Source organism: Eschrichtius robustus, chromosome 11, assembly GCF_028021215.1.
Source record: "Eschrichtius robustus isolate mEscRob2 chromosome 11, mEscRob2.pri, whole genome shotgun sequence".
Lineage (NCBI taxonomy): Eukaryota > Metazoa > Chordata > Mammalia > Artiodactyla > Eschrichtiidae > Eschrichtius > Eschrichtius robustus.
Genome location: NC_090834.1, coordinates 76,197,355 through 77,270,635, shown reverse-complemented (window position 1 = coordinate 77,270,635; position 1,073,281 = coordinate 76,197,355). Strand labels below are relative to the sequence as shown.

Here is a 1,073,281-nt window from a genome sequence, read left to right as displayed (position 1 = left end):
CCTCAACGCTCCACCTTGGCCCCATCCTTCAGCCTTTTATTTGGTGCTAATCATTTTCCCACCTCAAGGTCTTTGCTAAGAATGTTCTACAAAAGGGTAGATACTTTTTGTCTCAGCCAGAAAGTCTTTCCTCAGGACATCTTTTCTAAAGTAGTTTCCACTGTCATTCCAGCAGCCTCCTGTTAGTTTCTTTCTTATCACCTACCATTTGCTTTTTCCTTTCTTCTTTCCGTCTTTAGTCACAACACTTTGAGCATGAGGGTAGGGCCATGTCTCTACCTTCATTTCTCTGGCCCATAATATATGGCCTAACTCATAGGCAGGTACTCAATATTAATTTGCTGAATGAAAAAAAAATTGCTGAATGAGAACGATGCCTTGTATTATTGCTAAACTCTTCTGAATGCACTCCTTTCCCTTGACTGTAAACCCCTAGAGGACAGAATCCATCAAGTATTAGTTTGGAAGCCCCCTTACATTGCAGGCCACTGCCAGAATATCTGCTGGCTTTGCTGGGTTAGACTTATTATTCACTGATGTAGACCCACTGCCTACGTGCCCAGTGGCAAGTAGGAGGCATTTCAATAAGCTGAACGAACTTCAAGGTCATTTGTTGCCTGGGCTCATCCAGCTTTTTCCTTCATCCTTCCAACATACTCTCCAGCAAGGTCCATCTTCTCCCTGTCTGCATAACATTTGGAGGGAAACCTGCTAAATCCCATTAACACCCAATCATTCCATGGTAACAGTAGCGAAGTAACACCCAGTCCAGAGGAGTGACTGGGCCAGAATCTTGTTCCTGGAAGTTTATATGTCTCCACAATGCTGGGCTTAGGAGGGAAGAGCTTTTTTCTTTACTCCAAAGATAAACACAGACCCTCTCCCATTACCCCACTTCACTACTGAGATCAGAACAGAATGTTGAACAAGACCTGACAGAAGGTTTGTGGGTAAGGAATTTCAACACACAGAGAATAACTGAAAACTGGCCACCGGGTTTAGCTGCTTTTAGAGCCCACCAGCCTCAGGATATCCTCATGGAGCCCCCTTAATTCGTGCCTCACTTCTTGGAGCCCATGCTTGTCATCACCTAAACAAACAGGCTCTTCAGAGTCCGGCCCCAAAGGAACCCCACCTGGCAGGAGGAAGATGTTCCTTCCATCTCCTTCCTAAACCCCACATTCCAAGTCCTCACCCCATCCTAAAATATGCCTCTTCCCTAGATGACATTGGGAATGTCCAATCCCTTCTAAAGATACACACACGCACACACACACGCTAAAGGTGTCCACTGAAGCTTGAAATTTATTACTTTGCTTCCCCCAGCACAGAAGTTAAGACAAATTTCACTACTATCCTTTGTTCCATGATGGAAATTAACAGTGTGTTCCTCTTGACTTTGACCCTTCCTTCTGCCTCTTCCTTTCCTTTTCCATAGTTTTTAAAGTGAAGCACTTTGAGATATACATTTACTGGCTATGTGAACATTTTGTAGTTAATCATTAGAGGGATCCTAGACCAATGAAGAAACCCAAACATTTCTATTGTATTCATCCATGGCATGTACTGATCCAGTAACAATTAACTGGAACTTCCTGGAAATATACAGATACTGGATGCTCTTGCAGAGTAGTTAAAAACAGAAGCTATGGATTCAGGCTCACTTGGGTTAGAATCCTGGCTCTCCCATTTCCTAGCTTCAGGCTTCAGCTTTAAGCCCTTGGGCAAGGCATTTAACCACAGTGAGCCTCGGTTTCCCCACCTAAGATAGGGGGATGATAGTACTGCCTGTAAGAATTATAAAGATTGTTTGGAGGGTTAAAGGACAGACATCATGTGTAAAAGCTGGCAATTAACAATCACTTGATATATATTAGCTGCTATCTTATAATCCCATTGGCCAAAATACTGCATATTACCACCGATACTTGGGCATTTTCTAACAATCTAAGGGAACCCACGACTTGTCCATTTATTTTAATTCTTCTATTTAATCCTCCCATGAATTATATAAGCTCAGTTATATAATAACTTTTATTATATATTCTAAAGAAATAGTAAGGCACAATGTTCACTTACACAATTAACATGCAGTCAGCACTGGGTAACTCAGAGACACAAATGTCAACAATTTTTGTTCAGGACTCATCTGCATGATACATAAAGTTTTCACTGCTGCTGTGACTCTGCAGACAAGCTTTCAAAGCTGGCCTCCCCACCAGTGGCATCAGAACCATAAGAGAAGCTTAAATAAAACAACAGATTTCTGTGCCCATGCCCCCAAAATTCTGATTGAGAAAGTCTGAGGTAGGGCCTATGAACCTCTCATTTCTGTGCCGAACACGAGACACTAGACCACCAGGGAGCTGCTGGATCTCTATTTTTGAAAGGCTCCCCGGGTGATGTCTACATATGTACAATCAGGCTCTAAAATGCTGATGCAGAGCACGATCATTTTTTGATTGGATCTGGGCGACTGAGAATAGTGAAACCATAGTTAAAGCACATGTTTTTTTTAGACACTGTAATTACCGATTAGGTGATGGGTGTTGAGTTTGACAACAGAAAGCATTTCTCCAGTGTGGTCACGGCTTGAGAGAGCCATCAGCTTTCCCCAGGTCCTGGATGGCCTCGTTATCCAGCAGTTCCTTCTTCTTGTCACTTGGTCTCACTGCGTTGTTCAGCATTGCTCTAACCACCGTCATCACTGGCACAGAGTGACCGCTGGCCCAAGATTCTGGTAAGGAGCCAAAGAACTTCCTAACCAACCATTCACCTGGGCGAAATTCTTGCCTATCACATAATAGAACTCTAAAGAGAAAAAGAAGAGCAGAGGAAGAGATGGTAAATTGCATTCAGACCATACAGGATGTCACGGATTGAACTGTGTCCCCCCAAATTCATGAAGCGCTAATCCCCAGTGGGATCGTATTTGAAGACACACCTCTAGGGAGGTAATTAAGGTTAAATTAGGTCATAAGGATGGGACCCTAATCGGATGGCACTGGTGTCCTTACAGAAAAGGAAGAGATATCAGATATTTCTCTCTTTCTCTCCACTCACACAGAAGAAAGACCGTAGGAGGACACAGAGAGAAGAAGCAATCAATCAACAAGCCAGAAGAGAGGCCTCACCCGACACTAACCCTGATGGCACTTTGACCTTGGACTTGTAGCCTCCCATTCTGCAGTGCTAGTGTTACGGCAGCCCAAACACACTAATACAGTGCATAAATGGTTTTATTTGGGCACGAAGAGGATTTTAAAGAAGAAGGCAGCCAAAGCTACCCAGAAAATTTCAGACTATTCTGAACCTGGCACCACCAACCGTCTACCCTTTCCTTCAAAGCTAAAAGTGGGTTCTTCAGAGAAGCAATCTCCCTCCAGCCAACTTCTTTCATATCTTAAAAGTTGTCAGCCTCTTCAAATGAAAAACCAGCTTCTAGGGAATAACCAACAGTGGTGTTCTCTTAGGCAGTAGGAATACTTACCCGGGCCTAAATATGGAGTAACGATCAAATTTTAACTCTTCAACCCTAGCTTCCACTTCTCCCTGTTAACAAAAAAAAACATTTTTAGTATTTAATCAAGACCAACTTGCTGTAATGCTTAAGAGAGAATAACAAGAATAACTTGGGGTTTTGAAGACAATCTACTTCTGCAGGTCTCAATACTAGTTAACATCCTCCCCTAGATTTTTAGATTCCAGAGAGTCTGGGAAGTTAAGGAAGAGATCAGTTAATCCTGATATGTAGTAAAGAGTGAAAAAAGATGCACCGAATGAGTAAATGGCTGCATAGTCAGTCCAGCCTGTCATGTGACCTACTGAAACAGATCCAGAGAGTGACATGTTAGGAGTTCAGCCATAAAAGAACTGCCCATCACTCCAGAATCGGTGCTGCAGGCCAGGGGACGTTAACCTTTTTTGGCTTCCAGGTAGTTTCAGGGGTCAGAAGAACCACAGACTCCCTTGTATTACTCACTTCCTAACAAAACCCACCACATTTCAAGAGACAGAGCGTCTAGACGATGCTTTAAATTAAATTTGTTGAACAATCCATGGATTTTCACGCCAGGCATCTCTATAAACAGAAATGCCAGAGAAGCTCGGCCACAGGGATGTTTAAAAGGCCTATGAACTAAGCAGCCTGCTCGCCTCCTCCTTCTCGGCCTGTTCATACCATTCATTTGGCACTTAACCTACAGCATTGTATAATCTGCAGTAATACATTTTAATCAATATATTAAAAAAATACATTTTAATCAATGTATTAAAAAAACTTTTTTCAATGAATGTTTTTTAATACATTCACAGAAGAGTTGTCCCACCTTCACCAAAATCTAAATTTAGAGTATTTCATCACCCCAAAAGAAACCCCGTACCAATTCGCACTCACTCCCATCCCCTCCCCCAAGCCCTAGCCAACCACTAATCTTTCTGTCTCTATAGATATGCCTACCCTGGACATTTCCTATAAATTAAGTCATGTAAGTTGTGGCCCTTTGTGACTGGCCTCTCTCATTTAGCATAATGTTTTCAACGTTCACCCATGCTATAATATGTCATTTCTTTTCATAGTTAAATCAATGTTATTTTGTAGGTATATGCCACATTTTATTCATCCATGCATCAGCTGGTGGATATTTGAGTTGTTTCAACTCTTTGTCTCTGATGAATAATGCTTCTATAAACATTCATATGTAAGTTTTTATGAGGGTGCATTTCTTAGTTGGCTTTTTACAAAGATGTGTTTTGTCTCTATTAGCAACAGGTGTACAAGAGTACCAGGCTGAAACTGCTATTCTTAGAAAGGTCTGCTTGCCAGGTTGTCCTTTGGCCTGTGTCTGGGAACTCAGATTTTAGGAGTGTTCCCGTCATTAGCTAACTGATAAGGGTGCTTTACTATGCCTAAACTATTTGTACAAACAATGTGGTTTATGCTGAACACTTGCTTTCCTTCTGGAAGTCTGTAATTTTTTTAGGCTGAGGGTGCCTACGTGACTGACCCCCATCAAAACCCTGGACTCCTGAGCTCAGGTGAATTTCTCTGGTAGGCAATACTCATTGCTGGAGAAATGAAACACGTGTAACTCCACTGGGAGAAGACCCTTGGAAGCTTGAACGTAGATTCCTCCAGAGCTCACTCCATGCACTTCTTTTTCCCTGCACTGACTCAGCTTTATATTCTTTCATTGTAATACATCATGGCTGTGAAGATAACTATATGGCAGTCCTGGGAGGCCTTCTAGCACATTCCCAAACTTGGGGCTGGCTTTGGGGATCCCCCCAAACAAGGAGATTGTAATCCCTTGAGGACAAGAACCATACCCAATAATAACATTTAATCTACTCTGGAAAAGTTTAAGTATCACTGCCTCAAAGTCTCTTCTCATGCTAAGATTCTGGGCTGATCTTCAAGACCAGGGCTGCAACATCTCATTTCATGATTATTAGATAATCAACAGAGGGGAAGACATTGGAAATTATCTTTCAAATCACTCCTGTTCACTAAATATATCTCTGCAAAAAAGCAGTCCCTGTAGTTATAAAAAATGCATAATATAATACATTTAATGCATTTGGGCATTACTTAGCATTTTATATTTTTTAGTATTGCCAATTAGCCAGGGTTCTCCAAAGTATACAAAAGATAGAAACATGCACAAACCTTGATTTGCAGATACAAAAAATTGCTTGACTTATCAGCTCCCTTAGAGGACAGCAAGTTGAAATGTTTGCACCCTCCAGCTTTTGCCAGCTCTGCAGACTTCAGGACGTAATCTCGATCAACATGAACAAATCCCTCCTAAGGGTGAAAAGGATGTGAGTTATTTCCAAAAAGCTGTGAGTTCATCTTAAAGATTACTTATCAGCTTGGGTGGCAGGTTAAGAGTCCTTGCGGGGGGTGGGGGTGGGGGGGGGGTGGTGAGGGGGTGGACGAGGATGGGGATCCAAATAAAATGCATCCAAAAAAAACATGAATGTCAGGCTTAGACCCTGGGAATGGCTCCAGTATGATGCTCAGGATAGATGTACCAGCTTTAGTAGCAAGGCCAGACTGCAATGAAAAAACAAGGACAATGACACTGAAACACAGACACCAAGAAAATCTGCAAGGAGCAAAAGGAACAGTAATATCAGGCTGAGAAACTGGGGTTTTTTGTTGTTGTTTTTTTAATATTTATTTATTTATTAACTTGGCTGCACCAGGTCTTTAGTTGTGGTGTGTGGGATCTTCGTTGCGGCGTGCAGGATCTTTGTTGTGGCATGCAGAATCTTTAGTTGAGGCATGTGGAATCTTTAGTTGTGGCATGACGGATCTAGTTCCCTGACCAGGGATCAAACCCGGGCCCCCGGCACTGGGAGCGCAGAATCTTAACCGCTGGACCACCAGGGAAGTCCCGAGAAACTGTTTTTAGTCTCACATTTCTTTGTCGTTAATCCTTTACAACCTTACCACCCTCTCTCTCTTTTCTCTATTTTTTTGTGTGTCAACGCTAACATGGCAGGGTCTCAAAGGGTGGCTGAGAACACTACCCACACACTATGAGAACAAAGTCTATTTAATTTCCAATTTTTGTGTATGTTTTACAACATACTTTACACGTTAGTAAGGAGTGCATCTGCAAATTTTTTTTACTGACAGGTATATAATCAAGAGTGTTTGGAGACCCCTGGTCTAGACTCAGTCCAGTGAGGGTAGCGGTTGGGTCTTTGCTAATTCACATCATCAGTACATGCCCAGCACATGGCAGGTGCTCCAAAAATATTTGAATGAACGAATAAAAGTCCAGCGAAAGCAGAGAAAAGGTAAATCCAGTTAGAAAAAAAAAAAAAAGAACTAAGTGGCAATCAAAGGAAGAGGGGAGAGGATGGTGCAAACAAGAGAATACAGACTGATTTCCAGGGCCTAAGTGAAGGATACCAGCCTGTACCCAGACTAGGGAATTCCATGTAGTAACAGCTTCTTGGGACCACCACAAAGTCTGGCATCCTCAAACTTGGTACAGCTGAAGAGCAGTCTAAAGTCTGCTGAAGAGCAGTCTAAAGTCTACTGAAGCTGAACTTCATGGGTACCCACAACTATATAATGAGGTTTCATATAATGAGGATTCCAAATCTGAAGACTGGATTACTGCCCCAGTGATTTTTTTTGTTTTTTGTTTTGTTTTGTTTTTATTTATTTATTTATTTATTTATTTAGGGGTGTGTTGGGTCTTCGTTTCTGCGCGAGGGCTTTCTCTAGTTGCGGTGAGCAGGGGCCACTCTTCATCGCGGTGCGCGGGCCTCTCACTGTCACGGCCTCTCTTGTTGCAGAGCACAGGCTCCAGACGCGCAGGCTCAGCAGTTGTGGCTCACGGGCATGTGGGATCCTCCCAGACCAGGTCTCGAACCTGTGTGCCCTGCATTGGCAGGCAGATTCTCAACCACTGCGCCACCAGGGAAGCCCCCCACTGATTTTTTTTTAAATTAAAAATCTGCCCTCTGGTAGTTACTGACCCTAAATGTTGTATTTTGTATGGAGACATGTATCTCTCATAAGATAGATAGATGGCACCTTAGGAAACATCACGCCTAACCCCCTCACTGTGGAGATGTGACAACAAGGTCCAGCGATCCAGGAACTACCGGCTAATAAGTGAGAGAGCTGAGAGCGGAGTGCAAATTCCTGACTCTCTGAGCCGTGCTCTCCACTGTACTCATGTTCCTTCTTACCATCACCAGCTAGTAACAGAACTAATTCACAACTGTGGTAGTAGGCAGAATAATGGCCCCTCAAAGATGTCCATGCCCTAATCCCCATACCTGTGAACGTGTTAGAGGCTACATGGCCAAGGGGAATTAAGGTTGCAGGTGGAATTAAGGCTGCTAATCAGCTGACTTTGAAAAAGGTTATTCTGTAGTATCCAACTGGGCCCAATGTAATCACAAGAGTCCCTACAGTGGAAAAGGGAAGCAGAAAAGGAGGCTGGAGTTAGGCAACGTGAGTAGCACTTGATCCCCCATTGCTGGCCTTAAAGATGGAGGAAGGGACCATGAACCAAGATATGCAGGTGGTCTCTAGAAGCCAGAAAAGGTAAAGAAATGGATTCTCCCCTAGAGCCTACAGAAGGAAATCAGCCCTGTCAACACCTTGATTTTATCTCAGCAAAATCCACGTCGGATTGCTAACCTATAAAACTGTAAGATGATAAACTTACGTTGTTTTAAGCCACTAAATTTGAGGCAATTTGTTACAGCAGCAATAGGAAATTAATACAGAATTCAATTCTAAAACAAGGGGCACAAGCAAACTTTTCAAACTTTGTATTGAGGTAGATCATAAAAGAAAAGTAAATATATTCTAAGTATAGAGCTGACTATAAACTGTTCATAAACTAATAAACATCTTCTGCAACCAGCTCCCAGATCCAGAAATAGAGCACCACCGTTACCCCAAAAGCCTGTCTTGTCCTCTCTTCTCATCACTTACGGAGCATTTTTAACTATGTCCACGACCTGCAGGGCAGTGTTGTTCCTCTTTCTCTTTTTAGGTAATATAAACTTAACTCTTAGCCGGGAATCATCCCCATATCCTTTTGTGTTGTAGACTTTGACATTCAATCCTAATAACGGACTCAGCGACCTGTCCTACACACTGATTGAAACTCATGTTGTTGCTTTCTTAAATCAGTGTGCAGCAAACCAGTTTTAATACTCAGCACATCCTGAGAGTGGGCTGTGATTGATCTCCTCAGAGCCATTCTCTGGATTGAGATTTTTACATGTGCTCAAAATGTGCCAAGAAAAACAACCCAAAACGACATCAAAAAATTCTAAAACACTCTATTTCTCTTCCACATCTATTTTCTTCCCCTCACTCCAATTCACCAGAACTCTGATTTTGATAACACGTTCATTATTCCCAATAAAATTACATCGTTGACTAGTGAAATAAATTCCTTTCTGTTGCTGCTGCTGGTTTAGCACTATTTCTTGGAAGGATTATTAGAGTTGTCTCTGTTAAAATGTTTCTTCTTTCATCAGCGTCTTTAAAAATACGGGAAAGCTTCAGCCAATCACAAGGCTCTAGACTGACGCTGTCCCTCTCACTTAATCCAGGGCCAGTAAAGGGATAATTTGATTAAACTGAGACCCCAATTTATCTGGCTTTAGTTCTGGATCAACCTCTCCTTAATAGAGTCCTGCCGTCTCCAATTGTTTGATGAAAATTAAAGTGACATAAATACCATGGGACTTTTTCAATCTGATTAGTCAGCTAAGGCACATCAATACCACCCCAGCCATCAGCCTCTGGCGTCCCTCCTTTCACCCGCCTGGCGAAGGACTGACAACGGTTCCATGCAGGACGAGCACCCACGCTGCTGCAGAGACCCTCACACTTAGCCCATCATCCCTGCTCAATGGGTCCTGTCGACAAGGTGCCCATACCTTTCTCCACCGCTGTTCTCTGGACAAAGCTCAATACTGTTTTATTAGCAATCAATGGCTGTTAATCCAAAACGATTTCACAAATCCTCTGAGCCCTCAAGCTGATTATAAATACGCATCATTCCAAGCCCACAAACTTTGAATTTCACTTCCCCCACCGTGATGCGTGGCCTTTTAGCTGGTGAATGAAACTCAAAAGCAAAGGGGTCAACGGCTTTCAAGGACTCAGAAACCAAACTTAAACATGGATCCCGGACACTGACTCAGAGATACCGACACACACTGATTTTCTCTGGAGTGAGGAAGACTCCCTTTACAGATAGAAGGGAGCTATCTTTAAGGTCTTATTATTAAACCCTTTCTTGTTCTCTAGCAGCTCAAATAAAAGAATAGAAAAACAAACTAAAACAAGCTACTCCATATCCCAGAAACACAATTTTCAGAAAAACCATATTTAGTTTCCCCAACCATACGGCAGAAAAAAACATGTCTCTTCTGAGAGCATTAAGTCCATTACGTCTTTGTGTCTTTATGATTCCACAGTTGGTGTGTTTTACTCTAAGACAGGAATCAGAGTCCTTCTAGAAAAAGGAAATGATTAAATAAATTCCCACTATAAATTTCCTTTCCCAGCACCTGCTCGAAAAAATAAACACAATATACTGAAATGACACAGCAGAGATATCTTCATGGGCTCTACAAACATCTAGGGAGACAAATTCTCTAATTACTCTTTATTTTAAGTCTTCGGAAAATCCAAAGCTACTAAGTATTCCTTCTAATATTCTTTACCAATGCCTGCAAACTGGGAACACCGTGGCTTAAGAACAACTCATCCTGACAAGGTATTTCAGCACTGACACGCAAGCAGGCAGGAATGAGTCAAGGTCAAGAAGACCCTTTTCCAAGAAGGGAGGATTTCATTCCGCAAAGGGTCCCACTTGGCCATATTTCTGCTTCAGATTCTTTCTCCTTCACTCCCTTTTCAATCCAACCCTATAAATTAGACTAGAAAACAGAGACACCGACAAACAACAAATGGTATGACCTGAGACCCCATTTATTTGTGTCCTGGAGGGCACGTCTGTATTTGATGTACAGAGGGGGAACCAAGATCTTGGTTAGAGAAAGAGCTCTGGATAGAAAAATAAAATCTTACAGATATAGAGGATTCCTGAGTCAATCTCTATGTTATCACACATTTTTTTCCATTTGGGGCATTCCTTTCTTTGTGTTTTGAAAGTCAGAGAGTTCTGCAGGCCAAAGGGGCTTTGGTGGTCACCACCCTCTCAGTACAGACAAGGAGACGGGGGCCCACAGGACCTAACCAGCATACCCAAGGTCCCACAGCCATTTGGTACCCAAACAAAGGCTATGATCTGGGTCTCACGAAACATCTGGGGCCTCACCACTTCACCAGCCCCCTCCTAGACATCAAATAAAATAGTATAGGTGACAACAGGGGTTGGCAAACTTTCCCTATAAAGGGTGAGATAGTAAATATTTTCAAATTTGCAGGCCTCTATTGCAATTACACAGCTCTGCCATCATTGTGCAAATGTAGCCACTAATAATATATAAAGTAATGAGAATGTTCCAATAAAACTTCATTTATGGATACTGAAATGTGAATTTCTTATAGTCTCATGTGTCATGACACATTAGTCCTCTCTGAAAATATTTAACCATTTAAAAATATAAAAACATTCTTATTACCACTGATGAATATAGATGCAAAATCCTCAACAAAATACTAGCCAACAGAATCCAACAACACATTGAAAGGATCATACACCATGATCAAGTGGGATTTATCCCAGGGATGCAAGGAGTCTATAATATATGCAAATCAATCAGTGTGATACACCATATTAACAAACTGAAGAATAAAAACCATATGATCATCTCAATAGATGCAGAAAAAGCTTTTGACAAAATTCAACACCCATTTATGATAAAAACTCTCCAGAAAGTGGGCATAGAGGGGAACCTACCTCAACATAATAAAAGCCATATACAACAAATCCACAGCAAACATCATTCTCAATGGTGAAAAACTGAAAGCATTTCCTCTAAAATCAGGAACAAGATAAGGATGTCCACTCTTGCCACTATTGTTCAACATAGTTTTGGAAGTCCTAGCCACAGCAATCAGAGAAGAAAAAGAAATAAAAGGAATACAAACTGGAAAAGCAGAAGTAAAACTGTCACTGTTTGCAGATGGCATGATATATACATAGAGAATCCTAAAGATGCCACCAGAAAACTACTAGAGCTAATCAATGAATTTGGTAGAGTAGCAGGATACAAAATTAATGCACAGAAATCTCTTGCATTCCTATACACTAACAACGAAAGATCAGAAAGAGAAATTAAGGAAACAATCCCGTTCACCATTGCAACAAAAAGAATAAAATACCTAGGAATAAACCTACCTAAGGAGGTAAAAGACCTGTATGCAAAAAACTGTAAGACACTGATGAAAGAAATCAAAGATGACACAAACAGATGGAGAAATATACCATGTTCTTGGATTGGAAGAATCAATACTGTGAAGATGACTATACTACCCAAAGCAATCAACAGATTCAATGCAATCCCCATCAAATTATCAGTGGCATATTTTACAGAACTAGAACAAAAAATCTTAAAATTTGTATGGAGACACAAAAGACCCTGAATAGCCAAAGCAGTCTGAGAAAGAAAAACGGAGCTGTAGGAATCAGACTCCCTGACTTCAGACTATACTACAAAGCTACAGTCATCAAGAGAGTATGGTACTGGCACAAAAACAGAAATATGGATCAATGGAACAGGATAGAAAGCCCAGAGATAAACCCATGCACCCATGGTCAACTAATCTATGACAAAGGAGGCAAGGATACACAATGGAGAAAAGACAGTCTCTTCAATAAGTGGCGCTGGGAAAACTGGACAGCTACATGTAAAAGAATGAAATTAGAACACTACCTAACACCAAACACAAAAATAAACTCAAAATGGATTAGAGACCTAAATATAAGACTGGACACTATAACACTCTTAGAGAAAAACATAGGAAGAACACTCTTTGACATAAATCACAGCAAGATCTTTTTTGATTCACCTCCTAGAGTAATGGAAATAAAAAGAAAAATAAACAAATGGGACCTAATGAAACTTAAAAGATTTTGCAAAGCAAAGGAAACTACAAACAAGACAAAAAGACAACCCTCAGAATGGGAGAAAATATTTGCAAACGAATCAATGGACAAAGGGTTAATCTCCAAAATATATAAACAGCTCATGCAGCTCAATATCAAAAAAACAAACAACCCAATCAGAAAATGGGCAGAAGAGCTAAATAGACATTTCTCCAAAGAAGACATACAGATGGCCAAGAAGCACATGAAAAGCTGCTCAACATCACTAATTATTAGAGAAATGCAAATCAAAACTACAATGAGGTATCACCTCACACCAGTTAGAATGGGCATCATCAGAAAATCTACAAACAACAAATGCTGGAGTGGGTGTGGAGAAAAGGGAACCCTCTTGCACTGTTGGTGGGAAGGTAAATTGATATAGCCACTATGGAGAACAGTGTGGAGGGTCCTTAAAAAAAAAAAAAAAAAACTAAAAATAGAATTACCATATGACCCAGCAATCCCACTACTGGGCATATACCCGGAGAAAACCGTAATTTGAAAAGAGTCATGTACCACAATGTTCATTGCAGCTCTATTTACAATACCCAGGACATGGAAGCAACCTAAGTGTCCATCAACAGATGAATGGATAAAGAAGATGTGGCACATACATACAATGGAATATTACTCAGCCATAAAAAGAAACGAAATTGAGTTATTTGTAGTGAGGTGGATCGACCTAAAGTCTGTCCTTCAGAGTGAAGTTAAGTCAGAAAGAGAAAAACAAATACTGTATGCTAACCCATATATATGGAATCTAAAAAAAAAAAAAAAAAAAAAGTTCTGAAAAAAAAATAAAATAAAATAAAAAAATTAAAAAAAAAAAGTTCTGAAGAACCTAGGGGCAGGACAGGAATAAAGACACAGACGTAGAGAATGGACTTGAGGACACGGGGAGGGGGAAGGGTAAGTTGGGATGAAGTGAGAGAGTGGCATGGACATATATACACTACGAAATGTAAAACAGATAGCTAGTGGGAAGCAGCCACATAGCACAGGGAGATCAGCTCAGTGCTTTGTGACCACCTAGAGGGGTGGGATAGGGAGGGTGGGAGGGAGATGCAAGAGGGAGGAGATATGGGGATATATGTATATGTATAGCTGATTCACTTTGTTATAAAGCAGAAACTAACACACCATTGTAGAGCAATTATACTCCAATAAAGATGTTAAAAATAAAAATAAAAACTTTAAAGTGGAAAAAAAAAAAGACACACGCACCCCAATGTTCATTGTAGCACTATTTACAATAGCCAGGACATGGAAGCAACCTAAATGCCCATCAACAGACGAATGGATAAAGAAGATGTGGTACATATATACAATGGAATATTACTCAGCCATAAAAAGGAAAGAAATTGGGTTATTTGTAGAGACATGGATGGATCTAGAGACTGTCATACAGAGTGAAGTAAGTCAGAAAGAGAAAAACAAATATTGTATATTAACGCATATATGTGGAACCTAGAAAAATGGTACAGATGAACCTTTTTGCAGGGCAGAAACAGAGACACAGATGTAGAGAACAAACGTATGGACACCAAGGGGGGAAAGTGTGTGGGGGGGTGGTGGTGGGATGGATTGGGAAATTGGGATTGATATATACACTAATATGTCTAAAATAGACAACTAATAAGAACCTGCTGTATAAAAAAATAAATAAAATAAAAATTCAAAAGAAAAAGAACTTTAAAAAAATAAACAAATAAAAAATAAAAATATAAAAACATTCTTAGCTCAAGGACTGTTCAAAAACAGGCAGGCTGTATTTGGCCCACAGTCTGTAGTTTACAGGCCCCTGGATTAGAAGAGTGTATCATTTGAATCAGAGGCCATGAGACTTTAATGATGCCTAATAAGTGTGACAATGGCTGCATTCATCACATTAATGGCATCGTCCATTCAACAGACTACAAGAGCCTGGACTTCTGTAGCCTGTGCCTACCAGGTGAGGAGACAAATGAAAAGGTGAAACTAAATCATACCCCCTCAAACTCACTAACCAAATCCTTCTCTTAATAAGGGGAAAGCACCATTCTCTGGCCCCTGCGAGGTTTTGCTCTTCACTTATGGCCAATGTAGATCTGGTTTTCAAAGGGTATTTCAACCTTCACTAGCACATAAGTTACTTACCAAAGCAAGGTGAAGGCCATCTGGGACAACAGTACCTGGAAACCCAGCAGGTGAAGAGGACTAATACTGTCTAATGCGTCCTGAAAGCAGGTCCAACAAGAAGAAAAGGTTGACTGCATCAGAATCCCCCAGGAAGCATGTTAAAAATAGGTTTCCAACCTTAGAGATTCTGATCCAGTAGATCTGGATTAGGGCCAAGTCACAAAGTCACTGCATTCATTAGACAACTATGGCTTGTGAATGTGAAAAGAAAGAAGATTAGCATCTTAACCAGCTACTGCTAAAGAAAATGGTTTTCCAAACAGCTGAAGAAAGCTAACAGACCCATCCCTAGCACCAGTGTCAAAAGAAATCTGGGTAGACTGAATTCTATGGGTTGCAATGTTCCCCCCTCAAAATTCCTGTGGTGAAGTCCTAACCTCCAGTACCTCAGAATGTGACCTTATTTGCAGATGTAATTAGTTAAGATGAGGTCATTCCAAGTAGGGTGGTTCTTAATCCAGTTTGACTAGTGTTGTTATAATAAGGAGAAATTTGGACATAGCCACAGGCACGTAGGAAAAACACCATGTGAAGAGACACAGGGAGAAGGCAGCCATCTACAAGTCAAGGAGAGAAGCCTGGAAAAGATCCTTCCCTCTCAGCCCTCAGAAAGAACCAATCCTGACAACACCTCTACCTCAGACTTCTAGCCTTGGGAACTGTGAGACAGAAAATGTCTGTTGTTTAAGCCACATTGATTATGCTTTTTTGTTATAACATCCATCCCCAGGAAACTAAACTAAAGGTCATAGGGAAATAAGCAGGCTACTCACAGGATTTCAACACTGAGACAGAAACCCCGAATTTCTTGAAGTTGCTAAAGTAAAATGTGGGCTGCTCCAGTTACAAAACAGCTACAGAATGACACTAGGCTTGCCACCAGCTTTGCAATACCCATCTGATGCTCTCTTTTTTTTACAGAGAACGCTACTGACCAGAATACCAGGTGGAGTGAGCTTGGAAATCCACACACCCTCCCCGCCCCAAACAACTATTATTGCCTAGCCACTTGTGAATTGTCACCTCTTTTAAACTGCCTGAAGTTATCACAACCTCCAAACTTCATACAGCATCTAATCTAAATTACCTTCAAATTAAAAAAAAAAAAAAAATGACTTTCTGGAGGAAATGTCAGCTTATTTTCTGTCACTATCCTCTTAAACCATTTAAGCCCTAACTTATTTCTGAGATTACACTTGGTTTACCAGTCTTTTCTCTTGCTTACTCGTTAATTACTTTTATCTTTCCAAACTGATTTTGGAGAACAAAAGGTATTTAGTTGGGGGGTGGAGAACCAACTCTATCTAAAAAAATATTCTGGATAGGGAAGACATCCAACTCCTCTGATTAAAATTGCATTACGTGACTTGGATGCAACAAAGCAATTTAGACTTTCCCTTGGAGCGCCCTATAATGAGATTTGCCTTATGTCTTGAAAATCAACTGCTCTATGCCTAATGCAGTAGTGTTTTTATTTTGCTGAGTCACCACCAAAGTCAGGTTGGCACTTGAGACAATGTTACCTGCAGTGTACTAGAACAAAAGTTTTTCAATGCTGTCAGAGGGCACATGCCTTGTGACTGTCCCTGGGACAGAAAAGACTGCAGGAGCTGATCAGCAGGAAAATGACCCTTCCTAGGAGAGACAACGTGCCAATTCCTGGGAGAGTCAAACTTCTCGATAATCCACACTTCCCAGCACAGAGCTCAAAACTCAGCTGTGTTCCCACGAGTACATGGTAGAACTACAGAAGATTTGGAAATTTGTCCCTACTGAAAGCATAAATAGAATTATTCTTTGGATCACCAGAAAGCCCGGAGAAATACATCTGAGCCTAACTCCTTGGTTGGTATAAACCAATAGTTCTGTGCTCTCGGAATGATTCTGATGCATGGGCCTGTTTATAAACCTATGGTAAGCCCCCATGGCAGCATCGTGGTCCTGCATGTTTAATAGACATGTTTAACTCCAGCAAGTAAATTTTGTCAAAGGGATAAACTATAGTCAAGGTATAAATTAAATAAGATGTACGTATTAACACTTGCCCAGGATCTACATAGTAAGCTCTGATTTCTAACTATGTAGCAAAATTTGACTTCTAGACAGAGGCCGACGCAATTTAGAACAGCATTAAAAAAAGAATAAAACGTGTGTTAGGACAGTTCTGCGTCAGTTAAGGCTGAATCACCATTGGGGTTGAATCATCGCTTGGAGGCTGAGTCATCACCGGAGGCTAGCTGAATCGTGCCTCTGTTCTGATGTTCTAGCCCAGAAGTTTAAAGCTTGGCATGAAAACAGGTTGAAGCAAATCACTCAAGTGAGAGAGAATGCTTTAAGTTTAAGACATTTATAAAGAAACCAAAAAAACTTACTGCTAAAAGCATGAGCCAGTTACTTTTACTCAGACATAATGGTTTGCGTAAGTCAGGGCAAGTAGTGACCACGATATCTGCAAAAGGCAAGACCATGTAAATATTTATGACATCTCCAGCATGCAGGCCTGAACTCAAGGATTATGCTGAAGGAAAGATGAACTTATAAGTACTATTCAAAGTATAGCAAAGGCTAGGGCAGTATATGGAATCTTAAATGATAAGAGCTAATTTACACTTAAGTGCAGCAAATATAAAGCAAAAGAGGGAGCAAAAATGGAATCTTCGACGTTATTGACCAGAGAAAAGGGAAAAGGGTAGATTCCTTCCTTACCGCCCCAGCTTTCTTTCTGGTGGTACCCAGGCAACAGAATCCAACATCATGACCTTGAAAGGCAGAAGCGTAGTCATCCAATTTCTCAAAGTCCACCACTTCTTGATTCTAGACAACAAAGACATAGCTGTATATTACTTGATGTTATTAAAACAAAACAAAACAAAAAAACAGACAAAAATACCCCCTCTAGATTTAAAGAATAAATGACAGAACATTACTAAAGAGTCCACCCACTTAACATCAAATTTTGCAAGCTCATTTTCTCCCACCAAAAAGCAATTAATCTGAATTCAAAAATCAACAATGTACTTATACGTCCACAGTACACACAATTGGACTAGGTGTGATCTAGATCTCTAAAGTCAGGTTCAATTATAATTTTCTCTCTGGAAAAATAAAAGACCTGTCTGTATACTACCAGGAGAAATACCAATGAGGTATAATGTTGGGGAAGGAAATGGTGTTTGGAGTTTCAAAATCTAGGTTTGAGTCTTGGGTCTGCTACTTACTAGGCATGTTAATAATTTTGGCCAAGTTACTTATATGTCTCAGTTTCTTCAGCAGTAAAATGTGAATGATAATCTTTCCCTCAGTCTACACCACGACCCACCTGCATTAGAATCAGTCAGCAGGTGCTTGACAAAAAGGCATATTCCTAGGTCTCACACCAATACTCCTGAAGCAGAAACTGCACTTTTAATAAGCACCCTCGGTAATTCTCATGCCCATGGAAATTTAAGAACCTCCATCTAACCTCTTAAGTTTGTTGTGAAGCTTAAAAAAGAAAAGTTTGGGAAGTTCCCATCATTCAGGACTTTAAATAAAATGTTGCTTTCCCTCTCTACCATCGACTCTTTCAAAAGCATTTTCTTGGCACCATACACAATGCTGAAGAAAAGTATGTTTACAAAAAGTGCCTGACCAAAAGAGGCGCCACCAAAACTCAACTGTCAAAAGCACAGAACTCGATTTCAGTTTCTAATGACCAGAGGTGTCTGACACACCCCCATGAAGCCAGACGATGAAGATCACATATTACCTGCCTAAGTCTGAACAAAGATGTCCATTTTAACAGAAAAGTCCTGAGGGACCAAAGACATATGCAAAATGACCTGATCACGACCTGCAGGAGTCATGAACATTTATTTGTGAGACCGTTTGTTGTTTGGAATGTTCCACCTGTGGGTCCAGGTTGGGGGGGGGGGGTCTCAGAATTACACTATAGTTTAATTTACTGCAGTTCACAAATAACTCCATTTACAAGGGGAAAGGAATCTCCACCAAGCTCAGGCTTCAAATATTTAGGGGATTAACACCGGACTGAAGTCTGCTGTATCAGTGGGTTAACCACGAAAAGTGTAAGTGACAGGAAAAGGGACTATTCCACTTACAGACACAAGCCTGCAGCCCTGAGAAGTCAGGCAGGGCAAATTCTTGTAGGTGAATAACCCCACCTCTCAGTGCCATAGGCCTTTCCCCCTCTGCAAAGCAATTTCTGATTCGCTAACTTTAGTGTGTAGTGGACAGGTAGACAAAACAAGCAATGGGGTTGAGAAAATTACCCAAGGTCACAGGGCTTTTTTTTTCTAGAAGCCAGCTTAAAGGACCCTGGAAGCATGGCTCTTCTCTGTCTCCCTAGACCCCCTTACACTTAGGCCCCACTTTATGGGGATCGAGACTGAGAGAAGGGCTTTGTCCAAGGCCTGCCAGTGAGGGAGAGGCCCACCTGGACCTACAATCCAGCTTCCAGTAAGGCCTCTCACAGACCAATCGTGCTCACGCTCTGAACACCTCCTGCCACCATTGCAGGGCAATGTTCAGCCTTGCAGCATAAAATATGCTCACTCTGAGGAACCACTGCGGGTACATTTTTGAGATCCAGCTCAAATACCCACCACGTTTTTATAAGCTTCCTCGTCGAAGGTGAGCTTCCTCCGGCCAATCAGCGTGACTTTGGAAAACAGGCCCTGCTCCAGGATTTCTTTCAAGAGCACTCTGCCGGTTTCCCCGCTGGCACCCAAAATAAAGACGGATTTATTCTGCATCCTGAAGTCTTCCCGAAGCCTCGGTAGCGCTTCTGTCTCAGCCATGCTACAGAAATAACATTAACAGGTGCTGGTCTCGGGATATTTAAAGGGACAGCCGTGCTTACCCTGGGAACAAAGGTTATTTGTTCTGGAGGAAGATACGGTTATTCTCTGCAGTCTGGGCGCAGGGGAAAGTGCAGAGTCACCCTCAGGGCGGGGCGCCGTATTGGTTCCCCGCTCCTGAGCCAAACCACACCTTGGAAGGGGCTGGAACAGGGAATGCGCCCAGGTACCAGGAGGCCTCGTTCCCCCACGGTGTACCCGACTCCGGCCCCTCCTGCCTCCGCCCGCAGGGGCGCGGAGCCCAGCTTGGTCCCCCCACGCGGAGGGTTTACCTGGAGCCGGCCCCCGGCCCCGCGTCCTCAGGATGCAGCACGAGCAGCGCGATCACCAGCACCGCCGCCGCCAGCGCCGCGCTCAGGGCTGCGGGCAGGGACATCCGGCCATCCCTCCAGCCCGGCGGCTTTCCTCCCCTCGCCCGACTCTGCGGGGCCCCTCCCCGGACTCTGCGGGGCCCCTCCCCGGTCCGCGCCTACCCGACTTCGTCTTCCGGGTGACTTCGCTATATCGCTGCTCACCCCGCCCACAGGGGCGGGATGTGGAGGGGTGGCCCGCGCGCGGACCAGAGGGTGCCTGGGCGCTGGCGAGGGGGGCCCAGAGCACGTGCGCAGCACCAAGCTAGGTAGGAAGCTCGGAGACCACTTCCTAAATATCGGGAATCTCCGGAACCTTCTCCCCGGCGTTCTTCCTCACCACCTGGGCTGAGCTCGCCCTCATCCAAGGCCTCAGCCAATAGACTTGATCTTCGTTGATCCCTTTCTAAAACCTGTAATGTCAACTGTGTATTGGACATCTTCATCTTGAATTCACCACATCAAAACGTAACCCTTCCCTTCTAACCACCCCAAACAGCAATAAAACCAGTCTACTCCTTGCCTCTCTTCAGTGTCACCGTCCCTATTCGTCCGCACAATCTTCATTCACCCCTTCCCTCTCAAGTCAGAAATTCGGACTGTCACCTTTGACTCCTTTCTCCGCCTTACCACATTCTAGATTAATCACCAAGGCCTGCTATCTTCTCTGCCTTTCAAATACTCTCTCATGTAATTCAAGTTCTCATTGTATCTCACCAGTACAACTGGTTTCCCCGCTCAGGTTCTACATGGTTGAGCCAGGGCGACCTTCCACACCTGATCTCCTGTTCACTCTCCAGAGCCAAGATCCATGGTTTAGAACATAACCATCTACGCTGGGCCTATCCTGGATCCTGGAAGTCCTGGACAGGAGTTAGGATCACACGCCAGAATCTGAACAACAGAGATAGTGTTGTGGACATTGGTCATTTTTGGCTGCCCAGCATTCAAACACATCTTATTATAGGGAATTCCAAAATAAGTGGGAGACAGGGCCCTACCTGCCACTCTAGAAGCCAAGTGAAATATGTTCCCCCTCCCAAGTCCTAGAAGATTATTATATGTAGGTGAGATCTAGACTCAGCCAATCAGACACTCTCATCCAGGTTTTTTTTTACTTTGGGGGGAGTAATAAAAAGATGTGGTGGAAAACTGAGATAGAGTTTGGTTGGGTGGAGCAAAGATATAGGATAATGGCATTGTGGGATCTGCCAGTGATCTGATTGTCTGATTGTTTCTGTTTTGCTTCCTTTAATTCCTGCCTGTTTTCAGAGCCTGTTTGTTATACTTCCTGTTATTCCTGCAATAATTTCATTTTCTGCTTAAGCTACTTTCTGTTGCTTGCAGTCAAAAACCTTGACCGATACAGAGCAGAGTGGTTTGTTCCACATTGGCCTGCCACAGTGCCTGAACTCTTCCCTTTGAGCTCCTAACGATTTTCTACTAAAATGCAGCTGAAAATCTTGTCAGCTAATACTGTCTCAAGAATTCATTCATCAAATCTGTTGCACTGATTTTCTTTTTTAAAAAATTGTAGCATAATTAATATACAATAAAATGCATGGATGCAAAAGGTTCAGTTCCATGATTTTAAACAATTGTGCATACACCTAGGTAATCACCACCTAAAACAAGATACAGAACATTTCTTTCACCCCAGAAGGTGCCTTCAATCCCTCCACATCCCAGAGGCAACCACCTTCTGATCTATCAATACAGATTATTTTTGCCTGTTATAGAACTTCACTAAATAGAATCATACAGCATGTACTCTTGTGTCTCCAGTTTTTTTTGCTCAAAATAATGTATTTAAGATTCATCCCTATTGTTTATAGGGCTGCGTTATGACCTTCATGGGTCCTAGGGACTTCATGGGCCCCTTCCTTCATAAAAAATAAAATTTTAAATGTATCTCTTATAACTGTGTTACTATAATGACAAATATATCCGTCTTATGTAATAAAATATTTTCTTCAACCTAAAAGTTCATTTTTTCCTTTTGATATTAAAAGAAATTAAAACATTTTCACAGGCCTGGGCTCTGTGCCTACTATGCTGAATGGGTAAGTGAACCCTGGTTGATGTATAAGCAGTTTGTTCATTTTTATTGCTGAGTAGCCGTCCAGTGTATGACTATCCCAACACATGTTTAATCATTCTCCTATGGATGGATATTTAGTCTGTTTCTTGTTTTTTGCTCCTATGACTAAGGCTCCCATGAACATTCTTGTACCAGTGGACATATGTTTTCATTACTCTTAGGTTAATACCTAGGAGAGGAATGACCAAAGAGTTCGCTAAGGTGGGTGCACTATTTTATTCTCCCACCCACTTGGTATCAATCAATGGTGAAAATCAATCTTGGTAATTTTAGTCATTCCAGTGGATGGTAAGTGGTCAAATGGCTCATCTTTCTTTTAGCAGCAGAGTCCTGAGTTTTATCAGACCACATGGCTGACTATTTAGAGTCTATATTTCCCAGCATCACTTGCAAGCTGATGTGACCATGTGACTATGTTTTAGCCAATGAGCTGCAAGCTGAGATAATATGTGCATATTTGAATCACATTTTAATAAGAAAACTACCTGCTTTCCCTTCCCTTTCCCTTTCCTCCTTTCCTTAGGCCAGGATGTGAATGTGGTACAAGTGAGCCAGCTCTGACCATGTGGAGAAAGACACCCTAGAGGATGTCAGAGTAAGAAGATGGAACCCGAGTCCCTGGATGACTTCATAGAACAGAGCTGCCTACCTACCCTGGACTGTCCGCCCACCTCTGGGCTGTGGGAGAGAAGTCAACTTCTGTCATGCTGGAGCCACTGTAATTGTGTCACAGCAGCTAAGCCAGCATTTTGCCTAATATAAGATGCTTTTAGTCAATCTTGTCAATGGATACTTACTGATTCTCTAATGTGAGCTAAATACTGTGGTAAGCACTATAGATTTTTCCAGGATGAACCAGATACCAGATAAACGTACTCTCACCTGAGATGGCAAGTTATGAATACTTGGGGAGCTAAATAAAAGTACAAGTTAACATTATCCAACATCTCCCAAACTTTCATAGGGTAACACATGCTAAATGCCAAATGAGTGGACAGACAAGGGATGGGAACTTAGAAAAAGATAAGCCCATGGCTTTTCTTCTCTGACAGTTGGCTAGCATCAAGGCCCTGAGATAATGTGACACACCCTAGGCTACTAGGGGGACAGGGCCACAAAATTTCAGGGCAAATGGGAAGGCAAACACATAACGGAAAAAGGCAAAGGGAACACAAGGAAGCTGGGGTAACATGGAAAGGTCCTGGGCCGGAAGACCTGCCTGCCAAGTCCAGGATTGACATTACCTTTGACTTAGATGAAGTTTCTTCATTTATTTGGCCTCCCTTTTCTTATCTATAAAATGGAAACTGTTTTATTATGTTTACTTTGCTCCAAGAAACAGAGACTCACTCATGTTAACTTGAGTAAAGACGGTGACTATTGTAAGGATACACATAGTGTGTAAAGGAGACAGAATCTCAGAGAGATCTGAAAATAGGATCTGCTGTAGGATCAGGCCTCATGGAGATTGGAACTGGAAAGTAGTTCTGTATTTAGGTAAAATGTAGGGTCTTTAGCATCAGGGATCCACGCATCTTCACTTTAGAGCCATATTTCTAGTGACACCTTAATAAAGACTTTCTGTTTCAAGCAATTGGAACACCAACTCAAAGTGTTTTGAGCAAAAAAAGAAATACACTGACTCATATCGTTGAAAACATCAGTGTGTGTGACAGCCTCAGACATCACTGGAGTCAGGCGGTCAGCCAGTGAGGCCAGGACTCAATCCCTCCTCCTCCCTTGGCTCTGCTCTCCTTCATGTCCATCTTACTTTCAGACCCCACAAGATGACTCGAAGGCGGTGGGCAGCTCCAGCCTGTCATCCTCTGTTTTAGTCAAGGTCCAAGATAGGAAAGACATGGCACTCAAAGTGGGTAGTCTAAGGCAAAGGTACTAAATGGATGACGTTTCAAAGAGCAAAGGAGGAGAGGGGATCAGTTACCAAAACTGAGACAGAGAGAGCTGTCTCACAAGACCTGTGCTCTTCAGTAGAGGAACACAGCCAGTATGCAGCAACCCCACAGAGGAAGAGTCAGGGGAATAATAGCCCAGCCTCACTATTCTCCTTCCCTTATCTCCTGCTGTTACTCCTAATTGGCTGCAGTCAATTAGAAGTTAGAAGGAGCTTATATTGTGCAGACCAATTTTCTTTAGGGCATAGAGCAGGGGGCAGAAATGGAGAGAGTGGATTATTCAAGGTATCAGTGCATCCTCCCAGATTTAAGTCCAACAGAAAAGGGCACAATTGTAAGCAAAAGTCCCCAGCTGTGTCTCAGTTCTGCCTGAGGAGAACTAAGGAGACCCTCCTGACCATCACTGTGGCCAGAGGAACGAAGCCTAGATGGGGCCAACGCCTCCCACATGTCTGTGAGTAGAGAAGGAGGTCGTACCCCTAAGGAAAGTAGCAATTTGGATTACTTTTATTTCTTTTTCTTCTCTGATTGCTGTGGCTGAGAAGTAGAGGTCACTATTTAAAAAAAGAAAGAAGAATGGATTTAAACAGTATCTATAGTGGCCATACTTCTTCCCCATTTATTATCCCATTTATTCATATAAATATGTATGCTGAATGATTTTTTTTGCAAAGAAGAGTTATAAATAAATGTAGCATGACTAAGGTATATGGTGGGGTAAAAAGAGTTTGGACTTGGAAAAGGTAGGTGTTTGGAAGAAAATGTTTCTGTATTCCCCGGTTACAGAACAAATGCAACCATGAACGGAATTCAACAATTTAGGTAGCTGATTTGGTATATTTATCACGTTCTTGACAGTAATTTTTTTCCCTTTTGAAAGTTGTATGAGTGGAGAACTGCTGGCATATGTGCTCACGTTTCCTGCTTCCATGCTAATTTTTTTTCATTTTATGGATGGAGAAACTGAGTCACATATCTGTTAAATATTTGTTCTAAGATCATAGAATTAAAGTTTGATGCCAGGACAAGAACCTGGATATCCAGATCAATGACAAAATGTTTAGTGACACCAGTGCAATTCTAGAATAGTCTTCAGGAAAGCATAATTCCTCTTCTTTTTAGCTGATTGCCCTATTTTGTTGTATTATTCAGGTTCCCTAGCATTTTTTTTTAAATTAATTTTTATTTATTTATTTATTTATGGCTGTGTTGGGTCTTCGTTTCTGTGCGAGGGCTTTCTCTAGTTGTGGCAAGCGGGGGCCACTCTTCATCACGGTGCGCGGTCCTCTCACTATCGCGGCCTCTCTTGTTGCGGAGCACAGGCTCCAGACGTGCAGGCTCAGTAATTATGGCTCACGGGCCCAGCCGCTCTGCGGCATGTGGGATCTTCCCAGACCAGGGCTCGAACCCGTGTCCCCTGCATTAGCAGGCAGATTCTCAACCACTGCGCCACCAGGGGAGCCCTCCCTAGCATTTTTGAGAGTGTTCTCTCATTTATCAATGCTGAAGAACAACCTATGCAAAGGCACTGTGGTGGGTGAGAGTATGGCTGGTTTTGAGGGGCCAAAAACCCAATATGACTGAAATGGAGGCATAAACGCATGGGGTAGAGGTGGGGGAGAGGACACTGGACAGGCAGGCAGGGGCCATACTGCACCTGCCCTCATAAGATAAATCATCATTTATAATTATTATTCAATTTTAATTTTTTAAGTTCAGCAAACTTGATTTCATTGCATTTTTAATGGTTTTCCTCTATTTAAGGTAGCTGCATATTACATTACTAGTAATACATTTATTAGTACTTATTACTATTAATACATTTAATAAGGTTTGTAAAAGTAAGGACGTTTTAAAAATATTAGGTGAGTGTAGAGTACACATGGGATATGACGAATTCATGAAGGAAATATTTGAATGAGAAGAGTTTGTGAAATACTGGCGTACTGGGCATTCTCATTTGCCCCTTCAGATCCACTTTCTACCCTCTGCAACCTTCTCTGTGACCCCAGAGCTGACCTCTAAGGCCCGTATCACCCCAGTTTCCCTTGTCCTGTGTCTTCTAGCTGGATTTGGCCAATGGGAGGCACTGGTTGGATCTGAAAAGGGGAAGAATGTGAGATAAGGGTCTCTATTTCCCCACATCCCTTGCAACAGGGTCACTGTGGGTTGGTCCTCTGCTAAAGGGCACTGCTCCCACCAGATCTCCCTCACAGATACAGGTACTCTCTAAGGTTCCTGTAACCACCTCCCCACCACACCTCTTCAGACCCCGGTGTGGTAATGCCTCCGGCTGTTGTTACCATTGGGACACAGCACCATTCCTTGTTGGGTTTTTCTTAACCCTCCCACACTCTTTTAAATCTTCTCTTATTAAAGTCTCCTCGCTTATCCCATTTCAACACTCTACGTTTTTCTGCCAGAACCCTGACCGGTATGCCTGATGTGGTGGAAAGCATGAACTTTGAAATCAGACATAAGTAGATTTGAATCTTGGCCACTTAATAGCTGTGTGACCTTGGGCAAGTCCAAGTAGAGAAGCACAGTATTCATCAACCCAGGAAGACTCTACCCTGTAAGTTCAGGCACCACATCTATCTCACCAATACAGCCCCAGCTCTTGGGGGTAGTGTTTAATACTTAGTTAGTACTCAAGAAAAACTTTTGTATGGATGGATTTCATCTTTTATGTGACCTAGAAGGAGAGTAAGAGAGCAACTTGTCAAACATTCTTACTTCTCAGATGATACACAAGTGAAACCAGGTAACTCAGACTGGGACTTGAAACCATGTGCCAGGACTCGAACACAGCCAAAACCCAGATTGGGACTTGAATCCACAGTCTTTTAACTGAGATCACACACCTGATCTCAGGACTTAATGAAGCTCAGGTTCTTGATATCTCGTCGCAGAAAGAATTCAGTGAGAGACAAAATGATACGTAAGAAGTGGATTTATTTAGAGAGAAACACACTCCAGAGACAGAGCGTGGGCCATCTCAGAAGGTAGGAGCGGCACCAGGGTATGGGGTTGTCAGTTTTTATAGGGGTGGGTAATTCCATGGGCTAATGAGTGGGAGGAGTATTCCAGCTATTTTGGGGAAGGGGTGGGGATTTCCAGGAATTGGGCCACCATCCACTTTTTGACACTTATGGATGGCCTTGGAACTGTCATGGCGCCTGTGGGCGTGTCATTTAGCTTGCATATGTGTTACACTGAGCATATACTGAGGCTCAAGGACTAGTGGAAGTTGCCTCATCTGCCATCTTGGACCTATTTGGTTCTCATCAGTTTATGTCGTGTCCTCGGGCTAGGTTATGCTTTTAAAGGTTGTGTCCTGCCCCCTTCCCTCCTGTTTCACAAGGCTGAGGTACAACTTGTGCAAGTAGTAAGCCTCAGATGGGCTCTTTAATGGAAGCAACATAGGAAAGGGTTTAAAAAAAAAAAAGGAGAAAACACGGCAAGTAACTCATGGGCAAAGGGTGCCCTGCCCACTCCACCATCTGTCCTGACAGAGTTCATCTCCTTCCCCATATTACCCACCTCAAAAGACAGTTTCCTTCTGAGGGTAAATTCTGTTGAGATAGCATGTCTTCTTTCCAACAAAGAGGAAGCAAACTGAGGGAAGGCACATAAAGGGCCCAAGCGTCCCATGCAGAAGACAGTGAAGAAGGACCAGATGGGGCAGAGGGTTTATTTGAGACACAGAGCCTGATGAGCAGAGAAGCCACAGGTGTCATGAACCGTGCAAGTCAAGAAGTGAAGAGATGGTGTATTAGTGTCCTAGGGCTGCTGTAACAAATTACCATGAATTGGGTGGCTTATGACAACAGAAATTTATTCTCTCACAGTCCTGGAGGCTAGAAGTCTGAAATCAGTGTGTCGGTAGGGCCATGTTCCCTCTGGAGGCTCTTTCCTTGCTTCTTCCAGCTTCTGGTGGCTTCGGGCATCCCTTGGATTGTGGCTGCAGACTCCAATCTCTGCCTGTCTTCACATGGCCTTCTCCTCTGTGCGTCTGGGCCTTCTCTTCTATCTCTTAGAAAGATACTTGTTGCTGGATTTAGAGCCAACCGAGAGAAATACAGGATGGTCTCATCTGGAGATCCCTAACTTAGCTACACATGAAAAGATCCTTTTTCCAAATAAGGCCACATTCACAGGATCCAGGGGTTAGGATATGAACATACTTTTTTGGGGGGCGGGGGCACCATTCAACCTACTACAGATGGCAAACAGGACAAATGTTAGCCAAATTTTAAGCAAAAGAGTTGCTCGATGAGCTCTACATTTAGTGGATAAAAAAGAAGCTGGAAGTAGGGTACAGAGAAGGGATAAAAATAGAAGAGGGTTTTTGGTTGAAGCTCTTGCCGGATGGGATGAAGGCATGGACCAAAGCAGTCACTGCAGGAAAGAGGAGGTAATGCATATAAAAGACCTTATAAAATAACTATCAACCTTGGTTATCTGAAGTTCTCTGCAACAATATAGAAAGAGCATAGGATTTCAAGTTATCAGACCCAGGTGTAAGCCCCAGCTTGTACACTGACTAGCTGTGTACATTCAGTCCAGTCCTTTGTCTCTGCAGCTATAAATTGGGGATAATGGCAAAACCAGTTCACTATACAGATTTATGGCAAAATTCAAATTAGACACCACATGGGAAGGCAGTCTAGCCTGGTAGCTAAGTGTACAGGCCACAGCATCGGTCCACCTGGTTTAAAATCCCAGCTATGTAAGTGACCTTGGGCAAGTTGCTTACTTTCTATTCCTTGGTTTTCCCATCTGTAAAGTATAGATGATAATAATTACCTAACTCATGAAGTTTTTGTTGGAGGGTTAAAAGAGATGATCCAAATAAAGCACTCAGCATCTAAAATACAGTAAGCACTGAATAAATATTATCTTATTATGGGAAAGATCTTTGTCAACATCTAAGTACTTACAGCAGTGACTTGCAGTTCTGGCTACGGATGGGAATCTCTTGAAGCTTTAGAAAAATAAAGATGCTTGGGCTTTGCCCTAAACCTACTGAATCAGGACCAGTAGTTTTTAAACATCCTCAGATGATTCTGTTGCACAGTCAAAGGAGAGAAATTCACCACAGCAGGACATGTTATTAGGATCCATTTCCTAACAACATCCATCAGGAGAAAAAGCATAGTCTTTATCTTAGGGAGACCATATGGTAGCCTGAACCAACCTGGGCTTCGTTTTTCCTTTTTGTAAAAGTATCAATACTTACATAGCACTTATGATATGCCAAGGACCATTAACGCATTTAATACCCACAATATCCTTATGAAGCAGGAGTGATTATTACAGATAAGGAAACTGAGCCACAGAGAAGTTAAGCAGATCATCAAAAGTAACACAGTTAGAAAGTGGTAGAGCCAGTATTGGAACTGCAGTCTTCTGACTCAAACAACTATAGCAAACAGATTCTCTCAAAGCTATAGTGTCTCTCAAAGCATGTAACCTCTACATCTCAGTTTTCTTATCTGTAAAATGAAGATTATAACATTACCTACTTCCTAGGAGACTTGTGAAAATGAAGTGAAATGCTGCCTGTAAAGCACTCAGCAATGTATTTAGTACCTACTAAGCACTAAATGAAAGTCAGCCATTATTAATCATTTTAATAGTATCACTAATTATTCAGTTTCATAGAAATATAATGCAGGTTCCAGCTCAAGTCTAACTAATAATCTGAAATATCTGAGCCTGTTTACCAAGCTGCTCGGGCAGGACACCTGGTTTAAGGCAATGCAGAATCTATCACTTGCATTTACCTCCTGAGCCTCTGTTCATTTCCAGTGCTCACATGTCAGAGTCCAATGGTGCAGGGGGACTTGAAAAGCTAAAAGGCCTGTGGTACTAGTGAACGAACAAAAACTCAGCAAGACATTGAAGAACACGCAACACTGCTTCAAGGGGCCCTGTAAGTAAAGGCAAAGTGAAAGGAGAGTGGATATGCTTCTGTCTTCCAAAGAGAATTTCCTACCCTTTAACTTCTTAAGGAAATCAGAGCCCTGACATGAGGATAAGAGAGAGACAGGGAGAGAGTGAAGGAGAGAGAGAGCAATGAGAGCATTCTTGCCAGATAACACATGTGACACATACTTCCAAAAAACACATAAATGCATTTATAGGTTGTGTGAGTCTCTAGGAATATGAGCTGGAGGAAATTCAAACTGATAAGGTAAATTACAGCCTACTGGGCCTAGGGAAACTCAGGTTACATAATATTTTACAATTCCTGACACAAGCACTGATCAGAGTAACAGGCAGAGAGGGGAAACAAAATTTAATCTGTAAGAGTGTGTGTTCTGTAGGATTTTTTCAGATCTCTCGACTCCTGGAAGCATCAGCACTCTTGCTTAGTTTCCACCACAAAGCACAAGAGGGCGCCAGAGAAGGTGGAAATTTTTGTTTTCCCAGGAACCGCTCAGTGTTAGAAAGTCCTCTCCGATCTTTATATAAGGATGCTTATTATTATTTCTCTTGAGTTTTAAAAAATGAAATGACTATGTGCATAAGTTTATTGGCTAATACTTTCAGGTGAGGTGGGTAGTTCACAAATGAAAACGCTAAAATATGTAAGCAGTGTTGGAGAATGCAGAGGGTAAAGAAGATTGCTAATGATGAATCAATTCACTTGTCAAACATTTATTAGTTGCTTTCTGTGTGTCTGCTGGTTAGATGCTGTGAGTGCAAAGATAAATGAACCCGCAATTTTCCATTGAACTTATTAGTAACATCAGAAGTCAAAATTATCATAACACTTTATTTTTTCTTATTTAAAACTCTCTTTATCCTCTTCACCTGTTCACCCATTAACGTGTTCAGAGGGATTCTGTGTAATGGTTAAACACAAGGGCTTCGAAGTAAGAGGTAGAGATGAGACAGGTACTAATATTATTTCCATTTTACAGATGAGGAAACTGAGAGTAAAAACCACTAAGTAACACATCTCAGATCACACAATTAATAAAGGAAAGAATCAAGATCTGAATCCGTTTCTAGTCTTACTCTTATTGTAAAACTGACATTTTTTTCAGAAACTGTCATTTCCCCCAAATGACACAAATACCCTCTGGTATAACACATGTTTAAAAAGTATGACCTCAGTCATTTTTGGTTCCATGTAACAGTGACACATTTCCACACCCCTCGAACCTTCACGGACTTTTCCTTTCCCTGAGTATCGGTCAAAGTCACTATAATCAGAGCCATCAAATGTATCCCTCAATTACCTACTGTGCTATATACTATTTACTAACTGTCTTGCTAGAAAGAACAGTCTATGAAGGCAGGACTTTGTTTTGCTCACTGTTACATCCCAACACCTAGGATGTTACCTGACACAGTATAGGCACAAAATAAATATTTGTTGAATGAATGAACAAATAAGTGTGGGTTGGCTTTCCTTGACCACGCTGGACAACTTGGAGAGCAGAACCCTTGAGAACATTACACACTTGATAACATTGGTCAAAAATCCTTGTTTCTTCCATATCGTCACATTGTAGGAGCGAAACACACACACACACACACACACACACACACACACACACACTGACTGATAGATATATCAACTCTACCCTTAAAATGAGCTCATTTCCCTCAGATTCCACAGCAGGATTCTGTGAGCGCCTGGTGAGTACAATGAAACTGAGTGTGAAAGTTCCCAAACTCTGTTCTAGGCTCCATCCCTAAGAGCAAGGCAGGGTCTACATTCTTGGCACTGCTGTGATGGAATTGGTCCCATCATAGAGCCTGAAAGATCTGGGGTCTCATTCTAGCTTTTCCACTTGCCAGCCATGTGGCCTTGGACAAATCCTTTAGTCTCACTGGACCTTCATTTCCTTGGGTGTAAAATAGAAATAATCGCTCAGCTTTTTGTGAGGATCAAATTACATGGTTATGAAAACACAAAAAAACCAAGCAAGATATATAAGGGAAGACATAAATTGAATTCATACATTTCTAGGTAAAATAGGTTAAAAAATCTCATTGTGATTACTGAATTCCTTATATTGATTGGTCTGGGTGGGTAGCATAGGATTTGGCTAAAGGCAAACTGGAAACAATTTATCTAAATACGATTTGGAAGAAAGGAGTTTAGTTGAAATTAAATTGGCTCAGAGGACAATTTGGTCAAAATAAAAGTTTGATGAAAACAATTTTCTCAGTTACTGGTTTTACAAAAATTAGTTATTTTGGTTTACTTTGGGGAGAGTCTTTTTACATCTGTTGGCATTTCTGTCATTTAAAAACAGTTTCTCAGAGTTTCTTTTCTTCTTTCTGTTTAAAGTCATTTTAAGGATGCCTGGAACTGAGTTTTTCATCGGTTTGACCATTTGTCAAATGTGTTTCCTCTCAGGAGATACGATTAACATCGATTAATTATTTATAACTGGGAATTCATAATTGACTAATTATAAAAATGAATTACCAGAACACAGTCAACTTCTCAGCGATAAATATTGCAGTTTCTCTTTCAAACATTTGAGCTCTTGGAAACTGGCTGCTTTGGGGTCTTTTCACCACTTTTATGCAATTTACTGTTAACAGAGAGCAATGAAGGGAAGAAAATCTTGCAGGGAGGAAGCATTCAGGATTCCAGCGTGTACAAAGCCACCATTATCTGCTAAGAGCCTTCTAAAACCTCAATTTAAATTTAAAACTAGCAGGCAAACTCAACTGTTGAAGTGGAAAAGAGAAGATTGGGTGGAAGGAAGGCAGTGAGATTTTAATAGTCTTGATGCTGTAAACTTGGTTGAAAGCACAAGAGGGCAGTGCAGTGCTAACTATCTCAGCACCGACTGCCTGAAATATACACAGACTTGCATCTAAACATGACATTAAGGAAAGGAAAAAAGTCAAACTCACAGAAACAGAAAGTAGAATGGTGTTCTTCAGGATCTGAGAGGTGGGGGAAATGGGGAAGGTTAGTAAAAGGATACAAGCGTTCTGTAAAATGGACGTATTGGGACACAGGATTCTTGGAAGGATTAAATAAGACAATGTATGGGAAGAGCCTGGGACATAATAGCTGCAGCATAACTGATAACTATTATTATTGTCGAATTTTATTTTCATAGTATTTACCATTTCTGAACAAGATAAGTGATATACAATCTGATTATAACAGCAGACAGTTTACTTTCATCCTCATCATGGATGAAAAGTGTAATTAGTTTAGCCCTGTCACATTTATTCTCATGCTGAAAAACCATCTAATGACTGTGGAGATCAGTATAACTCATTCAAATATAGAAATCAGAGTTCTTGCAGAGCCACAGCAGATGAAAATGTACTATTATGTGTTAAGATGATGTTAAGAAAAATTTTCTGAGCACAGCCCAGCAAGCCAAGAATTTATAATCCAGTTTTTCTTGTCAAATCCCAATACCTGATTCAATAACGATAGTCATATAATGATAGTCATGATAATGAGAGTAGTCCTTATTTTTCCAGTCAACAAGACTGCTAAGCCTTAACTGATGAGGAGAATTCACCTGGGCATCCAAGTCATCCTGCCATAAGGTCAATCATGATAAATCACTGTACTACGGATAAATCACTTAGCAAATAAGTATTGGCTGGTGATAGTATAAAGAAAAAAACACCAAGGAATAGGAGGAGTCACAGAAGCTGCCTGGTCCACTAGAGATTATTGTGTGAGAACCTAACACTTAATAGCAGTTCAGAAATATTTCTACCAACCACTACTGGCCTGGACAAATCCAGTCTGAATCAAGAATTCATTTGGAATATTACTCAGCCATAAAAAAAGAACAAAATAATGGCATTTGCAGCAACATGGATGGACCCAGAGATTGTCATACTGAGTGAAGTAAGTCAGACACAGAAACACAAATATCATATGATATCGCTTATATGTGGAATCTAAAAAAAAGGGTACAAATGAACTCATTTACAAAACAGAAGTAGAGTCACAGATGTACAAAACAAACTTATGGTTACCAGGGGTTAAGGGGGAGAGGGATAAATTGGGAGACTGGGATTCACATATACACACTACTATATATAAAATAGATAACTGATAAGAACGTATCATATAGCACCGGGAACTCTACTCAATACTCTGTAATGGCCTATTATGGGAAAAGAATATTAAAAAAGAGTGGATATATGTATACGTATAACTGATTCACTTTGCTGTGTTGCTAACACAACATTGTAAATCAACTACACTCCAATACAAATGAAAAAATAGAAGAGACTTCGGAAAGTACAGTTTGACCCAAAGACTGAATAACTATTGCAAACAGTAATCAGTGAGGTGGTATCCATTGTAGAAAACACCTTAGCTGGAAATTATTCATGTCCATTCAAACTGGGTTTTCCTTAAGTTGTTACCTTTACACTTGGTTACTATTTCCTTTTCAGTGAAAAATGTGCACCCTTTTGAACATGGAGGCTGAACTAGCCTGAATAGCTCCTGGAAAAGTTTTTGTATAAATGAATGTGCACTCTGAAAAAAAAAAAAAAAAAAAAAGAATTCATCTGGGAATTGAAAAGTGGAAAGACTTAGGTTTACTCCCAAGTTGTATATAAACAAAAAGAAGAGAGTAAAGTTGGCTGATAATATTTTAAGTTTCTTTTGTTGAACTGAAATACTTTATGTTATATGCATTTATAAAATCTTTTAAATTAAAAGATAGCTCTCTGCTTCATATTCTTTTTGGTACAAGTCTAGCTATATGTAAAGGAATGAAATTAAATGAAAACATAGTAATTACATTTTAAAATAAACACGTGCTTATTGTGTTAAAATAATTACATATGCTTATTAAGAGAAAACATCCAAAATACAAGTATTTATTCAAAGATAATGTAATTTTGGCAATAGATTCGTTATGCTAACACAACAAAAATAACCCCCATGTATAATCCATGTTACACTGGAGATGATTCACCATTTTCTCCAGTAACTTCAAAACCATCTGCTTTAATTAGCTCCGCTTATTACAAAATCATCCTTCTGTTTTCTAACATGCTATAAAAATGGATATCAAAATTACTATCTTCAATGTATTGTGCTTTTGAATGAACTATCTGAATTGCAAGGACTATCATATAGGATTATACAATAAAAAACAAAAATGTGCTCTTTGTAGGAAATCTAGTGATTTAAATCAAACCTACTCGAATTCAAAGAGAGGGAAGGTTATCAATTGGATAACTATGGTTAGTGGCCACAAGATGAATGACTTCATCTGCAAACCAAATTCCTCAATTTAAAATTGGATGGCCTTTTCCCTTGAAATTGCTTGGAGGGGATCACACACTTTCTACAGAGCCAACATGAATTCATTTGGTTGGTATTACTCTTTTTTTCCAGGATAAGATGGACTGCCTGAGAACATTAGCTGCTTCTGCAGTCATAGTTCAAAAGTGGACCTAACTGTTAGTAAACCATGCTAATTGTCAGAAACAGATGCTTTAATATGGGTAAGTTATTCTTGACAGTGTAATCATGGCATGATGATCTGCCCTTGGCATGATGATCTGCCCCTGAAATATAGATTCCAGAATTCTAGAATTTAAGAGTTGAAGGAGACTTTAAGTCATTTAGCTCTTCTTGTAGCCACTGTTCAGATTAGGCTGGAGATTCTTCTGACTTGTAAAACTCCCCAAGGATGAAGATTCTACTCCTAGCTTACTAACTGATTCTAAGCACTTACTAACAACAGATGTCTAAGTCCTTTCCTAGAGCCCAAAGTGAATCTGATATTTTTGTTGTGGTCCCCATAAATTTCCAAATGTATACGCCATGCTGTTGTAGAAGGAGTACTGAACTTGGAATCAAAAGACCTGGACTTGACACTTCCTATCTGACCTTCAGCAAGTCCTTTATCCTTTCTGGGGTTCAGTTTCCTCATCTGTAAAGCAAAGCTAATAATCCTTACCTATCTCAAAGGAGGTTGTGAGAATCAAATGAGCTAAGGTATGTAAAAACATGCAATAATTATAAAGCTGCAGACTTTTATCCTAAGCCTTATGATATTAGGAAGTTTAGAAAGAAATAAAGATTTAGGGCTTAGATCTTAAATAATTATGCTATGAGGAATCTTGGTTATGATAGTTCTCAGTCTACAACAGACAAACCACTCACTTAGGGGTCTGACCCCTAGGCCTCAAATCTACAAAATTTCAACATCCATCCATTGCTCTCAGACCCTTTTCAAGCAGTTTGTGAACTGTAAATCATCATACGAATTAAGCTGTTACGAAAATGACTAGTACTATTATACTAAGAGCCAGTGAGCCACCTGTTTCAGAAAAGCCTCAGGCTAGATTGTCTAACCAGAGCTGGGGTGAGGAGTTTTTTCTTGGAACCTATAAGGCTTATCCTTTATGAATAAATCTAGTTACCAAGGAACTTGACTAGCCAAAGAATCACATGATCCTAACATGCTAGCCAGCAACCCCAAAGTCAAAGGACCACTGTGACAAACACAGTAGCAAGGAAAGTATCTGTCATCTGCATAGCACTTTGCAGTTTTCTAAGCTCTTCCATGTGTTACAAACCAAATGTGTAATATGACTGCATCATGGGAGTAATCTCAGTAATCTGAGAGGTGGCAACAAAAAGGAAGGAAATATGAGTTAAACCACTTAAATATCTTAAAACTGTGAAATAGATTAAATACACAGATGTATACCAAACTGAGCTATGATACTAATATCCATCAGAATGTAAATCTGTGCCATTCATACAAAGAAGTAGAGATTTGTGCCTACTCAGCATTTATTTCCCTTTTTCCCATTTTTTGCTCTGGGAAAACATCACTCATGTCCAGCTCTATGTACTTTGGGTGGTACTGACCTCATGCTTTGGTCTTAGGGTTGGCCCTGATTGATCTAAACCAGTTTGGATAATCTTAATCTCTGTCATTACTCAGGAGCCATCCAATCACAGTAAAACCTAGAACTTTGTTTGGAGGATATGGGAAGCATCTTCCTGCCCCCGCCAGAATGTGAAAGAGAAAGTCTGTAGCCCAGTGCGCTGCTGGCAGCTATGCTGAGACTATAGAGAAAAGAACGGCACCTTATCCATCTCAGGGCTTTTGGGTTATGAAAGCCAATACCTTCTCTCTAGATTTAAGCTTTGAAATTGATTTTCTGTTCTTGCCACACAAATCATTTGACATGATATTATTTAATATATAAGGGACTTTGCCATCATATATTGCATAATTGGACACTCACAATGACTCAGTGACTCATCTCCATTTTATAAAAGAGGAAAGAAGTCTCCAATAGGTTCATGACTTGCCTAAGGTCCATACCAGGTAAACGTTAGAGCCAGAAATGGAACCAGGTGTTCTGGTCTAAAACAATTACTTTTCACTCTACCCTGTCATGTTGAAATGCCAAATTAAGGGCAGATTTTTAAACTTTCATGACCTAGGCAACATATAAGATTTTTCAATTATTAATGTTATTAAAACATGGCAGACACATATTATAAAATGAAGAATCTCTATTTTGGTTTTCAGCAATGGTTGGATTCCTTAATTTTTAAACCTTTTGCCATATGGGCCCTAGCCTGTGGTCTGAGTATGCTGTAACGTGCACTGAATGTGTTGAAACTCTTGTTCTGTCCTGTATAACAAGGCAGAGATATTGATGTTAAGTTATGTGAAAGTTGGGTTGTAAACATCTCATGGTTATCGCTACTAGCACTGATGTTAAGGGCGTCCAGTGGAACTCTACAAATTGCTGTCGATTTCAAAGCATTATTCTTTGAAAGCAAGATGAGACCCTGTATTAACCTGTTGTTTGTTTTTCAGTGTTTCACTGAAAAGCCCATTCTCCAATGTCATGGGTGTGGAGTCGCATTGTAATAGAAAGGCGTGACTGATATTCATTCATTCGGCAAAAATTTATTGAGGACAAACTATGTGTCATAAACTACTAGAACTCAGTCACACATATGAATAAACCACAGTTTATTCTACCTTTAGGTTACCTGTCCTTTTGTTTTAACTCAGCCAGACAACAATTAGCAATTACTGTTTGAGCATCTTTTAGGGGAATGAGGAGTTGGAGGAAAGAAGAGAAATACTGAAACACTAAAAACTATTTAAGAATAATTAAATTTTATGTCTGTAGCACTGAATCTGTTTACAATTGGTAGCCACATAATGAACATGGTGTGGGCCCAGTTTCCAGAAAAGACTTCAGGAAGGTAGTGAAACATGAATCCAGTAATAATAGGGGGGAATTTTTTATTTTCCTTAACAGAGGGTCCCTCTGCCTCAATAAGACCTACCTTCATGCATCTGGCTCTATATGATGCTTGAATTTAAGCAAAGATTCCAGCTTTTTAAGCTGGTGTCATCATCCAGAAAATAGGAATAAAACTAAAACCTTCTTCATGGGGTGGTATTGATTATCCAATAATATGATGTGTGAGGTGAAAGTATTTTTATATCAGTTAGGGTGCTTTCAGTTGTAAGTAACAGAAAACCAATTTTAATTTTGGCATAAATACTCCAAGGAATGTATTCTCTTTCTTAAAACCATAGTGGATGAAGCTTCAAGCACAGCTTGACTGGGGCTCTAACTTTGTTTCTCTCTGAATTTCTCTAATTTTTCCTTCTTTGTGTAATGGCTTTATCCTCAGGCTGGCTTCCAGTGTTTTTCAGGGTATAGTCCTGAGACCACCCTCATCAGACTCTCCTATTGAACCAGAATCTTGGGGTATAGGGTAGGGAAAGAGTGTCCAGGAATCTTATGTTTGAACAATGTCCCGGATAACTCAGGCATGCTAAAGATCAGGAACCACTGGATAGCCCTGAAAGAGGAAGGTAGAAAGGACATAGTCTATTCCAGATTTCCCAATTACAGCCTATAGTGATTCAGCTTTAGCTAACTATCAATATTTGGTAAAGTACAAGTCCATATATTCTTATTCCAAAGGCACTCAGAGAGAAACTGAGGTCTGAGACTCTATGAACATGATGTTTAGCTCAAGTCTCTTTTGCCTGTGTCCTTCCCTTCAGACATTTGACACATACACCATTGTCTTCACAGGAAAATCTATAGAGGGAGAGGCAGTTGGAAAGTGAACTTGCAGAGAGTATCATTAGGATTTTTTATTGCAGCAACAAAAACAGATTCTGGCTATATTAGAAAAAGAGGGGGTTCATTAGATAGATATTAGGTGCTCGCAGAAGATGAGAAGGTGTCTGATTGATCAAATGGAAATCACATCTGTTCTTTTGCACATGGGATGGAGGGTGAAATCTGGCATTTGGGGATCCTGGGATAAGAGCTACTATCTTCTACCAAGACTATGTACAAAATGGAAGTACCCAAAGAGGAAATAAGGAGTGGGACCTGCCTACAGTTAAACAACAACAACAAAAACTACCTGGTTAAAACATGGGCAAAGGAAATAGACATTTCTCCAAAGAAGATATATGAATGGCCACCAGGTACATGAAAAACTGCTCAGCATCACTATCAACAGGGAACTACAAATCAAAACCACAACAAGATATACCACCTTACACCCTAGTTAGGATGGCTCTACTTCCTAGGAAAAAGAGTAAAAAAATATGTAAGATGTTACCCCTGTGCACACAACCACCTACAAATAAAACTGCTTCAGCAGAGGGAAAGCAGTTAAAAATTGGCAATTTGCAGAGAAAGGAAATTAAAATCTCACTCCCCGTGTGAAGTGAGCAGTCTGAAAACTGTCTCCCCAAAAAGCCAGCTGAGACTATGCGCTGAGGGTGGTTGCCTTTAAAGACTTACCAGGGTTGTCTCCTGACCCTCTATGGAGCCCTAGGCCCCAAACAATTTCCCACTCTGATGGTGAGTCCTATCTGTCACTCACTCCGGTTCCATTAAAAAATCTTCTCCAGCTTTTTTTGCAAAAGAACAGTGGAAATAGGCTCCTGGGGAAGATGACAAATCTATCCTATTTCTGATTGTTATTGCTGAGTCCTAGAAAGTTCTATTCCTTGAAATGTCTGGATTCTAGGCAGCTGCACATGACCTGATTTTTAAATAGAGTCCGGGACCGTCACTTCCCCAGGGGATCTGCCCTTTAAGCTGCAGAGCCGACAGGCATCAAATGATACCCATCCCAACGCTGGGAGCCCAGGGAGAATTTTTCCGTTTCACAGCTGAACCAAACTTCACAATGCGCCAGGGAAGAATTGGTAAAAGGTTGAGCTGGAGCAACTGTCTTCAAATTGGAATACTAATGATGACCTTTAATGAAGCCTGACAGTACAATCTGTTTCTCATTGTTGCTTAAGTGCCGGCTCCGGAGCATACCCTGGTTTTCAAGGAAGGGACAGACTGGGATAAATGGGCCCTGCTGGTGAGCAGGCCTGAGCACAGCTGATCTTTCAGCCAGGATTAAATTAATTAAAGTGATTCTCTCGGCCACAGAATTAGTCTTTTTATCTGTCATTATTGTATTGTTTATTAATCTCCAATGGAGGCTAATTGGTATCTGAGCTTTTGGGGGCGAGGGATCTGGGAGTGATAGGGATGAAATTGCCCTCATTTGGAATGGGGAGAACAGGAAGGGTTGTCTTAGTTCTAGATGTGAAATGAGCTTGTTAATTTAAGACCTTCATCAAAAGACTACAACAGCCCAAGGCAAGAACTGTAAGACAGAATGAACCTATATGGAGAAAGCTTTAGCTGTGTTGGCTTTGCCCCAGATTAGTAATCAATGGAATAGTCACTAAGAAACCTACTACAAGCATGGCTTTGTGCCAGGGAATTAGAGGGACCCATTCATATGCCATGGCTCCTTAAATAGGGTGCACTTTAGTTAATGAGATGCCTGAGTCCCACGCCCCAGAGGAATCTGGAAAAAATTTGAAAACTCATCTAGTTCAAACTCTCATTTTACACATAATACGTAAGTTACCACCGGCAGGGATGATGTTTCTCAAAGCTGGGGTATTTCTTGGAGTGGGAAAAAGGTGCCAGGCCAGGCTTGGGACATCACGATGTCAGCTGGGTCCAAGGAGAACAGAGCTTCCCCTTCTACTCTGCTTTCAGTTCTACTCTCAGGGCTGGGGTGAACTTGGAAGGATGACCCAAGGAGGGGATATTGGGACTGGGAATATATGAGAAAAGTATACACACAAGACATCTTGAGACAACTTGCCAGGAAAACAGAGAACCAAAGTTCTGTTTGTACTAGTAAAGGCTTTTTAAGCTGCAAGTGACAGAAACCCAATTGTCCTTTGCCTTCATGGCCACTCCAGGGAAGTATTTTCTAGTGGAATTCCTATTCTGAAGGCTATATTGCTTTAGCAGTTCTCTCTTATTAGTTTGAGCTCTGGCATCTAGGGATTGCAAAAAAAAAAAAAAAAAAGCTGATCGATTTCAAGACATTATTTTGCAAGCTTGGGACCTCTCTGGCAAAAGCAATCCTTAAAACCACAGTTAGCTGCTAATCTGTTAGTGTCAGTGGACTAAGGTCCAAAGCCAGAAATCTAGTTCATGATCCTCAAATGTAGACACCACCCTTGCGGTTTCTGTCGCTTAGCAACAGTCTTGCCACTTTAACTAATTCCCACTCTGATCATTAGGTACCACTTTGGCCTCTGCTAAGCAAAATAAAAGCCTGAGGTGGGAAACGGTTGATGCCTTCTTGCCTCCAGGCTGCATCTCAGCCAATGGCTGTCTACAACAGAGCCAGATAGGGAGTCCACAGCAGGAGGGAAGATATTTATTATTATTATTTTATAATATTATTTTCTATTCTGCATTGTCTCTTTCCTTTGTTTGTCTTATCAATAGGGTTGATAAGGGATTCATGTTTTCCAACTCAAGCAGATACAACCATCTTGAATGACTGGCCACAGCAAAAAGAGTATCTCAATAATGTCCCTTTGTTGCACCTGGTATATATCAGAAACTCACAAGGGCTCAGCCCTGTAGCGGCCACCTCCACCACGCTAATGTTGGGAAAGGCATGCCCCTTCATTGCTGGAGCTCACCCCGTAGAGGGTGGGGAGAATCCCCAGAGCTGCACCCTACATGGGCCACTTCCACTGCTGCTGCTGTCACTGATGGGGAGGGGAGGTCTGCTGTTTCCTTGCTGGCTCTCACCTGGAGTAAGCCAGGGACAGTTAAAAGACCTCTGTCCCGCAGGACTTCCTCCTCCAAGTCCTCAGGCTAGAAAGCATGAGCTTTCCTCAAAGCCTTTTCTGTCTGTACCCGCTCGTAGCTGTAAGTTTCAGGCTGCCCTAGAGCCAGAGACAGGCTCTCTAGGAGGGAAAAAGAGCAGCAACCCAGGAAGTTCACTGCTGGGTTGTCCCTCAAGGACTGGGTTTCCTACCCAGTCCTCCTGCTCTGATCCCCCTCCCGGAGTCCTCTGATAGTTGCTTTACACATTCTATCCAGGATTTTTAGTTGTAGTCAGAGAAAGCAATAGAGTATAGTATGCTTATTCCATGCTGACCAAAACCAGAACTCTTGTGTCTTTTCATCATGTCTCCATTATTCTTTGAACACATCTTTGCTTTCTGATTCAATAAGGTGTTCCAGGCTCATCTTACATTTTCCTCGTCCAGCCCTTAAATCAGTCATTTCTCAAAGGAGCTCTGGTTCCTTTTCATAGAGAATGGTATTTAGGAGCCAAGATCTGGGCACCAGATTGCTATTTGCTATTGCTACTGCTTTGGGGCTTTGCTTCTTCCAGCCCTTTCACTGCTCTCGGATCTTCTCAGTGGTCAGACCTTAAAAGAAGCAGCCATAGTATCACAAATAATAGTGCTACCTGGCTATTTAAGTTTAAAATAAATAAAATTTAAAATTTAATACCTCAGCTGCACTAGTCACATTTCAAGTGCTCAACAGCCACATGTGGCTGGTGACAACCATATAAGACATTGCAGATATGGAACGTTTTTATCGTTGTTGTGTTGATCTAGATAATTTCTGCCCCAAATCATCTGCATTATGTATTTCACTTTGCTTGTGAAAATGAAGCATAAAGCTTATGTCAAATTTTTCATAATATCTATTAAATTAAATACACAAAAACTTATGGTTACCAAAGGGGAAGGGCGGGATAAATTAGGAGTATGGAATTAACAAATACAAACTACTATACTACTGCTATATCTAAGCAACAAGAATTTACTGTATAACACTGTATAACAATATCCTGTAATAACCTAGAATGGGAAATAATCTGAAAAAATATATATACATATATACATATAACTGAATATATACACATATAACTGAATCACTTTGCTGTACACCTGAAACTAACACAATATTGTAAATCAACTATACTTAATTAAAAATATTAAATATACAATATCACCTATAACAGGCATACAAACAACCCAGGATGCGCTTTAGAGCAAAAGAATGAGTAATGCCTTCAAAAAATCAAACCGCTCTCCAGGCTAGCAGTTTATCCACTTAAAGTCAGTTTTAGCTCTCAAAGGACACCAGAGATTCTAACTCAGAAACTTCTCGAGGATTCAGTCCAAGATATATTACCAACTAAAATGAGAAATTCTTATTTTCATTCCCCATCTGTATTTTCTCCACTGAACCAGTGAGGGAGGGAGGGATACTAAGTGAACACACTGTTGACTATGGAAGCATAACGCCCTTCCTCACTAGAGGACCATAGGATGGAGCCTCTGCTGTCTTGATGAGAGCTGCTGTAGAAGCTGACACAGTTCTCACTATTTTAGCATTCTTACTAAAGTGTCCTAAGTCCAGGCCTGCTGACAATGATTGGCCAGAGGAAAAAATGATCTCTAAATTGTGTCACAGAGGTATATATACAATATATATCAATAATATATATTATTATATATAGATATATATAATACTATTATAATTATATAATTAAATGAGATAATGCACATACAGAGTTTAGTATAAGGCTCAGCACAAATAGTAAGCCCCCGTTACACTTTAGCGATTCTTTTGATTCCCTTTTTTAAAAAATGGAAGTTTCGTTTCTGAGTACAAGTATACTTCTCTTCCTCCTCCTCCTGTGCTGACTAAGAGTAATTCCGTAACTATTTGGCAGCCACTTTGGTAAGCACTTTGAATATATTATCTCATTTAGCCCTCAAAACAACCCAAGGAGATAGGTACCATTATTATACTCAGCTCCAGGAAGATTAAATAACCTGCCCAAGATCACATAGCTTTGAAGGTAGTAGAGGAGAAACTCTGTGCATGTAGTGTGGCTCTCAAGCCAGGACTCCTAATCCCTGTGTAAGAAATTCCAAACCAAGTTGCAAAATACTTTCACACCAATTTTGTGTGAAAAGGTTCAGAAAATACCGATCCCAAGCTATGAAGCCTTGTACATCATAACACACACACCTAGCATTCTAATACCTAGTGAAAAGAGAGGCTGAGGACACAAATTCAGAAACAATGCAGATGTTAGCACACACATACAGTCCTCCCTTGGATGCTCAAGTCCCTTATATAAATGACACAGTATTTGTATATAACCTATGCACATCCTCCTGTATACTTTAAATCATCTCTAGACTACTTATAATACTCAGTACAATGTAAATGCCAATGTAAATAGTTGCTGGTGCATGGCAAGTTTAAGTTTTGCATTTTGGAACTTTCTGAGAAAAATTTTTTTTAATATTTTTGATCTGTGGTTGGTTAAATCTGCAGATGCCGGACCCGCGGATACAGAGGGCTGAGTGTACAGTACTTACTTTGTATCAGACATTGTTCTCAGCACTTTATATATACTAACTCATTCAATTTTCCTAATAACCCTATTAGGTAGGTACTATTACTATGCCCATTTTTCAGAAGAGGAAACTAGGCCAAGAGCTTTAGGGATTGACACAACATCGCATACAACTAATAAGTTTGGGATGTAGGATTTGAACTCAGGGAGTCTGACACCAGAGGCCATAGTATATTGTCCCAAATGTTGCTATCACACAGCTGGTGATGTCAGTTACTAAACAAGTGATCCCACCACAACTACCACTGCCACGACAAGCTTAAAAATTCCCTAAAGTTGAAGCTACAAAGTCTTTAGCCTTATCTTAAGACAAGCATATAAATAGAAAATATAAAACAGTAAATCCAGTTACTGTAGGTATTCTAGTCCCATAGGCTACTGGAATTCTTATCCGCCACCCCAACCCCACATTTTCTTGTTATTAGTTCTTTATCATTCACATAAATACACACACTCACACACACACAGCTCCTTCAGAAAAACTCAACCATTATGTTTGTCTTTCTGAATTATTCTGACTCTTTGCACTTGAGACTTGTAGCCCCTTGAGTTGCAATATGCCTGAAACAAAAGAGGAGATCAGTTGAAAAACATAAGTGGACCTTCTTAGAAAATTGCATGCTTCCATCACAAGGCTGTTGTGAGGATCAAAGTGAGAATGTGTGTGATCTCTCTCTGAAAGTTCTGAGGGCCTTCAGAAATGGAAGGGATCATTATTATCACCATTCTAAAAACAAAACCCTAAGCTCTCTTCCCAAAACAATTCCTGCAAACACAAATCAATGGGAAGGCAAGGTTTGTGGTTCATAGCCTTTCTTTTTATTGTGTCAGACTTTAGAGTTTTTGTGGGTCTTTTAGTTGTTAATATTTGTTTCACTGGCATTGCATAAGACTTGCACAAGCTCATGAAGACTGTGCAGTAAGATTCATTTATGAATTGGCCAACAGATGACACAGTTTTTTCAGGGAAATTTGCATTTGTCATTGCAATAATTGAATTCACTGCTCAACACATGAGTAAATTCCTCAAAGAAGTCTTTGTGTTGTGCTTGGGATTAAGAGTATTTCTTTCTGTCAAAGCAAGGCAAGTTCTGCCTGAAATGAGTTTCTTTTTGCAGCACAAAAAAAGTAAACTGGAAAAAGATGCTAAGATGATCCTTTGGATATGATGACCTCAGTTGAACCAACTTGCCCTGTGGCCTGAGTAAAGCCATATAATTTATCTGGACCTTGGTTTTCCTGGCTACAAAATGGGGAGGGTAAACTAGGATTCTGTGATTCCTTCAGACTCTATTATTTTATGATTCTATTATTCTTCCCTTCTGACGTGCCCAAAAGATTAATGTGGTCCGCCTAGGCCCTAACAATGGATAAACCTTAATGTTCCAGAAGGAAAAGAGAAACTTCATTCTACCTTCATTATAATCAAAAATACATTTGTACCTCTCACTTTATAGTTAACAGTGTTTTCGCATATATTATTTCATTTGATCCCTACCATAAACCTTTGCAGTAGCAATTTTTATTCCATTTTACAAGTGATGATGGAATTGAAACTCAGAGTGAGTGGTTCAATGTCTCTTCCAAAATTTCACATTTAATGAATGGTGAGTCCAAGACTCGCACTATAGGTCTGGAGTAGTGTAATTTCCACCACTGATCTGCCTGATCATTTATTATGGGAGGAGATTTTTACTCCCTCCTTATAGAATGCAAATGTTGGTACTGAAAATTACGCTGGTGACCTATATCTTCTCTCATGAAATGATGGTAAGAAACTAGTTGAGCAAGAAAGCTTGAAATCCTATTGGGCCTGTTTCATAAACATTGTGAAGGTAAAAGTCCAGCAAAAATACTAAATTCTATGTCTCGACATTCACTTATTCATTCATCCATTCTTTCTTTCATAAATTCAGCACATACTTGTCAAGTGCCTACTATTGCTAGGCATGGTGTTAGGAGACACAGCACCAAATAAGGCCAAGTTCCTGCTCTCATAAAACGTATAATCTAGCAAAAGAAACAGACAAATAGGAATTGTTATGAGTGTTCTGCTAGGAAATGGTTAGGGTGCAACAGGAGCATAGAGAACAAGCTTGTGACTGGAGCAGTTAGAAAAAGCTTCCCAAAGGATGTAGGGTCTAAACTGAGAACTGGAGCAGGAAGAGACCCCTGGTAATGTAAAAGGCAAGGGAGGTGTTTCACGTGGAAAGAAGAGCATGAGCAAAGGCAATCTGGCTTTTTCTTTTGTAAAGTTACTGCCTCCTTTTAAATATTTTTCTAAGATTTTTAAAGTACAAAAATAATATGAGCCTGTTTTGTTATATGAAATAATATAAAGGTCTATAAAGAATAAGTTAGTATTCTCTATCTCCATTCTCATTCCGTTTCTACCCAACAAATATACATTGCTTGTGTGTGGAATCTTCCTCTCCCTCTCTATGAAACAGTTATGATGTAGCTAAATTGTTTTGAAATGCTTGGATCCAGACAGTGTGGTATTATGTGTGTGTTAGTTGGTTCAAGTCACAAGCCAAGAACAGTCAGTTGCCCTGATCCAGATGTGGCTACTATAACTGCTTCAGCAATCTTCATCTTTGAAGGACACAAGGACATTTGGTTGATTATATAGTGAATGTCAGAAATGGGATTTTCACAGGTGAAATAAGTAGCTTGTTAGCATGATAGATGTTCAAATGGGCTCTCATTGGTGAAACTGGTGGTATCCAATTATATATGGCTTATTTAAACTCTTTTACAGACACTCCACTTCCTTGCACGGATAGAGTTTAAGACTCCAGTAAGGGTTATAGCCTGCTCCCTTAGGGATGGTGTCTGAGGCCTGATCCTAAAGGGTACTGTCTAGTTTGTTTTGGGGGATTTCTGATGGCCTGAAAGACCATAAGGGAAATAGAATCCTGCCCCTGCAGTATTGTCACATCTGGCTCAAGGGAACCTGCTGTGCAAGGCAGTGAATAAAGCAACTAGAGGACAGAGCTGGACCTAATTAAGCTTCCAGAACTGGTGATGTGACCTGTTTGTGCTTGTATGCTAATAATAAATAAATAAATAATAATTGAGTCAGACACTTGCTTTTATTACAGCCTAGTAGTGAGATTGTAGGGGAGTAGCTAACTTTTCCTACCTAAAACTATTAAGAAGTTCATATTACTTATCAATATGACCCTAAGAGTGGTGCATGTCTTCACAGTACATACAGATACACACACACATGTAAAGTTTTAAAAAGTAAAAATATATCATACCAGATTCATTTCTCTTATTTTTTTTCATTTACTAAATACATCATGGCCATCTGAGTTAAGAGATAAATATATAACTTTCTTTAGAAGCTGAAAAATATTCTATAGAGTTGATGTACTCATTTATTTGACCATTTGCCATATACCACTATTAATGAATACTTCCAGTTTTATTTTATTTTTGTTTTTATGATGATAAGCTTTGCTATAAAAAGCACCCTCGAACACAGAAGTTCTCAAATGCACTAAATCGTCTTTTAGATTTTCTATATGGTTCCGATGCTTTGGTTTTCTTTTCTTTTTCTTTGCTCTTGCCAATTCTATATTGTGAGAACAGGAGACTTATGGTATGTTTTTCTTTCCATGGTTAGTTGTTCTTTACTAATAAAAATGAGTTAATCAAACGAAAAAGCAAATTATTTAAATTTAAAAAGCTTGGGGGGACTTCCCTGGTGGTCCAGTGGTAAAGAATGTGCGTTCCAATGCAGGGGATGTGGGTTCAATCCCTGGTCGGGGAACTAAGATTTCACATGCAACTAAGCCCGCATGCCACGACTACTGAGCCTGCATGCTGCAAACTACAGAGCCCACGCACTCTGGAGCCCGCATGCCACAACTAGAGAGAGAAAACCCGCACGCCACAACTAGAGAGAAGCCCGTGTACCGAAACGAAGAGCCCTTGCACCACAACGAAAGATTCTGCATGCCGCAACGAAGATCCGCATTACGCAACTAAGACCCGACGCAGCCAAAAAATAAATAAATAAAATAAAAATAAATAAAAATTTAAAGCTTATTATTCAGGTGGGAAAAAAAAAACAAATGGAAACATGCAATAAAATAAGTTTTACCTAACCAAGCAACTTTGGAAACGTCCTTTACTTCCCTCAACTTCAGTTTGCTCATCTGTAAAATGGGCATTTATAATTGCCACCTACTCCACAGGTTTATTGTAAGGAACTAAAGAAATTAGACATAGAAAATAGTTTGTAAATTCTAAAGCATGTTGGAGACATCAGTTATTATTCTTCACATATGTTGTAATATGTGGGACACCTATTTCTTTATGGACTATGTTTAAGCATGTAAGCATAATGACATCTTATAAATCATGAACCTACTCTTGTTCCTCCCACTCAAAATAGAGGAATGGCTTACAAGGCCTTAGAAATCACATGTGTTTTCAAAGCCCTGGCCAACTAATTGGGAGGAACTATAGAAAACAAATGGAGATGATGAACAATGCAGTGTGGAAAAGCTGCCTCCCCAAATCCCCAGGTTAAACAGACTTAAGCATCCCACGTTGTAGCCTTGTCTGGGGAGGATTCTAAGAGGATCATTGCCCCATAGCAGGCTGGGTAAAGGGTGAAAGGTTAACAGGCCAATCCCAGGACAAGGTGTTGGCCCATATTAGGTGTCTGAAACATTTGCTGAAGGACTTAGTCTGCTGAATTCTTTATTTCCAACAGCAAAAGTATTTAGGGAACAAAAAAAGACTTTTGTGTGGAAGAATTCAGGAAATTTAGTTAGGTCCTCTCTTCTCCAAGGGAACCAAAAAGTTAAAAATTCTTCCCCTATTTCAAGGAGACAATTACAGATAAAAAACACTGAAGCTCATTTTGTGTTCTGAGAACCAACATCATATTGGCACGACTCCTTGTTCAGTAACTTTCATTTGGAATTACTTTTCCACTGAGAGAAACAGAACCACCAAGAAGTACAAGTGGTTGCCTGTTACACTGACATCCAAATACTTTTAATAGCTCTTTTACTTTTAAGGGCAGTGAATTTTTCAGTAAAAACTAGGCTTGAGGCAAGGGCAGCAAGAAGGAGATAATTTCAGAGTAAGAGGAAAGAAACTCATTGGACACCTGCCCACCCCCCCCAAACCCACACATTCCAAGGCCAGAAAAATTGTCTTCAGTCATCCTGGGAAGCACTTAAGCATTGACTTTGGGTACGTTGTTATTCAATAGCAATTCTATAGCAATGAGATCATGAATCCGGAAAATGGTATTTTGAAGGAAGAGAAGAGTATTTCTTTAGACATTTGTACAACATACTCTGAAGAGACCCCTGGTCAAATTTATCCAGAGCCAGAACTCTCATATCACCTTGCTGAATTCTGAAGATGTTGGCAGAGATAGAATGCAAAGGATCACATTAGCAAATCCATATGAACCTGGTACCAATCAAGTAGGAATTTAACTTGATTTTACAATGATAGGCCAGAAAAAAATTAAAACCAAAGTTACTGTACATGAAACTATCTCCAAACCCTATAAACTACAAAATTTTAAAAATTAAGTGTATGGCTCTAGTTGAAAGGTAAATTTGTGGGGAGGAGGGTGCTGGTAGTGGTACTGGCAATTATTCAGTGTACAGAAGGAAGTGCAAATAGAAGTCGGTTATGTCCATTTTTCTCCTTGCCTTAATGAAAAGGAAGGGTAGAATATAAAATTATTTTTATGCTATGATAACAAGCGTGTTATAATTGTGTATGCTTGTGAGCCAACTTTGAGAGAGACCATGAAAAAATAATAAAAACTGTATTGAGGGGGGATTAGAGGTGATTTTTTTTTCCTTTCTCTCTCTCTCTCTCTCTCAGCTTTTGTTTATATCACAATATTCCTTGGAAAATAAATGACAGTTAAAAATTTTTTAAAGTCCAACTTGTTGTAAGATTGTCCTCAGGAGGATAAGAGATACCTCTTTCCATAATGGGCATGTAAATTTGCTCTTTTCCAGAAGAGATAGTTTGTATAAAATCAAGTTATAACATGTAATAGCCCTTTTTTTCCACTAAAAGAAAATCAGAGAAATCTAAAAATTAGAGATTTAAAATTTTCTAAGCCTGATTTTACTCATTACACAAAGCCTTCTTCTTTTCTTTCTGTGTGTGCCAAATATCAATTGCATTTCGAAGGTCCTAGCCAAAGGGGATCCTCACAAAGCACTGAGAAGTCCCCAGTTTTGCCCAGTCAAGAGACTGCACCCCTTCTGGTAGTGTTCTCAAGTTCACACCACTATGAGGACTAAGAAGATAGTATAAATATGGGGATTAGGGGAGTGGAAGACAAAAGGGAATGGTGGGGCCTGGAACAATCTGGATATCAAATTCCAAACTTCTGAAACACAGTGCCAGCTGAGCAAAAATCCTGGAGTTGGGCTCTCACTCATTAGCCTTTGACCCCTGGATAAATATGCTACAGACCCCAGGGGCCGGAGTGACGTTTCTAAATTGCAGATCAGATCAGATCACAACCCTGCTTAAAGACTTCCTGTGGCTCCTGGTGCCCCCCAAATAAATACAAACTCCTAGGCAGCCAAACAAGGCTCCTGCCTGCTTCTGCAGCTTCACAAGCTGTCCCTTGCCCCCATCGACCCCTCTTGCCCACACATCTCAAATCCAGGCATACTGACCCTCTTAGGGTAACCCAAGCACATGCTCTCTTGGCCTCGCACAGCCTGTTTGGCTTCCCCTTCCCATCATCTCCAACAGGCAAACTCTTACTCATTCTTCAAAACAAATAATAATGTTCTATTAGACCAGCAGTTCTCAAACTTCTTGTTCTCAGGACCCCTGTACATTCTTACAAATTACTGAGAAATTCCAAAGGTTTTTGTTTATGAGGGTTATATTTCTTGATATTTATAGTGGTAAAAAAATAAAACTAAAAAGTTTTAAAAATATTTATTAGCTCATTAAAAACAACAATATAAATTACATGTTTTATGAAAAATAACTATTTTCCAAGACAAAACATATTTGGTATGTTTTTGCAAATCCCTTTAGTGTCTAGCTTAGTAGAAGACAGCAGAATTCTCATATCTGCCTCTGCATTGAATCTGTTTAGATATGTTGTTTTTGGTTGAAGTATATGAAGAAAATTTGGCCTCACCGGTAGGTATGTAGTTGGAAAAAAAGTAATAACCTTTTTAGATAACTGTGGATTTTATTCTTTGACATTATGCCCAAACTAGACAAATGGTGATTTCTGAAAGGTTAGTTGCAATGTGGAATTTGAAACCATTTCAATGGAATTTTCATACTCTGTTAAATTAAAATCCATTAGTCTACCTGACGGTCTGAATGGATCTTTTATCCGTGCCTGATTTTTTAACATCAGCGTCTGTCATTTGGAAAATACTGATTCAGTAAGTGAAGCAGATCTTTCAAATGTTGACACATTTCATTGTACAATATTGAAATGTCATTTTCACTAATATCACCCCTCGTCTCACTGAAGAGGTCTTTTTATTGGGATATGTCAAATTCATGATGGGGGGATACAGTTTTCTGAAATTGTAATTTTTGCTTGAAATCTTAAATGTTATCATTAACAACAAGTACTGTCAGTTGTTTCCCTTGAAGTGACAGGCCCACCTCATTCATCTGCAAGAAAACGTCTGTCAAATATTCCAGTTTGCGTAAGCATAGTTTGTCTGTCAGTCGCTCTTTCAAGTAAAAATGGTGTTTCACAAAAAAGCAGCTAGTTCAGCTCACAACTTGAACAATCACACAATGCTTTGCCTTGAGGTAATCATGCTTTGGCATGAAGAACTGCTTTATTTATTACTTCCCAGGTCATCACACAGAATGTTAAAAAGACATGTATTCAAGGGTCAATATTTAATCATATTAATAATTTTAACTACTTCATCAAGGAAATCCTTAAAAGAACTTGGTATTTTTTGTTTCCCTGCAAGTGTGCAGTGTTGAAGAAAGACTGTACTAGCAGTGCCAGGCCTTGATTCATGCTAAGCCTCCAGTTTTATCACTATTGTTTTTGCACCATCAGTACAAATGTCGACATAGTGAAAAAAGGCAAATAGCATCTTAGTATAAAATGAAAATAGTTTTGACCTCACAGACCCCCTGTGAGACCTACTGCACTGGACTGTAATTAACCTGAGAGCAAGACCTCATGCTCTCATGTCCAGTGGTGTGCTGGAGCCAGCTTGTATTGGCTTGCAAGAGCTGATTGTTAACTTTACAGGAATTTTTGCAAGGGGGTTGATGTCACGTTGGCTGTGTGTTATCAGCCAGGCAGGACTGTTTAATGCACAGAAGTCATCAGACATTACAAATAGCGGTCTTTTTTTCCTCTTCTGGAAAGTCAATTGTTAACCATCTACCAACACACCACTGTCTGTGCCCCTACTTCTTTGTGAATCAGTGTCTTGCATTGTTCCTGCCACATGTACGTATTTAATAAAAACCTGTTAATAAACAAGAGTAAATGAATCAGTCAATCTATTGATGCCACCTCTTCCAGGAGGCTTTCCCAGGTTCTCCAGGCAGTCAACCTCTCCTCTGTGTTCTCTCTATTTAGCATTCTTACACTGGTTATACTGAATTGTAATTGTTTTACCGGTTAGTTTTCCTCATGAGTCTGCAGACATCTCTAGAGACTAATTCCTGTAGGGTGGCAACCTGGCAAAATAGTTTAGCACACAGGTACTGTGTGCTGAATTGCCTAAATTCTGATCCCTATTTTGCTACACGCTAACTCTTTGACCTGAGGCAATTCATTTCACCTCTTCTGGCTGCACAATCAGAGTTGAGATCACGTTAGCTCTTTCTTCCAAGGATTTTTGGAAGAATTAAACAGGTTAGTATTTGTCTAGGAATGAAAACAGTAAATGCTCAATAAATGTTAATTACTTCCACCTCATCTATTTCTTCATCTATGCTGTCTTCCCAGCATCTGGCTTACAACAGATGTTCATTAAGTATCTTGTGAATGAATTCCATGTTTCAAGCATTGTACTAGTCACTATTAGAGACATGAGGATAAATTAAGCCTGGAATTCTAATCTCAAGATACTTTATAAGCAAACACACATATAAATAATAATGGGAAAGGAAGGAAGAGGAAAGCTCCACAAGACGGTAAACCTGAAATGCTGAAGGTTGTATTCTCAGAAAAGTGAGAATAATGGAAAAGAAAATGAAAGTAGTCAATTGTCATGAGGAAATAATGAGGCCAAATAACATTCAGAAACAGAAGTTATCTGTAATACTTGGTCAATGTTTCTGCTACGGCATCCCAGGGAGAGAGGTAAAGTTAGAGTGTTCTGGGTACAAGAATTGGGAATTCTGCTGCGAGGTAAATAGAATTTATTATGTTTTACCTGAATCTGGATGAACTCTCTCTCAAGATACTTGCAGGCTATCGGGAGATTACCTCTTTTGAGTCTTGGTTTCTCCATTTGTAAAATGGGAATCGTAATAGTACCTGCTTTGGAGATTTTTGTGTGTGCCAAATCACACAGTGTTTGCAAAGCCTGGCACATACTAAATACTTTATGAATATTAGCTACTGTTATTGTTGTTTGTTTGAATTATTCTATGCTTATCCTCTTGTTTTTTTTTTTTTTTTGGTTGCTTTGGGTCTTCATTGCTGCGTGTGGGCTTTCTCTAGTTGTGGTGCACGGGCTTCTCATTGTGGTGGCTTCTCTTGTTTCACAGCACCGGCTCTAGGCACGCGGGTTTCAGTAGTTGTGGCTCGCAGGCTCAGTAGTTGTGGCGCACAGGCTTAGTTGCTCCGCGGTATGTGGGATCTTCCTGGACCAGGGCTTGAACCCGTGTCCCCTGCAGTGGCAGGCAGATTCTTAACCACTGAGCCACCAGGGAAGCCCTTATCCTCTAACTTCTGATTACTATTTTGCTTTCACAGGTAACAATGACTAGAAAGAGGCTAACCTGTAGTTATTACCAGTATCCTAGTCATTGGAAAATGTTTCCTCTTTCACGTAGAGGTTTATAAAGTAGTTTTTTTGACTGTCAAAATCAAGTAGACAATCAAGTAGAATCTTGATTGTCTCTGGATTAACTGGTTATTCAGTTCTATAACTCCTTTCCTGAAACACTTGGGCCAGGTATGTTTCAGGATTCAGATTTTTTTTTTTTAATTTGAGAACGATAATATCAAACATATACTACACATTACATAAAACCCTCAGCAGCACCTCATAATCAGACATATTAACATTTTGGCAAAAAAATATATAAACACTGACATTTGATGGGATAGAAAGATTATAAGAAGCCTCGCATCAGTTCATGCTAGGCTTTGCTGCCAGATGAATTATTAAGAGAAAAAAAAAACACCTTTGATTTTCTGAGCTTTGGGGCTTTCAGAATTGCAGAGGAGGAGTACGGACCATATTAGGCTTTAGGCGGGCAGAGCTGGGCATCTGACCCTGTATGGTAGTGACCTCTCCAAGGAAACTGCCCAGTTGAAGCCAGGCGGCCTCTGACTCCTGTCCTTAGCTGCACATTCTGCAGATAGGCTGTACAGGGTACATCCCTCTGGAGATGGGAAACCAAGTCATTGTGTTGCATCACAAGAAAAAAAAATATGATGGGCCAGGTGCAACTCCCAGATAGCATTTGCCTGATGGTGTATGGAAAGGCAGTAATAAGCAGTGAATCATGTTGGATAAAATTCCCTCTCAGTGCTTCACAGCCATTTCTCAGGCCCTTCTCCCTGTGGGGAAGGAAGAAAAGCCTCTACCAGAGACCGCTCTTGTGTTGCTGTGTATGCCTAAACACCCAAGAGCCGGATTTATTAACTTCATATCTTTAGTAGGAGTTCACATCAGACCCACCACAGGCCTAAAGATGGCTCCTGCTGAGCCCCCAGCGGGAGGACAAACGGTTAGGCTAAGAGTGCAAGCCAGCATGAATAGGCCTAAATTAGGCCGGGCCTAATAACCCGTTTACTAACACCTGTATTAGTCCTCCATCACTCAGGGTGAACCGCTGTTGGACAAGCCGTAATCCCATAAGCTTTTCATTTGCATACCCCTCATTAGCTGATTAAAACTTGAAGAAGGCAGGCTTCTGCAGCTGGTGGGCCCATTCCTTCACACCGCCTGCCTGGGTGGCTTTGGTAATGAAGTCATGTGGGTGGATGTGAGATTTATATGTATGGAAGGGATTAGGAGTATTAGAATTTGTGTGAGCTGATGTTGCCATATTCTCTGTACTGGAGCCCAGTAATTGGATGGGAGGAGAAATGGCAGACCCATTAGTTTTGTCTGTTTACTCAGGAGCAGGGTGCTAGAGATTCAATTTTGCTTTCTTTGGCTCCCTTGCCTTTGTGAAGCGGGCCTGCTTTGTCTCCTCTGGCCCCAAGCACCTCCAAACCCCAGCCCCGCTAAGGCGATTCAGCCACAGGGGCCCAGGGAAGAGAAAATGCAGCTCCGACTCAAGTACTACTTGAAGGTAGCCCCATCCCGCCTCGTCCAATCCTGGGAGAGAGAGCAAGAGATCATTGAAATTTATCAACACTGCTGGGGGCTTTTTTTTGATTATTTTATTAGTTCTCCACATTTGGGATTAACCATCCTCAGCATCAAAGGCACCGCAGGCTCCTTATTTGGGAAGTGAATCGTTAGACATTTCGGAGACTTAACAAAGCAATTGTTGTATTTGCCGGGTTTGCATAATTTTAATAGACAAAAAATAACACGAAGGGAAAAAAATCCATTTCCTGTGCTGTTTGTACAGCTGGAGACAGAGCTTCTTGTGCTTGGTGATGTCAGAGATGCGCCATTGTCTCACCCCTCACCCCGACAATGTGGTCCCACTAGTATCGTTCACAAAACCAGACTGGACAATTCTGCCAACTTTGAAGCTGACCATTGTCTCCAAAGTGTATGGGGCGCCACAGACAGAACGATGTTGATTCATCAGCCGGGCTGGGGTTTGCAAAGCCTGGAGATGAGGACTCCCACCAGCAAAGAGTGAAGAAGGGAGGTTGGATGAGCACGAGGCCAGAGCTTGAAGCCAGAGGAGACAGGGGGGAAATGTGGATTGGGGAATTTTTTTTCTTCCTTAAAAATATCGGAGAAGTATAGAATATTTCAACTCAGACCCTGTGAAGGTTTATTTTATATTTTCATTTCTCTCTATTAAAAGCCACAGCCTCGACCGCTTCCCAAAAATTCTGATGTGAAACTTAGTTTTATCACTTGCTGAAGTATTCCATTTCAATTGGGTTTATGTTTTTAAATGTCTTTAATGAAGGAAAAAAAAAAAAACATCCCCCAAATGCAAGTCTGAGTTAGGTCATTTGCAGGGTTTTTAGTGAAATCATTTATCGAGATCAAGGAATTCAGATGAGACCCCCATAGGCAACAGACAGAGAAACTGAAGAGACAGTTTTTATAAAAGGTTTCCCTCAGTAAAATCCAATCTTTAAAAACAAAACAAACAAAACACCAAGCCAACAAGCCAGGACAACAAATAAATAAAAACACCACACAGTAACCATCCTGCAGGCATTTATGTGTGTTTGATCAATCAGTAAAAGAAAAATTTTGCCATTCCTACCTCCCTCTGCCCTTATGATTTTAATTATTTTTCCATTCCTGTTAAAGCAACTGGATCCCCTGTGCTTGATGCTCAATTCAGCTAACATTTTTGAGTCCCTACTCTTACTGTGTTTAAGGTAGGGTTAGAAAGAGGGTCACCCAACAAAGCATGTAAGATTTCAACCACTACCTAGAATTACCAAGTGGGCAATCAAGGAAATCTAGTTAGAAAGGTAGTGAGGAAAAGAGAATAGGAGAAAGTTTTATCCTGGCTCATATAGTGATTCTTGAAGACAGAGATTCATCAAACGTCAAGAATAATATGAACCTTAAAGATCCTCAAATCCAGTCATGCAATCAATACTCCAAACCCCCTATAGCAAAATTCAGTATACCTCCTTATCTGTTCCAAGCATTTGGGACCTATCATCTTCTTCAATTTTTATAATTCTGATCTACAATTTGATTACAAATTACAATTTTTGTAATTCTGATCTTCTAGCCACTTTGCATTCCTCTCAAACTTATCTTTACATAATATATTCTTCATGGGGAAGGAATTTAACATTTTTCGAGCACCTACTCACACCATACAGCAGGTGCCAAACATGTACTATCCTGTGAAGTGGGAATAATTATTCTCACATATGGATAATAAAACGGAGGCTCCGGAAGGCTAAGCAGCATGCCCAAGGACACACAGCCTTTAAGCAGATCAGCCTAATCACTACTCCAAACCTAGTGGTTTAAAACAACAGCCATTTTATTATTTCTTATGATTCTGTGGCTTGGCTGGGAGGTTATGCTGATCTAGGCTGGCATGGCTGGGGCTGGATGGCCTAGAAGGGTCTCACTCATAGGGCCGGGCCTCAGCTGGGATGGCTAGGACAGATGGCCCTCCCTCCATGTCATCCTTCAGGAGGCTAATGCATACTTGTTCATATGGAGGCAGCCTTTCAAAAGAGTGAGAGCAGAAGCTGCAAGATCTACTGAGGTCTAGGCTCAGAACTCACGGTTACTTCCCTGCATTCTATTGATCAAAGCAAGTCACGAGGCCAGCCCAGGCTTAACGGGTGGGAAAATAGATTCTGCCTCTTGGTGGGAGGAGCTGCAAAGAATTTGGGGCCATTTGCAATTGAACATATGGTCTGTGGTTTATGCTGTTTACTCTGGACCCAGACAGTGTATGTTCAAATCTTGGCTCAGCTAGGTATTAGCCATGATGTCTTGGGAAAGTTAACTAACCTCTTCCTGCCTATTTTCTCATCTGTAATACAAGGATAATAATAACAGGACCCTTTTAGAAGGATATTTATGAAGACTGAGTGGATATATACATAAAGCACTTAGAATACTGCCTGGTACAGACTCTGCACAATATAAGTATCAATTATTATTATTGTTGTTGTCATTGTTGTTAACCCATATGTTATACTACCTATCTCAATATTTACTAATGTTTAGCACGTGCTAAGGCCTAGGAACATAAAAAGAGGAATTGGGTGGGAAAGATTTAATATTTATTTGCCACCTATTTATGTAGGCCCTGTGCTAGGTGCTTTATATTTTCATTTAATTCTTATAAGAATCCAGTAGGGTAGATGTTATTCTCCCTGATTACAGGTAACTAAGGTGAATAAGACATGGCCCCTTTTCTTAAAAAGTTCACACTCTACTATGGAAGACGTTACCAAAAAACGACGTTTATTTGGTTATTTCACAACACACTCATGCACATTATTGACTCACTGGAGCTCAATAGCATTTTTGGCAACGCTGTTAAGCAGCTGAAGACAGTGGTGTGCAGAGAAGGTGAGCATCAGAGAGGCCCACGGCCGGGATGAAGAGCCTGGACCAGGGCTGGTGTCTTCGGCCACTCTGCGGCAGGCTTCTCCATGATACCCCCAATGTCTCACTTATTTAAATCAGAAAGTATCATGTGTGGAGGAAAAAGATCTCCAGAAATTGCTAAGAAAACCTGGACTAGATGAAGGCAAAACAGCCAAATGCGGCATGAGATGGCCACCCCTGGTGCATGCCACACCCTGTCACAACACTTACCGTCATTGGCTAAACTCATTTTTGGAGTTGGTGGGCCTAGTAAGCAGGTACGGCAACATGAAGCATGAAGTTCCATGGACTAGCGTTGTGGAGCCAGGTTCATAAGAGGAAACCATTCCACAGCCAGCTTGATTTGTGATCAGCTCACAGATACAAAGCATTCATCAAAGACTAGGATGGTCACTATCGGAACAACTTTGGAAAACTGGGATCCTCTACTTAATTTAGGATTGTCACAACTACCACTCAAGACTAGACTGGTATACAAGGCTCCCTTCGCACACTGGAGAGGACCAACATAAGCCTTCAGAAAGAGCAAGGGGTGCAGTCCAACGGACCTGGATTTTGATCCTGGTGGCACTGCCATGCACTGGGCAAGTCCTTCGCTCGGCGGGTCTTGGATTCCTCGTCAGTAAGAAGAACAGCTTTACTAGCATGTGACTGTGGGGACAGTGTGAGGTCTTGCACATAAAGTGCTGAGCACAGTACCTGGCACGTGGTCAATTCTCACTGGTGAAGGATGAATTGATAGTATCAGAGTGAGGAACCCAGGTGTGTCCAAGTCCTGCCCTGCAATCACCCCTTTCCTTTGAGGGAGATAAACACATGAGGAACAAGAGCTGAATGGAAACTAAACTTCCATTTGGGCATTACTGCTTGCACCCCCTGGTCCTGAGTTCTGGAAAAGCTGTGATGGAGCACATGGTACTAGCTTGAGGACTAGGCAGAGCCTTCCCACTCTCCTCCTAAATTTAAATCTCAGAATCATCCACCTTCTGGTGGATTCATGTGGGAGGGAGGTCAACGGAAAGAGGGAGAAAAAGTTGGTTAGGTTTAGAAAAAGAGAGAGAAAAAGGGAGAGAGAGAGAGAGGAAACAGGAGCAGTGGGAGGAGGAGGTGTAGGGAGAGGGAGAGAGAGGTGACTGGGCCCAGCTTGCTGTGCCAGATCTTTCTGGATCTGCTCACCATACAGGCAGGAGGAGATGGCAGGTGCTTTTTAACACAGTGACCCTGTCTACTGATAACCATGACCCAGTCCATGTTTTAGATTCTTGTTATTCATTTTAGCAACTCTTCTTCCTGTGACATGGGTCGTAGAAAGTGAGTGGAAGTAGGGCCGGCATTGGGAGACAAGGCTGGAAGACTCACCCACCCGACAGCACTCAATATACCTTAATTATAATTATTGTCATTGTCGTCATTGCTGTCGTTACATTTCTGTGTCTCCACTATTAGTGAAAAGGAAATTGAATAGTGAGGACTAAGGTTTCTTTCAGCTCTGAATTAATGATAGTAATACTTCAAAAAAACTGCTGATAAATAAAAACCTATAAATCCAAATTCATTGTTTTCTAATGATACATTGAGAGATAGTGTGGCATAAAAATAAAGCCCAAAGAGAGAGTCATACTTGGGCATATTACTTAACCCCTGTGAGTCTTAGATTTCTTATCTGTAAATAAGAATTAATGATAACTCTTTCCCAAATTTGGGAGAATTAATGAGCTAATGTAAAACACAGCCTTGTTAAGTCAGACAAAGAAAGACAGTATCATATGATATCGCTTATATGTGGAATCTGAAAAAAAAAAAAAGATACAAGTGAACTTATTTACAAAACAGAAACAGACTCACAGACTTAGAGAATGAACTTATGGTTACCAGGGGGGAAGGGTGGGGAGGAGCACTAGATTGGGAGTTTTGGATTGACATGTACACACTGCCATATTTAAAATAGATAACCAACAAGGACCTACTGCATAGCACAGGGAACTCTGCTCAATATTCTGTAATAACCTAAATGGGAAAAGAATTTGAAAAAGAATAGATACATGTATCTGTATAACTAAATCACTTTGCTGTACACCTGAAACTAACACAACATTGTCAATCAACTATATTCCAATATAAAATAAATTAAAAATAAATCATTTTAACAATCAAAAATAAAATAAAGCCTTGTATGTGGTCAAGATTCAAGCAACAGCAGTCTATTATTATTATTACTAAAAATAAGATATGAGATTCTTTATTTTTTCTTCAATTCTGACCTGTATTATGCTATTCCATGTACTCCTATGCTTGTAGCTTTAATTTTATTACTCCTCACCCACACCTCCACCACCACTCCATATCCCCACAGGCCATGTCCAGGTGGAGTGTTGTAATAGAAGTGGCATCAGATTCAGATTCAGGGAGAACTACAGATGAATCTAGGCTCTGTTGTTTTACAGTTTTGTGACTTGGGACAAATAATTTACTTCTCTGAACTGTTTCCTTGCCTAGATAATAATTCTGTGGCCAAACTTCTAGTCGTTGACCCCAGTATCCATTCCCTTCCTTATTATTTGCATAGACTGCTGCCTCCTTAGAAGACTACATTTCCCACCTCCCTTTGCAGCTAGTCATGGTCACATGACTCAATTTTGGTCAGTGAGGTATAACTAGGAGTATTATCTGGCACTTCATTAATCTTTCCTATTTCTTGGAACAAAGGTATAATGGCTGGAACTCAGAAAACTTCGTGGCCCCTGAGGATAATTTAACAGAGAATGGAAGGAGCCTAAATCCTGAGACAGTGGGATTCCAGTACCAGCTCTGTAATGACTACCTCTGAACATCTCTTAAGAATGATTAAAAATAACCAACCTTGTTTAAATTAATCTTATTCTGAGTTTTCTGTCACCTGCAGCCAAACCCATATAAGATAATGGATGATAAAGTACTTGGCACTTTGTAGGCACTCAATAATTTCAGTTTCTTTCTCTCGTCTTTCCAATCAAGTCCATTCTTGTTACTATACTCAGAGAACCTTTCTTAAATTCCAATTATTAAACAACAAATTTAATACATGTGCTCAATTATCCCCCTTGCAAAGTCATTAATGGGGTTATGATGAAGGTCAAATGAAATAATTCTGTAAAAGTACTTTGTATGTTGTAAAACTCTATCTAAAAGGGAGGCATCAAGGTCCTTCCCACTATGGCCACACTTCTCTGACCAGTCTTGTTCTCACTCCCTTCTCTGTCCATCCCAACCCCTCCTCCCATGTACCTCATTTTCCAGCTACACCAAACTGACCACCTCATACACTAGTCTCAAACTTTTTTACTGATGGCAGAGAAGAATAAGCACAGACCCCAGGCATATCTGGAGACAAAGCCTGAAATAGCTTTATGGAAAAGCCCAAAATTTCTTGGAAGTATCAGATTTTATCTCAAAAAATTAATTTAAATTTTTATTCTCCTCCACAATATCCTCCTATTTATATTAATAAGACTATACTGTTTAAATCAGTCAACTTGAGTAGCTTGTGACTTTGAGAATTCCCCCCAGATCCAGATCTGAGAAGGAAGCCCAAATCTGTCACATCTCTGTGCTTTTGGTGCTGTTTCTTCTGCCAGAAATGCCTTTTCTTGAACTTGGCCCTCCCAGCCTCCTCTGTAAAAGTGTTCTTGATTCCTTCAAGCAGACTTAGTCACTCTCTAGCATGCTGTACATCCCTCCACTATAGTACTTAAGAGATAATATCTAAACTTGTTTTGGGGGTGGGCTGTTTAAAGTGGAATGGGCTGGCTCTTTCATTAGTCTACAATATCCTCTAGGAGAATGACTGCAATCTTGTATCATCATCACTGCTACCACTACCATACCTCCATCCCCATTAGGGCCTAGCACTGTGCCTAGCCCATAACAGATGCTCAGTAAAGACCAGATAGAATGAATAAATGAATGTTCAACAAGTAAGTCAAAAGAAAGAGGAAGCTTTGTGGACCTTAACCTTGGATTTCACCCACCATGCACTGTTCAGTTTGGCTTGGGTCAAGGCCACTAGTGACCTCTTCCGTGTATGTGGCTACTACACTTCTAAGCTGTGCCCTGAACCCGTCTCCATGTACAATGGAAAGATAAAGGCAGCCACCTCCAACTCAAGTCAGCCCAGCCAGAAAAATCCACTGCCAATGTCCCAGTGGTCTCCGAAATGTCAATACTATGAAGGTTGACGCTAAGCCCCGCACACCCCCACGTCATCAAATGCCCCTTTGCTTCATGTTTTGTCTGGTCTGTCAGCACCATTTACTGCTGAGCAGGTCCCTTATCTTTATTGATCACTTAATTTATCTTTTCTTAACTTCCCTTGCACCGTCTGGTGCCGTATGTCCGTCTGTTGAGGCTGTCATGACTGGTTTGCTCTTGACATAATAGGGGCAGCAGGTGGTGTGACTAAGTCGACCCTTGGCAGAATGGAGGATCATTCCCAGTCCCTGTCTCAACCTGCCAGTGCGTCTACACCCTCCCAGCTGTTCCACATTAAAGCAGTCAACTGTGACTTTACAGTCCAAGTTTTACACAACTGTTTTACAAACCGGGAAGAAGGTCTTTTGTCCCAAATCCTTTGTCAGGCAGCAGAATGGGGGGAGAGAAAGCCAGTTCCGAGACTCCGTGCATTTTAATGACTATGCAGATAGATGCATACTCCTTTGCTTTAGTAAAGGGGTGTGGCTTGGGGGTGGGAGGCTGGCTGGGAAGAGAGAGAGAGCCACCTGACTCCTTGCTCTTGGGACAATTTAGTAAGAGGAGCAACCTCACTTTCAACACTAATTTCAACTTCAAACAGACCCATGAAAGCCTTCATTCCTCTTGTAAAGTGAAAACAAGGGCAGTTATTTAGAGCCCTGTGTCCTAGAGTCAGTACCCTGGGGGCAAGTGTTGCCCAACTGAGAAAACAGCAAGAGAATTATGCTTTTGGGAAGCAAACATCAAGTGTCTTTATTATTTGGGGCTTGTAATCACATGTGAGAAGAAATGAGACAAAGTGAAAAACAGCACAGAGTTTTGAGTCAGACAGATCCAGGCTCTTAAGATAAATGACTTTTGACATAACTCACAATTAACAATATGGTATATTAAAATTCCTATTTCTATTTGTAAACGATGTGACTGACAAGGGGTTAATTTCCAAAATATACAAATAGCTTATACAACTCGATATCAAAAAAACCCAAACAACCCAATCAAAAAATGGGCAGTAAATCTAAATAGACATTTCTCCAAAGAAGACATATAGATGGCCAACAGGCACATGAAATTATTCTCAATATCACCAATTATTTGAGAAACGCAAATCAAAACCATAATGAGGTATCACCTCACACTGGTCAAAATGGCTATCATCAAAAAGTCTACAAATAATAAATGATGGAAGGGGTGTGGAAAAAAGGGAAGCCTCCTACACTGTTGGTGGGAATGTAAATTGGTGCAGCCACTATGGAGAACAGTATGGAGGTTCCTTAAAAAACTAAAAATAGAGTTACCATATGATCCAGCAATCCCACTCCTGGGCATATATCCTGAAAAGACGCAAACTCTAATTTGAAAAGATACATGCACCCCAATGTTCACTGCAGCACTATTTACAATAGCCAAGATATGGAGGCAACCTAAGTGTCCATCAACAGATAAATGGATAAGAAGATGTGGTATATACATACAATGGAATATTACTCAGTCATAAAAAAGAATGAAATAATGCCATTTGCAGCAACATGGATGATCCTAAAGATTATAATAGTAAGTGAAGTAAGTCAGACAGAGAAAGACAAATATCATATGATATCACTTATATGTGGAATCTAAAAAATAATACAAATGAATTTATTTACAAAACAGAAACTGACTCAGAGACATAGAAAATAAACTTATGGTTACCAAAGAGGAAAGGGAGGTGGGTTAGAAAAAATTAGGAGCATGGGATTAACAGGTACACACTGCTACATATATTAATAAAATAGAGGGACTTCCCTGGTGGCGCAGTGGTTAAGACTCCACACTCCCAATGCAGGGGGCCTGGGTTCGATCCCTGGTCCAGGAACTAGATCCCACATACATGCCGCAACTAAGAGTTCACATGCCACAACTAAGGAGCCCTTGAGCTGCAACTAAGGAGCCCGTCTGCTGCAACTAAGGAGTCCACATGCCGCAACTAGGAAGCTGGAGAGCCACAACTAAGGAGTCCACCTGCCACAACTAAGGAGCCCGTCTGCCACAACGAAGACTTGTCACAACCAAATAAATAAATAAATAAATAAGTTTTAAAAGATAGATAAGCAACAAGAATTTACTGTACAGTACAGGGAACTATATTCAATATCTTGTAATAACCTATAATGGAAAATAATCTGAAATATATATAACTGAACCACTGTGCTGTACACCTGAAACTAACACATTGTAAATCAACTATACTTGAATAAAAATTCCTATTTCTTAGGATAGAAATCTTTGATATGACATTTATCTGTATCAGCTAGAAGTTGATTCATCAAAACCTTTAAATAATTAAAATCCACATCTCTCTCTCTCTCTCTACACACACACACACACACACCCCTGCATTTTAGTTGGAAGCTAAAAGTCAAGGAAAAGATGATAAACTTAATATTGTGAAAAGGGTACATTAAAGTAAAAAAATCTTTTATTCTTTCTTGTTTTATTTATTTATTTATTTATTTTGCTGCACTGGGTCTTAGTTGCAGCATGTGGGATCTAGTTCCCTGACCAGGGATCGAACCTAGGCCCCCTGCATTGGGAGCACGGAGTCTTAACCACTGGACCACCAGGGAAGTCCTATTCTCTCCTGTTAATATTAACCAGTTGGTTGAGTTTAGGCATATCACTTAAGCACTGTGAGTTTAGTTAGGAAACTATTAAATGTCGTAGTTTATCTTTAAGGTGTGTCAATTGGAAAACTGGATGGTAATGGGGGCCGTGAAAGGAGAGTGGTGCTATGGCCTCTCTTTCTCCTTATTTATATAGGTCTGTAGACTGGCAATTTCTACTTTCTTTTAGGTATCAGAATGGCACTGTTAGCCCTTCCTTTCATTGACCCTTACCTAAGGTGGGAAACGGCTAGTGTCTGATTCCTTGCAGCCCCTTCTCTCTCCTGGGTGGTACGCAGTGTTAAAGATTGATGTTTCCACAAGGTCTGTCCTTTTCTCTTTCTGATTGTCTGGCCAAAAGGTCACAGGTACAATATTCTCCTTCTAGCCCTCATGTCTTTAGCCATGGGGTGAGAAAACCTAGGTTAGAAGCCAGGTCCCGTCTTCTAAAGCAGAGACACTCAAATGTGACCTGCTGACCAAAATGTTTATGACTGATCCATGATAAGTAATGCAGACATTGTCATTAGTATTTAGAAATCTGTCAATCCATGAAGCAAGCTCATTTTTCACATTAAAAACTAAATATTGATGTAGCCAAGAGGTAAATGTATACACAGCATTAAATGTTTATATTGGAAAACAAATAATTCCTTTAAGCAATAATGTAAGATTCCATCTTATGATACTAAGAAAAGAAGACCAAATTAAAACCAAATCAAGCAAAGGGAAGGACATAAAAAAGATAATAGCAGAAATCAATAAAATAAAAATAAAATAATGGAGATAATCAATGAAGTCAACACTGATTCTCTGAAGAGAGCAATAAAATTGATAAACTTCTAGCCATACTGATCAAGAAAAAAAGGAGGCAAGACATAAATTACCAATATTAGCAAAGAAAGAGAGGATATCAATATAGAGCCTTCAGAATTTAAAAGGATTATAAGATAATATCGTAAACATCTTTATGCCAATGATTTTGATAGCTTAGGTAAAATAGACAGATTCCTTAAAAGACACAAACTACTCAAGAAGAAATGGATAATCTGAATTGTCCTTATTTATTAAAGCAATTGAACTGATTATCAAAAACGTTTCCACAAACTATACTTCAAGCCTGGATGTATTCACTGGTAAATTCTACCAAACATTTACGAAAGAAATATGCCAATTTTATACAAACTCTTACATAAAATAGAGGAAAAATATTTCCGAAGTCATTTTATGAGGCCAGCATGACCCTGACAGCAAATCCAGAGAAGACACTGTAGGAAAAAAAAAACAAGCTAATATCCCCCATGATTACTAACAGAGAAATCCTTAACAAAATTTTATCAAATCAAATCCATCAGTATATGAAATATTATACATCATGATTAAATAGAGTTTATTCCAAAAATGCAAATTTGATTCCACATTTGAAAGTTGATCAATCATGTCAATGGACTAAAAACAAAATGCAAAAAAAAGCATTTGACAAAATCCACATCTATTCATGATAACATTTTCAGCAAGCTATGAATAGAGAAGAACCTCAACAACTTTATAAAGGCCATCTATGAAAAACCTATAGCTAATATTATACTTACTGGTAAGAAACTGAATGCTCTCCTCACTAAAATAAAAAAGAAGGCAAAGATGTTTGCTCTCACTACTCTTATTCAACATTGATTGTAACCAGTGCAACAATGCAAGAAAAAGAAATAAAAGATGAACAATTGGAAAGAAAGAACTAAAAATGTCTTTATTTGCAGACATCGTGGTCATCTAAGTAGAAAATCCCACGGAATCTATTTTTTTTTAAAATGCTACTAGAAGTAATTAGTGAGTTTATCAAGGTTGCAATATTCAAGTCAATATACAAAAATTGATTATATTTCTATATACTGGCAATGAACAATCAGAAATCTTTTAAATGCATTTGCAATAGCACTGAAAAACATGAAATACTTATTGATAAATCTAGCCAAATATATGCCAGAATTGTATGCTAAAAACTATAAAACACTGATAAGAAAAATTAAATACCTAAATAAATAGGTATACCATATTGGTGGACTGTAAGATTCTGTATTGGGAAGATACCAACTCTTCTCAAATTGATCTATAGAGTCAAATCAACCTCAATCAAAAATCTTATTAGGATATCTTGTATAAATTATAAATTAAAAGCTTATTCTAAAATTAGTATGGAAAATCAAGTATCTAAAATAGCCAAAACAACTTTGAAAAAGTAGAACACTAACTGATTTCAAGACTTATTACAATGTTATACTAATAAAGATGGTGAAATATTTGAGTAAATATAGACATAGACCAATGGAACAGAACAGAGGGTCTACAAACATGCCCACGGATATACAGTCAACTGATTTTTGACAAAGATGTCCAGGTAATTCAAAGGACAAAGTATAGTCTTTTCAGTAAATGATGCAAGAAAAGTGGAACATTTACATGTCAAATAAAATGAAATCTCAATTTTTACTCACGACATATACAAAAGTTAACCCAAAATGATCATAGACTTAAATGTAAGCCTAAAACTATAAAATTCCTAGAATAAAACATGGGAGAAGATCTTTGTGATTTTATATGAAGCAAATATTTCTTAAATAAGTCACAAAACATGAACCATAAAGGAAAAAATAGATAATAAGGACTTAATAAAAAACTAAACAGACCTCCTCTTCTTTCCTGGCAATAACTCAGCCAATGAAAAGTCATGGATTCTTTGTTTACTATAGCCCTCCCAACTTCCTTTTCCCCTCTATAAAAGCATTCTCCTTCTCTTGCTGTGCAGGGGACTTGCATGTGGCTCGCCATAGTTGCAGACCCTGAATTGTAATTCTTTGCTGATCCCAAATACACCCATTTGTTCTGGAGAAATAGCTGGTAGTATATTTGTTTCAAGTCAATGCAACCATTAAAATGATATTGTAGAAGAATATTTAACACCATAGAAAGATGTTCAAGTAGGTGTAGTATGTTCCCATTTGGCAAATTAAGAAAAAATAATTATAAAGAAAAAAGAGTGGAAGTATTCAGGCCAAAATGTTAATAGTGATTTTTCTTCTTCTTTGTTTTTTGTTTTTTTTTTTTTTTTGTACCTGTATTATCTAAATTTTTCAAAGTGAAAAATTTCATTTAAAAACGATCCAAGGGGCTTCCTTGGTGGCGCAGTGGTTGAGAATCTGCCTGCCGATGCAGGGGACACGGGTTCGAGTCCTGGTCTGGGAAGATCCCACATGCCGCAGAGCAACTAGGCCCGTGAGCCACAACTACTGAGCCTGCGCGTCTGGAGCCTGTGCTCCGCAACAAGAGAGGCCGCGAGAGTGAGAGGCCCGCGCACCGCGATGAAGAGTGGCCCCCACTTGCCGCAACTAGAGAAAGCCCTCACACAGAAACGAAGACCCAACACAGCCAAAAATAAATAAATAAATAAATAAATAAAAATTTTAAAAAAAAAACAAAAACGATCCAGGGCTTCCCTGGTGGCACAGTGGTTAAGAATCCGCCTGCCAATGCAGGGGACACAAGTTCAAGCCCTGGTCCGGGAAGATCCCACATGCTGCGGAGCAACTAAGCCCATGCGCCACAGCTACTGAGCCTGCGCTCTAGAGCCCGCGAGCCACAACTACTGAGCCTGCGTGCCACAACTACTGAAGCCCGAGCGCCTAGAGCCCGTGCTCTGCAACAAGAGAAGCCACAGCAATGAGAAGCCCGTGCACTGTAACGAAGAGTAGCCCCCGTTCACCGCAACTAGAGAAAGCCTATGCACAGCAGCGAAGACCCAACGCAGCCAAAAACAAATAAAATAAATAAATTTTTAAAAAGTGATCCAATTGGTTTTACATTGTTTATCTTGTCTGTGTCATTCATATGTCGCAGAGTAATTGTAATAATTATCTTTATGCATATGTGATTCTGTATATCAAGTTTGGGCCATGTTCTTATCATATTGTATTCTAATTATTTGGCTAAATATATATCTCCAGTAGACTTATTCATCATCAATATGTAACACAATAGCTGGTATATGTGATGAATAAATATTTAAATTGGAAAAATTGTGTAAAAAAAAATTGAACTATTTCACCAAAAAAGAGATTATAGTGACAAATAAATTCATGTCAAGATGCTCACTTTCATTAGTTATTTAAAGAAATACAAATTAAAGTGACAATGATTTCACACCTATTAAAATGGCTGAAAAATTTTCACATGACAGTATGGAATGTTGGTGTGCAATGAATTCTCACTTTGCTGGTAGGAATGTAAAATGGGAAGCTACTTTGGAAGATTTTGGCAGTTTCTTATAAAGTTAAATATACAATTACCATCAGACACAGCAACTCCGGGTATTTACTCAAGGGCTATGAAATCATGTGTCCACACAAAGACTTGTATGCGAATGTTTATAGCAATTTTATCCATAATTGACCAAAACTGGAGTCAACTCAGATGTTCATCCACTGGTGAATGGATAAACAGATTGTACACATCCCATACAAATGGAATACCATTCAGCAATGAAAAGTAATGAATCATGGATACACGCAACAGCATGGCTCAATCTCAAAAGCATTATGTTAAGTGAAAAAAGCTAGATACAAATGGCTACATCATATATGGTTTCATTTTTATGTCATTTTGGAAAAGGAAACATCACAGCACCAGAAAACAGGTAGTTGCCAAGGACTGGGAGTTTGGGGAGAAGGGTTTACTTGTAAGGGGGCACAATGGAACTTTCTGGGATGATGAAATATTCCATATCTTGATTGGTTACATGACTGTACACCTTTGTACTTATCAAACTGTGTACCTAAAAAGAGTGAATTATGCTGTATGTAAATTATACCTCAATAAACCTGACTAATACAAATAACATCGATATATACAACATTCACCTAAAGTGTGCATATATGCATTAAATGTGGGGAATTGCTATTTCACTCATAATTTTAAATTTTGTTATGCTTGACAAGTGGCAAAAATTATGAGTGTGATAATGATTCTATATATTGATTGCCTATAGGCACTTTCAATGAACTATATATACAGTTTTGTAATTCCTTTTTTTTTAACCTGTTGTTTGTTTTATTATATTAATGGAAATGTAATTTTTTATCTGTTGAATCTAATAAACATTGCAATTTGTGTTTTATATGTCTTTGCTTTCTTCCTTTCATTTCTCTAGTAATTCATTCTTATTGCATTTGGCAAATTAATGGGTCTAATATTGAATAAGAATAAAAAAAGAAAATACTCGTTCTTCAGCACAGATAGTTAGTTCTAGAAGCGCTATTAAGGCAGGTGTAGAGGCCTGTGCATGTATGTGTGCATGCGTGTGTGTGTGCGTGCCCGTGTGTGTGTGTTAGCTGTTTCCCTTGTGATTGATTTGGGTCCCTGTCCATCCTGCAGACTCAATCTCCTCTTCATAAGCAAGTAACAATTCTAGAAATTCCACTGGGTCTCAAGTACAAGATCATTTCCCAATTTAGCTCTCCTGGCAATCTGTGACTAATTCTCAACTCTTCCTGAAATTGGAGGGGAAAGGATATGATTGGCCACATCAAACCTCAACATAAGGATCCTTCCGGTTTTAAAATCCTAAGATTCTACCAGGAGTTTATTTAAAACAAACAATGCTCAGGGTGTTTGCCAGGGTCATTGCATAGAGAAGTCTCCTTACCCTAGTCCTTTTCACCAATCCTGGACACTTCCCTTCAACTCAGCCAATGGTAACAGATACCTACTCTCTATTGGGCCCCTACTCAGCCCTATAATAGAAAAGACGAACAAGGCAGAGTCTGCCCCTCAAAGGATTTATAGATCATCTTATAATAAGAATTACTCTTCAAAATGACGATCCCAAAGCCATAAGATCCAGAATTATCAGGAAACATTCAATTGTGTTTTCTTCCTTAGGTAACAAAGTGCCAGAAATGTTAGAAAAATTATATAATTACAACAGTCAAAATAAATAGCTCTTTTGTTCAATTTCAGTAAATTAAGCATTAATTCTACCCAAATTCCAAATTCCTCAAAGTTTTTATTCCTACTGATTAAGGCTTTCACTGCCCATTTGAAACTGTTATCCAAGAAGGATAGAGCCTCCCTTCCCAAAGGGCCTGACTATTGTCTGTAAAATCGCTACAGGCCATTAGATAATTAGCTTGATTTTGATACACCCCTGTTCTCTCCCATTGTCTTAGCTTTTTTGCTTAAAAATGTTCTGTATTTACTCATTTATAGGTTTTTCAGTTGAGATAATAGATATAACTTTAATTTCCTCTAGTTTGTTGCTATTTTCAAGTAGTGGAATGCAAGGTTTATATAGAAATCCTAATTTCCAGGCTTTTCTTCTGCTGAAATGTGAAGGCCAGGACCTTAGGAGACAATGATCTGAATGGTTTTCATTTTGAAGCTAATAGTTTAAAACCCAACCATCTATAAAGTCCTTTCTAGAATTTTTCCCCCCAGGAAAAGATTTGACTTTCCTGATGAACCCGTGTACTTCCATTTACTATAAAATGGGAATTACGTAATTTATCATATTTCCTTTTGGCTTAAGCCAAATAACTATGTCTCTAGGTCACATTACTCAACTCTTCCTCTATATGATTTTTTTTACTTCTCATTTTATCTGTCTTACAACCTTATTTAAGCTGCCTCAGAACTTCTGTGTAAGTTAGTAGGTATATAGCACTCAAAGGTAAACTGATTAAATTAATAATGGCAATTTAAGAATGGATTCTATTAGTTCCTTCCTCTCCATTCACTACTATTTTGTATAATTACTGGATTTTGAGGTGTTTCAAGAGCCTAGATCTATTTCTTTTAATGAAATCCATGTAATGATATAATCAGGTAGAAATATTTATTAAGGTAAAATTGGATATTATTTATTCTTTCTCTCCTAATAAAATCAGAAATAACTTATTAGGTTTGTGAAGAAGATAATTTTTTAAACAAAAATTTTAAAAATTAGCAAACAACTAAAACCAGGCAGTAGGTAACAGTACTCCCCAAGAAAATACTGATATAAAAATTTGAAATTAGTCTTTAAGAGCAAACATTCAAAACAATATATAAGATATTTGAACAACATGAATAATAAGCAACATGTTTTCTTAAAGACAGCATCAAAAATTTTAACCTATGACCAAAATCTGGAGTTCAGGTTTACCTCTGAATACTATCTCATCAAGGATGATCATATTTCCAATATCTCTTATACCCCTGCATCGGTAATAAAACAATGTGAGCGGACACTTGAAATGTCTATCTGCCATCCCATTCTGAAAGTTGGTCTTTTTCTAAACATCTTCAGTTAAAAGTTCTCCAGTTGGTATTATTTACTGTGGTCAGGCAACCAAATAGAAGGGTCCCTCACCTCAGGGCCTCAGGGTGTAAATTAGAGAGAAGGCACAAGTGAACTGAGTGTGGTGGTCGTTTGAGACCCTGATGGACATTTGTCTACCTCACAAAAGCCTCCATACAATTGGGGTCAATTTGTCACAACTGACAGTTTCTGCTCTAAAGAGGCCCAGACCTGGAGTGGCACAGATGTTACAGTTTTTCTCTTTCCTCAGTTTGGACCACAGGGACAAAATTCACAGAGTTAATAATTCCAAGCAATCTGCAAAACCCCAAACATGCACCTTTTTCTCTCTCTTGTTTCCTAGCTCTTTGATGTTGTTCTGATCAGTTTCCTTAGCATGAGAGCCCCTCGGCCATTGCCAGAACCAACCAGCAGGAGACCTACAGGCACACAATCATTTCATGAATCATTAGAAGGGCTCTAAAAAATACAAACTGAGAGAGCATCTCCACAGAAGTTTCTGAGCTTCTGGAATGCAGAGCCCAGCCTCATCCACTGCTGTACCCCGCCCCCCCCCACAGTGTCCAACTCAGTGGACCACGCAATAGTCCCTCTGTAAATGTTGCACAGAATTGACAGAGGAGCTTGACATGTTGTCTTAAATGCCAATGAGCCCATTTCACTCAAGTCTCCCTTACACTAGTTTCAAAGAAAGCCCAATTTGTAACCAGACATCTACAGCAGGGCCATTAGAAGGTACAATTGCAATTGATTCTTGTGGCAAAAGTCATCAAACTCCTGTGTTTTTGTCTGTTCCCAGAAAAAAAAGACTGAGGAAAACAAAAATCGTTGTGTAGGCACCTTGCAGTGAGTACAGTTTTCATATAATTGTCTTAAGAGTAATCAAATCTGTCCTTTAACAACTCACAAATTATCTCCTGACAACTTGAAATAATAGACTTTTTTGTTAAAAGGAAAAGCCTGTGGAGACCAAAGGTTAAACAGGTCTTTTCATCATGATAAATCACTGGTTAATGAGGTCACTATTGTTGGGTATTATGACCATTCCCTTTAATGCCATTACCTCCTGGTTGTAAAGCTGACACTACCAATAGGCTGCATTCTTTGAACTTTTCCACAATATTGACTGGCTTCTCTGAGCAGATGTTCCTTGCATGTGATTGCAAGAGGTTCTACAATTCTTAGTCAAGGAAAGAGCTTCAGGCAAGCTTATAGATTCCAGACGGTCCTGGCTTTGGCAGAGAGGAGGTAAGAGGTAGCAGAAAAAAAGAACACCAGTTTTAATTCTGTGATAACAATATCAATGTGCAACATGTACCTGAGGTGATATTATGAGGCAACTAGCACCAGAGAGCTTAATGAATGGTCATTCATTAGAAGTAAGATGGAAAGTGAGATTAATACTTGGATTATCCCTTACACATTACGACAGCATACATCTTCTCAAGTTGATCCTTACACAAATTCTGTAAGTTCCATTTATTAATGCCACTTTTAATAATGGGGAGACTCAGAACCTGTGGAGAAATCCTTTCTCTAGTTCCTGCAGATACTAGATGATGAGGAAATGCCGACCCCAAACCTCATGATCTCTCATACATACAGCCATTGCCACCAGGAGAAGAAATTAACCAATTATGCATCAGAGCATTAATAGCCACTTCAGATGTTTCCTTTAGAAAAGACAATTCCAGGGCTTCCCTAGTGGCGCAGTGGTTGAGAATCTGCCTGCCAATGCCGGGCACATGGGTTCGAGCCCTGGTCTGGGAAGATCCCACATGCCGCAGAGCGGCTGGGCCCGTGAGCCACAACTACTGAGCCTGCGCGTCTGGAGCCTGTGCTCCGCAATGGGAGAGGCCGCGGCAGTGAGAGGCCCGCGCGCCGCGATGAAGAGTGGCCCCCGCTTGCCAGAACTGGAGAAAGCCCTCACACAGAAACGAAGACCCAACACAGCCAAAAATAAATAAATAAATAATTTATTAAAAAAAAAAAAAAGAAAAGACAATTCCACAACAGAATAGTCCTTCATTTGTATTCAAACAACTGAACAGAAATAGAGCTATATAATTTTCACAACAGAAAGATTTTAGAGATCAATTACATAGGGAACAGAGGCCCAGAGGCAAGTAACCTAGCAACCCTCAAAGCCAGATAACGAATGAAGATATCACCATGTCATATTTGCAGCAGCATTCTTAGGGCAGAATGGTTTCCAGGGCACATTTACAATTTTTTGAATCACAAAATCTCCCTTCCTTTATTTTTGTTGTTGTTGGGTTGTGTTGTTTTTATCTTGTTTACCTGAATCAAAAATGAAAAATTGAATTAATAAACCACATATCCTGCTACTATGAAATCAAATATGTACAATGCCTTCCAAATACACATGATTACTATTATGTAGGCAGGACATCTAGGTATTTTGGCATGAACTATACAGCCTATTCAACATCTGATGCCCACTACCTTTGTGAAAAAAGAGAAAAATGGAACAATGCAATTACAATCATGGGAGAGCTAGTAGGCACTCAACTGAAAAACATGGGTATGAATTTATACCATTCTTGTTTCATGAAAATTTGAAGCATTGGAATAACTTAAATGTTTTACTTTTTGAGTTGCTAAGAACTTTTCTCACAGGGGAATAAATCTAGAATTACCAATGTTTGCTACCTTTTTTCCCCTCATAGAAAGTAATCACATTGACAGCATTAGCCAATCTTTGCTACTTCAATCTTGAGTCCAGCCAACACAGTTCGGGTTTGTGTCACCTTTGAGGGACACTGATGAAATTCAGAGAGGATTAAAAAAGAGATTTAAAATGTGGGGAAGCAAGAGAATAATCTGTATCCAGCATACTGGATGCTCATTAAGGGCAGAGACTATATTCACTTTTGTACCTGGCAGATAGAAGGCATTCAATACATGTTTGTTGAATTAATTGAATAAATACATGAAAGTACAAATTCATAAATGAAAACTTCATATATACTCTATAGATAATGGCTTAATTACTTTAGACTTCCTTTTCCAAAGCTGGCTTACTTCAAATACTTATTGATAGTTTGATATTACAACTTCCAATGGGTCAATGAGGTGGGGAATCATTTTGTCTATTTTGACAGATGAGGAAATGGATCCACAGAGCAGGCAGCAAACTGCATAAAAAGGAAATATTGATTTCAACAGAACCTTGTTCTATCTTTTAAAAACTGCAAAAAGGAAACCATCCAAAGTAAACTTGACAAAGTTAACGCAGTAAGAGGCAATCTTGGTTGTGTATGTTCCTGCAAAAAGGGAAGAGGTTTCCGGTTTTGGAAGAAGAGTCAAAATCTTCCCTTTCACACAACAAAGGATAAAACATGGTATTGAAACATGAAATTAATCTCCCCAGTGCTTTGGCTTTGTACCGCCAAAGACTCTGATTCGGGGTGGTGGTGGTGGGGGGGGACTCTAAATGTCTGGAATCCCATATCAAAGACCTAATAATGAACTGCTTTTCACTCTTTTTTGAGAACACAACCCTGGATCCACAGGGGGCATCAGGCAAATGTTAATTAGTAGGGCTTAATTTTCAAACCAAAGCTCTGACTAGGCCTAGTCCACATTCGGATGAAATCTGAAAAAACAAAGCCAGGCACACTTCAGGATGTTTTGAAATATATGGGTATTAAGACCTGTATCGGTAAAACAAATAATCTGCTTAATTTCATTTTTCACCACATCCAGGTGTCATTCAGAGTCTGAACTGGAGATTGAACCTATTCTCTCAATTCCAGGGATTACAGGACCTCAATCATCAAATTAGCTTAAATAAGTGATTCCAAGAACATGGGGACAGGTAATTGACAGAGACATAATGAGAGGATGATAATTAACATTTTACTTGAACTCACCACAAGGTTGTACCGTGTTAACTTTGGCTAGCACAGTTATTCCCATTTTAGATGCGGAAAACGAGGTTCTGAGAGGTGAAATGAGAAGTTACTATGTAAAACTATTAGAGAAATAGTCTTGCCTCTCTGCTTCTCTGATTCTGGGACTTTCCTTTTCGACAGCTCAGTGTATGCAGTCAGCAGTCAGCAGTATGGGGGTTACAATGTCTGCAGTGCTTTAAAATACTTCGCTATAAACTTGTGATAGTATGGATGGATCAGGAAGCATAAACTGTAACTCTAGGGGCGTTCAGCTCACACGTCTAGAATGTACTACCCAGGAGCAGTTGGCTAGTACTATCTCAGAAAAGATACACTCCAGAGGAGGCCAGGTCATTCTTGATCAATAACTCACATGCTGCTAATTGGCATATAGGCTGTCAAAAAGGGGGTATTATGAGTTATGATCCTAGTATCCTGTTAAATAGTATACATGTTAGAAAACTGGCTCTCATCGGTAAAGTGAGAGGCATTCACGATAAAAGGATGAGCCAAAATAGTTTAGGGTCCCTCCCCGTCCTTGCATGAACAAGGTATAATAATCCATTGAGGTGCTGCAGGAGCAAAGGGGAAGAGATCCAAAGACCCTGAGAAGCTTGTCTTCCAGAAGGGGTAGAAGACAGGTACACAATCCATCAAGGCCTCCTGGACTCACCCCATGATCATTCAGTGCCCACCTTTGGTCATACCGTGGCCCCAGTCTATAGGATAAGTTCTGATCTTCAAATTCTGAATCAAAAGGATTCAAGGAACCTTAGTCTATAGTTTGGGGTTTGAGCATCACCACCTTTCCTGCTTGTCTGGTCTCGACCTCGGGTTGCCAAGGTTTTGATAACTTGGTTTCTGCCTTCTTCCCTGGGACTTTGTAACATGATCAGCAAGTTGGCTGCCTAGATAAGGATCCTCCTCAACAGTCAACCCAAACCCAAAGCCCTGCTCGTGAAACACAGCCCAGTGGCGGGGTTCCAGTCAGGAAAGTATCATCTCCATAAGTTTGCTCAAGACAGTCCTAGTTAATGCCTATTGAGCCAATATCATTATTGTGTAATTATTAATAGCATTCCCTTTCCCTTTTAAAAGTGTTCTGGTTTGCATAAGAAATTATGCGTTCACCCTACCTATGAGAGAAGAGAACCTTATCTTCCTCCATATTATATTCCCAGGGCTTGGCAGGGAGATGGGATTCAATATCTGTTTGCTGAAGGAATGAATGAGTAAATGAAGGACTATGTCACAATGTGTCACCTGGGGCACATTCCCTCTGTTACCTCCCTATATTACTACTGCTGATCCGACTTGCAAACACCACTTGCCTTGACTTTCAAATACATTCTTACATTTTCTGCAGCCATTTAAATTAGGCCAACTGGAAGAGTCTTCCACCGGCCAGAGCTGGGACAATCTGAATATCAGTGAGAATAACAACATCAATGGGTTGAACACATTAAATATGATTAAATTCATAATTCAAAGTGTTAATCGAAAGATTCCAAAACAAAACTTCATTTGTGATCTTCAGAAGAGCCTAGGGAACCAACTCTTTAAAAACTGATAAAGGGAAAGAATTTAGCATTGATCCTGCCTTTCTTATAGGACTGACTATACCTCACTGTAAGTCACCAGCTGCTGAGGGGAAGTTTGTCTTTATAAAAGGACACCAGCTGATAACTAAAGACTGAATGATGTATTTAGAATATCAACATTTTGCAACCTCTAAGGAAATAATGAGTCTAGGTCAGTGGTTCTCAAATGGAGACATTTTGCCCTTCAGGGGACATTTGACATCTGAGACAATTTTGGTTGTCACAACCGGGGAAGAGGCGCTTATAGCATCTAGTGAATAGAAGCCAGGGATGCTGTTAAACATCTGAAAATGCACAAGACAGTCCCCCGCAGCAAAGGGATATCTGGCTCAAAATGTCAATAGTACAGAGTATGAGAAGCCTCGATGTAGGCAATAATCCTTAAGGGTTGCAAACATTAGAGACAAACAGACACTGTGTCCCTCCTGATGGACTTACACAGCACCTCCTCTAAAGCGGTTATGCCAGAAAGTCAATCCTGCATCTGGTCAAACCTCTAGTTCACGTGCTCTCAAACCCAGTGTGCATTCAAATCCCCAGGAGGGCTTGTGAAAACACAGACTGCTGGGACCCTCAACTGAAGTTTCTGATTGGACAGGTCTGGGTGGGTCCCAAGAATCTGCATTTATAACAAGTTCCCAGGTGTTGATGCTGCTGGCCCAGGACCATACTCTGAGATATAAGTGCCAACTTATAAGAAATACAGAGGGCAGAGAAATATGTTAACTCATTATAGTATTCATCCATTATATTCTGCATTATATTACTGGAATTCATTATACCATTCTCTCTATATTTGTATATGTTTGGAAGTTTCCATGTCAAAAAATGAAAAGAAAAAGTTAGCTATGGAAGAAAATTTAATGAAGGGGGAGTAGTTTATATTGTTTTTTGTTTGTTTTTTAAATAAATTTATTTACTTATTTATTTATTTTTGGCTGTGTTGGGTCTTCATTGCTGCGCACGGGCTTTTTTTGTTGTTGTTGTAGCGAGCTGGGGCTACTCTTCATTGCAGTGCACAGGCCTCTCATTAAGGTGGCTTCTCTTGTTGCGGAGCACAGGCTCTAGGTGCGCAGGCTTCAGTAGTTGTGGCACAGCTTAGTTGCTCCGCGGCACGTGGGATCTTCCCGGACCAGGGCTCGAACCCGTGTCCCCTGCATCAGCAGGCGGATTCTTAACCACTGTGCCACCAGGGAAGCCCTAAACTATATTGCTAAGAGAAAAAAAAATATGTGCATTGGAAAAAAAAAAATAAGGAAAGAAAGGCCAATATGTTAACTTTAGGCTGCTTTGAGTGGTAGAATTAAGGCAATTTTTAAAAACTTCTTTTTGTTTTTCTTTTTTTAATATTAAAGATGTTCTTTTTTATTTTAAGAAAGTTATAAAAATTGCTCTGTGTTCAGCCTGGTGAACTGTATTTCTAAGTGTCTGTATCTTGGTCTGTCTTAGTGTCCTCACCTGGTGGAGAGTGTTTCTCCCAGACACAGCCCTTTGAAGGCTGTAGCAACCTGCTGCATTGGGCAGTCCTAAGCTATAGTCATGAAATGACACAAAATGACTATCACACAAGGCACCATGGGAACTCTAAGATAGTGTCACTGGGGTTGAAAGGAAGGAGAGACCACATCCTTCCTGATATAAGAAATCAGGAAAGGCCACGTGGAGGAGGAAGGGTCATTTGATTCAGAACATGAAGAGAATGCATAAGATTTTGACAGATGGAGATGAAGTAGATAAGGCAGATGAATGAAAGGTCAATCGCAGCAATAGAAGCAACACGGCAAGGCCAAAGGCATGGAATCTGGTGAGCTCATAGTCTGCTCATAGTCTGGCAGGAGCACGGGAGCCTCGGAAGCTTGTAGGAGATCTAAGGAGGTTAGAGACACATTGTGAAGAATGGAGGACGCTCAGCAGATTATGTGCAGGAAGTGTTTTGCTTTTTCAAAACCCTTGCCTTATTCTGGAAGCCTTACCCATATAGTTGCCTTGTGTAGGTCTGGTTCATGCAGACTCTTTCCTACTTCCTTTGCTCCTGATACTGCAGCCAATTTCCCTCTCCCTCTAATGTGGATCCTTCTCTCCTCAATAGGTGAGTGTATTCATTTCATCTCCACGAAGACAGCCGGCTGCAACACTGCCCCGAGATGCACAGGGCCCCAAGTTGAAGAGCCAACTAAAGAGACGGCCAGGCCAGGCGGGTTATGTCAGGTTCTCCACCGCCTGCACACATTCCCGACCAAGGCCGCCCCAGCTGCGCGCCTCACTGAGGAATGCGGCTGCACTGGCTCTGCTCCTTTACTGGGTTTCCAAGTGAAAGAATTAAATTTTGTAAAAAATGCTCATTTCACGTACACTGATTAGCATAAAATTGCTCTTTTGTCTCAGCTGCTACAGAGGACAATGGTGCTGAGACTCCTGGCTGGGGAGACAGCCCCTCTCCCTTCCCCCACCCTGGCTCAGGCCACCCCACACAAAGACCCCAGGGGCACCAGGATCAGCCAGACTTCCAACTGTAAAGGCCAAGAAGGTAGTCTCTGGTCTCGACCTCCTTCATCTCTGGGTGCAAATGTAAAACAGGACCTGGGGACTTGGACAGGACAGAAAGTATTCCTCCCTAAGGTGCGGTTTCTACCTTCTCTCAGGAGAAGGAGCTTAAAACATGGGGACTTCACTCACTCATACCCTCTTTTACTATTTATGCAGTGCTTAATGCGTCAGTCCTGATTTGCCTAGACTCCTGGCATCTGAGAAAGAGACGAGAAACAGCGCATAAAGTCAGTGCTTTCTCCAAGAAGAACTTGGAAAAAATTACCAGCCCTACGATGCTGAGATCCAAGTATGTATATCTGATTCTAAAATGCACAGTTTTCTACATTTTAATATCTCCTAAATAGGCAGAAGTCCTATAATTAATAGCACACTAAAATTATAAGTGGCAGGAATTTTTCTTTTCTGGTGGCCCATGAAATAGTGTGTGTCTAATAATTGAGGGTATGTTGGATTGGATAAAAAAATCTCATAGTGAAAGTCAATGACAGAATGTTAGAAATTGATAAACAAACAAAATATTCTCGTATTGACAAGCTCTGCCCATCTGAAATGGATTTCCCTTTCCATCCCAATCCTCTAAAGAAATGTTTTCCAGGAGACAGAATTGTGTTTTATCAATCTGAAAATGAGATGGTGTATTTAAAATTCCCTAAGACTATCTGGTTCCTAGCAAAACTACAAGGAAACAGAATCAACTTTAGGCAGACAGAGTTGGTTCTAATGTCCATTTCTGGTACCTACTATTCCTTTACTTTTTGAAGCTTCACTTACCTGCTCTGTAAAAGGTTGATGACAACATTTCCTTCCTAGATATGTTGTGAGATTAAATGAGATGGCGTGTAGGAGATGCTCAATAAAAGTTACTTTTCTATCAACATAGAATTATTTTTTAAGAGTTTTTAAAATTAATTTATTTATTTGCCTGCACTGGGTCTTAGTTGCGGCGTGTGGGATCTAGTTCCCTGACCAGGGATCAAACCTGGGCCCCCTGCATTGGGAAAGTGGAGTCTTAACCACTGGACCACCAGGGAAGTCCCTACACAGAATTATTTATGATACTAGATATACAGTTCCCCCAAAAGCTCATGCAATCTGCAAAACGTGCCCATCGGGTATGAAACTGGTAACTTGACCAAAGCCCCACGGCTGGTAAAGGAGACAGGTCTGGGGTTTCCAAACAGTCTAGTGTTCTGTTTTCCATACAACAGTCAACTCTGTCAAAATCCTCACCGCAGGCCCCAAGCCCTGCACTCTGGTTCCTGAAGAGCCTCAACCCATGCAAAGAATGAAGCTCCGAATAAACAAATCCACAGAATGAAGTTAACATGGCTAGGCTCTTTATAAGACATTGACTGATTCTAGTGAACATCTGTGTGAGTTATCGTGTCAAAAATGCAGGGGTCATAATTAGCTCTGATATGATCCGATGCCTGTGACCCTCTCCCCCTGACATCCTCCGGGGGCCACCAGTCCTGGCCCGACACAGCTGCTCTGCTACCGCAGTTTGCAGCTATATTGACACAGCCATTTTCATGGTAGGCCTGTTGTAAATTTGTTGTTACATGGTGCGTCTGCCCCAAATTGCACGGTGTACGTAAATTTTTGTGTGTGTGGCGGGGCTGGCACGGGGGTTGGGGGGTGGGGTACCGGGGCTGAATGGAGCGTGTGATGAGGCAACCCGCAGGAGACCTAACCCTGATAAATTGTTTACTTGTTAGTGATGGGGCTCAAGAGTGGGCCGGGGGCTGCGGGCTCAGCGGGACAGACGTAGAAGGTGGACCCACGCCAATTACCAGCCATTGTGGCGTCCTACCCCGTGACTGACACCAATGTCTCCCCTCTCACCATGGGTCCTTTTACTATCCCAGACCCAACACAAGCCCCACTGTGCTAATACCATGGTGTCTTCAATTTCCTCTGCTGCCAGCAAAAATTAACCTAGGCCTGCAGCCTGTAGAAGACCTAAGGCCTTTATTTTCTTATGCGTTTCCCCCCAGTTTTTTCAAGGACGAGTTAAAAAATAGAGGTTGCTAAGGCCAGTTGGGCAACAAAGGAAGCAAAGGGACAAACATTATCTTTGGATGACTGACTTCAAAGTTAATGATCTTCCCCACTGAATTGTGCCCTCTGCTCCTCAATGAGGCCTTTGCCATCAGATAAAGAAGCGCCTTTTTAATCCACTAACACTTCTTTGTCCCTTTGTGGCAAAATGATCATTTCATCAGTTTCGGGCACTCTCTGCCGGGAGAGTTTTTTAGCCTGAGTGATTCAGAGCAGGAGAGACAGAGAAGGGTATTTCTCTACTTCATTTTTCCTCAAGTGACGGCTGAATAACTGTGCAAAAAAATTAAGGCATAATGACCCAGCAACAGTGACAAAACCTAATTAGTCACGGAGGCCACTGGGTAATGAGCCGCAAAACCCGGCTCTTGAGTGTGTAATAACTGTATTTTTCTCCATTTCTTCCCCTTTAGTCACAGCCTTGTGTGGCATTTTTAACAAACTAAAATGGCACCAGATGCAACAGGGTTCAGACATTTTAACGTGAATTAAGAAACCATATGTTCCGATAAGTCATGGTCTCTTCTTTCCCACAGACTGGGTCCTCCATCTGTGAGGTAACACTCCAGTGGTGAGGGAACGATGGCCGATGGGACAATCATCCCACGAAGATGACAAGGGGTTGGGGTTGGCAGTGGGGTCTCAGATCCCTTACTACAGATACTGGTTCTGGCTCCCGCCGGCAACCTGGACATTCCAGACGTGGGCCCCAGACTGTTCCCGGAGCACACAAGGACTGAGAAGCTTGAGGAGGGAAAAAGGGTGGAGGGGACAGAGGTGGGAAGGGCTCTGTGTCCAAATAATAGAGTCTGGAATGCTGAGAACTGCCTTTAACCATTTATGACAACGTTCTCCACTTTCAAGTGATTTAAGACAGGTTAGCCAAGTCTGAGTCTCACAAAAGCCTTGAGATGTAGGATCGTCCTGATCTCCTCCATCCTTTTGAGATGAAGCAACCAAGGATCAGCGAGGTTAGGAAATTGCCCATGATCACGGTTAGAGATGCAGGAATCAAGATTTGAAGCCACATCTGTGATCATTATCCCAGTGTGTTTCCTGTGTTTACTGTCATTATTATCGTAGTTAATAATAATTTCCCCTTGAAATTAGAAAAAATTTTAAAGGGTGGAAAGTTTACATAGCATAGTTTGGCATGATCTCTCTCTTCAACTCTCAGATCCAGCGTCAGTTAGGTAACATGTCACTAATACACAATTTTTATTTGGAGCAGGGCATCATCAGGGGTATGCTCTTGGCCCTGCTCTGATTTTAATGTGAGACACTTCCAATCCCCATCGAGGGAGACACCACCCCACAGTATTAACTTTCATTTCTCCTCTATTTCCGTAAATGTCGTCTTACTTCTGGATGTCACCAACTTTGGGGCTGCGATTGGGCTTAGAAACAGCAGGCAGAAAGAGTGACAGAAAGGCTGACTTTTCTTTTATTCCTCCCCATACCCAGCAGACCAGGAAAAAACTTCCCCAAGATGAATCCAACTCCCCCTAGATTTCAATAAGGACCTCATTTCCTCCTGAGCCTCTGGCCACGGAATCACATTAGGGAATCTCGAATGAGGAATCCCATGTGGAACACAGAGTATAGAATTACTCAGAGAGCACAGACACAGGTTTGCACAAAGACTGTTTCCCTCCTCCAGGAATTTTTAAATAGCATGCATTAAAAAAAAATCCAGCACCAACTCTCTCCCTATAACAGGAACAATGCATGGAATGAAAACACAAGCAAAAACAAACAAACAAAAAACAGGACAGGCTACACAACTGGGGGGTTTATATAATATACATTATATTTTAACTCCTCATATAACTCTGACACAGCAAAGGGCTGGTGTCTGGGACTGTGTAAATGTGACAGCTCTTTGTTTCTCTAATCCAAGACCAGCTACATAATTTGCTGGGCCCAGTGCAAAATAAGAATGTGGGGTCCCCTGCTCAAAAATTATCAAGAATTTCAAGACAGCCATGGTAGAGCATTAAACCAGATGAGGGCCCTTCTAAGCCTGGGGTCCTGTGTGACTGCACAGGCTGCACACCCATGAAACCAGCCCCGAAAAGAAAGCTCATGCATCAGCGTCCGAGTAGTAAAGGCACACGCAAGACAACCACGAATGGTTTAGCCAAGAAGGCCGCCTCGCATTATCCCAGCTTTTCACTCATAGCGGTTCAAAGTTGACTGCTTTTCCTCTAAACTTTGAACTTCAGAAAGTCTACTTTAGCATCTCAGAAGTACCGTATGTAAAATGGGGAATTTCTCCATGCAGACAATGCCATTTCTTCTTGACTCTTCTCCAAACTTTCATCTATTCTAGTCCCCGGCAAGCTTGGCTGCTCTGTTCATTGGGCCTTTTCCTGCACTCAAGTCATTATCCTCTTTTTATATACTGCACTTCGTGCCCTTGTGAACCTGTTGAAAAATAGTGAAAGAGAGTTGAAAAGTACCACTGGCTCCTAAAAATAGTGCTGACTAGGAGGCAGAAAGGGGGAACTCCGGTTTTATTCAGTGCTAAAGATAACACCACCAGAATGATAGACTCCTCTGAATTGTCTGTCCCCACTGCCCATTGTCCCCCGGGCACTGAATGAGCCTCTTAGCAGCTCTTGAGGGCCTGTCACAGGTAGGCACCCAACAGAGATAATTCCCAGCCTATGCTTGACTGCTTCTTTATAGACACTCACTCATGGTTCTGAAAGGCCTCAGACACTGTTGAATAAACTCCTGCTCGCTTCCATAACCTTTTTCTCCCACTGAATTTTCCGGGGATGTGAGCAGCTTCCCAGCCTCGCCAGAGGATGCTTCTGAATGCACTCCTGTTCTGAATCAAAGCCTGACAGCCAAGCCTCTTTCCGAAACAAGAGAGAAAAAAATGGGGCCATCGGTCCCCAGGAGGAATCTCTGTGCTTTCTTCTGCAGGTGAAGGCCAACTCCCAGAGGCTCTGGCTTTCTCCCTGCTCTTCTTATGGGTTTATTTATTTGGGTTGTAGGAGACTTTTTTTTTTAATGAAGGAAAAAACCTCTGTTGTCTGAGCCCTGTCTCTTTTGGTTTTGAAAATGTACGGCATCCCTACAGGACATAGGCATGCTGGGGGCATGTTTGTCTTCAGAATGTCCTAGAAGAACCCGGGCTTTAGAGCAGCACGAAGCTGGACGTGATTCCAAGCTCTACCACTTATTAATCTGCAAAGTCTTGGGCAAGTCACTTGCCTGTCTGAGTCACAGTTTTCTCATCTATAAGTAGGGCTAAAAATAATCTATCTCACAGGTTCTTTTCTATCAAAGGTTAAAATAGATCCATGTATGTAAAGTGTTTTCCGCGGTGCCCAGTAGGAAAGAGAATTCAATAAATGATAGATTTGATTACTATATTATTATTCTGTTTTTTTTTTTTTTGTTATTCTTCTGATTCACCAGACTCTTAGGAGCCCTTTGAGGCCAGTCTCTGGCTCCTGAAGGATGCTGACCACCTGCCATTCAGATATTTCTAAGCTGGCTTCTCAGGGAAGGAGACACTACCTCCTCCTATTACTTTATATTTCCTCATTCAAATAACGGAAGTGAATATCCCCATTACCTCAAAGGCCTGTTTTAAGATCACTGAGGCTTGAGAACGCTTAGGAAGAAAAGTATGTTAAGACTTTTTATTGTTGCTCTGTTTATTCTGTACTCTTTGCTCACCTTTTATTTCACTGTGTGGAACAAACAAAATGAATGCTTTGCCCCCTCTCTTCCAGAAAGATAGAGAGACCCTTTTAGAGATTTCTCATTTAGAGGAAAATGAATCTAAAAGTGGGGGCAGCCTCCTTTTTTCCCCTTATTCCCCCAGCATTTCCTCTGGAACATCACTGGTACAAAACGCAAACTTCAAGGAGAACCGTCTCTGAGGTCTCGGTTTTGAAATATCAAGCACTAGCAACACTTCCTTGATGAAACCACAAGGGTTTTGATCAACATGCTGATTGGTGTATAGATCTTCTAAAACCAGTAGGGGGACTTCCCTGGTGGTCCAGTGGTAAAGAATCCGCCTTGCAATGCAGGGGACGCGGGTTCAATCCCTGGTCAGGGAACTAACATCCCACATGCCGTGGAGCAACTAAACCCGCCTGCCACAACTACTGAGCTCGCACGCCTCAGCTAGAGCCCACGTGCTGCAAACTACAGAGCCCACGTGCTCTGGAACCCACACATCCTGGAGCCTGCGTGCCACACTAGAGAAGAGAAAACCCGCTGCCACAACTAGAGAGAAGTCTGCGCACCACAACAAAGAGCCCACGCGCTGCAACGAAAGATCCTGCATGCCTCAACAAAGATCCTATGTGCCGCAACTAAGACCCGGTGCAGCCAAAATAAAAATAATAATAAAATAAATAAATAATAAATAAATAAATAAATCTTAAAAAAAATAAAATCGGTAGGGTTGGACGTTAGGGAGCAGGCTGCCCCACTGAGCACGTTAGCATTCTTTCTCTTACCAAGAATAAATGCCATTTGTGTACTATTCGAGTTGGTCCCCCATTAGGATCAGCGCGAAGCTCTCTGAGGGAAAGCTTGGGGGAAACTGTTCAAAGGAAATCCCGCCCTAATTCTAACCCACTGCAGAGAATCCATCACTTTGGGACATCTTTCCTCTCAGCCTCATAAAGTAGGACTGCTTGTCAGTAATTCACTTATTCATTCAGCAACTGTTTATTGAACATCTACTCTGTGTCTGGTCCTCTGCCATGTGTGGGGATACGGAAATGAGTCTGGAAGAGATCCCCATGGCCAAGAACTCACTCTCTGGGTGGGATAATGAGACTACATACAGAGAACTCTAAGGCATAGTTTAGAAAATCCACTGTGCCATGAAAGGGGTGCAGACAAAATATCGTAGGAGTCCAGAAAAAACAGAGATTAGTTCAGTTTTCAAGAGTAGGGAGGAGAAAGGATAGGATCAGGAAAATTGTGCCTTAAAAGCTAAAGCTGGATTTGTCCTTGCAGAGATTGGTTGGGGGAGGAAAAGAGCTTCCAGGTGGAGGAACAGTCAGAGCTCAAAAGTGTGGGACCCAAGGGCACATTCAGGAACTAGAGACATTGCACTGTCCATCTAATTTTCAAACAGGAATGAGCTCTGAGGGATAGGGACCATCCTCACCCATAGCCTCAGCAGTTAGCAGTCTTGTTTGGAGCCACCTTCCTGCTCCTGGTTAGATCCCCAAAATGCTGACCTATTTCCAAAGTACACGAAGCTCCACCAGGAGTTCTGGGAAGTCCATCTGGCTTGGACCAGCATGAGATTTGGTCCTTGCCCTAGCAGGGCTCATAGACCTGCTTCTTCATCCTCTTCTCTCCCAGTACATACTGTTAACATCCTCTTCACTATATGAAAATTATTTACAGATATTATATTATTTAGCCTACCTACATATGTAATTCCAAAAAAGCAATGATGCTCTTCAGTAATATAAAGGAGAAATAAAGGAAAATAATTTATAATAAAACAGCATGTATTTCAATATGTAAATGCTTAAAAGAAGCTTACACTAGCAGTTATAAGAGGTCAGAAGTTTTCATCTACATATAGAATTATTGTAAATGCAATCACTATAAAAGCAGAACAACATAGCTATATTTTGTGGAGACTCAAGTACCACAAGCAGTGTTGCCATCAGTGGATGCATTTTCTGAAATGGTGAAAAAAACTCTTGGTCAAAGGCCATGTTAAACAAAGTATAACTGTCCTTTTTCATTTTTTAACAATGGTTGTTGCATTCCTGGGAAATTCTCCGTATGTTAAACTGTGCAAAGATTACTTGGTGTCTTTATGTAAAACAGAGTTAGGTTTGAGCCTTGGATAATTATAAACAAGTTGTTAACCTTGAATGTCCAGTGGAACATCACAAAATTTTGTGAACTGTGGCGTAATTATTCATTGCCTGGGACTGTCGTATGCATTGCCCCTGCACAGTAAATGACAATAGTCCTCTCCAATTAATGTGATCACTGGTCCCCACCCAAACATTTCCAAAATGCCTCCTAGCGGCAATGCCATCCCATTGAGAACCACTGGTTTAGAGCTTACTGGAGGAGGGAAGGTTCAAACCCCAAAAGACAATCATATCTGGGCTTCCCTGGTGGCGCAGTGGGTGAAAATCTGCCTGCCAATGCAGGAGACACGGGTTCGAGCTCTGGTCCGGGAAGATCCCACATGCCGCGGAGCAACTAAGCCCGTGCGCCACAACTACTAAGCCTGCACTCTAGAGCCCGCGAGCCACAACTACTGAGCCTGCGCGCCTAGAGCCCGTGCTCTGCAACAAGAGAAGCCACTGCAATGAGAAGGCCGTGTGCCACAACTACTGAGCCTGTGCTCTAGAGCCTGAGCGCCTAGAGCCCATGGTCTGCAACAAGGGAAGCCACCACAATGAGAAGCCCGTGCACCACAACGAAGTGTAGCCCCCGCTCGCCACGACTAGAGAAAAGCCCGTGCACAGCAACAAAGACCCAACGTAGCCAAAAATAAATTATTAATTAAAAAAAAAAAAAGACAATTACATCATAAGTAGTCATTTATTCAATGTCAAATCAGTCATGCAGAATAGACATCAAGTACTATTCAAAAAAGGGCAAGGAAAACAAAAAAAAGGGCAAGAAAACTGGGGTTTCATCTCATCAGGAAATTCTTCATGACTAAGCATGGTTTAAGAAAAAGTATAGACTCTGCATCAGACTCTGGGGTCAGAATTCCAACTTTGACATTTACTCCCTGCATGAATTTGGGTAAGTAACTTCGCCAAGCCTCCTTTTGCCCACCTGTAGAATGGGAATAATGATACCTACTTTGAAAGGTAAGTAGAAAGGATTAAATGAGGTTACGTATGTAAAGTATCTGGGAGACTACCTGGTTCATGGCAGATGTTCAACAAAGAGTAGCTGTTATTGGTATAAAGGAAGAATAACTTCAGTTGGCCTTTGAAGGATGGCAGGGGTGGGGGAGGGAAGGTAGGCACAGTGTGACCAAAGCCTGGAGGCGGAAATATCTATGGTGGGTTTTGCAGTAAATAGTTCAGTGAGTCTGGCAAAGAGGGTGAGAGTGGGAGGCATGATCAGCAAAGTGGGCACATTTAAGAGGGTGCAGCCTTGAATGCGTGGCTAAGGAGGCTAGCATTTATTCTTTTTTTAAAAAATTAATTAATTAATTTATTTGCCTGCGTTGGGTCTTCGTTGCTGCGCGCGGGCTTTCTCTAATTGCAGAGAGCGGGGCCTACTCTTCATTGTGGTGCACGGGCTTCTCTTGTTGTGGAGCACAGGCTCTAGGCGTGCGGGCTTCAGTAGTTGCAGCGCATGGGCTCAGTAGTTGTGGCTCGTGGGCTCTAGAGTACAGGCTTAGTAGCTGTGGGGAACGCACTTAGTTGCTCAGCGGCATGTGGGATCTTCCTGGACCAGGGCTCGAACCCGTGTCCCCTGCATTGGCAGGCAGATTCTTAACCACTGCGCCACCAGAGAAGCCCCTAGCATTTATTCTTGTTGGCTAAGAAGACAATGAACGTGGAGCAGTCCTAGACACAACCTAGGTTAGAACCGAGTGCAGACGAGCCGAGCAAGAGCTACAGTCGTCACTGCTTTAAAGAGCTGTGTTCTGCACCACGTGCTTCTCACACTGCTCTATGCCTCAGCTGAGGTGAACTGAGGTGGCCTTGCCCTGGAGAGCAGCCTGTCCGGTAAGCTGTGACTTATGCTTAAAAAACTTGTTAGCAAAACTGAGCTGTGCCAATCCAGATTCTTCTTTTTGGAACAAGAACAAGACAGTAGCTGCTAGAGCTGAGCAGTAAGGTCTTGAGGCAGACCTGGGGCTGCAGTGTCTGCTTGGGACCATAGGTACCCTGAGGCTAGGAGGATGCCGTGTGATAGAGAGCAAGGAACCTGAATCAGACGTGGACAGAAGCAGCAACATTATTATGAGAAATAAGAGAGAGACTGAGAGAGCGGCTGCCTGAGGCACTGGTGGTTTTCTGGTTCCTGACTCAGTTTCTGTACATCCTTACAAAACCCCCCCTTTCCTTAAAGTTAGTTGAATGGGTTTATGACTTTTAGTTACCCAAACTTCTCTACACACAGTGGTGTTTATCTCTTCTGGGGTTTCTTGGATAAAGTGATCTCAAGCCTTCAGAAAGTCTTATGCATATTAATATCTCAATTTTGGAAACAGCCTAGTAGTGGAGGGGATATGCCAAGTTATCACCTATGACACTCTAAGAAAGACAAAGAATAGATTCTGACTGAAGAATGTGATAATAAGCCTTATGCCTTTTTTTTTTTTTTTTTTTTTTGCTGCGCCCTGCGGCATGTGGGATCTTAGTTCCCCCACCAGGGATCGAACCCATGCCCCCCTGCATTGGAAGTGCGGAGTCTTAACGACTGGACCGCCAGGGAAGGCCAAATAAGCTTTATGCTTAATGTCCCCTCTCTCAATAAAACTTCTACTAAAATTATCAAAGAAAATCAACTATTATAGGGGAAAAATCCAATTTATCACTGGAAGCTAGGGAAACTCACATGCCAGCAATTTTAAGAAATTTCTGCAGATTTTAACACAAGCAGTACCATTTGTCTAGAGGGAGCACCAATATGCCATGAGTTGTCAATGGAAGAAACCCCAGTGGAACCCAAACAGCAATCCCTACCTTGCAGCATTTCTTGGGGGAAATGAGTGCAGGGAATCAAATTTCAAGCTTCCTAAAGCCTCTAGAAGGGCAGAATGCTATAACGCAAAAGGAATGGGAATCTCGTTGCAACAGACCATACCTGACATGGATGGATGGTTGGTCAAAACACACAAAGGACCTGCCAAAGGTAGATCCTGGCAAGAGCAGTCCTGCAAGTTAGAGAAGAGAATGGGTGAGGTTAACTCAGCTATACCCAAGGAAGAAACATCTTACACACAAAAGTCAGTAGCCCTGCTTAGACACTGCTGGTGTGGCTGCTTCCTTCTACCCCAGGAGATGAAGTGATTTCTCTGATCAGTGAGTGACAGAGACTGTGGGTTGCCCCTCATAGCCATTCTCCTCCTCTTTCTAAGTAGTGAAATGTTTAGTGGGGCACATGACTGCTTAGAATAAAATGTGCATTTCCCAGCCTGCCTAGCAGGTAGGATTCAGTCCTGGCCAATGGAATGTAAATGGAAGTATCATGTGGTAGCTTCCATAAACGTCCCTTAGTTTCTTCTTTCCCCTTTCCTCCATCCCGCTATCTGGAATGCGGGTGTGATGGCTGGAACTCTATCTTGAACCATGGGCATAGGATACACACCCTTATGATGGCAAAGCTAGAAGGAGCCTGCGTCCCTCAGGACTTGGAGAGAGCTGCCTTACCAGCCCTAGACTGATTGTCTTTAGATCTTTACATATGACACAAACAAATCTCTCTCTCATTTAAAATACTGTTATTTCATATCTCGGATACAGTCCAACCTAATTCTAACCGAGTCAAAAAGCAACACTACAGTAAATCTGAAGTGTGTACTTTCCCTTTCATCTAAATTTAAAGCGGTATATAAAGGTCACACATAATCAATCATAGAAACCTCAGTACTGGACAAAGAGAGGCTTCACACTGTAAGGATGAGCAAAAGGAAAGAATTGTCTGGATACATAGCAATATTAAGCAATTCCAAAGAAAGGGCCAATATGAGGTATGAGAAGATATAAAGACCTAAAAACAAAAGAGAACTATAGAAACGTCTCCAATTGGTACTGTCAATAAGCTCTAGAAGCTATTGCATCTATAAAACAGGATCAAATTAGCAACAAAAGGGGAAAAAAACCTACACAGAGGAAAGTCTTCTTAAGCAAGGAAAGTACAACTAATGAATTTTAGAATGTAGTGAAGGCAATAAACAGCAGATTGAGTACTGCAGAAGTCTGGGTATGCCTGGTTACTTCCCTGGCACATTCCAAGCTTTCACTATTCTTCCTCAAGGTTACAACGCAATCCATCCTACTCTTTCCAACATCTGACTTAACCTATTTCACCAGGAATATTAAGTATAGTAGGTATGAAACCCCTCGAACTTTTCTCTATGTACCTACAGCTCATCTCCATGTGCCTGCACTCTCACCCAACCACCCTCTCATCTAACAGGAAGATGTATCTTTCCCATTCTTAGGCCAATCTCTATCCCTGATCACTTCCTTTTCTGATTTCTCTGAGATCAGGACCTTGCTCTTCCTCTCTCCCCTATATTATTACCCTTTCATTCTTTGCCAGACCCTCCTGTGTAGATTACAAATATGCTCAAATCACCCATCTTTTTAAAAATCCTTCAATTATTCATCCTCTACTAGTACTACATGACTAGCATCTCCTGTGTGACATGGTCCTCAAAACAATAGATAGCACTCACTGCCTCTATTTTCTCACCTCCCAAGCACTCATTTTTAAATAAGCTGCTTAGATAAGTTGTTAAATGAGTTGGTTTTCCTTGTTATATGTTATAGGAAGTTTGAAAAATGTAAAAAAAATCATCCATAGATCTGTGGCTTAGTAACAGTTGAATCTTTTGGAGATTTTTCTATCCATCTAGTCTTTATACATTGAAATATAAAATTGAATCTGACTCTAATTATAATTTCATAGGCTTTTGCTCACTTTATAGAATATTTTGCAATTTTTCTATATCAAATTTTCTCTAAAAATACATTCATTTAAACAAAAACTTGCACATGAATGTTCATAGCAGCACTAGTCACAATAGCCAGAGGGTGTAAACAAGCCAAATATTCTTCAACTGATGAATGGATAAACAAAATGTGTTATACCCATACAAGAAATATTATTCAGTCATAAGAAGGAATGAAATAGTGTCTATGCTATAGCATAGACAAATCTTGAAAATGTTAAGTGAAAGAAGCCATACACAAAAGGTCACATATTATATGGTTCTATATATATGTAATGTCCACAAATAGGTAAATTCATAGAGATAGAAAGTAGATTAATGGTTGCCAGGGGCTGGGGGAGGGGCAATGAGGAGTAAGGGCTTAATAGGTAGGGGTTTTTTTTTGCGGGAGTGATAAAAATATTCTGGAATTAGATAAGGATGATGGTGGCAAAACATTGCAAGTGTATTAATGTCATTATTGTACGTACACTCTATAATGGTTAAAATGGTTCCCCTTAGGAACAGATAAGTGACACAAATACCAAATTAAATCATTAATGATTCATTCATATGTTATGATTCATTAATACACAGTTATTCTTTAGCAGGGACCTATGAAAATTGGACATGGAGAAGGCAGTTTTAAGATGGAAAGGCAGAGGGAATTCCCTGGCAGTCCAGTGGTTAGGACTCTGCTCTTTCACTACCGAGGGCCTGGGTTCAATCCCTGGTCAGGGAACTAAGATCCTGCAAGTAGCATGGCGCAGCCAAACATAAAATAAAATAAAGTGAGGAGGCAGAGAACAGTGGGAAAAAGAACCTCCTTGTAGTCACCCACAGTGAGTGCATTTTGGCACCTAGATGGCAGGTTACCAAAGAAATGGATGGAAAAAGGAAGAGAGATTGGAGCAGAGGAAGACTTTGGTCTACTTCTCTGTATTCATAGTACAAGCCCCACCAGTGGCTTGGAGAAGATGGTGGGGAAACTACAAGACACTGACATGAACTGTAAACTACTGAGGAGTCCATCGCTGTCTTTTTCATTCATTATTGTATTTCCCAAGGACGGCACAATGCCAGCTACATGGTAGGTGCTCAATAAACTTCTTAAAGAAATAAATGGAAATTTCACGGTTTCCTAGTCATAATATTTGCTTGTAAAAAAACAGAAACTTTGTCAAATTAAGTAAGTTTAGTACGAGGATAAAAAGGAATTTCCCACAAACCAACTACAGAAAGTACAGCAAGGTCTCATGAGAACAGAAAAATTATCCATTCTTTTCCTCTACCTGGAGCCGTGTGGATCTCTCACCTTGACTCCTTTGTCCATATCTAACCTACTCTTCTCTTCCTCTTTATGGATTAGTTTCCTCTGCTAAGCTTTTAGTTTCTATTCTCCCAAAATTCTACCTGCTTGAGGCTTTGGGTAGCCATGTTGACCACCCTACATGCCTATAGCTCGGGTGACCAACACTGCCACCTGACTCAGTCTCTACCTAAATTTCAACTTCCAGGACAGAGACCCTAATTAGCTAAGCCTGATCCAGGTGTCTACATCAGAAAAGTGGCTGTGACCAGGCTGGAATCATGCAGTTCTTTGGGCTCCCTCTTCTAGGCTGTGAATAAGACAGGTTTTCTAAGATAGATCATTGTTTGCGGAGGAAATGGTGATGCTATGACTTGGGTAAGAACAGAGTTAAGGGAATTGCTTTCCACCCTCTGAAGCTTTGGGCTACAGTCCATGGTCCCATGAAAATGTATTTAGGATATAAAATGGCCATATAAATACCATGAGCACGATACTCCAATGATCCATCTGCTTTTCAAGCCACTAGTTCAAAAGACAGAGATCAAGCTATAAAGCTAATCACTTAGTCATGACACGTACTGTGTCATTCCCTACGCTTCTAATAATTAGCATCTCCTCTCTGCTTCCCATGGGCACTCTCAGACTATTAGGGTCCATAGTCAGCCAATGATCAAAATCAGAGTCCTTCCCTGACAGACAAGTGCAAATAGCAATCACCTTTCTTTTCTTTTTAATTGAAGTATAATTGACCTATAGCACTATGTTAGTTCCTGGTGAAAAACATAGAGATTTGGTATTTCTATACATGACAAAATGATCACCATGATAAGTCTAATTACTATCTGTCACCACACAAGTTATCATAATATTATTGATTATATTCCCCAAGCTGTGCATTCATCCCTGTGACTTGTTTTGTAACTGGAAGTTTGTACCTCTTAATCTCCCTCAACTATTTCACTCATCCCCTCACCCCCTCCCCTCTGGCAACCACCTGTTTGTTCTCGGTATCTATGAGTCTGTTTCTGTGGTATCACATTTGTCATTTGTTTTGTTTCTTAGATTCAAAGTGAATTCAAAGTGAATATAAGTGAAATCATATGGTATTTGTCTTTCTCTGACTTATTTCACTTAGCATAATACCCTCTAGATCCATCCATATTGTTGCAAATGGTAACATTTCTTTTTTTTTTTTTTGCAATCCCCTTTCTGAAATTTCCAGGACTCCAACCTTCTAGCAACAGGCATAGAAGCACATAGGAACCAATGTGTTAATTCGGATTAATCAGCTATGTTGAGGCAGGAAAGAAAACAGTAGCTTTCTGCAGAGTCCACTTGGGGCTGATGGTCCGGAAGGGTCTTCAGACTCTTCAAGGGTCCCCTAGTGGCCTGAGAGGACAAAGCTACCTCCCAAGCCCCATCCTGTTCTTGAGGAGCAGGTCACAATGGAAGATAATTTTTTTTTTTTTTTTTTTTACCATTTGCGCCACAGGCAAAAGTTTAACACATATCAAGTTACAAAGTTAGACCTAGAAAAAATAACCTATAGTATATTTTAATATTTGCTTGTACATATTGTTATAACAACAGTTGATCAAAATCCAAGCTGAATAGTTAAGAAAAACACTTGCATTTCCTTCATTCTGGTATTCTGCACTGTATTCTAATTAGTGTGACAAAAGAACCCTCAAAAGCCATCATGTGGACTAAATTTTTAATTTATTATTGAAAACCCCTAATGCCAAGTTTATATCATATTAGTTTCCAAAATGTCTATAATCTATTGCTTCCTGTCTAAAAACCCTAGTTAGTCTGGGATAGAGTTTGGTCCTGGAAAAAAAGATAAATTCCAGTTCTTGCCTCAAAATACTTTTTTTTAAAAAATTCTTTTTTAAATCTTTAAAGGTCCAGACTGTTGGTTAACTTGAGAGAGTGCCGGGGTTGATTGACAGTATCTGTCAGAGGCAATGAACTCCACTCCAATGTTGCCTTTATGCTGGTGTGTCAAGTTGTTCAACTGTGACCCCTCCATCTGTTCCAGCTAATCTGAAAGTCATTTAGACCGGCTTCCCCATTCATTTGAAACACAGCACATTCTCCTGTTAACACACATATGCAAAGTTGTCTGCTGTCAGCAACCTATGGGTTTTTTTTTGAAAAGTCTCACTTACAACATCTGTATAAACATTTACACAACAGAAAATCCATTTATTGCCTATTACTGCCTCCCTAACTTAATTTTTTCAGACATTTCTAAGTATAAGGTCATTCTGAATAGAGATTTAGTGGTTTACCTCCCCAAATTAATTTTTAAGCAGGAATGGTCACTTGACTTTGACATTTCCAGAAAAGCATTCTGGTTTATATGTTAAGAATTCCTGAGAATTCATGATCTTATTTTCAAGGATTCAGTTACAGTTGAAAATCTTTTTTTTTTTTTTTTTTAAGCAAGTTTAGGAGGAAGTAGTCAAGTTCATCAGATCTACTAAATTGGAATCCCTGGGGTGGGGCTCTGGGAATGTGTACATTCAAAAAGTCCTCCAAGCGATTTTGAGAATCAACCAGGTTCAGAAACAATTGGTCTGATTTACTTATACTTTACTAAGATGCCTGGTAATGCATGATTCTGCTTTCTTATTTGTATGATTCATACAATCCTAATAAATAAATTACTTAGCTAAAGGTAAAAAAACAAGTATAATAAAATAAACAGGAAAGCTTATTTGAGTGATTTACAAGGGTTTTTCCTTGCATTATGTGTAAACTGAAACTGCATTTGGATGTAACACAATAGGAATACTCATACTAAATGAATTAAGAACTCCTTTGGTCCAGAACTTTAAAAAAATTGCTTTGCTTTATTTTAACCTGGTTCCTTCTCTGTACTCTGTCCAGATTTACACTGTATTTCTCAGGTCTGGCCTCAACCCTGACATTGAATCTCTGTGTGACCTTGAGTGAGTTAACTTCTCCTGAGACTTAGTTTATATGAGGGAATCAGAGAAAATGATTTCTAAAGTCCCTTCGAGCTCTGACAGTGTCTGGGCACCCAAAACAAGTTCCAGACATCCTTTTCTCCTGATAAAATCACCTCCAGCCTAGAACGTTATCTCCAACCAGACACAATTAGGGGGCCACAAAGGTACAAATTTATCAGGGTATTTTAGAAAAGTATTTCTGAGGTTTAGGAGCTTAAGGGACTACCCTTTGTGAAATGTTCCTAGAATTTAAAATTTCAGCCCTAGCTCCAAAAGATTTTTTTCATTGATCTATTCACAAAATGTTGCCACTCTCTTTCTTGAGGTTATATCCAAACTTCAAAGGTTCTTTTCGTTACATTTGTTGTGTTTGTCCTTCCATATCCCCAGCTCCTCTTCATTTTTGTCTCTAACCCTCTTGGCGTGGTTGAAAGAACATATAAGACTTCCAATGAGTTATGTGATTTTGAACAAACCATTTAATCTTCTCAAGTTTTCGTTTTTTTTCCTCTGTAAGACAGAAATAATATCTGAGTACAAGAGAAAACAAGTCTTAAGTACAAAAGAAGATAAGTGAGAGATAAGCACTTTCTAAGCTGTAACTTGATCTACAGGTGTCATTATTATTATCTTTATTACAGTTATTACTACTGCTGCTGCGCAGAAGTTGGTCATCCTCTGCATCACTATTGTGAGTAAAGTACCATCTAATAAATTTGTTTTGGGACACCTATGGAGAAAAATGGAAGGGAGCTGCAAACACGTGTACCAAAAGCTCTTAAGTTTTTGGTATAATAATTTGACTTCTAAGAACATATCAAATTATATATCCTATTTTTGCATAAAGACGTTCATCAAAGCGTATCTGCAATAGCCCATATTAAAACCAATCCAATGTCCATGAGTAAATCATTATCTAGCCATCATTGAAATGCTACATAGCCATTCAAAATGGTGTGTTGGAAAAATATTTAATGACTTAGGAAATGCTCAAACTACGTCGTAAGGAGTAAAAATAAAGCACGACGCAAACTTGCATTTAAGTATATTGCAACTTTATGGCAAAATATATTATCTAAATATATAGTAAAGAAAAAAGACATTGAAGTATTTACAGTGACTGTCAACAACAGGGGTATAGATAATGTCTGTTTTCTATTTATATCTGTGTTTTGCAAATTTTCTTTTTAAAATGTTTTTTTTTTTTTTTTTTATTGCAGCACTCCCTTCCCAAATTTCAAATCACATATTCATTCATCCAGCAGAACATACTGAGAATCTCCTGTGCATCTTTACCCTCTGCTGGACATGGTGGAGACATGAAGGTGTGAAGCATGATCATAGGCTTCTAGGACCCTACAGTCTAGAAGGAAAAATTGTTCCTTATACAAAGCAAGGCAGTAATGACAAAAGGATCCTTAGAACAGTACAAATGAGCTGCCATAGAAGTTAAGAGAGGAAGTTTCTCTGAGGATGTAACAGATAAGCTGTTTATTAAATCCCACAAGAATTACTGTTGAGGTAATAAGCAGTTGGCAGAAATACTTTAATATGATTAGAGTTTGCACATGCTATACCTTCTCATCAGGAAATAGAAAGTATTTTAGTTTAGCTTTTATTTACTGGAATGCTCTTGTCAAATTAAGCCCCAGCCTGGTGAGCCCCATATTTGTCAAAAAAAAAAAAAAAAAAAATAGATAAAATTAAATGCATCAGCAATCCATTCTTAGGAGGTGAGATACCCAAGAAAGAATCTGAAGAGTCTTCAAATAGCACAAGGTCACCAAAATTATATGAGGGCACCAGGATTCTTCTAGCTATTCCCACTTGGTCCCCTAAACTCAGGAGTACAACTCCAAATGCAAATAGGCAGGTGTCAATGTGAAGAAGAAAAGAACACTTTCCATCTAGAGTCCAAAATTCTCTACTTAAGGGAGAAAATAAATATAGTCGGAGTCTATGATGCTGGACCCCACAGTAGAAATATAAATAAAACTGTCTACAGAGCTATCCCACCTTCCACTTTCAACGGCACCATTCTCTATTTGTGAATAGGTTAGAGTTAGAATATTCCATTTAGATGAGTACTTTATGTCTAAAGCATGATTGGTCACGAACTTCAACTGCTTACAGTGGCCAGGCAGGCCATATAGATGTGTGAACTGGACAGATATAAGACACTGATGCACTGATGTGGTGATGCCATGCTGAATTGGAGAGTACATGTCTCACCTAATAGCATACTATTTAAAATATAAAAAGCACCATCCCAACCCAATATTTCACATCTGCGAGCCAAATCTGCCTCTCTACCCTGTAGCCAGTTTGTGCCCTGCAGAGAATGGCCCCCAGAAAAGCGTATTCATCAGCCCATTATTCATGTTTCCAGATAAGGGTCGTTAGTTTCCCAACCACTTCTAGTTCCCGTTCCTGGAAATGATTCCTCCTCAGTGAGGAACCTAGAATAAAGAGAAGCTGAGAGATAGCCCTGTGTGACCAAAGAGTCAAACAGAGCACGAGCTTTAACAAGAGGAATGTAAATGGTGAGGGAAATCATAGTGAAGCCAGCAAGGAATTGAATCAGGAGTTACTGGTGCCCCCAGATCATGAGAGAAACACACCAGTGGTCCTCACTGGGGACCATTTTGCCCCCAGGGGCCAGTTGGCAATGTCTGGAGATATTTGGGCTGTCACAACCTTGGGTGGGAGTGGGGGGTGGCATGTCGCTGGCATCTAGCGGGTAGAAGTCAGGGATGCTGCTAAACATCCTACAGTGCATAAGGACAGTCCCCACAACAAAGAACGTCAACAGTGTGAGATACGAAGTGAGGGAGCTGTTTACATTGAGTGGTTAGGAAAGAGATCTTTGGAGATGACATCTGTGGTGAAATCTGATTGATCCAGAGGAACAGTCTTCCCCAGGAAGATCTGAGGGCAGAGTGGGCCAACCAGGGCAAATAGCAGGAGCAAAGGTACTAAGGTAGGAATGAGCATGGTGTAGTATCTTTCTCCACAACCTCACCAATACTTCTTATCTTTTGTCTTTTTGATAATAGTCATCCTAACAGGGGCAAGGTTTATGGTTTTGATTTGCATTTCCCTGATAATTAGTGATATTGAGCACCTTTTCACATACTTGTTGGGTATTTGCATATCTTCTTTGCAGAAATGTCTATTTAGGCTCTTTGCCCCTTTTTTCATTGAGCTGTTTGCTTTTTGCTATTGAGTCATATGAGTTCCTTATACATTTTGTATGTTAACCCCTTGCAAATATATTCTCCCATTCTGTACGTAGCCTTTTCATTTTGTTGACTGCTTCCTTTGCTGTACAGAAGCCTTTCAGTTTGATGTAGTTCTACCTGTTTATTTTTGCTTTTGTTGCCTAGGCTTTTGGTGTCATACTCAAAAACATCATTGCCAAGACTGATTTCAAGGAGCTTTTTCTTTGTTTTGTTCTAGCAGTTTTATGGTTTCAGGTTAATACATTTTATTTTAAGTCTTTAATCCATTTCAAGTTAATTTTTGTGTGTGGTGTAAGATGAGGGTCCAATTTCATTCTTTTGTTTATGGATTGTTAGGATGCAAGGATGATTCAACATATGCAAATCAACAAACGTGATACATCACATTAGCAGAATAAAGGATAAAAATCATGTGATCATCTCAACTGATGCAGAAAAAGCATTTGAAAAATTCACCACCTTTCCATGATGAAAACTCTCAACAAATTAGGTATAGAAGGAATGTTCCTCAACATAATAAAGGCCATATATGACAAATTCACAGCTAACATCATAATCAACAGTGAAAAGCTGAAAGCTCTTCTTTTCTTTTCTTTTCTTTTCTTTTTTTTAGCTTTTCTTCTAAGATCAGGAACAAGACAAGGGTATCCACTGTTTCACTTCCATTCAGCACAGCACTGGAATTTTGTAATGTATTTAAATGTTGAATCACCATGTTGTACACTTGAAACTAACATAGTATTGTATATCAACTACATTAAAAAAGAAAAAAAACCCCATAATACTGGAAGTTCTAGCTAGAGCAATTAGGCAAGAAAAAGAAATAAAAGCCATCCAAAATGGAAAGGAAGCAGTTAAATTATCTTTGTTTGACATGATCTTACATATAGAAATCCCTAAAGACTCCACTAAAAATTTGTTAGAACAAATAAATGAACTCAGTAAAGTTGCAGGATACAAAATGAACATATAAAAGTTAGTTGTGTTTCTATATACTAAGAACAAACTAACCAAAAAAGAAATTTTTAAAAATCCCACTTACAATTGCATCAAAAAAATAAAATATTTAGGAATTAATTTAACCAAGGAGGTAAAAGATCTGTACACTGAAAACTCTAAGACTTTGATGAAAGAAACTGAAGAAGACACAAATAAATGGAAAGATCCTGTATTCATGGATTAGAAGAATTAGCATTGTTAAAATGTCCATACTACCCAGAGTGACCTACAGATTCAATGCAATCCTTGTCAAAATTCCAATGGCATTTTTCACAGAAATGGAAAAAAAAATCCTGAAATCCATATGGAACCACAGAAGATCCCAAATAGCCAAAGCGATCTTGAGAAAGAAGAACAAAGCTAGAGGGATCATACTTCCTAATTTCAAACTATATTACAAAGCTAAAGTAATCAACCAGTAACGGGACTAGCACAAAAACAGACACAAAGACCATGGAACAGAATAGAGAGCCCAGAAATAAACCCATGCATAAATGGTCAACTAACATTTGACAAGGGCACCAAGAATACTCAATGGGGAAAGGACAGTCTCTTCGATAAATGGTGTTGGGAAAACTGGGGTATGGCCTTAAAGGCCAGGGAGGGGCTCTGTCTCAAGCTCACCACACCCATCTACTCACTCATACTTTGAATTCCTTAGCCTGAGCCAGAGTCTGATATTCCAGAATGAAAGAGTAGGCTTTATATTTATTATGTCTCTGAAAGGGTCAACACAGGTCTTTCATTCTCCCGCTGAGGAGCATGATAGACAAGTACACCTCTGCCAGCAAACACGGTTTGATGAGTTGGGGAAAGAAAGAGAAGACGGAGCTGCTAAAACTGCAACAAACATCCCAAATTGATACCTTTTCACCTGTTGCCCCAGAGCCAGCACAGTAAGGGCTCTGTCACTACTGGTAGAACTGGGCGGAACTGCATTGGGTTGGCTCGCAATAGGATAATTACATGTCCTAGGGTTCCTGGTACAGCCCTGGCTTATGCCTGTTGTCCTAGCACAATTATTCATAGCGTCCCCTTTCACTCTCACAAGTGTCCCAGGGTGGATAATACATTATGTGCTCAGAAGCTCTAGGGTCCATTGGACATAGGAGCAGGGCAGCCCCAGGGAACGTTAAGGGTGGTACCTGGATGAATTTCAGCCTCTCTCCGCCTAGACTCTGCCTAGGGGGCAATGAGCCAGCCAGAACAACAGAGGAGCAGTCAGCCAGGCAGAGGAAAGATTCTACTCACTATTTGCCACCAGGTCCCCAGTACAGCCATAGGGGATATTTATGGCTTTGTCTTTCATTCATTCCCACACCTTCTGGGAAAGCTCCCTGAGTGTGCTTAGGAAACCCCACTCCCCTCACTATTAAGCCAGGGGGCCTCAGAGACAAACGGGGGACCCAGGCTGGTCAATCACAGCATTTCAAATCCTTGGTCACAGGGGTTGGTTCAGGGAGAGACATGTGACCTAAGCCTGGCCATTTAGAGTTCAACCCTGGATTGCCCATGTCAGAAAACCTGTCTCTGCTACAGGATACCTGACAACCTTGAAAATCAATTCCAGGATATTTTGGAAACTGGCTGAACTGCTGAGAAGTTAAGGGAAAGCCTGGTGCCCTTGGCAACTATCTTTCCCCTATGAGAGGAAAGTCTACCTAAGAATGGAACTGACACAGAGGAAAGGCAGAACAGATAGAGCACTGAAGAGAAAAAGATAAATCCTAAGGACAGTGTTTATTATTTTTTTTTTTTGGCCGCCGCTATGTGGCTTGCAGGGAAGTTCCCCGACCAGGGATTGAACCCACACCCTCGGCAGTGAAAGCGTGGAATCCTAACCACTGGGACCACCAGGGAATTCCCCTAAGGACATTGTTTAAATCCCTGTATCCAATGAGGTCCAAAGCCAGTATTTCCCTAAGTTTTTAAGTTAGGGGTGTTAAACTACTAATTTCCTTTTTTTTTTAATTTAGTTTAAGTTGGATTTCTATCCCTTGAAAAATAACGAGAACATATTTGCGTAACTGAAGGCAGATCTCGTGTCCCCCAGGGACAGTCCTCCTCATATGCCATGGGTCCAGATCTCTACCACAGTGCTCCTACTCCTTTGGGGGTCTCCCAGAATACATTCCCACCCTACACTTATAAGCATTACCATAACAGCCAGAAGGTATTAAGCATTTACTATTAGCCAGGCAACATGCTAAGCTCTTTACAGGCCTCATCTCATTTAATCCTCACAACAACTCTCTGGGATGGGTACTATTATTATCTCCATTTTACAGATGAGAAAACTGAGGCTTTGAAGATTAAATAACTTCTTAGGGTGATGTAGATATTAAGTGATAGGTCTGCACTCATATCTTGATCTAATTGAATTCATCGCTATTCACTACTACATAATACTGCTTTTATGGCCTGGGACACAGGGTCTTACATTACATATAGGAACTTGGGTAATAACTCTACACCATATTGCATTTGTACAGATGGCTAACAACACCAATACAATATCTGTGAGAAAATACATTTCTGTTGTTTTAAGCCACCATATTTGCAGTAGTTTGTTTCAGCAGCCACAGGAAACTAATGCAACTGCTGAGTCGTTTTGGATCCTAATTCCGTAAACCAATGAATAAATTATATCTCCCAACCTTAAGCCTCCAGCAATGTAAAAGATATGCCCTGATCTTGATCATGCCCTCTAAATATATACTCATGTAACTGCTAAAATGTAGATCAGACACAGGACCATCTATTTTATTGTCAGAATGGGACTCTGGTTTCAAAATAGGAGTTACCAGACAAAAGGGGCTTCTTGGTTTAGTAAAGAAGTTTGGGAAATACTGGATTGAAAACATTTGTAAAAGTTTCTCTACTACAGGACTTCTCAGAGCCTTTAATATGCTGATGGACATTGTGAATCTCCAAGGAGGGATGTGATCTTCAGTGTTCACCAAGCTTATTTGATTATAATCATCCCGCCCCTGGGAAAGCACTTATAAGGACAAGTGTTACAAAGACCACAGTTAGGAGAAAAATAGATCTGGCCCAACCAACTCACTGTACTGATAACACAAGTTCAGAGCAGTTGCTCTGCCACAATCCCACTGCTGGTGGGGGCACATTCAGGGTTATAACCCAGGCCTCCTAATATTTTGTCTGGTGTTCCTTCTACTGAACATGTTGAACATCTAAAAAAGGAAGCACTGAATGTCATCTTTAAAGTGAAGGGAGGAGGGTTCTCTAAAGACAACTTCATTGAAAGGAAACATTTTCTGCAGTGAGTTAACAGCTTATAGAATGCAGCAATGAGATATGAGGAAAGGTGGATTTTTCCTACCTTTTGTTATTGGCATTGACCCTGAAGGCCCTTAGTCCTCCCCCAGAAGCTTAAGGGGCTTAGATCAAGGGCAGATTTTGAAATTGAATGTATTCAGATTAAGCAAAACCTTCAGTGAGAGGATTTACTCCCCACAAGCTGTTGCCAAGTTGGGGCTGTCTGGGCCAGGCCCATTTTCCTGAGCGGCAATCGACTGGTTCCCTAGTTGCTGGCAGCACCCAGGCGGCCAGTTTCCTGGGACATTACACATTCAGAGCTTTATCAGCCTCCTGGATCCTTCTCTATTTCTCCAGTATTTTTAGACAGGTTTTGGGTAGGCTGCAAATTTTCTAACAATTATCCAAGGAGATGATCCTGGGGAAAGTACCCAGAGATTCAGAGTCTAGAAAAATTCTCCTGTCTAACCAGTTAGCATTTGACAAATCACAATGCGATTGTCCCTGGCAAGGAGGATATTTTGCCATGATAATCATCTAGAAGACAAAAGGCAGCTGGGAGCCCAGGATTATAAGTAGTTGTTTATTTGGGGATTTTTCTTTTAATACCATATTCCCCTGGTTTGCTGGATGCTACTTTTATTCCTCAAGTCTGAAAAATTACCACTCATTTTGAGAGTCCTGAATGTGGCAGACATAATAGTTGCTGAGTGGATTTTCTACTTCCGGGGATGTAACATTATCCACCTTCTATTTCATACGTGCTCTGCCTTTAAGACTGAACTTCTCTAAGCATTTAGAAGGCCTCAAGTTTTTCTCTTTTGTGTCCATATTTTTAAAATAGCTTCTATTGCTTTTTTTTTCCTTATAAAAATAATACACATTTGTTTTAGAAATGTTGGAAGCATGAGAAAAGCATAAGAAAAGAAAAGAAATCTTCTGTGTTCTCACCACTGAGAGATAAAGGTTATTAACATTTTTGGCTCTAAGTCCTTTTAGAGTCATTTTAAAATACCTTAACAGGATGCTGGTGAGCGTAAAGTTTGAGGTTAGTCCCTCTAATCCCCACAGGATGGAAGGCAGCCTCTGTGGTTCAGCCCTGCATCAAGCACAAAGAGAATCACCTATCACTTACTGAGCTACCATTTCAAAAAAATCATAGTTTGTCACACTGGATGGGGTCTGAGAACCCCACTGAATAGGTGAGAAAACTGAGCACCAGAGAGTAACTAACTTCCCCATAACGCCTGGCATCTCAGAGGTAGAGCAGGGACCAAGAAAATCTTCTGATTCTCATTTTAGTGTTTTTTTTCTCACTATACCAGCTGTGTCACTAGAGAAAGAATTATAATTATAAAATTCAATTTGTGTAAGAACATTTAGCTATGCCAAAACTCAAAGCATGAGGAATTTTTATATACTAATTATTTGGCATTATGGAGAGAGAAATAATCTCCACATAAATAGTAATTTCCAAAGTACTAAAGGTCAGCTTTTTAAGCACAAAGACTTGTATCTTAATATCAAATATTAGCCAATTCCAGTGGAAATTATTCTACATATGCCTTTTTAAAGACAGGCACATTCACATTCATGACAGCAATATATGGGAAAATGAATGCCTGCACATGGGCAAAATTGAAACATGACTCTGGGGGCTATACATAAAGATGACAGTTACTGAGTTCCTTTTTCTATAAAGTTAAGTGCCTCATAAACACTGGCTATAGGCCTCAGATTAAATAAATAAATAAAAAGACAGGCACATTTAACAACACAATCTTTTCTTGATTACTCAAAGTCATGATTATGAGCATCAGTTTTTATTCTAGGCTATGGCACAGTGCGACCTTCTGGGATTGGTAAACTGTAAAACCCTGAATGGCTCCAGACTGCTAAGCTTTCATAGTGTTATGTTTGCTTTATATGGATTTTCTGTCTCCCCCTTCACAATCAAGCTGTCAGCTATTATTTCTTGCTGCTCCCAGTATGTCCGAGATCCTCTCCTCATTTGTTCCCCATCTGCTATGCTGCTTCTAATCTTTTATGAGCTGGAGAAGCGGATATCCATGTGTGTTAGAAGTATTTGTAACATACGAGTAATTAGGCTCTGAGTGAGTATTGAGGGGCTCTCTTAGTCATAAAGTTAGTGAGCAGACTTAGGGACACATTTTTATTGCTCAGAAGCCTTCTTAAGTTTGTTTTCTCATAAGACTGGCAAATAAATAACATCCAGATAAATGATACAGTACAGTACTTTAAAAATAAATATAAACATGATGAAGAATTCAGAAATCTTTTGCTGATTTTATGCACATCATTCTGTCCTTGGGAAGAGATCCAAACCTCCTAGCAACATAGTGCATCCTGAGTTCTTACTTCTGTCATTTCTTTTAAATTTCTAAAATTGACTTTGCAACATAAAATTGGTCTTTTCTAATGCTAATGGAAACACAGCCGAGGCATCACTCATGGGGGCCTGGCAAGTACAGAGGACAGGCTTCACTATGGGGGCTGTTTCCCAACCCCTCTCCCACTGCCTGACTCCCCTCCACCCCCAGCAACTATCCTCCTCTCAAGTACAAAAGTTGCCAACGTTTTCACTTCTTCACTTGTTGCTTGCGTATTTTGGAAAAGATTAAAACGGCTTTCCTTTAATTCAAACTTTAAAATTCCTTTAAATGATCAGTAAGACTGATTTTCCTACTGTCTCCCAGTATTTTCTCCCAGATTTAAAATTTCTAAAAATTTTATTGCCAAGAATAAACTAGTAACTGAGATGGACTAGTAGGAAACTAATGTCCCAGCTCACATGATGCTGAAATCATTTTGAAAGCTACCATTAGAAATGGTGCTGCAGGAATGGCACAGGCTGTAAAAGCCAAGCTATTTGCAAAATTATGCCAAGAGGAGGAATGACTCAATGCAAGCACCTGCTGCGGAGTGATTATCAAATTATTCACAGAGTAACTATGATCCTGCAAGTTGACTCTCCTTCCCCTCCGGCCCCCCCATTCCATGGTCGTTTGTATTTACCAGTAAACACCCACAAACCCACTGCACTCTGCTAAACCAAAAGGCCAAATTAAACGACTCACACTGGAATTAATGAGGGGCTGTAATAAGAACAGCCCAGCCACATCTGAAGGAGACATGAACCATTTGCAAAGGACTTCCACACACAGGATCTCACAGCTGGGAATAACTGCCCACTAAGGTGGTTTCCAGGGAAAGGTGCCACCGATGGGTTTTCCCAAAGAAAGTGCAAAACTTTAAAATAAAAACCGAAGTTAAAATATACCCTAACCATCCCTTCTACTTCATCCTGCCCCCCTCCACCACCACTTTTCTTTCCAGCTGTCAGTTTTTAAAGTGTATGTTTTAATTTTCCATGGTTGACCACAACCAAAGCTTTTTTAAAGGAGCATGGGATTCTATTCTTCTCTAAAATCTATATGCAGCCATGGATTACCACAGCTGGCCCTGGTAACATGTGCAAAGTCTAACTTACTATCTGAGACTATTTCTAAGGCTATTGTGAGTGACATTAGGCCTGTTTCTGGCAAGAAATCCTCTAGTTGTAATGTATACCATCTTAAATGGTCTTTTTGTGATCAGGGTCTCTCTCTTACACAAATGCAGGGCGTATTTTCCCCGATGGGTGTCCCAAGGAAAGCTTGGGAAGAAATCATCATTATCAAGGCGGTTCACACAGACACACAGACTTGCTTGTTACCGTATTTAAAGAAGTGGCCACAAAGAAATAGTCATTGCATTTACAATAGGAGAAACCTAGTATGCATTTCCAAGGAATCACATTTTGGGGAGAATTACAGAATAATTACACATATGCTTAGATCACGAGCATTCAATGAAGCGGACAGTATTTTGAGGATTTAAGATGTTGGCGTTTTGGTCGTCTCTAAGAAACCGGGATAATTCAGACATTCAAATGCAAAACCACACCATTTGGAGAGTGTAATGCGGTCTGTTCTGGTCACTGTTACAAATTCGGAAAGGATTCCTTGGCTGCAGACATTAGAGGCACTTAATACTTAAATCTGTTTCCAAATGTAAAGCATAGAACAAAAGTGCTGGGCATTAATGAAACGTATCCTAACACTGGTGTGCTGACACATTTCATTAAAGTGTCACTTTGGGAGAGTAAAAAATAATGACAACAGCTTTGCTGTGTGCAACTTGATAAGGTCCTCAGATGAAATATCATTAACTAATAACACATTAAACATCCATTTTAACACTATCAGGGTTTTCAGATCAGGCTGGAATTAATTTCATGCCTAGGATGTTGTCTATAACCAATTACTATAAATGAATCTCTTTTGTAGGTCTAAATACTGATTGTTTATTCATATTAGTTGTATTCAAACTGCCAGGAAATCAAGTATTCTTGGAAGTTGTTGCAATGATCTTAAGAGAAAGATCTTAAGACATCAAATATCTTGTTTACTTGTAAATTAGTTATTTCCTGAAGGAATGTATTGTAAGTGTTTTTTAAAATACACACCTTTATCATTTTTGTTGGGTCACTGGCAAAATACTTTTCTACTGCACTGTAAAATTTAAAGTGGTCTTCTAAGCTCAAAAGTGTTTTTCTTTTTTTAATTAAAACAAATTGGATAAAAAATAAGAATTCAACAAATGTAGACCAAAACCTCAGCAGTTTATGAATTTGAAAAGATTTCCAATCTAATGTTCCAATTTAAAGCTAAGTAGTTTTTTATTTAGGAAAATTTTCCATGTGTAAATACATGCAATTTGTATTTTCAGTAAATTTTCAAAACGTCTTCTTTGAAGATCCTGTGTTCAAAATATCAGAATAACAAGAACTTTGCAACTCTGGTAGCCACCGGGAACTCTTAACCGGGCAGATTTAGATAGGCTGTTTTCCAACATTTATAGATTTGTTTGATTTTATGCAGAGGAGTCATTCTATAAAACCTAGGGAGGCAGGAAATTCTCCCAAGCGGGGCCTATGCAGCCAAGAATTGAGTTACAAAGTAACACAAAACAAAAGAGATGAAATAGAGAAATTAGTCCAGAGCAAAACAAGAGAAGTGTGCGAGAAACTTGGAGCTGGCAATCTTGTAAAGTGAAAGGTTAATCACAAGATTTAAAATCTAATCTTGCTCTCAAAGGCAGTTCATGTAATTGCATACATTGTAAAGGGACATGAGAACAGTGGGAACAGAAATAAAAAACTTAAACAAGTGAGCTTGATATAAACTGTAAATTTAATATGGAGAAAAGTAAAAACTTAGCAAAAACAGGCACAGACCTCAGGAAGGGGTCAGCTGGGGAACTAAGACAATAGAAATGGCTACAAATAACTACTTCTAAAGAAAAGACAACCTTTAATTTTGGATAGATACATATTCTAATGGGATACTCCCTAAAGACCCTTTAGATTAAATTCCATTCATCTCTGTTGCCTAGCAAATATTTATAGGGGGCCTATCATGTGCTGATATTGTGGGAACACAAAGATAAATCAGACACAAGAAGAAGAGAGTCATAGCTCCCTGGAGCACAAAGCAGAAAGTATTAAGTGAGAGTTGAGAGGTGGAAGAAATTACTCCAAAAAAGGGCTGGCATTTAAATTCTGCCAGGAGGAACGAGCAGGACTCGGCCAGATGCAGGTGGGGATGGGAGGGCACGAGCAGAGATAGGAAAGCCTGGAGTACGTGCAGAAGGCAGAGACAAGTTCAGGTTGACTGGCAGTGCAGCCGACCGACATAGGAGCAGCGTGGGCTGGACATCATGGGATCTGGAGGAATCTGATTGATTTCTATGGGAAGTGGGAAAACACTGGAGTTTCTGGATTCCAGGAACAGTCTGATGTAAGGGTACTGGAGAAGGTTAATCTGTGTGGGGCAGCCTAGAAGAGAAAGAAGAAAACATAATCTCAGCAGAATATATTTCAGGACAGCAAAACCGTAGAGATCTGTGTTCTTGGGCCAGAAAGTACTGAATGCATATTTATGAGTTATGTGTCTCTAAATTTCAAGACTGTCACTTCTTTTTTTTTTTTTTTAAATAAATTTATTTATTTTATTTTATTTATTTTTGGCTGAGTCGGGTCTTCGTTGCTGTGTGCAGGCTTTCTCTAGTTGCGGCGAGCGGGGGCTACTCTTCGTTGCGGTGCGTGGGCTTCTCATCGCGGTGGCTTCTCTTGTTGCGGAGCACGGGCTCTAGGCGCACGGGCTCAGTAGTTGTGGCGCATGGACTTAGTTGCTCCACAGCATGTGGGATCTTCCCGGACCAGGGCTCGAACCCGTGTCCCCTGCATTGGCAGGCGGTTTCTTAACCACTGTACCACCAGGGAAGCCCAAGACTGTCACTTCTTGCTAATTTGGAAAAGCAATGAGAGGTGCCACTGAGGAACATGTAATTTTTCAAGGAACCGTGGAAGACCCAGTGGGTGTTAGACCAATTTCCCCAGTTTTTCCAGTGAGATCTCTGGGTGTGTGTTGAATGCCAGGGACTGAATGGATAAAAAAAAAAAACACGTCAAGGGTGTATGTAATTCCCTATCACAGAAGGAACCTGGATACACCTCAGGCCCAACCATGACATACAACTACCTCATGAGCAGCCCGTGTCCAGGAACGTGCTAACCAGGATAAAAATTGTTTCTGCATCAACATCAGGAAGGGGAAGCAGACACACACAGTTTGAGGCCCTTGGCAATAAGTGCATCGTGTTAGGGCTTGGGGCATCATTTACTGAAGAGGATAATGTACCGGTGAGTAGAACATTTTGCAGGTTTGTTTTCATAGGGACATTTCTTTACCTGTCATATTTGTATAGCATTTTATATTTTTCAAGATCCTTTTAAATAGATTATTTTATTTCCCCCAATAACCCCATTATTCTTGTTTTACAGAAAGACTTACAAAGCCCCATCAGGCTGTGCGGCTGTGCTTCAGATCTCACAGCCACTTGGGAGAGGGGTAAGCACCCAGAACCCAGCTCTCTGGATTTCTCCTCCACTTCTTCACCTGGCCTCTTCCTACTTATCATCAGCAAATATTTATCAAGCATCTCTTCTGTAGAAGGCATACTTCTAAGTGTGAGGAAAGCCTCAAGTTTTCCTGGAAGTGTTAACACAAAAATCCTAGAAAGGTTTTTGGTACTGAATAAAAACCTAGCTCATCTTCCCTGCATAGCGCCCTCTGGTGGCAGTAAGATATAAGTTATGAGGTAGGAAGTCCTGAGTTTTTAGGATTCAAGATGACTTGAGGTTTTTTTTTTTAATATATTTATTTATTTTTGGCTGTGTTGGGTCTTCGTTGCTGCGCGCGGGTTTTCTCTGATTGTGGCGAGCGGGGGCTACTCTTCGATTTGCGGTGCATGGGCTTCTCATTGCAGTGGCTTCTCCGGCTGCGGAGCACGGGCTCCAGGCGTGCGGGCTTCAGTAGCCTTGGCTCTCGGGCTCTAGAGCGCAGGCTCAGTAGCTGTGGCACACGGGCTTAGTTGCTCTGTAGCATGTGGGATCTTCCCAGACCAGGGATTGAACCCATGTCCCCTGCATCGGCAGGCAGATTCTTAACCACTGCGCCACCAGGAAAGTCCCTCAAAAGTCTTTACAGAATAAATCTGATCTTCCAGAAAATTAACTGCCCAATAAAATTCAGCATGCTTTAATGGGAGATCACAAAATCCAGACTCTCAAAGATTTAGAACCTACAATGTCCAGAATATAACTTAAAAATTAGTAGCCTATGAAAAGTCAGGAAAATATGACCTGTGGAAAACTAAATCATTAGAATAGACCAAAAATAAGAGAAACAATAAGTTGAAAAAAAAGACTTGAAAAACTTATTATAAATATGTTCACAGATTTATAAAAACAAACACAATGAGGAGACAGATGGAAACTATAAAAATGAAATAAAGGGAACCTCTAGATCTTAAAAATACAACTTCTAAAATGAAAAATTCACTGGATGGACTTAATAGAAGATTAGATATCGCAGAAGAAAATATTAGTGAATTTAGCATGGCATCATAAGTTATCTAAACTAAAGCAACAGAGAAAATAGGCTTAGAAATATAACAGTGCCTCAATGAACTGTGGAAATACATCAAGTGGTAATTGGGTTCCCAGAAGGAAAGGAGATGGAGTGTCTGGAGAGGATAAAATCTGATGAATTATGGCTGCAAATTTTCCAGATTTAATGAAAAACATCAATCTACAGATCCATAAATCACAATGAATTCCAAGAAGAATAAACATAAAAACACACATCAAGGCACATCTTAATTAAATTGCTGAAAACCAATCATAAAGAGACTATCTTAAAAGCAGTCAGAAAGGAAAAAAAAGACAACACATATAGTAGAATGAAGATAAGGATTATCACTGATTTCTCAAGCCAAACAATAATGGAATGGCATTTTTTCAATGCTGAAAGGTAAGAAAAAATGACTCTGTATTATTAATATCACATATAAAGGCATCAAAAAATATGAAATACCTAGTGATAAGTTTAACAAAATATAGTTAGGAACAGTATAGTAAAAATAAACAAAAAAATAGTACTGGTAGAAATTAAAGAAGACCCAAATGTTCATGGATTGGAAGGTTCAATATTACCAAAATGTTTATTTTCCATAAATTGATCTATATAATTCAAAGCAATCTAAATGAAAATCCTTAAGATGAAGCTGTGATTTCTAATTCTTCACTTTCACTGATGGATTCTTCATAATCTGTAACATTTGCCCAAAGAGAGGTTGGCGTACTTTCTGCTTTGAGGCATCCTGTGCCTTTCTCAGTTTGTCAGGCTGGTTTTGTGATATTGCAGTCACCATGGGAAATACCTCAGGGTGAAGAGTTTGCTGGTTTGGAACCTTGTGCCTTAAAAGTACAGGGAGAGGATCATCAAAGAGATCATTGTTTTCCTCCTGAGTCTAGGTGGATTGTTCTAGCTCTCTTCAATTTTCCAAGTGGTTTATACTTTGGCTCCATACTTTGGGGAAGACCAGCATGAAGGCTTGAAGATTTCTTTAACTTTATCCATAGTTGTGCCTTCTGGAATGGCATTTGGATAAGCATCCATGTGAGCAGCTCTTTGCAGGAAACTGCCCTCAGCAGGAAGCCCCTTTGCTCCTCCGTCACTTTAGCAAAGCTACATTGTAACTAACTTTTCTTTTTTTTTTATAGCGCACCTTGTCTCTGCTACACTATACAACTAAAAACCTTGTAAAGAATGCATGGGACATCATCTGAGGACTCTGAAAAGGAAATCATAGCAGGCTGATTGGAAAAAGAAGAAGAGAAAGAAAAAGAGGAAGAAGAAGGAGGAGAAAGAAAGAAAAGAAAAGAAAAGAAAAGAAAAGAAAAGAAAAGAAAAGAAAAGAAAAAAGAAAGAAAGAAAGAAAGAAAGAAAGAAAGAAAGAAAGAAAGAGAGAGAGAAAGAAAGAAAGAGAAAGAAAGAAAGGGAGGGAGGGAGAGAGAGAGGGAGGGAGGGCGAGAGAGACAAAGAGAGAAGGAGAGAGAGAGAGAAAGAAAGAAAGGAAGGAAGGAAGAAAGGGAAAGAAAGAGAGAAAGAGAAAGAAAGAAAGAAAGAAAAAGAATAAAACTCAAAACAAGACCAATTCAGCAGTGAATTATTGGGATTTTTTTTTTCCCACCAGTATCTCCAGCCTGGACCCAGAGGCATGCAAAAATCCAGAATTAGGCACCGGTGCAGACAGTAGGAGCTCCAAGAGATCTCTCATTTTAATCTAAGAAATGAGAAAGGGTGCACCTAGGGGGTCCAAGAAGAGACTCTTGTAACTAACTTTTAAAACAGGCACCCCCAAGATCTGCTCATCTCCGGCCCAAATACACCTTTCAAATCTTTTGATCACATAATACCTTGCCTAACCTGTTGGTTCTTCCCTTAGATCAAAGAAGTAGAGATGAAGAATAAGTAATAAACTGAAGACCAGGTCTTTTTCCTAGTAGCTTCCCCTTCAGTAATCTCACAAACCGTGTGAACAAGATAGCATCTAAAGAAAGATCACAAGGCGTCGACAAGCCTGCACACAGTGGGAGATGGCTACGAGTTTGATCCCCCATCTCAATGATTAATTGAGATTACTTCCCCTTTAAAAACTTTCATGGCTGAGCAAAATCTTTGGAGTTGGTTTTTTGGGGGGACATGAGTTCACCTTTTCCCCAGATTGCTGGCATTCTGATTAAAAGCAATTTTCCTTTCTACCAACAACTGCCTCTCGGGTACTGACTTTTGAGTGGTGAGCAGCCGGACCTGAGTTTGGTAACATTCACTGGACAGATGTGGCTCAAAATATCTTTAATCTCACTGTAGGAGGAGTTAAAAAAAAAAAAAAGTGAGCTCTGTACAAACTCTCTCCAATCCTCACAATGACATTGTTTTTTCTGGTTCTTTCTCCAAACCACATAGTGGATGGCTTAATGCTGACTGTATGAAGTGGAATTCTATTTTTGGAAGTAATTCTGCAGCATAACTTATTCCACTGAAAATATTCTTCTGCTTTTGGATGCCGACATGTGTGGATCTGAGTGCTACCGTCTGTTGTAAGATGATGAAGAATGTCAGATGTTTCTAAATGTCTCGTTTATCCACAAGAACCTGGACTCCTAACTCCTCACTAAGGCTGATTAATACTCCTACCCGTAAGCTGCTTAGCAGTTCAGCCACACATCATGGTACAGATTCTGAACGATCCAGCTTCAAACCAGCTCGGATATTTCACTCAGACACTCCACCCAACTAGGAATTTAATAATATTTTGGATTGCAGAAAGTAGTATATAAGTACACACTCTAAGATGTCTTGCAGTCTGCCCCCAGAATGCAAGCTTCTAGCAGCTTCTCCCTTTGCGAGTCTGAAGTCTCCCATGTACAAGACAGTTCTGTTATTGCCCTGAAATAAAAATGTAATTGATCCTGGGCAATGACCAGCTGGTAAGAGAGTCACAACAATCTCTCCCTTCTCTCTTGATGCTTCATTGACTAAAGATATCTGGGTAGGAGTTTCAATTTCAGTTGATATAATTCGTTTCTCCCAAAATCTTTAGTTAACAACAACTAGTTGACAACTCTTTAGTAACAGTGAACAGTATAAGTAAACCTTCAAGCTGGTGGAAATCCTGGTCCTGCCATTTACTGGCTGTGTGACCTTGGGCAACTAATTTAACCTCTCTAGTTCTTCAGTTTCCTCATCTGTACTCCAACCTTCTTTTCAAATAGGGCCTCTTAATCCTTTCATGTGATCCTTATGGCAGAGGGACAGGAAAAAGGTGTGGGCCCTCAGGTTCTCCCTGTCCAAGAAGTCAGTGGAGATTGTTGGATACTCGGCCATTTGCCCCTTGAAGGAGCTCACACCACCAGCCAACCCCAGTGAACTGGTGACCCAGCCGGGTGTGGAAGCCCAAGCCACCGCTGACTGCACCACCACATCTGGGAACCTGCCCAAAGATTTCTTAAACATGATAGAAAAGCACTAGCAATAAGAGAAAAATATTGACTAACTGAATTTTATCAAAATTAAAAACTTTGATTTTCAAGAAACACTGTTAAGAGAAAGGTCAAGCCTCATACAAAGAGGAAAAAAATATTCACAATACATACACCTGACAAAAGACTTATTTCCAGAATAAATACAAAGAACACTTGCAACTCAGTAAGAAGACAGTAACCCATTTTTAAAATTGCCGGGCTTCCCTGGTGGTGCAGTGGTTAAGAATCCGCCTGCCAATGCAGGGGACACGGGTTCGAGCCCTGGTCCAGGAAGATCCCACATGCCGCTGAGCAACTAAGCCTGTGCGCCACAACTACTGAGCCTGTGCTCTGGAGTCCGTGCTCCGCAGCCAGAGAAGCCACCGCAATGAGAAGCCTGCGCACCGCAACGAAGAGTAGCTCCCGCTCGCCACAACTAGAGAAAGCCCACACACAGCAACGAAGACCCAACGCAGCCAAAAATAAAAATAAAATAAATTTAAAATTGCCAAAATATTTGACTGTCATTTCACAAAAGAATATATATAATCTTGAGAGAATACCTGTGAGGGAATTTAAGGAGGTGATAAAAATGTTCTACGCCTTGACTAGCAGGGTGTTACATATATTTGTCAAAATGCCATAAACTACACGTTTTAAATAGGTGTATTTTACCTAAATTATAACTCAAAGTTTTTTTTAATAAAAGGGAAAGGGAAGGAAAAGAGGGGAGAAGTTATAGAACATTATGCAGCTATTAAAAAGAATGGGTAGATATCTATTTCTGAATTTAAATATATGATATCAAGGGAAAAATGAAAGTTATTGAATAGTACCATTGAGCCCATGTATTTTTCTAAAAAGTAGTCTCCTCCCCTCCCCCACCCAAATATATATATTTGCTTATATATAGCCAGACAGAATGGATACAGAGAAAAAGCACGTCAAAAGTTACTTTGTAGAGCATCAGAGGAAAGGGGGATGGCCCTTTTATTTTCATTTTATGCCTGTCTATACTTCTCAAATTTTCAATTAGTCCACATTAGTTTTAAAGTAAAATAAATTTTTAAAACTTTAATGCCCTCAAAGACCTGCCTTGTGCTCTCTAAATGATACAGTTAAAATACAACATAGGAAGGTGTCTATTCTTTCCGAGTATTTTTATTATTCATACTTATGACATGTGTAGAAACCTTCACTTTTTTATTGTAGAAAAATATACGTAACGTGACATTTACCATTTTAACCAATTTTAAGTATACAGTTCATTGACATTAAGTGCATTCCCACTGTTGTGCAACCATCACCACTATCCATCTCCAGAACTTTTTCATCATCCCAAACTGACACTCTGTATCCCCTAGACAATAATTCCCCATTTCCCCACCCTCTAGCCCCTGGCAATCACTAATCTACTTTCTGTCTCTATGAATGTGACTATCTCAGGTACTTCATAAAGTGGAATCATACAACATCTGTCCTTTTGTGTCTGACATTTCATTAGGATAATGTCTTCAAAGTTCATCCATGTTACAGCACATATCAGAATTTCGCTCCTTTTTACGGCTGAATAATACCCCATTGTTTAATCTAGTCATGCATCCATGGGCATTTGGGTTGCTTCCATCTTTTGGCTATTGTGACTAATGCTGCTTTGAACATTTTTGTACAAATATCTGCTTGAGTTCTCGCTTTCAATTTTTTCAGGTATATACCTAGAAGTGGAATTGCTGGATCATGTGATTATTCTCTTTAATTTTTTCCTCATCTGTAAAATAAGTATGATTATCCCTGCTCTGTCCACACCTGTGGGGCTTTGCGAACCAGATAAGAACTCCTTTGTAACTTGGTAAACATCAAGTTCATGCAAGAGATTATGAGAAGGTTTTTATGAGGAAGAGTATAATCTTAAAAACAAAATATGTATAAATAATTTTAAAATAAAAACTAAGAATAACAACTAAATGAACAGTTATTGAATGCTTCGTGTGCCAAGCACTGACCTATGCATTTCACAGGTGTTAGCAAACTTAAGCCTCATTAACAATCTTGTGAAGTAGGTATTACTATAGTTGGCCCTCCGTATCTGTGGATTCCACATCCACAGATCCAACCAACCATGGATCAAAACTATTCAGTAAAGACACAGACATAGAGAATGGAGTGGAGTGGAGTGGAATGGAATGGAGTGGGAAGCAGCTGCATAGTACAGGGAGATCAGCTCCATGCTTGTGACCACCTAGAGGGGTGGGATAGGGAGGGTGGGAGGGAGACGCAAGAGGGTGGAGATATGGGGATATGTGTATATGTATAGCTGATTCACTTTGTTATAAAGCAGAAGCTAACACACCATTGTAAAGCATTTATACTCCAATAAAGATGTTTAAAAAAAACTATTCAGGAAAAAAAAATTTCCACAAAGTTCCAAAAAGCAAACCTTGAACTTGCCACACACTGGCAACTACTTACATAGCATTTACATTCTATTAGGTATTATAAGTTGTCTAGAGATGATTTAAAGTATGTGGGAGAATGTGCATAGGTTATGTGCAAATACTACACCATTTTACATAAGGGATTTGAGCATCCACCGATTTTGGTATCCTTGAGGGTACTATAAACAATCCCCCATGGATACTGAGGGCTGACTGTATTATCATTTTACATGTGAGAAAACTGAGGCACAGAAAAGTTACATAACCTGCCCAAAGTCATACACCTAGTAAGTAGAAGACTCAGAAAAAACTTGAAGAAGTAATGAACTTCCCCACATGATAGAGTTCTTTCTAAATTTAGTAGGTTTTATCATAATTTACAATTTCAAATTTTGAAAGAAAAATGCATTCATCTCATTTCAAAACCACATGAGTAGTCTAAGAAATACAAAGGGAAATAAATCTGTTATAAATGCTACCTAAGTTTCCCCATAAATGGCTATTTCTTTGATACTGAAAGGAAAGAAGAGTCCAGACTCTATAAGCACCACCATGTGTATGTATCACAAAAACTGGCTTCTGAAAAGGTTTTGACCTCCTTGTTACCAGCAGGGATTGGGCAAGGGGATGGGCAGGTGGAGAGCAATGTCTGCCATTGGCATCAACACGAAGGAAAGGAAAAGCAAAGGAAAGCAGGTGTGAGCCAACAGGAGACACACCATATTTCTAATGAGATCTTCATGTCTTCTTTGTCTTCAAATGAAAACTGAAGCCATGAAATTTCTTTTTTGCTAACGTTAAGATGCGGTAATGTCAAGCATTCATGACCATAAGCATGGAAAATTGATGAAATTACAGTCTGTTCAGGGAAATAATGTAGTGATGAGAGAAAAAAATCTTCACCTATGTCAGGATCCTGACAGCAGCTTTTTAGAACCGGTGAACATTTCTTTCCCCTCTGCAGGAAGACCTCCCTTTGTAGATATGCCAAGTAGATGCTTATGGAAAAAGGTCAAAGAAAAAAAGAGACTGACACAAATAATTGAGATATTTTTAAGGGCATGTAAGTCAGTGAGCATTTCATTAGTATCATTTCAGCAATTTTCTTCTCTCAAAGAAGAAGCCAAATTGAAATCATAGCCTTCTACTTAATGAGCAAAAGAATGTGATTATGTTGCCGTAACATTAAGATTTGAGACGGTCATGGGATGGGCATGAAGAAAATCAGAGTTAAAGAATCTAAGTAAAATTAACCTGGCCCTTTCCCATGAACGCTTTTCCTCAGAATACACTAAAAATAATCACTTCTTTATGAGCTAATAACATCCACAACTCAATGTTCAGAGTAATGCATTTCTAGCATATGCTATATTGAAGCTCCAAGTAATTGAAAGAAGTATTGCTGTATTTAATCATAGCGCATTCAGCTTCCATCTTAAGTACCATCTCCGAAGGTTCAAGGCTACATGACTCTATCAGTTAGTTATTGCTGGTAAACAAGTCAACTCAAAACTTTGTGGCTTAAACAACAACCACTTATTAATGCTCATGAGTTCTGCTGATCTGGATGAGACCTGGCTGATCTCAACGGGGCCTCGTCCTAGGGTCAGCTGGTGTACTGACTGTGGGCAGATTGGTCTAGGATGGCTTTGGCTGGCATGACTTAGCTCTGCTTGCACATGGCAGCTCATCCTCCAGCAGGCTAGTCCAAGTTTATTTTCATGGCAATGGCAAAGTTCTGAGAGAAAGAACAGAAGCAATCAAGGCTTCTTGAGGTCTAGACTCAGAACTAACACATGGTCTGTACTACATTCTACTGTCCAAAAATAAGATATAAGATCAGTCCAGATTCAAAAGGTGGGGAAACAGAGTCTGTCTCTGGATGAGAGGAACTGCAAAATAACATTGCCAAGGGGAAGAATGGAAGGCACTATAATTATCTAATTGTAAATGGACTGCCTCCAATATACAAACAGATTGAAATGCAAAAGTACACTAATACTCCATTGTTTGACTCTTGGGACACATATTCCTAAAGCCACAAATGTTAAGTTAGGTTCCCCAGTTAATCAATGAGCCTATTATCCCACAACGCTGAAGGAACAACCATGCATTGGCAATGTAATATAAAAATTAATAATGTATTTGCTAGGAAAATCACAACAAAGAGGAAATCAACAGCATTAAATCAGAAATTACTTTCACATAAAGGTGCCTTAGAAAAGCAAGTTTCATTAGAGGACGATGACTATATGGATATTTTGAATCATGAGATAGTCAGCGACCTGTGAGAAAATTAGCAGTGACTTGTCTCCATGCCCTTCTTTACCACCTACTGCCCCACAATTCCCTGTCCACCAAACATATGCATTTTAGGTTCTAAAGCCCCTCCCCACTCCAATCTCATTCTTATACTTACTACTGGGAAATTCAGGCAACTGTAGTAAAACTTTTCAAACCAGTTGTCTAGATGTACTCCTGTTAATTCCCCAGTCACTCTTCAGCCCACTTCCATCTGCCTTCTGTTTCCACCACTCCACTGAAACTGACCTTGTCAAAGTCATCCACCAGATATGGGCTGCAGAATTCAAGGTCATTTTTTAGTTATCATCTCATATGATCTTTGAGCAACACTGGGCCCCACCGACCACACTCTCCTTGAAACACGTTTATTCCTTTGCTTTTGTGAAATTAGACTCCTGATTTTCCTCCTACTTCAATGGTTCTTCCTTCTGTCTCCTTTGTTGTTTCATCTTTTTTTCCCCGTAACTCTCTACATATAAGACTGCCTCAAAGTTTGGTCCTAGTCCTTTTTCTCCAGCTGCACTTTCTTCCCAGGTTATCTCAGCCATTCCCATAGCTTATAATCAGAGGGGTACCAAGGGCAGGGCGGTGAGAGCTATCCATCTCTGGTACAGGCAATGGGGATGCATGGTCTGTAGAGATTATTAAAACAACAATAGGACCAGCTATGTGTGGGTCTAATTTTCATTATCACCAATTCTAAACAGTGTCAGCAACAAAATACTCCTTCTAAGGTGGGAGGGCGTATCTTTTATTGATTTAGCAGTTACTGTTGAGTTTTAATAAAAATATGTAAGTTTCAAATTAGCATATTTTAATTACTTATTCTTTAATAAGCATTGTATTGGACATGGAAGTTCATCTGGAGAATGCCCATTTATGCAGTCAGCCCTCCCCCTCTTCCACAGGACAAGTGCAGACTCCGCTACATGCATTCATTTCAAGAGAGGTTAGTAATAGTTTGAAATTATTCAATCTTGTGTCAGGTACAGTTCATGTCTGTTCCCCCTGTAGCACTACATATTCCCGTGGTTAGGCAGTAGATTTAAAATAAACAATGACGGCACAGTGATTGTAAAATGGTAAAATCAAACTTGAGTTTTTCAATCCTGTCATTCTACGTGAACATTTGGAGTTTTTATTTGTCTTTAAAACAGTGAAACTGAGTGTGAACTTCAAGGTGTAATATTTCTGTTGGTAAGTATAAAATATATAACTCATACTGAAATAGTTTACTAAATTTGAATAATATCTTTAAAATGAAAATGTATTGCTTTTAATTGTTAATTTTTCTTTTAAAGCTAAAGAAAATTTGAATATTACCTATTATTACATGATTATTATGAAAAATATTTTGTCATATAGAGGAGGGGGTGTTTTAAAATGATCGACTTGGAGGTCAAGCACATTACATGTGCCACCGCTTGAAATAGTGGTCTATCTGTGCACTTTCAAATTTATGTCTCTAGTCTAGATCTCTCTTAACAGCTGCAAATTAACATATCAGAGTGGCTGCTTGACAATTCTATTTGGATATCCTACAGATATCTCAAAATTAGTCATCAAATGGACCTTGATTTCCTCTCATCCCACACCAGCCCATGTCTCCTTCCAGGCTTTTCAGTAAATGATACCACCATCACCCATCCAGTTACTTAAGCCAAATTCCAGGAGACATTGCTGATTCTTCTTCCCCTTCCCTCTCTTTCCATATCCAAGTAGCTGCCAAGGGGCTAGTATAACCATATTTCAAACCACCTAGTGACAAACTCTCCCAGTCTCCCAGAATTTGCACTCATCTCTCCAACCCATGCCTCCCATATAGCCCCTGGACCAGGAGATGTTAACTCCTCTCAAAATCTTTCAATAACTTCCCACTGCTGAGTATCATTACCACAGCCCACAATCCTCTGCGTTTCCTGTCCAACATCATCTCAGAACACATTCATCCTCACTTATTCTCTGTTACGTACAGAGGGCTTGGTTCTGACTCTGAAACACCTCAATCCTTTCCCCAGGTCAGAGCCTTTGCACTTGCCCTCTCCTCGTCCCAGAGGAGCCTTGAAAGCTTTTACTCCAGTTCTTGCAAAAGCTCATTCATTGTTACCCTTTAACCTGTAGCTTAAATGTCACTTCTGCAGAGCAGCCCTCCTTGGCCCTATTCATACCCATTATCAACCTCATAATTAGAGTGTTCATTTGGCTCCTAGTTAATGATTTCTCTTCCTTATCATAACAGAAGCTCCGGGAGAGCAGGTCAGCTTGCTCACCCCTGTGTCTTCTCTTCTAGCACAGTGAACACACATTGGGTACATAGTAAGTCCTCGTTGAGAGTGAATTCATGACCTCTCCTCTCCTGGTCTGCCTCTATATGACTGCTGCAGAAGCTGCCATGCTCTTACATGACATACCTTCACTGGTCCAGGACAGTACATCTGTCTCACATCAAAACACGGAGCCTCTGCCTCAGGATTTTTGAACTGGGATTGAGAGAGTCTTTCAATCCCTCTCAGGTAGATAAAGTTGCACCATAAAAACTTAATGGGCGGGCTTCCCTGGTGGCACAGTGGTTAGGAGTCTGCCTGCCAACTCAGGGGACACGTGTTCGAGCCCTGGTCCGGGAAGATCCCACATGGCACCGAGCAACTAAGCCCGCGCACTGCAACTACTGAGCCTGTGCTCTAGAACCCACGAGCCACAACTACTGAGCCCGTGTGCCACAACTACTGAAGCCCACGCTCCTAGAGCCCGCAAACCGCAACGAAGAGTAGCCCCCGCTCACCGCAACTAGAGAAAGCCCGCGCGCAGCAACGAAGACCCAACACAGCCAAAAATAAATAAATAAATTTATAAATTTATTAAAAAAAAAAAAAACTTAATGGGCTATCAATGACTTTGTTGTTCACCACAAGTCAGAAAAATAGAGATAACAAATTTTCGAAGAGATAAATAAAGCAGATGCACCTAGAGCAGAATGCAAGAGACAGAGCGTGTCCTCATTGCATTCCTGTGCCCGGTCCAGGTTTTCTGGGGCCCTGATGCAGCCCTGTCCTTGGTATCCACTAGACAGAGCAGAATCCACAGACTAAAGACCCCTTTCTCTTAAGTTTGTTCAGATTGAGTTTTTATCACTTGCAACCTTAAGAATACCATAAAAGCACACTGTTTTTGGTCAGATAGGCACACGGATAAATGATGGCTATAAATTGCTGCGCCCATCAAGTGAGCAGGTCAAGAAGGTAAAGTTAGGTAAGTGAACGTAAGCCAATGTCACTCTGAAAAGAGACATTGACAATCTGAACTGGCATTTACCAGACAAAAGAGACAGTAAGAAAATGAAATAAATGACCAAAGGATTCACTGGGAAGAGTCCAGTGTGATGGGGCAGGAGGATTGGTAGCAGCAAGTATTTAAGGTGTCGTAGGAGAGAAGGGAGGGGCCGACAGAGGGGGCAGGGTTATAGCACGTGCGCTTTGGTAGCAAGTGTGTAACAATGATGAGACTAAGCTATTTCACATCCTAGAAGACATGCATCCAACAGTCATTCACCCAGGGTCCACTATGTGCAGAGTATTGGGTGGCCTGCACCTTTGGTTTGGTAGGCAGTCTGTGTGCAGAACAAAGGATGGATGGGAATGGCGATCTAAAACCCAGGCTAAGCTCTGCTTGCCAACCGTGAGCCTGTGGGGGTTATAACTGCCCAGAGGGGGACCCCATTTAAGGTTCACACAAAAATCAGTAGCAGTCCTACCTGAGGTCCAAAGCTTCCCGATATTGATCAAGTACAACTCTTACCCTCAGGGTTCTCATAGGCTAAACCCATAGTTATTACATTGCAAAAGTCCTCCCCAGTAGGGGTCATTTGAGCTAAATCTTGAACGATTTCAGGCAGACAGAAAAGAAGGTTAAGTATTTTGAGCAGGAGAACAGCAGGTGCAAAAGCGTGACGCATGGTGGTTCAATGTCAGGCACTGCAAGCAAGTCAGAAAAACTAGAGAAGTGGGTGTAGAGAAGAAATGGGTGGGAAGGATGCTGGAAGGGGAAGAAGCCACCAAGAAGGGCCTTGCGTTCTGCACTAAGGAGTTTGGTCTTCATCCTCCCACCCAGAGCCACTGAAGGGATTTAAGCCAGGGAGCGACCTGGATGGGAACGGTGGGTGCACTGGAGAGGCCTGGAAGCAGGGAAACCAGTTAGGAGGCAGTTAGTTAGTTCAGGTTGGGGCTGGTAAGGGCCTAAACCAAAGCAGTGGCAAAGGCAACTGAAAGAGGAAATAGACTGAGTGACATTTAAGGATTACAATGGAGATTATACGTTACATATGGAGGCCATATGTTCCAGTCTGCCCAAGACAATTTCAGTTTATACCATTGTCTTGGCTTAATTATTAATAGTGCCCCCTTGCACTTATAAAAGTGCCTTGATTTGAGTGATTAATTATATGTTACCCTAGGTGTAGGGCACAAAGGAAAGAGAAGAATGAAGATCCTTTGGGATCTGGCTTGGAGAACTCTGAGCTTCGTGGTTCCCATTACTAATGTAGAGAACACAAAAGGAGCAAGTTTGGGCCAGAAAATAACAAGATTATCACATACTGGCTTGAAGGTGCTCATGGGACATCTGAATGAAATTACCAAGTAAATAGTTAAAATATACTAAAATATTGCACATAGAATGTTTTAACTCGAAAGACCATAAGAGACTTTGAGACCAACTGCTACTGTTACATAATTCTTCCCCCTAAAATTTTCCTCTAATCCTCAACTGTATGAAGTTCTACATCAGAAGCTGAAAATCACCAATAGAAAGTTGAGGGTACATCCCGCAACACATGGAGGGAGGAAAACCGATGGATTTGACCAATCGACACTGACAAAGGAAGTCAGTTTCTGCTACCAAATCCTTTCCCAATGGAAACCTTCCTGCCTTGTTTGCCTAGGAATATTTTACAAATGTCAGCATACTCAGAGTCCCAGAGAAGGGATTTAAATTATAGATAATAATTCAATAGAGGAACTTTCGATTTTTCATCTAGTCCCTTGAGGCCAAAACATAAAGTGGAAATGTTCACAGACTGTGATTAATAACCACTTTTCGGGGCTTCCCTGGTGGCGCAGTGGTTAAGAATCCGCCTGGCAATGCAGGGGACACGGGTTCGAGCCCTGGTCCCGGAAGATCCCACATGCCACGGAGCAGCTGGGCCCGTGAGCCACAATTACTGAGCCTGTGCGTCTGGAGCCTGTGCTCCGCAACAAGAGAGGCCGCGACAGTGAGAGGCCCCGCTCACTGCGATGAAGAGTGGCCCCCACTTGCCACAACTGGAGAAAGCCCTCGCACAGAAATGAAGACCCAACACAGCCATAAATAAATAAATAAATAAAATTTAAAAGAGATAAGCAAAACATTCTCTCTATAAATTTGATCTTTAAAAAAAAAATCTAATTTGTTTAAAAAAAAAAAAAACACTTTTCACATTCTGAATTTAAAATTAAATGAGAAGAATGACATAAGATAAACAGAACAAGTTTCTTTCAAGACCTCCAGCACGCATGCACTCTATGGCATCCTAAAATTTAGCATGCTTCCTTAACCAGACCCACCCTTGCCCAAATACACACACACGCACGCAGGCACACACACACACACACACACGCACGCGCGCGCGCGCACACACACACACACACACACACCACTGATACCTGGGCTGAACTTCAGCAAAGAAACAATTTGTCACAGCAACAGCTGAAATAAGAAGGGTCAGCAAGATTGATTCGACTTATTATTAAGGCTCCAGCACCCATCAGAACTGCGATGACTGTGTCTTCTTCTTACAGCCTGGGCTGGGGAGCGATAACCAGTCAGAACCCACAGTCTTGCAAGCCCCCAGCACTCGCTTTCACCTGGGCCATTGGAGACAGCCCAGCTCAGCCAACAGCGTCTCCCTGTGACATGACCACCCCGCCCATCCTGCCCTATTACGAGCCTCATGTGGCTCTATTTAAGCCTGTACAATCCAAACATCACACAGCAGCACCATCGTAATTGACGAGAGACACCCACCAAAGAGCAGCTTTACTTGAAATGTTTTTTGAATTCCGGTGCTGCACCCTCGACAGGGAGAGCATAGAATTGGAAGAAGCGTGCCCATTTCTCTCTTCTTTTTCTTTGGTTGAGGTTTAGAGGGGAAGGAAACCAGGGGAGGAGGATGAAAAATGCCTTATTCAGTACAGTGGAAAGCAAACGAGCTCGGGAACACCTATTACAGATGCTCTGCTGTCACCAAGCTGTGTGACCAAAGGCAAGTCCCTGCAACGTTCTGATTTCCTAGTTTCCGAGCCAGAAGCTTGCACTGAATCCTTCTTCTCTTCATTATCCAACCACCTCAATTTCCAACGACACCTTTAACATTTGCCTTGGCTTCTGTTTATGTCACTCTCCAACTCAAAATCATCCACTGGCTTCCCAATGATCGTACGATAAAGTTCAGCCTCCATAGTGAGGTATACAAACTTTTAGGATCTCATCCCTATAACAGAAATATGAAAATGATGGCAAAACCAGCTGGATTTTCTTAACATTGATCCTTCTCCTGGATTACGTCACGTCTGACTCCACAGCCTCTGGGTGCTATGGTCCACCTGCGTGGCTGGATCCTATTCATCACTTAGTACCAAAATGCCCACATATACCCTCCCCCTTTTGGCCTCAAGATCCCTTTACAATCTTAAAAATTATTGAGAACTCCAAAGGGGTTTTGTTTATGTGTGTTATATCTGTCAGTTATCATTCTATTAGAAATTTAAACTGAGAAACTTTTAAAATATTTGTTAATTCAATATTCCGAAAACTGTAACTTGTTAACATAAATAACCTATTTGGGTAAAAATAACTCTATTTCCAAAACAAAAAAATAGGGAGAAGAGTTAACATTGTTTTGCATTTTTGCAAATCCCTTTTAATGTCTGGCTTAATAGAAGACAGCTGGATCTTCAGAGCTACTTCTGCCTTGAATCCGTGGCAATATCACATGTCACGTACACTCTGGAAAAGTCCACTATACGCTCATGAGAGAACAAATCAAATAGCATCTTAGTATTGTTATGAGAATAGTTTTGAGCCTCCGAAAGAGCCCTGGAAGCCCCCAGGAGTTTCAAGACCTCATTTTGAGAGTCTCTGATCTAGTGTGAGTGCGATGAGTTCAATTTCTTGGATCAAGGACCAGGGGAAGCAGTGGAGCCGACTGGTAACACACAGACATTGAATCAGGCAGACTTGGATTTGTATCTCAGCTCTGCCACTTAGAAATATGTTGTATAGGTTATATGAGCCTTGTTTACTCGCTTCTGAAATGGGAATAATGTCATATATTCCATGGGGATACTGTCAGTATAAAATAGGGCAGGGACTTCCCTCGTGGCACAGTGGTTAAGAATCTGCCTGCCAATGCAGGGGACACAGGTTTGAGCCCTGGTCCGGGAAGATTCCACATGCTGCGGAGCAACTAAGCCCGTGCGCCACAACTACTGAGCCTGCGCTCTAGAGCCCGCGAGCCACAACTACTGAGCCCACATGCCACAGCTACTGAAGCCTGGGAGACACAACTACTGAAGCCCATGCACCTAGAGCCCGTGCTCCACAACTAGAGAAGCCACTGCAATGAGAAGCCCACGCACTGCAACGAAGAGTAGCCCCCACTCACTGCAACTAGAGAAAGCCTGCGCACAGCAACAAAGACACAACAAAGCCAAAAATAAATAAAATTTTTAAAAATATATAAAATAGGGTATATATGTGCTTGCCACAGTGCCTGGGACATGGTCATTATGCGGGGTGGGGGGGGGACAGGAAGAGAGACAGAGAAAGTCACTAAATGACTTTAAAATGTTATGTGCTGTCCTGACACACTTTGGCTCTTACTATCTAGTTTGAAGAAAAAAGGTAAAACATAAATAGTACATTACAGCATGGGATGGGATGGGATGATATGGCATGGTACCCTCTCCTATCCTATCATATAGTGGAAGCTCCCGCAGGCGGGGCTGGGAGTTAGTCAGCTAGTTGAAGGCGCAGCTAAAGCAGAAGATCAGGGACTTCCCTGGTGGCGCAGTGGTTAAGACTCCACATCCCAATGCAGGGGACCCAGGTTCGATCCCTGGTCAGGGAACTAGATCCCACATGGATGCCACAACTAAGCAACTGCATGCCACAACTAAGGAGCCCACCTGCCACAACAAAGACCCAGTGCGACCAAATAAATAAATACTAAAAAAACAAAAACAAAAACAGAGGAACAAGCAAAATAATACACACTGACCTAAAACATGTTATTTTAATCTAAAACATGTATATGAACATCAATCTGCCAAGCTCCTGAAATGAGGCCTATGCTTTTCTTTGAGGACAAGTCTTATAATCGGTGCTCTGTGTCATCTTTCTTACAGAAACCACACCCGTAATACATCACATATCATTTCCAGCTTCATTTTTATTTAAGTGTACAGAGAACTTAAAGACACTTGAGAAGCCAAGTATAAAACCTTTCGTTTTTACTATTTTTTCCCCAATAGTCCCAGTTTTCTTTACTTGGATAGCAATTTGTTTTAGTGATCATCTTTGAACTTAATCCCAAAACATCAAACTTAGTTTTTGGAGAAACAACAGCTCTCTTTCATTTTGCACTGAAATGTCATTGATTTACCTCATATTTAGTTAAATCATGTAACTCCAGTAGCAAGGACAACTGGCATAAACAGGTTTGGGAACAAACAAGTCACTCTTGGTAAGCATACAACTCAACCCATGAGCGCAGACATGCCCAGTGGCTGCAGAGTGACCTATTAGCCAAGAATGTTTATGGGGCCTCAAGCATGCATCTGTATGTTTAATAAAGAGAATGGAAAGTAGTGGTTTATCTGAATTAGTGAAGTGGAAATTGTTTAAGGGTGCTCTGTAGATCTGTATGCACTGTCATGGAAAGATATACATAATATGCCCTCACTTAATTGAAAAGAAACTCCCAAAATCTATATACATTCACATGTTGTAAATGCATGGGAAGGATGTCTGGGAGGATGTACACCTCATTCCTGGTAGTGGTCACTTCTGGGGTGAGCAGAGATTTAGGATTACAATAGAAAGTGGGTTTCACTTATTTTTCCCTCTATATACATCTATACTGACTGAATTTTTACAGTGATTATTACTTACGTAATAAATAAACAAACAAACAAATAAATAAGGCAAACCCTTCCCCAAATAGTGAATTTAGGGCGTGAGAAACAACTATCCTCAATTGGTCTAAGCAAAACCAAGGTGGGCAGTATTTGTCCTTGGGGCTCCCCTCCTCCACTTCATTCTGTGGTCTCCCCCATTTCGGCCCCATCGAGCTCATGCTGTCACTGCCACCTCTCACTGAGGTTATAGGCTGGCCAGGGAAAATGACGGTTATCAACAGCATCTTTTGATAAGGGCTGGAAAGGAAAAGTGCTATGAGATCATAGAAGAACCTGATCTATTTTGGGGGAAGACTAAGGTGAGCTAAGATCCGAAGGATGGGAAGGAATTAGCGCAGGGGAGTAAAGAAGGGGGTGGGAAAAGCATGCCAGGAAGAAGGAACAGCATATATAAAGACCTAGTGACAAGAAGGGTCACACATATTTGGGTATTTGAAAGAAGAGCAAGGCAGTATGGTAAGAGAAGCAGCAGGCTAAAAAATCTGGTCTTTATCTAATGAGCAATAAAAAGCCATGTAAAGGTTTTAAACAAGGGAGTCAGATGACAAGACATCATCAGATTTTTTTTTTCCCACACAGGACAGTCTGAAACACAAGAGTTCATACTGAACCATACCATTCATAACCAGTGAATAACTAATTGAAGGGAAGGTTAGTGATTGAAATGGGCCACAAGGGGGGCTTCTGGGAGCAGGTAATGTACTGTTGCTTAATCTGGATGCTGGTTGCACGAGTGGGTTCAGTTTGGGAAAATTCTTTTGAGTTATGATGTGCTTTTTAGGAATAAGAGATGTAGAGAAGTGGGTGGATTTGAGAGCTACTGAAGAAATAATGATGGGGAACAGGGAGGGATGTGAAGAATGTCTCCTAAGTTTCCACCTCGTCCAATTTGATGGATGTGGTATACCATTCACTCAGAGAAAACAAAAACCCTGGAGGAAGACGAAATGAGTTTTCATTCGTGCTTTGCTGTTGTTTTAAGGACAGGGGCTGTGGGGATGCGTGGGATCAAATTTAGGAATGTTGAGCTTGAGGCAGCATCTAAACGGAGATGCTAGCAGGCTGTCGGATATGCACGACCGGAGCTCACAGAGGTTATCTGTGCTGCAGGTTCATACTGGAGGATCATTTGTGACATGGACGCCATGCAGTTGATGGCTTCACTTAGGGAGAGAGGATACTGTTAGAAGAGAAGGGGGCTCTGAACTTCGCAGAATGTCAGCATTTAAAGGACTTGGGCAAGGGAGGATGAGCCAGTAAAGGAGAGTGAGAAGGAGCCTTCAGAGAGAGGGAAGAGGAAAACCAGATATATTCTATTTGTAGTTCTGGCATTATCTCCTCACCCAGTCACCCTTCTTTCTTCCTCCTTTCTCACAGGGGTTCCACCTTTTCTCTTATGTGTTTTTACCTCAAGATGGTCCAGTGTGTTCATGCCTTCTCAGTATATGGACACTTACTACTAGATGCCAACGGACTGTACTCTACTAAGGTCTAATCTCCAGAAGGTTCCTTTACAGGCACCTGATGAATATTCCTGAGTCTATGCAGGATCCTGCCCACGTCCAGGCCAGCACATGGTCACTGAGAGCCATTTTTAAGAAAATACAGCAATTACTGTCATAAGACACTTGATGGCTGTAGTGACATTTTGCAGCCATGGGTCACAATCTCTTGGCTTTAAATAGCATCTCTTTGCTGGGCTTCAATCTCCTTATTTGTAAATTGAGGGGCTTGACCAGATCATCTTTCAAGCCCTTTTCATCAATATCATCCTATAAGTCTATGCCTCTTTGGCCTTGACCTTCAAACTAGTTTTTCAGTGGAGGCAACGTCCACAGATAGGCCAGATCATTTTAGAAAGAGAAACCAAGGTCAAAAATGATGGGGTTTTTTCCCCAAAAACCTAGAAGATTGCAGAGACTGAATCAAAAGTTGGGCCCAGAGGTTGCTGGCCTCTTAGTGTCTATTAATGGTTAATTTTATGTGCCAACCTAGTTAGGCTAGAGCACTCAGTTATCTAATCAAATACTAATACAGGTGTTGCCGTGAAGGTGTTTTTTAGATATGGTTAACGGTTGACCTTAAGTAAAGGAGATTACCCTTGATGAGGATGGGTCTCATCCAATCAGTTGACGGCCCTAAGAGCAAAAACCGAGGTTTTCTGAAGAAAAGGGAATTCTGCCTCAAAACTGCAGCACCAAATCCCACCTGGGTTTCCAGTCTGCCAGCCTGCCCTGCAGATTTCAGACTTGTCAGCCTCTACAATCATGTGAGCCAATTCTTTAAAATAAGTATCTTTATATATGTATATATACACATACACAACACATGTACACACACATGACGCTCATTCTCATGTTAGGCTTTTAGTTTCCATCAGAAAGAAGCAAGAAGAGAAGGCCAGGGGCTTTGACTCTAAAACTCTGTAGGGCTTAAAATCAGTGTTACATCCACTTTTGTTACTTCCTGCCTGTTTCCCACATTATCAGACATGAAATGGTTCAATGCCAAAGTGTCGCAGCTAGTTTCAGAGGTGGCATAAAAGGGGCCGCAGAGCAGGTATACTCTACTCCCTAGCTGCACTTAGCAAGGGGAGAATCCCAGTGGGGAGAATTGGGGCAGGACCCAAAGTTACAAGAGCAGGTTGAGTCCCAAAATCCACGATGAAGAGAAATAAAGCATACAGGAAGGCAAATCCCACTTGAGGTTCTAAGGCGTAAGAGCAGAAAGGCCTCTGATGTCTCCCCTCTCCCAGGAGCCCATAATTTCCAGCAGTTAGGTATATAGAGATCGCCTGAATGCCTGACACACCACCCCCTTCTGTGCCTATTTACTGCACCAGTTTACAGGATAATAAGCATCTAGCAGAAAAAAAACAAAAACAAAAACAAAACAAAACACTAGCAAGGCTGACAGGTGTGCCCACAACAAATTTAAGCTTTCCCAGGCAGTCAGTCTAGAAAAGCATTTATCCGCCAGGGCCAAAGGGACATCTCTAGCAGGTGACCCTTTCATTTCCTACTAATTCAATTTGTGCAGAAATAAGCATAGCTCATTGACTAAATCTGCCTTTCTCTTAGAGAGGAACTTGATATGGCTTGAAGTTGCTCACTTAATTCCCATCTCCTGTTACAATCAGGAAGCTATATTTTTACTTGATTAAAATTAAGAAATCTGAGATCTGGAAGGAAGCTTAGAATACCTCAAGTTTAGCCTCTTCATTTGATGGTGAGGACCTGGAAGGTCACAGAGAAACACTCAAATAAGACACATCAGAGAGTGAGTGGTGTGGATCGGAAACCACCAGGTGAGAGGGATCCAGGGTGCTCTAGTAGAATGTCCACACATGCGGGGTCAGGCAAGGGTGAGGTTGTATGCTTGGGGGGCTGGTGTCAGGGTGGATGCTCCACTTCCCAGGAGGATGGTACTCTGGTGAGCTGGTGCAACCTCTCCCAGGAAACCCTCGCACCATTTCCAACCTCTGCTTAAATACTTTCAGTGATGTGAAGGGGGGCGGAGGGGGGTTATCTAACCACTTCATTAAGCAGACCCGAAACAAAAAATGTTTGTTTTTGTTTTTCAGTCAAATTAAACTGTTTCCTCGAAACTTCTACCCATTACCCCAGTGGTTCTCACCTTGGCTGATATTTAGGACTCATCAAAAAAGTCCTGATACCCAGGCTACACACCAAGCCAATCATATCAGGATTTCTGAGGGGAGAACCCAAGCATTAGTATAGTCTAGAGCTCCTCGGATGGTCCCAACAAGGAGCCAAGCTTGAAAACCTCTGCATTTGGCTCAGTTCTTGCATTAGTCTGCTAGGGCTTCCATAATAAAATACAGCGGACCAGGTGGCTTAAACAACAGAAATTAATTTTCTCACAAGTCTAGAGACTGGAAGTCCAAGATCAAGATGTCGGCAGGTTTGATTTCTCCTGAGGCCTCTCTCCTTGGCTTGTAGATAGCTGCCTTCCCACTGTGTTCTCACATGGCCCTTCCTCCGTGCTTTGCGCATCCCAAGGTGTGTGTGTGTCTCTCTCCCTCTCCCTCTCCCTCTCCCTCTCTCTTCTTACCAGTCATACTGGATTAGGACCCCACCCTTATGATTTCATTTAACCTTACTTACCTCCATGAAGGCCAGTCACATTAGGAGTTAGGGCTTCATATGTGAATGGGGGCGGGGGAGAGGGGGAACGGGGCAGGAGACACAATTCTGGTTGATTTAGAGCCCCTTACCCAAAGTGCCATAGCACCCACGTGGGCCACGAGGTATCAGGTTGTGAGGGTGGCCAGTTGGACTCTGGGGCCATCAGAGGCCCTGGGATAGCTGTCTCCGGCCCTATGCAGCTACTCAAGCACCCTTTGAAAGCAGCATCACTGAGCACGGCCAGATGCCATGCCCAGCAGTCTCATGAACCCCCAGATCAGCAAACAAAATGAGCTATGCCTGGCCCTCACTTATTTGGGCAAGTAACACCCTCAGAGCTACTGGAGGAGTTTCAGGTGCCCAAGGAGCACAGAGCACAGGACAAAGAGACAGAGGTTAGGGGCCACACAAGTGGGCTCCAGCTGGTGGCTTTTATTCTCTCCCTTCACATAAATCAGATGACATATTGTGACAGATGAGCTACTGGCAGGCAAGCAGATTCTGCAAATTAGGGCTTAATCATTATTTTGAAAGACCTGGTATTTAGGTGTCTAGAACAGTACCTGGCACTTAGCAAGCCTCAATAAATACTTGTTGAATGAACAAATAATGAAAATGAAAATATCTGATTGGACTTGAAATCCACTAGAAATATTACAGGAGATTTCAACACTAAAAGTCCTTACATTTAACTGCAACTCTTGAAGTTTTTGAATGGTGAGAAGAATATTTCTAATTTTGTCTCCTGTGTGAAAAAAGGTTTTCATTGTTGTGATTTTCAAGAATTGGAAGAGCTTATCATTAAACAGTCTTGATCAGAATTGTGTGTAGCTACTTCAAGTTTAAAACCTGACATTAAAAAAAAAGTCATGTTCATTGAAGCAATGTTCCAAAGCAAGTTCCTCATTAAATTTTTTAAAAAAATTTTAAGAGGTATTTTTAAAATGTATTTGCTATATCTTCCCTAATGTTTTGTATTCTATTTTTCTTATAATAAAATAATATACAAAGAAAATATAAAGAAAAATTTCACCAAGCCTCATATAGACATCTGCAAATCCCCTCTAGTTTACTCACTGAATCCTACAAATATCATCAGTTTTTATATGTGTTACAACATGAAAAAAGTTAGGAAGCACTGCCTTCTACTTCTCTCAGTAAATGGCACCACTATCAAAATTATTAAGCCTAAAACCTGGGTGTTATCCTGATTTCTCTTTTTTCCTCATGTTCTAAATCCAATCCTTCAGCTAGTCCAGATGTTGCTACTTTCAAAATTGTCCCCTCTGTCCACTTCTTTCCTTCTCCAGTGCTTCTACCTGCAGTAAGCGACCATCATCTCTTGCCTGGACTACTGCAAAAGACTCCTATCTGAGCTTCCATTTCCTGTGTTTCTTGCCCTTCTCCAATTCCTTCTCCACATGGCAGCCAGAGTGTCCTTGTGAAAACTTAATTAGATCCCGTTATGTCGCCCCAACTCCTTACACCCTTAAAGCTTTCCAATGGCCCTTTAAATAAAACCTAGACCCCTTCCTATGGCCTAAAAGGGCCCTAATGATCTGACTCTGCCTTCCTCTCCAACCTCACCTCTACTGCCCTCCCACCCTTGCATGCTCCAGCCACAATGGCCTTCTCTCTGATGCCTGAGAGAAAATTCTAAGACAAAGGTCAAGGTCAAGTGGAGATACCAGGCAAACAATTAGATAGATGGAGAGTCTAGAGCTCAAGGGACATCTGAGCTGGAGCTGTAACTTGGGGGTCTAGTAGAAAAGCTGCAAGACTAGGTGAGATCACTAAGGAAGGGGGCTTAGAAAGAGAAGAGGACCAAACACTGGGCAGTGGAGCTCTCTCAACATTTAAAGGTCAGGGAGTTGGAAAGAAACCTGTGAAGAAGACTGGGAAGCAGCACCCAGTGGCGTAAAAGAAAAAACAGGCGATTTGGGGGCCTTGGAAGCACGCTGAGAAGTTTGTTAAAAAATATACACTTTCAGAACTATCCACTGGAGTTTTCAGTATGAAGATGAACACCCAAAGTCTGTTTGGTTGGTTTTTTTAAACAAGCACTCCTAGTCTTGTTATCATCGAGAAACCTGGGAAACACTGCCCTGGAGCTTGGCCCAATCTGAAGAATCACCTGCCTGGGGCCCTTTTTAAACACATGCTTTTCAGAGACCTCACCCCCAAATACACTGAAACTGAATCCCCAAGGGACTTAGAATTTGTAAGTTCATCATCCAAACTTATTATTTCTTCTTGGGACTTGTTCTAAAACAACCCACCAGTTTTGCTTTTGAACCAACGAATCAGTAGTTCTTTCTTCATTGACAAAGGCTGATACACCATTTCCATCATCTCTTCAACTGGAGGTGCATTTACTAAAACCATATGGAATTGATTTTAGCGAATGCTAGGGTCTTGGCAAAGAGTCCTGGGTTTGAACTAGAATTAAAATCACCTAATAAACAAATGGGAATTCCTACGTCCAGACATAAGTCAAACTACAAGTTAGAGCTCTCCACCCAAATGTCTTAGCTGCTCTAACTCTCAAAGCACACAGAATCACTTTCTCCGAGTCTCGGCAACCATCTACCCTCCCCAAATGATCTGATGGTGGCCACGTCTAGATGGCCCGCACACAGCCTCTGTTACCGGTGTCCTCACGGCTGCCTCCCCTAACCCAGCCTGCTCCATCAGGCTTTTCCAATTCTGTGCTCAGAGACTCTTCCTGAATTTCCTTCCTCTGAATGTTAAAAACTCTCCCGTCCATCTGATCAAAATGGGAAACTTTTTGCCCTCTCTGACAGAAATCATTCTGTGTTGGCCACCTGATGGGTACTTGGGGTTAATTAGAAAATCCCCATCAAGAGTTCAGAGGCCAATATCAGCTGTCAAAATCCCACATTCCCCTCTCTCCCCTCTTTCAAGTGCAAAACAACCTGTGTCTGAAGATGTGCGGGAGATAAAAGGGCACACACAGCAGCGCTGGGGGCTTTGACTCAGTCCCATTCATGGGCCCACCACCATGAACACTGCAAAATCTCAAATGAAAGTTTTAATCTCCCCACTGCATTCAGCCTAAAGAGAAAAGGGCTTCCTTTTAACAATTTCCCCCCTTAAACCTTTTGTGTTGCCATGCTCCTGAAAAAAGCGGAGATTTCACTCTGACCCGGCGAGGGCTTTACGCCAAAGAAAGCAATGCACCTCAAACCCTTTGTGCTGAAAGAAGAAGGGCTGACCGGCCCGAAGCAACCGGCGGGAAAGCAGCAACCCATGGCGGGGCGCGCGGGGGACCGAGGGGGACCGAGGGTGCCCGCGTCTCTGCTGACGCCGGGCTCTGGCCTCTCGACCGACGGGCCTAATGGAACGAGTACGGTATGCCGCGGGCCCCACTGCTCTCAACAGTGCGGAGTCTGGCGTGAGAGTGCGATAAGGGTGGCTGATTTCGCAGCTAGGACACCGGTCTGAAACGCACCAGCACCCGCAGACCAGGAGGCCCAAATTGGCCCTTTGTGTTCACACTGCACTCAAAAGAAGAAAGAACAACTGCACTCCAAAGTTCCACCCTCTCCAAGCCACCCTTTGCGGAGAATCTCGGACGGGGGTGTTCACAAGACCCTGGCTGATTGCCGGGAAGCAGATAGCGGCGGCCTCTAGGTTCCTACCTTTGGGTGCAGACTCCGGGCCACTCCGGGAACAGGGGCTCCCGCACTCTGCAAAACGCCTTTGCGCGGAGGGCGCTTCCCCCTCGCAGACCCGCCGTTCCCGAGGGGACCTGGAGGAACGCAGAGTGCTGTTTCGATCTTTCCCTGACTTCACAATTACTCCCTACGCACGCAGTTAATGCTACCGGGGTTCTTGTGATAAGAAACGCAACGCCCCCCCCCCCACCCACGCTCTTCTAGCATTAAAAAAAAAAAAAAAAGTTTAGTAAGTATGACGTTCCCTTCTTTATCTCCTCCAAAGGGCTGCCCTGTTTGAAATTAACACCTGATATTAATCCAAAATGTCGGGATTAAAACCGGAGGCTCTGTTCTGAGCCCAACGCGGTCTTATGAGCGCCTTAATTCGGTGTCGCTTAATTCTGACAGCCCAGTGAATGCCACCTTTTCAAACGGGTGTTTTTGTCGAGCGGCCAGAGTTCAAAGGGTCCAGCGCCCAGCTTTCTGCGCAATAGTGCGTGCAGGGGCAGCCTGGCGCGGTTCTAAAGCAGCCCCTGCCGGTCCCTCCTTAAATCTGTAAAACGATGAACGCGCCCCTTTCCTCAAGGGTTCTGTTTCCTCCTGTTTGGCAGTTTGCTTCGCTAGACTTTTCACCATTTCTGAACATGATTTTTATTGAGGGTCATAGACAGCCGGGTAGATACGTTGCCACTGCCCATGGCAAAACTGTCTTTGATTTGATATTTTTCCTTTTTAAAATGTTTGTAAAATGTCTCCCCTTTCCCTCTCTGGCCAGTGTGTGTGGCCAGAGAGTGCGTGTGACTTGGAGTCTTTTTGGTGTGCGTGACTTGGAGTGTGTGTTGTCTTCAGGATAGCGAGAGGGGGGCGGAGAGGGAGGATTTCAAAAGATTTCTCAAATTCAGACGTTTAAAGAAACAGAGATGAGAAGGCGGTAGCGCGGAGGTGAACAACGGCCAAATGGCATTTAAAATTATTACATTTATCTGTGCTGAATGACATGTATTTTAAAAATAAAAAGCACACAGAAAGACTTTAAAATCCTTTCCTTTTCATTTGCCACTTGCTGAATACAGGGTTGTAGAAAACGCGCCTTTGATCATTTTTGAGCTGTGAAATTTTGGCCAACCTCTTACACCAAACACAAGCACACATATATACACACTTCCAAATTGAGAGCAGGAATAATTTGATAATGCTGGCCAACTTTTCTGCATCTCCTTTCTAACTGCGAGCTCAACAATGAAAAACCAAATGGACACAGGGCTCTATTAAAGTGTTTCTAAGTTCCTTTCCAGTTCTAATGTTCTACAAATAATATTTCTCAGTTTGTGGGTAGTTCACGTGGAAGTACAGCTTTTTTAAAACCATAATTATGTGGGTAATTAGACTAATGCAATAAAATTTAAGTACTAATTTTAACACTAATAAATACACACTTCTGGGAAAAACTCGTTTTATATAAAATCATATTTCAAATGCACAAATACTGCTGCATTTAAAGGAACTCAAGTGTAAGTTATTCTGTAAAGTGAAGACTTTTCTAATGCGAATAAACACCCCCTTGTTAATCTGTTTCATATGTCTGATTTTTCTTAAACCAGATCTCTTTAAAAAGAACAGCCATAGTTTCCTTAGATGGCAGTATGGCTATATTCATAGTATACTTAAATTAAAAATTCTCCAGAACCAAATACAAACTGAAAGGTTTGTAAAGACACTTGACATCTTTTCTCATTAGGAAAATGACAAGAGATATAAAACCTAGAGATATCTGTTTGAGCAATGTAAAAAGTCAGAGAACAAAACTATTTTTAACTCCTCCACTAAATAAATGTGTTTCAAATTTACATCTTTATGAAGAGGAAATAAGATAATCAAATTTAAATATTCTAAATTTCAACTGAATTATGAGTAATGCATCTTTTATGTAAGTTAATTAAATGTGGCTCTTTGAGGAAAACTTTTCATTTGATTTTGATGCTTTCTCCAGAAGTTTCAGAGAGGGAGAAATTGAAAAAAAATTAATGCAACTGCTCATAAATTTCAGTTAAGCCAAGGTAGAAGAGGAACAAAGTCGTTGGATATGGGGATATCTGCGTTTTTGTCTTCTAACACTAAAATCTCCTTCAGAACTCAGCAATTGGAAAATTAATTTGTGAGCCTTGTTTTAAACCGGAATAACATCTCTCACCTAAACATTTTCTCCACTTGTCTTAAGGTAAAGAGACAACCTGGTATAAACCACCTGTAGTCCAATTAGACAAGTCTTTTGCCTTTGTGGGAATAATACCCTACATGAGTCACTACTTTCAGACTAACCAAATCTGAAAACCCTGGTCAGAGTGGTCTTTTCATGCTCACAAAGTCAGCAGGCATCTTGCCTCTCATAAAGCTTAAAATCTATCAAGCACATGCAGAATAATTCACATCACTGCCCCTGAAACCCTTTGAAGCAAATAAACAGAAAAGAAAAAGATTAAGATTTGATCTCAATTTAAACATGTTAACAGTAACCCTATATTATTCCAGATTTTACCCAGCTGTTTTGGATCTCTAGTGAATGTGAACAAGAGAGCAAACCTGTTTCAAGGATTAGAGAATATAAAGGTTCAAAAGGAGTCGAACCCTTTTCTGAACTACACATCTCCTGCTCTGCCTTCTTGCTAGGCAGACTTTTAGAATTCAGTGCCACTGGGTTCTTTCTCACTTTCTTTCTCTGCAATCTGGCTTTCTTATAATTACTTCCTAAACCAGATCTCTTATATTCTTAAAAACCATAAACATTATAGGTCACATGGGGTGGGCTCAAATAATTTGCCTCATAGGGCACTGGGGTTTGTTTCTGAAGTCATTCATAATCATCTATGTCAAATTCAACGAGGGACAACTTATTTAGTTTTACTCTTTTCTTTTTTAGGAAGACATGAGCAAGAAAGAGACTAAATATGAACACATTTAGGGTAAAGTTGCAGCCAGTTATCACATAATCACTTCCCTTAAAAGAATGAATCTGCTAAGTTTTCCCAGAACTTGCAGAGAAAAAAAAGACATTCTCACAGACAGGAAAGCTTCATGTTTAACGGAAGCTGATTCTGCCAAATAAGTTCAAATGGAGAGTTACAGGGAAATGTTTAAGTGTAACAGAAGAAAAAGAAGTCTGAAAATGAATAAATCGAAGGGAACTATTTGTATATAGCATCAGTCACTGTAACTTTGCTGATCAGAAGGCAGTTTGGCATTGCAATTAGGTTAACCAAGTTCCATAGAAGATACTGCAGGACCTACAGGAATGAAGTGCCTGGAAAGATACACTTCATTTGCCTTGGGAAAAGAGAAATAGGGTTTGGAGGTAGAAGTGTAGGAAAATATTTATTGAACAGTGCTATTACAAAGGTAATCATCACAAGAACTCTTACTAGTCCCCATTTTTACAGATGAGTAAAATGAGTTTAGAAAGTTTCAGTTTCTTGCACAAGGAAGACAGCAACTATTTGGTGGGGCTGAAATTCTGCTTCAAGTCTACTCTTTTAAAATATGCTGCCTCTCTACTCAGGAAGGCACATTGTAAATGTTCATGGAAGGTAGTGTATATAGGATAGTAGATATAAGGCCTCTCTTTTCCTGTTATCTGTTTTGCATCATTCATTTCAACAAGGTAATAAATATTCATTAAGCATCTTTTACTAACCACCACTCCCAAAAGATACTTGGTATGGGTTAAATGCCTTGCTTAAGGTTTTACAGAACCCAGGCAATCAGACTAGAGCCCATGCTCTTCATTAAGCACCATTCTTACTGCCTCTTGCAAAATAGATGATCTGGCCAAAAGGAGGAAAGAACATTGCATAAAGGTAATGACAAGAGGATATGCGCCTCCTAACTCATGAGAAATATGGCATTTGGGCAAGATTCTAGAGTAGCAAAAATAAATCACTCACCCAATGGGAAGAAAGCAACAAAGAGTTATCCAAGAAAATGGAATAGATTTTCTACAAAGCAAAACAATAACATCAGTACTTCTCTGTTCGACTAAGTACAAAACCACAATACATACAAAGGAATAACATTTATTGTTCATATAGAAAATTTAGAAAAATTATACAATAGAAAATAAAAATCATCCGTAGTCCTGTCACTCAGAAATAGTCACTATTTTTTTTTGGTAATATACATTTAAATATACCTATATAATACACATATATAAGGACATTTTTAATAGAATTAATCTTATGTATAATTTTTAACCTGGCTTTTTAATCACTTATTATGCCAGATACATTTTCCCATGCCATTGAAAAGTCTTTGAAAACATTCTTCTTAATATTACATATCAAAATTTATTAAACCAATTCCCTATAGTTAGGTATCTAGTAATTCCATTTTTTGCTACTATAAGTAGCTCCATGTTGTACAAGTATTTTGTATTTTTGTGGACATCTCTGATGACTTCATCAAGATTAAACAACACTTTTCATGTTCTTTATACTGCCATATTGTCTTCCAAAATGGCTGTATTCATTTACCCTCCATGAACAAGATGCAAAAACGATCTTTTCACTGCTGGGTAAGGATTTTTGTTTTTTAGTTTCTACCAACTAAATGGAGGGAGGAAAGCATGTTATTATTTGAAGTTCCTTCATTATTAGGTTGAATATTTTAACATTCTTCTTGATATTTTTGCCATTTATGAATTATCTTTTATGTCCTTTCCCTTTTTTGCTATTGGTATGCTTGACTTGTTGATTTTAAAGAGCTCTTTACATATTAAGAATATTAAATAGGGTTTCCCCGGTGGCGCACTGGTTGAGAATCTGCCTGCTAATGCAGGGGACACGGGTTCAAGCCCTGGTCTGGGAAGATCCCACATGCCGTGGAGTAACTAGGCCCGTGAGCCACAACTACTGAGCCTGCGCGTCTGGAGCCTGTGCTCTGCAACAAGAGAGGTCACGATAGTGAGAGGCCCGCGCACCGCGATGAAGAGTGGCCCCCACTTGCCGCAACTAGAGAAAGCCCTCGCACAGAAACGAAGACCCAACACAGCCAAAAATAAATGAATAAATAAATAAAATTAAAAAAAAAAGAATATTAAATAATTGCATAAAACTACATTTGGACCTGTTTTTCAAGGCCCAGACCAAGTTCTGCATCTTTCATTATGCCTTTCCTGACTCCTCCAACCCTTACGCAAGTCTCCTGCTTCTAAAATCCTAATACAATATTCAATACTGAATTATACACTGTTTGCAATTCTTTAGAGTTTCTTCTTTTGTCCTCCATAATACCTTTCCAGAGGAGACTTCATGTCTTTCAACAACTACAAAGATGACCAACTTGACATCTCTGAATTCTCAGTGTCATTAACTATGACCTGGTTGTAATTATCCCCATTTAACAGGTGATGGAACTGGGGTTTTGCCAGCTACTATGTGGTTATCCTAAGTACTCAACCAGGCTTTCTGACTCCTGCAGTGCTTCTTCCAGTTCTCATGTTAGCATGTTTACATTGAGTTAATCTTATGTTAACATTTTCTCTTAGTTTATTTTAAATGTATAGAACACAATTCATAGAGCTCACAAAGAAGACTTAGTTGGTAAGAAATAGAACCAAGTCTGATATTTTAGATTTTTGGTACAGAAAAATGACTTCTTTTATTCTTTTTCTGATCATAATTACTATAATAATCCTTTGCCTTTAGAACAAAGAATATCAAATTTCCTCAGAACTTGATTTTATGGGTTATTTATATATAAAGGATTTACATGAGTCACCCTAAAATCACATCACAAATCAGCAATGATAACAGAAATGAAATTAAACAGCCTATGGCTTTCAATATTTTATTCCTCCCAACTCTTGCTCCAGAAGTCAAGTCCTTACAAATGTTCCAATGAATAGCTTTATCTTTCTTTTTATTATCAATAGGATGGGAATTTATCCAGTACTCACCCATAAAAAGCTTTTATTAAAAATCACTCTCTTTGGGCTTCCCTAGTGGCGCAGTGGTTGAGAATCTGCCTGCTAATGCAGGGGACACAGGTTCGAGCCCTGGTCTGGGAAGATCCCACATGCCACGGAGCAACTAGGCCCGTGAGCCACAACTACTGAGCCTGCACGTCTGGAGCCTGTGCTCCGCAACAAGAGAGGCCACGACAGTGAGAGGCCCGCGCACCGCGAGGAAGAGTGGTCCCCGCTTGCCGCAACTAGAGAAAGCCCTCGCATGGAAATAAAGACCCAACACAGCCAAAAATAAATAAATAAATTAATTAATTAATTTTTTAGAAAACTTTAAAAAACTTCACTTTCTTTGAAATGGAGAGGACCCCAGGGATGGCCTAGAATCCAATGGAGAAGAATCTGAAAAATCACTTCTTACTGGGCGTATGCCTATATATATATATATATATATATATATATATATATGGAGAGAGAGAGAGAGAGAGAGAGACTCATACTTGATTTATCCACAGTGTGTTACTTTTTGTGCAATCCAATGTGACTTAGCTAGAGACTGAGAGGAGAGGACGAATAAGGAGGAAGAAAATGTCGTATGCGAAGGTGAAACTCATGTCTCTTCTATGGAATTGGGCAGGTATGTGTTTTAGAAAGGTCTTCAAGGTTCTTCTGGAGAAAAGGCCTGATTTGAATCAATTAACATGGCTGGACTTCCAGGCCTTCTAAAATGGTCTTTCATTTCCATGTGAATATTGGAAAATGCCCTTCTTGGGAGCAGGGGCAGGGGGAACAGACCTCTTTGCTTCCATCTCCGCTAATTTACATGCTCCCCAATGGAGGTCATATCGATATGAGACCCAACCGCTGTCAGCTTTGCGGGTCCCTTAACCTGAGAACCTTGAAGCCCGTTGAGAGCTATTCATACTTGGCAGATTGATTTCTTCAGTTATTTTGTCATAGTAACTGACAATTCACTGCCATCCAAGTGTATCTGGGAGCACAATGCCCACATAAATATTGTTGGCAATTCTCAGCATATCCCTTTGTGGAAACGGTAGGTTAATTTACTTCTGCCACTCGACTTTCTATAGCTACGTGGCAGAAGATCATTTCCTCTGCAACCATATAGCCAACAGAACCAGTAGGGCTTGTTTCAAAGCAGCAGAGAGTTCAGAATCCCCCATTAATGCAGAATGAAATGAATCAAAACTTCAAACCCAGGTTAATCTGGAGGGGGAGAGAGGGGGTCCACAGGAACATAAAAACCTTGAAGGGTATCAGGTGCAGCCCAAGTCCTAAAGCTGTTCTAGAGAGTTTAGGGCGTGGAAATAATAGATCATATGATCAGGAAAATGTCTCTAAAAAAAATAATCACGTGAGGGACAAAGGGCACTGACCTTTAATCATACCAGCTAATTTGAAAGGTGCATTCTGAGCTGTGTTGACTCACAGAGCAGGTGGGGGACTTCCTGAGAGCAGCGCAGAGAGCTCCAGGGTGGCCTTGGTCTATAGAGGATTTTCTTGTTGTTTCCCTAGTTGTTAATCCAACCATCCCGGAACAGTGAGGCAGCCACAGCGTTGGCATGGGAGAAAGAAAAGGGGCTTTGGCAGTAGACATTCCTGGATTTGATACCTAGTGCCACTGCTTAGCCATGGTACCCTAAGTCCCTTCATCTTCCTGAACTCAGTTTCACTGTCTGTGAAATGGGACTGTAAAGGTACCGACTTTACGGAGTGGTCATAAGGATTAAATGAGATAATTTATTCATCAAGTCAATCTTTTCTAACTGCCCTCTCTGCATTAGGCACAGCATTTAGGACTGGGAAAGAAAACATTTGAAGGGTGAAGTCTCTATCTTTGATTTTAGTGCATCCAGTTAGAAAGGAAAATAAAATTGCTTTGGTGCAAGACTTGACTAAGTTGGCTTGGAAGCATCAGGGAAGGCTTCTTAGAGAAGATAGCACTTGAGATTTGAAGAAGGAGAAGTTTGTCAGCAGACTAGCAGAACGGAGACACCCCAGGCAGACGTGAAGGCCAGAGAGGCAGGTGATAGCACTCTTACTGCTGCTGATGTATGGTGGGCGAGGACCATGCGGCAGAAGACAAGGCTGAGCAGGGAGAGGAACAAATCAGAAAGAGCTCTGTGCATGCCCAATACAAAGGAGTTTAGATTTTATCCTATCATCACCAGGAGCCTTCAAAACATGCCTGTCCCACTGAGCATTTACTAGGTACCATGTGCTATGCTCAATGGCTGTGATACTCTGTCTAGTCAGGGTAATCAAAGCTGATGTCACTGTGGGAGCTGACTTTCCACTGAGTTTCTTGTGATGAAAAATGGTGAACCAAGTTTGTGTATGGGTGTGTGGGGAGGGGGTGGGTGGCAGATAAACCTTTTGAAAAATTCTACCCATATTTGGGGTCAAGAGGCATGGATCCACCTCCAATTGGTTTCTTTATCTCTCTGAACCTTTCTCTGTCTGGTGTGTGTGTAAGTAACACCTGCCAAGCCTCAGTGGAGAACTTTTATGGCATAAGGGATGCCTAGCGCCTTGAAAAGTTAAGTACTATCTAAGGCTATAATCTGCTCCAATTTTATCCTTCCTCTCTCCAAAGTGTGTGACCAGGACACTCAAATATCTGAAGGAACCTAAGTTCTAAGAGAAGGGGGCCCCAAGCCTCCCAAGCCCATTTAAACAGGAGGTGGGATTTCCCAGAGGGTTGGTACCCACCCTACTTCTGAGGCCCATGTAAGGAGAGTCAGGACTTTGGGGGTACTGGGAAGACAAATCCTAGAAATCCAGATGCTAGGGCTTTACCACTTAGCTATGTGATCCTGGAGAAGTCACTGAACCCCTGTGAGCTTCAGCTCCCTCATCTCAAAAATGGGAACAAATGATCATACCCACCCTGCTTGCTGCATAGTACAGCAGGGTCGGTGATGACCATGTGTTCTGGTCATCTATTGCTGTATAACCATTACTCCAAAACAGAGTGGCTTAAAACCATGACATTTACCTTGTTCACAGATCTGCAACTGGGACAGGGCTCAGTGGATACAGCTTATCTCTGCTCCACTTGGTATCAGCTGGGGCCAATCAATGGCTGGGGCTGGAATCTCAGAGGGTTCGTGCACTCACACGACTGATGGTCAGTGCTGACTCTTGACTACCTCATTGCTTCCTCACAACATGGCAGCAGGTTAGGGCTAAGTGCCTGATTAGGCAGATCACCAAGCCAGAAGTCACAGAGCATCACTTCTGCCATTTTCCCTTCGTCACAAGTCCCATTGGGATTCAAGGAGAGCCCCCACCTCTCCACAGGAGGAGCGTCAGTGCCACTGTAAGATGATGATGTGGGAGGCGATAGACATATATTGGTAGGGCCATCTTTGGAAAATATAATCTGCCACTCTGTGTAGAGGAAAGAGCTTTATGAAGTATAAATCATCATACGAATGGTGTTGCTAACACTCAAGGCTTTGCACTTAAGTGCTGCTTCACATATTGAAGAAGTACTAATATTTTTAAACTCTTTATTCAATATCTATTGATGTCTACTACATGCAGGCACCATTCAAGATGTTTTCAAGCCCTAGACCTCATTTCACCCATACAACAAGCATGAGAGGTAGGATTTATGATCCCTATTTTAGAGTAAACTGAGGTACAGAACATTAATAAAAGCATTGAGTGACAGCTTTTATTCATTCTCTCAGTAAATACGTACTAAACATTTACTTTCTGTCAGACAAGGTGTTCAAAGGGGAACAAAGATAAACAAACCAGCCATAATCTCTGTCTCAACTAGTGGAGGAGAAAAATAAAAACCAAATAATCATGAAATAAATTGATTGCCATTGTGACCAACACTATGGTGGGAAGATCTCATGTAGACTGGAGGTCAGGGAAGGGTTCCTTAAGGAAATGACATTTTAAATGACACCTGAAGAATGAGTAGGAATGAGATGGGCGTTGGGGGGTACAGGAGAGCATTCCAGGCAGAGGGAGCTGCCTGTGCAAAGGCCCTGTGGGTGGAGGGAGAGGGATAGAGCTGGAGCACAGAAAGCGAGGATGAGCTTGCTTTGAGATGCAGCCAGAGGGATAGACAGGCCAAAAAAGCATGCAGAGACTTGCCTAATCGTAAGCCGGAAGCTGCAGAGTCAGGATTTACCTTAGGGATTTCTATCTCATTATGTAGCATAATCAAACTATGGTAGATAAGTTAGACCAAATATTTTCACATAATTCAACCCAATTGTATTAAATGAATATAATCCAAGTACTAAAATTTCTAGATTTATAAAGACTTTTATTGGAATGGGAAAATTTTTAGAGGACTAGGGGTATATCATATTGATTCAATTATATATTCATGAACCTAAAACTTGACATATTCTAAATAATAATGAATGTTTACCTTCTGTATGCCCTTCTTTTCTTCCTTTTTCTTTTTTTAACCCTATTACTGTCTTAGTAATGGTTGTTACTCTCACTTGACATCCTAAGCTTGGGTGGAGCCAAAAGTCTTTAACTTCAGAGAAAGCCAGTTTGGGGTTTTCTGGATCTGACTCAATCACTGAAGATAATAGCAAAGAAACAGGAGACTGGATTATAGGGGAAGGCTTCTCTAAACCTACCATTGGGCAAATAATTCAGAAGTATTTCAAATCGAAGCTAAAAGAATTGGTGTTTGATTGAAGGGAGGGCACTAAGAATACCGTATTTCCCATCAGATTGTGTTTAAATTCTACATATGTTCAAATTGACTAACTCTCACCTATTATGACCCCAGATAAGAACAGTCATCAATCCTAAATTTGTTCAATGAAATATTTATTATCTACCATGTGCAAGGCAAATATTCACAGGAGTGACTCTGTGAAATGGTTCCATTATTCTACATAAACTCTATAGCAGGTTAAAGAGTAAAAGGCAATTTTTAAAAGAGACTTTAGGGAAATAGCCCTTTTCATATCACAGCTATGATGAAACTCAGCAGTTCAGAATACCAGAGGTGGACAAATAAACGCTGAAAATTTAAAAACAGTCAGGAGAATTTGTAACCAAAACAACTCAGGAAAATTAAATATGTGCTTTTAGGGAAAGGTCTAGAAAATGCAAGCAATATTATTAATGAAATAAAAATACAGGCCAATATAACAAATTTAGTGTTAATTCGGAATGTTAACTTTTTAAAAATACAAAATGGATTGCCCTGACAAATTAGATAGAATATAGAAAAATATAAATATTATATACCCTGTGACCTAACTTAAAATATTTTAAATATCCCTTGTAGATCAAGGGCAACGTTGAGGTCTTATTTCTGTTTTTATCTCTAGACTCTGGAAGTTCTTGAAAATAAGAAGCATTTGGAAAAAATCTTGGATGAATTACAAAATCATTAAAAAGTTGAAGTACACAATCTGGGAGTTCATTTATACTTAGCTATACTTATTACTTAATAAAATTGTTATAAAAGTTAGGAATGAGGAAAAAGCATATACAATTTCAAGATGAAAATGTCTTAAGAACCATTCAATCTGAAGAGCTCATATAATAAGGAATTCTCGATCAACTCTAGATAATCTGGTTTCAACATTAAAGAGTATTGATCCCTTGTTTTCTGTTGGATACACAGCCTTCTTTCTAGAACATCTAATTTAAATAATTTAAGGTCTGATTATCTAGTTTGTGAATAATCAAAATCCTTTTCCAGTCCTCATCTACCCCTGAGGCTGTTTTTTCTGAATCTTCGTTTATTCTAACCCAGCCATGCTCTTTTCTTCCAGACCAGCAGAGAAAAGGAAATTCAACTCAGTCAGCCTCTCTCCCTCCCTCTACCTCTTGCTTTCTCTCTCTTCCTCCCTCTCTTCCTTCCCCTTTACCAACTTTTGTTCATTTTTATTTGTATCAGAGTAGTACATGCACATCATTTAATTGTTAAATGATACTACAAAGGTTACAATAATAATCCTTAGCCCCTTCCTCCTACTTTCCAGATAGAACTATTTTCCTATATTTTTAACAATTTCTTCTGCTATTTACCCTCATATTTCTAAACAGTTTGCTTCTAGCTCTGTTTTGTTGACTAGTACATTTTAGACATTAGCTATTGACTTTCCATAACAGACGGTGAAGGTTTACCCCTCACTCTCAATGTCTCCCACCACTCTCCCACAATAATTCTATCTCTACTTTTGGTACAATCACCATTACATGTGTCCTTTACTACAAGTATGCAAATACTGTGCACTGATGAGCTAGTAGTAGGCAATGGTTACACTGCCTTTATTGTGTTTTTCTTTTTTCCTGAAGCTAATAATTTCTTCTTTTTCTTTACATAGCTCTCTGTGTAGCTCTCATTAAGTTCTTCTAAAACTCTCCCTCAGAATTCTAAAACACCTCTAAATACTCTTCTCTTTACTTTGTGCTCATATGCATCAGATATCATCAGTTCTCTGTCTTCTCCTGCTCCTCGCTGCATCCTCTGGTCTTGCTGCCCCAGATTTCCCTTTGCTTCTCTTCTGGGTTGGATCCCTTATTTCCAGGACCTTGTGTCTTCTCCCTTCTTGGTTTACCCTCTCTTTTGGTAAAGCATCTCCTGCTGAAGCTTCTTGAGAAAGGGAGAAGAGGAAGAGAGGTCTCCTTACTGTTACGACTCCCACTTCTCAATTCTAAGAATCCTGCTCCCTTACAATCTCCTTTAAGGCAGGGGCCATGACCTATATACATTTTTTAACCTCCCAGGCTGTACGCCACTATTCCCCTACAAGTCCTTGTTCATCACAGACCCTGAAGTTCTCTTAGTTATATTTATCTGTTTACCAAGCTATTATCTTTCCACCTTGCATGCCTTAATCAGTGTATCCTCAGTGCATATAGCTGCCCGCCCCACCAAAACCACTAAATGAATAAACAGATAAATGAATAAAAATGTGCAGAAAGAGCATATATTTGAGAGTCAAACAGACTTGTACTCAAACACTGGCTTTGTATTTTGGTTCTGAGACTTTGAGAAATGTACCTAACATTGCTGAGATTCCATTTTTTCGTTTGTCAAATAAAAGTAACTATTTCTCATGTGTCAAATCAAGGGGATGCTGCTGATTTATTTAGGATTGAAATACCAGGATACCTATCACTTACTTTCAGATGGTTCAGCTTCCCTTCCCCAGATGTATACGTAAGCACACAGAGAACAGATGAGGCAACATGGCAGCGATTAGTGAACCCAGGAGAAGGATATATAGGTGTTCACTGTACTTTTCTTTCAACTTTTCTCTAAGTTTGACTATTTTCAAAATACAAAGAGATGAAGGGGGGAAAATGGCATAGCTATCTCAGAGGGTCTCTGTTAGAATTAAAGGAATCTGATGATGAAGCACTTAAAACTGTGCCTGGCAGTACTGGATGCTCAACAAATGTTAATGTCCTTCATTCCCTGGAATGAATCCCAACCTTAGACTGGAGAAGTATAAAGGAACTGAGATCTGGGGACTTTCAGCTTGGCCTTCAGCCAGCCCTGCAGTGGGCTCACTCCGACTTCACAGCCCAATTCAAAAAACTTCTCTCTAAACTTTGCTCCCTGTGGTAAGCTGAAAAATTCCTACCTCCCACCGAAGATGTGCACATCAAATCCTTGGAACCTATGAATGTTACTTTATTTGGTAAAAGGGTCTTTACACATGTAATTAAGAACCCTGAGATGAGATCATCCTGGATTATCCAGGTGGACCCTAAATCCAATGACCAGTGACACTGACAGTGACAAATCCAATCCTTATAAGAGACACACAGAGGAGAACAGTCAGAAGAGGAGGAGGCAATGTAAAGTCCATGGCAGATACTGGAGGGATGTGGCCACAAGCCGAGGAAGCCGAGGAAAGCGGACAGCCACCAGAAGCTGGAAGAAGCAAAGAACGTACTTTCCCCTTGCAGCTTCTAGAGGGAGCTTAGCGCTCCAACACTTTGAGTCTGGATTTCCAGCCCCATAACTGTGAGGGAATAAAGTTCTACTATTTTAAGCCACCAAGTTTGTGGTAATCGGTTACGGCAGCCCAAGGAAACAAATACACTTCCCCTGACAAGATTCTCAACACGTGCTTCTATTCAAGCAGCCTGGCTCTGCCTGAGTCAGCCAACAGCCCTCACCCAGGCCCTCCACCTGCATCCCCGAGACTAGGGCCCTGCTTCCTGTCCCTGGCTCTCCTTTATTTCTCTCCTACCCACCTGACCATCTCTGTCAGCTGTTGGCTGCAAGATCTCTCCGATGCCAGCTACCTGCTTGTCTGCTCTTTGCATGTGACTTGCCCTTCCTTCATACCTCTCGAGCCTCATTCTTATGGGCCAGCTCCCTGGTCCCTGGGGTCTAATCATCTCTGCTCTAACTAGCCCTACCAACTACCATGCTCCAGATATGACATCTTTAACATTCAAAAATAATGGGCAGGGACTTCCCTGGCAGTCCAGTGGTTAAGACTCCGCGCTTCCACTGCAGGGGGTGCGGGTTTGATCCCTGGTCAAGGAACTAAGATCCCACATGCCGTGTGACACGGCCAAAAAAGAATTTTTTTTTAATTTTAAAAAATGGGGGGACTTCCCTGGTGGCGCAGTGGTTGGGAGTCTGCCTGCCAATGCAGGGGACATGGGTTCGGGCCCTGGTCCGGGAGGATTCCACATGCGGTGGAGTGACTGAGCCTGTGCACCACAACTACTGAGCCTGTGCTCTACAGCCCATGCTCCGCAACAAGAGAAGCCACCACAGTGAGAAGGCCACACGTCGCAACAAAGAGTAGCCCCCGCTCGCTGCAACTGGAGAAAAGCCTGCGCACGGCAACAAAGATCCAATGCAGCCAAAAATATAAATAAATAAATAATATTTAAAACACATTTTAAAAATGGGCATAATAATCTGGTGTGAAAAAAAAAATTAGACAATGGTTGCCTTGGGGGGTGGGGTGGGAACCGACTGGGAAGGGGTAGAAGAGAACTTCTTAAGGGTTATGGAAATGGTTTATGTATTGATAGGAATCTGGATTGCAAGGATATTTGCATTTGCCAAAAGTGATCAAACTGTAACTAAACTTAAGATATCCACATTTCACCATATGTAAATTATTCCTCAACCAAAAAAAGTAAAAAATGAAAAAGAGAAAAGGAAACCTGCTTATAATAAACAAATTTAGAAGAAAATTAAAATCCTTAGGTTAGTTCAGAGTTTCTCACCTTTGACTATTGACATTTTGGGCCAGACAACAGTTTGAGGGACTGTCCTGCACATTAAATAGCAGCATCCCTGGCCTCTTCCACTAGATGCCAGTAGCATTCTTCTGGTACCCCCCACTCCCCAAATTTGTGATAACCAAGAATGTATCCAGACATTGCCAAATGTCCCCTGAAGGGAAAAATCATCCCCTGGTCACAGGTAATCATACCTGGGCTACTTAATACATAGTGTTTAAGTAGCCCAGGTACTATCCATGGCCATCCCATGCAGAGTGACTGGTACACACTGTGACGAGCTTTGGAGGACCAACTGAGAGGGACCTGCAGAGGGATCTTTCTCTGAAAGGAAAAAATAACTTGTTGCCAGGGATGTGGGCATGATCTGATATTTCTCTGCTTTTCAGTTCTAGTTGTAAAAAGAAAAAGAAGTACAGAATAAGAATAGGCAGGACTTCCCTGGTGGCGCAGTGGTTGAGAATCCACCTGCCGATGCAGGGGATACAGGTTCGATCCCTGGTCCAGGAAGATCCCACATGCCACAGAGCAACTAAGCCCGTGCGCCACAACTACTGAGCCTGCGCTCTGGAGCCCGTGCTCCGCAGCAAGAGAAGCCACCGCAGTGTTAAGCCCGCACACCACAACGAAGAGTAGCCCCGCTCGCCGCAACTAGAGAAAGCCCGCGCACAGCAACAAAGACCCAAACCCAATGCAGCCAAAAATAAAAATAAATAAATAAATAATATAAACTTTAAAACAAATTTTAAAAATGGGCATCATAATCTGGTGTGAAAAAAAAAATTAGACAATGGTTGCCTTGGGGGGTGGGGTGGGAAATTAAATTTAATAAATAACTTAAATAACAAAATTAAATGAAATAAATAAAATACGATTAAATTAAATTTTAAAAAATATACAAAATTAAATTTAAAAAATATTTTTAAAAAATGAATCTAGACACAGACTTTACACCCTCCACAAAAATTTACTCAAAAGTGGATCGCAGACCTAAAGGTAAAACAATGAAGCTATAAAACTGCTAGAGGATAACCTAGGAGACAATCTAGATGACCTTGGATATGGCAATGACTTATAAGAGACAACACTAAAGTCATGATCCATGAAGTAAATAATGGATAATAATTTCACTAAAAAAAAAGAATAGGCAGCAGTAGTAGCACCAGTTATTTTAGTAGTTGTTCTGGGGGTTGTGATATAATACCGATGATAACTAATATTTATATGTTCTATATTTTAAGTCCTTTAAAAATCCACTAATTTCTCTGCAACAATATCCCTTTGAGAAAGTTAGATATGATATCAATGTCTCCACTTTATAGATGATAAAATCAAGGGGCAAAGGTGAAGTGACTGCCCAAGGTCACGGTGAATTAAAAGAACAGCTGGAGCCATGACCTAACCCTTGGTCTCACAGAGGCAGGATCCACATCAGAGAAAACTGTGTGCCTGCAAGGAAATAAGTAATCAATTAGTCCCTGAAGGGCTGGCTCTGCAGACCCAAATTAATCTATGTGAATAATGAATAATAAATTTACTTTAGAAACTATAGCCAGTGAAGATTTTCCTCTTCGGTACGATGTCTGGGAGCACACTTTGGGGGAAAGGACGTGCAGTTAAGGTGACAACAGCAGTGCCCAGCACCAAGGGAAGCTCGGAGACTCCAGAATGCTTCCCGGAATGGAAAACCCGTCACCAAGCCAGGACTCCTCATTTCTCAGAATCCTCGCTGTGCTGCCATCTCTGCAAAGGAAGAGGCCTTGTTGCCTCTTTCTTTATATGCCCCAGAATAGATGTTCTGTAATATATGCACAACCTACTTGTAGTAAATGAAATAAATGCCAGTGACGTAGACTCTCTGAGTATGCGTCTCACAGGACCCTGACTTAGCTCCGATCTTCATCCATAGACATGCTGTTTGCCTGGTTAATTCCCCACCAACTGAATAACCTGTCCAAAACAATTGCTTCATCAAGACTCTGCCCGCTTAAACACTTCCAAAGGTTCTCTGCTTCTGATAGGCTAAAAGTCCAGCATCTTTAGTCTGCCTTTGAACACGTCCCACAGTTGGACAGGAGCCAATTTATCCAAAGTGATCATCTACTTCCCACGGTCTCAGCCCTGTGCTCTAGCCATACCAGAACCATCACAAACCCCTGAGGGGGTCAGGATCTTTCCAAACCTCTACCTTGGGGATTGGAGGGGGTGTGGATGTTCTCCTTTAAATAGGGAGTTCAGGGAGGGACTCATTAAACTAAGGTGAGATTGGAGGCCAGAACTGAGAAAGGTGAGGCATGAGACAATGAATACCTGGAAAGTGAGCAATTCAGACAGAGCGAACAGTCAGACAAAGGCCGCATGTTGGGAATATGCCCGCCAAGTTCAAAGAGCCACAGAGAGGCTGCTGTTTCTGGGGCAGAGAGAGCGGGAGGAGTAACAGGAGGTGAAGTCTGAGGCACCATAGGGTAGTGGGGAAGACGGCAAGGTGACGGGGACTTTGGCTTTTATTCTGAGATGGGATGCTTTGGAGGGTTTTGAACAGAGAAATGACATCATCTGACCTGCATTTTAAAAGGGACCCTATGGCTTCTGTGTTGAATACAGAGACTGTTGTACCAGGTTAGAAACAGAGAGACTATTGCAATAAAACAGGTGAGAGATGAAGGGGGTGAGGAATAGCAGGTGGTGGTGGAGACAGTGAGTAGAAGATCAGATTTGCAGATGCATTTGGAGAGTAAAGCCTGAAAATTCTCCATCTTTAAGCTCTATCTCAAGGATGGGGGGGAATTAGCCAGGATTGATAATATAACCTTTGCATAGGCCCTGAACCACAGAATAGCTTGGTTGGTTCCAGGAACCAAGAGGTGAAGGGACCTAGAGCTTAGTGAACACAGAGTGAACTCGGTAAGAGGAAGCTGGCCAGGTGGGCAGGGGCCGATGAAGCAGGGCACAGGAGGCCACGATGGGAGGTCGTGGATGGGTTTTAAGCAGGGGCATTTCTTGAAGCAATTTATGTATAAAAAGGTCACTGTGACGGCTAGGTGGAGACTGCATGGATTACAGAGTGAGCTATTAGAAAGGTCTTACTTGCATTCAGCCAAATAAGTTTTCCTTGATTAGTCCCAGTTGTACTTCCTTGAAGCCGTGTGGAATGAGTCTGATTTCCTTCTCTGAGACTCCATGCTGTCCTCAGAACCCCTCCACTAGGCTCAGCACCTCTCACAAGCAGTTTTTATCCAGGACTGAGTGCAGTGTCACAGTTGAGACCCATCCAGAGCAAACCAGAGTGTGCTGGGTTCCATGCCTGGAGCATGGAGTGCTTTTGGGGGTGCCCCAAAGCAGCTGACATTCCCAGAACATCATTTTCCCTCTCTGCTGTATTAGGCTCTTGTTCCTGGATGTTCCTAAGAAACAAGGAAATTTTCTCATTGTCGTCCTCGATATGTTCAAGTGAAGGGAAAGTGAGAGTGACGTTTGTTGAGCACCTACCATAGGCATTTCTCTTATAGCAGGAAGTTTTCATGATAAAATTTGGAATTAACCATGCAATCAGTTAGAAAGTAGGATTTGCCCTGCCATTGTTTTTAAAGTATCTCCATCTGGAGCTTGTAGAAACAGAAGCATTTTGAGCCAACATGGCAGCTTCATTTGAATGACTTGCGGCTTTCTTTATCACAACAATGGAAGATGAGGGAATAAAGGTGATAAGAATGAGTAAGAAGTACTGAAGATAGTGTCTGTAAGACTATGGAAAGAAGGCTCTTTATTCTTGAGCAGAGGCTGGAAGTAATCAAAGCTGGATTTGCTAAGCCATGTTTATAGCAACATTTAAAATTTCTATTATTGAAGTGTCAGCAGGAAAAATAACGTTTGACATTGAAAATCTGAAACTCAGGAATCCTTAGCCCCCTTTTCACATTCTGTTTTTATAATGTGGTTTCTTAAAAAGATAACACTGATCCCATCAGCACACCCACCATCACATACTGAACCAGGCAGGGCTAAGCAGGTGCTTATTGAATCAACATGCTTAGTCAAAACAGGTTGCAAATGGCATGAGTTTTAGAAACCTAATTACTTTGTTTCTCTGTGGAATGGCAAATAGACCTGAGATTCGTTTCACAAACACCCATGAAGCAGAGTAAGTCAGAAGGGAACCTATCTATATATTTTCTGAAACTACCATGGTCTTGGACCAGAATCTGAAACAAGGGGGACAGCTCACCTGGGGCCTGTTCCTCCTCTGAACCTCAGACTATCATCCGAGCCAAGAGCGAAGTCCCCTAAAGCAAGTGCCAGGAAAGGGCCTCGGAAGAAGGTGATTTTTCCCAGGAAGAGTTAAACTTCTTGGGTGAACAGGCCTTGCCTCGACTACCAACCCCTTCCATCCAGAAAACAGCCCTGGGAGCCCCAGAGGGGGCTTTTTCTGCTGACTTCTCACACACCCTTCTTTCAAATGAATTTAAACCTTTTCTTGTCCAAATCCCTACGGGGGGGGGGGGGGGGAAAGAGTAACCACTCTGTAGTTTTTCTACTATTATGCAAATAGATTAATCAGGCAATGCTCCTGTGAGAATTAATTTATATTTGAATCCAATGAGGCCTGGATGCTTGCTAACAGAACTCCCCCCGCTCCCCCCGGGCCAAAGCCTCAGCTAGGTAGCACCTCATATTATTCCTTTGACGAGATGTGAACTGACACAAATACTATGGCACCCTTTCAATCCGATTACCCCGTTACCTCACATCAATGCTACCCCAGCCATCGGATTCTGGCGTCTTTCCTTTCACCGGCCCCAGGAACAACGGACAACTCCTCCTCGATAAACAAGCACCCACGCTGCCACCTCGTACCCCCGCTCTTAGCCCATCATCCTCACTCAATGGGCTCTATTCGACAAGGTATTTTATTTTGTGTGTAGGAATCAAGGACTGAAAACCAGTTCAAAATCAGGCCTGGCTGGGGCTGTTCATTCAAAGCTGCCCTTTCACACAATCCGTCACTGAGAGCCTCTGGAAACAACACCCCTGAAGTATCCACCCTGTAAAGGACGTCATCCCCTTGGGACGCTCCCGCCCCCATCTCCGCTTCATCTCCCTCCCTGGCGTCTTCTGAACTCTTTTTAAAACACACAAAAAACAAATAGCAGCACAGGTTTCCCTAGGCTTGCGTGACCTGAAGCTCAGTCAAAATGAACCTACATTTTAAACCATACCTTTGTACTAAACTCATGTTGACAACCACTAAATTCTTTCCGTTGCTCTGCACAGAAACTTACAACAACAAAAAAAGATTCATTTCTCTCCCTGCCCCCCAACCCCAAACTCTGCCCATTTAAGAAGCTTGGCTAAACAATCCACCAGGTGGGGGGAAAGCTTTTCTATGTGGGCAGCTCAGTTTCTGGAGCCCCTACCTTGGTAATTAGATTAACAGGCAAAATGTGAATAGCACAGACCACAACGGTCCCCTCTCCCTTCATGCTTTGTACCATTTAGTGCACATAACCCAGAGAAAAATATCTTGAATGGTGGCAGAAAAAAATATGAATTTGTGAACTATGCTAAAAATGGAATGAGAGAGGATGAAAACAAAGCCAGCTTTATTTGTTAAAAAGCAACCCCAACTGATTGTAGTACTTGGTTTTTTGAGAAAAGGGCAGAAATTATATGTGACATTGAACTTGTGCTGTTGGTATGTTTGTCAGCTTTGTAGTTAATTAGCTTAAATATTTCTGTAACTTCTTTTAGCTTCTCTAAAATAGAGGAAAGTGACCCTACAGCAACACTTGTGTTTCTGAACGGATGAAGGCAGGGTTACCTTCTGTAACCACCATCCCTCTAGAGGCTCTGAATTTGAGAAACCCTTTAAAACACATTCTAACTAAATACGTATATTAAGAAGCTACTCACTTTGAGAATAAGAGAAAGCAAAATAAGTAATAAGAATTGAAATACATGAACATTGCCTCAGAACACCTACCTACAAGGAAAGTTATTGGTTTTGCCAAATACCATTCATATTTTTTTCAAAGCAACTTGCTTTCTGTTTACGCCAGTGGCGAACACCTCTGTTTTCATATCAAATAGACTTCCATTTAAAAGTTAAAGAGGCATTGAGTAAACATGTTAGCTTTTGTTAATTCATTTTCACTAAAAGAGACACTGTCTTTTTCTTTCACCTGAACATTGGTGCCTTTGCCCAAATGTCTAAAATTTGCTGCTTAATGTCTGCCAAGTACAGATTTAGTGACTCTTCAAGAATGCTGTTTCATACCATAGTTTTACTTAAAAATAAGTGCAACTGCTTTGTTCCCTTCCTTTGGTCTGACTGGTCACCATTCACTCAACAAACACTCCTTCCGTATCTACTGAGTAGGAGATGTGCCCACAGCGGCAGGCTCTCAGTAGCATTCAGGGTGACCTGTGTGGTTAAAATCCTCACTCCACATTCTTCCTTTACCTACAATTTGGGGCCACAGGAACCTTCTCCTGCAAGCTTCTCCCTCCTCAATCCTGCCCCTTAACAGGAAATATCTGGGAGACTTAGTGCATGAGCTCAGGGGACTCAGCCTCCTCAATGCTATTGCCTTCTTCATGTGACAAAGGCTCCCAAGCTACCCTAATGGACCCCCTTGCCCCCTAAGTTCCCACATTGCTCTTCAGCCCCTTCCCAGATCACCTGCCTGCCCAGAACCACAAATGCTCCAAACATAGGGCGTGCCTTCCTCTAACCCACTAGTCTTCAACCGGGGCCAGTTTGGCAGTGTCTGGAGACATTTTTCTCTAGGAGGGAGGGGGGGAGTATGCTACAGGCATCTAATGGGTAGAGGCTAGCAATTCTGCTAAACCTCCTACAGTGTACCACACATTCCCCCACAACAAAAACTGAAGTTCAGAAATCTTTAATCAGTTCGCTCCCTAATTCCATAAACAGCATAGGCGACAGGGTAGGAACACAGACTTTGGGTCAGACCACCCTGGTCCAAATCTGCCTCTGCCACTAAATTAACTACATGATGCCCTGCAAGCTACTTTACATTTTTGAGCCTCAGTTTCTTTGTCTGTAAAATGGACTTGTTATGAGGAGACAAGGATATAATATATATATATAAAGCATTAGCACAGTACTCGCTGAACGGAAGGCATAATTATTGTTGCAATTTTATCATCATCCTTGGAAACGTATCCCAAGATCCAATCCCCTTGAGTCCCGTTATTTAATGGCAAACCTCTTTCCTATGAGCTTTCTCCCTGTAGTTCTCATAGTTCTCAAACCACAGATGCTACATGGAGCATGGGGTCTACTGCTCCTGCTGCCAGAGCCCTGGAAGGCATTATTAATTAATAGCAGAAAACTTCCCCAGGCCACCCAGAGTTGATCTTAGAATCCTTCTATACATATCAATAGTAGCTTAAATGCAACTACTAATCAGCGAGATTCGGCACATGAACTGAAGTGTATTTGCCATCTTTCATTAATATGTTATCTCTTACTAACCAGAGGTTATCTCTTGCTAGAAATAGTGAGCTCCTTATCACCGGAAGTACTTAAGTAAGGCTACCATGAAAGAGATTTTATTTTTAATATGCATGGGATTTTATGCATGTTCAGATAACCCTCTTAGCAGCCTGAGACCTGCATACCAGATCTGCAGCCCCTGTGCTCAAAATACAAGGCACAAGGAAGATGATTTGATGGGTACATTAGTCACGATAGGATAAATTCTCTGATAACCCCCAAATCATATAATAAAAGCTTATTTCTTACTCATGGCACAGTCCAATACAAGATGGGTGGCTCTCCTCCAAGCCATGACTCAGGGATCCAGGTTCATTACATGTTGTATCTCTGCCACCCCGACACGTGGCCTTCATGTCCCAATGGAAGGAAAAAAGAAAAAGGATTGTACTTGAGAGATTTTATATGCCAAGCCTGGAAGTAATATAGATTACTTCTGCCCACATCCCATTGCCCAGAACAGGGTCTATGGCTCCATCTAACTGTGAGGAAAGCTAGAAAATGTTGTCTGTGTCCTCATAAAGAGAAGAATGGGCATTGGTGAGCATTGGCAGTATCTGTGGTGGTCAGTAAAAATTTTTAAAAAACAGGAGTAAGACACAGTGGTAAAGGGCAGCTACCAGGACACATCCATGGGTCTAGCTTTGGGTAAGGCACATTTTATACACTTTGCTTTATTTAACATGTAGTAACAGACACTGTTTGTTGCCTATATAAAGCCACACACCTTTTCCTTTGCTAATCAGTATCTTCTTTGTTCAGAAATCTAACACCCATGTATTTCAGGAAGCTAGGTCCTTCCTATTTCCAGGAAGGTTACCCTAGATCCATTTAATTAAAAAATAGTAATTCCATTTTCTTTGCCAGTGACTGGCTTAGACATGAGCAACTGGCACTATCCTGGCCAACGAGACAGGAGTAGACATCCTCCAGGTGGGCTTTTGGAAAAGATTTTTTTTTCCTGCTGATAAAAGGAGAGAGAAGACAATAAACTGACTCTCCTTCTGCTAGATGTTGTCACCTGCATGTGATGTCTGGAGATGGGGCAGTCATTCGACACCATGAGGGAGCCAGCCAAAGAGGGTAACTCAACACATTAAGGATGGCAGAGGAGAGAGAAAGAACCTGGATTCTGATGATATCAATGAGACAATAAATTAATGGACTCTGGACCTGTTTTACTTCTGGAATTCTTGTTTTATGGAATAATAACTTTTCTTTGTAGTTTACTCTGTTTTTGGATGGGTCCTTTTGCTACTGCAGCCCAAATCATCCTAACTGATACGTATGTGTTAAGTGCTTTAGATATACACTCTCCAAAATGGAGCTAGTGGAGACCTAAGGTTCATCTATATCTATCTCCCTTTGTCAGAGCAGGGAACTAACAGCTCCTCTCACTCTGTATCCCTTGCCCTCACAAAGTTCACTTTTTTGAAATCTAATACCTACTTCTATGAATAAAGTAAGTGTTGGGTACCTAAGCTAACTCCTGCTTCTACTTCTTGAGAGGACTGTGAAGATTAAATGAGTTGATACATAAGCACTTCGAGCAGTACCTGAAATTCTGTAGATGCTAAATATGTGCTCATATCATCATTATTACTGTAGTAGTAGAAGTTTTTTTATTTTTAATTTTTATATAATTTTTAAGGTTACTTTCCATTTACAATTATTCAAAACATTGGCTATATTACCCATGTTGAGAACTTTTGATTTTTATAAACTAAGGTAAACTTTATCAGTTGCTATATGCCCTCTGAGTGTCAGTTTGGCCCATGAGTATAATGACCTGTTAATCGCTGTAATATTTCAAGGCAGAAGAGGGCTCCAGACCTAAAATTTAAACCTCAGACTAGTCTCATCTACCTTCAAAATCCCTAGAGTTTCTTCAGGGCCAGTACAGAATAATGGTTATGAATGTAAGTTCTAGGGTCAGATTGAGTTCCAAGCCTCGGCTCTGGTATTTATTAACTGTGTGTCAGGATTCAATCAGAGAAGCAGAACTAACAGGCAGTATACCATACACATATCAGGAGAAGGCTGGAATCCACAAACACGAGCTGGAACCCCACAAGAACAGACTGAAATCCATGTCAGTCTCTACTGCCTCTGACCTTGTTGGTGTGAATGTCCTGCAAAAGTCAACACCCTCCTTAAGGGGGGTAAACACAGGAGTCAGAGAAGCTGGGGAAAGTGGAGGACCAGCTGCCTCACACCAGTGACATAAGCCAGCTGGTCAGTGACAAACCAGCCACTGCTTCCTTCCACCCTCCAAATCTCTCAAGCCTGTTTAGCGGCCCACCCTAACTGGAGTCATGCTGCACAGGGAATTCTGAGAAATAGAGTTCAGCCTAGCCAGGCTGACACAATGGAAAGCCAACCTAGTTCTGTTGTTAAATTTCCCTAAGTTTCTGTACCTCCTCCTGTAGGTAAGTGGGGATAATAATAATATCTACCTCATGAGGCTGTTTTGAGGATTATTGTAAATCATGCCTGGAAAATATTTAACACAGTACCAGGCTTATAGTAAGTTCTCAATAAAGCTAACTGTCATTATCATTGCTGTTACTATTATTATTGGTTTAAATGTCCTTCATTGACATTTTAAAAGGAAATCAGGTATAGGATTAGGATATTTAGTTTCTTGAGCGGAAAGGGTACTAAATTTCTTATGTGTCTAAATATAAGCCAGTCACTGTTCTAGGCAATAAACATTTTTCATAGTCTTTTAGGGTAAGTTTTATTATTACCATTTTAGATAAGGCAGTTGAAAAAACTAAGGAACAGAGAGGTTAAGTAACTGGGCCCAAAGTCACACAGCTAGTGAGTGACAATGTGTGCTCTCTCTTTATACAGTAAGTCCCCTACATACGAATGAGTTCCGTTCCGAGAGCATGTTCCAATTTGTTCGTAAGTCCAACAAAGTTAGCTTAGGTACCCAACTAACACAATTGGCTATATAGTACCGTACTGTAATAGGTTTATAATACTTTTCACACAAATAATACATAAAAAAAAAGAGCCCGTGAGCCACAACTACTGAGCCTGCGTGCTGCAACAACTGAAGCCCACGCGCCTACAGCCCGTGATCAGCAACAAGAGAAGCCACCACAATGAGAAGCCCACACACTGCAACGAAGAGTAGCCCCCGCTCACCGCAACTAGAGAAAGCCCGCGCGCAGCAACGAAGACCCAATGCAGCCAAAAATTAAAAAATAAAATAAAAAATAAAAAGACCTTATAAAAAAAACCAGAAAAATAAAGAAAACATTTTTAATCTTACAGTACAGTACCTTGAAAAGTACAGTAGTACAGCACAACAGCTAGCATACAAGGACTGGCACTGAGTGAACAGGCAAGAAGAGTTACTGACTGGAGGAGGGAGAGGAGGTGGGAGATGGTAGAGCTGAAGGATCGTAAGCAATTAGGAGGCAGAGGGCAAGCTGCAGTTTCACTCACGTCAGATGTTGATGGAACACACGTTCGCATCTTTGAAAGTTTGCAACTTTAAGGTTTGTATGTAGGGGACTTACTGTATATGTATAAATATAGATATAGATATAGATATAGATATATTGCCAAGAAGAAAAAAATGCAGGGTGATTAAAACTGGGTGATGAGAAAGTAGCATTTAAACTGCAGTTTGAAGGATGAGCAGGAGTTAACCAAATGAAGCAAGCAGAGAGAAAAGCATATGCAAAGGTATGCTGGTGAGAAAGAGCCTGGCATCTTAGAGGAAGAGAGAAGAGTTGGGAGACAGGACTGTGGTAGAGGAGGGGAAGGGGGAGGGGGAGGGGCTGGCAGGGGCCCATTCCTACTTCATCCTAAGTGGAATGAGAAGATCCAAGATGGCACAAGCTCTGTCTGTTTTGTTCACTCCAGTGTTCCCAGACCTAGAACAGTGCCTGCTGGTACACGGTAGGACCTCAATCAATATTTGTTGATTGAAAGGAGAGGATGGGGCAATAAGAATTGACTTATGTTTTAAAATCTCTAGTTGCGGGGCTTCCCTGGTGGCGCAGTGGTTGAGAGTCTGCCTGCTAATGCAGGAGACGCGGGTTCGAGCCCTGGTCTGGGAGGATCCCACGTGCTGTGGAGCAGCTGGGCCTGTGGGCCACAACTGCTGAGCCTGCGCGTCTGGAGCCTGTGCTCCGCAACAAGAGAGACCACGACGGTGAGAGGCCTGCGCACCGCGATGAAGAGTGGCCCCCACTTGCCGCAACTAGAGAAGGCCCTCGCACAGAGATGAAGACCCAACACAGCCATAAATTAAAAAAAAAAAAAAAAAAAAAAATCTCTAGTTGCTGTAAAGTATGCATCTGGCCTCTCTTTGGTTCCTTCCAGTAACTTAGAACTCATTACTTACTTTCTTTCTCTTGGCAGGCCTTCGAGTACTTGAATATGACAGTCATATTCCTCTAGGTTTCCATTTCCCCAGGCCAACAGATTCAGTTCACATTCAGGAACTCTAGTCAACGCTGTCAAAAGAACTTCTGCAGTGATGGAAATGTTCTATATCTATGCCATCCAATATGGTAGCCACTAGCCCCATGTGGCTATTGAGCACTTAAATTGTGGCAAATGTGACTGAGGAACTAGGTTTTAATTTTAATTTTAATTTTAAATTTTAATTTAATTTTTATTTAAATTATTTAAGTTTTATTTATTTAACTACTTTGAATTTGAATAGTTCCATGTGACTAGTGGCTACTGCATTGGACAGTGCAGCTCTAGTTCTACATTCTGACTTTTTTTCTGATAATAAATTGGATATCTCTGCATTTTCTCTGAGAGTCTTGCTTTCTTTAACTTCCTCTCCACCATAATTAACCAATTCTGATACCCATGTCTGTGTTGGCTTTCTGTCTCACGTCAACCAATTTAGTACCTAAGACCTAAGGATTAGCTGGCAGGCACCAGTTTTCAGAGCTGCAATTTTTTGCTTTCTGGACCACAGAATTCCTCTTAGTGATGAGTTCATTAACATATATATTTATGTATGTATATAAACATGTATAAAAAACACATATATTTATACCCCCTAAGTGAGGGCTGGGTGGGGATCTGCCAGTGGATTCATTACTTACACTGTGAAAATTAAATATTTACTTAATTTAATGCTGTGAGACCAAGAGTTAGTGTATATGTATTAATCAAGCTTGGTTTCTGTGCTATGGAATTTGACTCTCTGTTAAACATATTTAGTCAACTAAGCATATTCACCAGTAATATCTAATAATGACCAACAATGCCAACAGACCTCATCACCTAATCATTCAAATCAGCAAAGAGGACTGCCCTAGGAGATACAGATGAAGATCAGACAGTCTTTTGACAAAATCTGGGAGCTTTCCCATCTGGTTACCATCTAGAGAACCAAACAGTATAAAACGAAGAGCTAATAATGATAAGACTTTAGAAGAGGTTAGAAGAGAGATCAGTGAACTAAATACACCGAATTTCAAAGCAGGAAAGGTCCTTTGAAATGAGGCAGCAAAGTGCTCCCAAACTTGAAGGTTTTATCGCTCTGCACACATTCTCTGAATGCATGCTATGTGCCAGGCATTAGGACACAGAGCCAAAGGACATGGTGCCTACCCTTAAGAAGTTCATGGTCTACAGGGAAAACAAACATGTAAATTATTCCAATAGGTACAGTTGCCAGCAAATAAAAATTCAGAATATCCAGTTAAATTTGAATTTGTGATAAACAATGAGTAATTTCTTTAGTCTAAGTATATCCCACACAGCATTTGGGACATACTTATACTAAAATAATATTTGTTTGTTTGAAATTCAAATGTAACTGTGCATCCGGTATTTTTATCTGGCAACTCTAAATACAGTGTAATAAATGCACTATTAAAGGTGAGTGTTAGGTACTACAAGAAAATATCCAACAGACATAGACCTCAGAGTACATGTCAAAGAAGGATCACAAAGGAGGTGAGGCTCAAGCCAAATCTTTCCCAACCAATGGAAGTTAGCCAGGTGAAAAGAATCCAAAAGGATCAGTGTGCACAAAGGCACTGGGGTTTGAGAGAGTGGGGCATAATTAGGGAAGTGCATGTAGTTCAACAGGGGTAGAATAAGTAATAAGCAGAATTTCAATAACTGTCTGGGGGAAGAGCCAAAGTCAGAACCCAGAATAATGTTACCATCTAAGGGCTTAGCAGAGAAAAGAGAGTTCACAAATAGAGCAAGAAGGAACAGTCTGAGGAGGAAAAAGAAAACCATGAAGCCAAGAAGGGAGAGGTCCACAGTGACAAATGCTGTAGGCAGGCCACATAGAATTAGAGAAGATCATTGACTCTGCCAACAGGGCTGGCATCAATGACACTAACAAATCCATCTCAGTGGAATGTGGTGGCAGCAGGTTGAGAAAGGTCATGAAGGTGGCAAGAATAGGAGAAAGCAAGGTTAGATGTTGCTTTTCAAAAAAGTCTGGTTGTGAAAGAAGTACCATGCTTCGACCTGGACAAACAGGGAACTTGTGTGGGCCCTGAACTTCAGAAAGGGCCCCAGTCTGGCTCCTCTCCAGCTCCACCCATGTCCATGTGGCCAAAGGGACGTGCTCACCTAGAGCCTATATGCTCCCTTTTAGGCTCTGGAATTCTTTACCCAAGTGGAACCAAGCCTGTTTTCAAAGACTACATAAGCCTCTCCTAGGTCTATCTTCCCATGAGTGGACAATGTCACTAGTGTGCCCATCCCTAAACCTGAGGCATGCCCATCCCTAAACCTCTGGCTGTTTGGAGAGGGTGCAGGGGATATGGATGGATCTTGGATAAGTAGACCAGGTGTCCACACTCTTGGATGCATGGCCCTTCATGATGTAGAATGGAGTCAGAGTGGGAAGTGGAGTAGGGTGGGCCACAGACTTCCATCTATAGTTTTGTCTCAGGCCTCACAAAAGTTAGAGGAAGTCTGTAAAAAGATGCAGTTAGAAATGGAAATAAGGTCAAGACACGGTCCTTTTGAAATGAGCACAGTTTGAAAGAACCTGTGGTGAAGGGGGTATTGAAGCTATAGACAGAGAGGACAATGAAAAACAAGGTCCCTGTATCAGTCAGGAGTTCAGCAGCAAATATTTCCAATGAAGGAACCACTTACAGAAGCGCAGGTGAGGTTAAGGGAATAAACAAGGAATGTTAATGCACCCAAAGACTAGCAAAAGTGGAAAGCTATTATATCGCAGGGCCCAGTGAGCTTGGGAGCTGCAGCTACAGTTATTCACAGAAATGCAACAAAGCAAGAAGGGAGTGGGAGGGGGCTTCCCTGGTGGCGCAGTGGTTGAGAGTCTGCCTGCCAATGCAGGGGACGCGGGCTCGAGCACTGGTCTGTAGGATCCCACATGCTGCGGAGCAGCTAAGCCGACAAAGAGTAGCCCCGGCACACCGCAGCTAGAGAAAGCCCACGCACAGCAATTAAGACCCAACGCAGCCAAAAATAAATGGATAAAATAAATAAATTTTAAAAAAAGAAGGGAGTGAGAGGAAGAAATACCCCAACTTTTCTCTCCTCCTATCCTTGAGTTGGTGCCATTGCCTCCCACTAACTGAAGCAAAGCAGAAGAAACCAACCAGCAGGGTATGCTGGTGTCAATGCATTTCCCTAGATGCATTTTGCCGGTCTCTTAGGACAAAAGAAGGGGGAGAAGGAGTAGGAGGTGGATTTGGAAGGGCAAACGGAGATTAAATAACTAACACTGTCCCCAAGGAGGCAGGAGAGGACCTGACTCGGTGGAGACGTGAATAGAATGGAGAGTAAGCCGGCAGGAAGGAAATGGAAGGCATTTCTGTCTGATTACTATCTTTTTCTCTCTGCAGTTAGAGGGAAAAGTTGATACTGGAGGAGGGCTAGGGAATGTTTTGATTTTCCTCCTGTAGACAGCAGCTGGCAGTTAGTCTTAAGGCCTTTGTGCAGTATAGGGAACACCCTAAAATAAGGCTATTTCCCCCCATCCCTTCCCCAAGTAAGAGGAATGTCACATTCTCTCATGCTTCCCTCTTGCTTCCCTACACTGACTAAGCAGAACTGCAGAGCAGGCAAAAGTCTTGGGGGACTTATCCTTCTCTCTTTCCTGCAATAACCTCTAAACCCATCTCAGCCTCAGGCAAAACAAACCTTCAGCAACTTAGAGCCCCATACACATCAGAATACTTCTCTCTCAAGTATTGACTCATGGTTCCAAACAGCCTCTCTCTCTGATAGGTCCCTCCTCTGACCAAATCAAGACTCACTTCCTGTTAGAAGAAAAATAATTTTTAAAATGTATTTTTACTACATTATAAAGAACTAGCAGTCTTACCTCTAATCCTCCCATGAGTAACTGGATTAGAAAAATACCTCTTTGTCCCAAAAGGGCACTCTCCACATTTCAAAGATGAGCTGAAGAATTTGGAATGTTTAGCCTCAGATGCTCCCTCCCCCCACCTCCCCCACCTTCTGCAACCAACTGGCTCTAGATCTAAAATGACTCCTCTTCCTTCTATGTCTGAAAACATGCCATCTGGTTTCTTTAACATGAAAAAGGAGAAGGTGAAACAAGATTCTGGTTTGGGAAACAGAATCTCAGTCCATAGGCAAAAGTCTTTTTCCCTTGTGGGTTCTTAAATGTTGGACAAGATTAAGGTTTAATATCGAGACAGCGAGCTCCCCAGAGATAGCTTGAAAGACTGGTATAAATCTGGCAGCACCGACTTCACACAGCCACTGCACATAAAGAACACCAGTCTTCTCAGAATCCTCTATTCTTGAAGTGTGGGTGGCGGTCGTAGGTGGTGGCGTCCATTTCTCCAGGATCTGCCACCCAACTCGCTAGACTGCCAACTCCCTCTAGGGCCACCTCCAGCCCAACGCAAACCCAGCCTCGCTAAGAGGCACCTGCTACCCATCCCTGAGTCCTTGGGGGCTGAGAAGGTGGAATAGATATATTCCCTCTCTTCTCCCTCCCACCGTCGACAAAAGCCGGCTCTTTCAGGTCCAGAGAAAGATCCTATGTGGTTTCCCACTCGGCGCCCCTCAAAGATTCTGGGACAGGAAACCAATAGTTTCAGCTTGAGACGAGGGGAAGGGGAACAAAGCTGGGGCGGGGGCAGGCGAGGAAGGGGTTCATGGGGGGAGAGGGGGGCGGGGAGCGCAAGGAGTAATTAAAGAGGCTGAAAAGCAACTCCCAGGACCAGGGGAGCAACGCAGGGAGCAACACCTCCTGTTTTACACCTGGCATCAGGCCACACCTCTTTGCGGGACCAGGACTGAAGAGAAATCCGCCGCAGGGAGGGATGCGGGGCGGGATGCTGGGTGGGATGCGAGGGCCCAGCACCTAAGGGCTCCTAGTGGATCTTGAGACCCGAGGAGCAGGAGCCCAGTCGATCTGCACTGAAGCCTCCAGCTCACTCCGCGCTTCTTCCCTCCACTCAGGGCTCGCCCCTAGTACCCGGAAATGCAGTCTTTCAGGTCCTCCAGGTGGAGGCCAGACGCTGGGAGCTGCTGGGTTGGGACCCGCAGTGGGGTGACAAAGAGCAGAGAATTTTTAAACCTTAGAAGGTCAGACCTGAAAGGGCCCTTAGAGAGCTTTCTAGGGCCCTAGTCCCTTGTTTCCCACACAGGAACACTGAGGCCTGGGAGACAAGGACTTTCCCCAAATACACACAGTAAAGTGAAATGGATCCAAATGTGAGTTAAAAGGATATTTAACACTGCAGTCTGCGGAGAGCCGGTTAATCAAGGAAACGCAAAGGCAATTTACTTTTGGGAGGGGGGGCGGACATCAGCTTTGAAAAGAAGCATTATAAAATTAATTTCCGAGACAAGGAGGTGGGAGTGATGGAGAGAAAAAGCACTCAAGGCTCGGCTCACCAAAATTTAATTTTGATTATCTTGAATGGGCTCAGATCGCCTTTGCCAACATCTCACGGTGCTAATATCACTGGGCGGCAGGGCCCAAGCAGCCAGTTAAAGTAAACTCCCACCAAGCCGGGCCTGCGCACAGCCCTGCTCTAAAGACACCCTCTTTCTTCGGGTTAAAAAAAAAGAAAAAAAAGAAAAAAAACCACAAAAAACCCACAAAAAAACACAACACACAGTTAACCACCTGTCAGGGCTGAGGACACAATGAGGCGTTTCGAAAAAGAGCTTTTCATGCATGCGTAATATATTTGTTCAGCTATTCACTTAATGAAGCTGATAAATGTGATGCAAGACAATAGTCAAGTTAATCTATTTAGTAAAATGTTTTTGAGACTTTCAGGCTACGTTAAGGAGGGGCGCTTTCAGCGACATTTTCATTTAAATGCGCTCCTCTCCCCTCTTAGGCTGCACAAGGGGGCTCAGGCAATCTATGTGAATATAATTTCTTATAAATGTGTCTTTAATGGGTTTAATTCACCCTTGCCAGCTGTTTTGGGGGCTATTTTGTAAGAGCAAAACAAACGTTTCAGGCTTGGAAAGCTAGTTAAAATTAGTTTCGGTCAGCAAGGCCAAGCTATATTTCCTGCAAACCATCTGCTTGATTGGCACAATAGAAGGATTTTCAAGGAAAAAGGGGGGAGTGAGTGTGAAAGGAATGAGCGGTGCGGGGAGATGCTAGAAAGGGCTGGGGCGGCCGGTAGCTCCCTGTGGCCTATTCTGAAGGTGAACCCCTTAGAGGTGTCTTAATAGAGCGGCTCGCCTAAAGAGCTGGGGCTGTAGGAAAGCTCTTGCAGCCCGAGCCGCGCCGCCCTCCTCCTTTGCCTCGCGCATCAGCTCCCTCTTTTTCCCTGGGACGGCAGAAGCCAGGAGGCGGGTGCTAATTCCGACGCCACCGCCACCCTGCAGCCTGCCAAACTTTCAAAGCATTCTCTGTTGGCGGCTCCGGTCGGAAGCGCCACGGCCTGGGGGTTTGAACCCTTGCAAAGTGCGACCCTGGGGTCCCAGTCTTCCCGAACTTAAGTTCGTTATCTTTTCTGAGGGCGAGGAATATATCAAGCCACTCTCTACTTTTCAGGCACTTCGCCTCCCCATGGGTGGCCTGCACTTACCCGGGGCAGGCGCCCACGCCTCGACCCACACTGGAGAGGGTGCGCCATGGCCAGACCCCGGCGCATCGGGCAGGGACCCGCCAGCTATCCAAGGCCCCGGGGGCGTGGCGGGGGTGGGCGGGGAAGAAACCCCAGAAGGGTTCCGGGAGCCCTTCCTGCCTTCCCAGGGAGGCTCCGGCGGCTTTGGCCTCGAAGGCCCCGGGAGCCTCGGCTGCCTCTACTGAGGCCTTCCCCCAGCGAGCAGCGGCGCCCGCGACACAGGCGAGGATCTTCACCCCAACCGGCGCCTCCGATTCTCTCTTTTCCCCTCCCGTCTTTTTTTCCCCTGAAAGAGAAATAGACAGAAAGCCCCGCTCTGGGAGAGAGGACGCTAGTGACTTCTCTGAAATAAACTTGAAGATAACGACATTACAATGAATGGCAGGACGAACAAAACCCCAAGGGCTCAGGTCAAACGGCATTAGTCACAGGTCTTAGCCGCAGCCGCCGGCTGAGCAGTCCCTTAGGCTATGGCGGAGTTTGAAAAGACGCGTTCAAGGAAATCACTTAAAAGTAAGATCCTTTCGTCCGATTTCTTGCTTCCTTAGGATTTATTTTGCCTTTTCACGGGCCGCCAGCCCTCGCCCCCGCCTTCACTCTTCCCCTTGGAAAAAGTCAAAAAGGCTATGGAGACGGACCGCTGGAGGCCAAGAACACGTGGATCGCAGCAAGGGGTTGACCCACCTTCCAAAAAATGTCAGGCCCCCCTTTTAAAAGAAGAGACATTAGCAGCAGTTAGTCTAGAGTGAGGCAGAATGGCCGGGGTGTGTGTGTGTGTGTGTGTAAGGGTGGGAGCCAAGGAGCGTGTCAATTGTCAAGATAGTAACTGTAAAAACTACACCCAGGGAAATACCTCAGCTGGAGAGGAGGTCTAGGGAAGGAGGTGGGGGGTCAGGAAGTGCCTTAGACTGGCTTTGAGTCCTTACCGCCCCTCAATACAAAACCCTGCAAATGTAGGCTCTATCTTCCAGTAGACTGCAGTCAAATGCTATACCCCTGAGCTACACCCCGACTTCCTTGATGGGAAACCCAACACCTCTAGTCCAGGCTTTCCTCCTTCCAGGAACTGGCAACCGCTCCTGGAAGGGGGGTATGGGAGGAAGGAGGGAGGGAGTGCAGGAGGAGGAGGAGGAGGAGGAGGAAGGGAATGAAGAGGGGAAAAAGAAGAGAAGAGAAGGAGGGAGAGAATGCAAAAACCAGAGCTGGTCCTCCTGCTTCCAGAAAGCAGTTGGTGGGGAGGGGTGATAGCGAATGAAAACTCTGTGGCAAGGTTAGAGCACAGGTGTTCAAATACTTTCGACTTTTTCTCCCCTATTTTATGGCAAAGCTTCAAAAAGAGGAACATTTGAAGTTCTCCAAAGACCTGTCTCTTTCGTTTCCAGGGGACTCCAGTTAACTTGAGCAATGCATTTCCCATATTTAAATAGCCACTTATTTAACAGTTGTTCTTTCCTTAGTGGTTTTCCAGGGCCTGCTGCCCAGAATGCCTCCATAAACAGTCTTGGGCTTAGAAACTCCGTACTTGCGTCATGTTGGAGCATTAATTCAGCTCCAGAGCCCGACCTAAATAACTTTTTAATCTGAATCAAGGGAGAGCTTTAGCGGGCTCCATTTCTGGTTTAATGTGATATAAATCGCAGATGCACTTTTATTGAATGGTTAAAGCAGCGACATGGAGATCATCAACACAAAACGCCCTGAACAAAACCATCCAGAGAAATAAAGCTGGTTAATAAGATTTTTGAGAAAGCTTTGTGTTAAAAAGCAAAAAAGGAAAACCAGCTGAAGGTGACAGTTAGTTCATGGTTAATAGGATCAGGGCGGCCTGGCGGGCTGCACACTTCTCTTTGGGGAGGTTCAGCCACACTAAAGAAATGAATGGGACATTTTACACATCTGTTATCTAGCCGAGAAACGGAATTGAGGCTCAGCGCCACCCCAGCCCCAACCCAGCAGAAAACAAAGTACTGTCTACAGGAAGATTCTCATTTGAGGCACCAAATTAAGTAAGAATCGTCTTTCCTGATGTGGACCAACGTTTTTGGGAATCGCGTCCTTCGTGCTGTTTTCACGTGTTTGTACATTGCAGTTGATGAAGAAGCAGCAAAACTTTGGCCGGGTTAAGCGCCCGCAATGGGTAGGACTCTCTCGGGCCAAATCCCAACCTTTGCTGCTGTGCTTTTAAAAGTCCAGGCTGTGAGTTTCTACTGAAACTGCCGAGGGCTTCTAGAGGTTAGGAAAGAGCCAGCAGAGCACCCACAGCCTCCAGGTGTCCTTGCCTGAGGCAGCTTCCAGCAGAGGTAAGCCCTTGGGAATGGAATCCGGCTGCCTTGCCCCTTTTCGACGCTCTCCTCTGATCCTCCCCCGGGTGAACTGCCGTTCGTTCCTCAGTGACACTTATAAAGATACGTCGCTGAAAATCGTTTTCTAAGTTGCTGGGAGTTTGCAGGAGAGTCATATTACTATTCAGGTATCCACTAACTCTCTCAATCTCAATTAGTTTCCCAACATGAAATAACTCAAATCAAGACCTCCCCCCTCCAATCCTAGGGACACACATCCAATAGCCCCAAAGCAGCAATTTCAAGTCTCCCTGGGTTGTTAGAACGGCACTCCCCTACCCCACATTTATTTAACCCACCCATCACATCTGCTTTATGCCTCAGCTGGAGTAATGTATAGGGCAGAGACCAAAGAGGGAGTATATTTTCATGTTCACTGACTTGAAATTTTCCATTGCCCTCCCCACAAGGGGGGAGGATTATTTTGCTGATTGCCTGGAGATGAATTTCTATGAATATTTATTGATTTATTTTCCAGGCTCAGCAGGGGAGCTGCAAATAAATTTAGTGCATTCTTTAAATAATTCCTTTTCTATGAGGCAAGATGTCATCTGAAACTTCTAAATAGGCATTTAATTAGCCCGGGTGTTGCTTCCGAACAAAAACTCCCGGCGAGAGCTTTGGGGGCGCACTGTATTGCAAAGAGGCGGTCGATACGCAGAATTGATGCGCGGCCAGCCTTTGTTGCCAGCCCATTGTGCGGGCCATGCTTATGAAGACTAATCCAATCATAAATTGCACCCCTGCGCCAATCAGCGCGCCCAGAGCCTCCGGCGAATGAAGCTCGAGTGGAGAACTTTGTTGAACTTCATTGTCAGAGCTGTCACTTTTCAAAACGCTTTAACGGGCGGGCCACTATAAAACCATCACCTCGAAGGGAGGACCGAGGAGGACTCGCAGACACCCAAGTGGGATCGTTACTAGAAGACGTTTGCTAAGCCCAAGAGAGAGGGCGGGAGGGGCGGGAAGCCCAGCATTTACCCTCTGGCCACTGGAAGAAGGGTTTTTCCGCCCGCCCCTCGCCTAACATGATGTTCCCCGGCCTCCTCGCGCCCCCAGCCGGGTACCCCAGCCTCTTGCGCCCCACGCCCACCTTAACATTGCCCCAGTCCCTGCAGTCGGCATTTTCCGGCCACTCGAGCTTCCTGGTGGAGGATCTGGTCCGCATCAGCCGACCCCCCGCCTACCTGCCCCGCAGCGTGCCCACCGCCAGCATGTCGCCCCCTAGGCAGGGGGCCCCTGCGGTTCTCACAGACACAGGGGCCTCGGACCTGGGCTCCCCGGGGCCAGGCAGCCGGCGGGGCGCCTCACCGCAGACGGCCGTCTCCCCTGCCAGCGAGCCCACGTTTCTGAAGTTTGGAGTGAACGCCATCCTTTCTTCGGCGCCCAGAACTGGTAAGTGAAAGCAAAACGCTAAGGGCCGGTCTAGATGCAGAGTCCTTCTGACCTCAGTTTCCCACACGCAGCGGGTACCCACGCTCACAGCAGTGCACACACGTACGCAAGATCCCCGAGGCCCCACTGTCAAGCAATGTGAGACTTAGGTTAAGACGATTCACGAGAAGAAAAGCCTCCAGGTTCGCCCCACCCTCAGAATGAATTTGAACACCTACAGTCCGAGCGCGCACAGTTCCCTGGCGCAGTGAAATTGCGCGCACGCCCCTGGACGTCTGCGTTTCTGTCCTTGAGCTTCTGAAAGCCAGTTTTTGTTAAACCCAAGACAATATATTTACTAGCTTAGCAAGTATTATCGATCTGCAATTCTTTTCTCCCCCCCCCCCGCCACCAGTTCTTCTATCTCGTTAGTGCCTAGGATGACATTGGGGGGGGCGGGGGGAGGACGCTGAGGACTACTGGGGGAGGGGGTTCCACAGACAGAGACAGTGTTAGGAAAAGGTTTACTTTACTGTGTCAGTACATTGAGTAAGATGCCTTTGAAACCAGCCGAAAGGTTAATCATGTCGTGTATTCACTGTGCTGTACAATAATCATGTACTTAATCAAATTCCCTTTCTGTCTCCCTCCTTCTGTTCCTCCTTTCCTCACTCTCTCCCAGAAACGTCCCCCGCCTTGCTCCAGAGTGTCCCTCCCAAGACCTTCGCCTTTCCCTACTTGGAAGGCTCCTTCCAGCCTTTCATCAGATCTTCTTATTTCCCAGGTAGGTCTCACCCCCCTTCCTTTCAGGAGGCTGGGCGTCGCCCCAGCCCCACCCCGTCGCTCCCTGCCCCGAAGCCATATTTCTCCGTCCACCCCACGGGGTTACGCTCCGGTTCAGAGGTTGCAAGGCGTACAACATTCACGAATCCGTCGCGCCAATTTGATGCCCTATTTAGCACAAGCAGTGACTGCTTGACACTTTGCACCAATTCCCTGCTCTACAAATTAGCAGGAATTGTCATGGTCCAAATTTGAGGCGGTTCCCTTCCCGGCGAGGAGCTGTTGGCATCCCTTCACGCCGCCGTTTTCCCACAGAGTCAGTGCACTTGGCCACGATTCCCCACAAAGGTTTCAGCACCATGACCAATTGGTCAGCTCCTCCGGGCAGCCACACACAGACCAACCCTCGCCCCTCCAAGCCGCCGAGAGACACCTACCAGCCGGGGCTAATTTCTCTTTAAGACTCATTCAGGGCTTCAGGCTTTTCACAAGACCACATGGGGTGCCCTCTTGTGTGGGATGCCTGGGGTTGCCCAGGGGGAGGGGGACTAGATCCTCCCACAACCCCAACCTTCTATTTCCAACCTGATTTCCCAAACTCTTTCTCATACCGTCCCCCCACCGCCATACCGTTTTAAAGATCCTAGAGCTCGTAAAATAAGTCGGAGGGAAGCCCATAATAGGGTCCCGGTTTAAAGGAGAATCACCTTAAACAGGTTCACAGGACGTTTTCATCCTGGAATCCCAGTGGTGACGCAAACTATGGCTCAAAAACTCTGCAGCTGGTCAAGATTAAGGAGACAGGAACTCTTATAAAGGGAAGAGAGACTGGGCATGGTCGTTGGGGGATGGGTAGAACCTCGACAGCACTTCCAAATATCAGCGAAAGAAACAAGCAATTGATTTTTGAAAGGGGGAGAGAGAATTCACCCCCCCTCACCATTCATGCTACTGCTGATAATGGAATTTGCTCCCTTTCTCCCCCATCTCAATGCTCTAACAAAAACAACCCGAGCTTTATAAATAGCTTTTCATGTCCATTTAATGAAAATGATTCGGGGAAGAGAAGCCTCTGCCATCAGTATTCTCCCAATGGTCTTGGCCTGCAGTTGTGTTTAGTTTGAAAGTGTAAATCTCTTTTGTCCCAGTAATATATGGCTTTCGCTGCTTGTCCTTAGTCTTTTTCTGTTAGTTCATTACTACACAATTACCATTCACGCTTCATTAGAGTCTCTGTTTCTTTTGGGGTTTTTTTTTTCTCCCTTAAAGCGAAACTCTCCCCCCTTTTATCATGCCAATACCCATTGGGAAGCGGTCAATGTGCTAATTAGCTGCCACTTTTCATGTATTCTGGCCGAATTCTTTACGTTTTGTGGGGGAGGGGAGGAAAGATTAATATAAAAAAAGATGAATACTGATTGGATTTTTTCAAAACATAAAAAATCCAAAGCGGATTTTCTCCTCTCTATCAAATCAGTAAATCACCTCGTTTTCATCTAAAGAATGCAAAAGCCACAAACGTGTTAAAAGCTTAGGGGGGAACCCAGTGGCTGGCTACTTTATTTTTACAATTTACTTTTTTCTGCAGCTATATTAGCTGATGCACGCAAGTTAGTTTCCCTGAGACCGTTGAATGGAAAAACGAAATAGGCTATTGTGGGGGGTCTTTTCTGTGTTTCCGTGGTTTTACCTAATCCGGGTTTGCACGGTTGAAAGGGAAAGTTATTTGGGCAGAAAGCGCCTTTCACTCTCGCAGGTTTGTAGGTTCGTAGCCTGTTCTCCAGGGGGAGAAAAAGGAGAGCTTTAAAGAGATGAAGGGATCAGAGAGAAAAACCTAAGGAGGCCGCAATGGTGGGGCGGACGCCACCGGCCCGGGCGGGCCACCGCCCACTCACTCACCTCGCACCCCTGGCCTCCGCAGCGTCCTCCAGCGTCGTGCCCATCCCGGGGACCTTCTCCTGGCCACTGGCCGCCCGCGGCAAGCCTCGTCGGGGCATGCTGCGTCGAGCCGTGTTCTCCGACGTGCAGCGCAAGGCGCTGGAGAAGATGTTCCAGAAGCAGAAGTACATCAGCAAGCCCGACCGCAAGAAGCTGGCGGCCAAGCTGGGCTTGAAAGACTCACAGGTGAGGGCAGTCTCCCCAGAGCCCCTCCCCCCACGCATCGTACGAACGGACAGGTTCTCTGAAACCGCTTAGGTCCCATTGTACAGACGCGGTAAAGTCCAGAGAGGGAGTAAGTGCACGAGCCAGCTTCGCGGAGGCTTCTCGCGATAGCCCGCCACTCTCCCCGCCCCGTCGCTCCCGCGCCCAGCGTCTCCCCCACCCCCGCCCACCTGGGCCAGGTGCCGGAAGAGAGGGCGAGAGGTGCGTGCGGCCGAGCTGGTGGGGGTAGGGTGCGGGCCACTTCCGGTCCGAACTCACTTTACCGGGTGGGGAGCCGGCAAAGAGAGGAAGAACGGGGCCTCCTTCCCGCCCACTTGCGGCGGCGGCGGCGGCGGCGGCGGGGATTCCGCGCTAAGCGCTGCTTCTCCCCGGCTCTCACCCCTCTCGCCCCAGGTGAAAATCTGGTTCCAGAACCGACGCATGAAGTGGCGGAACTCCAAGGAGCGCGAGCTCCTGTCTAGCGGGGGCTGCCGCGAGCAGACCCTTCCCACCAAACTCAATCCGCACCCGGACCTCAGCGACGTGGGCCAGAAGGGTCCCGGGGACGACGACGAGGAGGAGGACGAGGGCCCGGGCAGCCTCCGCCACCGCCTGGCCTATCATCACCCGTCCTCCGACCCTCGGCACCTGCGGGACCCGCGCCTCGAAGGGCCGCTGCCCCACTCGCCCGCGCACTCTGGCAGCCCCGACAAACCTTCGGACTTCTCCGACTCCGAGGAGGATGAGGAGGGCGAGGAGGAGGAGATCACCGTGTCTTAGAAGCCCTCCCGCGCCCGGGGTACCGATTATAAGTGCTTTGAAATTGAAGAGGTGGGATTCGGTGCGTGTTCACTTGCCCCCGCTGCGCAGACGCTGCGGCTCCCCGCTGTAGAACTGTCGCCTCGTCGAGGGCACCCTGGCCCCTTCCATTGCCCCTCAACGACATTCCCTTGCCCCACGCCACCTACTAACAGCCCTCTCCGCATAAGTTAAATTTAGGTCTTGGTCCCAGCCTTAACTCTGCCGCGAGGGCCCCTGTCTAGCCTCCTTATTGCAAGATATTTTCAACACAGTGGGGTGTTCACTCTCCCAGGCGGGGTTTAGCTGTGAGCCAGGCCCTGCTGGTCTACAGCAGCAACAACCCTATAAGGTAAGAAACCTTTTCTCAAGTAGGAAACCGAGATAGGAGTCACAACATCAAGCATATAACTTCAAGACCCCTGACTTCCTAGATCCCTCCACCTCCCCATCTTAGGTAGCGAGGGCCTCTTGCCCAACTCCAGACACTGGTAACCCAGTCTTCCCGTAGCAGTGCCCTTAGAAAGCTCAAGAATTTCAAAAAAGAGGGGCTTCCCTGGTGGCGCAGTGGTTGAGAATCTGCCTGCCAATGCAGGGGACACGAGCCCTGGTCTGGGAGGATCCCACATGCCGCGGAGCAACTGGGCCCGTGAGCCACAATTACTGAGCCTACGCGTCTGGAGCCTGTGCTCCGCAACAAGAGAGGCCGCCATAGTGAAAGGCCCGCGCACCGCGATGAAGAATGGCCCCCGCTTGCCACAGCTGGAGAAAGCCCTGGCACAGAAACGAAGACCCAGCACAGCCATAAATAAATAAATAAATAAATAAATAAAAAAGAAAGGCAAGTAACTTTATGTTAAAAAGAAAAAAAAGAAAAAAAATTTCAAGAAAGAAAAAAAAATCTACCCGTGCCTTCTGGTCTAAGGTACCACATAAATATTGAGTCTTTTCTACGTGTCATATTCCAAATGCTCTCTGGGCAAAGAAGTGAGTTCTGTAAATGGGAGGAAGAGTCGGCCTCTATTTCGAGTGTGTGTTTTAAAGCCTTTTCTTTACTATTTCTGCATGCATAGTATGTGCACCAAGCACTCTACCTTGTGCCCTTTTATTATTTCTGGGGAGGTTTCACTGAGCACTGGGCATGATGTGAACAGAGAGAGACCCACAAGCCTCTTTGATTTTTTTTTTTATAGACCTTTGCTGTCTTTGCACAGCTTTTGTGAACTGTACACTATTTTGTACACTTGTATGGATATTTTATACCAAGTTTATTGTGAATGATATAAAGGACTGACTAGATTTCCTTCTCTCTTTTCTTGCAATGGTTTTTAAACTTTAAAAAGGTAGCTGTTTAATTGAGTAACTTATAAAAAAATACTTATTTTGTATTTTTACCATGTACAGATTTTTATATATGTATATATGTATCAAATGAACAAATGCCAAATAAAAAGTAGGATGCACACAACAATAAAGTGTTATCCCTAACTTACAGAATGTTAGAGCTATTCTAGTGCAAGGAATGCAGCTATTCTAGTCCAAGTGATGCTGGAATTTACAGAAGGTATACTCATATTCAAGAGAGGAAGGCACTTGTCTAAAGCACCCAACTAGTTAGAGGACAAGCTAGAACTAGAACCCATCTCTGACTCTCGGGCCAGTGCCTTTTCTGCTTCCCTGTACCATAAAATAGCCAATTTTGCTATGGTTACAAGTAAAATAGCTCCAGTCAAGTGATGTCAACAAGTTGAGTCTGTGATGATCCTTCTCCCCTACTCTAAGGACTGAAATGATGGACTAGAAAACAACAATGAAAGTCAGTTTAAGTGGTTCAACTTTGCAATGGTTTTTCTTTCCCTCCTTGAAGGCATATTTCCTAGTCCCCAGGGAAGCCGAAAGTTGGTTTTGACTTCTGTGTATTAACTGATTTTAATAGGAATGACATCTACAGGCAGGACTTGGGAGCCCAGATACAGACTCTGGGGCTCCCCAGAGAAACTAAAGTTCTTTAAAGACTAACTTTCAGCAAAAATGATTTATTTAACCAGCAACCAGTAAAGAACATCAGGTGAGAACCCTGGCAAGGGCTCTGTGCTCTTTGAGAGACTGATCTCTGCCACATCAGCCACATAACACATTTGTTTATTGTCCTAACCCACACCACAACAGCCAGGAAAAAAAGTTGTTAAGCTTAAATTTCAAGAGTTTGCATTATATTTGAAATTTGAATATATTCTATTCTCAACTCTCTTTTCAAATAACACAAGCCCTCTCTATGCTAAGGTCCTGATATCCTGCCCTGCTGGGCCCATTCCTGACACTGGCAATCACTGTTTTCATTGTCATGGGAATTTGGGGGGAAAATTATCTTAATTATCATAATTATCTTAATTCAAGAAATCTCCCACATTTCCCCCTCAATACATATGAAAGTGTTAGTGTGGTGTCCTGCATATGGTAGGCATACAATCTTTCAGACAGGAAACCCTCTCTGCTCTGAGTGATTCAGGCTATTTTCTCCTTCCCTCTGCTGTTGCCCAGAGAGATAACCAGAGATGGAATCCTGGCCAGAAATGGCCCACCTCTCCCTCTCTGCCAGCTCAAGCCTGCAGTTATTACTTACAGTCGAGAACTATTTTCAGGCATGGGGATGGATTTGTGTCTACATCAATCTAGTGGCACACCCGTGTGCATTGCAGCATTATTTACAATAGCCAAGAGATATTCATGTTCACATCATTCCCATTATTCACAATAGCTTCCGCAACCCAAATGTCCATCGATGGGTGAAGAGATAAAGTGGTATACACACACGATGGAATATTATTCCACCTTAAAAAGGAAAGAAATCCTGTCACATGTTATCCTGTCAACATGAATAAACTTTGAGGATGTATGCTAAGTGAAATAAGCTAGTAATAAAAAGGCAAATACTATACGATTGCAATTATATGAGGTATTTAACGTAGTCAAACTCATAGAAACAGAAAGTAGAATTGCAGTTGCCAAGGGCTGGGGTCACAGGGAAATAGGGGGTTGTTCAATGGGTGCAGAATTTCAGTAATATTTCAGTACTGGAAAAATAACTCACATGTTAGCAGATTTAAAAATCCAGCAATGGCCAAAATTATGGCAGGCAAGTGAATAAAATCTGAGGTAAGCAATATATACATTTTTGTTTGTTTGTTTTTGTTTTCTTTGCCACACCACACGGTGCGGCTTGCAGGATCTCAGTTCCCTGACCAGGGATTGAACCCAGGCCATGGCAGTGAAAGCCCGGAATCTTAACCACTAGGCCACCAGGGAATTCCCTGAGGTAAGCAATATTATCATGAGACAACGTAAAATTCAAACCAAGAAGTATTATGTGATGTAAATAAAGTTTTTTTTCTGTATTAATAAAAGTTAAGAAAACCCAGAAAAGGAAAAAAATATACTCTGGAGGTTTTTAAAAAATGTATGCTACTCCCCCATATGCACAAAGCTTTACTTCTTGAGAATTACAAGTGGCACATTTTGGCTCATTTTAGTGCCAATTTTAGCTGAGCGTCACAAGGGTGAGAATCATCTTCGTTTTGCATACTGTTTTCCTAGTGTCGTGCATAGTCCCTAACATGTATTAGGTGTTTGATATGTATTGAATAAATAAATAAATTAAAAGGTGGGACAGAGACACTCTAGAGTCTAGACCATAGGTCTGAAAGTTGAAGGATTACTTAGGCCGATAATAAAGTAAAAGATAAACACTAAATTAACTGGTCAGATGTGTTTTTAAAAATCAAACCAATTGGAAGCCCGTGAGCCACAATTGCTGAGCCCGCGTGTCTGGAGCTTGTGCTCCGCAACAAGAGAGGCCGCGGTGGTGAGAGGCCCGTGCACCGTGATGAAGAGGGGCCCCCACTTGCCATAACTAGAGAGGGCCCTCGCACAGAAATGAAGACACAACACGGCCATAAATAAATAAATAAATGGATCATCACATTAAAAAAAAAACCATTTGTATCATATATCACTCACGTGCATAATATGTACACACTATATGTATATTAAAAAAAAAAAAATCAAACCAATTGGGCTTCCCTGGTGGCACAGTGGTTAAGAATCCACCTGCTAATGCAGGGCACACGGTGGTCCGGGAAGATCCCACATGCCGCGGAGCAATGAAGCCCGTGCACCACAACTACTGAGCCTGTGCTCTAGAGCCCATGCTCCGCAACAAGAGGAGCCACCGCGGTGAGAAGCCCATGCGCTGCAAAGAAGAGTAGCCCCTGCTCGCCGCAACTAGAGAAAGCCCGTGTGCAGCAACGAAGACCCAACACAGCCAAAAATAAATAAATAAATAAATAAATTTATTAAAAAAAAAAATCAAACCAATTACTTTAGTCCAAAAGACTAAAATAGTTATAAGCTGAAGAATAATAAATACTCCAAAGAAACATTTTTATTGAACACCTATTATGTGGCAGGCAGGCATTCTGCTAGGTGCCTTACACATCAGTGCTTCTCAGACTCTAATGAGCATAAGACCACCTGGGGATCTCATCAAAATGTAGATCATGATTCAGAGCTCTGGGTATTTAGCATTGCTAACCCCTTGTTGGTCCACAGAACACACTTTAAGTAGTGAAGATTTATGTGAAGTTTTATCCTCACAATAACCCATCTAAGGTAGATATTATTATCCCACAATACAGATAGACAAACTGAGGCTAGGAGTTTTGGTAATTTCCCCATGCTTACCTCAGCCAGAATTCAAATTCAGGTGCATCTAACGCTAATACACCATCCTCCTTCCTTGACTAAACTGGTAAAAACTCATTTAACCAAACTCCAACCAATAGGCACTCTTAATAGAGCTTTATGTTATTTAATATTCTGAAGTTATGAGAAAAAATCAGTGGCTATTTAGGGACTTCCCTGGTGGCACAGTGGTTAAGAATCTGCCCGCCAATGCAGGGGACATAAGTTCAAGCCCTTGGCCGGGAAGATCCCACGTGCCATGGAGCAACTAAGCCCATGCACCACAACTACTGAGCCTGCACTCTAGGGCCCGTGAGCCACAACTACTGAGCCCGTGTGCCACAACTACTGAAGCCCGAGCGCCTAGAGCCTGTGCTTGGCAACAAGAGAAGCCACTGCAATGAGAAGGCCGCGCACCGCAACGAACAGCAGCCCCCGCTCGCCGCAACTAGAGAAAGCCTGCGTGCAGCAACGAAGACCCAACGCAGCCAAATATAAAATATAAATTAATTAATTAATTAAAAAGAAAGGGGCTTCCCTGGTGGCGCAGTGGTTGAGAATCTCCCTGCTAATGCAGGGGACATGGGTTCGAGCCCTGGTCTGGGAAGATCCCACATGCCATGGAGCGACTAGGCCCGTGAGCCACAACTACTGAGCCTGCGCGTCTGGAGCCTGTGCTCCGCAACAAGAGAGGCCGCGATAGTGAGAGGCCCGTGCACCGTGATGAAAAGTGGCCCCCGCTTGCCGCAACTGGAGAAAGCCCTCGCACAGAAACGAAGACCCAACACAGCCAAAAATAAATAAATAAATAAATAATTATAGAATTGTTATAAAAAAAGAAAAAGAAATCCAAATTAAAAAAAAAAAATCATTGGCTATTTAGAAACCTTTCTCATCCACCTAAATCTCTTGAACCACCAGCTCTCCTCCTTGTAGTCTAAACCAGTGATCCACAAACTGTGGTGTTAAAAAACCCCTTTACACTCTGAAAAATCACTGAATATCTAAAACTTTTTTTGTTTCTGTGGGTTTTATCTATCGATATTTTTGGTATAAGAAATTAAGACTGAGAAAAAATTTAAATACTACTTCATTTTAAAACAATTTTGTTAAATATCCATATAAATACCATACTTTACGAAAGATAAGTATATATACAAAACAAAAAATTAGAAAGAGGAAGTGGCATTGCTTTACATTTCTGCAGAACTCTTTAATGATTGGCTTAATAGGAGACAGCTGAATTCTCTTATCTGTAGAAAACTTGGCTTCATACAAATATGCAAATGGAAATGAGCAGTATTTGATTAACCTTAGATGACTGTGGCTCTTCTTTGGTACAACAGCAAAACTTGATGAGTGGTAGTTTTTTAAAGGTTAGTAGCAATTTGAAATCTAAATTCTTGTCAATGAACTTTTCAACTATGTTACATTAAAGTCCATTGGTCTGTCTTGCAGTTTGAATGGGTATTTTACCCATATTTGATTTTGTAACATCATGCATTGGTCATTTGGAAAACATTGGTTCACTGGGTAATGTCAATATTCTAAACATTGACACTTTCCATATATTATCAAACATCACATTTGTTAATATCACCCATCTCATCATAGAAGTTTTAAGAGTTGAGGAGCTGTCAAGCTCATGGTGGCAGATACAAGTTTTCCAAAATTTAAATTTTTATTTGAAAACTCTAATTTTATTATGGGGACAAATGGTATAATTTTTTCTTCAAGTGAAAGGCTCACTTCATTCATTTCTGAGAAAACGTCAACAAGATACCCAAGTCTGAAACCATAGTTTTTCTATCCATCATTCTTTCAAGTAAAAATGGAGTTCCATGAAAAATGTGGCTAGTTGAATCGCAAAGTGCTTTTCCTTGAAATAACCATCACATTTCACGATGTAGAAGTGCTTTATGCACACTTCTCATGTCATCATACATAGTATTAAAAGGATTATATATTATATACTTAAGCATTGAAATTTGATAACATTAATAATTTTTCCTGCCCCACCAACCACATCCTTAAGTGAAACTGGCTGTCTGTGGGCAGGAGGCAGCAGAGAATGCAATGACCACTGGTGTAGTTTAGCACCCCTGCCTTGATTTGTGCCAAGGTGCCAGTAGTTGTACCGACAACCGATTTTGCACTAAAAATGCCTTAAAAATGTCAACACAGTAGTTGAATAAAACATAAGATTCAAAAAGGTATTCAGGGCTTCCCTGGTGGCACAGTGGTTGAGAATCTGCCTGCCAATGCAGGGGATGCGGGTTCGAGCCCTGGTCTGGGAAGATCCCACATGCCGCGGAGCAACTGGGCCCATGAGGCACAACGACTGAGCCTGCGCGTCTGGAGCTTGTGCCCGGCGACGAGAGGCTGCGGCAGTGAAAGGCCCGCGCACCGCGATGAAGAGTGGCCCCCGCTTGCCGCAACTAGAAAAAGCCCTCGCACAGAAACGAAGACCCAACACAGCCAAAAATAAATAAATAAAATAAATAAATTTTTAAAAAAAAAAGGTATTCAATACTTTAAATACTTCAGCAACACTTGCGTTTGCTGTCAAGCATTTACAGATCTTCTTTGATGATTAGCTGTTTTGAATACTAAACAAATACAAACAGAATAGAATGTCCAGGCACTTTTGCAGATTTGTCCATTTCCAAAGCAAAATTACAGTTTTGCAGGTGATTTATTAACTCTGTTTTTGATGAGTTACTCTACTATTGGAAAGTGGCACCATCATGACTTCTTTTACTGACTGTTCATCCAGCAGGTGTTCAGCATTGTCAGCTGTTTTAATTAGTCTCAGCTGCTGAGTGTACTTCCTTAGCTAATGCAAGATGCTAACTTACTCTGTGAGATGCTTTAGTGGCCTTTCCATTTCTAGTCTGAAAATCCGTAACAATTTTTAATTTTTTTTTTATAAATTTATTTCTTTATTTATTTATTGGGTGCGTTGGGTCTTTGTTGCTGTGCGAGGGCTTTCTCTAGTTGCAGCGAGCGGTGGGGGGGGCGGCCGCTCTTCATCGCGGTGCACGGGCCTCTCACTGTCGTGGCCTCTCTTGTTGCGGAGCACAGGCTCCCGACGCGCAGGCTCAGTCGTTGTGGCTCATGGGCCCAGTTGCTCCGCGGCATGTGGGATCTTCCCAGACCAGGGCTCGAACCCGTGTCCCCTGCATTGGCAGGCAGATTCTCAACCACTGCGCCACCAGGGAAGCCCACAATTTTTAATTTTTAAAGAGTGCCTCACATCTTTGTTTTAAAAATGCAATTCAATTCCTTTCTTTGAACTCTGAATGACTGGTCTCAGAATGATAGTACAATTTAATTGGAACCATAATACTATCCCCGAATGGTCTGTTGTGTAAGACAATAAAGGTAAATTATTACATCAATTAACTTTTAACATATTTTCCTTCTTTTATGCAGTTTCATCCAGCTTTTGTTTTTGTTTACTGGGGGGGAGGGGCAGTATATTCCTGCCTTCCATGAACTCTGATATGTCACTTTTATCTGTTTTAGCATCTTTAGAAATAGACAGTGCAGCTATGGGTTGAGAAAGTGACTCTTCTAGTCTCCCTTTCAAAAGCCAACAATTCACCCTTAATATAAGAAAAACACATGGCACATTTTCTTTTATTTTTAAATAAAATATAAAATTCTAAAATAATAGCAGTTTTTGGCAAAATCTTACAGTGTAGAACATTTTCAAAACACTTTAAAATAGTATTGCTAAACAAGACAACCATGTGCACTTCTTGTGTCTCTGCATAGGCACAAGGAAAATTTGGGAATTTCAAAATAGCAATTTACTGGGTGATAATGAGGTTACAGATGTCATAGCAGGTATAAGTAAAGAGAGCTGTAAAAGCACAGCAGAAGTACTGAGAAAAGAAAAGCTAAGTTAATCACTAAAATGCACATAAATCTAAATTCACCACCTTAGAAAATTCTAAGAAACCCAAGACTATACAAGCACATATTCCATTAGCCGTCAGAGGGAGACACCATTGCACATGCAACCCCTACTGTACAGAAAACACCACTGTACAGTTGTGGAAGGGTCTTGGGGACTTCCAGGGTCCCCAGATCACACTTTGAGAGCTCATCATTTAAACATATGAAGTGCTTTACTAGGGGAGAGATGGGAGGAAACTATTTGGCCAAGTTCGTACCACTCCACATAAAAATTTAGCTGCAACCACACCTGTGCTTTCCACAGGTCCTCAGTTCCCTCCCTCCTCTGTCAACTCTTCCCTCCAGGAATCCCTTCTCTATCCATCTTCAGCCCACCTTTCTCAGTAGCACCTTCCTATCAGTATTGACACACGACCAACTTTATCCCTTCCTCCGAACATACCCTAAAAAATCTCCTCTTCTGTTCCCTCTAGCTACTGCCGGATGTCTCTCAGCCCCTCGAGCTGGCAAAGGCTCATTCTTGGGCTCATTACCCTTAACGCAGATGTTTCTCTTTATCCTTAGCCCTTGCTGCTGCTTTCTCCATGAGCTACCCTGGTGATCTTCTCCTGTCTCCAGCTAACATCTGTTTGATGGTGAACCCCAACCTTGCACTAGAACATCTCTTCCCTCAGCTCCAGACCCAGATAAGCAGCAGTCTTTGGATATCTGCCCTTGGATGTCCCAAGAACTTGTTAAATTCCACATGCCCAGGACCAAGGGCGAGTCTTCTAGTTGCAACACTCCATTCAAACAAAGCAGAAACAAAAACAAAAACACCCCAAAAAACAACAATAAAAAACCCCCCACCCAAGTCTTCCCCTAACTCCATGAATGCCTTCATCTCTCTTGCTCAAAAATTAGAGACAAGTGCCATTCCTGACCTCTCCCTCTCTCATCCGTTCCATACAAGGGATCACCCTCTAAGGCCTGTCCTGGTATGTAAGTCCTTAGTAGATTTTCTGCTCTTCTTTCCATTCTCACTGCCACTATCTCAAAGAAAAGCTATTATTATTACTATTATTATTATTTCAGACCATACTACATGCTAGATGTGGTGATTAGCATTTTTATATACATTATTTCCTTTAATCACCATGACAAATGATCTTCCTGGTTGTCCCCTTTTCCCAGCATTTAGTGGGTTTTGTGGAGAAATTTGCCCCAAGTCTTGAAGGATGGTATTATTTTTATGGGGTAGGAAGAGGAAACCATATACTGTTTTGTTTCCAGAAAGACATACCAGGAAGAGCAGAGGGAGGAATGTTTCTGAGTGTGTTTGTGGACAGTAATGTTATAAGATGTTTTTATTCAGTGGCAATAAATTGAAACAAGCAGCCACTAAGTAAACATTTCCAAAACGCCTCGTTCCCTTTCTTTACACGTAAAAGAATAACAGTAATGGCTACTGAGTCCTAGTGTGCTGGGTATATTGCTAAAGCTTCCATTTAGTTTGCATCTAACTTTTACTACAGCTTTCCGTGGAAACATCAATACCTGCATGTGACAGAATGGGAAACTGAGGCTGAGTAACTTTCACCTAATTACCCAGATGGCAGAGACTCCAGCACATTCTTTTTCCACTAAGGGCAAAGGGACCATAGAACCCAAGTCTCCGCCCCTTCTCTCCACTCCACTACCAACTGCGGCTTCTACATGGGGTCCTTTGGGTAGATATTCATGCTTTCCTTTAAAGAGTGTCTTTAGTTGGAGTCCCACAGTCTGAATTTGGAAAGACAATATTAAATAATTATAGAAATGGTTTTCCTGGTAAAGACCTGTAAGTCTGCAATTTTACACTCTCCAAAAAGAAAAAGGTTTCCTTGATTTTAAGTTTATGGTTTTACTTTAAAATTCAAAAAAAAAAAAAAAAAAAATGGGGGCTTCCCTGGTGGCGCAGTGGTTGAGAATCTGCCTGCCAATGCAGGGGACACGGGTTCGAGCCCTGGTCTGGGAAGATCCCACATGCCGCAGAGCAACTAAGCCCGTGTGCCACAACGACTGAGCCTGCGCGTCTGGAGCCTGTGCTCCGCAACGAGAGAGTTCACGATAGTGAGAGGCCCGCGCACCGCGATGAAGAGTGGCCCCCGCTTGCCGCAACTAGAGAAAGCCCTCGCACAGAAACGAAGACCCAACACAGCCAAAAATAAATGAATAAATAAATTAATTAATTAAAATAATAATAATAATAATAATGTATTAAAATTCAAAAAAAATGACTTTTTGATGCTGATGCAAAAACAATCACAATCGGGGTAGGTGGGGGGAGGGATAAATTGGGAGTTTGGGATTGACACGTACACACTGCTATATTTAAAACAGATAACCAACAAGGACCTACTCTATATCACAGGGAACTCAATATTGTCTAATAACCTAAGTGGGAAAAGAATTTGAAAAAGGATAGATATATGTATATGTATGACTAAATCACTTAGCTATACAGCTGAAACTAACAACATTGTAAATCAACCATACTCCAATATAAAATAAAAATTTTAGAAAAATTCAAACAAATCAAAACAAACAAAAAAAAATCCCAATCAAATGAGATCCTGGGACGGAAAAAGGACATTAGGTAAAAACTAAGGCAATCTGAATAGAGGACTGACTTTAGTTGATAACAATCATGTACCAATATTGTTTTTTTAACTGTGACAAATGTACTGTGGTAAGGTAAGGTGTTAACATTAGGGAAGATAAGTGATTATACGGGAACTCTCTGTACTATCCTTGCAGCTTTTGTAGAAATCTAAAATTATTCCCAAATAAAATATTTTGAAAAAAATCCAGTGTATTTGTATAGATGTGTTGCAAGGGAGAAAACAGGACCACGTTCTTTATAGTTTAAATGGCAAAAGTACTATTAGAGTAAGGTGATTATTGAAAGGAAAAGTGAAGTTTCAATTCATTCTTTGGTAATCCACACAACAAAAGTGTGCACCCCACCCCCTGCCCAAGCCCAGTGGGGCTGATGATTCTATTATTTAAGCCACTCATCCCTACTCCCCCCCCTCCAAACCCCCCACCATCAGGGTAATGCCTCCTGGAATTCTTTTTGGCACAAACATCTTGTTTTAGGACCATGTTTAGACTGTGATTAAAAGAGGATTATTTACACCACGTAGGCATCCAATGCGAAAGGACAGGCCACCTCCTGCACTTTTCTAAACTTTTCTGTAAATACCACACCCCAGCAATCACCAACAAACTAAGCAAAGCAGATCAAGGGGCGAGAGAGCTGAGGTTTTATTGTTCTTAGCAAAAAACTTTCAACTAGCAGCTGCCACTAAACTCCTCATTCTTAATTCAAAAGGACTCATTTACTGGGATTGATGGCGTAAGTAGTGCTAAAGTTTGTATTCCAGGAAAACCTTCCTTTTCAAGCTGTATAATGGGAGGAAATGACCAGCAATGAACAGTTATTAATTATTAACAAGGCCTTGGACAGACTGGTTTGCAGAGGCCTATTTTACATACAGGTATTTGAGAAAGTAGGTCCTCATTGTAAGTTCTCACATAAGTTTTCCTCATCTCAACATCCAATCAACCCCTCACATTTGTTCAGAGTTTAAAATTTTTACCTTACCTCATCCCATTTGATTTTCACATCAACCCCATGAGATAATCAGGGCAGGCTTCATTTTCCCCATGTTCCACATAGGCTCTGAAAGTTGACTGATTTCCCCAAGGTGGCACGGCCTGTAAGCAGTAAAGATGGTATTTGAACCAAGGTTTCTTAACTCTAAAAGTCAGGGTTCTTTCATTTAACAAGTATTTACTGAGTGCCTTCTGTGTGTCTGGATCTCTGGTTGTTCCTGAGGATGGAGTGATACTTGAAACAAACAGGGTCCTTGGTCTTGGAAGCTTACAGTCCAGCAGGAGAGGCAGAGACAGGTCAATGAACAGATGCATATAAAATTACAAATTGTGATGAGGGCTATAAGGGAAATAGAGTGCAGAGCTAGCCAGGGAAAGCCTCTTTAAGGAGGTGACATTTTAGCAGATATCAGGCACCAGTGGGGCACATACTGTGGAAAGAATGCTCCAGATGACTTAGGAGTCTGCAAAGGGCATGACAATGGAGAAAGGAACCAAGAGACACGATGTGGTTAAAAAGAAATGGGAGTCAGAGGATGGGCAGAGAGAATCTCTCCCAGCTTTGTAGCCCTGTTAAAGGGCTTCAGTTTCATTCTACATGGGACAGGAAGTACAGAAGGGCTTTTAATATGGCTTGACATGACTTGACTTGTGTTTTTTAGAAAATCGTCCTGAACACAAGGTGAAGAATGGATTGAAGAATAAACTGGTTTTACCTATAGGCAAGAGTGGAAGCAGAATGATCAGTTAGCAACACTTAGAAATTATGGTGGGGGAATTCCCTGGCAGTCCAGTGGTGAGGACTCGGTGCCTTCACTGCCACTGTTGAGGGCGCAGGTTCGATCCCGGGTTGGGGAACTAAGATCTCGCAAGCCTCTCAGCCAACAACAACAAAGACCAAGCCCTGTTAAAAAAAAGAAAGAAAGAAATTATGGTGGCTTGGACTAGGGGAGTGGCGGTGAGGGTACAGAGAGGGCGAGGGCTGAAAGGATCCACAGGTTGTAGGAATGAATTAAATGTGGGAGGTGAGGAGGATGGTGGAGCGTACTGTATTGTTCAGTAAAAAAGCCAGCCACAGACCCATACATGAATTCATTCATGGAAAAGAAAAGATATATTTATTAATAAAGATCCTAAAGGATATCCAGCTCGAGCTAGGTCAATTTTGGGTGTGAGAGAAAATCCCAAATAACAAAGGTTTACAACAATACTCACATTCCTCTCCTGTATACAAAGATGGGTTTGGAACAGCGTCTCTGGGTCTTCCTGTCTCCCTCAATAGGCAGCTCCCACTCTGGGGTCTGTGATATTATCATTTATAATAAGAAATATGTATTTGGTCTTTGTCCCCCCTTTCTGGCACAGAGCTCCTAAAACCCTCAGAAATTTCCTAAGTGATAAGACAGGTAAAGGTGTCTTGTTATCCATAACAAACATCTTTCAACAACACCTGAGTTTATGTTAATGAGGTGACTTCCAGAAAGCACTTAAGAATGGGGGCCAGGGACTTCCCTGGTGGGGTGGTGGTTAAGACTCCGCCTGCCAATGCAGGGGACACAGGTTCGATCCCTGGTCCCGGAAGATCCCGCATGCCGCGGAGCAACTAAGCCTGTGCGCCACAACTACTGAGCCTACATGCCGCAACTACTGAAGCCCATGCACCTAGAGCCCATGCTCCATAACAAGCCACCACAATTAGAAGCCCACGCACCGCAACGAAGAGTAGCCCCTGCTCGCCGCAACTGGAGAAACCCAGTACGCAGCAATGAAGACCCAACGCAGCCAAAAAAAAAAAAAAAAAAAAAAAAAATGGGGGCTGTGGGCAAGTGGAACCTACCACATGATTAAACGGTTGGAGCTTTCAGTTCCATCCACACCTTTGGGGAGGGGAAAGGGGCTAGAGATTGAATTCAATCACCAATGGCCAATGATTTAATCAGCCATACCTACGTAATGAAGCCTTCCTAAAAGCCCAAGAGGATGGGGTTTAGAAAGCTTCTGGGTTGGTAAACCCATGGAGGTGCTGGGAGAGTGACTGAGAGCCTGGAAGATCCGTGCCCCTTCCTACATAACTTGTTCTGTGCAACTCTTCCATCTGGTTGTTCCTGAGTTCTATTCTTTCATAATAAATCGATAACCTAGTAAGTAAACTGGCTTCCTGAGTTCTGTGAGCCGCTCTAGCAAATTAATGGAAACTGAGGAGGGTGTTGGAGGAACCTCCGATTCACAGCCTCTTGGTCAGGAGCACAGGTGAGAAGCTGCACTTGGAATTGGCATCTGAAGTCTGGTGGGGCTGAGCCTTGACTCCCGGCAGCTGACTCCATCTCCACGCCAATAGTGTCAGCATTGAGTTGAACTGAAGAACTCCCAGCTGGCAATGCAAAGTTGCTTGGTGTGGGAAAAAAAACCCACGTATTGGAGGGTCCCAGGGGGCTGCTCTGGCTCTGGCAACCAAACAGTAGAAAGGAGCAAAGATGAGGAGAAGGGCATGTCTTTTTCTCTGAGGGCACATCCCTGGAGTTGCACACACAAATTGAACTTCTCCACCGTGAGCCAGAACTCAGTCACAGAGCTGCACACAGCTGTGTGGGAGGGAAACCTTGTTATCCAGCTGGGCTTGCTGCCCAGCATGCATTGAAGCCAATACCATGGCACTGGCTTGTGATAAAAGAAAGCTTGACTGCAAGGTCGACTGGCGAGGGGACAGGAAGCAGGGCTCACAGCTATCTCACCTATCCAGGGTTGAGGGTGAAATTTAACCGGTTAGGGCAATTTCAAACTTGGAAGCTGATTGGCTAGTCTGGAATCAGTCCATCTATGGGTAATCAAGTTACTCGTGCTGCTGGAAGCTGACTTTTCTTTATTGAAGGACTTCTTGCTTCGTAAAGGGCTCCGGTGGCAACATTTCTATTCTTTGAGTTCCGTAGACTAAAGATTCTTGGTTCCAGGCTCATCCTGGAGATGTGGGTTCCCATCTTGCACGTGCACAGTGCTGTCTCTAAAATAACTCCAGGTCTGATTAATCAACAACCTACTTAAAGGAAGCAAAACCAGTTTAAACTGGGCAATGCTTTGCATTTCAGTGTAATCTGACTTCTGGGTGGTTCGACTACAGAAGATAAAGGGGAGAGTGGATAGTGGGGCAGCTCACATCCTCAGTCCCCCACACCCAACGTTCCACGTGCCTCTGTGGGGAAGCAGGTGATGAGTAATAAAAAAGGGATATTTTATGTTCCTCTTATGGATCTGCCTTGCTTCATTTCTCTACTTTGGAAACAACGTATTTGTGGATCATTTGTGTACTTTTTTTTTAAGCCAAAGAAGGGTTGGAGAAGGAGGAGGAGGAGCTTGTGCTGGGACTGGATAGAGTAGAAGGCACCTGTGAAGGAGATGGAAAGGAAGCAGCACTCATGGTAGGAGGAAAACCAGCAGAAGTAGGTTGTCATAGAGGCAAAGAAGTAGAGGGATGCCAGTTCTCCCGAAACTTTAAAGAAGGCAGTCAGGGTGAGAATACAAACTATTTGGCTAGATAGAAATCATCAGGGACCCTGAGAAGACCAGTTTTATTTGAGACAGGGGTGTAGGCCAAACGGAAGGGAATTAAAGAATAAATGCCCCAGAAACAGAACCAATACACAAAACCTTGCTGTTTGCTCATTCAGTGGAAAGAAAGCATGCACTTCGATACAGGATGTTGGGACAACTGTCTCTCCAAAATTATGTACACTTTTGATCCTGAGCTCACATCATATGCAAAAATTCACATGAATTAAAAACCCAAAACTTAATGTGAAATACAAAATTTTCAAATACTCAGAAAAATACATCTTGTTGTAGATGCACATAGATTTAGTAGAAGTTTAAGAACACAGACAGGATAAAAACCCAACTCCTGCCTCCAAAGAGGAAGAAAGGGAAATGGGAGGTGGGAGTGTCGGGGACATGTTTTTAAATCTGAAGGACATATGACAGTGTTAACGTTTGTAAATTCTAAGTGGTAACAACAAAGTTTATTATACTGTCCTTTGAACTTTAATATATTTAAACATTTCTCAATGTCAAGAAGTTAATAGGAGAAAGGAAGTGGAGCAACAGTTCTGCTCAGGCTGTTACAAGAAAAATGCCATTGACTGGGTGGCTTATAAACAACAGAAATTTATTTCTCACTGTTCTGGAGGCTGGACTTCTGAGATCAAGGTGCTGGCAGAGTCAGTGTCTGGTGACGGGCCACCTGCTGGTATACAGGTGTCTTCTCAAATGGAGAAGATGCCTTCCACACCCCGAGGAAGAAGTCAGGGAGCTCTCTCAAGCTTCTGCTGTGAAGACACTAATCCCATTCCCGAGAGCTCCACCCTCATGACCTAATCACCTCCCAAAGGCCCCACCTCCAAATATCATCACATTGGGGATTAGGTCTCAACATAGGAATTTGGTGGCAGCAGGTAGGGTGGGAGGACACATTCAGTCTATAGAAGCCAGTTTTTTGTTTTTTGTTTTTAATGAAATGGCATAACATAGCATTGAATGGAATAGAAAATCTCAGTGTATATTCCATGAGTAATGTTTTCTGAAATGTCTGTTTCTATTTCATATGTGTGTTTGTGTGTGACTGTGTGTATGCCAGTGCATGTGTGTGAGTGTGGGTGCTTGTGTGAGAGTGTGTGTGCTTACACACTGAGTGTGTGTGCCCTGGGCTGCTTCGTAAAATGCATTTCTTACTATGGGTCATGGTCAAAATGTCTGAAAGTCACCGGAGACAAGAATGGTCAAGTTTTTCAATCAGGTTGGCTATAGACAAAAGCAGAGCAATGGAACAGGAGTTGGAAAGGGATGTGTTGTTAAGGGAGGTTCTTGGTTTGCTTTTCCTTTTTTTTTTTTTTTTTTAAAGTCTGCTGATTCTGGAGCATGTCTGTGGGCTGATGAAAGATACATCCAGAGAGAAGGAGGGACTTCCCTGGTGGTCCAGTGGTTAGGACTCCACGCTTCCACTGCAGGGGGTCCAGCTTCGATCCCTGGTCAGGGAACTAAGATTCTGCAAGCCGTGCAGTGCAGCCAAAAAAAAAAAAAAAAAAAAAAAGAGAGAGAGACAGAGAAGGAGAGTTTGGTGATTAGGACTAGAGTGGGAGTGGAGTGAAGATCAAAGGGGAGGTGCATGATCAAATGATGTTAGTCAGGCATCTAGCAGGCTCTGATGGGCACTGATTACGTACACAGGTGTGTGTGGGGGGCAATTCAGAGGAAGACATGGGACACGTTCCCACACCCTGCACCCCATGCCATGACTCACAGTCTGTGTGATGTGACAAGACAGCCACAGAACAGGCTGGCAAACAGGCAGGCAGGACAGGGCTCTGACAACAGGTGCTTTTGGAGTTCAGGAAAAAGATGAGGACTGGGAGTGATCTAGGTGGTGAAGCCTTCTCTGGGTGAATGAACCTTGGGGGTAGATTCGGGGGATAGATGCTGAATGGGGGCAAAGAGCAAGGGGGTATTGAGGGAAATGGGATTTCCTGCAGAAGAGAGTGGGGAGAAAGAGGGAGTGGGTTTTGATAAAGGGGAGCCGAAGGGAGATGGACACACTGCTTTGGATTCCAGTCTGGAGGTGGAGCCTGGGATATGAAGCTGACCTCTCTTATTCAAGGCCAAGTTACAGGTAGACAGAGTAATAACATTTAAAATCTACTGACTGCTTACTAGGTACTAGTCTACAAATAATACATTTATTGCCTAAGTTATTCCTCATAACAACATTATAAGGTAGGTTCTATGATAAACTTATTTTATGTTTACTGATAGTGAAACCTAGGCACAAAGTATTAAGAAACTTGCTGGAGATCACACAACTAGCAAGTGACAGAGCAAAGCTTCAAACCTAAACAGTCTTGCTCCAGAGGCCATGCTCTTAACCATTACTAGCTTATACCATCTCTGGTAGTGAGCTGCTTTATGGTAAATGGCACATAGGAGGTATTCGAGAAATGATTAGAGCACGGAAGGAAGGAAGGGCATGTTTTTGAAAATAATAAAGGAACCCCCCAATCTCTGTCCTTCTGTTGTGCCTCAGACTTCTGCTATTAAGTCTGAGTAATACCCACAAATCATGTGATGAGCAGCTATCATGCACAAAGCATGCTATTGAAGTAAGTTAAGGAATTGCCCATAAAACCTCAGATAAGCAGACCTGTGTTACCCGGTTGAGAAGAGTAACAAGAGGAAGTTGGATCCGAGCTCCTCTGATCTTGGACAAACTTTTATGTTAAAATGTATTGTCAAAGAGGCAAAATGTTACATGAGGAAAGAACACACCACATAGATCTTGGTTCATATCTTAGCTCTGTAATTTACTGCCATGCGTACTAAGATAATTGGCTAATATAATTTTTTAGACCTCAGTGTTTCCATAATTAAAATGGCAGCATATTGGCAGAGGCCCAAGAGAAAGAGAGAGGGAAAAAAAAGATCGAATTGTTTAATTGGCCCTAAATGACCCTACCGTGATCCACCAATGAGCCCTGAATCAGAACATACATTTATGTCGAAATAGGAAAAGAAACTAACACAGACCAGCAAGTCACCAAGTAGCTCACATAGGATGCTTCTGACCAGAATGGCCTTTGATCAAACGTCATGTTTCTTCCTCAGGTGATCATGCCTGAAACTTAGGTTCTCTGGCATGGCTTATCATGCTCTATAGGTAGAGCATTGCATGCTAATAACTTTATAATTTCTTACAACTTGCATCATCAGCCTCCCTCCCTCATATTTCAAGGTCACCTCCCTGGGAAGGAGGATGTTTTCCTCTTAAAATCTTTCTGAGTTGTCTGTATGGCAGTGTTTCCTGGAGCCATAATCACTCCCCTACCACTTCCAGCAGCCCTGAGGGTGACCACTCATCTTTTTGCTCATCATTGTTTAGGACTCTTGGACCCTTCTTCCCAATAGGATGTTGCCACTTCTCCGTGGGCATCAGTAGAGGCGTGAATATGGACCAGGCCATACTTCCCTTACTGCCTTGTCCCTAGATTCTCCACCCCCACCATGCTTTTTGAAGGCTGGAATCATTAAAGGTGGAAGACGTAAGCTGTATACCAAACATGGTGTTTCCCCTAGTTCATGGGAACAGGATATAGGGCAGCCTAGAGTTTGTTTGTCCGTCAACACTTCATCCAAGACCCATGCTCTTTTCATCCTTCTAGTCAACCTTCCTTAGATGTTGGCTTTTGAGTTTTTGTTTGTTTTTTTCAGGGGTGGCAAGATGTCTGTTGCATTTCCAGTCATCACTTCTTCACATGATAGCATCCACAACAGGAAGCCACAAGGTCAATGGCAAAGGGAGCAAGGACAATGGTAAAGGGAGCTTTTTTATCACATGAATCTCTTTTATCTTGGAGGAAATCCTTCCCAGAATGCTCCAGCAGACATCTTCTGTCTCACTGGACGGAACTGGATCCAGGCCCACGTCCTGACCCATCACAAGCAAAGGAGCTGCCATTTTGGCTTAGGCCAATTGTGGTTCACTCTCTGTGGCTGTGCACATTGTTGCCTGAACGAAACTGGGGTTCTATTAGTCAGAAGGGTAGGATAGCTATTGGGTGGACAACCACCAATGTCTTTTGCAGCATCTAAGAACTCACACCCTTCTCCTAGTTCCTAACACTGCTTCTCAACCCCACCCCATCATTACCTTTGGCCTCCCTTCAAAAGAGCCTCCCTCTTCATACATTAACCAGAAAGACTTCCACTGACTTTTTGGAAAACTCTACTCCTTGTCCCTCGGGAAAGGTCTCACTCCAATTCTATCTGCTTCTCCTCCTGTTCCACATGATAATGATAACTTACTCTTCCCCAGAATGGGAGACAAAGAAGAGGCATCTGCATGGCAAGTAGTGGTGGCTGGACGCTCTAGGTCTAAGAAGGAGAAATGTGATGGCCCAAATTCTTTCGTGAAGTCCAGGAAGAGTCCCTGCAAATCGTCTTCACAAGTGGGAGTTTACCTCTTCATTCTCTCAATTGTCCTGTTAGTAAACGCTGAATCAAATACTCTCCCTCACACACACACACACACACACACACACACACACACACACACACACACACACGTCCCTGACTCCTAATGCAGACACTAATTCTCAGAGGTGCAGTTTTAACTAGTGGTCATAAATGCAGATGCTTTCAGGGATCAGGCAGGTGACACACACTGAAGGGGGCCAGGACTGGCGGGGACTCTGGAGCCCCCCCAAAAGACTGCTGCGCCCTCCAGCTGTTTGTTACCACGTGGGAAGTGGTCAGATTGCCTGGGGGAAGCGGGAAATCTGGAATTTAAGTACAATTTCCCATTTAAAAAAAATGCTTCATGCCTCCTCTCTCACCATGAAGTCTCTACTTCATAATATTATGTATGCAGAACTGTTCCTCGCCTTTGTCTCCCCAGCTTCTTTCAAACTATCCCTTTATGCCTGCTTGACAAAAGAGGGAGGCCTGAGGCTGAGCGGTACACCTCTGAGTGGCACCCTTAACCTTTTGTTATCCCCGTGGACCCACGGATGTTTGGTTTATTCAATTATGTTATTATGCATCACCACCGTTATTCTTTTTGATGCTCAGTGATCTCAGACTCAGCTAATGGGAGTCCCTCAGATACGTCTCCAGTAGCTCTTAAGCGCCTCCATGCTTTCTGGGACAACCAGAGTTTCCAGGCTCACCTTGTAATTTTTCTGCCCCATACGTGGAATCAGCCACTTCTCCAAGAAGCTCAGGTTTATTTTTTAATGGGGAATGGTATTTAGATATCAAGATCTGGTGGCTAAGTGTGTTGATTTGTACTGTAATATCATTGCTTCCATGCCCTTAGAGGAGAGAGAGACAGAAACAGGGAGATCATACCGATCATCTACAGCAGCATAGGGTTCTTCTTTCCTTCCCCATTCCATATTTTCATCTCCCTTCTCTCACAGTATGTGAGAATTATTGTTACCCCATACAATATATTTGATTTAACCTACATACATTACTCACAAAATAGTACTGGAATGACTACATCAGCACCACCATCAGCATGCCTACAAGTAAATATAAGATTATATTCCACTAAATTGTACAAAGTTCTGTCATCAATCTGATGCACAGTTAGGTCTGTTTGTTTCCGCTGGTCTTCATTTGTAAGCATTTTTCCATCCTTGCTGATGTAACTTTATTTCATGTGCACACCTAGGGTGTTTACCTTCTGAACTTCCTCGAACTTGGCTTCCTTCTACCTCACTTTCTCCCCGTCGAGTCCTTTTTTTTTTTGGCCACACCATATGGCTTGTGGGATTTCAGTTCCCAACCACTGGACTGCCAGGGAATTCCCACGTTGAGCCCTTTAAACGTCTGCATTTCCTTCTGTCTTTCTTTATTCTCTGTCCTTATCACCTTTAATGATAGGAGCCAAGTTCTGTGCCAGGTGCTAGAACCCCACGGTGGAATCAGCATGCCTCCAGCTCACCATGTGTGGAGGAGACACAGGTAACAGCCCGTTGCAGTGGAGCGATAGGGATCATGAAGGGGAGGCACAGGGCTGCCGGGAACACGGGGTTGGGGGGACTTCTCAATGCACTGTGCCCATCGAGTGAGTGTGGGTGGCACTCCTTAGCTGGTTGTCCCATTACAGGCGGAAGAGACAATGTCTCTTAACATTAAGTTAATAATACTTACTATTGACTTAATAATTATTAACTTAATAATACTTATTATTAGCGATAGGTTAATAATACTCACGTCATAGGGTCACTGTGAGGATGAAACGAGATAGTGCATATAACATGCTTAGCACAGTGCCTGGCACGGGAAAGGGTTGAGTATTACTAATACGGTTGTGTGATGCTCTCCACAGAGACACACACATCGTGGAGGTTCAGACTGAACGGCACAGAGTTTCCCCACATCCTTGGAAGTTTCCCACTTCCATGTTGGTATGGACATCTGTCTAATTTTGTCCACGTAGCAATCATTCCCTTCTCTTGGTTACAACGTTTCGATTTGCCTTCGGCGAGCCAGCTCTCCCCACTCTTGGTGATGTGATCTGGGTGTGGCTGGCTGTCCCCCGTATGCAGCTCAGTGAATGGACACAGGACTCAGGCACATGAATCTAAGCCAGGATCCACTACGTAATCTGCAGGGCCCAGTGCAAAATGAAAATGCAGGGCACCCTGTTCAAAATTTAGGAAGAATTTCAAGACGGCAGCTGCATTACAACAGATTGCACCTCACTGTGGACCCAGGACTTCCTTGTTCATCTGTCAGACAGCAGGGGGAGGAAGGATTCAAACCCACAGATACCTGCCAAGCTCCTCCACTGTCCTTGTGCTTGAGGCTGGTCCAGGGCTCACCCACATCAGGATACAGAGCAAAGACACGCCAAGGGAAAAACGGAAGAGGTCAGCAGTTAAAGAGATCTCACAGGCATGTTGCCTTTGTTGCACATCTGACCATCCTGAGCCCAGAGATGGAAATGTTTCTCTAAAGGTCACACAGCAAGTTCATGGCAGTGTCTGAACTGGAACCCAGGTCTCCTAATGCTAGGGAACCATTGACTGAAACTGCCCACCCTGGCCAAGCACAATAATAACCCCTTGCATGAGTTGTCTCACAACAGGAAATCCCGGTAAGGAAGGCAGCACTGCTGCTGAAAACTAGCTGGGAGAATTTGGGAGGGGCCAAAAGTGAGACAGGCTGGGACCTGGGACCCTTTGCTGCAGTGCTGCAATGCTTGCACATGGACACACCTCTCCTCCAGCAACAAAATACGAAGAAACTACATGGGATTAAAAATAGCTGTGTGCATATGCAGTTGGGGCAAATTCTGGACCCAAAAGACACAAAGAGACCAAAAAACCCAACTGCCACTTTTGAAGAGCCTGGAACAAAAATAGGGTGTCAGGAGCAAAAGCAAGGTACTGCGCATGACCCCTGCACACAACACCACCTAAGGGGTGGGCAAAACACCTAAGCCACCTTTCTGGCCCGACCCCTGGACGCACCACTACCCTCATCCCATATAAGGAACAATCTTGCCCCCTTTTGGGGAGCGAGCAAGCAAGGGAAACTGTGGTTTGTTCTCGCTCACCCCTGCTGCGGCAGGGACCCCAGTAAAGCCTTGCCTGAATTTCTTGTCTGGCCCCTAGTCAATCTGTATTGATTGGGGAAGGCCAAGAACCCTGGTTGGTAACAAAAGGAGGGAGGAGATGCCAGCGCATAATATGTCCTGCCAACCTCCCAGAAACCCTCACACTAGAATCCATCTCGACTGAGAGATGCGCGCCACCAGGAAGGACCTGCGTCAGACCAAATATGGGCACGAGCAAGATGACTGTCCAGAGACAAACCGGAAAGCTAACCCCACCACTATAAACCCTGAGACTACGAGCCACAGCCACAGGGCACAGCAGTTCTCCTGGGTTCCCTTACCCGCTGCTCTCCGCCCAGCATCCCTTCCCAGTAAAGTCTTTTGCTTTGTCAGGACACGTGTCTCCTTGGACGATTCATTTCCGAGTGTTAGACAAGAGCCCACTCTCGGACCCTGGAAGAGGTCCCCTTTCTGGTAACACTGGGGGCACTCCCATCACAGGTAACGAACTATATTTGTCCTCACTAGGCAGGAGGCCAAAAAACATTCCACCCTAAGATCTTGCTAACCTTTTCAGAACAAATATGACAATAGCAGCTAACGTTTGTTGAGCGCTTACAATGTGCCACACGCTCTTCTCGGAGCCTCGCAGATCTCAACTCATTCAATCCTCACAACAACCCCAACAAGTAGGTCCTGTTATTATCACCTCCATTTTACAGGTGGGGAAACAGAGGCACTGAAATGTTAAGTGACCGGCCCAAGGTCACACATCTAGTAAGTGGATTTACTGGGGTTTGAACCCAGGCAGGGTTTAAAACAACTGGGGTTTAAACCCAGGCAGGCCAGTTGCAGAGCACAAGGTCTTGGCCAGCACTCTACACCGCACAGAGTGGCCCAGGCCTTCGCCCTGGTGTCTGTGGTGAACAGGCAACCCCCAGAGGAGAAGCAGCTCCTACTGGTTTAGTGCTTGCTGCCGCCAGGTGCTGGGCTCAGCGGTTTACAGGACTTGTCTCAGCAGGTGGTACGTCCCTCAAGCACCCTCCAGGCTCCCTCCCAGTGTCTAGTTACAGAAACCTGGACTCAGCAGACTCCACGCATTATCTCATTTAACTGGGCATCCAGAGGGAGAGTGGACTCCTGCCGCAGATGAGTCGGTGGCTGGACGACAGAATCCAGCTCCATCTCTGCTCTGCTCTCCTCCTCGCTGCTTCATCCTCAGGCTGGTCTCGAGATGACGGCACCAGGTCGGAGGTCACCTTTCAGACATGACGACAGTCAGAGGAAGAGGAAGCGTTTCTCCCCTGAGGATCTCTCTTAAGAGATAAACTCTCCCGGAAGTCACCCCTTCCCCAAAGACTTTCCCACAAACCTCATCATAGGTCTATTCCTGACCCATCCCCTAGGAAATAGACTGGGTTTTACATTAGACCATTGACTCCACCCTGGACCTGGGGATGGGGGTCAGCCTCCTTGAGTCACACGATCTTGTGGGGGAGGGGTAGATGCCTGCACACCATCAGGGTTTAATTAGGAAGAAGGGGATGATGGATGCTGAGAAGAACGCAGCATCTACTACAGGTGGATATATTATGTTCATTTTACAGATGAGCAAACTGAGGCTCAGGGAGTAACAACTTTCTCAGGGTCACAGCTTATGCATGGGGGAGCTGGGATTTAAACCCATTCTGTAGGACTCCAGAGGCTGTGTGCCTAGCTGCTTCCCTAGTTGCCCAGGAAAGGAAGCCAGGACACCTGGGTTCTTGTTCTGGTGGCACTATTAGCTCAGGTGTGTTTGGGGACAATTTCCTTCCCCTCTCTGATCTGCATCCTCCTGTGAATGCAACTATGGCTTCTTGGGCCTAACCTGCAGGGCCGAGGTGGACCAGCAATGAGGTTATGGATGTAAGCATTTCAGCAACTGCAGGCGGAGGGCGCCATGTGGTATAGGAGAGACTCCAGGCTTTGGAATCTGACTGGGCCCTGGGTTCAGATCCTTACTGTCCTTAATTAGTGAGACCTTGTACAAGTCCCTTAACAGTCTATAGAGTGGGGATGATGATACCCACTCACACAATTGTTATGCAGGTCACATGAATCCATGAAGGCAAATTCCTTGGCTTAACAGGATGCCTGACACACGTCAATTCCTTTCCATATTCCATTTATTAGAGAATGCAGCTTCATTCTCCAAGCATGGGGTAGAAGGGAAAATACTACACTCAATTGTCTGAGGATCATATCCAATCCTTTTTTGGTAATATGGCGGGGGTGGGGGGGGGGTGGGGGGCGCGGAGAGGAGCGGGGAGGAAGGGAGGGAGAGAGAGAGAAAGAGGGAGGAAATTTTGCCAAGAAAGGCACGTCCATCCCAATGGAGGATCGGCATTGCTTGGGCTTTGCTGCCCCCTCGTGGCCACCGTGAGTAGAAAGGGCTGCCCGTAATTGCACCCTGGAATGGAAGGAGCTGGGAGAAGCCGGCAGTCCCCAGCTCCTTCCGATTCTCCAGGGCTAAAGGGGGGCCATAGTCTGTTTCTAACGTGCTTCCTGGGCTCGGGGTGGTCAGCCATATTAGGGAACCACTGAGCTAGTCCAATCCTTTCATTAAACAGATGGGAAAACTATGGCCTTAAGAGTAGGTGGGACTTGGCTGAAGGAGGCAGCCAGGATAGGAGCCGGTAATTCAGGTCTCTAGACCCCAGTGCTCTTTCCATTATGCCCTGTCTGAAGTGATCCTGCCAGGCAAGCAGAGCTCCAAAGACCACTGGAACTCACCTGCCAACCAGGGCTGGGATCCCTCCGCTGCTGCTGTCAGGTGGTCCTCCATTCTGTGCTTGGACTCCCATGGTGATGGGGAGCTTACTAGCAGCCTATTCCCTACTTGTGAACTTCAGGACATTTCTCCTTGTCTGGGGTCCAGACTCACCTCTCTGCATCCTCCCCTATTGGACCCAAATCCCCCATCTGAGGCTGAGCAGCTCCGTCCCCTGACACACTGGAGAGCCTGCACAGCCAGAGGAGCCAGAGCTGGGAGGATGAGGGAGATGGAGTGAGTGCTTCACGGCATCGGGAACCCTCTGGACGCATCGCCTCCCTGAATCCTGCAAGACACAGGTGGTTTAGCCTCATTTTACTTCAAAGGGGGTTGAGGCGTACGGAACTGGCATTAACCCATCCAAGCTCACACATCAGTTAGTGTCGAGGTGGACGCAGTGTCCTTGGTTTATGGGCTTGGGAAGCTCAGTCTGCTACGATCAGGAGCACTCTCGGCTGCCCTGCAGCACTCACTGGGTGTGGCGGCCAGGCGGGCAGCCTGGGGTAGCATTTACTTTGTAAAAACCTTATTGTGAAGTGTAACACGCACAGACAAAAGTGCACAAAGATATACAGCTTAGCGATCTATGACAAAGCAGCTGCTCATGACATCACCACCCAAGTCACAAAATAGGACACCACCAGCAACCCAGAGCCTCTTATCCCTCCTGAACACTGCCTCTGTCCTCCTTGCTTTTCCTTCTAGTTTTATGACCTACACACGTGCCCACACCTAACGGCGGTGTGAACTTAATGTAAATGGAATCACACGTTTGGCATCAGATTGGGTCTGGCTGCTTTCACTCAGCATTCACTCAATATCCCCCCACAAATATTTTCACTGCCGGAGGACACTGACATCACAATTTTGTCAGCGGACCTGTGGACTGTTTCCAGGTTTTGTTATAATGAACGTGATAACTGCTGCGAACATTTGTGCACGTATTTCTTGGTGCATACATGTATACATGCATTTCTGTTGGGTATGTAACTGTATGCGTTTCCTAGAGCTGCCATAACTCAGTGTCACGAACTGGCAGGTTTAAAACCGCAGAAAGTTATTCTCTCACAGTCCTGGAGGCTAGATATCTGCAACTAAGGTGTCAGCAGGGCGGTGCTCTCTCTGAGACTCTGGGTAGAATCCTCTCTCGCCTCTCCCCAGCTTCTGGTGGACGCAAGGAGCATCCATCCTTGGTGTGTTTCCAGCTGCACAGCTCCCACCTCCGCCTCCACCTTCGCGTGGCCCTCTTCCCTCATATCCTTAGCTTATCTTCCTGTAAGGACACTAGGCATAGTGCATTAAGAGTCACCCTACTCCAATAGAACTTCTTCTTCATTAATTACATCTGCAAAGACCCTATTTCTTTTTTTTAAATACTCTTTAGAGAATTTTATTTTATTTATTATTTTTGGCTGCGTTGGGTCTTCGTTGCTGCGCGCGGCCTTTCTCTAGTTGCGGCGAGCGGGGGCTACTCTTCGTTGTGGTGCGTAGGCTACTCATTGCAGTGGCTTCCCTTATTGCGGAGCTCAGGCTCTAGGCGCGCGGGCTTCAGTGATTGTGGCTCGCAGGCTCTAGAGTGCAGGCTCAGTAGTTGGCTATACTTCACCTTTTGCGTTTCACTATACATTGTAAAACCATCTTGTCGATTCCATAAAAATTATGTCGGGCTTTGGAGTGGGCTTGCATCAACTCTCTAGACCGTTTTGGAGGAACTGACATCTTCACATTGAGTCATCTAATCCATACACATCACATATTCCTCCATATCTTGGGGTCTTTCACTTCTCCCCATGGTTTATAGATTTCTACGTAGAGGTCTTGCCCATCTTTTTTTTTTTTTTTTTTTTTTTTGGCCGTGCCGCGTGGCTTACAGGATCTTAGTTCTCCGACCAGGGATCAAACCTGTGCCCCCTGCAGTGGAAGCACGGGGTCCTAACCACTGGACCGCCAGGGAATTCCGAGGTCTTGCCCCTCTTACACTGAATTTATTCTTAGGTATTTGATATTTTTGATGCTCTGAAATTGGTATTTTTAAATTAGAAAAAATTTAGGTGCATATAGATGTTCAATAGATTTACATGCACTGACTTTGTATCCAGCAAAAATTTTCAACTTATTATTTCTAATCATTTATCTGTGAATTCTTTTGGATGACCTAAGTACATAATGCTATCTGTAAGTAAAGACAGTCCAATTTCTTCCTTTCCAATCTTCAGGATTTACTTCTCTTGCTTCTCTGTGCTGACTGGGGTTCTCTACCATGATGTTACCTGATGAAAGGAGGCATCTTTCTTTATCCGTTTCCTAATCTGAAAGGGAACACATTCAACATTTTACCATTAAATACATTACATATGATGCTTTCTATAGTTCTTGCTTTTTTATGTTTTATTTTTTTACATAAATTCTTTTTATGGTCAAGGGAGAGAATGTCTTAAGAAAATGGATTGGGAAGAATATATATATTTTTAACATCTTTATTGGAGTATAATTGCTTTACATTTTTGTGTTAGTTTCCGCTGTACAGCAAAGTGAATCAGCTATACGTATACATATATCCCCTCTTTTTTACATTTCCTTCCCATTTGGTCACCACAGAGCACTGAGTAGAGCTCCCTGTGCCATACAGCAGGTTCTCGTTAGTTATCTATTTTATACACAGTAGTGTATATATGTCAATCCCAACCTCCCAATTCATCCCACCCCCCTTCCCCCCTTGGTATCCATAAGTTTGTTCTCTACATCTGTCTCTATTTCTGCTTTTCAAATAAGTTCATCTGTACCATTCTTCTCGATTCCACATATAAGGAATATTGTATGATATTTTTCTCTTCACTCTGTATGACAGTTTCTAGGTCTATCCATGTCTCTGCAAATGGCATTATTTTGCTCCTTTTTATGGCTGAGTAATATTTCATTGTATAAACGTAGAGGTGGAATATTTGATGTGGAAAACCTTGGAAATTCAGGATACCTAGTTGCCACACCATTGTACCAGCTCCCTTTCATTTTTTTTTGACAGGCATTAAAAACTGCCTATTCTCAACGTCTGGATTCTTTACCTGCCCCCTGGCTGGGCCACTGTTGTGTGTTACATTGCGTTGGACATTTCACATCACCAGCAGTTGAGCCAGCTGGGTTGGATCAATTTCACAGTGACCCCACAGGCCTCACTTCAAACCAAGCCTTTACAGTTTCTGTTGTTCTGGTAAAAGTGAAGGTTAAGATGTGATGTCATCTCCCACTGCCTATGCTCTGCAGTGGATATCAGCTGTAATGCGGAACGGGGCCCCTGAGATGAGAGGCAGGATTTGGGGTTGGAATACGGGGCTGAAACTCCAACTCTCTCACCCCTTAGCTTGCAGGATCCTTGGCAAGTTGTTTTCTTTGAGCCTGATTTCTTGTCTTCGTTTTTCCTCTCACTTGTAAAACAGGAGTAAGAATATTTACCTCCTCTGGGTCATTTTGTAGATTATATTGGAGCACTGGGGAAAGCATCTGGCAATTAGTAGGTACTCAATACATAAAAAAAAAATCTTTCCTGTGCCAAGGGGTCGACTGCGGGGTGGGGGGGGGGGGGGCGTGGCTGGATACTGATAGATAGAGCTTGCCTCAAAGTGTGGTCTAGGACCTAGAGTGTTGGCCTCACCCAGGAGCTTCTTAGAAATTGAGAATCGCAGGTCCCACCCTGGACCTACTGAGTCAGAATTTGCATTTCCACAAGATCCCCAGTGACTCAAAGTTTGGGAGGAGCACAAAGTCCTGCATTGCTAAGAAGCTCCACACAGGCAATAACTGAGGCGAGGAACTGAGAAAAGGTAGGATGTCAATGACACAGCAGCAAAGATGGGTTTGCAGATTTTGAGGGGCTCTCGCTGTGTTTCCTGCATCCAAATAAGAATGACTTCCTCCTGGCATGAAGCTGAACTCCGTTGAGGACGTTCTCTAGCACAGAAAAGCCAAACCACTAATCTGAATAAATAAGCATCAATTTTATTGAATCATGAATAATTTAAGACTGGTACAATCATCAGCTTTATTCTCTATGATGTGGGGCATGATCTCCGGCAGATCACTGGCAAATCCAAAAACCTCATGACAAATGAAAATTAAATAGGGAGGGACGGCGGACGGGGAGGGAGGACGGAAACATACCGTACACAAAATACTCAATTCCTAGTTTTCTCTTTAAAAATGGCTAGAAAAAATTCATCAAAATGCAGCACTTTAATCAATTATTTACAATTTCTATGTTACAATGAAAAAATGTACATCTTATAGAACATATTTCATAAACTGCTCCACTGGAAATAACTAGATCAAAACAGCAAACCTTCCATTTCGTATCCACAAAGTTGGATTATTTTTTCCTTTTGAAGTAGATTCGCCATTATCAAATTCGAATACACAGAATTTTGAAGTTTAAGCATCAACAATAAAATATGTCCCCAAGATACAACAAAGGTCTAGGCAAGTCTCGTTCCGTGTCCCCCCCTGCCCACCCACCACCTTAAACTAAAGGGAATTCCCATCTCACTTATGGCCTGTAAAATTCTTGGCAGTTTGGAAAGAAAACTTTTGGCTTCCATTGGTAACTCAACACAAATGTTGCATAGAATTTCATACATTTTCAAAATTAGCCTAACTGTAGAAAAAGGCAAAATGGAAGCATTTCGGACAGAGCCCTAAATGAGCACAAAGTCACTTTGTCAAAGGTGAGTGACACAAAAGCAAAACAGGACCAAAGTAAGAAATGTGCATATCAGACAACCCTGCTTCCGGAAACTGTAGGAAAGACCCCGAGTTGTGACTCGTACAAGGCTACACTCCTTGAAACCACCGTTTCACTTGTCAGGCAGCACCAGGGACAGAGGTCTCGGCGCTGAGCCTGGACCCGGTGGAAGGGAAGTCTGTGGGACTGGGGAGAAAAGAAAGAGAAAAGAGGGTGCTGTAAAAAAAAAAAAAAAAAGTTTCGAAGGATATTGGCAGGTGTCTACTCACAAGGTGACCAGGAAAACTGCCCATGAGGAGAAGTCCATTGCACCTCCTCCCAAATTCACAGTATGAGCGTGTAAGGTCATTGCTGGGAGATAAATTGAGAAGGACCATTCTTCAGGTTTACCAGAAGGCTCAGGGTGTGACTGACCCCTGAGGTCACAGGCTAAATACATGCTTTAAACATTTTATGAAAAACAAAACAGAACAAGACACACTCACACACCCAGATGACTAAGGAAGGCTTAGCAGAATAGAGTCTGAGTTTACTGAGATTAAAGAAAAGAGCACGCTGAGAGGTTTTCCATTCACCTGCTGGAGGGACACATTCCCCTTTTCCTTTCAAAGAGGAAGCAAATGGTGTCATCCAATGTAATGTGACTGGTTTCAGGTCACGCTCTTGTGGTAAGAAAATAAAAGATGTTGAGAGAGGGACCTTTGGAAATAGAAATGTAAAAAAAATGGAGTAAAAACCCTGATCATTAACAGAGACTCCCCCCATGGGGGTCCGATAAAAATAAAACAGAAACAAATGACTCAAAGATTGACCACCGGTCAATACCGGTATGTTGAAGACACATACGAGCAGAGCATGGCTCAACAATGTCATGTAACATGGTAGGAACTTTTGCCTTTTCCTGCACAAGACAGATCGTTGTCTAGTCAGGGCGTTAGCTGGAGACTGATAAGAACCTTAAAAAAAAAAAAAAAAAAAAAAATCTTTTTTTTTTTTTTTTTTCCTTTTTCTTTTTCCCACAGTCACGCATCCACACGAATGAGTCTTTTGGATGAGAAAAGTCACATTAGCTTGAGTTCTCCTAGTGAGTAGGTGACTTGTTAGCCCTGTTTGCTCTGATGGGGAAAACAGAAAAATAGACCCCAGGCAGGCACGACACTCATCAATGAACACGGTGAGTACAAAACCAGTTAAGGCATCGCTTTGGGAAGGTCAGCACCGAAGAGGTCAGGCAAGGCTCGTCCGCCGGAGGCTAGAGCTTCTGGAAGGGAGCAGCTGCCTCCACCTGTTGACTTGTGTGACGTCACGTTGGTTCTGGGGAAAGTGCAAGTGTTTTGCGAGGTGACCTCACACCCCACCTGAGGTCGGGGCTGGCATGCTGGAGGTGTCGACGTGTGTCCTGCAGCCTCGAGGACGAGGAGGAAAGGCAAGGTCCCGCTCACCCACGCGCTGAGGACGGGGTCCTGGTCCACTGTCAAGGGCACAGCGACCCCGGCCCCAGCAGGAGGCAGCGAGTGTGCAGAACTGTGAGGAGGGACAACTGAAAACCAGAACTCAGCAGGACCGAACCAAAAGCCAACTCCTGCGGTTCTCACGTTCACCAAAGGATGGATTCTCACCACGAGGGGAAGGAGGGGGGAAAGAAGTCTTCAAAATCAACAGAGTCAGAAAGGGAGAAACTCAACCTCATTGTCAAAGGGGTGATCGGTTCGCCAAGGTAGACCAATTCTCACTGTACACAGTGTTAGCAGGAGTAAGACCTGATTCATTTCTGTACGAGAAGGAAACAGACACATGCAGCTCTGCGTTTACAGCCACATCCGCTCGGCCTCACTCTCACTTATGGATGAACCAGAGGCTGATGGGTCTGAAAGGCGGGGGTGAACTGGAACAGGCAAAATACCTCTCGGGTAAGGAGAGCACCATTTAAGAAACAAACCAAAGAGAAAGCACGATTTGTTTTTCCTAAGTTTTTCCTGTGATGCGGCTCTGCAGTTTGTTGAGTGTGACCAAAGCAAGGGCCCCAGCTGGCATCGGATCTCTCTGTGGCCGGTGTGGTGGAAGGGCGGCGGCAGGGTTGGAGCTGCAGGGTCTGTGTGCGGAGGAAGCCCTGCTGTCTCCGTTTTCAGCTCTGCTCTCATCTCTTCTGTCTCTGGGCCGCTGAGGGCAGGATGCTGTTTGGTTTCAGAGCTTCAAGTGGGTTGGCTTTTTTTTTTAAAACTCTTTTCATTTCAACGGTGATGGTCCTTTCCCGAGAAGTATCTTTCAGTGTCTTAGGAAGGTCACAGCAACAAGGCAAAACAATAATTGACACAGAAGATGGTGCAGTTCTCCCTGTGAAGGAAGCGGTCCCGAGGCGGCTGGCCCGGGGCGCCTGCACCCAGGTCAAGGCTGGAGGACGAGGTGGGTCCGGGTCTTCGCGCGGCACTCACGCCGAGGCCGGGGGCTGGCTCAGGAGGGCGTCCTCAGGGTGGTGCAGGGGAGGGAGGTGGAGGGCAGGAGGGCAGGCTCCGTGGCCCGGCCGTCACAGAGTCGACTCCAGGGACGAGTCCAGGATGTCGTCGTGATGGCTGTTGCTGTTGGAGTCGCTGTCATAGCTCTGGGGGCTGGAGTAGTTGGCTGCTTCCTGCAGCCTCATCAGCATGTTCATCTGGGGAAAGAGCGGAGACTGCGACGTGGCTTCCGGTCCGGTCAGCCGCCCACGCCTGGCCTCTCCAAAGCTCACGCCACCTCCTCTAGACTCACCCTGGGGACTGTGGCCCGCAGTGGACGAGAGCACGGGCCCTTGGCCAGGCTTCCAGGGTTCAAGTCTCGGCTCCACCACTTACTAGCTGCATGACCTTGGGCCAGTGACTTAACTGCTACACCTCAGTTTCTTCACTGGTCACATGTGAATAATTATACCTGCCCTACAACGTTACGGTGTGGATTAATACATGCAGATCACTGAAAATACAAAATTCTCTAAAAGATAATGTATATATATTTTTTACTTAGGAGGGGCACCTTACTCAAATATAGCCCTCAGCCTGGGTGAGATGCCAGCCAAGCGCCCCAGCACCACTGTCCTCGAGGCACAGGGTTCCCCCTTCGATGAGCATCGAGCCCATCTGTAGTCCTGGCTCTGGCCAGAGGGCAGCCTGGAGTCACCTGGGCTCCAGCTCCTGTCAAGGCCTCCATGGGGAGGCGGAGGACAGCATCAGTAAAGCAGAGCCTCGGAACACAGAGAGGCCTGGATTCCAATTCAGAAACCTTTGGGCAATTATTTAATGTATCTGAGCCACCAGTTCCTTATCCATACAATAGAGAAAACGGCAGTACCCATCCCATAGGGCTGAAGTAGGGAATTAAATGACATGATGTGTATTCAACCCTTAGCATAGGGCCTGGCACATAGTAACTGTTGAATAAATGTGATAAATCTACTATCATCATCACCATCATTTCTCTTAAGAGTTTAAAGACAGTGTTCTTACGTCTTCCCTGGTCTACAGTCTACTGGTCATTTGTGTTCAAGGGGAGATGGGGAACTGAAAACTACCAATACTTTAATTTTATTTACAACTATAAACTGTGTGTGTATGTATTTTATATTTTATCTAGCAAAAGTAGGAAGATAGGGTCTCTCTGAGCTATCTTCAGACTTGGTGCAGCTGGGCGTGAAATCCAGCTGCCCCCCCTGGCTGGCTGCCCCTCAGGATGCCTAGCAGAGTGGGCCTGGGTGGGCCAACCACAGAAGCACCACCAGATGGTGTCCATCTGCATGGCTGCAACCGGGAAGGGGTGGAGCGGAAGTACAAGGAAAAATCCTTCGCAGCCAGGATTATTCATTCACTCATCAAACACTCCCTGTGTACCCATAGTATATGGTCTGGAATAAAAACAAGACAGTCCTGCCCTCCTGGAGGCCTCAGTCTCAGGAGAGTGAGAGATCAGTTAACAAGAGGGCTATCATAGCAGACACCTGTGGTCCTGGGCAGAGAGAATAGGACTTGGGGGAAACACCAGTATCTAACTTGGTAAGTAGAGGTAGCTGGGCCGGCATAGCTGACTTCTGGGAGCCTGAGGTTGGAAGGACGATTCTGTGTAACTATTCGGAGAACCCCGGGTCTTACCTAAATACCTTCTGTGTTTAGTCAGTGACACAAATATCCCTGATTAAGAAAAGAATGTCCAGGGCTGAGCTGGCCATTCTTTCCTCTAGATATCCTAAATTCTATTTTTACATAAGTTAGAGTTCATGAGCTTGAACCCCCAAAAATAGTTCCATGACTTTGGCTTTTAGTAACGGCTAACGTTAGAAATGGCCTTTTACAGGTTGATCCTTTCCTCTGGAAAACCACTGTGGTAAACACTGCAGATTAGGTTGTGCTTAGTAATACAAGCCATAAATCCATTTAAAATAAAATTCCCGTTTAAAATGTCTCAATAGGACCACAGCTGCATCCCGCCTGTCAGGGGTGGCAGACAACCCCAAAGCACCTATTATTATTATTTTTTATCTAGCAAATCAGTTAGTCACTAGGGATAGAACAGCAAGTCAACTGTCTTTTAATCCTGCCGCATCTCTTATGAATATGTTCTTTCATTAGGTAATGCAAGCAATATTCTTTGCAGTGTTTTTCCTTTTGCCTTAGTTGCCAAGAGAGCTCACGGGTAAATTTATAGCATGATAATGGTCATTTAACCATGGGAGGTTCTGGTATATGTGCTTCAACTTTCTTTTTTTTTTTTTTTTTTTAAAGATTTATTGATTGATTGATTGATTGCTATGTTGGATCTTCGTTTCTGTGCTAGGGCTTCCTCTAGTTGTGGCAAGCGGGGGCCACTCTTCATCGCGGTGCGCGGGCCTCTCACTATCGTGGCCTCTCCTGTTGCAGAGCACAGGCTCCAGACGAGCAGGCTCAGTAGTTGTGGCTCACGGGCCTAGTTGCTCCGTGGCATGAGGGATCCTCCCAGACCAGGGCGCGAACCCGTGTCCCCTGCATTAGCAGGCAGATTCTCAACCACTGCGCCACCAGGGAAGCCCTCAACCTTCTTTTAATAGGGCTTTTGATTTATTAGGTCTAATTTCGCAGTATGCCTATGTATGGGTCTTACCTTGGCAGAGAGTTCTAGAATTGTAGTGGTATGATCTCTGACCCAGGTTCTTCTTAAAGGGCCTTTACTGCTTTATCATCAGTGGAGTAAAGGTGCTCAGGCAACGTTAAAGGCTTAACTCATGTCACTGGCCAGGGGACCCGCATTCAGGCCCCCTTGCCCTCTCCTCCATGAGTCCCTCCCGCCCTCAAACCTCTCCCTGCCTAAGCTCCTGACCATTTGGCTTGGGCTACTGGGCAAGACATGATAAAGCTGGCACTCAAACCAGAGGGCGAAGAGTGGTGTAGGGACATTTAGGGAGAAAAATCAAATTCTTGAACTTTTATCTGAAAAATTTCAGAGGGGTTAAAGACAAGAGTGAAAAACTAAAAACAAGGAAGAAAATATTGGCAAAAATGTCCCAAATCTTGGGATAGGTCTAGCCTTCCAAAGCAAGGCTGGGGCTCAGTCACTTCCAAATTTCCGGTGCGCCTGGCATGAGGCCCAATACACAGTAAGTGCTCAGTGAATGCCGAGCCGCTCTGGAAGCCGAGAACTCACCAGCGGGTCTCCGTCAGCATCGCTGGGGGGCATCTGCTTGCTGGTTGACCCCTCCCGAGGCATGGAGTAGCCGTCAAAGCCGACATCCTCGGGGCGGAGCTGCAGGAGGGGAGGCCACTCGTGCTGCTGGGGGCTGGCTGCCCAAGGATAGGTGTCCATCACCCACTTGGCGGGGTCCTCCCAGGGGGCCCGCCTTCCATACAGCTGGAAACAGACAAAGAAGGAACAGTTAGGAAGTGGGCCGAGACCTCTTCTGCAGGCCTGGTTTTGCAACTTTCTGAAAAACTCTCCAAGCCCAGCATTATGCTTCCCTTGATGGAGTAATTCCACTTCCAGAGGAAATCCTAAGGAAATCATCCAAGGCACGGACACCTTGATGTACTAAGACCAAAGGCAGCATGACCTAGGGAGTAAAAGCACTGGCTTTGGAGTCAGCCTGACCTGGGTTCACATCTCAGCTCTGCCACTGACTCACTGTGTCGCCCTAAACTCTAAGCCTTGCTGATCCAACTTGAAAAACAACCCTCTGATTTGAAGTGTTTGCCAATTTCCATGATATGAATACTCCCACCATGGCCAATCAATTACCAACATGATGTCACTGAATGTGGAGCTGGAAAGAGGTGCTGTCATCCCACTGAGTACCCTCCCTCCTCCACGGCACACAGATGGGGTGTTGGGTATCAGCAGCCCAGGCAGAGGTCACCAATGGCTCTGGCTCGATAAAACCCCATTTCTTAAAGTGAGTCTGACTCTCAGAGCCCCCGTGTAGAGGCGCTGGTCACTTTCAGAACAGCAAATTGTTAAAGGGGTTCCATGTGGGTACTGGAATTGTAACTGCTTCTCCTCCCTCATGTATTTTTCAAAATTGCCCAAAACAACTAATTTGCTCTTAAAGCGGAATTATCACATAATTTTGTAAGACCAGTACCATGCCTCCAAGCTCCTTTCCTTAAGCCTGAAATACCGAATAATACAATGATTTTAGTGACTTCTTCTGGCAGTTTCAAGAAATACATACACTCTTCAAAGAACAAAAACCTAGGCTGCACCACTTCCCAAGGCGAGGCTCTGCATCTCATGTAGCTGGGTGCCTTCTCTGTATCTTTCCTCTTTAACACCACCCCTGCCGCCACACCTTACAGCTCACTGTGTGCCAGGGATTACGAGAAGCACTTGACAAATATCTTGTTTAACCACCATGTGATTCCAAGAGGAAGCATCACTACCCAAGTTTCCCAGACAAGGAGCCAGGCCCAGGGACAAGAGAAGGCAGAACTGGAATCCAAGTCTGCCCAGGTCCGTGGACCACTTAAGTCTGAGCAGGTGTGGCAGGACTGGCTCACAGCCGGGACAGGACGTGCCCACCCACGAGAGTGCCACCTGTGGCTCTGGAAGGGCACCCCCTCTGTAGGGCATCACAGGGGTACAAAGACCAAAGCCCCCTGAACCACAACGGCTGCAGGGGGGACTCTAGAGTGGAATTACATCTGGACTGCAGCCTGTCTGTCCGTCTGCCTGCTCCCTCTGTCCTCCCAGAACTCTTACAGTTGAGAGGGGAGGGAGGGGGATGTGGGGAGAGAAGGCTGACAGTACAAGAGAGCTGAGCTCTGACTGATAAAATCACGTCTTTCCCAGGTCACAGGCTGCCTCAGCTGGAAGGAACTGGGGTCCCAGCCGCCTCATCTACCGGATGGAGAACTTATGGCTTAAAGAGAAGAGCCAGTTGTGAAAGGTTTCGGAGCAGAGCTGGATTCGAACCCAGGACCCTGGCATCCTTGTCTGGGCCTTTCCCTTCTTCCACCCCTCCTGACAGACTCCACTCTGAACCACTCGGTATCGGCAGGAGCCACATGACTCAGCCAAAACCGGAGCAGGGAGATGCAGGCCAGGCTGTCTACCCGATGAGGACACGTCACCTGGGCTGGGCTTGCTGTCTCATGATTGCCTAAGCCCCCTCCGATTGTCTCAGGGAAGCACCTGCCCTGCCCACACTGCAGACAGGCCCGCCCACCTCCCTTCCTCCATGGCCGCCTCCTCCTCCACTCAAGATACACAGCCTTCTATGAGCTCAGCGCTTTCAGACACCAGCGCCCTTCCTGTCTAGTGCTCCAGCCCTGTCTACTGCGAAACCTTCCTTAACCTGGGGCAGCGGTGACTCCCAGGCCTGAGAGCTCAGTCTGACCTTGGAAAGGCGACTCACGGTCCGAGCAGGAAGGGATCATGTGAAGGTTCGTGTGCACATGGGTATGAGTCAGGGAGGAAGGGAACACAAAGCGCTTGGGGATATTTAGAACTGAAAAAGCCTGTTGCACATAAGAAACATTCCTGCAACTTGTAGAAGCTTCTCCCTCCAAGGGCTTTCCCTACAGCACTCAGCTGACTTTCCCAAGCCAGATTTCACATGTGTGAGGCTGAACCAAACGTCGTTTCTGGCAGCTACTGCTTCTGTCTCCATCCTCCAGCCTGGAAGAGAAGATGCTCAGGGCTGCAGAACAACAGAGCCTAGAATTCCGAGCTCATCAAGTTCCTAGAGGGTCTGGCCCCGTGGCTTTTAAATTTTTGCTCTGTTCCCCTGACCCTACTATGAGTAGTCTGAGGAACTTTGGGGCTCCACAGAGCCAGCCTGAAAAAACTCTTCTAGTCCACACTTTTCAGATTACAGACGGGAAACCCGAGGCTTAGCAGTGGGAGGTTTGCCCAGAGTCTCAGAGCAAGTTGGGTCATCTGATCAATGGCTCCCCTCTCCCCTTTCCACCAGGGAGAGAGGGGTCTTTTGAGTGACTCTGCAGGCTTTAGACACTTTGGCAAGTGTTTACAATGAAAATTCCAAAGGGGAATAGGGCTGAAGACTAAGTCATAAGACAAATGCACACCTGGACACATCTAACGTCGTCTGCAAGAACAGAGAATATTCTTACAAGCCTCCCCACTTGCCGCTGGACATGTCTAAGTCCAGGTGATGAATGGCTGGGTAAGTACCGTGGCAAGCAAAGGATGTATCGTAACCCTCCTTGGTCCCACTGCAGAGCCCTGAGGCAGCTCTGGGAAACAGCAGACAGTGGTACAGACAGACAGACAGACAGGACATTCACTTTCCGCAAGGCAGGGAGGAGCCTAGTATGCCCACTGGGTCAGGAAGAGGGAGCCAAGACACTGGAAACTGAAAACTTGGGCACTGGGCACCTTCTGACTCTGTGGGATGCACATGTTTATCACACGTGAAGGCATCAAGGTACACATTCTGGAAGAGCCTACAAGCAGTTGCGCGCGCGCACACACACACACACACACACTCTACTGGGAAAAGACTCAGGAGCCAAAACTTGCAATGACACCTGGTACCCACTAGGGGGCGATGCCACATCTCCTCCAGGCAAGGCTGTGCCTGTTGGGGGTGCTGACTGGAAGCCCCTGGTGAGACCTGACGGCAGCAGGGTCTCTGTGCTGCCAGCCACCACCGGCGGCCCCGCCAGAGCCCAATCTGGGGACTCCACCTCTTCTTAGCTTATGACCTTGGCCAAGGGCTTACCTGCTTTGAACCACAGCCTCATGGCCACAGCACTCCTCGCAGGGTCAGGGCGGAGTAAATGGCCTGCACAGCGCCCAGCACACAGTGAGCTCGGGACTCAAGGTAACACGAAGGAGAGTGAGGAATTTTAAACCTTTTTTTTTTTGAATAGAAGAGTCTTTTTGTCAAATGAAACCTTATGTAGAACATGATGCTGTGAAACACAATACTTGGTTCCCTGAGCCACCTGAGGGGTCTGGGTGCAGTAACAGGGGTCTCAGGACAGCCTGAAAATCACGGAAGTAACCGAGGCGTCAGCTACAGGCTACGACGCTGGCTCATCCACACCCCCCCTAGTGAACTGGGGAAGGGTCAAAAACTCCTGTGAGCCTTGGTTTCCTCGTCTGTAAGGTGCATACTGGGCGCTGAGAACTAAATGGAATCATGCCTGTCAGGCCCCTGGCACAGTGCCTGGCAGGTAGCAGCCTCTCAATAAATGTCATCAAACTTTCCTTCAAAACTAGAGACATGAAGGACACTCCAGGGTTCCTCATGAATCCGCAGATTTCATGGGGTCTCCCAGGCTGCAGAATGGGATGAAGTCACAGGTTTGGGGCAGGAGGGCTCACTTTTGAGCAACTTGGTACAGTGCTAACTCTGGCTGCCTCCCCTGGTTGTTTCCATGTTCTTGAAAGACGGTCCTTCAAAAGACCTCAACAGCACAGGGAAGTGATGACTTTTCTTGCCTCACAGTGAACTGGTGAGTCTCCTGAGACGGTGGCATGTTTCTGTTCCTTGTCCTAAACGGGCTGTTCCACAGCCACCCCCAAGTCCTTTCACCTACAGCCTCCTTGCTCTTGGTGGGAAAGAGACCCTTGAAGATCAAGTCCCTCAGCAACCTCTCCAGGACGGGCAGGGAAGATCAGACCCCACTTTCATAGCCATGCCCACAAGGTCTTCTTTCCAGCTGAGGTCCAAGGAGCAGGGCCTTAGCACTGTCCATCCTTAGCGAGGACCAACGAGGGGCCTCTGATGTGTAGCTGGAGGCTAGAGCAAAGCCTACCCCTCCTGGTTGGTGCTTCCTTGGGCAGGAAGCCTTTATTCAACAGCGCCCACGACTTTTTCCAAGCACACTTTAGGTCACTCCTGTCCCGCACCAGGAGACGTATTTGGGCAAAGAAGCAAAGGGGAGAAGTGAGAGGCGAGGCAGAAATAGAAGGAAACAATGCCCCTTCCTCCCCCGCAATTCCTGTGGCTTCTGTTGAGCAGCGCGGGTTTCTACTGCAGTCCCCGGAAGCCCCTGATGGGAAGAGAGAGAGGCTTCTGGAACGAAACAGACTCCAAGAATCCAGCAGGCGGGGCATCCCAAGAAAACAGGAGTGACCGGGTGGCTGTTTGGGTTTGTGGCCCTAACAAATCCATTTGAGTAAAGACTAAATTATGGCTACTTTACACAGTGAATTTATCTACCTAAAGAGAGTCAACTGCACAGATCTGAAATCTTTCAGATTTTCTTTCAAAAGCCACATTCGACAAAATAGAAATGCTGCCATCAATGGGAGAAATAGCTGAAGGGCATTAAGAGGTACAAACTTCCAGCTGTGAAATAAATAAGTCATGGGGATGTAATGTACAGCATAGGGAATATAGTCAATTATATAGTAATAACTCTGTACGGTGACAGATGGTAACTAGACTTACCATAGTGTAATTCCGTAATGTATAAAAATATCAAATCACTATGTTGTATGCCTGAAACTAATATACTGTATGTCAATTATAATTAAAAAAAAATGCTGCCATCAATTAATGATCTTCACACACTGGAAACTAAGGCCGGTCAAGGGATTGCCGAATTTCTTGCTACTCTCTGCCTTCACAATCACTTATATTTGAACACGGTGGCTTGAACACGCAGCCTACACGCTCCAGTTCAATGAAATACCAGTGACCAGAGACGCACCATCTTCCTTTTCAAGCCCTGGTTGTCCTGAATGTCTCCGAAGACCCTCAGTGCTGCTGCATGTTACAGATACAAAGCAGCTGAACATTCGCCAGGCTCAGCTAAACGTACACAAATGACAAACCCTGACGGAAGCCATTAAGGTGTGCCATCACACACGTGCATGTGGGTGTGCAATCCCTACGTGTACCGTCACACACATGCATGTGGGTGTGCACACCCCCCCGCCCCGGGTCCTCCACCAGCATCATGTGTCTCCCACTGTCCGGTACTGAGGAAACACAGCCCTCAGAAACACGCTGTCAAGCTGGTTCCTGGACTATTCAGCCGTGCGTGATGCCTGCTAATTACTCAGAGTGGTCGTGAAAGCCGACAACCTTCTCAGGCCACCTCCAGACTCAACAGTAAAACTGTTACAATCTCCAATTTACTGCTAAGCTCCTATCATTAGCCCCTGGGTTGAGTGAGAAGTGAAGGATTTGGGCTTTCCAGCTGCAGCAGGGCAGGAGGGATGGGCAGCCACGTGGGCCCAGGGTCACCTGTGAGGGGTCCTGGCGTCAGGCAGCGAGTGCCATGGGGCTTAGGGCCAAGAACCTGAGGCCTGGTTCTTCAAATCCCAGATTCTTCAAGTTCCACTTCCTCACCTTGGACAAGTCACTTATTCACTCTGAGCCATAATTTTCTCTTAAAAAATGGGGATAAAACCAAAAAATCTCTGCCTAACCCCAGGACAAATGCAGAGCTTGAACCAAACAGCAGATGCTTTGCAAACTGTGAAGTGACATAGTCCAGTTCTTGTGCACTCACTAGGCTGAGCACTTGATGGCCATGACGTCACTGAACCCTGGCAATAACTCTTTGTGGCACGGTACTATCGTTCTCTCTTCCATCGATGAGGGCACTGTGGCAGAGAGAGGCTGGATGACTTGCTTAGGGTCACACAGCTAACAGTGGCAGAGCCAGGATCTGCAGCCCAGTGTGTCTTACACTGCGCTAGACGGATGGCTTCACAGGTGAGGGCTTGTCACCTCACGTCAGTCAGATTTCTGAAGAGGGAGATAAAGACAACCCCTCTGGTCACTAGAACAGTCCCTCGAACTTTGAGGAGGTCAGTGGGCAGTGTGCTTCTTACCTGGAGTCCTTCTCTGACGGCTTCCAGGAGATAGGGGATGATTGAGTAGTTCCACAGGTCGGTGAACCACACCCTGGAACCATCCACGTCGATGGGGCACGACAGGAAGAGCCGGGGGCCTGGGGACCACAGGGAACTCAGTCAGACTGAAACGGGGGGGGCAGGAGAAGCCAGCCCGGGCACCCCTCACAGGAGGGACCCTGCATTTTCTGAGCGAGAGCGGAAATACCAACTGCCACGTGGTGGGCACAGAGCAGGAGGCTTGGGCTCCCTAACCCCACCCTGGCACCGGGCTCCTCTCGGGAATCACCGCAAAGGGAGGCAAGGCTTTATGCAGAAAGATGTTCACTGAGATAGTATTAGTCCTAACCTTTGCAAATGGAAGCACAGTAGATGTCCGAGAGAACAGAAACAGTTAAGGAAGTGACGGTGCACCCACATTTGATTATTTCGCAGAGTAATTATTTTGCAGAGCAATACAGAATGCTCATGAGACAATTTGAAGTGAAAATAAAAAGAACATACTGTATGTACACTATGACTGCAACTACATGAAACATGTACGGACAAGGACAGAAAAAATAAGCTCAAATTACAATGATTACATCAGGATGGTGGAATGACCAGTGATCTTTTTTTTTTTCTCTGAAGCTTAAGCTTTAGGAATGTCGATAACATTATTTTATTTATAAAGCAAAGCCAATCCCACAGGGTGGTTTCCACCTGGGGGAGCCTCGGGGTGGGGGCCCCTCACTGAGCCCCCAGTTTCTGCACCAGCCTGGGGCTGGACACTTGTCTCTGCTGCTCATCAGCCCCAGAGCTCTGGGCAGGAGAGAAGGGCAGAGACAGCCCGGGGTCTGTCTAGGCTGTGCCTGTCCTTCTGTCCCCTTCTCTATCCATGTGGCCAGTGCAGCACCCAGCTACCAGGGCCCAGGGACAGCCATCCGAGGAGGCCAGGGCCCCAGGAGCAGCACTTCCCTCCCCTGCCAGCCCGCCTGTCGGCACCCACCCGGCCTCCCCTCCCCACCTATGGTGACGTCCGAGGAGCTGTGAGCCTCCAGGAAGCGGTTGAGGTGATGCCAGACCTTGGGAATCCAGTCGATGATTTTTACCAGCTCCATGTTCCGTACCCGCCCACCGATCTCCGTCTCCATGAGCTTCCGCCTCAGGAACCGGCCCAGGAAACCCTTCACGGGCTCCGTGTGGTTGGCACAAAGCACCCACCTGGAAGAAGTCAGGAACACTTTTCCATGACAAAGACTATGGCCAACCTCACGAATCAAAGCTCACTAGAGCTGGAAGGTGCATATGTTAATACTCAAACTGGACTCTTCTGAACACTGCACATATATCAATTCACAACTCCTCACAGCAACCCTGTGCCATAGATATGATCGCCACCCGTTTTACAGGTAGAAATTCTGAGGCACAGACAGGTTATGTAACTTGTTCAAGATCAAACAGCTAGTCAACAGAAGAGCTAAGATTAGAACCAAGACAGTCCAGCTCCAGAGGCTGAGCTCTGACCACTGAGCTAACTGCCCCTTGTGCTTGTGACGGGTTCCGTGCTGGGCTGTGGGGCTGTAACAATGACTCAGACACAGTCCCTGTTCCCCAGGAGCTCACAGTCTAGCGGAGGAGGCAGATAAGAGGAACGAGAGATGATGAAACCTGGGGAATCAAGGAAGGCTCCTCAGAGGAGGGGACATCTGAGCTGAGACCAAAGGAGATGAACGGAGCAGCCACATGAGGCAAGGCAGGAGCAGGGGTCGGGGCGGCAGTGGGGTGGAGAGCATACTGCAGCATCTGCAAAGGCATGAGCAGCAGTGTGGGGTGTTTGGGGAAACTGCCTGAGGTTCAATGTAACCAGAGTTTAGACTTGACCTGCTAACCTAAGGGGCCTGGATTTCATTCTGGAGGCAATGGGGAGCCATTGAAGGACTTCTTGCATGAGGATTTACAGTCAGATTTGAATTCTAGAATGTTCACTCCGGTTGCCATTGGCACAGAGGATGGCCTGCAGGGGGGCCAAGGGGCAGGCAGGCATACTGATTAGAAAATGACTGCAACAGTGTGTTGGGAGATGATGTGGCAGTGACGGGGAAAGCAGGAACAGAAAGGTCTTGAGGGACGTTCAAGAGAAAGCATGGATAAGACTGGGACAGCCTGGATGCAGAGGTGACCCATGATCTCAGTGACCTGGCGGAGCTGGTATTTCTCTGATAACTGCAGTTCAGGTCTACTTTCAACAAGGATGTCAGCAGAATGGCCATGAAAATGAGCCGGGGCGGGGGGGGGGGGTCTCACCCCTGGAGATGGCTGTTCATCCTCACCTAAGGCCCCAGGCAGGGGAGGAGTATACGGAGTCAGCTAGCTGAGTGTCAGGACTGGGCGAAGGGCATTTCGCAACGGCAAGGCGAGAGGCCACACAACCTAGCATGGCAGAAGTCCCACACCCCAGCAGTGGGGTAGCTCGGTACGGGCCTGGGGCAGAGGGCTCACAGCAGCTGGAGCTCGAAGGCCACAGACTCTGCTCCATGAAGACATTCATAAGCAGGAGCTTTCACTGCTCATGTCCGCTTGGGACAGACGGACGTGCCACTGGTGACGTGCAGCGTTGCGTGACGACAGTCCCTGCCCAGAGCTGCCCCCGGGGCACTGCTGTCCCAGGACTTAGCATCAAAGAGATCTGGGTGCAAGTCAGCCCTGCCATCGACTGGCTGTGTGACCTCACACAAACCACTTAATTCTCCCCACTTGTAAACTGAGAATGATAAATTTAACGACTTGAGGCTTTTGTGAGAATCAAATGAGTGAAGCGGGGAAAAATGCTCAGTTCCCGGCATATAGCACGTACTCAAAAAATGACTCCTTACCTGAAGTTATGATGAAGCTGCAGGTTGGGGGTAGAAGAGGTAGCCTGGTTCATTGTGCCAATTATATAAGGGCTGCGGGGGAAATGAAGGATAAGAGAGCTGGAGAAGGTGTCGCAGCGTCCCGGGTCATCTAAGGGCCTAGGTAGATGGCTGCTGGCTGCTGCCCCTCCCGCCATGCGACCCCACCCCTATCCCCCGCCCCAGCCCCTCCCTGCCACGTGCGTGCAGCGCTCCTACCCCCTGTAGCACACGTCTCTCCCAGGGGCCACGAGGTCCAGAGCTGCCTTTACCATTTGTGGTCCTTGCAGTTGAGCAGCCCGTTGAAGATCTCGCCCAGGGAGCTGACGTGATGCAGGTTGTCCAGGATGATGACCAGGGGCATGTCCACAGCGTTGTTCTCGCTGGCGCACTGGTCGGCGAGGTTGGACAGGTACTGGCGCAGTTCCTGCGGAGGCCGGGCAGGAATGAGTGGGTGAACGCCCCCAGGAAGACGCACGTACTCGGCGCCTTCTCCCGCCCCGGGCCGGTACCGGCATCGGGGTCCTTCCTGAGGCCTCGCGGTAACGGTGCTGAGTGCCTGCCCGCTACAGCGCGTCTGTCTGGACGCAGGGCGTGCGGGCGGGGGAGTGGTGAGGAAGGCCTGGGCCCTGGCTTCTGGAATTCACTAGGCAACAGAAAACCTGGGCAAGAGCAGGCACCATGGGGGTGCCCAGGCATGGTGCTGCACCTGCTCCAGCACTCTCTAGAAGCGCTACTATTTCTTACTCTGCCAACCTCCCAGGAAGCTCCTGAGGGCAAGTGCCTCATACACCCTCCGTACATCCACAGCATTGCCTGAGAGCCATCTACACAGAAGCCCTTGATAAATCAGCACAGCAAAGGACCCCCTTTCCCCCAAACACACATATGTCCTGCTGACGAGTGCTAGGGCAGACAGGCAGTGAATGGTGCAGGGGGGGTGGTCTCCACGCATGGGGGGCCTTGGAAGGTCTGGGTGAAAGGGGAACCTTTGGCCTTAACTGTGAAGAATGGGCAGGGCACTGTTTGGAGCTGGCACTAGAACACAGCTCAGCACGGCTGGGGCAAGGGGCGCATCAGAAAAGGAAGAGAAAAAAGAACATGCGATGGGGAAAGGCCAAACGGTGAGCTAAGGGCCAGCCAGTGAACCCAGAACAACTTCCTGATGGTATTATCATCACCATGAGGATGGAGTGACCTTGCGCCAGGCACGGCTCTGGGACCTCACACATATGAACTTCTGTGCCCCACAATTTAACCCTCTGGGGTGGGCACTATGACTGTCTCCATGTTACAGATGAGGAAGCTGAGGCATCCCTCAGTCAGGTGAGCAGCCTGAGATGGCACAGAGGGTCGGCAGCAGGGCTGGATCTGGGCTCGGTGTGGGCGCCTCCCCATGCCACTGTCCTGCACGCTGGCCTGGATGCTCGGGGGGTCACACCTCCTCTGCTTCCTACACACACACACGCCTCCCTTTTAAGTCAAAATGCGGCTTTTAGCAATAGAAGCAGCCCAATTTTTAAAGTTACTAGTTATTTTTCCTTTTAGCTCCTCTCCACTGTGGGTTCTTGGCCTCCGGCACCTGACAAGGCCAGGGATCCTGAGGCTTGGAGCCCTCTCTTCCTTATGCAGGCTTGCAGGGTACAGTTGGGGAGCTGTGCTCTGTACAAGGGTGCCTGGCCAAGGGGAGTGAGTGGGGGCTGAATTCAAGCCTGGCTCGACCTCCAGCCACGTGCCTAGGATCCTTCTCTCCCTGGTCCCGGGAGAGGGCGCCTTTCCTGAGCTTATTCACAGAGGATCTTGGTACAGGGGCTCTGACCACTTCCCGTAGTCCTGTCCCTGTGTCCACGTCACTTGGAGAACTTGTGGTGCAAATTCCCAGCCCCACACAACCTACTGAAACAGATCATCTGGGAATGAGGTCTGGGAGCTGCATCTTCAAGGATGCCAGGTGATTCTTAAGGTGAAAGAGTCACTTCCAATTCACCTTTGACTTCCTGGCCCCCTTGGCCAGAGTGAATCACCCATCAACAACCACTGCATGGATAATGAACAAGTTTGAGAAAACACCTCATAACCCTAGGCTGGGACTAGGTCAGGCTGTCCGAACGTTTCCACTGCTCCCTGTGAGGCAGGATCAAGCCTATTTGCTGGCTCTGGGGTCTAAGACATCGACTTGAGCTCCGGTCTACTGCTCAGTGCTATCTGAGTGGCTTTAGGTACATGGTCATCTGCCTCGAGCCTCAGTTTCCTCATCTGTAAAATGGGATTGTGACAACTACTTCCTCGAAGTTCCTGCTGTGGGGCGTTCAGTTTCCTGCTCCCAGGGTAAGCAGTCTGCACATGTGAGCTGTTGTTCTTATTACTGTTGTTCCACAAAAGAAGGTTTTGTTCTGGAAAAACAAGAGAACCTGGTAGGCTCGTGATGAATTTTTGGTAAACTGAAGTGGAAGCATCTGGGTTGACCTTAAAGAACTACCAGCACTGAGCATCGTGCCCAACTCACAGCGGGGAAGTAAGAAATGAACTACATCGACTTACACACGGAACTTCTTGCTGGGACGTTCTGGGTCAAAGCCTTCCTTTCTGCTAGTTCCATTCTGACCTCCTTCCCCAGGCTTTTATAACCATCAGAGGTGAGCATTGTAAGAAACGCTGCTTTGCCATCACGGGGGTGGTGGCATCACCAGTTCTTAAAGGACTAAGCAGCAGCCTCTGAACGACCTTCTCACCTTGCTGGACTTGTGGTCCACATTGAAGGTGGCGATGACCCCGTCTGTCAGCTCCCGTCCCTCCCGGAGCACCAAGTACTCTGACAGCCGGTTGGCCAGGTAGGTCTTCCCAGTGCCGCTGGGCCCAGAGAGGATGATCCGCCGGTGCTCCACCAGCAGGGAGACGTAGCGCTGCAGGATGGGCTTGGGGATCAGGGACTCGAACACCAGCGAGTCCAGGCTGTTTTCCGCGAGCCCTGTGTTTGAGAGAGGAAGTGTTCGCAGCCCTGCAGAGAGGGTGGCTCTCTGTACCTGCCCACCTGGGACTGCCAAAACGCAAGGCTATCCCTTTCCTGGGCGGCCCCACCCACCCAGGGACACCGCAGGCTCCCTTCACCAGCACCATGTGCTCTGGCTCCTGGCTTGGCTGACTGCCACCCACACACAGATTCACCTTTAACATCTGGCCCCTCAGTCCTCATCCATCCTCCGCAGAATTCATAAGACTCTGAGCCCTACTTGTCTTTCTGGATTTACCATTACCGGTGGTGTTGGCTCAAACCAAACGTGCATCTCCCGTGTCCACCCAGACCCTGGGACTGCCTCTTCACCCTGTTATTTCCTTCACGCCAGGTGCCGCTGCTGTCCACACTCAGATACACCATGAAGGTATCAACACTTTATGGTTAAAATGAGGAAAAACGCAAGGTGGGACCATTTGATTTGGGGATGTGAACACTGGCAGACCTAGGCTGAGCCTCTCCAACAACAAGAGGAAACATCTCCCCCCCCCACACCCCCGCCTGGGACAACGTCATTACTCAGGGCTGTTGGCTTTACAAGAGCTGTTTTCTTCATATCATTCCCAAGAGAGGATCCAGCCAAGGTTACTTATCCAGAACCTAAGGCAATTCTATTAAAAAAGCACCTCAAGAAACCACTATATGTAGGCAAAAAATAAACTGAAAAGCACTTATTCTGTTTTACAGTAGCATCTTCCATCCACATAATTAATTCACTCCAAACAGACCCCCCTAACGCATCTATACAATTGTTTCCAATCTTCCCCAACCAAAGATAGCACAGTGACTGTTCTAGAATCATCCTGATGAAGGATCCCAAATGAGATCTTCTGGGTACAGGCCTAAGACTTCCCTAGAATTGGTCTCAATAGAGCCTACATGGGCTCAAAGTTTGATTAAAAAAATAGGGAGGATAGGGTCTCCTGTCTAAACTTAATAACAAACATGGGGCAGGGATTAAAACACACTGAAACCCCTCTCTTTGCATCTACGTTGCTGTCTCAGTCTCTTGTCAAAAAACCCCATGGCAGTGACTACTTTGCAGACGAACTCACTTCAGAGCACACAAAGCCACAGCCCCTGCCCCGGTGCCACTGAAGTGAATCATCTGCAGCTCACTGATCTCTTTCAGCTCAAATCCTTGAGTGTTTTTTTTTTTTTTTTTAAATTATTTATTTATTTATGGCTGTGTTGGGTCTTCGTTTCTGTGCGAGGGCTTTCTCCAGTTGCGGCAAGCGGGGGCCACTCTTCATCGCGGTGCGCGGGCCTCTCACTATCGTGGCCTCTCTTGTTGCGGAGCACAGGCTCCAGACGCGCAGGCTCAGTAGTTGTGGCTCAGAGGCCTAGTTGCTCCGCGGCATGTGGGACCCTCCCAGACCAGGGCTCGAACCCATGTCCCCTGCATCGGCAGGCAGACTCTCAACCACTGCGCCACCAGGGAAGCCCCTTGAGTGGTTTTCAGCACCTTGAAGGCATAAGTGTCAAGCACCACAGGAAAACAGAAGAGTCAGGTATCGCTTAAAAACAAACCCGAGCTGATCCCTAGAGATGCTAAAACAACGTGATGTGCTGAGAGCAGCACCAGCTAGGCTCCGTGGTGAGGTGGCCTGTTCGGGAAGCAGAGAATCCTGTCGCTGTTCCTACAGAGGTTTGCTCTGGTCTCAGCAACGGGTCACTCCTTTTACCCTTCAGTGCTTGCAGCGCTCACCTGCTCGCCAGCGTGGATGAAACGCAGTTTAAAGTCATGGTGTATCAGGCTTTCCCTAAAGGGTTCTTGGAGTGGACAGCTGTTGTCAAAGTGTGCCTGGCAGCCCTCCCCTCCTTCCCCTTGTAGTGGGACTCTTCTTTCTTGCAAGGAGTTCATTCCAGCCGGTCCAAGCAGGGCTGACCCAGCACCTTCACCCACCAAAGGGGTGGGCTTGTGACCAGCCTGGGCCAAAGCCTCTCCCTGGTCACAACGACTGATTTGGTGATGAGCATTGGACCCATGGTGGGCCAGAATCACCCCTAAGAATTTCCTGTCACACTTGTCCAGAAAGACATTCTCTTTCTTCTAGGTTCCTAAGCTAGAAGGATGAATCTGGGCCATTCATCTGCTATGTGCAGAAAGCTCAAAATATAAGCAAAGCCAAGGTAGGCCTGATCCTGATGGCACTGCTGGAGCACCTGGATCCAGCTGCGCCTGAAGCCTATCCCTGGATCTTCCAGGTACCTGAGCCTGTATGCTTCCTTTTGGCTAAAGCTAGTTTTGAGTAGGTTTCTGTCACTTGCAGCCCAAGGCCACAATTATGGAATGCCAACAAGATGAGGCTATGTGTGAGGCTCCAACAGGAACATGCTACTGGTCACCAGGGGGGCAAGATCTTCATTCCTGCTGATGAGGAATGTTGGGGTGCTTTTAGAAAACCTCCCAGTTAGGAAACAAAGCTTGCATCAAACAACCCCAAAACTACAGTCAAGATTAATGCCTTCCAGGGAAGAAATAAGATACCGTGAAGGCTGAGCTTCGGACAGTGTTTAGCAATCTCTTCTTTAAGTGGTTCATAAAATATAGGAAAAAGGGGTTTTGCAGTCAAATGCATTTGTGTCAGACTGGATCACACAGCTTTTTTAACAGCAAGAGTCAGGACATTAAAGGACAGAGGCTTTAGAGAACCCGTATGGGAATAACGATGCCGGACTTATTTGGCCATGAAACTTTTTTTTTTCCCAAAAAATACTTTGTGAGTCTAAAGTTCCACTGAACTTTAGCCTCGGGCGTAGCCTCTCTAGGTGATGAGGCAGTTGGAAGCTCGAGCAGCATCGTGCGTGGGCAGGAGCTTCATTGCTTCCGCAGGGTGCTCCGAGCAACTACCCTCTGGCCCACAGCACATCGTGGTTCCCCATCTGTAGAATGGGACTGCATCCAAGGCTCGCGGCAAGAGTAACTCACTGGTATCAGTGGAGCCCCGTTTCAACAGGCTTATTAAGATTCCATCATCTCAGAGTCATAAGGCTAATGGCACCTTTTGTTATGTAATTTCAGCAATAAACTAAAATTATTTGTTTCCGACGGTCGCTGAAAAAGCTGAAGACCATTCAACTTGCTTAGGTAAGAGTAACTGCGGTGGATGGGGAAAAAAATACAACCCACATATACATGCACAAACAAAATCATGGCCACAGGTTCCCGTGCCAAGTCACAGAACAAAACCTACAGTTCTGGAAGCTCCCACCCCTGCAATGGGCTGGATTACCTTTGACGGCCACAGAGATGGTTGTGTTCTCTCCAACCAGGTAGCCACAGGGAAGAAGCTCGGGGGTCTCGGAGGTATTGCTGCGCTTGATGTCCCCAATGCTGTAGCCGAGGACACTATCAGAGTTCAGCCCCAGCTGACTCACGGGGTCGACGTGAATGATGTACTCCTGGACAAAATAAAGACCCCGTCAAAGGTGTGGCGAAAAATCTGCCCAAGACTCACGTCTTCACTGGGTGATTTACGGTCACCTTCTCCTCTTTCCCAGCTGATGCCTGAGTTGAAATCGAGCTGTGGAACGAGGGGCAGAAGAGCTGACTTTCTCTGGGGAGGATGCCCTCGTATCACAGGCCCCTTAAGGTACAGATTTATTCGGTTAGTGATGGGAGGGTGGGAAACCCTAACAAGATGGTGAACAGTTAGTCTGGATGAACCAAGCACGGAAAAGTTAAGCTGCTTTTCCTATAAGTTCAGCTGAAGTCTTAAAGACATTGGGGCCTGTGAATGGTGCTGGAAAATGCATGAAAAAGTAATTCTGCCAAGAAATCTCTCCACCAGCCCTTTCTTTTGGTTCAGGTCAAGGGCCATATAATGACAAAGGGAACAAAACCCCGGGCTGCTAGAAAAGAGCAGCTTAGAGTTTTAAACAAACAAACGTGTGTTTAATTTGGAAAGTGTTCCATCTTAGATGAGTGACCGGAAGGTTTTAGGTCAGTGAACTTGGAACGAAGTCCATGGGCTCTGTGGTAGCCATACGACTGAGGTGGAATCCTGATAACAAGTCTCTACCTTTAATGGTCTCACTTCCTCACATGTGACGCCTCACAGGCTCTTTTCAGCCCCAACTGTGGTCTTTCTAATCCAGGGATGTCCCAACTGCCCATCAGCAGAGATAAGATTTCGGCTGGGGCAGCAGGCTTGGTCTGCTCTAAGCCATTCCTGTCTCTCACTCCGTCTCATTTCTACAGACTGGTCTGTCAAGATGGGAAGTGAGCTTGGGTCAAAGAACAGAATTTTCTCTCTGTGAAGCCACCTGAGTCTAGATGCTAGGAGACTAGAGTATACTAGTTAAAAGTCAGGTTTTGATATCAGACCAACTCAACTAGACCAATGTGGTCTCTGGCACAAAAAATGTGGGCTATTATTAATACTCAGGGGATGTGATTAATGAACACTTCTGGTATTGAACTACTTCAGGTCAATAGAAAAAAATGTACCAAAAGCTTCTTTCAAATCACCCAGTACGTCAGGGTTCACCTAGATGCTCATTAGTAATTTCTCCCGTGGCAAACACCCACTCCAGTGATGTGATTAGAATGAACAGAAAAATAACTGTGCCAACAGCCTTGACACCAGCCACGGATCAGAAGTCAGTGTCACGCATAGCACAAATCACAGAGTCTGAAGTGTTGGCATGGGACGCAGGGTAAGTTGGATCAAATCCCCCTACCAAAATGAAGGGTGGAAACATGATGTCGTAGCCCCAGACCACATGCTGCAAAACATACTCAACAGGACGCAATTCTAAGGTGAAGAGAATGTAGACATTAGCAGTTCACTGTGAGAGGCTCATGTAATCGCTCAAGACCAGGAAAATGCCTCTCCCTGGCTGGCCAACCACTGCCAAGGGCAGACGAGAATAGTTGGTCCTGTTACCAGCCTATACTTACCATCCTCCTTTTGTTCCCTTGAGGGCCAGGGGACAAGTCCCAGCAACATAAGGATGTGGGAGAGGGGACAGGCCCGATGAATGACCAGGTTCGGGCCACAAACCGCCCTTTCCCTCCCGAGGCCCAGGCCCCCGCTCGGGTGCACTGCCGTAGCTGTCTTCACGAAGCACTTACTTTGAATAGCCGTCTAACCACCCCGTCGAGCACGTCCCACTTCGTCTTGCCACTAACTCCAATGCAGCCGATGAGGAAGAGGTGTGGTCTGGAATCCTAAGGGCAAGGAAATGTCCGCAGGTGAAAAACAGGTGGCTCCTTTCTGACTCAGGTTAGCAGAGGACTCAGATTGTCTTAGAACTCTGCCAATGGTTTGAGAGGGGAAGAAAAGTCCTATTTGTTTTAACACCAGATGTAACTTGGACTGAATGCAATGGTCTTAAACACTTTCCTCCCCTATTGCTAAAACAGCAACCCGTGGGTTAGGAAGAGAGGATCTCCTCTCTGGAATCTAGAACCTTCTACCGACTGTGCACCTCATATGGTGTATAGATCACACATCCTTTGCGGGGAATGCTCTCCCCTCTCCTTTCTGCCATCTCTCCCTTTCCAAACCTTGCTTACCAACTCACCTCTTCCAGGAAGCCTTCAATGATCAACCCACCAGGCTCAGAGCTCACATTGCTTCAACAGTTCTGTACACAACTTATATGATGATATATTCTGCACTTGTTTATTTTTAGGTATTTGTCTTATTTGTCTACCAAGTTTGTCTCCTTGCTCGATCTTAAATTCCTTCAGGATGTTTTTATTTTTTCTTTTCTTCTTTTCTGTTTTTTAATAGTATTGATTTCTTTTCTTCTAATTAAAAGTTAAAACATGTCCAATTCAGAAAACTAGTAAAACTCCAGGAAATTCACAAAAAATAATCTTTGTTCTACTTCTTTTGCCTCTCTGCCCACAGGGCTCTGCATAGTGGGGGCTAACTGATCACACTGATTAAAGGAAACTAATAGAACATTCCATTTTGTTTGGTTTTAAAATATCTGACATGCTGATAAGAATATAGAATTAGGAGAGTGGAGGGAGGGGGGGAGAGGAAGGGGTGTATTTGGCGGTTAAGCAAAATCAGCAGAGAAAAGAGCAACAGTCTTGAAGTGAGATGATCTGGCCCCATCACTTGCCTTACAGCCTTAGGTAAGTGATGCTTGGGTCTTGGGCTTCTCAACTGTAAAATGGAGATGATAAAATCTGGGCAGCCAACCTCATCTGGATGCTGTGGTGATCCAGAACAAGACAATTTTGGAAAGTGACAGAGTTCCGTAAAATGTAAGATCTATCTGTTTGTGTTGATGATCATTAGAATAAAATGCATTCACAGATACCACTTGTGTTTATTAACAGAATGTTATAAGAATGGACTTCCCCCTTGATAGTCTATCACTCTACCAGCTAAGCTCTGAACTATTTTTGGATCTTTCTAAACTAGATCATGCTCAGACCCCTGGCAGCTCAAAATCCTGGGGCTACCCTCGTCAGTGAGACTAGACAGCCAACCACAAAGTAGAATCCCCTGGCAGAGAAGTCTGGCTGCAGACGCTTTGTTTTGATGGGCACTGCGGGCTCCCAAGCTCTCAGAGCCTATGACAGCGTGTTGGCTAAAATACTCAGAAATAACAAGCAAACAAAAGCCTCAAGGGACTTACATGAGGGGCTCAGGAGGTCTTTTCCCACTTATCTGAGAGATGGTCATTCTCAGCATCCTTTAGATTTAACTGACGACTAAAAATCAACTTTGACTGTCAACCCTTGCCCTCACCCTAAAACAGTCTCTGACGGGGGTATGACCTCTAGACACTGGAAGAGAACAGAAACTACTCAAAAAACTCAGATTCCCAGCCTCAGTGAGTCAGGGTGCCCCACCATCTTCACTGCTAGCCACCTGTGTGCTCCTGGGCTTGACCACCTCTACCTCCCAGTTTCTACTTGGTCAGCAGCCTCTGATGACTGGATTAAAACAGGTGCTCTTGGTCGGATGAATCTGGGTGGCTTACTTCTGTACCTTCCGTGCTAAATGTGCTTAGCTGCCTTTGAAGTGCTTTGGGAATATACTAAATTCAGAAAAGCCGTTTCTGACTGATGTTAGCGTTTAGTTAGATACTTGAAAGTGGTGCAGTGTGGACCATCTTTAGAACTCTTTACACACTTTTCAAACACGAGAGGCAGGGAGGGGCCGTTGGCTCACTTTCACGGTGTCAAAATGCTGCTGGGGAGTAGGGTTAGTTAGGAAAAGCGTTAGTACTATTTCCAAATCACCTCAGAGCCTGAGGTGACGGGGCGTGATGATGGAATCACTATGCTAGGTAGTTCTACCTGGGGAAAGGACAGGCCAAGCAGGGTAAGGGATCCAACTAACCTCCTTCCACTTCATTTCCTCCTGAAAGCTGACAACTATCTTAACATGCCTGCCTCCTTCCTTCCGAGCCGGGCATTCACCAGTGTCATCCAGCAACATGTCTGCGAATGGAAAACATCAACAGCCTTAGGCACACGGGGACAGCAAAGCTGGCTTCCTGACACCCCCGCTGCTTGTCGGCACAGCAGCGGGACAAACCAGGTGTCGTGGTGCAGGGGAAGTGGGATGGGGGGTGGCGGGGGGAGAGGGCAGAATGGAGAACGCAACCACAGAAACCAACAGTGGACCAATCAAGGAGCCAGCGGGCTGACGATGTACCTTTGCCAAATGGAAGTGCGAGGGAGACTCAACCAAAACGACAGCAAGAGCAGCGTCATGGATAAGAAATCAAAGCATCAGCCTCGATAATGCTTACACACAGACCTGTGTGATCTGCCTAGATCACATTCGCTAATTATCGAGCCAGCCGGAATCCAGCCCCAAGGCAGGAAGGTCATAAACCAAGCCAGCGTCCCAGTCAGCTTACCAAGGGCAGGTGGGGCAGGGGGCGGGTGGTATGCAGCATACAGCTTGCAGGTCAGCCTCTCAAAATGGATCAAACAGAACTCAGCATGGTGGGCGAGGGGATCCAAGCTCATGGCTTGGAGAAGTTGGGGCGCTGGAGCAAAGCATGACAGCAGTCTATTGGCTGGGCTCATGTTGGTAGCAGACGCACACCCACACACACGTACACCCTAAGCACACACACGCCTGCTGCCTCTCCGTGTGATCTGCTGATCTGCTCATCTTGGGGCTCTTGCTTAGAGACCAGAGTGCCAGCTGCAGGCCCTGTGACGCCACTCACCCAGGCTGCTGGACTCAGCGAGGTTCAGGCTGTGCTGGGAGAGCCCCATGGACTGCCTTGGGGAGGTGGAGAGGGACGCCTGGGAGGGCGCCCGGCTGCAGCCACTGCCTTGAGACTCCGACTTCAGCCGGTCGTTCTCAGCTTTCAGCTTCTCTATTTCACTCTGCGAAGGGTAAGGGAGAAGCTCACTTACTAGGTGGCTACCATGCGAACAAGCCTTTCCTGGAGGAGGGATTTGAAAGTTCCCTGCGGGGATCAAGTGCATATCCCAGCCATGGAGGCAGAATAAGTTACACCATCAGAGAGATTCAACAGTGGTCACTGCCTTTGCTGTATACACAAGACCTCTCTCTTTTGGGTTTTTTTTTTTTTTTTGGCTGTGAGGCATGTGGGATCTTAGCGCCCCGACCAGGGATCGAACCCGCACCGCCTGCATTGGAAGGTGAAGTCTTAACCACTGGACCACCAGCGAAGTCCCCCCTACAAGACCTCCCTGGCACAGGAGGGTCCGAGAGCTGGCCTTTGACAAGACCTCAGAAATGTTTCCCAGAATCTGGGTGGTAAGTGGAAAAAGTCTTATCTAGGAAGTTTGAAAACTCTGGGTTTCTCAACCCAGACCTTTACTGCAGGACTTCTCAGAGCCTTTAATAAGTTGGTATGCATTGTGAATCTGAAAGGGGCACATAGTGCGCAGCATTTCCCAAACATTTTTGATTAAGGAGCCTTCTTTTCACAGAGTTTCTTATGGAACGAGCGTTTCACGGAAACTCCTCTGGGAAACGCTGCTCTCCAGTGAAAGCTGATTTAGTAGAATCCACAGTGGTCTTTCATTCCATGAATATTTATAAAGAACCTACTATGTGTTAAGCACTGGTCCTACATCCAAAGAAAGCGATGCAAAACAGAACGGCTCAGAGACTCGAATGCCTTCAATCCGTGTCAAAAGGTGAGAGGGGCCGTAGGAACAAATCTATGGGGATCCAGATGAGGGCACTACACTAACTCTTCCAGCTGCAGGACGTGGAAAGGCTTGGCAGAGGAAGAGGCGTCAGGCTGAGCCTCGAGGGAAGCTTCTGATCTAGGTGTGCAGAAGGCTATCCCAGCGGAGGGCGCCTGGCAGGAGCATCTCCTCCCCGGGCAGCCCGGGGCTCAGCCGCACTCCCGGATCTCACCTGCATCCTGTTCATGGCCTCCCGCAGCTGGTCCAGCTGGTGTGCAGAGCTGAGGGCTTCCAGGCGGATGTCGGTCAGCTTCATCTCCTTGTCTCTCAGCTCGTTTCGGAGCTGCATGACCGTCTCGGCTTCACTATCCATGCACTCCGAGATGCTAGGGAAAGAGGAGTGTTACTGACCAAGGCGGCTCTGAGTTCAGCTCCTTTAAGTCCTCCACTGACCACCACGTCACCATCAGGTTTGTTAAAGAGTAACCCCGTATAACCAGCTGCCTGGTGCCTCCCGGAAGTGACAATATCAAAAGCACCTGAAATTCACAGACTTTATGACTTCTCTACACTCTTTCTTTGCAGAGCTCTGGCAGTCTGAATGGCTCCGGTATGCCTTTCAGCCAAATTCCAGTGATCTAGGGATAAACAGGAGCCAGCAAAAGGGAATGGTAACCTTGGGGGTTTGAAACCCTCCGTGATGTGTACACAGCTGGGCCCCTATAAAGATACAACATGGCCCTTGATATCTAAACCCACTCAGAGAAATGAGGTCAACTGTCTGTTGTAAAGATTAGACACTCCAGGGTCAGACAGCTGAGGGTGATTTTTATTTGCCAAGAACGGGAAGAAACCTAAAGGTACGGGTGGAAGATGCTAGTCTGTTTCTGGTCACATTCTAAAGCCTACTCCCCTAAAGGTGTCTAGAGAGAGAAACATTCTTTCATTCCCCCACCCGCCCATACTGCTTAATAGGCCCATGGCAAGGAAGAGAAACATCTCAGGTGGTTAGCAGAGAGTGATATGACATGAAAGCCAAAATTTTATCTGAAAACATGCAACAGTGTAGTGAGCTGTCCTCCTTCCCCAGCTGGACACCAGATCAGGAGACTGTGGGACCCTGTGAGTCCCTCTGTTTTAAGAGGTGGACCTTCCAGGCTGGGTTCCTTATTCGATTACTTAGGTTTGCCCTTCAGATACTGGCAAGCCAGCACAAACTGGAAGATCATAAAAGTCATGATGAATTGCAATGTTAGAAAAGATAGCTTCTATTAAAGAAAAAAAAAAAAAGTTCTGTTGATTTCAAAGATTATAGGAGCTGAGGTGTGGGGTGATCCAGAAGAGAAAGCTTTGACATTTCTTGGAACTAAAACAGAAAAAAGAAAGGAAAAAAAGCCCAAGTTCATGAAGTTACAAAGCTGAAGCTGATTATCTCTGAACGACATGGTGAGCACGTGGTCTGTGCAGAAATAACCACTCGAGCCCTCTCTCCAGGACCCAAGTACTGGATTTGAGGCCAAACCAAACCTGACCTGTGAAACTGGGAGAGGGAGTGGAAATGTTAATTGCCAAAGAGAACCATGATAATTGTTAAAAGAGATGTAATTGTATTTCAGGGGCAGAAAGAAAAATTTAACGCCTGAACAGCCAAATCTTTTTGTGGCTATTTTCTTGACCTGCACCCTGCACTGTTTTGAGAGATACAAAATCATCTGCTATTTTAAAAAGTTGTCAGCATCCAAGAAAACTTCTCCACTTCAAAATCTGAAACCTCCAACAGACCCTTGAAAAATCTTATAATTATTCCCATTTCATACCTATGAGAAACTGAGGCCAACAGATTTGGGACTAAAAGAGCTAGAGAGACAGTAATATCTTTAGAAATCAGATCATCCTCTGCCCCCCGCCAACCCCCCAGCTCTCTGTGCTTTGGATAGCCTGTGGTTTGTAGGGTTTAACTATACAGTCATACCTTCTTTGGTTTGGGAGGTTTTCGAGGGGAGCTTGCAAAAACTGGTTCTTTCTTGGGAAAGGACTATGGTTTCTGGGTTCAAATGGAGTGTAAAGTCTGAACAAAATTCCACTGTGACATTCTGGTCTTAGCCAAACCATGTCCTGCATAGATCTCGAAGATTCCAGTTCACTGCAGAGAACAATCAGCCTTAGTCCACCCTGTCTGTCTGTCTGTCACACGGCAAGGCGCTTTGCTCCAGTCTCCTTCACGCGGCCTGTGCTTTTTCCCCCAGAAAGCTTTCTCAGCAAGAGAAACAACATCTCCTCCACACCCACTTTGCGGAATTTATCACATGGGTTACTTTGTGAAGCTTGGCCAAACAATGACTTTACAAAGGGAAGCAAACTAAAAGGAAGAAAGTCTGTCTGGAGTCCAAGGCCCTCCCGTGTCCCCCACAAATCGGCCAGTTCTCAGAAGCACAGCACAGCGAGGCCGCACAGGAGGGGGGTCCTACAACAGACGTGATGTTGAAAACAAGCCCCAGCTAAGAGTTAGTCCCCCTGTGCCTACTGCCCAGGACAGAGCCTTCTCCCCTGGTTCTGCCGAGTCACTGATAATCACTCCCTGCGTGGCCCCTGGCTCCCCTAGGACCAGGGTTCTTCTCTGCCTCATTTGTAGTATCTGATCACACTGATCGGCACATAATGTTTACTGAATACATAGACCACTGCGTCAGGCATCTGCAGCGTATTATTTAATGCTCTACGTACACTACTAACTTTCGGGAAGAGACACTACAATTATCTCCATTTTAAAAACGGGGAGGCTGAGACAGAAAGAAATTGACATGCCCATTAAAAATGTGAGAATCAGAAACAAGTCTGATGGGTCTGCTTAACTCCAGGGCGCAAGCTCCTGAACTTCATCCAGCAGGCATGGATGAACACACACTGGTCCCCTCTATGGACCACTTACTGAAGCAACCTGATGTTAATTTTTCCTACTCAGCCCCTAACACTTAATTCCAGCATATTCCTGCCGTCATGCCCAGGAGGCAGGGCTGGGAGCATACCTAACTTTACACACCCTAGTGTGGGAAACACTGCCTTCCCACACGGCCATTCCTTCCGCCCACGGGGTAGGAACTTTTCTGAGCCCCGACTCCTCTGCCTTTGGTTTCTTCTTTGAACGCCCTCTCGCGTCTAGATCTGCACAATCTTACAAACCCTTCAAGGCTGGAAAGAAGCATTTGCTCTCTGCCCACGCATTGGAAAACCAGACCCAAAGCAAACATCTCCGGTGTGCATGGATTCTGTGGAATGTCAGGAAAGGGCTGCCGAGCCAAAGGGTGGGCCCGCCTGCCCCCCAGTCCCTATGGGGAAAGTGGTTTGGGGGAGCGTTCCTGCTACAGCCTCCAGGAGCCCCATAGGCCAAATGCATCGCTCCTAGGCCGCCCAGCAGCTTCTGGCCCAGTGACTACTCCCGCCTCCAAACAGTTTCTTCTCTCTGCTCCTGGGTTTCCACCCACCTCGCTGGCTGCTCTACTTTCTCTTCCTGAACCTGAGATATGAGAGAGCCCCAGAGCTCAGTCCTTGCCCCTCTGCCTCTTCGCCATCTCCATTCAACCCCTTGGAGAATCCCTCCAGCTTCCCAGCTTTCGAAACCACCTCTGAGCCCACGTCTCCCAAATCTCCACCTCCAGGAACTCCAGGCTGGCTGGCATTTCCACAGGGATGTCTACTAGGCATCTCAAACTTTGCACGGTCAAACCAGAGCCGCTGATCCCCACCTGGCCCCGTGTGTGTCTCCCACTCATGCCAGAAACAACGCCACCACACACCCAAGTCCTCGAGTAGCAAGTCTAGGAATATTCAAGGATGATCTCACGTTCCTGCTGAAAACTCTCCAAAGCCTACTTATCACACAGGAAATCAGCCGCAAATTCACCTTGGCTTCAAAGCCTCACATGTCCTGGGCCCCGCCTCTGCACGGCAGGCCTTCCTTCCCACCACTTCCTCACGCGCCCGTGACGCGGCAGCCAAGCTGGTTGCCCCCCCTTTCTCAGACACACCGGGCCTGCTTCTGGGTTCTGTCTGGAGGGCTGCCCTGCTTGCTGGCAGGCAGAGTCGGCCACGGGTTTACGACGGCCCACCTCCTTCCCCTCCCGGGCACGCTCATGTCACGTCTTCCCGCCAAGGTTGGAAGCCCTGCTCAGCGGACTGTGGGAAGAGGCCTGGTCCACGACACACGCCTGCAGGGCCTCCACACTCTCTCCCCTCCCCGCCTGCTGGCTGGACACTCAGCAGAGGACACGGGCCCGCAGGACAGAGGCAGCCTCGGTGCCGGCATCACCACACGGCAGGCTGCCTGCCGATGAGGGAAACCTGTGTTGGGTCTGGAAGGAAGCAGAGATCAACAGTCACAGGTAAAGGCGCTGACCTGTGCGACTGAGTTTGTCACAGCAGCTAGTGTTACCGACGAGAACTAACCAGGGGTTCTTCCTGGCACACAGATCTCGGCTGAAACGTCATCTCCTCGGAGGGGCCTTTCTGGACTACCCCGTCTGCAGTTGCTGCCGAGGTACTCTGTATCCCAACACACTGTTTCAGTTCCCAGCATGAACGCTCGGCACTACCTGATTCTTCTAGTTTATCCAGCTTTATGTGCTTAATGCCCGTCTCTCCCCCTGACATATAGGGTCTACACCGGAGTTGGGACTTGATCGTCTCGTACACTGTTGTCACTGGAGCCAAGAACAGCGCCTGGCACGGAGCAGACCCCAGGAGTGGAATCAGCTCTACCGTGTCACGTCCCCGCAGGCCCTAATCCCCAGGGGTGGTTAATATTCTCTTTGGTCTCTCCAGAGCTGTCTTGGGTAGTGTCCTACTCACATGGGCTGTCATATGAGAAGTTTATACCAACACATAAAGAACAGATGAGGAGTTCCTTTTTCTCCTGGCCGGGAAACAGACAACTGGTTTGAGATGCTCTGGGATGATGGCAGGTGGGTCACAGGCAGCTTGCCCTTTATTTACCTCTTGGGCACTCTTCAGGTCAAACAGGACTCACACTCCTGAACACTGGTCTAACCCTCACGCCAGCACACAGGGCCTCAGGCGGGCACTGCACTCCAGCGCTCAGCACTCCTCTCCCTCCCCCTGCTCGGGGGTTCGCCCTTGCCCAGGATGGAAGTGCCCGTCCGCAAGGCCTCTCTCTTACCAGGGTGCTCCCTGAGAGAAGAGGAGCTGCTGACCTAAGTAAAACAGACACCCTGACAAGGCTATGCTTCACTGGTAGGTGGGTTCATAGAAAAGCCAGGGCTCTACGCTCTGTCTCCTTGCTTCCACTGCCTGTCTCATGTGCAGTCCGTGCAGGCGACGTGCTACCAATGCCTGGCCCACCCTCTCACCCGTGTTTCCGGCACCCGTCTGGTGAGCCGGCTTTGGGACGCTGGCGCAGGCTGCTGTCTTCTGCGGGCGGGCTGGCTGGCTGAGTGGACCTGGGGATGGCGCCACAGACCTGACCTCCTGAGATCGGAAGGAGGTTGCCCTGCATGCACGGGATCTGACCCGGCCCTCAGGAGAACCCATGATGCAGATCCCACTTTCACCGGTGAAGAAACTGAGGTGCCCACCACTACCCCACCCCCCTGTCCAACCGTAGCTCGCTGGCTGTTCTGACCCCAGCCACTGAGGTCCTCTTCTCCCAGGCACTATCTTATCTCGTGGGAACTGCCTTTGCAGACCCCTTGAGCTCTGGTTCCTCTTTCACTTCTCGCCTGGTTGTGCCAAGAGCTCTGATGGAACTCAGCCCTAGCTCTGATTGCCCTATTGCAGGGGCAATCTTTTTCACCGCTGCAGGGAGTCAGCTGTGCCACCTTCTGAGCAGACACCCGGGTCCCCGCCTGCCTGTCCCAAGCCATTCCTGACCTCTTCTTGCCTCTAGATTCTCGGCCTCATGTTTTGAGATGGGGCACAGGACTGTCTCCCTGCGCCCTGATGGAACAATGCTCAATGGGTGCTCAGTGGAAAGCACGGGAGGTTGGCTGGGCAAGAGCAGATGACTCTTCCCTTCTGTGTACCTCTGTGCCAAGGGCAACAGCACCTAAGCCAAGGCCAAGGGAGCAATTGCCTGTCTCACTCAACCAGCTGTGTTCCCAAAGGGCTCTGTACAAACGGACTCATTTACAGTCGACTGGGAGAGTTCATGGCGATGAATCACTCGACGAAATATAGAGCCCTTTGGGTAAAGAGAATCGCCACTGAATCGCTCTGTTTTTTTAAACATCTAATTTCTGAGTGCTGACCTCAGAGAAAGAGTCAACACTAAATGTTGATCAAAGAAGAAAAGTGTAATCTCTCTAAGCCCCGTCACCCAAGTGAACCAGAATTTCAGCCCAAACTGCCAACACTTATACCATCATCTCCCTGTCAGAGCACAACTGGCTGTAGCTCTTCACATCCACTTATCTTGTTCAATCCTTAGGATAGGATAAGGAGACAACCACTATCCCAATTTGACAAAGAAATGGAAACAGAGAGGTTAAGCCGTTTGCCCAAGACCAGACAACTAATTATGCACACTGAGGCCAGCAGAACAGAAACTCGTTTCCTTTCTCTTTTAAACTCTCTGGTCCTAAAACACCGAAAGAATATGCACAGTCTTATGAACGCAAGACACAAAGGACCCCAAGGAACATAGCAGGACTCCTAGCCATTCCTATTGGAGAGGGTTCCCAGGGGCCAAAGATGTCGTCTGACCATAGTGACCCCGGCAGACAGACTTACAGAGAATTGGAGTGAGAGTTCCTCAGCAGGGGAGTGGAGCCCATGGAACCGTTGTGTGGTAACTTTGGTGAGGAAGGCAGAGAAGAATCCGTCATCTCCTCAATGTCTGAATGAGAGGATGCCGACTTGGGGGACTTCTTCTTCCCGAAGGCTTGCTTGAAAGAGCTGCGTAACTGAATACACAAGACCGTCAGCCTGGCAGGAGCTGAGACCACCCCTTAGGCCTCGGCAAAACGGAGACATGCAGAGTGAACAGCAAATTACTTCTCCCACGCTTTCCCCCCAGCAATGAAAAAGGTTCCCAACAGCTCTCTCGAATCAGTGCATTAAGGGAAGAAGAGTTATCTGGTGTTGACAGCTCAGGGGACTGGACCTGTGGATAACATTCCATGCCTACTCTTGGCTCAAGACTAGATGCCAACAGCAAGACAGAGCCTGGCTCAGCAGATGGATGTCAGGAGGAGGAGGTGACACAGCAACAAAGCGGGGTGCTCAGACACGGTGACGGATGCGGATGAGGTTAGTCATATCAATGGATGGGTTAGCTTGGTATCTGATATTCACGTTGGTCTTGCTTACCTCATTGACCTGCCAGAGAAAACGCAAGCAAAAATGGGGAAGGGGAAGGAAAAAAGACAATTTTTAACAGAGAAAGCCAGTGACAGGGAAAGCTTTGGACTTTTCAGACATGACATGGCTAATAGTAAACACCATACAGAGAGGAGGTTTCCGGTAGGATCAGGAATCTTTCAAAGCATTAAGGGCATCTTCCTCTATTATGGAAGGAGAGGAAGAGCGAGTCTGGAGGCCCCTACCATCCGAGCTCTGCAAGCTTCTCTGTCTGGTTGAAATGACTGTCCCACCTTCCTATACTCCTCACTCTTTTCTGGCCTTTTATCAGTCATCTCTAAGCCTTATTATTATTATTATTATTTGGCATGTCTTCTTTTCTTAGCAAGGGTAGCTTCATTGCTGCACTAGTCCCAACATGGCTGCATAGCTCTTTGATATATATACTTAGGAGCCCCTGCTGTCCTTCTATACAAGTAATATAATAAAAGCAGAAAATTAGCTGTCTCGCTTCTTGCTCAAAAAAATGATATTTTAAAGAAATGTATTAACCATATTGGGAAAAAGGAACTGGTATATCACAGATTCCCCAAACCACGAGATGGATCTGAAAATTCTACTGAGAACATAAAGAATTTAAAGTGCGATGTCTGCTCTGAAAGCCATGATAAGCATGTATTTTTCTAGGCCAAAAAATAAAGTTTCATCTTGAAAAATGTCTTAAAAAGTAATTTCCTTTTTCTAAAGTCTTTTTTTCCTACGGAAAATGTATTCTGGGCATTTTCTTAGCCATTGTGAAATTCAGAAAATGGGCCATTCTGAAATAATGAGAATTGTCTCTCATCAAAGTTTCACCCATAGCAAACTGCATGTCCAGCTTGTGGGCGAGTCTGGATCCCATTTCTCTCCCATTTCCTACTTATGGCCATATTTCCAGAGAGTAGTCACAGAAAGAGAAGGATTTGGTATACATCAACCTAAATCCTTGCTTCAACCTCTGGTAAAATGTCAGGCAGAAGAGGAGATGATAAAGATTAGACAAAATTAAGCTTTGGGATTCTCTAAGGATGCCAATTATCCATCCTCCCCAATTGCACTGGTAACCAAGAGTTGTCTTAAAACAAACAAGTTTTATTTCCTGAATTAAAGAAAATGGATAATCATGATTTTTCATAGAAAATAATTCTCATCACTTTGATAATTAAATCAGACCATATTTATCAACAGCACATTAGAAACAGTAACATGAGTTAATTCTGTTTGTTTAAGTCATAGCAAATGAGTTGACTAAAAGCCATTAGTAACATAAGGAAAAATTTAATCAGAACAATGAGAGGATCGCACTGAACTGGCCTTTCGGCTTGCCTCCGACGCGAGTCATCAATAAGCAAAATGACTAAATCCTTGACTCCTGCATCACTAGACCTCGCCACCCATCCAAGATAACACAAAATGAGGGGGAAGTGCATGGAATGAATGAGGACGATGAAGCTACTGTGAAAACACGATGCTGTCAGCATTGACAAAGGGGCCCTGTGAGTCCTGGCCAACTTCAGATCAACCTGGGGTGTCCCTGCACTGAAGTCGGGGAGCAGCAAACATCTGTCAGAACTGACTGTCACAGCCCTGACAGCAGAACTAAAAATTGGATGGGGAGAGGGGAGTGGAATTTCCCAAGAAGAATGGGAAAAACTGTTCAAGAGGCCACTGTACGGAAGGCCAAGTAGCTCGATGGGATTATGGAAGCATGGAGAAACACTGCACTGGACACTGGTTCTATTATATTTGCTATTTTGAGGTATGACCCCCGCCTCCCCCCCCACCCAATTTAGAACCACTCACTAACTGCTAACAACTACATTATGAAGCTTTTACTTACAGCAAATGGTCAAAAATTTTTCAAAGACAAGGGTGGGTGATTTAATGCTATCATAGGCAATTATGTAAATAAATAGATAAGGACTACGGTTAACGATGGGATAACTAGTGATACATATTCCAAAAAATACTTTGGAACTAAGGAAAAAACCACTTAAGAGTAATTTTGCTCTAGTATCTGGAACTCTGTGGCCAGCATATGATGAGGAAGAAATGACACATATGAAATGAAAGATGAGGGCTTCACGTAGTCTCATGAAACAGAAAAACTACAAAGAGGTCGTTATTTCATAAATCCTAGGGTTTGGCTGAGCACCACACTGATTTCAGTAGAAACCTGTCCACAAGCCACTTCTCTGGATTGACCCCCAAAGGTCTATGTTGTGAAGTTAAGAGCTAGCCTGGGCTGTATCTGGGGCACACTGTTTCCTAGCCTGACTCTGCTAGTGCCCATGAGAGTCTTTGGATGCACACTTACCCAATTCTTTCTCTTCTTCTTCTTTGAATCACTCTCTATGTTGCTGCCCACGCTGGAGTGACTGGTGGCACTGTTGATGCTGGAGACGCTGTCAGAGGAATGCTGTCTGCGGATACGGAGGTCTGCGGACTGGGAGGTACCATTTCCTGGAGAACCAAGGCAGGACATCAGGAGCTGCTGACTTGAGCCCCTTCCTTTGCCCCAGGATTTACACCTAAGTCCACACACCCAAGGACTAGGAGGTTATTTCCCATTAGACATCACCTTCTGTTCCGCGATGCTGGTTTTAAGGTCCTTGGGTAGCTGAGTGCTACGCCCTCTTTGGTCAATTAAAGGAGGGCTCTCTCCATTTTACAAAACAGAAGTCAGGGGAGGCTTAGAGGTCCCCCCACACTCACTCTTTTGAGCTAAAATGCGTCTGTGAGTTGCGGCAATACTCATCTGTGTCGTGAGTGCCCCCTCCTTTGCTCTCCCCGCTCCTCCCGCACCAGCCTTCTTTCATGCCCTTGGACATGCCAAGCCCATGTCCTCTCACCACCTTACAGGTGCCATTCTCTCTTCCTGGGATGCTCTTCTCCCTCTGCTCTGCCTGGCCAGCTCTTGCCAATCCTTCCCACGTCACCTCTAGCCTCGCTTTTCCAGGAGGTCTGACATTTGAGATAACAGTGGTACCAGAAATAACACTGCCCAGAACGGTAGTGAGACCAAAATAAAGTTTGCAGACAGTGTTCCTCACAATCACAGAACGACCCTGGCAGCCCGGTCTTTAAGAGCACCGGTTTCAGGGGCAGACTTGGGTTCTCGTGCCATTTCTGTTTCTCACACTCTGTGGCCTCAGGATGGGACTCTCGCCTCTAAAATTCAGTATTCCCCTCAGTACAATGCGGACAGGACCAGCACTGCACTCATAAGCGTGTTGTGGAGAGAAAATGGAATAATGAAATAATGTAAACACTGAGCACGGTGCTTAGAACACAGTGAATGTTCCATAAATGTTAACTCTCACTATTACTTTTCTATCAGTTCTCTTGATGTCATTTTCTGGACGTAACTCCTCCTCATGCCCATATCTCCCCCCACCACCCAAGTAAGATACACAAGGACAAAGCAATCCTTCCAGAATATTTTCCGGGACAAATGAGAGACGAACCCATTTCAGGCAGTCCCAAGTCAATACGTAAATATCAAAGCATTAGTGACGTTAAGGCTATGAAATACTTTGACACTTTGCCAACAGAGATATATTTTCTTCTATTTTGAGATACATCAGAGAAGAGGATGAGCTGGAACAGCTGTTTTCCTAGAGGCTGGAAGTAACTGGATTAAGTGCCTTCTAGGACCTGTCCGACTGACACGGACACCCACCCTCTGGCAGGGAGGTTGCATCATATATTGTCAAGGGAGGGTTCCTAAGGGCAGGCAGGTCGCTGGTCTGAGGCTGTTTCTCTCCCTTTACCTTTGCAGTTGAGCTCTGGGGTGTTAATTACCCCATTAATGGCCGCCTGGGCAGCTGCGTTCTGTTTCTTCAGCAGCTCAATGGTTTTTCTTAACTCATTCAGTTCTGAATCCTGAGGAACAGACGAAAACAGTGGTCATCCCCAAATCATTTTGTACCGAGTTCAGCTGAAGTACAGCTTAGCATCGTCAGCTTAGAGGAGGGTAGAGAATGAAGGAGTTGCAGGAAACCTTTGTCTCAAACATCAGGTTGAATCAGTTTTCAATAGGCACATGTGAGTACATCAACGCAGAAAGAATAGGACTAAGATCTGTTGCCGATGCAGTTAACTGCCACTCCATCTAGGTCACATTTTCACTCAGCAGACCTATTCTTTCAGATTCAATTCCAACAGTCCAACAAGCACACTAAAATCTATACAACTCTCTGGAATAAAAGAGGATAATGTTTTTAGGTTTGTTGTTAACTCCAAGCAGGGAGGGAAGAAACATTCTTTCTGCTTTACCTTCTGCTCAGCCGTCATGGTTAAGCTCTGGAGCCTGATTGTCATGTTTCCAAGACTCTGTTCAAAGGCTGCCACGAGGTGAGCCTGGATGGGAAAGACACATTTCCCTTCAGTTACATTATCTTGCAAGGTAGGAGTGCCTAAAGGGTGCCAGGTCTTAAAGACGGAAATCCAAATGGAGCCACGTGGGTTAGCCCCTGTTGACTTCTTCAGCCTCTTGAGCCCTACTCCTCACCACTCTCTGGGAGATCCAGTTACTCTAGACTTTCACGTCCTTCACGCCCCGTGCTTCTTCCCACCTTAGGGCTTTTCTGCATGCTTTCCCCGCTGCCTGGAATGCTCTTCTCCCAACTGCCTCCCTAAGTGATTTTTACCCATCCTTCTCAACAGACCTCAGCGCATGCCTTCAAGACACCCCCAGATCGGGTTGGTTCCCTCCTATTCACTCCCACAAGCACACTGGACTGCTGCTGATGTACGCATGGTGATATCACAGTCAAAAACACACACATTCTTGTGATTGCTGATTTACGCCGGTCTCCACTACACTGCAGGATGACCTTTTGTTCCGCAAGCACCAAGCTCACAGTAGAGCCTCACGTTGAGTGTGTTTGTAGGATAAATGAACAAAGTGGTTGGCAGATGTTGCTTGTTATAATCCTGGTTAATAAAAAGCCACCGAAAGGCCCATCTGCTACCTCCTTAGAGAACCTGCCCACTGTTTTCCCTGGAGTTATGACTTTCCCTGGGGCTCCCCTGCACTTTTGTATCCCTGTTAGAAGACAGCATCAGACACACCATTATTTTACGTTTTACAAAGACAGTTTTAAAAATGCCGCCAATTATAGCTGAAATATGCATCCAATTTTCAGAGATGCAAAAAACATGAAAAAAATATATATCATAGAATTGAGAAATGTGATGCTTCCCTGTCTGCCCCTTTCTCTGAAACCCTCTTCAAGGGCAAGATGCAACTCTGTGTCCCAACACTAAGCCTTTTTCCTTCTTCCACAGAGCAGTAGGTGAAATATTAGTTAGTTCACCTAGGATCCTGATAATATTGTTAAAATCAAGGATAAAGAATGGACAACTCATCTAATCCTACTGGCCTCAGTTTCTTCATCTATAAAATGCAAGCAATATCTATGTTCCTCCCAGGGTGATTGTGAGCACTGAATGAAACAATATAGTTGAAAATGACCTATAAACTGTTAAGGAATTGCAAAACACAGGAATGACTAGAGACTGCAGGGAAAGGAAGGGGTTTGGGACTGAGAAAAGTGACAAAAGATACTATGAGAACACAGGTGTGGAGACATCAAGAAAGGGTTCTAGGAGCGGGGTGGGTAGATACACAGAAGGTCACAGGAGGAATCAGAAGGACCAGCAAGATACTTGAGTCTTGGGAGAAGTGAGATCTGATAATTCTGGAAACTTCTAGAGGAAAAGGTGACTGACGCACAGAGTGAAGAAGACAAGGGTGTGAGAGGAGCTGTCACCCTGTGCTGTGAGGAGGGTCAGGGTCAGTGGACATTACAGTTTGAGGAGGAGAGACTTGACAGGTGAGTGAGAGGCCTCGGTTACTGGACTTCATCAAACAGGGAGACGGAGGATAAGACATCTCTAGGATCAACTGCTGAGTCTCTTTTCCATTGGCCGTAGGAACTGGCAGGGAGCAAGGGCACTTGAGACAGAAATGTTAAGTGGACTGGCCAGCTTCTTTCTGATTGCACGCTCTCTCTTTATTAAAAATTGAGAAAATGCCTTCGCATTTTAAAATAAAGAGATATGCTTTAGTTTGCCCGGGACAATGTGGCAGAACAAAAGCCAACCAATTCAAGACATTCACAAAGTGAATGAAGCCAGGACATGGATGTGAAAAAGAATGACTGCTACCCTTGCATTTCAAAGGAATGACAAGGTCAAATTTAAATGACCGAATTTCCATTTATTTCAATTCTTCGTTTGATTGCCCCAAGATTCTATTTGTGGGCATTCAAAATTTCTCTTCAGTTAAAAACAAAAGCAAAAACCTGACCCCATGAAGACTGCTATCAAGAGAGTGTTTTTGCAACTCAAGAAGGAACCACATTCGCTCTGAAGAACCAGAGGATCGCATTTTGCTGGCGAGCAAAAGGACTGACTTTGTGTCATGATCTCGATTATGAAAATATGGGCCAGGAGGCTGGTTTAGAGCCACACAACAGCCTTCTCAGCAAGCAGCATTCTCGTATTCCCAGGAAAACAAACACAAGTGGTATAAAAACACTCAGAGAAGGTGGCTTTGAGTAGTTTGTCCTAGAAAAACAAACACAGCTTGGCCTGCGAGAAAGATGGCAGACAGTAAAACACGTTAGCACTGCTGGCGGTGTGTGGCAAGACTAAATATTTACTTTAAAACAATACTGGGGCTTCCCTGGTGGCGCAGTGGTTAATAATCCGCCTGCCAACGCAGGGGACACAGGTTCGAGCCCTGGTCCGGGAAGATCCCACATGCTGCGGAGCAACTAAGCCCGTGCGCCACAACTACTGAGCCCGCGTGCCACAACTACTGAAGCCCATGCACCTAGAGCCCGTGCTCTGCAACAAGAGAAGCCACGGCAATGAGAAGCCTGCGCACCACAACGAAGAGTAGCCCCCGCTCACCGCAACTAGAAAAAGCCTGTGCGCAGCAACGAAGGCCCAACGCAGCCAAAAATAAATTAATTAATTTAAAAAAAGAAAAGAAAAAAGAAAACAATACTGGATTCAATGGCTTTTGTGAAGAGCAAAACGTACTTCTGAAATAATAATAATACGTGAGAGATCTCACTCTTCTTGATCAGAGAGGATAGTTCCAAATGGCCCAATGTAAGGTCCCTTGGGGAAGCATGAGGTCACTGGAGGAATTAATCCAAGTTCACTGATAAGTAAATTACTTACTATTTTTTCATTAGTAAGGGGCAGCCATTGGCAGCTGTAATTCTTAACTAGGGGAGTAGCTCCAAATCACTTGTCAAACCTCACATGTTTCGAGGAGACCCCTGGCTCACCGGGTCTGGGGTAGGTGCTGGATTCGAATGCATGCATCTGGTTACTGAGATGAAGACTACCCACAGAAGAATACCTCTGCCGTCTTAATTAGGCTCTAAGCCTCAAATTTCAGATCTAACATCAATTTCTGATCTTCTTTGGATAGAGTTACCGACGGAGGAAGAAGTCAAGGAAATAAAGGATTATAAAACACACAGTAGCCTAGTATATTAGGGTTTTGAAAAAAACCCCAAAGATTTCCAGAAATGTAAGAGAGCTCGGGAGAATGAATAGTTATGGGTAGTTAGCAATTATTGAGCCTATAATCAAGGTCAAGCACTGTGCTAGGCACTTCATGCGCAGACTTTAAAGTGAAATGGAAAGTTTCCTTGAGTAGACTCAGGCTCAAGCCAGGAATTATGTGGGCAAAAGCTGCAGATAAATATCAATTACCTTCCTGGTCCAAAGAAGACAAGCTTTTGAAGTTGCTTTTCATTTTAACAGCATGCTGGGAGTCACGCAGGTGGCTTTCTGACAGGCTCACACACACGGATATGTGATCTCAAGTTGGGTTGTGTGCTCCCAAGCAGGAAGCCCTGCCTCTGAGGCATCTCAGCACCTTCCAAAACCTCAGGCCCTGCCTTCTGAGCCTCAGCCCTCGCCAACTCACGGCTCTGCGCCTCCTTTATAGACTGATCTGATGGGGTAGGAGACCTCTGCCTCTACTCTGACCCCTCAAATCCTATAACCACACCACAGTTAGGAAGCTGACTTAACCACCTAACAGCTGAGAGCCTTCATGATGTGGCCTGACCCTTGCCTTTCTTCGATGCCTCCCTCCTTTCCACTTCCTTCTCCCCTCCACCCCAGCCTCTTCCCCACATCCAAGCCATAGATTCTAATTACACTGAGCTATTTATAGTTTCCAAATGCACCGTGGGCTTTTGCACAAATTACTCTTTGGTTAGAGTGCTGTCCTTCCCATGCATCCTCCCCTACACAGCATTCATCAGATGTCACCTCCTCCAGGAAGCCTTTCCTGCCTTCTTCCAGCCCCACCAAGACTGATCTAGGTGCTCCTCCTATATATTCCTGCAACCTTCAACCTTTATTGCTATCACAACAGCTATCATGTTATAGCAAAACTGTTTTGTCTCTCTGCTGTACCAGAGAAAGAACACTAAGATGACAGTGATTGTGCCTGCTTTGCTGTTGAACCCACAGTACCCGGGGCATAGTTGGCACTCAAACAGTTGCTGAATTGAATGCCAGTTGGCAGTGCCTCCTGAACACGTACTTATGTATATTATAATTACAGAGCAGTCAGCTATTTACTGTGGAGCCTTAGATTTTTTTATCTCTTAAGATGAAAATTTTCAGAAAGAGAAAGGGAAATGAACATTTCTGAGCACTTAATCTATTTCAGGTACTGATCACATGACACCCCTGAGAGCTAAATATTATCATTCCCCGACACACAGATGAGCAAAGGCAGGCTCAGAAGTTAAAGAATTTGCCCAAAGCACAATGCCAGTAAGTGTCAGAGCTGACACTCACTCCCACGATGCTAAAGCCTATGTCTTTTTTATTATACCACACTGCTTCTATAATGCTCAGAGGCAGCAATGGCTACCGCCCTGGGTCTGTACTCACATTTGCTGTCAGCTGGGTGGTCAAAGCGGAAACCTTCTCCTGGGAGGCATCCAGCTCCCGCCGTAGTTTGCGAATCTAAAGATAACAAGGGACAGAGTTACTTGCTTTGGGAGTCTACTTACAGGATGAGCTGGGAGAAATAACTGATAATAGCGAAAGATGAAATCCAACTAGCCAACTCTTCCTTACCTCTGACTGGCATTTTTCTTCTGGCTGTAAAGAAAAACATAGAAGAAATTAGACCAGTTGAGGAACTAAGAACAGTATAATCCTGCCTACAGGGAGTACCATATTTGGACACTTAGAGCAGTCTTAAAGATTTATTAGTTTCTTTCCTGATGGACTTTTCTGGATCAAGTGGTTCAATTAATATGACCAATCAGGAAGGCCAAATATGAACAGCACATTATTTTAAGAAACTAGAAAGGATTAGGAAATACACTCCTGTTTTGGTTGTGAGGAGCCTCTGTTCCCAGGTGGAGATGACGACAGGGAGAAGCTGGGAGGAGAAGGGGATAAGCTAGGGCAGAGCTGCCAGATTTAGCAAATAAAAAAACAGAACACCCAGTTAAGTTTGAATTTTTTTTAGTTTAAGTATGTCCCATGCCATACTGGGGACATACTTATACTAAAACATTATACGTTGTCTACCTGAATTTCAAATTTAACTGGGCATTCTGTATGTAATCTGGCAATCCTACCTGGGAGGCAGGGAGGACGGCTCATAGATGAATTCTGCCCCATTTTATCCCTCCCTCTCATCTCCCTAGGGCACTGAAGCAGAAACAGCAGCAGGTCAGGAAGCTTCCCGAAGTGAGGGGGGCTGGGAAGCCCTGTCAGCCAGCCTGGTGACTCCCCAGGTTGTAAGGATGAAGGTGGCCTGTACCTTCCTGCTGCTCCATCTCTGGTCCCCCAGTTACCTGTGACCCTGGGGAGTAAAGACGAAGCCCGTCGGCCCTCTTGCTGGCAAAGCCTGCCATACTGGGCCCTGGGTCTGTGGTGACACAGCAATCGGCCAGTCAGAGACTACGAGCTACTTATCTCTTCCCATAGGGGGAGCCCACATGGGTTGGGGGAACTATTCCTTCTCTCTTCTGGGGTTCCCGGGCAGGGGGGGGGTCCATAAATGAAGAAACCCCCAACCCTCCCCAACTGCCCCCGCAAACACACCCTTTCTTGGAAATATTGGAAGTGTTCCTGCCCTTCTCTCCACACCCCACCATTTGCACTTCCCTGGGGTGGAACAGTGACTTGGGAGCCAGGTAGGTGAGTGAAAATCAGGAAGGACCCTATTTTGTCCTTGAAGTCCTCTATGTGTGTCCTAATCCAATTTCACTAGTGATAAACCCATTCTTTTAAAAAGTCAGCATCTGGTTTCTGGTTTCTACTTCTCTATTAGTTCAGGATGCAGAGGCGTATGATTCGTTAGGCCCCGTAGTCCCTATACCTAACAGCTGGGACAGGTGGGTAGCCGTTTCCTGTCTGACCGCCCTTCACATCCTGCTCCCACCGCCCTCACTCCTGGTCCTGCCCCAGAAGGCCCTCCCTCCAGGCTGGCTTCTAACAACAGTAAGTAATTGTTAGGTACACTGGGGCCAAATCAGTTAACCCTTGCAGTAACTCCACAAAGTAGGTTTGTATTCCATCTGAGGCTCAGAGAGGTTAGATATCGTGACCGAAGTCACACAGCTGGACAATCGCCTCATCTAAGCAACACTTTCAGGAGAAGGTTTGGAGAAGTCCTCAGGGCTTACTCTTCCCTCTCTGATAATATTCAGCCATCTCTCTTTGTCTGTCCGTCTGCCCGTCTATCAGTTCATCCCCGCCACCATCAGATATTTATTGATTTCTAACTATGTGTCAAGCACTGTTTTAAGAACCTGGGATACAGCTGTGAACATGACCAAGTCCCTCACATCTTATGTTGCTTACGTTCTGGTAATAATAAGTAGCATTTTATTGAACACTTACTATATGCCAGAGACGGTTCCAAGCACTTGACATTCATTATTCATTTAATCCTCATAACAACCCTTTCAGAAGGTACTAATATAATTTGCTCATGGCGACAGCTGATAAGTGATAGAACTGGGATTGGATCCAAGGTAGTCTGGCTCCAGGGCCTATGATCTTAACCAGCACTTTCTCCTGCTCTGACTATAGCGACATTCTCCTGGAGGCCTTCCAGAAATAAGGCCCTGGCTTCTGAGTCTGATCCAAAGGAGAAAAGTTAATGGTGATAACGTCACAGCTATCTAACATTTGGGAGGCAAATGGAGGTCTGTTAGCAGGCTGAACCATCCACGGAGGACCAGCCCTACTTCTAAACACTTCTATCAACAGCCTGCCTTGGGCGGCTGCCACTGTCTGTCTCGGTGCCCACCTGTCTCTGGGGCTGGAGTCCTGCTCTCAACAGCAGCCTGGAGAAATCATGTGTTTTGTATCTTGCCCCAGCTGCTGCTGCTCTTCTGTGCATCTGGGAACTCCGAGGGAGGCTCCGGGCCTCTCTCCACTAGGCAGTTCCCCTGGGAACTCATCTGTTGCTCCCTACCAACGAAGAAAGCAAATCTGATGCCAGATGTGGCCTCTTCAATTTTTTTCTACTCCAAGGGCCGGCCATGACCTCTTCATGGCATTTGTTTAGCATCAGGCTGTCTTTTCTTTCCTTTGTAATTAAAATCACAGGCAAATTTCAGCCAGAATGAACATTCATGAATATCTAAGAATTACAGAGATTTCAGGGGGGAGAAAGCCTATTATCATCCAATAAGAGCCTTTAAAACACTCTGGTCTTAAACAGACTCTTTGGTCTGGGCTGGTGGCAACTTAAGACACTCCAAAGATCTCTTTTTAGACAACAAATACGAACTTATTTACCTTTTCATTTACAAAGGCGCCTGAGCATTTGTTTCTGAATTTCATCATCACCAAGGAGCTAATAATAGATAAGGGACCACACACCACTGCCTGGCCAGACTTGCAGTTTTCCTTGGAATTAGCATACCACTCCATCATGAAAATATTCAAAGGTTAGAGTATTTTGTAAAAAGTCTGCAAAAGCAACTTACATTCTCAGAGAAGGCACATATAAAGAACAGTACATGGGAACCTTTGACTCACCAACTAGTGGAATGTCAGAGGTTGTAGGGACCTCGGAGACCACTTGGCCGAGCTCCCTGAGGCCAAGGGCAAAACAGAGACCCTCAGAATAAGGAGGTAATTTGTCCAAAGTCATACAGTAAGGGAAAAACTATGAATAGGCCTCGGGTCTCTTGCTATCCAGATAAACATGGAATTAAAAATTATTATTATTAGGTCTTTGGTAATTTGTGAATTTATATCAACTCAGAAAGGACAATTTCAAATTTCATGAAAACACAAACTTCAGGTCCACACGCCTAGAACAAACGCTACTGAAAGAGAGGCCTGTAGCTGTAAGAACTCCCGGTGGTTGGCATGAAGGGGAAGCAGCCAGGAACTGCAAGTGATGGTTTCCTGCATCTGAATTCTCACAGGTGGAGGAGCTCGTGCTCTTTCCCTCCCAGGCTGGCTGACGCAGGCCAGCCCCCATTTTTCACTTTTCTGAATGAACAGTGTGTTGACAGGAAACCCTGGGAACTCCCTGGGAAAACATGGGGCTTGGGCACTGAAATGTCTGGTATGGCTGCACTGCACCAACCCTGTGAAACTAGAGTTCCACATGCCCCCTGTGCCCTCTGTGTCTCTGGCTTCCTCTTTCGGAAGCAGGCTCCTTTCTCCACCTAAGCCACGTCCTCAGGGCTCAGCCCAGAGCCTGGCATATATCAATACTTGGTGCCAGTAACTACTGTGGAAGAAGTGAATCTAGGCTGAAAAGTACCACCTCTGGTCTGGTACCCATGTTACAGAGTTTCATTCTAGAGGAAAGGACTCAGTAGATGCAATAGCTGATAGTTAGAAGGCCATCCCTATGCTTTCTTGGATAACGGCTTAAATAACCCCTTCCCAAGGTTACCATATATAAAGTCTTTAAAATGAAAGCCAGGACTTTGACAAAACTTCAGACAAGATGACTAGCAGAGCAAAGAGGTCCTGTGGAGTTGGAGGGGCAAGATGGGTAGGAGCAGAAGAGAACGTTTCTAGGTCCTTCAAATCAGACCATGTCAGCAACCTCTGAAGTCTGTTTGCTCGCTACAGGCCTAAGAAAGAACAGTCAGGCCCTGGGCTCTTTGACTTGATTCTGGGATGGTCTTTAACTTACAGGGGGCTATCTACAGTTTGTCCCACTACAGAGCCGAGATACCTGGCATTACCAAAAACTGAATTATTAAAACATCTGTCCTCCATGGAATTAAGGGCTAAAGAATTCCCAATTCCTAATTAATCAAATGTTTTTTTCCTACAGGAATTCCCGAGTTAAAGTTTTTAAGATAGTTATGCACATAGCTATAAAAAGTAAGCATGCTGAATAAATCCAGTACTATATTTGATTAAGTTTGGCTTTTGTTCAGTAGACCTCTCACTGATGACAGCTATCATTTGCGAGAGCTTCCTCTGTGCTGCGTACACTCTATTCATTGCTTTACGTGCATTTTCTTATTCATGCAAACCTATTTTTTGAACACCTACTATATGCTAGGCCCGGTTCTAGGCACTAGGAATAAAACCAGAAAAAAGTCCTTGTCCTCAAGGAATTTATATTGCAGTGAACAGTAATATTCATAACTTTAATTCTCATTACAACGCCACAGGGTAGGGGGGCTGTTGTTCTTTCTACTTTACAGACAAAGAAACTGAGGCAGACACAAAGTTGAAAAAGGCATCTCATACATTCTAACTAGTTACCACTCGAAGCACACTGCCACTTTAACAAAAGTCACCTCCTGACTTATTGGTTGGTACATCAGTAACTGTTCGTGAATTTCAAACCTTGTTCCCTAATTAATTGATTCCCTTATAATGGAAATACTCTCTCTAGGAGACATGCTTGTATTTTATTTTTGACACACATAGCCACACAGCATTGATTTATACTCACTGTAGAATAAATTGATGACGTGCTGGAGACCAAGGAGAGTGAGGAACCATGAACTGTTTAAAAAAAAGAAAAGAAAGAAAAGGTGAATTGCACAGTTGGCTACTTTGGAGCCGAAAAGGGGAAGGGAAGGAGAAACTCAGCATTAGAGGACATTACCAGGCTCGGAGCAACTTAACCTCACCTTGACCCAACTTTCCTGGTTTGGTGACAGGTCAGTGTCAAGTAAGGAATAATTTTCTATGGGAGTCATTTCTCTATTACCACATTTTTTTTCTTACAACATTCTAAATACTACCCCTGCTCTAACTATCAAAATAACACATAATTACTAAGCTAAATGTTTCAAGTACAGAGAAATGTTAAGAAGCATTTTCACTGCCATAACCTGTGTGACTCATAATTCTGTTACCCAGAGGCAACTTTGGGTACCATCCTTGTACCCTCCTCACCCCCTCCTGCTCCCAGCCAATGGAGACATTTTATTTTCTGTTTTCATGTAATTTAAACCATGGTCTTTTCCAGGACTAGGTATTCTGGCTGACTTCTCTTCTTGGAAACCAGATTCTTTAATGACATTTTCTTAGTAATCTCTCAACAATTTGTTTGAAAGACAGAAATATGCCTGTTGAGACATCACAGACCTTCTAATGGGGCACAGCTTCCCTGACCGGGAGTGGAATGCCTCTACCCCACACTGCGCTCTCACCTGCGGTCTGAGAGTGGGAGGCTGGGGAGGAACTTTCCATGTGTACTAGACGGCTTTCACCTACCACCCAAGGAGTGAACTCAACTTGGATCAGCGGTTGGCAGAAGCTACCTGCCCACAGATATCCCAGCAACGGCTCAGCCGACCACTCCGGTGCCTCCACACCGTCTCCCCAGTAAAGCTTCCAACCTCCCATCCTTCTTTTAGGTGCTCCTATCGCACTCTGAATCCTGCACGGCTCTCTGAAGCATGGCCTGCGTGGTACTTTGCCGTCTCAGAGTCTCTGCCCGTTCAGTTCCTTTGGTTTAGGAAGTTTCCCATTCCTGCCCATCCAAATCACCAGGATCGGCTCAAAGAGCATCTTCTCCTGGAGCCCTATCTCGTTTCCCCGACAGCCACCGGGATGGGCTTCCTCCCTCCTCTAACCCACACAGCTCTTGGCTTGTGTTTCTGGTCCCCTTCTCTCTTAGACGGTGCCAATTGCTCTGAGGCTATCTCTACACCACCACTCAGATCCACCCTCTTCAGCAATGCCCGAGGTCCTAGATCTTTTCCTCCTTTCTTTCTCCATCCATGACTCATCTGGCCCATGCCCGTAAAAGATCAGTTTAAGGTGTTAACGGCCAATAATGGCTTTCAGTGTTAATATGTCCACACATTAACAGACAGGCCTCTCATGCCCCAGCCTAGGGGCCTAACGGTCCAAAGGGGTAAGTTACTTTAGCCCCAAGACACAGACACTAGGGGGGAAATTATGCTGGAGGCCAAGCTGAGGGAAGAGAGGTGATTAGCGTGGAGCCATCCTTCAACCACACCGCCCTGCCAGACGCCTGCTCCAGAGGCCTGTGCAGGGCTGCTGCGTGGCCTTGGGCTGCTGAAAAATGGAGGTTTGTCTCTTATATTTCTCTACCTCATACACATGGATTCACTGATACTGCCTTCAGCGATACCTCAGGGCAAGCTTGGGGCCGCAGGCAGAGAGGAGCATAGGCTTCGGGAGGAGGTAATTATTTCCCTCTGTAATTAATTCCTCTCACTTGTAAATAGCAACAGCAAGGCTGTGGTCCAAAGAAAGAGTCCTTGCTTTCCAGATCAACCCAAAGCTGAATATGGCTGCCTGAACCACTGCAGTTGGCCCTCCTTCAAGAAAACTGAGCCAAGGCAGAGCCTGGGCTATGTGGCTGGGGTACTTTTGGACGACAGAATGCTTATGAGACGTACAAAGCCAGAGCAGCAAAAGCATGCTCTGCAGCTTCCTCCCTATACCTGTACCTCCAAAACTTTGAAGATACAAGGAACCACAGAGACTACCTAGGCCTTCTCTGCCACTGACTAATCTGAAACCCAGAGAGGTTAAACAACCTGCCTAAGGTCCTACAGCATTCAGGAACAGAATCTGCAGACCAGAAATCTGGAGATGGCTTTGCCCTTGACTGACCTTGTTTACTGGTATCTGAGGGTTTTTTTTGTTTTTGGTAAAGCTTTTTGGTATATTTAGAATGGTTTTCTAAACCCCTCATTCAATCTACACAGGCACAATCTGGGACCAAATAAGCAAAAAGTGCATGTTTGAGAAGAATTAGAAGGCACAGGTAGGGGTGATATCACAAGATGGAATTAGACAACCGGGCATATTCCAGCCAATAAAGCAAACAAATGCCTCTGTTGTCACACTTGGGCACCATATATATATACACACATATATCTACGTCTATAGATACAGACGTAGATATATGTATATATTCAGCTTCATACTAATCAAAGCACTTCCTCATACTACTGTTTGAAGTGATCCTCATCATCATAGAGAATTTGTAGGTAATATTCCCAGACAGGGCAGGAATTTCTATCCCTAATGAACACAGGAGTAAATTTAGGTCCAGAGAGGCTAAGCCATGTGGTCAAGCACACACAGCTGGTCAGGAGCAGAGAGAGAAAGTGAGTCTGGGTATTGCACTCTAGTTCTCGCTCTGCCACTGGGGGCTGTGGAAGGAAGGAGTCGGTGAGAATGAGATGCAGTTCTGATGGCTAATGGGCTGCCCTCTCAACCAGCGAAGGAAGCATAACTGAAAACGGAGACCACACTGATGAAGGTTCAGGGTTTGCTTCAGACACGTAAGAAAGCCCAGCTGTGGCCAAGGAAGAGATAAGTGTAAGGCAGGATTGAGTAGAACACAGAGGGCTGAGAATCAGGAGTTTAGGACATAGTTCTGGCTGCAAAAAGTCCCCAGGTCACTTCCTCTGTTCAACATTGCCATAAACAAAGTGGGGTTGAAATGGCCCATGGGGAGAAGGATAAAACAAAACATGACAACTATAACAATAGCTACCATTGACTGAGTACTTACTATAAACCCCTTTCAAAGTCATTCTGCTAAATGCCTTCCAGGATTTATCTCACCTAATCTTCACTTCAATCCTCTGAAGTAGGTACAGTTATACTTATTTTCCACATTCTAATGAACAGGAAATAGGCTGAACAGGGTCAAGTCCCTTACTCAAAGTCACCTTGCTAACAGTGGAGGTGCCAGGACTTGAATCCAAGTGTAACTCTGGGGCTAGAAACACAGGAGAGCTGCAACACAAGATTTATTTACTAATAAGCTGCTCCGTTTCTGTGGGTTCCATATGAACTGATTTAGACTGTACCAGTTCTTAGGGATGACTGGTAAAGTCCCTGGATTTTTTTTTTCTCCAAAGACATTCATTTGAAAAGTGCCTCAAGCATCTCCCTAAAGTGCACTATTAAAGTTGACTTGAAGATTGCATAATGCATCTGATGGAAATTAATTTACCTGAAATAACCTTGAAAGGTTGCACCTGGGCCATGCCTGTACCTCATCTACATACTTATGACTTCCATTTCCTTCAAAATGGAAAGTGCTAATTAAATCCCACAAAAACCTCACTCAAGTACTTGTGCTAATTCTTCCTAAATTTCTTTCTGCTTTCTGGCATATGATATACCTCACTGCCTCTTATCAATATAAGGAGGTTCTATTCGGTCCAAACATGAGATGTGAATTTTTTCCCAACTGTTTCTGCAGTACCAGGAGTTTATACATTCAAGAGGGGAAAAAAAAAGTCATCCCCCAATGGAATTAAAAACACCTAATTGCACAAGCCCTATTTTGTTTTGGTAATGTAATAGCCTTGGAAGAAATAAAATCAATCTGATGCCAAATTTCCCAAAAGATGAAGATGTTACATGTTTCTTAGTATACTGACAGCAGTCTCTACCCCTTCTCCCCAAATTTGATTTTACCTCTGCGCTTCAGTTCCACATCACCATGAATCATCAGGGTTTACAAAAGTCTAGACACTGCTTGTGGGCAAGCCCTTTTTATCAATGTCACTTTGACATCCCAGATATTCCACAGTTGTGCTGCCTGACGGCTTGATTCCAGATGGAATAAAAAATACCCATCTGATGATGATACTGTAATGGTCCTGGACCTTTATGAGGTCAAGTGTGCTTGTTTGGACAAGTTGCAGCACTGAACATGGTTCACTCAGGTACACACGGGACAGAACAGATGAATAGGGCACAGGGCACTCTCCATTCACGAGTCATTATCAGGAGGGCTGGGAAATGCTTTGTGGCCATGCTTGGTTCGCCCACTGATCAGAAAAATGTTAAAGACAAACTGCCTACTCCTTCACCTTACGGTCAACGTACCCTCCACGATTACTACTGATTTCTAGCTCTTAAATCCAGCAAAACGCTCTCAGTAACTCAGGCTCTGCCCCTCCTTAATCCTCCGTCCCAGTGGGTTCCCACAGATGAGTTTACAGACGAGTGTCTGCTCACTGGACGCAAATGATACATAAATCAGAGTGGAGAGAATTAAGGAAGATAAACCACGGGGCAACTGCTCTGTAACTAAACTCTTTACAACTTTTGTTAAAAAGAACACTGGGCAGGGCAGAAGCTGACATCTTGCATCTCTCTCCCTCTTGACTTGTTTAGGGGTTTCCTCGACAGTCACAAGTTTATTTGTTCTTTCCTACCAGGAGGACGCTGGGCATATTTCCCCATTCTCACAGGGGCTAGGAGCAGAGGGAAGTGCCTGTGCCTCCCCTCCCCACCCCCATTCTGTTCTGTCCCTGGCAGAAAAGGCACAACTAGGGCTATGGCCCTCCGCCTGGGCTCCATTTGCTCCAAGAGTCCCCCCTCCTCTGGCTGGGGACTTCCAGCTGCCAGGACATCAATGCTGAAGCTCAGTTTTCAGGCTGTAACAGGTACTAACATTACTGGATTAACATTTATATATATTATCTCATTTAATTCTCATAATTCCATGAGCCTGGTACTCCTACTTCATCAGTGAAAATACAAAGGCACAGAGAGGTGAAGTCAACTTGCCCAAGATCATATACCTAAGAAGTAGTGGAGCTGGAATTCAAACCCTGGTATTATTATCCCGTATTCTTAACCACTCGTCACTGGTACTGACACCAATGTCTTATCATCCCCATCTCTGGGAAGCTTTTGGGGGTGGGGGTGATGTGCCTTCCCAACATTTTGACTGTTTGCTCCCCTAACTCACACTTTGACTGAAGTAGGAAAGATAAATGAACTGAGTTAGGAAGATGGCTGATGAAGATGCCCACTGTAGTTTTCTCCCCAGATTCTGATTAAAATGAACAAAACATAAAAATCCAACACCAAATATTCCCAATTAGCAAGCAAAGAAGGAAAAGGGCAAAACTGAAAGCAACAAACTTAAAAAAACTGGTGCTTGAGAAAAGAAATAGAAAATTCCGGAGCGAAGGGGGGAGGCGCGGCTGCCGACAGCCCCCCAAAGCCATACGGGTGCGTTGGCACAGGGAAACGAACTCTCCAGTAACTGGCATTGCCAAGATGGTGTGCCAGCGGCTGAGCCTCACAATGGCGGTGCATGCCAAGAAGCTAGGGCCCAAGTCCACGGGAGAGCAGCCTGGAGCGGAACTCGGTCAGCTCCAGGGTTCACCCGTGTTTTGTCTTCCCTACAATCCTGCGAGGTTAATTAAGAGTCAGACCCTACTATTCAGAGTTCCCCAGCCCCGCGCCCCACAGTAAGTGGCGAGCTGGAAACTTGTACGGGTGGACTCTTAGGTCAACGAAGTGAACTCGGTATAGAGGACTGTTAACCGCTCTGCACAGCGTGAGAGAGGGTGAATCTCCTTGCTTCTTACCTTCTTCAAACCCATCCCGGAATGAGCCTGAGCGGCTCATGGTTCTGCTTTTCTCGTCCAGGGACATGGAGCTGTTCCGGAAGCGGCTGTCCGTGTACGGGTCATACTGCCCGTCGGCATTGGAGAGGCTGTGGGTCCTCAGCATGGTCGGGTTGGACAAGCTCATCTGGGTGACAGTGGTGGGACTCGCTGGAAGGAAAGGAGTCAGTCAAAGGGTTGGAGATTCATGTCCCGGTTCAAATCCTGAAGGGGGACGAAGAGGAGGCTGCTTACGATCAGCCATCCCCGTCCCTGTCAACTTCTCTCCCTTGTCTATTTTCTCAAAGGTGGTCACACCAGCATCTGAGCAACACACTTACAGCTAAAAATAAGGTAGGAAAGGTGGGTCAGTTCCAAAGCGAGGCTCTGGGCCTCAGCTTTCCAACTTGGCACATTCAGACAAGCTAGTGTCACCTTCCAGGCATGAGTTAATTACTTTCTGGGCTCATCTGGAACAATTCTCCCTAAAGCCAAAAGCCCAAAATAGTCCAGCCGGGCTTTTGATCAGATGGGAAGCATTTGTGCATGACAAGAAACTCTTGCCTCAAAGAGTTACAGCCAGGAGAGAACAATATGAGCACAGGTCTCACCGTCTCAGATGGGGAGGATTTCATAACGGTGCCTGCAGAGCTTCAGTGCAAAGGGCGTGCATCTACCTTAGCCGAAACTGGCTTTCTTATTAAAATCCTGTCCATTTCAGTCACGTAAAATAGTTCACAAGTATGCATTCGGTTCACTAACAATGAAGAGTTAACCCTTACTTGATTAGAAGTCCTTAAAGATTGAGTTTATTATTCACAATAATCAGAAAAGGCTGCCTCTCTAAAGAACGAGATGAGAATGGAAAAAATATTTCCCTCTCTTTCCGTCTTGGAAGGCTCAGCTCTCACATCCTGCCACCTTTGTGTAACCTTTCCCAGTCATTTCAGCCAGGACTGTTCTTTCCTTTTTCTAACTGTGTATACTCGCTATCAGATCATATGCAGTTTTTACATGGATTCATACAAAGCTTTGGACTGTTCTCTTTTACCTATCTATGAGTCTGTGTGGGTGTTTGTCTCTCTAAAAAAAGCATCCGTTGACATGTCAGCAGGGACTGTGTTACAAATTCTTTTCCTTTCCTCACTGTGCCAGTCAAAGCATGATGTCACCGGTAGGCATTTCCAAGAATATCTGCTCAGTCAAAACCTGATCTTTATTTCCGGTTTAATAAAGCAATGAGGATGACCAAACATGGGATACGCTATAAAACCTACATCTTCAGAGGTCTTAGAATACATTCTTCTCATTCCACGGATGGTTTGCTCTTTGCTATAACCCCACCTATATCAACCATGTAGAGAAAATTACTGATAGAGAACCAAAACACATTTTTCTTTTCTTCTGCTATCAATTACCTATAATCAAACTACACTGCTGAGGGCTGATCAGATACTGAGAGTGATGTGACCACATGTCTCTTTCAAAATGCAAGATAACCTCTGCCCTAAGGCGCTGATCAACACAGTTAATGCCAAGTAGCTACTCACCAAGCTGAGAAAAGTTGAATCTTGTTCCGGAGGGAGAAGTTACACTGGAGCCAGAGGAGAAAGGAGAGTTGGCGGCAGTGTCCTGCAGGCCTCCTGCAGAGTGCGACCGTAACCATTCTTTTGCGTCTTCTTGTGTGCGAAGCTGGGAGGTGGGGGTGTACCTGGACAGACAGAAAGCAGGCTGGGATTAACTACGAACAGCGCTTATGAAAATGAGCTCTCTGGAGCTGACGATAAACATATAAAAAGAAAATATACATCCAAAGATGACGTTTGAAAAATCAGATCGCTACACATTCCCGAAACTCACAAAGTTCCTCAAAACCTTTTTTGCCACTTGGCTGTCTTTGGGGGAAAACTGCAATTCCTTTCAGTTTTAAGGGAACTACATAAAGGGAACAAGATGGGTAAACGCTCAAAAGAGCCGTCCCTGGGCGTATCTGTAACATGTTGATTCATGACGGTGTCATTTCAAAGCCTCCACCTTGACAGGACTGAAGCAACAAAACAAGCTGCTGTCAGAGCTCTGAGGAAGTTTTAATTAGATAGCTCATGGCACCTGCATTCTGGAGCGCAAGTAAGTGGCCATGAATCATAGAGTATCAGAAACCAGACACGTAAAGGAAGGTATGAGGAGACCGACGCTGACAGTAGTTACTAGAATCTGGCAGAAACCAGTCTTCACAAAAGGAACCCCAAATCACTGGGTCTCACACAGGGGAGGGTCTTCAGAAGTCACGTGGTCCACCTCATCATTAATTCTGAAATGTATTTGGTAATGATTTATTGAACGTCTCCAACGTGCCAGGTGCCTTCATAGACATTATCTTACTGAAGCCTCGGATTCTCCCAGCAACACAGATGCTATTATTCCTGTTTTACATTCAGGGAAGGTGACGGCCTGCCTTGAATCACGTGCCGAGATTTCAATCCATATTTGTCTGATTCCCAAATCCATTATGGATGCTGCCTGTGGGCTCTTCTCATTATGCCCACAGGCAGCATCTCGAATGTCTAAAGTGCCCCAGTGGCCAGAGTACTTTGGACTTATAAACAGATTACCGTGGGGTTACTACTGATTACGTAAATAGAGGGATCCTCTTGACTTAGGACAAGGAGTTGTCAGTGTGTTGGTATGGGATGTGTGTGTGTACGGAGTGGGTGAACTAGAAAGGGAGTCACAGTGAGAGGGAACATAAACACGATTCTTCCTTAATGTTTTTACTATAGTTGGACTTTCTAGGTCCCATCAATTGCCTGAGGATTCCCTGTCACTTACCTCTATTCTGAATTTTTTTAAAAACAGATTTTAAAAGCCAGAGCTACATAATTTTCACAGAATAGATCTGCTCCAGAAATATACACATTAGCATTACGAAATGCTGATGTTCGAAGACGTGAGCTTCCTCTGGGAGCGATGCTGGGGCATCAAGGTCAAACTCACGTGAAGAGTGGATATGATTTAAGCATTAGCCTGAGTGCCGACAAGCATGACGAAAACTGTTAAGTACAAAAGGCCTTGCCAACTCCCCCTTCGAAGGCCACCGTGCTGAACTTCCTCCCTCGGGAGGTCTGTTGGGGGCTTTTTCAATACTTTTATTCTTAGATTTTTAGATTTGGCCTTACTCGGAACTCCTGTTGAAAGGAAGCATTGATACCTACCTCCCATTACTGGTCAAAACGCTCTCAGCCTTAAGAACTGCTGGTTATTAACTACAGACATACATGACAGCAACGAAACATTTCATTCCAAGTCCCGTGTTTTGCGAAAGCACTTACTGCTCGGTGCAGGGTGAAGCCAATGCTACAAAGAACGAGGTGTTTAGAGAGCGGGAGAAATGACAGCTGTAACCGTGTGACATTAAGGTCACGGGGCAGGCGTTAGGACTGAAGTTCTTCTGGTTGGCAAAGTGAGGTGGATGGCGTGAGCAATGGTGACTTATAGCATCTTGTTTCACCAGGACCAGCGCCAAAAACGAGCCATCACTTACAGTGAATGAAAGGACATTCGCTCTTGGAAAGAAAGTCTTTACTTTCTTTACATCAAAAAAAATGAACACACCCATGTCTTGCTGGGCATTGAAAATTGACCCGATTTTCGATTAGAATATTCAGACAAGTGCAAAGCGCCTGTCCTTAGCAACTTTCTATGGGCCAGAAAGTTAAAAATCTTCAAATTGGGTGGGGGTGGGGGGGGAATATTTCTCTCCTTTGCTCTGTGTCCTGGCTGACAAATCAACATGCTACAAGTCATATCCTTTCTCTTGGAAGACAGCCCGTGAATGGAATGGTCATGGCAAAGTGATCAGCGATTAAACCCACTGGCCCCAGAAGTAGCGGTAACTGCTCTCCGGGCTTGCTCAGGGTTGGTTGTCATGAGATGGTTTGACCACAGTAAGCCTGAAAGAGCACAGCCTCTGCTCAAGCAAAGAAGCCGACACATGGAGAGATGAGAACGAGAGGGTGGCGAGGGGAGCCGTCATCCAAAGGGTCCTGCTGTGGTGGCCAAAGCGGGGACCCCCAGCCCAGCCCGAGCCCCACCAGCCATGGGAGAGCCACACAGCCAAGCCCCAGAGCCACACCAGATGGCATGGATGCAAGGAGAAAACACAGATACCTGAGTCCTTTTTTAGGCAAAGTGTTCCTATCAAGGTGCGGGTCACTGTAGGAAAGTTAAAACAAACATAAGAACCTCAGAGAAGCACAGGGAAAGCAGGCCACATGAGGGGGGAAAGGCTAAGGAGGAGCCAAGAGACCTGGAGGAAGAGACTCACTTCACCAGGGAGCGGTCCTCTGCATGCAACACATCCACAGCCACGGGAACAGAGGAAACCCAGGCCTGCGTTCACACCCAGCATCCTCCAACCCCGTCCCCAGGAGGCCTGAGCCACTCGGCACCAGCTGCTCCTCCTTTTCCGCGGGTTCAAAGCCAAACTCAGGAGCTGCCCCCATCTGGAAGCAGAGCCCATGCCCTCCGCGGCAGACAGAGATGCCAGGCTCCCCGCACCCCTAACCACTCTGGCCCACCACCAAATGCCACTGGCGATGACTTCAAGTGAGAGAAGGGACTTGCTGGAGAGTTTCAAGAGGCCAGCAGTCTGCATATTTGGAATTCATCTGTAACAAGTGAATTCCAGGTCCCTCTCAGTTTTCGAGGCTCTCATTGGGCGTAGCTAGGAGCTGAGCCCTGGGCAGAGTTGGGGCACGTTACGACCTGCTGGCTGATAAAGTCACAGCATTTGGATTTCCAAAGAGCTAGGTTTAAAGGCTTGGTCTATGAGTCTGACAAAAGCAACGTTTTCGCTGTTAAAGGGGTGAAGAGGGTTTTCATTAATTTTTTTTCCCCCTAGCGTGAAACAACATCTGCTCATTGTGTTTGGCCAAGCCATGGCTTCCCCACAAACTCAAGGTCAAGGTCCATCTCTGAGGCCCACCCTCAGGGCATCTGGGGGCCAGCAACACTCCACATAGTCTTCTTACTGTTACAGAAAACGGGCACACAGAACACAACAGCCTGCGAGACACAGAGCCAAACTGCAGCAAAGGCCTTTGAGAGGGCAAACAGCCAGCTGCGTTGGGGAGCAGGGGTGGGGGAGACAAAGGTGCGGGCCGCAGAGCCGCATGGTGGGTGGTAGGTCACTTCTGGGCTTGGAGGGGGAGGGGAGAGAGGAGAAAGGGCAGGAAGCTGGGAAGCAGGAGCATGCCACGGGGAGGCTGAGATGCCAGTGAGAGCTTCTGCCGCCCCTCGCCAGCTGGCAGGTTTGAGGTTCCTTCCCAAGCTGGGAGAGGAGGGGCCCGCCCCGCTCCACCTCTTCCTGAGCTTTGTGGGCAGCGGAACAGACCCTCACAGGCATGTCTGGGGGGTCACAGAGCACACCGGGGCCACGAACACAAGCGGAAGCCGCAAGCCAACAGCCTCACACAAGACATCTGGCTTGACACAGGGGGACAGAGAAAGCTAGAGGCTCGGTGGCGTCCCCGGCCTACAACGTCATTACCTGTCCTGTTTCCTGGGCAGAGTACTTCTGCAGAACTTAGGGCTAGCGGCAGGGGAAGAGAGAGGGCTAGAAGGCCAGGCAGGTGGAAAACAAGAGAAGGAGCATTAGATTGGGAGGAGGGGGTGGGGTTATTATACGCAACAACTAGAACATTCTTCTCATTTCCAGTGCTGATACTGCCTTTCTTCTCCATGTGGAGAAAATGGACATGTATCACTACGGCAGTGAGATTCAGAGCTTTGAGGACAATTCTGGTTTCTTGATCTCCTATCACTCTGGCCTGCGGCCCTTCAAGTAGGAGGGTGTCTGCCCCGAGGACCAGCATATGGACTCAGCTGCTTAAGGAACACCCCACCACACGCTCTGCGGCTACAGCTTGGACCTGCTTGGACCACACAATTACAAGGGGCAGGGAAAGAGGCAGTTGATGAACAAACAATAAAATGGAAGGACTTCGAAGGCGGAATGCCCTTTCAAAAGGCAGCATGAAATCTGCCCCCAAGAGACTTCCAGCAGCTCCATGCGCTGAGAAAAACCACAGTGAAAAAGTTAACAGGAAGCAGAGCCTGGCTTAATCCATCCCAAACTGGCTTCCCTCTGGAGAGACGATCAGAAAGAGAGAAATCTCCCAGCAAAGGTGAGTTAACACTTGGGCTTCCTGACATAATCTCTGGACTCTTGGAAGGGCGTCTTTCGGGGAGATAAAGGCAGCCAAACGCACAGCACCAACCTTTCCGACAGTGTGGTCTTCACACTGTTGGTTCTGACAAAGGGGGTCAGGGCGTCATCCTTAGAGGCGGCAATGAGGCCGGTGGAGGAGTTGTGACTCAGCGCCCCTCCGCTGCCCAGGGAGATGTCAATGGACTCGCAACTGGTGTGGAGGCTGCTGACCGACTGGAAGCCCAGGCTGTCCTTGCTAACGGCCGAGGAGCTGCTGGCGTGGGTGCCCCACGTGAGGCTGTTGGAGGGGCCCGAGTGGGCGGAGCCGGGGCTGGAGGCCAGGGGGGACTGGGTGCTGTCTGCGTTCTTACTGTAGAGAGGGCTGCTGCCGCCGCTGCTCAGGACGCCGCTGCCCGAGGGGGACTCTAAGTTACCTTGCTGGCTCAGGGTGGCATGAGGGTTGGAGATGACCACCGAGTTTTTCATGTTTTCGGCTGTGGCGATGGGCACTTGCTTGGTAGGCTTCCCACCAAAGAGTCTGCGAAGAGACAAAGGGTTGCACGGGTTGAACACCCAAAGCCCAGGGGCGTCGGCCCATCAGAGGAGGGCGGGGCATGGGAGCTAGTGAGAGTCCCTGGGGAGGGAGGCGCGGTCCTTTCTACAGCTCAGGGCGCTCCCCTGGGAAAGGCTGCCACACACACACAGCGGGCCAGGGCACTGGTGGAGCAAAGGCTCCACCTTCAAGTTCTAGGCTGCTGCTGAGACCCTGGATCTACCTGAGCCAAAGGGAGACGGGGAGTAATTTTCTACCGGCCTATCCCTCGCTGGTCCAACATCTTGCTTTCCTTTCTTTCCATAAATAGAGTAACTAGAAAACTGCCCTTGCCCAGGAAACATCTCAAGGGAAAAGAGCTGCCTTAATCACCTTTGTATCCATGACCCCAGGCACAAAGCAGGCACTCCGTTTATGACAGTTCAGCTCCAAAGGATTTGGTTTCTTTGATCTCATAAGCAAACACGTAGAATCAAGAACAGGAGGCTAGATCTGGAGGCGGCCTGGGCAATGTATCCTCTCAGGTGTATTCTCACATGAAAGCCCAGCCTGAAAGATGTGTCTTTTAGGGCCAGAGAGCTAGTGCTGTCCAGTGATACACACAAACCTTGTGGGATTCACAAGATGTTCGACCAGACACGCTGGGTGCGAACTGTGTCTCTGTGATAGACACACAGTAATGCCATTGCACGTCATCTCCCCCACTGCTCATGACCACAAATGTGCTGTCAGAACGCAGGGAATGGCACAGACACTCCCCTCTTCCATTGGCAGAGGGTTCTCTGCTAGGATGGAGAAACTGTCTTAAAGTCAAAGGACAGTACATGCTCTAGAAATGTAACGGCTTTATTCTATCCACTAAAACTGTCATGGAACAGGTATCTCCGAAAAGAGACAATACTACTACATGCTATGATAGGCAGGTTGCCCTTCACCCAGCTAGTCAAAGTGGTGTGAGTTTGACCTCCAACCTCTCCAAACAGTTGTTACAAATCCCAATTGTTGTAAAAATCAATAAACACATAATCAACCCTCCCTACAATGTCTGGTGACAGAAGAGGAACACTTTTTGCCTGGTGACAGAGAAAGAACTATCTTGTTGCAGAACCTTGGCTTTAGGGTGCTTACATACTTCCAGTGTCAGGGACCTCATTACTTTATACTCCAAAGGCTAACTGGCTCCATTGCCAAGCACTTCCAATTGTTACAAAACCAAAATCTAACCCACCTTCTTCCAACTTTTATGCCTTGCTCCTAATCCTGCTATGTGTAACTACACAGAAAAAGCCCAGTCCTTTGTCTGTTAGTCCTTCAAACCATTTGAAGAGAGCTATCACACTTCACCTAAGATTCCTCTTCTTCATACTAATGCACAACGAGAGCATTCAGAACACCTTAACAATTTAGGAAAGATGTAATTGCTAGGAATGGGCTGAAAGGTGCTCAATTCACAGCCTAAGAAGCTGCATGCATTTTCAAGTATTCTATTACACTAGCCTAAGGGTCTAGTAAAATGCCTTTGTAGTTACTAAAGGAAATCTATAATACCAAAGAGTGAATATTACATATAATACTTGAGGCAAGAAGCAGAGAAAATTTTCATTTACAAGGCAACCTGTTAAAACAACAAAGAGCAGCCCAATAGGACTTTTCCCTGAAAAAATAATCATTACTGAAATTCTAATAATCAAGTCTAGACAAAGAACAGTGAACTGCTGCATTATACCTTTCATGTGGAATGCTTCTTCTGAAGGCTTTGCAAACATTCCCATTCATCCCCAAATATGTACATGTGCACATAATTTTTATTTTTTCACTGCTAAGTTTTCTATCCTTGGACTTACTCTTTCTTATGACAAGAAATTTCCTGAAAAGGTAGGATGAACTCTGCTCTATGCAGCTGCAGTTTTAAAGTGGTCCAGTGGATATTATAATGAGATACTATGGAGAGGCAAAAGTTGTATAAACTGAAAGGAAACTGTTTTTAAAAAGTGAATAATTGGGGCTTCCCTGGTGGCGCAGTGGTTGAGAATCTGCCTGCCAATGCAGGGGACACGGGTTCGAGCCCTGGTCTGGGAAGATCCCACATGCCACGGAGCAGCTGGGCCCGTGAGCCACAATTACTGAGCCTGCGCGTCTGGAGCCTGTGCTCCGCAACAAGAGAGGCCGCGATGGTGGGAGGCCCGCGCACCGCGATGAAGAGTGGTCCCCACTTGCCGCAACTAGAGAAAGCCCTCGCACGGAAACGAAGACTCAACACAGTCATAAATAAATAAATAAATAAATAAATAACGAACATGAATTTCTTTAAAAAAAAAAAAGTGAATAATCAATTTTAAGGTACAAATTTCCACCCGTTGTGGAAATGAAGGAAAATGCCTTTTTCAGGTAATAGGAAATCAAATTCTCTTTTTCAGAAACGCTTCTGCTTTGAGTTGCTTTTTCTTTCTTTGTTTTTTTTTTAAAGGAAGCTAAAATTTCAGGCACTAATTTGGAATTATGCATGCAGTATAAAAAAGTATGTGGGGGATATTGGACTATTTGGGGAAAAGGTCTGGCCATTATGCCACTGTCTGGCATAATGATGAGGAATCTGAGCCACAGATTAAAAACAAAACTGTTTCCCTTGAGCTCCCCATCCAGATCTAAGGGAGTATTAGGATCTCGTCTTCGATGGTAGCTAACTTTTACTGAGTACTTACTATGGGCCAGATGTAGCTACATAGATTAATGGACACAAGAACCCGTAGGTAGGTATCATCATCCCCATTTTACAGATGAGGAAACGGAGGCAGAAGTATTAAGAGAGGTTACATGGTGGCTAATTAAGGTGGACCTAGGATTCAAACCCAGGATGATTGATTCCAGAGGCTTATGTTTTTCATGCCAACATGGGAAAATAATCAGTTGACTGCAGAATTGCTGGCAGCATCCGACCAAACAGCTTTACCCAAGGACTGAAGTGGAGAAAACCAGAGGTGGCTTCAGCTAAGAAAACAGGAAGTTATTAATCCAGGATGCCACTCCACGTATTCCAGTTCCGCTCAGTGCCATTTACCCACTTACCTGCGGAGCGTGGGAGAGGCCACATCAGGGTACTTGGCCCCTGGCTGGAGAGTGGCCTGAGCCGCACTAGACACAGGCTGGGCTGCCGGGTTCACCTTCACCGAGTTACAGGAAGCCACGCTCTCGTTGTCGGATGAGATGCCTTTCTCCTTATCGGTCTGGTTGACCAGACCTGGCAGAGAGCTGCCCAGGGCTGTCTTGGAAGGCTCCCTCAGCTTGGGCACCGGCAGGCCTGCTGACTTGCTACTGATGTTGGAATCTATGCTGCTGGTACTAGACCTGTTCCCAGCCCCATTCCGGCTGGTGGATTTACTGGGCCTTGGCAGACTCCGGTACTGTAAATTTGTCCGGGAGCTGAGAGACAGATACCCATCATCCTGATTCTGAGCCCCATCCATGCTTGTCTTCCGACCGGTGGACCGACCGACAAGTGCGGACGACTTTGGGATTTTGCCCAGCGTGGCTGACCTGCTGGTGACAGTGGCCCCACTGGCTGTGATCATGGCCAAACCAGCGGCAGAGCCACTCTGCTTCTTGAACCCAAAGCTGTTGGCATTGGCAGTGGCCGTCCTGGAGCTGCCGGGGAGGGGTTTCTTGGATTCATCACCGCTGCTGCGGCCAGCATCTGACGGGGAGCGCTTCACCTGGGAGGCTTTGGGAGACAGCCTTCCTTTCTCAGACACCTTTGCATCATCTGTTTTGCCTAAGAGAGAAATCAGAAAGGTTAGCCTGCACACCAAGAAGCCAGCTCCGCCAGCTCAGACTGTTTAAAATTCTCCCCTCCTCCAAAGAACTAGTTCGCTTTCTCCTGGGGGAAAGCAGTCCCCTTGGGAGACAGAGGAAAGAGCTTTTTGTGAAGATAATCGTGTCTACAACTGTCACCATGAGCCTTTTAGGAGATGTCAATGGTTTTCCTCATTCGCAAAGCAGTCTAAATTTACCCAGAATAAAGCAAAGCCAGCCAATCACTGATACGTCTGGGAAAGAGATCTTGTGTTTTATTGACCATTCTCCCTCTGTCCATTGAAAAGCTGTCCCTATCATTTTCAACGGGTACCCCACCTTCCTGCAAAAACACTGCCCTTGTTTACATACATCCTTAAATCATGGACAACATCAATTCAACACACCAACAGCTCCTACCCTTGTGCTCTTGAATAGCCTTCACTGGGTATGTCAGCTCTCACCCAGCTTAAACCAATTCAACGTGTCTCGGCAGTTGAACCATCTTCAGAATTTAAGAGGCTCTCATGCTTACATATTTCCACTTGGAGAAAGGTAAGGATGTGAACCTTTCTGAAAGCTGGCTATGAGCAGGGTCTAAACCCTAAGAAGAAACACCTGTGCATTTTATAGGGATTTAAAAAGTATCATCAAGCCCTCGCTAGAGTGACTGCGGTTCAGGTTTTGAAAATGACAAGGGCCCACGCATGCCTCTGACTCACCAGTTCCTGGGGTCTTGAGCGTGCCTGCCGGGGCAGCCGGCTTCGTCCTCGGCATGGTGATGCCCACCTGAGCTGTCATGCCTCGCCGCCACGAGCCTGTCTGAGAGATGACGGGGTTCTTCTTGCCCGACGTGCTTTTGTCCGACTCGTCAGACACATCAGAAGGATTCCGCCTCCACTTCGACCCCGGCTCCATCTTTATGCCACTGTCTGACCCTCCGTCTGACTTCTTGACATCGTCGCCGGACCACAGGGAATTCCTCTCCACCTGTGAGTGTTTCTCAGCGTCGGTCTGCGAAGGAGACCCTCTGAATCAGTCCTTCTCAAACCCCAGGCTAGACAGCCCCTCACCCCAGAGCAAAAATGCCCACGCACTGGACAAGTTAAGGGAAAAATAACAGAGGACTACTTGAAAACGTTTGGGCCTTTGTACTCTGGTTATCTTGTTAGGAAGCCTGATTTGTTGGGTCCAAGGAAAGTAAAGCATACGAATATGTCCTAAAAGGGAGTGAGGGAGGAGAGTAAAAAGAGCCAGAGGAGAAAGAGGGACAGAGCCCCATGGAGGAGGACCAGTGGACGGAGCTGTGACAAGAATTCAGCCACCAGCTCCGCCACTTGGCGACGCGCCTCCTCTAGCTCCGGCAGCCTGAGCTCTATCCAGCTCACGGCCTCCCAGCCCATCTCCCTTTGTTCTGCCAGCTCCCGATCACTCCGCTGGCAGCCAGATCTCTGGATCTAGCACAGCGCCACAGTCTAACACACCGAGAGCGAGCGAGAGAGGGCGGCTGCTAGTTCCCCTCGCATCAGGGAGAGAGAGGGGCTGAGAGGAAGCAAAGCCTCAAAAGCCGCTTCCCTCCCCACCACACCACGCTAAAAGCCAGAGGGTGCCTGCTCCCACCCCAGCTCCATTCATATGCCGCTGCTTGCTCCTCTTGTGGGATTTTGGGCAGACAAGGGATATAATTAGCCAGCTTTCTTTGGAAGAGGCCTGACCTGCTGGCCACGGAGCCCAGGAGGGGACAGAAGTGTGATGGTTAATCATTTGCTGCAGTTAAAAGCCATAACTCGCTCACCAGAAAGCTTTGGGGGCCTCCCTAGGGGCTGGGGCCAGTCTGAGGAGATTTCAGCAGGGAGAAGCAGTGCAGTGAATGGGGAAGGGTGGTCAGCAACACTTTAGGGCGGCTCCCCTGCGATACAGGTCCCGTATTTGCTGTACTTAACTACCAAGAGGGCAGCATCAGCAAGGTAGGAAGTCAAAATGACCCCCTGGCAAGAATCTGGCCTGATGCTTGTCACTCGAGATTAGTACCGATGGCTTCCTGCATGGAATACGCTGGCTGAGTGGGAGCAAAGGTACATACAGACAAGCAGCCCAAGTTCAATCGCCTCTCTAGCGCCACCACAGCCTCCCCCCTCTCCCTCAGCCACCTCACGGGTGCCTTCAGTTGTTTGGTCATTCCTCAAACATTTCCACGAGGTACTAGGCATAGAGAGAGGAGGAGGACAGAAACACTCCTGGGCTGCAAGAAGCTCATCGTTCAGCTGCGGCAAAGGACGGAGACAGAGGCGTCCCCACAGCAGGCACGCAATCAGGCTTGGTGAGGACATGAGCACATCGGTCGGCGAACACATGCTTCTCGAGCTACAGCACACTTTAACAAAACGACCTCATCCGATCCCGACCGCTATCTGGTCAAGGAGGGTGAGCAGGTAAGTAGAACTGCCTTCATCTCAGTTTTACAGATAAGTGGAAACTCACGGTACTTGCTCCATGTCCCAACTACACCAGTCCGTGTTCCTCCCTCTAAACCTCCCGGTGTATTCATTCAACCAGAATTTCCTCCATGCCTGTGGTTTGCTGGGCACTATGGTGAGTCTGAGGATCTGTGAGTAAGATTGGTTCCCATCCCTTCTGAAGTTTACAGTCCAGTGAAAGAGGCAGGGATTGGAAATATAAGACAAATAAATGGAAAAGGACAAGGAGTCTGAGACAGAATTACAGGCAGTGATGTAATTTAGATTATGATGATGGGGGTAAGGGACAGTGGTCTGGTAAGGCCTTTTTGAAGAAGTGTCCTAAAGGATGAGCAGAAACTTACCGAGAGAAGAGTTTAGGGAAGAGCAGGCCAGGTAGAGGTAAGAGTGTGTGCAAAGGCCCTGAGGCAGAAAATATCTTGGCTTTGGAAACATTCACTCAACAATTATTTACCCGGTACCGCTGTGTGCCAAGCAAGCTTTTGGGTACTGGGAATACTACAATGAATGAGAACAAAATATCAATACAAATCATTAACCTCCTGGAGCTTATGTTCAAGTACATTCTAACACATCCGTTTACACTCTAAGAGGTACTGAAAACTTAGCACATACCACATCCTGGGGTACTGCATTAATTATTCTTTTAATGTTCCTATACCTTATTTTTCCTGATCAAATTATAGTGATGCTAATAGTTGGAGCAGTAACAATTAAAATTTACTAAGCATTTACTATGTGCTAGGCACTGGGCTAAAGTGCTTTATATGTACCATTTAACTTAATCTTCACCAGAAACCTATGAGGAAGTTATAGTTCGTAGTCTCAATTTTACATGAGAACACTGAGGCACAGAGTGGAAAAGAAAATTGCCCAAGATCACACAGTGTAAGGATTCCGGGGAGCCTAAGTGCGGAGCCCATATTTTAGCCATCATGCCATGCTGCCTTCCTGGAGGACAAGTCCAAGGACTTGAAGATGCTGCATGTCCAGGGGCACCTAACGTAATACCTACACCCAGTAGATTCTCCTTCCATCCTGGCTGGCTGGTGGTTCCCCAATTCCAATTCTGGAGCAGTTCCAGCCTAGCCTCTGGGTGGGACCTCCAGAACTGATTCCACCCCAGTGGCAGAGAGAGTGCACACATCCATGGTCTGGGACTACAATTGAATCCCCCTCTGGAGAAAACAATCATCCAACCATCACAGCCCCACAATGTGGTCCAGGGTGGCCGGCTTCCCAGCTGCTCTCGGCACAGCGGCCTCTGCCCCAGGACATTATACTGGCTGTGAGTTCACATCTCCTTCGCAAACCCCTGCTGAGCTGTGTGTCAGATCGTGTGGTGGCACCAGGAGGGATTAAAAGATGAAGAAGGGCCAGCCTCTCTGCTCCCAGAGCTTACAACAGGAGGGCCAGCAGGACGGCCACATGGGATGTACAAAGAGCTGCACCCTCCCCTTTGCCAGCTGTTCCCATCTCAAGTGGTACCTCCTTTCTGTGGATTTTCCTACTGCCCCTACCTGCAAGCCCACTTACTCATTCAGCATCCAAGAGGGAAGGCAGGGAAATGGCCACACTCAAGGAGGAAGAGGGCCTGGAAGATGGGAGAGTTCTACCCTGAGGGCCCAGGTTCCCCAGAGACTGAAGAGGGGAGGCCAGTCTTCTGAGAGCGAGAGGATGGAACCAAGGCGCTGAGGAGCGAGGAGGTGCAGCCGTGGGGCGGGAGGTGGAGGGAAGAGCATGGGCTTGGGGTCGGACAGACTCGAGGTCAAGTACTAGGTGCTGCAACTGCCTCCTGTGCTGTGTGTGACCCTGAAGGAAGTGGCTGAGCTTCTTTGAGATTGTTACCTTGTGCGTGAAACAAGGGTGATAACAGACAGGTGTCTCAGAGAGCTGACGGTGGGCGTAATGAGCTCAATGTGGAGGGACTCAATTTTAACAGTGGCTCTTTTGTCATCAACTGTCCCCCCTCTGAAAATCTCCGGCACTTTAGCATTTAATCTATTTCTGCCTTGCATTAAGGTGAACAGGGTACTTGTCTTTTGTGCTCTTAGGCCACAAGCCTCTAAGAAGCCAGAGACACTGCCCTCTTCAAGCCCACACCATCCCCTGCAGATTGAGATGCTACACTGGCTAACGTTGGAGTCCCAGTAATAACAGAAATGAGGATCGGCGTCAGCATCATCACCTGCCGCCTTTCTTACTGGGCACTGGGTGCCTCCGCACACATTATTAGCTCATCTAATCCTCTCAACTTGCACTTTTATCCGTATTTGACAGACAAGGAAAGCACAGGTGTGAAGAGGAAAGGTAACTTGCCTCAAGTCAGGAGCAGCAGGACCCAGCAGGTGGCAGAAGGGGTGCCCCACCCACACCCCAGCCAAACCCTATCCTTACGTCCAGACCATCATTCAGAGAGCATCCAGAGAGCTCCAGGATTACTCAGGGTCACACAGGACAGGAACCCTTGCCACAGAATTCAGAATTTTGTTTCCTTCAGTAGCAAAAAGTAAACTCACATGGAATTACCATTTTTTCCCCTTGTATATTTTTTTAAAATTTCAAAGGCAGTGAAAATGAGAGGAATCTTGACATATGCCTTTTTTTGTACCTTGGCACCTGGAATGGAACCTTCCACAGACTGAGAGAAAATGCTGAGTCACAAGGACAGGAAGAGATAGATGAAAGGGATGTGGGGAAGTGATGTTCATGTGTGAAAGTCTTCTGCCACCAACACACTGTCCTAAAAACAAAATGCTGCAAAACATAAGATGAAATGCTCTGACACTACAGAGAAAGGACATGAATAACAGTCAACTTTTGGTTCCTGACATGAATGGAGGAGAAAAGCAGAGGGATAGGTAATATAGAGGAAGGAAGGAAGGAAGGACAGGGAAAAAGGAAATGGAAAGGAAAGGAAAGAAACTATACGAACTGTCTGAGCACCTATTGAGGATTAGGCTCTGAGGGAATTCCCTGGAGGTCCGGTGGTTAGGACTCAGCGCTTTCAACTGCCGAGGGTCGGGGTTCAACCCCTGGTCGGGGAACTAAGATCCCGTAAGCAGAGTGGCACAGCCAGAAAAAAAAAAAAAGAAAAAGAAAAAACGAATTAGGCTCATTTATCTGAAAGCATGTTCAGATAAAGAATGTCCATATCGCTCTCACACTCACACTTCAAGATAAGCCTAGTTACCGTGATTTTATGTAATCACGGGGAGGCAGAGGCTTGGAGAGGTTGAGCTTATCCAAGGATGCCACAGAGCTAGGAGCTCAACCCTGACTTCAAAGGCCGTACCTTTTTCCTGACACTGCAGCCAGACTCACCGGCTCTCCTGGAGAAAGTTGGTCAAGAGGCTGTCAGACCCCAGGCAGGGAGATGCTTTGCCCAGCACACTGAGAAGCAGTGAGCAGAGGCCGATGCTGGGTATCTGGGCACGGGTGCCCCATCGAAGACCCTCCCCGTGCTCCTCAACGTCCTTGAGGAAACAGTCACTCACAGACAAAGGTGACTTCCATCCCCCAAGGATCGCTCCTCTGTTACCGGCTGCCGCCTCTCTCAAGCAGCTAAACGAGGCTGTTCCTTAGGATTCCAGACGATAGCTCCCCTGTTCCTTAGATGTACTTCCTTTTGGCTGGTCTTCAGAGGCTTTTCAAATATGAAAACTTAGGCAGGCAACCAACCTGTCCTCAACCTGCTTTCCCAGTGGACACACTGGGCTACTTCTTCCTGCCTTTCCATGCCTCGCCTGGGATGCTTTGTGCTGCCCATTTGTCCAGGGAAACCCATGTGTGATGGGAACCTGAATGAGCCCTGGGGAGGATGGCACTGTACACCTTCCCGCTGCCTGACACTGCTCCGAGAGGTGTAATGGCCCTTAGCCTTCCTCAGAGTGCTACAGGGGAGGAGGGGAGAAGGCTGCAATTTATGTGGATTCAGATACCTGGAGATGCTCCCTGGACAGGAACAAAGGGATGCCAAAGAAACCATCTCAGCAGGAATCTTTGTAACTATGGGTGCAAGTCTACATTTATTTTATTCCAAGACCTACTTGCTTAATTTTTATTTAAATATTTTAAACTCAGGTAGTTGTAGAGCAAAAAAACAACCCAATAAATAGTAAACTCTTTACAACCCTTGACATTATCTTTCTGATCTTGGTCAAAAGACATGCTTGTGTAATATTCTTGAAGCTTTTCTGATGTGACATTTGCTAGATGAAAGCAAAGAGCTGGTCAAGGAGGAGGGGGGGCCTTGACATTAACCAAATTCAAATGTATCATTTGTAAATCCCAGACGTTTACTCTGTATCAATGTGGAAAACAGATTCTAACTCCAGGTTTGTGGGAAGGGAACAAAGACAAGGAGACTGTTCCAACAGTGTTTTGTTGGCTCAGTGAGCATTTTAGGAGCAAGCTTCTTCCTACCTTGCAAGTAAACAAGAGAGAAACCTACTGATTTACAGATCTCTCTCTCCTCTCTGTCTCCGTCTGTCTCTCCTTCTCTCTTAGTTCCCCAGCTCCGTATCTAAGAACTGTCTAGAAGCTTCGTTGTTGTTACTTTGAAATTAAAATGAGTCTCAGAAAAAAACAAAAATTAGTGTCCACAAGGAAAGGAAAACGGTGGATATCTTTTTTTTTGGCTGTGCCCCGCGACATGCAGGATCTTAGTTCCCCGACCAGGGATTGAACCTGGGCCACGGCAGTGAAAGTACCGAGTCCTAACCATTGTACTGCCAGGGAAGTCCCGGAAACTGTGGCTATTATAACATTTGGCAAGTGGTAGGGACACAGTCTGGCTGGGTGCTTCTAACTTGTGTCTAATAACTAATTAAACAGTGATCAGTTGGTGGTGTGGCTTAGGTTTTTTTGGGTTGTTTTTAATTAACTTTTTTAAAATTGAGGTATAACATTCTTATACTGAATGTACAATCTTAAGTATATAATTGGAAGAAATTTTCTGAAATTAACGTACATAACTACCCCTCAGATCAAGATATGGCACATTATCAGTACCCCCCAAATCTCTGGGCTCCCTTCATTTGGGTAGCTTTTTTTCCCTTAACCGCCACAACCCACCCTTGTTTGCCAATGATAATTAGAAATTCAGGCTAAAAAGGAAAACTCAAGAAGTCATAGGCAATCCCAGAGGCAACACCTAATAGATTTCATCAGGCAGTCTGTGTTTACATTTCTGTGGTACAGAATTAATCCCACACTCTGACACATCCTTCATTTAGCCCCGTCCTCAAAGAAAAAGACACCTTTGAAAGCAAAGAGATTCCCAAAGCAGTTCCTATCTGTCCAGAGTGAGAAAGCGGAGAAAGGAAGCGGATATGAAAGGAAGGGAGTGAAAGAAGGGGCTGTGTCAGCTCTGCCCTCAAAAGGTCCCTCTGGGAGGCTCCGTCCCCATCAGACCTTCACAGGGGTTCACCCGAGGCAGCGGGCCCCACTGGTGGGAGGGACTCATCATGAAAAGGATTGCAGTCCGTACATGCCAGTGCCACTGTGGTTGACCAGTCCTCGTGCCGATCTGTCCCAGCGTGGGGACTGGTGGTGAGGATGGCACCTCGCTTGTCCGCTGGTAAAATGGGCTTATTAGAACCAACCCCTCTGACCACTAAGGGATTCTATGAGGGGGAGCAAACACAGCTGCGCAAAACTGCTTTGGAAGCACTGCATCTGAAACACTAAACCAGAGGGTTTAAAGCAGGGGTTGGAAACTCAAGTGCCTCGGGACAGGCAGGTACTTGAAGGGTGTAGCTGGTTGGCACACAGTGGCGTGGGCGCCCTGTCCAAAGGCGGGGACACCTGGACATCAGTTGGTCGTGGAGAATATAGACACAGGGAAGCAATATCTTCTGATTTTTCAAGAGAAACCAGAAGCTCACTATCATGTGAAATGATGAACTTGAAGAAACTTGACACGCAATCCCATTTAAAAGAAGAGTGATATTGTGGGCCAAATACAATACACTGGCAGGAGGATATGACCCACAGATCTGTTGGGACGTACTGGTCTTCCAGCCCAGGCTTCTTAACTTTGTTCCCACCCCAGCACTCTCGAGGGATCAGACAAATGCCAGGGACACGCACTCCAGACTAAGAACAACGGCCAGTTGAGTCCAACGTTCTCTTTTTTTTTTTTTTTTAAACAAATAGATGATGAAACTGAGGTCCGGGAAGGAAACAGGATTTGCCAAGGCCACCACAGTGAGAGCGGTGAGTCTCCCCACTCCCGTTTAGTGTACCCCGATACTGGACCCCCCCCTTCTCCCTGCAGGTAGAGGACAGAGTCAAGACATAAGAGCACAGGCATCAAGCAGGAGGTCGGGCCTCATCTCACGGACCTGGAGATTCTGCGCAACCCAAACAGCCCCCTTGGCCCACAAGCCCAAGGCTCTCTGCTGGCAGGGGCCTTGGGAGGGGCCCTGCTCCTTACCTGGACATCCAGGCTCTTACGCGAGGAGGCAGGCGTGTTGGCATAGGAGCCGATGGAGGAGCTGGTGATGTCATCCGTGCTGAGGTTGTCTATGGTGTCGCTGATACCGCTGCTGACGGAGCTGCTGTCATCCCAGCTGCCAAGACAAACACAGCCTGAGCACTGAGACCTCACACTGCGCCAGCTCAGCAGCGTCTGACGATACAGACAAGTGTGTACCATCCCCGCAGGCTCCGGTGTCACAAAGCCCCAGACAGAGCTCCTTTGCCTCTGATGTGACTCATCTTCAAGGGTGCCATCCATCCGTTTCGCCTGGCAGCTGGGTGAAGTGGCTGATGTGTACCTTCCCCCGAAGGGTGGGCACCTCCCTGAGCAGACGTGGCTAGACACCTACACCCTGCCTACCCCATCCTCAGCTTCATCTCGGGAACTTCAGAAAGGCCAAGGGCTACCTGCCAGGCCTAGAGCCAGTGGAGGAGCAGTGGGTTTGGGGGCTGGAGCTGAAAGCGGGGCAGAGAGAGAGACAGCAGTGGCACCTCCCTGGGGCTCAGAGCGGGAGAAAGAACTGCTATGTGAATTCCCTGGACTCCACTCCTGGAGCAAAAAAGCCAAGGGAAGGAAAGTGCAAAAGTCAGCAAAACCCACCAACTCCATTGGCAGTTCTAATTCTAATAATATCCCAGGATGCATCGAAAATAGAGTCCATTTCTCAACCCTCAACTCCATCGAGACCATTGTCCCCCACCATTCAAGTCAAATCTCCAAGCAATAATTCTTCTTTTTTTCTTCTGCCTTGCCTCCTGCTTCCCAACACCAAGACATTCAGTCCACCCCCGGGTCCGCCCTCCTCTGCTTGCAGAATCTCTCCCAGTGTGCACGGCCCTCCCCACCCCTGCGCCCTGTGGTTCCAGCTGCTTAGCTCTGCCTAGGTGACTGCCAACAGGCCGGCTGCGCTCCGTGCTCCTCGTCTGCTCCCAGACCATCTATTCTCCCCACGGCAGCCAGAATGATCTTTGTGAAACAGAAATCAGATCTATTGCTCCACTGCTTCAGACCCTCCAGTGGCTTCTCAGGGACCCAAACTCTGTACTCTGGCCCTCAAGACCCTGTGATCCAGCCTCCCCGTCCAGTCCTGTCTTGGGCCCCCCTCCATCGCTCACTGGCTCTGGGTGTTCGTGTTCAAGGCTTTGCATTTACTGTACCTCTTCTTGGTCACCTGTCCCTTCTTCCTTCTCCCTTGAAGAGTCACCTCCCCAGAAAGGCCTTCCCTGATTCTTCTATCTGCAGTGCCACCTCCACCCCCCGCCCGGCCAGCATCAAGCCGGTTGCATTTTCTCATTTGTTTGGTTGCAGGGTGGCAGATACACAGCAGGTGCTCAATAAATACTTGCTGATTTAGACACATGGGAGTGGGAAGTTGAGGAGGCTATAAAGTAAGCTTCCAGCATCAGTGTAACACTGCTCTACTTGATCGAGTGACAAAAGGTAAGTATTATTGTTTTTCTATTGTACAGGTGGAGAAACTGAGGCTTAGAAAGGTAAGACGCCTTGCACAAGGTCAGACTGTAAGAGGTGGAGCAGGACCTGCATCCAGCTGGCCCAGCTTCAGAGCCACCCTCTTTTTTTAAAATAAATTTATTTATTTATTTTTGGCTGCATTGGGTCTTCGTTGCTGCACGCGGGCTTTCTCTAGTTGGGCGAGCAGGGGCTGCTCTTCACTGCCGTGTGCGGGCTTCTCATTGCGGTGGCTTCTCTTGTTGCGGAGCATGGGCTCTAAGCGTGTGGGCTTCAGTAGTTGTGGCTCGCGGGCTCTAGAGCGCAGGCTCAGTAGTTGTGGTGCACGGGCTCTAGAGCACAAGCTCAGCAGTTGTGGCTCATGGGCTCTAGAGTGCAGGCTCTGTAGTTGTGGTGCAAGGGCTTAGTTGCTCCGTGGCATGTGGGATCTTCCTGGACCAGGGATCAAACCCGTGTCCCCTGCACTGGCAGGTGAATTCTTAACCACTGTGCCAACAGGGAAGTCCCAGAGCCACCCTCGTTACTGTGATGCCAGACGGCTCTCTATTACATCAATTTTCAGTGCACACGGGCATACGACACGGCCCACTTCCCCAGGAGGAAGCCCAGGTTCGGGAGGCTAGCATATCCCAGAGCAGGAGTGGCAGGGTCAGTATCTACACCCGGGGCCGTGTGATGATGAAGCATTGACTTAACCACGTTACTCCACCACTCAGCCCTCCACAGTGAGCTGTGCCTCACCGAAAGGCCTGCACAGCGGCAGCCTGATGCCTCAGAAACGCCAGTGTCAGAACAATTCCACTCCTGGGTATACATCCGAAAAAGCAAAAACACTAATTCGAAAAGATACATGCATCCCAATGTTCACAGCAGCATTGTTTATAATTGTCAAGATAAGGAAGCAACCTAAGTGTCCATCAACAGATGAATGGATAAAGATGTGGTATGTACATACAATGGAATATTACTCAGTCATAAAAAAGAATGAAATTTTGCAATTTGCAACAACATGGATGGACTTAGAAGGCATTATGCTTAGTAAAATAAGTCAGGCAGAAAAAGAGAAATACTATATGATAGCACCTACATGTAGAATCTAAAAAATACAACAAACTAGGGAATATAACAGAAACAGAACAAACGAGTGGTCACCAGTGGGGAGATGGAAGAAGCAAGGGGCAAGATGGGGTAGGGGATTAGAAGGTACAAACTACTATGTACGAAATATATAAGCTGCAAGGATATATTGTGTAGCACAGGGAGTACAGCCAATATTTTATAATAACTATAAATGGAGTATAACCTTTAAAAATTGTGAATCACTATGCTGCACATCTGAAACAAATAATATTGTACATCAACTATGTCTCGAAAAAACAAACCAAAAAAACCAAACAACAAAAAAGAAATGCCAATATCTGAGATTTAGAAAGCCAGGAGCTCCCCATACTCCCCCCCAAGTAATCAAAAGGAAGTTTCAGTTTGTTCCACCAGCTTGTAGGATGCCTGTCTGAGCTCTGCTGATCAGGCAGGAAGATGAGGCTTAGTGGAAACCTGTTTTCATCACCTTTCCCTTCAGCCCGCCAATTTGGCTTCCTAAAGCCCACCTGGAGGGTCCCACACAAGTGCAGGGGAAACATGTGAAGGTGGTTCTCAAGTAGGGAGGATAAAGGCAGGAAGTGTGAGGGCTCATGAGGGGACTTAGGATGAATTCACAGGGCCTGCAGCATCCCGCAGCTCTGGGTCTTAGCCGACTTCCCTCCTGTGATTCCACTGCTTTGGCCTGGGCTCCATCCGGTTCCGAATCCTCCTTTAAGGACTTCTCCAAATACTCTGGCCCACCCTCACAATCCCCTCCTCTGAATTCCCACAGTCTTCCGCATTTGGGTTCATTCTATACACTCCTGCAGTTTTCTAGTTGTTCTCCATATGATGGTCTGTCCTACTTTCCAAGTACATGCAGGGGTCTGCTTAGTGATAGTAACAAGTGCATCCCAGGTGTCAGGCATCATGCCAGGTGCTTCCGATACATCACTTATTTCTCCACTCTTCATATCACACCTGAAAGGGACCTATTATCCTCCCCAGTTGACAAATGAAAAGATCAAGGCTGAAAGAACAAGTATTTTGCCCAGTGCCGTTCAGTCCACTTTGGAATTGGGTTTAAGACGCTGAATTGTCTAATTTCAGGACATGCGCTCCCTCTGGCCTGCATCATCCGATTTTTCACAACAGCCGTTGGCTGAGCACTTGCCAACATGCCAACTCTTCAGTATCTGCACATATTCTCAGCAACACTCCTACTCCCTCACAGGTGGCCTTGCTTCCTAATGAGGAAACTGAGGCTGTGAGAGTTGCCGTCCAGGGCTCTCTGCAGATGCATGGCAGAGGTGGCAGTGAAACCCTCCCTGACCCTGAAGCCCACCTCCAGAGCAGTGCTGCCACAGCAATGCCAGCCTCACATCAACTCCATCTCCAGGCACACAGTATGTGTTTATTAAACACCTCCTGACTGAACTCACGTACAGGAGAGACAGGCAGGGCAAGTTCTGACGCAAACGCGGCCCCAGCAGTGGATTCTGAGCCCGGCTCCCTCCCACTTCAGCCTCTGACAAGTCACAACTTCCTTGCCTCAGTTGCCTTATGGGTGACACATGGATGACACCACCTAGGCTGGCAACTGTGGAAGGCTCTGCTGGGAAAAGGGTGACATAACAGACGGGAAAGGACTCTAATCCACTCTCATGATGAAAAGAAAATCCCATGAGTCTTTAATTGCATCTGCTCTCTGGGGTTAGCAATTTAACGTATCTAAAATTTCCTATAATCCAACAAAGAAGAAAGAGGACAGCCAGGAGACAAGTGGGGCTGGAGGGGAGGAAGGAGGGAACTTAGTAACAAATGCCCATGAATCCAAGCCCCAGATTTTTTTGCTTTGAAATTGTACCCGCTCTTCCTTTGTGGCCTTTCAACGCTGAGAGGCTGTTGCAGAGGGGCATGTGGCACTTATCACACACACGATTCTTCCCACGTCGGTGCCCAGAGCATCATGCGGCTATGATGAGATTACAGGAAGTCCTTGAAACTGAGCTGGCCCAGAAGGGGCGAACCAATGATCTACCCCACAGAAGAGTGGAGTGGGGAAATTAAGGAGGAGGATGAAGGAGCAGTGACACAAGGGAAGTCCATGCTGAACAAGAGCGGCCTTGGTGTCCCCCAGGGCTGTCTGTGTGCCAGAAACCAGAGCTGTTCCCACACTCGGAAAACCAGCCATGTCTCCCTCACTTCTGGATCTTTGGGGACATTGGCGGATCTATCTAGATATAAAATCACTTAGCTCCAACTTGTCCTTTCCCTAAAATTCAGGGTATTATAAACGGTCATGAGCCACCAAGATCAAGGTCAGTGAGTTCCAAGAAGCATCCTAAGGAAAACTAGGTCCATAAGATGCTCTGCGATAACAATGTGGTCCCAACAAGAGAATGTGGGGTATGCCAGCCCCCTCTTAGAGATTCACGTTGTCCACGAACTTCTTCACAGTTACAAAGTGCTGGCACGAGCTCTTTAACTTTGCCTAAAATAGCACTCCCCCCACAGGAGATGTTGAGAATGACACACAGCTCCGGAAGAAATGCAAAGGAAGCCTAGAGCTGCCTCGGACCCACTGGCCCCTTCATCCTCACCTGCCTTAGAAGGCAGTTAGCACAGAGGCAGGGAAGCAGAGGCAAGAGGAATGACATCACCTGAGCTCCTGCATCCAGTCAGACCAGAAGCCAGAAGCCACTTCTGGGAGACCAAACAGTGAGAACTAATACAATTCTTTTCTTTTGCTTAAAACTAGTTTGCTTAGGTTTCTGTCACTCGGTATACTTGTGCTAACTAATGGGGAATTGCAATTTGTTTCTAAAACGACTCCAGACATGTGGTTGAGAGTCAGACAGGAAAAATGTGGAAAGCATGCAGAATTCATTCAGGCAGTAAGAACATTAGTTGAATCCAATCAAGTGGCAAAGGAAATTAGGTACAACCTGGGATGGGGTACAAGTCTACTGACCCAAGTCGGGCGATAAATGTTGAAAGAGGTTACAAAACATGATTATGACTCAACTTGAAAGAAACCCAGAGGATTTGTGCTTGCAGTGCAGTGAAACAAAATTCCAGGTAAGAGGCTCCAGGGACCCAGATGACATGGCAGAAAGGACTACAGTGTACTCAGCCACGGCTCCAGACATTCATTCTGGAATATGATTTGACCATTCCTGCATCCTGCCCTTGAATCTGATTGAGAAAAATCACATGATGGTTCTGAGCCCACCTGAGAGGATAAACTTCCTCCCCTCAGCTGGGAGTAAGTGACTATAAATCCTGGGAAAGTTTCAAAAAGATGAAGGGAGATAATGAAATAACTCCTACTATTAATACTTAAGTTTAGGGTGAAAGCTTTGTGATCACTGGGGTAATCTCTATATGTTTATAATATTTTAAAAAATATACGGCCTATTAGAGAATCTAAAAAGAATAGTCTTGTGATTCGAACCTAAATGAGTACTGAGTTTTGATTTGAGATTTTTAAGATGAAAGATTTAAAAATTGGATTCAGACTGTAAAAAGAATTGAAGTGTTTGGACAAACTGAAGCTATACATGTCATAAATTATGTGATTTGCAAGGGTTGTTTAAGTGCTTAGAAAGATTTTGCTTGTTAGGCTGCTAAAGTCTACCCCATCCAACATTTGGAGAGCATGAGGAAACCAGGTATGTTAAGTTTACGAATGCAATCTGAAATATATAAGGAGGGAAATCCCTGGTGGTCCAGTAGTTAGGACCTGGCGTTCTCACTGCTGGGGGCCCGGGCTCGATCCCTGGTCGGGGAACTAAGATCCCACAAACCTCGCGGTGCAGCAAAAAATACATAAAATAAAATATTTAAGGAAACTTAATTATCCAAGTTTGCAAACAGTACTAATTAAATTCAAGTCTGAATTAATAACGTAGTAACCAAATAACAAGTGGAAACGTTCTTAATGTATACAAAAATACTTGACTTACAGATAAGATTTATAAGAAAACATAGGTTTCAAAATTAAAGCTTCAACAGTTGAATAGTAAAACCTAATTAATTCTAAGACATTCTTTTTGGGTACAAAAGCGTTCCTCAGACATTTAGAAAAATATTAAAGCAGATTTCATTTTGTGAGTGAATGAATGATTTTTATATGAACGACCAGAAGAATAAATGAACACAAGACAGCATCTATTCTCTTCACTAGTTCTTCCCGCTCCACTTCACCTTCACTCTATATTGTAAGACTGCCAAGACTACTCCAAAAGTCTTAGTGGAAACAGCACTGTGTTCAACAGCCTTGGGAAACAAGCAGAAGGACTCTGGGGGCCTCCTCCTGCCCCGGGTTCTGTCATAGGAAACTAAAAGGGACGTGGGGCCCACAGCTTGGCTGGTTCCCGTCTTTTTTTTTAAATTTCAAAACAGCATATGATGTTTATGCCCTATAAATTCTTTGGCTGGGACATCTAGAGAAATGGCAAGAAGATGCTTCCATTGACTCCTCAGAACCATCAACACAAAAAGATCATTTCCCCTCCAGATCACAGCCATGTCCCTTTTTCTCTCCTCAATGAAAGGTCCTCCACTGGTGGTCATATCAGGGCACAACTGCAGTTATAAGTGATCAGATTAGAAGATGAACTTCACCTATTTTTGCCAGTGGGTGGGCGGAAAGAATTCCACCAAACATTTGCTATTTTTCTTCAAGACTCCTAAACTCAATGTTTTTGAGTCCCGAGCCAGGGGCCTTGAATTCATTTTGTTCATCTCACCCCGTCAGCCAGCACCCTCTATGTGCCACGCACCACGTGAGGTTCCAGGGGGTACAGTGATGACTCAGTTGTCCCCACCCTTGACCGCAAAGCCGGTAGATGTGACAGACAAGAACACATAGCTCAGACACAAAGGAAAATGTAAAATGGGAAGGTCAGCAAAGGAAACTGCACTGGTTTCAGACATTTCTACAGCCTTCAATAGCCCCTCAAACCACCAGCCAAGTGCCAGCACAAGGCAATAGACGGCAGCATGCCAAAGCCCAGGCCCACTGGTGCTCTTTGCTATGCTGCTCTCTCCTTCAAGGCTTGGAAGTGGCAAAGCCAAGGAGCCAGGAGAACCAGGCCCCGGCCCCAGCCCTCCCCTCTAATAGAACTCCCCTCTAATAGAACTGCTTCCTATTAGAGTCTGGACATGTCCCAGAAATTAGTTCCCAGTTTCTCATGAGGGAGGTGGATGCAGCCATCCCAGAGGTGCTTTCTAACTGCCATCCTGGGAGTTTAAGCTCAGAGAAAAGCTAGTAGAGGCAAAGGGGCACTGAAGGTCCCCACTGGTCAGAGCACCTCCTCTCATTCAGTAAAAGCTGCCAAAGAAGTAACTGCACTTCCTAGTTTCTGGGCTTCTTCGTTGCTGATTTCACCCCTTAAATGATTATCTTTAAAGCCCACACTGAGTCTTTTAAATATTTGGAATAGGTGCCAATATCTTATACATAGGAGATGATTACTCAGCCCTGAGTTGTAACTGCTCTCTTTAGACAGACACGTGCTTTCCCATTTGACTCAACCCCCCATCTGAGCCTTTGCACTCACATATGCTACCTGACTGACCCTGCAATTTGAGTTTGAGACCCTCCTACAGAGGCATTACAACCCAATCCACAATAGAGGTCCTCCATGAGACCACACTGTTTATCCACAAAGGAATAAGATGCAATCTTACCTAATACTTAAAGCCACCATTGGCGGTGTTTACCAAATGCCAGGCACTGTACTAGGCATGATACATGGATTATTCCACCTCCCATTTTCCACTGGATGAACCGAGGCTAAGAGCCCAGAGCTCATCAGGATAGGACTCAACCAGGGTCTAATGCCTCTCATCAGAAAGAGAGTACATGTAGGTCAGCTTCAAAGTCTCTGTCTGCTAACCAGCCGAATCACAAAAGAACCTCGACTGGCTGACAGCAACCACGTATAATATCAATGAGACCCCATGTTGGCCAAGACACAGCATTTTAACCAGAGCCAAGGCTCTCCAAAGTGACCAGAAAATCCATTAAAAAATGGAAAGGCCCATAAGACAAGGAGATCCAGTTTCAGAGTCTTACAAGAGATTCTGACATCACTGTGTCAGGAATTCAAATGCCACTCAGAGGGCTTAAAGCACAATTTTAACAGCCCAAACACAAGCTATCTGCTATGAAAAACGCAGGTGAAAGAATCATAAATTACTCCAGCCTCTCACACTCCCTGTTTTCCTCACTGTTGTAGGGAGTTAGCATTCCATACAACCAAGGAAGAGTAACCTGCTTTCACCAGACCCTCCTGAGAAATCACCTCTAATTTGGACAAATTTTTAATATTGAGCTCTTCTGGGGAGTATCTTGATATATCAGGAATCTGTAATGGTTCTGAATTAATGTGATACTATATTTACAACTTCATCTTCCATGAAATAAAAAGGCAAAACCGAATCCCAAGGTTAGAGGGATGATTAAACAGATTTTTCCACTAGGATTTACACGCCCAGGCATGAGGAATCCTGGCTTTCAGCAAAAGACTCTGAGGAGTTACTGAAGGATCTGGAGGGTCATTACACTTTCCAAATGGACTCCCTGTGAAATAATGTTGTTTATGCAAGGGAAAGGCATGCTTAAATGATGTTGTGAAAAAAATCAGATTGCAGATAAATATTAGTTCTCTGCTCACTAATAAACCACAGCAGGTTAGCAGAGACGAAGTACTGTAACTCTGGTTCTCAAAAGCAGCCTCCACAAAGCAATGGATCCTAATCCCCTCTCCCCCAAAACCCCAAAGACTGGGTCTACTTCCAGAAGGCCCTCACTGTTCTCAGAAACAGTCTGGACAGCCCCTGCCCCCGTCTCTGCCTCTCTCCTGGTGACTAAGCCCGCACTGTAGAGCCACCCAGGGCTGTGTCCCGGCCTTACCTGCTCACTTTTCCAGTTCTGCTCCAGAATCACAGCAGAGCTCATTTCCAGGGCCCTGTGCCCCCCACCAGACAGCTGTATTCACTTGCAAAAGCCCAGACTGGTGGAACTTGTTTTCTGGCTATTGTTCAAGGCAATTGTTCCTGTGAAACCCCAGGGCCCAGCGGAATGAGATCCTTTGGTGTGGATGAGTGAGCAAGCCCAACCAGGGCTTAGCAGCAACCCCTGGGGAAGGGAAAAGGTTTGGCTACCTCCATTTCCCACCAGACAGGTATGTTAACTATTTCCTCCCCAGGAGATTTTCTCAGGGGCATCACCTCCTCCGAACGCTGCCGGAGCCTATTAAGAAAATCGACCTTCAAAGAATGCAACAGGACTCCTGCAGAAACCTACCTTTCGCTGCCTATCTGAGAATGATAAGGGCCAACTTTAATTGACGTTTAAAGCTGTGCCAGACTCCATGCTAATTATATTACTTGCATTCTTTCATTTAATCCGCCCAACTCTATGATAAAAATAATAACTATTATTGATGGCTTACTTATATTTTCTCCTAGGTACCATGAGATAGAGACTAATTCTATACCCATTCTAGAGATGAGACAACTAACGCTTGGAAAGAAAGGCCCAAAGGTCATACAACTAGGAACTGTTGAAGCTGGGATTCACACACAGATCCAAGAGCGTTCAACCACCTCATTTATTTATTCATTTGACACATTTTCATGAACACCTACATGTGTATTAAAAGGACTTTAAAGTTTTCCACATGAAAAAAAAGACAGCTACTTGAAAACAGCGATGAACAAGCAAGCCACCCTTCCTGGTTTCACCCCTGGGATCAGCCTACAGGGTTTTGCTGTTGCAAAATGACCCAGAACCTGAGCTCAAATTAAAGAAAGGGCAGAGTTAGATACTAATCCCAGTAAATTTAGTCTCATCTAGCAGTGGGCTAGGGTACCACAAACCTCCAAGGCTCTGCATGGAGGCAGCATATGCTCTGGAGGAAAAAGCAAAATAGATCTAGGTTTGAACCCTGGCCCTGCCATTTGCTTTGTCAGAGCATCTGCACCTCCAGGAGACCCAGGTTTCCTCCTGTGTGATCTGGTGCTAATTAACGCCCCGTCCTCATAAGCCTTTTGTGGGACCACATCAGATCTCCAGGCACAGAGGAGATAACCAGCTCCTGTCAGCTGCAGTCCGGGATCCAGGGACTTTGCAAGGACCGCAGGAAGGCGACACAGGCCCACAATATGAAATAGATGATAAAGTTCTAGCGCAAGAGCTTGCTGCCATAAATGGGCAGTGTCCCAGGGGAGAAGCAGCTTCTACAGACAGTGCCAGGTGCAAGGCCAATCATTTGAGGTGGAGAGAGGGAAACAGGAACCCCATAAAGAAGGCTCCAAGGGGATTTAGTAGCACTCAGAATGCCCGGGGTTGAGTTTCACCCCACGGCACCTTTGTCCCATTTTGGTAACTCATTCCTTCAACAAGTAGGTGGTCCCCTGAGTAAGCGTGAAATTCCTCCTTTGGCTCCAGGGGCTGGTTGGGCTACAAACCCCAGAGCTCTGGTCCAGATGCCCTATACCCTCATTGTTAGAATAGGCACCAGCGTGTCTGCTGGCCTCAGCTACACAAAGGCCTCTCTCCTCCAAGGCTCCACCAGAGAAGGCTGCTGACACTTGGTCCACAGCCGCCTGGCTTTTGCCAAAGATCTCAACATACTTGTCCTGTTGTTCTGTTTACCGGAAGATATGAGTACCCTATACATCAACAGAATTCAGCAATAGCTAATGAAAATAGCAGCAAACACTTACACAAGCTGAGAAGTTTTAATAGTGGGCTCCAGGCACTTTGCTAAAGCACTTTACATATGTTATCCCACACACTCCTACTACACTATAAGGCACAAACTATTAACGGTCCCTTTTTATAGATGTGGAAACTGAGACTTACAGGGGCTATGGTGACCTGCCTACGGTGCCAGAGCTAATAAATGGAGCTGGATTTGAACCTAGATCTGCGCGGTTCTAAAACCCAAGCTCTTCTTAACCACATTCATTCAACCTAAGAGCAGCGGCAAAGAGGCTTTTAAGCAGATCACAGTCATATAAGAACTCTGAACTCTCACTTTTTCTCCAAAAACCCAGGATACCTTTTAACGCAGTCAACTTATTTCAAAAACATCTCCAAGTAGTTAAAGATAAGCTGGGGCGGGGATCCCAGACAGGGCACTGACTGGCTGCCCTAGGTCTAGAGTAGGTGGGGGGATGTGAGGGTCCCAACATTTCCATTAACACCGCCCACCCACGCATACTCACACTCACCTCCCCATACATCTTAGGAGTCCGGGAACCTGAATGCACAAAACAGAACTACAATTGCCTCAGGGCTGCCGGTCAGGGGTCTTCTGGGGCAATGGAATGGGGAGGGAAGGGAACTCAGGTCAAGAAACAGACACTCAAAATCAGCTCTGGGACCCAAGAGCAGCTCAGCCCTAGCTAATTAGCCACCCCCGTCACACATGTGAACGGCTAGTGCCAAGCCTGGGTCAGCATTAACATTCTGGGTGTACAACCTCTCCCTCCGGGACTCCATAAATCCAGCTTCTTGGGAGGCAGCCGGAGAGTTCCAGGGCACAGTTCCAGCAGCCCAAGGCCAACTCCAAGGTCACTGACCTTCCCAGATTTGACTTTCACTTGGGCTTCTGCCCCCCTGAACCAGGTACAAAGCCAACCAGCACAAATCCAGTCACAGATTCATCCATGAGTCCGAAAGCCTCAAAGAGATTAGCAAACTCCCAGGTAGGTCCTGCTGCCAAAGCAGAGTTACTTTTTAATACCATCCCGCTCCAGAAACAAGCCGAATCTGAGAGGCCCAGGCAGGCGGTGCTTGTAAGTATCATGTGCGCTTTGGTGAGTCCTCCACAATAAAAACTGCCCTTCATCCAGCTGAATCCACATTTAAACTTGCAGATAAAACCATCCTGAGCCATCTGCCAAGCCCAACAAGGAAGGCAGAGTGGTGGCCAGTCCCAGCTTTGCCTAGTATCTGTGTGACCTTAAGCATGTTCCTTAACCTCTCCTGGCTCCCACTGCCTCACCTCAAAATTTAAAATCATATTGCTGGCTTTGCAAGAAAAGTTAAATGAGACAATGTCTGTTAGGTGCTTGGCAAGTAGTAGGTGGCAATGAACATTGTTTTCTCTTCCCCTTGTCTGGCTTAAAAATAAAAATGCTCCTCTTTGGGCAGCTTTAGAGCAGCCCTAGCAAACAAGAAAAGTACTCCTACTTAAATCTATGCCATCTCTCCCAGAGCCTAGTTTCCACAAAAAAACCCACCTGGTAATTTGCAGCATTAGTAAACAAAACCACAAGTTCACCCGGCTTCTTAGACTCCAAATAAAACCTCCAACTGCAAGTCATTTCAATCAGGGCCCTCTGAACCACCAGCAGCCCTCGCGCGGGGCCCATGTTGCCTCTCTCTAGTTCCCCCATCCCCCCAGGCTCAAAGGTCTCCTCCAAAAAGCCTGAAATAAGGACCTAAGATAGCTAGTGATCAACACCCAGTTTTTTGGTCTCAGCATCCTAATTTGATAAGGTGGTCTGGAAAATACTGACATTACCCAAATGTCCAGGAGGACCAAGGACATTTGGGTAATGCTCTGTCCGGCTGCCTTTAAGACTATCAAGGTTAAAATGAAAAGGGCTGGGGGTGGGAAGGAAAAGGATGCTGAATTTCCTGACCAGTGACTCCCCCGCTACTTAGCTCACTGGGATTTTGGCAGCTGCACCACTGGCTTCTCTGCCTGGCTTTCCAATACCATCCAAGGTAGTACAGGCACCACACCCTGCCCCAGGCCCTAGAAATTTTAGAATATCGTCCTACCTTGTAAGGTTCCTAGGCCAGAGCATTTCACTACATTGTGGTCCTTAGAGAAAGCAGACAAAGAAGCTGAAGGAATCTCACGAAGGCAATTCCGTCAGCCAGCCAGCCAGCCAGCCAGCCCACGCCGGGCCTGGGAATTCCAGGCACCCAGCAACTCTGCTACTGAAGTACCAGCTAGAAGGGGATCTCCATTCCCCTGCCCAGGAAAGAAATCGGATCCACCAACAAAATTAACCCCTAAAGTGCTGAAGGAGAGAGAGGTCAGGCCTGAGTGCTAGTACCAAGTCAGCTGTGAAAAGTTTCAGCAAAGCAAAAGCTAACACCAAACTCGGAAACTGTTACCGTAAAGCACCTAGTGGAAGGGCGCTCCTACGGTCCCAAGGGAGTCGGTAACAGTTGGTCAAGCTGAATAAAATCTAGACGTGAAAGAATATTCTAAAAACCCATGGACTGTGCTAAAATGTTGGAAAAAGTCTCTCAGCTAAAACTGCTACTATTAATAATGACACAGAAATCACTGACGGTAACATTACTTAACTCCTTCCATCAACAATTGAATGCAAAGCATTTAACTGAAATGATTAGCCTACAGAGATAACTTCTGAACCTGAGAGGGAAAAGATACCTATTTGTATAGCTAACAATGACGTACGTTATTTCCAGTGATGTCAATTTTGATGCAGTGCCAACAAAAATATGCATTAATTCCTCATGGTTTTTGTTTTTGTTTTTTTTAAAGATGCTCGGTCTATGCATGGCTACTTTAAACATTACAGTACAGAGGCTGGGCGGGGAGGTGGGACGGGAGAGAATCCCAGTTCTGGGATGGGAAGGGGTTGCACCAACTAATCCCTATTAAAACCAGTAATCAAGGAATTCAGAAGGACCTATGTAAACAGATGCTGTGAACAATGAACAACTGTTTTATTAGTGAGAATTCAAAGGCAAAATAATGTCATAGCCACAAGCTTTTATTTTAAAATGAAGGAGGATTAAGATGCTCTCCAAAACCCTTACGCCCTCTCCAAAAATCCTACCAGCTGGCTCCCGGCAGCTTTCAAAGACTTTCCTTGAGAAAGGCTCTCTCCCTGGCCTGGGCTGCCTCTCCAATCAGTTGGGGGAATAGGGGGTTATGTGTGTGTGTTTGGAAAGGGGGGAGGGTAGGCGAGGAAGCAATAACTGGCCCCAAGCAAGGTCTCGGTGTGGTCAATGTTTGCTCAGCAAACAGAAGCCTTTCAAAGGGGGAATGAAGAGCCATTCCTCCCCGACCCAAAAGGGGGGAAATAAAAGGTCAGCTCAGAGAGGAAGCGAGGGTCTAGTGGGGCTTCCCAGGTGAACAAAAAAGCAAATGTGTCCAGGAGCAGAGACTGTAATCTTGAAGGAGTCTCAACCAAAGTTAATCATTCACATCTCATCCCTTAGGGCCCTCCCCCAGGTGAAAAACTGAGGCCAGCCTCTGCAGTGGGAAGTGGAAGGCAGAGGCTGGGTGAGGGAGGGGTGAGTTCAGGGGAGGCCAGTGTAGCCCAGATTTACTGAGACAAAGTCAGGATGGACCCAAACTCTGGCTGACAAAGATGCTTTAAACCATTCCTCTTACCTTCTATACTGTCTCTGGAACTGAATTATCTTTACAACATGACTTGTTTGAGAATCTCGCTGACTTCTGGGTTAATTTAGATGGAACGGCTACGTATATAGAGACATGCATACATAAACACACACACACACACACACACACACACACACACACATAAAAATTTTCCACTGTTTCCTGCAGTTGTTCCTTGTTTTAAGCAAATATGATATGTAAAAATGCAAATTAACTGCCAAGATAACTAAGGGATCCATTCATTCATTTATTCATTCAACTAACCGATATTTACTGAGCACCTGCTATACAAGAGTCAACAACATAGACAAAAAATTCCTTACTCTAATGGGAACTTACTGTTTATAGTGATAGAACTATACAATAAATGAGACAAAATGTAAATTATAGAGTATGTTATAGTGAGAAGTGCAAAGGAGAAAAAACAATGTAGGGAAGAGGCTGTGATTTGTCAAGGAGGGGTGTCTGAAATTTTACATAGGGTGGTTAGGGAAGGCCTGCTGAAGGGATGATTACCACAGATCTGAAAGAAGTGGGGGAGTTGGTTAGGTGAATATTCTGGAGGTAAGAGCCTTCTAAAAGAGGGAAAGGTCAGTGCAAAGGTCCTGAGGCAGGATACAACTTGCACATACATTCCAAAGACCCGGATCCCAGTGTGGCTGGAGCAGAGTGAGCAGTGAAGCAAAGGGAGCCTAGGAGGTCAGGTCAGAGGGGTGAAGGGAGGGAGGAGGGTCCCCGAGGAGAGCCTGGCAAGTCACTGTAAGCATCTTGGCTTTCACTCTGGGAGAGACGCACAGGAGGGTGAATAACGGAGTTTTCTCCTTATATAAAAGTTCGTGTAAATCTTCAACACTAAATACACAATTATGCACAATATTTTTCAAGGGTAACTTTATTACACAAGACAATATAGTTTAAAAGGGTCTCAGTCCTCTCCCTGTGGTTAAAAGTAAAGATCACATCTTTAATATGAAACGCTCTGAATTCTTTGTAGCTATGGGTTCAGATTTAGCTAGGGCTTTCCCATGCTCTGAAAGGCAACACTCAGTATGGCTAAGAGATCCAGCAACAGGAGGAGATAAGAAAAGGAAGGCAGGTCAACCAACTCTATGAGAGCAGATGCCCTTTGGCTCTTCGCAAAGAGCCAAGCTTACCCTGTCATTTCTGACCCTGGTTTCCAAATAGGCCAAATTCCAAAGACCTTCTAGAACTCACAACATTTTTCTCCACAGAAACAATGTTATCAATGATGTCAAGGTTCTCAGGTTAACTCACAGAGCCATTTTTTAAACCAAAAAGCAGCTGACCAACTCTACCCAGGTATCAAAGAGTAGAATGAAACTTTATTCTTAGAATACAGTAAGTAATTACAGAAAACAGAACACCACTGAAATGAATCTAAAAAGATGTTCACTTATTTCTAATGAATACTTTTATTAAAATAATACTAATAATACTATTTTATTAAAATAATACTAATATTAAAATAATACTAATACTTCACTCCTTCTCCAACATCATCGGTTTCTCTCTTTTTACTGGCTCTTTCCCACTGGCCAAGAAATATATCACCTATTTCATCAAATAAAACAAAATTTTCTTTAACCCCACATCCATATTCTCCGCCATGACCATGTTACAGCAGAACACCTCAAAGGAGCTGTCTATACTCCAACTCCTATGGCCCACCGTCTCTTCAACCCACCAGGAAGACTTGCGTCCCCCTCACTCCACTGAAACTGTTTTGTTTCTCCCAAGAACATCAATGGCTTAATTCTTGCCAAAGCCAACGGCCCTTCTGCTACCAATGTGGCAGCATGTAGCTAGGTTGGCAGCTTCCTCCTTCCGGAATGGGTCTCTTCCAAGGTTTCCATGCCATCATCTGCACCTGGTTTCATCGTCCCTCACTGGCTGTGTCTCTGTGTCCCTTAGCTCAACCTCCTCCTCTCCAGACCTCTAGGGTTTGGTCTCTTGTCCCCTACTCTTTTCTACCTAGTCTTTTCCTAGGTGATCTCATCTGGGGCTTCAAATACTAGACGTAGACAACTCTGAAGTTTGCTTCTCTAGCCTGGCCCCCTTTGTGTACTCAACACATCTCAAATCTAATTCACCTTAGACAAAACTATTGTTTCCAACTTCCAATTTGTGTGCATCCCACTGCCAAAGTTGTCCCCTTCCCAGTCAGTGTACCACTACCCACCAGTCATCTATCAGTCTCTCTTTCCTTCATGCCTCCTCTACAATTCACTAACAAGTCCTTTTGGCTATACCTCTCCAATGCACTTTGAACCTGATTACTATTCAGCATCTACAGTAAGATCACCTTGGCCCAAGCCACCATCATCTCTCTCCTCCGTCAGCCATCTCCCTGATCGCCCAGCCTTCCTTCTTGCCCTGCTAGGATCCATCAGCTACACTTCAGTGACAGTGACCTTTCAGGTATATATCAGATCAAGTTGCCTTTCTGCCTAAAACCCTCCAAGAGCTTCCCAGGGAACTTAGAATAAAATCCAAATTCATTAGAATAAAATCCAAATTCGTTCCCTTGGCCTAAAAGAGATCTGACTCCTGCCCACTCCCTCTGTCATTGTGCCCCTCTCCTTCATTATGTTCAAGTGCAAGGCCCACGTGGGCCCTGGAACAGTCTAGGTCTCTTCTCATTTCATAGGCTCTGTGCTGAGTTCCATTTGCCTGAAATGCTCTCCCCCCACATCTCCCCATGGCTGCCTCCTTCTCATGGTTCACGTCTTGGTTGGAATGTCACCTCCTCAGGGATTCCCTCTAGACTCTGGTCCAGTTACTTTCCACTCCATGATACTTTATGGTACTTACCAGGCAGCACATTATTCGTTTATTTTGTGTGCGCGTGTGTGTGTGTGTGTCTGGGGGAGGGGGTGTTATTGTCTGCATTTTCCAAAAAAAAATTACCAGTAAGCTCTTTGAGGGCAGGAGTGCTGTCTGCTTGCTTTTGTTTTGGGAGATCTCCTCCCAGTGCCTAGGGCCCCGATGATGTGGTCCTGGACCAACTGGGTACAAGAGGACAAAACAGTGAACTGAACTCTCTGTGCAGTCTTCTGGCAACTTCTGGTGCTGCCAAGGACTTTAATTCAATGTTTCTTAATCCTTTACTTGGTCACAGACCCATTTGAGAATCTGATAGAAACCCAGGTCTGTTTCTCTGTAAACAAAAATGTATGCTGACATTTTTGCACCATTTCAGGGATGCACTGATCCCCTGAAGCCTGTCCATAAGCCCCAGGTTAAGGGCAGCTGCTTCTGAGGTTCATGGCAGTGGCTTTACACAAGGTCTAGTTTCACATTCATTCCATCACCTTTTGTTTCCTTAATTCAGGAGCCAGCCTGATGCTCATTTGGGTTGCTTTCTTCTGGTTTGCTAATAACAGAACAAAGAGAGAAGAGAAGGAAGGAAGGCTCTCCTGGATGGGGGAACAAGAATGGGAAGATAAGGGGCTAAAAGAAAACCTGTGAAAATGAGAAGCATCGCATTGCCCACCACTGAATTTTACTGACTGCGATCTGCAGTAGACAGTGGGAAGGGGAGAAATACTCCAGAGGTCTTCAGCAAAGCCTTCCCAGTATAGGAGTTAACACTAGGGAGTTTGTGATTTTTAACAGAAATTATAAGACACGAGGTAGCTTTGGGGTAGAAAATGAACAATATTCAACCAACAGCCATTTAGTGCCTAACCTGACTCCAGATTGGACATTGGGGATTTAAGGGCAAGTGGAAGAAAATACCCCAGCCCTGATGGAGCCATTTACTCAGAGGAGACAAACAAGGAAAGTCATTCTGGATGCTACGGGAAATGCGATGAAGGAAACAAACAGGGTGCATGGAAAGAGTCACAGGAGGCACTTCCTTTAAATACAGTGGTCAGGAAAGGCATCTCTGGAAGTGATATTTAAGCTAAGATGCAAAAGACGAGAGGGAGTCAGCCATCAAAAGGAGGGAAGCATGGTGTTCCAGGCAGAGGGCAAGTCCTGTGCAAAGGCCAGAGGGAGGGAAAAGCTGTGTGTCTGAGGAGCTGAAGTGGGGCTACCATGCTTCTGGGTGGCGGGGGTGGTGGCAGGTGGTAATGGAAAAGAAAGTCCACCCTCTGGAGAACTCCAGACCCATTAGTAACAGATGATCCTGGTGGGGTACCAAAGAAAGAGCTTTGGAGATACTGTCCGTGTGCCTCTGTACCTCCATTTCCCCAGTTCTTTCCTGGGTCTCAGGACCTATTGGATAAATGAGAAATCCCCCTTTCCTGTTGAGGTGCTTATGCAGAATCTCTGCTTCCACTTGGTCCTCGCCTGGCTTATTCTTTGCATTTACAGATTGTGGGTCCTGCCCTCCTTTTCCAGCGAGGAGGTGATACCGTCCTCCAATCTTATTATAAAGACAGAAGAGTCACATTTCAGTGTCAGATGTTTTATCTTGAGGGGTTGCAGTTTCTGTTACCTTCAACTGATTAATTCCTGGGATTGTCTGGAGCTCACGCTTGCGCTTGCGGGTCCTCACATGTAAAAGAGCACGCATACTCCTCTGTCTCTAAACAAAAGGCTTCATTTCATCAGGAAGAGTATCCACTCTGTTATCCTTGTCTACTCCCCTCCCATTCTGAATCTGAAACCAGAGGCTTGTTGACAAAACCTTGGATAGAGGAGGCTGGAGAACAGGACCCTCCCTGGGTGTCGGCATCTTCAGCCTAAGATCACAAAACCAGACCTTCTGTCCTCAGTACAACATCAGAGATGCCTTTTCTTTCTTTTTTTAAAAAATTTATTTATTTTGGGACTTCCCTGGTGGTGCAGTGGTTAAGAATCCACCTGCCAAGGCAGGGGAGACAGGTTTGAGCCCTGGTCCAGGAAGATCCCACATGCCGCAGAGCAACTAAGCCCGTGTGCCACAACTACTGAGCCTGCGCTCTAGAGCCCGCGAGCCACAACTACTGAGCCCGTGTGCCACAACTACTGAAGCCCACGCGCCTAGAACCCGTGCTCCGCAACAAGAGAAGCCAACTGCAATGAGAAGCACATGCACCGCAATGAAGAGTAGCCCCCACTCGCCGCAACTAGAGGAAGCCCGCGCGCAGCAACGAAGACCCAACGCAGCCAAATATAAATAAGTAAATAAATTTATAAAAAACAAACAAAAAATATAGGTTATTAAAAAATTTATTTTATTTATTTTTTTGGCTGCGTTGGGTCTTTGTTGCTACACGTGGGCTTTCTCTAGTTGCAGCGAGCGGGGGCTACTCTTAGTTGCGGTGCGCCGGCTTCTCATTGAGGTGGCTTCTCTTGTTGCGGAGCACAGGCTCTAGGCGCACGGGCTTCAGTAGCTGTGGCACTTGGGCTCAGTAGTTGTGACTCGCGGGCTCTAGAGCGCAGGCCCAGTAGTTGTGGCGCACGGGCTTAGTTGTTCCACGGCATGTGGGATCTTCCCAGACCAGGGCTCGAACCCATGTCCCCTGCAGTGGCAGGCGGATTCTTAACCACTGCGCCACCAGGGAAGTCCCAGAGATGCCTTTTCTAACAGGGTGCCAACAAACTACAAACCAAATCCCAAATGGCAGCATTTTCAACAAAGGATACGTGAGGCCAACGTTATTTTCAATGACAACGATAATTCAGATTTACATACTTTACTGCCTATAAATCTCATTTAATTCTCCCAACTGTGCCAACAAGTACTATTATCCTTACGTTACAGAAAAACAAACTGGAACTCAGATAACCTAGACGCCTTGCTCATAGTCATACAAGTACTAAGAGACAGATCGAAGCCCATGCCTTCAGATGGCAAATCCTGTTCAGTTTCCATAACTCCACGTGCTTAGAGTAGCAAACATTTCCAGGTCACTGTGCCAACAGATGTCACTAACAGGTTATCCTTTAGCTGCTTCTAATACTTTGGACTTGGTCCTATTTAGATCTACCCTTCCACCAGATTCTATGATATCATGTCTTCTACTACATTCCCAGTGACTGTTCTCTTTAAAATATTGGCTGGGTGCTGACTTTTATGTGCCAGGCATTGTGCTGGGTAAACAGTGGTATGCAAAAGAGAAAAGGTCTCACTCTCCCCCTCATGGAGCTTATAGTGTGGTGTTGGTGGGGATGTCAGGCAATCAAATAAAAAACAAATACATTTAATTGCAAACCATGATACATGCCACGAAAGAAAAGCATAGTAAGCTGTGGGAGCACATCAGAGGGGAGAAGAGGAGATTACTGCTTATAAAGTCAGAAAGATCTGTGCCTAGGCTGCCTGTACAGGAATGCTGTGCAATGCTAAACGTTGACAGTTTGGTGAAAAATTTTAATTTTGTGCCTATTTATAGCTTTCCACATAATAAAATGAGATTATCCCATAAACCCCATCCCAAACACCCTTGGCTAATATACCACAGCCACAAAGATTCCTGTCATTGTCTCCACGGCCAATAAGGAGTAACAGCAGATTAGAAAGTTAGTTCATCTGGTGTTTAGGGATCAATTTAGAGCTAGGGCTTCCTGCATCTTTGGTCATGGTAATAAACCTGGTTATTTGGAAGAAAATATTTAAAACAAAAACAAAAAACCAAAGAAGCAAATCCACATGGCAATTTGGTCTTTCGAAAAACAAACAAAAAAAAAAAATAAAGGAAATTTAAAATAATACCATTGGCCATAAGGGGTTGTATTTTGATAATGCTGTTATGGGTGCATAGGGAGAATCCCAAGAGTTCAAATATTTATTTTTGCAGCTGGACTATTATCTATCTCTATGAAGATGGATGGGTAATGAATAAAATATTTCAAAGCCACTCTTTGGCTTTTTTTCACGTGGCTCCAGCTGCAAGGACATCCTTGAGTGTGTCCAGTGCAGGGTGGTGAGATAATGAGCGGGCTTGGGGGGCGGGGGTGGGGGGGCGGGGGGAGAGGCTGGAATAGGTGCTAATCAGGGACAGCCTTGAGCTGGCTGGGATCGGAGCCAGCGGTCGGCAGACTCTAGTCTCACGTTACTCACTCGTTACTCCACGCACCCAAGGTGCTCCCTCTGGCCCTGGGTCACTCAGCTCTCACGCTGGAAGTGCCCTGCAAAGCAGTGGAGAAAACACTGACCAGGGCCGGGTTCAGCCAAATCACTGCCTGACGATGGCTCAGATTGCTTGCCTGTTCGGCGAGCCGACTGCCACCCCAGAGGTTCTCAAAGACCCCTCCAAGCATGAACGTTTTTATAAGTCTACACCCCTAGATCGCCCGCTGAAATCCCTTCTCGAAAGGAAATTCATTTGTCTGGCGAATTTGACTCATACTCTCTCTGAGCCCTCAGCTCCTGAATTTCCTGCAGACTTTCTAGGTGTCAGGTGTTGTCTCTAATGCTGTAAATACCTCATCCCATGGAACCCTTCCTACAACCCTGAGTCCCTTATAAGAAAAGCTGTCCTGGGACTTCCCCAGTGGCGCAGTGGTTAAGAATCTGCCTGCCAATGCAGGGGACATGGGTTCAAGCTCTGTTCCGGGAAGATCCCATATGCCACGGAGCAACTAAGCCCCTGAGCCACAACGACTGAGCCTGCGCGCCTAGAGCCCGAGCTCCGCAACAAGAGAAGCCACTGCAATGAGAAGCACGCGCACCGCAACGAAGAGTAGCTCCCACTCGCCGCAACTAGAGAAAGCCCGCGCGCAGCAACGGGGATCCAATGCAGACAAAAATAAAATAAATAAATGAATTTATAAAAAAAAAAAAAAAAGAAAAGCTGTCCTGTCCCTTAGCTTGGTATTTCATTGTTTCCCTCCTGAGTTTATAGGGACTATAAAATAGGTTCACAATCTCGTCTAAGTCAAAGGGAAAAAAAAAGTTTGGCAAAGAGCCCAACTTATTCTAGGTATTTGCCTAGTGGGGTGACTAGCTGAGAAGTTACAGACTGGTTAAGAATTAAACTCCTTCCATTTGACCATCAGTCTCTATGAGAAAAACTGTTTTGAATGAGGGAAGAGAAATAAAACAGAGTGATTGGCACATAGTAAGTGCTTACAAATTTTGCTATGGGTACTGAAAACCAACTGTGTGCCAGGGATGTACACTGTTGATATCAAAACTCAAAATACTCTGGTAAGATAGATTTTATTGTCCCCAACTCACAGATGATCTACAACTCTGAAAGGTGAGGTACGTTGCTGAAGGACAGATAGCTAATAAGTGCTAAAGAGCAAGTCTGCCTGATTCATAAGTCAGTGTCCTTTTGAGGATTTTTTTTTAAGCTCTCATTTTTATTGAATTCTTATCATGGCAGTTATTGTGCTAAATTCTCTGGTCTTATTTTATCCTTCTGACATTCCCTAGATAGTAGGTATAAGCCCCTATGTACTAGGGATTATTATCCCTAATATATATGAGGATGTTGAGAAGCAGTGGGTTGAGTAACTTACCCAAGGCCACACTGCTGGTAAGACCCTACTAAGCAGAGCTCGAGTTGAAACCACCCTCATCACCTCTGAATTTTGGCCTTGAGCCTGGTACTTGGCCCACTGGGGACAATTTTCTTCACCTCACCAATAGCCAATTCATTGCTCGAGTATTAAGTACACTGACAACAACCTATACCCATGGGCCCTTTATTTTCTTCCCTTCTTCTCTCCCTCTCTACAGGAGTAGCTGACTCCAAGGGTGGGTAACATCATGGTAGATCCCACTTCTGTATTTTCATTTGAGTTCAGAGAGAAAGATAAACACGCTCATTCAATTCAGAGCACCGTGCACACTGACACTAACTTTGTAGGTCCAGCTGCAGGCAGCTGGCTGGGCCCAAACAGAAACTCCATTCTTCAGCCAACCTTCTCCCAGACACGGTACCAGGAACAATGGAGTGTGGGGACAAAAAGTGTGTGAATGGTTCAGGGCAGCCCCATCCCCAGTAGCCAGAACATACTCAAGACTACGTTCTTCTAACAGGGCCCCAAGGGCGTCATCTGCACGCACAAATGTCAGAATTATAAGGAAAATATAGAATACAGTCTTTATTTGCAGCTCACACTAGCATGCATACATTTAGCTCCAAGAATGGTCTTTGCATTGTTGTTTGTAATGACAAAAGGAGTGGGACGCCCTGAGAAACCTTCAGTGGGGAAAGAGTTCATCGAACTGTGGCTCCACTGTAGAATGGAAAACTGCGTGGCCATCAAAAGTGATGCTGATGGATCCTGATATAAAAAGATGCTCATGCGGTAGTGTCAAACTACAAAAGTAGACGATAAAACCCTTTCCATTTTTAGAGGTTATAGAGCGTAGCAGTTAAAATTAAAGACTACAGAGTCACAATCCCTGGTTCTGCCACTTCCAGTTGCCTGACTTTGGACATGTTGCTTAAGCAACATACGATGGGTTCCTACTCTAGAGTTACTGTAAAAATTACATGAATCAATATATGTAAAGAGCGTAGAACAATGTCTGGCTCGTAGCAAGTGCTCAAGAAATTTTTGATCTTTTTCAAAAATAAAATGTGTCAGTGGTTACATGCGTAGATAAAAGTCTGGGAGTCACCAAGGTGCTGAGAGTGAATCTCACTGGGTCATACGTTATGATGACATTTTGCTTTTTTCCCTACTGTTTGCTTCTCTGTATTTTCTATTTTTCCAAAATAAAATGTTTGGTTTTTTCTTTAATAAGGAAGGAAGAAAATCACCTTTAATTTTATATTTAAATCCTAAGCTTTAATGAGAAACAGAAACCTCACCCAAACTTGCTTTTTAAAAAAAGCCGTGTGTGGGTCAGGCCAGGTAATTACAAAACCTGGAGTCTGGAGAAATGGCATGGTGTTTCCTGGTCTTTTCTAGTTCAGTGCCTTAATAACAAGAAAGAATTTGCACCCCAGCGCCTCGGTCCTGAAGATGCACGAGCAGAGCTGGGGAGAGGAAGAGAGCAGAGAGACGGGAAAGTCTGGTTTCATTCTTAGCAATCCACTTGGTTTAAAAAGTCAGGAAGTTGAGTAGATTAAAGGTATTACAGCCACTATTCATAAAGGTGTTTTGTTAGAACTTCCAAATAGCAATCGGGTGAAATAAGCCTTGCACAGCCTTAAATGAAAGCCTCTGTTACAGTACTTAAAGATTCCTAGAGAAGGAGATAGATACCAGGTATTAATTTACCTAAAGAGCAGCTGCCTGGAAGATACTGTAATGTATCCTATGCAGCCAATGCTATAAAATAGGTTACCAGTCACAGAACGAAGCTTGAGTCCACATCACCCAGTGTAGAACTGCAATTAGCAGTAATGAGAGGCATGTCTGTGTTCTGGTAAGAGCCACGGCCGGACACAAATTACAGACTTGGGTCCCTTTCTACAAACTCCAAGGACATTTAAAGCTGCTGGAATCCAAGAGGCAGAAGGCGTGTTTGAATTTCAAAACTCACACACACACACACACACACACACACACACACACACACAAACCAACCAACCAAAAAAGTGCCTGATGTACTTATCTCACAAATGCATCTGGGACGGGAAGATTGCGGCAAACTCTGGGGGGAAAGCAACCTCACTGTTATTGAGCCCCCATGAGCACAGCAGGCCCTGTGCTGTTTAAGTCAATCGACATAAGTTTTCTCATGTCCGGTCTTATACACGGGGCAGGGTCTTGTGAGGCTCTAAATCAATGTCTGAGACACAAATGCCATTTTTCCCCACTATTTGTTTCTTATGAGATCATAGAAGACGTCTCGAGAGAGGAGGATGTCATAGTTAGGGGAAGATGGGGTCAAGGTGAGAAGTCAGAGCGGAAAAGAGGTAGGATTTGGAGACAGGTAGCCTTGGGAGTGAATTCCGGCTCCAAGAACAAGCTGAGCTGTGTGAGCTGGAGCTCATCTACCTGTCTGGGCAGTCTCTCATTTGGCCTGGGGAATGAGGATATGATGGTGGTAAGACAGGCCCTTGTCCTCAAGATGCTTTGTGCATAAATGAGGTGACAGGCGAGTAGCTGACATTTATAATATGATGTGTTTGGTGCTCTGATAAGGAACAGTTCTAGGATACTATGGAAGCAAATAGGCGGGTCAGCTAATCTGGTCTTGGGAGTTGGTGTGGTCAGGGAAGGCTTCCTGGTGGAGGTGACACTTAATGTGCGCCTTTAAGGATAAGAACCAAGCTGTGGGTGGGATGGAGGGGAACATTGTAGGTCAAGAGTACAGGCTCTGCAAAGGCTATGAAACAAGAGAGAGGATAGTTTTGGGGGAACGGTTTGGAGATCAGTGTGGATGCAAAGAGGGGAAGAAGGGGCAGGAAATAATGGGGCCAGAGCTCACAGTAAGCCTAGTAACAGAGTTTGAACTTTATCCTGAGACACATTCATTGCTTCTGGAAAAGCTATGGGAAGCAGGGATGCAGATATAACAAAGGGAAGTTACCCAGCTATATTTCCCAGTTTAGAAATCTCCTCCCGTTTCTTGCATCTTGTGTGATTTCTTTGACAAACCCAGCATTTTAAAAATTATTATGTCTAGCCCGTGGAAGCTCCAAGTCACACCATGATCTCACAGCTCATCTGTTGCAGGTTCTGGAGATGCTGTTCAGACTTCACTGAGTTCAACGAGCAGCTACCTCCATGCAATTCATTTGCAGTTACCTAACCCCGTATCTTATACAGGGTTGTCTATCTGATGAACCGAGGTCACCCTAGAAGTTTGGATCTGAAAAGAAACTTAGGTGCCATGTGGCTCAATTCCCTTATTTTATGGGTGAGCTCAGGCGGAGAGGAAGTAACTTGCATGAGAACACAGAGTTTAGTGACAGATCCAAGGTGGGACCTCAGATCTCCAGCCCCCAACCCATGTTTTGCTTTACTATCCCCCACCCCCTGTCTCTCTTCTTACAGACAAAGGGTTCCAAATTCCCATCCCACAGTTAGTGAGGTCTCACAGACACCTGTGCAGCCATGCAGGGCCATGAAATCTCATTTGCCAGCAAATGCTGCAGGAAGGAACAGAAAAGATGGTTGAACAGGATGGAAGTGGTAGGAAGGGAAGCTAGTTAGAGTGCTCTTATCCATTTTAAAAAAAAGCAGTAACATCACAGCAGTCGAGGAAAAGAATCAATTCTATTTACGCAAAGCACTTTAAGGTAATGAAAAGTGCTTCCAGCATTACCCTATTTCAAAACATTTATCGGATGCCAGGGAACTTAAGCATGTGCAGGCACACATACTGTTCTGTGCAAATGGTTTATCTAGAAAATAACCAGGGGAAAAAAGATCTGAGGAACTTCAATTTTCAACTGCCAAGTAGATCAAAGACACAAGCAGCAGAAAAAGAAATACACAAGTCTAAATTTAGTCGTCTCCCACACTGGCGAACTTCTCTTCCAGAGTGTGTTGGCTGCCGCGTGGACACGGCGTGGTGTGAATGATTTTCTTCTGAGCCTCTATCTTTGCCTGAGCAGAGTCCTAAGGGTGAAGCAGAAGGTGCTGATTTGTAAGCATGCTCTGCTTGTGTCCCTGAAATCTTTGTTGGCTGTCAGGGGGCAGGGAAAGCTCTGGAAGGTTGTGAACCTCAAGAAATAGCTGAGGAAAGGACAATAAAGGTGAGAGAGAAAAGACACAGATACAAATGAAGACAGACACACCCACTTCAGTGAAGATGAAAATTCACTATGAGAGAAAATTGAAACTTTCAATACACATTTAAATCAGGAGGCCTACCTAGTAATGGAAAAGCAGGCTAACTGATTTAAGCTTAAAATACACAGACTGAGATTTCTGAAACATCTGGGCTCTGTTCCCCCGCCTCCACAAAACCGGCCTCCCCAACTGACACGTCTCATAAGACTAGCGCAAGAAGTAAAGCATAATGATGATGTTCTCCCATTCTGTGGACATAAAACACTTTGACAAATTCTCACCAGCACCATAAAGCAAAGGATCCAAAGCGTGTGGGTGGGCACAGTAGGCGGTTATTCTAACGCTGGCTGATCCGGGCAGATGACCACAGCAGAAGCCCTGGCGAGGAGGCGGCTCTACCTCCTGGTACCCACCCCTCGGTGCTCCTGGTTGCAGCCCCTGATCCACGGCTCACACCACAGGCTCAGTGGAGATAAATACTGAATCTGACTTACCTTCCAAGGGAGAACTGATTTCTTCAAGGACTGGCTTCTGTCCTCCAGCCAACCTGTCAAACCTGTCTTTTCCTGGTGACCATGAAGACGTTCTGCTGGCTAAATTTAGACTCTCACAGCCTTTTCCAACCTGTCATTTCACTCTGGAGAAGGGCAGACCAGTTTCTTCAGTGACAAGAATACTGCCAACCCTGTCAGGATTGGAGAGATATGGCTAGGTCCCAGGGGGGCTCACGGGTTCCCGCACCCTTGCCCTACACCTCCAGGAAAATTCCTTTCACACACCCTGGGCATGCGGAGTCTCATTTTAAAGACCTCTAGGAAAGGAAGGACCACCATTTTACTTAATAATCTAATTCTTCTGTATTCTACAAAGTCCTTCCTAACGCTTTCTGGGAGACAAGAAAAAAATGGTCTGTGGAGACCAGGGTTCCAGTCTCAGCTCCGCCTCCAACTATGTGCAGGTTATTTAACCGCTTTGTACCTCAGTCTCCTCATCTGTAAAATGAGCATAACTCATTGGATTCCCATGAGGATTAAGTGAGTAAATTTCAGTAAAGTGCCTGGCTCATAGTAAGTACTACATAAATGTTAGCTGCTGCTGCTACTACTACTGTTACTGCTGCTGCTACTACTATTACTGCTGCTGCTACTACTATTACTGCTGCTGCTGCTACTATTACTGCTGCTGCTGCTACTATTACTGCTGCTGCTGCTATACTACTATTACTGCTGCTGCTACTACTATTACTGCTGCTGCTACTATTACTGCTGCTGCTGCTACTACTATTACTGCTGCTGCTACTACTATTACTGCTGCTGCTGCTACTGCTACTGTTACTGCTGCTGCTACTACTATTACTGCTGTTACTACTACTATTACTGCTGCTATTACTTCTACTACTATTACTGCTACTGCTGCTACTACTACTATTACTGCTGCTACTATTATTAACCCAGCTTGTCCAGCTGTCTGACCTCAGGTAAGTTCACCCCTCTGCACCTCATTTTAGTTTCCTGACACGAAAAATAAAGGTCACGCTGACTTCGCAGGAAGGAGTTTGGCAGGATGAAATGAGGTGAGATCCTGGAGCCTTCAGCCCACTGCCAGGCACATAGGAAGTGCTCAGAAATGTCAGTTCCCTTTGCTGGGTTCCTCTCTGAATTGAACAGCTCTCAACCCAGACGGGACTCATTTCCCCTTGTTCTGCTTTTAAAGAATGATTAAAAATAACCAGAAGCACTTGGCATTGAAATTGTTCACAAACATTTATGGGGCTTCCAGCACGGGGCTTCCAGGCCCTGGCTGTTACAATGTTAAGACGGACAGAGAGGGTGTCCACTGGCAGAGGTTCGCAGTCCAGCGAGGATGCATCAGAAGACACTTTCCTTTCTGCCCTACCTTGGAGCCAAATCTTCCTTCTGAATAAATGCTCTCCTTTACTGGGATTCTCACTGGTGGGTCTCATGCCGACTACACCAAGAAGGGCCTCTAATTATCTGCCTTAAGTTACTCTAAGTCATTTGGTTAGTAAGTGCCTGAGCTGGGATTTGGGCTATCCCAGCCAAATTATTTGGGTGACAGGCTATTCCTCGGCTCTTAACCACTGCATTTTGCCTCAGGTTTGAGGTCTTGAATCCAAAGAAGCATGAAGAAGAAAAAGAAAGGCAGATGAGAAATGCTGACTCCCCAAAGCCCATTTGGTGGCATCTGGAACAAGAGGGAGGCCAGTGCAGGCCGGCATGGGGGCTAAAGCTTGTAGCCTGGAGAGCAACCCAGTGGATTTAGATGCTATCTTCTTTCAGAACCACCTTAAGTTACAAGGAGGCCCTGGGGCAGGGAAAGGGAATTTCTGAGACTATTGTAAGGCTGTGCCTCCCAGGGAAGGAGGTTCTGAAAGAATTAACTGTAACCTGATCAGAGCATCAAAACTGCCCTTGGAGCACATCGCTTTAAGTTCCATTAGCACCGGGTGGTCGTTTCCTCATTGCTAGCAGGGAGAACGTGGGCTGCTGAGGCCCGAGCCACACCTGTCCTAGGGGTGCAGCGAGCTGCACGGGAGAGGAGAAACCAGGACTTCACACGCCCATTTCACAGAAGGGAAACCAGAGCGCAAAGAAGGTGTGGATTACCCTAGAATCCTGCGTCCGGAAACTCAAAGGTTCCTCTGAAGGACATTTAAGCCTGCCAGGCAAGAAGGCTTCATTCTCCTCCCTGGCTCTCAAGAGGCTTCACGCCCATAGCCGTGGTCTGCCCCTTCTAAACCACTAGGAAGAGTGCGTGCAGGTAGTTGGGCGTGAACCCCTTACTTTTCCTACCAATAGGGCCCAGTGGCCTCCTTCCTGGAGAAGCAAAAGGCAGAAGCAGGTGTGATTCCTCTACCTGTTGGACTCAAGCGGAGCTAACTCAGAGATTGTGGGGAGTGGGTACCGATAGGAGAGGCAATGTCCCACACCTGGCCCTTTGAGTCCCTTGACCCTCGGGAGTGGCTGGGGGCAGTGTGTGGTCATGTGAGATAATGGAGAGGGCTTGTGCACGCAGGTCAGATGACCTGGGTTCTAGTCCTGCTTGCTGTGTGACTCCAGACAAATGACCTAACCTCTCTGAGTCAGTTGCATCATCTAACTTGAAGGTGGTGGTGATAGTTTTCCCCTCATAGATGGGTATGCAGATGAAATGGAACATCATTTGAATCCAGCCCCATCGGTTACTAGCTCTATTTCCCCATCTGTTACACCGAACTCACCAGCCAGGCTGTGATGCCCACTAAGGCACAGCTTAATGCACCTAGCACAAGAGAGGGGAGGGAGGTGCTTGTTATTTTCCACCCTCAGTGACCTCAGAACCCCACCGCTCCCCTCCCCCACCTCCTTCCCGGGTGCAGTGAAGTTCTGGGTCTGTTCTCTGGGTGCATGTCAGAGGGCTCGTTGCTTAGGGCACAAAGCATTTCTCCAGCCTCCTTCCCTCCAGTTAGTGGGACAGCTGCTGCACCCCCTGGTTTACAACCCATTTATGGCAGGACACCCTGGTCACCAGGTGTTTGTGTAGTGTTTAATCATTAGGAGGTGGCCAGTTCTAATACGGTAAGCCCCAGGGCATCTACAGATAAGTCAGCTATTGCGTCTATCAGGTTCTGTTTTCAGAAGGCTCCTCTCGAAGGGCACAGGGATGACCTCTGACACAGCCTGGAGATGGGGGAGGTGACTTCTGAAGGGCACAGTGGGACACGGCTACTAGAGATGAGGCTTTAGGTATCCAAGTAAAGCACCAGCCAGCCTGGAAAACACAGCCTGCAGGGATGGGATCTCCTTTCCCTCCGTCCCATTTCCCTCCCTGCCAAACCTGGACTGTCTCTGTCCTCCTCACCACTCAGATATCCCACTTGTTTTCCAAGATCCACCTAAAAGTCCCCTCTCCTCCAGGAATCCTGCTCTAGCGCTCTCGTTCTGACCTCTGAATCAGAAAGCATCGACAGTCCCCTGCCCTTTCCCTCAGTTGCTCATGACCTGGTCTTTGAGATAACGGAGAAGCCTTTGGTTTTTTTAAAGAAGGCGCCACTCCAGACCCCTGTGTACCCACAGGGTCAGCTCAGCAGCCTACACATGCTAAGTCCTGGTGAGCGCTCCACTGGATGGAAGGGACAGTCACACTCCAGTCATTTCAGTCAGGCTGGCACCTGATCCTTCACTGAAGACCTACTCTGTGCCACCCACCCAGCTAAGGGCTGAACCAGTGCTGGGAGCGAGAAAAACAACCATGTTCACAGTGAAAAGCCAAAGCCTCAAGCTGGGGAAACATAACTCATCTGGCTAAAACAGGAGTTCAGTTTAACAAGTGCTGACTGAGCACCTACTGTGTGCCAAACACTGTATTATCAGGTCGTGGAAACCCAATGATAACTAAGATAATCTCTGTCTTCAAGCTTAATACAGAGATAATAGAAAAAAATAACAGTTAAGATTTTGTTAGAAGTTAAAGGATTGCATGGGGCGCTTTGGGAGCTCCCAGGAAAGAAACTTACTTAGTCTGAGATGCCTAGTAAGGAAACATTGGAACCGAGCGCTGAAAGAAGTGTATGTGTCAGTTAGCCTGGCAAAGCAGGGCCAGGAGAGGGCATTCTGAGCAGAGGGCCTTCCACGGGCAAAGGCACAGAGACGTAGAACATCGTGGAGTGTGCTAGAAACTGTGAAAGGTTTGGTGCTGCGGATTATGAAGTGGGAAGTGAGGCTGGTGGGGCAGTCGGGGCCGAGGTTGGGTGGACCACTCTAGATGCTTCTAGGCAGGTGAGCGATGCACTGATACGCGCGGTCAGATCGGCATTTGGGGCGGATCACTGCGGCTACGCGCGGGCTAACGTGCGGAGTAACAGGACAGTGGCCATGAGAGCAGAGGGGCTGTGCCGGGAAACACAGCACATTGAGAACACGCCAGGAAGCGGTCGGAAGAGCGGTGTTGAGGAGGCGGCCCAGCTCTCTGGCCCCAGTGGAGCTCAAATCTGAAGTCTGGGAGCTGACCTTGGTGGCACCAGCACTGGCGTGGTGGCTGGGTCATTAGCATGACAAGTGCTGCTTATGGGCAGAGGCCCTCCGCTCCAGACTTCCTGCAGGGACATTCAAGGCCAGAGCCTGCATTAGCTCTACCAGCTTGCTGGCTTTGCCTTCTAGCCCTTTATCCCAGATCATTAAGAGCACAGCCCTCTGGGAGGCTACCTCGGGGGCCCTTGTTTAAAGTGAGAAGCAAGGACATTTAATTGCCTCAGCTAGACACCGTGCTTGACTCCCCACTCCCCTCCCCTCCATACCCCCTGCCCGGTTAGCACCCCAGGCGCTCCCACAGCACAGCCCACAGCTTGTGTCTTGAAACATAATCGGTGTGTGTTCTAAGGCCCTCCTCAAATTATGGCTCTGATCTTGACTTCCAGACGAAGAGCTGGAATTATAGCTTGGCTCCGAGAGACATTTAAATCACAGGGTCATAAACCCTTTCAAGTTCTGTTTCAAGACCTTTGCTGGGGATTTTAACAGGTTTGCACCTCTGATGTTGTTATGCTGTGGTCAGCCTGCTGGTTTCAAGAGTGGGGCCTCTTGCCAGGATGTGGAGTGCGCCAACTACTTCAGCTTTTGGCAGTTACTCATGGGGGGCTCTGGCCTTAAATGATATCTTCTGCTTTTTCTTCAGCCAGAGTTCCCCAAGGGTAGGAGAAGCAGGGGGACAGGAGCTGAGTGAGACTGTCCCCCAGAGCAGAATCACAAAGAGAAGGGTATGCTGGGGCACAGAGGTGATGCAGGCAAGTGGCCACAGTGCTGGACCTTGGGTTGGCAGGACCTATACTTCCATCCTGGACCCCCAACTTAGGCACTTCAACCTTCCTGTGTCTCTCTTTCCTCATCTGTGCAACTGGTATTCTAATCCTTTACAAAACAAAACTGGCTGCTGTTTACGGAGGGTGTTTAACTGGGCTCAGCCGCTGTGCTAACATTACCCCTGCACTACTCTAATTTACTCTGCACAGCTACTCTACGAAGTGGAAGTGGGCTCATTATTATTTATTTTATAGACAAGGACATGGGGGCTCAGGATGGTTAAGTTAATTGATCTCTGTCATGTAGCTGGGAGGCAGCAAAGCTGGAGTCTGAACATGTCAGGGGGTTGCAGGTTTGAAATCCTTTTTCCGGAAAAGATAGTGGGCTGGGTCGAACCATTCAGTCTCACACAGGAGAAGCTCCTGGATACCAACAAACCCATTTTTTGAATGCAGGTTGGGGCCATGGTTAACTTAACTTGAGGACTGGATGAGGACTGAGTGGGATGGATCACTATAAGCCCCAGCACCAGAATTGATTTGTGTTGGCAATAAGAGTTGTTTACCACCACTGATGCCTCATTCTGATTGGTCAGTGCCTGTTCTGGTTGGCCAGTGCCCTATTCTGATTGGTCAGTGCCTGTTCTGGTTGGCCAGTGCCCTATTCTGATTGGTCACTGCCTGTTCTGGTTTGCCACTGCCTTGTTGCCCTTGTTCTGACTGGTGAGTGCCCTGTTCTGGTTGGTTGGTGCCTGCACCTCACTGGCTTTAAGTATTTTGCATATTGTCCCTGCATCACAGAGCCAGACAGTCATTCAAGAACATATGTAATGAGCACCCTTCTGAGCCAGGCACTGTGCTAGGAAGGAGATTCACCTGCACACAGAACTGACCTAGTTTATGTTTTACTGATACTTACAGTCTAGTGGAAAGACATAACAGACAAATAAATAAAAATGAACGCAAATGCAAATAGGGATGTGAAAAAATCAGACTGGATGCTCCAGAAGACACTAACAGCTGAGACCGTTAGAGAGAGTGGTCAGGGACCTTCCCTGAGAGATGGGTGAGATGTCTGAGTTGATTCCTGAAGGATGAGAATGAGTCAGCCTTATGAAAAGAAAGGGGGGAGCGTGAGAAGCACATTCCAGGCACAAGGAATAGCACATGCAAAGGTTCTGAAGGGAGACATTTGGCAAGTTCAAGGGCCTAGAGGAAGGCATGAGTTGGGGAGGGGAAAGTGGAATGAGGTGAGGCCAGAGAGAAAGGCAGGGACTAGATAGAACATGCCCTACCCTGGAGACCATGGTAAGAAGTATGGATTCCATTCTATGTGCAGCGGAAATCCACTGAGGTAAAGTTATAGGCAGGGGGCAGAGGAGATCTGATGTACGTGTTAAGAAGATCACAATGGCTGCTGGGTGGAGAACGCACCACACGAAGGCCATGGAGGAAACAGTGAGCCCCGTCAGGAGGCCACAGTGGGAGCTCAACAAGAGGTGATGGCAGCCTGGACCCCTGTTGATGGCAGATGAGAGACAGTGAGAAGCAGAGAGATGTGAGAGATCACTTGCAGGGACTATACCCAAGATTTGCCAATAGACTGGATGGAAAAGGAGAGGAAACCTAAATATTCAGCAAGTCTTACTAATCATTCTTAGGATACTGTAAATTAATTATACAGCAAACATCTACTACTGTATATGCCAGGCCCGTGCAGAGTCCAGGAATGCTGAGTAGAGTAAGATACCATTCCGGTTCCTCCCTTTAGTTTAGCGGGGGAGACCACACCTGGAAGCAGACAACTCCAAAGGCATGCTACATGCTACCAGAGAGCAAAACACGGGTTACCGGGAGACCCTGGATGGATGAGAGGCCCGCGGGGGACCCTGTCTGGGGTTAGGGGAGGAGAGGAGAGGGCAAAGAGGCTTCCTAGGAAAGGCAGGGCTGGGGCCAGTCCTGGAGCATGAGTAGGGGTTACAGAGGTAAGGGAAGCCAGGAGGTTATTCCTGATTATTCCAGGAGAGAGCTGGATCCATGGACTACTCATCACTGGCACACCCTCCTCTTTTAGAGGCGGGCAGCACAGCACCCCAGGGAGAACATGTTTTTGGAGTCCGACAGACCAGGTTGGAATCTGAGCTCTGCCACTCACTGCCCACGTGCCCCTGGGCAAGTCACTTAGACCCACTGACCCAGGACTTCTCAACTGTGAAACGGGGATAACTCCTCACTGGGTCCCCTGGGAGGTTAGAGCAAATATGCAAAGCATTTAGGACAATACCTAGAAAAGTAGCTGCTGCTGACAATGAGGCTCAGAGGCCAGGACCACAGATTGCAAACTGCCGAGAGTCCTATGGAGGAGTTTAGACAGCCTCCCAAGGGCCCTCCACCCCTGGTGTACCCAGAGCTCTCACGAGCTCCTCCCACACTGACAATGGAAAAATGATCCCGTCTCCCTGCAAGAGCTCCTACAGAACAAGGCAGAGGGTACCTGGAGATCTACCCGCATCTGCCTGCATGGTACTCAGCTTCTGGCTGATGGCAAGACACCCAGTGTGGCCCCTGCACTCACCCTCCGCAGTCACCTGTGTACCCTGTACAAGACAACACATGAGAGTCCTGCCCAGCCAAGATGACCTGTGATTCTGCTGCACGTCTCCTCTAGGGCTTCAACTACCGCACCCTCGTACCCACGGGTCCACGTCCCGGAAGCCCAAAGAGGCAGCCAAGGAGGATTGTTTTTTTTTTTTTGAGCCTCATTTTGCCACCAGAGGGGTTGTGAGTGCCTCTCCCCAAATCTCAGGGTAAGCTAAAGAGAGAGGAGACGACAGAAATCCTTGAGTCAGGGGCTTTGAGCCCACCGAGGCATGCAACCACTTCATTTCCTTCAGTCCCCATTTAATCTCCTCCACACAATCCTACAACATCCCTCAAAATGTCAGAGTCCCTCTTCAGATCTCATTTCAGGCAATTTTACAGAACTGAGCACCACGGATTAATGAGGGCGATAAATCAAAGTGCGCAGCGGACAAGGGAAAACAACAGGGCTGCAGCTGGAGCGCACGAAGCCGGCCTCCTTTTCCTTAAGTCCCAAGACACAAAAGCCATAGGGGTCTATGGCAGAGGCCACTCCCGGAGCAGACAGACCCTGAAGGTCACCAGGTGTGACCAGCAGGACAAAGGCAACTCTGAAGCCTCTGCTGGAGGTTCTGGCACTGAAGAAGTTAAATGTTCCTACAGAGGAAAATATGACTCCCACGGCTTGAAGCATCCCCAAATTCTTCTTAAGGAAGAGCTAGAGTTCCCTCTGCAGCAGCAGAGCCCGGCCTGAGCCGCAGTCTCTGGCATTCCTATGACCCAGCCTCCAGATGAGAAAAACGAGACCTGGGAAGAGGACTGTCTCAAAGGTCAGCGGTCCCCAGGCTGTCACCTTTGCAAGCACCTCAGCTGGTGCAAAGCACTAAGGAGATGCTCGTCCATCACTCATGTAGCTCCCAGTGAGGGTCACCTTCTGGAAGGATGGCACTGAGCCTCTGAACAAAGAGGGAGCAAGCACGATGATGGAAAGCAAAGGTTTTGTGCCCAGAGAGACCTGAATTCTACTCCTAACTTTGCCCCTTACGGCACTGTGGCTTTGGGAGGGAATGTCACCTTTCAGAGTCTGCTCCCTTATCCATAAAGCTCATGGTCTTGTATAAACCCATTCCCAGTTTTGCCCTCTAGGACGCTGGTGTACCGCACAAAGCCTGCCAACTGCATGAAAAATCACAGTGTAGGGAAGTCCCCCCAAGCCCCCGACACTGCTCATTCCCAAAGCCGCCCGCTCCCCTTTGGACAGGCAGAGGCCGCTGCTAGTGGTGATTTAGGGAACAATGTCCTCCCAAGTCTAATTAAATCCTGAGTCAAAACACCCACCAAAGTACATACAATTCACTGCTTATCAGTCACTTGGAATTTTATCTCAATGAAAATAAGACTATAATCCCATGAGCTTCAACTTCTAATATAACTTTGGGGAAGCTCCAAGTTAGAGCAAAATCCATTATCACGTGTAATAGATTTTCTCCGAAGCGTCAGAAAGGTACATACCCCCACCGCTCCCAGTCACAGCTCTGTCTGCCCTGCCTTCCCCTTTTGCAAGATTTCATTCGGTCCTTCAGCCCTGGGCATTCATCTGTGCCTGCCGTCAGCGACACTGCTACCTGCCTCCCTCTCCCTAAGTGCCTCGTGGCTTCGCTTTGAAGCACAGTAAGGATGGACTTTGAGGCTTTCTCTCCTCTGGAAGAAGAGGGGCTCCTCAGCCTGCTGGGTCTGCACACACCAGGGGCCCTGGACGAGCACCGCGCTCCTAATAGAAACGCCATCACACGACGACACCTGTCATCGAGATCATCAGAGCCGAAAGGTTCGTGGGGTCCCTGCCCTGTGTGGATGAGTCACGGTCCTGAGTCATTGTGTAACTCTGTCCTTCAAATGACAAACAAGAACACCGAGTCCCAGGAACTCAAGGACCTTAAACATCGGCAGATCTGACTGCACGGATGAAGGAACGAGGGGCTCAGGGAGGGGAAGCATCTTGCCCAAGATGTTCAATGGTGGCAGAACCAGGTCTAGGACAAGGACTCTTGATTCCTAGTGCACTCCCTCCCTTATTGCATGGACTGCATTCGTCCTTACCAAAGCGATAATGTGCGCTTTCATCAGTTACTCAGAGTTCATGCTCTCCAAACGCACGCCGAGATGACTTTGCTCCCCAAAGCCTGGAGGACAGAGCAGTCACTGGACCACAAACCATCTCCCCAGACCTGGATTTCCTCACTGGCAAAGTGAGAGAGGTCTGCGGCTGGTGACTCTGAAGGGCGCTCTCTCCCCCAGCCTTGCATGGTAAGCCTCTCTTCGGAGGGGCAGCCTTGGGAAAATACATTTACATGCAAGGTAACCCTGAACGGAAACTGGGCTGGCACAGCCGTCCAGCATGACCAGCCTAAAGGCTACACTGAACCAGGAACACGTCTCCACAGCTGGTGTAAGGGCTCCTTCTACACCAGGCTTATTTCATCAGCTCCTGCATTTCAGTCACAGAAATCACAGCTAGGCTGCTCTTCAAACATGACAAAGGATATTAAAGGAAACAAAAGGAAAATCCCAAGTGGATAATGAAACAAGCAGGCCTATTTTGACACTTGGGTAATATTTTTAAAGGATCTCTCAAATCATCACTGACAGGAAAAGAAACCTCCTGCATTTCACTACAGTAACAACAAGTTCCCAACGTAGGATGACATTTAGCCCTCAGGGCTACCCCTGGTCCTTCCGGTTCCCACAAATCTCTTTGGCACTTGGCACACGGTGTTATGAGGGCTTATTAAGGCTCCTCTCCCCTCAATTTGACTGTAAGCTTCCTGAGGGCAGGGAGCAGGGACGATGTCCTGACTCACCTTTGGATCCCCAGGGCCTGGTGCATGGGAGATGCTCTGTCAATATTAAATAGTCATCAGCATTTTCTATAAGCGGTCACATATCAAGATACAGGCCAAATACTTTGTTGAAATGCAACTGACCCATAGCATTGTCTAAAATTCCTCAGCCAGTTCAGTCAGCGGGTTCCTCATCTATGGACTCACCCTCCCCGACCGAGGCCATCAGTCAGACTAGGCGCCATGGTGCCCAGCATCTGATAGGTATGTAGTGAATATGTGATGAACTGCATGATTCAGAGTTGGTTACATAATGCGGTGGGGTGGGGGCAGTATTGGGCTCAGGCTGCCACTTGTATGTAATAAAACAATGATAGTCACTAAGGAGTTCTCCACACATTTTGTTCTCACAGGCACCTGGCAAAAATGTACTTCTCTTCACCTCTGAATTTAAGTGTACCCCTGTGACTTCCTTCGGCCAATGACAAATGAGTGGAAGTTACAGGGGCCATTCCTGGACAGAAGCTTTAAGAGGCAGTGTGTCTTCTCTTTGCCATGGACATTGTCAATGCTCCAAATAGTCGCTTCTCTGGCACTCCAGGTCCTAGGGTAAGAATGATGTACAACGTAGCTTCCCACTGATCTGCAATGGCCAGATACTGAGGGTGGGTTTTGGGAGTTGTTTGTTATGCAGCACAACCTAGCCTGTCATAACTGATGCAAAGACTGGCCCAGGTACTCGGATTAAAACACATGATGTTATTTTCTGTTCCAGGGCACAGGCGTAGTCAGATTCTGAGTTTGGGATGGGGGCCTATGCTTCCATTTTCTGGGGGAGGAAGCACAGAAAAAGGTGCCTCCTTTGGTCTTTTTTTTTTTTTTTTTGGCCACGCCACATGGCATATGGGATCTTAGTTCCCCGACCAGGGATCGAACCCACACCCTCTGCAGTGGAAGCGTGCAGTCTTAACCACTGGACCGCCAGGTAAGCACATGGTTGTTTCTCTTTGACCTGTCACTCTTGCTTTTGTATTGCTAGATGTCTTCTCATCCATACTTTGGACAACCATCAAGTCTTCAGATTACCTTTAAGCAACTATTGAAAAGGCACCACGTTTGGAAAATGTGCTTTGGGGGAGCGACTGTCTTCCCTGTCCCCTAACGTACACACACTCCGCTGTGCTTCTCCTATGGCATGCCCCGGAACAAAGCCATTAAGTCGGGCAGCATAAGGGAGTAGAGGGTTCTCGTGGGGCCACTATACTGCCTTTTTTTTTTTTTTTAAGTGAAAACACTGCATGAATGAGAAATGATACTCCACAGACCATTCTTTCTCTTCTTGTTACAACCCCCTGGGAGAATTCCTTTGTGGCTGAAGGTGCAGATGGTTTGCTTCCTGTCAACTCTGCTCCCCGTTCAGCACAGGTGGCCTCTGCCCACCCATTCCACAAGCAGCCGCTCTTACTTAAAAAGGAAGCCAGTGGTACCGGCAGAAAAGAGGCCCTTGGGAAAGGCCAATGCAGTAATTATTATCCTGTTACCACGGAAATAGAGGTTTGCCTCTAAGGCTCCTTTTATGAGCTTTAAAATGAAAGTGACTTTTACTCTCTCCTTTGTGTTCTCTTGCTACACACGGGCAGGAGAAGAATGCGGAAAGGGATGGAAAAGAAACACAATGAAGATCATTGATGCTGGGCACTGTACTAGAGGCATCTTCTTATTCGAAGAAAATGAGTATAACCCTGGAATGCAGGACTAGGAAAACGCTTGGGGGCACCAGTGGGTATAATAGGCAGTTATGAGGCAGTGAGAAGGAGGAGGCCAGGAGTATGAGAGAGGAAGAGAGGGGAAGGGCTGGGGGTGACAGAGGGGTGGAGGTGGGGCGGGGGGGAAGGGAGAGAGAGAGAGAGAGAGAGGGGGAGAGAGAGGGGGAGAGAGAGAGGGGGAGAGGGAGACAGAGAGAGGGCGAGAGAGAGAGAGCGAGAGAGAGAGCGAGAGAGAGAGAGAGAGAGAGAGGTAGAGAGGGAGAGAGGGGGAGAGAGAGAGGGAGAGAGAGAGAGGGAGAGAGGGGGAGAGAGAGAGGGAGAGAGGGAGGGGGGGAGAGAGAGAGGGAGGGAGGGAGGGAGAGAGAGAGAGAGAGAGGGAGAGAGGGGGAGAGAGAGAGAGAGGGAGAGAGGGAGGGAGGGAGAGAGAGAGAGAGAGAGAGAGAGAGAGAGAGAGAGAGAGAGAGAGAGGGAGAGAGGGGGAGAGGGGGAGAGGGAGAGAGATCAACTGATTGAGCCAAGCAAGGCAAGATGAAGACAAAATATTATGGGAACAGTCAGGAAGGCAAAGTTCATTTTCACTTAGTCCAGTAGGAATCTCAATGCTGAATTACCATGCAAATACGCAACCATGTAGGACCTTATGTACAGCTGTATTCTCAATTTTCTCCCTTTTCTACATGTCATATTCTAACTTACATTTCCTTCTGTCCTAATGTTTCATTCTTTTAATTTACAACTGTTCTTTTACTATACATAGTTACTCTAAGCTGTTACGGAAAGAAGAGGGCTTAACTATTAGTTAAGTTAATATAAAGGTAAGAGAACTGCAGACGGCTAGAGGCCAGATTGCCCTGAATGGCTTGCAGGCCGAAGAATAATCAGTGTATTTATCTTTGTTCCGTACTTTATAAAGCACTTTCCCTACCGTCACCTTGGGCCCTCCTCACAACAGTCCTGTGAGGCACGTGTGAATACTGTCCTCATTTTAGAGACAAAACCCTGAAACTCAGGAGTTTTGACTAGACCTAGGGTCCCTCTACAGCAAACCCCATGTCTTCTCTTTACTCCACAGCTGCCTTTTGAAATAGAAATGAGCTGGTCTGTATCAGCGCTGCCCAAAAGAACTTGCTGCAGTGATGAAATGTTCTCTATCTACTGAAGAGTGTCTGCATTCTCCAATAGGGTGGCCCCAAATCACGTGGGACCTGGGAGCACTTGAATGTGGCTCATGTGACTAAGAAGCTGACTTTTAATTTGGTTTATTTTACACTGTCATGGCCACAACCCACTGGGGGTCCTTACACTGGCCGGTACAGATCTTCAGTCCCGCACTCCCACCACATGAATGCAAGGGAAACAGGGCTCAAATACTGGCAGCCAGAGATGGCATGAAGTGTGATTAGTGATAAAAGAAGGGCAAACCCCGCCCCCTTGGCTTCCTTGGTGAAGGTGGGAAGATTAGGAAATGACAGTGCTCAAAAGACACAGAGAGGAGACAGCGAGGGGGAGGGAGGGAACATTTTAGGGGAGCCCTCCTTAGACCATGGCTCAGCCAAGTAGGCCTGCAGACCCCCAAACTCTGGGTAGAGAAACTCCAGCAATGCCTCAGGGACTACAGTGGTAAGCCGGGAGCAGGGAGAATTCTTCAAATGACTGCAGAATCTCAGCAGATTCTATGGGCCCTGGATTTCTGGGATCATTAAAAGGAAGGATCAGCCTTGGCCTGGGATCTTGAAATTGTGGACCCCTCCTCCAGCAAACCACCCAAGTTGGCAGCAGGTCAGAATCCACAAACAGGCATCCCTCCTCCAAACCTGCAAGGAGGCTAAGGGGTAAACTGGCCCAGCACTGTGTAAGAAAGGCCTTTTCCTTGAGGCCTGAAATCACGATGGGATAAGGGATGAGGGTCAGCCCATCTGCAGTGTCCCTGTGAGAAAAGTGTGGGATGGAGGGAGAGGAGTCAAGAAATATTCCCTCTTCCCTCTTAATGCAAACTGTTTTGCATTGTCCCTTAAGGATGGAGTTTGCCTTTCCAGGCATCTGGACGTTGTTTACCTTTTTAGTGAGTAGGGCCTCAATTAACGAGATGACACCAAGATACGGGCTGGAACTAGGGAAGAATCCCTGCACAGAGGGCTCCCTGAGCAGGCAGTATGGCAGGTGGTTACAGCCTCTGGGGGGGTCTGGTGGGCCTGGGTTTCAATTCCAGCTTGGACACTACAGACAGTTAGCTGTGGATGTAACCTAACCCTCTCATAGCCTATGAAACTAGGATAATACCTCCTCTCAAAGGGTCAGGGTTAGGAATTAATGACACAAAGTTTGTAAGGTGCTTGGCACAGTTCCTGGTATATAGCGATCCATCAGGAAATAGCGACTATGATTGTTTTTGCTATTTTCTTTTTTTACAATTAATTTTTACTGGAGTATGGTTGCTTTACAATGTTGTGTTAGCCTCCCCTGCACAACAAAAGGAATCAGCCATACACATACAGATATCCCCTCCCTTTTGGACTTCCCTCCCATTAGGTTACCACAGTGCATTAAGTAGAGTTCCCTGTGCTGTACAGTATGTTCCCATCAGTTGTCTATTTTATACATAGTATCAATAACGTATATGTGTCGATCCCAGTCTCCCAATCCCTCCCACCCCACCCCTTTCCTCCTTGTGTTCTATTATTTTCTGGTAAAGATGCGTATTAGTTTTCTATTGCTGCTGTAACAAATTATAATAAACTTGGTGGGTGAAAACAGTAAGTATGTACTGTCTTACAGTTCCTCGAGGCAGAAGTCTGAATTGGGTCTCATGGACTGAAATCACAGTGTTGGCAGGGCTACATTCATTTCTGGAGGCTGGAGGGGAGCAGAATCTGTTCCTTTGCCCTTTCCTTTTTATACAGGCCACCCACATTCCTTGGCTGTGGCCCCTTCCTCCATCCGCAAAGCCAGCCAGGGCGGGTGGTGTGCCTCTCACACCTCATCACTCTGCCCCCCTCTCCTGCCTCTTCCACTTTTAAGGACCTTGTGATAACACTGGGCCCACCTGGATAATCCAAGGCACTCTATCTAAACGTCAGCTGATAAGCCACCTTAATTCCCCTGGCCATGTAGCGTAACATATTCACAGGTGCTGGGGATATGGTCGGGGACATCTTTGGGGGGCCATTGTTCTCCTTACCCGAGGCTTGGAAGGGAGGACGAGGGGAGAAGTCATTCCCATCTGTGCTCCCTCTAGCCTGCATACCCCAGCAGGGGCGATGCCTAAGAAATAGCTGGGTTGGGGACCTACCACATGGTGAGGGCTCCTACCAATTGCATCTGCTGGCTGGGGCGCTCTGGCCTGGATTCAACTCCTTTCTCCAGGTCGGGCCTGAATCTGTGAATGCACTGCTTGGTGCCAGGAGGCCGTGTTGTTCCACACAAATCACAAAGCCAAGCAGTGCCCTGGGCTCTTGGAGATCTTGTGACACTCCCACCGAGGAAGGAGGGCCTGGCTTGGCAGGCTGGTCAAATACCAGGTTGCATAGTTACATCCTCACACTGTGGGACTCCCTGTTCAAGCTGAAGCTGGGACGGCTCCGAGCACCAAGGCCTGGGTCCCAAATGCAGACAGTCCAGTTTATACAATGACTGAAGCCCAACTGAAATGCCATCTCAATACCTAAAATGTGCAGAATTTGCAGGGCACTGAAAATCTTGTAACAAGGGAAAAACAAAACAAAACAAAATAGTTTCTCCTTCCTGTTTGGTGATGTCAGAGGGCAATTTTCATTTTGTTCAAGTCTCAGGCTGACGTTTTAACACGTGGCATTAGTTTTTCTGCTATTTTTATTACGACCTAAATTAATAAAAGCAACTGGTGTTCGATGAGCGTTTTAATGGTTGAGAAGAAAGTTACCAAGTAATGCAAAGTCCTCCTCGGCATCTACGTGCACAGAAGCCTGGCTTCTGCCCTCCACGCACTCTCAATGACACGTGCATGACCATCGGGGGAGCATCTAACTGTCTTAGCCCACTGCTTGCTAAAGCACGATGCCGGAAGGGGCCACAGCGGTGCTTTGGGGGGACAAAGAAAGGGACCTGAGAGTGGAAACTTTCCCACAGCTGACCTTTAAGCTTTGAAAACACTCAACTCACTGGAGTTCAAGAACTTCTGATGGGTTCCGAGGAGACAGCAGTGCGTGCAACCAGCCGGAGTTCCACAAACCATGCGACTGTGGGCCCAGCCCCTGGGCCCTCCTTGTTGTTTTCTTTCCTTCTCCCAGGCTGCCGGCCCACAGACCTCCATGCCAAAGCTCTCTTTAGTTATCTGTTATCTGGGGGCAACAGCTTGTAATAAGCTACCTCCGTTTGTCCCTTTTGATCCTCCCTTCTCAGACAGCTGGCTCTAGTTTGCTGAAAGTTGCCCCTGATGACTATCAGGTAAAAACTAGAGCCCACGGGTGGCAACCCTAAAGAGTGACAGGAGATCAAGGACAGACTTGGCATCTTGAATTTACGATCGTCATTTATTATTTCTCAGAAGCTGGCTGGTGACATAACGAGACTCACAAACAGATATGGTCTCTGTTTCCCAGACTCTGAAGGTACACGTTCCTATCAGTTACTTTTAATAACCCTGAAGATACCCCAGCTACATCCCGTCGCCAACAGCCACGGCCTGCCTGGTGGGTTGGCGTCCTTTAGGGCCTTCCCCCGGAGAGCTGCCCTTCGGGGCTGCACTGCCAAGGTCAATGATGTTCCTGTTTGCACTGTGAGGTGATCCGCCCTTCTTGTGCTTGCCTTCCCTTTGCTGAGGGCTCATCAGAAATCATCTCTCAGTACTTTTCCTGTTTCCTTTGTAGAACTCATGTAGTTTACTGCTTGTGGGTGAATCCTTAAGGACTGGGCTGTCTTTTTATAAAAAACTTCATGGAAATACCTTAGCTCTTTTTTTCAGGTTAAAAGGGAAGAATTCTGGAAAGGTGCTGGGTTCTCTGCATTTTATTTTCACTTGTCTAAATTATTTAAACCACATATTTCCAATTCAAGGATAAGAACAGGATTACCTAGCCTGCAGCCATTTGCATACTACTTTTTATTTTTTAATATATCTGCACACCATCTGTGATATTCTTCTCCTTGATATTTCACGTTAAATCATCCCAAGCCTACACTATCCTTACCCTAAGCAATATTTGTAAAATCATGGGCTTGAGATGCTAGTTGTAGGGTATTTTTTTTTTAATTACAATTAAAATGTAATTGTTAAAAAGAAGTATTTCCCTGTCTAGCATCTAAAATTATTTCCTGTACTATTAATGTTAGCCTCTCACTTTGGGACACACTCATGTAGAATATAGTTTTGGGAAGAGATTTACATGAGGAACTTGAAAGAAGTAAATCTACTGCTATTTCAACTTAGCCAAAGATAAAGAATTCTTATGGTCTGTTTACACTAACTTTGGAGAGTAAAAAATTTAACGTATTTAAGAATAATGCAGAATATCTCACTGCCTACAGGTCAAAACTTTTATATAAAATAGAAAATTTGCAAGCATTATTAAATCCTTTTTTTAAAGCCACCTGAATTCTTTCTTTACAAGTTGGTCAGGGGACTTCCCTGGTGGCTCAGTGGTTAAGAATCCGCCTGCCAATGCGGGGGACATGGGTTCGAGCCCTGGTCCGGGAAGATCCCACATGCCATGGAGCAACTAAGCCCGTGCGCCACAACTACTGAGCCTGCGCTCTAGAGTCCGCGAGCCACAGCTACTGAGCCTTTGTGCCACAGCTACTGAAGCCCACGCGCCTAGAGCCCGTGCTCCGCAAGAAGAGAAGCCACCACAATGAGAAACCCGCGCACCGCAATGAAGAGTAGCCCCTGCTGGACACAACTAGAGAAAGCCCACGTGCAGCAACGAAGACCCAATGCAGCCGAAAATAAATAAATAAATAAATATATTAAAAAAAAAAAGTTGGTCAGTTATCCATTCGGTCTTAAATGACCACATCTGAGCAATTCCAGCTTGGAGAGAACCAGGAGACACTGTTGTCCACTTGGTCCCACCATAGGGTCTGAGCTGGAACAACAGAACAAATGCCACCCATCTTTCCAGTTCCCGCCCAAATCCTCCACCTCCAAAAGCAGGAACAAGCTCAGCTGTGATCTATGATCATTCCATTAACCTTGCAATGAAGCATTAAATTAAATTGCCTACTGCAGACTCTGCTTTCGCTACAAGGGGAAAAAGGCCTTCACTTTATGCTAATAGATTTACTGAGCAACTCCATGTTTACAAGAGAACGCAAATAAGCAAAATAATTTAGCAAATTGTGAAATCTCCAGTGTGGGTGTTACAACAACTGATTTTTCTTTTGCTGATATTTACTCTAAAGATTTTAGTTATAGAGAGTTTTAGCCTTAGAAAGAGCAGTTCTCAAACGGTTCATCTTTCTATAGAATTTTCAAACCAATACTTTAAATAAAATTACAGGAAAAAAGCTGACTTGAGCTGGCACCGTAGTAGAAAGTCTTCTGTCCTCTCTGGTATCAATCACCACCTTGGATGCTGGGGAGACTCGGAGAAGGACATAGTCGAGTTGGTGGCAGAGCCTGGGCCTTGGGCAGATGCCAAGCTCCCGATAACGAATTCAGCACTCTCCACACCAGCCCAAGCTTCCAAGTCTTCCCCAGAGAAGGTGAGGATTCCTCTTCAGCAAATTCCATTTCTGGGGGTAACTTCAAAATAATGCTGCCCTATTTCTCTGAAGCCAGAGAACTACAGAAGTCATATCACTCTCTGTAAAAAAGTATGTCCTGCTAAGAGAATAGTAAGAAGCTGGGCTTGTGATACAAATATTTGGCACAGTGATTTCAAACCACTCATATCAAAATTCCATGTTATGAGGACTTCCCTGGTGGCACTGTGGTTAAGAATCTGCCTGCCAATGCAGGGGACACAGGTTCGAGCCCTGGCCCGGGAGGATCCCACATGCCGCGGAGCAACTAAGCCCCTGCGCCACAACTGCTGAGCAGCCCCCGCTCGCCACAACTAGAGAAAGCCCGCACACAGCAACGAAGACCCAATGCAGCCAAAAATAAATAAATAAAAATAAATTTAAAATTCCATGTCATGTCTCATCAACCCAGATGTGGAAAGAGGTCAAGTATGCCAGAAAAATCCTTCAACAGTCAGATCATTAAAGGGTACTGAAATCTAGAAATATAGCACATCGGAGCTGGAAGGGATCTTGGAAATCATACAGTCCAAGCCCCTTCTTTAATAAATTGCTCATGGTCATAGAATTGGTTTGTGTCAGAGTAAAGACTAGAAACTTAGAGGGCAAATATTCTTCTTTATTATAGTGTTTTCTGAAGCTCTTTTTGTCTCTGAAGCAATGAAGACCGGTCAAGTCCTGTCATGTCAACTACTCAGCATGCAGTGTATAAAGCTACATGGTTAAGCCTTGCCTCCTGTCACCAGGCAACTGGAGAATTATGGGGAAGCCTGCTCAGCCACGGCCAGGAGAGCTCTCTTCTACACACAGACCTTCTGTGCATCACCAGGGACTCTGTTCCTTCCAAGGTACAGTACCTAGAAAGCTGGCTAACAGAGGAAGCCAAGCAGATCCCCAGGGCCTGCTGAACTGATAAAGATGCAGTAGCAACAGTCAAAAAACAACACCAAAAACTGCCCAGCCTGAGATCGCTGGGTTCGTGCTGTCAGAAGCACCATCCCACCCAGAAGCAGGATGCAAGAGCTGGTCAGCAGCCCTCTCCCTCCTGCTGTGCCAGCTCCTAATCCCAGGCCCAGCTTCAAGGCCTCCCAACCTCTCTGGTGGGTTAAAGTAGCACCCATCCGCTCTCACTATCACTGTCCTCATTTCTCAGGCCCCTCTGGAATGACCTCCACACCTGGGCAACCCCAAGTGGAGCAGGCTTACCTGTCAGCATCTCCAAGGCCCAGGGAGGTGTTTCTTTGCAGGGTCTCCCGCACCACAGCCATCCCATCAGGGAGCCGGTTCAGGCGGCGGGTGTAGAGGCCAAGTCCACCATCGGTCATGTACCTTTGAAAGGAGAAGAGGATGACGCAAATGTATGGTTAAGAGCAAGTCCTGTGCCATCTTGCGGTTCATATCCAGAAGTCCTGCATGGCCATCCCGTGCTCTAAGGGGGAAGGAACTGAGGCTTTCCCAAGGCTCTGTCACTGATCACAGCCCAGGGATAACTCAGCTGACTCAACCCAAAGGATGACCAGCTTGCTAGCAAAAATAAGTCAGCTTAATTAACCCAAACTCACAGGAATCTATGAAGCAGAAGGGAACTAGTAAATAAAATTAACTGTCAGATGCATTCATGACATTCTTTTTAATGTCAGCAGTTATACAAGCAGGTGTTTTACCTAAGTACTGTGAATGGAACTGACAAGTCATCGGCAAATCATAGGGAAAAATGTTACAGAACAGTGCAGTGGAAAAAGTAGGCAAGCTTTTAAGAGGAAAAGAAAGAAAAGATGGAGGATACAAGAGCCAGCTTTGCTGTCATGGGCAAGTCACTTCTCTGAGTCCTGTGTTTTTCATCTAAACTGTGTGAATATCACAGCCTTCCTGCATCACAAGGTGGACATGAGAATTAGTGAGATAAGGAATATCACAGCGCTCTATAATTTGTATAAGATCGTATAAACAGAAGACGTTATTAGGATAGTCATCATCTTGAAGTAGCTACGAGGGTAAATTTCACCTCTGATACGTCTTAAGGCGGGTGTCCCAAACTCTCTGAATAACAGTAATGCTCCTTTACTTTTCTAGATCTCTTGGTGATGCCACAAAGCTATCTTCTGGTGAAATCAGTGCTGTCAGGGGGAAGGGGAGACCCCTGAGACTTTCTGTATAGATGGCTGACTATCTACCAATCAGACCAGTTCCTGAAAGATTAGCTACCAGTAGGAGGTAGTTCAGGTCCAAAGCAGCTTTACTTCATGTACCTTCGCTCCTCCACGACACCCCACAAAGGAGACTGCTTGTGCCATCACCCCCATCTCCAGAGGAGAACAAGAATTCAAAGCAAAATTTGAGCAGAGCCAGAATCCAAACTCAGATCCCTTAAATTCCCACATGGGCCCTATCAGATAGACCCGCAATGCATCTGAAACTGCAAGTGATTTGCATTTCAAGTCAAATAATAGGAAGTAAGAAGACCAATGAATGAGTGGTTGTTTTGCTGCAACAGTCAGCTGAGCTACATCATGGAATGTTTCACTGCATTTGGTATCTTGGCTTTAGAATATATGGCGTAGATCCTGAGGGTTCTCAACCCTTGAGATTCTTCCACCTCTAGTTTAGGAACTTCTTAGGATATATTCTTAGAAAAATGGACTTACAGGACGCTGTGGAGGTTTCCCAGAACCAGTAGGGTCAAGTTAGGGTCAGAGAAGAAAGTGCTCACAGAAGCCATCTTGGGTGAGAAGGAGCTTCTGTTTTGGGTCAAAAGAACTCTTCCTTAGGGCAGCTTCCAGGATACCATGTCTGAATTGACTTATCTGATGGCCCCATTCATCCCCCGTTTATGACATTAATGATCACAATGCCAGCATAATGGAAAATCTGCTGAAGTCAGTCAAACCGATTGTTTGTGCACCAGCAAAACAACACAACAGACTGGTTTTTTTCACTCAACTGTATGATAAAAACCACCCTGTGAATATACTAGAACCCAACGAACTGTACACTTTTAAAATGGTGAATTTTATGGTATTCGACTTATACCTCAAGAAAAAAGAAAAAAGAAAAACCCAAAACCCCAGCGATTGCAGCTATAGTTAAATAATTATCTGTGTAATGACTTTTGGATGCTTGGTCCCCACGCTGGATAGTGAACTCCTTGATTGCAGAGACTATTTTATTTTGTTCAAATCTATATCCCATGTGCCTAACACATACTAAGTGCTTAATAAATACTGCTTTTGTTGAATGAAGCCCAAAGATACAGCCATAGGGTGAAGTTCAGCAAAAAACATTTTGGGAGGAAGCCAATTACAGGTTCTTCTTCCTCTTATATGTCAGCAAATTTGACATCTAAGACATACGGCAATTAAACTGTCTACCTGTCAGTCAACCCATCTGCCCATCCATCCACCCACCCACCCATTCACCCAACAGACGTAGTGACCCTGGGTCCAGTGGTGGACTCCATGTGGGCATCCTACAATTAACATAAGGAGAAAAAAAAAACACCTACAGAAAAATGCAGTAACTCTGCCAGAGGCTAGACTTTCTAGAGTAAATGTCCTTTCAAGGAGATTTCAGTGGAAACTCTTCAAAACACAATCTGCTGCACCATTAAACAAGGCAGTTAATTTCGATTTTAGCAAAGTCTGCTCAGCCATATAGATAAACAAAAATTTTTCAACTGGGGAGATCTTGTCAAAGGACAAACTAATTTTAGCATTCATTTCCCTGCTGGATTCTTATTGCTGGTGAAACAACACACACGGTTGGGCAATTACACTTACCCGGGCATGTAGACGGAGGCCCCCACATACACAGCCCTGGCTTTCTGTGAAGGCCAAGGGCAGAGGCTGGTGAGCATTCCAGAGACTGAATGCTGAGATGTGCTGCAGCCCCCAGCCCACTAACACCGGGTGCAAGATGGTGGTGTCAAAAACTGACCACCGATGAAGGTGGGGGGCCTTGGAGAGACGGGACTGGATGTGCTAACTTAGCGTGTCCACTGCTGCTGGGAATTCTGATTTTGTTTAGGCAGAGAGGAGGGGAAAGTCAAGGATAAATCAGGATCCTCTGCCTTCTCAAATGCACCAAAGACTGAAAGCCAGAATCAAATGTAACCAATGTGACAAAGATCCGGTTTCTTTACAGATCTTTTTCATTCATTGTGTGTGTGTGTGTGTGTGTGTGTGTGTGTGTGTGTGTGTGAGAGAGAGAGAGAGAGAGAGAGAGAGGGAGAGAGAAAGAAAGAGAGGGAAGGAGGGAGGGAGGAGTCAGAGGTGGTTAAGGAAAAGAGGGAATTTACCTCTTCTCCCAGAGATTTGTAAAAACGTATTCAATCATATTTTTTTTTTAATATTCAAAATAAATTCTATGTCCTCTTGCTGCAAGACAGCACAGCACTGGAGATAGCTGTCACTTGAACCAGCCTCACACTCAAGAACTTAAAGTATTTATTTCTAAAATTATTATCCACCAAATACAGTAGTCTGGTTTATAAAAAGCTCTGTATATATTTTTAATAACTCTTCTGGTCTCAATGAAAAACATACATTTTTTGGTTCAACTCAAATTTCTACAGGAATTGGCTACTGAATGCATTAATATAGACTGCTGTCAGTTCATCCCTTTAGGAAGCATAATTTTAGAGATGAAGCCGTCACTGGTGTGCTGATCTAAAAGACCAGCCCTCGCCCTGGAAGGTGAAAAGGCTTATGTTCCTGAAGGCTCAGGAGGCTGGGAGGGATGGCTGCATCCCATCTCTGGGAGCTTTATCAGAGGCTCCCATTGGGCGGAGATGCAGTGACTTGCCTGAGGTCAGAAGGAAAGGAACCAGCTGATCTAGGGACCGAATCCCTGAGCACCAGGGCCACACTTTCCTTCTCCGTGGAGATATAAATAATTAGTGCTGGAGCCTAATGAGGTGCTGGTAATATCCTAAGGCTGGCTTGCTGGGGTCCTAAGCCACCAGGCAACTGAACAATTTCCACACTGTCCTCCCGAGTTCCGCAGGGATGGGTGGAGGGGGTTCTCTGCCTCCCCCTTCCGCTGCTTCCCCAGAGGCTCCTGGATGGAGAGCGGGAGCCTCTGCTAAAGAGACAGGGTGTCTGTGGGGTGTTTTTCTTGCTTTTCAAGGCTGGGGCACCCTGGGGTGGCCCACGAGCATCAGAGTTAGGAGCATGGCTCTAACTTGTCAGCGAGTCCTGGGTTCAAAGTCTCCCCTGCCCCTTGCTAGCTGAGGGCCCTCGTGTGCATCAAATACAAACCGTTAGCAAATACTAACGGTTACTGATGTTTGCTGGGTGCTGTGCTAAGTGCCTCACATAAGTCATGACATCTTCAAAAGAGTCTTATCAAGTGTTATTTTTATCTCTATTTTTTAGATGAAGACAATGAAACTGAGGTCAAGATCAAGTACAGGTAGGTGGGTTCTAATCCCAGCTTTGTCACTTTTGGAGGGTAATTTCTCCAAGTTTCAGTTTCCTCATCTGCAAGATGAGTGAAACTACACATTAACTTCACAGGGCCGTGGTGGGTAGACTGAGACAGTGTGTATAATGCCCAGAGCCTGCTATATCAGGAGCCCTTAAAATTGATTAGCTGCTGTTACTATCAGCAGCAGCGATGGCTCGTATCTCTGAGCAGTGACTCTGCAGTCCCTCCTCCCCTTTCAATTCCACAAATATTACGTGCTCTGTGCCAGGCTGGGGTTACAGAGACAGAAAGGTCTCATTCCTGTCCTGCTTAGTGAAGCTCAAAGTCAACAAGGGTCTCAGATATGTAAATAGGTAACTCTCCTACTGCAGGACGAGCAGTATTCCAGATGGATGTATGACAGGCTCTGTGCATAAAGGGGAAGGAGTCACAGTTGGCCTTTGAAGGGTGCATAGGAGTTTGCCAGCCAAAGGAGGAGGATCCATCTAGGCACATAGATGACATGTACAAAAGCAGAGAGGAGGGTAAGAGGATGGGAAGTAGTTCACTGTTGCCAGCGCAGCAGGAACAAAGACAGGAGGTGGGCTGCAAGGGGACCGGGGCACAGTCAGGAAGGGCTGGGAGGCCAGGCTGGGCTGAGACCTTTGCCCGGAAGCCAGGGAAGCTATGAAGGTAGTAAGCTAGTGAGTAACAGGTTTTCGATACCTCCACCATTCAACACTCCATTTTTGGCGAGCATTGTCTCACTGATATCTCCTGTAGATTTTTCAGAACACGCCACTTGTCTGGCTCCTGTCTGAGTCAACCCAGACCTTCGGGGAATGACCAGACTTGCAGGGTAGACCTCCCCACCCCTCCAGCTAAAAGAGACCTGTGAAGGCAAAAAGCCTATGACAAGGAACTTTCTCAACAAAATAGGTGCATCCTGTGTAACTGACAGGAGCTATGAAAAAGCTTTGGAATCTCATAGGACCTGTCAGAACAAATACGCTAAATTCTGAGTCCAACGTTGTCAACAGATCTCTTCTCCTTCTTTAAATGTACATAGTGAGGCAACAATGTAGAACAAGTGAAACTGGCTCTGTGAGTCACCTTCAGAAGGAGGGAAAGAGGACCCCTCCTTCCCAAAGTTCCCAACCTGGCACATAAGGAATACAAACGGGCTCGCGCACTGATCGCAAAGGGAATCACCTTTTGTCAAGAACTGGGGGAGGTGAGAGGGGATGGGAAGGGAGAAAAATATGTACACTGATGTATTTCAGTGTATTCCTAATAGACCACAGCATAAAAAAATTAAAAACTCTCAGAGGCAAGAAATGAAAGCAATACTGACAGAAAAAAAAAAAAAAATCGAGCCTCAGTTATTACTTTTCTTCAAAGAAATGTCAGCTTGTCTGTATTTCTGGGACACACATTTGGGTTAAATGTGAATGTAGCAAAGAAAAATGGAATAAAAGAATTGCATATTTAAAAACTATTCCTTGCCAACATCAATATAAATATCTGAACATATACATCAACACATACTTCGTTGTATAAGGTTAAAGAAAATGATGTGGGTGGATGAAAAGACCTTGCATTTGAGTTTCACCAACACCCAAGTCCCCAAACAACCAATGCTTTCACAGTGCTCTTCTACTCCATTACAATAGGCCTGACATTTATATTGTAAGTTTATTAGGATGTAAATTGAGTTTCTGGACCAACCCGTAAAAGGATCCCTTTTTTAGGGCCTCTTAGAAGTCAGATGAATAAATTTCACTCTGGGTCATGGAAGGACAAACTGACAAGCAAGTCTAACAAAGCTGCCCGCATCCTTTTGAAGAAAGTTGATCTTAGTGACAAAAAAGGATCTGCTACATTTGACTTAAGGGGAGAAGATGCATTTGAAATGCAAAAACATGGTTGGAAAAAAACAGATTTTTAAACTTTTCAGTGCTCTTTTTGGGAGGATGTGAGAGTTCAGTTCTCCTCTCCAGCAAAAATAATAATCATAATAGTAAGACTGCAGCACTAAAATTAAGGCGAACACTTAAAATTTTACTAATGAAACACCTGGAAACTGCTTTGCCCTCAGGTTTTAGGCACAAAATCTGAGGCAAATATGGCATCTTTCGTTTACCAATCCACCCCCCTGCTGCCCTCACCTCCAATGACAAGTACGGAAACGTATCACAGAGCAATTCTAAGACCCTACCCACTGCATAGCCTTAATATCTAAAAATCAAATAAAGGTGAGTCCTAATCAAAGAACAGGTTGCTGTGCTTCTCTATCATGGACCACCCCAAACTGACACACAATGAAATGAAACCTACAGCGGCCTTCAGAGAGAAAGTCTAAGTTTCCGATGTCTTTCTTCATTAGGTTTCCCTGCAATAATAGGACTTCAGGTATAAATAATCCAGACTAGACAACACAAATAATCAAGAAACATTTCTTTGGTGTTCATGTCTTTTGGGGAACTCCTCCAATAACTCTGCTGGCAGAGGGAGAGAGGGATGTGCCCCTACAGGACCAGTTTCCTACCTTCCTGCTCGGCGCAGGGTTGGGGCAGCGATCAGCACCGCTTCCCACTGTGCTCTAGGACAGCTGGCTCTTCAGGACATCCCCGAGCTGGTAGCTTGCTCTTTTTAGGAGGATATGAGAGTTCAGTTTTCCTTTCCAGCAAAATCTGCCCTTATTTCGCTGAATCCTGGAGCAGCCACCCGAGGCCATACCATGAGCCACCTGGGCTCAGAGCACAGAACAGGGCTATGGCAAATAGATGTCACTTTCACTGCAGGCAAGTTCCCTCAATGGCCAGGAGCCACCAACCGGGAGCAACCACAGCTCAAGGGGCACCAGCTCCGTCTGTGGCTCATCTGCATCTCATTTCCATCTCACCGAGTCAGTCCTGGCTGTGAAGTGAGTCAGACGATTGGGGAAACCTTGGCTCAATGCTCTGACCCTGGTGTAGCAGGAAGGCAAGCCTGCAGAAGCGAGCCAGGCTCAGCAGGTCTGGAGCCTACTCTGGCTACCTAGTCACCGGAGCACGCCTCTCTGGGGAGCAGTGCAAAGACGTTGCTAAGCAAGTCAGGCAAGAGCTCAGCTCCAGCAGGCCACGGAGACAGAGGTAACAGCAGGAAAAGGGAGCCCGGAGGAAAGGAGGAGTCAAAGGGTCCCAGGGGGCCCCATTAAGCCTCACTGGGTGAAAGTGGTGCCACAGACTTTATTTCCGAAAGCTAGGTGCTGCAAAGCTGCTGGAAGAGAACGCAAGGCACACTGCAGGGGTCACGCCACAAAACCCAACACCTGCCTCTTCCTCTACCTGCCGCTGAACCAGTAGTTTCAGCACCAGCTGGCAGCTTATTGGAGCTGCGGCGTCCCAGACCTCCTGAATCAGACCCTGCAGTTCAACACGGTCCCCACGTCGTTCTAATGTGCATTAAAGAATGGAAAGCAGTGACCTCAGGCAGTGGTCTCTGTAGTGGGGAGCATAAGATGACCCACAGGGGTGAAAACCAAAATGCTTCTGTTTATATTTAGTTCTTATCACGTCCCTTGTAAATCCTGCGTGTATGCAGGTATTATACTATGCACAGTGTTTCAGTCACAAAGCATATGTATGTTTAAAAAACAAATACAGCGTCTAATGGAGGAACAAGCTCTTTCTGATGCAACCAAAAGCAGTTTAGAGACCACCGTCTAAAGCAGAAATTCCTAAATCTTCTTAAGTCGTGGACCCCTCAGAGAAACCCGTGAAAGCCATAAAACCCATCTCTCGTATGAATAAAACGTGTATCCAGTTCAAGTCAGGTCACAGGACCCCCCCTCCCAACCCCCGCCCAGGCCCTGTGTCAGTGGCCCCTCTGCGGACTTAGGGTAGAAGTGGATCCTGGCTGAGTTGGTCCCTTCGACATATACAGTTTCCGCAGAGCAAGGTGTTTGCTTGTCTTTGCTGTAAACGGACTTCGCACTGGCACATGGCATCGCTGTAACTCACAAGTCACCCTGGCTTCTAGCACACAGACTCAATCTCACCACTGCTGTGAGTTTGGGTTTGTCTCCACCAAACTACTAGCAGAGGAGAGACTGAACTAGCAGGAAAATTCCTGCATGGTGATGAAACATGCTGCTATGGTTCTTGCATCTTTTGCAAAACGTAATGTGGATTTTTACAAGTTTAACAAAATTCCATCTAGCATTGATTACCAGAGCATTTTGATTTAGCTTGCCTACGGACCTATACATATATCAATGCTATACATACATTTTAAAAAATCCATAACTGTACTAATAAAATACACAGTCACATAGAGAGCCAGGGATTATAACAATTTATCCCTATTTATGACCCCTATTTAAATAAATACACACATATAAATTTTTCATTACAACCCATAACTATGCTTGTTTAAAATGGGTGTTGGCAGGGTACCCTCCTGAAGAAAGGCTGCACGCTTTGGAAATTTGACAGTCCCCATGTCTGGAATTTGGTCTGGCTTGAATTCTCTTTACTGTGGTTCAACTGTCAGTGTGGGATTGCAGCAAGTATTTCTAGCATGAGCAGGAAGCTTTTTGTCCACCTACTGAAAGATGAAACACATTCTAGCACACAGGAGACGGTTCTCTAGACAAAGCCCCTTTAAGCTCTTTCTTGGAATGAAACAGATGGTGAAAGGAGACTGACTGATATCCAGGAATTCTCAAACCTTAGAATACACCCGAATCATCTGGGGAACCGAGAAAAATGCAGACTCCAAGGCCCCAGCTTCACAGATGCAGAATGCCATTAGTGGGGCCCAAACCTGCGGTTTTAAATAGACCTTTTTTTTTTTTTTTAAATTAGTAGACTTTTTACTTTTTTTTAAGTATTTGGTTTTTTTTAATTTATTCATGGCTGTGTTGGGTCTTCGTTTCTGTGCGAGGGCTTTCTCTAGTTGTGGCGAGCGGGGACCACTCTTCATCGCGGTGCGCAGGCCTCTCACTATCGCGGCCTCTCCTTGCGGAGCACAGGCTCCAGACGCGCAGGCTCAGTAATTGTGGCTCACGGGCCCAGCTGCTCCGCGGCACGTGGGATCTTCCCAGACCAGGGCTCGAACCCGTGTCCCCTGCATTGGCAGGCAGACTCTCAACCACTGCGCCACCAGGGAAGCCCTAAATAGACCTTTTTTAAAAAAGCATTTGAGGTTTATAGAGAAACTGCACAGAGGAAAGTAGAGTTCCATTAAACTCCTTCTCCCCTACCACCAGTTTCCCCTATTAACATCTTGCATCAGTGTGATACGTTTGTTAAAACTGATAAACTGGGCTTCCCTGGTGGTGCAGTGGTTGAGAATCCGCCTGCCAATGCAGGGGACACGGGTTCGAGCCCTGGTCTGGGAAGATCCCACATGCCGCGGAGCAACTGGGCCCGTGAGCCACAATTACTGAGCCTGCGCGTCTGGAGCCTGTGCTCCACAACAAGAGAGGTCGCGATAGTGAGAGGCCCGCGCACCGCGATGAAGAGTGGCCCCCACTTGCCGCAACTAGAGAAAGCCCTCGCACAGAAACGAAGACTCAACACAGCCAAAAATAAATAAATTAATAAATTAATTTAAAAAAAAAACAAAACAAAACTGATAAACTAATATTGATACATTATTATTTGATACTAATAATTATTTGATACTAATAACTAACATTATTATCAATAATATTGATACACTATTAACCAAAGTCCATAGCTTACGTTACAGTTCACTGTGCTGTATAGCTCTATGGGTTTTGACAAATGCATAATGATATGTATCCACTGTCACAGTATCACACAGCTAACGTTTTATTGCCCTAAAAACGTTCTGTCCTCCCCTGTTCATCCCTTCCCTCAAATCTGTATTTTTAACAGACATGTAATTTTCTTTTTCTGTCTTTCTTTTTTTTGTTTTTGGTTAAATAATTTTCTTGCAGTCAGGATCAAGGTGTCAGAAATGCTGGCTTGGGACTTCTCTGGTGGCGCAGTGGTTAAGAATCCGCCTGCCAATTCAGAGGACACGGGTTCCATCCCTGGTCAAGGAAGATCCCACATGCTGTGGAGCAACTAAGCCCGTGCACCACAACTACCGAGCCTGTGCTCTAGAGCCCACGAGACACAACTACTGAGCTCGTGTGCCACAACTACTGAAGTGCACGCGCCTAGAGCCCGTGCTCCTCAATAAGGGAAGCCACTGCAATGAGAAGCCTGCCCACGGGAACGAAGAGTAGCCCCTGCAGCAATGAAGACCAAATGCAGCCAATAAATAAATAAATAAATTAAAAAAAAAAAAAAAAAAGAAATGCTGGCTTAAGTCTTGAGAGCTGGATGGAGGAACTGTGAGCTAGACTGACCTCAGTTTCCCTAAGAGTTAGTTAAAAAGTCACCATAATGTGACTATAGTGTAACAGTAACTTAACTTTCAAATCCTTATAATAACTAGTCTTGGCCCTGTGTATTAAGGAGGCAACATGCATGTTAAAAGTACCCGATCCCTGATTCCTAATGGCCCCTCCATCTCAGATCACGGCCTGATAAGAGTTGTTAGAACTCTAAGTTTCTTCTAAAATATCAGTTAACTCTTGTGCGTGGACTTTCAGGTCTACAGGCCCCAGAACAGTCCAACTGTGGAAGCCCAGACTGGGAAGGGACATAAGTGAGCAGTGCCAGGTATGCTGAATACAGAGTACTGGGGGTCATTGGTGGGGGGCTCAGCGGGGGTGTCATAATTAGATGCCCTTACCCTGAAATAACCTTCTGTTTCAAAAGAATCTGTCCTCCCAGGCACTTCTCATGCACTTGGACACGTTTGCCAATCTTCTGGTTGCTGCTACACCTTATCATTCCCATGATTTCTGACATGACTCCCTGACCCCTAAAGTTCTCTACGACACAAGTTCACTTTTCACCTTGAGTCGGTGGAATTTGTGCTGGCGTTCAGGATTGTGTGTTTCCTTTCCAAGATGACTAGAGCTCCCAGCGGTGGGAATCAGACATCCAGAGTCTCTTTCCCTTTTGGTTCCATGTAGACACCCCTAGGTAATAACCAGAGTCACTTCCAAACTGGGGAGAAGCCAGCTGGCACTTGAGTTTAGGTTTATGTACATTCCACTTTGTCTTATCTAGACTGTGGCTCAAAGAAATGCCCAGGGGTACTGAGAACAGGCGGAGGACGAAGGTGACTAACGTAACTGGGGGGCAACCTCTTCTGAGACATAAAGCAGGCCTTGGGACATCACCCAACCTCAGCAAAGATTTCTGGAAGCAGCTGGGAGGCTACAGGAAGCACCGCACTAGAGCCCTATGCACGCTGCTGCCCTAGAGATGGTCCACATTTTGAGGTGGTGTCATTTGTTCAGTAAACATTTATGTAGCCCCTGCTGTCAGGCAGGCACTGGCCTGGGTGCTGGGGATACAAGAATCAGATCCAGTCCTTGACCTTGAGGGGCTTAGTGTCTGGGTGAGGGAAACAGACATGTCAATGTTTGCATGGGGCTCAGCAAGGGCCAGAGCAGGGAGAAGGGCCAGAAAAGGCTTCTTAGAGGAAGAAACCCTCAAGTGGCATCTTGAAGGATGAGAGAAGGTGTTTGCCAGGCAGCCTTGGGTTGGGGCAAGGAAATTAGACAGTTCACACAGACATACGTGTACCAATACAAAGGATCTAAAATGTACAGTGGATTCACTGTGTGGTCTTAGATGCTAAATTTCTACTAGGTAACATTTTCATTAAGAAAATCATTATTCTGGGCACTCATTCTAAATGGAATTCGATAAATGTATTTCCAACACAAAGAAATACGTATATAGGCCTCTGGCTTTCAAGCACAGGGATTAAGCCAAAATTGGGTGACCACAAGTATACTCGAATTACCTGCCACTAAATCCGGCAAGCCCAGTAGACACAACAGCTGACAACATAGGATGCCTGACCCTGTGTGCTTTTCCATTTGTCCGTGAGCACTGGGTCACCTTCAGAAACAACACCCAAGCAGCCAGAACACCAGTTCTCCATGGCAGTGGGCCCATCGCTGGGGTGGGGCAGGAGTTTGGAAAAGCATATTTGATGTTGTGAATTTACCACTTTAAACAAACAACTAAAAAGGCCCAATGTTTTTTATAAGGTATTCTATAAAGTTTGACAGAATTTTGGTTCGCGTGGAACTACTAAAGAGATGGTAATTCTCTAAAGACACACTTACTCTTACTCTCACATCCCCCCTCCCCCCAATTCAGAGTGTGATGTCTTCACATTAAGGTATATGAGAGTTTTTGCTTTTTTTTTTTTAAGTCTGAAAAACATTGAGTTAAAGTTCTGTGAGGATGGGAACCAGCCATTTTCCTCCTGGAGAGTTCAGATTTTGAACTACGTAAGCACCAGGCCTCCATATTAAGTGAGGCCATCTAAACATGTGTTGTACAGTCACAGAAGTGTCTCAGGATATATTCACACGGAAGGAACAAGACTGTGGCTGAGAGTGGGGACGGGGCCCCTCCCCACCCTGAGCCACGACAGGCAGATCTCACAGCTGCCTCTTTGGGGTCCCACCCCTTCCCCCAAAAAAGCTGCACTGTATAATCCTGGTAAAATAGGGCATGCTGAAGTTCTTAACATCTTAAAAACAAAACAAAATTCTAAATTGAAAAGGCTTCCTGCACAAACCAAGGGCCACCGGAAAAAAGAAAAATCAGCCCAGTCTCCATCTTGGCATTCCCCAGATAATGCCTGGGTCCCTCCCATGTGAGCCACAGAAAAATGCCCTTTCCTACTAAGGCTGGTAAACGTCTGTCCTACTCCAAGAAGTGCCTGTGGGGTCCAACATGGTACAAACTCCAAAAAACAAATGATGTGCTCCTCAATGATTAAAACACCGTGCTTGAGTTGCCATAGGGTCCAGCAATCCCACTCTTGGGCATCTATCTGGAGAAAACCATAATTCGAAAAGATACATGCACCCTTATGTTCACAGCAGCACTGTTTACCATAGCCAAGACATGGAAGCAACCTAAATGCCCACTGACAGATGAATGGGTAAAGAAGATGTGGTACATATATACAATGGAATACTACTCAGCCATAAAAAGAAACGAAATAATGCCACTTGCAGCAACAAAGATGGACCTAGAGATTATCAAACTGAGTGAAGAAAGTCGGAAAGAGAAAGACAAATACCATATGATATCATCTGTGTGTGGAATCTGAAATATGACACAAACAAAATTATCTACGAAACAGAAACAGACTCACAGGCATAGAGAACAGACTTGTGGTTGCCAAGGAGGAGCGGGGGTGGGGGAGGAATGGCTTGGTAGTTTGGGCTTAGCAGATGCAAGCTATTATATATAGGATGGATAAACAACAGGGTCCTACTGTATAGCACAGGGAACTATATTCAATATCCTGTGATAAACCATCATGGAAAAGAATTAAAAAAACCCCACCTTGCTCATCTGCACACTGAAGTGCGGTGGCCTCACTCACCATACTCTGCCTCCTCTAGCATCTTAGTGCTGAGATACTGGATGTCTTTTAAGATCATCTCCCCCACCTCCCACTTAGGACACCAGCCTGAAAAGGTTGTACCTCTAAAACCTCACCTTAAATGCAACCAGGCATTAAGAAAAACACCAACAGGGACTTCCCTGGTGGCGCAGTGGTTAAGAATCCGCCTGCCAATGCAGGGGACATGGGTTCGAGTCCTGGTCCGGGTGGATCCCACATGCCGCGGAGCAACTAAGCCTGTGCGCCACAACTACTGAGCCTGCACTCTAGAGCCCGCGAGTCACAACTACTGAGCCCACGAGCCACAACTACTGAGCCCATGAGCCACAACTACTGAGCCTGTGCTCTAGAGCCCGCAAGCCACACTACTGAGCCTGTGAGCCACAGCTACTGAAGCCTGTGCGCCCAGAGCCCATGCTCCACAACAAGAGAAGCCACCGCAATGAGAAGCCCATGCACGGCAACGAAGAGTAGCCCCTGCTCGCCACAACTAGAGAAAGCCCGCGTGCAGCAATGAAGACCCAACGCAGCCAAAACTAAAATAAATAAATAAATTTATTTAAAAAAAAAAAAGTTAACCATTTAAGAAAAACACCAATAATACACAGTCTTACGGAACTACAGAATATTAGATCGGGGGGTGGGGGGAGGTTCCGAAGATTACTTGGTCTGATGATTTCTCAGATGTAGAACTGACACTCAGAGAGTTTAAGTGATTTACCCAAGGAAACACAACTAGAAAGTAGCCACTGATGTGTTTTCATTTTAATATATTTTTGTGTTCAATAAATTTATTGTGTTCAATAAAGCTTTTATGATATAGTTCCTTTTTTTTCCTTTTTGTTTTAACTGTTTACCTATTTATCTCCTTGTCTTCCAGCCTCTCACCCAACAACTTCAACAAATGTATGACCAGTATTATTATAATTATGATTATTATAATTATTATTTTCGAGCTTGTATTTTTGCTTCACTACTCCCAGTCCCTAGATTCTGCCTAGAATTCTTGAGATCGGTACCTAACAAATGTTCTTGGTAGACTAAATGAAAGAATAAATAATAACCTAGAATTAAGTTGCTTTAATGTATGATATATGTGTTAAACATTTGGGGAATACAAAGAAGTGAAACATCCTTGCATCTACTTAGAGAAAAGTCAAGTATATTAATAGAGGCTATGTTAGCTAAAGGATTCAAGGAAGACTTCTAGGAAGATGGGGGTCCCCCAGGCAGGGGCAGCTAGTTAGTGAGAAAAGGCTTAGAGGGAGGGGTCATAGGTCCCATTCAAGGGACAGCATGGCATGAGCAGAGTACCTGGTGTAGGGAACAAGGTCAATGCCACTCTCAGTGGCTCATGAACCTGAGCTGAAGGCAGGCATGTTGCCCCCTGGCTGAATTCCCCATTGTCTGTGATGTTCTACAAAGGAGTAAAAAGTGAAACCAGTAGAGCAGGGAGTTCAGTTGGAAAGGCAAAAACTTTCCCTGTAGAATTTCAACAGGTATGGGCCTGGACAGTGCCACAGGCATGTTTGCAAGAAGGACAGGTGTGTCTCCCCACAGCAGGGCGGCTGCTGGAGCTCGGGAGGTAACTTGGGCAGGAGACACCAGCAGCCAAGCGTCCAGGCAAACCAGCCAGCCTGGAGACAGACGGAGCGGTCCAGGCGGTGAACGTCGGGAGCGGCAGGGGCACCCCCACGGCAGCTGGAGCACTGGTGGGAAGGGCAGGCTGGGAGGGAGCCAGAATCCCGGCCGGTGACCTCCAGAGCAGGAATCAAGCAAAAGCTGGCTGTCTACAGGATACTCAAGTTACCTGCTATCAGGGCAGTAGGAGCTGCAGTCACAACAGCTGGCTGTTGCTGTACAAAGGAACAGGGTCCCTGAATTTCTCACGCTTCCACTGGTTCAAACGTTTCCACTTTCACAAGAATGGGAGACAGATAAGCGGAAGGAGTCATTCAAACAGGGCAGGGGCAAAGCCAAATCCCCTCGACCCTGCGTAGGAGAGCGGGCTTATTCAATACTGTAACATTTTACACTTTAAAAAATCCAGCAATCCCATTCCTGGGCGTGTATCCAGAGAAAACTCTAATTTGAAAAGATATATGCACCCCAGTGTTCATAACAGCACTATTTACAATAGCCAAGACATGGAAACAACCTGAATGTCCATCAACAGATGAATGGATAAAGAAGATGTGGTACATATACAGAATAGAATAGTACTCAGTCATAAAAAAGAACGAAATAATGCCATTTGCAGTGACATGGATGGACCTAGAGATTATCATAATAAGCCATAGAGAGAAGGACAAATGTTATATGATATCGCTTATATATAGAATCTTAAAAAAAAAAAAAGATACAAATGAACTTATTTACAAAACAGAAATAGACCCACAGATATAGGAAGCAAACTTACAGTTACCAAAAGGGAAGGGGGGGGGGATAAATTAGGTGTTTGGGATTTACACTACTATATATAAAATAGATATATTCAGTTATACATATAACCGAATCACTGTGCTGTATACCTGAAACTAACACAACATTGTAAATCAACTATCTTTCAACTTTTAAAAACCTATCATTTTCACTATACAACCTAACAAGTGTAACTTTCAGGAACATCTCGGCAGGTGTGCAGCCCCTGAGCTGACTGTGATTCTCAACAGCTACTCTGACATCTGCCAGACCAGAACCTGCAGCAGGGGAAAGAGGTGGGTCTGATTTTTGTGTTTATTTGAAGGGGGCATGGGTGAGAACATTTTTCGAAGGAACAGCTTTGGTGCCCTGCTACCACCCGCAGGCTGGCATGACCTGTGGAAACCAGTCTTGTCAAAGAGACCTTCTCCTGAACACGACGCCCAGCTCCGCTCCATCCTTATCAGGACCTCAGTCATTCCTCTGGGAACTGGACCCCCTGAATCTTACACTTTTACAGGTCCTCTCTCTCAGCTTCTCACCTCATACAAGAATCCCTTCTACAACATGTGGACACAGGTTTCCAGATTCTGCTTGATTACTCTCAGGAATAGGATGCTTAAGTCCTTAAAAAAGAGCCCAGCCCACTTTGACTAGGTCTGATTTTTAGCATGTTTTACATTACACTGATTAACAGTAACCTTGGTGTTTAGGAAATGAAAAATGAAAGTCTAACTGCCACCCACAATTTGAGTTTGGTCCTCTGGAACCTACTGCTTTTCTAAGTATTGTCCACGCCAAGCAGATCTAGTTTCTACAAATATTTCTATTACATTTTGAACCCTTTTTCCTTCCTCGTCACACTTCCCTGAACAAACCTTTGCTTAATTCTGAACCTCTTCAAACCTGGCACCAAGAACAAAACAGACATTGTCTAACCAGCAGATACTCTTTCACCTCCCACATTATTATCCTACTCATCAGCTGAAGGTTAGGATTTATAGAGCTCTCTAAAACCAAGAAGCATCTTTGGGTCTCAGAACCTAAAACCCAGCAGGTGGCAGCACCAAAAGAGAAGGTGCTTGGATCTCAATTGCTGAGTCCTCAAGCTTCCTGAGACTGGCTGCACCCCTTAGTAGCTGGATGACCTTAGACAAGTTGTCTCTTTTATCCCCAGTTTCCACATCTATAAAATGGGGATAATAACAGTGTTATAGGCCTCCTAGGATTTCCCTAAGAATTCAAGAATACAATACTTGAAAAGTGCCTGCCACGTTAAAAGTACTCCACAATCACTGGCTGCTGTTATTACCAGCAACAGCAGTAGCATCTGCGCCAGTGGCACCACTATTATAATTACCCTCTTTCCCTCTCCCTTCATTCCAAACATGTCACTAAACACATACAGCAGGTCTGGTAGAAGATGTTAGAAATGCAGGTGTAAACAGACATAATCCCTCTGTTCAAGGATATCTTAGTCTAAGGGATAGACAGTTATACAAACAGACAAAGCAAAAGGAACTGAGGGGAGCCATCTGGGAGGTATTACCAGGGGTCTGGGACACAGAGGAGGAAGGCGATGTCTGCTGGCATTGCCAGGGAAGGCTTCCCAGCTTCAGCAGATTCTTAAAGGACTGTGGCAGGTGGATAGGAATGGAGGGGGGAGGGATTTATGGACAGAGAGAGCAGCCATGTGCAAAAGGCACAGAGGTCTAAGAGTGTGGTATGTACATCAAGGAAAATGTCAGTGGTCCAGAGTGGCGGGACCAGGGTGCGTGGGGGAGGGCTGGGCAGTGAGGGGATGGTGGAGATGACAAGAAACGAGGCTGGGCAAGCAGGTCACTCATTAGCTCCTCAATGAAAAGGAGGGCCTCTTCTGTGCCATGTACTGTGGGGCACAAGAGATTCGTGGTCAGTAAGGAAGACGAGCTGTGTCTCCATTAAACTTACACTCCAATGTGGGACCACGGAGGGCCTTGTGTGTCATCATGCTGGACAATGCAGGGGGTAGGATGTGGCAGACTGTAACTTTCCGAAGATGACTCAGCAACGTCTCCATCCCACGTGGTCTTCTTCGAGGTGATCTGCCCACTGAGAGGTGGGATCTATGCTCCCTCTTTGAATCTGCTTTGGCCAATGTGGTCCAGTGAAAGTGACACTCTGTGACTTCCAAGGTAGATGAGAAAAAGGAAAACTTTGCTTTGCTCACTGTATCCCTTGCCCTTGGGGCTCTGAGACCTCCATGTTGTGAGGAAGTCAAGCCACATGGAGAGGTATGGGCATCCTAACCTTCAAGTCATCCCAGCCCAAGTGTCAGACGTGTGAGTGAACAAGCTGTGGGGTGACGTGTACCCCTGCTATCAAACCAGCTCCAGCCCTGGGGGCCTCCCTGCTGAGGCTCCAGACTTGGTAGCGCAGAGACAAGCCATCACCACTGTACCTTGTCCCAATTCCTGAGGCAGAGACCTGTGAGCAACACCAAATGCTGGTTTCAAGCAGCCAGATTTTAAAGTCATGTGTTACACAGCCACAGAAACTCAAACACAGAGTTTACCCAGCAGGCGAGGTGGAGCCACTGAGAAATTATAAGCAAGTGATACCGTAATCAGAGTTATACTCTAGAGTTTTCTCACCCAAGTGTAGGATAGATTTGTTGGATGGACGCGATCAGAGGCAAAGAAAGCAAGGAAGGGACGAATGCAAATCATCTGGAGGAGAAGCGCGCGCATTAACACTAGAGGGAACCACGGCAGCAGAAAGTGAAGAGACGGAATCCATCAGCCTGGGTGACTGGCCTTCTAGGAACAAGGGAACAGAAGAGTCTGAGATTCCTTCTGGGCTGTGCACGAGAAATGGATGTGGAAATACAGGAGGAGAAATAGATTTGAAGGGGAGAAGAGGAGTTAGATTTTTAACACGTTTACACAGCTTACAGGGTTTTCAGTAACAACCCAACACAGTGGTTGCGCTTCTGCTTTGCAGTCAGGTATCTGCATTTGAGTCCCGGCTCCCTAACTCACCAGGCTCTGCGACCTTGGGCAAGATACTGATGCCCTCCAAGCCCCCGCATCCTTGTCAGGAGAATGAGCAGACGACCACACAGATTACGGCAAGGCTGACAAGAAATAAGGTATATAAAGGGCTGGACACAGTGCCAGGCGTTTAATATTGCTCAGTAAACAATAACAGGTAGTTGTTATTATTACCACCATGATCCTTATTATTAACTGTTATGCATACTTGGTCAGAGGCTGGCAGGTTCTTTGTATGCAGGAGGCCTGGCTGCAGGGCACTGAATGAAAGCTGTTCCCAGGAAACCTTGCACACACCTCCGGAGCATGGTTTATTCAAGCATAAAGTCTGTGTCCACGTCTAAAATAGCTACGCCAGCCTGCAAAGGCGGGGGGAAACCAGTCTGTTAGCTGTCCTCAATTTCTGTCTCCCTCCCTCTCTCCCAACTTAACGGGTGAGTGGTTTTAATTAACAACTCCCCCAGCATAAGGCAAAAGTCACTCGCTTAATAAAGCTCTAACTTGCCGTGCATGGTTCTGGGGTCTCCAGGTGGCGCTGAGCTTGTAATTGTGTGTTTTGTTTGGGTTCGCGGTGGGTGGGAGGCGACACGACTAGAATTTCCTTGGAGAAATTCAGTATCACATCAACAAAGGCTGGAAACCGCCAGTGATGGAAATGTCCACTTTCATGAGATTTTACAAGAAGAAGCTAGGCTGCGGTGAGGTGCTTCAAGAAATCACCTTGCAAGGGGGGGGGGGCTCCAGCTCTGAACCTTCCTGACTCTGACCATCTCATTGGTTTTTGTTTCCAAAACACACAGCACCGGTTTTGCCCCAGCTCACATTCTGCACACCAGCACGTGGAGAATGTTGATGCAAGTGTTTCTAAAGCTACAGCCAAGACCTGTGATATTTAATTGAAATGAAACATGAAATAATGCTTTTGAGGCAAATAAAAGTATCTGCTTTTGCCCCCTCCCCAGCCAGCCTCCTTGGTCCTTGCACAAGCACTGGCCAAGTATTTCTCAAAGTTCCTATGCAACTCAGCCCTCCAAGCCTTACCCTTCGAACACCACCCTCCATCTCTCTTTATAGTTCTAATGCTCCCTAATATGGCATAGGGGAGACCCAGGGTTTCCAATATCCACAGATGCCCACTCCTCCCTTTTGGATGTGCCTTCCATATAATCAGAGCTACAGGGAGAAGCCATACTACAGAGTTCTTGGAGCACAGGCTCTGATTCCAGCCCAGTTAAACATTTGGTTCCAGCTGTTACTGTAATAGGGAAGAACAAATCAGACTCCATATTGGATCTGTTTCTTTTACTTTGTGTTCTACTGTTTTTGCTACAAGTTAAGAATGTTGCCTATAGCCTGAAGTATACAGGATAGTTCTCAAGGCTCTGACCTTTAAAGGTATAACACTTTTCCATTCATATAGATATAAAAAGTTGCAGAACAGAGCATAACATTTGTCTTATTGGAGGTTTACAGGAACATCGTGACCTGACCTACGTGGGCAGCTGCAAGAACAAAGGATTCTGACACCAAGAAGTTTGCAAGGACCAACCACACTCCCTCCCTTTTAGTATAAACGAAGCCTGAATTCTAATTTGGGTGAGATGGTTCTTTGGGACACTAGTCCGCCATCTTTTCCATCTGCTGGCTTTCCAAACAGAGTCACTATTCCTTGCCCCAGCAACTCGTCTCTCAATTTACTGGCCTGTCATGTCATGAGCAGTACAAGCCTGGACTCGGTAACATTACCACCTGTGTGGCCTATTCAAGTAACTTAACCTCTCTGAGCTTGGTCTCCTCAATCATAAAAAAGGACAAAAAAACAGCCTTTATCTCAAAGACCTGATGTAAATAGTAAGTGAGACAATGCATGTCACGAGCTCAACAGAGTGTCCAGCACATGACAGAGACCCCAAAGCAGCTTAGCTGTTGTGAATTACAGCACCGCTACTGCAGGACAGGCAAAAAGACACGCGCCAGCAGGCACTGTTGGTCGACTTCTATGTGGTCTTTTCCCATCTCAGCAGAGCCAACACCACATTTATTCTGTCCCATGTTTCTAACAACTTGAGCTGACTTCACCCTTTAAACTTCACTGCTCAAGTATGTGAGATTTCTCATTTCAAGACAGATGACCAGGTGATTACAAGCGCAAAGCTCTGGGAACTGGGACATGGACTTCAACGATGCAGCAGAGAGAACCACAGACCCAATCTCCCTCTTGTCCCAAGATCAAGAGGTGGATGTGGGCTTGATTTATAGCTGGAAGATCCTGGAGACAGTCGTGGGCCTCTCCGTAGACTCTGACTCTTATTTCACTTTGGGGTCTCAAAAATCATCAGCCCTCCAGAGGTATCCATGCCAGGGTGTCTGTTTAACTCTGTAGTTATTTCAAGATTAAGAGGAAAGGTTAAAACCTCCATTTCTCGGGAGATTTCTTATTAGGACCTGGGGATTCTGGAAGGGATTTGATGATTTTCCAAGGCGTGCACAGACTCATGATTTGTTGTCATATCGGGGGAGGGGGTGTTGCACTAGCCTTGAACCCTCACAGATGTTTCTACAAGCTGTGTTGTTCTTTGTCTCTAGACCACAGGTAAGCTGCCTCCTGGCCCGGATGACTCATTTCCACTGATCATAAAACAAGGTCTGCTGGCAGACTAATGGTTAATTTTATGTGTCAACTTGGCTAGGCTGTGAGACCCAGACACTTGGGCAAACATTAGCCTAGATACTGCTGTGAAGGTACTTTTTAGAGGCAATTGACATTTAAATCAGTAAACTTTGAGTATAGCAGATTACTCTCCAGATTATGGGTGGGCCGCATCTAATCAGTTGAAGGCCAAAAGAGAAAAAAGACAGATGTTCCCAGGGAAGAGGAAATTCGGCCTCCAGGCTGTGTTTGGACTTGAGATGCAACATCAAATCTTCTTCTGGAGAACCCTAATACACAGATGGACTCTGACCCAGTTAGCAGATATCTAGCTATTGTGCCCAAGAATAAGCAACAGCATTACATCATCATAATAATGTTCTAAGTAGGATAAAAGAGTAGGAAGGCAAACAGATGCATAATTCCAAAAAGCCCAAAAGGAACAACCATTCTGTATGTGCCAAACACTTTAGAAACACTATCTCCTTTCTTTCTCACTAAACACCTAAGAGGCAGGCTACCACTGAACAGGTGGGAAACACGCTCAGAAAAGGAAGCAAATTTGCCAAGGTCACACAGCTGGCAAGCAAGGAATATGAAGTCAGGTCTTCTGACCACGAGTCTAAAGTTTCCTCCATCATACCACGTCTCCAGAGCAGCATGATGAGGGGATCATGAGTTGCCAACAAAACTTAAATTTCTTATCTTGATCTGAGTACAGGCACATATGGTCTATTATTATTATTATTTTTTTTTTTTTTGTGAGTCTTTCAACATGGGCTTACTGTCTCAGGGCCAAAATACTCCCAACCTCATCCAAATGTTTCTTTTCATCTTCACCTCAGCTCGAACTTGGTATCCTCCAACCTCGCTATCATAAATCTGTTGAGCCACTCTGTAGCTGCTGGCCCTTGAAAAAGAGCTGGAAAGGGTGTTTTCAGTGATCTATATGCTTAAGATAAAGATAAATATGACTGGGTTTTCTAGATGAGAGCTATGCAAAGGCTTAATAGGAAAAATAGAGGACCTTCAGGTCTACCTGTGACATAGTTCTCTCCATTCAAGGTACATGTGCAAAGCACTGAGTAGTGAAAGAGGAGCCCACAGACTCTATGAGAGAGGGTGTCCTGAAGGAAGCAGAAAATACCCAACTAGAGCAAAGCAACAAAGGCACCAAGATCACCCTGAAATTCCTGCACACAAAGGGAAAGACATAGCAGAATAGCAGTCATCTTTTTTCTCTCCTCCATGGGTTTAAAAAACAATGAAGTAAACAATCACCCTCTTGGGTCTTCATTTTTCTTATCAGTAAAATAAAAATATCCTATAAAGTTTAAGGGTTATGTAAGGTACCTGGCACACAGAAGGTGTGTGATACATGTTAGTCCCTATTCCCCGTCACCCATCGAGAGCTACAGAGTTGGAATATGTCTTTCCTGGATACGTAAGCACCCTTTGGTAAACGTGAGCTCACGGTCCCTCCTGATGAGGACCTATAATGATCAAAAGTGAGATCCCAAAAGAAAGGGGTACCAAATGGTCAGCCTGAGAACAAATCTTGTCAGTCAGATACCCCAGAGCAAAGCCTGGGATGGAGAAGGCACTTGCTAAATATTTGTTGATTTTCAGTAATTAGAATGCAGAGTCTCTCTGCAGCGTGGACTAATGGACCCGAGGCAGAATTTCCCTTGGTTGAACACCTGGGGCTGATCTGAGGCAGGCCAAAGCGGCTGTGTGTTCTGTTGATGATGCTTACCAATGAAGAGCCCTGTGAGGGGCAGGAAGTCTGTTCCGACAAGACAGCAGATGGTCCAGATGGTGCGAAGCAGAGGAAGGAGAGCCTTGCTAAACATGATTCATGGCGGCAGGTTTCTCTACCCCAGCGCAGTGGATGCAGGCTGCAGCGTTTAGGGGGATTCTTATTTCCCACTTGAACGTCAGTTACAGCCTCATTTCAAACCCCACTCACTATAAGGAGATGTCTCACTAGGGTTCGGGAACGAGCAAGGGTAGAAGGGAATGACATATAGTGAGTACTTCTACTGGCACCAGGCTCTGAACGAGGCATTACGTGTACATCATATCCCATTTAATCCTGGCAGCAGCACCATTATTATGAGGAGGGCTTGGAAGGGTCCAGCAGCACTGTGCATATGTCACCTCATTCAATCAGTCACTGCAACTCCAGGCATTATTATTGTCATTTGCAGATGAGGGAAGCCTGCTTCCCAGAAAAAGAAAGTGAGAACAGAAAAGGCACCCTCAGGGGTCCGCGCTATGGTCAGACCGACGCCCTCAGCCCACATTTTGCCTCTCAATGGGAACATTTATCACCACCTGCCTTGGGTTAGAATTAGGTGTTGAGCACAGGGCAGCGTCCCCTGCTGGGCCCGGTGCTTCTCCAGGGCAACAATCGGGAGGCTGTGGGACTGGGGTTTTCCTAAAGCCCTGGGGATGACACTCCAGAGGCTGCCACGTGCTCTGCTGGAACAGCCAGCCAGCCCTGGTCCGGGGGTGGCCCGGAGGCCTGAGACAATCTAAGGGCAGTGGGTGGTGCCAAGAGGGTGCTGAGGACAGACGTCAACTATTCCCAGCCAGTATCGGCATAGGCCGGAGCCCGGGAGTCGGCCTTGACTCTCCGGTGCCTCCATGCCCCTTGTCCAACGGGCCTCAGGTCAGGCGGAGTTTAATGTAAGGAGTCTCTCTAACTCCATGTGCCCGTTCCCAGGGCCTCGGCTTTACCGGGCGTGGTGTCACCCCTCCCTGGACTCTGAGAGCTTCTGACCTGAGCTCCCCCACCTCTCGTCTTGAATCTCCATCCAACCCAGCCCAGGCACCATTCTTATAAAACTATACGCCGCGCACCTGTATGTCTTCATGCCCTTGCTCTTGACCTAGGCCTCTTGTTTATCCTTCAAGGCCCAGCTCACAGGTCCTGAAGATGCTGTAGCTGCTGCCGGTGGTGGATACGGTGGTAGTGCTGAGTGCTCTGTCCACGCAGCCAGGCTCGGGGCCAGGTTCACAGGCGTGAGCTCACGGAAGCCACACAGCAGCTCTGAGATGGGCACAGGCAATGTGCTCCAGGACACACAGCCCAGGGCAGGGCAGCCAGATTGGACTTCCCCAGCCCCCACCTCACAGTCGGCCCTTTATCTCCCCCTCATCGTCCCCACAGAAGGCACTGCTTCCGACCGTCTCTGGAGCTCCCCGCTCTTACACTGACCTATTACGTCCCCGTTCTGTGAGTGTCCTCGTGCTGTCAGGACCTCGGGCCCTCGGGGCTTGTTAATTTCCTTTGGTCTTACTGTCTTTAGCGCAGTCTCCAGTACACAACAAACTCAGTAAACACTTTTTAAATGGAATTTTACTGCCTTTTGCCTGGAGCCTCCCGAGAAGGCAGGCCAAAGGAAGGGCTTCCAGTCTCCACCTCCAGGAGAGCCTGTGCGTTGGAGGATGTCACTGAGGATGGGCGAGAGCGGGCGGTGAGCAGCCCCTGCAGGGGCTACTTCAGAAGGGCCTGAGGCATGGTCTTCTTCTCCCAAAGCACTCACTTTTGTTCCCTTCTCCCCTTCTTTCCCTGAAGATGCTGTGGGTGGGGTGGAGTTGGAAGAGATTCCAATCTCGAAGCAAGCTAGGAAAACTCCCAAGAAGTCAGGGCTTAAGCCCCGTTTCCTGAGAAGACAAGACGCCCCCTTCTTTTCTCTCTTCCCCACGAATTACTAAGCCAACATTTGCTATTACGAGTAACGGTCTGGGCTGCCCATGTCACAGTTGGACCACGCTTCATTTCTCTGGGAGGTTGTTCTCCGGGAAATCTTTTTTGAATCCTGCTCTCTGCCTGTTCAATCTAACTCACCAACAGTGAGTGGCGCAAGCAGCCTTGGGAAGGCTGGAGAATTTCTCTGCTTCCAGCACGCCGTCCGCTCAATCGTTCTTTCTCCTCTGATAAAACCGCCTGCCCAGCTGCCGATAAGGGCTGAGCGATTTCCCACACTCAGTAAATCAAGGGAGTCTGCGATGCGGGGAAGAAGATGGGAAGAAGACATGTGCAAGTGACGCTGTCCCAGCCACTGGGGACAACTGATACTGGTAACCAGAGCCATCAATCAGCCGGACCGCCCGTGTCAGATGACATCACGGCCGTGAGGGGGGAAGCTGGCACCTGTTCAGCGACGCTTGGGGAAGTGAATCCTGCCCCCTGCCCGACTCCCTGTGCTCGCTCACTCCACCCAGAGAGCTGCCAAGGGAAACGGAGGTCATGGGGTTTGCCTGCGATATTTAACACCAAGGAAAATATGAGACAGGGTGAAGTATTTCTGGTTTCTGTGATTTCACACCCTGCTAAGACATGTATGAATCACCAGGGGAAGCGAGGAAACACCAAGGGAAGCAGAGAGGAATGGAAAGGCTGATAAACTGGGACCTGGTCCAGCCCCACCACCAAACTACTGGGCTACCCTGGACCTGTGGCTTCATGCTGGAGCACCACCGTATTTTTTTAACGTGTGTGTGTGTGTGTGTGTGTGTGTGTGTGTAAGAGGAATGCAGTGCATTAGGGGCAAGTGGTTTGCCGAAGGCCCTAAAGATCTGTCTGCCTAGAGAGCTGAGTCTCTACCTTTCCATGATGGTTCCACCTTCCGAACATCACTGAGAATTCCCAAGCCTTCCAAGAGCCTCACAAGCCAAGATCATTTCAGGGGGATCAAGCTGGAGAAACAAGAGCCCACCTTTTTCAAATCCCAGAGGTGCCCGCCACACCCGGCTGGACCCTGCCATGGCTCTGTGCCTTTCAGGACAGCCTTGCCTAAAATCATTTATCTTGGCTCCAGGCTGCATTTTGGCCAAAAGGAGTATTTTGGCTTCCTCTCCTATCAGTTTGCCAGGAACAACAGCCTGTCAAGGTTACTTCAGGTCTGGCCTGGAAAGACCATGAGAAACATTCACCAGATAAGAAAGAGCCTTTCGCGCTATCACTACCGCCTTGTGGACACACGGTGCGCCTGCTGTGTTCTGCGCTGACTTGAGAAACGCTTCCCTCATTTGTCCCATGATGGTCACTGGAGGAAAGAAGAGAGAAACAGGGCACCTCTACCTCCACCCACCACTCCCATGGTGTGTGGCCCTGGTCCTCTGTCTCTTTTACCTGCACTGCCAACGTCCAGCTCACTGGGCTAGAGGGAGTCACAGGTCTGGAATAATTGGTGTACAGGACAGGGCCGAGGAAAGGAAGATCACATGGGCAGGGCATCAAGCTCAAGGGGCCTCAATTTGAGGCACATCTTCATTCAGAGGCATGTGATTGGTCTTGCTTCGCTGAAAGTCAGCTGCAGCATTCAGTCAACGAATATTTATTGGCCACTTACTATGGAACAGGCACTGTGCTAGCCGATGAAGATAGGGGAGCATCTAAGACAGACTTGACTTTGACCTTTAAGAGCTGGTAACAGGTACGGGCTCTGTCCCCTCCTCATAAATAATGCACTGAAACAATCTAAAAAAACGTTGTGTATGGACGCTGTGTTTGCTTTTATACACACATATATATTTGTAATAACTCCGAAGCAGTGCTGTCGGTGCTATTACAAATACGTCGAGTACCATGAGAGCCCAGAAGAAAGAATCACCACCTCTGTTTGGATTGGATCAGGGAAGGCTTACTCAAGGAGGTGACCTGGCAGGCAATGATGGGAAAGGCAACACAGGGTGCTGTACATGCAAATGATACACGGAAGCCTGAAACACTCTGTTATGGTTAAATGTTTGTGCTTCTCTCACCCCTGCCAATTCCTATGGTGAACCCCCAGCCACCAATGTGATGGTATTAGGAGGTGGGGCCTCTGGGAGGTAACTGGGTTTGATGAGTCACAGGGTGCGGCCCCATAATGGGATTAGTACCCTTAGAAGAACAGGAAGACACTCCAGACCTGCTTCTCTCTGCATTGGGAGGACACAGCAAGCCAGCAAAGGGGCTCTCACCAGAACCCAACCATGCTGGTACCTTGATCATGGACTTTCCGCCTCCAAAACCATGAGAAATAAATGTCTGTTGTTTAAACCACCCAGTCTACGGTATTTTGTTATAGCAGCCTGAGCTAAGACATGCCATGACATATTTATGGAGCTACAAGTAATTCGGCAGGGATGGGTTCCTCACCTTCTGAGGGATGAAGTCTCCCAGCAGGCACATGTGGTATCTGTTGCGTAATCCCTGACACCCAACAGGGAAGAATTTAGCCATCAGAAAGCCAACTCTGAAGACCAGCTTGCTCACAACCCCATGTTCTCTCTTGCACTAGACTTCTGGTCAGGCCACATTTGAAAGATGATCCAACTGCTACAATCTCCATTCTCTCAGCCTTGAATAACACCAGCCCTGAGTCTTAAACCAATACAAGACTTTGACTCTTTGAGTCAAAAGCAATCAAAACCACAGCATCACACCCTATATTGGCCACTAGATGGAGCTATGCATCACACCAAAAAAAAAAAAAAAAAAAGACCACAGGCTAAATTGATTTTCTCCAAGTGTTCTGTACATAGAATCACTGACTTTCACAGCTGGTGGTAGCAAGTTATACAAGCCCAGCGTCCTGTGAGGGTGGGCATGAAGGATAGACCGTTCACAAAATATTTATTAAATTCCTACTTGTGCTAGTTTCAGTTTAGACAAATAATGGGCACTATCTGCCTTCTGGGAGCTCCATGTTTGGTGGAGGAAAGGCACACACACACACACACACACACACACGCACGCACACATTGTGCATGATGTTTCTTGTGCATCCCAGACTCTGCCGGGTGATTTTCAAGTTCTCTCTAATTCCCAAATGTTAAAAACTTGTTCCAGTTCATTTGGCAGAGCCAAGATTAAATCTCAAATCTGCTTGCCTCTTAAGACTATATCCTTTCCTCAATACCATCCAGTTCCCTCTCAAACACTTCCCATGCTAAGCGAAAGGTTCACACATAAGGTTGGGTGTGAACCAAGACCACCAGAAACACACCAGACAGAGCTAACTGACTGGGGGTGTCCAGGAAGGCATCACAGAGGAGGTGTTTTTTTGTTTGCTTGTTTGGTTTTTTTTGTTTTTTGTTTTTTTGGATCACTCAGATAAGCTTGAGGGTAAAGAAATTCCAGGGAGAAAGAGGCAGGTCCTGTGGCACAAAGCTTTGCAAATGCAGGAAACAGCCTTTGGTAACAAATGGCATGTAGCTTAGGGCACTGGGGAGCGTGGGGTGTGTGAGGAGGGATGTGAACAGGGTGGAGGTGGGAGGGCAGCTGAGGGAAAGACCGTAAACAGCCTCCGTTGTTCAGTTAAGAAGTTGAGATCTATTCCCACAGGCAATGGGAAGCCATCAAAGGCTCTTGGAGAAACTTCTGATGTTAAATTTAAACGGTCATTCTTTTTTCCAGGAAGGGAGGTATATTCATACTTTGGAACATTATACAACTCAGTGACTCCTTTGAAAAGAAAAAAAAAAAATCTTTCTGAACATATGGACACTAAGTCTGTCCCTTTAATTTCACTCTATACCATATGGCACCCTGAATTTTTAGATGAGTAGATGGATTGGCTTCACAGATCAAAACTTGGTAAGAGACATCTTCGTCTGTTTCTTTAATTCCTTTTCCACTAACCACAGCCGAAGCCCAATTTATCAATCTAATAAAATGAAGTGGTGAGGTCAGACAATTGCTTGCACAGTACTGAGACACGCCTGGCACATACTAAATGCAATAGAAGGGTTTAATAAATACACACACACACAGACCAAAGGCATGTGCCATTAGTTCCTTAGCTAAACTCCAAGGAAATCAAGTAACTTCAGCCCTACCTTAGGGAGAACTGAATGATACACACAGGTGCACGTGCAATCATATCCAGGGGAGACAATGAGCTGGAGACATCAAAAAACAGCTGTTCTACCAAGCTGAGGTCCAGTGTCATTTTAAAAACAAAGGCCATACGTTTTCAGAAACTAGAATTTACTTCCACCTCAGCCTTGCTAACTAAACTTGCTGTAAACTTTTACGAGAACTTTCCTCAAAGAGCCTCAATACTGATTTATATATTACTCATACATCGAGGCTGTTTCCACTAAGCCAAACAAACATCTGGATGAAAACTGTAATCATTTCATTGTTTCCAAGTGCCGGGACCTTTGAGGTTGATAAGACATCTAAACCCTGTCTGAAAACTGTGTGTCTTTATCAGACACTTGCCATTAATTAGATGCAACCTCAAAGAGAAATCTAATTGTAGAAGGTTAAAAACCAAGTTAATTGTAGTGCTTTGAGGCTTTGGGACGTTAAATGACGTGCTTAATGTTACAGAGCTTGCGAGTGGCAGAGCGGGATTCAAGCTTGTCTGGTATCTGTCTGTTTTCTTTCCACTACACCAACTGCCTCAGCAATATGACTTATATTGGGCAGATTCTGAAGTACAGACTAAATGACCAGTCATTCAATATCTACAACCTTGTCATGTTTATAAAAGGGAAAAGAATTGAGTACAAAGGACATTAAACGGCGTGCCCTGAACTCTGCACATACAGGCAAACCTATAACTTGGCCTCAAAGCAGAAACTCGCGTGCATTTCCAGTGTGGAGTCATGCTTAACTAGCACTCTAGAATGTCACAACTAGGAGCTCAATGCCATCTGGGCTGCCTCTCCTCATTGTGTAGGTAAATTTCTACATTAAAAGGAATTGGTGGGGCTGGGGGGAGTTGGAAATAGACCAGAGTTCTCCAATTTCAGTAATTGGGTGTTTGCTTACATTTCCGCACTTTTATCTACACTTGCTCTAAGCACTATCTCACTTGCTAAAAATGTAAGCTTCCCAAAGCAGGAAGTGAAATGTAAACATCTGTGCCTTTTAGCAGGGGTAAAGGCTTTGGTTTGAATAGCTGAAGAAACTTAGGAATGTCTCACTGTAACATCACTAAGGTTCAGTTTACGGTGTTTCAATGTCTCCACCTTGTGGAAACTGTCAGTAGTACATAAAAATAAATACATCTTCATTTATTAAAAGACTGACCTGACAAGAGAATAAACTTTCTTAAAAAATATGAAAATCTCAAAATAATCCCGAAGTATTTTGGTAGTATATCACAGTGGGAAGTGATAATGATAACCTTGAGGCCATGCTGAATACCAACGGTCTTCTAAAGAGTAATAAAAGATTAAATTACATGTAATTTTAGTAACAGGTATGTGTTACTGTTTTCATGTTGATGTAAAACCAGAGACACAAAATGATGCTCTAAGTTAACTGGATCATTTGATTTATCAGGCCATTAACTTTCCCAGCCATTTGGATAATAGCAGAAACGTGTTACACCGTAAGGGTTTGGTGGCTCCTGTCTTTGAAGATTTCACTATGGGATGGTTCTAAAAGTAACAGGCAAAAAGCCAAAGCAGCTCTATCTCTAAGCTTCGAATTAAATGAAAGAACACTTCTAGTAAGACAGGTAGAACTAAGCAAAAGTAAATCAATTTTGAAATAAACTCAAGTAGCTGTGCTATTTCAACACAGCAATAAAATGCTGGGCAAGACGGGGCAGTACGGTGGTTAAGGAACTAGCCCTGGGCTCTGCTTCTTAACTACTTGGGCAAGTTATTTAACCTTCCTGAGCCTCAGTTTACTCCTCCAGAAGATGGGGATTATGATATCACCTATCTCAAAGGACTGCTGTGAGGATAGAAGAAGATAATACATATATAAAGCACCTAGCACAGTGCTTGGCACATAGTAGGATAATGAGCTATTGTTAAAATTATGAAAACACTGACTCACCCATGGGGTTCTTGATCATTACATTCAGGAAAATGAGTGGCATGATCATCATGCCTAATTTTTATTATCTGTAATTTTATCTATTAGAATGTTAGAGGGGGAGAAGGCCTTGAAGGACTTCTGGGCAAGCCGGGTTAACAGATGAAGAACTCACAGGAAGTGGAGTAAACGGATGCTTGTTCAGCTTCCACAGTGATCTGGAAGTGTGGCAAAAACAAGAAGCCAAGCCTCGGGCCGCACGTGGTCACGGCCCGGCTCAGACATCATCTCGTCACTCGCCTCAACTTCGCATGTTACAGGGAGGTTGGGTTTGCTCCTTCATCCATCGAGCCGCGTGCTCACCAATTCAGCAACGTTTATAAGCTCCTACATGTACAAGGCACTGGGGATTCAGTGGTGAGCAAGCCAGACAATGTCCCTGCATGATGGCGCTTGTTGTTGTAAGCAGGAACGGGCGGGGAAACGATAAAATATAAACCCATCCTCAGGATAATTTTAAACAGCGATAAGCTTCCAAATGAGCATAAGACACGGTGAGGGAACCTAGGCCTGGGGCAGGTCACATAAAGGACTTCAAGTTGAAGGGTCAAGGAGGGCCCCTCCAAAGAGATGCCAGCCGAGCAGCCAGAAGGAACCAGGGGAATAGATCTGGGCAATAGAACCGAGGCAGAGAAACAGTGCAAAGGCCCTGAGGCAGGAAAGAGCTTGATGAGACTGAGGGACAGAATTACCAGCTGCAGCGGCAGAAGCAAGGGGAGTGCAGGACGACGAGTTCTAAGAGGCAGGTAAGGGCCACATCCCGTAGGCCAGGTAGGCCAGGCTCACGAGTCTGGATTCTATCCTAAGCATCAGGTTTGGTTTAAAGGACTGACACAATATGGTTTGTTGTCAAGTGTCACTCTGGCTGCCGGTGGAGCCTGGCTGGAATTGCCCAGCGAGTTACTGCCAAGCCCGGACTGCGGCCCAAGTCTTACGTCTCTTGGCCCAGAAGGCTCCCCTCCAGGGCACACAGCCTTCAAAATGAACAGGACGTGAGGAAGGCAGTTTGCTCTCCCCCAGAGAACTTCAATAAGCCCTGCAGAAGAGAAGGCAGGGGCCACGCCTCCCCTGCTCCGTGAAAAGAGAGGCGGCCCCGGTACTCACCCGCTCGTGATGTCGTCCGCCCGCACGTTCTTGCTCAGAACGTCCCCGTCGCTCATGTAGCCGGGGGCGTCCATGCTGATGCTCTCCAAGTCCATCTCATCTCCTGCCTTGTCCGAGACGTCCCCGTGGCAGACGCTGCTGCCCCTGGAGGCCAGCTGCCTCCGCAGCGGGGCAGAGTACATGTAGCGGCCCGACTCGGTGTTGATGAAGCGGCTGGCGTTGGCTCGGGGCGGGTACCCGTTGCCCATCGAGGGGGCGTCTCCCGCCTGCAGCCGAGGGCTGGACTGGCCGAGCCTCCAGGACAGGGGAGTGGGCCTGCCCGTCAAGCTGAGGATACTGCGCCCGCTGATCTCCGTGGTGACATTGGTGTCAAACGTGGTTTCCAATGTGCTAAAAACATAAAACCGGCCTTGGGTTAGACCCCAATATGCCTCGTAGCCTTTGCAGTTTATGTTCTCTTTCATTTTTTTTTTAGAATTATGAAATATTTTCCATATACAAAAGAGGATCAAAAAATAAGGTATTGGCGTATATTAACGCATGTATGTGGAACCTAGAAAAATGGTACAGATGAGCCGGTTTGCAGGGCAGAAGTTGAGACACAGATGTAGAGAACAGACATGTGGACACCAAGGGGGGAAAACTGCGGTGGGGTGGGGATGGTGGTGTGCTGAATTGGGCGATTGGGATTGACATAGATACACTGATGTGTATAAAATTGATGACTAATAAGAACCTGCAGTATAAAAAAACAAACAAACAAAACAACTAATACTAAACTTTCATTGGGTTATTTGTATGGAAATATGTTAATATAAATGTTTCAGACATTACATGAAATTTCTAAAAATAAAAAAAAATAAGGTATTGGGCTTCCCTGGTGGCGCAGTGGTTAAGAATCCATCTGCCAATGCAGGGGACAAGGGTTCAAGCCCTGGTCCGGGAAGATCCCACACGCCGCGAAGCAACTAAGGCCGTGCGCCACAACTACTGAGCCTGCGCTCTAGAGCCCGCGAGCCACAACTACTGAAGCCCACGTGCTTAGAGCCCGTGCTCCGCAACAAGAGAAGCCACCACGATGAGAAGCCTGGCACCGCAACGAAGAGTAGCCCCCGCTCACTGCAACTAGAGAAGGCCTGAGCACAGCAGCAAAGACCCAATGCAGCCAAAAATAAAATAAGTAAGTTAAAAAAAAATAAGGTACCAACATACCACCCAGTGTAGCTCTGTTGTTAAAAATGAAGACAAAGCTGCACATCTACGTGACATTCTGAAAAGCCCAGCACAGACTTGTCCCCTAAAACATGGTACAAGATACCCCCTAACAATTACTTTAAATAAACAATCTTAACTACTGGAATCTTCTTCCAACCCAGGAAAGGAAGTAGAAAACTCTGGACTGATAACAATGGGGCATAAAGGTAGCTTGTGTGCCTATTCATCCTAGGACGCTGCATCTCAGCTCACTTTTCCTAAAGGCAGGATGCACCCATCCACTCCCAAGGTCCTAAGATCCCATTTTTCACATCCTCAGCTCTCTCCAGACTGAGCAGGTGGGGAGGGCCCTGATTTTCTAACTCTGTAATATCATCTATCCCCCCAACTCCACTACACACACACACTTTTGCTTCTCCCACCTTTTGTCCAAAATGACAAACTTTGGGGGCAAAAGGCCAGAAAAGAGTGGTAAATGCCTGGGCTTGAGACGCATGAAACTAGCTGAGTCTGAAACTGCCAGGAGATGGAGCTCGTCCCTGGCCCTCCGAAGACTCTTTTGCAGTCAGTCCACTGTCTTTCTGGCCCTGCAGGTCTCACCACACCATCAAGATGCAGAGACACACTGGGGTCTCTTTACTAAGCAGAGAGAGCGAGAGTCTTTCCTGCAGAAGAAAGCATGGAAGATTTCCCTCCTGTCATGATCACCTAGCCCAAGCCAAGACATCCACGAAACTGCTGTAACCTACATTAAATCAGTTTCAACGATGATGATGGAAAGAGGGATGTTTCTTAGCTAATCAAGAGTCGCAGGGTCCAGCACCTGGTTCCATGCCATCACCACCCACCCCCAGTGGACTCTTCTCTGGGAGAATCAATTAGGTGCCTCATCTGTTTTTGTTTCCCTCTGATCCTGGAAGCAGCCTGCCTGACTTTCCTTATACTGGAAACTCCTAAGGTTCGGGCCCTGGTCTTCTTCAAGAACCCACAGTGCTTAACCCCAATCTGCCGAAGCTGCTGGCCATGGTGGAGCCCAGCAGTCTCGTTGTTGTATTCATTTATCAAAGAGACTGAAATTGGAGAAGGAGGGGAGACTCCCCCCCCACCCCCGACCCGGGAGCTCACAGGGGTAACCGGGACTTTACCTTGATCATCAAGGCCAAACACAAACCATAAAAGTTGGTTCTGCCCAAATCACGAAGGATGCCCCAGGGCTGCACCCTCTTCACCTTCTTGCTCAACAATGAAAAGAAACTGATAAATGTTTCCAGTGTAATTCTAGAGTTCATCTAACGAAATCATGGTTTAAACATGATCCTACGTTTTTATAAATATTTCTGTCCGTGTTTTATACACGTGCATGACTAACAACGTTACAGAGTGCTTGGGGATCAGAGGCCGGGTAGGAATTCGAGTTATTCACTTTATCACACAGGTCAAATACAGTTCACCTGCTCGTTTCAACAGCATAATATCACATCGTTTTGGAAAATGCAAGCAAAGGGAAATTTAAATACAGCTGGTCTGCAACATCCTCTATGGGATGGATTTAGCAACCTTCTGCTTTGGGGAGGAATTTGTCTCCACGGATTTTTGCTCCTGACACTTCTGCATGCCGTATGGCATTCTCGGTGAATTCCAGCACATTTGGCGATCAAGGTTATTTATTCCGTTATTAACCGAATCACTTGGCTAGTGGCGGGTACACACCGTGGCAGGAGCAGCCATGTGAAAACCAAGTTACTAGCTGGTTCAGGAAAGTGATTCACGCTCCAGATACCTGTGTGTAACCTGAGTTCCCCGTAAACTGGACATGGTCTCCTCCAAATTCTGCCGCAGATCAGCGATGTTCTTCACTGTCCGCAGTCGCCGAGCCTCGGGATCTTCCCCTGGAGAGACAAAGGTTAAAGCTATTTTAGTTCTCAGATAGATGGGGAGATTCCTGGGAACAGCAATTGCGCCTGTGACCAAAACCACGTTCCCTGCTCAGGGCCTGGTTCACCACGGGTGCTCGAGAAGGATTTGAGAACGAATGCATGAATGAATAAATGCGCAGCTGCCCAAAGGAAGGTGTTAAATCTAAAGAGAGAGAGAGGTCTTTCTTCTCCCTGAAGGTCCCTCCAGCAACAGGTGAAGTCTAGCTCGTGGGAAACGCAAAGTGCCGAGCCTGAGACACACACATTTTCACACTGTCTCCAATAAAGCCACGAACACATTAGGTCTGACCCCTGCCCAGGAAGGACCTTTGGTTTTCTCACCCATGGGTGATAGGTGCTGCTGTCTATTGGCCTGACATTACAGATGGTTAATTTGTAGTGGTTGAAAGATCTGCACTTATTAATCATGAATATTCCTCCAGAGAGAGGTTTGTCTTTTTCTTTGTTCAATTTGTTAGGTCGTCTCGAATGCTGGCTCCTTTAACTCCCTGGCTGAGCGGTCACGGGGTAGGTGCTGACCCTCTCTCTCCATCCTTCAGATTCCGCGGTCCTAGACGAAGACAGTGGTGACAGCGCTGACCTCAAAGGACTGTTGTAGGGACTAAAAGGAGATCCCTGAGCGCAGCACCCACCAAAAGCACTCAGCTCACGCCAGCTGGTGCTGCAGAGCGGGGAGCATTCGAGAAGATTCAGGCTTCTCTCTGGGGGATAAGGGACTTCCATTCCCTGGGCAACATTTCCCATCCCACTAAATACCTGGCCCGGAGAGGTCAAGTTGGCACAAACATCCCAGGAGAAACAGTCTACACACAAGCTAGGAAGCCACGTCCCCTCTCAGAGAAGCCTCGCTTCGGGTTGTCTGGCTATTCTGTTTAGTTTGGGCTGCTTATGGGGGGAGAGGAAAAGCCAAATAACTAAAATAGTGATTAAAGGAATCACACATCATTCCCTCAGAGTAATTTCAGGAGGGCTGAGAAGACCACAATCAAGGATCTTTAAAAGCTGATGACTATTTCAAGTGCTCAGCAATATTTCTAAAGAAATCTCTATATAGAACATAGTACACATGGGCAGCAGCAAGTGGGATACAGAGCAGACACCAAGTAGGACTTCCAGCAATTGTCATTAATAGTGCAACAGGCATTTCTTATAGACATTTCTGTAAGAAATGTCACAGAATTAACTTTCCTTCTGAGACAGATGATCTTAGATTATTCTCAGCATGGTGGTGCCTGGAGGGTGGGGAATGGACTAAATGATTGATTATATGGAGATAATCTGCTATAGCAAACTCTCTATCCTTGAAAATGCCAGTGTTTTCAATTTTCTTCCCACTTCTAACCAAGAGAGATTTGGAAGGCATTTTTCTCTTGTCTAAAAAGTGGTCAAACCTGCATTTCCCATCCAATTCTTTAAAATACATATGTATATATGTATGTGTTTTTAAACAAAAGCAATGATGAATATCTATTTTACCTTCCCCTAATGGCTGTGGAGGAATGTAATTGCATCTATCTCCTGGGCCATCAATTAAATATCTTTTACTGCCAGTCTGACCACATTTTATCTGTGTAAAGGCTGCCAAAAAGGTACTGATCCTTTGGATAGCTCCAGGCCCTGCAGGGAACATTTATTATGACGCTAAGTCTAGGGACCAGTTTTCAAATTACCTGCATTAATTAACTTAATCACACACAACAGTATAATAACTATATTTACAGGCATACCTTGTTTTATCGTGCTTCACTTTTTGTGCTTCGCGAGCATTATGCTTTTTACAAATTGAAGGTTTGTGGCAACCCTGCGTCAAGCAAGCCTATCAGCGCCATTTGTCCAACAGCATTTGCTCACTTTGTTGTCTCTGTGTCACATTTTGGTAATTCTCCCAGTATTTCAAAACCCTCCACCAGCAAAAAAAATTATGACTCACTGAAGACTCGGATGATAGCTAGCATTTTTTTTAGCAATAAAGTATTTTTCAATTAAGGTATGCACATTGTTTTCTTTTCTCTTTTTAATTAATTTATTTGTGGCCGCGTTGGGTCTTCGTTGCTGCACGCGGGCTCTCTCTAGCTGGCGGCGAGCAGGGGCTACTCTTTGTTGCGGTGCGCGGGCTTCTCAGTGCAGTGGCTTCTGTTGTTGTGGAGCACAGGCTCTAGGCGCGTGGGCTTCAGTAGCTGTTGTGGCTCACGGGCTCTAGAGCGCAGGCTCAGTAGTTGTGGCGCACGGGCTTAGGTGCTCCGTGGCACGTGGGATCTTCCTGGACCAGGGCTCGAACCTGCGTCCCCTGCATCGGCAGGCGGATTCTTAACCACTGCACCACCAGGGAAGTCCTGTACATTGTTTTCTTTAGACATAATGCTACTGCACACTTAACAGGCTACAGTGTAGCGTAAACAGAGCTTTTATACGCACTGGGAAGCCAGAAACTCTGTGTGTCTTGCATTACTGCAATATTTGCTTTACTGCAGTGGTCTGGAACCAAACCTGCAATAGCTCCACGGTATGCCTGTATTTATCGATGTCTCTATGAATGACACATTTGCCTGTTAACTCTCCTTTAGAAATTCAAAGGTCTTTGATATGGAGTGGTATCTCACCTCTGTTTCTGATAACCCCACACAAACCTACAGATGCTCGAGAAACATTTATCGTCCACAAGATGTTCGGTCAACGTAGGGCTGAAGAAAAAGGATAGCTTTTGCATTCCAACAGATAAAGGTTTGAATCATGGCATTGCCACTTACCAGCCACTTGACCTCAGGCAAGTCACTTACTCTCTCCGAATGTCATTTGTCAAATGGGGACAAAACCCCTCCCCTCAAGGTTAGGAGGATCAGATGAGATGACACATGATAACGCCTGGCACGAAACGAGGGCCCGCTGAATCTGAGTGTCCTGTTTCCCTCTGAGGGGTCCCACCAGGAAATATCTGCTCCTCTCGGAGCTCGACATACCCAGATCCCAAGAGCAACGCAGAAACACAAAGCAGTAATCTACCTGCCTTGCTCAGGTGATCACGTTCTGAACTGCCAATTCTACCTGCTTGGAAGATGGCCTTAATGTAAGATCTCCCTACCAGGCCATAGCCTGAACAAAATAAACACACAGCCGTGCCCTGGTGGAAATGGCTGGGGCCTTAAAGCCCGTATACAGAGAAATTAAAAACTGAATGAACGATTCCATGTCTACCTGTGGCTCTCCTGCATCTACCAAGGGCAGTGCTCCCTCAAGCCACTGGCCATGATGGAGAGAACCCCATATTCTGACCAAATAGAGCAGAGGTGAGGATGTCAAGGTGTTACATGAGGAACATGGACGGACCCGGGGATTTTTACTTGGAAGAGGGAGGCTAAGGGACACGCTGCTACATGGAAAAGAATGGAAATTATCCGTGAGGTTGGATTATACCCAGTGATTTAGAAAGGTAAGGATAAGAGACTCTATTACTACTCATCGCCAGTAAAATATGGAAGGGCTGCCTCGTGAAGGAATAGACTTTCCATCACAAGAAGTATTCCAGCAGAGACTGAAAGACAATTCATCAATGAATGATCGAAGGGATTCATGGACTGGATGATAAGCGGACGTTGTTCCTTCTAACGTTACAATCTGAGATGCAGGACTCACGTGTAACGCTACGTAAATGACAGAGCACCATGGGAAGATCCACCTACTTGCATAAGTAAGGGGGAGGAACTAAGCAATTGATCAAACAGTCTCATAAATGTCCACTCCTAAATACACCCGTTTGTTGTCACTTCAAGGGATTGGCTGTACATAAGCTGAATTCAACCTCATACATACAAGCTACTATGTAGCGTCTCCATAAAATTCTTAACTGTACGGCCGCATGTGTTACAGGTGCCCATGTGAGTTCCACTACTTGAATGTAAAGACAAGTCACCCTGATTCAGATATTGTCCTTAGCAACTAACATCGTTTGACTTTACACCAAAGGGTGCTTGATCAGGCACGACCGGCTGCACGGTTCTGGTCCCCAAACCGACAGCGTCTCAGGCTTTCTGAGCTCTCACCTGGTTTACCGTCCTGATGCGCAGGAGACATGGGGAGAAAAAGATAAAGGAGTGAAAAGATCACAGGCTGCCATCTGTCCCTGTGAAATTTAACTGTTATGTGGAATGTCTTCCGGCTGCCGCTTTTGCTTTTCAGATGTGAATTTCACTGAGCCCCAATGTCTGCCACGACTCCACACTCCTCCACGAGTCACACATCTGATCCGTGCCGGCCTCTGAATCACCAGCCTGGCTCTTTTGATGCGTGCACATACGAACACAATCTGGAATGTGTGTGGAGACCTGAGTAGTAATTAAAGTCCACACCCTTCTCCTGAGAGCTGGCCCTTTTCCTGCACTATCCATGTCCTCATATGCAGGGGAGCTAAAACCTGGGAGAGAAGGAAACATAAAATCAATCCCAAACCACTAAATGGGGCCCTAAACCACTGTAAGATGGATCACTTACAAGTGGCCTGAAACCTCTCTGCCCCATCACTGTGCCCAGGCAGCAGAACCAGAAGGAAAGAGTGAAGTCACTCAGATCCTCTGAAATTAACACTCAGAGCTAATGGTCAAACGGGTATGAGAGTCGATCATGTGGGCTGCAGACCAACTCCACAGCTGTAATGTGGCTATTAATATGGTGGGGTCATGGATATTTAGTCTAATAAATGGATTTTAAACATGGATTCAATTTTTAACCCAACTCTGGAAGTGGTAAGATATGCGAAGAATAACTCAGCCACTGCTAAGTATGTGGTTTACCACTCCCTTCCCTGGTTAGAAGTTGCTGGAACCCAGGGCACAGCGCTGGGAACGGGGGACAAGGGACAGAGAAGGTGGTAGCTCGGAATACACTGCAGTAGGAATTCTAATTCTGATGCTACCTTTTTTTCTTTAAATTAAGAATGTGACAGTATAACACTAATAAATATTTGTGGAATTAACTATATGACAATTGCAGATTTTATGTTTTTATGTGATATAATATCCCTTTAATCATCCTTGTCTGGGTTATATTTAAATAAAATTTAGATTTTGTTTTTGTTTTTGGTTTTGGTAAAAGAAGCATGCTGAAATCTTCTTTCCAACTGTTCCCAGGGTGCTCAGAACAATTTTCACTCAGTGCTTCTTAAAGGAAATTTGAAAAAGTCGATACATTTTAGAGTTCCAAGTCTTTTTGGAAGGCAACTCTATCTGAAGGGTGAACAAGGAGATTCAAAGTGAAGTATCCGAGCAGCCCAGAGCCCCTACATGAGTGAAGAGGAGCATACCTTAAAACAGAATGGCCAACAGGTAAAAGACTTATTTACAATTCTGAGGAGGAGGGAGTAGATCATGAGAGAAGGAGAAGAAAGAGAAGGAAGGCAGCAAGACAGACATTCAGTTTGTTTGGCTCATCAATCAAGGCAACAGAGTGAAGCAACTTCACATCAAGCTGGGTTCGGGACCTTCCAGCAGACGGTTGCACGGGAGGCCTCACCACCAAGAGACACGGAATTTCCAGGCGCCAAACTCACCAGTGAGTTCCTCCAGGGCAGGCTGTCCACTCTTGGTGTAGTGGCTGGGCTCCACGGTCACACCCCCTGAGCTGGACTCGGCAGTAACATTCCCTTCGGTGTCTGTCTGGGACCTTCACACACAAACCAGAGCAGACACACTTGTCACAAGGGGTAACTAGCACATCCGGACCACCGTGTCCCGACCACAGCCCCGACTATCCCCTCCTTCGGCAAGAAGCTTTAGAACAGAGCAGACCAGCAGATGTATGCTAAATAATTCACTGGTGCACGTGGAGCAAGGTCCTAGAAACAGACAGAGCCACCGAGCTGTAAAAGATGAAATATTCATCACCCAAATGGAGGGTCTGCAATCCTTCACTGGAGGACGCGTCTCTGCATCCCCTTCGGGGAGCTAGGTCTAGCCAGAAAAATGCTGGCGAGTACTGGATGGTTTGGATCGTTTAACATGTGCCAAAAAGAGCCACTTCTAAGTAACCAGCGATGCCAGCAAGCCAAGCGTGAAGATGACTCCATGACTCCACTTACAGCCCCCAGGGCCCCCCCGCCCCGACCCTCCTGACACAGCCGTCTCTGGCAAGATGACCGTACAACCAGTCAGGAGTGGGTGCCAGGCAGGTGTGTTTGTCCTCTAGGTCTGATTCAGAGCTCAGAGCTTCTGAGATGAAAGGTCTCATTGATCATTATTTCAACACCTGACTGAAATCTGTACTTCCCCAAACCTTCTCCATGCCCTTTTTTGTCAAGCAAATCGAGGCAACTGCTTCATGTCATGTGCTCTTGCCACAATTACCTCTGCTTATTTTGGCGTGCCATGCAAACATATAATTATACTCAGACACATAACCATGGGTGTAACGTTACTAATTCGTTAGCATCCTGAGCTGATTCAACCAGATTTCACTCCCTGTGAAGAAAGTGTTTGCCAGCAATGTGAACTGTCTAAAACAGACTGTGGCGGATGTGTACTGATAACCCCACATCATCCATCCATGCTCCCCCCTTTGCCCTCCTACCGATACCATCGGTTCCCCATGCCTGCCATCTCGACCTTTAAAGGATTTTCATGCTCTCAGTGTTCCTCTCCTTCCCTGGACCAGAATCCAAGCTCTCGCCATCTCTGCCCAGACCCTAGAAGCACTTTGTGAACAGGTACGCTGCCTCCAGACTAGAGGTTGCCAGCGACAGCCATGTATAGAAACCAGCCCACAGACTGATTCTTATTGGTCTCCACAGTATTTGTTTTAAAGCTTCTGAATTCATTTCCACATTTAAAAATTGGGAGATTTCACAAAAATTCTGGATTTCCGCCTTCTCCCAGTAAAAACAAGTCTGGAAGGACTGAGCTCACGTTCTTGCGGGGCGCCACCTGCTGGTGACATGTGGTGGCGGCCCCCTCTAGAGAGGCGTGGGGTTCCCTCTACCAGAGTCCCACTCACCCTGAACCACTCCTTTGTATTACCTTTGTGGAGCCAAGCAGGCACGTGAACCATGACTTCTGTTCTAGACTGTTCCTAGGTGTGGTCCACTCCCCATTCTGTCCTGCACTGATCTCGGTGATGCCGATGTGATCCTGTCACCTTCTGATGAAAGGGCTCCGATGGTTTCCCGTTGCCCACAGAATAAGGTCTAAAGTCCTAATTGTGATAGAAGGTCCCCTACATCGTGGGATTCTTCCTTCCTTCCTTTCCAGCCCTGTCTCTTGCCACTCCTGCCCTTTACACACAGCCCTGCCCTGTGCTCCACCCACATGTGGCTCCTCTCCGTTCCCAGATCATACCCTGTCCTTAACAGTTTCTTCTTTGTAGTCATTGTGTCCTCTGCCTAAAGGCTCTTTTCCTCTTTCTTCCTTAGTTTGCTCCTAATCTACCTTTCAGGCACAGTCCCCATGTCATCTTGGCCTGGAAGCCTTCCCCAGTCCTTGGTCAGCAGATGGCTCCACCTCTTGTGCGTCTCTATTCTCCCGATGCCTACTTATTATAATATGATCTAATGGATAAACCTTTCCTACACTAGATTAAGAGCTCTCTGAAGGCTAAGACTGGCTCTTTTGATGTGTGCACATGAGAACACGATCTGTTCCAACTCACATGCCAAGCAGGCGCTCAGGCAGGGTGTGCTGAACGGATAAATGAGAAGTTTTTAAGTCTAGAACGATGCTGGGTGCTAGAAGGAACATTAGACTCGGAGTCTGAACACTGAGCTGGCTGCAGTGTGGAGTCCGTAACTTGATAGCCACGCACATCTCAGTAAGTCACTGCACCTCGTTGAGTGTCTGGCCCTCAAGCGGGGATTACGACAGCGACCTCCCCTGGCTGCCACAAAAATCACAGGTGAGACAACATAAAAGCAGTAAAGTGTAAAGCAATAGAGGTGTCCAGTGTGCCTTCTGAATCGGTAACTATGATTTACTCAGAGTTATTTTTCAAAAGTGATTTATCTTCCTTTTCTTCCCTTGGTACCATCACTAACGTGGAGAGGTTCGGGGGGAAGCGCTGTAAGGCATATACAGTGAGCTATAAACTTGAGAGAGAGCATCTCAGAGCACAAAGGGAGCCTAAACCATTTCCTAAAATCCTCTAATCTAGCCCCATCTCCTCACTTTACAGATGAGGCTCAAAGCGAGGCGGTGATTTAGAGTCAGACAGTTTCGTGGTTAAGCACTTGGCCCCTCTTAAAGGGACAGACTTGGCTTTAGACACTAGCTTTCTGGCTCTCAGCTCTTTGACCTACAGCAAGTTACTTAAACACTCTAGGCCTCAGTTTGCTCACCTTCAGGACAGGGATAGAAAGGGTAGCCAGCTCATGGAGTTGTGAGAATGATTAAATGAGCTGGGTCTCTGCACTCACGCGGTGCATACTCAACAGCTATGCCTGCAGCCAGGTCCCAAGGCCACCCAGGGACTCACAAGCGAATAAAAGGCAGAGTCCAGGCATCTGACTCCTATCCCAGTGCTCTTCTTTCCCTCCTCCTACCTGGCTCACCTAGAGGAAAGGCACCTCAGAGGAGCCAGAAGGACATCACACAGGGTGAGCGTAAACACTAAAACGCAGCTGGACAGACACACGTGACGTTTTCTCCTTCCTCGTATTTGTCAGACATTTGCTCTTGATCATTAAGAGTTTTTCCTCTCATTGAAAAATCTTGAAATATTTTTAAAAAAGGTTAAACGTTTTAGAATCGTTCAAATAATTACAGCCAGAAAAAAAAGGAGCGGGGGTGAGAGATTGATGGTGATCAGACTGTCACGTATTTTAATTCTGAAAATGCAGATCAAGAATCTGGGAACAGTCGCTTGAATATGCATCACCGCAAGACTATCCGTGTGACTGCCATGATATAAATTTCACGGCAAGCAATTCAGTTGCCTCTACGGTTTATAAAAAGCTGAGCATGGAGACAAGTGCTGAGTCATTATCTAAGCCTTGGCACCCTTCTCAGGACTGTTAGCTGAGCTGATGACTTGATTGAATACAAAGATGACCGCCTCCCATTAAAAACGTCTGGCGTGACCCTCACTGAAGGGGTGGGTAAGCAACGAAAAGGAAAGAGCTTCTTCTCAGAAGCCTGACATTCCCTCACAGGCTGGATGCTGCAGGCTTGACTCTGAAATCAATCGCTTGAACCAGACTTTCTATCAGCTCTTGGCAGGAATGGTGACAGAACCTACTAGAACTCACCTCAGGCAGAAATAGAGGAAATATCTAATTCTTTGGGGAACCATGTAAACAGAGGAAGCTGAAAGCATGGGCCTGAGTCTGTGCATATGAACAGGTATGTAAATAACACGTGTGAATATGTGTATTTGCATTTTATGTATGAATGTGTACTTGTGTCCTTACGTGTGACTGTCCCTGATGTGCATCCACACTATAGGTGTATGAGTGTGTGTGTACAGGTGTGATTGTGTATATACTTAGGGTAGAAACTGTGAAGTAAGTGCTCAGACTGTGACCTTCAACCATCGGTCCCCTTGTGCTGTGGAGAGGTATTAGTTATCGCTGAGCTGTGCAGTGTGGCCCACTGCCCTGCACATCTCGAGCACGGGATCGAGTCGAGCGCTGTGAACAAGGTTCTGGGAACCCCCAAGAGCAGGGCTGAGAGGCTCGCATCTGCTCGGAGAGGACTCATCCCACGCATCCAGCATCACCCGGAGCCAGTGTCCTACATCCTGTACAGGTGTGTGGTGCAGCCAGAGGCTCTCGTAGGCCAGAACCACCCAGACACAGCACCTGGCTCCACGTGGTCTCCCGTGGTGCTACGGATGTGCCATCAGAGACAGACAGACCGAGGGACCGATAACGGACAGACGCAAACACCCAGGCTTGTCTCCCCAAATACCACCCGGGTCCTTTGGTTCTTCTAGAACCAGTCCCTCCTTACAGCTACCCTTCTTCCTCATCCTGTTCTCCATTCGAGAAATCCCAGCACAGAGCAGGGACCGAAAATATATTTAAGGAATTCCCTGGTGGCCTAGTGGTTAGGGTTCTGGGCTTTCACTGCCATGGCCCAGGTTCAATCCCTGGTTGGGAACCTGTAAGCCACACCACACAGCCAAAAAAAAAATTTTTTTTTTAATTTAAAGAAAAAAGAAAAGAAAAAATATTTAATACGTGTGATGGGGTAAGAAACCATGAGGATCTGGAATTTTAAGATAAGCACCTCTGTGAGAAGTCTCCGTTACTCAGCAAGGTGGTTTTGTGGTTTTCATTGTTTAAAGTACATTCAGGATGCTTTAGGACTGATGCTGGAGCCTGTCGAGTGACAGCAAACCACCCTCCTAGCTTCTGCTCATGCTGCCGCCGCCTCTGCAAAGCCCCTGGGTCCCCATGTGCCTGGGCCGCTCCTCCTCATCCCAGGATCAGCTCACATTTTACTTCCACTCTTTAGCTTCCTGACCTCCCCCCAGCCCTGCTGAATTAACCGTCCCTCAAGCACACTGATCACGCGGCACCTGAGCTGTCTGCCTCAATGTTCCCGGGTAGCAGTCCCGACCCCTACCCTCAGAGACCCAGAATCCACCAGCAAGGCTCCTTTGGCCACGGGCCCCGGCAGGGCAGGGGGGCAGCCGCTCCTACCTGTACAGGAAAGGCGCCACCGTGGCAGTGTTGGGGTGGCTGTATTGCTGGGGCTGAGGTAGCTGGACGCTGACAGTATTGCTTCCCGTGGTCTGGGCGGTCCCGACGGACCCACTGACAGTCTGGCTGCTGATGCTGTGATTCAGGGTGGTCCCTCCTGGGGCTTTGCCTTCCGAGGACGCCAGGCTGGAGGAGGAACTGGAGTGTCTGCCGTCCAGCTGGGGCTTCTGCTGGGGGAGCCCCGAGCTCGGCTTCCCACCCCGGCTCCGCTCCCCATCCTTGGAAGGCGCGGGGGCACTTGGGGATTTCCCGGGCATGCTCTTCATTCCTGGTTTTGGTATCCCGCTGTGGGAAGGGGCCGGGGCCTCCTTCTTGGCACTGTTGAGCTTCCCCCCTTTGGGGATGAAGCTGGCGATCTTGGAGGACTTTTTTGGCACCTCGGTCACCGCCACCCCGCTGAGGTCTTCTCTCGGCCCCTCCTTGAGGTCCGGCCTCTCTGTCACCGAGGCTCTCTTGGCGAGGTCCTTGCTTTTCTCCTTCTCCTTCTCCCGCTGCTGTTTCTCCTTTTCCTTCTCGCTGCCTTTCGGGGAACTCTTCTTGTTGGTCAGCGCCCGGCTGAAAGTTCTCTGGGCAATGCCCTTGAGCGCGATCTTGGGGCTGTTGGAGGTGGGGCCCGCCGCGGACAGCGGGCGACTGCCGGCCTCCATCTCTTCGCTCTCTTCGAAGCTGGGCAGGATCTCCAGCCGCTCGCAGCTTGTGTCCCGTGACCCCGGGCCCTCACCCACCTTGGAAGCCCCCTTGCTGTTGAAAAGTTTCAGTTTTTCCAGCATGGACCTCTGATTGTTGGGGGCTGGCTTCAGGGCTTCGGGGGTGGGCCTGGGGGCCTCGGGTGCAGGAGGCTTGACCGAGAGCGTGGCAGCCGTGGCGCTGTGCTTCACACTGACCGACTTGCTGCGCCAGGGCTTGGAGGCCGTGCCGGGCTGGGGGATGGCCGAGGAGGCGCCGCAATTACCAGGGGCGCAGCCGCCGCCCTCCAGAGCAGCAGGTGCATCTTCGCTCATTCCGGGGTGGGAGGGGGCCGGACTCGCCAAAGGCTCTGCAGAGACAGGGAAGAGAAGGAGACCTGAATCACACCCATGGGTCTGCACTGATCACGAGGGGGCATCGGCCACGGCTACACGGCCAGTCGCTCCAACCCAGATGCCGCGCAGCTCCATTACCTGCTTCATGCGTTACCTATGGCTCAATTTAAACTCTACCTTGACTTTCTCCTATTCACACGCTATTCACATCCCCCCCTTGTCACCTTTTGGTGTATGCTGTGTGAATGCATGCTGATCTTAACATCAACACGCACAAGGCAATATTAAGCACATATGTTTACGGGAAAACAAAAATCCGCATCACCACTATGATGGTGTAGGAATGATGTAGGAAACATCTCCTGTTTTGAATGACTCAACCCACAACCCCGTTTCCTAGTTAAGCCAAACAATTGAGAATTATCCAACTTTAAGAAAACAATGTAGCAGAGACATTAAAACAGAACAGACCAAAAAAAAAAAAAAAAAATCCAGAAAAAGAGAGACCAAGTATAATCTTTACAGAAGAAGAATTACCCACAAAAGTTGCTAAATCCCATCAAAGCAAATACGTTTTTCCTACGTTGGCACTTTTAAAGAGTTACGAACACAACGCAAGTTAGAGTTAAAATAAAAAAGCCTTTTGAGCTTAAGAGTATGAACTGGGCACAAGCCTTCACCGTAAGCAGGAAAACGTGCAGGTTATCTGAAAGTCAAGGTTTCCCCCTTGGCGGTCAGGGAGTAGTTCCCCGGCCAGACTCTTTTCTCAGAAAAGCTTCGAAATATTTCCAAACTAGAACTGGAATTATTCTGAGAAGGGCGGGTTCCAAACTGGTGCTCCGCTAGGCACCGAGGTGGCCCAGACTGCAGACACGAACCCTGCAGCGCCCTTCCTCAGGCAGCACTCGGAGCCACGCAGCTCCGTCCCCGACGTCAGGGCAGCTGTCAGAGGGAAGGTGGCAGGGACATGGCTGAGCCCAGCGCCCACACCCACCCACGGCCGCGCCCGCCCGGTGCAGACAGGATGCAGTGCCTCGGCCCCAAAGAGCACGTCTGTGCCTGCAGAGTCACGATGACACGACTTACCCAGCGGCAGCCACTTTCTTCCGCAACGATTCCCCAGGAAAACTTCTCCAACCCGAAAGGCTGTCCTTCCAATTGTCACAAGTGTTTTCGGTTAAACTGCTCATGTTTCTAATTAACTTTTGTCATCCGCAACTGCTCCAGTGCCCAGAAGCCTGGCGGGATTAACGGCTGCTTCTTCTGTTCTTTTTTTTTTTTTTTTCCCTTTTTAAATACCTATGTTCTGCCGCCTTCTAGCAACAGAGTAAACTGTATATAGAGCGGCTTTTTATGATTTAAAAGTCAACGGCCGCCAAAGCCGAGTGAAGGCAGCCCCTTGTGGGACACGAGCCGGGAGAGCTCCCGGCAGAGGAACTGCTTCCCTTCACTCTCAGCTGCTCCGGGAAGCCACGGCTCCAGGGTGATCCAACGCAGACCTCCCAATGTTTTAAAACACATACATCTTCCTGACTTACTGGGGATTTGGGTTTGGAGCAGGGGCTGCTGCATGATCCTCCCTAACAAAACTCAAGGGGCGTTGCTGGATCTTTTCCTGGGGAGAGCCGGGGACTGCCTGGGAAACAGGCTCACAGAACCCACCCACACTACTGGGCTTTCAGAGGGCCTCCTCGGGTGCGACGCTGCTCATGGAGGGCTTCCTGGGTGTCACAAGGTGCGGCGCTAGGCACGTTGTGAAGGGGGTTACTGCCCCCGTTTGGCAAGACTAAGGCTCAGAGAGGGCAAATGACTGCTCCTCAATCACATCGCTGGAAATGGACAAATCTGGGCTTTGGACCCAGGTCTCCTGACACAGTGTTCTCTGGGACTGCATCACAGCTACCTCCTGTGAGAAAGAACACATCTAAACAACAGCCACTTAAATGACTAGAGTACTTCTGGGGCATCGCCTTTTCTATTGCTTGGGTATATTCACGATACCCGTGGTGGGGGGACAAACCAGCCCAGCCACTGGAAAGGAGGCAGCCTATGCCACAGAGGCCAGCGCCCTGGAGGAAACACTGGTGACCCTCCAGTCCCGAGTTCCACTCTCTCAAGGACAACTGTCCTTCCCTTTACTTGGGCTCGGATCTGGGGCAGAAGTATTCGTTCATTCAATATATTCATTCATATCAATATTCAGTGAGTGCCTAGTATATGCCACACATTCTCTAGGCACTTGGTGACAGTGCCAAGACCCCTGCCTTCACGGAGGTTACACTCTGGCAGCGAGGAACGGATGATAACTAATGTAATTAATAAATACATCTTATCATTTGGTAGCAAAGAAGCCCTAAAGAAAAAGGGGCGGGCTTCCCTGGTGGCGCAGTGGTTGAGAGTCTGCCTGCCAATGCAGGGGACACAGGTTCGAGCCCTGGTGTGGGAGGATCCCACATGCCGCGGAGCAACTGGGCCCGTGGGCCACAACTGCTGAGCCTGGGCGTCTGGAGCCTGTGCTCCGCAACAAGAGAGGCCGCGATGGTGAGAGGCCCGCGCACGGCGATGAAGAGTGGCCCCGCTTGCCACAGCTGGGGAAGGCCCTCGCGCGGAAACGAAGACCCAACACAGCCAAAAATAAATAAATAAATTAAAAAAAAAAAATCTGCCAGTTTCTGTTTAAAAAAAAAAAAAGAAAAGAAAAAGGGGCTTTGGGGGCAATGTGCTTATAGGAGCTGCAACAAATCACGACCAGAGGTACGCCCCTCGTTCCTAAAGGAGTTTCAGGCATACTCCCTGCTGAGGAGACATACGTGGATCAGTGTCACTCCTCTGCTCCCACACATTCCTTGGAACTCTTATAAAGCCCGCCTGAAATCGTTTGGACAAGAAATGCCCCTGCCTAGCGTTTCTGTGTGTTTTTAAACCTTAACACACACAGCTAGAAATCAGTTGTTACTAACTAGCTAAGGACAGATCCAGAGCTAAACAGATGCCTGGCTTGTCTAAGAGAAATGTGCAGACCAACCAAAGGTGTGTGTCTCCTTTAGGGAAGGTGCCAGGTGCAGGGAAGGGGCCCACGCAGTGTAGCCACGGCGGACACACAGGCATTCCGCAGGCCGTTCCCCAAACAGCTCCCAGAAACTCTTCCCTGTCTTGCAAACCCCAGCTCACGTGCCTTCCTCCTTTGTCAAGCTACCTGAGACCCTCGAGCTGAACGATGCAAACCCTCTCGTTTGCATCACATCACCTGGTATTTCTCCCTACTCTCTTTTCCCAGGACACTGTCCATGCCTCCCTTTTTATAAAAGCATTCGGAGGGCCACCTACTTACACCAGGCACTGGGAACACAGAGTTGAGTAAGATGCGGCCCCTGCCCTCTAGGAACTCACTGTCCAAAGGGGCAGCGGACCTCAACACAGAGCACAGAAACAATGTCAAGGCTTTAGAGGGCTGTACATGGTCCCAGGAGACCCAAGCATTGGGCTCTCCTAATTCTCCCCAGGGAGTCTGGGAAAGCTTCATTGTTATTCCACTGGTTTGTAAATTCCTCCAGGGCAGAGGTGACCCCCACCCCCATTCACCCTTGTGTCCCAAAGCCTGCCAGAGCATAGAAAATAGTAAATGGTTTCTGAATTGTTGGTTGGTAGTTTTGACCTTTGCAAGTCACATTTAAGGCAAGAGAGACTCAAAATTTGTGATTAGTCATTAGGGTTTTATTAAAACTTTTCAGTCCAAACTCAGGATCAGGACTCAGAGCTTCAGAATTTCTACTTGGCATTTTGCCTGGGCTCCCCTGGTTACAGGATCACGGGGACATTTCAAGGCTACTCATTACAGCTGTAAGAGTAGTCTTGGCGGATGATTCTGAATTTGGTTTCTAGAACAGAAGTTCCCTGAGTAGGGCTACAGGGCACCTGAGAATCAGATCATCAATACTTTGACATTATGTCATAGCCAGAAAACCCCTTAACAGTGAAGGGGCTCCAGGTCATGAGTGGTCTTGTCCAGGTGAACTTGACATGTTTCTGTCATCCCTAGGGTATAACATCAGTGATCTCAGATCTTGGTTGAAGTGGAAAGCAGCCATTTCTAATACAAGGCTTCTGTGATTCCCAGCATGAGACTTTCCTTACCAGGCTTCTGAGATAGTGAGATAAATGCAGGAGGGATGTGGGGAGGCAGGCCAAGCCTCAAGTTTTACACCAGCTGAAGGTGTGACCCCAGGTATACCACTTTCCCCCTCTGGGCCTCCGTTGCCCCATTTGTAAGAAAGAGGATAAGCTTTTTCTCTAGAATCCTTTCAGCTCTGTTTCCATTCAAATCTCAGCGAGTCTCCAAGAGACCCTGTGAGGCTGGGCCCCAAGAACGCAACTAAGTTCACTCGCTTAACTAGTGAGTTTCCCTGTGCTGCGACATACAGGTGTTTCTTTAATGTCAATCATTCCCCCTCCACGGTTCTCTTAAGATGCTTGCCAATAAATGCAGAAAACTGGCTGGGTCAAGGTATACTCAACCTTGAATGAACGCTAGTGAATTCAAAAATGCTAGTATTCTATGAAAGTAAATGTGTGGGAGGGAGGCCAGGGGGAGTTCTTTAAAATTAAGAACACTTCTCTCTCTAATAACTAACAGCTCTAGTTTCTTTTCTCAGGTATAGGAACCTTTGTTGGAACAAAGGGATCTGAGAGTGCAAAAGGAGGAAAGCACAAAAGAAATGTTCTGACTACCAGTGTTCTCCCAATAATGGTATGTGGGGTAAAGAGGTGAGATGAACATTTTTGATGGCACGTGGATAAATATTTTTATATTTGAAAAGTTACGTATTTATTTTATTGCATATCAGAAGAGATAAGCAGCCCATATATAAATCAACAGTTTCACAGACAGTAGATGTAGATTTAATTTGAGTTGATTTAAGGAAAATATGAAACAAATAAAAACACAAGCAGTTCACCGATGTGACAAAAATCACGCAGAAAGTTTGTGAAAGACTAAAGTTGGGGAAACACTGTTCCATTAAATCAGAAATACTTATTTTATATGTAAAATACATAAGCATTTTAATAATACTTGTTTTATACTCAATTTATTCTTTTGGAAAATGCAATCAACCCAAGAGAAATTAAATCAGAAGGCCCAAATAAGGACTAGGTTCAAAAACTAACCTGAGGGGCTTCCCTGGTGGCGCAGTGGTTGAGGGTCTGCCTGCCAATGCAGGGGACATGGGTTCAAGCCCTGGTCTGGGAAGATCCCACATGCCGCGGAGCAACTGGGCCCGTGAGCCACAACTACTGAGCCTGCGCGTCTGGAGCCTGTGCTCCGCCAACAAGAGAGGCCGCGATAGTGAGAGGCCCGTGCACCGCGATGAAGAGTGGTCCCCGCTCGCCGCAACTAGAGAAAGCCCTCGCACAGAAACGAAGACCCAACACAGCCAAAAAAAAAAAAAAAAAAAAAACTCATCTGAAATGGCTACTTTTATAGCTTTATTTATTTATATGTATTTGTTTAGCACGACGTTTTGCTGAGAATTGGCCAGATCTGGGAACATGACCAGGCCTTTGTTTAGCCAAAGGTAATTTTAAGAATAACGGTCTTAAGTTTCAGATTACTAAACATAGTAAGGATAACACATTACATCATGCCCAATAAACATCCCAAATATCCATATGTAAAATTAAAAATATCAAGACTTACTGTATGTAATAGACACTGGTATATTTTGCCCTAGTCCATTTTTTAAAATGCTGATCACAGGGGCCCTGAACGGATTTTATGACCCACCAGTGGACCACACCCTGCAGCCTGAACATCTCGGCTTTAAAAGGCCAGCTCGCCAGGTTCACCCACCACCAACTGACAAACCATCGCAAAAAGGAAAAGTCTCATTTGAAATACTGCAGAAACAGGAGGCCTTTGAAGAAGAGAAAAGGCTTTTTTGTTTCTTTTAAGAGTTTAGGGAGAGCATTAATCCTCCTGTGGGGAGGGGAAAAGTTTGGTTTTTCTGGCAACCAGCCTCAACCTTCCCTGACAGTAACCAAAATACTTTCTAAATGGAAATACTGTCCAAGGCAGATAAATAAGCATTTCTTCCTCTCTACTTCCAAGAGGGCCAACACTGGTCCCCGGCCCCTTCTGTCCCCAGCTTCCCACTTAGGGAGACATTGGTGGTCTGGTCCGGATGGCAGCAGGCACCCAGGCAGTGAGGCCAGCTGACCTCAGCTCCAGTCACCCTACTGTGATTTTAAACCTGCCCTGGGGATGGTTCTTACCTAAATCTTCTCCATCACCTTCAGGAAAAGGCCTGATAATTGGGCCTGGGAAAATGTTTACAATTTCCTATAATTTGTCAAGGTATCAATCTTGAGCATTCAAATTTGTTCGGACAATTGAAACCAGTTTTTTGTTTTTGTTTTTTGTGTTTTTTTTGTAGGTTCATGGACTCTAGCCATACAGGCTGGAGATTGTTTCCAGAGTTACTCAGGTCAGTTTCTTTACAACCATGTTAGCCACCGGACCACAGAGGGGCACATAAATGAACCTCACTCAATCCACTTAGTGGTTCTTCAGGATTCCTGGAGCCTGGCCCGAGGCGCCTTCTCAACACTGTTGTGATCAATGTCTAAAATTAAGGGCATGGGCTTAAACATAGTTTCTCTCCAACTCCTTCTTTGAGAGGATCCTTGGAGGTACAGAAAGATGGAGAGGGGGCGTCAGGAGAAGTACCCAGAAAAGTGTACAGAAAGGGAAAGGGCACGGTGTAGAGGGAGCTGGGCTTTGGATTCATATCCTCTAAGGATCATTTTGTGTCTACAACTCCATAGGCTCCTAAAACATCCAAGTTAGAATAAGAATGATGACTTATATAAACAAATATTTTCTTTAAAGTTGCTCTGTTAAGTCAGTCCCTATCAAAATCCCAATGATGTTTTTGTTGAAATAGAAAAATCCATATAAAAATTTAGATGGAATCTCAAGGGACTCTGAATAGCCAAAACAATCTTGAAAAAGAACAGATTTGGAGGTCTCATACTTCCTGATTCAAAGCTTACTACAAAGCTACGGTAATCAAATCATTGTGATGCTGGCAAAGACAGTCATATAGATCAATGAACGAGAGAGGCCAGATATAAACCTTTGCATATACGGTCAAATAATTTTCAAGAATATTCAGTGGGGTAAAGACGGTCTTTTCAACAAATGTGCTGGGAAAACTGGATATCCATGTGCCAAAAAATGAAGTTGGATTCTTACCTTATACCATACAAAAATTAACCTAAGATGGATCAAAGACCTAAATGTTAAGAGTTAAAACTACAAAACTCTTACAAGAAAACACAGGGCAAAAACTTCATGACACTGGGTTTGGAAATGATTTCTTGGATATGACACAAAAAGCATGAGCAAAAAAAAAAAAAAAAATAGGTAAGTTGGACTTCATCAAAGTTAAAAACTTGTACATCAAAGGACATAATCAACAGAATGAAAAAACAAACTATGGAAGATAATACTTGCAAATCATACATCTGATAAGGACTTGAACATATAAAGAACTCATATAACCCAACAACAACCTGATTGAAAAATGGGTAAAGGACTTGAATAGACATTTCTCCAAAGAAGATATACAAATGACCAATACGCACACAGAAAGACGTTCAACGTCACTACTCACCAGGGAATGCAAATCAAAAACCACAATGAGATACCACTTCATACAAATTAGGACGGATATTATTAAAAACAAAACAAAACAGAAAATAACAAGTGTTTGTGAGGATGTGGAGAAACTGGAACCTTTGTGTACTACTGTGGGAATAGAAGATTGTGCAGCCATTGTGGAAAACAGAATGGCAATTCCTCAAAAAATTAAACACAGAACATGATCTATCAATTCCACTCCTGGGTATATACCCGAAAGAAGTGAAAGCAGGGACCTGAACAGATATTTGTACACCCACGTTCATAGCAACATTATTCACAATAGCCAAAAGGTGGAAGCAACCCAAGTGTCCATCAATGGTTAAACAATAGATATTGTTCGGATAAATGAATGAATAAACTAAGTGTGGTGTATATATATGTATACACACACACAAACACATACACACGCATGCACACACAATGGAGTATTAATTCAGCCTTCAAAAGGAAGGAAATTCTGACACTTGCTACAATATGGATGAACCTTGAAGACATTATGCTAAGTGAAACAAGCCAGTCATGAAAGGCAGATATTGTTTGATTCCACTTATAGGAGGTCCCTTGAGTAATCAAGTTCATAGAGACAGAAAGTAGAAGGGTGGTTGCCATGGGCTGGGGTAAGGGAGGAATGTTCACAATGAAAAAAAAAAGAAAGAAAAAGATTGTATTTGGCTGCAAGTAACCTAATTCTGACCACCACAGCCTAAACGGGTGAGGGGTTTACTACTTTATTTCCAGTGCTTAGCACAGGGTCTGGCACACAATAAGGGCTCAATAAATGTTTGTTAAACTAAAGTTTATCTTTGATGTTAATGAATCACATGAAATTACATAGTTTCGAATATTAATTTATTAGTATTATTTTATTCTAGCTTGAAAAAATATCTGCTTCAAAGGAACAGTGATCCTTTTTAAGAAACTCAAGCAGGGAAGCAAATTACACCACTAGACTTTTTCTTCCTTAAATTGGCCATCACTGACTCTTTGGTCAAGCTGTTTCTTCCAACTGGGATGCTTCCTTGCCCCCCTCATTGCCTCACATCCCTACCTGACTTTCACCCCCACCCCCCCAGTCTACCTTTCATGCCGTTTCTTCTAGGAAACCTCCCGAACCCCCAAACCAGAGGCCATCTCTTTTCATCTAAAGAGACGGAAGCCTCTTCCAGGCCTTCTCTGGGGTCCTGACATTTGCTGCCCTGCGTTGTAGTTAGTGGTCACACTTAGCTTACTCACAAGAATGGCTGATGCACTAGGTCCCAGAAATGCTTGTTGGAAATCCGTGCCTTTGTCCTTTCAAGACTGGCTCATTTCCCTTAGTGAAAGTGACGCACTGACAGGTGCCCAGAAATCAATAAACAAATAACAACTATTACCCACACTGGATCCCTCCATATGGTTCAAAATTAAAATCAGGTGTGCCTGGCTTGTCCCTCTTGGCTAATCGTGCCAGTTGTTCTCTCTACAACTAAGTGAACTCAGAAGACTAGAATCCTTGGTGATGCTTTTAATGCGTTTCCTGCTATGAATGGTGAGAATTTTGCTATACTGGGTCATCAAAAAGATTACGTATAAACACGCCAGTACCTTATGAGGGCGTGACCAAAAATGAATGTGCGGAATGTAATTTCAAGGTAATTCTTTCTCTTCCGTGGCTTATTTTGGATAAAACCAAGTGAAACTATGGGTAATGAGGTCATTTGTTGCTCTAGATGGAGCTAAAAGGCAGTAAAAGAAGAGAGTACCATTTTCCTACATAGTTGTCACTACATTTTCTCCAGCTTTACAAGGTACGTTTTCCAATCCTACTTAATGCCATAAAGAACTGGGGAAACTAAACAAAGGTTAACTTGCCTGAAATATTAGTATACAGCTGGGCTTATGGTTGACCTGGTAATAACACCTTAGAAAGAGAATTCTTAAAATCTTTCCCTCCCTCCCTCCCATACACCCTTTACATCAAAAAGTGTCCTATACATATTGGTAAATGCTCCCACTCTGTTGGGTAAGGAGAGAAATCATTTGACTGCTGACACCTGAAGGAAGATACCTTTAACGATAAAAAGTGGTCCTATTCTTCACCTTTCATTTCTTGAAGGCTTATCACCGTCAAAACAACTCTTTCCTCTCTCTTGAACTTACTTGTTCAAAATCCCAAGCAATATGTTTGAAGGGAAAGCTTTTGTTTTAACTGGTCAAGCCATTTCTCTATCTTGTACCGTATATGGCTATAAGTACAAAACTGGCCATAGAAAACTTTCTCCCTTGCTTCAAGGGTGTATGAAATTTCACAGAGATGATAAACACTTTACAGGGGGGCAAATCTCATTCTCACAGGAGGTCACCGTCCACAGCTAATAGCTCTTTGGCAGAGTGCAATGGTTGTACACTATTATAAATACATCCCCCTAAGATGGAGCTGGTTAAGGAATGCTATAGACTCTCTTCGCCTAAGATACCAGCCCAGTCTTCTTGTTTTCTCTTTTGGGCAAGGGATGGGCACTCCAAAATAGGAGCTTCCAAACCAGTGTTAAACAAGAATGCCTTCTATTAGACAATACAAACAGGCAGTAACAGAGAGAAGGGGTTCCAGGCTCAGGTAAGTTTAGAAAGCAGAGGGCTAAAGAGTAGTCAGTTTTCTTGCCTGCAGGACTTCTCAGAGCCTTTAACATGCTCACTTGCACTGGGAATATCCAAAATGATAATGGGATAGTATGAATCCCAAACCTATTTTTTGCGATAGAATTGATTTTATGGGATAGCTTAAGGAAACAGCCTATCATAGGATGCATTCTGGTAAACTGTCCTAATGGAGGGGGGCAGAAAATGGGAATGTAACCCAAAGCAGATAAGAGTGCTGTCTAACAGGTAATAGTCACTAATCAGGAGAGCTATGCAAAGGAGAAGGAAGAAGATGCACCTTTTTTTCCCCTGGGAAGTTATAATCTAGTAGATTGTGGAATGCTTTCATGATATGCATTTTGAACACTAAATATCCTTAACATGTACCTGTTCCCTTTCATTTCAAAAGGATTAGGATAAGGCTCTGTACTAAAGCCAAAAAGCTACATGAAAACAGGAAGCAGCAGTCATGGCTGTGCAGGGGGATGTCTATAAAAAGATTTCTATCAACAGGCTCACTGTGACTCAGTCCTGACACATGGCAGCCATGAAAACTGATGTGATCTTGGACTGTATGAACACAGGAATGACATTTAGAAGAAGGGAGGTAAGGATCTTGCCCTGTTGCGCACAGCTCAGACCAGAGCTAGAATGGTGAAATCTTTAGAATTTTGGACCTGGAAAGGCTTCTTAGAGATCCTCTACTTTAAGTCACTCATTTCCTCAAAAGGGAACAGATCCTTGGGCAGGTAATGACTTCTCCAAGGTCTCCCAATCAGTAAACGGCACAGCTGTTACTGAACTTAGGACTCTGGGGCTTGTTAAATAAAGTAGCTTTGCTGGCCCTACCCCCAAACCTCCCAGTTCAGAATCTCTGGGGATGGAGCCAAGCAGCTGGAGGTCTGACTAGCTCCCCAGGTGACTGTCATCCAGGTATTAAAGAATTCGTGTCTTACTACGACACGCTGAGAACGTCTATCTATCTATCTACCTATCTATCTATCTATCTACCTATCTACTTATTTACTTATTTATTTATGGCTGCGTTGGGTCTTCACTGCTGCAAGCTAGCTTTCTCTAGTTGTGGCGAGCAGGGGTTACTCTTCGTTGCAGTGCGCAGGCTTATTGCGATGGCTTCTCTTGTTGTGGAGCATGGGCTCTAGGCACGTGGGCTTCAGTAGTTGTGGCACGCGGGCTCAGTAGTTGTGGCTCGCCGGCTCTAGAGCACAGGCTCAGTAGTTGTGGCGCACGGGCTTAGCTGCTCCGCGGCATGTGGGATCTTCCCGGACCAGGGCTCGAACCCGTGTCCCCTGCATTGGCAGGTGAATTCTTAACCACCGCGCCACCAGGGAAGTCCTGCTGAAAAATCTTTAACTTGCCCAGGATAAGGACTAGAATCTGAGGATGACCGTGAACTATTCTCAGCAAGGAGTGGCCGAAATGAAGGAGACGTTCAGCTTGGAGAAGAGAGGATCTGGGGAAAGGTGAAAGTGGAAGAAACCTTCTTACTGAGGTGTCTTCCTTTCCCTTTGATTTTTTTTCACCCACTGACAGTGAACCATCAAAAAGGATTAAAGCAACACCTGTCAGGGCAGGCCCATGACTCAGGTCTGCTCTGTGGACAAGGAGAGGTCAAGGGCCCACAACAGCACTGGAAGGTGGGAGCTTCCCGGGCTCCACGGCCAAGGAGGCGGGGTGAGGTGGGGAAGGGAATGTTCGCAGCAACTGTGGAAAAGGGGAGTTGACCCAACCTGCTCTGCTCCACTTCTACCAGAGCAGCTCTCTTTACAAGTAAGATTTTATTTGACAAAAGGTTTCCATGGAAGAAAAAAACCTGTAACAACGTTAATAATCCTATATTAATAAGAATAACAGCCAACACTGACAGAGCCTGCACTTTGTGCAGACACTGTGCTAGAAAGCACTTTCATTGTATTGACTTTTTTCTTTTGCATTAAAAATCCAATGAGATAGGTATGAAGAAACTGAGGCGCGAGGCTTTAGGTGCCTCAAGATCAAACAGATTAGTGCCAGGCAACTTTATTTCGAAGTCTACACATTTCAGCTACACTCCCAGTCTACCCGCCTGAAGAAGAGACCCTCAACTGGACTCTCAAAGTACGTGCTCCTCTTCTGGTACAAGATAATGGTATTTTCATCAAGTTTTCCACCAACAGCTTTCAGAGATGCTACAGCGAAATTCTCTGACCTTTAACTCCTTCCAGGAGAAAAAAGAGAATTTTTCTCTCCAGGAGACTCTTTTTAAAAAATGGGGATGTCAAACAGCCGGGCAATAACTTAAGTATGGTTTTTGTTCTTCGGAATTTAGGATGCTGGCAAAATGCAATCTTTCTGCTGTTATTTTTTCTGCCAATCAAAATCAGCAGCCAACCAAAGAACTAACTTATTGTATTTCTCCAGGGGAATCAATGCAGAAACTGAGAGCTGAATTGGACTATTATTCACTATCTATGATTGTATTATGCCAAAAGTGCAGGAACAGGAGGGAAAAAAAGCAGTCATTTATCCTGATTCTGCCAAGTATGCAGACACATGGTATCAGATAGATCGAATAAGTCCGGGGCTTCGTGACCGTCACTGATCTACACCCAGCTCTACCAGACTTCTGAGCCTTTTCACCTGACAGTTGTCTCCTTAATGGAAAAACAGAATTTTTCTTCTGGAAAAAAAAAAAAAAAAAAAAAAAGACATACGCCGAGGTAGAAAATGTCCCTAAGGACTGCTCATCAGCTTTATTCATCCAAATCGGGAAGCAATTTCCTTCAGGTGTCTGTTTTGTTTTATACAACAGGCCTGGCTGTGACAAGTTGTGGGTAGATTGAGTTTTTGTAAGCGAAGCACTCATTTAGAGGAATCTAGTAACTCTGCTGTAAAGCTAAGACATCTTTTAAAAACAACAGAATCATGATGAGGTGGAGAGAACGGCAAGGTAATTGTTTTATTCTGCTCTGTGCAACTCACACCACCCTAAGAATCGCGCAAACACAGGACTCTGTGGATGGGGGCAAGTCCAACTTAATAGCCTGGTAACCTTGACCTAGTCATTTAGTTTAGTTGAACTCCAGCTTATTCATAAGTAAAACTAAAACTAACATCCCTAACTACCATTTACTGAGTGCTAACCAAGTGCCAGGGACTGTGCAAAGTGCACTAAATAATTTCATTTACCGAATTCATTTAATTAATGATTTCATTAATTCACACATAAGCATCTCATGAAGTGGGTTTACTGCAGCTCAGAGATGTTAGCAACTTGCCCAAGGTCATGGCTAGGAAGCAACAGAGCAAGAATCTGAACACTAAAGTCCATGCTCTTAACCCATGCACTTCACTAAACGGAGATGGTGACCGAAGCTCTCTTCCTTCGCTATAAGGAGCAAAGGAGCAATGATGGGAGAGCATTTTGCAAAAGTATCTGCATACAGATTCACTTTCATCCCCCTACTAATATTGGGCTTTCTTAAAGCAAGGGATCGCTGTACCCAGTCCTGGTGGAATTGTCCCATAAGCAGAATGGGGCCGGGGGGGTACCCTAAACGCTCTCCCTGCCCCGATTTTATAGAGGGAGAAAAAGCTGCGCTTCTTGGGGCCCTGTGCGTTCCAAAGTACCCACGGACTGTAAGACGCTTCCCACGGCCCCATCCAGGCTGACTGCAGATCGCTGGCAAGCTCCCTCTGTTCCTCTGTGAACCAGGGCCCCGTGCAAGGCAGGCTTTGGCCTGTGTGTCTTGTCCACCTCACCAGGCTCACTGGAGGCAGCCCAGATAATACACAGCTCTCACTGTCTGCCGTGATGACTCAGACACTCCTGGCAACATCTGCTCTGTTTCTGTAAGACTCAAAGGGCTCTTCACATGAATGACGGTGAAAAGCAGTCAAGAAGCTTCTCACCCGTGTGCAGGGCTATGAGATATAATGTGGAAACCAGGCACGCTCACGAACCAGCTTGGAGGTTTTAGCGCACACTTACACATGCCAAAGCTTATTAAGTGTTGTTCCAGGGGATCTCTGTCATCTTGAATAATGAATTCTGCAGGTACAGTAACCAGGAATATGATTGAGGCTTAAAGTTATTTGGTGATGTTTCTCCTTGGAATCCTAAAACCACCACAACATGTAGTGTCTATTCCTCCATCCATCAGATCCCATCCCATCCCTCCAACATTTCTGACTCTTCTGAGTCCTTTCCCAGGTGCTGGAGATACAGTAATAGATATGAAATCTATGCCTTTAAGGGGTCCTAAGTCTTATGGGTGAGACAGACCACAGAGCAGGAGTAACAGCAAAGTGTGAAAACACTGCCATAGGAGAATGCTTATGGAACTCTGGATGGCAAAGTGGGTGACCTCACTCAGTCTGGGAGCAAGAGGCAGTCCCGGAAGTCATTCAAGCCATGTTTCGTCACCCTTGCATAGAACTTTTAGAACTTAATTCTTTATAAAGTATTAAAAGGAAATAAAGTGTCCAGGCACCCAAACCAAATGATTAAAATAAAAAATATATAGATTCTCCACGTGATCAGGGTAAAATCTGGTCAGCCAAACGCACTCATGATACTAATCACACCCAGGAGTTCTGAGGGCATAGCCATTGCCTCCAGGCATAATGAAAAATGGGCCACATAACTCAATCAGAATGTTATTCTTCCCTGCTCACCCAGCATGCATATACTCCCTTCATTCAGCACACGTACTGAATTTATTTCCGCAATGAAGGGTCCTTACAAGTCACCTCCCAGTCGGGGCTGGAAAAAACAGGCATGCAGACACCACACTCATTCTTTCCCAAATTTGGCTGACAAGCCAAAACGAAGTGGATGGTCTCGACTATTATCAAACCAACTACTGATCAAGTCCCTCCCAGCTGTCAATCCAGAAGCCACAAGTTCAAGGCAAATGGCTAAACTTCCTCTATCAAGAGACATGTAGCGCAATAACAAAGATATAAATGAGTGAAAGAAACCCAGATGCAAGTTTATACCCCCAATTTGGGACTTAAAGGAGGAAATGAAGGCAGGAAAAGACAACTAGCATTAGCCCCACACTAACTAGGACCGAGCTTGGCAAGCAGGTTCTTTTCCTGAATTTTCACAACCACCCAACGAGGAGAGCGGTGTCAAGTCTATTTCACAGAACAATAAATCAGGCTCAGGGAGACTGAGTCACTGGCCTGAAAACACATAGCAGGTGAATGCAAAGGTGAGATTCAAGCCAAGGTCTGTCCAACACGGAGGCTACAGAGGGCTGCCCCACCCTCACTCTCCTTTGAGAAAGTAATAGAGCCGGGACCGAAGCTATGCAGTTGGGGGTGGGAGGTGGGTTGTGGGCTGAGCAGTGGGTAGTAGCATATTTCTGGGAAGCCACCGTCTGTTAGGGTAATGGGAACACCAGAATTTCTGTTAGGATGAGAGAGTTGTTTCTGGTAGGAGAATTCCTTAATAAGCTACTTGGGCCAGAGGCTGAAGTCCTAGGAGAACCTGTATGTCTTGCAGCAGATAAAGGGAATAATTGCTTGGTCCCATCAAAAAGAGAAAAAGAGGGAAAGGAAGTGGGCGGGACAAGCAAGGCAGGGGACACGTGATGTGCAACGCATCCCTCCCGGTGACATCACCATAAGCTGCCACAAAAGCTACTAAAAAATTGGAAATGCTTGCTGTGAGTGGGCTTCTCTTGGAAGCCATCAAGGAAATAGGCTTCCGTGTTCAGGGTGAGGGTGGAATGGAGACAACCTTCCAAGAGATCAGCTGGGGGAGGCAGTCCACAGGAACTGGCAGAAATTCTGAGGTGGGATCCAGGCTGTTCAATCAGATCTCCCAAGAACGAAAGGTCTTTGCCAGTATGTGGGCTGTTTAGTGCAGGTCTGGGACAACTGATCCCTAGTTACACCAGCCATCGCCTGCTTCAGCATCAAGCCATGCATCTCTTCCTCCTGGCCTTGGTTTGCTCTCCTTTACCTCACCCAGCACAGCACTCCCACCTCCCTAACCCATTTCTCCAGTGAGGGTCACAGCCCATCTCATCCTCTTCTCATCTCCCCATCCTCTGTCCTTCACAGGCCTTAGCCCTTGGTGCTGACCCTGCCTGGTCCAGACTTAGCTCAATCTAAGTACCTATGTCCTCCAGGACAGAGGTCAGCAAACCAGGGCCTGACGGCCAATTCTTTTTTTTTTTTTTTTAATTGAAGTATAGTTAATTTACAATGTTGTGTTAGTTTCAGGTGTATAGCAAAGTGATTCATATATATATATATATTCTTTTTCAGATTCTTTTCCATTATAGGTTATTATAAGATACTGAATACAATTCCCTGTGCTATAACAGTAGGTCCGTGTTGTTTATGTCCACAACCTTGTAAATAAAGCTGTATTGGAACACAGCCATGCTCATCCTTTTGCATATTGTCTATAGCTGCTTCCTTACTACAATGACAGAACTGAGTACTTGCAACAGAGATCCTATGCCCCGTAAAGCCCTAAGTATTTACTATTTGGACATTTAAGAGAAAGTTTGCTGACTTTGCTCCAGAATATTAATTCCTCGAGGCCAGGGGCTCTGTTTCACTTATCTTTTTTTCTCCAGTACCTGATACAGGGTAAATGTTGTTTGATTAAGTGGTTGAATGCATGCACGAGGATTAGATAAACATCATTAGGTCAGTCACTGCAAAGATACAAATTAGAAATGCTTTTAATAACTGAAAAGAGATAATTCTAGCTAACTGTATTTTCTAGTTAAGCCAGTTAGCAGCAGGAACAGAGACTTTATGTTTCAATACATATTGATTTGTTTTTTTCTCAAAAGCATGTTATCCCATTTCTCTTCCTTAGTACTTGTGTCTAATTGAAAGCACCACGTGATGCTTCAAGCTGCATATCTCAACATCAGTATTCATTACTGAAGAATCACAGACATAGCTTTCGATGTTATTTGGAAAGAGGATCATTTGCCTTCAGTTAAATGGTGAAAATTTTTGCTTTTTGGTACATATGCCAAAACTACCAGTTTATGTCCCTATCATTTACTCTTCATGATTTTAACAATTAAAAACAGCTCAATAACTTATTGAGCATATATTGTATAAAGGGCACTATTCTAAGCAATTTACTTGCATTGCCTAATTTATCCCTCACAATAACCCTAAGTAGTAGATCCTGCTACATCCTCATTTTACAGATGAGAAAACTGAGGCTTGGAAAGATTACGTAGCTTGTCCAATGTCAAATGACAGGTACACATCTACTGGCTCCAGGGTCTGAGCTGTAAATCATGATTCTACAGCTCATTCATTCATTTACCCCACCAACAAATATTTACCTAAAGTCTCTAGATACCAAGTTCTGGGATGGCGAGGGACAGAAAAGAGACGAGGGCTCAGTCCCCACCTGCAAATGAAGGATGGACAAGATAAGCATAGAGCGTGATGAGGACAACCAGAGAATAAGGGCAGGGTGCTGTGGGAACACAGAGGAGGGGTTTCAAACTGAGCCCAGGAAAAGCTTTCTAGAGGAAACGAAGTCTGAGCTGAAACCTAAAAGGTGAAGTAGAAACTTGGTGGGAAAAAAGAGTGAGGAACAAGGAGGGCAGAAAGCATTTCAGAGACAGACCAGCACCGACAAAGGCGGCACACTTGAGAGAAAGGCCCCTGCATGAAACCACTAACTATTCCATAAGGCAGAAGCTTCAAGTGAGACAGCAGACCAGCTCCCTCTAAACGGTCAAACGCAGAGGAGAAATGGTAATTCAGTATTCCAAGGTTCACTTGACAAGTTCCCCCGTCTCAACAAAAGTCATTTTCTTCTTTATGAAAATCAGATAACTTCTGGGCTTCCTAGGTGGCGCAGTGGGTAAGAATCCGCCTGCCAATGCAGTGTACATGGGTTCGAGCCCTGGTTCCGGAAGATCCCACATGCTGCGGAGTAAGTAAGCCCGTGCGCCAAAACTACTGAGCCTGCGTTCCAGAGCTCGCGAGCCACAACTACGGAGCCCGTGTGCCACAACTACTGAAGCCCGCACGCCTAGAGCCCGTGCTCCGCAACAAGAGAAGCCACCGCAATGAGAAGCCTGCACAATAAAAAAAAAAAAAAAAGAAAATCAGATAACTTCTGATTGCAGACTCCCTCCCACCAAAAACTAAGGCCCCGATGGACTCAGTGAAACCATAAAGGCTGGTAGAACGTCAACACTCAATAAATACGCACCAAATGAATGCACTGAATTGGCACAGTAAAGCTGTGCACCAGCTTTGAGTTAAAATGAATTATTTTTATTTATTTTTTTAAGGTAAGAAGTGGATTTATTTAGAAAGATACACATTCCACAGAGTGTAGGCCATCTCAGAAGGTGAGAGGCCCAAACGAATTGTTAACTGGAGATAGTCAGCTACCAAGCTTTGGAGACGGAGGAATGTGAAAAACAGTATGATTTTAATAGCTGGTACCAGAGCTCCTCTTAGAAGCTTTGTTTAAGAAATACCTTGGATATGGGCCACCATATCCAAGGAAGTGTGGGAGATGAGGCTCTGGGGCATGGTCTGGAAGGAGACAAGAAAACAGAGATCAACTGCTTGGCATACGAAAGGGAGAGGGAGAAGAGGAGAACTGAACAATACAGTAGGAAGCTGGAGTCTTAAAAACAAAACAAAATGTGGTCACTGAGAAATTCTCAGTGTCAGGGAAGCTGGAGGACTTTTAAGAACAGGAACAGCCAATATTCAATTTGAAGGTGTTCGTATTGCAACACTGTAACCCCTCCATGGCCTTAAACTTTCAGGAAAAATCTACGCTCAAAGCCTTATGTCACTCTTTTGAGGACAGAAGGAGGTGGGGCAGTTCCAGTGCCAAGAGAGGGATACTGCACATAGGATGGGAAGCGCCATGATCTACAGGCTCGAGTATTTCAACAAAACAGGAACTAGGAACAAATACTACTGACCAACAGTAATGTAACCCCACCTTCACCCCAACAAAACAAAATCAGTAAAACATAACACTTCCAGAAAGACTCTGGGTCTTCTTCCACCTGTGAGTTGGCAGATCAATTTCATCTGAATCTCTGTGGTAGACTAGTGAATATCCAACAACCCTGAAGAAGACCAAAAAAGTTCTGATTTACAGTGTGTGCCGATTTCTGTGGTGTAAATACTCCCGCCATGGCAGCTATCAAGCTATTGACATGACATCAACAGTCTTCTGAGAGTCCTAAAAATTTTTAAGTTGGCTCTCATGAGCTGGTACAAGCTGGCTGATCATGTCCACAGCTGGCGTCTAGGTTAATGGCAGTTCCCATGGATGCAGTCCTTGTTTTGGCTTTGACAAGAGAAAGTGCTATCCAGAGCATTATTAGCTTCTGGAGACCAGGCAATACCTATAGGAGGGTAAGGAAGGCCGAGGGACAAGAAAGGCACAGAGGCAGGCACCATGCGTCAGGGAGCCATCATGTGATCAACGTACATTAGAGCTGAAAGGAAGCACTCAGTCAGCTGGTATGATGCCCTTTTTTAAAGAGGAGAAACCCAGGGCCCAGAGAGCACAATTAACTGCTCAAGGTCTCTCTCTGAATTAGTAGCCGACCTGGAACTGGAGCTGGGGCTGCCTGCCTCCCTCTCCTCTGTGCCTCAAAGTTCTCCTTTCAGGGAAAGGAAGGCCTGAACTTGGCTTGCAGCTGAGCAGGGGCACACACGGGCAGCTCTGGCTAAGTTTTTACATTTTACTAGCTTACCATTTGGAGAACTTCTGACTCTCTCTGTATGAAGACGAGGAGCTCTGTCAGGGATTTGGGTGAGCTTAAGAAAGCCCGCCAGAGATCCAGCTGACAAGAAGGAACGACCCAACTGGGGTGGCCAGCAGCAAAAGAATGAGCGGACAGATTTCTCCAAGAATGTCCAAGGATGTGGGCGGAAGCAGAGGGCGGATGGGATCTTCCCAACTGTAAAAGGATCCCCCATTCCCATGCTGATCAGCAGGAAATAGGAGAGGCAGAAGAGGGAGGTCCTTTTATGTTCTTAATACATCTCCAAACACAAAAACCTAAAATGTACCAGGCAATGTCACTCTCTCATTGAAAAGAAGATCAAATTAGGCATCGTAAATGTTTTTCAAATGATTTCTGGCCTGGTTATGTTACAGAAAACAGGGCAGGGTGATTCAAACCTGCTGTCAATACAGAGCGAAGGAGAGAAAAATGCCAGCTATTCCGCAGCTGTCCGGCCGGGATCCTGGAGGAGCTGCTTTCATGACAACTCTGATGCACAGAAACAAGCCAACTTCCAGAGCAGGACTTAAACCAAATAAACCTGAAGCATATCAATTTAGGAGGAGAGTCTTAAAATAGCAGCCAGGAATGCATGGGTTCCCTTCCACAACTCAGATTACATGCCCTGTCCCTGTCTTAAATAAAACTATGCACTCAAAGTGTCTGTTTCATCTAGTTTCCCTCTGAGATGCCAATGAATTTTCAGCTCATGGAAGCCAGTCTGGAGGCAAACATGCTGGGTGAGCAAATGTACAAAGTGATACTCCTTGGAAAGGCAGGCAGGGTACGGAGAGAAGTCAGACACAGTCTGGGTCCCTAGGAAACTATCGTAGGATTAGGGAATGACACACCCACAGGGTCATGTTCCCAAGGGTGAAGATTTCCAGCTAAACTAATGGGATGGTCTTCATGAAGATGGGCGTTTAAAATGGACTCTCCAGAAAGGGAACCCTCCTACCTACACTGTTCGTGGGAATGTAAACTGATGCAGCCACTATGGAAAACAGTATGGAGGTTCCTGAGAAAACTAAAAATAGAGCTACGATATGATGCAGCAATCCCACTCCTGGCCATATATCTGGGAAAGATGAAAACTCGAATTCAAAAAGATACATGCACCCCAATATCCATAGCAGCACTATTTACAATAACCAAGACACGGATGCAAAGTGTCCATCGACAGATGAATGGATAAAGAAGATGTAGCGTGTGTGTGCGTGTATGTGTGTGTGCGTGTATATATATATATATATATATATACACACACGCACACACACATATACATACAATGGAATATTACTCAGTCATAAAAAAGAATGAAATATTGCCATTGGCAGCAACATAAATAGACCTAGAGAATACCACACTAAGTGAAGTAAGTCATATAGTGAAAAACAAATATTATATGATGTCACTTATATGTGGAATCTAAAAAATAATACAAATAAATTTATTTACAAAACAGAAGCCAACTCACAGACATAGAAAACAAACTTACGGTTACCAAAGGGGAAGGGGGGGACAAATTAGGAGTATGGGATGAACAGATACACATTACTATACAGAAAATAAACAACAAGGTCCTACTGTATAGTGTAGGGAACTATATTCAATATCTTGCAATAACCTATACTGGAAAAGAATCTGAAAAACATATGTATATTTATACATCTGAATCACTTTGTCATACACCTGAAAGTAACACAATATTGTGAATCAACTATACGTCAATAAAAAAAGATAAATAACTCTGCAGGAGGCAGTAGTTTATTTAATAAATATCTCTTCTGTGCTAGGTCAAAGGAACACAAAGATCAACAGTGACCCATTTCATGGGGTGGATGAGGAGTCAGGCATACCCAAAATACTACATTTAAACAGATTTTTTCTGCTTCACTTAACATCTTGGTAGCCAGCAGTATAGACATTAAAGTCCAATTGTGTTTAAGTAGAATGTAAAGATCTGCCCCATGCTGTGGGTGTTTGAAAGCAGAACAGCCTTTTTCAAGAGATACAGAAATGCACGAGAACCACTTTTTTGCAAAGAGGCCAAAATGTCCTCGAGTCCAAATATAAATTCCGCTCCTACTTTCTCTATCTCAAAAACATCGGCCTTAGCTCATCTTGCTTTTGATAGTTCCCTAATCTTTATTTAATGAGATAAAGTTAAAGAACTACTACCAAACATAGGCATTTTGCTTAGAAATTAGAATGTAAGCACCAAAAGAAGTTACTCGGCTGAGATCTAACTGAGCAGAAATTCACTGATGAAATCCCTGCAACCCATCATCGCACCCATCAGGATCGCCCCAGCGGCTGCATAAGTCATCACGTGTGTTCACAGACACTGAAACTCACTGGGATTTAGCCGGCCCAGGACTTCATCACCACCCAGCTCCATCAGGTCCCTGTGTCCACAAATAAAACTATCACTGGACCATGATGTGCTTTCTCTTTTACTGAAAGCCCATCAGGTTAGCAAAGCTCCTTGGGCAGCTCTGCCCCTAGGCTGGGATTGCTCAAGCCATGATGTTCCAAAAATTGATTTCTGCTCTGACTGGCCCATGGAGGTACACTAGGTCATTAAAAGGATTCTAGTACTAATTCCAGTGTGTGTGCATGCATGCATGCGTGTGTGTGTGTGTGTGTGTGCGTGTGCGTGTGTGTCTGTGTGTTGGGGGGATTCCCCACACCTCCCAGCAATTCTCTGACACCAGCTGGGTGTCCTCCAATCCAACTCAATTCTAACATTATTTACCTGGAGTTAGTGTCAGATTCCACAGGTTAAGGGTTTAATCCCACAAGACTGCTTCCCACCCCCAACCCTCTACCAACACTCAAACATCAGTCACAAGCCTGCATTTCTGACTGACTAGATAGATTGAAGGTACCCACAACGGCCTCCTAGGATTTGACTAATTTGCTACAGCAGCTCACAGAACTCTTAAGAGAAATATTTTACTTACCAGATCACTGGTTTATTATAAAAGGATATAACTCAGGAACAGCCAGATGGAAGAGATGCCTAGGACTAGGTACCGGGAAAGGACCAGGAGCTCCCATGACCTCCATCCTCCCCACACCTCCATATGGTTACCAACACGGAAGCTATCCAAACCCTGTCCTGTTGGGTTTTTATGGAGGCTTCATTACAGAGGCATGACTGATTAAATCCTTGGCCATTGGTGCTTGACATCAATCTCTGCCCCTCTCCCCTCCCCGGAGGTCAAGGAGTGGGACTGAAAGTTACAACCCTCTAATCACATGGTTGGCTCCACTGGCCACCAGCCCCCATGCTTAGGTGCAGTCCAAAGTCACCTCATTAACAGAATAAAAGACACCTTTACCACTCCTATAGCTTAGAAAATTCCACGGATTTTAGGAGCTCTGTGCCAAAAATGGGGATGAAAACCAAATAAATATTTCTTATCACAAATCACAATATCACAGTCGCCCCCTGTCCAAGGCCAATTTGGAATTGTCCAAGAGATCTCAGAGTAAGAAGATTGCCCAGAACACTAAACAGATTCAGGAAACCTGGGTTCTGATCCCGTTTCGGCCACCGTCTGTTCTTTCAACAAAGATTTATTGAACGTGAGGCATGTTCCCTGCCTACATAGAACTTAAGAGTGTAGCACTGATTTGCTGGGTAGACTTGAGAAGGTCACTTTGCCTGCTTCAGACAGACACGTGCAAGAAAGCTCTCAACTTCTGTTCCCTTGATCCTGCCATGCTCTCCCTCACCGTCCCCGCCCCCCCCCCCTTCTTCCGCAAGCTGTTCCCTCGGCCTAGAATACTCTCTCCTTCTATGTAGTTAATTCACCACTCAACCGGCATTTGCTGGTTTTGGTCATAGCTGCATCTCCAGTAATTTGCACAGAACCTGACACAAAAAAGGGGCTTAATGATTGGTGAGTTTAGTCAAAGCGAGCTTGTATGACAGCATGATGGTTAAAAAGCAAAACACCAGCTTTGAAATCATGCAGATCCTAGTTCAAATCTCCACTCTGGCCCTTGCTGGCGGCGTGATGTAGGCAACTTATTTCACCACTCTGAGCCTCAGTGTCTGCATCTGTGAAATGGATCAGATACTACTGACATTCCCTGGTAGTGGTGTGAGGGATTGAACAAGGCTATGCATGCAAAGTGCCTGAAACACCTCTAGGCAGGTAAGAAAACCTGAATAACTAGCAGCTCATCACGACCGTTATCTTCATTACTACTGTTACGAGGTACTTTTCTGTTCACGGCCCACCACCCCATCGACACTAACAGCAGGCCCTACAGTTATTTATAAGGCAGGCTTTTGTAACAGCTGCTTGCTGGCACACATGTAAGGCTTTCTGACAGCAATGAAGAGGAGGAGGAGGAGGATGACAATTACTTCCTCTCACGTCACTGATTTTGGACCCTTTGACAGGTTTGTTTTACAAAAGCCCACATGAGAAGTGGGAGAATAAAAAGACCAGCTCAAGCCTGCTCCTGAAGAAATGGACTTCCCAGAAACTCCTCAGGATCCCCTAACCACAAACCACGGAAAGCTGCACAACATTTTACAACCAGGAATCTCTCCTTTGCCTGCCAGGAATCTATGCTCGCCAAGGGTATGGAAACCTGTTTCTGTGCATTAGATCAAATGACAACTCAAAGTTACAATCTGCTTTTATCTGGATCAAAGGCAAAAAGATAAATATCTCAGCCATTACTTAAAATTCCTAGTCCGGCACCAAAGGCTTTCTACACTGTGGTTCCAGAGGGAATGGACAGAGCAGGGCACTCTGTTACCTGCCTCAAAGCTCTGCTTACTGCCTGGGGCTCTCCTGGAACTGGGGGAGCTTCTGGAATTGGGTTCCTAGAAAAAGGGGGCTCATTCTCTATCCCAGGGATCAGCCCATCTGAATTGGATTAAAGTTAAATAGATACAGGGAAAGGAGGACTGGGAATTCTTTTCTGCATTACCCTTGTGGCAAAGGCAATGCCCTTATTTTATTGAGGGTAAACTGAGGCCCAGGAAGGGGGAGGCACGTAACCAAACACCACTGAGCAGGAACAGAACTGCGGTCAGAGCATCTACTCAAATACGGCAGGAAAGGAAGCCATTTTTTTAAAACCACTTTATAGAGATATAATTCATGATCATAATATTCATTCACCCATTCAAAGTGTATAATTCACTGGTTTTTAGTATACTTATGAAGTTGTGCAACTATCATCACAACCTAATTAAAACATTTTATTACAGCAAAAAAACCTCTGAAGCTATTAGCAGTCACTCCCCATGCCCCTCTGTATGCCTTCACCCTGACCCTTAGCCCTGGCAACCACAAATCTACTTTGTGTTGCTATCGATTTGCCTACTCTGGACATTTCATATAAATGGAATCATACAATGGTCTTCTGTGACCAGGAAGCCATTTTTTCATGATGGACTTTAGCAGCAGACCCTCTGGTTGCTCCCTGAACTACTATCCAGAGATGTGCTGTCCCATACTGTAGCCACTCGCCACATGTGGCCATTTAAATGATTAACATTGAATATACTAAAACTTCAGTTCCTCATTGTCACCAGCCACATTTCAAGTGCTTAACAGCTCCATGTAGCTAGTGGTTATCACATTAGACAGCACAGATGTGAAATACCACCGTCACTGCAGAAAGTTCTATTGGACAGCGCTGACCCGGAGGATACAGAGGCATTTGCTCCTTAACTACAAACCCACTCTCTCTAAAATGGCTGCTCTTCCTGGTGTTGAAAAGTTACCTTTGCAGATGAAGAGTGAAGGTGAGAAAGAGCTAAGGGAAGGGGGAGGAGGAGGGGGAGGGGGAGGAGGGGGAGGGGAGGAGGAGCAGGGAGAGGAGGGGGAGGAGAGGTGGGGAGGGGGAGGGGAGGGCCAGGAAGAGCCAACCTCCTCCTCCCACCCTTCCCGCCCCCAGCTCAGTGTTATGCTGGGTGCCCAGGGAGCTCCCCTGGCCAGGACCCAGACCTGAAAAGCTCTCTGTTTAGTGAAGTTCATCCAAAAGGCAGATATGCCAAAGCCTTTGGAAGCACTTCAAGGAATCCGGCCTCTACCTCAGCTGTTTGATGATTTCTGAAGCGTTTCAGGCCAGAAGGTGATCTGAGGGACTCCTTAATGAGAGTGAACAGTCCCGATAAGTTTCCGGCCAGCAGTGGCTACTTTGGTTGCCAAGACATGACCACTAAGGCTGATGGACACCCCAAGGCCAGAGCCATGGCATCTTGGCATGCCCAGACAGAAGGGAGCCCAGGCTCTGCATTCCACCCCTTTCCTTGGGCTGTTCACTAGTTCAGCTACAATGTCTTTCCTCTTATTGTCGAAAGATCCTTCAGTCACTGGCTCCCAGGAGCAGGGCAGCAGGTTATTTCAAATTGCGGTTTTGGATGCATTAAGATGATCAGAGAGCCCAGACTAAAGGAGGATGGACAAACTAAAGGAAATACAGAATCACATTTAGAAAAAAATCCTATCCTAATCCAAGGGTGCTTTGTTCCAAAACACTGCAAAAATCATCCGTCATGACCTTTTAAAGTTGTTTTAGAGGAGCATTGTTAAGTTGGCTAATGTCCTCTGTTTAAAACTCTGCTGGAAGATATATCTTCTTTCTTCTTCTTTAGCAGCCAATTTATTTAAAAAAAAAAAAGACAACCTAATGAATGCTTCATCCAGTGTGCCTGCTTGTCTAAATCGATACTTTTGTCTTGAATTTCCCCTCCCTCAATGAGTGGCAGTGGGGGCATTTCAAGAATCAATAGGTTACATTTCTAAGACACCAGGAGCAAAAGAGAACCAGATGGATATTCACCAAGCTATGACAAGAGTTCATTTGCTAATAAGCTGTTCTTTCAGGGAAGGGCACCCTGTGTTTCTTGGTCCCTTGGTTTTCAAAAACATCCTGCACCACGGAGATGTAGCTAAGCAGGAAGAGGCAGTTCCATGGGTGCTTTAGACTTCTGACCCTAAGCAACAGACCGGGCGTAGAGAACTAGCTCTCTGGGGTTCTCTGTTCAGCTGCTGTGGTTATTCTGCCCCTTGCAGTCATTTCTGGCTTCGTACATTCATGAATTCACACATTCAATAAACTTCACATCCATAATTCAGGGTATTTTTTTCCCCTATGTTTCATCTCATGTAATCCTCCCAATAACCTTGCGGTTGGTGCCATTCTCAATTCCATTTTAGAGTTGAGGAACTGGAAGTTCAGAGATGTTAAAGAAGTCGTCAAAGTCACACAGCCATCAGGTGGAGTTGCTAGGGTCAGACCCCTGATGTCCTGCAATCCCAGGCTGGCATTCAGGCCATCTTCATTACATGACAACTTGTGCCAGTTGGTATGGAAAAGAGAAAGCAGGGGAGCAAGGGGATCTGAAGACCAAGGATCCCAGAGGCCCAAGAACAGGCTTAGGCAGAGCCAGACCTGTTTTGCAGGCTGCTGTTTTCATGGGTAGTTCCTACCTTGGCCAAAGGGGGTCTCATAAAGCAAGCGGGGCTTGTGCCCTGCAATGAATGGCTTGCGTCTGCTGGTCAGAGAGAACTTCTGTGGGACTGAATAACCAAGGATGCTACAGCCACTCTCCCCACTGAGAGTTCTCAGAGCTACATGCCCCCAGCTCCCCTTTAATGAGCTCAGAGGATTCTCATTTTCATGTGATTGCAGTGCTAATGCACTGTTACCTCAACAAGTGAAATCAATCCATATATATATATATATATATATATATATATATGTATGTATATATATACTGGATCCAACTTACACAGTGTGGAGATGGATTGCAAAAACAGTCTTAGATCTCCACCCCTCTCTGGATCCTGCAGGCTTTGCAGTGTGACTTCGCAACACCTCCCTCCTTCACGCATCTGGGCGGGCCGTGCGACTTGCTTTGGCCAACACAATGAGGCAGAAGAGAACCGATGTCACTTTTCAGAGCTTAGGCGTTAAAGGGCCTTGCACACGTCAACCCTGTCTCAGAACTTGTCCATCACCATAAGAACAGCATGGACTAGCCTGCTGGAGGATGCAAGACCAGGTTGAAAAAGCTGGTTTGGCTCAGCCGAGGCCAGTGCAGACCAGCCGGCATCCTACACACCACCCAGACGGCCTCAGATGTGTGAGCCAGCCCCACCGGGATTACCGGAGCCTGGCACGCCTCAGCAGAGCTGCCCTGTCCTCCTGTAGCCTTGTGAGAAATAATAAATGGCTATTATCCGAAACCAGAACTTTTAGGGCCTGAGGAGACAGGAGTCTCCTTCGGTCAGGACCTGCTTCACCAACCTTATCAAGGCTGAAGTCCAGAAAAAGGTTTCCTCCCACAAGTTCTACTATTATTTACTATTACCTAGGCAGTAGGTAACAGGCTTGAAGATGCTCTGGGGGAAATAATCATTATGTCTGACGGAGGGTTTGAGACCAAAATGGCTCAAAACTTGGCTAAAAGAGTGAAAGCTTGGAGTCAGGTGATCTGGATTAGCCTCCTCGCCCTAGCACATGAGTCCTATTGTGAAAAGTCACTCTGCCCCCCACAGGTACTCACTGGTATTAACTGGAGACCAGGTGAATTTAATATCAGGCAAAGTAATCCTGGCTCGCTAAGGAGGTTTATTACCGAAGGGCCAGAGCCTCATTCATACATGAACAATAGGACAGAATGAGTCTCAGGTGTGCAGAAACCTTTACCGACAGGGCCCAGAGATTCTTTCCTAGAAGGAAGACTCTCTCTCCCTGGTTTTCCCTAATGAATGCTGCCCCCTACAGCACATATGTGAAATAGACTTTAAAAAATAATTCTGTATGGACACCTGCCTGAAGATACTTGTATCCGGCTCTTCTCAGGAGAGAGCAAGAAAATGAGTCCAACGTTAAAATGGTTGAAAGCAAGCACGAGTAACTTCTCACTCAGTGGCCATGGCTATTTCCACGTGGCAGGGGTCCTCGCCTGTGGCCTCTCTGATGGCCTCAGGGCATGAGTTTGGCAAGTTGCAGACAACTTATCTGAAGTTAAGGGAGAAATCTTCCCCGAGTATGTGAATGGAGTAAAGGAAGGCATTGCAAACTGCACACAGGCCGCTTTCTGCATGAAATGCAACTTTCATTCAGTAATGAACCTTAGAGGGTAAGCAGCATGAAGAATAAAGCACATTGTTGGAATGAAGACCTTCAAAGGAACCAATCCAAAGGTGGGGCTTTGGGAACTGCCACAAACTGTGGGGAAGCATGTGTCATTACCAGGCCTTTCCAGGACCTACTAAAATCACACCAACTTTACCCTTTGCCTGGGATAATCAAATCCTATATTTGCAAGGGATCTTACAGAATATCTTTTCCAATCTACCTACTGATGCAAGAAAACTCCCCTCTAGTAACCTCAGTGAGTGATGATCTAGCCTTTGTATCTGTTCCTCTGTAGTCAGGGAACTCCCTACACCCAAGGCAGCCTATTCAACTGTGAGAAGACAAATGTGAAAGAGTTCTTTTTCCTTTTTTTAAATGAAGCCAAAGTTTGCATCCTTGTAATTTTTTAGTTCTGCCCTCTATGGCTAGTGGGAGAAGAAAAGCTGGCCCAGGATATAGACTTTCATTTCTAAAAGGAAACTGGTCTCTCTCCATAAAACTGTTTCCTAAAACATCTTTTGTGTCTAACCACTGGGTGGGAGAATGGATGTGCTGAGCAAAGCAGACCTCTGCCAACTTCTCTCTGGGTCTCACACCCTGATGGGCTTCTACCTAATCCAGAGAATTCGGTTCATCCCTCCTTTATTCTCACTCATAGCACCTAATCTTCTTCTCAAGAGCAGGTATCACACAGTATAACGAGATTACTTGTGTTGCGTGTAATAGCTGTCTCTTCCACTAGACTGTAAGTTCTATGAGGGCAGGGATCATTACCTGCCTTTTCACTTTTGAAGTTTCAGTGACTACCATGATGCCTGAGACAGAGGAGGTTCCCAATGGTGTGTGAATAGACGAAAGATTGAGTTCCAAGTACGTGAATATGAAGCCTAATGAGAAGAGAGAGACTCATCTACTGCACACTATACAGTCTGGTTGGAATTACCTGCCTGTTAAAACTGGAGTCAAATCTAGCATAACTTTTCTTGCAGCAAAAATCCACTAGTGCCTTCAGAGATCCTTATGCTTAGGGCTAATCCTGATTCTTGAATGCACTGGCTGGTGGCCTGCTGAAGGGAGAGAGTGGACAGCCTCGTGAAGACCGATTTCAGCTCAGGCCTGCTGTCAATTCCTCGCCACTGGAGAGCACGCTTCTCCACCTTCCCACGTGAACAGGGTCACACCGACAGTGTGGGTTTTATTTATTCAGTCCTCATACATTCTCCTAAGTTGTGGAAACAAACGTGGGAAAGCTCTGCCTGGAAGAAAACGCTGGGACAGTCTGGAGTCATTATCCTCCCAGTGTGCCCTGAGGATGCCAGCCCGCAAACCAAGGCTCTACTCGGATACGATACAAAACCTGGGCAGTAGGGGGAAGCAGAGACTCACCGTCCTGGACTGTTCCGAGCCAAAGGACTTTTTTTTTTTTTTTCTATCTTTGCTTTACACAAGGTGAGTTATTACAGGTCACTGATTCCCTACTCCTCTCCACGTTTCATAAGAATCCTCTGATTCTCCCATCTTGAAACAGGCAGAGGGAGCATCAGGTGTGGAGAGGCCTTCTTTACCTTTGCTCTAATGAAGGAAGTAGGCCAGGCCGCTGATTTCCATCAGCAGCTAATAACTGTCGAATCTCCACAAAGTTTGGGGAACCTTGCCAATCCCATGAATCAACACAACTGTCACTAAGAAATCATGGCAGGAGCTCCCAGGACACTAAGAATGTAAATTGTGCCCACAATGCCTTGGCATAAACCACTGTGCAGCATGACCATTTATCTCCATGGTGTGACACCTACCAAAGGCCCATGCGGCAGTCTCACCACAATGAAGATGGATTATGACCATTATCTTGGAGACAAATATTCTCAGTGTGACCCCTCATCTGACACCCTCAACAGAAGATGGTTCCCCGACACATGGGATATGTGTTGGTTATCCTAATGAAATGCACAGACTCAGAAGCTTGCAGAAGGCAAGCTGTAGCTGAGAAACAGGCATTTTATCTGTTAGGTTCATTTATGCCCGAGGATGCCACGTCCTTAGCACAGAGGCAACCACACACGTGTTCACGAGAAACTCCTCATCGAGTTGGTGAGCTACACGGAGCTCTCAAGCTTTATTGCTCAGGAACTCTCCCTGTTCTGACCAGCATTCTCTTCTTGTACTTTTCATTGTGAATAGGGGCCACGTGCGCTCATAGAAAAGTTAATCTCATTTATCCCCACACATATTGTATTTATCTTCTCATGCTAATACACACTGTCAAATACCTAACTTGGAGAAGGAAAATATTTTTTTTCCAAAAAAGAACATCTAAACGAACAACTAAACTAAGACCTGACTGCAGATGACACCTGGATAAAAATGACTAGGGGAGCCCCCAGAAACCTAAACACTTTCCCCTACCAATGATCCTTGAAATTAAATTGAATTCGTGTACGTGTGACGCTTTGCACATAGAAGATGGAAGCAAAAGAAACGCTGAGATTTATCACCTGAAAATCAGATGAACATCAACTGGTCATTTTCGGTTCCAGACACAAGACTAATCAAACAGATATTTCACCTTCCTAAATGATTTCTTTTCTTTCTTTTTCTTGACTCTTTCATCCTGTTACAAAAAGCCAGGTTTAGTGTATTTTCGAGAAAGGATATACAGCAGAACCATGAGGTCCCGCATGGCTTTGAAACACATCCCTATTTAGAGAAAAGCAAACATGGTTATATCCCTCTTACTCTTCTCCCTGAAAAAGGATGGCTTTAGCATTGAAGGTTGTTAGTGTCACACATTAGAGGGAGTGATACGTCTCCTCCTCTGAAGGCTCTTCTGAATTACACAGTAGATCAAAACAATGGCTCCCAAAGGTGGCCAGAGAGAGTTCTTTCACCTTCATGTTTGACTTTAGTTTAATGCTAGAGGTCAAGTACAAAGGCTACGCCGGAGCATGGGAAGGAAGGATCATCACACAGGCTCCCCTCCAGGCAGCTCTGCCAATGCTCACCCTTCCTCTGAACAGGAGATTGCTCTTCCACTCATAAAGTAACACCAAGCTCTCCAAGTGCAGGGAGAGAAAGAGCCAGAAGATGACTCTTCAAACAGGGAAAGGGCAAGCTGACTTCCCCCTCAGACCACCTCCTTGCAAAGTATTCCCTCCGCTACCCTATCTAGATCCCACAGGGACAACTCTCTTTTTTATATTTCCAACCTAAGTGTGGGATCCAAATCCATTTCCTTATTTTCTATTAGCTCAACTGAAACAAGGTAGCATTGAGTCATTTTTTTTTTAATTAAGAATGTCACTAGAGATTAATGAGGCAATAGCAAGAAACCAAAAGATACAAAGACCTATGCAAGTAGCTAAGTCTACCCAGTATAAGCTGCTGACTCTGAGAATAAGCGTAAATGTGTGTACAACAAAATGCATGTAACATGCCAGTGTAAACGGTTTCCCACGCGTTGAGCTCCTGCTATATGCCAGGCATTAATTTGGGCGTCTTAACACGTTTATCTCCATTCCCCATAACAACATGCTACAAAGTAGTTGCTGAGAGTTGAAGGGCAATTAGAAGGTAGCATGCCCTTTCAAAGGGGAGCAAGAAGTCCTCCTAGGAGAGGCGTTCTCAAACTTCAGTGTTGTAAGAACGATAAGGGTGTAAAATGTAGACTTTCAGACTCTGACTCAGAAATCTGAATTAGGAGGACGTTTGTAAAGCTTCTGGATTTCTGTTTTTAGCAATTACCTCAAAGGATGCTGGTGTAGGTGGCCCATTCATCATACCTTGAGAAACGACAGTCTAGAGTCTTGAATTCACCGTGCCACCAGACCACAGGACGTGAGCTGTGTGCTTCAGAGCTAACAGAGAGCTACCATGTGGGACCTGTTCTCTCTTCCATCACACAGGGGTAATTTACAGATGCTATGTCGGAGTGGAAAAATGTTACTGTGGAGGCACTATTTTGGGGAGAGATGCCATGTGTTTTAGGACTTTTCATCTCTTCAATTAGACGTCAGTAATTTGTTTAGAACAAGAGGGAACCAGGGTGTAAAATGCAAACGAGAAAAATGAAACCTGCCTTTACTGCAGGAGCCACAACCCCCAGCCCCCAACCTGTAAAAGGGCACCACTAACAGACAGCAAACAACCGGACTACACAAGATTTAGAAAGGTCAGACGTAGCAACTGTTTCAAGCTGTGCAAATGACACCCACGTTGTCAGTCAACGTCGGCTACTAGGAAACAAGTCATACCCTTCACAGAAATGTCTTCAACCGACAGAGGTGACAACGCCAGGAAATCTGAATTGAGCTCTACAAAAAATGAGAGAAAACACTTCACATCTGACTTTCTCCCGTCACTAGGGCTAGAGCGGCCTGTTGCTGCTTCGTAGATAACTGAATCTCTGAGAGGTGAGGTGACTTGCTGTTGGAAAAGGATTAACAAAACCTTTTCCCCTTCTGCATGAGAATTTGATCTTGGGTTAACCTTCTATCTCTGTTCCCCTGGAAACTTGATAAAGATAGAATGTCAGCTATGTTATCAAGCAACACTGCTCATGATAAAATTGACCCTGGATAGTCATACCACATCTGGACAGACAAGAGCTATAAGTGAGGGCCTGTTGAGGGCCACCATCATTTTGGGCTCCTCTGAGTGCTGTGACTCTTACCAATCGGGCCCAAGCCGATCGGTGGGAACCACAGAAGTTTTGCATGTGGAGCTGTTACAAGAGATACTGGCTCTTGTGGGTCACGTGGCTTTTAAGCTACAGAGACTCCTACACCTGCCCCCTGTGGGTCTTGTTCCCTCACACCTGAGCTGTCCCCTGAGGTGGGAGAGGGGAGTAACAGCCCCCCGATGCTGCGTGGACTGCTGTCTATATGCTGTGAGGACCACTCCTATGGAACAGAAACGTCCGCATTGCCCTGCCGACAACCTGTGATTCCCCTCCGTCCCCTGAGGAGTGGAATGGTGCCAGGTGTGGCCTGTGATGGTCTGAGCGTGATTCTGAACACATGCCGCAGTGAGCAGTGCACTTGCCCAAAGCCATGCTCCTGGGAGGTGGCAGGGCCAGAACTCAAACTCAGTTGGCTGTCTTCAAGGTAAACATTTTCTCTTTAATTGCAGGGCCCGAACCTTTTCTCCTGAGATAACTGTATTCTGGCCCAAGAGACTGGTGCAACCGGTGTAAACACTTGCCAGACATTCTTTTCGCCTCCAGTGCCACATGAGGTACCTAGGTTTGGAAGCATCTATTTCATCCTGCCTGCCCACCTCAACAGCGGGATCAGCTGAGTTATTTCTAGATGATTCTCCCAGTGTAGGCAGCTCTTTGCAGGAAACTGCCCTCAGCAGGAAGCCCCTTTTCTTGTCACTTTAGCAAAGCTGTATTGTAACTAACTTTTAAACCAGGCGCCCCCCCCCCCCCCCGGCCCCGCCCCATGCTCTACTCATCTCCGGCCCAAACACACCTTTCAGATCTTTTGATTACACAATACCTTGCCTAACTTGTCAGTTCTTTCCCTAGATCAAAGAAGTAGAAATGAAGAATAAGTAATTAACAGACGACGAGATCTCTTCCGTAGCTTCCCCTTTGGTAATCTCCCGAACAAACTGTGTGAACAAGATAACATCTAGAGGAAGATCACGAGGCGTTGACAAGTCTGCCCACAAGCCTGCACACGGGGGGGATGGCGACGACTCTGACCCCCTGTATCTCAATGATTAACTGAGGTTACTTCCCTGTTTCCCTTTAAAAGCTTTCACGGCCGAGCAGAATCTTTAGAGGTAGTTTTGGGGGACACTGAGTCCACCACCTCCCCAGATTGCCAGCATTCTGGTTAAAGGCACCTTTCCTTTCTATCAACATCTGTGAGAATTGATTTTGTAAGCAGCAAGCAGTGGGACCTATTCATTTCATCTGATAACACCAGAGACTTCTCTAAATGCAATGATACCCTGGTTCAAACCTCTAGATGACTTTTTAAGCCCTCAGACAATTATGGCTTCAGGCTGGAGGGTCATGGTGATGTCACACCTGATTCCCAAACCAAGGTGACTGTCACCCATGAGCACAGACGGGTACCCAAGCTCTCCCCTTGCCTGGGGTGACAGCTCTGGAATGGCAGAGGTCCCCTGATGACCAAGGGAGGTCCTACGCTGTCACTGAAATGATCTTACAGAAGTTTCCCTCTACAGGCCCTCCACGGGACGTGAGGCTATTAACACAGTGAACACAACACAAGTCCTCCCAGATTAACACCTGACCAGAAGAGTGGATGCATCATTCCTTCCCAGCCTCCCCTTCCTCTGCTCTCAGCAAAAATCTTCAGATGGAAATCAGGGCAAATGATATCACCTCTCTGAGGTCCTCCCCAGCCTTCTGGCTAAGCGGATCTTTTTCCTCACCACTTTGAGCACAGCCCTATCATAGGACAAGTGAGCACCGCCCCTCCCCCAAGGCTATCCAGCTCCCAGTTCTCACCGTCTCTACAAACAGCCCAAAGCTGGGCACAAATGGTGACAAAACGAATAAAGGCAAGAAACAACATGAAACAGGTGCACCCCAACCATATTCTCTTCTGCGTGACCTGGACCACTGAATCAATTCCATCTAGTCTGAACTGTAATTTTAGGTCAGCATCTTGATTAACGGCAGAACATGGGCAACTTCTTCGTGCTTCCCTCTCCCAACCACTAAGTCTGATAAAGAACTTGCTTTGCCAACCACTAAGTGACAAGTTTATAGAGATTCTAAATCAATGTTACTCAGATATGACATCGTGCTGAAGGCTGTAAAACCCCGTCTCCAGCCACGTCTGGCTCTCCTCTTCTGCCACAACAGGTAGGAGTGAACAAAGAGGAAGAAAGTGACCCAGAGAATGAACACCCGAGGAAGGAACCCACCAGAAAGCGCTGATGGGGCTCACATTAGGCAAGGCCAAACAGCCAGTGAAAACTTCACAGTGACTTAGTGCCAGAGGACTTTAGACTCACTTTACAGAAGGGGAAACTGAGGCCTGGAGAAGTGTCTTGAAGGAGGTCATGCCAGGTGGTAGTGAGCTTGATCTCAAACCCAAGTGCTTTTGTACTATGCCACACTCACTAGTTGTGACTCTCAGCAAAGTGTCAATAAAAACAGTCAGTTTTTAGCAAATGATCTTGTTATTTCAGCTTCTTAAAATAATTTGCTTCATTTCTAAGACAAGGTATTTTTTGCCCAAGAGAATGAAAATAAAAGTGTCAAGTGTGGAGAGAAACTAGCCTTCTCACACATTGTTGCTGGGAATTATAAACAGGGATAACCTTTGGGGAGCAAAATTTGGCACTGTTAAAACAACTGTAAAATGTGCATACACTCTTCAATGCAGCAATTCCACTGAAATGGTTGTATACATGCAAAAAAGACCTACAAGTATGTTAATCTCAGTACTATTTATAATATCAAAAAATTAGAAGCAACCTAAATGAAAGTGATTAAAAATATTAAGGTAAATTCATACTATGAAGTACTATGCAACTATTTTGTGATGAGAGAATGACCTATAAAAAGGGCTGTCCACGACTTGTTGATTTTATTTATAAGACTTAAAATGTCATATACGTATGTGTGAGACTGTGTGTATATGTATAAGGCTCCTGTAAGAATTAAATATTACTAATAAAGCACTTCGAATAGTTCCTGCCGAAGAGTAAACATTAGGAAAAATGGATCAAAATGTTATAGTATATAAATCAACTATACTTTGATTTAAAAAAAGGAAATATTAAAAAAAACTTTAAAATAACAGACAAAAAATGTGATAGTATATGCATGAAAAAAATATAGAAGAATATAAACTAAGTGGTTAACAGTGGCTTTGTCTGAGAGGTGGGATTATATAGGGTTCTTTTTCTTTTAATAAATCTGTGTTGTTCGAACACTTTAATATAATTATTTTTGTATTGAAAATATAGTAAAGATATGCTTTCTACAAAATGAAGAAAACCTTATTATTCAGAAAAGAACATTCCCCCATATGCACAGAATTCAGTCTAGGAATACTAAATGTTCCAAATTTGTATGATGGACTAAATACTTTAGACCTGTATTAGATTTCTGGCAGTGTTAACCTGTTCAGAGGATGTAAGTGAGGGAATGGAAGGAAGAGAAAACAGATCATGTCACAAATGCTGAAAAAGAACAGCTATTTCCTCTCCCCTGAAAATCTGTGATTCTGGCCTGGAGCCCTAGAGCCACTCGGAGCCAACAGAGGAAGTGAAGGGCGGCCGCGCGTCCTGGCCATTCCTTGACAGATGTTTCGCAGCCGATCCTGCTGACACATCCTGCAGGCCAGGCAGGGCTCTGCACGGTTGTTGCCTGCAGGAGTGCGAATCCAAGCACAGACCTAAACCATGGCAGTGGTAATGATACAACAAACAACTGGCAGGTTTTCCTAAAGGCTAAGTAAGGCTCTGCAGACTTTCCTCCAAACCTACAAAATCTGAAGTCTGAATTTATAGGAAAACTAACAGGTCGTGTTGCTGTACAGAACATTTCTTTCTGGGTTTTGCGTATCAACTATGTACTTGGTCACTTTATGGAACAACATAATGAATTGTGTGAGTCCTGAGGTTTTTTTCTAGCTCTGAAGTACTACCTGTTAGTTTTCTTCTGCTTTACATCTCAGTTGATTGCCCAGTATAATCAGAACTAAATTCAGTGATGATGACAAAAGAGGACTTGTTTCTTTGGGTGTGATTTTAAGAGGAATGCTTTAGTGTTTTCCCACAAAGTATAAAGTGCTCTGGGGTTTTTGAAAAGTTGCCTGTTACAATCTCCTTTTATTCCTCTTAATCCTTTTTAAGAATTGGGACTAAGTGTTGAAATATTTTTGTCATTTATTTTCAGAATAATGAATTTCTCATTGAACTTACTGATGTGATTAGATCAGTTCCTAGGACTGGAATTCTCGGGTCAATGGATCACATAGAAAAGCCTATGAATTGGTTCACCTGAGAATGAAATGCCAGAGCACAATGCAGTCCGGGTCTGACTGACTCACAAGAAAGCTTCAGGGGAGGACAGGCAATGAGATCCTATCACGGACTTGACCTCATGGGAAAGCAGTCCACACCTCAACTACAGCACCAACCACAATGAACTGCAATTCAAATGCTCACAGAGTTTCTCTCTCCAAGATTTCTCCAGGTGAAGGATGATATCTTATGCACCCAAGTACCTGTTGTGTCTTTTACATGGCCAGGTGGCTGAGTTATTTCTGTTCCGTCCCCACAAACTATATTTTGCATGCAAGCCGCCTACCTCAGTCTGCAACCAAGGTCAGATTCAAGGGAGAACACAGGGAACATGAAGAAAGGAGGAGGAAATAACGAGTCTCTGAAGGTAAAATCACATGACCCCGTTACTTCAGGATGGTGGAAAAGTATTAGTAAAAAATACCAAGGCCTGGGAATTTCCTGGCGGTCCCGTGGTTAGGACCCAGCGTTTTCACTGCCAGGGCCCGGGTTCGACCCCTGGTCGGGTAACTAAGACCCCACAAGCCACGTGGCTCGGCAAAAATAAATAGATAAATAAAATCTAGGTCTGCCCCAACCTTGCTTTACCTCAGCTCCCCAGGATAGGAGAGGGATAATAAACGCACCTCCCATGCACCTGAACCTCTATCAGTAATTTTTATCACTGTAAATCCTTGCAGGATTTTGAGCGCATCATAGCTCACACAACATTCTCACGCATATCCCCTCACTTGACACGCCTCACAGACATCCCAGGGGACAGGACAGAACCAGAGTTCAAAGCTGGCAGTCGGACATGGATATGAATTCTAGCACTCAATTAACATGGAGGGCAAGTTACTAAATCTCGTTTAGCCTCATCTTCTTTACCTGTAAAACTGGGGTAATATTTACCTCATGGAATGTTTCTGAAGATCAAGTACAACATAGCGAAAATCAAAGTCCCTAGCAGATGTTACATGCTCAACAAGTAAGTATGATTTCCTTTCCTCCTGACACCGGAGTTCTTCCCTGGGACAATGCCTCTATTAGCATTCACAGCCACCGTCCTTCAGGGGGCCTCCCGCCTGTCTGCTTGAGGCACAAGTGGCAACCCCTGCCCAGGACAGAGGCAGATTGGTGGCTGTGCCAGTGCCAGTGGGGAGCCCCTGGCTGGGCTGCCTGAGTGGTCCTATGTCTGTGTGGGCTCTGTCTGGGCTCTGGGTGGTCCAGCCACCAACCCTGCACCTTCCCACATATGTTCCCTCCAAGGGGAACCTTTTCTTTATTTTCTCAATTTTTTGGACATTGGCCTCATACCCCTCCTTCAGACTGTTTTATATCTATGCTCCCCAAAGGACTATGGGACAAGGGCAGGGTTCCCAAACACCTTCTCCTCTCTCCCCGCTCCCTCAACCTGCACATCTCGAGCCAGCTCTCAGTGGTAGGGTTTCAAGCATGTCTTTTCCACTTCCAGGAAAAGCACAGTATTAATTGTGGTTCTGGAACCAAAGTGCCTGGGTTCAGTTCCAACTCCATTTCTCACTGTTGCTGGTGTGACCTCGGCAACCACTTAACCTCCCTTAACCTTAGTTTCATCCTTTGTAAATGGGGATAACAACACACTTTGGGGGAATTCAATGAGGCACACAGTAGGTACTCAACAAAATTTAGCTCTTTTCTATATTATGTATATATACATAAACGTATCTGGAAGGATATGCATAGAATGGTTTATAGTGGTATGCTTCAGGGAGCACATAGAGGAGAACTTTTATTTGATAGAAACTTATACCATTTTACAAGCATTCGTTATTTTTGTAATTTAAACACACTTTTAACAAGAATACACGGGGTATGGTAAAGAAAAGGAAAGGAGAGGGGAAGGGAGGTGGAGAAAGAAAAGAAGAAGAAAAATGGTCTGCTTGAGGCAGAAGCCAAAGGCTGGATCAGAGTCACGACTGGTTGAGACATTCTGGTTACAGCTTTAGTGCTAGGTGCAGAGTTCCCCATGCCTTGCCAGAGAGAACTTCTGCCATATATATGTCGGCCTTACACAGAGTTCCTTCATATTTCCTCCAGTGTTCCAGGTGGGAGTGGGCGTTGGGGGAAGCCCAGCTCCATTGGATTAAGTTATCTTGGGATGGAGGGGTGCGGGCAGGGAGGTTCTGATCTCGTTCACGGTGGGAGAGCTGCCCAGTCCTCTGGAGCACTTTGCGGGGGGCGGGCGGGGGTGTCTCCTGGGTCCCAGGAGAGGAGGGGGCACATCCAGGACAAGCCCTAGGAAGCTTCCACACTACCAGGCAGGAAATGCTTCCAAGGGACCTGGGCATGCCCCCCTAAGAAGTCTAGACCATTTTGCATGGGAGGAATAAGGGAGGGCTCTGTCTATTATTGAAGAATCTTCCGAGCGGTTTCAATTTTCCTATTTCTCCAATGTCTCATGAGATACAGACTGCAGCAAGCAAAGGTTTGTTTTACTACCTTCTGTGCAAGAGTCCCCACAGGGCTACTTACATTTCTCCCCCAACCTAAAAGCTCAGTACTATGCATAGTAAAAAATCATATCCTTTTTTGGTAAGAGCTACATTATCAGAACACCAAGAGGAATGCTGCCTACTCTTTATGTGTAGCCAAGATATTCATTTAGCCAACCCACATTTCGGACTTTTTCAAAGGGTGAAAACCCTCCTTGTTCCTAACTTCCCTCACATCACTTCTGATGGGTAAAAACCTTATCGGCTCACAAAATGCATGCCCCAAGCAGCTTGCATTTCTAGAAAATCACCTCCTGTATAGAGAATGTTCTATGAATGTTTTCAAATTGCAAATGCTATATTGCTTCTATGTGTCTTCTGGGCTCCACCCAGACAAACACAGCTATTCCTGCTGGCAACTATGAATATGTAATATTGTCCCCACCTTATTAATACCTCTGCTAACAAAGTTCCTGCCAGCCAAGCACGTCCTTGTGACCCGTTCCCAGCACTATTTGCAACCCCACACTCACCCAATAGAACTGGATCTGCTATAAAGGAAGATGCCAGAAAGGACCCCCAAGAAGGTGGCTTACCTTTCTCATGGCTGCTTGCTGGTGGGGGTGGGAGTGGGGAGGTGACCGGTTTGGACTTGTCATAGTTGTTAAAGCTCTGGCTCCGTCGGTTGTTAGCAGTGGCTGACCCTCCGCGTGTTTTGGCCTCGCTGCCTGCAGCGGATACCCTCGCGGTAGGACCTGGAAGTCTAAAATGCAAAAGCAACAGAGTAATGGCTTCGGTCTCAGGAGAACAGCAGTACCTCAGAAGGTACTGCAGCCATGCAGGAGGTAAAAGAAACCATTCAAGACATCGGGTCGGTGGCGGTTTGCCAGTCCAAGGACTTACTGGAACCACCACAAACATCTAGGCTAGTAATGACCCCAGTAAAGTCCAAAAGCCAAGTGTCAGTAGTTTTCCTTTGAACACAGAGAGAAATATATGAATATGTCTGCTGATTAGAAATACAAAGCTCGGGAGTTCCCTGGTGTAATAGTGGTTAGGATCCTGGGCTTTCACTGCTGTGGCCCAGGTTCAATCCCTGGTCGGAGAACTGAGATCCCACAAGCCACACAGCGTGGCCAAAAAAAATACAAAGCTCATCTTCCTTTTTCTCTTGGATGAGTAATTTTACTTTTCAATAGGGCCAAACCATGTCATCTCTAATTCTATCAAGGGTAGAACATAAAGGCCTGTTAAGACTCTAAACTGTTAAACTTGTGTGTGCATCTCTTTTGACAGATACTGAAAATGGTTTTTGCCATAATCTAGGGATGTAAGTATCAAGAAAAAGATATAATTTATGATGGTCAGAAAGGAAACTGCTACCTCAGAACCCAACTCATCTGCAATGAAAAATTATGTACTGGATGGAAACATTTGTTCAGACATACATTTTCCTTCAACATCTGACAACCTGTCTCCATAGACATTACTCTGAGTCTGAAGCTCAGCTTCTCTGCACAGTAGATGGATAAAATCATACATTCTTTCTGTAAAATGAGCAGGAATTTGTTAGCCTAAAGACAAACACACACTTTCCCTTTAAATAAAACACTTCATTTTTGGGTGGTTTGGGAAATAAAGTCAGCAGACTAATCTTTGGTAATGTGTCTAAAGATATTATGGCCCATTCCCCAAAGAGTTAAGGCTATGACTCCGCAAATCAGAATTTTGGTTCAGGGACTACTACATGGACTCTTTCCAATCATTAAAGTTGAAAGATGAATAAATGATGAAATATTTAGTTATATCTTTCAGCTAAAACCCACTTAGCAGTGTTGAAAAGCCACTTGCACCTCAGCTGACCAGCATTAGATCTAGCGATAAGTCTGAATTTTCAACTCATAAAGCTTTCAGCCTTCTCTTTCCACACAAATCTCTAAGCACCAAAGAAGTCTGCAGTCTGGAAGCATTTTAGATAGAAGCAGGCAAACGCTTTAAACTTTTTCTTGTTGGCTGAGCAAGAAAAGATGGCTGGAGAGTAAACAGAGAACATGAGCTGGTGTGAGAGGACTGTAAGATTTATACAGTTAAGAAGAAACTGGCCCAGTTCCTCAACTGGGAGCTAGGAGAGAAGGAAGGCAGTGAGTTCTTCCCCCCAAAAGTGGCGGAGGGAAGGCCTCACTTCCCACTGCATTAGGAGGATTTGCCCCTCTGTTAATTTACCCCATCTTGTTTAGTGAAGATAGTCACCGCATGAAGACAGGCACAGAGTGGGGTGCAAAACCAGCAGTGCCAGTGCCTGTGTTTGCGGACCAGAGGTGGCCAGGTCAACTGATCAAGGAGGTCCAGCAATGGGATCTTGGTACCTCTCGGTTCTGCTTCCAATGCAAACAGCACCCTGCAAGCCCTCCAAGACGGACAATGTTACCCGAGGACTCACAGCCAATGGCAGAACTACTGCAGGTGCAGACATGGGGCTCCTCAGGGCTGGACTCTGCAGGAGTCTGTATGCCCACAGATAGGCCTGCAAAAGGATTATGGACATGTTCCAAAATGATGTCACAGCAACAGTTTTAAGTGGTGCAGGGTAACACAGGTGACAGTATTCTACTCCCGTGGCAAAGAACAGGGAAGCAAAAAGCAATGAGGAGGGAAAAGATGCGTTCCAACGAGGAGGGAAAAGTTTCTTGAGAGGCCCCACTGCCCTCACCTGGGACTGGACCACAGATTTTTCAGAGCAGCACAGGGCCTTTATAGAGGCAAGAAATCAAAGTATTGGATGGGATGGCCACAACCTTGAATGAGGTAGGCAATTTGGTCCTCTGTGAGGCAGTGTGGTACAATGGATAAAATATGAGCTTTTCCCATACAAATATGGACATGACATTGGGCCAGTCTTATGATCTGAGATTCACGTTCCGTATTTGTCACTTTGGAATAATAGTAAAGTACCCAATGGGATAGCTGTAAACTTGGAATGGGACTCAAGGTCCAGCCTGTTGTAAGTACTCAATGCATGCTGGTTCCCCTTATCAACCTTTCTGCTGAGCACAGATTCACAAAGGAATTGGACATTGTCATAAAGAAAACATGCTATGGTAGAAAAAAGAACCAGACAAATAAGGAAGGAATCAGGCAGATCTAGGTTAAAGCAGCAATAGAGAGCTGGACAAAAATCAACACACAAGAGTTGGAGATCAACATTTCCAAAGAGGCAAGACAGGTTTTGGCAGACAGGATTCATCACCTCCCTAAGGAACATTCGAGGAGAGAAACTGCTTCATCCAAGCATCTGTGACGAAGACCTTACACTTGGGGTACCTCTGAGCCATCTGTGGGGTCCAGACTGAAACATCCCCAGTCTTGGATTAACTGAGACGGCTCTGGTTTCCCAGGGGTGGTCACCATCAGATCCTCTTCCTTGAGTCAGAACCTAGAGGTGCTACTCTGATGGGAGTGACCCATCCTTCAAATGGCTACAGGTTGTACCAAGTTTTCTGAGACATGGAAGAGGTCTCGAAGGCCTTGAGGGCAGCTGACATGACAATAAGGGATGGTTGGCACATGTCGAGCCATCAAAAGCCACCATAAAGCTCAAGCCAACTCATGTCACCCTCTACCTCATCACCATTACACCCTAGTAAGGACAGCTCCCTTAACTTGACCAAATGGGAAAACTGGATGGAGACCAAGTAACTTCTTCCAAGTGTCAGAAGGAATCTATGTGAACACTGTGCTTTAAAACTTGGGTTCTGTTGCGGATGGGGTTGGACAGTTGCTTGCTCCAAAGCAAGCCTCCTCCATCCCTCTGAAATTTTCAGCAGTCTGCCTCACAAACAAAGGCCATGAATGAATGTGTGATGGATGGGAAGTAAGGTAAAAAAGCTTCGTTTGGATCCACCCAGGAGGGAACCAAAACATCCCTTGGGATGATGAGTCAATCCACAAACTGAATTAATTCAGACTGAATTGTGAATACAGGATTTCAAAGCCAAAGGTGACCACGAGATCCTAAAATACCTGAGCAATCCAGGTGAGGGACCTGGACTTCCCAAACTGAAGCAGGGATGTGCTATGTCTGTGTTTCTGAGTCCTTCCTTACCCCAACTCATATGTTGAGATTGTAATGCCCAATGTGATGGTATTAGGAGGGGGGGCCTTTGGGAGGTGATTAGGTCATTAGATAGAGCCCTCATGAGTGAGATTAATGCCCTTATAAACGAGGATCCAGAAGTCTAGCTTGCCTCTTCCACCACATGAGGACACAACGAGAAGTCAGCAGTCCGCAACCTGGAAGAGGGCCTTCACCAGAATCCGACCAGGCTGGCACCTTGATCTTGGACTTCCAGCCTCTAGAACTGTGAGCAATAAATTTCTGTTGCTTGTAAGTCACCCAGCCTGTGGTGTTTTATCATCGTGGCCCAAAAAGATTATCACAGGGTTCTAGCTCAATCTTATCTAGATCTTAAGGGGCTGATTGACCCTAGCTGACATCTCAATTACATACGCATTGATAAAAGAATATGAAAGGTCAGAAGTAATTCAAAGAAGAGAAATAATGACCTCGGAAGTTGTTGGAATGGTCAGGGAAGGTTCCAAATAAAAGCAACCCCAGAGCAAGATGTGGCATGTGGAAGGAGAATGTGAGTAGAGGGCAAGAAGGTAGGGGGCAGAGGTGTCATGCAGAGAGAAGGTTGTAAAAAAAAAAAAAGCACTGAAGAAAGAAAGGCCAGTGTGCGCTGGGGCTTGGGGGACAGCGTGGGAGGAAATGAGGCTGGAAAACCAGGCGGGGGCAGCCTTCAATGTCACACTATGAACCTTGGACTTGGTCCTGTCCTCCAGCAAGGAGGCATTCATTAGGGAAGCTGAGAACAGAGCTAGAGTTGAAAAGCAGAGCAGCTTCCAGGTCACAGTCACACAGGCCCCTGGCTAACATTCTGAAGTTCATTACTGTTAACATCCTTGTGCATCAGGAGAACTTCTCTCAAGCCCCAGCCTGCAAGTAGCTGCTGTCTGTCCCTTAGCATCATTCTGCTGCAGAGCTGGGTCTTGCTCATGTGGAACAGCTGCAGATACCAAAACAGCTGCTGCCCAGCGATGCCTGCCTCATCAAGAAAAAGCAGAGAGAGGAGAGTGCAGCAAGTCAACCTCGAATCATCTACACCCTGCATCATCCAGAGTGCCAGAAGGTTTCAACGGCTCCTTTGCAAGAGGGACTCTACTTCCCATGATCATCCCATGTCCAAACAACAGTTACAAAATGAGGGGACACAGATGTGTTCTCTGAAACACACACACGTTGCTTTTTTAAAAAATGAAGTTTAAGGGAAGAGGTGTAACAAAGAGGCAGAAGGAAAATCCTGCTGCTATGGGAGCTATGGTCAATTTCTCCAACATGTGCACAGCCGAGCAGGCAGGATGGTAAGACTGTTGTTCCTGGCACATAACCTGTGCGTGCGTCCCGGCTCCACGCGTTGTACGTGCTGATTGGAAGAAAGCCGTTCCTCTCCCCCAAACCACTTCAAAGGCTGGGAGCAGAAGATGGCCCTCCCAGGAAAGATGGCAGCTTGTGTGCACATGCTCAGGACCTTGGGGGTGGGGGGTGGGGCGGAGGTCATAATTGGAGATGCTTTTGCTAGACAAGATGATTAAATGCTGAACCTCTCAGCTCCATGGCATCTGCTTTTCAGCAGCTGGGCAGAGACGGCTGAACTACTGGCCACACTGATTCTTCTCCACGAGACGGTCGCATAGAGATCGACTCTGTGAGACTCGCTAGAGCTGGCCCAGATCAACCCAAACCACCAACATCACCCTATCAGCTAGTTATGGTGCACTGATTACATGCCAGGTTGCAAAGGACTGGAAATGACTTTATTTAGTCCACATAGCACTGTGAGTGAGGCAGGACTACCCCATTTTACCAGTAAGGAAACACAGGCTCATGGAGATTAAATAATTGGCCCAGGTAACATAGTAAGTGGTGAAAACGGGGTTTGTTAGGTTTGACTGTGAAGCTGCACTCTTCGTCACCATGCTTCAATGCCTCCCACAGGTAGAATAAGCCTAAATACCTGAGGCTCACCAGGGATGCCAAGAGGCAATACAGTGGTCAAAGGTGGAAATTCATGGAAACCCTTCATCCCTGTACCAGTTACCTCCATAAGCCCCTTCCCCGTAGATTCAAGATGAGGCTTCCCACCCTGCTCAACATCCTTGGTGCCTATCTAGGTGTTTGGCTCTGGCCGGTGTTCAATCAATGTTTGCACCTGAACAAGAGACCTATTTCCAAAGCTCTGGGAGAGGTATCCTGCTCAGCCAGAGGGGTAGGTAGGGCTGTTCCTTTTGGCAACCAGACTTTACTACTACCCCTGGTGGTGCCTGATCAGCTAAAATGTTTACCAAGACTGTGCTCAAGTCTAGGGGCGGGGAAGTGGGGGGGAGCCGAAGGCAAGGAGTGTTAGATGAATAATAAAATGAAGACCATCCCTTTGTCAGGCTCGTCAGAAACAAAATGTATCCAAAAGAAACTCTAGGTGACGGACAGGACCCTGATGGAAAGCCAGACCTTGGCTTCGGTCAACTTGGAAGCCCTGTGCCCAGCACGCCCTCAGGGCAGGGCAGACACGCCCTCATTCTTCAGTTCTTCCTCTCTTCCCCCCCAACCCCACTCCACCTCCTTCCATCATTTGGGACTGATAATAATAGATCATTCACGGGATGGGCATGTGCTTCCACTTAGATTCTTTCCCAACTAGTTCCTGTTTTCTCTCTCTTCCAGAAGTAAGCACATAGGGGGAACAAACACTAGATTTCAGGTTTCCTCCAAGCTCCCCACCCCCTTCCTTTCCTGTGTATGGACTTTGCATGACACTCAAAACACAAAAAATGGGATCCCAGGTTACCAGTGCAGTGGTGGGGAGAGGCTGTCTATCTGACTTGGGCCTCGTGCTGTTGGGAAAGCAGTCACTCTCTAGCAGGGTGCTATGGACTCATGTTTGTGTCCCCTGCTCCCCAAATACATATGCTGTCATCCCAGTGTGACGGTATCTGGAGATGGGGTCTCTGGGGGGTAATGAGGTCATGAAAGTGGAGCCCTTGTGATGGGGTTAGTGCCCTGGAAGAAGAGACAGAGACGGGAGAGCTTGCTTTCTCTCTGCTCTCCACCATGTGAGGACACAGGAAGAACACAGCCATCTGGAAAACGGGAAGAGGGCTCTCCAGAACACGACCATGTTGGCACCCTGATCTTGGATTTCCCAGCCTCCAGAACTGTGAGAAATAAATCTCCATTAAGTCACTCAGTCTATGGTGATGTGTAGTAGCAGCCTGAGCAGACTAAGACTCATCCTATGAGATGCAGTGATGAATGTAGGTCCTCCAGAACCAAGTCTGGGTAACATGCTGACTTGGTCTACAGAGAAGCAGCTGCCCTGTGGCTTCTCCCTGCACCCAGACGGATCCTGAGTTGGGCCTCCCCATGCATAAGCTTTTTAGAAAAGTTAACTGATTAGAAAAGGCACCCACCTGGAGCCTAAGAGCGTGGGGCAGCAAGCAGACGTTCTGTACCTATTTGTTGCATGAATACAGAGAGAAATGCAGTCTGGCCATCCCTTTACCTTTACGTGAGAATTCAATGAAAAAGAAATACCAGCCATAATGAGGAGGAGACTCTGTTTCTGTCAGGATGCTACAAGGGCAACATGAGGCAAAGGCCAGGAGGAATGGCTGAAACGTAAGATTTTAAAAAGCAGCCTCAACAACCACATAAGTACCAGAATTCAAGGAGGAGGAGGGGGCGGGGAGAGATGTAACATAGTGGTTAAAGTGAGGGTTCTGGGGTTAGATTACCTGGGCTCAAACCCTGGTCTTTCCACTTTCTGTGTGACTTTGATAACTTACCGAGAACTTCCTAAATTTTAGTTTCCTCATCTGTAAAATGGGGATAATAACATGACCTACCGCAAGAAGACCGATGTGAAGATTAAAAAAGATAATGTATTCAAATTGGCACATAATAAGCATTCAATAAAAGTTAGCTGTTGATACCTTTAAAACAGAGTAGATACAGGGACATAACTGGCGTTTGCCATACCCTGAAACAGGCCCTGACAGGATGCGGTAGATGCCAAACTGAGTCAAGAGAATTAGTAAGCAGCCCTAATTTTTATTTTCAGGGAACTGAGGTGATCTGTCCATGGTACACATGGTACACAAGAGCACCCAGAAATAAAAATGACACATTGCCTTATTGCCTTGTCTCCTCTGAACAACTGGATTCATGCTTCAGGTCTTTAAAACTCAAGAGAAAACCAATCCCACATTAGTAATTTTAATGACAGCACCAATAACAAAAAGCATAACACACATAAATGAGATGCAGGTGAGGTGGGATCAGGGCCAGGACAGAGCAGGGAGCCAAACTCATCATAAAACTACTATGGAAAACCACCTACAAACTCACCTCTCTAAATCAGAATGGACTTTGATGTCCAAGCAATCAAAGACAAAAAAATCAATGAAATGCAGAAACAATATGTACAACTCAACTTCACTTACAGATCACACACACACACACACACACACACACCCCTTCAACAACCCCATGGCCACTCTCAACTCTCCAACACTGGGTCATCAGCCAAAGCATGTTTGGTTTTCCCAAACTGCAAACATGACATGGGGAGGGGGACCAAAAGGAAACGCAGCCAGAACAAAAGGAACGAGGGGCTGGGTTGAAACCATGCTTCGCGGGACGCGGAGAAAGTCTAACCTAGAGATCTTTTTCTGACCCAGAGTGAAGCGGATGATTTTGCTTTGTGATGAGTCCTTGGAAGATGCACTGCATGATAGGAAAGAAAAAAGTGGAAGAGATGAGTGAGGGGAGAGAAGATGCATTAGACACACAAATAAATAACAGGAGTCCTGTGACAATGCGAATGCCCCTGGGTTTCCCTCTGCCCGCTTTTTCTACAATATGCAGCCTTCTTTCTAGGTCTGATTTGATAAATTTCCAACATGAAGAAATTGCTATCGAGATTATCTAAGAACTTTTGTGGTTTTCTTTTTTTTTTTTCTTAACTCCAAATCTCTTTTCTGGTATCAGTCACTATAAGGCCTTCTTCCACAATGACACTGAAGCCAGGGGTCTCGGACAAGTAAACTTTGTAACGTTCTAAAGTATTCAGATGTTTCTATTTTGCATGCTTGTTCTACCAGGGTGGTTTTTCGATGAATGTCCTGAATAGCCCATAAAGTTGACCCTAAACAAGGGTGGAGATGTTTTCAAGTTTTGCTGGTCTTGGGAATTTTTGCTCTCCGTGGTATACGCAATGATCATTTCAAGTCTTCCGAACTTGCTACATTCTGGGCTTTGAACCATAAATTTATGAATATGAAGAATCATGGTTGGACTTAATAAAAGGTTAAACTTATTTACTGCCTTATGAAAGACAGAAATATTTATCTTTCTTGCATCCATACATCTTATGCCACATTCGTAAAAGGATATGAGGTGAGAAATACAATGTTAGTGTCATTAAACTTAGGAAGTGAAGGAAGAGACAGAAGTGAATGAATTAAAAAAAGTAATTGTTTGGATTTTTTTCTAGAAAGCTAAATATTGATAATATGTAAGGTAGACACAGATGGAGAGGAATTTCATGAGGTGAAATATGGATCAAGTTCTCAGCCATCACGTAAATTAATGAGAAGAGCTGCAGGTAAAAGTGGGTCTCCATTCGGCGGCCATCACAGAGGAGTTGCTGTGATTCCTTCATGCCGGTATCTCAAATTTCCTTGCTCAGCTTCCACAACTCTCTTATTAACAAACACTACGGAAAAGCTGTAAAGTTTTAGTATTTGCTATCCTGAGAGGTACTGTATTTAGGCATGTTTGTATCTGGCAGAGTTCTAATGAAGGATCAACACAAACCTGGTATTTGGGGGTTGCATCAACATTTGACGTTAACGATCAAGGGTCTGAACCATTATCCTTGGGACTTTGGTTATCGAAGTCAGAATTTGGGGATAGAAATACAATGAAACAAAGCCAGGGAAGCGATTTTACTACTCTTAAATTTACAGCCAGAGCATGAGCATGGAGTATCACATCTCTAGACCTTGAGAACAAGATTATCCTCTGGAAGTAAAATTAGAAACTATCAGTATATAATGGATAAAACAAATCATCTGCGAAAGTAACCCAATATGGGCCAAATAAGGGATGAATGAGGACATACAGCAACTCCAGAGCCAGTTTGTGTCACCACATTGCAGGGTCAGGGGGCCATGATGGCAGGAACTACTCTGGAAAAAATGGATATAAAAACCCGGCTTAAGTGAGTTTGGCTCGTCTTTAGGTAAAGCATTTATTTTTTATTTTTAAAAATTTCTGGCTACCTCGCGTGGCATGCAGGGTCCTAGTTTCCCATCCCGGGATGGAACCCCTGCCCCCTGCAGTAGAAGAGCAGAGTCAGTCTCAACCACTGGACTGCCAGGGAAGTCCCCCTAGGTAAAGCGTTTATTAATAGTAGGATGTTTTTTCTTACTGGGAGATGGGTGTCCTGACTGTAACATCTGGTTCTTTTTTTTTTTTACGATTTTAATTAATTAATTAATTAATTAATTTTTGGCTGTGTTGGGTCTTCGTTGCTGCACGAGGGCTTTCTCTAGTTGCAGCAAGCAGGAGCTACTCTTTGTTGTGCTGCACGGGCTTCTCATTGCAGTGGCTTCTCTTGTTGCAGAGCACAGGCTCTAGGCGCGTGGGCTTCAGTAGTTGTGGCACATGGGCTCAGCAGTTGTGGTGCATGGGCTTAGTTGCTCTGCGGCATGTGGGATCTTCCCGGACCAGGGCTCGAACCCATGTCCCCTGCATTGGCAGGCAGATTCTCAACCTCTGCGCCACCAGGGAAGTCACCATCTGGTTCTTCTGAGAAGACAAATGCTTACTATGGAAACGGATGCCTCAGGCTAGCATAGCTCAGTGACAAAAGCCCAGTGTTTCTCAACACATGTTCCTTGGAACGCTATGCAATGAGATGCTCTATAAAATAAGAGTTCTGTGGCTCAGTTTGAGAATGCTTTCTACGCTGCCTTCTGAAGATTCCCAGTACACATGTGTTCCTCCCCCCACCCTAACCTCCACCCCCCGCCCCCCGGCTTCCTTATCTCAAGAAATGCCACCATTTTCCTAACCGCTCAAGCCAGAAATCTCGGCTTTATCTGTGATTCCTCTCTCCCTCACTCTAGATAGTCCATCTACTATCAATTCCTCTCTCCCTCACTCTAGACAGTCAATCTACTAGATAGTAGTTCTGTTGGCTCATCCTCCAAAATATCCTGAACTGGTCCATCTCCATGTTTGCTCTACCACCTTGATCGAAGCCACTGTCATCTAGAGGACCACGGAAGCCTCTTAGCTAGGGTCTTTCCTTCTATTCTTGACCCTCCCACAGTCTTATTCTCCAGAGAGGAACAAAAGTGACTAAAAAAACAAACAAACAAAAAAAAACTGTAAATCAAATCAAGTCTCTCTCCTGCTCAAGACTCTCCAATGGCTTGATACCTTTAGAATGAAATATCCACTCTTTAGCCTGTAGAGCCATCACTGTGACCTCACTTCAAGGGCCATGGGACTACAGAACTCTAGGGGCCACCGGTCAGCCCTCTTTGCTTATAGGCTGCCTTTCACTTCACACCCCCTTCACCCACTGAACTCCAGCCACACTAGCCTTCTTTCTGCTCCTCCAAGCTGCCAAGCTTACCCCTACCACAGGGCCTTTGCACCGGCTGCTCCCGCTACCTGATCTGTTCTACACCTGCATGGACAGCTCCCTGTCATTCATATTTCCACTTTGGTGTCATGTCCTCAGAGAAAGCCTCCCATCAACCCAACCTAAATTATCAACCAGGTCCCTCTGATCCCATTATCTTATTGTACTACCACCATCGGATTATTTCTCTTCCCCTTTTGTTTGCCTGCCCTCCTCCAGTAGAAAGTAGAGAGCAGGCACCTTAGCTATCTCATTCACCCTTGAGCCCCCCAGTGCCTAGGACAGTGCCGGGCACACAGAAGGCATTCAAACACTAACTGGATAAATGAATGCATATTGGCCGATTCAAGGATCTGAGTAGACCCTGCAGTAACAGTTACACAACTTAACCCAGAGGATTTCCCAATTTTTTCCCCCATAGAACCCTTCCCCTGCATGTTACCATCCAGGGAATAAGCACTCTGCAAAATGCAGTGTGGGAAATGATGTCCTGATCATTTAATCATCCAGGTCCATCGGGGATCTCCGAGCAGAGAATGGCTCCCACCCAGGTGGTTCTTCAAGGCAAAGGTGCAGAGGCTGGCTGCCTGGCTGCCTGTTTCTCACTGCTAGTGCAGGCTTTCCTACTAGCCCACACATTTCCATAATGGGGACTGGATATAATTAGATAATCAGTTAGGGGCTCTGATTTATATCACACCTATCAGTGCTGGTTTTAACACCATCACAATTGGGAAACAGCGCTTCTCCTGCGGAAAAAAAGCTGTAACCATCTATAAGGCAGCTGCTTTGTTTGAACCACTTTGTGCTTTGCCTAACTACAATGGCCTACTAAGGGTATGACGGTGTGTGAGAAAACCTACGATTATTAATGCTGGTGCTTCGGGGAACTGGAAAGAAAAAGCCATTACTCTTTAGCATATGTTCAATGAAATCAAGCAGTCAATTCGATCAGTGGCCTTTAGGTTTGATAGCTAAAGGTTTATGGCTTAAAAAAAAAAAAAGAAATTATGGTGGACTTTTCTCCAGAACTTTACTATGAGTCAAAAACTTTCTAGTTCCTAATCTCCTCCTTCTTTTGTCATGAAAACAAATGTTTTACGAGGTGATCTTCTGCAGATCACCTGTTTAGGAATGCACCTATACACTGTAACAGAGTAGATGGTAACTGCCCCAGCGTTCTGCTAGCGTTATCATTCTGTGGCGAGTCCCTCTGGCAAGCGTGGGTCCCTCTGGAAACAACAAACAAAATCTAGGTCCTAATCCAAAAAGCAGAGGGCCACAGCTGACACTGCTACCCGGTCTCTAAGGTCAACAAAAGTCAGTCACATTTAATGGTAACTGCTCCCCATGAGAGTATGCCGGCCCCCTCAGGGAAGGGGGAATGCCTCTTCCCCTGCTAAAAACCACTGGCCATCTTTCGTCTGTGTTCTCAGTATTTCTCTTCTGGCAAAGCAGAGGCATCTGCTGGAGAACTTTTGCTTCCACTAAGGGAAATTACTTGCACATATAACACTGAACACCCAGCTTGTAGGCAGACACGCAAAAGAAATTTGAAGTCTATTTTAGGGGCTGTTGATTGCCTACGAACGTGTGCGTGGGTAATAGGCCAGAGTTCAGGCAGGAGCAGCTAATCAGCTCTGGCTGCTGGCGATTCTGATCTATAAAAGTACACATCTCCGCCAGGCACATCCATTTCAAGGTCACGCTAATTCCCCACTAACTACCGGCAGTTCTCAGCACCGAAGAAGCGCAAATGACACACACGTCCGGCACAGGCTAGAATGTGGTCAGTGGGGCAGAAGACCTCTGAAAAAAAAGCAGAAGTATCATTTGGCGAGGAGAGCCCACCTGGACTGCATCTCAGCTTGTGCTTTGGACGGCTGGTGCGGCGCTGGCTGGTGAGGCTGGCACGGGGCTTGGGGAGCGGCGGGCACCTGTTGCTGAGGAGCGCCAGCCTGGCACTGGGAGGGGGCCCCGGCCGCCGGGGACACGGAGGGCAGCAGTGGCGAGGGGAGGTGCGGCTTCTGGGGCTGCTGCTGCTGCTTGTACCGGGAGAGGCTGAAGAAGAGGCCTAGAATGGCCTTGAGGTTTCCATTCCTGATCTCTGCAAGACAGTGAAGAGACTCTGGTTAGAGGAGGAAGCCTTTCTGGGGAGCCCTGTCTCGCACCCTTTCAAGAGGCTGCTTCAGCCCTCGCATGAGTTTTAATCCCTCTAGGATATGACAGATTTCCTGAACACTTAATTGGTGTCCCAGTCAATTAAAATCAGGCCTAAACCACAAAGAAATTAGTTGATTCTCCCCACTGGGATTAGAGTGGATACCCGAGGCAAGCGGCAACTGGGATGTCTGGTGAGTGCCAGGGGGAAATTCTCAGGAAGGACACAACCGAAAAAGACAGAGTCCCGAGCAAGACTGTGCTTGTTCAGGACACAGAGCAAGCCGTCCAGGGACAGAGGCACCGCGGGAAACTCACCGGTCTCCACGCGGCCCTGCCCAATCCGTGCTCTGCGCTTCAAGCCACCCGGAGTGAGCCAGTGGCTGCCGACCCACTCCAAAACCCTCGCCCTGCTTCGCCCAATCATCCTGCCCTCAGATGGCTCTGTGTCTCTCTTGCCTGTTGAATAAATAACTTGAACTTGGGGTGGGCGTGGGAATAGGAGATAGGGGTTGTTTCCATAAAGAACTCACACAAAAATTCTCCTATATTAAAAGAAATTTGTGCAGAGTGGGGCTAAGAAAATTTTTTATTCCAGACGTAATTTTTCCGATGTTAAAAAACGCATTTGCCTCGAGCCATGCATTAAGTGCTGCAGAGAAGGAATAAAATATTTATTCACAGGCAGAGACTGTGGATGCAAGGGTGTTTCCCCTTGGGCAATCCCTCTTTTCTGCAGTTCTTTTAACACCAGATGCTGATGGCCAGGGTCTAAACTGACCCTGAGGGTAAAGTAATAGGGCCACCCAGCACGGGGGACAGAGAAGAAGGAACCTAGGGGCTCCCTCTGCTTTGCTTCTACCCTTAGGCAGAATTTCTTTTTCTGAACTGGCAAGGGGGTTAGAGGGAGTGGGGTTGGAGGAAGGGAAGCCCCCCCTCCCCTGTGTGGGTAACACACACCTCCAGGTTAGCCCCAGGCTGGGCAAGAGGATGCTGACAAAGGAACCAGAGTTTCCTCCAAGGACCAGTTGAGGGGCAGAAGGCATGAATGGGGTTCTTTCAGAAACAAGCCCCATTCCCTGCACGCCTGTCAATGCCCTGGGGTGTGATCCTGCTGATTAGGTCAGGCTGAATTACTTCCTGTTGGAGAGTTCCTCTTTCCAGCCTCTGAAGAAACTGACAATACAAACTACTAAAATCCAACTTTCACCCTCTGCTTTGGAAGCTAGCATGTGCTGATTGTGGGACAAAACCGTCAGGAGCCCAGCTTTCGGAAAACCAAAGCCATGAGTTGCAGTCTGTACTCTACCACTTACTAGCTGTGCAACCCTGGACAAGTCACTTAATCTCTCTGGGCCTCAAATGACAATATTGACACAGCTTGCCCCATCACACAAGGTTGTTTTGCAGATCAAACCAGAGCAGAGATGTGAAAGCACAACTGTAAACAGTCACGTCCTTCACTGGTCTTGGTTACTGTATGACCACAGCAGCCTCAGAATCCTGTAGGAGATTCCCATGCAGTTCCGGTTTCATGCCTTAAAAATTATGGTTTTTTACCATGTGACCTTATAATTTATCATGCAAATTACATCATTTTTGAGAGTGGGAGGGAGAAGTTCTTGATTACATTAGGAAAACAGGTGTAAGCCAGGGCTGACTTGGACAAGTCAAGATGCTCGTAAACCACTGTGTGCAGTGCAGGGAGCACAGAAAGTGTCCCCAGATGTGGGAAAGTCCCCCAGTTTCTTTGGGTGGCTCAGCTTTAACCCTTCAGCTCTGCTTCCTTCTCCATCCTAAGGAAACCAGAGGAGAACACACCTGCGGCCCGTTCCGCTTCTGCTTCTAAATGTTCTGACAAGGACACCAATGTCACAGAGCGTGAGGCTTGGCTGGGATGATTCAGTTTATAGATTGAGTTTTTGTAAGATTCAACCTGAGTCTCAGTGTTCTTCTTTAAGATGGGCATCTTCCTCATGGGCAGATGGAGGGTAAAGGGACACACCCCTGGGCCCTCGGCTGGACGGTGACGGGAGGCAGGACAGAATCAAGAGCTGGCGTGCAGGTGACGACCTGTTAAGGAACTCGGGAAAGCAATTTCCCCTCAAAATTGAATCCCTTGAAGGGTGCAAACAGAGCTATAATCATGACAGATGAAATCTGTGTAAGATTTTTGTGCCTTTTATAGAGTTACTACTAATTAGTATATATCAAGAGAAGCTTTTTACATACATGATCCCGTTTAATCCCTACAACCTGGAAAATGAGGCCTATTATCTCCCTTTTACTTAAGGGGAAACAGAGGCTCAGAAATGTCTGAAACCTCTGCAAGGTAATAAATGCTGGAGCTGGGATTTGAATCGAGGTTTTTCCAGCTCAAAGCCCAGGCTCCCAACATGGTGTAACCAGGCTTACTTACATACCCATCATGGGTCGTGTATTGAAAAGCACACCAGAGAATGTTTTATTTAAGTTAGCTCATGGCCATGTAAGTATTCTTTATTCTCCTTCTAGAAGTATCCTTGTATTATGGGATGTGTCAAATATCCCATAATACATTTTTTTAAAGCCATGCAAGAAAAACAAAGGAGGGAAGAACTAGCAATTCAGCATATCCAAGGGCTCAGGGGTTGCCCCCTGCAAAAAGCAGGCATATCCACATCGGGACCCCCTTAACCTACCTGCCCAGCCCAGGGCAGATGAATGGAGCTGGCTCCGTCATATTCTCTCCCTGCTGTGGATGTTCAGTCATTTATTGTTCATAACTGTTCTGTTATTCCTGAAAACATCTTTTTGTGACACAGCGCAGTGCTCCCATAAATACACTTTTTCTTAGGAGGAAGTATTTTTGTTATAAAGATCACTGATTGTTAGAGCCACAGAGACTTGGGTTTGAATCTCTCTAGTCCATCATTTATGGACTTCAAAGTTTTTCCAAGAGTCAACCTCTCTGAGCCTCAGTTTTCTTCTTTAAAACTGGCATATGTGTGCCACACCTTCCCTACAGGGATGCTATGAGAATTAACAGACGGTTAATGAGAAAATAAGGGCAACGCACCTAGGACATGGCCTGACTCTGTATTTCCCTTTTTGGTTCAGAAAATACCGTCGTTGTACCTGTGGCCCCCTCAGAACTCAGCACAGAGCTCTTCAACTACGAGAAGACTAAGAAGCCCTTCTTCCTGCACATCCCCTCCAGGCCACAGTCACAGGCGTCAAAAAGAAAATCAACCATGATAATCTCATTTTACAGAAAACTCAATGGTCATCTTTTTAAAACAAACAAACAAACAAACAAACCAGCTCTACTGAGATATAGTTTATATCCATAAAGTCAAGTGTGTGATGATTTTTAGTAAGTTTAGTAAATTCTAGTTTTAGAATATTTCCATCACCCTAAAAAGTGCTCATCTGCAGTCAATTCCCAAACCCATTCCCCCAGGCAACCTCTAATCTGTTGTTTCTATTGATCTGCCTATTCTGGGCATTTCCCCATAAATGGCAATCATGGGATGTGCAGTCTTTTGCATCTGGCTTCTTCCACGGAGCGTGATGTTTTTAAGGTTCATCCAGGTGAGAGCGTTATCACTAGTTTGTTTCTTTATATTGCTGGGTATTATCCCATTACATGGATAGACTACATTTTATCCACTCACTAGTTGGCGGACGTTTGGACTGTTTCATTTTCTTTTCAGAACACAGGACTCAAGCGTGGTGAATGCTCTGTTTGGGATCGAGCCACACAGTTTATGCCATGGGTGGTCCAAAATAGCTAGAATTGTGTTCTCTTCCTATTTCCAAATGGCATTTTTCTGTGTGCCACGAGGCCTGGTAAGTCGGCTCCACAGGCTGTCTAAAAACAAAATCCACCAGCCCACAAAAATGTTCCCCTCATGACATTTCCCGAGGCTTTGGAAAAAGAACATCATTCTGTTTCTGATCAACTATCCTCACCCTCCTGATTTGTAGAGAAGGAAATAACTGTAGACCTAGAGACATATGGCTTGTTCAAGGAGACATGAGCTAGGCTGGTATCTAAACCAGCATGAGAACCCTATTCTTCTTTCTCTCCTATGGCTGCCCCCATGTAAACTGAAGAATAAACTACACGGGCCAATAGTCCAATTTCCACTAGAATTCAGTATGGCGTTCATTCTGAACCTCCTTGGGTTCTGACTGCTCTCCATACCTACTGGCTGGCGCTAATCTGCATGGATGCTTTAGGGGGATGTTCGGCAAGAAGGGAGGATAATAGAGTTATTTTCTTTCAACATTGTTTAAAAGAAACCTCAGGCCTGCTTTAGTAAGGCACAATCATTGGAATAATCTAATACAAAGAAACCTGCTTTGTAGGAAAGGGATTGGGAGCCGAAGGGAGGGCTGCCTCAGACCGCAGTCTCAGAATTCTTATTCAATCCCCTTAAGCCACGGTGTAAGGTCACCCGGCTGGTTCGGGACTGTGGATTCTGTGGCATTACTCCTCCAGCTGGGCCGTCTACATCACCCACATTCAGCATGTAACTTTCCACCCCACTCTGGCAGCCCTTCTGTGTACTGCTCAGCAAAGCCCCTCAGTGACTCTGCCCACAGGGGAAGTGGATGCAGGGGTGGGAACAGAGCCAACAGGGCCCCCTGCTGGTGAAGGAGAGAAATGGCCCCACTCACCGCCAAACTCAGGTGACGTGGGTAGGAGGAGATGGAGACAATCTACGTGTTGCTTTTACCCTAACGGTCCAGAAAAACCTCCTGCTTTCTGGCTCAGGATGAAAGGAGGAGAAAGCTCAGCATCAGGTCTCTGGCCATCAGGGCAGCAAACCCAGGTCTGAACTAATCAAGTCAGCAACCGATTTCACTCCTAAAGCATATACTCCCTGTTAGAGTCACCTGGAAGCATCTTCCTGCCTCTGTTTCTCCAACCTGCAAGACGGATAAAAAGCTAGTCCTTTGTTCCCATCATATTACCTATGCCTCAAATTCTATCTAAATTTCCCTTCACCTTCCTTTTCCGATTGTTGAAAGCCTATTCAACTTGTAAAACCCAGGAGAAACATCACCGTCTCTGAGAAGCCCCTGCCTGTCCCAGGCAGAGCTGATCGTAGCCTTCTTTGGGCACCACTGGACCCTGTACATACCACCAGCACAGCTCTCTTATTAATTGGAATTTAAAGCTAGTTTTGTATGACTGACGTGACTTTCCGTGTACCCCGGTGCCTAGCACTGTGCCTGGCATATAGGATGTGCCCGGCAAATGCGTGCTTAACTAAATAGGATATGTCTTCACCTCCAGACCTCCGCTTCCCCATTACGGGAGGATGGGCTCAGGGCCAGGTAGCACAAACCCCAGGTGTTCTCAAAACTCCCAGGGATAAAGGCCATTCCTCCTCACAGGAACAGGTTTACAGATGGTTGTGACAGGTGGAGTGAGGGGTTGAAGTGATCTAAAAAATCACCCCGGGGAAGGCTGAGGCCCAAGCTCACAGGACTCTGGCAAGTCTCCAGGAGCAAGCGAATGGGTCCGATCTTGGGGAACACGCAGGGGACAGGAAAAGCCCCAAACCAGCAGCATCTCCACGGGCCTCACCTGGGCCTGCAGCCCCTGCTCGCAGGCATCAGCTGTCTGTGCCCTGGAACAAAGGCTCCCTGTGGCTCTCTCGCAGGCAGGCCAGGGCAGGGCCTGAGCTGCTGAGATGCTTCAAGGACAGGTGCACACACCCTCCCGGGTTCCAAACCTGGCTTTAGTCACTGGGAAAGGGTGGAGATGTGCCTATGAGGCTTTCCAACCACTGATTTTTTTTTTTTTTTAAATCAGAGGAGGAGCCTCAGGGCAATCAATCATCTTCAAAAGGAAAACAAATAGCATTAAAATTACATGATTTCTTTAAACACTATAATGATTTTCTAGCAGTTATGGGGGTGGTTAGAAGTGTAGACAGTGGTGAGCAGTATAAAATACCAGGACTTGAATCAGCAGATTTGAGTAGCTTGACCACTGCTGACTCTGTAGGCCTCCCTTTTGCCACATGGAACAATCTCTTTGGGCCGTAGTCTCCTCATCTGTAAGATGGGGTAATACGAATACTGATCTCGGAAGGTTGCTGTGGGTTTTTAAATAGGATATAAACTAAAATGTGTATAACACTTAGCCCAGGGACTGTACCTGGTGGGTCCTCGATACATGATTTCCACTCCTATAACTTAACAGTATGTCAAATGGAGGTACTTCTTGTAGCCCTGAAATTGTGAATAAGGCCCATTTGAGGAAAACAGGCTCTAAGTACCCTTGCTTTGTAAGTTCAAGGAATTGACAGAAGTTGGGACCAGTCACCCTCCCACAAGACTGCACTAGTCCAGAATCAGTCTTACAACCAAAGACCATCATCACCAGCCTCTACCCACCGTGCCCAAAATCAGTATAAGAAGATCCAGATGAGAGAATGTCATTGAGGGTGGGTGTGGGTGGTCATGATTGATGATCACAGAGACAGGATATCTCCCCCCCTCACCAAGGAGCAAGACAGTGGGGTCCTTGCACTCCTTGAAGTCGAGGGAGTAGAGGCTTCAAGAGAATCACTCCAGGTGGTGGTGCTGGTGTTCTAGTGCCCAGCTGGGACACCTGCTTAGCAGGGACCTGGCAGATCTGCCTGTTTGCCACCTAAGCTGGGGGGAAAGAGCTGGAGAGAGATTGTATGGTGGGGACTTCCAGGTGACAGGAGGCCTGTTCCATCACTACAAGTGGAAGACAGAGCCCACACATTCCTGCTGCTCTATGGTGGGTAACGCAGGGATTGTGAGACTGAGGCCTACGGCCTTACCAGGACCACCTTAGTGTGGGGACGGAGAGAGGCCTGAATCAGGGGGATGGAATGTGACTTCTACCAGCTGGGGGTGAGCTGGAGGAGTGGTCAAATCTCACAAGAGACTACCGAGGCCCTGGGAGCAGCATGGGAGTGAGTGCCGGTCAGCAGGGCATGCAGAGACCCCCACTGGGGACAGCAGAAATGATGGTCCACCAAGAGGAGGGCAGCAACTTCACCACCAGCAGAACTCTGCTGCCTCTGCTGCTGCCCCAATCCTGGAGGCTCAGGCACAGGAACGAGGGAAGGGAAAGGAAATCAAGTCATCACATCCCCCAGCCCCCCTCAACCTTCCAAAGCCACCTGCACGGAGGGGCACCGGGGAAAAGAGCTTTGAGTCTGAGACTGAAGTTTAAAAATGAACAAGGCTGAGTCTTAAGTATTGACATAAATCTGTTCTAATAACTGCACAAGGCTGAAGAGAATGGGTTCTGGCCCAGATATCGTTAAATGAGTCTCAACCAAGCAGGAAAGATGGGGGTCAACATAGCACAGGTGTGGGCAGTTACTGAAAAACTTACTTCATGGTTATACCCCACTGACTGATTCCTCAACACACTGGTTCCAGTCTGCTCTTCTCTGCTCAGACTCACAAGGGCCACATCCCACCATCGACCAAGGGGGCTGGGGCTGAGTCTGTCTGCACGATATGCCTTCACGGGCTGCCCAGCATCTTCCGAGACAGCGTTCCAGCCAACAAAGGTTCTAGATCTTTTTTGATTTCTCTCACCCGTACATGGCACGCCCACATTTTATCCATCTGCCTTCCCCAAAGACACCATGAACAGGAGCTCCGAAGTCACACAGACCTGGGTTCCAATCCTGGCCCTGCCACTCACTCACTGCGGGCTTCATAACTTATTTCAGGGAAAATTTCCTCATCTGTAAACTCAGCATATTATAAATTCCAACGTCAGTTGTGAGAGCTGGAGCTGATGCAGATAAAAGCCTTAAAAGCACAGTTGGTACTTATTCATTCAACAAATATTTGTTGAGTAGATTCTCTATGCCTTAAGGTATAGAGAAGATGGGGCAGGGGAGAGACAGGACAGGCAGAAGGCAGGACAATGGGTAGATAGATGGCGGGGTGGCCAGGGTCACCTCCAGGCCACATGAGATGAAGCTGGCCTACAGGGTCTGCATCTCCTGGAGCCCTTTCTGCTAAGCGTGACTTGTAGAAGAGACGCCCCTGCTGGTGCTCTGCTGTGGGTGGGGTGCACAGGCCCGGGATCCAATCATGCCCAGGACCTAGGAGGAATGTGTGCCTGCCACCTCCACCAGCACGAGAACTCTCTACCAGGAGGAAGCAATGTGCTCCTTGGAATAGAAATTTGCATCTCCCTACCTCTCCATGGAAACACCAACACCAACCCCTCACGCCCCAGCGATGCGCAGGCCACATGCCATTCAGCCTAGATCTCATCCCCCGTGGAGGAGGGCCCATAGCCCAGAGCAAAGGAATCCCCCACGGACCCTTCTCTCAGAGCTGAGATTAAGGCTGACCACCGAAAGCTGCCTCAGAGACCTCTGGAAGCAGTGTGACCGTGTCTGACCCGGGGCAGCCCCAGCCTGTTAGAGGTCCCACTTGGGGAATTCCGTGCAGACATGAGACACCAATAGCGGCCGCCCACCCGCAACACTGGAAGAGACTACAGCCCAGAAACACAGCCAGGAAAACCAAGCTTTCACCACACAGCAGAGCAAAGGCAAGGAACAGGCCCCCAAAGGATCACGCTTGCAAACTTACGCTCCACTGGGCTGCGTCCTTCCGCAACGCTCCCCGCCTCCCCAACCCTAACTACCAGAGTCAATGCTAACCAGCAACTCTGCAAAACGCGACCAGGATAGGGAAAGGTGGTGTCATCTGAGGCCCACACTGCTCTACCTGTTCTGGGAAAACTGGAGGAGGTGCAGCCTAATGAGTTTGGGAGGATACCGGGGCCTATGGCTGCTCTGGAGCTAGCAGCTGCTTGTATTTACAAACAGGAGAGAGACAGAGCAAGTTTCCAGAGTGAGCTGTTGCCCGAGGAGGCTAAGAATTCAGACCGGCCATCTCCAGACCAACACCTAATGAACAGCGAACCACCAGCAAACGCTAATGTGCTAATTAGCCACCAAATTGGAGTTAATTAAAAACTAATCACGATGTCAAAATGGAGCACCTCGTTAATAAATCACGTGCTTTTTTTGGGGGGGGAGCTAGGAAAAGTGCTGCTTCTTCTAATAAAATTAAGAGATAAGGATTAGGCATTTTTCCCTGGGAACTTGCACAGTTTAAATATGCTCTGTGGTTAAGTGTTCTCTCTCCCACAGATAAGGCTTGGCTTGATAATTAACTAAACTGCCGGTCGCGTGAATCAAATCGGTGTTGTTTGATGAAGCCCTTCTCAAAGAGAAGCAGCTCTGTCTTTACTGCTCCCTCCGTGTCTTGCCGACAAGGCTGGCACGGTTGGATTGGCACTCTCAGAGAGATTCTTTAGGTTGTCAAAAAGTTGGCATCCTCAAGTGTAGACAAGCATTGAGTGGCCTCAAAGCCAGAAAGAGACAAAACCTTTTAAAGCCCACCAGCACCCCTTGGCTTAACGCTAAAAATGTCATCAATAAGTAACAGGTGGGCATTTCGAATGATGAAAGGGCAGCTTTATGACAAGTGCTCAGACTCACCTTCTGCAGACAGCCCCTGGATGTTTATTCCCTTAGCTGCCAGGAAATTCAAGCAGGCATCTATGTTTTCAATCTAGGGGGGGAAAAAAAAACACAACAATATACACTCAATAAATGTTCAGTCTTCTCCAGAGCCATCTCTTATTAGGAACAAAAGTCTATGTCAGAGAGAGGGTTCACTGTGCATTTGCTAAGGTTCTCAAAGAGGAAAAAATGACATGCAAACACCGGATGGATAGATGGATGCAGGTCAGTACTCTCCTTTGTCTGTACTTGCACAGGAAAAGGCTACCTAATATCCCAACCACACACAGCGCCAAAAGTCAAGGCCTTGGATTGCTCACGGCTGCCAAAAATAACCAGGGTGGAATTGGAGCTCTCGTGTTGATCACTGTCACCCGTGCTATCCTGAACACTTGAGCAGCTGCCAGAAACACAGAGGTGGGGACAAGGTTAGGAGACCCTTCCACCTACCAGCAGCTGGGAGAGACTTCCCAGCCCCCGAGGAGGTGGGCAGTCAAGCATAAAAAGAGTGAATGGGCGTCTCAGTGGGAATCTGGGTAGTGTTTACTCACAAAATTCTCAGGATGGCAGGTTGACCCCACCAGGGTCTGGGAGGCCTCCCGGGCTTTCCAGGGCTGATGCCACGGCCAAGGGCACGGCCAAGGGCAAGCTCACGTCCAGCCCTCAGGAAAGAGCAATTAGATCATTCCCAAAGGTCTGATTTGCCTTCAGACCTTTCCCTTGTCAGGGCTAATTATTTTTTGGTCTACAGGAAACTGTTCGGGCTCGATTCATGTCAACGGTGACCAAAAATAAGAGAAACTGCCTTGGACTTTGGCACAGGGAACTTTGGATTTCACACGGTTTGCATTTCACAGCGGAGATCTTCCTCACCTCCGCAACCCCTCAGCCCCCGCCCGACTTCCCAGGCTCCAGCCACACGCTTAGGAACTCCAACCAGTATTTGACCCATGGGGTTTGTTGTGAACTCATAAATGACTCTCTTTCACAGCGTACATGTGACCCTTCTCCCTCCCCTCCCCCAAGCAATATCCTGATGGCTCCTTCAGAGCCACAGGGTGAAGTGTCTCCATTTTACGAGCTCTCATTTGAGTACAGTCTGGCTCCAAGGCAGTCTTCCTGAAGTTCATGTCCACCCTCCCCTGATGTCTGGCATTCTCCTTCTCTGCTCCCAGTCTTCACAGCTTCCAAACACGTTAAATTAAGCTCAGGGACACCTGAATAAAACTGCATCCATTCTAAAAGAATCCGCTCAACCCTGAGCTTGAGGTCACTCCATCCTCACATTTTTTAGCTCAGGTTCCCAATCTCTTTCCCAGCTTACAGCTCACCTTCCAGGGTCTTCATCTGGGAGACATTGTTTCATCTCTAAGAAAAGGGGTAGAATGCAATTCCTACAAACGAAATAAATGCCGATGCTACACGTTATGCCTGCCACCATCGCAGAAAATCGTTTCTTACAAAGAGGGAGGAAAAATGAGATGGCTTTAAACTCTCCTTTCTTCTTTCCAGCGCAGGATGACTGACAGTGACAACCAAGTGCTACCACCTTGGAGGGAAGGGGGGCGAGGGGGAGGACGAAGAAGGAAGAGAATGGCTGGGAGGACCCTGTGCAAGGTGTTTTGGAGCAATCGGCTTCCATGTAGAAGTGTAATAAAAATCATCTCTCTAAATGTTATTGCACTCTATTACAAAACCCTGCTTTTGAGAAAATACCAATCCTTATTTCATGATATTGTATACAGTGGTAACAGACCAAAACCACTCAAAAGGATTTGTGGCCTCTACACAAAGGCACTAGCATTTAAATCACAGTAAACTTATAAAATTCCTCTTCTACCGCTTGTCTCTTCCTATAATCCTATCCTATTTTTTTTTTTTTTGGTGTGTATGTGTTTTTATTGTTTATCTATTTTTTATTTTTTTAAACTTATTTTATTGAAGTATAACTGATTTACAATATTGTGTTAATTTCTCTGTACAGCAAAGTGATTCAGTTATACATACATTCTTTTCCATTATGGTTTATCACAGGATACTGAACACAGTACCCTGTGCTATACAGGACCTTACCCTACTTCTTCTAATATAATATCTTACACATGGCTCTGAAGGGAGGCTTTGGCAATTATGACCCCATAGAAAATGAGAAGAGAAATCTGACCACCCCTGAATCTGTTAATGCAAAATCCAAAATAGTGCACTTGGTATTGATATTTATCCTGGGAAGTGTCAGGTAGGTGGGCTGACATGGGTAGGTTAAGTTTTTCAGCAACAGTGTGGCAGTGTGACACTAAATACAGAAAAAAGGGACACCTGCCAACATATTCAAGAAAAGCACTGCTCTACTACAACACTGCAATTCTATAGAATTTTCCCTCCAAGGAGCATGAAGTACGTTTCCTTGTCACATCTATGGAGCATTGGATGTATGTGGCACCATTTAAAGTCCACGGTGGGACTTTCCTGGTGGTGCAGTGGTTAAGAATCCGCCTGCCAATGCAGGGGACACGGGTTCGATCCCTGGTCTGGGAAGATCCCACATGCCGCAGAGCAACTAAGCCTGTGCACCACAACTACTGAGCCTGCGCTCTAGAGAGCCCACGCGCCACGACTACTGAGCCCGTGTGCCACAACCACTGAGCCTGCGTGCCACAACTACTGAAGCCTGCGCGCCTCTAAGCCTGTGCACCACAACTACTGAGCCTGTGCTCTAGAGAGCCCACGCGCCACGACTACTGAGCCCGTGTGCCACAACTACTGAGCCTGCGTGCCACAACTACTGAAGCCTGCGCGCCTAGAGCCCGTGCTCCACAACAAAAGAAGCCACCTCAATGAGAAGCCCGCGCACCGCAACGAAGAGTAGCCCTGGCTCGACGCAACTAGAGAAAGCCCGCGGGCAGCAACGAAGACCCAATGCAGCCAAAAATAAATAAATAAATAAATAAATAAATAATAAATTAAAAAAAAATAAAGTCCATGGCAATTTCTTCTTGCAAGGCTACCCTTGGTACATTTCAATTCACCCATGGGGCTTTCTTTTTAAATGTTAAATTCTGTTAAGGGGAGAAATAATTATAAACAGGTTACCTAGAATATTTCCTCTCTTGTTGATTTTGGTTACAGTCCTATCATTCTGTCAACCAATTTCATAATTTTGATCAATAGTTCTTTGCTGAGTAAGGGAGACTGGGAAAGGAAGAAGATTTTGCCCCCCAGGGGGCATCTGGCCACATTTTGGGTTGTCACAACACTGAGGGGAACTGACATCTAGTGAGCAGAGGCCAAGGACGCTGCTAAACACCCTCCAAGGCACACAACAGTTCCCTCCCAACAAAGAATTGTCCAACCCCAAACGTCAGCAGTGCCAAGGGTGAGAAACCTGAGGGATGTGATTCTTTCAATCACTCAGTCAACATCATTGTGCGGATGTCTGCTCTGTGCCAGGCACTGTGCTCGATTCTTTGGACAGTGTTGGTCCGGAGTCTTCCCCCCAGTCCAGGAGCCCACATGTACATAATCCTTCTCTTTAGGGTCCACAGAGCCACTCGACATACACCCCCTGACTCCCATCCATTTCCAGGAGAATCAGAGCATATAAACAAGGGAAGCACTACGATCTCCCTACATCAGGTGAAGGAGGAGACCTAAGGGCACTAGGAATGCTTTCTCCTAAAGAGGAGATGAGACAGGGAACACTATCCAGATGGCCAGATTGCACTCCCAGAAAATGTAAAACCTGAAAGTAAGAACTTGGGTCATCATTTAAAAGACGATTCATAAGCCCATCAAGCGCCTTGAATGTTTTCCCCTCTACCATGAATTCTCTGCTCACAGAGGAGTTCAAAAAACATTCCTCAAGTTTCAAATCCACTGTTTAATAATGTTCCATTAAGGCTAAAAATCACTCCCGACAAGGCGGCGGAGACCCACTCTCTTTTCATCTGCACCCCAGGAAGGGCACGGGGCTGGGAAGCAGCATAGGGTCAGATGTGGATTCCAACCTCCCACTTCACTTGGAATGAGATCAGAAGAGGAGAAGGTTTCTTTGATCCACGCTCTCTTGTGATTCAAATTCACCTTAAGGTTTTCTTATAAATACTGTTCAGGTAAACAATCCGTCCTCCCGTACGACTGAGGTTGCAAACTCCCACCACATCCCTGGAGGGGACAGGACGGTGGCAGGACCCTGGGGCACTCAGCACAGCACAGTGAGGTCCTAGTGCCCATCTTTAACGAGGCTCATGGCTCATATGGGATCCAGACATGCAGTGCAAGATGAGAATCCTGTTAAAGTTGAGAGGCAGAGTGAAGGAAAAGACTCTTCACCAGCAAAGTATGTAAATACAACGAAAGTTGTTCATTAACACATAGCGGCCAATATAAACTACTTTCCAAAATTAGCTGAAAAAAAATCTGTGCGAAGTCTGACATTCCAGTGTTGCTGATGGGTGGGGAGGGGCACTGGGTGAGAAGGCTGTTGTAGTTGTTGTCATAGAAATGGGTCCAAGAGCTCTGGGATCAAGCTCCCGGAGTTTGCAGTGCTAGCTGGGGTGGAGGCAGGAAGCTGAGAAGGGGGACCACAACACCGGAGACCCTGGGAGCAGAAAGGAGCTGGATGGAGGAGTGGGCGGAGTAAGGGGACAAACCAAGACCAAGATGTACTTCCCAGAGTTTCCCTTTGTTTGGGGCCGTATGTGGCCTCAACCTTGTGTGGTCCATGAACATCCAAGAGAGAAAGGCTGCAATTAAGCCTTTCTCCCACTCTCAGCCAGGCTGTCCATCCCAAAGTTGAATAGCTTCTCAACAGTCTCTAAACTTCAGACCTGCAGGGCAACTTCCATGGACCATGTATGTTGTAGCCTATGTCTCCCACATCCAGAAATATATCCCCAAACAGGCCAGGCACAGAGCAAGGAAAATCAAAACAAATGGCAAACAACTGGAAAGAAAAGGGAGGGGGGATCGGAGGCAAATGGAAAACTTCACATTTCAATCATGATTAAGGCTGGACTGGGTCTCATGATAACATAAAATATGCAAACCTCAGAAGCACTGCTGTATATCTCCTTGGTAGCTTAGAGACTGATCAAATACCATCTGTTGTGGCAGTTGTCATGGTAGCATTTTTCTCTGAATACCAGTGTAGTTGAGTGCAAAGCTCATGAAAATGATTAATGCAGACGAAGACCATCTCTACCGGCACTATCGCAGCCCAGGGGAAGATGGGGCTCTGGGCATAACGAGTAAATGGGGTGCTAGTTTTTATGAGTTCAGAGTTTGTCACCACACCCCTTGAAGGTCTCCTTCCTGAGAAGATGAAATTGGAAGGGAGGCAAACAGATGCTGCATTAAAGTCAGGTATGGTCACAGCCATTTTTAAAAAATCATGAAAACGGGCTTCCCTGGTGGCGCAGTGGTTAAGAATCCACCTGCCAATGCAGGGGACACGGGTTCGATCCCTGGTCCGGGAAGATCCCACATGCCACAGAGCAGCTAAGCCCGTGCGCCACAACTACTGAGCCCGCGCACCACAACTACTAAAGCCCGCGTGCCTAGAGCCCGTGCTCCGCAACAAGAGAAGCCACGACAATAAGCTCACGCACTGCAACAAAGAGTAGCCCCCGCACACCGCAACGAAGAGTAGTCCCCGCTCACCACAACTAGAGGAAGCCCACGCGCAGCAACGAAGACCCAACGCAGCCAAAAATAAATAAATCAAATAAATAATTTAAAAAACAAATCATGAAAACGCCTAGAGCTTAAGTAGTGGGAGACCTAGACCCCAGACAAGGCTGAGCGAGAACTTGCAAGTTCTAGGGACAGTAAAAGCACAGTGTAGCTTCTTCTTGAGCCTCTTATCAATACAAACAACTTCCTCCCAGAAGTGTGTGTGATCTTCACACCTGCTATTGCTACTTGTCAACAAAAACAATTATCATTCATCCATTCATTTATCCATTTCTTCATCCATATTTACTGAGCACCTTCTGGGTGTTAGGAAATGTGTTGGTACTGGGTATACAGTGGTGAATAAAAGAGACATAATCCCTGACCTCTAGAACCTACAGTCTATCGTAGGGGAACTGGCACTAGATAAACAGTACACCAATAGCATCTGTCATGTACTAAAGGACAGGAACTAGCCTGGGGGGATGGGGAGTCAGGTAAGAATTTAAGGAAGAGATAGCAAGTTGGTCCACAGAGACAGGGCTTTTTGTCTGTTCTGTTCACTGATGTAGCTCCAAGCACCTAGAAGAGCATGGGGAGCATGGTAGGTACTCGAGAATGTCTGTTGACTGAAGGGAAATTTGAGCTGAGACATAAGAGTGAGCTGGGCACCGGGAGTGGGGAAGAGAAGAACATCCCCATCACAGGGGCTCTAAGGCTGGAAAGCTTTCATGCAGGATGCAGCCCAGCATATTCTGGGAACCAAAAGAGCTGGAATGACTGGAGGCCAGTGAGCAAAGGAGAAAAGCAATGAGAGAGGACACAGAGCAAAAGCAGAGTGCTGGGCCATATTCAGGAGCTGATGTGGAAAAGGAGAGAAGGGAGGGGTCCTTCCTGTTCTTAAGGAAGCCTTGACACTCCATTACCATGGCAACAGCAGCCAGGCCAAGCCCTTCTGGTCCGAAAGTTTCAGGATGGGCTATGTTGTGTTAGGGATGGATCAAGCAGTGCCTTCAAGGTGGGGCTCCAGTGACATCCGGGCTGGGCACCGAGACAGGGAGGGATGGGAAGGGTAGGGCAGCATCTGTGGTCACATGTACTAGGAAGTCTGTTTCCTATCTAACAAGCCTCCATGCTCTCCTGACACTCCTTCCCCAGACACTTTCCAAAAATAAAAATAGAATAGAAGAAAAAAATAAAAACAAGAAATCCAACCATGAAACCAAACCAAAATATACTTTGGGGAACTGCACTCCGAAATGCCTGTCTCACCAGTGTTGTCTTTTTGCTCTGCATTCCTAGGGACCACGACCTGACGCATGATTTTCCAGCTTCACTTTTTTCTCTACCTATGTCAGTGTTGGGGTCCAGCAGCATCATATGGTCACTTACATGGTCATGGGTCACAGTATGGTCCTGGAGATGCACATCACCACAGGACAGAGCACGCAGGGCCCAGACACTGTAGTTTTAATTTTAGAAGGGGACCCCAGAAAAAGGGAAATGTATGCTGGTGCTTCAAATCCGCCCAGAAGCATCTTTCCTTGTAAGCCCCACATGCTGTTGCTTACTTGACAGACACATAAAGCCATCTTTGGCCGGTAGTACAAGGGGCTCCATACCTTCTGTCCCAGCTCTGGCCATTCAAGCATCAAAGATTTCAGAAAGTCATCTCTAGCTCTCTTGGTGGCTTTGAAACAGAAAGCTTAAGAACGTGGGACTCGGGGGCTGGATGGAGCTTGAGTCGCTCTGTCAGACTGTTTCTCGTGCTGCTTTAGTGCCTTGCCCGACTCCTTCCTTTAATTTGGCAATGTTATCCTCCTTATCTTTTATGATATTTATAACTTAGGCTTTCCAAGATGTTGTCAAGAATTCCTTTTCAAAAAAATTTTATAGGAGTCTCTCTGCTGTTACAGCAAATGGGTAAGTCCATATGGATACAAAAAGAGTCTCTCTAGAGGAGAAAAAAAGTTGAAAACAAGAATCTCAAATTCCTCCAGTGACTATCTTTTTCCACTTTGCTTCCCACTGCCTAGAATGTTTCATTTCCCTATTATTTTCTGACTTCTCGATTTTTCCCTTGAAACAAAGAGAGAGACCTGGAAGGGGAGCTGTGGCTAACTTCGCAAAGCCAGTCCTCACTCTGCAGGCTCCCAGAATAGAGGCCTACAGTTGAACTCTGCAGAGTACCTGCTTTTGGATACAGCAGTCCTTCTGAGGGTGAAAACTCCACCGGGGAACAACATCATCGGAAAGGCCCAAAGGATGCCCTTGTGCATGTTCGTTCAGCACAGCATTCTGCACGTCATTTCTCCTCCTACAATTTCAGAGTAATGATCCCAAACGTCCTAGCACTCCCAAAAGGGATTATTCCAAGTGGAGGCCTCCATTAGGAGCTGACACAGATGCTAAAAGGGGAGTGATCAGGGCTAAAGAGTGATATTTACAGGATAACAAAGGGTCAGACAGATCTGGGTTCAAATCCTGATTCTGCCATTTACTGAATTATGATCATCAGCAATTTAACCTGATTAGTGACCTGATCTGTAAAATGGGCATTATAACACCTACCACTCAGGGTGGTGGTGGTTATCATATGAGAGGATATGTGTATGGTACTTAGTAGGTGCCCAATAACTGGCAGTTTTTGTTACTGTGTTGTCAATTCTGATATGAATGTCCCTGGTCAATAATGCTCAGGCCATGACATGCTCAAAGCTGTGTCTGGGGTCGGCCTCTGGCAAAACAGAGAATTAAACAAGCTTATCTGGTCTGCCTTCCATTCCTCCTCCTGGGTTTTCCTCTCCATCACCTGATGTGCAACCCCTCTCCTGAAAAGATGCTGATAAACCAATTCACACCAAGGCAGAAGGGCCTGCTACTAGCCTCCCAACATGTCACCTCACCCGGAGGTACTTGTATTCCATCACAATTATTAAGGAACAGTATATGTTGATACAGATATTGAACTCCACACTAGATTCTGGTTCCCTTAGAAACTACCCACAAAACCCTAAGAAAATTATTAACTGCTTCAAGCCTCAAATTCATCAACTGTAATATAGGAATGCTGATACCTATCTCAGAGCATTAGTGAAGAGTACATGAGTTGACATATGTCAAGAGTCTCGTGGTACCTCACACAGACCTTTAAAAAGGCTCTTCACAGCTAACACCTATCCTTCTCAAACTCGTCCAAAATATAGCAGAGGGAGGAACACTCTCAAATTCATTCTACAAGGCCACCATCACCCTGATACCAAAACCAGACAAAAATGTCACAAAAAAAGAAAACAACAGGCCAATATCTCTGATGAACATAGATGCAAAAATCCTCAACAAAATAGCAAACAGAATCCAACAGCACATTAAAAGGATCATACACCACGATCAAGTGGGGTTTATCCCAGGAATGCAAGGATTCTTCAGTATACGCAAATCAATCAATGTGATACACCATATTAACAAATTGAAGGAGAAAAACCATATGATCATCTCAATAGATGCAGAAAAAGCTTTTGACAAAATTCAACACCCATTTATGATAAAAACTCTCCAGAAAGTAGGCATAGAGGGAACCTACCTCAACATAATAAAGGCCATATATGACAAACCCACAGCCAACATCATTCTCAATGGTGAAAAACTGAAACCATTTCTTCTAAGATCAGGAAAAAGACAAGGTTGCCCACTCTCACCACTATTATTCAGCATAGTTTTGGAAGTTTTAGCTACAGCAATCAGAGAAGAAAAAGAAATAAAAGGAATCCAAGTCAGAAAAGAAGAAGTAAAACTGTCACTGTTTACAGATGACATGATACTATACATAGAGAATCCTAAAGATGCTACCAGAAAATAACTAGAGCTAATCAATGAATTTGGTAGAGTAGCAGGATACAAAATTAATGCACAGAAATCTCTTGCATTCCTATACACTAATGATGAAAAATCTGAAAGAGAAATTAAGGAAACACTCCCATTTACCATTGCAACAAACAGAATAAAATACCTAGGAATAAACCTACCTAGGGAGACAAAAGACCTGTATGCAGAAAACTATAAGACACTGATGAAAGAAATTAAAGATGATACCAACAGATGGAGAGATATACCATGTTCTTGGATTGGAAGAATCAATATTGTGAAAATGACTATACTACCCAAAGCAATCTACAGATTCAATGCAATACTTATCAAACTACCAATGGCAATTTTTACAGAACTAGAACAAAAAATCTTAAAATTTGTATGGAGACACAAAAGACCCTGAATAGCCAAAGCAGTCTTGAGGGAAAAAAAACACAGCTGGAGGAATCAGACTCCCTGACTTCAGACTATACTACAAAGCTACAGTAATCAAGACAATATGGTACTGGCACAAAAACAGAAATATAGATCAATGGAACAGGACAGAAAGCCCAGTGATAAACCCACGCACCTATGGTCAACTAATCTATGACATAGGAGGCAAGGATATACAATGCAGAAAAGACAGTCTCTTCAATAAGTGGTGCTGGGAAAACTGGACAGCTACATGTAAAAGAATGAAATTAGAACACTTCCTAACACCAGACACAAAAATAAACTCAAAATGGATTAAAGACCTAAATGTAAGGCCAGACACTATAAAACTCTTAGAGGAAAACATAGGCAGAACACTCTATGACATAAATCACAGCAAGATCCTTTGTGACCCACCTCTTAGAGAAATAGAAATAAAAACAAAAGTAAACAAATGGGACCTAATGAAACTTAAAAGCTTTTGCACAGCAAAGGAAACCATAAACAAGACGAAAGACAACCCTCCGAATGGGAGAAAATATTTGCAAACGAAACAACTGACAAAGGATTAATCTCCAAAATATACAAGCAACTCATGCAGCTCAATATCAAAAAAACAAACAACCCAATCCAAAAATGGGCAGAAGACCTAAATAGACATTTCTCCAAAGAAGATATACAGATTGCCAACGAACACATGAAAGGATGCTCAACATCACTAATCATCAGGGAAATGCAAATCAGAACTACAATGAGGTATCACGTCACACCAGTCAGAATGGCCAGCATCAGAAAATCTACAAAGAATAGATGCTGGAGAGGGTGTGGAGAAAAGGGAACTCTCTTGCACTGTTGGTTGGAATGTAAATCGATACAGCCACTATGGAGAACAGTATGGAGGTTCCTTAACAAACTAAAAATAGAACTACCATATGACCCAGCAATCCCACTACTGGGCATATACCCTGAGAAAACCATAATTCAAAAAGATACATGTACCACAATGTTCCCTGCAGCACTATTTACAATAGCCAGGACATGGAAGCAACCTAAGTGTCCATCGACATATGAATGGATAAAGAAGATGTGGCACATATATACAATGGAATATTACTCAGCCATAAAAAGAAACGAAATTGAGTTATTTGTAATGAGGTGGATGGACCTAGAGTCTGTCATACAGAGTGAAGTAAGTCAGAAAGAGAAAAACAAATACTGTATGGTAACACATATATATGGAATCTAAAAAAAAAAATGGTTCTGATGAACCTAGGGGCAGGAAAGGAATAAAGACACAGACGTAGAGAATGGACTTGAGGACACAGGGAGGGGGAAGGGTAAGCTGGGACGAAGTGAGAGAGTAACATTGACATATATACACTACCAAATGTAAAATAGATAGCTAGTGGGAAGCAGCCGCATAGCACAGGGAGATCAGCTCGTGCTTTGTGACCACCTAGAGGGGTGGGATAAGGAGGGTGGGAGGGAGATGCAAGAGGGAGGGGGTATGGGGATAAACATATGCATATAGCTGATTCACTCTGTTATACAGCAGAAACTAACACAACATTGTAAAGCAATTATACTCCAATAAAGACGTTAAAAAGAAAAAAAAAAAAAGCCCTTCACACAATCCCATAATGGCAGAGTACTAGACACCCATGGCATCTTCTGAAACGGAAAGATCATTTGGAGTTGTGAGACATTCTGAGATCCACTAAATTATGACACTAGTACAGCCTCTCTATGAATGGGCTCCTTGAAGCTCGAATTCACTTCGAGCCTGTTGGAATCAGTATTTTCTATCTAAAAAGCTCTCAGGTCAAAGTCTCCTCTGCTAAGTTACATAGGAAACCCTAAGCCTTAGACAAGTAGTTTTGTTAAGAAGAATCAAACATTTTTTTTTTTTGCAGAAAACTTCTGGCTTCACCTACAGAGAAGGATACAAACTCAGATTCCAACTTCTAGACCCCAAACACACAACTGCCTCTTGAACGAACGGGGAAGAGCAGTGCTTGTCGAAGAATTTCACCCAGGGACGAACTGGGACTTGGCAGCCTCATTCATTCCTGGAAAAGTGATGATTGAGTATTTACTCTCTCCCAGGCCCTGCTCTAGCGGAAGGGGAAACAGTGGTGATGAGACAGTGTGGTCTTTCCCTTGTGGAAAAGACAGCCTCCTGAGCAAGAGCAGACTTTAAGCAAATATCACCCCACTAAACAAAGTTGATACAGGCTAACTTAGACCTATCAGCTCACCTACTTGAAAGCCTGACACTGACTCACTGGGATCTTTTTAGAAGGTCTGGGTGCTTTTTGTATTTTTGCCATATTTCCATGCTTTAACCCATAAGCCACCACAAAGTCTTCAAGAGGCAGCAGAACATAAATGCAAAATAAAGCAAAACAGCAGATCCCTGATACACCCCAAGAGTGCAGTAAATCCTCAGTTTTGGAGATACCACTAGAATCTATCATTTCACCCACAAAACCAACACATATAAAAGAACAGGGTAATGGGATAATTAATCTGTAGATGAAGGCCAAGAGTTACACTTGGCTCACCAGCTTGGTGACCAGTTCCCTCACATCAGCCTGTAAAACTCAGTTTTGCGGCTCAGCCAACTTGCCAATGTCTGCAGCTTATGGTCCTTCCGGGTTGGTCGTGAGTAGCTGATCCATGGATTCCTACCCCGTAATTCCAAGGATAGCATGATGTACCTAAGTGCAAGATGCATCCTGGCAGCACTGGTAACCAGGGAAGTAAAGCCAAGCAGGTAAATTTAAATGCTTTAATACTCAACTCAGGATCCTATAAGACTTTGCTCTCTCACTGTGATGATGGCCGGAAGGAAGCCAACTGTTCTATTATCCTCTCCTTGTATGTATCACCTGTAGTGTTAATTTCTGCAGGAGATGTAATTCAAAAATCGCCATTAAAAAAAAAAAAAAGAAATGGCATATTTGGGAATTCCCCGGTAATCCAGTGGTTAGGACTCCACGCTTTCACTGCGAGGGCCTGGGTTCAATCCCTGGTTGGGGAACTAAGATCCCACAAGCCATTCAGTGTGGGCAAAAAAAAAAAAAAAAAATCACCATTGTTTACAGTCTAATTCCAGATGTTGCTAACAATTATCATATGCCAGGCATAACACTAGGACCTTTCACATACCTTACACTTCAATCCATTTTTTAATTTCAAAAGCTGTTTGTAGGTATAGCTAAAGAGTTGAGCCTGAATTATAGCCTCCTAGTGGACATTAATATAGAATTTGGGAGATTTTCCAAGCAGTACACAAAATACACCAAGAAACTAGATTTGGCCAATAGTTTCAAATTCCAAAATCTGTGATCAAGGCAAAGAGCTACTTGCCAACCAAAAATCATATGAGATTAAAAGTAATTAAGAATATCATCAAGAATTAAAGTAACTCTCAACTCTACTTACTGCCACAGCCAGAATGTCAAAGTCACTGAAAGAGGAGAACAAACAAGACAAGGAAGGTCTTTATTACGGGATATCCTTGAGATTCCCAAGGCTACAAGATCGCTAACGCACCTGTGAAGAAATAGTGACAATTCTTGTATATAATGCGAACCTGTTACTCATTCCATCCTTGTCAAGTATTCAGTTGAACCAGATAAAATTGCCATTTTTGTAGGTAAAAATGGTTACATACTGGCCATTTCATATGGTTCTACCTACTATCAATATATTAGGAAGATGCTTCCCTCCAAAAGCTAAAATTATACTGCCAGGTGATCATAAAAATAGGGCACTCTATAGCCACTGATAAACAAAGCATCTGTAAATTCTGAAACTCAGAATCAAATCTCTGCAAGTGTCTCTCAAAGGGGTTTCAAAAGACTGATGATGATACACTTTGGTTTATATATATAAAGTCAGAAGAAACACCCCATTCACAAGCTAAGCCCTCAAAGGCCCTTTGCTTCAGTTCTAAGAATTTCTTCTGCACTATCCCCTTATAGAAGCAAAGTGGGGCAGGGCAAGACTTTCATTCCAAGCTGATTCATCTCCAAACTACCCATAAAAGGCAAGCACTAGTCGTCCTTCACAATAGCGAAGGGTAACCCAGGTCACCTACCCTTCTCCTCTTGCCTTCCTGTTCCTTCCGGGGAAAGTGTGAGAAAGATGAGATTTTCGTCAGGTTCTGCCACCCTGTGCAACTCTACATGACTGTTACCACATTCGCACCAATGTGGGAATCTACTCCGTAGGAAAAGCCAACTCATGCCACAGGGTCGTCATCGGCATTGTGATGGCACCATCACAAAGAGGAAATTTTAAAAGAGGAGATGGAAATCAAGCATTTCCCAGGACCAGAGGTGAAGTCTGGGGAACCATAGGTTTCTCAGAGCTCCTTGGCTCTCCTGGAGCAAGGTACTTAATTTCCCCAAGCCTCAGTTTTCCTTTCAGTAAAATGGGGATAATTATCATTTTCTTATCCCTCCCAAGAAACTAATATTTACACTCTTAGAAAACATGAAACACTGGGCTAGATTCTTCTCCGTACATTATTATTTCAGTTATTCTTCACCTTTCAGTTAGATAAGGTAGGGGGTTTTTTTCTTTTTTACATTTATTTTTGGCTGTGTTGGGTCTTCATTGCTGCGCGCAGGCTTTCTCTAGTTGCGGCGAGCGGGGGCTACTCTTCGTTGTGGTGTGCAGGTTTCTCTTGTCGCCGAGTACAGGCTCTAGGCGCACAGGCTTCAGTAGTTGTGGCACACGTGTTCTAGAGCGCAGGCTCCGCAGTCGTGGCACACGGGCTTAGTTGCTCCGCAGCACGTGGGATCCACCCGGACCAGGGCTTGAACTGGTGTCCCCTGCATTGGCAGGCGGATTCTTAACTACTGCGCCACCAGGGAAGCCCCGATAAGGTAGGTATTATCATCACTCTCTCGATGGGGAAATGGAGGCATAGAGTGTTAAAGTGCCTTCCTAAAATCACGGTTTAAAATGGCACAGTTGCAATTCGAACACTTACTGGAAAGTGTTTTGTAAGCTCTCTACACAAACATGGGGCATTAACAACCGAGCAGCAACAACTTCACTATTGCTGAGGGGGAGAAAAATGACCACCCCGTTTTGTCATTTCCCTGGCCCTCCAGTAGTAAGACAAGGCAGGTAATCAATCCATCGAAACTAAACCCAATCATTACATCAGAAAGACAAAGGGCACTTCGCAGAGGAAGGAGTGACTTCTCCCACATCCTTCTGGACACGTTTTGTGGAAGATATTTATGTTCTTTTATAGTGTTTGAAATCTTCTAGGGCAGGAATTATTTAAACCAATATAAACATTACAGGCATTATTTTGATGTTGAAATGCTCCCATAACAGGGATTTTTCAAACTAGCATATGCCAGTGTTTAGGATTCCTGAGGAAGTTCATGATACTTATAAGAATACAATGGTTTGGGGGTCAAAAACCTCAAATGTGTGCAGGGGGTAGGCAGGGAAAAACTAAGTAAAAGAGGCTGGGTATAAGACAATAGGGAATGGTGGGGAGTATGACTAACGCAGTCTACATCTACCTAAAGAGGACAGCTGCTATCCAGTTTTAGCCAATTGTTGCCTGTGGAGTGCCAATCCAGTACTGCCATTTTTTTCCTTAAAAAAGCTGGAAGATCATTGTTTGTGAAGTATATTGATTTTCATCTAATGGTTGGCAGCTGTTTAGTTTTTGTTTTAAAAGGTCTTTTGGGACCTGAACTCAGCTTGTTGGCCACTGTTCTCTTCTCTTTGCTTAAGTGAGCACACTGGCGTTCACCTACTGACCAGTTCCCAACACGCAGACACCACAGGCTAACTATGCCTTACCAAAGTGCCAACAGGAATTCCTTGCTAAGTTCTAGTTCATGGGAAAAAAATAAAAAATAAAAAACAAAGATGCATACCAAAACACCCCTTTGATGCTAGGCTGAAACATAAGAACCCCATGAAGACATATGCAGGGAGATGGATCCAAGCATGAAGCCAGATGGCTTTTATATAAACCACAATCTACATGGTTATAAATCACCATCCAATTTCTCTTTCAGCTCAAGATCTGAAGCTATTCTCTCCCCACCCATCCACATACTTGCTAAGCTCTTTAACCTTACGGGGCACCACATGTTGCCACTCAAAATGCCTCAGTTTCAAAGTAGGTGTAATGGGGATTTCTTCAGTTAATACTCCCTGAGCATCCAACAGATGTCAGGTGGTATGGGCAGATGGAGAGATGAGACCCCGCCCTCAAAGAAGTTAACGTCTGGTGGGATGCAGGCAGTTAAGGACAATGTGCTAAAGGATTATCACCTGGGTTTTCAATGGAGGAAACCAAGGGTCACAGAGCTTAAGTGAACTGGAAGAGGTAGAGAAGACACTTGCAAACTCCAACACCACAGCTGCAGACACAATTCAGATCCTATCAACTTAGAACTTACCACAGTTCTCAGACAAGAGGATGTCTAAGGCGTCCTCATCCTTCCAAAAAGTAAACTGATTGGTTCATTCAAAAATATTTAGTTAAATCTTATTGTGGTGATCACTTCGCAATATATACAAATGTCGAATCATTATGTTTGCACACCTGATATGAATTGTGAATTATACCTCAATCAAAAATACATAGCGTTCCTAAAAAAAATAGTTAAAATTAAATAAACCTTTAGAGAGATTAATTTTTAAAAATTTAAAGAACTTTGCAAACTGATAGATGTTTAAATGCGTATTTGCACAGCCACATCCCAAAAGAAGTTTTGTTTTTAACTCGGCTCTAAGATACGGTCGGCAAAGTAAGGTCACCGAACCAGGAGCCGCAGCATCACGCAAGAGCTTGTTACAAATGCAAATTCTCCAGCTCCTTCTCGGACCTACTGCATCAGGAACTCTGGGGGGGAGGGGGGGGGTCCCCAGCACTGTTCGAAGAAGCCCTCCAGGTGATTCTCCTACTCACTAAAGCTGAAGCCCAGTGGCTACAGGAGGTTTTGCCAAACCTCCAAACACTCCTTCCCTTATTAATGAAAATCATCTGTTATCATGGTATCACTTCCGTACACTTTTATAAAAGGTTGGATTTGGGAATTTTTTGGTTTAGGATTACTTAAGTTTCTTTCTTTTTTTAAAAAATTTTATTTATGGCTGTGTTGGGTCTTCATTTCTGTGCAAGGGCTTTCTCTAGTTGTGGCAAGCGGGGGCCACTCTTCATCGCGGTGCGCGGGCCTCTCACTATCGCGGCCTCTCTTGTTGCGGAGCGCAGGCTCCAGACATGCAGGCTCAGCAATTGTGGCTCACAGGCCCAGTCGCTCCGCGGCATGTGGGATCCTCCCAGACCAGGGCTCGAGCCCGTGTCCCCTGCATTGGCAGGCAGACTCCCAACCACTGCGCCACCAGGGAAACCACCGGATTACTTAAGTTTCTTGATAGCATTTTAAAGTGCCTAGTATTTCACATATGAAACCTTGACGGGTACCATCGCCCCACTCTCTGGGAAGCTCCCAGACGGCTGGACCATTTATTGTTTGGCTCTGAGAAAGATTAGCTGAGCATTTCCAACGTACCTAGCACTAGGCCAGGTGCTGGAAACATGGAGCTTTTCATTGAACTAAAAGATAAAAAAACCACGCTATATGTACTACAAAGCTTTGACGGGATTACCTAGCATGTGAAATATAAGTCTCTCATAAAGTATGCTTAAATGTCGTATTAATTACAAGACAAACACACATTAGTTAGGGAGCACAGTACTTACTCCTGAGTTTACATTCACATCAGGAATTCCGCGTATCCACTTCTAAATAATAGACGAAATGGCACTTGCCACACCCAGTATCTGAGCTCAGTATCTGAGGCAGCCCATGATATGGTCACAGTGCTGGAAACTAAATGTGGGCCTCTCTCTCCGCACACCTCCTTGCAATGACCTGCAGTAAATGTATGGATGTGCAAAACTCCATTCCAAAGTGTTCTATCAAGGGAGGCAACTTCCAGTCAACTCAGAAACTTAACAGGCACACAGTGGCAAAATGAGCCTCTGCTATAAACCCGAACAGCTTGCTAATACAGTCAGAGTTACTTTGCTTGAATCCCAGAGTGTATTAGTTTCCTACTGCTGCTGTAACAAATGACCACAAACTTAGTAGCTTAACACAACATAAATTTATTATCTTAAAATTCTGGGAGGAAAAAAAAAATAAGGACTTTCCTGGCTGTCTAGTGGTTAAGACTCCATGCTTCCACTGCAGGGGGCACAGGTTCGATCCCCAGTTGGGGATCGAAAAAAAAAAAAATTCTGGGAGGTCAGAAGTCCAAAATCACACACCACTGTATATGAAATAGATATCTAATAAGGACCTACTGTATAGCACAGGGAACTCTACTCAATACTCTGTAACGGCCTCTATGGGAAAAGAATCTAAAAAAGAGTGGATATATGTATATGTGTAGCTGAGTGGATCAACTATGCTCCAATAAAAATTAAACAAAAAAAAAAAGAAGTCCAAAATCAGTTTCAGTGGGCTAAATCAAGGAGTCCGCAGGGCTGCATCTACTCCGGAAGCTCTAGGGGAGAATCTGTCCCCTTGTCTTTTTTATTAGCTCTGGAGGCCACCTGCATTCCTTGGCTCATGGCCCATTCTTCCATCTTCAAAGCCAGCCAAGTAGCATCTTCCAACCTCATTCTCTCTCATTCATTCTCTCCCTCTCCCCTTCCCCCACACTCCCCATGTTCCCTCCCTCTCTTCCTCTCTCTCCTCTGACCTGCTTCTATGTTCCACGGTCACATCTTCTCTCTCTCACCTTCCTGCCTCCCTCTTAGAAGGATCCTTGTGATCACATTGGGTCTGCCCAGATAATCCAGGATAATCTTCCTGTCTCAAAATCCCTAACTTAATCACCTCTGCAAAGTCCCCTTTGTCATTTAAGAGAACATATTCACAGGTTCCGAGGATTAGAATGTCGATGTCTTTGGGGGTCCACTGTTCAGCCTACCACACTGGTGCCTACTTTTTGAATATGAAAAGCGTTTTTAATGCACAAGTTGATAGTTAGGAAATATGTGACTTGTCAACAGAGAAGGGAATGACAGTCTAATGTGCTCTCTTCATGAGCCAGGTGCTTTTAATACCATCTCTCATTCATCCCTGGCAACCCTGGGGGCAACTTCCATAATTATCTCCCTTTTACAGAGAAGGAAAAAGACTCGGATTTTCAGTAACTTGCCCAGCACACCTGCCCAGTATGTGAGACCCAGGTCTGCCTGATTCCAGAGTCCATGCTTATTCTTTTTCATCCCAAATCTCCTTGCCATGATGGAATGCCTCATCCCAAAGCTCTGCCCTTACCTACATGAGGAGACAGTATTACAAATATAATTTTTGCACCTCCACGTCAGTCATTTTCTCTTCTTCCATCTATTTCCTTATATGTAGGATAGCATAAGAGTTAAGGGAATGGAGTCTCGAGCCAGGCTTCCAGGGTTCAAACCCCAGCTTGTCACTTACTAGCTGTGCGACCTGAGGAAACTTACTAAACCTGTCTCTGCCTCAGTTTCCTCACCTGTGAAGTGGAAATAATAAAGATACCTGCTCTCATAGGGTTTTGTGAAGATAAAACCAGTTATAATGCAGATAAAATGTCTAAAACATTGCCCCAATGTACTGTATATGTATTTGCTATTAATATTATATAAAAACCCAGACAGAATCAGGGACAAAGGCAATAACCCTAGGCTCTACAGCATGAGGGGGAAAGAACGAGATGTTCTTCAACGTGCCTCACATTTGGCCCCTGGCAGAGCACAGCAAATGGCATCAGGGTCCAAGTTCTCCATACCCTTCAATGGAATGAACAAAATATATTTCTTACTCCATAGGGTTGTTATGAGAATAAAGTGAGTTAAAACATGTAAATCACTTAGAACAGTAATTATCTTCATTTTTATTATCAATGTTAATCATCTCTGGTAATTGTAAAGATGTCTAAAAATGCTACCTCAAGCAACATAAAAGAACTCAGTAAACGAAAAATTAGCTGCCATGTTCTATTTGGATCCTCTGGATAAACCAAGGAAGAAAAGAATTAAGAGAAGGAAAGACACTTCTAGAATAGTGTTAAATATCTATCTATCTATCTATCTATCTATCTATCTATCTATCTATCTATCTATTTATTTATTTATGGCTGTGTTGGGTCTTCGTTTCCGTGCGAGGGCCCTCTCTAGTTGTGGCAAGTGGGGACCACTCTTCATCGCGGTGCGCGGGCCTCTCACTATCGCGGCCTCTCTTGTTGCGGAGCACAGGCTCCAGACGCGCAGGCTCAGTAGTTGTGGCTCACAGGCCTAGTTGCTCCGTGGCATGTGGGATCTTCCCAGACCAGGGCTCGAACCCGTGTCCCCTGCATTGGCAGGCAGATTCTCAACCACTGTGCCACCAGGGAAGCCCAAATATCTATTTCTTAAATCCCATAAAGAATTTCCAAGTGAACACCCAGCGCTCAAATCACTGCTCAACAGTAGATAATGATGTGAGAATAATAGTATGTTATAATCCTCTAGCCCCATGGACACATCCAGGCCAGCTCCCTCTTTGGTCTTTTCCATCTGTCCGTCCATCCACCCAACACTTATTAACCACCTACTCTATGCTAGTCATCTAAGTGATAGGTGCTTAGATCCTCAGGTGAAAGATACAGCATCTCCTTCAAGAAGACAATTGAACAGACAACCACAAAGAGCAGGTTATGAGACATGCTTTCACACCTGGGAACACAAGGGACAAAAGGCACCTAATTATCTCAATTACTTGAGTTAACAGTTAACCTGAATATTCAAGGTTACATTGCCCAGGTGGGACAATCATCAGGTCTTCCTGGCAGACTGGACAGCTTGCATCAAAGTACAAGGCATGAAAGTACAGGGCCTCCTTGGGGCACCCCAAGTTCCAGTATGGCTGGGGTATAGAGTTTGAGTGGCCAAGTGGCAGGAGATGGTGGTAACTAGATCGTGAAGGCCCTTCTATTGTGTGCTCAAGAGTATGGAGAGGTAAATGGGGAGCCAATGATGGTTTTGAACAGAGAGGTGACCAAAAAGGTAAGAGACAGACATGGAGATGGCCGCCATCTTTGAAAGAGAATGTCAGCCACAACACGTGCAGTGATGCTAGATGTGCCCCCTGAATGGGAAGCAGTGGATGCTTCCTGCCCATGTTGGTCCTGGACTCTCCACTTCGTTTTAAATTCTAAGGGGCCCATGGACGCTCCTTCATTCTTTCTTGGTTTTGTAACGTGTGTGCCCTTAGGGCCATGTAAAAATAGGTGCAAGGGCCCAGGGAAGAGGCAACTCAGCTGCCCAAGGATCTCAGACACTCCCCAGGCATGTGGCCGGCTTTCTGGCAGCTGTTGGGAGGGCTCAAGGTCACTGGGGCTGGAAACCTGATCTTGTTACAGACAGCCTTCTCCTGGCCCAGGAAGCTCTGTGCAGAACGCAGTCGGAGGTACCTGGCGCCACGGCTCTTCCTGGGCTTCTCAAGATGCTGCCTTTCACTGGGGGCCACTTGCCCCTTTTTCAGCTCTTGAGTTCCCATCGACAGGTCAACTCAGGCAATCTCCAGAAATACTCACTCTCCTCCCTTCTCACTAACTCTCAGCTAAACCCAGCTGGCTCTACTGTGCCCACGAGTGAGAAATAAGGGACTGGTGAGGTGGAGACTATTATGCCCTTTCTCTGTCGCAGAAGGGACCACCACAGGCTCTCCGAATAGACAGACTTGGGTTCAAGCTCCAGCTCTGCCTCCTAGGCAAGTAGTCTGAGGCAAAAAAAACTTTTAAAGCTCAGTCTCCACGTGCAAAATACAGACAATAATTGCACCTATTCATAGGGCTGTTACTTCCCACATTTCCCGGGGGAGGAAGTACAGTGCCGGGAGGCCAAGTGGATTAGCCAGGGCCACGGTGGTAATCCCCTCACCCAAAGGTAGGCTGGCCAGTCTTGAAACATCTATTTCTTTAAAAATACTGAGGTATCTTGAAAAACCTCATCCTATTAAGAGCTAACATCAACTGTGTGCTTCCTCTGTGCTCAGCAGCATGCGGGCATGTCATACAGATGGTCTCATGCATGCCTGAAAATCACCCTGGGAGGCAGGTGTTGTTACTAACCCCGTTACAGAGACTGGTCCCCTGAGAGCCTAAGGAACATGCCCTGGGTCACAAGCAGCTGGCCTTCAGGGCCCATGCTCTTAGCCCTGATGCCTTGTAACCTCCAGAGGTTAGAGTTGAAGACGACCTAGTTGATGGTCTCTTTTCCTACAGGAGACTTAGGAGGACCAGAGAATTCCAGAGCTGGAACCTGATGTCCGGGTAGGGGGTCCCTAGACTTCATCACACTATGTATTTTCAGGGGCTGGCCTTCTGAAAGGGGGCTTCAGGGGCAAATGTGACAGTGGGGAGGGGGAGAGAAGAGGCAGGTGAAAGGAGATGCTACGATGGCCCTCCCTGGGCTGCCTAATCCTATGTAAAGCACTAATGCAGTTTTTGTCACTTTCACATGTGGGGTGCCACATACAATTTTATTTGGGAAAAAAGGGGGGGGGGGTTCTGCTCATGGAACAGAAGTTTGAAAACCAGTGTCCTGTCCTTCTGTGTCTAAGGGCAAATTCCTCTTGTTCTGGGAACCTAGCTGCTGCCTTTTTCCACAGGGGCCTCTGAAAGGACAGGGCGAGGAGCAGACCAGTGCCCTAAGCAGCAGAGGCATCGAATGTGCGGGTCTGTGGAGCCCCAGAGGCCTTTGGGATCCGTGAGCTGCTCAGGCCATATGCAAAATTCCGGGGTATGTGTGATCCGGGGAGGAGAGGGCCGGTAGCTCTTCTCAGATTTCCCAAGGGTTCCATGTCCCCCAGTACCTGAATGGCTACTAAAACAAATCATCATCATTGGAGAAACCACCGCTGACTGAGTGCTGACCATGTGCTATGGAGAAGGGGGGTGATGAGGTCACCTACCGCAAAGGGCTGTTGGGAGGATGAACTAAGAGGATATTTGTGAAGCACTCAGAACGGCACCTGGCACACGGCAAACGCTGTTTGGCTTTATTGCTTATTTTCATCATCATTACTGTCATCCGCCGTTATCACTTTGACTGCCTCATTAGTCCTCACAAAAACTTGATGAGGTTCGTATTATTATCAATCCCACTTTATAGAACAGGAAATAGAGGCTTCAAGAGGTTAAATAATTAGCTGAAGGCCACAGAAGAGCAGAGAAGGAACTCGAAGTTGGCCCGTCTGGTTCCCAAGCCCAGGCAGGCCCTCGGTCTAGAAGGGCTGAGGGAAGAAGGCAGGACTCCCTGAGGGCCCAGGAGGAGGTGGGCAGGCAGGTGGGCAGCAATGGGAGGCCCCAGATGATCCCGGGCCAGAGCAGAAAACAGGCCAGGGCTTTCCACTGAAAGGGCCTGAAAGGACAGGCAGCCTTCCTAACTTTGCACCTCTTCTAATCAACAACGCAAAGCCAAACCACTTAAAATAATAATGATGAAAAAAGAAAACCACCCCCTGCTGCTCCTTTCCTAGGCTCCAAAGTGAGCCAGCGTCTTGGAATACAGTGGGTTCAAGGCGCAAGGCAGCGGCAGCCCCAGCGTCCACTGGCTGTGCTCCAAGCAACGTTTCTCCTTCCAAACACACACGTAACCCTGTGGAACACACCACCTGAAAGCCAAAAAGATGCCCCGTGGGTTGCCGTGGCAATGTTAAACAGAAGAAACATTTTAACCAGCTCTGACGCACATACACAAACCTATTTAAGGGCCAAGTGGATGGATTGGGGGGTGAGGAGGTGGGGGGAATGTTGTTTCTACAGCTCCACCTCCGAGGATTTGGCCCCCAAAGCATCTATGCCAGACTGAAACAGAGCAAAGGACTCCTTCAACACAAGCTGAGGCCAGCCAGGCTTGCTTGGGAAAGGGAAGCCACTGCCATGCTTCTGCATTTCGGCTGCAGGCACAGTCCTGTTTTACGAGGGCCACGAGAGGGTGACAGGAGATGCCGAAGGTCCTGGCTCTGCCTCTCCCTGGGGACAGCCCTCCAGCTGCCGGCACCAGTGTCTCTTGATACGCTGGCCTACAGCAGGGTCGGGAGGGTCGAGTGTGCCCATGAGTGTGAAAGGCCTTAAAGCACTGCGTGGATGCCTGTGAGTGCTGATGTTAACAATACTAACCACCATTTTCTCACATCCCATGGTTCAACTTTCATCCACAGGAGTTGATCGCCATGGGTACTTTCCTTTAGAAAACTTCACTCCAGGGTCCAATGGGGCTGTTCCCTGAGGCGCTGCCACCTGGGGAGTGACGATGAATACCGAAGACTTGGCCCAGGTCTGAAAAGACCACCATGCTTCTGGGGTCTGTCGCACTCTGGTCTCTTCCAAGCCCCATCCCTCACCTCGGATACAACGGGACAAAGGGTTGACACTGAGGAGAGGCCAGAAGAGTCTCACCAGACACAGCTGATGGCACACGGTAGGATCCATGAACAAATGTTGCAAAACCTTCCTCTGCAGGGTCCAGGATATCCTCAGGTAAACAGAATCTCCAGAAATGGGAATCCTCTTCCACTCATCATTCCCTGCGGTGAACCCTCTTGCCTTTCAAGACTCAACCCCTGAAAGTTATTCCTAAGCCTCCCCTTTTCCTGGAGTGGACTGGCCCCCACTGTGCCATGCACAGATGTCTATGGGAGCAGTTGCACTATTCTAGTGTTCTAATTGTTCTCTGGGCTCCTGCCCACTCATCATTGAGCTCCCTGAGGGCAGGGACCCCATCTTGTTCACGGGGGTACTAACCTGGTCTAGTCCAGTGCCTGGCATTAGTCGGCACTCTGTGACCGTGTGCTGACTGACAGGCTAGAAGTATACAGTGCCATGCCCATAATGTTTGTGCATCAGGGCCTCTGGAATTCTCTAGTCCATATGTCACAAGTGTCTGCTTTCACTTCCACATCCTCTGGGAAGAGAGCAGAACTTGAAGCAGAGCCTGGAGCTCAGGAGTTGGAGAGTAGAGCTCCGGGCAGCCTGGTAGGTCAGGAGGAGGGGGATACGAGAGGAGGAAGAGGCACCCCACCTGTAAAACTAAAGCTCTCGTGCCTACCCACCGATGAGCTAATGAAATAATTTGCCACTTGAAAACTGAAATAGCACCCATCCCCCCTGCTCTGAAGCAAAACCGTTTTCCTTTGTCTCCGTTATTTAAGGCCTCTGACAATGCTCTGTGTTCTGTGAGCACGATAACTCTATCTATGCTGGTGATTTTCAGTGGAGTCACAGCTACCCTCCCAGCAGGTACACTCTCTCCTATTCTCTCGTTGTGTGTCATCTTCCTTGTGCCAACATGATGCTCTCCGTACATGTTCCCTTCTGGTCTCCTCCAAACAGGCAACGTTTAGCAAACAACAACAAATCTTTATCATTGGCTGCCCTAAATAAAGCCTAATTGGGAGTTTAACCTTCTAGGAATCTAGAAATGGTGGCTCATCTGCTATGCCATCTTCCCAAATGATACTTCCCACGAGTAGACATGCTTTAACTCTGTACGTGCTCACACACGCATACACACAGGTGTCCTACTAGCCAGAACACCACCTGTGCTTGTGTGTAAGCAGCACTTCCTGTGTGCCCTAGATGAGTTCTGCGTTATGGATTTGTCATTGCTTTGTGATGTAGGCGAAAGGACAATGGCCCCGAGCTCCTTACCGTCGCCTTTCTCATTTCCTACAGAATGGAATGACTGTGGTGGAGGTTTTGACATTTTCCTGGACTCACATCCTGTCTGCTGAATTATTCTCTGCCACTTTTACCACCAGACCTTGTCTGCCCCCCCTCCCCCGCCCCTGAGCTGGAACTAATTACCACAGACAATTTTAGGATTTTATATTCCTGTGTTCTTAAAAAAAAAAAAGAAAAGAAAAAAAACACAGTCCATGAAGAAAAACCCAATACTTCCATAGCTGAAAGAGTTATAGAGAAACCACAAAATTGCGTTGGTGCTATGTAGCATTATACATAACATATTTACATAAACTAAGTTGGCACAGAAGAATCTGAGGTGACGGTATTATTTTGTAAGCTTGAAAGTGGACTTTAACAGCAAACATCTCCACCAGAAGGTACAGAAAATACAAATGCACCAAACAGCATAAAAGGTTCACTACCTTAAACTGTCAGTTGTACATATGCATTATAATGGGCTGGGACAAACGCATCCATCTCTCTCCCAGGCGGAAATACTACATCTCTTTCATGAGAAGCTATGACTGCATGTGTAAAATGCCTGCACTAAAATTAAGTCTTCTATCTTCCAAATTTTCTCAATTATTAATACACCAGACAGCTGTAGTAGCTCTGGCAAAAATAGCAGCCAAGCTTTTCCAAAAGTCAAAGCAGCCATGAGATGTCTGCATGGGGACTTTCCTGTGTGAGGACTGGCCGCTCTCTGGATCAAACAAAAAGAAACAAAATCTCCAGTGGAACAACAAAAAAAGAGAAACTTGTTTCAGAATTTAACGTGAAAAATGACACCCCCTGCCCCCGCCAGGCACACTCACTCCTCTTTATAATAAGAAACTTTGCGTGTCTAGATAAAAAGTTGATGAAAAGGCTATCTGTCCACTCACTGGGATAACAAACAATTCAGAAAATTAAACAGTAAACCCAAGGAAGGCCAATCAATTCAGTGTATTCTGGAATGAGACTATCCAATTGTGTCTACTCAAAGGGAGGAGGGTGAGGTTAGAAAACAAATTATGCCCCTTTTTTTAGATTTCTGGAAGCAAATTAACGTCCAGGAGAAAAGGTTGTCCTTCAGTTGCCATCTTCGTATTTTAAACAGGTATTAGCGTCATCTTAACAGACTCTGATAATATACAATCTTTGTGGAAATATTCATATTTGAAAAGCATTTCTAAGGGAAAAACTAAGCACTCAGATTGTGTCACAATTCAATGCTCCCTGAACTCAACAGTGATCATGAATTTTCATTCAAAGATTATGTGTAGGACATGCAACAAGAACAGAATAGATTTTTAAAGATTTTTTGAAGTTATAATATCAGAGCTTAAGCATATCACGCCAGAGAGAATGTCACTTGTCAAGGTTACGTTGTGAATGGTCTGGATGTGATTGGACATTTCACATTTCCTGTCACAGTTCTGATTTCACATCATTCTAACCTTTAAAGGCAATCAGACCACACGCCCCAATCTCTGATGGTTGTTACGATACCATCACTCCATCTGTGCCCCAGCACCATACACAAACAGAAATTGTTGTGGGTCTTTGAGGAAAAAGCAAGAGTCATATCAGCCCAAGTTCTAAACAAGGGTATGTTTGCACCAGTTCTGCATAACTTGTTTCTAAGAGCAAGGACCATATTTCATTTTCTCTGTCTCACGACCTACGTAAAAATCACAGCCATTTTCCAGTAAATGCCAACAAATGTCAGAGAAGCAAACCATGGCTATTTGGAAATGGCTGTTAGTTTATTAATATAATCCCCCAGAGTAAAGCTTGTGGTGTGAATGTTTTCAAGATGGTCAATATCATTTAAAGGTAGGGCTTACTAACATAACACAAACACTCACTGCCCGTGTACCACTTACCATTTGCGATCTGTTCTTTGGACAGCCATTGATGTCTTCAATCTTCTCATTTGCTGAAAAAAGAAACGCAAGTCAGAAAAATAAATAATCATCACAGACACTTTGAGCAGTGATGTTCAGGACCCTTGAGGCCAAGAAAGTCCTAAGGCCCATACTGGGGTTTGTCCAACCAACGCAGGCATGTGAAATACTGAGACGCATCTAGCAAGCTTCAGGACTTACTCATCGAGCTGCCGCCCTCCAGGGACAGCTGGGGCAAGGTCGCTGTCATCTAAGGCAGAGACAACTGCATTGATGACAGTCTTGGAGTGATGGGGCATGGTGGAAATGTTTGGAGACTGGGAAACGGCCTGAGCTGTGACTGTGCTTTAGGCTCTTAAAAAGGCAACTGCAACTTGCCCACAAAAGATAGGGTGCTTCAGAGTGGATCCATCCAGCCACAACACAGCTCCTGGGGACAAAAGCCATAGATGACAGCATCTCACCCCATCTTTAGCCAGAAATGCTAAGATTGCTTTTGTTTGTCCTGATTCTATTCCCAAAGTGGTGGCCAATAGAAGAACAAGAGAGTGAGACTTTAAAAATGGCACATCCATGGTCATATAGTAAGTCCAGATTAGATCTGGAACACACACTATTGAAGTCAAAAGAGTACCTACCTACCTACTTAGGGAAGTGATAGAAAGAGGCTGTACGGAATAAGCTGGAAATCAAATAAATAACAGGGAAGAAAGGCCCAGCTTCCCATGGTGAATGTATTTCATCCTAAGTATGGAGGAATCCTTGCAAGACACAGCCCAAGACATCTGAGTTTGCAACTACAGTGCTACAAGAAAGGCAGTACGTGTAGTGGCTTGGAGGCGAAGATACCCCAGTTTGAAGCTCAGCTTTATAGCTTCTCAGCTGTGTGATCTTAGTCATGTAACACAACCTCTCTGGGCCACAGTTTCCTCATCTATAAAATGGAGCTAATACTACCTACTTCACAGGAGAAGCTGTGAGAAGAAGATTATATGATGCCAGTAAACTGCTTAGCGCAGTGCCCAGCACACAGTGAGTATTCTATGTATGGTAGAGATCATTAATCCAATAATATATATTCTTATCATCTATGAAAAAATATATAAAATAAAATTTCCCTTTTTTGATGTCTCCATCTGAGTTAAGCCCAGAAACTCAGCTAGGAGTTCACAGTAAAGAATTACGGACTTGCCTCCTCTGTGAAGCCTTTATGAGATTCCTCCCCAATCCCATGTCCCTTTATTGCATGCCCCCTCCCCCAGAAGGGTAAGTCCCACTAGGTCTTTTTGCTCTCCCAGCACCCTGGTCTTGCCTCTACTTTGCTTTTAATCACCTAATGTGTAACTCCTTTTCTTGTCTCCCCCAGCTACGCAGACATGTAGATTTTGTTTTTCACACTTGTACCCTTAGGGCTCAACAAGTGTTTGCAAAATTGCATTTAAAAAAATAATAATAAATAAATATATATCACATCAGATTTTAATGACTATGACACCTAAAACTTCCATGAAGAGAAAAGACATTGAAAAGTGTCTGAAAAGGATAACAGAATCAAAGTGTCCCAGGACACTAAGGTTTTAGAACACCTGAACCCAAATATAGCTCACCGTTACCTCAGTTGGGTTTTTTTCCTCTAGTGTTTCTATCTTAAGAAGTAAAAAATAAGAAAGCAAGCTAGTGGCAGGAAATTATTTAAAAATCTAATGACCAGCCAGGTTAGTATACATTCAGCCTGATCTACACCTTCTTTAGAACTGGCCCAAAGTAATAGATATTCAGGCTTATGACCCACCTGGGAAGACCTCGGTCTTCAGAGAGCCAATTGAGTTTTCTCAGCTCTTAAGAACACTGGGATAGGCATTTTAGGAAGCTTCCTCCACCTGCTTTTCCCTACTCCCAAAAGAGGTGCCTTAAAGCCTTTAAAAAGCACGTAAAGGATGCCCAATGAATGGGATAACTCACGGATGTTTGTTCTTCAGTTCACCAGAAAATACAATTAGCCAGAATGTGTCACTAGCATGTAAACTCCACAAAAACAAGGATTTTCATCTGCTTTGCTTTCTACTATAACCCTAGGGCTTAGCACAGTGCCTGACACACAGGAGCCACTCAATATGTATTTGTTGAGGGGAACTAAGGAGTATTCTGAACATTCCAATGAATCAAAGTTTTACTGTCTATTTTGAGGCAGCTGCTCTTTCACTTGTATATATAAATGTCTGTACTGAAGGTGGAAAAAAAGAAAGATCCTTGACAAATGGCACTCCTTCATACATGGGAAATTATGGCAGGCTTGCACTCTGACCTTGGATTTTGATACACAACACTGATATGGCTTTTGAGAATCAAGGCCACTCAAGGTATCTTCCAGGTGGATACTCATGATGGCCAAAGTCATAAGTCACTGGATTCTGATCAACACCCAGTTCATTAGTGCTCATTAAAGTGAAGGATGGATAACTATCATCCTGAGAAGTCACTTTAAAGATTATATATATACCTTCTGGATAAACAAAACCAAGGGATTTGGTCTAACTATCCCTCTAATTCCTTTTCATGGTCTGTCACCTAAACCACAGACTGGTGCTCCTTGAATTCATTAGGCTCCTATAAGCCTAATGCTGCCATTTTACAACATTCAAAATAAACCAATGGGGTGAAGCCTATTCATGACCCTCTAAAGAAAACATGGGAAGAGATCAAATGACTCAGCCCAAACTCAAAATAAATGTTTAGTAAAAATGCAAAAAAGTCTGGACCTCCTAGTTTCCAATTTCATGTAATTTAAATACTTCTCCTTCAACTTAAATTCTCAAGAATTTCTGTGGTTGTCATAAATACTTAGAGCAATAATAGCAGCTCTGATTCTGCTGGTTAGAAGGAAGAAGAGCTTGATCCTCAGAGCTGAATTTATTAATTCGGGGTAGGGGGTCTTTGGCTACAGCCCCAGAGAGATAACCAGAGAAGCAAAGGCATTTGTCCCCCAAAGTCTTCAACTGTGATTAAAACTGGCATCCTGAAGTGCCAATGGTAATTTATTCATTCCAGCAATCTCTAATGTGGTGACCTGTCTGCACACAAGGTGACAAGTTAGTAACTGGAAAGCATCAGTGCACTTTGAGAAGAATGGAATCAAGCTCATCACTTCTCAAAAGACCTCCTCGGAAGGGTTCCAAGCATTTCAACAGCCCAAGCATCTATGCATGGCATCTATGCATGTGCAGGGCAGCTGGCGGCCCTGCCAACGTCTAGCAAATTTGGCTGCCCTCACTGAAAGACAGATGACTTACCCAAGGCCACGCCACGGTAGCAGGTCATCAACAGAAAGAAGGTAGAGTCCGGCGTGTTGCCTGAATTTCCTGGTTGTGCTCAGAGGCAGCCCAGATGGTGGTGGAAAGTGAGCTGCTCTCATCCCCTCTCTGTCTTGGCTTCCTCTTTCTCTCCAAGCCTCTTTTGTTTATCCTGTTTCCCTCCCTCTCTCTCTCCTCTTTCCTCCCTTTCTCCCGCCCCTTCTCTCCTTCGCTCACTCCAACCCCTTCTGGCATCCTCCCTGAGTGACAGCAATGTAAGCGGGAGGAGGGAGGCCTGTCTCTCCCTCTTGATTCATGCTGTTTATCCTGGCCTCGTAAACCTTTCTAATAACTCACGGACATGGCACCGTGATGGGCTGGCAGGCAACTGCCGGCTTCGGGCAGCTCATGACTCAAGAAGATAATCATACTAATAAGAGGCTGAACAGAGACACCCAACCCTCAGTCACTAAAGCAAGGGCATTAAGAGGCAGCAGCAAAAGGTCTATTTTCTGCCTAATGGGCAGAAGGCAATGACGGAAAAGTGTGGGCCCCAAGATATCCCACTATCTGGTAAGACCAGCCCTAGGATGGATGGATAAAGAGATGGCTAGACCCTAGGGCCCATCTGGGCTAGATGGAGACTCAGGTAGGAGCAATGTCTGTGAAAAGCATCTAAGGTTTTCCTTCATGTTACACATCTTAGCTTTTAAAGGATTCCAACTCTCCATCATTAGAAATAGTAGAGGAGGTAGTAAGATCCCCAAGCTGAAAACCGACTCTTCAACCACTGGCCTTTGTTCCTTAGGTTAAAGCCCAGAATTCACTGCCCTGTACCTGGTAGCCTGGCCTTATTTTGCCTTGTTGAGCCTCTGACTCTCTACCCTCCAGCCTTTCTACGCATTATTTCCTCCACCAGGAAAGCCCTCCCTGACCACTTTACCCAGCTAACTCCAAGTTTGAGGTCTTGGCTTATAGATAAATTCCTTGAGGAAACGTTCCCTGATTCCTACCCTCCTAACCCAGCCCCCCAGCTCCCCAGTCATGGGTCAGGCCGCATAGCACACGGATCCTTAATCATTACGCACAACATTCCTCCCTCCCAGGCCTAGGAACAGGTTGTCCCTTAAAAGGACAATCTCCCTGACTGCAAGTTTGTTTTTGTTTTTTTTTTAAATTTATTTATGGCTGTGTTGGGTCTTCGTTTCTGTGCGAGGGCTTTCTTCTAGTTGTGGCAAGCGGGGGCCACTCCTCATCGCGGTGCGCGGGCCTCTCACCATTGCGGCCTCTCTTGTTGCGGAGCACAGGCTCCAGACGCGCAGGCTCAGTAGTTGTGGCGCACGCTCAGTAGTTGTGGCGCACGGGCTTAGCTGCTCCGTGGCATGTGGGATCTTCCCAGACCAGGGCTCGAATCCGTGTCCCCTGCATTGGCAGGCAGACTCTGAACCACTGCGTCACCAGGGAAGCCCCTGACTGCAAGTTTTGAAGTACCTTCATTTAGATGTGTTCTTTTTAACTATTTTGAAGTAACTTCAAACCTACAGAAGAGTTACAGGAACAGTACAGAGAATTCCCATATAGCATCATCCATTCTCATTTTCTCCCTCTCTCGCTCCCTCCCTTTTTCTCTCCATAGGTACACTTTTTAAAAAATTCTGAATCAATTCAGTGTAGGCTACATAGATCATGTCCCTCACTCTTAGTATTTCCAAAGGACAAGGATATTATTTCATGGTACAATTTTAAAATTCTGAAAATGTAACATTACTATAATTCCAATATTCCAATTTTGTCAACTGACTCAAAATTGTCCTTTATAGCATTTTATGCCCCTGTATGGGATCCAGTCCAGGATCATGCGGTACATTTAGTTGTCAGGTCTCTTTAATCTCTTTTCTTCTGGAACAATTTCTAAGCCTTTTATGTCTTTCACAGCACTGACATTTTGGAACAAATTCAGGCCAGTTTTTTTTAACAGAATGTTCCACAATTTGGGTTTGTCTGAGATTCCTCAGGATGGGTTTCAGGTTTTCCATCCCTGATTGCAATACAACACTAAGTGATGTTGCACTCTTTTCGAGGTACCACATCAGGAAGCACGTGACATCCAGCTGCTCCTCACCAGTGACGTACTTTTGATCACCTGGTCATGATGCCTCATTCTCCCACGTGGTTACTATGGTTCCCTTCGCAACTAATAAGCCATCAGTGGAGAGCCACTTTGAGACCATGTAAATAGCTGCTCTCCATCAAACTTTCTCCTCTAGATTTCAGCATCCATTGATGATTCCTGCCTTAACTAACCTTTACCATCACAGCTGCAACTCTTCTACATTTATCAGTCAGCATTCACCCGAACAGTTGAGTTCTCTCTTCTCCTCCATTGATAGATCATCTATTTATATATCTATCTATGAATACAGATTTGTAGGTTCCTATTTCATTCCACAGTTATAACCCACAATGGTCCTCAATTATTTTGATGCTCTAGTTGTCCCAGATTAGCTTGCTCTCTGTAGCCCTGGAGGGCAGAACTAGTACTTGTAGGGAGACACTACCAAGGAGGGGCAGATTTTGACTTAATGAAACAAGAGCTTTTAAAAAATTCTAACTCTCCATCATTAGAACTAGTTGAGGAGGTAGTAAGTTGTCCATCTGCTGACTACTTTAATAGACTCTGCTGACTACTTTTCATGGAAGCAATTCACACATCAGGTTGAGGCTTTTAAAAGGTCCCTTCCAAACCTTAGAGTTGCATCAGAATCCTGGAAAGGAGGAGGGTGTGACATACAGTTTAGAGGAGCACTCAGAAGAATGCTAAATACTGGTAAGGGAAAACATCCGGGCCACCTTTTGGAAACAATCCGAGCCAGGCTTAGGGAAGCAAGGGTTCCAGTGAATAAAATTCTCATCCCTAATCTCCTCAACTCTTCTTGAACATCACTGCATGCCAGGTACCGTGTTAAATGCTGTGAACCTAGAAACAAAGATGACTCAGACCCAGGCCTGGAGAGACCCAGGCCCAATACGGCAGTCAGTAGGATGACAGAGGAGGGTCCCTCCAGCTCTGCCTGGGGGAGCTAGGAAGTATCAGGGAGAAACTGACCTTTCAAGAATGAGTAGGAGCTCTCCAGCCAAAGAGCAACTGTAACCACTAGAATTCTGTCCAATACAGATGGAGTCACTAGGACTCCAATTCTAGGAAAATCTTAGGGAGAACAGAGAGAGATACACCCACCCCCAACACACATATGTGTGTGTGTATACACACAAACACACACACATATATGTATATATTAAAAACATGTACACATACAAATATACATTTTTACATTTTCCTTTTATAGGCACATGTGTGGGGGAAGCAGGGAGTATAGCAATTAATAGTTTAGCATCCTGGCCAGAGTGCTGTACCCTCCCGCCACCCCCCCAACCAAGAGATCTATGTTCACAAGACACTCTGAGATGAGATGTTCTGAACTGGCTGATGGACAGTCTAGGGAAGAAGTCACATAGGAGATGCCTATGTTTAGCTGCCTTCTCATCCACCCGTATCCTGGGCCTCTGTTCTCCACACCCAGAGCAGAGGGTGTGAGCCTGGCACAGTCAGGGGTAGAGTTCCATGTGTTGACATCTGGCCTTACTTAGTAGGGAGTCCCTGGGCAGAGGGAGCCTCTCCTGGAGGGCTGGGGGGAAGCAACTTGGTGGCCTGAGCGGCAGCCTGCATCAGTGGTACTAGCTTGAGCTTCTGAACTCTCAGTCCAGTAGTTCAGGCCCAGAAAGGTCACTGTCTAGGGAGGTTCAGCTCATCTGAATAGATTCAGGGAAGCATCCTCCTGAGCAATGATTAAAAACTGTGCTAGCTTACATTTCCCTAGCACTATGCTTAGTAAATTTGCGATACACATGTTACCATTCACCTTTGCTGGGCCCTGGCAGACACAACTAATCTATCGTGACACTGTGACATCGATTCAGAGGCCTCTTCATCTTTCTACACACATCTTTCTAGGCAGTGACTACCAAGTCCTATCCAGAAACACCTTCCAGTATCCAAGCACACTTCATATCTGATACCTACCTTGTGCCTTTCCCAAGACTGCCACAAGATCAGACAAAGCAGGCATGGCTGTGCCCATTTTAAAGACAGGGAAACAGAGGTGGCAGAGGCCATGTTCAGAGACCCATGTGGCAAGGAGCTGAGAGGGTCTTCTAGGAGCTGAGGGTGGCCTCCAACCAACAGTCAGGGAGAAACCAGGGCTCACGCTCCTAGAACTGCAAGTAAATGAATTCTGCCAACAATCTGAGTAAGCTTGACCCCTTTCCCCAGTCAAGCTCCAGATGAGAACTCAAGCCTGATCAACACCTTGACTGCAGCCTTGCAGAGGCACCCAGCTAAGCCATGCTTGCACTTCTGATGCACAGAAATAGTTAATATATGTTGGGAGATAGTTAATATATGTTGTTTTAAGCCATTAAGTTTGTGACACTTTGTTAATACAGCAACAGCAAACTAATACAGGGAAGGAAGGAAAAAGGAGAGAAGAGAAGGAGGACCAATGGAAGCTGGTCTTCAATCAATCTTAGGACAGCAGGGAAGCATCTTTCTCTTTGAAAGTCCAAAATCTTCGCCTAAGGGCAACTTACCTATATTTTTAGGTACAGTCTCCACAGATGTGAGCAGAGCTAGAACTATACAAGGCTTCTTCTCACTTGAAGGATAAGCAACTTTTCCATAAGAACTCACGCCTGAGGGGCTGGGGCTTCTGTCCTTTTTTTCTGCCTTCTCTTTTGGCATGAGTCGGCTGCTAAAGCTGCCAGCGACAACAATCAGCCTAATGCCATCTAATTGACCTCCCGCCTCCACCGTCTGCTCTAAGTTCTCAGGCAGGACCACTGGGGTGCTTCCCTTAAGACCCAAGGCAAAGCTGCGCCCAGCCTCCACCCACGTGCCTGCCCAGGGTGACTCCTCTCCTCCTGCACACAGCCAAGGCATTAAAAACCCCACCGCTCCACTTCCCTTCCCCTAGTATGAAAAACAGAACCAGCCCTCTGCGGAGTTTGATCCTTTGATTTCTCAGACCCGATTAGAGTTCACAGGAATAAACCAGCCCCATATTGCTTTTTTTTTTTTTTTTTTTTTTGAAATATTGCCAGAGTAATCCACAAAAAAGCACCATCGCAGGGGGGAAATGAGAGAGCCAGAAAGATGGTAGGAGGTAAGAAAGGGGACAGAGAGCCCCTCCCCAAACCACCAGCATTTCCCCCCAGCCACGGCTAGTCTTTCTTCTCAGAGAATCAGGATGAGATTGCCACGTGGGTGATCTTATCAGGAAAAGCAAGCTGGTACCCCCCACTCCCCCGGCACAAGACAGAGTCAAAAAAAGTGTCATACGTGTGACAGAAACACTGCATTTTTAGATGTCAGGGTTCCGGTCCCTCTTGCCAGACTCGGCCCCGTCTGGACTGGTCTCCATGGTAACTCATCCACCCCTGACGTAAAATCTGCTCTTACCCACAACCTGGATAATCTGGGCCAGGAGGACGCCGTCCGTCACGTCTTGCTGGAGATCCTTGATGAGACGTTTGTGGCCTGATTTGGCTAGATAATGATTGGCCCAGTCCGTGTAGATCTGCAAAAAAAGCAAACGGGCAACTTTAGGAACCCCGTCAGATTCCATCCGAGGCAGCTGCTGGGCCGGTATAGGAGCCACGGTCCCGCAGGCGAGCTGTCTGGGGCCAGCCAGCGCCATTAACATGCAGTGCATTGTGCCCACGGGGTATTCAGCTGGCCAGAGCCAGGCTTTCACCTATTGAGAGATCTGCCATCAAGGCTCAGGAGAAAGCTAAAGAAAGCTTCAAAACATGCAGAGGCCTGAATGGGACAGGGGACACGGAACTAAACAGTCTGCGCCAGACGGCTTTGAGAGGCTGCAGCTCTAAATGCAGGCGAGGTCTCCCCCGCCCCACTGCCCTACCCCGCTCCTTCCCATCTTTTTCTCTTTATTGAGAAAACGTATGGGGAGGTTACCACCCAACAGGCATCTTTTCACGGGCCATTTCAGGGAAAGGAGGGCTATTGAGTTAGCTGAGTTCTCAGGAGCCTGGGTCCCTTGTAAAGGAGCCAAGTACCAAAACACAGAGCGCTTCAATTACTCTTGTGTGAGCGGGGTTATTAATGGCCTCACAATCATCTCAAATTTAATCAGTTTAACTTAAAAGCCTGGCATCATTTTCACAGTTGGGATTCTCTGAACAAAAAAAACCCCAGCAAATTCCAACATATTTAAACACAGCATCGGTGTGCATAGCACCCGAAAGGCAGAGGCTGGGTCATCACGGGATCAGGAAAGCAGACCCCCTTGGGGGACGGAGAGACCTGCCCCTCCCAGTCACAGAATCATCGGCACAAAGAATATTTGCTTCCAACGAGCCAACAAACACAAGAAAACTCTCGCCTAAAAACTTCCTCCCTAAATGACATAAGCCAAAAACAAAACTGAAAACCTCCTTGTCAATTCTGAGTGCTAAGTTTCACGCGTGGACTTGTGAGTTTGTGGGGGACGTGCAGGTCCTGTTTATCAGCACCTTTTTTTTCCCCAGGAGGGATACAAACCCACGCCTGCTCAGAAAGAGAAGTATCCCACCTCAGCTGGGCCGTGTTTGCAGGTGCAGTTCACGTACTAATCCATGTGATGTCTCCACCCAAACGATGAAAGTGATCACTGTATCTCCACTAGCAGGCCTGCTCCGAGATCTCGCGTGACTCACCGAGCAGTGGAAGCCCCGGCCTCGCCCCAGCTCTCACTCTCCATCCTGTTCTTCCCAGCACTGTGCCCAGAGGACTCTCACACAGTGGGGTGCTGCCCTTTAAGGCCCCCGGAATGGGGACTGAGGGCCAGGGCCTGGACTTGCAAAGCAGGCCCTTCGAGGGAGGCGGCACCTCTGACTACTCCACCTGGGACCGTGAAGGCCTCATCCCAAGAGGGGCCAAGGCAGACGTGCACTTTCCACTTCCTCAAGTGCTGAGAACAGACGAGGCCTATCCACCCCCCAGCCCCCAACTCGAAGCCTCCACTGCAGAGACCCACACCACAATATGGTTCTATTTCACACCTCGGACCATGGCATCGAATCCTTAAATCCATGTCACTTTCCTTCCTCATGACTCCCAAATTGTCAGATAGAAGCTCTAGTTCAGCAAGATCATTTTCAATTTCACAAGCACTGAGAAGGCTAAGGAAGTCGAGCGCCATCTTGGTCATTACAATGGCCAATCTGAGAGATCATTCGATGAAATTATTAAGAGGGAGAGAGAGAAAGGGAAAAACATTCAAAGGAAAAGAGAAAGACCTGGGTTCAAGTCCCAGCCCTGGAGGCTCCCCAGGGTGGGGATTTGGGTCTGTTTTGTTCAATTTCTCAACATGTATCTCTGGAGGAATGGGTGTATGACCTCAGGTGAGCTATTTAACTCTCTGAGCCTAGGTTTTCTTATCTGTAAAATGGAATAAATACCATGTACTTGTCAGTTCTTATGAGGACTGAGTGATATAACATATTCGAAAAAAAGTGCCTTATGCAGAGTAGGAGCTTAATAACAACTAACACATACAGAGCCTAATACATGCCAGACACTGGTACAGACACTTTACATGCATTAACTCATTTCATCCTTATTCTCTGTGGTAGATGCTATTATTGTGGCTATTTTTCAGAGGAGAAAACTAAAGTGTAGAGAGGTAAAGTAACTTATCTAAGATCACAGGGAAGTGGCAGAGCCAGGATATGAACCCAGGCTGACTAACTCTAGAATCCCTTAGACACTCTCCAACACTGCTTCTCTGAATACAAATATAAATTATTCATTTCACTCACCCCCTCCATGACACCGTCCTACTGACTCGGCTCATTCTCTGTTCAGTTATGTTCACACTGAAAGAATTATTTAAAAATAAATAAAAACCCCAAACCTATCCATTGCTGTCTGAATGCCCTTTGGCAAGTCACTTGCCTTTTCTGGGCTTCAGTTTATCCAGCTGTAAAATGGGCACAGTAAGGTCTACTTCAGAAGGTGGTTGTGAAGACTCAGTGAAGCACCACCTGGAAGCCCCTGACCTGACCCACGTGGGACTCAGGACGCAGAGGCAGCAGGTGGTCAAGAGGAGGGCACTGGAGTCAGCAGACTGCTCGAAATCTTAGCTGCCATGCAGCTTATTATGTCTGTGTCCTTTGGCCTAGGTGTCCTCATTTACAAGAGGGGATAATAATACCTACATCATTGGGCCATTATGAAGGTGAAACAAGTTCATACACATAAAGGACACAGAATCTGACACATGCTAAGTGTTCAGTAAATAAAAAGAATAATTAGAAATCTGACTACCAGCATTATAAAATGGGCCAGAACAAAACCAGCCACAGCCTCTACCCTGAACCTCCAGGACACAAATGACTTGAAGACTCACTCCCCTTCTCTTTCACAAGGTACAGTTTCGAGAGTCTGGAGCACCCCCATCTGGAATCACAAACCACGGTAGACTGTAAAAGAAAAGCAGGCCAGAAACTGGCCAGGCTGGTCCAGAGAGTGATTCCAGGCTGGTATCTTCCCTAAACAGGAGATAGAGCACAGTGATGTCTCAAGCCCTGGAGGGATCCTACCATCTGAGGGTCTGAGGGACCACGAGAACATCCCAAAGCTTAAAGCCATCTGCCCTACAACCATCAGCTGAGGTGAGAACAGGCCACGGACAAGGACACCACTGAGTGGGAGGGGATACAGGTACCTCTGCTCATTCCCTTCCTAGGTGATTAAGGGTATTTTAAAATAGACGTATCCTCCCTAAAGCCAGCCCTCTCTGTGTCTATACAATCCAGCAGGAAACCAAGGTTAAGCAAGCTTCTTTCAACGAGTACAGGGGTAACCCTCTCCCACTCACCCACCGGCACACACAGTGTGGAGCCCTGGGGAGGCCACACAGGTATCTGGTATACCAGGGAGAACTCTGAAAGTTCTATAGTGGTCAGAAATGGCTCTGCCAAAGAAGTGAACCTCTCTACCCCACGCTGTTTAAGACAGAGCTCTGCTTCTCCCAACTCGAATCTACCTACATACCACAACCAACTTAATCTTCCAAGAGCACAGCTCTAGTCTTATCACCTGCTCACAAAATCATCAACGGCTCCCCACTGAATGAAAGGCAGATTTTTCACACTGCAGTTCAAGGCAGTCTTCTCATCCATCCACTCTTCCCCAGCCAGTGTCGACCTCACAGGGCAGGCAGTGCGTGGGTAAGTGAAAAGCTTGGGCTTGGGAACCGACCAAGTCAAGGTGGCCCTTGGCATGTGAATTTCTTTTCACCTCTCTGTACCTCAGTTTTATCCTCCATAAAATGGGAATTATACCAAATATATGATAAGGCAGGGAGGGACTGGCCAACTGTGACCCAGGCCAAACCCAAGGGACCACCTGTTTCTGTAAACAAAGTTCTATGGGAGCCCAGCCACACCCATTTGTTATCTGTAGCTGCTTTCAGACCACAATGGCACAGCTGAGTAGTTGTGATAGAGGCTTTTGGCCCGCACAGCCTCAAATATTTACTGTCCAGCTCTTAACAGAAAAAGTGGCCAGTCTGTGTCATAGGGACTGAATGACATAATATGCCTACACTGAGCAAGGGCTCAGTAATAATTACAATTACCCTCAGGAAAACTGGACCTCACACTTCCCCATCTCTGAACTCCTGCCACCCCACCCACCTGGGTGCCTCCACCTGGGGCCACCCCAAAAAACTCCATTCCTACGCTGGTTCCTCCAGGAAGTCACCCTTGATTTCCTCATTGCATCCCGAGCTGCATACGAAGCAGAGCACCACCTCCTCACCCCACCCCCAGATTGTGGCAGAGACAGTGTCGCTCAAGGCGGGGGCACAGCAGGTGGTCAGTAAGTGGTTGCCGGGGTTGAGCTGAATGGGGAGAAAAAGGGCAAACCCCTGGGAAGCTGATTGCATTGGAGACTTAATGTGAGCTCTCAGTGAATCCTCAAACCAGGATCTCAAGTCTCTTTATTGACTGAAAAGAGGAAGGAATAGAGAAAATAAATCACTCCATAGTGCAAGCTCGTTAATCAGGACCCATCAAACAAGAATCATTGATTATCTGGAGTTTCCTCTCCCCAGCTCTCGACTTTCTGAAGAAGTGAGTCACAAGAAAATGCCTAGATTTATTTTAAGAAACACCGTTTTTATGGGCCCTGCTACGCACTGACATACTTCAGCCCCATCCCTCTCACTTGCTGTGTGTTTGAAAGATTTTAAGCAAGGGCTAAGGCATGCAGGGCTTCCTCTGTAAGCCTCAGGCACTCAGAATCAACTTCTCCAGAGCCTTTCCTTCCTCAGAGTTCTAAAGACTTAGGGCTTCTGTTGCTTTTACGCTGGAGCCCACTCATCCTTGATCAGCGAACTTTCAGTAGAAACGGGCAAGACAAAGAACCACGCAGTTCTAGGAAAGAATAAAACAACCATCCCCACCCCCAACTCCAAATCATCACATCATTCCAGAGAAAAGATTCTCGGGGAAAAGGCTCTAGAATCGTTTCACACCAGTATCTGAAGGAGTCTTTCCCGCTCTGGCTCTGACCCATCTCGCTGAGTTTACCACGCTTCCCACCCCCTCTAACGGGAGACCCAGTGCTCCAGAAGCGCCCGGTGAGGGAAAGGAGCTGCTGTCAGAGGCTTGAAAGGAAAAAAGGGGAAGGAAAACAATGACAGCTGAAGAGCGAATTCGTTTTGATTCACTTTATTAGCCCTGACAGAATTTCAAGGAGTGTGTCATTTGTTTGCTTATAACTCCACATCATTCCATATCAAACAGGCTGAAATCAAAGAGGGAAAATCTTGACAGATCAAGCGAAGTAAAGAACCTGATTATTAGCTGTAACAAGAAAACTGATAAAAATGGCACTGCTGTTATACCAGCGGGGAAGGTGCCAAGTTTATACTGCAATTAGCTCTCAAATGAAGGGGGATGGGGGCACTCTAAGGAAGAAACCTCCCAAAATTCCATAAAATAACTGCACCCAAAGTCATTGCCCTAACAACTCTAAATGCAGACCAACATGCCGGGCAGGCAGCGTGATGGATCCTGAAGGCAGCAGATAGCTTTTAGCATAGTGGTTCCAGGAGGAAAAGAGTACAACGTATCTCTTAGCAGGAAATGCCAGGGTGGAGATTTAAGATACAAGTACACTAGTCACTTAGCATCTGAGGTGGTTTCCAGTCCAACAGTTGTACAGAGAACTCAACTGTTCGGCCTCTATTCAATGTCCCGCTCTAGACTCTGGAAACATCATCAACATCCTATCATTTCCATGACTGTGCAGTGTGTGGTTAAATGGTTTAGTTCTGATTGTCCTAAAGCACAAAAAATGGTATTGCAACAATAGTATAGAGTGTCCACCCAGCACCTGAATACCACAAAGAATGATTATTCAATTAGTCACAGTTTTAAGACAATCAAAATGTACCATTTGTTATTAAGGGCAAAGCTGGTTAACACATTCACTTCTGTATCCCCAGCATCTCGCAAAGAGCCCGGTACCTACCCCACAGGTGTGGCCACATGTCCACAGATCATTTTAACTGCCTGGGGTGAAGTAAGGGGCCTGAAGTTAGCTGGTGGCTTTCTCCCTCTTCCCCTCTCTCCCCATCAGAGTCTAATATATCCTTTCTTAATGTAGACCCTGCCTTGATTAAAACCACTGCCTTGAAACAAACATTCAAATGGGTGAATGGTGTCCCCAGCCCTATACATTGGAAAAAGAGGGGGAGCACGGAGAAGCCAATCCAGGCCACACAGCCCAGCAGGGGCTGAGCCTGAACGCTGGCACTGCTCCCTGTTTTCTCAAAGGAAGAGTCCAGCTCTGCCCAGTGTCCGTGGTTCTCACTACATGCCCACCCTAGAGGTCAATGACTCTCCTCCATCCCCATGTTTGCCATCTCCCGATGCGTTACTCAGGTCATTTGTGGTTTTTCATCAACCACGGTAATTATACAAGGGCAGTGTGTCTGCAATCTCAGGAGCTGGCGTGGACCAGGGTTCAGATCTGGCTCTGCCTCTTACCAGCCAGGTGGCCCACGATGAGTCAGGGCCAGCTGAGCGCGGGGGGCCCTCACTTACACGGTGGTGATACGCAGGTTTGCTTTACAGACGAAATGAAAACATGTATGTCAATGGTTAACACAGTGTCTGCAGCACAGTACTGAATAAATGGTGTTTATTCATATTCAAATTAATATAAGTTTTGGGGGAATAAGTCATTCTAAATTACTGAGAGCTTCCACTTCTGAAAGCCAGTTTTTAACTATGCCATTGGGACTCTTTCCCAAATAGATTATCATGATCCTTGCTTTTAAAATTAACCCAATTCCATGTTTTCTTGATGACCTGTGGACGTCACTATGAATAGCATTTTGTTGCATACAAGGATGCCCTTAAGGCTGCAGAGTTGCTGGACTGTCTTTAAAAGACCCCAGAGTCCTTTAAAATTAGATGTAAAGTAAAAGAAGTACCATTCAAGCAAGAGCCTTGATAGGACTTTTCCACTGATGAAAACACCTAAGTGGAAGGCTTCTGCGGCACCCCTCTGAGCTACTCGGAGGGTCAGTAGGGAAGGCTTCTTGGCTCTCAGCTGGTCTCTAGCCAGATAAGGCTGATAGAAAGCTGGGCTCCAGGAGCACCTAGATGTGACTGGGGTCTGCATCTCCCACGCGAGCACGTGCAGAATGGGACTGCCAGCCCCCCGTGCTCAATGTACGTTTTGGAACATGGTTCACAGGATTTTGTTTACACCAGGGAGTATACATCCCTGTCTGGACCCAGAAGATAGCAGCAGGGGGAGGGAGGAGCCCACTGCTGGTTTTCTCCCTTTTTAACTGGCAGTAACCTACATACTTGTAGGTACAACCACCAAAGAGCCACCCTGACACCTGCCCATATGTATGCTTCTGTCCCTAAGGGATATGCACACGTGTACACACACATACACAGCAGGTGACTAGAGGAGGGGCAGGGCTTATCGCTAATCCGAATTTCCATCCACTCCCCTCACCACCCTTCCTCCTACTTTACCTCTGAATGATATCAAGTCAAGATAAGGTGCTCAGAGCTGCCTGTACGCCCTGGTGCCTTGAGCAAGAAAAAAGGAAGACAATGACAATGGCAAGACAATGGCTGCCTGAGCAGCCGCCTCTGCTGGGTCCCACTCTTGCTGCAGCCTTGTGTAGGATGCTAACTATCATCCGCCGAATTCTATGGTGAATTGATAAAGAGAGCACCTCCTAGAGTCAGACTGCTTAGGTTCCAGACATGCCTCAACCACTTCCCGGCAGACTTATCCCAGGCAAGTTCCTTAAACTATGTCTGAGCCTCTGTTTCCTCATCTGTAAAATGGGTTGACTCCCTATTCAGGTTCTTGTGAGATTGAAAAGAGGTCATCTAAATGGGAAGGAAATCTAAAAAAGAGGGGATATATGTTTACATATAACCGATTCACTTTGCTGTACAGCAGAAACACAATACGGTAAAGCAACTATACTCCAATAAAAATTAATTTAAAAAAAAGATGATGAGAAGGAGAAAAAAAAAAAGAAAAGAGGTCATCTAACAATGCCTGGTGCATAGTAAGGGCACACAGTATGTTAGTGCCAATTATCATTACCATGGAGACGATGCCATGCACTGTGAACACGTGGCAAACAATGGATTCCTTTAGTGCCCAACTCACGTGTGAGGAAGGTATTATTTCCCCCATTTTACAGATGAGGAAATGGAGGCTCTGAGAGGGGAAATGACTGTCCCAATGTCACACACTAGTATGCAGCCTTTGACAGCAGAGACTCTGGTTCCTAATGATGCTACACTGCTTCTCAGAGGCCCACGCAGGAACCGCGAGCTACAGAAGGGTGAGTGTCACGGCCGCGTGGGAAAAGCAGCCAGCGAGGGTGAGGCTCATTGCACAACAGGCACCTCAATGTCACCCGCGCCTGCCCCTGGGAACACAGTTGGCTGCTTGTCACTCACGCCTAACAGATCCAAGAGGGGAGCTGACACTTTCCCATGTCACCAAAGCACAGACCAAACATCATTTCACAACAGTGTCACCATCGCAAAAGTAAAAATGCCAGTACAACAGGAGTTACCACTGCAGGGTTGTATCCGAATGGGAAATGCTCAGGAGCAAAGTCCCCCAGCTCCTCCCGCCTGAAGTGGACCAGGCCGGCCTGGGAAGGGCCCCTCAGCCACACAATGGTGGCATTGTCTTGCGGGAACACCAACCAGCCGCAGGTGGGCATGCACAGCAACTCCGGAGGTTTTGAAACTGTGCCTCTAGAAAAACACACCAGGCTGGTGAATGTGCAGGGAGGCACTGGTGAGATCTTAAGGATGAGCACGTAGGCGCCTGCTTACCCCACACCTTGGGTTGACCCACCTTCGATGCCTAGGATGCCCCTCGCCTGCTTGCACTCTGTCCTCCTGGGATAGGCTGTGCTCTGCCCTGCACTTGACAGGATACACAGTCCTTTCCCATTTGTTTCCTCACTATGGCCACCACCTGTGCACGAGGGGAGGATGTGCTTCTGTTGAGAGCCTACTGTGTGCCAGGCATTTTCTACCTGTGATCTCATCTACAATCTCTCCCTGCTGGAGTGACAGCTGCAGGAGAACAAAAATTCTCATCTGCTTTGCTCACTGAATTTTTCCAAACATCCAGGATGGTGCCTGGCACACAGTAGGTGCTCACTAAATATCTGCTGACTAAATGAGTCATCCCCATTTTACATACTGGAAAACAGAGGCTCTAAAAGGTTAAGAAATGTACATGGGGTCCCACAGCTAACAAATGGTAATGCTCCCTTTGAGCCAGGCAGCCTGGTCCGGCGGCCACCAGCCCTTACAAAACACGTGCATCCAGGTCTCCCGAGGGCCTCCCTGGAAAGTCAAATAAGGCCAAGTAAGGATGAAGACTATCACGGGTGCCTTCAGAATAAAACTGGGTTCCCCCTGCGGCACTTCCTCTCACCTACTCCAACCTTAGACGCAAGATCTGAATAACTTTTACCATAATGTCCAGCATCTCCAAGAAAGCCAAATGTCAGAGCCCACTTGGAATTTCTCAAGTATTTTCTCTCCCTTCCTGTGTTCATTAGTTACTAACTAGAGATATTCTCTTCCCAAGAGCTTCCTCTATGGCTGTGATGGGAACCAGGTCCCCGCCCAAGGCAGGCCTGGAGGGAGGGAAGGAGGAGACGGGGTGGAGGGTAGGCGGAGCTGCTGAGTACACTCTTTGACAGCAAACATCCCCAAACCCAACAAGAGCTGTGAGAGCTGCCTGGCAGGGTGGCCACACCTGAGGGGATGGTGACAACCTGGGCAACAATACAGACCTCCCTCCCGTCTGGTCATGAACTGACCTTTTAAATATGAGCCTCCCTCCAGTCCTCCAAGCCTCCACAGTTCCCCTCATCTGCAGACTGCAGGTAAGGGGGTGCCGGCCATTGTACTTCTCGGTCGCTCCTGTCCAGCCCAGATGCCTCAGCTTAGCTTCCCAGGCACAGGCTCCCCAGGATTTTGGCCCTACCAGGTCCAGTCAAGACCTTGGAGTCCTGGGTAGCCTCTGGTAGGTTGCTTAACCTCTCTGAGTCTGTCTCCTCTTCACAGGATTGTTAAATGCATAAAGGGAAATATTAGACCTAAGGGACCTCACACATGTGGACACGGAGTATGGCAAGGCGTTGAGCAAGCCACTTTCTGAGCCTCAGCTTCCACATTTGTAAAATGGGATAATAATTTATTATCTACTGTGAGGACTACATGAGAATGTTTGGAAAGTCCTTAGCACAGCGCCTGGCACTTAGGTGGAACCTTTAAGTCTTTTTAAACTTATTTTTATTTTTGGCCGCACCATGCAGCATACAGGATCTTAGTTCCCCAACCAGGGATCGAACCCGTGCCCCCTGCAGTGGGAGTACAGAGTCTTAACCACTGGACCGCCAGGGAAGTCCCAGGAACCTGTAAATGTTAGTTTCCTTTCCTGCCTCGTCTCCATGTCCCCAACCCACAAATTCCTCTGGTCCACCACTCACACCACAGGCTCTGTGCCACGTTAACCTTCGGTCCCTGCTGGTGGGTTTTCTGGTCTGGCGTGTCCTCCCGCATCCCCTCTGTTTGGCAGGATGTTCGTTTCTAGAAACCAGCCCCGACTGCCAGGCTTCTCTCCCTTCTTTGAAATCCTAGTGCACCTACAATTAAATACACCTGCGTGCCTAGCTACCCAGCCCCTGTACCTTTGCCCACACCATCCTCTCCGCCAGCAGTGCCATCTCTACCCCACCACCTGGCAAATACCTATTCGATGTCTTAAAAGCCTAGTCAAGTGTCAATCCCTGTAAAGCCACTCCCAACTCACTGTCTCACTCCCAACAGGAAATTCTTTGTTCCTTCTTCTTGGCTCCAAAAGCACTTTGCACATGGCTTCATCATGGTTATTATAACCATCCACATCTCACCTGGGGGCTTCTCCAGAGTAGAGAACAAATTTTCTACATCTTTGAAACATTAGCACAATGCCTGACTCCCTACAGGAGCTCAATAAACAAGCACTTACTGACTTACTGGAGGGTCATTGGGTGGACGGATGGACAAGAAATGGAGGGGTAGACCAGTGAACGTTCAGATGGATGGACAGACAGATGGATGAATAGATGGGATGGACGAATGAATCTGTCCCCCTTCACTGCCTAGAACATAAAATCTTTGAAATCAAGACGATGATTCATGTATCTCTTAGACCAGTCGTAGCACAAGACACAGAACAGGCACTGGCAGGTAACACTTTGCTGTGAGAATTTCCAGCAGCACGGTAGTGACCCACCTGACTGTGGACATTAAAGTGTTCTTTAAAACGATACACACACAGAAACACACACATGCTAGAGTAGGCTTGTACTGGCTCTGGAGAGTTGACTGTTAAACTTTTAGGAAATCTGTGAGTTAGCTGTTAACCAGCCATTAATTATAAAGGAATATCAGAAAGTGAAATTTAAGAAAACAATCCCATTTACAATTGCATCTAAAACAAGATACCAAAGACTGAGTTCTCACCTTTGGGCAGTTGTTTTCTAGTTGTTCAACTCTGCATTACCACATTGGCCTAAAATTATTCAAAATATTCTCTGAAAGGATTAATAGGAAATGATTAGACATTCCTGATCTCCAGGAATGTCCATCTCCAGTAGACAGATATTGGAACAGATAGATTGGGACTATCTCCAGTGGATAGTCCCAATCTCTCTACAGTGTTGTCGTATGAGGTGATCCTGAATCCCAAGAGACCAATTCATCCATAATTACAATTACAGAATTTCAGTGACTGAAGAACCTCTGGTGATCTGATACAACCTTAAATTTATAGTTGAAGAAAGTGAGGCCAATTTAAGTTACTTTTATGTTATCCCCAAACTTAAATATATGGCCCTATATGGCCCTAAAAACAAATATATAGGCCAATCATCCATGAGGTCACAACAAAACATACATGAAGCAAATAAAAATGCACTCTTTTGTATGATAAAGCTGAACTTAGAAAACTGATCATTCTGAAAAAATAATTTAATCTAAAATTGTTCAATTTAAAATCCCTTTTCCAATTGTATTGAGATTTAATCTACATGTAATGTACTGCATATATTTCAAATGTAAAATTTGATGAGTTTTGATCTACATACACCCACGAAAGCATCCCTACAATCAAGATAACAAATGTTGGAATCTAAAAAAAAAAAGATTCTGATGAACCTAGGGGCAGGACAGGAATAAAGATGCAGAAGTAGAGAATGGAGTTGAGGACACGGGGTGGTGGGGAAGGGTAAGCTGGGACGAAGCGAAAGAGTAGCATTGACATATATACACTACCAAATGTAAAATAGATAGCTAGTGGGAAGCAGCCACAGAGCACAGGGAGATCAGCTTGGTGCTCTGTGACCACCTAGAGGGGTGGGATAGGGAGGGTGGGAGGGAGGCACAAGAGGGAGGGGATACGGGGATATATGTATACATATAGCCGATTCACTTTGTTATACAGCAGAAACTAACACACCATTGTAAAGCAATTATACTCCAATAAAGATGTTTAAAAAAAAAAAGATAACAAACATTTCTACCAACCCCAAGAACTTCCTTGCAACCCTTTATAATCCGTCCCTCACTCTACCACTGCTGCAAGGCTAACACGGATCTGCTTTATGTCATTACAGATTCACTTAGGCTTTCTGAACTGTATACACATAGAATTATATATACTTTAAAATTACATTATATAAACTTACAATTAAATCTTTAAAGGTAGTCGTACTCAAAACTCATCACTTCCTTTAAAATTACCTTTCTACATTTTGCCATTGTTTATGCTCCAGGTGATTTACATCTATTTCCTCCACATGAGAGAAACAGTATATAATGGTATAGTCTTGCACATCTCTTGCCAGTTCAGAGATGTCACATTTGGTAGACTGAAATCAGCCTTGGTAGGAGGATTTACCTTGGAAATCAGCAAGTGCTACCTATCAATCGTGAGCCCACTGCTAACCTCCACTAGGCGCGCACAGGTGAGTGGTGGGGGCGGGATGTTCCTTTCTTCCCCCTCCCCCCTCCCCCCAACCCCACACCAAGGAGAAGCTTTTTTGTTACGTAAAATAATGTGTATGAGTGTGCAAATTTAGAGGAGTGCAGGCTGAGCTAAAATGCTTTGCATCAGAAAGACAGAGTTCAGGCAGAGAAAGAAGAGGTTTGGAGCTGGACCGACTGGGAAGCAGTAAGGCTGTGTGGGTGGGGAGGAAGGAAGAAGCCCTGGAGACAAGATCAAGGGGCATTTAATGAACCTGTACATGGTCTAAACGCAGCCCTTTCAAATCCTCAATAAAATCTATATTCTTACCGGTGTTTTCTAGGGCTAGTGGAATCCTTCTTAGGAAGGCCTAAGGTGCCACGTCCTGCTTCCCAGTGGGTGAAGGGGCAGGAGAGAGTGAGCCAGAGCCAGTTAGGTTACTCCCGTTCCAGAGTGATGAGCTTTATCCACAGGGCCGAGGGGTAGATGGCGAGCTCGTGGTACCCCTATGTAGCACCGAACTGGGTGCCTGTCCTAAGGCACTCACTCAAGGAATGCTGGCAGACAGGCCCTCTTGGTGGCCTCATCCCTCCTCCCGCACAAGCCTCCTGGATTCCAGCATCAGTCTCCCAAATATTTATGGTCCACAAGCTGCCTCGCCCCTTCCTGCCCCTTACACTGACTCCGCCACCCACCGAGGTGTCCCAACTGGCCCTGCTCCCGATCTCCCCATTCCCGGGCACTGGGCCTGGCCCCATCTCAGCCTGACCCTGGTGGTCAAAACTCACCTGACATGTTCCATTCCATTCCATCAGGGCTTCCTAGGTCCCAGGTATGCAGCTCTTCCAGGGATGGCCTGGTGAGTCACTGTTCCCAACTAACATTTACATTCCCAATGGAGTCATCAATGCTTTACTTCCAGGAGATGGCTAGGTGGAAAGGCAACCACACTGGCAAGCTTGGGAGAGAGTTTTTTGTCTTTTTTAAATGGTAAAAGGGTTTTTTGGGGCCAATCAGATCACTGCAGGTGAGTGGCCGGCCAATCAGATCACTGCAGGTGAGAGCAGTACATTGCTCACTAAAATTCACAACCCACGGGACAAACTGTGTGCACTCTTGCTACCTGTTTGAGGACGCTCCCTTACCCAGGAAACCTGAGTAGTGGATGACAGTTTAAGGATTTCCCCTGGGTCAGGTTTCTTGAGAAGATTAAGCAGCCAAAGCAGGCTGATTCATCAGGAAGAAGCAGATCCAGAGAAGACCCCAAGCATGGGGGCCGGGGGCAGTCCCCTTTTCTGCGTGAGGGGCCGTGAGGCGGGGGCAAAGCAAGATGGTGGGTGGGGCTCCACCCAGAGAAAGAGGGCGGGGCACAGCTGAGGGGCCCTGGGAAATAAACGGGGTACCATGTGTCCTTATTCTCCCCCACTTCCAGGCAGGTTTATGGTTGGCACAGAAAAGGTGACAGCCATGAACTCTCTGAATTTTATGTTAGTGACAAGGAGAAAATGGTGTGCAGTGGTTAAGAGGGTGAGGTCAGATCTGGGATCAGATCCTGGCTTCACCTCTGAACGTATCCAAATCCAGGCAAGTCACTTAAACGCAAGCTCAGTTTCTTCATCAGTAAAATGGAGATAATAATGGTACCTAGTGCCTAAACTTATATTAAGGATTGATGAGAAAAAATGTGCAGCACCTGTGAGCCCACGCACACAGGTACCCAATGAGGGGTAATGATGCTTATTAAGGAAGGTCCAGGTGCTCCAAGGGGAAACTTAGAGGGTCTGGCATCCTCAAAAATAGTCAGAGAGCTTCGTCCCATTGGGCAGAGAGGCACTAGGCCTGCCAGAGACAGTGCTATGTCATTTGTGGGAAAGTTGTGTGACAAAGGCTTTAAAAATCTCTGGAGATAGGCAGTTCCCAGCAGTGGCTGGCGTTGCCCTGCCCCAGGAAACGCTGCCCTGTTCGTTCTCCATTTAGGAGCCTCCTTCCCTCCTGAGTAACTCCATGGCCAAGAGACTTGGCCACGGTGGAAGTGGCCGTTGTGCCCCAGGCCCCTCTCCAGCCCAGATGTAAGAGCTCTCAGGCCTGGGGAAATCTTGGGGGTTCTGTGTTTTGTATTTTTATAATAGGCTTTTACTAGGAAGACTACCAGATACCAAGCTGGCACCCAAGAAAGAAGGGGCCAACCTGGCCTGGAGCACAAAAGAACGATTTGCACAAAGATACTGTTTATTCTACAAAGTTCTGGAAGCAAGCCCCAGCTGATTCATCTCAAGAAGAATACATAAAGTCTTAACTACAACTCAGCCACTACCTCCCATCTGCGGTGCTTATAACTTATAAAGCCCTTCTGTAGATACAATCTAATCTGAGCCACACCACAATCCTGGGAAAAGGGGGAGGCGGTCGCACTGCATTCTCCCCACTTCATAGATGAGGAAAGGGAGAGCTCAGCTGGTCAATGATTAGCATCAGCACCGCGGCCCAGGTATTCTCACTCAGTCCAGCCATCTAGGTGTCACTCGGCAGGTACCAACACCAGGCCAGGTCATTGACGTGCCGTGATGGGGAGGGAGTTCTAGGACAGAACGGGAGGGAGTCTTCTCTTCCTAAGGAAATCGGAATTCAAGTTCTGTGTGTGTCCAGCCAGGCTCAGCAGGAGATGGAAATCCCCATGCAGAACACGAGATGTGTTCATCGAAGCTCAGAATCACATACCACAGCTTCCTCCTACTGAAATGTCTATTTTTAACGTCCTACCTCAAAAGAAATCTCTTCCATGGGGCTGTGAGCCTAGATCCTGGAGCTAAAATGTCAAAGTAATGACCCAAAGACATCTCCATCAATCACGCTTGGCCTAGGTATTGTTAGACCTCTAAAGCAAAAGACACGCGCGTGTCCAATATCCCAGTAGCCCTCTACCTCTAATGAGCCAACACACCCAGAGGACGGAGGCCACAGAAGGATATAAAATATTCGGAGGGCTCCACAGAGAGGCTCACATGGAAAATGGCCTCAAAGTTGCATCAGAAGATAGCTCCATGCAGGGAGTTTTTTTCTACATGGTTCACACCAACTCCATTCATACCCTTGCACGTAAAGGGCAAGACTACCCCCTCACTTAAGCAAACGTTTCGTGGCTTAAACATTTTACAATCAAGCATTCCAAGGTCAGTTATACACAGTAATCATTAAACAAATAAGAGAAATTCGCTCTTCCCCAGAAAATGCATCCTTTCTACACCTTATAACAATGTTGCCTAGAAAGTTGAGTTGGGGGGAGGGGCAGGGATACGTTCTGGGAAGGGGAGGATAAACTACACCATTGTTTGCGAGCGAAATGAAAACACAGCAAAGTGACTGGTCTGATTATCAAACCGGGGCGCCCCTCTGCCACAAGCATCAAGACTGCCATTGGCCCCAGGGTCGCATTAACTGTCTGAAGGTGAAGGAGACATAAAGGAAAAGAAATACATCTTGCCTTTTTGCTCTGTGTTGCAAGATCCCAAATGGATTCCCCACAATAAATGTAAAGCCACAGGGGCAGCTGCTGTCCGGCTTGAAAGATCCTGCCCAAGTTGTCCGACCAGCAGTGGGGGAGGTCAGCGGTGCCCTGCCTGGGCCATTCCTGGTCTCACAGGACGGGAAATCACTTCGAGTTACCTCCCAAACAGATCCTTTCTGCAGTGAAGCCCCCTGGAGGACTCCCTTACACCTCTTCAGACCTTAACAGAGGTCAGTCTTATTTCCCGTTTGCACCTGCTGAGGCTCACAATTGAGAAAACACCCAGACCTGCCACACCTGTTGGCGTCTGCGGCCCTCCAGATTGTTGCCTTCGGTTTATGCGACTGTATTTTTTCAGGCCGTCAACAGCTTCTAGACAGATTCTTCCCTACCTGCTCTAAAAATACACCACTGGGTCCTCACCCTGCGAGGACACAGGAAACAAAAAGCGACAACGAGGTGGCAGTTAGTTCAGCCAAGCGTTCTGCAGATGAAAAGCCAGCTCAGGGAGCTGTGCTCCCAACAGGTGTAGAAAATAAACTAGAACTGTCTCTAAACACAAGCCCCAATTCAAACAAACTTCATCACCTCTTCCCAGGGACCCCGCCAGTGGCCCTCCAGGTGGCTTACCATTTTATAATGGTTGCAGGAATCCCGACTCTCTCCCCGGGCAGGAACCCACAAGTTGATGCTTACAGGCATGGCTCGACCCACAGCCCACGCTCGGTCCCTGCAGTCCATGGCCTACGCCCTCCCGGGGTGTCTAGTTCAAAGCACTGCGGAGGCGTGCGAAGCCTCGAAGGTTAATTTTAGCTGAAGTCATGCTCCCACTGTGGTCAGATTTTCTTACACAGGCCACCTCCTGAATAGCGGCAGCTTATGTTACCACAACCCACTGGGCAGCCCTCTGGCCCTCAGCCGCAGTTCTACACTGCTGCCATTCTCCCCCCTCGTCTCCCCCACCCCATTCTCTTCGCCCTCCAAAATAATCGAACTGTGTTTATATTTTCATGACACACTCGAGGGAAAGAAATCACAGTTCCTTTTGCTGCCCCAGGCAAACGAACCTGGGGAATGGCTCCCCCCTCTCCCATGCTTGGCAAAGGCTGGGCAAAGGCCGAGGGATTGTACAAACTTCACTTGAACCGGGCAGCACAAGGGCAGGAGCCTGATGCTTCAGCTTCTGCAGAGAGGTTTTGAAAACCTTTGTCTAAGCCATTAGTTGTGTGGGACCCTCACGTGTCTTGTCTTCTGCCTGACGTCCTTTTTGTCAAAGGGAGGCACAACCGTGCCTGCCCTTCCATTTCTCTAAAAATGCTGATGGAGAGGAACCTGCATGTTTCTACCCAGAGGTCTCGCTCCTGCAAAGGAAGGGAGTGTGAGCCTTCATTCAACTGCAGAGGTTTTGAAAAGTCTGTCTGTGCAGGGTCCTCGGGTTCCAGATTGCAGCAAGTGGAGACTTCAGGAGGAAGGTCCCTAGAAGCAGTCTATTTCAGGTAGGCCTCGCTTCCTGCTAAGCTCAGCGACTGGGACCTGGGAGCTTACCAAACCGGTCTGTGCTGGGATTGCCTGCTAGATGGAATTCTGATCTGCTCTTCAGATGGCCTTTTTTCAGTGTGGACAGGACCATGGAAAGGCTATGGAAAAATTAAACAAATCTGGAGTGGCCGACTGCAATCTCCCACCAGACCCCACAGCCTACAACCTTGCAGGCAAAACGCTGGTGTGCAGTGCTTGAAATTGACACTAAGGCCACACCCAGAAACTGCTCCCTGTAGGATGCAATGCAGTGCCTTTCCCCGCCTGAGGGCTACCTGTTACACTCCCATGGTGTCCTAGGCCCCTCTTTTCTAAGACTCATTATGCTTGTAATTACTTCATTCATTCAAGACCTTACTGAGCACGTACTCTGGGGCAGGCAGCCTTCTAGGCTGGGATGAGGCAGCAGTGAGTAAGAGAGCCCTATGGGGCTTTATTCGAAGGAGGATGAGAAGTGGGAGAGACAAAATGGCAATAAACTGATTAGCAAGTTAATACCAGAGAATGATACATACTATAAAGCAAATGCAGTAGATGAGAATTCCCGGTCAGTCTGGTGGTTAGGACTCCACGCTTCCACTGCTAGGGGCCCGGGTTCGCTCCCTGGTCAGGGAACTAAGATCCTGCAAGCGGCATGGTGCGGCCCAAAAAAAAAAAAAAAAAAAAAATGCAATAGAGAATGAATGGTGAGGGGAGGAGGGATCCTATGTCAGGGAACTCAAGAATGGCCTCTCTAAGGAGTTGACACTGAAATAAAGACCTAACTGACACAATGGCGGCAATCATGCAGAGACTCAGGGCAACGGTTGTCCCAGACCAGCAGTATCAGCATCACCTGGGAACCTGTTAGAAATGCAGATTCTCAGGGCCCACTTCAGGCCTCCTGAATCGGAGACTCTGAGGTTGGGTCCCAGCTGTCTGGGCTTGAACAAGCTCTCCAGGTTTTTCTCATGCACACTACAGTTTGGAACCCACTGAAATAGGGGATGAGCGTTCCAGGTAGAGAACTCTATAAACAACAGAAATCTGTGGTTCTTCTCCTGGCTAGAATCCCCAGCCACCAGCCCAGCGCCTAGCACAGAGTAGGAATCCAGTATCTTTTGACTTCTTGCCAAGCTTTAAGCCCTAGCACCCTGGACCCCAAATAAAAATCACAAAGATATAAATCACAAAAGTGTTAAATTCATAAAACTTCAGCGAAAGCACCCAAAAAGGAACAGGAGGAACTCATTTAGAATTCCAGGTGGCCAGTGGGAAGCTTTCCGTCATGTCTGAAACTGCCAGCCGCTAAGATTGACTCTTCCCAATTTAATAAAACTTGGCATCACAAAGCTGGCAATTAGATTTCCTGTAAAAGGCTAAATGTGGTGGCCTTCTGCTTCCTGGATTCTGAAATTCAGTAAGAAAGGCATTAGTGTGTGGCAGCTGGGATAATCATTTAATTGATCTTTTCTACCCATAGAACCCTCCCTTCCCGGCTTCAACCCACTGAATCGTAAATCAATGTCACCTTCATTGTGAGCATGAAAAGGCAGGAAAAAACACCCCCCTCCCCAAACCAAATAGGAGTCAATTTCCTAATGGGGACTAGGTGAGGCTCTAAGTGGGTGCTGCCATTTCTCCCCCTCTGGCCTCCTCCTGGGCCACCCACACAGCTCCGTGCAGGCCAGTGGGAGCTCCAGTGACATGCAAGGCAGGAGACAAGGCAAGGCGCTTCCAGTGGTAGGAATTCCTTGACAGAAATGGCATGATTCTGATGTCAGTCAGACCCAGTTCAGATCCCTGAACTGGACTATATTTTGAAAGCATCTGCAAAGGCATTTGGCATGTAGGAAGGGTTCGATAAATCATTTCGTTTTCTCCTCCCTCCTCATTCACACTGTATTTAATTTTACTCATTCATTCAACAAATATTTATTGAGGACCCACTATATACATATACCCACTTACTAGGGATGGAATGATGGTCAAAATGGACATGGAGTTTCTTATCTTGAGGGAGGGTCAGGTATTAATCAAATAAGGATGTCAAGTAAAAATAAAGAAAAAGATGTCAGAGGGCACTTGTGGCAAATGCTACAAAGATGAGTGCATGGCACCATGAGCCTGTAATGGAAAAATTCAACCTGTCTAGAGATTATTAAAATACAGATGCCCAGGTCCCAGGTAGGCATCTAAATCAACCCCAGGACATGGGGTCCTGGCACAGGGGTGTTTAAGAAGTTTCACAGGGGATTTTACTGCTGGAGTGGGAGGTTACAGACCAGCAAGGGAGGAAGGCTAGAATGATCCATGTGCTAACTGGTTCGAGTTGGAAGCTCTATATACATTAGAAACTATTTTTAGTTTATAAACTAAATAATAGTTTATAGTTTCAGTATAACTGTATACTGACCTATATAGTATATCGGTATAAACTAATGTTCAGCTTAACCTAGATACAATATTTATAGATACATGCCTTAGTATGCACACATTTATTTCCTTGTTCTGTCAACTGAAAAGATCTAAAAACAATGATATCCCAGTGGCAACAAGCACACCCAGTGCCCACATCTTGGTTTCTAATACTGTTTACCAATATAAGGAACCAGGGCTTCTTGGAGAAACGGCTGATTCTTGGGCTGTGACAGGAAATATTCAGATGGGCCTGGAGCACATTATAGTGCCAGAAAGGCAGGATACATCCCCACACCAAAACACATGAATGGGGTTTTGTCACAGCGACACAGGAGCTAAATGAAAGAGCTCCCAATGGCCAACGCCGGAACAACTGACCAACAAGAGTAATAAAGAATTAATAGTATTGGATTGAAACCCAACGTATGAAACAAATATCCATGAATCCATACTGAGAAATAAAAGGTTGAATAAATAAATAAATGACTGGGGAGAAGAGAAAAATCTCCCATGCAAAGAGAATTCCAAATAATTTATGTCGATATTCTGTTCTCAAGGAGGTACAATGTGAATTGCCATTCCTTTGACAACGTGAATTGCCACTCCTTTAAGTGTGGGCTGCACAAAGAGAACAGTATGGAAGTGATGGGGAAGAGTAACTTCACAGAGAAACCTGATAAAGACCAACCCACCCGGATGATCAACACATCCACATCCGTAAGTTGTGTTGATCGTAGGTACCCCTGATACGAGGTGATGAAAGTGGCACTTGACATCCCTGGTCTTCCTCCCCAAAACCCACAATCTTAGTCTCATCATGAGAAAAGCATCAGACTGATCTCAATTGGGAGGGGCCATTCTACAAAATATCCAACCAGTACTCCTCAAAACTGTCAGGGTCATCCAAAACAAGGAAAGTTTGAGAAAGTGTCACAGCCAAGAAAAGCCTAAGGAGACATGACAACTAAATGTAATGAGGTGTCCTGAATGGGGTCCTGGTACAGATAAAGGACATTAGATTAAAAAACTAAGGAAATCTGAATGAAGTACAGACTTTAGTTAATGATGTTTTAATATTGGTTCATTAATTGTGGCAAACATACCATACAAGTTGTTAACAATAGGGGAAACTGGGTGTGGGGTATATGACAGCTCTCTGTACTATCTTCACAGCTTTTAGAGTAGATTTAAATTTTCAGAAAAGTTTACTTAAAAAAGATAACACACAAAGCTCCACCATCGACTATAGTGTGCAGCCAGGTTTGAAAACTGAACTCTTAACCACCCATGGATAGACTGTTGATTTAGCCATTTCAAGGGCAGAATGCCTTCCCTGAAGTTAGATTTGAGATCACAGAATTTCAGAAACATCATTCACTTGTACACACACACCAACCCCCATACATGGATGTAATGTATATAAAGTCTATACCCTAGTTATTATGTACCAGCAACTCTTTCTGCATGGGTGAGTCTCCTTGAATGCTCATTAGTAACTGTTAAGGATAAAAGGACTTAACAGAAAAAAAAGGCCATTCAAAACTCCAGGTTGTGCTTTGATCCTTTCAAAAGGGCCATGAAAGAACTATTTGTGCCCAAAGAATAAGTGCTGGGAATCTCCCAGTTAACAACCCTGGGCCCCAACTCAAAAGATCCCATTTGTTCTTAAAGATTCTGCATTTGATTCTTCCTCACCTTTAAAAGAAGGAATCAAAACACCTGAGGGTCCCTCAAGTTAACCAGATCAAAATGTGACGTGAGATACTGTAATTAATAATGTAAATTAGAACACACCAGATCCTAAGATCTTCAGTATGTAAAAAACCTCTCCAAAAGTGAATTTAATACCCAATGGCCCCATGGTCTGAGATTTTGAAGGGGAACAAAAAATCCTCCCTATGATTGGAAACACAAGCCCAGCTTTCACCAGCAATAGGTGGCAGCATTTCTGTTCTCTGGGCCACATTCTATACACAGAATTGTACCAACTAGTAATAGACAATTAGAAGGCAAGGGTTTTTCAAGGTCCTACTGCATCCCTTGTTTTCCATTAAAGGATACACTCTTTCTACAAATCACTTTGGCCAGAGATAACAAAATCACGTCTCTTTCTTAAAAAACAAAAGAAAAAATTAAAGTGACAAATTAATTTCCCCAGACATAATAAAACTAATGCAATCATCTTGTGCTGGCCATCTGCTTCACAGATGCAAATCTAACTGCATTTCCTACTGCCTGATAACTTGCTTAATTCTGTTAGCTCCTGTGACCCTGCTTTTGTAAGCAGTTCTCAATGGGACCTTCCCGGTGGCTTCCAGACAAGGAATTGGCTGAGCCAGAGAAGTGTTTCTCCAAGGAGCAGCAGTGACGCAGCCCCTCTCCAGCTGGCTGCCCAGCAGCAAATGGAGTTTTAAACAGGGCAGCTAAGATGGCTAGACTTTCAGCTGAACTCAACTGGATAATGGGTACCGCACAGCACTTCCTACATGTCAGGCACTAAGCCCTTTTACACGCATACGTCACATTTAATCCTCACAAATTGAGTTAGTTTCTATGACTTTCACTCATGAGGAATCTGAGGTCCAGAGATGTTAAAACACTTACTCAAGGTCTGAAAACAAAGCCTTTCGGACCTGACAGCCCATGCCACTGGCCACTATGCAGGTCACTCAGCATGACAAAGTGGACTGCCTTGAAGTCTGAGCTTAAACAGAGACACCAAAGCAAGCCTGGGACAAATGTGTAAAATGCAGGATTTCAAAAGAATACTGGGGTTACCTTGGCGGCTCAGTGGTTAAGAATCCGCCTGCCAACGCAGGGGACACGGGTTCGAGCCCTGGTCTGGGAAGATCCCACATGCCGCGGAGCAACTAAGCCCGTGCGCCACGACTACTGAAGCCTGCGCGCCTAGAGCCCATGCTCCGCAACAAGAGAAGCCACTGCAATGATTAGCTCGTGCACCGCAACGAAGAGTAGCCCCCGCTCAACACAACTAGAGAAAGTCCGCGCAGCAACGAAGACCCAACGCAGCCATAATTAATTAATTAATTAACTAATTAACTTCCTTAAAAAAATAAATAAAATAACAAAGGAATATTGAAGAGCCAGTTTCAAGACTTTTCCTGCTCCATCAGATGGAGGATGTTAAAGAGACGAAAAAGTGTGGAGAAAGAGAATTTGGGGGAGAAGGGTATCACTGGAGACCACTGTGCTATGAGCACGTGCTCTACCCATTCACTCAAACCTGGGTCAGGGGTGCTTCAGTGGGGTCCCTGGGAAGGCTAAGATGAATGTGCCTGCAGTTAGAGATGCTGTGGTCTAAGATCTGACTCCTGCCCTGAGAATCTGGAGGGATGAGGGAGGGTATGATGGACGGTTTCAGTGATGGAGTCAGGAGACTGTTACAGGCTGGGATTAGCCTGCAGCCCACACTGTTGAGGCAAGAGATTTGGTGTTTTCTTGGAGGGAGCGCACACCAGGGTTCATCAGGGGTTCCTATGAAGTGGCCCTTGAAGTGCTCCACAAAAGAAAGACTCAGCTTTCAACAGAGCAGGAAATGAGCTCAGGGAGGCACCATTGAGTAAGCCCCTTTCTCCTCTGCGTAGTTCCCCGGCGGCTGGGGAGGGCGGACTGCTTTCACTTTTCCTCCGCAGGGGCCTGACAATTCAAGTTTGAGCTTTGATTAAGTATTATAGAGGGGGGGGATACTCTAGTTTCTCACTTGAGGCTATCTTTGCAAGTTATTGTGACCACGGGACTGTCTATATGAATGAGCAGAATGGCCATGGGCTATGAGAGCCTTCCTCCCGTGGCAGGAAAAAAAACTCATGGGCTTTGCCCATAATCCACACATTACACTTACCCAATATGCCAGTTACATGAGCAGGGCAGAGTCCCCTGGGGAACTTTTAAAAAACACAGATGCCCAGGTCCCACCTTCAAAGAGTGATGCAGTAGGTTTGAATGACCCAAACATCTGCCTTTCTTTTCAAAGTTCTCTAGAGAATTCTGATGCCTTGGTAGTACTGAGAACTATCAGATCACGCTCTATATACAGATATAGGAATAATTATCTCCGAAAGGAGGAGAGAAGATCACTTCATCAGCACCCAGGTTACTTCTTAATATTTAGAAAATCTGCATTACTTGGTGAGTGAGGCAGCATGGTTATTAAGTATGTCCCACAAAAGAAGGTTTCCAGCGTTGCTTTTTCTCATCTCTCAAAATATTAGCAAATGGTGGCATGCAAAAACGATACGAAAATATTACGATCAATTCTCCACCCCCTCTCCAGAAATGAATCTTCACTTTAAAGATAAGAGAACTGAGATTTAGAGATGTTATTTGCTTAAGGTCCAGCAGTTAACAAGAAGCAAGGCTGACAGTCGACCCAGGTCTTCTGCTTTCAAAGACCAGGTTCTTAACCACTATACCTTCTTCCTTCTAAGAATCACCATTAATGTAGAAATCAAGACATTCTTTTCCCCTGGCCCCAGGCCTGATCCTGTTCCAAAGTTTAAGTTGAAGAAGTGCAGGTACTTGAGATGAAAGGGATCCGATGACAGCAGAGGTGACTGATGCAGGATCATTTCCTACACAGAACTTCAATGTCAAGGCCGCTAAGAAAGAGTTATCACAAACCATGTAATATCCCTTTGGTGGAGAAAAAGAATTCAGGAAAGGAATATTTTCCAATGAGAAGTTCACTGGAGAATTCAGCCATCTACAAAATACATTAGATTATAAAGCCAGAAGGAATCTCGCCTGACATTTTAGGACCTTGTTTATTTTCATCTAAGGGTGTGGGAAAGAAACTCCATAAAGATGGAACGCTGTGGCTACCCAGGCAAATTCAGCATGAACGAGCTTTTAAAAATCGCATGTTCAATCAACTACTTAACTACAAGTGACTGAACTATCAGGGGACAAAATAAATAAATAAAACCCTCTGGAGTGACATTCCAGGTTCAGAAATCAGACACGCATGGTTTCATGGAAATTATCCAGGCTTTGACGCCAGGCAGAATTTTGGCTGGTTTGAATTCTGGCTCTGTCACTTACCGACTGACCTGGTGACTCTGGGCAAGCAATTTACCTTTTGACACTCAGTGTTCTCTTCTGTGAAATGGAGGTGTGAACACCCCAGTTGAAAGGGCTGCTGGGGGAATGAGAGGTCCGCTAGGGAAAACCCCAGCTGCCAGAACGCAGAATTCCCTCAAGATTCCGCAGCTCATCTTTTTGAAGAACCTCGATAAACGTGGCTAGATATTTCAAATAAATGGAAAGAGACAACCAGATAAGGAAAAGCGGCTCACGGCACATGAAATTTTAATGTCAGCGACAGTTCAGGTTTGGGCCTAGTCAATAGGAATCATAAATAGCTGTCACCTAATGGCCATGTCCTCTTGAAAATGGGTTATTCGTCTGAGTCCATCTCCCAGAGGACAGCTGCAAATACCATCAATACTGGCACTAAGCAACAGCCTTATTTATAGCTAAGGGACAGATTCCAAACATAGAAGAGGTCATGGAGGCTGAAACCCCTTCTCCAAACTCCCAAATTCCTAGAGGGCGGAGAGGTGAGGCTAGAGAGCAGGTCTTACAGGAATGCCTGAACACAGTGGGAAAACTGTCAACAAAAGTGAGAAAAACTGAACAGTAAGGAGAGGTTTGGATAGGAAGAAGCAGCCATGAAAGAGACAGTGCTACGTACGCCTGGCGCGGCTGAACTGGCCACCACCTGTCATGAGACTGCCCCCCATCTCTCGGCTAACACCTACTTGTTAAAAACTGGAAGACCTCTCAGAATCTATCAGCATGTTCAAGGAGGGCCAGAAAGTCTGCCCTTGGCCACACCTACCAGGAAAGCAATCTCCAGTACCTACAGAATCAAGTCTCAAAGGCTTAACTTGACTTTTAAGAACTGTTACTTAAGCCGGTAACAGTTATATCCCACTCTTCCCCTTCACTTTCGCCAAGTGCAACTACTGGCAATTCCTCATAGAGAACCACCTCTTTCCAGGCTCTGGGCCCTTAGTCCTGCAGCAGGAATGCACAGCCTTCACAAATTGGAATCCTGTGTATTTCTCAAAGAGCAGCTGTTTCAAATACCACTCTTCCCCCCAAAAGTTGTCCTCGGGCTTTTCATCCAGGTTCTTAAGGGTCTTGACTCCTATTTCACATCTTAAGGTCTCTGAGGGCAGGAGCTATGATCTTTATCTCCATATTCCCTTGCAAGTTTAGTGCCAATTCAAGTGGCAATAAGTGTTTGTTGGATGGATGGATGGATGAAAGGATAGAAGGAAGAATGGATGAACTTGATGGATTAAGAAGAAACCAGCAGGGAACACATTATCCATGGTGTCATTTGTCATCCAGTACAGCCAAGAAATGGAATGTCCTGGTTATCACAATATTCTGATTAATAAAGCGCTCCACCCCCTCCCAACACCATTCACAGATTTGACCACGAGCAACTGACTATGTCAAGATGGGCATAAAATCTACCTTGCATTTCAAATGGAATAAACAAGACTGTCATTTGTTGATGATTCAGAAAGCACCTGGACATCCTGCAAGACTCAAGGTTAGGAATCTCAATGGCCACTGCACTGTGGTGTGTGAGAAGGACGGGTTGCAGAGCACTGACTGAAAAAAGAATCCTAGATAACTAGACATATGTTTGCTGAAAATATAACTGAAAATAAGTAGTTTTTCTACAGTCGCTTCTTCAGTGGAGTCTTACAACGCCAGGATGAACATTATAAACTTTCAACCAGATGACCCTACAAAGCAGCAGAGACATGAAGAAACACAGAAACACACACACACCACCCCGAAGTGCATGAGGTCTGGCTCTCTCCCCTCAGACGCAACCGGCAGACTTGAACTCAAAAAATCAGTGGCAAAAGTCATTAAGCACCCTGGCCACAGATCACATTAAAACATCTCACCCTTGTCTCGCACTTAATCCCGGCCCTCCCCTCCTCCAAGTTCTCCTTACCCTTGCCAAATGTTCCTAGACAAGGCCCATGCTTGTTTGACCATTTCCCAGTTCCACCAGCCACAGATGGGCTGAGGCAGAGGAAACACACACCAAACAAGTCGGGCTGCTATTATTTTTAACTTGGCTCCTTGGTGCTCGCAGGTAGAAGAACCGGTTCTGTTGTAAACAGTTTCTCCATTGCCAAAGCAGAGAGTAGCACTGGGGGCTTCCTGGGCCTGTGGTCCTCTGCCACTAGAGCGTTCCCAAGCAGTCATCGGACAGCTCCCGCTCACAGGTGCTTTCCTGAGCCAGGGCATTCTGCCTCCTCTCTATTAATTATATGCAGCATCTCAATGAATCCTCACGACATCTTCTCAGGCAGGGATTACCACCCGTTGCACAGATCAGGAAACAGATACTCTGGAGAGATAAGTGACTCATCTAAGCTGCACAGGATTTGAACCCACATCTGTCCTCATCATGAAGCTATGCTCCCACCATTTCAGGACATCACTTGGAAGGATAGAGCATTTCTCACTGCCAAGTGCTCTCTTGTCCTCTGTCCCGGTCCCAAACTGAGTAGCTGTGGCAGCCTCTGCAACTAGAGAGGGGCAAGAAAGGGTGAGCCGATACTCACCAGAGGACACAGCCCCCTGCTTGGTTCTCAAGGCAAAACTAAGGTACTCTGTGCAGTCAGAGGCTCCGTCTGAGTTCAACAGATGTGCCGGCGATTCCACTGCATAGATTTGATATGCTGCATATAACTAATAAAGTGTATGCCCACCTGGGAGTTTGCTGGTGCCAAGAATGAACAGAAGGGAATGTATTGCAGAAATATTAACCTTGGCAGTCTCTTGCCACAGTAAACCGCTGGCTGAGCTTTAATGAAATCTTGCACACGAGCAGAAACATCTGTATCGCTGGTAAAAATAAACCCCAGTCTGGAACGCACAACTGTCTTTGCACAAGGACACGACAAACCTGGAGAGAAACGGAGAGGAAGCCTTTCTCTGCGATCAAAATGACTGCTTATAACAAACAGAAGATGGGTCTGCTCACCTCTGTGTGTGCTCTGTAGTCAGGCTCACCAGCTTCTTGCGAATGAAGATGCATGCTACATTCACGCAACTCAGGCTTTCCTAGCAGGCTTATGAGTGTGGGTGAGCAAAAGTCCTGCAAGCGGCCCATCCCCACAGACCCTTCCTGTCCCCACAAAACCATTCTCCAGGATGAATGAACACTATGCCAGCACAATAAGGCCTAACTGCTTTGTTAAGTATCTTGAATTAATTACTCATCCAAGCCAAAATTAAAGCACGGACATAGCCTTATTTAAAAGAGATAGTAAGAAGCCAGTCTACAGACCACAAGTGGTCAGGGGAGCCCTCAGCAATCACATCAAGTCACTGTATAAGTAGCGAATATGATATCTTCTGTGCTAGGTGGCCTTTCCCAGAAAACAAATAGCACAGGAACCGAAATCAGACAGTCCTAGGGTTGGAAGCCCTCTCGCCCAATCTCCCTCCTCCTTGACGCACAAATCCCCTAATCAAACACTGTGCCAAGTTTCCCCAAACTCCCAGGGATGAAGACCTCCCCAACCCCTAAGGAAGCCATCTGACACTACCTTAGAAAGCTCTTCCTTCTGCTAAATTAAATTTTGGTTTTGTTGGATGGGGAGAAGCCCAGAGATGAATCCTACCAGCCCTTGGGAGATAGAAGGTGGCACAGTATCTCTTCCATGAGTCTGTATATAATGAAAGTGTTTCAACTTCCTCTAAATATTCTGCAGAGCAAGGTTTCAGTTCTCTCACACCCTGGCTGTTCTCCTCCAGATAGAGGGTGATGATGGATAATGATGACAATGATGATTATTAAAATAAAAGCAATTATCTTAGCTCTTATTTAGTAAGCCCCTACTATGTGACATAACAGCTCTTATTTAGTAAGCCCCTACTATGTGACGTAACAGCTCTTATTTAGTAAGCCCCTACTATGTGACATAACAGCTCTTATTTAGTAAGCCCCTACTATGTGACATAACAGCTCTTATTTAGTAAGCCCCTACTATGTGACATACACTAGACTATGCACTTTCCAGGCACTTCTACTGGAATCCTCACAACAGCAATAGTTTGGGACTATTATTCTGTCCATTTTACATTTTGAAGAAATTGAAGCTCACCAGGTGACGTAACTTGCCCAAGGCCATAGAGTTAGTAAGTGATGGGGTCAGGATTCAAACTCAGACAGACTCACTGGCCTCTTTGTCCTCATGCCTAAAGAGGCCACCAGTTCAGCCACATCCTTCTAATGGTCCACGAGGTGGGCTACGGACATCATACTTCCACGGGTGGAACCCAAAACTGACATTCTCTACTGGGAAAGACTCAGACCCTGAGCAGCAACGGCAACAGTCTGCCTAGGGAGAAGTAAGTCTTAAACAGGGAACAGGAAAAGGAAAGTGGGAGGCAGTGAAAACAAACTGTTTATCATTTAACAATCTGGAGGAATGTTGGGCTTGGAGGAGACACAGCAAAGGGGGAGGGGCCAGAGGGTGGCAGCAGGAACCTTATCCCCACAGCAGCAGATGGCTGGCAAGAAAGCTGCTTTCTGGGAGACCCAATGGGTGCAGGGAGCAAAGGGCCAGTGTGCTGGCTACAGTCAGGGGGCAGGCCGCCTTTGTGCCTACCCTTCTCCACTCCCCACGCTGGATGGGACCCTGTTGTCGCCAAACTGGTTGGACTAAGTCACAGACAGTAAAGATGACCTGTCTGGCTGCCATATCCCTGATCAAAACTGGCTCATTTCAAGAGTGAAATGTCAGCAACTTGGGAGGTTGCAATCGGACGAGGAAAAATAAACTGCGAGGTTACTTCAGGGGTTAAAAAATGAAACCTCCCCGGAAAAATGAAGTTCTCTTTTGTGCTTCTGAAATTCTCAGACCTAAGAACTCCATGAAGAAACGTATGGGACACTAATTAAATACTTTGGGTCCTGAAGTAAGACCCTAATGTTCATTTGGCCTCAAGCTTTGTCCGCGATGGGGAGATTTTCTGCAGCTGTGAGGTTACAGAAATGACCCAAGTCTAGAGTTCAGGCTGGGATCCCAGGTGTTTGGAGATCCCAACTTTACTTCCACACACCCTCACGGTTTAATCACAGTACAATGAAAGCACAAAGAGGTTCCAAAGAAAATACACACACACGTACAAATACACCTATTCACACATGCACACACATAGACACAAACATCTATTTTCCTTCTTTCTCCCCCTCCCTCTCTCCCTTCCTCTCTCTCTCTCCAAGGAATCCCCAAGCTACCAAGTTAGACTCACACTAAGCTTACACCTTACACTAAGCTTAAGATCGGTTCAGGGCCTGGATTTTCAGAGTAAAACCATTTGGTCAGAAGAGGAATTTACTAAGCTGGTCACAGGTTATCTACCTAGAAATGAGAAGAAGAACTGATTTACATTTGATATGCTGGAGGAAATGGGAATTTTCCTTGCTTCTCCAACCCTGGGGATCTAAGAACCTTGAAGATACCTACAGATGTGTCTAGGAGGGAGCAGCCAGCTGGAGCCCTCTTCCTTTTGTAAGGCTGTGGGCCAACCCCTAAGTGCTGGAACATCCAGAGGACCCCACAAAACCCCACTGGACTTGTCAGAAGTGGGCCCAGTGCCACCGTCTGAACAGAACTGCCAGCAAGTACAATACACTCAGTTCTGCCAGAGGGGAACTTGGGTCTCGCTGTGAGGAGGACGGAGGTGCAGCAGGATAATGGGGAGGATGCTGGGGTCAGGAACATTGTAAAACCATCACCAATGTCACACCTGCATCAATCATACCAAGTGTGTCAATTTAGTAGAAGACGTGGGGCTCCCCTGGGCTCTGAGAAACTGCCAAGATACGCTCTTCTTTCCAAGTTTGAGGCCCTGGGCTGAAACCCAGGGGCGGGCAGTTAAAACAATTTCTCCATCAAATTCCTCTCCTGAAAAGGCATGTGTTCCGGCCTCCTCTTGACTGCTAAGTCCACACAAAGTCTCTCAGGGCTCTGATGCCCTCATCACTATATGTGGAACAAGGCAAGGGGGAGACAAAGAAAGGGTCTGAACAGCACCCACACACCTGCTCTCTTCCTGCTACTGGGACTGCTGCGTCTAGGACTGTATTTCCTTAACAGTTTGCAGGTGCTCTGCAGGAGAAAAAAGCAAATGCTGGACTGTCCTGGCAGAGGCAGGAGGCAGACCTGCTGAAGCTCAAGGGGATCCCCCAGCCTCTCCTCTCCCCCTACCAGTACAGATGTCCAGGTGAGCTACAGCCCGGCACCTAGCTTGGCCAGTCTTGGGAGATGACACGTTCCTTGTACAAGGCAACTGATGCCAAATCGCACACTTCTGTCCACACTGGGACCCACTGGGTGGTTTGTTCTACTCACCTGGGGTCATACGTCTTAGAAGAGTTTTGGTGACAGGGACACAACATTGAGCATTTACAGAATAGACTTAGTGAGGATCTGTAATTTGGAATGCCCTCTTTACTCTCCCTCACCTCTAAATCCTATAAAAATGTTCTCCACTGGAAGTTCCCCACCTGGGGGCCTAGGATCCTTGCAGTCCTCGAAGGTATAACAGTATCTAAGAGTTCACGTGGGCCTAAGAATGCTTCCAATCAACCAACAGGAAAAGGACAAGGACTGTCACATCTGCCACAGGGTGGGACTTTAATAACTGCTAACGTTGATCTATGCCGCTTCCTGCCAAAACTTTCAATCTCATCCCATGACCCTGAACATGAAGTCCCAACTCTCAAGACCCTGGCAAAGTCTTTCAGAGCCCAGCCTGTGCTCACCTCTCCTGCCTTAACCCCCTGGAGGAGGTGAGCGCTAGAGGGATTAAAAGAACACCAGCGAGGGTAATCCCAGTACTTCAGATCTACAGATTTGGAGATTTTGCTTCCAGGAACCCACAGATGAATGGGAGGCAGTCAGGTGTACTGGAAAAGCTACAGGCTTTGAAGTCAGTTAAACCTAGACTCAAAAACCCCCTCCACCGTTCACTTGGTAACCTCAGGCAAGTTACTTAATATATCTGAACCTCAGTTTTTCCTCTATATGTACAATGGGTATCATGTAAAAGGAGCTTCAGGATAACCTTCGTAAAGCACCCATCGTAGTGCTTGGACAGAGTGAGTTCTGGACCCCACAGCCCCTTGCAAAAAGCCCCCTGCACTTTCTAATTATCTCCACACATGCATGGACCACCCTCTCCCCACATCTTTTTAAAACCATTTTCCCACAGCAGAGGAGACTGGCAGTGAGATTTCAAACCAGATTTATGAAAACCCGTAACTAGAAGATTAAAATTCCAAATGTCATCTGGATAAGATGGGCCAGATGCTTGGAGAATTACAAAAAGCCTCAAGCTCTTTGCACTGGCAGAGAAGTGGGAGCTGTCAAGGAGATCGTGTCAGAGGGTCTCACTGATTGAGAAGGAGTGCACTCCACCTATGATGGCAAAGGAGAGACACATCTTCAGGACTGGGTGGGTGCACTGCACTGGCTAGATAAACTCAAACACCATCACGTGGTGTTTGGTGAGGGCTTTTTTTCACTGGGAGGCAACCATGATTCAGGGTTGGCTCACTGGCCCTTCTCCTAGGTAGCTCTGGAATGCGCCTCTGTCTACTTTGAGGCTGCTGGGGGCCAGAGGGAGGGGATCAGACCAGGGCCACTAGGAGAGAAAACCCTAGAGGCTAAGTCATTAGGACCACGTACACACCAACTGACTTCAGCTGCTCAGCACCACCTAACACTGCTCGCAAAAAGCAGAAACGGGAAAGTGAGAAATATTTACAGAACTCCTACCATATGCACGCCAACCATGATGAATGCTTCACACACATGACTTCATTGAGCCCTTCTGACCACCTGATGAGGGTCTGTGCATCGTTACCCTACTCTGTCAAGGAGACTGGTGTTCAAGGAAGCTGAAGGTACCCATAGTCCTGTAAGTCCCAAACACAAAGAAGCAGAGTAGGGATTCGAACCAGGTATTTCTGATTCGAAAATGCATCCATTGTCCTAGAACTTGCTCCTTTCAGCTAGAACCATCACATCTCATGGTCCATTTCCACAGAGCTTGGCCCACTCCCACTGACTACCATGGCCAAAGCAGCTCAGGTAGGAAGTTAAATCAAATCATCAACGTCATTATCAAAGCACTAAAAAAAAAAAAAAAAAAAGTACAAGAAAAAGAGCAAACAAACATTCACAGAAAGATAGACAAGACGAAAAGGCAGAGGGCTATGTACCAGATGAAAGAACAAGATAAAACCCCAGAAAAACAACTAAATGAAATGGAGATAGGCAATCTTCCAGAAAAAGAATTCAGAATAATGATAATGAAGATGATCCAGGACCTCAGAAAAAGAATGGAGGCAAAGATCGAGAAGATGCAAGAAATGTTTAACAAAGACCTAGAAGAATTAAAGAACAAACAAACAGAGATGAACAATACAATAAGTGAAATGAAAACTACACTAGAAGGAATCAATAGCAGAATAATTGAGGCAGAAGAACAGATAAGTGACCTGGAAGACAGAATGGTGGAATTCACTGCTGCGGAACAGAATAAAGAAAAAAGAATGAAAGGAAATGAAGACAGCCTAAGAGGCCTCTGGGACAACATTAAACGCAACAACATTCGCATTATAGGGGTCCCAGAAGGAGAAGAGACAGAAAAAGGACCCGAGAAAATATGTGAAGAGATTACAGTCGAAAACTTCCCTAAAATGGGAAAGGAAATAGCCACCCAAGTCCAGGAAGCGCAGCGAGTCCCATACAGGATAAACCCAAGGAGAAACACGCCGAGACACATAGTAATCAAAATGGCAAAAATTAAAGACAAAGAAAAATTATTGAAAGCAGCAAGGGAAAACCGACAAATAACATACAAGGGAACTCCCATAAGGTTAACAGCTGATTTCTCAGCAGAAACTCTACAAGCCAGAAGGGAGTGGCATGATATACTTAAAGTGATGAAAGGGAAGAACCTACAACCAAGATTACTCTACCCAGCAAGGATCTCATTCAAATTCGATGGAGAAGTCAAAAGCTTTACAGACAAGCAAAAGCTAAGAGAATTCAGCACCACCAAACCAGCTCTACAACAAATACTAAAGAAACTTCTCTAAGTGGGAAACACAAGAGAAGAAAAGGACCTACAAAAACAAACCCAAAACAATCAAGAAAATGGTCATAGGAACATACATATCGATAATTACCTTAAACGTGAATGGATTAAACGCTCCAACCAAAAGACACAAGCTTCCTGAATGTATACAAAAACAAGACCCATATATATGCTGTCTACAAGAGACCCACTTCAGACCTAGGGACACATACAGACTGAAAGTGAGGGGATGGAAAAAGATATTCCGTGCAAATGGAAATCAAAAGAAAGCTGGAGTAGCAATACTCATATCACATAAAATAGACTTTAAAGTAAAGAATGTTACAAGAGACAAGGAAGGACACTGCATAATGATCAGGGGATCAATCCAAGAAGAAGATATAACAATTATAAATATATATGCACCCAACATAGGAGCACCTCAATACATAAGGTAACTGCTAACAGCTATAAAAGAGGAAATTGACAGTAACACAATAATAGTGGGGGGCCTTAACACCTCACTTACACCAAAGGACAGATCATCCAAAATGAAAATTAATAAGGAAACACAAGCTTTAAATGACACAATAGACCAGATAGATTTAATTGATATTTATACAACATTCCATTCCAAAACAGCAGATTACACTTTCTTCTCAAGTGCGCACAGAACATTCTCCAGGATAGATCACATCTTGGGTCACAATCAAGCCTCAGTAAATTTAAGAAAATTGAAATCATATCAAGCATCTTTTCTGACCACAATGCTATGAGATTAGAAATCAATTACAGGGAAAAAAACGTAAAAAACAGAAACACATGGAGGTTAAACAATACGTTACTAAATAACCAAGAGATCACTGAAGAAATCAAAGAGGAAATCAAAAAATACCTAGAGACAAATGACAATGAAAACACGACAATCCAAAACCTATGGGATGCAGCAAAAGCAGTTCTAAGCAGGAAGTTTATAGCTATACAAGCATACCTCAAGAAACAAGAAAATCTCAAATAAACAATCTAACGTTACACCTAAAGGAACCAGAGAAAAAAGAACAAACAAAACCCAAAGTTAGCAGAAGGAGAGAAATCATAAAGATCAGAGCAGAAATAAATGAAATAGAAACAAAGAAAACAATAGCAAAGATCAATAAAACTAAAAGCTGGTTCTTTGAGAAGATAAACAAAATGGATAAACCATTAGCCAGACTCATCAAGAAAAAGAGGGAGAGGACTCAAATCAATAAAATTAGAAATGAAAAAGGAGAAGTTACAACAGACACTGCAGAAATACAAAGCATCCTAAGAGACTACTACAAGCAACTCTATGCCAACAAAATGGACAACATGGAAGAAATGGACAAATTCTTAGAAAGGTATAACCTTCCAAGACTGAACCAGGAAGAAATAGAAAATATGAACACATCAATCACAAGTAATGAAATTTAAACAGTGATTAAAAATCTTCCAACAAACAAAAGTCCAGGACCAGATGGCTTCACAGGGGAATTCTACCAAACATTTAGAGAAGAGCTAACACCCATCCTTCTCAAACTCTTCCAAAAAATTGCAGAGGAAGGAACACTCCCAAACTCATTCTATGAGGCCACCATCACCCTGATACCAAAATCAGACAAAGATACTACAAAAAAAGAAAATTACAGACCAATATCACTGATGAATATAGATGCAAAAATCCTCAACAAAATACTAGCAAACAGAATCCAACAGCACATTAAAAGGATCATACACCACGATCAAGTGGGGTTTATCCCAGGAATGCCAGGATTCTTCAATATATGCAAATCAATCAATGTGATACACCATAGTAACAACTTGAAGGAGAAAAACCATATGATCACCTCAATAGATGCAGAAAAAGCTTTTGACAAAATTCAACACCCATTTATGATAAAAACTCTCCAGAAAGTGGGCACAGAGGGAACCTACTTCAACATAATAAAGGCCATATACGACAAACCCACAGCAAACATCATTCTCAATGGTGAAAAACTGAAAGCATTTCCTCTAAGATCAGGAACAAGACAAGGATGTCCACTCTCACCACTATTATTCAACATAGTTTTGGAAGTCCTAGCCACGGCAATCAGAGAAGAAAAAGAAATAAAAGGAATCCAAATTGGAAAAGAAGAAGTAAAACTGTCACTGTTTGTAGATGACATGATACTATACATAGAGAATCCTAAAGATGCTACCAGAAAATAACTAGAGCTAATCAATGAATTTGGTAGAGTTGCAGGATACAAAATTAATGCACAGAAATCTCTTGCATTCCTATACACTAATGATGAAAAATCTGAAAGAGAAATTAAGGAAACACTCCCATTTACCACTGCAACAAAAAGAATAAAATACCTAGGAATAAACCTACCTAGGGAGACAAAAGACCTGTATGCAGAAAACTATAAGACACTGATGAAAGAAATTAAAGATGATACCTCTCCCTTTTACTCTGAGCCGTGTGGACGAAAGGCTCTTGGTGCTCCAGCCAGGCATCAGGGCTGCGCCTCTGAGGTGGGAGAGCCAACTTCAGGACACTGGTCCACAAGAGACCTCCCAGCTCCACGTAATACCAAACGGCGAAAATCTCTCAGAGATCTCCATCTCAACATCAAGACCCAGCATCACTCAATGACCAGCAAGCTACAGTGCTGAACACCCTATGCCAAACAACTAGCAAGACAGGAACACAGCCCCATCCATTAGCAGAGAGGCTGCCTAAAATCATAATAAGGCCACAGACACCCCAAAATACACCACCAGACGTGGACGTGCCCACCAGAAAGACAAGATCCAGCCTCATCCACCAGAACTCAGGCACTAGTTCCCTCCACCAGGAAGCCTACACAACCCACTGAACCAACCTTAGCCACTGGGGACAGATACCAAAAACAACGGGAACTACGAACCTGCAGCCTGTGAAAAAGATGATACCAACAGATGGAGAGATATACCATGTTCTTGGATTGGAAGAATCAATATTGTGAAAATGACTATACTACCCAAAGCAATCTACAGATTCAATGCAATCCTTATCAAACTACCAATGGCAATTTTTACAGAACTAGAACAAAAAATCTTGAAATTTGTATGGAGACACAAAAGACCCCGAATAGCCAAAGCAGTCTTGAGGGAAAAAAACACAGCTGGAGAAATCAGACTCCCTGACTTCAGACTATACTACAAAGCTACAGTAATCAAGACAATATGGTACTGGCACAAAACCAGAAATATAGATCAATGGAACAGGATAGAAAGCCCAGAGATAAACCCACGCACCTATGGTCAACTAATCTATGACATAGGAGGCAAGGATATACAATGGAGAAAAGACAGTCTCTTCAATAAGTGGTGCTGGGAAAACTGGACAGCTACATGTAAAAGAATGAAATTAGAACACTCCCTAACACCATACACAAAAATAAACTCAAAATGGATTAGAGACCTAAATGTAACACCGGGCACTATGAAACTCTTAGAGGAAAACATAGGAAGAACATTCTTTGACATAAATCACAGCAAGATATTTTTTGATCCACCTCCTAGAGTAATGGAAATAAGAACAAAAATAAACAAATGGGACCAAATGAACCTTAAAAGCTTTTGCACAGTAAAGGAAACCATAAACAAGACGAAAAGACAACCCTCAGAATGGGAGAAAATATTTGCAAATGGATCATTGGACAAAGGATTAATCTCCAAAATATATAAACAGCTCATGCAGCTCAATATTAAAAAAACAAACAACCGAATCCTAAAATGGGCAGAAGAGCTAAACAGACATTTCTCCAAAGAAGACATACAGATGGCCAAGAAGCACATGAAAAGCTGTTCAACATCACTATTAGAGAAATGCAAATCAAAACTACAATGAGGTATCACCTCACACCAGTTAGAATGGGCATCATCAGAAAATCTATAAACAACAAATGCTGGAGAGGGTGTGGAGAAAAGGGAACCCTCTTGCACTGTTGGTGGGAATGCAAATTGATACAGCCACGATGGAGAACAGTATGGAGGTTCCTTAAAGAACTAAAAATAGAATTACCATATGACTCAGCAATCCCACTACTGGGCATATACCCAGAGAAAACCAGAATTCAAAAAGACACATGCACCCCAGTGTTAACTGCAGCACTCTTTACAATAGCCAGGTCATGGAAGCAACCTAAATGCACATCAACAGACAAATGGATAAAGAAGATGTGGTACATATATACAATGGAATATTCCTCAGCCATAAAAAGGAACGAAATTGGGTCATTTGTAGAGACGTGGATGCATCTAGAGACTGTCATACAGAGTGAAGTAAGTCAGAAAGTGGAAAACAAATATCGTATATTAACACATATATGTGGAACCTAGAAAAATGGTACAGATGAACTGGTTTGCCGAGCAGAAATTGAGACACAGAAGTAGAGAAAAAACGTATGGACACCAAGCGGGGAAAGCGGCAGGGGGTGGGGGCGGTGTGATGAATTGGGAGATTGGGATTGACATGTATACACTGATGTGTATAAAATGGATGACTAATGAGAAAAATAAATAAAAAATAAACATTAAAAAGAAAAAGAAAATAGGACTATTCAAGATTTAATTTCTTCTTGTTTTAGTTTTGGAAAGTTATATTGTTAGAAATTTCCATTACTTCAACATTTTCAAATTGGCGAAAAGTTGTCCATATTACCCTATTGTAAACTTTTCCAGGTCTATGTAATCTATGTCCATGTCCCCTTTTTCTTGCTGATAATGATTTTTTCATGCCTTTTTCTTTTTTTCTCATTAGTATCAATATGAGGTTTTAAAAATTTTACTAATGTCCTAAAAGAAACAATATCTGAATTTTATTGATCTTCTCTATTATTTATTTTTTATACAATTTATGCTAACTTTATTTCTTCCTTCCCTCTACTTTCTTTGGATTTTATTTAAAAAATAAATAAGAAAAAGAAATAGAGAGAACGACTTGTATTGGAAGGTTGATCCTGGGCCATAGTCTAAGATCAAAACTATCAGTGAGGCTTCCCTGGTGGCGCAGTGGTTGAGAATCTGCCTGCCAATGCAGGGGACACGGGTTCGAGCCCTGGTCTGGGAAGATCCCACATGCCACGGAGCAACTAAGCCCGTGCGCCACAACTACTGAGCCTGTGCGTCTGGAGCCTGTGCTCCGTAACAAGAGAGGCCGCGATAGTGAGAGGCCCTCGCACAGCGATGAAGAATGGCCCCCACTCGCCGCAACTAGAGAAAGCCCTCGCACAGAAACGAAGACCCAACACAGCCAAAAATAAATAAATAAATAAATAAATAAAACTAAAAAAAAAAAAAAAACTATCAGTGAGTGAAGGGAAAATGCTCTTCAGAAGGAATCTGCTTCACTGACCAAAATGAAAACCTAAAATCACCTGGGATTCAGGATCTGTTAAGCAGAGAGTTCACTCTCTTTGAAACGAAGGGAAAAACCGGGAGGAGCAAAAGGTCATCTCTTGCTGTCTCTAGCCTTTTTCATGCGGGTTGAGCCCACATCCTCCTGCTACATTCATCTCTGCACCTCCACCACGTCACACTCCTGCTCTCACACCGCCCGTTAGCGACACTTCTTACCATCTGAGATCAAGTTCAGAATCCTTAGCTTGGCACTCATGGCTCATGATAACCTGGCCTCAGTCTCCCCTGCAGAGAGAGACAGTTTGGCTTAGCAACTGGGCACACTGGCTTCAGTGTCAGCCTAACCTGGGTTTAGCAACAGGGCTCAGCTGCCTAATAGCTGTGTGACCTGAGGTGGGTTATTAAGGCTCTCTGAGGCTAAAATGAGAAGAAATAACATTCAGAGGAAGAATGGAAACACTGCATGTGAAACATACTCGGTATAATGCATGGAACCTAGGGCCCATTCAAGAAAAAAGAAATTGGAGATTTTTAAGCCTTCATGCCAGGAGAGAGGTTGATACCATTGCACTGTTCCACCTCTTGATTTTCCTGACCTAGACCTCTCTACCACATCCCCCTACACACCCTGACCAGAATTCTGCAAGGTCCAGATCACACCAATACTGTTCTCTCTTTCCTGTGACCTTGCTGGTACTGCTTGTTACCATTTAACTGGGATTTGAACACTTATCCTGGTTAGTTATCTGCCTTATCTCCCCATGGTTATGTTGTCTATTGGCATTCGGCATCCATTTCTGTCCCCTGCTATGTTCTCTTCCACTTTCATACTGCAGCGTGGAAGCATATCCCAGACTCCCTTGCAGCGGGGGTTCTGAGTGTGATTTAGGTTTCACAAGTGTGGTAGACGAACCCCTGGTGGTATGCTTTGTAAAATTTTAGACTGCACACTGGTGAACATCTTATTGTAATGCCTATGTATTTATTTTTGTGATTACTTTCTATTATGCCCAATGATACTGCTTTTGCATTTGTAGTTGGAGTATATAGTTTCCTCTTTAAATAAACTGCCTCAAATTAAGTAGTTACTGTGAAGAAAACTAGTAAGTAAATAAGCAATACAAGCGGTAGACAAATATGGCAAAACTATGAATATGGCATAAGAATGACTAAGTTTGGGTGACACTGACTTAAATCAAAATCAAAATAAATATATTTTCTGGGGAATTTCAAATGATCTTATCAGGATAGTATGAGATGGCTCTGAGAACATTCATAATTCATTTTACATAACTTTCCGTCCCACTTCTCTTCTCAGGGTCTTGGGAATAATCTGGTCTTCCAGGAAGACTGTCCAACGGCATCAGGAATCTCAATAGCCTTTTGCAGACTGTGGCCCTGAGCAGGTTATTCAACCTCATTTGGCTCACTCCTGTGCCTGGGAAAGGAAACCTTCAGGTGCCCACTTACTCCATGGGGTGCTGAGGAGGACAGAAAGATGCAGCTATGCCTTCTAAACGAAATCATTAATTTCAATGATTGTCTTTAGTTGAACTGATTTATCTAAATACAGTTTTTGATACATATAATCCCAGGGTTGGGGGAGAAGAAAGGTTTGCAATAAATTATTCCAATAAATAAATCTTAATGGGGGGAAATGTTAGTATCCGGATATACCCTTTTAAAACATACTTGTTTATTTTGGGTCCTTGTGAATATTCATGAACAGAAATGGTACTGAAGCTAGAATGAACAGCCTACCTCCCCTCCATTCCTGCCAGCGTAGAGAGGGGGATAAGAGTTTCTAAGCAATTCTCAGGGTCATGGGCTTCTTCTCTTCCAACTGGATGCCCCCTCACCCCGAAACTGAAGCAGGTGTGGCCACAAGGGGTCAAGTACCTATACTCCAGGCATCCTCAGTGGGATACAAACACACCAGTTTTCTTCTGAGAAGCTGGCTTCCAAAGAAGTCAAGAAACAATGTGTTGGCATACAGTTGGTGCCAAATAAAAATAGCACTAGGCTGTGGCTGATTCCCTCAGCCATAGACATATGGCTGCAGAGCTAAGGTAACCCCATGATGTAGATCCACAATTATGAGAGGAAAAGGAGGTGGGTGATTTTCTCTCTAGCCATCCCACAAAAATACTACTGGCACTTAGGGTCCCCCAAAACCCAGTGTAAGAGGGCAAAAGAGAAAAGGGTGACAATAAGGCCAAGGAAGTAACTCACCATGAATTTGTGCAGGATGAGGCTAAATTCCCTGTGGACCTACTATGGTCATTTTTAGCAGAGATGTCACAAAGCACATCCTAGAATATGTTTGATAAGGGAAAAAGTCTTCTGGGGAAATGGTTGTGATATTCATTGCAAATATCACATTGGTCCACAACCGTTTGAGGCAGGGTTGGGGTGGGGGGCAGGGGAGGTCAAATCTACTGCGTAAGGCAGCCAAGTTGGGTTCTTTGGCAGCTGCAGCTTGTCCACAAGACTAGGACCTCAGAGAGGATGCGAGAAATGCAATGTAAGAAAGGCTTCACATACAATGTAACAACAGTATACTTGGCGTGGGATCCTAACGATAGCTGGCCGGAGGAGGAACGTGGCTGGCTCAGGTGAGGTGAAAAGGAAGCCTCCTTACAACTCCAAGTACAGATGTCCCTTTCCAGAAGACCCCGCCAAGTACCTTGCCCATTAGTTTGGTCATTCGTTCATTTGACAAATATTTATTGGCCCCTACCTTTGAGCCAGATACTGTGCTAGGTGTCAGGGATTCAGTAGAAAACCAAACAGACATGTCCCTGAAGCCATGAAACTGACCTATAAGTTGGGTGAGATGGATGATACAGAAATTAATGTATTAATAAACAAGACAACATCAGTGCATGTGGTGTGTTACGAGGGAAGGAAAGAGAGCGACAGAGCTAGTGACTGAAGGGGTCACTGCTATGGTGAGGGCGGGTGGAAAGTGAGGCTTCTCTGAGGATAAAAAGAGAAGGAAGAATCATGCGAAGAGCCAGGTAAGAAGGTTCTGGGCAAGAGAACAGCCAAGACTAAAGCCCAGAGGTGGAAAAGAGCCGGAAATTGTGAGAAGAACAGAAAGGCACCCCGTCCCCAGTGCCTGCCCCCAAAGAGAAAAGAGTAATGTGGGGTGATGTTGGGCGGCAGGCAGGGCCCGGATGGCGCAGGACCCCGGCAAGCCACGATGGTGCGGGGGAGGGGATTTTATTTGACATGCAACGGGCAGCCATGGGAAGGTTTAAACAGGGAGCAAAATGATCTAAGCTTTCAAAAGGTCACTCTGGCCCCTGTGGGAAGAATGGACGGAGGGGGTGGGGTCAGGACTGGAAGTAGGGGGCCTAGTTACCTGGCTGCTGGAGTAGTCCAGGTGTGAGAGGCTTGGGCCAGGTGATGGTAGTGGAGACTGAAGGAAGTGAGGAAAAGCAACTGAAAAAGCCTAGGCACACTTTAGCACTGAATCAAAGCTTCCTGAATGAATACTTATAACTTGGCTGGAATTTTACCTGATTGGATTGGCTTTTCGAAATTCAACCATCATAAAAAAGTGAAACTGATCATACACCCAGCCACCTGTTCTAACTCCGAGATGGGCAACAAACATCTTTGAATTGAACAACAATCAACTGCTGTTATATAAAGTAGGCATTAAGATAAGCTCAGGGCAGCATCTCTATCCATAGTAAAGAAAAACGGCTCACTCAAAACCGTGCTGTCAGGAGCTTCCAGTCTGTCTTCCACTGCCTCCTACCTGCCCCCATAACCCGAGCCCATTCTTACTTCGCAGTTTCAAAGTTAAGAGGCTGAAACCTCCCCATAACGAACTGTAACTTCGAAGGAAGAATGTGGTCTGGCATCATGCTTCAGTAAACCCAGAAGGCATGCTGAGATAAGAGTATTAAGGGTACCTATTAATGAAGACGGACGTCCCGAATAAAGCAGAGATGTCCCAAAGGGAGACATATAAACCAGAGCCTGCATCCAGGCAGAGGCTGAGTTCCATAATTGCTGGCAAGTCTGCAGAGAAGGCTTTTGCTTTCCAGCTTCCTCAAAGAGCAGCAGAGGGGTGGCGGCATGGAGGAACAGAGGTTTTTCTCCATTCCTCTGGAAGCCTGATGCGCATGCCAGACAATTAGAACGTGGGTCATCAGTGGTCCTGGAAAATGGTTTTGGTTTTCAAGGCGTGCTCTCCCTTGCAGCAGACCACCGTGTTGGGCCTGACACCATTAGGGGGTCATGCTTTCTACTGCTTAGAACCAAATCCCCCTGGTAGTGAGGGCTTTGACTTCCAGAAAAACTCATGGGGGAAGGTGGGGAGGGGCTAAAGAACCCATGAATGTCACTGGCACAGGAGTTCCTAAAGCCTGTGACCTGGATCTAAACATGTAATTGTTAGGGAGACAGGCATAAAGGAAGGTTCTCCTTTCAGTTTCTGAATTTAATCACCTCTCACTACCACCTAGGTATATAAGTTAGCCATGCATGTGAAGAACAGGCACCCTGGCATACCCAGGGCAGTCCTGCCCCCCTGGGGGCCCAGCAGTGGGGCTGCACAGACTTGGCAGGAGAAGGGGAACATTCGCAAAGCATCTCTTAGGGGCCCGGCACCTTCACTCACGTATGTCCACTATATAACCCTGCTAGAAATCCTCTTAGGTGGGAAGGAAAGACCGTCTCTGTACTAGAGGGGAGTAAATGAGGTCCAGAGTCAGATAACCAGTGCACAGCAAAGCTGTAGTCTGAATGAGTCAATTCCAAGTCCCATGCGCTTTCCACACCTGCCAGCCGCTGCCCTCAGCCCAGCCACACTCTCCCCTAGAGGGATGAGTGCCTGCCCTCTGGATGGCTACAGCCCGGGGTTCCAACCCAACCACTCAGCTTGCTCCAAGCTCTTACCTAGCTTAAGAAAGGTGACCAGGCACAGATGTTCTCACTTGTGAGCTCTTTTTGAGGAAAGAACTCTATAGTGCCCGAACTCTGCTACTGCAGGTATTCACCAGCAGCCATGTACTCTCTCCTCTGCAGGGTCTCTCTCCTCTGCAGATTAAGATGTGCCTTTGAACAGCTCTCAGGCTCAGCTTCTTCCTGCCCAGCTCCGGGCCTGCAGACCTGCTCCCCGTGCGCTCCGCACCTGGGCGGGAAGGGAACTTGGCAGGCTCAGCGCGCTCCCAGGCTGCAGCAGATTGGTGTGTGCGGTGTGCGGGGCTGGGCGGGAGGGCAAGGGGAGGAGTCGAGGACGTGGCTCCTTTGGCAGCTGGGGAGGTGGTAATGGTTAACCCGGCAGGGTGCTCTGCGTCCTCCTTTGGTGCCCTTGGTGTGAGTGATGTCACCCACCCCCCCGCCCCAGCAGGACTCATCTGCAACCAGGGCCTGCCACAGTTCGTAGCAGTCACTGGTTAAGGGTGTGAACTTTTCAAGCCAGATTGATCCGCGTTCAATAGTGTGGCTCCCCCTCTCACCAACTGTGTGACTCGGGATAAGTTATCAGCTTCTGAGACTTAGTTTCCTTATATATAAAATGGAGATAATCACAGTACTTATGTCATAGGGCTATTGTGCAGATTAAATGAGATAATGCATGTAAAGGCACAGAACAGTGCTTGCCACCTAGCAAGTACTCAATAAATGTTTAAAAAAATACAAGTAACATTCTTTTAAAGTCAGTCAGTCATTGGAATTGCAGTTCTTCCCTGGAAGTGGCAGCAGTTCCAGTCCTAAGAGTCCCCCCTTCTGGAAACAGAGAAAGGAACAACGTAAGCACCAACCTGGTGGCAGATGCTGTGTCCGGCTGGCTCCCAAACACAACATTCTCACCCCTTCAGAGGCAGTAAAAGATCTGGCCATTCACTCAGCACCTACTTATAGGCAGGTGCCTCGTATGCATGTCCTCTGATCTATTCAACAATCCTGTAAGGCCAGCATTATTCCCACAGAGGAGGAAGCTGAGGCTCAGAGATGTCAAATAACTTGCCCAGAGTCACACAGCCAGGAAGGAGCAGTTGGAATCACACAATAATAATGAGAGCAACATTTACATAGTCCTTACGCTGCGCCAGGTATTGTTCTGAGATCTTTACACATATTAACCCACGTAATCTTCAACACACCCCAGATGAGGAGGTACTATGATTATCCCACTTCACAGATGAGAATAACTGAGGCCCAGACAGGTCAAGCAAGGTCATACAGTGGACAGCTGGGCTGGAATAAGAACCGAGATAGGTTGGCTCCAGAGGCGTTGCTTTAACCATTGCCCTAACTACCTCTCAAAAAAAAAAAAAAAAAAAAAGGCCTTGCTCTGCTCACAGCACTATCCTGCCTCTAAAAAATGAAACCTCATGGGTGCTGAGGATGCTTTTCTAATCAGAGACAACTGTGTCAGAATCAAAAATACAATGGGCTGGAAGTTGGAAATACTGGGTTGTGACCTTAAGCAAATCACTTTCCCTCTCTGGATGTCAGCTGGTCCAAGTAGAAAAAGATTGGTTTGGGCTAGGACTTTGCACTGCAATCTCACAGCACTAACAGTATATGGTTCTCTGAAATGGGCCTTCCTCCTTCCTGAGGAAGACCATGAAGTCCATGGAACTGTGAGCTGAGCTTGCTGACAGGCCCTTCTCAGGGCAGCCAAAGCACATCTAATGGAAGGAGATGGCATGTGGCCGGGAGCATGAGAGCCGCCCACAAGCGAGCATCTGAGCCTGGGAGATCCTGGGCAATTTACCAGGCCTTGGTTTTTCCCCTTTGGCAAAGATAGGGAAATAACTTGCCTCAGAAGGTTGCTTTGAGGTCATAAAAATGGTCATAAAGCATTTTCCCAGATTCAGAGTCCGGGTTTGCAAAATGCTCTTGAACTCAGCCATGAGAAGAGTAATCAGAGAAGAAGTCGGGACTTTGCAGGATTCCCAGAAAGCAGTCTGAGAATGTCAAGAATCTTCATTACTTCTCCATGCTTCTTACAGCTGAGTCTGGTCCAGAAAGAGGGAAAAAAAACCCCAATGCTAAATCAAAGCAACTCAGAAGATATTCAAAACAGTACTATGCTGTTTAGTATAATTATATGCTATCCAGTTCTCCAAAGTCTTCATCTCTCCCATCGGACAGTAAATTCTTAAAGGCTATTAAATTTGTCTCTCTCTAATCATAACCTGTAGATTTGCTGATTCACTTCCAAGATGAGACCCAAATTCGCTTCGCTGTACATTAACCTACCTAACCTAACCTAACCTAACCTAACCTAACCTAACCTTCTCCTCTCTTTTTCTTAAGTGACTTGATTCAACTCAAGTCAACAAACATGTACTGAACGTCTACCATGGGCCAGGCAGTATGCCATTTGTACATTCCAGCTACTTTTTAAAACTACCTAACAATAATGGCTGAAAATAGCATCAATGTCTTAAGCTTGGAGCTGGGGGTGGGAGGCGGGTAATCAAACCTTCCCTATAAAAATCTGAGAAGGTCAAAGAATGGTTTTGGAATTTCAACTACTTGCTTAAAGTCTGCTTATTTTAATCATTATGCATTCATATAATATGTATTATACAAATTCTTACTACATAAGATTGAGTCATTCATCCATTCAACAATTATTCCTTGAGCAGCTGCTCTTTGTTAGGCAGTGTGCTAACAGTCCTGAGAGATTCAAACAAGAAAACTGGTATATTACTTATTTTATTGGAAGTCTAATTCCAGAGGTCCACGGCTACCAATTTTAAACTACAGTAATGGCGTCTCTCTTCCTCAAGGATGATAAGATTAATTCATTCATTTAGTCAACTCATACTGGGCATCTATCTTGCGCCTGGTAGTAGAGACATGTTGAAAAGCAGTCAAGCATGATGCTTGCTTTCATGGAGGCCAGCCATCTAATTAAGCAGGCAGCCAATTACTAAATGCAATAGGTGTGATGAAGGAAAAAAACAAGGGACTGAGATTTTTGAAGGGGGTACCTACATAAGATAGATAGGGCAGGGAAGGTCTCTGTGAAGGATCTCCATTTAGGTTGAGTCCGGAAGGATGAGAAAGAGCTAGTCGTGTAAAAAGTGGGGAGAAGGGCATTCCAGGTCAAGGGAACTGTAGGCGAACTCCCTTAGGTGGGAAGGACATGGTTAGTTCAAGGCAGGATGGTGCGGGAGCCTGGTGAGCAGCCGAAGGAGGTAGAGATGACAGATGGGGAGGCAGGCAGAGCACTTGGTGCAGGGGCTTCTAAGCCAAGGTGATAAGTTTGGATTATATTCTTTGTGCAAAGGGAAGCCACTGAAATGTACGTGAAGCGAGAGAATGAAGTGGCGCCATTTTTCTTTTGGCACCGCTCTGGTGCCGTATGGAGAACGGGCTGCGGGCAGGCAATAGCGACATTACGGAGACTAGTTAGGAGTCTAGTTAGGAGGCCATTGCAGTTCTCTGAGTGAAAGATGATGGTGCCACACGAGAAAATGAGAAGTGGTCAGATTCTAGATCTGTTGGCAAGGTTCAAGCAGAAGTACTTGCTAGTGGGATGAAAGAGGGCAGGAAAGAAGGACTCCAGGATGGTTCTTCAGTGGCTAGAGCCTCTGCTAAACAGAGGACCATTTACTGCAGCGGTTCTCAACCAGCAGTGATTTTGCGCCCTAGGGCACATCTGGAAATTTATGGAGACATTTTTGACTGTTACGACTCGGGGGGTCGCTACTAAATATTCTACCATAGGTAGAAGCTGGGGATGCTGCTATAAATTAAATAATTATCTGGCCCCAAATGTCATTAGTGCCAAGGTTGAGGAAGGCCGACTTTCAGAAGTAGGAACAGTGAAGATGGGAGACAGTCTGAGGGGTTACTTAGCGCCACATCTGGGACATATTAAATTGGAAATATTCATGTTAAATTGTCCTTGGAACCACACGGCTCAGAACGAAGAAAGTAAAAAGTGGGACTGGCAACAGGCTCCTTGGAGGAGGAGAGAGTGTCAGTCCTTTCTCTCTGGGCTCAAAAAACCCAGTGGTCCTACTCATGATCCTCTCTGCTGCTAAATTATAAAAGAAATTTCATAAAATCAAAAAATGGGAGTCTCGGAGGGCTAGATTGGGAGTTTGGGATTGACATGTACACACTGCTATATTTAAAACAGATAACCAACAAGGACCTACTGTATAACACAGGGAACTCTGCTCAATACTCTGTAATAACCTAACTGGGAAAAGAATTTGAAAAAGAATTTTAAAAAAAAGGGAGTCTCTTTAGACTTGCCACTCACTCTTGTTTGGAACCCTTCCTTTCTTCCGTCCCCAGTTCTGCCTATTTTGCAAGCCCAGTGCCAAGCCTTAGATTTTCAAGGTTTCCCCACGGTACCCATCCTTGCTGCATCTAAGTTCAGAGGAGTCTGACTTTTCTGGCACCTGCTGTGTACTGGCAACTCTCTAGGTATGCCATCCTGCTACGACATACGTATCTCCTTTAGATTTCTGACATCCCTCAGAGGAAAGGATTCCACCAATCTTCCAGATAGAGAAACTGAGGCTCAGACAAGTAACTTGTGGGCCACGTTGATGGTGATGTAGACCAAGTTCTGTTTCCAAAATCAATGCACCATACAGGCTGCCTCCCTCTCATCTCCTACAGCACTCAGTCTACAGCCTCTGGATGGTGATCAGGTCCTGCTTTAGACCACAGCTCTCAGGTACACTGGTTTCCTGTGCCTACCAGTGGCTGGCACACAGCTCGTGCTCGATCATTTGTAGAAGCGTGTTCCCCCTGTGTTAGCCTGGCCCTTCCAGCTGGTCTGTTAAGAGCTTGAAGGCAGGGAAGCATGTTGGGGAAGAGAGCAGAAACGCTCAGCTTTTCCTTCTTTCCCAAGATCCCATTGGATTCCCCAAAGAAGGAAGCACCAGTAGGATTTCTGGCCGCATCTGCACACCTACAGGAGATGCTGGGTCTGATCTGACCTGGCAGAGACTAGTACTCCTTGGGGTCTCAGGTTACTGGTGGGTGGATGACTGCGTTTAAAGGCAAGAGTCAGGCTCCACGCAGTCTCTTTCACTTCTGGGGTGCAGCCGACTCTGGCCCTTTTTCTCTCACTGTTCAGAGTCTCCACCTGGAAGTCCAGTTAGGTCAACCCTGTGGCCAATTCACGGGAGACAAGGCAGGAAGCCTTCCTTTGGACTCAGGCCTAAGTTGTGTTCTTCACAATTTATCAGAAGTCTTGGATTTGGGGAGTTAAAAGGGGCGTACCAAAAAGGTGCTTACCCAGGTTAATAAAGGCCACCTGTCTTTGTCCTTAGGGAGGGAGGAGGGCACAGCCTTGATTTATGTTGCATTCACATCCCCCTTGCATAATTTGGGTCACGGTTTAGATAAGAATTCAATAAAACTTGGAAAATGATATAAATAACTCCAACACAGCACTACCAAACCTATCCATCATGCCCCATTCCCCTCCCTCCCTGACCTGCTCCTCCTCCTGAGGTCCTGATGTCGGTCAGTGACAGTGCGACAGCCCAGCTCTCCCAGGATAAAAGCCTCAGAAATCTTTAAACTCCCCTTTTTCTGACAACCAGAACAATCTCACCCCCCACCCCTGAACAACACTCCTACCCAAAGAATGTCTTTCCCAGGCCACTACCTGAGCTTTTGCTCACTCTATGGAGAGAAGCCCGCCAAAACATAAACCCTGGGAGGAAAGCCGTGATGTCGTCGTCATCTTTGCCTTCCCCAGAACACAGCACCTGGCACACACAGAATGTTCACAACCTGGAGCAAGTATAAGACCACCATTCCAGCTGACAGTCTTGGGCCAGGGAAATTCAGAGACACAGGCAGCATGGCCTGCAGCTTCTCTTCTTGCAAAGGTGACACCAAATATCAGAATCAAAAGGTCACCATCAGATCCCCACACCCCTCTGCTCCCAGAGCACAGCTACACCCCACACATAGTACAAGGTGAATGAACTCCGCCTGCAAAGAGCTGAGCCCCAGAACCATCAACTTCCAGCTGGGACACACAGTAAAACCCTGAGATGACTGGGCCTCATGATAACTTGATTTCCCATTTAAATGGCCTGGTGATTTGCTCCAGGCTTCAGCCCAGAATCCCGTTCTCCAACAAGGGTAGGTAAAGGTCTTATCTTTATGCATGTGTGTGAGAAGGAGCGGGGAGGGGAGGGAAGGGGAGATGGGGAAAGGACCACCTCCTGGGGAGGCGCAAGGCAGAGCTCCACAGCCACACCCCTCATACTCCCCAGGCCCAATATGCCTAGGGAGCCACCCGGGAGCCATGGTATCAGAAAACTCTTGGAATAACGGCCACTCTCTTGGGTCCTCCTAAGCAGCTGCAGAACCCCAAAACATTCAACCCACACTGAACCTGGAGTGGACCTCTACTGGGAAGGAACCAAACTGCAGCCTGGACCCAGACTGATTGGGAACGCCAAGAGAGAACCAAGGAACCCCTGCCAGCTACTGCTCAGATTCACTCCAGCTATTTCATTAACCTTACAGTACACAACACTACACTTTATGGAATTCAACACTGCATTATGGGGGGAGGGAAGGATTGGGAGTTTGGGATTAGCAGATGCAAACTAGTATATGTAGGATGGATAAACAACAAGGTCCTACTGTATAGCATAGGGAACTATATTCAACATCCTGTGATAAACCATCATGGAAAAGAATCTGAAAGAGAATATATATATGCGTAACTGAATCACTGTGCTATACAGCAGAAATTAACACAACATTATAAATCCACTATACTTCAAAAAAATTTTAAAAAACAGAATTTTAAAACTAAAAAAAACAAACAAACACTGCATTATGATGAAAAATCAAAATGGTGACTTTACAGTTGCTTCATTCATTGAACACGTATGTGTGCCAGGTGCTATGTTGGTTCCGGGGAAGGCAAAGATGATGGAGATTCAACTGCAGGCGTCTAGGAGGCATCTGCAGAGGGTCCAGGCAAGCCGAAAGCAAGGTGGGGGCATGGGAAAGGGGATTCTTTACCCACAATGGCTACTCTGGAGACATAACCTACAGGGCTTAGCAACTGAAACATCTTGAAACTGCACCATATACAGCCTTGAAACCCCAATTGTCTCCTTGAAGAAGTCTACAGCCATATATCAATCTTCACATTCTTACAATATAGAACGCTTCCAGGAACTAAGTTAAAGGATAATGCACCAAACTCCAGATTCCTAGTGTTATCTGATTATATACATGCTTTTTCTTTTTTGACTAATTTTCTGTCTGAGAACTTTTCTCCTCTTTCCCTGGTGTAAGGTAGATGTGCAGCCCCCTTTTACTAAGCGAGAAGCAACTTAAGAGGGAGAGAGGGCAGAGGGCATGCAGCATGGATTCAGAAAATATAAAGTAACACAAACCTAGCTGTCCCCACGTTTTCCTGGGTCAGAAATCTATGTATTCAAATAGGGGCCCCTTTAAACCAAAATATAGTTCAATCTGGAATAGTACCTAACCAGAGAAGCAGTGAGACAACTTCTGAGGACTGAACACTACCGTGTCTATAGCTCCCCGCTCCTCCCCATACGGCAGCCAGACATTACTGTGGAGAGAACATTTACTACTGTGGTTAGCGCCTGGAAAAAGAAAAAGCCAACCGACACAATAAACTCAGTTCATTTAATTTCAAAACATGAACTCATTGCTATCTCAGGAAATATCACCTTACTCTTTAGATTAAATGTTAGCCCAAGTCTAGGAGGCATTCAACAGTGAGAAAGTAATATACTTTAGTTGGCTTTTCCAGGCTCAAGTTTCACCAAAACAAGTTTCGTATAAAGATTAGCCAAGTACCGGGTAATGGGATATGGAAGGGTTACGTCATCTGCGGCCCATTTCCAAAGAAACATGGCTTTTCCAGGTGGAATTCTAAGTGCTCTCTCTTCTCTTTATAACCTTTGTTACACCAGTTTGCTGGATGGGTAATGGCAGGTGTACTAAAACCGCTTCCAAGCCATGAGGCCTTGGGCAGGTCATTTCATCTCTGAGTCTCTGCTTCCGCCGTTGTGAAGTGGATTGTTAGGGGCCACTAGTCATGGGGCCCCTTCCTGAATAAACATCCCAAGATTGTTAGTCCTAGACGCTACTGTCCAACTCTTCCTGTGGCTGCCTGGGCACAAAGTCCCCCAACGGGCATTTGAGTCCAGCATCCAAACGCTGTGTGACTCACACATTCTATGAGTAGGGATGGAAGTAACTACCTTGCAGACTAAGCCAGTTCATCTCCCAAGTCCACTGCTCAGCCAAATTTCCAACCCTGACATTCACGCACCTTGCATATCCTCAACCACTTCCCAGGCACAGTGAGAGATATGAAAAAAGAACAATCTGTGCCCTTGATCTGGTGATGATAATGGTAATGAATTTTTATTAACTGCTTATGAGGTGTCAGGTCCTGCACCGAATACTTTACTTGCATCATCTCATTTAATTCTCACAAAATCCCTCTTAGGTATACATAACATAGGAGGGAACTGAGATGCAAGGAGATTAAATGATTTGGCCAAGATCGCACAGCTAGGAGGTGGCAGAACCAAGGATTTAGACCGGGCCTTTCTGACGTGATACTACATTTTAGCTGATCTAGATGCTTGGAGTAACCAAGTATAAATATGAAAGCATCTCACTTTGCCCAGGACAGGACTGATTTACACCTGTATCCCTGTGCAGTTCTTCATAGTACCCCCTTTCACTCTCAGAAGTGTCCCGGCTTGGATGATAAATTATACAGTCGCCTACTTATAATGCCTCCCTGAGGGGTGATAATAATGATAATAATTATTATTAAACAACCATGTCACATTTGCAGTAAAGCCCTACTTAACCACTCTACATTAAAGAGAGACCTCTCCCACCCTCCCTATCCTTCTTACTTTGCTGTATTTTTCTCCATAGCATTCAATGTAAAAATACAGATTTTGCTTATCATCTCCACTAAAATATAAGTTCCATGCAGGCAAAAATGGCTTTTTGTTTACTCGTGTATCCCCATTTATAGTAGATGTTTCATAAATATTTGTCGAATGAATGAATGCATCATCGTCATTGGAACAACAGCGAACATTTATTGAGCATTTACTATGTGCTAGGTGCTGCTCAAAATACATATATTTTATCAAACAACCCCAAGTTTGGAAGAGTTATCCTCATCATTTTATAGATGAAGAAATGACGCCTCAGAGAGATGAAGCGATACTCTCCAAGGGCACACAGACTGTTGGTGGCAGAGCTGGGAGGGAAGTGAAGCTGACCATCTACACCACCAACCACCACTCTAAGTCTGACAGCAGAGACACAGCACACACACAAGCAGCGCAAGGCTTCAGGGCAGTACGGGGTCAAAGGCGGGTTAGCGCTACTGCCTGTCAGAGATCCCCAGAGAGTGTGTGGTCAGGCAGGGCTTCTTAGGAGAAAGGGGACTTGATCTGAGCTTTGGAGGATGGGATAGAACATGGACAGATGGAAGAAGTATTTAGTCCCAGGGAGCAGTGAAAGCGGAAAATCACAGGGCTGACCATGCTGATTAGAACAAACAGCTTCTATCTGGAGGCCCTGCAGAGCAAGACTTAAAACGCTGCTGTCAGGACTCTCCTGGTGGGCCAGTGGTTAAGACTCCACGCTTCCGGGGCTTCCCTGGTGGCACAGTGGTTAAGAATCCGCCTGCCAACGCAGGGGACACGGTTCGAGCCCTGGTCTGGGAGGATCCCACATGCCGCGGAGCAACTAAGCCCGTGCGCCACAGCTGCTGAGCCTGTGCTCTGGAGCCTGCGAGCCACAACTACTGAGCCTGCGTGCCGCAACTACTGAGGCCCGTACGCCTGGAGGCTGTGCTCCGCAACAAGAGAAGCCACCGCAATGAGAGGCCCACGCACCGCAACGAGGAGTAGCCCCTGCTCACCACAACTAGAGAAAGCCTGCGTGCAGCGACGAAGACCCAACACAGCCAAAAAAAATAAAAATAAAATAAAATAAATAAATTAAAAAAAAAAAAAAAAAAAAAAAAAGACTCCACGCTTCCAACGCAGGGGGTGCAGGTTCAATCCTGGTCAGGGAACTAAGATCCCACATGCTGCACGGTGTGGCCAAAAAATAAAAATTAATTAATTAATTAAATTAAAACAAAAACAAAAACACTGCTGTCACTTAGAGAGCCTTGAATGCCATGGAGGGGTTGAGCTTCATCCACTAGTAAGCAGGATCACACAAGAGGTTTCCTACCAGGAATGACATAGTGAGCAGTCTGGATTCCTGAAACTTCACATTGGTAACAAGGCCAGAGGAGTTGGCAGGAGCTTCAGCTGTGGACCAAGACTCCCCCTGGAGCTTCTGCAGATATACATCCTCTTAAAAGCCCAGGGCACATACTTGAGCTGGTAAATCCCTGTTTAAAGCACACTCCTTCCCACAGGTTTGTGTTTTGGGTCCTATCATGTTCCTTTGAGCATGTTGCCCTTCTCTACTATGACAAAGATGACGCAGGCGCTAACCCTTGTCCCCCACCACAGTGTCCTGAATGGATGTAATTAGTATCTGTGGTGGCAAGGACCATCCTCTCCTATCCCCCAGCCATCCCAAACATCTCCATCATACCTTCTTATTACCCTGTTTAAACACTATCTGTCAACTTATTCTATCCTCTCCCCTCTTTTCACGGCCTCTCCACCTCCTTGGCTGCTACTCCTATAACATGAGAGCCAGCACATCTGCAACATCTGAGTCAAAACGAACAACCCTTTGGAACAGCCCCTGTGTCACCCAGCCAGGAACCCTAGGCTCGCAGCTAGATGGATGACGGCAGTCTGGTCCACATATCCTGGAGAACCTAGACACCCTGAAGAAAAGCTTAGCCACATGCCTTCTGGGTGACTGGCATTTTATGACAGAAACCAGAAACAAAACCAAAAAATATACATATTTTGCCGGCTCCACACAAAAACGATGGCAAAAGTAATGCGAGCACTACTGGGTCACCAGAGGGACCAATTATAAATCTCTACATCCATATCAACACCAAAATGAAGGAAAATGTGTTACCTTAAAATGTCATCCTAAGGAAGTCACTAATTTCAGCGGTTTTCTTTCCTCCCCTCCCGATATCCATTTCTTTATTTTCTCAGTAATTAACCAGAGTCAAAACCTTCCTTACATGCTTTGGTTTCAATTCTGAAAAGTCTATCAAGGCTATGATGGCTCATTACCTATAGCAGAAATGCATACTGAAATGTTCCTGTATATTTCAACCTGGTTTCTCCAGGAAAGGATGGAATTTCTTGCTCTGGAGATTTTTGGAATGAACAGAAAAGACATGATGACTTCAGTACCTGGGATATGGTAAAAATCTATGCCAGTTACAATTAGTGGAAAGCAGGAGAAAGTTCTAGCAGTTTCTGAGAGTTGAAATTGCTGATATTTTCCAGCAGAAGAAGGGAATACCTTCAGGTGAGTGGTCAATGAGCTTTATCCGGAAAAAAAGCAAAAGTTGTCACTTTTCTATGCACAGAAAGACAAATAAGAGCTGAAGGACCACTGCATTTTAAACACAGAACCAGGTCGTACATGGGCTCTGCAGTGTCCATGGCCTCCTTGCCTTTAGGAGGGAGCAGTATAACTGCAGAAAGGCAGACAGGGCCCTTTAACCCACTGACCTCTTTTAAGCTGCTTGTTAGCTTGGCTGTGGGCAGGACCAAGGGGCCTATGATCAATGCCTCTCTGGGGAAAGGTCAAAGGTCAGAGGCGCATTCCCTCATCATCATTATTCTCAATTATTCTTCATTCAGAGCTACTTTCTCCCCCATTTTGAGGAAGGGCCCCATAAGTGTTTTCCAGGACACTGAAGGGCAATGACCCAACCCAGCCCCTCTCACTGTGTTTCCTTTCCTCTTCACCTGGCTCATTGCATCTCCCTGGCCAAAGAGGATAATAGTGGGTAGCAACTCACAGAAAGGCCCCTCACAGAGAGAAAGCCCGGAGGTAAGCACAGGCCTGTACACAGCACATTCACACATACCTAGCTCAGCAGAAAGCCCCACTGGTCCCCAGGATGCACCCCCAGTTTTATGACAGAGCAATTCAAGGCACAGACTTTGCCATCAGACAAGCCAGAGGTTCTACAAGTTACTAACCCTGGAATGTTAGGTAAGTCACTTACCTCTCCGAGCTTTAATTTCCTCATCTGAGCAGTGGGAATAAGAGTAGTTTCTCCTTCATAGGGCTATGGCGGGGATGAAATGGAATGAAGCTCAAAGTAAAGGATCAATGCATGTTAGCTATTAATATGATGAACATTCATTATATGATTATTTTAGCAGTACTACTATTTCTATATTTCCTTGATGATAAATGTAAAGTATGGGCATTGCACAAAATTTGAAATATAAGCAAAAGTATAGACCAAAAAAAATCCTTGATAATCTCCCCCCAGAACTGAGCACTGTTAACAGTGGGAATATTTCTGTTGAGTGTTTCCTCTGTGCACAGAGACATGCACCCACTACTGGACCACCTTGTAATCACAGGAGCAACCATCCGCCACTTGTCAACTCATCGCTGGGCCCTGAGATCAAAGCCTGCGGCACACTTCTAATTCTCATGGTAACCCTGTGAGGCACTGTGGTACCCATTTACAGATGAGCAAAGCAAGGCTGAAGAGGTTATGCAGCCAGGTCACACGGCTAGCTGTTCCTGAACAGAGCTGGGACTGTGGGCCTCTCTAGCTGGAGTGCCTGCCTCTCCACCTGAGGACAGGCTGCAAGGGTGGCCGCCCCACCCTGCTTTTCCTCTCCCCATTTGGTGGCTCTGCCACTTCTCAGAGGACACTAGATGCTCCAGAAGTGGCCTCATTTTTTTCTCCTTGCCCTGCCCAAGTTGAAAGAATCTAAAAGAAGGGAAGTGAGAAGGGGGGTGATAAGGATGTCAGGACCATCTACATCATGCTCTAGGCCTGTGCTTACCCCCTCCCAGTGGGTGCTTCAGGCTTGAGCAGTCCCCTCTCACTTTTATCAAAGGCTCTGTGACCCTGTCAGATGGGATTTGAACAGAGAAGGATTTATCAGCTACTGCCTTCTACCCTAGGTGGGCAGGTGCCTTTCTGACATCCCCCTGCAGAGATAATACATAAAGATGCAAGTTCTGCCTCTAATTACTCTTAGCCTTATTTTGATCCAATTAACCTTAAAATAGAACATGAAGCAAAACCTTTGGTTCCACTATTCAATCAGAACGGTGAATTTGCAAGCTGTGGGTTAACTGACTTCATGTTTATTGAACTGCATCAGTGATAAAAGTTCAGGCACCCACCTCTGGCCCCAGGCCCCATTCTGGGATGGTTATTCATACACAATTGACTTCCAAGAAGTTCCCAGAGAGCTCCTTCCTATAGAGGGCCACTAATGACTCAAAGGTAAAAAAGGTTTGTTTTCCTCAAGCTCATTAGGAGAAAAAACCATTCACCCAAGAGCACAATGGAGAGCAGGACATTTACCTTTGAAGAAAATAACAATAATAACAACAACTGTTGTTCCCATTTTTAGGTACCCATATATCAGACTCGGTCCTGGATCCTGTTTCTACATTCTCATTTCATTTTTTCACAACCTGGGAAAGAGGGCTGTAAAACCATCTTTTACAGAAGAGGAAAACTGATTCGGAGACTAGCAAGTGGCAAGGCTGGAATTCAAACTGAGAATCACCTGAGAGCGAAGTCTTTCGCAAGGAGCACGGCCTCCCACCACGAAAGGGCTCTGCACAGAGGAAACACACAACATAACTGGTAAATCAAACAGTAAATGATGAAACCAAAGACAGACTAATGAGGTGTCAACTAATGATGTGTCCGTGGTTTCTAGGATTCTGCGGAAAAGCTGATGCCCATCCTTGAGGGTAGCAGAGGCTCTCTGAATGTCAAGACGCAGTCATCAGCTTTTTCTGCCTGGGACAGTAGCTGCCGCCTCCCCCAGTGCTCCCAGGTTGTTTGAGCACCTCTAGCCCCTCCCCCACCTGGCACAGGGGTACTTTGGTCAGACCACAGCTACCTTGGGTGGTCCTCACAGCTCATTCGAAAAGTGAGACTCATGTTGGGGAATGCTCCCTCCATAGGCTAAAAGGGAGGCTGTATTGGAGCAGTGAGGACATCCCAGCCCTTACCATAGCCACCTGCCACCAAGCTCTAGAAAACCATCCCCTGGCATACTCCACGTTTTCCCTGCCTGGGAAATAACTCTTTTTCTTCTTTTTTTCTTGAGAGCATTTAGGTCTGGCAGCCTGACACTACCCAGTCCAGACCAGGACCCAACTTTCCTGGGCTGTATCTTAAAGTAGCATCTCAGGTGTAGCTTGGAGAGAAAATGTGTGAAACTCTGGGCTCTCCCACAACAGTCTGGTTGGAGAAAGGTTTCAGGAAAGGATTAGGGAACTGGAGTCCTGGCATAGTGCAGCAAAGGTGCATAACATCTGCTAATGTTATAGCACATTAAACGAAATTGTAAAATAGTAGCTTAAAGTTAGACAGGCCAAACATAACACAAGAAGTATGAAAAGCAAGGTGCCATTTTTCCAAGAAATAAGTTCATTATATGAAGAACCAGCTTAGGTTGATTTAGCATCTTGGTATCCACTGCAGCTGCTATGACTTTTTTTTTTCTTTTTGGTAGCATCTTTAAAGAGTTCACCCCATAAGTATCAATTCCAGTTTATTAATAACACGTATTCCTTATTGAATGCTTATCTTGGGTCAGAAACCTACAAATATAATTCCTTATCCTTGCACCCGCTCTACAAGGTGAAAACTTGCCCAGTTTACTGAGGAGGAAACTGATATCCAAGGGGGTAACTCACTTGGCCTCAGCGCTGACTGACTTCAATGGGGAATTAAGGTCCCCGCCAGCTGAAACCATCAGATAAAAAACAAATCACAAAAGCAAAACCCAAAGAAGAGCCTTCCGATCACATTTTCTCCTTGTGATGGAGAAACAATTCAGACTTCCTGGGGCAGAGAGAAAAACGCCGCTCTCCTCTGCCGTCCCAGGAGTGATGGGCGGTTATTTTTGAAATCGGAGGAGAGAAAAAGTACCTGCAGCCTAGACGGTTCTTACAAGCTTGAAAGAAAACTAAGGCATTGTGAGAGGCAGGAGAAGAGGTCGCAGTGCATATTCAAGCTGGGCTCGCGTTTGTTTGCCCAAACAAGCCAAACCGCAATAGAGATCAACACTCGCGCGCATCCCCGAACTATCAAAACACAATGGGGACGGGGTGGGGAGAGGCGGGCAGGCCATGCTGACCCGGGACCCGCAATGAGAGCTCCGACCTACGCGCAGGAGACAATCCCCAGCGTGTGCAACCCTAGAAAGCCCCAGGAATTCCTAGGTGGAAGGGTCTGGGAGATAATGCAGCCCATCCCACCCGCCTTCAATCGCTCACACACATACGCACATCGACTTTCCTGGTTTAAAAAACAAAAAAAACCCTGAAATCTGTTTTCAAAACAATAAGGGAAATACCAAGAACTGGATGCATTTCAGGGGCTTTCCATCACGGGAGACAGTTCCTAATGGGGGGTGGGGTGAGGAATAAAAAGTAGAGCAGCGCCCCGGGAATGAGGGCTGCAGTCCACCCTTACCAGCTTCATGGTGGTGTTATTCTGGTCCCAGCGCCACAGCATCACGCTCATCTTACTTCAAGGAGAGGAGGGAAGGGAAAGAGGAAAAGGAAAAAAGGGGGGGAGCGGGCCGAAGCACCTGCCCGCGCGCCCGGCAGGTTGGGCCGTCCCGTCCGGAGTCGTCCTCTCCGACCCCGGCCCCTCCGGGCATCCCCGGCGCCCGCGGCCGCCTCGCCCCCGCCCGGGGCCGGTGCCGCGCGCGCGCGGGGACCCTCCCCAGGAGCCCGGCGCCCGCGCTGCCCGGCTCTAGTGCCTCCCTCGCTCGCTCCCAGTCGGCCTCCCCGCCTCCGCCAAATCAAACAACTCCCCCTGCGTCCAAGCGCCCGCGCCTCGCAGCGCGGGGGCCGCTGGGGCCGCGGCGGAGGGGGGTCGGGGCCGGCGGGCTCTCCGCCTCCTCGCCGGCCCGCGGGCTGCCCCGCGTGGCCCCCGGCGCTTCAACTGGCCGGCTCCCCACGGCGGGGGCGGGGGCGGGGGGAGGGGAGGGGGGGCAGAGGTGGTCGGAGCGGGGAGGTACTTAACTCTTTCGGGGAGGGCGTGGGTAGGCGGAGCAGACTAGGCAGAAATAGGGAAGGTCTGGTGGGCCGGGGGCTGCGGGAGCGCAGTCAGTGGCTCCCCGGTCCTCGCGGCTCCTGAGCCCGCGCCCCTAACCGAGTGTGCTCAGCTCCATCTGCATTTTGTTTCCGCACCGAACTCATGCAAGTTGTCTGACAGTGGCGGCTCTGGGGCCGCCGCCCCCGGAGCAGCTGGAGGTGAATGCACCATCGCCACCCCTCTCCGCCCCCTGCACCGCTCCCCCCCCCCCCGCCCCCCGGCAACGCACACACCCGCGCCAGCCCACACGCCGCTTCCCCAGCAGCATTTATTTCCTGCTACGTGAAGGACGGGGCTCGAGTGTTTTCAAACACACCTGGCTGCTGCTGCCAACGAAAGGACGTCCGTGGAGGGGAGGAGGAGGGGGCAGGCGACGACAGGCGGACAGAGGAAAATGCTGTGTGGCCTTTGTTTCCTCTTCTGCCTTTCCCACCTGCCACGGGCTCTTTCTAGGGACCTGTCCCCTCCACCCTGTGCCCTCCTCTGAGACTTTGGGGGCTGGGCACCTCCACACCTTCCTGCCCAACCCTTGGCCTGGGTCTAGCATCCCCTAATCTGGCAGTGACCCTCCAGGGCTCCCCAGCAATTTTTAGTACCCTGAAAAGGCTCAGGAATCCTTCAGCTCCCCAAGGCAAGATGACACTAGCCACCCAGACCTCAGGGCTGTATCTGATTGGGGCTGCTCTGACATCTTGGGATGGAAATCCTGACTCTCCCCTGCTGATAGAGAGCTATGAGGAGAACTTAAGCAATTGCCTTATTACACATTCATTTCAGTAGTCAAAACTGTTCAAAATGACAGGAGGTGATAAAATGGGTCCTAATCTTTTCAAAGTGATCTTTAAAACATGCCAGTTAGATCAAAATGTTGCCCTACCTAACTAAAGCTTTCAGGATTTGGTTTCCCTTCATAGTTGAAAAATCCCAACTCTTCTTCTATGGCCTACAACTTCATCTCCCAGCCTCTCCCTCTGACTTCTGTGCTCCAGCAACAGTGGCATTCTTTCTTTTTCTCAAACACACGGAGGGGGAATTCCCTGGCAGTCCAGTGGTTAGGACTCAGCTTCCAATGCCCGGAGCCCATGTTTGATCCCTGGTGGGGAAGCTAAGATCCTGCAAGCTGCACTGAGAAAAAAAACACATGGAAATCCTTCCCACCTCAGGACCTTTGCACCTGACAGTCTCGCTCCCTAGATCACAGTTTCCCCTAGACCTGACCATGGTCTCATTTTCATGTCACCTCCTCAGAGGGACTTCTGACTTTTCCTGTAGTGACCTTCTCCTTCCCACACTCTTCTATCCCATTACAGTCATCTTTCCTTCCTTGTTCTGCTCACTTTGTAAACTTAGCTAACTTGTATTCTTGTTTATTTTCTGCCTCGTCCCATTGGGCTAGAAACTCCATGGTGTCCCCAAGTGCCTGCAACAGTGTATGGCTCAGAGTGGGAGCTCAGTAAATGTTTCCCTACTGAAAACTGTTGACAACTGTCCTACTCTAAGTTCATGCAGCTTCCTCTGCAATGAGGACTGAGCCAGACCCAGGCAGCACACCCCACATCCTGCCAGAGGCCCTGACCTAGACCGAATGTCTACAAGAGACCCTTTTATGTACATCTCCACACATATTTCTGGAGAATGAAATAAAGGCAGTCACCTTTGCTCCTCCAGGGAAGGGGCACATCCTAGGGAAACACAGAAAGGGGAAAGCAGGTGTCATTTAAAAAAGTATATTCCATATTAAAATATGTATTTGGAAAACAAGATTCTAAATAACTTTTTTTTTCTTAAAATAAATCTTGACAAAATCGTATTGGCCAAAAAAGCAAAACACAAGCTCTCTATTGCAGCTATTTTAAGCCAGGGGTTCTTGGAGTCCAGAAACTTTCTGGTTATGAGAAAATGCTGTGAGACTGGACGTTTGTGCATTTTCTGGGGAAACACGTATAGGTTTATCACATTCTCTAGGATACCCAGAATATTAAAAAACTACAGGTCTCCCGGAAGTCACTGAATGAGCATTTGGTTCCCAATCAAAATCTTTGCTGGTCAAAGATGGAAAACACCAGTCACAGTGGAAGGAGGAATCTGAAGGGTGGGGATTTTGAGAGGGCACCTGTCCCAGCTTTAATTAAACAGAATAAATCCTGAGGCCTTGCGTTTCAGGTCTCACACCCTTCAGACCACAGGTACGTTACCTTGTTTAGCAAATTCTCCTTGATCATCTACCATGATGCACTTACCTGGCTCTGTGCTGGGTATTGAGAATCAGAGGAGTTCCTCTCTGATGTGTGTGTGTGTGTGTGTGTGTGTACTCCTACCGTGCACACACACAGTCTACTGGAAGATGGACACATACACCACCAGTTGCAATGCAATGTGACAGGCACTTCAGAAGAGGGCTATACAGTGTACAGCTGGCCCAGAAAGAAAAAAACCTACGAACAAGACTGGGAGGCATGGAAGAACTTCAGAGTGGTGACGCTGGCCTGCATCTGGAAGGATGAAGGCAGGCTGCACAAGAGGAGGCATGCATCCCAGGAAGATAGAATAGCACGTTCAAGGATGCAGAGAAGTGAAAAAGCATGGCAAGTTCTGTGTGGTCAGAATGTGGAGATGAAGTGGCAGGAAGTGGGGCAATTTGTTAGGCTGGAGCAGGCTAGGTCCCTATAAAGGGGATTCTACCCTTAATTCTTATAAATCAGGAGAGTGATTTGACCAAGTTCCCATTTTACGAGGACCTCTCTATTAATAGCAAGAGGATGGCTTTGACAAGGTGGAGGCTGGAGGGACGGAGACGAGTTGGAAGGCTGTTGAAATCACACAGGGGAGACAGAATAAGGACCTGAGTGAGGAGACGTGTATAGAAAAGGAGACTGATGTCACCAGCAAGCCACAGATGCCATGAGTGGCTCCAAGGGGTAATGGCTGTGCATTCACCCAAGTAGGTGTCAGGACCCAGCAGATTTTCAGGGACAGACGTGGCTCCTTAAACCTCCTACTACACCTTGGAGAGCTGTTTCTCATTCACCAGGCTGCCTCTCCCAGCACCTTTCTTCTCCTTCTCATTTCTGTAATCTCCCATCAAGGCCTTCGATATGAATTCAGAGAAAGAGATCAGCCTCTCTATGTGTGGGCCACATAGGACAGAGCCGGTGGGAACAAGGCTTGTGAAGATCTGCCCTGAAGTGCAGTCTGGTTCCTCCCAGCTGTCAGCCTCTTTTTTCAGCTCATGGCCTCTGACCCATCCCCTGGGCCTGACCATTCAGCGCTGACCCTTGCAGGTAGTAACACCCGCAGCTTAGCCCAGCTCCCTGAGCGTGAACTCTCTTATACTCTCATGGCAGCCACAAGGCAGGACTCCAGGTTCTAGTACTGGGCAACCCCTCCCTGGTGGTGCTGAGCCCACCCCCAGAGGCTGACTCTGCCCTTTGCTGACAGTGTCCTATGTTCCAGACCTTTCCATCCCCAGCATCCAAGAGATCCATCCCACATCATCCAGCATTCGCTTATTCCCACGTCTATCTTCCCTCCTGTCTGCTTCTCTGAATTTCAGCCCAGCTTCAGTAGACATGTGATAAATATCTCCTAAATAAAAGTGGGAGCGTCCATCTTGCTCGTCAAGGCAGAATAAGGAGGGGAGGAGAGCCAGGCCAGAAAGCTGGGTTTGAGGCTTAGAATCCCAAAGACCTGCTCCCCTGTGAACTTTCTTTCCCTTGCCTATAAACTGATGATCTGTGAAGCTCCTTTTCACTCCTAAATCCTGCAAGTCCAGCCCCCTGTCTGATAAACTAATTTGTGTCCGGCTGTTAATGGCTTAATGCGTTTCCCAGATAACGGATTTCAGTTTAACAGGGGTCTTCCACTCTCCCAGCCAAAGCAGTGACTAATACGGGAAAGTTCAGACGCAGTGGGGGCCGGCCCGGGGAACAGCAAACAACATGGGCTCTTTAGACGGGCCTGAATGTGGGCTGGTGCCTTTCCACCCACACGTGAGGCAGACTGTGGGGAGATGTCAGCTTTTACGTGGTACAAGGCTAACAAAGTTAAGACCAGAAGCGGTGTGCCACCCCAGAGGAAGGGATAAGCTAGTTAGCTTGACATGGGGAGTCCACTAATTTTTCCCCAAATAACTGGGCTTGAACAGAAAAATGCCACAGAAAAGCTTAGCATCACCTGTCAAATGAAAAACCTAGCCATGTTAGCAGCTATGTATTAAGCATGGCACAGGGCAACTTTCACTTACTCATCACAGCCCTGCTAAGAAAGGTCATTTTTGCGGATAAAGGCTCAGAGAGGGAGAGTGATTGGCTCTGTTCAACCATCTCAGAAGCCGCCAAACAGGTCAGCCTTCCCCACCCACTATCTCTGCAGTGTCTGTGTTATTGTCAAACTTCCTACAGGAAATGAAAGTACAGAAATGCCATCCTGGGATAATGAAGAGGACCTGTGAGCAGATATTTTTGCAAGGGGCTTTCAGACTTATTTTAAGTCTCCTTCCCACTCTGGAAGCGCCCTGCAATCTTGGATATGGAAAAAGAAGATGTATAAAAATTAAAATAAGAGGCTTGAAAAAGTACACAGCTGGCAGGCTTTTCAGGACTTAAGCATCAAATTTAAGAAAAGCACTAAGCCTTCCTGGAGAAGAAAAAACTCTTGTTGAAAGCCAGGGACAAGGAGAGCCTGAGCATAGGAGGTGCCATCTCCCCTCTGCCAACCTCCGGGAAAGTGAGCCCCCTGCCTATAGGTCAGCCTGGGAATGCTGGGGTCTGCAGGGGGTCCAAGGCGATTGGGGGGTTTGAAAGTAAGATGTATGGCTTTCAAGAGGGCAGACACAGCATCACAGTGACAAGTCCGCAAATGAATGAATACGCCCCTAGAAAGGGCTGGGCTGGCTGGGCTAGCAAAGGATTTCTCTCCCCCCCACACCTCCTTTCCTTTCCTCTTAAGATAAAGAATTATGTAAAGGCATCTCCCAGCGCACATACTAAATATCACTGACTTTTCTTGTATTCCCCCGAACACGGTTTAATTGGTCGCTTCCTGGCTCCCCACACAATTTACTTTCTTCCTTCCAGTGACGGGGGTCAGGTGGTGGTAGAGAATTTCTGGGTGGAATAGGGTCTCCCATCGCCCCTCCCAATGTACCTGTGAGCTGCTCACTTCCCGGGACTAGGCCACTCACGGTCACGCTGCCACGCCCTCGCCTAGGCTGTTCCCTCAGCTTAGAAGTGCTTTACCTTCATGTTGTTCTTTCAGGACCCAGAGCAAAACTAACTTAGTTGGTGAATTGCTCTTCAATCTCTCCCCCATCAGAACTATTTACACCCTCCTCTGTGGCCCCCAGTATTTTGTTTCTATCTTCTTGACGGCCTTTATAATAGTCCACCTTCTCTTGGAGTTTGAGGTTGGTATGTTTTATTTGCTGTTATGGGTATTAGTATTGATATAAATATTATTACCACTAGATTATAAGTTGCTTAGAAACAGGTGCTCTACCTTATTCATCTTTGTACATGCAGAATAGTGCTTGGCTTATCATTGGTATAATTAAACACAATTAAATTCAGAATGTCAGGGCTACAGGGGGCTGAAAGATCATCCAGTCCCCCACCCCACCCCCAATTTCCAGAAGAATCCCCGTATACAGCTCCTTCCACTGTAACATGAAAAATGTATGAAAAATAAACCCAACTGAATTGTGAGGCTGGAAGCACCGGGGCATGATGGCATCTTGGGGAGGCCCTCAGGAAGAAATCAGAAATCCATGGTGACTCAGACTAAAGGTTTACTTGTTTGCTGGCAATCTGGATATTTGATATTTCCTTTTAAATATTAGTCGAAGAAGAGCTTTTTGAGAGTGAGGCTTCTATCTTATTTCTCTCTATAGCCGCTCAAACACTGTCAAACATAGAGGGGGGAGTAGGGTAAAAAATAAGTTTCACGGTGAATGAATAAAAGACTAAATTCAAAGCTCCAAGGCAAGAGGTTTTGATTTATACAAGGCAGCCGAACTGGTCCCAAGCAATGGAGGACACACCTCCAAAGAGCGAGCTTGTTTATCCCTCACATCCGAGGGTTGCCAGGTGCCCCCGGTATTTATTTGCTCTACTCAACACCCCAGGCCTGGGGGCTCCTCCTCCAGCCCCTTCCCCTCCCACCACCTCAGTGAGGCAGATAAGGGTTGAAATTGCACAATCTTTGGGTGACCTCTGACCCCCCTTTGAAGGGCCTCCACCTGGCCAGTCCTCCCTCCAATTCCCCCACTCTGAGGACCGCCACCTCCAGCTCTGACCCCAGGGAGGTGCTGGGGCATGGGGACCCACAGACATTTTGGGAAGTGGCTTAAAGACTTGTTTCAGGCTTATCGAGTCCACTTAGGTGGGCTAGGGGTTCACATAAGATGAAATAAAACGATTTAAGCAAAAGAAAAAAAAAATTTAGAAAAACTTCTGCCGCAAAACTGCGGCCACAGAAATATGGATAGTTATTGTGGAAGCACTTAAGAAAGTTAAATGGCTTCTAATTTTTATCCTCTGTTCTGGTTTTGCATTTGAATGATTCAGAGAAACATTTTGGAACAGAGCTGCCCTCAAACTCTCACTGGGGTGTGTTAGGGTGTTGGGTTTTGCTTTGTTTGGTTTTCAGTGGCTGTGGTTTGGTGGGGGAGAGGGTGGTGTGGTTTCGTTTATTTTATTTTCCCTGTGGGATCAGCCTTTTCATTCGGGGCCAATTCTGGTCCCTGGGGATTAAGGTTAGCAATTTAAGAGGCAGCGCCTTTCCCAAGGGGCCATGGTCTACACTTCCTGGGAACTGTTGAGGAACTGAGCGCCTCTCTAATAACTTTGCTCTTGGGAGTGTAGTTGCTTTCAACAGAAAAGTTACATGATTGAACGATTAAAGGGACACGAATACCCTAGACGTGGGCTAAAAATTATTCCCCAATGGGGGCTTTTTTTCCCCTTGGAACAAAAGCAGTAGGTAAGTTGATTCCACTTTTGTTAGGCCTCCTGATCTCACAGGAGATGGCTACACACACACACACACACACACCCCTCCAGCAGTGTACACAATCCACACTGAGGGTTCCTCCTCCCCCGCAGCCCAGGAGAGGGTGACTGTGATGAGTGCCCCTGGGGAGAGGATCAGGGCTGGCTCTCTGGATCCAGTACACAGGGATTGAGCTGAGGATAAACAGGAGGAAACAGATGTCTGAGATGCACCAGCCGAGAGAGAGTGTGTGTACACAATCACCCTCTATTCCAAGTCAACAGAGGACAGCAGGAAAATCCCAGAATGAGGGCGCCATTGTTGAGCAAAGGAAAACTCCCAGCGCCACTAATGACTTGCTTTTGGCTTCCGTACAGGCCCATGAAATTACACTGGTCATAATTACTGCGGCTGTTGATCAAACGGCCTCGGCAGTTCAGGGCATTTCTCAGCTCCTAGAGTAAGACTAGTAGAGAGGTTCTCCCAAGCCAACCCCTTTACACAACTTCCTCTCTGGTCATGCTCCAGTCAAATGTGGACATCGAGAACTCAAGGTGACCTGGTGTTATATTTATCAAAGCACTTTCTCATCAGTTACCCAGGTAACTATTCTTAGAACTATTCTGTGAACTAAGTTGAATGGCTGGCATGATTTTCCAAGAGGACACTGAGGCACAGAGAGGGTAAGTGAGCTGTCTAAAGTTGCACAGCTGTTTAATGAGACCACCAAACTAGGTCTTAGACCTTATTGGCTGCTATCCAAATCCACTCTCAAGGGTTCTCAAGACAAATGGACTTTACATAATAATAGTACTGTTAACAAAAGCAATAGCAGCAACATAATTAATACCTTCATTGAATTTCTATGTGCCAGGTACCATTCTGAGAAGTCTGCATGTAAAATCTCATTGAATCATCATAGTAACCTTATGATATAGGTTTGAAAATTACATGGTACAGAAAATCAGGACAGAAAAGTTAAATAACTCACCTAGAGTCACATCGCTTGGATTTAAACTCTGTTTAGCTGCAGAATCTACATTCTTACCCTGTGCTGTTCTATCTCTCTGTGTGGTGACATCATAATCATAACATGAGCCTAAGATCAATAAATAATATAAATGTACTCCACTGAAAGGGTTTTGACAAATAATAGGTACCACTCCCATTTAGTCAGGGGAGGATTGTTTTTGTTTTTTGCTTGTTTTTTGTTTTTGTTTAGTTTTAATGATTGTTGTTACTACAAATAAAATTCCACCAAATGCACCAAATTCTTTCTCAGGTCATGCAATTGTAGGTTTTTTTTTAAATAGTTCTGTGACCTGCAGCAAATTATAAACCGCTCTGCCTCCTCTTCCATAAAATGGGTATGATCATACTTACCTTTCAGGGTTGTTTTGAAAATCAGGTAAGATACTACATATGAAGGACCTGGAAAACTGTAGATTCCTAGAACTAGTTTCCCAAAATTAATTGATGGTAAACAAAGTTTACTTCGTTCAACAAACTTACATATGTGTCTCAACTGCAGGACTCCTGGGAAGCTTAAATACGCTAGCGAGCATCTTGGAGCTCTTGGTAGGAAACCAGAAATGGAGTACTTCCCAAATTTGACTATAGAACCCTTTGGGTGAAGCATTTCTCCAGCTACTATTCCAAGTAACACACTTCAAGATACGTCTCCCACAAAGTGGAAACTGGTATGTATTTTCCCAGAGGGTCCCCCTCTTCAGCAACATTCAGAGCAGCTCCAGGCCATCTGAAGTCAGCCCTAGATTTTTCCACTTAACTTTGAGACTTTGCAGCAAAAGACTTAAGCTTGCATTTCTATTATTATAACTATCAGTTATATCCTCATAACAGGATATGAGTGATGAGAGAAAGGGGCTCTGGGACTCCAACAGAAACGTGACAAGAGACCTAAGATGACCCAACTCTAATTCTTGTGTCCTACAAGCTGCAGAGTCACACCAGGAGCTAGTCACCCAGAATGTGTGGCCGGCCACCGACACAAAACCCAGATTTGAAGGATGGCCCTACGATGATGAATCCCCATCCTTCCAGCACACACAGAGCAGATGTGTAAAGAATAACATGGGGTTGGCCCAACACATGGAACACAATTGGAGGAGAATGCATGCCTTTCTCTGCTCTGACACCACTATCCTATGGAGGTGGACGTGGGATGTCTAAAAATCCCCACTGTTTTATTCTGATAATAAAAGTCGCTAACATTTATTGAGTACTTGCCTACTTTTAGCAATGTCCCCAGCACTGTCTAAGCTAATCGCCATCTTCAATCCTCACAATAACTCTGTGAAAGTATTACCATCAACATTTTACAGAGCCGGTATTGGGAGCACAGAGGTGTGGGGTAAACTGCCAATCATCACACAGCTCATAAATGGTGTAGCTGGGATTCCACCACGGGTTTGTCTGAATCCATAGCCTTGGGCCTAGGATTATAGGCCTTATGGGTCATCTAGAGCAGTGGTTCTCAAAGGGTGGTCCTCGGACCGGCAGCATCAGCAATACCTGGGACCTTGTTAGATATGCAAATTCCTGGGCACCACGCCAGACCTACTGAATGAAAATCTCTGGTGGGATCCAGCAGTCTGTGTTTTGTACAACCTCTGCAGCTCATTCTAAGGCCCACTAATGATTGAGAACCACTGCTTCTGGGGCAAGGGCTTTGTACCCAGGGGATGGCATCATATTACCTGAGAAAAGTAACACAGCCCCAGAATGAGTCCTCTGGTCCATTATCCAGTAGTGCCACCCAGCAACAAGCAGGGCACATTAGGGCAGGGGTGGGGGGCTAGTAGTTATTTTGGGAAGGAAAAGTAATAGGGAGGTTGGTGGTCCCAGGGCACTAGGGCCGAGACAGAATGGAGAGGGAGAGCCGCGGTCCGGTGTAGGGGCAGGGAAAGGCCAGGGCAGCCCAGGCCTGCAGTGAATATGCCACCACTTCCATCCCAGTCTATTCCATTCCATCCCATTTCCCACCCTCCCTCTTCCCACAACCATAGACTCTCAGGGCTGTGCAGTCCTCAGGACCCCTGAGTTCTCTTCCTACGGGGCACACGTCCCCGCCTTAGCAAAGCCTCTGCCAAGGGGGCCCCCTTCCTCTGCTTGAACCCCTGCAGTGATGGAGAGCTCACTGCCCCCAGGGCGGTTCTTTTCCCTTCTGGAAGCATCTGCCCGTTATGCTGCGTTTTCCTTCTGTGAGATTTCTGCGTGTTTCCTTACACTATTCCCTGACTTTCCTTCCTCCACTCCGTGGAGGCCACTCCGAACTCACCTGCCCAGGGCGGCCCCTCAGATATGGACAGAGCCCAGGCTTCCTGGGTCTTCTCTTGTCCAGGACAAAGGCCACAGTTCTTTCAATAATTCCTCTTCTACCTGTTTTCATGTCCTTTCCCCATCCCCATCCATCTGAAAAGGCTCCTGAGGAATTTTCAGAGAGGGGCATCCAGAAGCCCTTATCTACCACTTTCAGTTGGCCGAACTCGCCAAACTCCACTACACGGAGAAGTATCAGGCTTGCTGAGCAAAGAGGCCTGGGCTGCCACCACACGCTGTGCTGTCGTGAAGGAGGGCTGGATAGCCCCCTTCCTGAAGGAGGGGCTGCGGGGAGGGAGCACTGACTGCTTTTCCTTCTCTTCTTCCTGATAAGAACATGGAAAACAACAGCCTGCCCTTCAGAGATTGCCTCCCTGCCTCTGCGTTCTCAAGGAAATGTTCTTCCAAGACCCACTCAACATGCAGGGAGGGAGGCCCATCCTGAATGAGAAAGTTCCACCCCACGTGCCTGCCCCCCATAACCTGGAGGAGCACCTGCTCCCTGCACCTCTCCTGTGTCCCAGGACTGGTGGGGATTTGCCACCCCATTGGAACCCTTGGCTCTTGGAGTTGGTAAACATCAAGCTGTGTCAAAGCCCCACAGCCTCTCTGCAGTTGGCAGGGATTGAACCCGTCTGCAGGGAAGAGATAGTGATGGGTCGGTTTTCTCTGGACAGACTGTGGTTATCTTCTCCGAGGAAGCCAAGTAGGGTGGGCAGGCAGCCTGGAGATCTGGGCTACAGGCCCTCGAGGTCCCAGTGCATCCTCCGGAACAAACTTCTTGAATTTAGATTCTGGTCCACCCTGGCTAGCTGTGTGACCTGGGGCAAGTTATTTAACTTCTTGTGAGGTCTATGACCTCATCTGTTCATGGGGATATCTATCTATCTATATATATATACAGTTCCCTCTCTAAAGGTTGCTGTGAGGACCACATGTGACATGCATATGAACACTGGGCATGGTGCCTGGGACATGGTCAGTGCTCACTGGATGTTTCTTATTTCTATTGGTATTACTGTTTCACACAACTTGATTAGGGACCAAGTTACATGACTAGAGCCTTTTTAACTTTGCAAAGACTTTCTTAATTCTCTGGTAATCCTAATAACTCAACGAGATGACAATGTCAAGACTTACCATTACCATTGTACAAGTGAAAACGCTGAAGGCCAGAAAGGTCAAGTGACTGGTCCAAAGCCACACAGCAGACCTGTCATCAGATCCCAAACCATCTGACCTCCTGCCTTCAGCTCCTGAGGCACGGCTGTGATGGACAGTTTGATTTGCACTATCATTGCATTTTCCCCCATATTCTACAGCTGTCTTATTTTCTAAAACCAAGAACTAGACTCATGATCTCAGACATAAAATTCCCCAGTCTGGACAGTGTATGGGCTCCCCTGTCCTACACTCCCCAGTTTCTATCCTAAGGGGCATCCAAGGAAGAGATTCCTATATCTTTTCACTCCCTAACCTGGCTCCTGGGCCAGGGCTGGTCCAGTCCTTGCCTGGTGTATGAGTCAGTTTATAGCCAAGCTCACTGCCTAATACAAAGCTCATTGTCTGACGCTGAGCTAGAATTTGAGGGTGTGTGGCACCAAGTCCTCCTGGAGTCCTCCACAGGACCACCCCGTGCAGCACCCCATCCAGCCCCTGAGTAGCCTCCTACAATGGCCCCAGGAAGGGGCCCAGCCTCTCTTTTGCAATGATCCAGATCCAAGCCTATTTCTTCTGAAGCTTCTAGACTAGAACAAGGCAGGGTGGGAGTGTAGGGTGGGAGAGGGTATACCTGCCTGCTCCAGATGCACCCCTCTCGCTTGCCAATCCAAAGGGGCCCCTGGGAGGAGACTCTGGGGTATTTGTGCCTGGGGCTGGGAGTCACCATGTTCTATTCAATGGCTCCAGAAATACCAGATCTTTCCACCATGTCCCATCTAGGCCGGATAAGCACCATCTCTTCAATGTCTGTACTAACTGGATCACAGGCTGGCTTAGCTGGATATTCCAGGGAAGGACAGCTGATCTCAGTGCTTCCCTCTGGCTCCAAGAGATGCTTCTCTCCCTCCTCGAGAGACATCAGGAATTGGCTCCTCTGAGCACTTATCCAGGGATGCTCCAATGACATCAGCTTCCTGGGAGCTGGACAGTTCCCCTCACTTCAAAGCCTTGCTTTGCTCCCCTCCTCTCCCTGCTCCTCCCCACCCCCATGTTCACACTCGGATTCACCCTTCAGACCCCGACGGTACGTGGAACTAGGTTCTCACAGTCCTCGCTATCATCCAGAGCACAGCTTGGCGTCTTCACCTGATCTCTCTTTATTAGACTGAGCCAACAGGGCCGAGCGTTTAAAAGAGGGTCGCCTTGCTGCTAATGAGTGGTATTACAGGAGAAGGAAACAGAGATGGAGAAAGAAACAGACACAAATATGAAGGCAAGGAAGAAGAAGATGATGGCAACGTGATAGACTCCTATGTGGCCCACAAAGCCTAAAACATTTTCCATCTGGCCCTTTACAGAAGAAGTTGGCTTATCCCCTAATATTGAGATCTGAAGGACAGTAAGCCATTTTTTGAGTTTCATTTCCAATATTATAGCAAGTTGCTGGGATCGGGGCAGGAGGTTCTGAGCAAGCGAGTGGCACAACCTGGGTCTACTTGTCAGCGCTTCCTCTGGCTCCACCACAGGGAAATGGCCGTAGGGGTCCCGGGTGGCACAGGGAGGTGGGCTGGCGCTGGTCTACTCACCCAGGAGGGAGAGGATGGTAGCTCTGTTTGCGATGGCGGCAGTGGCGGTGGTGAGGAGGGCTCAGGTTTGAGACACATCACATACGGGAGGTGAGGGAAAGAGAGGCATGAAGGACAACTTGGGTTTTCAGCTTGAACAACTAGGCAGATGCTGGTGCCATTTACTGAGTGCAGAAGACTAAGGGAGAAGCAGTTGGCGAGATGGGTGTGAGAGATCCAAAGTTCTGGTGTGGCCATGATCAGTTTGAGATGATGATTAGACATCAAAGTGGAGACGTATATACACACATGCACAAAATGCATATAATGTAAATTTTTTATACCAAGGTAATAAATGCTCTGTATAACTTCTTTAAATTTACATAGTGCTCCAGCATATTAATACCCTGTGAACTTCAGAAAACCGAAGACATTTACGGTAGTACTGTTGGTCACCAAAATGAAGGGGATGGAGACTTTACAATTGTGAGAATGCGCAGATGCTCTCATTAAGGCAATACTGACTCAGATGACCATTTAGTATCTGTCACCTCAAATGCCTCAACTCTGGAATGCCTATTGTGACAAACATGTCACATACAACGTAAAGAGTGATAATGTTACTGATGTACTTGGAAAAAAGAAAAAAGAGTGTATTGAAGACTTACGTGTGAAGTAAGATATTCATGCTCATAACAATCTATAAGGAAAATGTTTTCCATCTGTCTCTCCCCTTTCACTGATGAGAAAACTGAGGCTTAAAGAGGTGGAACAGTTTCCCCAGCGTTACATACGGAGTTCAGCAGAGGTAGAGCTGGGAGACAAAGCCACGAGTCCAAGTTCTTAATCCTACGTCCTCTAAACTGAACACAACCGTGTCTGCTCAGGAAGGCACCCTTCCCTTTTTGGTGTTTGTGTTTGGGCATTTTTATTTGGGCAACGTAATGGACAAACTGAGTTCTCGAATTGATTCTCTAGCCCAGATACAATAAAATATCCTTGTTTTCTACCTCTGAATTTAGTAAAATTGAAAATACACATTTTTCATTATAATACTTTTTCTTACACAATACTTTTTAACTGATGAAAGTAATACATGCTTATTAATTAAAATTGAAAATACAGAAAAATAGAAAAGGGTGAAAATTAGTCATGTTCCCAATCCTTAAATATAGCCATGATTGAATATTCTGGGACTTTTTAAAGGCTGCATACACTTTATCTGCTTTATAGATAACAATTAGTTTCTGAGGTTCAGAAACGTGGGCTCAGCAAGTAAAGAGGTCCCCAAAGGAGCCAATGAAGTATATGGCAGAGGAGCCAGGTAATAAATAATAAAATGGCTGACATTTATTACAACGACACAAAGATGTGTGTCAAGAATTGTGCTAAGTGCTTAAGCTGCATACCTTATCTAATTCTCACACCCATTTTACAGTTGAGGCAGCTGAGGCTTTCATCACTCCCAAGCAGCAGAACTGAGACTTTAACCCAGAGCAGGAGCCCTTTAATCTCATGTTATTCTATTCTAGAGAACAACAATGGTCCACCAGAAGGCTAGGAGGTGCTTAGTAAACAGTTCTTGAACAAATAAGTCAAAACTAAGGAATCTGATTAATTCAGAACAAAACTAAAGAGAGGAAGATACAGTGAACAGGGACAACCCAGGATAGACTAATTAATTGATTCATTCATTCAATAAATATTTACTGAGCATCTACTAAGTGCCAGGCACTGAGCTAGACACCAGGGACCAGCAGTGAAGATGACAGACTAAACTCGTGGCCTCATGGGGCTCACATTTTAGTGGATGGATCACCATGGGTGGTTAAATCTGGGAGATGCTCAGCGTGGCTTGCCCCCAGGTCCTAAAGGTCTACCTCATTTCACTCTGATGCACATGTTCACCCTTCGTCAACCAACTTCTAAAAACTAAAGAACTTCAGGAATGGAAAAATCTAATTATGGAGCATTTCTATTCTATTCTTCAGACCAAACACTGTCTAAGTTGTGCTTCACTGTCATCTCTTATTAGCTATATTTCTCCTCAATTTCCAATCAGACCCTCTAACTGGAATTTTTAACCTGAGGCCCTCCAGGGTCCCCATGGATGGGAGGATGTTATATAAATATACGTTTTGCAGAGGGGGAAGGGGTATGGAGGGGAGGTCCACTGCTTTTGTCAGAATTTTGAAAGGGTGTGTAACCTCAAAAAAGTCGAAATCCATGGCTCTAATCTTTTTCCACTTCAGTGATACTTCCTATCGTTTGTGAATGTTGACTCTCTTTTCCTATAACAGTCTCTCATAGAGCTGAGACTGAGTGACATGTGGGCTTTGCTTTCAGGAACTCGGTAAGTACAGCACTGGTATTTTTCCAGGCGACGCAAAAAACGGAGCTTAATTCATTCACTTCCACATTGACACAAGGGGGAATGTTCCAATTCCTCAGCCACTGAGAAAGGCAATGTCCCCTAGCAGGCTTCACACAACCCTCTTTCACTTGATTATTATTGGAGTCTCACCCCTGGCCCTGACTCCACACCGTGGGTCTATACTGTTTCCCTGAATATACACAGTTTTAGATTCCTTTGAGCCAAAGAAAATAACACTGTTCTGATAGTCGAAGGCAAGAACAGACTTCCTAAGCAGGTTGTGCATCTGCCAGAATTCCTGCTCGCTATGCTTATTCTTGAACTCCAGATATCAACCACCATCTCTATAGGGTAGGAAAATGGAACAGAAAATACAGACGGTCTCCTGTTATTTCATTTTGTTGAAAGCAAGTAGCACATTCAAGTGGAACATTTCAGATTCAAGGTCTTTGTAAGTGTTCATTCCTTCAACAACTACATCTTAAGTGTCTACTGTGCTCCAGAAACTTTCTAAGTGCTGAGGACAGAGCAACAAACAAGACAGGCATGGTTCCTGCCCTCGTGGAGCTTGCGGACTAGTGCAAGAAAGAGACATCACAAGTAAATACAAGTGTGCTGAGAGTTATGAAAAAAATATGAAGTGCTAGTGGGCACATGAAACCGAAAGACCCTATGTAATATCATAGTGTCAAAGAACGAGGAAGCCATCCCTGCTGAAGTAACAGCTATGCTGAGAGACCCGAGGAGAAGTTGCTGAGGCCAAGATGCATGGAAGGAGAACAGGTTAGGAGCCATTGAGGCTTGTGCAAAGGCCCGAGGCCAGAACTAGTACAGCCACTTGGAGGAACTGGATGAAAGACTGTGTAGCCAGAGCATGGAAAGTGAAGCCACAAATGGCTGGAAATAAGGTTAGGGAAGAAATAGGGGAGCTGCATAGACAGGGCTTTGTATGTCATTGTGGGATTATGCTGAGAGCAAGAGGAGTCATGAAAAAGTACCAAGGAGGGGAGTGTATGTACGTATGTGTGTGTGTGTGTGCACGCGTGCGTTTGTGACATGACCAGATTTGAGGTTTTTTGGATTTTGTTTTTGTTTGTTTGTTTGTTTGGTTGGTTGGTTGTTTTATTTTTTAGCCACGCCGTGCGACATGCAGAATCGTAGTTGCCCGACCAGGGATTGAACCTATGCCCCCTGAAGTGGAAGCGTGGAGTCCTAACCACTGGACCGCCAGGGAATCCCCCCCAGATTTGAAGTTTTAAAAGATCATTCTGAACACAGTGTGGAGAGTGGACGGGAACTGGGCAAGACTGCATGTGAGGAATCTGGTTTAGAGGTGGAGAAGTGGAGAAGAAGGAGAAGTGGACCCACCTAAGAAAACACAGGGAGCACGAACCAACAGAGCTTGATGGTAGGTTAGATGTGGAGGTGAGAAGGAGGGAAGCATTAGTTCTCTGAGTAATCATTTCTGCTTGTCCCCAAAGCAGTTCTAGACACTCCTGGATACTCCAATTGGGGTTATAGTACACCAGGTATAAAGCTGAAACAAGCCACAAATGCAGGACGGTCCAGGGACACTGGCCATTGATAAGTTCATTGAATGAGCCAAGCCTGTCCCTACCCGGAGCCTTTGTGTTGGGGATTCCCCTGCCTGGACCAGGCTTGCCCATCTTCATGTGCTTGGGGTTTCAGTTCTAATGCTGCCTCCCCAGACTGGTCTTCACTGAGCCACTCTGGAACACATCACCCTGCTCTACTTTCTTCACAGCACTTGTCACTCTCTTATTAATAAACGTATTAATGCATTTGTTTACTTGTGTTTTGTCTGTATCTCCCCACAAGAAGGTAGATTCCATGATGACAGAAACTTCTCTATTCTTGTTTCACTAGAACAGTGCCTGGGGCAGAGTAAGTGCTCAATAAAAAGATGAATGAATAAATGACACCCCAAAGACCGAAGCCACCCCCCCCACCCCGCCCTCTCCTTGGGTGATCTGGACATTCACATTGGCCTTGGCTCTGAGCCTTGGCCCAGATGAGCAGCCCCTGTCACATTGGCCTTGGCTCTGAGCCTTGGCCCAGATGAGCAGCCCCTGTGCTCAGATTCCACACGAGCTCCTTCAGACTCCCTCTGGCCTCCTGAACACAGGGCTCAGGTAAGCAGCAGGTTTTCAAGAAACAGCACTCCCTTGGGCTTCCCTGGTGGTGCAGCGGTTGAGAATCCACCTGCCAATGCAGGGGACACGGGTTCGAGCCCTGGTCTGGGAAGATCCCACATGCCGCGGAGCAACTGGGCCCGTGAGCCACAACTACTGAGGCTGCACGTCTGGAGCCTGTGCTCCGCAACAAGAGAGGCCGCGCCAGTGCACCGCGATGAAGAGTGGCCCCCGCTCGCCGCAACTAGAGAAAGCCCTTGCACAGAAACGAAGACCCAACACAGCCAAAATTAAATAAATAAATTTAAAAAAAAAAAAGAGAAAGAAACAGCACTCCCACAGGGATTTCCTTTCATTTCTTCCCCAAAGCAGAAGAACCACCAGCATTGGTACCTTTCCAAACTCCACACCTCAAGGCACAAACCAAACTCGATAGGATCCTGGGACAGAGTTACTTACTCACACCCATGACTGCAACAGCTCACAGCAAATATTGCTTGTGCTGCTGATTCGTTGCTCTTTTTTCCCCCCCGTTTTCCCCATAGATCTCAGGGCCAAAGTCAACTGCATTTGTACTTCACAGCTGATTCTTTTTAACCCGAGATATTGGACACGATTTGGTCCTCTCAGCTAAATTCTATCTTGCAAAGGGCTCTTGATTCTTCCTACTCTTTGAATTTTATTTTGAAAAGATGCTGTTTTCATAACAGGAAGATGGAGACTGCATTCTGCAGAGGGGAAAGAAACAGGGAGTGGCAAGGCCCGGCCCAGCCCCTGCAGAGCCCACCGAAGGGACGAGTTGATCCTGAGTCACCAGTGGATGGTCAGTTGTCAGAGCTTGTGAGTTAGCGGCTGCTGTGGATGAGTCTTCTAATCTTTTCCTCATGCCTGCAGTCTCCCCGAAGCCAAGAGGGAAATGACTAAGAACAGACATCCCTGTCCAACGATAATTTCAACGGGAAACCATAGTGGAACTGATTAGATAAGAGAAACTGTCCCCTTAAAATACAATACACCTTACTGTATTGCCCCAGGGTTGAGTTGGGATGGGACAAAGGATAGGCTCTAGAACTGCTGGGTTAGGCTGGACACCTCTTTCTCCAGCCTGTCTCTCTGAGGAGCCATCTCAAGGCTCACACACTGGCAGATGTGCTGGGGCTGCTCTTGAAATGAAAAACACTAATCTCTGTTCGAAACCGCTAATTCATGTGCCGGAACTCTCGCTTCATGGGGACTATTTTTGTCTTAGAAATAGCCTTTCAGGAAGTAGAGGCAAATGATCACATAACAAACTTTTGGAGGGGAATTAATAAAAATCAGTTCTCAGGGATGCTATGGACGGCTGAGCTCAAGACAATCACATTTGTAGCCCATCTTGCCATCACTGAGCATTTTCCTTTGCTCTGCATCACTAGTCATCTGCATCTTCTGCGTCTGCCCCTTCAAATGGTAACAGCAGCAGCCATTTATTGAATACTTACTATGCGATGAGCACTTGTTTATATGGTATTTTATTCAGTTTATATGGTATTTTATTCAGTTTACATGAGCTGAGCATCCACTATTATCTATATTCTACAAATTGAGACATTAAATAACTTTGCCCCAGAACATATAGCTAGTAAGTACCAGATGTGGGAACCAATCCTGTATCTGACACCAGCAGCCCCGCTCTGCTCTGCTGCCAGCCTCTCTTCAATCAGTCTATTTACTCTGTTTACTAAATCAGAAAAGGTATATTTGTTTGGTTTTTCATTATCCGCAAAGACTTTTACCAACTGTTTTTCACGACACTAAATTAAAATAACACCTGAGCCTTAGTCTCTTCTTCTAAGTGAGAGTGTTGGACAAGATTGTCTCTAAAGTATCTTCCAGGAGTTCCCTGGTAGCACACTGGTTAAGAATCTGCCTGCCAGTGCAGGGGACATGGGTATGAGCCCTGGTCCGGAAAGATCCCACATGCCGCGGAGCAACTAAGCCGGTGTGCCACAACTACTGAGCCGGCGCTCTAGAGCCCATGAGCCACAACTACTGAAGCCCGCCCACCTAGAGCTGGTGCTCCACAACATGAGAAGCCACTGTAGTGAGAAGCCCGCGCACTGCAACGAAGAGTAGCCCCCGCTCGCCGCAACTAGAGAAAGCCCGTGCGCAGCAACGAAGACCCAACGCAGCCAAAAATAAATAAATGTTTATTTAAAAAAATAAAAGTAAAAACAAATAAAGTATCTTCCAGGTCCAAAGGGCTGCAATTTCACGCTGATCAACTGCACAAAGCGTCTTCCTCCTCTCAAGAGGGGAAAAATTCTCATTAGGCTCTTTAAAACATCCGCTGCAATTCTCTGTAGATGGTGGGGTTCCTACAAAATCTGTAATAAATGAAGATCCAAGGTCTCCAGGGGCATGTGTAACAGTGGGCCGAGGAAACTGCTCCGCCTTCCTGGGGAGGTCTTGGCTCCCACTTTGCCAGCGGCCTGGGTCTAAGTCACAGGTGATTACCAGCTGTGCCGATTCCTAGATGCAGCAGAGTGTGACGACCAGCCCGTGTGGGTGTGGAGGGAACCCCTGAGCCCCCAGGCCTGCTGACTGTTTACCCTGCAGCAAAATGAGAGAGGGCTCCACAGGCGCCAAGCCCGAGCCCACCCACCCACTAACCAAGCAGGCTGCCCAGCAGCCCACCCTGCCCTGCCCAGGTCTGGCCATCATCCCTCACTGGACACATGGCCGATGACATGGCAGCAAAATTGCCCCCAGAATCAGCTTCGGCAGAAATGAGTCCACGCTGACTCTTACAAGAGTCACCTTGCTTTCCACCACGGCCACTGCCTCCTGTTCCCCTGACCCCCAGCACCCTTGCTCTCCCCTCCCCAGCCTCTTCCAGCCCCCTCTCTGTTCCTCACAGACCTCTCCTCTTCCTCACCTGACATAGCTCCTCCCCACGCAGATCACACCACTGCCTCTTTCTCACCATTCAAGTCTCAGCTCCAACAGCCCCTCCTCAGAGAGGCCTTACCGGATCTCCTGTCACTCTGCCACATCACTACATTTATTTTCTTCATCGCCATCACCATAATTTGAAATTATTTTGTTTATGTATTTCATCACCTGTCCCCCAGCACAAAAATATAAGTTCTATGAAGGCAGAAGCCCCCCATTTTGCTCACTGTTGTGTCTCCAGTGTTTTAAACAGAATAGTAGGTGCTCAATAAATGGAGTGAACAGAATCTTTCATCTCAAATTTCCTTATCTCTAAAGGGGAGGTGATAATATTTGTATCACAGAGCTGCTGTGAGGATTACAGGCAATGTATTTTCAGGGTTTGTCTGAGACTAGGTCCCAGTAACAGGCAGTTTTAAGATGATTATGATTGCACTGAGAGGAGTAGCATACACTGGGGGTTAAGCCTACAGGCTCCAGAGCCTGAATCTGGCCTTCACAACTAATTAGTTGTTTGACCTTCAGCAAATTATGTAACTTCTCTGAGTCACAGTTTCCTCATCTGTAAAATAGAGATAATAATGGCATTAATGCAACTATACTCCAATAAAGATGTTAAAAAAAAAAAAAGAAAAGAATGGCATTAACTCCTAGGGCCATTGTGCATATTAAATACTACAATCCATGAAAAGTACTCAGAACATTGTCTAGCAGGAACTATACCCTCAGTAAATGTAAGCTATTATTGTGTACAGATATAGGGCTATACATTTTCCATTATGCTCTCTCCTTATACACTATCCAGCCTTTAGCACTTTGACATAAAGTCTCTCAGCTCTTGCTTCTGAAACCCTATGAGGACTAGGAATTATCCACTCTATTTTATAGCTGAAAAAACGGACACTCAGAGAGGTCAAGCAGTTTGCCTGAGATCACACAGCTAGCCAGAAGCAGTGGAGGAAAAGCCTCTGAATCAGGAATTCAAACTCTCTTTTGGTCACCACACTACGCTTGTGTCCTCATCCAACCTACAGTCCAGAATCTGAAGACAGCACGCTGGGCCCAACATGGAGAAACCCTGCCATGCTGTTTGAGTATTATTTTTGAGTATTCAAAATAAACAGAAGCCCTAGGCCTCTGCACACTCACTGAGGCCAAGTGCGTCTCTCCCAAGCCCGCTCCCTCGTAGGCCAGTCGAGGGCTTGGCAAAGCCACAAAGACGGATGGAGCCTGTGGCTTCCGCCACTAGAGGAGGCCCAAAGTTCTAATGCTCTCCCAGCCTCAAAGCAACATCAAAATAGCTCAGCACTGGCCAGGGGTGGGTCAGAGCGGGGCACTGAAGCGGTCACCCAGGGCTTTGTCATCCGCTTCCAGCTGGCAGGTGAGTTCACTGGGCACCAGGGTCTTGCCCGTGGATCAGCCAGGCCTAGTGGCCCCTCCCAGGTTGACCCCCTGCCCTGCCTCGGTACCTGGCCCCTGTCCTCGGAAAGGTTATCAGAGGTGGCCTGACCAGGACTTGGCAGCTTTTCCTGCACCAGGGACAATTCAGGAAAGGGGCTCTGGGCACAAAGTCCAAGGAATCCAAGGGGCTGGAGGCAAACGATGGGAAGGGGAGCCAAACTGCATTCACCAAAAAGGACCCGGTGCCCCATTCAGTCTTTTTAACGTCCAGTAGGAGCAGATTTGTTGTGACTAATGCTTTAGGCTTTGACTAGTTTCACATGCAAAGTTTCCAAAAGGAAGTAGAGATTGCCATTCTCGGAAACACCCACCTGCTGAGGGAAACCCACCCAGTTTAATTCCTTAAAAAAGCAACAAGGCACAAGGAGCTGTGGCCAGAAAGAAATCACTCAGAACCAGTTAGATTTGAAGCAGGCGGGGGCTGGTGGTGGTGTTAATGGGTGGAAATTTGATTGGATTCTGTCATCCTCCTCAAAAACCCTTCATGATTGTTCCTTGCTCACAGTCTAAACTTCCTGGCTCTACCTTCTAGGAGCTTCATGAACTGGTCCTGTATTGGGTTGAATGGTGTCTGAACAAAACTTCATGTCCTCCTGGAACCTCAGAACGTGACCTTATTTGGAAATAGGGTCTTTGCAGATGTAGTTAGTACTGGATTAGTGTGGGCCTTAAATCCAGTGATTGATGTCCTTAGAACAAGGTCATGAACGCACCGGTACACACAGAGAGAAGAACGCCATATGAAAAGGAAGACAAAGATTGGAGTGATGCGTCTGCAAGCCAAGGAATGCCAAGAATTGCCAGCAACCACCAGAAGCTGGAAGAGAGGCATAAAGCAGATTCTCCCTCAGATCTACCAGAAGGAACCAACCCTGCTGGACATCTTGATTTCAGACTTCTAGCTTCCAGAACTGGGGAAGAATAAATTTCTGTTGTCTCAAGCCACCCTGCTACCGTACTTTTTTAATGGCAATCCCAGGAAACTAATACTGGTCCCCACGTACATGCCTAGCCCTTCTCCCATCAAAGTCACCCTCCTCACACTCCACGTATAGGAGATGGTTATTATACATTTTTTTTTAAGTACCAGAATTCAGGTCTCACCTCTGCCATTTTGGCTGCTGTGTGACTTTGAGCAAACCAATTCACTTCTCTTATTTTCAGTTGTCTAATCTATAAAATGAAGGTAACAGAAGGGCTTTGGGGGGAGTTTGAATGAGAAAATATACGTGTAACAAGAGGGAAACTATTGATATGTAGCCACTAGGATTTCTCTTGAGGAGGTATCACATTTGTTTGGAAAATAGAGCTTAATAGGCCACTTGCAGGAGGGCGGATCTCAAGGGCTCAGATCAAGAACCTGGGGGTGGAGGTGGAGAGGGCTGTTGATTAACATGATGGATTTGTAGTGTGCAAGTTGGGTGGTAAGAATCGGCTGATAAAGAGAGAGGAATGTAAAGGGAGAGAAAGAATCCAAGAGATAAAAAGGGCCAGCAAGAGCAGGGGAAGGAGGGAGCACCCCGCCCTGCCCAATACCATGGTGTGGCTAAGGAGGGCTTCTGGAGAAAACAGAAATGTCTACTGGATACTTTCAGTTGTTTGCGACAAGGTATACAAGATAAGGTCTTTTCCCCGCCTCCCCTCAAAATGTCCAGTAAAGACTAAATTGGGTACCAATGTTTTTATGCTCACGGAGTTTTTTTCAGTTTGAACTTGGAGAGGTACCAAGTTGGAAGGCTGGGCTGTCACGGGGGTAAAAATGAGAGAAGCCCACACAGACACATGAGCTGGAGACCCAGGGACCTGGTGGCAGGGACCCAGGGACATTTGGTGGCAGGCATGTTGCAGGTACTTTATAAACATTACACATAAATGTTTCCTTTGGCCACAGTCCTCACCTTCCTGACCATGCCTGACTCCTGCCCGAGGCTCGAGTGACTTCTGCCCTTCCTCTACCACTTCCTCACCCATTTGAATCCTACCCATCCTTCAAGAATCAGCTGCCTCCCCATGAAGCCTTCCCCCACCTTCCCAGCTGGAAAGGGACGCTCTCTCTTCTCCCAACTTTGTGCAGCCCGGATTCCCATGTAACAGGTACGCACTGTAGTCTTTCTGGAGTTAGAGTTAATCAATAAAAAACAAGACAAAAAGTCGTGCAGAGGCAGATAAGGGAAGATGAACTCAGGACAAAGAGAAAGACCCAGAAGGGAGTGGGGGAGGGGGAGAAGGTGGGAGGAAGGGGTCCTGAGAAGCTCAAGTGACCAACTTCATTCACGGTCATTGTATCTGGGTTGGGCGAGAGGGACAGAGGGGAAAGGTGACATCACAAGTGGGGCCTTTTGTAAAGCTGAAATTCAAGCATGTCCCCTGACTCGTGAGTGTCATTCTGAAGCACAGTGAAAACAATTGCTCTGCTGGTAACGTGGTTTCTTGGAAGCTTTCTATAGCCACGTGGGCACGAATTACCAAAACCTCCACCTGCCAAGTTTTCTCCCTGCCCTTGCTCAAAGCAAATACATATATCCACAATGGCCTGAACTGGGCATTAACCTCAAAGGTAGGGCAGGTGAAGTGCTCTGATCCACCCCCAAAGGGCTCTGTAGAGGAGCTCTCGATGGGCCTGGAACAAGGAAATAATTCCATTTACCTATTCAGCCGGGAGGACAGGGGACAAACCACTCCCTTCCCCACAGACCTCAGCACCCGTTCTGGAGCCCAGGCTACTGAACTACTGGGAGGTGGAGCCACGGGAACGTAATATACATTTTTGCTGTTCTCAAGGAGGTCCTCGTGTAGGGAAAAGAAACCAGCAGGCAAGTGCAGTGCAGTGTGAGTAGTGCAGTGATAGCCCAAGGGGTTATGACAACCTAAACCCAGAGAATTACTGCCCGGCTGAGCCTTGAGGGACGAAGAGGAATGATGATATTTCTCAAAGCCCATGACTCACTCCCACCACAAATACACACACTGGCTGTTACAGTCATTGTCATTTCAGAAATATTAAAACATAAGGAAACGTCTGACTTGGAGGAGAAAAAAAAACCTATGATAATCAGGTAAAAAAGCTTGAGGGAGGGACTTCCCTGGTGGCGCAGTGGTTAAGAATCCGCCTGCCAATGCAGGGGACATGGGTTCAAGCCCTGGTCCGGGAAGATTCCCACATGCCGTGGAGCAACTAAGCCCGTGCACCGCAACTATTGAGCCTGCGCTCTAGAGCCCACGAGCCACAATGACTGAGCCCTTGTGCCACAACTACTGAAGCCTGCAAGCCTAGAGCCTGTGCTCCGCAACAAGAGAAGCCACCGCAATGAGAAGCCCGCGCACCACAACGAAGAGTAGCCCCCGCTCGCTGCAACTAGAGAAAGCCCGCGCGCAGCAACGAAGACCCAACGCAGCCAAAAATTAAAAAAAAAAAAAAGCTTGAGGGAGAAGTGGAAAGGGCTACCCAAGCAGAGGGAACAGAATATGCAAAGGCCCAGAGGGAAAATCACGGTTGCCATATAGGCACCATTCTAGTGAGGAAGGAGGTCTCAGTGAGGTGGCTGTGATAACAGAGCACCATAGACTGGGTGACTTAAACAACAGACATGTATTTTTCACAGTTCTGGAGGCTGGGTGTCAGCATGGTGGGGCTCATGCTGAGAGCACTCTTGGTTCACAGAGAGGTGCCTTCTCGCTATTCTCACATGTGGGGGAGAGAGAGAGAGAGAGAGAGAGAGCGCGAGAGAGCGCCCTGGTCCCTTCATCTCCTTATAAGGACACTAATGCTATCAAAGGGGCTTTACCCTTGTGACCTCGTCTAAACGCAACTATCTCCCAAAGGCCCCCCTCTCCTAGTCACATTGGGGATTAGGGCATCCACATGTGAATTTGGAAGGGTGGGGGGACACAAACATTCAGTCCACAGCATTGAGTTGTAGTAATTGAAGTTAATGACGATGAGATGAATCCCTGTTGGTCTAAGACAGTCCATCACAGCATCATCTGTGATAATCTAGAGTTGGAAACAACGGAACTGTCCAAACGTTATTACTAAATCATGGTACCTACATACACTAAATACTCTCCAGCTAATAAAAGTGACTGTGTATAAGCATATTTAATCACATGGAAAGATGTCCATGATGTATTAAGTTTCTTAAACTATAGGTCAGAAAATACATAGATGGTAATTGGTAGAAAAAAAGACTAAAAGAAAACTGACCAAAATATTCACAGTTGTTATCTCAGGGGTGAGATCACAAGTAATTTTTTAACTATTCTTTTCCTCTTCCCATGTATTCTAAATTTTCTACAATGGACTTGTAAAATGTTTGAAATCAGAAAGGAAGGTGTGTGTGTGCGTGTGTGTATGCACGTGAGTGATTATGTATTTACTGCCAGGCATGACCCAGGAAATGTGGAAGAGCGCATTGGTGTGACCCTCCAGGTCAGAATGAGTGAACAGGCACCCTGCAGGGATCCCTGCAGCCACTCCATTGCTGACTGTTACCTGAATCCCCTCGTATTTGCTTCCCTAAAGGTCACGCTCAATCAGTCCCAATCATCCACTTAAAGAGTTAGTTTAAAGGACACAGCTACACTCACCTTCTAAGATGGGAATGTAATTAGTTCTTGGGGTCAAAGGTTCCTTTGTAAAATGTTTGATTAATTATTTGTTAGCAAATCAGCATTGACAGATGTGACTGTTGGTCTATTTGAGGGGGGAAGGTGAGAACATGAAAGAAACAGCTCCAGGGTGGAGAGAAGATGGTTGTAGACTTTGAAGATCCCATGAGATCAGAGAGCCAAGGAGAAGCCCTTTACCTTTACAAATGAATACGAGCTAGTAGCTGACTACCTAAGGCAAGTCTAAGAAAGGCAGCAGTGGTGTAGAATAACGGCTGAGATTCCTTAAGTTACCCATCTGATCCCTCCCTGGTCTGCACTCCGAAGCTATGATGGTGAAGTAGACACAGGTCCAACCTTCACGGACCTGGTTGAGAAAGACAAAAAGCAAATGCATATGTGCTATGAAGACAGGCCATGATTTTCATAGGCCACTATGAAAATCAACTAAAGCAAGTGAATAGAGACTGCTGAGGTGCTGTTTTTGATGGGTTGGTCAGGGAAGAGCACAGACTAGAAGAAGTGAGGGAGCAGGCTTTGTGTTGATGGGTGGAAGAGCATTTAAGGCAGTGGGAACAGCAATGACGGAGGCCCTGAGTTAGGAGTGTGCTTGGAAAACCCCCAAATAGCAAGGAAGCCAATGCCGCTGGAGCAAGGGAACCTGAGAAATGCTCCCAGGGCTGCCAGATCCAGCCAACCAGGCGTGGTCCCTCTGCATACGGGTACCTCGTACCCTGCCACAATCCTATGCATCAGCTTTCTCCTGCCACCACCTCCAGCCCAAGAGGATCGAGTCAGACAACTTGGCCCTGTTAACTATATAGGGTAATGGCTGAGAGCTCAGGCTTTGAAGTCACTCACCCCTGGGTAAAGGTCCCAGCGCTGTCACATCCCCGCTGTGCGTCCTTGGGCAAACTGCTTAGCTTATAGGAAGCCCAGGGGTATGCCGGTAAACTAGATCTCCTGGAGGAGAGGGGGGCAGGGGATGGAGAAAAGCCCTGATTTGTAGCATTCGCCCATTTCTGTGGTGTAAATACTCACACTGTCGCTGATTTCAGTTAGCAGCATGAAATCACTGAACATGGAATTGGGAAGAGACACACGTTTGGCTCTTGAGAGCCAGTACTAGCCAGCTCCAGCATACCATTGCCTCAGTTCCTCCATCTGTAAAATGGATTTCACCTCAAAGAGTACCTGCTGAGACTTAGATGAGGTATATGTTAAAAGCACTTAGCATAATGAATGGCACACAGCTAATACTCCATAAATGAGGTACAATTTGTATTCAATTTGGCTTTTGTATGTAGAAATGATTCTTGAAGGTAAAAAGGGCCAAGAGGAAGACTGGGGCCCTAGTGTGACTCTGTCTCTGCCTCCTGTGTGACTTTGGGCAAGTGGCTTTCCCTCTCTGGGCTTCAGTTACTCTATCTGAAGTGAGGGATAGAGCTATTGATAAAGTCCCTTCCAGACTGGACATTCTGCAACTTCCTACTTTGGGGACTGGTCTGGAAATAGCATTGAAAGAACAAGTGGCTGAAGGCTACCAAGGCAGCATGAGGGAGGGATAGAGTTTGCTAGATTCTCACCAGTATGAAAAGCTACCAGGACAGAGGTGGCAAATGTGTGCAGAGCCTGGGATAGCAAGTTCTTTCCTGGCAAAGGCTAAAGAATTGTTCAAAAGGTCAAGAGAGTGAGAGAGAAATACATTAAAAAAAAATGAGACCTATGGCCGCAGTGAGAGAAAAGGAGCCTTTGTTTAAGTGAGTAAGGTCAGGATTGATAGGCTTTCAGAAAATGTCGTTAATAAACATGTTAGAAAGGAAGGCTGTTTCTGCCAAACCTTGCATGTAAAGAATTCAGAAAGGAGCTGTTGAGGAAATGCTGGGCGAGATGAGCACATCAGAGGCAAAGAGGGAAAAAGGAAGGTGAGAACGATAAGGTCCTTTAAGACCATCCCCACCACACACAAGCAAGGCAGAAAGAGCAAGAGGCTAGCTAGAGACATCAAGTAGCACCAAACTTCAGGGACTTGAAAACTGAATCTGCAAAGCTGAGTTCTTTGTGCCTCCAATGTCCTCATTAGAATCCCTTTGAAGTACATCAGACTATAATTTTCAAGAGTCAAGAACAAAGCTCCATCTAGCCTTTGGCTCATATGGCCCATCAGAAGGAACAAAGTATCTGCCACGGCTCCCCCGAAGCCACAGACATGAGGCAGGCCTCCCCGCAGATGACAAGCTGCCCTGAAAGATTTTGTGGACTTTGCACTTTTCTTTGTCAAAGTCTCTGGACTTGCCTGAATTTCTTCTCTGGGGGGACAAATGAATATCAAATCTGAATGCTGTGATCCCAGAAATTGCTTCCACTGGCTATTATGGTTTGGAACTCAATTTTCCTCACAAATGAATAGTTTTCTCAAGCAGCCTGAGAACTCACAGCTCTTCTAAGTCATGACAAGTAGGTAACTTAACTGAATTTCCATCTCGGTAACCCCTGTTCTAACATTTTTGGGTCAGGTATTGTTCCCATAAGGAACTTAATTCAGATGCCCTGACATCCGGGGAAATGAAAGGGGGAAGCTGCAGAATGTACTTCATTCTGACTTAAGCCAAACTCTGACAGGTGAGCTTAATTACTAGCTAGCCCCTCATCAACCAGCTTAGGACAGAGAGAATAAAGTTGTAATAAAATGGAATGACAGTTTAGTCAAACTGGGACCTCAGTGGTGGCAGCCGGTGACTGGAGTGGCGAAGTAGATGTTTAAAGAGGTGAGGACAAACCTGCAACAGGGACGTCCCTACCTCCTCCCACCTCTTGGTTTCATCATTTTAATGAAGACACAATGAGCTCTGGGCCTGTGGAGTCAGGAACTATAAATGCTGCATTAACTATGTCTATAAACGATTAGCAACCGTAGCGTTTAAGCTTATTAAAAATAAACTGAGAAATGAATCAATCATTGTCAAACGCTCAGCGTGATGTTGCTGCTAAAAATGAGTCCATTTGAAATTCTAAGAGCATCTTACAGTGGATGCCTAAACAATCTGTCAGTGAAACTTAAAAGAGTGGTTCAGAAATGACACTCTGAGGGTTAGAATCTCTGGGTTCCAATCCGGTCTTTTGCCAGTTACCAGCCTTGTAGTTTGGTCAGTCCTCCCCCATCTCTGCCTGTCAGTATCCTCGATCACGTTCATGCACATCTTTGTCTTTTCAGCATCCGATCTTCCTTGGGAGCCTGGCTGAGATGCCCTTGTTCTCCTCTGAGCCTACTTCTCCTTGGCCTGCAGCTCTCCATAGAAGTGGCGCTCAGGCCTCCAGGGAGTTTTAAAGCCCCCATCCACGAGTGTGTCCCAAGAATCCCTGCAGAAGCATTTTGCTCATATCGTCACCTTGAATATTCGCAACAATGTTCATTCAATCAACAGGTGTTTATCCAGCACTTACTCTGTACCGGGCACCATGCCAGGTGCTTGGGATAAGATGGACAACAAGGCAGGCACAGCTCTTGTCTCCAAGGAGCTCGTGGTACGAGTGTTATTATACCCAATTTACAGGCGAGGAGACTGAGACTCAGCAAAGGCTAAACAGTGGGAAGTAGCAGAGGTGGGATTCAATCCCAGCCTAAATTGTTTTACTCCCAGCTGTCCAGGGACATTTCTTTTTCCCTCTCCCAGATTCCTTGAAGGTGGGCTCCAGGTATCCTATGCCTGCCTGCCTTTCTCTCAGATGCTCAATAACCAAGGCTGGCTTAGCTGAACTCCACAACCCTTGGTTACCTAATCTGTAGAATGCAGGTAAAACAGGTCTGCCTCACTGTATCATGGGATGGATGTGAAGACCCCAGGGCACATATGGGCATCTGCAAGGGCCTGTGAACAAGCTGGAAGCAAATGCGACTTGGAGGCAATTTCCTCTGTAGGAAATTCAATCTCCCTGGCTCCACCACTCCACTGGTCAGCCCTGTCCCAGGCCTCAGTGCACATCAGAGCCTTCCCACAAAGCCTCCAGAAGGTCTCATTACATGCCCAGCACATCCCGCAAATGTTACGCTCAACTGCCCGTGTGCTCAGGTTTCCTGGGCTGTGCACAATCTCCCTGCCACCCGGTCAGTGGGGCCCTGGGGGCAGTGGGCAGGGGCCCTGGCATCACGGCCGAGTCTTCTAGGCCCTCCCAGGTCTCCACCTAGGCAGAGAGTTCTCGATTTCCAGATGGGATCACTGTCAAGAGGGAAAGTGACACTGGCTATTTCCTGGAAGGGAAATAACTGCTGAGGCAAAGTATTAAGTGAATAGCCTACCCCAACTCAACTTGAGTTTTAGTTTTAAAAAACCAAACATCTTGAAACCAGATCAATATCACTGCCTGGAGACAGTCAGGGAGAAGCAACGGAGGCCGGGAATGGGACAAAAGTCGATTTGCCTCCTCCCAAGGGCAGCTTGGACACTGGGTGATCTAAGCATGGATGTTCAGCTCTTGTCCCAGGTCCTGTCCACTCCTGGCTAGCTAGTGAGCTTGCTTGATTCAGTCCTTTCTGTCGTCCTGTCTGAGAATAGCACAGTGTGATGGAAGGTGATTAATTTGAGTCCTCCATCTGTGCTGTGTGACCTCAAATTACTGACTCATCCTCTCTGAGCCTCAAAAGTTTCACATCTATAAGCTGGATATAATTATTCCTACCCCAAAGTATTATTGGCAAGTAAAATAATATGAGTGATGACATAATAAGTATTCAATAAAAGGTAGACAATAATGATAATAATCATCACGGCTTTTTTAAGAGGGACATGATGAGAGCCTAGCTTTATAAAGCTTAGTCTTGTGGCTCCTCTCAGTCGGGATTGGAGGGAGCATTCTAGAAGGTGGATATGACTGACTGACACTGTGGATATGGCAACAAGAGGGGAGTCAGAGCAGGATTCTTAAAGAGAAATGGAGGGGGCACTTGGCAAAGGGGTTAGATGAATGAAAAGGATGTGGAAATCAGACAAAATGTAAATAAAAAAGAAAGAAATCCATTTCTAATTTTGCCATCCACAACTCCTTATTAAATCTGCCTTCTTTTGATTAATCCTCCTTCCATGCTTTTCCAGCATTCTCCTAGTTAATGACAGTAAACACACTCCATAAATAAATAAAAAGTGTAGTAGAGAGGTAATTAATGCTGAGCCAACTAATTCCGAATTTCTAATCATGCTCTACTTACATTAAAATGAGATTCCAGACATGTGTGACAATCAATTTTACTCTAGTTTAAAAAAACACACACTCACAAACTGAAGTCAGTTATTTAGGGAGAGATTCGGGAGCACTTGGCTTCCATATGTCACCCAAATATGTGGAGCTCCACTTGTGTGCCTGTCGGGATGTGGCACTGTCATTGCCTTGTCTTCTGTAAAGTTGCACTCTTGACTATGTTCAGAGAACAAAGTTGTATCATGACATCTAAGTTGAGTCAGGGCAGCAGAGCTGGTCTTGCAGGAGGGTGTGAAGGGGGCTGAGGCTGCAGCTGACTTTACAATACTATTTCTTACTAGCCATATGTTTTGGACAAGTCACTTCTCTTTTCTCTGTGTCAGTGTCTCCATTTCTTCATCTGTAAAATGGGCATAATGCTTTAGGATAACCATGTTGATGAAAACACTTTGAAAACTGCAAGTTTCTTAGTGATCACCCAAACGTTGCCCAGTGTTTTATGTGATGGTCAACTATACCCAAATGGCCTGAATTTCATACCTTCCCAGTGTCAAAAGCCAGAGTCAGGGAGGACGACAACAGGGAGGGAAGCAGGTGTGTGGAGGGCTCATCTGGGGGCCACGTCCAGGGCCAACTTACCCATTAGGCACAGTGCTTAGGGCCCGTGAAAATATTTTAAATTTTTTGTAATCAGAAGAAAAAAAATAAATATAATCCAGCCTGGATTATATTTGTATAAGACCAATATATTATATATTGGTCTTATAGCAATGCAGCTATAAAATTTATTTTTTTAATCTGTTTTTGATGGAGGAAGGGGTCCACAAAGGCAAAAGTGAGGGCCCATCAAAGTCATAATGTAGCCCTGACCAAGTCCATTGCTAATGAATGCAAATGGGCTTCCCTTGTTACCCTTCCCAGAGCCCAGATTTGTTCCTCTGAGACTGATGTCTGTTCCTAGACATCGGAATCTTCTGGAGACAATGTCCAGGTCAAGGAATGAATAGGAATTCCCGACACCACGGCTGGATGGAAAGGGAGATTCCTGAGGGGGGAGGGGGAGTGGTTTCTGGATGCCTCTGGAATCATACCTTCTCAGCTGCTGTCCAACCTGACCACTGGACTCATTTTCCAGGCGGAGATACTCTCTACTCCCACTGTTGGTGGGAGGATAACCTGGTACAAACTTTCCGGAGAGCCATTTGGCAGTGTTTAGTAAAATCTAAAGAGTATGTCCTCTGACCCAACAATTCTGCTTTCAGGAATCCATCCTACAGTCCTTCCTGTGCAACTGTGCACAGATAAAGGTATAATGAGCACGTTGTTCATGGTGGTAAAAAACTGGAACAAGCCGAAATGTCCATCAGGAGGGCAATAGCCAATACACTGTGTAGCGCCGACAGCCATGCAATGGACAGCAATAAAGCAGTTAAAGAGAGGGCATTTGATCTCTGTGTCAAGAGACGGTGAGGAGAGAAAGACCTCTGTAGGAGGGTGTGTATGGGGAGATTCCAACTGGGGAGGAAAGAATAGATGTATTTGAATATGCTTGTTTTTGTACAAAAATTTCTGGAAGGATGCACAATAAACTGTTCATAGAGGTGATTGCTAGGTGAGTGGGAATGAAGTTGGTTGGAGAGTAAGGCCTTGCCAGGGCCAGGCTGGCAGGGGAGCATTTCACTGGGTCTCTGGCAAAGTGTGTCACTGGGATCCTCCCTCTCTGCTCAGAGAAGCCTGGGAATCTAGGGTGGGCCTTCTTCGTTCCAGGTCTTTTTCTGGAAGGTCTTGCGCTCTTAGACTCTATACGTACAAGGAGGCAGAAAGTTCGGGCTTAAAACCAAGTTCCCACTTCACTAGCTGAGTGGCACCCTCTAGAAGCCTCAGTTTCTTCATCTGTAATATGGGAACAACTACCCCACCCTTAAAAGTCTTCTTTGAGGAGGAAATGAGACAAGCTCTGTGAAGACATTCAGCACCATGTCTAGCACATATTAGGTACTCAAGAAATATCAAATGCATCTGAACTCAGGGGAAGGGAAGGCGATGCTATGGGCAGGGGAGCACATCACAGCCTGAAGAGGACCCTTATGGCCTGAGGATGGGGATGGCCCCAGCCTGACCCAAACCTTCCACTGCTGGTGGGGCACACAGACACCCCAGGCTCCTTGAGCTGGACCAGCCCAGCAGCTGCCGCAGCAGGACAAGGAGAAGCCGCTGAGATGACCGCCTGATGCAGCACACTGGCCCTTTGTCCACCAGCAGAAAGGGATGAGCTAATGCTCCGTGTCCAGGTCCAGACACCATCACATTCCTGGGGCAAGAGAAGCAGCTTGGGGCTGAGTCCAGCCCTTCTATGTGGCCTTATCTTGGAGTGCTGTGTCTTGTCCCTCATTCAGACCCAGAGTTTTGTCCTTGGGGGAAACCCAGTCACAAGCTCCCATGCCCAGAATTGAGAATTACAAGCACCAGGCATTTTCCACTTTGGGTAAGGAGATTACAGACAAGGCTCAGGAGGAAGAAGGGCCTGGAACACACAGCTAGGACTGGAGACCCCTGTGCTTCACCCACCCTAAGATATCCTGGGCCAGCACAGCTGGATGAGCCACAGCCAGTCCTGCTCCTATCTCCAATCTGGGCTTGGCTGGTTGGTGGTCCCTCCCAATGAGGTCCGGGGAGCTGAAAGGCCAGTCTCCTGACTCACAAGTTCAGAAGCACTGACCTCTCTTTGCTGCTGCAACCCCGTAGCCATCACCTCCCCCACTTACAGAATCCTTTGCAGTTTATAAAGCCCTTCATGGGAGCCTCACATTGGCTTTGTGAGTAAATGTGGAGGATTTTCATTACATTTTAGATAAGACACAGACACATCGAAGTTCAGTCGTATGTCTGAAATCCCAACTACGGGAGTGGAATTTCAACCTAGGTCACATGACTCCTCTCACTGTGCTCTTCCTCCTAAACTTCACTTGTTTTCCCTCTCTGGATCTCAGTTTTGCCCTCTGTACTGTGAGCACGTTGAATTGGACCTTCACTCCCCAGGATGCTACAAGCTTACAATGATATTGCCGAAGTCTCCACGCATGCATTGCTGCAAAACACCACCAGATGGCAATAGCAGCCACGGCTTCCCAGGCAGCAGTGGGGAACTTGGGCTTGTCGGCTGCCCACACGTGAATTTGTCTGGACCAGGGCAGAGGTGGTTTCTTGATTCCCTGCCTGTCTGGGCACCAGGACCGAAGTATCGCTACTCCCACTATCTAGAGCCAGGCAGGGATGACACCAGCCCAGGTCCCAGTGGACGGCAACCAGCTCTTGTAACCTTCCTGGCACCAGCGCCCCAGCTATTGGTCCAGGCACTGGGCAGAGCAAGGATGCATCAAACCTTAGGCGCCAGGTCCTACCCGGAGCATCTCACGTGGAGGGCAGCAGGAGTCCACGAGCCAACGCTGCAAACCACACCCACACCTTTGCCAATCCTGGACCTAGGCGATGACCACGTGTGAAATTAACTCTGTGCTCAAAGCAGCTGTTTACGGGGCACTAACTATGTGCCAGATCCCATGTTAAATGCACTTATCTCCTTCAACTCTCACAACAAGCCTATGAGGGCAGGAGCTATTATCACCCATGTTTTACAGATGAGGAAAATGAGGCTAGAAAATAAGTAATTTGTCCAAAGTCACCAGAGGTAGTTAGCAGTAATCCAGAATTTGACCTAAGCCCACGTAACTCCCCAGTTCATGCTCTTCCAAAAGAGTTTGGCTAGACTGGAGTACAAGGGCCTTGGGAGGGGTAAGTGGGAGAAGACAAACTGTTAGGGGAGGCCGAGGCCATCCAGGAAAGGGTCCTGATTCCAGACTTTGAAAACGGTGCCATGACAGGGTCTAACTCACTCTCTTCACCTCTTACCACAGTCTCACAGCCGTCATGCTGGGGCTGCTGGCTGCTACTGGAAGCAGCACAGGGCAGAGGTTAGGGTGTGGACTCTGGGGCCAGACGCTCGGGTTTACTAGCTAGGTGACCTTGAACATGACGCTGAGCTCTTTGCGTCAGGTTCCTACTCTGCAAACTTGATGATAATGATAAGAAACAGTATCTCCCTCACAGGCTTATTGTGAGGATCAGAGGAGATGATATATGGAGTGTGCTTTTAACATGCCCTGGATATACAGTAAGTGCTCAATAAATGCTACTATTAGTGACTGGGCTACCAAAGCGAGGATTGCTGGGTTTGGTTCTCCTGCCTGACCTTCCTTCTGCATCTTCCCAAACATCAGTACTTCTCCTTCCCTGATTATGTCTCCTGTGTTTTCCGACTTCCATGCCTTTGCCCGTGACGTTCCCTCAACCTGGGTCGCCAAGTACCCTACTTCTGCTGAAAAAACCCCTCCAAACTTCAAGGCCCACCGCAAATTAGTACAGTATGCCTTTAATTAGTTCTTTGTGAATAAGCTTTATTGTCCCTCGATGCTTGCAGGCAGTCATCCCGCCCAGCACGTCACACAGTACTTTACTTTGTTCATAGTAGGTGCCCCCAAAAGAGCACAGTGCAAATGATTCCTCACTGTGGGCCAAATGGCCACCCTCCGAGGTGTGCCTGCTTGGAGCGCTCATAAGTATGGGAGAACTTTCCTTTTCCTCTGCAAGGACAGAATAAAGCATTTCCTTCCCCATAGTCCTCTTTAGATACCCTGTGAAACTTGAATTCACAAAAGCTGAATTCCAAGCATAAAAGCAAAACCCAAGGCCCTGAGAAATTCTTCAACCCAGCTTGGCCAAGTCTGGAACTGCCAGCTCTTCTTTCCTCCTAAGAGGGAAAAAGAGGATATTTTCCCCCTAGGACACTGTCAATCCCTCTGACTCAACCACTGACTCAAGCAAAAGAAAGATTTAGCCAAGAAGAGTAAGCTCACGTTCCTAAAGGGGCCAAGCAGCTGGCCAGGTGTAAGACAGCCAGGAGTGGAGGGGACTGTGGTAAACAGAGAACACTACTTAAAGTCATTCCCAAAAGATTTTGCCAAACAAGCGTATCCACAGACCTAGGGCAGCCTGAGGGCCATCTGCTTGCCAACGTTACCTTAAAAATTTGCCACTGACCCTCAAAACAGAGGGATTCAGGGGCCTCAGTATGACCTCTGAAGTAGTACTTAAGGGGGACAAACCTGAATTTGAATTCCTACACTATCACTTCCTAGCTGTGTGATCTTGACACTTTACCCTCTCTTTACCCATTTTCTCATCATTAACATGGGAATAGAATGAGAATCTGTCTAGTGGGGTTGCTATGATGATTAAATGAGAAAACATACATGAACAGACTGACATAGAATCTGATATATGTTAAGTGATTTTAAATGTTACTGACCAAACAGGAGGATTGTAAGGGGAGAGGGTAGGATTTGTATATGTTTCTAATTACATTGTTCCTTCTGGTATAAGCTGTGTGTTCTCTCCAGCTACTGCCTCTTCTCCGACAGGTACAACGTGCGGCCCAGGGGACAGAACCTAACTTGCTGTGCTCCGAGGGTGGCTCTGGGCTCCAGCATATAGCTCTGCATTCCTATAGGCAGCCAAACAGCACAGCAGCAGACGTTTCCCATCTGCAGTAGTTAAGACAGCTTCAGAGAACTGTCACAGAGCTCATGCACCAAAAGCCGTGTGACCTCCTCTACGGGGAGAGACCCAGAGGTCCCCTCACAGTGGCCAGGAACTGTCCTCCCTGGTCCCCCTAACAAACAAGCCCTATCTGCCAACTGCAGCTACCACGCCAGGCGTCAGGATATCCAGTTTAGGTGTCTACGTTGGCTATAAACACCGCCTCTGCCTTGAGATCTCACCCGCAAGTTCCTCACTAGGAAAAGCCACCACCCACTGACTGTAGTCTCCCTACTTTCTCCAGAACCAAGCAGATGGAGTTGTCTCTTCATCTCCTGGATATGCCTCTCCCACATCTGTCACCCCCATTTAAGATCTACATCTCCCAAACTGGAAATCCAGCCTGAGCAAGGCTGACAGGCTCCAGATGGATCCTCAGAACACATACATCTAGCGGCTCCTGCTCTGCCTGGGCCACACGACGTGCAAAACATAACCAGCATCCAAACTGTTATTTTAGCCCTTTTTATCCCCCCGAAAGCCCTACATTATGCACCCTCACCTTCTCAAAAATCAGAATACATTAAGCAGAAGTTTACCTCTTCCTCGTGGCTCAAGAAGCATCACAACCATCATTAATCGCTCTCAGGGCTGAGAAAACAGTGGATTTTTCAGTCCCCTCTTCCCTTGTGGTTTCACTGCCAGCTGACGACTGGGCTGTCAGAGTGCCTACTTACCCCGGCCCTCCTAGTCAGTTGCTTTGGATCTACTTAAGCCTGAGAAATCAGATAATAACTAGCAACAGCCACCATTCATTGGGCACTGTGTGTGCATCAGACTTCCAGCTGAGGGCTTTCTTTCCGTGCACGATTTCACTGAATCCTCTCAAGCACCCTGGGAGGTAGGAACTCTTATCCCCACTTTTCAGATGAGCAAACTAAGCTTGGAGTTTAAGTGTCTTGCACAGAGGTGTAGAGCTAGGAAGGAGCAAGGACGGTTCTTTTTTCTTTTTTTTTAAACATATTTATTGGAGTATAATTGCTTTACAATGGTGGGTTAGTTTCTGCTGTATAACAAAGTGAATCAGCTATACATATACATATATCCCCACATCTCCTCCCTCTTGCGTCTCCCTCCCACCCTCCCTATCCCACCCCTCTAGGTGGTCACAAAGCACCCAGCTGATCTCCCTGTGCTATGCGGCTGCTTCCCACTAGCTAGCTATTTTACATTTGGTAGTGTATACAAGTCAAGGACGGTTCTTGAATCCAGTCTCTTTGGCCCAAAAGTCTGTGATCATGGTATACCACCTTCCACCATGTTACTCTGCTTTGGAATTATCTACTAGATAGATAGGCCCCTTGCCTCCCTACTCATTCTATGCCTTCCTCCTTGTAATGATGTAATTCATGCCTGTTTTCCCCACCAGGCTGTAAGATCCAGGAAAGCATGGATTCTGTCCTTGTTCACCTTATCCTGGCCTCTCCCTCCCCACCCTGCTGAACACTGTACCTGGCATATAGAAGATGTTTAATAAAAAGACAGACTCACTCCCTTCTTCCCTTTCTTTCCCTCATATTTTCTTGCCTCTGTGCTCACTATTGTCCTTTAAATCAGGCTTTTGAGTGCCTTCCTAGAAATCTTCAGTCTCCCTCCACAGCCTGGGACCAGCCAGTACGCCCCAATTAACACCTGGAATCGTGGGGCTCCCTGTCCTCAGTTCTCCCTTCAGGGACCCCTCTGAACTTCTACCCGCTCATGGTGTTGACCAGATGCCCCAAGGAGTTCCAGAAATTACCCCAATGGCGTCTTGGGCTCCATGGCTGGGCCTCAATTCTGGGAGAGCAAGAGCGTGGATCCTCTTGGCTGGGACTGAAGTTCTTTCACGAGATTGTATGAGGTTGCCCTATCCAAATGGTGCTGGCACACTGACTTCTGGCAACAAACTTTTTTTATATAGATAAGGACCCCTCAAAAATATTTGCCAGGGGCCCTATATAGCCTAGGAGAGGCTTTGCCTACGCAATCACTAAAGGAAGACTCCACCAATGTTTATATTGATGAAATCTGATTAAAATGAACACAAAGGGTAGCCACGATCAACACGTGGAACAGCAGCGTTGGGGCAGAAGATGTCATGCGAGTTTGGGCTCTGGAGGTGGCAGATGTGAGTCTGAATCCCAGCTCGGCCGGTCTGCTGGCTGAGTGACATGCGGCAAGCTCCCTCCCTCCTTCCTGTGGAGTGGAGTGTAAGCATTTTGGTTTAGGAGCCTCGTGAATTTATTTAGAGGTCCCCAAATCTTTCCAAATTACAGTTGACCCTTGAACAATGCAGGAGTTAGGGGCACTGATTTCTCCAGGCAATGGGAAATCCTAGTATAACTTGTAGTCTGCCCTCTGTATACCAGTTCCTCCGTATCTGGGGTTCTGCAATCGGGAATTCAACTACCCACGGATCATGTAGTACTGTAGTGTTTACTACTGAAAAAAATCTGCATATAAGTGGACCCGTGCAGTTCAAGGGTCAAAACTGTACTTGCATTTTGTTGCCCAAATCCAGATGGCTGGGGAAGGCAGGCTGGCAAAGTGATTATGAGTGTAGACACCTGGTCCAAATCCCAGCTCTGCCATCAATTAGTTCTCTGATTGTTAGCAAGTCAAATATACAGAGTAACCCTCAGGTATCCCTTCTGTGAAATGGATATAATTGTAATTTCCTTATAAGCTTATTATGAGCAAGACATGAGAAATCTCATATATAAAAAAATCGTAGCCCATGGTAGGCATTCAACAAATGATGGTTATTGACTTTGATCTCCAAATCAATCAGTATGTTTGCTTAGCACAAACCTAGCACAGATGCTAGGTGCCCCAGGATATTCCCTGGGAAGGACTAGAATATTCCCTGGGTGTTTAATGCTGACAAGAGTTCTCACTGAAGCTCAGCAGATCATGTTGTATTAAACATACTGGTAAAGACTTTGCTCTTGTCTCTTTTATCTTCTGCTTCAGCAAAGCTCCGGGGCCTGGGACAGCCATGGAGGTCCTCATGGAGGCTGCCCTGGGTCCAGCCCGGCAGCCCTGGACCCCAACAAGAGGTGGCCTAGAAGGCAGACTGACAGTGAGTAGCTCCAGTTTTCCTAAGAGGAAGCTATTTTTAATCCTAGCAGCAGTGGAAACTGCATACATTAACATAATCTCAACTTCACCAACTTCTAGTTTTTCATTTTTAAAAAACACGTTTCATGATCAAAAGCCATGCCCAGTTTGTGTCTGGAGCTGGTTGATAACGAGAGGGGGAGATACACGGTCACTGCCGCATACTATGAAGGGACAATGTGTTTTGAAGCGTCACCACCCCCCATGGACCTCTCTCTGTCCCTTGAGCTGCCTTGAGCCAAAATCTCTTTGGAAAGATCCTGTGTTTCTGATGGCTGATGCTGGCGACCGGACAGGTGCTGGCAGGTCAGGCTGATGTAGGCCCCAAATTGGGCAGATGGCAGCAGATGGCACCCAGGTGGGCAGCCCCTAGTACTCAAGCACCTTCCTCTCCACAACGTCAGCCTCCCAACTTCAGCTTGTTCTTCCCAACCCTGCAGCTTATTTTTACCATGGGAGAAAAAAAAGTGATGCTATTTCTCTGCATTTTACCCTGAAACAAGTCACACCAGCTCCCTCAAAAAAGCACCCAACAGATGGCTCTGGTCCCTTGCGCTCAGAGAAACAGCAAACCTCCTGGGCTCTCGGGAAGTTATTAAAATCTCACGCATCGTGCAGAGGGAAAGGCTTCAAACTCCTTTGTTCAGAACAGCATAGAAGTGAGGAGTCGGAGTCCTGCTTCTGATTTCGGCTGTACGATTCCAAGCGCAAGCAAGTGACCTAAACTTGCTGTGCCTCCATCTCCTCCCATATAAAATGTGGGTAACAACAGTGTTTGTTTCCTGAACAGTTGTGAGGATTAAATTAATCAGTCCAGTGCCTGGCACACAGTAGGTGGTCTGTAAGTATTGGCTGGAACTATTATTACCTCTGATGGAAACCTCTGCAGGGCTGGAAAGGAATGCTACAAGACCCTGTCTAGGATGCCAGGGGAGAGGGCTGCTCCCAGGGCAACGCTAACCCCAATACCACCCACGTATCTGGCTGAGAGAGCCAGGAAGAGTGGACAGGCACCACTGCCACCAGCGGCACCAAGCTGCCAGGTACCAGGCTTAGTCACAACACCCATGGAGAAGTCTTAGGTCTCCTGGAGAGGTTCAGAGTGGGGCTGCAGCGACAACTGCAGCTCACATTTAGTAAGCACTTACTACATGCTGGGTCCTGGGCTAAGCACGTTACAGGCCTTCTCTGATTTAGTCCCCTCAATGCTATGAGGAAGGTATTATTACTATCCACATGTTACAAATGAGAAAACTAAGGTCACAGAGAAGAAAGCATGAGGCCAGGACCCAGCTCTGGCCTGGCCGACCGGAGATTCTGTGCTTATAATAACTACGTACCACCGAGGTGGGGCTGGAGGGCTGAGGGTGGTTTCCCACACCGCCAGCCTGAGAGGAGGGTCGCGGGCCTGGCCCAGCCCTCCATGGCAGACCTGGCCGAGAGAGTGTGCAGTCCGTGACTTTACTGGGGATCCAGGTCCGAGGCCTCTGATTCCAGGCCCAGGCGGAGACTCCAGCCTTCTCACCTTTTTCTGGGGGAGAATGTGTGAGCCTCTTCTGTCCCTGCCCAGCCCACGGGGATTACTCACTTCCCCACCTCCTTTAGTCAAACTTCCGAAGGTCTGTTAAAATGCCACCGTGTGACCTGGAAAGACGGATACCTAACCCAGCTGGTCAGGAATGCTTGAGCATGAATTGTTTTGCATCAGACTGAGTGTGAGTAGGAAGGAAGGGCAAAGAGCTCAAGAGAAAGGGACCCAGGGCAGTCACGTTTTGAGGCAGCACGTGGAAGGAAGGAAACGGCTGGCACGAGCCTTCTTGAAACTGACCCATCCAGGTCCCCTTCTCTTAAGCCATCCTCCCCGTCCTGAAGCTGATGACCTCGCTCGTGCTGCGGTGTCTGTGTCTGGCACTGGTTTATGATATTCTGCCTTTCAAATCTTACATTTACATTTTCTCACAGGCATTGAGGAAATTGCTACCTTGCCCTTTGCTGGCTGCGTGGTCACTTCACCCGTAACTACCCACCTGGAAATTGACTGCAATCAAAAAGCAACAGCTTCCCTTGGAGTCATTACACAGCCTCCCCTCCTTCATCTCTTCCTCAACACGGGGCGCCAAGCCCTCTGCTTGTTCTTCCTCCAATGACTCTTAGGTCTACTTGCTCCTCTCCAGCCTCAATGCCCGTCCTTATTCCAAGCCCTTATTGCCTCTCTGTGCCAGTTTCCTCATCTGTAAAATGGGGCTAATAATAGTACCTTCTTTATAAGACTGCTGCAATCTTTTAACAAGTTAATACATGTAAAAGTCTTAGAAGAGTATCTAGCACATAGTAAACACTCAGTAAACATTGGCCATTGTCACCATCACCATCACCATCATCAATATTAGTACTAAGATTGCCAACAATCCCTGGTCAGGCCTCTAGTCTCCATCCTTTTCATCGCAGTGTTCTGAGATGATCTCCTTAGATACTGTTTTCAGCCTGCCCTCCCCTACTCAGAATCCCATCATGGCTCCTCACTCTCTGGGACTGAAACCAAATGTCCCTGACTGGTCTTCAAGGCCCTCATTCTCCAGCCTCCAGCCTGCCTTGAACATCACCTTCCCATATATATATTCGGTCAAAGCACGTCTCTTCAATGTCACCCCTCACTGCATGATGGCCATGATCATTACTGCCTCTAGGCCTTGCACAGGCTCTTCTGGTCCTTGGAAAACCCTCCTTCCTCCCTCCACGTACCCAAATCCTTTATCCTCTTTAAGGAAAGACGGGAGATCAGAAACCAGCTCTTGTCCCATCTTCCTCAGAAGCCTAGGTTCTCTGTCCAGAGGTTGGGCACTTAATGGCACCAAGTGGCTTAATGCCCGCTGTCTGGTAGGTGGAGCACGCTATGTCCTCGAAGATGCTGCATGCAGACCCAGGTGTGTGGGTGACAGACAGCCAGTCATGGGCTCTGGAGCCAAACGCTCTTGAGCGCAAAAGCCGGTGCTACCATTTACCAGCCACTTGACCTAGATCAAATCAGCCAGCCTCTCCAGCGCATTTTGCTCATCTGCAAAATGGGTCTAAGGCCTGACCCTAGAGGGTAGTCAGGGGACCTAACCCGACGCTGGGAAAGAAGCCCCACTACAGTGCTGTGTATACAGCAGGTGCTCAGTAAAGATGACCTCCCTTCCCCTCCCCTCAACAACCGCGGGCTGTTGATCATTATTCTATTGGAAACCAGAGTATCACCTAAAGTAGCAATTTAATCCACCTGCTCCCACAGGAGGGCGAAGCAGTCGGTGGAAAGGCCTCTCCTGTGAGAAGCTCACCCCACCCACTCCTCAGAAATGCCCCCTCTTTTCAAAGCTGCTTTTCTGTTCAAGACAATAAAACTAGCATCCAGGCCAACAGCATAATTGTGCAGGCATCGGCTGACAAAAAGGTTTAAGAGGGTAATAAAGATGCCCACATCTCAGACTTCAAGCCCAGGAAAGGAAGAATGGATGGTGTGACGCGCATAAATCCTCAGATTCCTAAAGGATGTTCTTTCTCTCTGCCTCCCAGGGGGCTGGGCAGGGCAAGGCCTAGCACAGCAGGCATGTCAAGATCTTCGGGAGACACCCAGGTGTCTGGACCAGACCACGACTGGGCAAGGAGGGCCTGAAACCGGCTACTCCTCAGAGAGGCATCCAGATGAAAGCTAGAAGCAGAGTCCCCTGAAACCCGGGTGACCAAAGGCCTCCAGAGAAGCCAGGGGTGCAGTCTCCACAGCCATCCCTCTGACTATACCTCTTTAGGCTGGTGACCTAAGCTCCCTAACCTTCACTTCTCCACCTAATAATTACTCCCTCACAAGGTTGTTAAGATACTCAAATAAGACCCTGTTAATAGCTGCCCATTTCTTGGGCACTTGCTACGTGCCAGGCTCCACACTAAGTGCTTTATGTGACGGGTCTCTTTCCATCCTCTCAACCACACCTGTGAGGCTCTATTTTACAGAGGAGAAAACTAAGCATGGAGATGTTAAGTACTTCCCTGAGGTCACAGAGCAGAGACAAGGCTTGAACCCAGGCCTGTTTGAATCCCCAGCCCATGCTCTTAATCACTATGCTTTGCAAAAAGTAAAATACCATATAAACATCTGGTATCACTGTTATTCACCTGAGACAGAAGGAGAATGATATAAAAAACTGACAATAACAATGCCAGGCAGAGAACCAGTGTGCTGAGGGGGTTAGGACGGAGGGGCATGGAGAAGGCCTGGGGCCGAACCATTCCTGGCCCCCCTGTATTTCCCCTCTCCTTCCACTCCTACCCTCCATGCCCCAACACACACACACACACACACACACACACACACACACACACACACACTCACTCCATCTAGAACCCTGCATTGGCAGTACATGTTCACATTCACTATTTTACTTGGAATCTCACACCAGTCCCAGAGGCAAGGTATATTGTTCCCACTTGATAGATGAGGAAAACTGAGGCTCAGAGAGGTTCAATGACTTACCCAGGGCCGCACAGCTAGTCAGCCATGCGATATGGCCCAGGATTTCAACTTGGATCCTCTAACTCCAAGACCCCTATTCTTTGTGTCAGTATGGTTGTGCAGGTGTGGGTGAGATGTCCTCCTGGGATTTCAGAGAGAGCCCATCTGTGACTCCCTCCACCCACCCTCAGTGTTCATGGTTTGCTGAATCGTGGTTGCTCGTTTGTTCACTGCATGTCTCCCCTACTGGCCTGTAAGCTCCTCTGAGGGCAGAGGCCACATGTGGCTCATTCACCATTAAGTCGCCAGGGTTCAGCCCAGAGTGACAGGCAGGTGCTCAGTAAATAGTCACCAACTGGAGATGCACCTCAAAGCTTCCCTTCCCACTGTGGGATCTGGGGGAGAAAGATGCAGCTCGTGGAAGCAGGGGTGAGGAAGAGCCAGGGGGCAGTGGCTGCCTTTCAGTAAAGCACCTACTAAGTGTAGCAGCCAGCACCCCAGGTACGGGAAGCGGGAGGTGGAGAGTGTGTGCAGGAGAGGACTCCGTCTCCACGTGCCCCACCTTGGCGGCACGGGCGAAAATCTAGCTGAGTCCTAGCGCCTCCACGCGTGTGCCCACCATGGCTTCCTTAGCTAGGATTGTCAGATTTAACAACGGAAAATAGAGGGTACCCTGTTAAATGTGAATTTCACATAAACAACCAATAATTTTTAGTTTAAGTGTGTCCATGACACACCAAATGGACCCACATCTTGGTTCAGGCCTTATCGATTATTTATATTTGTTACATACCTAAACATAATTTTTAAGTTATTCACTATTTATTGGAAATTCAGATTTAACTGGGTGCCTGCATTTTACCTAGCCACTCCACCTGCGGGTGCCCTAAGTTACTGGGGTGGGTGTTATTTCTCCAAATGGGCTGAGAATGATGCCCTGAGGATCGAGGGGACCCTGGAAAGGGCTGACCACAGTCCCCAGTGTCCGCGGATCAGGGCCCTGCCTGGGCACAGGAGGAGGCGGAGAGCCGGCCTGTGGCTGGGAGCCGGGTTCGCAGTCTTCCCAGCACGGGGAGGAGTGTGGAGTCCGCGCTGGCTGCTCCCCATTAAGCGGGGCTGGCATTTCAGAGCGCGTCAGGGGCGCTGGCTCCCTGCCCTGGAAGTCAGCATCTGGCCTCTGAGCCGGCGCTGCCTGCCGGGCCCCAGCCCTCTCAGCTCAGCGGACCCGGACCGAGGGCCCCAACGGGCCATTGTCATCCTGCCTGCGCTTCAATGGGGCCATTCAGGGGCTTTGCAGAGGCCCCTCTGGAGGGCACCTCCCCCCTCCTGGGTGCCCTTGGCCGCAGCCTTTGCCTGTGTGGGTGGGGTCTCTGGCTGTGGCAAAAGCAGCCGGCAGCCAGGGCAGCGTTACTGAAGACTGGATTGTTGACGGAGGGCACCGAAATGCCCCACACGTCACGGGACTCTGGGGTGCTCTGCCCACACCGCGCCCCTGCCCCGGCCGGGGCGCCCAGGCTTCCGAGGGGCCCGCACCTGAGGGCTGAGCAGCAGGGCCTCCCCTACAGTCACTGAGGATCTGAGGATGATTCGCCGCAGCCAGACAGCGCGAGTTCCAGCCCAGGCTTTGCCAAGTCCTGGCTGTGTGGGATTAGGCGAGTTGCTTCACCTCTCTGAGCCTCTCTTTCTCCACCTGTAAAACGAGACTCCTGATACCTCCCTCCTAAGGTGGACGCTGAATGAGGTAAAACATGTAAGCATGTAGCATGGAGCCTGGCACATAGTAGGTGGTGAATAAATGTTCCCTTCCCCTCTATCCCTTCTTATAGCTCTTCCTGATCCACGGAAGACCCCAGGAAATGTGCTCTCCTGTGACCAGCAGATCCAAAGGCCACTGCTAGGGGGATATCTTGGTTCAGGCCTTCACAAGTGGACACTGGGCCCCTCGTAGACCTGGCACTCTGATTCAGGCCCCTCTCAGCCCACACAGCCCGTGATAAGGAGCACTGACCCACAACACACAACTCCTCCTCTCATCTCTGGCGCCCCTTCTGCCACCCCGCTCTGGGGTCCTGAGCATCTCATACTGGCTTTACCCTTCCAGGTCTCCCCACCCCCAGGCTGTTCCTGGGCTCTGATTTCCGAATGAGCAAACAGAGAGACAGATGCTGAACTCTATGGGCACTGCCAGGCAGCTTACAGGCAGCCAGCTTGGGCCTTAAGCAGAGGACAAAGGGGCACATACCCTGGGTTCACAGCCCTTAACCAGGAGTCCCAGTTAACCCTTTCCAGTGGCTGACATCCTGGTATGACGCCCACCCTCCATGGCAGCCCTGGCCCCTGGCAGCAGGGAGAGGAGCCAGGGCCCCCTGTCCACCAGAGCCCTCCACCCTCTACTCAGCACACGAAATCCTGAATATGCTGCTCTGTTCTCTCTGCATCTCGCATGCATGCGTTCCAACCCAGCTCCTCTCACCTTGTCTACGCTCCCATTCTTGCCTGACCCCACTCACCCAGCTCCCTCCTTCTCTTAATCATCTAAGTTGATCTTTCCCTCTGGACCAGCCTCTGTCAGAGAGTGAGGGCTGCAGACCATCTTCTGCACATTCAGTTGCCAAAAACAGACATTCTTGGGCCTCACCCAGACCTACAAAATCAGCATCTCTGAGGCTGGGGCCCAGGATTCTGCATATTTAACTAGTGCCCAGGTCATACGATGCACAGTGAAGTTTAAGAACCACTGTCGTGGAGGAAGAGGGGCACGACTGGCATCGCGCTCTGGCCCCGCAGGACCTTTCTTTGCACACTCCCTTTCCTGTTAATAACTGTCTGAAAGAATGAATTAATTGGTTTCCTTATTGCCAAATTACACTAATATAATTGAGCTCTGCCATCTCATTTCCCAGTTGCATTCTCCTTGGACTAACTTGAGAGGTTTCTATCCATATATTAGAGTACAGCAGAAAACACAAATACACACACCTGAGACCTAACATTTACAGAGAACTCATCACATGCCAGGTATTTGCCACATGCTTCATACACTTTAAGGCTCAGAGCAGCCCTGTGAGGTCGTGACTCTCATGCCTCTAGAGCAGATGAGGAAGAAAGGACAAGTTTATCAGCAATTCACCTTACATGGGCAGAGCTGGAATCTAAACCCTGGTCCATGTGGCTGTGACCGCTTGCTCTTACCCACTTCATTATCCCGACTTCTCTGAAAGAGCTGGTTTCAACTCCAGTAGCTCTCACCCCAGACCGTGCATCAGAATCCCCTGCAGAGCCCTGAGAAATACAGATGCCGAAGCCTCACCCCAGGCCTATATCTGGAAGGGAGATGTCTGGACGTGTGTTCTGTTTTGACAGCTCCACGTGGTCCCGGCAAAGAATGACTGGCCATGCGCCCAGGTCATGCGGCTTGCTCAAGTAGGTCTAGAGAGAAAACTCAAGTTTCTCGACTCGCACAACAGTGCTCTTTCAGCCTCACTGCTCACATGCTAGGGTGCTGCCAGCGGTCGAAATGGATTTCCTCTAGCCCCTCAAGGAGCATCTGGACGCACACACACGCACGCGTGCCTGTGCACTCACGTGCATACATGCACACTCCCGCAAACATCTTAGCATCGGACTCATCATCTCCCCGTCATGGGACAGCTTCCCTGTTCCCATCAGGACCCAGTCTGGACTTGAGGGGGGCTGGGGATGTCCCTCCTCCAGGTGACTCGGATGGGGTTAAATGAGACAAGTCTAGGGGAGCTGGGGAAGGAACAGAAAGCCCCCCTTGACTCTCTCCACCACCTTCCTCCCTCCTGTGGACTCCAGAGCAAGGTGACCAAGTCCTCTTCCTCCACCTGCAGTGGCCCATGCCTGACTGGGCCAGGCATGTGCTCAGGGATGGGCGGTTTCTATGGTACCAGTGGCCGTGTAAGCAGCTTTTAAGTAGCCCTGATTTACACAGAACGAGACAAAAAAACTCCCACCTCTAAAAGCATTAGACAATAATTTCACCAAACAGCCTGATCCAGGGGCTCAATTAATCTGCTCTGCTCCTATCAATGGGCTTTCCGCAAATCAGTACCCAGCCCCAGCATGACTGAAAGAAACGCCTCAGCAGGGAGACAGATTACATCTGCACGGCACCTGCCCATTCACAGGGCTTCCCTAGGCGGGGATGGAGACCCCAGCATGGCCACTGGAGTGAGCCGCTCCCCTTGGTTCTCTGGGGCGCACTCCTTCACGGAGCTATGCTAGAATCATGCAATGCAATTTCCTATTGCAATTCAAGGAGAACTGGAAGGAGACTTCCAAACAGCAAAGGATCCTGGGAGTTGGGCTCTATTCAGACGGGGGGAAGGGCTGTCCTCCCTTTGCTGAAGGGGCTGGAGAGGATTTCACCGCTGGCTGTGAGAAGGGCTGGGATGGAACTGCCTCCAGGTCCTGAAAGATGCCATCTCGGCCAGCCTAGAGCACACCAGCGGAGAGGAGAGCTGAGGTCCATTGATCCTGAATTCCCAGGCCAAAGACAAGATCTCCCTTCCTTCTGCAGTTACCAGGCAGATTACAGCCTCCCATCACACTGACCAAGCATTAGCCACAAAGCCCAGTGCGCAGGTGAGTAAGACAGAGCAATGTAAGAAATGAAGCGGCCACAGATTCTAGAAGTCTCTTTTATGGTACCCTCTTCTAGGGTTGCCCTGTCCATCCCTCCCATCCCTAATCAGAGGGTAGGGTTATTAGAGGCAATGGGGCCTGTGCCTCCAGACAGAAGATGCAACTGAGTATTTATAGGAAGGTTTATCTTAAGTACTTCTGAAGGGGTGAGGACGTAACTGTTCTTCTGCTTCTTAAACTTTAATTTGCCTATGAAATATCTTGAGGTCCGGTTAAAATGCAAATTCTGATTCAGAAGGTCTGGGGCTAGGCCCGAGGTTCTGCATTTCTACCAAGCCTCCAGGGGATGCTATTACTGCTGGTCCATAGACCATACTTTTATTAATGAGGGTTAAAGCACAAAAAGTAGCCAGAACAAAGAAAGGAAAGAAGGAGGGAGGGAGGGAGGGAGGAAGGAGGGGTGGGGGAGGGGAGAAAAGAAAGAAGGAAAACTGAAGACAAAAAGGAACCAGTGTACGCTGGCAAATCCAATTCTCACCTCTCTCTTCTACTGTGGATCCAGCTCTCAACTAGGACCAAGTAAGAGTCTGCTCATAGGGTAAGAATTCCCCAACCTGATCACAAGTATTACCATTTCCCAGACAACCTAACTCATCTACATCTTTGCGTTAAGACGCTGATCTTTGCGCTAAGGCACTCATCCATCCTTTGCAGTAAGAGCCACTACAAAAGACACAAAACTGTCAAAGGGAGGACATTTGGACCCATTAGCATCTTAAGGGACACACTGTAGATTTCTTAGTAGCATCTGGAGAAATAGTGTAAGTAAGAGTCCTTGACTTGGAGTCAGACCTAGATGCTAGTCCCAGACCTGCCTGGAATCCTGTACAAGTCCCTACTGTTTATTCACTAAATATTTAGTAAGCACCTACTATGTGCTAGACACTGTTCTAGGTGCAGGGGATACAGCTGTGAACAAGAGAGGCAAAGCCCTGGTTCTCATGGAGCTGAAAGTCTAATAGAGGAAGACACAAGATAATAAATACATAACATGTCTAGAGTAGACTGCTCTGGTTCTGGAGAAAACTAAAGCAGGGCAAGGAGATATAAAAGGATGGATTGCTATTTTATATAGGGTTGTCAGAAAAAGCGCCACTGATAAAGGGGCATCTGAGCAGGGACTGAGGTTAAGAGAATGAGCAGCGTCAATATCTGGGGAAGACATTCCAGGCAGAAAGAATAAGTGCAAAGGCCCCGAGGCTCGGCTTCATCATCTCCAAAATAAAGAGGTAAGGAAACAGGATCTTTGTGATACAGTTCTAAGCTTCCAGAGCCTGCCAGCCAGGAGCAGGAGAGGCTTTGGAGGTTGGGGGAAATGACCTATGCTGTGTGAAAAGGCCAGGGTGGTGAAACCCATAGGCCACCTTGATAGCCCCCTCCTTTTTCACAGTCTTATACATCTCTCATTCCAACTCTGTTTCGAGGAGAAAATCACCCAGTTGTTTTTAAGAAACAAAAATAATCTGTCCTCTTAAGGGAGAGATATTTTAAAACCACTGAATGGATTTTTCCTTCCCAGCTTTTTTTTTTTTTTTATTGATACATCTCTTCTCCTTCCAGTTCTAAAATAAGCACCCTGTCTGCCCATACACTAATCCAAAGGCAACACAGTGCAGATGGCGTGGGCCTGGGGAGAGCCAGGCGGAGGTTGCTTGGAAGGCACCAGACCCGGAGAAAAGGCACCAGGACAGCCTGACCAGCCTGGCTTCGCCCATGGCCTGCTTCTTCCGAATCCAGGTGACGAGACGTTCTTAAAAACAGCAGTGGAATGTGGTGAGAGTTGGCATTTGCAAATGACAAATTTCTGACCAAATTCCAGTTCTTTGGAATGGAAAACCAGCAGTTTCCTGTTACAAAATGTACCAACAGTTCATGCCTAATACATGGGTGTGGGCAATGCATATACTTCACATCTAAATTTGGCTAAAAATATATCAAAGCTGGCATATTTTTAGCCAGGTAAACATTTCTAGGGACTAGGTCAAATTTATATTGGTTCTGCTCTGCAATCCAGAGAAGAAATGATTCCAAATGATGAGAAGCAGGGACCCAAGGGGAAAACCACACAGTTCCCCCAGGCAAATTGGGAGTCACTGATTCTTAGTGACCATCTCCTGTTTGGGAGTGCTTCCCAGGACTAAATAGTTTGTCCTTTCCCAATAGAGAGGCAGCACCTTTTAAAGAACAGAGCCCCAGGCTACTTTAGGAAGGCAAATCTTAGTTGGGTTTTACTACCTCTCACGCTAAAGAACCTTAAACAAGTTGTTTTCCATCTCTGTGCCCTCATCTCTCTTCCCCACCCTCAACTAGATTTGGGTGTAGTTAGGAGCAGCACAGAGGGAAGACCACACGGTGGGTAAGGATGCATGCTCTGCCAGCACTGCTGAGTTTCAGGCCTGGTTCCTCCATTTATAGGTGGGTGACCTTGGGCAAGTTGCTTATGGTCTACCTGCCTTGGTTCACCTGTAAAATGGAGAGAATAACAAACGTGCTTACCTCAGAGGTTATTGCTTTTATGATGATGAAATGGGTAAATCCATATAAAATGCTTAGAAGAACACCCAGCACATAGTAAGTGCTCAGTAAATAAGTGATCTTATCTACCCCATGCCAGGCATTTTTATATACACTATTGCTTTGATCTGCACGACCCACTGAAATGCTACACTTTCCCTCAAGCAGCGGCGGCTTGGTTAGACTGACTTGTCCAAGCTGCAGTTCAACAACTATTTATTGAGGGCCTACAGTGTCCCAGGCCCTACACCAGCACTGGGGAAGTTAGATGTCCAGTAAATAAATGGGGAGGTAGGATCTTAACCTAGGTCTCTCTGATTTCCAGCCTGGGGGTGGGGCTCTAAGGTGTTTGGTAGAAAAAGCACAGATGTGAAATTAGAGAGTTCCAATACTGACTCCGTGTGATCTTGGTCAAGTTACCGACCTCCTTTGCACCTCATACATGAAACTGATGAAATGCCACAAGCCTTATCACATTGTGGTGAAGCTTAAATGAGATGATGTATGGAGAGTGGCCCATGGGAGGTGTTGAATGGTGGTCTGTTGCCACAATTATATGATCCACAAAGAGGGCCTGGTTTTCTGATCCACTAAGCCAAATGCAAAAGCTTTCAAATATGAAAGAATTAGGAGAACAGACTTGTGGTTGCCAAGCGGGACAGGGTTTGGGGATGGATGGATTGGGAGCTTGGGATTTGCAGATGCAAATGATTATATACAGAATGGATAAACAACAAGGTCCTACTGTATAGCACAAGGAACTATATTCAATATCTTGTGATAAACCGTAATGGAAAAGAATATGAAAAAGAATGTATATATATGTATAACTGAATCACTTTGCTCTACAGCAGAAATTAACACAACATTGTAAATCAACTATACTTCAATAAATTTTTCTTTTAAAACAATACTTAACTACTTAGTAGATGGAGGGGAAAAGAACATAGCTCAGGGCTGGTTCTAATTCTTTAAAACATCAGGCACTTCAGAACAGAACATCTGATCGCCATGAGTGAGGTGGAAAGGACACTGGGCCAGGAGTCAGGGGGCCTGGATCCCAGTTTTTGCTCTGCCCTCAAAGCTGGGTGACCATGGGCAAGTCACGCCCCCCTCTGGGCTATGTTTCCCCATCTGCACAATGGAGCTTTGGGAATAGATGGCCTCCAAGGTCTACACTGTCTCAGACATCCCAAATATCTAGTCCATAGAGGCACAGATCACTAAGCAGACATCCAAGTAAGCCTGATTCTTCTAAATCTGGTTTTGTCACCCAAATGGTACTTTCCCCTCCAGCGCTTGCCTTCCTCTGTCCAGAGACAGTTAACAAGCAAAGTTCACACACTGGAAGGTCTGACAGCTCCAGGATGCTCGTGGCCCACATTTTTTGACGTCAACATGCGTCACTCTCAGGTCTGAAAAGAATCAAAGCAAACCAGTATGAAATGGGGACTGTCTGCAGAGCTGCAGCAGGAGTACAGGAAAGCGGTCCTGTCAGCTGTCAGGCACATGGCCCTGCCCAGCCCACCAGCACGGGGGTGACCTGGGGGACAGCAGCCGCAGCAGCCAGAGGAGACCATGCCCAGATTGCAGCAAGATGTGAGCAAAATCCAACGGGGCTCCTCATTCTGTAAATGCAGAGCCTCTGGCAATAGGCTGGGACAGGCACAGGAGGCCCTGACAAGGAGACAGTGAGGAAGCCAAGGCCAGGGAAATGGAGAGCGGGCTCCAAGGAGAAGAGGGTTTGGAGGTTTGGTTTTCTAAAGCAGCACCCCAGTATAGGATTCAGGCCTCTTCCAACTCCTGGCAGAAGAAGGCAGTGGTTAAGAGCACAGATTTTGGACTCAGAAACACCAGGTTGGAATCCTGCAACTGTTCACACCAGCTGTGTGACCTGTAAAAGTTCCATGACCCTTCTCAGGCCTCTGCCCACTGACTCCTCACTTTTCTCCTTACTGATAAGACAAGGTGAATAACATGGGCTCAGAAAGTTAGTGTGAGGATTAAGTGAGATTTCGTATGGAAACGGCACATAAGTGGTTGCTGAAATCATTATTCCTGGAAGGCTTGTCCTATCCTCTTTTCTTAACCTACTAAAATCCTTCAGAAGCCTTCTCAGGTCCCCCCTTCCAAAGTTATTGGTGGGGGTGGGGATGGAATCTGCCAAAGCCCTCCAAAGCCCATCCAACCCTTCCCGTCTACTGTACCGCCATGATCACAGCTGGACAGACCTTCTTCCAGTGGAGCAGCCAGCCAGCTTGGATGCTGTAAACAGCCTTGTGTAAAGAATCTGCCTCCTCCTTCTACCCAACCAGGTGAGTTTTCCCAAGACCTGGCGTTGGAAAGCTTTGACACTGGCCTCGCTTGGCCACCCACCATCATGGGATCATCTCAGCTCACATGCCAAGAGGGAGTTCTGCAGAAGCCATATGGCTTAGCCGCAGCTTCAGGAACACAGCTGGTGCTCAATATCCACTCAATCCTGTTTTTCAACTCTTTCTTTTATCTTCGCCCTCCCATCCTTCTTTGCTTCTGCAAATAGGAACTAAGAACCTACTATGTGTTGATGCTGTACCAGCAGAGATCATGAGAGACACATCCCTGACCTCACGGAAGCCATGGTCCAGCTAAATAAGCAACCATAGTCCAAGCGATGGGGGCTCAGAGCAGGCTATGGGAGAACACAGGACAGATACTGCATCCGGACTGTGGTGGTGGCACAGGGCTTCCTGGACGAGATGGCACTAAGCCTGAACTTGAATGGGTCAAGGATGGGACGGGTTTAGCCAGGCAAAGGAGTTCTAAGTAGTGAGGAGAGGAAGAGGTTAAAGCAGACAAAGGAGCTTGCTTCCACTCATAGTCCTTGCCTGCTTCATGCCTAGATGAGTAAAATTCAACCAGGTATTTTCATATTTTAAAAAATTTCCTCATTAAAAAAGTCTCTTTTATACTTTCAACCTTGGAAACATCTCAGATTTTTATAAGAGATTATCAAATCAACCTGGATCTTATGATTTCCATAAAATTTCAGCAACCCTTCTCATAAAAGAAGAGGAATTAAGCCAAGATTCTCACACTACACCAGAAAGGAGATAAGGAGTCCAGACCCTAAACCCAGTGAAACAAACTTGGCCAGGCTATTTACTGTGAGTGAGTACACACACACACACACACACACACTCCTACTTGACACACACTCCTACCTCATATATGTTCTCATGGATACACCACAGATGTCAAGGGGATTGCTAATGTACACTCTTTAGCCAAGGCTTTGTTTTGCTTCCCAACATTTTGAAAAAGTTCAAACACAGAAAAGTTGAAAGACTCGCACATATATCTTCACCTAGATTCACCAGTTGTTAACATTTTACAACATTTTCTTTCTCCTTCTATCTACAGATACGCTCACCTTTTTTTTTTTTCTAAACCATTTGGGAGTTAGTTGCTGACATCAAGATACTTCACCTCTAAATATATCAGCATGTAACTCCCAAGAAAACGGACATTTTCTTACATTATCCCCAAACCATTAACATCGATGGGGTAATACTATCTAACATACAATCTGTATTCAGATATCTCCCATTGTCTCCAAAACGACCTTTCTAGCATTTATGGTTTTGCTTGTCAAGGATCTCTCATTGGATTTGGTTGTCATAGCTCTTTAGTCTCCTTTTCTAGAATAGTTTAGTTCTCCATCTACCTTTTAAATTTTTTTGTTCTTCATGACATTATCAGTTTTGAAGATCCCAGGCCTGTTGTCTTAACGATGACCCATGATCTGAATTTATCTGATTGCTTCTGCCAACAAATGATCAAATTCCCCATTTTTCCCTTCCTCTGTCCAGAACCAGCCTCGCCAGCTACACAGTGATAACGCCTCAGTGGACCTTGTGGCATCAGAACACTTAGAATTTTACAAATCCCAGAGAGGTTAACTGATATGATGAAGCAGCTAACGTTTATTTAATATTGAATGAATATATTCAATATTTCTAAACTCTGGGGCAGAGGGGAGGAGCCAGATGTCATATATACCACACCAAAGGAAATTTTACAGCAATTTACTTGGATTCCGTATTAACAATGCCTTTTCAGATATTTTTTAAAAAGTGCTTTCACACTTGCTATTTAAGAACCTTGACTTTGAGGTCAAACAGATAAGGGTTCAAGTCCTGAGGCTACCACTTAACCAGCTGTGCTAGTTGGAAAAGTAGCTTAACCTCTCTTACCCTTGGTTTCCTCAAAGGGTATTTATGGTGTAAGATGTTTAAACCAGAGTCTCATTCATAATAATTACCTCTATTAAGCTTTACAACAACTCTTCAAAAAAAGTAGAGCAAGTATCATCCTACTCATTTTATAGATTAGGCAACTGAAGCTCAAAAGACAATGTAACTTATTGAAGGTCATGCAGCAAAGCATCTAAAGAGACAAAATTAGAACCAAAGTTGCTGATTCCCAGAGCTGTCATTTCTATTCTCTTCAGGAAGTAGCTTCTATGTAACAGGATGTTGGGAGGATTAAATGAAATGATACATGCCTGGTGCTATGCATTATGCTGGTAAGAGGCTATGCTCTGCAAGTGTCAGTGCCCATTATTATTTTTCCGGTGTCACACTCTCGTAACTGATTTTGTTCAAAGGCTCCAAAAGAACTTTATAATTATCTTGACCAAGCCCCCTTTCCTACCCTATCTTCTCTTCCACCAAGACAGGGGAGGTTGGAACAAACCAAAATTCACTAAAGGTATTAAGGTTTCACTTAGAAGGAAAGAGAAAATCTTCTGAGGCTGTGGGGCTACTGTTTGCAAAACACAAAAGAGGGTCTGTTTTCCTTGGGAAATGGAGCACTAAGTCATGAGTCATTCTTTAGGTTCTGCGTGGGCGACTTGGGGTTCCTGCGAAAACTTTTGTGTCACTCACTAGTGTCTTGTGTGGACTGAAGCACAAAAGCCTGACCCAGTTTTGTTCCCAAAATCACATGAACCATTCTGCCCAAGACATTCTAGGAACACATTGTCCATCTCTTTGAACAATGTGACCAAGAGACAGAGTCACCATTGAAAGTGGCCCCGTGGCTGTCAGTAAAACACCACTGGGCAGCTGGCCATGCCTTGGGGCACCTTAATGACCAAGCTGATCACAAGGTTCAGCTCCCACCACAATCATGCCAGCAGTAAGGGAAGAGGGCTTTCCTTCTGCCTTCAGAACAATAAGAAACCATTCAGAAGCCCAATCAATGGGACTGTTCCATTCTTGGTCCTGGGCAGTGCTGTCAGATTGGCCAGCTCCACTCAATCACCTTGACAGTGCCAGCTCAGACTGGGTGTACAAAGGAGGTTCCCATAAGTTTGGTTTGCAGCAGATCCCTCAGCTTGGTTAGTGCTATAGAGATGGCATGTTTGGGACCAAAATGTGGAGGTTTCATTTCACGACTCTGGATATGACTACATTAATTTACTCTTGACCCTGACCCTCATTCATCTAACCAAAGCCCCGCTATGCTCTCTGCTTTCACAGTGCAAGTCATCTGTCCTCCATGTAATCAACCGTGCACTTGAGAGGCAGAGAGGTAGGGTAGAAAGAACACAGGCTTGGAATGAGGCAGATCTGGTTTCCAAACTTGGCTCTGACCTTGGGTAATAAAAATAGGCAATATCACATATTCCTTGCTTATTGCATGCCAGGCTCTGTGCTCAGCAACCTACCTGTATTATCTCACTGAATCTTCACAGACAACCTATAAGCATCATCGTTTCTGCTTCATAGATGAAGACACATTTAGAGACGTTAAATAACTTGCCCAAAGCCTGGATTTGAACCCAGGTCTGTCTCTCAGTTAAGTGTAATCTACCATTTAAAACGGTCTCCAAGTGATAACTTCCCTTGGTCTCAGCTTCCTCATATGAAAGGCATGGGCCACTTGACATTCTACCCAGTTTCTTGTGCATCACATTAAATTTCATATACATATAAAATTTATATATACATAAAATCATTTATAGCAGTCTACTACTACCTGGCACATAGCAGATGCCCCATAACTACTCCCTTCCCTGCTGCTGAGACTGATTCTAAGAAATAAGAGTCTCTGACCTTAAGCCAAAATCTCACTGGGTGGTTTGGCTTTTTCAGACTGGCTTCAGGAGCTTCACTAAGGCCTAATGAAAACACCTCTCTCAAGGCCACATCTCTTATGTCTTATAAGTCAATAAAATGGGACACCAAGACTTGGTGCTTCAATCTTGGTCACAGAGGAAGGGAGTATGAGAAGTGGGAAGCAAATCTAGCTATTCTGAAAGCTGGAAATTGGGCTGTAATTCCCCCAGCCTGGCCTTTGATGTGTGTGTGCTTACATGTGCTCATTACTTTAAGCTGTTCCATGTGTATGTATTTGTATATGTGTGTGTATATATGTATATATACACATATCCAGAAGTAGATGTATTTATACACACATATATACACACGTAATGATACCCTAAATTAGCCACCAGTCCCACCCTTAAAGTGTCTTCAGAAAGTTAACCCATGGAATAAGCAATAATACGTGAACTATAAACATTCTTGCATGTTGGCAGATAACCACGCTACACATTCCCCCTCCAAGAACCGAGGAAGAGAAGAAAGGGAATAACACAATAGCAGAAAAATGCACTAATCAAATCCATAATCAACTTTGATGATGGAGCAAGGATTCTAATCAAAACACAATGGGGCAAAGTTGCAACAGGTTGCAAGCTTGGAGCTGCGCTCTCTTCCCAGGGGCCTCGCCTGCGCTTTCTTTTTAAACATCTAAAACACCCACAGAGGATTTCAATCACTTCTAATTACTTTTTTAAAGAAATGAGTTGCAAGTTGAACCCCAGGCTCCTAAAAACAGGAAATATCAAAATATTATATATATATAATTTTTTTCCCCTGCAACTGCTTCTTAAAAATAGGCTAACCTCTCCTCAAATAGCTCACAAGCATTCCTTATCTGAAGGTCAGCCGGACAGAGTTTCTGAACTAACACAGAGCAGATCTCTAAAACAATTCTTTGCACGTGGTCATAATTTATACGCCATGTTAACAGAGCAGATGCTGTAAATGTTCATTCTTGGGGGAAGGCCCAGGTATCCCAACACCAGGAGGGGAATTCGGGAGGGATGTGTGGCTGCAGAGCAGTTCCTCTCTCTGGGGGTCGAGCCCCAGCTGTAGGTTTGTGGGAGAGATTCAAGGTGAGGGGTTTGGCAAGTCGACAGTGGGGCTGCACCTAAAAGCTAGCTGCTGGCTGCGTCAGGTCTTTTCACACTTGATGGCGATGGACAGCAGGCTTGGGGGAGAACAGGTTGTCACTGGCTCAAGAGAGTCGCTGCCTAATAAGAGCCACGAGACCCACGTCCTTTCCGCATCACTACCATGTTGGATATTCTGAACCCTAAGCTGCTAATAATAATCACTGTCATTTCCCAAGGGGCTGTTATGAAACAAGTCTTTTATGGACACCATCCTTCCACCTTCTCATAACTACCCTGGCATGCTCAGGATTACTACGGACCACGAAGGCAGCACGCAAATCCAATCCCTCAACTGCAAGAAGCCTTTGTTCTTTGCTCATGATTACCTTTCAAAACGAAGACACCAGATACGAAGCAATCACCTGTTAGGCGAAGGTGCGGCTTCCCGGTGGCGACACCCACTCCTGCTCTGCACCACTGTGTGGCCCTGCTCCTCCTCCTTCCCTGGCATGTTCACATCACCCCCTCTCCTCCCCAGCCAGCCATTCCTGCCCATCTCTGGAGCCCGCCATCTCCTGCCTCCTCCGTGAGGCCCTCAGGACTTCTCCAGCCATGGTGGCCTTTTCCTTCCTTTCAGCCCCAAGCATACCTCTCAGCCCTCTTCGTGTTGTGCCTGATGCCCTTGGTACATCAAGTCATGCCTCCCAACTAGACTATAAGATCTCCAAGGCCCAGGCCGTGTCTTATCACCCTGTACCTCCGCCAGAGCATCCAGGAGGAAGGCAGCTGTGAAGAGGGGAAGACCCCCAGCCTGGAAGCCAGACCAACCTGAGCTGGGCCCCCGACTCGCCACCCTGGAGCAGGATGACCTGGAGCAAGTTATTCTACCTTTTGCTAAGTCCTGCTTACTCGTCCCGCTCAATGGCTAGAGCAGTGGTCTTAGAAATCAGGGCCTGCGAGTAACTGGCAAGTCCCTATGAGTCTCTCTCTACAGCATGCTGGTTTAGGACATGGAGTCCAGAGACAGACTGTCCGAGTCCTAATTCTACTTCTGCTACTCACGGGGTTACTAACCCGGTCCTTGCCTCAGTTTCCTCATGTGTAAAATGAGAATAATAACACTTGTCTCATTGGATTGGTGTAAGAATCAAAGGAGGTCTTTTAGAACAATTCCTGGCACATAGGAAGTGCTATGTGATGACTCGCCATTATTATATTATTGTCATTAAAGAAGATGTTACAGGAAATTACCGTCATAGAAAATGTTATATATGCTTTAAGTGTTACTGTGGGAATGAAATGAGATCGTATGTAAAGAGCCTGGCACATCAGGCACTTCTCTCATCTTCCCACCATGGCTGCTACTGTATTAGGCATGTGACAGATGCTCTGTAAATCCTTGCGAACTGAATGATACCTTCTCAAGGGCTTGACAGAATAAGCTATGCCTTTTCTCACTGAGAGGCTATTCGATCTACGTTCAACAATGCCCCATCTCTTGGTTTAGCGATACAAATAGCTCATCTTATTGAGTGTTTCCTATTTGCCTGACACTGGGCTTTACACGTTACTTATATATGTCTATACATATGTCTATATGATATATGTATATGTTTATATATAAACATATGTATATATGACACTTTACATATGTTCTTTTTCTTAATCCTCATAATTTGTGTGGTTGTTTAACGTCCATTTTTACAGATGGGAACAGTGAGGCCCAGAGAGGTTAATGGACTAGGTCACCAGCTAGTACATGGTGGAGACAGGATACCAGGGATATCCACCTGACTTTAAAGCCTGTGCTACTGACCACTGCACAACCCAGCCTTCTCCCCAAAGCCCCCTGAATAAAAGGGGAGTCAGATGCCCCAAGATATCATTTGCCATTTAACTCATCATCTCCTGAGTATCCTCTAGTGATAAATACCAGGTTTTGAGTCCAGGACTACCAGATGTGTCAAGTCTGACACAGTCCTCGATCCGTATGGAGAGGCTTTCCTGGATGGTGAATGGACACCATGTCAGGCAAAGGGGGAGGAAGCCTTGTCCAAAGATGGGAAAACCCCTTTTGCCAATGTCACTTGGATGCCAGGGTGAGGCAGTGAGACAAAGGATCTGTACCTGCCACAGAGAAGAGCCTCCAGGAAGCTCGGCCATGAATAAAGAAAGGGCAGGCTGGTAAAAAACAGGATAGCCCACTGGGAAGTGGCCAGTTTCCTCAGCAATCCATCCAAACCATCCACATGGTCAGTACACAAGGTCCCACTGAGGGCAAGGCAGGTGGCGTGGGGGCAGCCAGGGGACTGTGGGCCAAGGGCGAGGGAGAGAAGAAAAGCCTCGAGGGAACAGGACCACACCAGCTCCTCCGGCAGCAGCTGGAGATCACTTTTTCAGGAAAAAGAGGGATGAATCACCTTTCCAGAGCCTGCCCATGGCAAGTCCACCGACAGTGTTTGTTAAATGAAGGGTCAAATGGGCAACAGTAGAACAGTTGCCTGGGTAGCAACGATCCCAGTGTCCACTTTCCCCCTCATTCCTTGGGTCCTCCTCATCAGGCTGGAGGCTGTGTGTCACATCCCGGAGTCACTGCTCTGGCCTCCTGCATACCACCCACCACACCTCATCAGCCCCGTCTCCAAGGATGGAGGGGAAACCCTCACAAGGTTGCACCCCCAAGCTCATTCCCATTTCAGAGCCCACGTACAAACCTGTGTCGAAGGCAGAAAAAGAGCGCAGAGCACAAAACCCTGGCAGAGACAGGCCCTGGGAGCACTGGGGGAAATCTTTCTCCCACACACCATCACTCAAACCTGTCAGCTTCCAAACATGTTTAGCAAGTGCAGCAGCAAGGGGCATGCTTATCAGCCTGGCGTGGGAGCTTAATCTGCTTTGAGGGCCTTCTCCAACCCAGAGTTCCAAAAGTCTGCTTACAATTAGCTTCCAGCTCCAGTTCCTCCACCAGAAAGGCTAGGAATGTGTTGAGTTCTAGCCTCTGATCAGAGAAATCTCCAGGAGAAGGTGGAGACAGTGTCAGCAGAGAACAAGTGCCAAAAAGGTCAGCTGGTCTGTTGCCACTTCCCTGACACCAGCCCCAAACTACCTCCCCCGCTGGCTTCCCGCCTCTCCTGACCGGGACAGTCACATCCGTCAGGTCTGCCTGTCCCCAAAAGTCCCTGCTGACTAACTGCCAAGAAAATACAGCACGCCCCTGCTCCCTCCTACCAGAAGCGGAAAAAAGAAAAAAAAAGCAGCAGAGAGGGCAGGAGGCCAGGAGAACCTGATTGGCCCTTGCTGATTTCCTTAAAAGAGATTGCATGGCTAGGGCCCGTCACCCAGCCGAATTGGGTGATGCGGGCTCTGTCTGGAAAGGTAGAAGTCGTCAATTCTTTTCAAGTCATCCCCCCACCCCGGCCCCAGTCACCCGGGCTACCGGCATCAGGATCTGCTACCCAGGAAGGAGGAGCTTAGCTTCGGGCAGCCATTCTGAGGCAGGCACCCCCGCCCACCGCAACAGCCAGCCGAGACGCTAGGAGTCTCCAGCTGCCTGCCTCCGCTGGTGCACCGAGCACTTCTACTGCAGTCCCAGCACCGTGCCTGGAATCCTGTCAACCCAAAGGATGGGGCAGGGGCAGGCATCTTCAAGACGAGGGGAGCAGGTGCACTGCCACCCCCAGACCCCTTTCCTTGGATCTTTCAGCCAGGCCAGAGGGCGTGGAGCCCAACGAGGCCTCGGACCATTCCTTGGCAGGGACAGAATCTCTGCTGAACCGACCGACACACAGACAGACAGACGCTGCAGCAGACACTGCCTTCTTGGGGCCAAGCTCTCAACATGCAGAACCTGACTTTTCCAGTGCGGCACAGTTTTGAGAACACCCAGACCGTGCCCGCCAGAAGGAAGCCGCAGACGTGCCCGCACCCCGGTCTCACAGAGCTCCTTAAGGCAAACCTCGGTCACCCGGCCACACCCACTGGCCAGCCCACTCTCCGCGCGCAACCCCCAATCTGCCGGCCTAAGTGGGACGGTTCCCTTCTCAGCCCACAGGGTAGCCCTGTCCCCTATCCGGCCATGCCAACACCCCCCCCCGCAAGTATTCACCCTTCTCCCAGAACAGTGCCCCGGCACACAGCACCTCTCACCTGGGTATCGAACCCGTTTTCCACCGAGCCGCTCATCCGCAGCGGGAGCCCCTCCCCCGCCGGCTCCTGCAGCCCCTGAGATTTCAGGGGGATCTGGCTAGGGTAGGCGGTCTTGCTCACCTCCACCTTGCTTCCTAACTTGAGGTAGCAGGGCTGGGGGCCCGCCCGGGCTGGGGGCACGTGCAGGATGGGCGCGGCGCTGTGCACGGGTTTGGGCAGTCCCGACTTCATTTTGGAGGCGACCAGGATGGCCGGCATCTTCTCCCGGGGCTTCGGCTTTCCCAGCACGTCCCTGGCAGCGGCGGCGGAGGCGACCGCTAAAGGCAGCGCGGGCAGCAGAGCAGGCGCCGGGCTTCGGCCCGAGAGGCGCCCACCACCAGCCGAGGGAAAGAAAAAAATATCCCCGGGTCGGGGATCTCGGAGCAATCCGGCGAGCTCGCCTTGGTCTCGGCGCTCAGCTGGTCCCACCTGGACGGATGCTGCAGCCGGGTTTCACGCCCCTCCTGGGCGGCCTGTTCAAGGGCTCCGGGTGCCCAGGAGCTGTTGCCTCTTGTGATTCTCCTCCTGGGAACTCGAGGCTTGGACGCCCATATTAACTTGTCACTGCATCTCCGAAGTGAGGAAGCCCCTTTGGAAGAGAAGCGGCGGGGACCCACGCCTCACGCTCCGGGAGGCTGCGGGTGTGAGCGGGCGAGCTAAGGAGCAAGCAGCTGGGGAAGGGAAAGAACGATAGGGGGGAGAGGGAGGGCGCACGGAGCCCAAGACGTCTTCACCGAGAGGCAGCTGCCGCCCTGATCGCGAGCACCGCAGTGTCACCCGCTACGCAGAGGCGCGGCGAGAGCTCCCGAAAGGTCTCTCTACGCGTGACAGTCACCACTGCCCAGAAACCCGCCGGACAGATAGCACCTCGGCGCCTGCGGGTCTGCACATGCTCCGTGCGCTACAGCGCAGCAGGGCTGTGGCCGTGGGGCGCGGGCACCGGGACGCGCGGCTGGCGGGCTGGGCAGGGCTGCGCAGCGCTCGCGAGCGGCCGCCGCGCTTCCCGGGAAGGCTCCGCTGGCTGCGGGGCTCCGCGCAGGGGAGGACAGCCTGCTACCCGCGCGGCTGCGGCGCGCGCTGACAGCCCGGGCCGCCCCGGCGCGCCGATTGGTCCGTGGCGGGCCAATCTGCAGCCGCGGCTCTCACTGCAAAGGGGGGCGTGGCCTCAACTCCCGGGCCGCCGCCGAAACTCTGGGGCCGCGCTTGGCCGCAAGTACAAAGCCAGCTGGTGGCCGCTCTGCAGCGCTGCTCGGGCTTCGCGCTCCCCCGCGGGCTGACACCCCCGCGTCCCTGAAACCTTTTGAAAAATGCCCTTTCGAACGCAAGCGCCCGCCTCGGGGCCCCGCGGGAAAGGCTCCGGGGAAGTTTGTTTCCTTTTTCAAATTGTTCTGGTCACCTTAACGGTCTGAGGCTTCCGGAGTCGCGCCTGCAGCCCCGCGGCCCCCCATCTGGTCTGGGCAGGGCCGTTCCTCGTCTCCCGCTTTAAGGACGCGCCAGCCATTTCTTCTCTTTTCTGCCAGCTCTTCCAGGCGGGCTGGGGGGCCTCCGAATAGCTTCCTCTCCAGCTTTCAAAGGCTGCACATTTCACTTAACTATTTGAAGTATTTATAGGCACATACAATACCCAGCGAAGCCTCCCGCCCCAAGACGGTTCCTCCTTGCAACCTACCACAGACTGGCCAGAGGAAGCCAGGAGAAGCTCCATGACCCCGGCGGGCTCGGGCTAAATTCTGCTGCGCTTCATGTAGGAGCCTCTCCCTGTCCGCGCCTCGGACGCACTGGCCCTACAGGTTCCTCGACTTTAATTCGCCTGAGGACTTCTCTCCTGTCCCAGGTGCTCTATGGGTTCCTCGCTGAGAGTTGGAAGAGATGACACAGGCAGGCCAGCCCCCTCATTGATGAGAAGCTCCCACCCCTGTAGAACGACCTGGATTTAAATCGGGCAAGTTCTCTGACAAAGCTTACAAAACTTCGGTTCTCACTGGGAGTAAGGAAGGGGTTTGACTACATATATATAATATACTGTTGTTTGGTTAAATGAGATCGTTCATTACAGTCATTTAGCACAGGTACTTAGCTATGTGAGAGACCAGTAAGTTGGGTATTATTATCCCTATTATTAAATTACTGCTTCTCACAACACCCCCCCCCCACCCCACCCCAGTCATCTCTGTTTATAAGCTGTTTCTCTTCTCTGGCTCTGAGATACAGGTTTTCACAGTATGCCCACCCTATAGCCTGATTTTCAATGCCGATAGCATTGATTTGTCATTATCCAGATCGCAGGAAATAAAGTTTTAAAACAATCTCTCAAAGCAGTATTAAGAAATAAGAAGGACTCTTACCCTGGCCTGCTCCCTTTCCTATCTTATCTCCACCCATTCTATGCAGCAACTTTCTACTCTAGCGAGACTGAAATGCACACAGTCTTGTATACAATTTCAGGTATTCCTCCCTCTGAAATTAAAGCACATGTGGCCCGTGCCACTTACTTAGCACTCAGCCCTTTACCATCTGATGCCACCTTGTTATTTATCGTTTCATGTTTATTTTCTTCTTAAAGAGAAGGCCTCTTGAAGTTAGGAACTGCATTTTTAACCTTCATTAGATTCTCTCAGCATTGAGTATAATGCTGTGGACAGAATAGCTACCCGGATTGTCATCAAATGGATGAGTAAATGGTGCCAGCAGCAATTAACCAGGGGGAGAGCCTTTTAGATCCAGGTACGTAAGGTCATAAGAGATGTTATGCTGTATTAAACCTTGGGACTCTCCTACTCAGAATTCTGGTTCTGCCAGATGTAGCAAGAGTTATGGAAATATACTGCAGTCTTTGACTTTAAAGGTCATGGAGATATTCCAAAGTATTTCCATGGCCTTAACGCAGTTTTTCTCAAAGTGTGGTCCCCAGACCACCACCAGCAGCATCAACACCTGGAAGCTTGTTTGATAAGCCCCACCCTAGATCTTCTAAACCAAAAGTTCTGGAGCCGGGGCCCAACAATCTAGGTTTACCGAGTGTTTAACCCAGTGATTCTGATGCACTCTGAAGTTTCAGAACTTCCACCCTAATGAATATATCATGCATTCAGTGCTCCTCCAGGGCCACTTAAACCTTAATATACATAAGAATTATGTATCTTGCTAAAATACAGATTCTGATTCAGTAGGTCTAGAATGGGGCTGAGATTCTGGTTTCAGAATAAGCTCCCACATGACACCCATGCTGGTGGTCTGGAGCTCACACTTTGAGTAGTAAGGCTAATCCATAGGTAGCAAAATGGGTTCATCTCAAGGGCCATCTCTAGCTAACTGACTTTCTGTCACACTGTGCTGAAATGAATTCCAAGGGTGCATGTATCTAGTTAAGTTGGAAACAGCAGCCTGATCAATTAATAATGTCTGTCATAGGTATAGAAAGAGACCTAGTGACATACATGCTATGTATTTGCCATCTTGGATCTCCCATTTAAATCATATTTGTACCAAGGTCATTTTTTTGGATTCTGAGATCCTCAAATATGTACTAATATGAAAAACAATGCATTCTTTTTTTGAAAAGTACCTCTTCCTAATACTCTAGGATTTGGTAAACACATGACAGTTCACCTTAACCTTATGTGATTTATTTAACTAAAGTCTTATAACTTCTCATCTTTCTTGATGGAAAAGGAGTGAATCTTTTAGTCTACTTCCAAATTTCTTTCCTGGCCTCTGCATCCCTTTAACAATTTTATTTGCTCTTTCCTGGAACATTTTTCATCTCCCTTTATATCTTTCCTGTCTTTCCCTCATTTTCCTTCTTTAAAGCAAAATAATTTGTCATTATAACCAGTCAAAGGGGGAAAAAAAGCTATATTTTCCCTGAGGCAAAAGAGATAATTGCAAGATTCCTCCTTAAATAAGATCACCTCAAATTATAAAAATGTCCTATAAAGTTACTCCTTCCACATAGATGCTGTGTTAACATGAATGAAGTCATTTTAAATCAGTAAGTCTGGCAAGCATTGGCAGCTAAAGAAGACACTGGTTCAGTGTATGGCAAACTGCTTTGGAAAGAACACACTATCCAGGTTGTTTTTAACGTTATTTTTTTAAAAAATGATATGCACTGTGGATAGCCCACTATTTTATTTTATTTTAATTTTTTAAAATTTATTTATTTATTTATTATTTTTGGCTGCTTTGGGTCTTCATTGCCACATGTGGGCTTTGCGGTGAGCGGGGGCTACTCCTCGGTGCAGCGCGTGGGCTTCTCATTGTGGTGGCTTCTCTTGTTGCGGAGCACGGGCACTAGGCACACAGGCTTCAGTAGTTGTGGCACGTGGGCTCAGTAGTTGTGGCTCGCTGGCTCCAGAGCGCAGGCTCAGTAGTTGTGGTGCATGGGCTTAGTTGCTCCACGGCATGTGGGATCTTACCGGACCAAGGCTCGAACCTGTGTCCCCTGCATTGGCAGGCGGATTCTTAACTACTGCACCACCAGGGAAGTCCCAGCCCACTATTTTAAATCCCAACTTTGACAACCCTTCTCTCTTTTTCTCTTTTGGACTCTAAACTTCCAAAATCTCCCAATTTGAAACATATTACCAAAGCTCCCAGGACCACTGAATCATCATCCAAAGAGTTCGGCAATTCTCTGGCTGTAAGAACCATCCTCGGGTCAGGATGTGCCAGCTGTACTGCTTTCTGATCCTATACATCAGCCACTGGTGATTAGTCGAGTGTAAATTGGGCTTCGGAGCTGACCTGCAAGTGACCAGCCCCATCAACCCATCCTTTATCTGACTTAAAGACCCCTGGCTGCTCCTGACCTCCCAAGAAGACAGCCCTAAGAAAGCCTGAAACATCTAAACCCCAGCCTACCACACACAAAAAAATGCAGGAATCTGGGGAAAGAATCGACAGACTCTTGGAGACCCCTACTATAAATGATGAAGGGACGTGTTGCAAGTCTCTAGAATAATATAAAAAGCAAACATTCTTGAATTTATTTGAGAGTAAAAAAAAATCAGACTAGCTTATTTTCAAAAATGCACTTTTCCTTAATTTTTCATGGCATGGGTTGGCAACTTATGACACCTATCTCAGCAGTGGCACAAATGCTCACCTCTTGGTAGTGGCTGAAATGAGAGCCCACCCATCTCAGACTGCAGAGAAACTGGGGTAAGAACCTTAGAACAGCTATTTAGAAAGTCTGCTCACCCCCCCTCCCCCTCCACTTGCTTCTAATCTACCTTTTTCCAGATGGATGTGTGCAGATCAGTATGCCCAATGGCAATCTCTGGGTTGTTTTTTGAGAGCTGAAGACAGTGGCTTCTTCTACCTGCAGGGCTGGAGTGTAAGGAGTATGTGTGAATGTGTGTGCGTGTGTGTGTGTTTACAGGTGTTTGAGGCAATAGCCCTGACTAAATGTCAAACAAATATATGGTAAACCACTGGTTTATCTGATATGGTGTGGCTCAATCATTAACTCAGTGAATAAACTGAGAGCCAACTATGTGCCAGGCTCTGGGCATTATGACGGGGAGCAAATAAGAATAAGTGCTCATTCCCTGCTCTCAAGGTTCAAAGAATGATGCAACTGTTGTTTCCAGCCTGAGGGTTGCCCTTTTCCACAACTGAAAAACTGAGAGAACAGGGCAAGCAAACAGGGAAATAAATGACAAATAGTAGAACTAACACTCCAATAGAAGCCTAAGAATAACTGGGGCTTAAAGGATCAAAACCCTAACTGCACATCCCCAACAGACCTAGAATTGTGAATCTGCGTGTCTGCATTTTAAACAAGCACTCATGGACTCTGAATCAGTTCTCACACTTGGCTTCACAGCCTTGGCTGTCCATCAGAGTCACCTGTGGAACTGAAAACACAGGGTTGCCCGGTCCCCACCCTGGACCAATTAAATCAGACTCTGGGGATGGGATCCAAGCATTTGTCTGTTAATAAAGCCCCCGGCTGCAGGCAAATTGAAAAGTGCTGCCTTAAGAAATGCTACAAAGACTTTGCTCCCTCAACACTTTAGAGTGGGGGATGAAGAGGCAAGAACCTGGACAATTTTAATCAATGTGAACGGACAATCTGGAAAAACCCAGGCCTTCTATTACTTTCTGTGCAAGATCTTCTTTTTGAGAGACACACTGAGCCAGTCGAGCTGCCTGTGCAGCCCAAAGGCAGCTGGGTAATTGCCCAAATGCTGCCTGGGAGTCAGCCATGCAGACAGCATCAAGCAGCCTGACCTCTGGTCAGTGCGGGCCCCCAGGCAAGGAGCCAGGATGCTCCAAAGCTCCCTCCACCCATTTCCTCTTTGGGTTACTGCTTTCCTCCTGTGAGCCTTCCTGCCTACCCTCTGACTCTGCCCCAGGCACAGGGCCTGGTGAGCATCTGCTAGCAGAGGGGCTCCTGGCCCTGAGAGAGGTGCATGGTGCCCAGGGTTCAGGGCTCTCTGAGGAGGGCCTGGAGCAGTTAACTCATGAAGGTCTGTGCTCAGAAAAGGTGTGCTGGCATGAAAAATCTCGACAATGGATAACAAAAATAATCATGTAGAACTTTGGTATGTACTTTGTGGTTCTTTTTCCTTTATTTGAAATGTATTTGTCGGGACTTCCCTGGTGGAACAGTGGTTGAGAATCCGCCTGCCAATTCAGGGGAAATGGGTTCGAGCCCTGGTCCGGAAAGATCCCACATGCCACGGAGCAACTAAGCCTGTGCACCACAACTACTGAGACCACGTGCCACAACTACTGAAGCCTGCGTGCCTAGAGCCTGTGCTCCGCAACAAGAGAAGCCAGCGCAATGAGAAGCCCGGGCACCGCAACGAAGAGTAGCCCCCTGCTGGCTGCAAGTAGAGAAAGCCCGTGCACAACAACGAAGACCCAATGCAGCCAAAAATAAATAAATTTATTTTTAAAAAAAGTATTTGTCGTGGGGGTATTTATGTTATTATTTACATACATGTTTGGCTACTGTTAAAACTTGCTAATATGTTTATGTGTGTTTACATATATATAAATAAATACGTTTATAAAGAGAAGGAGAAGGAAGGAATCACATCACAATACTAATAGCGGTTATTTCGGAGGAGCAAGTTAGGGGACTGGTCATTCCTTCTTATTTTTCTATCACTGTTTTAAAGGGTTGGGATTATGGTTGATTTCAACTTACTTTTCCATGCAATTTTGCTGCATTTTTCAAATAAGTATCTTTACTTGTTTTAAACTTTTATTTATTCAAGGAACACTCATTACGCCCCATAGTGAACAAAGCCCTGTGCCAAATGCTGGTGATATAGAAGTTAGCTAGCTTATATCCACCTCTGCCCTCCACCTTTTCAGGCAGGAGAGATGAGTCCTCTCCCAAACAAACAGACAAAAGCTTTGTTAGCTATAAAAGATTAAAATCCAGTTTTAGTTAAACTAAAATCCAGTTCAGTTAAATCCAGTTTAGTTATATATATATACATATATAAGATCTATATACAGCTGGCCATCTGTATCCGTGGGTTCCAGGTCCACAGATACAACCAACAGCAGATGGAAAAAAAAAAAAAAATCCAGAAAGTTCCAAAAAGCAGAACTTGAATTTGCCGTGCCCTAGCAACTATTTACATAGTATTTACATTGTATTAGGTATTATAAGTAACCAAGAGATGGCTTAAAGTGTACGGAAGGAGGGTGTATGTAGGTTATATGCAAATACTACGCCATTTTATATAATGGCCTTGAGCATCCCACAGATTTTGGTATCCGAGGGGGTCCTGGAACCAATCCCTCACATTTGCTGAGGGATGACTGTAGATAAGAAAGTCACTAACAAGCAGGGTTCCCTCCTTCTAAGACAGCCAGGAACAGTTACTCCAGAGACCCTTCCTGTTTTCCCTTCCTTCCAGGGAAGCAGCTCCTAATAGAATCCTCCTCTGCAGAAGTGCCAAGACCGCCCCCGAGGAGAGGGACTAGGAAATCCATCCTTTTCTGACTGACCTACCAAGCTGTCTCTATTAGCCACGACGCTAGCCTGAAGACAGTCCTCATCTTGCAGAAAGAGAGAGGATGGAGAAGAAAGTAGGCCCCTGTATGCCTGAAACGAACCCTGCTGGGCACATGTAAAAAGGAATTCTAGTTCACACTACCCCTTGGCTGAGTGAAAGCTGGTCTAAAAACTGTCAACAATGCAGAGACACCCGTGAGGATCTTTTGCGCCCTGAGATCATTCGAAGTCACTAAACATAAACAGCTGTGTTGATTTCTACTCGCTCTCCAAACCCAAGGCAAATAAAACCTAAGAGCTTGAAGGGTGGAAAAGAACAAAATATACAAGGATTTTCTTTTATTTTTTGGCTTAGAAAGATGGTTTTACAAACAGTGGGGCAAGATACCATTCGGTCTTTTTTTTTTTTTAAATGGCATCTTTCTTGAAGCTCCACATTGTGCGAGAATTTTAGACATTCACTGATACATTTATCAAAATTTTTTTCCTCAAGGCAGTCTGGACATACATCAAATGTGAATCTAACACAGTCAGTCTCCCTAAGGCTGCAAAGAAGACTGTCAAGCATGTCACCCTGGCTTCCTCGTTTCCACAAAGACTGTCTTTTTGAATTTTGGGATGGTGAATGAATTCCTATTCACAATCATTTGCTTCTTAGGGTTTTATCCTTTCCAAGGGGGTAGAGGGGACCCTGAAGAGTTGACTGTGGAGATGGAGAATCCAGTCTTCCAAGGCATCTGGCCTGCAAGACTGACTTCCTGCTGAATTATCAAAGACAGGTTGCTAGAATCTCCTCCCATGACCATTTTAGCTCTTCCCTTGCCTTTGATCCTTTATTCTTGACTTTCAATCCTGTCCGGTATCAACAACCTCATTTTCTTCTCCTTTCCCTAGAGGAGGAGCTTGAGCAGAGCCCCTTACCACGGCTTTTTTTTTTTTTTTGCTTGTACTGCATGGCTTGTGGGATCTTAGTTCCCCAACCAGGGATTGAACCTGCACCCTCAGCAGTAAAAGTCCTAACCACTGGACCACCAGGAAATTCCACGCTTATCACTGCTTTTTTGTTTCCAGTTTCTTCTCTGAGTGATGTGAAGGAGAGAGAAGACTGGGGTGGCATCAGGCAAACTTGGGTATGAATCCTGATCTCACCTCCCATTGACTGAGCAAGGGTCACTTCATTTCATCTCTGGCCCTCAGTTTGTTCATCAGGAAAATGGGAATGATGGTAACTAGCTCACTGTGTTGTTGCCAGGACTGGGGATAATGGAGACAGAGGGCCAAGTGTGAATCTAGAACCTCATAGGTGCTCTACTCATTCATTCATTCACTTAAATCATCGTTCAGTGGTACTGAATGCCAGACAGCATGCTAATTGCTGGTGATATAATGTTAGTAAGAGCCAAAGTTCTTTTCTCATGGAGCTTACAATATAATCAGGAAAATGGACAATAATTACACAATCACATCTGTGGATGTATAATTACTAAGCAAGGCAAGTGTTATGTTAGCAGATAAAGAACCTAGACTGTCGAGGCAGCCAAGGCTCCTGGAGAAGTGATGTTGGGGTGATGCTGGGATGAGGTCTGAAAGGCAAAGAGGCAGGGATGGGGCTTTCATGGCTGCCTGCCAGTGTGCTTGAGATGGAAGGCTGGGCAGTGTGCAAAGACCTGGGCGCCCCCTCTACATACTCCTCCCTGTTACCCATGGGGTAAGAGGTGATGTCAAGGTTTCAGTTGCTCTCCTGGAAGCCCTTCAGTGAAGTGGAAAGAGTCCCACAGATCTGCATGGACACTTAATTGGTTGTGTGACCTTGGCCTAGTCACTGAACCTCTCTGAACCTCAGTTGCCTCACCTATGCCATGAGTAACACCCACCTCCTAGGACTTTGGAGCAAGATTAAATAAGAGAAGCAGTAGAGGAGGGTACAGTTGTTGAAAAGAGGATGACTTTGGAACTGGACTGCATGAGTTTGATCACATGCCTTTGAGCTCTTCCACTAACCAACCGTGTGACCTTTGACAAGTTATTTAACCTCTTAATGCCTCAGCTTTCTCATCTGTAGAATGGGGTTTCTAACAGTACCTCCCTCACAGGGTTGCTGGAAGGATTAAATGAACTAATATGTGTAAAGCACTAAATCAGAGATGGATACATGGTCACTGCTACCACCACTACGATGATCGTTTTTCCTGGCACACAGTAAGTTCAAGGCACAGTTCCTCTCTCCCACCTACCCTGGAGTCACTACATGACCCCTTGTGGTGGGTATATCTGAGTGTTTGGAAATTTCCATTGCTAAGACACTGAGTGAAGGCCCAGAACCTGAGGCTAGGAGCCCAGTGGGGACCTCTGCCTCTCTGAGAGGGGTTCATGGACACCATCCCCTGTCCTGGGAGAGGGATCTGTATCCCCAGAACTGGGGGACCCAGGATGGACCAGGCAGGGAAAAGAAGCTAAGAGAGAGGGTCATGGAACCTCTCCACAAACACTTCCCTTGCAGTTCTGCGGGCCGAGAGAGGTGCAGAGAGGTCCAGCCTCTCTCATTGTAGCCCCAGCCCATATCTGCCCTCTCCTCACCTGGCCTCCTGCCAAACCCAGTTAGTAGAGAGGCACACAATCAGGCTATGGGCATATCTGTTAGATCCAAGACACCCCACTCAGGGTTCTGCACCATTCTTCTGCCACGGGATGTCAAACGTGGGTGCCCCCCCCCAACAATGGCTGCTTTTATCCCAAACGCCTGAGGTACCGAGGCCATCCTCTCCAAGGAAGATGCCTCTTTGGGGGAGGCAGGCTTTGCTTTCAGCAGCCACCTCTTCATACTGGTGTCTCTCTGACTCTTCCAAATCCACAGTTAAAGTCAACACATAGTATCAGCCCAGGCACGGTGGTAATCGGGTGCAGAAAGCCACTGGGATGGGGGCAGGGTTTGGGGTGGGAACGAAACAGTCATGTGCCAGAGTAGTCCTCTCATTTAATGTCTCCAAATAATGCAGATTTTCTCCCTTTTACGGATGAAGAAACTGAGGCTCAGAAGTAATTTTTTCAAGGTCACACAGCTAGGAAGCAGTGGAACTGGGATTCAAATCTTGAACTGTCTGATTCTAAATACCATGCTTTTTCCATTCCACACCCTATCTGACACCAGCCACCTGGGACTGAGTCCCTGGCTCTGTTGACTGAAGGTTGGGCAAATCATTGCCTCTCAGCAAAACGGCTCACGCCTTCCTCCAACAGGTGGCTGAAAGTAGGTTGCAGAGGACCTGGGAAGAAAGAGAGCACTTCTGTTTGAGTAGTAGGGCAGGGGGCTAAGCCACAGTGTGCTGGGGTTCAGGTATGGAAACAGGTGCTGGAAAATCTGGAATTTTCTGTGTGCTCTTCTTCTTCCTCGTCCCTTTCCTTATCCCCTACACACACACGTGCACACACACACAGACAAACACACACACGCACACTGTCCTCATGCAGCTTGCATCTGGCAGGAAGGCATGCCAACGGAGGTGTTGAAATCCATGGAGAGTCATGATTTGGCACCTGTGGAGTACTTTTCAGCACTTTGGAATGACAGCTTATTCGTACACACAGCTCTTCCAGAAAGGCTGTATCCATGCCATCATGGAGAGAGGAAATCAGAGCAAAGGCTGTGAGTGACCATGGCCAAGCCTGAGCTGAACTTCTCACCCTTGCTCAGTGAGGCTGCTCACAGGTACCTCTTGCTCCCTTCTGCTGTTCAGATTCCAGGTGACCCAGGGAAAGCCACGGATCCCTTTTAGGCCCCAGTTTTCTCAGCTGCAAAACAAAGGGTGCTCAGCCTGGGCTCTCAAGACCCACAGGGGCTTAGGATACGGTAATGGCAGTTAACTGGGTATAATAAGAGCTGCCATTTACTGAGAACCATAGACACGTTTACCAGGTGCCTTATGAATGATATCTACAATTCTTAAAGCAAACCTGAGAGGTAGGAATGGCCACCCCATTTTACAGATGAGAAAACTGATCTCCACAGTGGTCAAGGGACTTGCCCCAAATCACATAGTTAAATGCTGGAGCTGGGATTCAAACCCAGGCTCATGTGTAACTATTACCACTTACTGCTTCTGAGGGGATAGGTAGCCTCTCTGCTGGCTTAGATAATGGGCAGGACGCGGGTTTCCGGTTCATCCGTGGCCGCCCGCTCAGCACTCAGTCCTGTGCTCCGATGAGCGGGTGCTGTGTAGGAAGGTTCTGGTGGGCACAGGCGCTGGGTAGGTCATGCAGCTTCCAGGGAGGGAAGGCACAGAGCCAGCTGCTCTGGGGCTGACCCCTGAGGTCCAGATAACATGGCGAAGCGAGAGTTCAGTGGCGGGGGGAAAGGAGCAGGAGGCCCTTCTCACATTCCTCCCCACTCAGCACGGAGCTGCTGTCAGAGCTGATTGTCGTCACGGAGCGCCTGCACCTCCGCACTCTCTTCCAAAACACTGACCTACTTTCTGTCGTGTAGAAATGTATCCCGAGCCCCGCAGCTAATGCCTTCTTACTCTCATTGGTACAGGTGGCAGCTATTCTGACTGTCCGCTGGATAAAACCCGGTCTCCTAGTCTGGGTTCCCTAGGCCCTTCCTGCCCTGCCCTCACCCACCTCTCCAGCTTCCTCTCCCTAGTTTCTCTTTTGTCACATGCCCCATCCATCTCCAGACATGCCAGCCCCTCTCACGCTTCCACACACGAAGAGGCAGGACAGTTCAGCGGTTAGCACGGCTCTCGGGAAGCAGAGCGCCTGGGGTCTTATTCTATTTCTGTGATGCTAAATATCCTTGGGCAAGTGACTCACTCAACTGTGCCTCAGTTTCCACATCTTCAAGATGACTGCAATAGCAGTATCTATTTTGTAGGATTATTGTGAGGATTAAAGAAGAAAATACACGTAAAAAGTACTTTTGAAAAGCTCCCGGATGATTCCACCGTGCAGCCAGGGTTAGGGAATCTCTGGTATCAGACTGTAATCTCCAACAGAGCAGAGAAGGCATCTTATTGTGTGTACTTCACGGCCTCGGCGCTTATGTAGCACAGTGCCTGGCGAAAAGCTGGCATTCTGGAAATAGATTTTGAATGAGTGGATGATTCTATTTATTTGGAAGATTAAAGGATAAATGATCCTTTCCCCAAAGCCAGACATCCAGTCACTCCAAAAACCCAATTTCAGCCTGAAACCAGTAAACCCATGATCCTGTTCATCAAGAAGTCCTGCTGGTTGAGAGTTCAACTATGAGATGCTGAGCTCAACTGAGCCATATCTCAGTAAATAAAGTCAGTATTTAAAACTGACTCCTGGACAAACTAGGAAGAACAGACTCAATGAGATCCAAACAACACACAAAAGGGAAAAAGACTTTCAACAGGAGACAGATTTTCGGGTATTTAAGTGTTTGGATGTTTACTGTAGGTTTCTTGTCAGACTTCAAGTTTCAGGGCCCATGCCAGCTGCAGACTCAAAATGGACAAATGCACTTTCTGAATCCTCACACCTAATTCCAGATGGAAACACTAGGAAGTGACTCTGACCAGCTCTACTGCTGGGAGAGAAGTTATTCTTAGCACAATGGTGTGGGTGGCAAACCAGGGTTTGTTTTTTTTTTTTCTGAAGTGATTGATGTTCAATTAGGCTGCTGAAAACTAGGACAGCATTTCTATGTATGGGGGAGAAGGCTGGAGCAGGGCAGGACCCATCATCTCAGGGTCTTGTAGCGTTTTGCTTTTTCTCTTGTGGTGTGCTGTCCAAGAGAGGTTCATCTGAGGAGGTATTAGCATGTGGAGTATAATGGAATTCAGTGAAGAGGGCCAGGTGCTAGCTCTGCATTAGTCAAGATCAATGGGAAAAAAAAAAAAAAGCAGGCCCTTTGTGTTCTTGGACAGAAGTCAGATGGAAACCCAGAAGGGACAAAACCTTTCAAAACACATGGAAATAAAGGACACATTTCTCTGGCTTGCACCCTGAACCCAAGCAAGCCCAAGGCAGCTAGGTTGAATTAAAATGCACACAATGACCCAAAGTTAAGACAGGTAATGGGACAGGAGGCAGTGCCAGCAAAGCCAAGGCAAAAATGTTGGGACCAAACAGTTCTCAGATCCCCACTCTGTGCTAGGCACTGACAGATAACATCTCATTCATTCTTTGCCGGGTAGAGTATTGTTATTTCCTGTTTATGGATGACAGAATGGAGGTACAAAGAAGTTAAATAACCACTCCAGTTAGCAAGTGGATGAACGGGGGTTGTGAACTAACTCCCATCCAGCCTCCAGAGTCTGTATCTTTCCCACTGGAGAGCTCTGACTCAGCTCCCTCGGGAAGGCCGCCTTGGGCTGCTAAATAAGGGCAAGTGATGGCACCTGGCCGGGGGAGGGAGGGCAGAGGAAGCAGCTGGAGGGGATCCCCCTCACCAGGAGTTCTGGTGCCCATGTGCCCCTTGGCCTGGCTCAGCTGAGGGTGAGCTCTTGATCACAGCCGCAATAGCCTTCTCAGGCAGTGACACTGGATAGCGCTTTGCCGTCGGCCATGGCCTTGGAGAGCAGCAGGTCACCCTTGCCTGTGCCAGGGCACCCCTGAGTGGGAGGACAGGCTCCAGGGACTATGGAGGGACACGGGAGCAGATCCCACAGAGCTGGGTGCCGGAAAGGCCCCTTTTCCAACCTAGAGAGGCACAGGGGAGAGCTAATGTGATGAAAAGTCCAGCTTCCTGCTAAATGGACTTCGACAGGCTATGGCTCTCAGTCACTCGGGCGACACCGCCTCCGCACCACCCCCTGCCACCCAAATCCATCTGCATGAGGCAAGTAGGCTCTGAAATCTCATTCTAAGGGAAGGAGGAGCCGGGTACCACCAGCTTGATCCTGGTGACCAAGGACATTGGAACTGACATTTAGAGGATGACAGTGGCCCATTCAGGACAGCAGAGTTCTGGTCCTACCTCTTTGTAGCAGGAGCTGAGTTACTTTTATCCTTCTGAATCTCAGTTGCTTCATGAGTGAAATGGAGATGAAACTAACACCTACCTCCAGTGGTCTCCAAAGATGTTCTGCCTGGAGGCCCAGGGCCCCCTCACCATTTCTGTGGCCCTCCCCTCCCTCGGATTCCATGTGCTTTGCCTCTGTTGGCCAGCGCCTGTGACCTTGCTCAGAGGCTGCATGTGGGCTACTGGAGCCCCTTCACCCAGGTACGCAGAGAGCTGCGTGAGTCTGAGCGTGGACTCCGGAGGGCACCCATGACCAGAGATGGCCCGCAGGCACACCAAAGCCCAGCTCACTTGTCTTGAGGTGGGACAAACTCGGAGGAGTAAACGAAGCTCCAGAGCTCGACGCAGGATGAGGCTGAGACTTTGCCCAAAACACATATCCTCACTTGGCTTCGTCCCTGGCCCTGTCCTGCTTTTGTCCTGGCAGCACTGCTTTAATAAATCACAAATACTCATCTTAGAGTCCACCCCTGGGGAACCCAACTTCAGACACCACTCTGTTGGGTCACTGTAAAGATTAATTGACATAATTGCTATCAAGTGCTTAATTCAATGCCTGGCACACAAGCAGGAATCAATAACTGGTAGCTATTGTTCATTTTCAGATGGAACCAGATGACATTGCCAATAACGACTATTTTTGACTCAAAAATGATAATTTCATATGGATCGACCTAATGCTATTTAATGATAGGTCCAGTGTCCTAACATTCTCTCACCAGCTACAATGAAAACATTTTTCTAATGAAGACCGCAGCCTGTTCTGGTGGGTTCCCAAATCAGTGTCTCTTCTCTGTTCTGTCCCCTTCCTAGAATAGTGCTGGCCTCAAACGTCCCCTCAGTTGCTGCCATTTGGGCTCTACTGGGCTGGGGCTGGGTACAGATACACTTGTTATTTCACCAGAAGACCATGTGAACTGCGGCCCCACCTAAAGCAGGAGGAAGGGCAGGGTTGTGGGTGGAGGAGAGCAAGCGATATTTGTCAAGTGGAAAAGGACCAGATCATAAATAGGAAAAATGTTTTCGACTTCCCCCAAGGGCAATGTTTTGTAAATATATTTTTGTTTTATTTTCCTGAAATAAAAAAAAAAGAGGCCGCTTTGGTGACCTCTTAAAGCAGGCTGTTGTGAACCGACTCTTTGAAGGGCCATGGTATATTTTATGGCACATTTCAGCTTCAAACACTGAACAAATGAATCCTGTGTTCATGTCGGCGTGGCACTTCTGGCTGACAGAGACATAAAAGGTGCATGGGAAATTGTTGTTTATATTTCCTCTAGCTATCACTGCTCCAACCTCATGACAATGGGGAAAGTTTACGGTGCAAACAATCCATCTGCTATCTCACCCCAAACGCATCATCCCCTCCCCTCCCATCACGAGGGGACCCTGTGGAGGGTGAGTGTCACGCGCAGTCATGGCTTCAATCACAGAGGAAACCGAGGGCCCAGGAAGAGGTGGGACGGTGGCAGATAAGTGACAGAAAATGAATCTCAAAATATTGGAGCACCAAATGATCTGCTTAATCGGCAAATCTCAGCCATAGGTAACCAGGGAGCTGTTGAGCTTGGACAGAAGGTATTGGTCAGGTTCTCAGGCAGCAGGGACTCTGGGCAGGGAACAAACTCTGTCCTGGGTGGGGGACAGCCCACTACTGGGGAGGCTTGGCTGCTCTGTGACTCAGTTTGGGCCCCATCAAGTGTGCAATAGCACATAGAATACTTCCCACCAGGTAGAATTTATCTGTCATTTGCTTGTTTATTTTTCATCCCTGTCTTTCCCCTCACCTCAACACAAACGCACACACTTGGATTCAGGTTCCATAAGAGCAGAGGTTTCGTTCTGATGTATCCCCAGAGCCTAGAACAATGACAGGTACTCAATACATATTTGTCGATTGAATGAATGAAATATAATGGCCTATACTGTCAAGACGCAAAAATGCCTGTGGAGGCAATAATGATACCCAAACATTAGATAAAATTGGATTTTGCCCGCTACCCTCCACTTACTGAGGCAGGGAAAAAGTCAATCCAAGTTTAGAAGGATTTGCAACCATAAGGAATGAAACAAGGAACAGTTTCTGCTTTACTGGAAAACTCCATTAATCAGACCATCCCTGTGTAGATGTTTTGTCTATAGAGCACAACATATTTAGATGTTTCCAGATATTCATATGTTTAGCATTAGGTAGCACCAAGCCATGAGCTTTCTCAGACAAAAGCGAGCGAAAGCAAACATTTGACTGAGGAGCCACATGTCCCAGCTTCTCAGACATGGGTTTCCAGGGGGTACATGCGAACAGAAGTGCCTGGTGAGTCACCTGCAAGTCACCGATTGGGGGAGAAGCTTATAGCTTTCCTTCTGGCTCAGACAAGACCCGAAACCTCCACAGTGAGGCCCTGAGCCGGGGCGGGGATTTCTCCCAGCGAGTCTGTGAGCACGGCCAGAGCTGTCAGATGATCCTTTGATGTCTCTTTGGCAGGAGAAGAACTGCGCCCGAAGTCACAGAGGGCCCACAGATGTCACGCTGGCGCTCTGCCACGGAATCACGGCCTGTGTCTCTCACCGTCATGGCTGACCCCACAGAAAACCCTTCCAACGACCAGGCCAGACAGTGGCAGGGCCTGAGCCGTATGGAAAGTATTCTCAGCCCCGCTCTTCTAATTGAGAACAGAGCACACAAGCTTTCAAGCATTTAATTGTATATTCCGACACCACCGTGCCAGTCGCACTGAGGTCTTTCGGCCCAGATGAACCCAGGGTTACCCAGAAATGAAGGAGGGAAGGTGGGTTTTGGCCTTTCTTACTTTGGCCCTATGTAGGCTGTCGTATTCACAGGAAGCTGGACGGGTGGGAGCCTGGGCTGCTATTCTTCAAGGCTTAGTGCCATCCTCACCCATGAAAAAGGTACAAGAGTGGGCTAGGTGGGCCTGCCAACGTGGGAAAGCCAGAGGAAGACCCAAGATGATGGTCACTGTCAGCTGGTGCGAAAGGGGGTACGGGGCTGGGACCCACTCAGTGATTGCGTCTAACTGCCCTGTAACCAACACCTACACACGGCGACTTCATACTTAAAATATGGCAAGTCTGAATAGAGATGCGCTCTAAGTGTAAAACACACACTGAATTTTGAAGATTCTGTATGAAAAAAATGCAAAATGTCTCATTAATAATGTTTATACTGATTATTATGTTGAAATGAGAATATTTTGGATATACTGGGCGAAATAAATATGTGAAAATGAGTGACATCTGGTTCTTTTTTTGATGTTGCTACTAGAGACTTTAAAATTACATATGCAGCTCATATGATATTTCTATTCGACAGCACTGGCCTAGAGCCCTGTTAGGCCAAGTCTGATCCCTATTGGCAGTATCACTTGTCAGAAATGCGGATTCTTAGGCCTACCCAGCCCTACTAAAACAGAACCTGCATTTTGAACAAGATCCCCAAGAGATGCATTTGCATATAAAAGTTTGAGAAGCCCCGGCCTAGGCCATTCCCTAGGATTCCTGGCTTCACCGTGGGTGAAGGCCAGCTTTGAGGGCTATGGCAGAACAGACCCCAAGAAAGAAAACTCTGGTCTGTGCAGTATCATGGCAGAAGCCCTAGTTTGAAAATCATGGGATCTGGCTTCTACGCCTGATGCTGCCTTGAAATTGCTGTGACCTTAGTTAAGTCACTGCCCCTCTCTGGGGCCAATTCCTCATCCTGCAAATGAAGAACCTGGACTACAAGACTTTTAAAGCTGCTACAGGAGCTTTCCCTCATGACAGCTGGTGTGACTGGAATCTGCTCCTTTTTTTTTTTTTTTTTAAGGTTTTTTTTTTTTTTATAAAGGTATGTGTCTTTTTTTTTTTAATTTTTTTAAATTTATTTATGACTGTGTTGGGTCTTTGTTTCTACGCGAGGGCTTTCTCTAGGTGCGGCAAGCGGGGGCCACTCTTCATCGCGCTGCGCGGGCCTCTCATTATCGTGGCCTCTCTTGTTGCGGAGCACAGGCTCCAGACGCGCAGGCTCAGTAGTTGTGGCTCACGGGCCTAGTTGCTCCGCGGCATGTGGGATCTTCCCAGACCAGGGCTCGAACCCGTGACCCCTGCATTGGCAGGCAGACTCTCAACCACTGCGCCACCAGGGAAGCCCTCTGCTCCTTTTACAAAGGTTCCCAGACAAATCCCCTGGAAGGTTTTGTTTTCACTTTGGCCTTTGCGTCCATCCCACTCAAAACAGTCATATACAGTGGGGAACTGATACATATGTTTTAGTATGTTCTAGTATGTCCTCCTTTGGGTCCTGAGAACTTTATTTTAATTAATTAACGTTTTTGTTATTGAGCAATTACTACATGCTGGGACTGATTCTAAATATTTTACATGTGTTGTCTCATCTAACTCTTACAATGACCCCAAGAGGTAGGGCTCATCATAACTTTAGAGAGATAGATATAGACTTATCAATTAAAGCACAGAAAGGGTAATTACATTGCCCAAGATCATACAGCTGGTAAGTGCTCAAGTCTGGATTTTGTTCCAGGTAAGCCCAACTTCTCATTCTTAACCAAAACCATGAACTCCTTCTGGGGCTGTTCTGAAACTCCTTACACATGTGTTCAGCCCCCGATCTGCCAGGGATGCTTATTCTCAACTTGCCACATTTGCTTTTGGTTTCCAGGCTCCAGAATTTTTCCCTGACACTGCTGACATCAAAACCCCAGAGGACCGCACCCTTGTTAGTTGTTCCCTTGGCCTCCCGGCCCATAACTGTGGATAAGGGGCACCAGACGCGGCAGCCATGGTGCCATATTCTTGCTCCGTGCTGGGAACAAGCATTCAAAGCAGGTGTGTTGACCCTGACTCAGGGTCCTCCAGACTTTGGCCATGAAGTCATGACTGGCCAGGAGGGGAAAGGCCCAGAGAGGCAGCCTAAGACTGTTAGATGGCAAAAATAGGGAGGAAAAAGGAAAGTGTTATAATCGATATAAGTGAATCAAGTCAACACACAAGGCCAAACTAGGTTCTTCTGCAGCATTTGCCTGATCCCCATATGATGGCCCATGTCACGCATTTGGCAACCACGATAATCTCTCTCTTTGAACTCAGCACCCACATGACAGAAGTCTCCTGGGAAGGACATTCTGTCCAGTTGCTACAATGACATAAATACCCAGTTACACACACACTCTGACAAGCCTGGTTACAACGGATGGGGCAGGCTGATTAATTTGTCCCCAAGGAAATAATCAGAAAAAGGTTAATGCTAAAATAAGCCCTTTTCTTTTTAAAGATCACTCTCTTCTCTCATGAATAAATTTTGCTGTAAAAATAACTACTCGTAAGGTAATCATAGCAATGCCATCAAAAGGCAGTTTAGTTGGCCAATCGTGAATGCAGTCTGGGGAGGGCTTGTCCTGCCTGGCCGACGTCTCCTACCCAGCCAGGCTACATCCCTTCTTGCGCCAGCCCTCAGCCACTTGTGTTGTCACAGCCTTTGCCCTGATCCCTGTTCCCAACCCTTGCTTCTACCTTGCACACCTCTTCCCAAACTTTTCCTCCCATTCCTGGTTCCGGGCTTCTTGCCTTGTTTCCTGATGATGTGTTTGTACTCATCCCTTGGAAATGACACATCACTTTGACTTTGGCATGCCAACCTCTCAGACTAGAATTTGCCTTGTTCCCGTAGCTGATTCCTCTCTGGCTGCTCCAGAAACTGGCCGAGGTTGGCTCAGCCTGCCCTCCTCGACTCTGTCCTGGCATTGTCACATGACCTTTGTCCAGAGCAAGTGTGCCTTGACCTGGGGAGGGGGGACCAAGAATGGACCACTGAGAAAGGCCACTTCAGGATTCTCCCTCCTAACAGAGTCCCAAAGTCTCTGGGAGCTCCTTGTGGGAACATACAAGACTTTCCCTCTGTTGAGTTACTCCTAGCCAGGGACTGAGCTTCCAGGCCTCCTCCCCTAATCTTGCTGGGTTTTCATACCTAGAATGACCATACGACTTTTCGTCCAAATTGGGCTCCTTTGGCAGTGGAAGTAGATGCTATTAATAATCATGCTGGACAACAGGCCTAAACTGGGATTGTCCCAGGCTAACTGGGGGACTTAATGAAGTACCCTTACTCAGATCCCAACTTTCTTCTCAGTGATACAGCCTGATAATAACTATACCCCTATGTTGTATACACTATACCGATTCCTTCTTTGATCAGTATCACTGAGACTTGTCCACAAAAGTACCCCTGAAGACTGATGTGTACACGTCCCGGGTGACTGATGCACTCTGCAATGGGACCACCTAAAGCCTCTTGACAGCAGCTCTTTTCTTTGAAGTCTTAGAGGGTATATACATTTTGTCATTCTATTTCGTAATATATCCTCATTTTGCCTTTTCAAAAACTACCTTTATATTCTTTTCTCAAAATTTAAAGTGAAATTGATGCCCAGGAAGATGCTAGCTGCAGGTTTACTCTGTGGTTTTGGGTCCCCCCTGATTCTACAGTGTCATCTGAGAAGCGTGACATTATAACAGCCAGTGTGGGTGGCAGGGTGTACAGAAAACCACGCACACTCACCATGTCCAAGATGTCTGTTGGGATGAATGAGAATTCCACGGGTCAAGGTCTAGATCAGGGTCTGGGCTTGCCTAAGCATTTGACTTTCTTCTCTACTGAGTCTCCTTTTCCTCTACGTATGACAAATCTAAGGCCAATAACCCTCATGCAAGAGTCTTGGGGGCTTCATGATCATGCAACTCAAAGCCCTAGATGGGATACTTTGCCCCTCACGTAGAGATGCTTGAGCTTGACAACAGGCCACCTCTGTGGGAGACTCTCCCCAAATGCGAGGTGTTTGTGTGGGTCCCCCACCTTTCATCCCATTCCATGGTTTCTGAAGAAACCAGAAGGCAGTTCCCCCAGCAGTCATACCTGGAGTGCTGAGTCCACAGCAATCTCATCTGGATGGAGGCTGGGGGTCAGCCTGAGGCACAGAGGCTCTAGGTCAAATCTCCTAGACTCAGCTGACTGTGACTTCCTCATTGAGGCCTGATTCTAACCCAGAAGGTAGGGCAAGGCTCTCATCGTTTGTGATCCCACAGCCTCCCCGTGCATCCCTCCCACCTAGCGATGTCCTACACCACTCACACAGTGTGCGTGCACGCGCACACACACACACACACACACACACAGAGAATCTGGTCCAAGAACATCAAGTCACTCTTCCTTTTTCTCTGGAACCTGCAGCCATTTGCCATGTCTGAAGATTTAGTACATCTTGTGTTGAATTCCTCCCCTCCTCCACCTCCTTCCTGCAGACTTACAATTCCCCTAGAGATGAAAGGATAATTTGAAAATTAACTTCTTTTCCCAGTCTTTTTCCATAGCTCCAGGAAATATCCTCAGATCAAAACACACAGGGCCTGGAAGGTAACGATTAGGAGGGGGCTTGATGGGGACTCTGGTAGCCGGTAATGTTCTATGTCTCGACCAGGGTAGTGATTCCATGGGTGTGTTCATTTTGAGACGATTCATTTGCCTCTACATGTATAATGTGTGCTCTCCTCTGAATGCATGTGCTACGTCAGTGAAAGTTTAAATTTGAAAACTAGCACAGGGTGAGAGGGAAGGCTCTAATTGGAGACTTGCTATCTGGACAAGAAATCTTTCTAGCTCTTTTTCTGGTTCTCACCTATTAGTACAGCTAAGACCTGCTATTGGGCTGCTGGAGCTGCCACTGTTTCAAAGATGCGAGGCTGAAGGCCTGCACCGTCTCCCTGCTTGCAGGGAGAAACCTGTATTGAGAGCATGTTAGTCTGTGATCTCACGCTGCTCCTTCTAAGGCTCTGGGCAGACTAACCCTCCTGGAATACAGTCAGGAGGTCCTTAGACAAGAGGCAAAGTGGTTGAGAGCCGAATGTTTGGAGGCAGACAGATAAACCTGTGCTCAAACCCTGATTCTGTTACTTGGTAGCCATGTGACCTTGGGAAAATGATATAAGCTTTCTACTCTTCAGTTTCTGCATCTGTAAAATGGGGCTAATGACAGAGCTGGCCCCATATGATTGCTGTAGGAATTACCTGTACTGCATATAAAGGGTTTCGCCCAGAGCCTGGCAAAAATATCAGCACCCACTAAAGACAAAATGTTATAATCCAGTCCAGCCCGCTCACTTTATGAGAGAAAAGTAAGACCCAGAGAAGGGAGTACCTTGTTGAGGTCACAGAGCCAGTAGGTGACAATGACAAGGACCGGCGCCCAGATCTTCTGGTGCCTTCATCAGGGCACAGGGGACATGGCTGGGGACAACACGGGGAACAAAGAGGGTCCTGCCTTCCTGGAGCTCACAATCTGGGAGACGGTGCGTGGAGAGACACCAAACTATGCGGATGACAAGCAAGGGATGGGTTATTCAAAGGAGTAAGGGAAACGTATCACAGGGGCCTAAGAGAAATGAAGAGGCAGGGGAGAGCCTGTGGGAAGGTGCTGGGGTGGGGTGGGCATGGCACGGGGAATAGGACAATAAAGGGGCCGGTGCTGGTGGAACGCAGGGAGCCCAGGGGGAGTGTGCAAGACCTCCTAAGCCACGCCGGGAATTGTGGACTTTATCCTATTGGATGTGAGAAGCCACCTCAGGGTTTTAAATTGGGAAGTGACATAATGAGATTTGCTCTTTAGAAAAGAGCCCCGAGAGTGAGCCCAGGTCCAAAGGCACCAGGTGGTACAGAGTGGGAGGGCTCCTGCAGCCTCATTCAATTCCCACGGCCAGAGCGGCAGGGCCCCTTAGGGGCTGGTGCATCTTCACCAGACAGTTGGGGAAACTGAGGACCAGAGAGGGAGAGTGACTTGCCCAGGGTCACACAGCAACCCAGAGGCAGAGCTAGCTCTGCTTCCCAGGCCTCCAGGCACAGTCCCTGCTGCACCCACAGCCACCTCTGCCTTGCACAGTGGTTTTTTTAACCTCAGATGGACCAATGGGCTCTTAATGGGCAGGGACATGTCTTATATCTAGAGGCACTGAATAGATCTTTGCAGAATGTAGGAATTTAAGTGCATGGCCTTTTATGGGTACCCTGGATCTGCTCCCCTTTCCCTCCATTCTTCCTTCTACTTCTTCCTTCACAGCATCTTGGGGCCTGCAGAGCTTGACCTCAGCCTGGCTGCACCTGCAGACCTGCTCAAGTAGAGACTGGGAAGGAGTGTGGCCATGAGCCCGATTCCAGCAGGGCTGCTGGAAGCCTGCTTCCCCGCCACCCCTATTGCTGGGTCTGGAAATTCCCAAGGATTCTTCCTCAACTCGTCCCCCTTGGATGGATAATATGGGCCTTTGAAATAAGAGGACAACTCCTGCTAGGCTGGAAATTAAGGTGATTTAAAGCCAGATGGCAGAGCTCGGAACGGAGAGGACAGGACAAGTCATCCAAACACACCAAGCTGAGAAGTCAGCTTGGCCTTTGGGCATGGAGGTTTTGGGGTTGTTGTGGACGCAGGGCCCGGGGTGGGCTTCATGGCTGGGCCTCCTCTGAGGGTCCAGACCGGGGTCAGACCCTCCCTCCTTGCTTTGCTCCCTTCTCACCCCAGCCCCACGTTAACCACAGGAAGAATCTTTGGCTTTCCCTGAGAAATGGATTTCCAGGTCCTGGCCCTGCCTGAACCTGTGCTTATGGAGTGAAGGACTTAGGATGGGAAATTAACACTCAGTGAACACCTGCCACATGCCAGGCACTGTGCTGGGGGACCACGGGTTATAATGACCCAACCTGCAGCAATGTACCAACCAGTGGCTCTTTAGGCCACGGGGATAAGACCAGCCTGGGAACATAGGGAGGATTCTTCCCTTGAAGGGAATGGGTGTTCCCGTAGCCGCCTGTCCTGGAGGTTCAGGAAATGCAGTGAGGCTCTGGACTGGATGAGGGATGAAGGAGATGTGCTTTTCACCCTGGTGCCCACGGGAGTTGCACCAGATCTGCTGTCGGGAGAGGCCGTGAACGGTCTAGGGGTCAGTGAGCTGCCCTTGGCTACACAGATGCTATCCAGGAGCCGGGCAGCCCCTTGCCACCACTGTTTACCATGGTGGAAGCAGCGGCAGCTCAAAGAAGCAGCAAGTTTTGGTGATAATCAACATTTAGGCAATGCTCAAGGGGGCATGACTTAGTGCCTGCCCCTCTTCAGAGAGGTGAGAGCAACCCAGACTGACCCTTGGATTGAGGCAAGCGCTTCGCTTCCCCTTTGCCCCTGGGCTCTCAGAGATAGCCAGCGGTGATGACACCTGAGCCAGCCAACTGGTGACCTCACACGGGGAATTAACCCAGATTGTGGTGTGGGCACAAAAGGGGTGCCATGGAACAGAAGGACCCCCAGGATTCTCTCTGGAGCACATGTAAACCAACGCCCTGGGAAACCCCTCAGAAATGATGGGGGGACATTGTCACAAGGGCTAATGTCCAGTAACGAAACTCAGACCATAATAGTTGACACAAAAGGAAGTATAATCCTATTTTAAACTGAGTTCAGGGACATACAGATTATATGTTACCTCACTTTTCCAACACAATAACCCTTCAAGGGAAATAGAACTAATTATTATCCCTACTTTATAAATGAAGAAATGAATATTCTGAGAAGCTATGCCAGTGATCTCCAGTTTTTACAGTTCACAAATGAGCAAGTTAGAAAGCACTGGGGGAATGTACATGGGTTGCTAACTTTTATTTAATATTCCTAAATAAGGAAATTTAAACCCCCCAAATTGCTACATCTACATTCACTATTGCTTTTTGGTAAAAGAAAGGATATTTTAATGTCAAAAATATAGCAGACAAGCTAATCAGTGTGAAGTCTGGTCTTTTAAACTTAATAAAGTTATATCATTGAAGATTCAATTGAATATCCTTATTTGTCTCACCTCCCTGGAGACCTGTGAGATGTGGTCCTGTACTTGTGCTGGTTTGTGGCGTGAAGTTGGGATTCCAGGGGATGAGTGACTCAACCGAGCCAAAAAGAGGCACAACCAGCTGTGCTCCACTGTGGTCGGGGCAGGGGAGACCCACAGATGCTCTCCAGTGTGCTCCAGGGAGCATCGGTGCCCTTGTCTGACTGTCCTGCCCACAGGCCTCTTGGATGGGCTCATTGGGCTGAGAAATCAACCAGTAACACCAGCACAGAGGACCTGGCTAAGCTCAGCACTGCGTGTTTTCCTCTGCACCAAATTATGGCCCATTAACAATCCAGACCTTGCTGGGACACAGCAGCGAAAGAGAAAGGCAACCCAACTCTCCTGTATGGTCAGGCCACCCAAGATGGCTGTTCTCTTGCTCTCTGTACCTCCCCTGCTCGACCAGTGCTTGCTTCACCTACGCCCTACTGACCTTCCCTCGTATGCACAGAGCCTAATCAGTAAAGGCCTACATACTTGCCCCCGACCCCAGCTAGTGATTGTTCTAATCTTTAGATCAGAACATCTCTAGTTTGATAGCTTATCAAAAGGGCAGTGAGGGGCGAGCTCCTCTACGGGTTTCCCTGGTAACTGACAGCCAAGCTGACATCAATTCCTCCTGTAACTGGTAATCCCTCCACCCACCCTCCGCCAGAAGTAAAGACAACCGCCACGTCCTGCCTGCCATCTGTCACACACAGTGGGGTGTTGCTCCAGGACCTTGCTTCAGACGTGTAAGATCACCATCCATTAAACTACTGATGTCTCTGTCACCGACTCCAGGCTCTTTCTTCAGTCTGGACGCTGGGCAAGTACAGGGCTTGCAGGACTGTGGGGGTGAAGCCCAACATCTCCCTTTTCTCTTTTAGGAAAACACATGACTGAACCTTCATCCCCAAGCTGCCGCCATGAGGCGTTCTGCTCCCTGAATACCCTGCTTGAAGGAAAGATAAAACCATTCCCTCTCCTTGCCTGTCCCTCGCCTGTCCCTTGCCTGTCCCCACTGAACAGGCTTAGAAGGGTGCCAGAACAAGACCGCTGATGGTTCCCCAAAATCCAGGGCATTCTTGCCTCCTCAGAGAATCACAAAATATTAGCACTGCAAGGAACTTAAAGGATAATTTAGTCCAACACCCCCATTTTATGTATAAAAGGCAAAGAAAGCAGCCACTAAAACCCAGGTCTTCTAACTTCTAGCCAGAGCCAGGGTGGCATAGTTGACAAGCCACAGACGAACTTAGGTTGGAGTCTAGTTCTCCCTCATCCTAGCTGTGCTACCACGGGCGAACCTTCACTTCTCCTAACCTCAATGTTTTCAACTGAAAAACGGGCAAAATACATACCAGCCTGCAGGGTTCCCTCAGGGATTAACCAGGCCACGTATATAGGGCACTTCACATCCGGCTGTCAGGTTGTGCCCAGTTCCTCTGGGCAGCCTACTAACTTCTCTAAGGCTCAATGGTTCCATCTGTGAAGTGGGGATAATAATTGGATGATAGGAGCTAATGCAGGTATGTAAAAGGTTTAGCCCAGTGCTTAGCACATAGCAAGCAGCACGTGGAAGCAATATTATTAGCACATTATCAGCCCCTTCTCTCTGTCTTCCTCTCCTCCCACTCGAAGTCTCCCACTCCTCAATCCAGATACATGAAAAGGGCAATGTGTAGGGTGAGTACTTTGCTAGTGGGCCCTTGCCCTGCCTGTGGCTCTGGTGGCGCTCAGCAGCCCTGGAGCCCCGAGGGGTAAAGTCCACTCCATGGCTAGCCCCTCCCTGAGGAGTTTGATCAGGGTCCCGTGGCCAACACAGCTTTCCCAATGATCTGGAAATCTATCTAATTCCCTCCTTAATTTATTCCATCAGGTGGAGGTGTCCTAAATCGTGTGTGAATGCACCATGCAGCCTCCTGAGGCTGTCTGCCACCTTGGCCATTCCATCCCCGCAGGAATCCCACTCGGATGTGCAGATTCCCCAGGTGGCTTCCTGATCATCTGGCAGCAGGAAATGCTCACCGGACACTGGTGTGAGGCTCTGGACACTGTAGACATGTGCTGTGTGAAGGGAATTCCTGGACCTCAAACCCTGACTTGCCAGGGGCTGCCCAGGGCCTCTCAGAGCCATAGACCGTCAGTGCAAAGGAAGGTCTTCCCGAGGTCGGGGGGAAATCCATCGCTAGCCCCTATCAGACTGGTCTCCTATTCTGGAGGATTTAGGCAGACCAGGGGGCCATGACTGCCAAATAATCAAGTCACGGAACTTGAAAAAGACAGAGTCAGCTTGCTGACAACCCAGCCAGCCATTTCACATGGAGTGGTAGAACCACCTCCAACTTTGAGAAAGAGAGACCTGAGTTGAAATGCTAACTTTGCCAGTAATCAGTAGCATCACTCGAAACCTCAATTTCCGCATCTGGAAAATGAGGACCATCAACCCTATCCTTAATAAATGCTGTGAAAATTAAATAGAAAGTTGATAACTGCTTAGTTCGGTGTGTGGCACGCTGTCATTGTTTAATGATGACCCAGTTAGGGCAAAGGACAGTCAGGCCAGGGACAACCCTGAGAGACTCTCGCTGCTGTGTATGACATGGTCCCCTGAAAGCAGATCATTTATATTCAAATCCTGGCTCTGCCTCTTTCTCTACCACGCCAGTTAACCTTTCCGTGCCTCAGTTGCTCTATCTGTAAATGGGGCTAATGATAGTACCTACCTCAAATGAGCTTATGATGGTTAAATTTTTAATGTAAAGTACTGAGAACAGTGCCCGGCACATAGTAAGTGTTCAGTAAATGGTGGCTAATAATAATAGAACTAAATGATTTCTTATCAGTCTAAAGTGAACATCTCAAGTGTGAATTTTGGGAAGCTCATTATTGTCCTGCCTTTCTGAAATGACAGGTGGGCAGAAGGCATGAGACCCACACCTTTCTCCTGCATCAGTTCATTCCCAAGCAAAGGAGCTCTGCTTTATGATAATAATTGCCACTCCTAGAATGCCTGCCATGTGCCAGGTGTTTTACAGATTTTATCCCCAATCCTCATGATAACCCTCTAAAATAGGCATTATTATCCCCATTTTACAGATAAGGAAGCTGAGGTTTGGAGAGGTGAAGTGACTTGCTCAAGACAGCACAGCAGTGGGCAGGGATAGAAGCAGGGTTTGAACACCAGTCTGTCTGGCTCCACAGCCACAGCCGCTTTGCTTCCCACAACAGAATGGGGCTCTGGATCCCTTTTGTGGGTGTGGGTATGTCAACCAGTTCCTCAGCGCTCATTCAGCTCCACTGGGCTGGCTGAGGCGGTTGATATTTAAAAACTGGAGGGTAGTGGGGAAAAAACCTCTAAAAACAATAAACGGTGATTCAGACCGAGTCTTAACTCAGGCGGTTACGGGAAACTGGCGGGAAGCGACAGCCTTAGTCACTGAGGAATGGCCGAGCCCCTGACTCATGGGCAGCAGATCACGTTGCTCAGGACAGAAGCCAGCACTGCTTTCAATGCCAAAAAGGCAGGAAAAAGCTTCGGTGCGGGGGTTGGGGAGAGCAGGAGATGAAAGAAATGATGAACTGGAGTGAGAGATGCTTTGTAAGGGAGGGACCAGGCTTGCCCTGGTCCCTGGAACGACACCTAAACTCCCAAGTCTGACATTCCTGCCCCTGTATATACCCGCCCCCCATCTTTTTCTGCCCAATTTCTCTCTATTCTCATTCAAACACCCCACATTCCAGCCAAATGGGATGATCCACCATGCCCAGGATGCCCTCTTGTTCCCTTCGGTGCCTGGAATGTCCTTGCCTTTTGCTCCCGGTGCCCCAGTCTCCCAGCCCTTGGGTCCACTGTGTTTGCCTCTCCTTCATGGAGTCTTCCCTCCTGCCTGCAGCTCTAAATTCAGGCCCTGGTTCCTCAAATATTTGTGGAGCATATACTATGTGTTAAGTTCTATGGTAGCTACTGGAAATACAAAGATGGATTATACATGGTCCCCACCCTCTGGAAGCTCACATCTTGTGTCCCTTTCAGTGAGGAACCAGGTGTATACAGGGAACCGGACAGTAATCTCCACAAAAGAAGAGCTCTGATACGGGGAGGGTTGTGCAGAGGGAGGGCAAACCCACTCTAGGAACCAGGGGAGGCTTCCTGGAGGAGGTGATGTTTGAGTTGAATGTTGAAATGTAGAAATTAGAAGATGGTGGATTGGGGAAGAATATAGAATCATCACTTCTTCTAAACTCTCAAAAACAGAAATTTAGGCAAGTAATATACGTTTACAGTACAAAAAAGAGAAAAAAATGAAGAAAAAACCAGAGAAGAAAAGTACCAGCATCCGTAAATCCTGTTAAAATTTTGGAGCAATTCCAGCCTTTCCTCTGTGTATTTCTATGTGTGTAGACATACACATTAAAAAAAAATGGTAATCTGTTTTGTAATCTGCTTTTTACATTTGATAATATAATATGGAATCTTTACATGTCGGTACACACTAGTCAAAATAATACAGAGGTCATGACTTATCTACCCTGAGAGGTTTTGTTTGGCTCATGTTCAAATTCTGCGTTTGCACACCTAGCATGAGGACTATATGAGCTATCTCTCCACAAGGCCACCTTTCCTTGTCTTAAACATGAGTGAGGTCTGCTCCTCTGTTTACATCCCCTGCCTGGCTGGTCCAGGCACTGGCATCTGAGCCCCTGATCCTGAACACTTGAATGGCTATGTAGTATCCCAGAACAGGAGGCACCTTGAATTCCCTGGCATCTTACTTGGGTGTCTCTTTTGACACCGCCAATTTCTACTAAAGACAGCCACTAATCACGTAGCTGCCTTGTCCCCTCATCGGTGGGCTCCTCAGATACAGGCTCCATGCCTGACATTTTTCTCTCTCCTCCTCTCTCCTTCTGACTCACAATACCCAGCACAGCTCCACGATGACTCTTGCTCAAAACGTGGTTACTAAATGTTTGACAAAGGGATGAAGAAGAAAAGTACAGAGTCATGGCTTGACCTCTCCTAATTCAAGCGAGATGCACCGCCCCCCCCCCCCCCCCCCCACCAATCCAGATCATGCAGCAGATGAAGGACAAGGGCTCCAGAGTAAGCCTTCCCGGGTTCACACCTGGTTCCACCACTTAGCGGGTTTGGCAAGTTCCTAAATCTCTCCATACTTCAACTTCTCCTGTGCAAAATGATAATACTAACTGTACCTATCTCACCAAGTTGCCATGAGGGTTCAATCCTACAGGAAAAGACCATCTAACAGAACATGACACACTGTTACAACTGTTAGCTATTGTTTTCACTCTTATCCTGATTATCTTACACGCTCAACTCCCCTCTGAAGGAGGCATTCCTATTTGTCAGCCCCCCTCGCTCTATTCCTGGGGCACAGTCTCACCCTGTAGAGAGGGGTCTCGGGTTGGCACCCGGCCTGACAGTGGGGGTGGATTCTCTTCTCAAAGGAGGAAGATATTGGAAGCATGGTCAGCAGTTTCCAGGCCTTTGGAAAACTTCAGTGAATTAGACCAGGGGTGGGTAAACCTTTTCTGTAAAGAGCCAGATGGGAGATATTTTAGGCTTTGCCGGCCATATGGTCTCTGCTGCAACTACTCAACCCACAGTTGCACAGAAGCAGCTATGGATAATGTATGAATGAAAGGTCATGGCTATGTTCCAAAAAAACTTTATTTACAAAAACAGGTGGCAGGCCAGACTTAGCCCAAGGGCTGACCCTTGGGTAGACCAGTCATACACTCACAGAGTCAGGGCCTGTGGGTCTTCTCTGCTCTGTGCTCCTGAGAAGCTCCTTTCTTGCCCGGAAGCTCAGAGTCCTCATCTATCGATTGAGGTGATTGGGACAGATCATTTTTAAGAGGCATTTTGTCTCTAAAGTACAATAATTCTGTGCTTGGTAAGCTGTGTGACCCTGGGCAAGCTCTGTTCTCCCTGGGACAGCTCTGAGAACAGAGCTTGCCCGCCTGTCCTCCTCTGTAAAATGAAGGGGCTGCATCGGCCACTGAGCCCTGACCATGTGCCCAGGGGAAGCCTTTGGGCTAGGGAGGCCCTGAGTTTGCTACAGAGTGAGCCACAGGCACTCAGGCACCCCGACCATCCCAAGATGCTGCCCTTTCCCACCTCACCGCCCTCCTCCCCACTGCCTGGGACCCCTGTAATCCGTCACTGTGGGCTGGGCTGATGTTCAGCCCCACACTGTGACACAGCCAGGTTGCTCTTGCCCGAATGGCTTGCTGGGAAGTCCCTCCACAGCCAGACTGTCTCACTTCATGTTTGAGTATGCCAAGCACCCAGGCAATTCCTCTGCAGAGTGCAAGGTAGCATGGCAAACCAGGTGTGGTGTCATTGTGGACTGGACCAGACCACAGCGTGACTCAGAGGCCAATAGGAATGCAGAGTTCCCTGCTCTACAAGGCCAACCTTAGCGGCTCCTTGTGGCTGGCAGCCTTTATTCTGTCCTTTAGAGGCACTGCCTTCACTCCTGGCAATCTTCATATGCACACACACACACACACACACATGCACGATCACAGGGTACCACGTGGCCTTTACCTCCTAGGAAATGTCTTAAAGATCTAAGGAGAGTCAGGAAGCTCTCCAGACCCAACCAAATGCTGCTTTTATCCCCATAAAAAAAGAAAAGCAGCTGCTCCGGCCTGACCCACAACGAGGCAGGCCTTAGAAAATGAAGAGCGTCTCCAGTGGGGAACCATGGCATCCTTGTGACCTGACCACTGGGGGACAGGACTGGGCCAGCCTCATTTCACCGGGAGCTGAGGTGCCAATGGCAGTGACACCACCATCAGCCTAGGTAATTCTCCCCAGCAGATGCCTCCACCCCACAGAGCGCGTGACTTCCAATCTTCCCTGGGGTATTGGGAATAACAAAGGCTGTGTCCCAGCACCATTGTACAGCTGGGGAAGGCCGGAAACCAAGCTGCAGGAAACTGGTTGCTATGGTTTCCTTGAGCATACTGCCATAGAAATTGCTTTCTAAAAAAAAATTTAAGGTTTCTGTTGTTTTTTTTTTTAGGGAGAAGTAAGGAGGGAAACATTTATTTCAATATTTACTATAAGCCAGGCATTGAACTAGGTTCTAAATCCTCATAGCAAACCACTAGGTTTGGTAGTAATATCTCCATTTTGCAAATGAAAATATGGAAGCACAGAGAGGCTAAGACACCTGTCCACAGACACAGAGACGGAAGGTGGCAGAGCCAGTTTTGAACCCAAGATTGTCATACTCCAGTGCTTGTTTCCTTTCCAATATATACGCTGGGATTCAGGAGATTCTGCAACCCAGATTATTCTTATCATCCAGGCCCTGGAGCAGGGGGTGGGACAGAGGATCAAGGGGACAGGGAAGGAGCTAAATCAGAAATTAGAGAGCTGAGGGGACTTCCCTGGCAGTCCAGTGGTTAAGATTCCACGCTTCCACTGCAGGGGGCGCAGGTTCGATCACTGGTCAGAGAACTAAGATTCCGCATGCTGTGCGAGTGCATGCGGCCAAACAAACAAACAAACAAAAAGACAAAGAAGAAAGAAAGAAAAAGAAATTAGAGAGCTGAGGAATGAGGACCCTGGTAGCTTCTGATGCACAACCACTAGGCTCTTCAGGTTCTCCGGGTGGGTGGAGGGATCATAGGATTTGGCATCAAAGGGCCTGAGGATAAGGTCCACTTTCCCACTCTCAGTTTGAGCCTCAGTTCCCACATCTGTAAAAATGTGTGTAAAAGTCCTATCTGCCTCATACGGTTGCTGTAAGGATTAAGCAAAATAACCCATGTCAAATGCATGGCACAGAGTAAGCACTCAATAAATGTCAGCATTCTGGCTATTGTTACCATTATTAATTATGCTATTTGTGAAAACAAACCTGTAAATTATGAACTGCGGTGTGAATATCAACTAATTTAGGGGGTACTTAGGGCTAACTTAGTGGAGGGACCCTGGGAATGGCCGTGCAGGTGGCACACCCCACAAGCCACATGACTGTACACAGCAGCCCTGATTTACTGGCGGATGGGAAGAGACTTCCTACCTTGCAACCCTCGGTGAGAACAGTGATGCGTGTGTTAGTCCCACGGGTACTTACTGAACACCGAGTACGTGCCGTGTCTTGTGCCAAAAGGAATACGACATGGTCCCTGCTCTCCAGGACCTCACGGGTTGTGAAGGAGACAGAAGGGGCACACACACCGGCCGTCCACTCACAGAGTGATGCCTCCTCTAGGAGGGCATGTGCAGTGGGTGTACAGAGGGGGGGCCATCCCTACAGGGAGTGTGTGTGTGTGTGTGTGTGTGTGTGTGTGTGTGTGTGTGTGATGGTGGGCAGGGAAGACTTCTCCATGAAGGGGGCATTTAAATTAAGCCTTAAAAGGTACGTAGGAGTTTGTCAAGGGAGAAGCAGGAGAGGGCAGACTGGGAGGAAGAAACAACACCTAAAAAGATCTCGGGGCATTTGGGGAACACGTGATTAGAGTCTCAAGTGCATATGTGTGGTGTGGAGTTGGGGGAGGCTGGAGGAGTGGGTAGGATGAGAGATGAAATGGAAGTTGTGTTGGGTCTTCTACAGTATGCTAAGGATCCTGGAGGCTTCCTGTGGTCGAGACAAGAAAAGGAAGCCGTTGTGTGTGTGAAGCATGTGATTGGAGGTCTATGGAGGCCCTGGGAGAGATGGTATAGAAGCCACGAGGCTAGGGGCAGAGCCACCGTTTATCTCCCACTCTTACTCTCTGCGAGGCCCCCTGCTGAGCCCTTCACATGAATCCCCTTCTTTAATCCTCCTCTAAACTTCACAGGGTGGTCCAACTATTGCCCCATTTTGCAGATGAGGAAACTGAGGTTTGGCAAAGTTCTACACCAGATTCGAACCCAGGTAGGCTGGCTCTTTCCCCTCCCAGTGGTCGCTGCATCCTACCATGGACAGGTGGCACGTTTCAGAGAGTCCAGGAGAGAAGTTGTGACGTCCGAAGGAGGGCAGTGGGCCTAAGGGTGGAGGCTGAGGGTGCAAAGCCTGACATTCCAAGCAGAGAAGTGAAGAAGTACCCAGGAAGCCCAAGGCTCGGGAAAACCTGCTCTCTGGGTGACCTCACTCACAGAAACTTCCAACTGTCAACACATGCCCATTGAGATTCCTTTCTGGGCCTGTCCCCACCTTTTTGTTGGAGAACATAAGCCTGGCCCAGGACAACAATCCTGAGAACAAACTCCCCCCTCCAAAACTGGGAGAAGGGAGCAGAGGAGTTCAACCCTCAGGGCTGGTTGCTTATAACCTTCCATTGAGAAAAATTGCTGGCTGGGAGCTGCCGCCATTCCTGTCTGTCAAGGGCGGCGTCCAGAAGGCTTGTCTTCCCAGAAAGGAAGGTGGACACATGTGCTCCTTCCAAGAGCTTGTCCTCACATCCCTCTTGTGCAAAAATCACTCCAGAGTGGAAATGAAAATAAGACTTGGGACATGGTGATCCTTAGGCCAGTCTCTGAAGGTTCCTCACTAGCTCGGGGAGGAAGTGGCTGCAAGTGTCTGTGATCAGAGGGAACAGAGAAGGTGAGTCGGGACCAGCTGGAGAGAGAAAGAGCTTGATGCTCAGCCAAGAGCTCCTTTCACATCCCGGGCCAGAGGCACTTGGCTGCCTGGCCCAGACCTGACGATGACCAGAGCTGCTCTCCAAGTGTCCCTGAGTTGCTCCTACTTAATTAGCTCCATGGCCATAAAAGGCTGGCTCAGCTCAGAGGAGGCGTCCGGCCCCAAGAAGCAGCAAACTGACTGTCATAAAAACACAGGCCCAAGAAGGGGAAAGGAAAGGGAAGGGTGGGAAATTCAGATCATCCTGGATGTGCTGTTTCTGACAGCCGCTGCCCACCCTGGCCTGGAAGGAGGCTGGGTCCTGGCCCCCGAGCCCCGCTGTGCCTAGCCTTAGTCCATCACGGAAGGAAGCTAACAGGTCCTGGGAGGAGAAAGAGCTTTGCTGCATGTGTTGTTTAATCAAACCAAAAGATAATGCACAAAACTTTCAACCCTCCATCTAAAACTGATTCTAGGATTTCTTTAAAACTGACTGCTTATGTTACTCACTGTCTCCTTCTTCCTCCAATTAAAACTCCATATGAGAAATTTCTTATAGAATTTAGTGTGAAGGAACCTGTTCTCAGAGGAGTTGGGTTAAGAGGGTGGTGAGAGACGAGGTTTAGAATCAAACTCCTCTGGGTTTAAATACTAGCTGTGTGACCTCGAGGAAATCACTTCACCTCTCTGATTTTTGTTGGTTAAATGAGGATAATGATAATACCCACTTCTGAGAATTGTTAGAAGAATTAAAATTCTGTGTATAAGGCATCGGGCACAGTGCCTGCCACATGGTAGATGCTCAATAAGCACAGGTGTGCATTTCCTGTAAATGGAAATAATAATGTTTATCATCATAGGGCTGCCATGTGAGAATACCTTCCATGATAATGGTGCTCACTACAGACTCAATATTCGTCTCTTTCTCTTTCTCTCCCCGGCCTCTGCTTATGCCTCAGCTGCTCAGAGGTTCAGAGCCAGATTCAATGTCTAATCCAGCTCTTGGGCTGTGGTTGTTTCCGACTTCTCTTTCTAGCAACCCTCTTGTAAGCATGTAGTTTGTTGCAATCTGCCTCACATTTCCTTCGGAGAAAGACTAGGAGCCAATAAATAAACGTAAAACACTCCTAAGTCTACGTTCTGTGCCACAGGAACTTTGCCCTGTCCCTCTGCCTGACTCTCTAAGACCTGAATCCTCTTTGTTTGGAAGGTGCCATAGGCTGCTGGCAGGGAGTTGCATGGTCCCCAGCCCCTGACTGACTCGGAGATGGAGGGCACTCTGCCCGCCCGCGGGCCCGTCCCAAGCCTGAGCTGGCCGAGCTGGTCGATGCAGGACATGTCCGCTCTCAGCTTCTGTCAGGCTCCTTCCTCACGCCCTCTCTCTGCCGTTCCATCTGTGCCGATCACCCTCAGCGCATCCCTCCCACCCTCCATGTCCTGGGCCCAGCAGATAGGAAAGAACTCTTTCTGGTCACCTTCACGGGGCATTTGCCAAGGGCTCACTGACTCCCGAAGTCCCCTCCAAGAGGCAGGTCCCACCATTCTGCCCACTTTACAACGAGAAAGTTAACACTTGGAGAAGTAGAATAACTTGCTCAGTCAAGGTCAGTGACAGAGGCAGGAATACAACTCATGTCAAGGAAAGACGTGCCAACAGTCACCTTGACCAGCCCTCATTCCCGAGTGGACCTGCCTCCCTCCTAAGGGTTGGTTGGATGTAGATTCAGGCTCTGTGCCCTTATGAAAATAAAAAATTAAAGAAGAAATTAAAGAACCACACAAATCTCAAATATTTCTTGAGTGCTGACTCAGGATCTGGCACTGGCCTGGGGACCATGACGGAAGCTGCTCAAGGCACTGCACTTGTATTGAGCACGTACTCTCTGCCAGGTACTGTGCTAAGTACCCTCCACTTGGAGTTCCTAGGACACGCAGGGCTGGTTCACTCCTGTATGCCCTTGCCCTGCTGTTCCCTCTGCCTTGATCTCTTCTTCCTCTCTTCTATCTCATTCCTAGGTGTTCAGGTTCAGCTCCGAGGTCGTTCCCAGGAAGTATGCATCCCCAGTTCCCTCATGGCCCCCATCACTTTATTGTAATGGCCTATTTATGAACGTCTCTCCCTCCATTCAGGGCATTCCCTGTGGACATGGATGTGCTTTGTACATCTTTGTCTTTCCTACACCTAGAATCACACTAAGCACACAGCAGGAGTGCTTAAAGATTTGTTTACCTAAATCAAGAGTTGGCAAACTAAGGCCAAATCCAGCCTTTGGCCTATTTTTGAATGGTCCCTGAGCTAGAATGATTTTTACATTTTTAAAGGGTTGTAAACAAAACAAGCGCAGAAATATGCAACAGAGACCATATGTGGTTCTGCAAAGCCTAAAATATTTACTATCTGGCCCTTTACAGAAAAAGTGGGCCAACCCTTGTTCTAAGTGTTGAAAGTAGGTCTTGAGGGGCAGGTGGGATGGGGGAGCTGCTGGGACGAGTAGGGCTCAGTCTGACCCCAAGGAGCGAATCTGGCTGCAGGAGACGGGAGCCACAGGAACAGGGAGAGAGTGAATAATGCCAGATGCAGCCGGAGCAGGGGATGCTCAAGACAGATTTCATGGAGGCAGCTGAGTTCAAAGGGTGAGTAGGATTTCCGTAGTCACTATAAATAGAAGGCATTCCCAGCTGAAGGACAGGACATAAAAGCTCAATGAAATAAGAGGCCCCGTATAAAGAAGACAATACCGGAGAAATCACACCATCCACTGTGGAGAAGTACAGGTGTGAATGTGAGCACATGCATGCGTGTGCTGGAGCTTGTTCATTACCTGTCATGATTTTTTAAAGCACACACAGGTTGTTGGTGAGACGAGAACCAGGGCCAACAGTCCAAGTGAGGCAAAGAGCAAGAACTAGATCAGAGAAATAGCAAAAGGCACTAATTGATCACCACCCTCTTTCACGAGCGGCTTGGATGTAGCTTCCAATGCCTCTCCACCCAAGCTCCGGCCCCCTCTGCCCATTTGGTGTTGAAGCAGATGTAACCTACTTGCCATCTTAGACTAGATGGAGGCCCCAGACTCTTGGCATCACAGGGGCTTTGAGGAGAGGGGCCAGGAGGGCTGGCCTAGCCAGGTGGGCTGCACTGGGGAGAGGGTGGGGCTGGAGGGACACGCCAGGCTCCTCCATTAACTGCCTTGACATTCCAAGGGGGCTGGATGAACCAGACTGTGGCTGGAAAGCGCTTAGGCCAGGCTGCCAGGGAAGACAGGGTGTCTTTATTTATTTATACAAAATGCTCCGTGGTGGTTATTTCTTTATTAATAATATCCTGTGGGCTCAGAGGCGCCCACAGCCACGGCATCACCTCTTTGGCCTCTCCCGCCTCCTCCGTGGCCCAGCTGCAGCTTCAAAGCCTGGGCTTTTCTTTGGGGGCAGGGGGACCCAGCAATTAACGCCTGCCTCCTCCCTCCTCTGCCCAGCGAGTCACAGACATGGCTTGGTCAGCAGCCCCTTCCGGCTGGCTTGGTGCCTGAGGACTCGAGGCCCCCTCGGTGCAAGGCTGCGGGCAGCCTTGGAGGAAGCGCTGCAGAGGGGCTGTGCCTTCTCCTTGGAACGTGACAGGAGAGAGCGCAGGTCCTCCCTCCGCAGAGCTCCCGGAGCAGAGGCAGGCACCGCGTCACCCCCGCAGTGAGGGAGCTCGTGCTGCGTAGGGACCCCTCGGAGACACCAGGGGCAAAGCGGTGAAGAGGAGAGGCCTGTGCCCTTCCTCCTGGACCTCACAGGGAATCCAGCGAGGGGAGGCTGAGACCACCCGGGGAGTTCAAGGTTAGGCGAAGAGGCAGCACGCCCAGACCTTGAGGGTTGAGAAGGGCTAGAGGAACTGGGGCCTAAGCAGAGATACAGTGGGTCAGGGGGAGTCACTGGCGGTGAGTACGGAGGTGTGGGTGGAGAGCATTCCAGGCAGAGTGATAGGGGAAGCCAGAGCGTGCATGTACGTTTGAGGGACTGAGGTTCAGAAAGGCTGGGTCACAGAGCGCAAGGTGGGATGATGAGGGTGGACCACAGTCTTGGATCTTTGTGGGCAGGAGCCAGATCACGTGGGACTTTACGGCAAGTTGAAAGCAGTAGGACTTTTCCCGAGAGCATCGGTGGTCATAATATGCAGGGGAGAGGTGTGATTAAATTAGCGTTTTAGAGAAACTTGAAATCTGGATGTCAAGTGGGAGAACATGTCTGACCTACTGGGCATCACCCAGGACTAGGGAGGAAGGAGTCTCACCCACCGCCATCATGGGCAACCTGGGTCCACTTGTGTGAACCTGGACTTAAAAGGGTGTTGAGGGACTTCCGTGGCGGTCCCTCTGCCCTTCCATTGCAGGGGGCGTGGGTTCAGTCCCTGGTCAGGGAACTAAGATCCCACATGCCGCTCGGCACAGCCAAAAAAAAAAAAGGGTGTTGAATGACCTGGGATTTACTAAGAGAAAAGGGAACGGGACAGGGTAGGACCCTCTGACCAAGCTCAAAGCACTCAGCCAGGTGTCTCTGGCTCAAAACCCCCTTGCTCACAAGTACTGAGTTACATCACAGGCAGCTGTCACCAGTGGAGGAAGGAGAGAAAGGCTGTGAGCAGCATGGCACCCCATCTGGCACTTAGTAGGTTATCTATATAGTTAGCACCTGTATAGAGCATACTGTGCACCACGCATTGTGCTTTACATACATTAACTCATTCTGTCATGCTGAGGCTCTATGAGAGAGGCGCTATTGTATTCCACATTTTACAGACGCTCACATTGAGGCCCAGAGAGGGTAAGTAACTTGCCCGAGGCTGTGTAGCAAGGAAGTGGTAGAGCCATTTAAAATGAAGGAGTGAGGGAAGGAAGACTAGAACAAGAAAGGTCATCTGGGGCTTAGGGAGAAGCAAGTGAGATGAAATGGAGCTGAAGAGACCAAGGCGATGGCAGTGCATGTCGGCGTCTTGCAGATCTCTTGTGCAATTAAATGACCTTTTATACAGAAAGGCCCAGTACGGCTTCTGACACCAAGGAGTAGCTCAATAAACCTCAGCCGCCGGCTGCACCCTCTCTGCGCTGGTGCATCAGCCAGAGCTCTCCACCTCTCTTATCGCCAAGCGGGTGGTCACTTGTCCATCCCTGCATTCCTCCATCCATCCATCTGTTTGTCCTTCATCTTACTGGTACCCCAAGAGGATGGACAATACATGAAGACCCAAGCTCTCCTAATTGTCTCCCATAGGCCTGCAGTGTAGAGGGAATCACTTCTTAACAATGAAACGGGACATTCTTCTCAATTACTAGTGTTCTGTCTCAGAAACCTATTTAATACTGCCAGGGAGCCAGCACTCTCACCTCTGGGCGCAGGTGAGTTGATGGGAAAGCACCTGAATTCTGGGCAGCCGCAGCTTGTGCACCAGGGCAAGGTGGCCCAGTGCCCGCCTCCTCAACCCAGCCTGGAAACAGGGGTACATGAAGGGCCTGAATGAGGAGGGACAGAGAGGGGGATCCCACCCTGGACTGAGATGATTCAAGATCAGCATTAAGCTGTAAACACACTTTAAGCCACTAGGCTGTAGAACCAAGGTAACTTTTTAAGGCAATTGCAGTTGATGGAAATAGCATTTCATATGGGAAGTGCAGATCTTACTTATATGTGATTTTTTAAAATACTGTCTTGTATACATTCCCAAACAGTTCCTTCCCTCCTCTGCCCTTCTTCCTCCCTGGAGGTGTCCTCTTGGACCTGGGAGGACAGGCAGAGGGGAGACATTCAGTGGGCATGGGGGATCCAGGATGGGTCCTCCCCCAGCCCCCTGGACCCAGACCTGGGCCCTACAACCCACCAATTGAGCTGTCTCCTCATCTTCACTCTCTTTCCCCACCCCCTGGTGCCCCTAAAGCACACCTGTAGGGGGATTTGGGAGGCTTTGGCTAAGACAGGCTCCAAGGGAACTGAGAGCTATAAGGGCGGTGGATGGGAGTGTGGAGAAAACAGGCAAGCAAACACCTTGAGATGTGCGACTGCGGATTTTGTGAACCTTTCATGGTGTTTGAGAAATACAAATAAAGGACTTGAGCTATGTTGAAATTCCTTTTGGCTTCTGAACTGTGTTCTTTTAACCATGACACCGCTCTGGCATAGAAACCTGTAAAACACACACTGGTCCTCACCCAGGGAGTTCTCCAGTTCCTCAGAGACTAGGCATTGATTTGCCTCATGCAATCATTTATTCATCGATTCGCTCAACAAGTTCTTCACAAGCACCTAGCATATTCTAGGACTGGTGCTGGGCACAGGGGACCCAGGATGGTTCCTCCCCCAGTCCCCCAGCCCTGAGCCCTACAACCCACCAATCAAGCGGTCTGCTCATTTTCACTCTTTCCCCCCACCTCCTGGTGCCTCCAAAGCTCACCCGTGGGTACTAGCCATCCCGACTGGTGATCTCAGGCCTGAAGAAGTTGCCAGCCTTCCACCTGTGCCCCTAGTCAGATGCCACGCTGAGATTATTTGTTCACGCATCCGTCTTCCCTGCCTGACTATGAGCATTGCAAGGTCAAGGGCCACGTCTTACTGAACTTTAAATCCCCAGAGCCCAGCACAAGGTCTGGCACAGAGCAGGCATCAGTGAGTAATTGCAGAATTTTGAAATATCTGTTTGGTCTATTCCATCAGCCAGAAAAGCAGAGCAGGCACATTCTATGTGCAAGGCACTGGCTCTGAGGCCCGGCCGGTGAACACGGCGGACATGGTCACTGTGTCCAAGAGTTTGCAGCTTCTTGGGACACTGACAATGGGAACAGACAGCAGAGGGGCTGAGCCCAGTCTAGGGGTGGGGGAATTGGGGTGGGGTGAGAGGTGGGCTGGGGCAGGCTTTCTGGAGGAAGTGATATTTAAATCAAGTAGGAACTAGCTAGAATCAGCAGTTTTCAGTGCTGGTTGCATATAAAAATAACCTGGAGAACGATATAAAAATACTTGTGAGAAGGCCTCACTCCCAGAAATTCTGATGCGTTTGGCTTGGGGTGAGGCCTGAACATCACCTTTTTTTTTAACTTCCTCAAATGATCCTAATGTGAGAGGCCAGGGTGAAGTCTCATTAAGCTGGATGAAGGCAGAGGTGGAGGTCGAGGGGTGGGATGAGCAAGAATATTCCAGGCCAGCATGTGTAAAGGTCCTGAACTGGAAGAGAGCATGACGTAGCCTAGGAACTAAAAGAAGTACAGTAAGGTGGAGGCGAAGACGTGGGGAGAGGGCATCATCACAGACCCAGCCATCAGTGCCCACCGAGTCCACAAGCTCTACAGGCTGCCTGGGAGCCTACTCGGCTACAGGGGAAAAGCAAATATTCAGGGCTCAGGCCACCCATGTGTGAGGTCATTACCCCAAATCCCCCTTGACGATAGCAATACTGAGTGGTGGTTATTCTCTGCTGCAGACAGGCTGCTGGAAGAGGTGCCGTGAAAACATCTAGCCAGTTGGGACTATGGTGGCACCAGGAGCTCCCACTGGTTTCTGCAAAGGCTTAATGTGGACTTTTACACCATTCCAGATACTGATTCAGGGAATCTGGCTTCCATTATACATGTTGGGCCCCACCCCAGACCAACTCAATCAGAATCCCTGGCTAGTGAAGCCAGTGAAAAACCCATGGTGAGATATTGGAAGCTGGCTGTTATAGCGGAAAGAGCATGTGATTTTAACATCAGAGAAAACTAGGTTCAAATTCTGGCCCTGAGACTTTGCTACGTGAACTTACACAGGTATTGAACCTTTTGGAAGCTCAGCCTTGTATTTTATTTGCAGAAGGAGATTTATAATACCTCCCTCGTAGGCATGTGGGAGTGGTGGGGGTCCAATTGCCTGCGATGGAAAGGTGTGATGATGACGATGGGGTAATGATGGTGATAATGATGCTATTTCATTCTTTGAAGTTATGTTGTGATTCATAATCCTAGAATGAAATAATCTTCAAGTATGGTTGTAATTGATCACACATATCATATTCGCATTTTAGACTATGGTTGATCTAAAAAGTTCTTTATAAGAAGATTGCTAAGAACGCTCGCCAAATGTTTCATTATTAAATTGATTCTATCAGGCTTTTCTGCTCTTCCAAGAAAAGATGATAAACATTTTGGATGGTGAGAAGTTTGAGATAGGTTTGTCCTCAAATCTATATCTTACGAATCAGAAATGAACGGATCACAAGAGCAACGGTGACTGTGTGTTTAAAATTTCTTAAGGCTTTTACATATATTGATTTTGATTTGAGCAACAACCTTGCCAGGTAACTATTAATATCTCTGTTTTGCAGAAGAGCCAGTTCCTTAGAAAAAACAGGCCACAAGGCTCTTCCTTGAGCTTCCTGAACAGAGCTGTCAGGGGATAAGGAGAACCTCATAAGCTGTAGAAAGCCATGTACGGGGGTGTCAGGCAAGCACGTCACTCCCTGCCCCCAGCCATGCCCCATCTGCTTCTCAGCCTCAGAAATAGCATCCTCTCCAGAGGCCTGAAAGGAGCGCCGGGTAACAGTGAGCTGGGGAGGAAAAGAGGACCCTGGCTGGTCGTCTGCAGCCCAGAGCGTCCAGGGGCCACAGGGTAGAAGCTGCTGCCCCTGGAGCGGGCCCAGCACGCCTCTTGACTTCTCAGTTTTGTTAAGTGGTCATTTTTGTTCTCTTAACGTCTTCCCCAAGCCCCCACCCCCAGGAAATACAGCACAAGTGATAAGCTCCTTGGCTTTCAAGTTTCACAATACCCAGGTCTGAATTCCAGTTCTGCGACTCACTAGCTGTGTGACTCGAGCAAATTATTTAATTTCTCTGAATTCTAGGTTTCTCTTCTGTGAGGTAGAGACAATCTATCCCTCACACAGCTGCTCTGAGGACTGAACATGAGAATGCTTATAAATGTCTTGTACGTTGCAGGAGCACGATAGGTGTTCAATAGATGTTCATCTGTTCCCTCTCCTTCCTTGGGCAGGTGGAGCTCAACATTCTCCTCCATGGCAAGGGCCTCTTGGCATCTTGAAGCCCCCAGGGTTCAAATTCAAACAGGTTGAGGCTTGAGACTGGGGCGATATCTAGCTCTCCGTTTTCTACTGAAATTCAGAGTTCTATCACCCACCCCTTCTCAAAGCTTGCCAGAATCCCTAAGGATGGCAGCCTTATTTCTCCTGTCCTGGGAGACTTGTTTCTCTGGTCAACCTCGTAACTGTCCTATGGGCTTGAGGGAGGAAGTGCTTCTCTAAGTGGTTCTAAATTAATCTTGGACTCATGACCTCTCCATTAATAGACAGCAGACCAGTCATGGTCTAGGACACGCAACAAGACGACTAAAGGCTCAGGGACAGCAACGAAGAAACACAGGCATTGCCAAGAAACTGACAAATCTGGTTTGTCTTCAGTTTGGGGTCCCCAATAGCTGGCCCCGTGCCCAGCTGTGGGACTGGCATCCATGTGACAAAGGGTCAACTTTCTCCTCTCACTCAAAAGAGCCTTCAACCAAAGAGTCTAGGCTAAAAGAAAGAGGCCCAGGGAAGGAATCCAGGGCCGGTGGAAGGCCCACCTTTCAAGTCTGCTCTCCTCCAGAGACTGGAATCAGGCTTCACCTTCCCCCTTGAAGGATGGTCTGGTCCCTTTCCTGTGCAGTCACGGCCTTACCCTGTTGGCGGGGGGTGGCGGCAGAGAAGGTTTCATTTCGCGCAACAGACCGGCTTAGTTGGCAGAGGCTTTCTGGATTCCTGTGCCGTGTCTGGGCTCCACAAGGAGGAGTGCTGTCATGAATCAGTGATGTCTGCCGTGGGGATGGGAGTGGGAGGGGCGGCCACAGGCCACACGCTTGTCATTCCTGTCCTAGAGCGGAGAACCTGCATAGCGTGCGGCCATATGCCTAACATCAAAGGTGTGTGGATGTTATTATATGAAAGGCATTTTGCTCTGCTGAGAACTTTGATGGAATCTGAGAGGAGGTCAGGAGCAAAGGGCTGGGGAAACTTGAACTGGTCTGAATAATAGAGGCAGAAGATATTGGAGTTCCCACGCTTATCTGGAAGGAAGGAGGGGAAGATAAGAAATGAGAGTGGGAAGAAAAGAGAATATGTTACCAGGATGGTGTGGGGCTGGAGGAAGCAGACGAACCATTCGGAGGGTGTGGGAGGCAGGGGACCACAGGAGTGGTTTGGGTGACGGCTCTGGAGTCAGACTGCCCGAGTTCGGTTCTTTAGCTCTGTTACTTCCCGGCTGTGTAACCTCGAACACATCTCTTATCCTCTCGAAGCCTCAGTTTAATCTATACATTGGACACATCAATAGTGTCTAATTCCTAGCGTCACGGGGACAATCAAATCAGGTCATACATATGAAGTGCTTAGTACAATGCCTATCATGTAATAAGCACCCCGTAAACATCAGTTTTGGTTATTTTTATTTCTCGCCCCCATACAGTATCTAATATTCAATACAAAGTTACATGCATTTCTGAAATACATACCCCCTCTCTGTCTCGCCAGCAAATCTTTCGTATACTCTACACACATACACATCGCCTTGTGTGAAAGAGATTGGGTTTCCAACCCAGAAAATGTGATGCAGAGTCAACATGGGCAGAGGGGGGAAATGACCATTAAACTAAGAGGCAAGAGTGTGGGACTTGAGGGAAATGTGCAAATGGCTCTCTCATCATGACCCCAGCTAGGAACTGATTGAAACTGGGGAGAGCCTTGGACCTCCACAGGGCATGGCGAGAGGTGCTCAAGCTAAGTGTAAGTGGTCCCCTGAATCGGGAGGGCCCTAGCTGGCATCAGGTCACACACACATGATATCAGGCAGTCGTGTGGCAAGGGGAAGGCACACCAGGCCGGGGAAGGTAGCCAAAAGATACAGTCCACTTGTCACTGGACCTGGGGTCTGAGTGTCTCAGGCATGGGTGAGACAGGTGGGGCTGCTGTAGGAAGTTCTGTGCTTCCACAGGAATCCCTGAGCCCGTGGGCACAGCTTGATCGTAGGGAAGTGGCTGAATGGAAAGAAGGCTCCAGGGCAGGCTTGTCTGGTGCCACTGGGGTGCCGGCTCTGCAGGGCCACACAACCGTCCCTCCAGCTGCCTGGCATGTGGTGGTTGGCAGGGATGGGAGGACAGTCAGGGCCATGAGACCCACCTGGAGTCTGAAAGGTAAGGCAGGTAGAAGTAACAATTGCCATTCTCATATTTGCTTCCCAATCCTCCCTCACCTGAAATTCGGGAGACCTGGGTTCCAATATGACCTTGGCCATTAATTCATTAAATCCTTTAGTCTCCTAATCCGTTATAGGAGACAAATATTTCATGTCCTACCTAACCACAGATTGTCATTTGAATCAGATGGAAACAATGAAGTAATAACACAAACAATGAAATCCATTGAGTATTAAAAGTCAGACTCTGCTCAACACTTTCACCCTTGTTCTCTTATTTAGAATCATAGTAACTCTCCACACTGGGCATAATGTCCTGACTTCTTCTCACATGAGGACACTGAGACACAGTGCATTTAAGAAACTTATTCAAGTCACACAACTAGTAAGGAGACAAAGCCAGGATTAAAATCCAGGCCTGACTGGCCATCAAACTCCTATTCTTACCTTCACACCTTAGTTTCAAAAGCCCTCTGACAAGTTAAAAACACCATACAAACAGAAGATACCCATGCATCTTGTTATATGCTATTTTTGACTTTGAATCATTTCAACACACCCAGTATCAATAGCGACACTGTAATGATAGCCAAAAAATGGAAGCAACCCAAGTGTTCATTGGATGAATGGATAAACAAAACGTGGTATATCCATACAAGGGGATATTGTTCAAGCTTAAAAAGCAATGAAATTCTGACACATGCTATGACATAGATGAAACTTGAACACATTGTGATAAGTGAAATAAGCCAGACACAAAAGGAAAAACACTGTATGGTTCCATTTATATGAAGTACGTAGAGTAGTCAAAATCATAGAGACAGAAAGTAGAATGGTGTTTGCCAGAGGGTGAGGGTTGTGCGTAGGGGTAGACATTTTATTGTTTAATGGGTACAGAGTGTCAGTTTGGGGAGATGAAAAAGTCCTGGTGGTGGATGGAGGTGATGGTTGCACAACAGTGTGAATATTAATGCCACTGAACTGTACACTTAAAAGCGGATAAAATGGTCAATTTCAGGTTATGTGTATTTCACCACAATTTAAAAAAGAGGGACACTGCCCAACAGCTCCATATCCCCTCAATTGTTAGTGTCTTCACAGATAAAGGCTATTATTATCACTACTGCTACTGCTATAATTAGAAAGGCAATTCTCCTTTCTCTAGTGGGGCTACACCAGCCTCACATCAGAATCTCAGAGTGGCAGATGGAACGTGGTTTAGAAATTGTATCCAATATTGTAGTCTTATATTGAGAAAGCAAACAGAGTTACCCATTGCTTTTGTAATACACCTTGTGCAAATCTTCCAGGCTGGGCTGACATGGAGTCAGAAGGGTTGAGGAACCCTGAGTCAAAGTGTCCGAAGCTGGGGGTGGTTGGTCACCTCTGGCTTCTGTTCGGATCTGCGGGCCCCTCGGCATGTGTTCGCCATCCCCTCCTCCCCAGTGCCCTGCACACCTCCAATTACTCCCGACCTAACCTAGTACTACTAGCTCCCTTGTTTTCTTCTGGACCCCACCTCTTGTTGCCGCCTGGATGTCAATTTCAGGAGCCTGTGAATCATCATGGCCAGACCAGGAAGCAGTGAGTGATAGTGGTGACTCATCCGAAGCCGCACCAGAAAAGGGACCAGACAGCACAGGTGACAGGCTCCCCGATGGAGGCCCCCCCCGCCAGGGAGGTCCAGCCTGCTGGGGCAGCCCCTGAGAGGCAGTGGCCTGGTGAGGTCAGCATAAAGCCACCCTGCTTTCTCCTGTCCCGCAGTGCTGTTTGTCTGGCCTTTGCTGTGTTGTCTAACCTGATATTATCTAGGGCACTGGACCCGTGTTTACTTTGAACAGCTTCGCCTGCCAAATTCATGCTGGGGAAGGGAACACAAACACAGAGAAAGAGGGGACGCCTGCGGTACTCCTCCCAGAACATTTTCTTTCCAAACAAGAGTTGTTTGCCTTGAAAGGCTCAATTTCTTAATGGCAGGCAGAGAAATGATCAATAGACTAATCGTAAGAGTCATAATTCCGTTTTGTGCAGGGCTCACTAAATTCAGGTATTATACAGGCACTTCACACAGAATAACTCATTGAGACCTCACAAGAACTGTGTGGGGGCTTCCCTGGTGGTGCAGTGGTTAGGAATCCGCCTGCCAATGCAGGGGACACGGGTTCATGCCCCGGTCCAGGAAGATCCCACATGCCGCGGAGCAACTGGGCCCGTGAGCCACAACTACTGAGCCTGCGCGTCTGGAGCCTGTGCTCCACAACGGGAGAGGCCGCGACAGTGAGAGGCCCGCGCACCGCAATGAAGAGTGGCCCCCGCTCGCCGCAACTGGAGAAAGCCCTCGCACAGAAACGAAGACCCAACACAGCCAAAATTAATAAATAAATTAATTAATTAAAAAAAAAAAAGAACTGTGTGGAGTAAGAGTTCCATTTTATTGATGGGGAAACTGAGGCCCTCAGGGACCGAGTCACTTGAAAAGGGCTACATTGCTAGCAAGTGATAGGGTCAGGATATGAACTCAGAAGGTCTGCTTTGGGCCTCTTGTCTTTAATGTCTCAAGGAAACTGAGGTCCAGATGAGGGAAGCATCCTTGATTCCACCCTCTCTCTTGCTTTGCAACCCATATCAATCCATCAGCTTGTCCTTTTGATTCTGCCTCCTAAATACATCTCAAACGTGTCCCAGTATAGTCCAGACAACCATCAGCTCTTGCCTGAATCCCTGCAATTTCCCCATAAGAGATCTCCCTGCTTCTACTCTGACCACGCTCCTCCCAGCCCACTGTCCATATACGAGCCAAAGTCATCTTTTATTGTTAGAAATCAGAGCAGGTCACCCCTCCCACCCCATGCTGCCCCCACCATCTGGCCATATCTTATGCTTCCCTTGCCCACCACCCACTCCACCTGACCTGGCCTCCAACATTTGTCAAGCTGTTCCCAGTACTCGGCCTTCACACACACTCTTCCCTCTACCTGGGTCTTGCTGGTTCCTTTTCATCCCAGAGGTCTCTGGTGTAAATGTCAACTCTTTACAGGCACCTTCCTTGACTACTTGTACAACCAGATTCTCCTCTGTTTCCTTCACAGTATCACAACTTGAAAATGTATACTTACACCTCTTTATTTTTACCCGTCTTCCCCACTGGACTCTCAGTGTCACAAGATCAAGGACATGTCTATTGAAGTCACTGATGTATTTCCAGGGCCTGATGTTATGACAAGAGAGTACACTTGAACTGCTAAGTATCCGTTCCTAGAATGTTTTTGCTGATTTCCGTCTCCCCCAGGATCAGGGCAGAGATATACCTGGTTTCCTGACTCCACAACCTTCCTCTGGCCCCAGTGGAGCACACTTGATTCTAAATGTCAGCTCAAGTCTAATCAGTGGTGCACTGGTACTTTGGCTCTCCAGGAAAAGATAATTCCCGATTTGTAGCCCTTGCTGATTTCCATGGTGTGAAGACTCCCACTGTAGCTGATTTCAAGCAACAAATGCGATGTCAGTGAGTCGGGAAGAGACGCATGCGTTAGCTTTTGTGAGCCAGGAAGAGCCAGTTCCAGCACACCGCTGGGCTCATCCAGGCCCAGAGCCCCTCTTATCTTCAGTAAGGGGATTTGAGGAGTTGGACTTCCACACTCAAAGGGCGTGCCAAGAAGTCCCCTCTCTGCCTGCCCTGCCTTTGATTAGGTGGCATGGATCGGGTGCTATGGCTGGTGGTTCAAAGTTCAGACATTAGTGTCTATAATCCAGCTCCCTTGCCTTTCAGCTATGTGACTCTTAATAAATCGCACGGCTTTCTAAGACTCACTTCCTTCACCTGTAAAGTGGAGATAATACTGGTACGTATATGGTTGTCATGACAATTACATGAGTTTCTATGTGTAAAGTGCTCACTATAGAATAGTGGTTAAAAGCCTGAACTCTGGAGTCAGACAGCTTGGGTTCAAATCTCAGTTCTGCTACTTATTAGATGTGTGACCTTAGGCAAGTTACTTAACCTCTCTGTGCTTCAGTTTCCTAAGATATAAAATGGAATAATAAGAGTACCTGCCTCATAGAGTTGTGAAAAGTAATTAGACAGTAAACACAGAATGCGTAGCATAGAATAAAAGCTATTATTATTTGGAATTAAATGGCAATAGTAGATATAAAAGTCCTTAGCACAGGATCTGGTACTCAGTAAGTGCTTGATAAATAACAACTTTCATTATTAATAATACCTGATCCTAGGCTGTGTTCCCCAGTCCAAGTCTCCACCTTGTCCCAGATCTAATACTTGGGTCTCTATCACCCCAGGCCTCTGCCCCTGATGTGACGATGTGTCCAGAAAGCTGTTCCCACCCGTCACCACAGGCTCCTCTTCCTGGTGAGGTCTCATCGCTCCAACTTGTTGTTTATCTCATCTCTCAGGATACCCAGCTCTTCTTCATGCCTTCCTGCTCTGTTTCCTGCCTGTGCAGGGCTCTGGAGCCCCAGGGAAGCCAACGTGCCTTGCTTGGGGGCTGAAGGACATAGCACAGGCTTCCAGTCAAGCCCTCTCTGTCTGGTCTACCCTGCCTGCTGTCACCGACCCACGTGTTCCTGGCCCTCTCAGGATATAGGGCTGGCGTGGTTTCAGGCAGCCTAAGGATGTGGGCAGCATAAGCATGATGGGAAATGGGCAGCAACTCAGATATAGGCGCATTTCCCTAATATTCAGAACCCTCTTGAAGATCAGCCCTGGGTGTGGCATAATCAAAAGAACATGGATATAGAAAGTTGATTGGAATTCAGATCCTCAGCTACATACCTTCCATCTCTGAACCAGATTTATTTATTTATGCATGTATGTATGTATGTATATTAGATGTATAAAATAAGTTCTACCTGCTTAGCTGCATTGGAAAACACAAACAAACAAACAAAAACCATACATAGGTACCTGCCACAAATTGGATGCTCAAAAAGGAATGACCAGGATGGTAGCCTTTTTAGGCTACCCTAGACTGTCCTGCTTTTTCCAAATTGAAATACTGGAGGGCCAGTTTGAGCCCTTGGTCTTATTCTTCTCTAGTCATACTCAATCACAGTTCCCATGAATTTACATGTCCAGATTTATATCCCCAACCCAGACAGCTCCCCTCAACTCTGAATCTATAGAGCTAACTTCCTGCTCAACAGTATCGCCTGGATGTCTAGAAGGCACCTCACTACATCATAGCCAAGTCAGAACTCCCTCTCAGGCCTTCCCCTCCCCAGAATTTTTCATCTGAGTAAACGGCTTCTCCATGGACCCAGGTGTTCAGGCTGAAAGTTCAGGTGAGAGCCTCGATGCTTTGTCTCTCACACCTCACACCCAAAGCATCAGCAAACGCTGTCAGCTCTACCCTTAAAATATATCCTGAATCTGATCACTTCTTAGCTTCTCCACTGTCACTACCTTAGTCAGGTGACCATCATTTCTGTCTCTAGAGCACTGCTGTTCCTAAGAAATCACTTGAGTCTGCAGATTCTGAGTACATGGGGGCAAGGCCTGGGGGTCTGCATTTCTAGCACGTTCCCAGGTGATGTGGGTGCTGCCAGTTCCCTGGGCCACATGGAGAAGCGTCCATCTTCTAACGAGTCTCCCTGCTTCCACTCTTGCCCACTTTCTCCTCAGTAGCTAGAGGGATCCTACAAAACATAAAACAGATCAAGTCACTCCCTTACTCAAAACGCTCCAATATCTCCCCTTCGAGCAGGGAGTGAAATCCAAAATGTCAAGCCGACCCGCAAGTCTCAGCACGATCTGGCTCAGGGCTCCCTCCCCAACCTCAGTCCAAGCATCTCTCCTGCACTCACTGCATTTCACCAGGATGGCCTTCTCTCTGTCCCTCAAACACACCACACACACCAAGCTGCCTCCCCTCTCAGGGGCTGTGCATGGGCTGTTCCCTCTGCCTGATGAATGCTGAGCTGGAGAGTCCAATAGAGCATGAAGCTCCGAGAAAATAAGTGAGATGGATTCCCTTGTGAGACAGGGGATGGGCCTTTGCCACTGAGGATTGACCCTGGGGCCCCTCCTGCAGCCAGCCTCCCTGGAAATGGAGGTCCCTCTGCACTGTCACTCAGCGCTCTGCATTCTGTCATTTCCGTTTGCTGTTTAGAGAGAAACTCAGCTTGAAGCTGCGATGTGAGATAACCATAATGCCCCAAGGCCACTGGACAAGGCCCCTGCACAGAAAGATCTTCTTGAGGCAAATGCCCTGCAAATGATCCCCCTGCCCCTGTCAGACATCTGTCCCCCTGGAAACCAAGAGAACAGCTGGACAATCTTCCTTCTCCAATCAAGGGCCCAGAGGTGTGTTTGATCTTTGCAGTCACCCCTAAAGCTCTAGCCTGTCAGGTCATCCAGGCGAGCGGAGGAAAGCAGAGGTTCAAGTCCCAGCCCTGCCAGCCAGGACTGTGTTACCAAGGGCAAGTTATGTCAGCTCTCTAAGCCTTGTGTTACTTGTCTGTAAAATGGGTATAGGAGTGGTTCGCTACCTCACATGATTATAAACGTATTCATATGCATGATGCACTTAGAATGGGACCTGGCACACAGCAAGCGCCCGATAAGTGTTTATTAGTTATTATTGTCATGCCTCATTATCTCTGGTATCTTCCAGTAACACGGCAACCGGGGCGGCCGAGTTGGATGGCAAGAGCATGAGGTTTTGATGCCAGGCACGTCTGGGTTTGAATCCCAGCTCTGCCTGGCTGCATGTCTTTGAATAAGTGGCTTCACCTCAGTTTTCTCATCTGCAAAATGAGGATATTAATAGCAACCTCCTGGGTACGTGAGGAGGATTCATAAGGACACAAATGTAAACTGCCTGGCACTTAAGAGTTGGGGCCTAATAAATGTTAGTTCCCTCCCTCTTGTCCTCCTTTACCTCCCTCTGGAGCTTGCTCTGCATTCACAGTCCTTTTTTTCTTCCTCTTTACTGTCACACTGAATAAATGAATACATTAAGTTAGTTCGAGCAGATACTTTAAGAATCCAGGCTGGTACATTTCCCAGGTTTCGCCGCCATCCATCATTAACAAGAGCACTTAAAGAAACACAGCGCAACAGAGATAGAGCGGAGCTTCTCCATGGCTCCGTGGTTCTTGTGCAAATGTCACCCGTTATTAAGGCCAAGGGCAGGAGAGGCTGAGACATGGGGGAGTCCTAAGCGGAGCCCGGAAAAAGGATGGGGATTGAGAAGCCGGCTGTGCACAGCTAGGGTTCAATGCTGGGCAAATTTCTGCCTCCCCCGGAGGTTTGTAAAGAAAAACCAATGCTTCGTAGTCTCAGAAAAGGTGGAAAATACCTAAATAATCTTCAACAGGGAGCTAAAGAAATTATAGTCTATGAATACTTTGCATCCATTAGAAGGAAAGAAGTGAATTTATATGCACTGCCGTGGAAAGCTGCCAAGTGAAAAAGCGAGGAGGAGAATGCTATGTATGGGATGGCTCCATTTACGCGAGAAAAGCTCTGCAGTCGTATATGGACATAGATGCATGTAAATGTGTGAGCTGTTCACAGCGGTTACCTCCAGGCAGGGGGAGGGCATTCAAGGCAGGCATGGTGGTTGAAGCCACGCTTCCATAGAAGTACCACATATACTTCTATGTTATTGATTGTTTCACACGTATATTACTTGGGAAGTTAAGGGAGTAAAAGGAAAAGAAAAGAAAGGAGGGGAAAACTAGTATTTCTCTGTCCACAAACCCAAGCCCATCTAATCAAGGATTCTTAGGGTCTGGAGGAGCCTTGCTTTCTCACTGCATATCACCCCAGATTCAGAGATTTGTCCAGACATATATCCCTCAATGCCGATCATGGGCCTGCTGCTTTGCATGTCTGCAGAAGGGTTGGGATTGGGGCTGCTTTGACCTAGAGCCCTGCCAGTACTCATCCTGTGGCTCAGCTGTGCCTCCTTCAGGCCAGAGGAGCCCTGGGAGGAAGCTGGTCCCAAGGGTGCTGGTGGTAAGCCAAGATCTCTCCGAGCTCCCCCTCCCAGAGCCCACAGATCATCCAAGTGCAGACCCTGGCTGAAGGTTCTTATTAGCTGGGATCATAGGGGCACAAACGGCATTTTTTCCGATAGGCTCTATTTAATTGGTTAACACCCTAGATTCATCTTTGTCAGGTCACTCCTTGCTCCAGGATATTCTGTGGTCCACCGTTCCAATACACTACATAGGATACAATACAAACTCCTTACTCTGGCACTCAGGGTCCTCAAGGATCTGTCCTAACTAGATACCCATCTTTCTAGATCAGAAGGAAAGCATATCCTATTACGGTTTGTGACTCATCTTGCCAGAAATGGTTTTTAGAAACAGATGCCATCTGTCAAGGCTGCCATCTGCCCTGCCTTTGCTAAGAAGGCCAAAGTGGATGACCAGCTGGTCTACCCACCTCATTTTTTCACTTGGATCATCTGCAGTCTCTTCGGTGAAACAGAGTTGGTGATAATAATTCAAATGATAAAGCAAGTTCCCATGGATTGAGCTTTTACCTCATGCCACACGGTGCTAAGGGCTTCAGACAGATTATCTCACTTATCTCTCACAATGAAATTTCAAAGTATCATGTGCTCCCTTTACAGATGAGGAAACTGAGGCCCAGCAAGCATAAGGGGAAAGGGGCTTCCTGACCTTCAGGCAGTCCTGCCTCCCCAAGCTCACAGATGTGTGGGCCCCTCTGCAGCCACAGTGGTCTGCTGGGTGTGCGGTGAGAACATTTTGTGGAGTGTATCCCTTGTGCCTCCACGTTACGTGGCCCACTGCACATCACAGGCCCCAGAGACCCCCGTCCCTCTGTCTCACAGGGAAGTGCACTGGGCCTCTCTGCTCCCCGATGGGGCCTGGCAGGTTGAAAATGTTTTAGTCAAGCTCTTACTTAATCTCTGTGCTCTTATAGGACCCTTGAGAAAAGACATCCTCCCTGGAGATGAGCTGTGAAGAATGCCTTCCAGGGAATGGCCCTTCAAGAGTGTCAAGAGGGTCTGTACAGCAAACCTAATGGCTTTGTACAGCAAATCTGGTGGGATGTTTTTTTCTCCCAAGAGCTCTCTTGAACTAAGACTCGGATGAGGGATTCAGGTTTTGTCTTGGTCACCAGAACTGCGTGAACCTGTCCTCTTTAGGCCAAGTTTATTGAGAAATAATTTACATAGAATAAAGTGCACCTACTTAAAGTGTTCAGTTCAATGAGTTTTTATAAATGTGACACTCCTGTAACCATCACCACAGTCAAGATACAGTAGTCCCCCCTTCTCCATGGGGCACACATTCCAAAACCCTCAGCGGATGCCCCCGAAACTGCAGATAGTACCGGATCCTATATTCACTGTGTTTTTTCTTATACATACATACCTCTGATAATGTTTAATTTATAAATCAGGCACTGCAAGAGATTAATAACAATAACTGACAATAAAATATAACAATTATAACAATATACTGTAATAAAAGCCATGTGACTGTGGTCTCTCTCTCTCTCTCTCTCTCTCAAAATATCTTATTGTACTGTAGTCACCCTTCTTATTCTTGTGCTGATGGGAGATGATAAAATACCTACGTGATGAGATGAAGCAAGGTGAATGACGTAGGCACTGTGACGTAGTGTTAGGAGGATCATGTGCTTAGTGTGATCCTGGACCCTTGAGCCATGACGATATTGATGGTTGGACGTCAGAAGCAGATGACGTCAGGGGTTGTGGATCCCGGGCAGAGCGGAGCGAGACGGCGTGCAACTTCATCACGCTACTCAGAATGGCGCACAATTTAAAACTTACGAATTGTTTATTTCTGGAATCTTCCGTTTAATATTTTCAGATCGTGTGTAACTGAAACTGTGGAAAGTGAAACCGTGAATAAGGGGGGACTACTGTGTAGACGTTTCCATCACTCCAAAAGCTCCACTTCCTGCTTTCAATCACTAGAGATTAAATCTGTTTTTTTCTAACATTTCATACACCTGGAATCATTCTGTATGTGGTCTCTTTCCCTTGGCTTCTATCACTCAGCATGTTTTTGAGATTCATTCATGTTGGTGCACGGACAAGTAGTAATTCATTCCTTTTAATTGGTGGGTAGTATTTATCATATGAATCTAATACAGTTTGCATATCCATTACTTGTTGAGTATCTGGATTGTTTCCAGTTTGGGGCTGTTATGAATAAAGCTGCTGTGATCATAAGTAAACAAGTCTTTTGTGTAACTCCATGTTTTCGTTTCTCTTGGTTAAATACCTAGGCATGGAAGTTCTAGGTCCATGTGGGTATATTTATTTCCTAGGGCTGCCATACAAAGTGCCACAAACTGGGTGGTTGAAAACAACAGAAACTTACCGTCTCTCAGTGCTGTAGGTTGGAAGTCTGAAATCAAGGTGTTGGCAGGGCCGTGCTCCCTCTGAAGCCTCTAGGGGATGATTCTTTCTTGCCTCATCCAGCTTCTGGCAGCTCCAGCCCTGGTCCTTGGCTTATGGCAGCCTAACTCCAATCTCTGCCTCTGTTTTCACATGGTGATCTTCCCTCTGTGTCTGTGTCTTCACATAGTATTCTCTTTTGTGTGTCTGTGTTTAGATTTCCCTCCTCTTACAAGGACATCAGTCATGTTGGATTAGGGCCCACCCTAAAGACCTCATCTTAACTCAACTACATCTGCAAAGACCCTATTTCCAAATAAGGTCACGTTCACCGGTACCAGGTGTTAGGACTTCAACATACCTTTTTGAGGGGGATACAATTCAACCCGTAACATATGGTAAGTAGCTGTTCAATTTTATAAGAACTGCTAAACTATTTTCTAAAGTAGTGGCATCACTTCACATTCTCACCAGCAATACAGGAAAGTTCCAAGTTGCTTCACATCCTTGACCACTTGGTAACTGTCACACTCTTGTGTTTTTGCATGCTAATGGGTGTGTAGAGGTACCTCATTATGGGTTTTTTTTAATATTTATTTTATTTTATTTATTTGGTTTTTTGGCTGTGTTGCATCTTAGTTGCGGCACATGGGCTCTTTGTTGCGGCGTGCAGGCTTCTCTGTAGTTGTGGCGCGCGGGGTCCAGAGCGCATGGGCTCTGTAGTTTGCGGCACGCGGGCATAGCTGCCCTGCTGCATGTGGGACCTTAGTCCCCCTACCAGGGATCGAATCGGAGACCCCTGAATTGGAAGGCAGATTCTTAACCACTGGACCACCAGGGAAGTCCCTACCTCATTACGGTTTTATTTTGCATTTCCCTGATTGTCAGTGATGCTGAGTGTCTTTTCATGTGCATATTTGCCACCCACAGTCTTCTTTGGTCAAGTGTCTGTTCAAATATTTTGTCCAGTTTTTAACTGAATTGTTTACTTCTTCTTATTGAGTTACAAGTGTCCTTTATAGTATATTCTCTCCAGACCATGTTAAAACTAGGAGTGATAGTCTCATTTCTAAAGTCCCTTAGACCTCTTTGGTTTAATCTCAAATTAAATGGTCAAACTGATGGGAATGTTTAACCCACTGACCAGACGCAAATACTGAATTGTATTATGTCTTTTAACATAGCAATCTTACTCTAGAGGATTTATCCTGAGGAGATATACAAGGATTTTGCGACAAGAATATTCTTCCTAGCACAGTTTATATTCAAGAAAAACTGGAATTAATCTAAATGCCCTAAAACAGGAGATACCCTAAGTCTAAGTGATATAGTAATATACATCTACTAAAACAGATGCCATAAAAATTAACATGGAAAGATGCTTATAATATAATGTTGATGAAAAAGCCAGTTATATAAAATCATGCATAATATTATCCTTTAGCAAGTGTTCACAAAGAGCATAGAAAGCTATCAAGTAGGAAATACACCAAAATATTAACAGTAATTGTTTCTAGGTGGTGGAAATTGGGGTAATTTTAATTTCCTCTTAACTTATCTGTATGCTCTGGTTTCTCTACACTTAATTAATAATTGTACAAGGGTTGAACTGTGTTACGGCCAGGGCATGATTTTCCAAAGCCAAACATTCGATGTTAGCTTTGTTATCCTGAAGGCTGGCTACAGCGGAGTGGAAAGAAAACACCCTTGTGATCTCTTGGAGGGTCCCCATCACCAAACACTCTCCAGGACTGGTCCTGCCTAGCACACCTTAGCTCCATTAGCATTGATGGTGGGACCAAAGCAACACTCGGCCAAGCGAAGAGCCATCAGTGGCGACTGGGCTACTCAGAGCCAGGACCCTGACGCCCTCCTCTGGATTACTGGGCCCATCCTGAAACATGATACAGTTGAGGCCTATCAGGCAGTAGTATGTGGGTAAATGTTTAACAGCTGGGTCTCCAGGAGAACTAAAACCAGCCCTGATTTGGCATATTTGCTGATTTCTGTGGTGTAAATACTACCTTCATGGCTGATTTCAAGCTACCAATGTGACATCATTGAATATAGCATTGGGAACAGCTGAGCACAGCAAAACATTATACAGTATTTTAAATAGTGTTTCCATCACACTGAAGAGACTTAAATAACTTTAAGAGCACAGGGAGAAGTAAAGGAATGAAGAAGTGATGAGTTTTGAGTATTTATTACCTTCAATTTTAATACAATGCATTTAATTGTCAGGTTATATAATTCAATTTTTAATAATGACTATTTTTAACAAGGAGCTCACAAAATTGCTGAAAAATTAATACCTGGCTCTCGTGCATAGACACTAGCCAGCTCCAACATATCACCGCAAATTAGGCTGCCCGGCCTCGTGGAGAGGCCCTGCCCCAGGCACGCACAAGGAGGCTGTTAAACTGAGCCGCTCAGTGTTCTCATTTTCGTACGAGTCTAATACTACCTAATTCACAAGAGTGGGGAGGAGTAATGTAAAAGTCCTAGCGCTGTGTCTGGCACACAATGGGTGCTGAGTGACCGTTAGTTTCCAAACCTTCCCTGAGGCCGGTACAGTCAAGAGAACAAGCCAGAGCCCCCCACACCCGCCCCACCCCAGTACCCACCTCCTCTCTCCCCCTTCAGTCCCAGGAAAGGGTGGGTCAGAATGTCTGACACTCGGCATCCATTCCACATCCATCAGTGACCAGGGCTCACCACCTAAGCGTGCCCAGCCACAGGGATGGCAAAGGGCGGGTGGAGGTCTAGGTTCAAGAGCTGGGACATCTGGATGCAAATGCTGGCACTGCCACTTGCTTGCTGCAGAAGCTTCATGAGTCATTTAATTTTCCTGAGCCTCGGTTTGCTCAGCGGTAGAAGGGGGCCATGCTGCCTGCCCCACAGTCATAATGACGAAGGCGGATGGTGCTGGTGCTGCTGCTGGTGGAAGCAGACACCCATCGCTGGGTTTGTACTGCAATTAGGTTTATGAATTTCTGGGCTTAGGGAACATTTCAAGGGGCAAAGGGCAGCTTTAACCCTAGGTCTGACCCGAGGCCTGCTCTGTACTCTTCCATGGTGGCATCAACTGCTGTACAGTGCCAGCCTCTCCATGCCTACCGGAAGCCCATCAGCCTGCGAGACCTGCAACACACATGTGCAAGCCTGTGTGCTCAGCCTCGTCCCCACCAGGGCTGTGGTTTGCTGCGTGCTGAGGGCCGCTCTCCAAGGGAAACATACCTGGCCAATCCTGACCACAGGCCCAAAGGTGGCAAGCTAGAGCAGCTCAAGCCAGAGACCCAGAGGGAAAGTGGCATCTCTTACCCTACCTCTGCTTGGTGCAGGAGGGCCTGGCATTTTGTGGCACACCTGCCCCCTGCCTGCAGCAGATTCTTCAGGAATTCTGGAGGCAAACTGTTGGGAGCCAGGGCAGTGTCCCCTTGCAGTGCCTGCAGAGACATGGGCTGTAGAGTAAGTCAAACCTGAGTTCAAGTCCTGGTTCTGCCACATTCAAGCTGTGTGATTTTGTGTAAGTTACTTAACCTCTCTGGGCCACATCATCCATACCTATAAATTAGGGACATCAATAATACCTACCTCATAGTGTTGTTGGATAGGATTAAGGATTTTATAATTAAAGCACTTAGTATAGTACATGGAGCATAGCTGCTATATGAAAACTGTCATCTGATTCCCTCTAAACAAGCATCCCTCAGCAGCTGTCTCTGGCCAGTACCCTCACCCTAAAATACATTCCAACACAACCCCACCCTGGGAAGCTCCACAGGCCCTACACCCTAATGCTTCTGAGCCCACCCTCCCTTCTGCCCTCTGACCTCCAGCAGTTTGTGGCACGTGGCACCACGGGGCCTCAACTCAGACATGGTCATAAATCCACATCATTGGCTGCCATGTACAGCTGCCCAACACTTGTCTGCACAAAAGACAAAAAACAGGAGGAAGCCGGCCTGCCAGCCTCCTCTGCCCCATTTCAAACAATCCTGATGTGTCGATTAGAATATTTATATTAAAAGAAGCAGCTCCCACCCCACACCTCCATTTTTTTCCTAGCTGGCTTCACTCTGCAGCCCCTCGACGTCAGTAGTGAAAGACAATCGGAACGCGAACCACGTTCACATAAAGTCACACTCAGAGATGCTGGCTGTGCATTTTCTGACATTTGCTAGGGAGGCCATTAGCATTTCTGCTGATGGGGCTGAAGCCCTCAGCCCTGGCCTCTCACTCAACCCCGCTTGCAAAGCTGGGGGATAGTCTGCAAGGTGGGCACGGCTCCAGAGAAAAGCTCTGTGTCAGGCGCTGTCATCAATCCCGGGCGGCACCACTGCTCCTGGCAGCCAATTCGACTTTAAAGGACAGCACAGCCATGTCAGAAGCTGCCCCTGTTCTCTGCTTCAGCCATGGTGTAGCTTTGGACTTGGTTTTAGATTTTTAACCTTGTCACTTACCAGCTGGGTGACTTTGGATGAGTCCCATAACCTCTCTGGGCTTCATTTATCTCCACTGTAGAATACCAGTCACCTTTTCACCCAATCAAAGAGTTGTGGTGGTAATGAAATGAGACATGCCTTTGAACTATAGAGCAAGTGCCTGGCACATAGTAAAGGCTCAATACATTTTAGTTCCCTTTTCTTCTCATCCCTCCCCAGTCCGCTGACATCCCTTATCTAACTCTACATGTCGTTAACTACCAGACTAGGGATGGTCAGCATCCAGCATTCTTATCACCCCAAATTCCCACCAGTGCCATGGCAGACGTTGCTACTAATCTATCCCTACTACAGTAGGCAGAATTACACCCCCCAGAGACGTCCACATCCTCCTCAGCTCGGAAATCTGTGAATATGTGACGTGCTATGGCCAAAGGGACTTTGCAGATGTGATTATTAAGGATCTTGAGCTGGGGAGATGATGCTGGATGATCTGGTGGACCCAATGGAATCACAAGTCCTTATAAGTATAAGAGGGAGGCAGGAGAGCCAGGCTCAGAGAGATGCAGTGTGAGGGAGACTCAACTGGCCATTGCCCACTTTGAGGACAGAGGGAGGGGCCACACACCAAGGAATACGGCTGCCGCTAGAATCTAAAAAGACTGAGGCAATGGATTCTCTCCTAGACCCTCCAGAAGGAATGCAGCCCTCCTGACCTCTGGATTTTATCCCAGTGAGGCCTGTGTTTGACTTCTGACCTCCAGAATTGTAAGAGAATAAATTTGTGTCATTTTAAGCCACCAATTTTTATAACTTGTTACAGCAACAACAGGAGACTAATACACCCATCATCTTTCTCCAGGAGAATATACTTGGCCTGAGAATTCTTTTCAATATAGTGCTCCAGGCAGCCACCTCTGAGAAATGCCAGATGTGACCTTCAGTCAAGGCCCCCCCTGGGCCACACAGAATGCCAAAAACTGTTCATCACGCAGTACTCTGATTATAGCCCACCCTGACCTGATGGCCATCTGTCCTGATCTGGGACCTTCTCAGGTCCCAGCTCTGCTACCTACTTTCCCCTTTGCTTCAAACCCAACAAGCTAAGGGCCACACTCCAGCCAGCTCTGGACTTAATGGCCCTACAAAACGGACTCCTTCTTCCCAAGGCTTTATTCTCCCAGTTCTGGCGAGGGCCTGGCTTCCGCGGCTGCCCCGTGACCCACAGCTGGCGGATCCTCAGAGCAAAGGAGCTCACGTGAATGGCTGGATCAGAAGGAAGGAGAGACCACAGTCTGTCTCCCGGCTCCCACGTCCCTCAGCCTCAGTGGCTCTCACCACAAGGGGTTATATGAGATGCATACACTCATATCCACCGGCCTGTGGCCACCAGAGGAACGAAAGCTTCTTGCAGCAACACCTAGCACCAAGGACGGCTCCTTGGAGGAACAAAGGGTCCCAAATAGAGCTGTTTTTCCTCCACTTGTGACTGCAGAGGAGCTATAGACAAGGACAAGCTCCCAGGGGATGGGCACCGAAGGGGAGAAGATAATGACTCACTGTTCAAAATGCCCTGACATCAAACACCTTCTCCCCAGCATCCATTTCTGGAGTTTACCCCATGCAAATGTAACCACACACACAGCCTTCTTCTGTGTGTACATACCACTCCCATCCAGGACAACCCCACCCACAGAAAGCCACATGCACACGTGTGTGTCAGTCCCTGGATATATGTGCACACACACACGCACCCAAACGTCAGGATGCTCTTCCCTGTGATGGGAAAGCACACTTTGGGGCCATCATAGTGCACAGACACAGGGTACTACTTACCAACCCAAGACACGTAGACATGTATGTGTTTAACTACATGGAGGCAGTGAAATACCAACTTTATGGTAAACACGTGCACAAACATAACACACGTACTTGGAAGCGCTGCCACCTCCATCCTGTGGCATACATATAATTGCATCTAGGATCAACACCTCAAAACCGTGGTGATTCCCCCTCCACACGCACCCCCCAACGCCCACATCAGAAGGACAGCCATTCAGAATGCAATCTGGCACACGCTCTCCAAATGCCTTAGTGAAAACAAGCAAAAGCCACGTAAACAGAAGCAAAGGCCTTTGATGTTTTTGTTTCTGCAACAGGACTGCCACCTGACTCACGGGCTGACTGCTACAAGCTGCCTACTCTCGCAGCATGTGGCCACTGTGAACACAGGGTTGGTACACACTGAGAGCATGGGAATCATTTCCCAGGGGCCTTGGGTGCTCATATTAACATGAGTATGTGTCACACATACACACACACACGTACCCCTGACTGTTTGCAGCTGCCTTTTCTTTTTAAATCTCTCCTATAATACACTTTGCAATCCAGCCCCCCTCCTGCTCGGCTGGGCTCAACTATTTCGGGAATTGGCACAGATGCTGAGAGCAAAGATATTATTCTGAGATGCTCAACAGAGATCAAAGCTGCTTAATCAAAGCCGTCGACTCTGCGCACAGCGCCTTAGCGCATCCAGAGCCCAGGTGGAGAGGAAGAAGTCAAAGCAGATAATTGAGGAGACCGGGGGAACCCAGTGGTGGAACTCCAGGCCTGACAAGAACGAAGCCATCAGGATCAGGGAGGGACTCCTAAAGTCCTCCAAGTCCCAAGCGGGTCTCACTCTCCATCTCCAGACGGAAGTCGCTCAAAGCAGCCCCAGAAAGAAAACTATCAACCTGCTTAAAAAGCACTCCAGGAGGTTGTGAATTATGGCTTAGTACCGTGAAGATTATATTGATGTTTACTATGTTTAGTACGTGAATATATCCTAAGCTGTATGTCTTATTTATTTAGAGGTGAGGAAATTATTTAAGTTCTGTAAAATTTCTTAGACTTTCATATATGTAAAAATCAATTGACACAGCAATTTATTGTCAACTGAGACACTGATTTAGTTACATAGTTGGGGTAATATATCAAACATACATCTCTTGGTGTACCACTGGTGTAAAGTTTTTTAAACTGAATGTTAATAAAATTTTCCACACGTTCAAAAAATAAAATAAATACATAAAATTTAAAAAAAAAAAAGCACTCCAGGGAGGAAGATTTCGTAACACTGTATCAAACGATTCTCATGCTTAGGAAAGGGTTTTGTCTCCAGGCACAGGTCTGATGAAACACTCTAGAACTTACAGGGACTGTGGCCCCCTCCCTGGAGTGTTACTGGGCGGTGCTGAGCCGTGCAGGGTAGGGGCAGAGGGGTAAGTCCCGGAGGGTACAGATCCTGCGGGAATGTGGAGATGGAGACCCAGTGGGATTCCCCGAGGCTTGCGTTCTTCACTTAGGGAATTTAGTCAAGAGAACACCTGTCCCTGCCACCCCTTCCATCCCCCAACAAATATAAAGTGGTCACTAATTAATTCATTAATTCAACCAACATTTGTTAGTACCTACAATTCGCCGAGCACTGTTCCAGCTGGGAATATGCGTGACCAAAACCAGGTGTCTGCCCCCAAGGAGCTTGCACTTGAGATGAAAATGGGAAGAATGGATGGGGGAGACAGGTCAGAAAAGGAGAGACAAGAAATAAAAATTAAATTTCAGATTGTCAGAATTGCTAGGAAGGAAACAAAGTGCTATGAAAGACAGAGAGGTGAGTAGAGGCCGTGAGGATGGAAGGCTGTGTTTATCTAAGGTGACCACAGAAGCCTCTTTGAGGAGGTGACATTTGAGCCCAAACCTGGAGGATGAGAAGGAGGCAGCCAGGTGAAGAGCAGAGGGCATTTCAGCCAGAGAGAACGGCAAGTGCCAAGGCCGGAAGGTGAGAGCCGGCCGCGTTCGAGGGAAGCCAGTGTGGCTGCAGCCTGGTAGGTGAAAGGAAGAGCGGGGGGAGGCAGGACTGGCCAGCGTGTTAGGCCAGCTAGGGGAGGGCCCTGTGGGACACGGTGAGCAGGTAGCCCTTCTTCCCAGAGTCTTTTTTTTTTTTTAACATATTTATTGGAGTATAATTGCTTTACAATGGTGTGTTAGTTTCTGCTGTGTAACAAGTGAATCAGCTATACATATACATATATCCCCATATCTCATCCCAAGAGTCTTAACTCACTGACTGCTATGGAAACGGGTTAAAAGTGGACAAGAGTAGAAGCAAAGAGACCAGCTAAGTGGCTACTGCAGTGGTCCAGGCAAAGGTGATGGTCACTTAGACTAGGGGAGTGGCGGTAGAGGCGAAGCGGAGTGGATGGATTGTAGATTCATTGGTAGGTGGAAGGGATGGGCCTGCTGATGGATTGAATGTAGATGGTACGGGGACTGGAGAATGCTGTCATCTGTCAATATTATAAAGTCAAACTTCTTAGAGTCAAAAATCCCAGGGCTGGGAGAGACCTTCGAAATCACTTCTCATCCAGAGTTTAAATATTGGCTTCCTGCCCCCACCAGGAGGTCATCAGCCCCTGCTTCCAGACGATGGTACCCACTAGCTACAGGGGCCAGCCTACCCATGGCCTGACAGATAGCAACAATCCCTGGAGAGCTCTCCTTTGGGTGGTGCTGAACTCTGCCTCTCCAAAGCGCCCATCCCTGGTCCTGGTTATGTTTCTCCTTTGGCGTCACAAGGCAATGGCAAGCCCCTTTCCATAGGGGGCACTTTGGAGAACTGTGGGCAGTGCTAAAGGCGTCCTGGGTCATCTTTTCTCCAGGCCAAACATCCCTAGTGTCTACAGTCGCTCAGGGCCACCCCAGCTTGACATCAGTGTCACAGTGTCCCTTCATGAGGTCAGCACCTGGGTGTGGGTCTTGGACTTTAACACATCCAGGTTCGGAGAATCGCCAATGGACTAAAAGTCAAGATGTCATCTTTCTTGAGCCCTACATTTGCAACCCTTAGCTCACAACTCAGCCACCTGGCCCAGAAAACTGGGCTGGCCAAACCCTGTCCCTTTAGTCTTACCTTTCCCCTCACAGAGCTATCTTTTTGTCCTAAGATGTTCTCTTAGGCCTAGGGAATGGGTGACACTATCCAGAGCTGTGTTTCCCAAGTAGGCTCTGAAATGATAGTCCCATGATACAGCATGGGAAGAGGAATCTTCAGGTGAGTAAGTGTGGGCAATGCTGTAGATAATAACGTAAAGTATTATATGTGTGTGTATATGTATATATTAGAAACATACATAACATATATGTATATACTGTAATAAAATACAATACTATAATCTTCGCTTGGAGTTTCATGATACGCATGAGCAAGCTCTGAGAAGTCCTTCAGTAAAGATATCCATTCAATTTGGTTGACTAGCACGTTACCTAAACTTATTGACCAAAGCAACCTTTATTCCCAAACATCTACTATTCATAGCTCCGCTTTAGGAAACGCCGTTCCAGATGACTGAGTTATGAGATGGAATTTGTTATCTGTCTGACTTAAGCCCCCAAGTCCCACTTTGCCCTGAACCATTTAGATGTTTTAAAGCCCAAATGGTGTTTTTGAATTCAATTACCCGCTTAACGGATTCTGTCTTTCTTTACTGGCACTTATAGACCTGGCTTCATTTACATACACACACTGGTTTGGGCAAGTGAGCAGGAGGCCGTTAGTCACCTTCCCTTCGTCCCCGCAGCCCTTCTGAGTTCAAACAAGCCATCCCTTGGCTGCCAAGCAGGTCTGAATGGAACTGAATGTTTGCACCCTGTTCCGGTTCCTAGGACGAGATCCCGTGGGATGAGCCATTTCTCCACATTTCCCCCCGTCCCACTCCTCATCCCGATCACATACAAGGCCCGTCAGTGGGGAGTCACTTGGCTCGACGGGCACAGGTGGGGGAAGGCAGCCCTGGGCCTCCTGTGCGACACCCAGGGAATCGCTTTCCTCTGAACCTCCACTTCCCACGCTGCTGAAGGGAGGAGGAGACCACTAAGGCCTCTGTCTGTCGGTGGTGGGTTTGTTTGGGGCCCCTCCCCGTCAGCAGGCCTGCGGCAGTCAGTTTCCCAGAGAATTAACCTAAAAATACAGCAACGGAAAGCGTCCTCCCCACACGCAACCTTATAAAAAACTGGAAAACCTCTTGAAATAAATACTTCCTTTGTTGATTAAATATCTAGAAATATTTTGCCGTTCTGCATAGGCCGCCAGTCCTAAAGTGCAATTGTTGGAGGGTTAAAAATAGTAACGGTCGTGGTGGTGGAAGGGCTCCGGGGGGCCTCATGCGGGGCTGTGCAGGCTGTGCCCTCCATGTGGGGCTGCTCACAGAGGGTTGAACCGTTTCATAGGTGCTCCTGGTGACCAAACCCTCTTCGAAGTAGTGAATCTACTTCATCCTCTGCTTCATACAACAAACCTGAAGTAGAGCTGTGTCAGGGGGCCTCAAGCAAAAGCCATATTTTTTGCACAAATGTTTTAGGCATAGTGCACCATCCTTATCGGGGAATTGTGGGAACCCTCTGGAAATCCAGCAGACAAGGGCCAACCTTGTGAACAGAACTTTCTAAGGATTGCAGTCTCAGCCTGCTATATTAACGCTTTTCTACACAAGGGCCGGTACTCTCTCTACTTCCAGATGAATAAGTTAAGGCTCAAGAGATGCGCCCAACCACCTGTGTACGTTTGGGCACATTGTAAACTACACTGGGCCTCAGTGTCCTCATGGGAAAAAAGTAGGGATAATGTAAACTACCTTATATTGTTGTGTGGACAAATAAGGCTGCATGTAAAGCATTAGGCACAGTGTCTGGTGCATAGTAAGGACTCAATAATATTAGATAGTATTAGCATTAGTATTATTGGTCTACACTACATGGTTAGTAATTGGCAAAGTGAGCCTTCAACTTCTGGTCTGCCTTTCTCCGCCGTATCTGTCTTACTATACCACATTACTGCTTCCACCAAGTTCTGCTTTCTCAAGCTCAAAGCTTGCTTTTTTGGTTCACATGGTGGAAAGCATGGCAATGAAGGTCCCTGTGTTTTGCTTATTACTGTTCAGACACTGAGAGAGAAACTGATCTCCTTCTTTCAGTCCCAGTAACAAACTTCCCAGGGAAGGGACTGATTGTCCCAACATTTTTTTTTGTTCTTCTCCCAATTCATCCCACCTACCCCTCCCACCCCTACTTCCCCGCCTTGGTGTCCATACATTTGCTCTCTACATCTGTGTCTCTATTTCTGCCTGTGTCCCAACTTTTGACAAGTGCTCACCCTGGGATCAATCACATGGGCCTAAGAGGGAACGGTCACATCGAAATCTAGTAACTCCTACTGAAATCATATGAATTTGTGGAAGGGATTCCTAGGAAAAGAGACTTGAGGCAGACAATCCTGTAAGTGTCCATTACAAGCGGGGTAACAATATGTACCTCCCAGGGTTATTCTGAGGATTTAATAAGACAACATACATAGAATGTTTAGCACGTAGTAAGTGTTCAATAAATTATCGCAATAATGACTTAGTCAGAAATCTGTATCTGAAATAAAAGCCAATTTACTAGTCTAACCTAAGAAGGCACCTGGAAACTAAAAGGACAAAACCCCCACTAGCTATGAAGGCTCTCAAAATACCTTGTATGTGTCAGCACCTGCAGGAAGGGTTGGGAGGGGGAAACGTGTCCTGTGTCCACGAGCACAGAGGTAAACTGGGGCTGAAGGGAGGTGTGCAGAGACTGAAGGTAGAGGCAAGGCCAGCAGCCAGGGAACACAGAGACTAGAGGTCAGGCCAGGAAGAAGTTCATGGCCCTTCATGTGGCCAGGAGGCCACACCCCCAACTCTTGAATGGAGCAGAAAAAGAAGACCCAGAGGTACTTTTACCAGCTCCTTCATGGAAGCCTTAACTTGGAACTGATGTGCTACACTGGGACCCCATCTGTCCCCGTTGAATATTTTCAACTTCCAGCACCAAAGCTCCCTTCTTTTAAGAGGGAACTCATTGTCACATTTCACGAGATGTGGGTCTATATGCCAAGTGGATCTGGACCAACCGGACTGTGTAAATTAACCTGGAAGGTGTGAGGCGGCCTGAAGTTCCAGCGTCCTTCAGAGTAAGTGAAAGAAGACTTAAAGGTCGCAGAACTCACTACCTAAGATTCCAAGTAAAGAACTCCCTGCACAGACTTGAATCTCTTCTCTCTCTTAGTATGAGGCAAGCCAGCAGCTCCCTGGGCTCGAGACCTTGTGGCCAGCAGGGTCCTTTCCTGGGTGATGTGCCCTGAATTATGGGCGAGGCCATCGGGAAGATGGTAAGCAAAGAGACAACAAACCCAGGGCCCCTTTCCAAGGGTAAGGAAATCTCCATCTTCCCACTGATGCTCAGGGACAATCCTTGCTTCTCTAGGAGAGACAAATGTGTGGAGAAACAGACATGGAGAACAGAATGCAAAACAGAAAGAAAGACACAGATATTCAGAGAGCACTACAAACATCTCTGATTTCTCGGAAAACTAGCAATTGCACTGACCAAATCTATTGACCAGGGCCCTAATGGATGAGATTCAGGCTTGTGGAAACACAGAGCTCAAATAAGCTGCTCTGTATTGACTGTAATTTCATGAGCATGAGGTTCAATTAGCCATTGCACTAGACATGAACCCAAAAGCTATTTAAAGCTTTGCTGCAATGCAGACTCCAATCCATGGCCCAGATCTGCCTCTCAGGACAGCAGTCAATGCCCCCTCTCCCTCCCCATCGCCACTGCTCACCCATCCTTAGGTAAGACGGCCTGGGTTACGAGAGTACTTTTCTCACTGGTTCCACTGCCTCCAGTCTCTCTCCCTCCAGTCCATCCTCCACCCTGCAGCTGGAGTCGTTGATCTAAAAAAAGCAAATCTGATGATGGCAGTTCCCTGATTAAAAATTTCTGATGATGCTGCACAACTTTCAGGATAAAATTCAAACTCCTGGTCTTGCCTGTAGCACCCACATGCTCCGGTCTTGCCGGTAGCACCCACACGCTCCGGTCTTGCCGGTAGCACCCACACGCTCCGGTCTTGCCTGTAGCACCCACACGCTCCGGTCTTGCCTGTAGCACCCACACGCTCCGGTCTTGCCTGTAGCACCCACACGCTCCGGTCTTGCCTGTAGTACAACCACGTCTCAGCACTCCCAGTCGCATAGCTTCTGTTCCAACTTTCTTTAACCCCTAGAAATTCTTCACGCAGGTTGCTGGAGGTACTACTACGTTCCCACCAAAAACCATTTCATTTTCCTTCTGCGGACATGGCTACAAGTAGCTGATTCTGAGGCTATAGAGGGTGGAAGAGTCACAAAGTGATGGTGCCTGGGTCCCTGAATCACTGCAAGAAAGAGAGCCATCTAGAAGCATCTGACCAGGAACACCGGTGTTGGACCACTGCATGAGCAAGAAACACCCCTTTATTATATGGAATTACTGAAATTTTGAGCACATTCGTGACAGCAGTTAGTGAACACTAACTAACACGTGGGTACGTTCTCTTAGCCAATAGGCCTGTGCGTGCGTGCTCTCTCACCCTGCAACACATTTCCCTTTATTTTCTGCCCAGAAAATACCTAATTATCCTTCAGTACTCTGGCATCACCTCTTCTGGGAAGCCTACCTTAGTTCTCCAAGCTGAGTTAGGAACCTCATCTCTGAAGTGTCTCAGAATTTTGCGCTTTTCTTCTGCCAGTGTACCTAGCCCATGGAATTTAATTCTCTCTTCACTTGTCCAACTCCTCCAGTTAATAGACTCTGGGCAGGGACTGTGTTTTGTTCATCTCTGTATTCCTGGGGTGCAGGATAGGGCTTTTCCCTGAGGAGAAGTTGAGTAGAAGTTTTTTTGAATAAATGAATAAATGGATGAATAAATGGAGTGAGTTAAGACATAGATTTGTGAATGGGCGGTTCCTTGATCATAACCTATATATGTATATAATGCTGCCTCCCTCCTGTGTGTGCTGAGGACAATGTAGGGCAATTGGTGCAGCAGCCCAGGCTGTAGGTAAACCTACACGGCAAGCTTTCTGGACAGTGGTCGATATAGGAGCCAGAGCTCTGGGTTCTCTGTGTGCTGTGGACACAGGTGAGGGGCAAGAGAAAGTTAGGAAACCTTGGCCTGGCGAGGAAGGAAAAAGGAATGTACTTTTATTAAGCATCTACTATGTGCCAGGCAATTTAAATATATTCTTTCAGTGAGTCTACCCTGACAACCACTCTGTAAGTTTGCTGCTATTATCCACATTTGGCTCAGAGAAGTTAAGTGACTTTTCCAAGGTCACACAGCTGGTAAACAGCAGCAGGGCTGGAATCCAAACCAGGCCCGTCGGAATTCTGAGCAGGGGCTCCTCCCAATGCACCTCAGGGGACAAAGCCTGAAGCCAGATAGGCCTAGTTTCTCCATGATGCCCCGGGCCTGGACCCTACACAGATGTGAGGCCCGCACATCAGTCCTGGCCCCAGCAGAGCACTCTGAATGCTTCCCCTGGCAGCATCCCATTGAACATGGACTTCGGAGGAGAGGGAAGGAACAGACTGCTTTTCCCTGGACCCAGCTCTGTCAGGCAGGCCTGATTTGCACAGCTGCCCCAGATACGGCGGAAACAAACACCGGGCTGTTGGGTCAGCTTCCCCTGATTTCTCAGGTGAGGGAGCCAGACTGGAGCCAGCACATTTCTCAGCCCCCAGGCAACGGTGGCCAGGCCTCCCGGGCTCTGTCTCCGCTGGCAGCTGTGAGCTGCACAGACTCTTGGCGGGCTGAGCAGCCCCTGGCCCTGCTGACAGGTAAGGGCCCAGGGTCCTGAATGCCAGAGACCTCCCCCTCTGGCTGGGGAGATGGATCCAGGCGTGCAGCCAGGAGCCCCAGGCCCCGGTCAAAGCCTTTGCGTGCTTCAACAACCTGGCAGCTGAGCAGAGGCCCCTGAACTGCTGTCAGGGAGATCAGGAAGGCAAAAGTCCTTCTGGGGGCTTCCCTGGTGGCGCAGTGGTTAAGAATCTGCCTGCCAATGCAGGGGACACGGGTTCGAGCCCTGGTCTGGGAAGATCCCACATGCCACGGAGCAACTAAGCCCGTGAGCCACAATTACTGAGCCTGCGCATCTGGAGCCTGTGCTCCGCAACGGGAGAGGCCGCAACAGTGAGAGGCCCGCGCACCGCGATGAAGAGTGGCCTCTGCTCGCCACAGTTGGAGAAAGCCCTCGCTCAGAAACGAAGACCCAACACAGTCATAATTAAATAAATTTATTTATTAAAAAAAAAAAAAAGTCCTTCTGGGATGGGACTAGGAGGGGAGGTTAGTGGGGAGAGGCTGGAAGGAGTTTGGGGCCCAGAATGAGCCATCTCAGTGAGGCCTCTGCCAGGCACTGTGATGAGCAGATATAGCTTCTGCCCCCAAGGAGCTCAGAGTCTAGAGCAGGAGGTACACACAAGGCAGACAATCTTAGTGCAGTGTCAAAGGGAGGCAGATTCTTCAGGCTGTACCACTTACTAGCTGTGTGGCCTTAGACAAGTGACAAACTCTCTGGACCTCAGTTTTCTCATCTGCAAAGTGGGACTAATAATATCCACTTAAAGGGTTTGGATGAGAAGCATACGGGTTAATGTACTTAGCCTTGCTCATAAAAATGGTGCTTGCTAAACACTGCGTGGATCTTTGCCCTCCAGTTGAGGTGGAGTGTGTGGAAGTCAGGGACCTTGGCTTATATTTCTTTATAGCACCCGTGGTTTTTAGCCCAGCGCTGAGCGTTTTGTTTCCTAAGTATTTAAGAAAGAGGTCAAATGCATATCCTAATGGGGTAGAAACGACTGCCATCAATAATAGCTTCAGGATGTGAGTCTCTCCCTACTGGGCTTCCTGCAAGGAATCAGCCTCTCTGACTGACCAGGATGAAAACTGCAAAATGGGCAACAGCAGGTGGGAAGAGGTTGGCTAGTCTAATAATCTCATAATAATGAGCCTGGATAATCTAAACCTGATAAAAAGCTCCTCAAATAATCAAGACAGACTGCAATGATGAGAATAACTCCTAGCTAGGCAGCACTTTCAGTTTGCAAAGCTCTACCACAAACATTACTTCATCCAGGGGAACCCAATAAATATGTGTTGAAGGATAGAAGCTTGCAATAGCCGCATGATGCAAGGTATAAGTGTCCTGATTTAACCGATAAGGAAGCCGAGGCTCAGAGAGGTGAATTAAATGGCTAGAAAATTATGGATCCTGTTTGATGTCAAACCTAGTGTCTTTCACACCACACCGCGTCACTCCTATAAACAGAAGGTAGAAGGGGATATGCCATCACAGACACCTGCCCCACCCTGAGCCAGAAAGGAAATCCAACCAATACAGCTGTTCTCAGTGTGCTGGTCTTGGAGATGGGTCTTTGAGGCAACATGCAAAAGCTATTCCCTGCACCCCTACCCTGCCCCCCAGCAGGCATGTTCCCTGGTGGGTGGCAACCGTGGAAAGATGAGAAGGGGGTAATTGACACAGCTGGAAGGCAAACAAACAATGAAGCCGGTGAAAGGTTGGCCTGGGTCTCTCTTGCTGATGGAGGGTGTGTAAAATATGGAAATAAAAATTACACAACTGAGCTGTCTCCTGGGAAGGTGATGGCTAATTAGATGGCTCACAGCACACTGACCCCTCACCATGGAGCAATCTGCACCCTCGGCTTGCAGACCCCAGCCACGAGCCAGGTGGGATGCCCAGAGAGGCAGCTGTCTCCTGGGACGCTGACGGTCACCAAAGCCACTGCTCAGAGGTCACTTTCCAGGCACCATCGCCTGTGCTGGGCCTTTGCATTCACTACTCGTTGAATACAAGTCTCTCCTGAAAACCCTGAGAGTGAAGTGCTGTGTGTGTCCCCGTTTGCTATTTGTGGAAGTAGAGGCAAGGGGCTTATGTGAGCACCCTAGTCTTGGAGGGGAGGTGAAACGTGGGCAGTGACTCTAGAAACAAAAGGAAAGATGGCCTTAAAACCAGAGACAAAGAATTGGTTTTGCTTTCTCCTTACATGGGCACTTTTGGGGGTGAAATAGATGACAAACCCTGGCTTGTCCAAGCTGGAAGGGCCCTCAGAGAGCATCGAGGCCAGTGTTTTACAGACTTTTCTTTTTCAAGCAATAGGACCCTTTGTTTAAATGCACTCTTGAGTGGAACCACAGTAGATGAAACAGAGCGAGGAGGAGCTGCCCTCTTAGAAGTGGGAGTTGCTGCCCTCAACCACTGCCTTCTTCCCTTCTTGCCTTGCTCTCACCATCACGCCTTCCTGGAACCCTAGGGTTCCCTGGAATCCAGTTTGAAAACCACTGTTCCTGTTCAACTCCTTCATCTTGCACACGACAAAAGAGAGATCTGAAGAAGCTAAATGATCTGCCAATGTCAAAAAGCCAGTGAGTGGTAGAGGCAGAAGCAGAAATCAGGCTTTCTGTTGTTCAAGCCAAGGATTTTTGGCTGGGCCAGGCAGCCTTTACTGCTCTAAACTACTATGCAGATAGATGCAGATGATCTAGATATTAATGATATATAGATACTGAGAGATAAAGATATGTAATTTATTGAGCATTCTTTGCACCAGGCTGTATGGGTATACTGGGGACCCAAAGTTGGGGAAACATGGGCTCTATTTCTCAGGAGCTCCCAAAAGAGATGGGGAAACAGACAGTGGCCTCCAGGGTTGCCCCACAAATCGGAGAGTGGAGAGGATTTTATCAAAAGCCTGTGACAGCTCATGAGGAGTATAGAATGGGAAAGAATCGCTCTGGACTGACAGGGGCCAAGGCTCTTGGGCGGGGAGGACTTGGACCAGCTCTTGGACCAGCAGAAGTTGGGAGGGTTGATGGGCCCATAACACAAGAGGCACTGAGAACAAAAGCAGAGAGGCAGGGAAGTGCAAGGCATGATTTAGTGAACACGCGGGGCCTTCTGAAGCTGAGATCAGTCCAGTCTCTTCCCAGCCCCCTTTCCTAACAGGATTTGCGCTTCCCACCCTCCCCTCCCCATCCCCCCACGCCCACCATTCTGGGATCTCTTTGGGGGCTCAGCCTCTTCCTTTCCAGCAACTGTCCTGAAGATGGGAGGGGGACGTAGGGGGAGAGCATGCAAAAGGAAATTAATTCCTCAAGGCTGTGTGTGAGTGTGTGTGGGTGTGAGTGTATACGTAAGAAAAAAATACCATCAACATCAAACACGGAAGCTATTCTGCCTTTTAGGAGAGAGGCACAATTAACCTGAGAGGAACTTTTCTGACACAGCTTTATTACTAACACTGTTGTTATTGTTAGTAGTAGTAGTAGTAGTAGTAGTTGTAGTCTAGGAAAATGTCTTAATGGGCCTCTTTGGTTCCTGGCCTGGGAGGGGAAGGAGAAACAAGAGAGGACTAAATTGCTCTGCCCAATATGACATTTGGGCTTTGCTCCCTGGGAGCTGCAGAGGCTTGATGAGTGACGGCTCAGAGGGGTGGGAAAGAGGGGTGTACCGAGGAAATGCAGATGGAAGCCCAAAATAGGCAGGGAGCGCACCCTATGGAGACAGAGAATTGCCACCTGGTTTCTGGGAAGAAAAAGAGCTGTTTTCCGCCCACTCCTTTATTTTCCACAAAAGCCTGGTGGCCACGAGATCCCATGTCGGTGGCATTTGGGAATGAAGATGGGCGCAGGAGAGAGGCCTGTAGTCTCAGGTGCTTGGAGCAAGGCCAGGAAGACGATACACCTTGGAGGGAGCAGCTGAACGCCTTGGGTGTCCTGGGGAGAGGGTGTTTGTCAGAGTAGCAGGGACAGGGTTTGGGCTGTTTTATTTGGAGAGTATAGTGGTGGATGCTGCCAGAAGGCTAAACGGCTAGGGGACTTTGGTGTATGTAGTTATGCGTGTGGAATTACATGCGTGTGCATGTTTATGGTATGTACATTCACATATGTGTTCATGGGTGTCAACACTGATTGTGCAGGTAACCGGGTGCGCATTGGTGAGTATGGGTAAGTGATGGGGGTGATTAAATATCCTGTGTGTATGTGAGTGTGTGCACACAGGGCTGGGACTTCAGGACCTGCGGGTTACATGTGGACAAATGAACACAGATGAGTACATGGCCATGTGCGTGTGGACGTCTGGATGCATATCTGAGCACGCCTGTGTGTCTGTGTGTGGGGGCAGGGCTGTGGGGCTATTTGTGAACGTGTGACGCTGTACACTCTACAAAGGTGTGCACAGATGTGCCAGGGGCCCTGTGCAGGCCTGGCCGCCTCTGCAACGTGTCTTCCTCCCCACAGGGCCCAGCACGGGCTGGTGAGGCTCCAGGCAGTGGGGAAGGGGGAGCGGATGTTCCCGGCATGTTTGCCCCAGAGCCCTGTTCCTTGCCCTGGAACATTCCCGCTTTCCCATTCCTGGGAAGGAACATAATGTCCACTGGCACCTCTCCCGCCTGACAAGTCCAACTCCCCGGCTGCCTCGGGCCGCGAGGCACTTCCTGACCAGGACGGAGAGCATCCAGGGAGCCAAACCCCAGGGGCAGAGTGGGAGGGAGACACACCGGCTCCAAGGGTGTCAGCAGTAGGAGACTCTCCCCAGGCGTGATGAAAGTAACCATCGTTTATTGGGTGTTTGTCCTGTGCCGGCCCCGTGCAGAGCATTTCACAAGCATAAACTCACTTCAGCCTCCCCACGGACTCAGTGGCCACGGGTTACCATTATCTCATTTTGGCAGATGAGGAAACAGAGGCTTAGGTTAAGGAATTTGTCTAAGATGACACAGGCCGTGCTGGGATTGGAACGTGGGTTCCCTGGCTCCAGAGCCCAAGCTCTCACCCTGCAGGCAGGACTAGCACCTCCCATCTGGCTGTCACCCTCGGGGCACAGAGAGGGAGACTGGGGCCCAAGAGGAGACCCTCTCACACCAGGCTTCCTTCTGTGCCAGGCTACCCCCTTGGAAGCCCTGGAGACAGGTGGGCTGTCACTGCGGCAAGGGACCTTGGAGACAACTATGGTCCACCCTCCACTTGGGAAAAAGCCTCGCATAAAGGTCCAGAGCACATTGTCCTCTGCACAAGTTGTTTCCTTTTGCTGGTACTGATAAGATCAGAATTGCAGCTCCTGTGGCCTGTGACCAGAGAACTTCACCATGGAAAACCTTCCATTCCCATGGCCGGCATGGCCCGCAAGCCAACAGAGCCCTGGCCCAGCACATACATGAGTCTCTTGGTCCCCAACTGATCCTACACACCTCAGCCAGCCTCACCTTCTTCAAACACGCCTTTTGCATGTGAGGACCTACTACGTGCCGGGCCACGTGCTGAGTCCTTTCACATCCCATATGGCATGTATTCTACTTTCTAGTTATTGTCTCATTTCATCTCCATAACTATATTATAAGGTTGACGTTATTCCCATTTTACAATTAGGGAAACTGAGGATCAGAAAGCTTAAGTCACTTTCCCAAGGACACACAGCTCATAAAAATTGGAACCAGAATTTGAACTTGGACCTGACTCCAAAGCCTATGTTTTTAATAATTAAATTATCACATTTCAGTCCCACAATACCCCTGTGAGGTAGGAAATAGTAAGCCTTGGATCAGAGAAAGGGCACAGATCTGTTAAGTAACTTGCCCAAGAATACACACAGAGTAAGGAGCAGAGGTGAATATGAACTCAGGTCTGTGAGAACATCAATGTGCTTCTATAGATGGATACCTGGGACCACATTATAAGAATGTGTGTGTGTGTGTGTGTGTGTGTGTGCGCGCGCGTGCGCGTGCGCGTGTGTGTGTGTGTGTTGGTAGTGGTAGATCTTTCCGTCCTTTTCCTGCCAGCCCAACCCCTTAGCTTTAGCCAAGATGGGTCTCTATCCTTCTGGTCCCAGAGAGGCCATCCTCTTCCTCATGCCACTCATCTCGGTCCCTCTCCCACCTCTAACTCTCCCCTTCTCAGATTTTTCATGGTCCTCAGAGGGTACCCATGTACCTCCCCTCAGAACCCTGTTCTCCCCAACATGACTCTGGACTTTTCGGCTAATTTTTCTTTGGCCCCATCTCCCTGTCAAATCTGGGGCTCCCCATCACCACAGCTTAGCGCAGGGCCAGGCCCATGGTAGAGACTCAGACTGAACCCATTGCTTCTTCCAGTGATGAGGATGAGCCTTGAGTCCCCAGGGTTCCATCCATGCATCTAGAAAATATTTATTAAACACCTATTATGTTCCAGGCACCATTCTAGGTACTTGTTTACATCAAAAAATAAAACCAGACAAAAATACCTGCCCTTATGGGTCTTATCATCCAGGAGGGAGAGAAAGACAAAAAACAACAAATAAGTAAAATTACGAGTATGTTAGAGAGAAAATAGCCTAGGGTAAAGGAGAATGCAGAGCCCGTTGAGAAGTTGACCTTTAAGCAAGACTTGAAGGAAGGAGTGAGATAGCCACGCGGATATCTGTGGGAAGAGTGCTCTGGGTGGAACAAACAGCAAGTGCAAATGTCCTGAGGTTTATGTGTGCCAGTGTGGCTGGAGTGCAGTGACCACGGAAGAGTAACGGAGGAGCAGGTCAGATCGTACAGGGACTTGACGGCCACGGTAAGGACTTGGATTTGTCCTCAGAAGAGGAGGAGGACTTGAGAAGCTCCTCCCACCCCTGCCTCCTGTCCCAGATCTTTGTTTTGCTGTCTTTTTATCCTTCAGGTCTGGACCAAAGCTGTCTCCTCAGGGAGGCCTTTCCTAGGGCCACCTTTATGTAAGTGGCACCCACATCTCACCATTCACTCTTTATCACAACTCCCATATTTAACCGTTTTCATGATCTGAAAATTAGCTGATATGGATTTCCTTGGCTCCACCCACGAGACTGGAAGTTCCTTGAGGGCAGGACCTGTGTCTGTCTTGCTTATTGTGGAAACCTCACTGCCTAGAACAGTGCCTGAGAGTGTCCAAGCATTGTACAGCGAGCAAAGTAGCAAGCAGCCTGTTATCCCCATTACCAGCCTGCTAATAGCTGATGCACCCCAATGCGCTGGATACCGGCTCATGAACCTGCTCCTGTTGGGAAGGCAGGTGCATGCTTTCTGCAGAAAGTTCGTGCTGCCCCTCCTCCAGCTGCCACCATCCACCTTAAATGCCCTCTAACACTCACTAAAATGAAATATAAAGGTTGAAATTCAAGTTACAACAAGCTAAAAGAAAACATTTGCAAAGCTAAGCCCTCCTTCCTGCCCCTCAACTAGGTCATTAAAAATAAAAAGCTCTTTTCCTAGAAATTCATGGCATTGCCTTGCTGGTCCAGTCATAAAGCTGTTACCCAGAAAATTCCACAGAGACAAAGGGAATGAAAAGTGATGGAGAACCTGCAAGGTTGTCTCCGTAGATTTTATCATTTAGGTTCCTAAACAAGGCTGCAACGTAATGTTATTACACCTGTTTCACAGATGAGGAGACTGAGGCTCTGAAGTTTAGTAACTGTCCCCATCTCAATATTATATGATTAGCATATGACAGAGCCAGGACACCAAATCTTCATGCTCTCTCCATATGCCTACGCTAAAACAGCCTCTCAATTCAGCCTAAAAATCTATGCTTCTGAGGACTGAAAAGAAGCAAGAAAAGGAAAACAAGAAAAATAAGGAACCTGCCTCAACAGGGCTGGGGTTGGCTGAAAGCCGGCTCAGCACCCAGGCCAGAGGAGCCAACCTGAGCCCAGCACTGCCCAAGCGAGAACACCCAGCACCTTGGATCCAGGCTTGGCATTGGGACAGCTCTGTCCCCGCCATCATCCAGGGCACTGGAAGAGGCCCTGGGGTCCGGCTCGCCGCCTGGGTGCTCCACAGGGAGTCTCCACTGCCAGCCTGCCTGCCTTCCAGACTAAACACTTCCTCTCCCAAGTCTCCCTGCTCTGCCGGCCAAAGTATCCTAGGAGGGTCTCAACAACACAAGTGAAGGATAGTTTACACGTGTCTCTGGACACCCTTGGGAGAGATGCAGGCATGAACCCAGGCTCACAAACACACACGCACAGGGGCAAGTGAGCCTTTGGACACTGCTTGGGGGAGGTAGACCAGCCCAGAGAGCCACAAACACCACACACGCGCGCGCGCGCGCGCGCGCGCACACACACACACACACGCACACAGAGGCAGAAATGGTTATCTTTGCATACTGATCAAGAGAAGTGGGCTCACACTAAAATACACACATATAAATATCCAGACACCACGTGCCCTGAGCTTCTGGACACCAACAGGGACACATATGCCTAAATGTGGACACATACACAGGGTGCAGGGCTGTATTTTGGAAAATAAGGAGGAAAAAAAACCCTGCCAATGTTTCCACTGTGTGCTGCTTGTAAAAATTTTGTAGCCTGGAGAGACGCCCACAAGCCGTGTAGCTGTGTGTGGGCTGTCAAATAAAGTGGGGAGCACAAAAGCAAACAGCTCAGAGAACATGGGGGTGGAGAGGCCAGCACTCTGCTGACAGGGCTGGGGTAGGGGCAGCACAGAGGGCGGGGTCCCCCGACGGCTGATACAGAGGCAGCTGGAGCTGCCAGCTGATGGGCCTACGGCTTTAGTTCCCCGAAAGAGAAAACAAAAACTAAGCCTACCCTAATGGTTGCTTTGCTAAGATTCAAGAAAATGATATTTAAAGCACAGTGCCCGGCACATCCCAGGCACTCAGTACATGAAAGCTGTTGTGATTAAGCTCACGGGTAATAAATATGTGAATCATTCCATTGCCACCTTTGATGCTGCCCCTTTTAGAGCTGATTCATTACAGCACTGTTTGTCTCAAAAAATTTTTATATAATATAATATAGTACATATACATATATTATGCATTTGTAGTAATGGTAAGTGCAAAAACGAAAACTATCATTTGTTGAATATTCACTCAGTGCCAGGCATTGCCCTAAGCACTTTATATGTATTATCTTATTTGACTTTCATAAGAGCCATATGAGGAGGTACTATGATTATACCCATTTTACAGATGAGGAAATAGAGGCACAGAGGACTTAAAGCAAGTTTACCCAAGTGGGAGTTTGAATATAAATGCAAATCCATTTAAGTGCTGAAAAACTCTGTGTGTGTGTGTGTGTGTGTGTGTGTGTGTGTGTCTACACGTTGTACATATTTACTGTGGAGGGAAGTCAGCCAGAACAGTCAAGTGGGCACTAGCAGCCCCAGTGTCTCAGGCAATGACTACGAGTTGCCCATTCTGAGCTTTGCTCGGTGGAGGGCACACAGCCATCTGGTGCCTCCACCCTAGTCTCTCCTCTGGGCGGTATTCTGAGGATGAAGGAATGGCACAGGAGGTGGCCCAAAAGTCACAAAGGAGAGGACCATGTTTGATATTAAATATGAAAATTTTATGGTGGGCGGAGGGGTCTTTAGGGAAAAGTTCCAGAAAACAGAGGGCACATAGGGATCGGGGTAAGCCCTGATCATAATCGTTACTGTGGCCTGGAGAGCTTAACTATTCCTTGCGTAGAAGGTGCTGGGGAAATTCCAGACAGAGGCTCTGAGGAGAACAGGAAAGCCACGGCTCCAGAGCAGGCACCTCCTCTCAGCATGACCGCTGCTGCCTGGCCGTGCGGCTGGGCACCCCCGGACCCCAGCATCCAGACACGTACCCGCCACGCTGACAGGGTGTGTGTTTAAAAGAGACTGGGGTGCCAGGAGTAAACCCTAACGTAAACTATAGACTTTCGGTGATCACGCTACGTCCGTGCAGGTTCCTTGATTGTGACAAAGGTACCACCTGTGCAGGATGTTGATAGGGAAGGCTGTGGGGCTGGGGGTGGGGAGATGGGGTTATATGGGAGCTTTGTACTTTGCCTTTATTTTGCTGTGACATAAAAGTACTCTAAAAAATAATATATTAATTAGAGAGAGAGAGAGAGAGACATGTGCGGAGCCAAAAGAAAGACACAAGCCACTCCAGGTCGGAGGGTTTCATCTGTGTTCTGAGCAGTCAAGGGGTTTCTGGAAGGTGCCTTATGGGCCACTAGGGGCTGGGGCTGCAGCAGAGAGGAAAAGAGCCAGCAGGACCAGCAGGATCCAGCACCCTGCTACATCCCCCAGGCATCTTGCCAGAGCTACCCTGCGTTTATTGCTTTATCAATTTGGGTTCTGCATAAACTTCAACTGAAGAAGGTTGCGCTGCTGGTCCTGTTTTAAAAACGTCTATTTCAGGGGCTCAAACATAGGTGAGCCCACAACCCTCCCTCTTATCTGTACAACCCCACAGTTTGCAAAGTCCTTTCAGAAAAGGGCTCCCGAAGGCAGGTAGCTCACCTTTAGGCCCAACTTCCAGGTGGGGGATGTAGAAATTGCCCAATAATTTATTGCACAAATGACTCGTTTGACTGTTACAGCAAACCTAAGAGGGGAGCAAGGCAATTTTGGTTTTACCTGTCTTACACGACTTTTATTGAGTTGCTTACAATGGGCCAGGCACCGTGTTAATTGCTGCCAGTGAATTAACTCATTTCATCCTCATTACAAACATTTGAGGTACGTGATATTATCACTAATGAAAATTGGGGCACAGGGAAGTTCACTAACTTGATGAAGGTCACATGGCTAGTAAACAGAAGAGATTCCAACTCTGGCAGTTTGGCTCTTATTCACCATGAAAAGTTGTTTCAGACTCAGAGAAACCTGGGCTGGGAGAGTTGTAGCAATTCCTGCAAGTCCTGGGAAGGCTCAGATCCCAAGAACAGCTCAGATGCCCTCCCACCTCATCAATGCTTTGTTACTGGGCAGGCTTCTGGACAGGGCATAGGATGGCTGGTTCCCCATCACCTAACAAACAATAGGACACTCCCAGCCTAGAGGCCAAGGGCAGCACTTCCTGGGAGATCCACCCATACCCAAGGCCTGTCTGATGTGGAGGAAACAGGAAGTCACATTCAGAATAATAATTTAAAAAGCAAGATTAAAAACACGATCCCTTTTCCTAAAGCCTCGCATTCCATCCATATCCTCAGCTCAGACACTGGGAGGAACCCAGACAGTCACAGAACTTTTCCAGCTGGGTCCCTCTGATCCAGGAAGGGGCTGGCCTGATTCTGGAAGGAGACAAGATGGTGCTAGATGTCCAGGCACGTAGGCAAGCAGGTTCAGGCTCTTATCACTGCATTCATCCATCCATCCATCCACTTATCCATTCAACATCCATCCACCATCCATTCATTCATTCATCCGTCCATCCAACATCCATCATCCAACCATCGTTCATCCATCTGTCCATCCATCCACCCATCCATATTCTGGAACTACAAAGAATAAGTGCCCACATTCTGTTCTTCTTAAGCTAATTGACCTCTGGGCTTCCTCCCTAATATTGAAGGCCACTATGTGAGAACTGGATGTGGCCAGGCTGTGATGAAAAAGCTCTCCAAGCAATAAGGCATTTTACCTGTGAGATATTTATGTTAAGTACATATTATAAAGCAATAAGAGATTTCTGAAACTTTGAAGGGGGTTCATTTTATAGAAAGCTCAGTGTCACAATGGTAGCCCACGTCCAGGTAGCAGGTGTGAGCCCATTGGCCTCATTGCTCTGGATAAAATCTGATTTTCCCTCTCTCTATTTTCCACTGTACTCTGACTTCCTTGACTACGTATAGGTTATCATCTTGTATTAGCTTATATATTTTAAGCTTCCTCAAATCCTTTTTGGAATAAAGTTGAATTGTGAAGGAAAAAAAAATGACTGGATTGAACCAATGCAGATGGAACAAAGAGGGGGTTTATTTCTGGAACTGAGATGAGCACCAACCCCCATCCAAACCCCCAAACTGAGAGTCCAACATTCTCTGTTACCCTCACCCATATCCCTGGGGATGTGACTGCTGTCAGTTGAAGGGTTGCCTCTTGTTGGCCAAGGGATGCGGCCCTTCAAGAAGAAACTCTCAGACCTGATTTGGGGCATCTGAGGGGGAGACCCCAGCTGCAGTGTTCTCACTGTAGAGTGGGGGTACATCAGTTCCTGGCCTGCAGGACTGCTGGGAGGATGTGTGGTGAGAGCTCGGTAAGGGTTATCTGCTATTGCTGATGGGTTTAAATTATCCATGATGTAAACCGAGTTTAAATCTTTGCGCCAGAGCCCATGTGGACAGCCTGAGCTGTGCCCTCTCCCTTCCTCTCAGGCTTTGAGGGTAGCGGGAACAGGATCTTTGAGGACACAGAGGCTCACATGGCCAAGAATCAATTGTTCAACTGATCCTGGACATTGAATGGTAAGAGTCCCCCTAGTTAAGGCTGGGTGAGACTTGCAGAGCTCAGGGCCTCTGCTAAGCCCTCGGGGGTGCCCAGAAGGGAAGACACACTCCCTGCTCTCAAAGAGCTCAGTGTCTACCAAAGGAGACCCACCTGCAAACCACCAACTACAGCAGCAGGAGGAATGAGGTGTCTGTGGCTCCATCTTGCCTTTAGGCCTTTGTCCATGCTGTTCCCTCCACTTGTAACACTTTTCCTTCCCTCCATCCTGCCTTTAAATGTCTCTCCTCTCTCTCCCTCTCTCCCCCTCCCCTTCTCCTTTTCCCACCCCACTTCTCTGTAAGTCTTCCTGAAGACACCAGTCTTCCTTGTCTTTCTACACACCTGGTCTTGATGTATTTCACATTTTCTTTTTCTCCCTCCCCTCCTTTCCTTTGTGTCAGCTTTCACCTTCAAATTTCTATATTTGGAATTTCTTGCTATCCTTTTGTAGTAATGTAAATGACTAAAACTATGTCTGCGGTTATTAATAAATCTCATGTGTTATCTGCTTTTACAAAGGCTAGTGTGGTAGGCTGACTCATGGCCCTCTGGAAGTCGCTGAATCTGTGAATGTGTTCTTTTATACGACAAAAGTAATTCTGCAGATGTGATTAAAACAAGGATCTTAAAATAGGGAGATTATTCCAGATTGCCCAGGTGGACCCAATGTAATCACAAGGTCCCTTAAAGATGTAAGAGAAGCCAAAGAGGGAGAGAAGGAAATGTGGCAATGAAAACAGAGGTTGCGGTGATGGGATTGATGGCCAGCTGGGGACCATAAGACATGGAATGCGGGAAGCCTCCAGAAACTGGAAAAAGAGAAGGAAACAGTCTCCTCTACAGCCTCCGGAAGCCCTGCTGACACCTCAATTTTAGACCTCGACCTCCAGAAGATAATAAATTTGTGTTGTTTTAAAGCCACAAATTTAGTGGTAATTTGTTAAACTAGCAATAGGAAACTAACACAGCTGGCTTCCGAAGAGAGACATGGAAACTCTGTTTCTCACAGGAGAATTCATATTGCCTAGTGTCAGGATAGCCAGATTTTGTGTGTGTGTGTGTGTGTGTGTGTGTGTGTGAGAGAGAGAGAGAGAGAGAGAGTGTGTGTGTGTGTGTGTGTGTGTGTGTGTGTGTGTGTGTAATGGGACTTGCCCATACAGCATATGGATATCTTTTCTCCCCCAGATCATGGCTGACACAGGACAGGTTTCCTCAGAATAAATGGATGTTCTCATCTCAGTTGGGCCTTTGTGTGGAGACTAGTTCACATGCCTAATGGACTTGGCCTGAACACCCCTCCCTCTGAAAAACATCAAGGGCATCATTGTGTTCATGCACTAATAAGCAAGGCAAGGCAGTTGGCTTTGCTTTTCTCGTGCTCTCTTTTCACAGTGACATCTGCTGGTCTTCAGCTGGCATCCCGGGCACTGTGCACAAGGGGCCATTAGGGCGGTGGAAGCGGGAGCAGAGGCCCAAGGAGAGGCAGCGTCCCCAGGGCATTTTACCGTTTAGAAATGCACCTACGTTTTTACAATTAAAACACGAGTTCTACAAGAAGGACCCGTGTCTTTGATAAATGGAGCTCCACAAAGTCCTACAACAGCCCGTTTGCTCTGTTGGAATGTAGTAGAACATGGTGATGCAGAAAGGTGCAGAAAGCTAGATTGGGATACGGGCTCCTACTGGCTGTGGTCCCTGGGTTTGGTACTGTTCTTTTCCTCATCTGTAAAATGGGAGAATAAGGTGATTCTGGGTACACAAGGGGATAATGCATTTATGGGCATAGCACGGTCCCATAAATGGCACATGTGGGCGCTCTGGCACTTAGCCTCCTGATCGAGCATACAAATTAAAATGAAGGATCATAAAGAAATAAAACTAGGGTTCTGTGGTCAGTTAATCTTGTCAGAGGAATCTCTGTTGAAAGGTTTCCAAAGGCACGAACTATTTTTCTCCTTGGTTCCCTTTAGGCATGAAGCTTCTCTTCGGCGCTGTGATTAAGAAGCCTGTAATCTGAGCTCCCATCTTGCAAACTGCTCAGTGGACCTGTTTTCTTTCTCATCCCTCAATCGTGCTCTCAGCCCAGCCACACCCATTCATTAGGGGCTCCGAGGCTGATAAGGAAAAGAGCTGAGCTGTGAGTGGAGAGGTACCTGTTTACTCCCACCTTTGGGGCCAGGAGTACAGTCAACTGATGGGGCAAGAAGCCTGCCGTATAGGGTCAAGTACAGCCAGACACATTGACATGCAGAGCTGGTCAAACTCCAGCTGCAACCTCTCGTGACAGCTGCCCTCACGCTGCTCAGAAAGGCGGAGCCTCCTCCGCTCACCAGGTGGGGCTGCCTTGCCCAGCGCTCAAGATGGCAAAGTGAGCAGAGCTGGTCCCCATGCCTACAAATCATCTCGTCTCTGCTCTGGGCCGAGCGGCCTCTCAGCGCCAAGGGCAGACAAGGGGGAGATCTGGGAAAGGAGGATTCGGGGGGGAAATCACACCCACACCCGGGGGGCCTATCTGAGCAGAAGCTGAAGGGCCAGCTGTGCAGCTGGGGTCACCTACCAATAGTGGGAGTCATTCTCCACTGTGCCCTCACCAGATCCAAGGGACACAAACCAAGAGAGGGCCTTGGCAGCGAGGAGGCAGAGTAGTGCACAGCTGTGGCGAACCCCTGCTCCCTGCCCTGGCCTGGGACCTGGCCATGGGCGCGAAGGAAGTACCGCCAGCTGGAGCAGCTTACCTCCGACGTCGTTACGTGTGCTCCGAATCGCTTGGGGTCTTGTTAAAATGCACATTCTGATTCAGCGGATCTGGAGTGGGGCTGAGATTCTGCATTCCTATCAAGACCTCAGGTAAGGCTGCGCTACCTGCCCACCTTTGGGATTGCAGTTAGCCTGAGAAAGCATAAAAAGAAACGATAATTCAGAGACAAGAATAGGGACTTGCCGGAGACCTTCCTCTCGACTTCCATGATGTCCTGGGTGCCCCATCTCTCGGCAGAGGTGATTTAGTGCGCTCTCGCCTCCTCGTGGCCTTTGGGGTTCCGGCTATGTGCTTTTCTGGAGAATGAAGAGGGGCCCAGGGCAGGGCTTGTGGATTTGGATTTGACTAACGTCAAGTGCCCGATTGGACCAGCCCCAGGAGCACAGACGCAGCGCTGGGACAGAGCAGAGCTTGGCTGAGGCAGCTGGAATGGTGGTGGTGGGAGGGCAGACGAGGCAGAGAAAGGGGGAAACCAGAGGTGCGCAGGTGGGGTCCCAGAGGAGCACTGGACACGGAACCCTCGTTGGCTGTGACACCGGCGGCAAGGTGACCTCTCTGAGCCTCAGTTTCCTCATCTATGGATAAGTATTATAACATTTTGGCTTCAGGATTGGGGTGAGGATTAAAGCAATGAATGGGAAAGCATCCGGCGAATTACCTGACCCATAATAGCATCCAATATCCAAGACATTTTGAAATAAAAAGCAAATAAGCAGGCTTAGCCCATGCAGGATCTTGACAGCCAAACAAAGGGGCTTGGCTGTGCTGTCAAGAAGCCAGTCACAAATTATTCCCAACTCTTTAATCGAACAAGGCCCGCCCTACAGACCTCTGCTGAACTGCCTCTGAGGACTTCAATGGACCTCAAACAGATAAAAATTATAGAATTTAAACTTAGTCCTGAATGCCGGCCTCTCACTCGTTCCCGTTAACCTTTTGCTTCAGTGTGAATGGGTGTGATGCCACGGGCCTCCAGAGTTCCTGGAATCATCGGCCAGCTCTCTCTCCGAACAGATTCCAAGATGAGCAGCAGGGCTGCAGAGAGCTGCACGGGAACAGGGCATCCCGGGGAGGCTGCACAGCCTGGGCCCCGGGCCTTGAATCCCAAAGGCCTTCCAAATCTGAAATCTGATGAAGCTAAGAGAAGAGGTGACCCCTTTTGTAGGGTCCTTGCTAGAGGCCCTAAGAAAAAGGCAGCCTCCGTCATGAATCCTTTCCAGGCAAACAAATGAAGCAAAGGAGGCAGCCCTGCAGCTGCTACCAGGGAGGGGATGCGAGGCCAGCCGCCGGCCCTCCTCCTCCTCCTCCTCCTCCTCCCCACCCACCCATCCTCCCTCGCCCCGTTGGACAGGCCTTCTCAGCTATGCAGAGCTTAGGCCACTTTTCATTTTTTTTTTTTCTTTTTTAAAAATAATATTTAGAAATGGTTTGGGGCCCGGAAACTTAAACATTTCCACCGAGTCATTTTTTTCCTGCAGTGTATTTTTTGAAGTAGATAGAAATAAAGCCAGCGTGTCACAAACAGAACACGAGGAAATGGTAAATACGCTTAAGATCAGCGTAGGGGAGTGCCCCTTTACCCTCCTGGCAAGAGGATCTTAGAGGGGGCTGGGCTGGAGGATTAAGAGTTTCTCCCAAAGGCCAAAAGATCTAGATGGGTGTGGTGGCCCAGGGGAGGCTGGGTGGAGGCAAGTCAGTATCTCTCCTCTGGGTGTTTTTTTCCTAAATAAATATCCCTTCCCCCCACCGCCTCCCCTCAACCTCTCAAAGAGCTAGTGGCAGTCCTTTGTAATTGTCAGGAACATGTCTGGACTCAATCCCAGCTCAGCAGCTCACTACCTGGGGGACCCTGGGTGAGTTAATTAACTTCTCAGTATCTTAGTTTCTTCGCCTGTAAGTGGGGTGACTATGGTTCCCACCTCATGGGGCAGCTATGAGTTCCAATGGAGTTAATACCCGTGAGGGGTTTGGAACAGTGCTTGGCACAAAGCAAGGTTCAATAACTTAACTTTTCCCAAACCACCAATAACTAGCATGTCCCCAACCTCTCGACCCCATCCCGGTTGTTTCATTGCCCGCCTCTCTGGGTAAATGACAGCCCCATCCTGCCAGTTGCTCGAGCCTAAACTTTGGAGTCAGTTTTTCGACTCTTTCTCTCTCCTACTCCATAGGCGATCCATCTGCAAATTGTATCAACTCTACATTTAAAATAGATTCAGAATCTGGTTGCTTTTCACCATCTCACCAATCACACCCCGCTTCAAGCTAGTGTCATCCTTCATCCTTACTATCACAGTACCCTCCTACTGCACTCTCCTCCTGGCCCCTAATGTCTCCTCCAGAGCAACCCTTTTAAAACATTTAAGTCCAATGATGTTTCTTGGCCTAAAATGCTCCCAAATCTCTCCATCTCACTCAGAGTAAAAGCCAGGTTTTTTACCAGGGCCTCCAACCCACTTCCTCTCTGATGCTCTCACCTACTGCTTCTTCCCTCTTAGTCTCTTCCAGCCACACTCTCTTCCTTGCTGTTCCTTGAACCTGCCAAGAATGTTCCTGCCTCAGGACATTTGCACTTTCCATTCCCTCTGCCTAGGACACTGTTCCCTCAGAAACCTTATGGCTCCCTCCCTCCCTTCCTTCAGGCTTTGCTCAAACTTCACCTCATCAGAGAGGTCGTCCTTGAACCTCCTGTACAGAAACCTTCCATCGCTCGCTGTACCCATTTCTCTGCCTTATTTTCCTTTTCCGCTTTTATTGCTAGTTAATATGATAAATCTTTGTTTCTTTGCTTTTATTTTTCTTTCCTTCCTTTGGTTTTAAGACCTAATACAGCAGCAGCAGCTTAACTCCTTTTCTCCATTGCTATACTCCAAATCTCTCGAAACATGCCTGACACACAGTAGGTGCTTTATCACTACTTATTGAATGACTATCTCCCTCCCTCCATTCTTGTCTGCCTCTAATACAACTCCAGGCTGGAGCCAGGATGATCTGCCTACCACACATTTTATGATGCTCGTTCACTGCTCATGAACAACCAGTGGCCCACTTGCTGCCGACAGGGCAAAGCTACTATGACACACAGAAGGCCTTTTGTGGTCTGGTCCCACCTAACCGCAGGCCCCTCTGTTGCCATCAGCAGACCCTGCAGCAGTAATGTCATTGTTCCCTGAGCAACGATTCTTAGCTTGTGCTGTCCCTTCAGCTCGATACACTCTCTTTTCCCTTCTCCATCTGCCAGACTCTCACCGTGGGGGGTTGAATGGTGGCCCCCAAGTGATATGTCCATTCAGAACCGGTGAACGTAACCTTTATTTGGAAAAAGGGTCTTTGCAGATGTAATTAAGCTAAGGATCTCAAGACGAGATCCTCATGGATTAGGGTGGGCCCTAAATCCAATGACAAGCGTCCTCACAAGGGGAGAACAGGGGAGAAGACCCAGAGGAGACAGCAACGTGAAGACGGAGGCAGAGACGGGAGTGATGCTACCACAAGCCAAGGGATGCCCGGAGCCACCGGAAGCTGGAAGGGGCAAGAACCAGAGGCCTTTCCAGAGCCTTCGGAGGGGGCACAACCCTGCCAACACTTTGACTTTGGACTTCCGGCCTCCAGAATGGTGAGGGAATAAATTTCTGTGGTTTTTAGCCATCGAGTTTATGGTAGTTTGTAATGGCAGCCACTGGAAATTAACACACTCCCTTTCAAAACCGCCACAGAGATGCAGTCTTCGCTTCCCAGCACTGAGGGGGGCTGAGGTGGCCTTTTTGTACTAGATGCCCCTGCTTCCCTGGCCAAAGCTGACTGGAGCCGGGATGGACACCTTGCCTGGGCTGGGCTGGTAAGTGTCACAGGTACTGGGAACTATATGGTGAGGCCATGGGGCATGGGTAAGTGTGGTCATCTAGGCTCAGAGTTGGGCCGTGTGGGGTCATGTGGGGAAAGGAAGCTGCGTGGAGAGGCGCAGGGCGGGCCCTGACAACACAGAAGACCGGGCGCCCTGACGCCTCCTCTGCTCCCATGGGGGAGGGCCTGCTCTTTGTTTCCAGAAGGTTCCTTGTATTCCTCTAAAATCCAGCCCCCCTCCCCTTTTCCTCCACCTGGCTTTTCCTAGAGGAGGCTGCTTTTCCTTGCAACCCAATCAACCCTAAGCTAAGAGTTCAGCTCTAGTGTCACCTCCATAAGAGCCTCCCTGACTGCACCACATGGAGAGAGATGACCCTAGTCTCTGGGCACTCTCAGCTCTGTGTCCCCACCAAGATTCACTGTCATCATTAGGGATGTTTGCATGCTATTCTCCCCTCAGACTGAGCTCCTCCAGCCATGGACCAAGCTCGTTCTGTGTGTCCGGATTTCCCAATTAATCACCCAATGGGGTACAGTGTCTGGTACCACAATGGATAAATAGATGAATAAAGGACAGGTGTCACTCGGCTCTGCCCACAAGGAGCTTTCAGGCAGGTGGGGAGGCCCCTCTCACACACACCGCAGGAGCACATGATGAGGCAGACATCGGGGTCGGGGTGGGAGCAAGCAGAGGGCAGCTCTGAGCCCTGGGTGGGGGGAGGTCAGGGAGGGCTGGTGGGCGTGGCAACCCGAAGGAGAATTGTAGAGGTTGTGCTTGGGGGACACTGATGGCTCGAGCAGGCCGAAGGCAGGCGGAGCAGGGAGCACTTCCGAGGGGGGCCTGTGGCCATTGGGAGAGGCAGCATTTGGGGCGTGTGACGCAGATAAGGCCAGACTTAAGTGGAAGTTCCAAGGTGGGAACTCTGATGGGAAGTGTCAGTGGGGCCCGTCCTGGGGCCTTTGGTCACTCACCCACTTAGCTGATGTTCAACCAGGCACTGTGCCCACTGCCAGCTCTACAGCAATGACAGATAGCAGAATTCAAAGGCTAGACTGGAGCTCTTAAGAGAACACCGCTGTATCTGCTGTTACAAGGATCAGGAAATAGTCAGCTCATAACCAAAGCATTTGTAGAGCGTTTTACAGTATATAAAGTGCTTTCTCACATGTTAATGATTACAAAGTCCTGTGGTATAGTAGGAAAGGAGTGACTGTGGCTGCAGAAAGCCTGAGTAAAGGTCTTGCATCCTTTGTGCAGCTCATGATAACCCCCGAGCTTTGATGTCCTCATCTGTAGAACGATGACCGTGGCTAGTGTTGATTGAACACCCACTGCAGGCCAGCTACTGTTGTAGTGCTTTTATATGTATATGTATAATATTTTATATGTATAATATTAACTATTTTAAACTTCAAAACAACCCTATCAAATAGGTACTACTGTTACCCCCACTTTGCAGATGTGGAAACTGAGGCTCAAAGAAGCTAAGTAATTGGCCTGAGTCACACAACTGCTCAGCAGAAGAGACGAGATTTGAACGAAGTTATTCCGGCTCCAGAGTCCATGTTCTCAGCCTCAAGGCTACACCGCAGATCCCGACAGCGGGCCTACCTCCAAGGTCTTATCTTTAATAAGATTAATAGACATGTAATTGGTTAGAGGTTAGAGGTCAATATTGACCATTGTTATTCTTCTGTCTGACGCTCATGGTGCTTGAGCATTTGGTTGCTTTAGCAGATGCTGTTGACACTCTGGCATCACTGTTGGCCGAGCCTGGAGATCACCCACAGACAGTGGCAGTGGCCCTCTGCATGGGGCCATTCTCTCTCTGAGAGATGCTTGGCCACCAAACACGGCAGGCCAGAGGTGCTGGGGCGCTCACACCCAGGAGCCCCCCGCAACCAATGAGGCCTGTGAGTTGGAGGATAAATACGTCAGTGGGCCAATTCCGAGGTGTGCCCCACACAGTCCCTCAGGGGGTCCCTAACAGGACTGAGCCCCAGCTTCCCACAACAGTTACCCACCCACGAGGCCCCTTTGATGGACCTCCTCCTCTCTTTGCCTCACCCCCCCACCCTCATAATGCTGCCTGGAATCATTTCCCAAATAAACTACGTGCATCGCAATCCTTCCCTCAGGGTCAGTTTGGGAGGACCCAAACTAAGACAGGGGTGCAAGCTGGTTTGGAAAGAGAAGAAAAGAAGAGCTATTACGCATTGAGGCTTGAGGTTTTTCTGGACACACGTAACTAGGGGAAGAGCTGGGGAGGGAAGGGCACACACAAGCCCTCCCGCGGAAGGGGAAAAGTCCCAGGAAGTGGGGAAACAGACCAGGTACCCCTCATGCTGGCTGTCAAACAGGACAGCCTCCCCCGAGCCCACATTTCACCTGACGCTCCAAAAAAGACTGGCCATCAAAGGATTTTTGGCAAGAGCCCCCTTGCCTCTGGAGTAGATTAAAGGGGCATTCCTTGAAACTCTGGGATGTGAGCACAGAATAAACACAAATAAGCTCCCCTTGTCTAAATAAACTGAGGTACAGTTTTATGAAGCTGTTTTCTTTTTCTCCTCACCCCCCCACACTCCTCCCCTCAAAGGCCACGCTTGTTTGCTTACTTACTTAATCCCAAACCCTTTGCACCTTCAAAGGGCCCCTTTGTGTCTGGGATGATATGGAGCGTTTCTGCCTCTTAGACCCGATTTTCCAAATGAACTTCCAAACACAGAAGAGCCCAGATGATTGACAATGAGACAGCATCGTGGTTTGGGCCAACGGATGAAATGAACAGAAGGCAAGAAGGAAAACACGAGAAAGGATGAATTTTCAGCGGGTTCCTCCAGCCAAATAGTTTGTAATTTCATTGGAAAGGATCCTCATGAGGAAAGAGACCAAAAAACATGGTGGAAAAACAGCAAATTACTGGCCCAGCAGTGTGGCTTCTTTCTTCGACAAGTTGGTCATAAAGGAAGAGGGACAGGACGCATGGGAAAGGGCTGAGAGCTGGCCCACGTGGTGGGAAAGAGGGCTCTGTCACCTCAAAATGAGGATGGCCCTTGGGCCAGGTCCAAAAGATTCTCCACCCACTTCATTCATCACTGAAGCTGCAGAAGCACTGAGAACAGAGGGCATCTGGCCGGACCCACCGTGGAGGGTCCACATGGGGAGAAGCTTTCAGAGAACACAGTTGGAATGAAAAACCAACCCAAGAATTTTTGAAAAAGAAAGCTGGCCATGAAAGAACATATTATTCAGAGCCGATCAAAGAAAAATCAGTGGGGATATTTGCATTGTGAGGTACCCAGTTCCCTAAAGGTTCAAGTTCTTCCAATAAGAGGCAGGATTACCTAGTGGTCAAAAGCCTGGCTGTGGAGCCAAACTGCTTGGGAGGGAATCCCCAGCTACGCCAGTGATGGGCTGGGTGACCTTGGCAAATTACATAAACTTTCTGAGGCTCAGTTTCCCCATCTGCAAATCAGGGCTGATGATAACAATTGTACTTACGTCAGGGAGTTATCGGTGAGGATTAAATGAGAACATACATCTAAAGCACGTAGAAAAGTGTCTGGCAGATAATAAGTTACCAATACGTGTTAGCTCTAATTACTACACGGCTTCCAAAGACAATAGCTTCTCGGCACTACAATATTCTCACAGGTGCAACAGAATAAAAGTTAAAGAGGCAAAGCAGCATGAAAGCAGGTTCAGAGCAAAGAAGAATGCCCTGAAGCTAGGAGACTGGAACAAAGCCGTGGATGGCCTTACCTGAGCGTATCCCCCAAGGAGCACAGATGGCCGGTCGCTGTGCCTGCCTCCTGTGCTGGGGAACCCTGAGGTCCCCGCATGCCCAAGTTCTCCTCAGTGCGGTAGGAAGGCCCCCTTAGACTGTGGATCAGAGGCATGGCCGAGACCGGGGCTCTGTCCTCGCAGGGGAAATGGCACACCCACTCCTCACCCTGGAAAGCAGCTCTGCCACCTGGCTGTGCCTGTCGCTGCTATGGTTAGTGGCTGGGACTGGTCCCCGGGGCAGCGGAGGGGTTATGTCGCAGGCACGGTTCACAGTGTGGTCTGTCTGTGCAGCGGGTGGCACTTCTCAGGCCCACCCGCCTTGAAAGCAGAGCCCCATCTCCATCATCCGCTCGGGATCAAGGTCCCAGGTTTCCTCTGCAGAGGTGTCTTCATGGGGGGGAACCGGCCATGGGCACGCCTCCACTCATCTCAGACAGACGCACGCACCCTGGCGAAACCCACCATTCGGTGCAAACATTCCACATGCACCCCAGAACCCCAACTTTTCCATTTAGACCCCTGCAGCTTGGGAATGAAGCTGGAATTACAGCAAAGACAAAGGGGCCGCTATCAGTAATTATTTCTGAAGCAACAAGCAACTAATTGGGGCTTACTGTTGTTATAAACCTATACTGCAGGCAGTAATTCAACTGCAGCTAATGAGAATTCCAGCACCAGCCTCTGCCCCCACTACACGACCACTCCCCCTCGTCCCGGGCAGAGGGATCTGCTGCTGGAAGAAATAAATGGTTTCTTCGCAGCCCTCAGAGAGACAGTAGTCATGCTGGAGACTTCTGCCCAGGGGATGTCAGTGTGGCCGAGCAGTGGGGTGAGACAAGGCACAAGTGAGAAGCCCAGGAGCACAGGAAGGCTTCTAGATCGTCTGCCATGCCCCCTCAGGATGGTGACATCATGCCTGTGGGAAATGGCTGCGGGATGCTATCAAGTCAGTGGAAAAAGAGCTGAATCGCCTCTTTTATAAATAGATTTATTGAGAACCTTCTAACGCACCAGGAGCTCTCAGAGATTCATTTATACACATTATTTCCTTGACTCCTCCTAACAGCCTTAGGAAGGAAAGGAGGTGCCATTAGGAATGGAAGAGGGCAACTTGGCTCGCAGAGGGGAAGTCACCTGTGGGAACTCACCTGGCCGCTGCACAGAGTGAAGCCAGGGTTGGAAACCAGGAGGAAGGGGGAACTTTGGGTGACATTCCTGCAGGCAGCCTGGCGATGTGGGAAGCAGGTGTGGAATCTGGGGACAGCTGGGTGTGGCCACTTAGTAACCGCCTGGTGAGCTTGTCAAGTTACCAAAACATTCCACACCTCAGTTTCTGCGTCTGTGGACTGGGGACGATCATGCCTATCTAGTGGGTCTGCTGTAAAGACCACACGCTGTAACACGCTGCATACAAAGCATTCGACATAGTGCGTAGTGCATGGTAAATGCCAGTTATTATTAAGGATGCTGTTGAGATGCTCTCGAAGAAGCACTGAGGGTTGGAAGAAACTCATTGTCTAAGCACGGCAGAATTTTTATGATAGTGGAAGCCGTGGAAGTTTCAGCAGAGTGTCTGGCTGCCTGTGTCCCTGGGGAAGGGGGCAAACCAACCCAGCAGGCTGGCTCCGCTCTGAGGCCACTGCCCTGGTGTCCAGGGCAGCGGGAAGCTGGCCAAGCTCCCAGACAGCCTGTCTCGGGCCTGGAGCACAGAGCCGTTGCCTCACCAGCTTGTAATGAGCTGCGTCTCCATCCTGATTAGGGGAACAATCCTCACTCAGAAAGACTCAGGGGAAGGAAGTGACAGCGTCGTGGGGACAGGGCATAACCTCGTCTCCCAAGGAGGGGCTCGCTTCTGGGGAGCTGGTGACTTGGAGGTCACGGCCCAAGATGGTGCCCATCCCCCTGGAGGAGGCCGAGCAGACCCCACCGGGGCAGGTCTGGGTCAGAGCAGGAGACGAGCTGAGCCAGCTCAGGCCTCCGTCTGCAAGCCTGGGAGGCAGCTGCTCACGGGCTCTGGTTTGCCAAGAGGGGCAAGCAAGGAAACCAACATTCTCTGGGCACATTCTGGGCACCAGGCCGGATGCCAGCCCTATGACATCATCACTGTCATCAACGTTGTCCTATTAAATCAAATGTTAGAGCACCATCTTTTCCAAAACTGTAGATTGCAGCCCGTTACTGGGTTATGAAAACAGTTTAGTGGGTGACAAATAGCATTTTTTAAATAACGTGATAAAAAATACAGAAAATTTCAAGAGTGCATTGGGCAGAGCAAGGATTAGTATCGTGCTGTGGAACTTTCATTTCTTGAATGTGTCTGCAAGTGTTTGGGAGCTGGGTTGTAATGGGGATGGAAATCGTGCGCTTTCTTAAAGTTGTTGTAGGGATTGAATGAGTTAATGTTTTAAGTGCTTAGTGCAATGTAGCAGAGGCTGCCAGCACCCACCCAAGTCCCCTTGGAGATAGTTCAGGCCCCCTGGATGTCTCTGTCTCTGTCTCTCTCTCTCTCTGGTCGTGGAAATGTGCTTAATTCAAGTTCAGGGCAGGTAAAAGCATGGCAGAATTAATGTCCCAGGATCAACCCTCAGCCTAGGAGGCCTGGGAGATGGTGGATAAACACTGCATCCTCCTCACCCCCACCCCCCGCCCCAACCCAGTGCAACAATTCTGAGGCATGTCCCCCACGATCTCTCTGAGCCCCAGATGCCCACAGAGCAACTCCCTTCCCCGTCTCCCTTCCTCTCTCTCACTCCGCTTCCTGGGATCCCCTCCCAAGTAAACTTCTTGCACCTATATCCTTGTCTTGGTGCCTCATCTTACTTTGCATGAGCTCAACCTAAGATAAGCAGATTCTGGCAAAAAGTAAGTGCTTCATCATGTTCATCTAGAGACAGGATCTGTTCAAATGCTTCACATGTATCATCTTACTTAATCCTCACCCCAGCCCTATAAGGTAGAACTGTGATAGTCCCCATTTTCCAGATAAGGAAACTGAGGCTTAGAAGAGTTAAGAACACTGTTCACGGTCACATAGATAGAAAGGAGGGCGCTCCATTCTGAATCCATGTGTGTTACTAAAGCCCGGTTCTCACCCTCTGCTCTCCGTTTAATCCACACAACCACCCTGCCAGTTAGCTACTGTCGTTACTCCCATTTTACAGATGTGGAGATGGAAAGTTCAGGGAGGTAAAGCGTTCACTTCCCACACTATTCACTGCCAGGCTGGGACCCCTGGCCCTGTGCTTCCCATGACATCAAGCTGCCTCCCAGTGCCCTGGAAAGGGTAGGCATGGAGGAAAAAAAAATCCCCGCAGTGGAAACTGGCAGCTCTTCACCAAACCTGTGGTACAGGAGAGAGGTAAGATGTGGATGAGAAGAAGGGACAATTCTAGCAGGCTTACTGGGATTTCCAGATGGAAGTGTGTTCCAATGCTTGTGCCTCAACTTCTCAGCCTGTTAAATGGGGCTGATGAGCTGACATTAAATCCCTCTACTCACTGCTGGCTTCAACTTTTATCTTCCCATCCTTATCTCCAGCAGCCCCACCATTTCCACCAAAATCCCGTGAGCTGTATGTGCCTAAGGTCTGAGCTCCATCTGCATGGCTCACGGTGATTATTCACTGCCCATCTGCTGCATGCCAGGCAGCGTGCTGACCACGGTGCCTCAGCTTCCTCATCTGGTATATTGGGATCATCTTAGTATCTTCTTCATGGGTTGTTATGAGGATTAACTGAGCTACTTGTGCAAAGCACATGTCTGACCAAGGACTCTCAACTCCACATTAAAAAACCAAACAATCCAATTGGAAAATGAACAAGTGACGTGAAGAGCCATTTTACCAAAGAGGATATTCAGTTGGCAAATAGGCATGTGAAAAGATGCTCAACATCCCTCACTCCTGGGGAAATGCAAGTAAGACCATGGTGAGATGTCACACCATACCTATTATAAGAGCTAAGATTTTTAAAAAAATAGTGACAACACCAAATGCTGGCAAAGATGTGGAGAAATGGAATCAACCGTACATTACTGATGGGAATGTAAAATGGTACAAGTTGCTCTGCAAAACAGTTGACTCTTCCTTAAAAAATCAAACATACACTTACCATATAACCCAACAATTACACTCCTGGACATTTATCTCAGAGAAATGAATTCTTAGATTCACATAAAAACCTATACATGAATGCTTGTAGCAGTTTTATTTGTAATAGCCCCAAACTAGAAACAACCCAGATGTCCTTCGATGGCTAGACCATGGTACATCCCACCATGGAATATTACTCAGCAACAACAAAGGAATGAACTACTGATGCATAAAACAACTTGGATGGATTATGCTGAGTGAAAAAAGTCAACCTTACAAGGTCACATACTGTGTCATTCCATTCAGATAACATTGTTGAAATGAAAAAAGTATGCAGATAGAAAGCACACTAATGGTTGCCAGGAGTTAAGCATGGTAGAAGGGAGAAGGGTGGGTGGCAAAAAGTAAGCCACCCTTACTGGCTTACTGGTAGAAGGGAGAAGGGTGGCTCTATAAAGAAATAGCATAAGGGAGATTTCTGTGGAGATAGAATAGATCTGTGTCTTGATTGTGGTGGTGGTTACACAAATCTACACAAGTGGACACAGAACTGTACTCACACACCATCATGCCAATGTCAGTTTCTTGTTTTGATACTGTACTATAATTGTGTAAGATTTAACCACTGGAGAAAACTGGGTGCCCTCACAAAGGACCTCTCCACACTATTTTGCAATTTCCTGCAAATCTATAATTATTTCTAAAATTTAAAAAAATGTTTTAAATGAGCTTTTAAAGAGTTTAGATCAGTGCCTAAGTGAGCACTTAATATTAGCTCTCATTATTATTATTTCATTTTCATTATTACTTCATCTTATTTAATGTTCACAATAAGCTTATGAAAAAAGGGTTTCTTACCTCCATTCTACAGGCTGGAATACTAAGACTCAGACACATTAGGTAACTTGTCTAAATTTACATATCCATAAAGACCTAGGAATTGAAGTTCAAATCCATGGACTTCCCACATATATGCGAATACCCAGTAAAATAAAAATCTTTGCCCTCACTGAGTTTATAACATAGTAACGGAAGTAAGAGATATAACTTAAACCCAAGCAGAATACCATACATGCTGTATAAGTTCTATGGAAGGATGGGAGAAGAAAAAGTTAAAAATTCCAACTGGGGAGATTTAGGAAGGCTTCCTAGAAGAGGTGGCATTTGGGATTGTTTTGAAGAATGAGTAGGAGCTCAGTAGGTATAAAAGGGGGTAGTGGTGCAGGAAAGGACATTCCAGGTAGAGAGAACCCGATGGCTAAGGGGTGGGAGAGCTTGGAGAACAGTGACGAGCTCAAGGTGGCTGAAGCAGCTGGCATGAGACCAGAGGCAGAAGCAGAAGGAAGGAAAAGCAGAGGGCAGTTGGTGAGAATAGGCTGGGGATTGGGCTTGTTCTCCCAGCTTTTGCGCACTGTGGCCTGCAAATTGGAGTCTGCCATGGAAGCCTAAAGGCCAACGTCTAGAGTGCATGTGCTGTGAAAACAGTGTACGACAAGGTACCAGGCTTCTATTTATGCTGAAAAAGCCGGGTAGAGCTCTGCAGTGGGTTCTGGGGTCCCAGGAAACAAGGAGACCTTCTGTTTCAGGACCTCAAGGTGACATTTTCCAGGGTCCTCCCAAGATCAGCCCTAGTGGATGACCTAAAGGCAAACCCCTGCCCCTTGTGGGCTTTGGAATTTTATCTTTCAATAATAAGTCATGAGCCCTATCACACCTGTACTTAGCAATCTTCCCACCCCATCAATGACCACTGTGCAGTCAGGATCCAGGTCTTTCCGGGTCATTGTTCTTGTTTTTTTTTGGTTGTTTAGTTTTTATTTCATAACCATAAACTTAACTTTGCAATTCAGCTAAACTTGGAGGGGCATAAGGAAAATATGGAACCCAAAGAAGTGCAATGAGAGCACAAAGATTATAGTATATTTTGAGCAGATGGGGATGAAGGGGTTCTCTCCTGAGCTACAGAAGGAATGGTCTGGTGGTTAAGATAAAACACAAGTCAAATTTATTATTAGATTTGTCCACAGTCAGCAATGGTGATCTTCCTGCTGGTCTTGCCATTCCTGGACCCAAAGCGCTCCATGGCTTCCACAATATTCATGCCCTCTTTCACCTTGCCAAAGACCACATGCTTGCCATCCAACCACTCAGTCTTGGCAGTGCAGATGAAAAACTGGGAACCGTTTGTGTTGGGGCCAGCATTTGCCATGGACAAGATGCCAGGACCCGTGTGCTTCAGGAGGAAATTCTCATCATCAAATTTCTCCCCATAGATGGACTTGCCACCAGTGCCATTATGGCGTGTGATGTCACCACCCTGGCACATAAATCCCGGAATTATTCTGTGAAAGCAGGAACCTTTATAACCAAAGCCTTTCTCCCCAGTGCTCAGAGCACGAAAGTTTTCTGCTGTCTTTGGAACTTTGTCTGCAAACAGCTCGAAGGAGACGTGGCCCAAGGGCTCACCGTCGACGGCGATGTCAAAGAACACGGTAGGGTTGACCACGGTTGGGCAGCGCGGGAGGTTCCGGGGTGGCGGCGTCTGCAAAGCCCCTGGGTCATTGTTGAATGCAGCTTGGAGCTGACCATGTAGAGGTTCCATATTCAATTCCGTTCGATCAATCCAATATCTATTTATTGGGTGCCAGCTAAAAAAAGACCCTGTGCTAGGATCGGAGGTGAAAGAACAAAACGCAGTCCCATAGTGGAGAAGAGACAACCATAGGGCACCACACACAGGGCAATGGCAGTGCCGACCATCTAGAGGCAAAGGGATGAGAAACTACCCTGGACTCTGACTGGTGGAGATGGTCACATCTGCACGACTTATCTTTAAAAAATATGCTCCTAAAGCCATTGTGGAAAACAATATGAAGGTTCCTCAAAAAATTGAAACTACCATGTGATCCAGCAATTCCACTCCTGGGTATATATCCAAAGAAAACAAAAACACTAATTCAGAAAGATACATGAACCTCAATGTTCATAGCAGCTTTATTTACAATAGCCAAGATATGGAAGAAAACTAAGTGTCCATCAACAGATAAATGGATAAAGAAGATGTGGTATATACATACAATGGAATACTACTCAGCCACGAAAAAGAATGAAATTTTGCCATTTGCAACAAATGGATGGACTTGGAAGGTATTATGCTAAGTGAAATAAGTCAGACAGAGGAAGACAAATACTGTATGATATCACTTATCTAAAAAATACAACAAACTAGCGACTATAATGAAAAAGAAACAGACTCACAGATGTAGAGAACAGTGATTACCAGTGGGGAGAGGGAAGGGAGAAGGGGAAAGATGGGGTAGGAGATTACGAGGTGCAAATACTATGTATAAAATAAATAAACTACAAGGAAATATTGTACAACACGAGGAATATGGCCGATTTTTTATAATGACTATAAATGGAGTATAACCTTCCAAAATTATGAATTACTATGTTGTACACCTGAATCTTATATAATATTGTAAAGCAACTATACCTCAATAAAAAAATGTGGAGGTAAAGCCTCATTCTTAATGAGAAGGGCACTGTTGGTCATATTGTCCAGAAATTGTTCATGGGACTAAATTGAGACACAAGTTCTGCTTACATCACAGTAAATTTATTGAAATGGTGATAATGAGACTGTTAACCTTTTTGCTAAGGTCATGAGTGAAAACTGGATGTACCACAACTGCAATACGAGAAATGTGCTAAGGAATGATGCATTTTAGATCATTAGCCAAAATAGCAATGTACTTCTTGCAGGTCAACTGCTAGAGCCCTAAAGTGAATTATTTGAAAAACTAGATCCCAAAGATTCTAGGTGGGATACTTTTTGAAGTACGTCATCAGTATGTCCTCATTCAAGTGGAGATAAAAGAAACCCAACTAAGAAAATTGCGACCAGGCTGACTGACAGAACAACTGTGGATGAAGTATGGGATCTTTTAAAAATGCCTATCTTGAAGATAAGTTTGACTCAAGTTTTGGAGGAACTAAGTTAACTTTGATAGGCAGTGGAATGAATCACAGTGTGTGAAATTCCTTAACTAAAAATGTATTGGCTTAAAAAAAATGCGGAGGTGGTACTTGGTCGTCTGTGGGTCTTTGCAGTCAGGATTTTTGTTCAAACAACTTCCTCACCTCTCCGTGTCCACTTTGGTTTGCCTTTCCCAGACTGTCCCTGAGGCCTGGCGCAGCTGATGATTTTGGAAAATGGATTTTGAGCTGTAAAGGATAGCTATTCCAGATGTATACTCAGGTTTCAGAAATAAGAATTAGATTAAAAAGAGCAGCTGAGAGAAGAAATTAACACAATATTGTAAATCAACTATACTTCGATGAAATTTAAAAAAAAAAAAAAGAGCAGCTGAGAGACCTCAGCAATCTTCTGGGACAATCGCTTTCAACCTGGTGTTTTTGGTGCCTAAGAGTTCTGCGGAGGTGTCCTGGGGGGAGGGGGTGCTGGGAGACAGCCCTGTGGAAGGGGGATGCTGAGGGCCTGGTCTCGGGGTCTCCACCTGCATCAGCCAGAAGAGGTCAACGTAACCTTTCTTACACACTGCAGTTCCAAATATGTTGGAAAAAACCACCGTGTAAGGTTTAAAACCTCCAAAGCTAGTCCATCATGATCATCTCATATTTTACAATAGCTGATTTTGAGTGTTTTGCGTGTGTCAGACACTGTTAAAGGGGCTTTATGTGCATTATCTCATTTAATCCTCATAGCACCTTTAAAAGGTAGGTACCATTATTAGCCCCTTAACATAGGAGAAAACTTAGGCCCAGAGATTAAGTAATTTGACCAAAGCACACATACCGTAAGAGATGGAGCCTGGCTTTGAACCCACGCAGCTGCCTCTTGAGCCTGCACAATTTTCCACCACAAGGTGCTGGAAGCTGAGGCCCAGGGAGAGGCAGGGACTTGCCCCAGACCTCACAGTGGGCTCAGGGCAGACCATTCCCCCTCAGGGCCTTCTTCCTCCTTCCCTCCCTCCCTCTCCACCCTGCAGTATGCTTCCTAGAACCGACTCACAAGTGGCTTTAAATAGACCATCCCTTGGTTACCAAGCATCTGTGCTCTCACGAGGGGAGCCTCTGAAGGAAATGGAGCTGTGATAACAGATCTGCTTTGGAGCCCCCTGTTCCGAATGGGCCCGGGGCGCTCTCCTGGCCTGTGGCCTCATTTCCCACCCTCTGCTCTAGATGCACTTGAGGACCTTGGGCACGGCATCCCAGGCCCTTCACAGTCTGCACTCTGTCTGCCCTGTCTCACCTCCATTTGCTCCTCTACACGTATCCTTGCTACTGCAGCTACGTCTACACCTTATTCTTTTGTCCATGCTGTTCCCTCTGCTGGGAATACCCTTCCTGCCTCGTTGGGCCGGCATTCACCTCCTCACATGTGTCCTCTAGGGTCCTGACCTCCCCCACGAGGCAGAATCACTCACTCTCTCCCAGCACCCTCCCTGTCACAGCACACACCCCTGTGCTAGAACCATTGATTTCACTTCCTTGATTCAAAGACATGCAGGTGGTCCCATTTCCCCTTGACTAAAATCAGGGTAGTTCTTACAATCCACACTTCTGAGTCAGAGTCCTTCTTGTCTCCTGGAACCCTGTTACTGAATGGATAGTGTTTTGTAATTGATGTCGTCTTAGGATCCAGGAAATACAGGACTTCTGGCTCCCTCTGGACTGAGCTCACCTGGGTTGGAGGCCATGACCCAGGAGTCTCAGGACTGCCAGCAGCCAACACAGGGAGGCACAGAGGAGGGGCCGGGTGGTGGCGGTCATGGTGTTCATGGACTGGGAGGCCCCCCTTGTGCCCAGGTCATCATGGGAGGCCTGCAGGGCTGTAGGCCCAGGAGAGCCTCCTGCCGTTTTTACCCACTACCCAAGTTCACGCAGCTACCTCATGGCCTATGCCCTGGAGGGAAACACGGGCGAGAACAGCAGACTTCATTTCCCCCTGTGTTAGTTTTCTGCCATAACAAAGTACTACCACTCACTGGGTGGCTTAAGCAACAGAAATTAATTTCCTCACAATTCTAGAAGCTAGAAGTCCAAGATCAAGGTGTGAGCAGGGTTCGTTTCTTCTGAGGCCTCTCTCCTCAGCTTGTAGATGACCATCTTCTCCCTGTGTCTTCACATGGTCTTTCCCCCGTGCGTGTATCTGTGACCTAATTTCCTCTTTTAATAAGGACGCCAGAGTCATATTAGATTAGGACCCTTTCACCAGCTTTACTGAGCACCTACCATATGCTTGGCACTGCCCTAAGAGCTAGGGATTCAGACAAAGATAGTGATATTGTCGGCCAGAGGCCAGATCCAAGGGCACCCTAGCTGTATTTAATTCTTTATGGACTCCATTTTAGTATATTTCCCTTTCTGTAGCAAATATTGCTAACTATCCCTAAAATTCATGCTTTTCCTTCTATGGTATACTCCTTCCATGTGGAGGAATTTCCCAGAAAGCAACAACAGCTCCCAGCTCCATTTATATCTAGGTGTGGCCATGTGACCTCACTGATGAAATGTAAGAGGTGATGAGAGCCATTTCCAGGCTGAGGCTTTTATGAAGCTGGTGAGCCTTCTCCACATTCCTTTGTACCTTCCTTTGACTAGATGCAGGATGGTGAAGCCATAGGATGGAAGGAGCCTGGGTTCCTGAATCACTGGATGGAGGAGAGCCACCCGCTGACCAGAAATGTCAACCTCAGACTATTATGTGAACAAGAAATACATTTCTATTGTGTTGAGCCTTTATACATTTGGGGGTCTTTTTGTTATAGAAGATTACATTACCCTAACTAACACAATTTTTAAGTGAAGTCAGTCTCATTGCTGCACTGGTCCAGACACGTCTTTGTAGCTCTGTTGCCTACTGTCAAAAGAGTCTTGGATGTAGGGACCCAAAGGAAATGTTTATCAGCCAGGAATCAGCCTTTCCTCTAAGCCAGATGCCCTTTAACTCAGATTTTGAGAGTTTTCTATGAGAAGGACTTAAAAACCCTGGTAAAACAAGCTTTCAAAATTTGAGAGAAAACTGTAAAGCTTCCCTGAGAAATTCCCAAGCACCATATTCCTTTACCTGAGAAGTCGATCTGGGTACAGGACAATTTTTTAAGCAGCCAGAAACCCTTTGCCTGGGTTCTAGTCACTGGGGCTGTGGCCCAGTGAGGGAGCGGGCAGAGTAAGGACCACCTGGCAAAGAGAAATTAGCAAGTAATGGAAGCCCAGCCCCCTGGTTGGGTCAACAGCATGAGTCAGAGCGCTACAGAAATAGAGAAATCCCATTCATAAATTTTTCCTCACCCCAGCTTAAGAGCTTTCAAAGTCATAAAGTCGACATAAAGCCAGAAGACCTACAATTGTCCAATTAGAGGTTTTATCCAGGAAAACACACATTTTCAAAGTCACTGGTTGGTCCCCGTGCCAGGAGTGTAGCTAAGCTGGTTTGGCGTGCTGCGCCTCTGAGTCTTATGGAACTTTCCGCTTCAGTGAGACAGGACAGAAGACTTCGCAGAGCCTTTTACCCCCAGGGTGTGGTCCACGAGGGGCCTAGAGACACCCAAAGCTACTCCTTCCTGTGACAGCTCAGGAGAAATGAGAATCTACCTAAGCCAGCTCATCTGGGAGGGGGTAGCAACTAAGCGCTTACCATCTACTATTCTTGAGGGTTCTAAATACATAGCACACATGATTACATTCAATCTTTATTACTCCCCTGCAAGGAAGGCTCTATTTTCCTCCATATTCCAGATGAGGAAAGTGAGGCCGATATCTGAATGCAGGTCCAGTGATTCTAAAATACTTCATCCTCTACATTCTGTTACCACTCACGATCCCAGGGCCCTTACTCTGTCTCTGTCAGGTGAGAAGCATGACCAGTGAGGGGAACCAGCCCTGGACAGAGCTCCCAATATTTGCCAGGCATTGTGCTGGCGTTTTGCTTAGATTATCATGATAAATCCTCATAACAGTCCTGCAAAATAAGGATTGTTACACCCATTTTACAACTGAGGCAACTGAGGCTCAGAGATGTATGGTACATAGTTGTCCGAGGCCACGCAGTTAGAAAATGGTGGTGAGTCTGCCTGAGCGAAGTCCCTGCTCAGAAGCCTTATCCCAGACCCTGACCTCACCCCCCTATGCGTCATAAGACTTTTATTCTTGGGAGGGATTTCTTTCTTGTCAAATTCTACCTCTACTTGTGCACATTTAATTGGTAACTTCTCTGACAGTCTTGGATGTTGAGCCTTCCACAGGCACATCTACTTTTAGGCCACTTACTAGCTGAGTAACCTTGAGGACGTCCCTAAACCTCTCAGAGGGGACACAGTTTCTGCTCTCATGGGACTTACCATCTAGACCAGGTGTTGATGAACTTTTCCAGTAAACAGCCAGAGCTTAAATGTGTTAGGCTTTGGGGTCCATCTAATCCCTGCATGGCAACTACTCAGCTCCGCCATTGCAGTGTGAAAGCAGCTGAAGATATAAACGGATGCATATGACCAGATTTGGCCCATGGGCTTAAGTGTGCAGACCCCCTGATCGAGGTGGTCAAACGATTCCACAAGTGTTAGATTCTCATTGGGTAAGCGCTGCAAAGGAGACGGCTCACCCTTCCCTGAGAGTTTATTCCCCCAGGAACTGGTCCCAAGGGGGTTGGCAGCTTGGACAAGGCCACTCCGTGAGTCAGAGCCGGGCTAGCACCAGGGTCCAGGTCTCCTGTTCTCCCCTCGGGGCTCCCCCCAGCACATGCTGCCTCCCTGGCCATCAGGGAACCTCCTCCAGGAACTGAGGCTGGTCCTGCGGCCCTGTTAGAGGTGCAGGGACAGCGGGCAGTCCTCAGAGAGCAGCCCGGGGCTTCTGCAAACGCCTGGCTTAAACTCTGACTGGGGCCAAGAGGCTTCCCCTAGCAAATCACTGGCTCATTCCTCTCCAGCAGAGCCTGGCTCTCGCAACACCTTCTGGAAAGCTGTTACAGCAGCTGCAGCAGCACGCGTGGCGTTAATTTATTAAAATCCCAGCTTGTAAAAGCCGATCTTGCAGGCAGAGCTGGAGGAAGCAGAGGCACGCGGCACCGGACACGGTGTGAGCTGCTATTTTCTTCTCTCACAGCCACAAAAGGAAATGTTGGCGAGGTCCTGGAAGAAGGGGTGGTTGGTGGGGAGCGGACGCTGCCGGATTTGATAGCAGGAATACGAGTCATTTGTCTTATTGTAAAAGAGATGTGTGTTTGGATGCCGAAAATACTCTGGATCCTTTCTTTCCTCCCCTCGCAGGCATGAAAAGCCGGGAGCAAAACAAAATGCTGCTGATTCTGAGGCTATTTTGGGTGTCTGCCGCTGATTGTCTGCTTCCGAGCCCCTCGGCACACGCCGCCTTCTCAGAGAATGGTTTGATCAAATTGAAATGGGGACCGAACGAGCATCTTGCTGCTGCCGCCGCCTGCCATCAGAGCAGAAAGCACTCCCCACAGGCCGGGCCTGGCCCACGTCGCTGAATTCTTCTCTCTCTCCCCGATGCCCACCCACTGCACACCTCCTGCCCGCGCCGTGCTCGCTGGCGCCTGAACTCGGCTGCCCACCCCGTGCCAGGAAGCTATTTAGCAAAGGAAATAACTCCGATAAAGGGCTAAAATTAGCCAGCAATGATGGAAAACATTTTGTCGAGCGATCTGTTGACAAGAGGGGAAATAGAGCTGTGAAAAAGATAGGGGGTGAAGGACACGGAGGGACAAGGGGGCTGACTGGGACAGGTGGGGGAACCCAGAATTATCTGGGACAGAGGCCGGAGGCCAGGACGGCCGCGTGGACGGCTAGGCCCAAGTGGCCAATCTTCCCTCTCACTCAGGGGCCCCCATCCTGCGCTATGGCACCTGGCCTCAAGGCAGTGAAGGAGGCAGAGCCAGCAAGTTTCTTCCCAGAGGATGGATGTCTGAGGATGGGTATCAGAAGCGCAGCCCCAGGAAGGAAGCAAGCAGAGGGCAGGGTGGAGGGCTACCCAGAACTTGGCTTTTGGAGTTCAAGTCTCAGCTCCGCCAGTTACTAACCGTGACCTTGGACAAGCCACTTAACATCTCTGAGCCTCATGTGATAGCCTCACATGATAAATAAGTATAATGTTAGACCCACGTCACAGGGTCGTGGTGATAATACACGCATACTATTTACCAAAGCAGCATTATTCAGGGCATTCAGCCTTCTGCAAACACGGATGGAGGGCATTCTGTGTGCCAGGTGCTGTCCCGGGAACTGGGGAATGCCTTGATGAGTTAGACAAAGCCCTGCTCTAAAATACTTTAATTCCACAGAGAACACAGCAGGGAAGGAAGAACTCTCCTTAGAAATACAGAACCAGCACTGTTCGCCCTGAAGCAACTGAATTGAAAGGCCCCAGACTGCCTTTGCTGGGCCACAGAGACATTTATCCCATCCGACTGCATGTCTACTACTGGCTACATACTGGAGAGGGAGTGATTTGAGCTCAGTCTGCCTTTTTGAAATACACAGCCTGGTGGGGAAAACAAGTAGGTAAACAGGTATCTGCCATTCAGCACGAAAAGGACCATAACAGAGTTAGGTTTAAGAGGGAACCATGAATGCTCCCTGGAGAGAGAGGGAACAACCTCATGAAGGAAGTGACAGAGGCGGGTCTTAAAGGATGTGTAGGAGCTGACCAGGCAGACAGGGAGGAGAGGAAGGCATTCCCACAAGAAAGAACGAACAACATGATGTTTGTGAGAAAAATGTCCATAGTTGCAAATGGCTGGTGTGCAAGACGCAGGGACTGGTGATACTCAACCCCTTTAATAATTGGTAATGCAGGGACCAAACAGTTAACATGTGCTGGCCATGGCGCTGGAGAACAGGGTTCCAGAGCCCCTCTGTGAGCTGGGCCCTTCCTGTTAGTTGTTGGACTGTTGGAAGGCCAGGGGGGTGTGGCAGGGGCCGGACGGTTGGAGGATGTTAGGCGGGGGACACAGAGAGGGCTCGGGGCAGTGGATAGTCACCAACTGGTTTAGAGGTATGGTTGTACCGGCGTGTGCAGCTAAATGGTGGAACGAGTGGAGGGAGAGGAACCCAGAGGATGGGGCAGGGTCTCCAGGGCCCACAGGGAAGTCGTGGGGCATCCCAACAGGCAGAGATCTGGGACCCCGACCATGATGTTTGCCAAAACACCCCCATTTTTATTCTATTTGCACGTGGCTCTCCCATCCAAGGCTTCGTCTGGGAGAAGTACTTTGATGTTAAAACAATGACTCACGCAGCATAGCCTCTGTTCTTTGATGAGCAGACATCTGAATTTTGCCCTCTTCAGCTTTTGCATTTGCCACCACACTGCGGAAGGATATATCTGAAAAGTTTCTGAAGGCCATCCTTTTCTCTTCATTCCCATGGCTGATATTCTGAAGCCCTTTCCCTCCTCTGAGGTCTTGCAGAGACCAGAAAAGCATCCTGAAAACAGGGACAGGTCTGCTCCTTGTGAGTAGTCCCAGCGGCTCACGCAGGGCCGGGCCTATCAGGGGGCTTGATAAGGATATGATGTTAGCACCCAGTGGACGGCCATTGGCCATCTCTGCTTGGTCATCTCCAAGGGCAACATGAATGCTTCTCTCTGAGGCCTCAGATAAGGCCACTGAAACCACATGATGAGGTGGAAGGAACATGCACTTGGAGAGCAGGACAGACCAGGAGTTTAATCCCAAGGCCACCCACTGCATCCTAGCTCTGTGCCCTTGGTTACGTGATTTACTGGCCTTGCCTCATTTTTTTTAAGTCTGAAAAATGGAAATGAGAACAATAAACATCTGATGGGGTCATCATCAAGATAAATGAGAGAACATTTGTTTTATCACGTAAGTTTGGTTCTTGCATTATCAATACGAAGAGCGTTTAATTACAGCCAGGCACATAGTAGGTTCTCAATAAAAGCGAGTCCTTTCCCTCTCGTCTCTTTCTTTGAGGTTTCCAAGCACTAGAGTTTGCAAGTCTTTACAACAAGCTAAATATATACAAGTTAATCATATCCGTGTATTTGCATAAAATAATAAGCAGTAATTATATATTACAGCAATTTCTGAAAAATATCCCAAAATAACTATCTCAATACACCAAAATGTTAACAATGTTTTTTTTCTGGGTAGTGGAATTGGGTGATTTGTATTTTCTCCCCAGATTTGCTACAATTAGTATGCATTATTTTCTAAATAGGTGGGGAAAAAAAGCAACAGTGAGTAAGAAGAAAGCTGTCCTCCGATACCCTGTGTTGGGAAGTCTGTTCACTGGCCTCAGATTCTGCTGACGGTCTCTGTGACTCCACGGACCTGGTGAGTCATCAAAAGGTTGAAGTAGCTTGAAAATAGAAGATTTTGCAGCAGAATGCGTCAAGGCTGCCCAGGCTCTGGCCAAGTGGGTCTGATCCTTTTCTTCCTTAGTCTGGGAGGCCAGATCAGAAAGAAGTGTGCTAACTTGGGGGGAGGAGAGACAGAGGGGAACCCACTCCACAAATGACTGTGCTCACAGGGCACTGATGGAGGTCTGGATTTGAGGGCTCACTCTGCCGTGTGCCAGATGCAAGATCTTGGGCCAGCTTTTTACTCCCCTGAGCCTCAGTGTTCTCAGTCCATGTGTTTCAGTTGTCACTTCCTCCGAGAAACCTTCTTGAACCACCCCAGCCTCAACTGGGCACCCCTCATTAGAGTCTGCACCCCAATCTGCTCAGCCCTCTGTGTTACAATGATCTCTTCATGGCCCCGTCCCCTGTACGAGGCTTAGAGCAAGGAACACAGCTGCCCACAGCTGTTTCCCTTGGCCTCTCATGGAGCCTGGTACAGAGTGGACCCTCCATAAACACCTGCTGAATGAATGAATGAATGAATGATGAATGACATGCAAGCCCGTGCCAGGCCCTGGAGCTGCAGAGATGTAGCTGCCTGGACCCCCTGCCCTCAAGGAGCTCACACTGTGGTTGGAACTCAGTCTCCCCAACAGAAAGTACACTATGAACAAGACCTTAAAAGGCTTAAGAGAAACTAGGAGAATAAGGAAAGAGAGGAGAATTCCCCCAGGGCCTCGTATAAGAGACGGAAATTGCACAGAGCCTGGAAGAATGAGTAAAACGTCCCCCGTGGGGCCAGGAGGTAAGGCAGCTGAAGGCAGGAGTTAGGCAGGAGAGTGCTCCGAGGGGGAGAGATGAGTGCAAGGCGGGGGCCAAGTGTGGAGCACCTCCCATGGGAGACAAGCAGGTCTGGGTGGCATTCTGGCTGCAGCAGGTTGAGGAGGAGAGCTGATGGGGTCTGACTTGCCTCTCTCTAGACAGGCAGGACCAGGCATCTCGCACCTCTACTAGATGCCAGCCTAGCCTAGCATTCTTTCACCTGCCCATCAGGAGGGCTCAGAAATAGGACCAGTTTGGAATTTGCCCAATCTAGTCTTCAGCAAACAAGCCCTCTAATTTAAACCAACATCTGTGAAAAGGGCAGGCTTTGGCATGGGTCCTGAGGAACACGGACGTGATTAACCTCTGCCAGCTGCAGCAAATTAATTGCAGAAAGGATATCCTGGGAGCACCCAGGATCTTAAGGGTAGCCAACTGTTGAAGACAAAGCCTGCTTGCCTTGTCTGGGCTGGAGGAGCAGAGCTGTGGCTTCTTTGTGGGGGCCCACTGTTCCCACTAAAAAGTGTGGGGGCACTAGTTAAAGTTCAATCTCACCCCAGGGCCTTTGCATGTGCTGTTCCTGCAGCCTGAAACCCCTTCTCCCAATGTTGAACATGGTTGGCCTATCCTGATATTTCAAGTCTTGGTTCAAATACTGCCTCCTTAATGATACTTTTCCTGGCTCCCCATTTAACATAGCATTACTACTCCCCTCCATCACCTCCCATTATATGATTATATTTTCTGCTTTCATAGGGCTTCTTTTCTTTTCTTTGATATGTGTTTATTTTCTTTCTCCCCACCTGACTCCAACCAGACTTAAGTTCCATGATAGCAGCGATCTTGTCTTGCTCACAGCTCTGGTCACTGTGCCTAGCATAGTTCCTGACACATAGTAGGTACTCAATAAAAATGAATTGGATAAAAGAAAGGAAGGGAGGGAGGAATGGGGCTTCTAACACAATAGCTCCAAAATGAAACCCAGCCCCCAGCCCTTCTGCTCTGGGAAGCTGGCTCATTAACCACGAGCCTTTGGAAAACATCCAGGGCAGGGCCTGGGGTGTTGCATCCCCAGGGACAACAGAGGCCTGGTACTTGAGGCTGAAGGAAGGGAAGGGGAAGAGGGAGGGGACTAACCTTTATTCAGCCCCTACTGTGTGCCAGGCCATGTCTACTGACGCAAACCTCCCATTTTACAGATGAGGAGACTGTAGCCCACAATGAATAAACATAAAATAACATTTATTTTGTAGCCGGGGTCAGCATGTCACATATATTGTCTCATCCATCATCCCCCTGCAAAGTTTGGGAGACAGGCATTGATGACTGCTGAGATTTTATAAGCAGGGGGATTCAGGGATGTTCAAGAAACTTTCTCGATTTCACACAATTCAGTGGCAGAGCCAGGATTAAGAACCCAGATCTTTCTAACTCTTGTCTGTTATCTCCCTTTGACAGAAAACACCCTTCACAGGCATGATGGCTGTCTTGGCCTTGCCCTGCACCCCATCCTTCTGGGGACAGAAGTGGAGGGAGCCCCGTTCCAGGCCACGGCTCTGAGCAAACTTTTCAGACAATCCCTAGCGCATCCACTGGCAGCTCTGGAGCCCTTAATTAGCCTGCCACCTCTGAGCGCCGAAAGCTGCTTGGGCCGCCTGACTCAGGGAACATGCCAAGAGCTGCCTACGCACGCGGGCAGGTGAGGGGGGATGGGCCCTCTGGCCCTCCAAAGCAGCCAGCTCAGAAAACACCCAGGGCGGCCCGCTCCGCAGGCTGGGATGCAGGGCAGGGCGAAGGCTTCGCTCGCTGTCCAGGAGGGGAGGGTTCGGTCCTCAGGCTCTGTCACACCCATCAACTGTGTGACCCGTAAGTTTCTTCTTTTCTCTGAGCCCTAACTTTCCTATCCGTAAGGCTATCGTGAAGAAGAAATGAAACGACATACGCCAAGCACTGCCCAAGGCTGTCCCGGAGGGAGAGCTCAGTAAAGATTGGTTTTCTCTACTAAGCACAACTGTCCTGGATGAATTCTAAATTCAGAACCAGCCTGCAAATTCTCCCTCCCACTTGTGTACTCACACATGCGACAAACACGCGTGGGGTCCGTGCTCTGTGCATGCCCTGGACGCTGGAGAAAAGACAATGAACAAAATGGTCCAAACCCCCGACCTCAAAGCCCTTACTTTCTAGTTGAGGGGCTGGGGAAGGAGAGGGGATGATCAACAAAACAAAGAAATAAATGTCAGATAATGTGCTAAGAAGGAAAAAGTAAAGCTGAGAATGCAGATAGGAAGTGTAGGGAGACAGGGTCACTGGAATTCTGGAGAGGGTGCCCAGAGGCAGGCTCACTGAACAGCTGACTTCTGAGAAGAGAGTGAAGGAAGTGGTAAAGGCTGCCCTGTGGATACCTAGTCCAGGGGACAGCTATCCAGGCAGAGCAAACAGGTCTCAAATGCCTCCTGAGCTAAAACTCCAAGGCAGAGTCCTCACTAGATTTCAAAGACAAAGCTTTTCCCAAACAAGAAGTCAATGAGAAAATTAGATTTTGTAAAAATGCAATTTGTGGCCAGTTTTTCAAAAGGAATGATGTGATCCACTGTTGGTTTGATGGTTTGCTCTTTCTGGGAACTTATCTTTGGCAAGCCTCAGCATGTTAACATAGGTTTCCCTAGGTGATGATACTAATTAATATCAGCAATAAGAATTATAATCACTGTCATTTCTTAAGCCCCTACCAGGCACCAGGCACAGTTCCGGAAGCTTTGATGTGCACTGTTACTATTCCCATTTTGCGGATGAGGAAACTGAGGCACAGAGAGTTTAAACCTTTAACCAAACTCACACAGCTTTTAAGTAGACCAGCTGGGGTTCAAGTGCACGCAGCCTGGCTCTGGCATCTATGCGCTGACCACCATGCTAACTACCTCATGTTGCTATCAGCATGAAGGGATTGCCCTGGGCCATCCAAGCTTTCCCTCTCTTTCCTGTGAGCCATGCTGCTTCCCCCAAATGAGCACTGCAGAGCTGCCCGTTGAATCTTTTGACACGGCTCATTTCTTTTGTCAAAGATGAAAAATCTTAAAGAAAAAACATGTTGCAGATGGACTCCTATAGCAAAGGGGTGAGTCAAAACTCCAGTCTGCATTGCAGAGCGGAGCGGCTGAGCAAGGAGTGAGGCAAGCTGGCGCCACATCCTCAAGCCTCAGTTTCTCCGTCTGCAAAATAAGAAGGGATGGAAGGCTCTAGGGTCTCTTTCCAGTCCACGATCATAGGGTTCAGAGACATAGGCCCTGACCTAAGCCATAGAGCATTGTTAGGAGTTTACAACTGATACACAGAAGGCAGCAGCCTGGGTGAGCTGGCCGTGTTGCTGGGCAGGGCGAGGAGCAGCCACAGGACCAAGTCCATGCTCTGGACCAAAGGAACACCTGCCCCATCTGATTGCCTTGTGTCTGCCAGCGTCACCCCTGTGGTCTCACCGCAGTCAGTGGGGGATGGGTCTCTCTGCCTGCCAGAGTGCTCGCCATAGGGTGACCCTAACGCACTGAGTGCTCGAAGGGTCGGGAAGGGCCACACCTGTGACTATGCCCCATCTTGTCCTTGTCCTCCGTCTCTGCACTTCCTGTCTTATAGCTTCCTAACACATCTTATCACTTAGCCTTTGGGGAAAGCTGATGTCCAAGGGGAAGGGGACATATTAATGATAAGTGATGCTAAAGGCACCATTTACTGACTGCCTTCTCTGAGCTATGTTTTTTTTTTTTTTTAAGAGGTAAAATTCACATAACAAAAAATTAAGCATTTTAAAAGGTACAATTCAGTGACAGTACGTTCTCAGTATTGTACAACCATCACTTCTATCTAGTTCCAAAATAGTTCCATCACCCCAAAAGGAAACCTCGTACGCATTAGGGAGTCACTCCCATTCTCCCCTCCCCCAGCCCCCCTGCCACCACTAATCTGCTTCCCGTCTCTCATGGATTTGTCTATTTAATATCAATGGCATCATACAATATATGATCTTTTGTATCTGTCTTCTTTCACTTAACATGTTTTCACAGTTCATCCATGTAGCATTTATCAGTACTTCACTCCTCCTTATGGCTGAATCATATTCCTTTGCATGGACAGAACACATTTTGTTTATCCATTCATCTGCTGATGGACACTGGGTTGTTTCTACCTTTTGGTTATCGTGAGTAGTGCCGTTATGAACAAGTTTTTTTTGGAACACGTATTTTCAGTTCTTTTGGGTACACACCCAGCAGTGAAATTGCTGTGTCAGATGGTAATTCTATGATTAACTTGTTGAGGAACTGTCAAACTGTTTCCCACAGCACTGCACAATTTTACATTCCTACCAGCGCGGCATGAGGGTTCCAATTTCTTCACATCCTTACCGACACTTGTGGTTTTCCATTTTTTAAATATAGCCACCCTAGTGTGTGTGAATGGCATCTCACTGTGGTTTTGATTTGCGTTTCCCTAATGATTAAGGATCCTGAGCATCTTTTCATGTGTTTGTTGACTATTTGTAGATCTTCCCTGGAGAAATGTCTATTCAAGTCCTTTGCCCCCTTTTTAATTGGGTTATTTATCTTCTCATTGTTGAGCTCTTTATGTATTCTGTTGAATTCCTTTATATATTTTTGTATATTAGACCCTTGTCAGATATAAGATTTGCAAACATTTTTTTCCATTCTACAGGGTTGTCATTTGACTACAGAAGCTTTAATTTTGATGAAGTCCAATTTATCTTTTTTTCTTTTCTCGCTTATGCTTTTGGTCTCATAGCTAACAATCCACTGCCAAATCCAAGGTCATGAAGATTTACCCCTTTGTTTTATCCTAAAGAGTTTTGTGTGAAGTGCTTTTTTACATTTAATCTCTCTGACACTCTCTGAGGTAGATGCCATCATCATCAACACCCCATCTTAGAAATGAGGAAAACTGTGGGTCAGGATGTGTAAGTCACCAGCCCAAAGACACACAGCCAGGGCAGAGCAGAGGCAAGGTTTGGACCTGTGTCTTCAACCCTGGAGCCCAAGATCCACGTCATTCAGCGTCTCCACGTCTACTCTCCTGCTGTCTTTATTCCGCTGTCTTCAACAGTATAGCTATTTCACAAATGAAATGCTGAAAGGGAAGGCACAAAGGGATGCAGATTTCCCCCTGATTTCTGAAGGCCCAGGTAAAAGCAGCCACCGGGTTGAATCCAAGGACCAAGTCATCTTTATATCTCAAAGTTTAACTTTGAATAGATTTTGTGGCCGTGCTTCCGAACTTTCCTTTCTTATAAAGCAGCAAATAGTGGGACAGCTTCTTTGAGCCATTGCATCTCATAACTCCCTCTCCCAGGGTGGTTAGGGGCCGTTCTCTCAACCCAGCTCATTCTCCAGAAAAGAGGGGAGAGGTAGCCCTGTGCATCCTTGGGTAATGTGAGCCTGACTCCTCGCCTTCAAGTTCACAGCAAACACCTATTTACTGAGGCCTAAGATGAGCCAAGCTCTGTGCTGTGGGGTCACAGAAAGAAGCGTTTCACTGGCTCACAGGCCTGTGGAGGAGGGAGACGGAAACAGCTGCCTCGGTGTGACACACAGGGGACCACGGGAGAGATGGGCATGGATATTTGGAATCAGATATGAGACTACCCATTTATTCACGAAAAAAATTCTTACGGATTTTTCCTATGTGCCCATCGTTCCTTTGGATCCTGAGGATAAAGCAGTGTTGCCTCACAGAGCTTCCATTCTAGTGGGCAAGACAGACACTAGCCAAGGAATCAAAGAAGAGGTTTATTGGGCTTGGGAAGGGATCAGCATTTGCAGAGCTGGGCCCCGCGAAGATGTTAACGCGTTGGGCGGGGCAGGGCTGTCCAGTGTTTTTTCCGACACCACCAAGCAGTTCTCCAGTTCTCGGCAGCCACTGCCTGTCCTACAACTTTAACTCAATCCTGACACTATCTACCTGGAGACAGCGTCAGATCCCACAGGTTAAGGACTCAGTCCCACAACACTGCCCCGGCTTCAGACGTCCATCGCAAGTCCAGGTTGTCACCTGTGCTTCGGACCCACTGGCTATAAATCGGAGGCCCCATGACTCCCTCCTCAGGTTCGATAAATTTGCCAGAGAGGCTCACAGAACTCAGAGAAACATTTACTTATGTTTGCCAGTTTATCATAAAGGACACAAATGAGCAGCTAGATGAAGAGGTATTTAGGGCGAGGTCCAGAAGCGTCCCAAGCATTGGAACTTCTGTCTCCGTGGAATGGGGGTGCACTCCCCCCATCCCCGCAGGTGAATTCATTTACCAACCTAGAAGCGCATCCAGTGTCTTGTCGCTCAAGAGGTTTTTTTTTTAGAGCTTAATCTGCAGCCCCCTACTTCCCTTCCTCAGAGGTTGGTGGGGGGCTGAAAGTTCCAACCCTCCAGGTCTTTCTGGTGACCAGCCCCATCCTGAGGCTGTCTCCATTCCCCACTCATCAGCATAAACTCAGGTGTGGTCCAAAGGATCTCCTTATGAGTAATAAAAGGCACTTCAATCACTCAGAAAATTCCAAGGATTCTAGGAGCATTGGGCCAGGAACCAGGGACCAAGACCCAATACATTTCTTACACCACAGAAGGGAGAGCATTCCAGGCTAAGAGAAATGCACAAGCAAGGGCAGGGAGCTATGCAGGTATTTGCTTGCTTGTTTGTTTATTATTTAAAATGTTTTTCTTTGATTATAACTTTTAAAACTGCAAAAAAAGAAGAAAAACCACCCATAATTCCATCACTGAGGGATAACCATTAACGTCATGACCATGGAAAACCGGAAGCCATTTGACTTCTCTGAACTGCAGAGCCCACAGATGCCTGGCTCAGCATCCAAAAGGCCTGTGTTACGTGGACCGGAGCCTTGCCTTCCCCCGAGCTGCCTGTCAAATAGAAGGCACACGGGGACCCAAGGCAGCACAGCTGAAATGAAAGTTAATGACTTTGGCTCAACTCCCTTCTGCTAATCAGATCCACTGAGATTGGAATTAAAGCCAGAGCTCCCCTTTGCATTCCGGGGTATGGCTGGGGTGGGGAGGCCACCTCGGGAAGACACCACATGCCACAGCACAGACTTGGGGCCTGAGACCTGTCTCTGCCCGCTGCACCCCTGACCTGGGACAAGTGCTCTCCCTCTCTGCTCCTCTGTCCCCTCATCGGGTGATGCAGGAACAGGGACCAGGCCTACCTGGGAGGTGTTTTTATAAGAAGTAAACAAGACCAAGTATGTGAAGTGCTTAGCAGGATTTAACCTGTAGTTGGGTTCAATAAAAGATGCTACCATGCTCCGGAATTCTGGGTCAAGTTGCCACTCTAAAGACCCATCCCTGCAACTCAAACACCCAGGATTCACAAACACCATCCAGAACTGGGGCCGGGATGCACGCACTCTCTCCAGCTCTGCCTGCTCCAGATCCTCCTGAGTGCCCTCCTCCCCTCCACCCCACCCTGCACCTTCCCATCCATTCCACGCCCCATCTGGCCCCTGTCTGGAGCCTCTCTCCAGGGTCCTGGCACTGGAGAACATTTCTGGGGACACTCCCCTTAGAGGGTGTCTTGGGCTGAGCTGAGACTCCTGAGCCCAAGAGACAGAGCTGGTGGCCTTCTGGGCTACAGAGAAGTGGTGCACCAAAGAAAGCAGTAGCTGTGACAAGAGCTGGGGCATGAGGAGGGCGTGCAGGCCAAGGGAGCTGAGATGGCCTCATTCACACTTTCACCCACTTCACGTTTATCGAGCATCTACTATGAGTCCAGTGCTGCCTCGGTGGCTGGCGTGGCAGCTGTGAAGAGGTCCCTGCACTCAGAGAGCTCATAATCGGGGGGACAGAAAATGAAGTCAGAAGTTACACCACAGCGTGGTCAATGTTAGACAGGGGCTGCCAGGAGCCCCTAACCAGGCATGAGGTGGAGGGCAGGGCGTGCGCACAGGTGAGTGGGGTCACCAGCGACGGGAGACCCCTCGGAAGAGGGGACCTTTCAGCTGAGCGTGACTGTGAGTAGGTTCCCTGAGGACATTTTTTTTTTTTTTTTGAGAGGATAAATAAAGTGAAAAAAGAGTCCCAGGCAGCAGAAACAGCCACGCAAAGCTCTAAAGATAAAGAAGAATGTGTACATCGGAGGGACTGAGACAGATGCTCACAGTGAGGTGCCTGAGACATGGGCCCAGCGACAAAGGCAGGCCTGGCTCCTGAAGGGCCTTCCAATAACAGAGCAGCAGTGAGCCCGTGACCTGGGAGGCAGGGGCCAGAACTTACTAGTGCCTGACCTTGGGCAGGTTATACAACCTCTCTGAGAGGTGCTGGTGGGAAGAGAGAGAAGGGAAGGGATGTGAGAACACAATAGAAATAAATCTACACAATGACTTCGGAAAACTGTATACCTTGGTCCAAAACCACACGGAAAGCCCCAGGCTCGCTCTCTGGTGGGTGAGTCTTCCTTCCCCCAGGACCACCGCTTGGGACCCAGCCTGCCACCTCCCTCCGCAGCCTCGGCTCCAGCCCTCCCCTGGCGGGTCACTGGCCCGCCTTTCTTCCTCTGACTGGGAGACGCCCACAGTCAAAAGTGAAAAGAACCACTCGTGCCTCGTCATCCTGTCCCCAGCCATGGCTGAATGTTCAAGAGAGGAGAAAAGGAAGTATCTATGAAGCTGTCAACGGGGACATTCTGGACTACGACGAAGACAGCAATATTTACTTTGCAGCGATAAATATTACAGAAACAACCTTCCATTGTCCAGTCTCTGGTCTGATGTAGATTTCCCTTGCCAGGACAGTGTTCTCGCTGCCTGGAGAAATGACTGCAGCAGAAAGTGTGGACCCCCAATAAAACAAATAAAGGCACCTCTGTGATACTTGGAAAATTTGCTCTCAGAGGTGAGTGTGAAAATGCTACCGAATGTAAAATGGTTGGCTGGTGGGAAGCAGCAGCAGAGCACAGGGAGATTGGCTCGGTGCTTTGCGATGACCTAGAGGGATGGGATAGGGAGGATGGAGGGAGGTTCAAGAGGGAGGGTATATGGGGACATGTGTATGCATATGGCTGATTAGCTTTGTTGTGCAACAGAAACTAACACAGTATTGTGAAGCAATTATACTCCAATAAAGATCTATTTTTAAAAAAATGCATGGATTTGGGGGCTTCCCTGGTGGCGCAGTGGTTGAGAATCTGCCTGCCAATGCAGGGGACACGGGTTCGAGCCCTGTCATGTGTCGAGCCCTGGCATGTTTGATCCCACATGCCACGGAGCAACTAAGCCCGTGAGCCACAACTACTGAGCCTGCGCGTCTGGAGCCTGTGCTCCGCAACAAGAGAGGCCACGATAGTGAGAGGCCCGTGCATCACGATGAAGAGTGGCCCCCGCTTGCCGCAACTAGAGAAAGCCCTCACACAGAAACGAAGACCCAACACAGCCAAAAATAAACAATAAATAAATAATAAATAAATTTTTTAAAAAATGCATGGATTTGAATTGGACCTACCTGGATTTGCTCCCAGAACCTTTCTGTGCTACTTGGGTGACCATGGACCAGTTACCATGCCTCTCTGGGCCTCGGTTTCCTTGGATTCTAGACCTAGATGGAGCTTATATCTTCACCATGTGACTGTACGGATGGAATGAACCCAGGGTATCGTCTGGGTTCTCAGCGAGTGTAGATTCTCTTTCTCCTGCTCTTCTTCCTGTCTGCCACATGAACTTCCTACATGGCCAGCAGCTCTGAAATACCTGAGTCCTGAGGCAGTACCAAGACTAGGTCACTTGCGGCAAGCTGCCTGGGCTCCCTGTCTCCCAGGCCCAAGGGTGGCATCCCCAATGACAGGAAGCATCTCGTGACTGAGCCAAATGGTCTTCACAGAATCAAGTTTACAGATAAACTTGAGGCTTATGGTGGAATTCAGCCATGGTCCCCTCTTGATTCAGAGAGATCTATCAGGACCAGAGTCCTTTTTTCCTTCCTATAACAACTGTAAATGAAAATGACCACCTTGGTGAGCCCTTAGATGGGGATACAGCTTGGTGTCCTGCAGTATTTCTAGAAGTAGCACCCATGGACCACCAACATCAGAATTCCCTGCGAGTTGGAGCAAGCCCAGAGCTCCAGGAGAAAAAACATGAAGCCACAAGTTCTTTTCCTCCAGCTGCCATTAGACATCCGGCCACAGCTGGCATTTCATTGGTGGACGGAGAGACAGCCGGGAGGAAAACTGAAATGTCTTCACATTTGTATCATGTATATTGCACTATAGCACCTCTGAAAGGCACAACTCATCAAGTCCGCACAAAGGCATAAGTGTTTGCACACAGACATGGTTTATTTTAATGGTGGGTTCCAATCAGTGAGTGGACTCAGGCAGTCATTTTACTGGCATTAATTTCTGTGATAAAAAGGAGGGCTGTCAATTTCTCACCGTAGTGAAAATAAATGCAATGTGAGCCCTTGCCAGATAGCTGCAAAAGGGGTGTGCAGGGGAGTGGGCTTCTCCAGCAAAGAGATGTTCTGACTTGTGTGCTTCTAGGAGCAGAGTTTAGCAAGGAATTGGTACTTTCAAGGCTAGGAATTTCAAGCAGATCTAAAATTGGGACTATGATTGAGTCACTACTGTAGTTCTTACCAAAGTACTCTTGGATTAAGAGGGAAGAGGGGACTTTTAATTGTGGGATAAATGGGAACTTTAATAATTTGAAAGACTGGGGAAATAGAAGGGTAGTCCACAGGGTTTTGAGGCAGTGTGGAGTGGAGGGAAAAGCATGGGCTTTAGGGTCAGACACTGGGGTTTACAGATATGGTTGCTGTAGGACTGAGCATATGTGATATGACTGCCATTACACCCGGCAATGTCCTAGGCTCTCAGTTGGTGGCCCATGGCACTGTTATCTTTGCTCACCAGCTGTATGGCTCTGGGAAAGTCACCTTACCTCTCTGAGCCTCAGACTCACCTCTATAGGATGCTCACGAGCTACAGAAGAGCACAGAGCAGGTGCTCAAGCAATGGTGGTCGGCTTCCTGAGCCCTCGACTCACAGGGGATGGCAGCAAGGGCACTAACTCCTAGCTCCGGATCAGAGGGCAGGTCTGTACCCCTCACCCACCACCCTGACTCCGAGGGTAAGAAAGCTGGCTAAGTAGGGCGAGCCTCCTTGCACAGTTCTTGCTCCTTCAGATGGAAAAAGCACATGAGGCCCAGATCCTGGCCCTGCCAAGAGTCTCCTTAGAAAGGCACCGCAGGCAGCGCCCTGCTGAGGGCCTGCCGGGGCCAGACTGGGTGGCGAAACTAAAATCAACAGCTAAGGAGGCACTTTCTGAGGCCTCAGGGGAGAAACTCAGCATCAAGCCAGCTCAGGCCCTCGCTTTTCGAGCAACGAGAGGAAAAGCAGTACCCTGTCTTGTGACCATCCCCAGACATTCCTCTCCACAGTGGGAGAAAGATTCGAGAACAAATGCTGATCCCAGCCTCAACCCATTCGCGGCAGAGACAGCCCCCATCCTCAAGGGTCCCAGCAGGCTGTGCTCTGAAATGTGTGCATGTCGCCCCCTGCAGGTGGCCACTGTCCCTGCACCCACCAAGACCCCAGCCTCAGTGGGTGGGCCAGACTTCTTACACCAGCCCATCCCGGCTGGGAGGAGTGGGGCAGGGAAGAGTCGGGACCTGCTCCCAGGACCCCTAGGGCCCCAAATGGCCTCCATGTGGACAGCTGAAAACAGAGACTGTCTCTAAATAATGATATCAGTGTAACTGCTAATATTTATTAAGCACTTGCCAGCTGTCAAGTACTTTACCTGCTTTACCTCCCTAAACTCTCTCGATAACCCTGTGAGGGAATTATTATTATTGGTCTCCCCATGTTACAGAGGAGGAACCCAAAGCTCAGGCATGCTGAGGTCATACATTTGGTAACTGGCAGAGCTGGGGTTCAAACCCAGGGAAGCCTGACTCCAGGGCCCGTGTTCCACTGCAGTGGTGGTTCTCCAGTGTCAGGGTGCATGCAAATCACCCACAGTGAATGTCAAAATGCGGGTTCTAGGGCCTTGTTTCCGTAGGTCTGGATTCAGTGGTCCTTGCGTAAAGCCCAGGAATTTGCATTTTAACAAGCAAATTGGTGAATTCTGAGAAGGACACTAGGCTGCATCCCCATCTAAGGGCTCAAATACCAACCAAGGAGGTCATTTTAATTTATGGTTGTTACAGGCAGAAAAATGGTCTGTAAAGGTCCCTCTGTGTCAAGAGGGGACTGTGACGAAATTCTACCTTCGGCCTCTGGTTATCTGTAAAATCTACCCAGAATCCTGGCCCCCAGCTCAGCGCTCCACCAGGAGAGCTGCCTGTGAGGGGAGAGCCCAGGGAAGTGATAGAGAGCTGGGTGGGCCCTGCCCTGTCATTTGGGAGTTCTTGGAAAAGTCCCTTCTCCTGATCTTGGTTTATCCATCTAAGCAATGAAAAGATCTGAGATCTTCTCTACGTATTGAAAATTCTATGTGCTCATACTCCAAACCTTTGTATGTCTTTTGGCTTCCTGCCAGTTCTCAAAGCAGTCAAACTTAACTGTCCAATGTCTCCGATGGGTCCAGAAGTTACGTTAATTAGGGCTTTGCTGTTAACGCTGTTAATACCTTCCCCAGGTAGGTAAGACATAGCAGATTCTACTCCAAGTTTTAAGGGTGATGCTATTTCAGGACCCAGGGCAAACTCATAGGATTAGATAGATGGCCAGAGAATAGACGGAAGGTCACTGATTCCTTGACATCCCACCATCCCACCGTATGGTTGGCTCTGAGTCACAACTTGATTATGAAGCAGCTCTGTCTTGCTGGCTCTGAGTAAAGCAGATCAATAGATCAAGAGACGAACAGCCTGGGCTCCAACCCCAGAACCATTGCTATGGTGCTGGTTGAATCCCTACCAGCTCTGGGCCTCCTTTCCCCTCTTTGTAAATGAGGTATTGGACTTTGCTTTACACAGTCCCCTCCTTCCTGGACTCCAATTTATTAGATCATCCAGCTCTGGGCAGACCTAATCCCTAGCCAAACATCTTAGAATTCTATCCTGTTGCTGATATAGTGCCCAAACCCCACCCAAGCTCCAGGGCCACCAAAACTTGAAACTGAAAAAGAAAAAATAATTCAGTAAGGGTCAAAGAGGTTAAGTGAAGACCCAGCCCATGTCTCAAAGAGGGTGGCTATCATAAAGGTTTTGTCTTGCTTAGAAGACACCTTGGCCCCGGAGATGTCCCAAAAGCTTGTGGGGAGGCCCCAGGGATCACTTTGATTATCAACAGGCCTTGCCACCTTCCAAGAGGGGATCCGACCCCAAAGGGTTGGGGGCTGGGCATAACTTGGTCACAGTCATGATAAGTCTCCCCACTAGAAGGCGCTGTATTTCCTATAAAGGCATGTGAAAATAAAGACACTATAGCTAATGCTTGGCACACAGTGTGAGCTCCATAAATATCAGTTGTTGTGGTGGTTTTTGTTATTTTTACTAGTTAACCTCTATAAGGATATCTGTAAAATGGGCATATTACCACTGTCAGGGAAATGGTTGGAAGATTAAATGAAATGAAGTATGAAGGCATGAAGCTATCTCTTTTGGAGGCTTGATGCCTGCATCTCTGGATTGGGTGGCCCCCAGACCCAGGGTGAGGGCAGGAGAGAAGGGAAGACTGGAATGGAGACATGTCCCAGATCTCAGCCCTCATCTGCAGGATCTTCATTCTCCCCCCCAGGGACGGCAGCCTAGGGCAGGGGACAAGGCTCTCGAGTTAGGCAGGGCTCAGTGCCAAGCCTGACTGAGCCAGACTTGCAGGCTGTGAGATTTTGGCCGAGTCACCTAACCTCTCTAAGACACAAGGGAGTTCACAGAAGGTGCAGGGTAGAGGTCCCACTTAAGGAACTTAGTGCCCAAGAGGGATAAGAAGCAGAAACCTTATCAAGGGCTTTAGCTATCCACAGACTATGGGATTTGGGGTTCACAGCAATTTAACTGAGCTCTCAGAGACTCCCCCAACATATATGTAAATTAAACAGGTTGATGAAGATGATTAAGTAACTTACAGATGCCTGGTAATAGTAGGTGCTCACAATATGTTCCTGATTTTAACTTTTCCCTCCACTGAAGGGGAGAAACTCATTCAAGGTATTAGAGCTCATGAAGGCAAAGGCCAGCCTCAAATGGCCTTTGCTGCCGGCCTTGGACTTCAGAACCTCACATGTGTTATATGCCAAATTCTAGGTCCAGACAATTTTCTGGTTTACCCTAAATAACAGATAGGGCCCAGCACTGTCCTCCCTCCCTGGCCTCCCACCCGACTCCTCCCATCACTGATTGTCTCTAAGGAAAGTTCAGCTTGGGCAGGACCAGTGACACCCAGACGTGTGTCTCACTGACAGCTGACCACACCGAGCTGTCATAGGAATAGAATTAGTTGTAATCTTGGTGACAATCAACACTTAAAGGGAAAAAAACCACACATTCTGTCTTTTATCATCTCAGAAATTCCTCTTTCTAACTGTAGAGACCCAAGCAGAATTGAAGGCTAAATTTCAGAATTGGAAGGAATGGTTGAGATCATCAATCCGATAATTTACCAGGTGCATTCAGTAGAACACCAGTCTTTGTGGAAAACAGGGGTCTGTGGTCAGAGAAGTTTGGAAATACTACCCACATATGCTCTCCTTCCCTTAGAAATTCACTGTGCAGGTAGCATTTAAAAGGCACTGAGCAGTCCTGCAGAAAGAGACTCAATTTTGTTTAAGCCAGTTCCCCATCTTATTTACTTTGGACCCTTCCTCGCAATGCACATTTTAAAAAACCATAATACCTATTAACATAACATTTCTTCTATCCAGTCTACTTTACTCTTTTCCACTACTCTTTTCTGGCTCCTGAAGGCATCTGAGTTTGCAACCCATTCTTTAGTCCAGATATCCAGAAAGATAAAGTGACTTATCCAAGGCCATACAGTGAATTATTCTTGATAATCATAAAAACCAATATTTGCATAGCACTTCAGAGATTTCTATACACTGACATTCTTTCAAAGTATCTCATTTTATCCTCAGAATATAGTAACAGCTGATGATGCTGTTGAGGGCATATTGACGACCTCTGTGGAGCTTCGCAGCGAGACCCCTGTACTATGTCCTTATCCTTCTCATTGTGACGCTGAAGATTCTGCTGAGGCTCAGAGAACCCGATTCACATGCCTGAGATTACACAGCTGGCAAATAGCAGGGCCAAGGTTTGAACCCAGAAAGTTTGACTCCAAAGCCCACACTCCCAGTCTCTCCCAGCCAAGGAGAGGTTGTTTTCCTGCAGCAGGAAGCAGATGTCTGCATAGCTGATAATCTGGGAATCTCAGGGTTTTCTAAAGCTTGTGATTAGATATCCGATGTCTCAGGAAGCAGCACATCCTTCTTCTTTTGGGGGGAGGGGGGAGGAGGTGGTGGAGAATAAACCAAAGGAGGCCGAACCATCACAACATGGGGGCTATTTTACCACTGATTCTGAGCAAAGCAATAAAAAACAGCTTCAACGAAGAGCTAATTAGGAAGTCATAACTTGGAAAAACCACCAAATGCAGTCTTGATGAGGATGAAATTTAATAAAAGCACAGCTTCTGGTCCCTGCAGCTACAGCTGATCAGGCACGTGAGGGGAATGGCTAACGGAGAGGTAATTGAAGAACGGAGACTCCAGGTAGAACAGGCAGGGTCAGAGGGCTCTCTGTCCGTCTGTCCTTCAAAGGGCTGACGGACTCCCGGCACAAGGTGGTCTACTGAGAGGGGGCTCTGGAGACTCACCAGAGGGGACAGCACAAACCCCAGACTGGCCCTGGGAAAGGGAGAGGGCCAGAGGCTTCAAGAGAAAGCAGCTTCCTGCCTCCAGAGTCATCTTTCATAGAAATAGGTTCTTGGGAGTCTCCTTAGTGATCAGACAAGAGTGGCTTAACATTCACGTCAATGGCTGCTTCCCAAAGACCTGGAAATCGCTACTGCTTGTGGGTTACGCACAATACACCCCCTCCTGTCAGCCACCCTTAGCCACCCTAGTTGACCACTAGTGTCAAAGGAGGTAAACGTGAATCTGGATTCTACCAGCAGGAGACAAATTCTGAAAGAATGATATTCAAATTAATATCTCAAAATAATTCATGCTCCTATATGCTTCATGCGTTATAAGACGCTTTCTGGGGCATTTCCTTATTTAGTCTGCAAAATAATTCTATGGGGTAGTTGTCTTTATTACATCCATCGGAAATCACATGAGGAAAGAAAGGCTCAGAGAGGTTAAGTGACTTGGCCAAGGACACACAGCTTATAATGATGATGTGATAAGTGAATGTGTTTTGGATTCAGAAAGACTTGGGTTTAAATACCAGCTCTAACCTTACCAGCTGTGTGATCTTGGGACAATCTCTGTAGTGTCTCAGCTTCGGTCTGGTCAGCTGTGATAGTAGCTACCATTTACAGAGGGTTTCCTCTGTTCTACCCGTGATGGATTGTTTGCAAAGATGGCCACCAATAATTCCTCCCATCACTGGAGTGCGTCATTACTCCCATCAAGAAGTAGAGCTTCTTTCTCTTCTTCTTGAGGCTGGTCTGGCCTTGTAACTTGCTTTGACTCATAGAATGTGGTGGAAGTAATGCTGAGCCAGCTGCTAGTCTAGGCCTTAAGAGGCTGGTAGCTTTTATACTTATTCTCTTGGAGTCCTGAGTCACCGCGTAAAAACATCCTGACTACCTGCTGGAGAGGGAGGCCCAGCCAGGCCCCAGCTGAGCTGCCATACATTTGAAGAAGACTTCTTGGTCATCCAGCCTCATCTGAATTGCGCCAGCCAACATCCCATGGAGAAGAAAATTGTTCCCCATAGAGCCCTGCCTTAACTGCAGAATCATGAGCAAATACATAGTTGTTGTTTTGGGGTGGTTTGTTTTGCATCAATAGATAATTGAAACAGTACCTAATTTGTATTAATTCATTCAGTCTTCTTATCAACCCCATGGAGAAACTGAGGCACAGAAAGCTTAAATAACTCGCCCAAAGTGACACACCCAATAAATGGCAGAGCTGGATTTAAACACAAGCAAGCCAGCTCCAGAGTCCACATTTGTAGGCACCACATTATGCTGTCCCTTTGTAAAAGGACATGCCTTTCAGAGTCATTAAAGGGACTGTCCCTCCCCAGTGTGGTCCCACAGGGGCATCCACTCCTCCAAGAAGAAACTCCCAGTGGGTTATTTGTAATGAGGTGGATGGACCTAGAGTCTGTCATACAGAGTGAGGTAAGTCAGAAAGAGAAAAATAAATACCGTCGGCTAACACATATATATGGAATCTAAAAAAAAAAAAAAAAAAAGGTTCTCACGAACCTAGGGGCAAGACGGGAATAAAGACGCAGACGTAGAGAATGGACTTGAGGACACGGGGAGGGGGAAGGGGAAGCTGGGACGAAGTGAGAGAGTGGCATGGATATATATACACTACCAAATGTAAAATAGGTAGCTAGTGGGAAGCAGCCGCATAGCACAGGGAGATCAGCTCAGTGCTTTGTGACCACCTAGAGGGGTGGGATAGGGAGGGTGGGAGGGAGACGCAAGAGGGAGGGGATATGGGGATGTATGTATACATATAGCTGAGTCACTTTGTTATACAGCAGAAATTAACGCAACATTGTAAAGCAGTTATACTCCAATAAAGATGTTAAAAAATAAAATAAAATCAATAAATCTGAAAATAAAAGAAAAAACTCCCAGTGGGGTCAACAGACATTAACCAGACCCAGAGCCCCTCTGTAATCCTGATTCGATGCTGCCCTCCAGTGGCCACTGGTTATCCAAACCTTCTCCTATTTGCTGGTGACACACCCCCAGCCTGCAGACACCACCTCATGCTTCCCAAATGGAACTGCAGCCCCTTCTGTTCTGTTTGAGTCCCAGTTTAGCCAGGCCTTTCCATGGTCACTGCTCAGAGGAAAGCATCCCACCTGAAGCTCAAGTTGAGGTGCTTCCAGAACCCCAGAGGAGAACTGATAGAGCATCTGGGGAAAGAGGATGTCCCTCCTCAAGCCATCAGCAGACATGAAACTCTCAGTTTTCTCTTTCTGAGCCCAGGGTACCATCGATTTCCCAAGAACTGCACAGATAGCATTTAATCAGAGGCAGCTGTACTTCAGCAAGAGAAATGTACACATTGAGATTACTTCACAACAGCTACAATAAATAGAACATACAAACACAACATTCAACTCACTCATCATTAGACTGGAACAGGTAGAGGCTGGGCTCTTGGAAAGACAGACCTAGGTTTGAATTCTGGCTCCACCATTTACTGGTTGTGTGACCTTGCACAAGTCTCCTAACCTCTCTCAGCTTCAATGTCTTCATTTGCAAAATGGCTACAATAACAGCACCTCTCTCACACAATAAACCTGAGGATTAAATGATATGATATTTAAGAGTACAAGTAATCAAAAAAAGTCTGAATCATATTTACTTTCTCCGTTTGCTTATTTAATTTTAAAGTTCCCTGATTATTGTATACATTGTAGAAGTAATGCATGTCTATTATATAAAATTTGGAAAGGAAGGAAGGGAGGGAGGGAGGGAGGGAGGGAGGAAGGAAGGAAGGAAGGAAGAAAGAGAAAGAGAGAAAGAAAGGAAGGAAGACTCTGATGCTGGGGTTTTAAATCAGGGTCCACGAACCCCCTAGAGGACCTGTAAGAAGTTCATAGCATGCCTGAACTTGAATAGGAAAAATGACATACTGATTTCATCAGGTTTTAACTAAAATGCAGCACTTCCATCCATTATGAATACAGGCATCAAATCACAGAAGTCTTAGCTGTAGTACAAGCAACTTTGTCACCAAGAGGAATCTCAGACATCGTTATATCATGTTTTAGTTTTTGCAGGTATCTTGAAATACTGTTTGCATTCATCACCCCTTCATAGGTATAGTAGTTATTTGACCTCCTGCTAGGTAATCCTTGTTATTTAAAGGTACTTAAGAAAAAGCATATACACTACTATGTTGCAAATTTGTTTTAAATTTTGATACCTGTATTTCAATATCATTGGTTTCCTTTGAAGTTCTATGTTCTATATTTCGTGCATTTAATAACATGCTGAGAAGGGGCCCACAGGCTCACCAAACAGACAAGAAGGATTTTTGTTGTACAAAAAGGGTTAAGATTTGCCCGCTGTGGTGTCTCCACCCAAGCCCATGACTAGTTCAAATCCTACCCCTCCACCCCCGTTGTTAACTGTTTATGTATTTCCTATTGCTGCGATCAGGTTGTATAATATAATTTTGTAGTCTGCGTTGTTAACTAACCATAAACATGTTTTCGTGCTACTTCTTGCACACATAATTTTTAATGGTGGCATAACAGTCCATTTTGTTGACACACCACAATTCACTATTCCCCTATGGTTTGCCATTTAGAAATGGTTTGAATCTGTCACTTTTATAAATGACATGGGGATGAGCATCTTCCTGCGTAAAGGATCTTCCATGTTTTAGATTATTTCCTTAGGCGAGATTCCCAGCAGTGGCAGAATGAATGTTTTCAAAGCTCTAACACCCTCCCTGGTTCCTGGGGAGCTGAATGCACTGACATTCAGGATGGAGGAAGAGAGAAGGCTTTGAAAGGGAGGCTGAGCCAGAAAGACAAATGGGAGGACAGGGCCGCCATGGACAGGTGTGCAGGCTGAGTCCTGCTCAAGGATACCCAACCCAGGTGATAAGTGTGGGCTGGATTCTAGTCCGTTTCTGCTACCAAGCAATGCACTCTGGCTGGGGCCGGCAGCCCACAGGAAGGCATGTTCTCCCAAAGGCACCACGGGGACAGAAGCCGGCCTGCTGAGGAACCCACCACTGCCCCCTGGTGGCAGCATCTCCTTGGGGTTTCCAGCATATAAAAACCACACCGTCAGAGAATGCTAGAAAGGAGGGACCACATTTTCAACCTGGAGTACCTAGATCTCTAGGATCTGGGAAGGCAAAAATGTAGGATCATAAGCAAGTTTTACTTCCAAAACATATAAAAATTAACATGTGCCCTCCATAAGGCCTTAAATGTACAACTTCTGCAGGTTGAAGTTCACTGTTGTCATTTGCTCCTTGGGAGTACCGAGTTACTGTAGTAGCTGCTATGGTGCGCCCCCCAGGACAGAGGTCCTCCCTCCTCGGCTCTGGGAGCATCAGCCGCTGTTCATGGCTCAGTCCTTCCTCAGGAACCACACTGACCTTAGGGAGCTACCTCGTCCAGGTAGTGGCCCCTGACTGATGGATGTCGGGGTACTCAGGCCTGGCCCCTCATCCAGTGGAGACAACTCTGCAGCTCATCCCAGCTCCAGCGCTGCCCAGAAGTGGGCTGAGGCCTTTGTTGTGAATGCACGGAGGTCTGACCTCTCCATCTGCCCACTCCAGCTTCCTTCCCTCCCTCCCTCCCTCCCAGAAGGCTTGCCAGGGCACTGCCAACTTGCCACACATCCATCTTACCTCAGAATCCATTTCTCGGGGAACCCAATCTGAGACAGTTACCTATCTTTGTTTCGTAGAAAATGTGAGAAGAAATAAATTATTACAACATACTTTGGTGGATTAAAATTTTTTCAAAACATGGTGCCCATGAGGTAGGAAACCATTTTTAAAAAGATCTTTGCGGCATCTAATCCTGATCCTCACCTATCCCCCTCGTTTTATGGATCGAAAGACAACCCCAGAGGACAAGTGACTTGAAAGTCACACCGCCTGCAAACATCAGAGCTAGAATTCAAAGCCACACTAGTAGCGTTTCCAACCCTCAAGGCTGCCTCTCACTAGCTTTGGGTTCAAGGTAACTCATTATCTAGATAAAATTAATTCCATTAGTGGGGAGAAGCAGGGCCCTGAAGCCTAGTGTCTCCCCAAAAGGTTAGTCATCCTCCCTGCCCTCACTCTCACATCCAGAGAGAAATCCTAATCCATAAGGTGATTCTAGTGTGGGTACCGGCATCACACAGTCAATCCGGGCTCTGCTGCTTGCTAGCTGTGTGTCTTTAGGACAGTTAATTTACTTCTCTGAGCTACACTTTCTTCATCTGTAAGCTTAAAATTCTAATAATTTCTCAGAGTTTTTTTCTGACAAAGAGAAAAACCTCTATGTAGATTTTTTTAGCTCTTCCAGGCCCTTAGAAGGCTCTAACCCAGCCTTAGTTCCCCCAGGCCAACTTTATCCTGCATTACCTCCTGGGCTTAGAGCATAGTATTTCCAAAAAGATAGAACTCTCACTTATTTTCAGGGTGAAATTAAATCAAATGCCCTGTCCCCTTCTGTCATTGCCAGGGGGACAGAAGTCAGCCTCACCTTACTGGGTGCAAGGCCCTTTGAGCCTGCAGCCTGAGAACCTGTGCGGCCCAGGCAGTGACTTAGCCCTGATCTACCAGCAGAGGGCAGCACCACTCTGCCAAAAGCCCAGGAGGATTTGCCATCCAAGCTGCCTCCTCCGTCTTACTGCTTCACTGGCTCCCGCAGAGAGCCTGGTCCTGCCTCTGAACCTCTCTTTCCCTGGAGCCCAGCGGCTGTGGCATGTCTCCCCAGAAATGGAATGGCCAGACCTTCAGGTCTGCAGCAACCAGGGCTGGATTCAATTTGCAATGCCAAAGCACATTTGAATGGGCTCTTCCGTTAAATGCGTCCATTTGTTACAAACAATACAGACTGGAGGTGGAGATTCAAACCAGACCAAGGAAACCAGCAGTCTCGGCTCACTGTTTCCTAGGCTTTTGACAATCTGGTGGCCAATACCTTCGCTCAGTCACCCTGAGGGCGGGGGGAGGGGGCAGGGGGGAGGGGGCAGGAGAGACCGACAGAAATACAGACTGTGTGAGTGTGCGCAGGCTTTGTCTGCATTTGTGTATCCTGATGCTCCGAGGGCCCTGAGCCCCCGGGGTGGAGGCCCCAGGAGGGAGGATGGATGAAGCAGGGGTGGGACCCCACACGTTCTTCCTCCTCCCACAAGGAATTTGGACAAAGCCTGGAGCAGAGCCCTCACATTCCCCTGGGAGCCCAGAGTCCTGCTCAAGACAGTGGCATTAACAAAGTTGGGTGGGTGGGGAAGTATGTTGATTTCCTGTACCTCAGATTCTGGAGACAGAGCAAAGGTTTTTGGGACTTTCTAGCTGAGGGGCCTCCTGGGTTGGAGGCAGGACCATGCACTGAAAGAGGGTGCCCCTCTCAAGGGTCTGTCCAAGCAGGGCTCTCCCAAGGGACAGGGACAGCCCCACCCCCCCTCACCAAGCAACATTTTCCTGTACAAATGTGTCCACAGAGAACACATCACACAGCCATGCTGAGGGCAGAGACAGGGCTGCCAGAATCTGCCTTTTTCACTCCATTGATGCAATGGACAAGAAGAAGGATTTCTGCCTACGCATTAATTTCACTGTCTTGAGTGGATCGCTCTCTCTCTCTCTCTCTCTCTCTCACACACACACACACACACACACACACACACACACACACACACACACACACAATGCAATGTCAGTGCTAACGAGTAAGCAAATTTTTCCACAGAGAGAACTGCTGTCCAGGAAACAGCTCGTTGGAGAAAGCTACTTTAAGGCAGAAAATCCTCCCAGCGCGCTGGCCAGTGAAAGTGATTCGGCTCTTTCAGACTGCAGCGCCGAAATAATCTTTTTTTTCCCACTTTCTCTCCAAAATGCCTATCGTATCTGCAAGACCGAATAAATTACGGTTCTGCTTGTCCTTCAAGCCACCAAGTGGTGCCACTTAATGTTGTTCCACAGCCTTGGGACAAACAGAGCCTCGTCTTGTGTTCTTTGACCCAAATGGGATCTGGCTGGGGAGATTCCGCCCTACTGGGAGGGGGATGGGAGGGAGCTGGTGTGGGGTTGGAGCCCAGGGCCCAACAAGACCCCCCAGCCGTGACGATGCTGCCCTGGGGCTTCTGGGAATTGACCCAGAGAAGCACAAGAGGGGCAGAGTGAGGGGGCCGAACACCCAGTGACTGTAAACTGCAAATTCCCCGCAGACACATCACACACACAGAGCGCCCCTCTCCTGGCTCCGTCTGTCTGTCCTCGGATTCCCAGTTACCCCAGCTCTCGCCCCTCCCAGCCCCAGGCCTGGCAAAGAGGCAAAGGATGGGTGATAAGTGCTTCCTCCCCACCCTCCCCCCACTGCAACCTGCCCCCCACGGGCTCCCAAACTGACAGTCTCGCTGCCCCCTCCAGGGGCCCGGGCCACCCCAGGCTCAGCCCTGGGCCTCATAGAGTGCAGCGCCTCATCAATAATTCACAGCCTCCCCTCTGCTCCGCAGACAAAGGGAAGGGGAGAGTGGAGGTCTCAGAAGCCCCAGGAACCCCGGGCTGCTAAAGTCCTCACCAAAGGAGCAGCGAGGAGGGTGAGGTGGGGAGAGAGGAAGGGGAGGGAGGAGAGGAGAGCAAGGGGCAGGCGGGGAGCAGGGAAAAGAAGAAGGTGGGGGTGAGAAAAGGAAGTAGAATGAATTTGATCTGGAATAACAATTCTAGAAGCCACGCGTGCTTCACGCATGAAATGCACTATTCCGACAGAACTAAGGAACTTTTTTTTTTTTTTTTCCACTGCTATTTTACCCCAGAAATGAGAGGAAGCAGGACACGGCTGGGTTTCACAGACTATTTCTTCACAGTTTCTTATTCTGTTTTGACAAGACATCTGCTTAAGCTACTATTCTGAACCTCGCGGTGTGGAGCCTCCGTCAGCTTTGCCAAGTCCAATGTTCTGCAACATAACAGGGGAAGCTGACAGCACATGCACCTGATGGGTGGGGAGGGGGAGGTGGATGGAGGGGCGTGCAGGGGGCCAAGGGAGAGGAGCACTTGGCGGGGTCACCACTCAGCCCGGAGGACACGCTGGGCCCCTCGGGTAAGTCGCTTGACCTCTCTGAGGCTCAGCCTTGCCTCTGACCCCTTCCTCAAGGAACAGAACACATGGTCCTTATCCTTGGGGTATCTACAGTCTGGAACTTGATCCCAATGACACATCAGTCTGCTAACCTGCACGCATTCTTGTATAAGTTGTAGAAAGAAAGTGACAGGGGTAGGCTGGTATCAGTCCCCGAGGGAAGCCATAGGGCCATGTGGAAAGGGATGGGCTTGATCATCATTTATTAGGTAAATATTTACCGAGCGCCTGTTCTGTGCCAGGCCCTGAAGCCATAGCAGGGACCACACAGACCCAGTCCCTGCCCTTGTGAAGCTCATGGTCTGCTGATTTCCAATCTCCACTCCAGTTCACGCGCACCTGCAATGGGGTAAGTCACCTGACCCCTATGGGTCTCGGTTTCCTCATCTGTAAATAGAAATTGTTAATCCAAACTCATGGGATTATTGGGAGGATTTAGGGATGCTTTAGGTACGAGGGTTCTAGCACAGTGCCTGCATTCAGTAAGTGCTTAATAAATGTGCATCCCCTTTCTCTTTCCTCATTAGCAGACAGGGGCATTGAGGGGCTCTGGAAGGAAACTCGGAGTTTCTCAGCCAGTGATTTTCTTTATCAAATGAGCAACAGGAATAGCTTTACTCCTATCTTCCTTCAGATACTGTCCTGTCAAATTTTCCTTCCACACTCCTAGATAGTAATATCTCAAGCAGGTCCCAGGGCTTTTCTGGTTGCCTTTGGGTATTGGAACAATCTCATTTTCAGGTAATCACTAGTCCGGTGCAATCTAAATCCAAACTCGGCTCTCTTTTCCAACCCCATGCGTGTCCTCTCTCCCTGGCTGCAGTGTGAGCGCTGGGGCCACAGAGCAGCAGGAGGGGGAGGCGGGGGGCTACTATTTTGCTTTCCTTGCTCTGTCCCCCTCCACTTGTTCTCCTGTTTCTGGCCCCTCTGGAGCTGGGGGAGGAGGGTGGGAGGCTACGGGGAAAGGGCAGACTCTGACACGACTAATGTTATTGTCATCTGGCTATGATGCCCTTGGTGGGCAGAGGACCTAATGCTCATGGGGACAGTTTGGGTTCTTGGGCGATGCCCCCTGGGGCCTCCACATTGTATCATTCATGGCTCAGAGGCAGGACCCTGTGGGGGGACCTCTCCCTCCTCCTCAGAGCCTGCCCTCCGGCACAGCACTCCCATATAATCTGCTGCTGGAGTCCCCTCTTCCTGGCAGGCAGCCCTCCCTCGTGGGGTCCTTTTAAAATGGCTCAGCCTGGTTACCATTTGCTGTCACCTGCCATGCTACTGGCAGAAAGGTCACGCTCTCTCACAGTACCTGCCCTCCTTGCTCTGCAGTCAGGGGCATCTCTTCCAGCCAGGGCCTCTGTTCATCAGGTCAACCCCCATGCTCTTGGGGACACTTGTCCTTCAACCCCAAGAGACAGCACGGGGTGGAGAAGGGGGTGCCCCTCTCCTGTGAGTTTCCGAAAGGACTCGCAAGCATCCAGCTGGGAATAAGATCCCAGTCTCCCTTCTCGAAGGCAGCCTCGACCTCTCTGAGTGGTTCAGAAGGATCTCCCTTCCTACCCACCCCCAGACTTCCTTTATTCACTCTGGAAGTAGGAGCCCTGGGACTGGTCTTGGTCACCTCTTAGCCAGTTCAATGAGGATGACCCAGCCCCTATCTTGAGAAAGTGTGGACACCCGGCCTCAGCTTGGGAGCCTCAGCCATACCCCAAGACAATAAGAAATGTCCCTTTTAATATCCCGTCACATTCAGAAAGAGGAGAATGACTTTTGGTCCCAAAGCCTGAGACATTCACTTGCTTAGGGGCCCAGATGACCTCCGAGGCCCTTCTTGCTCAGGGAAGCAGTCATTTGAAAGAGATGTAGTCTCATCTTTCTTGTCTGTAACCCTGGCTCAGACAAAAAGGAGGGCATGCAGGAAGTTGGTGACCTCTGCTTAATACAAATTACCTCATCTATGAGCAGCTCATATGTTTAGACACTCACTTTTAGAATGTTTTGAAATTTTCTATTGCTTGTGGTTGGCAAGATATTGGTGAAGGGCACACTTTGGTTACAAAGGCAAACTGTAGACCTAGACAATATAGGCTCATGAACCCTGACTCTTCCACTATCACTGTGCTCCTGGGTAAATGACATTTCTCTGCCTCAGTTATTCCATCTGTAAAATGCAGACAAGAACAGGTCCTCCCTCAGAGAGCACAGGAGGCCATGTCACTAGAATCAGCCTGGTGCAGAGTACGTGCTGCAGAATGTGCGCGGTTGGGAGTGAACGGTGATAACTGAACCCCACCCCCATCATCTGATTCCCTTTGATCACTTACGTCTTTGCTGTTTCAGGATTTTACTTTATTATTATGCCCTTTCCTTAAGTTTCTTTCCTTTCTGTTCATTTGTGAACTGCTCTTTGGAGATACCCATTACTGACAGCCATGAAATTGTCAGTAAGAGACGCCATGACTAACCTCACCTGTGAACAGTGATACCCAAGGAGGAACAATGGTGACCACGGAGTCAGGCCCCCTGAGTCTGATTCCAACCCCATTCCTCACTAGCTGGGTGATTTGCAGCAGGTGATTCAACCTCTCAGCCTGGACTTCCCCATTTCTAAATCAGGGACGACGCTCAAATTTACTTCACCTTAATCCACTCTTCCAACATTTCTTGTGGGCCACCAAGTTGCAGACATTGAAATGTTACTATCCAGACTGCAGTTGCTGTGTTTTAATTAGCAGGGAACTGGAGCCCAGAAACATCTCCGGAAGCCAGCCCATTCCCTGTAGTGAAAGTGAGTTCTCAGACCTTTTACTGTTATCACTATTATCATTATTATTATTATCATCATCACCATTATCATCACAAAATTATCATTAGCCTTATTGTGACTACTCAAAGCAAGGATGGGCAAGTCTTAAAGCAAAAGAGAGTATGAGGCGGGATCCTCCATCTCCTCCAGCCTCTCAGCTCCTACTTGTTCTTTAGTGGATGGCCCCAAGGAAAGGGAAGATGAAAGGCAAACTTGAGAGGCCAAAAGAAGAGGTAGAGAAGGTGACAACTGTAGCTGGATGCCAGCAGCCTCCCCTCAACGCCTGATAATCCCGTGTGCAGAACAAGAACACACTTCATGGACCTGTGACCAAGGAAGGACTGGAAAAAGTAGTGGTGGGAGAATAAAAAAATCAGCTTCCAGAGTCTGCAATCAGAAAAACCAGAAAGAAGCTACTTTAGTGTCAGCAGTTTTGTGTTTCACGGTAAAGAACTGCTTTGATTTGGCATTACATTTGGGGGTGGGGGGAGAGGAACTCAAGTATTTCCAGCATCTTTCAAGCTCTCCATCTGCTGGGGCTGCTTCTGGCCCTCGCTCGGCTCTGCAGATGGCCTCCAGCCCCGGCGACCTTAATTAACGACTGCTCTCCAGCTTGGAGAGCTGGCCTCCAAAGTTACTATAGGATCATTAACCTCTGGGCAGCCGTGGGGCCTGTGTGCAGGGCTGGGGAGGCTCCAGTTGGAAATGGGTGTGCAAGGACCCCCCCCCCATGTCAATGTCAGGGGCCCTCATAGTCTCATGTGCACCCACCCCCGATTCTTCACCTACCATTCAGAAGGGAGGTACACAGGCTACAGGTGAGCTCCCAGAATCCAGGTGTTGACTATGGCCTAAACTTCAACTGTTCTTCTCCCAGATCTGATCTAAAAATGAATCACGGGTTATATGGATGGGGAGATGTCTGCACCTGGGGGTTAGAAAGTGCTACGTCTTAGGGATGTAGCTTCCCATCTCAAGGAGAGAAATAGAGAAAAAAAAAAAAAAAAAGAAAAAGTTTAAAATGATTACATTTACTTTAGAGGAACTTTAAAAAGAGAGAGAACTAGCTCAAAACCTGGGAAATAAAATCTTTTCGACAGTCCCTAAGGCGATTTAAATGAGAAAAAAACACCTCCAAAAGGGCTGCTGGAGTTTGGACCACAGAGGGTGGTTACCATGGTAACCAGCCCCTCCTTCTGTACACAACCCTTCCCCCATTCTCCATGAACTCACCCCACCCTGCAGGTGGCTTTGGAGAGGCTGGGATTCTGAGAAGAGGCAGTCCAGCCGGCTCCACTGCCCAGCTTCCAGGCTGTTTTCCTACCTGCCCCCAGCGGTTCAGTCTTTGCCATCCAGGCCGCACAGCCGGGGCCCCCAGCATGGCCACCACGGGGCTTCCATTAGTCACGGCAGCCAGACCCCCAGCGGTCAGTTGCGCCCTCAACATGGCCTTAGTTACAAAACAGCCAGGCTTGAGGGAGGAGGACGTCTCCGAGCTGGGGGTTCAGCCTCCCCTGTCATCTGCCCTTCAGAAACCAGTCAGGGCTTGCGAGAGACTCCCAATCAAGACCAAACAGGGATGAGATTTCTCTTCAGGAAAACATCTATTTGTTTTCGCTGCCTGCTTGAACACAGTTTGGTGTGGTTTTCTGGAGAATGAGTTTCCTTGGTTCGAAAACAGAGCCCCATGGAATTCTAAGGTTCCCTGGAAGCACCCAGTGGAAACTTCCCGGAGGGGAGGGGGAAGGGAGATCCCAACCCACTTGGAGCCGCTCTGCCTTCCGTTATAGCACAGGTTTCTATACTATAACTGCTCGACATTTTATTTGAAGACAAACAACAGAAGAGTTCCTCTACTTAAAAAAAGTGGAAATGATTAGATTATTTCCCCAAATGTTTAGTACCCTCAGGACAAAAAAAAGAGAGAGAGAGAGAGACACCACTGCTTACTTCTCTGACCTATTCATGCCAAGCTAAATTGTCTGGCGAGCAACCAACTCCCAGCAGCTCGATGCCAGCCTCCCAGGGAGGCTCCAGGTGGGAGCTCCACTTCAAAGGGGGCACCCCTAGCCAGGACCGCCTTCCTTGGACCATCTGCGTGCTGGTGCTGCAGCTGTCCCCCAGGAAGGAACTCTGTCCCTGGAGGCCACATCCAGCACCAACATCAGTCTTTAAACCAAAGAGGCTCCAAGGGAGACAGATGGAGGTGAGCACGCATGTAGTGAATAATTCAGCTGCTGCCACGTCCAAACCAGCTCCCTGGAGGCAGGGTTGAGACACACATCTGCCCCCTCATGAAACCTCACCGAGCCAGTCAGGCCTGGGTAGTGGCTTGGCCCTCCGGGAGCTCCCAATAATAAATGCCTACCTTGGCGAGGAGGGCTCTGGCAGGCAGGAGGAACACAAGAAATGAATGGGCAGGTGGATGAGGACCACGGGGGTCAGAGCAGCTTCATGGGGGGAAAGGGTCTCTGAACATGGCAACTGCTCCGAATGGGCTTTACTGCCTCCTGGGCTGAAAGCAGGGTGGAGAAGGGGAGCACCTAACATTTGTTACCATCCAACCACGTGCCTGCCGGCTGCTCTGCACATGAGCACCCAGGTCATCCTTACAACATTTCGATGCGGCGGGTGTTAGGACCCCATTCTCACGCCTTTGTTCGAAGTCACTGGCAAGGATTAGGCTGAGGGAGGGTTGGAAGATCTGCCTGTGGTCTCACAGCTACCGGGTGGCAGAACCAGGCTCACTCCAGCAGCCAGGGCTCATTCTGCTGCCCCCGAATCCCTCCCTCTGACCGCCCAAGCTTTCTTCTCGCTGGCCCCAGGAGGACAAGATGGCCAGGTAAGCAGCCAGGGGGGTGACGAACCAGGAGGAGGCTGCACAGTAAACCCCATTTTTCCCCCCGAAGTGGATTTTCTCCCCAACTCCAAGCCACCAAAGTAGACCAGTGTCCCAGAGTGAAACCCAGCCCCTGCCCGGCTTCAATTTCTCATGTGTGCAATGTGGACTCCAGGGAGACAGAACCCAGCTCAGGCCTTGATGGCTGCTCAGAACACTGGGTTTCAGACTCTGCCTGACCAGAGCCTGGGAACCAGTGAGCCAGGGGGATGAGAGACTTGAACTTGGCCTTTACAGTGACCTCCGTCTACTTGTCGTCCCTGAAACCTGTGGCTGGCTCATAGCATGGATCTCAATCTGCTCACATTGGAGACTCACGGCAGAAAGAACTCAGGAGTTAGAATCAGAGGGTCTGGGTCCAAGTCCATCTCCTCCTCACGCTGCTTAAATCACTTGGTTTAGATGGCATCCAGCTCTGCCCATGTCACTGCTTCCTTGAAGAAGTACTAATCCATGCAGTCATTCATTCATTCAGTAGTCAAACATTTATTGAACACTTACTATGTGCCAGGCACAATATTAAGCCCTACACACCTATAAGATGCTCAAGAAATATTATTTAAATGGATGCATACAGTGCAAATCATATTGCTGTACTAAGGACATTCACAAGCTTTGGTCTAGAGGACAAAAGAAGGCAGTTTACATTGGAACAATACTTTTTATAAAGCTATAAAGTACACTTGTGACCATTATAACACTTGAGAGATTATCCACCATGAGCCTGGAAATACAAGAGGAAGACGGAGGTGACGAGTAGCATTTGGTGTCACTGAGAGGTCGGACTCAGAGTTGGCTAAGTGAGAGAGGAGAGGGCAGGGAATAGAAAGAGAAATAATGTTTGAAAACCTACTGTGAGTAAGTCTGTAACCTGAACCACTCTAGAGTGGGGAGGCAGGTATTTTTACTCCCTTTTTATAGACAAGGAAAGCCAGGCTCAGCTCAGTTAACCAACTTGCATAATATCACACAGTCAAAAATGGCAAGACACCTGACTCCAGAGTCCCTATATTTTAACTCCTACACCGGGCTGAACGTTTCTCGACGGGGAGTACAAGCTGGAGAGACTGTATCAGTGGGATTAGGCGGGATTTGCTGCGAGGATAAAAGCAAAGTACCACATGTAGGGGTGTGCAAGTAAACGTGACAATAAATGACATTTCATTGATGGCAGCGATGACTGCTGTTAGGTTGGCTGGCAACACGCATCATCAACAGCTCAAGCCATGGTTCCTGGAACTTCAGAGATACGTTTAGAAAGTATCGCTACTTCCAGGAGGAAGCTCCCACTTCTAAAAGAAATAGATTGATGACCATACAAGGTAGCCATTCTTATCTCTGGTCATAGACAAGGAAACTGAGCCTCGGGGAGTTTATTCAATTTGCTTTAAATTACTCAAAGAGGAAATGGCAGAGCAGGGATTTGAACCAAGGTCTTTTTGACTTTGAAATTTACATTGCTTTCCATGACCCTATTCTGAAGGTGACCAAGGATGAATGAAGAAACTCTTAGAACCTCAGAATTTGGAAGAGACCATAGGCTTTCTCTAATCATTGGTTCTCAAACTTAAGTGATTAGACCAGCTACCCGGAAAGCTTATTAAAGCTACTGGGGAGGACAGAGAGATGGGATCACCCATCATCCTCTAGGACCCAGGGGGCAGGATTAGAGGTAAGCAGGAGACCATGGCAGAGCTGGGCGTCTGAGTCAGGCTGACCTCCTGACTTTACTACTTCTAGCTCGAGAGCTTGGACGAACTCCTGAATTTTCTGAGTCTCGGTTTCCTCACCTGTAGAATGGCAGCACTATAGCTTTTGATGGACAGTGTGCTTTGGAGCAAAAAGACCTTGATTAGAGTCACAGCTCTGCTGGTGGCCTTGGCTGAATCCCTTGGGTCCTTATCTCTAAAATGGGCATACTAAGAACCACTTAACAGCCTGTTACAACGAAATGAGATGGTATCTACGGAACCCTTGGCCGAGAGCCCGGCTCCTAGTAAACACTCCATGAACAACAGCTATTCTTATTCAAGGCAGAGAGCAAAGGGCTTAAGAGCTTGGGCTCTGGAGTGACCCTTCCAGAATTTACCAGCTCCATCACTTACTGCCTGTGGGACCCTGAACGAGTTCCTTAATCCTGTGTGACTTGTTTCACTCACTCTGCAAAATAGGGGTAATAAGATATTACCTTAGAGGGTTAGGATGAAGATTAAATAAGACAGGCATGTAAAATGCCTAGCCTAGAGTCTGGCAGGTGGTGATGGTCCTTTAAAGGGTACCCATTGTTGCCTCCCTATGGGATCAAACTCACTGAGAGTTGGCCAACAGCAGATAGGTCTACACAGGGAGGGAGGGAGCTCCCTTGTCTGTGGCAGTGCTGAGCCAGAGGCTAAAGGACCATCTGTCCAGGGTAGGTGGAAGGGATTCCCATATGAGGTCAGTAGTGGGCCCTGCTGACCTCTAAGACCCCGCCTGTCACTCCCATGCTGTGACTCACTCTGTTTGAGTTAATAAAGAAGACACTGACCCATCAGACCAACAAATCAGAAGTGGAGAAATCACTTCCTGGCTTAGTTTTAAAAAACCAAAGCCCTTTTCCAGCCAAAGGCAATTACAGACTGATCCACAGTAAGGCAGAAGCATATTTCAATTGAAAAATGGCATCTTCCTAGCTGTTGCCATATGGAGCCAGGACACCAGGTGGCTCTGGGCTGAGACCAATCACAGGGTCCAATTGGAACTAAATAAAATGACCCCCTGGAGGAAATGGCTCCAGCAAGGCCCACAAATCCCCATGACATGTCATTTTGGCATGTCCCACATCAGCCTGGGCCTCATGCTCTGCCTGACGCCTGAGGCTCTGTCCCTTCCCTCCAGTGGGACAAAGAGATGAGGGGCCTCAGCTGTGAGTACATCCTAGTGTAGAGGAGGAGCCCCTGGCACAGCCGAGGAGTCCTGGCCTCAGCCCGCTGCTGTAGAGAGCCCCAGGGACAACCAGGTTCACAGGGGGCTCTGCCAGGGGCTGACAGTCCCCAGAGATGGACCCAAAGCTTTCATCTATAGTAAAACTCTTGCCCTACTGTATTTCGGCTCCATCCCAGGGCAGTATAGTCTCAATACTGCTACTGCATCTTTCCTTCCCTGGATTCTGGAGCAATTTGTCTTCTTCCCCTGCTGTGGGAAAGCAGGTCACATTTTTGGTATAAAAGGCGGGATAGTAGATGCTGGACGATGGATCTCTGTGGTGCTGCCACGGCCCTATAATAGGTAACAACAAGGACCTACTGTACAGCACAGGGAACTCTACTCAGTACTCTGTAATGGCCTATATGGGAAAAGAATCTAAAAAAGAGTGGATATATGTATAACTGATTCACTTTGCTGTACACCTGAAACTAACACAACATTGTAAATCAGCTGTACTCCAACAAAAATTTTTGAAAGAGAGAACTTGGCTATGATTCCCTTGTCAGGCCCTGAAATCCAAAGCAGCAGTCAACAGCTCTGCCTCCACCGCTGGCTTAAGGGGCTGAGCGCAAGAGCCAGTCACGTTTCTAACTTCCTCTAGAAGCTACTTCCTCTAGTCACATTTCCCCTTCCCCCATCATCATAATACAGTTTAGCATTTAGCAAAGTGTGATCTGTGTTGTGCAAAAAATGACAAATACTTGGGAAATACTGAGTTAAACAAGTTAAATTTGTTTCCTGCAGGACTTTCCAGAACTTTTAATAAACTAAATTGCATTGGGAATCTCCAAGAAAGGGACTGGGGTGTGGTGGGCAGGGGACACTGTAGAGCATTTCCCAAGCTCTGTCTCAGAGGATCTTGAAGGAAACGTACTTTGGGAAACCCTGGCATCACTTGGAGCATGGGATTTGGAGCCTGATAGAGCCCGGGTCCAGGACTGAATCCAGGTTCTGCAATTTACTAGATGCGTGACTTCCTTGAGGCTCTTTTTGCTTTATTTAATAGGAATGATTATACTTACCCTGCAGAGTTGCCATGAGGATCTGTAGCTAAATGTACAAATGTGCATAAAATGCTTATAGTTGGGGAAATAATAAGTGCTCAATAAATGGTTACAATTCTTATTTTTGATACTGTTACAATTTCATTGCAAAGAGTGAAATAGACAAGGGTCCTTGGGCTTGTCTTTAGAAGGAAGGAGAAGCAGGCAGGAGAGAAGCTGGGAAGGCCTTCTGCAACCAGTCTGGGTGGGGACCTTGGGAGATGCCCCAGGGACAGGTTGCCTCTGAAGGTGGGGGATGGCAGCCACTGAGGGAGGAGAGACAGGCTGAGTCCTCTGGCTCTGCAGCCTAACAAAGAAAGGGCTTTGGGGGCCCAGCCGGGCCCTTCCTGGATAGTGGCTGGGAACAGCCAGTCGTGTTTACCCCCTCAGTTGCTAGGAACAATTGTCCCTCTCAGACAGCCTATTGTCTCTAGTAAAGCAGGCACATAACTCCCATTGGCGCTGATGGGATTATGGGTTCCTATCGGGAGAGAAACAGAGCCCAGGCTTGGATAAGGGATGGGGGAGCAGTGGGTCCCCCTTGGCGACCTATCTCAAGGCAGCCATTCGTTTGATTATCAGCTGAACACAGTGAGGCTTCTTTCAAGAGAACTATTCAACCCCGAGCATTTGTAGCCTGGCTGCTTCTTGATAACTTTTCAGGGAGTAGACTGACTGCATCAAATTTGGGATGCAGTAAAAAGGCTTCAAAATGCCCATGACATTAGATCTTGAATCAAAATGGCAGCAGCTGATAATGGCTTTCCAAATGGCTGTGTTGTCTCAGTTGTCTTCAATCTTTTCACTCCCATCCCCCAAAAAGAAGGTTGAAAAAACACTGGCTCCTTGTTTAGTGATCATCTAAAAGTTGTCATCTTGAGTGCACATATTTACTCTGCGTTAATGAGCAGAAAATAGCATACATTTTATAAGATTAAATAAAATTAGGATTAGGTATAACTGGAATAAATATCTCATGATGTGATTAAAAAATAATGAATGGAATAAAGCACATCAAATTGGAAAGAGATCACATATAAATTTTACACGTGGGTTTCACCAATATAGCTTGAAAAAAACGGTAGCTCTGAAAAACATTCTAAGCACTTTGAGAAGATTAGCATCACCAATCTATGCTGCTTTGTTTGTTCCTTATTCAGAGCCTCCCAACACAAGCCCAAAGACCCTATTTCCAGTGCCAACCTTAGCCTGTAACAGGAAGATGCACAATTTGGGAAAAGATAGGACACCTTGTGTGTTTAAGGTATCTTAGTTAATCATTAGAGGTGGCTTACTTCAAACTAATATTTCAAGTTATCCCTTTGTTTGACATTCGGATGGTTTGAAATCCCAGCGCAAATCATCCTAGTGAGATTTGACATAAGGGAGAGGTCTTCTTGTCCAATGGGAGAAGAGCCTCTCTGAACTTTTATTGGGTAGATCTTCTTGGTCAGATCAATACTGGAAAACTGTTGAAAAACAAGTTGAGTATCTGGAAATTGATTTCTTTCAAACTATTCATGCATACACACCCCTGGGGAAATCTTCAGGTACTCCCAGTTTGAAGATCATTGCTCTAACTGATTTAATGAGATTCAGTTCACAGAATTTGGAGAAACCTGTGACTTTGCAGAGTAAAACTACCTGGGCATCACAGAGCCATTTAAAGATTGCAGGGAGAGGAAGGGATAGAAAATGATACAGGGCTCTTGCCCTACAATTTTGATTCACACACTTAGCAAACAGTAATTAGGCAGCTACTACACGCTAGGCACTGTTCTAGATGTTGGGAATTTTGTGTCAAATGAGGCAAAGTCCCTGATTTTGTGGCCCTTAATTTCTAGGGAAAAGAAAAAAATTTTAAAGATAATGTCAATATCTTGGTTGTTATATTGCCCTAGAGTTTTGAAAGATATTACCACTGGGGGAAACTGGATGAAGGGTACACAGGATTCCCCTGTATCATTTCTTACAGCAGCATGTGAATCTACAATTATTCTAAAATAAAAAGGTTAATTTCAAAAAGATACATAAATAAATGAAACACAAACTTACAGAGACCATGACATGAAAGCACAAAAAAATGAGTTATAATTTGAAAATAAAACAGAGGAACGTACAAGAATATGAACAGAGAACTTCCAGATTTGATTGGTCAGGGAAGGCCTCTCAGAAGAGATCGTGGTTCAGCTGAATGATGATGAGAGCCTTCGGGGCCAGGCTGCTCCAGAGATGTCACAGCTTGGCCAGGTTATTGGACCTCACCAATGTCAATGATATTTAAAGATACAGGAAGAAAAAAGCAAACTGAGAGACTCTACTGGTCTGAGTTGCTTTCTGTGTGGCATTTTCTCACCAAACCTAAAGCACAGGTGTTGCAAAAGGTGCAGTGAGGTAAGGGACCCAAGGCTGGGTTCTGGCCCCTCCTTCCCTCAGCAGCCTTATAACCATGGCAAGTTGCTCATTCCTCTAGAACTCAGGTGCCTTCCCTGCCAAACATGATCTCCAGACCAACTGTTTCACATATACTTCCTTCGTCAATCCTCACAACACCCTATGAGGCAGGTTCATCTTATGGATATAGAAACTGAAGCTTAGAAAGATTAAATAATAACTCTGAGGTCACACAGAAAGTGGCAGAGCCAGGTCTTAAACCCAGGTCTGTTTGACTTAAAAAAAAGCACGTGGACTAGATCTGATATACCCGTGAGCTTGTGTCCAGAACTAGGGAAAGTCACTCAGGAAATGGATAGTAAAGGTGACGATATCCAGAATGCACTGGGACTTCCCTGGTGGTTCAGTGGTTAAGACTCTGCGCTTCCACTGCAGGGGGCATGGGTTCGATCCCTGGTCAGAATGCATTAAGGAGAGGAGGAAAAGACAAAGTCTACTTGGTGGCTGTTGACCAAAGGCCAATTCTAAAGCCCCATCACTGAAACAGTCAAGAAAACCCAGCTGTCAGCCACAATGGTACAACAAATAGACTGTAGTAAGCCGGAGGGGTACTGTGCTATGAAAAGAAAGGGGACTTGGGAGACTTGGCTTTGATTGCTGGATCATATGGTAAGTCTATTTTTAATTTCTTGAGGAACCTCCATGCTGTTCTCCATAGTGGCTGTATCAGTTTACATTCTCACCAACAGCGTACAAGGCTTCCAATTTCTCCACATCCTCGCCAGCACTTGTTATCCCTTGTCTTTTTGATGGTAGCCATTCTAACAGGTGTGAGGTGACATCTCACTGTGGTTTTCATTTGCATTTCCCTGATGATTAGTGATGTTGATCCTCTGGATTTCTTCTTCAACACATATGAGAAGTTACTAGACTCACAGGGACCCCTTTTATAATCTCCTTCCCACTATGGATCTCACAATTTGAAAGCCATTGTCTCCTAAACAAGTCAAGTTTTTGAAAGATAATTAATTAACGTCTCTTTTTTATTCATCAAAGTGATATATGATTGCCTATCTAAACCCCTGCTCTCCAGGAAATAACTGGTTTCCATGCTGGCCATTTATAATTCTTGCCAAAAGCAAAGATGTTTGTGTCCAAGTTCACATCTCTATGGTCTGACTAGGATGAAGTAGAAGATACACGTTGGACTTCTGGGAATGCTAATGATGGCTCCCAATCTCCATTATAATCATCCTGAAGCCCAAGAACTGAGAATGTGGGACCTTAGCTCCTAGAACTCCAGGTCAGGGGCAGGGCTAGGGACTACATCTGGATTCTGCCACTAATTGAATGTAAGATTTGGGACAAGTCATCACTTAATGTCTCTGTACCTATTTATTAGGAATAACATTGACATTGGAAGGCTCGTGAGGATTAGTAGAAGATGCTGATCAACTATCAAATATCCATTTTGTTTCCCAAACTTTAATGGGTATTGTACATCCTGGGAATCTTATAAAAATGCAGATTCTGATTCTTATGTGTGAGTTGGGGCCTGAGATTCTGCATTATAACTTGAACCCAAGTGAGCTGATGCCACAGGTCTGTGGACCACACTTTGAGTAGCAAGTGTCGAACACACCCTCCAGAGAGGGTGCCAAACAAAAGGGCAGTGGGGTTCAAGCTGGGAGACCTTGGTTGTAAGCCAGGAGAGTGCAGTCAACAGAGAGAGGTCTCTGAAGTTGGATAGACCTTGACTTAATACCAACTGCGTCTCTTGCTAGCGGGTAGATTTATGGAAGATGGTTAATTTCACTGACTTGCTTTTCTCTTCCAGAGATGGGAGACAAAACTGCCTACACCTCATTAGATGGCCTGGAATATTAACAGGCACCAGGCACGTAAAGCACCTCACATAGGACTTGGCACATAAGAGCTGTCCAATAAATGTTAGTCCCTGTTGATTCCCTAACCTTTAATGACCTGAATTTGTGACTGTAATCAAGTTACTTAATCTTGCTGAGCCTGGGGTTGAAGCCTGTGGGCTAGCCCATCAGCTTTTCCGCTTCTGTTTTCCTAGTTATGGTACTGGGTCCTAATATATGCGTGGCCGCCTCTCAGGTTTATCTGCCTAATTCTAGGGGCTTCCTCAAAAGGCCTGCCCCTAAGGGGTCCCATAATCTTGACCTCCGGAGGCACATATGTTGTGTGCTTGCCTGGGGCTCAGTTGGACAGCAAGAAGATGGACCCCTAGGTTACTGGGAGTTAATTGAGAATTCTAATTCTCAACCCCCCAAATCAGGCCTGGTTGGCTCCACTGCACCCAAAATGTCAATAGAGAGTGGAGTTTGGCTCAGGAATGATGACACTCTGTGATCAAAGGAGGTGGATAAAACTGTTGATATGTAATTTATGAATAAAGGATAAAGAGAATGTTAATTAGGGCAGAGCTTGCAAGAAGGCAAATTCCCAAAGTAAAACTTTAGAGAATGCTCAAATGATTACTATTTTAATTAAAAGTGTCTCACCCAATACTAATGGCAAGCCACCCTTCTCACAGCAAGGGCTGTCTGAAATGCAGAGCTGGCTGCGTCTTCCAGGGGCGCCGTGAGCTGCTGAGTGAACCCAGGTCAGGCTGAGCTGCAGTCCCCGCCTGGTCCACATCGAGGTCTCGATTACTGTCAGGCTTGGGGGCTCTTCCTCCAGCCCCTGCACCCTTAGTTTGAGGAGCAAAGTATGGCCACGTTTCCTACCACAGCAGATGCTCTAGATCCTAGGAACCACGTCCCCTCCTCTGCCTCCCTTTTCATTCTAGCAGCCTCCAAACTGTCCTCCCTGATTCCTGTCTCATCTGCTTTCCCCAGGGCCACTGCCAAGCTACCCTCTACACTACTGCCTGAGTGATCTTGCTAAAATGCTAATCTATCACATCCCTTGTTTGTCTCAGAAACCTCCAATGGCTCCTTGTTAACCACACCAACAGGAATGGTGATGATTTATTGAGTACTTACTATGTGCCAGGCATTGGGCTGAGCACGCAATCACATTCCCAACAACCCAAAGGGAAAGTGTTAACCTCATTTCAAAAATGAGAAAACTGAGGTTAAGAGACATGAAATTGCTGGGCCAAACCATTGAGAAGTATCAGAGTAAGGATGTGAACAAAGATCTGAGACTAACTTCTAAGCCTACGGTCTTAACCATTAGCCCACACTGCCTCCGTGGCTCTTTTTTGCTAGAGGATAAGGTTGAAGTTTCCTCACATGGGATTCAAGGTGTCTCAGAGTTGGCCTCATTTATTCCACCACCATCATCTCCAGCTGCTTCAGATACCGTCCTGGTATTCCTGCAGTGCCAAGCTTTGTGCCATGCTCCTTCCCTGACCTCTGGGCTCATCCATGATCCCCTAGATCTCCATGCCTCTAGAGATGCTGTGCACCCTCCCTTTCCTCTAACCACCTCTTCCGGAGATCTTTCCTCACCTGCTCCCTTTCTGTGCTCCCATACTTCCCTGTCCTCACCTCCTCCATTGGTCTCCCTGGCAGCAAGTTCCCAGGAGACAGGGACTGTGCTATTCACCTTGGCATCTGCAGCCCCAGCACAGCACCTGGCACAGCGTAGGTGTCCACCAAAGTCATTCAACCAACCATTAGCCATGCACTGCAGTCGGCACTGTGGCTACAGCAGGGAACAGGCTAGAACAGTTCTCTGCCCTCGGGGAGCTTACAGTCTAATGGGGAAGGAAAGCAAGAAACAAATAGGCAAATAAATGAACAAGATGATTCCAGAGGGTGGAAAATGCTCTGCAGGAACTGAAGCAGAGAGATGCAAGAAGGAGTGACTGGAATGGTAATCAAGATGGTGCCACGTGAATAGTGATCTGAATGTTGAGAAGGAGACACAGGCAGGGGTACAGCACATGTAAATGTCCCAGGGTGGGAACACATTTGGGTGTGTCTGAGGATACGTAGAAGGTGCCCAGCACAGATAGAGAGTAGTGAGAGAAAGAGCGTGTCCCAGAGAAGGTTTCAGTATGAGAGGAACAATTAGTGAAAGGCAGGGGGAACCTGGTTACAATGCGGTCCAGCTTTCACCCAGCCCTGCTGTCAGATGCCATGGGGAGAAGAATTTTCAGGAAGTCCCCAGGGCATTCACGGAAGTGGTCAGCTGATGACCTTCTTAGGAGGATAAGGGAATTATTTACACCAATGGTTCTGAACCCTGGGGAAGGGGGTGGGTACAGTTTTGCTCCTCAAGAAACATTTGCAATGTCTGGAGATACTTTTAGTTGTCTATTTGTCTATTAGCATTAATGGGTAGCAGACAGAGAGGCTGATATACGTCCTACAATGCAAAGGACAGTCCCCCAACACAAGATTCATTTGACCCAAAATGTCAATATTGCTGAGGTTATGAAACCCTGGTCTACACTATAATCCTGTTGAAATGCTGACGGCAACTGACTCTGGTCAGCTCCACGATTAGGCCTTGGCCAAGAGCCAGCTTTGTCCCATCACTCAAACCCGCCCAAATCCACCTCTTCCCTCCCACCTCCTGCTCAGGAAACTTTCTCATGATACCAGAGAAGACAGAACGGGCCTTCACCAGCCCCTCCCCAGCCACAGGAAACCCATTCGGCACCATTCTGTGTGGCACCACCCTTGACTTATAAAAATGTGGTCTAAGAGAGCACTGGACCCCGAGTCCCCAGGGTTGGGTGTGAGTTACCCTCTACACACATCAGTTGCCTCCCTTTCTAGTGGCCTTTCCAGGAGCCACTCCGTTTCCATGAGGGCACTGGAGCTGCTGAGACAAATTACATTTCCCGTTTATGTGGGGCAACGCCCTGAACGTCCCTTGTCATATTATGGGGAGGGGTTGCCCTTGGGCTCTGGCGATGAGGCTACTAAGTTTCATTCAAGAACCACACGTCGATCCCAGCAGGGAGGCAGAGGGCTTGGTGGACTCCAAAGCCCTTGGCCTTAAACACCCTGCTTTTCAGCCTGGCTCCACCACTATGAGTGGCCTGCCCCCTGGGGTCTCAGTTGTCTCATCTACAAAATGGGAATAATAACATGTACCCTGAATGGTTGTTTATATTGATTAATGATTACATAAATCTCCTAGTAGATGCTCAAAGTACTGCAGACAGTATTATTGTTATCATAATGCCTGAGCCAGAAGAGGGCTTCAAGATCATCCTGGCCAACCTCTTCATTTTATAGATGCAGAAACTGAGGCCCAGAAAAAGAGGAGATTGGCCTGTTTTCTGGGTCTTGAAGGGAGTAGAGCAGACATTATATGCACATATTACCGATGAGGAAACTGAGTTCAGGTTTGGACCCAGGTGAGCCCAAACATGCGGCCCTTGTGGATGCCATGTAGCCAGTGCCAGGTGATTGGCTGCAATGCCAGCTGGCCACCCCTGAACTCTGCATCCTCAGACTGAAGCCCCACAGGGAGACACCATCATGGCATCTGCCTCTGAAGAAGAACTTTAACTGTCTGACACTGCATTTGGCTGGAACTGGGCCGTGAGCGTCCTAGCTTTGCAGTCTGAGAGCACAGTCCTTGTATTTCTGTTTTTTTTCTCTCTCTCCTGTATCACTCCCATGGTGATTTCAACTCTCACCACCTTTAATATCACCTATATACCGGCAACTCCCAAACTGACTATATCCCATTGATTTTAAGACACACATTTTAATATCTCTAAAAGTTGGGATGTGTCCTAGTTTAATTGGCAGTGCTCTTTCTTAGTAGTACATAAAATAACGGTGGTCTTACAGTCAATGACATCTTACATTTGATGAAATATGGTACATTTTTAGCACAGAATACCCCTTGAGTTCCAGCCCCATAAATCACAATGGCTTTTCAACATCTCCCCTTGGATGGGGAATAAACATCTCAAACGCAAATAATAAAATTGAATTTCTGACCTTCCCATCTTCCCCATCTCAGCAACTGGCAATTCCATCCCTCCAGCTAGCTGTTCAGGCGGAAATCTTGGAATCACCCTTGACTCCTTGATTTCTTTCCCAATCTACATCCACGCTATCAACAAATCTTGCTGATTCACTTCAAAGTGAATCCAACCACCTCCCACCGATCCACTACCACCATCCTGATCCAAGCCATCCTTGTCTCTTACCTGGATTTTTGCCATCACCTCTTAACTGGTCCCCTGCTGCTCTGCCCACCTACAGTCTCCACTCAGTGCGGCAGCCAGAAGGGGCGTGGGCTTCACACAGACCCTCCTGTCTTTAATAACCTATAGCCGAAATGACACATATTTCTTTCTTCCTACATTTATTGTCTGTTTCTTCCACCAGAATGTGAGCCCCATGAAGGCAAGGGCCTTGTCTATCCATTTAGTGCTAATCCCTACCTTCTAGAGCAGAGCCTGGCATAGAACAGGTGCTCCTAAATACTTCTTGAATGAATTGTGTCCCACAGGACGACGCTTTCGAGGGAGCACTGAAGTCAGGCAAAGCTGGGTTCAACTTCTGAATCTACCGCTTCATGGATATGGGCCTTGAGAGGTTCATTTAAACTCTCTAGTCTGTTTCTCATCTGCTTAACGGCAATAATAATACCCACCTTTCAGGGTTGTTGCGAGGGTTAAAAGAGTGAATGTGCAGAAAGCTCCTGCACGGCGCCTGACACATAGCAGGAGCTGGGTTGTTGTAACTTATTACTATTATTACTATTGTCACTCCAACCTCAGGACTTGGCCACGGAGCTCTGGGGCTTGTCACCACACCATGGCACATTTTAGTGAATGGCAGGTATGCTCAGGGCAGAAGCACAGAGGTGTGTGTGCACTGCGGGTGGGGCAGACTTGGATGCAAGTCCTGGCGATGTCATGCGTCAGCAGTGTGACCTCGGGCAAGCCACCTAACCCCTCTGAGCTCCAGTGTTCTCATGCATGAAGAAGAGATAATGATGACATCTATTTCACACGATTCTTAAGAGCATTTCTAGTGCACGCACACAGCACGCGGTAAATTCTAAGCAAATATTAACTCAGGTTATTATCATCTGACCCAGCTCCTCTCCCAAACTCGGAGCTCAATCCCCGGCTCCTGACATCTGGGGAGCTGCGCTGAGCTTCACCTCAGCCTGCCTTCCTGTAGCTACACACAGCGGAAGGAGACTGCAATTGCTTTCCTGAAGCTGCTGTGACCTCCTGAGAAGCAATTACACGGCACCCAGCCACACACAGAGGCAGTCCCACCCCTGCCTCCTTGCCGGGGACTGGGATGTTAATGTCAGGCTCCGGTCCTGCCTGGGACCTCCCCTGTCATTTCCAGTGGTGACCTGGCGAGGGGATTTGGGACCCTCCTGCTGCCACCAGTGTGCTTTGCGCGGACTGCTGATTTCCACCGGGGAAGGGCGATGGGGAGCCTTTGAATTTTCAGTTCTAAATATTCCCCATGACCTTCCAGCAACCTCCACGCCCTCAGCGAAGGAAGAAAGTGGTACAAAGCAGATTTCTTTTTTCCTCCTCTAAAGAAACACTGCTGTTCCACTTTAACTTATCTTCCTAACTGGAACTCCATTAATTCAGAAGTCAGAGCACTCACTCATAGCAAGATACCTCCAATCGCCTCACCTGATCACTGAGAGATTTGAAGAGGTTATGTGCAGTGTGAGAGGCCCAGGACAATGGGCGGCTGTGTCCCACCCACACCCCCCAACCCAGGATCCCACCCCACTACCCTGGGGAACCCGCTGTACCCCCGTATGGGAGCTCCGGTGGTGAGTAAGGCAGAAAAGTTCCTGCACCCTTGGGGCTTACGTTCTAGAAGGGTGAGATGGGCCACAGAGGAGGACGCAAAGATAGAAGCCAAGTAACTTCCATTAAGGTAAGAGTACAGAAGAAAAAGAAAAAGGTGACATGTTAGAGAATTACCGGGGTGGGGGGTTCTTTGCTGCCACTTTAGATGGGGTGATCTGGAGGGCCTCTTCGAGGAGGTGACATTTCCATATCCTTCACTCAAGTACACACTCTCTTGTGGTCAGGGAGCAGTGTGTACCCCACACAAACCTAGCGCCCAGCAAGAACTCGGTAATCATGCATGTGTGTTAAATGTTGACGTCAGTAAACGCAGTGACATGTAGCTGTTTGCATATGTGATCGCTTCTTTACCTTGTGACTGATTCAGCAACTTGAGCTCCCGCTTTCCAATCTCTAATTCAAGGAACAGGCTACATTGGAGTTTCCATGGATCTCCAACAAAATAAGAAAAGTAAGGACAATATTGGGAGTTTTCATATAAAAATCTAAGTGTATTTAGTTCAAAGTGCTGCCATTTATTCCAAGATCAGGTTCCTTCTTAATTAGTACGTGTGTGTGTGCTAAAATGTCTTTTCTTTTATGAAATGGTGGTCTAGGAGATGTTCATTTTTTAGGTTTCTTTTTTCTCCAATATCCTTACTTGGCAAATAAGTTTCTTGTCATTCTTAAAACATATTATTGGGCTTCCCTGGTGGCGCAGTGGTTGAGAATCTGCCTGCTAATGCAGGGCACACGGGTTCGGGCCCTGGTCTGGGAAGATCCCACATGCCGCAGAGCAGCTAGGCCCGTGAGCCACAAGTACTGAGCCTACGCGTCTGGAGCCTGTGCCCCGCAACAGGAGGGGCCGCCATAGTGAAAGGCCCGCGCACCGCGATGAAGAGTGGCCCCCGCTTGCCACAACTAGAGAAAGCCCTTGCACAGAAACAAAGACCCAACACAGCCATAAAAAAAACAAAAACAAACAAACAAAAAAAACAAAAACATATTATTGGTCTGTAAACTCCAAAGACCAGGGAACCACTGTTTTCATAGCCTTTCTCTTTGGCAGCCTACATGTTCAAGGGAATAGGCTTCACTGCGGAAGGGAGATGGCAAATTCCTCCCAAGTGCCTCTTCATGCTGGCCAGATTCATCCCTGGTTTGGGGGTGGGATGATGGGGTTTCAGGTGCCTGGAAGTCAGACCGTGCATGTGAGAAATACAGTCATCCGCAGCCTCAGAAGAGGATAAAAAAAAAAAGATGTGATCCTGTGCACTGCCCACTCAGCAGTGCCCCTCCAACTGCAAAACACTCATTACTGTTGCAAAATGCCAGGGAGGGGGGACGCAGGGACCAGGAGGTCATGAGAAGAGGCCACCAAGGCTGATGCAAAAGGTCTTCCTGAAACCACCTCCCTTTTTGGTCATGGTTGTTTTCTTGTTCCCCTTTACGTCCCCCTGGCCTTCCCCAGGATTAGAAAGGTGCAGTCAGGGTGGGGGAGAGGCACTGAGTGTATAATGTTTCCCTGATGCAAAATTATTCCTCTCCGTGCCTGCCACACCATATCACAGAGCAGTGAAGGTGGTTTGTCTAACAGGGCTCCTGGGGAACTGCACCCCGCCCCTCAAGCCCCTACCGTTTGTTAAGAGAAACAACTGCAGCCTGATTCCCAGGACTGGGGGAGGGAGGAGGGAGTTCCCTCCCTGTGACTTGGCTGCTCTGCATCTTCAACCCCTCTGAGGAGACTCAGGGAGCCTGTGGGATTCCCATTGTAGGAGTTCCGGTGGGAGATGGGCTCCACCAATCAGGAGGGACCACCCCAGACTGCGAATCAGGAGCCTGGGAAAGAGTACATTTCAGCCACGACCTCAGACAGACAAAGAGATATTAGATACTCTGCACGGTGCAGGGAGAGACCAAGATGCGGACATTCACGGTCGGTGTCTGATAAATTCGAGAGAGTGAGCTTGAATTTGGAGAGAGCTGCTGCGGGGAGGGAGGGCACCCACCCTAGAGGGTCTAGAGAAAGTGGTCAACGCGCTGGAGAGCTTGACCTATGTGCACTGGAGGCTCACCAGGCTAGTGCCTGATACGGACCTGAGAAAGTTAAAGCCAAGGGAGTGTGGCTCTCAGCAGAGGGGCGGGGAGAGAGAAAGAGACAGAGAGAGGCAGTTGCATGGAGAAAAAACCCACCTCTCCCTCCCCAGCAGTGGCTAAGGGGGCATGAACCTCAGGGACTTCTATAGGAATGTTAGCCATAGGGGACAAGTAGGGACAAACAAGAGTTTCTGCTGCCTTATTCCTAGGGTTTGTGGGTTCAGAAATGACATTTTTCAGATGTGGACCCCCTCTGAAGAGAGAGCTGGTGCAGGGGAGTGATGGGACTTTAGCAGAAGGAAAACTTCAGGCTTCCTAGGGGGCCACCAAGCCAGTGGTGATCTCAGGCTTGATTGCAATCAGCAGGTGAGCCAGACCCCGCCTCCCTGTCCTGCCATAACTAGGTCTCTGAGAAAGTGTGAAAGAGGTCTGCTGCCTAATCAGCTTTCAGTGTCTGCCCCCAAGTCCAGAGCCGGCTGTGACAGCTGTGACTGGCACACCAGTTTAGTAAAAACTTTCCTTTTCTACTGTCCCTCCTCCTTGTCCTTGCCCAACCCTGGAGCTGCAGTCAGTAAACTGAGGGCAAAGGAAGAACAGAGAAAGAGAGAAAAGCACAGTCCTACCCACTCTCCAAGACAAGGCTGGCCCTGAAGCTGGCCCTGGAAGGGGACATGGAGAGGATTTACCTCTAGATCAAAGGCAGAGTTGGACCTAACACACAGGACTGGGTATTCTCATTATAGAACCAAGACTGTGCTTTGTGACTTCAAGTGACAGAAAATATTACTAACAGTGAGCAGAAGAGTCATCGGACCTCCTTGAGTTTTCATCTGGGGACAGGAGAAAAACTTCAGTGAGAGACCAAAATGAAGTTATTCTGTTCCTCCCAAGACTTGTGCTTGACGAAAGTACGCAGGGAATCAGGAACCAGGAGGGGCGTTCCACTGGTGCGGCAGAGGCAGCACAGGCCACGGGCCGTGTCCAGGGAGGGCTGTGGCCAGGCTGTCGGTGGGAGGTAGAGGTACAAGCTGATGCAGTGGCGGCGACCATGGCATCCTCAGCAGCCTGGGTTTGAGGCTCAGCTTTGTCGGGTACCAGTGGGTCCTGGCCACCCCCTGGCTTCCGTCCTGCCTGCCTGTTCCTAAGCCTTGGCCTCCAGGCTTCTTAGCAAGTCTGCAAACTACCTCAAATCCTCTCAAGGAACTCATTTCCTTAATGCAACGGAAAGTGCTTTCTGTTTCTTGTAATCAGAAACACTGACTAATATGTCCCTTTTTGCCCAGTCTTTTAAAGTAGTCAGCAAAGCCTGTCTCAAGTTTTCCCTAGCATCCCAGGCATCTTCCTTGCTTGTTTCCAGCTAGAGACTCAGAATCTCATCTTTATCCAGATTGGAACATCTGGCCAGATGACTCTGCCCTGGATCCCATCTCTGGCCCTTCCAGTCTCAGTGACCATGTTACACAATGATTATGAGAAAAAGCATCTGAAGTAATACCTGTCTCTGTCACATGTTGTCTAAGAGACCTTGGGAGAACAACTTTTCCTCATCTGTAAAATGGGTACAATAATCCTTTTAAGGATAATGTCAGAATTAGAAGGGATTATCACATTTGAAGTACAGAGCATATTACCGGGTACACAGTAATACTCAATGCATGTCAGCTAGTACCAGTACTAGTAGTGGTGGTAATACTCGGAGTAGTACGGAAATAGCAATAATAGTACTAGTAGTAGTTGTAGAGGCTGGACTCTCTGGACTGTCAGGTGAAAGAGGAATAAATTTTTGTTTTGTTTAAACCACTGGCTTTAGGGTCTCTTTGTTACACAAAGTAACAAAGGTTTATTTTGAGTCCTAATGGAACATATTAAATGAATATTTTGAATTTTAAAAACATAAAAAAGTTCCATTTATACTAAGGTAAGAATTATGTCCAAAATATATGCCCGTGCAGAGTCTGGAAGGAAAAATGATTATGATAAGGTGATGGAGTTATACGAGAAACATTTTTCCCATTGAAATTTCCTCTTGTTATCTGTATGTGTCAATAAAAAACTATCTTGCCAGAGGAAAAGAAGAAAATGCCCCTGAGATTGAATATATTTTGATCATGTTTCTGTATCATAAGAGAGGACTGTATCTCTGAACCCTCCTTCTGCTGTAGGTCCTGGAGAGAATTAAAAAATAAAAGAGACAAAGACAGAAAGGACGGGTCTGCCTCAGTGAGAGTGTGGGAGTAGTGGGCGCTCTTAGCACAGCGCTGAGAGAAGGGACACTTCTTCCAGGCAGCATTTCACAACGCCCACCTGAACCTCGGCACCCCCAACAGGGAGGTGGGGAACATTCTCAGGTGGGACCAGTCCATGGGGCACCGAGACCTGGGCCTTCACTCTAAGACATTCGGCCCAGGGTATCCTATCTCCTGTCTCCCCTGGTGACCACCTGCCCAGTAGCCTAAAGACTGGTTTTCTGGACCAAGGCTCCTCCTCACAGCAACCTTAGCAGTCATCAGACAAACACCTGGCATTTCACGCCAATGAGATCTCCTAAAACATGGAGGGCAGGAAGGCTGTCTCCAGAGGCTTTGTCCACAAGGTAAGAAAAGGTAGGATGGGGGCAGGCTATTACCCGATGCGTGTTTCTCCTACCAGTATTAGTGGGAACTAGGCTACTCCCCCAGTTCCACGCCCCCATCCGACCCCATCCAAGAGAAAGGCCCACCTTGCAAGGTCTCCCACCACGGGACTTCTCAACCTCAGCTAACATTCTTCTCCAGTGTGGCTCATTGTCAGCACCTCTCAAAACAAGATGTGTGGTTTCCGCATGGCTAGTAACAGATCACAGGCCTCGCTCACTCAGCCTGCGCCCTCTCTTCTATTTCACTCGGCCTGATTGTTGACAGGCCGTGAAGGAAGCATATCCCATTCCACTTAAAGAATTTCTGCTAGAGTGGTTTGGGGTTGGTACTCGGCAGAGCTTGAACGTTTCTAATGATCTGAGACATGCCGTAGGGAAGAGATTCCAGCTGGGAGACTGAGCTCGCTGTGCGTCCTCAGACAAATCAGTGCACCTCTCTGGGTGTCAGTTTCACTCTATCAGTGATGGGGGTTGGACAAGAAGATCATTTCTAGCTCTGATACACTCTAGTTCTGGAAATCCACTCTGGTTTAGGATGCTGCACTCTGGCTTGAATTTATGACCCAGACAGCCATTTGAATGCCAATTTAATGTTTCCTTTTTGGAGAAATGACTATCATTCCCAGGGTAATAACCAATGAGCCAATTCAAACCAAGGACAACAGGAAGAAAATGAAAATGTCTCTCCAAACTTGCTTAAATATAATTTACGCAATACTGGTCTAACACAAGGCTAAACACTGAACTCTGTGTGTCTGTTAGCTGAGGCCAAGGGGCCTGGACGCTGCAATTCTAAATAATAATTGTAGAAAGCCTAGATGCTTCTAAGGCATTAATGGGAAGGGACACCATCTCCTGGAGAAGTCGCTAGAGTTTAAGTGGCTTAAGAAAATTTGAGGGTGGTGGGCTGGGGCACCCCAGTAGGAAATTCAGGTCTTAAAATGAACAATTCCAGGATTAGAGTGGAGGCAGGACATCTTTCCTGACCTTTCCAAGGACTGGTTCTAAGGCGTGGCCCTTTTAGGCCTAGCCCTCACCACGCCGGCACTGACATCAGCTCAGTGTCTCCACAGCCGGCAGCCCTGGGAGCTCTGACTTGCTAGATCAATGAAAACATCAGCCTTGCCAGATGTGTCTGCCCCACTCCAAGCCCGCTGTGGAGCCAGGGGTTCAGGCTCGCTGCCGGACCATCTGCCATTAGGCACTGATGTTAATTGCTGTGCTAATGAACAAGATTTGGACTGGAGGCACGAAATGCACATGCAGATTTAGACACAGTTCCCACATACTGGGTCCTGCCTCCTAACAGCCTGGCACAGTCTCCAGGACGCAAAAGTAAAGGTGGCCAAGTCACATCATGGGCACAGACAGTGCATAACCCAGTGGGCAAATACTCCAAACAGCAAGCGTTGGGAATTTTTCAACCAGGCGCTCGCTCATTCGTCCATTCATCCATCTATCCACTCAACAACCACTGGCTTTACGGTGGACACTGTGTCAAATGCCAGGGCTTTAGGGATGACAGTGACTCAGTCCCTGCTGCCAGGGGATGACAGCCTAGCAGGGGGGAGATAGACAGCTGGACAAATACAGCAAATGCATCGTGGCAAGAGCTGGGAGAGAGGTCAGGCTAGGGGCTGGGGGAACACAGAGGAGGGGTATCTAACCAGCCTGGAGTATCAGGGAAGACTTCCCTGGAGGAGGAGAGAATGCCTGAGCCAAATGTTAAAGGAGGAGCAGAAATAACCCAGGGAAAGAATGGAGGAGGGCCTTGCAGACAGAGGGACTAGGAGGTAAAAGAGAACGGAGATGTCTGAGGAAGCACCGGGGGCTGGGTACAGGTGTGTAATGGGGGAAGGGGAAGGCACTGGGGGGACAGAGTGAGGATGCTGGAGAGGGAGATGGGGGCAGAAGATGAAGAGCCCTGAAGTGCAATTACTCTGCAAACCTTGACTAGGCTCTTGCACTGTTACAAGGGATAGGACTAGGTCAATGTGAACCCCTGCCCTCAAGGGACATGAGCAAGGAACACAGGTGGTGGCTCAGAGTGGTTTGGAAGAAGAAGAAATGGTAACAGACTGAGTCAGAGAAGGTCTCGCCGTTGAGGAAGTCAGAGCTGGGCCTCCAGTTTCAAGAAGAACTTGGTCAGCTAAGCCAGCGTTAGGAGCCAGATACTTTGCACATGCTGACTCATCAAATCAGTGAGGCTGTGCGGTCCTCCCATTTTCCAGGTGAGGAGACTGAGGCCCAGGGAGCTTAAATAGTTTGGCAGCTGGGAAGTGGTATGGCCAGGATTCCGACCCCTGGTGTGCCCAACTCTGAAGACTGTGCCCTATCCATGCCACTGCCCAACGTCTTCCTGGAAGAAGGAACAGCACGAGCGAGGCCAGGAGAAGATAAATGGAAGGCACGTGGAGGACCAGTCAGGAGAAGAGAGTTTGTGTGAAGGAGGAGACTGGGGTCCTGGGTATATGGATGGTCTCGCAGAGCAACCCAGGCTTGAGCTTTGGAGTCCAACGGCTCACCCTCTCTTGGCCTCAGTTTCCTAACTGGAAAACGGGGACCTCACATCTACGTCCTGTGGCTGTCATCGGAATTCAGTGAGATAATGCAAGTGCTCAGGACACAGCCTCCGGCCTCGTGTGCCCTCAAACATGGATGATTGATTATTTTAATCAACGGTCATCATCATTCCCAATAATCATAATAACTGTTAGTAAGACCCCTGAAGTAGGTTGGGGCCAGTATGTAGGGAACTTTGAGCACCAGCTCGGAAAGCGGTTTTGATCTTGTCGATATTGAGGAATCGCAGAGAAAGGTTTTAAGCGCAGATGAAATGATGGCTTAGAGCCTTTTCGCCTCTCCTAGAGAATAACACAGCAGCTCCCTTCTTCAGAAGTTGCATGATTTTTCTTCTATACAGGAAAATTGCATCACAGTGAAGAAAGACCCTTTCAACACCTGCAAATGCTGGCCTTGAGGTGCCAGTGGGGGTCCGAGTGACTGTCTGAAGCCTGGGCACGCGCCACAACGAGCCTGAGAAGGGGTTTGTGGGCGCCTGCTGGGGCCCGGGGGGCTCAGACAGCCCCGGCTGGTGTGGAAGGGAAGAAGGGCGGAGTCACCACTGCTGGCCCCTTACCGCTGGCTCTGTGAGCCTCCGGAAGGTGTGAGGCAGCATCCCCTCAGCCATTTATCACCAAATCAGAAGCCTCTGGAGGCCACGCTCCTGTAGCCATAGAAACAGGCCCTCTCTGGACCACTCCTCTCTTTATTAAAAAGGATGAGTTGGTGGGTCCCCCCATCTTCAGTGATGGGAGCGGAGATGGCTGAGGGAGGGGAGGCCTTTGTGAGGGGCCCGCTGTGGCTTCACTTCCAGCCTGCCCCCCTGCCCTCTTGCTGTTCTGCAGAAGGAGGCTCTGTGGAGGCTTCCAAGCTGTGCAGCCATCCCCGAGGAAGGGGAGGAAGATCTGGCATCTCCCCAGGCACCCACGCATCTTTGAGTGATTCTACTCCCTCGTGACCTGTCTGCGAAGCAGACCTTATCTTCACTTTACAAATAGAGAAATGTGGCCCACAGAGGGCAAATGACTTGTCCAAGCCATGCAGTTAGTAGGTGGCCAGGCTGGATCCAAACCCCCCATCTGTCTGGTCTGCAAAACCCCAGTTTTAACCCCTACTGCATTCTGCCTCTCAGAGCAGAGGGTGAGAGAGAGAAGAATTGGCTAGAGCTCTTCGGAAAAGGGACTAAATGATAGTGGCCAAAGGAAAAGGAAGGATCCAGCTGACCCCTGGCTCTAAGCCAGGCAGACAGACAGTCCTGGGTAGCACCTCCCCGAGTGACCTTGGGTAAGCGTCTTAGCTTCCCTGATTCCTGCATCCTCATCTGGAGAATGGCTCAGGGCAGGAGGGACCTATTCGCAGGATGATTGTAAAGATCAGAGATGTGATATTTAAGCCCATGGCCTTCCATAAACGCTCACTGATGGCAGTTCTGATTCATACAGATAGGATGGGGGCTCCTCAAGTATCCCCACTAACATGTAAGATAAGCTAAGAACAGAACTGTGAGCTGGACAGGCATGAGAATCTTCCTTCTCCCTGACAACTGCTCTTGGAAGCGATCCTTTATTGCTAAGCACTTAGGCACACTAGCTAGTTTCATCTTCCTCACAACCTGGAGAGGTATTACCCTCCCGTGTTACAGGTGAGGACGCTGAGACTCAACGACGTATTGCCAGGTCAGCCAGCTCCTGCTCGTGAGGATTCAGAGCTCTGCTCCCTGCTGCTCTGGCTCACTGTCTCTCCCCACAGCAGCCCAGGACCTGGGCACTGGCCTCTGGATCCATGGTCTCCAGAAAGTTCCAGAAGGAAGTCTTGTCCCTAGCCTCAGCCCTCACATCCTCCTCTCAGGAGTTCAGCAGCTGCACATGACTCGGCCACTTCTTTTAGCCGAGTGGCTACCACTGATCACCCAATGTGAATGATCCAAGCTGAGGACTTCACTGGGACATGGGGAGAAGCAGGGTTCAGCCTGGAGTTGTAGGTCCCAGGCCCACCACCCCTCCCTGCCTCATCACCAGTTGGGTGCAGGACCCAGACTCAGTTTTGCAGGGTCCAAATGAACCAGTGGGCGGTCACATGGACCCCTTGAAGGGATTTCTAGGCTGGCCTTCCATTCCCCTCCATCAAAGCACTGCTGCAGCTCACAATGAGGGCCGGGGGAGCTGTAAAATCCCCATTTGCCACAATTAGCAGATGAGTAATGAAGTGGCAGTGGCAGCCGGCAGCAGCCTCTGCTCTCCCAAGGCCACCCCTTTGCTCCTGTGACTGCCACACAGGGACAGAGCCCGGCAGAGCAACTGGTACCCAGAGATACCTGGAGACACACCACTGGCTTCTCCTGCTCTTCCTCCCTGAAATCCAGGCTGTCTTTGATGTTACCGAGCAGCTCGTGTTCTCTGCAAGAGGCCTGCGCTTAGAATCTCCAAAAGCAGGGTGAAGCAAGGGAGGGGGACCCCAAAGGAGCAGAAAGGAGGAAGGAGAGACGAGGAAAAAACAACGTCTGCAAGGACCCCGGGGCAGGGAGGAACTATGGTGGGAAAGGAAAGCAGGCTGAGCAGCTGGAGTGCAGAGTGAGGTGCGTGGATTGAGAAAGGGCTGGACGGGGTGGGCAGAGGCGATCAGGCGGGGGTCCCCACAAGCCACGGGGGAGATTTAGCCATAGCGTTGGCATCTCATGGCTTCTACCCTTCTGGACTGTCAAGTCCTTTGATGCTTCCCTAGATTTCAGTAGCAATTTTGCTTCATCTGCAGATGGTTGTACTTGCCTGAAAATGGGCTGGTGCCAGCTTCCGGGCCATAGTCTGGTAAAACGCCCGTGCATGTTTGTTTCTGGGTGCATCACATGGAAGACGATTAGAGGCAGCCACATCCTTTCTGTGGTCCCTGAGGTCAGGGGCTGCCTGAGCATGAAGGAGACCCCAACTCCTGGCACCCTTCCAGAAACCCTCTGCCTCTTCTGGTCCAGCCAAGAAAGGACTTCAAGGCCCTCAGACCAAAGAGAAGAGTTGAAAAAAGTCTCAGCCGGAGAGAAAGCGCTATTCCCTCAAAATGCTTCTGTCCTGCTCAGTTCATCAAACCTGCTTTATGTAGCACAAAAGGAACACAACCCTCGTTAGCACGTTTGTGCTGCAGCTGAATTATCAAAAGCACATGCTGCTTCCAGCCTCTGCATCCCCAGAGGAAGCACAGCGTCTCCCTGAGAGGCCCGGCCAGTGCATGTGGAATCATCACTTGTCCTGTGCTCATGCAGTTTGCCTCATTTCCTCCAAGGAGCTATTTGCTGAAGGATATTCTCCTCCAGGTCTGATCCTCAGTGAACTCCCATGACCTGGCTGGGTCTGGTGAGTTGAGGTGGGAGGGATAATATGGTGTGTGGATGTGCTGGGCTGCCTCACAAGCTAAGACAGGTGCAGCCAGGGAAAGCCTTACTGAACACCAGACCAGGAAGGGGGTCCTTCTCGCATTTCTTCATTCGTTCCGCAGTTACTCATGGAGTGCCCACCGTCTGTGAAGTGGTGGGAGACAGCAGGGTACCGTGGATAGTGGTGGGGATTCTAGAGCTACATGGGCAGGGTTCAAATGCTGGTTCTACCACCCAGTAATAATAAAGTTACTTTTACCCACTGATCCTAATTGGTTTTGTCACCTGTGAAGGGTGCTGGGCTACCAGGGTGGGGCCATAGAACCACGGTTGAGAGCCACTCTTTTAGCTGCCTCTCCAGCTGTTTGGTATGTCATCTGAATAAGCTTGGTCAGGAGCCTCATCCACCTCTGTGGGCTCGACCTGGAAATCTGGAACGATCCCCAGTCCTTTGGTGCTCAATCACCTCCTCTTTGCAGGGTTAAAGGTAACTCAGCCACTTACTGGCAGGCAAGACAGAGGTGAGTTTGGAGTGCATGATACTGAACTAAGTGCCAGGCACTGATGGGCAATTTGTGGGCACTGTTTTACTCCGTGCTCTCAAACATTCTGCAAGCAGGTATCATTATTCTCATTTAAAAGATGAAGACACTAAGACTTGAAGAGATTTGGTGATTTGCCCAAGGACATGTGAGTGCTCAGGACCAGAACCAGAAAGCCTTGAATCAGAGCAGAGATTCCACAGAAAAGCCCCCCGGGCCAGGGCATGCTCACACGCGCTAGGGTGGCTGTGAGATGCAGCTCTGCAATGAGCACATAACATCCATGGGCAGCAGGGAAAGTGGACTGTGCCGGCCAAAGGAAGGGAATTAGCTGTGAGTCCTTCTGTCACTTTCTCACCAATCCACTCATTCTCTTCTGCAAAAACCCACTTGAAATTTCACCTTTTAAACAGTGCTGATAACGTCACCTATCACTGCGTCTCTCTTCTTTGTTCACTGAAATTCCCAGCATTTACCCACTAAACCCCACTGTTGACAGGTATACTTGGGGCATATTGTGCAGGTGACCTGGGTCTGTTGCCCACCACCCTCTCTGAGCCTCACATCCTCACCTGGGTGAAAACGCCAGGCCAGCGGGGAGCCATTTGGCTTTTTCTCAGTCCCCATTTCTCCTGCTCTCTCCTTTCAGAGGTCACTGACCAACAGCCAGAGGGACCAAAATGGAGCCAGCCAAGACTACAAGTGGACTCCACCATCATCTCATGTCCCCTCTGCCCCCATGACGTCAGCCAAAGGAAAAAAAACAGTGATCGTAGACGAGCTCATTTTGCTTTCCACATGGGGGTGAGCTGTGGTGGAGAAGGATTAACCCAGGTGTGCAAATTAGCACAAGGCTATAGGCTACAAAGAAATCAGCCGCAAAAGAGTTCCCAGCCGGGCCTCTTTTATCCACAACTGAGGACAGCTCGTGTGGTTTTCTGCCCAAGGTGTTACTGGTAAGGGTAGCAATTCTGGACTCTGGGGAGTTGTTAGTGAAGGCAGAAGTTTGTTTGGTAGTGTGGGGCTCAAACTGTGACACTACATCATTGGCTAAGGAGAAAGAGGGGAACGTGTCACCTTTTCCCGGCAACAAAAAGAAGAAAGGTCCCCAGTGTGGTGGCAGCTATTCTGAGTTCTGCAGCTCCCTTAGAGATCTCATGTGGTCTCAGTTCTTTAAATCTGTGGATCACACATGGATAACATCCTACTTTATATCTCCAGCCAGGACATCTTCCCTGAATTCCATACTCGTATATCCAACGGCCTATTTGACATCTCCACTTGGATGTCTAATAGAAACCTCCAACTTCATGTTTTAAAAACAAACTGCTCTTCTTCTCCAAACTCGCTCCATGGGAAGCCTTCCTGTCTCAGTCAAGGGCAAATCCATGCTTCTAGTTGCTCAGGCTGAAACCCCTGGAGTCACCCTTGCTGCCTTTCTTTTCCCCACATGCCTCATCCACTCAATCAGCGAATCCTGCTGGCTCTACCTTCAAAACATATCCCAGACTGACCAGTCCTGGCCACTCCCTTGCCTCCAGCATCGCTCCCTGAATTACTGCAATAGTCCCTTAACACACAGCGTATTTGTACCAAGGGGAAACCAGAAATTAATGTCCAACAATATAAGCTTTATAGAATAATTTTTAAGATTTCCATCCTCTGGACCGTCAAATGGCTATTTAAGGCCATGCTGAAGAACAATCAAGAAATTGCCTGGGAAAACCGTACTTGAAATTATAAGTTTAAAAAAAAAAAGAATACATGTAAACTGGAAAGTTTTATTCAAAAATGTTCTCTGGGTTCTAAAATTATAGGAATTTTAAGTTTCTTTTTCTATGTTTATACTTTCTAAAATTTTTTTAAAGAATGAAGTTTCATTATTAGGAAAAATGGCTACTTAAAAAAATAAAATGATGGGAAAAAAAGACAGAAGCAGAGACAATGTGTGGTTGTTGAAGAGGAGGGAGAGGCTGCAGTTTCCCTGTCTGCAGAGAATGTGTGAGCTCTCTGTCCTGTGAGTCGCCATTTCCCAGATAAAGAAAGAGAGGCCCAGAGATGCACGGTGACTTGCTAGAATAACAATGCCTGCTTTCATTTATTCCCGGGTGCCAGACACTGTGCAATGTGCTTTATAAAATGAATATTTTTCACACTACCTGTCTCAGGTTAGCCATCCCCCCTGCCCTGCTCCACCCCATTCTACAGCTGAGGAAACTGAGGCTTACAGGAGTTAGAGAACTTGTCAGAAAGACATGACTGGTCACCTTCAAAGCTGGTGTTCAAATCCCAAAGTCCATACTATTAACTACTATTGTGTGTTGTTTTTTTAACTTTACAAAGTCATAGGTTAACTTAGGAGTGGAGAACCGAGGTTTCCCAACCTCCTCAGTCCCCTTGCCCCACTTGAAAATGGAAGGTGACAGCAGAATGAAACAGCTCTGAGGCCCCCTAATACTTCTCACCCCAGGGCACAGCCTGGGCCTGCCTGGGCCAGGGCTACCTCCTCTGGTTGGAATCATGAGTCCAAATTTCCCCTCATAAAAAAAAGCAGCTGCTGCAGGCAGGCTTTCAGAGAGCTTGGGGCTGCCGCCAGGGGAAGGCCAGCCAGCCTGGGAGGTGGGAGCTCCCCCCAGGGCAGCCTGACCTCCTACCCAGAATCCTCTCCTGTGTGATTCCCTCCCAGGCAATAAAGCCATAGACGATCTAGGGAGCATCTCCTAGCGTTAAATGTCAAACACACACTGATAAAAAGGCTGGTGAGCTGATCTCTCTGAGATGAGGAGAAGGGGGACTCGGGTCCTATCAGAAGCTTCTGGGCCGTGGGGGAGGGAGTCATGTACCTGAGGGACTCCTGTGGCCTGACAGGTAGGCCTGGGCTGCGGAGGTGACAAATAGTTTCACCTACAATGTCTGTAAAAATAAGATCAGAAGGACAGCAACGTTACAGTGTTGTTGAAACCCCGGGAGAATTGAATTGTTCTAGTTCTGAGGACAACAGTGCCGACCCCCGGCTTGCAATTGGGCAAATGAAGATTTTTCCTGTGATAGGCGCCCTACACGACAAACACAATATGGGCTGGAGCAGAGCGATGCAAAGGCATCTTGAGGGGACAGAATGGCCCTCAGGCCTTTGGCCCTGGATGTTAACCTTGGCGCAGGTACTAGCATTTTTAAAGGAAAAAAAATAGGTTTTAAAGGAAAAATATAGGAAAGCAAAGTTCTCACGTCTTTCAAGTCAATCTAAGAATTAACTTTCTCCTTCTTATCCACAGCAGGTTATATTCTCCTTCTTGTGGCATCACCCAAACCAACGTAAACAGTCCATGTACTCTGGTATTGCAAAAATGAGCTTCACTTGTTGATCTGATCCCAATCTGGTGCACACCTGTGAAAGGATGCGTGTGGGACATCGGGACTGAGGCACGCTGTTGGGAAAGCATCTCCAGGACTGATGAGAAGGGGACCAAGGTATTTCCAATCTTTTTTCCTACAAGGCTTAAAACAGAAAAGTGGTTCTGCCTAACTCTGAGTTATCTAGAAAGGCAAACTAGCCACTTGGCCCCTTTCTAACGAATCACGCTTTCACTCTAAGAGCCTAAAATACAATGTGAATGCATGACAGTTCCCTTGTGAGTTTTAGCCTCTCTCGGGGGATAGGACTCCCTCTTTTCCCTCCTTTCCCCTTCCCTCTATGCAGCCACTTGCCAGTTGGCACCTCCGTACCACTTCCCACAGTCTCCTACCTTCTGCAGACCTGTCTCTCAGAGAACCCGTCCCAGCCTCGATCTCTAAAGTCTCAGCCTCTGTGCTCAGTGGCCGCTCCAGAAAGGAAGCTGCCAGCTCTGGGTTTCATTTACAGCTAATGAAAGAGGCTGTTTTCCCTGGAGACAAAGTCAGAGGAGTCTTCACACTGCCAGGCACCCCCCTCCCTGGGGCCCGCAGCTCTCAGCATTGTCCAGACACCGCACCCCCATTCCACCCCTCAGGAGGGGCACCTAAGGGTCCCAACAGAACCTACTGAAGTGAGAGCTCCCCAGCGAACAGGGAGGTTTCCTGACAGGGAAGGGAAACAGAGTCTGTCTATTTCCCTTGGAGTCTGTCCAGGCAGAGCAATGTCAAAGACTGGCAGGGGTACAAAAGGCTTTAGGCAGGAACCCCAGAGGACAGTGTGCAGAATTCTGGCCATCAGACCGCAGAATGTGTTGTTACTGGCTACATCCATTCCTATTTGGCAAATGTAGTTTTTGGATAGGATGATGTTTTTCAGTCTGGGCTCAATGTGCCAAGTGTCCTGGGTCAGAGGGAAAGGCTGGTGTCCACGCCAGATGGCAGGGCTTGAGGCTGGGGGAGACTGCAGAGCTCGCCAGGGCCCCAGTAGTGGCCCGGGCCCAGCAGAGTCATCACCGGGGCACCGAGGCCTGGGTGACGAGGGCATTGTTCTCCTATTCTGGCCCTTCCCTCCAGCCTCACCTCCCAGGCCTGAGCAGAGGGTCATGGAGACAGGCAGAGAGACAGCAATTGTTGTCTGGCCCAGAAAGGCTGCATGAAAAAACTCCCACTTTCCAGCCTGGCGTTTCTCACGCACCCACCCGCCTCCCAGCTCCATGCCTCCAGATGTCTTCCCCACTTTTTTTTTTTCAAAATAATAGCAGCTCTATTGATGGATTATTCTCATACAATTCATCTGTTTAGAGTACACAACCTGATGGTTTTTAGTCTCTTCACAGAGTTGTGCAACCATCACCACAATCAATGTTCACCCTACTCCCTCCAGATAACCCACACCCACTGCTGTGAGGATGCAGTGCCTAGGCCCTCTTCTGGTCACATCGCCCTCAGCTTAACCATTGCTTTATCAGTTCTCCTAGTAGCTCTGGGAGCACTTGTACACTTCAGAAGAGACCATGAATTTAAAAAAGGAGAAATAGTACAGCATCATCAAGAAATCTGACCTGTGATACAGAAAATGATCAAGGAGAATCTAATGAAGAGTGAGACTCCTGTCAATGAAGCGTAGGAGGAACAGGAATTGTTAACCTCTCTACAAACTGACTGACCTGATTAAAAAAAAAAAAAAGAGCTGAAGCATCTCAAGAAGAATTGTTTACCCGTAAAAAATGCATCTATTAGCAATCACTGCCCTTTCTTTTCATTCTTCCCCAAACCTAGGCAACCACGAATCTACTTTCTGTCTCTGTATTTGCCTATTCTGGACATTTCATATAAATGGGATCATACCATACTTACCTCTTAAGCCCCGCTGCAGCCCAGTTTAAGCTTCCTGGGGCTTGTGTGTCTACTGGGGACCATGGCACCAGGCTGGGCTACCTGTGCTGATGGATGAAGCAGCAGGTCCAAAACGTTCATGCATGCCTGCCTTTTCTCCGTGAGTCCCCAAGTCTCCTGGCTGTGCTCTATGATGACAACCATGGACTGACAAGACCCTCAGACATGGAGTCAGGAAATATGGGTGCAAAGACAGGCTTTGCCATTTGCCGGCTCCGGCACTGACACGTCACTTAAACCTCCTGGACCCGTGTCTCAGACGCAAACCAAGATTAATAAATAAGTCTACCTCCCAGCCTCGCAGTGAGGGTCACACAAGAGGCGTGTGAATGCACACAGCATACATCATAAAGCCATATGCAGATAAATACGGTGTCATCCCAGCTCTTCTTTGAGTTTATAAACAAAAGTGAAGAGCTGGTCTTCTTACCGTGATAACTCTATGTCCTCCCCTCCCCACCTTTATTCCTCTGTGTTCTATTCTCTCTGTGCCTATGACACAGATGCCAAGGATAACTCAAGGGATGGTGCCCCTAGAAGCCAGTAAAAGAAGAGCTGACCACTTCCCAGGGCTCTTTGGTGAGAAAACAAAATGATCAGTCCTTACTGGTCAGGCTGCAACACACAAGAGTGCGTGGGCATGGACCAAAAGCCTGGACTTTGGATTGGGACGGTCCTAGCCTTCAGGGCTGGCTTGGTCATCTCACCTCTGGCAGCCCAATTAACCTCCTCTCCTGTTTCCTCACCTGTACAACTTGAGATAAAAATAGTTACAACCTCATGAGTTGTGTGCTAGGATTACCTGAGATAAGGGCTTAGCACAGAGCCGGACTAGTGGTCAAGATAAATTGCAGCCACTGCTATTAGTATTATCCTGGTTGTAATTATTACTGCTGTTATCAGAGAAGGGGTAGCGTATTGGTGAGAAGCACTGGCTCCCACCTGGGTTTAAGTATATTCACAGAGTTGTGCATCTGTCACCACAATCCATGTTCACGCTATTCCCCCCCAAATAACCCACACCCACTTCTGTGAGGACACACTGCCTGGACCTCCTCCTGGTCACATCGCCCTCAGCTTAACCATTGCTTTATCAGTTGTTCTAATAGCTCTGAGAACCTCTGTACACTTCAGAAGAGAACATGAATTAAAAGAGAAGAAATAGTACAGCATCATCCGTCAGTTTGGTGGTTTGAGGCCAGGCTCCACCCCCTCTCTGTGCCTTAACTGAACATAGATACGAAAGTAGTACCAAACTCATAGTATAGATAACTGGGAAGGTCAATGAGTTCATATACATAGTGTGTTTAAAACAGTGCCTGGAACAGAGAGCTATGGAAGGACTTGTTACTATTACTTCCTGAGATGGTTTTCCTCATTCCCTCACATATCAACAATGGCTCCTGGGTATCTTCCCCTCACTTCCTCCCTGTATACCCTGAGTCCCTGTTTTCTATCTTAAAAGTCCTTCTGATATTTTTTCAAATTGTAAAATAGCCTCTGGTTTTCTAATCCCATCTAACAATCTGTTTACACCTGCAAAAGTCCAAGAACTAGGGCTTCCCTGCTGGCGCAGTGGTTGAGAATCTGCCTGCCAGTGCAGGGGACATGGGTTCGAGCCCTGGTCTGGGAAGATCCCATATACCGCGGAGCAACTAGGCCCGTGAGCCACAGTTACTGAGCCTGCGCGTCTGGAGCCTGTGCTCCACAACAAGAGAGGCCGCGATGGAGAGAGGCCCGCGCACCGCGATGAAGAGTGGCCCCCACTTGCCGCAACTAGAGAAAGCCCTTGCACAGAAACGAAGACCCAACACAGCCATAAAAAAAAAAAAAAAAGTCCAAGAACTAAAAGCATTAGATAGTTCCTCCTGGAAAATGTTAATGCCCAGAGGAAGAACACCCCCAGGAATGAGGAAAAGCCCCCAGACTTTGGAGGTGGGTCTCTGCCTGCAAGATCTAGCTCAGACATTTCTCTCTAGCTGGCTGTTCGAGGCAAGATTAAAGCAATTCCAGCAAATGTCAGGAGCTCAACCACCCAGCCCCCAGAATAAAAGTCCATTTCTTCCTTAGGGTTCTAGGGGCAGTGAATCTGTGGCTTGAGGGGGTAAACACTGATGAAATCTAAAGAACCAGCAAAGAGAAGGTGGGGCAACCGATTATCTTCCCAACTTGCCTCCGCTGATTACATTATCATTTATTGCAGCTCAGCAGGAAAAAGCTGGGAAAAGCAGCCTGCGATCCTGGGTTGATCCCAACTATCAGGGCTGGGAATACAAGCTCGATGCAGCCAAATCTTAAATGCATTTGCATCTAATCCCCTTCTAATCCTTCCTATGGAATAATGTAAAAGCTGAACAAGATCATCCAGCCTTCCCAGGGTGCACAGGACACAGACACTCCTGTCCAAACTCTGAGATGTAATTAGCCAAAGCGGGGTTCCCCTCTGAGAGCTTGAAGCCCGGTACTCATGCTAATGACAATGTCCCTGTCCCAGATGATTTTGTGCATTTGCACACACGTCCCACACACGGCTGGACAACAGGGGACTAAACCTCAGGCAGAGAAGGACCAAGTTGAAAGGGATCTTAAGAGCTGTCCAGTTACCTGTCCCACTCTCATTCTACAGAACAGGGCACTGGGATCCACAGCAAGGACTAACTTGCCCTAATTATCGCTCTGTCCTTTCTCTTTTTTGTTTCCTCGTTTGCCAAGTGCAAATCATTTCGCCTACACTGCAGGGGTTTTGAGGACTAAACGAGAGACATAGGCCCTGAAATGTAGTAGAAGCTTGCTAATTTACTTTCTTCCCTTCCTTCTCATGCTGCCCTGATATGTAATGATGGTGTTTTGTTTGCTTTCTCCTGAACATTTAGTGGGACCACAGTCAACCTACCAAATATCAAGGAAGCTGGGAAAGCCATGAAGTTCTCACCTTGCAAGACACAAGCTTTCCCCTCAGTATAGGTGGTGGGTCTTTGGAGGTTTTATTCATTCATCCGTTTATTCAACAAATTCAGAGTCAGCCATTGTTCCAAGGATACAGGAGTGAGTAAAATAGTTATTGTGAGAGAAAGATCTTAAACAAATCATTACACTCCTAATTATTTAACGAAAATTCTGATAAGTGATACAAAAGACAGACAGGTGGCTGTAGGATTGTATAACAAGGGGACTTAACAGAGCCTGGGGTGGGGGTAGTCATCCCAGAAGACTTCCCCGAAGACTCAAAGGAAGGCTTCCTTGAGGAACATTTATGCTCACAAATTGAAGGATGATTAGAAATTTGTCCAGCAAGGAGTGGGGCTGGGAATGAGGGCTGGGAAAAGCAGCCCTGGAAGATAGAGCATGTGCAAAGGCCCTGGGAAAGAAATTGCCTGCCATATTTGAGGAACCACATAGGATTAGAAAGAAGTCTAAGGGCTGGTTTGTGCTTGTATGATTATTTGTTTTTGTTTAGTTTTGGGGAGGACCAAGGTCAGTAATCTCAGAGCCCTGGGGAGGAAGGACCCCTGGAGGGGGAGTCAATGAGTCAGTTTGTTAATCCTGACCCTTGGATCAAACCAGGGTAAGAGTTGCTGCAACTCCAGAGGAATCAGTGAGACAGTCCTAGGAAGAGACATTTGAAGTTCTGGGGCTGAGCAAGCCTGGTCCACAGAACAGCCCTCACCAGCAGATACTTATTAAAACACCCCTTCCCCCACTCTCGCCCCCACTGCCTTTGCTGTAGAAGGAAGGCTACTCCTTACTTCATCGAGGACCAATCTTCCAAAACCAACTCAAAATCCAGGAGACTGTATGTCTCTCAGCATTTATTCAGTCTTCATGTCATCATTAGTCCAGGGGCGCTGTGCATAACAGTTAAGAGCTTGGGCTCTGGACTGCTTGGGTTTGAATCCTGATATTGTCATTTACTAGCTGTGTGACCTCAGGCGCGTCTCTTAACCTCTCTGTGTCCTCATCTCTAATCTCTAAAATGAAGATAACAATTTATTCACTTCATAAGGTTGTTATAAAGGTTAAATGAGATGCTGCATATAAACACTGGGACACTCAGGTGGACGTCCTCAATAAATGGCAGCTTTATATAATTATTATTTCAGTAATATCACCATAGCAACCCTGTAGTGCATGTCTACAACGTTCCAGATACTGAGCTGAGTATTCCATATACTTTATTTTGAATGCTCCCATAAGTTTAGTATAATGATCCCCATTTCCTAAATTAGGAAACTCAGGCTCAGAGGAATTAAGTGACATAGCTATTAAGTGACAGAGAGAAGATTCAAACCCAGGTTCCAAAAGCAGTCCCCTCTCTGCATTTCTATCCCAAATTAGCCACTTCTCATCAAAGTGCTGTAAAATCCCGTTAATTACGACTAATGAGAATGAGGTTCTATCCACTACCTGTTCATTGATTTGCAGATTTTTAATATCATTCCTTGCCCCAGGAGAACTCTCCAGGGGACCATCATTACCATACAATTCTTTGGGGGAAATGAAACAACAGCTGGCCCTTCCAATCACCATGGCAACACTCCTGTAAGTACATGGAATCATGTCAACAAAAAAAATTTATATATATATATATATGTTCTATATTTGCCCTTAATCTCTATGTTACACATTGACTTGCTGATGACACCATCGAGGCTCAGGTACAGGTGTTTTCAATCAGTTCCAAGATCCTTCCCCCTCCTCTGACGTTTCCAAGACCCCATCAAGCTGGGCATAGGCAGGAAGAGACGTTGCTAGGGAAAAGGGAACATTGCCAAGCTCCGGCCCACAGCAGCACTTGCTTCACTCTGGCAGTGTGTAAGTGTGGGACAGGGCTGGTGTCATGGGCATGTGACCAGTACGGTGGCAAAGGGCCCTGCACTCAGAAACGGCCCGTGCTTGGTTTACTACTCTTGCTGATGCCGTCCTGAAATGCTCAATAACCTTTGAACAAGGCATCTCCCATGTCCACTGGGCAGCAGCCCCACAAATTACGCAGCAGGTCCTGTGTGAGAAACAAGTGATGAACAGGCATTTTGTGCATTTCCTTCCTGGATGGCATTTTCTCCTTCTTTATGCCTCCTTCTCAGATCTGCCAATCCATTCAGCACTCTAGCTCAAGAGTTTTCATCAAAACTCAATAGTCTTCCCCCAGAGAATGCAGCCATGCCAATGTCACCAGAACGGAGTCACTCATAACCCTACAAATAATAGTTGCTATGTGTGTATTGCCTGCTAGATGCCAAGTACCACACTCAACCGGGGCTAATACTATTTGTGATCTGGAAGGTGGGTAGGTATTATCAGCCCCACTTCACAGCTGAGGACACTAAAGCTCAGAGAGGTTCAGTGACGTTCCCAAGGTCACACAGTACTGGAGACACAAATCTTGTGACTCTTCCCAAAGGTCCTTCTCAAAGGCTGCTGCTGTGCCTGACTTGGGCCCAGGTGGTTCTCCATTTGTGGCAGATCACTTACAAGTCCCAGGAGTGCGGGCCCCTCCCAGCCACATGCCCAGAGTTTCTGGCTCTTCTGACATTTTCCAGACTTGGAAGAGACACTTTCCAGTGCGGTGTGGGTGCTGACATTGTGGGAGGCTGCTGACAGGATTGGGGTTACAATTCCGAAGTGATGAAGACTTAGCTCCCCACTGGGCACACTGACCAGCGGGAAATAGGGGTTGAGAGGGAGCTGGGCACAGACATTCCTCTTCCTCCTCTCTCCATGGACTACTTCTGTCATTTGCAACCAAGGGAAGCCCAGCTAGCACTGTATATTCCCACTGAAGGGAACTAGAATGCAGAGGTGGGAAGAGGGTGAGGTTTGGAGCCTGACAGACCTGAGTGTGAATCTGGAACTCCATCACTTTCCAGCTCTGGATCATGAGGGGTAATTGAACCTCTCTGTGCCTCAGTTTCCCCATGTAAGAAATCAGGGGAATAATACCATATTTCAAGGAAACTGTGAGTATCTAATGAGGTCATATATATAACATGCTGAGCACCGTCCTCCCGCCCCCAGTATCTGCTCAAAACGCTGACTCCCTTTCCCCATCTTCCATGTTGGTGGCAGGGACTATCTGTAGAGGCAGGTTTTGCTTCAGCCCAAGACCCCATGGGTTTGGTCAGAAAGCACTATTAGTCACTCCAAGCTGTCCTCGTTCTCGGCACCTTGGACTAAGAAGGCAAGACCTAGAAGCCTTCTCTAGAAATCAAAGTTCACAAAGTCTCATCCCTGAAGCATACCTCAGAGATAACATAGTTCCAGCTTTCACACAGACTGCTTTGAAAACCTTTTTTTTTTCAGCTTTTAATATACACATATATATATTTTTAACATCTTTATTGGAGTATAATTGCTATACATTGTTCTTAGTTGCTGCTGTATAACAAAGTGAATCAGCTATATGTATATATATATCCCCATATCCTCTCCTCCCTCTTGCGTCTCCCTCCCACCCTCCCTATCCCACCTCTTTAGGTGGTCACAAAGCACCGAGCTGATCTCCCTGGGCTATGCAGCTGCTTCCCACTAGCTATCTATTTTACATTTGGTAGTGTATATATGTCCATGACACTCTCTCACTTCGTACCAGCTTCCCCTTCCCCCTCCCTGTGTCAAGTCCATTCTCTAAGTCTGCGTCTTTATTCCTGTCCTGCCCCTAGGTTCTTCAGAACCTTTTTTTTTTTTTTTTAGATTCCATATATATGTGTTAGCATATGGTATTTCTTTTTCCTCTTTCTGACTTACTTCACTCTGTATGACAGTCTCTAGGTCCATCCACCTCACTACAGATAACTCAATTTCGTTTCTTTTTATGGCTGAGTAATATTCCATTGTATATATGTGCAACATCTCCTTTATGCATTCATCTGTCAATGGACACTTAGGTTGCTTCCATGTCCTGGCTATTGTAAATAGAGCTGCAGTGAACATTGTGGTACAGGACTCTTTTTGAATTATGGTTTTCTCAGGGTATATGCCCAGTAGTGGGATTGCTGGGTCATATGGTGGTTCTATATTTTGTTTTTTAAGGAACCTCCACACTGTTCTCCATAGTGGCTGTATTAATTTACTTGCCACCAACAGTGCAAGAGGGATCCCTTTTCTCCACACCCTCTCCAGCATTTATTGTTTGTAGATTTTTTGATGATGGCCATTCTGACTGGTGTGAGGTGATATCTCAATGTAGTTTTGATTTGCATTTCTCTAATGATTAGTGATGTTGGCATCCTTTCATGTGATTGTTGGCAATCTGTATATCTTCTTTGGAGAAATGTCTATTTAGGTCTTCTGCTCATTTTTGGATTGGGTTGTTGGTTTTTTTGATATTGAGCTGCATGAGCTGCTTGTAAATTTTGGAGATTGATCCTTTGTCAGTTGTTTTGTTTGCAAATATTTTCTCCCATTCGGAGGGTTGTCTTTTCGTCTTGTTTATGGTTTCCTTTGCTGTGCAAAAGCTTTTAAGTTTCAATAGGTCCCACTTGTTTATTTTTGCTTTTATTTCCATTTCTCTAGGAGGTGGGTCAAAACGGATCTTGCTGTGATTTATTTCATAGAGAGTCCTGCCTATGTTTTCCTCTAACAGTTTTATAGTGTCTGGCCTTATATTTAGGTCTTTAATCCATTTTGAGTTTATTTTTGTGTCTGGTGTCAGGGAGTGTTCTAATTTCATTCTTTTATATGTAGCTGTCCAGTTTTCCCAGCACCACTTATTGAAGAGGCTGTCTTTTCTCCACTGTATATGCTTGCCTCCTTTATCAAAGATAAGGTGACCATATGTGCGTGGGTTTATCTCTGGGCTTTCTATCCTGTTCCATTGATCTATATTTCTGTTTTTGTGCCAGTACCATACTGTCTTGATTACTGTAGCTTTGCAGTATAGTCTGAAGTCAGGGAGCCCGATTCCCCCAGCTCCATCTTTCTTTCTCAAGATTACTTTGGCTATTCAGGGTCTTTTCTGTTTCCATACAAACTGTGAAATTTTTTGTTCTGTTTCTGTGAAAAATGCCATTGGTAGTTTGATAGGGATTGCATTGAATCTGTAGATTGCTTTGGGTAGTATAGTCATTTTCACAATGTTGATTCTTCCAATCCAAGAACATGGTATATCTCTCCATCTGTTTGTATCATCTCTAATTTCTTTCATCAGTGTCTTATAGTTTTCTGCATACAGGTCTTTTGTCTCCTTAGGTAGTTTATTCCTAGGTATTTTATTTTTTTGTTGCAATGGTAAATGGGAGTGTTTCCTTAATTTATCTTTCAGATTTTTCATCATTAGTGTATAGGAATGCAAGAGATTTCTGTGCATTAATTTTGTATCCTGCTACTTTACCACATTCATTGATTAGCTCTAGTAGTTTTCTGGTAGCATCTTTAGGATTCTCTATGTATAGTTTCATGTCATCTGCAAACAGTGACAGTTTTACTTCTTCTTTTCCAGTTTGCATTCTTTTTATTTCTTTTTCTTTGCTGATTGCTCTGGCTAAAACTTCCAAAACTATGTTGAATAATAGTGGTGACAGTGAGCAACCTTGTCTTGTTCCTGATCTTAATCGAAATGGTTTCAGTTTTTCACCATTCAGGATGACATTGGCTGTGGGTCTGTCATATATGGCCTTTATTATGTTGAGGTAAGTTCCCTTTATGTCTACTTTCTGGAGGGTTTTTATCATAAACGGGTGTTGAATTTTGTCAAAAGCTTTTTCTGCATGTATTGAGATGATCATATGGTTTTTCTCCTTCAATTTGTTAATATGGTGTATCACATTGATTGATTTGCGTATACTGAAGAATCCTTGCATTCCTGGGATAAACCCCACTTGATCTGGTGTATGATCCTTTTAATGTGCTGTTGGATTCTGTTTGCTAGTATTTTGTTGAGGATTTTTGCACCTGTGTTCATCAGTGATATTGGCCTGTAGTTTTCTTTTTTTGTGAAATCTTTCTCTGGTTTTGGTATCAGGGTGATGATGGCCTCGTAGAATGAGTTTGGGAGTGTTCCTCCCTCTGCTATATTTTGGAAGAGTTTGAGAAGGATAGGTGTTAGCTCTTCTCTAAATGTTTGATAGAATTTGCCTGTGAAGCCATCTGGTCGTGGGCTTTTGTTTCTTGGAAGATTTTTAATCACAGTTTCAATTTCAGTGCTTGTGATTAGTCTGTTTATATTTTCTATTTCTTCCTGGTTCTGTCTCAGAAGGTTGTGCTTTTCTGAGAATTTGTCCATTTCTTCCAGCTTGTCCATTTTATTGACATATAGTTGCTTGTAGTAGTTTCTTAGGCTGCTTTGTATTTCTGCAGTGTCAGTTGTTACTTCTGCTTTTTCATTTCTAATTCTGTTGATTTGAGTCTTCTCCCTTTTTTTCTTGATGAGTCTGGCTAATGGTTTATCAATTTTGTTTATCTTCTCAAAGAACCAGCTTTTGGTTTTATTGATCTTTGCTATCGTTTCCTTCTTTTCTTTTTCATTTATTTCTGATCTGATCTCTATGATTTCTTTCCTTTTGCTAACTTTGGGGTTTTTTTGTTCTTCTTTCTCTAATTGCTTTAGGTGTAAGGTTAGGTTGTTTATTTGCGATGTTTCTTGTTTCTTGAGGTAGGACTCTATTGCTATAAACTTCCCTCTTAGAACTGCTTTTGCTGCATCCCATAGGTTTTGGGTCATCGTGTTCTCATTGTCATTTGTCTCTAGGTATTTTTTGATTTCCTCTTTCATTTCTTCAGTGATCTCACGGTTATTTAGTAGCGTATTGTTTAGCCTCCATGTGTTGTGTTTCTTACAGATTTTTTCCTGTAATTGATATCTAGTCTCACAGCGTTGTGGTCAGAAAAGATACTTGGTATGATTTCAATTTTCTTAAATTTATCAAGGCTTGATTTGTGACCCAAGATATGATCTATCCTGCAGAATGTTCCAAGAGCACTTGAGAAGAAAGTGTATTCTGTTGTTTTTCGATGGAATGTCCTATACATATCAACTAAGTCCATCTTGTTTAATGTGTCATTTAAAGCTTGTTTCCTTATTTATTTTCATCTTGGATGATCTGTCCATTGGTGAAAGTGGGGTGTTAAAGTCCCCTACTATGATTGTGTTACTGTCTATTTCCCCTTTTATGGCTGTTAGCATTTGCCTTATGTATTGAGGTGCTCCTATGCTGGGTGCATAAATATTCACAGTTGTTATATCTTCTTCTTGGATTGATCCCTTGATCATTATGTGGTGTCCTTCTTTGTCTCTTGTAACATTCTTTATTTTAAAGTCTATTATGTCTGATATGAGAATTGCTACTCCAGCTTTTTTTTGATTTCCACTTGCATGGAATATTTTTTTCCATCCCCTCACTTTCAGTCTGTATGTGTCCCTAGGTCTGAAGTGGGTCTCTTGTAGACAGCATATATACAGGTCTTGTTTGTGGACCCATTTAGCCACTCTATGTCTTTTGGTTGGAGCATTTAATCCATTTACATTTAAGGTAATTATTGATATGTACGTTACTCTTACCATTTTCTTAATTATTTTGGGTTTGTTACTGTAGGTCTTTTCCTTCTCTTGTGTTTCCTGCCTAGAGAAGTTCCTTTAGCATTTGTTGTAAAGCTGGTTTGGTGGTGCTGAATTTTTAGCTTTTGTTTGTCTGTAAAGGTTTTAATTTCTCCATCGAATCTGAATGTGATCCTTGCTGGGTAGAGTAATCTTGGTTGTATGTTTTTCCCTTTCATCACTTTAAATATGTCCTGCCCCTCCCTTCTGGCTTTGCATAGTTTCTGCTGAAAGATCAGCTGTGAACCTTATGGGGATTCCCTTGTATGTTATTTGTCGTTTTTCCCTTGCTGCTTTTAATATTTTTTCTTTGTATTTAATTCTTGATAGTTTGATTAATATGTGTCTTGTTGTGTTTCTCCTTGGATTTATCCTGTGTGGGACTCTCTGCACTGCCTGGACTTGATTGACTGTTTCCTTTCCCATATTTGGGAAGTCTTCAACTATAATCTCTTCAAATATTTTCTCAGTCACTTTCTTTTTCTCTTCTTCTTCTGGGACCCCTATGATTCGAACGTTGGTGCATTTAATGTTGTCCCAGAGGTCCCTGAGACTGTCCTCAATTCTTTTCATTCTTTTTTCTTTATTCTGCTCTGCGGTAGTTATTTCCATTATTTTATCTTCCAGGTCACTTATCCGTTCTTCTGCCTCAGTTATTCTGCTATTGATTCCTTCTAGAGAATTTTTAATTTCATTTACTGTGTTGTTTATCATTGTTTGTTTACTCTTTAGTTCTTCTAGGTCCTTGTTAAACGATTCTTGTATTTTCTCCATTCTATTGCCAAGACTTTGGATCATCTTTACTATCATTACTGTGAATTCTTTTTCAGGTAGACTGCCTATTTCCTCTTCATTTGTTTGGTCTGGTGGGTTTTTAATTTGCTCCTTCATCTGCTGCGTGTTTCTCTGTCTTGTCACTTTGCTTAACTTACTGTGTTTGGGGTCTCCTTTTCACAGGCTGCAGGTTCATAGTTCCCGTTGTTTTTGGTGTCTGCCCCCAGTGGGTAAGGTTGGTTCAGTGGGTTGTGTAGGCTTCCTGGTGGAGGGCTCTGGTGCCTGTGTTCTGGTGGAGGTGGCTGGATCTTGTCTTTCTGGTGGGTAGAATCACGTCCGGTGGTGTGTTTTGGGGTGTCTGTGAACTTATTATGATTTTAGCAGCCTCTCTGCTAATGGGTGGGGTTGTGTCCCTGTCTTGCTAGTTATTTGGCATGGGGTGTCAGCACTGTAGCTTGCTGGTCATTGAGTGGAGCTGGGTCTTAGCATTGAGACAGAGATCTCTGGGAGAGCTCTCTCCGATTGTTATTACATGTGGCCAGGAGGTCTCTTGTGGTCCAGTGTCCTGAACTCAGCTCTCCCACCTCAGAGGCTCAGGCCTCACACCCGGCTGGAACACCAAGACCCTGTCAGTCACACAGCTGATTGATTCTGCTGTTCTCAGAAGCATCCAAATGGGGTGATTTGATTAGGCAGCTGAAGAATAGTGGAGGATACCTCTTTTCAGAGCAGTCCCTCAGAGCTTTATGGGAGCCTGTCTTCTGGGCTTAAGTCCTCAGAAAATTCCCCAAATAAAACATAATTCTCAGCTTTCAAGTTCTACTTTTTTTTTCAGTCAACAGTTGAATGACTTGCTGAACAAATATTAGAAATATAAACATTACTCAGAAAACTAAAAGTTACTTTGATTAAAATAACAGGTAGCTATATATACTTAGTCTAGATATTTTGCAAGATATTAGTAAAAATTAAAAAACAAAGAGTCGGTTTGGGGCTGTGGACTGGGAGGCCTGAGTCTTAGAGGGGGGCCACCTGCTCACTGGGTGCTCCACTGCCCTCACGATGGCCCCTCTAGCCCAGCAGCCCAACACGGAGACTCCTCCCTGAGCCCGCCAGGAACTCGGCCTCCTGCTCTGAAAATCTTTAAGGAGTGGTTATTCAGTTTGGACTTGAATACCTCTCGTGACAGGGAATTCACTCTCTCACAAAGGCAACACGTTTCATTTTTACACAGCTCTGACATGAACAAAACATTTAGTTTGCTTCTTCCATTAGGCCTGGAATCTTTGACAGGTGGGGAGCCCCAGATTTCTATCACATAGTAGGGTCAAAGCCTTGATAGCTCCTGCATGTATGTCACCATCATACGCCTAGAAGAGATCTTTGAAAAAGACAATATATAGCTCACTTTAACAAGTACCGTGTTTACCCAGTACTTTGTATCCACACATCATGGTCATAAGAACAGGATCATGGAAGAGATTAAAGATTGCAAACCCTGTGGCATTCCTCCCATCCAGGGGTGAAGTCTATGTCCCAGCCCCTTGAATCTGCATAGGCTCTATGTCTACTCTGATCAATAGAATATGGCAGAAGTGACACTGTGCCACTTTGTAAAGTGAGGCTTTATGAAGCTGGCAGCTCCCATTCCCTATGATCTGGAACACTGTCTCTGGGAACATTGGATGTCAAACCCTGAAGCCACCATGCTGATGCGGCCACATGTAGATGCTCCAGTTGACAGTCCCAGCTGAGCCCAGCCTTCAGGTCATTCCTCAGCCAAAGCACCATACATGTGAATGAAACCCACCCAACCAGCTCATCACTGGTTGAATTCCATGATTGGTCTTAGTTAAAGCCACGTGGAGCAGAAGAATTGCTCGGCAGATCCCTGTCTGAATCCTTGACCCACAAGATTGTAAATTATAAAAAGATGGCTGCTCAAGATCCTTTTGGACCCAGCTCCTAGAGAAATGGAAATAAAAACACAAATAAACAAATGGGACCTAATGAAACTTAAAAGCTCTTGCACAACAAAGGAAACCATAAACAAGACCAAAAGACAACCCTCAGAATGGGAGAAAATATTTGCAAATGAAGCAACTGACAAAGGATTAATCTCCAAGATTTACAAGCAGCTCATGCAGCTCAATAACAAAAAAACAAACAACCCAATCCAAAAGTGGGCAGAAGACCTAAATAGACATTTCTCCAAAGAAGATATACAGATGGCCAACAGACACATGAAAGAATGCTCAACATCCTTAATCATTAGAGAAATGCAAATCAAAACTACAATGAGGTATCATCTCACACTGGTCAGAATGGCCATCATCAAAAAATCTAGGAACAATAAATGCTGGAGAGGGTGTGGAGAAAAGAGAACACTCTTGCACTGTTGGTGGGAATGTAAATTGATACAGCCACTATGGAGAACAGTATGGAGGTTCCTTAAAAAACTAAAAATAGAACTACCATATGACCCAGCAATCCCACTACTGGGCATATACCCTGAGAAAACCATAATTCAAAAAGAGTCATATACCAAAATGTTCATTGCAGCTCTAGTTACAATAGCCAGGACATGGAAGCAACCAAAGTGTCCATCAGCGGATGAATGGATAAAGAAGATGTGGCACATATATACAATGGAATATTACTCAGCCATAAAAAGAAATGAAATGGAGGTATTTGTAATGAGGTGGATGGAGTTAGAGTCTGTCATACAGAGTGAAGTAAGTCAGAAAGAGAAAAACAAATACAGTATGCTAACACATATATATGGAATCTAAGGGAAAAAAAAAAGGTCATGAAGAACCTAGTGGCAAGATGGGAATAAAGACACAGACCTACTAAAGAATGGACTTGAGGATATGGGGAGGGGGAGGGGTGAGATGTGACAGGGTGAGAGAGTGTCATGGACATATATACACTACCAAATGTAAAATAGATAGCTAGTGGGAAGCAGCCGCATAGCACAGGGAGATCAGCTCGGTGCTTTGTGACCACCTAGAGGGGTGGGATAGGGAGGGTGGGAGGGAGGGAGATGCAAGAGGGAAGAGATATGGGAACATATGTATATGTATAACTGATTCACTTTGTTTTAAAGCAGAAACTAACACACCATTGTAAAGCAATTATACTTCAATAAAGATGTTAAAAAAAAAAAAGATGGCTGCTATTTTAAGCTACTAAATTTTGAGGTGATTTGTTATGCAATAAGATATGACTGGAACAATCATTACCTCATCCAGGAGATGAAGAAACAGAGGCAGAGCAAGGTAAATGAATTGCCTAGACAGTGGGGCACCAACATGTGGGGCTGGAACCCAAGACTTCCTGTTTTTAGTCTTATTTTTCTACTTCATCTTGATGACACTATGAACACCTATAACCATCAGCAGCAAAGAGCACTCATAGTTCATTTTAATTTTATCTAAAGTAACATTATCTGGCACTTCCACAGCCTGGTGTCAGTGAAATTCTTTCTAAGTGCTTTAACACACAACAACCCTATGGGGAAAGAGGTATTATAATCTCTAATTTGTAGACAGGGAAACTGAGGCACAGAATGATTAGGTAACTTGCCAAAAGTCATGTAGTGTCATTCAAAAAAGCCAGGGCACCTTAAGTCTCTTCAACTCAGAGATGATCTGAACTCATGGTCGTTATGTGTGGCTCAGTGCCATATTGGCTCCCACCATGAGTTCTTAAGTTTTGAAAGTCTCTCCAGAAGCTTCTGGGAGACTTGAGACCCACCCATGGTTCACTTACAACACAGAGCAAAGCTATAAAGGACATAAATACTTGATATCCAATTGGGTGAAGGGAAGCATCTCTGTGTCTGCCTGAAACCCTGTCAGAGAAGCCAGGCCACCCAACCAATGCCACAATTAATTTCCCAGCACACACCATCGCCTGTGGGGAGAGGAGGTGCCGGCTCATTTCTTATTCATGAAGTCACACTGCCAGGCTTCATTTGCATGAAGTAATTTCTGCTGCTGCTACCCCACCATCAAATAAATCCATTTCTACTACAAGTCTGGTCCCTTTACACTAAGAGAGATGAGTAAGCAATATATGCAGAAGGAACATACCCTTTGGACTATTTTAATCAGAAACATGTCTGTAGCTAACACTAAGTGATTTTATAGGAATATAAAATATCTTGGACTCCAAGTACTCAAAGACAACTCTGTCTCAAGATCTGTTTTGGGGAGTGCTTACCGTTTTTTCTTCCACTTGGCCAAACGCAGAGATTTTACAACCACTGGAGTTGTGGAACTATAGCTACTGCACCATTGTCCAGAAAAAGAAATGAAGAATAAAGGGGGGCGGGCAGTAGCCTGCCAAATCCTGACGAAATGAGTTACTGGAAATGTAGATGACCCTTTGCATGGCGGGCAAAATAGTGGTCCTGCAAAGATGTCCACATCCTAGTTGCTGGAGCCTGTGAATATGCTACATTACATGCAAAAGAGACCTTGCAAATGTGATTAAGGTGAAGCACCTTGACATGGGAGTGTATCCAGGATTCCCAGGTGAGCCCAATCTAATTGTGTGAATCCTTAAAAGTGGAGGAACTTTCCTGACTGTAGTCAGTCAGAGAGATACGACTACAAATGAATGACCAGAGAGATGCAATGTTGCTGGCTCAGAAGAGGGAGGAACCAAGGAACATGGGCAGCATCTAGAAGCTGAAAACAACTAGGAAACAGATTTGCCTCTATATCCTCCAGAAAAAAATGCAGCCCTCCTTGACACCTTGATTTTGAGACTGTCAGACTTCTAACCTATAGAACTGTAAAACCATACATCTGTGTGGTTTTAAGCCACTAAGTTTGTATTAATTTGTTACAGCAGCCACAGAAAATGAATACACCTTCTATCAAGAGTTCTTTCTACGATTTGCTAGCTGTGTCACCCTGCCTGAGTCACCTTACCTACCAGGAATAGTGTTCCTGAGAAAATCAGAGTAATTTAGAGAAAGCATCTGAAAGTTTTCTAAGTATTAAAGTCATGTGGGGTTAAGATTTTACTATTATTAACATTATTATTCCAGCTGACTACACTCTATCTAAGAGAGACAACCCGATAGAGATGGCTGAGACTTTCCAATTCATAGTGCTTCAAATCATTTAAGCAATAATCATTTAATGCCAGCTTCCCCAGATCAAATATTTTCCCAGAGGTGATAAAAAGAAAAAAAAAAATGACGAGAAGTATTCCATTATTTCTCCTGGCCCCTTTTTAAGATCTATCCCAGATATTAATCAAAGAGGGGTGTACCAGCTATTTATTGCCACAATGATGCTGTGTAACAAAGTACCCCAAATGTTTGTTGCTGAAAACAATAAGCATTTATTTCACTCATGAGTCTGTGGGTCTTTGATTTAGGCTGGACTTGGCTGGGCAGTGCTGGCAGTAGCCCAGCTCACTCTCATGATGGATAGATGATTGTCAGATGACTCAACTCTTCTCTACATGCCTCTCGCCCTCCACCAGGCTAGCCTGAGCATCTTCTCATGGCAATGGAATAGGAGCAAGAGCAAGAGCAAGATAACTCCAGTTATCTTTTCAAGCCTCTGCATGTGTCGCATCTAATATCCCGTTGGCCAAAACATGGCACAGGTCCAGACTTAGAAGCAAGTAAGTAATTCTTTAGTGAAAGAAAATACAAAGACACATGGCAAAGGGCATGGATACTCTGTGTGTGTGTGTGAAGAGTTGGGCCCATTGATACAGTTAATCTATCACAGAGAAGAAAAGCAAAGCAAACTGTGTCATATTTATTTGAGATTTAAGCACCTACTGTAAGCCAGAAACTCATCTAGGGGACATGGAAATAAACAGAACCTATCTTATGCAGTGAACTTACATTCCAATAGAATGTCTAAGATGAGTGTTTACAGGGCAAAAGAACAGCATATGATATGTTCCACAACGTTTCAGGCCCAGGCCAATAACTGGGGATAAAATGTAAACTGGGGATAAACGTAAACAGTATGTTATCTCATTTAGTCCACACAACAGCCCCGAAAGGTGGGCACTATGCTCATCCCTATTTAATAGATGTAGAAAGCAAGGCTGAGCAAGGTTAAGCTGTGTACATGCCCAGTTTCAAGATACCGAGCTACATCTCACTCCAAACTCCAGATTCATTCTACTCCACTCTGGAAAGCATTCCTTCATTGACTCAACAGCTATTTCAGTGCCAGGCACTGTTCACAGCTCCTTAGAAATGACTCATGACTCTTCTCCCGCCCAAAATCTATCAGACCTCACCAATTGCAAACAGAATCCCTACCATCTCCCACCTTTACCCCCATGTGGGGTCATCATGGTTGAGAGACGCTAACTAGCTCCTTTTAAAAAACCCAATAACAACAAAAACCCTCTAGGAGAAACAATTCATCATTATTACTGTAACCTCTGGTTCACTTCAGTCTCAGGTTCCCGGCCTTTTATTTATGGTGCTTTCAATGTGGTTCCACTTCATTAACTGCTCACTGTTGAGGCCAATTAGATGAGGTTAAAGCACTTCTGGAGAAATCACCCAACCCAGGTGGTAAAGGCAGCTTTGTCTGCCTAGGGTGCTGGCTCTGCCCTCTAAGACATGTAACAACCCAGAGGTGGTCGGAGCATGTTGGCTGGGCTGTATGGCTCACATAAAATGGATGGACTACAGACAGATGTTAATTGTGGATTTATTTCAACAGAACAGATCTGAACATGATGAGAGGTTAAACTAATGGTTTAACCATAGTAGCTTGCTACTAAATGAGGAAAAACCTTAGGGAAAAGCTTCTTTAATAACAGAGCTGTCAACCTAGTGAATTAAACCTGGCTGAGCTAAGCTTTGTACATCTGAGTGTGACGTGACACTCAACAGCATAGGCTGAACCCGGATTATGAGCTACTTGAGAGCAAAGACCCCAGCTTTCCATCTTTGGAACACGGCAGACAGTCGTAGCTCAATCAATATTTGAGTGAATGAATATGTGGATGAGCGAACAGATGGATAGGAGGATGAATGGACAGGCAGATGGATAGATGAATGAATGTAACAGGATGAAATGGGGATGAACAGGTAGGAGTAAATGTCTGTGAAATAAATAAATGGATTTGTGATTTATTTATTTATTTATTTTTACTTTATTTATTTTAATTTATTTATTTTTGGCTGCTTTGGGTCTTCGTTGCTGTGTGCGGGCTTTCTCTAGTTGCAGCGAGAGGGGGCTACTCTTCGTTGCGGTACGTGGGCTTCTCATTGTGGTGGCCTCTCTTGTTGAGAGGCACGGGCTCTAGGCACGTGGGCTTTAGTAGTTGTGGCTCACGGGCTCAGTGGTTGTGGCTGGTGGGCTCTAGAGTGCAGGCTCAGTAGTTGTGGCGCATGGGCTTAGTTGTCCACAGCATGTGGGATCTTCTTGGACCAGGGCTCGAGCCCATGTCCCCTGCATTGGCAGGTGGATTCTTAACCACTGTGCCACCAGGGAAGTCCCGTGATTTTTTAAAAATTAAGTAAAGTTTCACACTACTTATGGGAGCGGGTAGGAACAGGGAGAAACATTTATTGAGTACCTCCTGTATTTCAACACAATACATATATTTTCTCATTTACCTTTTTTAACAATGGATCTGATTTAATATACTTTTTATCAGAATTACAACTTTTAAAGTTTTTTTTATGGGCTTCCCTTGTGTCACAGTGGTTAAGAATACGCCTGCCAATGCAGGGGACACGGGTTCAAGCCCTGGTCCGGGAAGATCCCACATGCCGCGGAGCAACTAAGCCTGTGCGTCACAACTACTGAGCCTGCGTGCCACAACTACTGAAGCCCACGTGCCTAGAGCCCATGCTCCGCAACAAGAGAAGCCCCTGCAATGAGCAGCCTGCGCACCGCAATGAAAAGGAGCCCCTGCTCTCCGCAACTAGAGAAAAGCCCGAGTGCAGTAATGAAGACCCAACGCAGCCAAAAATAAAATAAATAATAAAATAAATAAATTTTTTAAAAAGTTTTTTAAATTATTGAAGTATAGTTGATTTACATTGTGTTAGTTTCAGCTGTACAGCAAAGTGATTCAGTTATACGTACATACATACGTACATATATATATATATATATTCTTTTTCAGATTATTTTCCCTTATAGGTCATTACAAAATATTAAGTATAGTTCCCAGTGCTATACAGTAGGTCCTTGTTGGTTATCTATTTTACATAGAGTAGTGTATATATGTTAATCCCAAACTTCCTAATTTATTCCCCCTTCCCCTTTTCTCACTTAATTGTAACCACACCTCTCCAGAGTTGGCTTAATCATCCCCTGTTTACAGAAAGGGACATTGAGGCTCAGAGAGGTTATGTAAGGGAACTGGCCAAAGAAGCCAGGGTTCAAATCTGAGTCTGCCTACTTCCTAAAGTCTGTGCCCTCCCCACCGGGAGTTGGGAGAACTTTCAGGGACCTTGTTTTGTAGGTAAGGAAACTGAGGCAGGGAGAAGCACATGATGTGACCATAGCCATCAGCAGACCGTGTGTAAGAAAGAACTGGGGAGCTGCCTAGATCTGTTGTCCTCATCTCCAGAGGAGCCACATGGGGAACGGGAATGGCCTGGAGAGACTGGAGCCACCAGGGTGGCATATAGAGTGCTCAGGGCCTGGGCTCTGGAGCCAGGCTGCATGTGTTTGGATCCTGGCTCCATCACTTCCCAAGTGTGTGTTCTTGTGCCAGTTACTTAACTTCTTGGTGCCTCCGATTCCCTATCTGTAAAATTAGGATGATGACAAAATGACCTCAGGATGATTGTGAGCACCAAACGAGCTCTGACAGGATCTGGCTCAGAATAAGCCAGCCATGGACGTTAGCGACCGTTCTCAGAGTTGGCTCCTCCAAGCTCCTTTTTGCTGCTCGCTGCTCCAAACCCGGCAACCGCCAACTCAACATGGTACTTGAGCAGAAGGGGCCTCGTGGAGGCCTTTCTGCCGATTGACGTTTGGGAACAAGAGCTGGGCTGACGGAGACATTCTAAAAGGGAATTGCATTCTCTTTCTGTGGCTTTCAGGTCACAAGTTCAGGTGGCAGGCTCACCTTTTGGTTAGCAAAATTCATTCATTCCCATCCGATGATGAATGACTCATAAACGCTCAGAGCCTCGGGGACCCTGGGGCCAGGGGCTACAGCTGTTCATCTAATCGTGGAAAAGTAAAGACAAATTTAAAAATAGGAAGGGAGCCTGGGTAAATCTGAGGCTGTGAAAAGCCAAGGAATAGCAAACACATTAGACATACAGGGAGGCTCCCAGCCTACATTCTAAAGGGATCTACTCACCAGGGTATTTTTTTCCATTATGTTCTGATACCTTCAGTCTGTTATGGGACACAAGCCTGGACAGAGTGGAAACAGCTACCCATTATTAAATACCTACTATATACCTAGACTATGTTTTATTTCACAAACACCAACACAGCACTTAGAGTGTGCCAGACACAGTGTTAAGCACTTTATAAGAATTAACTCATTCAATCTTCATCACAGTCTTGTGAGGCAGAGAATATTATTATTGCCATTTTACAGAAGCCGAGAGCTACAGAGAGGTGAAGAAACTTGCCCAAAGTCAAGTGGCAAATAACTGGTAACACCAGGGTTCGACCCCTTCACTGCTACGTTTTGGAGTGGCTACCAGCTGGGATGGGGACTGTTCACCTTTGCCCCTAGGGACACCCAGGAAGGTGGCTATTATTACTCTCCACGCTACAGTGAGGAATCGGAGGCACAGGAAGATTAAGTGATGTGCCAAAGCACAACCAGTGAAATTCTGAGTTAATTAACCCCAGGTCTGGAATGAACGCAAAGCCTGGGCCACCCCCCCCTCCTTTGACATTAGGAGCCAACATGACCTTAAACAAAAATAGTTCAGTAGACTGTTTCTTTTTAGTGATCACATCTCAAATTTTCTGAAATAATGCTAATTTCATGTCATTTTAAAAATAGATTTTCATTAGTTGCCTATTATGGTAGCCAGTCTCCAAGATGGCCCTGGTGATCTGTGCCTCCTAGTAATCGAGTCCTTGTGTAGCCCTCTCTCACCCTACACAGGACTGACCTGTGTAACAGATAGGATGCTGCAGACCTGACGTTGTGTGGTTTCTGAGGCTAGACCACAAAACACATTGGGGCTTCTGCTTGCTCTTCCTCGAGTTACTTGCTTTGGAGGAAGTACCTACCATGTTGTGAGGACACTCAAGCAGCCCTTTAGAGAGGTGCACGTGACAAGGAACTGAGGCCCCTCCAACCATCAGCACTAACTTGTCAGGGTGAGTGAATCATCTTAGAAGTGGCTCCTCCAGGCCCTGTTCAGCCTTCAGATGAACACACCCTGCCTGACATCTAGACACCAGCCTCCTGCGAGACCCTGAGCGAGAACCACCCAGCCAAGCGGCTCCCAGATACCTGACACTCAGAAACTGGGAGACAGTAAATGTTACTTTTGAGCCACTAAATTTTGGGGTAGTTTATTATACAACAGAAAACTAATTGCATATCTAAACATGAATTTTTTTAACATCTTTATTGGAGTATAATTGCTTTACAATGGTGTGTTAGTTTCTGCTGTATAACAAAGTGAATCAGCTATATATATACTTACATACCCATATCTCCTCCCTCTTGCGTCTCCCTCCCACCCTCCCTATCCCACCCCTCTAGGTGGTCGCAAACCACCGAGCTGATCTCCCTGTGCTATGCGGCTGCTTCCCACTAGCTATCTATTTTACATTCGGTAGTGTATATATGTCCATGCCACTCTCTCACTTCGTCCCAGCTTACCCTTCCCCCCTCCCCGTGTCCTCAAGTCCATTCTCTATGTCTGCAACTTTATTCCTGTCCTGCCCCTAGGTTCTTCAAAACCATTTTTTTTTGTTTTAGATCTCATATATATGTGTTACCATAAGGTATTTGTTTTTCTCTTTCTGACTTACTTCACTCTGTATGGCAGACTCTAGGTCCATCCACCTTACTACAAATAACTCAATTTCATTTCTTTTTATGGCTGAGTAATATTCCATTGTATATATGTGCCACATCTTCTTTATCTATTCATCTGTCGATGGACACTTAAGTTGCTTCCATGTCCAGGCTATTGTAAATAGAGCTGCAATGAACATCGTGGTACATGACACTTATTGAATTATGGTTTTCTCAAGGTATATGCCCAGTAGTGGGATTGCTGGGTCATATGGTAGTTCTATTTTTAGTTTTCTGAGGAACCTCCACACTGTTCTCCATAGTGGCTGTATCAATTTACATTCCCACTAACAGTGCAAGAGGGTTCCCTTTACTTCACACCCTCTCCAGCATTTATTGTTTGCAGATTTTTTGATGATGGCCATTTCTTTTCTGATTTTGATTCCTGTTATTTCTTTTTTTTCTCTGATCGTTGTGGCTAAAACTTCCAAAACTATGTTGAATATTAGTGGTGAGAGTGGGCAACCTTGTCTTGTTCCTGATCTTAGTGGAAATGGTTTCAGTTTTTCACCAATTGAGAATGATGTTGGCTGTGGGTTTGTCATATATGGCCTTTATTATGTTGAGGTAAGTTCCCTCTATGCCTACTTTCTGGAGGGTTTTTATCATAAATGGGAGTTGAATTTTGTCGAAAGCTTTTTCTGCATCTATTGAGAAGATCATATAGTTTTTCTCCTTCATTTGTTAATATGGTTTATCACTTTGATTGATTTGCATATATTGAAGAATCCTTGCATTCCTGGGATAAACCCCACTTGATCATGGTGTATGATCCTTTTAATGTGCTGTTGGATTCTGTTTGCTAGTATTTTGTTGAGGATTTTTGCATCTATGTTCATCAGTGATATTGGCCTGTAGTTTTCTTTTTTTGTGAAATCTTTCTCTGGTTTTGGTATCAGGGTGATATGGTGGCCTCATAGAATGAGTTTGGGAGTGTTCCTCCCTCTGCTATATTTTGGAAGAGTTTGAGAAGGATAGGTGTTAGCTCTTCTCTAAATGTTTCATAGAATTCAACTGTGAAGCCATCTGGTCCTGGGCTTTTGTTTGTTGGAAGATTTTTAATCATTGTGTCAATTTCAGTGCTTGTGATGGGTCTGTTCATATTTTCTATTTCTTCCTGGTTCAGTCTCGGAAGGTGTGCTTTTCTAAGAATTTGTCCATTTCTTCCAGGTTGTCCATTTTATTGACATATAGTTGCTTGTAGTAGTTTCTTAGGATGCTTTGTATTTCTGCAGTGTCAGTTGTTACTTCTGCTTTTTCATTTCTAATTCTGTTGATTTGAGTCTTCTCCCTTTTTTTCTTGATGAGTCTGGCTAATGGTTTATCAATTTTGTTTATCTTCTCAAAGAACCAGCTTTTGGTTTTATTGATCTTTGCTATCGTTTCCTTCTTTTCTTTTTCATTTATTTCTGATCTGATCTCTATGATTTCTTTCCTTTTGCTAACTTTGGGGTTTTTTTGTTCTTCTTTCTCTAATTGCTTTAGGTGTAAGGTTAGGTTGTTTATTTGCGATGTTTCTTGTTTCTTGAGGTAGGACTCTATTGCTATAAACTTCCCTCTTAGAACTGCTTTTGCTGCATCCCATAGGTTTTGGGTCATCGTGTTCTCATTGTCATTTGTCTCTAGGTATTTTTTGATTTCCTCTTTCATTTCTTCAGTGATCTCACGGTTATTTAGTAGCGTATTGTTTAGCCTCCATGTGTTGTGTTTCTTACAGATTTTTTCCTGTAATTGATATCTAGTCTCACAGCGTTGTGGTCAGAAAAGATACTTGGTATGATTTCAATTTTCTTAAATTTATCAAGGCTTGATTTGTGACCCAAGATATGATCTATCCTGCAGAATGTTCCAAGAGCACTTGAGAAGAAAGTGTATTCTGTTGTTTTTCGATGGAATGTCCTATACATATCAACTAAGTCCATCTTGTTTAATGTGTCATTTAAAGCTTGTTTCCTTATTTATTTTCATCTTGGATGATCTGTCCATTGGTGAAAGTGGGGTGTTAAAGTCCCCTACTATGATTGTGTTACTGTCTATTTCCCCTTTTATGGCTGTTAGCATTTGCCTTATGTATTGAGGTGCTCCTATGCTGGGTGCATAAATATTCACAGTTGTTATATCTTCTTCTTGGATTGATCCCTTGATCATTATGTGGTGTCCTTCTTTGTCTCTTGTAACATTCTTTATTTTAAAGTCTATTATGTCTGATATGAGAATTGCTACTCCAGCTTTTTTTTGATTTCCACTTGCATGGAATATTTTTTTCCATCCCCTCACTTTCAGTCTGTATGTGTCCCTAGGTCTGAAGTGGGTCTCTTGTAGACAGCATATATACAGGTCTTGTTTGTGGATCCATTTAGCCACTCTATGTCTTTTGGTTGGAGCATTTAATCCATTTACATTTAAGGTAATTATTGATATGTATGTTACTCTTACCATTTTCTTAATTATTTTGGGTTTGTTACTGCAGGTCTTTTCCTTCTCTTGTGTTTCCTGCCTAGAGAAGTTTCTTTAGCATTTGTTGTAAAGCTGGTTTGGTGGTGCTGAATTCTCTTAGCTTTTGCTTGTCTGTAAAGGTTTTAATTTCTCCATCGAATCTGAATGAGATCCTTGCTGGGTAGAGTAATCTTGGTTGTAGGTTTTTCCCTTTTATCACTTTAAATATATCCTGCACTCCCTTCTGTCTTGCAGAGTTTCTGCTGAAAGATCAGCTGTTAACCTTATGGGGATTCCCTTGTATGTTATTTGTTGCTTTTCCCTTGCTGCTTTTAATATTTTTTCTGTGTATTTAATTTTTGATACTTTCATCAATATGTGTCTTGGTGTGTTTCTCCTTGGATTTATCCTGTATGGGACTCTCTGTGCTTCCTGGACTTGACTGACTGTTTCCTTTCCCATATTAGGGAAGTCTTCAACTATAATCTCTTCAAATACTTTCTCAGTCACTTTCTTTTTCTCTTCTTCTTCTGGGACCCCTATAATTCACACGTTGGTGCATTTAATGTTGTCCCAGAGGTCTCTGAGATTGTCCTCAATTCTTTTCATTCTTTTTTCTTTATTCTGCTCTGCAGTAGTTATTTCCACTATTTTATCTTCCAGGTCACTTATCCATTCTTCTGCATCAGTTATTCTGCTATTGATTCCTTGTAGAGAATTTTTAATTTCATTTATTGTGTTGTTCATCATTGTTTGTTTGCTCTTTAATTCTTCTAGGTCCTTGTTAAACGTTTCTTGTATTTTCTCTATCCTATTTCCAAAATTTTGTATCATCTTTACTATCATTACTGTGAATTCTTTTTCAGGTAGACTGCCTATTTCCTGTTCATTTGTTTGGTCTGGTGGGTTTTTACCTTGCTCCTTCATCTGCTGCATATATCTCTGTCTTGTCACTTTGCTTTACTTACTGTGTTTGGGGTCTCCTTTTCTCAGGCTGCAGGTTCATAGTTCTCATTGTTTTTGGTGTCTGCCCCCAGTGAGTAAGGTTGTTTCAGTGGGTTGTGTAGGCTTCCTGGTAGAGGGGACTGGTGCCTGTGTTCTGGTGGATGAGGCTGGATCTTGTCTTTCTGGTGGGTAGGACCGTGTCTGGTGATGTGTTTTGGGGTGTCTGTGAACTTATTATGATTTTAGGCAGCCTCTCTGCTAATGGGTGGGGTTGTGTCCCTGTCTTGCTAGTTGTTTGGCATGGGATGTCCAGCACTATAGCTTGCTGGTTGTTGAGTGGAGCTGGGTCTTAGCATTGGTGTGGAGATCTCTGGGAGAGTTCTTGCCAATTGATATTACGTGGGGCTGGAGGTCTCTGGTGGTCCAATGTCCTGAACTTCTCTCTGCCACCTCAGAGGCTCAGGCCTGACACCTGGCTGGAGCACGAAGACCCTGTCAGCCACACGGCCAGGTACGTGAGGAGTTTCTTGCCTTTTGGGAAGTCTGAGGTCTTCCGCCAGCATGCAGTAGATGTTCTGTAGGAGTTGTTCTACATGTAGATGTAGTTTTGATGTATTTGTGGGGAGGAAAGTGATCTCCACGTCTTACTCCTCTGCCATCTTGAAGGTCCTCTCCACTGTTCTATTCTGTAACCATCTTACATCTAACCTCTCCTCTACTGGTGGAAATGTAGGTTATATCCATTTTCTTTGCAATAATAAAAAAAAAATTATATGGAGTATCTTTGTCCACATGACTTTAAGCATTATATGATTATACTCTTTGAATAAATTCCTGGAAGACAAGGTTTTTAACTATTTGGAAAGGAAAGCCTTTCTATTTGTATCCATTGAGATGAAGTTTTGCTAAATATAACAAAGAAAGTCAAAAGAGCAGTGGTTTAAATGAGACAGAGGTTTATTCTTATAAAAAGAAGTCTGGAGGTAGAGAGACCTTATATGGAGACACATGAGGCGGTTAGGCTCCTTCCAGTTTACCCTCTTTCTTCCCTGGGGTATGGTTTTTATCCTTGTAGTCCAAGATGTCTGCGAGAGCTACAGCCATCATATCAAAATTCCAGGCAGCTGCATGGAGGAAGTAACAAAGAAGGGTGTGGCTCCTCTCTTTAAGTGTCTGCTGATATGTAACTTAGTAAACTTAGTAAAATGTCCACATTTAGCTACAAGGGGAGCTGGGAAGTATAGTATTTAGCAGCACCCATATGTGCCCAGCTTAACATTGGAGTTCTGGGACTATGGGAGAAAAAAAAATGTATGTTCCAGCCCACCTGTGGATCCAGTGTCCCTTTCATGAGGTAGTGGGAAAGTCTTGGAAGTCAGGCATGATTTGGGGGGAGAAAAGCTGTCTTCATAAAAACATTATGATCACAATAGTTAACATTTATCCAGTACATAGTATGCCCCAACACTGTGAGCTAGTTCTAGTATGTCATCTCTGATCTCACAGGAAAGAGCTGAGAATCAAGCCCAGATGATTCTCTATCACGTACCGAGCACCTACTCTGTGCATCTCATTTTAACTCCTGGCGTACAGGCCACTGTTTTGCCTCACAAGATGACCTCCTGAAAGGCAGGGACTGTGACCCTTATTTCACAGATGAAAACTGAATGCAGCAAAGTGATATAAGTTGCTCATATCAGCCTGTGAATGGTGAAGCTAGAATTAAGCACTACTCCATCTGAAACCAGAATCTCTATCTTTTCCATGTCATAATGCGGAGGGTCCCTTTTCTTTCAAAGAAACATATTATTAGAAGTGACGGCAGAGAGAAAAAAGGTACCACAATTTCAGACTATAGAATACCTTCCTTCTTCCCTGCCCACCCCTGTAGGGGCTTAAGATACCACTGTGGAGTCCAGGGTTGAAGATGTGCACATGGGGCTTCAATGAAGGTGTGGTCTCTGGGGAAGGGATGTAGGCCCTGGACCTTCACAGTCCCGGGGACCCTCCCTCACCACTTCTCCTGACTGGACAGGGGAGCCTCCTAGACACCGCCCACCCTGCCCAGGGTAAAGCAGACCCTTGGAGAACAGAAAAGATGCTGGGGCCAGGACAGCACTGACCGTATGACAGATTCCTGAGAGCAGACACCCCAGTGTCCTCTATAGGGTGGCCTATCCAAGTGACTCAAAACATCCAGGGGACAAAACTGTCTGCTTTACCTCAAAGAGATGAGGACAGACAGGGCCACCCTGCAGACTGTAAGTTCTATCGATTGGCATCTGAAACACTGCACCAAGAGTTTGGCCCCGTGCCTTGCACATAGTAAACACTCAATAAACGTCAGCTTGGTACATTAATATGTCAGTAATGATGCAGTGATAAATGCTTGTTTATTACAGTTAGGTGCCACTACCGAGAACTAACTAGCTGCTAAGTACAGTATGTTCTGTTCATTATCAAATTTAATTCTTATATCAACACTGTGGCGTAAGTGTTATGATCACCAATCGCCACTTCAGAGGTGAAGAAACTGAGGACTTATGAGAGAAAGCCCTGAAGGACACACAGCTGGGAAGGGGCAGACCTGGGATGTGAACCCAAGGCCGTCTGACTCCAGCATCCCTGCCCTAACCTTACTTCGCCATCTGTACATCTGCAAGATCCAAAATGGCCTGTCTTAGTTGTTCTCAATGAGAACACCCTCTATCCACAGCCATTCCCTGCCTGCTTACACCTACAGATTAAATCAGTAAAAGGGATGACAAATTCTCAAATGTACAGAAATGTTATTGGTCTAATAAAGTTGGTTACAGCATCACTGTATTTAGAGCAGCTATTTGTCATTTTTGTATCTTTCAGTCAATAGATACAGAAAGCAAAATTACTAAAGTGGAGGAAAACAGTGGTCCCCGAAACCTTGAAGTTGTGATTCACCAAAACCACTGTGCTAACCCAACCCCCTTATAAAGAAACTGAGACAGGGAGGGGGACATTGACATGTCTGAGATCACTTAGTGACACCATATGATGTTCCACCTGCCTCTCTGATATTGGTGGAGGCACTTCCTAATTTTTAGGATATCTTTGGTTTTTAGGACTTCTGTCCATGGCTCTCCAAAACCCTAGGAGCATGTATTAGCTACCTCTTGCTGTGCAACAAATTATCCCAAATCTCAGAGGCTTAAAACAACAACAATCTCTATGGGTCAGGGATCCAGACAGTTTCACTCAGTCCTCTACTTCAGAGTCTCTTACAGGCTTCCATCAAGATGCTGGGTAGGCTGTGGTCATGTCAAGGCTCAACTCGGGGAGGATACGCTTCCAAGTTCACTCACACGGTTGGTGGCATGATGATGCCACGATGTCAGTTCCTCGAAGGCTGTAGGACTAAGGACCTTAGTTTCTCACTGGCTGTTGGCCAGAGGCTGCCCTCGGCTCTTGCCACATAGATCTCCCCAACATGACAGTTTGCTTCATCAACGCAAGCAAGCCAAGAAGACAATGGAGAAAGAGTCCAGTAAGATGGAATTCACAGTCTTCTATATCCTAACACGGAAGTGACATCCCATCACCACAGCCATATTCTATTTGCTGGAAGCAAGCCACTAGGGGAGGGAATCACCCAAGGAGGGAATCCCAGGAGGCAGGGATCACTGGGCACGTGTCAGAAGCTGCCAACCACAGAGCACCAGCTCCATTTCCCATTTTGTGAAGCTGTTTCTTCTCCTCAGGAGGAAGATTTTAAATAGGAACGCCTTTCAGCACTGAATGAACAGCATCACCTCCGGTGACCTTGCAAGTGACAAGTCTGTGCATTCTGAAACCACTGAGTCAGCCTCTCTCTGCTTCAGGAAGCAGGCTTGGGGGTGGCGGGAGGGAGCACAGTATAGCTGGATGGGTCTCAATGTCCTCCAGTCATTTTCCAGATAAAGAGGCCCAGAGAGGGAAAGCCACTCGCCCAGGCACTGTGCCTGAGCCCTCTCCTTTGGTCTTTACACCCAGAGCCTCTCTGGGTAGGGTGCATCCACCCCAATCCTGACCATTCTCTCAAGTCCAGGAGACAACACGTAATCGGTTGCAACTATCCCTGGGCATCTTCTGGGCCTCCAGGAGCTCTTTTGAGCTAAAGGGTGCTGACTCACGGATTATGGAAGGTGCTTGGATAGATTGAGGATAGTTCTATGTCTGAGGGACTATGCATATTCATTCCTTTATCCACTCACTCATAGGAGGCTTCGGAGAGATGATGCTTGAGCTAAGTCTTGCAGGATAAAAGGTGGGGGGCAACAGAGACAGAAGAACCAGAAAGACCAAAACCCTGACGATTGAGAGTGATGGGGAAGGCTATTAGCCAGTGGCTTCTGAGGCGAAGGGTCCCAGGGGGAGATTGTAAGTGGATGCATCTAAACCCTCCCTGTTCCCAGGCAGCTATCCTCAATTCCATCTTCAGCTGCTCTGACGCCACCCACTTTTGCCTAGTTGGCTTTGCACTCCAGAAGCTACAACGGGCAAACATCAGAGGAAGGGCACTTTGTGTCTCTTGGACAAGGCTACTGTGGGGAGATGCTTTTGCCATACTCCACTCCTGAAGGGCTGCAAAGCTCACCTCACTCAGAGGTGGACCATAAGGGCAGTGCCAAGCCTCCCCAGCTTGGTCAGGTTGAGGGCTCATGGTGGACAGGGGTCTTGCCATCACTTCAGCTCAGCCTCCTTTCCCCAGCCCTGCAGCTGGCTCCAGCCTGCCCTGTTCAATGCAACACGACAGAGCCTGTCATTGGGACAATCAGGAAACAGGTTCTATTTGTGCACAGGCATCTCTACGTCATAGCCCCTGGACACTCTGTGCCCTAACATTTGGAGCCATCCTAGGCCTGCCTACATTATTTCTTCCTCTCTTTCTTTTTAAAAAAAATCCTGAATAGATTCTATCTATGTGCTCCTTCAAGGATCTGCTCCATGGGAAGCAAATTCAACTAATGGGAGTTAAAGGATAAGAATGAGTTTATTCAATTCACTTCCCAGGTGCCATATTTAAATATTCACAGGTGACTTCTGGAGACCATGTGTCCCCAAAGGAGTGACTGCAGTTATTGAATTAACAGGGGCAGAGAGGATATTTGGGGGGTGGATGGGCCTTTCAACATCTCCCAAATCAAGCCCTATATGCTGGTAATTTCCTGGTAGTCTTGGTCCTAGGCTAGAAAGGGAGGGTAGAGACGGAAGAAGTGACCCTTCCTTTCTTCTTCTCCACTCTCTTGCCTCCCACTTAGACTTGAAACTCAGAGGAAATCTCAAGTCGGAGGGTTCTGAGAAATGAAAAGTCAGGGATAGAAAGAGGCTTGGATATCACTGGCCTCAAGATCCTTCAGAAACCCACACACGCCCTTTGTGGGTGGGAAGATCAGTACTCAAGCAGGGGAAGTGACTTGCCTAAGGTCACAGGGCAAGTTTATAGCAAAGGGAGGAGCCTGAGCCTCTGAACGCCTAGGCCTGTGCTTTGTCCTTTGCAGCTTGTTGATTTCCGGAGGGTAGGTCCAAGGGAGTTGCTTGCGATAAGTTTCAGGACGGGGCCAAGGTGCTATAGAGTCTGCAGCCTGAGCCTCTAGTGCACAGGAAGGACGGAAGTCATCCCAAGAAACAGGGATTTCTCCTGGCCTTGGGGGTAAAGCTGTTCCGTCACCCCATATGGAAGACCTCCCCAGCTCTGTCTGGATGAGTGCCTGCTGAGGCAGGGGTGAGGGCAGGAGGGCAGGCAGATGAAAGCCAGGCCCAGTGCCAGCTGCCAGAGGCTCAACACTGGGAGTTTCTCTTGCACCTGCTGTCTGCTCCATCAGCCCTTTCCCTGCCTGACTCCAGCAGCCAGCGGCTGTGGGGCTGGAGAGAATGTGGGCTGGCAGCTCAGGGGTTGGCAGGCTGATGAGGGAAGGGTTGGGGTCAGAGTGGACAAAGCCTTGTGCCACCTCCCTCTAGGAAAGAAAGACCAGAAGCTGGAACTTCCCCAGGAGGGGTCCAGCCCTGGGAACAGGGAATAATCACAGCCCAAGGTCTAGGAGAACAGACCTCAGGGTCCAGGCAAAGGCCTCGCAGGGTCAAGCGCTGAAGGGTCCCTTCCTCTAGACATAAACAACAGCAACAACAAAGCCCCCATACCAGTTGGCTGAGCTGCTCTTCTGGGGCAGGATTTGCCAGGGCACTTGTATGGTTCCTGAGGAAGAGATGCTTTCTAACGGCCAGGGTTCTGCAATAGTGGAACCAGCAGCGACCACCCCCGCTGCCCCCGCATCATCAGAAGGGCTGTAAGAAGTGGTGGAAGCAGTATCTGAGGATGCTGCAGAGGTGACTGACCCCGAAGCACCTCCAACCTCCCAAAGCAGGGGGCAGAACAGTGCAAAAGAGAAAGCCAGACTTTAATTAACATATTCATTCTCTGAGGGCCTGGGGAGGGGTGTGTGTGTGTGTGTGTGTGTGTATGGCCAGTCACAAATCCAAGGGCATAGAGCAAAGAGAGACCTGCATTGCCAGACTCAAGAGGCAGAAGACACAGTACTTTTTTAGCAACAAGGTGCTTGAAGCCCACCTCACCACAGTCTGTGACACCCCAGGCGGGTAGGGCGCTGAGGATCGGCCCTGCTGAGTAAAACGTTTGGGCTTTAGAATCAAGAGACTTTGGTTTGAATTCTGGCTCTGCTACTTCCCGGGCAAATTACTTTGCCTCTCTGTGCTTCTGTCTTTCCTTCTGAAAACCAAGTAGGATCAGAGTATTACTCACTTACCTATAACAGGGGGTTGTAGGATCTGAATAAAGCAGAGGGCAGGCCAGAGGGTTTGCACAATGCCCGGTACCCAGGAAGCTGGGCTCAGTAAGTGGAAGGTGGCATTTGTGTGAGCACAGGAGTGTGGGGCTGGGCAATGGCACATGGGAACAAGAGGCATGGAGTGGGGGGGCGCATTAGCCACTGTCCCTGCCCCAGCCCTTCCCAAGAACAACCCCCCACACACGCATATGTGTATATGTGACTGCAGAGTCTCTGTAGCTCCCTAGCACAACGGCACTTAGGGAAATGCTGAACGTTATCCCACCTGCCTTGAAGAGCATCCCATTTACCCCTGCGATGAGCGGCAGTGAGCTATGCTGGGCGTTGCTAAGGCGGTCCTGACACGGATTCTCCTCCGTGTCACTGCCCACCTGGCCAGCTCCGGCTGACTTCTTAGCCTCTCGGGACCTTGCTGGACCCATGCCAACTGCCCTGACTTGCAAAAGCTGCTGGGAGAGCAGTGCTGAGCTGTCAGAGTGGCTCCCTCCAACTTCACTGAGGCCAGACCGTCCCAGTCACCAACGTCAACAGGCCACCTCCATTCACAGTCAGTTTACACTTATCCTCAAGCACCACCTGGGCCGTGGCCTGACTCATGGAAAACTGCCTTCTTCTCATTTGACAGACAGTAACCCTGGGGTCCCGAGGAACATTCATTTTGGTCCGGGGAAGTTGAGTTTAGATGGAGAGAGCTCAGATAACAGAGGACAAATTCAGCAGCACATTCTCGTTACTGGAGGCACAATACATTGATTCTGGAGCTGATGTCTTCCTCTCTCCAGTGACTACATAGATGCCCTTTAGTTTCACCAACTGTAAAATGGGAATAATAATGGTACCACCTTCTGGGGTTGTTGTGAAATGTAATTAGATTGCGATAAAGATAAAGTTCTGAGCATAGTGCTTGCACATAGCAGGCTCTCAGTATATGGATAATAAATTTAAAATTACAAATGTATCAATCAACTACACTTCAACAAAAAAATAAATTTAAAAAAGTAAAATAAAATAAAATTACAAACGTAATTTGTAATTTTTTCTTTTTTATTATCTTTCTTTATGGAAAGCATTAAGAATTTCCCACCTGAGCCAGACCTCCTATTTATTTGCCCAGATGCTGTCTTTGACAGTTAACACTAAGGGCATGCTGTGAGTGATATTATGAAAACCATCTATCATTGACCATTTACTATTAAAAGTGCCTGGTGGTCAGTAAGTGTTCAGTAAGGGATGGATTCCTTCTTGCCCTTCCCCACCTTTGTGTGCCACCCCTGAGATATACTGTAGATATTCAATGGCCTTTTAAAGCACCTTGGTCTACATACCATGTCAATATACTATGCCACAAGGTATGTCTCAAGACACAGTATCTGAGGATGGGAATTTAACAATAAGATGAGTAGCATCTATGTATTGACCATTTACTACATGCTGGGCCTGCTCTAGATGCTTCGCATGGATTATTCCATTCAATCTTCCAAACAACCTCATGGGCATTCCTATTACTATTGCCCCCATTTTATAGATGGTAAAGCAGAGGTTTCGAAGGCTCAAGTCATTTGCCCAAGGTCACACAATTAATGAGTGGAAGAGCCAGGATTTGATCCCAGGTCTTTCTGCCTCCAGAACCCCATCCCTTAACCACTGCTCAGATAGGTAGCAGGAAATAGTTAAAAGACAAAAGTGAGGCTTAAGAGCTTTACAGAGCAGGGGTAGAGACGTCCATAGTTGGCATCTCACTGAATGTCACAGCCTATGTGTCAGACACAGCTCTCCCAAAAACTTGCTCCTTCCCACAGAGCCCTTGGACTAGTCTTCAAGCCACAGTTCATAGGCCCGGCTCTTGGCTCTTGTACCAGGCAGAGGCTACCTCTGTCCTTATCCATCCCGTACAGATGCCAGAAGCTGGAGATTCTCCAGGGCCCCCTTGGGGAGTATTTGAGGGTGTGGCACTCTTGAGGATACTGGTGATTTGATTCAGTAGTGGACCAAGATTTGCAAGTGGCCCTAAGATCCATCCCTACAAACTATCCAGCAGTCACAGATCCCCACGGCTGAGGCCTCCAGACTTCCTCCAAGGGCTGCCTGCTCAGCCCCCCAAGCCATCATCCCTCTCTCCCTCTTGTCCAGGCTCCATCTGCAGAGGGCATGATGGGCCAGTGAGCAGCCCCAAAGAGGGAATCTAGAGAGGGGAAGCATGAGCTGGAAAAGACAGATAGACAAAGCTCCCAGCAGCAGCTGGTCAGGGAGGCTGGATTCTCACCTCTAATCTGCTTCTGCAGATTATGCGTCATGCAGTCATTGGGGGAGAAATACCATGATTTACATGACAAGGGCCAAAGGAGAGAATTACGGCAAATCAATTCTGCATGAGGAGATAAAGCCCCATATTTAATATATGCAGTGAAAGGTAGAAATTCAATTCTCATAATGGCAGATAATGCTGATTAAAACTGACATCCTTTATTAGTATGATGATTTTTCCCTCTCTTCTTGGACTTGAACAAACAGGCCCCATAAAGACGTGGTTGTAGAACACCATCGTGAATGAGCAACCGAATGAAGAATGGGCGGCTCTGGCCACCGCAACAGACGACCCCCCCGGAGAAGGCACCCCTGGAACAGCACCAATCACTCTCACTGAGCCTGGCAAAGGGCAGACGGTATAGCACTGCCTTGGGAAGCTCCTGGAATCCGCACCAAGTCCTGGCTGAGCCATACTCAAGCCGCATGGCCAGTAGCCCGTCACTTTTCCCACTCTAAGCCTGTCTCCTTGACCAAGTGAGTGAGGTCAGACTCCAGCAGTACTCCCCAAAGCTCACCTCAAGGACGCCTCGAGGATGAAAGGAGGTCCTTTAGCCAAATATGTGAGGCTGCGCTGCAGACCAGATCCTTCTCTGGGCCCTTCACAATGCACATTAGCTGAGTGAAGGCTCTGAAAAGTCGTGCAGCAAAGAAACTTGTTTAATTTTATTTCATCCTTGGTATCCTTAGATCAGGGTTGGCAAATTTCTTCTGTACAAGGTCAGATAGTAAATATTTTAGGCTTGGCAGCCCATACAGTTACAAGCACTCAACTCTACAGTTGTAGCGTGAGAGCAGCCCTAGACAATAGTAAACAAAAAGGTGTGACTATGCTGCAATAAAACTTTATTGAAAAACACACCGTGTGAGCCATGGTTGGCCAGTCTTTGCCCTAGACCATGAACGACTGCAGCCCCAACCTTCTTTTCTATGCGAGACTTATTAACAGGTCAAAGAGCAGAGCGGGTAGGAGGTCAGGTCCAAATCCCCGCTCTGCTGGGTAGTAATTCTGAATCCTTGGATAAATGACTTAAGCTCTGTTACAGCTCCTGGCACAGAGAGAGGTGTAGGGTGGAGTCAGTGAGACAGTTTCTTGTTAGAATATACATAAAGCACTTCCATAGCAACTGTCACATAAACGCTCAATAACTATGTTGATGACAGTTTTATTATTATTATTATTATTATTATTATTATTATTATTATTATTGATGTCCAGCAGTGGAGCATTCTTTGAAATGCCCAGAGGAAACAATCTCCAAAAAGGCCCCTTGGGTGCTTGCATTCTGTTAGGTGAGTAGGGAGGAGACCAGCTACCAGTGTGCCACCAGAGCCATGGTGGCAAAGCCCTCTTGTGGAGTTTCCAGACTCTCATCATTAATTTCCCATCAGAGTTCATCCTCCCTGACCTCCCTGTCAGGGAAGTTTCTTTAACTTCCTTTCAGCTCTATTAATTATACCCGACACAGTGACCAGGCCACCACATGAACTACGGCTCAACTCACAGCCACCCTCCAGACTCAGCCCCACGCAGCTGGCTCGGGCAGCCGGGTGAAAATGGCCACCCCACCTCTGTAGGCCCCATCCAGATCCCCAACGTCAGCGGAGACCTCTGGAAGCTGGGAGCTATGCTAAAAGTATGCACCTGTCTCTGTAATGAAAAACAGTTCCTCAGAGGCCTGGCAAAGCCTCCTTTTTAACTGTCTCATTGTGGGGGAGGCTTTGTTTCTAAAGTAGGCATTACATTTGCATCAGAACTTTTGACCTGAAAAGCAAACGTGCCTTGCCTTGGGACAGAGGAGGAGAGGTGTCTGGTAACGGTTATGGAAGCCAGCAGGAACACGGGATGGGGATGAGAACCGCATGTGCGCATGTTTGCATATGCATGTGCATGCATGAGTGTGCATGCATGCGTGTGTGCACACATGTGCGTGTGTGTGCACACACGTACATGTGTGTGCACAGCATAGGGGCTAAGGAGGCAGGTAAGACCTTGGTTTTTGTCATGGTTGGTCAAGGCTTAGGTTGTGTCCTATCTTCTTGCACTATCTTGTACTTGCAGAAGCAAGTACCACCCCTGACACACAGTAGGTACTCAATATATTTTCACTGACTGATTGAAATATTTGACAAATTTATTAATGAGTTACTATCCCCCCTCCTTTTTCTTCTGCTTTGGTCTGCTAGGCCCTTGGTGTTTTGCTCCTCGGTGAACTCCAAGCTGGCCCGCTCTGCCCATTGCTTTGACATTGCCTCTTGGAAACCCCTACCCCTCCTCCCCCATCCCCTCACACTGGAAGCCCTCCATCAGCGATTCTTGTCGGCGCCCCCCTGGCTCTGGACCTGCCTGTCACGCCCAATGACCTGGATTCCCCTTTGCTTTGCTGAGATGGAGCTTTGTGGTTTCCTCTGTCCTTCGCTCCTGCTGTCCCTCTGTGAGTCCCACCTCCAACACCCCTTCCAGAGGGAGCTCTTGCTCTGCGCCCTATCTCTCTCCCCTGATGCCCACACACTTTCTCTAATTGATCTTGACCATTTTCTACCTGATAAAACTCTTTTTAACGGACAGCCCTTATTGTCCTCCTGAGGGCTCTTTGAGGGCTCTAGGACCTCTTTCCAGGAAGGGTTGTTGCTTGTAGCAATAAATGCTGAATTTGTCATGATGGCAACACAATACCCTTTGTACTGAATGGTGTTTGCATCTGGCAAAGCACTGTCACATGGGATCTGGGGCTGTGCTGGAGGCCACCCAGGGTATAGAATCCAAGGCCCAAACTTTAAATCCTGGTTCGCCTCCTCTTGGCTGAGAAACCTCAGGCAGGGTCCTCAACCTCTCTGAGCTTCTGCTTCCTCATCTGTAAAACACAGATGGTCTTGATCCTGGCCTAACCTAACTCAGGGAGAGGCCATGGGGATGAAGTGAGATGACGGACACAAAAGGAAGCCCCTAGTAAACCTTCAGGCATCACAATATCAGTAATTTCCTGCAGCCTGCTCTGTGCCAGGCTCTGCTGGGAATCCTCATGAAGGCTGTGAGTTTCCCAGTATGGTCCCCAATTTAGATGAGAAAACAGAGGCTCAGAGAGAAGTGATGTGACCAAGGCCACATGGACCATTCAGTCCCAGTTCCATCTGACTGTGGAATCTGCAACCTTCCACTCTGCCACACGGTGGGCATTTGATTATTTATGACTCTAAGGGAGGAACCTATATCTCAGGGGGCAGCAGCCCCACTCAATAAATCCGTCTTGATTAACTGTTTGAATGCATACGATATAATAAATAATGCAAATAAAATTGATGCAGCTCGCTGCCCTCTAGGAGTTTTTGGTGTAATGCAAGGAGCAAACATTGCAGGAGACAGCGAACAGCAGTCGGACATAAAAGGGCCATAAACACGACAGGTTTTACAGGGTTTGCAATGCCCTCATCAGCGTTCCTCTGCCAACTCTGATGGAGGTTTGAGTGCCTCGCTCACCTTGACAAGTGTTTTCGTATCCTTATCCCAAAAGGTCATTTTCCCTGACCCAGACTGGCTATATTTCCGGCCCTGTGACCCAGTCTGGGGGCAAAGGACCCCCTGGGAACATGATATGATTGGGGGATGGGAGTGATCATTCCTCACCTTCAAACTTCCTTTGATGCCCAAAGCTTGGAGAGGAGAGGCAAACTGGGGGGAGGACAGAAGGCAGGTACACAGCAAGGTGGTCACAAATGGGCGTGCTGGTACTGGGCAAGACACCCTGACCCACGCTGAGGACTGGGTGAGCTAAACTCCAGCACTGAGCCTTCATCCTGGACAGAAACTTGGGTGTCATCCTTCATTTCCCCAAATCCAAGCCAGACAACACCAGTGCCCCAAGACGCTCCATGAAAATCAGCTTCCCTGGTAAATTCATTTGAGAAGCAGATGCACGTCAGTTCATTAAGGGCTCTGGAAAGACCTGCACGTGGGACTTGAGTTAATTTTGTCTAACAGTGCTTTCCAGTGAACTCTATTCACGTCCCACAGAGCTAATGTTACATGGAACACAGTTTGAGAGATGATGTCCTTTCTTTTCACGTGAGGACACTGGGACCCAAAGTGGGGGTAGATGGGATGGCCGCCTAAGATCAGTTGGTGAAGAACTGAGACCAGTATCCAAGCCTAGAAGTTTCAGCAATAGCCCAGTGATTGGAAACACAAGTACCCATAGGAGGAAAGCAGCTTGGCTGTAAGAAAAAAAAAAAAAAGCCTCTGGATGATTTAGCTCACATCTTTTTACATTTTAATATGTCATGAGTTTGGACAAATTTTTCTGACTATAAGATAAACAATAGCACAAGAGTGATATGCTCTTAATGGCAACTGACATTCAGCCTCAGGGTCAGGGAGCAAAAGGGAGCGGTGGGGACTGGGGCTAATGGAGTGCTCTGGTTACAGGGGCAGCCACTCCATGACTCCTGCGATTACTGCCATGTGAATGTGCAGGTCACACGTTGTTGGTTCTTTTGATTTCTCAAGAGAAGCAGGATGGATGGATTTGTACGGTACATCTTCTAAAAAATATATTCTTTGCAGGCTGAATTTTGTCAATGGGTCCCCGGTTTGTCTGTGCTAGATCCTTCTCCTTCCGACCCGGTGTGTTCCTCTCCGCAGACGGCCAAACACTAGCACCCTCCAGCAATCAAGGGCAGTACCAGGCAGGTCAGCGGGAGGCAGAGGTTTCCCTTGCCCAGTTTGCTCTGCTCTGAGGGATTCCCGGCAGAGATGAATTGGGACAACAGGGCCCTGCAAACAGCAGTTTTCAACATAAACATTGCCGGGTTTGAGCTAATGTGTTATCAGCCCGGCCTGTAATCCAAACAAAATAGACCATTGTCCCGTGATTATTTTTCCTTTGGACAAAAGCCTCTGAACACTTGGTTTCCCATTTTTTAACCTCTGTATTTATGGGCCATGTTAATTTAACTCAGCAGCTCCGCCTTCAATGCGGTTCAAAAGAGGCCAGGATTTGCATTTCATGATTTCAAAGCCTTTCTGATCTGCTGGGCTGCCGTGAAAGGGAGGCTTTGTCCTCTTCATTCTGAGAAAGAAGAGGACAGAAAAACCACCCAAACCCTTTGACATAATACAAAACCTCCTCGGCAGCTACACACACGGCTGCTCATATCCCAGAAACAGAGAGCCGATCCCAGAACACCTGGAACGTTCTGGAACAGTCTGTCTTGGCCCTCACAGCTGCAGGCTGTGACCAGGGAGTGGGGCTGCTGACCCAGGCCCAGCTGAAGGTCATCAGAAGTGCCGGCTGCTGGCTGGTGAGGCTGGGCCAGGCGCTTGTTCATGGGCCCAGCTTACCCCCCGTCCAGGGCTGCCAGGCTGTCTTCTCTAGAAGCAGAGGAGCCTTCCCTGAAGTCCACCCACCACTTTTTCACAGCGTGCCCAGCACTGGGCTAACAGCTCCATAAACTGTACCGCAGTTTAACCTCGCAACATATGAAATGGGATCTGTGACTGTCATTTCACAGATGGGGAAACTGAGGCTTACAGAGGCAGAGTGATTTGCCCGAGGGCTCAAGGTCTCTTGAAATGAAAATAAAGGATTCTCTCTGGAAAGCAAAGCTGGCTTTTTTCATCTGTCCTCAGAAGATGACTTTGATTTCAATTCCCATGGCTGAGAATGGATTTCCATTTTTCTCTTTTAATATAAATTTCTAATGGAACAAATCATCCATGAATGTATTCCAATACATTCTTTTTACAAAACATCACAGGTAAGGCTTAAATCTTCTTAGACCACTCTACTTCACGCCTTACCCCAGCCCAGCACTCACATCCCAAGTCTCTCTTCCCCTCCCCAAAGGCAGCCACCGTGATCAGCTTCCGCGGCAACCTTCCACTGGTTTTCCGAGTGCTTATATACTATTCTGATGGCTGTGCATGTATGTAATGTTTGCCACTTCTTAATAAATTGGTAATCATATCGTATATATCTTTCTGCAATTTCTTTTTTACATTCACTAAGCTCTTGGAGAATACGGAATACAGCAAATCTAGAACTTTCTCAGTCTTCTTACCCTGCTCCATGGTTCGGCCACGCCGAACCATGTTTTCACTCTCGCAGACACTGCAGGGACACGGCAGCCCGAGGCTGCTTCCTGGGGCATACCTGCAAGTATCTTTTCAGAGCTGATGTGAAAAATGGGATTGCAGCAGGTGACAGGGACTGTTTGTTCCCAACATCCTCTCACCTCTTCCGTGATACAGAACCCAGATTTCTTAGTTTGGGTTCCCTGAACCTGTCTCTGGTGTAGAGTGTGCGGGCAGAGGTTTATTGGGGAGAGATCTCAGGAGGGCCACCTATAAGGAAGCGAGGAAGGCACGGCTAGGCTGGCAATGCTCTTCCAACCAGGGTCCAGGGGGCCCAGCAGGACCTCTGGAGCTGGAATGACCCTTCAGAGCTGTCCCAAATTGAGGCAAGGAGGCCAGGAATTTTTCTGCCTGCAAAAGCCAAGTATAGGCAAAAATGGCCTCCTTCTGGAAGGGTGTATAACCTTGGGTGAGATGGTTCCCAAGTGACCATCTTGGCTCTGGGCAGTGACCAGAGAGAGACACAACTGTGTACTATCAGTCACCGATATCCCCAGCAGCTGGGGACGGGGATGTCAGCCCTGAAGAGGGGACCTAGGCGATGTAGCACATATCCGCTGCACCCACTTCCAGAAGAATGACTCCATTTTCCAGGCTCCCTCCCAGCTAAGTGCATGTGATGAGCTTCTGACCAATGGGACCGGCACTAACATGAGTAACTTCCAGGTTCAGCCATAGAGGGATCATCTCAGACTTCTGCAGGAGAGCAAAGTTAACTTGAGTGCTATTTACATCAATTTTATGTGAACTTTCTTTGAAAAACAGCCGAACATATATACTGACTAACGTACCATGGGCATGCACTATTAAATAAATTGAACAGCTATAGCACTACTAGGCCTCTCCCTCTCATCCATGTCTGTGCCAATTCATACCCCCACCTGCAGAGTACGCACATGTCCGTTTCATGGAAATGACTTGGTACTGAGCCATCTGTATCCTCTAACCTGGGCCCATTTCTGACCTATTTGTAAGGACTCTAGCGGTGGCTAAGGATTCTGTCAGATGCATGGAACAAAGCAAGCCTAACTTGGCAGAAAACAGACCCAAATAGAGACCCCCTAAGCCATATTAGCTTCTAGCTTCAGTTGGCTCGCACCTCAAAAAACAAGCTGGGGGAATCAGGACCAACAAAGCTGTGTGGGTCCAAACCAGAACTCTAAACTCTGAAACCTTGGCTCCAATCCCAGCTTGGCTGCTCTCTTGGGAGCCCTGGGAAGATTCCTATGGGTCCTCTGTCTTCTCATATGGAAAACCTGCTGACCTGTAGCACAAAGAGTGGGCTCTTCACCCAGACCTGGAAGAGCCTCCAGTTAATCATGGTGCTTCTGTGGGTCACACAGTTGAGCTGCTGGGGGACCCCACATAGGAGGGCAGGCAGCACCAGGCTTGGCTACTGTCGCTGACTAAATGATGGTTTTACCATCGAAACTTCAGGCAAAGTATCATCTTCCCAGCAGGCACTATTGAGTTTATTTACATACAGCACTGCCTAAATCAACCAGGAAACAAGGGCCCTGGAGAAACAGCTCCAGGCAAGAAGGCAGCAGCACTTCCTGAGGGTCTATTATGAGCCAGGCACATACACATATTCAATATTATCCTATTTAATCTTCCTGACAACCTGAGAGACCGAAGTCTAGCTACCGATGAGGAAATCAGGACCCAAAGCGATGAATGCATTTGCTTGGGCTGACAGAGTGAGGCTTCAAACCAGCCCTATGTGGCTCCAGGATCAATAACAATAGCATTACTACTACTAATATTAATGGCTCTCATGTACATGTCACATCTATGTTTAGGTATTGTTCTTAGCGCTTTACACATGTCAACTACTGAATTCTCAGGACAACTCTGTAAGGTAAATACTCTGATTATCCCCACTTTACCGATGAGGAAACTAAGACACAGAGTGGTTAAATGATTGGCCAAGGTCACACAGCAAGTAAAAGTTGGAGCTGGGATCTGAACCAACAGCCTGGCTTTGGAATCCATGTGCTTATCCACATGCCCTCTGGGCTCACTGCCCTGTATTTGTCTCTACACTCTCAGCTTGCTATAGAATAATGGAGCTAAAAGGGATTACAGAAAACATAGTCTAATCTCCCTATTCTACAGATGGACAAACTGAGACCCAGAGATGACAAGAGATTTCCCCAATAACACACAGATGGGAGCAACAATGCTCGAAGCAGAACCAAGATGGAGGAAGTAAGGAGAAATTCATAACTAAGTTTAAAAGCAAGGTACTCTTCACCCTTAGCCTCTGTTTTTTATTTCAACAGATCTGGGGTTCTCAGGAAGCTGGCCGGTCTAACTTTGGTGTTCAGTGTTTGGTGTTCCAGCAGGAGTGGGGATCTGAGGGCAGCATCTGTGGGAAGAGGATCAGAGTGAAGCTGGCAGTGGCAGAGAAGGCTCTAGCAGCTCTGGAAGCCAGATGGGTGCCCAGGCAGCCCCAGCCAGGCACCGCAGGGGCTGCAATTCTACCATATTGATTGGGCTAAGCAGTGCCCTCTTCAGGCTTACCCTTTACTAGTTGGAAATCAAAAGAGAATACTGAGTGAGGATGATGATGGTGATATAACCAGTGCTGAGAAGTAGTAGAGGGTAGTGGTTATAATAATGAGTCCTGGGTCCACTCCATCACTGGCTCTCAGTGTGACTATGGATAGCTGCTTAATCTCTCTGCCCCTCAGATCCTGCACTGGTAAAACCATGATGGGGAGAGTGCCTCGTCTACTGGGGAGAACTAAATCCACAGACAGTCCTAAAGTGAATAACACACATCTGGCACAGAGTAAGCGTTCAAGAAACAGTTGTTGCTGTTGCTTCTTATTGCTACTGCTACTTGTTGGGCACTGACCCTGTCCCCTGGCTCAGGGTGTTATAACCATTTTTCTCATCTTATCCATCTGCTGTGGTGGGTATTACTTTCTCTACTTTACAGATGAGTAAATGGAGACTAGAAGGATTAAGTAATTTGCACAAGGGAAGCAACTGACTTCTTGGTGCGAGTGGTTTACATGGAGCCCTGTCTCTCCCTCCATGTAGTGTTCAAAATGGTCCTGATAACATGCAGATGTAGCCATGGGTACTGGGAAAGTCACCAGAAAAAGGAGATGGGGGAGAGACACAGAAGGCAAATTTCAATGCAAATGCAAATAATCTTCATTAAAATAAGAGAATTTGGAGGTGGCTGATTTTCTCCTTTTGCCCCACCATTCTCCACACTTCTCCACCCTGCTCTGGCTCAGGAGGTGATTCTACAGACTGCATTACCCAGACTCCCTTGCCCTCTAGGCCAATGAGAGGCCCTGCCTGACAAGAGAAAGGAGAAACGAGAGCCAGGGTTGGGGGCGGGTGGTATGTCCCCAGCTCCCTCCCCGCCAAATTGTCTCATTCTTCTCCTTAAGGCCAAAGCTGCTGTGGGGAACCCCTAGTCCAAGGCTACAGCTTTCTCCCCTCAGCTCTCAAGCCTGGGGCTTGGAACAGCTCCTACTTTCGCTAGTTCCCGTTGGCTCCCTCAACCCTGCCCGTGCCTTTGTAAATAGTCCCTTGGTTAAACCCTCTCCAACCAGTCCTTCCCAGTGTGCCACCAGCTCGCTACCGGAACCCTCACCTGGGTTATAGGGTTCCAGGGAGTTTATGGCACAGGAACATCACTTGAGTTATTCCAGCTCTCCTGGAGGCTGTCTAGGGAATGATCCAGACACTTCTAGTGAGTTCTCAGGCTAGCCAACAGCTCTCTGAAGCCCCGTAGCTCAGCCAGCACTGACTCACTGACTCTTCAGGGTTTTCCACCTTCCCTCAGCCCCAGGGAGACAAGGAGTCTTTGCAGAAACAAACTTCCAGGAGCCAGTGTAAGGGCTGCCTGGCACAGTCTAGGCTGACCCTCTGGCCAACCAGGGCAAGCTCAGGGTCAGCGATCTCCAGGTCATCGGGCAACCCTCCACTCTTAGTGTTAATAAAGAGGCAGAGGTGACAGACAAGACACAGGGGCTGCCTTATTTTGCATTCTTGCCTCCTTTTAAGAAGACAGAGAATCAATGTTAGAGCTTCTCATGGGGCTTTAGTACAGCTGGTCAGAGTTGCCTGGCTAGAAAAATTCAATACAGCAATGAAAAAAAAAAGAAGAAGTCCAATAAGAAAATATAGAACAGGTAGAAAATGCAGGACAGCCAGGAACAAAGGTAGCCAGATCAGGAACATAACTTTTGGATTTCAATGGTTTTCTTCCTTTCCAACCTCTGCTCTTTCCAACTCCTGCCAGATTTGCCAAGGAAAAGCCTGCCAGGATCCTACAAGCAGGTGAGAGTGCACCTGGTGAGATGAGGCTGGAGGCCAGAATGGAATGCTAGAGATGAGAGAATGCAGGAACTAGCACCACTGACCATGTGGGGAAATGGCTCTGGTTGACCAAATGGCTTAATTAGCAGGGTTGGTAGGGCTGGGTTTTAGGAAAGGTAGGTCTTTTCTGCCCAGTCTAAACGGGAAGGCAGAGAATACACGATCCTCTGGACACCAGAGGGCAATCTTTTAAGCCCCTAGCTATCCTCTGCCCCATCCCACAGAGTTGATGGCAAAGGCCGCAGATCATAGTCTAAGGAGATGGCTTTTCCACCACTTCTGCCTCATCCTGGGGGCCTGCCTCAGCTTATTCTTGACTCATATTCACACGTGGGCATTCTTGGGGCCAGAACTGAGCCAGGGGAGTGGCCACCTATCTTTGGGAGGCAGTGGGTTCCCTGGAAAGGGTGGGGACTTGGATGTCACACTGTCTGGGGTTTGCTTCCAGCTCTGCCACTTGGCAAAATGACTACAAGGTTTTGAGTACTTTCCCTACGCCAGGTACGATGCTAGGAGCATTACATGAAATTCTCTCATTTAATCCTCATGAGAACTCATGACAGACTCACGAGTTAAGTTTGGTTATCCCTGTATACAGGTCCAAGGTCCCAGACACAGTACGTGAGAACTCAAACATCAGCTCTTTGTCTTTAAAATCTCTGCACTCAACCGTTATGTCATCTGTCTTTCACATAACCTCTTGGCACTTCAATTTCCTCTTCCAAAAAATGGGGGACAAATAGCTACCTTGGAATGAAACAACAGAAGAAAAGGACCTAGCCACACAGCAATAATAACAGTAGTAATAATAGCTTCCAGTTTTTGAGATTTACCACAGCCTGGCCCTGGTCTATGACTTCTACTTCAATTTAATCCTCCAGACCAACCTGTTAGGGGTTGACTTGGGTCCACTAAAAAGATATGTTGAAGTCCTAGTCCCCAGTATCTCAGAATATGATCTTATTTGGAAATAGGGTCACTGTAGATGTCATCAGCTAAGATGAGGTCATATTAGACGAGGATGGGCCCTTAACGGATGGTGTCCTTATGAGAGAGGAGAGAGACGCAGAGAGGAGAATGCCATGTGAAGACACAGAGACACAGGGAGAAGATGGAGGCAGAAATTGGAGTTACACTGTCACGGCCAAGGAGGGCCGGGGACTACCAGAAAATCCCCAAAGGATTTGGAGGGAGCAAGGCCCTGCCAACACCTTGAATTTGGACTTCAATCTCCAGAACGGTGAGACCATACGTTTCTGTTGTTTTAAGTCACCCAGTTTATGGTACTTTGTTACAGCAGCCCTAGGAAACTAATATACAACACTAGGCATTTTTTTTTTTCTGTTTTTACAGATGAGAAAACTGAGGCTCAGCAGAGCCTCAGATCAAGATCATGCAGAGAGTGTGCAGTGAAGCTGAGAATGGAATGTGAGTCTGTCTGACCCCAGAACCTCGAGGCTCGACCACCAAGCCTACAGCCTGTCTGTGGGAGAGGTTCAGCACACACTAAGCCCCTCCCATGCCCCTTCCCCTCTCGGCTCATTCTGCCCACCCCTTCAGGGCCCACTTTCTCTCAGGAAGCTTCCCTGTTGACTTACCCACGTGACCTCTCCCTTCTCTGAGTTCCCACACTTCCACAACAGAGCACGGCCACCTGGCACCTTTCTTCACGCCCTCTTCCATGGCCCCTCTTGGGTTCAAGTGAGCCTCACTTCCATCATAAGACTGAAAGTTCTTTGAGGCCAGGAACTGGTCAGGTCTTCTGCTGCTCTGCCCAGAGCTAAGGCAGAATCACCTGGTACTTACCCATCTGCCCTCAGACTGCCCCATCCAGGGACAAGATGCTGATCCCAGCAATAAGAGGCCCATCTGATTCACCCGCAGATCTGAGCATCCACAGATCCGCATGAGAAGCAAGATATTTCCTGGATGTTTTTGACAACACTGGATGTCAGGTCTCTCCTTTTAACTTACTCTCAATTCTATGCTGTTTCTCAAGGAAAATCTTTTCATCCAGGGTGTAAGGGAGCAAGCTCTTTGACACCAAAGGAAATGTAAATTGCTACAAAAATTCCTGGAAAGCAAGTCAGCCATGAACGTCACAAGTAGTTTTTTTGTTTTGTTTAACTTCATAGTTTTTATCCACTTTTAGAAACCTTTCCTAAGGAAATGATCAAAAATTCCAACTAAGATTTATGTTCAAAGATGCTTATTAAAATAGTATTTATTATTTTGAAAAAACTGAAAACAGCCTAAATGTCTAACAATAGGCGATGGGTTAGTTAAATTATGGTACACTCACAGAGTGTTGTGCCTTATTGGTTAGATAAGTTATGGTTCTTCTAAAAAATTATCCCTGGACTATTAAAAATGTCAATTCTGAAGAAAATGTCTTATCATGGGAGCATGTGGATACTATTAAAAAATCAAGTTACCAAATTGTACATACAATATGATCCCAATTTGGACTATAGATAGAAGGGGGGAGAGTGAGAGAAAGAGAGAGAGAGAGTGAGAGAGAGAGAAGGAGAGGGGAGGGGAGGGGAGGGGAGGGGAGGGAGAAGGAAGGAAGGAAGGAAGGAGGGAGAGAGGGAAGGAAGGGAGAGAGAAAGGAAGAATGGATCATGGGGGGATAGGAAGGGTGAGACAGAGATTCTCAGATTTATAGGAGATACATTAAAAATATCCTTTCCTTTTGAGTAGTAAGACGAGAAATAAATTTCTCTTTTTCCTTGTAATTTTTTGTGTTTTCCAAGTTCTCTACAGTGATTACCGGTAAGGGTTTTATAACTGGAGGGGAAGCAGGGGGTGGGGGCTGTCTCTGCCCAGCGAAATGTCCCTGCCGCCTCCTTTTCCCCTCCCTGCCTAAACTGACGGCCTCCACTGGGCTCCACCCGTGGCTCATTCAGAACCTTCCTGTGTGGCTCACTCCTGAGCCACGTGGAGCTGAGACTAAGCAAGTGCCGGTGCATTCAAGAGTCAAAGAGTGAGCACAGTGAATGGACAATTTTCCAGTGCATCTCTCTGCACCACACAAGCAATTCATCATCTGGGACTATTTCCAAGAACAGCACATCTGCTCTGAGCAGCAGCTGGCTCTGGCACCTGCACACCTCTTACCTTGTTCCCAGACCTTCAGACACAAAAGCTAGGAGGAACTGGGGGCAAGCCCATTCACCCCAAACTGGAAACAATCCGTCTTCCCAAGCGTGTTGCCGCCAGCCACATCTCAGGGACAGGGCCCATAGGGGCATTTGGTGGAAGAAACAAGGGGCTGTGGGCAGGTCCAAATGGATTTTCCACAGTGAGGTCACAGGAGGAGAAATCCCACCAATACAAGCAAAACGATAAGTCTGACCTGTTACTTTGGCCCATCACCCAGTGCAGCCACAAGGCTTTTACAAATGCTGCCTGTCTTCCCATCTGGCACGGCGCTATAAAAATTTAAATAAAATACCAAACACGCACAGCACCAAATTATCATCATCATCACTTTCTCATGGAAACAAGAAATTCAACTAGCTGAACTCTAGCGCACGAACTGCATTTCAACGAAGCTCACATTCATGTGCATTTCTGGACTCCTGTGTCTCCCCAGAAAGCATCATACATTATAGGGACCAATTGGTGCTCCCCCATCTAGACCTTTACCTGTTTAATTTCCTCTCTACTGATTACCTTCTGGGTTCATCCCTTAGGACAAAGACCATTTCTAATCCTAAGGTGTTAGAAAAAGTAAAGGAATTGGACACCTGGGTTCTAATTGCAGCTCCCCCACTAGTGGGCTGAACCTCAATTTCCCCGACTGTAAAATGTCTACCATATTTTTGAGGATCAAGTGAGATGTAAAGTGTAAACTGCGGTGAATCCTCAAGTGAATATGGTTAATATTATATCATCTTCCATTCTTAGGGTTTAACTATAAACTTAGTTCAGTCACTTTCCCAAAAGCCCTAATCAGGGGACCTTCTCTCCAGTTCCCCATTCTACAACTTGACAACACACAAAAAGCCCACAGTTTCGTTCTTAATCTTTCATCATGAATCTGAAATTATAAAGGCTTTTTTTTTAGCTAGTTAATTAAATTTGATTTAATAGCAATTAAAATAATTAAAATCTTTTGGAGAAATAATGGTCATTTAATACCAAAAAAAAAGCACCTTTATAAAAAAAAATATGAAGACTTTTGATTCTACTCTACCTGTAAATACAGACTAATCCTGAAATAGAAAGACTGACTTTCTTGCAGCTACCACAGCAGGGTAGTCCTCCCTCCAGCAGGGGGCTCCCTTTTCTTTGAACAATCAGGAGCATGCAAACCTTCCCACCCATGGTGGATGCAATTGCAGGAGAAAATACACACCCCCAGTGTCCTCTTACCCTAAGGCAACTGGAAAATGCTGTTCTATGGATAGTTTCCCAGGCTCACCAAGTTTCATTCCAAGTTAAATAGTTTCATTCCAAGTTAACCTGTCAAAATCAACACTATTTCACACAAAAGCAATACGACTATTCCATGGGAGCCCCCATGACAGTTCTGTTCCAGGCTAGTTCATGAAAGAGCCCAACTCCAGGATACTCTATAAAAACAGTACTATTATCAGCCTAGTCCCATAAAACTAAAATTACTTTAGTTCCATTAAGGGCCAAACAGGGTTTTTGTGGGTTGGCCAAGAAAGTTACCTCCAAGTTAAATATTCCCTGGAAAGTGCATTCTGAGTTTGACGCAAGAAACTTAAAAGCCAACTGTAGGGACACAGCGCATGTCTAAGCGGGGATCTGCCAGCAATGTCTAACTTTTTTGCACTAGATGGTTTGCTTCTGATCACAGCAGCAAATCTGGATAAAGCACGTTAGCAGTGTGTATCCCTCTGATAGATGAGAACAGACAGAGCCTGGCAATTTGCTGATCAAACATCTTATAAAACAAATCTCCCAGGCAATTGCTGTCTAAACAAGGAATATTATAGATGGAAGGACATTTAGATAGTATGATTCAACTTCTCCATTTTGCCGGTAAGAAAACTGAGGCCCAGAGAGGGGAAGGGTCTGGCTCAAGGTGGCCCAGGCATGAGCCGAGTCTGAATGCCAGACCCTGTCTTAGAGGGTGCCGTCTTTGCATCATTCGGCTCCGACCAGCGGGCTATTTCCCTATATCCACTTTCACTTCCTTTCTACTCCTGCAACTCTAAAGCTGATTAACTGGAAAGTTCTGGAGCCAAAATTCAAAGCCCATCACCCCCAAGAGTAGGGCTTTAAATATTTTTGTCGGGCCCCCATCCCCTCACAATAGCAACAGAGCTCGGGCTCAGTGAGAAGGACATTCTTTTAAAGCAGGGGTGGCTTTTTTTTTTTTAAACAAACAATCCCATTAGAGTGTAGCCTGCAGTCAGCTCGTGATGGAAAAGGGCGCTCAGGGCGGCTTCGGCCCAGCACTAATCAGGTTCTGCGCTTGATCCTGAGGGACCTGGATTACTACCGTATGAAATAGAGAAATGCCTCCATTATCCCTTAAATCTTTTCACTGGATTCAGGGGTTTTCACACAGAGGAGGAACATTTCTTGCCTGTCAGCTTCTTTTCTCCAGGTTAATCCGCATCAGTTCAGCTTTCTGTCGGGGCGCAGCACAGCAGCAGCCACCCAGCTCCCTCACAGGGAGCTGGGGACTCTCACCTGCCTGCTCCCAGGGGCACAGTGATGGTCCCCTGACTTCAGCATGGCCAGAAAGGCCTCTCTTTACTGTTGCAGCCTCACCACACCCTTCCACCATACCCTGTCCCCCTTACAGTTCCCCAAATGCCCGCTTGCTCCCTCTTGCCTCCAGAACACACAGGTGGAGATGGAGATGGAGAGAAAGATGGAGATGCGGATGGGGATGGGGATGGGGATGGGGATGGAGATGGAGAGAGAGATGGAGATGGAGACAGAGATGGAGAGAGAGACAAAAAGACAGAGACAGAGAGAGACCTGCCTGATTGCTTGTCTGTCTGTCTTGTATGTAGGTATACATGCTGTTCCCCCTTCTCCCTGATCACCACCCCTCCTTTAAATCTAATCAACTCCCTATTTGTCCTTCCATACTCAGCTCTTTCTGCAAGCCTTACACAACATGCTCTCCCCAGGGAATTAAGCAACCCTCACACAGGGTATGAGGACCTCTATTTTCCCCTATAAGGGCATTTACCACACACCACCGTAATTGTCCATTTCTAAGTCTCACCCACTAAACCAGGCAAAGCAGAGAAGTTAATGGTTTATGGCCACTCCATCTGCTGGGCAGCACTGCCTGAATTGCCATGTGGAGAAGGATGCTAAAGTTGCATATTGAGCTCAGTGTGAAATGATACCATGATCAACTAGCCATGTTTGCCTTGGGCATGGGATTAGAGAGTGGAGGCAGGTGGGTCAGTTTAGCACTAGATTGAGAGATGCCTAAAGGCAGGGGCAGGGCCATATTCATCTTTCTAGCTTTGGTATACATAGCATAGTGCCTAAAACAAAGTTAGGTGCTCAATTAATATTTGCACACGAATGAGTAAGGACTATACTATCTACTATTTACTGAGGGTTCATTCAGTACCAGGTGCCATGACAAGTGTTTTATATATGTTATTTAATCTTCAGAAAGTGCCTATGAGGTTATAGGTATTTTTAGTCCTGTATGAAAGATAACAAATCACGACCTGGAGAAAGTTAGGTAGAAGGCTCAGGATCACATAGTAATGGACCCAGGATTTGACCCATATCTCTCTAATCCCATAGCTACTGCTCTTTCAGCTACAAGTAGAAGATGTATCCTTTGAGTACTATACTCTATAAGTCCCAGCCTAGGAAGTGCCAAATGTTGGCCTCCATCTGGGCTCTTCTGGAATCATAGTTGATATAGAGAACATTCCTGGGCAAAGGGGCTTTTCCTGGGCTTGGGATCTTCATGAGACCAAGCCATGCACATGTCAAGACTCCAACTAAGACCCAGGTATGGAGTTGTTGACAGGAGGTGGGGCAGGCTTGCAAAGACTGATAAAGGCTAAGGATGCCATCCAGCTTCTCATCAAGCCTGTGCTCTTCTTCCCTTCTGGGGATTAGGTACCCATCTAAATAATAAGGGGGTTCCGCTTGCCAGTGCCAATGTTTCTTCTATCTCAGGCAATTTATATGGGACTTGGAGAAAAAATATAGAAACAAGCACACAATATACAGAGAGCTGCCAGATCCACTTGTTGAAGACAGATTATTTCCAAAACTAAATCGAGCATAACATGGTTTAGAGTTTGGGGGTCAAACAGACTGAGTCTGTATCCTAGCTCTTAATCGTACCAGTTGTGGACCATGGGCACATTACTTTCTCTCTCTGAATCTCAGTTTCTTCACCTATGAAATGCGGTCATTAGGCCAATGGTTTTCAAATGTGGTTTGGGATGAGCAGCATCAGGCACCTGGAAGCCTGTTAGCAAAGTTTTAGGCCTGACTCAGACTTACTGAACCAGAAACCCTAAGGACAGAGGTTGGCATGCTGTGCTATAACATGCCCTCCAGGTGACTCTGATGCACACTAAAGCTTGGGAACCACTGAGTTAGGCCAGTGAATTTCTAGCTTTTTTTCTCCACCACCCACAGTAAGAAATTTATTTTTCATCACAGCTTAGTACTCACACACATTATGCTCATAACTGAGATACAAGTTTCATGAAACATTCTTCCTCTGGCTTCTTTCAATGCTCTCTGATATTTAATATGGCATTCCATTCCATTCCACTCCATTCCATTCCCTATCAATTTATTTCATTTTTATAAATTAATTAATTAATTAATTCATGGCTGTGTTGGGTCTTCGTTTCTGTGCGAGGTCTTTCTCTAGTTGCGGCAAGCGGGGGCCACTCGTCATCGCGGTGCGCGGGCCTCTCACTATCGCGGCCTCTCTTGTTGCGGAGCACAGGCTCCAGACGCGCAGGCTCAGTAGTTGTGGTTCACGGGCCCAGTTGCTCCGCGGCATGTGGGATCTTCCCAGACCAGGGCTCGAACCCGTGTCCCCTGCATTGGCAGGCAGATTCTCAACCACTGCGCCACCAGGGAAGCCCTATTTCATTTTTTAAATGCTGGTTTCAACCCATCAAATTGATTTCATGACCCATTAATGGATCACAAACTATGGTTTTGAAAGAAACAGTGACCTAAGTAGTCCCTTCCAGATTGGGCTGATCAGAAGAGATGATTATAAAATACCTAGCACACTTCCTGATGCATAGTGGGTTCTCAAATTAACGGTAGCTTTCATCATCATCAACACATTATGCAGCAGGCAGAAACTTATTAAGTATTTTAGAGAAATGAAACTCATGTTAATGTCTTAAACCACATAAAATGCACAAGTCCCAAACCTCTTCTTTTGAATGTGCTTATGCAGAAATCCAAGTTCATCTTTTCCTAGGAAATCCCTCTGAAAGTTATAATTACTCTGATTCTTGGCAATAAAATTATCATAGTGCTAGAAAATCCCCATGGAGGAGTGTTGGCAATGGACTAGTGAGAGGGGAGGCGGGGTCAGAGGTGGGGGCTGAGAAGGGAATCTCCATGGTGCACTGAGCTCTGATGGGTAAATTTCAACTTTCCCGTGGCATTTACTCAGCACTGTAGTTGCCAACAAAACAGATCTCCGCTAAGGAGACCAGATGGCCGCAAAGGAGCCAAATGGGAAGGTGCTGGTTACAAATTATAACCACAGCACCTGAACTCCACAGACGGAAGCTGCTGCAGTGCTAATCATCCCCTCCTGGAAAATCAGACCTGCGTTTAATTCTGAGGACCTGAAATGATGCATCCCATCAGAAGTACACTGTAAGTCTCAACTCCCTTTATTGCATGTGGAAGGAAATGAGGAGTATAAAACTCCACCCACCAAGCAAGGGGGAACCTCTCTCCCAGGACTGCCTGGTGAGATTCACCTATCTAGAAAGTTCATCTTTGATTCTCAACTCCCCCAACCAGGATTTTTTTCATGATGATTTCTTTCTTTCCTTTTTTTTTTTTTTTTAACATCTTTATTGGAGTATAACTGCTTTACAATGTTGTGTTAGTTTCTGCTGTACAACAGAGTGAATCAGCTATATGTTTACATATATCCCCATATCCCCTCCCTCTTGAGCCTCCCCCCTAACTTCCCTACCCCACCCCTCTAGGTCATCACAAAGCACCGAGCTGATCTCCCTGTGCTATGTGGCTGCTTCCCACTAGCCATCCATTTTACACTTGGTAGTGCATATTTGTCAATGCTACCCTTTCTCTCCGTCCCAGCTTCTCCTTCCCCGACTGTGTCCTCAAGTCCGTTCTCTACGTCTGCGTCTTTATTCCTGCTCTGCCACTATGTTCATCAGTACCGTTTTTTTAGATTCCATATATATGTGTTAGTATTCACGATGATTTCTAATACCTATGTGCCACTGCACATACCTATGTGCCATCTGGCTGGCACATAGTGCCAGCCAGGTGACGGGCTGAGCTTTATCTGTAGGTAAAGTAGGATTGTAAATGAAAATTTTCAGATGAGGAAAGAGGCTCAGAGAGTTTGTCCAAGGTCACACAGCTGTTAAACAGGGAAGTTAGATTTAATCCAGGTCTCTGGCTTCCAAGCCCAAGCCCACATTCTTTATCAGTCAGAACCTACTTCTTCAAACTCAGCTGAACTGCATCACTGGATCACAGGAAGAGGAAGGAAAAGGAAGAAAAACCAAGATTTGTTGCATACTGATGATGTGCAGTATACCATGCTAGGTGCAGTATAGAAATTTTCTAAATCACGGTCTTCCTTTCAGATCAAGATTGTTCTCCCCCTTTCTGGATGAGAAAACAGAAGTAAAGAAAGGTTCAGTATCTTGCCCAGGGTCACACCATTTAAAAGTGGAAGAGTCAGACTTTAACCCCACTCTCCGAGTCTAAACCTCTTGCTTCTCCACTACACCGTGCTGACTAGAATCTTGAAAGGGATTCTCCTCCACACTTCAATCCACCCTCTAGGTTAACGCGGCATTAGTATCCTAAAACGCAACTCAGGCTAGAGCCCTCTCTTGCTCTAAAACATTCTATGGCTCCCAAGTACCTAGAGAATAAAGCCTAATCCCTCAGCCTGGCTTCAGGCTCTCCTCAGTCTGGATCCAAATAGTCTTTCCAGTGTTTATACTCAATACTGCTCTTCAAGCACAAGTAGACACCCCACATCTCCCTAGTCCAGTCCAATGTCACCACCAATGCATTCTTCCTAAAATAGTGCTTAATTACACCAGCCCTTTGCTTGAACATGGCTCTAAGGAGACATCTGTTACATTCACTGCCATCACTTGCCCTTCCTCTGGTAACAGAGGTGACTGTCCTCCTTGGGGTGAGCCTGTAACCAGGCCTGACCAATCAGAGCACCACACCCCTCAGACCACAGAGATTGCTGCAGGTATGGGCAAGTAACCTGGGCCAGGACAATCCAATCCACTCAGAGCTAATCCCAGGACTTGGGCTCAGGCAAGAGCACTCCCTGTTTGAGGGGATTTTAAGTGCAGGGCCATAGGCAGTCACCATGCCACCAGAGGGGAGACTGTATCTGAGAATGCAGCTCACAGAGAGGAGAGATGCAAAAAGACAAGCTCTTAATGACACGGTATATCACCCCTGGATCAAGCCTGGCCTGAAATTTCTTTATCCCTCGACAACCCAGTGACATAGCCAATACATTTCTTTTATGCTTAAGCAAGTTCGGCTTGGGTTTTCTTACAACTTGAACCTAGCAGTCTCCTTATGACTGGAAGCTCTAATTGATGTAGCTCTCCCCTGCCTTTGGCATGAGATTCAGTCTCCTGAGGGACTTTGAAGACCTGAGCAGTCAGGACCCCAGTCTTCCTTTCCAGGCTCATCTCCTACCACTTCCCCTCGTCCACCCCCACCTGTGTCATCACGTGTACTCACACACTCAAGCCGCCCTGCCATGGCCCACATTGCTCTCTGCCTGAGTTACTCAGCCCCCGTCCCAAAGTTAGTCGATGCTAGATCGGGATTTGAATCCCCACTTACCCATCTCAGAGTTTAAATGCATAACCACTGTGGAAGATGGCCTCTCAGAGGCGGGAGGTGTGCCTGGAAGTTGGGATGATGGACCAAGGAGCACCATGTGCCAGGAGAGGACTCTGGACTCTATTCTTTATTTACTGTGTGTAGAAAACTGGCTAAACACAGGGCCCAGGAGCCAGACTCCTTGGGTTCAAATCCCGACTCCACCTCTTACTAGCTGCAGGACTTGGACCCCTTAACCTCTCTATGTTTTGGTTTCCTGATCTATACCATGGTGGTGATAACGCATCCTACCTTGAAGGATCAAATAAGTTAACAAAGGATTAAATAAATTAACAAAGATAAAGCACTCAGAACAGTGCTTGATCCACGGTTGGTCAATCAAAGGCTTAGCTACTATCACTGTTCATCGGCAGGAGACAGGGAGCCATGGAATGTTCCTGGGCAGGTTTCAGGGACATGAGCAGGGCCTTTATTGTATTTCACACAAATGTGTGACTCAGCTACAGGAAGACTTTGGTGACTTCCGTGCACACGTGGAGGGTCCCCTCACCAAGTGCTTCCTCTCCATTCAGACCAGACACCTGTGGGAAGGGGCTCTGGGAGCAGCCACAGCTGGCCGGTCACTCCTGCATCCCCCTTGCCGCCCAGCACAAGCACCACCTGCTCCCAGCTGCAGTGTGGCTGTCACGGGGCTGACCTCTTGTCCACATGCTACCAGCGCGGGGCATGAGCCACTCCTTGGATGGCAGCTATGGGCACCAGGCCCAAGAGCCACCATGGGGCCTCCTCCGCCCATCAAGCTGCCGCCTCCCAGATGTTCTCAGCTGGCTGGGCTTGCAGACCGGGCGAGAGCAGGATGCCTGGCACGTGGGGGCCAAGCCTGCCGCCAAGCCACCCATAAGACAAGGGACCAGATGGAGGCTGCGGGGCCAGAAAAGAAGCAGAGTGCTGGCCAGTGGGACTGGAAGGGAGGCCCCCCGCCTTCTTTCCATCTCTAACTCCTTGCTGTGCACCACAGACCATTCCGTGCTCCCGCAACCCACTCCTGTGTTGCATTCTCTTCGATGCTCTATAATTATTTCTTGAGGGTCAAATAGGAGTTTGTTAAGAGTGGGCTGTAAGATCCTTCAGGACAGCAGCTCGTCACACGCATCCCTGTTCTCCCCTCCGCCCAGCACAGACCTGCCCCCAAACTTGTTATAAAATCTGCCAGCTTTTCTCCACTCCTCCGCCTGTTACACCCCAGGCCAGCAGCTCCTGCGGGGAAGACCGGCCTTCCTGCTCCCCCTCTCTCCCACCCCCTGCCATTCGTCCTTCATGTGGCAGCCCAAGTGACCTTTTAAAAATGCAAATCAGAGGGTGTCACTCCCTGCTTAAATCTCTCAAACGGCCTCCCATCCTAATTAAAACGAAGCCTAAACTCCTTATAGCCAACAAGTCCCTCCATGCGCTGGCTCTGCCCCCCTCCCCCCTCCCTCTTCCCAGCGATGCCAACCATCGTTTTCTTCCTCCTGCTCACCAAGCCGGTCCTGCCTCAGAGCCTCTTCCCTCTGCCTGGCACACTGGTCCCTAGGTCTTCACACAACTGGCTCCTTCTTGTCTCCAAGTCACTTTCCCAGAGACTTGTTTCCGGACCACCCAGTCTGAATTAGCCTACTCACGCCACCCTCCCTTTTCTACAGCATCATTTTATTTTGGTTTCTTCACAGCATTTACCAGTACCCCCTAAAAGGCATTGGTGATGGTACTGTTTTATTCCTCCTCCATCTGATTTAAATTTTGTTTATACTTTTTCTTCCCCCGTTAAAATATAAACTCCATGAGAGTAGAGACGCTGTCTGTTTCATGTACCACCTCTGTCCCCAGAGAATTTGAACAGAGTCTAGTACATAGTAGAAGCTTAATAACTTTTTGAATAAATTTTTGACCTGATAAGTCACCTGATCCCTCTCCTGCCTGGACTACAGTTTCCAGAAGAGCTGAGTCCTAGGGAGGGAACAAGAGAGAGCACATCAGAGGGTGGGACTGCGGGGACTTCTGGTCTGAAGGGCTTTGAATTTGTCTCCGATTCACCTCACCTCGTGCACCACCCTGGGCAATAGAAGAGGTCACCTGTAAACAGGGTCCAGTCCTGGGAAGGGACAGTCAAGCCACCCTCAGAAGATTGCTCCAAGGGGAAAGCCTGGGATGGGGCAGGGAGTGTGAGCTCTGAAGTCAGACAGACCTGGGTCCAAGTGCCATCTCTGACACTTCTACTTGGGAGGTTGTGCAAGCTGTTTCTTTTTTCTCCAAACCTCAGTTATTTCACCTGTATAACAGCTACTTTACAGGGCTGTTCCACACAATAGATGTTACTTATTAATAATCATTACTAGGGCTTCCCTGGTGGTGCAGTGGTTGAGAATCTGCCTGCCAATGCAGGGGACACGGGTTCGAGCCCTGGTCTGGGAAGATCCCACATGCCGCGGAGCAACTAGGCCCGTGAGCCACAATTGCTGAGCCTGCATGTCTGGAGCCTGTGCTCTGCAACAAGAGAGGCCGCGATAATGAGAGGCCCGCGCACTGCGATGAAGAGTGGCCCCCACTTGCCACAACTAGAGAAAGCCCTCGCACAGAAACGGAGACCCAACACAGCCAAAAATAAATAAATAAATAAATAAATAAACAAAACAAAACAAAAAAGTAAAAAAAAAACCACATGTTGCTAGGCTCTACCTACCCCCAGAGTTGCTAAAAAAAAAAAAAAAAAAAATCATTACTAGTATCTCACAAAGGTGTTTGAGGATTCAGTGAAATAGTGCCTGTTGATCTATCATGGCACCTGGCACATCATAGGTGGTCGTAACTGGCAATGACATTCGGGTCACATTAGGGAATATCCCAGGAGCACCAGGGATATCACAGGTATCCTTTAAATGCACGTTTCTTTTACTTTCTTTTTTCTACCTATAAAAGCAGAGGCTTCTGATTATGCTTTTCAGAGCTGGGTCCTCACCTGGTTGGGAGGAGCTGATGGCAGCAATCTGGGTCACTTGGATGACATCACCGCACCTCCAAGGTGCTCAAACCCTGAACGGCAGGAGCAGCCTGTGCTGCCTACTTGGCCTCCTCCCTTCCCCCTCTGCAGGGCTGGCCCCACCATGAATCTGTACACTCAGGCCTCAGCCACGGCAGAGGATGTCTCTGCCTACTATAGGTCAAACACCATGGCAACCGGGCAGGCCCCAAAACATCAGGCCTTTTGATACGTCGGGTTCTCGTGCATTGCTCACGGCTGGCAACCATTCTCAGGGGACTGTTTCACCAGCACAGACATTACCCTGGAATTCTACTGGTGATTTTTCTTAAATAGCACAAAGGTAAAAGGACAAAAGGAGGGGCTGGCATCATCCCGAAGAGCTTGGGTTCTGATTCTAGCCCCAATCCTTCCTAGGAAGACAACTTAGCCTCTTGTAATGTTTCATCTCCTGTAAAGTGGGAAAAATAATAGTTCCCATTCACAGAGATGCTATGATTACATTCAATTATTCATTCCACAAATATTCCTTGAGGCCCTACATGGCAGGCATTGTGCCTGGCACCAGTTCTTGCCTTATAGAAATCACGGCATGTGCCTGGCACCAGTTCTTGCCTTATAGAAATCATGGCAGAGTGGAAGAGACGTACCAACAATTATGCACAATTCACTGCATTTCATATGTGGCAAATGCTGTGGATGAAGTCTACAGGATGCTTTGAGAACAGATAACAGTCTAAAATGTGATCATTCTTTCAATAAATATTTACTGAACATCTACTATGCACCTCTTGTGAGTCTAGGCACGAGGGATATGGTAAACAGCCTCCCAACTGGCCTTCCATCTTCCACTGTCAACCCGCCCCACCCCATCCATCACTTCTCCACATAGCAGCCAGGAATATTTTAAAATGAAAACTCAGATCATCCCACCCAAGTGCTGAAAAATCCTTCGGTGACTTCAATTGCACTTAAAATCTAAACTGGCTATTGCACTTTCCCTGGCCCTACCGAGCTCTGCAGCTCATCTCAGGCAACCCCGCCCCTTGCACACTGTGCTGAAGCCCAGTGGTTCTCTGTCTCTAACATGCATCAAAGCCATCTGGAAGTCTTGCTGGGCCCCCCACCCCAAGGTCTGTGATTCAGTAGATCTGGGGTGGGCCTGAGAATTTGCATTTCTAACTTGTTCTCAGGTGATGTTGAGATCCACTAGAGATCCACCTGAGAATGCTTTAGCCAACTGGCCTTCATTTTGTTACTTGAAGACACTAAGATTTGTCCCACCTCAGGACCTTTGCACATGCCATTCCCTCTGTCTGGAATGCCCCAACTCTCCCCCTGCTTGGCTCCATCTCATATTCATCGTCACTTCCTCAGAAATGTTATCCTCGGCCATCTGCCTCCTTTGTTGTTTTCAGTTACAATGGCCTGTTAATTCATGACAACAGTCCTGGTCTGTTCCCTTCATTATCCCACCCATTCTCCTGTAGTCTTCATGAGCAAAGGGCTGGCCGTTTTGCCTACCAGCTCAGCACAGTGTTAGCAAATGATAAGTTGTCAGTAAGCGCACTGGGATGAATAAAGGACAGGTGCCCTGCCTCAGGGATGTCCGGTCTAGAAAAGTCCTTGTAAAGCCCTAAGCACAAGGCCTAGAACACAGTAAATGACAATTATCATTGACAACCTCCCGCCCTCAGGGTGATGTGCCTGAAGGAGCCGTCCATCCTCCTTAAATATGAGTCACAGAGAGGCTGTGTCCTCAAAGCTCCCTGAGGCCTACTTTCTTGGCCAGCATCGAGGCAGCTGTTTGCAGCTGGCACTGGCCCCCACCCTAGGAGGCCAGGAGGACTGTGTCCCCTCTGCAGACAGCCGCGCACCCCAGTGTCCTTGAGTCAGCCCCCCACGCAGTTGATGCTTAGTCTTTTGGAGACACAGCCCTTCCCCCAGCTTCTCTAGTCCCCCTCTCTCCTTGGCCCGGCAGTCTGATCCCAGCCCTCAGCCCTCTCCGTGCTCTGAGTGGCACCACCTCCAAGGCAAGGAGTGTTGACTTTAAGCACCCTTGTTTCATTGAAGCCAGCATCTCTCTGTGAGAAGAATCTGTGTCCAAGGCAGCCACAGAGAATGGTGTCCAATATTGTCCATGAAGGCTATGCAGAGGCACCAACGGATAGGCAATTAACAATGAAAAATAATCGTAATGGCCTCTCCCCGCATAAAGGGGTTCACTTAAGCCACAATAGTGACAGGAAGGCGGATGGAGCCCGGCTGGGCTCTCTCCTCCCTTTTCTAAAGGGCTGACTCTGGCCTTGAGCAAGAGACAAAACCTTAAAGGAGTCATTTAAAAGGATAAAGGTTTATCCGTGAAGGGTTTAGATTCACGGCTGGAAGGATTTCAGGAGGAGGAGAAAGCCACAGGGGCCCTGAGGATTGGGCAAAGAGGCCTGCCCTCTGCTCCCAGGCCAGCTCAGATCCTCCCCCAGCCCTGGTGGTAGCGCAGCAGCAGAACTAGGACAGGCTGATGGCCCCGTGGGGTCTCAGCCAACGACACGACAGTCACTCTGGGAGCCCCTCAAGGCAATCCGAGGAGAGTTAAGAGAGGTCTCAAATGCCTGCTGGGTGTTTTCAGAGCAAGTCAGCATGGCAGGAGGGGGAGGAACCCCACGGAGTTCTTCAGAGGAGACGGGACTGCGGCCAGTTCCAGGAAGCTGGAGCCCCCGCGGTGCTCTGGGCGGGGTGGGGAGGGCAGCTGCCTGGGGTCAGATCGAACAGGGAGGTGCCCTCTGGACTGAGCCCCAGTGGTCAGCAGACAGGCTGGCCATGGTGATGGGGCTGGCTGGTGGGATCAGCGTGACCGGGCTCCCAGGCCACTCGGACAGGACATTGGTTTTCTCAGAGGTGACATTATTACAGGCTGACCCAGGCAGCCCACGGGAATGTCCAGAGGATGTCCCTCTGGGGGAGACAGCCACATACCAAAAAGTGTTAGCATGGTCAGGGATCTTCCAAACACATTTCTAATATCCAGCTTAAGAATAAAGATCAGTTTCCCTCTACTGATCTAAATCTCACTGAATTTTGTTAGGGTCTGGATCGTAGCCCTCCTGAAGGACATGCACTCTTTCTCAGGGGCCTTCCACCCGAGAGGCTTGCTCCACACTCAGCCCTCACATCTGTTGTCCCGAATTTTCCTTTGCCTTTATCTGCAATCAGCCAGTCTCCACGTGTTTATTTTGAACACCTGTGATGTGTCAGGCACAGTGCTAAGCACTGGGGATCCAGAGGGAACAAAACAGCAATAGTGTCTGCTGTTAAAATCTAGAGGGGAATTCATAGCAATGAACACTTAAATATGGGCAATAAACGGTCACAGTTAGGACCCCAGTCTCTGGAGTCAGACTGCCTGCCTGGGATCAAACCCCAGCTCTGGCACTTACCAGCCATGTGACTTTGAATGTATGTGATATTGATCAAATTACTTAACTTCTCTGTGCCTCAGTTTCAACATCTGTAAAATGGAGACAATAAGTGCCTTTATCATAGGGTAGTTCTGAGGATTAACACATGTAAAAAGATTTTACATATAGCAGCCACTATTTATCTTATCGTGTTCTCATTGTTTGCGATCTTATTGTCATGATGAAAGTGGAAATACAGGAGTCTGGAAGACAGAGGAGCATTTCTCACCCAGACAGTGGGGTGTGGGAGAATGGGGCCGAGGAAGGAACCCGCCCAAGGGGGAGGGGATGGCATTTTGGGAAGACAGGTAGGGCGTGGGCCTTTCATGATGGTCATTCCCCAGCCTGTGAGCTCTTTCTTCCTATCTCAGTGTCCAGCATGGCAGGCACTCGGTAACTATTTAGAGATTATTTATGAGTTTTCAGAAAGGATTTCCCTTAATTTGCCTTTAGTTTAGGACTGATTTTTAAAGGGTTATCCACTTACATGAAAATAATAGAAGGGAAATGAAGAGAAGAGAATCTTTGGTGCACGCTCTGTCTCTCTCTCTCTCTCTCTCTCACACACACACACACACACACACACACACACACAAAAACACACAGACTCTTACACCTAATTTTTTAATCTAATAGAACTGGCCACATCACAGGGTGTTGTGCACTGTGTAGTGAGGATGGGACAGCAGATACCACAGCTGTGGGGACACTTTATGGAAGATACTTCCTCGCTCAGCCCTCTTCACCAACCCCTTCTCTTTTGGATCCAGGCTCCACCCTCCACCTGACCTTCAGGGTCCCGCTGCTCTGGTCCTTGCCAGCCCCAGCAAGGACCAGAGCTGCTGCCCCTCTTCACCTGCAGGCTCCAGCCAGCCTCTTCCACCTCCAAGTCCCTGACTCTACTCCACTCCTTCTTGTCTCAGGGACTTTGAACCAGCTGAGAGGCCGTTCCCTCCTCCAGGACTCTCTCCCGCTCCCCTTCATTCCTTCTAGGAAACTCCGGCCTATCCTTCAGTCTCAGCTGAAACGTCCTCAGAGCAGGCAAGCCCTTTGGATCCCCATCCCAGCCTCACTGTGTCTCGCTCTCCTAGCATCCTGCACTCGCCTTTGCAGCCCTCCAGTCACCTGTGAGTAGTTCAGTATTTGCACAAGTGGCTGTTTTCTCTCTCCACTGCTGGGAGCTCCACTGCTGTATACTTAGAGCCCAGCACAGAGCTGACTAATAGTAGGTCCTCAGTAAATACCTTTTGGAAGGAAGGAAGCGATGAAGGGAGGGGGGAGGGGAAAGAGAGAATGGGTACCATTTGGGGAGAGGTGTAGATGGACACTGGGTCCATCAGCGGGGGATATGCTTCCCTTTCTGTGGTGTCATCTCTTCTGTGCTGCTTGGGGGAGAAGAGTAGATCTCTAGGAATATCTGTGAGTCATAAAAGAAGAGACTGGGGGAGGGGCAGGGAACTGAGAGGAGGCAGAACAATACACGGCAGCCTCGGGAACAAGAGGGAGAGAGAGCTGCAGACATGAATAAGGGGCAGACAGAACTACATCCCTTTGTCCTAGCAACTTCTTCCATGCTCCAGGGCAGAGTTCATTTGGGGCAAGCTAAACTCTCTATCCCTGTATATGTATTCCAGGAGGGCAGTTGGACAAGTCCCTACTACGTGGTCATTTACTAAGTGGCCACTGTTATCAAAAGCCTTCAAGTTGTCTGTCCTATCCTTTCAGACCACAAGTCCATACCTTATTCAGAAATTGCTACAGACCTCCGCCCACCCAGCAGGCCCAAATCATCGCCCACCAGCTGGCATCTGCTGTGCTCAGGTGGCCTAGACTGGGAAGCATCAGATGCACTAAGCTCAGGCCCATCACACACTTGACCCTGGAAAAGAATCGATGCCACTTGGTGGAAACCATACACAACCACGTCCCTGCCTCAAACCAAACTAATTAAGCCAGTCCAGCCACATGGTTTGTTGTGAATGACGAAGTTGCATAGGTTAGGCAGGGAAACCTCATTAATTCAAACCTCAGGAAACCAGACATTAATTCAAAAGTCAAAACAAGACTACAAATGTGCCGGTTGCTTATATTTTTATTAATAGGGCTTTTTTTTTTTTTTTTTTTTTTTTTTGTCAGCTGGGAGATAGCAAAGGTTCTGAATTATGTGCTACTTTGAATAAGCCATTAACGGATTAGGAAAGTTTTTTGCCATTTATGCTACAGGATGTAACAAATGACCTCAGGGGCTTAGAACCAGTGATTTGCTTGGGCCAGCTCTGCCGAGAATGAAGGGACCAAGTCATTTTCTTGCCACCAAATGGTTTTCTTCCAGTGCCCCATGACTCAGAGGAACTGGTCTTTAGACATTGATAAAGGGGGCAATGAAAGGGAAGGAAATTAGGTGACACTGTAGCTCTGAATGCTGCTGATTACAAGTGACCCTCCACCATCAAGGAGTCAAATCATCGTAGGCTGTGCAGGAAATTAGCTCAATGTGCCTCAGAAGGGGATTTTTTAAAAAATCCATATATACCACACTGCCACTCACCCCTGCAGCTCCACTGTAGTAAATGGACTTCTACATTCCCCGCCCAGACCTCACTGTCGTCACAGAAGTTCTTCTCCCCCATTTCCAAACACTTAGGCAGTTACTTTTTTTTAATGAGAGTCCACTGATGAATTGAAGATGATAGAATTTGCAGGTCACCCATCTCTCCTGTCATGCCTTTCCCTGGAAAAGCACACAAGGCTCCTCGTTGTCCTCTGCTCTGGATGTCTGCTTGGTTCTCACCACAACAGAATGACGCCACAAATCCTGAGGGCTGAGGGCAGGCCACGAGAGAAGACTGCAGAAGGAAGAGGGGTCACTGGAACCCACGATTGTTTTCTTAGCTCAACCACAGACTTGCTCTGGGCCAGACCCTGGTCTGGGCACTGGGGACATAGAAAGCACTGCCATGGCCCAGCCCTGCCCTCCAGGGTCACACAGGCTGGCAAGGGAGGCAGACAGGGAAACAGACTGTAACAGTAAGGGATCTACAAAAGCACCCACTCCATGCCCCCGCCCCCGCCCACCCATCCCCACACATGGTCTGCCTCAACTATGCCTTTGCCCTCCGTCAAGAGCAAGGAGGATCAGCCCTGGAAGGCGGCAGTCCCTGCCCAGGAAGGTGGAAACAGAGGCAGTGTTTGCCCAGAGCTCACAGCCCTCCCTGGGGGGCTGCTGCCAACACATTCTGCCCGAGGCTGTCACTTCTCCACTCCGGCATTTCAAATCAGGCCTCCACATTCCTCAGAACCTCTTCTGGGGAGTGCTTCCAAAGCCCCCTCCTCTGCTTACACCGCCACAGACAAAGCTGTGCGTGTGTGTGTGTTGGGGGGAACGGTGTGAGGGGGTGTCTTTCCTCAGCATAGAGCCCACCTAGATGGTCCAGCTCCCCAAACTGGAGGCAAAGTCCGGATGCCCTAGCAGACCCAGGAGGTAGGGATGGGGAGAAGTAAAAAGAATAGCTCAATTCCAGGCTTGCTCGAGGCTAAGTGAATTTAATAATCCATAGGTCACATTATACAAACTGCATTTCACAGTTTGAAAAAAATAATCCCACACTGTGTACAATCCTGGGTGGTTTATTTTACAAATAAATAACCACTCTCTAAACAGCTCTATTTCCTTAGCCATCACTCTTAGAGAGCAGATTGACTCCCTGGCTCCCCTCACTCCCTCCTTCACAGACGGTAATTTCATTGCCAAAAAGGCTTTATTTATACAACTAATCGCTATGTGAACAAAACAGAAAACAGATGGTATCTACTGAGTGCTTACTATATGCTAGGTAATATGCAGCATGCAAATTATAATATTAACAACATTATTAAACAATAACATACATTATTGCATTTAACGCTTGTAGTGTGAAGTAAGGATTGTTGTGTCATTTTGCAGATGAAGAAACAGGATCAGAGAGGTTAGGCAACTTATTCGAGTTCACGTAACTAATACTCATAGCTCAGCGTACAAAACAAAGCGTCCAACAAAATGTCCCACAAAACCAAATGTCCAACTAAATAATGAATGGCCTCTCCAAGGAGAACCATGTACCTGGATCCCAGTATAAAACAGACTTGGGATTGGGGAGGGATTCAGAACTCCCAGGGTGTCCTAGCCCTGGGTGTCCTTGCCATCAACCTCCCTGGGGAGGAGGGAGATGGCTGCCACCTCTGAGGATCTTGCTTATATTCCAATCCATGCAATGAGACAGCCAGGCCTGCTGGAGGCGCTGAAGTAGCACCCAGGCCATACTGACTGCCTTTAAGTGTTTTTACCCCTTGTGATCAGCAACAGTTCAGGCTAAACCAGGGTGCCAGGACATTTGGTCACAGGAGAGCGAAAGAAGTTGGGATCATGCTGATTCACATGTTCTGATGGTATCTCATATCTTACATCTCACTTCAGGAATCCAGCAGAAGGACCAGCTCATGGAACATCAAGGATAAGGAAGCACTCTTCCTGGGACATTGTTACAAATCAAATTCCTAGTTGGTCCAGAAAACTAAGACCTTCTGTGACTTAATCTAATAAGTGAAAGGAGATATGGTCTCTGGCCATGAGGGAAGCTTATATTCTAAGTCAGGGAGGCTTAATATTTCATCTAATAATTCATAGATTATTACCACATAGCTCAGAGTGTTGTAAGAATTTTTAATAATGATAATAATAACAACAGCTAACTACATGCTGCACCCTGACATAGCACTGTAAATGCATCCTCTAGTCTCATTTCCCCTAAAGCTGTGAGGTAGGAATTGCTGTCTCCACTTTACAGCTCAGGAAGCAGAGGTGAAGCACCTTTGTCCTGGCATCTTAGCCGGGAGGTGGGAGGGCTGGGGTTTGAACCCACTCTATCAAACTGCAGAGCCCAGACTCTGAACCTCCCCCCAACACAACCTACTCAAATTCAGATGAGCGGCAGTGCTTTGAAACCCATGAAGCAAGGCACAAATGTCAATGGTTATTCGAGTCTACATGACAGTCTGATGGAGAATCTATCAGTTAAATCCTGAAAAGAACCATCCCGCTCAATTTCAGGGAAGCCACAAGTAAGCTAGAAAGAGACCGCCAGTGTTTTATTTCCAACTAATTTGGAAAATGTTTTCAGGTTAGAGGTAGAAGGGAGACAGCCCTCTTTTACCACAGGCCTGCTGGGCAACAGTGGGTCTCAGTATCCAGGTTCTTTATCTATTGATTCCCTCTCCTTGGAGAGAACTTGAATCACGCGCACCTGAAGGACTCTTACAGCGCTTGAGGGCCCGGGCTGACACTGGCTCTCTCTCCATCAGGCCCAGGATACGTCAACATCTGTTCCACACAGCTGTCCACACAGACCCAGGCCTGGAAGTCTCGGGCCCTCCAGTGTGTAGATGTGGATGGACATATTCCAAGGGGCACGGCCCCTGTGATGGGTTCTCTCCCCGGCTCCCACACGCAAAAGAGCCCTGAGCCCTTCAGCAGTTCAGCTGTTGGCATTAATGATGACGCGGGCGGGCAGGCAGGCGGCACTCTGTCTGAGATGCAGTCCTCGCTCTTGTTATCAATTCCCCTGAAGCAGTCGCTAACCCCCTGCTATCACCTGGCAGGCTGCGAGCAGCTCATTAAAAGGGAGAAAACTCCCTCCACGTGGCCCAAAACTCCATTCCCTGGAGAGCTGCCAGCTGAAGCAGATAAACCCCGAGTTGTGTCAACTTTCATTTAAAACCAAACAACCCCCGGCCCTGCTCTCTGTGCCAGTTGGGTCTTGGTTAATGACACAGAACACACAGCAGAAGTGGGAGGAAAGGAAGAAAGGATGCAAAATTAGCATTTATAATGCTCCTCCCCATCTTTGAAAAAATAGGGGAAGCTAGGAGCCCACAGCTCTGATGGGGGGAGGGTGGAAGGGGGGAAGTGGAAGAAAGAGGATCTAACCCAGAAGAACCCAGATCCTGAATGTTTCCAATGCACCTACTTGGCTGCATCTCCATTGCCTTAGGCTGGGAAGAGAGGGTAGATGATACAGAGCTGGATATTCAAGTTGCCATTTTCCTCGCGTTGCTTCCCAAGGAAACTTTACAGAAATGAGATTGAGTAAATTAAGAGCTGGAATAAGTCTTGAAGATATCGACTGTGTTGAGGCACAGTGACTTGGGACTTTATACCACAAAAACATTGTTGACACACATACCCAGGAGATGGGTGTGCCACAGAGATCTGGGACGAGTGATGGAATCTCTCTCTCTGCCTCAGTTTTCCGTAACATCACCTACCTCGTATATTGTTGGAAAGATTATATGAGTTAGTTGTTCTATTGAAAGACTCCAGTATGGTACCTGGCATATGTGGCTTACCTCCATCCCCCTTTCCCTCTTGTTAAAAAAAAAAAGCATCAGAGACAATAAAGCGGCGTGCCAAAAATCACAAAGTCAGCTAATGGTAAAGGTAGGGCAAGCCCCCATCTACTGACATTGCTTGCCTTTTCCCAGCTGCGACCTCAAATTCTGCTGAACTAGCCTTGGTGAATGAAAAGTGGCTCCAGAGACAAAAGGGTCTCTACCCAGCGAAGATTCAAGCCTCTGCTCTACAATTGACTGTGTGATTCTGGGGGAGTTCCATTGAGTCCTGTGTATCAGCTTCCTCATCTATAAAATGAAAGACGTAGCAACTTCATGCGTTTGTGGTGAAGGTTCAACAGGTTAGCAGGGATCCAGGGCTTAGCCTCCTGTCTAGTGCATCCCAGGTGCTCAGCGTCCTCTCCCACTCCCTTCCCCTTCTTACTGCATCTCCCACAGTGCCCAGGGCAGTGCTCTGTCCACGGGATGCTCTCAGAAGATGCTTGTTGGCCAGTAGGACGCAGCCATCTTCCAGAGGAATGTAGGTGTCCTGCTACATCAGTTGTGAAATGGGCCAAGTCTGTCTCCAGCACTGCATCACCTCATCTTCCCACTGCTCAGCTGCCTTTCTCAAACCTGCACACCCACGTCCTGAGTATTTTCTATGCCCCCCTTCAACCCCAGAGCCAGACCACAGTTCCACCTCCCATTCAGTCAGTGCCCAATTCTCCACTGACATAACAATGATCGTGATGATGATGATGAAGATGATGGGGGTGGTCGCAGTTAAACTTCCTTGAACTCATTCTGTGCCAGACACTGTCCTATTCTTTACACAGTTTTCTTGACCCAATTCTCATAATGGATCCATTTTACAGTTCAAGTCATTTGGCACAGAAGTCACACAGCTAGTAAAGTGATGGAGTTGGAATTCACATCCAAGCCTTCTAACTCCAGAGTCCACATGCTGAACCCCTTGAAAAGCCACAACAGGGCCTCCCAGAAAAGGTCTTACTCTGAATAATAAGAAGTTACAGACGCAATAGCAATAACAATGTAATGATTAAGGTAATACCAGCTGCAATAACAGAAAAAATCCAAAATCTTGGTGGTTCAACACAAAAAGAATTGATCTCATATTTATATAACGTTCACTGGTGGTGTGACGGGATGGGCTGGTGAACGGGGGGCCTCTGCCCTGCAGCCATCCAGGGCTCCGGGCTGCTGGATACTCTGCTGTCTTCAGCACATGGTTAAACTGCGGTGAGAACATTTTATGAGCCAGGCCGGGGTGAGGCATTACATCACTTCTCCCCACATTCCACTGGCCAGAACTCAGTCATATGGCTTTCCCTACTCGCCAGGAAGGCTGAGGATGGAAATCCATGGCGGGGCAGGGCTTCTGAGCAGCAACTCTTTATTGCGGAAGGGTTGCACTCAACTTTGGTGACAGCCAACCATTCCTGTTATAAATAATAACAGCAGCAATAGTAAAGATAATGATTGAGCACTCGCTGTGCTTATGCACCAGGCTCTGTGCTAAATACTTGATACTCATTATATCTACTTTTCACACTCTGAAAGCTGAATATTATTATCCCTATTTTACAGAGAAGAAAATTGGCATTTTAGGAGAGGGGAAGTTGCACGACTCACACCGCTGGAAAGCTATAGATACATGTGCCAAACCACATGTCTCAGTCTGGGTCCTCCAGGGAGCAAAGCTTCAGCGGGAATTCAAGTACAGATGCTCTTAGGTAAGTGCAATCCCATGGCAGCAAGAGGGAGAAAAAGAGGAAAATGAGACCAGGAAAGGGGCAAAAGGATGCAAAGTGATGCCTCACTGGGGGCCACTGCTTCACCACAAGCTGCTACATGACAGCAGGTGATCAGCAGGTTTGTCTGCTTAGCATGTGGAACTTCCTCCAAAAAATCTGCAAGGACAAACTGTGCCTTGGAGTGGTCTATGGCAGGGAGGAAGAAGTAGGGAATTGGCCCATCTCCCCCAGGCTTCTTCCTTCCCACTGGTCCAAGTCTACGGACGGTTGGCTCCCTATACTTCCACGTGGTATCATTCAGTCCCTGGTAGGCACGAGGGAGGCCAGAGACAATATCCTGCCTCCCACCCATGTCTCACAGTGAGGGACAATGCAGCAAGGATAAGGGCCAGCACATAGGGCATGGAGGCCACGCTGGCCCAGCACTTCAGCTTTGATTGTCCAGCTGTGGGTGGCAGCAGGACTAGGAGGTGGCAGCGCCTTCAGCAAGAAGGAGGTGCTCTGAGTAACCTGGAAAATGCCCAAGGCTCATGTCTCACCACCAAAGCCCATGCTCTTTCCACTACATTACCCAGCCTCCCTCTCAAATTAGATGCAAACCGTGGGAATTTCAGGCCCTTTGATGCGGAGATAGGGAGACCTCTTTGGGCAGGAGTGCATTTCAAATCTTACCCCATAAGGGACCACCTTTCTCCCCACGCTGGAAGAAGCGGCTGAAATCAAAACACTAGGGACCCAGGGCAGTCCACCTACGTAGCTCTTTTAGTCAAGTAAACTGAGCCACACACCTGACGATGGTAGCTGAGAGGGAGAGGATGATACCTCTGACGTAGCCCACTGTCACACCCATTTCAGAAACTGGGACCCATTTTTAGAAATTTCACAGTACTGAAAGGGCGTTTCCTCTAAGTTCACGCAGCCAATTGGTGGCTGGGGCGGACCAGAGCTCTGGGCCTTTTCTATGATGCCACCACCTCCCAATATCTCTGCAGGCTTCTGCAGACCACCCCTAATCCTAATTCTGGCCAGCCCTCCAATGCCTGGACTCCCCCAGCAAGAGCAGAGAATGGTCCCCTCCCCACATTTGAGAAATGCACCTCTTTTCTAGCCACGCCCACCAGTCATTTCTTTGGGGAAATCCCTCCTTTAGAATGAATCATTTCACCTTTGGTTTTGAGGGATTGCAAAGCCACAGACATAATTATCCTTGTTTATCAGCTGGCCTGATCCCAGGAAGTCAGCGGCTTGCCCACGCTGCCCACAAAAGCCAGATAGGAGGGAGGGGGTCTGCTTGAACGTTCAGAGTGGAGGCCCTGCCGCCCACGCCAGCCGCCTTTCCTCAACCCATTAGCATTCCGGAGAGGGCCTCTGGGGAGATGGGGAGGAGGGAGCACACAGAGGGGAATGTCTGCGGTCTCCCCTCCCCAAGGCCCTCACCCTCAGAGCCCCATCAGTTTCAGCCATGACGGTCCCTGACTCTGAAACTGGAGATTCCTTGAAAGGTGCAGAGCCAGGCCCAGACCAGTAGTTCTCAGACACGCTGCTCCCACCGTGAAGCCATTAGGAGGAGGATTAAGACGATGGGGCACCAGGGCGGCTACAATTAAGCCGGCACATCACTATCTCCACAAATGGCTGTGAGCGATGTAATTTAACAGCTCATTATTAATGGGAAAAATGAGATAAGGACCAGGTTCCGTGTCCAAGGGGAGTTCCTATACCAAACTGAATATGTGCTAATGCTCGCTTTCAAGCCAACCCCTGACAGAAGGGTGAATTCCACTCCTGCCCAACTTCAGCACCCTCAACCCCTGGCCCTTCCCTTGAAACCAAGGGAGAAAATGGGCTCTGATAAAAGCACGTTATCTGCTGTGACCCACATCCTCTCCCTGAGAAGAACAACTGTAAGGGAAGTGTCGTGTCTGTTGTTTCATAAAATTGGTAAAAAAAATAAATAACAAGTAATGTCAGCTTTAATGCAGGATGAAGGGGTGGGTCATATCAGAAAGACAAGGAAGAAACAATGTGAAGACAATCAAACCTCAGTTTCGTGTTCCGTACGGCTTTCTGTATACAGGGCATTGCCAGCCTGTTTGGAGAGGGGGAGAGGAGAGAGAGAGAGAGAGAGAGAGAGAGAGAGAGAGAGAGAGAGAGAGAGGGAGAGAGAGAGAGAGAGAGAGAGTGTGTGTGTGTGTGTCCCAGTGTCCCTTCTTGCTCCCCTCCAATCCATTCATGTCTCAGCAGCTTGTGTGATTGATACATCTCCCCCCAGTTTAAAACCTTTCAATGGCTCCCAGTACTCTTAGACCAACGATCAAAATCTCTAATGTGGCTGCAAGACCTCCAGTGAGGAGCCCCTGTCTGTGCGCCAGCCCACCTCCGGCCACCCTCCCAGTTAATCCCCGGGGTTCAGCCACACTGGCCTTCCGTCATGTCCTTGAACACACTCTGCTCCTTCCTGTCTTGGGGCCTTTGCAACTGCTACTCCCTCTGCCTGAGACGTTCTTCCCACCTCCTTTTGCCCCTTCAGAACCTAGTGCAAGCAGCCATTTCTTTTTTTCTAAATTACTTTTTGTTTTTATTTGACATTTGCCATGAATTCTTCTTTCTTTTTGTAGAGATTGAGTGGTTGCTCAAGTGCTTTAATAATTCCTCCTCCACTGATTTATTTAATGGAATATTTGCTATCAGTTCACTGGCTCACCTATATAAAAATATAAAGAAGGTCATGATTTTGCACCTAATCAATAATAAAACGAGTATTCTTTCAGATGGCCAACAGGCACATGAAAAGATGCTCAACATCACTAATTATTAGAGAAATGCAAATCAAAACTACAATGAGGTACCACCTCACACTAGTCAGAATGGCCATCATTAAAAAGTCTACAAATAACAAATGCTGGAGAGGGTGTGAAGAAAAGGGAACCCTACTACACCGTTGGTGGGAATGTAAGTACACGATAGAAAACAGTATGGAGGTTCCTCAAAAAACTAAAAATAGAGTTGCCATATGATCCAGCAATCCCACTCCTGGGCATATATCCAGACAAAACTATAATTCAAAAAGATACATGCACCCCTATGTTCACTGCAGCACTACTCAAACAATAGCCAAAACATGGAAACAACCTAAATGTCCATCAACAGATGAATGCATAAAGAAGATGTGCTGTATATATACAATGGAATACTACTCAGCCATAAAAAAGAATGAAATAATGCCATTTTCACAACATGAGATTATCATAGGAAGTGAAGTAAATCAGAAAGAGAAAGACAAATACCATATGATATCACTGATATGTGGAATCTAAAATATGGCACAAATGAACTTATCTATGAAACAGAAACAGACTCACAGACATAGAGAACAGACTTGTGGTTGCCAAGGGGGAGGGATGGACTGGGAATTTGGGGTTAGCAGATGCAAACTATTATATATAGAATGGATAAACAACAAGGTCCTACTGTATAGCACAGGGAACTATATTCAATATCCTGTGATAAACCATAATGGAAAAGAATATGAAAAAGAATGTATATATATATATATATATATATATGTATAACTGAATCACTTTGCAGTACAGCAGAAATTAACACAACATTGTAAACCAACTGTACTTCAATTAAAAACACCTAGTATTTTTTCCCAAAGCAATATACTTTGACCTAGAGATTCAATTTTTTTTCTTTTCCCTTTCAATTTAAGAAGTTTCTCTGTTGTGAAATTTTTGACTATGACTTCCCTCAAATTGTTCCAGTTTCTTCTCTGAAAATACCTGTAACTCTGAGCTGAGCACTGTTTTCTATCCTCCATATCCACTGTGTTCTTTTGAATCACTTCGGTCTTTATCCTTTTCCACTTCAGGTTTCTCTCCATTGGATTACCAGTTCACCTTCTCCTTTAGAGTAACCATCTTTTATTCCTGTTTTGCCCCTTCTTTACATGTCTCAAATGTACTTATGAATGTACTTATGTGCCTTTCTTAATTGAATTAGTTCTAGATTACATCAGAACACAGATTCCAAAGTGTTTTCTATTAAAGGGATAGATTTGTGTAAAAACAAAACCAAACAAAACCAAAAAGACCACAAGACACTAAAACGTAACAAAAGTTTAGGATAAGTAGACACTTTTGTTTCATCTTAAGCCTCACTAAAACTGGAAAAAAGCAGCCATTTCTAAGAAAGCTTTCCTTGGCCCCGTTATGTGCCCTTACACCCCCCACCCCCCCGTATATCTTCTTTGTATTGTGTGTCAACATTTTAATTACATAACTATTTGTGTGGTTAGTTATTTAATGCCTGTCTTCCTCATTCCATTGCAAGCTCCATGACAACAAGGTCAAATTGCATTTTTTTTCTGTACTGATTTCCAGAACACTATGTAGGAGGACTGGCCTGTGTTACAATGGAATAGAGGTGTTTCCAGATGTGTACGCAGCACAGATGAAAGAAAATAAAAGCTGTTGAGTAGGAAGGGTTAAACCATTTCTCCATTCATTCATTTGTTCAGTCAATCGCCAAATCCCCCCTGAATGCCTGTCTGATGCCAGGAGATGTGTGGGCTGGGCACGCAGGTCCGACAGTTAATAAGATAGGCGTGGACCGTGCACAAGGCACAGTTCATGTGTCCTGTCCTCTATGGAGTCAGTCTCGAGCCTTTCACCTCCCAAGAGATTTACTGCTTCATTCTTTGTGATCGGTACCTGTCTCTCACCCCCTCCCATGCTTGACTGTCTCGAGTGTCTTCCCCACTGACTGTGTGCACCCTGAGGTCCAGGCTATCACCTGCTGACTGTGCTACCCAGGGCCTAACACAGTGCCTCCAGCACTCGTGGTGCCTAATAGATGGACAATGAAAGAATGCAAGATGAGTACTGGAGCTGCATAAGCCTCCCTTAGATAATCAATTAAGAGCATGACCTGGCCCCGTCCCCTCCCCCCTCTCCAATCCCCCTGGGACCCCTACTCTCTGTTCCAACCGCACTGACCCCAGCACCTTGGACAACACTGGGGGTGCTCTTGCATAGGCTGCATCTCTTACATAGAAAACCTTTCCCTTTATCCGACTCTAGCTCATCCTGCAGCTCTTGGCTTAAGCACCGTTTCCCCCGGAATGCCTTCCCTGTCTGACCATCACCACCTTCACCCTTACCAGGTGCCAAACCCAGACTTGGTAGGAATTCCTGACATGGCTTCTCATAGATCCCAGGACTTCCCCCACCAATTGTCTGCCTTTCCCCTAGACAGTAGCTTCACCTATCTTGTATACCAGCCCCTTGCCTGGCACATAGTAGGCTCTGAATGAATTTTTTAAAGTAAATGATTGTAAAAATACTCGAGTAGAAATTGCATATGAAGCCAGAATGCTTCCAATATCTTGCCTTCAATTATGTAACTTCAACTATATGGGCATTTAGCTGAAACTCTGAGCAAAAAGGTAAATTACTTTTTTTAAAGTTTGCATTTGGAATTAATTTTTAAACCAATTTGCATGTTATTTTCAATATTCTACATCATTCTTGGCTCTACCTGCAGGCCTGGGTAACGAGGAACGATGTTCAAAATGAATCAAAGATTAAATCATGCTCACCGCATGTAAGAAAAATGGATTCTGACATTTTCTAAGGATTTTTAACAAGGGTTGGAACAAAAGAGAATTTCTAATTAATCCTCAGTTACCTAGGAAATTACATCCATCACGGCATTCATTCACAAAAACATATTTCTTGATCATGTACTGTGGGAATGATTAAGGGCCAAAGATGTGAATGAGCACATCTCGGGGGGGCAGGAAGTAAACATGGCGGCCTGTTGGGCCCATTGTATAGATCATCCCGCCTAAACCTCACAACCTCTCTGTGAGGTCAGTGTTATCACTGTCACTTTTATATCTGGGAAAAGAGACTCAGAAAAAAATGCATAATTTCTCTAGGATCACACAGTTGATAAGGGCTGGAGATAGGGTTTGAGTTCAGGTCTGCCTGAATCCAGACCTGTGCTTCCTCTAGCCCCCTGATTTCTACACTTCATGGCTGAGATGACCGTGGGGAGAGTGATAATAATAATATCAACAACACTAACACAGCACAGAGGGCACAAGCAAGCAGACAAATGAGGTTCAGACCCTGACCCACCACATACTGTGTCGCAGACACGTTACTTAACCTTTGAAAGCCTCATTTTTTTCATCTGTAAACTGGGGTGATACTAATACCTATCTCATAGGGTTGTTCTAAGGATCAATGAGATAATCCATGTACGGGGGCTTGCTGCACATTAAAGCACAACGATGCTGCAGAGAAGGACTCTTTTAGCCCCAAGGAGGAATGGTTATAAGATAAGTGATGGGGAAATGGTTAGTCAGAAGTCAAGTGAAGCAGGAGTCTGAAGTAGGCTCACTTTATATAACTGCAAGACTGCTGAGGGCCTAGAACCAATGGCTTTTCATTCTTTTAAGAATTCATTTCAGAATTACTAAATCACCAATGCTTACATTGGCATTAACAGAAAATGGTATTATGTGGGAAAACACCCATATCAATGACTCAAAAATTGATTCAGAAATCTCAAGCTCTAATTAGAGACATTTTAGCAATACCTTACTTGATTTATTTTGCTTGTCTTTTTTATGCATGTACGAGTGATACGATAGAAAGCCATGCCTAATTAAGTATAAGTATCTTTTGATAAGCAGAAAAATTCTAAGTGATGAGAAAGCATTGTGTCATAGTTTAATTGGCAGTGATTTTTTTTCCTGAGTGGTACATAAAATCACAGTGAATTTTATAACCAATGGCATTTGAGATTTGATGAAACACCGTAACTCACAAACAGACATTTGGTATATGACCCATTTGTGAGTTTTAACTGACTAAAGAAAGAATTCACTCTAAAGTATAAAGGACTGTTCTCCTTTATGTCTCCAATATTTATGTCTCCAATATTTCCCAGAGTTAATTTTGCTGGAAAAGGAGAGCGCAAAGGGGAGAGAGGGAAGGGATGGAAAAGAGAGAAAAGAGGCAGAGTGTAGGGTGAGGTTAAAGCAAATTTTGTATAATTAGCATTTTGTACACAGGGCCAACCCTGATAAGAATAAATGTTTTGAAGGATGAATAAAGATACTGTGAAATCCTCAGCCATCAGGCAAAGATTCTATTATATTTACCACATATGTTTGGAAAAGGAAGTAGATTTTGAGTTACTGACAAGTTTGCAAGGATTTTAAACATAAGATTTTTCTGATTAGTTAGCCTCAAGTAACCAGAACTTATGAACCTTGGACATTCCATTTAAATGAGAGTTGGTGATGGTAGTAGCTTCATCGCATGAGTGGTCACTGTCTTCTCTGTGACAGATCACATGATCTAGAATACCCTTGCTGCCCCTTCTGTACACATACCTCATTCCACCACCAACAGATCGGTGCCATCAAGATTTAGGAGAGCTGGGGACTCAAGACAGATTCGGGAAACATGAAGAACCTTTTCAACTTTTCTGAGAAGAACCTTGGCAAAAGTCCCCCATAGCCTCTTGCTTCTTTCCTGTGTTTCTTTTGACTATAAAAGTACGAGAGATTCAAATGGTGATTGATACATCCATGTCAATGAACATACTTTGATATTTGAAGGCTCATCTATAACAAAGCCAAAGTGTTGGCTCCCACCACCCAGTCTAGAGTAACTTGATTGCCCAAGGTAGGAAAATACCTCAAGACCTGCTCAAACAGTATTGGCCTTCTAAAGGAGCTAAAGAAGACATAGGTTCCAAACCTGGGGGTAAACTACCGTGCATCCATCCATGGGAACTTTACGTAGAGTCTGGGAAGGTAGATGCTCACTCAGTTCTGGATTCCATGCTTCTGATGGGAACTCAGCTTCCTTCTTCCCGAGGCTACACTGTGAAACTCCTCACTTCCCTTCTTTCTCTCCAGGTTCTTAATTCCTTCTTTTTGTAATTATCAACAACAAAACATTGGCCACTCTGACATATTAATTCTTCTCTGAAAAATGCCTCATTTCTCCACCACCAAGCTACACAGAGATGACCCCCAACATACTTCTTCCCTTCAGGAACCAAGATGCCGTACTCTCTTTGATGTCCATATCACCAATAGCCACTGGTCACTTTCTATACATGAAATCAGATGCCTGGCTCCAACGTCACTGACAAATTTGTAACACCCATCTCTTTAGACATGGAAAGTCGTCTCTTCTGTTTCTCATGTGAGAGACTGCTATTGACTGATATCCATGCCATCCTCTCTTCTTTGGCATATTTCTTAGTTCCCTATCATCCAAGGGAGGCCATGTGATTAGTGTAGTTTGCCCAACGGAGTGTGGGCAAAGTGACCCACACCATTTCCAGGCCTGGCACCTAAACTTCCTGCATGACACTTCATGCTTTCTCTTCTCTTGCCGATTGGCCAGATGCTAAAGTTCTCCTGGACTGCCACAGGGAGAATGGTCCATAATGTCAACAGTAGTTACAGGACATAGAGGCCCCGGGTGATGCATGTGATGGGAGAGCCCAGAGCTGAGAGAAGCCTGGGTCCTTGAATGTTTATGTGGAGCAGAGCCCCGTGCTGATTCAACTGAAACCATGGCAAGCGTGAGAAACATCCCTTCATTGTATTAAGCCCTTGAAATTTTAAGCTTTACTTGTTATAGCAGCTAGCATTACTTACTTTAACATCTTAACGTGTTTTTGACAACTCTTTTCTAACGCAGATTTTATTCGTGCATGTGATAGCTTAAACGTCTCAATTGGATTTGAGACTTTTTGAAAAGCAGTGATCTACCTTCCAGTCAAGGGGAAATACAACTTGTCAATGGTGGTCACAACGGCAAGGAGTTAATATAAAGATCCCGATTAGATTCAGGGACCTAACTGGGCAGTCCTGGTGGAGCTAGGACCCTTCAATAAGCAAGTGTGTTGCCAGCTCACAAAACACTTGGTCCAACACCACCGCCTTTCAGGTGAGCAGATGGGGGCTTTGATATAAATTGTGCTGGCATTTGCCACTCTGAAAATAGGTTTGGTTTTGCCTGCTTCCAAAATCAGTTTTAAAAACCAACAGTCAACCAGCTCCAGTCCCTCCCTTTAGGCAGGTCAGCAGGACCAGACCTCTGTTTCCTATTAAAAAGTGCAGAAATAAAGAATCCAAGCATCACGGGCTTATGAGGGCTCTTAGGCATTCCCTTGTTGTTGCCCTATCAAATGCAGAAATCTTCTGGATTACTTGTAATTTCTAATTTTTCTAGAAGCATATATTGATTTGGTAATAAGAAAAATTAGTTTTAAAATATAAAATAAGAACTAAAACAGGTGCAGAACACTTAGGTCAACATTTCCAAAATAAACTCTCAAAGTATAGAAGTTGCATCAGTTCTTAGAACTTCAAATAGTGATTTCTGGAGCATTCCAGATGGAGCAGCCAACCTGTGTTTGCTTGCCCTCTTTGATGGGGAGCTCACCACTTGATAAAGTAGCACCACCTAGCATTGAAGAGCGTTGGAATTAGAGGGCTGAAATGGCCTCCACAAAAATTCCATTCTTCAGTCCCATATCTGCCCTTTAGAGGCAACCTCCACCCCCATAAATACAATCCCATCTCTACATGTGGACCCTTCAGGCATCTGAAGACAGAACTGAAGGCTGAACATTTATCTTTTTCTTATCTGTATCCCAAAGTCCTCTCTTCACCAAACAGCATGATTTCCAGGACCCTTCCTCAGAACGTACGCCACCTCATCAGTATCCTATGAAGACTCAAGTACCAGGAGCCAGCCACAAGTCTGCCAAATACGGAGAGGAATGGGGTGAACATTCAGCGTGTTCAGGACGTTAGTGGTTCAGGGTGAGTTGGGCTCTTTTGATCGAGTACGAATTGCCTCAGAGGACAGCAGGGCTCTCCTCAGTTCCAGTAAGGTTTACTGGGAAGACAAACATGGAGATAAGGAAGCAAGAACTTGGGTGTCACGGAAACCCTGAAATGGATTAGCACCTGAACATGCTTTGAGACCACAGGGTAGTTCAGGATCCAGTGCAGTTCCCACAGCAGCTCCTCAGGGGCCCTGGCTTCCGCCTGTCTCCACCTCTGCTGCTCCAGATCCCGCCCACCAGGTGCCCTGCCCTCCATTCCTCACGTCTTTCTAGCACCTGCATACTCCCGGGTAATACCTCCTCATGTTCATCGTGCCTCTGGCTTCTCCTGCCTGCCTCCCCTGTGAGTGTGTGGTTTGTGGTCTTTTCCCAAAATATTCTCTATGACTTAAATGCAAACCTTCCACAGGGGGAGAACTTGATATTTCCACTTAATCGCCAAGTCATGCCAAGTTGTAGCAGCAGTTCGCCCTATCAGCTGCTGGCCAGCCTACAGATTAGTTCAGATACCCTCCTCTGATCCATCAACAAAAATGAGAGGGTGGCCCACAGGCTACGAGAGTGGCAATTTCTACAGAAGAAACTCTGTAAGGGTCTTTAGCTAGATGGGCCTATGATGGCTTGCCCTGTCTTAAACCACATTCACGAATCCAGGCTTGTCAACGCTCTGGACAGTCACATTACACTCTAAGCCTCGCACTTATTGAAAAATCCCAAAGTTGGGCTTTCACCAGCTGCTGCTAAGCCTCTCCTCTCCACCAGGTACCTGTATGTACAAACCTTCACCTCTTCCATTCATCTTGGTAGATTCTACTTAAGGTCGAAGCCTGTAAGTTCTCTCTTCATCCAAATTCATTCTTTTGACACCTGGCTTTTTAATCTCTGCTCTTAAGCCCCATCAGAACCATAAAGAGAAGAAGCAGAGCGAGGGGGTTAGAGTCAGCACCCAGCCCCAGCTCCACTTTGGCCAGAAAGATGGTTTTTAACACAATAAAGTTCCAGGTAGGAGTTTGTTGGAACAACGGTTTCTGAAACAAAAATAAAATTTGCAAAGCATGGAGGCCAGGCCTCCCCGGGCTTCTGTACTCAGTGGATGGTCTCATTGTTCAGTTCATCAAGATGCAGGGCTTGCACAATCCTCCAGGCCTCCTCCTGGGGCAAGTAGAAGCCAACGGGTACACTCTGTCTCCCCGCTGCTGCTCGGGCAGTCATTAAATGCGGCAAAGAGCTGGGACCGTGACTGCTGGCCTCCTAGCTCCAGGAAGCGGCAGCCCGCCACGTGGCTTCCCGCTTCGGGCTTCAGCCAGCGTTAATTCAGCACAGCTAGAAGGGGCAAGCTGTTTATCCCCAGCACTGTGAGACCACCATGGGTAGAGAGACAGCGGGTGAAACTGTTAGCGGCTTCCAGGCGGGAGATGAGATGCCCCTCCATGGGCACGTCTATGTCGCCTTTAATAAAGCTAAAATAAGGCAGATGTACACTGTAAAGGTTTAAGAGGCTATGGAAGGGGCTTTTTTGTTGTACCTAAATCTTGGCTGAAGCGTTAAGTGAAAGCTAATGGGTGACAAATAGCCCACGTTCTGGAGGGTGGCTTGACACGCCCCAGCAACACTTACTGGAAGACGACAAAGCTAGTTCTGAGACCCCCTTCTCCATTCAGGTGGTGTCAGAGGAGGCTGGGGCTTCTCTGAGGAGCAGACCCTCCTAAGGACATCTGTGGAAGAACAGGAGGGGAGGGAGAAAGGTGGTGCTTTCCACCCTCATCCCTCACTGGCCGACTGAGGGGGCACCAGAAGGACCATCCGGAGATTGAGGATCCGTTCAGGAAGCTCCTCACTCCTTAACTGTGCTGAGTTCCAGAAACTTACAAAAACAACTCCCTGTTATAAATGGAGTAGACAGAAGTGAGAAAGTTCTTGGGAACTCAGCATTCCTCCAGGAGTTTGAAAGTGTATGTGAAATGAACAGGGCTACCCATGGGCTGGAGCTGCCATGATGGCAGGGCAAGGGGATGGGGGTCAGCAGCGGGGTTAGCTGCTCACTGACCTTTCAGCTGGGCAAGGAGGCACTGTATCCATGGGACAGAGAACCCTGGTGAACTGGGCTTGAACTGTCTTGAAAGGACCCAGCTGAAGAAGGCTGTGAGAGAGGGGACAGGAGGAGGGGAACAGACACCAAGGAGGCCAGCTGGGGTGAGGGGCACAGTCCACGTTAAGGGTGGGGCAGCGCAGAGGCACTCAGAGGACACGCCAGGGGCTCCACGGCAGAGCTGACTTTGGGAAAATGCTCTGACACAGGTGCCTGGAGAGCTAAGCAAGAAGGGCAAAGAGCATCAGCTGCACGAGAAAGCCTCTGCCCCGTCCTTCCTCCCCAGCCCAACCCTAAGCAGCCTGCAAGGCGGAAGTCAAGGACGGGGCAGCGGGGTAGCTGAGAAGTGGAACCAGGAGAATGAAGGGCAGAGGGTGGTCCTACTCCCACCACTGTTCCCTGAGGGCCAGACCAGGTGGAGCTGAAGGGAGGGATAAAGTTTTAACCTGAATGTCAAATTACAGTTTTCAATTTAAATTGGATTCAATGTTCAAATAACTCAAGATGAGACCTCTTCCTTCCTCCTCCTCTCCCTTCCCCCTCCCCCCTTTCCCCCTTCCCCTCGTCCTCTTCCTCCTTCTTCATGGCTGAAAAGGACTGGAAACTATGAGCTTCACCAAGTGACAGAGCAGTGAGATCAAAGGCACTGGCAGGAGAAAAACAATGTGGTTTCCTGAAGGGACCCTACTGAGTTCAGGCTACTGGAGAAACTGGTTGTGTAGTCTTAGAACTTAATTGTCCTAAGCCTTCGATTCCTCATCTGTAAAATGGAGACAACAAGATGCACCTCCTAGACATATCTTGAAAACTGAAATGAAAGCATTTATGTCAATGCATAAAGCATCTGGCACTTGGGGGAGCCCAGCCAATGTCTGCCAGCGCTGACAGGGGTCCCTCTCTATAACCTCTGAACCAACAGACTCCTAGAACAGCAGAGCTGAAGAGTCTGTGGACAGCTGTGGTCCAACATCCTCACATTACACACGACTAAACTGAGGTTCAGAGAAGCTGGGGTCAAGCTGCCTGAGGTCACCCAGTGGGTTCAGGGCAGAGTCAAAATTCAGACCCAGATCTCCTGACCCCAAAGCTAGACTTCTTTCTCCCAAGCCCCTGGGCATTTCCATAATAGCTCAGCGAAGGTCTGCAGATTGGTTGATTGACAAGCCTCTCGATTGGCCTGGTGCCCTTGGCAGTGCCAGGAACTGCCAGATAAATGGATGCATCAGCACAAGGTTTCATTCACCCAGCAAACCTTCCCCAAGCACCCACCCTGTCCCAGGAATTGTGAGTGGAGCTGGATATGGATCTGGAAACCATCATCTCTGTACTCATTGAGCTCCCAAACCAACGAGGGAGGCAGAAGACTGTGAGTATACCTTGGAGATTCTAGAATGGCTGCACAGAAGGGTTCACGAGCTTGTGCAATGGATGGAAAACGATGGAGGTCCACTCAGGATTTTCCCCTGTCCCCGTCTCCCCAGGCCACCTATCTTTTAGGGCTCAATTTTGAGTTCCGCGGCTCTGTAGTCAGGCTGGGAGAAAAGTCCTCTCTCACCTTGCTTTTGCCTCCAAGTACCTACTACACTGCACACGAGTCAAGGTTCTTAGGCAAGAGTTTTCTTGATGCAGATGAAGAAAGGATCACTTGGGAAAGCGTTTGCCAACAATTAGTTTGCACATCTCTGCTTGTTTCATAATTTAACAGTCTGGCCAACCAACCCTTGTCTTCCCACCCTGATTCTCTGCTTATAAGTGTTTACAACAGGAAGGTGACTCTGAGTGGCCGTGAGGAAGGCACAGACTGTAAGGCACAGGGCTTCCCTGAAGAGAGCAAAGCAAACAGAGCTCAAGGTTTAATTCCTGGCCAGGGTATTAAACTTCAGATTCAAGTAGCACCATTCACCCAGTGATTTCAAAGCACTTAGGAGGAAGGACATGAACTGCATTTTTTAAATATCAGGTAATCCAAATTTGAATTCACTGCCCATGTAAGTAACACCAGGGATAAAGCTCTTAACCTCTTTGGGTGCAAAACCAATTAAGTATAGCCAAAGGCCGTACAGTGGCTGGACTGTGTCAAGGAGACACATAATTCCCAGTGATGGCAAATCGGATTAGCCCCAACCTGCAGCTGGCAAAACTTTCAGGGGCTCTCAAAGCTCAGTACTGAAGGACTGGCCAGGAGACAGCCCTTTCCAAGCCAAAGGTACTGGGAGACAGAGAGCAAAGGCTTCAGGACAAACTGGGGAATGATGGGAAAGAAACTGTAAGAATGAAGATGTGTTTTAGAAACAGCACACCTCTAGTTGCCCAATTGTGTAATGTTTTCACACAGGATGACAGTCAGGTCTTAAACCAGAGGTTGCAAATCAGGGGTCGATAGATCAAATCTAGCCCACGTGTGTGATTTGTTAGGCCAATATAATGTGCATGCATGTTATATGAATTAGTTGCCAATATTTAAATACAAAGAAGATTTAAATACAAAGAAGGAAACTGCTATAATAGAAGAAGAAATCATTGGAGAATTCTCTTATAACCTCAGGATAAAGAACACTTTTCTACTTTAGACCCAGGATCCAGAAGTTATAAAGGAAATGATACATTTGACTATATAAAAATCAAAAACACCATAAACAAAGTCAAAAAGACAAACAACAAACTGGGGGTGGAAATTGCAACTCATATTACACAGGTATAATTGCTCTCATATATAGAGACTTCAAGAAATCAATAAGTAAAAGATCAACCACCCAATGAGAAACAAGCAAATGACATAAACCGACAGTTCACAGATAGTGAAATACAAGCAGCTTTTAAATATAGAAAAGATGTTCAGCTCTACTCATAATTAAAAAAAAACACAACCAAGCTAAATTATACTGAGATGCCATTTTTCACATGCTGGAATGGCAAATATCCAAAACCTTGATAATATCCACTGTTGGCAGGGCTGTGGGAGACTGCAATTCCTCTTCCAGGAAATTAAACAACAACTATTTTGCACTACAGTCCAGAAACCATCTGACTTTTCATCACGTGTCCCAGTGACTAGATTCCCTTGGGAGTTTCGTACCTGGATTCTGAAGATGGAAACAAGAACTTTGTCTGGAGCCCATTCAGCATTTAACTTGAACATGCTGCTCTCCTGTAACTAGGCAAAGGTTCTGGTTAAAAATAAAAGGGTTTCCTCAGTAATCCTAGCTGCATGTGCTCTTCTATTTCTTATTAAAAGAGAGAAAGAAGGGGAGAAGCAGCAGGAGGGAAGGAGAAAGTCTGGTACCGTTGCAAGCTCACTACGCACCAGCACCCACCCCGAGCTTCATAGGCATCACCTCATTTCTTCCCCACAATAAGCCCAAGCGCATTGCCATCCTCTTTTTGTAGAAAAGGAAACAGACTCAGAGCAGCCATGGGACTTGACCTTCTCTGACAGATGTGTGCAGGGAGGGTCTGAACAAAGGAGCCACAGCTTGGTCCATGTGGAGGAGAAGCTCATTTTGACATGGGTTGTTTTGGTTGAATGAGTGAAAGGAACCCCGGAAGCTAAGGGTGCCCTGGTCAGCTGTGGAGCCAGCTCAGACATACTGTAGCAGGGTACCATGCCAGGGATTTCATCTGTGCTTTTCCTTAATCCTCTTCTTCAGTAAGAGAGGGGCCAAGACCAGTCTCAAATGGCTGCTCTGTGTAAAGGAAATAGCAGTGGTGAACCCCTCAAATGCCATTGCTTCCTCTGATCAGGGGAGAAAGCATGACTGACCTTTGCACTGCATAAATCACCAGGTTCCAGGACAATGTGGTGGAGGTGGAGGAGTCAGACAGGACCTCAAGGGGGATACGAATTTCCTGCTGGTAGAGCAACTGGCGGAGGAGTCCATCAATTCATTAGAAAACAAACAATGATAAGACTTTGCGCTCTGAGATGGTGGGGAGGTTCTCACTGGTTACAACCTACAGTACTTGGTTTCCCTCTCCCCGTACCCTGAATCATATTCCTCTCTTGGCAAGTTCGCCATGAGAGACACTAGGATTCTTGCTGACCTGTCCCTCCCCGTTAATGGAAGTACTTGTGGGTAGATGTTGTTGTGCTTGGCAAAGGGATATCTTTGGAAACCAGGAATTAGAGTGAAAAGGCCAATATTTTTTCTGTAACCAAGGAGCGTCTCTGATTTATTTCTTCACAGAGTCCTTCATGGAGTATCAGGTTGTGATTGGCAAAAATTCCCAGAGAAGAGTGATGGGGAAGAAAGCCATTCAATGGCCTGGGAAAGCTGAGTTCCTCTGGAGCCTGCCAGCAGTACCTCTGCATCCCAGAAACCTCCGCTGGGACCCATCTGAGCCCTTCCTTGGGGAAGACACAAATCTATATACCTAGAACTGTGATGCAAACGGATTTTGTGGGATTCTCTGAACACTGATTAAAACCACTGAGAAAAGGAGAGGGTGGGCAGGAAGCTGTCAAATTTTGCAGAAAACCACATTCCCAGAGTCTTTCCAAACCAGTCCCAGAGTCTCACTAAACACAAACTCGTGTTTCCTTTCACCATTACTCACAATCACTGAGCTGGAGTTGTCAAAATAGTGCATTTCTCTGAAGTAGTGCAACTTCAGTTAATCAAACCTTGCTGAATCACAGCCCCAGTAACTCTAAAGCTATCTAGTTCCCTCTTTCCCTCTGTCATTAAAACAAGAAGGCAGGGAGCGGGAGCGGGAGCGTCAGTGTCAGGCCCAGCGGCTAGAGGCCAGACTCACCACACACACCACTCTCTTTTGAAAGGGTAAAAAAAGAAGAGGAAGAGACAGAAACTACAGGAATCTACATCAGGACCAGAAAGCAGAACAAACATAGAGTATGGGAATATTAGCCAGACAAAAGCAAAGAAGAATGGAATGAAAGACAAAGCTTTGCTTCTGCCATTTGTCCTAGGGTTCTGGGTTCTGTCTGTCCAATTTTTTTTTTTTTTTTTTGTATAGTTCTTAGCGCTTGTTATCATTGGTGGATTTGTTTTTTGGTTTGGTTGCTCTCTTCTTTCTTTTTAAAAAAATTTCTTTAAAACATTTTTAAATTTTTTTATTTTTAATAATTTTTTTATTTTTTATTTTAATAACTTTATTTATTTTATTTTTTTTCTGTCTTTTTTTTCTCCCTTTTTTTCTGAGCCGTGTAGCTGACAGGGTCTTGGTGATCCGGCTGGGTGTCAGGCCTGAGTCTCTGAGGTGGGAGAGCCGAGTTCAAGACATTGGTCCACCAGAGACCTCCTGGCCCCATGTAATATCAAATGGCAAAAGTTCTCCCAGAGATTTCCATCTCAACGCCACGACCCAGCTCGATTCAACGACCAGCAAGCTACAGTGCTGGACCCCCTATGCCAAACAACTAGCAAGACAGGAATACAACCCCACCCCTTAGCAGAGAGGCTGCCTAAAATCAAACACCCTAAAACACACCACCAGACGTGGGCCTGCCCACCAGAAAGACAAGATCCAGCCTCATCCACCAGAACACAGGCACCAGTCCCCTCCACCAGGAAGCCTACACAACCCACTGAACCAACCTTCCCCACTGGGAGCGGACAACAAAAACAATGGGACTACGAACCTGCACCCTGCGAAAAGGAGACCCCAACACAGTAAGGTAACCAAAATGAGAAGACAGAGAAATACACGGCAGATGACAGAGCAAGGTAAACACCCAACAGACCAAACAAATGAAGAGGAAATAGGCAGTCTACCTGAAAAAGAATTCAGAGTAATGATAATAAAGATGACCCAAAATCTTGGAAATAGAATGTAGAAAATACAAGAAATGTTTAACAAGTACCTAGAAGAACTAAAGAGCAAACAAACAATGATGAACAACACAGTAAATGAAATTAAAAATTCTCTAGAAGGAATCAAGAGCAAAATAACTGAGGAAGAAGAACAGATAAGTGACCTGGAAAATAAAATAGTGAAAATAACTGCCACAGAGCAGAATAAAGAAAAAAGAATGAAAAGAATTGAGGACAGTCTCAGAGACCTCTGGGACAACATTAAACACACCAACGTTTGATTTACAGGGGTCCCAGAAGAAGAAGAGAAAAAAAAATGGACTGAGAAAATATTTGAGGAGATTAAGTTGAAAATTTCCCTAATATGGGAAAGGAAATACTCAGTCAAGTCCAGGAAGCACAGAGAGTCCCATACAGGATAAATCCAAGGAGAAACACACAAAGACACATATTAATCAAACTATCAAAAATTAAATACAAACAAAAAATATTAAAAGCAGCAAGGGAAAAGCAGCAAATAACACACGAGGGAATCCCCATAAGGTAAACAGCTGATCTTTCAGCAGAAACTCTGCAAGCCAGAAGGGAGTGGCAGGACATATTTAAAGTGATGAAAGAGAAAAACCTACAACCAAGATTACTCTACCCAGCAAGGATCTCACTCAGATTTGACGGAGAAATTAAAACCTTTACAGACAAACAAAAGTTAAGAGAATTCAGCACCACCAAACCAGCTTTACAACAAATGCTAAAGGAACTTCTCTAGGCAGGAAACACAAGAGAAGGAAAAGACTTACAGTAACAAACCCAAAACAATTAAGAAAATGGTAATAGTAACATACATATCAATAATTACCTTAAATGTAAATGGATTAAATGCTCCAACCAAAAGACATAGACTGGCTGAATGGTTACAAAAATAAGACCTGTATATATGCTGTCTACACGAGACCCACTTCGGACCCAGGGACACATACAGACTGAAAGTGAGGGGATGGAAAAAATATTCAATGCAAATGGAAATCAAAGGAAAGCTGGAGTAGCAATTCTCATATCAGACAAAATGGATTTTAAAATAAAGACTGTCACAAGAGACAAAGAAGGATACTACATAATGATCAAGGGATCAAACCAAGAAGAAGATATACCAATTGTAAACATTTAGGCACCCAACATAGGAGCACCTCAATACATAAGGCAAATGCTAACAGCCATAAAAGGGGAAATTGACAGTAACATTAATAGTAGGGGACTTTTAACACCCCACTTTCACCAATGGACAGATCATCCAAAATGAAAATAAGTAAGGAAACACAAGCTTTAAACAAGATGGACTTAACTGATATTTATAGGACATTCCATCCAAAAACAACAGAATACACTTTCTTCTCAAGTGCTCATGGAACAGTCTCCAGGATAGATCATATCTTGGACATGATATGATAGGATAGGTCACAAATCAAGCCTTGGTAAATTTAAGAAAATTGAAATCATATCAAGTATCTTTTCCGACCACAGAGCTATGAGACTAGATATCAATTACAGGAAAAAATCTGTAAAAAATACAAACACATGGAGGCTAAACAATACGGTACCAAAAAACCAAGAGATCACTGAAGAAATCAAAGAAGAAATAAAAAAATACCTAAAAACAAATGACAATGAAAACATGATGACCCAAAACCTATGGGATGCAGCAAAAGCAGTTCTAAGAGGGAAGTTTATAGCAATACAATCCTACTTCAAGAAACAAGAAAAAAATCTCAAATAAACAACCTAACCTTACACCTAAAGCAATTAGAGAAAGAAGAACAAAAAAAACCCCAAAGTTAGCAGAAGGAAAGAAATCATAAACATCAGACCAGAAAGAAATGAAAAAGAAATGAAAGAAACAATAGCAAAGATCAATAAAACTAAAAGCTGGTACTTTGAGAAGATAAACAAAATTGATAAAGCATTAGCCAGATTCATCCAGAAAAAGAGGGAGAAGACTCAAATCAATAGAATTAGAAATGAAAAAGGAAAAGTGACAACTGACACTGCAGAAATACAAAGAATCACGAGAGATTACTACAAGCAACTATATGCCAATAAAATGGACAACTTGGAAGACATGGACAAATTCTTAGAAAAGCACAACCTTCTGAGACTGAACCAGGAAGTAATAGAAAATATAAACAGACCAATCACAAGCACTGAAATTGAAACTGTGATTAAAAACCTTCCAACAAACAAAAGCCCAGGACCAGATGGCTTCACAGGCGAATTCTCTCAAATATTTAGAGAAGAGCTAATACCTATTCTTCTCAAACTCTTCCAAGATATAGCAGAGGGAGGAACACTCTCAAACTCATTCTACGAGGCCACCAACACCCTGATACCAAAACCAGACAAACATGTCACAAAAAAAGAAAACTCCAGGCCAATATCACTGATGAACATAGATGCAAAAATCCTTAATAAAATACTAGCAAACAGAATCGAGCAGCACATTAAAAGGATCATACACCATGATCAAGTGGGGTTTAACCCAGAAATGGAAGGATTCTTCAATTTACACAAATCAATCAGTGTGAAACACCATATTAACAAATTGAAGGAGAAAAACCATATGATCATCTCAATAGATGCAGAAAAAGCTTTTGACAAAATTCAACACCCATTTATGATAAAAACCCTCGAGAAAGTAGGCATAGAGGGAACTTACCCCAACATAATAAAGGCCATATATGACAAACCCACAGCCAACATCATTCTCAATGGTGAAAAGCTGAAACCATTTCCACTAAGATCAGGAACATGACAAGGTTGCCCACTCTCACCACTAATATTCAACATAGTTTTGGAAGTTTTAGCCACAGCAATCAGAGAAGAAAGAGAAATAAAAGGAATCCAAATCAGAAAAGAAGAAGTAAAACTGTCACTGTTTGCAGATGACATGATACTACACATAGAGAATCCTAAAGATGCTACCAGAAAACTACTAGAGCTAATCAATGAATGTGGTAAAGTAGCAGGATACAAAATTAATGCACAGAAATCTTTTGCATTCCTGTACACTAATGATGAAAATCTGAAAGAGAAATTAAGGAAACACTCCCGTTTACCATTGCAACAAAAAGAATAAAATACCTAGGAATAACCCTACCTAAGGAGACAAAAGAGCTGTATGCAGAAAACTGTAAGACACTGATGAAAGAAATTAGAGATGATACAAACAGATGGAGAGATATACCATGTTCCTGGATTGGAAGAATCAACATTGTGAAAATGACTATACTACCCAAAGCAATCTACAGGTTCATTGCAGTCCTTATCAAACTACCAATGGCATTTTTCACAGAACTAGAACAAAAAAATTCACAATTTATATGGAAACACAAAAGACACCGAATAGCCAAAGCAGTGTTGAGAAAGAAAAAAGGAGCTGGAGGAATCAGGCTCCCTGGCTTCAGACTATACTAGGAAGCTACAGTAATCAAGACAGTCTGGTACTGGCACAAAGACAGAAATATAGATCAATGGAAAAGCATAGAAAGCCCAGAGATAAACCCACGCACATATGGTCACCTTATCTTTGATAAAGGAGGCAAGAATATACAATGGAGAAAAGACAGCCTCTTCAATAAGTGGTGCAGGGAAAACTGGACAGCCACATGTAAAAGAATGAAATTAGAACACTCCCTGACACCAGACACAAAAATAAACTCAAAATGGATTAAAGACCTTTATGTAAGGCCAGACACTATAAAAGTCTTAGAGGAAATCATAGGCAGAACACTCTATGACATAAATCACAGCAAGATCCTTTTTGAACCACCTCCTAGAGAAATGGAAATAAAAACAAATATAAACAAATGGGACCTAAGGAAACTTAAAAGCTTTTGCACAGCAAAGGAAACCAGAAACAAGATGAAAAGACAACCCTCAGAATGGGAGAAAATATTTGCAAATGAAGCATCTGAAAAAGGATTAATCTCCAAAATATACAAGCAGCTCATGCAGCTCAATATCAAAAAAACAAACAGTCCAATCCAAAAATGGGCAGAAGACCTAAATAGACATTTCTCCACAGAAGGCATATAGATTGTCAACAAACACATGAAAGGATGCTCAACATCACTGATCATTAGAGAAATGCAAATCAAAACTACAATGAGGTATCACCTCACACCAGTCAGAATGGCCATCATCAATAAATCTACAAACAATAAATGCTGGAGAGGGTGTGGAGAAAAGGGAACCCCCTTGCACTCTTGGTGGGAATGTAAATTGATAACAGGCACTATGGACATCAGTATGGAGGTTCCTTTAAAAACTAAAATAGAACTATCATACGACCCAGCAATCCCACTACTGGGCATATACCCTGAGAAAACCATAATTCAAAAAGAGTCATGTACCACAATATTCATTGCAGCTCTATTTACAATAGCTAGGACATGGAAGCAGCCTAAGTGTCCATCGACAGATGAACGGATAAAGAAGATGTGGCACATATATACAATGGAATATTACTCAGCCATAAGAAGAAACAAAACTCAGTTATTTGTAGTGAGGTGGATGGACCTAGAGTCTGTCATACAGAGTGAAGTAAGTTAGAAAGAGAAAAACAAATACCGTATGCCAACACATATATATGGAATCTAAAAAAAAAAATGGTTCTGAAGAACCTAGGGACAGGACAGGAATAAAGATTCAGACATAGAGAATGGACCTGAGGACATGGGGAGGGGGAAGGGTAAGCTGGGACGAAGTGAAAGAGTGGCATGGACATATATACACTACCAGATGTAAAATAGATAGCTAGTGGGAAGCAGCCGCATAGCACAGGGAGATCAGCTCAGTGCTCTGCGACCACCTAGAGGGGTGGGAGGGAGACGCAAGAGGGAGGAGATATGGGGATATATGTATATGTATAGCTAATTCACTTTGTTATACAGCAGAAACTAACACACCATTGTAAAGCAATTATACTCCAATAAAGATGTTAAAAAAGAAAATACAAGAAGACAAAAGAGAAGAAAACAATCTCACCTCAGGGCTTTGGACAATAACTTTTAGTAGATATCTTGGGCTTGAGATCAACAACGAAGAGTCATAAGAATTGTTGTTCAGAATGACAGACTTGGGGTCTTTAATACCCTCCATCATCAAAAAAGGATTTGATATGAATCTTATACTCTGTCTACTAGAGTATGTAAGAGAATTCAGAACTAACAAGGGTTGAAAGCAAAAGGATTTTCTGGATAAGCCTCCACTGTCCAAAATCACCCCGTCCCTAAGTTTAGCAGTTAATGGAAGTGGCACTATAGCTTCCCATTGTGGGAGGCATGTTTCTTGACCTTTATTCTGAGACATAATGGATCAGAGCTACATAAAATGCACAGAAGACTAACCTACAGGAGATCCAGTCCAAGTCAAGACTGTAACCAGCTGGGGACATGTCCTTCTAATTATCTGACTCTTAACTTTCTTACCTGAAACACAAGCCGGTTAAATTAGCACAGGCTGACCTTAATGGGAGGAAAGAGAGACCAGTGGGGCACAGAGGACCTACCCAGTTGGAATAAGGAAAAGGTACTCTTGAAGAAGGAAAGAGCATGATTAAAGGCATGTCAGTGGTAGAGAATGTTGTTCTTTTCCTTGGATCTGGTGACCCTATCCCCGCTCTTCTTGGATATGGATTGGCTGTTCCCTTCTCCAAAAATGGTTTTTCCTTTCTTCTGCATGTGTCTAGGTTCTATGCAACCTTAAAAGTCCCATTCAAAAGTCATCTCCATGAGCTTTCTTTTACAAATAACCTCTTCACTGAACTATTCCAGCACTAATTTGCACCTCTATGATGATAGTTATCACTTCTCGCCTTATACTAAAATAGTACATACCAATAGTGTCCCAGACACAAGGCTGAATTACATATTTGTATACCTGATAATGCCTAGCAGAATGCTTTGTGCATAGTAGGTGTTCAAATTACTGTAGGATGACTGACTGACTGAATTAATGAATGAATGAATGGAATCCCGTAATATCTGGACAAAACCACTGCTGTTAACCTAAATACTTTAAATATTTTTATTTTGAAATTCTTGCTTAGATCTTATTAAAAAACTGCAATAACCCTATTCCAAATTCTGTGGTTTATTTAGTTATGGATCCATCCCACATTGGACCACTTCTCACAGTGCAGAAGAACCTTTAATTTCCGACAGTCAAATCTTCAATGAGCACCACACCTAGAGCTCTTCTCATCGCTCTCAAATACGCGTCTGTGACAACACTTCAGCCCAAGCCTGCTGGGAAAATTTCATTCCTCTCTTATAGCCCCACCTCCCAAGAACCAGAAAATAATACTTAGAGAACTAAGCATCTTTGTCCAACACAAATAAAGGGGAAAACAATACCCATGACTACTTAAAGCTGTATATTAGCCGCACTGCAGAGGGTATCTCATTGATATTAATGTGCTTACAGCTTATTACACAAAAATTAATTAAAAATTGAATAAGGCCAGAGCTCAAAATTCTGCATGTCTAATTTCCCTGTCAAAGCAGCTCATACAATGAATAGCTAAAATTTTAAGAGCATTAGTTTATCACAGTGCAGCATACAACTCCATGTCGGATCACCCTTTTCACAGGAAATGGGGGCTCCTTGGCTTTCTGGGTCTACCATTTACATGTCAACTTTGGGGACAGGAGTCAGATCTTGGACTTGATGCTACTTTACAATTCTCAGCTCGAGCTTCAGCCCCCAGGGAAGTGCCCAGTTATTTCCGAACCGCCAATGGCCCATCCGTGGAGAAACCTATCAGAAGTTTCCCCAGCCCCAAGTATCTCTGCAGACTCAGGAGTAACTCACAGGGAGGAAACCATGGCAGGTCAGGTCAAGCTGACTCCTACTTCTCAGGTCCCAGTCACTTCTGCTGCCCTAACTCTGCTCCCTGGGGATAGCTGTGTACAGTAGAAAGATAATGAACACTGGAGTCAGACATTAGCAAGCAACTTCCATCTCTGAGCCACAGTTCCTCATGTAATACCTACCTTAAAGCTTTGTGTCAAAAGCGACACGAGATAATGTGTATGTTGCACATGGCACAGAGCAGATGCTCAATGAATACTCCCCCCACTGAAGACAAAACCCAAAGTTTCAGTCCAGCAGTTTCCAGCTCCATTTATTTCCCTATAACATAAAATGTCCACAAGCCTCTTGCCTGTTGAGTCTATTGGACAGTAAATTCTTGAAGGAAAGAGACATGTCTCTTTCATCTCTATGTTCCCAGCACCTTGCACAGAGCCTGGCACACAGCTCTTAGTTGGAAATGCCTGTAGAACAAATGAATGAAAAAATGGAAAAAAACTGCCACTAGTTGTTGGGTGCTTGCCTTTAGCACTTTACAAACATTAGCTCATTTAATCCGTACAACAACCCTCCAAGGTGGATACTGTCTCTGTTTTACAGTTAAGGATACAAATGCTCCAAGAGATTCAGTATGGCAACTTCACGAAGGCTACACAAATAATAGGTAAACCATATGAAATTATCGTTAAAAAAAATACAAATGAGTATTTACTACATGTCAGGCACCAGTCTAAACAGCCTACATGCATTGTAATCTCAGCATCACGACCTTGTGAAATGAATGAAATTACAGATGTGGAAAGTGAGGCTCAGAAGGGTTAAGTATCTTACCCACAGTTCTGGACCATTTTAGACTGACCGCAATGGCCATTTCAAACGGACCAATCTGGTATTAAAAGGGAAAGCCAGGGCTCAAACTCAGGCCTCTCTGCCTCCAAGTCTCTGATGTGCTGCTGTGCCTCATGAATAAATGAATCAGTGCATGACAGGAGGGGAGAGGGAAGGAGAAAAAGAGCAGACAGAAGACAGAGGGAGAGGGAGAGAGGGAAGGAATGAGGAGGGAAGATATGCGCAAACACTGTAACCATCTGGGTAATTCCTACAAGGCCAGATCTTTCCTATATTTTTTTTTAACATCTTTATTGTAGTATAATTGCTTTACATTGTTGTGTTAGTTTCCGCTGTATAACAAAGTGAATCAGCTATACGTATACTTATGTCCCCATATCTCCTCCCTCTTGCGTCTCCCTCCCACCCTCCCTATCCCACCCCTCCAGGTGGTCACAAGGCACCGAGCTGACCTCCCTGTGCTATGCGGCTGCTTCCCACTAGCTATCTATTTTACATTTGGCAGTGTATATATGTCCATGCCACTCTCTCATTTCGTCCCAGCTTACCCTTCCCCCTCCCCGTGTCCTCAAGTCCATTCTCTATGTCTGCGTCTTTATTCCTGTCCTGATCCTAGGTTAAGATCTTTCCTATTTAACCTTCTGCATAATTGCTGCCGTGGGGACCGGGCCAGTCTCCAAACCTGCAGCTCCCCGTGGCCAGTGTATAAAACGTCAAGGGGCCAGCCTCTCCTTTGCACTTAGCCCCAGAAGGGCCGTGTGGATGGTTTCCTGTTGGATGGGAATGGGGCTCTCCAGCGCAGGTGCATCCCAGAACGCTGCGTGGGTGGCTACCCTCTGCTGGGGTTGGCATCCCAGGGGCACTGCTTCCCAATGCAGTGGCCCCTAATTGCTCTCCAGGGCAGTGGGGGCCTCCCTCTCTGGCTGGCAGCCCATTCGGCTGCTCAGACGCAGCTCACTGATCCCCAGGCTCACTCACGAAGGCCTCTTCAAATCACTGGAGCTCTCGCCATGGGAAGTCAGGCCAACCCAGCAGAGATCCGGGTAAACTACGCCACACTCTCCTCTAGCTGGCCCTGGGCCACTGGAGCAAGGACTTGCAGAACCGGGATGAGGAGGGACGGCGCCTTAGAAGAAAGAGAACAGGACTGGGAGCAAAGAGCCCTGGGTTCCAGGTCTGGATCTGCCTCTAGACGCTGCCTTTTAAGAGTCCCCTCCTCTCTCTAGGGACAGAGACCAACCAACTTGAGCCTGGGGCTTGATCATCTCTTTTAAACCTTGTAACAACCCTGTGATATAGGTATAAAGGTTTTCATTACAGATAAGGAATCCTCAGCTCAGAGAGGTCAAATTACATGTACAGTGTCGCACAGCAAGAAACACGGGCGGTTGGGATGTGACTGCAGCTCGATCTGACTTTGAAGCCTACGTTCTCACTGTTGCCCTGTCGGGGACCCTGCTCCTTCATTCTTGGTGATGGATGATGGTCATCATCTCAACCTCCCATGCTGGCGCAAAGCTATCTCTTAAGAAAACCTCTCTCTTAAGGTACTTAATGGGCTCTCCAGTGCTGTGTCAATGTTAGGAGTCAGGATCGTCACGTTGTTCCTTCCCCCACGTCAAGCTTCAGTATCCCCATTGTGACCTGAGGGAGCCAGATTAGTGTTTCCCAAACTTCCACTTCTATGATTTTTGCCATATCCTTATATCACATATACTAATACTTAATGTTTGCCTTTAAACCAACTAGTTTTTAAATTCAGCATCATTCTAAGCAATAATATCCATGAAATCAAGGATTTAATGCACTGATTATATTATTTCCTAATACACAACAAAGTAAGTTGATCATTAAGTTACAAACTGTTCATCTTGGTGACACCTACGAGCATCCCATCAGAGGCGAAAGAGCCTTGTTTGCGGGACTCAGTGATCTCCAAGCTTCCATTCAGCTCTTGCTCTGTGAGTCCTTGCCCCATCCCCCTGCATGGGTGTGTGTGTGTGTGTGCGTGTGCGTGTGCGTGTGTGTGTGTGTGTGATTGGACCTGTGTCATCTGCAGCCGTGTGGTCTGGTCCTCCATGATGGATGCCGGGCTGCCACGGAGGCAGCTGTGTGATGGGAACTGGACTGCAGCACGTAGGCAAAGGAAACAGAAGTTGATTTCTGGGAACCTGAGCGTGGTTTCCATCTGGAGTGCCTGGGGCAAGAGTCTGGTGAGCCTGAAGAGGTGGAGAGCAGGAAAGGGGCAGGATCCCGCCTGGTAGCGACCCCTTCCACCAGCTGCCACACATCAAACCCAAGCCCTGCTTCTCAAGGTGTGAGGCTGGGGAGAGCAGCTGGGCAATGCCTTTTGGGGCAGTGGCATCCTATGGTGGAGGAAGGCAGGGGCAAGCACCCTGCCACATACAGTGGAGATCACCCTTAAGTTTGCTTCGCTTTGCTTGTCAGCCTAGCCTTTCACTGAAGTGCAACATAACAAGAAAAATACACAAATCACAAGTTCAGAGCTCAACAAATTTTTAATAACTGAACACACCTATGTAATCAGCACCCAGATAAATAAATACAACATCGGCCTGATTCTAGAAGCCCTCTCATGCTCCCTTCTAGTTAGTACCTTGTCCCAGAGGTGAACACTGTCCTAGCTCCTAATATCAGAGATTGGTTTTGCCTATTGCGAACTTCATATAAATGGAATCATACCTATGTAGTCTTGTGTCTGGCCTCTTTGGTTCAACATTACGTGTACAAGATGCATCCATATTATTATATATAGCTTTAGTTTGTTCATTCTCATTGGTGTATAATAGTCCATTGTATAAATAAACTATAATTTATTCATTCTACTCTTAATGGGTATTTGGGTAGGGCTCAGTTTGGGGCTGTTATGAATAATGTTGCTATGAATATTCCAGCACATGACTCTTGTCTTCATTTCTCTTGGGTATATACCTAGGAATGAAAGAGCTCAGTCATCGTAAATGTACATGTTTGGGTTGAGTGGATACTGACAGTTTTCCAAAGCGGTTACACCAATTTCCACTCCCACCAGCAGTGTGTGAGAGTTTTAGTTGCTCCCCATCCTTGCCAACCATTGATATTTTTTTTTAATCTTTTTGATTTCAGCCATTCTGGTGGGTTTATCAATCACCCATATTGTGGTTTTGTCCAAACTGCACAACAAGTCCACGGGTTGATGTCATTTCTAAGAAGCAATGTGGTGTAGCAGACACTGTTCAGACCCTGACTCAGAAGACCTAGCCCTAATGTTGGCTCTCCAGCTACTAACTTGATGCCATTAGGAAAGAATTGCTGCTGGTCTTTACCAAGTCCTTCCTCAAGCCCTCGCTCATTCATCTGATCCTCACGACAAACAGATGAAGGCAGGCAGGAATTATTCTCCGGAGCTTATATAATTTGCCACGTGAGGGCCAGGGACAAAATTCAGGCCTGTCTTCTCTTCTTCTGACTCCAGTCCAACATTCTTTCACAGAGTGTGTACTGACTCTCAAGTAATTTACTCCCCATTTCTAAGAAGAAGAAGGTGTTGAACTACATGATCTCTGATGTTTCATCCAGTTTAAATACGGAGGAAGGATTTTTTTCTGAGCCTACAAGTGGTTTACTCACTAAGTTTAAACAAGTGGAAGAGCCTTGCTCAGTCCTAAGAGGAAACTGGGCCAAGCTCAGCTGGTGACTCAAATGCCAAATGAAGCAGAATCTTTGTGAATACTCAGCTGTTGGAGACGACAGAGACTCAGCAAGACTAAGAGTGAACAGAGGTTACAGCTTGGTCATTGAAATGACAAAATGTGCTCTACAGACACATTTTATTATTCAGGATTTCCTGCAACCAAAGAGCCTCCAACCATCCATTCATACATGCATCCAACCAATAAGCCATTTATCCATCCAACCGTTCAACCATCCTCCCATCCTTTTATTCACCAAGCATTTATTGAACACCTACTCTGTCAGTACCCATACCAGCTTCTGGGGTTACAGAAATGAATCAGTAACAGTCTCTGCTCTGAAGAAGCTCTCCACCTAGGCAAGTATCTCATCCTATACACACCTCCCTATACTCTCAGTTACCAGAAAGCAAGGGCCTTATCTCATTTCTGTCATTCCTAGATCATCTATTGCTAAGCGTGGTATAAAGTATTGCTAAGATATATTTGATGAATGAACTGTTAATCCCTGAGAATTCTCGAAAAGAATTTGGAGTGTTCATTTCTATCATTCCCCATTTCTTCTCACTGGACTAAGAACCAGGTCTTGGAGCTTTGCCTGCCATGTTTCCTTCCACATACCAACCAAAGTGCAAAAGAAAAGAGCAAGCGATTGTTGCACCATCTTCCTTTCTCAGCCGTGCTGATGGGTGCAAACAGCTGGGAAACAAGTTCTGCCCACGTTCCCCAGAGAATCTTATTCATGAGATCCTTCCGTATCAGACATGTTTCCCAAGTTTTCTAATTGGCTCATGATAGAATGCTACAGAGTGTTTTTGATGAGGCTCACCTACAGTGCTTTTTCTCTAAAGATAGTAGGAAAGCTACATGTTTTATAAAAAGCAAATAATTGTCAGTCAGCATTTCAACAACTATGAGCCGAATACAGTTTAGAGAAGGTGGGCAGCTTGCAGGTAGGAGACAAGAAAGAAGCGGAAGGCACTTCAAACTCCAACACTGTGCCATTACTCCCCACCCCCAGTAATACTGACCCCCAAACCTCCAGGGCTCAGCTCCCAGCACTCAAGGCATGTGTCTGCCACCAGATGCATTCAGGTCCATAAACACCCTCCGAGATCCTATTATGTGCACTCAGAGGCTGGGTGTTACCCTTACCTTCTCCCCCCTCCCTTACCTACCAAACACCATTAAGCACCAAGTGGTCCAACCCCTCTATCTCTGGAATCTAACCCTTGCTCTCACTCCTTACTGCCACCACTTGAGGCCAGCCCATTGTCATTCTCCTACCTGGACTCCCGCTGTGTCCTAACTGGTCTCCCTGCCTCTGCTCAGACCCTCCAGCCATATAATAGATGCAAATCTGATTACACCACCCCACCGCCACCAACCCTCCAACAGCTTTCAATGGCACTTAGAGAAATGCTCCAAGCCCTTCTGATGACCTGCAAGACCATCTATGATCTGGCTGCCACCTCTCTTTCCAGCCTCGTCTCAGTCCCTTCTTCATTTGACTTATTTTGCTCCAAATGCACAGATCTTTCCCTAAATATGCTCCTCCTCCTTCCTACAAGCAGACCTTTATATATGCTGGTCTCTTTTTGGAATATGCCTTTTTCTAGTCCCTCATCTCCTAAATCACCACCATTTATCCTTGACTAAGAGCTTCAGCTTGGACCTTTTCAGCGAACACTTATCTGAGACCACAGTGAGGGCTAATCCCTGTGCTGTAAGCCTCACAGCACCTGCGCATTTCCTTTAGGGATGTTCATCCCATTGACAATTCTTCTCTCCATGTCCAGCTTCCTCCTAGACTGTGGGCTCTCTTAAAGCAGGCACATATAGACTTTCTCTATTGTTGAACCTCCACTCCTAACACACAGCCTCCCAGATGAGAGGCTCTTGATAAACACTGGTGGATTGAGAGGCTGACTGAGAGATACACTGACTGACTCACTGCAAGCACTGAACTCGGTGTCAGAAAGTCAGAAGAAGGTTTTAAAACAGACTCCTGGGATTCTTTCCAAACTCTAGTCTATAGCTACAAGCTGTGTGTCCTGGGGCAGGTGATTTCACCTCTCTGAACCTCAACGTCTTCATCTTTACATTCATGATAGTAATACTTGCCCTTCCTGTCTCATAGATGCTGAACCAAAAAATGAAACACCCATTGTGAAGATGCTTCACAAAAGGAAGATGTGCCAAGCAGGGCAGCCCTAACAGTACAGCTGTGCTCGGAAGGAAGTCCCGTCTCTGGTCCTCTTCTCGTCCAGATGGAAAGGAATAGTCTCCACATACTTTCTCCCCATTCCTTATCCCTTAGTACGTTCTCAGGGCTCCTTGGGATTGAGCTAAGACCCTCTTAATAAATAATAAATAGGACACAATGAGAAGGAGGAAAGCCAGAAGAGATTTATAAGAGAGGGAAGAAAAACACCCTAGCCATACACACACACACACACACACACACACACACACACACACACAGAGACACAGACACACACACACACACACAAAATAGCTCCTGGTCCTACTTGTCTCTGGGGTCTTGTAATGAAGGAGAAAAACCCTAAATACTTATGGGAAAGGGAAGGAAATGATATTGATGGCATGTGGGTAGAAAATGCATTCTGGTTAGTAGAAGGTGCTTTAGGTGTCCCATAACCCAGTGGCTTTCAATTGTTTCGAGGGTTCAAGTTAGTTGACAGTATGGTCCCCAAAAGAGTACTTTTTGCTGCTAACGCAGTGGTTTTCAAAGTACAGATCCCAAAGCAAGGGCAGCATCATCACCTGGGAACTTACGAAAATTCAGATTCTCAGGTCTCACTCAGCCTTAATGAATCAGAAATTCTGTGGGTAGGGCCAGAGAAAGCCCTGCAGGTGATTCCGCTGACACCCAGGTTGAGACCAACTGTGCTACTTGGGCAGAGGAAGATGGAAGAGAATGGGGGATAGGATGGCAACTTTGGTAGGTATGCGAATGTCCCCTCTGGCACCACCAACACGGGCTCCCCTGTTGGGGAGCCGTAGGAGGATTTGACGTCAAGTTGCTCTGTGCACACGTCCTTGAGTCCCTTCACCACCAAAAGAAAAAGTTGATCCTGGAACTCAAGCAGAGCCTTGAGAACAGGGGCTCAAAAGCAAACAAATATTTATGCCTGCCTACCCGTCTTCCTCCCCCGTTACCTCTGGAAACAGTGGCTACAGGGATGAATCTCTCAGTCCCTATTCAATATAGAGGGTCTCACAGTCAAGAGGAGGGAAGATCATGAGTGACGGGATAAAAATGTGTTGACTTGTAAGTGTTTCAGGGTTTATATTTGCCTCCACCTACTAAGGAGAGTCCTGCATTGGCCTCTTGGTTTTCCCTTCCCACTCTTAAAGAGAAAAGATTCATACTTGCTAGGAAAGGGACTAAGTCCATAGAACTATGAAAGGAATAGAGAAGATATGGAAGGAAGAAAGAGACAGAAAACCCTTGCACATTATGCGTAGTGAGATTTGGGGTTTGGGGCACAGAGAAGGATTGAGAGGAACTGTCGGATATAAGGAAATTGGAGAGGAGAGAAAAGGGAGTTTTGCCAAGGATTGTGGTAGATTAGGATGAGCATCTTTGGTGTCTCCAGGACATGGATTTTAGTTACTTTTTCATTTGAATATAATTACTTTAAAATTTTAATTTGGATCATTAGTCCTTGGATATACTAATGCTCCAAAACTGAATCATGTGGTTTCCTGGTCTTATTAGGGTTACACATATACTCTGACAATCACAGCACTACAGCATGGGGACAGTGTACCGTGCATGACTCACTCTGCTCAAGCCAGGCAGGGAAGGCTTCTCCATAGAGCAGACATCGACCCTGGGTCTAGGGGAATAAATAGAGGTCAGTCAGGTAATAAAGAGTAACTGGTCAAATGACAGAGGACCTGTATTTCTAAAGAGCAGTTTGGTGCAAAAGACCAATAGCTCTCAGAAATAAGTAAGCTAGCACTCTGAATATTGTGGATGACAAGGAACACAGCCAGGTCCCCTTTGGATGGGTGGCATTCACTTCAGCAACGTAGGGGGAGTTTATGACTAGCCAACAGGATATTTCTGGCTACCTGGGACAACTATTAAATGGAGTTTGCCAGTGCTAAAGTATCTCTTCTCACCCTCTGCCACGCCCCTTAAGAATACTAGCTCTTATCTAGAAATCTGGCCTTCCACCCCCTCCGTCTGGGTCTTTGGAAAATCATAATGTTCCATCAGTGTTCATCTCTATTTGGCATAGCAGCGGCAGCATCTCAGCTCTCATTTACTGAGCGTTGGGCCAGGTTTAAAAGGGAACTGAGAACGACATAATAATATGATGTCATTCCCACTTCACAGATGAGGAAACTGAGGCTCAGTTGGCATGTGGTGTAGCCAGATTGAACCCAGGTAAGAAGGGCACCAAATCCTGTTCTCTTATCCAGAAGCTCTGCTGACTCTCCACCCCAAGCCTCACCACACACTGTGCTGTTCTCTCTACCCTGAACACTCTGTTATGACATTCCTAAGTAAAGGGGTTTCTTCATGTACGTCCTCACCTCCCCCAGCACGGTGTCCAGCACACACTAGGTGCTCAGGAAACGTCTGTTTAATGATTAATTAAAGGAAAGAGCCCTTCTTGTGTCAAGGAATCCTGGCCCTAAGTAAGGTCTGGTCTCCCCATCCCATTTGCACTATGATGTGAGGAATGGCACACAGAGCCCTGCCCGCCCCCCCCCGCAAACATCAGCCCTACTGCATGGCGGTCCATCCATTACACCTTCATTATTTATGTCTGAAAGTGTTCTTTTTTTTTTTCCTTTGAAACGAAAATATCCCATCAGGGAGTTATCAGAAATATCAGCACAAGGTAGTGGTCAGGAGGACAGATGCTGGAGTCAAATCCTCTGGGTTTAAATCCCAGCTTGGCCACATCCTAACTGTGTGGCCTTGGGTAAGTTAGTTAACCTCTCCCTGCCTCGGTTTCCTTATTGTAAAATAGGGATAATAAGATCTACTTAGTAGAGGTGTTATGGAGATTAAACGAATCATTGTGCATAAAGTGCTTAGAACAGTGCCCGGCACACTTAAGTGTGTGTTGAAAACATAAATCAGGCAGGATTAGATGGAAACCAGCAGAGAGTCAGAATGAGGATCCATATGAGTGGATAAAAGGAAGGAAAGGGCCCAGATGAGGGGGGGAGGAGTTGTCTGAAACAAAAAGTGTGCCACCTTTATAATCTAGCCAAGGCTGCCCCTGACTGTTGCGTGGCTCTTGGGAAGGTCCCAGCCCTCAGAAAGGCCCCCCTTCTGTCTGTACCCCCTGAAGTCGGACCAGAGCTGGGTAGGGAGGTAGGGGAGCAGCCCCACAGAGGATGCTGGCGCACAGAGGTCTGTGGACATCCTGGGCTCTCTCTGTGGGGTCCAGTCTCCTGGGCCCAGGGGCCCTGGAGAGTCTCCCAAAGAAGCTCCAGCCCCCAATCTGGCCCCAGGACTACCCCCCCTCCCCACTGAATCCTGAGCCCTGGCCCAGCCTAGAACACTCAGTCATTTCCCTCCAACTGGGGTCGAAGAAGATCCCAAACTTTGGAGTCAACTAAACTTGGGTTCAAATACCAGCTCTGCAACAGTATGTTTTTGACTTTGAGTAAGTAACTACCCTCTCTGAGTCTCAGTTTCTTCATCTTTAGAATAGGGGTGCAGTAATAAAGTCCACCTCCATGGGTTTTTGAGAAAATGAAATTAAATAGCAAAGGTAAATCTTGGAGCATGAGCCTGGAGCATCACAGAAGCTCTGTGAAGATTTGCTGAATGAATGAATGAATGAATGAATGAATGATCACACAGAACAGAGTCTTGGATTCATATGGCTCATGGCCTCCACCATTCCACTTAGAGAGGAGACCAGAGCACCAGATCACTTCCCCTTTCAACCTTGCCAAGGCCGCTCCAGGCAGTCCGGGGCTATTGACCTAAGTGATGGGAAGACTGGGGAGAGCTCCAAGATCCCACCCACCCACCCAAGAACAAGGCTGAGAGCTCAGCGGGTGACTGGGAGAGATTTGAAGTTTCAAAGAAAATCAAGATCGGTTAATGAAAGATCAGGAAAAGCAAAAGCCTAAATTAGTCCCCATGCTTTGTTAAATCTGGAAGTCACGTTTAGTAAAACACTAGTGATTAAAGAGGGGATCCTTTTTTACTTTCTCTTTTTTAAACCCTCAAACATCATTCAGCTTTTGCACTTGCAGAATAAACCCACCATCCTTCTAGCTTCCCGGAGGCCCCAGATGACACGGGGTAGGCCAATGATTTGCTCGCCAAGGGAAGCTGATGTTCCCAAAGGGGGAGAAAAAGCCGTGTGATTTACATGGCTTAATATACTCATTAAAGGTTTAATTGGAGTCACTTTGCCACTGATCCTCCAACAGCCCGCTTTTCTCCCCATTTAATTAGCAGAGTAACCTTTAGCTTCACAACTCAGAAAGAAAGCCAAGTATAAAAGAGGGAGCTCTATCCGCTTCTCCGTCCTGATCCTACCAGGCAGCTTAAAACCCCAGTGGGACTCACGGGCTCTCGGGGTGCGGGGTGCCTGTCTTCAGTTTAAAGTATTCATATCCTCAGAAAAAAGGGGCTGCAGAGTCTGAGTCAGCCAGGCCCAGATTCAAATCCTAGTTGTGTCATTCACTAGCTGTGACCTTGGGCAAGACCATCTCTTTAGCCTCAGTTCCCTTATCTGTAAAATAGGGATAATAATTAAACAGATAATTCACGGGGTTGAGTTTCAAATGACTGCAACATTTGTACGGAACTTAAGCACAGTGCCTGGCATGTGGTATGTGGTAAGCGCCCAGTAAAAGTTTGCAGTTTGCTCTTATCACTAAAGTCACAGCTATGGAGTGTAATGAGTTTTGGGGTAGCAAGAACCGGACTGCCAAGGGACTTCCCAGACACTGATAAATTGTCATTTTGCCTGAAGGAGTCACCAAACAGTTTCTGGGAAACCACATACAATATTTCTAGCAAAATTTATTTGGAGTGACTACACACAATCACCCCTACTTAATCAGGGTTCAGAATATTTTAGCCGCTTGCCATGATCTCAACTGGTCGGCTGTCCCTCTCCCAACCTCTCCCCTTTCTGCCCTTTTCCTGCTGGCTTGCAACATGAAATATAAATAATTAATGCTATCCAATTACCTAAGCCAAAAATAAACAAAGCTTCAAGGGTGTATTGGATTTCCACACAAATCCACCGTCAGGAAGACTACATTCCCCGTGCAGGTGTCTGCATCCCAAAAGCCATTTGTGATGGGACCACTCAGTGGGTACTAGGGTTAGTTAAAGCTCGCTTCGTTACGGTGAGGTCGGGGCAGATGGTAACTGACGGCACGGGGTTGTTTTCATAGGGAAATGTGCAGAGTCCCAGGTCAGCGCCGTGATAAATGGGCTTGCTGACAATTTGCTGGGAGCGTGCATCTTGGGGAACTCCTGAGGTCATGAAATGTCTGCTGTTAAGCTACACAATTTTCTTTACTTATCAGTCCCAACCACATCGCAGACACATATTTGCACAATGAAACAAAGGAGGACACGCATTATCAGGCCCCAGCCGCGAGCGGGAGAGGCACTCAGCCAGCCAGGGCTGATCGGACAAAGCCCGGGACATGCTGAACGCCAAGTGCAGAAAGGAAGGGAGGCTGGAGATTTCGTTTTCAAGTGGCAAGTTGGAAGGGGGAGAGAGTGGGGGCTGTGGGTGGGTGCGGTGTTCTCTAAAGAGCACAAGTCCCAAGGGCTGAAGTCGTCTATCACCACCACAGCCTCAGCGGCTGGCTCCGTCCTCCACATGGCAGCACAGGGATCTCCCCAGAATGCAGATCTGATGTTTGCAACCATCCCATGGCTCTCCGTCATCCACAGGACAAAGCCCAAACTCCTCAGCACGCCTGCAAACCCTTCCATGCTCTGGACCCTGCTTACACCTCTCCCCCAACTCCTCCACCCTACTCCATATTCTTGCCATCCTTCATTCATTCAGATGCCTGCAGGCCTTTGTATGTGCCATTTTCTATCTGGCAATACTCTCTTCTCCACTCCTTTAACTGGCTAACTCCTAGTTGCCTTTTACGTCTCAGATGAGATTGGCTTCCTCCAGGAAGGCTTCCCTGACCACCATCAAATTGGAATTTCGTGCTCCTCGTCAGCCTCTCACAGCACAGCCCTGTTCAGCTGTACTGTTAATGTCTCGTGACTTGTCTCTAGACTATCAGCTCCACTGGGGCAGGGGCTGCTGTGTGTGTGGTATTTCCAGTACCCTGCACCATGCTCAGCACAGAGTAGATGCCCGAGACTGTCTATGAAATGAATGAGTAAGCATGCAGAGAAAGAACCTGCACACCGACAGGAGCCAGTAGTCCTAAGGGAGCCACACGTCCCGTCAAGGTAAGGTCAGGACCTCCAACTCCTCCACCACCCCCACCACCCAGAGCCTCCACCTGGCACTGGGAGACAGAGGATCAAATGAGTTAACAAAGCTGAAAACCAGACAGGACATCAGAAACCAAATCCCTAGGAAGGAGCTTAGAAGTTACTCCCAAATAGGGGAGCAGAGGAAGATATGGAATTTGGTGTGTGAAGCAGAAGTTTGGGGCCAGAGAGATGAGAGAGGGTGCCAGAGAATCAGGAGCAGATTGGGAAAGAGGTGATTTCAAGCAATTTCCTAAAACAGTCATGAGCACATGCTTCTCCTTTTATGGGTATGTTTTAAAGGCCAGGAACAAATCAGACCCTCTTGGCTATAGGGTGATTGGGCAAGTGAGGCCCAGATCCTCTACAGGGCAGTGGCGACAAGTAGAGATTTCAAGAGAAAAATAGGCTTGGTTAATTGCAAAAAAAAAAAAAAAGAAAAAAAGGAGGGGGAGGGGAGAGGGAGGGGGGAAGAGGAGGGGGAGGAGAAGGGCAAGGAGGAGAAGGAGAAGAAGCAGAAGAAGCCTGGGTGAAGGGAAATAGGAGACTCCCAGTGACATGAGCCCATCCTGAGGGAATGGCTAGTTCCAGGGGCCACCTGTAGAAGTATCAGGTAGCATGTGAGCAGGCCAGCCTGGAGAAGAGAGACCTGTAGCCTCGGTTCTGTCTGCTCTGTGACTTAAGACGAGTGGTGTGCTGTCTCTGTCTTCCCTTTTCCTCTTTGGGAAAATGATGCTTTCCCCCATTTTTACCATTGAATCTTCCCACACCCTGTTAGACTCTCCCCTCATTTAGCAGATGAGGAAACTAAGAATAAGAAGAATAGAGTCACCTGTCCTAGCTCACCTAGCTAGTGGGTTACCATGCTCAAATTCAAATCTGATGAGTCCAAATTGTGCCCTCCCCCAAGCCCCGCAGGCTGCCAGGTGGCCCCAGCTTCCCCCAGCTGCAAAGCAAGAACACAGAAGCCGAGCTAGCTTGGGTTGACCACCAGAAGTTTGCAAAATGTGTTCCACCTCTGCCTACCCCACCAAGCACCTCATAGCTCTTTCCCGGGATTTCTTTGCACCCACTACCAAATTGCATAGCCCACCCCATCCCCCAATGCTGTGCTTCTCCAGTGGCCCCATCTTGTTTATCTAGTAAGCCATCCCTACCTGGGTAATTATGGCTTCCCTCTGAGATAACCCTTTTGCACTTTTAAAAGGTTCTTTTTGGAGACCCAACGCCTTCACCCAAAGGTCTAATACAAATAGAGAAAATGTCACTGTTCCCTGATGCCCCTACTCTACGCTGGGCATGGGCACAGATATTACAAAGCAAGTACTGCCAATCGCATTTTATGGATGAGGGGACTGAGGCCTGCAAAGGTTTAATAACACATTCAATGCCACAGAGAGGAAGTGGCAAAGTAAGGCTTCTAGCCTAGACCTGTCTGTGTCTCATACACAGCTTCTTCCACTGGATCAAGGTGTTTTCAAGCACCTGTAGGTATGCGGTGGCAGGGGCGGTGTGGTGTGGTTTGCTGGTGGTGGGCAGAGGGAAGGGTTTTCAGGACAAACAAACCTTTTGATAGCCTTCACATCACTCCCTCACATAGCAGGAAATACAGCCCTGACTGCAGAAAGATCTCAGTGGAGAACAGAAGCAACCACTCCAAAAGGGAAGGGATCATTTATCACAGAGAGGGGGGCCGGAGACCCAGGTGGGAAGGAGAAGGGGAGGGGGTCAGTCCAACGTCAGAATTTGGGTGAAAAACTATTAATATCCTGGCAGGCACCTCCCAGACATCTGCTTCCCTATTTATTTGGGGGGACCCGGTGGTCTCAAACCAGCAGTCTTCAGCATACATGTCAATGAGTATTTTTCTCCTATTCATGAACATTCAGAGGCATCAGGATTCTGGACTCTTCTAGGACAGTAAATACCAACTCCTATCTTCCAGGGACAAGAGACAAAAATATCTAGGATGGAAAAGTCAGCTGCCTTTTGCCTCTGTCCTTGGTCCACGCTCCTCGTCCACTGCCCTGGATAACCGGAGCTCCAGGTGGACGGTGCAGAGAGGGGAGGGAAGGCTCAACGATGGGTTTTTGAAGACCCAACAGAGAGGTTTTCCAAGTTAAAACTTTAAAAAAGAAAGAAAAAAGTCGTTTCACCCTCTGTTCTCTGATTCCCTGCTGAATAGGAGTGTGGGTTTAAAATTTAATCATGAATTCATTGGAAGGAAATAAATCATGGAGTAAATGTTTAAAGTGCAAAATTGCTGAGTTCTTGGGTTGTGGTCACTTGATTTAGCATAAAAACTAAGAGGTAGCGTTTTCCAAGAGCGGAGACAAAGACGCATTTAAAATTCTTTTAAATGACAGATGCCATTAATTTTTTTTAAAAATAATCTGGTTTGCGATGCAGTGTACAACATAAAAATGTCTCACTGTTCTAGACCTAGGCTTCAAGCTGCAGGAATTGTACCTGTAATAGCACCCACAGAAAGCTGGAAGTTTCTTTCTCACTATTGGCCTTATGGGCTCAGGTGACTGAATTCTGGTCTTTCCCACCCACAATTCAATTCAGGAGGTAATGCTGATTCCAGTGAGGCACTGGTGAGACCCATGGAAAGAGGGGAACTTGCAGGCAGTGAAGGAGACAGACGTGGGTGCAATCAGCTCTGCCCCCCGTTGCCAAGTTCAGGCCTCCCTCCTTTTTCAGTGGGGTCACCCCCTGAACTCCTCACTTGACGCCCCTGCCCTCCAGTAAACTCTCAAGCTAGAGTTATCTTTGTCCGACGCAATGCGACCACATCACTCTTGATTAAAACCCTTCCGTGGTTCCCTGGCTCTCGTGAAGAAAGTTCAATCACTTGGCAGAGCTTATGCCTCGGCCCTGAGCAGTCGGGCCTCCCAACCTCTCTGTCTTCCTTCCAACTCATGCTCAAAGTCTCCACTTGCCTTCACAAGGCCCAATGGCAACTGGCCAACCCTTTGCCTGGTCTCCTCCCACTCTCCCCTTGCTCACTCCTCAAACTGGCCTCTTTGCTCTATCTCCAACAGGTCCAGCCTGCTCCTAACTCAGGGCCTTTGCACATGACTATTTCTCTACCTGGACCAATCAATGTCTCCTTAGAGAGTCCCATGTTTCCTCCTTCACTTCCTTCAGGCTCTGTACAAATGTCACTTATCAGAGAGGCCTTCCCTGACCGCCCCATCTCAAATAACCCTCCTTCCCCTAACCACAAACCCTATATCCCTTACTTTGCTTTGGTTTTCCCCATAGTGTTTCTGGCCACCTGACACTTGACATCCACATCTGTTTATTGTTTGTCCTCCCATGCTAGGATAGAAGCCTCATGTCCAATGTGTTCTCTGCACTATCCTTAGTGCACAGAACAGCGCCTAGCATAAGTATTGTTCGTGCTCAATGGATTCTAATAAAATGAATTAAATGGATGAATGGCATCCTGATGTTTGCTGCCCTCCAAACATATAGCTGCTGCTGCCGCCTCTCTATCTTTGAACGTGTTGTTCCATTCATGTGGAATGCCCTTCCTCCCATTTCTACTACGAGGCTAACCCCAGCTTTTCTTTTAACGCCCCTTCTCTGGGAACTTCCTTGTCCCTGCACCTTGGGCCCCGGCCTGGCGAGGGTGCCAGCTCTATGCCCCACGGCAGTTCCTTCTACCGCACCAGCGTGGGATTGTTAATGCCCTTCTCTATCTCCCCTAGGAGGTGCTGAGCTCCCCGTGGAAGGGGTGTGTTGTTTTTTCTTAAGCACCAACTATATCTTAAGCACCCAGCAAGGGCCTGGCAGATAGTAAATACTCTGTAAATGTTTGCTGAAATTAGCAAGTAAATGATCATTATAGCTGGTGTCTACTGAGCATTTACTATTTGCCTGTCACTGTTCTAAGCACTTCGCAGAGATTAACTCATCATCTTTTTATCAACTCTATAAGGTAGGTGCTAATATAACTCCATATTTCAGGTAAACAGAGGCACAGAGAGGTTAGCTAAGTTGTCCCAAATTCACACAATGTAAGTGGCTGAAGTGGGGTTTGAAGCCAGCTCTGGAGTCTGGGCTCTTAACCACCACCCCCTATTGCCTTAGTAATGAATAAATGGAGGAGTGGCATGAATGTGGGACCTGAAATAATATCCTTTTTCTCTCCTTTTCTTTCTTTTCTCTATGCTCCCTCTGTTATTCTTACTCTCTCCTGTTACCTTATAAACATCCACATGTTCAATTAACATATACTTATTGAGAAATTACAATGTGCCAAGGCACAGCACTGAGGGATGGAGGTAACTACAGTAAGTGATGCTCTCATGGAGATTTTGTCCAGGAGGGAGACAGATACTACACACAACACATGAGCACACAGAGACCCATGATAATAAGGGCTATTCATTCATTCATTCAGTTATCCAATAAATGTCTATTGATGGCTTACTATGTGTCAGGACCCATTCTAGGTACTGAGGATGAAGCAGTATCTATTTGCACACAAACAGACCAAAGATAAATAAGCAAACAGATAAACAGTCAAGATAGTTTCAAAGTCCTATAAATTATATTATAGGCACAATGAAGGAGGAAAAAAAAAAAAACAGAAGAAAACATACAAAAAGCTATGAAAGCATATTGCAGGGGACTTTGATCTCAACACATAGCGATGGAAACCAATACTTACAAAGTGCTTACTGTGTTTCAAGCCCCAAGCTCTAAGTAGATCAGTCTGTTTAATATTCACAACAAGTCTGTGTTATCTTCACTCTAAACATGAGGGCATTTTAGGCACAGAAAGAGAAATAACTTGCTCAAGGTGAAACCAATAATAAGTAGCAAAACTAGGCTATGAACCCAGGCACCCTGGCTCTAGAGTCTACACTCCTCCATGCCTAAGTTCACACCTTCTACCACCTGGAGAGGTGGTATTGGGATGAGGTATCAGGAGCTGTGTGACCCTAGGCGGGCCACCACCTCCTTGGGCTTCAGCATTCTGGAGTGAAAAACAAGACTACTAGACTAGATCAGAGCCCGACAGTCTTATGTCCGGGGTGAAGGACCCTCAGAAATCATGTGAAGAATTTTGTGTGCATGTGAATATGACCATGTTTCTTAAGTGTGGCACTATAGTTTAAATTTTCAGTGATCTGTGGCCCCCTAAAAGTGCATAAATCATTCCTTCTAGAGTGTAGCGTTCCATGAAATATACCAAGAAACGTACCTTGTGTACTTCTGTATAGTGTATACATGCCCACTCTCAGAAGAACCCAAATGTCTACAATACTTTCTGTCCAGAAGATGAATTCTGAGTCAATCTTAAACAGTTTTCCCTGCATCTTCCCGACTGCCCTTGCTTCCTTTGAATTGTGATCACTCCTCCTTCACCTGCATCCTTCTGTACATTGAAGACCCAGACGCAACCCTCCCCGGCCCTAATGTTATTAAGGACAAATAAAGCTGAGCTGCACAGTTGTGATTTCATAAATGTGCCCTGTAAATCTGAGAGTGAAACATTTTATTAGGTGGGAAATGCCATACATAAGTTATTTATTTGCCCATCAAAACGTGAATAAAACAACTTCATTGTATAAGGATACAGTTTGATTCCGTGGCTGTCAACTCATGGCTACCAGCATGGTCAGTGGGATTTGGTTTTGTCTTTTTATTTTATATTTATATCTGAAAGAAAAATAAATTCAGCCATTCAATGCTCAGGTCTTAAGTCACTTAACATTATAAACACCCTTCAATAATGCATTAACATATAAAATGTATTCTTAAAGACAAACAGAAAGAATTAATATTTTATGAGCTACAACCCACAAATGTCTTTAGAAGCATTGATTGCTTCCTAAATCCATTAGGCTCTATTTTGATCTCCAGTGGCTGGAGACAGTCTGCTCTGTGGTAGGAATTATTTTGGCAGCACAATAATTTAGAGATGGCCAATGTTTTGATGACCTTCAGCTTCTGACACCGAGTGCTAAAGTAGGTCTAATAAGAACACACAGCTCCTGGCACACCCCTGTGTATTGTCACGATTATATGTTAGCTGGTCAAAGGAGAATTGCTCTTTTGTGATGAAATCTGATTAACCAGGCATCAGGCTGATCCAACTAACCCACCAAAAGGTCAGGTTGGAGCTCTTTTCCATCAAGGCGATAATAATGATTATCATAGTAGCGGCTATCGTTTATGCAATGGATGATGTGTATCCTACATATCCTAGGGGGCACCATTCACACCATAGGCTGGAAGATGACAGTAGAATGTCTGGAAGAAGAGGTACCTTCTCCTAATTCTAACTCTCACAAAACCACCATATAAGCTGGTGACAGCCTCATCCTCCAATGACCTGCGAGTTAGGGGTCATATCCCCCTTCTACATTTGAGGAGATGGACTTAGGCAGGTTACTGACTTAACTACAGCCACACAGGTAGCCAGGGTAGATGCTGAGATTCAAACCCAGCTCACCTGGCTTCAAATCCTGCCCTACCCTGGACAACATACAAGTTGGCTGGTAAGAGGGACCAATATGACTCCAGGAGACTGAAGGAAGATAGCAGCTGGAACAGATGGGAAAGCCAGGGCATTCCTTCCTTGTCACCCAGATGGAAGCTTTGGAACAAACATAGCCCCTCAGCAGAAGCTCCATCTGGAACATGACGAGGAGATTGCCATGACTTTGATGAAAATAACTCACCTCCTTCTTCCTTGTGATTTCTTAAGGCTCACGGTCCACCAGATTCTCCAAAGCTCTTAGTGAATTAAACCCTAGCTTTTAATGTTTGTTTCTTCTACAACAGGTCTCGTGTAGAGAGCTCACCACTCTATATCGTGAATGTCTATTACATCTCTAACACCCTGCAGGACTGGGAGTGCTTGGAGACAAGAACTTCTTCTGTACTTTCTCTAGCATAGTTGATGGATGATTTTAATGAGTTCAAAATTAACTGGATTTTCATTCAACTCTCTCACCTCTGGACAAGTCAGAACTAAACACAAAGGTACCACCCCTCTCCAGGTCACCCATCCACACTCTGTCCATCTGGGTTCAGCCCAGCTCAAGGATCGTCTTGAAGCCTTCCCTCTCCCCTCAGACTGTCTCACACCACAGGGTTCTTAAACATGCTCTCACATAAGCAGCTTTGTGTTTCCAAATGGATTAAAGAGTTCCTTGCGGGAGAGGTCTATTCTTGGAGAGTTGGAGGCGCATACATATGCCCATGATATGTACTGTTTAACCTCCCTAAGAAGTCCCATCTCTTCCTTACTAGAGGAAAGCAAATAAAACCAACCAGCCCTAACTAACCCCTATAATGAACAAGGTACTGGTGCATATTAAATCCTTACAAAGCCTCTGCAAGTAGGGAGAAATTATGCCTATGTTACAGATGAAAAAACTGACACCCAGAATTCTTCAGTAACTGGCCTACAGTTGGACAATTAACCAGGGGCAGATCTGGAACTTGAATCAAGTTCAGGTCTCTTGTTCCTTCCAAGACACCAGGCTGAATCCTGATCTAAAGCAAAATAATGGTCTCTTCCTTCAGACATTTTCTTTTGAAGCCACAGCAATTCCATTTCTAATAGCCAACAGCTGCTGAAGAAATGGTCCCATAATTACTCCCCAGAAACATCACCAGGTCTGTCTATTTATGCCAAGATCAGACCTCCAATTCAGACTTAAAACTGAAAGCTGTCCAGTTGTTCTTGCTTTGCAGTTCAACGTTTTAAAAATCTCAGTCCTGCCTTCCATTCATAAGAAAACCCCGTCCATCTTAACTACAGGACTTCTCTAAGGCTGCTTGCCAGCTGAAATGTAGTCCTAATTCCTCCTGGCCAAAGACCAATTAATCCTCCTAGAAACCCACTCGGAACATATGATGGAACCAAGACTCTGCATCGCTGAGTCTGATGAAACGTGGTCTTAAGGTGCTGCTACTTCTGCAGGTGAAGCCCAAAGTCAGAGGCCTGAAAAGGATGGAAGAAGCAGAGACTGGGAAGGAACCATATTTTTCTAATGTCAGTCATACTGGGACACCTCTCTTTTTCTCTTCTTACCACACCGGCTGTCCTTTCTGTCTCCTTTGCCAGTGTTCTTCATCTTCCTGACATCTTAATGTTGGAGTGAGCACCCCAGAGATCAGTCCTCAGATCTCTTTTCCATCCACACTTCTTCCCAGTGTCATGACTTTAAACACCATCTATTCTCTGATTTCCAAATGTATATATCAGGACTGGGCTTCTCCTGTGAACCTCAGACTCATATCCAACCGCCCACTCAACGCCTCCACTTGTGGGTCTCATAAGCATCTCACCGTTAATGCGTCCAACACCCAGTCTCCACATTTTCTTCTCCCCACACCTGCTTCTTCCACTGCCTTCCCCAATTCATTAAATAGCAACTCCATTTTCCCACTGGCTCAGGCCAAAAACTTTAGTCTCCCTTAACTCTTCACTTTCTCTCATAATCCAGAACTAATCCATCAGCAAAAATTGTTTGTTGTATATTCAGTGTATCCAGAACGGATCCACTTCTCTCCACCTCCATGGCTACAGGCACGGTGCCAGTCACCCTCATTACCCACAGGGATCACCGCCATCACCTTCTATCTGCTCTTCCCCTCCTGCCCTCCCTCCCCTTCCAGCCATCGGCCACACAGAAGCCCCGAGCAAGGGGATCTTTAACATGTACGCCTGGTGTTATCTTTCCTCTGCTCAAAACCCCCTGCTGGGTTTTCATTTCCCTCAGTGTAAAAACGAAAGTCCTTATGGTCACCTGCGAGGCTCAAGCATCACTTCCCTCCCCTGACTCTTAGTCTACTTCAGCCGCATCACTCCCGGTTCATCCTTAGAAACGCCAGACACATTCTCCTTGCAAAGCCTTTGCATTTGCTGTTTTCTCATGTCCAGATACCATGTTGCCTCGCTCCCTCACCTCAGGGCTCTGCTGAAATGTGAACGTATCAGTGAGGTCCTCCCTGACCCGCCTGTGCAACATGCCATCAACACCCTGTCATCATATTTCTATTCTCTGTACTCGACTTTATTTTCATTCACTACACTTATAACCATCTGACATGTTCCATGTTTTACTCATTTGATGTTCAGTATTTTGATTATCTCCTCTCCTCAGCAGAGTGTAAGCTCCAGCAGGACAGGACTTGTCTGTTTTTGTCCACCAGGGCATCGCCAGTGCCTAGGACAGTGCCTGGTGCACAGTAGAGATGCGACAAGTCGTTTTCCAATGAATGAATGGGAGAGAGGAAAATGCTCAGAGGCCCAGGAAACTAGCCAAGGATACCTCCCAGTCCTAAGTAGCCCTACGAGCTTTAGAAATGCCCAACATGCCACATTCATGGCCCCATCCATCCCGTGCCTTCTTCTAGTGATGAGCGGGAAAGATCTGGCACTTTCCCTGGAGGCTGTCTTTAAACAGTTGGGTATTTACCCTGAGGAATCTCCAGTTTTGTTACAGAGCCCTCATCCATAGAGTTTTCTTTGCAAAGAGGTGAAATGCTGCAATGGTGGGTCTTTGGCGCACGTGTGCCCCATGAGAGACATCCCTGGAGGCCTGAAGATTTAGTCGGTGGCTTCTGGGGGGCAGAAAGGACTTCTTCTCCCCATTGCTGTGTCATTCCAGCAGCGGAAAAGCCCAGTCACACCAGCGCAACGAGGAGCAAGTCAGCCTCGGGGGCCCTGGCTCTACGTGGCCAGCATCTATGTTTACTACAGGGATGAATGGGAAGTAAAACAAAGGAAAGTGAGGCTAGGGTAGGGATATGGGAGAAGGTGGTTCTTTGGGATACCTCCCCATCCTCCTGAACGCTAACCTTACCTGAATTCACAGCTGTCACTGTGGACTCCCCCCCCCACAGCACCCACCCTGATTTTCTCCGAACACACCCTTTGGATAACAGGCACAGCACCTTCCTGCCCCAACCTCAGAATACTGCCTCACTGCAGACTGACCTTCCACATCTGGACACAGGAATCTGTCATCTGAGAGCATTAACCTGCTACTGAGAACTGTTCATGAGATGTTGTATTAAAATGGAAATGGCATCCAAGGGGGTTGGCTGCACAAACGAAAGATGCTTCTCTATATTCTGGCCACTGGGCCTGGGGCTCTTCTGGGTGCTGGGAAGGGCAGTACCATATATGGGGCAAAGGGCTAGCTGACTTTGGAGTCAGTCAGACCTGGTCCCAAGCTCAGCTCCACCACTGGCCCTGGGCATTTTAACCTCTCAAAGGCTCAGTTTCCTCACCATAAATGGCGTCGGTCATAATACTTGCAGTTTAGGGTCGATGAAAGAAAGGGTCTGCCGTCTTATCCCAGCAGCACCCTGACCGCATCAGTCCGTCCCCGCCTCACCCCCGGCCCCACCGACACGAGGCTAGTAGGCTCCAAGGACAGGAGCCTTGTCACATCTCTCTGTGTTCCCTGCCTGTTTACGCTGCACCTGGCACAGAACAAGCCCGTTAACAAGGATTTCCTGAACTGTGTGGAACTGAAAAATATCTGGGCTGAGGGGCCAGGGAGCCAACCCCAGGGACTTGCAGGAGAGAAGGCAGCCTTCTGTGTTACTACCCAGAGAAATTACCATTCTGGTAATGTCAGGGTTGAAATAAAAAGCTGCTGACTGTCTCTCCAGGTTGGAATCTGACTTCTGAAGGTGGCAGGGAGTGCAGCGTGGGGAGAGGGAGTTCTGATTTTTTCCTTGCAAAATTCATCACAGACACTCAGCCTAAGACACAGGGGAAAACAGACCTGTGTTTTGACTTCTAATTTATCTTCTTAATATCCACTTCCCCACGCCCTGGACCAGGGCCAATGAGTCTCAAAGATCACATTTCACCAGTGACCTTGAAAGTGTGATTCAACATTTCTTTTTGCAGTAATGAGATCTTTTAACCGAAAGTGACCATTTTATGAGGCTGATACATTACGAAAGAGCCAATAGGCAAACTGAAGCTCGGGGTTATTAAAGCCCTGGGAGAAATCAATATGCTCTGAAGCCAGCCTCCAGCTGTGACTTAAGCAACAGTGATCTGGGGTTCAGGAAAGGTGTTTGCCAGAGGCCGAAGCTGTGTCCAAAAGCGCTGTTCATTCACCCACCAACTATGATCCTGTCTGTGAGTGAAGGAGAGGATCCAAATCCTCTTTCCCTGGTGGGAGCAGGGGTGTCAGAGGGGGCCGAGGCAGGCTCCTGCACAGGATAGGGAGCTGAGACTAGTAGGGTACCTCTTAATCCCCAAACTGTGGATCTAGCCAGAATTAAGGGGCAGGGTAAAACTGAGCGTCAAAAGGGAAATTGGGTTTCAGTAAGCTAGGGGAGGACTCCCAGAAGGTTGGAGAATGGAGGCAGGGGTTGGAATTTCAGGGATAGGAAAGCAGAGGGGTGAGTGGAGCACAGAGGGGGCTCGGAGGAAGGACAAGCCAGCACAAAAGCAAGGCTAGCTTCACAGAGTCACCATGGTGGCAGAAGCATGGTGCATGGGAAAGCCAGCTGTGTTTAAAGGGACAGAGACTGGCCTACAGAAGGGGAAACCAGCAGTGCCATCCCCCAGGCTTGCTTCTTCAAAAGCCAGCCCTCTAGGCATCACGGAGCTTCTGGGACACAAGTGATGCAGTCGGCACCTCCTACACATCTCCCAGACGGAGGATGCCAAGGAGAGTCAGGAAATAGAGCAGTATTGACAAAGTGGATGCAGCCCGAAGACACAGGTTCCTCTGCCACCACTAGCCCTGTTCCCATCACATAGAGGCACAGATATTGTCCTTTCTCTTTTTCTCCCTCTCCCATTCCCACGGCAACCCAGCCTGCGTATCAGAGCTATATGGGCCCATGCACAGCGTATATAGTCCAGTCCTCCCATTTTACAGATGGGCAAACTGAGTCCCAGAATGAAAATATACCTTGCCCAGTCATATAGAGGGGGAGCAGCCAGGCTAAGGCTAGACCCCAGGTCTCCTGACTGGTAGTAGCCCACTGATCTTTCTTTAGTGACATATAATTCAGAGGCAATTTTGATTCAAGGTGCAATTTTAGTCTATTTTTTATCATATAATCAATGCTTGCTTGTTGTAACAAATTTAAATTAAATATGCATGCAGAAATAATAGTAAAACGTAGAAATGATGAGCTCCCTCACCCACCCACAAACACACACCAGAGGTAACCATTGCACATCTGAGAGGCCAGGAGTTTACAGCCCCCTTTCAGAAGGCAGACACGAGGGCAGGAACCCCAATACACACACACACACACACACACCCCTCAGAGAATCAATCTTGTCCACAACAGCCCTGCCAAGTGGTCAATAAGTCTTGACTTATATACCTCCAAGACCAAGAGAGATCGTTACCTCTGGAAGTATCCTGTCCACTTTTCCATAGCTCTAGTGGTCAGAAATTTCCTCCTTTAATTGAGCAGAAACTTGTCTACCCACAGCTCTAGTTTAACCCTTTTGACAACACCAAACATATCTGCTTCCTCTTTTTAGGGGGCCCTCAAGTATTTAAGAACAGGGCCCACAGCCCTCTGAGTCTTCTCATCACCATGCCAACCATCACTGGTTCTGTCAGTGGTATCTGAAGGACAAAGTCAAGATCACCTGCCCCCGAGAAGGGACACACTGGCATAGAGTGGGGCTTGAGAATTGACACACAATGGTACCTCCCACCAGGTGAGGTGCTCAGGAAAGGAGGAGCACAAGCTTCCTTCTGGAGACCCTATGACCATGTGGATCTCACAATGTGGGCACAGGTAAGCCCTGGACACAAGCAGAATGACAGGGATAGAGCCTTCTGAATAACATGGTATCTCTTCACAGAAAATGCGCTAAGCAACACCCTCATAGGCTGTAGGTTAGCGGTAATACATTACACATCAACCTAACACACACACCATTGGGTCCATGTCCTGGTCTCATACAGGCAACATGCCCATGTTGGGCCTCCATGATTCCTTGCTGTGAGATCTTGGGTAATAGCAGTGGCTGTTCTGTCCAGAGCCCAGCATGTATAATGTGCTCAAATGTTAGCTAGCAGTATTAGTGGGTGCTTAACAAAGACCAGTTGTAGGGGAAAGGCACTCTCTCTCCCCTGCACCCTCTAAGCTGCTGCGATTGGTTATTCATAATTACCAATATCACTTATTAGGAATTTATTAGGGGCATGCTACATGCATCATCCCAGCTAAACCTCACAAAACTCCAGGAGGTACTTTTACCCACTGTGCAGTTGAGGACACTCTCCACTCCTGCCTGAGATCAACTCAAAATTCTCCCAACTTAAAACTTTGTGGGGAACTGCAAATCTGGGATCTGGGTGCCAGGGCTGGGACAGGTAGGAAATGAGACAGTTCTATTACAGGAGCATTCAGGGGTGAAGGGGCAGAGGAGGGGCAGAAACAGGATGGGACCAAAAAGGAGAGGCAGGAAGAGGGACAGAGTCAAGAACAGAGGCTGAAATAAAAACCAGAGCCATCGGTGTGCTGGCTTTGCCTCCAAACAACACCCAGAAACCCACAGCAGGCTCACTCCCCACCCCGCTGAGGGCTCCCTCCTGCCCTGAGCGCAGGCTGGTCTGTCAGCTGGACCTTGGGGGCTCAGCTGTCTGCCCAGTGAGTCACAGGCTCATTTCTGCTCCTGCAGCGATGGTGCCTCCTGGACCAGGACCTGGGCAGACATATCTGCCTCTGAGGACAAAGGAGCTGCAGGCAGCTGCCCACCCATCTACAGCGATGGCCTGAACCCTGTCTGGACCCTCTCCACACACCAGACTCAGCCTAGGGTGGTCTTGTCAGAAGCAAGAATCCTCTCTCTGCCCCAGGTACCTGGCACAGGGGAGGTCCTCCCAGAATGAATGTGTGCTGAATGAATGAAGCACAGCAAGGCAGGTGCTGTCCATGGTAGCAGAGGCTGGGCCTCTCGGGGCGGCGGGGGGGGGGTGGTGGTGAGGGGCTCTTCTTTCCTCCCAGGAACGTGCCCCCTCGGGATTCACCTACACACAGGCAAACCCAAGGGCACGTGCTCACAGCCTCACTCTTCTTCCCTGATCCCAGAGAGCAGCACTGGAAGATTTCAAGATACTACTTGAACCCAAAGACACAGCAGCTGCCCACACCCCCGAAAAGGTCATTGCAACCAGTCTACCTTTCCATTTCAAAGACTGCGAAAGGCCTGCCTCAGACGAGCTGGGCTTCCTGCATTTTGCCTTTACGGAGTTACATACAGCTCATCCACACACCACAGGTTGCATCAAACCCTTTGCTATTACTCTCAGATAAAGGTGGCCTTCCTGAACACGGTCAGCTGCCCTGGGTGGAGCATCCCTGCTGAATCCCCTACTTCCTAGCTCGAGGGCTCCATCCCAGCCACCATGAGCCTTTTTCAGGACCTCATGCCTCCACGTCCTCTTGATACTGGGCTTTTGTCCATGCTGTTCCCTCTGCCTGGGCACTCCTCCCTCCTTCTTGACCCACCAACTTCTACTCTGCCTGCAGATTTCAGCTCAGGGAAGTCTCATCCCACCTTCTGCCTGGGGTGAACCTCCCCTTCCTGCCCTCCAATGGCACCACGCCCCTGTCTGAATGTTCCATTTCAAGGAGCCCCTATGTTTATTGTTCCCACTCTCGTAGACTCTAAACAAGGTGAGGACAGAAGCCATGGCTACTTATGTTTATCTTTATGTCCTGAGAGTCCAGCATAGGGCCTGGAACATAGCAGGTGCTATGAAAATATTGGCTAATGGAATAAATGAATGAGCACCCTGGAAAGAGTCCCTCTAAACAATAATTCTTTGGGGGTTGCGGTTTTGTTTTTAAAACAAAGGTTTTATTTCCCATTATAAAAGCAATATCTACATCTTAAAGAAAAACAGAAAGAGAGTGAAAAATACCCTCTTTTCCAGCACCCAAAGTTATCCTCAAACAGTAAAATCATGAGGTCCACTGCACAAAGCACCCAGAATGTTAGGAGATGCAGCTCCTTTCCTGGCTGTGATGTGGCCAAGGGGAGGGGAACCGTGCTGGATAATTTAGAGTTACCTTCCAGAAGAGACCCAGGACGTGTCCTTCGACCTCCCACCACCCACCCCAGCGTAAAGCAGGTCTTCAGTTTCACTGTCTCCAAAAATGCTCAGGGTTCACAGGCCAAATGGAAAGAGAAGTTCCTAATACAACAGTCTCCATGAGTTTCACACTTTCATAAGTGAGATTTTACTTTAAAAAAAACAAAAAACTTAGGTTATAAATTCTTTTTAAAACAGAAGTAATAATATAGAGCAAAATGGCTCTCTATGCAGTACATTTTAAGTTTAAAACAAGCAAATTTCTACTGGGAAGAAAAATTACCAGGCATATAGGGGAGAGAAAAAGGAAAAAAAAAATCCAAATTAAAAAGCCTGGAGGTAGCAGTCCAATTTCATTGCCTTCTTCCTCAGGTTTTTGTCTACAAAAGGTACTTTTCATTTCAAGGAGGATTACATTTTAATTTGACAGGTGATGGGATTTCCACTGCAAAATTAAAACACATTTTGTCAGGTGTTTTTTTAAAAAATTGTATTTTATTGACACACATATAATTTCAGGCTACAGACATAGCTCATATTTTATAATCCCTGTAAACAGACAAAGGGATCCACACCTTCCCCTCTAAATCAATGGAGCATAACGAATGGGGTGGTATGGAAGTGTTTTAAAGCTACAGACCAGCCCAATGTAGTTAACAGCTGGTGGAGAACAGAAGCTTCCAGGTCAAGCCAGCAGATGTTAGACACCTCCCAAAGTCCCAAGGGGACTGGACACAGTGACTTAAGGCCTGTCTGGTACCTTTATCCAAGGCCTTCTGGATGACAACCTGAGAAAGAAGAAACTGATGGTCTTAGTGTCATTCCCACAGCAGGGTGCACAGGGCAAAGCAAAATATTCCAGTGCCCACCTAATCAAGCCCCAAGTCCCTTTTCAAAGAGGAAAGAGGGACAGACAATCTGGGAAAGAAGGAAGGATGACCTCAGGCTATAGAGATTAGATCATCCAATTCATAGATCCGTTTCCTCTAACAACTGGCACCACGTGTAAACGACGCTGAGTGACGTCAGTGCCATTTGCTAGCCTCTGAAGGAGCCACACCGAGTCCTGCTAGCAACGGTTCAAATCCCTGCGCTGGCAGTCACTGGGAATCTGAGCAAGTCATTTCACCTCTCAGAGCCTCAGCTGCTTCAGCTGCAAACTGGAAATGTGACATGCTTTATAAGGTTGCTGTGGTTATACATTTGTGCCAGGCACTGTGCCTTGCTTTACTGCAAGATCACATTCAATCCTCACTACAGCCCTGATGTAGAAACTATGTGGTGGTTTTAAGCAGGGCTACAGATTGTTTTCCACTCGTCCCATCAAAAGGTAGAGTCTAATTTCCCTCCCTTTTATATGGGCCAGCTGTCTAGACTCATGCCTAATGGATAGAATGTAGTAGAAGTGATGCAGAGTGAATTCTGAGGGTAGGTCATTAAATGAAATACATCGTATGCCTGGTTCTCCCCCTCCCTCTCCCTCTCCCTTTCCTCCTTCCCCTCCCCTCCCCTCCCCTCCCCTCCCCTCCCCCTCCCTCTCCCTCTCCCCCTCCCTCTGGATGCTTGCCCTTGCATCCAGCTACCATGTGGTAAGGAAGCCCAGGTCCCATGGAGAGGCTGCATGTAGCCCAACTAGACCCCTAGCTGACTACCAGCATCAACTACCACATATGTGAGTGAGTTAGTGAGTGAACCTTCAGGTGATTCCAGCTTTAAGCCACACTAGTTGATACTGAATGGAGCAAAGAAAACTACCCGCACTGAACCCTGCCCGAAGAATAGATCTGTGGGACTTCCCTGGTGGTTCAGTGGTTAAGACTCCGCGCTCCCAATGCAGGGGGCCCGGGTTCCATCCCCGGTCAGGAAACTAGATCTTGCATACCACAACTAAGTGCCCGCATGCCGCAACAAAGATCCTGTGTACCACAACTAAGACCCAGCGCAGCCAAATAAATAAATATTTAAAAAAATAATAATAATAGATTTGTGAGCAAGATAAATGTGGTCATTGCATTAAATTATTGTGTTGGGATGATTTGCTATGTAGTAATAGATTCCTGGAACAAATTCTTATTATATCCATTTAACAGACGAAAAATTGAGGCTTGGAGAGACGAAGTCACATGCCTCACACAGTGAGCAATTGGCTGTCAGGGCTTGAACCCAGCTGGCAAGGCTTATACCCATAACAACTATTCCTCCATCATCAACTCAAAGGCTTAGACAGAGAGAGTCTGATTAATCCTCAACTGCCAGAAAACACGAATCCAGACTCTCTATTCCCTGAGCATTCTGGTCAAGAGTTTAACGTATTCCCTCCCTTACTATGATTTATAATCACGATTTTTTTGCTTCATTTAAGTATCATTTTCTTGGAGATGGAGATGGGGACATGGTGAGGGAACCAACATTTTACTAGCATCTTCTATGTGCACAGCACTGTGCTAAGTATTGTCATTCATTATTCTAGACAAATAGAATAGATAAAAAAGAAAAGTTAGAGTTAGATTGAACTCCAGCGTCTGTTACAACACAGTATAAAATCCCCCTCCTTCCCCAGTTCTTGTTCCTCCCGCACTGCCCCAAACCCCACTGATAGGCGTTAAAACCTCTATTACTTTCTTACTGTGAGGCCATTAGCAACACCTAAATTCAAAATCATCCCCCACTGTTTCTGCTACTTAAAGGCACAGAACTCTCTTCAGGACACACAGTAACAGTGAATGTCTTGTTCACTGTAAGGTCTTCCTCAAATTCAAGGGGTCATTATTATTATTATTTTTTTGAAGTATAGTTGATTTACAACATTGCGTTAGTTTCAGGTGTACTGCACAGTGATTCAGATAGATATAGACATACATATACATATACATATAGATTCTTTTTCAGATTCTTTTCCCTTGTAGGTTATTACAGAATATTGAGTATAGTTCAGTAGGTCCTTGTTAGTTATCTATTTTCTATATAGTAGTGTGTATATGTTAATCCCATCCCCCTAGAGAGAGATTTAATCTAAGGAATTGGCTCATGAGATTATGGAGGCAGGCAAGTCAAGGGGTCATTCTTAATGTCGCTAGTAAGGTTTAAGATACCTGATAGCCTTTGAAATTCAGAGCATCAAAATTTACTGAAGGACACTTAGGTTGCTTCCATGTCCTGGCTATTGTAAATAGAGCTGCAATGAACATTGTGGTACATGACTCTTATTGAATTATGGTTTTCTCAGGGTATATGCCCAGTAGTGGGATTGCTGGGTCGTATGGCAGTTCTATTTTTAGTTTTTTAAGGAACCTCCATAGTGTTCTCCATAGTGGCTGTATCAATCTACATTCCCACCAACAGTGCAAGAGGGTTCCCTTTTCTCCACATCCTCTCCAGCATTTATTGTTTGTAGATTTTTTGATGATGGCCATTCTGACCGGTGTGAGATGATATCTCATTGTAGTTTTGATTTGCATTTCTCTAATGATGAATGATGCTGAGCATTCTTTCATGTGTTTGTTGGCAATCTGTATATGAATGGATAAAGAAGATGTGGCACATATATACAATGGAATATTACTCAGCCATAAAAAGAAACGAAATTGAGTTATTTGTAGTGAGGTGGATGGACCTAGAGTCTGTCATACAGAGTGAAGTAAGTCAGAAAGAGAAAAACAAATACCATATGCTAACACATATATATATGGAGTCTAAAAAAAAAAAAAAAAATGTCATGAAGAACCTAGGGGCAAGACGGGAATAAAGACGCAGACCTACTAGAGAATGGACTTGAGGATACAGGGAGTGGGAAGGGTAAGCTGGGATGAAGTGAAAGAGTGGCATGGACATATATACACTACCAAACGTAAAATAGATAGCTAGCGGGAAGCAGCCGCATAGCACAGGGAGATCAGCTCCGTGCTTTGTGACCACCTAGAGGGGTGGGATAGGGAGGGTGGGAGGGAGGGACACGCAAGAGGGAAGAGATATGGGGATATATGTATATGTATAACTGATACACCTTGTTATAAAGCAGAAACTAACACACCATTGTAAAGCAATTATACTCCAATAAAGATGTTAAAAAAAAAATTTGCTGAAGGTTTAACGTGAGGATGGTGAGGACGTTCTAGATGAGGACATTTCTTCTGCCAGAAGTGTGCAGATGGAACAGGTAGGAACCAGGTTCAGGGCTTTGGGAACAGGTGAAATGGCAGCTGGGAAGGGACAGAGGTGAAATGCTGAGAAAAAGCTGACTAGGTGCTGAGTGCAAGGCAGGGGGACGAGCCAGAGACAACTTGGAAGGGACTCTCATAGGTGAGGTACGGAAGGGGTGCCTCCTTGGAAATGAGCTGTAATGAAGGCAAGAGGTGGGGTTTAATCAGAATGCAAGTGGGGCTCAAAGGAGGCAGTGTGTGCAGTGAGTCCTACTGAACAAAGGCCTGGGATACTGCGAAGCTGGTGCAATGCCAGCCCCACCACTTACTTGGTCTGGGATGCTCGTGGACAAATTATTTAGCCTCTCCACCTCTCAGTCTTCATCCTCCAGAATGAGACTGGAGTAGCTTCTACATCTTGAGTAACTGGAAGGGACAAGATTACCACTCTTTTCATAGGATCAGTTAAGATATGACATGTAAGGATGACGCCTGGCCCTGGCACGGAGTTAACCGCACAATAAACAGTGACCGCTCCTAAAACTCACCCCACTCGCTCCCACTTCAGGGCCTCTTGTACAGTTGCTTCCTTTTCCCCAGATCTTCCAGCTCCATCTCAGCTTGTAGGTTCTGCTCGGAGGTCCTCTCCCTAGAGGAGCCTTCCCTCACCATTTCCCGGCCCTCCCTACCCACCCCTCACCCTACTTGACTTTCTTCACGGCAGGCAAGCCAGAACTGTTGCTCATTTGTTCTCAATGATGAGACAATCCATCAGCCCAGTCTCTCCACTCCCTGGACATTTGGTTTAATGCTTCGTTCCCCTCCTAACTGAAACTTTATGATTTATTTCTTTGTTTTACTTGGGTACTGCTTCTGTCCAGGGCTTTAACCAACTTGTTCACCCTGCATCCCCAGGGTTAGCACACAGTAGGAGCTCAATAAATGTTTGCAGAAGGGTGGAATTCATATTGATTATGATTTTGCAGGCAGGAAGCAGGATTAGGCGTTTGGGGCAGATCTGGGAGCTACCCACCAAGGACCAAAAGCTGAGGCAGCGGGATGATGAGCTCTTGCCTGGGGAGACTCGAGACAGAAAATTATGGGTCGAGCACCGTCCATCATGAAAGGCCACAGAAAGGGGTTGGGGGAAAGAGTCAAGAGGGCCAAAGCAGGATCGTCATAGCCTCAGGCCACCGGCACCTGCACAGCCAAGCTCAGGAGAAAGGGGTGACCATAGGGAGGACCCCAAGTGGCTCTGAGCATCAGAAGGTTATCATTTAATGAGGCTCCATACGTAAATTGTCCCACAAATTTATGAGCCTGTACAAACAACTGTTTCCTGGAATGTTTGTACAAATGGTGCAGATTATGAAACTCTGGCCAAAGGATAAAAATATCACATACGGCCAAGGTCACAGAGCAGCCTGGGTCGTTGAATAGAGGGCAGGGATTCTACCTCTGACCCTAGCCCACAGTTTTTCTTGTCTGACCAGCTCACAGTTGGGAGGTGATGTGAGAACATCTCTGCTCGGAGCTTAGGCCTGTGGGCTGGGGCAGGAGGCTTTCAAGGAAGTTCAAGTGGCCCAGGCCAAACTTTCTATGCCACAGAAGCACGGATGAGATGTTTGGAAAGAACAAGCTTTGAAAACAATAAAGCACTAAAGACTCAGAGTTGCATAAACATCTTTAAAGAAATACTGTGTGCCAGGCATCACACTGGCCAGTTCCCATACATCCGGGCATTTAACCCTTGCAACAGCTCTATGAGACGGCTGTCCTGGATCTTCATGGTCCAGATGAGGAAACTGAGACTCAGAGAGGAAAAAGGATCTGCTTAGCATCACAAATCTGGTGGGTGGGAGAACAAGATTCAAATCCAGACATTTTGAGTGCATATTCTGTGCCCTTTCTGATAGGTTGCAGCAGCCTCTGAAATGCAAGACACTGTAAAAGCACACTGTATAAGTTGCCAATATGCAACTTATCACGTGCAGGTGAGAGGGGAGTGTGTTTATTTCACAGCTCCATCAGTCTAAAGGCCCTGTCTTCATACTTTTAAGCTCTCTGGAGTCTAGAGCCCTGCCTTGTGCATAGTAGCTATTTATCCAATGTTGGCGGAGTTGACTAGCTGGTGGATTGATTGCGACCAAATAGCAGGCCATGTCACTGCTCACTCTCTTCTTGTTCACGGATGATGAACAAGTCTTTGAGATTTGCTTCCATCAGTTGAGGAAGGAGGCTGGTGGGTTCCTTGGCAGCAAACCAGAATGGCAGGGTGAAAAATGAGTCTGGCTCACAGTGGACAACTGAGGGCAGAGCAGAAAGAACATAGCTCTGGGGTTCAAAGGACCTGGGTTCAAATCCCAGTTGCATGGGCCAGTGCTGTGGCCTTGAATAAGGTATTTTTCCTTTCTGAACCTCGGCTTCCTCATCTATCAATGTGGATAATGCCACCTACCTATGGAGTTGTTGTAGGAATATATATAATAGATGTAAAGTCTGGGGCACATAGTAAGTATTCAGTAAACTATGGCCATTTTGCATGTGAGGGCAATGACAGAATCATAAGAATTCACAGATTTTCTTCTGCCCTGTGTGTCCATACTACTAACATCTCTTTCATCATAAGTCACAAGGAAAGCAGCTGTTCGCCAAATCCACCCACATCCACCCCCACCACCTACTCCTCAACTTCCCCCCAGCAGCAAACCCCCAGCCATCTATAGTTCAATCTTTCCGTGCAGATTACATTACAGGAGGTTTAGAAAAACAGATTCTCAGATGGAATATATATTACATGGGTGTTTTTAATACCTAGCAATTAAAATCTTCAGAATGAGACAGAGAATCAACAGGCAAACTTTCAACATCTCCAATGAGGCTCAACCTCAAGGAAGCCAGACTCAGGACTTAAGCTGTAAAGCTGGTTTTTCTAGGATGGGGAACAGCTGGAGAAAGGCAGCCTCTTGCAAGGTCTGGCAGAGATAAGCAATGTACTTGCGAGGAGAGTCGCACACGTCCCATTATCCTGAAAACTCCAATATGCAATTTATAATCCAACGTTTTATAAAGTATTCTAAAACATATAAAGATTTACACTTTACTGTATTTCTAAATTCCTTAATCCCTTTTCCTTCCCTTCCAAAGTTGGAAATTTCTGGCTTGGAGTTTTCAAGGTTTCACCTCCCAGGAAGGGGGTGATGCTTTCCATCATTGTCATTTATTTATTTCTTACATGCCTATCATGTGCATTAGAGTCACGTGAGGTTCTTGTGGAAATACAGATTCTGATTCAGTAGGTATGGGAAGGGGTCTGGGATTCTGCATTTCTAACAGGCTCCCAGCTAATGCCATAGTTGCCGGTCACACACTTGGTGTGGAGAGGCACAAGGACGCTGGTGGGTGCCTACCGCCTGCCCAGGGTCCATCAAAGGGAGCCAAATGTTAGCAAGTTTTTCCTCTCCACTGAGCTTTTTCCCTAAGAATGGAGCTCTTAAATGAGGCTTGAATATTAAAGAAGTCTATTTAAATCAAATTACAGCCAAGAACAAGATTTAAAGCAAATGAATGACTTCTCAACAGTTACTCTGAAACGGTTTCACCCATCCTCACTGGCATTAGAAAGCCTCCTGTCCTCTATTCACAGTCTCTGGGACTCTCTGGGGCAAGTCCCCTAGCGTCCACCCATTCCCTGGACAGAAGCCCCCGTGCTTTTCATGACCTCACAGCCTCACTCAACACCCACCGACTACCCAAACCCTCCCTGTCACTTCATGAGGGGAAGAAAATACTGTTCTGTTCCATGTGGTTGGCAAAAGTGGGAAGAGAAAGAAAATGTGCCCTGGAGGGAAAGCTCTGTGGGGCTCGGAAGCTTCTCTTCACATCGCAGCTCCCAGTCTACGCTCCCACCTAGGCCTCGGGCAGTTCCTAAAACACAACATGCTGCTCAGTCCCTAGGCCTTTCTCCTTGCAATGCCTCCCACCCTGCCCACCTCCCTTTCTTCTTCATGCGGTCTGGTGCTCTAACTCACCCTCAAATCTCAGCTCCGGAGAGCTCTGGGACACTGAGCCAGCACCTTCCCAATGTCTGCCCCTCCTCCTTCAGCCACCATGTCCCAGAGCACCTAGCTGACCTGGATCGCAAATGCTTAAAGAACATCCAACAGGATAAGGAAGATTTTTAACTAGAAACACAGTTTAGAAACATGAACGGATGAACCAGCCTTTTGTTCCCCAGAAAGGGCTTGCCAACATGAGAGAGAGAGAGAGAGAGAGAGAGAGAGAGTGTGTGTGTGTGTGTGTGTGTGTGTGTGCGCGCGCGTGCCCAGTAAATAAGAAACTGAGAAAGTGATATCATTGAAAAAACTTGCAATGGGACAAAAAAGGATATTTGGGGGATGAAGTGTGAGTTTCTGGTCCTGAATCAGGCAGTGACCACCTGTGTGGCCTTGGGAACACACCCCCATCACCTCTCACACACCTTTGCCTACACTTCACCCCAAAGAAGGGCCTGCTGTCCTCCTACTGGGTGGGCAGCCTAGACTCACCTTCCCTTCTCTATTTTTCTTTCCTATTTTTACTCCCAGTCCTCCTCATATCTGATTCTTTTCCAGGAAATTATTTCTGAGCACCATGCCCCAGCCCATCACTTTTTTTATCCTTTACCTGCTGCCCTTTTGGGTCATGGAGATAACATCTCTAAGCCCCAAACTATAAAACTAACACACTTCAGTTTTGCCAAGTCACATTTTCTCTCTACCAAACCAAGGTCAAAGTTACAGACAAATTTCCCTGGTGTTCTACTATGGTTCACTGAACACTGCTGAAAAATGCTGGAGGTTATTCTAAGAGCTGTGCCATCTCAATCTCAAATTGGACAATACATGCTCCCCAATGCCTCATGTTGTCTCTGAGAATCTCCTCAAGCACATCTTGTGACTCCACTGAGATTGATTCAGATTCGACAGGCATTCACTGAACACCTATCACATGCCAAGCTATTTTTTTAATTTATTTATTTTATTTTATTTATTTAATTATTTTGGCTGCGTTGGGTCTTCATTGCTGCACGCGGTCTCTCCCTCGTTGCGGCGAGCGGGGGCTACTCCTCGTTGTGGTGCTCAGGCTTCTCATTGCAGTGGCTTCTCTTGCTGCGGAGCGCGGGCTCCAGGCACACGGGCTTCAGTAGTTGTGGCTTGCAGTTTCTACAGCGCAGGCTCAGTAGCTCTGGCGCACGGGCCTAGTTACTCCGCGGCATGTGGGATCTTCCCGGACCAGGGCTCGAACCCATGTCCCCCTCATTGGCAGGAGGATTCTTAACCACCGCGCCACCAGGGAAGCCCACCAAGTTTTTTTTTACATGATACATTAAATCAATAATATGAGATAGGTATGATTATACCCATTCCACCCAGGAGAAAACAGAGGCTCAGAAAATTAAAGTCTGGGGACACTCCCAAGATCACATAGCTAAGACATCACAGGGCCATAATCCAACCCAGTCCCCTAACTTCAAACCCAGAGCTCTTTTCATTATAAAGTGATATCAGTTTCTCACATCAGAACTGCTCCTTCTGTGTCACTGCACAGTGCCTGGTTCAATGCTAGGCACAAAAAATATTTGTTGAATGGATTTAACTTTTGCCTTTGGGCAAGTAAACAAAGCCACGCCAACTTATGGCTTAAGACTGTATTAATTTAACATAATTTTCTTATATTGAGAGATCAAAAGGCAGCTATATTTAAAAAGAGATTGAGGGGAAAAGTTTCAGCAAATGGAACAAGATCATTATTAATACCATCCATTCCCATGCATTTCTTCTCAAAGAACTGGAATGCAGAGGCAAAAGGCAAGAGAATAAAAATTATCTCTTTCCTGTTGAAGCCAGGGCCAAGTGTGAAAAAAATGACATGCAAACAGAGGCACCTCAAAACTCTTAGTTTTGGTGCAAAAACACATTTTTTTTCAGTTGTCATATTTATTTTGAAATTGGATGTAAGATAACACGGGTCTGAGAATCAAGAAAATATAGTAAATAACACTAGCTATATGGTGACTGACTTAACAAAGCTTCATTTCAAAAACTGTCTACATGCTCCTTGAAGGCATAAACTTTGTTTTACCCATCACAATGTAATTACATAATTGCTGGATAAGTGCATGAATGAAGAAACATATTTATCCAGAAACTATTTTATCACATAAATCAAATCATTTTGAACAGAATTTAAACTGATGCCATAATAGCAATGAACTGAGAATCCAGTTGTCCCATATCCTTACCAACTTTGGGAGTCATCAGACTTTTGTTTATTTTAGCCATTCTATTGGGTATGAAATGGTATTTAATTGTGGCTTTAAATTGCATGTTCCTTATGACTAATGATGTGGAACTCCTTTTTATGGGCTTATTAGCCATTCCTAGATCTTCTTTTGTGAAATTCTTCTTCAAATCTTTTGCCCACTTTTTACTGAGCTTTTTATTGTCAATTTGTAGAAAATCTTTATATATTCTGGATGGGAGTCCTTTGTCAGCCATATGCATTGTGAATACTTTCTCCCAGCGGCTCACTTATTCTTGCATAAGAATAAATGGTTCAGGGACTTTCCTGGTGGCGCAGTGGTTAAGAATCTCCTGCCAATGCAGGGGACATGGGTTTGAGCTCTGGTCCAGGAATATCCCACATGCCGCGGAGCAGCTAAGCCTGTGCGCCACACCTACTGAGCCCGCGCTCTAGAGCCCACGAGCCACAACTACTGAGCCCGTGTGCTACAACTACTGAAGCTGGCGCGCCTAGAGCCTGTGCTCCACAACAAGAGAAGCCACCGCAATGAGAAGCGCGCGCACCACAGTGAAGAGTAGCCCCTACTCAATGCAACTAGAGAAAGTCCGTGCACAGCAACGAAGACCCAATGCAGCCAAAAATAAATTAAAAAAAAAAAAAAAGAATAAATGGTTCACTTATTCTTGCATAAGAATAAGTGGTTCACTTATTCTTGCACAAACCTGAAACAAACTCATTCACACTCATTAAGTCCCTGGCTCCAGGGCTAAGAAAGCTCGTGGTGAGTGTACCAGCCCAGAGAAGGCTACTCCAGCAAGTGCTGCCATGCTGGATGCCTTGTTATATTAAGGCTGGGAGTTGTCAGCTTTCATCTTGTGGTCCTCAGTCTGTCCAGAGATGCTCTTATGCTCTGGGCACCTGGAGAGTGTCATGGGACACCTGGTCCTGTCAAGGGCAGGATTCACATTAGCAGCAGAACTTTTACAGGGAAGGGCAGAGTGGAGATGTTCATGTGCTCGTGTGTCCATAATATTAAACATCCAACAACATCCAACCTAAACCACAAATGACAGCAACACAACCCTATACTCGATAGTTCCCCGGGTCAACTCACATTTGTCTTCATCTCTCACACTGTCCAAGTCAACATCCACACACAGTGATCAAAGATGTTCAATGTCATGGCTAATGCAGGCAAAGCCAAAAAAAAAAAAAAAATGAGTTTATATAACTTAGTTTTTTCTCTTTACCTAAATAATTCCTTTTTAAGACTGAAAATCTAGAAAACACAGATAAGCAAAGGAAAAGAGAAACTCACAAACCCCATTCCCCAGAGAGAAACATTTTAATATTTCAGGGTATATCTTTTTACTCTTTTTCTTCTGTATACATATGCTTTTATTTTTATTTTTAAAAATAGGTTCATGGAATACATGCTGTTTTACAATCTGCTTTCTCTACTTTTTTGCTGTGAATACTCTTTCATGTCACTGCATGGCCTTCTATTATGTATGTTTAATGGCTGGATGGCTGGATGGTTCTCAGTTGAATAGATGCACCCCCGTTTATTTAACCAATTTGCTATTGTTGAAAATTTAGCTTGTTTCCAATTTTTCACTCAAATGCAATACTAGGGTAAATATTTTAATAGCTGAATCTTTGAGCATCCAAGATTATTTTCTTAGAATAAATTCCTAGAAGTGGAATTGCTGGGTTAAGAGCCATGCAAACATTTCAGGTTTTGACACATAGTGGACAACTGTTCTCTCACTAAAAGGAAAAACCTTTAACATTTATCGAGCAAGTATGCAGCAGGGGCTGTGCTAGGGGCTTTAGCTGTATTACCTCTAACTCCTCGCAACAACCCAGCATGGGTGGTATTTCCTGGATTGCCCAGAAGAGGCCTCTGCAGCTTAGTAAGGTTGAGGTACAAGGCTACCAAGTGGTGAGCTGGGACAGGAACTCAGTTGGGTCTGACCCTAAAGCCTGTGTTGTTTCCAAACTTCACTCTCTTGGCTCTGTTTACCGTGGAAGAGAAATGGACTCAAGCACTTTTCAAGGGCTTTTTTTTTAAGGCTCTATATTATTGGGGGTAGAGAGAGCTGACGGCTATAATAATATCAATATCTGAGTGACTTAACCCAATACATATGGTCTCTTGCTTGCATTAAAGTCCTGTTTGGGGGCGAGGGGTTGGGGGCTTTGCTCCATCTAGTCATTCAAGTACCCAGGCTCCTTCCATCAGTGACCCTCCTTTAGGTCCTCTGGGATCACAGATGGATTATTTTGGGGGCGGGACAAGCCTGCAAGGGGCGTACATCCCTTCTGTTCATATTCCGCTTGCCAGAATTCATTGACGTGGCCACACTTCACTGCAAAGGAAGCAGGGACATGTAGCGAGGCTGTGAGCCCAGGAAGAAGAGAGCACAGGTACCGGTGACTCTAGTAGGGTCTGTCACTGGGTTGAAGGCAACTGGGTTTTCCTACTAACCCTCAGTTAACTAGAAAAATCCAGAGATCCCTCACTCAGCCTAGTATAGAAGTTCAGTGCAGGTATCTTAGAGTCAGACATCCTGTGTTCAACCCCAGTTCTGCCCTCACAGGCTGTGTGCCTTTGGGAGTAATGAGAGTAACAGCAGCTAACAGTTTTGAGCGCTCTCTGTATATGTGGTGGTATTGTGAAGGGTTAAACACTTAAACTTCGGAGTCAGACTACCTAGGTTCAAGTTTTGGCTCTGTCGAGAAAGACAAATATCATGATATCCCTTATATGTGGAATCTTAAAAAATGATACAAATGAACTTATTTACAAAACAGAAATAGAATCACAGACATAGAAAACAAACTTATGGTTACCAAAGGGGAAACGGGGGAAGGGATCAAATAGGAGTTTGGGATTAACATGTACACACTGCTACATATAAAACAGATAACCAATACAGACCTACTATAGAGCACAGGGAACTATACTCAATATCTTATAATAATCTATAGTGAAAAAAATCTAAAGAAGAATATACATATATATATACATAGATACATATATATATGTATGTGTGTGTATATATATATATATATCTGAATCACTGTGCTGTACACCAGAAACTAACATGACATTGTAAATCAACTATATTTCAATAAAATTTTTTTTAAAGTTTTGGCTCTGTCACTTATGAGCTGTGTGATCTTGGGCATGCTCTTAACCTTGCTGTGCTCCAGTTTCCTCATCTGTAAAATGAGGCTAATAATGGCACCTATATCCTATATCCTATACGGTTGTAAGGATTAAATGTGTTGTACCTATCAAAGGACTTAGCATGATGCCTGGCACAGAGCAAACCTAACCTAAATTTTAGCTACTATTGTTGGGATGGTGTGCCAGGCATTGTGCTAAGTGCTTTGAAGGTATTGGACTCCTTTGGGCCACAGTTTCCTCCCCTGTAAAGTGGAGACAGAATCACTTGCCACAGGGCTGTTGCTGCAGTGAGACGAAGCTAGTTATGGAAAGCAGAGCCAGCATATGGCCGGAGTGAGCAGCTCCATAGACAGCAGGCACCGCGAGTCTCCCCCACGGGCTCTCATTCATCAAGGTCGGCACAATTGCCACCCCCTGTGCTGCTGTCAAAGGTCACGGGCGACAATCCCAGGCTCTCATTCAGGATGGGCCAAGAGGGAAAGAATTCTATAACCAGAGCCGTCTCCCGCGCTCACCTCCCGTCCCATTGTACACAGGGAACATGGTGTCCCAAGCACATTATTCCACTCTTGAGGATGCCGTGCCTTTCCCCCTCAGGCTCTATTCAGCTTAGATTAAAAAGGCACTGCCTTTCCCAGCTGCCTTTCTGAAATATTCATCCTGCAGACAGAGATTCCAGTACACAAGGCAGCCCCCTTGGCAGCTCAGGGGACTTGCTGGCAGCGTGCTCACCAGGGGTCCCAGGGAGTGATGGGTCTGCTGAGCAGCCTGTGGACGAGTCCTGGCCACCACCCAGCAGGCTGGCCTAGGACACACTGCCCATACCAACCTTGCCTCCACCAGGTCCCACGCAGGGCCTGCACAGTTCCCCTCTGCCCTCAGAAGCCCAGCAGGGCCTCTCTAAAAGAAACCTCCTAAGTTCTGTGTCCTGGCCACCTTCCTGGATGTCCCACCCCTCTCTTCTTGACCCACCCCCCCTTTTGGGTAAGCATCTTGGTCAAGAATATCTCTTTGGAGATCAGATTTGTGGTTACCAGAGGCAGAGGGGGTAGGGGGGCAGATTGGAGGAAAGTGGTCAAAAGGTACCAACTTCCAGTTACAAGATAAATACGTACTAGGGATGTAACGTACCTGATGTTTCTAGTCAACACCACTGTGTGTATATACAAAAGTTGTTAGAGAGTAAATCCTAAGAGCTCTCATCATAAGAAAAAAATTTTTTTCTTTTTTTGCTTTTTGTTGTGTCTATATGAGATAACGATGCTAACTAAACTTATTGTGGACATCATTTCATTATGTATGTAAGTCAAACCATGTGGCTGTACACCTTAAACTTATGCAAGAATGTATGTCAATAAAACTAGGGGAAAAAAAAGAAAGTAGAAAAATCTCAGCCCTCTTCACCACAAAACCTAAAAAAAAAAAAAAAAGAAAGAAAGACTGTCTATTTGGCACCCAAGAGTCAAATGACCAACAAGCCTACATTTGCCCTGATGTGGCATTTGGTTCACTTCTCCCCGGGTTGTCCTGTCCCTCCCCCATCCCAGCTCCCAGGACACCAGTTTGCTCGATCACCACCCTCATCCCACAGCCCCTTTTCGCTTCCGGCCCCCTTTTCCCTGGGCAGGAAGTTTGGTGACCCTGAGCTATCACACTCCCCACTTCCATCCCCAGGAAGAGTTGGGGTCTCCCCGTCTTTCATGAACTGCTCCAAGTGTTTGTCAACAGAACACAGGCACACAGTTTTGAAAGGTCACCAACACCTGAGCTATATCTTATCGTCTACCTTTAATTCTTTCAGTCACTTAAATATTTAAATCAGTCAATAAATCTATAAATAAAATATTTCACAAACGCCTATGTCTAGTCACTGTACTAGGTGTGGGAGATAATAAAGTCTAACAGGTCATATTCCTGTCTTCACAAAGCTCCCAGCCCAGTGGGGAAGACAGACAAGCAGATAGATACTGAAGAGACAGAGTGATGGCTGTGACAGGGGATAAAGCACAGAGGAGAGAACCCCCCCAACCTGGGGGGTCACAAAGGCTTCCCAGATGAGGTGAAGACTCGCCGAGTGTTCAATTGCGAGGAGAACCAGTTAGGCAAAGACAGGGGAGCCAGGGCGGCCTTGCAGGCAGCCAAGAGAGCAGGAGTGTAGGCAAAGAGGGAAGAAACAGCAGGGAAACGGAGTGTAAGCTATAAAAATATTGAATCGCTGTGTGGTACACCTGAAACTAATATAATATTGTAAATCAACTTTACTTCAGTTTTTAAAAAAGAAACAGCAGGGAACCGTTATAACCCATTTAGAACCACTAGAGCTTATTGCTCAAGATAGGGGTGGCAGCTGGGGCTGCAGAGGAATAGGGGGGCCTAGGTCACGCTTATAGGGTGGTCAGCTCAGCCCAGTTTGCCCTGACTTTCCAGTTTTAGCACTGAAAGTCCCACATCCCAGGAGCCCCACTCAATCCTGGGCAAAGCAGGGCGGTTGGTCGCCCTAGTCGAGAAACTCTTTGTCGGGCTAAGGAGCTTAAACATTGTGTAAAGGTGACGAGGAGTCCATGGAGGATCATCAACGTGCAAGTGACATGATTGGATGTGTATTTATAATTTATTCAGAAAACCCACTCCAATCACTTCTACCATCCGGACAGTGGGTACACTCTCCTCCATGAGCATCTCCATAGCACATCAGCCATTCATAATGCTTAGACTGCACTGCCCACCAATGCTTTGCCCTGACATTGAAGGCTCTGACACTTCCTATTAGCCTGCTGTCATGGAGGACGGCATGGCAGATCCCTGGAGAAGGAAGCTCCTTCTTCCTACCCTCCCACATGCCTCATGGTAACCTACTCAGAAGCACTCCACTTCCTGAGCAGCCCGTTAGAACATGGAAATTCCAGAGACCGTTCAAGGATGCCAGGATTTTCCCAGACTGGTACAGTTTCTAGCTAGTGCCTTCCAGACTTTCAGAGCCACAGGGATGATATTTCTAATGCAAAGGAACAGCAGTAGCCTAAGGAAATCCAAGATGGAGAGAATCCCACTGTAACAAGCCTGACGGGTATCAACATCACCGCGTTGTGTTCAAATCTCATTAAGGTCGACTAGATTGTTGCCAGAGCGGCGAGAAGATGTACTCTATTATTTATTAGTTTGTTTGCATAAAAAGATTCCACTTACATGTTAATTGCAAGTAATACAACACACAGGGAGTGAGGAGGATTAGACAAATGGGATGTCTTGTGGGAGAGCCTGGAAGGTAGAAACCATCATGGTAGTATTTATCCCATCTGCAACTGTATATGGTACGAGATATTAATTATATGACTTTATTATATATGCCTATAATTATAGGCACTATAGCTATCCAAGATATTAATAAAATCTGTTTTTCAAAACGGTCTGTTGGTGACTTGGAGGAGCTTGTTAAATTCCTGGTGCTGCTGGAAGCAGGAAGTGCTTCTTGGGGAGGCACCGTGGACAGGTGAGCAGAGAGCTGCCGGGACCGGATTCTGCATGCAGACAGCAAAGCAGTAAGAAGGAGGATGTGGGGTTCTCGAAGGAGTACCGGGCAAAGCAGGCAGTTTGAAGTGAGATAGGGAAAAAAACCTCTGAGAAGCATACATGCGGCTCTGGTCAGCTCCCTAGAGACATGGCAGCATTTGGAGTGATGCTGAAAGAGCAGAGTCAGGGCAGCGGAGGTGGCCACGCCCAGCAGGTGTCGGGGTCCCAAGGCTGTCGCCACCCTCTCTTGTCCTCCCCTCTCTGCCTTTTCCTCTACAGCAGCCATTTGGGAGTCCGCTTCAGAACATAACAGGGAAATGGAGTGAAGATGAACATTTTCTAGTGAATCAAGTGTGAGGTATGGGCATGACTTTCTTCCAACTCTCGCTTGGAGTTTTCCCTACTGCTGTCATGGCTTCATAGCATGCCATCCCAACTACTACCCCGCCTTCCTCCCAGGTAACAGGCCCTGTTGCTCTCACCATCTGAACAGGTCTCTCTCCGACCCCCTTGGCTTCTCCACCCAGTCACTAGGACTTCAGTGTCCTTGTTCCCCACTCCTGCTCCAACTAGCCTGTCTGACCTTGAACCACACTGCAAGTTCCCAGACATTCTCACCACAAGGTCCCTTGAGCAGACCTCTCTTGCCCACCAAGAGTCCTCCAAACAGCCCTGCCCCCTCCTCCTTCAAGACCCAGCCTCGGAAGCAGCATCTCCAGGAAGCGCCTCTGCCCCGACCCCTGTAACACACTGAGGAGGGAGTTCAGGAGAGGCTGAGAAATTTGCCCACGATCACACAGCTAACAAGGGGTGAAGCCAGGGCTGGGACTCAGGCCCAAGAGCCTCCACAGGCACACTGAGCCTGGCACTGAGCCTGGAGTTGGGGACCCAGAAAAATACAACAAAGGCCCTGCCCTCAAGGAGCTCGGAGGCTGGTCAGGATGCCTGTGCTCCTTAGCAGTATCTGGGACGTGTGTGTTGATCATCCATTCCTTCAGAGAGGAAAACACAAAGGTGGCATCAAACCGATCCTGGAGGCTTTGGCAGAGATGAAGTTGGCTTTTATAAAAGAGAGCATCTCCTCCTCGGTAAGTGACTCCCCGCCCTACCCCCACCCAGCTCTCCATCTGCCGTTTCAAAAGCCAATCAGAAAGAGATGCTTTTAGCACGACCAGCCCTATCATAGCAAATAGTGAGGCGGTGCTCTTTATTAAAGGTGTGCGCTGATTCCGAGTGGCATCTATCAGCGATTCAGTGCGTGCACACGGCATCACCACCCTGCGCCTGCCAGGGAACTGATAAGGTGCCTCTCATTGGGTTTTGTCAAGCAGCAGCATGGGAAGACGCATCAGAGCCCCCGAGCCAGAGGCATGTTGCCAAGGAATAAACTCAGGGGGGAGGCACAAAGAAGACAGAAACAATATCCCAAAGTGATGGCGGTTAGATGTGTAAAAGAAGCAGGCACCCCCCAAAAGCCCAGCTTCCATTTTCAGATGGCCTGAAAGGGTCCACTGCAACTTGGAAGTTGAAAGATAAATGACATGTGCAGAGGGGCCTGGGCTGTGACGGCCCAAGCAGAGGGGGAAATGTGTTTGCCGTACGCACCACTTCACTGCACATGGAGCTTGTCTCATGCACACGCTCTCCGAAACCCTTCTCCACTCTCCCCAGAGATGACTGTTTGTTCGGGGCCCACACAGCTCCGCCTTGTCAAATGCTGTCGCCTCTGATCTTCTTCCACCTGCCTCCTCCAAGCCTCACCGTCTTAATCTATTCAAAAGCTGTTACCCAAGTGAACCTTCACACACTTCACATCACTCTTCTCCTTATGCTGTTACACCCCGACTCCTGTGTCCCTTAACTTACACCAGTGAAAATGCCTCTCTGTTTTTCCAAAGGACAGAAATGAAACTGAAATCCTGGGAGGCTTGGGGGAATTGTAGAACCATTGTCCTGGGAAGTGGAAGACCTGGCTTGTCCTTCCCAGTAAGTCTTTTAACCTCCCAGAGCCTTAAGAGTCTTGTCTGTAGAATGGGCATGAAAGTACTTTATTCTGAATACCCAAGTCATTTTTGGAAGACCTATCATCCAACTCAAAGACCTATGATCAAACCAAGTCTGCAATCTTCCATCATTCTTCGACATATGTGTCATGCCAGGCACAGGGCTATTGTTCTGGGACCATGGAGATAAAAGGTCGCAGTCCCTCCCTCAAGGAATGCATGGCCAGCGGAGAGTCAGACATGCAAACATCCAAATACAAGGACTGGGACAGTTATAGCCCAGGGCTCTGTGGTTGCTAAGTAGGGTCCTGAACATCTCTCTGGGAACAGGAAGAAGAGACGAGAGAGGAGCTAGAAGTTAACGGTTGGACAAAATGGGCACAGGCTTTTTAGGGAGAAAGCAGAGCTAGTGCAAAGGCACGCAGCTATGAGAGGCATGAGAAGGGCCCTTCCACACTCCCTAACAACATTCCTATCTGCCCTGTTCTTGTTGCTTGCTTGAGACAGTGCAATCAGCACTTCTAAGCTTTTTTAAGATGTAATCCCTTTGTATCACTGATGAGAAAGCAAGGCCTGGATAAAAGACAGAGTTTGCCCAGGTCCCAAACCAGGTCTTCTGATTCTTGTCTGAGGCACTTTCTCCATCCCATATGTTCATAGCCTTCTCCAGCCCACCTTATCACTCAAAGTCCCCTCACTGGGAATGCTCTTCCTTCTTGAACTAGCTCCACCCACTGCTTTCTTGACAACTGAGCCCAACTAAGAGTGATATAAGGGGTGGGCAGAATAGTGGTGCATCAGAAGCTGGTACCACTCAGGGAAATAAATGCTTGTTAATACACATACACATCAAAATTCAGCTTTAGCACCACTTCTTCCAGGAAGCTTTCCCTGATCACTGCCCCAGGCCAGGTGTTCCTCCTTTGTTTTTCCAGAGCCCCAGTCCTAATGCCTGAGCACTTGTCACACTACTATAATTAAACATTTACTTACTGTCTTCCTTACCAAACTGGGAGTTCCAGACAGTATCTGGTATATAATAGGTTCTCAATGAATAGTTTTGGATGGATATAGATGGATGGATGGATGGATATATAGATAGATGAATGGATGGATGGATGAATGGCTGGATGCATAGATGGAGAGATAGATAATTGAATGAATGAACGAACCTGTTTCTTTGAGAGGCAGTGTGAGATTGTAGAAGGAACTTGAAACAGAAATGGAAAGACTTGGGTTCGAGTCCAGCTCCACCGCTCATTAGCAATATGACACTGGATGCGTCTCTCATTCCCAGAGAGCCTCAGTTTTCTCTTCTGTAGTAGGGGAATCTAAGTGTACCCAGGCCAAGGTTGTCAGGAGATTTAAATGTGACAATCAACCTGAAGGTGCCTTGTAAACTACCAAGTGTTGTACGCATGCTACTTCTATTTACAATTAGGATGCTTTGACAGCAAGTAAAAGAAAATCCATTTCAACTTAGCTTAAACGACAAGGGAATGTATTGGCCCACCAGAAATGCACAAATAAGAAATTTTTGAGCAGGAAATAACTACAGAAGTAGAGAACATGATCTTTCTAAACACAAGATTTTTCTTCAAGTAATCTCCACAAACTTGCCCTTCCCCCTGTGACATGTCTTTAAACCAGCAAGCTCTTAGCTGTCACATCCTATCTGAAGAAAAACTGATAAAGACTACCTGTAAGAAAAAAGTCCATGGTTATATTGGAGTCATCCATTTAAGCAACAGGTTAAACCTATAGACATTCAATCCTTTTGCCCTGTTTTTCCCGAAATCCCTTTCAACCTTCCTACCAAGATATTTCTAGTGATATCTGTGTTCTTAATAAAAATGAATCTTGTGAGGAAAGGCTAATAAAATGATTATAAACACACACGCTCCCAACATCACCACCGGAAGATAAAACATAAAGAGCTATAGCAATGCCAAGGGATAATAACATGGGATTCTTTTGTTGAGATCTTCCAGGGGAGTTTAGTGTTTTATGAGGTAGAGTGACACAGGACCTGAACACTTGCACAGGTGAATGCACAAGGCCTGCATGTAATTCTGTAGATAAATCCAGGTCCATCCAAGCCACAGCATTCAGCCATTCATGCAAAGAAATGGCAAACTCTACCCCTGAACAGCACTGACGGATGGGTATGTCTAATGTCTAATTTAATAGGAAGGAGAGGCTGGGAGAATAGTAAACTCAGACAGATGCAGAGCAAGAGCTGAGCTTGGCAAGGAGGAGGTAGATACTGAAATTCAAGCACTAGGAAACAAACAAGCCCAGGAAGAATTTTGCTGGAATAGGGGGGCAGGGGGGAAGGGAGCACCAATGCCTTGCCCTGCTTTCTCCATGAGCAGTCTCCCATTGCCTGATCTGTGCCCGGCCATCCCCTGGGATGAATTAATACACATCAGATTTTGAGTGACTGCAGTGGAGAAACAGGGCTCCTGCAGAGGTGTCCTGCCATAACTGCATGGAAGAAAGAGACTACCCAGATGTGTGGAATAATGACTCCTCAAGTCTGAGGGGATCGTGTAGAGAACAACTGGCTGCCACAAACCAAGAAGTTGGACACACGAGTCTTTACTGAGTGGCTGTATGTGGCCACCCTTGGGTGAGAATTTGGAAGGAACCTAGAAGTATAGCAAACTGTCATTGTCCAGGAGGAGCTTTCAACGTGGCTAAAGAGGAGGACATCAGGGTCTGAGTCCTGACCTGGTGGCTGGGCAAGCCAGGAGGCATCCAACCGAAAGGGACAGATACAGTCAAAGTCGCTCTTTGTATGCCTGAAGGACCACCATTCAAGGGGGTTGGGACTTGGTTCTGATAAAGAGAGAGGGACAGGCATCAAATCCAAAGAGAAGAAAAAGCCTTGCAGGGGAATTGTATGGTATGATGGGCACCAAACTTCCAGGTGGGCCACACAGTCAGGGAACAAGGTGAGGGGATGGTTATGTATCCTGAATGTCCAGATTCTGAATTGTGCTGGATTCACGATATTCCCAGAGTTAAAGCTTCTTAAAATCAAAAGGGGAAAGGATCTAAAAAAAAAAAAAGAGCTGATCTAGCTCAACAGCTTCTGGTTGGATTCTCTTGGTGTTTCTTCCTATTTTGCAGATTAAGAAATGGATACGTAAAATACACTGCATAACTACAACATAAAGGTTCAAAGCAACTGGCTTCTGCCAAAGTGCAAGAATGACAGGATCTCCCAACTGTGAGTCCCTGGAGAATGCACCATGGTGCCCTGTGACCAGCCAGTCAACTGCAGCTCACCCATCACCCCACACCAGACACCACGAAGTGTCCTTCAGTGAAGACACTGGTGAGGGGTTCTTTAAACAGACAATTATTTTTTAAATCTTTTAAGAAAAATTCTCCTTGGATGCACTGGGTATTTTGATTCTCACATAAACAGTCATCTACTGGAGCTGACAAAGAGTTATGGGTGCCAAGTTACTGTCACATAGTAAATAACAAGACAATAAGGTTAGGTGTGAAGTCAGGAAAACATGTGTTTTGGGGGAAAAAAGCAGACCAGTCATACATGTGGCAAATTATGGTCACAATACATGTTCAGAATTGCTGTGAAATGCACATATGAAATGCACATACTGAGTTTTGTTATCTGGACAAAAACTAAGAAAACTCTATCCTTGTTATAAGTTTTATCAATTTATATCAAAATGAATAGAAATCGCTTTCATGTAAGTGATCTTGATTAAAACTATCACACCTTTTCTGAGGGGAAAAAAATCTGTGGTATGGGGCACATTCCATCTGTCAGCCTCCACTTCCTCACCTAAAAAATTGGAGAAACGATACCTACCTCTCAAATTATTCTTTCATTCAACATCTAACAACCATTCCCTGGGCTCCAGCCACTTGCAGCCACGTTCTAGGTGCTGGTGCTACACCAATGAACGTGAAAACATGTGTACCTTTGTGAATTTTATAATTCAGGGGGAGGGACAAACAATAAACAAGAAAGTAAATAAACATGCCATGTCATACCAGGTAGGATAAGTGCCATGATCAAAAACAGCAGGATAAGGGCATTGAGAGTGGGAGGTGGGGTCCTGTCTGAGGGGCTGGTTTAGATGATGTGATCAGAGGAGGTGCCGTGATGAACAGTGAGGCAGCCAAGCAATTATCAGGGGAACCGTTTTCCAGGCAGAGGGAACAGTAGTTGCAAAGACTTTGAGGTGGGAATATGTTGACAGGTTCAGGGAACAGCATGAAGGTCAGAGGCTAAAGGGGAGATTAAAAGCGGGGGTCGGAGAGGCAGGCAGAGGCCAGCTTTCCTGGGAGACTTCCAAGAGGGGTGTATGAGTCTGGAGCCCAGGTGCACGGTTGGATCTGGAGACATAAACTTGGGAGTTATCGGCATAGAGGTGGAAGGTAAACCACAGGGCTGGATAAGACCCCCTACACAGTCCTAGAGAAGAGAAAAAAGGACGAAGGACTGAGTCCCAGGCACTTGACATTCGGAGGAAGAGCCAGCAGATTAAAAAGACAAAACCATTAATATGGGAGAAAAAGCAAGAGAGTGTGAGCGTTGCAAGGAGAGAATGATCTGTTTTGCGGGAATGATATGGTATATATAATGTGTGTAAAAGTCTCAGCATAAAGTCCATCAAAGAGTCCGCTCTCAAAACTGTTGGCCTCCCCTTGGTTTCAGAGAGAATTAAGTACTGCAGGATTTAAAATAAGTAAGAAATCAGTGTAGATGGGAGACCGGAACACTGCTCCCCATCCCAATAAAAAAGAACACAATAAGACTGGTTACGGTTAAAATGAAGTTTTCCTAGAAATCCCAACAGCCCAAATGGCCAAGGGCTGTGAAATGATAGAGTGCACAGCTGATGGGGCCAGGAGGTCCTGAAACCTGGTTTCCGCAGCCATTTCTCAGCATCACTTATCACCCAGACCTCTCAAGCCTGATCTCCTCTGCTGTCTCACGGAAGCGGGGCTGGATCTTGAAGCAGGGCTCAGCCTGCTTCCACTTGGAACCAATATTTTCTATGTACTTCAAGCACAATGGAATGGGGACTCAGTCTGGGAGGCCCCACGGCTCCCCTCTGCAGGCGTCCCCAGACATCTGGAGGGAGTACTGCCAGCTCGGCTCTGTTGTCCCCCTGAGCCAGCTAGAAAAGAGGTCTTGCTGACAGCCATTTAATACCCAGGCCATGCTCCATCCGAATCAAATACAACCCCAGCTGTCATCTAACTCACAACAAATGTGGACACTCCAGTGGCGATCTGAAGGGATGAAGCAACAGAGAAGGCTTCCAGACCTCAAAAGATAAAGGGACTTAATGGAAAGAACCAGAATAATCCCCTGTTCAGCACTTTTCCACTGAAGTACACGCACATTTACTGTCTCACAAGCTCCTGTGGCATAAATGAGGACGCTAGCCCTCTTTTACCAATAAGAAAACTGAGGCACACAGAGGGAGAAGTGACTGGCCAGAGAGCACACGACACATTTGGTAGCAGAGCTAGAACTATATCCAGGTTTCTCAAGTCTTACCTAAGGGGTTACGAAGAGGATTAAATGAGATATGGAAATGGGTGTGGATAGGATTCAGAGACTCCAGGCCTCACAAAGTAGAATTAGGACAGTCGAATTTTGGAGCTTCAGCTTAAATCCTATCAATCGCTGGATAAGTTATTCTTAACCTCCCTGGCCTTCGGTTACCTCACCTAACGGTACCAAACTTCTAGGATTGTGGTAAAAATTAAATAAGAGGATGTAAAGCATACAGCACAATCTCTGGTACACAGCAAGTGCTTAATAAATGTTATCTACTTTCAGTGGCAATAACTATATTTTCCACTAACTATTTGAGCGGCCTTGGGCAAGTTGTTTCCCTATTTTGAGTTCTGGGTGTCGTCACCTGTAAAATGAAGAGAAATTAAACTAGACTCAGTCGGAAGGTGGAAGAATATGGCAGTTCGGATTGCACACTGGCATCAGACGGTGAGAATTTGAGTGCTGGCTCCTCCGAAAGTTACTTCTCTCAACACTGCATTGCCCTGTCGGTCAGATAGAGATAGTAAACAGTACCTGCCTGCCAGGATTTTTCTGAAGACTAAACGAAATGCATGTCGAATTTTCAGTATGGAATAATACAGAATAGCACATAATAAATGCTCAGTAAAACGTTGTTAATGCAGTCGCTTCCACCTTTCTGCAATTCTTTCCCATTGGTGGCAAGCATTATAGAGGTCACCTTTCTATCTGACACGCCCAGTTTTCCCATCTGTTAAATGGGAGCTTGAAATAGGTGGTCTCAAGGAACCTCCACCTCTGATGTTCTATGAGGTTACCGGCATCTCAAGGAAATGCCTCTTCCCCAGGAGTCATGGAATCCTCCCAAAACTCAAAGTTGGAGAGCCCAGCTGTCTGCTGTCACATAGCTTTGGAAGCCACATCTCCTGGAGCAGGTCCCCCTAACGTTAACTGTCAGCAAACCTGGCCTTTGAAGCAACTGCAAATGCTGTGTCTCTGCGTGGCGGGGAGCCAGCAAGCGTGGGCCCCATGCTCTCCTCTGCAGCTACCCAACTCCATCCTCTGACTGAGCACATGCCGGGCCATTTCAGGACACAAAGAAAGTTGCAGAAAGACAGGACTAGCCTCCTCCCTCCCTCTTTCCTAAATAAATATTCTACTCCATGTTGTAATTACTCTCCTCTCAGTCCAAAATATTTAGCAGAAACATTTGCGAGGTGGGCAAACACCTGCCACAAAGCTGTGTCATGTGAGGCCTTTTACTGCTCAGAGCCCCCCCATATCAGATGACACACCCTCTCCTGCACAAGAGCTGCTGTATCTGGGTAATTAGAATCAGACCCTGCTGCAGAGTTTGAGAAAAACTTGCTGAGCAAAATGTGACAATGCAGCTTGCTCTCTTCCCCCCATCTCCTAACACCAGCTCAATGAAAAGGCTTGTCCAATAAGAAGACTTAACCATCTCCTCATTAGCCATTCCTTCACCCATTCAGGCCAAATTGGTATTTGATGCAACAGGGAAACGTGTCGAGTACATTATTAATCAGGCTCAGCAAAGGAAAGGTCATGGGGGTGACTGGCACAATTACGGGATGTGGGCAACAGGCCAACGAGAGCGTGCCGGGGAGGAGGGGAAATCGATGGCTACGAAATTACGGAGGGTTATGAATAGTTGGAGGCAACCGAAAGGCTGATATTCTGCCCAAACCAGACACGTGCAAGGCTTCCATCTTCAACTGTCTTCAACTGTTTATTATTAGGAGGAAAATTTCTTGGCCCGGAGGAAGCCAGTACAGAGAAGTGAACCCAGAAGCCTGCAACCAGGTCTTAGGAACAAGAATCACTCGATGCAGAAGTTTCGATTGGAAATTTATCAGACAGGTTAGAGCTCCAGCAAAAAAAAAGAGATGTCAAGGTGCCCACCAAAGGAAACTAGGCTTGTTATCTTTCGATTTCCTGATGTAGTTGTTCGATGTTCTCAACAGCCTCAGGAGGACATGGGTTTCCAAGAGACTTTTCCAGATAAAGTATGCTGGGGTATGGAAATGGCCCCCAAACTGCCTTAACTGGGTCATTGATTGGTTAGAATCGATGTGCATTTGATTCTACAATAAACTGGTGGTAAACCATCCAGAAGGTCTCCCTAGGGCGCACAGCTCAAAGAAAATCTCTAAGGAAGTCACAAAAGTTTGCAAAGAATGATGCACCAGAAACAAGCACACAGCATTAAAACCCTCAATCCCTGTAAACAGGTGTGGCTAAGGATTTCTTTTTAAAGGAATCCCATTAAGCTCTAACTACAGAGAGGACTATCCATCTAGTTTATCAAACACAGAGTAGACCAGGCAGAGATGAAGTTGTGGTCATTTTATAAAGGTTTTTAGATTATTAACCTGAAGCACCAATGAGAGCGCTCATTAAATTGCACCCTAGGAATTGATTGGCAATGGGTCGTTCCCATGTGCTACGCAAACTTGTTGTAGAAAATCAGTCATCCTAGACTCCCTAAAGAGTACAGACATGACATCCGGGCATCTGTTAAGTTTGCTCAAAAACATATGCGAGCCTTTTATTAAAGAACCGTAATTACATCCTGCTGAAACCTCCAAGGACCCTGCTAACTGCCTTTGTATTACAGCATCCATTTCCCACTTAGGCAGGCTCGGCTCTGCTATTTAGATGTGCGTTACAACCTGCCTGCTCCTCCGTCACCCTCTCTCAGCTAGAGTCTGCAAACGGTCAAGTCCTTCCACATTCAAAGAAGGCCAAACTTGGAGGAAGGAAGTGTTGTCGGGTAGTGGGTGTCTGTGTCCTTTATTAAAATACAAGCGGGAATTTGGAGCTGAAAGGGACCTTAGCATTAATCCATGCCAAGTCTCTCATTTTCAGATGGTACCACTGAAGACCAGAGAGGGAAGTCACTTGTCCAATGTGACACAGCTCAAATCTGAAACAGTATATGGTGTGCCGATGAAAAGCTCAGACTCTGGGGTCAGACAGATGACAAATACCAGGCTCTATCACTTATTTACTGTGTGACTTTGAGCAAAGTGCTTAACTTCCCTGAGCCTCAGGTCCTTTATTTATAAAATGGAGAATGTAACAGTGCCTGGGATGTACCCAAGGAACATTAGCTGTTAGTGCCTTTGCATTTTCACAAACATGACCTCATTTAATCCTCACAACAACCTTACAAGGGAGAAAGGGCTGGGATTACTAGCCTCCTCATACAGTGACAAAACGGAGGCTCACACTAGTGAAATGACTCTTCCAAGGTCATACACACACACTGCCCGGTTTCTGACAATCCTGCTGAAGTACATGGGGGAGCTCGGTCCCATTCAATGTCCCACCATTTTTCTTGACTTCACCCAGAGATGAACAGGGAGGCCAGGAAGAAGCTTGCTTGCTTGTGTCTGCATGGGAGCAACATCAGTGTGGCCATCATTCTTAGGACTTCAAATCCTGCAGGGACTCTGGGTCTAGCTGGCTGTTCCCTGCCCTGGGGAAGGGAAGAGAATAGATATATCTCCAAACCTGCTACTGGATGATGTTGGGGGCATGTGTATAAGTGAGGGAGGGGGAATATTACCTCAGGATTCTACTGCATATTTTAAAGCTGACATCAGAGTACTTGTCAATGCTCCATCAGCCTGCCCTCCTGACCCCCAAATCTGGCCTTTGGGAAAAATCTAATTGCCTGCTCTGAGTGACATCAGAGCCGGGTGAGTGATAAAGTCATATACAGTCACTTTGTGATTATGTGCCCTAATGGAAGGAGGAAGGCACTGAATGAATGCATGAGAGAATGAATGAAAGAATGAATGCACACCAGGGTTGTTTACACTAAGCTCTGGAGGGCAATATAGTGATGTCTCCATTAAGACATCTTCTGGGAACTCAGCCCCTGTAAGGATGGCAGCCAAGGACAGGGCCATAAAATAGAGGCAGGGGCTGTCGGAAACAAAGACCCTAAATAGCAGCTTCTCTGGGCCTCACTTTGGGAGTTTCTGGTCCTTGGGACCCACAAGGATGGACATACAGCTCAGGTAATGGGTGGCTGCACTCTGGGTCACTGGGAGGGACACCATCCCAGAGAAGTCTCTATGAGCAGAAGGGCTGGAGGTCTGCCATCTTGTTTAAAAGAGCCAGTGGGAACCTTTCTGGAAAAGCTACTGCCATGAGCATGACCCTATCTCCTTGCTATCTATTCATTCACTCATTCTTTCATTGCATGAAGAGGTCTTGGGGCACCTACAATGTGCCAGGCATGACAGCAGAAATACAAAAATGAATAAGACTTGGCCTAAATCCTTGAAAAGCTCATTGTCGAGTAGGGGAGACAGGCAGGGGAACAGCTGTCCACAATGCAGTATGAGGAGTCCACCACAGAGGTCAGCTCCACTGGCTCTGAAAGCACAGAGGCGGGGTCCCCATACCAGCTAGGAGGTGGTGATTGGGGAAGGCTTCTTAGAGGAGGTGACCCTTGATCTGAATCTTCAAGGAGGACAAACAGTTCAGCACAGTCAGTGCAGCGGTTGTACTTGGCAGAGGGAACAGCACATGCAAATGCTCAGAGGCTGTGAGAAGATCCTGAGGGATCAGGAAATTACAGATGGTGCTGTACAACCTAGATTGCGGACCTGGGCCTGGTTCTACCACTCTGGGTGTGATCATTCTGGGCCTCAGTTTCCTTGTCTGCACAATGATGACTCTGGATTTAAAGACGCAGGTATCAAAGGGAGAATCTACCCAGACCTCAGAAACCTGCTCTAGATGCGGCCCCATCTGCACAAAAAGTGAAGAGCTAACCCAAGTCATTGTTGGAATGGTCTAGCAGCTACCAAACTCAGCTGTTAAGAGTCTAGCTAGTTGTCTAACATTCGAGAGTGGTGACATAGGGGAGGCGGGTAGCAAAGAGCTGCCAGGCATTAAGTTCTCACTATGCACCAGTCTCAACACTCTCTTCTCCAAAGGGAGGAAAACATCCCTGAAGAGTATTATTCTCCCCACTTTACAGATGATGAGCTGATGATTAGAAAGGAGAAAGGATTTGCATATGGTCCCATCATAAGGGCTGGATCCAGGATTTCATCCGGGGGCTGATTCCAAATCCAGCTCTTTCCAGGACAGCCCTCTGCTTCCCATCCACTACTGGCAGCTCTGGCAGGCCCATCCTAGGGACCTGAAACTTTCCATCAACTCAAACACCTGTATTCTTGCCCGCCTAGGGGCTCCTGATTCCCTTCCTCTGCAAACCGACCTTGCAGGGAAAGCTGCAGAAAGGGGACCTTGCCAGGAGGACTGAGCAGCCAGAGCAGCCCTGGCTGCCCTCCAAGTGATGGGGGCCATCTACAGCCCTCCCGCCCTCCCTCCATCCACACGGAGCTTCAGGCTTAGATGGGCTCCGCGGAGGGTGCCTTGGGCACAGCTGCTGCCTCTCCACGAGGCCAGCACGGGCTCTTAGGAGCCACCCTGACGTCATGCCCACTGGTAACCTGACTCCTGATGACTGCCCCCTCCTGCCCCCGCCTGGCTCATCCTGCCAGCACAGGGGAGAGGTCACCCCCCAGGGGAAGGGACCAGGTGGGGCTCTTTTTAGCGGCTGCTGAAATGAGAGATAATTTTGGTTATCGACATCTCCCACAGGACTTCCTATTCTCAGAGCTCTGCCTAATGCTTCCTCTCTGGCTGCTTCTAGAATCAGACCTGCTTTCACTTCACACTAAAAGAGCAAGGGTGGCTCTCCCTTTGGGCTTACTCTCTGCGCTGTATGAATTGGCCAAGGGCAGGAGTCTTAAAAGCACACGGTTTGGCTGGGGTGTTGACACTCCAGGAAAATAAACACTTATGAATAAACCCTATATTTAATCGCTGACACATGCACTCTAATAAAATGGGTCTAAGGACAAGCCAAACACTAATTTTACTTAAATGTAATTCTAATAAAGCAGACAGAGGAGAAAGCATGAAATCTGAAACCTCCTTAAATCCCCCCAGTATTTATAGAGCGCTTCTATGACTTTAGCACCATGATCAACTCTGGAGGATAAAAAACAAACATGAGACTCGGTCTCTGCCCTCTAGCATCTTACACTCTAACCAGGAACACAGCACCACTGTCGCCACTATCACTGCTCCCAGTCGGTATTTACAGAACAGTTACCATCTACTGGGTACCTGTGAGGTACTTGTATTGTCTCATTTGATCCTCCATAAGATGACCAGGATAGAGCAGCTATTGTTTTCTCCTTTGAACAAAGAAGGGAGCTGAGGCACAGAGAGAGGAAGGGACTTTCTGAAAGTCACAGAGCTGAGAGTTTCATCCTTTGACTCCACAACGCATGCTCTTAACTCATATGTGATTCAATGAAATACTGTATCAGGTAGGAAACAAAGAAAGAGAGTTAAAAAGAATCAGAGAAGAAGGAACAAGAGAGAAGAGATAGGGAAGGTTTCAAGTGAATAGAAACAGGAGAATCAATCTTGAAGAGTGGCTAGGGCCGGCTGGTTGGAGGAAAGGGGAGAATAAGGTGAAGATGGACAGACACCGCCAGTTTCCACAAGGACAGCCAGTCCTGCTTGAAATGGCCCAGATGCAAGTGACTGTCTCCACATACTCTCATCTGTATCCATGCAACTTGGGCTCTAAACACACCTGAAAAAATACAGCAGAGGGGATCATTGTTTCTAGTTCATCCTTTCCCAAAGAGGCAGAGATGCTCTCAAAAGGAAGCTCACTTGCCCTTAATGATAAAATTTGGCCCAGAGATCTTCTTATGAAAGGTAGAAAACAACAACAGTCAAAACACTGTGTGAGTAAACCTACCTTTGCATAGTGAACATATTCACGAAAAGTAACAAGCAATCACAATTTTCTAAAGTTCTCTAAGGAAAAGAACTCCATGAAGACATCTGTAAAGCAAACCACTATTATGTTATATGATGGGAAACAGATCCTTAACTGCTGCACCTTGCAAAACAAGATGCCTGTGTACGAATTCTGTTGCTGGTGCTGCTACGGTGGCATCTGTCTGTTCCAGGTCACTGTGCCCCGCTGCAGTCCCACATTCTAATACGTGTTGACTGCCCACTGTGTGCAGGATCTCTGGGCCTCTGGATGGACACTGTGGGGGACACAAAGATGCCACAACAGGCTAATGGGAGCTGAAGACTCATCCCACATCACTAGAATCAAAGTTGGAACATGGACAGACAGGGCGACACTGGCTGCTTTCCGAAAACTGGGCAAGGAGGTTCAGTTGGCCCAAGAGGATAAAGTCTGACCACATGTCTGAGAAATAAATGGGAGGCATCCCTCTGTCAGGAAGCGGGGCTTCCTTTCATGCGGAGGCAGTAACGGCAGAGTAGCTAAGAGAACCAGCTATGGCTTCTATGATACTGTGATAGATTAAGAAATACATATTTAGTCTTCATCCCCAGTTCCTCGCACAGAGCTTCTAAAATCCTTGGAATTTCCTGAGTGATAGGGCTGAGAGGAGAGCCTGGTCTTTTGTTTTTCCTGAGTTTATGCTAATGAGGTGACTCTTGATGGGGGCCTCAGGATGGGGGCTGGTTGCCAGAGGAATCAACCGTAATTAGAGGATTGGAACTTTCAGCCCCAGTGCCCTCACCCCCTGACCTCCAGGGAGGGGAGAGGGGCTGGAAATTGAGTTAATCACCAATGGTCAATGATCTAATCAATCTTGCTTACGTAATGGATCTTCCATTTAAAAACCTAAATTAAGGGGTTCAAGGAGATTCAGAATTGGTGGACACACTGAGGTACCGGGAGGGTGGCACGCCTAGAGAGGGCGTGAAGCTCCATGCCCCTTTCCACACACCTTGCCACATGTACCTCTTCCATTTGGTTGTTGTATCCTTTATAGTAAACTGGTAATAGTAAGTAAACTCTTTTCCTAAGTTTTGTGAGACATTCTAGCAAACCCTGAGGAGCGGGGAGTGGGAACCTACGATTTATAGATGGTGAGTCAGAAGTACAGGAGATCTGGCCCTGAACCAAGACGGCGGAGTAGAAGGACGCGCTCTCACTCCCTTTTGCGAGAACACCAGAATCGCAACTAGCTGCTGGACAATCATCAACAGGAGGACACTGGAACTCACCAAAAAAGATACCCCACATCCAAAGACAAAGGAGAAGCCACAATGAGACGGTAGGAGGGGTGAAATCACAGTAAAATCAAATCCAATAACTGCTGGGTGGGTGACTCACAGACTGGAGAACACTTATACCACAGAAGTCCACCCAGTGGAGTGAAGATTCTGAGCCCCACGTCAGGCTTCCCAACCTGGGGGTCCGGCAACGGGAGGAGGAATTCCTAGAGAATCAGACTTTGAAGGCTAGTGGGATTTGATTGCAGGACTTCCACAGGACTGGGGGAAACAGAGACTCCACTCTTGGAGGGCACACACAAAGCAGTGTGTGCATCGGGACCCAGGGGAAGGAGCAGTGACCCCAGGGGAGACTGAACCAGACATACCTGCTAGTGTTGGAGGGTGTCCTGCAGAGGCGGGGGGTGGCTGTGGCTCACTGTGGGGACAAGGACACTGGCAGCAGAAGTTCCGGGAAGTACTCCTTGGCCGTAAGCCCTCCCAGAGTCTGTCATTAGCCCCACCAAAGAGCCCGGGTAGCCTCCAGTGTTGGGTTGCCTCAGGCCAAACAACCAACAGGGAGGGAACCCAGCCCCACCCATGAGCAGTCAAGCGGATTAAAGGTTTTATTTGTTTCTTTTTTTTGTTTTTTTAAATTTTTTTTTCCGCTGCATTAGGTCTTTGTTGCTGCACACGGGCTTTCTTTAGCCGTGTCGAGCGGGGGCTACTCTTCGATGCAGTGCGCAGGCTTCTCATTGTAGTGGCTTCTCTTGTTGCAGAGCTCAGGCTCCAAGCGCAGGCTCAGTAGTTGTGGCGCACAGGCCCAGTTGCTCCGCGGCATGTGGGATCCTCCTGGACCAGGACTCGAACCCATGTCCCCTGCATTGGCAGGCAGATTCCTAACCACTGCGCCACCAGAGAAGCCCCAGGGATTTAAGTTTTACTGAGCTCTGCCCACCAGAGCAACACCCAGCTCTACCCACCACCAGTCCCTCCCATCAGGAAACTTGCACAAGCCTCTTAGATAGCCACATCCACCAGAGGGCAGAGAGCAGAAGCAAGAAGTACAATCCTGCAGCCTGTGGAACAAAAACCACACTCACAGAAGGACAGACAAGATGAAACGGCAGAGGGCTAAGTACCAGATGAAGGAACAAGATAAAACCCCAGAAAAACAACTAAATGAAGTGGAGATAGGCAACCTTCCAGAAAAAGAATTCAGAATGATAGTGAAGATGATCCAGGACCTCGGAAAAAGAATGGAGGCAAAGATCGAGAAGATGCAAGAAATGTTTAACAGAGACCTAGAAGAATTAAAGAACAAACAAACAGAGATGAACAATACAATAACTGAAATGAAAACCACACTAGAAGGAATCAATAGCAGAATAATTGAGGCAGAAGAACAGAAAAGTGACCTGGAAGACAGAATGGTGGAATTCACTGCTGCAGAACAAAATAAAGAAAAAAAATGAAAAGAAATGAAGACAGCCTAAGAAACTTCTGGAACAACATTAAATGCAACAACATTCGCATTATAGGGGTCCCAGAAGGAGAAGAGACAGAGAAAGGACCAGAGAAAATATCTGAAGAGATTATAGTCGAAAACTTCCCTAACATGGGAAAGGAAATAGCCACCCAAGTCCAGGAAGCACAGAGTCCCATACAGGATAAACCCAAGGAGAAACACGCCGAGACACATAGTAATCAAATTGGCAAAAATTAAAGACAAAGAAAAATTACTGGAAGCAGCAAGGGAAAAACGACAAATAACATACAAGGGAACTCCCATAAGGTTAACAGATGATTTCTCAGCAGAAACTCTACAAGCCAGAAGGGAGTGGCATGATATACTTAAAATGATGAAAGGGAAAAACCTACAACGAAGATTACTCTACCCAGGAAGGATCTCATTCAGATTCGATGGAGAAATCAAAAGCTTTACAGACAAGCAAAAGCTAAGAGAATTCAGCACCACCAAACCAGCTCTACAACAAATGCTAAAGGAACTTCCCTAACTGGGAAACACAAGAGAAGAAAAGGACCTACAAAAACAAACCCAAAACAATTAAGAAAATGGTCATAGGAACATACATATCGATAATTACCTTAAACGTGAATGGATTAAATGCTCCCACCAGAAGACACAGGCTTGCTGAATGGATACAAAAACAAGACCCATATATATGCTGTCTACAAGAGTCCCACTTCAGACCTAGGGACACATACAGACTGAAAGCGAGGGGATGGAAAAAGATATTCCATGCAAATGGAAATCAAAAGAAAGCTGGAGTAGCAATACTCATATCAGATAAAATAGACTTTAAAATAAAGAATGTTACAAGAGACAAGGAAGGACACTACATAATGATCAAGGGATCAATCCAAAAAGAAGATGTAACAATTGTATGCACCCAACACAGGAGCATGTCAATACATAAGGCAACTGCTAACAGCTATAAAAGAGGAAATTGACAGTAACACAATAATAGTGGGGGACTTTAACGCCTCACTTACACCAATGGACAGATCATCCAAAATGAAAATAAATAAGGAAACAGAAGCTTTAAATGACACAATCGACCAGATAGATTTAATTGGTATTTATAGGACATTCCATCCAAAAACAGCAGATTACACTTTCTTCTCAAGTGCGCATGAAACATTCTCCAGGATAGATCACATCTTGGGTCACAAATCAAGCCTCAGTAAATTTAAGAAAATTGAAATCATATCAGGCATCTTTTCTGACCACAACACTATGAGATTAGAAATGAATTACAGGGGAAAAAACGTAAAAAACACAAACACATGGAGGCTAAACAATATGTTACTAAATGACCAAGAGATCACTGCAGAAATCAAAGAGGAAATCAAAAAATACCTAGAGACAAATGACAATGAAAACACGACGATCCAAAACCTATGGGATGCAGCAAAAGCAGTTCTAAGAGGGAAGTTTATTACTATACAAGCCTACCTCAAGAAACAAGAAAAATCTCAAATAAAAAATGTAACCTTACACCCGAAGGAACTAGAGAAAGAAGAACAAACAAAACCCAAAGTTAGCAGAAGGAAAGAAATCATAAAGATCAGAGCGGAAATAAATGAAATAGAAACAAAGAAAACAATAGCAAAGATCAATAAAACTAAAAGCTGGTTCTTTGAGAAGATAAATAAAATTGATAAACCATTAGCCAGACTCATCAAGAAAAAGAGGGAGAGGACTCAAATCAATAAAATTAGAAATGAAAAAGGAGAAGTTACAACAGACACCGCAGAAATACAAAGCATCCTAAGAGACTACTACAAGCAACTCTATGCCAATAAAATGGACAACCTGGAAGAAATGGACAAATTCTTAGAAAGGTATAACCTTCCAAGACTGAACCAGGAAGAAATAGAAAATATGAACAGACCAATCATAAGTAATGAAATTGAAACTGTGATTAAAAATCTTCCAACAAACAAAAGTCCAGGACCAGATGGCTTCACAGGTGAATTCCATCAAACATTTAGAGAAGAGCTAACACCCATCCTTCTCAAACTCTTCCAAAATATTGCAGAGGAAGGAACACTCCCAAGCTCATTCTATGAGTCCACCATCACCCTGATACCAAAACCAGACAAAGATACTACAAAAAAAGAAAATTACAGACCAATATCACTGATGAGTATAGATGCAAAAATCCTCAACAAAATACTAGCAAACAGAATCCAACAACACATTAAAAGGATCATACACCATGATCAAGTGGGATTTATCCCAGGGATGCAAGGATTCTTCAATATACGGCAAATCAATCAATGTGATACACCATATTAACAAATTGAAGGAGAAAAACCATATGATCATCTCAATAGATGCAGAAAAAGCTTTTGACAAAATTCAAAACCCATTTATGATAAAAACTCTCCAGAAAGTGGGCATAGAGGGAACCTACCTCCACATAATAAAGGCCATATACAACAAACCCACAGCCAACATCATTCTCAATGGTGAAAAACTGAAAGCATTTCCTCTAAGGTCAGGAACAAGACAAGGATGTCCACTCTCACCACTATTATTCAACATAGTTTTGGAAGTCCTAGCCACGGCAATCAGAGAAGAAAAAGAAATAAAAGGAATACAAATTGGAAAAGGAGAAGTAAAACTGTCACTGTTTGCAGGTGACATGATACTATACACAGAGAATCCTAAAGATGCCACCAGAAAACTACTAGAGCTAATCAATGAATTTGGTAAAGTTGCAGGATACAAAATTAATGCACAGAAATCTTTTGCTTTCCCATACACTAGTGATGAAAAATCTGAAAGAGAAATTAAGGAAACACTCCCATTTACCACTGCAACAAAAAGAATAAAACACCTAGGAATAAACCTACCTAGGGAGACAAAAGACCTGTATGCAGAAAACTATAAGACACTGATGAAAGAAATTAAAGATGATACCAACAGTTGGAGAGATATACCATGTTCTTGGATTGGAAGAATCAATATTGTGAAAATGACTATACTACCCAAAGCAATCTACAGATTCAATGCAATCCCTATCAAATTACCAATGGCATTTTTTACAGAACTAGAACAAAAAAATCTTAAAATTTGTATGGAGACACAAAAGACCCCGAATAGCCAAAGCAGTCTTGAGGGAAAAAAACGGAGCTGGATGAATCAGACTCCCTGACTTCAGACTATACTACAAAGCTACAGTAATCAAGACAATATGGTACTGGCACAAAAACAGAAACAGATCAATGGAACAAGATAGAAAGCCCAGAGGTAAACCCACACACCAATGGTCAACTAATCTATGACAAAGGAGGCAAGGATATACAATGGAGAAAAGACAGTCTCTTCAATAAGTGGTGCTGGGAAAACTGGACAGCTACATGTAAAAGAATGAAATTAGAACACTCCCTAACACCACACACAAAAATAAACTCAAAATGGATTCAAAACCTAAATGTAAGACTGGACACTATAAAAGGAAGAACAATCTTTGACATAAATCACAGCAAGATCATGTTTGGTAATTGCAATCATTGTTGCTTTTGTTGTGGTCATCCATGTACAATGCTTGGTGTCAGTCTATTTATCTCTTGTAAAAATAAAATACAGTGTGTGTGAAAAAAAAAAATCACAGCAAGATCTTTTTTGATCCACCTCCTAGAGTAATGGAAATAAAAACAAAAATAAACAAATGGGACCTAATGAAACTTCAAAGCTTTTGCACAGCAAAGGAAACCATAAACAAGACGAAAGACAACCCTCCGAATGGGAGAAAATATTTGCAAACCAAACAACGGACAAAGGATTTATCTCCAAAATATATAAACAGCCCATGCAGCTCAATATTAAGAAAACAAACAACCCAATCCAAAAATGGGTAGAAGACCTAAATAGACATTTCTCCAAAGAAGATATACAGATGGCCAAGAAGCACATGCAAAGCTGCTCAACATCACTAATTATTAGAGAAATGCAAATCAAAACTACAGTGAGGTACCACCTCACACCAGTTAGAATGGGCATCATCAGAAAATCTACAAAGAACAAATGCTGGAGAGGGTGTGGAGAAAATGGAACCCTCTTGCACTGTTGGTGGGAATGTAAATTGATACAGCCACTATGGAGAACAGTATGGAGGTTCCTTAAAAAACTAAAAATAAAATTACCATATGATCCAGCAATCCCACTACTGGGCATATACCCAGAGAAAACCATAATTCAAAAAGACACATGCGGGCTTCCCTGGTGGCGCAGTGGTTAAGAATCTGCCTGCCAATGCAGGGGACACGGGTTCGAGCCCTGATTTGGGAAGATCCCACATGCCGCGGAGCAACTAAGCCCGTGAGCCACAACTACTGAGCCTGTGCGTCTGGAGCCTGTGCTCCGCAACAAGAGAGGCCGCGACAGTGAGAGGCCCACGCACCGCGATGAAGAGCGGCCCCCGCTCGCTGCAACTGGAGAAAGCCCTCGCACAGAAACGAAGACCCAACACAGCCAAAAAAATAAAATAAAATTAATTAATTAATTAATTTAAAAAATAATAATAATGCTGCTATAAAATTCTGGTTTAAAAAAAAAAAAAAAAAGACACAGTCACCCCAATGTTCATTGCAGCACTATTTACAATAGCCAGGTCATGGAAGCAACCTAAACGCCCATCGACAGACGAATGGATAAAGAAGATGTGGTACATGTATACAATGGAATATTACTCAGCCATAAAAAAGAACAAAATTGAGTCATTTGTTGAGACGTGGATGGATCTAGAGACTGTCATACAGAGTGAAGTAAGTCAGAAAGAGAAAAACAAATATCGTATATTAACGTATGTATGTGGAACCTAGAAAAATGGTACAGATGAACCGGTTTGCAGGGCAGAAGTTGAGACACAGATGTAGAGAACAAACGTATGGACACCAAGGGGGGAAAACCGCGGTGGGGTGGGGATGGTGGTGTGTTGAACTGGGCGATTGGGATTGACATGTATACACTGATGTGTATAAAATTGATGACTAATAAGAACCTGCAGTATAAAAAAACAAACAAACAAAAAACAACTAATACTAAACTTTCTTTGGGTTATTTGTATGGAAATATGTTAATATAAATGTTTCAGACATTACATGAAATTTCTAAAAAAATTAAAAAATAAATAAAATAAAATTCAAAAATTTTAAAAATAAATAAATAAAACATTTTTTTAAAAAAGTACAGGAGGTCTGGACTTAACAATTAGCATCTGAACCAGGGGCAGGCTTGTGGGACTGAGCCCTTAACTTGAGGGATCTGACACTCACTCCAGGTAGATAGCGTGAGAAATGAATTGAATTGAGTTGTAGGACACCCAGCTGGTGTCAAAGCTGGTCTTTGTGGAAAAACACACACCACACACACACATTTTGTATCAGAAGTGTTCTGTAAAAATCATAGCAGTAGAGCTTCAGACATACCTGGATTTGATTTTCAATTTCATCATGTTTTAGGCTAGGGAACCTTGGGGGAAGCTGCTCAACCTAAGTCTTCTCATCTGTAAAATGTGGATAATATCCACGATCAGATTTTTGTGAAGATTATAGAATGCTGTCTGGTATACAGAACATGCTCAAACATTAATTAATTGTCAAATGAATGAATGAATGAATAAGAGCTAATACTTAACATAGCACTTAATATGTGCAAGGCACTTTTCTAAGTATTATTTTAACTTGTTTAATGTTCAAAACAACTCTAGAAGAGAGATATTATTATTATCCCCATTTATAGATGAGGGAACTGAGGCACAGAGAAGATAACTAATTTGCTGAAGGTCAAACATCAAAGGAAGTGGCAGATTTCAGTTTCAAACCCAGGTCTGACTACTGATCCCATGTTCTACCCACTGTGATGCTTTGCACAGAACTTGGCACATGGTGAGTGTTCAGTAATCAGTCGATATTATTATTGTTGCTGTCATATTGCTAATGACGTACAGGGAGTGTTTCCAAACTGAGGTCTGTGTACCCGTGGTGGTATATGTTATTTTAAGTAGTACATCAATAAACTTTAAAAACTTCATACCCATGATTTCATTTTAATGAGTATTAGAAAGAAAAATAAGTAGCACATCAAACCTGGGATTTCACTGATACTATCCTGTGATAAGGCTAATTTTTTTTAAGTGAGTCAATTTAAAAACAGATACGGAGTATTAATAATATGGCAGAAGTCAGGGCAGCAGTATATTAATGTCTATAATGGCATCTGATGAAAAAGGGCATAGGGTTTGGAGTCATGCAGAGCTGACTTCAAGACCCAGGGCTACTGCTTCCAGCTGTTGGAACCATGGGAAAGTTACTAACTTCTCTGAGCCTGAAGTCGGAACAACAGCGCTACCTAAGATGACAAAGTACTAAAATCCCTGCACCACTGGACCTCAGCAATCGCCAGTCCATCTCCACCCTCCAGGCAACCCCCACTCTAGGCATCTGCACTGCCCTCACTCATGTCTTTCCCCATCACCTCTACCTCATCCTCCTTAATCTATCTGAGATCTAGGATCTCTGGGCACCATTCTGGGGGCCCAGGGATTCTCCTCACAACTTCACTCCAGCAGCGAACTTCACTCCCTTCTCCCTCCTCAGTTGTGTTGATAATAAAATTTGGAGACTCCACAGGAATCCAAGTAGGAAGACGCTCCAGGGACACTGGCAGAAATTCGATTTTTTTCAATTACCGGAGGCAAAGGGCTTCATGTTGTTCTAGTAATGCAAACTGCTTATTTGCTGTTTCCCTCTTCAGTCCTAGCCGGGGCCCTGCCAGTGACTGATGGCCATAAGAGAAGAGAGCGCACGCATCCAGGGCTCCTGTTTCCAAGTACCCTTGATCTCAATCGGCAGAGCGAGTTGGCTCCCTGGGCTTGATGCAGCGGCCTCTGGATGATGGAAGGCAGCCAGGGACGAAGATGTTTTACAGCTGGGAACTTTGCCCGGCCTTCCAACCAGATCCCCTCCTAAAGCTACCCACATGCCAAATACTAGCAACGGCCAGACCAAGGAATCAAAGAACTTCATACAAGTCCAGCAGGAGCTGAGGCCCAAGGAAAGACAGGACTCGCCCAGTCGTAGCTGTCACGCCAGGTGATGAACTGGGATTGTAACTCAAGTCCTCTTGTTAGTGTGACTTTTCCTCACTCTTCTATAGACAAGAGATGTTAGTCCCAAAGTAAACCCACTAACACCTCAATAACAAAGTGCAGTTTCTCATGGCTTAATATGAGCTCAGAGACTGGTAAAGGAAAGTTCAGTTTTGATCAGTACCAATGCAACATACCAGGTGCTGTGCTAAGTACTTTACATACATTATTTCTTTTAATATAACCGCACAAGGTAGAAACTATTAGTATCCACATTTTATAGATGAGGAAGTGAAATTCAGAGACATTAAAAAACTTCTTCCAAGATCAAAAGACCCAATACATTCTGAGGCACAGATTGAAACCCAAATTGTTCAAATTGCTGAAGTTCTTCCCACCTTACCATTTGGCTTCCTGCTTTCCATTGTTTTGTTTTTAACAAACTTTTATTTATTTGTTTGTTTGTTTGTTTGTTTATGGCTGCGTTGGGTCTTCATTGCTGCACGCGGGCTTTCTCTAGCTGCGGCGAGCGGGGGCTACTCTTCGTTGCGGTGCGCAGGCTTCTCATTGCGGTGGCTTCCCTTGTTGTGGAGCACGGGCTCTAGGTGCGCAGGCTTCAGTAGTTGTGGCACGTGGGCTCAGTAGTTGTGGCTCGCGGGCTCTAGAGCACAGGCTCAGAAGTTGTGGTGCACGGGCTCAGCTGCTCCAGCATGTGGGATCCTCCTGAACCAGGGATCGAACCTGTGTCCCCTGCATTGGCAGGCAGGCTCCCAACCACTGCGCCACCAGGGAAGCCCCTGTTTTCCATTGGTGAAAGCCCCATCTTCCCTGGTATATTTCATTTATCAATCAGTGGAACCTAAGTGGATATTTGTTTCAATATTCACTTAATACCTAGTTGCTCCATTGAACTGTGAGCTTTACGAAGGCAGGGACAATCCAGTGACAAAGACAGACATTCAACAGATGATTCCATCACTCCCCTGACCATCCAACCCAAAGAGTGCCTCCTCCTCTCTAGTCTCCTCTTTCCATCAAATTCTATCTAATACCGTAGAGATGTCAGTCATTGCCTGCCTACACATGCCTCCTCCTGGGATAATCTATTCTCAAAGGCTGCCATGTACCATGTGACCCACCCCCACTGGAGCCACAGTTGACAGGCCCAGGAACAGACCCACAACTCATGAGTGGCCAATCTAGTGGCTGATCTAACTCTCTGGACTTGCTTCTAAGCTGGACAAGATGAGATGAGCCAATCTGAGCATAGCACGACTCTGAACTAAGCAACACAAAGGGAAGTTCTCAGTGGACAGTAATATTGAAAGAGCTAAGTTGTGATGGCAGGTGGAGGTGATGAGGGTCAGCCTTGACGTTAAAAGGGAAGAGGAAGAAACTATGAATAGCAGCAGAGGACGAGTGCTGGGAAGAAGAGAAAGGAAGAGATGCACTGAGAGAAGCAGAGGAGGGACACAATAGCCAAGGAGGAACAAATGGCTGGGACCTGGAGTTGCCTTATTTCCTGCCCTTCCTGAAGCCTGGTTCTTGACATTTCTCTGGGTTCCTAAGCACATGTGTCCTTTCCATTAACAAACAACAAACTTCATTTTTTCCTAAGGGAACTTAAGTGAAACTCTTTGCAATTAAAAAAAAAAAAATTTTTTTCCTCCAACCCATTCCTGCAAAGCCCTGATTTTGGTGCTGATGGAGGTGGTCACAGGTTTTAATCCATCGTGAAAGTAATTCTCAAACCTCAGTGTACGTTAGAATCACTGGAAGACACATTTAAAATGCATATTGCTAGTTGTAATCAAGATGTTGACTCCTGTCCTTCAAGTCCCACTGTGACCCCCCCCCAGAGGTTCAAGGGAGCGTGGATACAGGAAATGGGCAAGGCTGTGGGTAACCTTGTCTGTACTTACTCAGCTTAGCCAAGGGAGAAATCCCCACATACACCCAAGTGTATTTCTCGACCTTCCTCTCTGACACACACAGTTACACAGCTCTGGCTCATTCCCCAAATGACCTCCAGTTCCCACATCAGACACCACCCCGATCTGGCTCCATTAGCCACCGTCCCAATTCCAGCCCTCGCCTCTGCTGCCTCAAGTGAACTGGGAATGCAGATGCAAGACTTCAGATGCTCCCTCTTCCCAGAAGAGGCTGCATTATAAAAACACCCACTCCTGCTCTGCCAACCGCATCTCCTTGCATTTCTCTCCCTAACCCCCCCCACCCCGTCCCTCTCTTTCTAATTATCCCAAAGAGAAGGAAGATTAAAAATTAATGCCCTGAGGATAGGAGTCAGAGATGTCATTATTTTGATTCAAACCACAGGCATGGAGGAATCTGATCTAAGCTTTAGGAGCAAAGTAACCTAGGACACGATTTGGAAAACCTTGATTAATTGGAACTTACCTCTAGGTAACCAGATTTTTTTCTCCCAGTGCTGCAGTTTTAGGGGATGCTACAAAGTGTAATAGATGAAATTCAGAAAACATATTCACGCAAAAAATGCAACTTGTGGTGGGGGAGTGTTGGAATCACACAAAAGGTTTAGCCTCATCTGTACATACCAGAGTCCTGTAAATTGTCAATTAATGTGCAGAACGATGAGGTCAAGGAAGTTCCTACAGGATTGCTACACAAAGGAAGACTTGGTTGTTTTCATTGACTCTACTTCTAAAGCAGAAAAGCGGACTTTCTTTGAGGGAGACATGCAGAAACAAAAGTTTAAACTAGAAGTAATTTTATATGACCTCAGTTAACCAGAAATGGAAACTCAAATGAACAGCAGGCACCCATCTCCCTCTCCACGCACCCCCCCCCCCATTTTATTCCCAAAATATGCCATTTAGAGAATTTTGCCAACCAAGGAAAGGGAAACATACAAGAATTATAATAGATATCATTTAATACTTAATTGTGTGCTAACTACCGCATTAAATACTTCAAGTGCATTATATCTCATAATCCTCACCAAAGGTTTTATTATTATCATCCTAATTTTCAAGATGAAGCAACAGAGGCTAGAAAGGATAAATTATCCAATGTAATAAGGTCCCAAAGTTATGTACTTAACAAATACCAAACAGCCTAGGTGACATTGCCACTCTCTCCCTCCAGTTTAAGACCATACTTTATATAGTTTAAGGAAGGAATTAATGATGAAACAATACAGACCAATGGAAAAAATTAAAGTCTAAAGAGATCAGGTAAGTAAAAGGCTTTAATAAATATGCCAGCCCTACATAGGAAGCCAGCTGGAAGGTTGGCACTGCTTACTACTTCTTATTAAATCTCAGCCCTCCTTTGTGCTGAGGACACAGTAATTTGGTTCCTGGAAGCCAGCTGGGACAGAGCTAGAACTTACTGCAAAGCTATCCTCATGCAATTTATGTGTATCTTTCAAATAAATGGGAAGAGGCCACCTCTGAGGTGCCTGAATTACTGTTCAACTTCTAGCACCTTTAGGACCAAAAATAATTAACTTTTCCAGTATCTTTAAAGTAGGGTCCCAAAAATGTCATCTTCTTCCCCATTGAAAATTAAGCTAAAATAACAAAACATCAGCATTTATTTCTGCTGACTGAGGAAGGCAGTTTTATTCCCTGGAAAGTGACCCTAAACTAGAGGATAAAGACTAGGGATCTTCACCCCCATCTAGTTATGAACAAGTTGTGTGATGTTGGGCCCGTCACTTGGCCTGTCCATGCTTCACTTACCTCATCCACCAAATGGAGACAGAGTCAACTACTCTGTTATGACCAGTGCAGGAGATCACGGTGCATCCGGGGTACATTAGTCATAATCCAAAGTGCCACTGGGCTATCAGACACCATTCTAGCAGGTATGGTGAGGGGAGGCTCTGAACCTTGGAGACCCCTGGGATTCTTGCCACCTGGAATAGGAGTCAACCATATCCAGTTGCTGGCCTGTTTCTGTTCCTCAGATTCTATTCCTTGTATCTGTGCTCATTTCTGCCTTCCCTTTGTCTTAGCCCTGGAATGGAAGCTTATAATGAATGCCTATGTGGCTACTGTGGCCTTCTAACTGGTCTCTTTGATTCCAGGCTCTATCACCTGCACAGCTACCCTCACACCTTCCTATTCACCCTGGTTTATTCCAGAAATCTTCCCAAGCACCGCTTTCAGGGCATTCCCTAATTCTGACACCCCCAGTGGTTTCTCAATGCCTACAGGACAAAATCCCAACTGTTCATATGGCTTGTCCAGTTTCTCCATTCTCTGTCCTCATCTTTTTCATTCATGGATTTTCTCACTCAACAAGTATTACCTAAAGACCTATCAGACATCAGGCAGTGTGTTGGATGCTGGGGAATTGACCTAGCGTCCGCCCTCAGGGAGCTTACAGTCTGGGTTGTTGTAGGTAAAATGCCTTAAGCCAACTCTCTCTCTCCCCGTGTGCCAGTGTATTAGTCTGCTAGGGCCGCCATAGCAAAATACCGTGGAATAGGTGGCTTAAACAACAGAAAGTTATTTTCTCACAGTTCTGGAGGCTTGAAGTCCAAAATCCAGGTGTCAGCAGGTATGATTTCTCCCGAGGCTTCTCTTTGTGGCTTGCAGATGGCAGCCTTCTCGCTATGTCCTCACATGGCCTTTCCTCTGTGCACACATCCCTTCCTCTTCTCAGAAGGACACCAGTCATAGCAGATTAGGGCCCCACCCTTTTGTCCTCATTTAACCTGAATTATCTCCTTGAAGGGCCTATCTCCAAACACAGTCCCATTCTGAGGTATACTTCAGCATATGAATTTGGGGCAGGGGGACACAATTCAGTCTACCCTGCGAGCTGCTTATTTAGTGCTCCCTCCAGTGTGCTCCTCACTCAGCCTCTTATAGGCAGAGCTCAAGTTCCTCCTCCTCCAGGGAAGCACTCTCTGCCCACCCTCTCACCCCTGCCAACCTCTCCAAGCCAGACACACACTTATGTAATATCACTGTCACTGCTGGTTGAACTGACTCCTCCAAGGCAATGGAAGTGCCAAGAGACCGGAGACAGTATCTAAGCTCATCATTATGACCCCAGAGCCTCATGCTGTGGCTGGCTGGCATATAGTAGGGACTCAATAAATAAATGTGGGATGAATGAATGCATAAATGAGACTGATCTTGAGCTGTCTCACATTCTCCACACTGGAATGAAAGCATGGCATTGCCCCGGCCCCTTTGCCAGCCTCTCTCCTCCTATACCTGAACGGAAGCTCAAAACTTACTGAATTGAGTTGCATCCGGCTACAGTCTTTTTCCAGCCTTCAGTGACATATGAAATGTGCTGTGGGAGGCCCTTGGTGTACATCCCCTGAGTGTTTGGTTAACCCCTCCTCCATGCATGCCAGGCAGACAGGCAGGCCATCCAGGCAGGGAGGTGTCTGGAGGCTGATCAACTTGTAACTGCTTCCACCTCCGGCTACAAAGGGGCGGCAGCAGCACATGGGCCCAGGCCGAAGAGCAAGCATCTCAGCTCATCTGGAAAGAGCTCAGGGAGCTGGGGCTGGAGCTGCATTTTTACCTGACATGTGAGCATCCATTCGTCCAGAGCCCTGACCACACTGGCAGCATCTCAGAGCTCAGATCACTAGGAGGAGAATTCCTCTACAGCGGCTCAGCCTCACCATGGCCGGAGACTGACCTTGGGGAGGGTGGTGGCATGGAGCTCTGATTTCAGGAATGATATGGACATAGTTCCCAGATGAACAAACACCTGTAAGATGCCACACAGGCAAACCCTGCTCTGGAGTATGTATGCACGCACGTGTGTGTATGTGTATGTCCATGTATACACAAGTACACAACTAAAAGGAAGTTAGAAGAAACTATTTTTAAAGTAAATTCCAGTTAAAAATTTTTAGAGATATAATCCTAATGGTAGGTGAAATTACAGTGAGGTGCTGGAGCCTAGCAGACAAAATAAGTTGTGGAAACTTGGAGAAATCCTTTCCTTTGCATCTGTAAAATGGGTTGGTAATACCTACGTCAAGGGCTTGGGGGAGATCTAAATGAGATAACATGAGTGCCTAGTACACTCTCTGCACATAGCAGTTGTACAATATGTTAGTTACTTTCCCTATCCTTAGCCTATTTCTTAATCCTTTCTGAAAGATTCACTAAATCTAAGTCATGTGTGCTTGGGAAAAGTACCTTAAAATACATCTTGTTTTCCTTCTTTGCCTGAAAAGAAATAACAACTGCTCTGCTTCCACTCGTGCAAACCAAGCAAAAGAGCACTTCTGCTGTAAGAAGCATTAGAAGGTGTCATTACTTCAAGTCGCTCCAAAGGGCTGCAAGTCCCCTCCAGCCACCGACGTACCAAAGCTTGGCAACATCTTAGATTCATCCCTCTCTGTCAGTCTAGGGACTAGTCTAGTCGCTAAGCCAAATTCTTCTGCTCCTTCCTTCAAAATATCGCTACAATAGGCCCCTTCTTTCTATTCCACTCACCAGACCCAATCTAGTCTCCCGAATCAAATGTATTCAATCACTGCAGCGAACTCCTAACCATCTCCTTGAATCCTATTTCTCCCTCTTCTCTCTCTAAGAGTGGACAACATATTAAACCAGTCCTTTTGGAAGATCAGATTCAGCTTCAGGACCACAGGGAAAAGGAAATCTCAAAGCAACAACTAACGTTCATTCATTCAACCAATATTTACTGGTGCCTACTGTGTGCCAGGGGATGAAGAGATGGGCAAGACCAGTTCCTTCTTCAATGAGCCAACAATCTAGTACAGGGTGTGACATGTAGAAAAACATCTGGGCCATGAGGAGAATGACGTGAACTGCTACCCCGGCTGCATGTGAACAAGGTATTAGAAACAGGAGGAGGATGCACTCTTCATGGAGGACGGATGAGGGGGTCTCAAGGTGGACAGGCGGGCATGTGCAAAAGCAAAGGCTCAGAGGTGGGGGAAACGTGAGGGTTGTTCATGAAACAGAAATGAGAGTTTGGCGAGAGAATATTTGGATAAAAGAGAATGGGAGACTATAATCATCACAGCAATTCCCACTCACTGATTATTTACCATGTTCCAGGCACAGGGCTAAGCATCTTACAAGCTATGAATAAATACCACTGAAAAAACAGCTCAGGGAGGTTACAGAACTCTTCCAGGGGTGAAGCTGAGGTCTATGAGACTCCAATGAGATTTGAGCTTCTACTTATTACACCCTAGAAGCTGGGCACAGCGTAAAGTGCCAGGGGCTGGGGAGGGTAAGGTCATAGCAGGAAATCACTGAATAGGATGACAACACTCCAGAAAGACTCCAAGAAGAGTAATCTGGCCAGGAGTGGAGGATGGTCTAAAGGAGAAATGGAAACAAGAGAGCCAGTCAGGAGGCTATGCCACCAGCCAAGCAAGAATTCCTGGACCTGAAATGAAGGTGGTGGCAGTAAGACCAGAAAGAAGAGACAGCTGCACATACAATGTAGCACAGGAGCAAGTGGAACTGATGATAGGATGAAAAGGTAGAGGACTTAGCAGGTGGTGGAGAAGGTAAAATTATTCTGAGCTGCAACCACTTGACGGGGAAGTCAGGGATGCCAGTAATAAAAATGAAGGGGAGAGGATGACAGGGCAAGTATGGTAATATCTTCCACTTTGTAGGGCAGCATTTGGCAACCCAGAGCTGTTCGGCCAACCCGGGAAATTTTAATTACACAAAGCCCAATTTCACTCTCTCCAAAGTCATTTTAAAAAACTGTCCCCAGGAAGTCTTTCATGCTGAGAAGCTGACAGCCCAGAGAATATTCAAACTAAGCCATCTTTGTCACCACTCAGTCATCAAGTATCTTAAAAACCCCTGAACAATTCTTATTTTATGTTCATCCTCTGTGGGAAAGCTCCGTCTGTGAAGGACAAACTTCTAAGGAGGAGTAGAGAAAAAAATCAATCAAAAAGTCATTCCCTTGACTGATCAATAGGTGTCTGTCAGGGAAACTTTACTTCTCCCATCTGTGCTAGTTAAGTGGGTTCTTACAGCACTGAACAATACTTACCTCACTGAATTTCTCTCCGTGGCAATTTGCAGCCCCACGCCTCTCTGGATTTTTCCTGACGTCAGCACAGAATTTGAATTTGACAAGTGCTAGGGATGCATGGGGAGCTACTGTCCATAAGTGGCACCAAGATAAGTCCCCCAAGGGGGAGTTCTGAATGGCACCCCTCCCTGCTGCGGGGTGAGTCTGGGCACGTTCACATCTGAAGTCTGCCATCCGATCTTCCCATGGTCAGCTGCTGCTCATCACTGAGGTCTCCGCTCAAAAGGCACTTCCCTAGGGGGGCATCCCTTATACCCAGCTACAACACACCCTCTTGGGGTCAAGAAATGGTCTATATCTTGACCTGTGTGGTGGCTGCACAGGTGTAATAGAGATTAAAAAAAATTCATCAAGCTGTAAATTTAAGAAGCATGGACTTTACTGAATGTAAGTCACACCTCAATTAAAAGAAAATTAAAAAATAATTATAAGTATGAAATTCACCCTTGCCATACTCATGACACTACCCAGGCCTATTTATTTTCTTTAGCATGTAGGCCATTGTCTGCAAATAGATGATGTAGCTGTCGAGAGAGGCACTGTCCAACACTGTAGCCAACTAGTCTATTTAAGCTTAAATTAATTTAAACTAAATGAGAACAAACCTTTTTTCTTTGGCCACACCGTGCAGCATTCGGGATCTTAGTTCTCCGACCAGGGATCGAACCCATGCCTACTGTAGTGGAAGTGCAGAGTCCTAACCACTGGACCGCCAGGGAATTCCCAATTTAAACTAAATAAGGTTCTCAGTCATATTAGCCACATTTCAAGTGCTCCGTGGCCAGATATAACTAGTGGCTACTGACGTGCACGGTTCATGAATGGAACATTTCCATCATTGCAGAAAGTTGGATGGAAAGTGCTAGTCTAGAATGTAAGCTTCAGGAAGAAAGCAATCATGTCTGTCTAGTTGATACCCAGCTCCAAGAATAGGACTTGGCACATGGAAGGTACTTCATAAATACTTGCTGAATAGATGAAAAAAGGAATTTTGTAATACCAAAAAAAAAAAAAAAAATCACAGAGCAAAAACCAAAACCTGGAAACATCCTAACTGTACATACAAGGGATTAGTTAAATAAATTTTGGCACATTCTATAATGGAACTCTCTCTAGTCATTAAAAGGCATGAGGTAGGTGTGCATGTAATGACTCAGACAGATGTCCACACTATATTAAGTGGAAAAACAAGGTTCTTAAAAATATGTTCAGTAAGATTTCCTTTTATTAAGAAACACACACCAAGAGTAGTCAGGAATGGTATATATCAAACTGTTAATAGCAGTCACTGCTGGATAAAACTAGAGAAAAGAGGAATTTACACTCTGAATTCTTCTGTAATGTTTGAATGTGTAATGAGTGTGTATTCCTTGAGTATTTTTTTAAAGATTTAAAACAAAATCACATGCAGCCCTCTAAGAACAAAAGGAAAATAAGAAATCTCACATTGCAAATTGTCCCAAGAATATACAGAACATTTCTTAAATAATTACTAATCACCAGAGTCCGTACCAGCTTTACTTCAGTTAATCTTAACAGTATCCCTATAATTAAATACTATTGTCCTCTTGGAAAATGTAGAATCTAATAGTCAGAGAGTTTAAGTAGCTTTCTCAGAGTCACACAGCACAATTGGAATTTGAACCCAGCTCTCTGGCACTCTTCACCTCAGAAAGCACAGGCAAATACCCTCAAAGAGCCAGATCCTAGAGGAGCCCTCAACAAGGCACTCTATCTGTATGAAAACCAAAAAAAGGGCCAAGTTACAACAAGGTGCAGGAAACCTACCAAACCTTAAAGAAAATGGCTTTGCTGCTCTGGACAGCAAGAAATATAGCAAAATGAAGCTGGCCACTCTCTCTCTGCCTTGTCTCCGCAGCTACCCACAATTGTCCTTCCCTAGATAACACACACACACACACACACACACACACACACACACACACACGCTCACTGACAGCAATGCCACAAGGATCTGGTGCCAGTGAACGCGTGGTAACTTAAGCATGCTGATGGAGATTTCCCAGCTCCCCTACGGATGCCTTGATTGTGCCTTTGTTGGATTTTCAGCCAATCCCCCCTGAAGAGGGGTTTTCAGCTCACCCGAGATATCTGAGCCAAAACACTGGAGAGTCGCCTTTCAGCTCCGGGGACAAGACATTCCAGGCTGTGTGCCGGGAGGCTTGTTCAGCTTCACACTTGACACAAATGGGGTATGTGTTTACCCACAAACACACACATGCACACACCAACAGAAGCTGCTGCCGCCAACAGAAGCTGTTGCAGTGGCGGTATTTCTACAAGAGTACCCAGAACTGTACTCGAGCAATATGGAACTATAATCACAATGCCTATCAGAAAAAGCAATCTAATTCCTCCTCAGCAAAGTTTCAACCACTGCCTGGAAAATTCAGTAGGAGATGAAATGTAATACTCTATTAAGCCTTGTTTTGCCAGCACAAGTGAGAGCTCACTCAAGCATGGAGAGTCATTAAAACGGATCTTACATATATCATTATAAATTTAATAATCGCCATGACAGCTAGAGTTCAAGTTAAAATGAATGTCAGCTGAGCATGACCAATTGATGTTAACCCAGCTGCCGCGGAGCCTCACTTGGGGTTATATTCTACTTCCAGAGGCTCCATAGTACATGTGGACCCAACACAGCCAGAGCCAAGAACAGATGGGAAATGCAGATATCCATACCTAACCAAGGAGAGGCTGTCATAATTGCATATTATCTCGGTGTACCAGCCCAATTAAAATATTCTACAGTGTCAGAGGTCCCAAATGTTCCTCCACTAAATTGTCTGGATATCAAACTTGGCTTATACTTAGTAAAATGCAGTCAGTCCTAGGATCTGTTCACAACAATTACCAGTTTTCCTCCCATCTCTCAGAAAGCTCCGTAGAAATAGGAGCAGACGGGTCTAGCAGGTTATACACTGGAAAATTAAAGACCACAAAACAAATTTCACTTATCCAGGTGTCTAAGATAGTGGGCATTCTTCCCACATTATGGTGAGTGCAGCTTAAAGAGTGGAAACTTTTTTTAGAAATAGAGTAATTAACTGTGTTTTTAAAATATGGTTTGTTTCCATTTATGTTTATTTTTTTGAAGGTCAGAGCAAAGCCCCATACTAAATCCTTTTCACACACACATACAGCCATTGAAAAGTATAGGGAAGAGGTGTAAGGCTAGTTTTCACCTCCACAGGTATTTCACACCAGGAAGAGACGATCTTTGAGACTCATGAAGAGAAGGGATACTCCACTCCACACGGAGAGAATACCAGAAGTTTTTCAATCATCCACAACATTTCAAAGGAAACATCAGAAGTTATTTTCAGATTAACATAGACCCTGACTCTGCTTGTGCTGTATTTAACCCTGGCCACCCCTGGTCCCAGAAATTCCCCCTGGGAATGAGGAAACACAGGAAAACCAGCCACTCAGTGCTACTCTAGACTGCATTTGGCTTTTGAAGACAAGTTGAACTTTAACTGCAAGACACAAGTCCTGGGTGACTGCAGTTTTCAGACTAATGACAGCAAATGACCCACACTCAATGGGCCTTTTTAAATGGCTTTGACGTTCTCACAGATGCGGCCAAAGAGTGGAGTAGAATATGGTTTTGATCCATAAACACAAGAGCCAGCAGACCACATGGTGAATAACTCAAATGAAACCACCGCTGTCAAGAGTACCATTTCCAAACGGTGCTAACAGCGTATAAATCCCAAAGGGGGGCTTCAGTACAAATAAGCTCATATTTGACTTACAGAACACCAACACTTTTTGTTAACTCCCTGAGCTAAGGCTTATAAATCTTTGCCTTTCTGATTTTTTTCCCCTTCTTTCTCTCTCCCCTTGCCCAACAAGTCAAGGCTTCAAGTCCAGCAATAGGACCTGGCAAATCAAGAGCCACCATCCCACCTCCTTATCCAGAGAAAGACAAACCAGCATAATCAATGACAGCAACAACGCAGGCGACCACCTGGGCGCTCTGAATCGTGCTTAGCAATTCTGGCGCCACAAGCCAGGCAACAAAGTTCTCACTTACCCTCTTTTGATCTTCCAGTCCGTGGGTTACCAGTTTTCTCTTCTGCTGTTGGCTGGACTCAGAAGCCGATTCCATTTCCCAGGAATAAGATCCCCTCTCTCCTTCAGCGATGCTTCCAAATCCACAGAGGAATAAAAAGAACCCAGGCAAAAGTGATGCGTGCACGTGGCCTGACACGGCTCCTGCCAGCTGAGGAAATCCACACTACCTTTTCAAAGGTCTTCCCGACTTCTTAAAATCCACTCGGGAACCTCTTTCGCCATGGCTGCTTTAGCAATGAAGGTGGCTGCTGCCGGCATCGTGAGAGCTGGGACTTGGGGGTTTTATTTCAGTTCCAATGCTGGCTTCCTGAGAGCCCAGAGGACAGATTTGGGCAAAGACGAGTCCATATCCTGGGGCATGTGTCACATCACTGCCCCAGAAATCCTTCCCCTCACAGTCTCCTTGGCACTGATAATTTATACGTCAATAACAATGGAAATGGGCATTTAATCCACCGAGCTGATAGCATCCACATCCCTCTCCGGCAGCCCCTGACTCCCATAAATCACCACAAAGCTGCTCGCCAAGCCGCCCCTCACAGTCCCTGCGAGTGTTCATCACCGAGGTGGCTCCCTTCCTGGGCTGTCATCTTCCTCCTCGGAGGAAGACTCATACCTGAGGGGAAAATGTTCAATGGTCAGAATTGCCTTGTGTGGAGGAGGACAGGCTTGAGCTTCCTTGCCCACCATCTGGAGCCCAAACCCAGCAGCAGCCATCGATCTTCCTCCAAGCCTCGCCATGTTTGGAGTGCATCCCTGGACAAGCACCCGGGGGCCGCACAGGTTCCCCACTCCCACTGGGAAGAGACACACAGAGGACCTTGTTCTTCAAATACGCACACCGGAGACAGAAATGAGCTCTCTCTCGAACCCACGTGGGTGCATCGTCATCAAAAGAATAAGGCACCCAGGTATGATAAGACAGGGAAGCAATGGTCTCTGAAGCAAAAAGCCATCAGCACTTTTCCCCCAATTACAGCTGCGAAAGCAGCATGTGGCAGGTGAGACAACAGGGTCCACTGGGGAAGTGAAAAGAGCAGCCTAGATCATCTGAGGGCTGGGAGGCGACTGTGCAATAGAGCTGCATTCCCTGCATTCCCTGCCTCAGAACCTGCAGGCAGAGAAGGCACCCAGTCACCTCCGGGCTGACGGGCTGACGTCACAGAAGCTCAGAGGGACAGGGAGGGAGGGAGGAGAGAGGAGGGACCTCTGCACCAAGGAAAACATTTCGCGTGGGATGCACCTTCCTTCCATGAATGATCCGAGGGGTGGGAACATATGGGAGAATCCCCAAGAAGATGCACCAATAAATAATTATGAAAGCCTTTTCCCATAGCACCAGCACCACCAGAAAAGAAAGAAAAAAGGGGGAAAAGCTCTTTACTAAAAGGCACTAGTCTGTTGCCAGCGTTTCTAATCAACGCACTAGCCATTCTACAATTCAGGCCGCGCCAGCCTCCGGGAGAGCTGTGGCCAGATCCGGCCACAGCGGGCATCAGACAGAAGCCCTCAGACCCTCCCTTGCAGCTGTCCTGACCGGTGGCTACTTTGGAATGAGGCCGAAGCCACCGCCTGTCACAAAAGGCTTCCGCACGGCTCAGTGCCAAAGCAGGTTAAAAGGCGGATGAGAGACTCAGCCACGAAAGGTTTGTGAGGAGGAAGAGAACAGCTTCTCCTGGGAGAGAAGCTACAGAAAGGTTGAAGGCTTGTCCCACACCACATGAAACTCTCGGCCAGAGAAGATTTCACCAAGTAAATGCCCAAATCACAAATATGACTTTCTGAATTTGGCAAGAATCCATGAGAGCAGAATGTCCAGAAGACAGGCATCTCGTACACCCATGGGTGACAGATCTAAGACGCAGCATCAGTGAAGCCCTCTGCTGGCCCAGGAAATAGCTGAGCTTCCAGAGAAAGCCCTCTGGTTGCCCACCACCATCTCCACAGCCCCTTCAGAGGATCCTTGGCAGAGGTGAAAACTCTCAGATCCATTCTTTTTAGCTCCAGATTGCAATGCAAATAAACTCTGGCAAACTGGCTCCAAGTATTACCCTTTTCTGAATCTAAATTGAGACCTCAAACTAGAAGACTCAGACAGATCTAGGTTTGAATCTCAACTCTGAAACTTAACTCACTGTGTGACCTTGAGCAAGGAACTTAACCTCTCTGAGCCTCAGTGTTCTCATCTATAAAGTGGGGATAATGATAGCACATAGGAGTGTAAAGATCAAGATCACCTATTGACGGCAGGTGATCAAAAGATAACAACTGCTAACATGTACTGAATGCTTGCTCTATGCCAGGCACTGTTTACTGCCTTACATATTCATTCATTCAACCAGTCTCTATCAGGGGCTTGCTATGTGTCAGTCATCTTGCTCCAATTAGGGATTCTTAGCCTTGGGTTAGAGATGAGACAACTGATGAGGAGGAAGGTCAAGTAACTTGCCTAATGTCACACAGCTAAGAAGTTGTGGGGCTGGGATTTCAACCCACGTCTGACTGCAAAGTCCTTGCTCATAGCCATGCCTCTCTGGCAGGATCACTGTTATTTGGCTTTTCACAAGCAGCCTGAGTCCAGAGTCCACACTTTTTACAGCTCCTGGCTCTCCTCATGAATATTAATAAAAGAAAAAAAGCCACTGCCAAAAGGGTCTCCTACTTGGACGGGCCTTCTCCAGAGCAGCCGCTTCGCTCCCTGCTCTGAGATCTCTCATTTCTGAGAACAGCTCTGCACTCTGCACCAGACCCTAGCTCTCTCCCGGGCGAGACCCTGTCACATCCCATCATGCCAGCTGGTGCACACACCCCAAGTGCACATGGGGACAGACGTTCTCGCCACAGAAATACCTCCCCATCGGTGGGGAGTGGGAGGATGTTCAAACACCTCCTGCGAGTCTTTTGTTTTTTTTCTGGGAGTCAGTCTCCACCAGTTCTGGGGCTGTCGCTGTCCCTGTGCTAGAGCCAGGGTAGGGAGGGGGTACCCAAGAAAGGGGAGAAGCAAGGATGCTGCTCTCAGCTCGCTGCCATATCCAATCAGTCTCCTGATTGGGGAGGGCAGACTTCATGAGAGGAAATCCTGATGTAAAAGCTCTGATTTCTTACTGCCCAGAGAAATCTCAGCAAGTTTTTAAACACACTTGAATAAAAAAAAAAAAAAGAGCTGAACGGCAGGACTAACAGAATATTTTACTGGATGTTTGAGAAGTCAATGTTTGCTGGATTGATCCCTAAATGCAGCAACGTAACAGCAGCTTCTCCACTCCATGCCCTAAGTCAGCCAGGAGCAGTGTAAGGGAAAGGGGAGAAAGAAGACTGGACCAGACTGGACCATAAGAGGGGTGGGGGGCAAGCCCAAGTCATTGTGGGCAAGCCCCAGCTCCTCCTTAAAGTCCAGAAGACAAGTCCAGCCATACTGAAGATATCCTGAGCACACGGTGTGGGCTTCCTCCTACTTAGTCAAACACAGTCTCCAAAAGCCTTCAACTTCCCACTCCACATGTGTCCAAATCCTCCCTGCCTTCTGGGCAATCCCCAGGGGAAAAAATTTTAAAGACTGGTTTGGAGGCACAGCCCAGGACACGGGAGCCAGGCAACGGTCTAGTCTCGGATACAGAGGCATCCTTTCCAGAGGCCCAGTGAGGTCCCTTCCTGCAATAAGACTCCATTTCCCAGTAAATGCCAATTTGGGACGCCAGGTGCCAGACAAGCCACAGGCCAGTCCCTCCCAGGTACAATGCACCCCTTCCTTCTGCCCAGGTATTGGAATTGTGAACCCATTTCATATGTTTTGGTAAAACAGCCTTCTTATTCTCCAAAGTTTTCAAAATTAGACAAAGTCCCTTTGGCCTTCTTACTTTTCTCCCTCTCCCCAGCTGCTCCTGCCCCCAGCTGGCTCCAAGACTGGGGAGACTGGTTCTAAACCTGGATTAAAGGTTATTGGGGTGAGAAAGGGCAGCCTGCCCTGCTTCATCTTTTAACTGGAGTTAAGCTTCTGAAACAGGGGTGCATCCGTCTTTGGAATGGTCTAATTAACACTCATCACCAACACAGCGTTTTTAATTAGTCTTCGGTGCCAATAGGGTAAACGGAGGAGCTTCTTGGCAATCAAGCCTTTCACTAATCAATCAATAAATAAGTTACATAAGATGTAAGAAAGAGAGCCAAGGAGGCATGGTGGTTTCCGGGCTGGTTTATTTTTTTTTTCTTTTGGGGGTGGGGGGGTTCTTTTTCTCCTCCCAAAGGGAGCCCGCCAAGTCGGCCACTTCTGCTAAGCTGCCCTTGGCCACTTCTGCTAAGCTGCCGGGGAGGGCTGACCCAGCCGCCAACCCCGGCGCCTTTATTTGCGCACGACTAGGGAGCGGAGCGTGCTCCCGCCTCTTCCCTGAAGAAAAGAAAGGATCACACACAAAAATAAGTCACTAGGGCCCCAGCTGGGCGGCGCGGGCTGCTGCTGCTGCCTCCGCCGCTGGGGTCCCTTTGCCGGCAAGAAAGGAGCCGGCTCAGCGGAGCGCACACCCGCGAGGCGCCGTGGCTTCCCCTCCCAGCCCGCCGCCCTCGCCCTCGCCCCGCCGCCCGCGGCTCCCCGGAGCGTGGGAGAGAGCGACAGGGAAACTGGAGGCCCGGCCTAGCTGCCCTCGGCTCGGATCCACCTACACTCACACACACACACACACACACACGCGCGCACACACACGGATATGGACACAGTGAAGAGACTCGGACACAGACTGACACAGGCATAGTAGACACTCGCAGAGGTCCAGACATAAACACACACGCAGACTTACACACACATACCTACAGAAGCTTAGATCACACACGAGGATGCACACCCACCCAGAGAGGGACACGCGCAGACAGGTACCAGACCTACCAATAAAACAGAGGCACAGACAGAAAATGCACACATACTCTTAGATACACAGACAGGCACACAGAGAAAAGAGACACACACAAACACCAAAAATACATGGATACGCCGACAGAAGGATCCACAAACAGCGATACTCAGACACAAGCACCCGGAGAGGGCGTTCACAGACACCCACGCCAACGGCAAACACAGAAGGGCCCAGACGTGAGGATACACCCAGAGATCCAGTCACACAGAGGGAGAATCACGCACAGAGACACACAAACAGAAGACATCAGGAACACAAGAACACGCACAAGAAGATACACCCAGCCTCAGGCACGCACACCCAGAGAGACACACACCCACTCTGCATGGGGGCGTGTGCAGCGTAGCCCGAGGCCGGGGAAAGTGCGCCCCGGAGCTCGCAGAACCACCTCGGAGCACCGCGCCGCGCGCCCCAGCCCACATCTGCCGGGGAAGACTTTGCCGGCGCATCGCTGAACAAGGGCCCGCCAGCCGTCGGCGTGCGTCGGTCGCTGCGCGTCCGCCCGCTGGGTCTCTGTGCTGCGGCCACACGTCCAAGGAGGCCCCGGCCCTCCAGCAGGGTCCCGGGGTGGAGGTGTGGCCCCGCGCCGCTCCATGCGGGGCCAGCCCTCTCCCCGCCCGCAGTCCCCGCCCTGCCCGGCCCCCAGAGCCCAGCACTGAGCATCCGCAAGTCCTCTCCTCCCTGCTCGTCCCGTTGGGCGGCAAACTTTCCCCCGGTTGGTCCAGGCGCCGGGCAGCCCGGCCCAGCCCGACCCCAGGGGGACGGCGCTGGGAGCTCCTACCTGCGCCCACGCGGCTTTGCGGAGCCGCCGCCTCCAGCAGGTCTCGCACCGCGCTCCGGACCGCGCTCCTCAGCCGCGGCCGCCGCCGCTGCAGCCGCTCCTTGCCCTCCCGTTACCCGGGAAACCGCCTCCTCCTCCCTCCCGCCAACCAACCAGCACCATTCACATGGCGCCTCACAGCCAATGGGCGACCTCGCCATTCCGGGTCCCTTCCAGGGTCCCGAGCCCCTTCCCAAGCTAAGGGACCAGACGGGGAGGCTGGGGTTTCTCTGGAGCTGCTGCTACTAGAAGATGGGGTCCCGGGAGCCAGAGAGAGTCATCTGGTTTCTCCGCTGGTACCATTCTTCTGCGGGACAGATTTTCCTGTCACTTTAATGTAGACCCGCATGACTGGAGAACCTGAGTCGGAAAATGCCCTAGGGCACCTACTTCAGCCTTTCACGAAAACCCGGAATCCTTTGGACAAGGAGCTGTCCAGCTTTGAACACCTCTCTCCATGGAGCGCTCGCAGTCTCCCAAGGCTATGCTTAGTGCCTTCTCCCTTTAGAGCTCTGACTGGGAGCAGGTTCTTTCCAACACGGAACTGATCCTGCCTCCTGACCAAGACCCATTTCTGCTCTCTTGGACGCGCAGAACAAGACTGCCAGGCTACCTAACAGGCCTTCAGAAATTCGAAGGCCACACACCCTATTCCCCAGGTGACCCTTCTTCAGAAGGCTCTTCGTTCATCTTTCATCTTTCCCCCCGACCATTCTGAAATCGGAGAGGCTTGCGCTCAGCTGTGTCCCCCTACCCCTCTTTCAGGTGCCAGGTGGGAGGAATCTCGGGATCCTAGCACTATTTGCAAATAAGACCTGAAATGGTGAAAACAAACGTTTTCTCATCTCTTAAACTGAGGTCAGTTCCCCAAACATGGAGTAAAAGGGGAGACAGGCAGGTCTGGAGAAGCACTAGAGTGGTCACTTCCGTCTCTGAAGACCTCTTATTTCCCTCCTATTTCATCCTCCAATCAAAACTTGCTCCATCACATGGGGCATCCAAGGTGAGAAGGCAAGGAGTCCCATTGGTCCTGGCAGGAGGATGGCCTGGCCTTTCCAAAGCCTACAGATGCCACCAGACTGCAGGGCCTGTCCACACCACCACCTGGGGAGGACCATATGGGTCCAGCATTCTCAGGGTGCTGTGGACGCAGGAGCTCCGGACACAGGCCAAAGCAGAAGGCCAATCCTGCTGCTGGGCCTCTGGTTGACGGGTGGGAGGAGATCCAGGCTCAGAAAGGGAGGTGCACTCGCCAGGTCTGGTGGTAGGAAGAGGGAGGGGCCTCCTCTCATTGAGAGCAGAGGGCTGAGCTGTGAGATGGCAGGGGTGAGGCAGCTGCAGCTGGGATGGAAGGGCACCTATGCTCGTGCTCACTCCAACACAGACACACGTGTTACACTCCTGGGTCCTGCCCCAGAGGGGCCCATTGAGACTGGTCACAAGACAGAACTGAAAAATGAAAACCACGCCGCTTTCTTAGCCAATTCCTGCAAGTCCCTCTGAGGTCATGTAAGCAATATGACCAGCAGGGAATGACAGGCGAGTAACATCATGTACCCAGCTGTAGGGAGTGTGATAGAGTTAGAACACGCAGATCTGAGCCAGACAGCCTGGGCTGGAATCCCCTCTCTGCTATTTATCAGCTACACGATCTAATCGCTGGACCTCCATTTTCTCAACTATAAAATAGAGAAGTTAATATTCCTCCCGACAGAGATGTTCTGAGGATCAGATGTGATCATAGGTGAGTGCATGTTTTGTAAGCAAGAATGAACCTTGCAGAGGAGAAGGGCTTTTATAATAAACCCAGTTTGCCCCTGTGATGGTTCATTTTATGTGTCAACTTGGCTAGGCTATGGTACCCAGTTTTTGTTCAAATACCAGCCTAGATGTTGCTATGAAACTATTTTTTTTAGAGGTAATTAACATTTAAATCAGAAGACTTTGAATAAAACAGATCACCTTCCATAATGTGGATGGGCCTCATCCACATCCATTTAGTTAAAGGCCTTAAGAGAAAAGACTGAGGTCCCCCTAAGAAAGAAGGAATTCTGCTCCAGGCTACCTTTGGACTCACAACTGCAACATCAGCTCTTCTCTGGGCCTCCAGCCCGCCATCCTGCCCTCCAGATTTTGGACTTGACAGACCCCACAAGCACATGAGCCAATTCCTTCAAATAAATCCCTATCTATCTATCTATCTATCTATCTATTGGAGGGGGGAAGAGAAAGAGCTATATAGATGTAGATAGAAAAATAAAAATATAAATACATATCCTGTTGGTTATGTTTCTCTGGAGAACTGTGACTAATACAGGCCCTTCCCAGAATGATGAGGATTTGCCAGGCAAATGCAAAGAGAGGAAACAACCAGGTGGCTGGATCTGTAGCCTGATCACGAGCCTACAGCTTGTTGGTGTGTGTGTGTGTGTGTGTTTCCCCAAGTCTGGGCCAAGTGGGCATTGACATATTTTCACAGGTGGTTTTGATCCACCACTCTACACAACAACCTTTCCCTACTAGAGGTGGATATCTGGGGGAACATTTTTCTAAAATAGCTCCCTTTCTCTCCTGCCACTATGACTCCTGCCCAGTCCCCACCTGTACACTAAGATCCAAGAGGACAGAGTTAGTTCTAGGGAGATTCTGTCTGATCGCTCTCTCTCTCTCACACACACACACAGACGCACACACACACACTGGAATCCCAAATGAGAGTTGTAGCAGTAAAGGCCTTAACACCTACTACCATCTGCAAGACCATTTTTGCCTTTATTAAGGATGCACAGATTTTAAAAAATCATATCCAATCACGCATTTAGGGTCTTAACCCCAAATCTGTCCCTGTCACCTGAAGAAAGGGTTATTTCTATTTCACTGATGTAGAAAACCAGGAACCACAGTATAACCAGGTCTCCCAGGGGCTAGAACTGCAAGCCTAGGGACTCAGCTGCTCCCTCCGTGCCTTCAGGAGGGGGCTGCACCCTCTCTTGTCTCCCTTTCCGATCACTCGCCTTCCTCATAGCCTAACACGGCTGCCTGTCCCAGTGTCTCTATCAGGGTCTTTCAGTGCAAATACCAATTACCCTCTGGAACTTAGTTCAGATTCTCATGGAAGAACCTGACCTTTGGGTCAGATCAGGGGGTCAATCAGCAGTAGCAAATATGAAAGAGACCTTTCAATGGTTGGACAATGTCAGACATTTGTAGCACACAGTGAAAGGGAGACATGCAAAGGTACTTACTTAACTCAGCTTCTGACTCCTAATACTAACCCCCTGCACCCCCATTTTCTTGTCTTCAAGAGTGCCCATGTTGCCCTCTTTCAGAGCTACGGAATCCCTGAACAAGTGAATTGTGAGGCACTTTAGGAAATTAAAGCATGTTCTGTTTTTCTATAAATTAAGGAGCATCTTTCATCCAATCTCAAGAAGACTTGAGGGGAAAAGTCTCTGGTTTAGGCCTCTGGAAAGCAGGCAGGTCTGGTAGATTCAGCACAGATACTGTCTTAACATGTGTGGGACATCAGAGAGGTGTCATCTTAAGTGCAAAAATGTTCTTCTCAGGCTTCCCTGGTGGCGCAGTGGTTAAGAATCTGCCTGCCAATGCAGGGGACACGGGTTCGAGCCCTGGTCCAGGAAGCTCCCACATGCCGCGGAGCAACTAAGCCCGTGAGCCACAACTACTGAGCCTGTGCTCTAGAGCCCGTGAGCCACAACTACTGAGCCCACTTGCCACAACTACTGAAGCCCACGCACCTAGAGCCTGTGCTCTGCAACAAGAGAAGCCACCGCAATGAGAAGCCCACGCACCACAACAAAGAGTAGCCCCTGCTCGCCGCAACTAGAGAGAGCCCGCACGCAGCAACAAAGACCTAACACAGCCAAAAATAAAGACATAAAATAAATTTATTAAAAAAAAATGTTCTGGGCTTCCCTGGTTGCGCAGTGGTTGAGAATCTGCCTGCTAATGCAGGGGACACGGGTTCAAGCCCTGGTCTGGGAGGATCCCACATGCCGCGGAGCAACTGGGCCCGTGAGCCACAACTACTGAGCCTGCGCGTCTGGAGCCTGTGCTCTGCAACAAAAGAGGCCACGATAGTGAGAGGCCGGCGCACCGCGATGAAGAGTGGCCCCCGCTTGCCGCAACTAGAGGAAGCCCTCGCACAGAAACGAAGACCCAACACTGCCAAATAAATAAATAAATAAATAATAACTTAAAAAAAAAAAAAGGTAGGGACTGCCTCTATTTAAAAAAAAAAAAAAAATGTTCTTCTCTCATGTCTTTAGTTCTCTGTGAATTGAACACAGGGCCACTTGGCCAGCAGGTGGGAAAGAAGATGGAAAATGTCCCTTTCCACCTTATCTTTTTGGATTGGTTAACTTTCATTATCTTTGGGGATCCAACTCTTAACAATTTTCCCCAAAATCCTCGTCAGAATTGGTTGTTCTCTTCTCAGGCATCCCATAGCATATCGTACTCTTTTTTAGCACCTGCCACACCACACCATAATCATCCCTTTTCATGTTTCTCTCCCTGACTAGTCATTCATTCACATTCATCATTCACTCAACCCTGCAACAAATTTTATTGCCAATAAAGATTCTGAGATACAGCAGTGAACAAAGTAGGAAAGGTCTCTGCTCTCATGGTGAGAGTGGAGGAAGATGGAAGAGAAACAAGTATTTAGTCAAGATTACTTGCGAAAATAATTAGGGCTCCGCAGGGAATAAAAATAGGGTGGTGTGATAGAGAATGACTAGGTGGGTAGCAGTAGGTGACTTCTTTGAGAAGAAATGTAAACTGAGATCTGAATGATAAGAGGGATACAGCCATACAAGAATCAAGAGGAAGAACATTCCAGGCAGAGGCAGCTCCTAGTGCAAAGGCCATGAGGGAAACGGCAAAACCACAAGCTTGGCGTGCTCATGGAGCAAAAAGAAGGTCAGTGTGACTACAGCATAGTACTCACAGCCGTCTGGGGAAAAAAACAAGCCTAGGGAGGTAGCAGGGACAGGGGAGAGTCCATCCCTCTTTTCTGTACCCCTGCCTGATACCAGCTTTACCCTCACCCACCATATTTCCTTTCTTCTAAGACAGCTCAATTTGTCTCTGCCAACATCGCAAACTAATCTCACTCTGCACTCCCTCACCTCAGCCTTTCCCTCCAAGCACACCCCTTAAGTTTATGGTATATTATAACTGTATGATTTTGTTTTCTTGCTCCTTCATTCACTTAGTTGATACATTTTATTGAGTGTCCACATATGCCAAGAACTTACATGCCTGTGCAGTATGATCTCATTGATGAGAACGCACGAAGAGTCAGGAGATCTCTGAGAAGTCAAAAGAGATGACGCAAAGGTTTGTGATAAAGGAGACAGCCCCTCCAGTCCTCGTTCAAAGCCTCTCTGCTCTTGGTTTACTCACACTTTTAATGGGGCTGGTTATCTCATTCTCAAGCCCACAGCAAATCAGAGGAAGGCAATGATCCCTAGAGTTGGCAAACTGACAACTCTAAGAAGTAAGAGAGGACAATCTGTCAGCAAGAGAAGAGACCAATAAACCTATGAAAACCAAAACAAAAGGTCCAGGCAATCTGGGACCATTTAGTGAATGGGCAATCAATCTTACACATCTCATCCATTCATTAAACTGCATGGATCCCTTGTAATGCTGACTCTGAATCCAACAGAGGTCTTAAAAGGCAGGGAAGATTTTAGTATCCAAGAAAGCTTTTCATACAAATTGGCTAAATGGAATTTAATGGACAAACCCAGGGTTTCTAAGAAAGTTCAGTTGTCAAAAATGACTGAATTCTGGACAGCCAATATTTGACACTGATTGAACTATTAATTACAATTTATTGAGCAACTCTTAAGATGTGCCAGTTGCTTTAAATACTTGACTTCAATCAAGCTCCACAACAAATCTACAAAGTCGGTACTGTTTTTTCCCTGTTTTCTGAAAGAGGAAAGAAGAGAAAACAGGCTCAGAGGGGTTGAGCAACTTGCCTTCAGTCACAAAGCTGGTTAGTGGCAGATCTTTTACAACCAAATAGAAAGATGAAAGACAGAATAAACAAAATTTACTTCTTTTTTATTCCTCTTAACACCTAACATAAATCTGGGGATAGAGTAAGTTCTCAAAGTAGGGGCTCAGGGCTCATTCATCCAAGAAATTTGTCCCAGGAATTGCGCCAGCATCCGGAGATACAGGGAAGAACTGGCCAGACGCAGACCCTGTCCTCAGGGCAGTGCAGCATGAAGAACTGACGAGTCTATCCCACAGGTTTGAAAACAATTAATTCGCTGTGATTCTATTAAATATGACTCTCATTCTGGATCTTTTGGAAGCAGCTGAAGTTTCATTCTTGAAAAAAATATGTGCCAGATTGTAGTAAAGTCAGAGGTTTATGTCTGAAGAAAATTCATGACCCCCACCTCTACTGTTCCCATTTCTCGGCAGCCTACAGTCCTCATTTTGTGTTTTCCCTTCTGCAACTTCACTGAAGAGTCACTTAATGGTAGTCACTTCAGCCTCCTCATCTGAAGAATGGTCATGGCGGGGGTGATGGGGCAGGGAGAGATAGATGGGCTGTGACATTCTGGTTCTCTCCCCCTCCTGCCCCTGGCAGGTTCTCCTCAAACTCTTCCCTCATCATCCTTCACTCAGCACCACCACGGCTGAGCAGCTAGAGTAGTTGGAAGGAGTCTCTTTACCGGACTGATGGCGGGCCGGGACAATGCCTCATTGTCTGAAATAGACAGTAGCGGGGAAGGAGTTTACTGTCAGCTGGCAAGGGGTGGAAGCTGGGGGTGGGCGGGCTCTGGGTCCCCAGCCCCGAGTGGCTGGCACTTCTGCAAGCATGGGAAGACGCTATAAAAACAGGCCTGCTGAGAAACACCCAGACAGGCAGCATGAGCATGTCAGTTGGGCTGTGGAGGAGTCAAACGTAGAGAAAGGGGCTTGGAGTGGAACACTCTAGGGAGGCTGGAATGGGTAACAAGATCCAAGCTATAAGTTGATTTTAGTACTTTTGGTTTTCAAGATATCTTAAAGAGGGGGCACGTATGTACTAGAAATGGAGTTGAAACTAAAATTTAAAACAAATCCAGTGAATATTTATTGAGTATCTGTGTCCCATGCAGGCAAGAATGAGATTCTTTGGAAGCCAAGAGCAAGAACAAATTAGAGGAAGAAGAGGTCTAGGGGGTCTACGAAGGAAAACTCTGTGTGCTGGAGCCATAAGATGAGCGACGAGCCAGTGGTGTGCAAGTGGCAGTCTCAGGCACCATGCTTCCTCCCAAAAAGCAAAGGGATCCACTATGGAAGGATTTTAAGCAGGAGAAGCAGGAGTGATGTAGTCAGATGAGCTGCTTAGAGAAATGTTTGTGGTGACGAGTGTGAAGAACGGACTAGAGCAGGGAAGGCTGCAGACACGAAGACAGGAGGCAGCTGCAACAAAGCAAGCAAGACAGGGTGAGGACAGGGACTCAGGCAACGGCAGAAATATTTAGCCGTGTCACCAAGAGAATGTCGGGACTCCTGGATCCCACCACATTCAAACCAGAGCAACTCTACCATCTAAAAGAGAATGGGCGTGTCCTCCTATATTTTGAGTAAAAGTTTCAGTCACCCCATATCTGAATAGTGTTTGCTTCCTGGATGTGTGACTCTCCATTGACATTTTGTTTCTCTAAATTCTTCAAAGGGAAGATTTTTGGCTTTGACGATGAGGCCACCCACCCTAGCTTCCTGTGTGTGGATCAAGACCTTTCCTGGGAAGGCAGGTGTGAGGCCCCTGGCTTGGCTACTTTGCATAGCACATTGGGAGTATTTGCATTTCCAAAGTCTTGTTTCTCCATTGAAAGGAGCCCCATTAGATTTTTTGTTGTTTTTGTCCTGTGGCATCAGATGAAAGTGGCCTGGAAATCAATGCAAATTCCTTTCATCTCACAATGTGTCCAGTGGTCTAACTACTCAAAGCCCAACAGGCTGAGCAAGGATATACAGAAGAAAAGCTCCACTTCGATTCTTTTGGATGGGTTCCTGGCTGCCTCCTAACTAGCGCTCACACACACATGCACGCATGTGCACGCACACGCACAATAAGCCCCCAGGGTCCACCCCCTCACACAAATCCTTCTTCAAGACACCTTTGAAGTCTGGTGATGTCACCACACTATGCCGTTGTCTTCTCCCCTGGGGTTGAGTGATGGCAGCCTACATATTCCAAATCCTCAAAGAAAATAAAAAACTCTCTTCTTTCTGGGTCAGTAGGTTAGCTTTGTGTTAAAAAAAAACAACAACCAAAAACAACAAAGATGAATCCTTCATGGAGAAATATATGAGTGCTGCTGACACGAATCTCTTTGCCTTCCTTTACCTGCAGAAATCTCCCCTGGAGATGGGATGCTTGGCTCTACGTGAGTTGTAAGCAGGTTCAGGTAATAGCACCCTGAGCTTCAGAGTCTAAATCCAGAGATTACAGCTCTATAAGACCTTATTTCTGATTAGCTTTTGTTCTGAGAATAGTTTTTAAATATTTAGGTCCAACTCCAGCAGACTTACTAAATATTTGGGGGTAGAAGGTAGGATGAGTTTATGATTTTTAAATATGGGAACTGTCGTGTTTGCCATCAGACTGAAAAAAAAAAAACCTTGTTAAAGTAATAGTAAATGCTATTGATGAGGACACGGGGAAACAAATTCAACAAATGTTTATTAAGAACATAAACTGTGCTAGGCATTACTCTAGGCTAGAGTCCTTGTGGTATAATAAATGGACAAAATCCTTGCTACATGGAATGTGCATTCTAGTGTAATTCATTGTGCTGAAAATGTGCATGCCTCTTAGAAGGCAGAATGAATCAAAAGCCTTAAAAATATGTGTACATGCCCTCTGGGACAATTGTGCACCCATATACATATAAGACTGTAAAGTTGTTCGGAAGAGTAAAAAATTTAGGGGAAAAAAACCTAAATATATTAAGTAACTAGTTAAATTAATTATAGGCCACTTTTACAACTGAATACCATACTACTATTAAAATAATGTAAAAGGACATTTGTTGATTTGGGAAAATGTTAATGATTTATTGCTACGCAAAAAAAAAAGTTACGAAACAGTAGGTAGAGCATGATTCCATTTGTATAAAATAGATGGAAAAAATTAAGTGAAAGGTTATCACTTAATTTGCATATTTACTGAGCACTTACTATGTGCCTGGGCCTTGGAGTTACAGAAATGAACAAGATCAGCCAAGTCCTTTCCTTTGTGGAATTTGCGGTGGTTATCTTTGAGTGGCAGACTTTAGGGTAACTTTAATTTTTTCCATTTGTTTTTGTGTCTTCCATGTCTTCTAAACTGATCAGATATTCCTTTTTTAAACTACTTTAAAATTAAACATAATTAAAAAAATAAACTTTGGAGAGGTCATTTGTAGCTTGGGGTTGGAACATGGGCCTTAGAAATTAAAGCCCACCTCTTATGTCCTTCCTCCCTCTGCGGGAGTAACCCAGGATGGTCAAGAGTGGTACAGCCAGAGGGCAAGAATCAAAGAGATAGTGTGAGACAAGGACCAGCGTTGAAAAGAAGATGCCACATCTCTAGCCAGGATCTAGGGTGAGACAGACACAAAGCCAAGACCACAGGTAGGGAGAGGAAGCACAAAATGGAAGCCAAGGGTCAGAAGGCCCACCTTTTGCCATGAATAGGGCTGAAGCCCATCAAACTACTGTTCCTTCTGGCTCTAAGGTACATTAGGGTGTCAGAAGGGGATAAAGGCACAGGGTCAGGTGGGCCTCTTCTGCCACCTTCTTAAAATACATCCACCATTGAATCAGTAGTAAAACACTGAAAGCCATCCAAATACCCAATAAGGGAATGGTTAAGTAAGTTAAGGTTCTTTTAATACTTACCCATACAAATGTGGCCAAAATAACATTTTGAGATGTTAGCTAAAGTTTTATTTCTTCTTTACAATGCCTTAGAGATGTGGAAATGCAATAAGAATGTTAGGTATTAGTGCATACTCTGGGAAGTGCCATGGCCTTCCCTACACCATTCCTCCCCTCCTTTCTGTCCCCTGTTTGGCCTCTCAGTCCTTCCATAACTGATGTATCCAATTTCCTGTATGACATTTGATTTCTGTTTTCCTAACTGGACTTTGACTAATCAGGAGCAGAACCCTCCCTCACCCCCAACTGAGGTCTTGATACCATGTGAGACCCCTGGGAATTCATCACAATTCCAGGGGGAAGGAGGGAGGTTGAACATCCTAAATTAACTGAATTTGCCCAAAAGAGGCTTAGGAAAACTTTGGATGATTAAGTTTTTGTAGAACTGATTAAATTAGGTAGGATTTTTGTTCGTCTGTTTCTTCATTTTAGCCATCAGCTATAAACAGAGCTCAAAATAGAGTTTAAGTTGTAGAAAAATAAAATGATCATCTTTGAATATTTGAATATGTAACTTGTGAAATTCCTACTCACTACATTAAATATAAACATGAAATGAATGTATGCCATCACCATGACTAAGTAAAATTTATATACGTGTAGATAAAGACAAGGAAAGAAATAGGAAAAATGAATTCCTTATGATGGGGTAGAAAGATAACATATGACTTTTAAAAAATCTATGTTATCCATTTTAAAAAGATACGTTTTCAAAGAAAACCCTTAGGGGTCACCTGGGAGCCTTAATAAGCCAGACATCTCCTCCATCCCAAGGTCAACGTCTGTGGAAAATGGTAAAGATTCTTCCTCTGGAGCAGCACCAAGTGAATTGGGGCATTTTCACTATATGGAAAGCTGACAGAATGCAAGGTGTAAAGTTAAAAATATGGCAAGCAGCAAAGAATAGCAGAGGTACTAAGATACAAGCATCAGAAGCAAGTGTTAGAACCTTCCTGAAGCCGCATCATAATTAAGCTAGATCAGGTGGAAGGCTCTGATTACACCAGGCTGAGTAGGTGCAGAGCCAAGGCTTCCAGAGAATATGAGGGCAATTTGTCCAATTTGGGGGTCGTTTCCATGCTGAGGTTAGAGACATAGCCCTGCTCTCCTACAAACCAGTCCTTGGTATCCCCTTGAAAGATATAATCCTGGGCTAGAGGAGCTGACCCACACTCCATGTCTTCATACCCACAGGGATGGAAGAATGATCTCTGCAGAAAATGTTGAAACAGAGACACTTAAAAAGTAATATGGTCCAGCAGGGACAGGTCAGCATAGCGCTCCCAACCATGGACTTGGAGCTTGGCAGACCCAGGTTTGATGCCAGCTAACCACATACTAGATATGTGACCCCAAGATAGCCCTTAACCTCTCTGAGCCTCAGTCTCTCTGTCTACATATGAGGATGATAATAATAGGACTTACCCTGAGGATGTGGGGGAGTAGGAGCTGAGATAAGGCCGATAAAATGCTTAGTACATAAGTGCTTGATCAATGTTAGCTGCCGTAATTATTTTTGAAATCAGAATCCCTAAGTTTAATTTTTTAGAATAAAGTAAAGGTATCAAATGAGCTGCAGACTGTGTACTAGTCACAATGGAAGAATGTGAAATGAACACGCTCCTGTTAAATGTTTCTGACGTGACTGTTGGCTGGCGTGGTGCGGGGGGTGGGGAAGGGGAATGAAAGAACCATAAAACCCAATCAGTAGAACTGAAGACCCAATGGAGGATGATTTACGGAAGCGCCATGGGAAACACACAAGCTTCAGGTTGCAAAGCGTTTTGAATGAGAGGTACCTCTGAGTGTTTACTCAGAAGCCCTCATCTATTTATAAACAACTCTTTCCTCTAGAGTTGAGACAAAAAGGACTTTCAGGTCACTCAGAGCAAACAGTCTGGGTCCTTGCCGTGCCACTCAGCGAGGGACAAGCTCAGGTAAACACCCCTCCCAATTCAACATGGCCCTGTGTCTGTCTCACCCGGGGTACCTCCTGGACCTGGGCAGATAAGATTTGGATGGGCAGGGAGAAAGGGCCACTGGGTAACTGGATTATTTTTCTTTTAATTGAAGTATAGTTGATTTACAATATTTTGTTAGTTTCAGGTGTACACCAAATTGATTCAGTTATATATGTATTTTTTCAGATTCTTTTCCATTATAGGTTATTACAAGATACTGAATATAGTTCCCTGTGCTATACAGTAAATCCTTATTGCTTATCTAGTTCATGTAGTCTGTATCTATTAATCTGGGTAACTGGTTTCTTTAGGCCACACAGCCAATCTCAGGAAATTTAATTCCAGAACTAAGCCTAATGCTCCCCAAACCTATGATTCTTGACATTTTGGAGTGTCAGTACTCCTGAAAGTTCAGTGAAAACTTTGGACCCTTCCCCAGAAAAATGCACACTATTTTACGTATTATTTCAGCGTATTTATGAAGCCACATGAACCTCCTAATGTCTAGAGAGAAATAGACCTACAGTTCATGGCAAGACTTTTTAATCCTTGAACAGAAAAATTCAAATGACATCTACTTAGGATAAGTGATAATGTAAACACACACACACACACACACACACACACACACACACACACACACACACAATGCATTCTTTCTATAGCAAAGACCAGCTGCTCCCCTTACCAGAGTTTTTGCGTGACCCTTACAAATTTCAGGGACTCATGTGGCAAAGCCCAATTTCCACTCACATTCCAAAATCCAATCACTCCCTCATGTCATGGACTTCTTTCCAAATGTTTACCATTCTGTGACATCCCCAAGGCACACCCCAGTTGTCCCTCCTAACCAGCTGGGCAGTCAAAGCAAGCCTCATTGCAAAGCTGTCAAGGCAAAGGCAAGAGGTTACATAATTCCAATTAGCAGAAGCTCCACCGACTCTAAACAGCTCCTTACCACTTCATCATCTTTCCCCTCCAAGGAAATAATCACAATTGCCACCAACATCCTGGAAACAAAAGCCGACAGAATAAACATGGTGCTCACCCAGCAGACCCCAGGATTAAAATGTAATCTCAAAATAAAGTCTAATAACTTTCCCCCTTTTGAACACACTTGGAATAAAATTAGCATATAAATCAAAGCTTAATTAGGACATTATAACAATGAACAGCACCGGCTGGTATTAAGGGTTTCAGACCCAATATGATGCATCAAATAAACATCGTAATTAGAGAACAAAATCAGGGCGGTCTCCTGGCAATCAATCACCCGGCTAGGTTCAAGCCTTTCAACTTGAGGGTCACCTCTGTTTTCTGTCTTGTGAATCTTGCCTTCCAGCCCGTCTCTCCCAGGAGACTTCATGCATCTTCCAGGCTGGTCCCTGGCACATTTCTCCAGCTCTTGGTCCTCAAAGAGTAGTCCTGGCACAAAGCAGGGATGGAAGAGACTTGCAGGTTGATCAGAACAATAGCTTGTGGGGTTCCAGAATGAAGCACTGATTCGTTATTTGAGCTGTACTAGGTCCTTTAGCTGCTGGTTTTATCCAATCCAGAAAAATAACTGCCTGAGGCAGAAAGCCAGAAATCCTTAAGATATGTCTCTTCTATTTTCACTATGCTTCAGCCACACTGGCTCCCTTGCTGTTCCACACATACATACACCAAGCAAATGCCTGCCCCAGGGCCTTTGCGCAAGTTGTTTATTCTCCCTGGAATGCTCTTCTCCCACATGGCTTTCTCTCTCACTTCATCAGAGAGGTCCTCCTTACCTCTCTTATCTAAAATAGCACCTCCTATCACTCTTTAACTCTCTTTGCTGGAAGTTGGAAGAGCCATTTAAAAACTCCCTTCTACTCCATGTTTGTTCTAATTCAATTGCAAAATAAGAAAGAAAAACAAAAAGGCAAGGCAGATGGGAGAACAAAATGTCACCTTTATTTCCAATAGAACTGACATTAGAAAATGAGACTTATACCTGTGGGCAAGTGGGCTTCTGAGTACCAACCTACAGATGAGGCACATAGAACCACCCGGCCTGGCTTTGCAGGACCAGACAGCAGGGGAACCTAAGAGGTAAGGCGGGAGGAGCAGAGCGGGCTGGTGCTTGCAGAGAGCAGGCTACGCCCAGCAGAAAGGAAGGCAGGACGAGCAGGGCCTCACATGCCCCACTATTCACCCCCAAATCACCAACAGTGAACCAGCCCTTCCTCCCTAGAGGAGTGTGCCACAAGGGTGGGTCCTCCCCCTACATGGGAGGAACAGGAGGAAGGAAGATGTGGCTCCTACCCCCCACCCACCTTAGTTTTCTTCATAGCTCTCATCCACCTGACGAATTACATCAGTATTTATTTATTTGCTGTCTTCCCACACTAAATGTAAACTTCAGGAGGACAGCTCTTTGCTTTGCTTACTGCTGCATCCTGAATCCCTAGGGCCTAGAACCGTGCCTGGTACACAGCAACATTCACTAAATAGTTGTGGAATAAATGAATGGGCAGAAGGAGTCTTTACTCACATCTTCAAAGAAACACTGTATTCTTAGGCTGCACTGTGCCTGGGCCGTGGTCATCTCTAATCATATAGACTCACGGACTTTGGAAAGTCCTGGTATAATTACCTATGATCTCCTTGAACATTGAACTGATTTCTTACCTGGTATAGCTTTCCTGACCTCTAATTCCACCCAGATTAAGCACCATGAACACAGGACACTGTCTGTCCTGCTCACTGCTGTGTCCCCTGCACCAAGCACACTATCTGGCACAATAAATGGTGGCAGAAGGAAAGGAGGGAGGAAGGAAGGATGGAAAGATGACTCTTCTTTCTAAGCCCCCTTCCCCAGGGCTGGTCCTCTCACCTAAAGAGAAGATGTGGTCCAGCCTTCAGCACTCAAAGAGAGAAGACATTATCATCTTCACGTAACAGATGAGGCCACAGGCCCAGAGAAGTTAAGCAATCTTCCCAAGGTCACACAAGCAGGGTCACAGGGAGTGGTGGTGGAAGGGACTAGGACCCAAACCTTCTGACTCCAAGGACAGTGCTTATCGTGTGATGCCTGCTCTCTTAGGACCATGGGTCATTAGCACCCCGGTCATGGCCCTGTTGGTCTGGAGAAGCTCTGACGAGGGCATCATGGCAAGGCCTCTTCCCTTCAGTGTCCAGTGAGAGAGGGGTCCACATGGCCTGAAGCTGGGCTTGGGCCTCCAGCCACCCAGGGCTGGGTCATCTGTTTAAATCATGCTAGGCTACAGGCAGAGGCCACCTCCAGCTCATCTGCCTCCCCAGTCCTGCTCCTTTTCCAAGTGTCTGCTGGCTCCCAGACCACTTGAGCCCTGCATGGAAACAGAGATCCCTTCCCAAGTCACATGTTCTGAGCATCTGGGCTCCATCCAGGCTCTGGCCCTGCTAGGGGTGGGAGGACTCAGATGAAATGTCACAGACTGTGCCCAAAGGGTCCCAGCCTGGAGTGGGAGGCAAATACATAAACAACTACAGTGTGGCTCCAGACCTGCCACTTCTACATTAGACTCACCTACTGATGGTAGCTTCCACTACTGGGTATCCACCATGGGCCAAACATGAAGCCAAGCTCTTCATATCCACCAGCTCATTTCATTTCACAATAACTCTATGAAGCAGCTACGATTATCAGCAGTCCCATTTCACAGGTGAATAAACTGAGGCTGAGAAAGGTAAATTACTTGTTGGAAGTCCTACAGGTGGTATGTGGTCAAGATTCAAGTCCAAGTCTATCTAACTCCAAAACTGGAGAGTTTAAGCTTGTCTGGCCTATCCTGTCCTCTCCTGGGTTTGTCTTCTCCACAGGCTGCCTCTCCCCATGCTGACCAAGAACAAAGGATGAATAAGCAGGAGCCCTGCTATGCAGCAGCCTCCACACTCCCCCAAAACCCTTTCCATGGAGGATCGCTTGCCAACACGCACTGTCATCTCTCCACACCTTTGCTCGTGCCGTTCTCTCTGCGTGGAACCCCATTCCCCATCCTGCAAAATCCTGCTCATTCTTCAAGGGCCTGTACAAATGTTACAGCCTCTGTGACCACTCTCCCAGAGTCAAATTTCATCACCCTGTCTCCCCTGCCATGTAGAGAACATGCCCTGATTTCAGTGGTTCTCAAAATGTAGACCCGAGACCAGCAGGGTCAGCTGCACTTAGGACTTGTTAGAAAAGCCAGCTCTTTTTTTTTTTTTCGGCCTTTTAAAAAAATTATTTATTTTTAAAAATTGTGATAAAATATACATAACATAAAATTTACCATTTTAACCTTTTTAAGTGTATGGTTTAGTGGCATTAAGTACATTCACATTGTGCAGTCATCACTACCATCCATCTCCAGAATTTTTTCATCATCTGAAACTGAAACTTTGTCCCATTAAACAATAACCTCCTCGGGAATTCCCTGGTGGTCCAGTGGTTAGGACTCAGTGCTTTCACTGCCGAGGGCCCGGATTCGATCCCTGGTCAGGGAACTAAGATCCTGCAAGCTGCGTGGTGCGGCAAAAAACAAAACAAACAAACAAAAAAAACCCAATAACTTTCTGTGCAGTTAACATTTTGATGTACTGTCTTTTTTTTTTTAATTTATTTATTTATTTATGGCTGTGTTGGGTCTTCGTTTCTGTGCGAGGGCTTTCTCTAGTTGCGACAAGTGGGGGCCACTCTTCATCGTGGTGCGCGGGCCTGTCATTATCGTGGCCTCTCTTGTTGCGGAGCACAGGCTCCAGACGCGCAGGCTCAGTAATTGTGGCTCACGGGCCTAGTTGCTCCGCGGCATGTGGGATCTTCCCAGACCAGGGCTCGAACCCGTGTCCCCTGCATTGGCAGGCAGACTCTCAACCACTGTGCCACCAGGGAAGCCCGATGTACTGTCTTTGAGGCTATTTTTGATACGTGAATGAGAATGTAATATTTTTCTTTTACAAAAATGTTGTTGAGAGCGTTTCCCTAAGAAATGCCAGTTCGTGAACCCTAACCCAGAACTACTAGAGCAGAACCTCTGGGGGTGGGGCCAGCATCTGTGTCAACAAATCCTGCCACTCAGTCTGACACATACACTAAAGTTTGAAAACCACTGCCCTATTTTAACACAGCTTATTAGAGGCATTTGTATGTGTTTAAGAAAATCACTCAGCTGGGAGGACCAGCGGGGCCAGGACTGGATGGTGTTCAGAGTCTGTCCCACGGTAGGTGCTCTGTTGACTTTGAAAGGGCTTCCTTTCCTGACAACCTTGTGGCTTAGCGATGTCAGCAGCAAGGAGGGAGGAAGGAAGGACAGAGGGAAGACTGGGTCTCCCTTCTTTCTGAGCTACCTTCCCCAGGGCCCGTAGAGAAGACTTTATCATCTTCACCTAACAGATAAGGCCAGATCGAAGGTGGAAATATTTTAGTTGAGCGGGCCTTCCTGTGTGCTGTACAGCAGGCCTCCTCCAGCATCGCACCTGCTCCATGGAGAAAAGCTCCACGCGTTTTCATTCATTCCTTTCATGAAATGTATCAGAGGCCAGATGCCGATAAGCCTGGAGGACACATGGCGAGTAAAGTATTGACTCAACCCCTAGCCTCATGGAGCTTACAGTCTAATGGGGGAGACACACAGTTGTCAAATAACTACAGCTAATTTTAGTGCCATGTACATTTATTGGGTTGTTTAATTCTCACAACTACCCTAAAAGTGGGTACTACTGTGGTCATCCTCTTTCTATGGATGAGGAAGTAGATAAAGGTGAAAACACTTTTCCCAGATTCCTACAGCTTGCAGATAGCAGAGCTGATATTTAAGCCCAGCAAAAATTCATCCCTGCTCTTAATCACAGCACAATCTTAAAATAATTACAAAATAATACAATAACTCACAGACATAGAAAACAAACTTAACGGTTACCAAAGGGGGAACGGCAGGGAAGGAGGCATAAATTAGGAGTTTGGGATTAGCAGATACAAACTACTATATATAAAATAGATAAACAACAAGGAACTACTGTATAGCACAGGGAACTATATTCAATATCTTGTAATAACCTATAATGGGAAAGAATCTGAAAAAGAATATATATATATATATATATATATATATATATATATATATATATATATATATATATATATATAAAACTGAATCACTTTGTTGTGTACCTGAAACTAGTACATCATAAATCAACTACACTTCAATAAAAATAAATTAATTACTTAATTAATACTATAAACTTTGATAATCACTCTGAAAAACAGCACACAAGAGTACATGACAGGGAAAACTGATACAGTAGCTGGGAGAGAGGGGCCAGTCAGAGAAACTTCCTGGAAGAAGCAACATCTGACTGGGGTTTAAAGGATAAGTAGGAGTTAAAGAGTCTGATCAGTGAGGCGAGGGTGGGGTACAGGTGGGGCCTTTGCATGCAGAGGAACAGCTCTTGCACAGGCCACCAATGGCCATGGCACTGGGGTTGGGAAGTGGGGTTGGGTGCAGCTAGAGGATGGAGATGAGGTTGGAGGTGTGGGCAGCACCAGCTCAGCCAGGCACCTGGTGCCATGTCACCAGTCCTTATCCATGGTTCAGTCCAGGGACTTACACTTTTCTGAAGAAATGTTGTTAAACCAAGAGTCCCACATAAAAGGATGATCTATTATATGTGAAAATGTGGTTAAAGTCCAGAAAATCTCATCATTCACCCATTCAGTCATTCGTAGATACTGACCAAATGCCTATCATGGGCCCAACATGTTATAGGTGTCGGGATACAGCTCCCTCCATCTCATTCCAAATCATGCCCAGGGAGAGGGGACACGCTGAGAACTGATGCTTGCTTTCCCCCATCAGCACTGAGCATGGGCTGTTGGCCAGGCACTGTGTTAGGAGCTCTGTCGAATGGCCTGGTTTGCATTTTAATGACAAATCAAAGGCACGTTCCATAATCACAACTAGACCGCCTAGTCACCAAAATGGACATCCCTTACAATTTCAACAGTCACTTAAAGGATTTAAGTCACAGGATTTGAAACATTTCTTAAGAAGCTAGCATAAGATAAATCGTTTTGGCTGCTCATAAAGCGAACTTTGCTAATAGAAGCTAGGGTAATGAAATGAATGTCTACAGACCTGTAATTCATTCTGCATAACATTTACACACTGCACTCCACTGAAATCTTGTTAAATGACTTTAGTCAGCAAAGCTCAGCCTAGAAAGGAGGTGGAGAATGAAAACAGATTGGTTCAAAAAGGTCTTCAGAGAGCATTTTCCAAATCTGTTAGATTTTTCCAAAGAAGATATACGAATAGCCAACAGGCACATGAAAAGGTGCTAAACATCACAAATTGTTAGGGAAATGCATATCAAAACCACAATGAGATATCACCTCATGCCTGTTAGAATGGCTATTATCAAAAAGACAAGAAATAACAAATGCTGCCGGGAATATGGAGAAAAGGGAACACTTGTGCAGTGTTGGTGGGAATATAAATTTGTGCAGCCACTATGGAAAACAGTATGGCGGTTCCTCAAAAAATTAGAAATAGGGCTTCCCTGGTGGTGCAGTGGTTAAGAATCCGCCTGCCAACACAGGGGACACGGGTTCAAGCCCTGGTCCGAGAAGATCCCACATTCCACAAAGTAACTAAGCCTGTATGCCACAACTTCTGAGCCTGCACTCTAGAGCCCACAAGCCACAACTACTGAGCCTGCATGCCTAGAGCCCGTGCTCTGCAACAAGAGAAGCCACCGCAGAAGCCCACACACCTCAACGAAGAGTAGCCCCCGCTCGCTGCAACTAGAGAAAGCCCGCACACAGCAACAGAGACCCAACACAGCCTAAAATAAATTAATTTTAAAAAAGAAGTTATCAAGAGATCCATTTCTAAAAAAAAAAATTAAAAATAGAACTACCATATGATACAGCAATCCCACTTCCAGGTATTTATCTGAAGGAAATGAAAACATTATACCAAAGAGAACCCTCATGTTCGTAGCAGCACTACTCACAATAGCCAAGACATGGAAGCAACCTAAATGTCCATCAACAGATGAATGGATAAAGATGTATTGTGTGAGCATTGTGTGTACATACATATGTAAATATACATGCACACACACTTAAACAATGGAATATTATGCAGTCATTAAAAAAGAAGGAAACCATGCCATTTGTGACAACGTGGATGAACCTGTAGGACATTATGCTAAGTGCAGTAAGTTAGACAGAGAAAGACAAATACTGTACAAATACTTATTTGTGGAATCTAAAAAAAAAAAAACTCATAGAAAAAGAGATCAGACTACGCACAGGGTAGGAGATGGGGGAACTGAATGAAGACGGTCAAAAGGTTAAAACTTCCAATTATAAGACAAATAAGTACTGGGGATGTAACGCATAACATGATGACTCTAGTTAACACTGCTGTGTGGTATATTTGAAAGTTAAGAGAGTAAATACCAGGAGTTCTCATCACAAGGAAAGAAACCTTTTTTTCTTTTTTTTTTTGTACCTATCTGAGATGATGGGTGTTAACTAAACTTACTGTGGTAATCATTTCACAATATATGTAAATCAAATTATTATGCTGTACATCTTACACTTATACATGCTGTATGTCAATAATATCTCAATAGAACTAGGAAAAACTCTGTTTGCATTGCCTCTTTTTTTCCTATAGAATGAAGGAAGTGGTATCACTGTGCAGATTCCACTGAAACTGACATCTTGATTTCTCATCACATACAGGACAAAAACCACACTCCTTTACTTTGTCTGTAAGGCCCTACATAACTTGGCTGTCCCCCACCTGTGATTCTACTACCTTCTCCCCGTTCAGTTCTCCAACTGACCTTCTTTGTGCAACTCAAATAAACCAAGCTCATTCCCAGCTCAGAGCCTTTCTTCTTGCTCTTCCTCTGCCTGAACTGCCGTTCCCTCAGATTCTCACATGGGAGGCTCCCAGGCTTCATTAATGTCACAACTCAAATGTCTCATCCTCAGAGAGGCCTTCATTGATCACCTTAGGGCTCCCCACCTTTAGGACTTACCATTTTTTGAAATTATCTTGATTTTAAATTTATTTACTTGTATTTCTTTAGTCTAACTCCCCCTACTGAAATAAAGGGACCATTTAGAGCAAGGACCTTGTCTTACCAGCAGTAGAGATTTTTTGACCTTGGAAGCTACTGGTAACTTCCTGGGTCCCTGAATCACTGCTTGGAGGAGAGCTGCCAGATAATCGTGAACAACCATCCTGGATTTCCCATGAGATTTGGGGGTTTAGCTGTTACATCAGCAAACGTTTCCTTCATTGATCCAATACCTTTTGGCCATTTTCAGTCAGGTTGTTAGCACTTTTCTAACTGATTGGCAGGAATTTTTTATATCCTGCATAGATATCTTTTGTTATACAAGTTGCAAATATATTTCTCTTGGTCTGTCACTCATCTTTTACCTTTGTTTATATTGCCTTTTGTTGTACATTCTAAATTTTTATCTAGTCAAATCTGTCAGTATTTTATATCATATCAGGGACTTTGTTATATGCTAAGAAAGGCTTCCCCAATCCAAGATTATAAAAAATACTCTCCAAATTCCCTTCTGGTTCTTCTTTTTTTTTTTTTTTTCTAAGTTGATAGTTAACTATCACAATAATATTTAATTTACCTATTGTCACCACTGATTTAAAATCCTACTTTTATTATTTGCTGAAATCCTATGTATTCCCTATTCTGTTCCCCTGGTAAAGCTCCATATGTACCAGTATCTGTTTGAATCACCAGACCTTTACAGTTTGTGTTAGTATGTGGTAATGTAAGTGTTCCCACATTATGCTTTTTTTCCTCAGTGTTTCTCAGCTGTTTTTTTACATTTATTCTTCCAGATTAAGTCTAGAATAAAATTATCTGATTTCACCAAAAATGTCCCAATGGGTTCTTTATATTAGGTTAAAAGCATGCACTAATTTCAGAATTATGATCTTTATAATGTTGAGCCTTCCCATGTAGAAATGTGGTCTGCCATTTATTCTTCTCTTGCATACACAAGTAAAGATTTATGATTTTCGGGGCTTCCCTGGTGGCGCAGTGGTTGAGAATCTGCCTGCTAATGCAGGGGGCACGGGTTCGAGCCCTGGGAAGGGGAAGATCCCACATGCCGCGGAGCAACTAAGCCCATGAGCCACAACTACTGAGCCTGCGCATCTGGAGCCTGTGCCCCGCAACAAGTGAGGCTGCGACAGTGAAAGGCCGCGCACCGCGATGAAGAGTGGCCCCTGCTCACCGCAACTAGAGAAAGCCCTCGCACAGAAACGAAGACCCAACACAGCTAAATAAATAAATAAAATTTTTTTAAAAAAAGTACAATTGGCAGTGATAAAGTTAGGGCTGGGAAAAGAATGTGTCATTAATGAATGAATTTAAAAAAAAAAGATTTATGATTTTCTTCATACTGGTCTTGAAATTTTCCAGCTATAACTATTCTTATGAGCTTTATAGCTATTACTGTTATAAATGAGAACTTTTACCCATTGTGTTGCCTAACGAGATATTACTAATACACATTAAGGCTACTGGTATTTTGTATATTACTCTTGTATCCAGCAGCTCAACTAAAAACTCTTAATGGTCAATCTTCTTGAATAGTTCAGCCACATAATCTCATCATATTCAAAGAGTTATAATTTTGTCTCTTTACCTCCAATATTTGTAGCTCTCATTCTTTCTCTTAACCTGTTGCTTTAGATAGGACTCCAGTACCATCTTGACTAATCCCAAGGATAGTAGGATCCTTGCACAGTCCTTATCTTTACTAGAGTAGCCTCTATTATTATACCACTAAATGTGATGCTTGCTCTTCACTTCTTATACTCTTTCTCTTTTAAAATTTTCCTCCTCTTCAGAACTTACTATAAGTTTTAAGCACGCAAAGATGTTCAATTTTCTGAAATGTATTCCAGCACTCGTGGAGCAAGTCATATGGTTTTTCTCCTTTAATCTATTAGTAAAATGAATTCATTAACAGATCTCCTAATGTTGACCCATATTGGCTTCCTGGAACCAAATCTTACTCTGTCATGGTATGCTGTTTTAATACTTTTCTGGATTTGATTCACTAATGTTCTACATAGAATTATTTACATCTACATTCACAGTAATATGGGGTCATTTGGGGCCAGTTCTCTTGAATGTTTAAAAAAAAACATGATATGGAAAATTATGGGTCCTCATGAATTTGGTGGTTTATTAAAAGGATACATGGCAGAAAGTAACAGAATTGGCAGGCATATCTGAGGCTGGTGGTCAAGCTCTCTCTCTCTCTACTCTCTCACTTGAGAGGTGCTACCCTGTCCTGAAGCTCTGGGACTGGGAAAGAAAACTGGAACATGGGGGAAGTTTGAAGTTTGGTGAATTTTATTTTGGAGGTACAGAAGAGGTGTTCAATCATTTCAGTAAAAGATAATAGAGGCTAAAGTGGCAAAAGAAGAAACCTAGATGGTATCCAAGTATCTGAGTGGGATCTCTGTGGCTGAGAATGGGCAGAAAAAGAAACCGCAGAAGAAACGGTGGATATTTTTTCTTTGGGATTTTACATGCAAAGGGAATTTCATCTTGAAATTTAATTTCTCAATGGGATCTCAATAATGGAAGAAAATTCATGTTCAAATTTGGAATGTTTCATGTTATATTAATTTGGTTCATTGTATTTTTTTTTTTTTTTGCACTAGAGTAGATGACATAGCCAGGTATAATTTGAGATGGAAAAGAGAATATAAGAGCAAATTTTGGGATAATGCACAATTACCTGAAATTTTCCTAAGAAGGAGTGACCCCAAACTAAGGAATGCTCAGCTATGACCCATTTCAGAAGCTGCACTGCCCACCTGGTCCCAGGAGAATAGAAAGGAGCAGGAGTAGATTTCAGGTGAACAGCCTCACGAAGGCGAGACTAGGGCCCTCCTGGTGAGGACAGCCCTGGCTGACCCTGGGCTTGGCTGCTAAAACCAGTGGATTAAGACAGAGTGAAAGGAGGGGAATCCAGAGCAAGGGGACTCTTCGGCCCCCTGCACCCATGAATCTAAGCTCTGCCCACTCCCTTGTCATTTTCACCCCTGCCAAAGGGACTGTGCATTGGCGATCTGATGGGGCAGAGCCCAGAATCTTCAATGGGAAATTTTTTGCTGCAGTTACTTTTCTATAGAGGTCAATAGCTATTTACAGAGTTCTCTCCTCTGTTTCTTACCTCCTATTGGGGCTTCCTATCCTCAGGAAAATCTGAGCATGGCTTTCTTTTTCTGTATCATCTCTGTATTTGCAAAATAGGATATAGTCCATTCTGCAGATTTCTCTCTCTCTCTTTCTCTCTCTTTCTCTCTCTTTCCAATGTACAATTGTATATATACACAACTCAGCTTTTGCCAGAAGGCCCTGTCTGCCTGTCTGTGCTGAGCACTTCCACAAATATTAATAAGGTTAGGCTTTGATTCTCAGTCCTCTATTTCTGGGTTGTACCCTTGTCCTCAATTACATATGAAGAGAACAGGGCCTGGCCATTGTCTGACTCTCCAATCATCACAAGGATCAAACATCTCCAATCACAACAGGACAAGAGCCAGGATTTGAACCCAGGCCTATCTCCAACCACAGCCTGCCCTCAGTTGCTGCATTAGACCCTAGCTATGCTTTGTGGGTTTCATCACTCACCACTGTTTCACACACGTTTGTCCTCCTCTTTGTTGAGTGTCTTGTGCTAATTCTTTTTTCAGTTGGCTGAAGAGCTTCCTTAAGGAGTTGTTTTTTAAAGATCATGTGGGTAGTGGACTTTCTGAGTCTGTCTGGTGTATCTCTTTCTTATGCCTTCACATAAGAATAATAATTTGAATGGTTATATATAGAGTCTCTGTCTTTTCCCCTCTAACTCACATTCTAGCATTTAGTGTTACAGATGAGAAATCCAGTAATAGTGTGTGACCCTTTCTCCTTTGTAGCTGGTTTATTTTTCCTATTTAAAAGATCGTAGGATTTTCCTCTTGGTTAGAACTCCAAAATTTCAGATGAATATAGGTTTGTGCCCTGATGAAACTGACACTTTTTAATCTGGACTCATGTATTTCTTCTATTATGAGAACTTTTATTTTATGTTTCCTTGATTATTGTTTCTTCTTTATTCACTCTGTTCTGTACTTCAGTATTCTCGTTTTGTGAAACTTGGACCTGATAGCTCTATTTTATATATTTTTTTATCATCCTCATAATTTCCATCTCTTGTCTTTGTGCTCTGCATTCTGGAAAACTTCTCCAACTTATCTTCTAATTCACTAATCCTACTCTCAGCTATAGCCCCTTCTACTAGTCACTGTTGATTTTTTTTCTTATTTCTTTTATTATTTTTTTTTCCTTAGAACTCTTTTCTAAGAGCTGTCTGATTCCCTCTATTTTTTGGTCAGCCTTCTCTTAACTTATTGATTCAATATGTTTTAAATAACTCTAAAAATACCAAAATCATCTTTAAAAAATCTAAAAATACCTCTGAGACATTAATTAGACATGTAAATTTTTTTCTTTTGTTTCCTACATTAATTCTGTTTCAGTCAGAAATTCTTGCTCTGAATCCTCAGCCTCATCCCCCTCCTTGAACTGCTGATTCTTCTTGTCATTCTGATGCACTCTTTGTTATTTTTGGCCTCAGAGTCACCTGTGCCCTAAAGACATTTCCCTAGAGACCTGGCTCACAGCTGCCAAGTCTATGAAAGAGCTGGTGGGAAGAACTGGGAGGGGGTTGGGTTTGGCTCAGAGAGGAGTGAGAAGGACAACCCAAGCAAGGAGCAGAGAATGATGGAGGCTGGGGAGCGGGGCTGGGGGGAGGCACTGAGTTCACAGGTGGGGTGGTATGCATGTAGGGTCTTCCTAGGGCCGTCTGCCTAAGAGAGGTGGGCAAGGGAGATGGGACTCCAGAGAGCCTTTTTTCAGAGTCTTGAATACACAGCTAGAGGGTCTGGTCCTGGTGCAAGGGAGGAGTCGTGCCACCAGCCACAGGTCCACCTTTGTGCTCTATGGAAGAGGGGACCTTCCAGGTCTTGGCCTCAAAGTCAGAAGTCAACAGATATCCAAGATTCCAGCCTGGCCTGAGTTCATGCCACATAACCCAGCGTCTGTTCAAAGGCTCCATCGTGGTGACCACAGTGGAGGTCCTGCTGGTGGGGCCCTGGCTGGACTTTGGCTCCTTCTCTGCTGGGATCACACAGAGTCACAGTGAGCAGCATGGCCTTGAGCCAAGTCAGCTGTGCCCCTGGGACTAAGAAAAACTAAGTTATGTTTCTCAAGAACGAAGGCCACTTAACTTAGTGGAAACTCACCTCACCTTTGGGGTCGTGAGGGAAGGGGGCCTGTGGGTTGCAAGAACAGACTGCAAGAAAAATTCCCTGTGAGAGGTGAAAGGAAGTCTCCCCCATGACTCCCACCCCTGGCTGTGCATGTACATCCCCTGGAGAGCTTGTGAACTATTCTGACACTGGTTTCCCCACGGCCAGGTGAGTCCAGCCGTGCAGCCAGGGCTGAGAACTACAACGCAAACATGGGATAAACAAGCTACATGGCTCAAAGGCCAAAAGAGCCCCGAGGAAAAGCTGTCCGTGGTGAAGCCCACAGCTGTGTGTAGTGCCCGGGAAAAAGTTTCATTCCAACTTGACGAGGGTTCCAAAAAGGCTTCTTGGAAGCCTGGTCCTGAAGGCAACGAGTCTTCCATAGGCTGACATGCAGGGGAAGGGCAGTCCAGACCGAGGGACCAGCCAGAGCAAAGTTCCAAAGGTGGGAGATCTTGCTGGGAATCAAGTCCCTATGCTCTTTTCAGGTCACATCTCACCAAATTAGCTCTAAAGTGCTTTTTGTACTGAACCTGGCCCCATGGTTCATGAATTGTTTGAGGCTGATCTAAAATGTTTCCAACTTCAGCTCTTAATTCTTTGTTCTTATAAAGGACTGTTCTGGAATAAGAATTGGAGGTGAAAGAAGAGGGGTGATGGATTTCTGAGTCATTTTAAAAGTATTTTCACATACAGCTTTCTCATTTGCTCCCAGGAAATCCTTGGGAGGTGTAACCAGCATCTTACAGAGGAGGACGTGAACACAGGTAAGGCTCTGAGCCAGAGGCCACACGGGCAGCTACCATGAGAACAGTTGTCCATTCTGCCTACCCTAGTGTACCTTCCCCTTGGGACACAGAGCCCAGTCAGCTGCTCACCCAGAAATTTGAAGAGAGGTGCTGCAGTGCTATGCCCAGGTTAAGGAGGGCAGTGACAGGAATTCTCCACAAGACACTAGACATTCACATCTGCTCATTCCACCAGGAACAAAGAACCAAGAACCCACACACAAAGCAGAGCCCGGCCCTGTCATCACTTGATAAATGGAGAATCACATGAATCTGTATAATCCTTCAATGTCCAAAACCACAGCAGTAGTCAACACATGCTTATATGTTCTTTCTTACAGAAATTATTCAGCCATTTAAAATAATGCTTTTGAAGAACATTACTGACATCGAAAAATGATCCCTCTATAATGTTAAATAAAATTAGATCTGAGTTCACGGCATTATGAATTAATTCACTCATTCTACAAAGGTGCCAGGCACTGTTACAGGCACTAAGAAACTAGCAGTGGACAAAATATGAAAGTCCCTCTTCTTGGCGAGTTCCTTTTCTGGAGGGGGAGACAGACAATAATCACATAAATGGGTGTCAGACAGTAGTAAATGCCGTCAAGAGAAATGATTCAAGAAAGAAGGAAAGATGGGAGGGATTTTTTTTCTTCTTTAGGTTTTAACATATTTTCTAAAAAATAAATATTTATTATATTTATGATCAGGAAAAAAATACTTAGAAAAAAAAGTGCAAAACCAAAAAAGTGATTGAATTAAGAACTGAAGTTGGTTCACAACTTGGACCTTAGCTGGGATTCAGCCATGTGGCTCTGTTGGCAGGTATCCTACTGCTGGGTGGCGGAAACACACTGGCAAGAGAAGGCAGGTACCTGGTGTGTGGTGACCTAGGTGACAGGGCAGTCGCTGAGGCACCAGCCAGTTCCTTAAGCCAGGCTCGGATTCAGGAATATGGCTTTAGGACAGTTCTTACACTTGAGGGCAATACTGACAGCAAGATGCCTCTAGCGCCAAGGCTCCCAAGCCCGCCCCAAAAGTTTCAAGTGTGCTTGAATGTGTTCCCCTACGTGAGGCCAGGCTTGATCTCTGAGCCCAGGGTGGAGCTGAGCCTATAGAGGTTATGGGAATTCTAATCCCTGCTCTGCCCCTGGCCTTCCAATGTATCATAACCACCTGCCAGGTGGTGGTTAAATCAATGACTTCCATGATGAGCTTTGAAGGTTCCATACAACTTTCTGCAATCTTTCTCCCTGTCCTTTCCTGAGGCTGTCCTTTACCATGGTTCTGGTCTACACTAAGCATATGAACTATCAATATTTAGGTCACTGAGTATAGAATAAATGGATACACAGGATGAGGGATACAGAGAGCAAATAAGAGCCTCAAATGGGACAGATATAATAAGGGGCTCTAAGAGATGGCAGGCCCAAGGGCGAATGCTTCCTTGGGGTCGCCTACAAGCTGGTGCCAGAGTACCACTCACTCGCCCAGCTGGAGGGCTTCCCTGAGTAGACATGACCACCCACCAGATTCCATGAGAACACCATCTTCCTGAGAGATTTCACTCCATCACCACCACTCATGGGCAGTCTCAAAGTGGTCCAGCTTCTCACCCTGGCCCTGCCTGGGATGGTGTATGAATCCATGAGCCAATGAGTTGGCTAAATATGGTAGAGCATCCACAGCCACCAGGAGAGAGGAAGCTGTACTAAGAAGGCCCTTTGCCTTCTCTTGGCAGAACTCCCCCAGGGCATCCTAATGCCAAGTATACTTCCCTGCCTCTTTCCTGGAAGGGCATCATAACATGGAGGCCTGGGCAGACAAGAGTCCAAATTTTAGCTCAGCCCTTCCTTAGTCACGTGATCCTAGGCAAGTTACTTAACCCCTCTGGGCCCCTGTTTTCTCATCTGTAAGGAGGGGTTTGCCTACCTCAGGTAGTCTTTGATAGAATGAAAAGAGTGAGCATTCACAGGAGGCCTGGCACTCTACAGGGACTGGGTAAATAGTAACTATGGTTCTTAATCTTTCTCATTCTTTTTCCTCTTTCCTATTCTCAGAGCAGCTTGGCATCCAACAAAGGGTTTTCTCCACCTGAACCCAGAAAATCTCCCACCCTCTGGCCTTTCTTGCTCTGCTCCTGGACCACACCACTTGTGTGGACAACTTGTCTTAACAGTGGGATTCGCTTACCAGGGGAATAGAAGATTGCAAGAGTTTTCCTGGGTCTGGGGCTGCTCCAGCCAGACTGGCTCTTCTCTGCTCTTTGCTGCCCCCTATTGGTTCAGAGCCTAAAGAGTCACTTGCCCACTTTGCCCACAGGGCTACACCATCTATGGAGATGATAGAAAGGCATCTCCAAGCAAGTAAAAAACAGAACAGAATTAACAAACAAAAAAGCTCTGGAGGGAACTCCCTGGTGGTCCAGTGGTTAAGACTCCGTGCTCTCACTGCCTAGGGCCCAGGTTCAATCCCTGGTCGGGAAACTAAGATCCCACAAGCTGCACAGTGTGGAAGGAAGGAAGAAAGGAAGGAAGGAAGGAAGGAAGGGAGGGAGGAAAAAAGAGAAAGAAAGAAAGGGAGAGAGGGAGGGAGGGAGGGAAGGAAGGAAGGAAGAAGGAAAGAAAGAAAGGAAGGAAGAGAAAGAGAAAGGAAGAAAGAGAAAGAAAGGGAGATTGAGGGAGGGATGGAGGGAAGGAAGGACAAAGGAAAGAAAGAAAGGAAGGGAGAGAGAGAGAGAGAAAAAGAAAGGAAGAAAGAGAGAAAGGAAGGAAGGAAGGAAGGAAGGAAGGAAGGAAGGAAGGAAGGGAAAAAAAAAGTTCTGGGAAAAAAGTTCCAGAGCTAGTCCTGCCCTGCCATGCTTGGCTGCTTTGGGGTGCTAACATCTCAGGAGCCCCTGTAATCTGAGGCTTTGAAATAAAGGGGAAACCATGCTGTGCTCTACCCACTTGGGGAGATCGTCACTACATTTTCCGGAGAGGCTGAATTTGACAAAGGTCTGTAAGATCCTGGCAGGAGCGTTGCCCTTCACTCCATTCTTAGGTCTATGTCAGGCATTATCAACTGATCACTTCATTTCTTCCCTTCTGAGAACAGACTCAGCCTCAGCATCCTTCTTAACACAGCTGCATACCAAGCAGCCAGTCCTAGTCGTTGATTGGATTTGGTGCACAAGGATGAAACCTGGTTTACATCTTGGGGTCTGGAGTTCAAGAGCAGGGCCCTGCAGCCAGGAAGAAGATGTGGACCAAAACTTCCTGCTCTGTGCCTGCCCCATATCAGCTTTCTCCAAGTGGTCTGGGTACATCATAGTTGCAATAGTGCAGCTCTGGGCTTCTGTTCTTGAAATATCATAGCTATTTTATTTAGGAAATTTACTAAAGATAGAGCACCAGTAAGTTGAGACTTAAAAGCATTACTGAGCCTGAGAATGGCAAATAAGTGGACATATAGGTGATATTAACTGATGTGTCTCCCCTAGTACTTCTGGTTACTTCCTTGGAGCAGCTGAACTGAACCACAAGGCCCCTGATGCCTCCTGGTTGGGTGATGACAGCAAACTGGAGAACAGTATAGCCAGATCCAAGTGTTCAAGGTTTCAAAAGACTTCAAGGCTCTTAAGTTACAAGACCTAGGCTTTTGAGTGTCAGATGCCTAAGTCCTACAAAAGTCAGGTGTAAAGTTAATGCTGTTAATGACAGAACTGGAAGAAAATGTGACCAGTCCGAGCCTCTCCTTACCACTCCCCAGACTAGATCATTCCACACACTGTTGTGAGAACAGGAGAGAGAGGGAAAGCAGAGAGCTCAGATGTGGGGACACCTCTGAAAAGGGGGTCTGTGCCCTGTCTAGCCCCATCCCGTGACCCAGGCCAGGCCCCGGGGCAGGATACGTCAGGCATCTGAGAGCAGAGACCCTGGGGCTTACTTCTGGGTAAAGCTGGGTTTTCCCCTCCCAGACCCTACAGGGAAGGGAAGATTAAGTAGAAATCGTTACAAGAAATATAACCTGTGTTCTTCTATACCAGAGTGGCAGAAATCTAATGTCAGGGAAATTTTATTCCATCTGGGGGTTCTCTTCTCCTTTATGTTCTTCATTTGTTTGTTTTACTTTGTTTTGTTTGGTGGTCCCAAGATATGGGGGAAAGAAGAGTCTGGTCTCAATCATCACCAGTCCCACTGTCACCCACTGGGATGTCCCTGAGCCCATCTCGTCTCTGGCCGTCTGTTCACATGAATGTCTGTTCCAGGGGCCTCGGCCCAAGGCCTGCCGGGTCTCCATGCCTGGTCCACAGGCCCACATTCCACTGCTCTCCATGCTCTGTGTGAGCCTGTGAGGCCCCCAGGAGACTGTCTCTGACCACTTCCACTTAAAACCTACTCACAGGCAGTGTAAATTTAAGCAAATTACATACATTATATAACCTCTCCACGCCTCAGTTTCCCCATCTGTAAAATAGGGGGAACAATAGCATGTACCCCATGGGGTTGCTGTGACAAATTAATTAATACATGTTAAATGTCTAGAACACTATAAATGTGTTTGTTCATACTATTTGCTACTACTAGTAAAGGGGTGAATGGTAGAGGTCTCCATATACAAATACCAAATATGTAATATTTGTCACAGGCATTCTGATGTGCCTTCCTGGGTGGGAGAGAAAGGGTGAGGTTACAGCTAGGGCTTTGGGAAAAGCACATCACATAATACTGGAAAGTGCTGATATTTCAAATCAGACCTAAAAGAACGGTCCTGGAGGCACCTATGTGCCAGGCATGCTCCCTTCAGCTGTGGGATGGTGAAGAGAACCTGAAGGTCCAGGGGTGAAAGGGCAGGTGGCCAAGGCAGTAGGTGGGGGAGGAGAAGTGGGGAGGGATCTCCAGGGCTGCAGGACACTGGCTCTTTAACCAATAAATGTTAAAACATTTCACTCTTTTCACCACCAGTATGGCCTTCCCAATGAGCTGGGCTTACCACTTGTGATCAACCATCCCAGCTGACCTAGAACTGTTCCAGTTTGAGCACTGAAAGTTCCACAACCCACGAAAACCAGGAAAATCAGAACAGCTGGTCACCCTACCAACAGGAGATATGTAAGCCTTACCTGCCCTCCTGGGCCCAGGGCTGATCCTGCAGCTTAATAACCAGGAGCAAACACTCCTCTTCAGAAAGAGAATGTGGGAGGGACCTTCAAGGTGGTAGAGGAGTAAGACGTGGAGATCACCTTCCTCCCCACAAATACATCAGAAATACATCTACACGTGGAACAACTCCTACAGAACACCTACTGAATGCTGGCAGAAGACCTCAGACTTCCTAAAAGGCAAGAAACTCCCCACGTACCTGGGTAGGGCAAAAGAAAAAAGAAAAAAACAGACAAAAGAATAGGGACAGGACATGCACCTGTGGGAGAGAGCTGTGAAGGAGGAAGAGTTTCCACACACTAGGAAGCCCCTTCACTGGCAGAGACGGGGGTGGACGGGAGGGGAAGCTTCAGAGCCACAGAGGAGACCACAGCAACAGGGGTGCAGAGGGTAAAGCGGAGAGATTCCCGCACAGAGGATCGCTGCTGACCAGCACTCACCAGCCCAAGAGGCTTGTCTGCTCACCCACCGGGATGGGTCGGGGCTGGGAGCTGAGGCTCGGGCTTCAGAGGTCAGATCCCGGGGAGAGGACTGGGGTTGGCTGCATGAACACAGCCTGAAGGGAGCTGGTATGCCACAGCTAGCCGGGAGGGAGTCCGGGAAAATGTCTGGACCTAGCTAAGAGGCAAGAGACCACTGTTTCGGGGTGCACGAAGAGAGGGGATTCAGAGCACCACCTAAACGAGCTCCAGAGACGGGCACCAGCTGCAGCTATCAGCGCGGACCCCAGAGACGGGCATGAAATGCTAAGGCTGCTGCCGCCGCCACCAAGAAGCCTGTGTGCGAGCACAGGTCACTATCCACACCTCCCCTCCTGGGAGCCTGTGCAGCCCGCCACTGCCAGGGTCCCGTGATGCAGGGACAACTTCCCCAGGAGAACACACGGCGCACCTCAGGCTGGTGCAACGTCACGCCAGCCTCTGCCGCCGCAAGCTCGCCCTGCATTCCGTACCCCTCCCTCCCCCGGGCCTGAGTGAGCCAGAGCCCCCGAATCAGCTGCTACTCTAACCCTGTCCTGTCTGGGTGAAGAACAGATGCCCTCAGGCAACCTACATGCAGAGGTGGGGCCAAATCCACAGCTGAACCCCGGGAGCTGTGCAAATAAAGAAGGGAAAGCGAAATCTCTCCCAGCAGCCTCAGGAGCAGAGGATTAAATCTCCACAATCAGTTTGATGTACCCTGCATCTGTGGAATACCTGAATGGACAACAAATCATCCCAAAATTGAGGCGGTGGACTTTGGGAGCAACTGTAGACTTGGGGTTTGCTTTCTGCATCTAATTTGTTTCTGGTTTTATGTTTATCTTAGTTTAGTATTTAGAGTTTATTATCATTGGTAGATTTGTTTATTGATTTGGTTGCTCTCTTCCTTTTTTTTTATATATAGATATACATTTTTTTTTTCCCTTTTTCTCTTTTTGTGAGAGTGTATGTGTATGCTTCTTGGTGTGATTTTGTCTGTATAGTTCTGTCTGTCCGTTTTTTTTTTTTTTTTTGTATAGTTTTTAGCACTTGTTATCATTGGTGGATTTGTTTTTTGGTTTGGTTGCTCTCTTCTTTCTTTCTTTTCTTTTCCTTTTTCCTTTTATTTATTACTTTTTAATTTTTTTCTTTTTAGTAATTTTTTTATTTTAATAACTTTATTTTATTTTATTTTATTCTTTCTTTTTTTCTCCCTTTTCTTCTGAGGCGTGTGGCTGACAGGGTCCTGGTGCTCCAGCCAGGAGTTACACCTGTGCCTCTGAGGTGGGAGAGCTGAGTTCAGGACATTGGTCCACCAGAGATCTCCCAGCTCCACGTAATATCAAACGGTGAAAGCTCTCCCAGAGATCTCTATCTCAATGCTAAGACCCAGCTCCACTTAACGACCAGCAAGCTACAGTGCTGAACACCCTATGCCAAACAACTAGCAAGACAGCAACACAACCCCACTCATTAGAAGAGAGGCTGCCTAAAATCATTCTAAGTTCACAGACACCACAAAACACACCACCAGACGTGGTCCTACCCACCAGAAAGACAAGATCCAGCCTCATCCACCAGAACACAGGCACCAGTCCCCTCCACCAGGAAGCCTACACAACCCACTGAAACAACCTAAGCCACTGGGGGCAGACACCAAAAACAATGGGAACTCTGAACAAGCAGCCTGCAAAAAGGAGACCCCAAACACAGTAAGTTAAGCAAAATGAGAAGACAGAAAAACACACAGCAGATGAAGGAGCAAGGTAAAAACCCACCAGATCAAACAAATGACGAGGAAATAGGCAGTCTACCTGAAAAAGAATTCAGAGTAATGATAGTAAAGATGATCCAAAATCTTGGAAATAGAATGGAGAAAATACAAGAAACGTTTAACAAGGACTTAGAAGAACTAAAGGGCAAACAAACAATGATGAACAACACAATAAATGAAATTAAAAGTTCTCTAGAAGGAATCAATAGCAGAATAACTGAGGCAGAAGAACGAATAAGTGACCTGGAAGATAAAATACTGGAAAAAACTACTGCAGAGCAGAATAAAGAAAAATGAATGAAAAGAATTGAGGACAGTCTCCGAGACCTCTGGGACAACATTAAATGCACCAACATTCAAATTATAGGGGTCCCAGAAGAATAAGAGAAAAAGAAATGGACTGAGAAAATATTTGAACAGATTATAGTTGAAGACTTCCCTAATATGGGAAAGGAAATATTCAATCAAGTCCAGGAAGTGCAGACAGTTCCACATGGATAAATCCAAGGAGAAACACGCCAAGACACATATTAATCAAACTATCAAAAATTAAATACAAACAAAAAATATTAAAAGCAGCAAGGGAAAAACAACAAATAACATACAAGGGAATCCCCATAAGGTTAACAGCTGATCTTTCAGCAGAAACTATGCAAGCCAGAAGGGAGTGGCAGGACATATTTAAAGTGATGAAAGGGAAAAAACCAACAACCAAGATTACTCTACCCAGCAAGGATCTCATTCAGATTCAACGGAGAAATTAAAACCTTTACAGACAAGCAAAAGCTAAGAGAATTCAGCACCACCAAATCAGCTTTACAACATATGCTAAAGGAACTTCTCTAGGCAGGAAACACAAGAGAAGGAAATGACCTACAATAACAAACCCAAAACAATTAACAAAATGTTAATAGGAACATACATATCGATAACTACCTTAAATGTAAATGGATTAAATGATCCAACCAAAAGACACAGACTGGCTGAATGGATACAAAAACAAGACCCATATATGCTGTCTACAAGAGTACCACTTCAGACCTAGGGACACATACGGAGTGAAAGTGAGGGGATGGAAAAAGATATTCCATGCAAATGGAAATCAAAAGAAAGCTGGAGTAGCAATTCTCATATCAGACAAAATAGACTTTAAAATAAAGACTATTACAAGAGACAAAGAAGGACACTACATAATGATCAAGGGATCGATCCAAGAAGAAGCTATAACAATTGTAAATATTTATGCACCCAACATAGGAGCACATCAATACATAAGGCAAATGCAAACAGCCATAAAAGGGGAAATTGACAGTAACACAAACATGGTAGGGGACTTTAACACTCCAGTTTCACCAATGGACAGATCATCCAAAATGAAAATAAATAAGGAAACACAAGCTTTAAATGGTACATTAAACAAGATGGACTTAACTGATATTTATAGGACATTCCATCCCAAAACAGCATATTACACTTTCTTCTCAAGTGCTCATGGAACATTCTCCGGGATAGATCATATCTTGGGTCACAAATCAAGCCTTGGTAAATTTAAGAAGACTGAAATTGTATCAAGTATCTTTTCTGACCACAAAGCTATGAGACTAGATATCAATTACAGGAAAAAAACTGTAAAAAATACAAACACATGGAGGCTAAACAATACACTACTAAATAACCAAGAGATCACTGAAGAAATCAAAGAGGAAATTTTAAAAATATCTAGAAACAAATGACAATGAAAACACGATGACCCCAAACCTACAGGATGCAGCAAAAGCACTTCTAAGAGGGAAGTTTATAGCAATACAATCCTACCTCAAGAAACAAGAAACATCTCAAATACACAACCTAACCTTACACGTAAAGCAATTAGAGAAAGAAGAACAAAACCCCCCCAAAATTAGCAGAAGGAAAGAAATCAAAAAGATCAGATCAGAAATAAATTGAAAAGAACTGAAGAAAACAGTAGCAAAGATCAATAAAACTAAAAGCTGGTTCTTTGAGAAGATAAACAAAATTGATAAACCAGACCCACCAAGGAAAAAACGGGAGAAGACTCAAATCAATAGAATTTGAAATGAAATGAAAAAGGAGAAATAACAACTGACACTGCAGAAATAGAAAGGTTCCTGAGAGATTACTACAAGCAACTATATGCCAATAAAATGGACAACCTCGAAGAAATGGACAAATTCTTAGAAAGGCACAACCTTCTGAGACTGAACCAGGAAGAAATAGAAAATGTAAACAGACCAATCAAAAGTAATGAAATTGAGACTGTGATTAAAAATCTTCCAACAAACAAAAGCCCAGGACCAGATGGCTTCACAGGCGAATTCTATCAAACATTTAGAGAAGAGCTGACACTTATCCTTCTCAAACTCTTCCAGAATATAGCAAAGGGAGGAACACTGTCAAACTCATTCTATGAGGCCACCATCACCCTGATACCAAAACCAGACAAAGATGTCACAAAGAAAGAAAACTCCAGGCCAATATCACTGATGAACATAGGTGCAAAAATCCTCAACAAAACACCAGCAAACAGAATCCAACAGCACATTAAAAGGATCAGACACCATGAAAAAGTGGGGTTTATCCCAGGAATGCAAGGATTCTTCATTACACGCAAATCAATCAGTGTGATACACCATATTAACAAATTGAAGGAGAAAAACCATATGATCATCTCAATAGATGCAGGAAAAGCTTTCAACAAAATTCAACACCCATTTATGATAAAAACCCTCCAGAAAGTAGGCAAAGAGGGAACTTACCTCGACATAATAAAGGTCATATATGACAAACCCACAGCCAGCATCATTCTCAATAGTGAAAAAATGAAACCATTTCCTCTAAGATCAGGAACAAGACAAGGTTGCCCACTCTCACCACTATTATTCAACATAGTTTTGGAAGTTTTAGCAACAGCAATCAGAGAAGGAAAAGAAATAAAAGGAACCCAAATTGGAAAAGAAGAAATAAAGTTGTCACTGTTTGCAGATGACATGATACTACACATAGAGAATCCTAAAGATGCTACCAGAAAACTACTAGAGCTAATCAATGAATTTGGTAAAGCAGCAGGTTACAAAATTAATGCACAGAAATATCTTGCATTCCTATACACTAATGATGAAAACTCTGAAAGAGAAATTAAGGAAATTAAGAAACTTTAAGAAATTCTTACTCTTAAGAAATTAAGGAGTAAACTCCCATTTACCATTACAACAGAAAGAATAAAATACTTAGGAAAAAACCTACCCAAGGAGACAAAAGACCTGTACGCAGACAACTATAAGACACTGATGAAGGAAATTAAAGATGATACAAACAGATGGAGAGATATACCATGTTCTTGGATTGGAAGAATCAACATTGTAAAAATGACTATACTACCCAAAGCAATCTACAGGTTCAATGCAATCCCTATCAAACTACCACTGGCAGTTTTCACAGAACTAGAACAAAAAATTTCACAATTTGTATGGAAACACAAAAGACCCCGAATAGCCAAAGCAATCTTGACAAAGAAAAATGGAGCTGGAGGAATCAGGCTCCTGGACTTCAGACTATACTACAAAGCTACAGTAATCAAAACAGTATGGTACTGGCACAGAAACAGAAATATAGATCAATGGAACAGGATACAAAGCCCAGAGATAAACCCACACACATATGGTCACCTTATCTTTGATAAAGGAGGCAAGAATATACAATGGAGAAAAGACAGCTGTGGTGCTTGGAAAACTGGACAGCTACATGTAAAAGAATGAAATTAGAACATTCCCTGACACCATACACAGAAATAAACTCAAAATGGATTAAACACCTAAATGTAAGGCCAGACACTATAAAACTCTTAGAGGAAAACATAGGCAGAACACTCTATGACATAAATTACAGCAAGATCCTTTTTGACCCACCTCCTAGAGAAATGGAAATAAAAACAAAAATAAACAAATGGGACCTAATGAAACTTAAAAGCTTTTGCACAGCACAGGAAACCATAAACAAGACGAAAAGACAACCCTCAGAATGGGAGAAAATATTTGCCAATGAATCATCGGACAAAGGATTAATCTCCAAAATATATAAACAGCTCATGCAGCTCAATATTAAAAAAACAAACAACCCAATCCGAAAATGGGCAGAAGACCTAAATAGACATTTCTCCAAAGAAGACATAGATTGCCAACAAACACATGAAAGGATGCTCAACATCATTAATCATTAGAGAAATACAAATCAAAACTACAATGAGGTATCACCTCACACCAGTTAGAATGGCCATCATCAAAAAATGTACAAACAATAAATGCTGGAGAGGGTGTGGAGAAAAGGGAACCCTCTTACACTGTTGGTGGGAGTGTAAATTCATACAGCCACTATGGAGAACAGTATGGAGGTTCCCTAAAAAACTAAAAATAGAACTACCATACGACCCAGCAATCCCACTACTGGGCATATACCCTGAGAAATCCGTAATTCACAAAGAGTCATGTACCACAATGTTCATTGCAGCTCTATTTACAATAGCCAGGACCTGGAAGCAACCTAAGTGTCCATCAACAGATGAATGGATAAATAAGATGTGGCACATATATACAATGGAATATTACTTAGCCATAAAAAGAAACGAAATTGAGTTATTTGTAGTGAGGTGGATGGTCCTAGAGTCTGTCATACAGAGTGAAGTAATTCAGAAAGAGAAGAACAAATACCATATGCTAACACATATATATGGAATTTAAAACAAAAAAATGGTTCTGAAGAACGTAGGGGCAGGACTTCCCTGGTGGCGCAGTGGTTAAAAATCCACCTGTCAATGCAGGAGACACAGGTTCGAGCCCTGGTTTGGGAAGACCCCACATGCTGCGGAGCAACTAAGCCCGTGCGCCACAACTACTGAAGCCCGCGCACCTAGAGCCCGTGCTCTGCAACAAGAGAAGCCACTGCAATGAGAAGCCCGTGCACCGCAACGAAGAGTAGCTCCCACTCGCCGCAACTAGAGAAAAGCCCGCATGCAGCAATGAAGACCCAATGCAGCCAAAAATAAATTAAATTAATTAATTAATTAATTAATTAATTTTTAAAAAAAGGACCTAGGGGCAGGACAGGAATAAAGATGCAGATGTAGAGAAGGGACTTGAGGACATGGGGAGGGGGAAGGGTAAGCTGGGACGAAGTGAGAGAGTGGCATGGACATATATACAGTACTAAATGTAAAATAGCTAGCTAGTGGGAAGCAGCCACATAGCACAGGGAGATCAGCTCAGTGCTTTGTGACCACCTAGAGGGATGGGATAGGGAGGGTGGGAGGGAGACGCAAGAGGGAGGGGATATGGGGATATAAGTATGCATATAGCTGTTTCACTTTGTTATCAAGCAGAAACTAACACACCATCGTAAAGCAATTATACTCCACTAAAATAAATAAATAAATAAATGATAATGAAAGCAAAAAGAAAAGAAAGAGACTGTGCCAGATCCCCTGAAGAATCTGACTGTGAGCACATTTGGTGGCTCTTAGGTGAAATGTTTACCCAAGATCCTAAGGACCTTCGATTCCCCTGACGCCTTCTTGTTGATGAAGATGAAGTATGGAAGATCTTGGAGAGTGTCCATCTGCAGTGTGTTTAGTGGCTCCTACCTTCGCCAGGAGATAAGATCTGTGAGACAGTGTCCACACAGTGATTCTGCTAGTGAGTGGTTCATCACAGGGAAAGCACAGGTCAAACACCAGATGCCCTGGCCACAGGCTGGGCAAGCAACTCTCTCCTACAGAGGGAAGACACTCGTGGAGTCAGACCAGTTTCACTCATCCACTCCTCCTTTCTCTAGCCCTGCAGATCAAAACAAGACCACCCCCTAAGTTCTCAACTGCTCTCACCCAATAAGCCAGCTGCAACAACAAGAATGTTTTTCAGCTGCTCAAAAGACCTCTATCTGCGGTACCCAGGAAAGAAAAAAAAATATTCCTTCTTGCTTGTCTCTAAAAATTTACTTTTCAAAGCCGAAAAAAGGAGGAAAAGGAGAGAAAGCAGGGATAGAGTAAAATCATTTGCATTGGTCCAACGTGCAAAACTAGCCATCCAAAGGAAAGGAGGAAATTGAAAATTAACTTCGGCTCCCCAGTTTGTGTCCTTTCTGCCTGCAACTTGCTAAGAAGAATCTCCACTTGCACTGGGCTATGTCTGCTTATGGTGACATCTGTCAACCTAGGAGTTTAATTGTTGGTAATAGCATTTCCCTGTTATTCAGGCACCGCACAAATAGCATAAATATGATTTAACCACCCTTGCCAGAAATCACAAATTTGCGTCGTGAGTGCTGAACGCTAAGGCTGATTAGCATAAAATTTAATTTTCGTTAATATCAGCCCAAGACAAGTAGAGCATGAAATGAACCTGATGTGTTAATATTGTGCTTCACAGTTCCAACTGTATCTTGTAGATGCTCTCATTGGAGACAGGTGCCGCTCTGCACGGGGAAGAAGTCTAGCAATCAGCGCTGCCTGGGAGGCAGAATGAGCTGGCCCAGGAGGCGGGGTTCCCTGAAGCTGCAGGAGTTCAAGAAGGCACTGGATGATAGCTCAGGGAGGCATTGATGGCAATTGGATATTATGGTGGGAATTAAGGCCTACTCGCCTCTGCCGTCCTCTACAATCCTGAGGTTCTGGAATTTTAAATCTTAAGAAAACTTCCACAGGTCGCATGTTATCATCTAAGACAGAGGTTGGCAAACTACAGCCTTCGGGCTAAATCCAGCCCATTGCCTTTTTTGCACAGCCCATGAGCTAAGAATAGTTTGTACATCTTTAAATAGAATAATATATCATGATGAGAAAATTATATGAAATTCAACGTGTCCATAAAGTTTGATAGGTACCCAACCGTGCCGTTGATTTTTGTATTGTTTATAGCTGCTTTTGGGCTATAACAGTAGAGCTGAGAAGATGCAACTGAGACCGTATGAACTGGAAAGCCCTAAATATTTACAATCTGGCTCATTACTGGCAAAGTTTGCCACCCCCTAATCTGAGACAATAATAATTTTCAAATGGGCTCTTTAGAGAAGTAACAAAGGACATCAAGAAGAAGTGGGACTCCAGGCTTTAGCTCTTTAACAGTAATACACAATATGCTTTTGTTTGAAGAAAGGGATTATAGCTAAACAAAGTTCAAGACACATAAGATAGTTCAAAATGCTTTCCCTTTGGAGAGGCACATCATGATCTGTGAATGGCGGGCTGCAGGTGGCTTCAGGATCTCCAAAGATCCCAGATGAGGGCAACATGCAGCTGAAATGAAAGTTGTTTGTGTGTACACAGATACATGTGCATGAATCATGTGCTCCTCCAACCAAGGGGTTTGGGGTCAAGGGCAAGTATACAGTGAAATATGTTATAATCCTCATGGAGCACATCCCAGGATTCTTCTACACACACAGACTTGCCTTCTCCTTGTGCCTGGCAAACACCTACTTACTCGTTTTTAATAAACTGGTATATATTATTAATTCAATTAAACCATTTATGGTAGGCCAATGTCTACATCAAATCCTTGGAACCTGTGAACGTTGCCTTATTTGGAAAATGGGTCTTTGCGGATGTGATTAAATTACAGATCTTGAGATGAGGACATAATCCTGGATTACCTGGGTGGGCCCTAAATGCCATCACAAGTGTCCTTGTGAAAGAGACACACAGAGGACAATGGGACAACGGAGGCAAAGGTCACAATGATGTGGCCACAAGCCCAGGAATGCCAAGGCAGCCACCAGAAGCTGATAGAGGTAAGGAACAGATTTTTCTCAAAGACTGCCTCCAAAATTATTAGAGATTAAATTCCTGTTACATTAAGCCACCAAGTTTGTGTTAATTTGTTACAGCAGCCTCTGGAAAATAATACACCATTACAAAAGGGTTTTATTATAAATAGTCCCACAATCCTGACATAATTATTTTCATTACTTTGTGTTGAATACCCACATATCACTCAAAAGCCCATTCAAAGCAATCCTGTCATAAATTGTGGTATGGGAAGAGCATGCAGGATTAAATGAGGTAGCTTAATTAAAGCGCCTGGCATATACTCGATACTTCCTGCATGTGAATTCCTTTCTTTCTTTTCCCCCAGCAGAATCAGTTGCCCCTTCCTTTGAGTTCCCATGGCACCTCATACGTATTTTAACTAGCACTTACCTTTCTCAAATATATACTCCTGTGTTTTGGGGGGTTTTTTTATAGGTAAGTTGTACTCACTCTTTTCTTTTTTTTACTCCTGTGTTTTTGATGTCAGTCACTCTCTCCTCCCTACAAGTGGGCTCTAAACTTCTTGGGGGGCAATGATCATACTTCATTCTTTTTTTTTTTCTTTTTATTGACTTTTTATTGAGGTTTAACTTACATACAGTCAAGTGTCCATATCTTAAGTGTATAGTTCAAAGAATGTTTACAAATGTTTACATCTGGGGAGCCACCACCCAAATCAAGAGAGAAAACATATCACCCAAGAAGTCTCTCACATGCCACTGCCCAGTCGATACCTTCCCAGTTACTATTCTGACTTCTACCATAGATTGGTTTTGCCTGTTCTTGAATATGATGTAGTATATACTCTTTTGAATAAGGCCTCTCTAACACAGCATAATGTTTTTGAGATTTATTCATGAGGTTGTGTGTAGCAATAACACAATTTCTGTTTATGAAATTACCACAACTTAGGTATCTACTTTACTGTGAATGGACCCTAGAGAGTTTCCAGTTTGGAACTATTACAGCTAGCGTTACTAGGAAGATTCTTGTACATGTTCTACCATGGAAAAAATCATTCATTTCTGTTGGGTATTTACAGGAGTAGAATTTCTGGATCATAACTTCTGGGTCACAAGGTTGTGCATATAACAAGCTTTAGTAGATACTGCTGAACCATTTTCTAAGTAGTTGTACACATTGTCACTTACTCCAGCAATGCATAAAATTTGGAGCAATGCACCAAATCCTCACCAAACTTTGTCAATCTTTTTTATTTTAGTCATTCTGGTAGTAGCTAATTCATCTTTTTTTTTTCTAGCTTTATTGAGGTATAATTGACATATAAAATGGTAAGATATTCAAAGTACGTATCATGTGATCTGATATACACATATACATTGTGAAAGGATTCCCTTCATGGAGTTAATTAACACATCCATCACCTCACATATTTTTTCTCCTTTGGTGAGAACTTTTCCACTCTCCTAGCAAATTTCAATTATACATACAGTGTTATCAACTATAATCACCATATTATACATTAGATCCTCAGGTCTTATTCATCTTATAGCTGAAAGTTTGTACCCTTTTACCAACCTCTCCCTATTTCCGCCACCCCCTAGCCCCTGGCAACCACTTTTCTATTCTCTGTTTCTATGAGTTTGACTCTTTTTTAAAAAAAATTCCACATCTAAGTGACGTCATGCAGTATTTGTCTTTCTTTGGCTTATTTCACTTTAGATAATTCATCTTCTTACCCCTCATGCACTAGGCCAAAATTTGTACTACGTGACCCCGCCTTCCTTCCTGGCCAATGGTGGCCAGATAAAACCATTTGACCAAAAGCCAGTAAACCATAGGCCAGCTATCGACTAATACCACTTTGCATGAAAAAATGAGCTGTACCAATTAGATCCCCTCGCTCAGAAATTAAAGCAACAAAACAAAGAGAATAACATAGTCTTCAACGGGAGCAAATAATGGAAAGTGGGAATGGCAATGGTAAATCAATACAAGCCAAAGACATGAGAAATTATAAGAAGCAGAAGCGATAACAGAGAGACAATGTAAGGTGGAGTGGGGGAGCACCTGAGACCAGGACAGAAAGAGGCAGGTATTATGCGAATAGCAATGAACCAGGGCATAAAGCCCAAGGCCACGCTCTGGGGTCCACAGAGTAGCCTTGGATCCAGAACCACCCTCTAAGCCCCCAGCTCCGTAAGGCCCTGGAGTAGGGCCTATTCTTGAATCTCCATGATATTCTATCTCCCTTTTCTCACAGTAAATGCCGTTAGCATAAACCCTTCTTCACTTTAGTTGAGCTAACCTGAGTGAGCCCCTGCTTCTTGCAAGCAAAACCATGCAACTGTCATGCCTGGTAAGCAGTATCAGTGGGGGGCTGGTTAATGCTTAACAGTCAACTCTCTGGGAATACTAAGCCCTGATGTGAAGTGCTTGCCAATACACGTGGTGTAAATATTCCTACCATGGCCACTTTCAAGCTACCAACATGACATCACTGAACACAGATGGGAAGAGATGAGAAATAGCACACCATTATATAGTATTTTCACCACACAGATGCAACCAATGTAAATAACCTCAAGAGCATAGATAGTAGTAAAATAATTGGTTGACTATTCTCAACGTGAGTACAACTGAGTATTTGTTACCTTTGTTTTTAACATAATTTATGTAGTTGTAAGTCTATATAATTTACGTTTTTATAATGGTTGCATTTAATAACTAGCTTGTAAAATTCCTGAAAACTGACCAAACAAGCCAGCTCTAGCACACCGCTGAAGCAGATGCTCACTAAACGTTTGAATCCTTTCCTGCCTTCTGTGCAAACTGCATTATGACAGGCTCCTTACTTTGTGGGGTTTAGCTGCCCAGCTCCTAAGCCAGGGGCATACCCAAATACGAGCAAAACAAATCATGTGATGGAAGTCTTGTACTCAATTTTCCACTGTCGATTTCCACTGGTGATATTCTAAACCATGGAAATAGACATGCCACGGCTATATTTACCAAGACAAAATTGTCACAGCTTTTTGGTCTGGGAGTCTGGTTTGTTTTGGTTTTGTTTGGTCTAACAACAGATCTAAACAAGCATGTAGTATGTTAAGTGGTCACGGGAACTTTTTACTCACCAAAGGAGTCACTGGGTCAAAAATCCAGCAAATACCCGAACCCCTTCCATATGCCTACCGCTGTGCTGGGCACCGTGGTCATATGAGTGCAGGCAGAGCTGTACTTGCTGCCCTTCAAGGGCTCTCAGCAATAACGAGGCTGATGATGAGAGGTGACATTTATTAAGGGCTCTTTGTACAAAAAAATTCTTTTCCAACTGCTTTTTGTAGATAAACCCAGCTAATCCTCACAACAACCCTATGTGGTGGGTACTATTATCTTCCCAATCTTACAGATAAGAAAGATGAGGCATAGAGAGCTTAAGTGGAGCCTAAGGTTAAAATATGAAGCCAGGTATCCAACCTCAAAGACCATGTTGCCAACCACTGGGCCACCTTACCTTAGGACAGTAAGATACAAACGTTGTTGTACAAGTAGATAAGCAAGACATCGAGAGGCTGTATATAAGTACATTAGGATCAGAGAAGGAAGGAAAAGATTACGAGGGAGCGTGAGGACACTTTTAGGGTGATGGCTCTGTGCCCTATCTTGATTGTGGTGATGACACCACCACTGTGTATATATGTGTGTGTATACATATATATACGTCAAAACTTATCAAATTGTATACTTTAAGTATATACAGTAAATTATATGTCAATACAATTATCAGAGTTAGCAGAACAGTAGTGCTGCTTTTTAAACCGAAAAAAAAAAAAGCTATATACCATATGATTCGATTTATATGGCATTCTGGAAAAGGCAAAATGGAGGCAAAGAAAAAAAGATCAACAGTTGCCAGGGGCTGGGATAGGGGAAAGGGTTGAGGACAAAGGAGCATGAGGGAATGTGGAGGAGGAAGGGTTAATAGATGTGATGAGAAGGACACTTCACCTTGGTGGTCTTCCTCCCCAAAACCCATAACCCCAGTCTCATCATTAGAAAAACATCAGACAAACCCAAATTGAGGAACATTCTATTAAATGCCAGTACTCTTCAAAATTGTCAAGGTCATTAAAAAAAAGGTTGGGGGGGAAGACTGAGAAATTGTCACAGACCAAAGGGGACTAAAGAGACACAATGACTAAATACAATATGATGTCCTGAATGGGATTCTGCAACAGAAAAAGAACATTAGTGGAAAAACTAGTGAAATCTGCGTAAAGACTGAAGTTTAGTTAACAACAGTGATGTGCCAATGCTGGTGCCTTAGTTTCGATGAAAGTACCATGGTGACCTAAGATGTTAACAACAGGGAAAACTAGGAGAGGAGGAGATGAGAACTCTTTGTACTAACTTTGCAACTTTTCTGTAACACCAGAATCATTCCAAATTTATTTTTAAAAAATCTTAGTGGAGGCCCTAGGTGCTTTTGTTCCTCTTGTTAAATCTTCTCCTAAGAAGTAAAGAGTATATTTCATTTTTTAGCCAAGAATTAATTTCCAAGCCAAGGGCAGGAACTTCTCCACTTTGACTCACAACACTCTACACAGGGCAGCCTGGAGCGGGGAGTCATCGGACTTCCCCCCCCCAGAGCGCCTCTGCCTTTTCCCCCATCAGCAGCAGCAGCAGCGGCAATTTGAACTCAGCAAAGATATCCTGACCACGTATGGATCCTGACAGCCAAGGGTCTGAGAGCAATGGCAGACTCTTCCACTGCTCTCTTGAAGTCCCACTGGTCAGATGGGCTCTGGGTAGGACCACTGCTGAGTGGGGCGGATGGGGAGGGGTGTGCCCTCTGAGACCAGGGGGTTCCAGAGCTCCCTGTGAACAAAGTGTGTGTGTGTGTGTGCGCGCGTGTAAGAACGAGAGACAGACAGGGAGACAGACTGAACTGAGCACTGAGGAGGGGGTTAGGGTGAGTGACCTGAAACAAGCTCCAAGAAAGAATCTCTCAGCAGGGGAGCAGAGAGTCCTTTTGGAAACCAATGAAGCCGGAAAGTGGTGTTGACCAATGTATTGTACAGGCCATTTTCACTATGTGTAAATAAATGAAAGCCTGACCCATCCATCCTCCGCAGGGACTAATAGTCTGCGTGTTTCCCTGCTCTCCCCACCCCCAGCCTCTGTCAGCCCTGGCCTTCCACCCTCAGCACCTCCTCCACCCCTCCTTGCTCTACCACACTTTCCTTTCATTGTCCTTCTCCTCTCGGCCTGTCTTCAAGGATTATTCTACTTCCCAAATGCAGCCGCTCACATTGAAGCCTTAGCACCCTCACCCCGCCCCCAAGGAGGGCAGCCCTGCCCACGAGGTACAGTCAGGGCCCAGGTGGCCTTCCCACCCAGGTGCTTCTGCAGAGTCCACCCAGGGCATCCGGGTAAAGACCAGAATCCCAGCATCCTTCATCCAGAGAGATGCTGACACCTTCACTTGTAAAATGAAGGTGTCCTTCTCAACTGCCTTCTGTAGGGAAAGCGGAGTTGTTTGTGGTATTGGACAGGGTCTGGTCAGAAAGCAGAACTCACATCAGGAATTTTAACAGAGACAATGTAGTATAAAGAATTGTTCACAACGTATTGTGGTAATCAACTCACAATATATACTTATATCAAATCATTATGCACCAGGAATTAGAGAACTAAAAAGCAAAGAGGGAAAACTGAGGTTCCTGCAAGCAGGAAGCAGCTACTGCCACCACAGCTGGAGGAATGAACAAAGGAAAGAGTCTGGGGCTGCTAGGACCTAGAAACACAGAGGAGGCCCCCCCAGAGATGGAACCCAGGCCTCTGAGGAAGGCATGCCAACGGGCCAGGGCTGGGATCTCCAAGGAGGGACAATGAGACTGGTTTTGAGAGTGTGAGAAAAAAATGAAAACCAGAGTCAGCTGCCATATTGAAATCTATCACTGCCGAGGTAAGTCGGGTGATGCTGGCAGGAACTGGAGGCGAACAGCGAGAAGCACATCTCCTTTCCCTCCTCCTGCCTTCCGGTCTCCATCTAGCACCCCCTACTGGCAGAACCTGAACTCCACCCAGCTGGCAAAGGAGATGGGTTTGCAGAGTTGCAGCGCCAGCAACACCAAACAAGTATACAAAGTAGGTGTGAATTTGAGACCCAGCAGCATAATAATAGAAGCAGAAGGAAGAAGAAATGTAAATTTATAATTTACCGAATGACTATTCCATAGATAAACTGTGTGATTTTACAGGCACGTGTGAGTGTATGGGTATAATAAGTATCTCTGAATATGACACATTGTTTGATGGTGGCTTCCCATTTCTCATAATAGTATCTAATATTCACTAAGAGGTTGCCAGGTACAAGGCAAGTGCTAAACTCTCCACATCACTAATCTAATTCACAAAAACACAAGGAGGTAGATACCAAAAAAATTTTAATTTTGCAGATATGCAAATTAAGGTTTAGAGAAGTTAAGCCGCTTATGATGCTCAGAAAGTAGTAGATCTAAGACCAGACACTATAAAGCTCATGTATAGTCTCCGCATCACCTCTTATCGACTGGGTACCATGACTACAAAGTCTTCCACCTTCTCCTCTCCTTCCACTAACATTGTCAGGAGCTCCTCCAACAAAAGGACTAACAGATTCTCAGTGTTCTCTACTCAGATGCACTGTACAACCCCAACTCGGTGGAATATAAAAATACAGTATTAGGACTTCCCTGGCGGTCCAGTGGTTAAGACTCCACGCTCCCAATGCAGGGGGCGAGGGTTCAATCGCTGGTCGGAGAACCAAGATCCCACATGCTGTGTGGCACAGGCAAAACAAACAAACACGCACAGCAGTGAAGCACAACCACAAAACTAAAGGAGAAGCAGAAAAGCGTACCTGCATTCCAGTACGCAGACAATAAAGTTATGTTGTAGAAATACATGTACTGACATGGAAAGATAACAATATCTAACATTCAATGAGGGGTACCCATGTGTGGAGCACTGTATTATGGGCTTTTTTTGTATTAACATATTTACTCCTCACGAAAACTCCATGTAGTAAATTCCATCATTATCCTGTCCATTTTACAGATGAGGAAATTGAGGCACCAGAGAGGTTATATAACTTGTCCAAGGTCATATTACTAGCTTGTCCAAGTTAGTAATTGACCAAGTCGGTATTTGAAACAAGGCAGTCAGGCTGCAGAGCACATGATGTTGACACCACACTATTCTGACTCCAGCAGAGTGTAAAAATCTTCATGACATACCATTCTTTAAAAAGAAAGCAGGTACAGACGAGTGTGTATAGTATTTTGCCCTATGTGTATATGTGTGTGTGTGTGTGTGTGCGTGTGTGTGTGTGTATATATGTTTTAGTCCATAAGGGAAAGCCTGGAAGGGTTTAAAATAAAATATTAACACTGGTTATCTCAGAGTGGTAGTTTGATTTTTTGCTTTCTTATTTTGAAATAACTGTATGTTCTGGGGTTTTTTTTTTTACAATAAATATGTTCATTTGTAAAAAGTATTTTAAGATTTTTTTTTTTAAGAAATGTGTGTCATTTTAGGGAAAATGATATGACAATTTGAAAAGCTTTCTAATATTTTGGGTAGTTAAGAAAAGGAAACTTGTGTTTTAAATAGACAGGTACAATAGAAAAGGGATTCAAAAGCATTTGCTCCATCCTGGCAAGGTAATAAAATGCTCCCTGACAATCATCCCAGGAGCCAAGTCCCATGCATTGTTTTAAGCGTGTTCCCTTCTCCACTGCACTATAAGGAGGGTTTGCAAATTTATTGAACATAGCGTGATTATTCCACTTTGAAACTCATGCTGCCCAGATTCTAATCAAGATGACTTGGTTCCTCTGAACACCCGACATTTGCGCACTGGGTAGCATTGTTGTGGTAGCTGTGATGTTATCCCTTTGCATCGAGAGTATTCTCTCCAGTTTCCCCAAGCTATGTGTTGCCTTGGAAACATCATGATCCTCATAGAGATCTAAGCAAAGGGAAATAATAAAAATAATAAAATCTTACAGTCGAAGTCTATCTTTCATGCCACCAAGGCGCGTTGCTAAACCCTTCCTCTAGATAAAAAGACAGACAGGCAGAGTGGCTCATACCATGTGTCACCCTGATAATTAACAATTAGAGAAAACACACTGATCTCTGTTCTCCAGATAATTCAAGTCAAAGTAGTTTTCCACCTGAATTAAGCGGATTGCCAAGGCCAACAATTTCATGAACAGAAAGATTTAGTCCCATATCTAAAGACACAGGCATGAAAGAGGCCTCTGAGCCGAGAAGCAACAAAGCCTCTTGCCATTGTGGCATCAATTCATATGAAAGAAAGGTCTGACGTAATCCAGGGAGCCTTCCCTTTGGAGTAGCAGTTAGTGATCTTTTCTGTAAAGGGCAGATAGTAAAACTGGTTCAGCTTTGCAGGCCATATGGTCTTGGTCTCAACTACTCAGTTCTCCTGTCGTAGGGTGAAAGCAGCCAAGATAATAAGGAAAGGAATGTGCATGATCATGTTCCAATAAAACTTTATTTATAAAAACAGGTGGTAAGCTAGGTTTGACCCATGGGCCATAGTTTGCAGACCCTTGCTCTAAAGTGTAGACTGAAGATCCTCAGGTGTTTCTGCAATAGTCAAGGATTCCACTCCGGAGAACTACAAAGTTGGCAACGTTGTTTTCAAATTCATTTATTCAATAAACATGTATTGCATTCCTTCAGTGAGCCAGGCTCTGGCTGAAGCCTTGTGAATCAGAAATAGAAAAGCAAATAAAGTCCCTAGACTTTACATTTGACAGAGGTTATCCTAAGCAAGTAAACAAATAAACAAACAAGAAACTTTCTGGTAATGGTGAGTGACATAAAGACGACAAATAAAGGTAATGCTTTCCTTGGTGGGGGAGGGGATGAGGAAGTCAGGGAAGGCCCCTGAGGAAGGTGCTTTTGAGCCCACATCAGAATGAAGAGAAGCAGCTGTAAATGCACAGACCTGTGTGAAGAGTGGGCCACCAGGTGGAGAGATGGCAAACACAAAGAGCCCGGTGGCAGGAACAGGCTTCGTGGGTCTGAGGAACAGAAAGGCCTAATTGGAACATAATGAACAGGGAGAATATGGTTTGAGATCAGGCTGAAGAGGTGGTCAAGGATTGAGGCAGGCGGGGCCTTCCGAGCCACAGGGCCTTGCCTTGACCTCACGCTGGCACTGTCCAGCAGTCTTGGCTCTCACTGTAACCTCACCTGGGCACTCTCGGGCCATGGGCCGTCCTCGGTTCCCCTGCATCCATCGGGCATGCCTAGTCCTGGAGGTGCTCTACAGATGCTAGGCGGGACAGGCTCCCCACCAAGGAAAACACACCTATTTTCACTGGAGCCAACAGAAGACAGATGAAAGTACATTCAGGCAGCAGTGAGATTTTAGGCACTTGATCAAGCTTCTTAGCAGCCCTCTTTCTTAAAATCAATGCTCAGACCAAGAAGAATAAGGAAGCAACTGGCTGGGTACTTCAGGGCCATGTTCAAAAGAAAAAACGACTTAACTCCTTTAGGTCTATCAAGGACAATAATCTTCAAGCTAGAAAACATAGAATATACATGTTTAGAAAGACACTGAAATACAAGGCAGAGAGAACTAGCAAGACAGTCTTAAGCTATTTTAAATGAGATGGATGGGCCAGGCCCACACCAATAAACCCAGGACGGGGAGGCATCTCTAGGACCAGCATGGTAATGAACTGGGATCTGTGAGACCAAGAGAGGAGCCAGAAAAGGCAATGCTCTTCTTTTCAGAAAAGGTAAAGAAGCATATTCCAAAAGCCACAACTCATGATTTGAATATCAGTCCCTAGAAAAATCCTATAAGGGATAATTAAACAATAACATTTCATGAGCGAGAGGGAAATGGTGAGCATGACAACCAGCATGGGTTGCTAGGAACAAATCTCACAGGATCACCCTCATGTCTTTCTTTGATAGGATGGTTACATTCAACAAGTGTTTATTACACAACAACTAAGTTCTCACGCCAGGGCTATGGCGGTGAATAAGACACAGTGTCTAAGTCTGTGGAGGTCTTTAGGAATATGCCATTGGGCTCTCTCCTTGATTCTATCCTGTTCAGCCTCACTGAGTAGGATGAAGATATGAAAGGCATGACTATCAGCCTATGCATCACACAATGGAGTCTAAAATGGGCTGAAAGAAATGAATGGGCTGAGAAGAAACTGAATATGAATATTTAATCTGGCACAACTCTAAAAATACAGGATGTAGACTTCTAGTTAAAAGTTGTCAGTGGATCAGACATGTATCTCCTTTCCCTCCCAGGCAAAGAGAATGGGAATGGAGCCATCAGTGAATGAGAGATTTCAGCAAATCTTAGGAAGAGGAAAAGCTTTTAGAAGAGTGATGAATGAGGTAGCAGGACAGAGAAAGGCACAAATTAAAATGTTTGCAGAGGAGGCCAAAGCAAAAAGATTGCCGGTTTGCCTCATGGAAACTTGGGGAAGCTCAAGACTTGACCCAAACTGCCACGGAGAAGGCAGGGGCAGTGCAGAGCTGCAGGCCATCTGTATCTGAACATTGGAATCCCTAGTCCTTCTTTCCCCCCAGATATGCAGAACACCAGCAGCTATATATGCATGCCACCCTCACCCATCACCATCCTTCCCCAGGAAGGAGATCAGGAAATTCTTCTCTGGAGAATCTGAACAGTCCCAAAGAAAAGACTGTCACATTCCTGATATTTGGGTTTCCCCCAAGTGCCAGCCTCCCACCCCATCCCCCAAGAGTGAAATCTGCCAATAGAGAAACTCGCATATCCATACTAATACACAGAGCTACCCATCGGCTTTCTAATCCTATTATTAGATAGGAATGGACAACCCAACCAGGATCTTTGACAAGAGCCATCAATGTGAAGAGAGGCTAAACTCAAACAGTAGAAAAAAGGAAACAGATATAACACAGGAAGCAAAGACTAGAAAAAAAGTACATCTAGTCAGTTTCCTCAAAAATACTGATATTGCATACAAAAAAACAAGAAGAGATTACAAAAGAGAGGTAATTAAATAAGATTTTGAAATTAAAAATATGATAGCATACATAAATAATAAATGATAGTCTACATAAACAAATGAGTTGGAAGATAAAATTGAAGAATCTTATAAGAAGTAAAACAAAAAGGGACTGAAAGTATAGGGACAAAATATAAGATTCAACACATGAAGCAGGAGGCCCAATATTCAACTACTAAGGATTCCGGAAGAAGAGAAGAGAAGAAATAGAGAGGGATGAAACTAGTATGAATGAATGAATGAGTCTCCAGTTTGAAGGACCCATTGTGGCCCAGCACAATGAGTGACAAAAGGCCCTCATTAAGTCTTCTCATAGTGAAATTCTGAACCCTAAGGATAAAGAGAAAACCCAAAAAATGGGCTACTTAGAAAAATACGAACATCAGAATGAAAAAGGACTTCTCAAGAATATAGCATACTAAAACAGTGCTTCTCAAAATATGTGGTGAAGGACTTTGCCTTCAATCTGTCACTGAGTGTTACTTTTATAAAACAGAGTAGAAAAGGGACTTCCCTGGTGGTCCAGTGGTTAAGATTCTGCACTTCCACTGCAGGGGGCATGGGTTCAATCCCTGGTTGGGGAAATAAGATCCTGCATGCTGTGCTGCGTGGTCAAAAAAAAAAAAAAAAAAAAAAATAGAGACTAGAAAAGAATTAGTAGAAAAAATAAAATTTGAAAAAGACATACAAATTAAAAGCCATCAACATATTATCAGCTTCAATAAACATGTAATGACACAAATTAGTATAAAAGTTTTGAAATGCTTACTCTCAATTTCTACACTGATTTCATCCCAGATGAATGACAAATGTTTGCAGACTGACACTGGTCCATGGACCCCACTTTAAGTAGCAATGTGGTAGACGAAATGCATTCAAGATTTGAGTTCTCAGCCCAGAATTCTATCCCTAAACTATCAGTGGTAATGAGAGCAGAATAATGGAATGTTGAGATTTGCAAAAGTGAAGACAATTAATCTTCTTGACTCCTTTCCCAGGAGGTACTAAGAGATGTTCAAGCAAAATGAAGGAGTAAATCAAGAAAGTATAAGACAAGTGCAGTAGAGGGGAACGAACAATGGAGTCCTCCAGCCTCTCTATTCCAACCTGGACTGCTGATGGGAGAATGGCCCCCTTGCAGAGCCACTCTCTTCCCTTTGAACAGGTGTCTCCCAAGTTTAAACCCACAGGTGTGTCCCTACAATGGGGCTGATATATGTGTGCACTCGTCAGAGAAACTACAACAACCAGGCAAGGAAAGTGGCAGAAAAAAGAAACACTTGGCTTCTCCGTGCCTTTGCTGGGCCTTTTCTTATCTGCATGAGTCTACCCAGGGATTCCAGTGGGCCCCAGCCCTCCTGCTATAATCCAGGCTTCTGTTTGAGATTGTCAGGCGGACACGCACAGAAAGTGACTGAGGTTCCCAGCTTGGTATCTGCTCTCCCCCAGTGTCTACTGAGGCTTATTTCACTCTTTTCTTTCCACTCTGGCGGTCTTGGAGAACAGTTAAAAAAAAAAAAAAAACCTAAAATATTTGCATTCCGTTCTAGTTAACACTGCATTTTCTGTAATTATCCCCGCTGTTAAAATCATTTTCTTGTGTGCTTTTTGAGCAAGAAGGGAGGGGTAGGGGGACCAAATTAATTCTTTGGCAACAAAAATCTAATTAATCAAAAACTGTTCCTAGTCATTCAGAGCCTCTTCAGCCCATGGAAACAGCAGCCAAAAGGGAGCAGGAACACTAAGCTTGGTAGTCAAAAAAAATCAGGTACTTCTCAAGACAGCAGTTTTTATAAATGTGCCAGTGGCTGGTGGGATAGCATAAGAACATAAGCAGGGGATTTGGGGTCAGTCTGAGCTGTGCTCAAATCCCAGCTCTGCTATTTCCCACTGCATAACCTTGAGCAAATTACTTTGTCCCTCTGGTCCTCAGTTTTCCCATCTGTAAAATGGGGGTAGTAATACTCTCATAAGGTCAGCGGAACGGTTGATTGAGGTGATGTCTGTAAAACCTTTATGTGTTTGTCACATGGAAAATACCAAGTGTGGATGATGGTTTATTAGCACCAAGCACAGCTACTATTTTATGAGTCATAAATTTTCAGGAAAGTTTTTTCAGCTCTTTCAAAAGCTGTTCTTAAGTAGTTTCAACTAAATGTATTATATTATATTAGGAACACATACTAAAGACTTAAGAGCTGGATGAAGACATTTATCTGTGGGAATGTTCATCATGCTGTTGGTTAAATAGAAAAAAGGAAACTTTAAATTCCTAAAATATGAATTGGTAAAATAAATCATGGTACACCCATAAAATGACTAATCACTCTTCAAAGTAATGAAATGGCATCCTGTTGAATCTCTGATTGAAGAAACAAACCTTGAAGCAAAACAACTATGAAATTAAACATTTCAGCTGCAGAAGTAAAAGAGAAAGCAGTAAATGGGAAATGAGAATAATAATAAAACACCCCAAAACGGCTTGACTTGGATGTTCTGTATTTATTCATTTAACTCAACAAACACTTACTCTGTGTCTTCATGGGCTGGGTCTACAAGAATTACAGAGATGGGGACAAGGTCAGCCCTGGCGAGGTCATCATCACATGGATATGTTCCTTCAGGTTCCTTCATGTAGCTAAGTATATTTTCATACATTTCCTTTCCAGACCTTGCCAGTTCTCCATTAAAAGTGGAGTCTATTTCCCATCCCTTAGGGTCCGGACGGGCCTTTGTGACAGCCTTGACAAGCAGGATACCGCAGAACTGATAATGCCCATCTCTGCGGGGTAGGCCATAAAAGCGGATATGACTTCATCCTGGTTCTCTCTGGCTCTTGGACCCTCACTCACGGGTTGGGGGAGGTGATGCCACCATGCTGTGAGGAAGCCCAAACTAGTCCACGCAGAGAGACTTCATGGAGAGGCCCATGTGGAGGGGAACTGAGGCCCCTGGCCTCAAGCCAGCCTCAGTCGGCAGACTTGGGAATGAACAAGACTTCCAATGAGCGCGGCCCCAGCCTTCAGGTCTTCCAGCTGAGGTTCTAGACACTGTGGAGTGGAAATAAGCTGTTCCTGATGTGCCCTCTCTGAATTTATACGTGAGCCAAATAAATGGTTGTATTATGCCACTACACTTTAGAGAAATCTGTTACACAGTTATAGTAACTGGAATATCTCAGTCTCTTGAGCAGAGCTTGGGTTTTTAGAGCCAGGTAGACCTGTTTTTAAATCCCCACCCTGCCATTTCCTAGCTGTGAGATGCTGGCAAAGTTACTTGACCAGTCTGAGCCTCACTTTTTCTCTCTGTAGAATGGGAATAACATCTACCTCACATGAATGCTTTGAGGAATAAATGCCACAGTGTGTATATAAAGCAACTAGCCCGGTTCCGTTGGAAATAGAGGGAAATTGTTGTGAGCAGACCGGGCAGAGGGATCAGACAAACATCCTTGAAAGAGATGAGATGAGAATGGCCCTAAACAGTCAGGACAGGAGGAGAGAAAGTGCAAGAGTTCCAGGTAGACCCAGAGGGTGATCTCTCTGGAGCACCCCCTCTGTGGGCCAGGTCTGGATGGGCCTGCCTGAGTACCTGTCCCCATGGCCCTGCAGTCCCTGATCCAGTGGCTACTTGACAGTCATCTGGAGCTTCACCTTTGCTCTGCAAACAATTCTGGCCTGAGCCAGGGGAAGTGCAATGTAGATGCCCCACTTTCTGCCCACTCTGTCCAACCTCCCCAGTAGACAGCTAATAAAGTCCACTGCTGAGAATCCAGAAAAACTCCTGGCAACTGCCTAGGGCTTCCCCACATCTCTGACCTCCCACTTGCTCCTGCCCTGAGCTTTGTCCCACTTTCATTCTGTACCTGCTCTTTGCATTCGCAAAAGGACCTTGGCTTCCCCAGCTTAAACTTAAACACGCTCTGAGGACCCTGGTTCCTTCCCCTTTTCTGGTTCTTTTTGCTTAACCCCCACCTCAACACCAGCCCAACCAAACTAATAAAAAGTAGCTACCATTTATGGACCTTTCATGCCACGCACTTCCTCACATTATCGCATGTAAACCTCCAACAATCCTCTAAGGTTGGTACCAATGGTCCCATTTAAGATGAAATACGTGCCACTTAGAGAAATCAAGTCACTAGCCCAAGGACACAAGCCCACTGTACCAACAAGCTAGTGGTAAACGCTCTGGGACCCCTAAAATCTGCACATTCTTCACCCTGACACCATGTTACCTTCCTTGGCCTTCGGGAATGCACACACCCGCCCCACAGCCTGCAGCTGCACCAGGTCATTCCCCACTGCCTCCCTCCTCCTTCTGGCCTGGAGTCCTTCCCTGAGATCCCGCAGGCAGCTGTCTGGACACAGATCTCTCCACTGCTCCCTGCTCCCCACTCAGCAGCCAGGACACCCCTCTCCCCAATGGCCAGGCTACCTGGGATGATGCAGGTCCTTAAAGTGGACCAGCTACAGGTGATGGAAAGAAAATGGGCTGGGATAAGGGAACTCACTGTACTCGCAGGATGTAGAGGCAGCCCCTGAGGGCAGCTTTCCCAGCCCTGGCCTTTCCTGGGATGTCACTATGGGGCTTCTGGTAGTCAGGCAGACCCATGGGTAAGGCTCCAGCCCAGAAACTCTCAGAACCATGTTTCTTGGGGTGTAGAATGACAGTGTGCCTGACTCTCCAGACAGTCCTTCTCATTTACTGCCACCAACTATCAAAGCAATTGTCAAGCTGTTTATTGGAAACTGCTCCCCTCATACAACTAAGCTGAAAGGAAGTTACCTCCAACTGTCAACGATCTGGGTCAGCTTGACAAAGTCAACATGGTAGGGACTTCCCTGGTGGCGCAGTGGTTAAGAATCCGCCTGCCCATGCAGGGGACACGGGTGCGAGCCCTGGTCCGGGAAGATCCCACGTGCCGCGGAGCAACTAAGCCCCTGCGCCACAACCATTGAGCCTGTGCTCTAGAGTCCGCCAGCCACAACTACTGAAGCCCACGGAACTAGAGCCTGTGCTCCGCAACAAGAGAAGCCACAGCAGCGAGAAGCCCGCGCACTGCAACAAAGAGTAGCCCCCGCTCGCCGCAACTAGAGAAAGCCCGCGCGAAGCAACGAAGAACCAATGCAGCCAAAAATAAATAAATAAATTTTTTTTTTTTAAAAAGTCAACATGGTGGGTGCTCAAAAAAATATTTGAATGGATGAGTGGATGAACACACTAGACTCTAAGCTCCATGAGGATGGATTCCAGTGCTGCTTTGCCGGTCACTGCACTCCCAGCGCCCAGCCCTGTCCCCTGTAATGCAGTCTTTGGAGGTCAGTGGTTATTATAGTCCAGGAGTGAGGACCTAGGTCTCAGGGGTGGCTGCAGGGAGGGGCAGACGAAAAAGACCCTGGGAAGGAAAAATGGACAGACTACATGATAGATTTGGTATCGAAGGTGGAGGAAAGAGAAAGAGGCCAGGCTGTCCTGAGCTCAGAGCTTGGGATACCAGAAGGAGCAGGAGGCCCTGGCCCATCAGGTAGCAGAGGAGAGGGGATGCTGCCCGGAAGGGGCAAGAGCCCAGCAGGAGAGATCAGAGGACAGTTACTGTAGGAGGACAGGGAAGGCATGCTCAAGAGGCGAAGGATGGTCACAGGAAACTGTCCAGCAGGTAGCTGGCTGGACAGATGCCATCCTCCAGTGAGTCATCTGCAGAAGTGATCACCGAGGCTAGGGGAGGCAGGAGAGGGGGAGGAGGCACCGGGGAGGGGGTGGAGCGCCAAGGAGCCGGGCTTGTCTGTCCAGAAGACGAGCCACTTTCGGCTAAAGGAAGGACCTGCCCTGTGAGTGCGCGGTCTGGCATGACGCATCTGAAGGCAGTCAACCCACCCCAGGGGTGCAGGATTTCCTACTAAATCTACAGGGACACCAAGACCACAGGAGCGAGACCAGGGAGTAGAGGAAGGGGAGTTGGAGAGGCCGTCAAATCATAATAGCCAAAAGCAGTAACAAAACTGATGAAGCCAGGAGCCTGGGAAGGGAAGGAGTGAGAGCCAGCTGGAGGAATGAGAGGGCAACGAGGGAAGGGCTGGATGATCATCTAGGAGAGAGGGGCTCACAACACAAGAGCAGGAATGTGGCCTCAAAAGGTAGAACCAGGACCGGGGAGATAAAACAGAAGGATGCAGATTTCAGCACAGCAGCAAATATTCTTCACATCCAAAGATGGTACAGAGTAACTGGAAAGGTGTATATTTCCCTTCACTGAGGCGTATTTGACCCAAGGCTGGATGCCTCTTGGAAGGGACATGCAGAGCGCACAGAAGCTTCACCTGGGGCACTGGACCAAAGGACCTTTAGGATCCATTCTCCCTGAGACACCAATTCTCACCAGCTGCCCTGCCACTCTTCAGCATGTCACCCTTCACTAATACTCAGCACTCCCTTATCACCAGCTGATACTTTTCCTCCTTCATTTATTAGTTTATAACTTCTTCTTCATACTATCATCATTTACTGTATAACAAATTGTCCCCAAACTCAGAGGCTTAAGAACAACATTTACTATCTCAGTTTCTGTGGGTCAGGAATCCAGGGGCACTGGGGTCCTCCAGCTGTGAGTTTTCACTGGCGGCAATCAAGGTGCTGGCCGGGGCTGCAGACCCCTCAGACTCAACAGGGAGGGTCCGCTTCCTGGCTCCATCGTGTAGTTGCTGGCAGGACTCAGTTCCTCATGGCGAGGAGCTGAGGCCTCGGTTTCTCAGGAGCTGCTAGACGGAGGTCACCCTTATTCCCTGCAGTGTAGGTCTCTCCATAGTGCATCTCATGGCGTGGCAGCTCGCTTCACCGGAGTGAGCGAGAGGGAGAGAGCGACAGAGACAGAGACAGAGAGAGCAGAAAGATGGAAGTCACAGTCTTTTCTGACCTAATCAGAAGTGACATCCCACCACCTGGGCTCTGTTCTCTTTCTCAAAAGCAAGTCACTAGGCCAGCCACACTCAAGAAGAGTTGGGAATCACACAGGGCTGGGACCACCAGGAGTCACAGCTGTCACGTTCCTTCACGCACCCATCCCAAAGCTAAGCTCCACGACAGCAAGTACCTTATCTGCCTTGTTCACCTCCCTACCCCAGGGAGTAGTAGATGCTCGACATATATTTTTAAATGAATGAATGAGGTAAGCTCTAAGCTCTGTGTTCCCAGCGCTGCACTGTAGAATGCATGCTTGTTAAATGAATGGGTGAATGAATGATCTGAATGTCCCTTGGTGAACACTTGACACTGTCACTATTAAAACTAAATTTAACAGACTGAGTGGCTTAGTGGGTACCATAAACAATTAAGATTTTTTCAGTCCTAATCGCCCATAAATCCTGTTTCCCAACTATGTGTCCATGAGGCCATTTAGAAGATGCTTCAGGAACTGAGGAATCCCTCTGGAAGACACGTGGCAAGAGGGCCCGTTACCCCTAGAGAAAGGGACAGAAGGCAGACCTTTACCCTCTTGCCAGGCCATGGAGGGGGCTCGGGAGAGCTTAAATTTGCGTAATTGTTTCCCCTTCGCTGGCTCCCCTCACTGCTAGGGCTGATGTCCTGGAGATGCCTTTCCCAGTGACGAGTATATTGTCAACCCAGATCAGATCTGTGCGCCAGGCTGATTGGCAAGCCTCTTAAACCACAAAGAACGCCCCAGGTGAGCAACTTTGGGCACCTGGAGGAGGAGGCTGGTAAGAACATGTTCTCCCCGCCCCCGCCCCGGCTCTTAATTGCGAAGGAGAGCATCAATAAATTATATTGAAAGCAGATGATCAACTCGAGCTGCGTTTATTAAAGAAATAACAAATGGCACGATGCCAGCATGGATGAGTCTCACTGTAGCCAGTGTATTTATTTCACCCAGAAGAAGCCTGTCTGGGCTTCTTTTAAGCCTGATAAACTCATTATGCTAAATTTCAGCCTCCGTAGCACCGAGGCTTTTCTACATGTTAATTCATTTTCGTAAATAATTATTTGGTTTGGCTGAAGGAATGCATGTCTCTATCATTTGATAATTGGGAGGGTTACTCCATGTGATTAATAGGAATCATAAACGAATACTGAGAGTATAATAAAGAGGGTCGTGGGGAGGCGGGAAAGATCCTCCCCCACCCCGCCCCCTCCCTCCTTTTCCTTTCAGAGTTAGGAACTCCGGACTTGGAATAGGAGAGAATGCCTTTCTTCTCCCCCCAAGATCCAATTCTGATACACAGCATGCTTCTCTTTGGAGCTCTGAAATGTGCCTCTGTGTGTCTGTAGGTAAGAGGAGAGAAAGGGAGAAGTCGAGAGAGGAGCTGGAGAGACACATAAAGACAGAGGCAAGAATTTGAGGGTTCTTCCAGGCCAGAGGCTCCCAAATGCCCACCTGAATCCCAACCTCTCTGTTCCATGTTGAGCAGTGAAGTTTTCCCTAGTCCTCAGTGAAATGAGAACTATAAAAACAATGTAGCAGCTTTCCCACCAAGCCAAAATGCACCGCAAATTTAAAAAATTCTGGGATCATCCTTCACATAACTGGAGTGTTAAAAACATCCTTTTGTGACATAATGAGTGTCGGTCATACTGTTATCCCTTTCCTTACTTAGAAAACAAAAAACTGGCCAACTCTAACTTTTTTTTTTTTGGGCACTTTTCGTTTAGAAATTGACCAGTCTGTGAAACACCAACATCCGAGAACCTCTGCTTTTAGACCAGAGCCCTTCAGTCTCAAGACTTCCAAATCTGATTTTTCTGGGCTATTTCCTTGTTTATTAAGCGGTGAAACTGATTAACCCAGGTATTAATCCAGCAATTTAAGCACTACTCTGTGCTATTCTCAGCACTGATGATAAAGTTGATGGTGTGCTTTAATAAATAATCAATCTCGCTGAAGAAGTGTTAACCCTATAAATGTGGAGGTTTGCTGTGCGTGACTAAGGCAACGACCACAGTGCCCAGTTCTTGGTAAGGGATCAATGAAGTGTTTGTTGACTGAAGGAAGGAATGTATCAATACCACACATGGTTGTGAGATAATAGATGTAAAGGTTCTTGACATATTTCAATGTTGTTGCTGTCCTTGCTTCTGCCAGGAAATGGACCTTTAGGCCCCACCAGGGCCAGCTGGGAAGCCCTACGTCATCAGTGCCCCCAAGGAGCCTCGTGAACTGGCACCCCACTATCATTCCAGACATGCCGGCCACCAGGGGCACCTTGGCTCTTCCCCTCTCTGCCACCCCCAAACCCCAGACCTGCTCCCTGACGCCAGCCTTCTCACTTCTGACCTTTCTCAGCCCTGCCCACCCTCACCTGCTCTGGCCTCGGGGTCCACCATCCAGCCTCAGGGTTTTTCCCCCACCACTGCCCTCACCTACTGGAATCTTCTTCCGGGACCGGGGCACGTGGTTTGGGCAAAGGATGTCGGGGCTGTGGCTGCCTCCTGCCATACATGCCTCCTCTCCCCTAGGAAGCCAGTGAATCTAACGAAGTACAAGTCCCGAGGCCTGGCAGGTGCCAGCAAGCTAGGCCGGGATCGTTGTTCCTCCTAGAAGCTAGAGGTTGCATACCTGGAAGCTGCAGAGCAGTAAAAGCTTCCAAACGCATTCATTCACTCAGCAAATAAATTCAATTTGTTCCTGATAGACACCAGGCACTGTGCGAGGCACTGGGCATACAGCAATGAACAAATAAGCAAAACCCCTGCCCCCATGATGCTTGATTTCTAGCAGACAGATACAAACACATACACGATATAATGCCAGGGAGTGAACAGTGTCATGAAAACGAAGCAGGACAAGGGGGTAAGGTGGCAGAGAGGGCCTCTCTGGGGAGGTGACATTTGAGACAGAAAGGCATTCCAGGCAGAGGAGAGGGAACAGCAGGTGCAAAGGCCCTGAGGCCCACGCATTCTGGAATGTTTTAGGAATGGCCAATGTTGTAAGCCCTAGATGGGCTGCAGAGTGGAAAGAGCAAGGATAATGGGCCGCCAGTTCATGTGGCTCTGGTGGACAATTGTGATGGCTGTGGATTTATTCTGGGTGTTTAGGGAACCAATAAGAAACTTTCTGATCAATCAAAAGCAAGGGGAGGCTGGAGCTGAGGCCTGGCCTGACCAGCCACATAGTCATAAAAGAGGCAGCCTGTCTTCAGAGAATTCCTTCCAGCCTCTTCCTCCTCCTGTACCCTCCAGCCTCACCTGACACCCTTCTCACCCACCCCCATAAAGTCTCTTGTTGTCTCTCATTCCCACTTCTCACTTGGTCACCGACCCATCAGCAAACAATGCTGGAGGTGGGGGGTGGCCATCATATGCCAGGCCCTGCGCCATATCCGAGGCTGGTTACTCAGATGAACACAGCCAGAAGAAAACCTGGTTTAGCAGAGACAGTACCAGATGCAGGACCACAGGAGCTGTTTCTAGTCCAGCTTTGCCATTTAATAGCTGTGTGACCTTGCACGAGTTACTTAATCTCTCTGGGCGGTCTTTGTCTTTAAATGGCAACTGTAACCACGGCTCTGCTAACCACATGTGGTAGTGAGGATCTGGTGTGACAGTACTTTAGGTAAACTATGGAGTGATGTACCCTTGTCAGCTGCTCATCATGGGGATAATGGAGGATCATTTGTTTTTCTCAGTCAGTCAGTCATCAAATATTCGTTTAGAGACTTCTCTGATGTGGGCCAGGCTCTGTGCTAGGCCCTGGGGCTCCATCAGTGAACTAGACAGGCCTGGCCCTGGCCTATGGGGCGCTTACTCAAATAGTATTTGCTTCCTTACAGCTGTGGTCAGTTTATCAGCTCTCAGGGAGCTCTGGGGGACCGTATCCATCCAAGGGGTCAGGGTTGGCTAGGGCTCCTCTGAGGAAATGTCTGTGTCACCTCTCTTGAAGACCACATTTGCCATTTTGCAGAGTGGCCCGTGGAACAAATCACCTTTCTCCATAGATGCGCCCATCCCTGCAGCCCAGCAGTAGACAGCAAGCCAGGCGACCAGGGATTCCATCCTGGTTCCACCATGCCAGGTCAGTTTGTAACTTTGGACACATCCCTTCTGCCCTCTGGGTCTCCGGGTTCCCAGTCAGTCACAGGAAAGGCAGCAGAAGCCAAGTTTTCTTAAACCTTCAGTTGTCCTGGAACCATCCTCATGACTTTTGCCCCATATACCCCTTCCACCTTCAATTCACTTAATGTTATTTAACAGTTACTTATACATTGTTTAGTATGAACTGGTAAATGTTCTAAGCGCTTTATAAGTATTAATTCATGTAACCATCCAAACACCCTTATGAAATGGCTCCTATTTTACAGATAAGGAAGCTGTCGCAGAGTGAAGTCTTCACCCATTGCTCCACAGCCAGTAAGGGTGGAACCGGGAATCCCACCCAGGAAATCTGGCTTCAGAGTTCACTCTCTTAACTATTATAGTATGCTGCTTCTCTAAATAGTTTTCTAAACCAATTCATCTTTATGTCAACTTCTTTTTTAAAAACTTTGTATCATGGCCATCAATTGAAAAGCTAAATGACTTGCCATAAATAGAAGAGACACATTAAAATGCATGGCTATTACATTTAAAACTCAGTATTTCCTCCAATGAGGTATCACCTCACAGCAGTCAGAATGCCCATCATTAAAAAGTCTGCAAATAATAAATGCTGGAGAGGGTGTGGAGAAAAGGGAACCCTCTTGCACTGTTGGTGGGAATGTAAATTGATTCAGCCACTTTGGAGAACAGTATGGAGGTTCCTTAAAAAACTAAAAATAGAGCTACCATATGATCCTGCAATCCCACTGCTGGGCATATATCCGGAGAAAACTCTAACTCAAAAAGACACATGCAAAAAAAAAAAAAAAAAAAAAAAGACACATGCACCCCAATGTCCATTGCAGCACTATTTATAATAGCCAAGACATGGAAGCAACCTAAGCGTCCACTGACAGATGAATGGATAAAGAAGAATGTGGTATATAAATCTATATATATGTACATAGAATGGAATATTACTCAACCACAAAAAGGAATGAAACAATGCCATGTGTAGCAACATGGATGGACCTAGAAATTATCATTCTAAGTGAAGTAAGTCAAACAGAGAAAGACAAATATCATATGGTATCACTTATATATGGGATCTAAAATATGATACAAATGAACTTATTTACAAAACAAACAAACTCACAGACATAGAAAACCAACTTATGGTTACCAAGGGGGAAAGTGGGGGGTGTGATAGGAGGGATAAATTAGGAGTTTGGGATTGGCAGACACAGTATACAAGCTACTGTGTATAAAATAAACAACAAGGGCCTACTATGTAGAACAGGGAACTATATTCAATATCTTGTAATAAACTATATTAGAAAAGAATATGAAAAAGAATATATATATACATGTATATGTATGTGTATAACTGAATCACTTTGCTGTACACCAGAAACTAACACAACATTGTAAATTAACTCTACTTCAATTTTTAAAAACTCAATATTTCTCCATGTGACTCCTAAGATCATCTCACAGACCACCAGAGGACACCCAGGGACACCTAGGGGGGATGTGCTAACGGCCTTTCCAGCGCCATTACACAGTGATCTTCTGTCACTTCCAGGCACCTGCAGGCTTCCTGGGGAGAAGCTTAGAGGCACATGGCCTTTCCTCTCTGGCCCCCCTCTCCCGCCCACAGGATGCCACTCAGCCATGCACACTCTGAGGACTTCCAGGGGATTCGAGGCTTTGATGACTCACCTGCCTCCTCCCCCGCGCGTGAAGCACCCACTCAGGGGCTGTTGATGCCCCAGCCCGAGGCTCCCTTTGCATGCTGCTTTCTCAAAATACAACCCACTGGAGGTGTGTCCAACCTCCTGCCAGAGTAATGGACAATTCGCCATTGTCCACGCTCCACAGGGGCCCTTCAGGGAATGCCAGCCCCAAGTGCAGGTGCAGGGGTAGGCGAGGGTGGGTCCTGCCATTGCTACCTGGGCCCCTGCCAGAGAGGAATTCTCAGGATAATGGGCGTTAACCACACTTCTGCAGCTGCACCACTTTGCAGGCCGGCGTTTGTCCCACCACTCATCCCCCTGCCCTGTGCCAGGCTCTTTATTATAAAACAAGGATGTCTTGTATTGACAGTGGAAGGGAAGAAAAGTGGGGAATGGATGGCATGGTATGAAACTGTCCCCCATTGAACAGTTTTCTTTAACTGGGAGTACAAATTCATGCAGGGAAGATATAATTGTTGGGGGAACCAAATTCTGTGAATGCCAGTGAGCAGGGGGCTGGCAGCTTGTGGTGCCCCACTGGTCCTCGATCACAGGGTGTGGCTGAATCACAGAGGTGAGAGGAGCTGACCTGAAACCCCCAAAATTAAGTGAGTGTGTGAACTTGGGCAAGGCATTTATTCTCTTTTGGCCTCCGTTTCTTCATCTTCGAAACAGGGATAGTATCCCGGGCCTGCCCAGCCCAGCTCAAGGGGCCATTGTTGGGACTGAATGAGATGGTGGCTCAGCATGTGTCCCGGGAGAAACAACGCTCCCTGTGGATGTGGGAGGCTGAGGGGACGAGGCGCTAACCACCAGCACCAGCTGACATCTGGTGTCAGGGGCAAAGATGGTCGGTTTCAGGTTCACCCTCTGAATATGAAGGCATGGTCCTGCCCACCTCAGTGTCTGTAATAATTTGTCAAATGGGACATCGTTTGACCTCTAAGATAACCAGACTTCTCAGGAGGGCAGGATGCCAATGAAATGAAGTCTTGACTTAAGCAGAGTTGAAAATAGTTTCAAACTCCTTGTTTTGTTCTGGAATGAAAGAGAGGTTTGATTCCCATTATAACTAGTTTATCAAGTGAGATTTGACTTGTCAGGGAAGATGGGGGCACGGAGACAACTTTAAATCAGTTCAAATTCCAATGGATGGCAGACACTTGGGTTAAGTTAAGCTTCCAAGCAGGAGGACTGTTTGCCCTGGTTTGGGTTTAGGGTCTGTTACATCTGGGGTTCCCTGGCCTTTTGTAATGGGGTTTGGCTGAGCAAGTGACATGTGTCATACTGTGCTTTTCCAGTCTGTTTGCAAGTCAGTATCCATTTGGTAGATGACATTCAGATTTGGCTATGATTACTAAGGGAATAAGCTGCAGAACTACTTACCCAGACACACAGAGGGAGCACCCACCCACTGCTTCATTCATTCACTCACCCATTCATTCACTCACAAACATTTATTAAGCTCCCATTGTGCCAGCATTCTCCCTAATGCTAGGAAAACGAAAATAAGACTTAGTATCTGATCTCAAGAAGCTCATGGTCAGGGGAGAAACAAGCCTATAGAGAAATACATTACAATGTAGCATGTCAAGAGTGATGGTCAGGGACTTCCCTGGTGGTCCAGTGGTAAAGAATCCCCCTTGCAATGCAGAGGACACGGGTTCGATCCCTGGCCAGGGAACTAAGATCCCACATGCTGCGGGGCAACTAAACCCATGTGCCACAACTACTGAGCTTGCGTGCCTCAACGAGAGAGCTCGCATGCCGCAAACTACAGAGCCCACGCGCTCTGGAGCCTGTGTGCCACAACTAGAGAGAGAAAACCCGCGTGCCACAACTAGAGAGAAGCTGGCGCACCACAACAAAGAGTCTGCGCGACACAACGAAAGCTCCCGCATGCCTCAACAAGGATCCCACATGCTGCAACTAAGACCCGAAGCAGCCAAAAATAAATTAAATAAATAAATAAATAAATAAATAAATAAATAAATAATCTTTTTTTTTAAAAAAAAAAAGAGTGATGGTCTAGGCCCATGCACGGAGCAGGACAAAGACAAAGAATCGAAGCAGCGGTGCAGTCCAGAAAGTCTTCATGGAGGAGGTGGCCTCTCATCTGTACTTTGAAAGATGAGTAGAGGTTCACCAGCTAAAGACACTTACTGCATTCTGATTCCTACATATTTACCAGCGGAAGTGTTTATTTCTACACAAGCATGTGTGTGCGAGTGAGCACACATGCAGCACTAGAATATCCACACAATGAGGTGGGACTTGGTCCGTTCACTGCTACATCCCCAGAACCTAGAACGATGAATGGCAGGTATTTGTCAAATGAATGATAGAAGGACATATTCCAGTCAAAGAGCACAGCATGTTCAAAGTGCAGAATCAAGTTAAAAAGGACAAAGAAGACGGTTTCCATTGATGATGGAAGAGAAATCCTGTGGGCTGGCTCAGGAATGGGTAGCTGCTCAAACCAGAGGGCAGAGGGTTTACAAAGGAGGAAGTTACCTGACAAGGAATGGGCGGGACGTAGCTGAGGCTTTCAAAGGGCCATATTTTTAAGAAGGGTTCAGATACCCCACCCCACCCTACCCCCACACATACTCGATTTTTGCACTAAATTTGCCTGGAAATTGGCAGGCAGAGAAGGCTGGCACCAGCCGTAGGGCAAGTGCATTAACCAGACAGTGAGAAAAACAAAGCAGAAAAAGGACTGTTGGGACTTCCCTGGTGGCACAGTGGTTAAGAATCCGCCTGCCAATGCAGGGGACACGGGTTCGAGCCCTAGTCTGGGAAGATCCCACATGCCACGGAGCAACTAAACCCGTGCACCATAACTACTGAGCCTGCGCTCTAGAGTCTGCGAGCCACAGCTACTGAGCCCACATGCCACAACTACTGAGCCCGCTCGCCTAGAGCCCGTGCTCTGCAACAAGAGAAGCCACCGCAATGAGAAGCCCGTGCACCACAACGAAGAGTAGCCCCCGCTCACCACAACTAGAGAAAGCCCGCGAGCAGCAACAAAGACCCAACACAGTCAAAATTAATAAATAAATTTTTTTAAAAAAGAAAAAGGACTGTTGACACCACACATAATCCTTCCCCCCTGACAAGCCAAGGCCCACGGACGGACTAAGGTGACAGCTACAGAGCCGAGAAGGCCATTCTCACAGAGCTGCCACTTGGAAGGTAGCGATATGAGCAAATAACGTTCATTTCAGATTCTAGGGACTTAAGATGGGGAGTCTTGAGACAGCCAAACAGCCATGACTTGAAAGTAAGATGTCTACACCTTAATACAACATTTATCAATTATTCCTGAGCCAGAGAGGTAATCAGGGCATTTGGTCTGCAAGTATCAAACAGCAAAGTAATGTCTGATCTTGCCAAAGGGTACGGACTATGTCATGAGAATGTGTTAGCCGTGGTGAGCTTGGCTTGCAAAGGATCAGAGTGGGAGCCAAGGAGGGAACTTAATCCTCCAAGGGGAGAGAGGCTAGTGCAGGAAGCATGCTCAGCAGTCAGTCGCCCATGTGGCTGCAAATAAAAAGATGGGACTTGCCTAAGTGTTCAAAGTACAGAACAACTCCCGAGGAAGATGCATTTATCACAGCTTCAGGAAAGACGCCAGAAAGAGGAGCAGACAGGAGGGAAGAGGGAAGCTCATTGATTCTGCTCACAAAGTCAGGCTGAAGAACCTCCAACTGGAAAACAATCCTGTGCAGAGATAGTGGCTGAAAGTCACTTACTGGGTGGAAACAAAGAGAGAGGTGACATTTAGAAGAGGTAAAGCATCAAGCGACAGCGTCATCAAGATGAATTTGTAGATTTAACAGATGGTGAAGATGCACCTATTAAGTAAATCAGGTCCCCTAACCCACACCTCTTCCTTTTAAATGGTCACCGACTTCTAGCTGGCAGGGGCCGGACAGCACTCCAAACCAAACCCAATCCCCATCTTCCACAAGAAACACGGTGATGTGGTTGGATGAGCGCTGGGCTGGGAGTCACAAGTTCTTCCTCTCACTAGCTACTAGTTCCCTCAGCCTCTAAGCTGCAATTTCCTCATCAGTGATATGGGAACAGTGAGGATGATGTCACGTGACTGTCACGAAGATTCAATCAGATATGTGAAACCGCATCGGACATGTTAGGCGTTTGCCTATTTTTTTTTTAACAGGTGAGGTCACTGAGGTTCTGAGAGGTGAAGTAATTTAAGCCCAAGAAATCAGCAAAGGGGAAACAAAATCGGAATTCCCGACCCCTCCCTCAGTGCTGTCTCAGTGCCCATCAACATGTAAAGAGCTTGGATTCTCCCCTGGGCGCACATCTTGTCTCTTCAGCAAGTTTCTCTGGGACAAGGATTACGTGCTCTCCACTGTTCTGAATATTTAACAACAAAGCTAACATGTGTGGAGCTGTTACAGTGTGCTGGGTTTTGTCCTAAGTGATTTTCCTGCACTAACTCATTTGTCCACCTGTGAAATCTATGAGGTAAAGTGTTATTATTATCATCTCCATTATTACCAATGAGGCAGCTGAGGCACAAGTTAAGAAACCGGCCCAAGGTCACCCAGCCAATAGGTTGGTGGTATTTCTTTACTGCGGCATCTGAATGGAAAGCTCTGTTCTAGCCATCTGAGCAGAAGTGCTGTGTCACACAAAGCTGGCTGTGCTACCCCAGGGAAGTTTGGCACAAGGCTTGTTCATGCCAGGGACACAATCGATTGTGGTTTCCCTTGACCTGAAGAAAATCCTGTGATAAGAAAAATTTGCCATGAAATAATGCCATTTGCAGCAACATGGATGGACCTAGAGATTGTCATACTGAATGAAGCAAATCAGACAAAGACAAATATATGATATCGCTTATATGTGGAATCTAAAAAAAGAGAACAAATGAACTTCTTTACAAAACAGAAATAGAGTCACAGATGTAGAAAACAAACTTATGGTTACCAGGGGGTAAGGGAGGGGGAGGGATAAATTGGGAGATTGGGATTGACATATACACACTACTATATATAAAATAGATAACTAATAAGGACCTACTATATAGCACAAGGAACTCTACCCAATACCCTGTAATGGCCTATATGGGAAAAGAATCCAAAAAAGAGTGGATATATGTATATGTATAACTGATTCACTTTGCTGTACACCCAAAATTAACACAACATTGTAAATCAACTATACTCCAATACAAATTAAAAACAAAAAAATAAATTTTAAAAAATTAAAACATAATTTTTTTTTCTCTGCCGAAGGAAATATGAGGAAAAAGAAAATTCACCACCTGCAGCCCTGGTCTGGCTTCCTGCTCTTGGGAAGCACTTCCATCCGTCCCTCCTCTCACAAAGGACTCAAGGAAATGCGTCCTAAAATGTGATGAACAGTCACAAAGGGACGTTAACAAACTAGGAGAAACCTTCATTCACCCTTGCCGGGAGTTGAAAAACACAAAGTGGAATTAGATAGTCTTTTCACCTGTCAAATTAGAAAAGATTTTTTAAAATGATAATATCTAATGCTGGCAGGTGTGGAGTCAAACAGGCATTTTTACATCCTGCTGGTAACACTGCACATTGATTGTACGTCTCTGGAAAACAGTTTGGCCGTGTCCAGTCAATTCTTGCTATTCCCTGTAGTTACGTTTTATAAAGTCACCACGAACACAGAATTACAGTGAATACTGAACCATAGCTCCTAGGGGGAATACAGGGTTAGGTTACTGTGCGCCTCTGGTCACAACACTTTTGTCAACCAATCAATACGTACCTTGTTTTACGTGTGTCTCTGTTTAAAGACACCACTTCAATATACTATATATTGTTGATTATTTAATATTGAACTCACAGCCAACAGCACTGTAAGCCAGGCCTGAATGAGGTTCACCAGACACACGTATTCTCCGTGTAAAGCACATCACAGCCTTCCTGTGCTTACAAACTCTAGACAGCACTCCAGCACAACACGTGGGGGACATTTTAAACAGCAAAATCACCAACAGAAAGCACAGAAAATGCAAAGAGCATGGCCCTGAGTAGACCACGTGACGAACACTATAGTGTAAGGGAAATGAGGAGGCCGAACATCTCAGCTGGAAACGTGCAGGACGGAGACTCAAATTTTTCCACTCTGCGCATGTCAGCAAATGATTGTAAAAGCCCAGCGAGCACCGATTTCGAAGTTACAAATCAATCTTAGCAAGTAGGTGAATTTGCAAATCCGCAAAAAATGAGGATCCACAGTATCTATTAAGAACCTAAAAAGCTCAGCTACCTTGAAAGGGACAGGTGACACAAACACAGACTTGATTTCACAAGTGCCTCCTGACCTGATCCCATTTCAGCTGAAAAAGATCCCTCTGAAACAGAGTCCGGGCCTGACTGATAAGAACTACTGTGCATTTCAGGCTGAAAACTGCAGTAAGGAGAATTAAAGGCCTCCCACTTGGATTGGGGGATGCGGAGCATCACAAAGCCAGGCACAGGCTCCTCTGCCTCCTCACAGACTCTAGGCTCTGTCCTCAGGGAAAAGTTCCCACTAAGGACCAAGCCCTTCTCAAGTCTTTGCCAAACCCATGGTTCTTGTAATGGCCTGGAGGTCAAGGCCCCTTCTCCCATTCTGATTTTTCTCCTGCCCCCTCTCGCTTTGACTTGTTTCTGTCCCACTGGCCTCCTTGCTGTCCACTTGAACGCACCAGGCAGGGTATGATCCCACCTCAGGGCCTTTGCACTTGCTGTCTGCCCCACCTAGAACTCTTCCTCCCGAGAGACAACTGGGTCTTTCCCTCACCTCCCTCCTCTCTGCTCAGTGGGGCTTTCTCTGCCTGCCCCCACCCATCTCTCCACTCTCTCTCCCCTGTATTATTTGTCTTCATAGTTGTTATCATCTGACTTATTCATTTCACTTGTTCATTTATTGTTACCTCTCCCCACAAAAGCTGAGAAAAGGGGGTTTTATCTTTTTTTTAACCCCATATTCCTAAAAGAAGGCCTAGCACATACTAGGCACTCAATAAATATTCGTTGATCAAATGAATGAAATGAATGTCAGATACTAGTAATATAGTAATAGGAATCAACATTTTTGCACCACTCACTGTACTTGGGTGCTTTACACGTTTCTTCATTGGTGTCTCAAAGCTTTAACAGGTGAGCACTCTTCTGCCCATTTTATAAGTGGAAGTACCAAGGCACAGGGAGATAATACACTTTAATTAAGATCAACCAGTTATTGAGATTGGGCTGCAATAAAGGCCAGATTTTTCTAATTCTACAGTTTCTACACCAATGTTTTTCAAACTATCTGTGGTGAAGGACCAGTTGGGCGTTTTTTTTTCTCAGTCCATCCCAGACTGATAACAGAAAAATAAAGTGGAAAAAAGTATAAGATACCCTCTGCACTTGGATGTCACAGCAATATTAAAGTTTTAAACGCTTGCAGTGTTTGCACTTATCTCACCACAGACTGGTAGAAACAGTTCCACCCAGACGGTACTGAGCAGCTCTGCACGTACACCTAAAGAACCAAACAGTCCTGAGCTTCCAGGTGGCCTGGGGACTGGGGCTGAGGTTCCATGAGAAAAGTTCGTAATCCCTTTCCCATGTAGGGAACCTGAAAATTTCACAAATCAACCTTCCTTCATTTGACCCCTGCAGTTCTATGAGGTGGGAAGTAGGTTTTCTCATCCTCAAGATTCAGGTAAGAAAACCTGCTTTTCCCTCTGCCCAGAAGGCCCCTTCCCTGGGCTCTTCCCTGGATTGACTCCTCATCAGCCTTGGGGTCTCGGCTCAGCGTCACTTCCTTAGAGCGCCCCCTGCCCAGCCAACCCCCCCAAATACCGCCTCTGACCCGCTCTGTTAACACACCCTGTTTATTTCCAGCACGGCGCTCATCACTACCAGAAACTGTCTTTCTTTTTCCTACGTGTTTACTAGTCTACTTTCCCTCTTCCCTCTTCATGAAACAAACTCCAGGAGGGCAGAAACCTCAGTTCATCGGCCTCTCCCTAGTACCTGGCACAGAGTCCGGCTCCCTGAAAGATGTGTTGAAGGAACGCAGTAAAAAATAAACAAAAAACAGAGTGGTTAACTAGCTTACCTAAGGTCAAAATCAAGCCAAGTGCAGGAGCTGTAGAGCAAATCCATTCAGTCGTTCAACAGATAATGTTTCCGTGTCTCCTCCTCAGAGTCAGCCATCGGGCTGGGCGCTGGGGTCGCGGTGGTGGGCAAGAGACGCAAGCTCTCTGTCCTACGGGGGCTCACAGGGCTCAATTTCCGGTGCTCCTCCTCCCTGCCTTTCTGGCCCTCTCTAGTTTCTTTCACCTGTACGTCCTTTTCTGCCTGCAAACACTTCGTCACAAACAATTGTGTTATCGTGTAAGCAGGGAACTTTTTACACCTGTTTTTGCCAGAAAAAATACATTTGAATTGGAAATAAACAGTGAGTGATTCTTTAGGATAGTATGTCCCATGCAATACAGACATACTTATTCTAAGAAATTATTTATTGTTTACCTGAAATTCAAATGTAACTGGATGTTCTGGGGTTTTCCTTCTTTTCTCCCTCTAAATCTGGTAACATGACACATTTTACAGATGAGGAAACTGAGGCTCAGTGAGAACAACTGACGTAAGTGACTGGCCACAAGGGCACACAGCCAGTGGGAGAACCAGAACTCGCCTTATCTGCTGTCCAACAATTAGCTACGTCCTCATCCTCTCTCAGAGACCCTGTGCTTCTGCGCCCAAGCCAATCCCTGCATAGCTGTCTAAACCCACACACTGTGAAGGTGATCTTGCAGTTGAGATGTCTCCTTGGCCTCCAGCAGGTTTCTATGTCTATATGTAATCATCTTTAGTAAATCTTTTTCTGATTATAAAAATACAGACGGGCAACATATTCACACAATTTAATACTGAACAGCAATGAAAAAGAACTGACTTCTGCTACACAAAACAACAGAACAGATTGGTGAGTTTTTATGTATTTATACACATCAGCTTAAAGAAATAATGTTGAACAAGAGTCCAGACACAAAAGAAGACATCCTGTATGATTCCATATATATATATAAAGTAAAAAATTAGGCAAAACTAACCCATGGTGATAGAAGAGTGGTTCCTAGCAGGAGAGGGGTTACTGGGAAGGGACCCAAAGGAAATGTGGGGGGCTTGGGTAATGTATATCTTGATCTGGGTGGAGATTACTTATGTATATAAATATGTAAATCCAAGCTGTTTGCTTACAATTTACATATTTTCCCTTTGTAGGTTATACTTCAATGAAAAACTAAATACAAACAAGAAAGTTAATAGATGCCCACTGTAAAAAATGAATAAAGTACAAACAAGTATGAAAAAAACAAAACCAAACCATCTATATTCCCACCACTGGGAGAGATCACCACTAACATCTTAGAGCGTATCCTACCAGATCTTTTCCCAGTAGCATTTCCTAAGAAAGGAATTTGGGACCTAATTCCAATCACTGGAGGTGCTAATTTGTTTAGGAGTCTGAATTTCCTGGACATGTCTTTCACTTACCCAGAAAGCCCTGAAACGAGTAGATTTAATTTGATCATTTTAGAAGAGCATGGAACAATTAACGGCAAATAAATGGAATTAAAATCAAATTGAATACAGCCGTTCAATGCTATGACTTAGAATCTGATTTTAAGCACAGTAATGAATATAAAATGAAAGCTTAGCGTGTGGAAGGCTAAAGGGCCCTTGAGCGTCCTGTGACCCAGAATGTCACCTACTGGTCACAGTCTGTAATAACATCCCGCCACCCCATTATGTAAATGTTGGCCTTCCTACTGAGAAGCCTCAAAATAATACCTCTTTTTTTTTTTCTATGAGTTTATATATCTCTCCCAAGAGCTTCCCAGACACCTTTGCTTCCATAGTGAATTGTACAGTTCCTAGCACATAACAGTTTGTTGAATGAATGAATGAAAGGATGGATAGTCGGTTGGATGGATGGATGGATGGATGGATAAACAAACAGATGGACATTATTGTGCGTTGTTGTGAAATGAGGAAATAATCTCTGCCCTACCCAGCTCACAGGGTTTTTTTGGTTTATTTTGTTTTTAATAAAAATGATGATTTGATACACATAGTGAAACGATTACCATAGTCAAGCTAATTAACATCTCATCTCCTCACAGTTACCCGTTTGTGATGAGAACACCTGAATTCTATTCTCTTAGCATATTTCCAGTATTCAACACAGCACTGTTAGATGAGCCATCGTGGTCTCTAGACTTATTCATCCCACGTAACTGCAACCTTGTACCCTTTGACCAGTGTCTCCCGATTTCCCCCACCTCTGCACCCCCAGTAACCACCAATCTACTCTCTCTGTGTTCAACTATTTTAGATTCCACATATAAGTAAGAGAATGCAATTTGTTTCTTTCCTCAGAGGCTTTTTTGGGAGAGTGAATAAGACAGCCCTTGGGGGAGGCCAGAGGAATGTGAGGGATTATTATGACAACCCAACGCCAGGGGGTGGAGGAGTCCAGTGGTGGCCAGAGCGAGCAGTGAGGCTGCAGAGACAGGTACTGCGTGAAAAACAGGAAGCTCAAAGAAATGTGAAATGTCTCGAACCAGATACTCAACAGGCACCTGACAGATGTTAGCTATTTTCCCTTTCCTCCTCCTCCTTACAGCCCAGTTCGCAAATCCCTGCATAGGACCTGAGGAGCTAAGAGCAGAGATTTGTTCTTTTTTGGGCCCACTCAGAGGGTAGGTAATGTTCAATGTTTGTCTGCTGTCAGTTTTTGAAACAGGCCAGGGTCACCGTGCTTGCGGGTGTCAGCTGGCCCATCAAAGCCCTCCCTGAGTTAAGAAAAGTGGATTCTGAGCCATCACTGTCAGGCTGCCTGATGGCAAGGTGCCCATCTGAGCGTGTCCACTGTGACAGCGCTTGACAAGCATCACGCCGGCCTTGCTTTTAGATGCCGCCCAGCAGGGGCTCTGGTCTGCAGAAAGGCAGCCTGATGCAATTGAAAGAGTACCGACAAGAGGTCAGAAGACTGGGCTCAGCCACCTACTAGCTAGGTGACCTTGAGCAAGTCGGCTTGCCCTTGCCAGTATATAAAAAGTCTCATTAGGACAGCGTAACAAGATAATGCCTGGGAAAACACTGTAATCTGAAGCACTGGACCCAGGTTAAGGTGTGGCTATTAATAAAACCCTAGATGAACATCATGCCTGAGTGACCTGCATGAGCTCAAACTACAGGGAGTGTCACCTGCATTGATCTGGGCCTGGCTTCTTCTTATGGAACCCAATCCTGTTTCAGCAGCTACATCACAACTATGGCCCACTAACACCTACCGCCATTGGCTTTTTTTATATGGGCTGCGCCCCTTGGAGCACCATCCACTCCTTATTTGGGCGACTCTTTGAAACTAAGTGTAAACTTTGTGTTACGCATATACTAGGTAAATTTAATCTTATTGCTCTGGTCTATCTATATAAGCTATTAAAATATTTTTAATACTGCTTTGGCTATCTATCTCCCTGCTGACTTGGTGAGAGCCATACATTTCAACAGTGTACAGTCCATGCATTTGTTCATTCAATATACATTTACTGAGCACCTGCTATTCTCTAGACACTGTGCTAGGAACCAGGAGATTCAGAGGGTATATCTGATGGAGGGTAGCAAATGCCATAGTAGAGGCTCAGAGAGTAGGGCATTCCTATTGCTGTCAGCAGCATGGGACGTTTTCTCAGTTCAGGAGATGCGGCGGAGGCCACTAGCCACTCGCCTCTTCTTTCTGAGCAAACCACTGGACTATATGTTCCAGCCCTGACAATTTGTGGTGCTTCTGCATTAATGACCATATCTTCCTAGGCAGATAAAGAGATGAAGTCCACTGTGACAGGCTTCTCATGGTTTCTTAGAAACTGCAGGTGGCAACAGCTAGCCTGCTGTTATCTGTCTAACCTCTTCACCCTATCCTCATTCCCTCGTCACACACACATTCATTCCACAAATATCGGTAGAGTTCCTACAATGGGCCAGCACTGTGTTGGGCACTGCTGCATTCTCTTAAATCCTCTCTGAGTTCAAAAATCTCCACATTGGGGAGCAGGTGCCTTCTCCATGTGGGTGGATCCCCTTCCTTAGCCCTTTCATCCCAGCCAAAATCAAGGTCTGAGCCTCTGCATCCTCACACCCCCAGCTTGGTACAGCCAGGATCTGTGTAAATGTGCCAAGAAAGGAAGAAAGGGAGGGAGGGAGGGAGAGGAGTCAAGGCACATCTTGTCTTCTTGGTCTCTTCATTAGCAGAGCACTGTAGTGAGTAAAACTTGGATTCAGATACAGATCCAGACTTGAGTCCCAGATCTGCGACCAACAAGCTTTGTGACTTTAGCAATGGCCTGTAAAACAAGCTGAATAACCCAGAAGACCTTTGAGTTCCCACTCAACTCTAATATTCTGATTCTTTCTATGCTAATCCCGAATTCCTGGATGAACCCTCCTCTCTCTTCTAATCTAGCTTTACAGAGGAATAAAAAAATTTCCCCAAAGAGGCAGAAGGGAGGGAAGGGTTTTGCCAACTTTCCTTATAATGAAACATCTGCTGGCAATAAGCAGTCCGAAGCTAAAAAACAAATGCTAAGTGTTATAACTTCAGGATATCCTAAACTTCTTCCTTGCCCATAACCTGATTTCTTTTAGGCTCAGCCTAATTTTGTCCAGACTCAGGCTCCATGTTAATCGTCAAGACCGGCTTGAATTATTCATGGAATTTCTACACTGGAATGGTTTGGGAGATGTTCTTTGCAGATGTATTCATCCTTTCACTGGCTGCAGGAACTCAATAATGAGCTGTTTGGATTGGGGAGTCCCTTCACTTTCTTGGGCCTCTGTTTCTTCACCTGTAAACTAGGGAGGCAGTTCCTCCCAGCTCGAGAACGTCTTTGGTTCTGTGGTTGCAAGTGCCTCAGCCAGAGATTCCACATGCAGCTCACAAGCAGCAGCAAACCACGGAGACAGAAAAAAAAAAGAAGAAGGATGCCATCCAACGATTAAATGCAAAAGGAATTATGCAATTAGCAAAGGACCTTGATCACACAACATGGGAGTCTAATTGCAGCACATACAAATGTTTGCTAAGTTAGATAAATATGGGTTTGCAGTCACTCTGGTGCACAGATTGAGTTGTAAAGTTAAGGAAAATATAAAACTTAATTATGAGATGGGAGTGATAAACATAGTGTATGTGCACTAGGCCGATTAGGATTATTAACCAAGTAATCATCGCACACCAAAAGTGTTATAGGAGTCCCAGGCCCATACTTGGACTACCGTGTACTGGTTACCACCTGTCACAGGACATGGAAAACATGCTTCATTTTTACATAGCACCTGTCACCTAGGGAACCCCAGCACTCAGGGCTCGTTCCATTGGCTCGTCAATATGCCCAATGCACATTGCCAAGGTGGGCCAGGCTTCGTGTGCTGGCTCAAAGAAAAGCTGGATCCTAATGGTTCTCAGACTCTCCTGAACCTGCCGCCAAGTCATAAATCTATAAGCCCATGAAGTAGCTCTCACAAGATGTGCCTATCAGCCTGTTGGGACCTTTCAGGGATGGGTAAAGAGTCCTGGAGAGGCAGCCACAGTGAGAGCCCAGGTTCTAGAGGCAGACAGCTTGGCTTTGAATCCTGGGTCCCTCACTAATTCATTGACAAGCTGGCTCAGTTCGCTGTGTCCTGGTTTCCTCATGTCTGTCATGGGGACAATAATATCACCTACCTCTTGGGGTATCTGCAAGGATTAGAGGAGTCATGACCGATAACAGAACACTGTCTGGCACATAATAGACACTCAATAAGTGCCTTGTTTCTTATCCTCTGGTTTCCCCTACTCATTAGATCATTCATTCAACCAGGTAAGGGCCCCGTGGGCGAGGCACTATGCTAATGATAATGACCATGGGGGTTGGGGTGGGGTGGGGGGACATACACACACGGGCTCCACCCTCACATCGGGATTAGGGAGGAAATGTTGGCACACAGATAACTGCAGTGAAGCCACACGTGAGGTACACTGCTGTAGTGTTATGAAATGCTCGAGGGTGCATCATTCCTGCAAGGCAGCTGGAGAAAGCTTCACTGAAGACAGGCCACTTTAAGGTAGGCCGTGATGAGATTTTAACAGATGGTAGGCTGGGTGGAAAAATGTGTAACATTCTAGGCAGAGGATATGTCATGGGCAAAGATGCCAAAGTCAGGAAACTCAAGGCAACATCAAGTCATTGCAGGAAGTGATGGGTAAGGCTGGGAAGGAGCTCTGAGGTCAATCGTGGCAGGGGTGGGGTGGGGAGGTCTTGATATCAAGCCCAGAGTATCGACTTTGTCCTGTGAGCCATAAAGAGTCCTTAGGACATTTTAAATAAAACATTTTAGGACAAAGCAGTGTTAAAGGAAGATGAACCTGGCAGGGGGAGCAGAAAGGATGGAAAAGGGAAAGGCTGGTGACAATGGGAGCTGGGAGGCTACTGCAATAGTCCAAGTGAACGGTAATGAGGATACGTACGAAAAGAAATGCAAGGGAAGGACAAATTGACAGGACTCAGTGACCAAGAGGATGTGTAAAGCACAGATAGAAAGGAGGAGATAAGAGACGGTTTTGAACTTGGGGAGCATGGACAGAAAAGGAGGCTTGCTAGTCAAGCCAGGATTCTGATTCCTAGTTCCCCAGCATATTATCCCAGTGAAGCTCTTCCAGTGGGAAGCAGCATAGAGTAGAAGTTCTGAACATGGTCTTGAGAGCCCACATCCCTGCCCTGCTGCTTGCTAGCTGTGTTACCCTCAGCCAGTCTTAACCTCCCAGAGCTTTCCTCATTTGCAAAATAGGGATAAGAGCAACCTACCTCTCAGGTACACAGTGAAGATTAAATGAGATAATGTGCTGATAACGTGAAGCACCTGGAAAGTGTCTGCCCCCCTGGGGACCTCTCAGTAAATGCTGAAAAAAAACAAAACCAAGGCCTCAAAGTAGAGACTACCAAAAAAAAAAAGTAACTCTGCACTAAAATTCCCCTGAACATGGTTTGTTCACGCTTTGAGGATTCAGAAGCTCTTTCCAGATCTTGCAGAAACACCAGTACACTGTCACTGTGCTGTAGTCCCACAGAAGCACTGGTTGGTACATGTTCGGGTCAGAATAAAGATAAACCTAGCTCACTGTATTGATTTGGAGGCAGATTGAGAGAAAGCAGTGAGCAACAATCCCAGATCCTGCTGATGGAATCAGACCATGAATTTGGGTAACTTTTCTCCCCTGTTTTCATCAAGGACCTCACTATTTCCTTCTCTTGCCTCTCAGGCAATGCCAGCTTTGACACGCTGTTCCTGATGTCCTATGACAAAGGTTATGGAGATGATTCCAGGGGCTGCTGACCAGTCAGCGGGTGTGTGTGGGCTTCCAAAGCCTGCTGACACAGCTGCAGGCACACCCCTGGGCGGGGGGTCAGTGGTGGGAGGCAGGCCTGTCTGAAATGCTTGGTCACACCTGGAGAGCCTCAGAACCAACGGCAAGGGCACCAGTAAACCATCCCAGCTCTTGGGGCACTGTTATTCATTCAACAAAAATTCAACATGCAAAAGCAAACTGGTTCTAGCAAATGGGCTGCTGGAGTTTGGAAATTCTAGACCTGAATCTTGGCCTGATCCATTTCATCACTGCGGAGCTCTGCTCACAGCTAACGTCTTCCTGCAAGCAAAACTGCCCTTCAGCCAAACTGCGGTTAGTTTTCCAAAATACCTGGAACCCTCTGAGACAACCTTTCAGGGTCCAGAAAGACAAAAAGACAGCAAGCTGTGAAGTGGGGGATTGACCCCAGTCTGTCAGACTTCAAAGCCTGTGCTTTTTCCAATTTCCAAGGGGAGCCTAACACCAGCATAAAATTATACAATGTTGGGAGATCTAAGTAATTAAGTCTGCTCTCCCTGTATCACAGGGGAGACAACTACAGTTCAGAGGAGTTGAGTGACTTGTTTAAGATCACACAGCGCATAGCAATTCCTACTGTGGAAATCAATAAGCTAGCAAGAGATGTGATCATATTAATAAGACTATTTCCTTATAATCAAATCACAATTCATGTTTTCAAACATTATTATTTTTACTTATGTTGCTTTGGTTGGTCTCACACAATCAGTGAAATATTTATGCTACAAACATTACCAACCCCTTTCAGAGAAGGAAACTGAGGCTTGAAGAGGTAAGTGGTCTGCGCTAGGGCACAGAGGTAGAAGACGCCACAGCCAGGGCTAGAGCCGCGGCCTTGTATTCTAAGCCAGTTGGCAAATTCTATGCCCAGGCCTAGGATTACAGCCTTGAAGATGTCTGTGTGCTGGGAGCAGAGAGAAAGGAGAACAAAGAGGAGGAGAGGCAATATGTACTAATAGAGCCCATGAACTAGACAGGAAACCTTCAATTATGAGGTACTTATTAATTCTAATAAGAGGTAAGAGTATGTTATGTTCGAGCATTTTTTTCCCCTTCAAAGTATCCTTCTCAAGCATTTCTGTAAATTATGTCCTAAAAAAAGGTCTCAAGTTGTTAGGCTTCCAAGGACACTGGACATGTCCCCCTGCAGTTGCGCACTGAGCCAGCTGCACCTCCTGCAGGGGGCAGCAGGAGGAAGGGGAAGAGGGTGGGAAGATGCAGACTCTGTTGGTCAAGAGGAATTTCCTGGCCAAACCACCTGGTTACCGGGAATCTTTTTCCCCGGAGTGATTAAACCCCACAAAAAAACAAAAACAAAGATGAATATTGCTTTGTCTGGATTCGTGTGGGTTACAATAACATGTAATAATAACTGTTATCGAGTACTTACTGTAACGTGCTAAACACTGTGCTAAGCACGTTACAGTAAGTACTGGGTAACAGCTATTACCTCATCTAATCCTCACAACAACCCTTCAAGGTGGGTATTTTGATCCCCATTTTAGTGAGGAGGGGAAAGTGAGGCTCAGAGAGGTTAAGTAATGTGCCTAAGGTTACACAGCTGTAATGATGAGGTAGGCTTTGAACCAAGGTCTATTTCACTCCAAAGTCCTAACTTGTATCCACATCCTATCCTCTCTGACTAGAAGATGCCTCTCCATCCTCCAGACCCTGAGTTTCTCTAAGAGGCAGCCACAGATGCTATGACACAGATAGGACATTATTATCACAATGATACCAAGATAACCAGTGTCTTAAAATTTTGGTTAGCAAATACCTTTCCCTTTTTTAATAAAAAAAAGTAGTGTTTCATATTATTCAAACTAACCCTAAAACAATTATACATTTTTATTCCAAAGACTGAATTTGTAATAAAGCTTAGCTCTATATTTATGTTTATTTATTTATTTATTGAAAGAGTTAAACTTTAAAGCTTAGCTCTTTTTTAAAATTGCACTGACTATTCAGACATTTATCAATTAATTTAAAAAATTTACAAGGTTACTTGTCTCTTCTATTAGAATATAATATTTAGGTTTAAAAGTACTTTAAAATGTTATTTAACTCTTCCAATTATGCATTGATAGAGTTTTTACTATTAAAAAATATGACTTGATTATAAATGCTACTTAATAAATCTGTATGACTAGAGAAGTGTTTCTCAAAAAAAAAAAAAAAAAAAAAAACGCCTATGTAGAACTATCCGTTTTGTGGGCAGATTCATATGCAATTACTCCAACCAATTTCCATACTGAAAAATACTGTGAGCTTTTATTGAGCATTTGCAATTAAAGCGGAGAGGACAGTTATGCACTTCTTTCAGAAGATCCTAAGTATTTTGTCAACAAAATTAATTATGTATGTCCTATCCAATCTCTGTACTATATGATGAAGCAGTGTAGTAAGACGTTAAACTCTACCATAATATGTCTGCGTATCATGGGTATATTAGATCAAGTCAGATCCTGAAAACCATGACTTGAAGGAGAATTCACATGAGCCAGTGAGTTAGAAGAAACGTGTAAGGGGAAGAAGTGGGTTCTTAGAGCGCTTGGTGACTGCCTGTAACCCAGTGGGGGAGATGCCCCTAGCCCAACTTGGCTGATTAAGAGCCTGTTCTGTCTTCCTGGCTCCTGTCTCCAAGACTTGGCAACTGAGAGCCGGCAGAGGTTTAACTAACCCACTTAATCTGACTTCAATGATCATTCCAGGAGAAACCGGGTTGCCTCCAGGGACTCTGAAGCAGCAGTCTGAAAGCCTCAGAGAAGCAGACAACCTGTCCAAATGAAGTCCATGTCTCTGGAAAAGAAAAAGAGAGAGAGAGAGAGAGAGAGAGAGAGAGAGAAAGAAAGAAGGGTGGTGAGTAAGTGAAAGGTTGGTTTTGTCGCTGTGATGTGAGGGCAGCCGCCAGGTCCTACAGCAGGTGCCCAGCACAGCCCCTAGGCTCAGAGCAAGTGACCCATACACATGAGCTGAAAGAAGGAAAGACCAGAACTTGGGTTCCTAAGGAAGAAAAATACCTACAGAAAACTTAAAAAAAAAAAAAAAGTACTATAGAGGTAGGACATAGAAAAAAAGACATTTGCTAAACTGAGGGGTGGCAGAGAAGTCTCACATTTACAGGAAAAAAATAAGATGATGGTAGTAATAATAATAGCAGTTAACACTTTGTGCCAGACACTGTTCTACTCCTTGACTGTAAATTCCAGTAGGGCAAGGTCTTTTCCTCTTTCACTCACCTGTATACACCAAGCACCTAATTCAGGGCTTGGGGCCATAGTAGGCATTCAGGATACTATGTTTTAGTGAATGAATAGATAAAACAGAAGTCATGGGTCAGGGAGGGGGGTGGAAATAGTATTTAGCTAAGTTAAAAAAAAAAATTTAAAGGATGGTAATTATGAGCTCATTTTTTCTAACATTATTGAGCACGAAGTATGTGCCAGGCATTGAACTTGGCCCTGAAGATAGAGATTAAACGACAAGGTATATTCTGGGCTTGGTGAGATGGCAATTATTCAATCAACCAATACTTATCAAGCCCCTGCTCTGGGCCAGGCATCCAGCTGAGCACTGCGGGGACAGAGATATAAGGGAGTTCCTTGTCCTGCCATCCAGGAGCTCACAGTGGTGTGGGTGGGGTGTGTATAACAAGAGATGCATACACAGGGTTATGAGCAGGACAGGGTGTGAGGGGCCAGCACTGTTACCCTTCCCTACCAGACTTCAAGCAAAGGGTAGCCATCGCTGATCAGGGAGGTTACGGGATTCCTGCATTGACTGGGACTTTCTCAGGTAGTAAATTCCTGCCCCCACTCCCAGGAATCTGTATATATTTTCAGTACTCTAGAACCTGGAAAATGGGCTCTTCCAATCCAAGATAAGCGCTAAGCCTACATGATCCTCAGCTCTATGACAATTTTAAGATCAGATGATGCGGTAAGGCAATGAGGACAGAACTCAGACTCCAATTCTATAAAAAGGGTCCTCAGTATTTCGTGTTCTGTTATCCCCAAAGCATTTTAAAAACTTAGATGCAATAATTGCCCAATAAATGGCAGCAACTGTTGCTGCGGCAGCTGAGTTCAGGGCTGCAAATATCCGCTCAGGGCTCGGAGTCGAGTGGCGTTCCCCACAGGAAGTCACAGGAGAGTTGGAGCAAACCTCACACACAGCCCAGAGGGCTCGGACCAATTCTGGCTCCGCCGTCAGCACAAGCCACCTCCAGGCTCTCCCACCCTCCTGCACCCCTTGCCATATCCATCCTCTTTAAACCTTGTCCAAAGTGGACTCAGCATGCTTCATTTTCAGGAAGAGTAACCAACTAGTTAAAAAGCCCAGGGAGGGCTGAGATCTGGTTGGGAGCAGCTGCAACCTAACCCAGCACATGGGGATTTGTGCAACTGAAAGCTGTAGATGACTCTTTTGTAGTGGTCGTGCCAATGTGTGCTGCAGAAAAAGCACAAGCCCGCACTGCCCCCACTGGGTCAGGAAGTAGAGCGGGTGATAGAAGCACGTGGGTGGTGGAGGCAGTGAGAGAGCAAGAGGGAAAGGTCTAGGAGCCCACTGGCTAGAGCAACTTCTTTTTTTTTTTTTTGATTCAAAAGAAACATTTATTTTTAAAATCTGGAAATTATCAAAAGGATGCAAATAAGATAATGAAAAGCACACAAATACCACCACCTAGAAACTGTGTGATCTAAATGGCTTAAGTTTTCATTCTTTGAACACATGAATACAATTCTGTTCTTTGTACAGATTATTTTCTGTATAGAAAATGTTACCTGTCTGTAATAAGTAATAAAGTAATATGTAGAAAACATCACATCAAATAATCAGATAGTATTTAAACATACAATCTTTCAACATGACAATTGAAAATAGTGTCTCCTTGCTATTGTAATTTGCATTTCTTTAATTAGTAGTGAATTTAACAATTCCTCATATGTTGCTGGTCTTTTCTGGTTATTTTTGACAGTTTATTTTTTTCAATTGTTCTGTCAGTGGTTTTCTTTATTTCCTAAGTGAATATTTTAAATGGGAGATACTAAACTATCTATACTCATTGATATAACTCATATATGAGTCTTTATTTTTTTTAACATCTTTATTGGAGTATAACTGCTTTAAAATGTGTTAGTTTCTGTGTCATATATGAGTCTTGTGAAACATATTCATCTGGTTAGAAATCTGAATGTAAATGTCGATAAATACCACTGACTGAATTAATGTGAATGAAAAATCCACATTATAGTAATAACGATAGAGACATACTAAACAGGAGCAGAAAATGATATTACCAATGATAAAGTATTACTAACATACTCATGTAATATTGGCACCCATTAAATGATACATATTTTATCTTAATTTGAAAATTACAAAGCACAGTTAAAGGAAAATTTTCAAATTTTTAATCACTGATAAAAATTTAAATAGGTTAAATAATTTTCAAAACACTGGAAAAGAAAAGAGCAAAGCATATTATGATCCTTACACCAAAGGAGTAAAAAGAGAAAATGTGTAAATAGAGCAACTTTTTTCTTAGCTCCTTGACCTGCCCTGGTCAGCAGGGAAGAGCTGTTTTTTTCACACCCTGTGTGTGAGGCTCTGGTGATAATGAAAAGGGCCGTGATTCCAAAATCCTGAATGTTACCTTTGAATCTAGACACCTCAGGTGACTCCCATCTTTCCCCATTACCTCTGATATCTTTTTACATTGTGTAATGCTGAACTTGTTACCCAACATCTCACCCTCCAAGTTGTGCTAGCATAAGGGTAGCAGCAGAGAGTCGAAAGACTGGCCTACTTCAGTGAGACACAGATTATACAACATGGTGAACAAAAGACCAGCAACAAATGCACGAATATTCCCTTGGATTATATAACTGGAAAACACATCTGATAGCAATACAAGAAAAAAAGATTTCACATCTGCCCCTTCATCCTTCCTTCTTGGTTGTGCAGTAAACATAAAAGTTTTCAGTAGTCTTGTGTCTTTCCTTTCCACTCATGCTGAATTTCAAATCAGACACACCATACAGTGTTGAGTAGAATTGTTTTAGCTTGCTTTCTTTGTTCACTTCCTTTACATGAAAGGGTTGTTAAGACTTTAAAACTATATCATTTCCCTCTTAATAGGGCCACTCTTCATCCTAGTCAGTAAGCTGGATTATAATTTGCATGTTTCAATAAGACATGACAATTGTCATTAAAACAAGAATTACAGATCCCACTTTTTCTGTATTTTGTTATGTTGGGGGAGGGGTTACGTAGTTAAGAGTGGTCTAACGTGTCACCAGCATTGCTTTTATAGGGACTTTCAGAAGCAGTGGAATGGGATATTGGAACTGGGAGCAGGTAGACCTGGATTATAATCCTGACTCTATAGCTAACTTGGCTATCACTGAAACCTTTTTGTGCCTCAGTTTTCTTCTCTATAAAATGGGGCACAACTATCCTGTGAAGGAAGTACGGACTGGCCCAAGCACAGTGGAGAACATGGCTTTCAGTGGAAAGCCCTTAGGAGTAAAGAGACTTGGCTTCAAATCCCAGACCAGCCACTTACCCTGAGACCTGGGGTTTGTTACTTAAAAATGTTCTACTTCACTTTCTGGATGGTAACTCACAGTTAACACCTGTGCTGAGTATTGAATGAGATGACATCTGTGCAGCCTCACCAGAGGCAGCTGCTCCTTGCATTATTTGCCTTACAGGTACTTGGCACTCAGACACCTGGGGCACGAATGCCCCCATAGACCACAGATGTGAACGCATCAGTCACCGGTTCTGAATACAGTGGCATCAGACCTTCCCTTTAAAGAGGATTCCCGGGTTGTAAAAACTTAAGGTAGGTTGGGCAGAGCTGGACAGGCACACTCTTATAAATGCTGGTGGGAGAGGGGGAACAATCCGTGAAACAGTGGCTAAAGCAGAAGCACCAACTGCCCACCTTTCGTTGATGTATATATAAACACACCTTCCTCCAGAAAAGGTGTACCGGGGCTCAGTAAGAACGAGCTGCTCAGTGCTGTCGGGGGTGGGGCCCTGCCCAGTGACCTCACTTTATTTTAAATCTGAGAGCTCTAGGTGGCCGCTGGCTTCTGCACAGCACCGCGCCCAAGGTCGGCTTTCAGGTGGAAGCGAGTTCTTGAGCGACACTTGCCTGAAGCCGGGTAGGACCCGCTCCCCGGGTAATGGAGAGGGAAGGACGGAGACACCACGGCGCTAACCGTTCGGGGCAGCCACCCTGCGCGCCCTGAGGTCGCGTTCAGCGGGAGAAAGAGCCACCGCTCGCCACCGGGACCCCTGGTCCTACGGCCTGTCGCTACAGCACGGCGACCTTAGCCTCAGTATCACTGTATCCCCGCCCTTATATCGCGTCCGGGAACATAAGAATATTCCGCGCTGCAAGTCAGCACTGGGTGATTCGTTGACAAATATAAATAAGTTACACGCTAGGGGATTGCGGCCCCGAGCTTTGCTGGAGCTTAAGAGATGCGAAATTACAAAAGAGGAGGAAGAGCTCAAACCAAACAGTCGATAGATGGGCGCCCTGATCTAGGCGCTGTTGGGCAATACATGCGGCCCCGCAACTCCAGCACAGGTCCCCAGAAAAGGGAAACGCTTTAAAGCAGAGAACAGCGGAGCAAGACAACGCGGGCGCAAACAATCCAGGCACAGGCAAAGGCAGCGCTGCCGCCCCGGGCCTCGGTTTCCCCGTCTGCAAAACAGGGCGTTGGACTAGAGTGTCTCCCAAACCTCCTATTAATCTAGAACTCTACAATATTCCATGCTGAAGCTGCCCGAGGCTCGGAAACCGGAAAAAGAGGGAAAAGCGAGGGAAGACGACAGGGAGGGGAAAGGGAGGAGCCGGGAGGAGACCTGGAGAGGGAAGACAGGGGACGCCTGGAACAGGCTTGGCGGGTTTTCAACCTTATTCCTCCTCCTCCCACACCTGCGTTCTCAAGTCTGGGCCGAGACGCCGCGCCCATCAAATCTGAGCACCGGTTGGCAAGCTTCTCCCTCCACACCCCAGTTTCTAGAGGCCATGAGGAGATGGTGGGCAACACAATAATGCATGCCATGGGTGGAAGGGGTAATGGTCCTGGCTGGGATCCCCAGGGCAGGTGAGCGGATCTGGGGCTGGGCAGGGGGTGCCACGGACCCAGGCTGGGGATTGCAGAGCGCCCGCGTCCCAACCCGCGTGCCCCGGGCGGACTAAACTTCATTCCCCAACTTTGAGCTAGGGGAGGGGGTGTTTGCCAAAAAAAAAAAAAAAAAAAAAGTTGCTTAACTTTTCCCCCAACTCTGTCGTGGAGGCAGGACCGGAGGGCGGTGCCTGCACCCTGATTCGCCGCCGGCTCCAGTCTGGAGGCTCGGATTGGCGCGCGAGGTCCGGGGCCGGGAAGAGCGGGCGTGGGGGAGGGGAGCGGCCCTCCCTGCCCGCGGGATCGGCTCGCGCCGGGAGCGGGTTAATTTCAAATCGGGGGCTTGACTGCTCCTGGACGGTCACGTTCCCTCTGCCCGCCCGCCGGCCCGCCAGTCCCGGTCCCGGCGTTTCCCTCCGGCACCCACCTCAGCGCAGCGTAAGGACCGACTGACTGCCCGACACGCGGGCTCCCGGGCCTGAGCGGGGAAGGGGTGCCGAGGAGTCCCCGCTCAGCCCCCGTCGGCTCCAACCGTGAGGTGAACTGACAGGTCAGCGGGGCGCAGAGGGACGCGGCGCTCGGCCAGCCTGGCACCGGGAGAGGGCTCGGGAAGGCAGCGGCGGCCGTTTCCCGCCTCTCGCTCCTCCCGGGGCAGTGGAGGGAGGAGCTGAGCTCCCGCGCAGAGGGGAGGGGGCGAGCGAGGGGGAGGGGCGGGGATGCTGTGGTTCCGGGCGCGGGTTTGCCCGCGCTCAAGCCCCGCGCTGATAAGGGGCGGCGCCGACCACGGTCCGGCTTTCCGCGCCAAATTTTTAAATCGAAGGCGGAAGGTCCGGACCCGCCCATGGCGCCGCCAACCAATCGCAGGCCCGCGACCAGCACTCTGATTGGTCGGGAATCGTTGCCCTAGAAACCGCGAGGATGCTGTCCGGGAACTGCCTGGCGGGCGGCGCGCGGACTGGGACCGGGGAGGGGGAGGGGCAGTTGGCCTGGCGCTAGGGGAAGTGCGCGGGGCGCGGGAGCCGGTGGCGGCAGGGGGACTGTACCTGGTTGCCTTGCTGAGCAAATGCAGCCTTCCATGGTAGGGTCCAACATTGTGGCGTGAACTAGCCGCCTGAATAGCGAGTACATAGCGCTTTAAGGAAGCCGCATCTGTAAGGAAGTCTTTTTTTTAAAAAAGTCTTAATCATAAGGCGCTCTTTAAATGCCCAGAATACGTTTGGAGCTTAAGGACTGAATTTGTAAGTTACCTATCAAGCTATTTCCCAAGACTTTACTGTGTGTCAAGGGAGAAATTCAGACATCTAGATGCAGACTTTTATCCAGATACTTAGGGTTGTGGCTGCTTAGCCGGAACCTGGGCTCATGCTCTGAGTCCCGAGCTCTGATCTGTGAACAGGTGGGTGCTTGTGCTTGGCTACAGTCCATTCGGTGGGGTCTGGAGAATTGTTTGCCTTCTCTAAAGGTGGGAGAGGGCTGTCACTGGAAATTCTGTGGGTTGCTTGAAGTCTCATGACAGCGGATCGGTTAGCTGAAGAAATCTACAGGCGTTTGATGGAGTTCTCTGCTCCGTGGGGCTGTCTGTGGTCGGGAATAAAATGTAAGTGTCGTTTGTCAGTTTTCTTTAGCCTTTGTTTCAGTAGCCTGTGGCGTCCATGAAGTTATTTTCAACAGATCTACTGCTTTTATTTTTCTTTAACTTTTTCTATGTCCTTTTTTCTTTAAGGATATTAAAGTTTTTAATTGGACTACCTGGACTACTTGAACCATCAGGATATTGGGAGGAAATCCAGATTTTTCATTTTTAAAGAAACTCTAAATGTATGAGAAATTTACAGAATGGAGAACGAAAAGGTACCTTTTTAGCTTCAATACTCATCCTTGCAGTTTTAAATGCAACATCATCCTGATTTAGCTCCATAATTTTTCAATATCCAATATCTTACTAATGCCGCACCCTTTTTTGGTTATCCTTTTTTGGGTAGCCCCTATAAAAACCCAGAAGGAAGGGAAATTTAATTTTTGAAGAGGGGAAAATTACCCAGGATTAATCTTTCTAGTTTTTTGTGATTTGGTGGAAATTTCAAAGAGATAAGTAGAGAGAAAAGGTATTTTTAAGAATAATAAAATTTGTTAGTTGCTTTATGATATTTCTGAGAATTCTTGAACAATAGGAATTCAGAAAGGGCATTTGACATGATTTGAGATTGGATTTCCTGTTAAGATAATTTTCTACCAAACCACCAGTTTCTTTTAACTATAGGGGACACTGTCAGTGGGGGGTATCTTGATTGATGTCCAAATACTGATAGGTTAAAAAAAAATGAAATATGCAAATTTCCTAAAAGTTTTAGATAGTAGTCAAATAAGAGAATTGCTGTTGCTTCTGACAGTCAGAGGCAAAGGACAGCAGCCCTGAGAAAAATCCCCTTCTTGGATCAGCACCTCTCAAGTACACCATCAGGGGAGGGTTCCCCCCGCTTGGGTCCATCACACTGACTTCCATGTAAGGGCACCATAGTTGGATGGAGGAGATTCAGATTCAAGTCCTGTGTGACCTCTCTCAGCCTGGGTGTCCTCTTCTGTAGAATAGGACTACAGGATTGGATGAAAACACAAATGGAAAAGCACTTGATAAATCCTAAAGAGTCACAGACATATAAAATAGTCCCATTAATCTTTGTTCCTAAAGTCACTGAAGAATTAGTGAGCCTCTATTCTTTCCCTTATTGCCATCCTAAGCATTTCCTTATAGATACAGATGTATTCTCAGTGTTTCCATTAAAACAGAACAGTTAATGCATAGCAGTGCAAGAGCGGGATTGACTGGTCATTGTACATTGTAAATTGTAGACAAACATCTTTCGTTGTTGTTGTTAATAAAAACATGATAATAAACATCCTAATCAAATTTTTTAAAAATAAAAATAAAATAGATACAGGTGGTAGGAATGTGTGAAGTCACCAGTGGCCAAAAGTAGAAGAAACGTAGTCTCCATCAGTCTTAAGTATGAACTGCTGTTAATGTACCCCCTTGTTTCTCAGTGGCAGTCCAGCCTCTGCCAGGAACCAGCTTTGTGGTCTTAGGTAACTAATTTTACTTCTCTGGGTTCCATTTTCTCCATCTGTAAAGTGAAAAGGTTAAATATTCAAAGAGCAGACTTTTCTGGTCGGAAATGCTGCTCGTAGGCACTCTGGACTTTGCTCCCCAGTGGATTTTGCCAACAAGTCTGACCATATGCTAGCCCTCACCCTTGTTTCCTTGGCTCTCTGACTTTTCTTCATCAGTGGTATTTTATTGAGTAGCCACTGCATGCAGTCATTGTGCTAGATACACAGATGAATGGGACATGGTTTCTGCCATGGAGACCTTTACTTATTACAGTGTCATAAGTCAAAGTCACTCCGAGGAGTTTGGGATCACTTAAATTATCAGTCCTATTAAGAGAAGCTAAGTGAAAGGTATATGGGAATGCTCAATCTTTGCAACTCTTCTCTAAATCTAAAGTTACTTCAAAATAAAATTTTTTAAAATTATAAGTCTTAAACTTTTCTTTTTAAATTCTTGGAACATAAGATGAAAAGTTTAAGTCCATGCTTTGTTGAAAAGTTAAAAATGGGAAATTTAGCTATTAGAATGGACAAGTGTCAAAGTGATCATTGGAATATAGTCACTAATTTAATCAACTCGACAACCTCACTAGGCATTTTTTCCTTAGCACTATTCTATTTATACAATTTCTAGAGTCAAAAGCTATCTGATAAATCCTTTTTACAGTGGATTTAATAATTTACTTGTTTTGAACCAGGAAAATCTCTTTTTCGAGCCACATAAAAGGGGACTGGTGAAAACACCTCTGAAAGAATCCACCGCAGCAAATATAGTGTTGGCGGAGATCCAACCTGACTTTGGCCCTTTAACCACACCCACCAAGCCCAAGGAGATCTCCCAGGGAGAACCGTGGACACCAACAGCCAACCTAAAAATGCTAATCAGTGCCGTGAGCCCAGAGATCCGCTACAGAGATCAGAAAAGGGGTTTGTCTGACAACGGAAATGGATTACCTGAGGCCAGAGATTGTTTACATGTAGGTTTTCAGAGGCCTGGGTGGAGACTGGGGGATTTGGGGAGCGGGGGTCGGGGGAGCAGTGTGAAGCTGTTGCAGAAACACTAGCAGTGTAAAGCATCACCCCCCTCAGAGCCCTGGAGGGGCTTGGACCCCATCAAATACAGCCCTGGGAATTCTGAACCTGTGACTTACTTATGAACTTCTTCCCTTTCAGATCTGTCAAGCAATTTATCCCGGCTCCACACCTTTTCTTTCCAATTTTGTAGCTATGGAAGCAAACCATATGTATAAGTGTTAGTCATTGAGCGCAGATGCCCCCAGTAAATCTTTACGAATAAGATATTATTTACATCTTTCTTTGTAGGAGCACTTATCTGGAGACGAATATGAGAAATCCCAACCCAGTCGAAAAGAGAAAAGTTTAGGATTGTTGTGTCATAAGTTCTTAGCTCGATATCCCAACTATCCCAACCCTGCTGTGAATAACGACATCTGTCTTGATGAAGTAGCCGAGGAACTTAGTAAGTATGCAAAGAGCTCACCGAAATGGTTAATCATTAAAGGGACTTCATAGACTTACTCCTTCAGACCCACGCTCATCTAGCCAGTGTTTGTAATGACACAAGGCCACACAGAAGTTATCCATCTGTAAAGCCCTATTAATTTAAGAATAACCGAATATAGTTTCCAGTCTCAGTTAAGTCTTAAAACAGAAGCAGAAAATCACAATGGAGATTGCTCTGACTGCATTTCGAAAGCTCTGAAGCTTTAAAGGGAGGTACCATTGTTCTATGACTTGTTTCATAAACAGCTACAACTCTGAACTTGGGTCTTGTTTCTCACTGTGGAGCCAGGCTGTGGAATGGTTTCTTCACAGTTTACAATGAGGATCGGCCTCTGGGCATGGGAGCAGGGCTTTAGCCCTCCCTGCCATTCAGCACTACTCTGAGAACCAGTGCATTTTCTGAATGTTTTGTGTTTGCCAAAAGTTACTGTGTTCCCCTGCCCCCTTTCGCTCCTCTCTTCATGGACTCAAACCTAGTTACAGCTAAAAAGGAATCTGTGGCAAACTTGGTATACCTTTGGAGTCATGAAAATACTATAATCTGAATCTGTGAAGAGATATACAGGATATTTTAATATATAGCTATCACCCCGGGAAGAAAGTTTTGTCCTTCTCATACATGTTTATACATATCAACTTTATTTCATATTTTAAGAATATGCCATTTAGATTCATCTCTTCACATACACTTCATTGTAGCTATGGAGGATGTACCCTTTAATTCAGCAGGTATCTACTGATCACCTATTATGTGCCAGGCAATGTTGTAGCAGCTGGGATGACATTGGTGAACAGAAAGACAAAATCCCTGCTCCTGTGGAACCTGCTTTCTAGTGGGGGCAATAGATAATATGCAAAGGACATAATAAGTAAGTAATTATGATATATGTTAGAAGGTAATATGTGCTATGGAAAAAAGAAAATGTAGACCAAGGTAGAGGGGGATCCGGAGTGCTAGGGGTGTGCTTTGCAATTTGAAATTTAATTTTAAATGAAGTGGTCAGGGCAGGCCTTGTTAAGAGGGTGACATCCGAGCAAGGACTCAAAAGAATCGAGGTGGGGAGCTATGAGGACATCTGGGAGAGGGAATCCAGCCAGAAGGAGCAGCCCAGCACAAAGGCCCTCAGGCAAGGGCATATCTGGCAAGTTCCAGAACAGCAAGGAATCCCAGCACCTTGTACCTATCATATGACAGCTGTATATATGTGTGTGTGTGTGTGTGTGTGTGTGTGTGTGTGTGTGTTGGGAACTAATATAAGAAATGGAGTGTAGAGTGTGGGATTTAGAGCACTGTAGACTTGATTTTGCCACTTACTGGCTCTGTGCCTTGAGGTGAACAGCTTAGCCAGCCTGAGCCTCTATCTCCTCATCATTAAAGTGTGGATAATAATGCCTACCTCACAAGTTCAGGGTAAAAATGTCCTAAACCTGTATGGCGCAGCGGAAGCCCTCAATAAATGTCACCTTTCTAATTCATATTAACTATTTGTGCCCTTGGAGAGCAGGGGCATGCCTTTCTCATCTTCACACTCTTTGTTGAGCATAAATAAAGTTATATAATCCAGAACCTACTGACTAGTAATCCCTGGAAGGAAAAGGTATTCAGTTCTATCCACATTACAAAATCTGATCCTAGTAAGGTACAATTGCTCGTTCTTTGCAGATGTTGAGCGCCGACGCATTTACGATATCGTCAACGTCCTAGAGAGTCTGCACATGGTGAGCCGGCTTGCCAAAAACAGGTACACTTGGCACGGTCGACACAACCTCAACCAAACCCTTGGGACTTTGAAGAGCGTCGGGGAAGAGAACAAGTATGCTGAGCAGATTATGATGATCAAAAAGAAAGAATATGAACAAGAGTTTGACTTTAGTAAGAGTTACCGTATAGAGGATCCGATCATCAAATCAAACACTGGCCAAAATGGACACCCAGACATGTGTTTTGTCGAACTCCCTGGAGTGGAATTTCGGGCAGGTGAGAGCTGCTGTTGAAAAGCCCAGGCGGCAGAGCACCTCTGGGAGGTCTAAAGAAGAGGTTCCTTAGGGAACCACGCTCAAAGCTACTGCTGCTTTTAATGTGAAAATGCTGCACATCAACCGTGGGATCAGGTTGTGGTATTTTTAGCCTGGTTACTTTAGAAAGCACTTGTCCCTTCATAAATTTTAATTCTCTAATCCTCTTCCTTCTCCAAAGCCTCTGTAAACAGCCGCAAAGACAAGTCTTTAAGAGTGATGAGCCAGAAATTTGTGATGCTATTTTTGGTGTCAACGCCTCAGATAGTAAGCCTGGAAATTGCTGCCAAGATTTTAATTGGGGAGGACCATGTGGAAGATTTGGATAAAAGCAAGTTTAAAAGTAAGTGGCACGACTGCCATGGACTTTTGGACCTACTCTTAAATAATAAAATCTCGGTTATTAACTGATTTCCAAATACATTTGTTATATAAACAGATCATATCTAGTTAGCCTTTTGTATCTTCACTTCTCCCCAGAAGCCATGATGATACTGCTTTAGCTGACTTGTAGGATTCAAAGATACGTATATAATTACTCTTATCTGACATTTTGGCTTACACAGTTCCTTAAATGTTACCTCCTTTGTTACTGTAACATTGTCTCCATTTTACACATGTAGAATCTGTACTGTCTGAAATCTAAATGAGCAGTAAATTGTAAAGTGGGACTGGTACCCAGGTCTCTGCTCTTTCCACTGACTCTTATATTTGAGGGTGAAAGTAACTTCTAACACTGTCCCCAGAAGTGACCTGCAGCACAGTTGGTTCGCCATTTTGAAAGTGGTTTTAGCCAGAATATCTGCTCTAAGTTGGAAAGAGACCGTAGATTGGGTCCCTAACACAGCTCTACCCTTGCCTCTAGAACAGACTTTGCAGGAACCCCCTCAAAGAGGAGTAGAGAGAGAGTGTGGAAAGGAGTGCTCAGCAGACACCTGAGGGTATTAGCGACCTCCAAGTAGGGCATGAGGCTGGCCTGGACATGGGTCATTTGGGGGACCCGGCTGACTGGTGAGGAAGAGCTGCCCCGAGCCACAGCAGAGGCTGGGGGAATGCCTGGGAGCTACCACACAGATCCCTTCCCATCCCTGTGAAGCTGTACTGGTGAAGTATATTAAAAGTATATGAAAGTATATTCATACATCTCCAGTGTCTCTATAAAGACAAAATGAATAGAGATTAAGGCAATAATGCTGGCAATGGGCTTGGGAGATCTGTCATCTCAAAAATCACATCCCGATACTACCGATGGGCTGCCCGCTTTCTCTGAGCCACCAGACAGTTTTCAGCTCTCCATTTCACTGGTTAGTCACAGCCCTGGAAACTATTCCAGGAACTACAGATGTGTAATTTCCTGAATCCCCCGGGAATTCAGAACCTTCTGGCATGGCTATGAAAGAGGGGCTCAATTTGTAACTTTGTACTATCAAGCTGAAGTAAAGGCAGACTTTTTGTAGCAAAACTTTTCAAGATATGTAAGGTTTATAGAATTAACAAATATCTGCTTTTCATATTACATATGGACAGTATGAAAATTTATAAATTTTGATGGGCTATAGAATATTCCATGCTTATGTTATTAAATAAATCTTTTTATAAACTATCACAAGCAGGAAAGCAATACATTTATCATCGATGCTATATTTCTATTTGTTCATAATCCTGAATCCTCACTAGGAGATGCCCAGCAATGGTAAATTTTTATTAGAAAATCTGTAACATGATTCCCAATAGGGTGATCTCATTGAGTCACTTTTCCTTTTCCAACATGTACTTTTGTCATTTCAAAATTCAGTATCATCAGTAACTGCGTCTTATCAATATTTAAAACTATTTTTTGTTGTTTTAATTAAAGCAGTGTCACTAGCATAACTTAAGAAGAGTCACATTTTTCTCTGACATTGATAGTTAGGATAGCTCTTTGAATGTACATGAAGTCCTTATGAAGCAAAGTCCTTTGATCTTTCATTATTCCATTAAGGGATGTATACACTTTTTTTCCCCCCAGCAAAAATTAGGAGGTTGTATGATATAGCTAATGTTCTGAGTAGCCTGGATCTTATCAAGAAAGTTCATGTTACAGAGGAAAGAGGCCGAAAACCAGCTTTTAAATGGACAGGCCCAGAAATCAGTCCAAATTCCAGTGGTATGTATTTGTTTTCTTTCATTCATTGCTTCATTGTTTTGAATTAACGCACATTTGGAGATATTCCCCCTTTCCCTTCCTACCCCCACTCCCACATGTAAAGAACATATATAAGTGATTGAAATGACAATTAAAGATGAGTACCGATATGGAAAATTTAGCTCTTGGCTTCATCAGCAGCACAAGGTCCATAACGACTGCACACCTTGTGCAGGAGGTAGAATCTGTATGTGAAAGGATTTGAGAAAGTTGAAAGCATCACGAAGCATAAGATACTACTGCTGTCATCATTATGCTGTTCAGTGACCATAACAGAGTCTGTGCACATGGAGAATATGAAGTGAATTCATTCCAGTATCAATATTCTAGTCTCCATCTCAACTCTGGGATTCTGACATTTTGCGTTCCACCAAGATCCCCACACAGAAGTGCTGGCAAGTGGAAAGAACATGGGCTGTAGAAGCAGAGGGAGGCTTAGGTTCCAGTCCCAGCTCTGATACTTACCAGCCTTGTGGCCTTGGGCAGGTTACTTCTCCAAGACTGTTTCCTCCCCTGCAAGTGGGAAGAATAGTGGCACCTTCGCAAGGTTATTGTGATTTTGGATATAACTACAGAGAGAGGTCCTTCGGTACAGGGATTCAGAGTGTAGGCTCTGGGCTAGACTGATCGGGTTCATATCCCAGGCCCACATTCTACAAGCTAAGAGACCGTGAGTCAGTTAATGTCTGAAATGTCTCTGAAATGGGGATGCATTTCCTGAGAAGTACCTACCCAAGTTGTGGAGAGTGTCTTAGCCTGTTCAGGCTGCCATAGCAGAGTACCATCAACTGGGTGGCTTATAAACAACAGACATTTACTTCTCACAGTTCTAGAGATTAGGAAGTCCAAAATCAAGGCACCAGCAGATTCAGTGTTTGGTAAGGACCTGCTTTCTAGACAGCCGTCTTTTCATTGTAACCTCAGGTGGTGGAAGGGACTAGGGAGCTCTGTGGGGTCTCTTTTGTAAGAGCACTAATCCTATGCAAGAAGGCTCCGCCCTCATGAGCATCTCGCAAAGGCCCCACCTCCCAATACCATCATATTGGGCATTAGCTTTCAGCATGTGAATTTGGTGGGTGGGGGAGTGGGGAGGGACACAAACATTCACTCCATAGCAGTGAGGGTCACCATATTTCATCAGATTAAGTCTCCACTGATTCTGAGATGCACAATGTTTTATATATCAATAAGAAAGAAAAATCAGTAACAGTCACACTATAGCACACCACTGGTTATAAGATACAACGGCTTTCAGAGATGTTAAAGTGTGAAATATTATCTCAGAATTTATTTAATAAGATAAACAAGGTTTTGTAGGTGAAGCCCTTAAAACGGTATCTGGCACATAGTAGGTGCTCTATTAACTGTGGCCAGTTTAATTCCTAAAATCATTTTAGAATCACACTCTGACCTCATACCCCAGAAGGAGGCCAAACCAACCGTGTATTAACACACTGCCCTTTCCTGTTTCAGGTCTTGGCCCAGTGCTTCCTTTTGCTGCCTCTGATTTGGAAGGGAGGCGGTCTTCTAAAGAGAACTGTGCCAAAAACCTCTTTTCCACACGTGGGAAACCAAACTTCACTCGACACCCATCTCTCATCAAACTGGTAAAGAGCATAGAAAGTGATCGGAGAAAGATAAATTCTGCTCCCACTAGCCCTATCAAAACCAACAAAGGTATGTTTACAATCAGGTCAGGGCTCTGCTCGGAAGAATTCCTTTTTATCTGACTTTTTAGCTTACTTGATCCCGCGGGACTTGCTAGAGAATTGTTTCAACTTCCATAGTCCCAAACCCACTTGAAGCCTAACTATATATGAATTAAAGGATAAAAAGTGATTTGTGGGGTTTATTGTTTAATTACTGGGTGATTTTGGGGGGCGGTGCATGTTCCTTTGACCTCAGTGATGTTTCATCTGTGTGAACATGTATTCTTTTGCTTTGACCAATCCTCTCCCCCACCTTCTTTTTATTTTACCAGCTGAGAGTTCTCAGAATTCTGTGCCTTTCCCAAGTAAAATGGCTCAGCTCGCAGCTATTTGCAAAATGCAGTTAGAAGAGCAATCAAGGTAGGCAACGCTCTTTAGTAACAGGATGCATTACTTTACGTTGCATCCTTAGGATTACTTATTTTACATAAGAATAGGCACTAGCCTTGGCAACTGGTGAGAGAATCTTTTCTATACGGAATCATTACAGAAACTATCTGCTAGTTTCATAAAAGCATAGCTTCAATCTGGGGCAATCTAAAGTGGTAGAACATTTTAGAGAACATGTTTCCATTGTATCATGATTTAAATCTTGTCTTTTAGTGACCCCAGAAAGAAAGTGAAAGTACAACTGGCAAGATCTGGGCACTGCAAACCAGTGGCCCCTCTGGACACTCCAGCAAATGCTGAGCTAGAGATGACAGCACCGTCCCTCATCCAGCCCCTGGGGGTGGTCCCCCTCATCCCCAGCCCATTGTCATCGGCAGTGCCCATGATCCTACCTCAGGCCCCTTCGGGCCCATCATATGCCATCTACCTGCAGCCTGCCCAGGCCCAAACGATGACGCCGCCCCAAGGCCTGAGCCCCACGGTCTGCCCCACGCCCTCTTCTAACGCTACGAGATCAAAAGGTTCCACCAATACCACCACAGAGAATGCAGCCAATGATGCACCAAAGTCCAGTGCCTCCGCCAGGCCTGGAAGCTTGCTGCCAGGGCTGGAGCGACAAGGTACAAAGAACCGAGACAGGGAGCCTGCTGGAGAAAGAGGCTCAAAGAGGGCAAGCATGCTTGAGGACAGTGGTTCCAAAAAGAAATTTAAAGAAGACCTAAAAGGACTTGAAAATGTCTCCACAGTAAGTACAGCCTTGAACTGTGCGAAGCTTTAGGAGCTCCCCAGTTGATTAGGAGAGAATCTGGTGGCTTGTGAAATTTACCAGAGCAAAGAGCAGTCTCTCAGAAAACAGGGAACTGTTCCTTAGCATCCCATAATCCAAACAAGGCCTCAGACAGCTAATCCCCTTACTGGGATGATGGCAGGGACATTTTTAACCTTTGGAGGAAGGGATTATTTGCTCTCTTTTTAAAGCACCGCGGGTGGTTGTCCTTAAGTCCATTTCTCCGTCACACACTGGAATGCAAACACCTGCCATGAAAGTCTTAAATAATTTACAAGCAGCCGTGACCCCAAATGAATGGATGGACACATAGGGTCCCTTTAACTCCTGCTTTCTGAGTCATTACTTGATGTTTGTTTGATGTCATGTAACTGGCATCTGTTGCCTAGAAGAGAAATTGTTCCCCCTGTTTTTACTTTCTACCTAAAATTTAAACCAAAATTTCTATTTTGTGCAAATAGAAAAATCAAACTTAGCTTGGCTAATTTTAGGTATATTTGATGCATTGGTTTCTAGAGATTTTGATGTTCTAGACAATTTTTTTCCTAGATGGAGTTTTATTCAGGAAGGAATGAACATTTATTGGATGCCTACCCACATACCATACAGCAGAAGTATTAGGCACTTTTACATACATTATCTCGTTTTCCTCCCTTAGGACAATTCTATATGAGAGACAGCATCACCAAATAAACAAACACCACTAAACGTGGAAGCAGAAGTTAATCTCTCATTTTGTCCCTGCTGTGAATTCAAGTTATTTTACTTCCCTTCATCTTGTTTTTCCACATCTATAAAGAATTTGTTCTGCCAGTTTTTCCTGATCGTCTATTGGGTGTAAAGAGAATGTGCTTTGGATCAAACCTGTGCTCTGGATCAGACCAAACCCAGCACCTGCCTTTGGGGGTGGTTGCTTTTGAGCACTTGCCCCAGGGCCATATTACAGTTTTTGTGAGGTTAAGTGCATTTATTACATGATGTTTTACATAAAGGGGTTCGTGGTCCTTTTAAGGCACCGTAGAAGCTTAAGGGTATTATCTATAACTGTTGTTATTAAGGAGGCTTTAGAGTTTGTCAAATCTTCCCTGAGGATGGCCTCATGGTAACCATTCAAAACATCCATTATCTTAGCATAGTATCATTTTGCATCTAATATCCATGCTAGGGGGAAAATCACAAGGCTTCGGCTTGATTCGATTTTCTGGGAGGTCCATAATCTCTTTGAGCCAATGGGTATGATTTAATAATGGTCTCCTGTTGCTCACTTAGTTATTCAGGATTAGGGTTTTCACTGGATAGATTTTTCACGTCCCCTGCTTCTTTTTTCAGCTCTGACTTCATTTTGACCATTTCTCTTTAGCACGGACTGAGCAGGACAAAGATAGTGAGAGATTCGTGTGTTAATTCATTCAACAAACATTTACTGAGAATCTACACTTCTAGGGGTGGAGAGAAGACAGTATACAAATAAACACAAACGTATCAGGTAGTGAATGATAAGAAATATGGTGAAAATAAAACAGGATAGTGTCATAGGAAGAGGGGTAAAAGTGGTAATGTAGGCTCAATGAGAAGATGTGCAAGTTGAAATATGTCAAATTCTTTCATCCTGCTACTTTAATAGTTCTAATTTGTTTTAAAAAAAAAGGAATTGGCATTATAGGTGAACAAATTTTGCGATGAATATAGTTTGTAGGAAATGGAAAAATAATTATTATTAGAGTATTAGAGGTGTTGCTGGAGATTTGAAAAGAGTTAAACCGGCAACCAGAAAAACTCGTACCATGAGAGAGTACGATTAAAGATAGCAATGAGCAGCTATTTGTAAAACACCTAAATGTACCCCTTAAAAATTCTTCTTTGCTGCAGTCTTTAAGGAACCTACTAGTAAAGATATTGAATAGAACTAAGCATCTAAGAAACAAAATAGAAAGTCTGTGGTACCCGTTAGCATTGTGGATTCTGACCAGACCTATTAACAGCTAGATCAAAGTATAGACTGTTGTTTTGACAATGGTGAGAAGAAAGATCCGGAGGAAGATAAAAGGAGGGCCCCTAGTTTACAAGAGCTGCTTTTTTGCTTTTACCAGTCCTGCTCCTGGTAAGACTGAGCAGACTTTTCAGGCGGCTCAGCCACCCATGTAGGCGCTCTCTGTTTGGAAAAGTACAATGATCAGCGGGCAAGGTGCAGACACACACAACCCAACACTCTGGCCATTTCGGTTTGGAATGTAACTTTATTCCCTAAAGCTTTTGCTGCATGACAACTGGGCATCTAATATGAATTAATCAGTTCTCTTTTTTATCTGTAATTTTTGAACCCTGGTGCCCTGCCCTTTCATTTGTATATTATAAGGGTGTTTGTTTGGTATCATTTGAACCTAAAGTACTAGGGAAAAAAATCTATAGTTGTATAATTCCTTTGTTCTAAATCAGGAGTCAGCAAACTTTTTCTGTAAAGGACCAGATAGTAAATGTTTTTGGCTTTGTGCGCCATATGGTCTCTGTTGCACCTACTCACTCTGCCATTGTTAAAAAAAAAAAAAAGGAATGCATCTGTAGACAATACATAAATGAATGGGCATGGCTATGTTCCAATAGAATTTTATTTACAAAAACAGCCAGGAGGCTGTATTTTTGGCCTATGGTTTGGCGTTCCCTTTCTGTAAATCAACATTTCTTAAAATGTTTTCCGTAAATACCAATACTACCGAAAATTTAGTTGCTGAATAACCTAGGAAATGTTACATGATGCCCCCTTGGAGAACGATGCATGCCATCATAAAAGTCCCTTAGAAATTCTGTCATAAAGACCGTTTTCCTTTGTTTAATTCAGAATTTACCAGACATATTTGACTATGATTCGCAGAGTGCCTGCTTGCATCCCATAGGACTAGAGTCCCTCAGAATATTCTTGGGAAATACCATCCCACAGAATTCAAGGACAATCAGATAATAACACAGCAGTGCCTTTACGGTGTCCAGCTGCATTAAACTTGTTCTGACAGTACCACATCATACCAAGAAGTCTGGTAGCAGGACTTAGGGCGTCAGTGGTGGGGGTCAGGGGGATGTGCTGGGTAAATCCTGCCCTTAAGCAGGTTCAGTGCTAGCTTTAGGACACTTCCTAAGACCACAGATGGCATTTAAGAAACACATGGTTTGTACTATTCAGGACAAGCGTTGGAATGGGAAGGAGGGCTATTGTCTTCAAGGAGCCATTATAGCTGGCCTGTCCGTGGCCCATAACATTGGAGGCTTTAGTCTGATGAGAGAACCACCAAGGGATACTAGTCCCAGAAGAGGCGCTTGGCCATTTTTCTTCCGTATTTGTGTGTAAAATAAACGCTTCCTCCTTGTTTTCTAGACCTTGTTCCCATCAGGATACCTAATCCCTCTCACCCAGTGCTCAACCCTGGGGGCAGAGTCCATTTTGTCTAGTAAAGAAAGCTCAGGTACACTTTCCCCAAACCACAGGATCTACAGCTCCCCGATTGCAGGTGAGTGTACGTAAAACACTGTTCAAGTGTGGGTCATTCTCAAGTTCACTCAAGCCTTGTATGCTTCTCGGACAAATGCCTGTGCTTTTAAGATATTCTCCCCCCTTTTCTTTCCAGGTGTTATTCCAGTGACATCATCCGAACTCACTGCTGTTAATTTTCCCTCTTTTCATGTAACACCTTTGAAGCTAATGGTCTCACCAACTTCCGTGGCGGCCGTCCCTGTCGGGAACAGCCCGGCTCTCACTTCGAGCCACCCCGTTCCCGTCCAGAACCCGAGCTCAGCCGTTGTAAACTTCACTCTGCAGCACTTGGGCCTCATCTCCCCCGGTGTGCAGGTGTCCGCCAGCCCCGGGCCTGGAACCGTTCCTGTGTCTCCAAGAATAGAGGCTGTTAGTGTCACACCAGAAAATGCAGGCACTCAGCAAGGAAGGGCCACCAAGTACGACGTATCAGTCCTGGGCCAGAACCAAACAAATGGACAATCAGTTGCAGTGACAGGGGCACAACAGGTAAGAGTATTTCCATTTATTATTTTTCCTTAGGTTATTAAGTCCCCAGTGTCAACATCGTGGGAGACTCACATTTGCTTTTCTCCTTTGAGAAAAGGAAAGGATGGGAGAGTGAGGAGATTAAAGGCCTGCCTTCCTTCCAAACCCAGGAAGAGTGCCCAAGGAGTCCATTTTATGGGGTTACCATGAGCTTTTTGTCTCACCTTAGCAAAAATAATTGAGAACATGAAGCTCAGGCAGGCTCAGCCGGCAGATTTCAGGGCATGCGAGGTTCCCATCATGTGACGTGTCCCTCCAGTACAGTTTTCTAAGGTTGCCAGGTGTACCTGTCTGCGTGGGTTTGACTCTTCTCCATTCTTCTCTTTCCAATCAGCCTGTTCCTGTGACACCCAAAGGGTCCCAATTAGTGGCTGAAAGCTTCTTCCGTACCCCAGGTGGACCAACGAAGCCGGGAGGCTCCTCCTGCATGGATTTCGATGGTGCTAATAACACCTCCATAGGAACTCTCTTTGTCCCACAGCGAAAACTGGAAGTCTCAACGGAGGATGTCCATTAATTGACAGATTTGGCCTCGTTTAATCTTCTAGACTTGTTTAACAGAGATGATGTCCTCAGACTGATTTGGAGAACACGTTCTCTGAAAATGCTGTAAATACGTTGGGAGTTTACTTAATTTCAAAACAGACACTTGTTTTCATACTTATATATATCCATACACACATATAAATATATATTTGTATTAAGCTAAGTTCAGCCATCAGTCCTACAAAATAAAAGAACTGAGATATATATTAACTTCCGGCGGAAAGAGTTCGATGTTCCAGCTGTGCCTATACTATTATGCCTAATAACTGTGTTAAAGTTTACTTCCCTTTGAGTGAATCTGTGACAGGCCTAATGCAGCGCTCTCTTCAACTTTGCACAAAGAAAACGCTGTGACGTACAATGCTGTATTTTTAAATAGGAGGGCTGTAGCTATATTTTTTGTAATTTCTTTCAGCTGTTGTTGCAGCATGTCTTTTTGTAAAGTTTGCAACAATCCTTAATCAAGTCTATGGAAAAATTATTTATAAAATGTATTTTTAATCATAAGTTGTTCAAATTAAAACTTTTCTAAAATGTATTTAACTTTTCATTTGGCCTGTTGGAAGAAAAGGAAAATTTCTCGAACCTCTGAGGCAAATTCTTAGTACGGAGAATACATCCTGGGTTTCCTTAGATATGCCAAGTTTATTGCCTACGTTCTTCCCCTCTTTTGATCTTCCATATGGCTCCACTTTTACAGAGTGAAAATGGCTTCAGAGAAGCTGTTGCTTGGCCAAGGACGGCCAGCTTAGTCTCCTGGGCTTTCCACCACGCCCTGGGAGGTTGGAAATGAGAGGTGTGAGTTGGGGTGCTCCTGCCCTGGCATGGCATGGCATGGCCAGCATCCACCCTCTTCTGTCCCGCTGTCGACAGAAGAGGGGCTGCAGCTATAGTCCTCTTTCCACACTTTCCAAATGGGCCCAGCTCCAGGGGTGGGCAAGTAGCAGTAAGGATTCTAATTTCGTCCACACTCAAGGAACTATCACATCAAACCCTCCATGAGCTCCAAGAGAAGGAACAAGCTATAATGTGTTAAGTGTGCATCTCCCTGATCCCCTGGTTATGCAACAAATTGTACCTTAAGCATTAACACGTGCCTTCCCTCGTCAGGGTCTTAAAGGATCATTGTAATATCTATTTCCTGCTTGTTTCCTATGTGCCAGGCACTGTGTTACACATTTTAAAGGCATTATCTCTACAAGCTAGGGCGATGAGTTCACTGAGGCGCCCAGAAATTCAAGCAGCAAGTCCAGGGTCACACTGCCAGTGTATGCAAGGACTTAACCCATGTCTTTATCTCTTTATCTGTTCATTACCCATCTGCCTCCAGATGCATGCCCAGCAGTTCTAGCAGGAACCAAGCACATTGTTTCAGGGTAATCTGAGCATTTGCAAGCTCAAAGCTTTCAAATATACATGTTTTGTTTGCACAACCAAGTACAGCTAAGAGGCAGATTTTCACACTGACCTAGAGATCCCTCTTCCTCCACACCACTAGAGAGCCAATATGAACTATTTCCCCCAAAGTACCTCTGCCTTGGCTTTTATAAACCTACTTGGAGGGCACGTGGATGGTTCCTGATTTAAGAAATGGCTCCTGCCTTTGCTTATAGTATCACTGAGGAAGACAGTATATACACACAAATAAATGAAAGAAAGCAAGTCCATTCAATATAGAGAAGGTAAGTTGCCAGTAGTAGATATAGGCTAAAGATACAGTTCAGCGGAGGCTACTACATAATTGCACAGAGAACTGAGAGAAACACCAACCCAGACAGACAGTCACTGTAGCTCCAAGGAGGTGAATCTCCTGACATCTGCTCCCCGATAGCCGAGCTAGAGAGACTGCAGGCCAGGTTTTGTTCTGCCCCCCTTCTCAGGTCTACACATGGAGAAGTACCTCTCTAGGACGGAGGTTTGGGGAAATCAGATGCACAGAAAGAAAGGAGATGTGTCAGGTTTTGAGACAGCTCTGGGGTTGTCCCACCCAGCTCTGCCACTGGCAGATTCATAAAGTTGCCCCATAACCCCCACCTCCTGGTGTTCACGCCCTTGTGGATTCCCTTCCCTTGAGTGTGGGTGGGACCTGTGACTTCCTTCTAACCAATAGGACACAGTGAAGGTGATGAGGTGTGTGTGAGTGTGTGTGTACATGATTAAGAGCCTGCCTTTCCCGCTTGGAGGAGTCAGAGTGACCATGTTTGGGGAGCCCAACAAAGGACCGTGAGCAGCTGTTGCAGCTGAGGGTGGCCTGCCACCAACAGCCAGCAAGAAACTGAAACACTGAATGTGGTGCCAACAGTCTGAGTGAGCTTGCAAGCAGATGTTTCCCCACTTGGACCTCAGATGAGACCACAACCATGACACCTTGATTGCAGCCTTATGAGATCCTAAGCAGAACACCCAACTAAGCCACTCCCAGACTCCTGACCCACAGAAACTGTGACATAATAAATTTGAGTTGTTTGAAGATGCTAAGTTTGCAGTGATATTGCCATGCGGCAGTAGGTAACTAATACAGCTACATAACCCACTAGTGTTCATAAACGTCTTCTTCCAGTTTGTCTTATTATTGTTCACTGGTTTTATAGGCACTCATAGAAACAAACATCACTGGCACATGGTAACCCCAAAGGCTTTCATGGGAGAGTGTCCATTTTTAAAGCTGGAAGCAACTTTAAAGATGCCAGGTTGTAGCACAGTAGTGGACAAAGTTATCTGCCCAGCACGAAATTTCTTTCCTCAAACTGCACATTTCTCCAAAGAAGATATACAGATTGCCAACAGACACATGAAAGAATGCTCAACATCATTAATCATTAGAGAAATGCAAATCAAAATTACAATGAGATATCATCTCACACCGGTCAGAATGACCATCATCAATAAATCTACAAACAATAAATGCTGGAGAGGGTGTGGAGAAAAGGGAACCCTCTTGCACTGTTGATGGGAATGTAAATTGATACAGCCAATATGGAGAACAGTATGGAGTTTCCTTAAAAAACTAAAAATAGAACTACCATAAGACCCAGCAATCCCACTACTGGGCATATACCCTGAGAAAACCATAATTCAAAAAGAGTCATGTACCAAAATGTTCATTGCAGCTCTATTTACAATAGCCAGGACATGGGAGCAACCTAAGTGTCCATCAACAGATGAATGGATAAAGAAGATGTGGCACATATATACAATGGAATATTACTCAGCCATAAAAAGAAACGAAACTGAGCTATTTGTAGTGAGGTGGATGGACCTAGGGACTGTCATACAGAGTGAAGTAAGTCAGAAAGAGAAAAACAAATACTGTATGCTAACACATATATATGGAATCTAAAAAAAAAAAGAAAGGTCATGAAGAACCTAGGGGCAAGATGGGAATAAAGATGCAGACTTACTAGAGAATGGACTTGAGGATACGGGGAGGGGGAAGGGTAAGCTGGGACAAAGTGAGAGAGTGGCATGGACATATATACACTACCAAACGTAAAATAGATAGCTAGTGGGAAGCAGCCACATAGCACAGGGAGATCAGCTCGGTGCTTTGTGACCAGCTAGAAGGGTGGGATAGGGAGGGTTGGAGGGAGGGAGATGCAAGCCGGGAGAGATATGAGGACATATGTATATGTATAACTGATTCACTTTGTTATAAAGCAGAAACTAACGCACCATTGTAAAGCAATTATACTCCAATAAAGATGTTAAAAAAATAAAAAAGTATTTATTCTGGTTCAATCTCAGGTTTTGTCACCACAAAAAAAAAAGTATATATTCAATTTTTACTATATGCTTAGAACTGTTATGCAAAACAATGCCACTTTTGATAATAAAATATCCTCTGTGTATGAATCTTCTAAAAGTTTATCCTGAATAAAAATTTTTTCTTTTAGTTATGACTAATTAAAATCTTTCTAAAATGATAATATACCCTTCCAGTTCCTAAACAGAGTACTCTGAATATAATTTAAACTTTTCTTCATGTTTCAGAAACTCATGAGCGCTATTTTATTAAATTCAAATTCAACAAACAAACAACTTAGACCATCTATGATACAGTAATGCCCTCAAGGGCTATTAAATATATAGGTCTGTATCCTCCTAAAATTAATGGCTCCAGAATATTATGCTTTTCAAGTTCTGTTTTTAATGGTTCTCTGTCTCCAACTTTGATATCAGCTTCAACTTGCTTCTTCCCTCTAATCTCATGATGAATCTCTCTTCTAACCCAGGAAAACTGAAGGATTCCAGGGGAGCTGATGTCACCACACTCACTTTTATAAACCACTCAACAGATTTCTAACTATTTAAAGAGTGCTCTGTTTCTCTCTTGGGGGATAAAGGCCGTGAGCTTCATCTCAGGTGTTTCCCTTGCCAAGCAGTGGTCTTTCTCACTGT

General features: G+C 45.7%; 4 protein-coding genes, 1 non-coding gene and 2 pseudogenes across 16 annotated transcripts; 3 read left to right on the top strand and 4 right to left on the bottom strand.

Moving 5' to 3' along the window:
- Window positions 1-1,287: 1,287 nt before the first annotated feature.
- On the bottom strand, window positions 1,288-20,137 carry HTATIP2 (HIV-1 Tat interactive protein 2). Its single transcript, XM_068555512.1, has 6 exons — window positions 19,927-20,137; window positions 19,400-19,595; window positions 17,502-17,609; window positions 5,669-5,806; window positions 3,491-3,552; window positions 1,288-2,811 (listed from the first exon to the last, which is right to left on the bottom strand). The coding sequence occupies exons 1-6, from the start codon at window positions 20,028-20,030 to the stop codon at window positions 2,586-2,588; spliced, it is 834 nt and encodes a 277-aa protein (XP_068411613.1). The 5' UTR covers window positions 20,031-20,137; the 3' UTR covers window positions 1,288-2,585.
- A 94,585-nt stretch (window positions 20,138-114,722) lies between these two features.
- Window positions 114,723-117,047, bottom strand: LOC137772235 (protein artemis pseudogene; annotated as a pseudogene).
- Window positions 117,048-176,481: 59,434 nt separating this feature from the next.
- Window positions 176,482-180,532, top strand: DBX1 (developing brain homeobox 1). The gene is made up of 4 exons (XM_068556714.1): window positions 176,482-176,848; window positions 177,510-177,611; window positions 179,532-179,734; window positions 180,167-180,532. The coding sequence occupies exons 1-4, from the start codon at window positions 176,482-176,484 to the stop codon at window positions 180,530-180,532; spliced, it is 1,038 nt and encodes a 345-aa protein (XP_068412815.1).
- Window positions 180,533-210,761: 30,229 nt separating this feature from the next.
- Window positions 210,762-957,638, bottom strand: NAV2 (neuron navigator 2). Of its 7 annotated transcripts, none has more exons than XM_068556818.1 (38): window positions 957,070-957,638; window positions 482,158-482,275; window positions 473,332-473,384; window positions 445,712-445,784; window positions 435,885-436,140; window positions 422,856-423,022; window positions 380,484-381,579; window positions 375,405-375,517; window positions 369,709-369,817; window positions 366,714-367,103; window positions 333,959-334,081; window positions 285,433-285,568; window positions 277,239-277,530; window positions 275,794-276,496; window positions 272,245-272,712; window positions 271,515-271,580; window positions 270,134-270,178; window positions 267,517-267,677; window positions 265,949-266,137; window positions 260,065-260,117; window positions 255,237-255,260; window positions 255,048-255,122; window positions 250,383-250,466; window positions 249,878-249,989; window positions 248,422-248,567; window positions 245,496-245,668; window positions 238,987-239,140; window positions 237,815-237,977; window positions 236,971-237,071; window positions 234,735-234,830; window positions 232,891-233,059; window positions 229,374-229,609; window positions 226,914-227,068; window positions 226,624-226,695; window positions 224,775-224,971; window positions 223,748-223,866; window positions 217,142-217,345; window positions 210,762-214,151 (listed from the first exon to the last, which is right to left on the bottom strand). In XM_068556818.1, the coding sequence occupies exons 1-38, from the start codon at window positions 957,142-957,144 to the stop codon at window positions 214,026-214,028; spliced, it is 7,092 nt and encodes a 2,363-aa protein (XP_068412919.1). In that variant the 5' UTR covers window positions 957,145-957,638; the 3' UTR covers window positions 210,762-214,025. The 7 variants fall into 7 exon arrangements, 6 of the variants coding, with proteins under 6 accessions (XP_068412919.1, XP_068412914.1, XP_068412918.1 ...); XM_068556813.1 differs by lacking the exon at window positions 957,070-957,638 and adding an exon at window positions 607,150-608,001; XM_068556817.1 differs by lacking the exon at window positions 957,070-957,638 and adding an exon at window positions 607,270-608,001.
- Window positions 708,226-708,804, bottom strand: LOC137771370 (peptidyl-prolyl cis-trans isomerase A pseudogene; annotated as a pseudogene).
- LOC137772729 (small nucleolar RNA SNORA1) lies at window positions 709,848-709,981 on the top strand. Its single transcript, XR_011075534.1, has one exon. It is a non-coding gene; the product is annotated as a small nucleolar RNA SNORA1 (small nucleolar RNA).
- A 94,676-nt stretch (window positions 957,639-1,052,314) lies between the features above and the next one.
- Window positions 1,052,315-1,069,349, top strand: E2F8 (E2F transcription factor 8). 6 transcript variants are annotated; one of them, XM_068556432.1, is made up of 13 exons: window positions 1,052,315-1,052,546; window positions 1,054,291-1,054,418; window positions 1,056,374-1,056,652; window positions 1,056,999-1,057,155; window positions 1,058,863-1,059,177; window positions 1,059,397-1,059,558; window positions 1,061,224-1,061,361; window positions 1,062,874-1,063,077; window positions 1,063,382-1,063,469; window positions 1,063,713-1,064,244; window positions 1,067,654-1,067,786; window positions 1,067,904-1,068,298; window positions 1,068,672-1,069,349. In XM_068556432.1, the coding sequence occupies exons 2-13, from the start codon at window positions 1,054,404-1,054,406 to the stop codon at window positions 1,068,852-1,068,854; spliced, it is 2,601 nt and encodes an 866-aa protein (XP_068412533.1). In that variant the 5' UTR covers window positions 1,052,315-1,052,546; window positions 1,054,291-1,054,403; the 3' UTR covers window positions 1,068,855-1,069,349. The 6 variants fall into 6 exon arrangements, with proteins under 6 accessions (XP_068412533.1, XP_068412530.1, XP_068412535.1 ...); XM_068556429.1 differs by lacking the exon at window positions 1,052,315-1,052,546 and adding an exon at window positions 1,052,844-1,053,117; XM_068556431.1 differs by lacking the exon at window positions 1,052,315-1,052,546 and adding an exon at window positions 1,053,592-1,053,963.
- The last annotated feature ends 3,932 nt before the right edge of the window (window positions 1,069,350-1,073,281 follow it).

Excerpts from the sequence above, each read along its gene's own strand:
- HTATIP2 (XM_068555512.1), bottom strand. The coding sequence starts at position 20,030 with ATGTCCCTGCCCGCAGCCCTGAGCGCGGCGCTGGCGGCGGCGGTGCTG. Across the intron at positions 19,596-19,926 it reads GGGCCGGGGGCCGGCTCCAG|CATGGCTGAGACAGAAGCGC; the intron begins GTAAACCCTCCG and ends TTATTTCTGTAG. Across the intron at positions 5,807-17,501 it reads CCAGAAAGAAAGCTGGGGCG|GAGGGATTTGTTCATGTTGA; the intron begins GTAAGGAAGGAA and ends TTTCACCCTTAG.
- DBX1 (XM_068556714.1), top strand. The coding sequence starts at position 176,482 with ATGATGTTCCCCGGCCTCCTCGCGCCCCCAGCCGGGTACCCCAGCCTC. Across the intron at positions 176,849-177,509 it reads TTCTTCGGCGCCCAGAACTG|AAACGTCCCCCGCCTTGCTC; the intron begins GTAAGTGAAAGC and ends ACTCTCTCCCAG. Across the intron at positions 179,735-180,166 it reads TGGGCTTGAAAGACTCACAG|GTGAAAATCTGGTTCCAGAA; the intron begins GTGAGGGCAGTC and ends CTCTCGCCCCAG.
- NAV2 (XM_068556813.1), bottom strand. The coding sequence starts at position 607,407 with ATGCCGGCCATCCTGGTCGCCTCCAAAATGAAGTCGGGACTGCCCAAA. Across the intron at positions 367,104-369,708 it reads GGAACTCAGGTTACACACAG|CACATTGGAAACCACGTTTG; the intron begins GTATCTGGAGCG and ends TTATGTTTTTAG. Across the intron at positions 234,831-236,970 it reads AGGAAATGAAGTGGAAGGAG|GATTCCAGACCACACCTCTT; the intron begins GTTAGTTGGATC and ends CCTTGCCCTTAG.
- E2F8 (XM_068556432.1), top strand. Across the intron at positions 1,057,156-1,058,862 it reads TGAAGTAGCCGAGGAACTTA|ATGTTGAGCGCCGACGCATT; the intron begins GTAAGTATGCAA and ends CGTTCTTTGCAG. Across the intron at positions 1,059,559-1,061,223 it reads GGATAAAAGCAAGTTTAAAA|CAAAAATTAGGAGGTTGTAT; the intron begins GTAAGTGGCACG and ends TTTTCCCCCCAG.